The 1,051,905-nt window shown below is 49.7% G+C and overlaps 52 protein-coding genes, 2 long non-coding RNA genes and 9 other non-coding genes across 168 annotated transcripts; 31 read left to right on the top strand and 32 right to left on the bottom strand.

Moving 5' to 3' along the window:
* Window positions 1-674: 674 nt before the first annotated feature.
* On the top strand, window positions 675-14,426 carry LOC115346418 (purine nucleoside phosphorylase). Its single transcript, XM_030026448.1, has 6 exons — window positions 675-862; window positions 4,215-4,384; window positions 4,699-4,802; window positions 6,771-6,946; window positions 10,453-10,643; window positions 11,578-14,426. Exons 1-6 carry the CDS (start codon window positions 840-842, stop codon window positions 11,793-11,795), a joined length of 882 nt encoding a protein of 293 aa, XP_029882308.1. The 5' UTR covers window positions 675-839; the 3' UTR covers window positions 11,796-14,426.
* A 4,217-nt stretch (window positions 14,427-18,643) lies between these two features.
* On the top strand, window positions 18,644-25,226 carry CALB2 (calbindin 2). Its single transcript, XM_030026566.2, has 11 exons — window positions 18,644-18,787; window positions 22,015-22,091; window positions 22,285-22,377; window positions 22,466-22,546; window positions 23,413-23,469; window positions 23,576-23,653; window positions 23,812-23,867; window positions 24,075-24,114; window positions 24,216-24,269; window positions 24,499-24,570; window positions 24,867-25,226. The coding sequence occupies exons 1-11, from the start codon at window positions 18,697-18,699 to the stop codon at window positions 24,981-24,983; spliced, it is 816 nt and encodes a 271-aa protein (XP_029882426.1). The 5' UTR covers window positions 18,644-18,696; the 3' UTR covers window positions 24,984-25,226.
* Window positions 25,227-26,567: 1,341 nt separating this feature from the next.
* Window positions 26,568-39,055, top strand: GOT2 (glutamic-oxaloacetic transaminase 2). Its single transcript, XM_030025025.2, has 10 exons — window positions 26,568-26,713; window positions 31,916-32,072; window positions 33,586-33,714; window positions 34,080-34,139; window positions 34,261-34,422; window positions 34,637-34,741; window positions 35,670-35,820; window positions 36,087-36,252; window positions 37,223-37,373; window positions 37,868-39,055. Exons 1-10 carry the CDS (start codon window positions 26,571-26,573, stop codon window positions 37,988-37,990), a joined length of 1,347 nt encoding a protein of 448 aa, XP_029880885.1. The 5' UTR covers window positions 26,568-26,570; the 3' UTR covers window positions 37,991-39,055.
* Window positions 39,056-40,090: 1,035 nt separating this feature from the next.
* Window positions 40,091-47,973, top strand: SLC38A7 (solute carrier family 38 member 7). Of its 3 annotated transcripts, XM_030025018.2 has the most exons (12): window positions 40,198-40,214; window positions 41,169-41,274; window positions 41,444-41,885; window positions 42,117-42,315; window positions 42,404-42,548; window positions 43,295-43,393; window positions 44,144-44,201; window positions 44,568-44,682; window positions 44,909-45,056; window positions 45,139-45,338; window positions 45,604-45,658; window positions 45,753-47,973. In XM_030025018.2, the coding sequence occupies exons 3-12, from the start codon at window positions 41,589-41,591 to the stop codon at window positions 45,853-45,855; spliced, it is 1,419 nt and encodes a 472-aa protein (XP_029880878.1). In that variant the 5' UTR covers window positions 40,198-40,214; window positions 41,169-41,274; window positions 41,444-41,588; the 3' UTR covers window positions 45,856-47,973. The 3 variants fall into 3 exon arrangements, with proteins under 3 accessions (XP_029880879.1, XP_029880878.1, XP_029880877.1); XM_030025019.1 differs by lacking the exon at window positions 41,169-41,274 and having other exon boundaries at window positions 40,091-40,214; XM_030025017.2 differs by lacking the exon at window positions 40,198-40,214 and having other exon boundaries at window positions 40,263-41,274.
* Window positions 47,974-49,134: 1,161 nt separating this feature from the next.
* On the top strand, window positions 49,135-108,899 carry CNOT1 (CCR4-NOT transcription complex subunit 1). Of its 14 annotated transcripts, none has more exons than XM_030024949.2 (49): window positions 49,135-49,306; window positions 55,580-55,857; window positions 60,092-60,199; window positions 60,897-60,995; window positions 61,555-61,623; window positions 61,723-61,777; window positions 62,211-62,414; window positions 63,844-64,012; window positions 65,931-66,057; window positions 66,348-66,458; window positions 67,655-67,825; window positions 68,366-68,493; window positions 69,532-69,772; window positions 71,318-71,437; window positions 72,535-72,657; window positions 72,890-73,041; window positions 77,648-77,798; window positions 79,163-79,364; window positions 79,757-79,903; window positions 81,030-81,154; window positions 81,991-82,277; window positions 83,626-83,704; window positions 84,978-85,208; window positions 86,556-86,696; window positions 87,612-87,791; window positions 88,866-88,982; window positions 89,320-89,430; window positions 89,995-90,072; window positions 90,391-90,568; window positions 91,079-91,209; window positions 91,777-92,073; window positions 93,632-93,772; window positions 93,873-93,977; window positions 94,587-94,706; window positions 95,255-95,449; window positions 97,211-97,353; window positions 97,936-98,044; window positions 98,136-98,305; window positions 99,417-99,669; window positions 101,773-102,021; window positions 102,658-102,821; window positions 103,099-103,216; window positions 103,688-103,789; window positions 104,056-104,229; window positions 105,504-105,653; window positions 106,723-106,903; window positions 107,306-107,438; window positions 107,542-107,676; window positions 107,806-108,899. In XM_030024949.2, exons 2-49 carry the CDS (start codon window positions 55,756-55,758, stop codon window positions 107,882-107,884), a joined length of 7,155 nt encoding a protein of 2,384 aa, XP_029880809.1. In that variant the 5' UTR covers window positions 49,135-49,306; window positions 55,580-55,755; the 3' UTR covers window positions 107,885-108,899. The 14 variants fall into 14 exon arrangements, with proteins under 14 accessions (XP_029880809.1, XP_029880815.1, XP_029880811.1 ...); XM_030024955.2 differs by having other exon boundaries at window positions 99,417-99,648; XM_030024951.2 differs by having other exon boundaries at window positions 95,258-95,449.
* Window positions 78,125-78,260, top strand: LOC115346668. Its single transcript, XR_003925195.1, has one exon. It is a non-coding gene; the product is annotated as a small nucleolar RNA SNORA50 (small nucleolar RNA).
* On the top strand, window positions 88,311-88,449 carry LOC115346667. The gene has a single exon (XR_003925194.1). It is a non-coding gene; the product is annotated as a small nucleolar RNA SNORA46 (small nucleolar RNA).
* A 1,601-nt stretch (window positions 108,900-110,500) lies between the features above and the next one.
* On the bottom strand, window positions 110,501-116,066 carry SETD6 (SET domain containing 6, protein lysine methyltransferase). Of its 2 annotated transcripts, none has more exons than XM_030025023.1 (9): window positions 115,803-116,066; window positions 114,801-114,899; window positions 114,564-114,708; window positions 113,839-113,980; window positions 113,323-113,517; window positions 113,022-113,145; window positions 112,535-112,715; window positions 112,164-112,306; window positions 110,501-111,625 (listed from the first exon to the last, which is right to left on the bottom strand). In XM_030025023.1, the coding sequence occupies exons 3-9, from the start codon at window positions 114,667-114,669 to the stop codon at window positions 111,314-111,316; spliced, it is 1,203 nt and encodes a 400-aa protein (XP_029880883.1). In that variant the 5' UTR covers window positions 114,670-114,708; window positions 114,801-114,899; window positions 115,803-116,066; the 3' UTR covers window positions 110,501-111,313. The 2 variants fall into 2 exon arrangements, with proteins under 2 accessions (XP_029880883.1, XP_029880882.1); XM_030025022.1 differs by lacking the exon at window positions 115,803-116,066 and adding an exon at window positions 115,122-115,184.
* Window positions 116,067-116,135: 69 nt separating this feature from the next.
* On the bottom strand, window positions 116,136-116,207 carry TRNAH-GUG. The gene has a single exon. It is a non-coding gene; the product is annotated as a tRNA-His (tRNA).
* Window positions 116,208-116,581: 374 nt separating this feature from the next.
* On the top strand, window positions 116,582-116,654 carry TRNAK-UUU. The gene has a single exon. It is a non-coding gene; the product is annotated as a tRNA-Lys (tRNA).
* A 924-nt stretch (window positions 116,655-117,578) lies between these two features.
* On the bottom strand, window positions 117,579-125,708 carry LOC115345713 (SNF-related serine/threonine-protein kinase-like). Of its 5 annotated transcripts, none has more exons than XM_041126032.1 (6): window positions 125,674-125,708; window positions 121,581-122,203; window positions 119,960-120,101; window positions 119,573-119,785; window positions 119,328-119,465; window positions 117,579-119,175 (listed from the first exon to the last, which is right to left on the bottom strand). In XM_041126032.1, the coding sequence occupies exons 1-6, from the start codon at window positions 125,691-125,693 to the stop codon at window positions 118,305-118,307; spliced, it is 2,007 nt and encodes a 668-aa protein (XP_040981966.1). In that variant the 5' UTR covers window positions 125,694-125,708; the 3' UTR covers window positions 117,579-118,304. The 5 variants fall into 5 exon arrangements, with proteins under 5 accessions (XP_040981966.1, XP_029880863.1, XP_029880865.1 ...); XM_030025003.2 differs by lacking the exon at window positions 125,674-125,708 and adding an exon at window positions 122,970-123,437 and having other exon boundaries at window positions 121,581-122,211; XM_030025005.1 differs by lacking the exon at window positions 125,674-125,708 and adding an exon at window positions 122,988-123,097.
* Window positions 124,011-129,064, top strand: LOC115345734 (agouti related neuropeptide). 5 transcript variants are annotated; one of them, XM_041126037.1, is made up of 6 exons: window positions 124,011-124,170; window positions 124,404-124,594; window positions 127,141-127,435; window positions 127,625-127,815; window positions 128,099-128,193; window positions 128,818-129,064. In XM_041126037.1, the coding sequence occupies exons 3-6, from the start codon at window positions 127,191-127,193 to the stop codon at window positions 129,010-129,012; spliced, it is 726 nt and encodes a 241-aa protein (XP_040981971.1). In that variant the 5' UTR covers window positions 124,011-124,170; window positions 124,404-124,594; window positions 127,141-127,190; the 3' UTR covers window positions 129,013-129,064. The 5 variants fall into 5 exon arrangements, with proteins under 5 accessions (XP_040981971.1, XP_040981969.1, XP_029880902.2 ...); XM_041126035.1 differs by having other exon boundaries at window positions 124,011-124,594; XM_030025042.2 differs by having other exon boundaries at window positions 124,011-124,594; window positions 128,821-129,064.
* Window positions 129,065-129,867: 803 nt separating this feature from the next.
* On the top strand, window positions 129,868-165,789 carry ATP6V0D1 (ATPase H+ transporting V0 subunit d1). 2 transcript variants are annotated; one of them, XM_030025027.1, is made up of 8 exons: window positions 129,868-130,102; window positions 140,535-140,706; window positions 154,708-154,886; window positions 158,047-158,126; window positions 161,947-162,024; window positions 162,653-162,829; window positions 163,755-163,832; window positions 164,365-165,789. In XM_030025027.1, exons 1-8 carry the CDS (start codon window positions 129,973-129,975, stop codon window positions 164,524-164,526), a joined length of 1,056 nt encoding a protein of 351 aa, XP_029880887.1. In that variant the 5' UTR covers window positions 129,868-129,972; the 3' UTR covers window positions 164,527-165,789. The 2 variants fall into 2 exon arrangements, with proteins under 2 accessions (XP_029880887.1, XP_040981967.1); XM_041126033.1 differs by lacking the exon at window positions 162,653-162,829.
* A 651-nt stretch (window positions 165,790-166,440) lies between these two features.
* Window positions 166,441-183,384, bottom strand: HSD11B2 (hydroxysteroid 11-beta dehydrogenase 2). Its single transcript, XM_030025375.2, has 5 exons — window positions 183,109-183,384; window positions 169,008-169,220; window positions 168,543-168,728; window positions 167,851-167,988; window positions 166,441-167,365 (listed from the first exon to the last, which is right to left on the bottom strand). Exons 1-5 carry the CDS (start codon window positions 183,377-183,379, stop codon window positions 167,004-167,006), a joined length of 1,170 nt encoding a protein of 389 aa, XP_029881235.1. The 5' UTR covers window positions 183,380-183,384; the 3' UTR covers window positions 166,441-167,003.
* Window positions 183,385-191,452: 8,068 nt separating this feature from the next.
* FHOD1 (formin homology 2 domain containing 1) lies at window positions 191,453-208,239 on the bottom strand. The gene is made up of 25 exons (XM_030024968.2): window positions 208,194-208,239; window positions 207,609-208,042; window positions 201,387-201,493; window positions 201,200-201,264; window positions 199,750-199,817; window positions 199,539-199,644; window positions 199,231-199,325; window positions 198,707-198,818; window positions 198,518-198,612; window positions 198,265-198,408; window positions 197,931-198,145; window positions 197,678-197,788; window positions 197,395-197,418; window positions 196,817-196,870; window positions 196,201-196,367; window positions 195,045-195,940; window positions 194,624-194,776; window positions 194,280-194,462; window positions 193,889-194,008; window positions 193,518-193,679; window positions 193,227-193,417; window positions 192,934-193,126; window positions 192,700-192,853; window positions 192,438-192,614; window positions 191,453-191,885 (listed from the first exon to the last, which is right to left on the bottom strand). The coding sequence occupies exons 1-25, from the start codon at window positions 208,237-208,239 to the stop codon at window positions 191,803-191,805; spliced, it is 4,155 nt and encodes a 1,384-aa protein (XP_029880828.2). The 3' UTR covers window positions 191,453-191,802.
* A 1,673-nt stretch (window positions 208,240-209,912) lies between these two features.
* On the top strand, window positions 209,913-223,712 carry SLC9A5 (solute carrier family 9 member A5). 5 transcript variants are annotated; one of them, XM_030024983.1, is made up of 16 exons: window positions 209,913-210,089; window positions 215,033-215,335; window positions 215,996-216,162; window positions 216,464-216,542; window positions 216,818-216,995; window positions 217,095-217,342; window positions 217,512-217,714; window positions 218,287-218,376; window positions 218,508-218,578; window positions 219,294-219,423; window positions 219,602-219,690; window positions 219,857-219,983; window positions 220,113-220,283; window positions 220,872-220,941; window positions 221,151-221,282; window positions 221,574-223,712. In XM_030024983.1, the coding sequence occupies exons 1-16, from the start codon at window positions 209,957-209,959 to the stop codon at window positions 222,038-222,040; spliced, it is 2,658 nt and encodes an 885-aa protein (XP_029880843.1). In that variant the 5' UTR covers window positions 209,913-209,956; the 3' UTR covers window positions 222,041-223,712. The 5 variants fall into 5 exon arrangements, with proteins under 5 accessions (XP_029880843.1, XP_040981962.1, XP_029880842.1 ...); XM_041126028.1 differs by having other exon boundaries at window positions 217,512-217,648; XM_030024982.1 differs by having other exon boundaries at window positions 217,122-217,342; window positions 218,233-218,376.
* A 6,844-nt stretch (window positions 223,713-230,556) lies between these two features.
* PLEKHG4 (pleckstrin homology and RhoGEF domain containing G4) lies at window positions 230,557-330,599 on the top strand. Of its 5 annotated transcripts, XM_041126015.1 has the most exons (24): window positions 230,557-230,655; window positions 253,395-253,592; window positions 260,697-262,860; window positions 268,011-268,226; window positions 272,198-272,321; window positions 273,500-273,593; window positions 278,642-278,728; window positions 280,541-280,657; window positions 283,470-283,568; window positions 284,631-284,779; window positions 298,514-298,652; window positions 301,160-301,282; window positions 301,812-302,003; window positions 318,975-319,924; window positions 321,617-321,866; window positions 322,599-322,688; window positions 323,027-323,251; window positions 324,158-324,328; window positions 324,783-324,996; window positions 325,522-325,638; window positions 325,725-325,988; window positions 326,574-326,770; window positions 327,295-327,378; window positions 328,634-330,599. In XM_041126015.1, the coding sequence occupies exons 1-23, from the start codon at window positions 230,593-230,595 to the stop codon at window positions 327,334-327,336; spliced, it is 6,285 nt and encodes a 2,094-aa protein (XP_040981949.1). In that variant the 5' UTR covers window positions 230,557-230,592; the 3' UTR covers window positions 327,337-327,378; window positions 328,634-330,599. The 5 variants fall into 5 exon arrangements, with proteins under 5 accessions (XP_040981949.1, XP_040981950.1, XP_040981947.1 ...); XM_041126016.1 differs by lacking the exon at window positions 327,295-327,378; XM_041126013.1 differs by having other exon boundaries at window positions 326,574-330,599.
* Window positions 330,600-330,931: 332 nt separating this feature from the next.
* KCTD19 (potassium channel tetramerization domain containing 19) lies at window positions 330,932-349,494 on the bottom strand. The gene is given in 20 exon segments (XM_041126029.1): window positions 330,932-331,030; window positions 331,360-331,461; window positions 332,328-332,467; window positions 332,907-332,967; window positions 332,970-333,100; window positions 334,009-334,071; window positions 334,212-334,324; window positions 334,326-334,516; window positions 334,518-334,682; window positions 334,684-334,860; window positions 336,189-336,297; window positions 338,364-338,447; window positions 340,328-340,470; window positions 340,857-340,960; window positions 343,710-343,870; window positions 345,142-345,336; window positions 345,551-345,683; window positions 347,060-347,251; window positions 347,587-347,743; window positions 349,402-349,494. Coding segments are annotated over 20 exon segments (2,613 nt in total).
* An 11,525-nt stretch (window positions 349,495-361,019) lies between these two features.
* TPPP3 (tubulin polymerization promoting protein family member 3) lies at window positions 361,020-365,012 on the bottom strand. Of its 2 annotated transcripts, none has more exons than XM_030025039.2 (4): window positions 364,871-365,012; window positions 363,498-363,689; window positions 362,227-362,380; window positions 361,020-361,970 (listed from the first exon to the last, which is right to left on the bottom strand). In XM_030025039.2, the coding sequence occupies exons 2-4, from the start codon at window positions 363,683-363,685 to the stop codon at window positions 361,782-361,784; spliced, it is 531 nt and encodes a 176-aa protein (XP_029880899.1). In that variant the 5' UTR covers window positions 363,686-363,689; window positions 364,871-365,012; the 3' UTR covers window positions 361,020-361,781. The 2 variants fall into 2 exon arrangements, with proteins under 2 accessions (XP_029880899.1, XP_029880898.1); XM_030025038.2 differs by lacking the exon at window positions 364,871-365,012 and adding an exon at window positions 363,782-364,056 and having other exon boundaries at window positions 363,498-363,748.
* A 4,366-nt stretch (window positions 365,013-369,378) lies between these two features.
* On the bottom strand, window positions 369,379-392,715 carry ZDHHC1 (zinc finger DHHC-type containing 1). 7 transcript variants are annotated; one of them, XR_003924927.2, is made up of 13 exons: window positions 392,586-392,715; window positions 389,838-390,056; window positions 387,687-387,741; window positions 387,221-387,347; window positions 386,486-386,587; window positions 385,513-385,637; window positions 385,016-385,174; window positions 381,423-381,535; window positions 375,676-375,761; window positions 374,974-375,067; window positions 373,873-373,981; window positions 369,929-373,520; window positions 369,379-369,480 (listed from the first exon to the last, which is right to left on the bottom strand). XR_003924927.2 is itself a non-coding variant. In XM_030025015.2 (12 exons), exons 2-12 carry the CDS (start codon window positions 390,054-390,056, stop codon window positions 372,985-372,987), a joined length of 1,467 nt encoding a protein of 488 aa, XP_029880875.1. In that variant the 5' UTR covers window positions 392,586-392,715; the 3' UTR covers window positions 369,379-372,984. The 7 variants fall into 7 exon arrangements, 6 of the variants coding, with proteins under 6 accessions (XP_029880875.1, XP_029880870.1, XP_029880876.1 ...); XM_030025015.2 differs by having other exon boundaries at window positions 369,379-373,262; XM_030025010.2 differs by having other exon boundaries at window positions 369,379-373,520.
* A 1,910-nt stretch (window positions 392,716-394,625) lies between these two features.
* On the bottom strand, window positions 394,626-398,311 carry LOC115345724 (fibulin-7-like). The gene is made up of 8 exons (XM_030025026.1): window positions 398,098-398,311; window positions 397,488-397,644; window positions 397,162-397,332; window positions 396,839-396,964; window positions 396,552-396,674; window positions 396,322-396,459; window positions 396,084-396,222; window positions 394,626-395,330 (listed from the first exon to the last, which is right to left on the bottom strand). Exons 1-8 carry the CDS (start codon window positions 398,164-398,166, stop codon window positions 394,970-394,972), a joined length of 1,284 nt encoding a protein of 427 aa, XP_029880886.1. The 5' UTR covers window positions 398,167-398,311; the 3' UTR covers window positions 394,626-394,969.
* A 1,545-nt stretch (window positions 398,312-399,856) lies between these two features.
* Window positions 399,857-404,633, top strand: LOC115345719 (C-type lectin domain family 18 member A-like). Its single transcript, XM_030025020.2, has 12 exons — window positions 399,857-400,169; window positions 400,717-400,808; window positions 401,297-401,521; window positions 401,621-401,718; window positions 402,182-402,303; window positions 402,392-402,499; window positions 402,903-402,995; window positions 403,136-403,242; window positions 403,382-403,511; window positions 403,589-403,685; window positions 403,782-403,873; window positions 404,036-404,633. The coding sequence occupies exons 1-12, from the start codon at window positions 399,980-399,982 to the stop codon at window positions 404,071-404,073; spliced, it is 1,392 nt and encodes a 463-aa protein (XP_029880880.1). The 5' UTR covers window positions 399,857-399,979; the 3' UTR covers window positions 404,074-404,633.
* Window positions 404,634-405,740: 1,107 nt separating this feature from the next.
* Window positions 405,741-412,894, top strand: LOC115345733 (RNA-binding Raly-like protein). Its single transcript, XM_030025040.1, has 7 exons — window positions 405,741-405,826; window positions 407,990-408,068; window positions 410,105-410,155; window positions 410,481-410,629; window positions 410,932-411,045; window positions 411,326-411,492; window positions 411,898-412,894. The coding sequence occupies exons 1-7, from the start codon at window positions 405,790-405,792 to the stop codon at window positions 411,934-411,936; spliced, it is 636 nt and encodes a 211-aa protein (XP_029880900.1). The 5' UTR covers window positions 405,741-405,789; the 3' UTR covers window positions 411,937-412,894.
* A 432-nt stretch (window positions 412,895-413,326) lies between these two features.
* EXOSC6 (exosome component 6) lies at window positions 413,327-415,131 on the bottom strand. Its single transcript, XM_030025028.2, has one exon. The coding sequence runs from the start codon at window positions 415,129-415,131 to the stop codon at window positions 414,175-414,177; it is 957 nt and encodes a 318-aa protein (XP_029880888.1). The 3' UTR covers window positions 413,327-414,174.
* On the bottom strand, window positions 415,107-432,687 carry AARS1 (alanyl-tRNA synthetase 1). 2 transcript variants are annotated; one of them, XM_030024980.1, is made up of 21 exons: window positions 432,590-432,687; window positions 431,324-431,533; window positions 430,558-430,746; window positions 429,765-429,910; window positions 427,328-427,519; window positions 426,725-426,869; window positions 425,306-425,451; window positions 424,564-424,672; window positions 424,316-424,466; window positions 423,822-423,946; window positions 423,033-423,177; window positions 422,193-422,371; window positions 421,546-421,659; window positions 420,570-420,776; window positions 419,732-419,916; window positions 419,201-419,309; window positions 418,367-418,480; window positions 417,950-418,069; window positions 417,359-417,445; window positions 415,780-415,893; window positions 415,107-415,405 (listed from the first exon to the last, which is right to left on the bottom strand). In XM_030024980.1, the coding sequence occupies exons 2-21, from the start codon at window positions 431,465-431,467 to the stop codon at window positions 415,220-415,222; spliced, it is 2,907 nt and encodes a 968-aa protein (XP_029880840.1). In that variant the 5' UTR covers window positions 431,468-431,533; window positions 432,590-432,687; the 3' UTR covers window positions 415,107-415,219. The 2 variants fall into 2 exon arrangements, with proteins under 2 accessions (XP_029880840.1, XP_029880841.1); XM_030024981.2 differs by having other exon boundaries at window positions 431,324-431,487; window positions 432,590-432,658.
* A 2,288-nt stretch (window positions 432,688-434,975) lies between these two features.
* Window positions 434,976-441,032, top strand: LOC115345736 (C-factor-like). Its single transcript, XM_030025044.1, has 6 exons — window positions 434,976-435,244; window positions 435,763-435,814; window positions 439,415-439,602; window positions 440,027-440,185; window positions 440,488-440,598; window positions 440,919-441,032. Exons 1-6 carry the CDS (start codon window positions 435,101-435,103, stop codon window positions 441,030-441,032), a joined length of 768 nt encoding a protein of 255 aa, XP_029880904.1. The 5' UTR covers window positions 434,976-435,100.
* Window positions 441,033-441,690: 658 nt separating this feature from the next.
* Window positions 441,691-443,950, bottom strand: LOC115345728 (C-factor-like). The gene is made up of 6 exons (XM_030025033.2): window positions 443,723-443,950; window positions 443,309-443,360; window positions 442,875-443,062; window positions 442,436-442,594; window positions 442,191-442,310; window positions 441,691-441,886 (listed from the first exon to the last, which is right to left on the bottom strand). Exons 1-6 carry the CDS (start codon window positions 443,867-443,869, stop codon window positions 441,773-441,775), a joined length of 780 nt encoding a protein of 259 aa, XP_029880893.1. The 5' UTR covers window positions 443,870-443,950; the 3' UTR covers window positions 441,691-441,772.
* Window positions 443,951-446,300: 2,350 nt separating this feature from the next.
* Window positions 446,301-456,159, top strand: LOC115345714 (adrenocortical dysplasia protein-like). 3 transcript variants are annotated; one of them, XM_030025007.2, is made up of 14 exons: window positions 446,301-446,437; window positions 447,148-447,274; window positions 449,825-449,949; window positions 450,513-450,603; window positions 451,158-451,237; window positions 451,443-451,487; window positions 452,076-452,110; window positions 452,492-452,655; window positions 452,864-452,948; window positions 453,103-453,183; window positions 453,862-453,960; window positions 454,221-454,930; window positions 455,337-455,413; window positions 455,615-456,159. In XM_030025007.2, the coding sequence occupies exons 1-14, from the start codon at window positions 446,316-446,318 to the stop codon at window positions 455,676-455,678; spliced, it is 1,905 nt and encodes a 634-aa protein (XP_029880867.1). In that variant the 5' UTR covers window positions 446,301-446,315; the 3' UTR covers window positions 455,679-456,159. The 3 variants fall into 3 exon arrangements, with proteins under 3 accessions (XP_029880867.1, XP_029880866.1, XP_029880868.1); XM_030025006.2 differs by having other exon boundaries at window positions 452,861-452,948; window positions 455,615-456,158; XM_030025008.2 differs by lacking the exons at window positions 446,301-446,437; window positions 447,148-447,274 and having other exon boundaries at window positions 449,839-450,032; window positions 452,861-452,948; window positions 455,615-456,154.
* Window positions 456,074-480,697, bottom strand: CARMIL2 (capping protein regulator and myosin 1 linker 2). Its single transcript, XM_030024965.2, has 40 exons — window positions 480,605-480,697; window positions 479,165-479,256; window positions 478,984-479,034; window positions 478,619-478,678; window positions 477,197-477,318; window positions 476,835-476,932; window positions 476,148-476,218; window positions 475,443-475,516; window positions 474,399-474,474; window positions 474,234-474,322; window positions 473,777-473,871; window positions 473,527-473,613; window positions 473,193-473,302; window positions 472,722-472,799; window positions 472,304-472,380; window positions 472,103-472,207; window positions 471,785-471,854; window positions 471,508-471,589; window positions 469,835-469,931; window positions 469,452-469,509; window positions 468,734-468,906; window positions 468,332-468,400; window positions 467,587-467,680; window positions 467,411-467,506; window positions 466,817-466,945; window positions 465,755-465,868; window positions 465,417-465,592; window positions 464,862-464,949; window positions 464,300-464,416; window positions 463,735-463,801; window positions 462,285-462,562; window positions 460,386-460,489; window positions 459,508-459,913; window positions 459,120-459,239; window positions 458,756-458,792; window positions 458,508-458,576; window positions 457,879-458,184; window positions 457,589-457,696; window positions 457,170-457,280; window positions 456,074-457,066 (listed from the first exon to the last, which is right to left on the bottom strand). Exons 1-40 carry the CDS (start codon window positions 480,642-480,644, stop codon window positions 456,891-456,893), a joined length of 4,470 nt encoding a protein of 1,489 aa, XP_029880825.2. The 5' UTR covers window positions 480,645-480,697; the 3' UTR covers window positions 456,074-456,890.
* A 6,161-nt stretch (window positions 480,698-486,858) lies between these two features.
* CTCF (CCCTC-binding factor) lies at window positions 486,859-524,639 on the bottom strand. 13 transcript variants are annotated; one of them, XM_030024987.2, is made up of 14 exons: window positions 524,578-524,615; window positions 520,138-520,283; window positions 515,890-516,002; window positions 512,527-512,621; window positions 501,262-502,054; window positions 500,427-500,597; window positions 499,424-499,557; window positions 497,803-497,923; window positions 496,809-496,958; window positions 495,282-495,442; window positions 494,677-494,859; window positions 494,122-494,257; window positions 489,466-489,633; window positions 486,859-488,420 (listed from the first exon to the last, which is right to left on the bottom strand). In XM_030024987.2, the coding sequence occupies exons 4-14, from the start codon at window positions 512,578-512,580 to the stop codon at window positions 488,239-488,241; spliced, it is 2,253 nt and encodes a 750-aa protein (XP_029880847.1). In that variant the 5' UTR covers window positions 512,581-512,621; window positions 515,890-516,002; window positions 520,138-520,283; window positions 524,578-524,615; the 3' UTR covers window positions 486,859-488,238. The 13 variants fall into 13 exon arrangements, with proteins under 13 accessions (XP_029880847.1, XP_029880850.1, XP_029880853.1 ...); XM_030024990.2 differs by having other exon boundaries at window positions 512,527-512,654; XM_030024993.2 differs by lacking the exon at window positions 520,138-520,283 and having other exon boundaries at window positions 501,262-502,051; window positions 524,578-524,627.
* LOC121233537 lies at window positions 523,726-529,482 on the top strand. Its single transcript, XR_005933180.1, has 2 exons — window positions 523,726-524,065; window positions 529,236-529,482. It is a non-coding gene; the product is annotated as an uncharacterized LOC121233537 (long non-coding RNA).
* Window positions 529,483-531,479: 1,997 nt separating this feature from the next.
* On the bottom strand, window positions 531,480-566,020 carry RIPOR1 (RHO family interacting cell polarization regulator 1). Of its 12 annotated transcripts, none has more exons than XM_041126021.1 (23): window positions 564,705-566,020; window positions 563,682-563,914; window positions 544,079-544,205; window positions 541,582-541,731; window positions 541,166-541,244; window positions 540,824-540,847; window positions 540,245-540,298; window positions 539,973-540,125; window positions 539,700-539,885; window positions 539,362-539,487; window positions 538,996-539,144; window positions 538,636-538,765; window positions 538,294-538,434; window positions 536,569-537,384; window positions 536,136-536,275; window positions 535,581-535,755; window positions 535,282-535,417; window positions 534,951-535,112; window positions 534,652-534,810; window positions 534,088-534,284; window positions 533,896-533,979; window positions 533,497-533,587; window positions 531,480-532,456 (listed from the first exon to the last, which is right to left on the bottom strand). In XM_041126021.1, the coding sequence occupies exons 3-23, from the start codon at window positions 544,177-544,179 to the stop codon at window positions 532,359-532,361; spliced, it is 3,351 nt and encodes a 1,116-aa protein (XP_040981955.1). In that variant the 5' UTR covers window positions 544,180-544,205; window positions 563,682-563,914; window positions 564,705-566,020; the 3' UTR covers window positions 531,480-532,358. The 12 variants fall into 12 exon arrangements, with proteins under 12 accessions (XP_040981955.1, XP_029880829.1, XP_040981951.1 ...); XM_030024969.2 differs by lacking the exons at window positions 563,682-563,914; window positions 564,705-566,020 and adding an exon at window positions 555,835-556,066 and having other exon boundaries at window positions 539,700-539,743; window positions 539,822-539,885; XM_041126018.1 differs by lacking the exons at window positions 563,682-563,914; window positions 564,705-566,020 and adding exons at window positions 533,192-533,255; window positions 555,835-556,069 and having other exon boundaries at window positions 532,345-532,456.
* A 3,056-nt stretch (window positions 566,021-569,076) lies between these two features.
* LOC115345730 (C-factor-like) lies at window positions 569,077-574,445 on the bottom strand. Its single transcript, XM_030025034.2, has 6 exons — window positions 574,266-574,445; window positions 572,026-572,077; window positions 571,003-571,193; window positions 570,497-570,655; window positions 570,085-570,195; window positions 569,077-569,366 (listed from the first exon to the last, which is right to left on the bottom strand). The coding sequence occupies exons 1-6, from the start codon at window positions 574,410-574,412 to the stop codon at window positions 569,253-569,255; spliced, it is 774 nt and encodes a 257-aa protein (XP_029880894.1). The 5' UTR covers window positions 574,413-574,445; the 3' UTR covers window positions 569,077-569,252.
* Window positions 574,446-574,552: 107 nt separating this feature from the next.
* LOC115345727 (C-factor-like) lies at window positions 574,553-587,967 on the top strand. Of its 2 annotated transcripts, XM_041126034.1 has the most exons (9): window positions 574,553-574,929; window positions 582,765-583,577; window positions 584,029-584,080; window positions 584,312-584,499; window positions 584,828-584,986; window positions 585,344-585,463; window positions 586,673-586,774; window positions 587,001-587,170; window positions 587,751-587,967. In XM_041126034.1, coding segments are annotated over exons 2-9 (939 nt in total). In that variant the 5' UTR covers window positions 574,553-574,929; window positions 582,765-583,430; the 3' UTR covers window positions 587,752-587,967. The 2 variants fall into 2 exon arrangements, with proteins under 2 accessions (XP_040981968.1, XP_029880889.1); XM_030025029.2 differs by lacking the exons at window positions 586,673-586,774; window positions 587,001-587,170; window positions 587,751-587,967 and adding an exon at window positions 585,744-585,945 and having other exon boundaries at window positions 574,557-574,929.
* A 2,584-nt stretch (window positions 587,968-590,551) lies between these two features.
* LOC115345731 lies at window positions 590,552-594,733 on the top strand. The gene is made up of 6 exons (XM_030025036.2): window positions 590,552-590,597; window positions 591,345-591,487; window positions 591,977-592,139; window positions 592,921-593,056; window positions 593,552-593,784; window positions 593,925-594,733. Exons 1-6 carry the CDS (start codon window positions 590,566-590,568, stop codon window positions 594,052-594,054), a joined length of 837 nt encoding a protein of 278 aa, XP_029880896.2. The 5' UTR covers window positions 590,552-590,565; the 3' UTR covers window positions 594,055-594,733.
* Window positions 594,734-596,532: 1,799 nt separating this feature from the next.
* TRNAH-GUG lies at window positions 596,533-596,604 on the top strand. The gene has a single exon. It is a non-coding gene; the product is annotated as a tRNA-His (tRNA).
* A 2,192-nt stretch (window positions 596,605-598,796) lies between these two features.
* Window positions 598,797-598,869, bottom strand: TRNAK-UUU. The gene has a single exon. It is a non-coding gene; the product is annotated as a tRNA-Lys (tRNA).
* Window positions 598,870-599,244: 375 nt separating this feature from the next.
* TRNAH-GUG lies at window positions 599,245-599,316 on the top strand. Its single transcript has one exon. It is a non-coding gene; the product is annotated as a tRNA-His (tRNA).
* Window positions 599,317-600,807: 1,491 nt separating this feature from the next.
* Window positions 600,808-608,303, top strand: LCAT (lecithin-cholesterol acyltransferase). Its single transcript, XM_030025024.2, has 6 exons — window positions 600,808-601,050; window positions 604,037-604,193; window positions 604,668-604,783; window positions 605,126-605,221; window positions 605,490-605,714; window positions 607,131-608,303. The coding sequence occupies exons 1-6, from the start codon at window positions 600,903-600,905 to the stop codon at window positions 607,751-607,753; spliced, it is 1,365 nt and encodes a 454-aa protein (XP_029880884.1). The 5' UTR covers window positions 600,808-600,902; the 3' UTR covers window positions 607,754-608,303.
* Window positions 608,304-609,507: 1,204 nt separating this feature from the next.
* On the top strand, window positions 609,508-623,812 carry KIAA0895L (KIAA0895 like). Its single transcript, XM_030026742.2, has 6 exons — window positions 609,508-610,028; window positions 613,740-613,883; window positions 620,790-620,922; window positions 621,349-621,654; window positions 622,355-622,452; window positions 622,924-623,812. Exons 1-6 carry the CDS (start codon window positions 609,582-609,584, stop codon window positions 623,086-623,088), a joined length of 1,293 nt encoding a protein of 430 aa, XP_029882602.1. The 5' UTR covers window positions 609,508-609,581; the 3' UTR covers window positions 623,089-623,812.
* A 693-nt stretch (window positions 623,813-624,505) lies between these two features.
* Window positions 624,506-630,138, bottom strand: TMEM208 (transmembrane protein 208). Of its 2 annotated transcripts, none has more exons than XM_030026747.2 (6): window positions 630,053-630,138; window positions 629,850-629,945; window positions 629,698-629,757; window positions 629,379-629,515; window positions 625,994-626,078; window positions 624,506-624,948 (listed from the first exon to the last, which is right to left on the bottom strand). In XM_030026747.2, the coding sequence occupies exons 1-6, from the start codon at window positions 630,056-630,058 to the stop codon at window positions 624,811-624,813; spliced, it is 522 nt and encodes a 173-aa protein (XP_029882607.1). In that variant the 5' UTR covers window positions 630,059-630,138; the 3' UTR covers window positions 624,506-624,810. The 2 variants fall into 2 exon arrangements, with proteins under 2 accessions (XP_029882607.1, XP_029882606.1); XM_030026746.2 differs by having other exon boundaries at window positions 629,659-629,757.
* ELMO3 (engulfment and cell motility 3) lies at window positions 630,066-640,435 on the bottom strand. Of its 12 annotated transcripts, none has more exons than XM_030026735.2 (21): window positions 640,052-640,435; window positions 639,940-639,980; window positions 639,747-639,819; window positions 639,620-639,670; window positions 638,966-639,135; window positions 637,995-638,094; window positions 637,734-637,885; window positions 636,855-636,933; window positions 636,158-636,208; window positions 635,669-635,791; window positions 635,357-635,488; window positions 634,987-635,091; window positions 634,332-634,440; window positions 633,966-634,102; window positions 633,710-633,873; window positions 633,463-633,575; window positions 633,097-633,201; window positions 632,688-632,770; window positions 632,349-632,429; window positions 631,927-632,135; window positions 630,066-630,153 (listed from the first exon to the last, which is right to left on the bottom strand). In XM_030026735.2, exons 1-21 carry the CDS (start codon window positions 640,127-640,129, stop codon window positions 630,102-630,104), a joined length of 2,208 nt encoding a protein of 735 aa, XP_029882595.1. In that variant the 5' UTR covers window positions 640,130-640,435; the 3' UTR covers window positions 630,066-630,101. The 12 variants fall into 12 exon arrangements, 11 of the variants coding, with proteins under 11 accessions (XP_029882595.1, XP_040982201.1, XP_040982200.1 ...); XM_041126267.1 differs by having other exon boundaries at window positions 640,056-640,130; XM_041126265.1 differs by having other exon boundaries at window positions 630,139-630,157; window positions 640,052-640,236.
* Window positions 640,436-640,461: 26 nt separating this feature from the next.
* E2F4 (E2F transcription factor 4) lies at window positions 640,462-655,135 on the bottom strand. Of its 2 annotated transcripts, XM_030026743.1 has the most exons (10): window positions 654,940-655,135; window positions 653,097-653,206; window positions 652,381-652,542; window positions 651,811-651,854; window positions 648,938-648,999; window positions 648,301-648,586; window positions 647,031-647,222; window positions 645,786-645,833; window positions 643,156-643,200; window positions 640,462-642,811 (listed from the first exon to the last, which is right to left on the bottom strand). In XM_030026743.1, the coding sequence occupies exons 1-10, from the start codon at window positions 655,084-655,086 to the stop codon at window positions 642,696-642,698; spliced, it is 1,212 nt and encodes a 403-aa protein (XP_029882603.1). In that variant the 5' UTR covers window positions 655,087-655,135; the 3' UTR covers window positions 640,462-642,695. The 2 variants fall into 2 exon arrangements, with proteins under 2 accessions (XP_029882603.1, XP_029882604.1); XM_030026744.1 differs by lacking the exon at window positions 645,786-645,833.
* Window positions 655,136-655,177: 42 nt separating this feature from the next.
* EXOC3L1 (exocyst complex component 3 like 1) lies at window positions 655,178-665,446 on the top strand. 2 transcript variants are annotated; one of them, XM_030026734.2, is made up of 13 exons: window positions 655,178-656,124; window positions 657,132-657,292; window positions 658,550-658,769; window positions 659,085-659,745; window positions 659,931-660,048; window positions 660,248-660,373; window positions 660,482-660,582; window positions 661,017-661,127; window positions 661,271-661,400; window positions 662,465-662,587; window positions 662,933-663,088; window positions 663,516-663,640; window positions 665,270-665,446. In XM_030026734.2, exons 1-13 carry the CDS (start codon window positions 656,082-656,084, stop codon window positions 665,424-665,426), a joined length of 2,232 nt encoding a protein of 743 aa, XP_029882594.1. In that variant the 5' UTR covers window positions 655,178-656,081; the 3' UTR covers window positions 665,427-665,446. The 2 variants fall into 2 exon arrangements, with proteins under 2 accessions (XP_029882594.1, XP_029882593.1); XM_030026733.2 differs by having other exon boundaries at window positions 655,180-656,124; window positions 664,147-665,446.
* Window positions 665,447-665,553: 107 nt separating this feature from the next.
* On the top strand, window positions 665,554-668,962 carry CTRL (chymotrypsin like). 2 transcript variants are annotated; one of them, XM_030026745.2, is made up of 7 exons: window positions 665,554-666,418; window positions 666,573-666,676; window positions 666,875-666,954; window positions 667,221-667,302; window positions 667,406-667,586; window positions 668,048-668,181; window positions 668,374-668,962. In XM_030026745.2, the coding sequence occupies exons 1-7, from the start codon at window positions 666,307-666,309 to the stop codon at window positions 668,533-668,535; spliced, it is 855 nt and encodes a 284-aa protein (XP_029882605.1). In that variant the 5' UTR covers window positions 665,554-666,306; the 3' UTR covers window positions 668,536-668,962. The 2 variants fall into 2 exon arrangements, with proteins under 2 accessions (XP_029882605.1, XP_040982203.1); XM_041126269.1 differs by lacking the exons at window positions 668,048-668,181; window positions 668,374-668,962 and having other exon boundaries at window positions 667,221-667,878.
* A 1,860-nt stretch (window positions 668,963-670,822) lies between these two features.
* PSKH1 (protein serine kinase H1) lies at window positions 670,823-717,918 on the bottom strand. Of its 3 annotated transcripts, none has more exons than XM_030025496.2 (4): window positions 717,898-717,918; window positions 714,987-715,149; window positions 712,812-713,843; window positions 670,823-677,735 (listed from the first exon to the last, which is right to left on the bottom strand). In XM_030025496.2, the coding sequence occupies exons 3-4, from the start codon at window positions 713,754-713,756 to the stop codon at window positions 677,418-677,420; spliced, it is 1,263 nt and encodes a 420-aa protein (XP_029881356.1). In that variant the 5' UTR covers window positions 713,757-713,843; window positions 714,987-715,149; window positions 717,898-717,918; the 3' UTR covers window positions 670,823-677,417. The 3 variants fall into 3 exon arrangements, with proteins under 3 accessions (XP_029881356.1, XP_029881354.1, XP_029881355.1); XM_030025494.2 differs by lacking the exon at window positions 717,898-717,918 and adding an exon at window positions 716,938-716,990; XM_030025495.2 differs by lacking the exon at window positions 717,898-717,918 and adding an exon at window positions 716,317-716,914.
* Window positions 717,919-723,883: 5,965 nt separating this feature from the next.
* NRN1L (neuritin 1 like) lies at window positions 723,884-727,241 on the bottom strand. The gene is made up of 3 exons (XM_030026634.2): window positions 727,112-727,241; window positions 724,430-724,589; window positions 723,884-724,342 (listed from the first exon to the last, which is right to left on the bottom strand). Exons 1-3 carry the CDS (start codon window positions 727,167-727,169, stop codon window positions 724,069-724,071), a joined length of 492 nt encoding a protein of 163 aa, XP_029882494.1. The 5' UTR covers window positions 727,170-727,241; the 3' UTR covers window positions 723,884-724,068.
* Window positions 727,242-728,263: 1,022 nt separating this feature from the next.
* On the bottom strand, window positions 728,264-765,388 carry EDC4 (enhancer of mRNA decapping 4). Of its 4 annotated transcripts, XM_030025397.1 has the most exons (30): window positions 765,238-765,388; window positions 760,696-760,852; window positions 759,496-759,607; window positions 758,254-758,353; window positions 756,526-756,715; window positions 755,314-755,461; window positions 754,668-754,772; window positions 754,118-754,227; window positions 753,527-753,610; window positions 752,832-752,927; window positions 751,647-751,749; window positions 750,997-751,177; window positions 749,080-749,152; window positions 748,541-748,632; window positions 747,687-747,883; window positions 745,281-745,369; window positions 744,982-745,050; window positions 744,341-744,494; window positions 743,132-743,595; window positions 741,366-741,467; window positions 740,214-740,366; window positions 738,783-738,819; window positions 737,624-737,804; window positions 735,523-735,678; window positions 734,674-734,789; window positions 733,811-733,976; window positions 732,434-732,620; window positions 730,941-731,160; window positions 730,040-730,203; window positions 728,264-728,693 (listed from the first exon to the last, which is right to left on the bottom strand). In XM_030025397.1, exons 1-30 carry the CDS (start codon window positions 765,314-765,316, stop codon window positions 728,501-728,503), a joined length of 4,278 nt encoding a protein of 1,425 aa, XP_029881257.1. In that variant the 5' UTR covers window positions 765,317-765,388; the 3' UTR covers window positions 728,264-728,500. The 4 variants fall into 4 exon arrangements, with proteins under 4 accessions (XP_029881257.1, XP_029881258.1, XP_029881259.1 ...); XM_030025398.1 differs by lacking the exon at window positions 744,982-745,050; XM_030025399.1 differs by lacking the exon at window positions 740,214-740,366.
* Window positions 765,389-767,420: 2,032 nt separating this feature from the next.
* Window positions 767,421-794,554, bottom strand: NUTF2 (nuclear transport factor 2). Of its 2 annotated transcripts, XM_030025517.1 has the most exons (6): window positions 794,463-794,554; window positions 783,721-783,838; window positions 780,229-780,300; window positions 775,998-776,096; window positions 772,253-772,410; window positions 767,850-767,959 (listed from the first exon to the last, which is right to left on the bottom strand). In XM_030025517.1, the coding sequence occupies exons 2-5, from the start codon at window positions 783,817-783,819 to the stop codon at window positions 772,300-772,302; spliced, it is 381 nt and encodes a 126-aa protein (XP_029881377.1). In that variant the 5' UTR covers window positions 783,820-783,838; window positions 794,463-794,554; the 3' UTR covers window positions 767,850-767,959; window positions 772,253-772,299. The 2 variants fall into 2 exon arrangements, with proteins under 2 accessions (XP_029881376.1, XP_029881377.1); XM_030025516.2 differs by lacking the exon at window positions 772,253-772,410 and having other exon boundaries at window positions 767,421-767,959.
* Window positions 794,555-799,865: 5,311 nt separating this feature from the next.
* Window positions 799,866-802,821, bottom strand: THAP11 (THAP domain containing 11). The gene has a single exon (XM_030025508.2). The coding sequence runs from the start codon at window positions 802,819-802,821 to the stop codon at window positions 802,072-802,074; it is 750 nt and encodes a 249-aa protein (XP_029881368.1). The 3' UTR covers window positions 799,866-802,071.
* Window positions 802,820-823,669, top strand: CENPT (centromere protein T). Its single transcript, XM_030025507.2, has 13 exons — window positions 802,820-803,260; window positions 803,889-804,009; window positions 804,588-804,681; window positions 806,723-806,856; window positions 808,324-808,357; window positions 809,535-809,677; window positions 810,141-810,569; window positions 815,270-815,446; window positions 816,183-816,386; window positions 818,493-818,583; window positions 820,658-820,822; window positions 821,307-821,411; window positions 823,254-823,669. The coding sequence occupies exons 1-13, from the start codon at window positions 802,820-802,822 to the stop codon at window positions 823,375-823,377; spliced, it is 2,262 nt and encodes a 753-aa protein (XP_029881367.1). The 3' UTR covers window positions 823,378-823,669.
* A 1,242-nt stretch (window positions 823,670-824,911) lies between these two features.
* Window positions 824,912-849,634, top strand: LOC115346277. 2 transcript variants are annotated; one of them, XR_005933227.1, is made up of 6 exons: window positions 824,912-825,239; window positions 825,863-825,954; window positions 838,524-838,695; window positions 838,876-839,100; window positions 847,942-848,099; window positions 849,338-849,634. It is a non-coding gene; the product is annotated as an uncharacterized LOC115346277 (long non-coding RNA). The 2 variants fall into 2 exon arrangements; XR_003925087.2 differs by having other exon boundaries at window positions 824,914-825,954.
* On the bottom strand, window positions 826,345-851,651 carry TSNAXIP1 (translin associated factor X interacting protein 1). Of its 7 annotated transcripts, none has more exons than XR_003925084.2 (17): window positions 851,430-851,651; window positions 847,918-848,008; window positions 846,146-846,249; window positions 844,745-844,868; window positions 843,179-843,272; window positions 838,768-838,964; window positions 837,959-838,094; window positions 836,993-837,162; window positions 835,401-835,560; window positions 834,986-835,116; window positions 833,558-833,686; window positions 831,906-832,067; window positions 830,934-831,043; window positions 829,965-830,088; window positions 829,542-829,648; window positions 828,351-828,696; window positions 826,345-828,311 (listed from the first exon to the last, which is right to left on the bottom strand). XR_003925084.2 is itself a non-coding variant. In XM_030026147.1 (16 exons), exons 1-16 carry the CDS (start codon window positions 849,980-849,982, stop codon window positions 828,468-828,470), a joined length of 2,133 nt encoding a protein of 710 aa, XP_029882007.1. In that variant the 5' UTR covers window positions 849,983-850,021; the 3' UTR covers window positions 826,345-828,467. The 7 variants fall into 7 exon arrangements, 3 of the variants coding, with proteins under 3 accessions (XP_029882007.1, XP_040982153.1, XP_029882009.1); XR_003925083.1 differs by lacking the exon at window positions 851,430-851,651 and adding an exon at window positions 849,918-850,021; XM_030026147.1 differs by lacking the exon at window positions 851,430-851,651 and adding an exon at window positions 849,918-850,021 and having other exon boundaries at window positions 826,345-828,696.
* A 372-nt stretch (window positions 851,652-852,023) lies between these two features.
* On the top strand, window positions 852,024-940,032 carry RANBP10 (RAN binding protein 10). 6 transcript variants are annotated; one of them, XM_030024640.1, is made up of 14 exons: window positions 852,024-852,266; window positions 853,209-853,320; window positions 874,245-874,297; window positions 897,814-897,981; window positions 906,522-906,544; window positions 912,895-913,079; window positions 920,598-920,710; window positions 923,410-923,518; window positions 924,484-924,632; window positions 926,789-926,984; window positions 928,395-928,519; window positions 929,406-929,551; window positions 930,030-930,141; window positions 932,330-940,032. In XM_030024640.1, the coding sequence occupies exons 1-14, from the start codon at window positions 852,062-852,064 to the stop codon at window positions 932,458-932,460; spliced, it is 1,827 nt and encodes a 608-aa protein (XP_029880500.1). In that variant the 5' UTR covers window positions 852,024-852,061; the 3' UTR covers window positions 932,461-940,032. The 6 variants fall into 6 exon arrangements, with proteins under 6 accessions (XP_029880500.1, XP_029880501.1, XP_040981695.1 ...); XM_030024641.1 differs by having other exon boundaries at window positions 929,409-929,551; XM_041125762.1 differs by lacking the exon at window positions 852,024-852,266 and adding an exon at window positions 852,853-852,874.
* Window positions 940,033-942,403: 2,371 nt separating this feature from the next.
* LOC115346083 (C-C motif chemokine 3-like) lies at window positions 942,404-944,354 on the bottom strand. The gene is made up of 3 exons (XM_030025741.2): window positions 943,863-944,354; window positions 943,095-943,200; window positions 942,404-942,756 (listed from the first exon to the last, which is right to left on the bottom strand). The coding sequence occupies exons 1-3, from the start codon at window positions 943,927-943,929 to the stop codon at window positions 942,666-942,668; spliced, it is 264 nt and encodes an 87-aa protein (XP_029881601.1). The 5' UTR covers window positions 943,930-944,354; the 3' UTR covers window positions 942,404-942,665.
* Window positions 944,355-950,472: 6,118 nt separating this feature from the next.
* LOC115346289 (C-C motif chemokine 5-like) lies at window positions 950,473-952,062 on the bottom strand. The gene is made up of 3 exons (XM_030026164.2): window positions 951,642-952,062; window positions 951,148-951,259; window positions 950,473-950,771 (listed from the first exon to the last, which is right to left on the bottom strand). The coding sequence occupies exons 1-3, from the start codon at window positions 951,706-951,708 to the stop codon at window positions 950,666-950,668; spliced, it is 285 nt and encodes a 94-aa protein (XP_029882024.1). The 5' UTR covers window positions 951,709-952,062; the 3' UTR covers window positions 950,473-950,665.
* Window positions 952,063-958,342: 6,280 nt separating this feature from the next.
* Window positions 958,343-966,389, bottom strand: CX3CL1 (C-X3-C motif chemokine ligand 1). The gene is made up of 3 exons (XM_030026732.1): window positions 966,040-966,389; window positions 963,083-963,203; window positions 958,343-962,206 (listed from the first exon to the last, which is right to left on the bottom strand). Exons 1-3 carry the CDS (start codon window positions 966,104-966,106, stop codon window positions 961,012-961,014), a joined length of 1,383 nt encoding a protein of 460 aa, XP_029882592.1. The 5' UTR covers window positions 966,107-966,389; the 3' UTR covers window positions 958,343-961,011.
* Window positions 966,390-976,029: 9,640 nt separating this feature from the next.
* TRNAL-CAG lies at window positions 976,030-976,112 on the top strand. The gene has a single exon. It is a non-coding gene; the product is annotated as a tRNA-Leu (tRNA).
* A 152-nt stretch (window positions 976,113-976,264) lies between these two features.
* Window positions 976,265-976,347, bottom strand: TRNAL-CAG. The gene has a single exon. It is a non-coding gene; the product is annotated as a tRNA-Leu (tRNA).
* Window positions 976,348-977,532: 1,185 nt separating this feature from the next.
* On the top strand, window positions 977,533-982,133 carry LOC115346237 (plasmolipin). The gene is made up of 4 exons (XM_030026069.2): window positions 977,533-977,769; window positions 980,672-980,845; window positions 981,278-981,397; window positions 981,475-982,133. The coding sequence occupies exons 1-4, from the start codon at window positions 977,647-977,649 to the stop codon at window positions 981,586-981,588; spliced, it is 531 nt and encodes a 176-aa protein (XP_029881929.1). The 5' UTR covers window positions 977,533-977,646; the 3' UTR covers window positions 981,589-982,133.
* Window positions 982,134-983,091: 958 nt separating this feature from the next.
* Window positions 983,092-993,999, bottom strand: LOC115346238 (ADP ribosylation factor like GTPase 2 binding protein). Its single transcript, XM_030026070.1, has 7 exons — window positions 993,893-993,999; window positions 992,895-993,014; window positions 990,652-990,713; window positions 989,360-989,466; window positions 988,588-988,673; window positions 987,266-987,362; window positions 983,092-986,103 (listed from the first exon to the last, which is right to left on the bottom strand). Exons 2-7 carry the CDS (start codon window positions 992,930-992,932, stop codon window positions 986,023-986,025), a joined length of 471 nt encoding a protein of 156 aa, XP_029881930.1. The 5' UTR covers window positions 992,933-993,014; window positions 993,893-993,999; the 3' UTR covers window positions 983,092-986,022.
* Window positions 994,000-994,545: 546 nt separating this feature from the next.
* RSPRY1 (ring finger and SPRY domain containing 1) lies at window positions 994,546-1,035,243 on the bottom strand. Of its 4 annotated transcripts, XM_030025605.2 has the most exons (17): window positions 1,035,204-1,035,228; window positions 1,024,770-1,024,820; window positions 1,023,226-1,023,414; window positions 1,020,511-1,021,007; window positions 1,016,404-1,016,456; window positions 1,014,760-1,014,872; window positions 1,011,907-1,012,033; window positions 1,010,389-1,010,447; window positions 1,009,967-1,010,033; window positions 1,009,108-1,009,239; window positions 1,007,712-1,007,827; window positions 1,006,203-1,006,346; window positions 1,003,272-1,003,383; window positions 1,002,182-1,002,284; window positions 1,000,504-1,000,656; window positions 998,231-998,335; window positions 994,546-997,298 (listed from the first exon to the last, which is right to left on the bottom strand). In XM_030025605.2, the coding sequence occupies exons 4-17, from the start codon at window positions 1,020,855-1,020,857 to the stop codon at window positions 997,202-997,204; spliced, it is 1,728 nt and encodes a 575-aa protein (XP_029881465.1). In that variant the 5' UTR covers window positions 1,020,858-1,021,007; window positions 1,023,226-1,023,414; window positions 1,024,770-1,024,820; window positions 1,035,204-1,035,228; the 3' UTR covers window positions 994,546-997,201. The 4 variants fall into 4 exon arrangements, with proteins under 4 accessions (XP_029881465.1, XP_029881466.1, XP_029881469.1 ...); XM_030025606.2 differs by lacking the exon at window positions 1,024,770-1,024,820 and having other exon boundaries at window positions 1,035,204-1,035,243; XM_030025609.2 differs by lacking the exon at window positions 1,006,203-1,006,346 and having other exon boundaries at window positions 1,035,204-1,035,231.
* Window positions 1,035,244-1,035,624: 381 nt separating this feature from the next.
* PSME3IP1 (proteasome activator subunit 3 interacting protein 1) lies at window positions 1,035,625-1,051,145 on the top strand. 3 transcript variants are annotated; one of them, XM_030025155.1, is made up of 7 exons: window positions 1,035,625-1,035,737; window positions 1,038,524-1,038,669; window positions 1,038,861-1,038,959; window positions 1,042,878-1,042,999; window positions 1,047,064-1,047,197; window positions 1,049,203-1,049,267; window positions 1,050,390-1,051,145. In XM_030025155.1, exons 2-7 carry the CDS (start codon window positions 1,038,540-1,038,542, stop codon window positions 1,050,605-1,050,607), a joined length of 768 nt encoding a protein of 255 aa, XP_029881015.1. In that variant the 5' UTR covers window positions 1,035,625-1,035,737; window positions 1,038,524-1,038,539; the 3' UTR covers window positions 1,050,608-1,051,145. The 3 variants fall into 3 exon arrangements, with proteins under 3 accessions (XP_029881015.1, XP_029881017.1, XP_029881016.1); XM_030025157.1 differs by having other exon boundaries at window positions 1,035,629-1,035,737; window positions 1,038,529-1,038,669; XM_030025156.1 differs by lacking the exon at window positions 1,035,625-1,035,737 and adding an exon at window positions 1,036,908-1,036,928.
* The last annotated feature ends 760 nt before the right edge of the window (window positions 1,051,146-1,051,905 follow it).

A 1,051,905-nucleotide genomic window follows, 5' to 3' on the forward strand; every position in this document is an offset into this window, starting at 1 on the left:
AGTTGTCGGGATCAGACACTGTTACATGGACAGACTCATATGACAAGGTTGCTTTAAGCTTTATTTCTATATAAAACAAAGCTAAAATTGGAGGGGTAGATGGTGGGGCCCCTGAATTTTTTCCTGTGTCTTCCATAATATAATTATCTGAACAGAGGTTTGGCATATCTCAAGGTACTATTTCCTTTTCAGATGGGTGAGGCAATTAAATGTGAACAAAAAAAACGGGGGGGAGCTAATGGGATGTTGCCTCTGGTTGCCATGAAAGAACAGGAAGAGAATGATGTGAGATACAGAAAAGTCTCGTTGGTTGTTGCAATAGTAGGTGGTGCAGATCATCTCACAGAGTCTGCACACTCCCAGTGAGCTCATGCCATGCTCCCAGGGGTTTGAATTGTAAAGGAGCAGGTGACTCCAGCTGCTAGCTGGTTCCCAGTTGACGCGAGAGTGTGCAAATCTATGCAGATCAACTGTCAGCTGCTCCTCTCTGGGCGGCTGCTGAAAAGTTGTGTGCGCACATGAACTTTCTAGGCTTAATCTGCATTATGAAGTGTGTGTGTGCGCGTGTAAGCTTTCTGCAGAGCTCTAGAGCATATGTGTCATGACCATATGTGTCATGTGAGACCAGAAAAGCAGATGTCCTGAACATGCCCCTCCTACTCGGGGATTAGAGATGCTCAGGGGAAAGCAGAGGGAAGCTGGGACACACTGCCCTGACTCATTGCCAGAGACAGCAGCAGCTTCTGCAGGTTCAATGGGCCTCTGCTCTTTGGTCAAATAAAACCCTGCAGCTCCATTTCCAGCAACCATCCCCTTTCGGTTAACCAGAGAGGAGGAGGATGGCCTATGCTGAGGAAGACAGGTAAGGTGCAATGAAACAGGGGATGCACAGGCATCTAAGCTGGAAGGGGCTAGCAAAATGGCATCACTTTTCCTTGCCTCGTTTTCTTCTTCCTACTGGGCACTCAATAAATGTCAGACAAGCGCTGCTCAGAAGTAAACATCTTATTATTGAAGAGGAATCTGGCCATCTGCCTGTGTCAGGTGCTGATGTTATGAAATATAGCAATGAGCAGTTGACCTTGGCAGAGGTTATGGGCCAGAAGAGGCAAATATCACGGTGTAGAAAGGCATACACTGCAAATATGTATGGTGGTATGCCCCTCTGAAACGTAATGCTTTATCTGTTTTGGGGGATATGTCTGCTTTTTGCATGGATTTGCTTTCAACCAACCTAGAAGCACAATGAGGGTGGGGTTTTTTCATGCCATAAAAGATCTGTCATCGGCAACAGTCCTGTGTTTTGCAACAGATGCGTTTCTCCAGTGGATGACAGCAATCGTAATAAAGGGGATTGTGTTTTCAGCTGATCCTGTGATTTAATCCAAAGCGATGCTACCGAGCACTATTATTAGGTGTGCATTGTTGGAGATGGAGTAGCTATAAGGGGCTTTGTGCTACATGTACTAATTCAGGCTGTCAAAAAGCTTGCACAGATCTCGGGCTCATGCAGTCCCAGCCTAAACGTTGCATGTGGTGACCCATAGGTCAAAGTCCCCCTCCACTCCTGCCGAGCAGGTACTGTCTCCTTCGTATTCAGAAATTATCTGTGTCTGCTGGTCCCTTTTGATGCTGTGCATCCGGAATATTTCTGATAACTAAATACTGCAAGCAGGGCACTGCAGGTTAATTTTGGCATCACTGTGCTCTCAGCACTGGGGACAGCTCTGACAGGTCCAAAGCCTTTGGGATGGAGAGGGCTCTGCAAGGCCCATGCACGCCTGCTGAAGCTCCTTTCAGGCAAGGAGAGTTACACAGCACTGGAGTTTTACTTCTTTGGATAAGAAATATTTTAACATCTTCTGTTTAGAAGAAAAAAAATTCTTTCAAACTCGGCACAGCTCAGTCAATCTCAATGTCTTCAGCAGACATTGCATGGGGTTCATCCCACACTCCTAAAATTTCTGGGGATATAGGAATAATATCCATTCTTTAGTGTTATTTTGCAAGGCTGGATGCACCTTTTTTTAAAAAATACTGAAAAAAAGGAGATTAATTGTCAAGAGGAAGAGCAGATCCTGGTGACCTCGTTCTTTTCTCATGCCTGCCACAGGTACGTCAAAAGCTTGGGTATTACATTTAAATTCCCTTGGTTCCCTCTGATTTCTAAACGAGGATTACAGTTATTCAACAGAGAAATTGGGGGGGAATCATTCATTAATGCATGTAAAGCACTTTTAAAGCTTTTCTCTGGGAGCAAGGGATAATACAGTCAGTCAAGTGTAGGCTTCATTAGTGTCACTTTAATAGCTTTTGCTTATTTCAAGAGCTCATGGTACACTTGGAAAATGCAACAATATGTTATGGTAAATATACTCTTTCTCGTTTCCAGAGTTTTCCTTTGAAAAGTATTTCAGCTAAATGACTCTTCATTTTAGTGCGTGAATATGGAAGTTATTTCTTCTCATTGGATCGCAGGCTTATGTCATACTTGGGTATTTTTGACATCACAGTTTGTAACTAGGACCATAAGTTTGATGTATCAGACATTGGACAGGACTTATAGCAGGAGCTGGGCAGCTAGGGGATGAAGAAGCTCACAGAAGATACCTGTGCAATAACTACTTACCTTGTCAGTATAGAGAAAGAAAAAACATAGAACTGAGATCCTTTATTTGAATACCTGTTAGAGGAACCTGTTGTACGCTGACAGTCAAATCCTCTTCGTCAATGGTCCAAGACTTCCTGGAGCATACAGCAGCACTTTGAAAGCTTTTCTGTATGTCTTCTAAGGCTGCAGACAGCAGAATCACAACATGACTGAGGTTTGCACCTCTGGAAACAAGAGACTTGATTTCAAAAAGAAAAGAAAAAAAGAAAAAGAAACATTTATGAAGCAGACAGTGACTGCTTATCAGCATCTCCAGTCAATTTTACATCACCTTCAACCTCGCAGTACCTGATTCTCTCACCCCTTAATAAGCAGATCAGCTTGTCACATAGAGAAGCTGCTGCCCCTACCTGTGTTGGTTCATGCCATGACCCAGTCCTCTACCACATACAGTCATTAGTTCTACTCGTCAATGGTAACGATTGAGTCACCATCAAGAAATGCTGTCAGTACCCTCGCTTTTGAAGAGAGTTTCCGATCAACCTTGATATTGACTTTCAGAAGATATCTGCATTGTCCTATAGGAAATAGGATTATGGGATTATTTTGCTATTGATTGTGTTCCAAAACTGTGATTAATGCATCTGATGAATACTGGACTGACAGGCCTAAAAATTGAAGTCCTCTCTCTTCCCATGAGACACATACACAACAGGCAGTGTAATGCCAGCTTCTATCCCACCTTCTAGCAATGTGCCTTAGCGCTGGATAAGACATTTTTTTTGCCAAGGTATTTGAGCAGTCCCCCTCTTAAATCAGACAGCATAAGCCCAGGAGCCCAAATTCCTGGTTTTCATTTGTTTTGATGTAGACTGATGTCATTGGGCCTCTTGCCTAGGACTAGACTGCGGTTGTGACCCACTGCCCACCCGTGGGAGAGGATGAATGAGATCTCCATGTTTGCCTCCTGTACCGAAACCACAACGTATGGAGAAGGTGGATGTTTGAGGTGCGTTACCAGCCCCAGAAGGAAGCACTGGGAGCTGATGACGCTCAACACTTAGGAAGATTGGGTTTTCCATCTCTGGAGATGATGCTTGTTCCATGTCCCAGTAGTCTACCTATTGCAGAGGACAGTGTCTACTCCTTCATCAGCCCAGCATCCCAGCAGTGCTGTACAGGTGCCCTTGGACTTCCATCCTCTTGTATTTCTCCACCACAGGTTGGACATCCCCGTACACACACATATAGGCTGCAATTTCTCAGTCTAACTGTGCTTTTGCATTCCTTCAGTAACTCAGGAGAGACCAGAGCCCATCAGAAGCAGGACTGGTTATGCCTTGTGACATTTCCATGATCTAGGTATCATTAGCTATTCTGCCACTATAGAATGAAACCAGCAAAGAGGATTCAAATGATTTCTGTCTGGCCAGGGGTAAAATATGAGATTAAAAGTGAAACATCTTCAATAAGAGCAGTGAAGCTCCTATTATTTTAGTTTAAATGAAATTTCTTCTTCTTTGCATGTTTTCAGGGCTTTTATCCTTTGAAGCTTGTTCTTTGGATGGGTTGATAGCCTCACTGACCTGTTCTCCTTCTGCAGAAATAGCTATGAGGCATACAAGGAAACAGCGGATTGGTTACGTGCCCGTACCATCCAGCGCCCGAAGACTGCCATCATCTGCGGATCTGGACTGGGAGGTCTGGCCGATGTGTTGGATAACAAGACAATCTTTCCGTGTGAGGACATCCCTCACTTCCCACGGAGCACAGGTTAGCACAACGGAGGGCATCAGCTTCCCATCCATCAGCAGCCTGCCACAGCCTTACAGTGAGATAACTCAAGTCAACACGCACCACTTGGCATTGGTCTGCAAACCAGTCTCTCAGTGGTGAAAGTGTGTTCACAGTAAAAAAAAAAAACCCAAAACCAAAACCCCACGTATTTCTGTGCTATGATATTTATTTAACTTTCAGCTCCCAGTTTCACAGCACTTGGCCCCACTGTAATGCATAGTCATCAACTGACAAATCCCTCTAAAGTCAAAGACCTCAAGACCTGTAACTAAAACGACACTATTATCCAGTTGCAGGGCACATTGGCAGATTGGTGTTTGGGGACCTGAGCGGACAGCCCTGCGTGTGTATGCAGGGACGTTTCCACTATTATGAAGGATACTCTGTCAGCACGGTGAGTTCTCCTTAAGAAAATCATTCACATAGGGAGAGATATGCTGTAAAAATGCAAAAGTGACTGCTTGCTTTGATATCTAGCTGCAGGAGGTTAGCTCTTGCAGTGAACTTAGATTGCTCTTGCAATGAATCTTGCTTAGATTTTAGATTTCTCCCCCAAAAATAAAATTGAGAGCTCAAATCGAGAGGTAGTCAGCTTCTGCTAGGTGAAGCTGATGCTGTGCAGCCATACAAAGTGGCTAGCCCTGCTATGCTCACAGGGCAAAATCGTGTAATCGTGTACAAGGCAGATTGATTTACACAGTTTAACCCTCATTTTAATCATGATTTAAAACAGCAATCAGGAAACTTTGAGTGATAAGTATAATCTATTTTAATCTTCTTTTGCATTTGTATAGTTTACAGCTTTTTTTTTTTCCTAGAAAAAAACCCTCTGGCTAGTGTAACTTGGTATACTCTCCCAGTTAACATACAGAACTATATGAATATTCAAGTATTATCTAACATGCATGTATGTACGTTTCTGTTGGAAACACCAATAATATTTCTTATTTACTGGCTGATAGTTTTGTATGTCCTTTTTTATTTGGATAGCTTTGAGGTTTTAATTGTGGCTGAGGTCAGTTTGTATTTGGATATGAACTGTAATACTTGGCACCACTCAACTTTTTATAGAAAAAAACCCTATTTTAAATGCACTTGATACAAAACTAGGTTTATCAAAACATGTTTGTCTATTACAATTAACTCATTTCTTAAAGAAGTGTTATGTAGTTAGGAAATTTTCTGTTCACAGCTTCTTTAGCATTTTAGAGGTAGCAGATATCCTGATTCCTTCTTGACTCCTGTCGTGGTTTAACCCCAGCCAGCAACTAAGCACCATGCAGCCGTTCACTCACTCCCCCCTCACCCAGTGGGATGGGGGAGAAAATCGGGGAAAAAAGAAGCAAAACCCATGGGTTGAGATAAGAACGGTTTAATAGAACAGAAAAGAAGAAACTAATAATGATAATGATAACACTAATAAAATGACAACAGCAATAATGAAAGGATTGGAATGTACAAATGATGCGCAGTACAATTGCTCACCACCCGCCGACCGGCACCCAGCTAGTCCCTGAGCGGCGATCCCCCGCCCCCACTTCCCAGTTCCTATACTAGATGGGACATCCCATGGTATGGAATACCCTGTTGGCCAGTTTGGGTCAGCTGCCCTGGCTGTGTCCTGTGCCAACTTCTTGTGCCCCTCCAGCTTTCTCGCTGGCTGGGCTTGAGAAGCTGAAAAATCCTTGACTTTAGTCTAAACACTACTTAGCAACGACTGAAAACATCAGTGTTATCAACATTCTTGGCATACTGAACTCAAAACATAGCGCCGTACCAGCTACTAGGAAGACAGTTAACTCTATCCCAGCTGAAACTAGGACAACTCCTCAAAATCAAACTTCTTGAATTTTTTTTCCAGTTCCCAATTGTTCCTTAACTTTGGATAAGCAGGTCACTGAAGTGAACTAACATGAATAAAATAATCTCTAAGCTTCTGTGAAATGCATCACTGCTGTAAAAAGCTGGTTTATCAGTTACACTCCATGTGCATAAGTAGTTACTTCAATCAGCACAGTGGTTTGATCTCTGCAAGACCTTGGCAGCAAGGAAAAACTATCTGTATATTCTTTTTGTACCACATTTATTTGACCTTAGTACAACTGTAGGAAATGCGGGCTTGAATTGTAATGGTATTCATTTCAAAATTAGTTTTTAATATGTTTAAAAAAACATTAAATTATTTCAATTTAAATTAGAGGAGAATTTAAAATTGGAGAAGATGTTTTGTCTCCTTGTAGCCTCATACAGACCCTTCTCTGTGTCATGTAAGCTGTCCAGAAATTGCAATACTACAAATGTAGTAGTAGTAGCTGTCTATGAATTACGATACTCATTGCATATATGCCTTTGGTTCTTGCAGGTCACCTTTCCCATCAGGGTCTTCTTTCTCCTGGGGGTGGAGATCTTGATTGTCACAAATGCTGCTGGGGGACTGAATCCCCACTTCCAAGTTGGGGACATCATGTTCATTAGAGATCACATCAGCATGCTCGGCTTGGGAGGGCAGAATCCACTGCGTGGACCAAACGATGAGAGGTAAGAAGGCATCAGCTATGTTACCAATGAATCCTTTCTTCCTCCAGCTGCAGGCTAGGACTGCCAGTTGTGCCTGCTGGCAAATACTTACTGGTTTGGCTCCAGGTACCCACGAGGCAAAAGTTAAAGCAATAGCTGTGCGTGCTGTGCCACCTGCCCTGCCTTCCCCAAGCACCCTTCCTTGGCTGTTGCTTACTCTTACAAGCCTACGAGGAGTTTATACACAAACATCCAGAAGGTTTTGTTTTCTAAAAGTAGGATTCTCATCCTTCTCCTCAGATGGCCAGCTGTACTGTCTGCTAAAAAGACTTACTGCTGTCTCTTCTTGCCAGTCCCTTTCTCTGCTAGTTCCTCTTCATTGAGCAATCTGGTGGACTGTGGTGTCTCCAGCCTGCATTTATCAACAGCTGTTTCTGGTGTGATGGAACTGATACAACAGAGGCCAGGCAGTAAGTTGATAGCAGAGCAAAGGTAAAACCTCTAAATGTCCTGATAACCACCCTTGTATCCAGGTCATTAAACTGGGATGCCTTTGTTAACACCATGTATTCACTGAAGGCATCAGTCTGATGAGAGGTGGTTGTCTTGGCAGCCTCTTGGGAGACCTCTAGATCTGTGAGAGTGACCTGCTTCTGGCTGAGCTGGGAAATCAGATTTCCTGTACTAGCTGTGTAGCAGGATCTTTATCTTATGGACGGTAAAGTGGGGCTTGTAACACGTCCTCACCCCTGGACTGCAGTTGCCACCAGACATAGAGTTGGTTTGAGCAGGAGGTTGGACTAGATGACCTCGAGGTCCCTTCAAACCCAAATTAATCTATGATCCTAAAACCCTCCCAAGGCACCATTGGACTGGTAGGGTGGAAGGCAACCAGCACCAGCAAGGTCATAGCACTGAGAGGGGCATGCCAGGTGGGCCAGTGTTTACAAAAAGAAGCCCCTTGGCTCTCAAATGGGGCTAAAAAGAGCAGGAAGACACATCCACTGAAGATTCAGGCTAAGCGAAGGAGAGCACATCAGGTGTCAGGAAAGTCAACATGGAAGCAATAAAGATCCAGGGCTGTCAGAGCCTTATGGCAAGAAAGAAAGAGGCTAGGTTGTGATAAGGAGATAACAGTAGCAAGAATTATTTCCTAACCAAGCTGGCAGGAGAGAAGCCAGATGAAAGCCAGATGCGTGAAGCCAGAGGACAGGCAATGGAGGTGGTGAAGGAGGTGGTAGTTTATAAGCAAAGAGTGAGTTTAGGTAACAAGATGGTTAAATTCGTTGTTGGGTTGGTACCTTCACCTTGAAAAAAGGACGTGTTTGCAGGACAGGCATCTGGACTGTCCTGGGATCTTTCCAAAAAGAAAACTCTGGCTGAGAGTAAGGTGGTCTGCCTGGCTTCCAGTTACAGTTAGTTCCTTCCTGATGTAACACCAGACCTGGCTCCTGCTACTGAAGAAATCTGAAAGGTGCTAGCAACTGCCTCACGAGAAATAAACACTGTTCTGTCATTCAAATGGCAAGAGGACAGTACCCATCTGAAGCGGAACATCTTTACATCTTCATAGGTGTTGGTGTGGGTTGCAGGAAAGAACGATCAAAAGCACAGAAGCCACATGGAAGAGTGTTTAAAGCTCTCTGGACTTGCATAATTGCTCTGGAACAGGAGGAGAAACGCCAACCAAACAATAACTGCATCTGGAAAACATTCAAAGGCAGCATAACTGTCTCATTGCCTCCCAAAAGCAGCTTCCTGGTGAAGACTGCAGTGCTCTGGGAGGTGACTTTTGTACTGCTGACCAAGGCATCAAAATGGGCAAAAGGTCTTTATGAATCAGCTTTAAAGTACTGCAGAGCTTTAGCTGAGCAAACTCCTCCTAAAATCTAGTGCAGCTCAGCCACCAGGAAGGATTTATCTAAGCACAGCAGAGTAAAACTAAAGGCAATGAAGTGATGTGGAAAGGGGATATAGTGCAAGAATCTGAGGACTGAATTTAATAACTTAGAGATTGGCTTCCATGTTGCTGGCCATCCTTCAGGAAAGAGAAGCGATTTTCATGGTGATGAATACTTATTACCTTACACCAGATGGGAAAGTTTGTTTTTCATTTATATAACACTTCAGTGTTTGGAAATGTAAAATAAGCCAGCTACTGCCCTAAACATTCAGCTGGAAGAACATGAAAACAAGCAGGAGCTTTAATAGCCTAGATGAGGGACCTGGTCCACTCCTACCAAACTGAGTTGGTAAACATGGCTGGGAGTTTATTTTCCAGATTTCCTCAGCAGCAGCACACCAGTCTTGGCCATGTACTTCTGCTCTCCCTGAGTCAATAGTAGGATTTGCTCAGTCAGGAACAGGACTGAGCTGTTATCTTAAGATCCAAAGCAAGCAAGAGACCCAGCCTTGAAGCACAGGATGAAGGCTACCTAAAATATGGCCCTGGAGCTCCCACATGTGCCACTCTCCCCATTTCCCTGCAAAAGAGGACACTTGGAATGGGATGTTATTGCCTAAACGTAGACATCTAATACCATCTGACACTCTGTGGAGTATCCAGTAATGGTTCTCTGGGGCTGGCAGGTGCAATATAAGACCTACAGGACGTGGGCATGCTCTGGATGGGCAGCTGAGGGGAAGGCAGAACTTACCGGGGCATCTCAAATGGGCAATTGGATTGCCCTTCTGTCCTAGAAGAGTCTCCAAGCTTGTGCTTAGTGTGATCTTGCTGTGCCAGGAACCAAATACAGAACTGGATGCTTTTCCTGTGATGTATTTTCTGACCAGCAAGCTTTGTTCTTTTGCCTCCTCAAGAAAGTCATTCCTTGAGGCCCTTTGAACTGGTCTAATGTAGACAGTTAGGGAGAAAGGCTCAAGTCTCGTGATTTGTCCGGTGGATCCAACTCTGTGTTTCTTGCTTCGAGTACGTGGGTGTCAATGCGGGGATAGAACAGCCCTTGCTGTTGTGGCACAGGGCATCCCTGGCCATGAGCCTGGTTTAGCAGCTGCCTGCTGTGACAAGTCTTAAATGTAGCGACCGATGCTCCATCAGGCCCCGCTCAAACCCCGCACTGGGGACAGTCTTTTGGACTCGGTGCCACAGCAAGCCCGCCTGCAAGCTGTTGTGCAGGAGAAGCGAAGGGCAGCAGCTGTCTGATGGACAATGTTTAAAAGTCACGGTGGGCAGTTATTGGGGAGAGAGAGAACGGGCCATCAGTGCTCCCTGGAGACAGGAGTCCTTGGAAAGACCACTCCAGGGGGTTTGTGCAGCAGGAAAGCGGTGCCAGACCTTCCAACAGCCATAACCTCTGCATGCTGAGGATCTCGGGCGATTAGATCTAGCAGGAATGTCATGATGGCAGAAGTATCTGATGATGAGGCCAGCATGAGAGAGATTGCATCTGTGGCTGGTCTGCCTTTAACATTTCCCTTTTCTCCAAAGGATGAGCATCTCTGAACTCTGATGGAGGGAAGGTAGCGGTAGCAATATCAGCATGGCTGTGCCCTTTACTGCCTTGCAGGTTTGGAGTGAGGTTTCCCTGCATGTCAGATGCTTATGAACAAGATCTGCTCAGCCTAGCAATGGAGAGTGCACAGGAGCTGGGCTTTCTGAGCTTCGTCCGAGAAGGAGTGTACTGTCTGCAGGCCGGTCCCTCCTATGAAACTATTGCCGAGTGCCGTGCGCTGCATGCGCTGGGAGGGGATGCTGTAGGTAAGCTGCCTGGGCTGGGCTGGTAGGGTTGGTTGGGCACATGGATTAAACAGTTCATTCTGCTCAAGGCTGACTTTCTTCCGTCTTTGACTCTTCGTCTAATTCTCCTGGGCCTAGAGAAATGAGCTCTGTGTATTTCTACTTAGTTCTGCAGTGGCTTAGTGCGGCTCCTAGGGTGGATCTGCAGAAAGTCTCTGTGCTTATGGCTGCCCAGGGCAGGGATCCCAGCACAATGTTGTGTTTATTTCCCAAACACAAATCTCCCACGCTCAGATGGCTCATCTTCAGCAGGACTGAGGGGGGCCCAATCAGGAATAAAGTCCTTTTCTATTATTTTAAAAATTCTGACACTGTAAGGATTTTTCACTGTGCCTCTTTCCTACAAAACAGCCCTCCATAAGAGTCTTGATTGTTTAGGGATGGTAATTATGGATACCTTCCCAACTCCATATGAGGAAGGTAAGCGACATGATCCATAAGATTCCTCCAGCTTGACTCCTGGCTTGTGGAAGTCTGTTCATTAATATCTGCAGATTTATTGTGTGTGAGGAAAGGAGCTCAGCTTCCCACAAAGCCGTTTTTCTTTGTGATAGCTTTTTTAGCTGAGGAAGAGAAGAGCCAAATGACACAGCACGTCAGTACTTCTCTTAGCAAGGCTGCAAGCAGTCTGACACGTCTTGGGGAGAGAGACATAGCATGCAGGAATCAAAAGTGGAAGGTTTATTGTGCTGAGCAGGGTTGTAACTGTAGTGCTACAGCTATTACAGCCTTACAAGTATCGCAGCCTTTAACTATTACATAGCTCAGAAAGAGAGAGCTGTGGGGGGATGAGACAAGGGCATGTGCTGAAGGTAGGATGTGGTTTGCAGCCTTGGAGAGATCTTGTTTTTGTGTAAATCCTAACTCATCCTGGTCCTTTCCTCTCCTACCGTAGGCATGAGCACTGTCCCAGAAGTAATTGTAGCCAGGCATTGTGGCCTCCGAGTACTTGGGATCTCCCTCATCACCAACAAAGCGGTGATGAACTACAACAGTCAAGAGAAAGCCAACCACGAGGAAGTGCTGCGCATCTCGGTGGTCCGGGCTGAAGCCCTGCAGAAACTGGTCACGCACCTCATTGGCAAGCTGGGGGAAAACACAAACTCTCCGTGACCTCCAGCCATTTATCATTCATATCGTAACGTGTGAACACTAGTGAGTGCTGGGGGAGAGCTGTTGGTGAGACTCTCCCCTTCTGCTCTCCTGATTTTGAATAGACATTTTGATCTTCGTCCCTGTGCTTTAGCTGGTCAGGCACAGAGGTTTGCTTCGAGTTTTGCCAGAATGATCCCCTTGTTAGTAGCCAGTGACCAAGACAGCTTTCTGGCACTTAAACAGGGTCTGACCTCTGACAGATTCCCAAACCCATATGTCAGCAATGAGCCCCTCGGTACCATGAGCTCCAGCTCCCCCTCATTCCACTGAGAGTATTTGATGTTTCTTGCCCGCGGTGCAGCCTCTCTCAGCTCAGCACCCTCCTGCCCCTGAGTGTCTGCTCCCTTCTTGTGCTGAGCCCCTACACCGGGAGCCAGGTCAAGAGTTGGTTGCAGGGCTTGGTGCCCGCTGGGCATGTTTTGGTAGGGCCTGATCTGAAGCCAGTGGAAGTCCACAAAAAGACTCTGAGTTTTGGGTAAGGACCTGGATACATAAAATGGGGTAGGCTAAAGATGAGATCTGTCTGGAACAAGCAATGCTGCAGAGCAGGTGAATTGCAATTGATTTTAGAGCTTGGAAAGCCACTGCATCCCAATGCATGGGTTTGTATTCCCTTACCATCCTAGGTGGTCTCCCCAGAAAGCCCTCTCTTTGCTCACTTCTTGGCTTTTCATGACCAGCCACAGAGCTCAGTAGCTGTTTGCTACAATGCAGCTTGCCCCCAACACCCCCTCACACCTCTCTGCTCTGTTTCCAGCCTTGAATCACTATTGCCCTATTTAACAGTGTGAAAGTGCAGCTCAGGTACGAGGCATGACTTGTCGATGCACGGTGTGAGAGTGGCCAAGCTGGAAACAGGATCCAGGTCCAGCTCTGCCTGGTTTTGTTCCTTCTGTTTCTGGATGTCTTGGAGATCAGCAGCTTGAGCCACTTACACTGGAGACCACTTACCTTTTGGTGTCCCAGGACAGAGAGATCAGTTTGACCCAGTGTTTCACCCCAGCTTTGCTCTGCTGCAGGGACTGCAGCAGATGTTGGAGCACCAATGGTTTGTGGAGTTTAATGAAATGAAATTACAGTGGAAATTATTTTGGAACAGATATGATATTTTTCTGACTTTCCTGGTCCTCTTACATGAAGAAATTGAGCCTAGCAGTGAGTAAAGGACAAAGAGGAGAGGCCACCATGCTCTCTTTTACCAGTGTGCTGATGGTCTGTCAAGGAAGGGCGACTATTCACCAGAACGGTGCATTATTTATTGTTCCCTAAAGGTCAAGCTGAGCCATGGATGTAGCTGGATGTGAAACAGTGACTGTAATTATTAGGTAACCTTTTTCCCTTCATTTATCTTGGACCTCTCTATAAAGCCCATCACTGTCATAGCTAAATGTTTTCAGTTGACACAGTGGTCTGAACTGAAGACACCCAACTGGTCATGGAGAGCTCCCAATCTGCCTTCCTAAATTTAGCTGATCAATTGTTTTCCACTGACAGTCGCCCTCCGTCACAGCCTTCAGCTTTCCATGACATTTCTTCAGCTCCAGGCGCAAAAGGATGTTGTGGCCTGGTGAGTTTTTTCCAGACGGGCATTTGCTTGAAGCCCTTCATGCTGCAATCATTGGTGTCAACTGCTGTATTAATGGTGCAGATGTTGCCACCAGGAGGAACAGAGTTGTGCCGTGCAAGTTTTCCGTGAAACGGTAGCATTTCAGGTGTAGAAGAGATCTTGGGGTGGCTGCTGTCCTCTTCCCTTCTCCTGAGCAGAGTTACCTGTGGGCAGTCCAGACAAATATCTGCCCAGCCTGGTCTTGAGGACTTCTGGAGGGGGAGGATTCGTTGTCTGTGCTTTACTGGCCGAGTCACTTGTTCAGCAGCTCCTGACACTTGGAGGAGCCCTCTGAGACAGCAGCTCTTTCCATTTGATGGGTCTGACTGTCAAGACAGTCTCAGGGACCAGCTCTGGTGGTAATATGCAAAGGGAAGGAGACTCCAGCTCCTTTTGCCACAAGGCTGTTGCCTTTTCAGGTCTAGCAGGAGTGAAGTGCTCGTCAACGGTGGCAGCAAAAGCAGTGAAATATGAAAAGTGGCAGATGTGCAGAGCAAGAAGGAACCACTTCTACCTGCTGCCTTTTCAGACTTGTCCCAGTATGGGCTTGTTACAGGGCAGAGAGAGAGCAGATAATTTCCCCTGCCTAGAAAATGGTGCTTCACATTCATCTAATTAATACTTGGTAAATACAAAGTCTCTCAAGTGTGAGTGGAAGACAGCTGTGCTGCTAGCTGTAGCTAGAGAGCAGCCAGAGTAGCTAAGGCTGGGATTTCAGCAGGCTCCATTAATTAATCAGAGTCAGGCTGGACCGCACTGTGAAGAGAAGCATCCAAAAAACCTGCTGTTGTGCTGGTGCTTCTTAAGCCAGGCTTGAGATGATGAGGAGCTTGGCAGCAGCACCTGCTTTCAGTAGGCTGGGTCTGCTCCTCTCTCCAGCCGTACCAGAGGCAGAGTGTGAAACCCATACCATGCACTTGTATCTTGATACAACTTAAAATTTAATCTGAAAATCACCCTGCCATTAAATCTTTGGCAAACTATGTCTGTTTTTAAAGAAATATTTTTCTAAATACCATTTGAGCCCTTAAACAGTGGGGGGCTCTTCTTTCTGCTGTCCAAGGTTGACTTGGATGGCTCAAACTCTGCATGAATGTCCTGATTTTTGCCCCTGTAAATGATGAAAGGGAAGATGCCCTGAGCACTTTGGAAGTGATCTTGCTCATGCTTTGGGGGAGAGAAGGGGAGTACAATTAACAGGTGGGTTCATCTGATTTTGGAGATACTTTTAATCCAATTGGGGGGGGGGTTTACTGCTGCTGAGTTTCAAAAGGCTGAAAGGCAATGATGCAAGGCGGGGGAAGATGTGTAGGGAAGAAACAGGGAGGAAATAAAACCTGCTGTGATCCTGAAAACAGTGGTTTTGTTTGCTGTGCCAATACCATGGGCTAGAAAGGAGTCATTTAGCTGTACCCCCTGTATCCACCTCCCAGGCTGGAGGACAGCCCTGGGGGACCAGAGCACCAGTGCCCAAAGCTCGGCATAATTGGGACCAACATTTGACCAGCACTTCGCACAGGTATTTCTTACTGATCCCACTGGGCTGAGGAACTCTCGGAAAAAAGACCAAGAACCAAAGGACCTCAACTAACTTTTGAGCAGCTGAAAGGTATGATGGGCTGTGGTGCTGTCAGTGCAGCAAGTCGTCTATGCTGGAGGCAGGACATGGTTTCCTTGATGCTGTGCATTTCATTTAGTGCTCTTAGTGGTCTCTGACAACATCCATGGCTGAAATGAGTAGATCATAACACAACCTTGGCTTCTTTTCACTCCTGTACTCTGTGCCACTTATCTACTTCTGAAATTCAGGCTGTTATGGTCATAGGAAAAGCTGGAAGATGCATGAAAAGCTTAAAAAAACAAAACAAACCACCCTAGCAAGTAGAAAAAGAGAACCCCAAATTGCATGACTGATCCTGGCTTTTTCAGGGCTATGGTTAGCAATGAGCTCGGGTGCTGCCTGGTTAGCAAATGCCACCAGCACAAGGGGTCCCATGCTGCCATACCCGTGGCAGGGGGACCCATGGCAGACCTGTGTTAGTGCGGGGAAGAGCTGGCACAACTCCTCCTTTACTCTCTCACAGCCATGGTTTCATGAGCCAGTCCTTTGTACCAGCCCTTTCCTTTTCCTTACTCATCAGTCCAGAGAAAAGTTTTCAAGTTATGGGGTCCTGCTGCTTCCAGTCCCCTGGAGAAGATGGAGATGTTATATTGATGCCCTCATGTGTGACTCACGTAAAGGTGTGATGTCAAGAGGAGAAATCTCTGATACAACCCTTGGCTGGACCATATAATGAGTTTATATAAGCAGAGATCTCTGCTGTTATCTGAGAAACAACCGTGCAACCTCCCGCCAAAAATCTGAATGTGGGATCCATCCCGTTTCCTTTGCAAGGCTCGGTTTCCCAGACTCTTTCTTTTATGTGAGATTCGCTGTTTACACTCTTTTCTATATAAAAGTAAACCAAAAAGCTTTTAAAAAAACGTGCTATCTGTCTCAGCTCAGCAGCTGAACATATGCTTTGCCTTCAAGTTATCAAAATTCCTTTAGACATTTCTCTTAATTCTCTGCAGCTGAATTAAGGGGTTTCTGCTATGGTAGTGGGGGTTTTTTTGTGGTGTTTTGTGGGGTTTTTTTTTCCAAAAGCTTTAGGTCTTCACTGAAAAGATTTCATGTGCTGGGAAGAATTAAACTCTTCCCTGCCACGCTGAATACGCAGAGCAAGAGGGAGCGATGCAGTGCAGGTCATGGCAGTGAGCCGATCTCAATTCCTTGCCGAATTAAAGCCTGACTCTGTAAGCAGCATGAGGGTCTGTTATTTCCAAAATCTGATGGCACTTTGAGATAGGACTTGGTTTAAGAGCCAGGACGCTGGCAAAGCCTGAAGGGGACCACCCAGCCTTTTCTCCTGCAGAGAGGACATCCTCTCCTGCCATGCCTGGAGCCTGGACACCTATGCTGGGAGATGGCTTTTAACAGAACAACCACCACTTGCTTTCCTCACCCAAAGCTTCACAGCCCTCTTTAAAACTCTCCCAATCTTAGCAAACCCCTTCCTGGAGTAATGAGCCCTTCTTGCCCCACCAGGTGCTTTGTAGAGGTAGCTTGAGGAAGTATTTCCCCAGGGATTGCAGGGAGTGGGTTCAGGGCACTGCCGGAGCCCAAATTTTGCTCCCAGGTACCAACTTGGAGCAACCTTGGGTCTTCATCAGCAGAGAGGTGGGTGTCCTGGAGCAATGTGACAGTGCTTGACCCAGAGCCATCTCCCCTGTGGGCTGAGGCTCTGCTCAGCACGGAGCAGATGATGGACCAGTGCTGGGGACCCGACGCTCCCCCGTGCCCCTTCTCCCCGCAGCTTGGGGACGCATCCCTGAGCCCAGCCCCACAGAGGCAGTGGGTGTCCACTTTCAGCCCCCAGGAAAACTTTGCTCTGGAGGGAGGGGGATGGAAAAGCAGTGGAGTCTGCTGGGGAAAATTGTGCTCCAGTAATGGGAAAAGGAGGCTTTTTTGGGACTCGTCTCCATGCCAGACCCCAGGAAATGTGAACTGAATACCTAGGATGCCCTTCGGTGTCTCTGTGCGTGCTTGAAGGCTGCGTTGTGTGGCAGGGAGGAGGAGAAGGGCATCCTGCTGCTCCGTGTCCCAGCCTGGCTCTCCCTGTGGGATGCTGGCACAGCATCTCCCTCCCCATGCCCGGAGTCTGGCATCCTGCCCTGCCCCAGCTCCTCATGGCCTTAAAACCAGGCTTGGGGCTGTCTCCATTGCACTGAGCTCCTCCAGTCCCCAAGCCTGCTCCCCCTGCAAATTGGGGGGAGCACCTCGCACCCCCTTTTCTCCCAGCGGAGAGACAAGAACAAGAGGCACCAGCAGCCGGCAGGGTGTGCAGTCCCCCAGTAACTCCCTGCAGCTGCCTGCTGCTGCTCCATCCCTGCTCTGCACACGTCTGAACTTTCCTGCCTTCTTCTCATCTTTAATTAAGCACTTCTATTGGCCAAGCCTTCTTGCTGGATCTGAATTATGGGTTTTTTTTCCCCTCGTAGCCGTGGCAACGCTTCCCCTGGGCAGGCTGTGCTGGAGCCAGTGACAAACCCCACGTGTGGCTGTTTGTTTGGGCCTGGAAATTTCCCTGCTGTTTGGGAAAACTTGGGAAAAGAAAATCCCCCGATGAAATGGTGGGTGGCAAGGGGAGCCCGGGTGAGAAACTTTGCTTTTTGGGCTGAACATCACTCCCATCCCTCCAAGGACACCCCCTCCAGCAGGGATGGCAAAACCTTGATCCAAGGGTTCCTTGGGTTTTCCTCCAAAAGACAGGCACAGTGTCCAGGTTTCACATCCTTCCCCCAGCCATGTGTCACGGGTGAGAGCCCTGCTGTGGCCATTGCATGGTTCCTCGGTGGCGGTGGCACTGGGACTGCCTCCGCCCTGCTCCTCCTGTTAGGACCAGCAAATCATGAGCCACAAAGCTGCCATCAGGAGCCCAGTGAGGCAGGGGGGCAGTGACAAGGCACACAGATGCGGTGACACAGGGCAGGGACACGGTGACAGGGGTAGGGCTGTGTGACGCGGATGAGGGCTGGGTGGCACAGGAAGGGATGCAGGGACTTGGGGAAGGGATGCAGTGATAGGCGGGAGGAGGTGGCAGGCCAGGGCAGGGTGACAAGGCAGGGCTAGGTGTCAGGACAGGGGTAGGTGACATTAGGCAGGGCAGGTGACACAGGGCAGGGGTAGGTGACATAGTACAGGAATAGCTGGTATGGGGCAGGGGTAGGTGATGGGGTAGGTGAAGTCAGGCAGGGCAGGTGACAGGGCAGGGGTAGGTGACATGGGGCAGGGATAGGTGATGGGGTAGGTGACGTCAAGCAGGGCAGGTGACATAGAGCCGGGGTAGGCGACATGGGGCAGGGGTAGGTGACGTCAAGCAGGGCAGGTGACATAGCGCAGGGTAGGTGACAAGGCAGGGACAAGTGGCGGGGCGCAGGCTGTCCCCCACGGTGCCCAGTGCTGCCCCTGCCAGTCCCGGTCTCCCGGTGCCCGCTCCCGTGGCGGTGCCGGTGTCCGGGTGGCCGGGTGTCCCCGCGTCCCGTCGTCCCCCCCCGCGGTGCCGGTGTCCCGCTGCCCGCCCCCCCCGGTGCCCGGCCGGTGTCCCGGGGCAGCGGCGCCCCCTGGCGGCGGCGGGCGGCGGCGGCGGCGGCGGGTATAAAAGGCGGCGGGCGGGAGGGCGGCGGCGGCAGCAGCGGCGGCGGGAGCGGGAGATGGCCGGCCCGCAGCAGGCCCCGCACCTCCACCTGGCCGAGCTCACCGCCTCCCAGTTCCTCGACGTCTGGCGACATTTCGACGCGGACGGTCAGTCCCGGGACGCGGGGGGACCCGCCGCCACCCCCCCAAAACCGGCGGGGAGGGCAGCGGGCTGAACATCCCCGGGAGTGCGGGGCTGGGGGGGGGGGGGGGGGACATGATGGAGAGTCCCCGGACATCTCGTCGGGGGCAAGCCCAGAGGAAGTAGAGCCTCCGCCGCCGCTGCCCGGGGAAAACGGAGAGTTCCCGGGGCAATGGAGAGCCCCCAGGATGATGGAGAACCCCCGGGGTGCAGCCCCGTCGCGGGGGAGCTCCGGGATCGGGAAGGCCATCGCCCCCCCGCCCCGGACCTCCCCATCGGGAAAGGCTGGGGAGCCCCAGCACCGGCCCCCGCCGGGAGCTCCCAGCCCGTGGGACGTTGAGCCCCGGGTCTCCTTCGTGCGTCCCCCGACTGCCAGGTCCCCCGAGAGCTGGGGTTTGCTCAGGGCTGCTGTCATCCCTGGGTGCTGGCCGGGGGGGGTCCTGCCCTTCCCGCCGTGTCCCCTCCCAGGAAACCCCTGCCTGGTGCCCACCATCAGTCCCCTCCATCCCTTCTGCCACCGTGGTGCCCCAACCTTGGCACCTGGGTTGCCTGGCTCTTTGGGGGACAACACGGCCACCAGCCTGGCCCCAGGGCCAACCCCTTGCCCTGGAGGTGGGGGGGTGACAGAGGGGGTGCCCCTTGCCTGGAGCAGGGTGAGGAATGGCCCCTCCATGGCTGGAGCGCTCGGTCCCTCCCCACCTGCTCCCCAGCCCAGCAAAACCTCTCCCTGGGGATGCTGTGGCAGTAGCCATGCCCCCAACAGGGATGTCACCTCCCCACGGAGTCACAGCTGAGCATGCCACCCCTAGTCCCCATCACTGTCAGCCCCAGAAAGGGGGGAGAGGGACAGGGAATGCAAAAAGCAGCATCATTTTGGTGGGAAAATAGTTTATTTCAGGGCTGTGGTGCAGTGAAGGAGGCTCAGCCTGCTGGGAAAAGGAGCCCCGGGGGAAAGCACTTGCCCTTCCCTGGGTCTCCCATCCCTGGGGGGAGGTTTGGGGACCGACCCTCCCAGTAACTGCGTCATGCAGTGTTCCGGGCGTGCTGAAGCTCAGCCCGCTCTGGGTGCCCTCCTGGCCGCGCCGTCGGGGTCCCTCCTGCGGCCCCACAGCGCCGGGGGACACGAGCACGGCTGTCTCTGTCACTGCTGGAGCTGGCACTGGAACAACCGAGGGGTTGGGGAGGGTGGGAAGGTCACAGCCCAGTGGGAGTGGGCAGCTCCTGGTGTGGGGTGCCCAGCTGCCTTCCTGCAGCACATCCCGCTGCGCCCTTGGATGTGCTCCGTCATCTCCAAAACACAGAGGCAGGAACGGATCCAGCTTGGCCCGCGGCCCCTGGCCAGGGCAACGCTGTCGGGCTGCGCCACGGCAGGTGCCCAGGAGAGGAGGGACTCGGGTGGCAGGGGAGATGGTGGCCTTGACGAGGACGATGCTCGGCCGCACCAGGTGGGAGATCCAACAGCCATGGCTGCTCCCCTCTGCCGACGGGCACAGGGTGATGTAGGGACCTGGGGTTCATCCCCCTGCGGATGGGGCTGTCTCACCCAAGCTCTTCCCTGTGCTTACACCCCTCCAGTGGGGTTTTCACCTGCTTCCCCTTGGCTCCTCATGCCCCAGAGAAGTCCCTTTGGGTGTCTTTGATGTCCTCACTTTGCCAGCCACGGCCATCCCATGGCTCTGTGGTGTGGGGAGGCTCCGACGTGCAGCCGCGTGGACTGGCCATGGCTCTCTGGAGGGGAGAGCTGCTCCGCACCCTGCTGCTCTGCAGACGCAGATCAGACCTGTCCAAGCTGCTGCTTGGGAGAAACCAAACTACTGGCCATGACTTTTCTTGGCATTATTCTTTTTCCCTGCTCAAAACTCTTGCTGATTTTTTTTTTTCCAACTGAATTCAAAGGAGCTTGGGGCTCTCCCACACCCACAAAAGCAAAACCCCTGGGAAGTGCAGTGGAAAGCTAAGCCCCTTGGTGGCTCACATTGGCACCCTGACATCACCAGAGCCCCTTGTCCCCTCCTGGGAGGGATGCTGCTCATCTGTCGGGATGAGGCCATCCAAGAGGAAGGTGCCCTGGGACTTCCCCAGGTGCTTCCAGCAGGGATGTGGATGGGTTATTCCCAGGGGAGAAGATGCTGCTGGGGAGCCCGCGGTTGATGATGCCGAAGGCGGCGCAGAGCAGGGCACCGTGGCCCGAGCCTCTGGGGGCTGAAATGGGGATGGGTTTGGGGGGGGGGGATGCCCATGAGGAAGACCCCTGGCTATCCCTCAGTCAGGCACTTCGGAGGAAAGGGCAGTGTCCCCCAGCTGTGCCCAGTTGTTGGTGGGAGGGACGATTTCTGGCAGGGAGGTGACATCTTGCCTGGCAGCACTGTGGAGCCTGTGTCCTCACTGAGGTCCCCCAGCTGTGGCACGATCCTGCTGCTTTGAAGCATGCCAGTCACCCCCTCAAAGCCACCGAGGGCCAGTGCTGTGGGAGTGATCCATGGTTGGGTCCTGGCTGAGCCGTCCTGCCACCGAGCATCCTGCGGGCAGGGAAGGGCGGTGGATACCCCCGGTTCCGTAGGAACCACATCTTGGCATGGAGATCGGCAGCCAGGGGTGGGGGGTTACATGGGACAGGGACCTTTCTGAGTCCCCGGCCACCTCGGAGACCAGTGCTGGGCTGACCCCATCCTGGGACTGATCCTGCACCAGGGGGATGATGCTGTGCCAGCTGCCTTGTCTCTGCTCCCCGTTTGCCCTTACTGGCCACCACAGTGGGTTGAGAGGAGACAGTCCTGCTTGGGGGATGCTCGGGCAGGACAGAGAGGTTTAATTAAACCACCCACTTACAGCATCAGATGCAGAAAATGCAGCAAACACTGCGATGGGGACAAAGTCCCCTGTGATGGGGACACGGACAAAGCCCCCTGCGCCCTACAAGCGGGTGCAGGGGACAAGCCTGGGGTTATGCCCCTGCTCCGAGCTACACCACTGGGGGGGGGCTCCAGCTCTCTGCAAATTCGGGCATTGCTGGGTTTGTATAACGTCCAGCATCAGCTGGTGTTTCTTTGCTGCCACAGTCGCCTCGGAGCTGTGTCCCCATGCAGAGGGGGACAGGCGCTGCATCCCCCAGGACCATCCCTCCCTCACCTCCTGCCCTCTGACACGGGGGGGGGGGCGGGATATGACTTACTGCATTTTTTTCCTTCCCTAGGAAATGGCTACATCGAAGGCAAAGAGCTGGAAAACTTCTTCCAGGAGCTGGAAAGTGCAAGGAAGGGGGCGGGTGTGGTAAGGGCCTCTCCTGGTTTTGCTCCTTCCTTCCTTCCCCTGTTCCCTCCTGCCCAAAGGTTCAGGCTCATGTCAACCCCATCTCCTTTGGGAATGGCAGTGACAGGCAGGACCAGGGCACCCCTGGGAGGGAAGGGGTGGACACCGGCCCGGGGGTGGGGAGTTAAACGCTCCCATCCCCTCTCCTTGCCAGCCGGACTCCAAGAACGACGACTTGGGTGACAAGATGAAGGAGTTCATGCACAAGTACGACAAAAACGCGGATGGCAAAATTGAGATGGCGGAGGTGAGTGGTGCTGGCCCTGCACATCCCCGGGATGCTCACGTTCGCCCCTGATGCTCGCATTCCCCCCTGACGCTCGTGTTCCCCACAGCTGGCCCAGATCCTGCCCACGGAGGAGAATTTCCTGCTGTGTTTCCGCCAGCATGTGGGCTCCAGCTCGGAGTTCATGGAGGTGAGCAGGACGGGCTGTGTCGGGGCTTCCCATGGGATTTGGTCCCTGGTGCCTGGCTCCACTGTGGAGAAACAACCAAGTGCTGGCATTGCCCAAACCTCCCTGGGTCTCCCCCAGACTCTTGGCTTTAACTCAGCATTGGGAGGCGGTGCTGTTTTGGGGGGAGAGTGGGAGTGTGGTGAGTTTTCCCAGTCCTCAGTGCCCCTCGGGCACCTCTCAGGGCAGCCAGGCACCTTGTCCCTGTCTCCAGGTGAGGTGAACTGCAGAGATTTGGAGCTGTTTCTGTAAATTCCCCCTTTGGGGTGGTCAGTCTTTAGTGCCCAAGGGATGTGCTGAAGCAGATAACACTGCTCTGGGCCACCCCAAAACCTCGCTGTGCCCTTGCACGGGGTGAACCCATCTGCAGGGTGGGAAATAAATTGCTGATGGGGACTGAAACACGGCTGGGGATAGAGAGGGGCATGCAGCATCCCGGGCAGGGATAGCTTGTGCTTGGAAAATGAACCCAGGGTGGAGGCGACGGCAGAAAGAGGAGCGCTCCATGGCATGGCGGGGGGGTTAAGTGGGTGCTATTGTTTAATTGGGGGATGCAATCAAACCTTAAAGCCCACCCTTGCACGTGGGGGTGAGGATAATAGCACTTGAACTCTTGGTATGGGGCTGACCAAAAGCATCCAGCCCCAAGGGAGAGCATGTGGGGCTGCTCAGGCCACCACGAGCCAAGATTGGAGCCGTGAGATGACCCCATCTCTGCTAGGGTGGTGGGGGATGCTCCAAGCGGGGGGGTTATGGGGGTACCCACTTGTTGGTGGGGGGGAAACGTGGGACACAAGCCCACACTAACATTCGCGGCGGCTGCTTCGCAGGCTTGGCGCAGGTACGACACGGACCGCAGCGGCTACATCGAAGCCAACGAGCTCAAGGTGGGCTGTGGGCATCGGGTGGGCTGAGCTGGGTCCCTGCTGGTGGGGCATTCCTGCTGGGACAGCCAGGGATGGGGACAGCCAGCAAAGCCCTCTCTCCTTCCAGGGCTTCTTGTCGGACCTGCTGAAGAAGGCGAACCGGCCCTATGATGAGCCCAAGCTGCAGGAGTACACGCAGACCATTGTAAGTGGGACCTCCGGGCTGGTCCTGGGGGATCACGGCTCTCCCGAGGCAGGGCAGGTCCCACCCCCAGCCTCAGGGGGGTCTCACCACCCCACAGCGGGTGGGAGAGAGGGGAGGAGGTGGCTATGGGTGACCGGGTGCCGCTTGTGTCCCGGCAGCTGCGGATGTTCGACATGAACGGTGATGGGAAGCTGGGCCTCTCGGAGATGTCCCGGTAAGGTCACAGGCAGCGAGAAGGAAGCGCTGGGGAGGGAAAGACACCCTGAAACACTTGTGTCTAGGAAGACTCTGCTCCAGCTTCTGAGGACAACAGTTTTCCTCTTTAATTTGCTCATGTTTCTGAACAAAAAGTCATTTTGGTTTAAAAAAAGTGTCTTTTTCTGGTGGCTTCCGGCTCATCCCGGCCCTTCTTGTTTTACAGACTTTTGCCCGTGCAAGAAAACTTCCTTCTGAAGTTCCAGGTAAAATAAAAGTAATAATAAAAAAACCCCAAAACATTCCTGTTCCCTGCTTGCATCTCTGTCCCCTTCCTCATGCTCCGGTGTTCCTTGCCACTGCTCAGGGGATGAAGCTGTCCTCGGAGGAGTTCAACGCCATCTTCGCCTTCTATGACAAGGTAGGGAGCCGGCTCCTAGGAAACTGCTCCAAATAAATATAACTCAGCAAAAAAACCCCAAACCAACCCATGTGTTTTTGGTTAGGTCAATTCCCTGCTCTGATCTGGGGTGCAAGCTCTTGGCTGTGCTGGCTAAGGGTCTGGGGGTGCCCCCCACAGCCATGCCTTGGGGGGGGGCTTATGGGGCTTGTGTCCTACGCCCTGCTGACGTCCTTCCCTCATTATCCAGGATGGAAGTGGCTTCATTGACGAGAATGAGCTGGACGCGCTTTTGAAAGACCTGTACGAGAAGAATAAGAAAGTAAGTGGGGAGGAGTAAGTGGGGGACAGAGCCGTGGTGTCCCTCCCCCCCAGACCACCACACTCCCCTGTGCCTCCTCCCCTCTCCCAGCAGCATCTTCCACCCCCTCCATCCATGTTCCCCAGGCACCAGGAGAGACGCTGGTCTAGATGCCAACCCTGTGTCCCCATGGGAGGCTGCGCCAGAGCTGGCGGTGGCAGGGGGGACACAGGTGTCCCAGCCTGGGGGTGCCCCCCCAGGGAGAACCAGGGTGCTCAGCCCCACCATTACCACCCATTCCTCCCCGTTCCTTCCAGGAGATGAACATCCAACAGCTCACCAACTACAGGAAGAGCATCATGAACCTCTCTGATGGGGGCAAACTCTACCGCAAGGAACTGGAGATCGTGCTCTGCAATGAGCCCCCCATGTAGGACCCCCCCCCACCCCAAGCTCTTCCTCACCGAAAAACAAGCACAGTGGGGGAGCACCCACCACTGCAGCGCTGGCGGGGGGGTTGCGGGGGGTGGGGGTGGGCGCTGAGCCCCCACTGGGGGCTCAGCGCCCATGCCCCCCACCCCACCCCCTGCTGGCGCTCACCCAGCAGCTCTTGGGTTTGCTGTAGATTGTTAAAATCCCACCTTGGGGGAAAACCCTTATTTTATTTTATTTTTTTTACCCCATTCTGCCTGGTTGGTTTTATTATTATTTTTTTGTTGTTGTTGGGGGGGGGGGGGGGGGGGGTGTCGTTTTTGTTTGGTCTCTTCTTGTGTTTTTATCGTTTACCAAAGAAGAGTTTACAAATAAATTCAAGTACTGCTAGACCGGAGCCTTGCTGGCTACAAGGCTGAACCCCCCCCCACCATGGGTGTCAGCAGTGGCAGTGGGCGCAGGGTGCAAGCGTGGGTGGCTGGGTGGGGGCCGTGGTGGTGGCGTCAGTGTGATGCTGCGGGGGGGGCAGCCCCTGTATGGCCCAGTTCAGCCCTATATAGCCCAGTATAGTACAATATTGTTCTGTAGGGCCAAGTACAGCTCTGTACAGCCCAGTATGGCTCAGTACAGCCCACTATGGTGCAGTGCAGTCCTATATGGCCATGTACAGCCCAGTACAACCCCATATGGCCCAGTACAACCCTATACAACCCAGTATGGTTCGGTACAACCCAGTATGGTTTGGTACAGCCCAGTATGGTGCAATTCAGTCCTGTATGACCCCCTATGGTTCATTATGGCCTAGTATAACCCTGTACAGCCCAGTATGGCTCAGTACAGCCCTGTATGGTACAGTACAGTCCTGTATGGCTCAGTACAGCTCTGTACAGCCCAGTATGGTACTGTGCAGTCCTATACGGCCAAGTACAGCCGCACACTGTGTGGCCCAGTGTGGCCCAATACAGCCCTGTACAGTCCTGTGCAGCCCAGTATGGTGCAATACAGTCCTGTATGGCTCAGTACAGCCCAGTGCAGCCCAATACTACCCTGTAAAGCCCTGTATGGCCCCATATGCTGCTGTACAGCCCTGTACAGCTAAGCACAGCCCAGTACAGTGCTGTACAGCTTAGCATGGTGCAGTACAGTCCTCTATGTCCCAGTACAGCCCTGTATGGCATGGTGCAGTCCTATACGGCCAAGTACAGCCCCATACAGCCCAGTATGGCCCAATACAGTCCTGCACAGCCCTGTACAGCTCCATATGGCCAAGTACAGCCCAGTATGGCCCTGTACAGCCCAGTATGGTGCATTACATTCCTGTATAGCCCAGTACAGCCCAGTGTGGCCCCGTACCGCCCTGTACAGACCTGTATGGCCCCGTATGGTGCTGCACAGCCCAATACAGCTAAGCACAGCGCTGTACAGCCTACCATGGTGCAGTACAGTCCTCTGTGTCCCAGTACAGCCCAGTGCGGCCCACCGCGTCCCAGTCGAGCCCCCCATTGCAGCCAGTACGGCGCAGAACCGGGCGGGCGGCGCGGCTGCAGGTAGCCCTCCCGGCCGCTAGGGGGCGGGATGGGGGGGCGCGCATGCGCGGGGCGGGGCGCGAGACGCTCGGCCGCGGTGTGAAGTGTGTGCTCGCCAGCCCGCTTGCCGCCGCCGCCGCCATGGCTCTCCTGCACAGCCACCGGCTCCTCACAGCCCCGCGCTTCGCCACCGCCGCCCGCGCTAGGTGAGGGCTGAGGGGCGGTTTAGCTGGTGCCGGCGGAGGGGCTTTCCCGCCGCTGAGGGCCGCGCCGCCGCCGGGCCCGGTGCTGGGCGATCCCTGTAGGGCGAGGCGGGTCGGGGGGTGGGCTGCGGGGTGTGGGCGCTTCGCGGTGGGGGGGGATGGGAAAGCGTGTCCCTCCGTGGAGCCTGTAGGCGCCACCGGTGACGTCGCGGCGGGGAAGGGGGTTGCCGGGGGGACGGCGCGCGGATTGGCTGGGGAATGCAGGAGTCGGGGGGCGCGCGGCACCTCTTCGCGTTCTGATTGGCTGCCGCCGGGCCCGGCGGCCCCAACCTGCCCTTGAGGAACGGCCGTGGAGGGCGCGTGGGCACGCGGCGGGGTGGCGCGCGCACGTGCACCGCGCCGGGGTACCGGCTTGCACCGTGCAACGGGGCCGGGGTGCTGCTGGCGGTGCGCACCCTGCAACGGGACCGGGCCGACCCCCTGCACCGAGAGATGGGGCCGGGGGCATCCTGTGCAGCGGGGCCGGGGTGCTGCTGGTGATGTGCACTGTGCAGCGGGGCCCGGGGGACCCTGTGCACCGAGAAGTGGGGCTGGGGTGATTCTTCTGGTGTGCACTGTGCAATGGGGCCGGAGGGACACCATGCACTGTGAAATGGGGCTGGGGCGCTGCTCCCCACCATGCAGCTTATAGTGAGACCAAGGGGATCCCATGCACCATGAAATGGGCCTGGGAATTGCTCACTGTGTAGTGGGTCTACAGGGACCCGCCATGCACCATGAAATGGGGCTGGGGCCGTGCTGCCAGTGTGCAGTTCTGCCTGTGCTAGAGCTATGCCTTCAGGTGTGCAAAACCTGGTGTGAGTGGGATGGGAGCAAGGGAGGACCAGTGAGGACCACTTCTGCACTGGCAGCTCTGGATTCCACTGTCTCTGAAGCCGGCAGAGGGATGGGTGGAAAGATCCAGGGTGCAGCTGGAGCCCTGTGAAGAGCCCAGAACAGCTCCACAAAGTACAGCTGACCTGAGAGCCGCAGGGCACTGGCTGGCCACACAACCATGACCAAGTGGCCGAGAAGCAGAGCATGCAGAGGGATGTGGGCAAGGCCTTCCTGCTCTCCAGAGCCCTTTGACTCCTGGCCCACACTGGCTCGAGAAGCTTTAAGGAAGAGTTCCCAGCCCTTGTCAGTGCAGGAAAGCAGTGGGGTTTTTTTTTCCCATTCCAGCAGATAAAGAAGGCTATTAGATATTGATTAACCCTGTTCTGTCTAGCGTGGCCCTTTGCTGTCTTGTGAGACAAATGCTCCCAGCCCCTGCTTCTTCTGAGGCAGCCGTCTGGCTTTTCTCAGCAGGTATGGAAGAGCAGCTATCTAGAACTTGTGTTTTCTGCCCTTGACTGTAGCAGGCCTGTGAAAAGTATGCAAGCCCACTGGCAATAGCTTTGCTTTTCTCAAGCTTGTTATACAGCAAACTACAAATTACCAAATTGAATTAAGGTCACTTAAAAGAGACACAGACCATCCCTTTTGTAAGTAAAGAGCCTTTGTGCACAGTCCCCAGTTGTTCCCATGCAGTGTGCGGGGAGAGTGGCTCCTTATCCCGTGACAGGGGATGCTAAGCAGCGATTAGCAGTTTCTGATTCCTTATTTTCAGCATCTTCACGTGGTGCTCTGGTGCTCGGAGCTGTTAGCATTGCTCCGTGCTGGAAATGGTCTTTCTGAAATCAGGACAAAGATTAAGAGATACCAAATGGTTAAAATGGCTCCCTTGACGCACAAATGCTAATTAAGGTGATAACTCAGTCTGCTGGTCTGATGTATCATGAGACAGCTATTTTAAATGCTTTTCTTGGTGGGAAGCTTACTACAGCTGGCTGGGGCAATGAATTTTTAGGCTTGAAAGGACCATAGTAGCCAGCAGCCTGTTGGCATTGTTCTTGTGTAAATATTTGCTTTAGCTGTGGTATCCGGACAGCATTGCCTTTGGTTCCTCTGCTCTGCTCTGCTCTGCTCCGCTCCGCTCCGCTCCGGCTTGCAGAACTGCTGTAGGGGCTTTGGCAGAGGTTTTGAAATCCAGCATCCTATGTGGCTGTACCTCAGGGAACGTGGATTGGCCTTTTCACAATGGAAACGTTCACTGGACTTGTGAACGCTTGCTTAACTACAGGAAAACTTGCTTTTGGGGCTTGGCTTGAGTCCATGAGCACACTCTTAGGTCTCTGCAACTCAGGCCATGAGCTCCACATACATTTTTAAAGGGTGTTGCTGGTTTATGCAGTTCCTGGTGCGTTTTCCTACCCTCTCTGTCCCATCTGTCACGCTGCGCTTGCATGAAACTGGCTTGGAAGACCAGCCTGGCTGAAGCATACGGAGACTGCCTGAATACCAGGTCTGCTCAGCGTCTAAACTCTAACTCGGGCTGCCACTGTTCAAGTCCCGTAGCTGGAAAATGTGCTTTCTTTGGCTTACATTGGATATCCCTCAGGTAGTTCAACCCCAGCTTAGACTTACCTTCATTTAGTTTTCCGCACTGAAATGCCTCCAGCCTGGCAGAGATGTGCAGTTTATAACTTTGACCTTTATTCAAGACCAATGCTCTTTTAATTGCTCAAAATAAAAATATAACGCAGTGCAGAGGCAGCAACATTACAGTAGTGTAGGAGCAGCGGTGTGTTAGGGCTTGTGGCCTCGGATCCGTAGTAGATCTCTTTTCTCAAACCCCTGTTGAGAAAGCTTTGTCTCTGTAATCTCTTGGGTATCCTGATGTGTTCGGGCAACTCAGCCTGGACTTTTTTCTCCTGTCTCCCTGCAAGCTCACCTCCCTGGAAACAGCAGAGGAGTCTTTCTTTGGCCTTCACCTGAAAACCTGTAGGCTGAGAATGGGAAAATCAGTCCTAAACCTACCCTTCGCTGCCTTAAGCCGATAGAAAGACCGGCTCAGAATGAAAGTACTTAACTCTCTGGAGTGCTGCAGCTTAGCCTGCAGGATCAGCATTAATTGCAGCAGTAGTATATATTAGACCCCAGTGACCTGCTTAAGTGTTTGCAGGATCGGGACCTAAATACCCAAAACACTGTAAGCCGCTTGGTGAAAAGGCCAGCAGAAGGAAGGTGCCGCCACTGTCTCAGAAACAGCAGCTCTTTAAAATAGATGGCTGGGCTCCTGCAGCCCTTGATACCAAAATTATCCTAGAGCGGGTAAACTGCAGAGGGCCACGCTCCTGTGCAGAGTGCGTTTCTCTCTTCCCCTGCTCCTCCATTGCCAGGAAGGCGTCACGAGAGGTTTTCCGAAGCAGCGTTGCATGCTGCCTGAACCTGCAGGAGTTTTTTGCCCCAACAGCCCCGTCAGTGTGTCCTGCTCAGGTTGGCTCCCCAGGCTGCTCCCTCCCTGCTGGTGCAGCCCATGTCCCTCTCTGGAGCGTGCTTGCTGCTGGCATGACTCACTCATCCTCCTTTCTAAGTTGATCCTGTACTTAACCAGAGAGGTAATTAAGACTTATTAGTGGTCTAGAAAATGCTAAGCACACATTCCATTTTTAAACTACCTGAGGTGGCTCTGCCTCATGTGTTTGCTGCCCTTTTTTCCACAGAGCCTGTCAAGAGGGGAAATGGAGGCTTTTTATTTGGAAATCCTGTACTGATGGGAAGAGCAGATAAGTCTGAAGAGGACCAATGATGTTTGGGGCTCTGATGAGATGCAATCTACACACACATGCTAGTGCAAAGTGTGTTTATGTAGTGACTAAACTGGGTCTAAATTGACCCAAAACAGGGACAGAGTGGAGGGAGGTGACTTTGTGAGTTCTGCTGATTACATTAGTGTTAGAGCTTCCTTAACCTGCCAGGCCCTGCTGTCTTCAGATGTGCTGTATCTGTCACCACACTGAGCACTCAGCAGGAGGTCTGGCTGGCCCCGAGGTGGCTCCAGGCTGCCGGCATTGCCTGGGGCAGGATCCAGCCCCGGGACAGCATTCCTGTGTTGGGAAAGCTTGTTATCTTGATGTGAGGCAGCCTTCCCCGGGCTGCAAAGCTTTGTAAAGCTGATATGTGGCAGCATTAGCTGTGGGAGCTTCTCTTTTAGCAATCAAGACTGAATCCTGCCCCAGAGGAGATAGACCCAATCTACCTTATTCTTCATGCTCTGTCCCCTGCCAAGCTCAGGGGTCTGGGTAAGTGCCAGTGTGATGCTGTGAGTAAGGATGCTCAGAGCTGAGTGGAGTCGCCTTCTTTAGTAATCCTGTCTTCAAGAGGGGACTGTTACAGCCATAGCCCTCTGCCAGGCAGGTTAAAAACCATCACACCACTTCACTTGCACTACCTACAAGCCTGCAAAGTCTGGACGTAGGGCTGGGCAGAGAGGCTCAGGCCAAAGAGAGAATAGCACGTTTCTTTTTATAGCGTGGTATGGTCTGCCCTTGACATTAAGAGAGCCTTTCCGTCTTCAGGATGTCCTGCCAATAGGGCAGAGGCAGGTGGTTTGTAGAGCGGCTGCTGGAGCGTGTGGCACAAAGCTCCTCCTGATGCAGGGAGGTTTCATGCTTGAAGGGAAGGGGCCTTCACATTGGAGCTTGTCACTTGTCACACTGGGAAGAAAGTGTCCTCTGTGATTTCCAGGAAAACAGCATTTGGCTACGACATCCCTCTTCAAGCGAGGCAGAGCTTGTAGGGCAGGGAAAGGAAATATCATCATTAGGTCAGCCACTCAGCCAATGTTGAAGGAAAAGCAGATTAGTTTTCATGCACAAGAGCCCTTCCAGGAGTTCAGAAGAGGCTCCGTATTCGTGCTTCGTGCAATTGCCTGGGTATGGCCCAGGTTCCCTGGAGGGGACTAATCTATGCGATCCCACCTGTAGGCTGTGAAGAGATGGCACTTGGCCAGAATGTAAGAGTTTAAGTCTTGTTTCCTCGGGCCTTTCTGGTGTCAGCACATAAGGAAAGCATTTCTATGCATTAATAACTTGGAGGTGGTCAGGTATCTTCAGCCACAGTGAACTGAAGCTCTTTGCCCATTCTGCAACGTAAAATGCAGTGCCAGATCATGGGGCATAAAGGAGTTGGGTTTTTTCCCCCTGGATAATTCTCTTACCACTGCTTGTACCTTTTCCAATGGTTTAAAGACAAGATTTGCCTTGAGGTTTTCTCTAGCCATGTTGGTGCACGTCCCTGCCCAGTTCTCAAGCCTGATTCTTAGCTTCTTTTTTTTCCCTTCAGCTCATGGTGGTCCCATGTGGAGATGGGTCCCCCCGACCCCATCCTGGGGGTGACAGAAGCTTTCAAGCGTGACACCAATTCCAAGAAGATGAACCTGGGTGTTGGGGCGTACCGGGATGACAACGGGAAGCCATACGTCCTGAACTGTGTTCGCAAGGTAAGCCTGGTGCTGTCTGCTGGGCAGGGGCAGATCCAGGTGTCGGGCACCGTGGGAGGGTCAGGGAGGGGGAAGGCCTCTAAGCAAGGTTTGCCTGTTGGTCCTTAGAATAAGCTTTGTCTCTAACAGAGCAGGACAGTGTTCTTGGATGTCTCCCTTAGCAGTACTAATGCTTCTAAGACACAACAGAGCCATTAAGTAGTAGGGGATAAAGCAGGGAATATGAGTCCTGTTCCCATCCAGGTGAATCTAATTCGTTGCTGACTTCCATGAGCCCTCCAACCTGGCTGTCCTCTGAACTTCAAGGTGTTTCTTGAATAGGCTGGTGTTCCCTGGGCCAGCCCACATGGGAGGAAAGAGCTGACATTGTCACCTTAATGGATTAGTCTTAGAAATTCTGCTGAGCTGTTGTTACCAGTTTCCCCATAAGCCAGTCTAAAACTCCAGCCCGGGGAACTGGATGTGGACACTGCCCTTGAGGGGATTATGGAGCCTTTCAGGGCTGTAAGTGTAGAAATAGGCTGTTAAATAGCTGGCAGCTGACACACATATTGACTGGCTGGTCTCCTTGGCTCAGGGAGGATGTGTTGTCCATGTTTCTCATCAGCGTGGGGTTTAAAGCCATCCCTTGCCCTCGCTTTCCCTGTGTCAGCATGTGTGACAGCTGGGTCACAACCGGGAGCCTGGGTGGTGTCACAGGAACAGTTTCCTGGCGGTACACGAATGCTGCCAGGGTCTGCCCTGCTGCTCTGGGAGCACAGATAGGGTTCCCAGAGCATCCCAGATATCTCCATCACTGCATTTTTCCCAAGCATGGCTCTTTGTCTGCTGTCCTTGCTGCCACTCTCTGATCCTGTGTTAAGTAAGGACTCGGACTGGTTTCTGATGCAGAATCTGCTTGAAAGAAGTAGAGATTAGCAAAGCTGCGGGGAGCCATGTTTAAAGATTGGGTGAGCTAGCTTTCAGCCTTCAGATCTGGCTGGGATTTCTGGATTTTTTTTAATTTTTTTTTAACCTGCTCCATCTAGTTCAATAACATTCCCAGCATGATGAGGCCCTACAAAGTGCTTGCTGCCCTATCTGGTTTGGGGATGTCTCCCTGTGTAGAGACAATCTCTGCATTTCAGCAACAGTCAAGTCTTGCCTTCCTGCAGGACAATTCCTGCTTGGGCAAAGAAACGTGTGTCCTTGTGCAGCAGTGTTGACTTGTAATGGGCTGGAAGAGGTGGTCTTCTCTGGTGCCAGGTTTCCTGGCTCTGCTGTACCGATGGTAGCACCCACTGAAGGGTCTGGTGGTCACTGGACACTGTGCCCCGTGGTAAAAGCAGGGTTTTGTCTGAAATGTTTACTGCTGCCCCTTGCTTGGAATGAGCCCTGATCTCTGAAGGGAAACTCCTGTAAACCAACCTTTCCCCCTTTTGAGTGAGCAAATGTGAAGAGAAGCGACCTTGAGCTGTCTGCCGTCGTCTCCATGATGATGCCTTCCTTGCTGAATGTGTGTCCTCCTTCCCAGGCAGAGGCCATGATAGCATCCAAGAAGATGGACAAGGAGTATTTGCCCATTGGGGGGCTAGCGGATTTCACCCGGGCATCTGCAGAACTGGCTCTGGGTGAAAACAGTGAGGCTTTCAAGAGTGGCCGGGTAAGGAGCAGGCTGGGAAGCAGGGGGTGGACAGTGCTGTCTGACGCACCATTGGTACGTGGGTGCCCAGCAAAAATGGAAGGACTGGCAGGGCTGCTCATGCCTCTGAGCTGCAAGCTGGCCAGTCCCAAGGCTAACTGCTTCCTCTGAAGGCTGGGGTGAAACAGCCCTTCATGAGGAGGGGAAATAACCTTGCCAGGGGTCCCAACTCCCTGCCCTGCAACTGGAGTTGCTGACCCATGTGGTCCCCTCCAGCCCCATGTCCCTGTTTGGGTGTGCTTCTGCTAATGCTGATGTAGTGACAGGGCTTTCCCTGTATCTTACCATGGCTGCTCAGACTCATGTATTTGTTTCTTCCCTTGCAGTATGTCACTGTGCAGGGTATTTCTGGGACTGGATCTCTGCGAATTGGAGCCAACTTTTTGGTAAGTCCATGGCTGGTGGGGGAAGGAAAGGACATATTTTGACTGGAGCTGAATCTTTGGAGTTTTCTAACTGCTTGAATCTGTTCAACCTGTTTGAATGCTCTGTCTTTCTCTTGATCAGCAACGGTTCTTCAAGTCTAGCCGTGATGTGTATCTACCCAAACCATCCTGGGGCAATCACACACCCATTTTCCGTGATGCTGGCCTGCAACTTCAGGCCTACCGCTACTACGACCCCAAGACGTGTAGCCTTGACTTCTCTGGAGCCATGGATGACATTTCTGTGAGTTGCCTTTCATGCCTGGAAGCAGGGAGCTGATGTGGGGAGATAGGTCACCTTCTTGCTTTAGCCTAAATATGATGCCTGAAGGCACCAAATCAAGGCTAGAAGCCTTGCAGAGCTCATCTAAGCTGTCTATGGCAAGAGTCCCATCTCAGCTGCTGAGGCAAGTGCTCAGATGTCATTAATAATTCATTCTCTGTAACATTTTCCTTAGAAAATTCCAGAGAAGAGCATCATCCTCTTGCATGCTTGTGCTCACAACCCCACTGGGGTGGATCCCCGGCAGGAGCAATGGAAGGAGTTGGCAGCTATGGTGAAGGTGAGCAGTAGAGTGTCCCAGGGGTGCTGTGCTGTTCCTGGGAAAACCACTTCTCTGGGCTTTCGTGGGTGGCATCCGGTCTTCACTGCGCTAAAGGTTACTCGCTTCCCTGAAGCCAGGATGGGCGTCATGTTCCTGTACTGAAGACAGGAGCCAGACAAATGCACTCATAAAGCTTCTAGCTGACCCTCGGACTTTCTGCTGGCACCTTCCCAGGAAGCTGGGGTTGGGAGACATGAAGGGAGAGCAGCAGGGTTGAAAGAGTGAGCTGTTATAGCTGGAGGGGGGCTCCCAGTGCGGTGTTATTAAAAAAGCTGGAAGATCTTTCACGTGCTTGGTGTCTCCTCGCAAGTTTCAGGTGGAAACAGATAGGGGCAGTTTCTTCCTTCATCCTTCTTCTCTTCCTCCCTGCTGCTCCCCCAAGCTGTAGCCAGTGAAATTTGGTTTGGGGATGCCTGGCCATAGTAGTGTCCTGAGAACTGGTAGATACCAAAGTGGCCTCTGGGGCCTACAGATGGCTGTGGGTCTCCTAACCAAGGGGCAGTGTGGCTGGGTTATCTGCCTGGAAGCATTGGAAGGGCTGGCACCTGCCCAGAGGGTTCCCAGGTGGTTTTCCTGGAAACTGATAATACAGGAGACACTGAAATGGAATAATTTATTACTGCTGAACCCAATTCTGCCTCCTGGGCCAGACTGCACATCCCCTAAATGCCCTGGGAGGGTCTTGACCTGCTGTTTTGATGTGTGGTGGGTAGCTGTGGTTTTGGGGCTGCCTTCCTTGTGGCAAAAGAGGGGAACAGCTCTACTTCTGGAGGAGCACAGTTGCAGTTGAGCAGGCCACTGGCTGCATGGCTCTTTTCAGCCTGCTGCCCTGCTCCCTGGAGGGGTGTTCAGCTCCTGTGACACTCTCTCCCCTCTTTGCTGGCAGAAACGAAACCTCCTCGTGTACTTTGACATGGCCTACCAGGGCTTTGCCAGCGGAGACATCAACCGGGATGCCTGGGCTGTGCGGTATTTCATTGAGCAGGGCATTAACGTCATCTTGTCACAGTCCTATGCCAAGAACATGGGGCTCTACGGTGAGTAGGGCAGATGGTGTGGAAATGGTTTCATCCAGGCTGCTGGAGAGACCCTGCTGCCTCTGGGGTTTAGCAGCCAGTGTCTTTCTGCTGCCTGCATTCATCCTGCAGTACTGGTTGGGGCGCAGGAGAGAACCTGCTGGGGGCTGATGGGAGACCCTTCTGGAGAACAGGGCTCTGCTAAAGCTATGTGGCATTTGGATAAGTCCTGTCCCAGCCCTGGGTATCCAAGGGCAGAGGCTGGGACCTGATTGCCCATCTTTCAGGAGAGCGTGCGGGCGCCTTCACAGTGATCTGCAGTGATGCAGAGGAAGCCAAGAGGGTTGAGTCACAGCTGAAGATCCTCATCCGCCCCATGTACTCCAACCCACCCCTGAACGGAGCCCGCATTGCCTCTCTCATCCTGAACACCCCTGACCTACGGAAAGAGTGGTAAGAGGGAACCCCTAATGCTCACGACAGTGAGATGTGAGGTCTCTATGTGGCGGCCCTGTACTGCACTTACCGTCTGCCGCTGTCATGGGCGGCTCATAGCTTCGGGGATACAGTCAGAACTATGTGCCACCCCTTTCTTCTGGAGAAATCCCTGCTTGTGTCCTGGCATCAGCTGGTATTGGTCCAGCCTGACACAAACAGGTTTCCTTGTGTTACGAAGGCAGAAAACACTGTAAAGGAGGGGATAAAGCTCCTCTAGGATTGAAGGCTGCAGGAGGTGCCTATCCGAGGAGTGGAGAAGACTGACTGAGGCATTGTAGCCACGTAGTATGTCTCACATGGGGGAAGCGGAAGCGTAAGCCCCCCTGGGAATAAGACCCAGGAATGTAACCTTCAAGCCCTAAGCCTCCATCCTGGTGTCACCCTGTGCTGCTCTCCCAGCCCCTCGGTGTCAAGTCCCTGCCAGCAGCTGGCCTGGCAGAACAAAGGCTGGCTGTGTGTTGTGGCTTTGCCGGGAGCTGTGTTCCTTTGGCAGGCTGATGCTTGTGCCTGATCCAGGGCCCAGCAGAGATGTCTCAGCTGTGCTGCCTTGGAGCAGGGGATATCTGCCTGCCCTGGGAGGTGCCCTGCGCTCTTTGTTTATCTGCAGATAATTTACCTGGGTTTGGGCACCGCTACCATGAGGCCTCCTACTCACCTGTGGGTTTCAGAAGTAAGAGATGCCTGTACTCTGGTAGTAGTGTCCAACAGCTATGGAATAAATAAAGAGCGGTCACCCTCAGGTACCAGGAGAGAGAAGCAGTTCCCCAGCTGGAGCCACAGGTTCACACTCCCTGGTCTTTGCTTGTCTGCATCCCTGTACAAGGCCCCTCCAGGTGGAGGGAGTTGATTCCCAGTAGTTGGGGGGGGGCAGCAGCATTGTTGTGTCCCAGCCCTGCTTTGAGTGGTTCCTGGGTTGGCTTCTCAGGCTTGTGGAGGTGAAGGGCATGGCTGACCGGATCATCAGCATGCGGACTCAGCTGGTGTCCAACCTCAAGAAAGAGGGATCTTCCCACAACTGGCAGCACATCACTGACCAGATCGGCATGTTCTGCTTCACGGGGCTGAAGCCTGAGCAGGTAAACCACAGTTCCTGTGGTCTCAAGGTGTCATTTGCGGTCCTTGTCAGTAAGATCTTGACTGCAGGTGCCAAAATGAGCCCTCGTAAGCAGTTCTTCCTCCAGGAGGAACATCCTCCAAGCCTGCAGCACTGGAGCATTGTGGGGGCCCATGTCTTGCTCTGTTCCCTGCTGTGCTTGTGGAGGTTGAAAGCAAACATAGCTTGCTTATCTGTCAAAGGAAACAGTCACTTGGTGCTGCTCGGAGGTGACCTTAAAGGTCAGTAGCTCAAGTGAAGTGACTCCCGGCTGAACATCTGCGGTGTTTGTGTGTTGCCCGAGAGCTGAGCAGCATCTCTCTTGGTTTACAGGGTGCACTGCTGGCTCTGCAGGTAGTGGGATGCCATGTCTGCTGGCTCCCAGTTTGCTTTCAGGTCTGGCAAGCTGGGTAAATTTGCACTCTGCTAACAGAGTAGAGGTTGGCCTGTGGTTTGAACTCTGCTCTTTCACCCCAGGTGGAGCGGCTGATCAAGGAGTTCTCCATCTATATGACAAAGGACGGACGAATCTCTGTGGCGGGAGTTACATCGGGCAATGTAGGTTACCTGGCTCATGCCATCCATCAAGTCACAAAGTAAAGACAAAGGTGTGCCCTGGAGCTGGTGGCTCTCCCTGCCCCACCGGTCGAAGATGGGGAGGGAAAGGAAACAAGCAGAATACTTCCAACCACAGCACTTGACGCCGCTGCTGAATGTATCTTGTAGATGAGTTGTAGAAGCCTAGTCAAAACTGCCCTGTGTTGTGGAGCAGGGACATCATTGTTGGCTCCCGTGCGTCACAGCCGTTCTCCCCTGCTGTCCATCCTTTGTCCATCAGCCCCAGCACCTATATGCCCCGGAGGAAGCAAATGCTTAGCACTGCCATCTTACCAGCATAGGCACCAAAGGCTTCCCCCATGTTCATTTCTTCATGAGAAGGCTTTGTGCGGCTGTGGGCTGCTGGCCCAAGTGGCAGCGGGCAGGGAACTGGGTGGGCTGAGTGGGAGGGCTGCTCAGCTGTGCCCCTGCCACCTCCTCAGCTGGCCCCTGCTGCCAGCAGGCTCCATCCTCCTCCATCCTTCTGGCCTGGGACTGGGCAGTGCCAAAGCTGCCCTCCGACAACCAGCTCAGGGGACTTCTCACTGCTAAAATCTGCTCCATTGCTGGCTTCACTCTTTCCATCTGGGAATCTCCTTTCAGGTGTAATTCACCGTGGCATCGGTGTGTGGGGCAGACCATTATGCCTCCTCTAAACCTGCCTGGTTCTCCTGATTTCACTCCCATACCCTGAGGTGAAACAATTTCTCACTCCCCCAATAAGAACCTCCTCTGAAAACTGCTCTCTGTTGGTCTCTGCCTCTCCCTGTTCCTGTACCAACCCCAGCAGCCCTCCCCGCAAAGCAGAGTCTGTGTGTGTGACCCAAAGCTGAGAGGTGGGCCCTGCTGTGCCCACCCTCAGGTGGGAGTGCGGGGTATCCCTCTCATCTACTCTGTTCAGCCAAATTTCTGGTGACACCAGAAAATAGGAGGGAAAGATCCTGAGGGAAGTCTGAGAGCTGACAACTCAAAAACCATTCTGTCTTTCTAAACTGAGTGTCCCTGAGGCTCTGTGACTCACTGGACTCTTATTTTTAATCCAAATAAACTGGGGCATGGCTGTGTTGAGCTGGGGACTGCCTTTTGTCATCGCACAGCTGGATCCTGTCCCTTCTGTGTGCCAAACGTTCCCTCTCGGGGACATGCCAGCACAGGGGATCTGGTATGGCCCATGAAATCGTAATCTCCTGAGAATCCCACATAGAGAGAGGGCAGATCCTACCCGTGTGCCCCAAGAGCACCAGAGGGGTGTAGGCTGAGGCTGCCCCAGGTGGGAATTGATATCATGGAGCTGAAATTGAAGCCTACAGGGTTGAATGTAGGTGTCGGTGAGAGTATTGAGTTCCCGAAGGTCATCTACGCTGTGCCCAGCCACTGGAGCACAACGGAGTTTCTCCCTGCAGCAGGCACGGCTGCCTCTGTAAGTGGAGGTGGAGGGGTTACCTCTGAGTCTGCATGAGCTTTCTCCATCCACTGCTACCTTTCCCCTTTGCAGCTCTACCAGGGCATCGAGCTGAGCAGTCCTTCTTTCTCATGCCTTATCAGAGCAGCCGTGTTCTCCTGCCGGGCTGGGACAGGCCCATCTAGTGCACACTGTCACTGTGTGCTTTACAGGCAGAGAGGGAGCTGCTTGCTGAGGCCGAAGAGGGCTGGAGCCTCCTGCTGCTCCCTGACAAGACGGTTTGCAGTTTTAACGGGGATGATTGTTTATGTGGCCTGCTGCCCGCAGCCGCCGCTTGCCGTGATTTGTGCAATAAACCGCTTTCCGTGCTGCTGCTGCCACCGTGGGTACTGCCCCATGGGGCTGTGCGTTCTCCTGCTGTGGTTTCCCGGTTCTGCCTGGCTCTGGAGCTGCCTTCTCCTGGTTGCGGAGAGCCCTTTTCCCCCGCGTTAGGCCTTTCTGCTACCCATTCTCTGTGACAATAAATATAGAGCTGCAGCACAGCCCTGCATTCTGTCCCTGTCCTTGCCTGCGGGTCCGTCCGGGTTCAGCTGCAGAGCGATGGGGATGGGCTTCCCGAAGGCAGGACCCCGTCGCCGCTGGTTCCCGGGGTTAAGCGTCGCTTCCTGACCGAGATGCCGGCGCCCGGGGGCGGCGGGGCGGGCCGGGGGGCGGACTACAACCCCCGGCGTGCAGCGGGCAGGGCGGTGCCGGCGCTGCGCCGCCGCCGAGCCCGACCGGGGACCGGGGGCCGGCGCCGGGGCCGGAGCGGGCTCCCACCGCCCGGTGAGTGGGGCTGGGGTACGGGGGTACCCGGGGTGGGGGGGAGCCCAACGACCCGCTGGGGCCGCGTCGCGTCCCCGAGGGCATCCCCTGCAAAGGCGGGGTGACCCTCAGCAGCACCGGGCCTTGCTTCTCTTGGAGTGGGGCGCCGGCGGGGCCCCACGCGGGTCCGTGGGTCTGTCGAGTCACCCTCGGAGAAGCGTCTGCTCTCAGGGTCTGTGGTTGTCACCGTCACGGTGGTTTTGCCTGGGGTGAAAGGACAGCCGGACACCCCTCCAGCATCCTCCTTCGGGCCATGGGAGAAGCATCGACTCGTCCGGGTGGGGACTTCAGCCAAAGGGGACCCGCGGCCGCCAGCAGACCCACCGGCCTGGGGACCTGGGACCTGTCCCCTCCGCACTCCTACCCCCGGGGGAGAGGGCTGCCTTTCTTCTTAGCCTGCGCGGACCTGCGGGGTTTTTTCCCCTTCCTCAGAAATCCCTGAAGAGGATTCGTAGCACGAGCATGGGGTTTAACTAGCCTAGAAGCAAAGGGTGGGCTGGTCAGGAAGAGTCTCCGGAGACATCGTCTAGGAAAAAAAACGAGATTTCCCTTGGCTGTGTAGGTCTCTGCAAAGCCCTGCCAGGTTGTGAGGGTTGGTCTCCTTCAGCTCTGAGGCACTGGGATGAGATCTGGGCTGTCCAGCCCCCAAGGGCTGCAGTGCTGGAAACACCAGATCTTCAGATCCAAAAGCTTCTGAGACACCTCATGCTGGTGGTTACCCTGGGGGTGCAGTGGAAGGGGCCAGTCCTGCTTTTCCTGATGACATGGTGTTTCTGCTGCATGCATGGATCGTTCCTCTTGAGCCCAGCCTTGACCTTTACTCGGGAGCGCATGCACAGCGGCTCTTGCAGAGCTTACAGGAATTGGGGTTGGAAATCAGGAAGCAAGCTGTGACTCTGGGTCTCGTGCCCGCAGAAAGGCGAGTCCTGCCGTGAGGCTGCAGCTCCCCAGCCCTGCGGCTGGGGCTCAGTCCCCCATCCGACAGCAGCGGTGTCCTCATCCTGGGTTTGGGGGATGAGAGGTGAGTTTTCCTGCCGTATCTCTGCTGGCGTGAGGATGCCTGCGTGCTGTGACCCCCACGCTGAGACCCAGGGAACTCATTTCCGCTGTGCCCCTGTCTGATGCCTAGGCTGTCCCTTGTTAACGTACCTTAATTAACACTTACCATGTCCTTCTTAATCTCCTTCTAGGAGCAGTGAAGTGCCTGACCCCCGTGCTGCTGCGGTCCCAGCCTGCCTGTTCGCTGCCCTCCCTGCCTGATGGAGCGAGCGCTGGCAGAGGACCCTTCTCGAGGTGGCCGGCTGAGCCCGGTGCAGGAGTGCTAGTGGGACGTGGATGGTGGCGTGTGCCACCCTAGGAGGGACGATGGCTCAGGGCACCGGGAGCATCAACAGTGACTACAAGGATTGGGAGTGGAGCGCTGATGCTGGGGAACGAGCCAGGCTCCTGCAGAGCCCCAGCGTGGAGACGGTGCCAAAGAGCGGAGAGAGCCAAGGAAATGGTCTGGGGGCCACGTCAGCTTTGGGAGCCGTCTTCATTGTGGTCAACGCTGCCCTCGGGGCTGGGCTGCTCAACTTCCCCGCCGCTTTCAGCATGGCTGGCGGTGTGGCCGCGGGCATCGCACTGCAGATGGTGAGAGGGTGGGGAAGGGACAGTCCCCTCTCACACCCTGGGAGGGGGCGTAGGGGGAACATGTGGAGCCCCAGAAGGGGCTCAGGTAGGACCTGGCTCCTGGGAAGAAGCCCTGTTGGGTGAGGTGCACCAGAGATGCTCAGTGTGTTTGGGGTGGCTGCCCGGGGTGGCTTTGGGGACCTCGTCATGCTGCTGCCTCAGTGTGTCCTCCCTGTGTCTTCCCCACCCCAGTGCATGTTGATCTTCATCATCGGAGGCTTGGTCATCCTGGCGTACTGCTCACAGGCCAGCAACGAGCGGACCTACCAGGAGGTTGTGTGGGCAGTCTGCGGGAAGGTACCTGGCGTGCTGTGCGAGGTGGCCATCGCTGTCTACACCTTTGGCACCTGCATTGCTTTCCTCATCATCATCGGAGACCAGGAGGACAAGAGTAAGTGTGTCCCATGGGGGAAAAAATAACCAGTTGCTGTCCCTTCAGCTGGAAAGGGACAACCTGACCGCCCTGGTTGTCCCCGCAGTCATTGCTGCTCTGGTGACGGAGCCTGAGGAAGCTGGGAGCAGCCACTGGTACACGGACCGCAAGTTCACCATCAGCATCACTGCCTTCCTTCTCATCCTGCCCCTCTCCATCCCCAAAGAGATTGGCTTCCAAAAATATGCCAGGTGGGTGGGGAGAGCCCTCTGGGGCTGGGAGCCGGGGTGGGCCAGCCAGCACCCACCTAAGCACGGTCACAGGGGACAGGGAGTGGAAATGCCGTGGTTCTAGTGCCGTATCTGCCCGCTCGCCCCTGAGGGGTTGGATATCTCCTCTTCTACCTTCCTGTGCCTTGGTTTCCCCATCTGGGAAGCAGAGGAGCTGCTGAGCACCACGCAGCCATAGTGTCCTACTCCGGGGCTTGTGTCCCTCCCTTCTGCTTGCTGGAGGAAGCGGGGAGAACTGCTTTCAACTGCATTGTCCCCTGTCTTTGGAGTTGGCCATCCAGCAGCAAGGAGAGCCAGTAAGGGTCCCCGGGCCAGGTGGTGTGCAGGCCAGCCCTGCTCCACCAAACATCTTGGTGTAACCTGGCTGCTGGAGCTGGACCAGGGCTACCGAAGAGTGTCACTTCTTTAACACTTGCCTCTTTCTCCTGCCCAAAACCCAGTCCATCCCCTTGCTGGCAGGTCTGCCACTCACAGTGGCACGAAACAGCCCCCAAGCGCAGCAGGATTGCGTTGGCATCTGCTCTGGGGACAGTGGGTGACAGTGCCTGGCCTATTCCCGTGGGAAGGGAGAGCAGGGGTGGTCCTGGTGGGGAGGAGTGGGCTGGCCTGGGCTGTGCAGGGAGGAAGATGGGTCTGAAGAGCCTGGGAGGAGACCCTCCATAGAGCAGGCAGGCAGCACGCTGACAGTCTCCTGTCCCCTCTTGCAGCTCCCTAAGCGTGATTGGCACCTGGTACGTCACGGCTGTCATTATCATCAAGTACATCTGGCCTGACAAGGAGCTGGTGCCTGTGGAGATCCCCACCAGGTGAGTGCAAGAGACGTGATGCTGACGGTGGCCATCACAGCACTGCAGAGCCAGGCAGGGGTGCAGGAGCCAGGGCTGCAAAGGCTGGGGACAAATCCTTCCCGAGTCCCATCCCTGGGCCTGGAGATGCTGCATGTTGCTGCCAGAAGCTCCCAAGTGGCTGCATCTCTGCATGTTTCAGAGAAGCAGGTGGTGAAGGAGAGGAAAAAGACCTCTTGGACGTCCCCACGGCTCCATCGCAGGTTTTGAGGAGGGCTGATTGACTTTTAGCTCTGATACTGCCAGGCCCAGAGCTCCCCGTGCAGTGCTTGTGCTCACCCAGCAACCAGGGCTGTGTCCATTTTAGGATGATTTTGGTTATTTTCTTGGCCAGCACAGCCCCTGTGGCTTGTCCTCACGGTTTGGGGACATTTATGAACCCAGCATGGGCAGTGGGAATTTTAAGGCAGACCAAAGTTTAGACCAGTTTTTGGCACTGCCCAAGTAGATTCTTATTTTTTACTGATGTTTTTATTTCTGTAAGTCTTCAGTTTTGGCTGGGTCTGTCTCAGTGAAAGGCCATGGTCTTCAGGGAGTGCCGGGTCCCAGGAAAACCTCGCTCTGTGTGAAGGCATTGTCCTGGGTGGGAGGACGTGGTAACAGCAGAGGAGCGAGCCCATCCTGAGCACCCCCAGTTCATCCTCCCCTAGGGTGCTGGGTGGGGGGCACAGGGGGCACTGGACTGACCAGTGGGTATTTCTCTCCCACCAGCCCCTCCACCTGGACAGCCGTCTTCAATGCCATGCCCACCATCTGCTTTGGGTTCCAGGTAAGGCCACGAGCCTGGTGCTCCCCTTCCCACCCTGCGGCCACCTGGGTGGGGGACCGGTGTGGTCCAGGAATACTCCCCTGAACGATCAGCCAAAACCCTTCCTGTGTGCTCACCACATGGCTTTGCGAGGGGGCTGAAGCCAATTTAATATCTTGCCACCCCTGGATAGAGATGGATCAGTTTTACCCCAGCTGAGAAGTCCAGGGCAGCCTGTCCCCTGGGTTTTCTTCTCCAGCAACAAACCTGGGGGGATCATGATATCACGACAAACCCGGGGATTTCATGAGTGGCATCCGGCTTGGCTCCCCATGACTTCAGCTCAGCCCATCGCATGTCCCTGCTCTCTCTCTGTGTCCCTGGCAGTGCCACGTGAGCAGTGTGCCCGTCTTTAACAGCATGAAGCAGCCAGAGGTGAAGACCTGGGGGGCGGTGGTGACAGCGGCCATGGTGATCGCTCTCTTCGTCTACACGGGCACTGGTGAGCGAGGGGAGGCCGTGTGAGTGTGGCATGGTCCTCGGAGGGGTGGTGAGCTTCTGGAGGGCAGGGACCCTCTGGTCAGCAGAGGAACTGAGCGGAAGGAGAGGGGAGTCCATTTAACCCCCCCTGTGATGTGCCCTGTGCCATATCCATCCAAGTCTGGTCCCTCAAACACAAGTGCAGGAGGCTTGTTCCCGTCCCCCGCTGACTGCTCCCTTCCCGGCAGGCGTCTGCGGCTTCCTGACTTTTGGGGCTGGTGTGGAGCAGGACGTCTTGCTCTCCTACCCCTCCAATGACATCCCTGTTGCCCTCGCTCGGGCCTTCATCATCCTCTGCGTGCTGACATCCTACCCTATCCTGCACTTCTGCGGCCGGTGAGCATTGGGAGAAGGCGGGCTGGTATGGGCAGGAGGGGCAGTGTGGGGAAATCCCTCTGCCCTGCATCTGTGCCCGCAGGGCTGTCTTGGAGGGTCTCTGGCTCCGCTACACTGGGGTGACGGTGGAGGAGGATGTGGTTCGGGAGCGGAGGAGGCGCCTGCTTCAGACTATCAGCTGGTTCCTCCTGACCCTCCTCCTGGCACTCTTCATTCCCGACATCGGCAAAGTCATCTCTGTCATTGGGGGCTTGGCCGCCTGCTTCATCTTCGTCTTCCCAGGTAGGGCATCCTGGGATGCTCAGGGGCCAGCGGCGGTCTCTTGGCCTTGTGTCTTGAAGAGGGAGGGAGCAGGATGGAGACGCAGGAACCGGGAGGTCTTTAGAGAAGGACGAAAATGTGGTGTGAGGTCGGTCAGCAGCCCAACTATTTTGACTGGACTCCATGCTCTGTAACGGGGAATGCAGCTCCCTGGCTTGTGGGGTGTCTGCTCAGTCCCCGGGCGACAGTCCTCATCTGGGTCTAATTTGCCTCCCCTGCCTTTCAGGGCTCTGCCTGATTCAAGCCAAGCTCTCTGAGATCCAGGAAACCAGGGCAATCAGGTAACTGAAACATGCTTCCTCTCTCCCCTGCTTCCCCTGTGGATATTGGGGTGGAGGTCCCCTCTAAATGTGCCTTGTCCTCCTGCATCTGCAGCTGGTGGGCCCAGGTCAGCTATGGGGTGTTCATGGTCACCCTCGGAGCCTTCATCTTTGGACAGACCACTGCCAATGCCATCTTCGTGGATCTCACAGCCTGACTCCTCCTCCAGGCTGGACTGCACTGCTGCTGCTGAGGGGATGCAGTTTTCCTCTAGGACCAAAGGGAAGTGGGGAGAAAACATGTTGACGCGTTGGGAAGATCCAAAAGGAGCGTTGTAATCTGGGGCTTGGCTGAAAGAGCCCTGTGGTGGTTTGTATCTCGTTGTCTTAACGCACCAGGCAGTCAGGCTTCTCCTCTCAGCCCTGACTCCCTGGTGAAGCCAGAGCATCACTGCAAGGGGACCTGTAGTCCAGGTCAAGCCCTTTCTGCCCCGCCAGGGTAGACATCACTACCTTAGACATCACTAAGGGGTTGCAGTTGGGGTTTGCGAAGGCATGCTGCTCTCATCCGTCTACCCCTGTGCTGGTGGAGCTCCTCTCCACAGCTTAAACTCCTTCTTCTCCCAATGTTGGAGGGAGACAGTGCATCTTGCATAACGGGAACTAGTAATCATGTTTATCAGACAGGGTGACAACCCCCTAGTCCTCTTCTGTGTCAGTGTTTGGTTCGGTTTGAACTCTGCTTTCCCGTGGCCCATCTCACCGGTCTCCTACCCTTACTCTTACATCTCCCTCCGCCTGGGCTGCACTTTCTGTTACAAAGTGGGACCGTCATCTTCAGCCTGACTGGTCAGGAGGAGCCTGGGGTAGGGACAGACCAGTGCAATGTTTCCCCTGCCAGGGGTTGCTCGCTCACTAGAGAAGGTGCTGTGGCTGCATCGACCTACTGGAGACACTACGCTAGAGCAAAGCTCTTCTGCCAGTTTCCAATCCTGTTCTTCCAGGAGGTGTCCAGGGAATGGGATTGGGCCAGGTGTAGGTTTTAAGGGATGCTTTGGGGATAAAGCAGTCAGTATTAATCTGGTTTATATTGTACCCTTGGTTGTTTACACTCTCTGTGACTGGTGTTGCTCTGGCCAGTCCCTCTGTTGCCTGTCTGGATGATAGTTTCACTTTTTCTTTCTCTGAGTTGAGCAGTTGCCCCAGCTGCAGATTCGGTTGAGGGTGTTAAACTTCAACAGCAAACTGCTCTTGTTCAGTCCTTGAGTTCTCTTGTTCCTTGTTTGGGTTCTAAAACCCTGGGGGAGGGAGGGAGGAATTCGTGTGTGTCTATCGCTGCATCTGTGCTGAGGGTCCAGCCCAGCTTTGAGCACCACTGGGCTTTGCCCCTCCTGCACCTTCTGGAAAAAGCCCAGGCTGTTGTGGTGGGAAGGTGAAGCATGGTGTGCTTCTGTACTTCTCACCATGGCTCTCTCCCTGTGACCAGCAGCAGTGGGTGGGAGGACAGCATGTGCGTGCTTCTCCATGTGGAAACGTTTGGTCTTTCCCTACCAATGCTTGAGGTGTGTAAATGGGGACCTCACTGCCACTCCTCGGGATGCGATGAGGAGACCCAGATGGAGAAGGAGGAAGAAAAGCCCCAAGCACAGCATGAATGTTTGAGGGAACCTGTGAAGGCACGAGTCCCTTCTGCCTCCCCCAAGGTACCTCCAACCTCCATCCCCTCAACTTTTGACAAAACCAGGCTCCAGCAAACCCCCCCCATTCATACGGCACTGGCTGCCTCTCAAGGCCCTTTGCCCGGCTCCTGCCTGAGAGCAGGTGCTGGGCCTTGGGGGAACCCTTGGCATAAAGAAGAGGGTGCCCACCCCACTGCCACCCCACCCTGCAGATCGCTCCTCCTGGACGTGGGGAGCACCGAGCCACCTCCCATGGAGCCCAGCAGAGATGCTGGAGGCTCAGCAGATGCCAATGCCGAGATGCCTTTCAGTGGCCATCCCCCATCAAGATGGAGAAGGGTTTGGTGCCTGGTGGGTTTTGTGGCTTTGGCTTTCCCAAAGGTGTGCTGGGCATGAGGCAGTCCCACGGCCGAAGTGGAGGCAGACACAGTGTCCCACGTCTTTGGTTGTCACCCAAGGAGCCGCTACACTCCCTCAATGCCCCCCAGGGGGTCCTCATGGCTGAGGGCAGGGGGGTACGGAGGTGCTGCAACCATTTCTCTGTTTGCCTTACCGCTCCCCTGACTGTTTACAAACACCGGCCTTTTAAAATGTATTTTCTACGTGCAGAAAGCGGAGGGACCTCGACTCAATAAAAGTGACGTTGTGGTGCGTGCACCAGGTGGGCATGAGGTGTTTTCTGTGGGGCTGGGGGAAGGACATCTCCTGGGTGGGATGGGGGGGATGAAGCCCTTGTCCTGAAACGCCACGCCAGCTCTCTGAGCTTTGGGGTGGACGGCATGGGGCCAGGGGTGGCTTTCAGTGCCGACCCCATGGCGGCGGGTCCCCTGCCAGAGGTGAGGCCCCATCGCCTTCCTCAGGCCCTCGCACCCTGGGGTGGGTACCCTCGTACCCGGGGCCGGGAGCTGTCGGGGGAAGTCCTGGGGATCCTCATCCCGGTGTTGTCCCCCAGGGCTGGAAGGCCGGTGGGAAGGGGCCGTCCTGGGGTTTCGGGACACGGGTGGTGACCCCGGCTCTGGGCGGCTGAGGGGGTCGGTGAGCTTCCTCTCCAGGACCGAGGCCAGCGAGCCCGGAGCGTGCAAATGGAGGGGAGATTTCGGGGCAAAATGGTCCCTGCAGCGGCCTGGGGGGAGGCTGCAGCCCTGCAGTGCAGGGAGCGCGGCACCAGCCCCGCGCCGCCATGTTGTGGGGATGCAGCGCCTGGGGCCGTACTACCGCACTGCAGGGCGGGGGGGATGAAGCGGCCGGGCCATAGCCCGCGCTCTGGGCCGTACCAAGGCAGCGCGGGGGGAGGCGCTCCAGTACCTCGGCCCCTACCACGACGCTGCGCGGGGGGGAGTTGGGGGGGACTACAGTGCTTGGGGCCGTACCACCGCCCGGGGGGAGGAGGGCGGGGCGGGGGGACGGGGCGGAGCGCACCACTGGGGTAGGGGCACCCCCCCCCCCCCCCATGACTCCGCGCGCCCTTTGGCTCTCCCCGCCACTTCCCCTTCCCGCTCCGCCCCAGCGCAGCCCCCCGCGTTCATTGGTCGGCCTTCCCAGCTCGGGTTAGCCGCTGATGCGCATGCGTAATCAGAGAGGCCTGCCAGCGCTGATTGGCCAGAACGGTAGGAAAGACTCCGGCCGATCTCGGCCAATGGACGCGCGGCACTGGCTCCGCGCGGAGGGCCGGGCGAGGGCGGGGGGGAGGACGGCACAACGTCCGCCCCAGAGGTCGCGCCGCGCTGATTGGGCAGGTCGCGCGCGGCCCTACGCTCTGATTGGGGGAGCCCCAGACCGGGGGGCGGGAGGCTCGACGGGCGCCCCGCCCACCCGCGCCCCCGCTGCCCCCCCCCCGCTGGCGTGCCGCGAGGGGACGGGGGAGGGGAAAGGCCGCGACGTGAGCGCGCGACCCCGTCCGCCATTTTGTAGCGAAACGGCGGAGGCGAGAGGATAAAAGCGCGAGCGGCCCTAGCCCGCTGCCTCGCTCCGGCTCCCTACGCCCCCTGAGGTGAGCGTCTGTCCTGTCCCGTCCCCCGTCGTCGTCCCCGTTCCCCCCCCCCCCCCCCCCCCCCCCACCGCCGGCAGAGCCCCGGCCCCGAGGGGTGGGCTGCTGTGTCTGTATGTGGGGGAGCACCGGAGACTCCGGGGCGCCGGGGGTCGCGGCGGCGGTCTGCCCGCGGGGGTAGTGGACGGCGTTGTAGGCCGCGGCGGGTTCGGGCGCCGGCGGAGGGGGGGGGGGAGGTGGCGGAGCCGGTAGACGGAACCCGGCCGGCCGGCCCGCCGTTTCCGGGGTGCGTGTGGGGTAGCCTGTGGGGGCCCCCGCGGCCTGGCCTGGCCTGGCCTGCGCCGCTCCCCGGCCAGGCCCTCGCCTCTTCGCCGCCGCCCGTTTCTTCAGCCGGCGTCCGATCGACAGGAGGAGCAGCGGAGCAAACTTTGAAAGGCTTTGGCTCGGCTCGGCCCGGCCAGGGCGGTGCGGGCCGGTCGTGGCTCCGGGCGAGAGCCGCGGGTGTTTTCAGGTCCGTGGGCTGCTGCTTGCGGCTCTCGCTGCGGGGCGGGGGGGGAGGGAGGCTGCGGCGGCGGCAGGCTGGACGGTGATCGTTTCGAGGGGGCACGGAAGTCTTCGGCTTTTGAGCTGTTTTCGTTTCTCTTCCCCGTCTGCTTTTGTAGCCCTGATGGTGACAGGTGGAGCTCTGAGAGGCTGGGGAAGGGGCCGGTGCCGGGCCCACCCCTGAGCTCGGCTCAGTGGCCTCTTTAGAAGATCGGCATTGTTGTGACTTAGTGGAAGAAAACAAGTAACCTGTAAAAAAGTGAGCTCTAGGAAGTTATCTGGTGACATAACCTTCCAGCAGACCGCCTTGAAGAAATGGCTCTCAGTGCTGTTCTCCAGTTAAGAACATGCTGCCCAATAAAGTGGACTTGCTTATTTTGAAACTAGAAATAGCAACAGTTGGCTGTTTTGACAGATATGGTATTGTTAGAAATAGCTCCTTTGCAATAGTTCTCTAACTCGGAGTGGTACTGTGTTCTTTTTATATGGTAAGGCTTGTGAGCAGTCATAGTTTAATTTCAACAAGCCACAAACAGTTTGGACTGTATTTACAACAGAAGTGATATAATACTAAAAAATATAAAACCAGACACTTAGTCTGTTGATACATCATGAGCTTAGACTGTTTCTGAATCCTGCTTGTTATAAGGAAGCATGACATCTGCTCTTAGTGGAACATTTTTTTTAAGTGGGTAGCAAAACAGGTATGACACCTGACAAGACATTCTTAGTGCACACAACTTAAGTGTTTCCTGTTTCTAAGGTAACTATGTTGGCATTGACTGAAATTACAGGCAGGATGAGTCCAAGTGAGGTGACTGTCTTATAAACAGGAAACAAATGTAGTTGGTAATAGATTTGTTTGCCCTTTCTACACTTGTTATTGTCTTGGTTTTTTCTGCCCTTATACTTTGAAGTTTGCTGTTCATTGTTGATCCTATTGGTCTGGTGTCTCCAGACCAAACTCATGGCAAGCTTGCTGTCTACCTCTCTCCTCTTTAGAGAAACACCTAATCCTGTTCATCTTTCTGGCATAGTGCTCCTAGATATTTAATTCATTATAACTGATGCCAAAATGGCTACTGTTGGTGTTCAGTTGAGTAAGTGGAAGAGAAACTGTGCAAACATAACTTAGGAAAAGTGGTCAGTGATGTTTTGTGTCCCTGTGATGGGTCATTGCTAAATCACGTTGGGAATTCTTATCACTAAGAATCATGGTTGAGGACATGACTATTATAGCCAGATTTTTCTTTTGTTCTAAAACCATCCCCATTATATGAATACTGCAGTTCTCCTTTGCCTTTTGAAACAGCATTTGACTGTTCTAAAACACTTTCTGGACGGGAAAATGGCACAAAGCCTTTGAGAACAGGTCCTTAAATTGCTTTCACATCCCTCCAACAGAAACTTTATCCTACAGTGTTTGACTGAAGGGAAAGTGGGAAGTGAGAGTTTCTTGGCTTTTTTTTTTTTGTAAACAATCCTAGCTGAGATGTGAAAATGCCTGAAGTGGCCATGTCATGATTGATGCATGCCTGATATATTTGAGGTAGATTCCAAACCTGAAGCTTAACTGGCCGTAGTGTATGGGAACAAACGTATGTGCTTAGTTCAGCTGCTGTCTGTAAACTAAAGTTACAGTGTCTGATCAGCATCAAGGCTTCCAACTGACTGGAGTTGTGTGCAGTTTTCCAGTACATGGAATGTTTAGCTGGCTTTTCTATGTGTAAACACCTACATTTGAACTGGTTAAATTAATCAGGAGCTTATTTTACTGTTCATGTGACTTAGACTGCAAGGTTTTTCTCTCTGTAGATTTCAGAATGATAGACATCCTGAAATGTAGCTTAACTATGGTATGATTCAAAACCTCCTTTCCCCCTTGGAGTGCTCTTCATGGGGGGCTTCTGAGAAGTGTGCTGCTCTTCCATATGTTCTGTTCGTGCATGGGTTTGAGAAGTGGGTAAGAGACTGTTCACTGGTTTAGCAGTGGTGCTTTTAGCATGTTTTATATGATGCTTTTTGATAGGAGTTTAGAACCTGATCAGCGAACATGTTGCAGTTTCTGTCACTTGAGCTGTTTTATTCTCCTCATGCAGTACATGTGGCCTAAAATCTTTACAGTTCTTGAAACCCAGTGGGAGTAGTTACCTCTGCAAAATACTAAAAAAAAAAAATCCAAAGTTCAGCTTAAAGTAATTTTGAAATTACTTTCTTTGTAAGGCTGTTTCGGATTTTGTGGAAGATCTCAGGTTTGTCGTCTTCAGCAGGAAGGCTTAGTTACTCCTAGTGATCTGCCTCAGGTTAGTAGAGAGTGTGTTTGTCAAACCTGACTACTGGTTACATATTGGCCTTCTCTATTTTGTGATTTTTTGTTTCTTGCCTAAAATTGTATTATATTCATGTTTTACTAACCCAATAGAACTCTGCTGTTGAACAGAATCTACGGAAATAGATGCTGTATGTTTTGCTGATGGCCTGTTGATTCCCTTAGAAAGTGTTCAGGCTAAGTAATAGTGTAGTTTTTGGTAAACGTTTTCTACCTCGTAAATATCAGCTGTGTTGCACAACATAAAATGGTAATATTGCAAGAGCTCCCGAGTCCTGTGTCTCATAGCTACTTTCAATTACAGATCCTATGATACAGTAATGGATTAAGCTAATTTTGTCAGCCAATCTAAATTTTTTTGGTAAACTCTCTCTGGCTGAGGCCTGACTTTTCTGAACCTGTTAAGACAGCAGGTTTGCCCCATGGATGGAAAGATTCTTGAATTGTTGAGGCCAGTGTAGGGAGATTCATTCCCACTAAGAATATATGCATCTAAAAATAAAGCCTGCTTTGCATAGCATTCATAGCTTGCTTAATCAGTGCTGTAGTAACTGAATTTTAGCCTTGCATTGAAAGATCAGAGAGGTACCTGTGCACTTCTGCTTTCCGGGCAAGGCTCCCTTAATTACTCTGATTTTTATACACTATTGTGAGTTAGGTTGCACCATTTAAACCTCTGAAATGCTGCTAGTCTGGTGCTTGTGAGAGCTGTCAGGTTTTTTCTGTGTATTAGGATACATACCGTGCAAACCATGTATTTAGAACATAAATAGGAAGCTGCTTCCTTCAGCTATTGTGTTCTGTCCTTGAGTTAGGGTGTCTGCTCAGGCACTTGTTCTGCTTCCTTGAAAGGGAAAAATCTCATTTTGACCCCAACTTGGGTTCTCCGGTGGCACTGCTGGATTTTGCAGTTAGAAAGTGGCAAAGCTGCTTGTACTTCTGCGCAATTAAAGTGTGTTGAGATGGTAGTCCCTACTTTTCTTGGGAGAAAACAGTGATGCTGATAGTGAAGTGTTATGGTCAGTGTCAGTGCTCTGCAGGGTATTGTGTGGCAGTGGGGAGGATCAGATTTATGTCTGAGCCCAACTCGAGTTCCAGTACCTAAAAGCTTAATTTTTTGGGTGGAGTAGGTGTGATTGCTGTGCTGTTTGTATTGGTATGAGGAACAATACCCAGAGAAATATTGTTTTTCTTCCTAGGGGCCTGAAAGGCAAACTCTGAAACTTCTGTTATTGCCTTAAAAATGACTGAGTTGGAGTTGTGGTTTGTGTCCTGTTCTTGAGTCCTGAGTTCAACCAGCCCTTGAGTTCTTCAGGCTGGTTGCTGAAATCTGGTGCTTTGATAGGGACTGAACTCCCCTCGCTAGCTGCTTGTGGTGGCTTTTGTAGGTGTAAGTACTGTGGCATGGTGGTCTGTCTGCTTGATTCTTAACAAATGTTTTTCAGAAGCTTTATATTGGTCCAGTATGTTAAACCTTGCCAGTAAAAACATCTTGGAAAGCATGTACTTGCCTTGCCCAGTGACACTTTCTGGATTATTCCAAAAGCAGAATTGAGTTATTTTAAAAAAAATTAAAAAATAGAAAATCAGGTACTCTGCTACTAAGAAATCTTATTAACTTTTGTGCCTATCCTCCTTCCTGCAAAGCTGCTTCACAGTCAGTGGGCTTTTAAACCTGTATGTAAAGGTAATGCCTTTATATATGACTGCCTTGTCATTGAAGAATGCTTTCAATATTACCGCTTGAAAATTTCTTTTTCATGAGATGTAGGTTTTCTTGCGTAAGTAGGATCTTATATAGCTTCTAGGAGTTAGCGGGGTTTTCTGTGGCATAATGAAAGCCTGGAAGTTGGTTGGTGATTTGACTTTCCTTGCAAATAGTTTACCCATGGTTTTATTTAATCTAATAAACTTTTTCCAAAGAGCAGAATGGTCTTCATTGTGTGTGATAGGATTTGTTGTTCCTGATGTTTTAAAGTGTAGGCAGATGTTAAATAAGCTGTAGTTCTGAGTGAGTGAAAACCTTTGTGTAAAGGGAGAGAGGGGGAAGAGTTCTAGTTCTACCCAGCACAGCCTTTTCAGCTTGCCTCGGTGCTGTTTCTGTTCAGTTCTTGCAGAAGGATGGCCGACATGTCGAGCCGTGTTGCTGCAGGGGTTGCTTTCTGAACTGATTTGCCCTAAGCGTTGTGCGTGCCAAGTTAACATATCACCTGCATGATCCATGTCAATGGTGAGGCAGAAATCGTGTACTGGTGGTTTTGGCCATATAGCCAAGACAGTAAAGTAATAGTTTTTTTCCTGAAAAAGGGATCTTCGGCCTCTTGGCACGAAGCCTAGTGACATTTGTGTTTTGATCAAGTAGAGCTTCAAAACAGTGACACTCCAGCTTGATTCCACCTTTGATCAATTACAGTGCTGCTTCTCGGAGCAGCTTATGGCTTCCTTTGAGACTCCTCAGACGGTTATGCAGGACTTGCTTTGGGATGCAATTTTATCACATTGGCAATCTGTGATTTAACAGATGAGATGTCAAGTGCCAAGTTTTGTGTTGTCATAGAAATTTATTAAGCTGGCAAGCTCTGCTGTTGTAGCTCACTGGAAAGCTGTTTCAGTATAAGCCAAATGTTAGGGTTAGTTTATTGCAGTTCTTTGTGTGTGTTGCTCATTCACAATTGCTTGTTTTGGTGTGTACGGTTGAGTGCAATACTGCTTTGATGGTAGTGAGGCAAAATATTGCAGAGATGGTTAAAAAGCACTTTTTTTTTTGTATAAACTTGTGATTGATGCTTTGAATGATTCTGACCTCTGATTGTTGCTGTGTGGTATCTAATTCATTATGCATCTCGTTTTCTTCTTTCTCACAGTGCTGAAAGGGTAGTCATTCTTCTGACTGAGCTGTTTGCTAGCTCTTTCAGACTGGCAAAATGCAGAAATGAATAAATGTGGTCGGGTAGCGTGGAAACAACTAACCTTGTATTGTGAAAACTTAATAGTACTTCTTTTTCCTTGTGGACATAGTCACCTCAAATGGTTTATGTAAGTTAAGCTATCAAACATGTCTGTATTATCAATTTATTTGTTAAACTTTATTTTTCTTGTTTTGCCAAGTTAGCTTGGAAGCAAAAAAAATAAGAGAAAGCTCTGAGGCGTAATGCTGAATTCTTCTAGGATTTAACTTTCCACCCTACACCATACTAGTGGGAGTAGAAAACATGGAGAAATCACTAACTGTTTTTAAGACTATTTAAACTTAAAGATTTTTCTTAAAATCAAAAGAAAAAAACAAACCCCAAAAGCTTATTTTAAATTAATTGCTAGTGTTCCATAGCAAGTTAACAGCAGTGCCTAGAATGTAGCTGTGAAGTTGCTATAGAACTTAAATCTCATGTAATACTCTCTTTCAGGTGCCATGTTTCAGAACAGAGGAATACAACTGAGAAAGAAGAGCTGAGGAAAGTAACACAGAACCAGATACAGGCTAATTGGGGGAAAAAAAAATTAACCTGTCTCTGAGGTGACTAAAGGGGAATAATGGTGATTTTGCGCCGGGCTCGGCCGCCTGCTTCCGCCCCAACCAGCAATGAATCTTGACTCGCTCTCGCTGGCCTTGTCTCAAATCAGCTACCTGGTGGACAATTTAACCAAGAAAAACTACCGAGCCAGCCAGCAGGAAATACAGCATGTAAGTAGACTAATGATGCTACAAAAGAAATTTTAGAAAGAAAAAATGGGAGTGTCAAATGGAGTTTCTCTTCTCATTTGAATTGTACTCAGTGGTGCTCTTGTGTGTGTTACTGTGTACTCTTTTCTGTGGTGTTGAGAATTGCAGCTCATGTCTCTGATGTTCCCGTTGGTTTCATCTGTCAGGTCATGAATACAGCAGCTCAGAGCTGGGACCAGTATTAACTTTGTAGTTGAATATTAGGATTAACTACTGCTCTTGAACCGTGGTATGCAAAGCTTTCCTAACTCTTTCAGGTTAAATCTTTCAACTTTTGGACATTCCATAGAACACTGATTGAGAGAGGGGGGAAAACATACAAATTTACTGTTCAGAGTTGTTGTACTGAAAGCATGAGTATGTGGTTACTTACATCTGAATGCTTTCACTTACCTCTGATGGAAGTTTTTTGCTCCTCATCTCATTCAATGAAGTATGGCTTGACAGTGGAGCCAAGCTGACTTTCTTGGCCCTGGGTTTCAGGCAGGCAGAGTAACTGCAGATTGAACCCCAGATATCTAAGACCTGAGCAAGAATTCTGGTTTAACTAACCCTTTTAAAAATAGCTCTGACTAGCAGGATGGACTGAAAAGCATTATCTGCAGGGGAGTGCTTAGGAGGAAGTGATTGGTACTGAGCCAGTTTTAGAAACTGGTTTAGTTCAGTTCCCAGCAGACAGCTGGGCCAGTTAATTTTTTTTTCTTACACTAGTGCAGTCCTGCAGTGATTTGAATCGGATTAGGAGGCCTGAGGGCTTAAGCAGAGTGAATTTTTGTTAACAGCTGACTTCTTTAAAAGTGCATTCATTACTTATATTGAGGTGAGACGGGGTGATTTCAGCAACATTCACTGCTTAAAATGATCTCATAAGCCATGGAGATGGAATACATCTCTTGTAACTTTTGTAAAGTTTCCATGTTTTTGCAAGTTCAGTACTTGCAAGGTGCTCATCTGAGATCATGCTGTCCTTTTGATCACTGTTGGTTTCAACAGATGGTTTTTGCAGCAAGGAGTGACTGAGGCATGACTTGCAGATCTGTCATGAACAGTTCTGTAAAGGATAATAAATGTTTCTTCGATTTGGGAGAAGATATGGTTGATCTGCCATTCACTTGGAATGTAGATCTCTAAAATAGGGACAGATTGTTCCTTATCCTTCATGGCAGGCCTCTTAGACTCACTGTGGTGAGAGACTGGAAACTGGTTTGCGGAAGTGGCTGTTTCTTGTATGTTTGGTTATAAGACAGATTTAGGATTTCAACACTAAATTCCTAAAATCTCCATGATCCCTTGCCTTTTTTTCTTTTCTATTTTTTTTTTTTAATTCCTGGTATTACTTTACTTCTGTAGTTGCTAGTACAATTTTTGCTTAGATTATATGTGCATACTTTAACGCTCTTTGCCTCACAGTATGCTGCTTGGTGTAAACTTTTGGCACAATTCACTCAATTTTACAAAGCTTATATCTAAGCATACAGAGTATGTGGAAAACCATACTTGGGAGTTGTTCTTGTCACAACTGACCAAAATGACACTTGCATTTAAATATATCACTTACAAGCATAGCTGTGGTAAAGATTGAGCAACTAATTTCTGCTTAAACATGCTTTCTGTAGTCATTTAACAAGGTGATGTTTAAGACTGCTTTAAAAAATAGAATGTGTGTTTTAAAAAAAAGAAAAAGCAAAACTTTTATGCATTTGTCAGAGAGACAAATTCTAATGAATGGCTTCCTCTGAAATGATTTTTTGTGGTCTCCTTTCCCTGAAGTAGTGGTAAGGAAAGCCTGGTTGGAGAGGGGGGGAAGGGCTTTGTGGACAGATTCATCTAGGAAAGCAAAACTTTCTGGATCTAGAAAAGTAAGAGTTATTTTTGATCTAACCCTGTGTTTCCTTAAACAAAATCCAACTTGTCTCTGTATGATAAATCCAAATATGGGTGGCTCAAACTTTATCCTGAATCACAGACTGGTTGAGGTTGGGAGGGACCTCTGGAGGTCATCTGCTCCAACCTCCTGCTCAAACAGGGTCACCTAGAGCCAGCTGCCTGGGAATACCTCCAGACAGCTTTTGAGTACCTCCATGGATGGAGACTCCGCAACCTCTCTGGGCAGCCTGTAGCAATGCTTGGTCACCCTCATGGTAAAAAAAAAAAAAAGTCTTCACAGATTATTTTGTTATTGGGTACACTGTCTTGTAAATGTGCAAGGCGGCTGCCAATATGAAGGTTTCTTTCACCTCTTTCTACAGGAAAACTAGCAATTCTCATTCCCTGTTTCCTGGAAAAGCTAGAGTTACAGTTGAAAGATGCTACAATGCACTTCTAGTGGTCACTCTTCCCTCCCTCCCCATATGTTAGACTTTCAAATTATTAACCTTCTGAAGTTGCTTCTAAGCAAGGAAGCAATCTAGTTCTGATGCAGCAAAATTGTGCTGATGGCTTTAGTATGTATAGTTTTCTTGTGCATCTGTTTTGTTGAGTTCATCTTGGTCAGAGCACCAAATAGTTCACTAGAAGATTGATCCAGCTTCATGCCAGTCTTGTTACCACATCTAAATCTACGTATTTAATTGGGATTGACCAAATTGCCTGTTTTCTGAAGCCTGAGCTCACTAGTAGAACTTGCTGTCAATTCAGTTTTGCTGCCTTTTGCACTGATCTGAGCGTCTTCCTACCTAATCGTGGGGGATGGCTGCCTTCAAAGACAGTGCTGTCAACATAACTGGAGTGGGCAATTTACTCTGGACTGACACACCATGAGCACATATATTCTAGCCTCTGGCCAAGAGGCAGAGCTATATCTGACTCAGATGTTTCTTTCCAGCAGAACAAAACTTGGCAGCCACTGGAATAAGCAGGCTGTGAGGGAAAGGGAAGCATAGTGTCAGATAACGGTAGAAGAATTGAGATGAGAACAATCAAACAGCAGAGCTGGAGCGGACACAGCCTAAAGCAATGCCGTTTGTCTTTTTGCACAAAGAAACTGCTGGCAAACAAGGATATTTATGATGGGGGTGAAGCAGTGGGCTTGGTGGAGGCAGAGTGTAGGCAGAGCTGCTGGTTTGTACTGACATGTGTTGTGTCTGTCCTGCAGCTAGGAAGGGGGAAACAATGGCAAAAATGTTGCTAATAGGTGAAGGTTGGATTTGATGTTAGCTGCTACTATTTGGACAAAGAGGCAAGCTACTGGTGATTAAGCGACTTCAAATTTCTGGCAGTATGGATTTTATTAAAAACAAGTAATGCTGTCCAGTTAGATGAGGTTTAAAGAAATGAATAAGCACTGAAACAACCTGAAGGTACTTCAAAGAACAAGCTGATGAGCTGGTCTGTAGCCAAGAGTTAAACTTAAGGCAAATGATAGGGGATGCTAACAAAAATGTAATATTGTTAAGATTTAGTAATGTGTGATAGGTGTTGCAAATTAACAACTGCAGATCACCGATTCCTGACTGAGGTATAGAATTCAATTGAATGAGCGCTAATGACAGGGGGAAGACTTGGTAAAAGGTCTCAGCTGCAGGTGTTCTTCAGCATATGATATTTGATTTTTAAAGCTTGCTAATGAGCAAGTTTGGGATGAACTTTTTTCTTTAAATGGCAGGAAACACTTCCTTTATAGTATTCCCTTATGTCCCTTAAAAGACCAAAGCAGTTAAGTCAGTCACGACCAGGAGATGATGTAGAACCTGCCTGCAAGATCAGTGAAGATACTGTATGATGGCTTGTCTCTGGGATAAATTCCTGCTACACAGGCATAGCGCAGAGGCACATGCTGTCCCAAGGCTGTACTCTTGCAGAGTTAGGCACTGTAGGTGTGGGGAAGAGTGAGGCCATCGCACTGTGTGGATTGTGGGCTGCTTTGGTGGTAGAGAAGCTTGAAATCATCCTCCAGGTGACTTGCAAACCCCTTTTTACTTAGCTTTTTAGGGATACTACCCACAATGCATGGCTTTTGTGTCAATGACTTGTCTAGATGCTTTCTTTATCTCTTCATTTATACTTTTCATTTGCAAATAGGGTTAATGACTTGGTTTCTAGGTTACTGATGAAAAAAGAACATTCTTAGCAGTTTTGTTAAAACTGTAGATGACTTAACCACTAGAAGTACAGCTGTATCCACCGTACTAGACCCAGATCTTGCTCTGTAATGACTGTTTGCTGCCAAGTTGTTTTTTTGGTTTTTTTTTTCCAGATTGTGAATAGGCACGGTCCCGAGGCAGACAGGCATTTATTACGCTGTCTATTCTCGCACGTGGATTTCAGTGGCGATGGTAAAAGCAGTGGCAAAGATTTTCATCAGGTACAGTTTGCACTGAGGCATCTGCTTATTAGTTTTGGTTGTTAAAAATCTGCAATAGAATTTGATCCATTCTAAGCACAAAGGCAGGCTAGAGTCAGTAGCTTCAAGCGAACTTTTGGCATGTGGCCTTTCAATTGCAAGCACCTTTTGCCAGTCTTCAACTCGGAAAACAACAAATTGTTGATATCTGACTCTTAAAATCGCTTGATCTGGAAAAATGGACAGCTTCAGTACAATTGCTTTTGTACCACATGCAGTGCTCTATTTTGAAAGCCTTTCTTTGTCATTTAAAACTTTGTCCAAATCCACTAACTGGCACCTCTGGTGCTGGCTATATCTGTTCTCAGGAGTGTTTTCATCCTTAAGCAATTTTGCCACAGACTTTCTAGCTCATAAACAGGAATCAAATATTCTTAGATTGTCTATTGCAATGTGTGAGGATGCTTACAGAAAATGAAATGTTGCATATATGGTGGAGAATGTTTCATCACTTTCTCAGCCTTAAAAAAAAAAAAAAGCTAAACTTGAAGAAAACTTGAATGAAAATAAACTAGCTAATGTTAATGAGAATTTGGGCACTTACAAGACTTATGCACCTTATCTTTGTTTAGTTTTGCTGCACACAGTGGACAGAAGTTTTGTGTTATTGTCCTGTTAGAAAACAATATGACTGTTCAAGTTACCTTGTTCTTTTCAGACTCAATTTCTGATCCAGGAGTGTGCGTCGCTGATTACAAAACCAAACTTTATCTCGACGCTGTCCTACGCCATTGACAATCCGTTGCACTATCAGAAGGTTTGTGTGCTTTTTGAAGGGGATCCCAGTATCAGAAACTGCAGTGAATTGGTCTGTAGGAAACCAGCTGGTTTTCCCTTGTGTTTTTCCTGTTTTTTTTTTTATGGCGAAGATTGGTTGTACTGAAGTCTTCAAAAATGGAGCTTGCCCAGAAGTTGGGGTTGTTGGTTGTTTTTTTTTGTTGTTGTTAAACTGAGCAAGTTATTCAATCACTCCGACTGCAAACTAATTTTAAAGCTTAATCTAATGTTAGTACTTTATGGCTTGTTTGTGGCAGCCAGAACCAAAATAAATCATCAGTTCTCCTGTTTCTTTCGACATGAAAACCATGATAGTAGTTTAATAGTGAAAGAGTGGGATATGTGGAAGAAACTTTTAGTTCAGATGTATCAAAAAATAGTTCCAAAGTTGTTTGTTTAGCCATATAAGCTTTGTGTTAACCTACAACAGAATAGTTACTAATAATCCAGACCTGCAAATGGACTCTAGGTAGCCTGCCACATTATGAATGAGACTAATCACGTAACAGCTTCCTTTTAACTCTTCTTACCTGTTTCAGAGTCTAAAGCCTTCACCCCATTTATTTGCCCAATTGAGTAAAGTCATCAAATTAAGTAAAGTTCAAGAGGTAGGTGAACACTTATTTAAAAAATATTTTAATGTTTTTTGACTAAGCTTGTTAGAAAGGATGATGTCACCTTACAATGATGTTTGTTCTTGTTTGTAGGTGATTTTTGGTCTCGCTTTACTGAACTCTTTCAGCTCAGATCTACGAGGTTTTGGTAAGTGAAGCTTTCAAAGTACTGCAGCAGAGACACCGTTTTTTGCTTGTTAAGCAGTGGGCTTTCTAGATGGATAGATGTGTGCCTGTGTGACCCGAGTAATGCAAGACCTTGTGATTAGTGGTGCCATTGAAGTCGTAACATCATTTTGAGAGGGGCAATAGATAGCACAGTCATCTTGTCTTATATGAAGTTGGATGTCCCTTCCATGAATGACTTGCTAGATAATGAATCAAATTGAGGTACTGTCATATCATACCTTTTAGTTGTTCATTAATATTTGAGTTCTGAGGCGTGGATTATGAGACTTCTATTTAAATCTGAACTGTTGCATCTTGTGGTAAACTCAGAGTAAGAGAATGGTACCTAGCTAAAAAGAGTCTTCATAGTAAAAATTTCAGGTTTTGACTCTAGCCTCTTTTGTTTTCAAAAGCTGCCCAGTTTATAAAACAGAAACTCCCGGATCTTTTGCGTTCTTACATTGACGCGGACGTTAGTGGAAATCAAGAAGGTGGCTTCCAAGATATTGCAATAGAGGTCCTGCACCTTCTCCTCTCCCATCTCCTTTTTGGGCAGAAGGGAGCCTTTGGGGTAGGACAGGAACAGATTGACGCTTTCCTCAAAACATTACGTAGAGGTAAGTGTTGTGGTGTTCAGGAAGCCTGACTAAAATGCAAACTTTCAAACAGGATTTTTCTAACTTACTGTCAGTGCAGACTGCTGCTGAAATGGTGGGGAGCTTGGTGAGGTATAACTCAGTAAATTTTCATAACTCTAAACTGACAGAAAAATACCACTGTTCTGGCGTTGGGCCATAATGTACTGTTTTTCTTTGAATGAGCAGTAATGTGGTTTCATGTTTGGCTTTTTTGAAAAGTTGTGATAAATAAGCATTAAGTAGGGGATATTGAAGTCTGTTCGCTTGCTTGTGTGGGATGGTATTTGTGAATTTAACTGAAGCAACTTGGTGCACTGTAGTTGAAAAACTTGAATTCCTTACAGTGTAAGGAACGTACATTACCATTTCAAACAGGTAGATTTTAAGCACTGGGTTGTTTATGTTGGGTGCAGATCTATGAGGAAACACTAGCACAGCAAGAGAGGTGCTTTTGAATAAAACTGTGGTTCATTTCCTGGAAGCTACCACAGTCGTTGTGTGATGGCAGGGGATGTTATCAATATGGTAGTCTCTTCCTTTCAAAAAAAATAGTGTTTGCTGTAAACCCATCAGAATAAGGAGGATTTGGACTTGAGATACTAACTGAATTTAACTCCACCCACTTTTTGGTGCTGCACAGACCTAGAGGAAGGCACCCTTTATACAAGAGTAAAACATTTGTTCTATTTAAGTATATTGTCTTTCTTACAGAAGCTAATACACTAATTTTCATTAAAGTAATTCCCTTACTTTGCTTGGGAAATTGGGAACTCTTCTCTGAATGGCCCTGAAGGGTATGGAGACATTATGCATCATGTTAAAGATAATGCTGTCTCAGGAAGGCCCACCCATAAGGTGTCTGCTGCTTTCCACTGTGAGGAGAGCTCCCATCCATACATCTGATCCTCTCATTGCTGTGTCTCTCTTAAACTTTGCTTCCCTGGAAGGAAGAAAGGAGTATTCTCTCTTTCTAGGCCCAAGTGCCGGGTTTAGATTTGCTAGACTACTTAGACTCAATACCAGATCCTTTGTTTCCTAATACTTCCTGAGTTGGAGGAGAGGCTTTTGCTGTACTGCTGTATTGTTTCCTGCTCTGTGCTTTTTTTGGATGACTGCTGTTAGTGACAGTCTAGTTCTAAACTTAACACCAGCGCAGCCACTAGCTGTTCTGGGCAGCTGCAGTGAACCTGTATGAACCTAGTCTGTTCTACATTCTTGTTCTCTAGGAATATCCAAGTGCCAGTAGAGAACCGGCAGGTGTGATGGAGGGATGCTGCATGAGTGCCCTCTTGATTTCTGCAGCGGCAGGGAAGCTCTAGCACAGCAGTCAAGTTATTTTGAATAGTCACTTGCATGTAGCTGGTGTTCTGGGTTTTTTTGACACTTTTGTTGTTACTCTTGCCTTTAGATTTTCCTCAGGAGCGTTGCCCTGTGGTGCTTGCACCACTTCTATACCCTGAAAAACGGGACATTCTAATGGACAGGATCCTGCCTGATTCTGGAGGGATAGCCAAAACCATGATGGAGAGTTCTCTGGCAGATTTCATGCAAGAAGTTGGCTATGGCTTTTGTACAAGGTTTGTAGGAAAATGTAATTTTCAAGTGTCTTGGGTGGTGGTGGTTTTCTTTCTTGTTTCTTGAGGCAAAAGGTAAAGAACACTTAAAGTACTAGAATAGCTAGAACCTCATTAAGTATTATGAGGTCATTTGTTTTGATTCCCATTTTATATTTTGCTTTCTTCTAATGTGTATAGCATGTCTGAGACTCTGTAGGATTCAAGTAATTCCTACTAATCTTTGGAAGAACTTTCCCTTTGTGATGGACTCCTGTTAGCTCACTGTCCACATGAAATAGATTGACAGAAGAACAGAAGAAGTGAAGGTAGTAGTCTCACTTCAAGAGAGTTGACCAGCCGCAGCTTTTTGTTTGTACTGGGTTTTGATCAGTGTGGTACACAGTATGATTGAGATTATTTGTAGCTGTAGAATGTAATTATGATGGTGAATTGCTAGAGTATCTTGACAGCTGCATCAGTCTTTGCCTGCTTAGGCTTATTTTGGTAAAAATACAGCTGTCTTGAACTTGCCCTGGGTTTGTGTGTATATTTGTAGACATACATTACCCACATCTTCAATAGTGTTCCATATTCTTGTTTTCTGCCCCTAGTCTGAAATATAGATGGGAGCTCTGTTAACATGACTTGCTGGAGCTGTGTGAAATGGGCTGTCATCCATAGAGCTGTGTGGGCTTGCAGGAGTGGTGTCAGCAGGTTATAGCACCTAGCACAAGTATTGCATTACATGGGCTGTTTGTTTATATAGACGTGTGAATTGGAATAGTTCTAGAAGAGTGGAAGGAGAAGCTAGACTTTAGTGCGAAGCTGTCTGTTGAAGAGTTAACTTGTATATATTAAAGGTTTATTTCCTGCTGTATATCTGCTATCTGCACAAATCCAGCTCAGTTTTTGCATGCAGTTCTCAAGGATTTAGGGTAATACTCTAATACTGGTAGTGATACCAGGAGCCTGCAAGTGTGTGGCTGGTTTTGAAAGGGGCCTTAGTCTTAACCCTCAGTATGAACCTAAAGGAAGATTCATTAAGAAGCATAAGGTAAGAGAAGTAAATTATTCTGTATTTTAAAAGAAAGGCTATTGACTACTTGGGGGAGGTGATTGAATCTCAAAGATACTAATGTAAGTTTCTGTTTAAACAGTGATGTAAGGAAACACACAATATAAGAGTGGGAAGATATTGAAAATTATTTCTTTTGTTAACATGTGCCTGTTAATAAAAGATTGTTTATATCTATACTGATGCTGTATAAATCTTTTTGTCCTAATTATGAAGTGTTCACGAAGTGAAACAAAAATTGCACAAGAGGCCTTCGGTTCTAAAATTGAAACTTAAACATCTGCTTATTTTTTGCTCTTTTAGCTCCTTGAAGGTTTTTGCTAGTGACCTCTGGTCAGAGACGCCATGGCTTGCATGAGGCTAAAAGCATACTTTCACAGCTTACCTTTTGAACATTGCACGTCATCATTTTGAAATGTGCATTCTCAAAGCCTTTGTTTCACTTTTAACGAGCAGAAAACTTCAGTGTTTGAAGCTCTGTATCACAGGTCAATACATGGAAGTGCTTTTAACAGAAAACAGTGCTAAACCTACCCAGTGTTTTTACTTTGACAGAGCATAGCCTGTGAAACATTTCTCACTGTCACTTAAGTAGACGTAGCTTTGAACTGAATACATGGCACAGTATGTTTCATGGAAACTTTCTACTGAATTTTTCTTGCTTGTCCTAGAATTTTGTTGTGGGATTATTTGGCTAACATAACTGAAGTTGAGTGGTCATATTTTACAGTCTGCAGTTTGTTTCTCCCAACAATCTGTGTGCTGTCCCAGCTGTACTCACAGGTCTTGTTTTGGTCTGTCTTATGTTGTGCCACAGTGAAACCTGCTTTTGTGTTAAGATCTCTCTGTTTTGTTGCATCTTAGTGTTGAAGAATGTCGCAACATAATCATGCAGTTTGGTGTTCGGGAAGTCACGGCTGCCCAGGTTGCCAGGGTTTTGGGGATGATGGCTCGAACTCATTCGGGGTTGACGGATGGTATTCCATTACAAGTGAGTGGCCTGCTGGGGTGGAGATTATATATATTTTAATCAGCAGAAAATGAGGAGTTCAAATGCTAGCCTCTAGTAATTTAAGAATTGCTTTTATTATTCAAGACTTACACTTCTAACTGTTCTGCTGTAAATGCCTATAATATGTTCTTGAAAGATGCTCAGAAGTGTGCAACTGGTGGTGTTGGTCTGAACTTCTTACCTTCATAGTGCAGGCAGTTCTGTAGCTAGTGGCTTTTGAGACTGCTTTATTTTTAACTAGTATTTGATTGAGTGTATTTAACTTGCAGTCTATTTCGGCTCCTGGCAGTGGGATTTGGAGTGATGGGAAGGATAAAAGTGATGGAGCACAAGCCCATACCTGGAATGTGGAGGTCTTAATTGATGTTCTTAAAGAGCTGGTAAGTTTTGTGAGCATCTTGGTCTTTTATGCAGAATATCTGAAAGAGGGGCATGTCTCAGTGTGAATATGAAGTTTTTTAAGCTCCTAGCAGCATGAATGGCTTTGAATCTCATTAAGGTAATTATGCTGCTGTACTTACATGATTGGTATTTTTTTCCTCAGGAACAAGAATATTTTGAGGAATTGTGCAAAATAAAAGCTGCCTGAATGGCTTACTTGGGTGCAACTTGAGACTTATTCCACACTGCTCCTATGTACTCTAGCATGTGTTCTGTGAGGGTTTTTGTGTTTGAACTTATTTCTGACAGTGGAAAGTTTTGTGCGTCAGGCACCTTGTTTTGAAAAGCTTCTCGCTGTAGGCATTAATGATGAAAATGAAACAAAATATTTTTGTAGCTACTTATTCCAAAACTCTAAATGCTTCTTGTGTATGGTGATGCTTCAGAAATAGGAAAGTTTTTCCACCACTTTATAAGCAGCAATTTTTGTAATTAGCTCAGTGAAACATGAGTACCATTTCCTTTGCTTACCTTATATTGGGTGATTTTTTTTTTTCCCCTGTATGTTCCCTCTACTGTATGCAGGAGTCACTGTTTTGTTTTTCTAAACCTTAGAACATACAATTAGCTTTGTCTTTGGTGCTCACCCATCTCTGAAAGGAGTGGTCCATGTTCCATAATGGCCATAGTTCCCTCCAAGTTCCCTCATCCTTATGGTTTCACACTATTGCTGAAAATCTAATAGGTGCTTTGCAAGTACTTGCAGTGTGCATTCTTCAAAAGGAAAAGCATGTTCTGCTTGCCAGCGGATCTAGACCCTTCTGCCTTTTATTGGAGGGCATATGGAAGCCTACAAAAGGAATGAGTTAGCATGTTAAGAAGGGAGCTATGTGCTTGGGGTTTTTTTGTTGGTTTTTTTTTGAAGACTTGTTAATGAAATGTTTGGAAGGATAGACAGCTACTGTTGGTAGTACTGGGAGAAGTGCAGTCTCACAGGCTAGGTTCAAACATTAACTTTCATCAAGTTCTCACAACTGTCTAAATCCTATTCTTTTTAAAACAAAAACCTTGCTTTCAACTAAAAGTTGGGTGGATTTTAAGATGGATAAAATACTGATGGAGAGGGGTTCTTACAAGACAGTACTGAAGATTTTGATGTTTAAGGCTGACTACTCTCTTGTTTTTCTGATTGCAGAATCCTAGCCTGGACTTCAAAGTAGTAACCTATGAATTGGACCATCCGGGATTTCAGATTCGTGACAGCAAGGGCCTGCATATTGTAGTGTTTGGCATCCAGAGAGGGCTGGGCATGGAAGTTTTTCCAGTTAATGCCATATACAGACCTTGGAAGCACGCGGAAGGCCAGGTAGGTTTACCAATGTTTCTGCTGTATCTGTACAACACTTGTGAAGTTCCTGAATTTCTTGAATGGGAAATGTGGATTGGTAATGTGAATTTTTAGACAAGCCACATTTGAGAACTTGGCTTGTAAGGCATAGGCCTCAGGTATGTTACTGAAGTACAGTCTATTAATTGAACAGTGTCTGCGTTGTTTGGGAGGAGATGGTCACTTGCTATACATTTGTGACAACACCTTTGCTTTTAGCAGAGTTCTGATGGGTAATACAGCTGAGCATAGAACTGTTGCTGCATGGCTGTGCTCTGAGGTCCTTACCTGGTTACACAAAAGGGCTTTGTGCAAACAAGTACAGTCAGCACACCTCTGTCTGTCACTTTCAGAAATCCTGGGAGAAGTGAGAGTTTCAGTCTTATGTAAAACAAATAGATAGTAAATCTTGGCTTATCTCTACTGCTTTGTTGATTTGCATTGTTCTCAGAAATGTGGCAGTTGATAAAGTGGAAGGCACCTGAAACTTTAAACTATTTTTCCTGTCTCTTATTCCAGCTCTCCTTTATTCAACATTCCCTCATAAACCCTGAAATCTTCTGTTTTGCTGACTACCCTTGTCATACTGTTGCCACAGACATCCTGAAAGCACCACCAGAGGATGACAATCGAGAAATTGCTACATGGTAAACCTGCTCTCAACTGCTTTCATACCTAGAGTTAGAGTAAGATTACTTGTCTGCTCAAATGTGGCTTTATCTTAATGCAACCAGATTTATTTGTAGTTGTGTGTACATCCCAATAGATCAGCCATTACTATTTGTCCCATGTTTGATCTGTGAAAGTTCTGATAGGATCAGAACTTCCTATACTTCCATAACATCTGAAAATGTACTACCAGTTCTTGCTTTTATTGGAGTCTTCTGGTTGTCTGGAGAATTTCTGCTGACGTGTTTTGGCAGATACTGTGAGCTGAGAGGAGGGGATAGGGGAGGTATGAATGTAAATCTGTCTTTCCCAGGATGACATTAGAGAAACTTGCTGTACTTGTATGAAAGAGGTCCTGGGATTTAAATAGTAAATTTACATAGCTATTGCTGAGTTATTGCATAAAGCTGACTAGTGTGACTTTTCTGAGCTGACCTTTACACACCTTCTTTTGATATAGTTGTGTAGCTGATTTCAGTGAAGATATTTGCTTCTCTTTCCATTGTATGGCCCAAAATAGGGATTTGCAGGATGGGGAATGTGGGTAAATTGGGGAAGGTGGCAGTTATTACTTGTTGGTAAAGCAGACAAAAAAAGTAGAATATCTTCACTAAGTTTCACAGGTGGGGACTTGGAGGTGTTTAAAAAAAGTGTATTCCTTTTCTGGAAGTACATTTCAAATTAAATTATCCAAGTGACCTACCTCAAGCTGAATTTTTTCAACATCAGCTTTCAATTCTCCCTCTTCCCTAACAGAATCAGAAGTTCTTAAGGTCTTAAATTGGTTTGTTTAAAAAAAAAAAAAAAGAGGGAGGGTGTATTTTTCATTGTTAAGAATGGTTTTGTAGGTTAATTGCATGTGATAAGAGCTGCAATATCAGGTTGTTTGCAGTGGGCATTGCTTTATATTGTCTTACAGTTGTTGCTACAAAATGCTTGAATCCAGGATCCTATAAGCTAACTACTTTGTAACTTTGGGGGGGGGGTGTCTATTTGGTTTTTTTTTCTTTTGTTAGGAAGAGCCTGGATTTGATTGAATCTCTGTTACGATTGGCAGAAGTGGGACAGTATGAGCAGGTTAAGCAGCTCTTCAGTTTTCCTATCAAGCATTGCCCAGATATGTTGGTATTGGCCTTATTGCAGATCAACACGTCCTGGCATACCTTGCGCCATGAACTCATCTCCACACTCATGCCAATTTTCCTTGGTAACCATCCCAACTCTGCCATCATTTTGCACTATGCATGGCATGGACAGGTGAGTATTTTCACTGGAGTGTGCCTGTAGTTTGTTAATGTAACTGAAAGCTTGTTAAATGGGTTGAACAGTTAGAATAACAATGCTTGTATTGGTTTATGAACTGGGTAATTTAAAACCCAAGAGGTAAATTATCAGTGATTTATGCAAAGTAATGTGAGTTGTCCCCCCCTGCCATCTTGAAGCAAACTGTTGTGATTTGATTTTCTTTGGGGAAATATATTCAGAACAAAGAAATAATGTTCACTGAGAAAATATTCCTGGAAAAGTAGAGAGACCAAAGTTAAGTTTGACTTTTTTTAACCTTTCAGTTTTAACCAGTTGACCAAAGTTTGGGGTTTTTTTAGAAAACAAGAACACCAAAAACCTCACAACAGCAACAACTCCTCCCTCCCCCCCCACCAGCTCTCAACCTCACACATTTAAAGTGTAGAAACTTGCAGCAGTAAGAGGTGAGGAGATTTAAACCAAAATATTCTCCATTGTACTTGCTAAAAGATGGAGGCTATTCTAGGTATAAAGAAACTACTTATACTGTAAGTTTTAAGAATCTAGGGTGTTTTCTGAAAACTTAGGACTGGCTGCTGACCTTTTTCAAGGAGAGCTTCTATGTCAAGACAGGGTAGCTATGTATGCAAATCCCATGCTTTTAATGGGCAAACAAGTAGGCTTTTATGGATTTGCCTTTTGGTATGGCCTTCATCATTGTATCCACTGGTAGTTAAGCAAATAGGAGTCATAAGAAGAAAGGCAGAGGAAGCCTCTGAGGTGGGAGGAAATCTACATTAGGAAACATCTTGCCCTGTTCAAGTAAAGTAGAGTTAATAAGAAGCTTGACCTCTAAGGTCTTCGTCCATATTCACTGCAAAATTATGGCTCTTTGCTAGCTGAAGTGCTATGAATGTTTTATATTTTTCCTGATAAGTCTTTAAATTGAATAATGGGTGGTTAGGATAAAAGTGATGTGCTTTTTGCATAAGGTCTTGAAATGGTAGAATATGCAATTTTTCCACAGGGTAGGCTTCAGAATAAAGTACAAAATGATGGCTGCCATGTGACATGGTGCCATTCCACAATTTGAGGACACTTTACTTTCCCAGATGAGGGAACCTTTAAGCAAAACCTTTGTTCCCATCAAAATTGTGTTGTAGTTTAAAATTGCCCCTGTGTGAGCAAAGAGTTAGATACTGTTTTCCATGTTAAGGTGTGATGTTGCAGTTCTCACTTCAGGACATCATGTCAGGCATAACATTTTGTAAATGATTTGCATATTCCAAAAGCAATTTCTTTACAATTGAGAGGAATTAGACCTGTACAATGGTGGGAAAGAGATTGGGATGTACATACTTAACCATTTGAAGTCATTCTACATTCTTTAGTTGTAGCTCCTGGATAGCTTACTGCACAAAAAGAACCTAACTCTGAAGCTAAAGAGTAAATATGTTTGTGTATTACGCTTTAGAGGTAAAATAACCTAGTTAATGTTCACATAGTTGATTCTTCTCTTAGAGGCATGAAGCACAATCCTAATTTAATTCTCCTTAGGGTCAGTCTCCTTCGATTCGTCAGCTTATCATGCATGCAATGGCAGAATGGTACATGAGAGGGGAGCAGTATGACCAGGCAAAATTGTCACGTATTCTTGATGTGGCACAAGACTTGAAGGTGAGTTTTGCAAAACACAGCCATTATTTTCTGGTGTCTTACACAGACTTGCTCATCTTTTAACAAAGGCTAAGTTTAAACTTAGATGTGACTAATTTAGTAAGGGTGACTTTGTTTTAAGCATGTCTGAATTCAGTTGTTGCTGCTGTATCTCATCTCAAAAACAAAAAAAAAACCCCAACCAACCAAAAAACCAACACAAAACGCCAGCCTAGGTTCATGTGACTTTAAGTGCTCTTCAGCTGAGTTGTGGTATTTGACTGCGGATGCTTTCTAGCCTGTCCACTTGTGAACCCAAGACATTTTACTTGGTGTTTGCAGTAGAGTCTGTTATCATGGCTTAGCTGACAAGTAACTTGGGAAGCAGTGTAATAGAACGGCTTGCTCTGTAAATGTACTGTAAATCCAGGAAGAGCTTTGACTGTTTTAATCTTGAATACCATTGAAATGGGAATGCAGAAAATATCCTTCAGATATTTGTGTGAAGGTGGCACTGCTAAGCTTAAAGGAACAGGGATTTATTAAGAATACTACTACTTTTCAGTTGTTTACGCATTCACAAAAGACTGGAAATTGTGACTGACTTCTTTGTCTTTATTGCTTCCTAAATTTAGATGTAAAATAATTGGGTGTCTCAAAGTGCAAGGGCACCAACTGCTGCTTGGAGTCAGTTTTGTTGTAGCAGTTACTGTGTTCAAAGATGAATACTTTGAGCAGATATATTCAAAGTGGCTCTGAAGGGGTTGAGGTCTGTTTGCAGGGAGATGCTACTCTTCTGATTAATTTTGTTGTGATATCAACTTGGTAGCTCTTGACCACTCTGGTGGATTTTCATATAGAGGAATTTAAAACCTGTCAGCACAAGGTAGCTTCAAAGAAGGTAGGGTGATGATTTCAAATGAGAGCTATTGCTTATTTGTCTCATGAGTGAGCTATAAGTGAAGCTGATAGTACCAATCTTTTTGTTGACAAAGCATAGCAGCATGTGATAGCAAGACTTCGTCACTAAAAAAGTATATGGGGATTAGAACAAAAAAAAAGGAGAAAGGGTATCCTTGTGTCTTCACTAGTAGTCTTCTGATTTTTTTTTTCTTTAGGCCTTGTCAATGCTGCTAAATGGTACTCCATTTGCCTTTGTTATTGACCTTGCTGCACTTGCCTCTCGACGGGAATACCTCAAACTTGACAAATGGCTCACAGATAAAATTCGGGAGCATGGGGTAAAGCAGGATTTTTCTTTTTACTTCTGCACTGTATCAGTGACTGACTTAAGTCACTTTAACAATTTTATAAGTAGCTTTAAAGTTGTGGAAAGTGTCCATGGTCTGATGGTTCAATGCTTTCACTGAACTATAATAGCTTAGTGCAATTCTTTCCATGGTGCAATTGCCAAGTTTGAAATAGTGGCTTGGATGCAGTTTGGGAGGTTAAGATAACATTTTTTTTCCTCAGGAGCCTTTCATCCAGGCCTGTATGACTTTCTTAAAGAGAAGATGTCCATCTATCCTGGGTGGCCTTGCTCCAGAAAAAGATCAGCCCAAAAGTGCTCAGCTTCCTCCAGAAACCTTGGCGACTATGTTGGCATGTCTGCAAGCTTGTGCTGGGTAAGGATTATTTTGCTTACACTAAATGTGTGATACATTTGCAACTTGTTTGCTGGCACATGGTCACAGCTGGTTTGGAATTTCACATGGTGAATAGGGTTAATGAGAGTATATAAACTTGCAGGGATAGATTCACTAGTATGTTTAATTTTGCACTGAAACTTTTGTTGTAGGCTAGGTCACAAGTGCTTGAAAGTGTTTTTGTCTTTATAATCAAACAGATGAGGTGATCTTGGTAACTGGGGGATGGCTGGTTAGTCAGATCCTGGGTTGTTAATGACTAGATACAGGGCTGTAACTTGGACAAAAAGGAATACAGGCTATAACTACAGAATGGGACAGCATCTTGGAAAACAGTGACTGTGTAAAGGATTTTGTGATTGTGTTAAGCAAATGCCTCTCTGTGTGGTTACTACCCTAGCAGAAAGGGTTAATGCAGTCCTTATGTGTAGGAGAAAAGTGGTAAGTAGTGATTGTAATGTAATTGAGACTGAAACTAGATATGTGTAACTTTTGTTGTCTTCATTTGAGACAGTATCAAAGTAGTCAAAGGATGGAAAATATCTTAAGATCTTTTGCAGATCAGACTGTTTAGCTATAAAGTCCAGAAGAAAAAAGTGTGGGTCCTAGAGAGCTGTTTTCTCTGCTAGAGGGAGGGGTAGACTACAGAAAGGCTAATGGAAACTGAAATTGGACAAATCAGTTTTTAAATACTGTGTTCGAATTTATTAAAAATGACTGAATGTTGTAAAATATTTGTGGTGTCATTTCTTAATGCTGTCAGATCACGATGGTATTTAACTGCAGCAATATTTCAAAGATAACTAGGCATAGCATAGTGTGACATATGAGCCAGTGAGACTGAAAGCTGGAGATGGTGCTGGTTTTGGTGTTAAATTTTGATACCAAGAGAGGCTGGCATGTCCATGTGTGTGTTGCCTGATCTAAGGCTTCTATTGTGTCCCTTGGCTTAGCCAGTATTGTCTGGAAAGTTACAAGAAACATCTTTAAAGGTGTTCGGGATGATTCATGGCTCTCATGTAGATGAGGAAATGAGTATCAACATAGAGTTGCCATGATGGGTATTTGAACTGGAAGGAATTTGAGGTACCTATAAGATTTTTAGGAGAAAGGATTCACCTGATTTCTACTGCAACCTGTGCAATTAAACTTTAAAATGCTGTTGAAATGCTGTTTCTGAAATGTGATGGTCTAGCATACCTCTTGGACTGATAAGATGGCTGTTATTTTTCAACTCAGAGTGTATCTTCTGAGACTATTGTTCACAAATTAACTTTTATTCATTATTTTGCATGCTACTGTGTCAAGATTTTAGAGGTTTAACAGTTAACTGTAGACTTGACTTGCATCTAATGTCACTGCGTTCTGAATCTTAATGTGTTACCAAGTTTTATTTATTCAATTAATTCCAAAAGCCACTAGTTCTCTACTGGCACAATTCTCTCAGCTTTTGGTTTCTTTTTATAGCTACTTGTATTCCCTTTTATGCAAGAATGTGACCTACTTGCAGTCATTTTCCATTAGTTATTCTCTTTGAGCTTTAAAAAGAAAATGCTTGGACTTCTTTCATGAAGCAAGTGCTTTGATTAGCTTAGGTTTCAGTCACGAATGGAAGCAGGCGTTGTAAAGACTAGAAGATTAAAATTGCAGTAAATGTTAAATACATCTGGGAGGGTAGTTCCACTTCACTAGCTGAAGTCTGCCATCTGTTAAATCTGATGATTTAGGAGCCTGCTCTTTAATTAGGCTGTAGTTATTTCCTGTCTTGTTTTGTGTCCAGGGAGACACTTTTCTTGGCCACCAGGACCCTGTGTGTTCTGAGACTCTTTTTTTGGTGCAACTTGTTTATCACTGGTGAGCACTGCAGTTGTGGCATCATGTAGCAGCAAGGCTTCAAAAAGAAATAAGTGTTCCTTTTATTACTGAGTGTTTTTTAAAATGGAGTCAAGGTGGTTGCAGGCACCACAGCCTGACCAAGCATGTGATTTGGTAACAAACTGCTTACAAGAAGTCCTCCCCTCAAAGAGCTGCAGTGAGTTGAGAGGGGCAGCAGTGCCTTTTTCCATGCAGTTGTGTCCAGCACAGTCCAAGTATGTCAGTGTGTGGAATGGTTGTTCCTTCTCAGTCCCTGCCTCAATAAGGGAAGAAGCTTCTGGCTACCTGTGCTTAGGGGAATGAAAAGGCCTTTCCTTGCTCTCTAAAAATGGGTTTAAAAAAAAAAAAAAAAAATGCAAGAGATGTGAACTTGTTATTCCAGCAAGCTGGAGCTTCCCTTAAGCTGATGGTTTTGTTCCTCTAGAGCTGGCTGACTGTGATCCCTTGCTCTCCTCCTCACTTGTGTTTCAAAGTTCTCCTTCCTGCAGTTTTCCCTAGTTCTGATCCAGGAACGGCACTGATTTAGGTTAGATGCCTGAATATATTTTTATGTAAAACTTGAAAATACATTTTCTTTTAAGATCTAGTTATCAAATCATGCCTGCCTCCTTACTACTTTGTATCATTTGCCTCGAATGCAGGTGCTTTTTTGTGAAAACCTGCAGTTTTGTACTATCTAAAAATATTGTGATGTTTGCATCTTGATACAGCAGTGTGTCTTTTAACATGATAAAAAAATTTAACCTTCAGTCTGTCTAGAGGGCAGCACATAACATTAGTGGTTCACTCCAAAGCATGAATGGCCTAACTGGTCATGATAAGTATCAAACTGTAGGATTGTAAGCCTGTCTTAGATAAAATGGCAGCCCACAATGAAGACTATCTACAGCAGATTGGTATGTGTTTTACTGAAGTGTGCTATAGTATTTAAGCATAAAGAGTGCAAATTTAACTGCTACGAAAAAAGGGGAGGGCAGAAGATTGAGGATGGTAACCATGGGTGAACTCAGCTCTTCAGTCCCCAGTCCCGTTCCCTGATTAGCTGCAGTGCTGTATGATCTTGGAATGCCTACTGCATCAGAAAAAAAAAATGTGCTGCCTGTTAATTGGTCATACAATTAAATGTTCAGATTTCTGAGACTGTAGCATTAGGGTGAGCCTACCATGTGCCATGCTCAGAGCTCTGTCTTCAGGTCTGGTGGTATGTTCCCAAAACAGAAATCCCTTTAGTGGTTTGTTTTGGTTTTTTTAGGGTAGGTTTCTGATCACTTCTGATACATACCCCCCAAGCCCCTTGGTTTTAAAGTCTTTGACAGTAGGCCCTGGTGAGAGGATGTTAAAGCATGTTAAGGAATCAGCTTGTGAAACAGTTGATAAAGTGTTTGTTCCCCTGTATGGAAACCTGCTCATCCATGTTATCTCCCCAGATTCCTCTGTCTGTCTTAAGTGAGGTTTTACCCATACTATGTAGTGGATCACTGGCTTTGGAGAACAACTAGAAGCCCTTAACTCTGTGTAGCCTGTAATGGGATACTTGCCAAAGCTGAAGGCTGATCGATCTGCACTTTGTTTTCCTGCCTTAATCATGAGGATGGTTCCTCTTTCTTTCTTTTTCCCCTTGTCCCAACAGCTGTGCCGTAAAAGCTTGTGAAAATTGAGTTAAAATGAGGAATCTCCAGACAGGGGTAACAAAGCTGTGTGGTATAGTTGCACCATTACAGGAAGGAATCTGCTGCTTTAGCTGTCCTCACCAAAAAGGTAGAACTAAAGTTCAGGAGAGCCATAAATAATCGGCTGTATTTTCGGAAAGGAGAATGTTAATGTTGTGTTAGTATGTTTGTGGTTAGGTATGTCAGCAGCAGAGCTGGCTCTCTTTCCAGTTTGGGAACCTGGCAGTCAGATCTGGCATACTTTGGAAAAGAGGTACTGACTGCTCTCGATTGTGCAATGTGTTCATGCTTGACTTTGGGTTTTCTGTTGGCTTTTGTTTATAATTTTCTTGAATAATTTGGCTTCCTGTCTCTGTTTTGGTTTAATGTTAGTGTGTGAAGCATGTCTTTCAGTTTATAGACAGATGAATTTTAGTGAAGCAGGTGATGGTATTTACCTTTCATTGTTTTTTGTCTTTGTGTAACCCAAGCTTTAGTCATGTTGTATCTCCTCTTTTGGAGAAACATTGTATGGAATGAGATTCAGAATGGGAATCGTCATGAATGGTGAAGTCTGGGGATAGGAAGGAGTCTTAAGGAGTGGATTTGAACAAGGGATCATAGCATCATTTGTGTGTTATTCAGGAGGCTGAGCTGTATATAGCCCATAATGTGGACATCAGCAGATAAAGACTGTTGTAGATAGTCTGCTCTTCCAAGGACTGTTGGAGCCATGTAGGTACATACCCCTGCTTTCTGTAAGTCATCACTTGCTGGGGTAACTGTAAAGTAGTATTTGAATTATTGAAAACAAAGGAATATTCTATTTGAGGTTAATTTTTAGAACCACAGTTTAAAATTTTCTGTTTAATTATAGCTGTTTCTCTTGGGACATGCTCTAATGCAAGTTTTGCAAATAACAAAATGTGGCTTCTGCTGGGGTTGTTTTGTGACTTCTATTTGTGAAGTGTGGCCCCAGTTTCTGTAGGAAAAACCAAATAAGTTAGGGGCCTTAGTTTCATGAATGATATATGGCTCACTATCCTACTTCTCTGTTCTAGGAGTGTTTCTCAGGAGCTGTCAGAGACGATCCTCACCATGGTAGCTAACTGCAGTAATGTCATGAACAAGGCTAGACAGCCACCACCTGGAGTCATGCCGAAAGGACGCCCGCCCAGTGCTAGCAGCTTGGATGCCATCTCTCCTGTACAGGTAGACAAATAACATGCTGCATTTTGAGAAGTTGGTGTTGATTTAGCATTAGTTCTGCTACACTATTTGAGCTCTTTCAGCAGGACTAAGTAAAACATCATCTGGCTCCCTTAGTTTTATGCTTGCATGTCTAGATAACTTGCTTGTAACTACAGAATAATGCTTGAGGGTTGTAGTTCAGAACTGTTGTTCACTTCACAAATGTCTCTAAGAAGTAACTGAAGTATAGCAGGATGGGAGCACTGAAGAGGGATAGAGATTTGGTTTATTTAAAATAATTGAGGGTTTTTTTAAAGTGCTAAAATTTACTAAGACTTTTGAGAATTAAGCACTGCCTTTGAACCTGATGTGTCTTGTTTGTAGCTTCACGGGCCAAGCAACAGTGCTAGAGCGTAAGGACTTGTTATAACTGGGGCTCTTCAGCTCTCAACTGAACTGCTCTTTTAAAAACAAGGTACATTTAAGTTACTCCCTGCCACTCATCATCCCTTCCTCCTCTGGGAGCAACACATTACAGACAAGTTTTGCTTCTAGCAGTTAACATTCAATGGCAGATTTTAAAGTGGTGACAAGTTTTTTTTCACATGATATAGTGGCAATTCAGCATTTAAGAATGTCTGAAGCATCAGTAGATTACATAAACTACAGAGAGCAGTTTCCTTGTAAATTGTTGCTTTATTGAAGTTGCTCATCAGATGTACTAAATATCTTGGCAACCTGCTGCAAATAACTGATGTGAATAAGTAGAGCAGCAGATGTTAGTCTGTAGTCGTGCTGTCTTGGGTAGATAACACAGTTTTCTGCTGTTCCTAGTCAGGAGCTTTTAACTTATTGCTTTGTTAGCTGGTATTGTGCCTTCCCTCCTACTCATCACCCAGGTCTTAATGCTTTTTATTGAAGACTGCATTCAGGTATTTAGCTGTGAAAAGTGGACATAATGGGATCTTTCAGACAGTCAAAAATATTCTGTAAGCTTGATGTGAAATAGCCTTTGCAAGTTGTGGGGTAAGGTCTGAGGTTGCAAACTGCAGAGCATAAACTAGTATAAATACCTATGTGCTGCTGCTTATAAGCATTTACTGTTGTGTTACACTTAACTAGAGACAATGGAACAATCAGCCTTTTTGTAAAGTGTCTGGTGGAATAGGATTTTATGGGAATGTAGAAGAAAAAGTAAAATTGCATTTTGTAGACAAGCTAATCTTTTGGGGTGATCTGGATGACTTCAGAATTTAAATTAACCATGCAGAAAAGCTCTTCTCAGGAATGTTTTGATATGTAGCTGTTTCTATACAAAACCTGCCAAAAATCAGCTTGATTGTGGTTTATGGATGTCTGTGTATAATCTTCCTTTCTTCATTCAGATTGACTCGCTTGCAGGAATGGCATCTCTTAGTTTAGGTGGCTCAGCTGCTCCTCATACCCAGAGCATGCAAGGCTTCCCTCCAAACTTGGGCTCTGCATTCAGTACTCCTCAGTCACCAGCAAAAGCATTCCCCCCTCTTTCCACTCAAAACCAGACAACAGGTTTCAGTGGCATCGGAGGACTCTCTTCACAGCTTCCAGGTACTGCTATCTGGGTGGAGTGGTTTGTATTTTTGACATGTCAGAGCTAAGGCACTGTCGTTGCTGTGGTTGGAAATACTGGGCAAACAGCTGTGTGTCGTGTGGGAGGGAATTACACAGCCCTTGCTCCTAGGTCACTGCTGAAACAGCACTTCAGAATGTTGCAGCTGCAATAGGTAAAAAGTTTGAGACTCAAGAGGGTGAGTGTTTTGACAGATTTTAGTGGCATTATTTTAGGTTGGGACAGAGATGAAGAATTGCTTGAGATAAAACTGCTTGATACTGGACAGTTAGGCTATATAGCTCTGAGTTCTTGGAAGTGACAAGTGCTGGGACTGATAAGTGCATACTGTGAAGGGTGCAACTGAGATGACCAGTTGCTTGCTTTTCGGTAGGTGGTCTTACTACGGGTAGCCTGACTGGCATAGGAACTGGAGCCCTGGGCCTTCCTGCGGTGAACAATGACCCATTCGTGCAAAGGAAGCTGAGCACATCTGGACTGAACCAGCCTACATTCCAGCAGAGTAAGATGAAACCTTGTAAGTGGTAGTGTTGTCTGTGGCTGTGAAGTGTGACTGTGGTCTGCAGTTAATCTGCATTTCCTTCAGGGGAGGCTTGGATCTGTAGGTGGTAAATGTTAGAAATGTGGCTCTTGTATTAATGCCATTAGTCTGAAAAAGGTGCTTCTAAAGTTCTATACTAAAAGCTTACCAAGTGGCCTGGGGGGAATTTAAAAAAAAAAGCAAGCTGTTAGCATAAAAATACAACATGTTATGGATTTGCATGAACAGTGTGTTTGTGTCCTTTTTTTTGTTGTGCTGTGTTTTGAACAAAAGTGTTGTCCTGCTCTTTACAGAGAATTGTATGCAGCTGGTAAGAGGGTGTTTTTTGTTTTGTAACAAGGTTAAACAAAGCTACCTGGGTAAGGTCCTGTTGCAGCAGAGAACTTGACAGGTGAAGCAGTGAATTAGACTGCAACATTGGATACAAATAAGACTAACAAAAGTTTGTGGGAAGGTGGTTTTTGGAAGGAATAATTTGGTTCCTAATGCTGAGCCATTATCGTAAACTCATTTATGCCTCTGAAGTATGCTTACAATGAAATGTTTAAGCCCTCAAATGTTGCATTTAGGAAGCATAGCCATATGCTAAACCTTCCGCATTGCTGTTATTACATCTGGCTCCTTTGATAGCTCCTCCATAAAAACAAAGTTACTGATCTCTACAGATGTGCAGTGGACGTGGCTGTAGTGACCATTTTTGGGCTTCAACATTCAGTATAAACTTGCTTGAAGCTCACTGGCTGGCCTGAAAGTTTGTGTGAAAGTTTGTCTGCATGTTAGTGTTGTATAGCATGCTTTATTCTAGTCTGTTTTGCATTCATTTAGTTTAGGTGTCAGTTGAGGTTAGTTTGGGTTGCAGTGGGTTCTAGGAATACAACAGTATGAGGTTAATTCTATCTTAGGATTCAGTTCTTTTGCATAAATACAACATACTGAAAACGGATTTTTAAATCACAATTCCTGTCTACTGGAAAGGTTAAATATCCTGCTTTTCAGGAGAACTAGCAGGTTTTGTGTAGATCAGAAGAGTTGAAAAGGGCTAGGTGAAATCCTGACTGCCTGAAGTTGTTCTGAGCATGATACCTCTTCTGTCTTTTAACAGCTGACTTATCTCAGGTGTGGCCAGAGGCTAATCAGCACTTTAGCAAAGAAATAGATGATGAGGCAAACAGCTACTTCCAGCGTATTTACAACCATCCACCACATCCGACCATGTCTGTAGATGAGGTGAGTTCCCTTCTGTAGCAGTTGCATTACTTGTCCAGAGGTTTTCTATAAAGTTGGTAGTAATTATTCCTTCGTGTATTAGTTCTAGTGGAAAACAATAAAGGGCTAGTTTTAGATGCTTGCAGGATTGCTTTTTTGCTTGGTTGAAATTGTATATTTGTAAGGCAGCATGCTTTCAGAGTAAATTTGCAGCTGATCATTACTCAGCTTTGACTTCTATGGACTGAAGACCTTAGATGTCTAACTAATGCTCCTAAAATGATGCTAAGTGGGAAGAGTTCAATGTGGAGTGGAAGCTTGTATGTTCAAATAAGTGCTAAAGTGTGCCTTTAAACAGTCTGTATAAATTATACTTATCTTGAATATATTTGTTTTTAAAGTATCTAAAAATGGCTACAATTTCTAAATATATAAAGGTGTCCAAAGTTCTACCTTCTGAGCTTTGATAATTATTTTGGTTAGTCTCTATGAGAGTAATTATCAGTCTGATGTGCTTGCTCTTTGAAGTACTTCAAATTTACTTTAATATATTTGTGTGGTTATAAATAATGGAAGATTCTCATTTTTCTAATTTTGAAGCAATGGACTGGGCAGTCACAAAAGTTTTGTGAAGACAGTTACTTGAAAGGGGAGAAAACAAAAGTCTGAAGAGGAAGCTCGTTGTAGTGATGTAGAGTCTGCTGGCTAATATGATATTTTCTTGAGGCAGTTGTTATGCAGTCTAGCTCGTGGTAGTGCAATTTACCTTAGTGGTTGCAAGCACTCTTGAAACCTGAAGATGTGGAAGGGCTGAAATAAAGCAAATCTGTTGGTAATAATTTCCAATTTCTTTGCAGGTCTTAGAAATGCTGCAGAGGTTTAAGGACTCCAACATTAAACGGGAACGAGAAGTGTTTAACTGTATGCTGAGGAACTTGTTTGAGGAATACCGTTTCTTTCCCCAGTACCCAGATAAAGAGCTGCACATAACAGCCTGCCTCTTTGGTGGGATAATAGAGAAAGGACTGGTTACTTATATGGCATTGGGCCTGGCCCTGCGCTATGTTCTTGAAGCCTTACGAAAGCCTTTTGCATCCAAAATGTACTATTTTGGTATTGCTGCACTAGATAGATTTAAAAATAGGTGAGTGTGGTTTTTGGTAATACCTGTAACAGTACACATAATGTCTTGTTAACCTTGAACCTGCTCTAATTATGCAGTACAAGATTGCTTATATGTGTTATAAATTTACACATCTCACCTTCAGGATTACTTTAGTGATAATGCTGAGCTGAAACAAAATGTGCTAATATGCTAGTTAAAGGTTGACTTTTAAAATCAAAATGTTCGGTGTGGTACCTGTATAAATGTGGGACAAACTGAGATACTGAAACTATGTAGTGGACTTTGTTTATAAAAAAAATTCAGTGAAATGTTGAGTTAGATGAAGTTGTCAGCTTGTTAGAAATGTTAGAATGTGAATGTAATTACTCTTTACAGGTGCATTCTAATGGAGTGCTATTTGCACTATTCATTACTGAAAGACTGGCTAGGAACTAAGCTCTAGGACTTTGGTTTTACACAGAAATCTCAAGTATGGCGAAATAGCTCAAAAAAAAGTGCTTTCTCAAAGCTTTGAATGGATTGCAGATAGAGGAAACTCTCGTGGCAGGCTGCCATAGTAGGCAGGATTGTACACCCATGGGAAAAATTTCCATTCTGCAAGGAGATACTTGAACTTGAAAAGTATTAGAAAGCTTCCTGGAATTTAATAACTAGAAATGTGTGGACCTGAAGTGTGGACTCATAAGGAGCATGTTATCTTCTGTCCTTATTCTTCTTTTATAGTTCATTTGCCCTGCAGTATTTCATCTGTAGTAAAAGCTGTTGCTTGCAGCATTCATGCTTGGATATTGTGTTGTAGAGTTAGCTGAACAGAATGACTGAAGACACTTAAGGCAGACATACTTGAGACTTTGCCACCATCTTACTCCTCTTAAGAACCATTTTTAAGTGGGACCTAAAGATTTGAGTCTCAATGACTAGTAGCAGTGTCTAGCATTCGTAAGTGGAACTATAATACTTGCTGTGCATAGGTGAAGCTTCTGTCTTGGGTGTTAGGGGCAGTCTGGTTTGCTGTTTAAAATGCGCTGAGCCAGACTACAAATTACTTACCCAATAATCTTACTGCAAACACTGAATATAAAAGCAATTGTGTGCTCAGTCAGAAGTATTAAGATGTAGGATAAGATGAGTTGCTGTGAAGAAACCTTGCGTTTTGCTGTTAAATGAATCCATTTCAAATGGGTTTTGCAACAAAAAGTACTTTGTAGAAAATGCTTTGTTTATAGCACAGCTGCTGTAAGCAGTCCAGAAGTAATTCTGTGATGTGGTATGGGAATGACATACCAGTGTTATATTTGTATTTCTCTGTAATACTGTTTTTGATCTGGGCTTATGTTTCTGACTAATGCATATTTTTGTCTGACAGATTGAAGGACTATCCCCAGTATTGTCAGCACTTGGCTTCTATTAGTCACTTTATACAGTTCCCACATCATTTACAGGAGGTGAGTGTGTTCTTATTAGCACACTAGCTTTCTATGATTTCAGATTCTTTTGAGCAATTTCCTGTTTTCCTTTGGAAGAATAGTTTGTGCTGTCACAATTTTAGATAGGGTACATCCACATAATCAAATGCCTTTTCTTAGGTTTTGCCATGGGATGGGGGGGACAGGTGATGGTGGTTATCTGGTACCTCTTCTATTTCCATAAATCTGTTAGGGTTGCTTATGTTGAAATAACTGCCTGAATATACCTGCATGATCAACCAGTGCACATGGGCATGGCCAAAGGTTTTAAAGGCCTTCAGTGCATTCATGTTCCAGTCCTGTAAGGATTTGGAGTTCTCTTCTAAAATAGAGGGCATTCAACTGGGTTTATACAGTTTCATACTCAAACCTGCTAAAGTAATCCAGATGAAGGTGAGAAAAACTTCATTCCTGAAGCTCTGATCAGAGTAATGGAAATACTGTGTAGTCCAAGGAGTAAAAGCAGTGGTGATCATACAGTGTCTGCCTTGAAGGTACTTTCATTGGTGGAAATACAGAAAAGCTAATGCCAGTGGCAGGGCTTGAGAACATAATCTAAATAAGGAAAAATGTTTAGCTGTAACATTAAGGTAGAGAGGCCATCTACCCAAAGCTGCGAAGTCCAGTAGCAGTGTGTTTCACTAACAGGTTTCAGACCATATCCCTTAAATGATAGTATGTTGTCTGATGTTACAGATTTCTGGGTAAATGTATTATGGTGGGGAGGAAACTTCCTTTCTACTATGGAGCTACTTTAGAGGATGTAAAAACTTAGTTGGACACTTCAGAACTGTGCTTTTGCTTATTCACTGTGAACTTCAGGCTTGACTGTTTGTATGTAGCTGCAGGAGTCCTTGCGGAAGACTTCTTAACCTGCTTTGTAACAAGGTTCTTCATAATCACATGTTTCTCTTGTGCTCTTGCCCCTCTTTTGCTCTGCTGTCCCAGGCCTGCAGAGATGGGGATTTCTGGGTAGTGCTCTGTAAAATTTTAAGTATGTAGAGCCCCTTGACACTTGGTCAGCCTGTTGAGGTCAGAGGTAGAGCTTGAGGCTCTTCTCCAATAAGAAAGTAAATAGTGACAAGACAGGCTTTATAAGGGTGTTCAGTTGTCTTGCAGATTCCCTTAAGGGCATTAGTGTCAAGTGTTTGAAAGATTGTTGGCAAACCTTTACTCTGCTCACGCTAAAACTCAGACTGTAGTTCTGTTGCTGTGTGTGAACTTTTGTATGTGCTTGTTTACCCTATTTTAGTACATAGAATATGGACAGCAATCCAGAGATCCTCCTGTGAAGATGCAGGGTTCAATCACCACCCCTGGAAGTATTGCACTTGCCCAGGCTCAGGCCCAGGCCCAGGTTCCAGCAAAAGCTCCTCTTGCTGGCCAAGTCAGCACTATAGTAACCACCTCAACCACCACCACTGTTGCAAAAACCATTACAATCACCCGACCAACGGGAGTCAGCTTCAAGAAAGACGTGCCGGTAAGCATTCTGTCACTCCAGTGTCCTTACTGGAGTAGCAAAGGAGTTAAGTTGCTGATCTGTGTTGAGTACATGGAGACAAAATCCAATTTAACTTCTATACTACAAGTTTTCAAACTGTGATCCATATTTTATGTCTAAAGCATATAACCTTTTCAAATGACCAGCATTTTTGTAGGGAAGGCATTTTTGATCATGAAACTATAGAATTACTAGGGTGTCATGTAGAAATGTGTTTATTAAGGCTTTAATTATCAGGACACTTACAGAACCGTTGTTTCTGTTAATGACTTGCAGTAGGAGTCTTGAAATAATTGGCAGCTGCTATTCTGCTTGGGGCTTGAGAACACTTACTGCACACTAAATCACATTTGACCTACCAGTTCTAACTGCGTTAGGTTTTTCAAATCTTTAGTCACTTAGGTAAACATATCTCTGAACTGCTAGTCAAAGTTATTACAGGGTTGACAGATTGATAACGTTGGCTATTCCACAGAAAGTGCTGGGGCATGCTTGGTCCCAAATGTATGCTGAGGATGCACAGAGCTGTTACTGTGTGATAAGTAATGCACTGTAAAGTCAAGCCTGTCTTGCTTCCCAGTACTGTCTTTGTATAGCCCTCCTAGAAGAAGCTTTTCAAATTCAAGGAGGCGGAAGCCAAAGGTGGCTGAAAATGTTGTGAACAAACTGTGGGGGACAGTTCATACTGTAGCTGTTAATTTCTCTCACACCTGATTATATCATGTAGATAGCTGTTAATTTGAGGTGTTTATATTTTCCAATTTTAAACTCAAGTCATGACTGATATTTAAAACTATCTGCTTTCCCCTTAATTGCAGTGTACCAGGTGCTAAAGACTTTGGGTTCAGACTTGCAGCTGCAGGGACATGGGTCACATTCTGTTGACTTACATTTGGCGTGCTTTTTCAGACACAAACCTGTGGGATTTCTCCTTCCCAAATCAGCACTGAAGTGCTTCTGGAGATTCGCTACTGCACTATGTACCACTCACTATTGTACTATGATTTTTCTCCAGGCTAATAGGGTATGCAGGCTGTTAGCCTAATGGGTGCCGTTGCAGTGGCACCTGTTATATATGAATGTAAATGCTAGAGGTTTTTTTGTACAGCAGCATTCTTCTGCTGAGTATTGATCATCATTTGTAGAGTAAAAAAAAAAAAGAAAATCACGCGGCTCTGTTAGAGTGCTGCCGAAAATGGATCTGAGACTGTAGATGTCACCTGATAAAGCTCAATTCCTTTTTTTGCTTGACAGAACAGAGCAAAAGTTTCTTTTGGTGTTGCCTCTGTGTAGTGTCTTATTCGTAACTTCTTGTTCTCTCTCCAGCCTTCTATTAATACTACCAATATTGATACACTGTTAGTAGCAACAGATCAAACTGAGAGAATTGTGGAACCTCCAGAGAATGTCCAGGAAAAAATTGCTTTCATCTTCAATAATCTGTCTCAGTCAAATATGACACAGAAGGCAAGTATGGAAGAACACTAGTAAAATTATTTTTTTATGTATTTCTGAAAGTCCGTTCTAAAGTGGTGGGTGATGATGTTTCTACAGAAATTCCAACTTGCAGAAAATTAGGAGGGAGCACACTGTAAAGAAATAGTAGTTTCCAACACTTTTTGCTTGAATGTCTTCAGAGATACAATTTTTCAGGGAAAGGTGAGATGGGTAAAAGATAGCTGTTTTTAATCTTGCTTTCTCCTACAAGTCTCCTTGTTCCTGTGTAGCCAGATCGTTTATACTAACGTATTACATGTCAGCAATGCTTTGTTTTCAGGAAAGCATGTCCAGCAGATGCCCAGAATAACCACTGGATAGTCCTTTCTGATGGTTTTTGTCATTTGAAAGAACTGAAAAATACTAATGCAAGTTTCTGAAAAACATTAACACAAGTTTGAACAAAAATTCACATTGTAAATGGGCTGGGTACCACTTAATATTGCAAGGTTAAGCTGATGGACTCTTGTATTTCAAGCTGAAATTCAGGGAATTTTTTCTGAACTAGTAGAAATCTGCAGTACTGCTGCAGCCAGTGCTATCTGTCTTGTGGACAGATGGCTTTAATGTAAAATGCTGACATGTATTTTGCAGTTATCTGGTAAAAAGTTGAAAAGTGGGGGAGAGGTAAACTATTATGCCTTGCTGATTTTGATTGAGTCCTTACTGGTTGACCATATCTTTGGATGATGAGACACTGATTTCAAAGCATTATTTAAAAAAAAAAAAAAAAAACAAAAAACAAAAAAAAAAAAAAAACAAACCCAACCTTTGTGTTAAAAGCAATTGACTGACTGTGACTGTGATGGTCAGAGCTGACCCAAAAAGTTTTTGGTCGTCTTCTTATATCTTCTATGGCGTGCTTCTTCTTTGGTATGGAGACAGGTTGAAGAATTGAAGGAAACGGTGAAAGAAGAGTTCATGCCTTGGGTATCACAGTATCTTGTGATGAAGAGAGTCAGTATTGAGCCTAATTTTCACAGCTTATATTCAAACTTCCTTGACACACTTAAGAATCCAGAGTTTAATAAAATGGTTCTGAATGAAACCTACAGAAATATCAAGGTGAGTAGCACAAGTTTTCTAATACTTAGTAGATTTAAAGGTTTAGGAGCATGCTGTTCTCCTCATGCTGCTTGCTTACTATGGTGCTGATTTTCAAATATGGAATATCATTCAAAAATCTACTTGCTAGCTTACAGTTAAACTAACAAGTTACTTTTAGGGTTCTTCTGGTTTCAGTCAGGAATGTACCAAAGACTTAATTCAAATTGTATAATGAGAGGGTAAATCTGCATTTGAATTCATTTATGTAGGTTGACTCTAAATTTGTGTGAGGCTTGCAAATTATAACCTAGGGGAAAATTGCTTATGGTTTAAGTTCTTTTGTGCAGGGAAAGTATAAAGATAAGAAAACCACACTCTGCTCTTCTGGTCAAAGAACAACAAAGGGGAAGGGGAGGGTTTAGGAAGTGGGAGTGTAACAACCAAAATTCACTAGAAGGCAAAGATGATGTGATGGGGAGGAGGAGGGAGAAGCGGCAGCCCAGAAGAGATGAGTGGATGAAACAAGTTTGTCAAGCAAGCACTACTTTTAAACCTGTTGGTGGAATTTCCTGACCACCATGGGTTACGCTGTAGTGCAAAAGAATCTCCTGGCTCTTCAGAGCATAGCTGACCTTGCTCTGTTCAGCTGATGCTTCTCTGAAGCTAAGGAACAGAACTAACAGCAGAATACTTGTGACATGATTTAAGTCTGGAAGTGAGAATTAAATGGTTTCCCAAGAAGTGCAAACTGTAGCCTTCAGGTCTGATGAAGCATTAAAAGGAAGCATTGCCTTCACAAGTTACACTTTACTCAGTGAGTAGTCGTAACAATCTTGACACAGTAAATGGTGAGGTCTGGAAAAGTGTAATGCTTTTTGATCCTCTTGAAAGAAAGGAATTTTGAAATCATTACAGGGCAGATTTATGGGGTGCTGCCTTGAAGCAAAGACTGCTCTTGAGTATCTCTGTAATGTGACAGTAGCTCAGAACTTAATGTTCTAAAACTTTACATCTTAAGTCAGATCAGCTGTTGGATTTTGTTTTGAATCTGATTATCTTCCAGTTGTTGCTCAAGTTGCTTTTTTTCATTAGGTGCTACTGACATCAGATAAAGCTGCAGCCAACTTCTCAGACCGTTCCTTGTTGAAGAACCTTGGTCACTGGCTGGGAATGATTACGCTGGCTAAAAATAAGCCCATCTTGCACACGGTGAGCTTCTGTCTTTACAGATTTGTTTGGCATGAAACCAGGACAAAAGTATAATTCCAGAGTGGGTCATTTAAGACTTATAAATATTTTTTTATATCAGAAAAGTTAGTAGTTAAGTTCTTGTCAAATAAAGTAATTAATCCCATGTAAAAATGTATATCTATAAATCTTTGTTCAAAAAGTAACTGCTGCTCAGCAGTCTAAAATTCAAGGACCATCTTGACTTAACTTTGCCAGTATGTCCTATAAGGAAATAGTGTTTAAGTGGAATTTTTGCAGTGTGCTTGCTGTTCTCTCCACCCTCTTCGCCTTTTCAATTGTTGATGGTATTTTTCAGGATTTGGATGTGAAATCGCTACTACTGGAAGCATACGTTAAGGGACAGCAGGAATTGCTTTATGTAGTGCCATTTGTTGCCAAAGTCTTAGAATCCAGTGTCAGGAGTGTGGTAAGTGACTTTGTGCTGACAGAGTTATTGCTCAAGTGGCAAAATAAGTATTGCAGAAAGTAATTAGCTTTCTTCACAAAGTGATAACTGATTGAATTTCATGGAGAGGAAGAAAAGGGATATAAGGGCTTAAAGTGAAGGAGTTCTGTTTTGAGGGAAAGTACATGGCCTGTGCCTTTTTTTTTTGCAGCCTAAATTGAGCTGAACTGTACTGTGGTATCCCTGAATAGAACTCTGTTGAGAAACGGAAGGATGCCATTGAAGTGGTTCTAGGATCTATTTTTTTAATTCTCCCTGCCCCTCTTTGACCCTAGTCAACTCTTGTCAGTTCTGCTTGACATAGAACTGATCTGTCAGAAGGACCAAGTCATTGCGTTTCTAGTTTAATGTTCAGCTAGCTTCCTAATCTAGTTCCAGTCAGAATACTAAATTCAGCCTTAAGTGCACCTGTACAAACTTTTCCATAGCTGTATGCACACATGTTCACATATCAAAAATTTCCAGTCATAAGTTATTCAAATAATTTAAGAAGTTTGTGTAATTCTGCTCTTCTCTTTGTTTTAGGTCTTCAGGCCTCCAAACCCATGGACAATGGCCATTATGAATGTTTTAGCTGAGCTACATCAAGAACATGATCTAAAAGTAAACTGTTTTTCTTTTCTATACCTACTGAGTGTGAGGTTTTCTTGACAATACCGGTCAAGAAGGATGTTGTGAAGGACCAAATTTCGCTTCTTGCTGCTTTAGCGTGGGGAGAATTTGGCATTGCTTAATTTGGTAGAACTTGGATGAAACTCTTCTCCTGTGAGGTCGGCATGCAAGATAGTTGTCTAATCCTCAGTCACTATTAAAGCCTCTAAAAGGCATGGGGTTAGAATGGGAAGCTTGGGAGTCGAGTGGCCCAGTAAACGTTTCGGGTATTTTCCTTGTGACATAACCTAAACTAGAATTGTTGTGCAGTTGAATCTGAAGTTTGAGATTGAGGTGCTCTGCAAGAATCTTGCACTAGACATCAATGAGCTGAAACCTGGAAGTCTCCTGAAAGATAAGGATCGTCTGAAAAATCTGGATGAGCAGCTGTCTGCTCCAAAGAAGGATGTGAAGCAGCCAGAAGAGCTACCACCCATCACAACTACTAGTAAGTACTTTTCATATAGAACCCAGAACCACACTATAGAAGTTCAATTAAGACAGGTTATGCTATTGCAAAGAAAAATGTGAAGCTGCGTAACGCTGGTATAACATTGCTGAATGCTTGGGAGCACTTGGATAGTTTTGTAACAGAAGTAGGTGTACGGAGTTTGGAGGTGGAAAGGGAGTGGAAGCTATTCTGAGGACTAATTTTACACATGCTGTGTTTAGCTAGCTACTCCTTAGAAGGGAGTGAAGCAGGATGATCTATTAACAAGATATCAGGGGCTAAACTGTGTTGTAACAAACAGCTCTGTTAATATGTGCTGAAGCTAGTTTGATACTAATTGGGAAAATGGAGAATAAAAATTGCTTGATAAGTTTAGGAGGCTTCATGATTGAACTGCAAAATTTTTGTTTCTTGGTCACTTGCTGGTTTAAATGAGAATTGTATACTTCTGTTATAAGCATTTGCTCTTCAGTAATGGTTCACTACAAACATTCTTGTATTCTATAGCTGCTTCTACAACTCCAGCTACCAGCACCACTTGTACAGCCACGGTTCCTCCACAGCCTCAGTACAGTTATCATGACATCAATGTCTATTCTTTAGGAGGGTTGGCTCCACATATTACCTTAAATCCGACGGTAAGTTTTAGAGCTGATTTGGTTTGCTAAAAGAATTCTTGCCACCAGTATTGCCACATCTCAGCTAGTGGGAGCAGCATTTGGTAAGTTGAAGCTATTGGAGAGCCACTTCTCAAAAGTAATGAGGAGGGTGAATGCTAACAAGTAATGAAATGGAGAACTTCAGGGGTGGCTAGTAGCTATATTAGCTAACAAAATTTCACATGGTCAAGTGATTCTTTGCTGTGACACTTACATTAGTATCCAGTTTATTTCTGGCAATAAGTGTCGGTTGAGATAGTTGCTATCAGGACTCAAGCTTAAAAGGAGCTTCTCTGCTCCTTAAGAGCAACTTAGCTCTTAAGTTAGTCTTTGCATTGTGCTTGGCTGCAACTTTGGAAGAAAAATGGTCGTATGTCCCAGTTTTATAATTATCAAACTGATATTGTAATAGCTGCATGTGGAACATAGGAGTGCTGCACTGTAGACAAGCTGTGACAGTGAACTTGAAAGTTTTTCAGAACATGTGAATGTCTAGGATAGATGGGATTTTTTTATTCTCACTTAACTTTCCTAATCTTCCTCCAGATTCCACTGTTTCAAGCCCACCCGCAGTTGAAGCAGTGTGTGCGGCAGGCAATAGAACGAGCAGTGCAAGAGCTTGTCCATCCGGTGGTCGATCGGTCCATTAAGATTGCCATGACTACCTGTGAGCAGATAGTGAGGAAGGACTTTGCACTGGATTCAGAGGAGTCACGAATGCGTGTGGCCGCACACCATATGATGCGGAACCTGACTGCTGGGATGGCCATGATTACCTGCAGGGAGCCTTTGCTGATGAGCATAGCTACCAACTTGAAAAATAGTTTTGCTACTGCACTGAGGGTAAGAGTTGCATCATCTGAAGCTTATTTCCAGCTTATAGGACTGTAGACATCCAGCATTAGCAAATCAGTTCTCCACACTGTAGACTTGTTGATTAATTACATGGCTTAACTAGTGTGTACATGAATTTAGTGGACAGGTTTCTCATGACTTGTGGAATTACAGTGAAAAAACTGTGCTGAAATAACAGCTCATGTCAAACACTCTTAAGCTGGTAAAGTGGATCTTGCTATGTTACACACAAACTTCCTGACTGCCTTTTTATTTTGCACCAGTGTTCTCTCCAGTTTGATCACGTTGCAGAAGCCTTGAAGTACTTATCTTTTTGTGGGTTTTGAGGTAGAAAAGCTAGAGTGGGGAGGACTGAATTGATTCTGGGACTTTCTGGTGGTGTCTTAGATTGTCTCAGCAAGCATGTATGTTTCAGGCAGATTTTATTTACTTGTGCTGTTAGCAGATATGTAGCTAAGATTTTTCTGCATGGTTTGTTAATTTGTTGGGTTTTCTGGAGGATATTTTCAGGTCTCTTCATGAATAAAATTTGAGCTGCAGTGCTAGCTTCCCCTTCTTGGCTAAACGAACACAGTTCATGAACTGTTGGGCAGAACAGTAGCTGCTACCCAGAAAACTGTCACTGAAGAACGTGTGTAGGCAAAAGTCATTCAAATTTTGTGGAAGGCTTGGTGCTAATGTATCATGGTGCGTGTAAAAATGTCATGAATGGTATGAAAATGGAGCAACATTTTAGTCAAGTTTGGGGTTTTGGGGGGTTTTTTAATCCCTGAAGATGTGTGAAATTGATATGGGGCCAGTTGTTATCAAGGAGGTTTTCTTAAGGAGTAATTATACAAAACATTGCGTTGCAGAAGAAAGTGCTGTACAAGACATCAAAAGATTCACATCTGGCTTAAGCAGTGTAGTTTTCAGGAATTAATGAAGTAGGGGTAGATCCTAATGGACTAGGAAATCCTAGTAGATTAGACTGTGTTTATATGTGTATACCATTTCCAGTGGGAGTTGCTGCTTGGCACCCTGGAAAATAAGTCTGTCTGTTCCTGTTCAGGGTTCTCTCAAAGCAGACTCCTGAGAAGAGAAGAAGAAAATCTGTATCAGAAAGGGAACCCACTGAAAAAGGCTTACAACTACTGTTTTGCATTGTTAGCGATGCACCTCTATATCTTCTGATTACAACCTAGGAAGCAGAAAAACTTTTACGCTGTGATGTGAGGCTTGCTTTTCCTGCATTAGCATCTGTTGTATGTGTGTCAGTCTAAAGCAGAGCTTTATTTCTATGCCCTGGAGATAGGTTGGTGGAGAAGATGGAGAACCTCCTGCTGTTTTGTTCCTTGTTGAAAGCCTTTACTGTCATCTTGCCTACATGTTTTATTCAAAGCTATGCAAAATTAAGTTTATTATTGTATATTCCATGCAAAGAGTGCATTCCTAAGAGCATTTCTTCTTATTGCTGGTTTTCGGTATAGGCAGTGGTGTGGATTTTAAGGCTAGCAACATACTGGGAAAATTTACAGCTGTCACTGATTATTGTGATTTTCAATAGGCAGCCTCCCCACAACAGAGGGACATGATGGAGCAGGCAGCAGCCCAGTTAGCGCAGGATAACTGTGAGCTAGCATGCTGCTTTATCCAGAAGACGGCTGTGGAAAAGGCAGGCCCTGAGATGGACAAGAGGCTCGCAACTGTAAGTATGGAGCTGCTGTCTTTTATAAAGTATTATATGTGCTCAAATACATTCAGACTCAGTGTCTAAAATTCAATGTGGTGTTTGGATTTTTCCCCAGGAGTTTGAGCTCAGAAAACATGCTAGACAAGAGGGTCGTCGGTACTGTGATCCTGTTGTGTTAACTTACCAGGCTGAGCGGATGCCGGAACAGATCAGGTTAAAGGTGAGGGTATTAACTGCGCTATGTTCTGATGCTGCTCTTCTCCCCATCCTGATGATAAAAAGTAGATGGCACAGCTTCACCTAAGCAATCCTGTATATTTTCAGTCTTGTCTAACAGTGCAACTGCTATTAGATTGATTAGTAATGGAAACACATGAATATGTTGTTCCAAAATGGGTGTTCATTCCATTTTCCTCAATTTCTTGAGGACATTAAAAGTCCTGTCTCTTCTTCTGTGCTGTTCCTTTCACTGAAAGATGGCTAGTCTGTTTTGTTGTCTTGTTGTTTTTATATTTTATTCCCTTAAAGGACATGTCATGTGCTATCAGCAGAGCGTGACTTTTGTGCATCAGACACACATGAAGCCAGTATTCAGTTATTCCTGTTTCTGGGAATGTGAGTTGCAGTTGTAGAGCAAAAATGCTCCTGTTTGGAGGTGTGGCAGGAGAGATAGGACCTCAGCGCAGAGCAGCCAAATCCTACTTCTTGATGTCTATGCCACTCTGTTTAAGAATGTGACTGAGCAGCTACCTGTTACACAAACTGCCTTCATTTCTTACTGCCACAGTGATTAACAATGAGGTTAATGCCTGTTCTTTTCATTGCAAAGGTTGGAGGTGTGGACCCAAAACAGCTGGCTGTTTATGAAGAGTTTGCACGCAATGTCCCTGGCTTCTTGCCTACCAATGACTTAACTCAGCCTACAGGATTCTTGGCTCAGCCCATGAAGGTAGAGATTTCTGAATTAATCGGCTTGAGAGTACTATAGCCCTTTTGGTGAATGTTGTGGAACTTGTGTCCTTTGCTAGAAGACTAGTAAGAATCAGGCATTTGTATTGCTTGGGAATAGTGGTTGAAAGATGAATTAGTTTTATGTTGCCATTAGTTTGACATCAAAACTTATATCCAGTCTTAGGGGTTTGTAACCCAAATTGGGACAAGATCTGCAAGTTATGATTTACTACATGTAGTTTCAGTAGCAGTGAAACATTTTATTCAAATCTCAGGTTACTTTTTCAGGAAGGTCAAGCATGGATTTTGAGATAATGAATGGATTTTTGTATGCATACTTGGTTTTAAGGACTGCTAGAATTGCTAGTTATTTCCACAGCTTAATTTGCTCATATTTGTGTATTTAAAATGCCAGCATAACTAACCACAATACTGTAGAGGTTTAAATTCTGGATGCTATAATTTTGGAAGCAGAAGAGCCAATCAGTATTTGAGTTTCACAAATACAATCCTTGCAAAAATCACTCATTCCCACCTTCTCTTAAGCAGCAAGCTTGGGCTACAGATGATGTAGCGCAAATCTATGATAAATGTATGACAGAACTGGAGCAGCACCTGCAGTCCATTCCACACACCCTGGCCATGAATCCTCAAGCTCAAGCATTGCGCAGCCTCTTGGAGGCAGTGGTGGTGGCTCGTAACTCCCGTGATGCTATTGCTGCACTTGGACTGCTGCAGAAGGTGAGTGTTAACAACTCTTCTCCTATAACAACTCGCCTGGAGTTTATTACTCATCTGGTTTGTGGATTATCTTGCTGGTGACTGTGTATCTTCATGCGTCCTGTGGAACTTGCTTGGTGAAAAAGACTGAACAATTGCTGTCTTTGGAAATTCAGTAAATAAAACTGGACGAGGGCCATGGTGTTCACTTGGTGTATTGTACGTGCAGTGGCCAGGCTGCTGTGGGAAGAAGCAGGTACAGAATCCTGGGACTTAGGGGAGTTTTGTTCAGATGTGGCAAGTAGAGAGCTATTGCACTCCAGAATAGTCTTTGATTTCAGGATGATTTGGAGGCTAAGAAGACGTTTGAATTGCCCTTGTAGGTGGATAGTGTTGAGCATAGTACTGGATTTATAGTGGCACACTGGGGAATTGTTTTGCAGTAACTGTTAAATGAGTATGCATGGTGGGTTGACCCTGGACAATGGCCAAGCATCCATCTAGCTGCTTGCTCATTCTGCTCTCCTGCAGGACAGGGAGAAAATAGAGGCAAGGCAAGATGACTTGTTCATCCAGATTATGACAGTTTAGTAGGGAAAGAAAAAGCTGTGTGCACAAACAAAAAGATTAAAATCGCTACTTCGCATCAGCAGGCAGATGTCTAGCCACTCCTCAGAAAGCAGGGCTTCAGTGCATGTAATGTTTGTTTGGGAAGGCAAATATCATAACCATGAATGCTCCTTTTCGACCTCCTTTCCCTGAGCTTTTATTGCTGAGCATGATGTCATACACTACGGAATATCCTTTTATTCAGTTTGGGTCAGCTGTCCTGGCTGTGTTGCTTCCTAACCTCTTGCCCATCCCCAGCCTACGCACTGGTGGGGGAGGCAGAGTGGGAAAGAGCAAGCCTTGATGCTGTGCAAGTGCTGTTCAGCAATTGGCAAAACACTGGTGTGTTGTCAACACTGTTTCAGCACAAATCCAAAGCACAGCACCATATGGGCTGCTATGAAGAAAATTAACTCCAATGCAGCCAGAACTAGTAGACTATATCAGGTGGAGTGTTGCAGTGAGCTCTGCAAGCTGAGCTGGCATCAGTGCCTGTGTAGTAGTGCAGAGCAGAGTGACAGATGTGGAGAAAGATCCACCTGAGTACAGTGGAAGGATACTGAGCTGTCTGCATAAGGATCCAAGAACAGCGGCAAAACAAAAGTAACTGAAAGCTGGAGGGAGGCTCTTTGTTCTTGACTGATCGTGCTTGTACCTACTAAAGGATCTAGTCCTGACTAGGACTCAACCAGGTAAATTGTGCTGCCCTTGTAAGACTCATCTTCCATTTGCTTTAGACTAGCACAGATGCATCTGAGTGGTGCAGCTCTTTGTCTAAAGAACATGAGAGCTGACCTCTGGCAGGTTCTGTAAATTTTCTTTCATGTAGTTTTTCATGAGCCATATGCAGAATTGCTCAGGAGGAGGCGTTGACTTGCAGAAGCTGCAGAACGAACTAATGCGGTCTTTCATACTATTTGGTGCCTATGTAAAGCCAGTGGGGCATAAAGGGACTGTAGGCTTGTTTGTGGTAGGACAGCTGTGCAAAGTGAACATATAGATGCCATAACAGCTGGTAAAATCTCACATAGTCTTACCAAGGGGTCAGCACAATGACTAAATTGGTTTATGCATGTCTGCCAAGTCTTCTGGTGATAACTTGCTGATGTAATTTGCAGAAGATTTGGAAGAGGACTTGTTTTTTCCTCTGCTAACAGGTTGCATCTATTCTAGGCTGTAGAGGGCTTACTGGATGCCACTAGTGGGGCAGATGCTGACCTCCTGCTTCGCTATCGTGAGTGTCATCTGCTTGTGCTGAAGGCTCTGCAGGACGGCCGTGCATATGGATCTCCATGGTGTAATAAACAAATTACTAGGTCAGTTATGAGACAACAGGAATATTGATGTAGCTTTCGTCATCTTTTGGAGTTACTGTGTTACTCTGAATCACTTGCCTGTTAATATTTTGCATTACTGCAATTTGGACAGACAAAAAATAACTAGCTCTTTTGTCAAAAAGACGTGATAATGCTGCTTCATCCTAGAACATGATGGGAATCTTTAATGGAATTAAGTATTAGAGATGCTCTGGGGTTTTTTTCCTCATTTTATATGTGTCTATGCTGTCACAAACAATGTGATATGGCATATGCCTGCAGCAGAAGCACTGGTACTTCAGCTAGGCAGATGTGCCGCTTTGTCCTCAGAAGGGAGGTGTCTTATGCTGAATGAACTGAAGCTCTTGAAGAGCTGTTGTGACCAGTTGTGCAGGGCAATGAATGCTTGAGGCTGATGACTGTTCAACTCAAACATTACCTTAGAGAATGCTTAGAAGAGTCTTCTTTTGGAGCTGAGTAATGAATCACAGTGAATGGCACAGTTTCTGAAGTATTAGATTTGAGTTGCTTCGCTTAAACTGTGTTGTTTAAGTACACTTTTTAAGTTGTCCAATTCTTTAGGTGCCTGATTGAATGCAGAGATGAGTACAAGTACAATGTGGAAGCTGTGGAGCTGCTAATCCGCAATCACCTTGTTAACATGCAGCAGTATGACCTTCACTTGGCTCAGGTAAAGGGAACCTGTTCTTTTGGAGAAGGGTTACGGTCAGTCCACTGTAAGATTTGTGGTTGAACTTTAATTGCCTTTGTTATGTTGACAGTCAATGGAGAATGGCTTGAACTACATGGCTGTGGCATTTGCCATGCAGTTGGTAAAGATCCTGTTGGTGGATGAAAGAAGTGTTGCCCATGTAACAGAGGCAGATCTGTTTCACACAATTGAGACGCTCATGAGGATTAATGCTCATTCCAGAGGAAATGCCCCAGAAGGGTGAGATTGAAATACTGTGCAATGTATTACTTCTCTTGTGCTCACTTGTGATTTGAATGTTATATAGGCAGTGTCTCATATCATTCAGTCATATGGCTTTAAACTTTCTCTAGGGCTGCAGTCCTATGTTAGTTTAAACTGTCACTTATGTAATAGTGCTGATTTTATGTCAAAATAGAGGCAGCTGCAGCATCACATCAAACTGAATGCTTGAGCAGGAAAATCTTTCTATGTACTGTGCTCCAAAATACCATGGTACTGTGAGAAACTTGCTTGAATTCCTGCTTTATCACAAATTTAGGCAATATTCTTACCTGTCTAAATCTTAAATGTCTAGGTGTTAATTTGTTTAATCACAAGCAATTCATCAAATGAGACCACTCTTTCTGCTCCTTTAGACAATTTTGTTTAGAGTCTACAAAGCAATTGTGCACTAATCTCACATGGCTTGTGTATCCACCAGCAGCTGATTGGGCAGCAAATGTTGCCACAGCATCTGGAAATACCTGTGGGACTTGCAGGCCTCCTGTTACTAAGGTGGAAGCATTGCTGCTGGGTTTGAGGAAGACATAGGTTGGAGCTTGGAGAACTCTGGACTGCTGTGAGAGCAACCAGCAGCTGGCTGGAGGTGGTGGCAGTGGCTGTCACTACTAACACAACTGCTAGTGGGAGGTCCCAAAACAAAAGTCCTTTTGTCTGCAGTTGGTGTTGGTAGACTGTCTTTGCTCTAAGACTTGATTTTCACTGCAGCCAAATTTAGTGCCCCAGTCAGGCTGTTTAGCACTGGCATCTCCCTATCTTGGAGCATTTTAGGGCTTCCGAAGTCTGCAAAAGTGAAGTTATTTCTAGTGGTGCTTTGTTGCAGCACACTGCTGTATGAGTTGGAGTTGAACTTCAAAGCTTGTATGACTTCAGTGTTCCTTCTTTCATCATAAAAGTAGCTGCTTTCATGACTTATTTCTGCTATTTCATTGAGGACTGGGAGATATGAAGATTTAGTATAAGAAATAATTTGCTTGCTTTCAACTACATTTGACTGAGCTTCCAGTTCCTGCACCTTCTGAGGGAGGAGAAATTCTAACTTGGCTCTTGCTCTGGTCTGTTGCATTAGATTACCTCAGCTGATGGAAGTGGTCCGATCGAACTATGAAGCAATGATTGACCGTGCTCACGGAGGTCCCAATTTCATGATGCATTCAGGAATTTCCCAGGCCTCTGAGTATGATGATCCACCAGGTCTGCGGGAGAAGGCAGAATACCTGCTGAGGGAGTGGGTGAACCTGTACCATTCAGCTGCAGCAGGCCGTGACAGTACCAAAGCATTCTCTGCATTTGTTGGACAGGTAGAGCTTTTGGAAAGAAAGGTGCTTTTTATTCAACATAAGTAGGGTGTGATGCCCTCCATTTTAAAGCAGTATTATAACCATGTTAGGCATCCTTTTGAAACTTTCAGGTGTGTGGCAGTTGACTTATCAAAATTTTGTCTGGTTTTGATGGTAAATTTCTGTAGAAACCCCTACTCTTCAACAAATCATGTTCTTCAGATACTGTAGCAATAAGTTGTCAGTTCAGACCATGAGGTTTGGGATAAGTCTGGTGGGAAAAGAACTACAGCTGAGAGAGCTCTTGGGAGTAGTTCTGACATGCTCTGTGTAATGAAGCTTGACTGGTATTGCTTCTTATGGGTAACAGTAAAAGCTCTGATATCCTATGGAAGGAAATTGCTAATAGATATGAGATGCAGGTGAATTGTTTCAGACTGTGAACAAGGGAATCCTTTTTCTAACTGGAATCATTAGAGTAAGGAAAAACTTGAAACTTCATTAGCTGAAGTGGTGCCTAAGTTTAAACAGCCTCCCAACATTTCACTCCAGGGCACCTTAACAGGTGTGATGAGCAGCACATGTCTGCCTTTCAGGTGTGACTGAGAAGGGAGATTCCCTCAGTAGCCCAACATGTGTGGTAACAAACTCCCTATATATATATATATATATATGCAGTCATCTCCCTAAAACTGTGTTCCTGGCAGCTCCTTGACTGCAGCTGCAAGGAAGCCCCTGACTTAGTCTGTTTGTATTGTGTAATTTTCCATGTTAATGACAGAAATGCTACAGATTTTGTAGCTACTAATGAAAAGAACTTCAAGCTACAAAGTATGCATGAAGATCTTGACTGATGCAGTGTTTTTTTTTTTTTCATGTGATTTTAGTGTCCTTGTGTGATGGCTTTTAGCCAGCTTTCTGTTGGTCTGACTTCTACTGCATAGCATTTTTTTTGTTTTTAATGGGTCCTGTATTAAACCCTACTTAAAAAAAATTACCTCTTCATGTGACCTTACTCCTTTTTATACCTTAAAGTATGCTTATAAAGCTTACTTCAGTATAGTATACTCATAATAGTCAATGCACTTTTGTCCTGCTTCACTCTTACCACACTTGTTTAGCTTTTGTACCTATTTGATCAGATTGAAATAGCAATTGAAATATATTGAAGTGCAGTGTTTTTATATAATTTTTTCCTTACAGGCTTTAGCTATGGGTTTCAAAGGAGTCATCTTGTAATAACTGCATTAAACAAGGTTTTATTACTGAACTTAAATGACCATAATTTTGGCTGCTTTAAATTAAGTGTTGCTTCCTTTCCACTAGTCTTTAGGACAAGAAGGAGCATAGAACTTTGAAGGCAGATACCTGAATTCCTTTTAAAAAAAGTTTCTCCAGAAATACTAGAAGATCTCCAAGAGTTAGCTGTATATATAGCTTCATGTCTGTGCAGTAGGAGTTTAGAAGTAATATGCTTTATTCAAAATCCAGAGGTTTTCTGCAGTGTAATTTGTTTCATTTTGATGGCTTTAATACTGTGGGTAACAAACAAAAGGAGATCTTTTTTTTTAATATGTATGTTATTAAAAACAACCCCCACTGCAAAACAAACAAAAAAGCCCACCCAGTCTTTCTCTGCATGTAATGTTCCTGTAAGGAAAATTCACTCTGCAAATGCAGTTTGCTTCTACAGAATGTTGCTGCAAAGTAGTGATGGTTCCTGAACTAGTAGCTGAAGTTTGCCCTTCCCGGAGCTTGTACACCCCTATGTGGGCTCCTGAATGGCTGACAAACTGAACTGCTGCCACCTCTTGCTGTCCTTCATGCAAGGTTGAGTGCTGGTGGCAGAACTGATAGTGAAACAGGCTCCTCAGCTATGCTGATGGTTGAGAAGAATTGGGATCATAAAGTCTATTTGGGAGTAAATGTCTGCTAAAATTGTGTTGCCACCCTCAAGTTGCCTTGAAAATACTCACCTTGGGGAAGAGTAGCAGAGAGAGCTTGCAACCCATCTCTCGAGAGTGTGGTAAAAATTAATTGAGCCAGGCAAGGTGGGTGCTTTGTAAAGTGTGTGTTGGTTGAAATAAGTTGTAAAATGAACTTTCTGTGGTTACAGTTCTGAGGTTTTTTTCCTTTCCCGGATAGATGCACCAGCAAGGAATCCTGAAAACAGATGACCTGATCACCCGCTTTTTCCGTCTTTGCACCGAAATGTGTGTTGAAATCAGCTATCGTGCTCAGGCTGAGCAACAGCATAACCCTGCTGCCAACCCCACTATGATTCGAGCCAAGTGCTACCACAATCTGGATGCCTTTGTGCGACTTATTGCACTGCTGGTGAAGCACTCTGGGGAGGCAACCAACACAGTTACAAAGATCAACCTCCTGAATAAGGTTGGGAATGCTGTTTGTACTCATTGCATTTAAAGTGCATAATCAGGTGTACCTTTGCTGATAAATGTGAATTGTAGACCTTAATGCAGACTACTGCTGAAGTATCAGATGAGGACTTTGATGGGTTGGTCACTGAAATGATAAACTGTGAAGTGGAGCATCAAGATGCCAAGTGGCTTTCTTGTTCACAAAGATTTCATATCAAAGCTGAAACTCACCTTTGTGCCTTGAAATGAAAAAATCAACTGCTGTTGTTTTGAGGCATTAGAAAGTGTGGTTTAAGGTTGGTGATTCTGGGGTGTCTCCCTTGATTTTTATGAGGGCCTTGCCTATACTCTTACACTACTTGGTTTATGGCTAGATGGTCTTAGGTAGTTAAGACCTTCCAATGCTGTGCAGTGAGTCATTGTGACGATGATCCATGGGACAGGGAGAGCAAAGTATGGTGGTTGGGAGTTGCTAATAGAGATTATAATATTAATTTACGTAATGCTTCCAATAACTAGGATTTTTGGTTCTTGTTAGAATCTACCAATTTTTTTCTTTTTTTTTGCTAGTGGTTAAAGTATTTATATTTATAGGCTGACTTGCAAAGTAATTCTTGCTGTCACCACTGAAATGTCTTGATCTCTTTAGGTTCTCGGTATTGTGGTGGGAGTTCTTCTGCAAGACCATGATGTTCGGCAGAGTGAGTTTCAGCAACTTCCTTACCATCGCATTTTCATCATGTTGCTGTTGGAATTAAATGCTCCTGAGCATGTGCTGGAGACCATCAACTTCCAGACACTCACAGCTTTCTGGTATGTATTTGAAATTGGCCACAATCCTCATCCTTTCCTGGTAGGATTAAGATTTTTTGTCTGAAGGCTATCTGACTGTTCCTTTGTGGTGGCTTAATCACATTCAGAATAACTGGTTCTCTTATAGACTGTCCACTTGCTTGTTTTAAGGAAGATGACTGGTAAAACCAAAGATGCTAAAAAGCCTTGCTTTTAGGGCTGTGTATGTTTTCCCTCAATGTTATGAAAAGCAATCTTATTGCTGTGCACTTTTAACCTGCTCTAACTTCTCTTTCAGTAACACATTTCACATCCTGAGGCCTACAAAAGCTCCAGGTTTTGTTTATGCCTGGCTGGAACTGATCTCCCATCGGATATTTATTGCAAGAATGCTGGCACATACACCACAGCAGAAGGTGTGGCTGCAGTTTATCTGTTCTGAATTAAAAAGCTCACACGGATGCTTATCTGGTGTGGTGCTGTTTCACATCTCTTGAAGTGCACTAGTAGCATGGCTGTCCTGTTTCTGTTGTCTTCCATATTCATGGTAACCTAACTGCATGGAGGAGAGTCTTTGTGTCAATAAACTATAGAATACAGGATGAATTGAATTTAATAAACATGCCTTTGTCAAAATCTGGAAGAGCTGTAGTCTAGACTGAATACTGTCAACTCAGTATGGCATGTTGAGTGTTCCAGAAACACCCATAGCAGGTGATGTGTGGCTAAAGCCCTTGAAATGAGCTGTGCTGCACTCACTGCTAGAGCTAGCAGGAGGACATAACTTTGATCCAGGTTTATGTGAAGACCAATCTAATTACAGTTTTGAAATTAAGATAACTGCTCTTCATTGCATGTTTTCCACCTGTTGTTTTTTTTCTTGACAGGGTTGGCCTATGTATGCCCAGTTATTGATCGATCTTTTCAAGTATTTGGCTCCTTTCCTTAGAAATGTGGAACTCACCAAACCTATGCAAATTCTTTACAAGGTAAAAAAAATGTCAGCTAATGGATGCTACTCCCAACCAAAGTTGTCTGAAAATAGAGGTGTTCTGGTAGCAAAATAAGATTTACTGTTCTTTTCTTTTATATCTTAGAGTTAAATGCAAATCTGGTGTGGGACAGAAACAGGCTACCTTCCTAGATTAATTTCTTCCTGTTAATGTTAACAACATGACACAGAAGGATGGCTCTGCAAGCTCTTGGGCAGTTTCAACAGTTACACACCTCTTTTATATTATATTTTATGTCACAGGGCACTCTGCGTGTGTTGCTGGTCTTGTTGCATGATTTCCCAGAATTTCTTTGTGACTACCACTATGGGTTCTGTGATGTGATCCCACCTAACTGTATTCAGCTAAGGAATCTGATCCTGAGTGCCTTCCCACGGAACATGAGGCTTCCAGACCCTTTCACCCCCAATCTAAAGGTAGGACTTACTTTCAGGAGTTTGATAATTGGAAGCTTTAATGCTCCAAATACTCTTTAACCAGTTTTCTTGGTGGAGACTGTGGAATTTTGGGAACAGTTTAACTGATACTTGAATTAATGCAACCATTCAAAAATTAACAGGTAATTTGAAACTTAAGTGACATAGTCAGCAGCTAGCAGAACAACATTTTTGGCACCCATAGCTACTTGGCTTGCTTGCAAGGCTTCATTGGTACCTGTAGATACTTGGCTTCCTTGCAAGGTCTGTGCAGGTTCAGCCTGAAAGGACAGGCTCTTGAGACTTGTGTTACGTGAGAACTGCATTGAGAACCTAGCTTTTGCATGGAAAACCAGAGGGCTTTCCTTTTTCCAAGGGGAGCCTGACTTGATGGTGTCCCTAGATCTGACCAGCACATGGTGTTGGAGCAAGGGTGTCTTTATCATTGTACTGTCTCATTTGTCACTGAGAAACAGACTGCTTAAGTAGTCTTTGTGGCTTTGCTGTTTGAAAGTTCAGCCAACAGTTTGTGTCTCGGTTTTTTTCAGCTCATGCTGTATTGTATAGCTTGTGCTCCACAGGATGCGTGGTGACTGGAGTTCATTTAACTAATTGTTGAAGAGCAGGTGTCTGAACACTATGTGATTGTAAATACTTTTTGATGAGAAACACAGATGCTATCTTCTCTTGAAAATTGAGATAAACCACTGAAGTAAGCCTCTTGCATAATGGAGAGAGACTTTGACAAGTGTTGATATTCTCTAAGTCTTTGGGCACATGCCAGTCTCCTAATTGTGGAATGATTAGAAGCAAACTTTCTCACACCACTAAAGCATTGTCCTATTGTTCTTCCTTGCCTGAGCTGTGCAGGGTGATGGGAGTGAAGCTGCACTACTCATTCAGTTAGTACTTCTTGAGACTGAAGAAGGCTGTTCTTGACTTGTGTGGATGTTTGTACTTTTTTAAACTACCAAACTGGCTTGAGTGTAGATAGGGAGACTTCAAAGGCAGTGACTGAATTCCCCTATGGACTTTGCCCTTGAATTCTTTTATCTTCTACTCTCAATTCTTTGAGACAGTCATCTAATGAATTTGCACGTTAGAGACCAAGTTTCTTCTGAAATCTGCAAAAGTCTAGTGTTCTTTTTCCTTGCTGGTAGGAGAAAGTGATCAACAGCAGTAGTTGATGTAATATCATTTACAGATCTACTTTTGCAATTTGTTCCTTTAGAGAGATTGCTTATGGTTTAGCTGACTGGGTTTTCTCTCAACAGGTGGACATGTTAAGTGAGATTAATATTGCCCCACGAATACTCACAAATTTCACTGGAGTGATGCCACCTCAGTTCAAGAAAGACTTGGATTCCTATCTCAAAACCCGTTCTCCAGTCACTTTTTTGTCTGACTTGCGCAGCAACCTACAGGTGAGTCGCTGGTTTCTGAGGATCCTGAATTTAAATAGTGTGGGACAAATAATCTTGCTGGCTGAGTCAGCCTCCTTTCTTGCAGGAATTTTGTTGGTGTGTAGCAAGCATGTGTTCCAGGCAGTAGAAAAGCCTGTGAAAATGCACACTTCCCTGAATAATTCTTCTCCCACTCCCTAGCAGGATGTTTAAGTGTGTGTTAAGTAGTTTCAGCCAGGTGGAACTTAAGGAATGTTGACTTTAATGACCCTAAAATGATAGCAGTTGGTTTTATCTACATGAGCTGCCAAATGCTTATAGTGAAAATGTAAGATTGTCCTTGTCTAAAACTTTGACTCTTCTGCTTCCATGTGCTCAACCTTGCAAATCTTTAATGAAGAACGTAGTCAAGAGCTGATTGCATCAAGCCTGCTTTTTTTTGTCCTGGACCATTGGGTGATAAAGAGTCTTGTGGCTTCCATCACACAACTCCAGCACTGTTTACCCAGGCATTGTCTGAGAGTCAGTGGGGTTTATTGAACTTCTTTTTAGAATCTGATTAAATTTTGACTCCAAATGGATTCATTGTTATAGAAATCTATGGATCTGCATGTTAAAAAAAGAAAGGCAAATTAGCTAAAGCCCAGTTCAGACTTGTTAGCCAACCACACTTCATACATCACAAGGCTTGGCTTGCAACAGACTTCAAGACTGAAGTTGGACTTTCTCAGGAAATTGCTCAGACTGAAGCATTCACAGATGTGGTGTGCATTTCAGCCAGCCTCTGGCACTGCTGGTGAATTCAGATTGTTCTTACCTGATTTTTTTTCTTTTAGGCAGGGAGTACAAAAATTGTCTGTTGGGTCTGTCAATATTTTGCTGATGCTCTTGAATATGTGCTTGTGTGTGTGTGTATATATATATTTAACTGCTATATTATAAAAGGGTAAATGCCAAATTGAATTTGCGGATGTCTGAGTGTGTCGTCTTCTGTATAATCAAGATACTTGGATGCTGTTGTTGTACATGCTGTACCTTCGATTACTGAAGGAACATAAAATGTTAATGCTTTTCATATCTTTGCTTTTAGGTATCAAATGAACCTGGCAACCGCTACAACATCCAGCTGATTAATGCACTGGTGCTCTATGTAGGTACTCAAGCTATTGCGCACATTCACAACAAAGGCAGCACACCCTCTATGAGCACCATTACCCACTCAGCTCACATGGACATCTTCCAGAATTTGGCAGTAGACCTGGACACTGAAGGTGAGCTGGAAACACTTCTAGTTCATGCGATGTCAAATTTAACAGCTGATTATGTTTGAGCTATGAGAAGTACAGAAGATCATTTCATGTAGCTGCTATTGAATTCACAGTAAGTAACGCTATGTTAGAATATTAAAAATTCTGAATACAGGAGCGATATTAAAACCAAACGTTTAGGGTATTCAAGGGAATAAGAAATAAGTTTGAAGAATTAAATTCTTACTGCCCCATCAGCTTGGATTGATAAGGCTTTTTTTTCCCCTATCTTCAGTTTTTGTTTCTTGTACCTTCATAAGGCAGGCTCACAAACCTTAACCTTAAGCAATACTAGTTGCTGCTTTATTCCTTTTTGTGTGTATGTCAAGGAAACCTTATGTACTCACTGTTCCTCTTCTTCTGTAGGCCGCTACCTTTTCTTGAACGCAATTGCCAACCAGCTGCGATATCCCAACAGTCACACCCACTACTTCAGTTGCACCATGCTGTACCTGTTTGCAGAGGCCAACACTGAGGCTATCCAGGAGCAGATCACTAGGTGAGAGGGAGGGCATTTAACTTGCCAGCATTCAGCTTTTTGCTTTCCTTCCTTGTGTATTTTGGATCTTTGAGGTTTAACTGTTTTTACCTTTGGATTTCAGGGTTCTCTTGGAACGGCTGATTGTAAATAGGCCTCATCCTTGGGGTCTCCTTATTACTTTCATTGAGCTCATAAAAAATCCAGCGTTTAAGTTCTGGAACCATGAGTTTGTTCACTGTGCTCCAGAAATTGAAAAGTGAGTAACTTAACCACAAAACCAATAAAACAAAGTATCTGAAGCAGGGGCTGAGTTCTTGGTGCTTCATAGTGGAAGCACTGTTTGCTGCCATAAATGCACCTAATGCTGCTTTGCTTCTGTGTTCAGGTTGTTCCAGTCAGTTGCACAGTGCTGCATGGGGCAGAAGCAGGCCCAGCAAGTAATGGAAGGGACTGGTGCCAGTTAGATGAGCTGCATCTTGTGTTGTAAGCGTGCCAGCCTGGAGGTCCCCGTCCCATCAACTGACAGAAGACTCTGTAAGGCTCCTCCTGACCTTCCCAGCCCCCTTGATTGGGTAGACGCAACAGACCCTGGGTGAAAGTCTATGTGGGCACGTTCCAAAGTTTGAAACAGATTTTTGACTTTTGGCCAAAATTCAGAAGATGCTGTGAATATCATTTTGAACTAGTGTAAATACAAGGAACAGAAACATTTGTCTGGACTTTTGGGTTTGTGCAAATTGTGTAAGAGGCAGGTGGGTAACTGGTGCCTGTCCAGCTTGTAATAAAGGGGCAGCTGCTGATGCCAAGCACTTGTCTGGGGCAGACCTCCTTGTCCTGACATTCCCAGACTCCCAAAGAATATTGAAAAGCCAGTTATAATATTATGTAACTTATTTTTCTTTATGTGGATGGGGGACCTTTAAATCACTAAGTTCTTTTACAAAAAAAAAGGGGTGGATGTGTTTGGAATATGGGAATACTATGGAGTATGGGAGGGGTGAGGGAGGGGTTAAGGTTCAGTGTTGCTTTTCCCCCACCCTCATCAAATGCTGACAGACAGCAAGTGGAGTGGCAGTCAGAATGCCTCCTTTCTGTTGGAGAAAGACACACCTCAGGCCCTTTGGGAGAGGGTCAGCTGTTTTTAGTAAAGAAACCAGAGACCAGGCCTATAGCTTTTTTTTTTTTTGACACTTGTAAATTTTGGAAGGTGGGGGGTTAAATCTAGACCTTTTCCCACCCCCCCATCCTGTGACCACACAGTATAAGTTTGTAAAAAAAACAAAAAAAAAACCAAAAGAAAAAAAAAACAAAACAAAAAACCCAAAGGACCAATACAGCCCATTTTGTAAGGATTTTGAATGTTTTGTAAAGTATTGGTCCATGTGTTGTATTTTGTAGCCTTTCTAGTTCTTGGGCTTTAGTTCTCCCACTTCTTGTATGTATGCATACTGTAGTTACACATTAAAGTCATGACATGCAGCACGTGCCACTGTGCTTATTCTCTCCAGTTCTAACCTGCCTGGCCCATTGATGTCTTCCAAAGTCTGTTTCCACCCACCCAAAAAGTGCAATTTTCCAGTGTGTTTTGGGCACTGCTTATTGAAAGCAACTGGGTTTGTTTCCTAGTGTGAGGTCAGAGGGGAGAATTGTTATGACTAGATAGGGCATTGCTTTGAAGTGTAGAAGGAAAGGACAGTTGTGCGCAGATAGAAATACCTTAGTTGCAAGTTCATGAGCGGAGTTCGTCTCTGACAAAGTTGTGCTAGAAAGGACACTGCTTGCAGTGGAGGGATATGGAGTACAGACAGCAGATCAGCTTTGTTTCTAATGACTTGTGCCCTGCTATGGTACTCCCTTCAGCAAGGATCTGTGCAAGGTTGCTAGTTAGCTGTAAATGAGGCTAAGTGGCTTCAGCCTTGCTCATGCCACAAAATCCTTTACCCTATGCCTTGCAACCTAGCAGACAGTAGGAAATAGAGCTTCACTGCTTTCTTTTTAGATAGTATCACTAGGTGGTTAAAGCTAGTTGACTGCTGTTTGGGTGGAGAGGTCAGGATTTGCTGCTTAGGCTTAAGGGACTGCGTACCTGGCTGTGCTTTTGGCAAAAACTAGGTCCAGGGGACCAACTGTGCCAGTGGACTCCAGCTCAAAGGGAATTCTCTATCTGTGACCTGTTTCTAGGCAGTGTTTTTCAGTCACCTGTGTGTCAAGGTGTAGTCTCTTGCCAGTTCCTACAGTTCCCTGGCACTTCTTCAGCAGGTCAGTAGTTGTGCTGAAACCGAGCCTTCTGAAGCTGGAATTTTTTTTGTTCTGGTATTGCAACTCTAGCTTACTCTTTCTCCTGTATTGGGTTAGGATACAGAGAAATCCCAACAACCAGTTTTTCTTTATCTAGTCCAGATACCATGGGACTTTTTTCTGCTGTTTAACTAGCAAACCATAGGCTGAGCTTACCGACTTGTCCTAATGACTCAAAGGTCTCTCTGGTTCTGTACTAATGCTGCTGTACATGGCTGGTTCCCTTTAGGCTTTAAGAACTGTTAGGCTGGTGTAAAGAACAGGTAGAAGGCAGACTTGACTCAGCCAATATCCCAGCAAAACAAGTTGGGCTGGTAGGATGAAGGCCACTGCACTTCATATGCTCTCTTGGCAGGTAAGGAACCTGCAGCTGTCAAAGTAAATGGTACTGGTGTCAGCTCCCCAAAGATTACCAGTGTCCTTGCCAGCAGAGGCCCTGGGTGTAACACACTTCATGTTTAAGAAATTAAGACAAACCTCTTGAACCACTGTGTGCCTGGTTTGAAATCAAGTCTGCTGTAGGGAGAGAAGCACCAAGATGGCAGACTGGACTCTAAACAGCAACTGCATTATACCACTGTAAAAGGGGAATTAAAAAAAGCTACCCTAGGTACTGTTAAACCACGCTGGCCTCCAGCAGTGCAGGTAGGGCTGTAGCTGACCTTTATCTCCATGAGTACAGTCTGCATTTTGCTTGTTTGCCATACTTACAACTGCAGCAGCAGCAAAGATCCCCCTTCTTAGATGGGGCTTTGCACCCTATTGAAGTAGACAGCATTGGCTGAGTAAGAAACATTGTCTTTATTATATGTAGCTTGGCCTGCAAACCTCCAATGTTTTGTCATGCAAAAACTGCTGAGGGAAAAATACTAATAATATAGCTAAACATGATGCAGAGCAATGCCTGAGTTCAGGGAAGAACTGTATCATCAACTGGAGGGTGTGTATCAAATGCTTAGCCTACAGCAGCTGCAGAACTGTGACAGTGCTCCTTTAGTCTCAAGCCCATACAGGAGTGGCTTTTATAAGGTAAAAGGAAATGCATCTTGCTATACTGAGCCTACATGAAAACCAGATGGATGGGCTTGTACTCTTTAAAATGCTCAGTAATAACTAAGTACAGGTGAAGAGTTTAGTGTTGTCAGCATGTCCACCTGCTGGATGTTTACTCTGAACCTCTGTAAGGCAAGAGCTACTAGCTGGATTTCTGCCCTCTTCATCCTGACAAGGAGCAGTTCTTGCCTTAAATTTCTGTTGCTGAATGAGGGAACCCACTTGCTGTTCTGACAGTGTCTGTCTGCCTTCCTAAAACAGCCATTAGGAGGTCTGGGCTTTCTTAAATCCTGTAGAAGAAAGGTGGTGGTAATCATGCTCCAGAGCTCCCATTGTAAGATAAGGCCACCCAAAACCACTTCTGTGGTGTGGAGGATACTTTGTTTATGGAGAGGTAGCTAAAAAGCCACATGTCATATGAGGGACAAGTGGGCCTTCAATCTTGCCATCTGTTCTTGCTGCTGCAGAAGAGATGGCCAAAGGCTGACTTTCCCTTCCTGCGCACAGTTCCAGGCAGTTCACTTCCAAGGGCAGTGAGGTTTCTAGTGTACCAGCTCTAGCAGCTGATGCAAGATCTTTTTCTGTCCGTAGCGCACATGCAAAGCTTGCTGCTCCCTTCGACTCAGTTTCTCATAAGCCTCCTTGTTATTTAGCAAGTCCTGCTCTGCTTTCAAGTCTGACCCATAGGACTCCAGGGTCAGCAGCACACTGTCGTAAAGGAGCTTCTTGCAAGGGGTTTTGAGTTTGGAGAGAGCCTCGTTTGAAAGGGTGGAGTTTTCTTCTTCCTCACTGTCATCTTCCCAGCCATCTTGTTCCTTATACTCCTTGAATTCTTCTTCGGACATGCACAGCACCTGTAGTGACCCAGGCAAAGAAACAAGTCACCCAGCAGCATGAGTACATCAGGCTTTCTTCTCCACAGAAGTGTGGTTTTAGAGCCACATGGAGCAGGTGAATTGTTCCTCAGCTGTGCTAAAGGTCAGGGAGTAAAACTGGCTTAGATACCTAATCACAAGTAACTTGTGGGTTACAAGAACACTCAAACAGCAAACCTGGGTGTTGGGAACAGTCTTAAAGGATGTATCATCAGCTGCTACCTACAAAGGTGCAACAGCTCTCTAGAACAGCAGTATCCATGGAGCCATTCAAGACTGGTATGTAAGCACATGTGGGTGGCTGGTTCAGGAAAGGAAGATGACTAACAGTACCTGTAGCCTGGGAGATGGGCAACCACACCCCCTACCACTTTTCATGCAGGAGGGTTAGTACCAAAATGCCTTTACGTACTTGTCCCCCTTCATTGAACCATTTTGCATGCTGCTTTGCCCAGCTGTGGTACACTTAGTCTGTGCTCTTCCTTGTGTAGGTCTTCCACTGCTTGGCAGTGCTTACCTTCAGGGTCATGGACAGCTCTTCTTCTGTCAGCACCTCATCCCAGCCAAGCACAAAGGCACCTTCCTCCCCCACCATCTCCAGCTGGCACAAGAAGTCCCACTGCTCTGAGACCAGCTGCTGCTGTGCTTCACTTTTGGCACCTGTTTTCAAGACAGCAGAGCTGCAAACCCAACTCAGGTTGCAGCAGGGGTGGGTGGTGGTGAATGGAGAAGGGGAAACAGGAGGCAGAAAACCAAGGCATAGCCCCAGCACCTGAAATGCTGTGGAACAGGCTTATTTTTCATGTCATCCTTGATCCCTGTTTCATTACATCACTAACAGAGATCCCTGCCCCATCCTTTCCCAAAGTGGCTATGGGTGCCACTCACGCTGCAGTGCTGCTTTGCGTACTGTCACCATCTGGATGTCGGCTGTGTCGTTGGTGTTGCCAGGGTATGGCTCCGCAAAGCCATACATGTGTAGGAGCTGCCAGTTGGCCATCTGCCCATATGTGTTGAAGATCTCTTGTCCTTTGCCAATGGGCTGTGTGGTAACCATTCGTAAACATTGCTGCAAGCAGGGAGAGAAGAGGCTCTCAGAGCTGTGGTGATCCTACAGCTCTCAGAAACAAGGTGTTTCAAAGAGGCTCAGATGCCCCCAAACTCTTCCTAGTTAAAGCCAAGCATGCAGCAGGGAAGTATGTTGAGCAAAATAGCTTTGTAGTGAAATCCAGGCCAGACTCGCTTGCTGCCCTGGCAGGTGAGCAGTGCTGCTCTGGGTTCGGAGAGATGGCCTTGCTATGCCACCCCTCCCAAAGGCCTTGCAAGCAAAGAGGAGGCAGACTGATGATGCCTGGCGCAGTGGCTTTGCACTCACGGGAGCATATTCTAGGTTGGCGTTGTGGTTGGCCACGTGGTTCAAAATATCTGCTACAGGCACCATCATGGGAGGATTGGGCCCCTTCTCATCTTCATCTTCCTCGTCCAAAGGTTCCTGAAAGCTAAGACAAGGGAGATGAAGACAAGCCAGTTGTGCACCTTGCAGCACAGAGCAAGCTTCACCTTGTACTTACATACTTGTGCGACTGCAACCTTTTAAGTAACACAGCCTATGATCTTTCCTGTGATCCTACTGCTTGTCCTTGCTCCTGGTTGGAGCAGAGCCCTCAACTTCTCACCTGTAGGCCATGACAAATGCCACCAGCTGCTTGTACAACTCCAGTGTGTGCAGTTTGGGGTCAAAGATGTTGGGGTGGGACTCCATGAAAGGCAGGATGATGGAGCTGTACTCCAGGTGGATGTTAGCCAGGTCCTTGTCCACAGCTTCTGGGATGCCTGTGCCTTGCAGGAGCCTTGTTCGTTCTTCTTCAGGCCTGTTGAAAGGAAAAACAAAACAAAAAACAAACACGTTTATTTCCATCTGCCCCAGGCAGAAGGGTCTGTCAACTCCTACCTCCTCCACAATCTCAGAATCCTGTTTTCTGGTTATGCCTGTAACTAGCTCCAACCCCAGGTAGTTCCTGAGAGGGTCCCTCAGGCTACAGCCATTGACAGCAGAGGGCTAGAACAGAGGGATGGAGGCATCTGGTAGGACCACATCCATCCCCAAAACTCCTGGTCAGCAGCCCCTGGGCTGCACCTGCCTTCAGCTGTCACATTGGGCCACCCCACAGCCCTGCTTGGTTTTACCTTACCAGAACATGGGGTGATCCAGGCTCCTGAAGTCCTGCCAGAGGGAGAAGTAAGGCTGCCAGTGGGAGTTGCTGGCTGTGTACTCGTGTAGCAGGGCCAGCAGCAGCGGCACCCAACCGGACTGGCTCTGCAGGGACTCCTGGGCTAAGGAACCGGGGATGATGGAGAAGAAGTAAGTTGAGCTGAGGTTTTGGTCCTTTTCCTCTGAGCACAAGTCTTCTAAGAAGCAAAGCTTGGTCCTAAAACCCTCCTTGCCTGTCTTCAGCCTGTGGTAGTGAGTTTTCCTTTTACTCTGTCAGATCTCTCCAGGCTTGGGTTTGTCTTGAGCTGAAGCAGAACCAGAAGCTGCTGCTCTGGAGCCATGGCTAAGCCAGACAACCCCCTACCCACACACCACCTTCCCCTCAGCCTGAGGCTCTGGGTGTCTTCAGTGAGAATGGAACTGTGCTTTTTCCTAGAGGTGTCTGTCCTAGGTGTTGAGGAAAGCATCACCGGGTGCATAGTTGTCACTCGGCAACCCCCGGTACTGCTGTTAATGGGCTTTTCTCACTGCCCCCCATGGCTCCAGGTTCCCGCAGGCACCACTGGGGTGCCCAGACCCCCCCTTTCCTAGCCGCTGCCTAACAGCCCTGCACCCCCCTGCTCCAGCACCCTGCCCCAACCTTCATCCCCCCCCCTTTATTCTTTCCATCCGCGAAGGAAGGTTGTCTGTCTGAGCACAGCTCACCGTCCTGCAGGAGGGCGCGGATGGGGCTGGTGTGTTGGGAGAGCAGGGCCGAGCGAGGGACGCTGACGAGGACCTCCCCCGCCTCCAGCTCCTCGGACGCCAACATGCCGTATCCTGCCACCGCCCCCTCCCTGCTCAGACGGACCTTGGGCGAAAGGGGAGCGGTGAGGAAGAGGGGAGGGAGGAAGGAAGGAAAAGGAGATGGGGGGTGGGGGGCCACGGCTGGCGCTGCCTCACCTTCGGGTTGAGCTCCACCCCGGTCCGCCCGCACCACGCCAGGAAGGCGGAGAGGGGGTCGGCGCTGCCCTGTCCCCGGCCGCTGCTCCCGGCCGCTGCCTGCGGGCGAGAACGCGGGGGGAGACTCGCTCCAGCAAGGAGCGGACGAGGAGAGCGCCGGGGCCGCGCCCGGACGCCCCCCCCCCCCCCGAGGGCCGGGGTCAGCTCTCCCCAGCCCCCCCGGCCGCACTAGGCACATGGGAGAGGGGGGGGGGCGGGCCGGGCTCTGCCGGCAGAGCCCCCCGGAGCCGGCCCATACCCCTCCCCTTCCCCCCCCAGTACCTTGGGCCTCTTGGGCGCCGACGCCATGGCGCTGCGAACACGTGGTCCTCCACCACGTGGGTTCTCCGCCGGGCTCTTCCGGGTAGGCGGGGAGCTCCACCCCTCTCCCCCGCCGGCCGGGCTGACGGCGGCCGCCGAGGGCCAGAAGAGCGGGGGGCGGGGAGAGGGTGCGCGACGGGGGCCCTGCAGCCCCCTCTGTGAGGGACCCGGGGGTCTCTGTGTGCCGGTCTGGGGGGGCCTTGTAGGGCCTCTCTGAGGGTTTGGGGGGCTCACAGCACCTCTTTGTGGGGTCCGGGGGCCTCATCGGGCCTCTCCCTGCCCCCCGCCCCGGCCCCTGCTCCGCCCTGGGCCCGCGGGGGCCTTTTCCCCGAGGACCAGGTGTCCCCACGCCCCCCCCAGGTCCTGGTGCACCTCAGGGGGCTGCGGTGCCTCGGTGGCTGCGGCAGGGCCCTGTCTTGGTGCACCGGCAGGGTCACGCCACCAGACGTGGGTTAAAAGGAGCAGGCTCTAATTAATCAGGATAATTAAACTCATGGCCTTATTCAGTCAACACCCCACTAACCAACCGTATGTGCCACGCTCCGATCTCCCTTCTCAGGCTTTCCGGAGGCACGCAATCGCCCCTCCGTTTCCCCCGGCTAATTAATCGGTCCCATCAGCAGGGAGGGTAGATGCCCTCACCGGTTGCTCTTAATGAAGCCAATTAGCTCACACGAAGTGTTTGAAGAGGCCCCACGAGGCTCTTTGCGGGAGCGGGCCGTCTGTGTGGCTCTCCCCCAACCCCGTGAGCAGTTGGGGGTGGCTTTAATCTTCTCCAGCCCCTTCCGAGCTGGGCTGGGCTGGCAGGGTGGGTTCCCCATGGAGCGGAACCGGGAGGGATGGCAAGAGAAAAGGGAGGGTGTCCTTCAGGAGCCCCTCCGAGGGCACGGCGTCTTCGCAAAGCACCCCCCTGCCGCCGCCTCCCCGGCGCCTTCAGCCCGGCCTTCGCGAGCACCGGGCCGCCGGCAAAAGCCTTGCTGTGACTCGGATTCGAACCGAGGTTGCTGCGGCCACAACGCAGAGTACTGACCACTATACGATCACAGCCGTCGAGCGGGGGGCGCCGCGCCGCTGCTCCTCTCCTGCGGCCGCATCCCCCCGGCCTCCCTCGGGGAGCGGTGGGGAGGCGGCGGAGGTCTTGCGGCCGCCCCCGCGGCACCCTGCTCGCCCTCCCCGCGGGCGCACCCCTACGGCCCCGGCGCCGGCCCCGGCCCCTTCGCCGGGATCGGCGCCCCGGTGCGAGGCCGGCCCGGGCCGCGGCCAGAAGCCGGGGGCTGAGCCCGGCGTGCGCAGGCGGCCCCCCCCGGGGCGCTGCGGGGGTGGACGAGGTCGAAGCGAGTCCCCGCGTCGTCCCGCCGGCGCCGCAGGGGAGTGGGGTCCCGGGTGCCCGTCCCGGACATCCCCCGAAGGCGCGGGCAGGAGCCTGGATAGCTCAGCTGGGAGAGCATCAGACTTTTAATCTGAGGGTCCAGGGTTCAAGCCCCTGTTCAGGCGAAGGCGTTATCCTTTAGGAGCCCGCGAGCGGCACCTCTTGCTGCAGCCGGGGTCCCGCGGGGCTGCAGGCTCCCCAGGGCACTCCTCACCACCCCCCGCTGCTTCTTTTCCCACCATCACCTCCCTAGGGATCTTTCTAATGCCGGTTCCATCCCATCTGACACTCACACAGCACCGGTCTCTTCTTCCAGCCACCCAGTACTGCAGAGAGGGGGATCCCATGTTGAATGATGGGGACCAGTAAGGGTGTTATTTGGGGGTATGCATGGAGGGAGATATAGAACGAGGGAGAAAATAGGATGTATGGAAGAGGGAGGAACGCAGCAGAGCTGGAGGGAAGGAAGCCAGGGCTGGACAAGAGAACTGGGGGGGGAACTGGGGGGCTCAGGGGTGGCCTGTGGCCCCACCCCAGGATTAGGGGGTGGGGAGCTATTGGGGGCACCCCTGGGGCTGAGTGCAGTTGACCCTCGAGCCTCACTGGAGACGTGCAGTACCCTCTGCCTGCCTTTTGGCGTGCCCCAGGCGCTTCTTGGACCTCCATTTTGGGCCCCAGCCAGGTGCAGGCTGAAACCCCCCCCACTCTGCCTCGAGGGACACCTGCAGATGCCCCACATTCCCCCAAACCTCACTCTTCCCCAGAAGGGGCTGCGGCAGCAGCTGCTTTCCCCCCTCCACAGGGATGGCGACGTAGCGGTGGTGGCTGGGCACGCCGGCCAGGCAGTGCCAAAACAGCCCTGGGCAGGGAAAGCCTGTGCCCGCTGCACCCCGTGCCCATCGCAACAGCCCCCCCAAACCAGCCACCACCACCCCCCCCCGCCCACCTTGGCTCAGGCAGATGCTCCCAGGCAGCCACCCCTGGTGCCCCAGCCTTTGCAGGGTGGGAGGACGGTGGTGTTTTTTTGCAACGAGACGTAGCACCCTGCATCAACCCACGAGCTTCTTTTATTAGCCCGATAAACTTTGCTTCCCAGCGGCTCCGATCCCTCCTGCGCGCCTGCCGCACAGCTCGGGCCGAGCTCTGGCCCGCGCCTCAGTCGTCATTCATTTCTTGCCAGCAAGAAAACAAAGAGATAATAAATAGGAAGCTTATTTGTAGGGGAGGCCCAGGGGACAGCCTCGAGTCACGCGCAGCCACGGGCAGGGCTGCGCCTGGCCCCGGCCGGGGCAGGGGGGGGGGGGGGGGGGGGGGGGGGGGGGGGGGGGGATGTGACACGCTTCAGGCAGACAAACGATTGCCGGGTAAGACAGCCTGGCCCTGGGGCCATGCACGCTGCGGGGCTGGGGAGGGGATATAGCAATCTCTATTTAATTACATTAAAATAGACTATTTAAAAAAATTATTTCTAGTAGTTAAAAAATGTGTTGTGGTCCATCCAACCCCAGGGGGGCCATGGAGCTGCCCCCGGCAGCCCCAGGGGTTTGGGGACAGGCTGGCCGGGGTGGGGATGGACCCCAAACCCACCTCATCCCCCAGACAGTCCCATCCCACGGGGTCTGTCGCAGCGGGTGCCCGGGGTGGGTGCTAGCTGGGTGGGCACTGCAGGTGACAAAGCAGGGGCACTGTGCCCCCCGCCAGCCCCATGTTCTGCGGGTCACAAGCAGACCAGAGGCAGGGGAGCTGTCGCCCTCCTGGACCCTCACCCCAGGGACTTAAATGACGTGGCAGCAGTTGAACTGCCCCAGTGAGAGGAGGCTCTCCTTGGAGCCTGGCCGGATTTTGAAGGCCAAGGCTTTCTCGCAGAGTGGGAACTGCAGGAGCCTGTCCCGCAGGCTGCCCCCCTTGCTCTTGCCCGGGTCCAGCTTGATCACGCTCTCCACGCCCCCCTCGGTGCCCCCCGGGCCTGAGCTCTCCACCGGCTGCTGGGCTGGGCTGGTGGGTGCCCCCTGCCCCGGGGACTTGTCTGTGGGGCTCAGGAGGGTGGCAGGGGTCGTCTCTGCCCCCAGCACCTGGGGGACCCCAGCAGAGCTGCTCCGGGGTGATGGGATGGCTCCCCTTTCCCTGGGGAGCTCTGCCGAGGAGCCCCCAGGCTCTCTGTCCTCCTCCCTCCTAGGTGGCTCAGCTCTGTCCCCCTGCATCGCTGGGGGACCCCGGCCCCCATTCACTCCCTTCCCGGCCCAGGCCACCCCCGGGCGCCCACCCCGGCCCCCCAGCTCGGCCCCCGGTCCCCACACCTCCCTGCGGACAGGTGGGCGGCGGGCGTGCAGGAAGGCTCGCATCTGCTCCTGGTTCAGCGAGCTGCTCTTCCTCTCCATGGCGCTGGGCCTCCCCTCCTCATCCTCCTCCTCCTCCTCCTCCTCTTCCTCCTCGCAGATCTGCTGCAGGGCTGGGGTGCTCTTGGTGATGGTGGTGTCAACAGCGGGGACCTTCAGCAGGGTCCGGGGGGGCTGCCGGCCACCGATGTCCCCTCCGGTGGGCAGAGGAGGCAGCCGGGACCCCGCGGCGAGGCCGCCTGGCACCTCTGTAAAGGGCAAGAGGCTGCTGGTGCTGCCCATGGGGCCGAACGTGTCCGATAAGTTGGTCCTGAAAAAGGGGAGGGATGGAGGTGTTGGTACCCAGCCGGGCATCGTGAAGGCTGCGGTGAGAAAGGGGACGGGGAATTGGCCGGGACCCTGCGCTGGGGACCTGGGGTGGCATGAGGGAGATGTGGGACAGGGGGTAGCAGGAGGGCTCACCTGCTCTGCACCTCCTTGGCCAGGTTGTAGACGAGGCTGAGGCGGTGGCCCTGCTTCTCCTGCTTCTCCCGCAGCATCCTCTCCGCCAGCAGGAAATATGTGGCTGTGATGTGGTTGTAGCGGTCAGCCTCCAGTGCCCTGCGTGGGACCAAGGGACCCACATCACCGTGCGAGGAACGTGCTCAGAGGGACCCCTAGAGCCCTTCGCAGGGGCTCCCGCCTCGGCATCCCACCCCATCACTCACTCCTGGATGGTGTCCCGATCCGCAATGTTCCCGCACGTCATGGCCTGGAGGATGATTTCGTGCTCCTCCTCGGACACGCGCTTGTGGGAGGTGAGGGGCAGCAGGCAGCGGCTGGCGGGGGATGGGTCCACCCCCTGCAGCCACGCGTGGCCCTCGATCTGCTCCAGGGAGGCTCGCTGCTTCGGGTCCCGCTGCAGCATCCTGGAGATGAGACTGTGGGGGAAAGGGGCGACGCTGCAACCCTGCGGCAGCACGTGAGCCCCAGACATGGCAGCTTTACCGCCCTTTCCCACCCCAGCTCCCAGGCTTCCCCCGGGGATGGGGCATCCACCCCCGGGGGCAGGGAATCGGGGTCCAGGGGGATCTGGGGCAGAGAGAGGTGCTTACTCAGCGCACTGTGCAGAGACGTGCGGGGGGACGGTGTAGCGGCAATCCATAATCATGGTGAGGGTCTCGCTGTCGTTGGCCTCCTGGAAGGGGGGGTGGCCACACACCAGCATGTAGAGGATGACCCCCAGGCTCCAGATGTCTGCAAGAAGCAGCAGCAGTTCAGGCTGCACCCACCATGGCCCAGGAGAGAGCCCCGACCCCAGGGACCCTGGGGGGGACACCCCACCAGGCCCCAGTGCCTATCCAGCAGAGACCAGTGCTCACTGGGATGCTCCCAGGTCCTGCCCCATGGATGTTCCACGTCCCACAGATGGGGAGGCCACAGCCCCACCGAGGCGGGGAAGGACCTTCCCCATCCCCACATCCAAGCAGGTCTCAAAGGGCTTCACCAAAGCAGTTGGGATCTTAACCCCTTTTTGAGGTGGGGACAGGGAAGCCAGCCCCAAGCTCTGTCCCCCACAGTCACCCACCCACGGCACCGTTTCATGTCATTACTCAGCTTCCCAGTTCCCCAACAGACCCCACCGCGACCATCCTGGCACTGGGCTGTGCCAGAGGGGACATCACAGCCATGCGACAGGGACACAGCACTGATCCAGGCCTTCCAGCTGCGTGGGCACCAGCCAGAGCAGGATTGCTGCCCTGCCCTGGGGACAGGGACAGAGCCAGCGGCATCTTCACCCGCTCCTCCTGACGAGTACAGAAACTCTACTCTCTGCAAAAGCGCTTTTTTAGGATGCTGAGCACGCCCTGGGGCTCTCTGTTAATACCTTCAGCTTCTTAAGTCAAGTGCTGTGTCTGAAAATTTTTCATCTGTGCTGGTTTTCTCCCTTCATTTCTCTTTGCAGAGCCACCAACTTATTTTTCTACCGTTTCTACAAGCTATCCCCGTTCTCAACTCCAGAGCTGCCTTTTCCTGAGCCAACATTAGGCTTTTTCCTTTAAGCGCTAGTGTTTTGTTTTGCTAAATCCTCCTGCCCCAAATTCCAGCGGCACTGGCTCAGGTCCTGCTTCCCTCTTGCATCTCCTCTGTCCCAGCAGAACCACTCGGTGTCCCCAGCCCAGCTCTCTGCACAGCAGGACAGTCTCCCCAGCCCTCCTGCACCCTGGCCAGGGGAGGAAGGGCGCTGGGAGCCACGGAGAGGAAGTGGTTTTCAGGGTGGGGATGGAGCAAAGGAAACTTTTGGAGCTCCTCCACCCAAACAGCAGCATCCCCAGCAGGTTTCCTTCCGGCATCGCCCCCCCCCCAAATAACCGCTAGTGCTGGCTTGCCAGTGGCTGCACCCTCGCGCTGCTCCTCCTGAGCCCCGGCGGATGCCACATCAGGCTTGCAGCCTGCTTGGGCTTTTTCCCGTCCCTGGCATGAACCATCGCTCTGTGGGATCTCGGTGGGTGCGGGGATGGTCTCTGCAGTAAGAACCACCCTGTGCCAGGGCAGGCCTGGGCAGCCGAGCACCCAAGGGGACAGGATTGCTCCCTGTGGGAACAGCAGTGCCACTGGGGCATGGGTGCTCGCAGCCTAAGGGCCAAAAGCAAGGTGGTACCCGGCAGGCAGGACCACGCTCCGGGCAAGGGGCACAAGGGAGGCAGGTCTGTGGCTGCGCCCCACTGCCCTTACCAACAGCCGGGGCGTCGTACTCATCCCCAAGCAGGATCTCGGGTGCCGAGTAGGCCAGCGAACCGCAGCTGGTGGTGAGCATCTTGCCAGGTTGGAAGCGGTTGCTGAAGCCGAAGTCGGTGAGCTTGACCACCCCCTGCTCCTGGAAGAAGACCACGTTCTCGGGCTTGAGGTCACGGTGCACCACATGGAGCTTGTGGCAGTAGGAGATGGCGTGGACGATCTGGGCGAAGTAGTGCTTGGCCCGCGTCTCGGCCAGCCCGCCCTCGTGCCGCATGATGTGGTCGAACATGTCCCCGCCATCGCCCAGCTCCAGGATGAGGTAGAGCTTGGCATGGGTGTCAATGACCTCGTAGAGGCGCACCACGTTGGGGTGCTGGACCAGCTTCATGCAGCGCACCTCTTGCAGGAGCTGCCCCGCTGCCTCCCCCGCCAGCTTGCTCTTGTCGATCACCTTGACGGCCACCCGCTGCCCGGTGAAGACGTGCCGCGCCAGCTTCACCACCGCAAAGTGGCCCTTGCCCAGCGTGCGCTCCAGGTCGTACAGCCCCGCGATCTTCCCCTCGCCGCAGCCCTGCGACCCGGCCATGGTGGCGGCGTCAGGCGGGGACGGGCATCGGGCGCTGTGGGATGGGGGAGCTGCTGAGAATTGTGGTGTGGGGGATGGGGCACCCCCAAATACCAGGTCCCCCAGCACCGTGGACACCAGGATCCCCAGCACATCAGAGTCCCCAGCACCCTGGGCACCCCCGACACCCCAGCTCCCAGTCCCCAGCATCCCAGGACCTGGGCACCCATCTATGACCCCACCTCCAGTCCCCAGCACCCTGGACATCCCAATACTCCCACCACCACTCCTCAGCACCCTAGGGCAACCCGACACCCCCATGTCCAGGTCCCCAGTACCCTGTGTACCCCAATACCCCTAATTCCAGGTCTCCAGCACCCTGGGTAGCCTAATACCCTCAGCCCCAGGTCCCCAGCACCCTGGGCACCCCAATACCTCACCTCCAGTCCCCCATCACTCTGGGTTCCCCCATACCCCACCTCTGGATCCCCATGACCCCAGCACCATGGGGACCCCAATACCCTCACCTCCACTCCCCAGCAACCTGGTCACCCCCATACTCCCGCCTCCAGACCCCAGCACCCTGGTCACCCCCATATCGCCAACCTCCAGGTCCCCAGCACCCTGGGCACCCCAATACCCTCACCTCCACTCCCCAGCACTCTGGACACCCCCGTGCCCCACCTCCAGGCCCCCATCACCGCAGCCCCCCCCAGCCCGGGCACCCCAATACCCCACCCCCAGCACCCTGCACACCCCATACCCCCCACCCCGCGCTCCCCGGGACCCCGCAGCACCCCGAGGCCCCCCGGGCTGCGTCCCGGCGGAGCCCCACGCACCGGGACGGCGGAGCTGGGGCCGCCGGGGCTGCGGCTGCCCGGGCGCGCCCGCCCCGCTGACGTCAGGGCGGCTCCGGGCTCGCGCCTTAAAGGGCCCCGTCCGCCGCCCGCCGGGGCTGAGGCCGGGGCGAGGCTCATCGCACCTTCCGAGGCGGAGGCCCCTGGTAGCGCTGTCCGCCCCCCCGCCGGCTGACGGCAGCCCCCGAGAGGGGCCCTCAGCCTGGCTCATTAGTGCCCGTTTGCGGTGGCGGGTACTGGGTTGACATTAGTGGTGACGAGGGCCGGTAACGAGCTAAATGAGCCGCCCGCCTGCCAGACCGCTTCCAGGAAGAGAGGAAGAGCCCCCTGCCCCGGCTTGTCTCCCGAGGGTCCCGCCATGGGACGGGCTCCCGCCCTGCTGCCCTCCTGCCCGGAGCGCCTGCTGACAGGCATCTCTGCCGTGCCGCCGACCCGCTCCATCGCCCGCTCCCACCCTCGCTGAAAGCAAGGAGCACCGAGCCGGGGCTGGGGGTGCAGGCTCGGCCCCCCGTTCCCCTCCACTGTGAGCCTTCTTTTTCCTGGAAGTGGCCCGGCGAGCGGCCGGCTGCCTCATTTAGCTCGTTACTGGCCATAGGGATGCGCACAAAGCAGACGTTGCTCCTGCAGATTAAAAAGCTCTCAGTGCGGCCACCCTCATTACCGCTAATGCCTTCCCAGAAGTCCTCCGCCTGCGGCCTCGCAGGCTGCAAACAGGCCTTAATGAGCTGGGCTGAGGGCCCCGCTCGGGGGCTGCTGTCAGGCGGGGTCTGGGGGCAGAGCGGACTGGGGACCCGATCCCCCCGGGGCTGGGGATGGAGCTGCCGGGAGGATCAAGCTGCCCAGCAGCTCCTGCCATGGGAATGGATCTGGATGGGGCACTCCTGGGCTTCGGGAATGGGACTGGGAATGGAAAGACGGAGGCTACCAAACCCTCCTCTAACCCAAGATAAGTCTTTATCCAGGCATGTGGGGTGCAGGAGGCTGCTGGGTGCTGTGCAGGGGGGTCCTGACTGGGTGCTGTGCATTGGGGGACCCAGCTGGGCGCTGAGTGTTTCCAGCAGCCGCCTGCAGCCGGAGGAGAAGGGGCACGGCAGATGAGCCCTTCACCAGTCCCATGCCCCGTCCCCTCCAAGCCAGCCAGACCCTCAGGTCGTGCCGAGACAGAGTGCGCGCAGGGGGCAGAGGGGGGCCTGCAAAGAGCCCCAGGGTTGGCACTGCCACCAGAAGTGGTGGCTCACGCTCTGCTGGAGACGTGCTGGGAGACCTGGGGGTCCTCCCTGGTCGTGCAGAGTCTGGGAGCAGCCTGGCAAAGGCAGAGCCTGGGTCATCAGCCCTCCTTGCTGGGTACATCACAGCCCACTGAACCCCTCTCATGTCTTATCCCCCTATTTCTTGCAGGCCTGAAGCCACCCAAGGACTCAGGCATTTCCAAAAGGAGCCCAGCTGAGCTGCTGACCTGGGAGTGGGCAGGCTGTAGGCTGGTGGAGGGAGATGCTGACAAGGAAGCAGAGGAGTTGGAAGCCCCTGGGATGCTGGGTCCCTGGGCAGTTAGCCACCCTGTGTGTGCATCTGGGGATTTGAATGGAAAGGTGACTCCTGTCTGGCTTCTGGCACTGAGGTTTCTAGCAAACGGCTCTCAGATCTGCTGCTGTCAGTACAGGAGGGGACTGTGGAGGCTCCATGAGCAGCATCTCCCACCACCTCTTTTGGCTGACCCTCTGTTCCTGGTTCTTCTCCACTAGTGAAAGGCCCATGCATGTCAGGGTGGGGTCCTTCTCCTGATGGGGTGCTGGGTGCTGCACCCGAGCTGCTGGTCCATTTGCACAATTGCCTGTTGTACACATGCCAACCCTGCTTTGAAGCCCTCAGTTGAAAAAGCAAGAACAGGCACGTGGTGTGCTGGGATGCTGCATCCATAATGCACGTCCGCTGCAGCCCTGGCCAGTGAGAGACTGCAGAGATGCCATCTCCACCAGTGCCTGGCCCCATGACTGAGGCTGCATCGGGCTGGCTGCAGCTCCCTTTGGGTTTTGGAGTGGCCCTTGAAGGTCTCTGCACCGAGAAGCCCAAGGAACCACATACAATGGCTGTGAAAGCCAGCATCGGGGCTGGGGAGAACCGAGCAGCTGGTTCCTTCCTTCTCACAGTGGAGTTGAGCCTGGGATGCGCAAGGGAGCTCCTCTGAGAGCACCTGGCTCTGAGCAACTGTGGGTTTTCCAAAGGATACATGAATGAGAGGTGCAGTTAGCACATGGGAGCCTGAGGAATCTGCAGATGGCAAGTGGTCAGGAGTTGGAGGACTTCTGGAGGCTCTGGACTATGGCTGGGTGCCTGCCAGGAGCTATGGGTGGGCAATATTTCCTTTGAAAACCAGTAGAGATCTCGGCGTGTCTTTGGTGAGGAGCCTGTAGCCCTGGTATTTCTCTAGTGGGGAACTAGATGTCCTCAGGCTGCAGCCTCAGCACTGCTCAGGCATGGCTGGAAAGGGAAGGGACCTGGAAGGGCAGTGGGGATCCCTCCCAAGAAACTTGGGAGTTTGGGGCCAGTGGGGATCTGTTCCTCCCCGCAGCCGTGCAGGGCGCAGAGAAGGAGTCCTCCCTCCCGCGCATCACCCCGCTGGCTGCCTCTCCTTCCAGACAAAGCCCGGTTTCCAGAGAAGCCCACCTACCTGGTAGTTAGCAGAGTCATGTGGCTGCAGCACTTAATTAATAAAAAGCCGATATAAATTCCAGTAAGCATGTGGGGAGGAGGACATCAAGGCAGAGAGCAGTAGCAGCACTCCCAGCGAGCTCGGTGGAGCGGCGAGTGGCAAGTCCCCTCTCTGCTTGGAGAGGTCAGTGCTTACAATGGGAAGGGTCTGGGGGCATTGGGGGTGTGATACCCATGGCTGTGGGACTCCCCACAACATGGAGGGGTCTCTCCCAGCAAAAAGCTTAGGTGGTTTTGCAGGGATGGGGAGGTGAGGAGAAGCCAGCACAGCTCTGGGCTGCCGCAGCCAGGGCTGGAGTCCCAAGGCTGCCAAAGCAGCAGGCGCTGGGTTTATGGGACTCAGCTGCCGGCAGCAACTGGGGGTCCCCCTCCCAGCCCTTTTCTTTCACTCCCTAAGAGCCCCCCTGCTTTTTACAGCTTTCAGGCCCCCAAAGCCTACAGCCTGACCCTGCAGTATCTACTTTCACCCAGGTCAGCTCACCCAGTCCTTCCCCAGCTGTGCCTGGTGTGGTCCTCCTCCCTGCTGAGCCGCCTCCAGCCCAGCCTCGCCCTCTTCTCAGCATTACAGCTTCACCTTCACCTTCCTCCCTTCTGTTGGATCCCCCCATGAGTGTGGAGGGGGAAGCAAACCCTGCGCTGGGGGCAGGTGAAAACCCCGGGCTGGTCCAACTGCGGGGACATCTCCAGATGATAGTGTCCATGTCCCAGGCAGAGGGGGCTTTGCATCCAAACGCTTCCCACACAGAAGCTGTGCAGCCGAGTGTCAGTGGGTTTTTCAGGTAACTGGGTGGCACGGAGGGACTGGAGCCCCCTGTGAGGGTCTTGGCCGTGATGTCCAGCCCATCACTGCAGTCCTTAAGCAAAACTGCATCTGTGCCTTACTTTATCTTACACTTTATCTTCTTAAAGCCCCACGTCTGTGTATTGTGCCCAAACCATGTGGTTTAGTTGCAAAAGGAGTTGTAGCAAAGCAGTTTGTCATTTCCCAGGGACTTTCAGGGAGATTTCTGTTGCAGCTGCTCCAGCTGCAATGTGCAGGAGGTATCTCGTGTTTCAGCCAGGTAATGTCACTCCTGCCCATTCCCCGGGGTTCCTGCCTGCCGTGTTGCAAACCCGCTGGTAAGGCTGGGCGCAGAAACATGGCTTAAGGGCTGCCTGCTGGAGGGCGGGGAGAGAAAGCGGGACTGGGAGAGGGAGGCCTTACAAAGGAGGTGGGCAAGAAACAGGGAAGTGCTGGGCCATGAGTGGTGGTGTCCTCAGCACTGCCGTCGAAAAGGGCACAGGGTGGAGCTGCTGGTGGTTACACAGCTGCCTCTGTGTTGGTACTTGGGGACCTCATGAGATCCCAGTGCTGGCTGTTGTCTGCAAGGTCCAAGCCCAGATGCAGGCCAGGTGGTAAATACTAACTTCTGGTCTTTAAAACTAGTGGCATTTCCACATCCTGTGAGTGCAAGTGCCTGGCAGGAGCCGTGTCGGATGTTTTGGCTACATCCCATGAACATGCAGGCAGTGAATGCACAGCACCGCAATGGTCTGGTGGCTGCTGAAGGCTGTGCGTGGGGCAGGGAGACCCTGAAGCTCTGCAAAAAAGATCAAGTCTCAGTCCATCCTCTGCTGCTCACCCCCCTCCGCAGTGAGATCATGAATATGCCTGCACGTGGGGTGCCCCACAGCACCACGGCACATGCATTAGCTCTGGAGGGTCCAGGCGAAGCTCCCAGGTGTGTGGTGCCCCCAGAAATGCTCTCAAGTCCAAGAGAACAAACAGCCTGGCGTGGTGGCTGTGCTGGCAGAGGCTGCCCCTCACCAATGCGGCACTGCTCGGGGGGGTGACAGTGGCAGCGTGGAGAGGGGGGCCAGGTCAGGCTGCCAGTGGGTGGGCTGACGCTGGCTGGGACCCCTTTGTGCAGGTTGTCCCCCAGGACCATGCTGAATGTGCTGCTGCTGTGCTGTGGGCTACTGCAGGGGATCCAGGCCATCCTCACCACCGACCTCAGCTGTGGCCACCTGCAGAAGGTGAGCGGTGGGCTGGAGGGGGCGGACAGAGCCCGCTACTCTGGCCTGCTACGGAAAGTCAAGGAGGTGTCTGCGGAGCCAGTGGGTAAGTCCTGCGGCCCCCCTGGTCTCCTGCTGTCCCCCAGCAGCCACTCGCTGGCATGCCCAGAGCCCCAAAATGGAAGTGGGGACCCCCCACCCAGGGTCAGATGCAGGGGATCCCCCTAAAGCAGCACAGCTTCTCCTGTCACTGGCTAGTGAGAGCAGCCTGGCAGCCCACAGGGAGTGGGGAGGCTTTTTTTGTGGGGGCACATGACCATGGGGACCAGAATCAGAGCTGACCCACCCCCCCCAGCAGCCTCCTTGTCCAGCCTCTCTGTATCTCGCAGGAGCTCTCCCCAGGCTGGGGCTTGAGCAGATGGCCCTGGAGGTCCCAGAAGCTGACGGTGACCTTGTGCAGAGAGGCAGCACGCTGGAACCGCAGGTAACGCTCCCTGAGCTTTCTTACAGACACCCCAATGAGCAGGGTGGCCTCAGGCCACAGCAGCCTTCTCTGTGCCTGTGGGGCCAGGGAAGGTTTGGAGCCCAAAATGGTGCTACCTGGGAAGGGACTATCTGTTCGTCACCTACTGGGCAACAGCCGGGGCTGGGACGAGCAGAGGCTGCCCAAGGCTGCAAGAGGCTCCAGCACTCAAAGGAGGGTGGTCCAAGCCTGCACTCCTGCAACCCATTTAATTAACCTCAAGCGCAGCCCAGGAAGCCTCTGCAGAGCAGGAGCTCACCGGACAGTGCTGCATCTTGCCTCGCTCAGACCCCGGTGCCTCTGTTCAGGCAGAAGGCACAGCACCTTTCACTAAAGGCGAGGCTGAGCTTCAAAATAATTGTGTGCAAAAAGCCTTGAGATATGGTGGATGAGTCAGTGACGCCCGCAGAGGGCTCAGCGGTGATTTCCAACAGATCAAGCCTGGAGCTGAGCATGACAGAGCTCTCCGCTGCTAGCAGTGGAAGGTTTTAGCAACGACCCTTGGCTTTCTCCCACGCAGTTCTTCATTGCTGGCACAGTGGTCCAGCACCAACTCTCTCCCTCGTCTTCCTCCTCTCTCTCCAGCAGTCATCGTCCACAGAACTGCAAGCTGCAGGCCGCGAAGAGCGTTCCCCCCGCCGCTGCGTCCGCCTCCTGGAATCCTGCCTTGGGCATCAGGTCCCCTGCTGCGACCCCTGTGCCACTTGCTACTGCCGCTTCTTCAACGCTTTTTGCTACTGCAGGAAAATCAGCAGCAGTTTCCCCTGCGGCAAGAACTAGCACCCATGTCGTGGGGCTTCTTGCTCCTTGCCCATATGTGCTGCCTCCTCCTCTGCAGCTCTAATAAACCAGCCGTTAGCAAAAGCTATTGCCGAGTGGGAATGGTTCAATGTGTCCGCTTGGGATCTCAGGGGAGAGGGGTAGCAGCAAAGTGCCAGTACCTGCACCCAGGTGAGCACCATGTTCACACAGCCAAGAGCCCAGGGCACCTTCATGTCAAACAAAATGACATATTTTTTTTTCCAGAGCAGCTCCTGCAGGGCCCTTCCTGGCTAGATGAGTGGTCTCTCAGCAGGATGGGTGCCCCTGGAGATGACATTTTGGCTGCGCTGGGAGCTTTACTTGTGTTCTTCTCCTGCCAGTATTGCTCATGGTGGCTCTGGGTGCTTTACACCTAGGGAACCTGCAAGCCGTCAGCCCCAAGGAATCAGTGACCAAGGGGATACCCGCGATACGGATGCAGCCAGAGCGGACCATCACCTCCTCCACCACTAAACCCATATGCCACTGGGCACACTCAGGGGGGAAAACACGTCCGTGGAGGCTGTGAAAAACCCTAAAAACCCACAGACGGCCTCTCAGGCGTGCTGGAGGTGAACCTCAGGCCTAGTGCTTGGTGAGGACATGGTTGTGGAGGGGATGGAGTAGGGCTCACAGGGCAATGTGGCGCTAGGGGAGCCGGGAACCGCGGGGACGGCGGTCCCGGGGCCACGCAGGGGGAGTAGCGGCCGCGATTGCCGCAGATTGCGGCCGCTACTCCCCCTGCGTGGCCCCGGGACCGCCGTCCCCGCGGTTCCCGGCTGCTGCCATCCCGCTCCTAACCTCCATCTCCTCAGCCGCTTCCCGCCCTAGCACTGCCTACCGGGAAGGGGGCGGGGCCCCGTGCGCGCGGCATCACGTGGGCGCCGGGCGGGTCACGTGAGACGTCGGGGTAGTTCGCCCGTCTTGTCGCTAGCCGCCATGTCGTCTTTCCCCGAGCTGTATTTTAACGTGGATAACGGCTATCTGGAAGGGTTGGTACGCGGTTTTAAGGCGGGGGTACTCCGGCAAGGTGACTACGTGAACCTGGTGCAGTGTGAGAGCCTGGAAGGTGAGTGGCGGCGGGGCTCTGAGGCGGGCGGGGACACCACCCCCACCCCCCCCCATACTGAGGGGAAGGCCTGGCTGGCGGGCTGAGGGGAAAGCTCGGCTGGTGTGAGGGTGGAGGGCCGGCGGGGTGTCGAGGGGCTGCGTGGCAGTGGGGAAAAGAGTCGACAGCGGCGTTTTTGAGGCGCGGTCCCCTCTTCACCCCTTGGTTGAGCAGGTACTTGGTCCTCCCCCCCCTCCCCGGCTGCTCCCTCCGAGCTCAGCTGACTCAGTTTCCCGGTCAGCTTGGCCGTGTGATTGCAACAGCTGATACGGCAGTTTAAGGAAGCTTGAGCTCCCAGTGCTTTCTTGAGGTGGTCGTATAGCTGTGATGTGTGTCCTGTGGTTGTTGGGAGCCTGGCAGGTTTGTCAGGCTTTGCTGATGAGTCTTGCTTTGTGCTTTCGCTTCCTAAATGGCAGGCGGCGCAGGAAACCTTTTTAAGGACCGAAGTAAGATTATTGGGGTAATCTAACTTAATCCCTGATACCCGTGATCAGTTTTTGAGGAAATTGGGTCATTTAGGAAAGTACATGCTGTTCTTGAAGGATTGCTAGTGGAAAAAAATCTGGTGCAGATCTTAGTAACTCACCAGTGAATTACCCTTCGCCTGTAATCTGGAGTTCTCTTTCGAGGCTAATTCTGACTTCCAGCTATTGTCTTTTTCTAGATCAGTGTGTACAAACCTGGAGAGCTGTGAAGGTTTTGCTTTGTGATGCTCAAAACCTGTGGTCAGCTCATCCTCTTAATTAGTCAGTGCTCAACTGTTCCTCTCTATCAGTGACTTGTTTAACAGTTTTCAATCATTGGTGTCCAGAACATGGATCACAAATCATGAAGATCAAAACCAGGTTTCTATTGAAATAGGCTGGAAACATATGTATCTAGAGATGTTGGTTGTTTTGGTCAATGGGACTATAATTATTGGATCATTCTTTCTTCTGAAAATGCTAGTTAAGCATCAGCTTTATCTTGATGATAGTTGCTGAGTGATTGACATTAATGTTGACTACGTAGAGGGATCCTTGGCCAGCTGAACCCTGGATGCGAGTTACCTGGAGCTGTTCACTCAAACGTTAACAGAATGGGAACAGTGCTGTGATGTGCCTCAGTCTCTACCTTAAAAATACCCAGGCTATTTTTACTTAGGACAGAAGCCCCTTTTCAGCTAGACTTTTTTGCAGCTCTCTGCTTGCAGCAGTCTCTGTTATTCTTGCTATGGAGCCCAGGGCCTGAAAGAGGGCGGTGGGAAGGTATTCCTGCTCTCTTGCTAGTCAGAAGTCTCGGCATGCCCTAAACTATCGCTTTATCACCTTTCCTGCAGATAACTTCCTCTTTTGAATCTTTCTGTACTTATAGCTTCTCTTTTTTGACTCCTTTCCTTGCCTTCTGAACCAAGTTGCGTAAACTTAGCTCTCCCTTGGAGCGGTGGTTTCTGCATTTGGAATGAGTCAGTTTGGAGTTCCCATATTTTTGTCTTGGTATTGTTACTGTCCTGTCCTTGACAGCTCTCTGGTGGTGGCTGCTGCTGTGCTCCTTGTCAAACTTCATTCAGAGCCTGAAGGCTGTTCGAAGTTCACTGCCAATCTCATTCCTCCTCCACTTGGCTTTCTGTACCACTGTCTAGTGTGCTCTTGTAGAGGGATTTTCCTTCAAAGGAACATTGCTCTTGATCACTTATATAGGTCTGTGATCAGACCATCTCTTTCTTCTGTCCCTTTAGTTCCAATTTTTCCATTTCAGTACCTGTTTTCTGTGCTCCACAGACTTTTAACGTGTGTTCTTTCTCTCCCAGATGCTTGTCTGCACTAAATCCAGGCAGTGGCTAGCTTATTAGCAGCCAAAATAAGTACTCGGGCATAAAATACTCGTACATTCTTCTCTGCTGTTTCTGTTTTGTCTTTGCTGCTGCCTCTTGCATGTGAGTCTGGCTCTGCAGTTAGTCCCAGTCCTGGAGCGAATGATCGCCTTGGCCATGGAGAAATCCTGAAGGACCAAGGCTGTTCTGGGGCTGGTCCTGGGAATCGGGTATCTGACTGGTCACTGGTATTGACATTGCTTGGAGGATGTTGTGCTTCCAGGTCTGAAATGCTGCTGCCTCTTGTGTGCTTGGATTGGTCTGGAAGCACAAAGGAATCGACTTTTCTGCTTCAGGACTTGGGCTGACAGCTTAGTGCTGCAGGAAGGAGGAGATCATGCATTTCTGTGTGATCCTCTGTTGTCTCTGCTTGTCTGATCACAAAGTAAGCCGATTCGAGTTCTTGCTTCTTGATGAGTCAGAAATAGAGCGCCAAATAGGCTCTCCGTGGTCAGGCAGGCTCCTGAGCTGGCTTTAAGAAGAGGCAGGAAAACATGACCAGGATTGAGGGGAGGATGCGAGAGCTGTTTTGGCTTAAGCTTTCTCTTGAAACCCTTGGCAATAATATGTTTAATTCCTTCTTTCAGCTCCAAAAGTCCTGGCGCTTTGGTTGTTTCTCAACCAGAGGTCCTTGTGTGCTGTACACCTGTGCTGAATATTGCTTGGAACCTGCGTGGCCCTCTCTGTTGTAGCCAGTTCCTGCTTCTGACACAAGGTGTCAGTGAAGGACTTGGAGCTGCTTTCCTCTGCTTCAGTGGTGTGAGCATGGATCTGTTCTTGAGTGGAATCTGTCTTGGATAACCAAACTTATCACTCACCCAGATTTCTATTGTCAAAAGGATGGTGAGCCATCTCCAGCTCCTAAAAGCCATGGTAGCCTGTTAGAGGTCTGGTATCATCTCTGGAGAATAAAAAGCTGTTGATGCAGCTGGACAGCGGTGCCAGTCTTAAGAAGCAGAGTTCAGTCTGGGGCTGGAATGTAGGTTGTCGGCAGGCTTTACTGTTGGTCTGCAATGCTCCGTGCTGCAAAAAGTGTATGGAGCCTGGGAAGTGCACAAAAGCATCTTCTTTAGAAACAGGAATTTCTTTACCTTCAAGTCAGTGTTCACAAACCTCCTATTGCTAATATTCCTCATGCTTCTACAGCAACAGTATAGGAAACCAATTTCTTTCTGACCTGCCAATGTTATAAAGGTGATTGGTATGGTGAAATCCAGCAGCAGGACGTGTCACCTTCTAGCTGTGTAATGAGGCTGTGAAATGGCCAGCTGAGAAGTGGCAGGTAGTTGGCTCAAGCTTGTTAGTGTGGGCCTCTGTTGGGAGAGACTTTCCGGAGGCTGTGTGTTTCCACCACCACCCTTCTGTGGGTGCTAGTGCTTCCGTCTGTGCAGTCAGCTCAGCTGGGGACTTGCACACCTTATGGAAACAGTGGCGTGCACATGGAGGGATGGGATCTGTCCTGTCTTTGGCTTAAGCTGTGTGTGGAACTAGTCTCATGCCCCTGCAGGGTTCTGTCATGTTTTATTTGTGCATCTCAGCCTGCAGTTTATCAGTCTACTGCAGACTTGTCCTGTGAAAACTCTTGGGTTTTCAGTCCTTGTAACCCCAAAGTAGTGGTGTCATGTCACATCAGCTTGGGGAAGAGCAGAGTAACCATCTGAACCCCAAAGATGTATTTGGGGGGTGAAGGGTGGCTAGGAGAAGAAGATAAATGTGATTCTTTTAGAAAGAACGGATTTCCAAGACTGTGGTTCTCTCTCATCTCTTCAGTTTGGTCCATAGGCCTCCATTTCTAGGACACATGCAAATCAACAGTGAAATTGGAGAGCTTGAAGCAAGTAGGTCACACTTGTCCTAGACTGCCTGGCTCCACGCCAGCTGGAGGGCACAGCGGTCTGCCTGAACGGTATCCTCACACGCGCTGGAGCCCTGTTTTCTGTCGAACGTATCTGTAGCAATACCTAGTGAGGACTAAACTCTTGATCCAGGGCTGGATGGTGTGGAATAAACTAAGACTGGAAAAGCTGGCTGGTTGTTTTTGAGTTTTGAAGAGTATTTCCAGGGTTGCTCTTTGTAGCCCTCACTGCCCAGAAGGGGAATGTTGCTTTTAGTCAGCTCAGGAGTGGATTGCTAAAGGCTTGCTGTCCTAAATGCCTTTTCAGTGTAAAGACATCCACCTCTCCCAGACTCTCTCTTCTTCCCTCTTTCTTCATGCAGATGACAGGTGATGAAATATATGGAAGTGTACTGAGCATGCAGTTGAGCCACTGTGGGGTGAAGCGTGTCTGTCTTCCCGTTGTCTAACCACAGGATGGCTAGATGCACCAAAGCAAAGGCCTGCCTGAGCAGAGCTGTAGGCTCTTGCCTCCAACAAATGGATGTTGGGGAGCATGTCCTCTGTGCACCAGGCTTATGCTGAGTGCAGTGTGTGCTTTTGTTTTCATAGTCCCAAGAATCTTTTTTCTCCCCCAGAGGCCGCCTTTGCTTTATGGTGTTAGGTACTGAGTGCTCCTTTTGCTGAGAGAAGAGCAGGAGAGGCTGTGCTACCCTTCTCTCTTCCATTTTATTGCTGTGGTCCTGGAATTTGGGCCCCAAAAGGCTGGAGCTAGGCTTCTCTTTCAGCTTAACCAATGTGTCCTCTCTTGTGTAGAGAAGTTGCATTGCTACCAGAGCTAGACTACCTCTAAGAGTGCTTTTGGCACCTCGGTCTGTGGTGGAGCTCATGTTGTTCTCCTGGGTGTAGGGGGAATGGGACAGATCCTTTCCTCTGCAGCTCCTTTGCTGTACAACCAAGCAAGGAGAGGCCGCTTGTTGGTCCTGAAGTGTGGCTGTGCTTAGATCCATCTTGAACTCTAGGAATGGTTCAGTCCGAACACCGAACTCGGTGGCTGTGGAAGCCAAGCCATAATGTGGTAGGGACCTTTCGAAAGCACAATGACGATGCTTTCTGTCTCCTGGTGTCTAGGAGCCCTTTGTGAAAAGCTGACCCTTGCTTGCAGGGACTGTGTGGAAGGACTGGCCCTGTCCCCAAGAGCTTTCATCTGCCAGATGAGGCAGAGTGTATGGGAATGGTGAGACCTGAGGAGGGTATAGACCATTCCTGTCCTGTGAATGCTGGCTGCTCGTGCAGCAACAGAGCAGTAGCCAAAAGGCTGTCCTGCTAATCTCAGGGCTTTGTCCTGTGTCCTGCAGTGTAACCACTGGCTGTGGCTGGTTAATCAGCTGTCCTGTTAAAACAAGCTCAAGGAAAACATTATTTATTGGAAGAAAGATGGCACTTCCACGGCCTGCTAAATCACGGTGGCAAGCAAACACTGTGGTCTCTGGCTTCCTGCAGGGTTCAGCAGAGGCTCTTTGCTGTTTGTTCTGGCTTCCTTTATCGGGTAGAGACCTGCTCCATAGCTTTTCCGAGCTAAACTTCAAGCAGCAGCTGAGGTCAGCTTCTCAGCACTGGTGGAGCTTCAGCCCTTGTTTGGGTCCTGCCCCTCGTTAGAAGATGATGGTGTCTGGGTTTCCTGGCAAGTATTGCTGCTCGGCAGCCTGTCAGTGCTTTTGTCTTGTTGTTTTTCCTCTGCTGTCGGCTCCTGCAGTGTGAGACTGCTTTCTGCCCTGTTTCTCTTAGCTTCTGAATGATTTGTTGCCTCTCCTTTAAACTGCTGTGCTAGGTGCTGGGCCGATGTCCTATTAGTGTACTGGACCTCTGAGGTTACAGCCATGACTTAGTGTGGTCTGCTTTTAGAGAGGGGGGAAAAAGGGTACATAGGGGTGAACTTACTGGAGATGCAGGCAGATTAGAAGGGGTTACCTCACATTTTGGAAGGATCAGGAGAGGGCTACCTGGTTGAGGGGCTCCAAAGGACCCAAGGCCTGGCTGTGCTGGGTTTGAAGCTCTGAGAAGGGTGAGTTCAACCCCAGGAACAGCTGGGCTAGGAACACAGGCTGCTGTTTGGTGCTGAGGACATCTCAAACAGAGAGGTGAAGAGCTAGAGGTGAGACACTGATGGGAGAAAGGGCCAAAGGTGACACTTCTCTGTGTCCAGCTGTGGCCCAGAGGAATTTGCTGCCTGACAGCAAAGGTGGCACATCACTGCTGGTGGTGTGCAACCACAGAAAAGGTCTTAAATTCTGTGGGGAATGCAGGGTCTCGGCGTGCTTTTTAGGTGAAATTTCAGAGAATCCGCTTTAGGAGTGTCTGAGGTGGCTATAAACAGACCAAACAGACAGCAACAAGCCAAATGGTAATGGCTGCAGTCTTCTGAAGGGAGATGTGGGCGATGTAGCTGATCTGCAGACTGCTGTGTAATCCCTCAGCTACTTTACTGCCTCAGGCCTGGGAGCTGGCAAACGATATTTTAATTTTTATATATGCAGTGATGGCCCCATGTGCTTTGGAGTGAGATGTCGGGGTTACAGCAGATAATTGTGTGAAAACACCAGTTCAGCTCAGAAGTTGTGAAAGCTAATTCCATGCCTGTGTGTGAGAAGACAAATCGGTCCTTGCCTGGAAGTGCTTGAGCCCTTAACTTGATTCAGAGCTCTGCAATGCAGTTACAGGAGGATGCTGAAGAAGGAAGGGGTAGAATTATGAGCTGGTGGGGTCATGTGTCACTTTGAGTAGAGCTTACAGGACAGACTCTGATGACTGACAGATGTCTGAAAGACTGAGTAATGGATTGATTCCTTGTTATGACTAAGAAAACTTGCAGGAGAGGATAATAGTATTACTGTGGATCTGAAGTATCTCAAGAAAATGTCATCTGAAATGTCGAGGTGTGGTGTTGGCACAGCGGTGTGTTGAATTAAGCTTCAGTTGTGTTTATGCGTCATGTACAGCCAGCTGCATCAAAGCCAGAGGGCCTGATCCGAGAGTTGAAAGGAGGTGGCTGTAAGTACATGTCATGGTGATCTCAAGTGCTACCCTACTTGAGTACTCAGCAGAAAAAGGCTGTCGTTCTGACAAGCTGTTGTGTTCTTGCACGAGGCAGCTTTCTGGGAACTGTGACCTGGCCATAATTTACTAGCTTTTGCAGGGTAGGAGAGAGAACCAAAGTGTTGTGGTAATTCAAGTGCTCCTTTGCCAAATGCTGGCTCAGTCTGTTTCTTAAAGTGTGTGAACTGCTTGGAAAAATGCCCAAACAGGCAAACTTACCTCTCAAAAGCAATGGCTGAGTTGAGGCTGTGTGCTGCTGTTAGTCAGCATCTGGAGGAGCTCATTGGGTGTGGCTGGGCTCTAGGTGCAGGTCTCTCCTTTTCAGCAGGCAGCTGGGGAAGAGGCACGGCAGAAGACTCACAGCCAGCATCTCATCGATATGCAGTGTGTGGGATCTCTGGCAGCCGCCCCTGCTGAGGTGCTGCTGTTGCTGCCAGAGGCAGACTCCAGCTCATTCTGAACTTGTGTTAGGAAATAGGAACTTGAACTTTGGGAGAGCTTGGGGCTTGCTCAGCAGTGGGTCCACTTACTAGTCACCGTGCTACTGGGACAGCTCTTCTGGCAGGGGATTTGTAAAACCACGGGATTAGTCCGTTCTTAATTGAGAAGCCTGACATGTGAATAGTCCTACTAAAAAGTCCCAAACCCCCTTGGCTGAGGCTTGGTGACTGGCCCAGCGGCTGGAGGAGGACAGGCTCACGTAAGGCTCTGGTACGCCATGGGATGCATTGAGTCAGGGTTTATAAATCTGGTCCAATTTTTGGAAAATATGTTCCGTTCTCTCTGCTTGGATGTGAAGAGATTCACAAGAGTTTAGTTCCTGCAGTCTGTGGCTGGCCTTCCCCATAAAAATTAATTCCAAGTGTTATATAAACATGGCCCTTATTCCAGTTGCAACATAATGTTGTGCTGGCTCTTGTGCTGTGGAGTTGGGGGGGCAACCCCCTCATCGAGCAGGACAAAATGCTCTGGCCAAGCAGCTCATGGGAGCTGTTGAGGGAGAGGCTGCAAGGCACAGCGTGCAGCTTGTGTGGCTCTGGTCTAAATGTGATGCAGCTCTGACCTCCTGGAAGTGCATGGTACAGCAAAGTCTACTTTTTGTGTCACTGGGTCTCTAGCATCAAGTGACCTGATAGCAAGGTGGCTTCTTGCAGCCTTAAAACTAAGAGTGGAGTTGCAGGTCATGTTGACACCAAAAGGAACTGATGATTTTGGAGTAGCAGAATTGGAGTTGAGGAAACAAGCTGAAAGCTTTGGAAGCTTCCCTACTGAAGTAACATGTGGTAGGATATGCAATAGCTGCTTCCTCTCCAAGGGCCTGTATAGCTGCAAAATAACATCACATGCCTTTTTGAGTAGGCTTAGTTTTCATTAGAGCTCTGCACAATTACAAAGAACTGAAAGTAGGGGATACATGAATGTACCTACTGCAGTCCCCTATGCCTTCCCTTGCAGTCTGATTTTATGGGTGCAATACTCTTACCAGGACCCTTTCTCTCGTATTCATTGAGCAACTGCTAAATTTTGCTCTGTGCCATTTCTAGTCTCTGCTAAAAGTAAACTAGTAAAGCCCTGATTGGACAGTGGAACTTAATTTCTACTCGGACTCCAAAGCTCATCATCCAAGAGCTTTCAAAAGAGGGACTGAAACCCATTAAGATGTAATTCTGGTAGATTTCCCCTCTGTAACTGTATCTTAGCTTTCAAAAATCAAGCAATTGCAAAACAGATGGGTGAGAACTCTGCATGCAGGGTGCTGCTTGTGAGCTGGGCTTTTTGTAGGGTTTAGGAAGTGATTACCGTCAATAACAATCCTATGCAGGCTGCGTGGAGGTGAGGGGCACTCTGACTTTTGGCATGATCTGATGTTTGACTTTGTGGCAAGGTTCATGTTGAAAACTCCATTGTCTGAGTTATCCAAACCAAGTCTTCCCACCTCGAAAGTGTGAGCATAAGCTCATAATGTTTTGGTAGAATAAAACACAACTGTTTAGCCGCAGCATAGTCTGGGGACCAGAGATCTAGGTTAAATTTCTGCTTTGCTTCAGCCATGATGCATGTTGTTTGGCAAGTAGCTCTCTTTGCTGCATCCAGGATTCCTTACTAAAAGCAAGAGTACCACCAATCGCTGCTGTAAATCACTGAGAAGCATGACAAACTGAGCACTATTTAAGTTTCTGGCCTTTTTTTCCCCTCCCTATAACCACCATCTGTTTCCTGTGAGACTTAGTGGTAACGTCTTTGTAACTAAAAGGGCTCGGTCAAAAACATCTTTGCTAGACACCCTTGGAAATACCCAGAAGAGTTAAAGTCAGCTTGAAAGCTGTTTGACCCTTCCACCCCTCAGGCTGAGGACAGTATCACACTGTACAGTACAAGCTCAGTTTGGAGCCTGATGTGGAGGATGCTCTCCAGCTCGTGCCTGTAGCTGGCTATAATGTCAAAAGATCCATCTCAAGCTAGGCTGAGTCCTTGCTCTGACCTCGGTGCTGTGGATGCTTGTGCCATAATGCTGAGGACTCGTATGGTTCAGTGGAAGGGAAAGACAGCCTCAGTGCTCCTGCTTCAAAGAAACCAGGGAGAAATTTCTTTTTGTTTTGTTTTCTCTGGATGGTGTGTTCACATCTGGTTTGACTAAATTCTTCCAGCTACTCTCCTTTCCCTATAAAGGGTCTTGAATCCTGGGAGGGTGCTTGCCTAACTGGCCCTCTGAGGTAAAGCTGAAGGGAGATGAACATTGTGTACCAGTGCAACTAGTAGAGTTTTGAGGAGTAGGATTATATGACGTTCCTCAGTTCTGGATTCAGTTTTTCCATAGAGACACTTAAATGCTTTTGGCTCAAATAGGGCTTTTATCTTGACAGAGCTCAGCATGTTGTGGTTGCTTGTTGGCCAGGACTACAGCTTGGTTGGGCACCTGACCTGCAGCAAGGGTAACAGAGGAAACAAAGGTTTCCTCTGCTTGAAACTGGAGGAGGGGAAGGCTTCTGAGCATGTTCCTCTGTCCTGGGCAGGGGTTGCCTACCATATGAGATGGATTTAAATGGCCTTCCTCTTCACCAGCCCCTCTCTACCTCTTAATGCCTGACTTCTCATTACCAGTGCAATTGGCTGGACTGACTTAATGATGTAATACCTAGCTGCTTTATAATTTCAAGGTTGTGTCTTTTTGGCTTTGAAAGCTTTTCAGATGCTTCCACATCACCAGTATTTGAGGAAACTTGCTTGTGGGTGCAGATAGGTTCTTGGTCGTGGTTGCTTCAGAGAAGCCTGCAACCAGAGTCCTTTTGGCTAGAAGAAGTGTTTAGGTTGTGGTTTTTTTTTTTTTTTTTTTTTTTTTTTCCCCCCTAGATTTCTAGGAAATACTTCCTAGAAAATCGGTAACCTTCCACCTTGGTCAAGCACAGTGGACAGTTGGCACAGGTGTGTGTTCAGTCACACAGATAGCATCACAGTTTCCTCTTTAAGATGAGGCAAGGCTGGTATGGTGAAACACTGATCTTTTCCTGCATTTGGATTGTCCATGATAAAAATGAGCACAAATATAAGTGTATCACTTAACACATGGGTTTTGTCTGGGTGATCTTTCAGGATCTTTCCTTTCTTTTCAGACTTGAAACTGCACCTCCAGAGCACAGACTATGGGAACTTCCTGGCCAATGAAGCCTCCCCACTCACAGTCTCCGTCATAGACGACAAGCTGAAGGAGAAGATGGTGGTGGAGTTTCGTCACATGAGAAACCATGCGTATGAGCCGCTAGCAAGTTTTCTGGACTTCATCACGTGAGTACCAGCTGTTCGTGAACAGCATTTGAAACTTTGGTGTTCTTCCAGACTTGAGGGCTCTCAGACCAGCTTTCTGCACTCAGCCCTGTAGCTGCTATGTTTTCTGCAGTTTCTTGAATGGAACTGCTTTGGTTGTATCTGGAGGTCTCAAACCAACAGCACTGTATCACTATGTTGTTAAAGGCTCCTGCTCCCAGGGTGTGCATGCTTCATTGGCACAAATACTTAGCTGCCTTCCATTGCAGAATTGGTTCAGTCTCTACTAGAGCTGTCATTTACCCTTGTCCCTGGTGTAAAATGTTCCTGGATTTTTTAAAATGTGAGCCTGCTGCAAAACATATGCCTGCCAGGTTTGTGCATGACAGCAGTTGCCTGCTAGTTCTGACCCACTGAGGTCGATCATCCTTTGTCAGGGCTGCTGTGATCCTGCCATCCCACCCTAGAGGCTGTACTGGTTCAGGGAGTTGAGGTGGCCAAAAGTTGAACAACTTTTCACTTTTGGGGTTAATCTTTGACTGATTTGTTTTTCTCAGCCAGCTCAGTGGGATCCAACAAACACCAGCACTAGGGGAAGGGAGGGCCTAGAATGTGCAGCAGGGAAGGACAGGGCTGCAGCAGCCTTAGCATGTCTTCGTCAGTGCATGAGAAGAGGCAGGGTGTGTGCAATTCCACAGCAGGTTCAGCTGATGTGAAAAGCTTGAAATAGCACAGTGTTCTTGCAAGTATCTGCTAGTGATTTTGCACAACCCTTTGCTTCCCTGTGTGCTGCTCTTGTTTTAGTCAGTAATAAAATGAAATTGCTAACCTTGGTGAATTACCAGTTGTGCTCGTTTGCATCTGAAACATGGAAGTAAAATTGCCTTTTTTCCTTTCCTTAGTCTGCATTCCTATGAGCTCTAGTTTGGCTTGCAAACTGCATAGCCAGTGGCCTTCTCTAACCAGTAAGGAGAGATCTCATGGACAAAAGTGAATTTCTGGTTCAGTAGAACCTGACGTTAACTTGCATCTCTGAGAAGATGATTGTACTCTGTTCTCGAGTCGGATAGCTGATACATCAGCATTCCTTTATCTGATACAGTGAGCTTGGGCTCATTGCAGGCACTGTGGCAAGCAGAGTTTAATCTTGCATTTTTGGCAGTTGTGTGTGCGTTATCTTGCTTACCACCTAGAGATTTTTGAATGATTCAGGCTGACATTTGTGGTCAATTCAAAGATTTTTAAATTTTGGCCTGTGGCATCTCCTGCATGTGCAAATACTGATTAAAGACCTGTCTTTCTGCTACATTTCTTCCTGTTCTGTTCTTTCCATGTCTGGACAGTACCACACTCTCGTTATTCTAACCCAGTGGCTCATATCTATTATTTTCTGGGTCACTGTGCTAAAGCTGCCTGTCTTTTAAGCCTTTCCTATTTTCTAAGAAGTAGTTTTTTCTTATGTGCCTGTAAACTCATGGAGTTTTCGTATTTGGCTCCAAATATGGAGCAAGACATGGCAAGTCATCAGTAAGACATTATGAAGCCCCCATTTTGCAGCAGTGTTTGCAATGGATGAAGCAGTTTTCTAGCTCATCATCTTAGTTGTATGGAGCAATCTCTTCTATTCCCTCAAACTTAAGTTAACCTTCAAAACACCTCTTTGCCCATCTTGAATTTGCTGTAAAGACATCAGTACTGTTTGAGCCTGGCAATATTAGGTAGTTTGTCCTCCACTGATGCTTTTCCTTTGCTGCCCTACAGGTTTATGGAGATGTCTAGTCTCTATGGCAGTATTGTAGTAATCACTAATGGTCTCTTCTTTTAGCTTCTGTCATATCTGTTTAAAGGCAATAGTTTGGACAAGACACATGAGTATCTTGCAGACTTTAAAACTTTGCTGTTCCCTAACAGTCTCACTTTGAAAACCGATGTGTGGAAAAGATGAACTGAAAGGTCTCAGACCACGGCTGCCCTGATGACACACTGCATGACTTGGTAGGAAGGCTGTGAATGGCTGTGGAAATCCAGTTTCCTGTTACACCAGTCCTGTTGACCTTTATCCAGTGTCTACATCCAGCTTGAGTTGTGCAGAAGACCTTAAACATCTCATGTAATCTGATAGGCTGGTTCTTGCCAGCTGTTGGAATGACTTAATTTTAAAACTGGTGTTTTGCCCCCAACTTGATTTAACTTTGATCTTGTTCTGCTTCTGTCTCTGATTTTGACGAGTTCTCTATAGCAAAACATGATTCTGTGCAGATTATCTGTATCTCTTGCCTACTGTGTAATCTCTTCTTGAATATATTGGTCCCATTTGGCACAGGATGTTTCTTCCTTGAGTTGTCTTCACTCTCATCTCTTTTCCTTTTTACCCACAAGATTTCCTTTAATGCCACTGGGTCTGCACTCATCACACCAATGGAGTATTGATGGAATAGAGAAGGTGTTATCAGCTTCAGCTGGTCCAAGGTGGGAGTCACCATCAGTGTATTAGAAGTCTGTAGTGTCATTAGAAGTTATTAGATCAAGTTAAAACAGGAGAATGAGGACAGTGAAATACAAGGAGTTTGGAGAGGGTGCTGGTTTTGCCCAGTGGGTCTTAATATCATCTGTTGATAATCCTAATATACTTAGTGATTGGGCTAGTAGAAAAGAAGGTAGACTAGATGCGACTTCTTGGCTTGCCTTTCAGGCTGTGTTTTGTTCCCTGAAACTGTCCCATGGGTTGTAGTAGGCCTTGGTTTGGGACGGGACAGAAGTTTCAAGGATTATTGTCCTGCTGACAGTGTGAATCTTCCCATGCACTTCCCAAACAGCTGGAGTGGAGAATAGCTCTGTTCAAAGGCTGGCAGTTCATACTTGTGCCAGTAGCCTTCATCTAACCCAGGCTTGTATATAGGCAGCATCATAGAAATGTTCAGCCAAATGACGTTGGTGGTGCTGGGGATGTTGTGCCTGTGCACACAGAGGTACTGTGTCATCCTGCCTACCTGGGTGACACTGGGACAAGCCTGTGCCACTTGATCTTCCACTCTGGCTGGGCACACAGATAGGCATAATGGCGTGATTTATCTTTGCCTTTTGAACATGGCTATTTCCCTTTCCTTTCTTTTAGGGTAGTTAATGAAACTTGAGCAGGAAATGGTAAAGACCATTCCTGGTAGACAGCTCTGGGCCAACAAGGCACCAGGTGGTCAGAAGAAGAAATTGTACTCAACTGAATGTGTCCATGTGCTAAAATTGTACAAGCTGAATTGAAATAGAAAATGGTAGAAAGATATGGAAAGTTTGAGCAGGGCTGGCTTCTGCAGGAGGGAAGCTTGAGTTCACTGTGATGCTCTTGAGAGAGGGGCATTGAGTTGTAAACAGATTTTTAAAATCGAGTGGCATTGTAGGAGGTGTGTCTGGCTTAAAATGGAAGGAAATGTTTTGTAGCGTGTCTGGTTCAGCTCTGAAACTCACTGCTGCCAGATGCCTTTGTATGTACTTACATTTTTGGCCTCCTTAGAAATACTGGATAATCTCACACAAGACAGACCTATCAAGCCCCATTAAACACTTGGGTACCATCTCACTGAGAGTGGCCAGGGTGTAGATGACTGGTGCAAGGAAGTGGATCAAGCATTTAAAAAACAAGTCAGGCTTTCTCCTTCATGAATGTCCTGCTGGACCTCTGGGGTGGTTTTGAGTTGATCAGCAGGTGACTGTTGTGCTTGTTTTTGGAGGGTGCTCAGATCTTAACCCAGGGCACGCTGCTGAGAAGATCTGGGGAACTGTCTGATCGTAGGAGCAGCTGTAGTCCTTGTCCCCTCTGCTCCAGAGCCAACCTGTCAAAAGCCATGCATTTGTCCCTACGTGGGATTATGCTCTGTCATTTCTCTTGCCTCTTCCAAGTGGGCCATGAATTAGGTGAGGTGACAGGAAGGAGAAGCAGCAACGGAGACAGCATGGGGGCTCTGGAGCACCAGGAGGATGTGCGTTCCTGGTGTGCTCTCCTTGCCCATCTCCAGGGAGATGAGGCAGTGCTGGCTGTGACTTGCCGGAAGGTGGCACTCCAGCCCTGCGGCTGCCTGTCCCCAGGTGCACACCGTGCCATAGGTAAGGATGGTCACCTATGGACGTGGGCAGGAGTTAGCTTGTCTCCTGAGCTTAGGGGAAAGGACAGTGTTTAAAAGCACACAAGCAAAACTGACCCAAGAATGCAGCTAGGCAGCAACCCCAAAGCAAGGTCGTTGTTCCCCAAGTCACTTGCTGCCACTGATTTTTTTGTTTGGGTTTTTTTTTTTTTTTTTGTTCTGTTGCACTCCTTTCCTGGCACCATGCTGACGCTTTCCTGGCTCCGATCCTCTACAGGAACTCTTCTGTGGCAAGTGTTGCATTGTTAGTACCAAAATATTGAGGAAGTTGGCAGATTTCCATTTTGTTTCTTCAAGTGGTGGCTGTAGCTGGCGGCCTCTGCCACTGCGTATTGTGGCAAGGAAAAGCTCAACTTGTTGAGCCTGCCATGGTCTCTATAAAACACCTGCTAGCTCTGCATTTTGCTAGGCAGCTCCTTGTTGGAAGACTGCTGGTGCTTCCCTGTGTCTTTCGGCCAACCCCAGTAGGTTCTGACTGATAGGCACAAGTTGGCTGCGAACATCTCTGCTCCAAAACAAACAATTGACTGTTTGGCTGAGGGAATGCAGTGATGTTCTGTAGGGCAGCAACAAACAGGTATTAAGTGTACTTGAAACAGCAAAACCCACTTCCTGAATTCAACAAGCACATATTGACTTGTGGGATGGAAGTGGGTTTTAGGTTCTTCTTGGTGATGTGCTGCCCTGCCTTTCTGTAAAGCCTTTGTTCTTTGTGTTAGCCTGACATGGTGCCATGTCCTGTCTCTCCTTCCTTCCACTGTTCCTGTATATGGTTTAGATAGGATTCTTTATCGTGGTGTTGCTCCTGCCTCTGGCCTGCTGTAGCCTGGTCAGATTGTCACCTTCAGTATTTTTCCAGGGAGCGGAAATAGGGTTTGGTTTTGGGTTGGTATTTTTTTTTTTTTTTTTTTGGTGTCCTTGCTTCAGCACAGTCTCTTCCCTGCTCTGGAAAGTCTGGTTTCACAGCAGCCTGACGTGAGGACTCTGGCAGCTGTTGGGCCCCTTGAGCCCTTGCAGCAAGCTGATGGGCAGAGAAGGGTTCGATCTTGTGTTCAGGTGGAGGAGCTGCTGGTAATGGTGCAGAAACTGAGTCTGCTGTAGGAGTGAGGTCTGGGGGCGAGCTGGGTCTAAACACATTTTCCAAATCCATGATCAAGGCTGTCATCAGGGGACAGACTTAGGTTGCCTTTTGTCTTTACCTTACCAGTCTGCTAGGGCTGGAAACCAGGTTCTTTGTTGCCCTGAGGATGCAGCTAGGAACTTGGCTTTCAGTATGTTTTTGTGGTCACAAGATGTGTTTTTGATGAGGTTGCGTATACCTCTTCCCCTTGCGCATGCCTTTTCTTAGCTGACACTTCCTTCTATTACCTTCTCCCTGACCCAGTCCTGCTCTGCCTCTCCCCTGCACTGGATAGATCTAGTTTCTGCTGCACGACACTGAGTTCAAACTTAATCTTGCAGCAGTGGTTTTTCTGGAGCCAAATTGTTTCAATTGCTACTTGAGCTGAAGAGCAATAATCCTCTTCTCTGGAGTAGGAAGTTGCCCGTTTTATTCTAAATGTACTGGAGTGTGCATCCTGGCATAACTGCAGAGGTTACAGAATATGACTATGTCCTTTTGAAGTCCTTTCTCGCAGAAGAAAAAGCTCCAAATTCTTTACATTAGACACTTGCAGTTTATTTGGGCAAATGCAACAATCTGAAGGATCTTTCCTAATGCTGCTGTGGTTAAAACTGCTCTATACTATTTTTCAATTAGTTGTTGACTCCTTGGTGGCAAATTACTGTAGTGGCTGGGGATCCTGCAATAAAAGGTTTATGAGCCTTTTCTGGCAGAGACGGTTTTGGCAGAGAAGCACAGGTTTCTGACAAACAGCTTCCCTGTTTGCAGGGAGTGCAAAGTTGAACTGATAAGCCAAGTTCTTGGAGGGATTATGCAATGTTCAAAATAAGAGGGCACATAACTAATGGTATGGAAATGATCACAGACTTGCATCCCCTGGATGGTAGCATCAGAACTGCATCTGTTCTCCTGCATACCGGAAGGACACAGATCTCATACCAGTTTCCCAGAACCAATGTCTATGAAAACAGACTGGGTTGCGTGCCCAAGTGGTGGCCATGGAAGTCATCTTTCAAAACAGTGTGACTGCGGGTGCCCTCATTAGAAAGGGAGACTTTGAAAGGTGGGTTTCACTGTGTGTTACACTGAGGGGATGCTTTTTTTCCCCAAACCTCTAGTGCCTGGAAAACACTTCATTTGGCCAGTGGATTTGAACTGGAGCAGCATAATCCTCCTCCTACTGACCAGCACTGTTCTTCGCTTGGAAGGTGTTAGCATGGTGCCTAGCAAACACAGTGAGCCACGGTAATGATCAGAAGAGCTAGCAAAATGTTATTGGTGGCAGTAAAGATGTAGCAAAAAGTGAGTGATGAGCTCCAGATATAAGCCCATGTTTCACTAAGAGAAATCTTTAATGAAACTCTGCAGCCCTGAGAAGGAGCTTGAGCATGCAAGCTGTGGGAGATCAGGTGAGAACGTGTCGCCCCTGGATAACATCCCTGTCCACGCTGATGCTGTTTCATCCAGAGGCAGTGTGTGGACTGAGCTATGTCCTTGGGTTTTGTTTAAAGCTGAATCCCTCTGGTGATTCTGCAGCTCGCAGAAACAGTCCTTGCACTTCCCTCGTGTTCCTTCTTGCAATCTTTCCCTCTACAGGCTGAACAGCATGTCTGTTAAAGACATAAAACAGGGAGGGAGGGAGCGTGTTAGGAGGTTATCAATGCTCCTCTGATCAATTTATGCGTGGTTGCAACTTCTCCAGAGGACTGCCTGCGTGCAGTGCCTTTCAGTTGGAAGAACGTTCACTGAGCACTTCTGTTCCCATGTAACATGCTTCACTCCTTGATTGAAACCTTTCTCAAAGTTTCTGGCTCTGGACTTTAGCTGCCTTCGTTTTCCTTTTACCTTTCCATAGATTTGCCTCACCTGATACTCTAGAGTGGCAAAGTTTAGCCCAGAGAAGGCCTGGAGGCAAAGGGCACTGCCTCTGAAGGCTTCTTGGGGGCATCTTGGCTCCTAGTCCCCTCTCCCAGATCTGTTCTGTATGGTAGTTTGAAGTCTAGCAAATACTTACGTAGAGCTTTGCGTAAGTACCACAATATTTAGAGGCTGAGCTAAATCTTGTGTCTACCCCATATGGCTTACTGCATGTCAAGTGGGATGATGATTTTTCTTGTCTTCTGCTGGCAGTTGGTTTGTATGCACAGTAATGTTCTTCATGTTAGCTGGGTCCAGACCATGCATTCACTGAGAAGTGGGTAAAGGCTTTTAGGCCATTAAACTCATTCAGCTTTCTTAGCTACTAGAGGCAGTTTTGGGGATAATGTGAGATTATGCAGTGCAGCCTTTCCTCTTATTTTATATCCTTGAAATATTTTTTTTTGTTTTGGTTTTTTTTTTTTTTTTTAGTGCTTTACGTGTAAGGAAGGTAAGAAAACAGTTTATGCAAGTTTGCCTTTTTCCAGCTGGTCTGTGTGAAAGCAGCACAATTAGATGTTTCTGGTCAATATTTAAAATGTAATTAGTGCTGAAGTCTGCTCAGCACAGCGTAGAGTGCCAGGGCTCAGCCTCGTGTATGAGCACAGCGTTTCTCAAGCTTTGAGGCATCAAGTTTAGGCAGCCAGAGATTCTTGCATGAGGCTGCGAGGTGTTCAAAACATTCCCTTGTGTTTCAAGGGGTTTGTACTCATCTAGAACACAATGTTATATTCATAAAGCCTCAAAATTAAAAGTACTTTATCTAGCTTTTTTCTTGTTAGTCTTTAATGCAGCTACCACTGTATGACTGCTTATAAGTTACCAGATGATACCACTGGAAAACTGAGGTCAGTATCCCAAGAGACCTAGACTCACTAGAAGATGGTAAAAACCATGCAGAGATGCAGCTAAATATAGATTAATGCTGAGAACATTCCTGGATACTTGGATTTGAAAGGCTGCCACAGCCTCTGTAGTATTGTGAAGTTATAACTCTTTGCTGTGAAATGGTCTCATTGATCTAAGTTTAGCAGGGCACCCACTAATTGGCTGACTGCCCTTGGTTTGTGGTAGCAACCATGAAATTCTCAGCTTTCTCTTTGGCAGGTTCATGAACCTACCACTTAGGTGTAGTTTTTTATTGGTGTGACTCCAGGAAAGACAGCGTGCAAAGATAGGAAGAGATCTGCACGCTTTGAGCCGAGACCGTCACATGCTGCATCTACTCTTGCTGTTCCCTGGACTGCCTGAGCTTCAGCTGCAGACAAGGGGTAAAACGGCTCCCGGCCAGAAGCTGCTGGTCTGACTTGTTCTAGTCTGAGCTGAAAAACTGATTTAAGGATTTGACTCAGTTGATCCACTGTCAGTTACTCAAACAAGCCTCAGTGAGGCACTGAGGTCTTCCTGGTGTGCAACATCCCTCTCCTTTCCAGTTCAGGACAGCTGTACAGTTATTTATTAATGATCTTAAAATGACACTCCAGATACAAGTATCTCAGCTGTTGGCCCTATTCTTAGTGTCAGCTACTGCTCTTTTGTGCTTTGAAGTCTGTGCGTTGCTTTCCCCCATGACTGCTTTCCATTTGGAGCTTGAGAGAGGTGTGACAAGTGGCTCTGTGTACCAGCACCTTTGCTCAGGTCTTGAACACAGTGGGATATAGAGATGCGTCTGTGTACTTATGCACAAACCCAAGGGAAGCAGCAGTACAACTAGCCCAAAACTTTTTCCTTAGGTTACTTCCCGCACCAGCCCCTGAGTATATGAACTGGAGGAGCTGCAAGAGGGAAGTACTAGATGCTAGAGTGACTGTAGTCAAAACAACTTCATCATCATTTAAAGCTGTCTCTAGAATATATGCCAAGTTCAGAGCATTGCTCTGATCCCACTGGAGATTTCCTTTTTTCGTCCCAAAATAAACACATGCTTCTACAGTAATCTGAGTAACTGCCCAATGCAGTCACATAGGGACTTTTGCCTTGCTAGCATTAGTCTGCATTAAAGCCTAATGCTGGTTTTGGAAATCATTAAAGTTGCTTGAGCAATGCAATACATTAACCCATCCCAGCAAAACCCCCAAGCCACAGCCCAGTTCTTCCCTGCTATGCACTTCTGCATCAGCCCGATGCTCTCTGCATTTGTCGTTGACACGGAGGGCTGTCCTCATGACCCCTTGCAGAGCAGCTGTTAAGCTACAGTTTGGCCAGGCTTTCAGAGGATTCCTGAGAAACGCAGGTCATGCACTGTTCCGTCATTAGTCATGCTTTGTGACCACTTGCAGTATTGTTTACGGTTTCTTTAGTATCCTGGAGCAGAAAGCAGTATAAAACCAACCTATCTGCTGTAGGACTATGACTCTTTATGATTAGGTTAGTAAGCAGGGAAGGAAGAAGCCCTAACTGTCTTGAGGGCTATGCCCGAGTGCCTTCAGGCCAAGTTGTAAATGCCCTATGTGATGAGCTTTCATGCATTTTATGTGCTCCCCTGCTAAAAAGCCTTTCCCAGCATTCAGCAGACTGTTGCAATCTTTCTTGCATGTCTCATTTATCTGTGGCTGTACTTAAGTAACTCCAAAAGGAGGAAGACATACATTGTACATGGCTTTTGCATGTGTGCTCTCCTCTTTGATTCTGCTTGATAGCTATCCACGGATGACTATCCCACAATTAGCTTCTGGGGCCTGGCTCTCCTCTGTTTTCTCAGAGAGGTCTCTGCTGTGCCTGTCTGAGACCATACCTCCCAAAATCAGCAGTGAGAATGATCTCTCTGACCTGCTGCTGCTGGAAGGAACATTTCCCCGCCCCGCGCCCCACACACATCTTTTTGGCTTCTCTAGGTATATCCTGTCCTGGCTTTGTTCTCTTTATGTGAGTGTCGTCCAGTGCATATTGTGCTGAACTGGGTGTCACTGGAGGAGCGAAGATACTGGCCCCAGTTGTCTCAGACTTCAGGAACCCATAAGCCAACATCTTTCTCCTGCTGTGAATGATATTTCTGTGCTTGCTGACTCTTTCCTGTCCTTTAATAAGAAATTCTACTCTTCTGTGAGACATTACTGATGCTTCTCAGTATCAACCAGAATTGTATTTCTGTGAATGTGAATTTCTAGAATATACCACGCCTCAGTTCAGTGGGCGACAGGAAGAGCGAGGCAGGGTGTAACTGTGCATGTGAAATTCTGACTGAACATCTACTCTTTTTGTGTCCATCTCCCTGTGTGGGTGGCTAGCAGCTCAAAGCAGGAGTGTAAAACGCGTTGTTGCCCCAGGGAGTCTTGCTATGGTCTTTGTGGAGGCAAGGTTGGGGGCTTGAGATAAGGTGCCATTTTACTACTTAATTAAAGCCCTGCCACCCCGTGTCACTGGCTGTAGCTTATGTAGAGCCTCCATGTAGTGCTTTCTCTTCTGAACTCCTACTGAGCACTCCCAGTAAGCTAGTGCAGAGGCTTGTCCTCACCAAGGAGCTTGTCAGTCGTTCTACCTGTCTCCAGTCTCCCACCAGACCATCCTATGTCTTAATCTCTTTTCCATGCCAAGCAGGCTGCAGTAGGACTATGGTGTTGCAAGTGACCAACTACTCCTGTTTCCTGATGTGTCCCGTAGTCTGGTTCTCTTATTAACTGCGCTGAGAGCTAGTGAAGGTTAAAATGTTCTTGGAGGGGTCTGAGCATGCATTAACCATGAAAACTGAAACATTTGAAGCTGGTCAGAGCCTAATAGGAGATGAGGATGATGACAAAAGCTGCTCTATTAAACAAGTAGTTGGAGGTTCCTAGGAAAACTGCTGCCACTGTAATAAATCTAATCCTTTGGGCCTGGGAGGAAATGCCAGCGTTGCCAGGACCTCTGCTACGGTCTTAGTACGGCTGTGCTAATGGAGGCAGATGCGTTCTTGTTGGGACCTGGCACAGGAAAGCAAGTGTTACCCCTTCCACAGATGAGAAAAGGCTTTTCCAGCTGCCCTGACACTAGAAGACTTGCCTCATAGTCATGACTAACTAAGCTGTGACTCTTTTTACTGGGATGAAGCAAGGATTGAATGTGAATAAGCATGGTCTGGGCTTGCTTGAAGGAAATGGGAACTATCAGGAAAGATTAGGTAGTGGTGCTGGTGTCTGTCTGGCCTCAGCAGGCATAAGACGACCTTTGTCCTGCTGCAGCTCTCTTGTTATTGTAAAGGTTTGAAATGCTGTTGCAGTGGAAAATGGAATAAGAAATTTCCCCTGTATCTTGTGCATGGTAACTCTTTCTCCTGCAGGGATGAATCTTTCTCTGACAGCAAGATTTAAGTAGTCTTGACAGGTAAGGTACTCTTTCAAACAGTTGGTGCTGGGCCTCCTTAGAGGCCTTGGCATTTGGTCTATAGACTGTGCATTTCCCCAGACTTCCCTGAAGGATGAGGAAACAAGCAAGTTGAGGGGTATAAATGACATGAGGAGAGCCATGCTTTGCACTCTGGTAGTGGAAGCCAGCTGGGTTGTCTTTCCTGGGACCATCAGTCTGAAAGCAGGAGCTTCTCATGTGTGAAGAGGGTCAGACTTGGGCTGCTCTCCCCAAACCTGGCTGTAGCTTTCATGCTTAGCTGGACTGGGAGGGCATGGATTTACCAGGAACCACCTGCTTACTGCAAGGGACTTACCCTCAGTTCTCATAAACAGGCCTTTCTTGCTGTCCTGGAGATTGCAATCATCTCCATGGTGAGAGCTGCACAAACGGAAGGGAGGATAATGACCTTGCGGATTAAAGGGCAAAAGGAGGTTTCCTGCTACATGAAGCTTGTGCTGATTGCCCCAATTCGAGATTGAATGTCCCTGGAAAGGCAGGCTGCAAACACAGAAAGGCTGTCTGCAAAAATAGTAGGGCCAGCAGGTGTGTTACCCAGCCCTGCAGTGTGGAGAGAAAAAGGCAGCACCTGTTTGAGGAACTAAGGTGTGGATTTGTTCGTGGACATGCCCTTTGAGCATATTTGGGAGGCAGTAAGCCCATCTAATAAAAACTGCCAAAATCTGCCTTTAACTGGCTCTGCTTACCTGCCTTTGATGTGGTTCAAAGGGAAACGGGGCTGCACTATGTCCTCCTTGTTAGCTTAGAAATACAAAGATCAGCAGCATCCCTATGCCTGTCTGAAACGTGTGCAGAGCCTTGCTGTCCCTGCCCTTACCCCAGTCCCGGTGTGCTGGCCTTAAGTTCCCTTTCTTCAGTACTCAAAGTACACGTAGGAAGTCTGAACCTCAACAGAGCTCCAACTCCAGACATGCACAGCTCCTTCTGCCATTCTAGTTCAGGCCTGCTCTCATTTGTTTTAGAGCAGCTCCTGCCAAGGAACTTCTTCATGTCTTTTCCATCATCTAACTTTTTAGAGTTAGAGCTCTAGCAGTGAGAGCAAGGGAGTGTAAAATCCCAAATATCCTGCTCTTCCAGCATCTGTGCCCCTTCCCTGTGGTGTTGAGGGATGTTAGCAAAGGCATCTTCTGCTGACTGAAAAAAAAATAACTCGTCTTGCTTGATGTTTTTCAGGTGCTCAGCTTGGTTGGCTTATGGCTCAGCTGGTGGTGAAGGTGCCTAGAGCAGCACTCCTGTTCTTGCTGGGGAGACTTCTCCTCTCAGCCCCTTGTATTTACATGATGCCTTGATCCCTTACTTGGAAAAGGCCACCAGCCTGCCTTGTATTCCTAGTCTTCAGGCCAGCTGTGTCTCCCTTCTCTGGCTAGACTGGTAGAACTGGGAGGTGATCTTGCCCCTCTCCTCAGCACTGGTGGAGGCCTCATCTGGAGTGCTGTGCCCAGTTCTGTGCTTCTCAGTACAAGAGAAACACAGGTGTTCTGGAGAGAAGGGCACAAAGGGCTTATGTTGGTGGAACTTGTGCTGAGTGCCGTGGTTCCAGATGGAATGTCCCATTACTGCAGTGCCAAAGACTGAATCTGCTAATCCTGTATAACATAAGTGGAAAACTTGGTTAGGGATGTCATAACATGGGCTAATGCAAAGAAGTTTGTAGCTTTTGATGGTAGAGGTGTGAAAACCCTTGTGTGTAGTTTTGTGAGGGTGTGAGTGAAGGTCGTGCTAAAGCTGCCAGCCCTGTTGTTTTTGGAAGGGAGCGGGGCTGCAGAAACGTGACCCTTTCTTCATAGTCTTGGCAAGATGGGGCAGTGCTGATGGCACTGAAGCTGAGCTTGAGTCAGGCTATCTGCAGATTCTCCTTTGCTGGTGTCCTACCACATACACTTCTGCACATGCTCTCTACAGAGCATGGCAGTGCGAGGAGAGCAGTGGGAATGCTGGAAGGACAAATGTTCCCAGCTACCTTGTGGGAGGGTGTGGGGAAGCTGGAGCCAGGCTCCTCTTGGAGGTGTGTGGGGTTAGGATGAGAGACAGTAGACAAATAGCTGTGAGGGAAATTCTGATTAGCTGTTAGGAAAAGACTTTTCATTGTGAGTGTGGTTGGACACTGAAGCAGAGCCCCAGGGAGGTTGTGAGATATATATCCTTGCAAGTAATTCAAAGTTCAGCTCGACAAAGCCCTGAGCAGCTGGAGCTGGCCATGCTTGGAGCAAGACATTGGGCCAGAGACCTCCAGCAGTCCCTTCCAATCTAATACTCTTCAATGGTAGATAGGAGATGCCCAGATGATGTGGTTCAGCTGTGGCATATATCACAGCCTGGGACTATGCTTGACTCCCTTTGCATAGGCTGGCATGATAAGGAGTCATTAAGGAGGCACCTTACTAGTTCTTCATGGGAAGGGTGCATCTTTCTGGAGATGTTCACAGGGACTGAAGATGTGTGCCTGTCTGGTGCTGGTTTTTGTATTATTTGTATTGTGACAGGCTTCCTCTTGCATTTCCTCAGGTACAGCTACATGATTGACAACGTTATTCTGCTGATCACTGGGACTCTGCACCAGCGTTCAATCTCCGAACTGGTGCCCAAGTGCCATCCTCTGGGAAGTTTTGAGCAGATGGAAGCTGTGAATATTGCTCAGACACCTGCGGAGCTCTACAATGCAATCCTGGTGGACACTCCCCTGGGTGAGTGGAGCCTTTCAAAATACCTCTCAGCTGTGTGTGGAGCAGATGTCCCTTCCTCCCCCAGTCTAACTAGGTCCAACTAAGCCTAAGTTGTGCTCCAGGAAGACAAAGCGGTGGGTAACACGCAGATGTGGGTGTACTGCCTGTGGTGACTGGGCTTGAGTTCATGTTTATGCCTGTCCTATGCCAGTTTTTCCTCTGGAGGATCAGCTAGCTCTCTGTACCGTTCAACAAATGTCTAAACTGGCACACTGGTAGTGCAGACTGCTGGGGAGTTTGGTTTGTGTGAGCCAGGCCTTGAGCTGTTATGGCAATGCAGGTGTAGTTAGATCTGATCTGCTAGATATGTCCATTTACCAGCTCTTCTGGGAATCGTCACCTGAAATTAGGGAGGAAGAAGAAAGTTTGAGAGGTCTTAGACAATATGATCTTTTCAATAATTGTCATGGAACACATGGCACATGTGCTTCCTTACTGAAGGGCTATTGGGTCCTCTGCTGGAATGAGTCACTTAATTTCCAGCACTTTTAGTTGGACCATTGGGCAGTTTCTTGTAGGCAATTTTTGTAGATAATTATAGAGATCTGCAAATGCCCAGTCTTGTTCTGAGACTGATAAAATCAGCTCTAGATCAAGGAAAGCTCTTTATATTAAAACAACAAAACGCAAAAACACCCCCCCCTCCAAAAAAAAAAACCAGCAAACCCGAACCAACCAACACCAGCAAAAAAAAGTAACCTCCAAAAGCCTTTTTAAACTCATTGTGTAGCAGGATCCTGCACTGTCTCAGGGTTACAGGCCTTGACCAGGAGGCACATAACGCTAAAACCAAGTGTCTTACGAACAGCTAGTCAGACAGATGCGTTCTTCAAAGATAAAAGGTGTAGGAAGTGGTTCTGGAGAAAATATGGAAGTCTTTTTGCAGTAGTAGGAAAGGTAGTCACAGGAGACTTGCTAGTTTAGCCTCTGTGGGCAAAACCATAATGAGGTATGCCTGAGTCAGTGATTAATCATTCTTTTGGGGTTGCTAGAAAGAACAAAACACTCTAAATCATCATATTGTCTTTGATAGAAATAGTTGGTTTTGGAACTGAAAGTGCTTTTGCAAATGCTCTGTGTAATAATGGGGCAAGTGAAGTAGTTGTCATGGAAAAATGACTTGCCAGATAGAGCCCAGCAAGGGAGGGAAAACATGTCTCAGGAGATCTGGGTTGCAAGGTAGGGCAACAACTCATCAAGAGAACCAAGGCTCTGCATGCAGCTGAGTTGAGCCTGCTGTAGGGATGATGTGTGGGAAGAAAATTCTCCGCATGAGTAAGCAGGAACCTTCCCATTTTGGGAATAAGATAGAACAGAGTATTTCAAAGATACTAGCTCTTAAAGCTTCCAGCTATGTATGGGGTGAAAATGCCCCGTTACACTGGTGAGGTGGTTCTGGAGAACGTGGCTGGCAGTTGAGGGTCTTTGCCTCTTGCGTTCATGTACTTGTATGTGCGTCAGTTTTGCCTGCTTCTGCCCTGGCTAGGCTGACTTCTTCAGACCTTTGCCCTGGCCATGCCCTTGAGGCTGTGTACCATCTAGTGTGGCATTTCTTCAGCAGGAGAACATGGGGAGTAGCTGTGTTGCCTAAACAAGCAGGCATGCAGGCTCCAGTTGTTTAACTTGCACTCTTTCCAGTGACCACACGCAAAGAAACAGCAGCTCTATCTCCTAAAAGTACTTGAGTAGCTACGTGGCTTGGTAGGAATGCCTAACCCCAAATGGCTTTCATAGGTTAGCAGGGCAAAATAAGACTTGCTGTTAGCCTAATTTGGGATATTGGAGGGCCAAGAACTGAAATAGCTGTGTTCTCATTCCTCTGCTACTCTGAAGTAGCCACTGCTTAGCTATCTAGGCTAGCCAGCGGGTCCTGCAGTGAAAACCAGTCCTGGCACACTCTGTTTTCATTTTTGCCAACCATAGGGAGCAGTGCTCCTCCAGCTACGTGGCATTGGTCTCTGATGCTGTTGCAAAAAAACCTCGGGGGGGGTTAATGCCTGTTTGGGACTCTCTAGACCCACAGTGCGGCTGCTGTCCATGCCAGGGAGCTCATGCTATAAAAGTAGTGCACAGCAAAAATGTGATCCTGAATTGTGCCTGGTTTGTTGCACAAAGCAGAGCACTGGTCAGTTCTGAGCATGAGTGCAGTGTCCTTTACGCACAGCTAGACTGTGTAAGCTGAGAAAGATCATATTTCTCTATGTAGCAAATTCAGCAAAGTTGGTTGCTGAGTGAGAGTTGAAGAAGTCATAGAAGTCCTGTCAATGGGTTTTATTGTGCTCTTGCTAACAAGTGAGTGGTACAACAGCCTTATGTTACACTAGATAGACAAGACTCATCTGCAGCTTGCAGTGCCCTGTGTTAGCTCTGAAATCTGTGTTCTTTAGGTGGCAACTTCTCAAACTCCCTCCCAGAGATACTCTGGCAAAGTAGGTAGGGCTGAACATCCTACCAAAAAACACTAGTTCATCCTGTCTCCTGTTGCTTACCTCCAGCTAGAGAAATAAAAGTCCTCGGAAGAAGTAGAAAATGGGACTGATAGACCTGACCAGAGGAAACAGCTCCTGACTCCAAATGTGGAGTGTCATGGGCTGTAGGAGCTGTGGCATCCCCATGCCTCCTTAATCCAACTGAGATACTGGAGGAAGGAGAAGCACCAGCTTCCTCAAGACTCGCTAGCTGCTCTCTCACAGATGTTTAAGCACTGCTGCGGTGCTGTAGCAGGCAATTCGGAAACTGTCTTGTCACCTCTGAGTGCCTGCATCTGCGAACAGTTTGGGTTTTGCTTATTTTTAAATACAGGCTGCTCTGGCACTGATGCTGGGGGCTAGAGCTGAGAATTTTTGCTGAGAATTTTTGCTGAGAATAGGCTGTTAACCAAACCATAGGACTAAGGAGTGAAGAAAGATTTTTTTCATGCGAGAGCCCCCAAAATGATTGTGGCCTGGGGAACCATGGTGGAGCCTGAGGTTTTGAGTCATGGCAATTTGGTGGCTGCTGAAGATAAGGGCCAGGCCTAGGAGGGCACAGTGCTTCTGCCTGGTATTGTTGAGGACTCTGGAAAGTGCTGGGCATGGGACTGGTTAGGGCAATGCTAACTCTGTCTGTGGCTCTGTTTCAGCTGCTTTCTTCCAAGACTGCATATCTGAACAGGACCTGGATGAAATGAACATTGAAATAATTCGAAACACGCTGTATAAGGTAAATGAGTCTCTGGGAAGGGAAAGAGATGTTAACTTCCCTGTTTATTCCTAGTGTGACTACAGCTCTGTCTTGGTTCAGGAGCTCCAACCTAGGCTGGCTTTCTTCAGCCAAAGACAAGAGGATATTTTCCTCTTGGAGTAGACTTAAAAAGAATTTTGCTTTCTCTTTCTTCCCTGGAGTGGTGATAGAGTAAACATGACCAAGAACTAGTTGCATCCATTGGAAAGTAAAGATAGTGCTCTTGGAGGGGCCTGACATCTGATCACCCAGCTCTGCAGAGTCAGGGCACCAGAGCTAGGCAGAGTGGGATTTCTTTGGAGCTGTCAGGCTGTCAAGAGTCTGTGCAAGAGATTTTGCAGCCGTTATGCCTTTCAATAAATTTCCTCAGGCCCCAGGCAGGCAGAAGGCTGCTGCTCAACCACATGAGTTTAGACGTGTAGTTAACTGCATTCAAAGGGCTAAAGTGGCTAGATCTTAAACTTGGTTGAAGGACTTCCATGGGTTTGGCACTCTGTCTTGAGCTCTTTCAGAAGAGCCTCCAACAGTCTGCTCAAGCCTTCAGTGGCTGTGGTTAGGGTTAGATGCTCTTGGTAGAGCAGTGTAAAAGGTGCAGCTGGGATGAAGGAGTCCTGCAGGCTGGGGCAAGTATTGGCACAGGGATGTGGAGGGGCTAAGGATCTCCTTGTCCTGAGTCTGCATGGGGAGCTGTCGTCTCCTCTGCAGGTTCCATCTGGTTTTAGCTGGCAGTATCAAAGTGTGTGTTTATGTGCAGGCTGTGGCTATCGCTCCATCTCGACTCTCTGGATTAAGGGTGGGATGCAGATTGTATCTGCTAACCTTCTTTTAGCTGGTCACAGCCAGCCTGCAGTCAGTGTGACCTCTGCTTCCCAAGGAAGCTGTGGCCTCTTTGGAGAGGCAGAGAACAGGTCAGGCGTGAAAGGAAGAAGGCAAAGGGAGGGGAGAAAGAGCTGCGTGTGGCCTCTGGCATGTACTGGTCTTTTGCTGTAATGGGGGGAGGTATGCCTGTACGCATAACTACCTGCAGCCTTGCAGGGTGCTTGAGATGTGTTGAGACAAGGCAGGTGGGAGAAGGCAAGGAGCAGAGTGAGCACAGGGCAAACATGTTGGGGAAGGAGTAGGAGGCATCTCCTTGGGTCCCAGCTGCCACTTGCTTTTTGAGGCCTGATACTGCTTTGCATTCTGCTCTTCCTACTCCCAAATTGAAGCATAGATGCCTGGTATCCCTTGGTGTGTGTTGGGACTGGTTCTTGCTAAAGAGCAGCCCCCAGGGAAACATAGGGGCTCTGTCAGTAGCAAATCACGGGAATGCAAGGGTGGAAAAGGTAACTGCCACTTACAGACTCTTACCTGAATGCATCTCTCTCTCCCCAGGCACTGGAAAATGTATAATACAATGCAAATGGCCTTCACAGGCAAATGAGGGAAATAAAATCAGATCTGAAATCTGCAGACCTGCTCTGAGGAACGCAGCAGGCAGGCGCCTGGGATGGATGCCTGTGTCCAGGAGGCATTGGCTTGGGAAGGGGAAGTGCTACCTCCCAGGCCTACTGGAGGTTTTTTAAAGGAATCTGCGAGCATGTAGACAGAAGGTTTGACCAGGATTCATAGGAGGAAAGCAATTACAAAGGTTTCTTGTTAGCAATGACAAGCAAGAAGGTTCTCAAATGGAAATATGGTTAAGATGGGGATTAGAGGTTAAAAGTAAGCAGTCACTATTAGTGTAGAGGGCGGTCAGTAGTGGAGTCCTGCAATGGAGGTGTGCTGGCATTGTTATCTTCAATGCTTGCTCCCTTTTTTTCCACATCTTTAATGGATATGTTGAAGTGAAGCTGGCTGACTGTTGGCCTTTGCCGGCGACCTTCTTGTAGGAACCAGCTGAAGGAGCTTTGTGACTGGACAATAAAACATAGCAGGCAAATCAATGTGGATAAATGTGGAGTGATGTATGGGAGAGGCAAAGAGGTAATCCTAACTCTGCCTGTACAGTGAGGGTCTCCTTGTTCCTTTCTACTACCAAATGAAATCTTGGGTTATGATTGACCTAAGCAAGCGTCTCTACAACGTAATCTGTTCCTAACAGCAGAAGAGAACTGCACAAATACCACTGTGCTGCTGTGTACATCTGTAGAGCGTTTGTCCTGAACACTGTCTCATTCCTCTCCTCTCTCTTCTCCGAACATAAACAGCAGAACAGGAGAAGCTGCTAAGGAGGACACATTTAAAGGTTTGGGTACAATGACTTCTGTATGGGAAACTACAAAAAAGGTTAGGATTCCTCACCTGGAAGATGAGTGAATCTGAGCTGTGGTGGTAACCACAGATAGTGTTGGAAAAGTCAACATGGATGGACAGACCACAGGTCTCCCTTTAGGCTGGATGTGACAGACAGATGAGGCTAGCAGGAGGCAAAGGGTGAATGTGTGGGTTCATGGAAGTAGAAGTCCATTAAGGATTATTAAATGCAAAGACACCACCGTTTTGGGGACAAGGGTTTCAGGACACTGGAGAGTTTCTGTAAATTGCTGTCATCTGCAGAGGGGTCCATAGGGGAGCGTATCCAGTGCAGCTGTTCCACAGTCTGTGTTTCCATGGTATCTGTGTTACTGGATCCTCATTCAGTGCTGGATACTTGAGTTCATCTATTTTTGCTTCTAAAGCCTTAGGTTTGTGCATGAACTCCTGAGAAGGGCAGAGGTAGTAACTGAACCTCTTATCCAGGTTCCCTCTTCTGTCAGCCTCAAACAAAGTCTGTTATCCGTGTTATCCGTGTCCTTGTTCCTGTAGTGACTCTGCAGACTGATGCTCTGTGCTCTCCTGCGCTTGAGCAGTGCCAAGTGCTGAAGATGATGTCCTTTGATGTGTGATGCTCACCCAGCAGTGTCCTCTTGTGCTGTGTGGTAACAAATATTTACAGAACATAGCAATCCAGGTGCTTTCCTAGTGCAGAGGCTGAGGGTGTCCAACATGTGCATTCTTGGTCCATCTTCAGTCCTGGAGGTGTTGTGACAAAGCAGAGATTTGTGATGTCTCAGCATCTTTTTATTCCATCCCTTTTAAGTGATTCTGGTTGCAGCTCTCTGTCCAGGGAGGTATTTTATCACATGATTACTTCCTCTGAGAAAGTTTTTGCTGAACAGCACTTTTAGCCATGCGCAGCCTTCATAGGCTCCCCCGGGAGATACAGTCATCTTCCAGCTGGATTATGGTACATCTCCACAAAGGATTACGTTTCCTGGAGGCAGCGTAGCTGTGCCTATCCTTATATGTTTTCTGCAGTGCTTCATTTGGGATGGAGACCAAGTGGCTGCCGTGTGAAAAGAGAATTATAGAGAATGGCTAGTTTCCTTCACAGATGTCCTGTCTCATCTCTTGACTCTGCTTACACAGCGGTACTTTCTGAGCGTAGGTCTTGCAGCTATAGTTGTGTGGCTTGGCATGTTTGTGGAGGCCAGAGCAGGGTCAGGAAACCATGTGAGACTTCAGTAAATGCTTTGGAGTTAGACGACTCAAAGGAGCAAAACAGGCTTTAACCTTGCTGCCTGGGGATCTTGCCTTCAGTAAGCTCATGCAGTCACTTGAACAAACTCAACCACAACCCTTCATGTCTCCAGCTCCTGGGCAATAACTGTTCCTTGTGTGGGCTTGGCATCCAAGCTCACGTGGGGTGAGGGTGTCCATGCTGTGTTACAAAGCATCTGGGAGCATCCCTGCTTGCTGTCTGTCCTCTGCTGAATGGCCCTATGGGGCAGTAGCTGAAGCTGTGTAGAAGAGCGCTTATCTGCCCTCTCTCTTCTAGGCCTACCTGGAGTCCTTCTACAAGTTCTGCAAGGTGCTGGGAGGTACCACGGCAGATGCCATGTGCCCGATCCTGGAGGTAGGTCTGGAAACCCCTGTAGCTGGACAGTATTGCAGTGATATTCATTGCTCTGTGCTCAGGCCCAGCTTGCCTGTCAGCATTAAGGACGCTCAAGATATTCTTCAGCATCCCCATGCACGCTCTGACTGCTCACTGGGAGACCTAGGAAAACACTGCCTGCACATGACTTTGGACAGGTTTCGCTCCCCAGTCCTGATCTTGCCAGGTGCTGACACATCTGTTGCCTTCATGGCAACATCTTCATCCTCTCACATGGATAACAACCAGGAGAACAACCAGAGCTGTTCAGTGCATGGCCTGTCTCCGTGCCAAGGCTAGTTGTGGGATGTGCAGGGCTCAGGGGCAGTAGGTGAGAGAGACTCCTTGACCTGGGCAGGGTTCTGCTCAGTGATTTGGCCTGTGCCTGGGATGGGGATTTCCTCACGTGACTGCTCCCCAGGCATCAGCTACTGGGCACACTGGGAGCCTGCACGTGTAGCCTGCCCTGGCTGAGCACCAGATAGCTGAGCACCCAGGCAGCTTGCTCATGCTGCCCTCTGATGTGGCTCTGTTCAGAACAGTGTCAGTACCTGCTAGCCTCTGGCCAAGATGCTGCATCCCAAGGTGAACCACTCTTCTCCTGCAGTTTGAAGCTGACCGGAGGGCCTTCATTATCACCATTAACTCATTTGGTACTGAGCTGTCCAAGGAGGACCGAGCAAAGCTGTTCCCGCACTGTGGCAAGCTCTACCCTGAGGGCCTGGCTCAGCTGGCCAGAGCAGATGACTACGAACAAGTCAAAAATGTTGCTGACTACTACCCTGTGAGTGCTTTGGGGTGAGGGCCGTGGGGACTGGTGCAAGAACCTACTCTGGATCAGAGCTTCTCGGGGATCTGGGAGAACTTGGGGATTGACAGCCTGGGGAGAGGGATGCCTATCTTCTGCTGCTACTGCCGGTTCTGTGCTCTGCTCGGCCAAGATGGAGTTGGCTTGCCTGGGATGCTGTTGGCTTGTCAGTCATGGCTGTCATTGCAGTGGTGCTAGAGAGACCAGGTGTGCCCTAAGTGCCCTGTCCCAGGGTGTGGGGGCTGCCCTCGCCACCAAACCCTTGGGGTATCAGTATGGCAGCAATGACAGTCTCTCTTTGGCTGGTTGGGGGTGGAAACATGTCTTCAGTGAGAAGCAGTGTGCCCCATCTTCAGCCCTTGTGGGTCACTGAGCTCTGGTTCAGTCACAGGGGAGATGCTGACCTGGGAGGACATGTTTGGATGTGTCTGGGTTCCTTAAGCTGCTCTTGTGCATGAGAGCTCAGTGTCTCCTTACTGAAGCAGCCAGGGCATGTGCCAGTGTTTGTGGGCACAGGGGCCTGGCCCAAACACTCCAGTCTGTATGTGGAGGGGTCTGTACCTGATGCATCCTCCCTGCAGGCTCAAAGTGACAGTATGGCTTTGAGAACTGCACATTTCAGAGAAGGGGTAGGATCTCTGGCTGGACAAGCTCACAGGTGAAATAAAGGCTTTCTCTGCCTTTCTGGGGATTGTCTTCAGCCAGTGTGTGTGCTGTGCATCCTCAGCAGCATCCTGTTGCCAATGTTCCTGTGTGCACAGGGCAGACTCTTGGTTTCTCTGTCCTCTGCTGACCTGACATGGTGGCTGGGGCATCTGTTTGATGCACAGGGCCCCCAAACGCTGCTGAGCTTGGAGGGCTTTGGGGTTTGGGTATATCCTCTTCTAATGTCTTCCTGCAGGAGTACAAGCTGCTATTTGAAGGGGCTGGCAGCAACCCCGGAGACAAGACCCTTGAAGACAGGTTCTTTGAGCATGAGGTGAGTGAGCCCTAAGACACTTCTCAGTATGTGCCTACCTGTGCCATTTGCAAATCTCAGGGTAGCAGCAAGCTTGTCTTGCTGCCCTGTCAGCAGTGCTGTGGATGAACAGGGTTTGGCGGGAGGAAAAGGATGCTAGCCCTCTGCTCCAGCGAAGGAACGGCAATGGTGCTTGGTCCATGTTCTCACCCAGACAGATGAGAGCAGTGTGGGAGGCAAGTTTGGGGCTGCTGGTGGATGTTTGGTCCATCGATAGCAAAACCAGAGTGTAATTACTTGGGAAAGGAGGATTTTCACAGTACCTGAGGGTATAAATATTTCCCCCTTCAAATGCCGGAGTCTGTCCTGAGCCACATGCTGTAGGTTAGAGCTGCCTCGAGGACCTAGAGAGATACAGAGTAGGATACCTGTGCTGAGCCTTCCAGCCTGCTGGGGAACTCATGAGACCTCCCAAGCTGCTCTACTCTTGCCTTGACCAGCTCCTCCCATCTGAGGTGGACAAGTGACATGTCCTCCTCTGGGCTTTCCCCAGGTGAAGCTGAACAAGCTGGCCTTCCTCAACCAGTTCCACTTCGGAGTCTTCTACGCCTTCGTGAAGCTGAAGGAGCAGGAGTGCCGCAACATTGTGTGGATCGCAGAGTGCATTGCCCAGCGGCACAGGACCAAGATTGACAACTACATTCCCATCTTCTAACCCTGCTCTGCTCCTGTCTGACCCTCCTGCCCCTGGAGTCTGGAGGGGCTTCTGTCTAACTCCCTGACTTATCCCTTGCCCAGACTCCAGGGATGTCCCATCTGTGGAACTGGCTCAGATGAGGAAACTGTACAGTTGCTAGTTAAATTATTCACAAGCTGAAGTTTGAGTTGTGTGCTGTGAGGGGTCCGGAGGGACCAGTGGCACAGGCTTGGCCCTGTGTAGCAGGAGGGACACCTCCTGTTGTGTATCTAATAGTCCCTGTGTTACTGTACTAATCTGCTGTATGCGCTTATGCTCGTAGAGCAAGCACCAGCTGGGGGGTTGCTGCCTCCAAGGGGTTCCCACTGCTGCAGAGGAACACGTCAGGTCTGCCATGGCTGGGGCATGTCAGTGCTCTGCACGCCTCCTAGTCAGTGTTGTTCCTGTGAGATTTAGTTTGAGTGTCATTTGTAGCGTAGCCCATGCTGCTGTGCAATCCCTGCGTCCCCCTGTAGCTAACCCTGACCTGGGAGAGACTGCGTAGCCCTGGCCAGGACTGAGATGGAGCCTGTGGGAATGTGAGGGCAGAGCCAGAGCGCTTGCAGAGCGTGTTCCTCCCTAGTCTGGCAGCATTTGCATTAGTGCAGCCTCGCTGTGTCCTCAGAAGCAGCTCTCCTCAGTCTCCCTCCTGCCCTGCAGCTTGCAAGGGCTCCATAAGCTGGCTGAGCTCCTTCCTCCCCTGAAGACCCACAGGTTGGAGTTTACTGTCACAACCACGCAAGAGTCAGGGCTCCTTTTGGCTCTGTGGATGGCGCCGGACCCCTGCACCGCCCTAGGGCAGACATCCAGGCTGGGGCAGCCTCCTCCCCCGTGCAGTGTGTCTGGGCTGACACTGCTGTGGAGTTGTATGGGCACAGCTGGCCGTTGGGCAGAGCAGCCCTTGGGTCTGGCTCCACTTGGTCACCCTGATGAGTGCAGAGGGCAGCTGTTGGCAGAGATGTCCCATGCCTGTGGTTAGGAGGTGGGAGCCAAGCCCTGGGCATGGTGTGGCAGTCCTGCTCCTTGCTGCTGTGTCCTGGCTTGCTCCCACTTGTGCTTGAGGTCTGGGAGATGCCCATGGCAGCAGAGAAGCCTTGCTGGTGGGAAACACATGCTCGGTGCTGCTGCTGGGAGGGATCAATGGAGAGCGGCTCCGTCTCAGCTTGTGCTGTGGTCACCTCTGCAGTGTTTGTTATCCCGTGATCCCTTCCTCTCTACACCAATAAATATCTGCCTACTGCACTGTGCTCTCCCTGCTTACTTGGGCACCTGCTCCCACATCCCCAAGAGAAGCCTCCATCAGCCACAGGGCCTCTTAACCAGAGAATTTGGTATTTGTGGTAGTGGAGCCTGGTGTGGCTCCTGCATGACATGGGACACTTGTTTCTACCACAGGCAGGGTGGTAGTACCACCTCCTGGGGCCCTGGGCACTCACTCCAGCCCAAGCTGCAGGGGGTGCCTGGTCTGTGGGTGCAGCTGGGTGCTGAGCTGATGGGTGCCGGGGAGGTGTAGCCCTCACTGCTTATGCAGCCTTATGGGAGTGAGCTGTGCTGTTATGGAGCTGCATGGCTTGTCCCCCTGCGCCTGGGCTTCCTGCGTGGGCCTGTCTGTGTGCGGCACTGTCACCCCTTCCATCCTTGCCCCAGCAGGGCTACAGAGTCAGAGCAAAGCAAAAGGAAGCCTTTGAGGTAGGGGCGGGGAGTAGTGGGGAGCGGGTGCAAGCACTTTCTGGCAGGCAGACCCCCTTTCTGGGGCTGCCGGTGGCACCTGCTGCCCCACGCAAGGCTCCTGGCTCGGTGGGGTGCCAGCTGTGACCCAGCTCAGCTCTGCCCGCAGGCAGGGCATCCCTGGCCAAGCATTGCACTGCGGAAGGAGACTGCCAGAGCCCGGTGGCATATCAAGAACAGATTTATTTAAAAAGTGACAATCATGTAGTTCATCTCGTGAAGAGCTCTGCGGCACTGGCAGCCTGGCCTCAGCCCCTGTGCTCACCAGGAGCATGTGGAGTGTGTAATGAATGGCAGGGAGGCAGGGGCTGGCACAGCAGCTGGCACAGCAGCAGCCACAGGGTCCCAGGCCTGACCCAGCCAAGAGGTGACGGAGACAAATGCAGCTCCGACAACAGTGAGGAAGATGTCGGGTAGCTGAGAAATGCCTGAGGTATATCCCAGCCTGTGGTGCAGAGCTGCTGAGTCAGGCAGGGGTGGCCCCCTTGGAGGATGCACAGTTAGAAAAAATACAAAAACAAGGTCTCTAGAAAACGTTGATTCTTGCACAATAGAAAATAGATCTGCCTGATTTTGGAAAGCAATTTGGTTTTTAACATCTAGTGCTGATTGTTCCCCCGCGGTGCAGGAGGGCGATGCCGGTGGCTGTGCACGCGCTCGGGGGCTGGCGTGCCTGGAAATCCCGGGAGAAGGCTCGCTCCTGCCCCGCGACCGCATGCGGGCCAAGGTCAGGCCTTCTTCACGTCGTTGTGGTGCTCTTGCCGCAGCGCTCGGGGCAGCTTGGGGTTGATGAAGAATCCTTTCAAGAACAAGTCTCGGACGAAATACGGCAGGTAGCGGTGTATGAAATACATGAGCCCAAGGCCCTGCCCTGGGTAGTAGCGCACAGCTGGGTTGGCAGCCAGGAGCCCGTCCGTGATGCTGTTCACCACTGCGCTGAGGTCCTCCACCGCCACCTTCATGAACTGGATGAACTGGCGGTTGATCTCCTCCACGTAGTCCTCGCCATAGGCCTGCAGCAGCTCCCGGGGCAGGCTGGCCACCAGCCGCTGCTTCTGCAGGTTCCAGAAGGCAGGGTCGCACGTCGTCCCTGCAAGGACGTGGCCCCCCGTGAGCTGTGTGGTCCCCCCTCCTCCAGCCCCCCTGGCACGGGTGCCAGCAGTCCCCAGTCTGCTCCCAGCCTCCTGGGAAAGTCCTGCTGAAATCCTGGCAAAGATATGCCATGAGGGAAGCACGGTGGGAGCACCGTGGTGGCTCTTGGTGTTGTGGGACTGGACCAGCAGTCTTGAACCCTGCCTGCAAGGGGGACAGTGCTACCATAAACATGGCTGAGCTGGTTCAGCCAGCCCTGGTAGCAGAAGAACTGCTGGCAGGGCTTGATCCTGACCCTACCTCACACCAACTAGAGCCCAAAGGCCACAGGAGGGCCACCGTCCCCAGGGAGGTGGCTGGGGATGCTCAGAAGTTGCATCCTGCACCACCAGCTGCTCCTGCTATTGCTCCATCTTTTGCCTCCCCGAGTTACCTGCCCTTTGCCTGTGGGCGCAGGTGGCAAGTGGTCACTGACCCTCTTACCTGTTTTGTAGTAGCCAGGCAGGACGAGGCTGACTTTGACCCCCCAGGGCTGGAGCTCGCTGCGGAAGGTGTCCATGAGCAGGCTGAGGGCTGCCTTCGAGGCCCCGTAGGCTGCCAGGCAGGGGAAAGGTAGGTCACCTTGCAGGAGCAAAAGGATGAGTGAGCGAGCTCTCAGGCAGCTGTCTATGTGGTTGGGGGCAGGCAGGGACCAGGAGGGCTTGCGTAGGGCCACGCTCCTGGCCCCTGCACAAGGGCTTAGGTTTTGTTTTGCTGAGAAAGCAACTGGAATTTGCTTCAAATTAGTGTGTTTTAATGGGCGGGGAAAGAAAAAGGGGGTGGGGTGGGCGGTGGGGAAGAGGAAGCTGGTTTTCCCTCCCTGGCCAGCCAAAGCTTGGGGTTGTCATCTCCAGTGTAGGTGTGTGGCAGCTGGGCTGGAGTTGTCCACACTGCCTGCCACCAGGCTGCCTGTCTCCAGGATGCACAAAGAGCCCTATGGCTCCCCATTTCTGGGTGCCCGCTTTGGGGCTCAGCGATGCCACCGGGTCGCTGGTGCCAGCTTGATGCAGGCTGGCTGGGGAGGTGGAGGTGCCCGGCGTGGGTGGGAGCCGTGCTGCACCATGGGGATGCCCGACCCGCACCCAGGCTGGGGGTGCCAGGGGTCTGGCGGGCCATGCCGAAGGCAGGCTGCTCACCTGCGGGGCTGCTTACGGTGACAATGCGGCCGCCGGTGGAGCGGAGCAGGGGCAGCAGCCCCTTGGTGAGCTCCAGCGAACCAAAGAAGTTCACCTCCATGCAGGTGCGAAACTTGCCCAGCGGCGAGAGCTCAGCGTCAGCAATGGTGTCGTTGAAGCCAGCGTTGTTCACCAGTCCCCAGAGCCCTGCAGGGATGGGATGCTCAAAGAGGCGACCCGAATGGGTGACACACCCCCCACCCTGGGGATCCCAGCCACTCCCCAGCTCATGGGGGGTCCTGCAGGGGAATTGTTGGGTGCCCCAGGACAAGCCCCATTAGCAGAGGCTGTCGGCACAGGTGCCTGCAGGGATGCAGCCCATAGTGGGGAGCACATAGAGGCCTGGCACTGCCACACTGGCTGGAGGCTGAGGTCCTGGGAAGCTGCATGGGGTCCCCGGGGAGGGGGTGTACCAAGGGCTCCTACCTGTGCTGTTGGTGTGGGCCTGGATGTGCTGCAGGACATGCTGGATGTCCTCCGGCTTGGTCAGGTCCATCTGCAGCAGCGTCAGACTCGGCGAGCAGCTCCTACGCAGCTCCTGGGCGCCGGGACCCTGTGGGTCCAGCACGCTGGCAAACACCCGAAAGCCCATGGCATCCAAGTGCTGTGCCGTCGCCTGCCCGAAGCCTGAGTCGCAGCCTGCAAGAGCCAAGAGGAGCCCTGCAGTGGGTGGTGACAGCCACCGGCCAGCTGTCCCCAGCCCCCCCCCTAGCTCTGCCTCTGCATCCCCAGGGACCAACTTCAGGGACCAAACCCTCCCCTCCCCCCAGCATCAGTCCACCTCCTCGGGACCACCCTGGCTCGTCACCCTGCTCCCAGGGACATGACCTTGATCTGGGGCATTCACAGGTCACGGAGCTGCTGTTTTCTATCATCACACACACAGGAGGAAGAAAACACTCCCTTATCTGCAACCCCATCGCGCCCTGAGCGCCTCTCCGATGCGAGATGCAGGTAAAACTGCGGGCATGCTGAAGCACCAGGACAGCCCAGAGCGATGCGGGGTGGGAGCCATCAACCCCCAAAATAAATAGCCTCCAAAAGCTCCATCGGGCACCATGCAGAGCTGGCACAAGGCTCCATGGGAGACGCTGCCTCTCTCTGACTGCTTTTAGCCTCCCAGAAATGGTGGCCAAGAGGCACAGCAACTCCTCGCCTGGCTGGGGTGCCGAGGGGATTAAAAAGGGGGAGGGAAAAAAGAGGGATCCTGGTCTGTTCCTGCCACCCCTCATCCTTCAAGGGAGCAGCTTGACTGGGATGTCCCATGCTGGAGAGCACTGGGTGCTGCCATGCCTGGGTCCAGCCTCATCTCCTCCATTTCAGCTTGAGCAGTGGCACTGCAGGTGACACCGTCACCCACAAAGCCACTGTCGGGGTGGCTGGGGAACAGCCTGGGCGGGAGCTGGGTGTCACGGGGCAGCTGCAGGACCAGTGGCCGGGGCACAGCGGCCAGGATGCAAACAAACAGCGGCAGCAAGGTACAGCCTGTTCCTGGGGTGATGGCAGTGCTGATAGCTCGGAGGAGCCTGCGCCACTGCTGCTGCCCAGTCACATTAACCATTAACAAGGGAGCGCTGCAGGGGCAGCCCCATGGGCCCTGCACCCTCCTGCCTGGCACCCTTGGGTGCTCCTTAGGACATGCCTGAGAAAGGGCCCTATCTGGCACCTGGAGCGACCCCAGGATCGATGCAACAGCAGCCCCGGGCACTGCCGCCCACTCCATGGGCCCCCACGAGACAGCAGCCCCTCTCCTGCCAGCCCCAGGGTGGGTATGGGGACCGGCTGCCCCCCCTTCAGCTCCCTGCTCCCACACCCCCAGGCTGGGGTCGGGGCACTGCTGGCTCCAGCTCCTGGGGTGCTAGCTAAGCCATCCTCGGCTCGGCATCCACGGGCTGGTCCCCAGCTCGGCTTTATTGCTGCGGCAGAAACCCATAATAAAGCCCCTGGCCAGAGGCCAGGGCAATAACACACCCCGGAGGTGCTCAGCTGGCAGGAAGGGGCTGCAGGGGGACCCCCCACCCTGCTTTCCCATGCAACACCCAGCACCCATCATGGGTGCATGCCGGGCCAGCTCAGCATTGCCCCCCAAGCATCTCCCCCAGTGCCGCAGGGGATGCCGAAGCTGCTGCGGGCTGCCGGCTGCACATCCGCCTCTCCCCTCCCTGGGAACAGGTCGTGCTGCCAGCAGCCGGCCAGATAAGGTGCATTTCGCTTTTCCCAACAAGGCAGGAGAAAACTGCAATAAAGATAAGGTTCAAAAATAAAAGTGCTCGCAGCCATGGCCTCACCGTGCTGCAGCCAGCACCCTGCCTACCACCGCCGCCCGGGACACGGTTACCTGCACTGCTCCAGCCCCAGCTGGCAAGAAAAACTTCCAGTCCAAACACCAAGCTCCCCGTCACCTCCTGAGCCTCAAAACACTGGGAAACATCCCAAAAACCCGAGAGACAGGTTTGCCGGCTTGTTACAGGCAAGCCTGGCAAGGAGGGAGCAAACACAGCCGCGTGCCGTCCGAGCCAGGCAGGGTTTGTTTTGCCTTAAGAGGAGTGGGGCGGTCAGAGGGTTTGTTTCGGAAGTTTTAATTTATTCACACACACACACACACACACACACACACACACACACACACACACAAAAAAAAAAAAACAAAAAAAAACCCCACCCCTCCTGGGAGGCTGGCGGGAGGCCCGGGGCCAGGAGGGTGAGGATGCTCTGGTGTCATTTAAGGTCTCCAGCACTGCTCGGCTTCCCAGCCGCCGCGCTCAGGCATGGCCAAGAGTGCAGGGAGGGACAATTAAATCCTCTGGGACTATAACACGTGGCCCCAAAGCACAGCAGCTCGCTGAGGACCATGCTCGCTCCCTGTGGCTACCAGCACTCAAGTCGCCGGCCTCTCCGGGGCTGGCATGAGAGCTGCTGCCGCTGGCTCAGCTCCGCCGGGAGCACTGGAGCCAGCCAGTCTGCAAGGCCCCGGCGAGGCTGGCGCTGGGCACGCCGCCCTCCAAGGATGCTGCATCACGAGGAGATGTCGGCGCCAGCTCCCCTGCTCCCAGCTTGCGAACCGGTTTTGCATCCGCGCCGGTGGGAGGGACCGTGGTCAGACCGAGCGCAGAAGCCCAGCAGAGGAGAGCAGGCGGGTTGAAGCCCCCCATCGCATCCCCCCCGTGGGCCCCGGGCCAGCAGCCAGAGGCTTTTGCTGCGGCAGGAGAGAAGCCCGAACCCGGGTTGCAAAATCCAGCAGCACTCCGCAGGCTCAGCAAGCGGGGGCAAACGCCGGCTCCAGGGGCTGGCTGCCCTTCTGCTGGAGCACTGGGTCAGCAGCAATTCCCCCGGGACTTTGCAGAAGCTCCAGCCACTGCAGTGACTCCCCCAGGAGCAGGGCACACCAGCCTCTGCTGGGATTTTGGCAAACAAGCCCCAGCTTTACCTATCTTGAGCAAGCAAAAAGGTTTGGCCTCCAGCATCACCGTTGGGGTGCCCTCTCACCCACTCAGGGAGGGTGAAGAGGACTGACCACGCAGCATCGTGTGCCCACCACCCAGAGATGCCCCTCGCCAGTGAAAGCAGAGACACTGGAGGGCTGAGCTGTGCCAGCCCAGCAGCTCCCAGCCAGCCTGCCTGAGCCTCCGCTGCCCAGCCGTGGTGAGGGTAGGCACCGCTCATGCTTCCTCGCTGCTGGGAGCCAGGTTGGGCTCACGTGCCACTGGCTGAAGCTGCCGTCCCAGTTTGGTGTGGGCCTATTGCTTTCGGGTGAGTCAGGCATGGCACGGCACTGGCTTTTTGCTGTCTCATATTCGCGCTGCTCCTGCAGCCAGCACCAAGGCTGCCACGCATGGACACATGCTCAAAATCAACACCATGGTTTGCTGAGCAGAGCTGAGATGGGCGATAACATGGCTACCGCCCGGGAGCTGCCAAACCACAACAACCCCCCTCACCCTTGCGCCCACTGCCAGCACGGTACGTGATGGAGGGCTGGTGGCACAGGTCCGCAGCGCTCACCCCGATGCAGTGCAGGAGCGGCTTCCCCACCGGAGCTGTGAACCGTGAATCCTCATCCCTGAGCTGCAAGCTGTGCATCCTCATCCCCGAGCTGCAAGCTGTGCATCCTCATCCTCAAGCCACGAGCCATGCATCCTCATCCCTGAGCCACTCACGACGGGAAAGGACAAGCACAGACCTGCAAAACCGCAGCAGCTAGAAGCACAGCTTGGCTGAAGAAGCTCCATGCAGCTGCAAAACTGCCAAAAGCCCGGTGGGTGCCTGGGCACAGCAGCAGCTCCCCAGGAGCTGCTCTCTCCAGGGCCACCCCAGCCTAGGACCCCAGCATGGAAGCTGGAGAGGGGTTACCCCAGGACTGAGCATCCCTCTGATGGATCAGCTCCCCTGGGGTTAGCCCCAGCAGCATGGGCAGCCAGCAGCCCCAGGGGCACCCGCGGCAAGGGCAGGCAGCAGAGCGGCTGCTGGGCATCCCTTGAGGATGCCCCATCTTTCACCAAGCCAGGAGGCAGCTGCGTGCTTGCCAGCTGGGTTGGGCACCTAGAGCAGCATCACCCCCTCCCCAGCTCTGCGGCCCATCACCTCGGTGCCCCGCTTCCCCCCTACGGCCCTGCCACCACTCCCTAAACCCCAGAACATCAATCCCACCTCCCACACAGAGCTTTTGGGCTGTGTGTCCCACCACCCTGCCCAAGATGCTTCGCCAAGACAGGGCTGTCACCAGCCTCCCAGCCCTGGGATGGTGTGGGGCTCAAGGACACCTTCAGCCGGAGGGGAGCCGGGGCGCCAAGGCCGAGCAGATTAACACGCTGAGCTGCTTGTTTCCATAGGCTCAAACTCAAATCCTGCCTGGGATGCCAAGCTAAACACGGCTGATGTTTTGCTTGGAGGTGTTGCCTTCTGGCCCCGGCAGGATTCATCGCTGCCACCTCAGACCCAGCTCCTCTGGGTGCGGGATGGGATCAAGCCCGGCCGCATGGCAGGGAGGCTCTGCCGGGCACCCGAACGGGAGCAGCAGGGACTGATCCTGGCTCCATCCTGGGAGCGCCATGGGAACCCTGTGGATGAGGAATCCCGGGCCAAGGTGGCATCAGAGGGGATGGGGCACCCCAAAAGGGACTCAGGGACGGGGGGTCCCTGTATGGAACAGCTCCAGGCAGGACGAAGCTCCCAGCAAAATCACACGTGGGCAAGGCCCTGTGGCCAACACCTCCCGGATGCCGCCCACGTTTGGAGCAAGGAGCGATAAAGGGGTGATGTAAGCCCCAGGCGAGAGGGAACAAATTCTTGGCAGGGCACTGGGGAGGGAGGGGACAGTAGGAGCACCTGTGCCCATGGCAGCTGAGCCACCACAGCCACCTGCCAGCTCCAGCCTCCCCAGCCAGCCATCACCACCGCCTGCCTGCACCCAAGGTCCTGCTGGGGGAGCAGGGCAGGGGCACTGGCAGCCCCCCCCCAACCCCACCGCAGCTGGTGGCATCGCCGTCAACAGGAAACCGCACCCCAGCCGGCGGCTCGCACGACAGCGCGCTGTGCTGGCAGCAGGGTGTCCCCGCTCCCCATGGAGCCCCCCACAAGCAGCCTCTGTGCCTGGGTGCTGGCGGATGGGGCCAGGGTGGTAGCAGCCCCAGTGATGCTGCTGCTGGTCCTCAGTGCCTGGTTTTGGGAAGCCATGAGCCTAATTAAATTAAATTAAACCCAGGGAGATGCATGCCTCCAGGGATGACCTGAATCCCATCCCCAAATCCCCGGTGAGGGGACAATGCACAAGCCCCCCTCCCAAGCATAGCCTCAGCCTCCTTCCCCGGGCAGGACCTGAGCCAAAGGGGGGGCACACACCGCTTCCCGGGGACCCCCTGCACAGCACAGCCATGCCGGAGGGAGATTACTGGCCAGGATGCTGACAGCTCCTGCAGCCTGGGACAAAGTACCACATCTGCATCCCTCCAGCAAGTTCTATGGGTCCAGGTGGGGGGTCAGGCAGCCCCTGAGCCCTCCTGGAAGGCCCATGGACCACAGCAGAAGGCAGAGCTGGGGATGCCCATCACCCAGGGGGTACACAGGTGACCCAACCCCCTCTCCACACTGGGGACAACGGCCAGATGGTGTGAATTACAAAGGATTAGCCAAGTGTTTCTGAAGCCTCACACGCCATCACCTCCACCCGGGAAGATATCTTTCACTTAAACAAAACAGAAGGGGGAAAAAAATCTGATTTTCTGCCTAGACAACCCAAAGCAGCCAGACAGAGATGACAAGGAGCCCCGAGGCTGGCGCAGATGGGCCCACAGCTCCTGAATTAAAGCCCATTTCTCAGGAGCAGGTGCCAGCTCCAGTGCATCAGTATTGGGGACCCAACAGCACAAGAACAGCCACAAGATAAATTAGTGTCAGGAGCCACAGCCCTCCCCATCACTAAAAGCCACCCAGATGCCTTATCCCCTGCCCCCCCCTCAAAAGCTGTAGGCAGCAGATGCTGCTTGCAGCCAGCAGGGCTAACAAAGCCAGGAGCTTGTTATATTGCAAATGGCCCTGGTGCTGCCAAGACAGAAATGAGCCCAGCCACCTTCCACTGCACAAAGCCAGTGCCTGGCGAGATGCTCGAGGAGGTCAGGATCCATCCACAAGCTTGCGGTCAGCCTCAGCCCAGGCTTTAAGCTCTCAGGAGGGCAGCTTCGCACCTGCTAAGCTCAGTCTAAGGGCTTGCACCAGCAGAGTCAGCAGGTGCAAAAGCACCAGAGTCTTCTTCAGACACAGGAGCAGCAGGCACAGCACAGCCCGGGCGATAACCCAGCCCCAGCACAGCAGTGATGCTGCTGCTGGTGAGGACAAACCCAGGGCTCACAAACAGGCAGGGCGGAGGAAGTACCTCTCTTCCCAGTAACGCTGCGGCACTTTGGGGTTTCACAGAAAAAGGGCACAGGAATTTCCTAGAAGCAGCCACTCGCCGCTTCCCGGGGCTGGACGGCATCTTCCAGCAGCTGCCGCCTCCACCGAGGGCAGATCCTCTCCCCAGAAGAAGCGGCCAGACTCCTGCAGTCAAGGATTCAAGCCTTCTGCAGGCAGGGATGAGCAGGAGAAGCAGCCGCACGGACATTACCTGGGAAAGGGCACTGCCTGGGATGTCCTAGATGGATATCCCCCCAAGAAGAGGAAGTTGAAGAGCTGTGGTGATAAACGGGTTAATAATCACCTTCAGAGGGAACACAGCGAACCGGGAACATGGAGCCGTCGAGCCGCGAAAGTCATCCATCAGCAAGAGCTGTCGCTGGGAAGGACACCCATGGCCCAGGGACAGCTTGACCGGATCAGTGCTGATGCCAAGCCAGTGCCAGTAACACATCTGCCTGGGATCTTGGAGAGGGAGAGGCCAGGTGGGAGTCAAGCTGGGAAGCCGGAAAGCTCCACCAGCCACAGCCAGGGAAAAAAAAAATGAAAAAAAATAAAGCTACAGCAGTTTCAGTGGAGTTATATCAGTTCAGGTGTATTTTGGTGATGAAATTCTACTTTGCTTGTAAGGTGCCATCTCATCACTCCCCTTGTCACAAGAATAAACTCCCACCACATGCCACAAGCCCAGGCAAGCAGAAAAATGGGTGCAAGCCCTGCCCATCCCCACATCATGATGGGCTCTGCATTTGCTCCCTTGCAGCTTCCAGATCCATGTGGAGCTCAGGTTTTGGGGTTGGTTTTGTTGTTGTTGGTTTTTTTGTTTTTTTTTTTTTTTTTTTTTAAGAGACTGAGCAAAACACTTGAGTGATCACCAGCTGAGCTTCAGCCAAGACAGCTTTTGCAATACATTGAGCTGTTTAGACCTCCAGGCTAAGAGCCATACCCCTATGGCCACCTCAAGCCCCACCAACCCCTTCTGTACATGATTTAAGTTGTCCCCTCCTCACCCTCCACCTGCAGCTCCCACCAGCTCTTCAGAGTCAGAGTTTGAGTATCACAAGACTATTTTGGTGCATTTTCCCAAAATACATGAAGGTGGCCCTCCAGGCTGATGTGCTTGGACACAATTGTGCTGACCAAGGCTGAAGGGCAATGCACAGGGCAGCACCCACATGTGCCCTTCAGCTTGGGACAGCACAGGCAGAGCCCAGCACACCAGCTGAAGGGGGGACAGAAGTCACCAAGGGATGGCTGCACACCCCAGGTTATAGAGCTTGTCCCCACCTGGTAACTGGGACCCTGGAGAGGAGCAAGCATCGGTCACAGTGTCATTGGACAGGGTCATGAGAAGCAGATGCGCACAGCATGATGTTTATGCCAAACTGGAGCATGGCCACCAGAGCAGAGAAACAGGGTAGGGAGGGATCACAAATCTGCTCACAGGTATGTCTGGTGGAAGCTGAGAGACCCAGCACAAGAAGATCACCACCACCAGAAGAAACAGAGAAAGGCTTGAAAGAAGAGGCCAGACATTCAAAGCATCCACAGAAGACATCACAGCAGGTACCTCCTCCAGGACCTTGGCTCACCAGCCCATCCCTCCTCTCCAACCCCAGCCTGCCTGGGGAGCACCCACCATCTGGCTCGCCAGGGTCAACCACCCAGCAAAAGGATGCACCGCCACAAAGCCTGTAAAGCTGAAAACTGCTTTTCAAGATTACAGCCTTAGAGCCAGCAAATCCCAGGACAGCACCATGTGCGACAGGGAAGCCAGCTTCCAACAGGGAAGCTGATAAAGCTCAGGGGCTGGCAGCTCTCCAGGGCAGAAGGAAGCAGAAGGGATACATTGCATGTGGAAGCACACACAGGCTGGGATAGAGGAACAGGGACTGGAGATGGTGGATGTACCATAGCACCCTGAGAAGGAGGTAACAGGCATAATGCTGGGCAAGGTTTAAAAAAAAAAAAGTCCCAAACTATACCTATAGCAACACACTGACAGCATGAGGGCAATGGTCTTGGGTGTTTTCCACCTTGCAGGCTCTGCAGGGGTATCTCAGATCTGAGATTACAGGAGGAACATCAGGAAGTGAAAAGGCATGAAAGCCCTGCAGCCTTTCCTCCTGCATGGGTCAGCTGGGCAAGCAGAGGTTCCCCAGCTGGGGTTTTGGCCCAGCACTGAAAGAAGACCACGGGGAGAAGCCAAATGCTTGCCCAGGCTTGGTGGAGGCACCTTGAAGACACCCCCCCATCCCTGCTCAAGCCAAACCCTGGCTGGGCAAGCCCACCACCCCCGTGCTCCCAGTAGTAAAAGCAGCATGGCTCTTCTGTAATCAGATCCTGGCTTGAGGGGAGCTAGACTCAACAGTGGGTAACACAATCCCAGACCTCATTAAAGATGTGCTGCTCATTGGGCTAGAGGGCAGCAACTGCCTACACTTCTTCCGACATATCCATTCCCATCTGACAATCTCATTTCTGCAGGGAAGTCTCTGCTTTGTTGCTCTCATGTCCCCGCATAACCCTGAGCACTAATCAAGCCAGCTTGGGTTTCTCTACCAACTCTGTTCTCCCACAGTGTGCAACTTCTATGTGCTTTTCCTCCTAATTAGCTGTGCTCATAATTTTTGGTTAACGGTGCTAAAAAAACCACCCCAACAGGTCTGTGTTGTTAGTGGGCTTCAAAAATGCTTATTTAATAGATAACTGAGAGAAAGCTGAGTGTATAATCTACATGTCTGCAGTGAGCAGGGGTAGGTATCTGTTTCTGAAGAAACCTAGCAAGGGCAAGAAGAATCCTAAAACCATGGAGGGCTGCTGACAAAGTGGGGGGAGAGCTTCAGCCCTGCAAAGAGAGACAGAGAAAGCAGGTTTTCTGCTCTACTCCCAGAAACCAGCAGCAAAACCCATAACTAGAGTTAAATGTTGCATTTTTTTTCTTTAAATATGCAAGGGATTGCTTGTACACCAGGGTTGGAGTTTGGGTGTTTGGTTTTTGTCCTGTCCCCCTGCCTCAGCTTGGAGGAACAGTTGTCTCTGCTGTTAATTTTTAATAGATCCTGGAAAAACCAAAGCAGTTCCAGGGAACGAGCTGATTTTCAGCCTGCATTTAGCCTGGGTAAGACCCCAGGTATCTCTAAGCTGGCTTACCAGCTCCAGAAGCAGAGTGGAAGTTGCCTCTGGAGAGCTATAGTGTCTCTGCATGAAGCTTTACTCATCACAGGGCTGCTGGCAGGCTCAGCACCAAATACAGGCTGTGAGCGTGCCATGCTGGTGCTCTACCTGGAGCAGAGGTGCTCCTCCTGAAGGCAGCATGCATTACTTGACAGCCCCAAAGTCTGGACCCCCGACATTTCTCAATCACCCAGTTTAGCTGGAAAACAGGTCTAAGAGACAACATCAAAGTCCAGATGGGAGCGATGCTGCTCTTTTACAAAGGAAAGTGATTTACCTTCATGGCAGAACTGAGAGAATCCCATCTGGATTGAATCACTCTGTCCTGCCGCAGTCATCAGATGCTTCAACATCTGTTGAGTCCATGGGAAACGTCAAAGCTCCACTTGACTACGATCAAGTTGCAAAACCTCTGTTAACCTTGAGCATGATCTGAAGCTCTGACCCATTTCAGATTGTTAATGGGGCATGCAATTGTAACAAGAGCCTCACCAGGAAAACCGAGTTTCCCCTGCAGCGAGGAAGGAGGAGAGGAGAGGAGAGCATGGCAGGTTTGGGTCTGGAGCAGCCTGACCTGCCAACTGGTTTTGTTCACAAAGATGATTTGTTGGGGGACAGACTGGTCTGCAGGTGCTTCCTGGCTTTGTAGGCTACACCAAGAAGGAGCAAGGATGCAAGAGACCCAAATCACCGCCCCCAGGCAGCACTCCTATGGCTTTAGGTTATTTCAGAGCTGTGTAATTCAGGTGCAACCTTTACACACAGAGCAACAATTCACTGTTTTCAACTTCTCATCCAAGCTGAAGTGTAAGAATCAATACCTTGCTACACAACTCGTGTCTTCCCTCTGCTGCGGCAAAACCCTGCAGGTATGCAAGGTCTATGGGCTAGTTTGCATTCAGTCCTTTCTGAGGATCTGGCAATTAGCTACGGTCTGAAAAACCACCCCAAGCAGTCACACACAGCAGAGCTACACAACAACAAGGGGCTCACAACTGCTCCAGCTGCACAGCAGAGCCCAAGGGTGCTCACGGCCATCCCTCTACCGCCTCCAGACACTAAACCCAGTTGTGTTGGGTGGTTTCTGTGGACTCACCGAATTTCAGAGGCATCCAACTAAGACCACAGGGACCAAAGGATGATCTAGGCTCACATCTAAACTGACCCAGGTCAAAGCCAAGCCTTGCATGAAGTGCTGTCAGCCTGGATCTGGTGAGGCAAAGCAGTGACAGTTCATCACCTCCCTCCAAGGCTGCTCTCACAGACCATCCCCCGTGCACAGGCTACATAGGCTGGACCGCTTTTTATATTGATTCTCAATAGGAAAGAGATGGGGGATACAAGCAACACCCTTCCTCTTTGCTCACACAGCTCAGAGGACTCCAAAGCACCCAAGGACACCCAATAGTGCTGTTTTCAGACTCTGGAAGGGGCACGCACACACAGAAGCCTACTGTTTGATGCTCAGAGCAAGGCTGCTCCTGGTGAGCCTCCAGCATACACTTGCACCACCGGCCAGCAGTGCCAGCCACCAGCATCAGCACCCTGGGGTGCCCTGACCACACACTGGTGGTGAAGGATACCAGGTATCAGCTGCCTTGCAGCTTTCTGGTGCTTGATCAGCAGCTGCTTATACCCAGCCTGCCCATACTGCAGGCACACTGGGGTCCCTGCAGCCTCCCATGCTTGGCCAAAGCCTGGGCCGGACCTTGGGCTCATCTTGGAGGCAGGTTTGGGCTCACAGGCAGGCTCAGGACAGCACATCAAGGGCAGCATGGAAACTGCTGCCGTCTCCCTCCCAGCCCTGGGCCAGAGCAGCTGATCTCCACTCCCCTCCTCATCCTGTCCGAACTCCCAGGGCTGACCTCTCCCAGCCCAGCTGCACAGGAGGGCATTCTCCTCCTCACTGCAAACAGCTGTGACCTCCCCTAGGAAGGCAGGATTAACACTTTCCTCACCCCCTGCCCCAAAGCCAGGCTGCATACATGAGAGCCGCACTCCTGTAGAAGCCGGACCATCGGGATGCAGAGCAAGAGCCCCAAAGTCACAGCCACAGATAAACAGCACTGCAGGCACTAAGTGGTCACCTACTTTGCTAGCCCAGGGGATGCACCATGGAAGACTGCAGCATTTCTCACTCCCCTCCAGCAGCAGGCAGCTGCCCATCCCTGCTCCAGCCAAATCCCAGCCCCTGAAATGCAAACCTGCAAGAGATGGGAAACACCACAGCTTCATAGCCCCTGCACAGGGTCAGCAGCTTTGCTCTGCAGCTCCGCATCTGCTCTGCTACTTTCCCACTGAGCTGCACAGTGAGTTTTCCTTCAACCCCTCCCATAAACTAAGTTTTGATCAGCCAGCCATGTCCAGACCAGCACATGGGGCTGGAGCATCACAGGCAGAGCTGGACTTGGGGGTGTTCCCAGAGGGTCTGGGAGAGTGGGTAGCCAGAAGAGCTGGGACCCCTCAACCGGGAGGTACAACAGCACTGCAGCCACATTCCCTTGCTCCAGTTAAGCATCACCGGTGCAACTCCCTGCCACAGGATTAAGCCAGCAGCAAGAAATGCATATAAGAGGAAACAATGCCCAAAGCTTTTTGGGCTGGGAGCTGCGCTGCTCCATGGCGGGCATCAGGAAGGGACTTCGTTGCATTTCTCAGTTGACCTGCAAGGTCTAGCATGACAGCCAGTATGGCTCACACACCTTCACTGATGCCCAGTATCCCCGTGCACCCAACTCCACATTTCTCCCTCTGCTGTGTTTTGCTTCCCATGGGCAAGAGAAGGAAGGTCAGGCTGCCTTTCTCCAAGAGCTTGCTCCTGCACTGATCCTCCCTGGCTGCTCCCACAGGAGACACCAGCAGTGACTCAATACCCAGTTGCCAGGAGGTGTCCAGAATTAATCCACAAAAGAATCAGGCCAATTACTATGCAAATACTCAAGCGAGGGATGCCATCCCAGGCAGAGCAGCCCTCGCATCTGCCCCTTGGCAGGCACCTGCTGTAGCAGCAGTAAGGAAACGCCGATCCCGCACCACAGGCTGTGCCTTGAACCTGTAAAACCACAAAGTATTTACAGCCGAGAGCAAACACACCAGAGCTGCAGAGGTGTCACCTCAATGCAACACGGTAAGAACACCTTGTTCCAGCCACTGACTCACTAATTATACAGGCAATGCCACAGAGCCAGGGCTGGCTTGACCTGGCGTGCCACAGGGCACCTGCGAGCGCATGGCTGTCAGACATGTCCTCCCCAGGCAGCCCTGCCCTGCCACGGCTTTGACCTTCACTCTGTTGAATCATTCATTCATCCGCTGCCTCGCTCCTCCAAGCTTCTTCCTTCCGAGAGGCCTCCCTCCGCTTCCCACCAGCACCGCAGAGCCCTTCAAGCCGGACGGGGGACCCGGCTCTCACCTCTCCTTCTTAAAGACCCCCCCATCGCAAGACCCACTTTTCTAGGAAATGCGCAAATCCCCTTCTCCAGCTTGGGGGTCTCCAAGCCCAGCCCAGCCATTCCCACCAGGATATGGGCTCCTGTCCTTGGCAGCACCACCGAGGTCGTGCCCATGGGTTTCCCTCCCCTCCACATCCATGCGGAGCCAGCAGCACCCTCCCAGTACACCTGCAGCAACAACCACACTGGCTCCAGCACCTCCTCCTCACCCTGTGTCTGCTGCTGTCATCTCACAGCAAAGCACCTGCTGACCCCAGCTACCTTCATCATCCTTCTGTCCCACTGCCAGGAGGAAGGAGAGAGGAAAGCACTTGTATACCACGATACCCCAAAGAGATTCAGCCACCGAAAGCCAGAGCTGTGCGAAGCCTGGGCTGGGAGCACAGCACGTTCCCTGCGGAGCCACCTTCCCCACGGAGGAGCTCTGTGCCAGGCAGCCCCAAGAGGAGGCGGGCAGCAGCTGAGCAGGGGACTCCCCTGCAAGGAGGGGGAACAGCCTCGTTTGCCCCTAGGACAGAGCTCTGGATGAAGCAGCGGTGCTCAGCCGCCAGTAGCCGGCTCCGTCGTAGCCTCTAGAGGTGCCACAAGAAGCTTTCTAAGAACAAGCATGGCTTCAGAGGGGAGGAGAAGACAACCCTTGGGCCAGCTGAGGTGCTCCCAAACCGGCGCTCCGGCCCTGCGCCAGCCCCACCACACGTCCCATCCAATCTTCCAGCTTTCAGAGGAAGCAGCTCCCGGCATCGCGCCGCGACCGGTGCTCGATGCGCAAGGAGCTGCTTTTGCAGGGGCCAACGCAACTCCCTCACGGCTCCTCGCTTCAGGGCGAGGGCGACAGCAGGTACGGCCCGGCCGGTTCTGCTTGGACACGGAGGAGGGACGAGCAGGCCACCTCTCTGCCCGCGGGACGGCACCCAGACGGGTCCCCTCTCGCAGGACCTGACCGGCACCCGCTCCCCGCTGCCCCCACGCCGGGGCCGTCGGGGCTTCGAGGCCGCTGTCCCCGCACTCACCTGTGACGAGAACGGCTCTGCCCGCCACCGGCAGCAACCTGCGGGGCGATGCCCGCCACAGCAGCAGGCAGGCGGCGGCGGCGGCCAGGGCGAGCCCCAGGGGCAGCGGCAGGCAGGCGCGGCACAGGCTCTGCAGCCCGGCCAGCAGCGCCAAGGGCAGCACCAGCCCCCGGCCCGGCCCCAGGGCCCGCCGGGCGGCCCGTAACGCCAGGCTACCGGCCAGCGCCGCCCACAGCGCGCCGTACGCCCACCGCTCCAGTCCCGGTTCCATCCCGGGCCCCGGCCCCGCCGCTGCCGCCGCGCCCGGCCCCGCCGCGCCCGTTTATAACCGCCCAGGCGGTGGGAAAGGGGCGGGGCCGCTCCCGGTCCCGCCAATGGGAGACGATCGGGCCCGCGGCGGGGGTACCGGGCAGCGCCGGTACCGGCCCGCAGCCCCGCCGGTACCCCGCCGCGGGGAGCGGGGCGGGGGGCGGCGGCGCGGAGCCCGGCGGGACCCCGTGAGCCTTGGCTCGGCTCGGCTCGGGACATCGTGCCGCCTGGCTAGGCGCGGTTCAGCTCCGCTCGGCGCGGTTCAGCGCGGCTCGGGAGGGCGCGGGAGATAATGCCACCTAGGTAGGCACGGCTCGGCTCGGCTCGGCTCGGCTCCGTGCAGCACGGCTCGGGACAGCATGCCGCCTACGGCACGGCTCGGCTCAGCTCAGGACGGTTCAGGGCATGATGCCGCCTAGGCAGGCACAGCTCAGCTTGGCACGGCTCGCTTCAGCTCGGCTGGCTTCAGCGTGGGTCAGGACATCATGCCACCTAGGAAGGCATGGCTCAACTTGGCTCAGCTCGGCTCAACACGGCTCGGGACATCATGCCACCTAGGAAGGCATGGCTAAACTCGGCACGGCATGCCTTAGTTCAGCAGCGTGGCTCAGCTCGACCCAGCGCAGCACGGCTTAGGACACCATGCCACCTAGTTGGGCACAGCTCGGCTCAGCACAGCTCAGCTCGGCACAGCTCGGTTCAGCTCGGCTCGGTTCAGCACAGCTCAGAACATCATGCCACCTAGGTAAGCATGGCTCAGCTTGGCACAGCTCAGCTTGACACAGTACGGCTCGGCTCAGCTCAGCATGACTCAGGACATCATGACACCTAAGTAGGCACAGCTCAGCTCGACTCGGCTCAGTTCAGCAAGGCTCAACACGGCACAGCTTGGCTCAGCTCAGTTCAGCATAGCTTGACTTGGTTCAGCATAGCTTGGGATGTCATGCCACCTATGGCACAGCTCAACTCGGCTTGGTTCAGCACAGCTCAGGACATTGTGCTACCCAGGTAGGCACAGCTCAGCTCGGCTTGGTTCAACTCGGCTCAGCTCAGTTCAGCTCAGCTCGACACGGTATGTCTTGGCACAGCTCAGCTTGGCTTCGTTCGGCCTGGCACAGCTTGGCTCAGTGCCTACGCCGGGCAGAGCTTCCCAGCAGGAAGCGGCAGTGCATTCAGCCCCGCTCGGCAGGAGGGCAGGTCCCCTGCCCACTGCCAGAGCCAGAACCGGTGCCACCAGCACCCACGTCCCATGGGACAAGGGGAGCACAGGGCAGAGCCTCCCCCCAGGGCCACCCCTCCATTGGGGTCTCCCCTCAAAGGGTGGTGCCCCCAGGACCTGCTTGTCTGCTGGGGGAGCACCACACGGGTGCTGGGCCACGTGCCACCCGGGTCCCGGTGCCTTGGCCAGCCACGCTTGGGTTTCTCCTGGTGCCTGGAGCAGGCAGGTAAGGTGTGAATCCCTTCCTAGCTGCTCCCCACGATGTGGGGCTAACAACCCCTGGGTGATCCCAAACCATTTCTCAGCACCCCGCTCTTTGTTCGCCACCCGGAGCAGGCAGCACCCTGCCACCCAGCTACCCAGCGTTATTGTGGGACTGCAGCACATGAGCCATGCTGGAATGTCAGCTCCTGGCTTGCCCCGGCGGGTGCCGCGAGGCTCGAGGGAAGCCCTGCCGTGCACTGCCAGGCGCCAGGTCCATGCCACCTCCGGTGAGTGCTGGCAGGAGCTCCCTGCACCGCCCCGGCCAGGGGGGCAAAGTCCTCTCCTTTCCAGGTTTATTACACAGGGTAATTGCTGCCGCTGGGCTCGATTTATTAAGCACCTGCTTTAATATTTCACCGAGTCTCCGTACTTGGTGATCCTTCGTGCGTCCCTGCCATGGGCCTGACCCTCGGTGCCCTCTGTGTGGAGGGCGAGAGGCTTTCACGTGCCAGCATTGACACCGGTCTCCGATCCTGGAGAGGCTGGACTCTGCCAGCCGGGCTGCTGTCAGTGCCGGCCACCCCTGCCAAACCCCACGAATCCTGGCATGGTGGTGGAAATGGGAGCAGATGCTTGTGTTATCCTTCTTGGAAACAACCCCTGTGGTACCGGCGGAAAAACACATTTCATCAGCGGCGACGGCAGCGCTGCAGAAGTGCAGTGTCGAACAGGCTGGGGTGGTTTTGCTGGGGTGTGGTGGTGGGACCCAGCTGGGTTTGCAGCCCTGCTTTTCCAGGCAGGGGAATGCCAGGAATGCCGATGAGGTGGAGGAGGAGGAGGGATGTTCCCAACAGCATGGCCGCAGGCTCTCCTGCAGGAATCCAGTTGCTTGCAGCACTGGTCTACTGAACTTGGTGAAAACGATGGAGGTGGCCACAAGGCAGAGCCTCGGGGGACTTGTGCTCTGAAGAGGAGCCTGTTAAACATCTGCACTCATCACTTCACCAGGGCTTGAAAAATCCCGTTGGAGAAAGGTTGTTTTCCAAAGATGTGGTCTCCTGAGAGAGCATCCCCCACTGCACCGGCCGAGCCAGAGCTGCTGGGGCATGCAAGGAAGCGGGGTCAGGGATATGGTGCTTTACAGAGACAGCCAGAACGTAGATTCCATACCAACGATGGTGTTTCACAAAGGGTAGATGTGGCCATTCCCAAATTGCAACGTGGATTCATGCGTCTCCTTGAGAGCCAGGTTGGGTGTCCATTCATCCATCTCTTCCAGAGCTCCTCACGCATGGTCTCAGGATGCCCTTCTTGTGGGACACCTCAAGCCGTGGTGTTCTCTGTCAGCTGCAGTCAGGGCTTTCCATGGATGTTGTCACCAAGAGGTCTGGTGGCATGGGGTTGGACCACCAGCACCCTTTGCCAGCCCTGGCCATTCCCCAGCTCTCCTCCAAATGGTCAGTGTGCGGTTAGGCTGGCCTTGGTGGCTATTCCCTTGAAGACAGTGCCTGGCCTTCTTCATCTTCCCATTGCTCAACACCCAAGGGTGCCTCCCAGACGTGCTGTGCTGTTAGGAAATGCTGGTGATAGCCCCATTACCTTTTGACCTACTTGAGCTCTTCCATAACTGTTCTGCTAATTACAGTTCACATTTTTCAGGGGAAGCGGGGCTGGTTCAGCTGCAGGCATCTCCCACACCCTTCCTGGGGCTGCTCATGCAGGTCCCCGGGGACACACACCATATTTTCCTAGTGCTCCCCTTGCCCTAGGCTGTTCCTCCAGCTTGGTGGAGCCTCCCATGACTAACAGGTTTTGAGATAATTGTTCCACTCCCTAATCTCATCTGCAAAAGATTCATGACATTGTTTTTGAAGTGCCATGAACCATTTCCAGGGGCTCTAAGCCCATGAGGGATGTGATTCATCCACGCTGCTCCCACAGGTACTTAATCTTCTCCAAAACAGCAAGTCCTTCTTCCACAGCTATTATCTCCTTAGGGAACACCACCCAGGCAAGCGCCTAACAGGACACTTTTGTCTGTTCAGCGCTGATGAAGACTTGTGCCAGCGCTTGCTGCCTTGCACAGGCCATGGGGTATAGTCCTTTCCCGGGAGCAGTTGTCTCAGGAGAGGGGACTGGGGCTGGGACCCCCTTGGATGTCACTTGTGGGCTGGGTACCTACCATGGACCATCATGCCCATGGGAAAGGGGGTACTGGAAGTGTCCCTTGCTAACTAAAGCAGATGGGGCTCCTCTTCCACACCATGTCCTCAAAGAGCCCTTAGGATGGATGTGGGTCCATCCTTCTTTGCTGTGAAGATGTGGGACACTGGAGCCTATTGGCATCTGGGGCCAGAAACAGTTCAGGAGTGACAAAGGCCATTGCACTGCCTGGAATTAACTCTTATTTTGACCCAAAGTGTCTTGCAGAGGACAGTGATTAATTACTCCCAGCATCAAATATTTGTGTCCTACCACTGAACTTGCCCTGTTCTACGGGTTCTGGTTGCACTTCGCTGCTGGAGTGGGAGCTCTCTGTTATCGTGGCTTTCTTCTCTGGGGAGGGCAGATCCTCGGGTGGCTGTGATTCAGCTAAGCCAGGTTCAGCTCCAGGAAGCCTTACCTGCACCCAACACTTTAATGTCCCCATGATCCTTCTCCAAGCCCAGGGCATAGAAACCAGGTCTAGCAAAGAAAGCCCAGCCTGGAGGCACCTCCCATGGCATGGCCAACCTGAGCCACAGCTGCCCAAGGAGCCACCTTAACTCTTCATGCTGGGATCTTCTCCCCCTTCTTCCCCCAGGACTTTCCATCCCTTGTTTCCAACTTACTTCGGGCCATGACTGAGGACTTTTTGGGGGGCTTTCCTTATGTTTTGCTGCTGTAAAACACAGGCAACTGTTTGTGCCCGTCATCCCATGCATCTGATGCCACATTGCTGGGGTCAGCCTGAGTCCCAGGCTTTGATCCTCCATCTGCAGGGGGTTCCATGCACCTTGGCTGGATGGTGGGCACAGCCCAAACCTCTCCCTAGCTCCTGGCAGGACCTCTCTGGTCCTGGGGTGCTGTGGCTGGAGCAGCTCCTTCAGGGAGTACTGGGGCTGCTCCCCAGAACAGCATAGCTGGCAGCATGGAGCATCCAGCCAAGCACTGACCCTGGATCTGACTCTTTGCAAATCCCCTCATCTTTGGAAAATTCCTGCCTCTGACTTGTTTTTTTCAGGTTGCGCGTGATCCCCAGGTATTTACAAAACAGGGCTCCGCTTCCAGCCGCATTTATGGCTTTGGGAGATGTTTCACCTCTGGGAAACCACTCCCCAGCCTGACCTCGAGCTTTTCCGCCCCAGTGAGGACCCCATGTCGCCATGCCTGCTCACCCACGCAGCCTTGGCAGCCCCTTTGCCAGCCAGGCTTTCTGCACTGTGGTTCTCCAAACAAGAGCTGCTTTTGGGCTGCAGGGACCTTGCTTCTTCGGTGTGGCTGGGAAGCATTGGTGACACTCTGAAGAGCTCCCAGCTCCGCTAATGCCTAGTACTCTGCATCCCCCATCTCCTCGGGCACGTGTGGTACCCTTGCCAGGCTTGCTTTGCTAGCCCAGCATCACCCTCCCATGTCCCATCTCTCCTGTCCTCATCACAAGGCATCTGCCTCAATATTAGGGTGATGGGGACAGGGCGAATGTGGCTCCCCCTTGGCCACAAGGCAGATCCCAGGGGAATCTGGTTGGGCCACACTCCAGGTGATATCCTGCCGCCTCTGCCCTCAGGCGAGAGGGCAGTAGGTCATGGCAACCCCGTGACCTGGTTCCCATCCCACGCCTCCATCCCACCGGGGAAGGCAGTTGCAGAACAGAGTGTGTCACCAGCCCCAGGTTGCTCAAGTGAGTTGGGGCCAGGAGGTAGAGGAGGAGTCCTCCAGCTGAGACATTTGGAATGAGCAGGAGGAATTTGGAGGAGGCAGGTGATCATGATGCTCCTGGAAGGTGGCCAGGACGCAGTGGCACTTGCAAGAAGTGCTCTGGATGGCTGTGAGCAAAAGTGAGGTTATACTGTCCCTGATGGGAATTGTGCTTCTCACGCAAAGTGGTGGGGCTTCATGGCAACCACAAGCCTAGGACCATGGGTGGTCCCCCCGCTCTGTAGGGGTGTGCCCATGTGGCACGATGCTGGAGCCAACCTCAGAGCGTGGCAGCAAAGAGGACCCCACACTGGGACAGTCCCATGGAAAGGGCTGGCAGGATGGGATGGAGGAGGCAGGGGACATCTTCCAGCATAGGTTCTGTAAGGGGTGGGAGCGAGTCTCCATCGTGAAACTTCTACAAAAGAGGGTAAATGTGACAGCAAGTGGAGCCGGGCTCGTCCCCGCTGTCCCCTGCTCAGCCTCCCCCCCTGCCCCCACCTGGAAGGGGGCCAGGGTGTGATGGGGGCCAGGGACGAGTGCTGGAGAGACAGCCGAGCGCAGGGGGACGGGAGCTTGTCCCTGCCAGCAAGACAAATGGCTGGGACGAAGGACGTGGCTGTCATCTCACCGGGGACATGGAAGGGGCAGGACGTCTCGCCGGGGTGGGGGAGTGGGGTGCAGCCCCTCTGGGTGTCAGGGAGGGGAGAACAGCAAACTGAAGGCCAGCGGGTGAGCGTCCGAAGAGCGACGGGACATGAGGCGTTGTTTTGGGTGGCCTTGCCATGTGCGTGGCCGCCGTGCCCCCTCGTGGCAGCAGGACACAGCTGGTGGCCCCAGGCTGGCGTGGGCAGGAGCCACGCCGGGCAGGGATGGAGGCAGGGATGAAGGTGCTGGGTGCCGCGAGGTGCCCCGGCAGGGTCACCTCATCCCACCCGGAGCATCCTCCTGAGGGGGGTGCCGCACCTCTACCCCATCTCTGCTGATGCTGCCTGAGGCCACATGTGCCTGGGGTCCCCACCAAGCCTCAAGTGGCAGCCCATGACCTTGCCTCTGCTCAGAAAGGAGTCTCCGGCATCCTGCCACCCTCCTCTCCTTCCCGAGGAGGGGGCTGTGCCTGCCTGGTGCATTTTTGGCATAAACCACTTGCGCCGCGGCCAAGCCAAGCACTTCAGGCGCCGCTCAAGGGCAGGCAGCGTGTGCCCGGGGCTGGGCCGGGAATCCTGGAAATATCACCAAGGCTGCAAAAAAACCCAGCTGGAAAAAAATAAACAGGGGTTGGCAGAGGCCTTTGCTGAGGACACAGCCGCCCCGAGTGCTGCCAGACCACTTGGTGTGGGGGGCATTCCCCAGCACCCTGCCTCAGGTTCCTCCCGCAAGCCCTAGGGAGCAACAGTCCTGGGGTTGTCACATGTATAATGTCACTTTGGGTACCTGGGGCGGGTGCACGGGGTTGGGAAGATGCTTTCCTACCTCTTTCTCCTTCCTGCTGTGCATCTGAGTGGCTCAATGTCACCTGTCGTGACCTCCTCATCCTCTCTTTGGGGACCCAAGTCAAGCACCCAGAGGGGAGGAGAGCCAGACCATGTCTTGGGACACCTGCAGCTCTTAGCGTGGTATCTTGCTGTCCCCAGAGCCACCCAGGAACATCTCAGGCACGTCACAAGCTGGGGGGGGGGGCTGGTGCTGCCCGGCTCCTCTGAGGACACTGGGGTGTCCAACCTCACGGGAGAGGGACAACCCTGGGCAGAGGTTAGCCAGGAGGAAGAAGCTGCCCTGCCCAGTGGAGTTTTTCTTCATTCCTTGAAAGCTGCAGCGACCTGCTGTGCGGGATTCAGGGCTAGAGGCAGCACTGAGGCGGAGCTGCCATGATGAATGATGTGACACCATTCCCAAATGCCTCTACCACGGGTGATGGTGCCCAAAGCAGTGCAGCTGGCAGAGGGGGATGCTCAGAAATGGTACCCACCCACCATCTAGCACCCAAGGGGAGCATCACAGCCAGCATCCAGTGTGGGTTTTAATCTGTGCCTGGGATGGCATAAGCCAGGAGGTGGCATGTTCCTGTCTGGACATCTCCCAGGCCCCACAGCTGCCCTTGCTGCATTTACATCATGAGGCAGCCTGTCTTTGCCAAGCACAGGGAGATGTTTCCGAGGCTTGCAGCTTGGACAGGGCCAGGTTTGCAGGGGGCAACCTGGGTCCTGTGCCTTGGACCCACTCTGGGAAGGGAACAATCCTGCCTCGGCCCCAGGTCCAGGTCTGGCTAAAATCCCCCAGGAGAGGTTTGAGATGGGACATGTATTCTTAGTTTGACTGCATCATGGGCTTGCGCTCAAGCCACCGCTCCTGCCCTTGAGTGTGCAGCCTTGAGCCTGGCAGCAGTCCTCACTCATTCTGGCAGCGTCCCTCCAGATGTCCTGGTACAGAGGGGATCACGCTGTCCCTGGGAGGGATGACAGTGCCTGCAAGCCACAGGGCCAGCTGCTGCAGACTGAGTGCTTGCCCCAGGCAGCAGGGCTGGGATGCCAGCAACACCCAGGTCCTGCTCAGGACCAGGGCGACGGCTTCCCCAAGGATCCTGGGGGGAGCATCACCCCTTCCCTCCTACCCCCACCCTCAGTACTGCCGGCTCCAGCCCATGGCATCAAGAGCCTCCAGCATCCCAGCCCAGAAGCAAGGTGACCTGGGCGCAGGGACTAGGGACGCCAGCAGTGTGTCGGATCACTTTATTGCCACAGGTGCCACGGGCCAGACCCAGTTCCCAGAGGGGGTCTGGGTCCAGCCCCTTGACCCCTCTATAATACTGTTGAGAAGATGCATGCCGAGCCTCCATGCCCACACATGGGCGCTGAGCATCCTCCATCCCGGCCACCATGGAGCAGCTCCGGGGCATCGCTCCCATCCTGCTGCCTGCACCTCAGGGAGCTGGAGACCAGCAGGGAAAAGCAAGACGAGACCAAGGGTGCAGAGCGTGCCAGTCCTGGAGCAGCAGGGGCTACCACCACGTCCTGCCCTGGGGGCTGATGGAGATGAGGAGCAGCACAAGCCCCCCCTTGACCCCCTCAAACCTCCATGCCGGGTGCCCGGCCCAGGCCCAGCGCCTGCACCAGGTCATCACTGAGCCCACTCTTCAGCGTCCGTCTCACTGTGGGAAGAGGAGAGCATGGCAGTGACAGCACGAGCAGCGCTGGCTGCCAGGGTCCCCACATGATAGGTGCCTGCCCAGACATGGTCCTGGCACGCTGGGGAGGGGAGGGGTGGCAATGGGGTGCAGTGGCATGGTCTGGTCTCAGGGTACCTTCTGCTGTGGCCTGGTGGGCTCAACATGGGAGGTCAGGGGCGGCCAGTGGGGAAGTCGCCAGGCAGGGCATGGGGACATGGACACAGAGATGGGACAAGGCATGGAGACAGAGCATGGGAACAGAAACGGGACAGGACACAGGGGTAGAGACAGAGATGGGACAGGGACATAAAGACAGGACAGAGCATCTGGACAGGGACACAGGAAAGAGTACAGAGACAGGGCCACAGAGGTGGGACAGGGTACAGGGACAGGGACACTGAGATGGGACAGAGTACAGGGACAGGGCATGGGAACAGGGCCACAGAGGTGGGACAGAGACACAGAGATGGGGAAAAAGCATCTGGGCAGGGCCACAGAGATGGGACAGAGTACAGGGACAGGAGCAGGACTTACAGGACTTCCTATTGCCACGGGACCTCCTGCGCTCCTTGTTGGTGCAGGGCCGGGGGTTGGCATTGTGAGTCACCGATTTCACCAGCCGGTCCATGATTTCATCCGAAGCATCGTCTGGGGAGCTGGGAACGTCCTCCTGGGCTGGAGAGCCCTGGGCCGGGGTGGTGTGCCCTGTCCCTGCATGGGGACAACGGGGATGCTAGCATCAGCTGTGCTCAGCCAGCTGGGCATGCCTTGAGTGCCTCTGCCACCCCGCTCCTACCCCGGCTGGCCCGGCTGCGGCGGGCAGGGGCATCTGCGGGGGAGGTCAGCAGGCTTTTCATGCTCTCATGACCCGCTTCCATCTGTTCCTCAGGGCCGCTGGACACCACGGCGGGTGGTGAAGCAGTCTCAGCGATGCCAGAGAACTTCTCGGTCTGCAGCAGAAGGAGAGACAGGCGTCGGGGACCTGGGGGGGCATCACTTGGTGGTGGCAGCTGGCTGAGTGTCCCCATACCTCGGTGATGAGCCGTCCCCGGGTCTTGTTGCGCTCACGGTGGGCAGCCCGTTTCTTCTGCTGCTGCAGGATGCGCTCCCGGCAGGTGCGGTACTCCAGGGCAAACTCCCGCAGCAGCTTGCAGATGGGCGTCACCTTCACATCCCGCGCGGTGCTTGCTGGGTACCCCAGGTACAGCAGGAAGGAGTGAAACCTGCAGGGATGTCGGTCACAGCGGGTTCCTGCCGTGTCCCCGTGTCCCGTGTCAGGATCACAGGGTTCCTGCCATGTCCCCACGACCTCGAGCCACCGACCTATTGAGGATGCGCCTGTGTACCACCTTCAAGACGACAATGCGCTGGGTGCTGTCCTTGAGGAAGTCCGTCAGCTTGCTCTTCAGCACCGGCTTGGTCTCGTGCTTGGCAATCACCTTCAGGTTGTCCCAGGAGGCCCTGCACCTCCGCTCCAGCTGCACCAGGCTGTTGGCCAGCTCGTCAAAGTCAACCTGGAAGAACAAGACATCAGCCCTTGGCCGTGCTGGTGGAGCTGGGCAGCCATGGGACCTACACCTTTGTGTTGCCCAGGTGTCATCTGCCTTGCCTCACCTTGGCGGAGCGGGTGATGGAGGCAATCTCTGAGTAGAGGTCAGTGGTTTCTGGGAACTTCTCTACCACCATCTGGCAGAGATGGTGGAGCAGGGACTGCCGGTGCACCGTGTCCTTCACTTCTGAGACCTTCTCCAGGTAGCCCAGCTCAAAGCCTCTGCTCTGAAACCCCAATGGACTCAGCAGGGCCTCTCCATCCCTCCTCCAGCAGGCCTCCAGTCTGCAGACCCACTGGGCCCTCACCAGCACCACCCAGCCTCAGGCACTGTCCCAGGTTTCCCATGGTCCCTCTTGGGTACCCATGCACCATGGCTGGTCCTGTCATTGCAGCACTCAAGACAGGCCGCATCCCTCCACACCCTGCTCCTCACCTGGGAGCCGTTCAAGAAGTTGCCCATGGCCAGCAGTGTGGCCAGGATGCACTTGAAGGTGTGATTTCTGGCCAGCTGCTCCATGCCCACCTTCAGATCAAAGAGCGGTTCTGCAATCTCCTGGGTGAGGAGAGAGGTAGGTGAGACCCCTTGGCCACCCTCTCGCTTGGGAGCTTCAACATTCACCCCTGCCCATGAGGACAATCAACTCATGGTCAACCCAAGCCCATGCTTGCCTTGGGGACCTGCAGCCTGTCCCCAGCCAGGACGGCACCTCCCGTAGTTGGACACGGCTGGTCCCCACCAGGAACACGCTTGGCTCAGTGCTCAGCACTGCTGGGGCTGGCAGCGGTGAGAGGGCTGAGGGCAGCTGGGGTACATGGCTCTGTACCTGCTCCAGGCTCTCGTAGTCCAGCTTGAAGGCCCAGAGCTGGAGCCTGGCCGTGAGGTCACTGATGGAAGAGAGGGCGAGCAGGAACTGCTCTGCAGAGCCCAAAGGCACATCGGGGTTGGCCAGCTGGGCCTCCTGGATCTTCTGCTTCTCCTCGTCAGTCGGGACCATGGTCAGGATTTTCTAGAGCAGACAAAGAGGGATGTGTCAGACTTCCAGACACGTCACCATGGGACATGTCACCCCAGGGCTGGCAGCACAGGCATCATGGCATGGAGGCCTCCTGGCCAGAGGAAATGACCCGCATGAGGACTTCAGAGGGGCTGAGCTTCTCCTGTGCTCACCTCAATCCCTTCCTTATTGACCGCAAACTCATCAAAGTTGAGCACGGCTGTCTTGATGATGTGTACGGGTGGCAGCACCGTGAGGCCAATGTTGATGGCATTGCTCCTCTTGGGGTCCAGCACCACCACCACCTTCTTCCCATCAATGGCCTTCTGCAAAGAGGACAGGATGGATGTGGACAGCCAGGCGAAGGGCTCGCCTTCATGAAAACACCATGGACATGGGGAGCTGATCAGGGACCTGATGGTGAGCCAAACCTGCGCACTGCCCATCACCGTCCCACTGAGCCTTCGGGCTGCAGGTACCCATCCTCAGCATAGGGTAGGGGTGACAGTGCACGCCTAGGGTCCCCACAGGAACTAACAGCCTTCCTCCCACCCCTCAAGTCCCCTTGGCTGATGGGTGCCAACCCGTTGGTACCTTTGAAGTTGGCACTTCCTTTGACCGTGACTCAAAGAGATGCTCCAGTTTGGAAGCATTGACCTCAACGTTCTGCAGGGACGCCCACAGTGTCGCCTGGCCAAACCTGCCCGGCCCCACAGTGCCATCCAGCTGCTTCAGCTCCTTCCAGAAGAGTTTCACTGTCCTCTTCTTCTTGGCCTGGGAGGGGCCATCTGTTGCTGAAGGGCCTGGCAGTCCTGGGGGGGGTGGGCAGCCGGGGACCGCAGGAGGTGGAGGTGGAGGTGGTGGGCAGCCAGGGATCGCAGGAGGTGGAGGTGGAGGTGGTGGGCAGCCAGGGATCGCAGGAGGCGGAGGTGGAGGTGGTGGGCAGCCAGGGACCGCAGGAAGTAGAGGAGGAACCATGAGGGCTCCAGCACTCGTAGCTTCAATACCAGGTGGGAGGAAGGAGCCATTGGCCATGGGCCCTTTGTCCAAGATGTCAAAGTCTTCTTCTTCCCCCAAATCAGTGAAGTCCAGGTCCTTGATCTTCAGCTGCATGGGGCTGGCCTCCAGGTGCTCCCACGTCAGCTCCACATCCTTCTTGATGGGCATCATCCCAGTGTTCTCCAGTTTCTGCATGTGGGTCTCGGCATCTATGCTGGACACGGCACGTGCCAGCTTGGCGTGGGCGCTGGCCACTGGCCCGTCTGGAGCCCTGCCATGGTGCCAGGTACCCTCCTGCTCCCGACTGCCACCTCCCTCAGCGTCCATCTCCACCTCGCCCTGGACCAGGAGGGACGACGGGACCTCGGGGAAGACCTTCTCCCTCCCCGGCTCCAAGGAGCCCTTGGCATAGAGCATGTCCAGCATAAACTTGGTGTCAGAGGAGATGGTGCTGCAGGAGTCAGTGGTGTCTGGCCGAGCTAGGCGAGACCCTGCAGGGAGAGGGGGAGAGGTTGGGACAGCCCGCTTGGAGGGGACAGATGCTGCTGGGCTGCACATAGAGTTGGGGTCCTGCTCCCCAATAGGGTGTGCTTAGATGCCAGTATTCAAGAGTGGGGTGGGGAGGTACCACCCAGCCCCTCCATGGCTCTGGGCATCACAGGCATGGGCTGGGGGCAGAAGGGCCACTTAGACCCACCCCAGGGACCCTGATGAGCCCAGAGCTGGGAACACACGCCCTGGCAGCACCTACTTATACTGGGTGGCTCCATCCCAGGCTCAGGGGTGCCGCTGTCCCTGTCCCACGCAAGAGTGGTGGGATGCTCCAGCGCAGCATCGCTGAGGACATCAAGCCGTCCCTTGGCCATGGAAGAGATCTTCTCCTTCTGGGCTGCAGCCAAGTTCTCCAAGAAGCGAGCTCTGTGAGACAGGGGTGGACATTGGCTGGGAGCAAGGCAGGGACGGGGACGATGGGCAAACCATGCCATGCCACACTGCACAGCCAGCCCCACAGCACAGAAACCCCTTGCACTGGCCACACCGCATTGGGGACCCAGAGGATTCAACCTCCTCCGAGCCCTGCAGAGAGACAGGTGATGCCACCATGGCTCGGGGACAGGGATGCCACAGCCCCATGGGAGCCAATGGCTCGTGCCATCAGGGTGCCACCATCACCTCTTGGTCCCAATGGACCTGGTGCTCAGCACAACCCTCATCCAAAAGCTGCAAAACCCAGGAGGGTGCCCGGGCAGAGACTCATGGGGACCCTCCTGCTCCTCATGCCCTGCGTGGCCAGCGCCCAGACGCCTCCGGCCGGGTGCCGGCCTGAGGAAGCACATGCCTGGAGACACACGCATGCCTCTACTTACTCAAACTTCCTCAAAATAGGCTTGTCCCCATGCAAAGAGGGGGCATCCTCCCGCCTGAGGGAAAACAGGGGTTAGCCCCCACTGTCAGCAGCCCTCTGGGGCTCGTGCCTCCTGCACGCACCCACCTGGCAGCTCTCCAGCGTAGGACCCTCGCCCCACCATCACCCCATGGCCCTGGAGTTCATGGGGAGCCAGGAGAGCCCCAGCAAGTCCCCTCCTGCCCAGGCACCACAAGGCATTGGGTGCTGCCGAGACAGGGCACCGTTCCCCACCACCAGAACCACCCAGTTTGCCACCAGGATGGCGATGTCAGCCCCCTGCCAGCCCCGGGATGGGCTGTGCCACCTCCAGCAGGGACACCTCACCCCAGAAGAGGAGGATCAGAGGGTGCCATCACTTCGTGGGGTATGCTGGCGATGGGGGGAGCGGGTTGGGGTCCCACAGGCAGGGCTCAGAGGGGACAGGCAAGGGATGGAAGAGGTGAGGGATGGGAGCAGCGAGCAGGTCAGGGCAGTGCCCCCTCCTGCCGGAGCATCATGCCGGGAGGGAGCACACGCATGCAGAGCCCAGGCACTTACCAGACAGGGGCAGTTTGGCGCAGCCTGCAAAAGGAAAGATAGAAAGAGTGGGCAGAGGAGAGGGCAAGCGTGGGCAGAAAGAAGGAGTGAGGAGCTGGAGCAGAGCTGTACGTGCCCGAAGGATGCCCTGGAGCCCCTGGCCAGACCCTCTCAGATGCCCACTCCCCCGTCACACTTCTCTCCAGCCCTGGTGACCACCTTGACCCTGTTTCCCCCTGGGACAGGTGCACCCCACGCTCCTGGGAGCCCCCCCCCACGCACCCAGCCCCTCCTGGCTCCGTACTTGTAGATGCTGCGCTCGCCTGGGCCCGGGGGCTGCTCCTTCTCGGCCGGCGGGGAGGCCAGGGCCAGCCGCATGCTGGATGCGCTGTTGTAGATGCTGCTGGGACAGGGTCTGGAAGAAGAGATGACAGGGACTGAGAGCAGGTCCCACTGCGCTGCCCTCCACCCCGGCACCAGGGATGGACCCGAGCGCTGCTCACGCCACATCCCAGCATCTTCACCATCCCAGGAGCATCCCCTCCAGCCGCACTTACTCTGCTGGGCTGCTTGGCGTAGGGACAGCCGGCATGTCCTCGATGAGGGGCTCCTTCGGAGTGTCAGGGGACCCCAAAAGTGGCTGGGCATCGGGGCCAGGCTCTGGGCAGCCACCCTGGGATCGCCACCCACGGCGGCCCTCTTCCGTCCTCCTCCTCTCCTTGCGTCCCCCCGGGGGTGGCTCCTCTACCCCATCCTCCAGCTTCAGAGCGCTCTGCAGAGGGGCCGGGGGGGCATGGCACCAGGCACGGCACCCCTGCCACCCCACGCACCCGCCCTCCCCGCTGCCACGGGACGTGGCACGCAGCCGGATCCCGCAGGTGCCCCGCTCACTTCGTAGAGCGTGAACTGCTGCTTCAAGTCAAGGTCGGTGCCCTTGCTGCCCAGGTGCTGCTGCACCACCCGCTCCATGCCCTGCTGCTCCAGGCAGTCCGTCACATCGTAGAAGGTGTCCTGGTCCGGGAGGGCTGCCAGTGTCTGAGCAGGACCAGAGGGACGCTGCTGGGACCGGTGTGACCCACACCGAGCCCCGCCAGCATGGTACCATGGGGACACCCTGCCACCCCCCCCCCCCCCCCCCCGAGACCTTGTTGATCAGTGTCATGGCGAACACCAGCAGCTCCGTGTCAGCCCCGTTGCGTTGCTCCAGGATGGCCATCAGGTTGGACCACGGACACATGCCTGAGAAAAGCGACATGCGAAGGTGACACGTGGGCCATGGGGGGGACACCGTTCCCCCAGCGGGGACCTCATGGGTGGCTGGGTCTGCACCCACCTCTCGCCCTGTCCACGGCATTGATAGCACGGATGAGGAGCAGGGCGTTGGGTTCCGTGTACTCCACGAACACCAGCAGCAGCTTCAGTGCCATCTTCACCACCAGGCGAAACTGGGACAAGGAATGGCGGCTGGGACGGTGGCAGGGGGCTGCCAGTGCAATGCTGGGGCACTGCAGCGTGGCTGTGCCCATGCCCCAGGGCTGGGGACTTTGCCTTGGGGCCAAGGACCAGCCTGCAGCTGTGATGCTGATGGCCAAGGGGCACCGGGAATGGACCCGGAGTGGGACCTTCTCTTACTCAAGCTCTGTGCCCAGGAGCACAGTCACGTCAGGATGGGGAGCTCTGGGGACCCTGGGTGAATTCCAGATGGGTGGGAGCAGGACCGAACACCCCCAAAGGTACCAGGGCACCGAGTCCAAAGGCAAAGGGTGGGGTAAATCTCCCAAGGGATGGTGCAAGGGGACAGCCACAAGCAGGGAAGGTGGGGGTGCAGTGGGGGGCACAAGGGCAGCGGGGGCTTACTGGGCTTCCCGACAGCGTGTACAGCCACTGGACAGTCTCATTGTGGTTGATAACACCCTGCATCCCATCCACAAAGAGCATGATCTGGCTCAAGGCTGCAAGGCAGAGAGTGGGCAGGGTCACGGCATGGCAGGCAGGGCTGCAGCAGGCAGGGGTAGGGCTTTCCCCTCCCTGCACAGCGTTGCCACGCCAAGGGCAAGGTCTGGCAGCTGCTGGCAAGGTAGCCCAGGCAAACTTGCTGGCTCACCCCCACTGAGTGCCAGCCTTCCTCCCTGGGGATGAGAGGTGCCCTGTACCCAAATACCAACCCCGGAGGATGTAATTCTGGTAGTTCTGGTCGGCCTCTGCCCCCACTTTGATCAGGCACGTCAGCCCATCCAGGTTCACAAACTCCGGGACCAGGTCCTTGTCCTCCTGCGGGGTGAAGGTCAGGAGTTACCACAGCGTGGGAAGGCAGCCAGCCCTGGGGGAGCCCCCCCCCCCCCGCCCAAACCCCGCAGCGCACTGCCATCACTGTACCTGAAAGAGCTGCTTGAGGGAGAAGAGGGATCGCCGCAGCTCTGGCCCCTGCGAGTTGTACAGCTTCTCTGGAAGGAACGGAGAGATGCAGCATGATGGCCTGGCCCGCAGGGGCTTGCTGCTGAACCAGGGCTCCGAAATTCTCCCGGCTGCCTGGGAAAGCCCCACATCCTGACTCAACTCTTGCACCGTCCCCCCAGGATGCCGGCACTGCCTGGCTGTCAGACACGCAGGGTGGAAGCAGCTGCAGTTCCACAACTACTTATTTCAGCCCTGCCACCTTCCTATTTCCTTTTTTTTCTTTTTTGCTTTTTTTTTTTCTGCCCAGCAATGACATAAATATCCCCTCTGGTTTCCTGTGCAGAACCGAAACAGGAACACGGGCAGGAGGCAGAGCTACTTTTAGCCGTCCCTCCCCGAGCACAGCCCTGGCACAGTCCTGGAACCCCCAGCAGCCCCGTGGCTTAGGAAGAGCAGCGGGATGCGGATGGGAAGGACGGACCGGCTGCTCGGGGACAATAGGACAGTCACTGGGCTGGAGGCTGGATGGAGAGTACGTGCTCATGGGGATGGTGCGTGCGGGTAGGAGCCAACATGGAGCAGCCGGGGCAATGGGAAGCCAGAAAGCCCTGTTACAACGAGCGGAGACCAAAAGCATCGGGAGCCAGCACTTCCCACATCCAAGAATTGAGTTATCTGAGCATCCCGAGTTATTTGGGTCAGCTTTAGAGCTGTCCCAAGCCAAAAGCGAGCTGTCCAAGGAGCCCTCTAGACATGCCGACGAGGGCTCTGTAAAACACAAGGTCCTGGCAGCCTCCTCCGCACACTTATTGGCTTGTCAGAGCAGCCGAGAGGGAAAGCAGAGCAGCCTGGGGCTCAGCCGGAGCCTGGGAACCACTGGCAGAGCATGACCCCGAGCCCGGCCTTCCTGCCCCTTCCCGTATCGCTTGGCTGCAGCCCTGCACGGCAAGCTGATGCCCAGCCAGCATTGCTCTGCTCAGCACTTGTTTTCACCCCTGCTAAGGAGGAAAAAAGGCTCGAGACTCCCAAATATTTTGCAGGACCTCCGAGCAGGTTGCCCAAAACCGCGACAGTGCTTTCTGCTGCGCTCAAGCTATTTGTTTGTATTCCGCAAAGCTGTATTTAGACCTTGCCTGAATGACCCAGAATATCTGCAGTGGTCGGTGGGTTGCCAGCTGAAGAGACAAAAGTCCCGATCTCTGAGGATGGAGGGGATTAATGCAGCAGGTCCCCACCAGCCTCGCGGAGACCATGTCCCCTGCATCTCTGGGAGGGCTTATGGTGTGGGAGCAGCCCTGGGCTGTATTGGTCCCTCTCTCCATCACAAAAAGCCCGGCCAAAACTCACCGCAGACACCAAACCCCCACCATCTGGGGGGGCAAGCTGCCAGACCCGCACCAGCCTGGAGGAAGGAGCAGCCCCAACTCACCAATAATGGCGTGGACTCGGACGGAGAGCTGTGTGCGCAGGATCAGGGTTGGCCGTCTCCCCTTCCTAAAGTGGGGGAAACACCGTGTGAGTGCCTGCAGCGGGACCACCGCAGCCCCCGGCACTCACACACACGTGGGGTCCCCGTGTCCTGTCCCCGGAGGGCTCAGGCACCCCACATGCCTCACCTGACCTCCTCGTAGAAACCCTCCAGATCATCCTTCTGCTCCAGCAGGGACAAGTCGAGGTCTAGGTAGTGTCCGGAGGGAGAGACCTGCAGCGTGCAGTCCTCCAGCTGGGGATGCAGACAGCCTGGCTGAGCCCCTGTGCCCACTACCTCCCTCCTGGCTCCCGGAGGATGCAGCATCCCTGGGTCACCCTCCCACCTGCACCAAACCCACCAGACAGACACATCCCGGAGCAGGGCGGCAGGTCCCACCCTGTCCCCAAGTGCTGGCCCTGCAGGGAGATGCCCCAGCACCCTCTGCCCCAGCTTAGTGGCGGATTGAGAGAAACATGGAGCCCCAGGCTGGGAAAAGGCAGAGTGAGGGCGGGCCTGCTGCCGCCAGGCTCCTCGGCAATCCCTTGGGTAGGAGCCATGTGAAGAGGCTGATCCACACCCTGGGGCTCCCCTTAGTCAGCTGAGGTGCAACCGAGGTAGGATCTGTCTCCTTGCCTGGGCACGTGAATCACCTCCGTCTGTGGGGACTGGGTCTGCGGGAACTGCCAAGGCACCCTGCCCAGTCAGGGACACCCCAAACCAGAGCAAATCCCACCGGGATGTCCCCTGGCTGACGCAGCCTCTGGCTCAGCCCACAGCCATGTGGCATCTTCCAGCGGGACAGGGAAAAGCACAGCCCAAGGCAATGCTGGGGTGAGGGCATCTTCCCCGAAAGTCCACATACAGAACCCATGTTGCACCCCGACCAGCAGGCATGGCACCCAGAGGTGCTCCAGGCATGGCACCCACAAAGCCCCTGAGCCACCTGGGACCCAGCAGCACCCCACAGCACCCAGGCAGGTCTCCTGGGTGAAATCCCGATGCGACAAGGCAATTTGCCTTCAAGCAACCCTGCCACCCCAGTGCATCTGGACCTGTCCCTAAAGCATTTGCAGCCCCCTCCTCCTAGCTCACTCCACCTCCAAGGAACTGCTGCTCCTTTCCAAATCTGCACAGCAGTGCTGTGTAACCACCTGGGGAGCTGAGGACCGGGGACAAAACCCTATTATTGGGTTTTATATAAAACCGTGCCCTGGCCACCCTAGGGCAGGCTGGTGACCCACAGCAATGCTGGGTATGGCTCCTGCATCTCACTGCGGTTGCTTTCCATGAAAGCCCCATCTCCTCAAGTCACAAGATCGTGCGAGAGCTCGCACGTACGACTTCACTGCGAGCCTGACATTAAAACCAGAGGGCAAAGAAAAAATGCCACGTGCATTAAAATAATTAATGGCCCTGACTAAGCCTTGGGATAACAGGCAATTTGGCAGGGCACTGCTGTTGGGTTAGACGCAGTTGTTATGTTGTTAGTGTCCTGCTCCACCTCCCGCGGTTGCTGGCCACGCCAGCCAGCCATGGCAACGTGCACCAAACACAGGCTGCTGGCACCGGGGCAAGTGCTCCTGGCTGCCAGCTCTGCCTCTGTGATGGGCATCACTAATGCTGACCCCACACAGGGTTTGCTTACTGGGGAAAGCTTCAATTCTTCCACAGGGACAGGCTCTCCTGGGCACCCCTGCATCTGCCTGGGCATCCCTTCAGGCATCCCTGCATCTGCCCAGGCATTCTTGCATCTTCCCAGGCACTCAAACACAGCAAAGAGCAACTCACAGCTCCAACACAAAAACTTTGCCTTCTCTGGGCTGCCAGAGCCCCGGCAAGTCGGAGTTAACATCCCCAGCTCTTACCGGGGCTGGTGACATGTCCCAGCTGGCGGAGGAAGCCAAGCGCCTGGGACTCGACCCGGCGCGTTTCCCGTGTGAGCTTGGCGGCACTCCCCATGAGGGGTGCTCCGAGCACTGGGCCTGGGTTTGGCTGCGACCCCCCTGGCGAGCACCAGCCCCCTGGGATGGATACAGGCCGTCCCAGGCTCGTGCTGCCCTGCCAAAAATCCGGGGCGGCACTTCCGCGCCAGGGAACACTGACTGCCCCAGGGCCGGGGTTACACTGGTTATTCGGATGAGGGGTTTACACCATGCAGGATTTGAGCTGGGACCTTGGGGCTGTGCTGCTGGGGACGGCACGTCGGGGTCACGGGGTACTGACAGCTCCCGGCGCAGGGCAGCTGTGATCCGTCTGCCTCCTGCCTGTAAAAGCATTTTAAAATGAGCTGGGCTTTGAGGGTCATGGGGACTTGCAGGCAAAGTGGAGCTGGGGGAGGAAAGCATCCCACGCTCACACCTCCAGCCTGTGGCTCCTGGGAACCCCAGCCATCCCGCAGCAGCACTCATGTTCTTCATCCACGGCATGGGGAGGTTTTGGGGTCTTGCTGAGGACAAGATGCCGGTGGCAGCCCCAGAGGGGGACAAGGACCCTACGGCCCAGAGAGGGTTTCCCTGCCGGTGTTAAAAAAAAAAACCATTACCTACCCTGTTGCCTCAAATCTGAGACATGGGGAAGGTAAAAACACACGGATCTCCCTGATCCTACCAACACCCAGCAGCTGTGGCCAGCTTCGAAGCTCAGCGAGGACACACAAGCCAGGCAAGCGAGCCCCCAGGGAAAGCCACCTCCCCCTGGAGTGGGACTTCCCTCCCAAACCATGGGGGTAAGATAGAGACATCTCCACCTCTGAGACGGAGGCAACCTCCACCCACAGCTGAACACACGCCACCCACCACGGCATCACATCTTCCTGCTCGCCCCTATCACGGCATCCCCACCCGGGAGGATGCTCCAAGGCCAGGCAGTGAATATCCTCTTTATCTGCCAGCAGAGGAAACACTTTTCCCCCCCCCTAACACTTTCTTTTTGCAGTAACCACAATTTCCTAATGTCTCTGCAGCTCTTCTAGGAAGGCTATGGGGAAATTACAGAAAAAAATATATTATTTGCTCCTGAGGCAGCAGTTAAACACAAGGCATTGGCGGGTCAGAAACGCCTGGCATCACAACCCTCTGCCCACCCTCCCAAAACATATGGGGACTGATGGTTTATAGAGCTATGCCACAGGAGTAATGCTAGCCGGCAACCAAGCCCATTCACCGCGATTCAGTTTCAGGGCTAAGAGGGGTGTTTATTGCCTGGGCACTTGGTCGCTGCCTCCTGCCCGCTCCTGCCTGATGGATTGCAGCAAGTGGATGGGAGTGCTGCCATTGCCTTATCATGGCAGGGGAAAAAAAAAAAAAATAATACCCAGAGATCCCTCCGGGCCTGGAGGTCACCCAGTTAGCCCAGAACTGCACACTCACTCGCGCACATCCCTCTTGAACCTCGTCTGAGGCTTGTTGCTCATTAACGGATCCCTCATTTCTCAGCAGCAGCAAGAGGACCCCACTCCTGGCAAGCAGCCGGTGATCCTGGCAAAGCCATGACACAAATGCCTGGCCGTGGCTCCTGTCCCAGGACCCACGTGAGGACCATGCCGAGAGCCGGGGAGCGCCGGAGGCTGCTGAGCACTGACACTCGGCTCTAAGCATTCAGCAAGAAGCAGAGGGCAGAGTTTCAAAGCGGTTAAGTCAGGGGGATGGCAGCACTGCCAACAATCCTGTCTCACTGCTTTCATGCCTGCCAGAGGTCAAGTGGGGCAAAGACCCTCGGCAAACACCCCCCTCAAGCTGGTTAGGAAACAGAGAACAAGCAGGGCTGGTGGTATGGGGCTTGTGCGCTTCATGCGTTCACCAAGGTCGCCCCAGCAGCTCTCCTCTATCAAGTCCGAGAGCTCGCAGCAAGCTCACGGCACCGAGGCCAGCGAGCTGTTTGCTCTTCCCCAGGTTTCCAGGGGAGGAAGGGGAAAGCAAAGCTCCAGCCCATTGGATTTTGCAATTGTTTGGAAAAATCCTTAGATTCAGAGGTGAGATAGTGCCAGGGGCAAGTGAGCGCAGTGGCCTTTGGGGACCAAAGGGACAGCCAAAAAAACCTGCCCTGTCAAAACCTGCCTGCGGAGGTTCAGAAAACCCCCACACCCAAGGCGAGCATCACCCAAGGGTACTAGTAAAATGCTGGAAAGCAAGAGAAGATAGTATCGGCCTGGAGCCGAACAATGCAGCAGCCACAAACAAAGCGGGAAGGTATTTTCAAGCACAAACACGCTTTCCGGAGAGCATGAAAAAGTCATCAGCAGCAGGTCATGCTTGGGGAGAGGAAGTGCCGAGGGTGTCACAGGGCAGGACGGGCTGTTCGAGGCAGCGATGCCGGCATGAGAAACCTCCTGTTCCTCATCTCTAGGCTGTTCCCAGCTCAGGGAGCAGCTTTGCCGTGCCCGGGGAGGGCAGCACCCGGCTGGTCCCCCATGGCAGCTCATCCCCTGGGTGCCTGCAGTTCGGTCCTCCTCCATCGATGTGGGGACCCCCAGCCCACCTCCCTCTCGGCCGTGGCATCCTCCTGCTGGTGCTTTGCAGCTCCAGGCACGCTGTCCTGCAGGACAAGCCTGGCACCGGGCATCCCTAGCTGAATTTTTTTTTACAGCCAGTTCCTTGGGAAAAAATCGGACTGTTCATTTACTAATTTTAGGGCGGCGAGTAATGGAGATGAGCGCTACCTGGCGCAAAGGGCACCAAGGGAGGTTTCGGCTGGTTGTGCCAGGGTAATGACATCTGCATGGCTCCGGGGTGCCAGTTCTGAATTTGGACTGAACTGGGTGGCTCAGGAGACTGACCTTGCTCTGCAGTGTGTAAATCCCACTGCAGGAGGCTCCCTATGAAGACATCAGCTCATATAAACCCCAGCCAGCATCCCAGCTTGCCAGGCTGGGATGTACCACAGCCCTCGCTGGCTCAGAAAGCTCTGTGTAATAAAAGCAGCATGGTTTATAACCTATATGGTCTATATAAACCAGGAATCTGGCTTATAAGCCCAGAGCAGGGTCCTAGCCGCTCGCCTGCGATTTTACCAAGGGTCATGGGGCAATGCAGGGAAACTACAGAAAAAAACACCCAGAGCTTGGCTTAGGCAGAGAAAAGAGCCTGAAATCCCACAATCAACACACCTCTGCTGGGCACAGGACCTCCTTGCGATGCTCCTGCCCTCGGGAACGCCATGTCCAGCCCGCTGCGTGCCACCACAGCAGCACCCTGGGCTGGCGATCCCCTTACAGCCAGCTCCTGCCCAGGGAGGAGAGCACATGCCTGAAATCTGAGTTTGCCTCATTCGTCATGTCTCGGGGCTGTTTGTTCCCAAACAAACTCCATTTAGTCACCGCCTAAAAATCCCATGACGGCGACGACATGGGACGCTGCTGCTTTGCTCCAAGAAAAATGAAAAGGGGGATGAAAGGGAGTTTTTTTGCTACAGGCAAAGGTCTCGCAGCGATCCCCTCTCCCCCGGCAGGCCACCAAGCTCAGTGCCAGGCACACCAAGCCGATTTCCCCTTCCTGCTGCCCCCATCTCTCCTGCCTGGCTCCAGGCAGGGCACACTCCCCCTGCCTGCCTGGGTTCCTGCCTCCCTTGCCTGCACTTCTGCGGTGCTGCAAGACAGAGATGCTCAGCCATTGCCAAAGGTCCCGTGCTCCTAAGGAGGAAAACAAACCTGCCCCATCCTGTAAAGGGTGGTCTGAAAGCATCACGGCAACAGAAGATACCCAGGAGGGGGGGGGGTCACCTGTCCCCTCTGCTCCCTAGCCTGGATGAGGCCTGAGGACACACAAGCTGGACACGGCGCCTCACTTCAGCTTCAGCCTCCTGCCTTCCTCCTGGCTGGAGGAAATTGCTCAGCACGAATTTCCACGCTGCTCTCCGGTGGCAAAGCTGCCACCGAAGCAGAGGGCGAGGGGCTGGTGGCCGTCTGGCTCCACCACCTCCTCCCCAAGGCCCACGTGCTGCAGCGAGCAGGGACACGGGCCGGGTCCCCTGTGTCGGGGAGCCGGCGTCCTCCCGTCGAGGCTCAGCTCCGCTCCCGGTAACCGGAATAGAAAGGGTACGTTGGGGCGGGAGCATGCTGCTTGGCTCGGCCCCGACGACACGGGGATGGACGCCTGCCCTCGTCTTGCTTCCCCCTGCCCGAGTTCCTGCCCGCTCTGAGCAAGCACATCCTCTTCCTCCCCGCCGACTCATCCGGGGCCGGCCAAGAACTGGCATCTCCCACAGGGGCTCAGGGATTCCGCCGTGACTCACACCGGGAGCGCTGCCCGGGCCCGGCGGGAACACACCGCCCCGTCCCTCGCCTCCCCGGCTCCTTCCAGCCGACAATCCCCCCCCCCAACTCCGGTGCAAGCCCGGTGCCTTCCCCGCCCGCTCCCCGGCTCCCCCTCACCGGCAGCGGGGCCCCGAGCAGGCGGTGCAGCGCGGGCAGCTGCGCCCCGAGGGCCAGCGCCTCCGCCACGGCGTAAACCGGGGCTCGCCGCGGCTCCGGGAAGCTGCCGCAACCGAAAGGATCCGCGTCCTCCAGGTACTGCAACCGGCACGGCACCGCCGCCTCCGCCATGGCAGCGCCGCCGCCGCTGCTGCCGCCGCCGCCGCTCCGCTCCCGGGGGTGGGGGCGGTGAAGCCACGCCCCGCCCGGCCCGGCCCCGCCCGGCCCCCCCCCTCCCCGGGAGAGCCCGCTCGGTGCGCCCTCCCGCGGGCGTCCCAGCGGCGTAGCGGGGGCTGCTCGCCCGCAGTTGCATCCCGCGCCGGAGGGATGCTCCGGTGTCCGGGATGCTCCGGGCTGCCGCGGGGTGCCGGGTGGGGCTGCTCGTCCCGGGTGAACTGGAGCACGGGTGGGCGGCAGGGCTGAAACTCCCAATGCTGGGCCACGGGGGAAAGTGGCGGAGGGAGGAGCCGCCCTCTGCCCCGGGCAGCCCGGAGCCAGAGGTGCAGCGGTACCGCCCCGGCAGCGGTACCGCCCCGGCAGCAGTACCGCCGGCTCCGAGGCCGGTGTTGATGCTAACAAGGGCGTTATGCATCCAAGGTGTCGATGCTAATGAGAACGTCCAAGATGGATCATGTAGGGTTCATCATCATGGCTAAGGTGGGCTTGGAAAGGAGCACGCAAAGGAGAGCCGGGACCACCGGGAGGACCCGGGGGGACCGCGGCTGCCCCGGGGATGGGACTGGGGACACGGGAAGGTCTCATCGCTCTTGGACTCAGCATGAAGCGTCTCGGGGCATGCTGAGCGCAACCCAGCAAGGCAAAGCTTTTGCAAAGGTGATCCTACTTTCTTTTTGACTGATTACCTGGGCACCATCGTCACGATGGCCCGACACGACGGAGCGGTGGGCAGGGAGCCTTCTCGCTCCTGGCTCCAGCCCGGGCTCCCAGTAGGAGCGAGGCAGGAGCAGACTGGAGGGGAGCTCAGCAGAGACACCCAAGCAGCGACACGGGCCGGGTCCATGATTTAATTATGCAAAGGGGAGCGAGAAGCAGCTTCTTCTCAGCAGCAGCCCTTGCGAGGCCTTTCCTGTACTGCCTTTCCCGGCAGGAGCCGGCTGGCAGGGGGTGGCAGCAGCAGGCTGCTTTCCCCAGCCATTTTCTTCTGCTGGCAGATGTCTGCTGCACATTTGTGCCGGGTCAGAGAGACGAGAAGAGGCGACGCCGCCGAGGCTGCCAGGGTAGATGTCCTGCAGCCCATTCCTCCCTGGCCTGCAGGCTCTGCCTGGCACTCAGTGTCCGACGGTGCGCGTGCCATAGGTAGCACCAGCCAGAGGGCTCGGCGCAGCCAAGGTGTCCTGTTCTGGCTCCGGGCACACATGGGCACAGCTCAGAGCTTGGCTCTCCATGAAGCACTCCGCCAGCATACCTTCCTGCCCCCTGCCAGGCAGAATCCCCGCTCCCTGGGCTGCCTGGGCATCCCCCCCTGCCTGCCCAGGACACAGGGCCCTGGATCTGGGAACCACAGGGATGGGATGTGGGAGACATGGCACCTCCCGGAGCAGGGGGGATGGCCCAGGGTTGGTGGGCAAGTGGGAGCTTTTAAGGGTGTCTGAGAGGGCTGGGGAGGTGAGGGGGACCCAGGAACCATGGGGGGCACACTGGGGTGCTCCCAGGCTGGTGCTCAGGCAGCGGCTGGGGTAGGGATGGGTGCTCTCGGCTGGTAGCAGAAGGGGCTGGGCTGGGAGGGGGATTAGGTCGGGAGACTGGGAATGTGGTGGGTGCAGGAGGATGGAGCCAGGGTGAGGGGACTCGGGCAGAGAAGGGGCACCAGGCGAGGGCACGGAGCACCAGGGTGACACAGGGGGCACCGCCGGGCAGGAGCCAGGGGGACCGGAATGGCGCAAGGGGGGCACCAGGGTAGAGGCAGGGGGGCTGCTGTGGGGCAGGGGGTACCGGGGCAGGTGCAGGGGGACTGGCATGGGGCAGGGGGCACCAGGGTGATGCCGGGGGGACCGAGGTGGGGCAGGGAGCACCGGGAGGGTGCAGGTGGGCTGGGGTGGAGGGGGATGTATGGGGTGAGCAGGGCGGTGCCGGCCCCCGGGCCAGCTGCAGGGGGGCCGGGGGCAGTACCGGGGACCCCGGGGCAGCACCGGAGGCGGGGGGCGGGGGGGAAGGCGGAGCGGGGCGGGGAGCGGCGGGCGGAGCCCGTGGGGTGGGGCCGGACCGGCGCGGCCCCACGTGCGCGTGACGCGGGCGGGGGCCGGGAGCGCGGCGGAGCGGCGGGGAGCGGCGGGGAGTGGCGCGGGGCCATGCAGCCCCCGGCGGCCTCCCCCGGCCCCGCCGCCCCGGCGGGAGCCGAGCTGCTGCGGTGGCAGTGGCGGGAGGTGCAGGCGCCCTGCCTGGTGGCCGCCTGGATCCTGGTGGCCAGCCTGGCCAAGATCGGTGAGTGTCCCCCGTGCCGTGTCGTGTGTCGTCCCCCCTCCTCCCCGGTCGCCCGGGGCTCCGGGAGCAGCTGCGCCCACCCCCGGGGCACGCAGGGTGGGATGTGACATCCTCGGTGGGCGCAGGGGGTAGCTGGAGCGAGGGGTGCCACCACACAGCAGGACACAGGTCATGGGGACAAATGGCCAGAGCCCGGCTGGTCACCGTCCTCAGCTGGGCTGCGGTGGCCTGGCACGACCACGCGCCACATCCTCCATCCCCTTCCGTGGGATGGTGAGTGGTGACGAGGTGAAGGTACAGCCCGAGGGACAACGCGGAGGCTCAGGGCCCGTTTTCCTTGCGAGGGATGGATGGGTGGGCGCAGAGGAGGGAGGGTTCAGGAGGAGAAGAGATGCCCGAAAGGATGTCCCACGCACCGAAGGCTGGCGCAGCACGTGCCGTTGGCAGGGCCCGAAGCTGTTCAATCCCCCCCAGCTCTGGGAGGGGCTCGGTGGTACTGGCGTTGGGCAAGATGTGGCCCCGACAGCCTGGGGACGGGTCCGTGCCTGTGGACCCCTCCGGTGGGTCGCTCTGGATCCGCATGGCCTCGGGCTCTCGTGCTCCCCAGCACAGGACCACACAGCCAGGGGGAGGCTCCGCTGCGGGAGGCTGTGTGGGAAGGTGCGAGGAGGATGTGTGATCTGCCGCAGGGCTCTGCCCCCCACCAGCACCCTGGGTGCTGGGGACGGGACGCCCGCATGTGGGTGCCGAGTAGGGTCCCTAGAAGGCTGGTCCCCCATAGTCTCCCTGCCTGCTGTGCTGGGCCCAGGGGACGAGACCGTGACCTTGAGGCAGGGTTCCTCCTTGGGGGCCCCCACTGTGGGCACAGCCCTCATGGCAGGGGTGCAGGCACCCTCTCAGTTTGGAACTGGCTCAAGAAACACGGGTTCGGAGTCTCTGAGCAGCCGGGGACTGGCAGCAGCTCTCAGTACTCAGGGGAGAGCTACAGCTGTGACCACCAGCTGGCCTCTGCCTGTCCCAAGCATCATTGAAACCACTGCCATGGACCTTGCGCTCCTCTCCTTCCTTGCCTTCTCGCAAGGGAGACCTAAAGTATCGCGAGGAATGAATTAAAGGGCGTCGTGAGCTTAAAAATACAACCCTCTGTCTGCAGCTGTGCCACCTCCAGCTGCCTAGCACGTCCCTCCTACCTGCAGAAGATCAGAGAGATGATTCGTTTCCCTGGCTCTTATTTTATTCTCTTAAACGTCTCTGTGGAGCTGCTCCCTGTGTGGGTTTCCCTTGACGTGCTCCCTCGCCACCCTTGCCTTTGCCCCAGCAGTGCCGGCGGGTGCAGGGGGCCCTGAGCTGGGGTCATTCCCAAGCCCACAGCCCTGCCACGTTCTTCTAGGCCTGAGGTGAGCTGATGGCCACTCTCCCTCTCCATCTGGGAGATGCAACCCTGATGGTCGGTAGCTCCTGGCTGCCTGGCTCAGCGCATCCGATGTGTCCGTTGGATTTTCAGAGCCTGGAGCCAGGAGCGACACCCAGACCTGGAGGCAGGGCTGCGGGCAGCACCCTGGCAGGGGTGTCCCCCGAGGTGGCACACGACTTCATGCATGCACAGGAGCCCACAGAGGAGATGGAGCTGGGGGCGGAGGATGTTGGGGAGTGGAGGGGACAGCGTCGGATGTTGGGGAGTGGAGGGGACAGCGTCGGCTGCAGTGGCCGTGGACGCTGGGCGTAGGCTGGCCCAGAGGAGCCGTTGCGGTTGCGGCGCTGGGCTGCCAGCTCACAGCCCTGTGACTGCAGGGGAGGAAGCGGCCCCATGCCTGGGTGATGGGGAAATGACACTGCAGGCTCTGTTCTCGGAGGCAGTCACGATGCCGGGGTGCCCCGAGCCAGCAAACACCCGGGGCGGGGAAAAAACTGGCTTGGGTGTTGCCTTCCTGCACAGCAAGGCATCATCCGGGCTTTGCTGCCTTTTCCGTACTTGGGCAGAGCACAGATCTGCTTGAACGGGATGTGGGGAAGAGGGAAGTGATGAGCATTGGTCCATGGGCAGGGGTTTGCCAGCAGATGGATGTTTTTCCACCCAGCAGCATCCCCATGGGTCACAACCTTCTGTCCTTGCACTGTCACCTCTGTCCCCAGCTGCCTGTGTTTAGGTGTTTCACCGTTTCCCAAGCACTGGAGGAGCGGAGCAGGTTTTGGCCGTGAGTCCTCCCAATGGCAAATCCTGTATTATGGATGCCTGAGTGTGGATTATGGCTCTGAAGTTAATTCACATGTGGCTAAGTTACTGTTGCTGTGGGAACCTTTAATGCTGAAATCCTTGACTAGCGTGTGTAAAATTAGAGCTTGTTCCACCCGTCCCCACTGGCTACTCCCTGCGGCACAGAGGAGCTTGTGTGCTGCCATTTGCTCGGGATGGTGGCAGCATCCCCGCTCAGCCAGGAGATTTTTGGACAAGCAGGGTCTTTCCCATCGATGCTGCTCCCTTCTTTGCCCAAGTTTTTGGCTCAGGGGAATGAATGACGGATGACAGCCAGGAGCCATGTCCCCATGGCATCTCTGCGGGCTCTCCTGGGTCTCTCCAGCCAGCCAGGGCATCTCTCTGCAGTATGGGGAGTGCAGATGGGTTGACGGAGCGGGGATCTTGGCAGTGCTCCCGAGCATGCAGAAAGGGGCTGGATGCCTCGTTCCCTTCTTGAAAACTTCAGAGCTTTGTTCCCGTGGGCGGGAAGTGGTTTCACAGCCTGCCGCAGGCGCTGAGTGAGCGCTGTTCGCCCACCAGCACTGCCTTCGCCGAGCTCGTGTGGGGTGAACAGGGCTCTGCTGCAGCTTGTGCGGTCATTTAGCAGGAATTCGGCTGGGCCGGAGCTCAGTCAGCCCTTTTCTGGGCTGTAGGTTTGCTTGGAGGGCTGTAGTGGCCATATCGCCACTGCTTCTGTGGCTGAATTGCAGCCGCTGGCAGCAAGCGGAGGTGGCCGGAGGTGAGGGTGGATGCCCTGGGCTCTGTGGCTGGGGCACTTGGCTGCAGAGCTATGGCAGAGGCTTGGCCCTGGGTGCTCTGCAGCTCTTTTCCCTTGAGGTGGCTGGTGATGGAGCTGCAGATCACACTGGCCTGGTGCTTGCCAGTTTGCCCTTGCTGGCTGTGGCAGTGCTCCCGGCATGTTATGGCAGGGGAGCAGTGCCGGGGCTTGCCAGGATGGCACGGACAGGGCTTACTGTGCCATGGAGCAGCGCAGGTCACTGTGAGGGTCTCAACGAGAGGAAAAGTGACCCCCTTAGCCTGCATGTTCAGTGGTGGGCTCAAAGATGTTGTCTCTGGTTAGGGATCAGATCTTTGACATTGAATTATTTCCTCTAATTCAGTGCTCAGCTGCAGTGAAGAAAAGCAAATTAACTAAGAGGTGTTAGGAAAGGAGAAAGGGAGAACATCAGGAGGCTATGACCTCAGTTCTCAGGGTGTCCGCATCTCAGGGACACTGGTACACATCCCAGAAAGGATAGAGCAGGACTGGGACAGGTTCAGAGAAGAATGACAAGGGCAGAGAGACATGGAAACCTACTGATGAAGCACTGCCTGTTCCTGGGCTTCTCTCCAGGTCACGCCACTGAAGACAGGACCGTGGGCTAGGCAGACCTTATGGTCTGTCCACGGGGGTTCCTCAGGAGGGAAGAAGCCAAGTGACCTAGGGTTGATGTGTGACCACAGCACAGCTGGTGGGATGACTTGGCACAAGCAATGGGCATCTTTAATCCAGCTAAAGGGCTTTAGGGACTGGGTTTTGGGTTGGCCGCAGGGGTGGGCTTGCAGCCAAGTGATGGCTCAGAGGCTGCCCTGATGTCCCTTGTACCTGCTGGGTGCTCAAGGACAGAGGCGGCTCTGGAAGCGCCTGGAGGAACCCACTCCCCAGGAGAAGGTTTCTTCATCTGATGGCCATGTCATGCTACAGAGCTGGGCTGGATGTCACAAGCGATGGCAGAACTCAATGATGTGAGGGCAAAACCGCTGTGACCCTCGACAGCCTTTCCCCAAGCACTGCCCTTTGGGGGTAGCAAAAATACAGCACCCTGCGCTAGGGAGGAGAAATCCGCAGGGATGGGGCGTTGCCCACCTGGAAGCTGGAATGATTTGGGATTACACAGGACACTCTGGCCTTGGGGACAAGGCTGCCTGGAGGAGCGATTCCCCTGTGCTGGCTGGCGTGACGTCCCGCTGGCTTGTGCCTAAGCTGCAGGCTCACTGCCACATTGCTGATGGATGAATACCAGGGCACACTCTGCTTGCTTTAAAAAATAAATCCTGTTCCACGGCAGTTTAAGATTTGGTCCAAACCTCTCACGGAATACACTGATTATTCAAAGCATCTCTAAATCTGCAGCTCCCGTGTGCCTGTTTTTTGCATGCAGGTAGGTTAGCTGGTGCTAAGAAAGGTTGTGCTCTGGCACAGAGACCATCTGACTGGCTTGTGCTGCAGTGGTTTGCATGCTGCTCTGTCTGCTTGCTCAGATGGCTGCAAACAAGGTCACCCCATCACCAGGGCTGAGCGTCCTCATCTCTGAGTGGGGTAACGTGTCCCAGTGAACCAGGATGCCTTGTCTCAAACAGCAGCCAGCATTGCTTGTGATGCTGTGAATGTGCTTGCTGGCTGCTTTTATCCTTTAAGTGCAGATACCAGAGGCCAAGAAAAACAAAATAGCTAGCTGTTCGGCTTATTAGACAGTGGCTGAGGAGGAGAGGGAGATCCCAAAGAGTCAGGGAACTTGAAATCCTGACCTGGGAGCTAGCTGGAAGGTCTTCTGTGCACACATGGCCATGAAGCAGCCTTAGATGCTCCCTTGTCCTCCCCAGGGTCCATTGTGCATCAGCCAACCCTTCTGTGGAGTTTGTGGATCTGGGATGCTCTATCCATGTGCCCGTTTGGCTGATGCTCTCATTCTTCCTTTCCTTCTAGTTTTCCACCTGTCAAGGAAGGTGACGTCCATCGTCCCGGAGAGCTGCCTCCTCATCCTGCTGGGGCTGGGCCTGGGAGGCATCGTGTTGGCTGTGGCGAAGAAAGCCGAGTACCAGCTGGAGCCCAACATGTTCTTCCTCTTCCTTCTGCCCCCCATCGTCCTAGACTCGGGCTACTTCATGCCCAGCCGGCTGTTCTTTGACAACATTGGCGCCATCCTCACCTACGCAGTGGTGGGCACGCTCTGGAACTCCTTCACCACCGGCGCTGCGCTCTGGGGGCTGCACCGAGCCGGGCTCATGGGTGGGTGCACAGGACTGCCCAGCTTGGGCCACATCCCCAGAAGATGGGTTGGAGGTGCAAAGCATCCCCAAGTTCAGAGCCCACTGCCCGGCCCTGCCGTGGATTCCCAGGAATTATAGCAGTAGTGGGCTCCTGGCATCCTGGGAACAGTGCTCTGGCAGGACCGTCAAGCATTCAGGACAAACGGGCCCTGCTCGGCACTGGGCTGACTCACGTCTTTGCTATTTTTGTCACTGACCTTGGCTAGGTTTGCTGGCTTGCTGCCATGTTCCCTGTCCTTGGCTGGAGCCACTGGCCCTGGCTGGTCTGGGCTGTGTTTTTAGCTCTCCTGAGCCCCGAGGAACCACTTGATGCCTGGACCTGAGGTGGGGCTGCTAAGCCTCCTTCAGTGCATACCTGCCAGAGGGGCCGTGATGCACCTGGGTGCCAAGGGGGACATCCAAGCCCTGCTCCCCTCATATTGCAGCAAGGGTGTGCTGAGCCCTGCTTTGCCTGGGGGACCCCGGAGGTCTGGGAACACTCCCGGGCTCAGCCCATTGCACTCCAAGCTGGGATGCTGTAGCCAAGTCACCGGGAGTAGATGAGGGACAGGCTTGTTTCAGCCCGGTGAGAGAGGCTCTGTGGCAGACGGTCTGCCTGAGCTTGGTCCTTCTGTCCTAGCAGATCCAGGTGTTGAAGCTGGGCTGATGGATTTCCTGCTCTTCGGCAGCCTCATCTCAGCTGTGGACCCTGTGGCAGTGCTGGCCGTCTTTGAAGAGGTCCATGTAAATGAGACCCTCTTCATCATCGTGTTTGGCGAGTCTCTCCTGAATGATGCTGTCACCGTGGTGAGTTGGAGCTTGGGGGACCCTAATGTGGAGCCTGACGTGGGCCAGGACACTGGAGTCCCCCAGGATGGGCAGAGGATGCAGGTGACATCCCCAGGTCGGGAGCAAACCCATGCCATGCTCTCTTGGTCTTTCCTCTCTCCTGGCCCTGGGGGACTTTGCCTGCTGAGATGAGCTGTGTCACCTGGCAGATTTGGGGCAGGCGATGCCTCTTCTGCAGGGTCCATCGTGCCTGCAGGTGCTCCCCCTCTCAAGGCAGGGCAATTCCCTGCCTTCCCCAAGGGATTTGCCTTGCCTGCAGGTGCTGTACAAGGTCTTCAACTCTTTTGTGGAGCTGGGCCCAGCACACATCCATGCCACGGACTACGTGAAGGGGGTAGGTGAGTATGTGCCCCACCAGCCCCTCCACCTCTTCCTCCCGTGTGGAAGTGGGGGGGGGGCAGGCACGGGTGCTGTCGTGCAGTGGGGTGGGCACTGAGCACCACAGCTCTGTCACCTCCATCCCGGTGGTCACATGCCAGCCATCATCATGGGATGCTTCGGTGGGGACCCCCATGGGAGCATGGGGCTTGGCCAGCTCAGCATGGTATGGCCGTGGAGCACAAGAGCTGGGCTCGCTTGCTTATGGTGCAAATGAGTCTTCTCCCCCCACCAGCTTCCTTCTTCCTGGTGAGCCTCGGGGGCACGGCCGTGGGGCTGCTCTTCGCCTTTCTCCTGGCCCTGATCACGCGGTTCACGAAGCGCGTGCGCATCATTGAGCCACTCTTCGTCTTCCTCTTGGCCTATGTTGCATACCTTGCTGCTGAGATGGTCTCGCTCTCCTCCATCCTGGCGTGAGTACTGGGGTGTCCCCCGGTGGAGTCTGGAAAATCAGGGGTGCAGTGCTGAGCAGCAAGAGGAGGCGAGCAGACTCACTCCTCATCCCGCTATAGGGTCATGCCAGCTCTGCCCCTCCACAGAGTCACCTTCTGTGGGATCTGCTGCAAGAAGTACGTGGAAGCCAACATCTCCCAGAAATCCCGCACCACGGTCAAGTACACCATGAAGACCCTGGCCAGCAGCTCAGAGACCATCATCTTCATGTTTCTGGGCATCTCGGCTGTGGACACCTCCAAGTGGGCATGGGACACAGCACTGGTGCTGGGCACCCTGCTCTTTATCCTGCTCTTCAGAGCTGTGGGTCAGTCTGCCCCACTGTGCTTCTGGCCAGTAGCACCCAGCCCTTTTCATGCCAAAAAGTGGTATCCCCAAGAAAGGCTGAGGCAGCTCCTGGCTGGGGTTTTGCCTTGTCTCCAGGAGCAGGCCAGGCGCTGCGAGCGTCCCACGCTATCCTTCTACTTCTTCCCTAGGCGTTGTCCTCCAGACCTGTGTGCTCAACCGCTTCCGCCTCATCCCCCTGGACAGGATTGACCAGGTGGTCATGTCATATGGTGGCCTCCGTGGGGCCGTGGCCTTTGCCCTGGTCATCCTGCTGGACAGGACAAAGGTGAAAGCCAAGGACTACTTTGTGGCAACGACCATCGTGGTGGTGTTCTTCACTGTCATTGTGCAGGTGAGGATGGGCACCATGCCCTCCTCCAGTGCTGCCTTCTTGCCCCAGAGCTGGCCAGGGCCAGCGGGTGCTTGGGGACATGTGCTTGGGGCAAGTACCTCTTTTCAAGTGACCTTTCGTCCTCGGTGCCTCCTGGCACCCCATCCATCACCAGAACCGCTGCAGCATCTGTCACGATTGTGGGGCCATGGCCCACATTGTTTCCCCGTTGGCCTCTTGTTCTAGGACTGGCTCCAAGGGCAGCAACGGCGTGTGCCTGGCCAGGCTGTTCTCTTTACAAAGCTGCTGATGGCCCCTGGCTCTGGGGTACCTGTGCCCCAGGAAGGGTAGCTGCACAGCAGATGGATGCAAGCCTAGGGGAGGGGGAACTTGGGGGGTATGACATGGTCGCTGCCTGTTGGGACACAGGACCATCGCCCAGGTCCTGGAGGCAGGGGGTTGCGTTGGTAGGGGCACACACGGCTGGCACAGCTGCTGTCCCCAGTCACTTCGTGCTGCTTCTGCTCCCCGTGCCCCGGCCATGCACCCTCTCGCCCTCCCAGTCTTTCCCTTGCCTTCTCCTGCTGTTCCAGGGCCTCACTATCAAACCCCTGGTGACATGGCTGAAGGTGAAGCGCAGCGACCACCACAAGCCCACACTGAATGAGGAGCTGCATGAGCACGTAGGTGCTGGTGCTGGAGACTGCCTGGCTCCCTGCACCGCTGCGGCTGGGTGAGGGGAATGCACGGTCTCAGCACCCCCAGGGGCACCCACAGCCTTGCCACCACTCTCACCCTCTTCTCCTCACTCAAGGCCTTTGACCACATCCTGGCAGCGGTGGAGGACATCGTGGGGCACCATGGCTACCATTACTGGCGGGACAAGTGAGTGTCTTAGCCAGGATCCCCTGCCGACCATCAGGTGGATGCAGGTGCATGCCAGCCATGGGGACATTGCAGGGTCACCGCTGGAGGACACCCCTGCTGTAGGCATGGCAGCAGGACCAGGAAGGCTGTATGTCCATCAGTCCATCTGGAAAGGGACCATCTGGCTGCTGTTGTGCAGCAGACTGAGGTCCCAAAGCATCCCGGAGAGAGATCGGGTGGGTGTAGCTGGGAATGCTGTGAGAGCTGGCATTGCTTGCCCATGCCGGAGCGGCTGGAGGGCCATGGGGTGTCCATGGTGGTGGCGATGGCCCTATGCCTCCCCACAGACAGAGCTGCGCTGGGCGCTGAGGAGGGAACAGCCCTGTTAAAGCCTAGGCAGTGTTTATCTGCAGCACTGTGACAGGAAAAGGATGCGAAAAGCCTGTTTCCTGGAGGGGAAGCGCTGCAGCAGGGCAGCCACACCAGCCCCAGTCCCGTTCGCATCACCTCCCACAGACGCACCGGTCTCTGGCTTCCCCTTGGGCAGGGACGAAGGGTCAGCATGTCCCCTCCCCTCCTGCTCTCGCTGGCAGCACGTCCCTGGGCACAGCCAGGTCCTGCATGCCCAGCCTGCTTTCACCACGCTTTGGACACTCTCAACCTTGCGTGGGCAGGAGGTCCCTGGCCGTGGTACCCTGGGAGCTAAACCGCCCGTGTCTTCATCTTGTGGCAGGTGGGAACAGTTCGACAAGAAGTACCTGAGCCAGCTCCTGATGCGGAAATCTGCCTACAGGCTGCGGGACGAGATCTGGGACGTTTACTACAAGCTGAACATCCGTGATGCTATCAGCTTTGTCGACCAGGTAGGGGCATGTGGTGAGAGCTGGGCAGCAGGATGGCCCTGATGGGAGCCAGCTGGCCTGCGGTGGTGGTCCCCACCATATATGGCCACACGTGTACCCTCTGGCCAGGCAGTGGGGACCCCCGAGCCCAGCTGGGTCCTTGCTGCCCTGATGCCAGCCTTGCCCTCCCACCTCCCAGGGTGGCCACGTGCTCTCAGCTGCCAAGCTGGCACTGCCCTCCATGCCCAGCCGCACATCCATGTCGGAGTCGTCGGTCACAAACCTCCTGTGAGTATGAGCATCCCCTGGGCAGACCTCGCTGGACCCACCGCACCTGCCCTCTTCCCTGGGGCTGGGTTGTGCCAGGGCTGGCAGGGGGCTGGCAGGATACAGGCATGGAGTCCAGCTCTGCCATCTCCATCTCCACCTCCCTCCATCTCAATCTCCCCCCCAGGAGGGAGAGCGGGAGTGGTGCATGCCTGGACCTGCAGGTGATTGACACAGTGCGGAGCCGCCGGGACAAGGAGGATGCTGCCATGCACCATGTGCTGCGAGGGAGCCTCTACAAGCCCCGCCGGCGGGTGAGCACTCCCTGGCCGTGGTGTGCGGCTGACCCCGAGGGTAGCAGCACCCGCAAGAGGAGCAGGGATGGAGGATGCTCTGTGGGGCCAGCTGCTCACCCTGTGTCTCTTTGCCTCTCCCTCGGCCAGTACAAGGCCAGCTACAGCCGTCACTTCATCTCTCCAGATAAACAAGAGCGCCAAGATAAAGAAATCTTCCGGCAGAACATGAAAAGGCGGCTGGAGACCTTCAAGTCCACAAAGCACAATGTCTGTTCCTCCAAGAACAAGGCCAGGCTGAAGGAAAAGGGCAGGAAAAAGGCAAGCACTCCCCAACCTCCTGATCCTTTCCTAGCTCTGAGATTTGGCCTCCCCCAGCATGCAGAGAGTGAAGTCCTTTGGGGTGTAGGTGAGGTGCTGCAGGGCATCGACAGCTCCAGAGCCAGCAGGGAAAGCAGCTCATCTCAGTCCTGCGTGTGCTGCGTGTGAGCTCGCGGATGTCGCATGTCCACGTGTCCCCACCACTCCAGCACTGCCGTGGAGTGGCTTTTCCCTAGGCAAAGCAGTCCCAAGCCCTGGAGGAGCCCCACGTTTGTTTTCCAAGAGCACTCAGCATAAAGTAGCCTGAACATCGGTGCAGATCCAGGCTCAGAAGTGTGGCAGTGCACCTTAAATTGAGCCTTAGGTGTCTCCTCTCGTCTGGAGGCTTTTGAAGCCATTGCAGCTGAGCTGTTTGTTGTAGGGCCACGAAGACACAATGCCTAAGGACTAGGAACCGCTGACTGCCAGCTGCCATCTAGCTGGGGTGGGAATCTGCGTCCCCGGGGTTACCCTGGCTTGCAGGGCCACCTGGGTTGGGATTAGGGGTTTGCACGGGGCAGGTCCCAGCCAGTCCCTCTTCCTTTGCAGAAGAACATCTCTCTGACCAGAGAGGCACCCAATGGGAAGACACACAGAAATGTCCCCTGGCAGGAGGCAGGTAAGGCCAGTGGCAGGTGAGGTTTGCAGGTCCTGGCAAGGAGACATGGTGGGGTGGGATGAGAACAGCCCGCTGTGCCTGCCCGCTGCCAGCTCAGTGGCACAACAGCACCCAGGGTTGTGCTAGCACCAAGTCCTTTTCCCGTGGGTGCAGTCCTTCCCCCACAGGGTGCCCCAACCTCCAAACCAACTCCCTCCATCTGTCTGCAGCTCCTGTCCTCATAATGGTCAGCTCAGAGGAGGAGGAGAGTGATAGCTCAGAGACGGAGAGAGAGGACGACGAAGGGATTGTGTTCATCGCTCGAGCCACTGATGAGGTCCTACAGGGAAAGACAACTCCTGGTAGGCACTGATGCTCCCACGCCAGTGCATCTGCCATTGGGTAGCTTGTCATTCCTCCACCTGGGGAGCAAAGTCGCCTTGGCCTGGGCAAAACCAAAGTCGGCAGAGCATGAATGGGAGAATCGCTGTTCTCTGTGGCTCTGGAGGCATGGCAAAGCCTCCTTGTAGCTCCTGCATCCCTGGGCCAGCTGGCCATTTGGTAGTGGTTGGTTCTGCAATGTTTGCAGGGCCCAGAGAGAGAGCAAGAGCTGTGCAAGATCCCTCTCACTGTCCCTCCTTCTGCATCCCCAGGCAGCCTGGATGTCTGCCCCAGCCCCTGCATCATCCCGCCATCGCCCACCTTGGCAGAGAAGGAGCTGCCGTGGAAAGGAGACCAGGCTGATCTGGCTGTTTATGTCTCCTCGGAGACCACCAAAATTGTGCCAGTGGATATGCAGAAGGCGTGGAACCAAAGCATCTCCTCCCTGGAGAGCATCGCTTCCCCCCCAGGCATCGAGACCGGACCTCAGCACAGGAGATTCGCCTGCCCTGTGCTGGAGGAACAACCCCAGTCTGCGAGCCAGGTGATGCTGGAGCAGGGCTCCTGCTTCCAGTTCCCCAGCCATGTCTCTAAGAGCGGCCGGTCGCAGAGTGACAGCAGCCCGGATGGCGCTGAGCAGCAGGAGCTGCAGCCTTTGATGGCCACAGAGGAGCAGGGCAGGATGCTGCCCGCCACGGAGCCCAGATGGCTGATGTTCAACAGAGCAAGCCACCTCTGAGGCAGACTGTGGATGGGAAAGGGGCTGGGGGCTGCGGGCTGCGGACGGGCTGCGACCCGCTGACCGCTCTGCTGTCTTGCATTATAAAGCTTGTGTGTGTCTCCATAAACTCCCGGAGTGGCAGGAGAGCCCAGTACTCCTCCCAGAGCTGGACTCCAGGGTGGGCTTTGCCCATACACCTAATGATGCAAAACTGGTCAATAACTGGGCTTCATGCTGCAACAGCAGGTACCAACAATCCCTGTCCACCCAGGGAGGCACAGACCCCAAACCTCATTCTTCCTCTCTGGTCCCTACACATTTCTGGAGCTGGGAGGCCAGAGATGTTCCTCCCAGGGCTGGGATCCCAGCCAGACTCCATCCCGTCATGGCTGTGCTGCCCTGAGGTGTGGAGGTGCTGGTTAACGGGCCATGGCTGCTTGCGGGTGTAGGAGCATGAGCTGATCTCCAGCCTGGCTGTGAGTAGACCTCTGCAGAGAGGGCTGGGAGTGACGGCTGGTGCACGAGAGCCCATCCACACACAGCGACTGAGCTGTTGACTTCAAGGTGGTTACAGTGCTGGTTCCTCACAGCATGCATGGAGCTCAGCCAGGAGGCCAGAGATGGACTCCTTGCCACGGCAGCTCTGCATTCCCTGGGTTATGGAGGTACCACAGAGGCAAGGCCGTGACCTTCTCAGGACTGGGAGCAGCGCTCCTGGGGTTTGGCTCCACCAGGAGCCGGACTAGTGAACCTGTACGCACAGGGACTCCTCTAGCAACCAACCTGCTGTGCCAGCCTCACGCCTGTTGTCTGGATGTATCCCCAATAGCTGTGGTTTTCAGCTGTCTGGCTTTCTAGGAGGCAGCTGCCCTACACAGCATCCTTGGCATTCAGCCTGCCCACGTCCCAGTCCCTCCAGTCGCCTGGGGCCCATCAGCTGGGAGGGCTGGTCATGGTGCAAGGAGCGGAGTGAGCAGCAGGTGTGAATGTATATGAGGAACAGGGGTCATGGGCGAGAGCCGAGTGCATCTTCAAAGGTCTGTCCCCACCACCTGCCACCCAGCTATCCCTGGTCCCTCCTGAGAGGGTGGTGGGACCCAGTGGCAATGGCCCACACAGTGAATTATTCCTGGTGTGACCCCAAGGGCCAAGAATTGCTGCCCAAGGACTGCTCTGCATGCAAAAAGCTTGGCATGGCAGCTGGGCACTGGCAATGTGGGAGGGTTGGGGATGCTTCTCTTGGGGAAGAATGGGGCCTTGGGCTCTTAATGCCCCAAAGCAGGTAATTAATTGTCTATTCCAGTATGTGAGCATGCTGAGACAGTGGGTGTCAAGGGGACACTTAGATGCACTGGGTGAGTGAGCCCAATATGGGGCAAGCGAGCTGACGGTACCCCCCAGTACTGTTAGCAAGGCTCAGCAAAGGCTGTTCTGCTCTGTACCTGTTCCACCAGATGAGCATGAGGTTTTTAAAAGGTTTTTATATAGTTTTGCATTTCTGGTATGCCTTATTCTGGTTTTGATTTCTGATATTGGGCCATACTAAATCTCTAGCTGGGTCAGTGTTTTCTGTAGCCATGGGCACCACAAATGACTCAAGACTTAATATGTTATTTGCAAGAATATTGTTTTAATGTGAAAATATATGCAGAGTATTTTGTAATGTTCAATAAATCAGAGTTGGAGCAGACGTTGTGGTGTGGTCTCTGCTCTCTGGGAACTTCTGCACATCCTGGTTCCTGCAACTCCTGGTTCAGTTCTCCCTCACAGGCACCATGTCCCTGTGTGTCTCTGCTCTTCTCCACCCGAGGCCATAGCCCCCTTCTCAGACTCGATGTGCCTAACTGGATTTCCTATTTTCAATAGTGTTTGTGGAAAATATGAAATTCTTTCCGAAGAGAAGCTTGCCTGCAGCTGTCATTAGGCCATGCTGCGGGGAGCAGCCAGCAAGAGGCCACTAGGCAGCCGGGCCCTTGCTGCCCGGTGTCATGGCTGCCTGCACAGCAGCTGAATGCTGCGAGCCTAGATCTTCCCATGTCCATGCTTCCTCTCTCTTTGCCAGAAATATGGTTCAAAGGCGTCTGTTTCAGGGTATTCTGGGTCACAGGAACCTCCCTGCATTGGTGTGTGCTGGCTTTGCTCTTCCCTTGATCTGCTGGCTCTGCTTCTCCTAAAGGAGAGTAAATGGGGTTTACTTGATTCACAAGATAGATGTTTGGCTTGTATTCAACCTAGCATCTACTGTCACCTCTAGGTCCTTTTTGGCAGCGTCCCTATATAGCTCCTAGTCCCGAGAGCTTTGCACTGGTCCCTGCAGAAGCTCTTGCTCCTCCTGATGTTTCCCATCTGCCTCACATCCCACTGGCCAGTGATGCTGGCCGAGCCGTGCTCTGCGTGCCGGACCGCAGTGCCAGCGTTTCCTGCAGACACGATCACCTTGGCGGTGCGTGGGCCAGGTTGTCTTCCTGGAATTGGTGGGTCTGCAGCATTCAGGTCGTCAGAGGAGGAAAAGCAGATGTCTCGGCTTTGGGAAATGCTGAGGCTGGTTGCTGCTGTCTCACTTGGCTATTTGAGCCTAGCAGCTAACGTGTGTGCAGGCTCTCCATGCCACCAGCCAGCAGCTGGTGAGCTTGGAGCCCCCTCCTCCCACCCTCAACCCTAGCCATGTTGTTACCAGGGATGGTGGCTCCTACTACACCCTTCCCTACAGGGTTTTATTGGTATTTATTCTCATATTCTAATCTCTGTATTTCACTTTACAGGGAGAGATAGCCAGCAGCATCCTGCCTGCACAGGACTGCTCTGACCCTTCCAGCATAGCACAAAGCTGTCTCTTTCAGCCTAAAAATAATAAAGTGCTTCAGTGGAAAAACACAAGAACCAGGCCAAACCATGAACACATGTGGCCAAACCTCTGCTTCTCCAGGACAGACTAAGGCATAACCAAAGGAACTGCTTGTCAGACTGTAACCCAGAACGTACAACCCTCTGACTGTTACTATAAGCAACCCCATCCCAAAGATGCCTGGCTATCACAGGCCTGTCATTTTGCACGCAGGCTTCTCCTTAGAGCCTGCCATTAAACCTGCACATTTTTTCCACAGCGATTTACTTTCTCCAATGCTCAGCTCCTCCAGTTTCTCCATGGTACCAGAACTTCTGAAGTCAGCAGGGGTTGTAAGGCAGCTCTGGTAACAGGAACATCAGCTGGATGGAAAAGCCAAGCTGTGGGCGATGGATTGGTGTTGGCAATCTCCCAAGTCAGCTAAGCAGCAGCATTGTGCAGTTGTCTTAAAATCACCACCCCGCCATTGCACTATGCATGTTGGATCATCAGGTAAATTTTAGGCTGGAAGGGGCTCAGGAAGTCAGTGGTCCAACATTGGCTCCATGCAGGGCTGGTGGCAAAGCTAGAGCAGGTAGCTCAGAGCCCTGTCCCGTTGGGTTTGGAAAGTCCCCAAGGATGGAGGTGTCACCACCTCCCTGTCCCAGAGCCACACCACAGGTATACCACTCTTGCGCAGAATGATTTTCTCCTTATGCCCAGCAAGCATTTTCCCTCATGCAGCTTGTCCTTCTTGCCTCTTGTTCTTCCAAGTGTGTCTCTGAGAAGAGTTGGGCTCTGGTTTCTCTGCTTCCCCTTGTAGATAGCTCCCCTCTTTGCCTTGTTTTCCTAAAGCTGGTTCTCCCTCATCTATCTATCTATCTATCTATCTATCTATCTATCTATCTATCTACCTATCTATCTATGTCTATATCTTGTTCTGGGAAGCTCCAGATTGGAGCTGGTAGCCGGTTGTGTCTCACAGGTACCAAGTCAAGAGGAATAATAATTTCCTTGAATCTGCCAGCTTCACATTCTCCACTGCAGCAAGGGTACTGTTGACTCACGGGCAACCTTGTGTGATTTTTCATTCTGCTCTATTTCTGGAGCACTTCTGACACCCTCACGTGATGTTTTCACAATGGCCTATACAGGCACAAGCGGTAGGTAGCTAGTGAGGGGGCCCAGCTTCTTACCTCCCACTTGGCCCCAGCAAGCACAAAGCGTGGCAGAGGCTTTTGCCATGCTCACGTTTTCATGGAGAACAGCGGGAAGGCAAATGCGGGAGAATTCAGGAGTTCAGTCTGATCGTACCTGGGTACACATATTTTGGAGACACATCAATCCGTTCTTTGTTCCTTCCTGCTCCTGTCTGTCCAGGCATCCATCTCACCTGGATACAGTCAGACTGAACACCTCTCCTGAATTCTCCAGTGTTTGCCTTCCCGCTCTTCACATGTGATGCAGCCATCCCTGCTCCCTGCTTTCACTGGAAGCCTCCTCTGCCTGTTGGTGGAGGGAACGACTCATTTTCACTCCAGAATTACCTCTGGAGGGGTGGATGGCAGCCCTGGTCCCGGTCTGCCCCACTGTGCTGGCTGGTGAAGTTGTGCAGAAGTTGCTTGGCTGATGGGATGCGAGCTGGCCAGGGCTGTGCAGTGAGTGGCTGGTGACGGAGCTGGGATCAGTCAGCAGCCGGGATGGATAATGAGGAACAGATTTGCACTGGGCAGCGGTTCCCATGCTGCGTTCCAGGGCAGAGCAGCCAGGATGGGAGAGCCTTTGTGCTTCGCGCTGCACCCCTCCGGCGCGTGTCAAGCCAGCCCCTTGGCTTGCCCGTGTCTCCTCGTCGTCTGCCGGCGGTGAGCGTCCCCGGGCACCCCGCAGAGCTGGGGACCCTCTCCAGCAACTGTGCCAGCCGGCAGGCTGCAGGGCTGGCCGAGAGGCTTTCCCCGCACCCTGGCTACGTAGGGGAACAAGCTGCAGCGTGGACTGGCTGAGGACAGACAAGATCAGTGGGATCTTTAGGTCAGCAGGAGCTGGGTGGGGTGATCCACACCCCCCTTCGTGGTTCAGATTTCCCTGATTTTGCCTGGAGGAGCAAACGTGGCTGTGGGACTCCCTGCCTTGGAGGACTGCGTGGCCAGGCTGCTGCTCCCGGCGACTCTTGCAGAACAGCCAGGATGGATGCCAACATGGTGGGGACTGTGATTTTAAGAGTATCTCAGATCCTAGAGTTGTGATCTTCCCTGCAGCCAGACAGAGCTGTTCCTCACAGCCTCAGGGAAGGCAAAGATCCCCGAAGAAGCCACCTGGGCTCCTCTCACCTTGCCTTCTCCTGGCATCCAGTGCCACGCAGCCAGGCTGTCCTGAAGGTAAATGAAACCTGTGGTGGGTTAGATGGAGAGGGAGGGTGCTGAGGACACTCTGGGGAGGTGGCCACCAGCCCAGTTGGTCTGGTGTACATCAGGCCACAGGTTGTCCCAAGCCTGCGGGCAGTTCATGAAGGGCTCGGAAAGGCCACAGGGTACTGGTAGAGACCAGACTCTGTGGAAGGTCTACTGTATTTGTGCCTTCCTCTCTTGCAGTGGTGCAAGGCAATCCCTGCCCGTGCACAAGCTTTGCCTCCTGGAGCCCAGCTAAGCCCACGCTGTTGAAGTCAGAGAGCCAGTTAAAGCTTTGGTTTGGCTCCTCAGATGGCTTGGGGGGGCAGCTGGTTTCTGGGCTGTGCGCATACCCAGGGCCTTGCTGTGTGTGGGTCCCCAGTGGTTTTTGGGCTCTGAGGCTCTCGCAGGGAGCCGGATGAATTGTGGCTTCAGAGCTGCCCTAAGAACCCTCCTCTAGGCATGGCTGGTGCTGGGACCACGCGAGCATCAGTCGTGCAGGGGTCACCCCCTCCAGATTTCTCCTGGATGCTTAGCGTCCTGCCTGCTTTCTCAGAAAGCCCCATCTCCCAGGGCCAGGATATTCTCTTGTCTACCACATATGTGTGTGTGGATACACATATTTTCAGTAGACATCCCTACCCTCTCCTATTTATGGAGAAAGCTGGCAAAGGCTTCGGAAAGGTACACCAGAAAGATGGAAAAAAAAAAAAAAAGAAAACCACTATGAAGGCCAAGAACTATTATGTTTTCATATGCTGTGGTGCGGGGCTGGCTGATGGGAGCTGGCCGGTGAAGAAGCACAAGCTTGCGTTTGCTAGGACTGAAGGACTGTTGAGCGAGCAGGTTAGCCAGGCTGCCGCTGGATGGTTAATCGGTGACCCCTGCTAGGCTCACTCCGATCTTTGTTTTCTCCTGCTAGGGGATAGACAGAATTGTTATAAACGTTTGGGTTTTTTTTTTCCCCCCTTAGCAAAAATAGGGTGTGAAGCAAACAGGGAATTACAGAGACTAAAGAGTGCAATTAAAGACTGAAAAAACCCTAGCAGCTACCTCGCCGTGCTTGGATTTGTCTATAAATCCAGCTCCACGTGGGGTGTCGCTTGACCAACGGCAACCAAACTGCCCCCAAACTGCTAGAAATCGGGGGACCCCCCCCCCCCGTCCCGTCCCGGCCCTGGGGAGCCAAAGGCCTGTTGCCTCAGGAGGCAGGGTGTGAGGGGGACATCCTCCCTCCGATGAGGGTAACGCACCGAGGGTATCCGGGGCGGAAAAGGGGCCGGCGCTGGCTGTGCCCCCGTGGGGCTGGAGCCCGGCTGTGCCAGACGCGCCCCCCCCCCGCCGCAGCGAGCTCGTTACGCGCGGCCGGGCCGGGCCCCGCGGGGCGCCTGAGGGAGCCGGGCGGGGAGGGGGGGGGGGCGCCGGGAGGCGGCAGCAGCGCTGCCCAGCGCGGCCGGCAGGTGTCGCCCCGCGCCGAGGCCTCGGTCCGCCCCTCCCGCCACCAAGATGGCGGCAGCGGTCCCCCAGAGGGGCCTCCCGCGCCGCTGCCGGCCCCCGCGGGGGAGCCTGTGCGGCTGAGCTGAGCGACGAGTGCCAAAGGCCCCGCGTTTCCACAGGGGGTAGTCTTTAGGGGGAAAAAAAAATTATATGTGGTAGTTTCAGGACTCTTTCGGTAACCGTGTGCGGGGCGAGCTGCTCCCCTCAGCTTCCCACCGCCCTCCTGATGGTCCGCTGTGAGGTGCAGGCAGCTGCCTGTCGGAAGACCCCGCTGCGCAAATTGCAGGTGGCCAGTGCTCTCGGTGAGGCTCCAGTTCACGCTCTTCCTCGGATGCCTGCGTCTCACCCGGTGGCAAATGCAGGCAGGGGCTGCCTTGTCAGGGGCAAAGTATGACCCAAAACCAAAGCCTTTTTTCAAAGGGGGAAAAAACCAAAGAAAAAAGCAGCAACGAACGCACACTTGGACCTGTATGGACTCAGTAGTGGTGAGGAAGTTGCTGCCTGGACTCAGAGGGCCGACGACTGCTGGCTCCGGCTGGGCTGCTGAACTCCCCATGCTTCCAGGAATAGCTGGAGTAGGGTACCTGGAGAGGATATTCCAGGGATAGCCGGGATATCAACCCCACAGCTCTTGACCCACTTGTCCCACTTACTGCTGAGTTCCTGTGGAGGCACGTGGCCCCAGGCGAACAACTTGGCCAATATGGGTCCTATATGAATGCTAGAGGGGTCTACGTCTCCTGGTTCCTTCCCCTGGTTGCTCTATAGCTGGCCTTACCCTGCCTTGATCTGGGAGCAGAGATCCCTCTGCAAGGAGGAAGAAAATGGCAGCAGTGATGGAAGAAGGGCAAGTGAGAGGAAAGTAGGAGAGACTGATGACAGGAGGCACCAGCCCTCTGCCCTTGCCTGTCTGAAGAGGAAGCTGCTCATCTCCTTTAGGAGACACATTGTTATTGCTGCTGACAGGATTAAATCATGCAATTTCCTGCTGGTGCTCTCCAGCCACTGGTGCCATGGAGAGGAGGTGCCCACCCCAGCTGGCACCACGCTCACAGCATGCCTGTAGTGTATTCCTGCCTGGTGCAGGGTCTTCTCCCTCCAACCTGCACTGGGAATGAAGGGTCCCTGGGGTAGGACCCGTGATCCACATCCTACCTTCTCCTCCAGGAACCTGCTGTGCCCCACGTCCCACCCGCTCTGTGTTTCTGCCTGGCATCCTTGCTGTAGGCATTCCCTGAGGTTCACTCCTCTAATTGCCAGCTACAGATGTCCCATGGCAGACTGCTGCTATTCCCGTCAAACCAGCCCTTCCCAGTGGCATCTGAGGAGCCTTCCCATCACCTCCTGTGCTCTGGATCTGCAGCCAGCAGAGTTGGCTGCAGTCTCCCCTGGGGAGAAGACCCTGACCCCAAACTGCTCTTTGCCTGCTGCAGAGTGAGTCGAACCTTAGCCTGGAGCCTTGCAGAGCTGCTCTGTTCGAGACTGAGATGGAGGGACCAGATCTTTCCCCTTCACTACCACCTGGGCAAGGCTGGAGGTGAGCAAAGCCCATGCCTGCATCAGGGGAGACTTGCTCAGCTCTGAGCAGGTTGCCATTCAGCACCTGGAGGACCCACAGTGGGACTGCCTAAGTTCAGTAGACAGCACAGCCCAGCTGCTACAGGCAACATGAGAGCTGGTCCCAGGGAACGCCCATGCACCTGTATAAAGCACTGATTGCATGCCCACAGCTGGAGCTGTACCTTGGGGCTATTGCTCTGCCCCAGTGGGTGCTGAGCTAACCCAGCTGCTTCTCTGCCTGCCTGATCTGGAGGAGAAAAGTGCAGGCAGGTGAGAGCTTTCCTTCTCTCTGGAGAGACTCTGCCATGGGAGAAGGGTTTGCAGGATCTGCTGGGATCTGCTGGGCGCAGGCTCTGCAAGTGCTGGCTGTAAGTGTCGGGTTTGTGAGGGGCTGGGGGAGATGGATGGGGGCTTGGCAGAGCATGTGCCCAGTGGGAATAGCAGTCCTGGGGGTGAGAGCTCCTGAAGCAAAATGAAGGAGGTGTTGTGGTCCCTGGCTGCCACCCCAGGTAGGACCTGGGTGCTGGCCCTGGCTTTGCAAACTGTGGGGCAGAGACTGCAGCCAGTGGTTGGGGGGAGTCCCCACTCCCCTGGAGCTGGGTGGTTAGAGCTGTCAGCCCTCCCTCCTGGTGGGGCATAGTTGGATTTATGTTGCTTTTGGGAAAAGAAGGGATGGGTCTCCAGCTCTGAAGTGTGTCCTAGCCCTTGTCTGGTAATGGTTGGTGCTTACTACCTGCTTGGGGTGTCTACTAGAGGGCTGTATCTGCTTCTCTTGGTGTAGGCTGGGCAGGTATTTTGTGGGTTCTGGTTGCTCAGGTGTGAGTTGGGTGCAGAGCAGGGACACAAGTGGGGGGCTCCTGGTGGTGCAGAGGTGTGGAGGTGGGGGTGTCCGTCTGTCCTTGCAACCCTTGCTTTGTCAAGCAGACCTAGAAAGAGGAGCTGGTCCTGGCAGCTGCGACTGAGGACGGCATTTGCGGTAGCTGTGACGCCCTGTGCTCCACGTCTCCTGTGTCTGTGGGAGAGGGGCTTGGGAGGTGGCTGCTGGGCTGGGGCAGGAAGGGTGTAGGTGCCTGCTGGCATGTCTAGCTAGGAGGTGAGCGTGCTGTCTTGGAGAGCACAGTAAAACATGTGATGCGGGGACTAAATAGCAGGCAACATCACTACCAGCAGGGAGGGTAAACAGATGACTGTCTTATGCCATTAAATACGTGGGATCTGGAGAGAGATGGGTCAGTTTTAGGCTGCTCTTCAGAGAAAGCCAATCTGTTCTTCTATTCAGAGATGGTGGTGAGTTTTGAAACAGCAGTCCTGAAACCACAGCTGGATTTTAAGCCAAGAGCACTTTGTCCTCAGGAAAGGCAGGCGTCCCAAAACTCCAGGGAGACAAACAAGCAGCTCCTCTTAAAGGATTTAAGCTCTCAACGTGGTCCTCATCCACAGAGGTGTGCCCCTGCCTGGCTCTGTGTCTTACAGGTCTCTGTTCCAGGCTCTCAGGGGGTTTGGGGTCTTCTCTCCAGGGTCCTGCCAACCAGTGCCCCTTCCTAGGGCTCAGAGCACCAGGATGCTTACACCCAGCGCCCAAACAGGGGACCCCACCCCAGTGGGGAAACATCTCAGTGTGTGTGCACTGTAAAGAAAACATGCCTGTTGGGAAGATGCCCAATCAGGGCAGGAGGCCTGGTTTCCATCCAAGCCCTGCTCCTACCCATGCTGGCTGTGTTCATGACTTTCACATAAGGAGAAGTCTCTGGAGGATGCTGTTGTAGAGGCATTAACCCAAGAGCGGTGTGCAGCATGGCCACTTTGCAAGGCCTGGGGGCCACCTGTGTCCTCCCACAAGAACTGCCCAAAGTTAAAGAAGCCCAATGCTGCTCAGCCTGAGACAAGCGTCTTGGGCATAATCAGAAGCAGCACTTTGTCCTCTGGGCTCTGGCAGCTATCGATGCTAGTGCTGGGCTGTTGCTGAGCCGAGACCCTGGGCACTTGGGGATGCCTGGCGCAGGCATTAGACTAGCAAGTGCTCTGCATGTATTGAGTCCCAACTGGCTTGTCTGGGAAAGACACTGCGTGTCATCAAGGTGTGCCTTCCTATCTGTGCAGAGAAGCTATAAGGCTGGCATTTGCCTGCTTGGATTGCTTCCCTGTGGGACTGCGTACTATGAGCTTCCACATGTGCTGCAGCAGGCCTGATGTGCGATTCTTTTATTTCCCCCCTACCCTGTGGTGCACATGGGTATTTGAGATTTCTAAGTGGGATCTTCCTGACTTCTGTACCTATAAAAACATCTCCTGTAAAGCCTCCTGATGGTTAATGGCATGCCAGGTTTGCACATGGCAATGAACAACATCTTGAAGTGTAGCTGGAGACCTAGTAACTGAGTTGCTCCTGTTCCTTCAAATGGTGAGCGTGACCAGCTGTTGTTATGTAGTCTCTCCTCCAGTCCTTCTGGGAAATCACACCACGATTGTATTTCTGGCTTAAGAAATTTTTTCCCTAATCAGACTGGGCCTCACAAAGAGGTTGCCACTTAGTGGTAATTACTTGCTTTAGAAGCTGAATGTCTCCTGAGGATTGCAAATAGGGGATTATCAAATTAATTAGGTAAACCAAGATGTGCTTTTGTGAAGCCAAGGCTTGCTTTACTTGTGATCTGAAATAAAGGTTTAAATATTATTAAACTGCATACAACCTGCTCTTGTCTCCCTAATGGGAGAGAACTAGCTCTTTCCTGAAACATTGATATTGGTACAAAGGGCTGCTTGCAGCTCTACTTGCTGCAGTGCCTGTTGCTTTTCTTTGACAAAACCTGTTTCAAGCAAACACCTATCACTGGTCGTAAGGCACCTGTTTGTGCTGAGTGGGGTCTAACGTGGCTTCTTGGTGGATTCCCATGCTTTTATAGGCTGCCAAGGGGTTCACAGTGGGTAGCTTGGTGGGATTGTAATGTACCTCTCTTCAACTTGTACTTTCAGGGCACAGCTTAATCCATGGGACATCTGCATAGCCATATGTGGACATGGGAGCTGGCAGAGGGCCCCAGTCCAGTCATGAGGAGATGCCTGGAAGTAGATTCAGAGGCATCCACTGATCCGTGGGTTAGCAGGTCCTGGAGTACTACTCTGCCACAGCCTGCTCCTGGGCTCTTCTTTCCCTTGGAAGTCCCTATGGACATAGTAGGTTCCCTATGCTGTGCTGAGGACTACACCAGTGATCACGCTAAGCTAACATGGAGTGCATGGGGGTGTTTTCCTAAGAGGTGTTGGCTGCTGCAGTGCAATCGTCTAGCTAACTTGCATATTGCACAACTTCCCCTAGGTCAGAAGATGTCCTTATCTGCCATCTAAAACATCTGTCCTGTGTTTCTTCCAGCACAGCTGAGTCCTATTCATAAAAGCATTGAGCTTTCCCCAGTTTGCACAACTGAAAATAAGCAGAAGTCTGCTAGCTTTGACTCAAAGGCAGAAGTCCTTTGCCTGCCTCCTACCTCTGCCTGTGCTCTCTCCCAGCTCTTATGGGGCTATAGATTGTGGTGCTGCTTCAGCAGGCACTTGAGAAATACTGCAGCTCCAGAAACCAGATCAAACAAAGGGGAAGGGGGCAGGGAGGAAGGCGGGAAGAGATGTAGGTCTGAAGTTATGACCCCTGAACTTTCAGAAGAGTTGGTGTACTGACCCCCCTCCTATCCCCTCCTCTTTCAACTCTGAGGAGGTCCCACAGCCTTCAAAGTTTGGCTCTCCATCCTTCCCAATGTCAGCATTTGCTGCCTTTTGCCATATTTCACCTCTGGGACAGATTGTCCTTAGCAGTACTCAGCTGCTGCTGCTGCAGCTGGGTACCAAAGCGGTTCCCTTGGGGCAAAATTGCCCGTTGGTCCGTGCAAAGGACCTGGGTCTGCTGGATGGGAAGCTGGAGCACACGGATATCTGCTGGCAGAGCTGGGTGACAGCAACCTTTGGCAGTGACTTCAGCAATTAAACCAACCCAGAGGAGAGCGCAGGCCTCATGCAAGAGCGAGGAGCTGCTCCTGTGAGGAGACAGTGAGAGACTGTGTTGGGGAACAAGCTTGGCATTGTTGTCAGCCTCAGTCAAGAGGGGCTTTTTAACACCCACTGAAGTGCTGGCTACAGCTGTCTCCCATGTGCTTGTGTGGGAAATGGATCTACAATGCAGGAGAGGAGGGAAAGACCACTTTGCAATTTAGAAAAAAAAAAAAAAGGCAAGCTATATTAGGATCCAGCCGTGGGTAAACAGCAGTGTGATGTTCCCCTTAGCGCAGTGCCACGGCACAGGAAATCACATCACTGCCTCTGACTGGGATGGGGTTGAGCTGAACTTGGGCTCTTCAGCCTGGAATTCCTCGGTGGAGGAAGGCGCTCCTGAGCTTTGAGTGCAGTGTAGAAAAGGAAGGAGGTACGAGGTTGGGCTCTAAGCTGCTCTTGTGTTAGACAACCCGTTCCCCCTCTGCTTCAGTAAATAAATACCTACAGCCATCGACTTTTCTGTATTGTGTTGGTTTGGGAACTTGTGGAGAGCTTTTGGTTGTCATGTCCAGAACCGAGCTGGCTGCTGCACTGCAAAAAGTACATGCTAGTCATTATATAGTTTGAGTATATGAGTGTTGGCTGTATGGTCTGGGGAGCACCTGGCTCTGTCCCTGGTCACGCAGCTGGAAAATGGGATAGGAACCAGATCTGAGCTGTGTGTGCTTACGTGGTGCCCTCCTCATCTGTGTTTATGGGGATGCTGCAAACTCCTACACCAGCCCCTGAAAGTGTCGCTTTTCTCTTTCTGGCCCTCAGAGAGCTGGAATTAGGTGGCTTGACAGTGTCTTATCCTGCTGTGAAGTCAGAGCTAAAGGAGAAGGCAACCTTGTGCTCCCAGGCCTGTGCAAGCCACCTGAAGGGGTGAGGAAAGATGAAAGCTGCTCTCACCCTGGAGCTTCTGCCAGAGGTCTGGCTGAAGGAGACCTGACTGGTTCAGTAACAGTGTGGGAGCAGGTTCTCTGCTCCATCCCCATGGGCTCTCGGGTTGCCCCAGCCCTGCTTGGGTCTGCACTGCCCTTCATGCCTGGGGAGCACACGTTTCTGTTTCAAAATGTGAGGTAGCTCCTGGCTTGTGCAGGAGCCCTTCTGCAGGAGCCTGTGGGGTCCCTTTCAGCCCTGCAGCAGGCTTTCCAACAGGCTTTATACAACTGTTGGGGGCTTTGGCCCACTGCTGGAGTAGCCCTGAAGAGCCCAGTCTTGGTACCTAGGCTGCTGGCAGCCAGACTGCTTGGAGGCTTCCGATCTCTGCTCAGAGGCTGGTCCCCCTGCAGATCCCAAGGTATTTGCAGAGACTTTTTTGCTGGATAAGCATAGTCATGTGCAAGGAGTTGGGTTAGCCCTGGGCAGCCATGGCCTCCTGAAAGGAAACCTCCATGTATTGCTGCAGTTGGAGACACAGCAAGGAGATTTCCATAAAACATCTGGGCATGAGAGGCATGGTGGATCTTTTCTACCTCCTTTCACTCTGTGCTGGGGGCCCTGCCTCCAACAGAAATAGCTCAGCACCTCTGATAGCATGAGGTTTGTCACGGCCAGCTCCGTGCCATGTGTGCACTGGAGGGACATTGCTCTGTGCTCCCTTTCTCGGAGGGGGGCAGTCCGTAGGGAGGCTCCCGGCATCCATGGGAGGATGTTGCAAAGGTGTGGCCACGTTTGTGGGCTGGGAGATGTATTTGGGGAACAGGTAAAGAGCAAAGATACTTTGAAAACTTAGCCTTGTGTAGATGGTGAAGTCTGGTTGGAGGCTCTGCTGGGGAAGCATGCCAGGTTCCTCATCCTTCTGCTGTGAATACGAGGGGGAAAGGAAGGCTCTTCTGCATCCACAGACAAGATCACAAATTCCTTTAGTTACTGTGGATGACAACAACTAGGTAGTGCCTGTGCTGGGTTAATACCCTTTGCATTGGCAGGGATGCTCTCCTTCACCCAGCTTGGGATTATCAGCTGATCTCACCTGACATGGGCTGGAGGTCCTCACTGCTATGGTGCACTGCAGACAGCATTGTGCTGCTTTAGGGAGAAGATGACTAGCTGTTAGAGGCTGTGGGGGAGCCTCTGCAAGCAAAGTATGTTTGAAAGACAAGCACTGAACAGTGAGGCAGCTGCTCAGCTCTGGTCCACTGTCAATGTTGCATCCCCTTTTAGGAGGACATCTCTTTCTGCTTAAGGAAAGCAAACTGCAACCCTGCAGGGACTGTCATCCATCCTTGCTGCCCATATGAAATGCAACAGCACATCAAGCAGCTGGTGTATTGAATGGTTGGCTTTAGGACTGCTTGAACCCATGTTTGCTGGTTATGTCTGAAAACATGCCATGAGGCCATCATGTGCGATGGGGTTTAGGGCCAACTGTTGGCAGTCCTCCCTGGGAGGGGAGTATCTGAAGGTGTTCTTGAGCTGAACCAGCCTGTGTGGGCTCTGCTGCCGGCCCTGTGGAGCAGGGCTTGGGAAAGCTGTGGGGACCTGCCCCTTGAGCCAAGGTGGTGGAAATGTTTGGTAGCCGTTGCTCCAGCTTCAGCAGGCAAGTACCCTGTGCTTCTCTACTGAGCTTGTCTATGCAGGGGATGTCTTCCCTCCTGCTGTAGGTCCACATGTCCTGCCTGAGTCACCCTTCCTCTTGGGATGGATTGGTTTGTGTGACCTCTCCCAGAAGCAGGGACAGCCAGGTACCAGCACTGTGGCCTTCTTGGTGGAGGGTTAGTCCCCACCGAGGCTGCCAAGACCACATGCTGCTCGGCCAAGGCTAGGGAGGCAGCTCCTGGTCCCAAGCCCTGCTGCCAGGCCCTGCACCTCACGTCCAGGGCTCTGAGGCTTTGCCTGTGTGTCACTTCCCGCACTGCTTCCCGTTACACAAAGCCTTTGTGTGTCAGCAGATCCTGGGATGCCCTGCGGCACCTGCCTCTCCCCTCCCTCTCTGCCTCTGTGGCTCTGCCCTTTCCCGTTGTCACTTCTGTAGGCTGCTGCCTGCCTGTTCGGTGACCTTCCCCACTGCTCCCACTGCTCGGGCAGTATTTTGGCCCCTGGCCATCTTAAACAATTAATGGAGGGGTGGAGAAACTTGCCATGTTAAATTACTTCCTCCTTTGGGAGGGGGTGAGGTCTCCACATCTCTTGCCTGATACCAATGCAGTTTGTTGCTGTTGCCTGAAGCGGTCACTGCCTCTCTGCTTTCCTTCTAGAAGTTAGAAAAACAGTATTTTGGAGCACTCTTTTTGTATTTCTCAGCATTTTGCTTAACCTGCAGTGCTGCCTCAGGATCGTGTGGAGTGGAGGAACTTCTCTGGACTTACAGAGAAGCAAGCCGAGAGGAGGTGGGGGGAGGATTTTGCTGGAAACCTCTTTGGGAAGCTGGAGACCTTCTCGGGATGCCTGCTGTGAGCTTGTTCTCCTCTAGCAGCTATTCAGATCTTCCCGGGCGAAGGCAGCTCCCTGCCACGAAGCATCTGCATTAAGCAGGTCTGTGCGGGGGCCAGGCGCGCTCTGAGGGACGCAGATAGTAGCGGTGCCGTAACAAGCAGCCTGCAAGCGTTGCTGGCTCTGCCTGTGTCTGTAAGGTCCTTGCAGGGCTGGGGAATGCAGCACCCTGCACTCGCTATGCCCCTCCGCCGTCTAGCGCTGGAGTTGGCTGTCAGAGAAACCTTCAAGGTCCCCTGCTTAGCCCTGGTAGTGTCATGAGTTAGATTAGTTGGAGCTGTGCTGGGGGCGGTGAGGGCTTGGATTACAGTCCAGAACTCAAAGTGCTTTGGTGGTTCACGTCGGAGGGGAAAGGAGACGCCCCGTCGCACACATGGAGGAAAAAGAGAAAAAACACTCCCTTTGGAAGTGAGGGGGAATAAAGGAGGCCGGCAACATGGTAAGGAAATCTCTGCGAAGGGTTCTCGCCCTGGGCACGAGTAGGGCTGCGCGGGATGGAGCTGCTATTGGGGCAGCCTGCCTGGAGCCAGTGCACGGTGCTAATGCCAGGAGTGGGAAACGGCTCTTCTGGCACTTCCCGCTACTCGGATGGCACGTTGTACTCTGGGGTGCCAGCCCTGGACGGTGGCTGCAGGGACACAGGTCTCCTGTTGGCACTGACCCCCCGCGAGGTGCCTATTGGGGTACAGTCCTGGAGTGAGGAGCTGGGATGGGGCAGGTCAGGCAGCGCCCTGTCTTCTGGGCTGCCTGGATGCTGGGGTTTCCTCCTGCCCTTGCTCTTTGCCAGCCCTGCTCTGGGGCTGTGGGCACTGCCCCCTTGCAGAGCCTGGGGAAGGGGAGAGCATTGGCTTCTTTTCTTCTGCCCAGGGTGGGCATCCAGGGGTTCAGAGAAACTCCTGAAGCTGGACAGGGATCCTTCCCTTTCAGTGTCAAGTTCTGCATGTGGGGATCCTTCTTTGGGGAGGGGATAGATGGGAGGAGAGCACCCCATCCCCCTGGGAGTGGTGCTGCCCTGCAAACAGAGGTGCCCAGCCCTGGGGTGGCAGAGGTTGGAGGGATTGTTAGCCCTGTGGCACCCAGTGAGCACCAGTCTGGCTTCTGATGGTTTGTTCCTGGGCTCAGGCTGGGATCCATGTGCCCAGCAGCCCTAAATCTCTTGGACATGTCCTGCTGCGTCATGGGCTGCTTCTCCACAGCAGAGGGAACAAAGTCCGAGGGGGGGACAAGCAGCTTGCATTGCTGCTGTGCCTGGCAGTGACTTGTGTTTTCTTAAAAATTCAGCTTCTGGGCTTGGAGAAGCTTGGGTTTCATTGAAGGATGACTTGCCCAACTTTTGGCTTCTGCAACCTGAGCTAAGCTCATGGACCCGTCTCTCTTCCCTTTGCCACCCTCCAGCTCCTCTGCCAAGGACCCCATGGCTCCCTGTACCCTCACGTGGCTATGTCAGAGCCGTGGTGTGCTCTCCTCTTCTATCCTGCTGTGGAGGCCTGCAGGCATCTCACTTCTTCCACTTCTCTACCCCAGTCAGGAGACCTCTTTGCCCTCACCCTATGCCTAGTATGTTCCTGGCAATTTCTGGTCTATGCTGGTTATTGTATGAAGCTGAAATCAAAGGAGAGCACTGTTTGGGGCTGTGCAGGGTGGGTGCCATCCCTTGCAGCCCTGTGGGCTGCATTTTGCCATAGGGGCTGGAGCAGCACTTGTGATCTCTGCTCTGGGAGGCCTGAGACAGAGACCGGCTGCTGCTACTCTGCTCCTGCAAACCGGAGATGACTTTCTGATTCCCAAGTGCTTCATCCCCAGTTCAGGTCCTTTACCTTGTTCTAATGTGTGATGCAAAAGCTGTCTGAAGCAGGGGCCTTTGCGCAGAGCAGTGCCGTGGCCAGTCGAGGTGCCACAGTGGGTTGTGGGTGGGCAGGGACCATGCATTACTGCTGAGGAGGGATCATGTGCCTCTCAGGCGCTGAGTTCAGGTTGGTGGCTGCAAGGAGCAGGAACCAGAGGCCAAGTAGCCACAGACCCAGCACTGGGCGCTGGCCACACCGTGGACACCTGCGATCCGTTGCAGGTGTGTGTTCCTAATGCCATGGTAGAGAGTTCAGGAGGTGTGATCTGTGAGCGGCCAAGTTGTGACTGTAGCTCCAAGCTGTTCTGTCTGACTTGAGTTTTGGTGTTCTGGTGAATCAACCAAACCCTGCAGGCAACAGATTTGGTTCTAAGTCAATGTGGGTCAGTCTGTTGGCCTGCATGAGGCTTCCCCATGGCTGCTGGCAGTCCACAGGACTCTAAGGCTTGGCTCCTGATGGACGTCTGGCACTGTGCAGCTGCTGGCGGCCCTGTTCTGCATGAGGCAGGTGATTCCTCTTCAAGGGGTGTCTGTCATGTTTCAGTGTTAGGGATGATGTGGTGTGTGTATGGGTGCATAGGGTTGTTGCAGCTGGAGGATGCCTAAAACACCAAATGTGTAAGATACCTTAGGCCGAAGTAGCCCACTTCCACTAGAACTGACTTGCAGCTGTGAAAGCCCCATGGTGTGAGCAAGGCAGGAGCCTGACAGGGCTCTGTCTACTCTGCTTGTCCCATTGTGGCTTTCACAGCTGGGGATCTGCCCTCACTCCCTGGTAGGGATTTCTCCTTCATGGGAGAGGGAGTGGGCTTCACCGTGCCTGGTGCCTGCTGCTGGATGGGGTACAGGGGATGGTCAGGGCGTATGGCTGGACCACAGTGCGCCTGTATTGGGTACCCCACCACACAAACCCAATACAGCACCCTGCTTGAGGAATAGTTTCCACCCAAGCAGGTGCACAGCCCTGTGCTCTTGGGTGGGTTGGTTGGAGGAAAAGCAAGCAGTAGCCCTGCTTCTCCATGGTGCGGAGGTCTGGTTCCCAGCCTCTGTTCCCACATTGTGAGGGACAGCTTCCTCTCCAGGAAATTGCTCAAGCTGCAGCAGCTGGTCAGGGAGCCCAGGGCTGCTTTTCCACCCTTCCTAGGGTGATTGCTGCTGCTCTTCAATGGTAGCTGGGGCACTGTGGATCCAGCATGTGAATTCAGCAAGGCTCCTGCAACTGTGCGCCTTGGACTTGCCTGGGCTACTCCTCCCATGTGGTGGCATGCTCCAAGTCTCCAGTCATCACACAGACATGTAAAGCAGAAACTCTGTGTATCACAAGATGTGCAAATGCTGGTGTCTTCCTGCAGAGAAGTTCAAGTGGCACCTCTGTGCTGGCAGGAGAGAGGATGGGTTTCAGCAGAAAATACAGTCTTTCCTTCATCCTTTGGTTATGTCTTCTCCAGGGGTGGGAAGGAAATGAGTCTGGGAGTCACAAAGAGCTTTAAGCATTGGGAATCTTCTTTCTTTATTTCTGTGCCAAAGCCATGAGCAAGATGCTGGAACACAGACAAAGCTCAGAGACGTAATCCTGAGCACATGGAAGTGGTCTGAAAGCATCTTCTCTGGGGTAACAAGGATGACAACTTGTGCATTTTTCCCAGGTTCTTTCCAAAAACACTGGGCAGGTGAACATGCTCTTCATTTTCACAATAAAAATAATGGCTATATGCAGGTGACAGGCCAGCTGCATCCATGTATCTCTGCTGAGCAATCACCAAATGCATTCTAGTACCAAGTAGGAACGCAAAACAGCAAGTGTTCATGGTGGGAGGCTGCAGGTGTCCAAGGAGGACTGTATGCTGAGTGATGGTGCTTATTTTCTGAAAATCGGCATCCTGTAGCATAACCACTGCTGGTCATGCTGCTGGCCATCTACCCGCATGTGCAGTCAGCCCTGAGGGCATACCTGGCTAGCAAAAGAGATCATAACGTGAGAGCCTTGTGAGCATCTTGCTGCTGGCCGCTTCAGAAAAGATAGCCTGCCAGCATGTCTGCTTCTAAATACTATAGCACAGTCACAGCTGCTCAGCTCCCGGAGCCCAATCTTGTAGCTTCACCTCAAACATAACCCTGTCTAAAACAGATCTGTGCAAAACTAAACCATCCTACAGGCTGTGGGCACGGCCTAAACCTGAGTATCAGTGCTGAGTGTGGGTGGAAGTCACAGACACAGGGGCTACAGACCCCTTTAATACCGAAGGGCTGAAAAATCCGTGTTAAAACAGTCAAAGTGTCTTCTGCAGAAGCTATAAACTCAACTTACCTATGGGCACTCAATATCAGAGCACCTTTTGTTCCTATTCCTGGCTCTCTACCCATGAGGGAACCCCCTGTTCCTGTCCTGCGGAGCTCAACGTAGCCAAGGTCTGAAGAAGTGAGTAGAGGCAGCAGGATGGGATGTGTTGCTGACTGAAGAGCAATAAAAAGCAAGGATAGCCTGCTAGGGTAAGCTGCCCACTTCCGGTGGTGGGATGCTCTGTGCTTTCTACACCACTCATGATACCCGGGTTGCAAATCAGAGAAGTGAATAGACGTGCCCTTCTTGACTCTGAAGGCTTGACTGTGCTAATACCTCTCTGCCGCACAGAGTGCCTCATCTCTGTTGGCTGGCCTAGCCTTTCATTAAAAAAAGAACAAAAAAATGGGGCCTTTCTTGTGGTAAGTGCTCCTGGCTGGTTTCATACGTATCCCATTTTTTTGCATCACTGGACACCAAGCTGAAACTTCCAAGATCAAAGCAGCACAGAATGAATCTGAAAGTCTTTCTTTCTGCTCAAATTTACCATCCTGCCATCAGGCTGGGATGCCCAGGATGAACCCTTGCTCCAGCTGGTGCAACCAGCTGTTGATTTGAATGGAATCAAATGGCACAGCTGAAGAGAAATGGGTACCAGATGAAGACTTGCATGTGTTCCTCCTCAACATTGGTGGATGCGGTAGAGGGGAGCCTCCATGGGGCCTTATGGTGACCCCCAATGGGACACGATGCTGTGGCTGGCTGGTGGTTTGCATGGTGCAAAGAAAAGCTGCAGGAGTTCTGCTGATCTGAGCTAGGTGTCCACCTTGAGCTTTGCAGCCTGTGTTAGGTGTGGCAGTGTTCGCAGGAGACAGAACTGTGAGGTTTCCTGAGCAGGTTCCTTCAGGACGATACCTTCCCTCAGGCTGCCTGTCAAATTTCAGTGGCTCCCAACAAAAACCTAGTGCTGCTGAGCCTCCAACATGGTTAAAGGATGTGGATTATTTGCTGTCTGTTGTCATCTTTCTGAATACATTTACCTTTTGAACAAGGTCCTTCTCATATGCTCAGGAGGCTGGTATGCAGACCCGTTAATGGATCAAGGGGAAAAATGCCTGTGGATGTATTCTCCTTTGTGTTTGGGCTTATAACCACCCACGTTTTGGCATACATCCCTTCTACGCACAAAGATGTCTTTTAGAAATCGCTAGTTAAATCTCCACCCTCCTTTGATATGTATGGAAATAATGGGACACGTGAGACTGTTTTCTGTTTTTAAAAAAAGCTATAAAGAGAGTAACTTTAAAAGCCTGTGTTTACTCCTTTCTAACTCAGGAGTTTAGTAAAAGCAATGCATTGAATTTATGACTGAGTTACTTAGCTTTCCTGGAGGCATGCATTTAGCGCTGTATCTGAATATAGGGGAAATGTTTTCATTCAACTCTAAGTCCCAAGCTTGGCTGCTCAGGGGCAGGAGAGCTTGAGCACATGTGTTTCTGTTCCCCAGTGAGGTCAGAGAGTCTTGGAGCAAATCTGGGTCCCTCTGGCCAGGAGTACTTTTCCCTGCGTGGCATAGACCGATGCTTCTTGCAGCGACCCAGGGCTGAGCTGGCATAACCTTGGCCATCTCTGGGCTGCCTGCTCTGTCCTTCTGGCTGATCCTTCCTCACAGCCTCTCACTCAGAGGTGGCATCTGATTGCTGTTGGCAGCTGCTTTCTCATATCAAAGGTGTGTGGGGATGTGCTCCTTCAAGGAAGGTCCTTGCACACTTATTGTTTTCTCATGCAATCAGCCAGCCCCTCCTGGAATTGCAGCTTGGCTTCAGAGCGGTTTCTGTCCCCTGTTGACATAGCAGGACTTGTATTTCATGAGCACATGGTAATACAGCATGTTTAAGGCCAACAGGAACTATGGCTCATCTGTTACAGGATACTGGGACCATGGAGTGTTAGCTAGCTCCCACACTGAGGCTGGGAGGTCTTTAACAAAAACATGACCTTTTCTTAGTGGCATCCACCCTCAGTTATGGAGGCTGCAAGACATGGAGAACCCACCAGTCCCCATGGGAGTCTGTCCAGCAGCTCACGCACCTTGCAGAGGAAGGGGTGAGATCTGAACATGAGCTGAACATGCAGAACGCGTGCAATGCTGGCACATAAGTAATAATCTAAATGCTGATCCTATGAAGATCGTTTCTGGCACTCATCAGCTGTCCTGCTGAAGGATTATCATTTTCTCTTTGAGCACAGGAGGCTGCCCATCTGTTGTAAGATGCCCCCAGATGGGTGTCTGAACACAAGGTGTTGGCTATGGCCTAATGCCTCTGACTAAAAGGTGTTAAAATGAGCTGACCTGTTTCGCTAAGAACTTACCCGGGGTATTTTATAGCAGGCTGGTACAAACAAGTCTTTCCTTTCCCTAGAGCGTCCTGTTATTTGGTAGGTGTTAGGCACAAATGGTAAAGGGTACAAGATGCTACTGCTCAGGTTGGTTTGCCAGATGGATGCCAATGCCTGAAGTTGAGAGTGGAGCAAATACTGTAACTAATAAGAAGATGAATGAGATCAAGCAATTCTCTTGGGTAGCAGAAAGATTTTTAGTGCACTTCCTAGAAGACCCCTGTAAAGAAAGGGAGTCTGCTGTAATGTCCCAGGACTTGTCTTGTGTAGAAGTGGCTTGGGACATTCTTGACTCTGTCTGTGATATCTAAGAGCATTTAGCAAGCCTTGTCTGGGCCTGTTGTAGGAGTGTGACACTTTGAACCTGGAGATCCCTGGCTGGACCATGGCATATGCAGTCTGGTGGTGGGAGAGGAGAGGGGCACAGCTCTGCCATGGGGGTTCTCAGGGAGGCATATGCAGCTAACACTGGGCAATGAAACCACAGCTGCCACATGCTTACACTCTTCCAGCATGGGTCTGTTGCTGGGAAGGGTGTTTTAAAAGTACCCAGAGCTTTGCATCACACTGAGTACAGCTTTGTTAATTAATTGCATGGTTAGATCTATGCCAAGATATTTTAAAAAAATCTGTGCTTAGACAGTTATTTCAGATTAAGGACTTAATCCTTTGATTAAACTAAACCAAAATAAGCTGGTCTCCAGCTGTAGGATGGTGTTTTATACACAGCTCTTCTTATCCACTTGCAGGCCCTCGTTTCAGCTGGAAGATGTCTGTTTAAGGACAGGGCTTTGGTCTCTTCTCTCACATGCCCTCTAAACACTGATATCATCTGCCTGATCTATTGCTAATAGAAAGTAACAGGACTTTGGGAGCAGGGTCTCATTCCCTGCTCTGGATAAGACCTACTTTTTGCTCAGTTTATCAAGAGCTCAGTTACGAGTGGGACACGTCCCTGCGAGGAAAGGCTTAGCTCCATTTCCCAGTTCTGCTCCTCTCTGGCTATAAAATGACTTTCCTGGATTGTGGGTGAGTGTTTCATCCCTAGTTTGGCCTCTCTAACCTGTTCAGCAGTTGTCAGCAGCTTTTCTGATGTGTTGGGTGTTGCACAGACAAAGGAGAAAGGCATAGGCCCTGCTCCAGAGAAGCTGGAGTATGAAAACATAAAGGAAAGGGTAGAGAGGAGTAACGTGAATAGAGAGCTCTGGTGGGAAGAGGTGCTGGACTGCTATGCCTGAATGCACGTGATGCCATTTCCTTCGGGGAGCAGTGTTTGGTCAGGCTGGCTCCTCAGCCAGGTCAGGCGATGGTCAAACAGCAGAAAGCTTGCTGTGCAAGCTGCTGCATGCATCTAGCTTCCCTTGGGGGCATGTATAAGTGAAGGGCTGGGGAAGGCCCTGCTTCTCCAGGTGCATGGGCTTTGCTCTCTGAAGGGCTGCACCAGGATACGTCTTTGGTAAGGATGAATATTGGGGTTAGGGTACACTAAGAGCAGGTTTGCTTCTTGTGTTGCTGTATCAGACCTGTTGACCATCCTGCTGGGCTGCAGGGGTCTCGGGCAGGGGAGCAGGCTCAGGTGACTGTTGCTGGTCCTGTTGCCATGTGCCAGCGTCCGTGTTTGGCCACCTGGAGCATGGTACAGAGCCACGGACGTGGCTGCTTGTACCAGGTTGCCTCTGCCCTCTACTACTGCCTGCATTTTGCCCTGGCATGGGGACAGCATTGATATAGCTGTGCACTAGCTCCAAAGCTCGAGGCTCGCAGGAGGTCACGCTTTGCTTTCAAAGCAATCTGGGATGTCCCCCTTGAGTGAAAACAAACCAGCCCTGGGCTGGCGGGGTGATCGCTTAGCTTTGGGCCTGCCTTTCACCAGCTGAACACGCCCAGACCTACAGCATGCGCAGAAGCGGGACCTCAGAGCTGAAAAGCAAATACATCATTTTTCCTTTTGTTTAATTAAATGAGAGATCATGAGTTAATCACTTCCAAGCGCTTGTTTTCCTGCAGTGCCTGGAATGATAATCCCGCGCGCTGCCCAGTAGGAGCTGCTTTGGCTGCCGCAGCCGCGTCAACCCGGAGAAGGGCCGGGGGAACAGAGGGAGGCATCTGGAAATGATTCTCTGAGCTCTGTCTGCGGAGCACCACTCCCTGCAAGGCTGCAGGAGCTAGTTTATCCAGAGGCTGTGGAACTATCCTGCCTGCCCCAGCGGCAGGGGAGCCGAGCTGCACTACAGCCATACCCCGCACAAGGGATCGCATGGTGGCATGCAGAAGGCAGCTCGCTTTCGGAAGTACAGCCCATGAGCGAAGCTGGTCTGGGTGAGACTGCAAACATTTTCCTCCCAAGTGGAACTGGGTGCTGTGCTTTTCTCCCTGAAAAGCCTAAAACAATAGCCCAAAAAGCAGGTAGAGCCGTTCCTGGTTATCTCACAGGAAGGTTGTGTAATTACAGCAGTGGAAATGGCTACCTCTATAGCTGCACCACTTAATAATACATTATTTTAGTGAAAATATCCAAAGACAGGCAGGGTGCTGAAGGCAAGCGCCCTCCTCCCAGCCTCCCCCTGAGCCTTGGAGTGCACAGCAGAGGGGGGAGCTGGCACTTGCTCTGGGAAGATTTTTCTCTCTTGAACTCATTGCTGCTGTGATTAGAGCGGCTCAGGAAATGGGGCTGGGAGGGTTCTCCTCCCTGCAGAAATGGAGTGGGAAATCTCAAATTTTGTCAGAAAAACAAGCCTTGTTTTTAGCCAAAGACCTTTTTGAACAGAGAAACATCTTGTTTTTAAAGGCAAAGCAGCCTGGCTTTCAGCTTTGTGTCAGAAAGTGGAAAGGCTTTGTGGAAAGCCCAGAGGTCTGTTTTTACTGGAAATGAGGTTTCTCACGTCAGCTGAGAGCTGAGCAGCCCCAGCCAAACGGCGCAGCCCAGCAGCCTTTGCTGGTGGAGGGACCAGCTAACCCAGCCCTGCTCAGCGCCTGCTGTGTGCTCCTTTTCCCCCAGTCCCAAAGCTGGCTGGGGGCCACGGGCAGGCGCTGCGCTGCGATGCTTGGAGCTCTGCCTCTTCCCAGTTTCACTGTTACTTCTACTTTCCAGTTCTGGGGTGTGGGAGGCTTGGGTCATCTCTTCCCCTCATCTTTGCAGGCTCTGGTCTCCTCTGTCCTGCCTTCACACTGTCCGTTGGTACGTGGGCAAGAGGGGAGAAAGTAGGTGCGTGCAGGATGTGGCCAGGCTCCGGGCAGCCGGCAGAAGGAGGGCAAAGTTGTGGGAGCTCCTGGCAAGGCCTCCCTGCTGAGCGGGAGCCGAGACGCTCGGTGAGTCAGAGCTGGGCGTACCATGGGCACTGCTCGCTGTGCTCGCAGCCTCTCTGGGCTCTGCTCCACCACCCAGCTATGCTCCTCGCTCTGCCAAGCCACAGCAAGCACTGGATTTAACTGGGGCACATTGGGATATGTAGTTTCATTCTTTGGCTGCTCAGATGGAGGTCTAGGTTTCTCAGAGCAGAGCTGCAGATCCTTTAGTTAAATTCCTGCCACAAGATGAATCCTCAGCACGTTACATCGGCCAGTCCAGTCCGCTACAAAGGAGCGTTGTCTGCCATAAGTCATGGATTAGTCAAACAGTCTGGTCTCACCATACTGATGTTTTGCAGGAGTCTTCAGACAGTATCTGGGCTGTCAGCAATTAAGATCTGTGCCTCTTCATGTCCTCCTGGACCAAGACTTGGTGTTCTGTAGACAAAATTCTTAAGCAAGACACTGACTTCTTAGCAAGGTGCTTGGGTGAGTTGTAGGGAAAATGCTGTCAAGACTTTGTGGGCCCAGGTGGGTCCAGCAGCATTGCAGCCCTTCCCTGCACCAACTTGTGTTGTCCTGAGCCACTTGGATTGCTGTCCCAGGCACTTGCTGGGAGAGTGCAGGTATTCTGATGCTGCGCAAGGTGTGTAGCCCTGGGGATCTTCTTTCTGCTCCCTGCGCAGGCTGACTTCTTTTTCTCCAAATGCGTAGGAGGCTCTGCAGGGTTCAGACTTATTTGGTGAGCAGCAGGTCCCAAAGAGGAAGAAGCTGACTCCTGAGTCAGAAAGAAATGTAGCATGGCAGGAGTTCCCAGTGGCTGGAGCTGCTATGTAGCTTTCTCTGTGCCCACAAATGTAGGCCGAAAATTCAATTGGTGTATCTAGAAAAGCCCAAGAAGCTCCTGGTTACTCCAGATGCCTCTTGACAGGCTTCTCTCCCATCCTGCAGCAGCCGCTTGCACCAGGAGAGGTAGGCATGTCCCCTGAGCAGGGTTGTCACTGATCCTGGGCTCCTCTTCTTGCTGCCTGCTTGTTAGTCCTGGCCTGGGGCTTCTGCTCAGGCACTTGCAACCTCATCTCTCGCCGAGTCCTGGTTCTTGCTGCAGTTTGTGATGGGGAGAGACGCTCTTAGGGCTGAGCAGCAGAGTTTTGCCGCAGCAGTCTTTATCCCTTTATTCATTTCACAGCATCTGTGGCTCCCGTTATATCAGCAGGGGGGCACCCCACTCATTTCTGCCCTCATTCTGACCCAAGCTCTCTGCCAGGTGTGAAACCCTCCTGGGCTCTCCCTTCTCCCCAGCCCTCCCTGGTGGGACCATGCTGGGTTGTTCCTATCACACAGCTCTGCCCGCAGAGTCCAGCCTGTCCCCACATGCCTCTTTCCTCTTCCCTCGCTGTGTGCTCCAGCCGCTGCACCGGCAGCCGGCTCCCAGCTGAGGAGCAGTGAAAGCTGGTATGGCCGGACGTGACCTTAACCTGGGCTTTATTTAGCGCCTTGATTTATAGAGGAGTTATTTTAAAAGCATGTTTTTCTTTCGGGAGGTGTGGTGAGCATGTTGCAGAGTGATGGCAGGGAGCTGGAGTTCATAGGTCCTCCCGTGCTATTGACAAAGAAGCATTTGAGTCCTAAGACACATTTTGCTTGGGGAGATGCTCTCTGGCTTGGTTGGAAAGCACTCCTGTTTGCCTTTGTGCTGGGTGGCTGAAAAGGAGCAAGTGTCCAGGACCTTTCCCATGAGGGGTATGTGGCAATACTGTTGGAGACAGGGAAGCCTGAAATTTGCAGTCCCTGGAGGAGGCTGCTTTCTCCAAGGAGGCTCCTGTGCTGGGCTCTGCCAGCTCTTGGGGGCTGCTGTAGGCTGGCTGAAGTGGAAGCCTGCCAGGGCAGGAGTGCCCTCTCCTTGGATTCTTGCTGGGTTTCGCTTGTTCTCCTCCTCTCCAGAAGCTATCCCCCCATCCTGGGTCGCAGAGGTTTTTCCTCATGCCTGCTGGAGGTTGCATTGCCTGCTTGAGATAAGGGGTGTGGTTTGTAGGTAGGGCAGGCTCTAGGCTTCAGGTTTATCAGCCTCTGGAGCACAGGATGCTATGCCCTTCTCTTGCTGTCTTGAGCTGGTTCATACGAGTTCCCTGTGCCTCTAAACCATGGCTCCTCCACACATGTGGCAGCAGACGCTGCCCGCAGGCTAGATGTGTGAGGCTGGCCGTCTGTGCTCCGGCGTTAAACAGGACCATGCAGCCAGCTTCTTGCAGCCCTTGCTGAGGCCCTTTCCTCAGGCTACTCTGCAATCTGAGAAGTTAATGAGTACAAATAAGCAGCCCCATCCCTAGGATTGTGAGTTGGTTTAATGAGTCTGTGATCAGAGGCGAATCTGCTGCTTTTGCAGGCTCCAAGCTGTGCCATGTTTCACCCTCTGTGTTTCAAGGTAACTTCTGAGGCTCTGCCATGTTTCACCCTCCACCTGTGCAGGACCTATCCCTGGAAGACCACCCTGGGTGGTGGGAGCACTGAAAAGTAGTGTTGCCTCTGTGTTCATCTGTGGCACACTTGAGGCTGCATCCATCCTTGCTCTGTAGCAGCCCAAGGATGCTGGTGCTACAGTCACGTGCAGCATGATGGGATGTATGAATTTGCTCCCATGTTGGGGGCTTTTTATATGGAATTAGCAGAGATATTGGTGAAAACATCTCCTCTTTATACCAAATGGTAGGGGTTGAAACCTTCTTTCTGTCCCTTCAAAGCTTGCACAGCTATCATGGCTTTGTGGTGTAGTCTAGCCAGAGAGAGAGAAAGCCTCTGTGCTAAGGAGTGTGCTGTTAGCACTGAACTACAGTTAGCAATGGCTACAGGCTGTGGTTATTCTGTATTTTACTAAAGGAAGGATAATATACAACTTGGTTTATTTTAACCATATAAAGGATTTTTGATTCGGTGCCAATAATTGTCTTGTGAAGGTTTTGCTAAGACAGCAGGAATGGTGTGAGAACCTTAGAGTGATGCACTGACTCGTGCAAATATTTTTACTTCTTTGTTTTATTTGCAATAGTAAACATAACAAATTTCATGTGGGGGGGCTTGATATCTGAAAGAATTTTGCTCAAGCGGGGTATGGGAGCAGAAGTGGCACAGAACCAACCCCAGCTGGTTTTGACTGATATTTTGAAATTGTGGACTGTGGAGGATCATAGGGAAATTGTTGTCAAATGTTACCAGCAGTAATGTTACTGTGATAGCACCCAAGCACTTGGCTGGGCTCTCTGTGGTGGCTGGTGCTGGGTCAGAGAGCACCTGTGTGAAGGCCAGTTTTATCTGACAAGGGCACAGATACTTTCTGGGACAGGTTGGTGTCAACAGAGGTTACTGGAGCTGCGCGTGCCTTCAGATGGCTGCACTTGGCCTCTCTCTGTCATTTAACAAGAGTGTGGGAGACGAACGATGTGTAATGTTCAGTGTGTTATATCAACATTTAGCAATATTATTAATATGTCCAATTATGAGAGGCTTCATGGTGGGCTTGGTACCTGTTTCCCTACCCTACAGTCCCCTCCATGCCTTTTTAGCAGGTCCAGGTTACAATGTAAAGGGAACATTTCTTTAGGCTGTTCTCTTGGGTCTGTACAACTCATCCTGCAGTTCGTATTGGTCTGCTTTCTCTTATATTTCCTGAATGCTGATGAGTTCTTCCCTCATACCCTGCATGGGGATGGTCTTGACCAGAAATGTGCAGAGAGCTCCAGGCTGCTGCACAAAGCAGGCTGACTGTCAGCTCTTTGCAGTTTTCTCTTGATCTGCACAGGATCTAGTGGAAGATTTTTCTCTGAAGACCTGTTCTTGCAGAGAAGGAAGTACCTAGGAACTTCCAGGCTTTTCATTTCAATTAATGGAATAAAAGTTGAGATTTTATATTCTTCTTTTATAAGTGGAAAGAAGCTTGTTTAGAACAGCCTTCTCCTCCCGTTTAGGATTGGGGTTAAATGCTTTGTCCTAGCATTCAACGCTTGGAAGTGTGCACATAGGGCTCCTGCTTTTTGAGTCCTTGGGTTAAGAATTTGAAAAATAGCTCCTTAACCTCTGTTTATCTGGTTGCATTGACCTTGAGGGGTATTGCAGGAGGCAGCTGGTCTCTCAGAAGAGTTGCAAACGCCTCAGGAGCCTGCTGCCATTTAGCCTTGCTTGTTGCTGACATCAGGAGAAACAGTAATGAAGCAGTGCCGTGTCACGGGCAGTGTGTGGTTTGCCTGTCACCTGCGTTCTGCCAGCTTGATGCAGGCAGGGATTGTGGAGGCATTGCCTGGGCGTTCTAATCTCTCCTGTGCAGTCCTGCAGGCTGACCTACAGGAAGGCTTTACAACAGAGCAGTGAGTTTATATTGTGCTTAAAACACCCAACCCTCTAAAGGAGGAATTTAAAGATCATTTTGCTGCGCAAGATGGGAAGGCTTGTGTGAGGAGCATCACCTCTGCTCTGCCTGCAGGTCAGTTCAGGCTTGCTCTGAGACTGTTGGGTTTTCTCAAGCCAGTGGAGGTATCTGGAGTGATGAACATGTGCTCCCTTGGAGTGGAAGAAGCAAAATGGTTTGCTTCCTTCTGACCCCTTCATCCTACTGTTTCCCGGTAGCAGTGTAAGCTGGTGTGGCACTGCTTTGTTTAACTTTCTCTCCCAATCTTGCTGTGGGACTGAGGTATGTTTTCAGGCATGTCCATGCAGCTGTTCCTGTTCTGCAGAAGGCTGTAGGGCTTCTGGGCCAGTGGCTGAAATGCTTTTCTTGTTTCTAGTGAAGGGAGGTGGATTTGGATCAGATGAGGATCTGGCCAGACACCTGAGTAAACTTTCATTTGGTTTTGTGGCAAAACTCACTCCCCCTGGCTGTTAGCTAGCCAGAGGGTCCCCTCTAAAATAGAAAGGAAAGGAGGGTTCCTGATCCTGTCTCCAGATGTGTACAGATTTTTTTTTTTTTATTATTAGTTTTTGGCAAGCTCTCTTGACTTACACCCATGCAATAGATCAGAATTTGGCCTTTAGCACTGGAACTGGTCCTGACACTGTAGGCAGGCTCTGGCTGGCAGGCTCTCCAGAAAGCAGCTAGAAAAGTAGGGAAGGCATTGCCTCTGAACCCTGGACAGGAAATGGGCATCCTACGTATGGATGCGTGTGCTCAGGCACCAAAGGCCACCCTGTTCAGACGCAGTCTGTGGATCCTGTTGTGAGGCATCTCTCACCGCAGAAAATTCCTGGCTCCCAGAGTGAGCTTTTCATGAGAGGCAAACAGCCTTGAATAATGAGGAATCGCACTGGTGAGCAGCTTTCCCCAGTACCAAACAGCTCCAGTAGCTTATCCTGTGCAGGCTGAGGTGCTTCAGCCCAACTGTTGTCCGTGCAACTCCCCTTAGCCCACTGAAGAATATTAACACTGGGCTTTAATGTACCCAAGTGCTGGCCAGCATCTCCAGCCCTTGGTATCCGAAACATGGAACCCGCTGATCTGCCCACCCCATGAAACTCTCGCTCGCTCGCACGCACTCACGTGCTGTGGTAATGGTTTAATAGCAGCCCCACCCAGCACAGTCAGGAGAAGGACTTGCTGCGTAAGCAAAAGCTGGGAAATCTCGCCGCTGTGCACAGCACACTGCGAGCACTCTGCTCGCGTTTTGGGAGCGCTTTTTTGTGTTTACCTGGAGTCGGTGGTGCCAAAAGAAGCTAGAAAGGACAGCAGTTTGCTCCTTTGATCTTCTCTCTTCCTACGTTTGGAGATGGCTGTGCTCCTGGGCGTAGGGCTCATGAGGGCACTGGGGCGTATTGTGCCATGGTACTGCTAATGCTTTCTCTCTTGGCAGGACTCGGAGTCCCTGGATGGTTGCATTCAGAGTACGTTATCAGCACTCTACCCTCCGTTTGAGGCTACCGCAGCCACTGTTCTGTGCCAAGTTTTTGATGTGGTGGAGAAGACGTACCGTGGGGATGGACTGCGCTACCTCATAGACTTCCTGATTCCAGCCAAGCACATCCTGCAGTGCATTCAGCAGGATGCCTGTGTGAGTACATCATGCTTTCTAAGGCCTGCAAGGGCTTTCTTGGAGAGCTTTTTCTCCTCTCGTATGTAAAACGGCTGGCAAAAAGTGCTTGCGTGTGTATGGCAGCTTAGGTGGGAGGGCAGGCAGACAATTAGGAAACAGTGGAGAAATTGTTATTGAAGCTTAACTGTGCAGAGATCAGATGTGGAGTGGTGCCCTCAGCTTCCATAACCAGGAACACCGAACAGAAGGCTTAAGGGATTCAGCGGAAGAGGTTTAGCGGAGCGTTTGCTGGGTATGGCTGACTCGGGTGGCTTCTAACCCCAGCCATTCCCCGGCCCCGTGGATGAAGCTGTCGGGCTCTGCTGCTGGCAGAAGGACATGCAGGGCGAAATGCTGCCAGTCGGTGTTTTTCCCAGAACTCCGGCTCCCCTTTGATGGTTGCTGGAACGGTCACAAAGCTCAGTAGCCCCGAGGAGTCACGTTACATTTACTGCCAGAACGAGTCCAAGATTAATGTGCTTTAGTGTTGGGAGTCTAAAATGTTAGAAACGATGAGTCAAATACCTCCATCGCAAACTTGGCTCAAAGTCTGCAAGATAGAAGAAAACCCAACCAACCCCAACAACCTAAAGCTAGGGTTTGTTCTAGCCTTTTTGTCTCAGAACCTAGAGGGTGTGTGTGGCCAGGCTTTTGATAGAAATCCTCATGATGGAGGGCAAGGGACTTCTGGGAGGAGGAAAAATATTAAATAGAAGCTGAAATAGTCAGTTACTCATTTGTCTCAGGGAGGTGAAATGCTGGGGGGAAAGACCTATCACATACAATGGATCCACATAACCCCTGGGAGCTGGTCACCTTGCAAGTGTTTTGGTGCAGTGTTTGTCCTGCCGCATTGTCACCAGCCTCCTGCTTGGTGCCAGCTGCATATTTGTGAGCCCAAAAAGATACAAGGGTGCGCATAAGGATTTTGGGGAGCTGCTCTCTCTCACCCGGAGCACTCGAATAGGAGTTATTCCATTAGTATATCTAGCTGCAGTTTATAATTCGATGGCGCGTAGTGTGTTTTTCCCCTTTAAAGAAACAAAAGGCATTTAGTTTGGATGAACTGGTAATTACTGCAAGACATTTCACGGCCTTCCCCAAACCGCCTCCCTCACCAAAGGAGGCAAGGTAGTGATTTCCCCACTCCCTGAGATCTCGGCAGCTTCCAAGCGCTTGGCAGTACCCTGGGCAGGTGAGGTGGTGGAGGGGAGGGGAGGAAAGCAGCCCTCAGCTTGGTGGGTGCAGCCCTCAGCCCACCATGGCGGGCAGGGAGCTGGGCCCACATTGCTGCCCTCCCAAAGGGGAGGTGTTCGGGGCAGTGAACAGGCGACCCGGGTGCCAGTAAGGGGGTCTGCTGGGCACCGAGGGGGAGCTGTCCCTCCGGGGGCAGCTGGGCAGGGACCCACCACAGGCCATAGCTGCCCTGAGGGCGGAGGCCCCTGTGGCACAGGGGTGTGGTGGCAGGGAGGGTCTTGTGCTGCTCAGCAGCCAATGGGAGGACAGCTGATGCTGTGGCAGCCAATAGGAGCATGGGGCTGCCTTGATGGGCATGGTGGCCTTGGCTGAGCTGGGGGTTGTCGGAGCAGGAGGTGCTGAGGTGGTGGGCCCTGAGGAGGGAGAGGTGAGGGCAGTGGGCCCCGGGGGTCCCTGAGGAGGGAGAGGTGAGGGCAGTGGGCCCCGGGGGTCCCTGAGGAGGGAGAGGTGAGGGCGGTGGGCCCAGGGGTCCCTGAGGTGGGAGAAGTGAGGGTGGTGGGCCCTGAAGGAGCTCAGGGTGCTGGCAGCCCCCCAGGCTGGCCTGGAGCATGGGCCTAGGTGACATGGAGGCAAGGGGGCTGGTGGTGGCTGAGGCATTCTGTTTTAGGGGGAATCCAGTATGATGGGGCTGTCCTACACATGCAGCACTGTTTAGGGAGGTGGTGTGGGGCAGGAGCCATGCTTGGAGCCACCCTCCTGTCCCAGGCCCAGGAATGGGGGAGGGCTTGGGGCCTGCCCGGCACTCCCTGGCCTGCCCAGTAGCCACAAGGTGCAGGGCTGGTGGGACAGCCACTCCAGTGAGGGCTGTCCAGGGCTCAGCATTAGGTAGTGGGGGCTTTTGCTGAAGCGTGACATGTCTGGGAGAGTGGGCAGCAAGAGGCAGAGTGCAGGCACAGGCTTCTCAAAGAGCACAGCTGGATGCTTTGAACCTTTCTTCCTTGTGACCCTTTCTGGCCTTGACTCATGATTTTGTACTTTCAGAGTGGCAATACAGGGAGATCAAGGGAAGCTCTAGGTACCTTGTACTGTCTTTAGAGGTGGGCCCAGGCTATTCCATATTTTATTTAGAAGTTTGCTTGTTTGAATTTTTATTGCTGAAAGTTATTTCTTTCATTTGTTGTGGACTCTCTTTCTTCCCCAAACCTCCTTCTTTTGTCTTCAGTGTCTGAAATCACAGGACTATTTTTTGTTACTTGCTCTTTAACAGTTTTGTCTGTCTTTTAGAGAGTCTAAACAAAAGCAGTGTTTCCTCCTTAGTTTGTAGTTCAGCTGGTCCATGTGAGCTTTTCCTCCGGTGGGGAAAAAAAGTAACTCCTGTCTGAATAGCTACTGTAGGAAATCTTGAGGGTGCTAAATCTCTTTCTCAGCCTCTGCAGTGACAAAAGTGTAAGTGGCTTCATGAAGTATTAGACAGGGTCATAGGCTTCAGCCTGGCGTGTTAAAATCAGTAGCCTGTATGTGATCCCCAGGGTCTGGAGAGGGGTGTGTGGAGGGATGTGCCAAGGGGTCTGTCTCTGCTTAGCACAGAGTAAGAAACCAGGTTTTGCCCCTTGCCTTCAGATGACATCCTGAGCTAAATGGACTGTTGGTCTGTTCCAGCCCAGCCATCCCCATAGCTCTAGGAGCTACCACCTTTGTGGCATCTTTGTCATTGGTGCCCATCTCTTTCCTCAGAGGCAGCTTTATTCCTGGCTGCAACCACTGGGTGTAGAGTCTGTTCCTGGCATTCCTCTGACATGCCTGGTTTGGCTTGGTAGTGGTTGGACATGGGAAGAGCAAATGCTTGAGCCTCAAAGTGAAATGTTAAAACAACTGAAATAAGCCTCTTCACGTAATCTTCACTTTGAAGGTGCCTTTTGGAGCAGGAGCAACATGAGGATGCTCCACTTCTAAAGTTCTAAAACTCTGAAATGTTTAGGCTATTGAAAGACTTACATTCCTGCTTGGATGGTTACTCTAGCTCTTGCTACAGTTTAGACTGTGGCTTTGTAGGGTTTTTCAGGAACTTCAATGCATTCTGCATTTTGGTTTTGGTAATTTTATTGCTGAGTTTTCTTCCACCTGTCAGTCAGTAGGCAGACGGGTCATGTAAGTGGTGAGGTTGGGTTTTGGATTTCTTAAGGTGTGAATGGCACCCAAATAGGTTACTCTGCATGCAGGTTTTACCAGAAACTCTGTGTCAGGTAGGTACAGATGGAATTCAGCTTTATGTTTGTGCTACTGCTGATTGTGTCTCTCACTTTTCAGTCATATAAACTATTTATAATGGTTTGGAAACTGATCTTTTTTTTTGTCTGCCTTGTCTTCTCCTGGAAGGCCCTTGGTACAGATGGCCTTGATATACCTACTAGGATATACTCTAATGGCAGAAGAGGGGTTGATATGGTGTGGTGGAGGGTGCAATTGTATAGTGTCTTCTGGAAAACTGCAGATTGTTTTTGTTTAAAACCTTACATACAAAATACTTGGCTTGGGCACTTCTTTAGGAGATAAAAGCTCTATCGACTGAGGTGCTGTGTGAGTCTTGGGCTTGATGGAAAAGTCAGTGAAGTATGTATGGCCTGAGACTTGCTGAAGCCAGTAGCAACTTGTGCAAACTGTGTGCTGCAAGAGGAGGTCTTGGTTTGTTGAACCGTGCTGTGCTGTGTAAGAAAGGACCTAGCTGGCAGAGGCATCTGTGTCTTGCAGATCAGAAAGCATGAGAACATAAGACTGCAAAGCTTAGCTCCTCGTGCCTTTGAGGGAAGTACAACCAACTGTGTGTTAGGCTATAGAGCTTTTTAATTCTAACTTAATAGAAAGACAAAAAAAAGGGAGGTGGGTCTACTCTGAGCTCAAGGTTAGAATATAAAGGTAATACTAATATGACCCTTCAAACAAATGAAAACTAAAGTAAGATTCAGTTTAGTGACAGAGCATGTAGGTACAACAAGGCAGTTGCACTGAGTGAACAGAAATAAAACTGCCATGACTATGGAATTGACTATGTCGAAGAAAAGGGACTGGCTGGTCTCCATCCTGGAATATGGAAGAAGTTACCATGTAATGCCAAATGTCTGATAACAGGGATTTTTATTGAATCTGTTAAGTCAGGGCTAGTAACAAAACACAGAGAACAAGCTGAGCGTACAACAATATGCACTGAGCAAGGACTGAATTAACTGACCCATTAAAAACTGGATAACATTTTTTCATGTGGTTTGCTCCATGGCAAGTAGTATAAGACTAGCCTTTTTCATAAACCAGCTTGTTCCAGAGAGAAAAGTTTTGTTGTCTGATCTCTTCCATAAAGGATTTATTATGGAGTCATATGGAAAATTAGTTACTGTGTCAAAGGGAAGGAGGTTTATGCAAGTATTGCAAGATGGGTAAAAAACTAGTGAAAGAGAGGGTGTTTGTACTGTAGTGAAAACTGAGATGGAGGCAGGAGTCATGAGGCACACATTACTTCTCATCCATGACCTTGGCATAAAGAGTATGCATATGACAGATATTTGTGATGAAACCAGTCTGGGAGACATGAGCAATAACCTAAAGGAGGAAGAGGAGGGTGATAAAAGTGTTCCACAAAATGAGCTCTAAAACTTTGTACTTAAGTTTTTATAATGGTAGACTCAGAGGGCAAGCATGTGCCTCCACAAAGTAACAGGCAGAATTTCTGTTGTGAATTGGGGTTCATCAATTTGGAAAGAAAAACCAGCAGGTGACTGGATTACCGTAGGGGCATGGCTGGAAGACAAGTGTCATCTTAGCTTTAAGAGATACTTCTAGCACAGTTAGGAATTGTTGGTGCCATTGTATGCAGTGTTTTGCAATGCTTTGCACAATGAAAAAGTGGAACAAAGAAATGTGGTTTTTAAAAAAAAAAAAAAACAAAAAAACCAAAAACATCACCAAGGAGGCACTTCAGGCAGGCCTAAGAGATGATCAAGGGAGATGTGCTAAGGTGATGTGACATGGCTTAATAATTTCAAGCCATGGGAACACATCCAGAGAATAAGCTCCAGGGTTGAGGAGAAGGAATTATTGAATCTGAAGGATGCTTTGGGCTTTCAAGCCTCTTGAACAACCTTGCATCAGGTGCAGTGAGGATAAGAAACCTGGCTGGGCTAAAGGTAAAGCTTGATGAACATAGGAAAGAAATTACTTCATGCCATTACCTGTTGTTTCAAGGTGTGTGGTGATCCAGGAGGTTCCTTGCAGTTCTGTGGTTTCTCTGCTATATGGCAAAATATTTGAATTAAAGTATTTTTTTCTTTCATCTGTCTGGCCTGCAGAATACAGCATTTTTATAAGTTGCTTTCTCTGTCAAGACTTCCATGTGACCATGTAAAAGAAACAAGATAAAATGTCTAAAGTCTTATTGCTGCCAATACGAAAGTCTTTGGGCTTTCAGATGACAGCTTTCTAATTTAAGTATTGCATCCGATACAGGTGAATCCTATCTAAACCCTTGTGACAGAGAAAGATTAAATTAATCATGAAACTGATGGCTTATGTCATGGCTCAATTTAAATCTTACTTAACCCAAACAGAATCAAGTTCAAAGCAGTGATTTTATTTTTTGAAGTTGTAATAAAGCTGTAAATAATTGAGCCAAGTCAGTTCAGCCATGAAACTTCAGTTCTTTTAACTTGATTGGGATTTGTCTGAGACTTGTCCTGAGTGCTGCTATGTTTTGGGAATGAGGAAATCCCTGGTAAGTGTAGTTCCTTGCAGCTTGATGATGGGACTTACTGCCTTCTTCCTCTGTGGTTCTGCTATGCTTTCCTCATTTGCTGCCTCCTTTCTCCTGCTTTTTCTTTGCAGTATCTCCTTCTGTTCACTGGTAGGTTGCAGTCATCCCTTGCTGCTGCATTCCATGTAACTTGTCTCCACCTGTCTTGCATAGGCTCTTGATAGCACCAGGTGAGTGATGCTTTTTACCTGGTTCCATGCTCTTCAATTTTGCTTAACCAACATTAGGTGGAACATGCTGCATACTCCAGCAGAGCACATTAGGGAATAAAAACAAGTCCTCAGACAGACCTTGGCATTTTCATTCTACCTTCCCTCATCAGCAAAGCTTTTCATTACCTCCCTTGCAGCAGACCTCAGTCTAAAGACCTAACACTACTTCACCTGAGAAATAGATTTTGCGGTGCCAGGCTGACTAGCGGCATCCTGTGCAGTGAGATTTCTGCATCTACAGCCTCCTTTTGGCAGGTTGGTATTGAGTGTACCTGGTGCAACCTAGAGCTCACTGGATGCTTTGGAAATTATGTGTATTATTTGCCACCTTCTCTGTTAAGGCTGTGGATCGTCTTTAGTTGAGGACGGTGGGTTTTATCCATGCATTGTAAGCAGACTGCTGTCTGCCCATGTTTCTCTAATGGCACTTGGTTAGGGATGCTGTATGGTCTGAATTTTCGCTTTCTTAGTCAGTCCAGTTGGTCCTAATGAGTCAGAAATGAGGAAGAGACAGGGTCTCCTGGCTTGAGCACTGGGAGGTGAGAACTCCTGATTTCTCTACGCTGGGGTTCTGGGGCTTAGACCTCTGTCTGTCTGTGCTGACCCAGCTTTAAAACAGGGCTGAGACTTCTGGCAGCTGGTTGGCTCATATTCAGATTTTGAAATGCTGGTGATTTGTGTTGGTACCTTTTCTTGTTTCTGCTTTTTAAAGAGAAGACCTCAGTATGGAAAACTCCCCGACACTAATAACCAAAGACCCTAAATTCAAGTGTTCTATTGCTACAGCTGTGAAAGAGAAGCATTGATCTCTCTTGTCCAAAACCTTGAGCTGAGATCTGTTCCTGATGCTGAAAACACTTTCTCTTTTCTCCATAGGTTCAGTACTGTGGCTTGCTGTTTCGCCATGAGGGCTGGCCCCTATGTATTCATGAGAAGATTGTAGTCCAGCTGGCTTCCATTGACTGGCGAATCTTGAAGCCTGGTGACTTCTACCTGCAGGTGGTCCCCTATCTGAAGAAGTCTCCACGAATTGTATTGAAATGTTTGGCAAAAGACAAGCATAATGTAGAGGAAGTTGTGATTCCAGAAGTTTCTTATACCTCTATTTTTACTCTGGAATGGTTGAGTACTTTCAATGGAGAGCGAATGGGTATAGCACTGGAAAATTGTTTACTAACCACTGATGATGAAATATTTCGCATCCCCTGGGATAAAGTGGTTAATCCTGAATTTATAAATAAACCAAAAATAATTGAAAACAATATAATCTCACCAGAAATAGCAGAGGAACGTTCAATTTTGTGCCTCCCCATGGACCATGCTGAGTCCAGTTCACCAGACCTAGGATCTCAGTATCTACAGGAACAAAGTCCAAATCGAAACAACCTGGTCACTAGCAGCACAGCTCCTCAGTTAAGTGAAGCTCTTGTCAATGGTGTCTGTACAAGTCCTGTGCCTCAAGAAAACTTGAAAAGTGAACTTGAAGGGGAGTATGTTGAGCTGACCGAAGTTTCATTGCCCAGGTTTGGGCCACAGACAGGCTCTTTAACCCAATCACTAGCTTTAAATTATCTAACTCAGCCCAGAACACGAGCGAATGTGTCTAAAAGCAAGCACAGGTTTATTGTCATTCAAGACAGTACCTACTCCAAGAACTTAATTCAGTCAGCACTTATGCAGAAGGAGCACTGTCAAATGGACACTCTGAGGACTTCTTCTACGGAAGTTCTCAAAAATGTAATTCCATTGGAAAGCAACAAAATGATGGCACATGGAGAAGTGTATCCAGAAGGTCAGCTGATATCAGGTGGTCCTGGAAACATGGGGAATAGCTTTCCTATGGCTGAGTCTCCTGCCTGCAGTGCAGAAGATTCATCTGCAGAGCAGGAGACCCGCAGCGAACACTCAATCGACTGGCGATACGCACTGTGCAGCTACAGCGACGTGTGTGCTGGAGATGGTGTCAACTGTAAAGCACAAATGCCTGGTGCTCCTGGAAACATGGAACAAGAAAGTGATGGTCCTAGCAGAAGTCCTGGTGTTGAAACATCAGAGCAGAGCCCAGAAACAATTCTAGATGCTACTGCTGCTAAAGAGGATGCGATACTGAGAGTACATGGAGAACCACTGACCGAGGGTCAAAATGAGGTGACAGAGATGGATGCTTCTCCTGTGTCTGTCCTAGGGCCTTTGGGACCACACTGCATACTGAAGGAAGGTTCTGATATTTCTTGCCAGAGTGTCAGTGAAAGTGGCACACCAGTCCAGGCCACTACATTGCTTATCATGCCTGAGAGTTCAGATGTAGGTGTGGAGAGAGGCTCTCCTTCAGGGAATGCAGCAGATGTAGGAGCAGTCGGTGCTTGCTGCAGTGATCAGGAGGCAAATCTTAGTTCTCCATTAAGTCCTCCAGAACAGAACCAAGGAGAAGTAGATGAATTTGAGCTGGGAAGAAGGGACAGCCCAGAGGAAGTCAAAGAGATTGAACAAATATTGACTGTAAGTGAGAATCAGACTAGTCATAGTCACTGTTCTGTCAAAGCTCCTACAAAGGGTCTCTTGTCAGATGGTGAAGAGCAAGAGGTCTCTGCCTGTCAGCATAAGAAACCTGAAGAAGCCATACTACTCCAAACTGCTTTGTCAGCAGCGGGTGATCAGATGGCAGAACAATTAAATAACAGTGACTCTTTGATGGGCCCTGATGCGCAAGCAGAAGGCTCAAGTCAATTCAGAACCCAGAGGTCTGGAGAGAGGTGTGAGGAGCCACAAAGGAGGGTAGAAAACCAGGGCTGTAAAAATGAAGGGAACTCTGTGTTGAACCCAGAGCATGTTGCAGTAGAGGACTTGCAGGGAGGGGAGGAGAACCAGGAGAGTTTTTCTTACGGAGAAAAGTCAAAGACTATAGCCCTAAAAACACTGGAATCCATTGAAGAGGAACTGGAGGTTGGACCACTGTCCTCAGGACCTGCTGAGGGGCATACAGAGCCCACCACTCTGCACTCCCACAAAGAGGCAGCTTCTAGGGCATCATCTTCTAAAGGTACAGCAATTGGATGTTTGTGTGTTTATCTGTGTGATAACATGGATTGAAAGCAAAGTCCTCAAGAGGTACTGCTGACAAGTACGTCTGCTAGGGAAGCTTTGGGGTAATAGTACAAACTACAGGAAAGTGATTAAGTTGTCATTTTTGTGGCTTGAAGTTAGCTTCCTCTTCACAGGTGAGTTTATTATAGGTATTTTGTTTAACAGTTCTTTGCAAATTTACATCAGTACAGATCAAAGTTCCAGTGTAAGAGACTTAATTTCTGTTAATCTGATTGCTGGTGATCTCCACCCGTTACATTCATCATGTGCACATTACGGATGCATGCAATAGGAATGCATGAGGAGAGAATGTCTAACTGTACAAGTCTTTCATAGTTGAAAATTGGCTTTAGGAAGATAATTGTGGCAAGAGGAAGCAGCAGTGGATGCCACAGTAAAATACTAGCTGTGTAACATGACCTAAAGATTAACGAATGTGTGTGCTGGTAACTGATGTAAGAAGCAAACTGCAGAGTTGAGGGATTCCCCCCCCCCCCTCTTCCCTCCCTTCCCCTCTGGCATGCTTTCTTTGGCTTGGTTATATTTCAAGTAGGAGCTGTTTAACTTGAGTGGGAGAGCATAGAGAAATTAAGCATCTAACTCTAACTCAAATGATATGTGTGAGCAGGTATTGCCCAGACTTCTTGATGCCCAGGTTTCCTGTGCTGGAGCTGTGCTCCTTCAGAAGGAATTGAACAGGCAATCCAGGTCTCTCTGCCTTTTGCACCAGACTGTAGGCAGGTAGCGTGCGACTGCATGGACATGATGTTGGCTTTGCCGAGCTCTGCTGAGTCTGGAAAGCTGTAGCTAGATATGCAGATCACATTGAGGAGCGTGTGTGTGGCGGGGGCGGGTGAAACGTGCCATTCCAGTTCAGCAGCTCTTGTTCCCTGAGACCCCTGGCTAGGAAAATTACCTGGCTTGAAATATTAGAGTGTGGACTCTTGAAAGAGTTGGAGGTACAGACCCACATTGCTGGAGCATGCCTGACCCTGTGGAGGAACAGATTCAGAGCCTACATCACTGCTGCAGCACTACTCCACTTGGCTGCAAACACAACTACTTTCTCAATTGTCCAAAAGTCACATTTTACCTGATGCCTTAGTGTGACCTCCTAATGGAGCTAAAGTGTCCATTGATTAAAATGAAATTTCTTTAACACCTGCACCAAAATATTTTACTTCCATAATTAGGCAAGCCCATGGTTGCCAGGCATTTTGATGCTTTTGGAGTGACAAGCATTTCTTTTCTGTGAAATGGAGGGGTCCGCTCAAAAGTTTCTGTTTCTGAAGTGCGCATCTCTCTGATCAGCTACCACCATGAGCAGAAATAAAGAGGTCACCTTCTGCCTATCTGTAGCTCTTCGGGGATGTATGCCAGTAAATCAACATGCCATGGGTATCCATTCCCCTGGCCAAGCTGAACCTGGCTTGACTTCATGTTTGCACAGGACCGAACCTCAGAAAACCTAGGCTGTGTTGAGTGCTGGGTATATGCTTTCCTCATGACTCTAGTGGCTTCTTGTTCAGTGTTCCCATATCTTCTGTCTAAAATTAGCCAGGTCCAGCTCGTGTATGAGATGGTAAGTGTGATGTTCTCACTGCTCCACAGGACGAGTCTTGGCTGCTGCTGTGGATTTCAGCAATGACGAACCCCTCTGGGGTATGTGTGGAGTTTGTTTTTAATGAAAGATAATTTAATTGTTTCTGGGGATTTGGCTGAAATAAGTGACATTCATGGCCCAATTCTGATGATGTTAAACTTTGGCATTGCAGTTAAAAAAAGCCCTGTTATCTCAGAGTTTGTAAAGCAACAGAAACAACCTAAATCACCAGGAACCGCCCCCCCCCCCCCCACCCAATGAACCAAAGTCTTTAAGGCACAGGGTAGCTCAAATATCCGTTAATGCCGGGAGTGTTTCTTAAACACTATAGCTGGAGCTATAATAAGCTTAATCCATTCAATTACATTTGATTGCTTTGAGATCCAAACAAGCCATCCCTTTATCTAGCCCCATTAAACCCTCAGAGATATAATAATAAGATAATTCAGAGATAAAATTACAAAGTGAAGCAAATGTCCTACACTCAGTCCTACAAATGGACTTTTCTCTTCCAGCCAGTCAGTCTGTAGGCAAGTTAAATTCTCTGTAACTGTGTCTTGTTGGGGTATTTTGCTACTATGATTGGAAACTGTGGGTATCTTGCCTAAACTATAAATAACAACAAAGCTTAAGCTTTACTGGGTCAGTTCAGATTTGCAGTTCACACCTTAGTAGTAGTGGGCAGATGCATGATTTGCTCTGTGTGAGGTGGAGGAGCTTGCTTGTTACGGCAGATGTCGTAGATGATGTCAAAATACATGTTCAGAACTGGGGCATCTGAGTTTGCTGTGTCTGCAGATTTTTCCTTGTCCCTTAACTCTCTCCCTTTCCTCCCACTCCCAGTGAGCTTGTTTTCTGCACAAATATGATCTAACTTAGATTTCAAGTCAAATGTGAATGATCTGTTTTGAATTTGTGGCTTAAAATTTCCATTTTGGTTCCATTCACAGATAATGTGACTGCTGTTTTTCACTAATGACTAACTTTAAGTGAAAGTGAATTTTGAAACTTTGAAGCTCTGGAAAGAATTTCTATATTTTGGGGTGGAAAATATCTTGATATTCAAGAAGTTGGCTGAAAAGCAACACTGGGGCATATTCAGCAGCACCTGTTAGGGCGTTCCTTTCCCGCTCCCTGTTACTATGTGATGTTAGCATAGATGATACTGGTGCTGGGGCAGTTTGCAGGAAAAATGCTAATGTTTCTTTGAAATGCACACAAGCAAATCCTCCTCTACCACTTCCTTAACCTCAGGGAAAGGTGGCACCTGCAAACATGGCAAATTCAGATGTTCCAGTTCTCAATTTGCTTTTTGATGTAATCCTCCGCGTTCTACAATTTCCGCTTTAGTAAGTGCCTCCACCCCAGATCGCAAGTAACAAACAGTGTGCTTGGGCCTGTTTGGAGAGAGGTGGGGTCTGCAGATCTGAATTGAGCCCGAGAAGCTTAGGGAAGAGGTTGGTTTGGGCAAGATGTGCATAGTCTGGAGGCTGCACAGCTCCAGTGAGGTTTCCCTGGGTCTGAAAAGTGGTCTGAGCAAAATGCTTCTGTCTGCTAGCTTTTGGGAGCTGCTACCTCATTCCTAAGAGATATCCAAGGCAGGGCTGCCATGTACGTTTATGTCTCTCTCTTGCCCTGGTATGGTACTTTCAATATAGCTATGTTCCCTTTCTTGTCGTCTTTAAATGCCACGTCTTGGTCCTCTTTGCAGGCTTTCTTCATTTAATGCAGATTCCTTTACTACAATCTGTGTAGTTCTGCTAATTGCCATGCCTTACAGCTCCTTGAGAAGATGATTGTATGATTCTATGTTCTCCTAGAAAGTCTATCAGCCTTTAATGTGAAACCTTTAGAGCACGACTTACATGACTCTGTGATCTTCAAGATACCCCATCTACGGGAGATCAGTGCCCCTCTAAAATGCTGCTTCAGGAAGATCTAGCAGCATTGTCCAAAGTGAATGACCTCTTGCATCACTGGAAAGTGGAGGCTGAGGTAGTACGAGGAACAGAACTGAGCTCTGACATGTCCCAGAACTGTGCAGAGCCCTGAAGCCATTGCAGCAGCTTACGTGGCCAAATGCAGCAGATGCCAAGCTGGGTCCCAGGGATGCTCCCTCAAGATGGGTGTTACCAAAGAGTAATGAGCAGCTACTCCATCACGGCCTCGATGGTGCAGAGCTCTGGAGCCCCTCCTAGTTTCTCCCCCCACTGTCGGTTAATTTTGCTCAGTGAGCCATGCTGCTCAGGGCACTTCTCGCACCCACTTTAGCAATTTTGAAAGTAGTTTGGGCTGAGCCTCAACCTGTAAATCTCCTTCGCTGCTAAAACTTGTATTGAAAGCCACTTCAAGGACTGCTTTGTTCCTGGTCCTGCTCTTTAATGAAGTATTGGAATCTGTTAGTAAATAAACTGAGTCAAGTGTCAGCGTTGTTGATGCAGCAGGAAGGTAGGATGGTTGAAGTCAATTTTAAATAGCAATTAAAACGTCTGACTTCATAGCAAGCAAATAAATACTCCACTCTTTTATTTTCCTAAAGAAAGGTTGATTTTTTTGTTGGTAGATATTGAAGTATCAGGATTTGCAGCGAAGTATAGCCTGTTCTTCAGTACATCTTTTTGCCAAACAGTGTAGCCTAGCTGTGCGCTTAGGATGCTAAAGATGTATTGTTGAAGACGTATTGTTGGCTTCTAATTCTTATAATGTTGGAAAATGGGGAATAATACTTCTTACACAATAGGTATTTTTTTTTTCTTCTCTCCAGCTACTTTTACATGAAAATTGAAGCTTGATAAAGCTAACGTTATTTTTCATGTAGTAAGCTAAGATATTTAATTTTAAAATTCACTGATTCTGATAACTTGTACTTTAGAGCTGAGGTGTCAGGCAAAGGAAGCATTTTCTGCAGTTCTCAAACAGAGCTGATTGGTGTAATCATCCTGTTCTTCAGGGTTTTAAAATGGGTTTCTGACTTTCACATTAACTGTTAATTAAAAAAGTCTGGATGAGCAGAACAAGGTCTCTTTGGCTAATTTCCAGCTGATTTGTTAGCCTCGAGTTGACTTTATATTTTCAGGAACTAATCTGAAAGTGGTGTTGGGGGAGTAATTCTGCTCTGATGGAGCAGCTCTCCCTGTCAGAAGTTGGTTTATCACTTCAGCATGCTGGAGCTGAGCCAGGAACTTGCACCACACCAGACTTTCAGGCTGTGAGCATACATGTACTGCTTGATATGTTACCTTTAAAAATGACTTTGACCACAGTAATCCTGATCTGATTGAGTTTTTGTAACTTGCAAACTTCACAATAAATTAGTTTATTTTTTTAGAATTATAGTAGTATTAATGTTATAACCAGTCTTGGAACATGCACGCTACCGGCACGAGGACTGGAGGAGCTGCAGAGTGCTGGGGCTGGGGGCATGTCCCTGCCCAATCTGGTACTTACCTGGGACCTTTTGGGTGGAGCTCTGCTCAGGCTTCTGACTGCTGCTTGTCTTACAGGGATGGTGTCAGAAGGGGCAGAGACGAGAAAAGAAGCAACTGGCACAGATGTGTTGAAACCAGTGAGTAAAGTCAGTGCTCTGGAGGAAACCTCAACAGCTATTACTCCCCCGACATCCCCAGCTTCTGGGGCTGCCTGGGGTGGTAGGTCTGCACCTACCATAGTCAAGGATGTAAATCCAGAAGTGCTCAGGAGTGGAGTTGCCTGCCTGCCTGGTGAGTAGCTGAGCCAGAATGTGTCTGGGAAGCGTGGTTTGTAGGAGGGCAAGGGAGATGAGCCTCTGTTTGCAGCGCTGCAGACCGGTGCCAATTCCATTTCTTTTGCCCCAAACCTCTCCAGAAGCAACACTTCTTGAAGCCTCTAAAGTTTCTGGATGGGAAAGACAGGAAGTAGAACTTCTCTCTCATGAAAGTAATGTTAACTTGCTCCCAGGAGTCTCAAAATGTTAGCCAAGCACGTATGAGTCAGAAATGCCAAATCTGTGGGCTCATACCAGTAGTTCAAAAAGAGAGGAGTGAGGGTGCAGCTAATGATGAGCTGGTGGGCCTGACATCAGACCTGGTTGAAACAATAGGAACTTGATTCACTTGGTAGGTAATTAAAGGATAGGAGTGTAGAAGATGCTATTTGACAGTGCTCTTGTAAAACCAGTTTTATTCTTGGTAATTAGAAGTTTGGTTGATTAAATGTAGCTGCCTAGATATAATAGATTTTTAGAAAACATTTGATTTCATGACACATAGTGTTGAAAGGAATATCCCAATGAAGTGTGGATGAGCAACGTGTGGGATAGTGTAGCTAAATAGCAGATGACAAAACTAGCTGTGAAGCGAGGACTTCCCAGAATTGTTCTGCCAAGATCAGTTGCAGGTCAAACGTTATTCTGTGTTTGCATCTGATACAGCAGCAAGTATCAAATTGCTGCAGATAAAACTTCTGCATGGGACAAATATTGGCAGAATGGTAAACAAAGCTGAGGCTGTTAGAGCAGCCAGGATTGCTTGGTGCACAGGGCCCACACAAGAGGCCTTTTGTGTTTAACCAAATATGAAGTAAAGCAGAGGAAGCAAGATCTACCTCTCCAGTGTGAAGCAGCCGTTTGGTAGCATCTGTGTAAGCAGCCCCTGGGGGCTTGCCTCCTTCCACAGCCAGTGGGAGGGTTGTCTAGTGTGGGGCAGGAAGATAGCTACATTCAATCAGCTCAGGAGCCGTGTATGATTTGAAAATTGGCCAGAGAGCAGAGGAGAGGTCAGGCAGACCTGTGCAGTGTGGAGAAATTGGGAAGGAGAGTAGAAAGGCAGCACAGCAATTTTGCACTTGGTGCTGGGGCTGCAAGACCAATTTTGACCTTAGATGTCAAAGGGGATGACTAGCCAGACTAAGAAAGTGATTTTACCTCTCTGTACTTGTTGGTGATGCCTCTCAAATAGTTTGGGCTGTTCTGATGCCTTTGTTCTAAAAGGAAATGGTGAATATTGGAGGTGGTGCAGAAAAGGGTGACAGCCCTTTCTTGTAAATGAATTGGATGCCTTATGGCAAGAGACTGGAAGGTTGTTTATCTCATAAGATGATTGAGAGTGAGGTGAAAACACCTTTGTGCAGGGAAAGAGGAAAGGGAAGTAAGACTTTTCCGGTCTTCTAGAAAAAGGTGAAATGAGAAACCCAGTGCAAGGCAGAGTTATGGTATATTCAAACATGTAACTTTGCTTTGGTAGGTAAACTGTTAAGAACAAGTTCCAAAGGAGGATTTCTGATCTTCTGATCTGCTGATCAAGTTGGACGTTTCAGGGTGTATACAACAGCCAAAAAATTACAGGGTTCGAGAGAGGGGTCTTTAAGAGAAGCTCATAGTCCGTGCTATTGTAGAAGCCTGACTATGTGATCTAGTGCTCTAGTTGTTTCCTCTGTCACAGATTCCTGTCATAATGTACAACTGTTAAACAAGGCAAATACATTTGAATATGGGATGAAGGGATATGCCCTTGAAATGCATTGAAGAAATAAGGTTTGGGTTTGATACCACTTCCAAAGGAGTTTTCACCAAAGGGAGGAATCAGGTTTTCTGTAGAAGCAGTATTGGATTTGACTGACACCTCTTCTCTTGCATGTCTCCTTTTGGATTTCAGTGGGCAATCCTTACACCTGAAGGAATGCACTCACCACTCAGTTAAATGCTTTATGTTAGACGTTGATAGTGATATAATAATTGCATTAGAAAGGTTAACTTTTATAATGAATAGTGAATGAGAGCTAATTAATAAACTAGTAGCTGATGGAATTAGGAAGAAATTTTCCTTTCAGAAGAGTTTCAATTCTGCATTCTGCTCTTGAATCATGTGGTTATGCCACTGTTGAAGACCTAGCCCTGGTGGCTGTGGTTGCTTTTTTGACCTGGTTAGGCAATTCCCAGGCTCTTATATGGAAGTTCAAGGTTTAATCAAGTTCTGGTGATGCCCAGCCTCCCTGATGGAGAAAAGATGTTGCTTCAGAGTAAGAAATTTTTTACTGAGCCTGGTTATTGAGCCATTTTTCTAGTAATTGGGTGCTTTGCTTTTTTTTTATTTGCTGATGATCCTGTTAGCTTATGAAACGAGGTATATTAATAAGGTTTTTTTAAATTTCTCTCCAGCTCTTTGATTATACAGTGCCCAGAATACCATATTTCAGGAGTAATAAAACTCCTCCTGAATCACACAGACGATGAAAGATTTTGTCCCTGCTGTTAGCAGGAGAAAGCCTGTGTCACAGTTCTGGTCCCTGGAGGGGAGAAAGCCCTGCTTCTAAATGATGCCCATCTGTGTCTGTGGCCCTTACTCAAGTCATGTCCTAGTGACAGATTGAGATCACACCAGGGCAGTTTTCTGTGCCTGTGGCTGTCCATCTGTATCTGTTTTACCTGTCAACTCACATGCTTGTCCCTGGGATGGGGAGAGAGGTGGTCCAGGACGGTATCTTCTGTGGTAGCAATAAAGTTCAGAAGAGACAGAAAGACATAGCTTTCTCTAAGCCTCTCTTTTTGTTTTGTGCTTGGGACTTTTTCCCTCCTCTCTCTCATGCAATTTGTATGACAGGAAATGGCTCCCGTTCTTGTGAATTACTTTTCACACAATAGAGGTGTAGTCCCCACTGTTCTCCAAATCACTTACCTTCCTGGTGACGTGCATGAGCGCAGAGCGCTAGTCACTTGAGCAGGCTCACTCCACAGGCACTGCTTGCTTTTGAGTGGCAGAGGCAGCTCTGGATCTCTGAAGTGGTGTGTCCACCTGCTCTTTACCTCTCCTTTGCATCTGGAGAGGAGGCTGGATGTAATCCTAGAAATGGCACTGTTAATGTCCTCCTCTTCAGAGTTCTTGGTGCACATTGTAGCTAAAGCCAAAGCCAGACTATCATTTAGTTTTGGGAGCCCATAGAGTGCACTTGGTTCCTGTGAAAAGCTGTGTCTCTTGGCTTTTGGAAGGCAGGGGCAGAGAACTGTTGTCCTGGCTAACTGAAGCAGAGGGGTTTCTCCCTTTTCAACGTATCACAACTCAGCCGTGTTGCCCATACTGTGCCTTATCTATTTCCTAGGCACCGAACAACCTCTGAAACTAATGAAAGCCTGGCACTGACTCTGCCCTTGTCAGAGCTGTAGGCAGGCAAGAGGAGCCTCTGAGGAGGAGCTCTGGGCTCCTGCTCCAGGGCTTTGGTCCCAGGAGGAGATGTCTGGTTATGTGCTAGGCTCAGCCTGCAGCGTCTGTGCCTAGTCTCATTAGGTAGCGCATGTTGTTCTGCAAACCTGTCTGCGTTCTCTGGTCTGACAGCAATGTGAATATTGTAACATAAGTGGAGGTGAGATTATTTATCTTGAGTTTATGGGATTCTTGCTTTTCTCACAAGGTTGAGTTATCATTAGCCAACTTCAGCCATATTTTATGAAGAATGTGTGTTTGGGTAGAAGGGAGCAGTCCAAATTTAATACTACTATGAGAGAAAGACAAGCAAAGCTCAGCTACTTTGCTCTGGGGCAGCATTTGGGTACTTTGGAAGTGTGTTTATAGCCTACCACAGTCTGCAACATACACTATATTGAGTTCTATGGAGCATTTCCAGGAAGGCAGTGGGGTGGTAGTAGGGGAATATGAGGCATACACACGTGGAACCAGGCTCTGTTGACTTCCTTGTGTGACTTCCCCCTCTCTTTTTACAGGTACCAGAGATAAATCAGGACGTGCAGTAGCCATAATAACAACAAGGAACACAGCCTGGTTAAACCCACACTGCAATACCACTGAGCTTGTACGCCTTCTTCTGTACTTGCATAGCATCCCAAGGTTTGTTGACGCTCTTGGACTGACAGGGTGGACTCTGCTGCCATGTCTGCTTTGCCTTTCGGGGGGGGTGGAAGCTGAGGCAGCGAATGGAATGGGTTGACTTTATTGGCCTGGGAACCTGGTCCAGACAGTCCTGAAACTGTACAGATGGGGATCTCCTGCTAGGGTGGACTGGCTCGTATTCAGTAAGCACTTTGGCTATTCTGTATGTGCCTTGTGTACATGGCGTGATAGAATTAGGTACGTACTGAATGTTTTCTTGCATTGCCATGAATCCAAGCCATTCTCGCTATCCTTCATTAACTCAGAAAATGGGATTTGGGAGCTATGACGGGGCAGTCATGCAGCAGCTCCGTGATACAGCGTTGTGACATGATATTTTAGGGCCAGGCCTCCAAGCTGAGAGGGAGGGAGGATCTTCAAGGGTTGAGAAAATCTGCCTTGATGTCTGGCTGACAATTGGTTTTGGAGTCTGCGGGCTGGAGTTTGCGGCTGCTACTCTTCCTTTCACTATGACAGACTCTTCAACCCCCCCCAGCTCATCTCAGGCTCTATTGAGACTTTGTTTCACTTTTAGGTGATTAAACTAATAAGAGGTAAAGCTAACTTTCTGTTAATGTGGTTTTCATTTGGGGTTTTTTTTGTTGGGTTTTTTTTTTGTTGTTGTTTTTGTTTTTTTGTTTTTTAAGCCTTTAAACCATTGATAAAAGGAGCAGACCTAGCCTATGAGAAAGCTTCTGCTGCTCATGCTTTGTTTCTTGTGCTTCTCCCTTCATATCTGATTCTGGGCAAGATAGGCTTTGGGTCTGATCCAGAATGGCTGTTCTTGTGAAGCAGTGTGGCTAAGGCCAAGCTTGTCCCTGAACGCAATTAGGAAGGACTGGTTTTCCTGCGTGGATTACCCAGAGTGGGTATCAGCACCTTTGCTATCAGTGAGATGTATCCTAGGAATTGGAGAAATGGGGTTCTCAGGTGGAAATAGCAAAGGTAAAAACTGAGCAGTCCAGGTGGTTTCCATGTATATATTTTGGATAGGACAAGGTGGCCAGTTAGTTCCCTGTCCTTACAGAGTCATACCGTACTGGTTTTTTTCACCGTCATGACTACAGGTTCAGTTTCCATAGTCTTGTTGATTTTCACTGGTGACAAATGTGACCTCTTTTTCTCTGTCCTTGCAGACCAGAATGTCAGGCTTTGGGTCTAACTGTTCTTGTGGATGCTCGTCGCTGTTCACCAGTTCCTGCTCTCTTCAAGGCGTTCAGCATATTGCAGGTGAGCCTTGAGCTTGGGTAAAGGAACACTAGTTGGCTTGCTGTCTTGGTTGCATGTTACATCTCCATCTGCTGCTTATGTCTCCATCTGCCACCTGGCTTTCAGTTGACTTTGGGAGGTGGAGTTATACACCCAGCCCTGTTTTAGGAGGATGACCTGGACTTGCCAGACTGCAGACAAAGCAAAAAGCCTAAGCAAGTCTGAGTTAGGGGAGAACACCTCTCCCCACCCCTCCAAATTTGCTTCTGTCTCTGGTGAGCAGACTGTACCCAAGTCTAAACGCTGTCCTGAATTATTGTGCTTGGAGATGTTGTCCCCTGCCTGGAGAGGCTGTGTGAAATACGCCCACCACGGAGAAGGGAGGAAGACAGGCCTCTTCCTGCTGTGGAGGGAAGGGAAGGACACTGCTTGTCATGCCAGGTGGAAAAGCACGTGCAGCTGTTGATGTGGCTGTCGGTGAATGATTGGAATTGGACATGCTGTAACTCTATATTGCTTCAGGTCAAAGGCTTTCATATCAGTCACTTGGAAAGTAAGTGAGTTATGTTGCCCCTGCTCCCAGATAGAAGCTATCTGCTGCTGTTAGAAAGCCAAGGAGATGCTGGGTTGTAGCTATGACTAATCTTGTTGAAGCAGGTGTTCCTTTTAAATCAGAGCTTAGGTCTCTTCAGGCTCAAACTCTGCAAACTGGAACAGGGCAATGTTTTAATGAACCTGGTGTCTCTGCGGTTTATGTGCTTCAGTGCCACATCTGAGAGTTGAGGCTGAGTCAGAGGTCTGCCCTCCTGCTTCCTGGGCTGGGTGGAGCTGTGAGCTCTATCAGTGTGCTCATTCTCTCTGGTGAAGTAATCCGGTGCTCTGCTCAGTTCTGCAGAGGTAACGAGGAAGTTATCTTTTTATGCTGTGCCCACCTGGCAGTGGGCTTGCTAATGCTTTTGAGCGTTTCATTGCCCATGGTTGCATCGTTGTGTCTTAGTGGAATGATTTGGAAATCGGCAACACGTTGAGACACAATGTGCTTTTTGGGACCCCAGTCTCATCCAAGCATGGCAGGAATAAAGCCATTCTAACCATAAGTTTCCTACCCTCTGAAAAGAGGGGCTGGGGGAAAGTTTTTTTGCAGTGCCTCTCTAATATCCTGCTGTGGTGGCTGTTTGGCTCTGAGCACCTTGTTTGTCAGGGTGGTGCAACAGTTAGTTAACAGGGATTAATGTGCTGCAAGACAGATTGCTGGAGCTGAGTGTGTGCTCCAGGTACCAGTGACTGACAGAGGCTGATTACTCTGCGTGTGGTTTTTCAGTCCTTACCCTGACTCTTCTGCAGACTTCGTAAACGAGACCTGTTAGCTAGCTCATCATCTGGTTATGGCACAGGAATAATCCCCTGGTTCCTCTGAGCCTTTTGGAAATCCTTAGCATTTATCTCTGGGATCCCATGCCAGTACTCTCATCTGCTCTGAAACAAGGATAAATGCAGAAAACTGACTGCAACTACAGTGAGGCAAGCTAGGCTTTCTAGAGCACAGCAAAGTTTGCTGGCTGGTGGATACAGAAGCACAGACTGTATGTTGTGCCTCTAAGGTCACAAAGCAGATCATCTCCTTGGGGTCCTTTCTGAAATCCCTGACGCATCTCCCAGTGTCTCCTATCTGTGGCAGACTCTCTGTAGCTCATTTCTCTGCTGTTCTATTCTCCACTTTAACAGGATGTTATTTACATGGCTTTTGTGAAGCCTACTATAATAGTGTGGGTGGAATCTGTTAAATGTTGAGATCCAGTGTTGCTTGTTTGATTTTGAAGGGACGTTTTCCTCCTGAGCAGTGAGGAGCACTGCTTCACAGTGGGTAAGCACAGATGGGATGACCTAATGCAGAGTCCCTTCCTGCTGCAGTGCTTGGATCTATTAACCCTAGAGAACCTTCCTGGGGAGGGAAGACTTTGATACCACAAGTTTCTGGGTCAAGATCTGTCAGTCTGAGGAAATACTTACTGCACTCTTCCATCTTTCTGGAATAAATGCATGAACGGACTTTTTAAGTGCTATTAAACAACTTTTGGTGCTTGCAGGTAGCTTTCCCTACAGCACTGGGAGACGGTCAGTTGGTCTGTCTAGTCATCTAGTAAACTGGTAAAAGCTGCTCGTCCTCTCTGCTTTCAGGGTGGGGGGAATTGTGTTCTGCAAGGCTTTCTTCCCCCTTCCTTTTTAGAGTATGGGTGGCTGGGAAATCCTTCTGTCCCAGACAGCACTGGGAGCAGAGGGAGCAGGGACAGAATAAAGCACTGCAGCAGAGCTAACTCAGGAAGGAGCAAGGAGGAACTCTGGCAGCTTTGTATGGAGGTGAGGGGAAATGTACAGTGCGTATGTGCTGCAAGAATAGATCATGCTTGTTCCTGTGGGAAGCTGCATAATGATGCTTTGGAGCAAGGATTTTTGCGGAGGTAAATGCTGCTGTGATGTTTGGTTACAGGTTGTCACCAGTAAGCTCTGTGCTGTGGGGTCTGTTCAGAGGATCTTTGCTGCTCAGTAGTGCTGGGCTGATCCCTTGGCCAGTGAGCAGGCAGGGAATGGACAGTGGAATGCATGTGCTGGCCTTCAGTGAACAGGTATCTGGGATTTCCCTCTGCCTGAGTCTTTACGGAGCAAGAGTCTTTTGAATTTTGCGTATCAGTGCGCACGCTTGATCCTGTAATCTGCTGCATCTGTGTGTTGGATTGGGAAGGGAAGAGTCTGTTTATGAAGACAGAGATACAGTAGCAGTTCAAAGCAGAAAACTTCTGTGCAAACCTTTCTGTTCAAGGGGTATATTTACATGCCCTGTTAGTGCAGAAGTACAGAGGACCTTGGTCTGACATTAAAGACCAGGGACCTCCTACTACTCCATTAGAAGTGGTCACTTTGAGATTGAGCATGGTATCTGGGGACTGTCCCATCTGCACAGGCATTCCTGGCGGCCTGTGCTTCAAACTGTGCCAGTGATGTTAAGTCTGGTCATGGGCTTCCATTTGGGTCAGGAAGCCAGAAGACTGTTTGAAACTTCAGTCTGAGAAAGGTGGAAGAAAGTATCTAATTCTCTTTTTAAAGAATAATAGTAAAGGGATGGGTATTTACCCTGGTGCTTTCTGAGCTCCTGTTGATGCCCCTCTATTCTACGCTGTCCATGCTGTGCCTGTTTTGGGAGGTGAGAAGTCCACTTACATGTGTGGGACTCTGTTTCTTTGCTTCCAGATAGCTGGTTTTGTTAGCAAAGGCGGTAAGAGATTGCGCAGAAGGCTGCGGGAAAGCTTCCTCAAGTAGCCTCCTGCTGCTTCCAGCTCTGCCTGTCTCCCAAGGCACTCCTGTGAACTGTTATAGTCAATTTGGATTGCCCCATCAATGCTGGATGAGACTGACTTCAGCTGTTTAAATCTAAAAATATGGTGAAAAATACTTTATTTCTTTGGAAACATTACCTCTTCTTGGATTGGAAAACCCTGAACCTCTCCCCTGACAGCTTTATTTGTGAAAGGTTTTTCAGTTTCTATTTTCAGGAGTAACAAACAAGTGAGTGAGTGTTTTGGCTGTTGTTGTAACCTCGTGTTACACCATCACTAGCTTTTAACCCTCACTCAGATTGTACGTCTCATGACTGTTGGAGTAGAAGAGTCATTGTGAAAGAATAAATTTATTTAGTGCCATGATCTTTCTTGAAACTGTGGCTAGTCTTCACCTTTCAGTACTTTCTAGCAGACAAATTCAGAGCTGCTGATACAGCTGTAATACCTCCCCATCCTCTCTTCAGATGAGCTTCAGTATTTGGCTAATATAGCCTAATTAGGCAATAAATTCTTCTTGGCCTTTTGATCAGTGTTCAAGTAACAGTGAAATTGTGAATAATTTGCTTTGGAGAAAGGGATTTGAGAAGACTTAGAAACCTCTCATGGTTTTGGAAGGTGTTTCAGCTGGGATTTTTTCCTGCCTGTTCAAAAGGATCCTGTTTTTGGACTAGATGAGTGAAAGGTCTTTTCCTCTGCTCTGGAATCTCTGCTGCTGCTTTCACTTGCAGAATTGGGTCTTCTTGTGTTGGCATTGTTTCTTAATTGCTGTACTGGGCCCAGTGTCAGGTTAGGTGGCTCAGTCTCTGCTGGTCCACTTGGCTCTGACTCTGTTGCTTATGTCAGATATTTAACCCTAAACACTGCTGGAGCCATTTATTTAAACAGGTTTCTCTTGTTGTCATGGCCTGCTGTGTGGCAAGTTCCTTGCAGGTCGAGCAATACCAGAAAGGGTTTGTTGCTTGACAGTTTCTGAGATCTTTGCAAAGGCAAAGACCATCTAGGAGATAGCTAGATAGGATGGCTCTTACTTAACCATGTGGAACAACAGCTTAAATGACTGTTCTCCTTGCTATCCTGGTACAGGCGTCACTTACGTAGTGGGCCCTGACTCCATGGTCTGGATCTCTGCTACATTTCCCTCTTCCTGCTGTTGCCCTCTGTGCCTGTTTCTCACTTCCCTGTAGAGTGGTTCTATAATTGGAGAGCTGCTCCTGGATCACGGAGTTTGAACTACAGTTGCCAGACATCCCTTATATTTGGAATTTCGGTCGGTTTAACAGGAGCAACAGGATGCAAGCCCTTGATTGTGGGTTGGCAGTAAGTAAAGACAAGACAACTTTTTTGGCACTGTGGGGGGAAAAAAAACTTCTGTTCAGTTAGGAGAAGTGACCAGGACAGTTATGAAGAAAAAACTTGGACATTGAACATGGTTCTTTCTTTTTCCCCTGACACATTTCCTTGTGTAGAAGTCAGAGCATTTTTGGTATGGCCAAGACCTGACCTTTTTCATTGCTTCCTTAAATACTGCACGACTAGTTGATCTGAAGCAAACTACCTTAAGACATAGCCTTCATGCTCTGTAGAATGGCCTTCCCTACACCTGGTGCCTGCCTTCCAGGCTTCATAAATACCTTTGAAGGATAAGTTGCAATCTCATGTACAAACCCGGTATGGCGCATTCTCCTTAGCATCCCAGGCAGATTGGTAATGGATTTGTGCTGTGTTCTGTTGTAGGACATAGATCCTCATTGTATTCATGGAGTACTGCTTCTGGTTGAAAGAGATCCGACGTTTCGGATGGAGAAGCCACCAGCAGGGCAGGTAATGGAACCGTTCATCCAGAGGTTGCTGGGGAGCTCTTGATATCCTTTATTTAACTCTCTGAACAGCAAGTTCTCTGTCCGCTGATGTATGTTTATTCTCACATGAAATCTCTACTTGTTCTCTGTGTTTTATGGTTGTGGTCTCCTACGGGTGTGGTATTTATAGGGTTGTAAACTTTATGTGAGCTGAACAGATCTCTGTCATGCTCTGTTTATTGCCAAGGCCATCGGTGACATTTGCGCCATAATTATGTCAGTCTGCTGGGGCCCTCAAGACACCCAGGGTTTGTTGGGAACATGGATAGCTGTATGCAAGAGCCCTGCACAATTAACAGTAATAGAGATGCTTTTCACGTTCTGTTAAAAAGGGGGGAAATCCTTGGTCAGGAAGAGATCACATTAGGCTAAATCCTGAACTCCATCCTTTGAAGGTACTTGTTGCTTTCCTGGATTTTCCATATCTCATGTTTCCTCTCCTCATAGCTGCTGCTGTCAGTGGCTGAGAGAGCTTTGCGAGAGGGGGAAGAGGAGATGGTTATGTGTGTGAGGTTCCCTTTGTAGCTGAAATGTCTGGGAAGACTAACAGGACGTGCTAACGGACAAGGGAAAATCATCACAACATCACTGAACACCCCCACTAGAAGTAAATATGCCCTGGTATTCCATAGCTGTATAAGAAATGTAGACTCTCAGCCACTCTGTGGTGAGTGAATAGAGCATCAGACCGCATCTTAGTTATCTCCCTCTGCTCTAAGACTGTTACAAGCTACAAGAATGGACTGCACTTCTGTGCCTGCTGAAACCCTGTAGACTTCAGAGTAGGCCAGGACCTCCCTTTTGGCTCCTGTGGATGAAGACATTGTGAATAGCATCAGGTTTGCTGTGTGTGTGGTGTGCTGCCTCAAAAGGCTAAAGAATAACAAATGCTATTAGCCCATTTCCTCATTGCCCCCATGTGGAAGAATTTGAAGTCAGAAAGGGGGCTGCAGGCGTGTGCATGCAGGGAGAGCTACAGAAGACATTAAACACATTGAACAAATACAAAGTGTGTAGGAGGGAACAGAGCAAAGGCTAATAGAGACACAGGCATGCAGGAGGAATTGGAAGCATCATCACTATTTTGTAAGGAGGTGGAGACTTAACAATGTGTGTGTGGAGGGGTTAAATGTCTGCACCTGAGTTTCTGTGTCCGGGCTGGCTTCCATGTACCTGCAGGAGCACTTGTCTGTTTCTCTGGTGAGTATAAAAATGCTCTGAGGTCCTACAGACTCCCAGAAGGCAAGTTATCTGTGTCAAGATCCAGGAAACACTTGGAGCAAAGAGCTGCTGTGATGCGTGGAGAGTTGAAGGGAGGGCAGAGGCTGCTCTGTTAGACTTTTTCCAGGAAATGAGATGGGGAAGCTGGGAGCTGGATTTAACCTCTCAGACTCTCCAGACAAATGCAAATTGCAGCACTACATGGGAACATATGAGGGAGTTGCTCTGCTTATACTAGGAGGTACTGGCTCTGGAGAAGGCTGGCTGCTGCCAGACTTCCATCACAGATGTTCTGCTTGGTGAAACAGCGTGTTGTGGCCTGCATTCCCTCAGGGTTCGCCCACTAAGCTGTACAGCAAGCAGCTCTAAGATTGAATTGACTTTTTTTTCCCCCGTCATATTGTAGTGATATTGCAGATATATGCTGTGAGCCTTGTTTCTATGCAAGATAGATAAAGAAATAAAGGATGCTGTCTTTTGTTAACCTTCCCCTCCTCCTCCAATACTCGCACTCTAATGCAAATGTGCTTTTATTTCTTCTATTCCTGTGCAGTTTGAACTTCTCACCTCCATGAAATCCCTCCATAAGCACATAGACAGCTCACAGCTGCCTCTAGAACTGGATGGGACCTTCCCTTACTGTCACCGGGACTGGTTAAGCTTCCGCATGGTGAGTAGGATGTCTTGTATTCTTTGGTATCTGAGAGAAGAAATGGTATGGTAACAGAGTTGAAGCAAGAGGAGCCTGTCAACAGCTGAACCTACAAGCATTAAAAGACAGTGGTTCCTGTAATAGCTACGTATGCGAATGAATCTCTGTTATCAAAAGAATACTAATACTGTCTTCATAAAATGGATGCATATTATGGCCTATTGGCATGACTGCAGGAACTAAAATTTTAGTTTTTAACTCATCTGCATGAACTGCATTAATTCTTCTTTCCCTTCAAAATATGGTCGAATCTGAAACAGAATCCTGTTTTGTTGTGATACACAGTGGGGCAATTCTCTTTGGTTATACTCGGAGACTTAAGGGCGGACTAACCTCAGGAGAAGGTGTTAGTATCATGTTGCCATTGAACTAACAATGAAGAACTTGAGCAAAATAAAAATAGTTAGATCTTCTTGGTTTTGGAGCAGGTTCCCCAGACCAAGCTGTGAGTTCCTTAGTAAAAACTGCAGTCCTTGCAGGAGTGAGACTTGGAAGTTCCTGATAATCAGTTCAGATACTTCTAGGGACATCTTTTTCCTCCTTTAGATGTAATCGACTTATTTACCAAACTTGTCATCGAGAACTCTTAAGAAAGCATCTAAACTAAAAATACAGAGAAGGTTCAGCCCAGGGGAGCATCATATTCCTCTTTGAGAGCTGGCTACGTGAGGCAAGGAAACTAAAGCCTCCCCATGCAGATTCCATTCAGTGAGTCTTAGGACCAAGGTAACAGTGGGAGGCAGTACCAGCAATACGTTCCTTCTTTCTGTTGTTTGGCTGTTTTGAGTATGCCTCGGTACCATGATCCTGTCTGACCTTTACGCTTTGCTCCAGAAGAGTCATGGATCAAGAGCTCTACGGTGAACCCTACCCAGGTGCGGATTAGAGCCACCCCAAGGTGCAGGGAGGCTGACCACTCTGTGGAAATGTTTGAGCTGACCCAGGTTAAGCCTCAGAGATAGAAGGCCTGAAAGTGCAGTACCCAGACACAGTTCTTAAAGAAGGTAGCCCTGGCAAAGGGTGCTGCAGGCACCAGTGCAGCACATGCTGATGATCTGTGGCAGGACTGCAGGTGTTGCTGGCCATGCAGCAGGGTATGTGCAGACTGCCACAAGTCTGCAAAGGCAGCATCTGTGGCACCAATGCCCAGCTCTTTGTACACTCATGTTGTGGAGGGGGCGTAAGTCCTGTGGATCATGTGCTTGTTGAATCTTTAAAAGCTGTATTGAGAGATATTTGGCACACCGAGACTAGACAGGATTAAATCTCCGTAAATTTGCACACAAATCAGCTGTCTTCACTTTGAGTTTGACTTGCTCACCCTAGTGGATGACAGAACCATCACTTCTGCTTCCAAAAGATTCAGTGGTCTTTTGGCTCTGACCTCACTGCCCAGAGTGCTGTGTGGCCCACTGCAGCATTTGAAGCAGGTTAAGATATCATTGATAACACCACTGTGTTGGTGGTGGCAAACTTCAGCGGTTAGGCTTAGCATGTGCCAAATGTTAATTTATCTTTTCCAAATTATTTTAGAAGCTATTTTTTAAATTTGCATCCAAAAGTACTAGTATGAACCCGTGCTGATGCAGTAGAGCTACAGAAACCTAATCTTGGTGCCTAGGATTGAATTTGAGACTTTGAGGTTTATTTGGCAATGAGGAAGCAGAGAAGCTTTGCAAGAGGCTATGCATTAGTTTTCTGGACAGAGTTGAGAAAAGCTTGAGAGCTGAGGTGCTCGCTCTGTGCAGAAGGATCATTCTTGAAGGAAGGAGCACGGTATCAGACTACTTCTTGTTTGTGTCTTGCATCTTAACATGCAAAATGTTACCAAAAGGAGTTAGTGTAGGAATCAATCTGTATGGGTTGCCTATTTATATGATGTACTGTATGTGATAATGACCCATATGCTCTACCCCTTTAGATCTGCAGCTATGTGGCAAACAGAGTTTATTTCCTGTCTCGGTGATCTCACCTGCATCCTGCCTGCTAATCTGTTACTGCTGGGGCTGTTCCAGCATTCCAGGGAGGAGGGAATTCAATTCAGTAAAGATTCAAACAGCTGCTTTTTTGTTTTGTTTTGAGTGTGGTTGTTTTGGAATAGCTGTTTCTCCCTTCTCTGATTTCAGTGGCTAGAGGGTGGCATCTGACAGTATTTAGGCTTTATATCACTGACTTTTCTAAAATGTACTGTCTTGTGAACCCCTGTGAAATGTTTGGGGGTTTTTGGGGGTTTGGGTTCCCCCCGCCCAATCCCCTCTGGCCGAACAGAAGAGGGTTTTCAGATTTGTCAGTAGTTTAAGGTGCTTAATTGTGGAAGTTTTCCTGTTTCCTAATCTTTAATTTACACTACTTTTAATATGAAGAAAAATGATTTAAAGTAGAGAAATTCCAAGTACTCGTTCTATGTTTTGTTCCTCCAAAATTCATGCATAATGATTCATCTTAGTGGGAAGTTACAAGAAATGCTAATAGTAGAAGATTGTGGGACATAAGTGGACTGGTTTTCTTTTCTGTAAAGCATGACCCATACAAGCCATGAGTATGCAAGTTTATAAGGTCTGCATAGAGGCCTTGGTATAGCATGATGCATCTGAAGCCTCTGATGGGCCTCTCTTTGCTGATAGAGCCTCACCAAATGGTTTAATTGAACCCTTGGGTTAATGTGTTTGATCCTCTCTTGATTTCTGTACTTTTAACCTGCAAGCTGAAAAGGCAGCTTTCCTGTCAGCTGTGAGACCATAATCTCTGCCTTGGTCCTTTCTTCTTGTAGAAGCTGGAACATTTGTTACAAGGATGCCAAGGTGCTTGTGCCTTCCTCCAGGGAGCTATTCATAAAGTGGAACATGGAAAATTACCAGAAAGAGCTGAGGTAAGCATGTACCTCACCTGGTATCAGAGGTGGTCCTGAGACAGAAGAGAGCAGGAGGCTGGATGGCTGCAGAAAAGCCCTAGCTTTGAATTTATAAACTGTAGTAGCAGGGTATTCTGAGTGCTGTGTGTCACTGAGGAGCTGTCAGGACAGTGGGAGTAGTAGAAGCTAATCCAAATTAAGTGATAAAGGCTCTACTGGGTGTAGAAGCTGGTTCTCTGATCCCTCAGTGTCACCCAGGAGATCTCTTCAGCTGTGCTTGTTGCTGATGGGTGCTTGCTCCAGCATTGGAGTGCATTCTTAGCAGCTCCACAGCTCTGTAGCTGGTACTAGCTTTGACATCTCTAGTACTGAGTAGCTGCCTCAGGCTGTGCCACACCAAGTTGGCTTGAATGGCCTGGAATAAAGTTAGGTGACAACGTAACAGTGTTCACCACGCCAAATCTGTGCTGTGGTTCCAGCTTTGCTGCCTCCAGAACAGAAGCAGACAAGAAGAGGAGGGTACAGAGACTGAGCCTGTGTTGTTGCAATCATTATGTTCCCCCACTCTTGAGAAGCTGCTATACCCCTGATGTGGTAGGAAATTGCTGTCAGCTCTGCACTAAGGGTCCTGACAGTAAAGCAAAGGAAGATATTGTAGTGGCCTCTCTGGGCCTTCCTGCATACATGTGTATATCTGCAAACCCTTCATGTGCATCTTGTCCCACAGCTTGGAGCTATGCAGGTCCAGGCTCTAAGAACAGCAGGAGCTAGCTGTGAGTGGAAAATGAGGCTGGAAAGCTTATTTCTATGCCCAGCAAATGGAGTATGGACAATGATAGGAATTGGTTTTCAATTTTAGCCTGGTGGGGAAGGTACAGAGAGCATAAGGAGCACTGTTTATCACTTTGGACTTGACAGGCTTGAGAGAAACAGCTGTGGCAACCATCCTCCCTCTTTCCTAGGGTGGGCCAAGGTGAGATGTGGTTTGTGTGTGTTTTGGGCTGGGCGCTGGTTTTTGCCTGTTCCCTTGTTGCCTGTAGGTTGCACTAACTGCTCATCTCACTTTTGCAATCCTTCCAGGAGGCAGCTGTGCTGCTGAGGAATTATAGGCAGTTGATGAAGAATGTTCTTGAAGACGCACGGCTAGTCAGGCTGCAGCTGGAGGGTGGAGCACTCCTGGCCAGACTGAGGAAGGAGGAGTCTTGTGTCACCCTCACCCATGACTACAGGTGAGCCCCAAGAGTGGGAGAAGAGGGGATGAAGATGAGCAAAAAGCAGGCACTGGGAGTCTCTGTGAGGCGACCCATCATTGGTGCAGGCTAGAGAGCAGCTTCGTGTAGTGAGGACTTCTGTTGAAAACAGCAAAGGTGAGAAGGGTAATGAATTTTACTCTTATCCTGACTGCTTCTTCCCAGTTCAAGAACTTGTCTGGGAGGATTCACTTAGAAGGGTAAAATTCCTTTTCCAAGCCAAATCAGACTCATCTTCTGTAGTGGGGAGAGGGCTGGATATTTTGTGCACCTCTAAAACACAAGCATTAATTGATCATGCCAGTGATGAATGGCATTACGGCTGTGTGATTTACCAAGGCACTCCTTATGCAAGGGGATTTCCAAGGGCCTTAACTGCAAGGAATGCTTTCTGGCTGAAGCAAGCTCTGATCTCCTCGCACATTGGTACAGTTTGCACAAATAAATATTCACTGCCCATTTGCAGAATTGGTATGAGAAGCAGGGACAGAGAGGCAAGCTGTTTGAAACCCCCAGGGCATTGCACAACTCCTGTTTGTACTGTTAAAGCACCTGAAGCCTATCAGCGTGTGAAGGTCTCTGTGCTATGTGTTGTGCAAACAGCAAAGTAGAAAGACAGCCCTTGCACCCTGGAGCTTCCAGCCCCAGTGTGAGATAAATGCTGGCATGTGGGTGCAGACAGGGGCGTAGCGGATGGCAGTGGCGTGTAATGGCTCCGTGCATCTGCAGCCTTGCTCTGGTTAAACTCTCTGTTGCCATCGCGAGCTGGGAGGTTTTAAGGGAGGGAATGGAGAGAAGATAACAAAATAACTTGAAGGGTATGTCACCCCAACACTGGGAAAAGACCAACGTTTCTCTTTGAAAATTCAGCAAGTGGATGACAGCGCAAGTTGCTACCCATCATGGGGAGACGGGGGTTGGCATTTTGGTGCTGAGTGAGAGGGGAGTGTGAGGACAGGCTGTGTAACTGTTTTTTTTTTTTCCCTGCTCGCTGTGATTCCTGTCAGCAGCTCTGGCAGGCCATGCAGACACAATTTTCTTGCTGGACTGGTGAAGTACCCTTGATGCAATTTTGGGTAGAATTAGTACACTAAAGCCTTTTCATTCTGACACGATGTGAGAAACACAGATAATGTGGGTTGTTGTGGTATGTTTTTTTAATTTTATTTTAAGCAACACACAGCAACTTTAGAGTCTTAGGAGAATGGGGAGAATGTGCATGCTTTTTATGTTTTGTTTTGGTTTTAAGCTAAGCCTGTGTTCTTGTGCAGGGAAATGATCAACTTTGAAACCTGATCTGACAGAGCCCCTAAGGATAATTTACTGCTTTGATTACTTTAGCAAGGGCAGGGGCAGGGGATACACACATAATTCTTTGATTGCACAGCATTTGGGCACATGCTGAGGCTGTGTAGCATGTTCTCTGTTTAATTCAGGTTATATTCATTGCCTGCCAGTATGAATGGAAAGTGTATGCTACAGGTCAAATATGTGGCCCTCTCCAGCCTGAGGAGTGTAAATGAATAAATATAATGGAAGAAAGTTAGTCCTCTTCTAGCCTGTGGAGTAGTTGCAGAAACTAAAATCCATGCAGTATTTTAATTGAGGAAATGCTTGCCTTGAGGCAGAGGACTAAAGAAGTCCACTCTTTCTTGTTCCAGGATCCTTTTAAACAGGGGGAAAAGCTCTATCACTTGACCAGAGAGCTCTGTATAAGGCACTGTTGGTTTTAGATCCTCCATGGCTCTGCACTTGCTCCCTCTCTCCAAACTGGTGTGCAGATATTAAAGGTTCTGAGCTCTGCTAACCCTGTAAAAGGCTCCTATGGTTATGATTTCCAAAGGCTTCTTTAACAGATAGGATCAAAGCAGGGTAGGGACAAAATATTGTAGTTGGCCTACTAAGCTAGTGTGGAGTGGCTATTGATGTGTGTGGGTCTAATATTAGATTTTTGACTGGTGACACGTGAAAATGGCACAGGACTGGTTGTGTCTGTGCACTCAGCAGGTTCTGTTGTACTGCTTTTCTGAACTTTGAATTGTAAAATCTTGATCAATGCTTAACAGTCTTTAATTCCACACCCACTCCCCCAATACTTGAAATCGATTTGTTTACAAAAGCGAGTCAAGTGGCTTTACCCTTCTGAGTCACCTTTTGGCTCTTGTGTTAGTCACGTCCCGTTGTTTTAGTTTTTTCTTCTCTTTTGTGGTGCAAAAGCCTGATCAAGCAGACAGTCCCAACTGCAAAGACTTCTTTGTCAGAAGTTGAGCTAGCTGTGAACAGGTAACTGTCAAAATGTGCAAGAATTGCACATAGAGGCAAAAATTATAAGAGCATGAGTTTTCTGGACTCTTAGCTCCAGTTAGTTAAAATATGCCAACCTGAAGTGCAGAGCTAAAGGTAAAAAATGTGATTTTTCTTAAGACACACAAAGAGGACAAGCCCAACTGCACCATCACGTTAGGATTAAACAAGCAAGAGATTGACTTGCTTCTTTGCAGAGGACATGTTTTGCCAACTCTCATGGCTTACTTTCTTGCTAGTTTGTGGCTTCACGTGGCAAAAAGAATACCAGGGGGTGGTAAGAATAGAGATGGACAAACCTGTCTGAAAACGCTTGACTGCAGGTTAGAGATAGTATGCTAAAACAGGCAAGGAAGCAGGCTTGTGCTCTGTGCAATCAGATGTTATCTGCCAAATACCTTTCTGGAGCACGTAGCAAACAAGATTTGCTTTAGTCTTTCTTTAGTAATGAAGCTCTTCCCTTGCGGTTGGTTTTGGCATGTTTCCCTGCTCTGCCCTCCTGGGGAGCCGAGATGCCCTTTGAGTGTTTCATGACACAGAGCAGTGGGCTTTGCGAGGGTTTGCTAAGCCAGTGATACAGCTCCTTTCCTGCAGGAATTGAACTCATCCATCAGAGATGTGGTCATGCAGGAGAGATGCATAGTGGTACATCCGTTTGTTTCTGACAGATGCTTTAAGAGCCTCCAGGAATCCTTCCTGGATGGTGCCATCCTGAGAGATGCTGTAGCACCACAGCAGTGGCTTTGACCGGTAACTCTACTTGCTCTCTGTTCCCAATGTGAGCTGACCAAAAGTCTCCATACTCCTTTCTCCACCAAGTACTGCTGTAAAAGATAGCCTTGCCCACCCAGCCACTTACCCACAAAGGGAAGGACTTCTCCAAGCAGTCTTTCTGAATCTCAGCCTTTTCCTGGCTTAGAAAGGAGGAGCTCTGTTACCAGAATACGCATCCTGCAGGCAGACCATCACAAGGGGTTGGCCAAGGGGATGAGGTGTGCTTAGCTGGTCCCACACCGCTCTCCCACCTCCAGGAAGACCAGGCTGAATTTGGCCTAGAGTTGGCGTGGGTGTGGTACTGATGAGCCAGTATCTTTGTGGCACCTCTTTAAGTGCTGTAATGATAGCTTCAGCACAGGCTGGCCACCCAGAGGTGCAGGTGGACTGCAGAAGGCGACATTGTCACTTATTCATTGTTGGTGGAGCTGGCTGGCTTTAAAACCAGCACATCTGCTCAGTGCTTCTCCAGGTCTGTTAGCTGAAAGCGTCCAGGTTATGCTGTCCCAGTCTTTCTGGGGATTGAAATGCAGAGCTGTTAGCCGAGCTAAAGTTCCTGTTGGTAAGTGTGGACATCCATCACTTTAATGCTATTAATACTTGCTTCTGCACTTTTGGACAGGAAATTTTTAATAAACACATTCTTTTTAATAAGGTACATAGAGTTGGCTAGCAGGCTTCTAGATATCTAGTGGCTTCTGGATATCTAGCGTATTGATCAACCAACCTGTGGCTTGCAGGCAACTCACTAAGCCAGCTGTGGAAGCTGGACTAATGCATTGCTTATTTTGTGGTGGATTTTGAAGACTTCTCTAGGCTTATGATGGAAGTGTCAGAGAAGCTGCCAGAAGCCAGGCAGCAGCACTGGGAGCTCTTACTGAAGTGAGGCAGTTGCCATAGGTCTGGGCAGCAAGACAGGGAGACTTTTAACCTGGTCTTTAGCCAGACATTTTCCACTGTTCTCATTATTGCTGCTCTTCCAGCATAGCCAGCATAGCTGGGAACACTTGCCTAGACAAGGTGTCCAGTGATGCCTTTCGTCCTCTAGATATGCTATGAGTCAGAAGTGGAGTAAGGAAGATATAAACATTTTATGTTAATATAAAAATGCCTTTATACTAGTCAGACCAGAATACACCTGGCACACGCCTGGCTTTACCAGCAAACTGGCGTTCTCAGTGTGGCACGGGAGTGGGATTGCATCACGCTCTGCATGTTGGTGGGCAAGATAGCCACAAGACTAGATGTGAGAGCTGAAAGAAAGAGAAAAACCTCAGATGGTGAAGGAATGACCAGGTTGGGTGCTGGGCTCTGTGTAACATGGAACCAGAAGAAGCATAATCTCTTCCCCCAAGCTCCTCATATGAAAAGAATTTGTGCTTGCAAGCTGTGAATAAGCAGCTTATAAATAGATGGAGGACTGAATTATCCTTTTGTTTGCAGAAGGCAGTATAGTTAGTGTCTGTACTTTGAGGGTGGAGTGGCTAGAGCCAAGAGCTGGTTTTGTGAGCTGGGTATTTTTAGCGTGGCTTGGTGATCTGGTTGGAAGCCCTGGGTGGGGACCCGAGCTGAGTGGAGGTAATGGGCAGTGTGGAGCAGACTTCCTGAGCAGCAGCTGCCAGGTTCCTGATGCTGGACCTGGCTCAATTACAGCAACAAAGAGGGTGATCTTACGGCTAACAGCCTCTACAGTTCTTGTGCCTGGCTTCCACACACAGTATTGAGGCACTAGGTCTGCTTGAAGCTGTGGCCAGTTAATGATGCAGTGGGTTATAGCTGTGTGGTGTTGTAGGAGCTCATGTTTGTGGGTCTTTAGCAAGACTCCTGTTAGTAGCAACTCCTGGGATGCTCCAAGGCAGGCACATGCCACTCTGCAAAGTGGCGTACGAGCTCCTTTCGGCGGAAGTAAACCTGGATAATGTACAGGCTCTCAGGGGTTCCAGGAGGGCCTGCCAAGGGACTGCACAAGAACTGTCTGGAGCTCTGTCTGTCTGGGTTAGAGGCAGAGAGACTAAGCTGATCATCCAAAATGTGGGACAAGTTGGGGGCAAGGGTAGAGGGGAGACAGGTGTGTGGTGTGTAAGTCCCAGTCTGGGGAGACTGGGATGGCTGGTATTCTTGGTTTGGAAGGTAGAAAGTGTGCACCTGCAAGCTGACAGCTGCTGCCATATGCTGGTGATCATGGCCAGGCAACCTACACTGGGAAATCCTTCCTGGAGGTATTATTGTCTTCTACCATCCCCTTTCTGCTTTAGAGATGAGTTTGTTTCTGTCTGTGCTGTGGCCAGTTTGATGGTCGCTACTCTGTGTTTGTACCTGCTTCAAAAGAAGGCAGTGCTTGCATCCCTCTCATTAATGCCATTTTCCTGGTTTGCTTAACTAGTGCTTGCTCATCTTCCTGCCTCTGTGGGAGCTTTGGGAACCTCTCATGCTACCGCTTGCCATAGCGCCCATTCCTGACATGGTCTGCGAGAGGCACCTTTCATTGGTAGGTGTCTTTTGCATGTTTCTCCTGTGGACCTAATCCTAAAACCTTCAACTCTTGGTTAGGACAAGCTCTCAGTATACCTTAAAGTGAGATGAAAATACATGCTTAAATCCTGGCCTCAAAGATTGGCAGCTTTCTGCCATGAGATGCCTCTGTGCTGTTGCTGGCGACACGGAAGATGCTGACAAACGCTAAAACTTTGGCCTGTAGCGGTGCATGGGTGGCAGTGCTCTTCCATGGTCTTACTTGTTTGTGTCAGGTGGAGGGAGGAGCGCATGGCGACATTTCTATCCAAACATGTATGGTGCTGCTTGGTATTCATTTCATTTTCGTTACAGTCTAACCTGTTCCTTCTGTTTGCGTGGTGGTTTTAGGCTGGTAAAAAGCACTTACGCTCGCATTAAACAAACCTCATTGCTCTGCACATAAAGGAGAGTGGAGCCATTGTTGTTCTGAGTGTATGAAGTGCTGTGTGGAGCCAGTTGTGGCATTTGCAGAGAGGTAAAAGATTTCAGAGTTCTGTCTAGGTAAGTTTTTGTTGTTCTTTTAGGCTTTTCATGAGATGATCCCCCTCAGCTCCCTTTCTGCTGTTTATTTTCTGCTTATGTCCTAAATCTTCCTGGATTCAGTGGGAATTTACCCAGAGGACTCTGGGTTTGCTTGTTCTTGTTTGCAATGTTTGTCGTGCCAACAGGGCATTAGGTAATTAATGACACACTGTGTGTTTTATCTGTTTAAAAATATTACGGAAAAAGTTGCAAAAAGTTTCCAGTATTGGATGTTAGCTGAACTGCCTGAAGTTCCTGGCTTACCCCAGACCATCCCACAAGCACTGTTTTTTATATGGCTGAGTTGGGGTAGGTGTTTCTGCGGTAGTTAATAGCACAGTCACTGCTATTGTATGTATCATAACACTGTGACTGTGCAAAAGGAGTATGTATCAGGGAAATAGGTGTGTGACTTTAAACAACAGCAGGTATATATTTGAGCAGGGCATCTTGAAACTCTGGTGGTCCTAACTCCAGGAACACAGCTGTTAGACTAGTGCAGTTGACCTAGATAACAAATACAGACGTAAATAGGTTAATGTGCATGGGACAAGATTTGGAGGCAGGAGCTTTTTATGACTGGGAGAAAACCACAGCTTGATGCTTGGTGTTCCCAGAATGGTGTTTCCACATCCTATCTCAGGCTCCACTGTGGGGTGAGCTTTCCCCATAAGTAGGCTACTTCTTGGTCTGGGATTTCATATAATGTTTTTTTTCCAGTCTGTTTTATGGATCTTACTGGGATTTAAAATCAACCAGAGACTGAACACAAGTTTTATTGTAACTGAATGCAAGCCAGGCTGGGGAAAGAATCAAAGGTTGCAGCTTGGGACTGCTCTTGGGCACTTGTTTAACTGTATGCATCAATCCCTTGGCTTTTAAAAGGACTTCAGAGTACATTTCTGTTTAAAAATATGTTTAAATGAACTGTGCTTAGAATAGAATTCTCTCAGCAATTATGGTCTGTGGTGTGTTGTATTAATTGGATGGGTTGTTCCCAGTGCATGTGCTTGTCAGGTAACCCAGTGAGGAGGGATTCAGTCAGGTTTGTGGTCTCGGCTAGATCCACTGTTCCCATCGTGAATGCCAGGAATTCCACAGGCAACCCCAAACTTGGTGTTTTACCTCTGTGCCTTTCTAAGGACACTTCAGGGTTCTAAAAACTGTACCCAGTTCCTCAAATACTTTTATTAGGTAATTAAAACCACCATGACTGTTTGTGTGCTGCAGAGAATAATTACAGTTTACTTAGCAATATCTGTGTTAGCTTCACCATGGCCAGTGTGAATTTTAACCTCAGCTGCATGTGCAGTTTTCAGCTTGAAGAGCAGGAGTGTGCATTTGAGGGTGACCTCCTTTTATGGAATCATTAGAAATATGGCAGTCATGTAGGTTGCTACCAAAATGCATTAATGATCGAGAATGGCTCTAATGCATTTCTCTTCCTGCAAAACAGCCCTCAGGCACACAGGACTTTCCCTGCAAAGCTGGAAGGATTTCTTCCTGAAGCATTGCTCAGGATGTGTAAATGATTTGTAGCCAAGGCATCAGCACAAATGATCTGGGTGATGTCCTTGGACCAAGTCATCCTTTAAATCTCCTAGTTGCCAGATCCTATTCCTTTTCTGCCAAAACCTGTAGAGACATCCACAAGGGAAGTTCAGCACCAGGAGTGGAAGACTAGATGAGATTTAATGTTGCAACGTCTGACTGTGTTTCTTCTAAATTACAGAATGATCAGGGATATCTGATTTTTCCAGGGCAAGTTAGCCGCAATATACTTGCCTAAAAAACATCAAATACGCTAATGAAAGGCAGTGTGTGTCATGTTCCTTCCATCCACAAATTTTTGCCATTTTTAAAATTGACCCAGGTTAGTCAGAGGATGAGCTCTGGTTTTAGCCTTCACTTTAGCTGTTCCTCTTGCTGTTAGCTAGAGCAGTTTTTCAAGGGGCAGACAGTAAGTTGCAGAATAGTAATGGTTCTGCTGCTTCCCTCCCTGCGCTCTTCTGTTTGCATCTCGCTGGCATCAGCAGGCATGGCTTATGCAGCACCTGCTTTTGCAAGCCTGCTGGATGCCTCTTCTGTGGCCATTTATTTTCGAAAACAAATCAGGTATTTTGCTTTGAAATCTAAAGTGTAACTCTCCAAGGCTAGCTTTTTTTGAAGGATGGATTCAGACAGAAATGGTCTTTCTAAATTATAGGTTTAAAATTACCCCACCATTATACAACTGCTTGGCGCTTCTCTGGAAAACTGAAGACGTTTGGAACCTTTTCCACTGAAAGGATAATTGCCCAATGAAAATAGGATTTGGGGAAACATAAACTGACATCAAGCTACTCCTTTTTGCTATAAATTATATTGACTCTGCACTATTGCAAAATTACTTTGGATGATTTGACCATGGAAGAATGTAGTGAAAGACTCTTATTACCACACTCACGTGTGCAGGGAAATTGCAATGCATCCAAACAAATCTAAGCTTAGATGAGACTTTCCACTGACTTCAAACAACTCTCTGCTTTTCTTCCTCAGAGTTGCACAGGCCTCTATTAAAATATCTTTAAGGACCTTAACAACCAGGTGTTTCCCTTTGTGTGGCAGGATGGAAGTCACTTTTTCTTCTTCAACCAAATTTACAATATTTGCTTTGTTTACTCCAGGCTGTCTTGAAAGCAATGAAGGACAGGAATGAAAACCTTCTGAGTCTGACTCTGAAAAATAAGTAGGTGTTTATGCAAGGTATAATTTTCCCATGAAACTACCTGTTGCAGGATATCATTGAGTTTACTAGTATACTAGAAATTATTTAGGAAGAAGTTTTTAAGATACGAATCGGCAAGTGGGTGGGCGTGTGTAGATAGGTAAACATGTACGGAGACTTGGGATAACACACATAATGCCCAATGTATACTTTCTGTGAGCATTGGAAGTGCCCAAGTGAATCGAAAAAACAAACTTTCCCATGGACTGAGAGTGATTTCTTTGTTTGGCTCAGTTTGCCTACCTACTTTATACTTAAGGATGGAAAGGGTTATATTTTCCTCTGTGTAAATAAGTAAAAGATAGATGTTAGTCAGAGAGCCTGTCGGGCTGGTAAAAGTGAACTGTCAGGAGCTGACAACATATGAATGGAGTTACCTTGGAGATGCAACGAAGACCAACAACTAGATGTTGAGGTTTTAATGAATGCCTGCCAAGCAAGGCAGAACGTGTGAAAACAGCATGGCTGGACCTTGAAACAAAGGACTGAGGTACTGAGGTGCTGGGATGCTGGAGGAACTTGGTGGAGGAGGAGGAGGAGGAGGAGGAGGGGTGGTGTAAGGCCACACCTGAAGTCCCTCTGGGACTCTGAGCCCAGAGGAGCCATTGGGAAACTTTTTTTTTTTTTTTTTTTTTTCCCTGGGTGGCTTGTGTGCAGTCACTCAGCAAACCATTGGCAGGACCAGGAGAAGGGGCAGCCTTAGGGTGTCAGGTTGTGCCCTGATAAGTGTATCAATAGCTTGCTACAAGCATTCACAGAAAACAAAATTACTTAAATGACAAGAGTAAGGGATTTTAGATAATGATATATACCCTAAACAACCCAACTTACAGATAAAAACAAGAGCTAATTTCCAGCCCTCTTACCTGAAATGAATTCTCTGTCCAGTCCCTGCTTATAGTATAAACTCCCAAATGCATCCTAGACTGACTCTAGCTAAGTGTCCTGGTTTCAGCTGGGATAGAGTTAATTGTCTTCTTAGTAGCTGGTAGGGTGCTATGTTTTGAGTTCAGTATGCGAAGAATGTTGATAACACTGATGTTTTCAGTTGCTGCTAAGTAGAGTTCAGTCTAAAGTCAAGGATTTTTCAGCTTCTCATGCCCAGCCAGCGAGAAAGCTGGAGGGGCACAAGAAGTTGGCACAGGACACAGCCAGGGCAGCTGACCCAAACTGACCAACGGGGTATTCCATACCATGGGACGCCACATCTAATGTACAAACTGGGGGGAATGGGGGTGGGGGATCGTGGCTCGGGGACTAGCTGGGTGTCGATCGGCAGGTGGTGAGCAATTGCACTGCACATCATTTGTACATTCCAATCCTTTTATTGTTGCTGTTGTCATTTTATTAGCGTTATTGTTATCATTATCAGTTTCTTCTTTTCTGTTCTATTAAACCGTTCTTATCTCAACCCACGAGTTTTACTTCTTTTCCCAATTTTCTCCCCCATCCCACTGGCGGGGGCGGGGGAGTGAGTGAGCGGCTGCGTGGTGCTTAATTGCTGGCTGGGGTTAAACCACGACAAGAAGTTTGAGATGCCTGTGGATCAGTAAAGCAAAGGTTTTTCCATGTGTGTTTTCAGTAACAGGTGTCACTTTTAGTACCATTGAATCAGCTGAGATAGAGGGAAGATGACTGATTACGTGTAGATGCGTGTAGCTGTCACATTATTTGCCAGGACATGGATTGCATTGGATGGCTCAGAGGGCTGAGTGCTCACTTCTAAACTGGAGTCTCTAGCTTGGTTCTTCCCTACCACTTTCTGCAAATGTAAGGAAGGCTTGGTCTTACTGAGATCTTCAGAGTCTGGCGCTCTATTTTTCTAGTATTGCCAATAATCTGGGATAATTCCTTCTGTGGAAGGAATATGTGTGGGGCCAGAAGAGCACTGTTTGGGGTGGATTTTTTTTCAGTCTTTCAGCTCAGCAGCAAGCAGTTCGCCCAAGCCCTTTTCCTCCTGAATTGGGCTCCTCGGGGCTTGGTGTGTGGGCCAGTAGTAGTATTTTATTGCTGGATTTTTGACCCTCACTTTCCCTGGCGTGGTTTGTTAGTCATAAGGCCAATACTGATCTCAAGTGTGCTTCAAGAGACTGGTCTTGTCCATGATGTCATGGTGAATTTATCTCTTCACACAGTGAGCTTGCAATTTCTGTTTATAAAAAAATACTTAACACATGTTTGTTTTGTAATGACTACCTATCCCTCTACCTTGAGGGTGATTTTTCCCATAGTTGCATTGTTGTCTTCAGGAAGGCCTATGTTTTGTGACTTTGGGAAATGCGCTGTCTGCTGTGTGGGAATCTGTAGTATTTAGAGCCTTGCAGCCCAGGTTGTGACTGACTCCTGTCAAGGAAAACTGCTCAAATTTGAGATAACTGGAGTCCTGTTTCCTCCATCGGGTATGGAAAGCAGTGGGACTCTCTGGTTCCCTTCCCCTATGTCAGACCCCACTCTGTGCTAGGTCAGCCAGTGCAAGAGCTGGAACTCTTGTTTCCAGTTGCTACACCATAAGGTTACCATCTTGCAATATCTTGTTAAGTGTCAAAACCATGCATGCTTTCTTTCTCATGGGCTTGGGTGGACATAAGGACTCCCATTATGGAAAGGTAGAGCAGGTCAATCTAGCTTGTTGATGAGTGCCATCAAAGAAGTAGCATCAACACCAAAGTGATTTCCATGGAAGCTCAGAGAAAGGTTGGAAAAATATTTTGCCTCACAAGAGGATAATTGCAAATGTTTACTTAGCCTGTAATGTCTGAAGTTACAGGTGCTTGCTTGTCTGTACCTGTGGGAGGAAGAGCATTTGGTGTATTGGTGTGCTTTCCTGAGTGGATGAGAGCATTCATGCCAGCAGGGACTTCAGGCCTGTGGGAGTAAGACCGAAGGGTATCTGCCTGTCTGGCCATCAGTATTGTATTGTGCTGGAGCCTTATACAGAAACTAGGACCTCACAGATACGCTCTGCTCCACAAAACCTAACGACATTAATATTGTTGCTGAATATAACTTCCAGTGATCTTCCAAACTGTTTCTCATTAGCTGTCCTAGCTGTGTCACTGCTGCTGATGGGAACTGGCCTTCACAACCTGCTTTGTGAACATACTTTCCAGAGCTCAGCTTGGACAGTGGTTATGGCTCTGCTGCTGTGAGTCTCCTGGGTTGGATCTGGGTCCGTCCCCAGGAAAGGATTACAAAACAGAAGGCTCATATCATCACTGTTTGTTTATGGTGGTTTCGGGAAATGTGGGAGCAGCATTACAGCTTGGATCTTTCCATTGAAGCTTGAGATTCTCTGTAGAGAATCTGTCTGCTCTGCACTGCAGTAGCACTGATCTTAGTCCAGAAACAATTCGGGGTTTTTTTGGCTGCACTTTGAAGAAATTCATTCAGTCTAATGGCATTTTGAAGAGGAAAAACAAAAGTATCTGAGAGCCTGAGGTTTGAGAAGTTGGCTGTTGCACACGGGGTGGAATTCTGAATGGAAAAATCCTGTGGATTTCTGCTATGCAGAGCTAGTTGTCCAGACCTGTTGCACTACCTCATGTCAGTTAAATACTATCTAAAAACTACAGGATGGTTGCCACTAAATGCTCCTATTCAGTTGCATTTCATAGGTTCAAGATTGCCTGTAACCCAAGAAAGAAAGAAACGTGTATGCTGAATTGTTTGTATTAATTTCCATGAGCAAAGCTTTCAGAGTTTTATTAGCTACCTGTTTCACAAGTGCTTTGGATAATTTTAATAATATGATAAAAAAGCCACGCTCTCATAAGCTAGAAGGTTGTAAGACAATTGCAAAATGAAAGCTGGTTTAGGGTGAGTACAGGAGGTGGTCAGGCAGCTGAACGTGCTGGTGTAGAGCACAGCTGAAGGAGGCTGTAGTATTTTGTTGTAGGTGTCCATTGAATCCATACTTGTAAAAGGAGGGGAAATCTAAAAGCAGAAGAAATATGAGAAGTTTAGGGACACAAAGAAAGAATATTCTTGAATGCTATCATGGATCCTGGCTATAATTCACACGAACCTTTGCTGGAGCTGTGCTGCACGCATCTGAAAGGAGCTGGCTAACATTAGTCATTGTGCCAGCATTAAAGGGTGTGCTCAGTCCCTGGCTCCAGCATCCAAGGGCACTGGGCTCCACTTTGAATCTCTCCATCCCTGCCTGTGCACTGAGGAGGTTAACTTCAATTGTGGCCAGGCTGGCCAGGAGAGTGCTGCATAGTGTTGCCGGTTGGGTTTTGGTCAGCACAGCTGCCTGTGGAAGACGAGGAGCTCTGTCTTTGTAAAATTAAATTCCTCTTGGCTCTGGGGTGCTGCATGCTTTGCATTTTTGTTTGGCTGGCAGAAATTCCTGAGAGTGAGTGGGGGATCAGGTCCTTTACATTGGTGTTGTCATTTAGGAGAGATTTTCTTTCCAGTGATTGCTTATTTACTTATTTAAATTAAATTCAAATGGTGGTTTTAGATGCTGAGACTGCCTGAGCCCGTGTTTTCTGAAAGCCCATTAACGCAATAATCTGCATTTATGAAAAGCTGAGTATCCTGTCTGAAAGTGTGACAAGTGCAGTAAATTTTGCAAGGAGCCTGGCTGGGAGGAGATGCTCTTATCCCTCCTGCCAGGTTGTCTGCATTGGCATCAGAGTGGTGAATCGTGGGAATGTGCAGGGAGCAGCATTATTCTCTTTCTGTTCTCCATATGGAGATGGCCATTATGGGTCCCACAGGGAGGGTGACTGAAGCGCTGCTGTTAGCCAGGTCAGGTCATGTTTGCATGAAGTGCTGGGGGAAGGACCTAATGCAAAACCCTTGACCAGACTTGTGTCCCCTTCCAGAGACGCACTTGATGCTGCCAGCGTGCTTTATAATCGAGTTGATGAGGGTGTTCACCGACTGGTGATGCTGTCAAACAAACGCATCCAGGAACTGGAGCTGGTGATGGAGTTCGAGAAAGTGGAAGAGTGTTTTAAGGAGGTAAGGCCTGTCTGTTGGTTCCTGTGACTGCCTGCTGCCACCCTGTGACTGTGTGTCCCGCAGCAGGTACTGGGCCTGTTGATCTCTTGTGTGAAGGTGTAGAATGATGCCTGTAGACTCTTAAAAAGAACAACTGAATATAAGAATTTAAGATAGATTTCCCCCTCCCCACTCCCACATGTGCTGAGGGCCAAGCCACTGTTTTTCCTGCTATCTCCTGATGCCAGGTAAACGTATTCTGGCTGCTCTCTGGGTGTGGATCAGTCAAACCCCATAAACATCTGTAATGTTTTTACATACTTAAAGGCCATAGTGTAATGGCTTATTGGTAAGCAGCACACTTGGAAGTGGGGTGTCTTTTCACATTGGTCAGCAAGAGTGTTGAGGAGCCATCCTTCATGGTCCACCTTGAGAAGCAGCAAAGCAATGGCAATAAGCTGATGAAGAGTCCGTGTGTCCCCTCTAGGCTGTACATCCTGTAGGGTTTGCCTACATCCTGCTGCTGAATGACCCGTGCATTGCATACCCCACACTAGCAGCCCGTCCCTGCTGTGCACTCTGTTTAGATTCCTGTGCAGTGCTCAGGTCCCTGCTATCTGATAAGCCCCAGGCACACTCCTTCCCCTCTGGGTGCAGACCCAGGCACGCTCCTTTTGCCTCTGATGCAGCCCTATATACAGTCTCCAGGCAGGGGAACAGCCTCTTGTCCTTAGCCCAAGAGCTGTGCTCAACCCCCCCCACACCCCTGCACTTCTGTGGGAGCTTAAACTTCCCTTCATGTGGTGCTCATTGAAACTCTTTACAGCTGTGGGATAACTGAAGCAAACAGGCACTGGCTTTCAGAAGGACCTTTGAAACCTGTAGCTGTGTAGGTAGAGAACCTTAAAAAGTCATAAAGTAGCTCAGGCTGTCTGAGCGTCCTATGAGATCTCATCAGTTCTTTCAGTGTTGCAGATCCCAGATGTTCAGTGTTGCAGATCCTTAATCCTGAGTTCAACTTTGAGATTATGGAGTTGCATAGTCTTCCTTGCTGTAACTTTTCAACAATGAGAAGTTTTATGTATCACTTATTACCCTGTGTGTGTGAAGGCTTGTGTGCTGTTTGGACCTCACCTTAGCAACCTGCATTCTTAAAGATCAGTACTAGGACCAGTTTCACCATTGCCCTTCTAGGATTCTGGGCTTGTCTCCTCTGGAGAGAACTGGATTTGCAAAGGAGGCTGTAGCCTACCTGTTGCTTTCACAGGCCAAGGTGGATCCAGGAGTTTTAATGACTTCCCATTTGGAGGTAGACACTCGGGCGCCATGCACTATGTGTTCAGGACAAGAAGTGTGATGCAAGAACCTAGTAAAGACTCCCTTAAACACACAGGTTCCTAATACCAAACAGAAATGAAAAAAGACACAAAGGCAGGCTCTGCAACCTGTCCCTGCTTTAAGCTGAACTTTTTTCGATTGAATTGAGCAAAACTGACTGCTCCCAGCTTGCTTTGCTTGCAGATCATCAATGGTGGCAGCAGCTGCTCCTGCATTTAAGCCTGGCTAGGAGCTCTAGACAGCAGCAGTGTGCCCCTCTGCAGTATGGGTCACAACCTGGGAACCCACCCCCATCTCCTCCTCTTGCCGATGGGCTTGTTCCATGAGCACAGGCCACCTCTCATTCCACAAGACTAGGAGTTTGCCCTTGACTGCGGGATTGAGTTGGGATATGGATTTAGATGATACAGGAAAACAGGATGCGTGGGCATTACAAAACGTTTAGTCTGTCCCTTCCCCAGGTGTAGCTATGCCTGAAGCATTGCAGACAAGTTTGCTAGCCTGTTTTTAAAACCCACTGTTGATGGAGATGCTGTGTTACCCTGCCTGGCCTCCTGTGTTTTCTTTGCTTTTAGGACACTCTTGTTAGTCTTCTACCTGTGTTTGAGGATATAGGCTTATAACTGTGGCAGTGGCTAGGCTCTGTCGAGGAACCTGCAGTTACTGCACAGCTTTGTGGCAAGCTGCCTTCAGAAAGCTGGTAGCTGAGAGTCCCAGAGAACCGTGAAACATTGCAGATGGGGAGAATCCGTCAGTACATTCACACTGATGTAGTTCACATCCTGCTAGTCAGAAGAGGGAAGTGATGTAGGAAGTCTGGCAGCAGGGAGATTTTATCACACTTTGGGGTAACACTAATAGGAATATCAGGCCAGCCTGCAGGTTGTAGAGCTCGCATTAGACCATGGCTCACCTGAAACAGAGCCCAAGCAGCTACTCGCCCTGTTTATGCCTAAGGCGAGTGAGCAATAGCAGAGCTTTGCAATTACTCAGTAACCTGAAGTGGAAAAACTTCTAGCAGGAGGCTCAGACTGAAATGCCAAGATGGCGGGAGAAGTGTACATGCACATTCTTTCCAGTAATGAAATGACCAGCATTGTGAGAGCAGTTCCTTGCTCTTTCCACATAAAGGCCTACCTTGGTGAGTAGCACAGGGTGACTAATAGTGGGGCTTTTCCCTTTTCTACTAGGTCAGCAGTTGGATCGAGAATGTTGGCAGAAAACGGCTAAAGGAAACGATCAACCTGGATGATTCTTTGGAGATGCTGCTTCAAGCACAAAAACAGTTCAGGGAGTTTGATCTTGTTGCCAGTGTAAGTGTTGTCTGATCGGGAAAAATATATTCTCCAGAGTCTGAGTTGGTAGCATGTGTGCCTTGTATGTGCTCACCTAAACCCATGATGCTAAGATGGCATTGGTAGAGGGTTCATCACCAAGGTGCGTGTCATTCCTTCACGCTACTTAGCTTCCCTGCTCTCCTCATGTAGACAAAGACACCAGCTCAGCACCTTAGTAGATGGTATTTGCCAGTCTTGAGGAAAATAACTACTGTGATGGAAGATGGATTTCTTTGTTACTCCCTTGATGTGCTTGTAACACTGCCTCTTTTTTTTGATCCTAATTGACCTGTGGCCTTGCTGTGTAGGCCTTTACAAGCTGCTGTGTGGCTAACGTAAATCATAAAAGAGGTCAGGGCTCCAGAATTCTACTGTAAACAAGTACACCCCTGCTCATGTGATTTGAATCTTAAAATACAGTCTAATTAGCCCTAGCTGTTAATGACCTTGAAGACTATCTACTGTCAGGTCTCCATCCTCATACACAATCCTGTTTTGCTTTCAGGAATATTGCAAAAGAGGGCAGGAAGCACTAAAGAAGATGGATCGATGGGAAGACTTTTCCTCTGTGGATGTACATTCTTACAGGGTAAAGCTGCAGACCTACAAAGATCAACTGGAGGAGTTCTGCACTGAACTGGATGAAAACAGGCACCGAATCTGTGAGACGGTCAGGCTGTATGAATTCTTTGACAAGGTAAGACAAGGCATCTGTTGCACAGAGGAATGTGTAAAAAGCCTGCTCAGGCTCAGTCCAGAGCTTGGTTGTTTATTAAAGGTGTGAAACGTAGTGTGTGCACCAACAGGGAGCTGGATCTACGACCTGCAAAAGCCCCCGCACGCTTACATGTCTGCAGTTATTTTTTTCAAGTTAGTATGTGGCAGAAGGGATGGCTGTATATTCAAGAAAATGTCTACGTCTGTTAAGAATAGAGGTCTTCTGCCGTCTGAGCTGTAGCTTTTAGGCCCTTCTCATGGCTGCAGTGGACAGAAGGATCATGGCAGCACTGGCTCCAATGACAAAGGCCAAGAGATTGGCTGCTTGTGTCCAGTCTTGGCCACCATGCCAGGGTAGGCTGCTTGCATTTTGTTCATACTGTATCCTTATATGTTGGTAAAGTCAGCCTGTTGACCCATGAGGAGTAGCACCCTGCTATTCAGCCTTAAATATAGCCAGCTCTTCTTTTGTGGAGGCCTGTGTGAGGAAATGGAGCACCAGAATGGGGTGCTGTGAAGTGTGGCTGAGGGAACAAGGGGACTGGGTTGGCCCAGGCACCTGGGAAGCAGGAGGAGAGGTTGCATGTGGTGACTGCTGAGTGCCTGGCCTTCTCACTTGTTTGGTTTAATGCAAATGCACCCATTCAGCAGACCTGCAGTTGGATTTGGTGTCCTTTGGTTTCCAAAGCTGCAGATGAATAAACAGCAGGATTTTCTAAGTGCATTTTAAAATACAGCTTTGGCAAGCACAGAAGGCCAGGGAGCCTGTGCTCCATTTATTCCACACTTGTACAAACATTGGGTATTGAAGTTCTCAAATTCCAGAAAGAATAGACACTAAAAGTTAAGCTGCACCAGATGTAGGTGCCACTTAGTTGCTGTCTCTGAGCTGCCTTAGCAGCCAAAAGTGCTCAGAGGAGGGGGGAGGAGATTCAGCTAAACATGAAAACATTGAGAAGCATCCTGTGCGAGGGAGAAAAGTGGAGAAGGCAGCCCAGAACATTGCTGTCAGGACATGTGAGGACTGAGTTTGTTTGGTGGTGCTCTACAGGTCTGCTCTAGCTCATCCGTGCAGTTTGCTGTGCAGGTGGGGGATGCTCTTGCTATGGGGATGTGTCATTTTTATTTTTTTTCACCCAAGGGAGAGAAAATTACCTCCTGTGCCATAGGAAAATGGCAAGAACCTGTGCTCTGCTCGCTCACTGAGCACAGACATTCAGGGGCTGCTCTAGTCCCTGAACACCACTTGCCATCATGGGGGATCCTGGGAAGGATCCTGGTAAAGATGGCTTTTGTCATGTTTCTTCTGATAAACTGAGGCACACCTTGCTTGGCAATTCTGTGGCCAAGCCAAACATTGGTCCTGTATGAACCCACCCAGCCAAAGTTGGAAATCTCTGGAACACAGATGTGGGCTGTAGCACCTGATGGCTTCTCCGTTCTCTGTTCAGGTAGAGTAGTAGCTCTTGGGCTGCCAGGGTAGTCAGATATGACTCAACAGCAGTGGATGTTCTTCCACAGCTTCAAAGCCTTTCAAAACCTGGGCCATTCCCAGGGGCATAAATGTTACACAGACCCCAAAGATGGACCATTTCTTTTCTTAGGGTGTCATAGCGCTGCTCATATTGCTTCTTTTTGGTGGGTGACAACTGGGGGATGCAGTCCTTGGCAGCAGGATCGCTCTTGGTCATGCCTTCCATGCTGCACAGCCCCAGTGAAAACTGAATTATAGTGGCACAGTGTGTTTGCACGCTACTTTGGTGTGGAGGAGAGGTATCTTGCTTAGTGAGGGAGGAGGATTTTGATCTCACTGGTTTCAGTAGAACTATAAACAATGCTGGTGGTGTAAATATTAACACGTGTGCATTGTGAACCGCTGGCCAACCAAAACCAGGGGTGTGGAGGGGGATACATCCTGAAGCTGTAGGATGTGTGCAGAAATCGCTGTGCAGCATAAAAGTTCTTTCAGTGCCGATTATTTTGATTTCGATCTCCAGAATGCTTTCTGCCTTCCCAAAGCAAAGTCAGTGGCGTGGTCTGGGAGGCGGGGGGAAAGCACAAGATTTTATCTAAACTGATGTCACTTTCTTCTGATGCTGAGCTGCTTTGGCCTTCCTGCAGTGATCTTGTCAGTGCCTGCCTAATCCATTTCTCTCTTCCCTAATATCTGAGGGGATATCAACAGCAGGAGTCTACACTAAGTAATGTCCTTGATTTTCCTTCTTGTAAAGAGCCTGCAGCGTGCCAGATCCCAGGATCTGGGGAAGAAGCCTGAGGACACGTACGCAATGTATACTGTGGTAATGAGCTGGCAAGCTCAGATCTCTCCAAACATCTCAGCATGTGCCAAGGGAGTGGAGCGTCCATCATGGGGATCATGGTATTCATCCCTTGCGTATCTTGCTGCCTGCTAGGAACGGGAGGCTCCATTCTGCTGGCCCTTATGCATGTGGTGGGCAAGTGTTTCACAGGGTGCTGCCTGTAGCTGGTGGACAGGCCATGGGACAGGACTGCACAACCCCATATAGTCCGTCAAGACGCTGTACTGTGTTTTTCACTGCTTGGCAGTTCCTGATGGCCTGTCAGAGCTCCCTGCGATGAGGCAGGCTGAGCTGGGCCAGACCACATGGAGCTTGCACATGGGCTGGCGGGGTTCCCTCCCCAAAGCCATGGCCAGTGCCAAGCTGGATGTTTCCATTTGTCCCCACTTCCTTTGTGGCATGAGCTCTTGGTGCCTGACAAGGGCTGGATGATGGTTGGGCTGAGGCAGGAGGAGCAGTGAGGGAAGCTGCCTTCCCCATCTCTGACTGCAGGCAGAGGATTGTTTTTCAATACCACAAACTCGGCACGGGCATATTCGGGGACCTGACATCTTCCTGTGGCTTCAAGCCTGGTCTGGCCACTGTCCCTTGTTTACTCAGTTCCAAGACTCTGTTGGGATCTGACACCACACAGTGCTTTGGGGAAGAACTGGGAAGCTGAGCAAGCAAGGGTGTGTATGTTGTACTGAAAGCACTGATGTCTGCTTTGTTCTGGGGTGCCTGCAAGGGCAGACCCCAGTACCCTTCTCTTCCACTGCCTATCCTGGCTTCACAGTAACACTGCCATAGGCACACCATCATTACCAGGAGGAGCTAGAGCAAGTCTCCCTCTCCTTGCTTACCTTGTGAGCCTTCACATTTTTTCCTTTCTCAAGCTTGCTTTGGGTGAAATTATTTCCCAGGTCACTCCTATATCCCAGCTCTCTGCATACGCTTGACTTTACTGTAAGCAAAGTGCCCAGCTGCCTGGACTGCAGGCTTGAAATGGTCCATGTGAGAGCTGTGTGCCCTGTCAGGACCACAGCTACCTAACTCACAGTGGCATGTCTGATGAGTCAGAGCACACAGCACGGTCTCTGCCAGCCCTGGGATGACAACCAGCCCTGGGATGACAACCAGTTGTGATGGGTTGACCCTGGCTGGACGCCAGGTACCCACCAAAGCCGTTCTATCACTCCCCCTCCTCAACTGGACGGGGGAGAGGAAATATAACAAAGAGCTTGTGGGTTGAGATAAGGACAGGAGAGATCACTCACCACTTACCGTCACGGGCAAAACAGACTCAGCTTGGGGAAAATTAACTCAATTTATTACAAATCAACCAGAGTAGTGTAATGAGAAATAAAACCAAATTTCAGAACACCTTCCCTCCACCCCTCCCTTCTTCCCGGGCACAACTTCACTCCTGGATTCTCTACCAAGCCCCCCCCCAGCGGCACAGGGGGACGGGGATGGGGTTTATGGTCAGTTCATCACCCGTTATTTTCTGTCGCTTCATCCTCCTCAGGGGGAGGACTCATCACACTCTTCCCCTGCTCCAGCGTGGGGTCCCTCCCACGGGAGACAGTCCTCCATGAACTTCTCCAATGTGGGTCCTTCCCACAGGCTGCAGTTCTTCACGAACTGCTCCAACATGGGTCCTTTCCACGGCGTGCAGTCCTTCAGGAGCACACTGCTCCAGTGTGGGTCCCCCACGGGGTCACAAGTCCTGCCAGAAAACCTGCTCCGTGGGCTCCTCTCTCCACAGATCCGCAGGTCCTGCCAGGATTCTGCTCCAGTGTGGGGTTCCCACGGGGTCACAGCCTCCTTCGGGAAGCCACCTGCTCCGGCGTGGGGTCCTCCACGGGCTGCAGGTGGATATCTGCTCCACCATGGACCTCCATGGGCTGCAGGGGGACAGCTTGCCTCACCATGGTCTTCACCACAGGCTGCAGGGGAATGTCTGCTCCAGCACCTGGAGCATCTCCTCCCCCTCCTTCTTCACTGACCTTGGTGTCTGCAGGGTTGTTTCTCTTACATGTTCTCACTCCTCTCTCCAGCTGCTGTTTCCGTCTGTCCCAGCTTTTTTTCCTTCTTAAAAATGTTATCACAGAGGCGTTACCATTATCGCTGATTGGCTCGGCCTGGCTGGCGGCGGGTCCATCTCAGAGCCGGCTGGTATTGGCTCTGTCAGACACAGAGAAAGCTTCCAGCAGCTTCTTACAGAAGCCACCCCTGTAACCCCCCCCCCCCGCTACCAAAACCTTGCCACACAAAGCCAATACACCAGTCCTGCAGAAGGTTGGTAGTGAAGGTGCAGTTGCTGGCAAAAGTCACTCGGTTGGAAGAAAGCACTGACCCAACCGGAAAGGGCAGAGTCCCATCACACCGGCTCAGCACCTGCATACCCTGCAGCTGTGCGGTGGTGTGGTGCCCAGAGCCTCACACCTGAACTGCCTGTATCATTACAGGAGGGCCTGAGGCAGCTCCAGGGGCTTTTTCCTGCTTGTCAGGATGTTGTGTAAGATGCTGCCTCTTTTGGTGCTCAGGGAAAGTATGGGCATTGCTCTGCCATGGCCTGGGAGCCTCTTGCAGCTTGGGGCCTTGCCTTGCATTTGCTTTCCGAGGGAAGCCATTTGGAGGCCCAGTGCTCAGGATTTTTGGGGTGAGGATGGTGAAGAAATAGTAGCGTTTCCCTTGTTGGGATTTCTTGGGGCTCTGCTCCATGAGCTGTTCCTTCAGTGGTATTCTCTGGCTTGCCACCCTTGGATCCCTTCTCTCAAAGGACCCCTGGCTGTCATTCTGTGCTGATTCTGGTTCCTCGGTAGTGATCTCCAGTCATCCCTGGCTTCTTTCTGCTGTGTGCAAGGAGGTGTTGCTTCTGAGCTCCGTTTGGAGCAGGCAGAGTGTTGCCCAACCCCTCTCCATCTCTGACATCTCTCCCCGAGTGGGTTACCTGCGCTCACGTGTGGATCTGCCCTCACTGCGGGTTCTCCTCCACTCCCCTCCTCCTCTCCCTCTCCTCCTCAGCCACTTTGTTCTTCGTGGCTTAGAAAACAAAGCCTTTGGCAAGTGAAGGAGGTGCCTGCCCTTCCTGGGGGAGGGCCAGCTGGCCTGCATTTGATTATGGCAGCGCCTCCTCATCCCTCCCCATTGTCCTTGCTGCTGTAGGAATGCCAGCCTTTTTGCGCTCCATCCCGTGAACAAGTGTTGCTGCCTCTGGGGCCCAAAGAGGGGCTGGGGCCCTTCTTCCCATCCATCCAGGCCCGGCTGGCAGGAGAGCCTATCTGCGCATCTCCATGCACCTTCCTTCTGAGTCGCACACACCCCTTCCTGACTCGGGCAGCAGACAGACACAGCAAACCCTCTTGTAAGTACCAAGTGTCCGGCGCCCCAGCTGACGTGTGAGTTGTATTGAGATTGTTTGGAAACAATGTAAGAGAAGGCTTTTCACTCGCTTGCTTGTGTGTGTCTGTATGCATCCAGCATGAATCAGAGTGCTTTGTGTGCATCTTTTGTGTGCTCAGTCAGAGCCCTGTGAGCTGTGTGCATCTTTGCATGGTCCCTCCGAATGCCAGGGTTGTGCTGTCTGTAATACAGCCGTGCCTGTCCCTCTTTCTTTTTATTAGAGGTTATTGCATGATTATTTCAGTGGGCATAATTTAACTGCACCTAGGAGTTGTTGCTGGGATTGCGCTCCTCCAGGCTAGCTGGGTGTATGCACAGGGCAGGACTGTGCCCGGACTTCTGTTAAAGGTTGTGGGCAGCTTGAAAGGGGACTTCTCTCCTTGACTGCTTCAGGGTTTGCTGGGCTTCTGTCTTCTGGGTGACTGAGACCTGCTGGCACAGTGTTCCCAGCTTTGAGAGATGGATCTGATCTTAGATGTGACAGCAGAAATCCAGAGCATGATAAATTAGCTGACTTCTGTAGATATCATTACCTATCACTTCTCCCCAAAAGACTCAGAACAGCGACCTGTTGATACCTCGTTTTCTGCTGTGCTTCGTTTCTGATGATGTACTGGCTATAATGTTGCAGATGATGGTTTTGAGGAGGAAAAAAAAAAAATCAAGTCCCCTTCAGGCAATAAACTATTGATATTTCTTTTTGCTTAGCCTTTGATGAGGAAAGAAGAGTTGTGAATGCTGGTCTGTGGGAAGTTGGAAAGGATCCTGGTGGCTGCAACCTAAAAGTGTGATTTTTCTATCACTGGCTGTTTGGCACAGTTTGAGAGTTAATTTATGATTGGCATTATGAAAGGGCATTATGATTCCCTGCTCTGGGAATATGCTTGGAGAAGTGGAGAATAGAACTTAGCACCAAGGTCAAAAAAGAGGCATTTGATGTGTCCTTACTGTAGCACTCTTACTATGAACAGAGACGCAGGTCACCGTGCCACAATGCTTGTCACTTGCTAGCAGTCCTGTGTAAGCCAGAACATGGCTTTGCCCCCCAGCACCTCCGAGCAACTGAAGTGTTTGCTGTGGCTTATAATAAAGTCTTTGGGAGAGGTTTCACATGCACTATTCTCTCTCTACCTCTGTACAGAGATTGGCTTTACTTTTCTGGGGGTGGGCTGTACAATATTCTCAAATAACAGCTTTCATCTGATTACTGGTGCAGGTTCTCAAGATGATGAAAGAAGATCTGAGTAGCACAGTAGAGAGGAATATATACTGTGCCTTCCTGATGCTGAAAAACTGTTTTAGGGGAAGCCACTGTTGTCTGGCTTCAGCATTGTCTGACAGCAGCTGTCTCCTCTCTGCCTCTTCTCTCTCCTTCCTCAGTTACGCTTGTAAAGTCATGCCCCTAGACAGACATCTAGTCTGATTTGCTCTCCCATTTCATGGGTGTCCTTTTTCATGCACAGCCTGAAGCAGTTGGGGGAATGAGCCTTGAGGTTGGAAAATTGATCCTCTGGCAGAGTTCATGCAAGGTTAATGTGTGAAATCTCTCCCTTCTCCTTCCCGCCAGGTTTTTCCTGGAGAAGTCTTCTTACAAGGTTAATAAGCCTCTAATGTTTACTTTCCCATCAAAGGGTGTTCATGTGTCAAAGCTTCTGCTTTGCATTGGAGTTTGAGATAGCCCTCTTGCACAAACAAGAAGTCCCGGACATTTAAATCTGATCTGCTACAGCTCCCCTGTATTTTTCTGTCTTGCAAAATTAGTGATTTGGAAACTGTTCTGTTTTATGAATTATCCAGTAATTCACTGCTGGATCTACTGGTGCCCAGGCTATTTTCTCCTGTGTTTCATCAATTACTTTATTGTCAAATTGGCATCACAGCAGTGCCCCTAGCTCCTGCAAGCTCTGTGACAGTAGGTGAATGCTAAATGGTAGTTAGCACCAGCAGCACTCTGTGCTCCTTTCTGGTTGCACAACATGGGTGTGAGACTGGTGCTTAAGTTTGTCCCTCCGTGTTACAGGGCAGCAGTGAATTAAGTAGGGTTTTTCATGTGCTAAATCCAAGCACAATATGCAGTTGAAGGTGAGGGGTTCTTTGGTTGAGATGCTTTTGAGCACCTGTCCCCAGCACCGCAGGCTCTGCTTTAGTGCAGTATGAGGTCTGTGTGATGTGTTTGTGGCATGTGCAGGGGGGTAAAGCCTTGATCTGACTGTCTGGGGTCCTTCTCCTTCCTACTGTGCTGGCCAAATCCTCCCCGTTGCTGGAGGGCACAGCAGGAAGAAGAGGCTGGGGGAGCCAGCCAGTGTGTAGCATCTTTTTGGATGTAGGCTGCTCACACCTCAACTGCCTTCCCTGATCCCAGGAGTGCCAATGTGTTCTGCTACTGCTGTGTATGCAGGGGGGCAATGCTTGGTATGCTGAAAGCACCTTCTGCCTTCATCCTTGATCACCAGAGCACCTCTCTGTAAATTTTCCTTGGTATCCTTGGTGGCCCATGAGCATAAACTGACAGTTGTCTGAAAGTCTGGGGCTTCCCTTCTCCGAGTTGGCTGAGATCAAATCTCCTGGAGGATCACGACACTGGTAGCCAGTCAGGCATGGCAGGGAAGAAGCATTTCCTCCCAGGAGGTTTAGGGATTTCCCAGCTCGCATCACAGCTGCTCTGCAAGGGGAGCACATTGCACTTGAGGTGTAAGATCTGATGCTAGCAGAGATCTTTCCTCAGCTGACTGCAGCCTTGTGCACATGTGCAAAATTTTGGGTTCAGGTGCTTTTTTTCATTCTAATCTTGGGATAGGAGCTGCACAGGGTGACAGGTTTTCCGAATGTTTGTGTGCTGGCATCCATCTGGATGCTCAGATCCTCGTGGAGGCTGGAATTCCCTTTAGTCATGGGAGTTAAATAGATCTGTTCAAGCAATCTGGACATGAAGCTCCCCTCAGTGTACAGATGGGGCTGAGGCTCACAATAGCTCCCATCTGCATATCAAAGCCCTGGACATATGGACAGGGTTCTCCCAAGCACCCACTGTTTCTGACCAGGCTCCTTTCGCTGCTCCATGGGGGCTTGCATCCTCCGAGTACATCTTGGCGTGCTCTTAAACCGGGGAGCTATTTCTACCTTTGTCAGCTACCCTGAAGAAGGGAGACCCAACAGATGTGCTGGGTGTCTGGGTTCAGTTTCAGCTTCACATCTCCCAAGGCACAAGCACCTACAGTGCAGTGCAGAGATCCCAGCATATCATTGAATAATTAAGTGGAGTTTGGCTCAGCTTGTCACAGCGGAAAGGATGTGAACTGAAGACTACAGAGAAGGCATCCACACTCCCCCATCCAGGCCTAAAGGCGTACTGGAGGTTTTGCAATCCCCAGCTGGGCATGGAGGACCTCATTAGAAGGGAGGCAGTGCAGAGCAGACAGGAGACACCTGCCACAGTCCAGTCTGTCCTCACTGGCCTGCGGTGTACTATTACAGTGGGGTGTTCGTACAGCATAAGGATGTGGCTGTCGGGACAGATGTAAAAGTGAAGCATGCAAAAAAGTGATTTGTTGCTGTTGTGCAAGTTGCCAGCTTTGGTGACTCACACATCTTGCTGTGGCTTGATCTTGAATCTGGCTGGCAACTTGAGGCTCTTGGCCCTCTCGAAAGAGGGGAGTTCTCCCCTTCACTAAAAGAAGCCTGAAAACATGTTGCCCTTTTCCTCCTCCTCTATGCAGTGGTCATACATCCGCTAATACACACGCTCACTCCTTCACGCCTTCTGCTTTCTCAGCCATCAGTGAGTTACACTCAACATGTGTAACTTCTTTCAAGTCAATCTTCAGATGGTTTCGTGACTCTGTAGTGACTGGTGTAGGCTGTATCCAAAGGAAGGATGAGCCACCAGATTCCAGTTGTTAGGGGCAGCCAGAGAGAAGGACGGTGGCCAAAACAGACTGCAGCATGCAGTTTGGGTTTTTAACTGGTGAAGCACCAGAAAGGAGGGAGGATAATACTCACTGAGGCACTGAAACAGCATCTGCTCTTATTCTGGTAGGAAGGGGTTGTGAGCAGAATTTCATTGACAGAAAAGCTTTGCTGTAAGTGCAGAAAGCTGCTGAAAAAATGGGCAGTGCCTCAGACGTGAAGAGGCTGGTTTGCAGCAAAGGCAAACATTAAAGTTTCTGATTTTACTGGGAGCAAACTCAGCCCCCGGTCCTCTGGACTTGGGAGCTTTTAAGTGTTGAGAAAGTCCCCTTGGCGGGGGCAGGGGGTAGAAACATCAGTGCAGAATCTACACAAGGATGCAAAGTCCTGAGGGACTGTGGAGCAAAAAGGAAAAACCGAGGGAAAACTGCATGTTGTCAGCTGTTGGGAGGTTTTCTGCAGCTGCAGAGCAGTGGAAGCTGTGGGGAGGGCAAATCTCAGACACTTGCTGCCCACCTTCCTAGGGAGTCATTTTATACATACACACACATATAAATATATACATATGTGTGTTATATATACATAGGTGTGTGTCTGTATATAGGTATATAATGAAACTGGCACAGGCTGCTCTGTGGGAGCTCTGAATTGTACTGAAGCAGGGGTTATTGTAGCTTGTTGTGATTCATCAGTTGAGTCAGCCTGTTCCTAATGGAGCTACCCTAGGTGTTGCCTGGCAGTTGCAGCGGTAGTTAAAGAAGGGCAAGCACGCGTCCTGCACGCCAGCACCAGCACAACAAGCCATGTTTGCCCTTTGGGTCCTCGTGCTGTCGTCAAGAGAGCTGAAATCATGTGCAATCCTATTTTATCCAATTATGTTCTCTTGTAATTACACTCTTCTGGACTTGTCAGGCTTGGCTGCCCAGAGGTGAAACGAAGGGATTTTTGAGCTCTGTTCGTGTTCACCCAGAGTGCTGCTGCAAAAGGATTTCCAAGCAAGTTGCTCTAACGAGCACCCTTTGATGGTGCTTGGGCTGTGGCATGCCAAGAACCAACCCTGACGAGTGTTGCTTCCTTGACCCCTTGTTCTTCTTTCCTGCCCAGCTGTGGGTATCTACTTGTTCTCCTTTCTTACGCTTAAATCCAAGGAGTTTGTAGTCTGCACTTGCCTCTCATCCTTGCCCTCCCACAGTGTTTGTACAGCATCTGGCGCTTGGTAACAGGCAGAAATGCAAATAAAGGATTTAAAGTTTGTTTTCCTTAGCAGCTAGTTTTAGGCAAACTGGTGATTTCAGTGGTCTCTCCTCCCTTGGAGAGAGGAGGGGAGGTACTATGAGCTGCACAGCAACTCAGAAATGGTTTAGCTTTTTATTTGAAGAGGGTGAGTCCTTTCCTCCATGTTTAAAGCTGAGCTTTTACCAGTTACATCCCCTGTAGGACACAGTTTTGATTAGTTTGGTTTCTGCTGCTAATGAATCCCAGCAGGGTTTCAAATGCAGTTTGGAAAAGTCGAATGCTACAGGGTGGGGAAGAGAGTAACAGCAAACCTCTGCATAGAGAGGAGATTACTTCTAACTTGGTGGCTTTGCTGAAATGCTTGTGTTCTGAAATGACATGGTTTCTTGTATGGCCAAGTGTGGCTGCCTGCTCGTAGAGTCGCAAATCTTGCTAGAAGTGAGCAGGGGCTTTGGCTTTCAGAGATGTGGAAAAAGCATTGCAATGTCTAGGAGGGATCACTGTTTTCTCCAAAGCTCTCGTGTGTCTGGTGGCAGCTTGGTTTGAATTTTGCTTGAATTGGGGTCAGCTGGGATGTTTTCTCTCCCTGTTTTTTGCACTGTGAAAGAAAGGGGATCTGGCCTCCATCCAGTCAGGGTGTTCTCCGCACACTTCAGTAGTTCTTGTGTGAAGTGCGGCCCCTTCCCCCTTTGCCTTGTCTCTGGTTACCAGGGCTCCTCAATCTGGTATTTAGGCTAGCAGCATTTGCTTGTGAATAGCTAGAGTGCCTCAGTCCGGCCATAGGGGAGGGTAATGTACAGCACAGAGCTGGGCGCAGCCAGGATATGGACCCCCTCTGTATGGATGGGAAGGTAGGATGAGGTCTCTTTTTAACAGATTAATCGACTTGCCAGGGGTACATCTGCAGGTCCTGAAGTCTTGCCCTTTCCATGCTCCTTCCTTCATGGGTGTTATTAGTATTGGTGGGTGGGAGCCTGAGGAAAGCCCAAAGCAGATCTAAGTGAGTGGTGAGCTGACCGCTTTCTGCTATAGCTACTTGGTCTCTTGAGTTAGCAGAGAAACAGGCTTGTCACTATTTGCCCTCTGACAGCTCTTGTGACAGTAAGGTTTTAGCCTGGATAATTTTGCTTTCAATATATTTTGGTGTAAAATGGCTTTTTAATTGTGGTCTTTCTGAACTGTCAGCATACAAAGCAGTCTCCAGCCACAGGTCCCTGGTAATGCTGTGCGTGCAGCAGCCTGTGACAAGTGACGCATCAGTGTTGTGAGCAGGAGTCAGTTCTCAAAGCAGCCTAAAGTCATGTTGGACTTTAGAGGGAATAAGTCCAAATGAGAATCTGTAATGAGAGGAGCACACCTGGGAGCAGGCATTTTTGTGCAAGAGAGCAGCATTTACTTTGGACTTGTGTTCTGGTAAGCGCCCTGTCACTCTTTACTCTTGTGCTGCAAGTGCTGCGACCAGTGTCTCAGCTCTGCAGGGTTCAGTGCCAAGACCTTGCGCTGCTAGCAGAGCAGGGCAGCTGCAGGAGTCAGTGCCTACGTGGCATCATGTATAGCTGTTGGGAATAGCTTGGCTCAGTTCACAACAGTACCTGTGAAGCTTTGACCTTTTCTGGCTGCACCAGTTCTGTCTCATTTGCTGCAAGCCAACCTCATCTTGCTCTTCTAACTCACAGCTGAAGTTAAGGGCACTTAGAGTGAGCATAGTGGTGGTGAGAGGAGGTGTTGTTAAAAGGGGAGTTGTGCAGTTGTTTCTTGCCCCAAAGACGTGTGATTCGTTGTGTCTCACTAACGAACAGCAGAGTGAAGCACAGCTTGCATACAGGAGCTGCATGCAAGCTGGATTAGGGCTTGTTTGATGATGTTGGTTTCTTTTTTGCTGTCCTTGGCAATGTTCCCAGCTGTTGTGCTGCTTCCCTCTCTCTGCGTTTTAGAAAGCAAGGGGGTGGGGGGCTTGCAGTCCTGGGACATTGCCGCAGAAGGATGGGAGACTTGGTCTGTCTTGTTGCTGTGCTTCAGTTATCAGCTTCAATCATCATACCCACAGCTGTATTGCATCCCTGCCTGTGTTGTTGCTCCCATCAGGATCAGTCTTGGCTTTTCATCACCCCTATTGCAGCTCCCCTGTACAGTCTCTTCAGATTCAGAAGGAAACATTCTTGCAGCAGAGTTAGTCACCCACCTGGGTGCATTTTTCTTCTGCAGAAAATTGGAGGGTTTGTGATCTGCCTACTCCACCTGCCTCTGCCTATTCAGATACCCAGTTTCCTATGTGACAAGGAAAATACAGTTACAATCATCGTCTCCCCACAGGAAGGGATGAAAGAGAAGGTTTGGACAAAGGCAGGCCCCTTTGAAATTGCCCCTTCTGGCATCTGTCTGCAGATGCAGTGTCTGTCTCCTGTCTTGGCTACCCAGAAGGTGTCTTAGAGGTCAGTGGACCTTGAGTATGAGAGTAATCTGGTGGATTTGTGATAGGTTTGGGTTGGGGAGGTGTAATATCTGAGTGGTGGCTCAGGTGAGGATCCAGGACCACTCGAAGGCTTTCTATGCAGTGCTGGCAAAGTGCCCTGACCCAGGGCCGAGCAGCTTCTCTTGGCCTGTATTTGCAGATGGCACTTCAGTGGTGCCAAAGACAACAGACTCCAGGAGCTTCTGTCCTCGATGCGCTGCAAGCCTTGCCCATGGTGAAATGAGCAGGGACAAACACAGGGTGGTGGGCTTGAGGGTTGCACTGTGCTCCAGTGAAGTCCCTCGGTCTCCCTAATGGCACAGCAGGTCCCCAAGAGCCCCTGCCTCCCCTGGGCAGCCTGGCAGGACCAACCTGTCACTGACTCCTCACGCCGATGCTGGATAGGTGAGCCCTGTGTATGCAGGAAGCACGTTTGTCTTTAATCCCGTAATTGAGAGTTTCAGTAACGACTTGTCTGTAAAGATCAAAAGCTGAGGTACAGGCTTCTTCCTGCCTGGTTCCAGACATGGTTGGGAAGATTCAGCTTCCCTGCACACAGGTGCCTCCTCTTATATAGGAGCAGCTCTTGCAGCTTTGCAGAGAAGCTGTAGGTCTACCTGCTCCCCAAAAGCCCCACAGCTGGAGTGCAGTATCCTGGCTTGGCTGAGTGTGGTTTGTAACCTTACCAGGACACAGATGATGGCAATACCCCTGTCTGCATGAGGGTGTTCCCTCCTGGATGCCAGGGCACACTTGGTCCCTGGAGAGGGCTGCCATTTCATGTGCTAAAAGGGGCAGTTGAAGCGGGTGATGTGACTGGAGAAAGCCTTGGTGGCCACTTAGCATGTTACTGAGCAAGCTGCAGGGTGTGGAGTGCTGCTCCCATTGTGCAGGGAACAAAGCTGAGCTATTCACTGGCCTGCGGCAGGCACTGGGGATGGAAGAAATGCCATCGAGATTTAAAGTAATTTCTGCACAGCCCTTGGAGTCTTCACCAAGAAGAGACAGATACCAGATGAAGATGAGGGGTGGTGGGGCTGCCTACCTGTGTGGTTTGCAGCCCTGATTCCTCCTTGCTGTAGCCCCATGCAGATCCGTGGAATTTTCTAGAAATAAAAGAAGCCTCTTTTCTCTCTCTCTCTCTCTCCCATCTGTGCATGGAAATGAGGTCCCCAGCCTCGAAGGCCTTCACAGGGCAGCTACCTTCCCGACTGGCAGCTGTAAAGGCTAGGCTGGCCTGCTGGCTGTGCCTCTCCTGCATATTGCTCTTGGCATCCTCTTTCAGAGCCCCATGTCCCTTTTGAGCTCAGCTTTTCCCGTCAGTGAGCGAAAGGGAGCCAGCATGCAGTCTTTGGTCAGGATCACCCATTGACCTTCACAGCCAGAAGTGAGATGTACCCTTAGCCCACACTGATGGCCAGCCCTTGCTCCAGGCAGAGCTCAAAGGGGTTGGTGTTGGTTCACGTACAGCTGGAGGGAGCAGCTCAAAAAACCACAGCAAAATAGGCCACCTGTCACTGCCCTGCGGATCTGGTGGGCTCAGCTGCACTCAGCGTTTCACCTCGCCTTGATATGCGTCTGCCTCCAGGGAATAAAAGACCCTCCACATCACAGATAAATGCAGATTCTCACCAGGGTCTGGCACATCCTCTGCCTCTGCATGCCCCTCCTGGCCCCCAGCAGTGGGCAAGTCTAGAGCATAAAGCCTGGATCAAGAGAGAGGCAGGTCAGGAGGCTGTTGCTGTGCTAAGCAGGGTAATGGGAGGAGAGGGCACTGCTGCTCTTTTGATTGTCCTGTGCTATGGTTGCATGGGGCTGTTTGAGAAGCACTTTCACCGAGCAGCTGCTGGTGTTTCTGAAGCAGCTTCTTGCTCTGCATGAGTAATGGGGCTGGCTGCATGCACGCTGTGCAGCTGCAGCTCAAAAGAGCAATGTGGACGGCTGTGGGAGCTCCTGTGGAATCTGTCCGTGGAGTGACTCTGCTCAGTCTGCAGGCTACCCATCATGTGCTGGCATTCAGCTCTCGTACAAACAGCAGCGCTTGGCACTCATAGCTGTCCCCATCCAGGAGCTGGGCACCATGTGAATGAAGCACCTCCTGCCCTGCCTACCTCTGTCACCAACAGAGAGTGAGCCTGGCACCTGATCTGTTTGACCACTGGGTCCCTGATGGGGATGCAGTGTCTGCTCCACGTCTGCAAAAAGCTTGGGTGGATTTTCTTGGTGTTGAAGGCTCTATTCTGCATAAAAATAAGTGCTTTAAGCTCTCTGAGTGCAGTCTGTCACAGTAAGGCTGTTCAGCAGGTGGAAGATGGTCTAAGGGTGGTCACATTGTTCCTGGCGCTATGTATGAATGTTGCTTCTCTGCAGAAGCATAGCAGGTACGCAGGGCCTGACAGGTCAAGTGGTAGAGATGGTCTGGCTCACTTCAAGGGCAGCCTGTGGTTTTTTTCTGCAGATCCACTGGCCTTGGACAGTTGATGGAAGGTGCCAGGCAGGCTTGCCCTGGGTGTTTTCTCTGCCTTGTGCATCCGATTTTAACAAATAGCTCTGTGTTTTCACTGGTGAGCAGTAAAGTTCCCTGGCCAGGCCTGTGGCAGCTGGTCACATCTTATCCACTCTATAGTTAAACCTTGTCATCATCCCTGCTTTATAGAGAAAGTAGTGGCTTATGAGCCTGACTAATTCAGATGTTTGCCTTTCCTCTCATTTTTATTGGTGACAGACAGATCTTAGTGCATGGTGCTTCATTAGCCCCTTTCCTGCCATGGTGGTAAGGCACTGTTACCTTGCGTCTGTCACATCGGACCACATTTTGTCCCACTCCTCGTGTTCGACTGATACAGCAGAGCTGTTTTAGCAAAGCCAGCGTATGCACCACTGCTAGAGTTAAGCCCCGTGAAACTGCTTCCAGCATTTCTGGAGTATTAGAAATAAACTGCTGAGCTTGGTATTTGACTAACCAGCACAAGCATGTAGTGCAGTAGCAGGCAGGGCCAGACAGGTAGGCAGGGCACAGTACGCCACACGGGTGCCAGCAGGCACAGAAAATGCAGAAGCTGCAACTGGGCTTGCATGTCCTCAGATTCCTACTTGCTGCAAGGATGGGTCAGAGCACTCAGCGTGATCCACAGAGTCCAGCTCTGATCGAGTTCCAGGCCTCTGTGTGCCATCAGCTCTGGAGAAATGGCATGGGGAGCAGCAATCCTATTCCCTGCAGCTTACTGATGCCCCCTTGACCTCGTACTGCGTGGGAATGGCTGGGTGGAGGGTGAGTTCCATGTTTTATACAGAGCAGGGCCACACTAAGGTGTGAATTCCTGCAATCTTGGCAGCAGCTTCCCCTGGGCCCTCCTGCCCAGAGGACGAACGTGCCCAGCAGCGAGTGTGCCCAGCGTCACAGGGACCTGGCGGGGAGGTGGAGCTGTGGCAGAGCAGCCAGCACAGCTGAAGCCTTCTGCATAAGGAGCTGTTTGTTTAGCTCAATTGTTAAGCCCTATTGACAATAGCAGTGCCCCCCTCCTCTCACACTCGAGGAACTGTGGTGGCCACACACTGATCCTTTCTCTTGTCTTCAGGCACCGAATTCGGGTTATTCTTCCCTGAGTCCCTCTGAGTGGCTGTTGCCTTTTGTTCTTGCTCTCTGCAGGCATACGAGTGGGCCTTGGAAGGGATGCGACACCTTGCCTGCATCAGCATGGAGGACTGCAGCTCTGCCGAACACTGTGCAGGTGTGATCAAGTGCCTGGAGAGTTACAAGGGGCAGCACCCAGACATCAGCGATGCCCGGTTCCAGGAGATGAAGGAGCTGGCCTGCGAGCTGAAGAGTGACAAGGGACTCAAGCAGTGGAAATTTGCATGGTCCAAATGCCAGGAGACCAAGCTGGTTTTTGAAAAGAAACTCGAAGCAGCCTTGAGAACAAGGAAGTCTCTGCTGTCAGACCACAAACCAGCTGCAGGGGAGCAGCCCCGGGCTGGCAGTGAGGCTGGCAGTCTGTCCCACCGGAGGCACTCTGAGGGGGCCACCTCCGGGTCCCACTGGGACAGGACTTGCAGCGTGTCCCACTGCTACAACAGGCCCAACTGCTCTCTGGGTTGGACTAAGGAGAAAGCTCCCTCGCCCTCCCTGAGCTGCCCTGGCGATGTCAGTGCTGGGGAAGAATTTGCCTGCCAAACCGCTCTCAGCCCTGGTCCTCACTTGAGCAGAGTTTCTTTTGCCAGCGGGGCCTCCAAGTCTCCAAAGCTGCCTGAAGAAAAGTCAAACCTGGAGAGCATATTGGAAACCCTGGAGGTGAAGCCATCCTGCACATCCACTCCAGCCTCTGGGAAGCTGCCCCCCAGGAGGATGCTCAGGAAGGCCCAAAGCTTTGACCTTCCGTGTGGTGAGAGCCTGTGGTCAGGCTGCCAGAGGACGCTGAGCGAGCCGGCCAGATACGGCAATACTGGCGTCTTTATTAAGGGGCTGGAGGTGAGCAGCACTGAGCTGGTGGACAGGACTTTCGCGCTGCGGCAGCAAGCTGCTCACAGCTGGGCTGCAGACTGCCTGCTGGAGGGACAGAGGGGCTGCCTCTCCGTGTTGGAAGCCAAGAGCTGGGGCAGGTAAGTGGCAGTGACACTCGGCGCTCTGGTCCTCAGGTTGGTGAAAAGGCAGCGAGCAAAGATGTGAAGAGCTCTGCAGTGACAGTTAACTTTGGCAGTGGGTACAGGGCAGATGGAGATGTAGCTCCAGCTTCCCTGCACACACATGTGGCACTGAGTGGGCCCACAGGGATGTCTCCACATAGCCTGGCACCTCCGTCTGGGGGGAGGCAGGGAAATGGGATCTGTTGCTCTTCCCCCACAGCATGGTTCTTCCGTAAGAGGGCAAAGAGCAGTTCCCAGGCAGGAGAGGATGGAGTCTGAACATTGCTGGCATTGGAGGATGAGGGTTTGCAGAAACATAGTATTCAGGGACCTGGTAAACCAGTGGTTACAGTGGGGGGGTCTGCAGTGGGAAAGCAGAAGCATAGTGCATCATGCTGCACACTTTTGGGGAGCGCTGTACCCAGACAGGTAGGGAGGCATTTCCAGTACTCTGTGACAGCTGCTTCATAGGTAAGAGGGTGTTTGTGTTTGCCCTTTGGGGCTGAGATCTCTGTTTGTGTGGCCAACAGCTGGCTTTTGTTCTCTTCTTTTCCTTCTCTGTCCTTAAGAATCTCAACTTTGTTGTAGTACTGCAACGTGGCTAGGACATGGAGAGCCCGGGGATGTGAGCTGTTCTTCAAAGGGGATCACCAGGCAGGTCTTTAAGCTGCTCTCATTGGAAAAGATTTAAAAAAAGAAAAATTTTTTAAATGGTGGTAGAGGTGAGAAACGAGTGCTGGATGCAGGGGGACCACAAAGCTCCTCCACTGCTTCTGCTCTGAATGGGATGGCTGGTAACAGTGAAATCCTCTGGAAGGGGTCTCTGATAGCCCAGCGCAGCATATGTCAGGAAAGTTTATGGCAGGGGATGAACACCAGCAGACAGGAGCCTAACTGCTTTGCTTCTCAATGGAGCAATGCAGCAGCCCTCCCGTCCATGGGTGCTAAGGCAATCGTACAATCGTACTGTTCAGTCCACTGAACAGCCAGGAGTTGGCTTGGGGGAAAGCTGAGAGGCAGGGAATGCAGGCACACATTTAGAGTAGTTATGTTTGGTGCTGCACTGCCTCGCAGTGGAAATGTCGAGTATCTAAGAGCAATCCTTTGAGACGTGCAGAGCAACCCATGCTAGGAGCTGCTGTTTGCTGATGAAGTGATATGAGGTTTGTTTCCCACTCTTATTTTTACTGGGACAAGCCCAACAGCACCTGCTTATGTTCTCCCAGGGTCACCATTGCCTCCCACAGCATCCAGTCATCAGGCTGACTCCTCACAGAAGTTATCGTGACTTCTGCTGTCCCTGTTGTGTCAGGAATGCAGCTGTTTGCGGAGCAGCCTGTTGTGTCCGGAGCAGGGGCTGGGTGGGCCCAGGTGTGTGTGTCCTGCTGGGGTTGGGTCAGGACCACAGCCAACCTGGGTCTCGCCCTTCCTGAACAGAAAAGCCAGCAGAGTTCCTTGGATCAGCCACGAGCTTTTCAGTGTTCAGGGCCAGAGCTATCACAGGCAGTTGTGAATCTGAGCTTGGATGGTGCTAAAGGATCATCTCATTCCCGTGTTGGGTCTCGGGGAGAGGTTCTCTAGGGATAGTCCAGTGCTTTGCAGGCACTCTGACTGCTGTAGCCCTTCTGCATCGTGGTTCCCTTCAAGGCTGAGTGTTTCCTATTGCAGCAAGCTGCGGCACATCATTGATGAGATGGTAACCACGGAACGGGAATACGTGAGGTCGCTTTGCTACATCATCGATAGCTACTTCCCTGAGATGGAGCGCCTCGACCTCCCCCAGGACCTGCGTGGGAAACGCAGTGTCATTTTTGGGAACCTGGAGAAACTCTATGACTTCCACAGCCAGTACTTCCTGCGAGAGCTTGAGAGCTGCTGCAACCACCCGCTGCGGGTCAGCCACTGCTTCCTCCGACATGTAAGGCATCAGCACCTTCCCCCTGGGGTTGGGCTCCTCCGGACACATGCTTGGCTCCTATGCCCAGCAGTGCCTATACGTTTAGCTGCTCACCTGCGTGTTAGTGGGCTGTGGCCCTTTTTGGGAGGGGAAGGACTACCCTGTGCTGGGTTGATTTGTCCCCTGCCAGCTCAAATGCTAGGCTGGAGTGGGATGGCTCTGCGAGGCTGGGCCCAGGCAGCAGCGGATGCTTTTTGCCTTTCCTGTTGCTCTTTGCTACTAAGAGACACTGCCAGGGAAGCAAAATGTCTGTTCCTTAAAGACCACCTGCTTCTGCAGGGGTATCCCTTACCCTGTCTTCTGTCTGTAGTGTCAGTGTGGAATGACTTCAGGGAATGGAGAGGTACAGACCTGCTTGTTGAAGAGGGCTGCTAGGGAGAAGCACAGGGCACCAGTCTTAAGCTCAGCTGCCCTATGCGTGTTTGCTGCTACCAGGTGAATGGTATCTGTTGGGGTACAAAAGGCGCAAGGGCTAACAGGACAGTGGATTGAAAAGTCTTTGCTACTGTAGGAGTAGGAAGACAAGAACATTCCCTGGCTCTTAATGAACTTGAAGCAAAGTCATTCCTGGTTCATAGGAGGCTCTGGTGCAGCCTGAGAGAGGCAGAAGTACTTGAGTAACCAACCCGGGGGCATGGCTGTCACTGTGTCCTGGATGTGCATTGGTCTCATGCGGGGACCTCTTTTTTGCAGAAAGACCAGTTTGGGATGTACGCATTGTATAGCAAGAACAAGCCAAAGTCTGACTCGCTGCTGGCCAGCCATGGGAATACCTTCTTCAAGGTAAATTCCACTGTCTGCATCATGATTACTCCTGGTGTTTGGGTCACTGATCTGTTTAAACAAGCCCACCTTTCCTGCTTGAGGGGAATGTTCAGCACTACCTCTGCTTTCCTGGCACAGCTCTCTGCACAAGTGTATGTTGGGGGACAGGGGCAGAGATGTGGTGAGTACTTTGGAAAGGAGCCCAGCACACAGCAGCATTGGTCCTATGGCCTTGCGTTTCCCTGCAGGGCGAACAGAGTACCCTAGTCAGGAAAGCTATGGGTGTCAGTGCCTGCCTGGGGGCACAGGGCTCTCCATGGGAAGCTGCTGCCTTCACTCTCTGCTGCATTTCTCAGTTCAAACAGGTGCAGCTTGGAGATAAGATGGACCTGGCCTCCTACCTGCTGAAACCTATCCAGCGGATGAGCAAATACGCCCTGCTCCTGAAGGACCTGATCAAGGAGTGCAGTGAGGCACAAGAGCAGGAGCTGGGCTACCTCCGTGCAGCTGAGGAGATGGTGAAGTTTCAGCTCCGGCACGGAAATGACCTGCTGGCCATGGATGCCATCCGTGACTGTGATGTACGTTCCAGTGTCCTCCCCAGCCCGGGGGGGCTGAGCCACACTTCTTCCCCTTCTCTAGACTTGGGGTCTTTGGATCGTATGGTGAGCCTCCCCTCAAATTCCCAGAGTGATCAGGGTGCCGTCTGCCAGTACAGCATAGCGGGACTACTGAGGCACAGAGCAGGGTCTCCTTGATTCTCTAGGACAGACAGCCTGGATGCTGTTACTTGAGCTGGGTGAGCTGCATGTCATAAACACGCACCCAGGTGCTTACTGAGGTGACGTGAGGGAGCCTGGCAGCACTTGCAGATGGTGTCCTGCAGGCTGCCTCAGGCCCTTCAGTCTCTTTTGAGCTGGTGATAAGAGGGTCAGGCAGTTTGCAAGAAGGAATTCAAACTGATGCTGATGCCAGGGGTAGGCCATAATCAGCTAGGTGGGACTGGAAGGAGAGGCATGCAAAGTGCAGCACTGGAGGAGGAGAAACCACAGGGCTCAGGGTGGAGGAAGATGGATCTGGAGCAGGAAGAACTGAGGGACTGGTCTTCTGACCCAGATGAGCTCCCGGCAGTCTGATAGGACTCCTTTCCTCTTCAGCTCTCTTCTTTCCCCCAAGAGAAAGCTCTGGCTGCTGCCTCCAGTTGCCACCACAGAGGTTTGTCACAGATCTGCACAGGGTGACAGGAGAGGGTCATCTGTGGATTATGCCTAGGAGAAAGGTGCAGCTCTTCCCTGAGTTCTGGGCCAGTTGTTTCAGCCTGATGTGGCCTCTAGAAGAGCCACGCAGCCCCACCTCTTCAAGAGCCCTCCTAAGATGACAGGTAGCTGCCACTTCTTCACGACCTGGGCTACAGCCATATGGGACCCTGCTCTCTAAGTCTAGACCTGATTCTGCTGGGGTCTTACCAGGATGTTCCCTGTGTCCAGGTGAACCTGAAGGAGCAGGGGCAGCTGGTGCGGCAGGATGAGTTCACCATCTGGCTGGGCCGTAGGAAGTGCCAGCGACACGTCTTCCTCTTTGAGGACCTGATCCTGTTCAGCAAGCCCAAGAGGATCGAGGGTGGCTTTGATGTGTATATCTACAAGCGCTCCTTCAAGGTACGGGCAGCCCTGCAGCTCCCTCCTGTGCAGGAGGTGTCCGTGGCTGGTTTCCCCATGGACACATGGCTCTGAAATGGGGAGCAGGAGCACCTTCAGCAGAAGGGCTCCTCCCACCACTGCTAAGCCTTCTCCAAGCTATGCAGTGAAGCCAGAAGGAAATACTTCACACATTAATGCCTGGGCCCCCTCCATGCTGTGAGACATGGGGACGGAGTGTGAGGGAATGGCAGCGTGTGTGCGGCAGGGAGGTGGTGCTGACTGTGGATGAAGCACTGGGAATTGCTTGGACTGTGTCTGTCCAGATAGTACCTGCTCCTGTCCAGGCCCTCAGGCTCCTTCCTGTTGGGTCTGCTGAGCTGGAGGCAGTCCTGGCACAGGGTGCAGGCAGGGTTTAACCTTTCTGCTCCTGGTGGAGCCCTAGTTGATGCTTTGCTCTTCCTTTTTCTGGCAGACTGCAGACATTGGTCTGACGGAGAACTCTGGAGACAGTGGCCTGCGCTTTGAGATCTGGTTCCGAAGGCGGAAGTCCAGTGACACCTACATCCTCCAGGCCAGCTCAGCTGAGACTAAGCAGGCCTGGACCAGTGACATTGCCAAGATCCTGTGGCAGCAGGCAGCCCGCAATAAAGGTGTGATTCCTTCCCGGGGCGTCTGTGCCGCAAAAGGTGCGGGAGGCCTGTTCAGCTCATGCTGTCCTGAGTAGGTTTGGAGCCTGTTACCAGGCAGCTCTGTGTGGCGAGCAGCTGTGTGCCAGCATGCAGCCTCAGGAGCATGTGCTGGGCTTGGCTGGGCATGTCCCTTTCCTGTCCCTCATCCCCAAGGAAGATACTAGCACAGGGTTCCCTGCCCTGTGAGTGTGGGCTGTGCTCCTGAATGGCTCCCTGTTCTCCCCACTGTCTAGGCCACTGCTGGAGTGGCAGCTGTCTGGCTGAGTCCCTCCTCTCCGCCCCAGGCTTCCCGCTTGGCAGGACTCTCGTAGGTGGCATGGCACTGAGCTACTTGGCCAGAGCAGGGCATGATTGCTTGTCTGTGGAGACTCCTCAGGACTGGGGAGCGAGGGGAGAACAGATCTAATCTCAGTAGTTCAGGAGCAGCCTGGCCCAGAAGTGCTCTGGCCTGGGGCTGCACAGTGCCTGTGGGGAGGGTTGGGTCAACCTCACAAACGTGGCTGTGGGTCTCTTCCTCTCCAGAAATCCGTATGCAGGAGATGGTCTCCATGGGTGTGGGCAACAAGCCATTCCTCGATATCAAACCTAGCGAGGCAGCTATCAATGACCGTGCTATCGATTACATCATGAAAGGAAGAGGTAAGTGCCAGCCATGCCTGCCCCCTTGCTCCACGTGAGCTAGGCAGGACTGGTGCTCAGGGCTTCTTTGGTACGTTTTCTGGCAGGCGCCAGGACCAGAGCATCAATCGCGGTGTCTCTGTTTGACCATTCCAACCCGTACAAGAGGACACAAGCGCAGCTCTCCACTGGCAGCACCCCTGCTGCATACAGCCCTTCCTCCTCTTCCCTGCTGGGGCCCCTCAACCTCCACATGTACCTGGACCAGGCTCTGCTGCCAGGCGTCCTGGCCCCCAGCCGCCCCTTTGACATTGGCACCTGCATCGAGGAAGACGAGCTGGAGCACGAGACAAGCAGCCAGCCATCACTGAGTACGTACGAGCCCCACTGTTCTGTAATGCACCCTGGGATGTGCGGGCTCATCCCCACACCTTGCTCTGCGCTGTGTGGTCAGGCCAGGCTCACTGGGGTCGTGGCAGTCCCTGTCTCATACCCAGACCGGGGCAAAAAGGGCCCTGCCCTTCCATGCCAGCTCTGTCCCAGCTTTCGTGGAGGGAGTTAGCTCAGATACAGGGATTAGTAAAGCACCCACTGATCTGCAGCTGTGCCTGTGGCAGGCTTGGTGCTGTATGCTGGGGCTGCTGCGGCCTTGGAGGCCAGTGCTCATGTCTCTGTCCCTCTGGTACGAGGCGCTCTGTCCCTTGCTCTTGCCAGCCTGGTCCGGTGACCCCTTGGCTTCCCCTGTGTGAACTTCCCTGGCCACTCTATACTGATCTCCAGCATCATTTGCTACACTTCCTCAGGTTATTTTGTTGCCTATGGCTTTAAAGAGGCCCAGACAGGAGTGTGGCTTATCTGTGGGCTTGTGTGGCCAGTGCCCCTGCAGACAGATACATTGTCAAGTGTATGTAGGCCAAATTCATCATCATCAGAGTGACCTTCCTCTCTTCCCCCAGCAACAGAGAGCTCGGAGTCATCGCACTGCATGTCAGGCAGTGGCTCCAGTGGCTCCGACAGTGGCTGTGTCTCCAGCATCCCACAAGAAAGCTTCTGTGAAGACGTGGGCTCACCCCCCTACACGCCCCTAGGCTCACAACACAGCTCTGCGATGGAGGAGAAACCCAGGTTCACAAACAGCCAGTACATTTCTGCTGTAAGTGCAAGTGGCCAAAATACTCTCTTCGCTTTGCCTGTTCCTGCAGCTGCCTCCCCGGTTCAAGCCGCTGCCTCTCATGGGGGGACTGAAGATGCTGCTTTTGGGCTAGGGGTCACTGTGGGGAAGTGACCTTTCCTCTTGCAGAGATTCGCCTCCTCTGGAGCAGGCGAAAGCCCCTCTGCTGTGAGAGCCTCCCCTGTGGTGGCCAAGACCCCCGAGGAGATGCTCTGGAAAGGACCTGCAGTGCTGGAGGATGCACCAGGAGGGGATGCTGCACACACAGGAGCTATAATGCTGTCATGGGCCAGGGTACATAAGTAACCTCCTGGGACAGATGGAGCTCTGCTGCAGATGCTGCTAAGCTCCTTTTCTGGGAGGTTTGGGCGCCTGTCGCTCTGAGATGCCAGTGTGTCTCCTCTTAACGTTCCTGAGAGTTCTCGGCTGCTTCCCTTCCCACTAGATTGTGTCCTGATGCTGTTGTCCTCTAACCCTGTACTAATGCTGGCTTCTCTCCTCCGCAGAAAGCAGGCCAGGTCACCATAAGTCCCTCGACAATAGTGTGAGCCCCTCTGCACACGTATACCGCCTAAGGAAGTGGAGTTGCTGTAAGTAGCCCCTGAAGGGGATTTTCCAGCAGCTCTGAGTGCTCGTCAGGTTTGTCAGTAGCTCTGAGTCAGAAGGGCCTCAGCCTCTGCTTCTCGATGAGAAGTTTTCCACGTGATTTTCTGACCGGTCTCTGGGGCTCTGATTCATCTACTTAGAGGAGACCAGCTCCCACAGAGCCAGCTCCCATAGAGCCATTGCCTTCCACAGCCAGTCTGACGCCTCCCTGGTTTGAAGAAGCAGAAGCAAAACAAGCCAAGTCACTTTCAGGTAGCAGAGGCTCGAGCACCACCTAGTCATCGGTGTTCAGATGAGCTTCTTTCCTCTGAATGCTGCCCAGCTGTCTAACCACTAATCTGTTTCTTGTGGCTGTTTGCCGAAATCCTGCTCTTTGTTAGTCCCTTTGAACTGCCTTGGGGAATCCACAGTATTCTCCCCCCTGCTGAATTTATCCCACAGTTTCCTTTGAACCTCCAAAGGAAACTGCACATCACCAGGCAGAGGAACCTGCTAGGTGATGGTCAGGATGTCCCAAGGGAGCTGGAGGATGCCTTGTCTGCAAGGAAACTGGTGTTGAACTGAGGAGGGGTGAGCCCTGGCAAGACTTGCAGCCAACTGGGGCTTCCTGTGTGGGTGGCAGCCCTTGGGAAGTCATGTCACGGCCCACCCAAACTGGCCTGCTTCTGGCTCAGCTTTTTCCTCTCTGGCCTTAGGCCTGAGCCTCCCTTTCCCCAGGGAGCAAAGGGGTAGGAATGTGAGAGAGGCAGGACTAGGGCTTGAAGAGTCAAGGCCCAGGGTGGTAGATGGCTCATGGGTTTGGCACTGTGGGGGTGTTAACAAGCACGTGAGCCCACGGCTTGTGATCTGCAGGTACAGGAGTTCATAACCAGCTGAACAGCACCAGCCAAGGTTAAAATTTAAGATCCAGAGCCCCTTCTGGCAGGGGGGGACAGTCAGAGACAAGACTTATTGAAGTGGGCTCAGAAGCAGTGGGGTTTGCTGGCCCGCTGCTGCTGGGACAGCAGCACGTAGCCTTTGGGTGAGTCCTGAGGTGCAGAGGCAGCCCTCCGCATGGGGGAAGAGCTGCGCTTCTCCTGCGAGGCTCTTCCAGTAAAGCGTTCTTTCCCCACCAAAATGCAGCTCTGACAAACAGTGGTTTTCAAGCCTTTTGCAAAATCGCTGCTGGCCAGGACAGAACGACCTGCCATGTCACAGGAGTGCAGCCAGTCTAACCCATTGCACGGTGCTGTGTTCCAGGTTTGATTGCCATTTCAAACTCCCTGAAGACCCCAGGCCTCTGACCAGCAGAAGGAGACAGTCTTCACTCGCGAAGATAGAGAGAGAGAGAGAGAGATTTTTTTTTTTTTTACACATAATCAGCCTCTTTCAAACAGCCCAAAACCTGACCTCTGGCTGGGGTGAAGTCCCAAGAAGGTTTCTGTCAACTACACGTAATAGATTTGGTGTTGGATCGGACCTTGGGCATTCAAAATTTGTTAGCCCTATATTTATGAGTAATAAGTAACATAACAGTTTGGGAAAAAAAGTATTATTTTTAAAGCTATGAGCTGTACAGATTTTTGTTACGAGTGACTCTGTTACTATTTGTTCTGTAAGCTGCACATTTTATAAAGTTTTTGGAAGGGCATGAAGAGAAACTGAGGTATTTAAGAGAAGTAGTGTAACTTTCTGTTTCAGGGTTATATTGACCTGGAGCTTAAGATTTAACGTCCTTCCTTATGTTCTAAATATGTCTATCATAGCAATAATTTATTTTCTTGGCTTAACACTTCTGTTTTAATAAAAGCAATTTCATTGTTACAGTGAATCGTTTCTTCAGATGATTCTACCAGTGCCTCACTGCTGAGCTTATCTCTGTCTTAACCACCTGTCAGCTCTTCCCCTCTCCCCATGCAATTTCTGCACTAACCAACTGCCAGCTAAACCCTGTAAATCCCGAGTGCGTTCCCCAGGAGAAGGGGAAGATCCCCAGGTGGAGACTTCCCAGACACCAGTGGGAAGGCTGAGGCAGAGCAGGGAGTCGTCCACAGAGCAGCCAGCAGAGACCTGGCAGGGCATGAAGAAGAGTGAGCTGTCTGCCAGAGGTCAGGAGGTACAAGTCTCCAAAGTTCCTGCCTTTAATTTAAGCCAGTTACCCGGCATAGCTGCTGTCCCAGCAGCAAGTCTCCCTCTGTCTCCCTGCTGGGTCAGGTTCCAGTGGCAGTGTTCAAACTCCAGCATGCCTTGTCCCAGTGGCCAGGCTGTGACCCAGGCTTTGGGGTGACAGGGGCTGGCTGCTTGCTTTGCCTCAGGGGTACTTCAGTCCCACTGTCGTGGCTTGTTTGAGGAGCTTTGGGTGGCGGCGGCATGCGAGACCAACACGTTTGGAGTGTTAATGGGTTGACTATAACGCTGACCCTTAAATGCGTGGTGTCTGAAGGAGCACAACGTCACTGGAGGACAAATGTGCCCTGTGTTCTAAGGTGGCCTATTCCTGAGTAACATCAAAGCTCAGGGCATGGCTGTGACAACCTCTCCCTGTTCTTGGAGGAAAGGAGAAGTAGCATTTTTTGGAAACCATAGTTAGTTGCTGCCAAGCCTTCTGTTTACTCCTGGTTTATGAAGTGTTGTAAATTGGGCTCCCCCAGGTGTGTGAGCAGTGGTGTCACATCCAGCCTGAGAAGAAGATGGAGCAGTAACTTATTTTAACTGCAGTTTTTTCCTCGTAGCTGCTGGGGCAGGGGAGCTGCTGGGCCCTTGACAGGGCTTGTGCTGTAGTCTCATACCTACCCGAGTTACCCTCAACGTACCGACCATGTTCCTTCAAGTTTGGGAATTCCTGTACTGTACATAAAACACTTGTTTATTTTTAATAAGCTGGATGTTCTTTAAACCTTGTTCTTTTTTTAGACAGCAAAGAGAACACAGGTTGACACCTTTATACAAAATGGCGTGGGAAACAGTTGCACAGGGAAGATTTTAGAAGTTACTGTTTTGAAATAATTGCTGAGTTAATGCAAGATTTTGGGGCTGTCAGGACAGCAATAGCTCGTGTCACGAGGGAGAGTATTTACTAATGCAACAAGAGGAACATGAAACTTGCTGAATTTCTCCGTTTCGAAGGTTTCTGCATTGCTGGAAAAACCTTTAGTAATGTTTACCTGACACTGTTTTTTCAGGGTTTGATTGATTTGTCTAATAAAAGTTATTTTCTTTATATGAATCGTGTTTGCATTGTATCTTGATTTCTGGGCTGCAGAAGAGGAAGTGGGCATGTGCCAAGAAGAGCAGTTGTTGGCTTCTCCCATGATGAGAAGCATCAGCTCTCTGGAGGTTTTAAACCAGGACTAGCAAAGTGCCCTGTCTGCACAACGTGCTTAAACTGAAATGTGAAGTTACTGCTCTAGACCTCTAATTATTATTCTGATTGTATTGGGCAATTAATATTAACAAATATGTTATCAGAAAGAGGGGATTCTTTAAATAAACCCCACAGGTCACTAATAAAGCTACCAAAAAGGAGCTGGCTCAAATTTTTATTAATGTTCTGTGAACTTACATTTGCAAGGCAAAATATGAGACCAGTCTAGCAAACCCTCTCCAGATCAGTAAGTCAAGGCAGCGGCTGTACTTCCACGTGAAGGGTGGGGTAAACTGAAAAAGCACAAAACTGAGGCCTCCCTTAAATCACCTGCTGATGGCAGAACGGCAGCATCCCTGACTCTCTCCCTTTCTTAGCAACCCTAGAAGCCTCCTGCCCCCTTTTTTGGGGACAATCTCCTAAATGAGCAGCAGAATTTTAAACTTCTATTAAAACTATTCATGACATTAGTCAATTTGTGCTGTAAAATGCCCCCTCTGCCACTTAACTCACTCTGCAAACAAAACTGGGAACAGTGAACTAGTTTAAACCCCAAGCTGGCAGTGTTTGGAAGAAAAAAGGCCCAGCTGTACAGCATCACCTGATGGCACATGCTGCTTACTTCCACCCACTGAAGTAGCTCTTCGTGAACGTTTCTGTCCCCTTGAAAATACTCCGTGTCCAGTAAATCGGCAACAAACTTCCTGGGCATGATCTGCTGGGTCTAAAATACAGACCATGACGTGGCTGTTATCAACAGGCGGGTGTGCTCGCACGTGCCCAGCAAGCAATGCTCTCCCTGTCAGTGAAATTACCAGTCAGATGGAGAAGTTCCCAGTCCAGCCTTGGCCAGGATTAATTATTAAAGGATCGGTGTGAGGTAGCAGCCATCCCTCAAGGGCTGGAAGTGGTCACAGAGGCACCACTAGCAGAGGAAAACTCGAGGGCAAGCTCTCCCCAGTCCCTCTCTGTACATATTTCTCCCTCCTCTCCCCTGGGAAGAGGAAAAACGCTTCTGGTTGGAGCTACTTAAAGCAGGACTGCTGGGGAGGGGCTGTGGGGTGGGATCCAGTACTTCTGACACACACAAAAAAACCCCAAACACACAACAGAAATTCCTGGCCCCTTGAGAATGGGTCTCGATTTCTGCCACAAGCCCACAGCAAAGCACACTGCGGTGCACAGACGGCGGGGTGATGCTGGGGGCAGGACACACTGCTATTTATTTCTTCATCACTGCAGGAGCAACTGGAGGCCAAACCTCTTCCCCGCTCCAAGGGTGCCGTAGTTGCTCAAGTGCCCAAGGCTGGCTCTCCCGTCCTCTGCTTTGGGGCTTACCCTTGGTTTTTAAAAATGGACCTGGAAAGTCTCCCAGCCCCCTGTTACTGCAACCAGCACCTCCTGGCCTGCGGGATTGCCGAACCAAAGCCGTCCCCGCGGCTCAGCACAGTGACAACTGCGGCTCCCGGAGCAGCCCGGCAGTTGGTGCCGAGTGTGAAGAGCCAAGTTTCTAACTCCTGCCGCCGCACCAATGGCCTGGGGAAGCTGAGAAACCACAGCTCATCCAGGCCATGAGCAGCTTGTACCTACCCAAAGCCTGTTCATGAGGGTCCCGACTTTGGCTGTGATTTCTTTGGGATCCTTCAGCCTTACATCAGTCAGGAAAAAGTGGCACTTCCTGGCATAGAATATCTCCTCACGAAAGTGAGCAAAGGTAAGAAAAACTATATCTAAAAGGAACAGTTGAAAGAACACAAAGGCATTAGGGGAAAAAAAAAATAAATAAATGCTGTGGTTTCAGCATTCACCGTTTCAGTTATCCAGTTCTCCAACCTGTCCAAGGTTTTACTGCAACTGACTCCTAATCTGAGCCAGCGTTCAAATGTCGGCTCAATGTAAGAGTTTGCCTGAATAAAAACTGAATGTAGATTTCAGACCATTGCATCTTTCCTGATGCATTAAAGAGCTTCACCAGTAAATATTCAAGGCACCTGCTAGGTTAGGCAGCTGCTGTCTGGCTGTTTTGAAGGATTACATGTAAGCAGTGGTTTGGCTGCGATAACCTTAGCTACTCAGCTACTCAGCACTAACAACAAACCATGACAGAGAGCATGGTTTTCATACTAAAAACCCTGCAGCAAGATCCTAGAGCTATTTACAGCTCCTTACCTTTGGATAGTGCCTGAGCTTTTCGAGTGTCCAGCTGGCTGCCATCCCAGAGTGCTGTAAACAAACAACACTCTCTTCATTGCTTATGCAAAAACCATCATTGTCTAAAACCGGAGGCTGTTCGACTTTGAGAATCAATCCTACATTTCTGTGGTCTGCCAGAATGATATCGGTTTGTTAGCTGTCCCTTGTTTCTGTGAAGGAATTCAGGTTGAGTTTTACAGCAAAGCCTCTATCAGTAGTAAATGGGATAAATGCATTTGTCCGTTTTTAAGTACAAACACAATATTGTCATCTTCTCTTCAGAGTTATGCCTCCTTTTGTCTTTATTCTGTTGTGATGTTTTACCAGGAAAGGTGAAACACCACCAGACAGTAAATGACAATCTTTACACCAAATAATTTGCAATCTTAGGCATAACGTTTCAGCCCTTCTCTACTTCCCTCTTTCACATGGAAAATTCAGACAGAGTAACCATTACGTTTATGTTTACATTACCATTTACTGCTTAACAGAACCCAAGCATAATTCAGTCCAGGATTCTTTCACAGGATGTGAAGGAGGTTTTTTTTCCGAGGAAAACAATAACTTGGCTTGCACTGCTATAGTAACAAAAACATCCCCAACCACTATTAATACATTTTGCTTTGCCGACGATTCTGTGAAAACCTGCCATGTTACCCACAGTGGGAGCGGTACAGGGTAAATCACATCCTTCTCAGGGTGTCAGAAGTCTTGGACTGAGACTTTCCACTGAGCTTTCTTGAGTTTGCATTTAGTATCATGGCTAATCAGGTAAATCTTTTTAACTTCTACACATTTCTGTAGAAATGTCTGTGTTTAGCATAGAAATCTTTCAGTCTTTATGCGAAATTACAGATTTCTGTCACTAACTGGATAACTTAAGTACATCAAACCAGCTTCACTGTTCCTTGCACAGCTTTAGAGGCAGAGTCACAAGGACACAGTGAAAGAACAACTCATTGATGCCAGTGAAGGTAAAAGCTCCTCCACCTTTCTGGCAAGCACACTTCTAGTATTAAACTCTGCATAGACAAGCAGTAAGATCCAGCCCTTGCTTAGCAGCTGGCAATCAACTCACTGTCTTTTAGAGGGATGAGCTTCATTTGCAAGGTCTTGTCTCTTCCTTCACTGGAAACACTTTCTATGAGCAGGAGAACAAGAAAAGGTTGGGACTGTCACTCTGAAATTCATCAGCACAATCAAAGTATCTTATATAAATAAGTCATTCAGTTAATGACTCCCATTACTTTTGAAAACAACAATCACAAAGCAGTCATTTACCTTCTGGTTGCTCCTTGTTTGTATTCTCTGCATCATTTCCTACTGTGGGAGTAGTTTTCATGGTGCTGAACTGATTCGTTCCAGCGCTTGGAGTAACTGGCAAACTGTGTGAACACATATTGCTCTGGCTGCTTTCCTTCAGCCCTGAATTCGTATTGGGTAATGAGATTGTTTCCTTGAATTGTATAGCTTGTTTTCACAGGAGCAGAGGCAACAAGAGCTTTGACACCCCTGTCCTTTTCAGGAGTGTTGCACTGAGAGACATTCTCTGTGATACAACTGTCAGAGGTTCTCACGTGCTGAAAAATCACACCTCTTGCAGTTCACCACATCCCATTCCTTTACCAAGGAAATTAATTTCTGGATGTGACTTGCCGAGTCTTTACTTTCCACTTTCTTTGTCAAAGTGCTTCTCATTCCTCTCTTCCTTGGAGGGCTTACCAAATGTTTGTAATAGCTGGAGTTTACCAAGGCTGTCTGAGGAGTCGTTGCATCCTCCAAGTGTATTCCTCTGCTTTGTCCCTTTAGCCCACAAAATAATTTTGGAATACTTTGCCCCACTGGTCTCTTGCTTTCCCTTCAGATCTTTTATATTACTCCATATGTTAATATAGCATTTACTGGAATCCACAGCTGTAGATGAGTACACCTAAAAATACAGTGAAATATGGTTATTTCTAATTGATACGGAAGGAAGTGTAAGTTTCGCCTTTCCTAATAATTGAGGTATTTTACTCATTATAATACAAGCATTTAAGGACTGAGTTCTTAATCCTGGAAAATACATTCTCACTTCTGTGCTGGATGCAGTGTCTTAAGGCTCTCCAAACCCTGCCCTGATAACTCAGCACTGATGTTATGCTGTCCTGAATCACCTCAGTTCCCATCACTGAATTTTGCTGAACCTGAAGACAGACACTGGAGTGGCCAAGGCACACAAGCAGCACTTCAACATCCCTGCTACCACTACAGCTAAGATAATTGTGGTTGTCTGAACTGACAGCAGCACATTCTGTACAAGAAAGATGGTTTGGCAAGTTAAAGCAAGCTGTGCAGCCACTCTGCCACAAGAACACCACTGTTAAGCTACAGGGTGGAGCAGTTTGATATCAGTGTGTAAATGCTACAGAGGCAGCACCTTCATTTCGCCTTTCTCTAGTAGACTGAAGGCAACTTTCAGCTGCTGGTGTCCAGCCAAGGACTAAAAGTATTCAAAGACTTGAGCAGGAAGAACTTTTCCCTCTTCCACTGAACTCAAAGACTAGATAATTTCTGCAGGACACTATCTTGCCTGAGTGCACTGCCTAAGCTTGCCGCTCCCATCTTTACCACCTAGGAACCAGGAGATCTGGCTTCTAGGTCCCCCTTGCCCAGAGGTGTCAGAACCCCTACATCCCGTGACCCAGCAAAGTGCCCCAGTTTCCGAGCCACACTGAAGTCTGCATGAAAACACTTCCCACCCTTTGGTGACAGGATCTCCCTAAGTAACCAGGAGTGTGAATCACAAGACCAAAAGGAGACTCTAAAAAAGTATAGGCTTGTAGGGTTTAGACCAAGTTAAGACAGACCAGAGGATCTTGATGTTATGCTTTGGACTGCATGACTTTACAGCATACAGTCATTGGATAAAACCAGAAATAAAAGCCCAGCACTCAGGCAGTGCTAAAGCACCCTGCCTTGAAATCTACTGCAGAATTCAGTGTGGATCTCCATCTAAATTATGTCTTTAGAGAAGGAGCGCTCTCATGTTTTTGTGATATGCAAACAGAATGTCTATTCCTGCTCTCCATTCTCTCTTGATGCTCAAAGCCTGCCTTTGTAAAATGAAGGTGTTCTTTTTTTATAGAGAGAGATTTTCCAAGACTCATTTTGTAGCTGGTTTTGGAGAGAAAAAAAGCAAAATGGCACTGGAGAATTTAAATCTGGCACTTTTCTAGAAGTGCTTTACGGCAACATATTCTGAAAACCAAATCTTACTTCTTTTGGGTCTTTGCTGAACTCATTCTCTTCGTTCCAAGACACAGTACTTGATCTTCTACAAGGAAAAGAAACTTTATTGCACAATTCATTGGTTTGGATCCATAATCTAGAAAATGAATATTTACAATTATTATAGAACTTTTTCCAGGGGCAACAACCAGTCAATCTGTAAAAGAAACTGCCAGGACTTCTAGTCACCAATGGATCTGTGTACATCACAGTCATTGTTATGAATTACTTTTAAACTATGGGGTAACAGAAGGAGTTCACAATTATCACTAGTACACAATAGAGGGGTAGCAAAGGACCAGGAGTTTTCATCGCCCACTTGTGATGAGAATTTCTGAACTGTGATGCTGCAGATACATAGGGGACAAAAATTATTTCTTGTCTCTCTTCCAGCATTCACAAAACCTTGACCAATGGATTTAGGTAAGCCTTGCTGATCAATCCAAGCTATGTCCATCTGACATCATATCTGGAGGGGTTTTTTTCCTCTCTTTTTTTATGAAGAGGTTCTAGACACTTTGGGGAGCAAGCTAGTCCGATTCAGGTCAACCATCTACATTCATGGTTTCAAAATCAAATTTTTAGTCTGCTTAAGAAACTCAGCTCCTTACAGCGACAGCCTGAGCTGCACAGAAGTTTCTGAAAAGGTGAAACAACTCTGGAAGCACAGAGTAGCTGCTGCTCTCTGTCTCCTATAGACAGAAATTTGCTAAGATTGCCTATGGAGCTGGCTGATGATCTAGGAAAGAATTCTAGGGACCAATCCCCAATTATTTTACTTCATTAGAGGCCTGTGGTGTATATGATAGAGATGCTGAGACCTTCCTTGATGGGAAAACACCAAAGAGCAGTGGAGGAGTCTATGTTAGAGTAGTACTAGGCCTGAGCTAAAACCTCTAGGGAATGTAAGATTTTGTCATTCACATGTAGAGTGCTTCAGAGTTCCTCTGCCATCCTCCTCTTGCTCTACAGGTATAGGAATGTGAGGTTAGGCTCCTACACTGGGATGGGAAAGTCGAGGAATGACATTTCGGATTTCTTCTTCGTAGAGATCTACGATAACATCTAGGAACTGCCGTCACCACTGGTGGGGTACTGGCAGCTACAACTAGTGTGTCCTACTGTTGCTCGTGGCAGTAAAATCAAGTTGGAAATCCTGATGCAAACAGCCCATAGCACTGGTATTTCAAAACCTGCTGCAGTGATTCTTTATCTTCTGGGAAGGTTTTAATGGATATATCTTTACTTTAAAAGGCCTAAGTAAGAATCCACTAACTTCTAGAGCACTCTCAGAAAAATACTGAAGAGAAGGGCCATGCTAGGTCATCTTCTAAAGTACTCTACAGTCAGGAGTCAAAATATCAGTTCTGTGGACTTTCCAAAAGGCCTACATTTTAACATTCTGTCCATACCTCTAATGAGCACAGTAGAGAAGAAAACACTAGGGTTTGCAGATTCACAGATTTTATAGGGCCAGAGAAGACCACTGCAATTATGAACCCTGGTCTCCAGTAACACTGAATACTTATTGCTATTTTAATAGCAAAACATCTTTTAGAAGAACATCCAATCTTATTTTTAAAGTTGTCAGCAATGGAAAAATAAGTCTCTGAGAAAATGTTCAATGATGAATTCATATACAAAAAGTTATGGCTTATTTTCAACATTAATTTATCAAGATTTAAATTCCAGCAGGTCTCAATCCTTTTCTGTGATGCTGCATCAAAGGTGTACCATTCTACACCCTGCAGTGCTGGTGAATCCTCCAGTGGGTCTGCAGAAACCAGCTGGGGCTTGGCAAAGCCAGGGCTGAGCCAAAGCTAATAAATCAGAATGTCTTTGCTTGGTCTGCTGTCTCTGTACAATGGTTTCCAGTATGCATTGCAATATCTTCAGTATCTGGACTTAGGGGTGTATCTCTGTTGCCTTTTTCCTTGGTTACTGGAGAACTGACCAAGGACTACTCTGTTACTGTTCCAGTATCCAAATAACTGATGGGAAAAAATGTGGCCCAAAAGATAGTGGAATTGCTCATCTTCCAGTGGTTGTGTTTCAGAAGGAAAGCAGAAAGTTGTGCCCCTTTCAAAGGACAAACACTGCTAGGTCAGATGAAAGGACATTATATGACAGAAAAGAAAAAGAAAGAAGAGAATTTTTATCTACCTGTATGCATCAGAGTGATAAAGTGCCTCTAAAAGAGAAGGGATCTGGTACTCCTCTGCTTCTTGACAAAAGAGAGGCCATTCTCTGTAAGTTGCAAATAAATTGAACTGTAAAATCGCTAAAAAACAATCTTACCAGATTATCTTTTCTAAATATATATAATAATTTTGGAAGCTTAGACAATCATTACACAAAATGAAAGATGTATTCACACAAGTGATTTTTTTTTTTTTTTTTTTAAGAGACAGACAAATAGCCTATCAGTTTAAATACTGAAAAGTACCCAAAGTATGGTTTTACTGACATAAATAGAAATCTTCCCATTTGCTACTATTGACTTCCACGGAGTCTGAATTTTATGTCAGGAATCCCCAAATAGATGGCACACTTTTGAAAAGGTGCAACCAAAATAAATGAGCTCCTAAACTAGAGGTGTTCAGCAGCACCCCTCTGAATCTTTGTGAAACTTGCTATTTTCAACACTTTTCCCAGCTATTTCCTTTCTGCTAGTGAAATGAAAACCTCTGTCCCTTCTTTTTCTTTCTTTCTTTAATTAACCATGGGTATTGATGATAAAATTCTGAGAAGCAGGAATCCTATTCTGCTCTGTGACACTCATGACACTTTTCTCATGTGGAAAATTCACCATGGCATTTTCCACAGGGAATCCCATAAAGAGGGTTCATGGGTTCGACGGACTACTAGGAAATCCACCATTCCCAGAAATACTCTTAGCCCTAGAACATGATTATCTCTGCTAGTAAGCTCTTAGCATTGTGCTTGGTCCTACCCAATTTACACTCTCTCCAATAATTCCCAGGCATGGTTTGGCCATTCCGATGTTCCTGGGACTGTTTGCAGTGGACAGGAGGAGTGAAGCCACTGTCTCCAGGAGGCTAAAGCAGAAAGGCAGCTGGCCTCAGTGACCAGAAACATTCCCAGACATACTTTGTTTGTATATAGAACCATAGTGTCTGACATCTGGCTTCCTATGCCTTTGATGACAGACATGAAAGCTACCAGTGGTTATTATATCAAAGCAGTCACTGGTGTAACATTTCTATTGACTTCGGAGAAAAGAATGAAAATCCTTACTCCTCTTGGAAATGGCTAAGTGCACTAAAAATGACCACATCAACTGGTGATCTGTAGTGGATATTCTGCCTACTAGAAACGATCCAACAAACAAGGGTTTCAAGGACTGAAGAGGCCAAAAGATCTTCTGATGCCAGGTAGACCTTCATTGCTGAATGCCAAAAATGTAACGTGTAGTGGTGGCAGAAGCAGGGAAACTACTACAAGAAGCCATAGCACCGAAGGGTCAGGTCTGGGCAATCTCAGGGGGGAAGTGAGACACCTTGAAGGAATATCCTTAGGAGACTGGTGTTTTAAGCCATCTCAATTTCTGATGACTGATAAGATTTAGAGATCTAATAGATAGATATGCATATGGATGGAGAGTGCCCTCTCCTCTTTAAGCATCCCCTGTTCCTCCATTCCTATACCATTGCAGTTTTGGAAGATACATTTTTCAGCATTAGAACAGAGATACCAGTAGAGGGGGCAGATGGAGTATTTTTCAGCTGGACTAGCCAGATTCGCTGTCCCTGCCGTATAAAAAGACAAAAATCTGAAGAGGGATGCAATGACCTCATCAATAAAAATTTTTTTTACTTTTTTGCTAAAGGCACGCACACAATGCACCAATCTGTGATATACCCTGCAGTACAGTGTCTGGCATATCAATCATTAAAATAAAGGCACACACACCGAAACAAAAACATATCTCACAATCTCTAAATCCCAATAATTTATGTTTAGATAGAATAGTTTACTTTAGGACTGAAAAGTCTTAATTCTTTTGGATAATATTTCTACAAAAATCAGAAGACAAATCCCTATGCTTACTTACCCTACAACCATCTAATAATAGATGCACACACACATGCATTCACTCTGCTTACTTAAATTCAGCTGGCAAAAACAATTTCCCAAGTCTTAGAAAGTTGAGAACGTGTCGAAACATTTGCCCATCTCCATGGATTAGAAGATTTTGACCATATGTGATCCAACAGACTTTCTTGTCATTTGACAACAGCTCTGGGTACTACAGAAATAAAAATACATTAAGACCATATTTCTGGTGTTAGGTATAGAAAGAAAGAAATTCAAACAGAATTTTTCGTTTCTCAGTGAAAGAATGAAACCAGTTCCATCAAGTCGACTTATATTATTATCCAAACTACTTACATTGTTAGCCCAGAAAGTACTTTCTTGGGAAGTCAAGATTTATTTCCCCTCAGGTTCCTGAACATACTTCCCCAAGTATAAAATGCCCAGTCTACATGTGAAGTTCTGATAATTCAAAGTTTTCAGGTCAAAACCATTCTAATAATCCTTATTACTAGAAATATAGATTCTAGTCCATAGAATTATACATTCTGACTAGGAAGGTTCATGTGAAGGCAATCCAAAGACAATTAATTACCATACCTTCACTAAAGTCTGTAAGCAAGTCTCATACCAGTTACTTCCTACATAAAATTTCACAATCTGATGGAGTGAGCATACAGATACTTCTGCTGTCCAGTCTGCATCTAGAGACAGAGTAACAAATGGCAAGGTGACAACTAAGATAACTGCAAGTAGTAATTATTTTGTTACATATACCAAGTTAATATGATATGGGATTTTACATCAAAATATTGCAAATAATAATTCTTTGAAATAGTGAAGTAATAGAGTGTACTCTATGCACATGGAGCTGGAACTCTCATGGGTTTTTTTAGGGGTCATACGCAACTGCAAGCAAAAGGCAAGTCAGGATGTAATGTCAGAGTAGTGGGCAACTTGGTCCATCCATGCTGCAGCAAACCACCCCTCCTCAGTAGATTTAAAATAACAGCAAGAAGGCTATATGCAGTAGCACAGTCATGTTTGCTCATTTATGTCACCTAAGGTAGGGGAATTTAAGTATGCTGTTACATTGCCACAGAAAGAAATGATGTATTTCTAAAGTACTGGAAAAAAGGGGAAAATCTGAAAGGTCTTTTAAAGTGAAGACTCAGCTTGTCAGCAAACGTAAAGCCAGTGGAATTCCAGGGCAACCTGGAATAGAGCTACCGCATCATTTCCCATCTTTGCAAGGAGCCCCACTTCTTTATTTTGTTTGAAGATGACAGTATCCAGGCAGGTGCAAGCCTCAAAGAGTTCTTAGGCACAAAGAGCAGATATAACATAACAGCTTTGGATATATTTCAGTCTGGGTTCAGCCCGCATCTTACCTCTGTGTGGCAACAAAGATCTAGGAAAGTTTCTGTCAGAATCTTTAATAGTATAGTTCACAGTATTATTTATAGTCAGTAAGTTCTGGGACACTGTTTTAGGAAAATCAAAATACATTTGCATTAAAAAGAAATGGTTTAAAAAAACCCAAACCACTAACTTTGAAAAGGACTCCAGATTGGAGAATTGTGTTGCTTACAATAACCTAGGCCTTTACAGAAGATATAGGCAAGTCACACTCTTAAAGAAATTATTTATAGGGCTACGGATAATGATATAAATAGATTCTATTAGCTCTAAACAATGAACAAACTAGCATATGCTTGTCTGATGTAGCTACTGTAATGGGACTATCTATCTCCCATAACATATGTGCAATTGAAGTGTCATATACTGCTAAGACATCTGAGACTTACTTTTTCTAGCATGTGTTATCCACCACGCTACACAATAATGACACAGAATTCATTAACTGCTGTTTCAATTTAAGATCAAACCCTCTTTCTCAAGGATTATAATTCCATCTGAAAATTGATAAGATTCACTCCTTTTTGCATACACCCCTATTGTGTGGGGCAGGGAAGAATACTTTGAACATCAGCCCCTTCACCTTACTCTGGTGAAATATGCTGATGGCTCAAAATGGGATAGATAGTCATCCCCTACAGAAAGACTCAGAGGACCTTGAGGGTGGAGTAAACTGGAAGTAAGGTCAGTACTACAAAATAAGAAGTCAGACTTGCAAATAAACAACAGGAAGTACATTTAGGATCCTACAAGCTGAAGTTTGAGCCAGGAGGTTTGCGCCTGTGTGGGGCAAAGGGCTGCCTGCACTCATTCATCACAAAGTGATTGCCACCAATGGAACAAGGAACTGCAAATGAGACTGTAGGATGTAACTGAGGGGGCTAAGTCCAGCAGAATTAGTTGTAGTGTAGTCTAAAGTATTGGGAAGGTTTCAACTGGATTACCTTGTACAGAGTGTGATTAAACTTCTTTCCTTGAGCACATGTCATAACAGAAAAGGTGGAAAGAACTGGCTACATTCAGCCTTTGGAAGAACAGGTTAGAAGAGGATCTTATTGTCTACAGCTAATGGAGGATATAGAGAAGACAGAGCCAGATCCTTCTTAGCGGTACAAAGTGCTAGGCCAAGAGGCAATGGAAAATGTTGGAACATAGGAAATTACATGTATGACTATTTATTTAATTAGCACAAGGATAGTCAACTATTAGAACAGGAGTCCAGAAAGGCTGCAGGATCTCCATCCTTGGAAATACTCAAATCTTTTCCTGGCAAGGTCATGAGCAACCCAACCTAATTGATCCTGCTCTGAGCAGAGAGTTGGACTAAATGACCTCCAGAGATCTCTTCTGGCCTAATTCTATGAATATGGGGAAATAGGGATAGGTGAAAAGAAAAATCCCTAGGTCAGAGGAACATATTAACTCTTGTTAAAAAGCCACAACAAAGGTTGATAGAAAGTGTCATGATTTTTCTATAGATTCATTAGAGAAGAAGAGCGTATAAAACAAAGTGGAAACAGCATTTAAGTTAGAGGTCAGTTTTAACAAGAGCAAAATGTGGCTGTGAATACTCTTAGGCTGGAAGTTAGAAATAGATTCCTTAGTTTAACAGCAAGAGTTGTAAGAAATGTCCCACATCAGAAAAGTGGGAGCAAAAGAAACCTTGCTATCTTTAAAGTAGAACATGTTTGGATGAAAGTAACTTGGACAGTCTAAGCTTGAAAGACCTGGATTCAGCGAATTAGTTCAGTGATGAGTGCTACCTAAATCCAGTGTAGACTTGCTCTATATTTCACCTAGAACCTAATGTTACTACTCTACTGTTCACTGATCAGCAACAGCCAGTTAATAAAGCAACGGAGTAACAGTAGATCTTTGGAAAACACACACTGTCAGTCAGTGAGACTTTTAGGTTATTTTTGTACTTAACAATTCCTCAAAAGTAGATGTAGATTATTGACTAATTAATTGTATTCAAGCAACACTGCTCATTCTACTTTAAAATGAAAGAGTTCTTGAGAAATCCTGACTTACTATAATCTCTGCTCCCTGATGGTATCTGTTGTTTCAGAGAGCATTTTAAAGCATCTTTCATTGGCTCGTATGTGGCGTCCCTTTTGTCCAAATAAGCACAGAGGTCTTTGATTTCAGAAATATTTTCAGAGAGAGGAAGTCGGCAAGTTCCCAGCCAATTCCTATGCAAAAGAAGAGGAAATCACTAAATTTTTTTATCCTTGCTTTATATTTTTACTGCTAATTTTTTAATGAGTACAAGTCAGGAAACATGAGTTCTCCTTAAAATGTTTTTTATACCTACTGAGCTTTACTCATAAATTTCCACATCTTTCTTTGTATGGAGAACAATCCAACATTGACAAATGCAATTATGCAATTAAAGATGGCAATTACAGTGGAGCCATCAAATAATGATCTGCAATAGTTTTCAATAAAGTTTTTAATATGGTATTTCTCCTACACTGGATCATTCACTAGTGCCAACAGCAAGTACGGACAAGATGCCAGGGGCAGAGATGAGCTGACCGTATGTTTGATCTTCCTGTTGTCTTTTTATCGCCCTTTACAGACTGGGTATTATGTGTTTGTCCTAGATTTAAAGTTGGCTAAAAGGTGGAGGAAGTTTTTCAGTCCGTGGTTGATGGAAATATGCACAACTGAGCATATCATTGCATGGCAGGCTTGAATCACAACCAACTGGATTCGCTGTGATTTCTTTTGGTTTTCTTAATTCAAATCACAACAAGCAGGTGAAAGAAAATGGTACACACTTTTTAATAAGGAGTATTAAAATGTGTATTTTAATGGCCAGCTTTATGACTCACCTAGTGAGTGTCTGCATTTAAGAAATGTCTTTCTGTCACAGCAAAGATGTCTGACTTCTACATTTACATTTTCACCTATTTCAGGAAAAAGGTGCTAATGATTCACTAAGGAGCCATTTTCCTATATGATAGGGACTTTATTAAACCAGTACGCTGGTATGGTAAGTCTGAGCAATAATGCTAACAATATGGGGAAGTGCGTCTCAAAGGACCAAGTTGAAACACAGTATTCAGAAGTCTACATTCTTTCATGGACTAGACATAGAAGTATGACCTTTGGGTAACTTCAGAAAAGCCTGTACCCATAGGCATTTTAGATGCTTTTGAAAATCCAATACAAAGTTTTCTGAATGAATGGTAAATCATTAAGTTTTAAGAACATGTGGTTATTAAAAAGTTTACATATACTACTTCGGAATTTCAGGCTTACAAGCCTACAATATGATAGAAGAATGCCAACTCGCATAATTACAGTCACCTGCAAGTTTAGCTGAAAACGAATACAAATTCTAAAAGACAAGCTGCTGAAAACCAGACTCTTTTTCAACTGCAAAACCCATTAGATAACTTAAGGTTCTTTCAAAAGGTTATGTTGATATTGCCTGGTATGAAGGCAGGGTGGGTACCTGGCATGCTGGAAGAGAATGCTGTCACCAGAGAGGTGCAGGCGGCTCCGGCCCAGGTCGCTGCCCATGCAGAGCTGTCCCAGTGCCGAATCCAAGTAGTTGGCCAGCAGCCCCAGCACCATGGTGTAGAGCGGGCACCGTGGTGGGGACTCCCCTGCCACTGCACCCCCGTCACCCCCAGCCCCCACGGAGCAGCTGCCTGCAAAGCAAGGAGGTCAAGACTGCACCCCGGAAGGTCAGAGGTTAATAATCACCACCATATTTTCCACTATTTTCAACATTTATGGAAACAAGTTGCTAACTCACCTCAGTGTTGATCATATTAATATAATTTCTGTTTCAAACACCCAATTTCACAAGTTAACATTAAAACCAATGCATATAAGGAAGAAAATATATAGCTATGTACTTTCTACTACCTCTATAGATCTTCACAGCATCTATAAGCTCAGGAATTCCCAGAATTAAAGCTTCTTCCTCCAAGGCATCTATGTTGGAGAAGTCATAAGGCAACAACATCTTCTCTGAGCAAAGAAAATTAACTTGAAAATAAAAATAAAACATAGGAAGTGTGTGTTGATGTCTTCTGTCCACTGCTCAGATCTAGCAAAAACAGGTTCTTGTAATTTCCTTCAGTATTACTACTCACATACGTACATATACACAGCAGATAAATGGACAGCAGGGAACACTTTGCCTTTGAAAACACAGTCCTAAAACCAAGGTTTATGCTAGAGGAGACCAGACACAGCATAAACGATAGGGGAAGCACAGAACTAGGTTAGTTTTGTTTATCACATCATCCTGACAGGTTCGTGTAAGAGGTTTCCTGTTTGTTTGGCTGCTTTTTTCCCCCTAGGCACAGTCCCATCCTGCGGAGGCACAGGACAACACACAGAGACCAATGTGATCAGGTGAAGCCCACTTTACTAGAGCATCAGACATCATTTTATACATTGGTTACATCCGTACATGCGTTTAGCTATTTTACTATTGGTTACACACATTATTCACGCACTGTCCACGCGTCCACTTACACTTAATGATTGGTTATATCAACACTGTACACGCGCATAAACATAAAACATAATTGGTTATACCAACTAAAACATGCGAGACTTGTCTCACTCTAATTGGTCAAGATAAACTGCCGAATTGAGGTTGTTTGTGCCAAGTTCTCTTTATCGTGGAATGCGCACCTGTGTATTTCTAATTGGTATCTTTCTTATTTTTGTCTTCTTGTTTATTCTGTTCAAGGCCTTCTAAAGGCGTCTGGAATGCTCTTGTGACCGTTAGCTAAATATGTTCCCACAACACCATCCCACTGCATTTAAACATGTGCTTTCCCATATGCTAACATCAGAGGACTGGCAGAGCAAAACTGCAGCAATTCAGTATCTATCTCATCTTAACCGAGTTCACAGAGGATGAAATGCTATGTTGATGGGGGATGTATGTGACCCTGCCAGACTTTTGAAAAGTACTTGTCTTTTCTTGAAGCTGGAAGATTATTTAATGAATGAAACATGATTTTTTTTTACTAGTGAAAAGGTGCAAGATTGAGTAGATATTTAGAGTCACCGTGTAAGTGTTGTCTGCTTTAATTACTGGTTGTTAACAGCAGTTGTGGTACCTGATGCCATTAATGCATTTCAGTTCAGAAAACCACTGGATTAATAAAACCCAAATAAGCAGGGCCATAAGTGGGTAAATTTAGGTACATGTACTCTGGAAGCCATCCGGTAGAGCGTTTGTTTCTTGACTGATAAACAGGGCAGTAAAAGTGGCAGACAGCAAAACCAAACCAAAAGATTAAAAGATTCTGATCTTTAAAGAAGTATTATTGAAGACAGACCAAAACAGTTTAATATAAAAAATTGATTTAGACATGTCAGAATAATTAATAAAGAGCAGTTACCTATGAAGCGGAACTCACTGCACTTGCACTCAATCAGGGCTGCGTTCTCAAGCAGCCACAGCAAATTGTTGTCATTAACTAGTACAGGATATTTTGCCACCAAATCTAGTGGCAAAAAACAGTAATTCACTTCATCTTCTGTATCTAGTAAAGGTGTATCCACTAGCCCTAGGGGAGCTCTTTCATGTAACCCTAGGCAAAGAAAATCAGAGAAAAATCAAGACATAATGAAAAATGGAACTCAGATATACGCTTTGGAGATCTGACCAGTACAACAAAACCAATAAAAGTGTATTGATCTTGTGCAATTTTTAATGTTCACCAAAGGATGAAGTCTTACAGCCCAGCACAAATGAACAAACATTTGCATGGGGTTTCCTATTTTTAAAATAAAGATGACTAATGAAAAAAAAAAAAACAAACCACACAAAATAAACTTTGCAAGACTAAAATATTCCTGGCTTGCAACAACTGACAACAGTCTATGGGCACTCCTAAGGATGCAGAAGGATTTGGCAATTTGGGACATTTATCTGTGAATGCTGGACTGTTAGGAGGAATCTCTGGTGGCTTGCTAGTACACTTTTGTGTTCTCCAGTAATTCAGAGATGTTCCTTCAGCTACTGGTATATCTGCAGGCTGCACACGTAAGTTATATTTCTCCTCCTTCAAATTATCTAAAATCTGTTAAGATATGTAAACTTTTTCTATTTATTACTTCAATTCAAATAGCTAATCCAAAAATTAGAAGCAGCCATGGGGAAGAGTCTAATGCATTCTGTGCTGTACTTGACATCTATTAAAATATGCAAGGGAATATTGTGTACAGGCAAGAACAAACATGTATTAGATTCCTAAGTTTTAGGTACCTCAAGGTAACTGGAGTGAACATGTGGAGAATATTTATAAGAACTAGTAATATAATTAGAGTCATTCATATATTCAAAAAAAGCCAATTATTTTTTAACATTTGAGTTTTAATGGCACATCCTTGTATTCTAGCTCTGGAATTGAAGACAGCACACTGGCATGTGTAAAAGTATACAACAATAGATATAGCCAAGAACCCAACACAAAGCTTGAAAGACCTCTTGGGCTCTTTTTAATAACAAACATCTTTACAATAAGCTGTAGAAATTCAATTATTAGAAAGGGGAATAGATGTTTGGCTCAGTGATAGGAATGATTAACAGTCTGTATTTCCTAATCTTTTACTGAATTATAAAAAAATTACTTTAAAATTGGAACAAATGGTTACGTACTGTTGTAGGATATTATGTATAAAGTAACTTTAGGGCCACGGTTATGACTTCTAAAGCACATGCGTAAAAAAAACCCCACATGAATTAATAAGGTTACACTGACAAGCACTTACAAACCAGAAAATGCAAGAATTCTAGTTTGGTGGAACGTGTTCCTGGCCATACCACAACAGGTCCATGTTAAATATGTGATCATGTAAGGATTGTTAATACAATAGACTACTGAGGTTTGGTGGTCTTCCTCTCCCAACCTATTTGGAGATGTTACATCTTTAAACACAGTCCTAAAAGAAAATCCAAAAATGTTCATGTTAAACCCAAAATGTTAATATTTTGCGTTAAAAAGATCAAGCATCATAGCATTTTTGAGACAATTCCACAAAAAAAAAAAAAGGTATTAGAAACCAAAAGAAACTCAGAGTTTAATCTAAACTTAGAGGAAATGCAAATATTAATGTATGAAAAGGCACATTTCATCCAGCCAGGAAGTATGGACTCAACCTTCAGTGGCACAACACTGTAATTACAATAAAAAAATACTTGTAGCTAAATAGCAAATTAAATATTCGTTACAGATATCCGTTTAACATTTCTGTTTATACTGCTACAGTATAGGAGAGGAAGAATTGTCATTCCCCCATTTCACAGGCTAGTGAATTCAGTAGTGTCACAGTAGGATGAATTTGTTTTCAGGCAGGCTGAACTTTCCCAGGGAACAACAGAAGGGGCAGTCCCATCTTCTTCAGATTAGAAGGTTCATATTCAACAAGATTGATCAGTACAATTGTCATCAAGGACAACAGTTGACAGATAAAAGCCTGTGTTTGCTTAACTTTAGTTTAAAAAAGCAGTAATGACTGTCAAATGAGGTCTTACAGAAAGGTCAAGCATCAAATTTGTAACATTTTCTGTACTCACTAACCGAGGCAGATGAGTTGAATGTGGCAATTATTTGTTTGGACACCTATTGCAAGCATTGATAAAGTTATATACACAAACTCTTTGACATCCTTCTACAGAACATATTATCTAAGAATGAAAAGAAATTCTAGAAAAGCCACATAGAATATCCTACTTTACCCGTAATAAAGGTGTCAGCTGCAAAATTAATGCTTGCTCACACAATAAGTTCAATTCAGCATAGCTGAAAAAAGATAACTTTGAAGTCTGCATGTAATAACGAAGGTGCCTAAATACAAAACCTTCTTGGTCAATAAATAATCTTAGATTTTCAGACTGATCTTGTACAGAAGCTTCTTTCCACAACAGAGATTCGGGAAACTGAGCAACTTTACTTTTGGGAATTGAGAAATACCAGCCACTGTCATTAAAATTAACTAACTCTTCTTCTGCAGATTCCATAATGCTGTCTGATTCCTTCAAACAGAAGAGAAAAATATATCAAGAGGCAAGAATGAACCTGTAAACTCTGAAACAATGTGATGTTTTATTTTAAAACTCCATTGGGCTTTGCATTTTATTTTCCATGGTAGCTTGACAAAAAATAAAGCATGGGGCAAATGACCTAGACCATTACCTTCCCATTCACTTGTGCATGCACATTCCTTAGTTAATATGTGTTTATAGTCATGGGTCACATCAAGTCAGCAAATTGCAAGGTTTTACATAATGTAATACTTATGGTTAAACCTTGGAACAACCTGGTATACGCATATACTGAGTTTGTTCCACAGAAGAGAAAATGAAATATGACAAATGCCTTCCTTAAGTATTCAAATAAAAGTAATGAAATGCAAATAAATGCCACATAACCTCCTACAGAACCCATTGCCTATGGACACACCATTCTATACAGTTAGGTACTACTTTAATGTGCAGATATTTATTACTATGTCAGTCACAATCCTCTTGACAAGACAGGAAAGAAAACAATTGTCGACAGTGAAAGGATGCTTGGTAAGCACATAGGTGGCTGTCAGCTAAGCAGAGAGAAAATTCACCTAAAGCAGGACAAGAACACACAGTTAAGGCCTGTAGCCAACTTTTTCATGTTATTGTATCACACTGAGGTATGGATTAGTCTGTGACCTACTAAAATGGACAGAAAAGTCAATTCAAGCCTGAAAACAGAGAATGCCTACCTGCCTTTGCCACAGCAGCTAGCTTCCAAAGCCAAGGAGACAGAGTTTGTACTGACAATGGACAACACAATTCTTAGAGCAGAAAAAAACGTGGTGGAAAATGATACCTGATGTCTACAATGTTTTTAGGCTATTTCTCATACAAGTGACTACAGAAAAGGGAGTCAAAAGGAAATTTGGAAAAGCATGGGGGGGAAAAAAACCCACTCTTAATGAATGCAAGAATTGAATTTAGTAGCTTCTAAAGAGAGCTTGTACCTTCTAGAGAGCTCATAATGAAAACTAATGATGGAGAACCACAGTTATGTTGCCCTCAAAGTATGCTTAGCCAAGACTTTTTCATACTCTCATCAACTTCTTAACACCGATACTACTCAGCAATTTCAAAACAAATTAAATATTTGAAAACAACAATTGAAAAAAAAAAAGTTCAAGCAAGAAAGATGAAAATTTTAAAAAGAAAAATGACAGGATACTAAAATCTTGGTATTTCTAAAGCTCATTTCCAGTTTTGGGGGACAGGAGAAGAGAGCCAGCACCACCAAAACCCTCTCATCTATACCACTGCTCCAGGAATACTACTTCCAGACATGCTTGAGGCAATTCACATTGCTCAGGCTGCCATTTTATGGGCATCAGCCCCAAGCTAGCAGCCCACTGCTGTGCAAAATGGGTCTTACCCCCTTCTCCCATGCCCTCCTCCCAGCCATGTCTTGTGCCCCTCCATCACATCAGGCCTTGGGCTAATCTAACTCACTTAAAATAGCAAGAAATGGCAGACCTGCCACCCCCCCGGGCTTGGGGTGGGTCTGTGAGGGGAGGCCCCTTCCCTTCCGCCTCACCTCAGCAGGCCGCAGGCGGGTCCTAACATGGCGGTATCGCTAGGCCACGGGCGAGAGGCCCGGGGGTGGCACCCAGGTGTGGTGAGGGTGACAAGGCCGAGGGACAAAGCAGGGTGGTGGGTGACAGGAGCCCGGTGGTTGGGGTAGGGGAGTCGTGGGCAGCTGAAGGGCTTGAGGTGATGGGGGGCACAGGAGCAGGGCAAGGTTACCTGTCCCCACAGAGCCGGGTTTAAAGCCAGAGCGTGCAGGCTGCTCGCACACCCCGAGGATGCTGCGATAGCAAATTATAGTTATAACCTGCTCCCAGCAGCGCCCATCTGCTGTGGGAAGACCTCTCTCTTCCTACAGAGGGGGTGGTTAGCTGCATTCATTTGCAGGGTGGAGGTGCCCACCTTGGTGGTTGAGGCTAGAGAAGGTGAATTTCTTCCAGTTCCAGTACTCACAGGTTAAGCTTCGTAAATTTCCCGTCTTCAGGACATAGATTAATTGGGCTTTTGTGAACCAGCAAGTTAATAAAAAGCCAGTGGTAATCCTGTTGTTACGGCTACCCAACAACTCACCATAAAATACAGGTGTGTGCCATCACTAAGAGTATTTACTCAAAGATCTTGAAAGCACCACTTGTATTATAAACCACAATAAAACCCACAAAACACATAACACCAAAGGGATTCTTTTTTTACTGTCTCAGTGGTTTCTGATCAAACATAAGTTACAGCTATGAAGATTAGTTAAAATAGGTGCCAGGATCAGCTGCCACCGTGCTGCTCTGAGCTGCCTCAGCTCTGCAGAAGCAGCAGTGGTGAAAGGGATAATGTGTTATTTGACCCAGTAAATGAGACAACCAAACACAAAACTCAACAGGACAAGTCCGTTAAATATAAAGAAGGGATCTATAGGGAGCTACACCTCAGTTTGGCTTTTCATTTCTTCTGTTATTGCTGAAAATAGTGACGCAAACATACAGTGTTTTTTTTTTCTGGTGGCTTTATGATTAAGCCTTCCTCCTGAGCTTATTGCATTGCAGTCTGTAGGCACAACAGAAGGTAAAAAAGGGGCTACAACTTTTTGTCGTGCTTGACTTCCCAAGCTGATGCCATGAAGTGGACTGTATGGTCAAGCATGGCTGGTTTTGGCTCTCATTCCCATCCTGGGTGCTGGGATGAGCAAGTACCTACAGGTAGGAGGAGGACAAGTACATACCTTGACCTGCAGTGAATGAGGGGAGTGTGTAGTGTTCAGGGCTCACTTTCAAAAAAAAAAAAAAAAAAAGCAGGAAATTTCTATTTTAGAAGTGATTTGGGAACAAAGATCCTCAATTTTATACCAGTCAGTGAAAGCATAGCACCCAAATTTACTTGTACACCTGGTGATCAGACCTCGTTTAAATTCAGTCTTTTAGTCGTGAACAGCATACTGCTGCTTTTTTAATATAAAGCTGGCAGTGCTGTGGAGAGGCTCAGTTTTAAAATCCCTTCACCATGAGTTACTTCATTATCTATTTTACCTGCATACATGGGTTTTGTGACCTCTGTGACAACCCCAGGACCAGGGAGTTCCCAGACGAGGATCCCTAGAAAGGAAGGGACCATCCTACTACAAGAACTGAGCTTCTCAAAACCCCAGAGGAAGTGGCAGGGCCACAATTTATTTAAAAGCCAATTAACACAATGACAGAGTTTGTTAATTAGATGCTGTTTGTGTCATTTCTCTTAGATAAAATAGGAAACAGGTGAGAAGCAAGACCCAAGGAATAAAAAAAAAGCCAAGGAAAACTGGAATATGACAGCTTATTACTTGACTAATCATTGTTAGCATGCAGGATTTTTAGGTTTTAAAACCAAAGAATTTAAGGAAGGCTTTAGATAAAGATATAGGAGTGCTCACCAATATTTTTATGATTTCTCTGGGGACAAGGCCAGCATTAAAAAAAAAAAAAGAGCATCGATATGAATGCAGGCTAACTCCACATATTAATATAAGTTTTATATATATTAATAATTTCTATATTAAATGTTAATATATAAATAAACATGTGAAATAGTAACTGCATCCTGGGACTGTGTCACACCTCACCAATAGGATTATATGTCTTTAGCATGTACTTAGGTTCACCCATTATCAGCTCTGCTTACTGGAAGTCTCAGTTGGCATGAAGGCTACTTTATTTAATTGCTTTATTAATAATCTCCCCAGGCAGCAATTTGGAGACTGCTACTGAGGCAGGTTTTTGTGTCAGGTTTTTGATTTCGGAGTTGCTGGTTTCTCTGCCATCCTCTCCTGGTAGGCTTGCCTGCAAAAGAAATCACAGCAATATTGCAGCAATGCTGGATGTTTTTAATGACAGATCTATTAGGGAGGGTGAAGGAAGGGCTGCCAGACTATATTTTGGCATAAGGGGGAAAAGGGGAGAGTCTGTTTTCTGAAAAATAAAGCATAAAATAAGGATAATTGTATTATGCCATTGATAAATACATACTGTATAAACAAATGGATGGTCACCACTGTCCTCTCTCGCCTATACAGCGTGAACCCATTAACAGTTCAAAAGCTTTGCTATCAGATGGGTCCCGGCTTTAGATGGTGTCTAGGGAGTTTTATCCATATTCAGCTAAGCGTTTGACTTTGACATCCCCCACGGCACATCCATGCTGGCCAGACAGCTGCAGCGCAGAGGAGCTGTTCAGCTGTCAACTGGCCTCTCCTCGTTCCCAGGAAAACAAACAAACAGCAAACACTCATCTGCCAGCCTTCACCACCCTGTTCATACCCATTTTGTCTCACGTCCAACCCTGGAAAGATCTGGGTCTGTCCACTCCATAGCAAGACTTCTAGCAACACTTGTCATCCTCTGGATGATCTTCAGGGTGATCTTCAGGGCCAAGTACCATAGTTGTTCAAATTTTTGCATTTCCCAGATGTTGCACATGCATTTGGACTGTGGTTTTATGTTTTACTCAACACGATCACACTGCAGCCTGTCACAGGTCCTGGTCCACTGCACTGCCTCCAGCTGTGCTCCTGATCCCTTCCTCAGGTTGGATTTAACAAACACATGGCTGTGGGGTGCTTCACATCAAATCGGACTCTTGATCCAGTGGAAAACCGGTCATCTTTTTCTTGGTGGATCTTACTCACCCTAACACATTGAGTCAGGAAATGAGATGTCTGGGCTCAGTGAGATACCGTCCCTGACATTGTCCACCTAGAGAAGAACCCAAGCTCATCTAATTGTGATGTTAACCCCACCAAGCTCCTCACTCTTCTCAAAGCTCTGTCTTGGTGGAGCAAGAAATGCTTGCTGGCTTTATGAGGGCAGAAAGATGGAGCTTAATGGATAGGAGCCTCTTTTGATTTTGTAATTTACCTTGAAGTCTACTGGGTAAAAACCCCAGGAGAATGAGGTTGCATGACTTTCCCAAGACCACTGGCTAAACCTGTAGCAATAATGTGAGCAGGAAGATGCTGAGTTTTTCCCTCCTCTGCTCCGTAGCCTCGTACTCATGCTTCTTGAAACTAAAATGCATAATGCAGGGATAGCATTGCAGATGCTGCAGGGAAATGTTTAAATCCAAAGCTAAAAGCTGTTTCCAATTAGGTCTCAAAAAAAAAAAAATCCATAGAAACATTTCTGTTTAGATTTGTTTTCTGACATCACCTAAGCTCCCTGCCAAAATGCCTGAATAGCTTTTTGTGTTTCAGATTTTACTGTTTGTTTAGGTTATTTTTTGCACACCTATGCAGGAATGCTTCAAAAATGTCTTTTTTCTTTAGAAGCGTGTTTCAAACAAATAATTCAAAGCAGTGACATATGGGTTCACTTAAACTCACACCGTGTTACACTCATTGTCATTTATCACTCTTCAGAGGGCTCACCAGCATCATTGGAAAGACTCCTAGGGACTTACCAGGCACTGGCAGAACTGTAGAAAAGTGATTCATTTCTCTTGACATTTGTGACCCTTTGTGATTTTGGGGGTTTTTATTTTGTTTTCTTTTGCCTTGCCTCATCACAGATGGATTATCTGATGCAGCAGCTGGGTGAAGGGCTGGAGGAGAGCCATGTATCAGCTTGCACATTACAAGAGATGGATCAGGCTGCTGCTTCTAGTTATTGCATCTCAAGAAGTCAAACATCCACATACAGTAGGGCAAAATGGAAGGATTCCTTTATAGCCTTCTGGGCATCAAGTAAATGGTGGCTGATGTGGCTTTCTAAGGCTCCCAAGAACTGGTGCAATACAAGCACACATGTGTTATGCCAGTGCCAGCTATGCCACATATGCCTTTTCTGGGAGCTTTGAGTCACTGTACAGCAAAAACAAGATTACTGTAAGGTAATAAGGAACCAGTAACATCATAGGATGGATACCTCGACTGCTGAAGGACCAAAACAAGCTTTCCTACAAACTGAATGTGACTATCAGGTGTTTTCAGTCTGTCCTTCCCCTCAGACAGGCAAACTGACAGCAGTCCAAACCTTCATCCCCATTTGTCCAGCACACTTCAATGGCTGGTATAAAAGGTAAGAGGAGCGATGTAATCTGAGATAGCCTCACAGGTTGGATGGCCAAGGAGGTTTGAGCATCTCCTCTGACCTGCCCCGGAGCAGAGGCCACATGGTTCTGTGTCCTGGATGCTGCAGGGTCAGGAAGGTAGCACTGAACTGTGGGATGGGCTTTAGCCACTCCTACAGCCCTGAGTTTTAAAGCCTTTGGGTTACAAAGAATGTTCCACAATCCCTCACAGGCTGCTCTGGAGATATTTTGCTGAATGTAACCTCCAGCCGCTGGATCCCACAGTCCCCTTTTGTCTCTCAGAACAGCCCTGCTTGTTAGAAAGATGCTCAGTACAGCAGTACTTGTAAGCTCAACCTTCTCCCTGTGTTTCCTTCAGATGAGTTATTTTGGAAAAATGGCCATCTGAGTTCCCAGGTGGAATTTCTAAGACTGGAAGTGAAACAACTTACCAGACCTCAGGAGACCAGGGCTATTCTGCAGGACAGCCAGAGGTATGGGCCAGTCACAGGGCGGGTACACAGCTTGCCTATCATGGCAGGAGGTGGCACCTGTGTCCCAGCAGAACTCCTCCGGTCCTGTCATGTATGCTTCTTGTAATACCCCTGCACTGGTGGCAAATGGATGAATTCAGGACTTTGACATGAGCGAGCTATTTCGGTGATCATTAGTGCATATTGTATGCTTCAGGAGGCTGGAACTGGTTACAGACTTTTAAGCCAAGCTACGAAAATGCCAGTTCAGTGAGTGGAAAGTCAGGAATATTCTGGGTCTGATGAAGCTGCTTTTTTTAGGGAAAGTATCTCAGGTCAAAATGAGAGAGAGGACACTTGCCTTTTGCAATCATAGCACTCCACTGATGTGCTTCCAGCTGTCTTAGCACATGCTATCAATCTCTTTGAATGGTTTCTATCAGTTATTAACCATTGTAAGCCAGCTATGTGTGAAATCTTAAAATGAATCATAGCTGTAGTTGTAGTCATCTTGAAATACAGAGTTCTAAGCTACAAACTTAGAGCTCTAAGTACAAAAGTTTTAAAATGTGATTTTGAATAAATGGAAATCTTTATAGCAGGTTCACTCTCCTGAATGCATGCTCATTGGGGTTTTTTTCTGCAACAACTTTCCTCAGGTCTTTAGTGCCCACAAACTGTCCTGCTGCAGCAGTTGACTAAAGAGAGCAGCCACACTGTTCACAAAACACCTCTTCCAGCTGAGAAATGCACTAGGCATGAGACATCATCCACAGTAGGAAGAACTACATTGGTACCATCAGCACACGGCTCTGGTCAGCACTGCAGTTCACAGCAATTATGCAATTGTCCTCTGTACAGGGAAAAAAATAGACATTAAATATGGGTTGTGTTCAGTTTTATTTGTATGAAATCTCATGCTGTATTTAGAGCTGGTGAATCTAATCCTTGAGGGTTTTTTTATTTCTCTGCATCTTCCTGCTTCTATCTTCCCCTGTGTTCCTACATTTCTGCTGCAGTTATTACATTAACAAAAAGTGGGGATGACTCCTGTATAATAACATTTTGTCTGAAACCATGCTGTGCTGGGAAGATGGTAATTTAGTTAATTGAATTCCCTCTAAAATGGTACTGAATCAATATTCCAGCACAGTGCTGGCAACACGTAGCTGGCAATGAAGTATTGCATCCAACATTTGTGGTCAAACCAATATCTCAGGGCACTGCATGCAAGGATTTGAAGTTTTAGTCCCAGGTTTAGATGTATACCTCCAAGAAAGTGCCTGACCCACCAGGATACAAGCTGCTCTCTGAGTCTTGTCTGAACATGATTTACAGCTTGGTCTGTGGATTTTGGAAACCGTTGTCCATCAGACTAGCAGTGAAATGGAAAAGTACTGAGGAAGGCAGCTCAGGTACAACTCAGTAGGGAAGCTGTTTTGCCTGGACTGAGACCAAGGATCTGCACTGTACGAGCGCAATACACTCCATGGAGGAATGCTTGCTGTGGGAGCAGTTTTTTGGAACGGTAACATCTATGAGCTCTTCCTGGTGCTCCTACACAGGGACAGAAAGGGTGAGACCTTGCCAGGCTTATTGGCATCCACTGTCTCACTCTTCTAGGAATGAACATATGTCCTTGAGGAACACAGCGATCAGTCCTCATCAGTATGTCTGGTCAAAGCACTTAGCCCAGAGAAAAATGACCTCTCAGAGGGGCCAGAGCCCTCGTCCCAGGCACACAACTTGCTGTCAATGTGTGAAGCACATCAGACATGACCCCAGATGATTTTAGAAACTCTCTAGGGAAGTGACCTTGGGGGCAGAGAACACATTTTACAGCTAAATTTATCATAACCACTCAGCTGGGCCTTCTGGGCTGCACGTCTCACTGGCAAGCTGGGACATCAGCCTGTAAGAGGGTCTGGGTTTGTCCAAAATGGTGGAGCAGGTGAGTGTTTGTGGTGGCAAGGTTGGGGGCGAGGTCTGGCGTGCCCCTCCACTGCGGAAGTGCAGCCAGAGACTGACCAAGGGGAAGAAACAATTGGGAAGGAGAAAAAAGCTTCATGTCTGGGACTTGGATCAATGCAAACAGCATAAATAATGGCTGAGACACCTTCCTTCTGCTGGCTCTTCCACTGTGAGGGAATTACACACTGCCTGCAAAATGTCTTTCTTGAGCTGGTATGGAGCCAACCTCAGAGCACATGCTTGGCCAGAGCAAATTCATTAGCACAGGGGAAATGGCTGCAAGCCCTTTTGTTTGGGCTGTGTCACTTTTCATCACAGAAAGTAGTTCTGCAACTAGTATTTTAAGGTTTCTGCTGTCTCAGCAGCCTGTGGCACCACTTCAAGCTTCACTGGGAAAACAGCCGGAGCCACTGGTCCCATGGAAGTTCCTTCAGGTTATGGTCTTCTTGAGGGCTGAGCACCCCAACTTGGCCTTTCCTTGTCTGTCCTGGGCTCCAGTGCCAACCATCCTGGGGACCTCTGCTTTCCTGTCCACGTTAGTCATGAAGACTGATGTTTAAAGGCCATATTCCTTGCACTTACCTCCCTGTGAGGCCATGTCTCCATCTGGTTTCCACCATGCATAGAGGCTGTGTGATGTGTCTGTAATGCAGATCACAGCCGCAGTACTTCAGGTGCTTTTTCTAAAGGGCCTTCACACCCTCCTGCAAGGATGAACTGGGCGAGCCTTGTACACACAGCCAACAGCTCCCCAGGAGATCACTACACTGGTATTTAGAAAGTTTTCCATTTTCGGTGAAGACCCAAATCAACATCTCATTGTTCCCAGGAAGCTGTTCCCATCGCTTCAGGGGAAGTGACTTCTTTTCAGGTTGATCTTAGGCACTTTGCAGCCATTAGACCCTATTGGGTCTTTACCGGTGCTAATTCTCCCCGGGGCTGGTTTGGCAGGACTGAGATGCCAGCCTAGGTGATGCCAACCAGCCTGGCCAGAGTGGTCTGGCCATTGCTACCCTCACCACCCAGCCCTGGGAACAGCATGTGCTGGAGCTGCCTCCTTGGGAACAAGGAGAAGGTTGGAGGGGGAAAGTCCCGTGTAAGCTGTGGAATGAGTGGTGGAGAACTTGAAGAGGAGCTGAAGCAGGTAAGGAGCAGCTTTAGGCTGGGCGATTTGGCAGTGCATGGGAACTGCTAGCCACTGTGTGACCTCTGCCATGACTTCACAGGCTGCAAAGAAGCTGCTTCTGTTCAGGATTCAGAGCAGGATGCAACCGACTGATGGCAAGGCTCAGCTGAGCTGACTGCCCGGGGGGAGGTCCGGCTGTCCCTGCCCTGGCTGCTCCATCACCTGAGCAGCAGCAGCTCGGCTCCCCTTGCTTCTAGATGAACTTATGGAGGTAAGTCCAAGTGAGGACCCATCAACCCATCCTTGCAGGCTTACAAACCATGGGAGTTCAGCAGCTGCTAGGTGGACAGCTGACCTGCTGAGGTACCCAGGCTCAAAGGCGGAGGTGGGGTGAGCAGCTGGGGGAGGAATGACTGCTGCTCCCAAATGCCATGCTGTGCTCTGCCGCTGGACACAGGGATGCCAGAGCTGCTGCTCTTGCCACATGCAAGATTAAAACCAGGCAGAAATCCCATTCCCAGTCTTGATTTCCCAGTATCAAAAGCATGTCAGCACCCACAACTCCCCTTCAGAGCTGCCCCGACATGGGTACCCCCACTTTGCTCCACCACCAGATCCTGACAATGTACAATCCTGACATGTACAGGCAGGGGATGAGTCCCATGGGGCCTGGCCTGCTCGCCTCTTCACAGAATGTTCTTCCTTCGCAAAGCCTCCAAGTCTGCATACAAGGATGGGGCTGTGGATGGCACCTCCTGCAAGGCAATGCAGACAGCCTTGCTCTGGGAATTTTGCACCTCATTTTTGCAGCCAGGCAACGAAGTCAGTGAAGGGTTAAAGCCCCCCCTGCCCCGAGCAACAACTTTTCAAAGGAGGAACATTGGATCTCTGATAGAGCATTTAGGGGCACAGCCAGCCACGAACTCCCTCTTATCTGCTCAAAGGAGGGCTAATATCCCCCTCTGCCCTCACCCCCAGCCTGCCACTGGTAGACCCTCACTGGGGTGAGGCTGAAACCAGCCCAGAAGATGACAACCTCTTCCCTCTCCTGTGTTTTAAAAAGCAGGCGGCTAGGATGCAGATGGTGCAATGTTGTGCGTTGGCAGGGAGCGAGCCTGCCCAAGCCACATGCATGCCCCCAGCACATCCCTCACAGTGTGGGTAGCGCCAGCACCACAGCTGAGGCACCTGTGAAATAACCCCTGTGGGTTATTTAGGGAGCCTGGCCCCTAACAGATGACCACGGAGGTGGGTATCTATCTGGAAAGCCTGGCACTGCCACCCAGGCAGCGCTGCAGCCAGCTCTGCCTGTGCCTGGGATCTGGGTGGTAGCGCCTGCACCCAGCCTCATGCACCCAATCCCATCCCAGAGCTGCCATCCCATCCTGGAGCCCAGCCTGTTCCCAGGGATCGTTACCAAGAGCTCGTGTGTTTGGTTGCAAACAGAGCAGGAGCAGGAGCCAGGCGCTCGTGTTTGTGTGCCTCCGGTTGCTCAGGCAACTTGGGGCCAGCCAGAGGCTGCCAAAACCACCAACGGCCAGGGCTGAGCCCATGGCACGGCTGCCCTGGGACGGCATGGCCAGCCGAGCCTCCCACCATCCGGCTGGGTGAACGAGCAAAGGGGCTCTCACTGCTCGGTCCCGCTGAACACAACCAGACTGGGGGCATCAGTGCGGATGGGGTTTTATTGCAGTGCGGGTCTGCAGCATCCTTTGGTTTGGGCTTCACAAAGGCAGCGGGAGGCCACGGGGGTTCAGGTCAGAGACCTTTGCCGATGGCCAGGCAGCACGAAGCTCTCCCAGGGTGCATCCCAGGGCTGGGCCGGGAGCATCCTGGCAGCACCGGCACTAACAGCACCGCAGGGTCTGAGCCTCCTGCGGTGCTGGGCAAGCAGCAAAGCCGGGCAGCCCCGTGGCGAGGGCACTGGTGAGGAAGGAAGGAGGCGGCTGTGGTGTAACTGGTGCAGGGTTAAGGCAAGTCCCTGGGAGGTGTGCAGGGAAGACAGGCTGCAGTCCCCAGTGGGACTGGCAGAGAGGGTGCCCTGAAATCTGGGGCTGAGGTAGGGAAGGTCTGGGTGCCAGCTGGCCAGGGGAGCCCTGAGGAGCAGTGCTGTTAGTACGGCGAGCGCTGCCGGTGGCAGGGGGCTGGGGGAGACAGCACGGTGCGGGGCGGGGGGAGTGAACAGGAAGGGCTGGGGGGGGTCACAGCACAGAGAGGGGGACAGACGTAGCGCTGGGGCAGAGCACGCGGCCCGGCGACTTTCCCGATCACATCAGCGCTGGGCGGCCAACATCCTGCCAGCCTGGGGCTGGCCCCAGCGCAGCCTCCCTGGCCCCACATCATGCGGGCATGTCCCAAGGCTGACGTGAGTGCTGGCCCCATGGCCGACGCACAGGGACCGGGGTGGTGCGTGCCATGGGCACCCATCCCTACTTTTTCACTTTGGCATCGTAGGTGCCCGCGTTCTTGTAGGCACTGACGTAGCCGCTGGTGTCCACGATGTTCTCCCGCCCGCTCTTGCCCTTGCCCTTGCCGCTCTCGTCAAAGCGCTCCTTGTGGGAGCCCGTGTACTTGGAGGTGTCCGTCAGCCTCTCCACAGCCCCCACTGTCTTGGCTTTCTGCAGTGGGGAGATGGGACACGGGAGTCAAGAATATGGCCCATCCCCTTCATCCCTTGCCCCACGCAAGCCCCTGACACCCCCTGAAGAACCTGCTGTGCTCCCCGTGCCCACCAGATCTATGTAACTCCCAGATCCCCCCAGCCCCCCCAGGGCCATGGGGTCCCCAGGAAAGCATTTGTACTGTGGGCAGAGCTCCATCTTCCCCTCCTGAGCATCCCTCCTGCTCCCAGTGCCCAAGGGGGTCTTCACTCACCGTGACACCCACGTTAATGGGCTCCTTCCCTGCCACCAGCTGGCAGATGGCTTCATATGCCTCCTCTTTGCTCTTGTCCTTAAATCTCTTGGGGGCCAGCTCCTCCAGCGCCTTCTTGAACTCCTCATAGTTGATGACGCGGGCCGTCTTCCCTCTGCAAGCACAAAACCCAGGCTGCCATCAGCACGTCTTCAGGTTGCGCCTCCAAATGGGGCTGCAGCAGGATGAGGTGCATCAGGGAGACCCTGGCTTTGTCCTCCACCAGCCTCGGGCCCCTTGCCCATCTCCAAAACGCAGCTACGGCGAGGGAAATCCCAGCCGAATGGGTTGGGCTGGACACAGCCGGTGCTGAGCTCCAGAAGCTTTTCAGCCACATGCTGTTAAAGTCCCTGGTGCCAAAAACCTCACCCCTGCATGGAAGTGCCCTGGGACTTGGGTGCTGGTGGCAGGAGGGGACACGCATCCATTCCCACTGCTCCCAGCCTGCCTGGGATGCCCGGCGCCCTCTCTTCCCCGGCAGGCATCTGTCCTTCTCTGGTCAAATTTGGAAGGACATGCACTGAACATCTCTCCCACGAGCGCCTGGTCCTCGTCTCCAGGGCAGCACACCAACCCACCCTTCCACATGCCAAAAACCTCCCAGTGCTCAGACCCTCCTGGCCCCACCAGGGAACAAGGGCATGCCTGGACAGAGGGCATGGAGGGAGCAGGTTCTCCACCCATCCTTGCTCCTGCACCCTGGTCTGGAACATTGGGTGTCACCATGTCCTCAGGGACCCCAAAAGCAGCCCCAGGTGCCTTTAGCTCTTCAGCTGCCCCCGTGACCTCCAAGGACCAGAGTCCTCCCCAAGCTCAGGTGTGGGCTCGCCAGGCCCAGGGATGGGCCATGCCACATCACGCAGGACACCCCTGAGCACCCTCCTCTGCTCCCTGTGGCACCTTCTTGCTAGGTGGGAACCTGGCAGAATCGGCCAGGCCCACCCCAATGCCTCGGAGCAGGAGCAGAGGCACAGCCTCTGCACCAAAATCTGAGCCTTCCAACCCCCCAGATTTGGATTAATTTATTATTAGGTCTTGCAAAAGCAGCCACACAAACTCCCTGAAGGCAGCACCCGCTGCTCCATGCCAAGTGCAACACGGGAACGGAACAGAGCCAGGGTACGACACCCCCCCCGGGGACCACTGCACCCAGGCACCGACACCCTGCTCGCACTGCAAGGGCATCCCCACCCTTTGGGCGACTGGAGGCCCTGAAAAACCAAGTCACTTACTTCACCTTGGAGAAGACAATGTCCACATCGGTGCTGGTGACGCTTTTGCCGTCGGTGACTTTGCAGTCTTTGCACAGCTTGGCCCAGTTCTTCCCATTCATTTCTTGTCCCGTAGCCTTGGTGTCGCCGTAGATGGCGAATTTGCGGAAGCTCTCTTCCAGGGACGCCATCTCAGTGCTCCCGGCCATGGGGCTGCAGGACAGGGGGGCAGAGAGGCCTGTTACTGCCCAGGCTCTGGCTGGCTGTGCCGGCAAGGCTCAGTTGGCTCAGCTCGCAGGTCCGCGAGGGCAGGAGGAGGAGGGCTGGCGAGGGTGGAGGGATTGCAGCATGGGCTGAAGGGCTGGGCTGGCGGCAGCCTCGGACAAGCCCCGAGGCCAACAGCTGGGATGCGTCTTGGGGGATGGAGGGTCCCGACTGAGAGCTGTCAGCGGCGCGGCTGTCGGCTCCAGGGGATGGCGAGGAGTGAGCGCATCAGCCCGTCCCCTCGGGAGCACTCTCCGGGAATGACGCAATGCGGCTGCCTTCCTCCTGCTCACCGATCATGAGAAACGGCACCGCTGCCTGCCTCCGGCCCCACCTCTCCCCTGCCAACGGCCACATCCCCCTGCGTGGAGCTGGCAGCACCCCAGCTCTGCAACCTGCCCCCCGCCCCCGGGGCTGGACCAAACACGGTGACCCGCAGGCAGCTGTGCTGGAGTGCCGAGTCGCACGGCGCCGTGGCCGCCGCTCCATCCCGGCTCCCCGCCTGTCGTCGCCTCGCCAGCCTCGCCCTGCCGGCTCAGCATCCCCCGCCACGCGCTGACCGTGCGCCCACAGCATCTCCGCCAGGACCGGGCGCAGCGGTACCCGGGCGTGACTCCGGCACCCCGAGGTGCAGAGCGGGTACATCGCCCCGTGCCCGGGCGGGGGGCGGCACGGGCCCCCCCGGGGCCTTGGCGAGAGCCGGAGAGCGGGCACGAAGGAGCAGCGGGCTCGGTTCCTCCGCCGCCGGCCCTCGCGCTGCCTGGCGACCGTCGCTAGGGAGGAGCGGCGTTGCCTGGCGACCGTCGCTACGGAGGAGCGGCGGGGCGGGGCGGGGCGGGGAAGCCGCTGGTCCCCGCCCGCCCCCGGGCTCCCGCGGCTCACCCGCCGCCCCGGGGCCCCGCACCGCACGGCCCCGCAGCAGGGAGCCGGGACCCTCCCGCCCGGGGCGGGGGGGGTGGGGGCTGTCACCGCGGGCGGCTGGGGGATGCCGGGGAAGCGGCGGCCCCCGCCCGCGCACCGGCCCCCGGGATGGGCAGCCGTGGGAGGCCGGGGGTCCGGGGGGTCCCGCTGCCGCCGCGCCCCGGGGCGGGGGGGGGGGTCCCGGCACCGCCGCGGCCGCCCTCACTCACCTCCCGGCGCCGAGCTCTGAGGCGGGGGGGGGCGGCCGCCGCCGCCTGTTTAAGGCGCCGCCATGGCGACGGGAGGAGCTGCGGGCCGCGCCCGCACGGGGCTCCGGGCCGCCCCCTCCCGCCTCCCCCGGGCCGCGGCACGGCAGGGGAGCGCCCTCGGGGCGGGGAGACGGAGCCCGGGCAGCCGTCCCGGACCGCCTCTGGGACGCCCTCCGCCACCCCACGAAGCCCCTCCATCAGCCCACGAGGTCCCACCAGCACCCAGCAAGGACCGATCATCACCCCACAAGGTCTTTCCTCCACCCCACAAGGCCCCTCCATCACCCCACGAGGTTCCTCCACCACCCTGCCACCGCAGTCTCCCCCCTGGCAGTCCCCCTGTGCTCTGCCCTGTTCCCTGCCCCACGCACCCACCCTGCCCCTCCATAGAGGAGCCGGCCCCTCTTGGTGGGTGACGTCATGGACCAAACGCACGGCTCGGGCTGCGGGGGCAAATGCCAACCATCCTGGTGTGCCAGGCACAGCGGCGAGTGCCTGTCCCCTCTGCACGGCCCAGTGGGACACCCCTAGAGCACCCTGGGGACAGCCAGCTGCGTGCCAGTGCTGCCCATTGCTGCCCTCACCCAGAGCCCGACCACACGTGGGGCTCCTGGCGGGTGCTGCGGGCTGAAGCAGCACCCAAATATTGTGGTTGCCATGGAGTCCCGACACAATCCACACCACTTACTCACCGCCCCACCTCAGCTGTTTGCCCACAGCCTGTTCCGACCTCTGCACTCCCCTGGCACTCCCCGCCCTCGCTCCGCCAGGCGCAGGCTGTTGTGCATGGCCAGCCGCAGCATCACCAGGAGTTGTTCACACCGAGGGGCCGCAGCGTGCGGTTTGCTGCTGCCATGCAGGGTCCTACGGGTAAATCAGCAGCTTGGGGAACTGGGCAGCCTTTGGCACCCTGCAGCCTCCGTCTGCCCTGGTCCCTGTGCAGAGGAGCTGCAGGGCAAGGACGGAAGTGGGCGTCCCCATGGCTGAGCTGCCCCAGGGGTATCCCAGTTCTGCTCTTGCACCCAGAGCCCTTTGCTTTGGGGTACAGCCCCAGTGACAACCTCCCCGCTCTTGGCTGAGGGGCATGTGTTCTCTGCTGGGACCTTGTTGACTGGACAAAGCCCTGAGCAACTTGCTCATACTGGTCCTGGCTTGGAGCGGGGTCTGGAGACCTCCAGAGGTGACCGCCAGCCAACTCTGCAAGTCTGTGATTTGTGATCACTAACTTTACCTACTGCCTCAGAGGTGAGTGCCAGGGCTGGTGTCAGAGGACGCAGGCTTGCCACAGCACCTGCCTCCTTTGGGTAGCTCCAGATGCTCAAGGCCACATGAAGGACCCCACTTTCTCATGGCCCCCAACCAGCCTTGTGACCCCTCCGTCAGCAGGAGCTGCTGTTTCACAGCCCAGCCAGAGACAGGGTGAGAACCCATGGCTGCCAGGCGGCAAGGACATCCCGGAGGGGACAGGCAAGGGTGGGCAGGACAGGTGTGGAGGCTCATCTAGTAGGGCTGGACCAGCCTGATGCCAGAGTCCAGGCAGACCTCACCCACGAGTATCTCTCCTCTGTCCAGCTTGTACTGGTAGAGCTCAGACATGGCCAGAGAGCCTGGGCGCTGCGCAGAGGTGGCACCAGGAGGAATCTGTCCTGAACATGCACGCATCCCACTGTTCAGAAACTAGAAAAGCAGGTCCCAAAGTGCAGAGGCTCAGAGATTACACCAGCTAGCTATGAAGTGGGAATTTAAACCAGCCTCCACCCAGGCCAGCAAGGACCTAGGGCTGTCGTCCCACCCCTCAGAAAGTCGGAAAGAGCTGCTCGCCTGCTCTCTGCTTTAAGGAGAGAGCAATAATTGGGGCTGCCATATCGAGGACGGTGGTTAAGTCTTGCTGAAGGTACAGCCTTGTCCTTAGCTTGCTCTGCAACTCCCCACTAGAAGCAGGTGTCTTTGGCTTTGTTTCCAGCCAACAGCTCCGGAGAGGAGCCCAGGTAATGGCAGCTGGAACATCCAGCCCGCAGCAGCTCTGGCAGGGTTTGGCAGCAGCAGGCAGTGCAAAAGCCCAGATGCACCGAGCTGGCAGCAGGCAGGAGCTGAACGAGAGCTGGGTACGTCAGCAGCTTTTCTGCCAGAGCTCCAGCCGGCCCCAGGGGCTGCAGAGCCCAAAAAGCCAAGAGGCGGCACATGGGGAGAGCGGGGCGAGCCGGGGGCACCAAGCCAGGGCTGGCGAGTTGCCCCACAGGGTCGGGCTGAGCAGGTCAGGTTTCAGTTCCTAAGAGCTGGGGTTTGTTGTGCATTTGTTGTCACCATGACAGCCCTGTTGGGATGGAGCACGGTCCTTGGCTGGCTCCTGTTGTTCCTCATGCAGCCCAGAAAAGGAAGCCCGGGAGGAGGCTGTGACTTGGTCTGGAGCCTGGAGCGCGGGCAGGAGCTGAGGAAGAGGTTGCACAGGTCCTGTGATGTGGTGGAGGAGCATGGACACAGCTCAGTGCTCACCTCCCCAGGGACCTTTCCCTTCTTGCATTTCCAATAAAGGTCAGGATATTGCCAGGCTGTCTCCTACTCTGGGGAACTTAATGAGCCGCATAACTCCAGAGCTTACCCGAGGCACACCGAGGCTCACAGCTCAGTGTCACCAAGACACGGGTTCTGATGCTGGGCTTGTCCCTGCTAGGACCATGTCTATCTCCCCATCTTCACGCAGAGTCCTGGAGTGCTGCGATAGCTCCAGGGTGCAGCTCAGAGCTTGCACGAGAGCACAAGCACAACCTTGGAGCACGCTCTCTGCTCACCCTCCGTCCTCTTTGCCTCTTGCCTCCCTGGAGGCTGGGCACCGCAGGCTCCCCCGAGTCATCTTGTTTCAGGAATGAGTCGCTGGCTCGGCCGCATCTGGGGTGGGATGAGGTTATGCAGGAACACTGCTTCTCTAGCACAAGTTGCTACAAAACAGAGGGAAGTGTTTCCGAGGTTGTGCAATATGTATATGGTAACCCCGGCAACAGCGTGTCCACAAGGCATTAACGGAGGCTTAGCTGTGGCTGATGGGCAGCGCAATCGTGGGGTGCGTGTGTGTGTGCCGGGTGTGCCAGCAGCACACAGAGCCGAGGGGGGATCTGCCGCTCGAGCTGGGGTCCCGGCTGCTATGCACAGCACCAGGCAGAGAGGAGGGGGGAAAAAAGCTCCGTCCTCTGGCGGGAGCTTCCTTTCCCCCCACCATGCTCTCAGGACGTGTCAAAAGCAGCGCCCAGGAACAGACTCACCAAAAGTCATTTCCCCAAGGAAGGTCCCCTTGACTTCAAAGAGAAAACTAAGAAATTTGAGTCAGGCCCAAAGATGAAAGCAAGCAGGGCGTACATCCCATGCCAAGGCGGAGAGGCTTACAGTAGGCACTGCAAGGCCTGGCACAGCTGCTGGTGAGTGGCCAGGGACTGTGATTTACGATTTTAGAGGACTCTGGAAAGCTGTCACCATCCTGCAAATGCTTTGCTTGTTCCCAGTAAAAAGCCACAGCGTCTCGTGGTGGAAACAGCCAGCCCAGGGCACTGCCTCCTGCTGATGGGACAGTTCGTGCCCTGGCAAAAACCTTTTATGTAGTGCTGGAGAAGGTGCCCGGGGATGCCAGACCTCAATGTTTCTGCAGCGATGGGGAGCTGAAGGCATCAGGACTTCTGCTGTCGCCTTAACCGAGCTCCCTGATGGTCTTCGGCTGTAGCAAGGGCTTAGCTCATGGTCATTGCAGTCCTCTGGTATCACGGCCAGGACTGCTCTGCCCACACGCTGGCCTCTGCAGCAGTACCCTAATGGGACTCCTTCCTTCCGCTTGCTGCCACAGGTCTGCTATGGACCTTCCTCATCCAGGGCAGCAGCCTCGCCAGGGCAGCAGAAATGCCCTCAGCACCTGAACCCACAGGGTATCAGCATTAGGGTCCCAAAAGGACAGAAATGAGGTGGGGAAGGAGAGAGCCCAGGCTGTGCCTGCCCCTGCTGTGACCATCCTGGAAGGTACCAGCTGCCTGCTGTGGAAAACTTCCACGACTTTGTGGGATACCACACACAGCATCCAAAGCCAGGGTCCCAAGGGCATGTGCATATTGCAAAGCGGCATCTGCAAAAGGCCCTCCCGGCGTGAAGCAGCTCAGCTAAGATGCTGGACTGCACTTGCAAAGGTTCATTCTTGCTGGGAACTGATCTGAGGCAGAGAGCAGTTCTCCCAGGGGTTAAAACCATCTCAGGCTCACCATTTTCATTACTGGGTGCCCAATATGCATCTTCAACAGTCCTCCTTTAATGTGGTTGTGGTCAAAATACAAAACCCAGCCAAAATCAAACACTACACAGCACACACAATCCTACCTGCCACCTGTGAGGTTCAGGAGACCAGAGCCCAACGCTGGCAGTGCTGGAAGCCCATCCTGCTGGGGCCTGCCTCTTCGCTCAGCGCCCAGCTGCCCCAACACACAGACAAGGCATTGTGCATTTTGCAGCCTTGATTTATTCTGCCTCTTCCAGCACTTGATGTAGTAGTGGAGACAATGGTCCATGGCTCAGCTGAAGGCAGCAGAAGGATATCTTCCCTACCCAGAGAAATTCCCAAATCAGGGTCCCCAGGGCATCCTGTTGGCCTCCAACAAGAAGTGTGGTCTCCCGCTCCTTGTGGAAAAGCCTGCAGGGCAGGACAGAACCAGTACAGCCCAGCAGCTTATGGGGCTCTGCACTGGTTGTCCGGGACTCTGGGGGCAAAGACCTTTCTCAGGTGGGTGTCTGTGTGCGTGGCAGGGGAATTTGAGGCTTACGGGCCATTCTCAGCAGGACAACTGGCTGGTAAGCACAGCCTGGGATGGGGAGGACAACTAAATGCTGGACCTGAGGGTGAGACCTGTGCTCCTGGAGAGCGTCATGTCCCAGCAAACTGTAGGACATCCCCTTCCTTCCCAGCTTGTGCTCAGAACCTGCCACCTCAGGACATGCTGGACCTTTCTTTCCCTGGACATCTGATAGACCAGGAAACCTGGCTCCACTCACCCCAAAGGGGACAGCAGTCTTCCTGTAGCATGGTGCACAGCCGGACTGGCCTCCTCCCTGTGGTGCTCACCCTGCTGCAGCACAGAAACCAGGCTGGAGTTATGTATCTCCTGGAGAAGGTGGTCTACCCGCTATGCCTCAGGGAAGGCAGTCCCACCTAACATCCATAGGGTCCTATGGAGAGGGTACCACTGTCACCCCCACACAGGTTAAGGTGCTAAGCCCAGCTGGGACATCAGAGGTGCAGGGAAAAGTGGGGGGACCATCAACTGGGCAGATAAATTAATAACTGCAAAAAAGGAGGAAACTATTTAGCAAAGGGCATAGAAATTCATTATGGACAGAGCTACTAAAGAGCTCCATACAATGACTTTGGGACTGGTTCTGCATGGATGAAGGGTAAGAAAACACATGAGGTCTGCTCAGGGGCACCTGCTGGAAAGAAATTACCAATGCCTTCTGGGTGGAGGGACAGCTGGCCTTTGAAAATCCTGAGCCCAGCATTACCGCAGGGTGTAGTTTCCTTGGATGACAGCAGACATGAGGAGAAACAACTGGAAGGACTTTGTCTAACCAGGATCCATCAGTGAGCAGATGCCCTGGTCTCTGCAGACAAGCAGTGACATGTCTGCTCATCCACAAGGTTTGGTCCCGCACATGCCTGCTTTTCCAAGGGGTCACACTGCCAGCGGGTACCACTGGCCACAGCAGCAAGGGAAGCTGCAAGGAGTGTGACTACAGGCCAACCCTTCCTGCAAATTGAGACAATGACTTCAACAGCTACATGAGACTTCACTTTTGCTGATCAATGGTCCACGTAATTCGATGAAGAGTCAAGACTCCTCATTCCAGCTCTTTCAGGAGTCAAAAATCAGACAACAGAGAAGGATGGTAAGACAGGCTTTTAAAGAAGCCCAGGGTCAGTGATCGTAGCTACACTGCCTTGCCAGAATTTGCCAAGGACTGTCCCAGGGAGTGCTTGGCCTGGATGGTCCTGTCTATGAGCCACACTTACCCCATACACCCTTCCACAAAGGGAAGACTCCCCTACTCCAGCTTCAGCTCTGCAAGGATCATGGGTTTCCAGGAGCAGCCACAGCACTTTGCCTTCTCCTTGAAGGCAAGCACTATTTGAAATGTCCACTGCATGAGCACCACACAGCATGGTGTTGGCCAGGTGACAGTGCTGGGGTGCTTCCCAAGGGAGCTGGGCCAGCTGCCAGCATTCACAGGTGCCCCTGGAATGAGCTGAGGCTTTCAACATACAGTAGCCACCTTCCCGCCTCTCTCTGCTGAAGTGAGCTCCCCAGAAGGAAATCTGTCTGGACCTAAAGCTCCAGGGGAAGCAGACTTTGTGTGGACCTCAGAGCAGCACAGAAGCCAGCGTGAGCACTGGGATGACAGGCAACAGCCGGGCTGGGAAGTGTGTAAATCAAACCTGGGAGTCCAGCCTGCCTGTCCCGTGTTGGCTTTGCCCAGAGGGCATTTGTCCCCAGATATCCTGTCCTGCTCTCAACCATTTCTGATGAATGCTCACAGACTGAGCTACATGAGGGGAGGAACAGCTTAGTTCGACCTGCATGGCACCCCACTTTGTCTTGTCTTCCCTAACCTGCACCCACCATAGGCTGGAGAAAGGGTTGGTTGTGGTTTCCATGCATCAAAACATTTGGTAGAGTAATAAAGACTTCCCGGGCTTCCTCTTCTCTGCTGGTGCACCTATTTGTTCACACACACCAGCAGTGTGCAGCATCAAGGGCTTGTCCAGAAACAGTGCAACCGGCCAAGCCAGCCGCTGCCGCTCAGGGCACTGGCCATGCTGGGTAGGCAGGAGCTGTGCAGGTGCCATGGCTGTCAAGTGACAAATCGTGTCAGGCACACCCATGCCAGTAGCAAGGCCCATTGGATGTGTGCGTAGCTGCTATCCTGGGCTCTGAGGTTAGCTGGCTGCTAGGCAGATCTGGGCTTGCTGGCAGCCCTGACCTCAGTGCTCAGCCAGGAATTTGGAATGGGGTACGCTGCCCGGGGAAGCCAAGGGTGCAGGGAAAGCCGAGGTGCTGTAGCTCGGCAGCCCAGGCAGCTCTCTGCTTCTCACCACCAGAACAGGGTGCTGTGACTTGAGGCACTGGCTATGTGCCCCAGTGTCTGCTGCAGGATTTTTCTGCAGTACAGAGACTCCAGGCTTGGCTGTGGACTAATGGGGATCTGGCAGCCCAGGAAATGGAAAGGTGAGAAAGCTCTCTGATGAGAAAGCTGCACTGTGCAGCACCTCAGGCTGCTGGGAAGGTGGAGCAGGTCAAACTATGCTGCCTTACAAAGTACATGCTGGTGGTGGTCTTGGCTAGAGGGTACACAGTGGAAAGCAGTATAGGGACAGGACAATCCTGAGGTTACTCCCTGACCACCTGCTGAAGCCCCTGGGCATGATCCAAAGACTGACACGATGTAGGCAGATGGGAAATTTAGTTTCCAGGGTGCCAAGGAACAGCAGAAATGCAGCCTTGTTCTTCCCCATGCACTCTCCCAGAAAGTTACTGCCGTACTAGTGTGCGGAGGGCCAGGAGGGTGAAGCCCTTTCCTACGGAAAGCACTCGAATTCTCTCTAGCAACATGCCTACCTCAGGTTTGCCACCTTATTGCTTCTTGCTTTTGGTCGAGCATGAGAAATGTCTCACTGCAGTCTGATGGCTAGCACACAGTGCAGGGATGAGTCCCTTAGCCCTCTACTGAATACTAATGCTGCAGTCCTTAACCAGTGGCAGCCCTGGGCACATCCCTACCAGGGGAGACTGTTTCCCCTTGACAAGGAGAGTGGAACTGGGCTCGGGGGCACTCCTGGCTTAGGAAGAGGCAGCAGCCAGAAACAATGATGCAGCGGGTTTTTTACTGCCTCTCAGCTAGTTTGCTGGAAGATGGGCAGCATCAGGTAAAGGGACGCTGCTACCTCCAGGGAAAAAGACAAGTCACTGGAGTCAAGATCTTTGAACAGCAACATACAAATAGAAAGAGAACCTCTTGCCTTGTCCCCAGAAGCTATGGCTTTGGAAAGCTGATCACTAGGCCGCTGTGGTGTTTGTCCTTATGTCCTTAAAGCATGAATCACGTCTGCCCATGTGCTGCTTGCTGGTGCATTTTCTGTGGTGTGGCTCGGATGTGCTCTCACTGGGCTGGGGCTGAGAGACATGAGGTTCTCCACTGCTCTTACTTACAAACACAGCAGGAATCTTAGAAAAAAGTTCCAGGTCTCGTTCCACACGTCTGTCTTGCTGGCAGCTTTTCCTTTTTACCTTGTGTCCAGAATACAGATTCTTCTTCCTGTCACCTCTGGGACTGTCTGTGGACAAAGGATAGTGTTGAGAGTTGCTTGAGTTATTCTTAGGAGGCCTATGAAGGGCTGTGCTCCCAAGGCGAGTCTGAGCCACAGGAATCTCATCCATGGACTCGGCGGACTCTGAGTGATAGTCAGCTGGGGGTCCCGCCCCCTGGATGAGGCCGATGCTGCTGGGGGGCACAGCAGCTCTCAGAGGAAAAGCTGGCACTAGGAGGTGAAGGCTGTGGGAAGTTGAGGTGGCAGCAGCCATGGCTGGGAACTCTACAGATGGAAAGAAAGGGAGAAGAAAGCTTGAGGAGAGAGAGAGAGAGAGAGAGATATCCCTCAGCCCCATAAAGACAACAAGCCCAGAAACTCTGATATGGCTGATCTACTAGTGTTAAAGAAAATCATACATATATTTATGCAATATTAGACATGAAAATGTACGGAATTCTACACTCAGCAGTGTACACAAGTCTGATCATTTTAGAGTATCTCGAAGCACTTACTATCCCTTCTTAGGCAAGGTAACTTTCTGCCAGTGCTGGGTTTTCATGACACAGTTTATTTCTGTGTGCCAGCAACCAGAAATCCAGTCCAGAAGCAGAGAAGCTGACTGGTGCACTCTCACCTGACTGGGGATCTTGTAAAGAGGACCAAGGACTAGCATGTGGTTTAGATCTGCTGTCCATTGCTGAGGAAGAAGCTTTATGTGTCTTCTTTCTTCTTTTTTTCTGTTGCTGTGAAAGCAAATTGCCCAAGAGAAGGGAAGTCACTTCATCAGTCTGAAGTAATGAGACAGGCAGGTTTTTTAACTGCGACCTCTTTTTAATTCCTCCTATTTTTAATAATGAACATTAGGTATGACCAAAGAGCAAGAATATTGTATAGCTTAAGACTGAGTTACTATAAAGCAATGACAGAAAATGGGTATTTAATGAATGCATACATTATCTGCATACAGTGATTCTCTGTGTGTAGGTACCTTTAAGCTGTTGTCTCATACAGCTGGAGGATGTATGAGACACTGGTGGATAAATGCATTTGTAGAGCCAAACTAGAAGAGGGGACCAAAAGTCACATAGCACAGGACATCCCAAGAGAGAGATCACTCTTGTCCAAAATACAAGTGTAGTTGAAAAGGATTTTTTCTTATCATCTAGATGACAAGACTTTGATTAATAAGCTTGGAGGAAAGGGGGAGAGCACCACCACCTGCCATCTGAGCAAGGAGGGAGAGCATCTGGACGTAGATACATGAATATCAAGAGGGCAGAAAACTTGACTTTGGACAGCTGTTTCATACACTCAAGCTTCATATCCACACACACCATCTTTCCCTGGGGCAGATGCTTTAAACATCCATATATGAACATATAAACTGTTGGATTTTGCTCTACAGAAACACGCACAGCTTGTTACATCAACAAAGTAGCATAGATACAGTCACCGAACTGCATTGGAGCAGCAAGACATCGTATTACAGCTGAGCTGCAAGCTTATGAGGGAACTGTGGAATACATCTGATCACATGTGGGAGATGAGACAGGAGAGTATCACTTAGATGCGGTGACTGCAGGGCACAGCCATACCTGCAGAGACACGCTGAGGACAGGAACAGCATGTGTACGAAGGAGGCAACCACAGTCTGCACTAGAGTGAGTGTGCACCCATGCACCATGGTGAATTGTCAGCAGCAGAGGTTATGGTATGCAGCAAGTCTCCTGCTTACCTGAGAGGGGACCGCAAAGTGAAGAGCTGGGAGGTCAGGGGAGGAGCTCTGCTCATGGTCAGCTTCATCACTGCGGACATAGAGCTCTGAAAAGCTAAAACACACGGCAGATATACAAGATACTTCCCTTAGACATGACTTAACTCTGATGCCTACTTTGCTTGCACATACGCATCAGCCTGACTGAAGCATCCCCTGCTTTGCACAGCATTGCCAGCAAAACTGCAGGGTAACTTTTCCTGTGCAACTGTGCAAAATATGAAGGGTTTCCTCTCCCTTCCTGAGGGACATGAGTTAATAGGCAACGATTAATTAAGAGACAAGGATGGTGTTTTCCCATGAGTGCTTGCCTGTGTTATACACTTTGCTGTTGTGATTCATCTCTTGACAACCTGAATCATGTAACTATAATGAGCTCAGTATAGGAATTACAGGACAAATCAGGCAGCTTTGAAGTAATTTTAATACAAACCAGCCTAAATAGAGTATTCTAGGAAGATATTTTCCCAGGGGAGGGGAGGCAAGTAGTCCTGCAGGTATTTGCCCTCCTGAAACTCAAAGATTTCACCATGCCTTGGTCAAAACATGGGTGCTCCCTATCTGCCTAAGTACTTTTGTCTTAGGGTCCATCAGTGATTTTGGTGACAATTTCCCATTCACCATACATGCTGCTGGCAGACTCCTATATATGACTTTACTCACCCTTTTCCTGAAGTTACTGTTGAGAATTCCTCTACTTGAATACCAGGATCTGTATAGCCAGGGTTACCTGAAAAAAAGTCTGCTTCCTGAAGAAAAGAAAAAAAAAGAATTCACATTTTCAGACCAATATGGACACAGAGAGGAGAAGAGGGATTTTCACTAGAGAGATGTCTTCTTCCTCCTTCCTCAGCCACATGCCAGACATTTTCTGTCCTTACAGCTAGCACAGCTGAAACTCAGCAGGAGTCTGCTGCTTAAGAAGACGGAAAACCAAGATTGAGACAATTAGAAGTCCCTGATTCATTCATTTAGTCCAGCCACCATTTCATGTGACTCCAAATCAAATCAGAGCACACTTGCGGAGACCAGCTTAATCATTTCTTGGGACCACATTCAAAATATCACTTAAAGCCCTCAATACAGTTTAATCATAGGAGTTAAGCAGTGAATGCAAAAAACTTCTTTTAAATTCAAAATGGAGGTGAGGAAAGTGAAAGCATGCAACATACAGGAAAAACATAAAGTATTTTCTGTTTCTTGTATGAATCCTGTATGGCTAATAACTGCTGTTTTTAGATGTGATATATTGCTCATTTGCCTCAGGTGTAGATGAATTCAAAGTAATGCCATCCTGAATTTTAAAATTGCATACTTTCATACACATATAAGAAGACCCAAAGAATAAGCCGCCTAAATCCAAGTGTCTGCATTACAGAAAAGGGCTCCCAGTTCTCCCTCAAAAGGACACAGTTAAGATAGTCAGAGTACCAAGTGATGCAGGGTATGTAGCTCCGTTGTCAAAAAGGATAAATTGTGCTCAGGAGAACCTTGACACTACTTTCCAGTTGCTCTTAAACTTGAATAATTAGCAAGACAACTTCCTCTTAAACATTTCAGTGCGCAGTGGCCACAAAGACACATATACATTTTAAGGCAACTTTCAGGTGGTAAAGACAGAGGGATTTTAAATATGATAGGCATTAGCTTCCGAAATATCTTAAACAAGCTCATGAAGACCTATTTGTCTGAACAGCCTGATCAGCAAACTTGAGAAAATGAATTCAAAGGTGGACATCCCACAGATGGGTTCCTGAGAGACCCAGGGCCTCTGCACTTCAACAAATTCATAAACAATCAACAAAAAAGCAGAGCAGTGAGATGAAGTCTGGTGATGATACTTCCTTATGTAAGGCAATAAAAATGAAAAGCAACTGCAAGGAGTTGCAGAAGATTCTTGCAATATTGAATTATGGGGTGATAAAATGGCACACAAAAATCAATATTGCTAGATGTAAAGATGTAATGTGATGTACGTGGGAAAAGTAGTGTAACCTTTACATACAAAGCAATGGTCTCTGAACTAGAAAAAAATTCATGGAGCTGCACATTCAGTGGTAGCCAAGAAATCATTTCAGATTACAAGAATGAAAAGGAAAGGAAAAAAAAAGAAAAATGGAAAATAGTTTCATGTTACTTCCCCCCAAGAAGACCTGGAAGAAGGTACAGAGAAGAGTGACAGGACCAATGAAAGGTATGGAGCAGTTTCTGTACAAGAAACAGCTAATGGGCCAGGGCTATTCAGTCAGGAGAGGAAATACTCAGGGCAGATATGAGTGGAGAAAGCAAATGGGGAATAATTCTTTACCATCTCTCTAACAGAATATTTAGGGAGCATCAAATGAAAAAAATCAGGTAGTAGTTTCAAAAGAAACAGAAGGCAGGCTGCATTTTTGACACAGCATAGAAATAAGCTGTAGCACTCACTGCCATAGGATGCTGCAGGTGTTAAATGTTACATGGATTCAAGAAGAAATGAGAAAAGTTTGTGTGAGAAACCAGCAAATACAAAGCCACTCGAAGTTCTGTGCTCCAAAAGCCCCTAACACATATTGCCAAGTGCTGGGAGAGGGTACTGGGAACTACAACTCCTGCACTCTTTCTCAACATCCACAACTGGCCAGTGTCAGAGCCAGCACACTGGTCTGATCAACTCTGGCCAGCCTTCTTTACATGCCAGAAGAGATACTTCCAAAATTACTAGTTGCTTTTGAACATCTTGGCATCAATGTCTGGAGCCTCAGTACTCGTGTGATTGTTAGATAAGAGAGTTGCCAAACTGGAAAGACTTGAGGCCTGTTGCCTTTTGTAAAATGCTCTGAGTTTAATGGGTCTTGTAAAGAAAAAAGAGGTGGAAAGGAATTTCCAGCTGTTTTATAGGTGGTAACATCGAATTTGAAGGGAATTGGTTTAGCAATCCCAAACATTAGAACTTTCTGATTTGAGAATTACGCTATTTAGTTCTATTATAGGCAGAGTTTATCCAAGTGCAGGATTGATAATCTGCAGAAATTTACATGTATTTCAAATAGAACTGGTAACTCAATTCAGACTGTTGCTCATCATCGACTGAACAACAAATGTACATAAATGCCTCCTCAAATCTCCTTGGGGACCAAATTCTTAACATTTACATTCAAGCCTCATGCACCTGAGTTGCAAATGAAGGAGACCAGGCACAATCTCATGTCACTGTAAGCATATGGGCGGTAAGTCTTTTCACAGGAAAGCACACTGTGGCTGAAATGAGCTGAAGCAGGAGACATCCTTGTAGGACTGTGCAGAGTAACTGAAAACAATCAAGATTCAATGTCCACAGCATACAAACAGGACTGGTATTTCAAAGGAGATTAATAAATGATATATCTTGAGAATATCACGAACAACTTCTTTCCAAGCAGGGAATGAAAGAGCTTTTTAAATCCATTTTGTCCATTTCAGCCTTCTATAAATTATGTATAACCAAAGCAGTCACATAAAAGAAAGCAAACCATTAGAGCTGACTAGCAGAAGCAAATGGAAGAAGACTCGATCAGTAGAAAATACAGTGTACTCTCAGTGTGACAAAAACTGCAACCGCAGCAGAGTCCCAGCCTCTCTCCACTCCCACAGTCCTTAGCAGGACAGCCAGCATCCTTCAACTGTGACAGCAAGACAAATCTACCCTTTCCAATCGGGTTGTTAGGATTCAGGTTCTTCTCTTGCTGAAAACAGACTGCTAAATCGACAGACCGCCCAAGTTCATTGCAAAGCCTGGTCATGCTGACCCCTCCTCTAGAGGCTGAATACCAGCTGTGTCCACCCCAAGTTTCATGGTTACAACTTCAGGATGAATTCAGCTCCTTTGCCCGCTAGAGCTGCTCTTATCAACCACTTCAGTGGCAGCCAGTGCCCTGAAATGTTGTCCGGCTGGAGGGGAGGCAGAATTGAACAGGAAAAAATGGTTCTTGTCCCAGGGAAAGCGAGTCTGTTGCAAGTGTTGAGGCTGAGAGTGAAGACAAGGTTCATCTTAACCAGACGTTGGAAAACAGAAGCAATATTGAAAACGTGAGGGAAGCTGAGTAAAATCCATGTTTATTATTTAAAATCAAACCTCACCAACCTGAATCAGTGTCCAAAGCAAGTTCAAAGCTTTAGGAACGTGAAAAAAATCACATCCCAGCTGGCCTCACTATGAAAGCCAGCTCCCTGGTATGAATGCAATTATGCATTAAAGTATCATTTTTGGTTTAGTTTATATTTCTTTGGACTGCTATGCAACCACCTACAGAAAAAACTGTTACTTGCACATGCTGCTTTGGGTATAGTAATACAGGCAAAGGCTGTGTATGTCCAACTGTTTTGCATTTTTTGTGACATCTGAACCACTCCAGTGTGCAAAATTAGGGCTTTCACTTTGTGCGTGTTCTGAGAAGGATTCTACAAGCACATAAGAATTCTTTAACCTAAAGAAGAATCTTTAACCTGAACATAGCAAAAGACTTAACCACAGACAAACATGGAAAACTGAAGCCAAAACCAACACCCAAGCTTAAATAAGGCTCAAAACCAAGGATTAAAGGAGAAATGCATGTTTCTTCTTACTCCCTAAAATGAATGAACAGTTAGGACAAAAGTGGGAAGAGGATGATTTCCATTTTATGCTTGCAACATCTTGGATCAATTACAAAGGATTTTTGTGTTCAAGCTAAAGAAGGCTGTAGTCAACACAGCTTACAAAACGCAAGTCACTTGGTGTACTCCTACTCCAATCTATTTGTTTGTATTTATCTCTGGTTGCTATGTAAGAAACAAGGAAAATCTGGAGGGTTAACATTTTTCTTAACAATGTTACTGGACATCATCCAGTCTTTCTTGTTCCCCAAGGTATTAACTGCAGTCCTGAAACACAGAACTACTTTTTACCCTGCTTCTTCCAGGCTTGCTGCTTCAAATTAACCATATTCACACACATCTAGATAAGCACCAGTGCAGACAGAAGAACATCATTGAATGGCTACATCCCAAATATGCACACACAGAGAGTGTACCCCTGTTCAGACAGATTTTCAGTATCAATCAAAATTTAGTAACTAGGAAATGATTAGAGCTAACGCTTTACTATTGTTTTAATTTTCACGGCAAGCAAAGCTCTATGAGACAAGGTGCCAAATATTTTTATTGTTATGGAAACCTCTGTTTAAACTGAAAGTTCAACTTTTCCAAGGCAGTAAAAAAATGTATATGAAAAGCTAGGGTCTCCATATTATACAGAAGGAGAATTAGCTCACTCACCCCTTTGCTTTGATAGGAAAAAACTATGAATGAGTCCAGGGAGATCCCAGTATCTCTACATAGAATACCTGGATGAAGCTTGGATTTAATTAATTTCTTATGAAGTACAAAACTGGTTGTATAGAAGGTAACTTATTGCATAAAACTAGATAGAGTTACACAGGATCACAGAATCGCTGAATAATTTAAACTAGGAAGAATTTCTGGAAGTTTTTAGTCCAGCCCCCAGTTAAAGCCAGTACAGAATTTGTCCTGTCAAACTTTGAGTGACTCCAGGGATAGAGCTGCCTTGCAGCAAAATAAATTACACTGAACCTCTCAATTCATAGCAGAATATATATGCCAGTGCAGAGTGTAACAGCATTGTAGAACCCTTTTTACAGTGATATAGCTCAACATCACAGTAATCACAAGGACCCTTATCACTGTGTAGACTCAATTCGAAGAAAACCAGATATCTGGGTCATTTCTGAACACAGTTGGTATCCTTTTCCTTTTCAAGATGGTTAAACTACTTCGTATTATTAGCTGCTTAATGATTAGCCCTAGTTTCTCCAGCCTTAGAGCCTGTCTCGCTTTCAGTCATGACCTGCGACACTGCTCACATAAGCCAGCCAGACATGCACTGCCACCGAAACAGATGGTCCTGTCCTTTCCAGGGACAGGACCCTTCCCACTCTTCAATCATCCTTGTTCGTGCTGACACAGGCATTTATGTGACTGCTTGGTGAACCAAATGGGAGGGAACTGGGCCAGCTAAACACGAGCTCGACTATTTTTTTTAATAAAGTTTATTCTTACCCAGATGAGTTCCCCCACCCTGTTCACTGCGTGACTGTAACAAACAGCTGCGCTGGCAGAAGAGAATAGATAGCGCAGGGCCCAAAACAACTGGTGGAGGAAGAGAGTGGGTGGGATTGGTTGCTTTGAAAGCAGTACTTGCTTATGCCTAAAGTGTTCATTCAAATTACAGGCCTTACACTCTCTCGCATCCCACTCAACTCCACCAAAGTACCTCTAAAGTCTTATCTGTAGCAACTGCCTCTAAAATTTGGAGCTCGCAAAAGTGAAGCAAACTTTACACTGCAGGCAAGGGAGGCTGTTTTTGAGAAATGTACTGAAAGCTCAACGAGTACCTGACTGGGTCTCACTTGGGAGGGACAAGACTCCAGTTGCTTGTCTACCCCTTTTGCCTCTTGCTGGGGACGCTGCTGCAGGATGTACTCGTATGTAGTCAATTTGTTCCACACTGGGAGGAAAGAAAGAGAGCTGTCAGCACAGGAAAGGCCACTCCCGGATTACACGTATACAAACAGTCTGAATAACTATACAATCAAATAGTAACTATAAACATGAAAAGACTCATACTCTAAGCCAAAAGTACCTTTGCACTGTACATCTTACTATATCCTTTATTGTCATGATCACAATACTTTCTCATAGTCCCACTATTCTTCTAAAGTCTCATATACATGGTACAGCCTTCTATACTGTAGTAATTTGTCAGCTCATTTCAGAGCAAATCCATTATTCATACCCAATAAGGGTAAGATCTGTATTGTGCAGAAAGCTCAGTGAGTAGTCAGAAGGTATGTGATGCTAAATGGAGAAAAAAGATTCAGCAGGTTAGTGTGTCCTGTAGAGGAGATTGAGACACTTCATGTCCAAAACAGTGAGCATCAAATGCACGGCTTGCCTTGTGACATAGAAGTGCCCAGAGTTTACATGTGCCTGAGTTTATGTGCTCTTAAGGTCCCACACACAAACACACCTGCTTCCATGAATGATCAAAAGCATGTGACATTTCTGACCAGCTTGGTTTCTTCATGAGACCCAAAATGTTACAAGGATCCAAAACTCAGACATTCCTCCCATAATGATCCTGTTATGGTAAGTATTTTTAGAGCACAAAACCCAGAAATGGATGCTGAAGATTTTTAGTGCACAGCCTGGTAGTCATTCTTCCTTTTTACAGAAGCATAGTAGTTAAAGCAGATGCCTAGGATGTGGGACATCCAGACTAAAATCCTTCCTCTGCCTGAAGATGTTTGTATCAGTAATATCTTACCTCTCAAAACCATACCCTAAACACAGGACTACTTCACAGGGAAGTGGGGGAGAGCAGAGGAGAAGGTGCCCTTCCTGTTAAAGCAATGACCTGTTGAAGAAATAAGCATTCAAGATCCATTTGGCCAGGAAGACAAGAGCATAAAAATGAATGCGAGTCTGCAGCCAAGTGATCAGTGAATGCACTTAACGGGGACAATGCTGGGCACTGGCAAATGCTCCTAGAATGGTACTGTATGCTTTATTTGAGAAACAGAATATTCCTTCATAAGCAAAGGGCTATAAACCATTTTTAATTTAGAGTTTGTTGGTTTCTGAATACTTAACAGAGTAACTTTAAAAATATTTTAATAGAGCTATTTAGTTAAAAATTACTGCATTTGTCTGGCCAGATAACACTGCAGCACATACTGTGCAATATATAATCATAGCCTGTGAAGAGCCCTATATGCTCTCCTATATTCCCTTCCTATATTCCCTACTATTATTTTCTTTTTTATTCTGCTTACTATTGGCTTCTCAGTATTGAAGAAAAAAAAATACCCTCCCTCCAAACTTCTGAAGTGCCATGCTTCACTGAATGCCTCTAGCACTGAGTCTCAATCATTCTGAGAACGATTATTTTGAGAATAACCTACTTCTTTCCTTTTGAGTGATACCAGCAAGTAATTAAAATCAGGACAGTAATTCTGAAAATTTCACTATGCTTGCAACAAAACCAGTTTCTAAAATTTTCATAGTCATACCTGACTTAAGCCAGGTTTTTTTTATGTGCAGCTTAAAGGCAATACCACTCACAGGAGTGCTCTTTTCTTTCTGTAATTTAATTATATATAAAAAAAAAGGTTTATGAAGAAATACTTACGAACAGTAACTACGTTTTAATTGGTAAACTGTATTTCTAGTCCCAAAAGAGGTTAGACAGTTCATTCCAACACTGTCTACCTTAAAGCATTCAGATGAGGCTACTGACAGTTACAGGTATGAAATAAGAGGAATTTAAACCAGACATACGTTGTCTATCTCCCTGAATCCTAGTTGTAAGTGCAATGCATACTCCTATGTAACACACAATATAGGCTTCAATATGGTGACATCACTCCTTTTCAGCAAGGACTTACACACCACACTTCTGCACAGCTGGAACCAGTTTCAATAGGGTAGCAGATTTTAATATAATAAAATGTTAAAAAAAATTTACAATAATTAAATTGTTTCCATGTAAGTCATAAAGATTTAAAATTGGGGCAGAAATAAAAGTTAATTTGGCTGAAAATTTACTCTGAAAGAGGAAAATAAAATCACCCCAAGACAACAGTAACAAAAAATGCCCCAAACCCAGAGTAGAACTAGTTAACACACACACTTTCCTGTTTGACAAGAGAAAGCATGTCTTTATCGCAAGGAGGGAGCACCCTCTTGTGGAAGTTGTACACAAAAACGGGATAAATACCACTCAGTACTAAACCGAATAATCCTTTCTTTTTCATCCAAAAGAAATCTTCCTGGAGCGGCCCCAGCTTTGTTATGCTTTTAGTCTTTCTACAGTGCTAGATCGGCCTTTGAAATCTCCAGGCATCACCATTAACCCAGCAAAGTCAACTTTCAATTCCACCAAGAAAGCAAAATTGCAGCGTGACCAAATTTAAGTTAAGCTCAAAGAGGCTGTAGAAGGAAAAAGATGGTCAATGACCTCACTGACTGTAACATTAATGCCAGCTCAGGAACACTACATCAAATGCTACATTTCAGCAGTGCAACCATTTTGCTTCTGGAGCTGCACTGGTTTGTGCTGACCTAGTTTGTGGTGGCAACTGCATCGCTGTTAACTGACAACCTAAAAATCCATCCGGGGATCCTCTGTAACCGCCACCCTCGTTTCTCTTCCACCACATCCCTTCTTCCCTAGTTTTGGCACCACCGACTACTGCAAGTGTAAGATCTTTTCTCATCATGACTTACATCACGCAGCCAAATAGCTTTGGCTTCATTTTAGATGATGGCTGAAAAAAGGTTTTTCATGCCTATCTGTACATAAACAAACATAAATATCTCTTCTTGACAGAGCAACAAGTAAGAGATCTAACGAGGACTCTTTCTGAAAACCTCTTCCTCTGAATTCCACAAGTCTTTTTGTGTTGCTACAGTATAACTTCCATAAAGGGACCTTGACCTGAACATCAGGCCTCCTATTAGAAATTTAGATCAATACCATCCACATTTCTCCGGGGTAACAGAGAAACAGGTGCTCTCACACAACAGAAGTACTGGGGAGCACAGTGAAGAGACTCAAAAAAGCCTGTATGCAGAGCCAATCTGAATCTGGCATCACTGATACTGAGCTGGAATTAACCAATTCATCCCACCTAGTCTTCTCAACTACTCTCGCACGTGCTTTCCGTTCCAGGATAACATAGCTTAGACACAGGAATGCACAGGCCCAACGCAAGCCCTATATTGCACATGCACTGATAAGGCTACCTGGTCCTGGGGGAAAATCAGAAGTATAATGTTAAACCTAAATTTTCTACCTTTTCAATGGTAATCTTGCACAAGGTGTGTCTATTTGTAACACGGGTGAACACACAGTGAATGCAGAATGAGTAGAAGCAGTTAAGTGAAAATGAAATGGAGATGCAGGTGACGGGAACATAATACCTACTGAGATAGATGTGAAAGGTCAATAGGTGGCCCAGCAGGATCACGGTCATTAGGCTCAGAAGAATAAAAATCCCAGCCGTCACCAAAATGGCAGATGCCTGAGTCTCAACAGGAGCTGCAGGAAGAAACACAAACCAGCGGTCCGTGTGGTTCTTTAGAGCTGTAAAACAAAAAGAGTTGGAGGTAAGTAGATTGTCCAGGTATTAAATATCTCTAACTAAACTTTGCAGCTGGAAATATTGTTAACTTAAAAGTAGCTGCAGACCCATTATGCACTGGAGGCCTAAGAAATCTTGTGTCTGCAAGGTCCATAGGAAGAGCAGTTAGCTCTGTAAGGAAAGACATTCCATCCAGCTGAGCAGAGATATTCTTGCAGAAATATAAATTGAAGGAGTAAGGAATGGAGTTCCTTGTCAGTGAGAGAGCCCACAGAATCCAATCCCATACTGGGATACACTGGCTGATTCACAGGATGCTCAACTGAAGCACTGCTCATACCATCAAAGTGCCGGTCGGAGCGAAGCATCGTGGGGTCAATGAAGAACTCTACAAAGACGTAGCAAGCAACGAGCAGCAGAAGCCCAAGGCCCAGAATGGCAGACAGCACGCTATTCAAAAAGAGCCTGCCAAGAAAGTGAGAAGTGTGAGTGGCTTCAATAACATTACACACACAATTCAAAATCCCAGCCTCTAATAAAGACGGAGATATAGACAGCTATCCCAAATTACTGTGATGCTTTCTTACACTTGCGATCGATACTGGTGAACAGTCTTACTTCTGATTTGTTACCCTCAGGGACTAAACTGTGACTCTTTAGAGCAACCATGGTTACAAAACAGTCAAGTATATCTAGGACAGACAAAGAGGTCCCTGCACAAAATCTGAAGGCAGTGTAACGTGGCACCCAGCAGTAACAACGCTTTGCTTTCCACATGGTTTTAGTGCAGGAAAGTAAACTGAGAAGCAATAATCAGTGATAGCCTCCTTGTTCTTTATCTTAAACCTGGCACAGATTAGAGGTGCCTATACGCTGCTGTAACTCCTGCCAATCGGCAAGTCTCGTAGGGAAAGCATGCAATCTGAATGCAGGGTGTTTCAGAGACGGGAACAGCACAATCACGGTTCTATTCCCACTCCAGCTCTCAGAAGCATTAAGGACACCCAATTAACATCCCGTAAGCTTTTCCTAATACCAAATAATAAGATTATGTTTTCTGTTTTCACTCGTAGACGTTCAGCTACAAAATCCTAAGTGTAGGAGTTTTATCCCTGGTTATTTGAATCTCATAATCATGCTTGCATTTTCCATCTAGTTTTCTCATGACTGATTTTATTCAGCCGGGGTCTGAAAAAAAAGTGGTTCTGTGTGGCTGAGTACAGACTGGGCTGAGATGCAGGAGAATCTTGGGAAGAGAAGGGCCGACATTATTGATGCAGTGTTGCACTCCTGTCACAATGCCAGGCTCTTACCAGTAATTCCTCTCTCCCACACAGTTGTTGAGCCATTTGCAGTGGTGATCAAAGCCACACACACACTTGTTGCAAGTTCCACAGTGCTTTGACTTGGCACTCCTGCCAAAGAAAGGGTGGCGTTAGCATGGCAGCACCAGCTTATTACCGTAACTTTCCAGTGACACAAATACAGGGGGTTACAGCAGTAGAAATCCTGGTAATAGTGAGAAAACCTTCTACATCAGGAATACTTCAACACCCAAACGTATCGGCCATATCGGCCATTGTTGGACCACAGTCCCAAATACTGCAAAATTTGCCTTTCAATGCACTGCGTGATTTCTAATTTGGAGATCATTCATTTCTTATTTGAAACTCTTCAGCAGTTCTCCAAAGCTTGATCTCAATGTCTGCCCTCCAAGCATTTCCTGCTACCATATTAGCATCTAGCCAAATACAAGCACACATGCCCAAGTTACATGTTGTTAGGTCAAACACCAACACCCAGATCATGTGGAACAGAACAGTCCTCTCCACACAACAGGTGAGCAATCAAATAAAGTACGGAACCATGCGCACATTTGACAGCAGGCACCTACTCAGCTAACTGAATCTTGCCACAGGGTGAAGTTTAACTCACGCTATAGAGCTTCAGGGGCTCAATTTCAATCTTATAGTCTAACATTTAAGACTAATGGTGAAATGTAATGATGAAGAAGACAGTGTAGTAGAAGGAAAAAAGAAGATACTTACACATCGACATCACAGACATGGCAATGATGGTTTTCAATGACATGTGCATGTTGATTACGATTGAAGGTAGCCAGAGGCCCTAGATAGTTTTTTTCTCGCACATTTGCATCCGCAGGATCAATGGAGACTGCAGTAAGATGAACAACTAAATGGTAGATAAAACACACTCCTGGACACTGAAGTACACAGTTAAGGATTTTATGAGTGATTTAATGCATATATTTTTATCCTTAATACACAAAGCCCACACAGATGAGAAATACATGGCTTAGAATTAGAAATCACTATATAACTGATTGCAGCACATTCATCTGAGCTTTATTAACAGAGACATTTGCACTGTAATAAATATCCTCTGGAAAATGGTAACTAAATCTACAGGAACAACCCTCCTTATTATGTACTACTCTGTCTCACAGAAATGTCCTTGCTAGCACAGGAGTTTTTAAAAATTACCTTTACTTACCAGAATCTGACCCCACTCTTGACATAGGTCCACGTTTCTTAGTCCATACAGACTCCTTGGGAAGGAACAATCAGTTAAGGCCGTGCACATGCCCCTTCACAAGACCAGACTTCCAAGAAAGAAAAAAAAAGTCACATCAAGGAACTAGTACTGATCACCTTGCTTTCCTTTTCCTTAGTCAGAATCCCAAGGAAGAGGATCACCCCTTTAAAGTAGACTCCTACACAATTTACAGACAGACAGTATCCAGGATTTGTCATTGGTTCTTGAAAGATTACCGGTTTGGATTCTTACTTTCAAATGCAGTAGCAAGTCAGAGCAAATACGCTTTAGCAGTACTTTTGATCAGACACCTGAACTAACTGCCAATATTTGGAAAGAATATACAAATATGTAAGAACATACAAATAAAAGCAGCAACCCTGCATGCCTGGAGTACCACTGTGCTCAAGAGTTTGCTTCTCAATATACTGCAACTAAATGAGTATGTGTGCAAAAATTAACCTTCCAGTCTATTTGTTACACAGCCAGATGTGCACATCATTGATGATACTAAGGCATATGGAAAATAGAGCAGTGTAGTAAGGAAAAAAAGGAGGTCTGTGAGAGGTCTAGCTGACTAGAGCTCTGATGACTGGTGTAGCAGAATGGGAGGGGATTTGCCTTTGACGCAAAAGAGATGTTAGTGCTTTATTAACTGGTAGTAAAACTTTAGGATACATAAATCTGTTGAATTAGAGTGACTTTAGATTGAGTTATGAAGATATTTGGTAGACAAATTCATGAGGTTTGAACCGTGATAATACCAAGGATTTGGATAAGATAAGTAGACGTAAGACCACTGTGAGCTAATGATATTAATGCCTAAATCACACAGGTGTAACTAAAACAACGATAAGCAAAAGCATCCCAAACATATCAAAGACTCCATGGACATACATCAATCAGATGTATAAATGATGTAAGTGCATATCGGATCTCTTCTGAACTTTTCCCAAGATTGTCTCTATCATATTTCTTGGTTAGCTCGTTCTGCTAAGAAAGCACTAAGTGGCACCGAGCCACTTAGTCAATTTTATTTGCACCCCAAAGATGTTACCAGAGAGATGACAAAAGCAAACACTTGCTCACAAATTATAAACCCTCACCAGCTTGTTAAGCACTAAATTCAAATCTCAGGATACCCTCTTCCCATCCGCCACTCCTCAGACAATCTAGTCCACCAGAAGCCAGGGCCTGACTTTGAGGAAGTTCCTTCCCTGGCTTTGAGGAAGTTCCTTCCCTGGGCAGAGATGACAGTACAAGGTGGCACTGGGAGCACTGGGATTGCTCACCAGTGCACCCCATCTCTAGTCCCTCTCCTCCCCAGCTGCAGGAGCAGCAAGTGCACACAGCTTTAGGGAGGGGGCTTGAGGACAGGAGGTGGAAAACGCATTGGGCTGGGCTGAGTTAGGCTTTACTGGGCAGCACATAAGACAAGATGCCTTCACAGTGTAAGCACCTCATCTTCTGATACTGCCCACATTTAGAGGACAGTTAGATGTGTATTAAAGAGCTGCTCAAGACTGTCCCACGACAGACCTCTCCTCTGAGGTTCACACTACACCACCTTGTCTTTCACTCACAGACTTTCTACAGAGGACAGGGGAGGGCCCTGGGAGAAGATCAACTGCCAGCTATCACAAGCAACCACACCGTAAAATTGTAAATGTATAAAGCTGCCTTTCAAGACTCAGTCAGCACAGGGAGGTGTGGCTGCCCACCGCGGCAAGGATGTTTCAGGAGGGTCTTTTTTAGTACGAATTCCTTCAAACTCTGCAGCACCCTTGTAGAAGAATAATATAAAGCAAAGGAGACACATAGGCAGAAGTAGACAGCAGAAGAGCCTTGGAGGCAAAGACAGTGACCTTAACAGAGTGATGAAGGAGACAAGCAGAACGTTAGTGACCTACCTAAAGCTGAAGGGCAGAGAGGATCTCAAAATAACTGTTTTTTATAGACAGGAGAAGATCAAGATTATGGTTATCGTTCAGAAAAAGATTCCGACTCAGCTGCTTTCTCCTAGGCTTTCTATGCTACCCAACAACTATTTTAAAAAAATCCCACTGAGAGTTTATTACAGTCCATGTTCTCCTCTTGACCAAAGGATACAATATAGCCAGCAGGCAGCCAGTGGCGTGGCAGGAGAGGAACCAGGATTCCAAAGCCAACCAGCGCAAAGAAGAGGTACAGCAACCAGGCAATAATCTGGAAAAGGTGCAGAGGCCAGCTCCAGCCATTTCTTCGAGCGCGTTGGACCTGCACCTCAGGAACAGCTTCGCCCAAATTCTCTGGAGTTGTCTTATTAGGAGGTTTATTGCAGATATTCATCTACAGAAATCAGAAATCAAAAATGGAAAACAAAAAATATGTAATACAAAAATATTGCGACTGAGCCCCGGTCCTGGAGTTATGCTCCAGGCTGGACAGAAACTTGGAGAGACTAAGATGACAACACATCTGAGGAGAGACTTCTCTCTGCACAGGGGATTTGTGATCGATAGTACCAAAGGGAAAAAACAATTACACACTCTAAAAGCAAGTGCTAATGTCTGTGTGAAACAACAATACCCCAAACTTTGAGCTAAGGGAAACTTGCAGGTTTTGCCAGTCTTCGGATGGATCTAGACCTAAATTGAGTAAAAAGAGCAAAGAGGGTACTTCAGTGGCAGTCCGGAGATGGAGTATGATGTGCTGTGGTCTGGGGATGTGTTCATGTCAGAACGCTGTTATGGATGATGGCAGAACAAATGCTTTCACCTGTCTCAGATATGCCATGTTTTCCTTCTAGCTAGTGCAGAGAAGTGTAGTGAGAGTGGGTGGCCCCACTGGAGCACATGGTCTGGAACCACAATTTAGCACTACACAGCATCCAAAAAAACAGAGACTCTTTTGTCAGCAACAAAGGAAGTGGACAGACTAGAAACCAAAAAAGTGAACTTTAATGACAAAAAGGGGGAAAGAAGCAGGAGTTACTCCACAACACAAGTATAAAGCAGACTGTTGCTAGAACAGAACAGAAGGTTATGTATGCAGGACATCCATGCAGGAAGCAGCTTGATTATTCAGCTGTCCTACAATGTCTGGACTCCTGGCAGGAGAAAGCCAGATTTAACTCCAAAGGCGAGTAACGAACCATAACCTGGGAAGTTCCTGACATTTATGATTCCTGTTTGCACAACAGCTACGAGCTCAGAAGTGATTTCTCTTTCTTTCAACTTGTGTTGGATTATTAGTTGTTGCTTTTCGCTTGCCACAGAGCCAGGATGAGCTTTTGACAACAGAGAGTGGGGCTGCTCTGCTTCACAGAAAACTCAGGTGCAACAGATACTAAGGAGTACAATACAGGCAGCAGGTCAGGGGTCGCATTGCAAAACAGGCATGAAGCAGCTCTGCTGGACCTCAGCTGACTCGAGGTACCTCTGCACCATGCTCACTGTTCCTTAGTAACTAAGAGGATGTTAAATTAACATCTAACAGGGATAAGCAACTTCAATTAGTCTGATTAACTTGCACATGAGCATGCTGAAAGAAAAGGAGGAGGTCTCTAGCTCACTTGCGGTATTTTTGATAATGGTTCCAGTACCAGAAAAATGCTGAAGGGCTGGAAGACAGCAAGCATGCCAACGTGCTGAAAGAGTGAGCAGAACGATTCAGATCTTGGTACACCAACGGTCCTGCATCAGTCCCAGGAAAAGGGCTGGAAATGTCCTTTGGGGTCAACTGGTAGAGAATTAGTGGGTAAGAATACAAAAGAATGTAATTTAAGCTTATCAGCACAGTCCTATCAACAAACAGGCTGGAAAAAAAAAATTCCTAACTTCGGTCTTTGAAGAAATTAGCAGTATGTGCCTGCATTCATAGTTTGCTACATGGCAAATGCCTCATCAATGATGAGAAAGAGTTACTAATCATGCGATACTTTTCTCATTAGGTTGTTGAAAACTTGCCTGCACATCACTTTGAGCTACCTGTTACAAAACCCACTCAGATTATTTGAAGAAATTCCCCGATTTCTCCTCTCTCCTAATCAGACCCTAGCCGGGGGAGCCAGGTCCACCCAGACCATGGAAGCCCTGTTTTGCTGCCAGATTTTGCTGTTTTATTACACCAGATGGTTTTCACATTATGTTATTTAATGTCAAAAACTTTGGTAACAATTCGACAGAATGTTTTATGTAGTGAACTGCTACTAAAGCTAGCGTAAGCTACCTCCTGGCTGAACTATCCCTCAGGCTGCAGTCATCCCACAGCAGCGTCTGTCTGGTGACAGACTCTCACGAAGGAAGCAAGCCGCTTTGTCCATCCCGTTTCAGAAGCGAAGTTCCTCTTGCCTTTCCCTTACAACTGGATGGCTTCTCTTGTAGCTGATGCGCTGAATTATCCACCAATATCGATGAAAAACAAAGCTGTATGTGAAGAGACTCAAGGATACTGCATCTCCCCTTCCCGGTGGGGTGCCCAACTCTGTGGGTATGCCCGGCACTCCTTTCAACCCAGCTACAGAAAACACTGAATATAAAAAACAGGGCACGAAGTCATCATCAGGGCTTACTCAGTCACCGAAGACAGAGGAGAGGTAACTGAGTTGACGCTGCTTGTTAACTAATACTAGTTAACTAGTTAACTATAAGTCAGCCGGGAGTTAACAGGTTCACCCCTTCGGTTGTTCAGCCACCCGACAGCCAAGCGCTGGGCAGCGGGAAGGAACACGCAACCAGCCGCCCTGAGGCACCGGCACCTCCCGGGGATATCGGGGCAGGCACCGGGGGCCGGGTCGGGCGAACGGTATCCCGGTCAGCCATTACGGGGAGGGTCGGATAGACCCCTCCCGCGGCTTCGCCACCTCTCTATCCTCACCTTCTTCCCTCAGAGGGGGTTGAGAACGGCCCCGTCCCCGCTTCATGCCCAGAGCGGGTAACGGGGCCTGCGGTTAAAACCGGCGCGGCAGCTCCCGGCGCCTTCAGCGGGTTCAGGCCGCTGGGCCCGTCGTCATGGCAACGGACTGGGCTACGGAGGGGCGCATGCGACAAAAAACGCCGGGCGCGATCCGTTCGGCGGAGATGGCGGGGGTGACGGGTGGGAAGAGCGAGGCTTCGCTCCATAGGACCCCGGGTGTGGAGGTCCCCGTTGGGGCCTGCGGGCCCAGCGAGGACCCCCACACCCGGGGAAAGCCTGGCTACTGGCATGCTTCCCCCCAACCCTTCAGCACCCATCCTTGAGGTGTAGACAGGGGTTTTATGCCTGGTGGCACAGAGTAATTTGTATTGGAAAGACCTACACCATCCCTCCATCCCGGCCTTTCATCGCTAAAGGAGGTGGCGAATCCTTCCCCCGAGGCCGGAAAAGTCACGACCCTTCAAAAGGCCTCCTTTGGGAGGGTGCTTGTTTTTCCCTTCGTCACCCCCAAAGCCAGCTGTGAAGCGCTGCTGGGAATGCTGGCTGTGTTTTTAGGAAAACACCCAAGATTTTGTAGGTTGGCTGGGGTCAGGGAGGCTCTGGGAGCCAGTGGTGGAAGGACGGGAGGCTGGTTGTGAGCTGGAGCCAGCCATCCCGCTCCCTGGAAGCTGTTAGGAAAATTCCCTTCCCTAACTATTGTATCAACCAGTCTTTATAGTACGAAAACACCCCTCTGACAGGGCTTTGAAACCCTCCCAGCATCGTCTGGCATCATAGATCAGTAACTCCAGCAAGACTCCAGGGACGTCTGGATCTATGGACGAGCAGCAAGAATGCTGGAAAAATATTGTTGCCTTGCAAAGTTTTACGATGATTCGTAATCAGTAATGGGGGTGTCAGTGATTAGTCAAGTCATGTTGTACCTGAAGGTTTGAAGGGTATAAGAAACCTGTGCAAAACCACATTTGGGGTGCCCAGTTTGGCTGGGACACCACATGTGCAGGAATAAATATTTACCCTTCTAATTCTCTACTTTGCATCCCAGCCTCTCTCCTCGGTCAGCACGGGCCAGCTGCGGATTTTTGTGACACAGAACGGCCAGCCCCGCCAGCCCAGCCCGAAGCTCTGCTGCCCTCAGGGAAGGCTTTTCCCCCTCCTCCAGCAAAGCAGCCATGCCGATCCCCAGGAGCTGGCGAGCAGAACTGGTGGCAGTGCCGGCTGCGGGTGCATAAGGAGGTCTTTATGAGCCGCCTGCGGTCTGTGCACAGCGGCTGCTTTGTGCGAGGGGTGCTGGCACCCGCCAGCCGGCCACTCACCTAAGAAAGCTTCTGTGTGCAGAGAGAAGGGTGTCCCGGGAGCAGCGTGTCCTTCGCTTGCTGTCCCCAAAGGCCCTCATCACCTTTCAACCACCAGCCTCCCTGCACAGGGATCTGGCCATGTTGGTGGTGGCAGGGGGTGCCCAAAGAGCGTGGGGGGGGGGGTCTGCACCTCTTTTGTCCTCCTTGCCCTCCCCTTCGAACAGGGGAACAGCTTGAGTGCTCAGTGAGCTACGGAGCTGCCGCTTTGACCACCTGTGCGGTCAGCTCCTGTCAGAGCTGTTGCAGAGGGAAGTCTCCCAGCCGCAAGGAAGCATGGCCCCCGGTCGCCGTCCCCTGCTCACCTGGTGCCAGGGAGCCCCGCTGTGCTTTGCTGGCACCTGCCAAAGGGGCTGGGGACAAGCCTTGGCTGTGCAGGACATGCAGGGCAGCATGTTCAGCCCATCTCCCAGTCCTGCACTGGAGGGCTCTTCAGTGTGGCCCCCAGGAATAGTGGTTCTGGGAGAGACATGGACACTGCATGATCCTGGGTGGGTTTGACAGCTCTGCTGGCACCTCAAGCTCTGCAAGGGGACCCTGCCATAACCACAGCCCCCAGCTCTCCCCAGGAGCCTTGCCCCAGGAGCACGGGGCTGCTCCCACGCAGCAGGCATACAGCAAGGAGGACACCCTTCCTACAGCTACTTTTCTTTTATTAGAGGTTACAAGATACAAGGAGCCGGACCTGCACGCCACGTGCCATCGGCTTGCTCTGCTGTGCCCCTCTGTGTGCCATGCGGGCAGAGAGGAAGGGGGCTGGCAGAGGCAGGCACCCCCAGACTGGTGCCCCCATTGCTCGCAGGGTTTTCCTTGCAGTCTTTGCGACAGGCACCATTTCTGCTGCGATGGCTTTGCCCTGCCAGCCATGAGCAAGCATTACGGGAGAGGGAAGTCCCCAATGGGACAAGAACTGGGACCACTGAGCTGAACCCTCTCCATCACTCCCCAGGAGAGACCCTGGCTTGGCCCCACACCTGCCTCCAAAGGGGATCAAAACTCATATGGGGACACAAAGGCTGTGACCTTGAAAATGTGCTTGCCCAGGAGGACCTTGTGGGAGAACTCGCTCATCTCCAGCTCCACCTCCAGTGTGGCTGGCCCGGCCACAGGGCTGGTGAGCACCAGCTCTCCCGTCTGCCTGTCGGAGCGCCGCACGGCAAAGACGCCCTGTCCCCGGCCGCCCGTGATGGCGAAGCGCAGGCTGTCACCCACGAAGCGGGTGGTGGACATCTTGAAGAGGACGCGGGGCACGGTGCGGTTGGCCTGGAGAGGCAGGTAGTGGAAAGAGATGGAGGTGGCAGCCAGGCGGCAGGCTCGGCTCTCCATGGGGCAGGGGTTCCTCTCACACTGGCTGCCAGGAGAGAAGGAGTACAACCACTCAGTGCAGTGGTTTGGTTCTCGGGGAGCTGCCTGCATCCTTGCAAACAAGCCTAGCCCGCACTGCAGGTAGCATCTCCAGCCCCACTGGTGGTCCTGCGGCAGAGCAACCCAAGCCAGCCACATCTGAGTGTGCCCAGCATCGGTTCTCTGTCCCATCCCTGCCTCTGCCAGGCAAATGCCATGCCTTGCAGGGATACGGCTCTGGGTCACGCTCCGAGGCTGGGACCTGGGTTACCACAGTCCCAGCTGGAGGCCAGGGATGGAGCCAGGCTCAGATGTGCCTCCCGCAGTGGAACATCCCTTGTCCAGAGCAGGGATGCTCCTCCGCTTGGGTCACTTGTGCTCGGCTGCAAAACAGTTCAGTCTCACAGTCAGAACCAGGGGGGTTTTGCCTGCTGGATGGCAGCCGACGGCACTGCGTGGATGTGCAACAGAGGGGAAATGGCATTGTTCCACCCAGGCTGGGGCTCTGAGGGGCTGGGGTCCTGGATTAAAGTCACCATGTATCAGGGTGCTCCCACCTGCACCCCCAGCCACCGGCATCCCAAAACCATCGGGGAGCATGCCAAGCACACCCAGGCACCCCACCTGGCAATTTGCTGCCAGCGCTGACTGGCACTCTCCCTGCTGCCTCTGGTTGACATGATATGGTCCTCAGGGCACCATAGGACCCATCACCTGGGGGAGAGAGCATGACGCAGCCCGAGCCACATGCGGTACTCACAAGGCGGAGGTCTTGACGTAGCTGGTGTTGTGGCGCGGTGGGGGGCACTTGGGGCGCACGCAGCGATGGCCCCCGAAGGTGTTGATGCAGAGTTCGCCCTGGGTGCAGTTGTGCTGCTTCCCGGCGCACTCGTTCACGTCTGTGGCGGTGACACGGGGTGAATGGGGCTGTCCCTGCTGCTCCCCACTGCACCCCAGGTCCCGTAGGATGCTCTCTGCCCTGCACCCACTGCTCTTACCCTCGCAGGCATTGCGGTCAGTGTGGAGCAGGTAGCCGGGGGGGCAGACGCAGCGGTAGGAGCCGGGGAGGTTGAGGCAGTCGTGGAGGCAAAGCCGGGTCTGGGGACTGGACTGGAAGAGCTGGCACTCGTCGACATCTGGGGGGACACAGTGGAGCATGGCTGGGGCTCCCATTAATGCTGAGCTTCAGTTTCCAACCCCGCCCCCACCATCCTCATGTCCCTTTTACCGTGGCACATGCCGCTGGCTCGCATCTGGAAGCCGGCGTCACAGCTGCAGCGCCGGGAGCCCGGGCGGCCCTCGGCACAGCGGGGCTGGCGGCTGAAGGAGGCGTTGCTCAGCGTCACCCAGTCTGTGGGGGTGAGTGGGTGTCACTGCTGGGGTGGGGGGCATGGGGACATGGGTGGGGGATGAGATCCCGGGGGGCTGCCAGGGAAGGGGGAGACGGGTGCAGCATGGCTGGGTGCTGTCTCCATGAACATCCCCATCCTCTGCAGCCCAAACCCGGGCACCTACAGGCGTAGACGGGGCTCTGGCAGCTGGGGCCTGACCAGCCCCGGGGGCAGAGGCACGTGTAGCTCTGGTTGCCATCCACGCAGGTCCCACTGTTGGCACACGGGTTGCTGGAGCAGTCGTCAATGCCTGGGGAGAAGGAACTCATGAACACCAGCGCGTTCTCGTTGCCACCCTGCTGCCCAGCCTCAGTGCCCATTGCTGCAGCCTCTGGCTGCTCTCCCTGCAGCCGGGGGAGCAGAGCGATGGGACCCTGCAGCTTGGGGCGACAGAGGAGCCCCCAGGGAGGGCTGAGCCCGTGGCACCCCAACCCTGTTCCACTTCACTTCTGCAGAAGGGCTGGGTGCCGCTCCACGTGCGGTCGTGTCGGCAGGCGCGCGTCTCTGAGCCCACCAGCCGGAAGCCGGCGTCACAGACGAAGTGAACGTCGTGGCCCACCCGCACGCTCCGGCCCAGCATCCGTCCATTCAGGGGCACCACCGGCTGCGGACAGGTCTCTGCCGACAGACAGACATGGGTGAGGACAGACATTGCCAGGCTGGAGCCGACCTCAGCCCTGGTGAGGAGCTGAGGGTCCCTCACCCAGGCTGCTCGCCAGGTGTCCGGGGGTCAGAGCCAGCCCCGTGGGGATGTCACCCCTGGCCGGGGTTACCGTTGCGTTTGGTGGCCTGTCTCTGGAGGCGGTTCTGGAGGATGGAGAGCTGCTGCCGGAGTCCACGTGTGCCCCGCAGGTGGGCGGCCTCCTGTGCCGCCAGCAGCTTCTGCATCTGGCGCACCGCACTGAGCGCCTGCTGCTGGCTCAGGCACTCCTGGGGGGACACAAGGACATCCCCATCACCCGCCGGACTCCACCGCCACCCTGCCGCAGCCCAGGGGGACCCTGCCAAGCAGGCAGCATCTCTGGGGTTGGTTTGGATGCCCTGCCCCAGGCAGAGCCCCTTCCTCCCCATCCCAGTGTGGGGGCTGCCCCTGCCTCTGTATCTGCTCCAGCTTCAGCCCCTCTGCTTGGTTCTGCCCCAGCACTTGGATGCTGAGGAGCAGCTCGGATGCCCCAGGTGGGTTTAGCATCATCTTGCTGCTGCAGGAGAAAAGCCCCACAGCCATCTCCCCTGGCCCTGGGCAGCCCCGTGGGCACCATGGCTGTGCCATACCCCCCAACCCGGGGCGGTGACGGAGTGCTGGGGTGTGAGAGGTGGGTGCTGAGAAGCCCCCAGTGGGGGGGGTCTGCAAGGGGGCTGGATGGGGGGCATGAGTGTCCTTACCTGGGCGCTGCCGAGGGGCAGCTGCAGGATGCCCAGGGCCAGCCAGGCTGGCAGCGGGATTAGGAGCATCGTGTCGGGGCTGGCTCCGGCCGCACAGGCTGCAGGGACGAGATGCTGGCAGTCCGGTTCTGCCCCGCTCGCTCGCAGCCGCGCTCCTGCGCTCACCGGGATTTATTCACAGCGCGTGCCCGTGTGTTTGTTGGTTTTTCCCCTGGCTGAGGCAGAGCCATAGGAAAGTTTCCCCTTGGCACTGGCACCAGCCTCTCCCTTCCCTTCCCTCTCCGCACATCAGAGGCTTTGGGGCCTTTCATGTCACAGGGCCAGCAGATGCCGGGGCCAGGCGGTGGCTGTCACGGCACTTGCTGCGGTACCAGTGGTTCCGGGCTCCCCCCACAGCCAGCCACGGCTCTGGGGCTCCCCAGCACGCAGGGGTGAAGGATGAGGCTAATCCCGTGTGCTTGCTAAGCATGGGAAATTCTCCCGGGAGAAAGGATGGCTTTGGAGTTGGTGCTGGTATCCAGCTCTCTGGTGGGGCTGGGGCTGCTGAGGAAGGCAGCCTGGCAGCACCGTGGACTTGCCGGCCTCGGCACGGCTTTGCTGGGGTGAGCTCAGCCACGGTTGGAGCCTACAGGGGGACCTCAGGGCTCTGCTGCAGCCTAGAGTTGGGGTGCAGGTTGGCATTACAGTCAGCATTAGGGTCAGTGTTAATGTCAGGGTCAGCATAAGGTTTAGGGTTAGGGTTAGGGTTAGCGTTAGGGTTAGGGTTGAGGTTAGAATTAGGGTTAGGGTTGGGCTTAGCATTAGGGTTAGGATTGGAGTTAGAGTTGGGATTAGCGTTAGACTTATGGTTAGAGCTAAGGTCAGGTTTTGGGTTAAGGTTAGGGTTAGGGTTAGTGTTGGGATCGGTGCCAAGGGTTTAGGTCCAGATGAACAGGAGGTTAGCATGAGGGTTAGGGTTGGCATTAGCAACCCCAGGGTTCAGGCCAGGGTTAGGGTTAGGCTCAGGTCAAGGGAACTGAAGGCATTCAGAGCTGGATTTCTGCTGACATCCAGCTCAGCCCCAATAGCTGGCAGGTGGGATGCTCCCTGTCCCTCCCACCCATGACAGCCCCGAGGAAGGGTCATGGCAGCATGTGCCTGACCCCCAGCCACCCCCAAGCAGGTATGTTTGAAGCCCACATATCTGCCCTGTGCCAGGGGAGCACATCCAGCTCCCCAGCATGGGTGCTGGGAGCCCGGCGCTGGAGCAGAGCCATCGGGGTGCTACTGAGCCCCCCAAGCAGCATGGGTTCCAGGACCCCTGCCCGACCCTGAGCGCCTGCTGACATGTGCCCCCCTGAGCCCGGCATCTCTCCCACCGCCGGCCCCCCAGCCCTCGCATCCTCCCACCCCGTAACCATGCTGCCCAGCTCGCCGGAGTGGGTATTTGGCTTCGTGCCTGTGGCGGTGTGTGTTACCTCCCCAGCATGTTTAATTCATGGGGCAGGAGGAAGGCTGGCAGCGGGGGCCCCCTTAGCTGCCCCTCCAGCCCCATGCCATCCAATCTCCCAGTGCTCCAAAATGGGTGCCACTTGGGACCCCCTGCTCCTGCCTGCCTTCCCATCCCAACCCCGGCTCAGCAGTGGGGCTGGGGCAGAGCACGGGGGGCCGACCCCACTACGGGACATCCCAGCGGGGCTGCAGCCCGGGGCCCCGGGAGTTGTCTGCCGTGTTCGCGCCAGCGAGCAACTGTTTTGACAGAGCTATTACTCACCCGTCAAGCTTTTGTTCGAGCTGACCAGCGGTGCCTGTCTGGAGTCCTGAATAGGATCAAATCCTGCAACCAGACACACACACACAAGCACACACAAGCGCGCAGGAGCGCGCGGCCGAGCTTGCCCCGATGCCAGGGCTGCTGCAGGGTGGCTCGTCTCTCCCGAATCCTCACTCCAGAGCCGTGGGGGTCTGGTCCCCCCCGACCCCAGGCACCTGCATGAAGCTCTTGGTGCTCCTGGTTTCTAACCTCCTGGCGTTTAGAGTGGGTGAGACTGGGTCGGATGCTCTGGAGAAGTTGTCCGCGCTGGCTCCGGGAGGTAATTGGGAGAGGGCCTGGGGGGGGGGTCTGCTGCTGGCAGCAGGACTGGGGGGCAACTGGTTGGGGGGGATGGGTGCACCCTAAGCACCATCCTCTGGGGCCAGGCCAGGCAGGCAGGGGGTTGGGTGGGTGATGGGCACCCAGGGATGGCAACGGGGGTCTTGGTGGATGATGGGGGGTGGGGATGACATGGGATGGAGTTGGGGGTGTGTGTGCATGGGGCTGGTGATGGGATGAGCGGGGGGGGGTGAGTACATTCCTGGCAGTCTCAGCCCACCCGTGTGAGACAGGGGCTCAGCAGGCTGGACCCCCCCCCGCGGCCCCTGCCCCTTTTGTGCTCCCAGCCCAAAAGCGCTTTCTTCTCTCCCCTCGAGTCTCCATGGAGACCCGGGTGCCTTCCCCGTATCCCCGGCTGCAGACGGACTCTTCGGGGGGTGGAAGGGCCCCCCGAAGGGTCCGTCCGCAGCCGGGGATACGGGGAAGGCACTTGCACCCCACAGCCCCCTTGGCCCCATCCCCAGCCCCTGCTGTCCTGCCCCCTCCAGCTCTCAGCACGAAGGAGACCTTCCTGGTGCTCTCCCTGCACAACAAACTGAGGAGCAAAGTACAGCCCCCTGCCGCCAACATGCAGAAGCTGGTGAGCCCCCCCTGGAGGTGTTCATCTGTTCCCCCCCAACCCCCTTGGATGTCCCATCCATCTCCCACTCCATGCCCAGGGATGGGAGGGCAGTCCATGGGTGCTACTTGGTAGTTCGTTAACAAGCTAATGAAGCAGAAGAGCTGGCCAGCGTGGGGCCCCCGGGGAAGGACGTGCCACCGGCACTGCCAGACCCAGCACACATCAAGGGCAGGGCTGGTCCCTTGGGGACCCCCATGGGGTCCCCCATGTCCCATGATGGCCCTCGATGTCCCCCGATCACACCACACCTGCACACCAAGAGCAAGACTGGTCCCTTGGGTCCCTTGCAGCATCCCCCATGGCGACCCTCTGATGTCCCCCAGTCATCCCCTGGACTGACCCCCTTGGTGGTCCCCAATCCCTGGGTGGTTCCCCGCTGTCCCCCAGCATCCCCGCCATGGGGGCTGTCCCCCGGGACTCTCTGTGCTCACGGCACACCTGCGCAGGAGTGGAGCGAGGAACTGGGGCGGCTGGCGGGGGCGCGGGCGGCCAGCTGCCTGGAGGGCCCCACTCCCCCGCCAGCCCCGCAGCTGGGCTGGAGCGAGGCCCTGCTGCCAGCGGGCGCCGGGGGCTTCGGGGCCGTTCTGGAGCGCTGGTTCGCTGAGGGCCAGCATTACGACTACGGGACGGGACGCTGCGCCAGCAATGCCACCTGCCGCCATTACACCCAGGTGGGCACGGGGGGCATGTGGGGTGGGGTGGGGGTGGCAGGGGGGGCCCAGGGCGGGTCTGAAGGCCCGGGGACAGGGGTGACACACACTCTCTCGCAGCTGGTGTGGGCCACGGCGGGGCGGCTGGGCTGCGGCCGGCACCTCTGCGCCGGCGGCCATGGCCCCCGTGAAGCCTTCGCCTGCGCATACTCCCCGGGGTAAGGGGCTGGTGGGGGCGGTGCCTGAGAGGGAAGGGGCGGGGCTGAGCGCGGGGGGGTGGGGCCTTGGCATGAGCGGGCGGGGCTGGGAGGCGTGGGTGGGGTGGCAAAGGGGACTGGGATGCGATAGCCGTGGGGTGGGCGGAGCTGGGAGAAGCCCTTCCCCCTGTGTGGGCGGGGCCTCCACAGGGGTGTGTCCGGGTAGGGGGGTGGGCTGGCCTATGGGGATGTGTGGTGAGGGGGTGGGGGCGGAGCCTTGCCCTGGCGGTGGGTGGGGGCTGGCGCTGTGGGCGGGGCTGCATTCCAGAAGTAGACGGGGCCTATGAGATGTGGGCGGGGCTGTGCGTTGGAAATGGGGGGTGGGCGGGGCCTTGTCCCAGAAAGGGGCGTGGCTTGGCTGTGTGGGCGGGGCAGGGAGCTGGTGCCAGGTGGGGCAGCCGCCTCCAGCTGCCTGCGGCGACAGGGGCAACTGGGAGGTGGCGGGGACGCCTGTCCTGCCCTACAAGCAGGGGCCCTGGTGCTCCCTCTGCACCGCTGGCCTCTCCGGCTGCTTCAAGTCCTGGGACCACGGCGGTGGGCTCTGCGGTGAGTCCCTGCAGTCCCCGTGTCCCCTGTGTGGCCCCCGGCCGTGGCATAGCCCTAGATGCCCAAACTGCCTCTCTGCTGTGCCCAGAGGTGCCCAGGAACCCCTGTCGCATAAGCTGCAGGAACGGCGGGCACCTCGACATGAGCAGCTGCCAGTGCGTCTGTCCCCCCGGCTACACGGGCAGGTACTGCCAAGGTGAGAGGGACACCCACACGACCCTGGCCTCCCCTCACCTCTAGAGATGCATGTGCATGGCCAGTGCAGTGCATGTGTGTGCATGGACAGTGCAATGTAAGCATGCACAGGGTAAGTCCAGTGCACGCGTGTGCATGGCTGGTGCAGTGCATGTGTGCACAGGTCCAGTGCAGTGCATGCATGGGAACAGCCGGTGCAGCATTCATGGTCTGCTCAGTGCCCGTGTGCACACAGCCGTGCAGCACATGCATGCAGAGGGTCAGCTCAGTGCACTCGTGTGCGCAGGCCGTGCTGCATGGGCAGCTCAGTGCAGTGCCCTGGTATGCAGCGCAACCTAAGCTGGGGTGGGCAGAGGCTGCCGACCCCCACCCCACCAGCTAACCCAACACCTTCTTGCCCGCAGTGAGGTGCAGCGGGCAGTGCCTGCACGGGAAGTTCAGGAAGGAGGAGTGCTCCTGCCTCTGCGACGTGGGCTACGGCGGAGCTGAGTGCGGCAGTGAGTCTGCACCCACCTGCTCTGCTTCAGGGTGGCAGCAGGGATCTGCAGGCAGGGACGCCCAGAGTGGGCCTAAGGGTCCTCTGGTGGGCCTGGCTCCGCCGGCACAGGGACCCACCTCTGCCTGCCTGTGCCCCCAGCGAAGATTCGGTTCCCTTTCCACGCCTGCGACGTGAGGATAGACGACGACTGCTTCATGGTGTCCCCCGAGGCCAATACCTACTATGGAGCCAAAATAAAGTGCCAGGTGAGCCCCTGGGATGCTCTGGGCATCCATTTGCAGCTGAAAAATGCCACCTGTGCACATAGCCCCCCTGTGAATCTCTCTGCTGCCTGGCGTGGATCTGGGCCACGTGTTTAGGGCTGACTCGCTCCCTTCCCCGCAGGAGAAAGGGGCGATGCTGGCCCAGATCAGAAACCAGAAGGTCCAGGACATCCTGTCTTTCTACCTCAGCCGCTTGGAGACTGGTAACAGGGTAACAGACACTGATTTCGAGACCGGGAACTTCTGGATCGGTGAGTGACAGCGGCAGGCAGGGCGTGGGCTGCCCAGGGTGTGGGCGGCTGTGGCACCCCACGTCGCACCCCCCCAGGTCTCACCTACAAGACATCCAAGGCTTCCTTCCGCTGGGATGTGGGCGAGCCATCCTCCTTCACCAGCTTCGCTTTCGGGCAGCCGGACAACCAGGGGTAAGTGCCTGCTGGATACGGACATCCAACCTCTGTGTGGTGTCACTGCCATGCCACCGCACTGGCCAGCTTTACCACCCTCCCACCGGGACACAGGTTCGGGAACTGTGTGGAGATGCAAGCGTCGGCCGCCTTCAACTGGAACGACCAGCGCTGCAAGACCCGAAACCGGTACATCTGCCAGTTTGGTAAGTGAGCGGCTGGGAGCCCTCCCACGCCTTTCTGGGGGTGTCAAGCCCCGGTGGAGCTGGCCCCCAGTTCTGCTGGCTCTGTGCCCTGCTGCCAGCCCTGCCCAGACCTCTAGGTCCTTCCTGGCGCAGGAGGCACTCACTGTCTGCATCCCATTGCAGCCCAGGAGCACATCTCCCTGTGGCAGCGGGACCCCTGAGCCAGCAGCTCTGGCCACCGGCCAGTGCTGGCTGCTGTGCCAAGCCCGTGGCGCAGGAGGACTCCATTGCCGTGCCAAGCCCAGACCATGGCTCAGGAGGACCCCCCCCACGACTCCCCCACTCAGGGGACAGGGGGCTGAGGCGACCCACAGCGCCAGGACCTGGCGAGAAGGGCACATGCTCTACATCAGCATCCCCAAAACAGCGTCTTCTTCTGCCCCTCACCTTCCTCTGTCACCGTCACGCTGTAACAGCCCCCCAGAGCAGGGAGATGCCCCTGCAGCAGCCAGGTCCAACAGCATCCTTCTTCTAAACTGGCAGCCGGGCTGTGTCTGGACCGTGGTCCCGATACAATGAGGGGCTGAGGGGGGCGTCTGGGGAGCACAGACCTTGGCATGGCTCAGGGTAAGGACTCTGCTCAGCTCTGAGCCATTGTCCCAACCTGGGTGGGAACCCCTGAGCCTGGCACTGCAGGTTCCTCACCATCACCTGGGTCTTCGTCATCACCCAGTTCCTTACCATCACTCAGTCCCTCACCGTCTGCCGGGTGGTTAATAAAGACCCTCTCTCCCTTCAGGAGAGCCGTTTGTCTCCTTTTCCTCCCCCAGACCCACCAGACTCTCCCTCTGCCATGGCCCGCATCGTGCCCGCACCGGGTGGTACCTCCAGCTCCATCCCTGGAGCGGTTGCTGGGGTTGCAGGAGCTGGGACTAGCCTGGCTCCTGGCTGAGCTTGTGTCTCCAGCACCCTGGGGGTGTTTTGGGGGGGTGGTGTTAGCCAAGAGCTGCTTCTTCCAGCCCCAGGACATCCCCAAGCCATGGCAACCTACGTGCTGGGTGCAAGCCTGTGCCCCCAGCACTGGTGGGTGTCTGGAGGGGACATGCCACTGCCATCTGCAAGCTGGCACCCTGCAGGGACCCTCCCACCGCAGAGCCAGGGAGTCACTTCCCTCGGCTGCCTTCCTCCCTTCCAAACAGCCCACTCCAGCGCAGGGCCAGGGTGGAAATTAAAATGTCCCCAGCCAGGGCGTTGCATGCCAGTCGTTTGTGCTGCGGCTCTACGGAGGGAAGGCAGGAGCTGCATTGCCACCGGCAAGGCTGGTTTCATGGCTCTGGGGCAAGCTGGGCAAACCCGGGGTGCAACCAAGCTGTTGGCCAGGAGGGCAGGGTCCAACAGGTCAGAGGTGGCTGGAGGCAGGAGATGGGGGAAGGAGCCTGGGGAGGATGGGGATGAAGGATGGAGGATGGGGATGGAGGATGGGGGATGGGGCATAGGGGACGGGGGATGGGGATTGAGGATGGGGGATAGGGGATGGAGGATGGGGATGGGAGATGGAGGATGGAAGGTGGAGATGGATGAAGGATGGATGGAGGATGGAGATGGGGGATGGAGGACGGAGGATGGTCCGGCACAGCCGCCACATCCATACAGCTGCAGCCTCGGGGAAGAGCGAGCCCCAGGCCCAGCGCTGCCGGCAGCGGTGCGTGCAGGCAGGGACAGGCAGCGATGCTGCAATAACGCACCGCTGCGCTCGGGGCGGGGCGCGGGCGGGCCGGGGCGGGGTCCCCCACCGCTCCCCCCCCACCTCGCCGTGCCGCGATGGTGCGGCCCGCCGTCCCCCCTCCTCGCCCTGCGGTGGTAGAGCCCGGTGGCGGCGCGCTCGGGCCGGAGCGGCGGGGCTGCGGGGGCTGCGGGGCCGCCGGCGCTGCGGGGGGATGACGCTCTTCGGCAGCGGGGACGCGGGCTGGAGATGTGAGTACCGACCCGGATCCGGCCCTCCATCCCCCCCTCACCCGGGTGTCGTCGTCCGTCCCCCCCCCCCCCCCCCCCGCCCTCCCGGGATCGGCCCTTTTCCCACACGCCCCCACCCCCGCCCCCAGCCCCCAGGTAGATGCTCCGGCACCGGGATGCTTACCCGGCACCGGCAGCCCTGCCCGGGGCAGGGGTACCCCCCTGCAGCCAGGTTTCTGGTGCCCCCACCCCGGGCAGGGCCGCCTCCCGGTACCGGGATGCCTCCCGCCCCTTTGGACCAGTACCTCCCCCCCGGACACGCATGTCCTCCCGGTACCGAGCCGCCCCACAGCCCGGTACCAGTCCCTCCCAAGAGCTGGGATGTCCTCCTGGTACTGGGATGCCTGGTCCTCCCCACACCATTACCCCCCCGCCCAGGACAGGGATGTCCTCCCAGTACTGGGATGCCCCCATGCCATTACCTCCAGGACAGGGATGTCCCCCTGGTACTGGCATGCCCCCATGCCACTACCCCCAGGTCAGGGATATCGTCCCAGTACTGGGATGCCCCCATACCATTACCCCCCCAGGACAGGGATGTCCTCCCAGTACTGGGGTGCCCCCCATACCATTGTTCCCCCACACCATTACCCCCCACCCAGAACAGGGATGTTCTCCCAGTACTGGGATGCCCCCTCGCCATTACAGGGAAGAGAGCCCAGACGCAGGGCCGATGACCCTGGGATGAAGGAGTCCTGCTGGCCTGGGTCCCCTGCCCCAGCAGGACAGTCCCCATGGTGCAGGTGGCCTGTGACAGGGAGCCTGGCCATGGCTGGGGTCCCTGGCTGGGGTGCTGAGGTCTCCATCCTGCTGGCAGGGAGACGAGTGGGTGGCTTTGCCGGGCGGGTGTGGTGGGATGGAGAGAGGGATGTTGACGGCGGGCTCCGGTCCTGAGCAGTGAGCTCGGCCATCCCTGGGGATGCTGGCTGCACCCACAGAAAATGGGTGCCAGCATTACCTAGCGCGTGTGCAAGGGCAAGCGGAGCACCTTCCCCAGCTCGCCCCAAGATCAGAGCCAGCCCGCAGACTTTGTCACACAAGGTGACAGCCTGGAAAGCAAACACGTGCCAGTTTCCTTCTGCTCGGATCTCCTCCACAGGCTGCGGGGCTGGAGGGGATCCATGGCCCGTGTCCACGCTCCTGGGGAGGTCTAGACCTCTCTGATGAGTTGGTGTGTTCCCAGAGGACTCGGGAAGCTTCAGCTCGGGATTCCCTGGTGCAGTGGCATCCACAATGTCACCCGCGGGACAGCTGGCCACGCTTACCATGGCCAAGGGGGAGCGTGCAAGAGGGAGCCCTCAACATCTCACCTACCGGCTCCTACCCCAGGGGCCAGAGAGGTTTTGGAGCCCCCCAAAATTACAAAATTAAATACATGGAGACGTTAGTAAAGCATTGCATCAGTGGCTCTCAAATGTATACTCAGAAAATAGATTCAAGCTGGCTTTTATATGGACGTTGCTTGTGAAATCCTAAAGAAGGGGTGAAGAGCATTGCTGGGGAGGTGAGACATGGCATCACGAAGCTGCATGTCCAGAGACATCTCCACCCCACATCTCAGCATCACACGTGTCTTGGCAGCCTTTGGGACCGTGAAGTGGCTGGGTGTAGGGCTTCCCCCATCCCTGGCACCCATTCATGGTGGGCAGCGCTTACCAGCATCCCACTGGCCTGGGGCTCCCCGAAAAATGGCTCAACCACCCAGCAGAAGGGATAGCGAAGGTGGATTCACCGTGGTGGTGGGAAATGTCTCCAGGGGTTAATTACCCTCATCATCAGAGGTGCTTTCTGCCACCCTAATTGGAGCCCGCCTGGTCTCAGCTGGGCACGGGCCCCTGGGGATGGGACACCCACGGGAAGGGGCTGCTGCAGGGACAGCCGGAGCCACTCCATGTCCTGGCACAACCCTGGGCCACTCCTGTCCTTCCCCAAAAACTTAAGTCGAGAGAGTTGCCAGCCTCAGGCTTGTCTTGCAGATGCTCTGGAGTGGGACATCTCCAGCCAGGAGAGGAGGGTGGCCGGTAGCCCCCGAGAAGCCGGTGCCAGAGACGCATCCGTGCGGAGCAGGGTGTTGGCATCCCCTTTTCTTCCCGCTGCTCATTCCCCTCCTCTCTCTCCCCGCAGATTTGGACATGGCCAGGGAACCCAAGCCAAGCCGGGCCAGGCTGGGCCAGAAGCGGCAGCACGGCAGCAGCCTGTACCAGTGAGTGCCGGCACGTGGGGTCGGGGCTGTGACAGGGGGAACTTGGCTCCAGCTGGGGACTGTCCCACACTTGGCTCCTCTTCCTCCCCCTGCTCTCCATCACTCACCCTCCGACTATTCCAGCTGCCTGCCCACGGTGGTGGGCATGGGTCCGTGGGATGTACCTGCCCCATGGGGCTCTCGGAGCATCACCTTACCTCAGCGGTGGTGGCTGGAGTCCTTGCCGGGTCCCGCCTGGTGTGTGTTGCTGATGGGGTGTGGAGATCCCCCTTCCCCATCCGAAGGTGCTGGGAGAAGAGCAGAGCCCTGTGGTCTCCACACCTGTTACAGATGTCAATGTTGGTTGCAGTTCTGGCCTTTAAATGCTGTTCCTTGGGGGACAGACATCCCTGCAGAGGCACATAGGGCTGGCGATGGTCCTGACGATGGCAGTAGATGATGGTGATGGTGGCACTGATGGCAGCAGAAGAGCAGGTTCCCATCCCTGCATGTTTTCGGCTCCTCAGCTCTGCAGACATGTGGCAAGGAGAGGACAGGAGCCAGGCTCCGTCTGTCTTGTTAGAGAGCTTTTTGCGAACGCCCTGATTGAACTAATTGCTCTGCCCGTTGCCATGGCGCCGGAGGGATGCAGTGCTGGCAGGGCAGGGACTGCCAGCCCCCAGGGCCACTGGAGCATTGCAACTGCTGCTTTTGCTCTTCCTGGGGGATGCTCTGAGCAAAAAGCTGAGCTGGGAAAACCTTTGCCATGTCCCTAGCTGGGTGCCAGACCCCAAGACCAGGTCTCTTGCGGAGCCACCAGTGCTCCCATGGCAGGAGGTGACCTGTGGCATCCCCGTCCCTCTTGGCAGTGGCTCCGGGCAGCAGCAGCCATCAGAGCTGGCACCTTCCCTGTGCCCTGTGCGTGGGTTGGGACTCCTCTCCGGCTGCCCATTCCCCTCTTCCCCAAGGCAGGTTGTGACCTTCCTCCCCGGCTGATGGGCAGGAGGTGGGGATGCGAAGGACTCACCGTCCCCTTCACAGCGATGGAAAGTTGGATGGCAGCAAGGCTGGCCCGAAAGCTCCCAAAATATCCCCAGGTGCAAACAACAGGAGCAGGCGGGTCCTGGCACCCTGGGGCTGCCACCTTGCCCTTACTAGGAAGGCTGGTGCTTGCGGGCTGCGTCCCATGTAGATTATTCTTGAATAAGGCAGGGCGGCAGCAGGGCTGGGAGTGCCTTTGCCCTGTGATGGGCTCTGAGCTGCCTTCTGGGTTTGGCAAGCCTGGCTTACTTGGTAGCCCCAGGCAGAGCAGCCCAGGTTGTCTATTAGCCCCCTCAGCAGACCTCCAGCTCTCCTCGAGCTCCAGCATTGGTCCCGTGGTGACAAGCTCATCTGCAGCAAAATCTGGAGCCCTGGGGGACCTTGTACTGGTCCCCCCCCATTCCTGGCAGTGTGGCTGGGGAAGGGTCCCTGCTCCCAGTGATGCTCTAAGCACGGCTTTGTCTCCCCTCGGGTTAGGCTTAATCCTACGCTTCCTGACTCCACAAGAGCTGAAGCAGCAAAAAGAGCTTCAGCATCTTTCCTCCTCCTCCTCCTCCCCCTCCCCGCTCCTGGTCCACGGCGCATGATTTATTACCGGCACGTCGGCTTCCCGCATTGGAGGCGATCTGTTGACAGATCGCTTCTTAATTTGGAGCCGAGCGAGCCGGCAGCGTGCGTGCAGAGCCAGGGACCATGAAATTTAACATCAGGGTGCTCTAAATGCAGCTTCCTGAGAGCAGAGCCTGCTGATGCTGCCCCAGGGACTCTCTCCATCCCCCCTAACACCCTTGTTTGGTGCCAGGGCAAACCCCTGCCAGAGCACAGCCACCTCCCCAGGCTGTGAGGCAGCCCAGGCAGCTTGCGCGGCACCCTCTGGCGCGCCTCCCACTCCCTGGGGTTGGGGATGGAGGCTGGGTGGGTGCCTCTGCCCTGCTGTGCCCAGCCCTAGCTGCCCCACAGCATCCATGGCCTCGCAGAGCGGGTGACTTTTGTTCTCCTCTCTCCCCCTCCTGCAGCAGTAACTGTGACCTGGACTATGATCTCTACAGGGACGACTTTCCGTACCGGTGAGCACGGCATCCCAGGAGCGGGGTGGGCTGAGCATGCCTCTACCAAAGGCGGAAAGTGGGGTGTCCCTGGGCATCTGTCTCCCTGCCTCCAAGAGAGGCTCAGCGGTGTTGCCCCCTTCGAGGATGGTATGCCACAGATTCCCTGGGCTGGGGGCCTTGGGGAGGGGGTACGTGGAGCAGGGCCAGCATGTGGGCTGGGCAATGCCTAGGCTGGGGGGCCTTCACTGCAGAGGGACCCCAAGAGATGCTCTCTTAGCTGGCTGGGGCTGCTGCTGCACCTCTGGGGCTGCACTCACGCCACCGTGCTCTTGTGCCCTTGCAGGGTGTACGAGTACCAGAAGATCCCCCCCCTCATTAACCGCATCCCGGTCAAGGCCAGACGAACTCATGTGGGAGCAGGAGGCAAAAGCAGCCTGAGCCCCCAGCCTGGGGCGAGGAGCAGCACCAGCTCCACAGCAGGACGGACAAAATGTAAGTGCGATGGGGCTGAGAGGAAAGAGGAGGCTCGGCCCGCGCGTCTTGGCACATTAGAGCAATGCCAGTCACCCGAAGGTCCCGCTCGGTGCTGACACTGTGGCTATGAGTCCCCAGCTCCAGCAGACACTGCCTGGACTGCGCTGGGCTGGTGGCTGTCCCCTGGACCCGTCCCTGTTCCCCAAGGATGCTCTGGAGAGGAGGATGCTCCAGAGGTGGCTGCCCAGGACGGTGTGTTCCCCCGGCTCTGGGCAGGCTGTAGGGCAGGGTGGGATCTTAACAGTTCCTCTTCCCCACAGTGCGGGCCGAAGAGCTGCACTCCATCAAAGGAGAGCTGAGCCAGATCAAGGCGCAGGTGGACAGTCTGCTGGAGAGCCTGGACCGCATGGACCAGCGGAGAGAGCGTCTCACGGGTGAGGGGACAGGTCGTAGACCCGCCGACACCCATGTGTCCGTGCCGGGCAGCCTGTGGGTGCATGCCAGCCTGGACCCAGAGTTGGGTGTAAGGGATTCCCTCCGTGCGTGCCCAGGAGGGAGTTGGGCATCTGGAGCTGGCTGGGCAAATTCCCCACGTCCTCCCCCTTACCTGGCCTGGCAGCGCACAGTCCAGCCCTTTGGCACAATGGGACCCTGCGAGGACAGGCCTGATGTTTGCATGGGTACCCCAACTTTCTGCTGTCTCTGTCCTTGCAGGGTCCAAGGAGAGCGAGAAGAAGAGGGTAGAGACGGGGGCAGAGTCACCGTCCCCAGCAGGAGAGGGGTCACGGGAGCCCCGGGGGAAGGAGGGGATGGGAGCTGATGGGCACAGCGACCTGCGCAACATTGACAGCGCCGAGGACAGCACAGACACGGAGGAGACGGTAAGAGGAGGGCCAGATCCTCCACCAGGCTTTCTGCTTTCCTAAAATTCATCCCCACTTGCTACCTGCATGGGTCCTGGTGGGGGATGCCTGGAGCAGAGATGCTCCATCAGGGTCCCCCAAGCTGTCCCAGCTGCTTACCAGGGCTACAACCGCCCGCTCCTCCAGGACAGCCCCAAGCACCCTGCAGCAAACCCCTGGGCGTGCATTACTCCAGCAGCACAGGCTGCAACCCCCCACACACTTTGGAGTAGAAATACCTTTTATCAACACTGCTGCTCCCATACCCACATCCCCCAGCTGGGTGCAGGACCCTAGGGATCCCCGTGCCAGGCAGGGCGCTGGGTTTGATCCTGCTGCCCAGGCACATCAGAGGACGGCCACCCTGTGCATTTTTTCTTGCAGGTGAAAAACCACATGTCGGACCCCGAGGGGAGCCAGTAGACGGACTGGGATGCTGTGGCCTCCCCATGTGGCCAGCCCTTCCAGTCTTGTGTTTGTATTTCTTTTGAGGCTTCCAGCTAGTGCCACACACGGTGCGAGGTGCCCGCTCTCGGCACAGCCATCCCCTGCTGCCGGTGCCCGCAGCTCTGCGTCCCACTCCTTGTGAGACGCCAGCCAGCCGTGGCGAGAGAAGTCTTTTGTGTTCGAGTGCGCTTGTTTTCTTTTTCCTCCTGTTTTCAGACCTAGGGATAAGCAGACGTGGCCAGGGGAGGGAGGGGAGGAGTAAAAAAAAGGACCACATCCCAAAGGAGCATCCCAAATCCCAGCTGCCTTGCATGCCAGCATCCCCCCACCCACAGGGTGCTGTGGGGTGCAGACCAGGGCTCTCAGCCCCTACAGCACAGGTCACATCCCAACCTCCCCTGCCCTGCAAGTCCACCATCTCTGTGCTTCAGCCCCCCCGGGAACTGGTTCAGCAGGCATGGGTACAGCCCAGGAAGGCTTTCGGAGCTGCTCGGCATCCCACAGGAAGGATGGACCACCCCGAGACAACTCTGAGGGGCTTTCGTGGGATTTTGGGATAGAGGTCTGGTGCTGAGCCCAGCTCCGATGCCAGCTGCAGGGCCAGCAGCGGGGTGATGCAAACCTCATTGCTCCCAGTCACCTCTGCTCACAAATGGGTTTCCCTTACTGGTTTACCACGGGCTGTTCTCGGCCACAGATCGTGTTTGCGGTCAGCAGGACTCCCGTGAGCAACTGTGCCAGGGTTCCTCGCCAATGCCCGAGGAAGTTGTGGTCCCCATCCCATGCTCCCCAGCGTTGCATCTCGGTTCAGTGTCCCTCATTTCTAGGTCATCCTTCTCTCGCTGGTAGGAACTTGTTCTGTATTTCTAATTTGCTCTGGTAAAAGAGTGTATTGTGTTGGGAAGAAAAATAATTTTTATTTCTTTTCTCTGTTTATTTGACTCCGATGCAGTTTTTAACCATCTGAAGCACCTGTGTAATTTTTGTACCCAATTTTGTGTGCTGCCTGACACAGCCCTAGGCTCTGGGGTCTTTCTAGGATGCTGCTTTCCCCACAACTCAACCCAGAGGCAGGAGGAGCGCAGCTCTGCCATGTTTCTCAATGGAAGCATTAATCAGGGCCTTTACCCAGAATATTTCCTACCAGTCCGGCATGGTGCTGCTGGGCAGACAGGACCAGCTCCTCTCCATCCCCAGGAATAACTGGACCCCAAGGCAGCACCCAGCTCTCTCTGCACCCCTTGAGGAAGGACAGCGGGAGCAGAGGGGGGTGACCCCGATGCCTGGCAGCCAGTCACCACAAGTGCATCCTTCCACCTCTGCCCACAGCTGGCAGAGGCCCCAGCAGAGCCATGCAGGCAGAAAACACCAGAAAAACCTGATTTATTATTAAAAAAAACCCAACAAAACATATCTCTGCCACCCCAAAGCACTGCCTGGGCAGGAGTCCCAAGGGCTGCACAGTCTGTGCCATGATGTGGTTCCTGCCTGGTGCTGCCTAGACCCTGCCTGCATGGATGGTCATGGTGGGCAGCCCGGTGTGGAGGTCTCAGCCCTGGTGCTGGGGACACCCCGGGGTGGGGTGTGGGGTCCCCCAACTGCAGGCAGCTGCTTGAAGGGAGGTCTCAGGCAGGATCCAGCTGTGTGGTGCTGGTGCAGGCAGGCTCTGGCAGCTGAGGCAGGGTGGAGGCTGTTCTTGGGGGGCTCTGGCAGTGCGTGGGGCTGCTTGGGTCCTGCGGGGCCACATGGGAGGGGTCTCCTGTGACACGGGGGCTCCTCAGGCAGGCTCCGGGGTGCTTGGGCAGTGTGGGGGGGGTCTCTGGTAGTGGTGGGGAGGCAGGCTCCAGTGCCCTCGGGCAGGTTTCTTGGGCCTCCAACTGTGTGGGCATCTCTGGGGGGGTCTCAGGCAGCTCAAGGGCTGGCTCAGGCTGGCTCTGGGGGGTCTCTGGGAGCTTGAAGGCTGGCTCAGGCTGGCTTCAGGGCCTCTCTGGGAGTGTGAAGTGTGGATCAGGCAGGCTCTGGGGGTCTCTGGCAGCTCAAGGGCTGGCTCAGGCTGGCTCCGGGGAGGTCTCTGGCAGCTCAAGGGCTGGCTCAGGGGCTCTCTGGGAGCGTGAAGCGTGCATCAGGCAGGCTCCAGGGTCTCTGGCAGCACCGAGAGCAGCTCTGGGAGACAACCCCATCCCCAGAGAGGGGCCACCCGGGCATCGTCGGCACTCACGCAGTGGTGGTGGTGGCGGCGGCAGCAGCGGCATCGCGGCGGCGGGAGGCCCGCAGCAGGCTCTGCCGCAGCACAGGGTAGAGACGATGGCAGCCGTCGAGGCCGAGGCGCAACGCCTGCGCCCAGTCGTCGGGAGGGCTGCCCTGCCCGCCGCCCAGCACCGCCGACACCTGGTTGAGAGCAGGCAGCAGAGCCACGGTGAGCCGGGCGACGGCACGACGCTCTTCGGGTTCCCCGGGTTGCAGCATCCACGCAGCTGCGGGACCGGGGGACCGGCACAAGGCGCAACCCACCACCAAGTCGTACATCTCCACGCCAGCATCAGCCAGGGCCAAGGCAGCGGCGCTGATGGCGGCGGCCAAGGCGGAACCACCGTCCTGCAGCAGCAAGGCGCTGACGGCCAGGCGAGCCCGCGGGTAACGAGCCAACCGCACGGCCGGTTCCAGCGCTTCCCGCAGAGCCGCCGCCGCTTCTCGTTCCGCATCCCGTTCCGCCGCCGAGCCCGGCCTCCGCCGCGCCCCGCGCCCGGCGAAAGGGGCCCGGTAGAACTCGCAGAGCAGCCGCCCCCCTCCCACCGCCGCCGCCGCGCCGGGCTCGGCCGCTTCCCGCGGGCCCCATGCGGCGCAGAGGACCTTGGTTCCGCCGCCCAGCTCCACGTAGGCCGAGCCCTCCGCCTGGCTCAGCAGCCCGGCCCGGGCGAAGAGGGGCCGCAGGGCGCAGGGGTCCTGCGGCGCCGCATCCTCCTCCTCTTCCTTCTCCGGCACTCCCCCGGTTCCCGCTGCCCACAGCTCCGGCGGCTGCGACTCCTCCGGGCCCCGCAAGCGGCGGTGATCCAGCGGCATGGTCGGTGGAGAAAACAGGCAGGGAGGCAGGCAGGAGGAGGAGCCCGGCCCGGCCCGCCCCCGTAAGCAGAGCCGAGGCGGCAGCAGGCGGGACAGGGAGCTTTTATTCATAGGAAACGCGGGTGGCGGCTCAGCAGCAGGCAGGGGACGGGCAGGAGGGCAGAGGGGTGCCGGTGACACCCCCCACCACCACCCATCGTCAGTTTTTCAGCTCCCCCAGCCGGAGCCTGGCAAAGTCCGTGGCCAGTTTCAGGGCCTCCTGCAGGCAGCCCACGTTCTTGCCCGTCGCCTGCGCGGAGACGTCCTTGCCCCCACCTTTGCCATCCATCAAGCCAGACACCTCTTGCACCCACTGGCTGGCCTTCAGGCCCTTATTTGCGGTCTCCTGAGCGGGAAAAGAAACAAAGAAAGAGGCGGCTCGACCTCAATCCAGTCGGCAGCAAGGGAAGAGGGTCCACAAGCACAGTACAACAGGACAAAGCTCTTCCAAGGGCATCTCCTGGAGAAGAGCCAGGCCAGCAATCCAGGAGCAGCCTGCCTGCCCCATGCCTACAACTGCATTAAGTCCTGGCTCTACCCCCTTCCCCGTCTGCAGAGCACAACGCCTCTTCCCCTCCGCCCTGCAGCCTGATAACCCGAAGCACAAGAGTCACAGCTCTTGCCAACCCAAAAGAGTTTTGGCTGCGTAGGTTACTGCCTGGAGGCTGCAGATCCTCCACCAAGGCTCAGAGAAAGGCAGATGCAGAGTCTCAGCCTTACCTGGGGTACCTGACACAGGCAGGTGATTCTGCCAGCTTCGTTATCTACAGTGAAAAGCATGGTGGCGGTCTGGGGGGAGTAAGTCTTGAAGAGCTTTAGAGATTCGTTGAGGGCCTGTAGAAGGACAAAGTCACTGCGGCACACCCTCCCCGCACTCACAACCAGCCCCGCTCCAGCCCCTGCGGCACCCACGGAGACCTCGGGGATCTGGACTTGCATTAAACCAGCTGGCAGCACGCTGCAGCACTCTTCCTCCCAAACACGAGCAATGTTCACATTCCCGGCTGTGCAGAAGCCTTGGCAGGGGACACAAGCCCTGGCTGTGTCCCCTCACAGCTGCAAGGAGGCAGGAGTGAGGAGCTGCTTTTATTTCCCTACCTTCAGTTATCCAGGAACTGGCAGAATTAGCCCCAAAGCAAGTGAACCTTTACCCCAGTGTACTGGCTGGAGGGGAAAATGCTCTGTCCCGCACTGCGAGCTCCCAGCCGGAGGGAGCAGCTGTTCTGCAGCAAGTCAGGAGGACTTAAATGCAGCGAGAAGAAGCTGCAAGGGTTATCAGACACAGCAGGCATGCTGGAGAAACCAGGGAGACTGCCATGCATCCCATTATTCCCAAGGAGACAGTCATCCTTTGCTCACATAGCACAATACAGCACAGAGCTCTGGGAGCTGGCCCTCCAGTGAGCAAAGCCATGCTGCTCTAGCTGCATAGGGAATACGCAGCTCCCCAGGCTGCCGGCACTGCCATCCCCCGGGATGCAGCCTTCTGCCAGGGAGAATGCTGCGTTGGCACCCACTGCAAGCAGGAGTGCTGGCATCGTGGCGATGGGGATGGCCACAGAGAGCGAGCAGGCATCTGTAAGCAGGATCGGCTCCGAGACTCCCAGAGCGGAAATTTAAATAGGGCATTGAAACCACAGTGGTCCAACCTCAAGGCACAATCAGCCCGCACTGCCTGGTGCTTGCTGGGCTCAGCACTGCGGCACAGTGCACACAAGGGAGCTTTTATTCACAACAGAAATTGCTCAGAAAGAAACTTAACTCATGACTGGAGGAGGGAAGGAGCAATTTCAGCCCTGGCCAGAGAAGAACTTGAACCATGCTGCAGCAGACAGCGCCCAGGAGCTGGGGAGCTGCTCTCTGGCCTAGCCCTGGCCACACACTCAGCCCAGGACACTGTTGCCAGAGCTGATCTGCCATGGCCACAAGCATCATGACTACCATAGCTTGGCAGAGCTACTGTTCAGAGTTCCTTAAGCCTGCATTTTAGTGTCGTGACTGCTGCTGGATGAGTCTTACCTGGGACACAAAGTGATTCCTATTGGGGTCCCTATCCACTGCCAGGTCTGGAAGCTCAGCAAATGGTCAAGACCCCACCCACCCCTGCAAACCCATCTGTTAGTCCAGGCGGTGGGATGCAGAGTGTCCCAGTGGTCCTCCCCCTCTTCACTAGCTGCTACTCAGGGCTGGCAGGTGGCAAGAGAGACAGCCCTGTAACACAGCACCACCTCCCCAAGTGAACAGAGACCACCCAACTGCTCCTCAGGCACAAGGAAGGTTCTTGAGGACCTTCCCATACCTTTGCTGAGGCTCCATTTTCCATTTCCATGATGACCAATGGCTGGTTAGGGTGACTCTCAATGACTTGCTTGGTCTTCTCCAGCACCTGAGGACAACAGTGGTCAGATGCCAGAGCACACACATTGCATATGGATACAAGAACCACCTCGGTAGAGCTTCCCTGCAGCTACAGAGGCCCCCAAGGTGCCCCAACACACCCACAGCCCAGCCAGGAGCAGCCTCATGCTGCGGAGCCAGGAACAAAACATGTTGGCAGGCAGTTGTGTGGCCTGCAAGGCAGCAGGAGTGCTGTGTGTGATTCCTCCTCCAGGAAAAACCAACAGGATCCAGGAAGAAGAAGCCTGCACCCAGGGGCACCGTTAAGGCAGAAGCACCCCAACTTCCAAGACACGCTGCCAGCATTTCAACCCAGGGAACAGGCGTGGAGGTAGCCATGCCCTGGGAGGGAGCAGGAGAGGTTGGAAAGCTGAACAGCATGAGGGGCACGCCCTCAGCTCAGCTCCCTTCCACACTGGACACAAGTGGAGCCTCCCAAGGGAGCCCCCCTGCAGCCCTCCCACACTGTCCTTTATTCCCACCCAGGGCTCACTCGTTTCTGGATGTCGGCTTTGCTTGCTCGGTCCAGGTCATCCATAACTTTCTTTAGTGCTTTAACAGCCTCTCTCAGTTCATCTTTCTGCCACTGCGGGATAACAGCAGTAGCCAGTGTCTGCAAAAGAGGAGTAGGTGGAGAGGGTTAAAGGTACCGGTGACCACAGCAGGAGGCAGGAGATGCTGCACCACACTCGTGAACCTTAAGTGCCTCAACTGGCAGTGCCCAGTAAGCTCCCCTCCGCTCCCAGTGCCCAAGAGCCCCAGGCATGAGGTGCTCGCTGCAGGACCCACAGGACACAGGGCTGTTCGGACAGGAGCAGGAAGCTGAACTGGGGCCTCCTTAATACCACCCGGTGCTGGCAATCAAGGTCCCATTCACTTTGGGAAGGCAGAGCACTGCTACCATCCTCACCTCACTGAGATCCGTGATCTCCTTCTGCACATCCTTGTTGGGAGCTGTCTGGACCTTCACCTTGGCCTCCAGGGCTGACAACAGTTTCTTGAGGCTGTCAACTTTCCTGAGGGCCTAGCAGAATACAATCTGCATTAAGTCAGGCAGGGAGATTTAGCATGCTGGGCTCTTGGCCACCACCATGAGAAGGGGTGAGGAATGCTGCAGCCCCAGGATGGAGTTCAGTAACTCTTTGGGAAGCAGCAGAGCCAAAGCAGGCAGCACTTGACCAGAACCAGGGTGTGATGCTGGCAGCCAGGCCTCCAGAGTCTTCTTTGCCAGAAGGAATGCCAAGATCCTCCAAAAAGAGAAAACCATCTCCTCATGGAGCCTCTCCTCCCACTCTAGGGAACACCAGTCCAGGCTAGCCCAGGACCAGTCACCTGCCTCATGCAGCAGGGGACTGGATTCTCAGACTTCACAACTCTCCTGCCAATCTTGCCAGCTGCTGAGAGCCTAGATCTGTAGCTCATTCTGCAAAGCAACCTGAGCTAACCCTGCAGCCACCTCACAGACCCACCCCAGGCCCTTCTGCCACACAAACACAACAGCTACAGCCAAGACTTCCCCCCTTCCCTTCCCTGTTCTCTCCTCTGACTGTAGCACATCCAGGGGCCTCCAGCACAGCCTTTGCTAACAGCAGCATCCTTCTCCACAAGTCCCTCAGACACTCACGCCAGTTCTCCCTGGTGCTGAGTATCCCAACAGGGATACTGGGCAAATTTGAACAAAAGGAACCTTGGCACAGGGTTAATATGTGGGATTTCACAGAGGATCCCTCCTGCCTCCCCTTACCTTCCGAGCTTCAGCCCCGGTGACTGCAACTATCCTCCGGATGCCTTTAGCAATTGCTTCTTCTGAAACAATCACAAAGGGGCCAGCATGGCTGGAGTTCTGCAAGTGCCTTTGAAAAGAACCCAGAAAGACCCACAAGAGAGAGTCAGAAGTCCACGTCTCATCTCAGCAGGAAATCAGCATGGAAACAAGAAAACCACCCTGCCAGGGAGATGCAGCAAGTGTGGGGACAGGCAGAAAACCCAACCTAGCCGCTGAAAGCAAATGAGCAAGGAAAGGGTGGCAAGGGCTGTTTCCAGCACTGTCAGAGACTATGTGTGTGGGCAGGGAGAGCATACAGGCAGTTTCCCTGCCTGCAAAGGCTGATTTTAAATGCAGCTTGACTCAGGACTGGGAATGCAAAGGCACATCATCACCACCACCTCCAGCTCTGCCCTGGCTGTGCCCACGGCACTCACAGCAGAGCTCGGGCTCCACAGGGACTCCTTTTCAGCCACCCTGCCGCCTTCCCCAGCCTCTCCAGATACTCACGTCCCTCCACAGAACTCAATAGAAGTGATGGAGCCTGCGGGGCCAGAGGGGTCAGCCAGCAGCTCCTCCACGGGGATGCCAATTGAGACCACACGGACAGGATCGGGGTAGGTCTCGTCAAAAACTGCCCGCAGTCCTTGGATAGCTTTGGCTGCTGCGAGAGGGCAGTCCTTGGCGTACACAGTCTGCAGAGCACAGGAAAGGGATGCAGGTAAGAGCTGGTCCTGTCAGCTGTGACTAAGGGCCAGCATTCATAGGGAATCCTGACTTCCTCTGAAAGATCCTAAAAGGGAAGTTCCATGCCTCACCTAAGCTGGAGTTTGTTGAGCTGCAGAGATCCCAAAGTCATTGACAGACACCCCATCTTCAAAATTCCTGATACCACTGCCTGCTCAGACTCCCCATGTGTTCCCATACATTCAAATGGTTTCTAATCACAAGGTCCTCCAGGGTTTGTTCTGACACAGGGCTGGGACCAGACAGAGCAACTCTCTCGCCATTGAGGATGCATCACTGGGGCATCTGAGTGTACACTGTAAATCCAGCCAGGCCTGCAAAACTACTCTGCCAAACTTCTTGGCTCTTGTAGCTAATGTGACACTAGAGCAGGCATGGAAACACTCCAGCCCTAGAGAGGGCTTGGTACCAATGAACGGAGCAATCTACATGGAGTTTTCCCACTCAAAATCCCCTGAGGTGATGCGAATCTGTGCATAGTACTGCATAAGCAGCTCAGAAGACTCCCACTGGGCCAAGCTCCCAGCATCCCAGATCACCCAAAAGCTCAATTCAAGGTATTTTTTTCCCCAAGCATATCCAACCTGGCAGCCATACCCACCTTTGCCTCCTCAATCATCTGGTTGGCGATCCCTTCAACTTTCTTGATTTCCTGTGTAGACAAGGCTCCCTTGGCTGTGAAGTCAAACCGCAGCCTGTCTGGTGCAACCAGCGAGCCTCTCTGGTCAGCTTCCCCCAACACTGAGCGCAGGGCGAAGTTGAGGATGTGGGTGGCTGTGTGGTTGCTCATGACTGGCCTCCGCCTAGTCTGATGGAGGAAGCCACTGTTAGACTGGGTCCCGCACTGCGGAGCCAAGGTCACCTCTAGCAGCAGAAGTGGAAGTTAACGGACTGCTCCAACAGAAACCTGAACTAGCTCAGGAGACCAGAAACAACTTATTACACTTGCTGCCTTGGAGCCTCAGCTAAGGGAGCAGGATGCTCCCCACCAAATTTGTGCATGGCTTTTCCCTGGCAGTCCCCTTGTTAGGCCTGTCTGGAGACAGGCCAGGGACAGACCAGGTCACAGACACTGATCTCTGCTCCTCAGCAGGGAAAGCACTGCAAGATGGAAGCCTTCCCTCTTGCTCCAAAGGTGCTGCCTCTATAGGGAAGGGAAATGCATTGTGCCAACTAGGCTCAACCCAGCACTCACTCAGCAGGCTGAGCCCATGGGAGCAACATCTGGAGTGGGGCAGGCAGCCCAGGCTCTCCACTGTCATCCAAAACGCAGTGGGGCACCATACATGTTCTACCTCCCAGTCATGACCCAAAATGTGTTTCTGCTGCTGATCAACAAAACACAGTGAGCATGGCTCTGAGCCAGCTGGGCATTATCCACCTCGTGGTAGGAGAAAGCCAGGCACCAAGCAGAAGAGGCCTTGAGTCAGCCAGACTGGAAGGGCCACATTGCTTGCCTGCATCGTGTGCTGCAGGGAGAGCAGGCCCCAAACACCAGGCCCCCAGAGTAGCATCAATAAAAAGAAAGACAAAATCCAGAGAAAAGAGATGAGGCCACATGTTACACCATGTCTTACCTCATCAATAGACAGGTGGACCTGATCTCCTACTTTCAAGCTTCCATATAGAGTTCCTATGTGAAGCACGTAACCTCCTCGGACCTGCACGTTCTTCACCGTGAATTCTGTTTTCTGTACAAAGAGGGAAATGCACCTAGTGAGTAGGGCGAGAGGCCATGGGGAGACAGACTGTCCAGCCAGAGGTCTGAGCCGCAACTGGAAGTGTCTCAGCTGAGAGACAGACTGGTGTGTGTGATAGCAGAAAGATGAGTGTCCCCAGGTACAGCACACAGAGCTGCAAAGCAGAGAAGCGAATGAAGGTGGGGCATGGTTATGGGGCACTGCAGAGCTGAAAGAGCTCCCCACCTCAGCTCCCCATCACAGCTTGAAAGCACTGTCCTTCTGCACAGCAATCCCAGCACCACCACTGCAAGCACCCATGTTCTGGCGACAGCTTGATGCTGCAGCAGATTTCAGTTCCCCAAGAAGCAAGGGGAACAAGACTCCAGCACATCCATGCCATGCTGCACCCCAAAAAGGAAACCTGTGCAATGCCTGACACCTGCCATGGACAGGAAATGGCTGGAGCTTGCTTGGGCCCTCTCCTCCTCTGCCCAGGCCCCAGGTCAGACTGAGTCTAGCAAAAGGTTCTCAAGCCCACTTACATCCTCCCTGCCGTCGTCGTCCTTGACCATGTAGCCCTCGTCATAGATCTGCCCACCCTGCTCAGCGTAGAAGCAGGTCCGGTCCAGCACTATCCCACACTCCTGACCAGTGGATACCTCCTCCACAAACTTCTTCTCCCTACGGATGGCTTTCACTGTGGCCACGAGGCTCCCAAAATCTGTCACCAGGACAACAGGCAGTGTCAGTAAAATAGGAAAACCTTGTAGACACCACATGGGAGCAGAACTTCATAGCAACACCTCCTGGCTATTGCAGGAGCTCATGGCAGCTACCACATTTGCAGGGGGTGAGGAGAAAGAACTAGAACAACTGTTAGTTGGATAAGAGGGAATTTCATTCAGTGCTCTCCAAGGCAGGGACTGTCACTTCTTTCCACACCTATGCAGTAAAAGTCAGCAGCACACATGGCTATGAGCCTGCGGCCTCCTGAATCTCCACCAAATCAAAGAATTAGCAAGAGGAGCCAGAGCAAGTGAGCTAAGGACCCTGTAACAGACCAAGGAGAAACTGCAGTCTCCTGCGGCACTGGCAAAGGAGCAGCTGAGAAACACAAATGTAGGAGCGTGGAGACGCAAAGTTGCAGGGAACAGGAATCCCCTTAAGTTGGCAACAACAGACCTGAACAGTACAGCAGCCCTTCAACAGTCTGCCCTTCTCTTTCCCAGCTCAATTTGTAACAAGCAGGCTACTCACCTGCACACATTTCCACTCCCACCCCCACATCCCAGAGGAAAGGTGAGCCCAGAGGGGATGTTGCTGAGGTACATGGCAGGAAAGGTTTGGCAGCAAAAGATGATTCCAAGAAGGTTTTTTCATACCATAGGTACCGCTCGGATCTGAAGCATAGCTGTATTTTGGTGAGTCGTCGGTCACCTCCAGCCCTCGGGCCCTTAGCTCTTCGATGGCATAGATATCCAGCATGAGGAGGTCCTCTCCTCCAGCACCCTTGCCCTGGGATTTGAGCTGCCAATGACAAGCACCAAAGTTTGAGAAAACCTTCCTCAGCACTGTCCCACGCACACCAGCCTAGTTGCACACCTCACACACCTGAGAGCTCCTTGGTTTAGAGCTTTGCCCTGGGAAGCTGCGTGCCAGCAGCTGGAATGCTCCTGTCTTTTCTGGCTTCAGAGCAGGCTGTTCCAGTGCTACTGGCATGCAGACAAAGCAAACCTGAGCCCAGAAAGGGCAAGGCAAGTACCCAGCCACCTGGTCAATGCCACACCGTGCTGCTGCAGCAAACATGTTGGGAGAGACACCCAAGCAGCAGGCCTGCCTGGACGCTGCTCATCAGACAGGGAAGTCCCGAACTTCCCTATCCAGAACAGGACAGTGGGGAGGTGCTCCCAGCGCTCTGCTAAATCTTGTCTGAAGGCTGAGCTCAAGGCCCCAGGCCTCGCAGTGCTAGTGAGCAAAACCAGCCCCAGCTACACAGAAAAGACGTGTCCCACAACTGCGGTGCTGTGCCCTGGTCCTTCCCACAGGGCACTGGGGCATGCAGGGCGTGAGCAGACCTGGTAAGAAAGGAGCGGACTCATGACTGCAAACTACAAGGAAGGGAATCCTCCCTGCCCACTCGTAGACCAGGCCCCCCTGGAGCTGTTATCTACCTGCGCATTTTTCCGCTCTTCTTCAAAGCCCTCCATGTCCACAACAAGGCCCTTCTCCTCTGCAATCAGCCCAGTGAGATCCGCAGGAAAACCGTAGGTGTCATACAGCAGCCAGGCAGTATCACCTTCAGAGAAAAAGCAGAGCAGTCAGCGCTCCTGTTCTGTGAGACACTGCTCCTTTCCCTGCTCTTCAACTGGCTCTACACTATAGCACAACAGCAAACAGGTCTGATGAATGTAAACATCTAAAACGCTCCTCTCTGACAGCACAGAGATCACACTATCACATTGTGTCTGGGCAGCTTAGAAACCCAAGCAAGTGAACACAGGCCAGAGGAGAAATATGGGGCCCAGCTCTGACCAATGGTCTTTTGACTCCAACTCTGTTCCCCCACACCTTTCACCATCCCTCAGTTCCCAGCCCAGGTGAGCCCTAACTTGGTCCCAGATAATAAATGTCTTTTGGTGCACGCAGACAGAAGTCACAGCCTTACCAGGGATGGTTTTACTGTCACCCAGGCTCTGGATCTTCCTGTCCAGGATGCGACGTCCTCTACTGAGCGTTTTCAGGAACTGATCCTCTTCTTCATTGATAATGTCCTTCACCATATCTGGGTCCTTCTTCAGCTCAGGAAAGGCATCTCCCTGCAGACCCAAGAGGATTAGTCCTACAGCATGGAGATCTGCACACCTCAACAGAGGAAGTCTTCAGCAGATACAGTGGAGCGGGGGAAGCACTTACCAGTGACTGCACCACCACATCAACCAGAGTAGCAAAGAAACCCTTGGGGGCATTGAGCTTCTCATGGGAGTAGCGCACAGCCCGTCGGAGAATCCGCCTCAGCACATACCTACAGAATAGCAGAGACCCTCATGCAAATGTTACACCTCTGAGTTGTTCTCAGGGGATCCACCAGCATCCACCCACAAGCACCCCCTCCCAGGACCAAGAGCACAGGGTTCTCTCCCCACATTTTCTCTCAAGTAGCTGCTCACAGCAGCAGCAAGCCAGAGGTGAGGTGCCAGGCCCTAGTTCCGTGAACAAGACTCACTGTGTGCTTAAGAGTCAGTTCTGCAAGTCCAGCAGCACCCACAGCACAGCACCCACAGCACAGCACAGCACCCACAGCACAGCACAGCACCCACAGCACAGCACAGCACCCACAGCCAAAGCTTCATTGTTTTTTTGACAGCAGCACTGCATCAAGCAGGGTTTTGTGCCTGTCTGCCCACAGTGATCCTTTGTGGGGGCTGACACAGCAGGACTGGTACTCACAAGAACCCTCAGACCTGTGTGTCTTGGCCTTTCGGGCAGACCTTGCTACAGGGATTCAAGTGTCAAATATACTGAGCAAACACTCTGCTATCCACTGCTTTAATGACAAATTCAAAGACATCCCAGAGACACACGAGATCCCAGTCCCCTCAGGGAAGCTGTGCCGAACAGAATGGGAGCAGCAGCCTTGCAGCAGCTCCCTTCTTACCCTCTGCCAGTGTTGTCAGGTCTGCCCCCATCAGAAAGGGCCAGCGTGATGGTCCGTGCATGGTCAGCCAGCACGCGGTAGGCCATGTCTATACCATCGGCGTCCTCAGCACCAACCTGTCCCATGTACGGCCTGGCACCCGTGCCCTGTGCAGAGAAGGCGGCGGTGGGCAAAGGGGATGATTACAGACAGTAGGGTCCGGCAACACGGCAGAACAACAGGGAAGTGCCTCAGAAGCCAATCCCATCCCACTGCCCGTGGCCACAGAGGAGGCACGCTCCTCTTGGAAAGAGGTGAGTCGGTGAAGCCAGGGAAGATGGAGAGCTGTGAGGCTCTGCATGGTGCCACGGCCCGCATTTCCAGAGCCAAAGGACCTCCAAGACCAGAGAGAAGAAGAGCCAATTTATCCCAACATTAAGAACCCAGGACAGAAGAGGGCGTGAGAGGGACAGAGTGCAGGGAAATCATCTGTTTTGCACACTGGCTCAAGGACTCTGGCCTGGCAGAAGCTGCCCAGCCAAGAAACTTCTCAAATTCTGGCACATGGGAGATGGTCCCACCTTCCTTCTTTTAGGGTCTTTTTATCCATACCCAAGGGAAAGGTACTGCTCTAACAAAGCAGTGCTTGCACGTGCAAACCTCACACCATGGGACAGTCCCTACAGCCAGGCTCCCAGCACACTGCAGGAAGGCAGACACAGACACATGGGCTTTAACGTCGAAGAAAGGCAGCCCTGTAATTCCAACTCTGGAGCTCTGCACCTCATTCCTCAGAGGCAGCAGCAGCCTGGGCTCTTCTCCCTGCAATTTTTCCAGCTCAATCTGCAGCCAGGGAGCTCTGCCTCTTCCATGGAGCAAAAAAACCCGCTTGGACTCACACATGGAGTTCCCAGCACTGGTAATGTGGTCCCCACCCAGGAAGATGCAGCAACAGTACACTGGTTCTGCAAGTGACTGTCATGGTTTATGGCAAAAACCTCCTCTCTCAGGGGATTTTCTACAGATCAGCATGTTCCAGGTGGGAGACTGAAGGACAAACTCTGATTCTCTGTTAGCAGCACCACGTGCTCTCTACTACACAGCAGAAAGATGGCACTTGGCCATATGGGACTGCAGAGCATCTACCACTCAGAGAGGGCCAAGGAGTGCACCATCAGGACAGTTCACAGAAACACCTGTGAAAGCTGCACTGCTCACTGTCCCTTGTTTTTCCTTGGAAACGTGCCCCAAGGCAGCAAATACTGTGCCAGCCTGCGTTCCCTGCCCCCAGCAAAGTACAAACCCCTGGGGCTCACAGCAGCTGGGAAAGCAGTGACCTGCAGACATAATCGCCCTCCCACCAGCCCCATACAACTTCCCAGGGATTCAGGGAATGGATGCAGCTGGGTCAGGCCCAGACCCAGACTCCCCAATTTGTACCTTTTGGATAGCTTCAAAGTAAGGAAGGAAAAGGTCAGTGTCATAGTTGGACATCTTGTTCTGCAGCACAGAGACCAGCCTCTCCAGGCCCATCCCAGTATCAATACTTTTCTTAGGAAGAGGTTTCAGTGTCCCATCAGCTTCTCTGCCCAGCCACAAAAAGAAAGATAAGCTGTTATGGATAGAGGCTCTGCAGGGGCAACCCCATCTCTGCAGGGGCAACCCCATCTCTCTCCTCATCTCCATGAGATTTTGTTCCATCACATTTATGACACAGGCCCATATGCAAGCCCCAAAAAGGACAACTTTGATAAAGTATAGTTAACAAGACCCTCAATGACAACTCAGACCCAGAGTGATGTGGCACTTATTCCCTACTGAACTCCTGGCAGATGAACTGAGAAAATATTTCCAGTCTGTCCCAAAAGCCAGTGTGACCAACCTCTTCTGTACAGATGGGTCAGAGGACAGAGCATCACAAAGTGCACAGCTCCTGGACAAGAGGGAATGGCAAGCAAGCCAGGGGCAGTTAAAAGTGCACAGTCTGAGCAATCCCTCACGTTGAGCTGCAGCAGCCTAGGGAGGGAAGCAGGTCTTGCTCACCTGTTGAACTGTATGAACACCAGGTTCCAGATCTCTAGGACGTTGGGGTCATCCTGATTGACCAGGTGGGAAGCATCTCTGTCCCCAATCCGGTCATAGTGGATCTCGCTGCAAGGGCCACAGGGACCCGTGTCTCCCATTTCCCAGAAGTTATCCTTCATATTGCCAGGCAGAATCCTGCCCTCAGCCAGCCTGTAACAAGAAACTCTTACTGAACAACAGAGACTAACAGCAAGGCAAGAATTCCCCAAACTAAGGGCTATACCAGAGAAACCTCAGCTCACTAATTCCCTGGACGAGCAGATGAATTGTCAGAGTCTTGAGACAGACCAATGCAAGAGCCCAATTCTCAGGACCCCTGCTGAGAATCGAGTGAACACTGGCGCCTGGCACTTGTCCCAGGTGGAGGCAAAGGCCTACACAGCACCTCAGCAAAGCCACCAGCAAGACGACAGGTGGATCTCCAACTTTAATACACACGAGGCAGCTTTGGCCCCTGTGATGGGTTGACCCTGGCTGGTTGCCAGGTGCCCACCAAAGCCGTTCTATCACTCCCCCTCCTCAGCTGGACAGGGGAGAGAAAATATAACAAAGAGCTTGTGGGTAGAGATAAGGACAGGAGAGAGATCACTCACCACTTACCGTCACGGGCAAAACAGACTCAGCTTGGGGAAAATTAACTCACTTTATTACAAATCAACCAGAGTAGGGTAATGAGAAAGAAAACAAAATCTCAGAACACCTTCCCTCCACCCCTCCCTTCTTCCCGGGCACAACTTCACTCCTGGATTCTCTACCAAGCCCCTCAGCGGCACAGGGGGACGGGGATGGGGTTTACGGTCAGTTCATCACATGTTGTTTTCTGCTGCTTCATCCTCCTCAGGGGGAGGACTCATCACACTCTTCCCCTGCTCCAGCATGGGGTCCCACCCATGGGAGACAGTCCTCCATGAACTTCTCCAACGTGGGTCTTTCCCACAGGCTTCAGTTCTTCACGAACTGCTCCAACATGGGTCCTTTCCATGGTGTGCAGTCCTTCAGGAGCACACTGCTCCAGTGTGGGTCCCCCACGGGGTCACAAGTCCTGCCAGAAAACCTGCTCCGTGGGCTCCTCTCTCCACAGATCCACAGGTCCTGCCAGGATTCTGCTCCAGTGTGGGGTTCCCACGGGGTCACAGCCTCCTTCGGGAAGCCACCTGCTCCGGCGTGGGGTCCTCCACGGGCTGCAGGTGGATATCTGCTCCACTGTGGACCTCCCTGGGCTGCAGGGGGACAGCCTGCCTCACCATGGTCTTCACCACGGGCTGCAGGGGAATGTCTGCTCTGGCGCCTGGAGCATCTCCTCCCCCTCCTTCTTCACTGACCTTGGTGTCTGCAGGGTTGTTTCTCTTACATGTTCTCACTCCTCTCTCCGGCTGCTGTTTTTTTCCTATCCCAACTTTTTCCTTCTTAAAAATGTTATCACAGAGGCGTTACCACTATCGCTGATTGGCTCGGCCTTGGCCGGCGGCGGGTCTGTCTTAGAGCCGGCTGGTATTGGCTCTCTCTCGAATACAGGGGAAGCTTCCAGCAGCTTCTTACAGAAGCCACCCCTGTAACCCCCCCCACCCGCTACCAAAACCTTGCCACACAAAACCAATACAGCCCCACAGTGTAGAGGTGTGTCACGGGGTCAGTGGCACATTTCAGAGGGGACTACAGCCACAAAACCAAAGGCACTGTTTCACTGTTACAACAAGCTTTGGCCCACCCACAGCTGGAGTGCTCAGTGCGGTTCTTGCTTCCTCATCTCAAAGAAGGTGAGGTAGAAGTAGCAAATGTATAGAGAAGGGTAACTAAAACTACCTAGGGGTGGAACAGCTGCCTTAGGAAGAGAGTATAGAAAAGAGTAGGACTGTTCAATTTGGAGAGGACAAGGCTGGGTGGGAGACTATGACTGAGATTTAGAAAAAAACAACAGATTCAAAACAGAATCAGATGTACTCTGAAGGAGCAGGGCCCCAAACAGAGGCTAAGGGGAATAGATGGATGACCCTCTAACATACTTAATCCAGTGACTGTGGATGCTGGGAGGGGAAGATGTAAACAGAGTGCAGGCCACAGTCAGGCGTGCCTGCTTTGCTTGAACAGCATCTTCTCAACTGCTGTCAGAGGCAGCACACTGGGCTGGACAGACCATTGATCTGACCCAGCAGGGCACTTCTTAGGTTCTTAAGCTTACACAAGAGATTTTGAAACAAAAGCTCTCAGTATCTTCTATCTAATACCAGTACTTCCCTTTGGTTTTGCAGCCCCACCACCTTGCAAATGTTCTTTGTGACACTTCAATTTTGTTAAAACCTCCTGTTATGTATGCTCTGCCACATAATACATGCCATCTTTCTCTGAGTGACTACTGCTCATCAAAACATGCCCCTTCCTCAGTTAAAGGCCTTACCCCAAATTCAACCATATCTGCTTGCACTCCAGGTCCGGTTGCAGTCCTGCAGCCTCATTTCCACCAAAGTAAGTGACGTAGAGTCTTTCAGCAGGGATGCCGAACTCCTTGGTGAGAAGGTCCAGTGCCAGTTTACAAGCAAGTTCCTGCAGAAAGAAAGATGAGGTCAGCAAGTGAATGCAAAGAGAGTTTCTCTTCAACATACAAAGTACTGGCTACTGTAGGTATCAGCAGCTAAACAGCCAAAAACTTTCAGACTTTTGATGTTAGAAAGAGGCAAATTAATATAGGCAGTTAACAGGGCACAGGAAACATCTCAGATGGCTTTCCAGATCCAGCCAAGGTAACTCTTAGCATGTTCACTGTCCCCAAAAAGCCTTTTAATTCTGCTGTTATTGTGTATTCTTAACATACTCTTTCTGACTTTGAACACCACCCTATCAAGAAGCTTGTGAAAAGACATCATTATTTTATGATCACTCCTGTTTGAAGGCACAACATAGTTGCACAGCATATGCAACTCCCCACAGCTCCAGGACAGCGACTAAAACCTCTGCCTGAAGACTCCAAACTGGCAGAGTTAATATAATCAGCTTTAACCTTAGATAATTAATCTCAAAACATTCTACAGGGTCAGGGCAGCTTCCAAGCTCATTTATTCCAAAGGAGCCACATGCACCTTAGGAACCACTCTGTGCCAAGATATTCTCTTTCCTCTTGGCAATTGCTCTGCTGAGTTCACAGAGACAGGTAACTGTGCAAGAGATTCAGAGCTACACCTAGCCTGTTTTACCTTGAAATAATCGCCAAAGGACCAGGACCCCAACATCTCAAAGAAGGTGTGGTGGTAGACATCTTTTCCGACATCATCTAGGTCATTGTGCTTGCCCCCTGCTCGGATGCACTTCTGAGTGTTGGTAGCTCTGTTCAGTTTAGCGAGTGGGTGCGAGGGGTCAATAGTATTGAGGAAGATGGGTTTGAACTGAGAGGAAAGAAAAAAGAGCAATCAAGAAAAGCACTAAGAGCCTGTTTTCAAACGTTGCAAGCAACAGCAAGGCAGTAAGTGTCGTCTACATCACAATATTGCTAGCCTGGATGTACCTGAGGCAGTTTTCAGAAACAACAAGCCTGCTGTCTCCTGCCTGTGAGGAGGCTGCAGCACTGCCTATAACTTAGCACTCTCACACACACATGTGTTCCTGGAGCCCACCAAACCCCAGGACTTCCAAAGGGACTGAAAGTAGCCAGATTCCCAGCTGACAAAAAACCCAAACAAACAACCTAGCTGTGGTAGAAAGGGTCAAGGAAGGGAGACTGGCAGTGCTCCTGTCGCTGCACAGTCAGCCCAGCAGACACGGGAACCTCTTCCAGTGCTCTTGCCAATTTTGCAAGAGCAGAGAAGTCTCCAGCAGACACACCAACCACCTCTTTGTGACCAGAAGGAAGACGGAGAAAACAACAATAATTTTCCACACAAACAGCTCTGCAAAGAGCTTCACAGGTTTCAACTGCTACAGGATATGTTCATAAGGACCGCAGTACCAGAGTGGGAATCCTACCTGATTCATACCAGCATTGGCAAAGAGCAGCGTGGGGTCATCCAGGGGGATTGTAGAAGATGAGTGCACATAGGTATGCTTGTTTTCCTTGAAGAAGTCAATAAACCGTTGCCGGATCTGGCTAGCTGTTAGCATAGCTTCCATCTTGAAACTGCAAGTCACAGCTGTCCAAAGCAAGCGGAAGGGAAAGCGGCAAGGCCTTGGTGCGGTCTGAAGAAACGACAAACAAGGCTCTTGCATGTTGTCAGCTCAAGCAATAACATCAGGATCATTGCCTCCATCTCCTGAAAGGGTCTCCCCACATTGATAAGTACTCTCACTGACTCTTCAGTTCAACTATCAGTCTGCCCCAAACAGTCCTGGCCCAACCCCAAACTTCCTCTCCCCCAACCTCCCTGATTTCTTGAGCTCCACCACAAGTTACATGTTCTTTGAAAACACATGGTTTTAAAATACCAAGTTCACCTGGATACTGAACTTAGTAAGGGGCTGTGTTTGCCTTGCTGGAGACATGGGGCAGGGGGGATTGCCAAGTCCTAAAATCATTCAAGGTGATTACATCATAGAATCATAGAACAGCTGAGTTTGGAAATGGCCTCTGAATACCACCTCCTCCACCCCCCCTCCCCGCTCAAAGCAGGGGTAACTCCAGGGATGCCTGGAAACCTTCCCAGAGAGGAAAGGCATCACAATACGCACACCAGAGGCAGCTGACAGTTTGGCGGTGAGCACCTCCTGTACATCCTAACGGGTACCTAAAGCTGTCCCCTGCCAATAGAGCGCAATGCGGTTCTCTGGAGGGCCAAGCTCCCAGCAACCTTCTGCGGCACAGAGGGACAGTAATTCCTCATACGACCAAGGCCAGCGAGTCATTGGAGGGAAGGAAGGACTCGAGGAGGGAAGGTCTCGGCGCAGCGGCGGCTCCAGGGCAGAGCAGGGCCTCTGCCCTGACACCACCCGGTCTCAAGAGCCCAAGGAGAGGCGAGGGCACAGCGGGTACCCGGCAGCCCTGCGGACAGCCGCCGTAGGGCCGGCAGACAGGCATCCCCCCCCGCGGCCCCGCCTGAGGCGAGGAGACCAGCGGCCCCGCCACCCTCCCGCCCCTCACCGCTACCCGCCCCGGCCGCCTGCCCTGCCACGCCGTCTCCCCTCGGTCCGCGGGACCCAGCCGGGCCAGAGGAGGCGGCCGGGCCGTGGAGGCAAACCCCCAAGGCCGCTGACCCCCAGCAACGCCTCAGGCCCCAGCAGAGGCCCAGCACGCCCTACCTCCCCGGCCGCCGCCGCCCCTCACTCCGCACCGCCGGCCCCACCGCAGCGCCCGTTCCGCTCCGCCCCGCCCCTCCCGGCGCCGGCGCCACGCCGTGCGCCAGCTTCCGATTGGCTGTCGGGGCCGTCGCTCTGGATCAGCCCCGCCCCCTCCCCTCGGCCGGCCTTGGGGGTGGGCCGCCCGCCGGCTGATGCAATGACGGGACACGGCGGCCACGTGACGCGGCCCGGCTGAAGCCGGGATCGGAGCCGCCATTTTAGGAGAGTCAGCCCTGCTGCGGGACTGGGATGGGAGGCTGCTCCGGGGCGGGGCGGGGCAGGGCAGGGCAGGCGAGATCGAGGGGGGACCGAGGGGGCTGGGACCGTAAGGGCCCTCCAGTCCGTCCTCACTGCTCTGCCTCACTATAGGCACAGGGACACTGCAGTACCGTGAGGCCTTGGCCCACCTGGCACAGCCCCGCTCCCTGCAGACGGGCCTGAGGCCTCGGCCGCTGATGTGGAGGGAGCAGGGGGCTGTAAAAGGCTCAGGCCAAGAAGGGGATGGGGGGGGGGGGGGGGAGCTGGCTGGGGATGGTGGGTGAGGGAGCTGCTGGAGTGGTGACCAGAGCCCTGTGGGCTTCCCTGCTGGGGCCTTTGCATGGGTCTGAGGGGACAAGGTCATGGCTAAGAGATGGGGGGGGGTGTTCACTACATGGCAAACATACTCTGGTCATGCAGTCAGAGACTTGATGGGGTAGAGGCATGCAGTCCAAGGCCAAGAGGCACAGCACGCACACAGGGGAGGTGCCACATTGACAAAAAGTTCAGTGTAAGGACAGTCAAGCATTGAAACAGGCATCCAGGGAGACTGCAGGGTCCCTAGAGGTTTTTGAGGTCTGGTTCAAGCCCTGGGCAGCTTGATCTGAAGTCATTGCTGACCTTGCTCCTCCTGAGGGGGCTTGGAGTAGAGTCCTCCCAGGTCCTCTCCAACCTGAATGGTCCCCAGGTGCCTCCACAGCATTGGGATCTTATAGCTTGGTCTCATCTCTTCCCCAGAGCACCCCTTCTGTCCCCAGGCTGTGGTTCCTGAGCCATGAGCATGTCTGTGCTGCTGCCCTTCTTGGCCTTGGTTGCCATCAGTTAGCCCTTTCCAAAGGTCGCTTGCTGCTCACCTCCCCCCGCTCAGTGCTGGCCTGCAGCCATTCCCACCATTCCTTGTGCTGCAGCCTTCTCTGCTTGTGTCTGTTGTCTCCTTCCCAAGGAGCCTGGAAGGAAAAGAGGAAACTCCAGTCTTGTTGGTTTCTAATGGGAACTCTGTTCTGGATGCTGCTTGCAGATAGCAGCAGGAGTGGGCAAGTCTGTACAGTGCAATTGCTTGCGCAGGTGAGTACACCCTCAATAACGCCTGCTACAGCGGGTCTGAGTCTAACACCATCCAAATCCACGCCCAGCACGCTTACCTCTCATGAGGGCCGTAGTCTACTCACCAAGATGGAAGGAAACATCACTGCTTCCTCCTCTCCATGCTCGTGTCACTGAAAGCACATCTTCCAAACTTGGAGCGCCTTCACCATCTCTCAGCTGCTGGCCTAAGTATTTATTTGGTGATTGCCAGACGTGGAACCACTCAAATACTCAGGGAATAGTCAGCTCTGTCTCTTCTGCCAGGCTAAGCGAGGCTGGGCAACACATGTGTCCCTTTCGGCACATCCAGATGTGATGGACCCATCCCTGCTACTTTCCTCTTACTTCCTCCCCCACCTTAAATTCAGGTTGCCCCAATTCTTCTGTTTGTGCTGAGGCTTTTTACACGGCAGCTCTTGGTTTCTTTCAGCTCGCTTCTGCCTCTTAAAAATCCATGCCCCCGGGCTGGTCTGGGCTGCAGGAGCCTTGGCTTTGCAGGCATCTCTTGGGCTGATAAGCACCCAGCATTGTCCTCCAGCAAGGAGAAGGGTGGTGGCCATGAGCATGGAGCCCCAGCAGCCCGCAGGTAGAGGTGCAGGGAGCTGGGGGTCTTCTCTGCTGGCTCCTGGGTGCTCTGGGTGAAAGCATTGGTGCGAGTTGAGCCTGCAGTGTTAGAAACACCCTCCCTGCACTTTCCAGGCTGGGCTTTGGATTAGCATCCCTGGGTTCAGCCATCCCAAACTGGGACATCAGCAGCCACAGCCAGATTTGGACCTGTTTTCCTTTTCTCGGTGGTGTTTCCAAGGGCTCTTCCAAGCCTGTGGTAGAGGTGACCCTTCTCCTGTGGGACTCTGGGAGCTGGGGCTTTAGAAGAGTGAAGCAGTGGGGAACTGGATGATGCAGGAGACATGCAGCCTCATGTGCTGAAATGGCGGGGAGCCCTTGGTCCACCCTGGGACCCTGGCTCTGCCTGGAGCAAGCGAGGGGCCAGGGGCCAGGGCTGATGCTGGCACCGTCACCGTCCCCGTGGGCGCCCAGAGCCACACCCTGGGCTGTGCCCAGCTCCTCTTCACGCCGAGCAGGCGGCAGTCCTGCCGTGTGTCACAGCCTGGCGCGGAGGCCGCAGAGATGGCTGCACTGGCTCGGAGCGTCCTAGTGACGGGGTCCAACCGGGGCATTGGGCTGGAGCTCGTGAGGCAGCTCGCCGCCAGCCCCCGGCCCCCCCAGCACATCTTTGCCACCTGCCGTGACCCCGAGAGTCCGAGAGGGAAGGTCAGTGCGGGTGCAGGGCACAGGGATGATCCCGAGCCAGGCGGGTGAAAGAAATTGGTGGTCCCCGCAGCCCTGCCGGCTCGCTGCCGGATCTCGCCCTGGCTGGGTGGTCCGGCAGCGGGGCAGGAGTGCTCTGGTGGGGTCTCATAACCTCCCCAGCCCCGCAGCTATGGCGGTGCCCAACCCAGCCAGGTGGGATGAGGCTGGAGGGGCAGACATGGTGCCCATGTCCTCAGCCCTCACTCCTGGCTGTGCCAATGGCTGGTCAACCCCTTCTCCATGCTGGGATCACCCAGGACGGGGGGCAGCGCCTGAGCCCAGCAGCACCCTTCTCTTGCCGGCTGCGGGGATGCTGCCCTGCCCCGTCTGTGGGGAATGGCCCCACACACTTTCCCCAACAAAAGCAAAGGCACCCTGGCCTGGCTGCTGCTGGGGTGACCTGGGAGCAGGGGTGGGAGACCTGGTTGTGCCACTGGTGACTTCTAACCTCCTCCCTTGTTCCATCACTTTATTTCCAGGCCCTGCAAGAATTAGCTGCCCAGCACCCCAGCATCAAACTGGTCCAGCTAGGTATGGAGCAATCATCTCCCTCGTTGCACCCAGCATTGCTTCTAGCCCTCCGCTCGCTTCAGGGACGGGACTGGGGGCAGCTTTGTTGGGCAGCCTGCCTTAACACTGGCAGTCAGGCAGCTCCAGCCCTGCCAGGTGGGGAGGGAGCAGTGCACATATGGGCAGGCTTCCCCCTCCAAGCAGAGATGCCCGCTGGCTGGAAGCAGTCAAACTGGCTTCAGAGGCAGGCAGAGGTGGGTCTGGACACCTCACCCAAGCAAGTTTCATGAGAAAGGCATGACCTCTGTTCCCAAAGATGCTAAATACACTGCCTGAGTCTTGGGCTGGGACATGCAGGTTCGCAAAGCGAAGCAAGGCAGGGCAGAGCAAGCAAACTTACTGAATGGTTCCTAAGTAGGAGGGTTGGTTTGGAGTCTGCTTGGAGGTGGCCATGATTGGCATTTCCTTCACTGCAGGTAAAAAAAGGAGAAAAGAAATTGGCTGAAAGGATGCATATGGGAAATCTGGCCTCGTGGTGGTGTTGGTATCCCAGGTTGATGCTCAGACCCAGAGGCATGCTGCAGTTCGGGATGTCCGCAGCCTGGACTGGGGAGATGTCCTTTCGTCCTTTCCCTGCTCCCATGGAGGTGGTCCAGATTTGGTGACCTTTGTCAGCAGCGGTGGGGAGCAGCAGGAGAAGGTGGCAAATGGACCTGGACAGCACAGGGACTTGGGGGAGAAAAGGGAGAGCAGCCAGGGCAGCGTTTGGTTTTGCCAAAGTTGAGGTATTCGCAGGCAGGAAGCTTCCAGGGTGCTGAGCAGGGATGGGGGTTCGCTGGGTGGACAGCATTGGGGTGAAACATGGGGAGATAAGGAGCACCAGGCTGAGGAAGGTGGTGTCCTGCAGATGTGTCTTGAGGAGGCAGACTGCGCTCTCTGAGAGAGCAGGGGCTTCTCACAGCCACTTTTTTTTTAAGAAGAGTTGGTCCAAAAAGCCATCCAAACCCAAAAGAAGCGTTTTGGGGAAGCATTTGTACCAGAATTGCGATTGCTGTAATGAGTGAAGTGGGAAGCAGCTGGAGTTTCTAAATACTTCTGAGTATTTCCTTAGAGCCAATAATAAGAAAACGGAATCAAGGCAATGCAAAGACCATATCAGTCTCTACCTACCTATTTGTTTTTTGAAAAGTTCAAGTAAATTTTTAGCATTTCTTAGCAAAGAAGGCATTCCTGAGGTCAGGCTTTACCAAAAAGAGGCAGCAAATCGCTCTCTTACTATTAAATAGATTATTAAAGTAGACCACCTTCTCTGTGATACACAATAGCATCTTTAAAATCACCTGTGAGCCCCAGCTCCTAGTATGTGATGGGAAGAGCATGCTTACTTTCTCACCAAAGCATGGCCAACATAAAAGGGACATCTCAAGGGGCTGACCACTAAATAAACAGCCTTTACTAAAATACATACACCCCAAAACCCAGATTATCAATAAAGTCCCCAAATAAGCTAAAAAGGTGGGAAAAATCCAACAACAATGAAGTATTTTTTTAAAAAAAGAGGAGCTGCTTCAGGCTGGCTTTCTCCATCTTCAGGAAAGGTTGGCTTCAAACCAGTAACAGGAATGCACTTTTCAGAAAGGAAAGTTATAAATTAACTCCAAAATGCTTCAGACCTGTTGCTTCCTTTCCTTCTCTCCCTCTTTCTTTCTTTCTCATCCTTATCCTCTTATTTCTTCCAAGGAGACAAGAGTTTGTTCTTTCAGCAAATTTGGCTGGCCTAGCACTGGAAACGTGCTGGTTCCACATGCCTGGCCCCTTGGAGCAATGACTCAGCTAGTCCAAACAGAGCAGTTAATCATTCACCAAAGCAACTGAAAGATCCCTCACATGTGGTGGAGTGATGGAGCCTTGAACTCCGATCATTATGCATTATAAAAAGCACCCTGTGATATGTCCTGCAGCTGGCCATGCATGTCCTCTTAAATCCCAAGGCTCCATCCCCTCATGTACGGCAGCTCCACAGCAGATTATCTCATCAAATTCCCCCAGAATGTTTTCATGATACCTCTGCGAAGGTCCATGCTGCACAAGGCAAGGTGGTAACAAGTGCCAGGCCGCTCAAATACTTGCTTACCACCATAAAGACACCAGGAGAGTTAAAAACATCAGGAAAAAGGATTGTTCTTCTGCTCATCAGTGTACAAAATACTCCAAGAAGGGAGTCTTCAGCCTTGCAAACCTTTGCTAAGTCAGTCTTGTCTAAGCATGAGAACAGAAACACAGCTCAGGGGCCAAAGTATTGCAAAAAAGAAATCTAGCTCTGCGATCCCCCCCACCCATCAGGCTCATCAGATTAGCACCTGCAAAAAATGTGCGCAGAACTGTGCACAGGGAGGAAAGGCACATTCCAACATGCTCATACGCGTGAATATTCATGGTTCTTAAGAGCTCGGTGGTGTACTTGGGATATTGAAAGGCAATATATAAAGTTTAATGTTGGCCTAACCAGCCCATTTCAGATCCTGAAGGTGTTTAGATGACCCCTTTTAAATCAACAATGGCCACTTCAGTGGGGTGAGCACCCGGTAGGGGATGCACATCCTAACAAGCAAACCCAAAAGCAGAACACAAACTTAAAAAATACCATTCCTATTGCTTTAGCCAAAAAAAATCCTGCAATTAAAGCGTGGCAGATTTTCCAAAAGATACCAATATTTATGTGAAGAAAAAGGCACTGGAAATACTTCCCTGTTAGCACAATTTCAATTGTTTCTGGTTGCTTCAGAGGGCTTGTCCCCCCCAGTTTGGCCAGAGCAGCCATGCTGTAGAGATGGGGAAGTTCAGACTCAGAGCATGCAAACAAATATTGCAGGTTATATCCCAAATATTTTATTACTTGTACTCACCTCAGCTCATCTGTCAGCTCCAAATCCTCATTGGTAACAATGGGAAGCAAAAAAAATCTGAAAGAAAAAGAAAAGAAAAAAGGAAGGACTTTTGCATACAAATGGCTGCAAAGCTATGGGAAGTTGTGCTGTGGAAGGTGAATTTAAGCACAAATTGTTAAAAAAAGGCAAAGATAGCTCTAAATGATCAGTCAGATCAACCAGAAAAGATCTTCATGTAATTCAACAATAAAATGAATGGGTCCCCCCCTATGGTAACAGCCCCCATAGCTGCTGTGCAATACAGAAGGATTTGAGGAGTGTAGTCAGGTTGTTTCCCCAAAGATGGTGTCTATCCTTAAAATGTGCCCATCTAGCTGCATTGTCTCCTGGTGGAAATAAAAGCGGGAGCCTCAGTGTGCAAGCACCGAGCATCCCTTGTGCAATCATAAATTCCCTGAATACAAAAAGCAAATACAGCTAAGTTCTTGTTACCAGTAGCCTCCATATGACCAAAAAGGAGCTGAATCAAGGTTTAATTCAGCTAAGGCTGTGAAGCCAAGAGGTGAGGACAAACTGCTGCTCATTTCAATGTGCTTAACACCCTGACCTGCTAAACCTGGTCCTTTCTGGATAATGCTGGTTTAAAGAGAGCCATTCGAGCCACAGCACACTTTCCAGTGGATGCTGTGTGACTCGCTGGAGCTCTCCTCCACTTTGCTTTTTGCCCCGGCAGACGCAGTGAACTTGCCCAGCATCCGAGGCGCCGTGCGGGCTGTGGGGTCTCATCTGAAGGACTGGGGCTTGAACCTGCTCATCAACAACGCGGGTGTCAGCTCGCACGCCACACTGCGCTCTCTGGATTCGCGGGAGATGCTCTCTGCGTTCGCCACCAATGTGGTCGGGCCAGTTCAGGTTACCAAGGTACATGTGGACCTTTTGGGTTTCTCCTGCCTGGGGAGATGTTCCCCATGGCAAAGGTGACCTCAGCTGGGTGGATTCTCACTCTCTCAAACGAGGCAGACTGATGGGGGCAAGACCAGGACCACGGGGCTCCTCTGCCCACCTAGAGGAGCAGGGAGGCAGCTCAGCTCAGCCCCAGCATCTCCCATGTTTCTCTCCTCCCCAGCTGAAGCTCCTGCCCACCCCGGGCTGGCTGTGCCAGCTTGCTCCTTTCCTGGGGAAAGGCAGGAGCCTGGCCCCTCCCTGGGGAGTCCTCCCCATCCTCTGCCCTTCTGCTGGGGATGTCTGTCCAGCTGCTCATCCGCGGTCTGACAGAGACCTCCAGGGCTGTCCTCAAGCTCGGGGCTTGTCATGTATTAACAGAGCGTTGGTGTCTTTGCGTCAGGAATTTCTGCCACTCCTGGAGAAGGCAGCAAAGGGCGCGGGGAAGGAGGGGCTGAGCTGCAGCAGGGCCGCGGTCATCAACATCTCCACCAAACTGGGCTCCATCGGGCTGTGCCTCGGGGTGCCAGAGGCCCCCATGTACCCGTACCGTGCCAGCAAGGTGAGGTGCCAGGTGAGGCGCTGGGGATGCTCTGCTGTGCACCATGCCTGTGGAGAGGGGAGCCCATGGGGGCACCCACCTGCCCCAGGCCACCCACCCCCTGCCTGGTTCTCCCAAGCGTAAGCATGGAGAGCGAGACCAGTTACACCTGGGACTGAGCCTTTCAGGCAGGTTGTGCCGATGCTTTACCCCAGGGTCAAGTCCCATTTCCCACCTCCACAGCCATTTTCTGGCTGGGAAATGTCCCCCGCTCCTGCCCACCCATGCCCCGAATTGTGCTGGCACGGTGGTGCCTCTTCCAGGCTGCCCAGAACATGGTGACGAGGTGCATGGCTGCAGAGCTCCAAGACAAGGGGATCTTGTGCGTGGCCATCCATCCTGGCTGGGTGAAGACTGACATGGGGACGGAGAAGGTACTGGGCTGTGCAGGGGAGGGTCAGCAGGACCCCCACTGTTCCCCCAACTCTCGGGCACGACAGGGGCACTTGGGGCAGGGGATGTTGTGTGATGCTGTGGGCTGCCAGTACCATCCTCTGGGGCAGAGCAGGCAGGGAGCAGGCAGCAAGCTGGAAGATGCCAAGTGCACGGGATAGCCAGCCCTGTCCCCCCACCCAGAACGGAGAACGGGGGGGTGGCAGTAAGGAAAAATACTCCCATGAGCACCGTGGGTGCTGATCCCCAGGCCATGCAGCCTCCGGTCTGCAGTGACGCTGTGCCTTGTCCTCTTCTGCAGGCACCCCTGACGGTGGAGCACAGTGTGCAGGGCATCCTGACAGTGCTGGCCAGCCTCTCACAGGACACCTCTGGAGCCTTCCTTGACTGGGAAGGGAACACCCTGCCTTGGTGACAGACGGATGGATGGCGCCTCTTGCCCATGCCGCAGCCTCCTGCTCCCCGGCTCACCCCTCTGCATGGTCACCCCGCTCACTCGTCCTCAGCTCACCCTGCGCTGCCAGGAAGAGGGGAAGGGCTTTGGAAGCAGCTTCTCTCCCCTTCCCCAGCCCCCACGCAGCCCTGCAGTCCCCCTGTACCCCCAGCCTCTGTAAATGCCGCTGATGCCTTTCTGCTCTGTCTCTGCACCCCCAGCCTCAAACCCCCTGGCCGAGCCTGGCACACGCTCCCTGCGCACTGCCCAAGCACCATGCGTCCGTCTGTCCTGCCTGCGACCGAGCATCTCCTGAATGAGGGGAGAGGGTGGCTGATCCCTGCGATCCCCAGCCCCTTGAGCCTCTCCAGGACAGAGCAGCACCTACATGGCCCCAGGGCTGCCCTGACCCCGCAGGGGCAACCTCCCTCCTGGGAGAGGGGCTCTGCTCCGGCTCTGGTGCCTCCCGAAGGGGACTTCTCCAGAGGGTGGTCACGGTGCCACGGGACCCACGGGCTGGCACTTGTGGGGATGCCAGCGACAGCCGTGGGTTGGGTGGGGGGCCGCAGGCACCGCACACCCTGGGATAAGGAGCGGGGCCGCCCCAGCAAGCTGGCAGCACACAGCAGAGCCGGTGGCTCTCAGGCAGGGGTTTATTGAGGACGTGGGGCAGGTGGGAGCAGCAGCACAGGGCCCCACTGCCAGGAGGCCAGGCCGGCATCTCACCAGGGCACGACCTTCCCTTGCCAGTCCAAGAAGGTGCCGGTGTCCTTCTCAGCAAGGGAGGAGAGCACGTTCAGCATCCCTCGCACGCTGGCGTCCACTGTCACGGCGGGCTGTGGGGCAGAGGAGGGGAGGCAGCCTGTGCCCAAAGCCTGGCTAAGGGCTGCCCTGGAGCAGCTGGGGCCAGGGGAAGGAGACGCTCGAGGGCATGGGGAAAGCCGCCAGCCCGAGGCAGAGGGGCCGAGCGGGGAGGCGAGGGGGTGGGAGCACCAGGCACCCGGGGCCAGGGCAGGAGGAGGTGCCCAGGCAGGGATGGGGCAGGCGGGGAGGTCGTGGTCAGGGGCTCAGGGCAGCAGCTCCCTCCTCTGGAAAATCAGCAGAGGGGCTCTGCTGGACCCGCCATGGTGAAACTCCTACCGTCTGTCCGATGGAGCCCCCCATGTCGGTTTGCACCCAGCCAGGGTGGAGAGCAGCGCAGAGGATGCCATGCTCCCGGTACCCCAGGGACTGGCACTTGGTCAGCATGTTCAGAGCAGCCTGCGGGGAGACAGGGCAGGGATGGCCGTGGGAGGGGATGGGTGGCTGCAAGGGGACACATGCAGACCCCGCAGCAGGGACAGGGCAGGGGAAGCAAATCTGTCCCCAGCATGGCGTGGCGGTACCTTGCTGCAGCGGTACGAGACAATTTGCATCAGATCCCAACCAGAGGGAGAAGCGATGGAGCCCCCATAGCTGGACATGTTGATGATGGCTGCCTTGCTGCAGCTCAGCGCTGAGCCCGGGCTCCCCTGGGCAGCCTTCTTCAGCAAGGGCAGGAACGCCTGCGAGGAGAAAGAGAAGACAGGGGCACACACACAGGAGGTGGCACAGGGGAGAGGACCAGCTCCTTCCACAACGGCTACGTTGGCACCAGCACTAGAGCATCCTCCCTCCTCTTCCCACTGCCCCAGCCCACCAGGTTCCAGCTCTTGAGCTCCAGCCTGCAGCTCCACAAGCTTCTTGTTGAGCGAGAGCCCATCGGGCCTCAGAGCGGAGGCAGGACCCTCTCACACTAGCTCTTTGTGCCCCCCTGGGACAGTCCAGCTCAGTTGAGGGTCTCACCTGGCCCAGCAGCAGGGGCCCAACTGTGTTGGTGGTGTAAATCCGTGTCATGTTCTCCAGCGTCTCATTATCAAGTGAGTTCAGCTTGGTGATTCCAGCATTGTTGATGAGGAGGTTCAGCCCTGAGCCCCCCAGGTGCTCCCCAACTCTGGCTGCAGCTGCCTTGATGCTGGCAGGGTCAGTGACTTCTGCAGAGCCAACAAAGGGCAGGTCAGTGCCCACACCCCTGTGGTGACTTGGAGGCCCTTGTGTCCCCCCAGGGACATGGCCTCGGGGCTGGCCATGGGCAGGAGGGATGGCAGTGCCCAGTGTCCCTGCAGGCACCAGCCCCTTGGCACAGCTCCCTCATGGTGCGGGGCTCCCCAGGTGTGCGCAGCGCCTGGGCACTCTCCAGGGGAACCGGGGTGAGGGACTCCCCACCTCGGGGCACCTACCGAGTGGGATGATGACCAGGTTGGGGTGCTTGGATGCCAAATTCTGTAACTCCTGCAAGAGAGGGGACCATGTGGGCACAGCGAGGGAGGAGAGGCTGTGCAGAGGCTCAGCCTTTCCCAGGCAAAGCCTGTGTCGCTCTGTCTCTGTCCCTGCACCACCTCATGCCCAGCACCCTGCTCTGGCTGCCCTGCTCCCAATGGATGGGGCTCCATGCCTCCCACATGCTCCACGTGCCACTGTCACCTCTGCACATCCCATGCACAGCTGGTCCCATAGCCGTCCCAGCCTGGCTGCCCTGTGCTGTGGGTGCCTGTCTGTAGCTTGAGCCCTTTGCAAACCCCCTCCCTGCTCCGACCTGCTGCCCTGTCCCTTTGTCCCCCAGCGCAACCCACTGCATCCCAGCCCAGCCTCACCTGCACTCGCTGTCCCTTGGGGTCCCGACAAGCTGCAAAGACCCATGCGGGTGGGCTTGGCATCCCCAGGAACTGCCGCACAAGCCCCAGGCCAATTCCCCGGTTGGCCCCAGTCACCAGAACAGAACAGACCCGAAGCCCTGCCATGCTGCTCCGTCCACTGCTGCACTACTCTTGCCCTGACTCTGCAGGTGCCTTTTGCTACTTGGTTATTTCACATTTTCCCACGAGAGCTTGCATCAGCCTGTGGCTCTAGGAAATTCTCTGCCTGTGCCCCAGGCTCTTGGCTGTGGTCCATACCCATGACCCACCCTTCCCAGCAGCTGAGGAATGACGCAAAGGGAGCCGAGTGTCCTGCCCAGGCAGGGAATGCCCTGGGCTGGATGTCTGGAGAGCTGCTCTTTGTACCTTCCCTGCTCCACCAAACCTGAGCTGCTCAATTATCAGGGCCAGTGCTACCCCTGTTCCTCCACCGAGATGCCCCCTCCCACCGCCACCCTCTCTCTTGGGACACCAGGCTCTGTCCCTCCTCTCGCCTGAGGTTAGGCAGGCAAGGGTGGACTTGCTGACCCAGTGCAGCGCAGTTTTTTGGCCTTAATTTGTGCAAAGACAAAGCCAGGGTCAGGGATGGAGCAGCCAGGACAGGCAAGTGTCCCTTGGCCACCACAACAGGCTGAAAAACCTAGAAACCCTTCAGGACTGCTTGGAAACCCTCCAGAGCTGCCTGAAGCAACCCATTCCTCAGGGTCTGCTCTAACAACAGCTATAGTATTTAAGTTGTAAGTGTGATAGAAGGATAAAATTCAGTTTCGCCCCCCAGGTATAACTGTGATGTGGCCGGGAATCGGGGCTGTGCCCCGGCACACACAGAGCACACAACGGACATCCACTCCCAGAGTGGTCCAGGTACTCCCCAGCTCGTTCCTGCAGTGGCAAGGCACTGGACCTACCCACGGACTGAACTCCCAGCTGCCTTCCAAGGAAAACATCTGATGGGTGGATACAGCTTTGGGACAAGCCTGAAGATCCCCCAGGAGCTCCTGCTGTGCCTAAAGTCAATGGAGAAGCATCACCTGCATGTCTCCATGTGCTGATGAACACCCTGTGGGGAGGATCTGGGCATGCCACAGCCTCCCCAGGTGGTTCCTGCTGCAGCGTCACCCGAACTGTGCAGTTTGTAAAAGCGGAAGATATATTTAAGATAGTTAGGAGATGTTCTGTAGGTAAGATAATTAATAAAAACAGATCAGGCAGGTGATGATGCAGGACCAGGTGGGTGGAAGCTTGGGGAGTCTCGCCTGCTCCAGCTAGAGATGCTGCTACAAGGACCTTACTGGACAGTAACCAGCCGTCCTGTTCAAGAGATTTGATCCTCCATGCATGTGCTACCTTATGCAAAGATCCCAATAAATTAGCTTTTTTCTTTAAAAAAAACCCCTGCTGTCTCTACTCTTCTGTGTAACACTAATCCGTCTTGTTGTGGCATTTCACCACACTTGCTCCAGCTCACTGACGTAGCCACAGCCTCTGGCCTGGGGATGAAGAGATACTGACTGGATCGACCCATGACTTATGTGGCCTGATTTCAGCCCTGACCTGCGCAAGAGGAGGTGTTTGCCATCCCTTCAGCATGTGCCTGAACATTTCCCAGTTTGCTTGCCGGATTTGAGTAGGTAAGCGGCTTTAATGCCTCAAGAGGAGGCAAAGTGTGTGCAAGCCCGTTGTGGAAGGGTGCTTCTTCCCATGGGCAACCACCCGGGGAGACCCTGGGGCTGCTTAGAGCTATTGGAGCCAAACCCAAAGGAAACAATGTGAAAACAAGGTAGTGTTTTGGTGATGGTTTGGCATCATGCGTGAACCACTGAATAGGAAGCGATAACAGAAAGTTGGCCAAAAAAAAAAGCATGTGTGTGCCCAGAAAAAGCCTGGAGGAGAGCAGAGAGCCTGCTGTGGGCTGGGCCTGGGGTTGGGGATGCGGATGGGGATGGCGATGGGGATGCAGATGGGAATGGGGCTGGAGATGGGGCTGGGGACGCAGATGGGGTTGGGGCTGGGGATGTGGCTGGGGATGCAGACGGGGATGAGGTTGGGGATGGGGATGCAGATGGATGGGGTTGCAGACGGGGATGAGGTTGGGGATGGGGATGCAGATGGATGGGGATGGGGTTGCGGACGGGGATGGGGTTGGGACTGGGGATCAGGTTGGGGATGTGGATGGGGATGAGGCTGGGGACAGGGATGCAGATGGATGGGGCTGGGGCTGCGGACAGGGCTGGGGACGGGAATACGGAGGGGGCTGGGGTTGGGGCTGGGGATGCAGGTGAGGATGTGGATGGGGATGGCTATGTGTGGATGGGGACGCAGATGTGGATGGGGATGAGGCTGGGGACAGGGATGCAGATGGTGGGGCTGGGGCTGCGGACGGGCACGGGGACGGGAATGCGGATGGGGCTGAGGATGCAGATGGGGCCGGGGATGCAGATGGGGCCGGGGCCAGGCAGGCTCCGAGAGCCGCTCCGCCCCGGATCCCGGCAGCCCGGCCGCGTTTCCTCTTCCTGGGTCGCGGCCCCGTCTCGCCGCGCTGCGCGGGACCATGGCGGCGGCGGCGGCGGCGGCGGCGGCCGCCTGTCCCGGCGGGGCGGGCGCGGGGGAGCAGCGGGGCCGGCGGGAGCAGCCGGGGGCGGCGGCGGGGCCGCGGCAGGTGCTGGGGCCCGGGTGAGGCGGGGGCCGGGGGGCGGTTCGGTAACGGCAGCCCTGCCTGTCCCCGACCCTTGCCTGTCCCCGACCCTTGCCTGTCCCAACCCTTGCCTGTCCCAACCCTGCCTGTCCCCAACCCTTGCCTGTCCCCAACCCTTGCCTGTCCCAACCCTGCCTGTCCCCAACCCTTGCCTGTCCCCAACGCTTCCTGTCCCCAGCCCCTGCCTGTCCCCACCCCTGCCTCTCCCAAACCCCTGCCTCTCCCAAACCCCTGCCTGGCCCAGCCCCTCTGTACAGCCCTTATCCAGCAAAGAGAGACCCCTTCCCCCTTTTACACTTAAGAGAGCGATGGCTGAGTCCTGGCCACAGGAAAATCTTTATTGGGGGGTAATAAACAATAAAGGAAGAGGGGGGAAAAAATATCCTGAACTGGATAGGAGACTTACAAAAGGCTTGCCCCAGCCTGCACGCAGCTCCGGAGCTTGTTGATGTCCCCCCGCCCCCCAACATGAGTGGGATGCTGCAGGACCTGCGTGTCCCAGCAGCACATCTTCCTCGGCACGACTGCCTTAGGATGGGTGTCCTTGCGGAGAAGTGGGTGGATTTGGGCTGGATTTGAGCCATCTCCTGGGGTTGTGGTTGTATTTGGGGTGCAAAACCATTCCCAGGATGATGAGCTTTGCTGCATCCCGCTCTTAGAATTTGGTGCTTTGTCTCTTCTCCCATAGGTTTGTGTTTGAGAATAGGAATATGTCTTCTAAAGTCTACATCCTGCAGCCTTGGATTATCAACCTCTTGGTGAATTACGAGCAGCTGGATGCCAGTGAGAATCTCCTGGCCGGGCAGGTCCTGCGGGTAGGTACCAAGAGGGACTTTCCTCAAGTCCTCCAACAGTGTTTGAAATCCAAATTCCTGGAAGTGTTTAGGAGTCCCCAGTTTGGTGGCTGTGGATGGGCAACCCTTCCTCCTCAAAGTCCCTTTTTTCCTTTGAGGTGGAGGAGCTTTGCTTTGCCCATTTCTGGCAGCTTTGGCTGACTTTTGCACCTCTGGTAGGTGTGCCCTGCTCTCATCCAAAGAGTTTGCAGTCTCCAAGATCATATTCTCTCCTAGCCTCGCACTTGCAGACTGCCTTGCCTTCCTCCTCCTCCTCTTTGCATCCTGTCCTTCCTTGTACCGCACCAGTTGATGGGTGGTCCTCACAGTGGGTAGCATGAGGCAGAAGCGGGACCTGCTGAGGTGTCTGAAGGGTCATCCTGTCTGATGGTGAGCCTTGGTGGGACCACAGGCTCATTCTCCCCTGGATGCTGGCTCTTTTGGGAGAGCTTCTTGTGTGATGATTCAGGGCATGGGGCTCTGAGGCACAAAACTTGCTCCTGCGTTGTGCCTGGAGAGCTTTTTCTGCAGCATTGGTGGTGTCTTTGACATTGGATCTAGCCTACGTGGCAGGAGAGAGCTGTAGTCGGGATTCTTGCCTGTTTGAGGCCTGATGGGCAGCAGGAAGGAAGCAGGAGGAAAACAACTGAGCGGAGTCGGTGCTGCTGATCATTAGCTGGAGACTTGGAGGTTTTGGATGAAGATGCAGTGAGACAACTGAGTGCACAAGCAGACATGGAACCCTCACAGGCAGGGCATGCGGTTCCTGCCTTGTGATGGGTTGTGGTCATGATCTGGATGCTGGAGAAACCCAGCTGCAGTGCTGTGGTTTGCTGTTCTCTTGCAGCCTTTGGGTGCTAGTAGCAGCTTCCCACCATGGACAGCATTGTTAGCCATCTCCTAATGTCTTTTGGGGAAGGAGTTGTTTGAGCCAGCTCAGATGCCTCCTCAGTAACAGAAGCAGGAAGGAGAAAAATGGGTATTGTGATTTAAACAGAAGGAGAGATGAGATGGGGAGAAAAAAATGACAGCGAGAGAGAGAAGGTCCTGTGGTCCTGTTCCCCATCCCGTCTGAAGATGTGGAGGTGGTGAAATCACTGGTTCCCTACTTGTTGGCCCAGTCCTCCCTCCCAAGCAGGAGGTCTCTTGTGCCTGGGCTAATAAAGACCCAGCAGTGAATTAGTGGATCCCTGCTCGGGTTCGAGGGATTAATGGGGAGACTTGCCTCAGTGTGACCACTCTCCAACCTACACCCACTGGAGTCCTCCACAATGAATGAAGGTTGGGAGTGTATCTTGAGCAGCAGAGCCTTTCTCCAGCTTGCTCTGGGCTCCACCTACACCTGTCTTCCTCTCTATCTGTTTCAGAACTATAACTTCAAAACCTACCCTATTCTTTATCTTGTTTCTTTACCCAGTTCCATGAGCAGCCCTGCCTGCTGCTGGTACCCGTGCTCTCATGCAGCATGGTTTAAGCCACCCTGCCTCCGCTGGGAATCCAGAGTTGCCCATAGTGAGTGAGCACGTGGTGGGACTGGCCACTTGCATGCTGGGCTTCTCCCCCCAGGGCAAGGGGACACAGCCAGTGGGGACTGCTAGGTGGCTGAGCTGTGATACCTACAGGAGCAGGATCCTGGTGGCATGGGCATCCTTAAATCCAGCAGCAAGCCTTGTTGGCTTGTACAGGGACTTTATGCAGTGGGATTGGCAGGCTCTTCTTGTCAGAAGGTCCCAGCTGATGATGACTGGTCTTTTTAGCGTGGTGGGCCCCTATTAAAGGATGTATGCATACCTCTTGTCAAATGGAGGTGGCGTTCATGCATGATAGGACATGCCTTTTCATGTCCCATCTTCATGCATTGTGTCCCAACGTCACCAGTCAGGTGAATGATGTACATGACATATGTGACCAAATCGTGTGTACCAGGAATGAATCCCAGGGCTGTAGGGATTGGGGCAGGCCAGGACTGATCCGTAGCTCCCAGCCCACGGAGCAGGCAGGCATGAGACTTGGAGGAGCAGTTTACTGCTTCCCTGAGGGGTTGTTTTGACCCAGCATGGACATGGCTTAACACAGGCTCAGGGTTGCTAGACCAGGAACTTCATGCAGAAGAAGGGAATGGCTGTAGTGATCCTGCTGGTTACTGCTGCTCTCTGTCTCCCTCTGCTTTGCAGAGGAGCACATGTCTCAAGCCTGCCCAGACCCCTTTTGCCTGGATTCCTGCTGCTAGTTTGGGTAAAAAAAATGCTTGGTTGTGGCTTCTCTCCCACCTTGCCTTTGACTGCTCTCTTGCACAATGTTGCATGTCCCTTATTCTGTCTTGGTGTGGAGCCTGCTCAGTTCAGCCGGGAGGCACAGGCACGTACCGAACCCCTTGGTCTTGGGGTAAGCCTTACCACCTGGCTTCACGGTGAATGGTGACCTTCACTCCTAAGAGTCCAGGCTCTCAGCCAGGCATGGTGTCCTGTCCATGTTCATGGGGAAGTCTGTAAGTGAGATGTCTTTTTTTCCCCCTCCCTGATCTCTTGATAGGTTTTGAGTGACTCAACTGCTCCAGGCCAACCTGGGGTCCTCCAAGATGCTGTCCTACAGGTCTCAGATGGGTCCTACTACATCCGTGTGGTCATTACATCCGAAGCTCTGCAGGCAGAGGAAAAGTGGGTTCCACCGTGACTTGGCTGTGGCTGGGACAGCGGTTCTCCACAGCTGCTAGTGGGGCTCCTGCCTGGTCTTGTTTCAGGTTGTGTTAAGCTAAAGCAATCACAGGGTGGGAAGTCTGCGTGAAAGAGCTGCTAAGAGAAGAAAGCCAGAGTGCTGGGGCTTGGTGCTCCAGTTTCAGCTAGCTGGGATGGGCAGGGGTCGATGGCAGAAGCTGTGATACCATGTAGATGTGATTAGAAAGGACTAAAGAACCCATGGGCTTTGTGAAAGGAGCCAGAGCATTAACCGTGGTAGCCTGGGCTGCACCTTCAGTGCTTTCCTCAGTTTCCCCATTCAGACATCCGTAGACTGGCGGGGTGCTGGTAGCAGAGCCAATGATAAGCAGCAGGAATAAGTTGCAGGAACCAGGAGCCCTTGGTCCCTGATGCTCATGCTGAGATGTGTTCCATCATGCCCTGGTGTGGTTGGTGTGGCTGTTGGGGGAGCCCCGGTATGTGTCTGGGTGGTCCAGCTCCATTCTTCATCTCTCCAAGATGTTCCTGCTCTGCTCTTTTTCTAGCACCCACATGCAGCTCAGGCTTTCCAGCCTTATTTGCAGAATTATCGTCTTGCAGAAGTACACGGTGTGTTTCCGGGAGGAGGCCAGGCTGGTGAGTGCTCTGATGAGTGGAAGCAGCTTGTTCCTTGTCCTTGCTGTGCTTCCTGCATGCTTACCTACTTTGAGTGGCTCCCAGGAGCTGGAGGCAGATGATGGATGGTCTTTCTTCTTTCCTCTTCATCTGCAGCTCCTGGGAGGGTCTGCAGCAGTTGGCCTGGGCACTGGGGCAGGGGATGGCATGAGCCCACCCTGGGGATGTGGTGCATTTCCCCCAGGCTGTTACCTCCTGCGGTTGTGCAGCTACAGGAGATCTGCCTGGACCGCTGGTGGCAGAACTGCCTGCTGTCCCCTTGCAGGGGTTCAGGAGTGTCCCCATGGCCTCGGGCTGGCCCAGCCTGCTGTGTGGCTCTTGAAGAGCCATCGGCTGATGGAGGAGGGTACAAACCCCCCGTTGAAGGGGGTTGTCCTTCGTGAGGGGGCCCTTACTTTTGGTTGGAGAGTTGGTGGCAGAGCTGGGGTGTGTGGGGGGGTGTTCGCTGGCCCCGGGGCAGGTGGGAGCAGAGGTGGGACTGCAGAGGTGCCTTACGGGCTCCGTTTTCCCTGCAGGAGGATTGCGAGTTTTACCTCACGGCCCAGCGTTTCATCGTGCTACCCATGGAGAGGCAGAGGTTGGAGTCATCTGATGGGTATGGCCCATGGGGCAGGAAGGGGACTCTGCTCTGGGGGGGGCTTCCTCATCTTCCTGGAGCAACGCTGACCCTGGGAGTCCTGGTGTGACCTGGTTGTGGTGGGGCTTTTTTGCTCTTTGAAGGAGGAATTGTCTCCATTGCAAGCTGTGAAGGAAGATGGGGATTCGGAGGGAATCAGTAACCGGCTTCTCTCTTGCTGCAGGAACCAGGAGCCCTCTGTGCTGCAGAAGATAAAGGAGCTCTGGCTGTAAGTATGGGGCTGGCCATCACTGGGGAACATATCCAGACACCATGATGAGAGCATGCAGGCTCTGACTGAGGTTAGAGCAGGCTGGCAAGGGCAGGCAGAGGTTATGGCAGCTCCTGGTTAACCTGTGGGACTCCCTGCCCCAGGATGTGACAGAGCCGAGTAGACCATGCCAAACGAGGTCCTGGTGATGCAGAGAGCTCTCCATCCCCAGCCTCTTCCTCTGGGCTGGTGGAGCTGGAAGGAAACACCCATGGAGAAATTGTTCCCGCCAGCCGCAGGCAGCGTGGCTGGGTGGGTGAATGCTTGTACAGCTCATTCGTCACTCCATACTGGGAGCCCCAACTCTGGAGATCCTCAGGCGTCTCCATCAGTCCATCTCCAGGAACGAGGCTTCCTGATGGGTATTCCTGGGATACGGAGCTGAGGTCAGTGGCCAGATCCAGCACCCAGTGTGGAATCCACTACTTCCACAAGCCGCTTCTTCCAAGTCAGGGTGCTCGATCTGCAAGTGAGAGCTGCAAAGGGCTGCTGACCTGCGTGTGCCCCAGTCCTAACCTAGCTTTGTCTTCTCCTTGGTCATTGCAGGAGGAGTCTCGCTCTGAAGAACGCTCCTAGCTCAGGTAAAGGATTGTGCAGGGCACACAATGCTCTGGCTGCCTAGTGGGGCTCCTGGCTCTCCTCAGCTTGGTCCGTGTTAGGCAGAGGTAGCACAAACCTGACCAGATAGCACAAGGCGACATTGCTAAGCCCAAAGCAGGACAAGATGGTGCTGACAGCTAAAGCAGCGTGGGCCATTGCACGCCTGGGCTCATGCTGCTGCTCCAGGACCTGTGTGGAGAAAGGAAAGATAGTTTCTAGAAGCAAAGAAAATGCAGAATTTTGTGTGTTTCCACAGGTTTCAGAGCACATTACAGTCATGCAGCAGAGTAAAAGTATTTGCAAGTGAGGCTTGCCTGATTTAAGGTGTCTTCTCCACTGACTTTTGTGTATTCTTGCTCCAGAGCCATCCATCTCTCAGCTGATCGATGCCATAGGACAGAACCAGCTGGAGGTTTTGAAGGAAAATGCTGAGGAATGCTTGGATTTACAGATGCCCAAAGACATGCCAGCGATGGTGAAGGATGAGGTTCCTGTCACCCAGTGGGAGGCAGAACGTAAGAAAGAGGTCAGTCTGGCTGCTGTGGCCATCTGAGACAGGGCTGTGACAGTTCGTGGTGCTCTGAAGGGGTGGGAGAAGGAAGGGGAAGGGTGGTGGGCTGAGCTGGAGGTTTCCTGGGGAGAGAGATGGCGTTCAGCTGACAGTTATGGGTGGGCTCCTGCATCTTGAGTGGGACTGCCCAGCAAAAACCACGTAACATGTCTCATTTCAGCAGGGTGAGGACGTCTTCGTGGTCCTGGCCAACACCCTGGTGATCCCTCCTGAGGAGGAGGCAGTTGCTTGTGATGCTTCCAAGGCAGGTCAGTGCGGTGGCCTTGTCTGCAGGGTAGACAGGTGGGCAGTTCAGTGCCCAAGCATGCAAAATAAGGGTCTCTCTGGGGTGGGGAGAAGAATTCCTTTGCTGCGGCTGTGCCGCGTGCTGGGGTGCAACCAGCAATGCCCCTTTCGTTGCAGACACAAGCGAAGCAACTCCTGGGAAGAGCGGTGATGGCAGGACGGTGCCAAGTGACCTGAGTGTCATATCCCAAGCAAGCTGTGAGTAGTGGGTTCTCCGTATCCCACCCAGTCTCTTAGTAGTTTCCTTTGCAGTTGGCTCAGCCCATCTTCTCCTTGGATTGAGCGGAGGAGGTACCAGCATAGCCAGGTCTTTGGGAGACCAGGACTCCCAGCCCTGCCTTGAGCAGACAGGGAATTGTCCCATTCCTGCAGCCTCCTGAAGCTGAGCAGCTTCGGTTCATTGTGCTGGGAGCACAAGTGATTTTGTCCTTTGATGCCATCACAGAGCCAAGTCTTGTACCTGAGTGTGGGCTCGCAGGTGGCTGTGGTTCGGCGCCAGGATGGGCTTGTGTCACCTCACTGGGCTTTATGTCTCCAAGCTTTGCTGCAGAGGTACCTGCAGAAGCTCCACAAAGAGGAGGAGCTGAAGGGAGCTGCTGTCCTAGACAGTGCAGGGTGTAGGGAAGGTCTTCCTCCCTCCTGCCTGCTCTCAGGGCAGCATCTGCCTCTCCGCTGCCTGCTACAGGGGCTGGCTGAGGTCGTGAAAGGAGTCTGGCTGGAGTACACCCTAGTTTTGGTTAGAGAGGGCTCTCAGAGCTCCCCTCAAGTGCTGTCTCTGTCCGAGACCCCATGCACAGTTCTTTGTAGCTGCTGCAGGGTTGGGAGCGGGCAGCCGCTTTCTTTGCCAAAATCAACACCCCGACTTGATCATTGCAGCTGGTGAGTCAACAGCCTTGTCGGGGATCTCGGAGGGATCCCTGGACAACCCCTGGAACGGACTCCCCCCGATATCTTTGACCCTGAACTCTTCAGATGGTAAGTCCCCATGCCCCAGTGCGTCCAGCCTGCCTTGCAGGCAGGAGACAGCCCCTCTCCTCTCACTGGGTGACCACGTAGCTCCTCCTGGATGCTGGCTTGCTCTTTCCCCTGGCCAGAAAGTAGTGCTGTAGCATTCTCATTGCCCTGTGCCTGCATCATCCCAGCTCTGATGCTCTCCTGCCCTGAAGTGCTGGGGCAGGTCTGACCGCTAGCTGCCTGCCCCCTGCCCAAGCTGACCATGTATTTTCTCATACCAGAGAAGAGCTTTCAACATGACGTTTCACTGAAGACCCAGCAAGACGTGGCTGCTGACAGCAACACCCCTGACTTGCTGGAACCGTGTAGCCAGGACTCTCCCAAGGGGTTGCCGCACGGAGAGCCAGTGCAAACCTCCTCTCCCTCCTTGCTCCACTCCTATGGCAATACCAGTCCAGTGGAGGCCGGCACCACCTGGGCAGTGTCAGCTGCGGAGGCAGCCTGCAATGCCCCCTGCGCCTCTCAAGGCCCACAGGTATCAGGGGGCTCTCAGGCCCCCCTGCCATCTCTTTCTCCGGCTTTTCCTGTCTTGCCCAGCAGCCGCTCACAATCCCTGCCCGAAGGGATACCTCACAGGGAGCAGGCAGACTCCAGTGGCACAGCTTCCCCTCCAGATACAATGAAGCATGGTCCGGCTCATGCCAGGACCCAGGAAGGAGATGCTGTGGGTGCCAAGAGGAAGCTGCTGGCAGGAGATGGCCAGGCACTGCCAGCCGTCTGTGGGCAGCAGCATTCCCGAGGTGCCCCATGGGGCAGGGGGAAAGACCCAGGCAGGAGGCTGGAGCTCGCGAGCACACTGGGTGCGAAGAAGAGCAGAAAGGAAGAGACGGGGCTGCGGCGTGGAAAGGAGTTCTCAGAGGAGGAGGAAGAGCAAGTATCCCCAACGAGCGGCCCCAGCTCCAGGCCGGAGCAGCGCAGAGCTCTGCAGCCGGTAAAGATGAAGCAGCTGGTGGGGTCCCCTAGGGGGTGGTCCCCAGGGAGGCTCTCTGTGTCCCACCCCACTGCTGGTGTCCATCCCCAAGGTCTTTCCTCACCTGACTGGTAGGGACGGGGAGTTGAAAGCAGGTATTGACGTAGATGGTGGCTCCAACCCTCCCGAAGGAGGATCTGGGGCACTGGGTGAAAATGTGGTTGAGCCCGAGTTGGGTGGGAACCAACACTTGCTGGAGCATCTTCCAGCTGTCTAGATAAAATAAGATTGGCAGAGCAGGAAACAATTGAGGGAGAGACTCCGGAGTTTTCCTAGGTGTATTGGGGTCTCGGGCTGCATGGTGGGGCTGTGCTCTGGGCTTTACAGCTGGGGCAGACCAGCCTCACCTTCCCCTTTGCTTCTGCAGTATGTGAAGGAGAAGCTGGCCCAGTACAGATATGAGGCACCAAGCCCCGAGCTTTGCGAGCGGATAAGATCTGTCAGGTGAGTGCAGCGATGGCCTTGTACGGCCGGCCCTTGTTCCCCCCACAGCTGGCTCCATGGGATGCAGGCATCACTGCTTTCCTCCCTGCAGCGGGTCCCCAAGCTCTGCCTTACCCCTTGTCACCGGGCTGGCCTGGCACAGGGCAGTGTGTCCCCAGCCGGGTCCCTTCTCACCCTGGCTCCTCTGGTCTGGTTTCACAGGATCTCGAAGGCGATGCTGAAGTGGGCGTGCTGGATACTCACCGATAGGGAGGTGGACTCCTGAGCCCAGCCCGTCCTTCATTTCTTCACCAGTTCGGCCAAAACAATTTAGGGCTGCCTGGGATGAGCAGTTGGGGGAGGGATGGGGGGGACACCAGGACCCCTGTCCCCAAGGGGACCGCTGAGTGGGTTGGCCTGACCGCAGAGACCCTGGCTCCAGAGATGCTGGGGACATGACCTGTTGAAGGCTAGCACCTTCAGCGCTGAGGGGAAAAAAGCATCCATTCAGGGATGCCTGTGCATGAGCCGGCATCCCTCTCCCACCTCTCCCTCTCTATCCTTTCCAAATGCCCTGGCCCAGCGAGTGGGGACAAGAGGTGACCCAGTGCCACGGCCCTAGCAGGGGCGGCAGTGGTGGCAGAGGCCCCACAACCTGATCCCCACTCGGAAGGCAGCACAGGAGTTTGGACATTTTATTGATTGTTTTAGGTAGGGTCCTGCACTGTTTGTTACAAAAAATATCCCGCAGGGTTATGCTGTAGAAATTAAAAATAAAAATTGTATATTTTTTAAATACACAGCTCTTGTATTAAAAAAAAAAAAGGAAAAAAAAAAAGAAAAAATAAGCATCTTGCTGCTTTGTCGTAAACATCCATGTAAGGAACGCGTTTGGTCCGGAGCGGTGATCAGCACAGGAGAAAGCCGCTTGGGTGTTGGGGTAATGCTGGTGCCATCGGGAGAGCTGCGGGGATGGCGAGGCAGGCACGGCTGGAGCTCGGCTGCAGAGCTGTGTGCTGAAATGCGATGGGTCGTGGTCCTGCTGATGGAAACCTGCATCTTGGGGGGCAGGGGGAATGGAGAGAGCGGTACCCTGCGGGGTGAGGAGCTGGAGAGGTGAAAGGGCCCTGGTAACGCTTGCTAAAAATGGCTGGCTGCCAGCACCGCCGCTGCCTGCCCAGCTGCTGCCTAAAATCACCAGCTCCCCTCTCTGCAGCCCGCGACGGCAGAGGCCATCCGGGGAAGGCAATGCCACTCGGTGGATCCCGAGGGCTCCGGCATGGTCCCTGGGCATCCCTGCCCTCCTGCGTGATGTTGGTGGCCCCAGCCGCCCCCGCAGCGAAAGGGGCAATGCCGTCGTTAGCCAGCCCCGTGGCCACATCCATGCTAGCCCGGTACGGAGCATCTCTGCTCTCCGCACCCCAGCTGCCAATCACCCCAGCACTGCGCTCTTGCTTGCAGGGTTTTATTGGGAACAGTGCAGCGGCATGCAGGGGCTTCACTGTCCCAGGGCTGGCTCCCCCCGGCCCGGCACTGGGCGTCTTTGGTCTACGGCTGCTGAGTCTTGTGCATTTGCAACAGTTTGTGCCAGGGCTTGTGGCTGCTCGCCTTCGGTCCCCGCTCCAGCCTGTGGCTTCTCCAGCCCGGCACGAGGCCAGTCCTGTGGCGTGGCACCTAGAGAGGTCATGGGTGCTGGTGTGAGTTGGGGGGGGATGACCCTCCATACCCCAACACTCGCTTTAGCAGGGACACAAGGCAGGGGAGCATCAAGTCTCACCTGCAGCATCCGAGGACGGTCCGGGCTCGCCCTCCGGCTCCGGGAGGGAGTCGTGCTTCGTCCTCCGTTTGAGGACAGGCGACCGCCGCAGGCGCAAGGGGACGGTGCCCGCTGGGAGAAACACAACCCAGCCCCACGTTACAGTGGGGCGCAGCTGCCTGGCTCTTGCTGCCTTTCTGCCTGCGAGCCTGGGCAGCCTGGCTGCTGCCGGAGCCAATCCCAATGCCAAGTCCCCCCCCATCCCCGGATCTTCCTGTTGTGGCGATGCCATCGTCCAGCACCCCGGCACTGCGGGCGGCCACCCACTAGCTGAGACAGGCGGCACCACCATGTACATGAGATGCCACCATACCAACGCCTGCCTCCTCCAGCATGGGGTGCAAGGGGAGGTTCGGGGTCCCACTCCAGCCCCCACTTACTTCCCAGCTCTGCTGGGCACTCAGGCTCCCTGAGCTGCTCCTCGTGGACGGACACAGCTCGGCGGCTGGTCCCCCATGGTGCCACCAGCCGTGGCGTCAGCCGGTTGTCTGGAAAAGCAGTGGGGAGTTGCTGTCAGGGGGGAGCCTGCAGCACCCTGACCTCCTAGCAGCCCCCCCATCAGCACCCAGCACTGGGTGCTTGGGTCCCTGCTGCCCTCCATTTCCAAAGGGCTCCAGGAACAGGCCAGCAAGTGGGATGGGGACAACATTGACAGCTCGCGCATCCCTACCTTCGGTGTCAGGTGGTGTGGGCAGGGGTGTACCAGCACCCACCTCCCCGCCGTGGCTGACCCTCCGCGGCAGTGCCGCCGGCGCACTCCTCCCTGGCCGTGGCAGGCTGCTGCTCCAGCCTTCCCGGGCCCCGGGCTCTGGTAGCACGCTGGGCTCAGGCAGGATGAAGGAGTGCCAGGGCTGGTCTGAGCTGGTGCCCTGCAGCTCGGTGGGCAGCTGTCTTCCCAGGGCTTTCCAGGCTGGCCGGGGCTCGGCCAGACCAGCACTGGGCTCCATTGTGGCGGCCGGGCTGCGGAAGGGTGCATCTGTGGGGAAGGCAGGGCAGAGCTGTGGGTGCCCAGCAGTGACGGCCCCAGGGGATGGCTCTTGGTGCTGGGAACAAGCCTGCAGCCACCCCAGGGACTGGGCAAGGTGCTGGGTTTCTGTCCACCATCACGAGGGTTGGGCACCCATGGGTGCAGAGCACCCTCCCTAGGGTGGGACCCTGCCCGGGCGCCCGGGCACCCGTGCCTACCAGTCCTCATTGGCTCTGTTCCCCTTGTAGTGCTACTTGGTGCTTGCAGAGGGGACCGAGCCCTCTGGCCTGGGGGCTGGTGTGAAACCCCGCCGGCACCCACCGGTGACCCACCTGTGGACACGGAGTGCGTGCGGGCCTTCAGGGAGGGTGGGGAGTCCGCAGAGTTGTCCACAATGTCCCCTGCAAGCACAAGCCACCGTCCAGCATCAGTGAGCTGGGGTCTGCCCCATGCCATTAGCACCCAGCGAGGGGCAGACATGGTGGGACCCGCAGCTGGGAGCCTGAAGGGGCCTGACCATGCCCACCCTGTGGGTGCCCAGTTGGGTGGGGGTCAGGGTAGGGAGGATGCAGCCCCTCACCATCTGAGCCAGCTTTCTTGATCTCGCTGTCTTTGCTCTGCAAGGGGAAAGAAACCTGGTGAGGGTTGGGATCAGAGTGCCAGCGCCCTCAGGGACAATGGGTGGCAGAAGGCAGGGTGCTGCCCGGCTCTGGGGTGGCTGCAGGGGGTGGGTGCATGCCAGGGAAGGAGGGACAGACAGACACCATGCAGAGCATTGGAGCCCACATATCGGTCCTCTTGCAGAGAGTTAGGTGACAGGACAGAGGCCAGGGGCAGTGGTGGCACAGAGCTGGGTGCTGCCAGGGGACCCCCATCCCACAGACCACCACATCCACCCGCCCTTTGGGTGCAGGATCCATCCTGAAATTGGAGTCGCTCCCCACCTGCTGCTTCTTGCCCTCGGTGGCCGGGCCCTTGGTGACACCGATACGGTGGAGCATGACCTGCATGCGCTGCTCGAAGGAGGCGGGCAGCTCCCCCTCGCTCTTCTCCAGCTGCCTCTTCTGCAGGACAGACATAGCCCTTCCAGGGACACAGCACCCATCACAGCACCCACAGCACCCATCAACAACCCCAGCCGTGCCCCCCGGGAGATGAAGGCATGGCCACAACCCGGCAGGTACGTCCCCAGCCATGGCTCCGCTATCCTCACATCCCCCTGCGGTGCCTGGCTGACCCCACCACCAGCACCCTTGGGTGGGAGCAGCACCCACCGGGTAAGCCAAACAGCAGCGTCAGTGACAGTGGCTCGGTGACGGTGACAGTGCTTACCTTGTCATGCCTGACCCCCAGCGCATCCTCATCCTCCCCTGACAGCAATATGAGTGACTGGGATTTGCCCTCCCGTGAGTACTTGGGCCGGATCCTGCGGGCAGAGTCGGGGGTCTGGCAGTGCTCGGGCTCTGCCCGGGGCTCAGCAGCGAGCCCCCCCTCCTCTGATTTACTCAATGGCTTGCCCGCCTCTCCCGCCTTGCTGGGGGCTCGTAAAATGTCACTGAGCATCGAGCGCCTGCTCCTGGGGGCTGCGGAGCTGCCCTCGGGCTCCTTCTCACACCTCGAGCCCCGGCTGGATTTAGGTTTCTTGAAGGCAAAAAAATTCCCAATTTTCTTCTTGAGGGTGCGGGAGCCGGAGGGGGCCAGAGGGGCTGATCCCAGGCAGGTCTCCGGAGCTGTGGGGCTGGGGAGAGATGAAGCATTGGGAAAGGTGAGCTCCAGGCTGCTGAGGGGCTAGGGGTCATTTCCTCCCCCCCCCCCCCCGCCCACTCTGAAGGGATGGATCCAGACCCCAGGCATCCCACCTGAGATGACGCTGTCCTGGCAAGGGCAGCCGTTCCCAGCGTGGGACCCCATGGGTGCTGCCCCAGTGCCTCCCTGCTATGGGACAGACCCCACAGCCCCTCCTCCCCAGGCTTGCAGGAGTGGGGTGCTGTCTGCATCCTGCTCCCCATGGCTGCCATCCCAGCCCTCTCCCACCAGCCTTGCCCTTGGCGATGCCCCTGGGTGTGATGTTTTCCCCAGCATCCCTTTGGCACTGGGACCAGCAGCATTTGCAGGGTAGGTGAAGGCAGGGGGGTTGCCGAAACCCCGGGGATGAGTGTGTGCCAGAGTGCTGGGTGGGTGCAGGGCCTTAGGCACCCCCCTGGGCTTACGGCAGCTCCTCTGTGATGAGCCTCTTGGCGAAGAAGTCCTCCAGCCCCTCATCCACGCGGGTGATGCTCCTGTCCTCACTGTTCTCACAAGCCACTGGCTGCACCTGTGAGCAAGCACGGCCGTCAGTCCGGCACAGGGCAAAGATACCCCCCCATGAACACGTGCCACCCATGCCTGTGCACGGACAAGTGGGTGCCCATGCAGGATGGGTGCTGGCACCCTCTGTCTCGCTGCATATCCAGCATGAAAGCCAGACCATGGTGTTGTCAACTGCATCCCAGCTCTAATCCCGCTGCATCCCTGGGGCTGTGGGAGCTCCAGCCTGCCCTGGGCTCCTGCCAGCCCCTCACCCTGCCTGCGCAGGCAGGGCAGCTTGGCTGCCAGCCCCCTGCACCCCGCTGGGTGCCACGTGTGGGGTGCTGGTGGTTTGCCAGCACAGTGGCTGGAGTACGGCATCCGTACATGGTCAAGCACCCATGTGTTACCCACAGGTAAGGTGCCTCTGACCCTCCTTGGTGACACACAATGACGAATCCTGCTAAAGCCCTCCTAGAGCTGGGCCAGGTCTCTGACCCTGCTGTCCTTGTGGGAGAAGCCTTTAGCAGGGATGCTTCCTCCATCTGAGCCCCAAGGAAGGGACACCCACACTCTTGGTGGGTGATGGAGTGGGTGCCCTGCGTGGACCCACATCTGCATCCTTCAGGCTGGTGCCCATCCTCAGGTCCAACTTTGGAGTGCCACCACAGCCTGGATGAAGGCCACCTATGGCAAAGCAGTCCATGCCATGGCCAAGCTTTCCTCCACAGCACCTTCCTTGCCCTGGAACGTGGCACCGCAGCAGTGGCTTCCTATTGATGAGAGGGAGGCGCTTCCCCATCGGTGGCATTTCAATCCATAATGATTTTTCATTACGGCTGGATTGATGCCGCTCAGGAGCCGTTCCAGTCATTCGAGATCTGCTTTCCCTGTCACATCGCATCCATCAAAGCCCATCCTCGCTCGAGTCTTGGCCAACCCTGGGTGCCAAGCTTGCCCAGCCCGCTGCGGAGAGATGTGCCAAGGTGATGGCCCCCAGCCCTGCCTGGCCCCTGCCAGCCTCCAGCATCTACCCTGCCTGTGGAAAACGGCTCCTGCCTTTCCTCTGTCCCCACAGCCGCGCTGGTCCCACCATGGTCCAAGGGCAAGCACCACCACGGCCGTGCAAGCCAGGGCTTTCCGGTGGGTGGAAGGATCCAACTGCATCATGGTGGCACGGGGACGAGGTGATGCCAGCAGGATCTGGCCCTGGGGATGGCGACAGAGCCAGACTCTCCGCTGACTGCACCCAAAAGTTACTTTTCCTTTGGGAAGGGGGCTGCGAAGGCAGGATCCCCAGCCGCTTGCCCTTTGGGTGGGGGAGAAGCGCAACCCACCCCACTGCAGCTGGCAGAGCCCCACCACCATCACTGGGAGCTGTGGCAGCTGCCGGCGCTTCGGGGCCGATGGGTTTTGGATGGGGGGGAGCAAATTGGGTGCAGGAGGAGAGAGGCAGCCGGAGCCATGGCCGAACGCACCGGCCCTCTGCGCCCAAACTCTGCAGGTTTTTCATTCCCCCCTGCCTCCCTGCCAGCTCCCACCACTCGGCATCTCCCAGCGGGCAGCAGGAAAGGGGATGGATGATTTCTATGGCCCCCCCCAGCCCCCCTGCCCATCCTTTCAGGCTGCCCCCCTCCTCCAAGGAGGCTCCAGCAGCGGCTGAAATGCAAGATAATAAACCAGCCGCGGCTCCGCGCATCTCATTTTCCTGCCTTGCAACAAATACCGACTGTGATAATTCACCCAACTGGGAAAAAAAAAAGAGAAAAAAAACCCCAAATCCACCCCCACACACACCTTGCCAACCGCCCCCCACCCCTTACATTTGGCTTGCTGGGCGGTTGCTTGTGCCGGCGGTTGGGCCGGGGCCTGGCTTTGGTGCAATGCTCCAGCTTCTCGCCGGCGGTCGGCAGGTCCATAAGGGATCCGGCGGTGGCGGCGGTGGCAGGCTGCGTGGAGGGGAGCGAGCCGCTCGCAGGCTCAGCATCCTTTGTGGAGGCAGGGCGTGCCGGCGGCGCGGCGGGGCTGAGTGACGGTGGCGCCCGGTGAGCTCGGAGCCCGCTGGCGTCCCTACCCGCCGCCGGCTCCAGCTCCGAGACACCTACGAAGGGCGAGAGGGCCCCGGTTGGCATCCAGCCTCGCCAGGCCTCCCCATCAGCATCATCATCATCGCTGCCGCCGCCGCCACTACCACCGTCACCTTCGCCCACGCGCGGAGGGTCAGCGGGGTGCTCTGTCAGGGGAGGGGAGCGTGGCCGAGAGCTTGCGTGGCGGCCCCCCCCCGGGGGACAGCTTTGCAGCGTAGCCGGGGATGGATCCTGCCGCGGTCCCTGGAGGTTTGCATGCATGGGATGTTGGGGGGGGGGTGGGAGGGGGATGCTCAGGCAGGGACCGAGCCAACCCCCGCAGCAAGCCCCGAGACCTGCGGCAAGTAGCAACTATATGGCATGAGCTCTGCCAGCGCTGGCCTGGTGAGCAGCACTCACAAACACACCCCGTTTTTGCTCTGCAGGCAGATCCTCACTCCCCTGGTTACACGCTGCATGGGGGTCAGGATGCTGCTGGGCTCGGGGACATGAGGGGTCCCCTGGGGACACCTGGGTGCCAGGCGCTGAGGTCCAGCACAAGCTCTGTTTCAGCCAAAGCTAAATATGCATCACAGCCAAAGCCCCAAAAGCAGAAGTCACCCACCAGCTGCTCATTTCCTCCCCCCCCCCCCCGCCAGATCATGCCCCCCCAGGTACGCAGGGCTCCATGGGGCTACACCAGCAGCAGAGAAGCCTGGGGCAGCTCAGCACCAGCAGCAGGAGCACCCGTGGGCAACGACTCCTTCCCTGTGCCAGGTCCCCAGGTGTGCTGGGGGCGTCGGTGATGCCCATGCCGCTGGTGGTCCCTGGGATGGCAGGGGGAGATGCCACGGCATCCACAGTCACAGACAAACCTCCCACCCCTGCCTGGCTACGTGGGGAGGGAGCTCAGGGCATTTACTCCACCACCCATGGGCACTGAGCCAGCTGAACCCCCAAAAACAGCACAAGGGCAAGCTCAAGGTGAGCTTTGCCTGTGGACCTGCACCACGGCACCGGGAGAGGCTCTCCGAAGGGGCAGGATCTCTGCCAGCCTCTGCCCACAACCTGTAGCATCACTGCCGAGGGCTCTGCCCAGCAGCCCTCTGGATTGCTGCTGAGAGCCCCCTGCCCCTGCCATGCCCTGGCAGAGGTGGCACGGCACACACTGAGCCGTGACAAAGGGAGAGCCGCGCGGTGACCTTACTTCTCACGGTTGGCGTGGGCCGAATGCTCCTGAAATGCTTGTTTTTCCTCCGCAGGGCCATCTTGTACTGCAGGGAGAGAGGGACAGCGGTGGCTTCGGCGTTGACAAGCTGGCCATGGTGAGCGGCATCCCGCAGCAGCCAGAGCCAGCCAGGCTTCGCCCAGTGATGGGTGCAATGCCTCCATCACCCCCAGGTCCCCAGGGCTGCACCCCCTCATCTCGGTCCAGCACCAAAACTGCCCACAATCTGCCACAAAACTGCCAGATCAGATGCTTTCCTGGTCAGGACCCTGTGCTGTGCTGGATCCCAAGTCCTGAAGCAATGGCCAGCCCAGCCGGGGCCGCCACAAGGACACGTTCCCAGTACCGGCAGGGCAGGCAGCATGGCCGGGCAGGCTAACGGTCCCATTTCCCAGCACTAATTGCCTTAGTGCTGCCCTGGGGGGGTGCCGGGGGTGCATGCACCCAGAGAGGCTGTGGCGTTAAGCCTGGCATCATCCGGTAAGGCGGATAAAAGGCAGTTATAGCACGGGCATCACGCGGCTGTGGTGGGGTCGGACCCTACCTCCTCCACGGTGAGGTCCAGAGGATTCCTGCCCCTCGCCGGCACAGTGGCATTGTCCTCAGCTGGCTCTGGCAGCAGGACCGGGAGGTCGAGCCCGTGCTTGGGGAGGCTCTCCACCTAAAACCATTAGGAAACGCTTAAATTATCCCAGGGGCTGAAGTGCACCCGGCCGCCCTGTGTGCTCTCTGCTGCTCTGCTCCCTACCCGTGGCTGGGATTTGCGAGCGGATTTAGGCCTGATTAGCCGGCTGCCGGCCCCAGCGCAGCTGCCCTGCGCCTGCCCCAGTGCATGAGTGGCCGGTGCCCGGCGTCACCCCGGCACCCCCCACCACACAGCGGCTCCCAGACTTCACTCAAGATGTTAATGCTGCTGTGACCACACTGGGAGAGGATTACCTGGGAGGAAAACCAGCCTGGGTGGGAATTGTCCTGCTTCCCAGACAGCAAATCCATGGTCATAGTGTTGGCTGGTGCCTGGGCAATGCTGGGGTACCCAGACCCCCCATCCCGCATCCCAGCCCCACTTCCCCATCCCGCAGGTGCTGGCAGCCCCCGGCACTCACCAGTTTGCACTGGGCAGTGGTCAGGTCTCCCAGCACGGCATCCACGATGCAGTCAGCCACGGCGGCTGTGACGGACAGCTTGATTTCACTGGGAGCGGAGAGAGGGGTGTCAGGGCCAGCACCTGCAGCCCCTGCAAGACATAGGGCCAGCCCCTCCCCAGGGAGAGCCTTGCTAGGGAGATGGATGCTCGGCCGTGGCACCCGGAGGGGCACCTAGGACATGCCCTCACTGGGTGCGTGCTGCTGGAGCAGGAACACGAGCAGCTGCTGGCTGGGATGGAGGATGCTGAGTGCATCCCCCATTGATGGTTGGGGCTCCCCTCTGCCAGCCATGGGGATGTGCCTGCAGGAATATCACCCCATGGGACTTCCCAGCTTCCTAGGGACACATCTGAACCGGATGCAAGTGGGAAGCAAAGCCACAGTTGGGAAAACGCAGCTGCAGGACCCAGCACACCACCACCACCACGAGGGGAGGGGAGCAGTTGGTAGGGAGCCCCCAAAATCCTCATCTGGCCAGCCACCATGGGAGAAGGAAGACAGTATGTCACCCACTTCAGCTTGCTGAAGACATCGGTGACCATCTGGTCCAGGACAACACTGAGGTTGAGATGGTCCTGGAGGTAGATCCGCTCTGACATGGCGTTGACCAGCTGGTCCCTGACTCCGCTCTTCTGCACCACGGCTGGGCACAGGCTGTGCGCTGTGTCCAGCACTGCCTGCATGATCGCCTGAAATTTGGGGACGAAAGGAGAGTTTTCAGTGTCTTTTCTATCAGGATTCACGTGGTTTCCAGGAGACACCATGTCCCTTATCCTCGGGCCGAGGCTGATGAGCATCCAGTGCTGCCATCAGCTCTCTGCTCCCCCTGGCAGTTCCCCATGGGTGCCCACCTGGATTTCCCGGCCGCAGGTCTGTGATGCTTCCTCCGTGAGACACTCCAGCTTGTGCTGCAGCTTGCCGTTCTGGTACGGGCTATTTCCCGCTTCATACAAGAGTGGCAGGATCTGCCATGGGAAGAGAGATGCTGCAGATCATCCCACGGCACCTCATCCTTGCTTTCCACCCATGTGCAGCCTGCATAGGTGACTGCCCCGTGGATGAGCATCACCTGCATTAGCTGGGGAGACCCAGCGACCTTCTGGCTTTGCTGGCCCCTCGTGGTCCCTGTGTCCCCCCAGCTGGGCCCCCAACTGCTCCCCACTACCCACTGACCCTCCTTCTCCCCCTGGACCCAGCCACGCTGCTATCCACATCCGGGGACATCCTTTCCCGTCCCTTTCCCCACCTTTCCACCATCAGCACCATCCTCTTAAATCCTATCTCAGCCAGATTAAGTACCCAGGGGGGTGCCAATAAATTTGGGAAAAAGAAGAAAGAGGTGGTTTGAAGAGAAGTATAGAAGAGGGAGGAGAAGGTGCCATAGGGAGAGAGAAGCAGGACCAGAAGGATCAAACCAGAGCTGACAGTGCCAGGAGCTGCCCAGCGGATGCAGTGGCCTTTGTCACCCAGCTGGGGTGGGATGAGGGTGTCCCAAGGAGGGACCCCTCGGCGATGCAGGGAGTGTTTCTCACCGGTGTGGGCATCCATGGGTTGCAGGGTGTGCCCAAAGCTGGAGCACCCACATCTCCCAAGGAGGGGTGCACGAGCAGGGGGTGCCCTTGCTGAAGAGGGGGTGCGCTTGTAACCCCCACTTCCCGGGGGGTGCGCACATGACTGTGTGCCTCTGGGGGGAGGGGATTAAGAACGTTTTGGGCCTTGTTCTAGAATGGGATTCAGAAATTTGAAGCTGTTCTTTAACATTTTGCAAGTGCTCGGTGATGCACATCTGTTGCATTGACGATTCTGGTGTTCTCTGACTGCCGGTTAATTATGTCATTAACTAATCTATAACCTGCTTTGGTCCCAAATCGAAGCTGGGTGAGTTGAGGGGTTTCCCAGCGCAGCGGACTCACACTGACGGAGAGGTTGGCATTCCTGATGGCCTCCTCCGCGCAGATGATGTCTGCCTCCACCTCCCTGCCCGGGCAGGCGCTGAGGATGTCGACATGCTTCTGCACGCTCAGGCAGATCTCATTCACCATCTGGAGCGCAGAGAGGCTGCGTCACACGCCGATACCGGAGCAGCACTGCCAGTTCCCCTCTTTGCTGTGACTTTCCCGGAGAAAGATATGCCAATGCTGCCCAACGGGGTGGCGGGGACACAGGCAGGATACAGCCCCCCAGAACATCCCTGACTAATAACTGGGGATGACACATGGCAGGGATTTGCTTGTGAGTGTGCACAGGGAGCCAGCAACATGCTGTGTGGGTAACATAGCGGTGAGATATTCCAGCGTTGCATATGCATGAAATGCACGGATGCAACCAGGAGGGTTCCTTGGAGATATGCTTTCTGCCTGGCCTCACTCTCATCCCTCCAGACTGCTCTGCCCTCCACTCAGAAAAGGTGAAAAGGAGTTTGTGCTGCTTGCAAGAGCTCACACGAGCTAGCCAGGGTTGTCTGGGGCAGGGGAGGGCAGCCCCATGCAGCAATTTGGCCGGCAAACCTGTTCGGAAGAGGTGGTGAGGATGCCCTGCTGCAGCCGGAAGGTCTGCGCGGGCAGTGTGCGCCGCAGCTGGTTCCTCATCAGACAGGACTGGAGCTGCAGCAGGCAAGAGGCCATGAGCAGCCGGTGTCGGTGGCACCCGGCCCCGTGACCCCCCCCAGCCCACGTCCCCCCACCTTGTGCACCGCCTCCTCCGTTTTCTCGGGGTTGCTGCGGTACGCCTGTGCCACGTCGCTCATCGGCAAGGGCATCGACTTGAGGGTGTAATTCCTGCGAGGCAGCGCAGGGGTGAGCGGGTGCTGTCAGACCCCTTGTCAGCCTCGCAGGGCTCATCCCTGCCATGCATTTCCCCACAGACATCCAAAGCCCACCCGACAGCAGCCTGGACATTGCCCCAGGGTCCAGCCCTGGAGATGGGGATGGCTAAACTCTGGCCGTCAGCAAACCCCAATGGGGCAGCAGCGCCCAAGCTCTCCATCCACCCCTCTTTCTTCAGACCTCCAGAGAACCTGCATGGCCGAAGATGAGACCTGACGGTGTGCTTGGCAGGTGGACAACTTCTACCTAGCATCTTTCATGGGCGGGGAGGAGAGGAGCATCACATCTCCACCAACAGCTGATCCCCACCCCCTGCTCGTCAGGGGCTGCCTTGGGTGACACAGGGCTGTGCTGGGTTGGGATGCAGAGGCCAGGGGAGACCCTGAGGTCAGTAATGAAGGTGCCATCACCAAATGGGTGGCAGGTTGCTTTGCTGGCTGCAAGGCCCAAGCTGTGGCCCAGCTCCCTTGGGACCTGTATACAACTGTGATGAACTTGCTGCTTCTAGGGGACAAAAGGCCCCGGGGACAGTGACATCCTGGTGCCAGAGGCTCTTTTGCGTGGTGGTAGCAAGCCAGGAGGACCAAGCATCTCCTTCCTTACCTCTCCAAAGCTTGAGCCACCTCCAGGAGCCCATGGGCAGTTGTGTTGTTCCTGTCCCAAACCACGGTCCTGCAAAGAAAAGGACATGAGTGAGCCCTGCCTGAAATCATGCAGCCCCGAGGTAGGTGCCCACCCACTGGGTGCCAGGAAGAGTGAGCCCAAGGTTGACCTCAGGCACCAGAAAGCCTAGAAATGGGGTTAAAAATCTGAATCTCAATATTCAAAACCTAAACTTGGACTTTGCAAGGAGCTGTAAAGTACATGGCTGCCTGGAGGGAGTGAAAAGGGCATAGAGGACACGGTCAGGCACCATCCTGCTGGCAGGGGCAGATGTCCCCCAGAGGAACAGCCCTGGCTGGGAGACCCCTTCCCTTCCACAGCGCAATGTGGACCTGCTGCTACCTGAGCTTTGTGTTGATCTGCAGGGCCTTGGCTAGCATCTTGGCTCCTGTGTCCCCCATGGCATTGCCACTGATGTCCAGAGCAATGAGGCTGGTGTTACTGCCCAGGGCGCTCAGCAGGACGTTGGTTCCCAGCTTGAGGCGTGATTCAGCCACGGACAGGGACTGCAGAGGCTAGAAAGGGGAGAAGAAGGGGAAAGGTGGCCAGGACACATGTCAGGACGTGTGTCACCCCTGCGGACACAGCCTCCATCCCTGCCCAGCAGCTGCTGGGCTGGTGGGTGCCTGGTGCTGGCTTTGGGGACCCCAAGTCATGCTGAACCCCAAGAAACAGGAGGGCAATGGGTGCTTAGGCAACACCCTGGATTTAGCTCAGATGCCTGGCAGGCAGCGAGGAGGAAAGAGGTTTTTTTGGAAAGCTGGGCTACAGCCATGTTACACCAAGCATCTCCTCTGCGCCTTTAGCCAGACACAGGCTCCCGCTTTCCCAGATGAACGGGAACAGCTCTCACTTCTCTATCTGAGCATCTGCTTCAGACAGAGGAAAATAAGAGCCGAAGGATTTGAATGGCGGGGGGGGGGGGGGGTGGGGGTTGCTCCCAGCCTGTGCTGGGAGGGATCCAGACAGCACCCCAGCAGGGAGGCTGCACGGTGGTGGTGGAGGGCAACCAAGAGCATGGGTGGGATGGCTGGGGTGGTTGAGGGCAAGCCGGACTTACACAGTCATCCTCCTGGGTGAGCTGGACGATGCGGTGCAGGACATCCAACAGCCCCTCCCTGCAGGAGAGGTGGTGGGCGCAATTACACACGCATCCCCTGGCGCCACAGGGGCAGCTGGCAAAACTCCATCCTCCCTCCCGCTCTTGCCTGAAGCTGTGACCTGTCCCTGCAGCACCTGTGGTCCCATAGGGACTGCGCCAGGAGCAGGTGATTGTCCCCCCATTGCCCCAGGCTCCCTGTTGGGTTGGAGCAGGCAGGATGGGCAAAGCAATCCCTGGCATTCCCAACCAGCCCATGGGCTTTCGATGGGGAGAAAGAGTCGAGGTGGGTGCATGGTGCCAGGATGGCTCCTGGCCCCGGGGTGCTGCAGTTTTGCACTTACTTGGATTTGATGTTGAAGTTTTTCCCCAGAGAAACGTGCCTAATGGACTTGCTTCTGCCAATGGAGAGCACCAGCGTCACCATGTCGGGGTCAAAGCCTGCAAGAGATAGGGGACACCCACCGGGATGCTCCGAGCAGTGCACCGAGGTGACACCAAAGTGGTCCCTCACAGGAGACCTGCAGAGCCACCAAGCTGCCACTGTGGGCTAGTGGAGAGATGCCCAGGGCAACTCCTGAGCATCTTCATCCTCTTCATGGCTCCTCCAAGGAGACCTAAGACCTGTACAGAGCTGGGGTCCCAGAGGAGTGACCCCAGGGAAGGAGCACCCGCTCTGGGGCCTCCTGTTTTTTGGGGCGCCAAGGCTGTGCTGAGCCACAGGGAGCACTTATGGAGCTAGAGATGGCTCTTGCTTTCTGCCATCCCACAGGGATGTGCCGTCCATCACCCACCCAATACCCTGGACAATATGGGAGGAGTTCTCACAGCTGGCAGGCAGCTGCCTGCACTTCCGCCCTCATGGCTGCGGCATCCCCAGGGAAATTCGGCAAGCAAAGGTGACATCCCTGCCATGGGGCAAGGATGCGGGCAGGGATCTGCTTGCCCAGCTGCTCTGCCAGCCAAGGGCAAGAGGCATCAAGACCCACCTATGGGACTGTCCCTCCTGCATGGAGCTGCTCTACTAGGAAAGCCAAAAATAGAAGCATAATTTGGCAAAGGTTGGCCAGAGATTTTGGGTGACAGTGAGTTTTTGGAGCATTGGTGGCCTGAACAGGTTTTTGAAAGACTCCAAACCACATCAGTTTTCCCACAGCCATCTGGCTGTCAAGTTGCTGCATGATGTGGTGTGAGTTCTTAGCAAGGCTGCTTTAAGGTTTGGGGCCTTTTAGGTGAAATCAAGAGCTGGCAGAGGTGATGGTTGTAATGATTAGGATTGCTCACCCATGGCTTTGGAGGCCACGGCAGGACAAGGTTAGCAGTAGGGACTGCAAACTCCTGCAGAGCGGTGGGAAGAGTTTCAGCCCAGGGAGACCTTTTCAATGCTTCAAACTCTGAGCTAGCAACACGAGACCACGTTGGATGCAGTGAGCTGAAGAGACTTGTACCAAGAAAGATGTGAAATGAGAATTTTTGGCAAGTTCCGAGGCAGGAGGGAAAGAAGTCACCCCACACCCCATGCTGGAGATGCTCTCTGAATGCGAGGAGATGCAAGGGCCACCACTGCTGCCCACCATGGGATGCAACGCTGAAAGGTGATGGAAAAGGCCTGGCACACTGGGAAGGACATCAGCAGAGGGAGAAGAGCACACGTAAGGACTGCCTGCCTTGGGGAAGGCAGAGGGGTGGTTGGTTTTGAGGTAAAAAGCCATAAAAGCCTGATGAGGTGGTAATTTCTCAGGCAGGAATCCACTGCTGGCTGTTGGGTGCCTTCACCCCCGTGAGCCTGTAGTGCTGCAGCTCCTGCTGCTGAAGGACTTTTACAGGTGACAAGTGCAGTTTAGTGTTGCATTAGCCAGCGCAGTCAAGAGGCGGGCAAGTGCAGCAGCCCATCTCCCTGGGGACTCCTACAAGCTCACGAGGTGCTGGGGCTGAGCTGGCCTCTGCCAAACAGCCCGTGGTGGCTGGACCCTCAGATGGAGGACATCTTCTCCCAGGCAGGGAAAAAGCAACTTACCATTGTCAGACAAGTCCAGGTCGCTGATGGAGCTGGCGTCAGGGATGAGATCCTGGATGACTTGGGCCCCCGCTGATCTCAGCTTGGAAGAAACAGCAAGACATCAGTACAAGGGGAGGCGCCGAGCCCTGCAAACGAGATCCTGCCGTCGGGAAGGTCACCCCAGCCCCACAGCGGACAGGGCACTGACTTTCCCGCACAAAGAGCAAGCCCCCTCAACCACTGCAATGGGACCCCCTGGCTGCACTGATGGCACCCATGGGTGCTGGCGCCTTACCTCACAGTTGCTAAGATCCAGGCGCAGGTCACTGATGTGACTGTTGTCTGCCAGCCCTTGCAGCAACGCTCTGGAAAAGTCACCAAAGCCACCCATTAGTGTGAGCAACAGGGGCACCAGCACCTGCCGTGGGGTCCAACCCCGCAACAGTCCAGGCAGTGGGAGCAGGGTGCTGGAGAAGACATCCTTCCCAGAGCTCTGCCTCTCACAGCCCCATCCATCCTCACCACCCCTCTCAACATACAAAGCCCTGAGCGAGGTCCCCCCCTGGACCACCCCAAATCCATTCCCCTCGGTGGACTCACAGCCCCACCTCACCTTACAGAATCCGCTGGCAGCTTGGTACCTGCCAGGGAGACGTGCCTGAGGGCACAGGCCTGGCTGAAAAACTCCTTGATGTCAGGGGAGATGGTTTTCACCCTCCTGAAAAGGACAGGTACAACATGGCATCATCTGCCACCCAGCACCGGCCACCCCCCTGGGTACCGCACTCCCCTCCCCGTCATCCCGGGGGCTTACTTGTGGGAGTACACATTTTTTGAGAGATCCAGATGGACGAGGCTGGCATGGCATCCATGGACCAGGGCTCCAAAGAGCTGCCAGGGTGGGGAGATGAGCCGTGTCAAGGAGGTGCTGTGGCCCCTCGCACAGCCCAGGGATGGATGGGTGATGGTATGGGGGGTGCTAAGGGGGTCTGCCCCGTGCTGGGGCTTCCTTCTTCCTCCTGCTGAACCCCGAGTCCCCCAGCCCACCCGCAGCAGTGGGCACAGAGTGGGACATCGCTGGGCTGGCTGCCCACCGCCCCACGCACACCCTGTCTCCGCAGCCCCATGCCAGCCGCGAGGGGGTGGCAGCACTCCCCAGCAGTGTGCCGCGGTTTTGGGAGGGGGGCTGAGAGCAGGGGCTCCCTCTCAGGACCCCCTGCGCGAGTACTCACAGCATCCAAAGGGCAGTCCGTGCTGGCCAGGCTGAGGTGGGAGAGCGAGTGGCACTGGCGGAGGAGACTCTGCAGGTTCTGCAGGCAGAGAGGGCTCAGAGGCTTTGCCCAGGACCCTGGCCCCCCCACCCAGCACCCTCCAGCCCAGAAATCCCAGCTCCTGCCTGCCTCCTCCCTTCCGCTGAGCACAGGGATGGATTCTGCCCAGAGGGACTCAGCCCCATGCCATTCGCTCCTGGGATACGTCCTTGCTCCAGGTGGTGTCTCCCACCCTCCTGCAAGGAGATGCAGTGGGATGTCCCCAGTGCATCCCCCAGCTGCTCCCAGGTAGGCAGGGAGGTGTCAGAGCTGTGAATTCCCCATCCCTAGGGTGCTGCAAGGCAGGGCGCAGATCCCAGGAGACTGAAGCCATCCAAACCACGCTGGGGACAGAGTCAGATGGGTGTCACCCATCGCAGCCCAGGCACTCACGCTGATGTCGTCCCCAGCCAGGGTGCCGGGGTTTCCAGAGAGGTCCAAGTGCCGCAGGGAGGATCCGATGGCTTTGTTATCTGCCAGGGCCTTGCATAATATGCTCATCCCTGCTTGAGGAGAGGGGGAGAGATGGATGCCCGTGGGTCCCCTGCACCAGGGAGAGCCATGGAGCAGAGGAAGGGGCATTTTCCTACAGCTGGGGCAGCAGGATATTGCATCCTTCAGGATGCCCTTTCCAGGGTGTCCCTGCAGCCCCTCCAGCCCCGCCTTTGGTGCCAGCTTGGCCCCGAGCGCTGCCGTGCGCAGCCTCCCGACGGCACCCAGGCAGTACCTTTGGCAGTGAGCATCGTCCTGGCCAAGCTGAGGCTCTGCAGCCCCTTGGGGCTCTTCTCCACATGCCGGCTGAAGGCGACAATCCCTGATCAAAGACCAGAGGGCCCTGAGCAGCTGTGCCAGCGCAGGCGGGTGTCCGTCCCACCCCGAGCTACAGTCCCCAGGGCAGGAGGCAGCTGCCAGTGGGATTTGGAGTTGAATATTGGTTTTCATGGGTGTAAACTCATCCCAGCCCAAAAGTTGGGTACCTCTGTCTTCCAGCTGGTTGCCAGCAAGGTTGATGGTGTGCAGAACAGAGTCGGGATGGTTGCTGAGTGCCTGGGCCATCCTCTGCGCAAAGTCACTGTGGGGAGAAGGGTCACACATCTGAGCAAGGTACGGCCACCTCCGGGAGAGACACCCACCAACCCCGTAGCCTTACAGGGATGTGCCACCAGCTCCTGCCCGCATGGCAGAGCTCACTCCATCTGAGGAGCCAGCAGGAGAAAGCAGAGCATCTCCAAGGGTAGGTGATGTTCACTGGCCTCCAAGCTCAGGGGGTGTCTGCTCTCAGTGAGCTTCTTGCTGTTGAGGGGATGGGGCACCAACACCCCTCTGGCACATGGGTCCATGGACCACCCTGCTCCACGCACGTGAGGGGAGAACCACCGGGCTGCTAAGACCCTGCTCATCGCCGTGCCAGGGCCGTGCAACGCCTTTGCTTACGCTTTCAACCCGCTGTTTTCCAGCACCAGCTCCTCCAACATCACCGATTTGCTGAGCATGTAGAGCAGCTGCTCTGAAATCTCCTGGTTCTGGCAGGGGAGAAGAAAGCCTTTCTGGAAAGCCGGCCACCTCTGGCATGCCCAGCGCCGCAGTGCCAGCACTCACCAGCCTGAAGTCCTTGCAGGAGAGCTTGGTGAACCACAGGTTGAAGGACAAGGCAGCGATGCTCAGTGCCACGTCTCTGCAGGGTGACAAGGACGAGGGAGTCAGGGGCCAGGCTGAGCCAAACCTGGTCCCAAATGGGTGACCCAACACACCCAATCCTGGGATGCCCCAAGCCACTGAGCCCCAGGGTGCCCCAACACAGTGTTCAAGGGAGCAGGACAGTGGTCCATGAATTTAAAGCAACCCACAAATGCAGCTCAGCTTCCCCACATTATTCCCTCAAGGAAAATAAAATTAATCAAAATATTTGCATGCTTCTGTCAAAACCTCTGTGTTTTTCCTTTTTAACTCTGAGCTCTCATGTAAAGAACAGCACAGGTTTTGCTCAAGTGGAAACAAGTTTCTTTTTGATTTCTCGGTCCAAAGAGATCGCTAAAACTGTCTCCTTTTTGGCCAACTGAACACAGATCCTCTGTTCCCCAAAATGCTCAGCCCAGAACTTTGACTCGCTACGCCCCAGCCCAGCAGCCGCTTTCCCCCAGACCTCAGCCCTTGCTCCGTCTTTCTTGGGATGGAGACATGGCTGAGCCCCACGGGGACAACTTGGGGCACAGACTGAGCTCATGGCCCCACTATAAGGTTATTACAGATATTTGGGGTGCTGGTAGGGAGCAGTGCCAAGTTTCAGGGAGGCGAGCAGCACCGGCTGCTTTGCATAGGGAAACACCTGACAGCCACGAGCTGCAAGAAGCCACTGTGACATTCGGTTTCCACCTCTGTAAGCAGCTCACAGGCTTATTTAAATGTTAAAAATGAACATGGGAGGCTGCCCAGCCTCTAAGGGCCATTGCCCCATGGGATGGGGCTCATTGTGTTTGGTGCGGGGGAGCATCAGCCTGCAGATGTGGCGTCCTTGGAGCGTGGAAAGTGAAAAAAGCTTCTAACACAAGTGAAGGAGTGTGTTAGGCCACTCCTGATGGGGAGGATGAGGGTGAATGCTGGTGTGGCACAGGGCACCGTAGGCAGCACGGCTGGGGGACTCACCGGCTCTCCAGATGGCTGAAGTCCAGCAGGTTGAACTCCCGGCAGTCCTGGCTGTGGTAGATGTTGTCCACGTCCTGCCCAGATGGATGAAGACATGGATCATGCTCAGCACCTGGTCTTGGGGAGGGCTCAGGTGCCCAGTACTGCTGGAGGGAGCTGAGCCCTCAGGGACCCTCCTTGCCTAAACCCTGAGCCTAAAACCTCCCCCTGGCGCTGTGGCTGGCAGGGCACGTGTCCCAGATTGGTGGAATGGCTTGGTGGGTCTTGGACCACTTCTGCGGGGAATGGCCAGAAGAAGGCAACGCACCCCCAGGCTGGTGGGAATGAGGGTGTGGGGAGAGGTGGGCTGGAGTCAGTGTCCCAGAGGAAGAGGGGGACAGCCAGTCCTGCTGTGGCTGGGTCCCAGCGGGGTTCCCCTCTACTAGGGACACCCAGCAAGGTCCCAGTTTTCCAGGGGCTCTTCTTATGTGACGGTCTGGGAAACAACCTGGTCCAAGGCATCTCAACCCCACCTGCACTTTGATTCCACCCCACCAAGGAGCAGGGGGCACTCAAGCCAGGCAAAACTGCAGTTCCCAGCCCTGGGAAGTCCCTGGGATATCCCTGGGATACTCCCAGCCCCAGCAGCCCTGTGAGCATCCTGCTTCCCTGCCTGTCAAGCGACACACTGTGACTGCCTCTTCTCCATGGGACAGACCAGCTTACCCACTGGATTTCCTCACGGAAGGCAAAGCCATTGTAATCACATAAAGCAGCGTAGGTCTCTGAAAACCCCCCTGCAAAGAGAAGGCAGTCTTAGTGGCAGACCTTCCCAGAAGAACACAGAGGAGACCTTTGGAGAGAGGACGAAGGATGGCGGGGGCTCAAAAGGGATGGTGAGGGCTCTCCCTTCCTTCCTCAAAGGGGCCAAGGCGTCCTGTGTGGTCTAGTGCCAGCCCAAAAGTGATTGCGCAACTCAGAGGGCTGTGGCTTGCTTTGCTTGATCTATGTAGACACCAGGCAAGGTGCATTGCTATGATGATAACAGAGGTATCCTACTCCAAACCAGGCTACAGGAAAAAGCTCCTGGCTCTGCAGCGATGCTGTATGAGGTGGGTAGAAGCATCCACAGCCACATGTCCTCATGTGTGGACACTGAGCATCCTTGTCCCACAGCTGTCCTGCTCCTTTCTGGGGAACTACATCCCATGCTCCTACCCCATGGGCTGGTGGAGAGCAGACCCCAAGAGCAGGGCTCCTTCTGACCTAAGCCACCATGGGTGCCCTGCCAGCAGAGGGGGGAGCTGTCAGCAGAGCTAGTGTTGATGGATGCTGGGCTGTGATAGTCCCCAGGGTGCTCCAACCCTCCTGGTCCTGCCTGGGGGACGTGTGTGTAGGGGGAAAAAGGCTTACCGCAGGGCCCGGGGCTGCTCTGCAGCATTTCCTCCAGCGAGTCTGTGATCCGCCGGATCCTCTCATACAGGTTGGGGGGCGAGTTCTTGAGCAGTGTCCTGGGGAAAGACCAGAGGGGTGTGCGGCTGTGGGCCGGGAGAAGAGCATCCCCACCACTTTATGCTTAGCTATAACCCTTGTATGTAGGGTGGCCAGAAATATTCTTCCGGATACAACTGGGGAGAAGGGTCTGGCCTCCATCAGTGTTGTTTTCCCCTGTTAAAAGGTGCTGTTGTGAACCCATCCCATATTTGGGGCTTTTCTGAGCAAAGAGGTTGCTCTGATACCTATACAACTACCCCTGAGGAGCAGAAGACCCTTACCCAGGGGTTGAATCTGGAAAGACCTTCTTAAGTGACATGGTGACATGGATGACAACTTGCTCCAAATCATCGAAGGACATGAACCGGAAGGCGTAAGATGCTGCATCCGTTTCTATGACAACCTGCGGGGTCCAAAGGATGGGAGATGCCTGAGTGAGCTGGCAGCACACAGCGTCCCCAAGCCCCCAGACACAACGGTGACAGCCATCAGCTCCTTGCTGCAAACACCCAGCTGCTGCTTATAAACCCAGCCAGAGCACTGTGAGCACAGGGAAGGCTGCAAGCACCAGGAATTGAGGATAAAATTAAAGAGATCGTAATGTGCCAGAATAAGGCGTAAACCTCCCCAAAATTCAAGCTAAGCTAATGCAAAAGCAGCCCAAAAGCAGTGGGGGTGAGAATAGCCTTGACTCTGCCTGCAGCAGCCGCAGCTGGAGGACGGAGGTTTCCTCCCTGAATTTATCTAATCAGGTTTTGAGGCTTTTTTAGCTTTCGGTTCCTACCAGAAAAAAAATCCCATGGCAACACGCTCCCTGATTTAATTACACACTGATTGAGGCGTGGGAGTGAGATGACAATTATCTGCTTGGCAGCACGCGAGGACGGCGCTTCTGCCGGTGCCCCGGGGCTGTGGGAGACAGCGGGGCCGGCCCTGCCTGCACTCTGCCTGCAGATTAATAACCCCTGGGCTTTCCATATCCCAGTCAGATGTCTCACCACCCCCCACCCTGGGGTTTCAACCCCCAGCACCCCTCGCTCTCTGCCCAGCTCCTCTTTATTTCTGTCCCGGAGCTCAGCCATGCAGCCTGCTGAGCAGCAGAAACCCTGTTTAGATGCTGGGGCTGTCGTCACTGATGATGCTTTAACGAGCGAAAGACAAGACAAGAGGTTAATGAGGACTGCAGCCCTGTTTCGGCCGACACATCCAAGCCAGCGTTCCTGTCCTCCACAGTTCCCACCCGCCGCATCTGCCCTACGTGCACGCCTCTAAGAGGATTAACAGGGTTTAAAACACCCTCCTGCTAAATTTGGCTTTGCCTCGGTAAGCCAGCAGCCATTTGTCACCTTGTCCCTGCAGAGCGGGAGGTGCCACGGCCAGGTGCTGTCTGTGGCTGCCGGCAGGGAAGAGGCGCAGGCACCCACCCTCGCCCCCAGCACCCCTGGGTGCCTCCCTGCACCTCCAGCCCTGAGGGCAATACCCCGGATGAGGCCATAAGAGAATTTCTTTAGAGGTGGCAAAGGGATAAATACCCTGCAGAGCTCTCACAGATCATCACTGGTGACCCTCAATGTGCAACGGGGGGCCAGGACGCCCCCAGACCCCACGGTGGGCTCTGGGCCAGGGTTTGCCATGGGGGGAGGTGGGCACAAGGTGGGGTGGGTGCCCGGGTTGGGTTTGTCTCGGGTGTTGGTGCCACTCACCAAGCTGGGCTCTCGCACTGTCATGTCCCTCACCTCCAGGAAGCTGAAGCTGCTGTGAACCTGTGGGTGAGAGGAGCAGGATCAGCCCCAGCACTGATGGAGAAGGGGGACCCAAGGGTAACCCCCAGCTCCCACACTTCTCCATGCCCTGGGCAGTGACTGGCCATGCCCCCCAGCCTTCACCAGCCCCCTGACCCAAACACCCTCCCCTTCACCCCATCCTCCTCCTCCTGCTCCTGGGGGCTTTCCAGAGCCAGTGGCCCAGGTGACCCACAGGTCACCCACCCCGGTGCCTCAGGCAGCCGAGCGATGCCCTCCCAGGAGCCATGGAACTCTACCATGGCACAGGGTCCCCCAACACTTACCCTCACTGGCAGCATCACCGGCAGCACATAGGCTCGCCAGGCTGTCAGCACCTAGGTAGGGGACATTGGTGTGACGAGGGACTGCAGTGACAGGGGAGCCACCCCCGTCTCCCACTGCGGCCATGAAACTGCTGCCTGGGGAAACTGGGAAAGCAGGAACCAGGCCAGACTCTGCACATACCAAGATATAGTCATCATACTTGGATTTCACCTGCTGCTGGACGCTCATCACCAGGAGGACCTTCTTTGTCCCCAGGAAGGCGGTGATGCCCTCTGAAAAAAACAACGTCCCCATGAAGCGAGGTGGCTGAAGCCACCCCTGGTCCTCTCCCGCACGCCCTGCTGCCCTTGGGGACACCGTCCCCTCCATCCCCATCTGAATCAACTCCTCTCCATCCACACCTGATGGTCAGACCCTGGTTGCTCTCTCAGCTAAGCCACGCGCTTCTTCACCAGCTTTGGATCTTGTTTGCTGCTCAGGTGAAAAACCCACCTCCCCATCAGCTTCTGCAGCCCAGGCTGCAGCCTTGACCAAGCACAGGGCTTTGGGGTCACTGGTTTACGCTGCACATGCTGCCTTGCTCACTGGGAGCTGGCGTTGAGCAACAATAGGGTCTTGGTTTCCCTTTCTTCCTTCCCACGTTTACTACTGGGGAGCAACTCAGCACCCAAGTTCTGCTTCCCCACGGTGCAGCCAAGGATGTATTCTGGTTTTGCATTTTTGGGGGAACTCTCCTGGCTACGACCTGCATGGGTGGTCATGTGTGCCAGTCTCCCTGCATTGGCAAACCAGTCGCTCCCACAGTAGCTGCAGACCAGAACGAGCATTGCTCCTGCCTGCTGCCTCCTGCCTTGAGCATCGCCTCCCCGCACTGCCTCCCCATCTCTCCTGATTTACACCTCTCGCTCAGAGGAGTGGGGCAAGAACCACAACTGCCCATCGCCATGCAAAACAAACCAGGTTTTTGCAACACCACCGCTCACTCTGGCCCTTGCTGAGGCTGCCAAGAGCCCCGCAGGTCCAGTGCCTTGAGCCACACGTCCCCAGGGACCCATCCTGGTAGAGCCGGGACCTGGGGCTGTGGAGACGCAGTCACCCAGCTCCTTCCCACTCCACTGCAAGCCTTGGTGGGGCTGGTGAGGCTGCAGGACCCCGAGACCTCTGTGGCCTTTTGCTTCTTCAATCAAATGAGGGAAGGCTGGGAGCAGCCGTACTTCACGCAGCCCCCGCGCTGCTGAGGAGCCAGGGCAGGGCTGCAGGCTGTGCTTCCCTGGGGAGCTGCCAGGGACTCCCAGCTGGCTGGGGGACCCCAAGCCCATGGGAGCGAGCAGCACCAGGCTGCACCTACAAACTGGGTAGCAGGAGCCATGCCCTTGAGGATCCAGCCTGTTCTCTCGGGATGCTTTTGGCCTGAGCAGCATCCACAAGCATGTGAGCTTTGGGGGTGAGAGCAGCCCTCGCGCCCCACGCCCTGCTTGGATCCCCCCCGAATCGCAGCTGGTGCCGACGAGGAACCGAAAAGCGGCTCTGCCAACCCCGGCACGGCAAACCGGGGCCGAGCAGGCCCCGTACTGGCGCTTTCCATGTGGCATTGGCGCCCTGGCAGTGGGCGATGCTTACCTCGCAGGTCAGTAGGGATCCCTCCAGGGGACGCAGCCATGGCTGGGACCAGGGGGTCACCCACCCGGGGATGCGGGTGTCAGGACAGCATCCCTGGGCACCGCGGGAAAGGCACCCTGCTAGGAGGAAGCGCTGAGGTTACCAACCAAGCAGCACCGCCGCCTCGGCACCTCCTCCCCCTCCCGGCACTCGGTGCCTCTTCCTGCCCCGTCAGGCGAGATTTACCGCCTGAGCAAGAGAAGCGAAATGAAAGCGACGGCGCCCGCGGCCCACCGGCCCCGCTGGGAGGAGAGGGCATCCCTGCCCAGCTCTTCCCCTCCTGCCTGGCTTCACCTGGGTGAGCAGGACACCCACTGGTGCCTCCCAGCCAAGAGCGGCAGCATCTCCCCATGACTCCAGCGTTCAAGGGTTGAGGGTCCGTGACCTCTCCCTGTCCTGCAGCCCCCTGAGGTGGTTCAGGGGGACATATTTCTGCCTGAAGATGGCCGGTGAGCATGAAAAGGGCAGCTCTATCCTTCCCAGCGCTGCGAGGTCAGCCCAGCCCCATCACCTTGCACTGGGCATCTGCAAAGGGAGTTAATGGGGATGGGTGCTGGTGCCCACTGCAAGGTGTTTCTCCAGAGGGTGGGTGCCGGTGTCCACTGTAGGGTGCTTCTCCAGAGGTGGGGTGCTCGTGCCCACTGCATCAGGGCTGCTCCAGAGCAGACGTGCCGCCCCAGGCATCATGCCAAAATGACAAAACTGCTGCCCCAAAGCAAGGACAAGAGGCAGAGGCCAGGTAGCCTCCTTGGAGCCACAGGAGTGAGCACTCAACCACTCTGCTCCCCAGGGAAGGCTCTGGACCAGACAGACAAAAAGCCAGAAGTGCTCCAGGATGGAGCAGAAAGCTGTTCTGTGCCCCGTGCAGTGCTGCAGGACTTCTCTGGACCCAATACTTCTCAGTGTTGGCTCGGCTGGCCCTACTAGAGACTGAGAAGGTGCTGAGTAAGCCAGCAGAGCTGCTCTCAGCCAGCAGCCTGGGTCCCAATAACCAGCATCAGCTGGGATGGAGGGTGGCAGATGCTTTGTCCCCCTAAATTGCCCCTTTTTGACAAACCACCAAGCTCCCGGCTGCCTGAGCTGCAATCTGCCAGCCAAGGGCTCCCAGAGTAGTCTTTTTTTCCCCAGAGGTGGAATAACTCAGGAGAAGGTGATCCCTGGAAGGGCTGGGTGATACTGCTCTCCTGCCGCATGCACCTGGGGCCACAGCGCTTCTGAAACCACCTGCAGCATGAAAGCAAAGGCAGGAAGCCATCTCCCTGCAGGGACAGCGTCTCCATAGAGCCCAACCACAACACACAGCAGCTCTTTCTCAAGGAGGTGGCTGGCGAGAACATGGCTCAGGGCAAGGACCAACCTCTGCCAAGGCACCTCCTCAAGCCTCCTGAGCTACGTCAGCAAGCAGATGAGCACCAGGAAGAGGAAGGGCAGAGGGTGTTCACCACCCAGCAGAGACGATGACAGTCCTGGCTGGATCTATGGCTTTTTCAGGATGACAGGAGACCAGGCTACTGGTGGCTGAACTTCTCAGAAAGGGCACTAGGTCCCAGCTTTGTCATGCAAGGATATTCAGGACATAGAAAGAGAGCAGCTGTCACATTGCACCCATCAGAAGATGGCTTCTACTGAAGCTTAGAAACACAAAGGAGCTGCAGGCAAGCTGCATCCCAAGCTCATTCCCCAAAATACTGGGTCCCACATGCTGGAACATGCTGAGCATGAGTGCAGCAGAACATCTACACCAGGAGCAGGGCAAAGGAAGACATCCACATGCACAAATGTTCCCTGCCCGATGTGCAAGCCCAGGCACGTCAGGGTGTCCAGAGCAAACCACCTCTTCTGTCTTCCCCCGCAGAGGACACAAGCTGGGCATTTTCAGCTCTATCTTAGAGTACCAGGACCTTCCCAGAAAGAGGTCCTGGTGCTTCTCTCCATCCCTAGATCACCCTTGGGGAGCTGAAGCACTTAACCATGCTCTGTGGGTAATAGTAGGAGCTCTTTACCCCTGGCTCCAGAACACTTCATCCTTTCCTCTGCCCACAACTCCCCTCCCAGCCCAGATGCTCCTGTGCTGTGCTGACATGGGCACTCAGGTGCCCTCCCAGCAACCATGTCCTGTGTGCTCTCTCAGTGACAGCTTCTGCCATGGCTCTTGACCACTACAGACTCCTTGAGTGGTGTTGGCTGCTGGTCACCTCTGGATCCAACCCTCTGCTCTAGACTGGGCCAGTTCAGCTGCTCAGGGCCACGCTCAGCTGAGATCAGAACATCTCCAAGGATGGAGACCCCACAGCCTCTCTGGGCAGCTTTTCCAATGTTTGACTACACTTACAGTGGGAAAGGTTTTCCTTGATTCAAGCTGGAGTTTCCTCTGCTCCCGTTTGTCTCGGTTGCCTCTTGCCCTCTCACTGTGACACCTCCCAAAGGGGTTTGGCTCAATCTTCTCCACAATCTCCCATCAGCTATTTGCAGACAGCAGTAAGGTCCCCCCTTGCTTTCTCTCCTTCAGGCTGGTCACACCAGTCTCCCATCGCCTCTCCTTGCCCACCCTGTGCGGCAGTGGGAACTGTCCTGGGGGTCTGCCAGGCTCACACCAGCCTCTCACTTGTTTCTTGCACTGGGGAGCCAAGATGGCACCAGTTAGCCCTACAAGTGATCCCTGAGGAACATGAACAACCAGCATCAGTTAGACATTGTACTGCTGACCACGCTGAAGACAGTGGCCCAGCCAATTTTCCATGCACCCAATAATCCTCTTCTCCAGTCCCCATGTCTTCAATTCTGCTATAAGGAGGCTACAGAAGACCATGTCAAAAGCCTTGCTAAAGTCCAGATGAACATTCACTGCTCTCCCCTTGTCCACACAGCCAGCCACCTCCTTGGAGAACACAATGGGGTAGTTCCCCAGATCTTCCTTTTCACCCTTCTTGAAGACAGGTGGGACATTTGCCTTTTTCCAGGTGTCATGAACCTCCCCAGATCATTGGGATTTTTCAAAGATGAGAGAGTGCAATGACATTGCCTGGTTTCCTCAGCACCTTCAGATGTTTCCCTCAGACTCTGCCATTAGACTTGGGCCCTGGGAGGTCTGAAGACAGACTTCAACAGCCAAAATCAAGGCAAGAGCAGCACTGAGTACCTTGGTCTTTTCCATGTCCTTTGCCACTAAGTCTTCTGCTCCATTAAGGAGCAGGCCTGCATTTTTCCAAAGCCTTCCTGCTGCTGCTGAAGCCCTTCTTAATACAGAAGCTGTTCTTTTTGTCCTTCATGTGCTTCTCCAAGTCCAACTCCAGCTGAGCTTTGGCTCTCCCAACTCCAGCCCTGCACACTCAGGCAGGGTCTGCTCCTTCAGGGCAGCCTGTCCCCCCTTCTACCTTGTGCACTTCCTTTTTCCCTTCCTGCTTGTCCACGTTGGCTGTCTACCACGCATGCCTGACTTTCTGCCGAAGACATCCTTGGATTTCGCATAGCTCTGGCCCACATTTCAGTCTGCTCTTAAATGCACGCTCAGACCAGCAAATCCACCACAGCTCTTGCCCTGCTCCCACCAACACAGTTTAGGATAGCATAGGACGGTTTAGTCCACAAGCCTGGTCATGTCAGCACCAGTTTGGATTCTGCCCACCTTCCATGAGTCAGGCAGCTTGGAAAACACTAACTGCTCTGCAAGGGTGTCCCCGTGTCCTCCACCTCTTAGAGGCTCTGCCAACAGCTGCCTCCCTGGCCTAGTCTCCCTGAGCTGTCCCCTGATCTACATTTGTCATCATTTCACCTGGAGAATCATCTGCTACAATGATGTGAAGACAAAAGAGTAGAAGAGGTCATTAGTTTTTCCTCCAACGAGGCAGAAGAAAGCATGCCATGGTTTACACCCACAAAACCTCAATCTGACACCCTTGGCTAAAGAAGTGGGCTTGGACCTCCGCTTAGTAATGTCAGAGGAGTTAAGCCCTCTAACCTAGGGGAGCTCTAAAGCTCTGGAAGACAAATGAGCCTTTGGCAGGCTGCAGCAGTCACATAGAGCCAGTCTCAGCCCCTCTTAATCCTGATGCCATTCTCCAGCATGCCCTCAGGACAGCAGCCCAAGCACCAGAGACAGCAGCCAGGCCAAGCAATTGGCTGAGACAGTGATGCTCCTGGGATCCATACTAGCCCTAGCTTTTAACTCACAGTCCAGGACACAGGGCACAGCTTTTCCAGCACTGGCAACAGCGCTGGGGCTGAGCAGAGATGTTCTGTCCACATTCAGGCTTGAGATGCTGCCCTGGATGCATGTCCTCAGGAGCAGGCTGGGATGTTGCTCTGCATCTCTCCAGAGCAGCTCCACCAAGGGCAAACCAGAAGCCTGCAAGAGAGGCACACATGCAGACATACCTGCCCAAGGCAGGAGCCCCAGCTCAAATAAAAAAAACAGGCTGCGTAACAGGACTATTGACTGAGCAAGCACAAAGAAACCAGGTCAACTGAGCAGACTGCAAAGTAACACACCAGGCTGAGGAAAAAAGGAGGATGGCCACAGGGTGACTGCTCCAATACCCACTAAACCCTTGCTTGGGTCTCTGGAGAAAGTTCAAAAAGCAGTTCACAATAAAATGCTGCTTAGAAATCTTTTCCTCAGCTAAGCACAGCAGAAGCCACCAGCAGTCCCCTTTGGAGACCAGCCTTATCTTCCCAGGCCTGCTGCGGCAGTGGGCTGTGCCTAGCAGGGCAGGAGCTGCCAAGGAATACAACACACCACCAGTAGATCAAAGACTACTCAGGAGCAACCACACTTGTAGTCTTTGGACAAATCTACCTCTCAGGCTCTCTTCCTTCAAGCCCACCATCAAGCTGTTCACACGCAGCCATTTCCTCCAGCTCCTCTGAACTCCAGCAGAGCTGGCAACACGTCTTGGCGTCACTCAGACCTGGGTACAACAGCACAAGCTGCTGCGCAGGGAGGTTGTGCAGCAGTGCTCCCACAGACCAAGGGAGGCCTCTGCTAGAGCACGCACAACACCTCCTTGGGGCACCATCACGGGTCACCAGTTAAAACCAAGCCACTGCAACATCTTTCATGCCCCACTTGTAAACAGTGGGTTGAGCCAGAGGGTTTAAGAGATGATGGTGGTACTCCTTACAGATCCCAAGGACACCTTCAGTTTTCCAGCTCACCATAAAGCCTCCCTAGCTCTAGGCTTATGGAAAAATCACATCTCCTTCAGAGCACTGCCTCCATCTGAAACATCTTTGGGCTTTTGAGTACCCAACGTTCTTGTCCAACTGAGAAAGCGCTTGAGGATTTATCCTCTTCTGCAGCCAGACCTGGCTCCTTCTTGCAGAAGCAGCCCTTGCATTTACCTCTCCCACCTGCTGAAACAAGCCTCCAATCCTGCTCAGGCATCAACCTCCAGACAGCTTTTCTTGGCAAGTTTAAGAAGGACCATCTCTCAGGACCAGAGATAACTAGTCACCAAACATCTAGTGTTAAATTAAAATTAAGTCTAGCAACTCTTGTGATTTTTAAGATTTCATTTTCAGTAAATAGTATTGTGCCATTTGCAGCAACTCCTGTTCTGAAGCCAGCAGTACAAGAGGCACTATCCTGAACTTACACAGCGTGCAGCTACCTGACTGCTTACTCTCAGCTGGCTTCTCTAAGCTGCTTTCACAGGTAACTAAGAAGATACACCACGGAAACTCCACCCAAGTATCAGTCCCATTTTCCAGAATGAAATGGAAATAATACTCCCGCTATCTAAACCATCAGCTACAATCATTTAAACCCACAGGCAAAACAAACAAAAGCAACAACCACCACTCCCGCATTACTTCTAGCTCAAGCTGTAAATGCTGACATTTGCAAGTGGCCAGCCCAGCACATCTTGCATGACTTCTCTGCTGCATGCTCCTCCACTCAGCCCCAGCTGAGCAAGCAGCTTAGACCCCTGCTACATGACGGAGCTGCTGTAAGGAAACAGGGACCGTGCGCTGGCTTCACCGCAGTAACACCACTTGCTTACGTGTACATTCACCTAAAGCTGTGATTTAATGTCACAGATAGCTACCTCGCATTCGGCACAGGGCAGAGGGAACACCCACAGCGAGAGAAGAGCTGGTTCCTGTTTACAGGCCTGCAGCATCTTTCTAGGAGGAGTGATGGCTTTACAGTCTGGAGATCACTGCCAGGTCATACCATTAATATATACAAAGAAAGCAGCCAGTGAGCACACATGTTAATCCATTATTATTTATTAGCTGTACAGCAGTATATTCTCCTTCCCAGCTTTCAAACCCCATTACATATTTTATAACAGTATTTTTTTCCCATGTTGGCTTCCTAAAATAATGAAAAATATCACACAGTACAGCTAAGTACAAAAATGCATCAACCTAGAGTCTGATAGCTAAACTGATAGCTCTCTTAAAAGCGATACATAGAAGAAAAATTTGTTTGAAATCAGCAAGACTGAGGCTCTATAAAAAGCTTACATATTTTAACATGTGACAGTTCATATACAGGCATCATTTGTATTTCACATTATTCCTTTTTTGTCTTTATCAGAGATCCAAAATTGTATAATTACTGACCTATTAAAATTTCCTGGCCCAGGTTTTGAGGGCTGCAGTGACCCACTTATAAATCACCACTTCTTCCTTAACACAGGATTCATAAACACAAAATACAACTACAAGATAGAGCAAAGAAAATGTAGTCGTGAAATTATAACTCGAAAAGAAGGTTAATTATACATGTTTCAAATGCCAGTTTTGTGTGCTTCAAAACCAGATTTCACATGTGGGTTTCTCTTGTTCTGCAAGCAATAGTCTGGGTACATCTCTTTTCTACGTGATTGGTTATCAACAGCTTTTCCAACATTTACACTCTATCAATTCTCTTATCACTTAGTTTGAAAGGAATTAAAATACTGGGGTTTATTTAAACTGCATTTTTGCATACCTCTTAATTAATGGAAAAAGATTAAAATGTAAAAAAAAGTTATTTACAAGCTTGACCATTACAGAAATGCTTTGCAGAAAGCAAAGCATATTAAGGACAGAAACCAGTTGGAGCATGCCAAAACTACCGTGTGCAGCCGACTTGGAGAACCGGAGCTAGTCAGTGGGGAAAAGCAAAAAACATTTTAAAAGTCTAGAACCCTCCCAAGTCTGCATTTACAGTTAAAAACACTACTGAGAGAAGGAGGCTCAAGGACTCTGGGAACTGGAAGGGCAAGTCCGGAGTGGTTTACCACATACTCTAGTCAAGGCTTCCACTTTTGTATATTAAAACTTGGTGCATGTAAACACGGCCCTTGGACCAGCTTTACAATGCAGTTCAGAGCAAAACTAAATCAAGCATCTCACAGGAAACCCTCAAGGACTCAAAAATATTTCCTAATGTTCCATGATCCTGTAATGCTAACATAAAACAGCAAGTTCTAGTTAAATCACATTCTAACATCATTTTGAAGTTTTATTTCCCAGTATGTTTGGTAAAATGGTCTAAAATGATGCATTTCCCAAAGCCAAGAAAAAAGGTAAAAGGAAAAATAGATTTGAGCCGCTTAAACACAGCCCAGGCCAGTTCAGTCAGCCAGCGTGGTCTTCCTCCATCACCGGTCCATCATGCTGAGAATCATCTCAGGAGTGAGGTCTCCATTGGGAGCTTCCACTACAGCAGGCTGAGCTTCCTCCTCTTCCTCTACTGTTTCCGCATCAGGTTCTTTCTTTACTTCAACTATAATATTTTCAATTTCACCAGTGTTCTGGTCTTCAACCTGAATGATTGCTGCAGCTACAAGGGCAGAAAAAAAAAGGGGGAGGGGGAAACAACATATTTTTTTTTTACTGGTTCCAGAGCTGGCCTGCACACCTCACCAGGTAACTTTTCAGTAGATACTTAAGACTATTCCATGGAAAGGGAAGGTGGGGCCCACAACTCACATTGCCACATTAGCAGGGAGTGATTCAACCTGCCTCATTCATCCAAGTATCAAGCATCTATTTCCTTGCCCCTTTGTAAAGATGTGCTACCACTGCAACAGTTCCAGTATGCCTTCTGATATTAAGACATTACTCAAACAACAGATATTGTAGAGTAATCAACAAACAAGACCATATCAGTGTATGGGCATAAGGCAAAACTTCAAATTCAGGGGAATCCAGTGATACTAGCGATGAATTCAGCATAAAATGTTTCCACAGGCTGTAATTCTAGGAAGGACACAAGCCACACTTGTAGCACTGAGCAGACAGGCAAGCCACGAGGGAAGCCACTACCCCTTGAAGGAACAAATTTGCCCTTCCTGCTTTGTTCCTAGAATTTATTTAGTCAAGACTTTGCACAGTCACCGATGTCTATTCTTATGGAGAAAACTCTGTAGAGTTGAAATGACAGCTGCATTGATGCTATGCTCAGAACTACAGGCCTGAAGCATGTTTGCTTGCAGCAATACCTACAAAAGTCTACATAGGTAAGAATACCACAGTGGTTGTACTAACAGGTGTTTTACCAGGAACTGTACATTAGTAGAGACGCTGTAACTGGTGCAAGAAGCAGCGAGCTGTCTGCACATCTATGAAATGGAATAATACTAAAGAAAAAATAATGTCCTCTCCTTTTAACGTGGTCTGAAGCAGCTATGTTCTCTTGTGACCAGGAAACCCTTGCAACAAATTTCACGCAAAAGGTGAGTTCTTGTTAAAATAGAGACAAGTACAGTTATCTAGTTTTTAAATAAGCTCACTTGAGGGGAGCAGTTATCCAACAAGAACTGCCAAATCCAAGGAAAAAGCAGCTCAAGCAAGCACTGTAACATAAGTTTCAATTAGTGACTTACGCTGGGATTGTTTTGGTTGGGTGGCAGCTTTGCCTGGTGGTCTTCCTCTTCGTTTCTTACTGGGAGGTGGTGCAGGAGCCTCTTGCTCAACTTCTGGTTCAGCCTCAATTTCTACTGCTGTCTCCTCCTCATCTTCATTATCATCCAAATCTGGTTCAGCATTTTCCTCTGTAAGAAACATTGTATTAGGTAAGTCTTCAGTTTAAACAAGGAAAAAACACATCCATCTACAGAGAACCACCACCAAATCCTCATCCAAAAGCAGTCAACTCGGATGAGAAAGAAGGCAAACAAGTCCTTTGTCAAGAAGCTGGTGCCACAGACTGTTAGTCTGTTACCCTCACATTAGATGGAACAAGCTGTCCTTCAGAAAGCAAAAGGAAACATAATTATGTGATAAAAGCTCCTCTGCACATCCACAAAGGAGCTCAGAAAGACAATGGCAGGAGGGAGACCAAATAATACACTGCTGGGCTACTCCCAGGCCCATCACAGGAGCCATCAGCCCATCAAAGTCCCACCTGCACAACTCGGAGGAGGTGCACAGGGATGCACAATGGAAGGTGGGAACCCAAAGCAACTTCTGAGGAACAAACATCTTGTCCAGGCCACTCCCAGGAGAGCCACCAGCCCCAGCATCCAGGTGCAAACCCCACCATGATGAGTCATCAGGAGCAGCTCTCCTGATCACCTTTTACACTAAGGGGTATGGGGGAATTGAGACACATGGATTTGATGGACAGACCACTCAGTGGATAAGGAATTGGCTGGATGGTCACACTCAAGAGTTGTGGTCAACAGTGTGATGTTCAAGTGGAGACCAGTGACGAGTGGTGTTCCTCAGGGGTTGCTCTTGGGAATGGCACTGTTTAACATCTTTGTCAGCGACATAGACAGCGGGATTGAGAGCACCCTCAGCAAGTTTGCCGACGCCACCAAGCTGTGTGGTGCGGTCAACACACTGGAGGGAAGGGATGCCATCCAGAGGGACCCTGACAGCCTGGAGGAGTGCACCCGTGCAAATCTCATGAAGCTCAACAAGGCCAAGTGCAAGGTCCTGCACATGGGTTGGGGCAATCCCAAGCACAAACACAGGCTGGGCAATGAGTGGATTGAGAGCAGCCCTGCAGAGACAGACTTGGGAGTGCTGGTTGGCAAGAAGCTCAACATGACCTGGCAATGGGTGTTTGCAGCCCAGAAAGCCCAGAAATCCTGGGCTGCATCAAAAGAAGCATGGCCAGCAGGTCAAGGGAGGTGATTCTGCCCCTCCACTCTGTTCTCATGAGACCCCACCTGGAATACTGTGTTCAGCTCTGGGGCCCCCAACATAAGAAGGACAGGAACCTGTTGGAGCAAGTCCAGAGGAGGGCCACAAAGACAATCAGAGGGCTGGAGCACCTCTCCTATGAAGACAGGCTGAGAGAGTTGGGGATGTTCAGCCTGGAGAAGAGAAGGCTTTGGGGAGACCTTATAGCAGCCTACCAGTACCTAAAGCGGGGCTACAAGAAAGCTGGAGAGCTACTTTTTACAAGGACATGTAGTGATAGGACAAGGGGTAATGGCTTTAAACTGAAAGAGGTTAGATTTAGATCAGATATAAGGAAGAAGTTCTTTACTGCAAGGGTGGTGAGGCACTGGAACAGGTTACCCGGAGAGGTTGTGGATGCCCCATCCCTGGAAGTGTTCAAGGCCAGGTTGGATGGGGCTTTGAGCAACCTCGTCTAGTGGAAGGTGTCCCTGCCCATGGCAGGGGTGTTGGAACTAAATTATCTTTAAGGTCCCTTCCAACCCAAACCATTCTATGATTCTGTGATTCTATGAATTGCTGGCTGGGGGTGGGACACATAATGGGATGCAGGGGAAAGGCAGTTTTGGATCACAGGACTACTTATGGGATGCTTAGGGGAGGGGCTGAGGTGATGTGGAGAGGACTAAGTGTGGGAAATAGAGGGGCAAGAGGATAAAAGGGGCCGGTCACACATAAATAGTGGTAGCAGCCACTACAGTATCTCTACGAAACACTAGAACTCAAGAGGGATCCAAGAGCAAGTCTCCTAGCCCTGAAGAAACGGCAACACCATACTTCAGGCCTTCTCTGTTAAGTAGATAGGAAACCAGGGTAGCAGCTCCCAGATACTGGGACTTACGTCTAAGACCTCAAAATCTCAAGCTGAATATGGCAGAACCACACAAAACTGGGGAGTTCTTAAGCATTAAGGGTGAGCACATGTCTGCAGATTGCTCACCATACTTTCCAGGGCCACTGACATACAGTTTACCAACCAATCACTAAAAGGATCTTCCCCAAGACCTCTATTCAGAGGCAGGACAGGTCTAATGCAGCATATTTTATGAGGCCCTGTCTACTCAAAGAATTTAAGATGGCACCTCCCATTCACATCAACTCTTTGCACCTCATTGCATTTTGGAGCTGATTCCAATCCAACAGTCCTCATGGCAAACTGTGGGGTTTTTTGCAACTTTTATGTTGTTAACTCAGCTTATTGCTCTACACTTTATTCTTCAGAACACTCCTTAAAGCTACTAGGTTAGCACCATCCGCATGATCAGAATGCCCTGGTCAAAACCAAAGCAGAAAAAAGCAGTAAGAGATGTCAAATAGGATAGTATTGTTTGGACAGCAAAATGATTGCCCTTAAATTTGTAAGGGTGTCAACTGCATAGAAAAGTGGCTCCACTCATGAACAAAAGGGCCATTGCATAAGGCATACTTCTGTTTATCCACCTAAAGGGGAAAAAACAACCCAAACAAACTGTCCCTTACGTACACTGAGGCACATATATGCTGCATTACTTTACACAGTCACTCAAGGAATATTCCCCAAGCCAAATTTCTTTCATTTATTGGATTTCTCAGGTGCCAGCTTTTTAGAGCTTCTTTATATCCCCCCTCAACTCAGTGTCTATCAACTAGAAGTCTGTCTAACATTGGGCAGACAGGCCAGATGGGAGACAAAACTATCATTTGCTATCTGGTATTTTTCCCATTAGCACAAGACAGGTCTGTTTCGTCACAGCTTTGCTCACCATTTTTAGATATTTAGCAGTTGCCAAAACTCATGAAACTGCAGATCTAGAGATAAAAACAACACTGAATAATGCAATTCTCCTGAGAATGTGGTTAGGGCCTCTTTCTTACCGCTACTCAGCTCACACTAGTCAATTCTTCACATCTATCAAATGATTCCTGAGAAGTCAACCCAGACTTGTCAACTCGTCTGAGGCTGAAGGGATTCTCTCAGTTACAGAGTCTGAGCCATAGCCATACAGAGCTCATCATCAGTCTGCCTAGCAAGCATGACTTCTGACCAGCTTCCCCAAAAAATTGTTTTGCACCCGGACCACATCAACTAAATAAAATTTGGGGTTTTAGAATAGGCTAGACTACCAGGAAGCCTACAAATCAGATAAAAATTAGATACTCCAGAATCCCATATTTTTAATTACCTTCCATCAAGGCAGTTATTTTACTCTCTCTACCTCCATGATCTTTTCATATTTTAAATGAACAATTAGTTACATGTGCTTTTATTCAACTGATTGTAACACTTTTTTTCAAATATCTATACAAACATGAGATTAAGCAATTATTTCTACAGTTTTTGCAGTCAAGGTTTGCACAAGCCATTTGACCATACTCATCCTATAAAACCTGTTTGCCACATAAGCATTTCAGATACACATTCTCTAGCCAGAAAGATCCCTACACCCCTTGATTAATTACATAAAGCACTCCAGATAAAAGACTAATCAGCAACACTGCTTTTGCAGAATCATCTTTGAACTGGTTGGTCTTGAGACTCTACTTCGACTTTCCTGCTGAAGACATGACTAAGTTTTCCCTCTACCAGGAGGGAAGACTATGACTGAGTTTTTCCTTCACAAATAGGACCGCAGTGAAGGTGATCACTATCTGCTGCAACAGCTTCTGCCATCTCCCTGTTCTGGAGAAGCTTACAGACAGCAGCCACCCTATTACAAATTGCACCTAACCCATCTTCTGGAACATTATCCAGGAAGTCAGAGCCCTTCAAAAGCCATCTTCTCAATACCAGCACACATGCAAACATACGCGTGAAGCGGAAGACACCACCAGCTCCTTGACCCTTCAATTGTCTCAGCAGGCCCTCCACAACAGTCCATAGATTGCCAGCACTGTCTCCACCATTCTCTTGGATGCTGCCAGCCTTCCTCCACGGAAGCAGCCAAGCTATTCAGCAGTGGGGTCGTCTGGACATGCCACATGCCACCCAATAGCATTGAAGCAGGAGCACGTACCATTTCATAGCAGCGCACTACAGAAACACACAGGTTCTTTTGGGACACTGAAAGCATTACCAGAGAATTTCACACACAGAAGAGCAATCAGGACAGGAACTGCGCAGCCTAGGCAAAGGGTGTCAGACTGTTTTTTCAACTACTCTGTCTTGGAAGAGGCCTGGGACAGCAGAACCTATACTATCCCTCACAGGCAGTCACCTCTGTACTTGGCCACATACCATCATTTTTTGCTTGCCAACTAGATAAAAGCTTTTCAAGTGCCAGAACAAACCTGCAGAATGGGCAAACTAACAGCTAACACACACAGCAAATCACAGGCCTGTAGTTCTCAGAATGTACTGAGCCATTTCTTACCACTGTCAGAGGAATCTTCTTTCTTAGACCGCATCTTTCTCTTTCGGCCACGTTTGCCCTTCTTTGTCTCTCCTCCATTCTCTCCTTCCCCACCATCTAGGCCAGAGCAGTTATCAGCATGTCTGGCCATTGTGTTCTACTCAGTCAAAGAGAAAAAACACAACAAAAAAAATACAACATGCATTGAATCCAAGATCAGATATTCTGGCTCTGTATTTTCAAACACATTTCTGGTAACTTGCATTTTTTCTTTTTTTTTCTCCAAGAAAGACTATTTAGGGGAAACTGGTAAATTTCCATCAACTTTTATTCATAAAGTTGCATTTTCACATTGCTCATGATATCAACCCTAATACATGCTAGTAGCAATTCTGAATTATACCAGGTCTCCCCCCCTCTCTTTTCCTCTCAGAAAGAAGTGCTCTATTTCAGAGATCAGTATTGTGCCGTGTACCTCATGCACCTTTCCTTTTGGGTAAACATGTTCCCCTCCCCTTGGCTAAAAGCCTCATTCCACCACAAAACACCACAATTCAAAGCAGTATATTCCCTTACCCTGCGAGTGAATGTTTTGCCACACTTGGAACAGACAAAGGCAGCAGGGACAAAGTTAGGATCGTGGTATCGTTTGAAGTGCATATCGAGGAGCTGTTTCTGACGGAAGGTTTTATCACAATGGCTACAGGCATAAGGCTTTTCTCCAGTATGTGTCCGTTTATGCATGACCATGTGCCGCTCCTGACAGGGACAAGACAGGAAAAGTAACTTGAGAACTCAGATATATGGATACAGAAGAGTGAATTTTCAGCTAAAGGGAGGCCAAAACTTTATCCTTAATATCAAGGAAAGGATGATTCTGCAGGAATGTGAGAACATCTTGACTGATGGCATAATCAGTCCTAGCTACTTCCATCCTAGATGGACTCTTATCCCTTTGTCAACAGATACATCAAGGTTGTGACTTAGAAAGTACTTCTCTACAGGGGAACGCTACACCATCAAGAAGCAAAGGCCACTGAACCTTCCTTCACACCCTTCAAAAGATTTAGAGAGCTAATTTGATCTTAACAGCTGGTCAAACTTAACAGCTAAGATTTCCACCTTATATTTTTAGCTCCTGTTCTAATGCTCATAAGGGGTGCCAGTCCCCCAAAGCTTACCTGTCTGCATGCATAATCGCACTGATCACACTTGAAGCGCTTCTCATTCTTGTGAGACTTTTGATGCTGTATGAGGGCATACCGCTCATGAAACACAGCATCACAGTAGCGACACTTCTTGCCCTGTTCGATGTAGGAATGCTGCTTTCGCAAATGGACACCTAGGAGCAAAAGAATCAGAGGCTTTAATCACCGTGCCTTTCCAAGCATGAAAGGCTAGCTTACAGTTCCCTTAGCAATCTCCCTGCATGCAGTCTCAAGCTCAAGCCAAAAAAGTGAAATAGTTATTTTAGGATTCTACCAAAAACCTAAAAGACTCTCAATTAAAAGCACCCAGAACAATTTCTAGACAGAAAGGTCTTGCAGAAAAACTCCAACGAGTTTTTCCACAGGATTCTAGATTTGGTTATTAGTCAGTCTGGGCTGATACAGTACACTTGCATTTGATTAACATATGTTTGTCACACTAAAGTGCCTCGTGGACTGTTATGCCAGGTAATACACTGGGGGAAACAGGATTTTCTGCAGGATTAGAAGTCAGAGTGACAGGGCTAAGAAGGCAACAGGGATACCAGCAGATAATCCCCAACAGAGGTTTTAGTCACTTCTTTAAAATCCTCCAACTAGGAGCATACCACAGCTGCACAAGGTAGCTTACGGTAGACTAAAGCATTATGAGAAGAAAAATTCTTCATAGCTAACATCAGTTTTCCTCTGTTGTAAATCAGCTTGTTTGCTCCTGACATCAACTGACTGCCATACTCTCAAACTGCCTCTTGCTGTAGCACTTTACACTTGTCTTTATTGGAAGGGAGCCCGCCTCCCCATTACTTGGGTGATATTCTGTTTATAGACAGAAAGTTCTGCCAAATCGTGGCTTCTTCCTTCTCCTCAGCTGCTCTGGGCGTGATACTATTTTTCACCTTCTTGTAGAACATAAAAGAGAGCTTGCCTGCTGGAATCACACTGGGTACTGCTTGCTAGAGTAAGACTCTCCTACTGCAAGGACTCAGGGCTTTTGTGACAACTCAAGTCTTTCCTACCCTGTCTGTGGCACACAGCTCCACACCCTGGAAAATTAAACTATTTGGTCTAATTCAAACCTTTTAGCTTGATGCCAATACCTCTTCATGGAACTTAATAGCCTCCAATGTGCAGGAGGTCAAGCCAAGTGACCTCTGGGTTTTTCAAACCTCAATCCACATGCAGTTGTAATCTCAGTCCAAGTTCAATAAATGCCTTGCATCTATAGGCCTGAAAACAGTAACTTGCCTCGTATGCTTGGAAAACACACTACATTTTCAAATAATGAAAAAAACCTTAAAATTCTTAGTTTGCAGCAGCTATTGTAAGGTAAAAGTGTGTATTACCAGCCACACATCTAATCCTGTGCTTCATGTTGTACAGTTACCAGAAGTATTAGGTAAAAACAAAAAAAAAAAGTCAGCAGTTGGGTTATGGAAACTCTATTTCTGGGAAGTGTTTTGTAGAATCTTCACCAAATGGCCACTTTTGTGAGATACATACCCAAGTCACTCTTTCTCGCTATAACAGTATCACAGTGAGGACAGTGAAATTTGGCCACATTCTCCGTGTGCTTCTGCAAAATGTGCATCTTCATGGTACCACTCTGAGTGAAGCGAGCATGGCAGATGTAACATTCATATGGCTTCTCTCCTTCAGTAGCAGAAGGAAAAAAAATAGCACAAGTACTTTTATTAAAAAGAAATCTCACCAAGAAGCCCCAAACAAAACAACCTCCCAAAAACTTGCAACAGGCAGCTAGTTGATAGAAAATAGTAACCCTAGAAAGAGCTCAATAACGTCTCTTTCTCTAGAAGTTTTATCTTCAGCATGCATCTTTCTACAAAGAGACTCGAGTCCAACCTTTAAGCAAATGAGTTAAATTGTTATCCTTACTCTGAGAAATATATGGAAGACCTACACACAGGCTGCCAGAAGACAGCAAATGGCATCAGATTTTTTGGGGGCTTGTGGGTTCTGAATGCTCATGTATACATGCAAGGGCATTTTTTCCCCTTCAATTTTAGCGATACAATTAATTTGGCATGCCAGTAACGTTCTGTGCTAAAACCATCCCTATTTCTGTTGAAGAAAAAATTTAGTATCTTTACAAACTAACATGCATGAGACGCTTTTGCAACTACACTCAAGCATGAAACTGTAAATGGCTATAATCTTCAACCAGAAGTGGAAAACTGATAATAGGAGTTTCTTCTGTTCACACTGAAAGTGCCTGTACTTTATCACCTCACAGTCAGACTGGAAATCAGAATCCTCCAAGCTCACTTCTCAATGCAGCAGTTACTACCAGGTTATGAATTTACGAGTGCTTAGAATCATGGTGCACTCTCTTCATTTACAGATTTATAAAGGTTTATTATTAAACTACAAAATAATATTTCTTTTGCTGTTTAAGTGTTAGCACCCATCGTACACAGCCTCAGCACTCTGGACGCTAAACAATAAACAACACACTAAAAAAACATGGCATCAATACCAGAGTGGGTCCTCATGTGCCTCTTCAGTTTGTAGGTATCCCTGCTGGCATAGCTGCACAAGCTGCACTGGAACGGACGCTCTCCAGTGTGAGAACGAATGTGGCGTTTCAATTTGCTAACCTGGAAGTCAAAAGCAAGACTGAAATTAGCATAGATGAGCAGGTCAGTTTGCCAAAAGTACAAGAAATCAGTCAAGATTAAGTTTAAGGCAGTCTATTTTTATCTTACCACTAACCCAAACAAGCATGTTCCAATGCCATTTTTACACTGCACATAGCCACTCACTCCTGCCCACTCTACTTCACCTCCCAACCTCATTCCCAGTCTTGCTTGATGCTTGTTCCCACGTTCAGCGCAGCCTGGTTTAGAGTCTTGTGCTCACCTTACTGTTATCAACCATCTCAGCATCTGAAGACACGCTAAAATTTGAAAGTGTCCTGGAGAGGCACAAGAAAGTGTTCTGGGAAAGCATGCACCCAAGGAACATTGCGGGAGTTGAGTGTCCCCTGTACAGTATATTCTTCTCCACAGGGTGCTTTCTTGGGTCCTCTCCAGTTACTTTGAGAAGGATAAGATAAATCAATTTCTTGCTAAGAACAACAAAAAAAATCTAGTCCTACAATGAACAAGGTGACTTAATTCCCTTCCTCTCCTGCTTTTATCTAGAAGGCACAAACCCAGATTAAAGGTCAGCACGAACACAAACGTTAAGGCATTTTTTGCTCAATCGTGACCACGCTGCTTAATCACCAACCTATGTCTACAAAACACAGCATGAGCTCACATACAGATCAACTTGGTTATTTGTTCCTAATTCATACTATGAAAACTACTGCAACACAATTTATTCAGCACTCAAACCACAGGGCATGGAATTACAGCACTGCAGCCACAGTGTGGATAGGAAAAAAAAGCCCAAACCCCCTACTCAACCTCTCCCCACTGCAGCCTTCTTCCACTGCAGACATCCCCCCCCCCCCTTTTTTTTTTTAAATTATGGTGCTCATCATCTTGCTCAAATTTCCCATCACAATATAAAGGCTGTCCTGTAGCATAAGTAACAATACTGCATAGGGGAGAGCATTCAAGGAAGCTTAATTTACTTGAGCAAATTAGACAATCACCCAGTATTAGCAAAGTTGCTTCTCACCAACATTGAGGCAAAGGCTCATTAGTTTTTGCTACAGTCATCTTAGTGGCATAAACCAATCATATGCAGAATACACATTTCTAAAATGGGAGGGTACCTCTAGTCTGAAAGTACATCCTTACTGCAGCAGGAGATGGCTGCCTTCTTCAAGACGGAGCATGCTATGATTCCTGCAATCATCTTAAAGGCCAAATAATTTAAGAAACAATGACAACAACTATTGTCTCCAAAGAGGAAGTGGACATCACCTAGGATTTCTGTGCATAAATGCTCTCTAACTGTTCTCTCATTAACTGAGGAAACCCCACCATTTGCTTCCAAGAGCAGACCTGATTTATAACTTTTTCTTCTCAGAGCCTTTTAAGCAAATGGCCAAAGAGGAAATGCCTAAGAACAGTTTGTAACAGATGGTGAACAAGCTTTGAAGCGTACAAGGAAGTATTCAGTGCTGTAACAATTAACCAACATACCTCCACACTAGCATAATCACACATTGAACATTTGAATGGTTTCTCATGGGTATGTTTGTAGCGGCGATGCCGAACCAACTCTCCACTGGTCACAAAGGCCATGTCGCAGTCTGGGCACTTGTGAGGGCGAGTACCTAATAGTTTGCAGCAAAACAGGAGGATGATGACATTCAGATATAGTGACAAAAGAGAATATGGAACAGTTTTAGGGTTATTTTTTTGTTTTTAAAGTGAATTAGCAACATTGCTTTCACATTCTGAAAGATTAAATTACAGAAGCAAATAATACACAAGAGTCAACTTTTGTATAAATAACTAATGGACTGAAGATCTTAGAGAATTAATATCCTTTCAGTGAGGAAACAGACTCCCTTATTTTTGTATCATTTGGTTATTTACAAATTTCAAACCACCCAGTTAGACATAAGTATGCAGAGAAAACAAGGGATATGAATTACATTTTTTTCACAGAAAGGTCACAACAAGCTGAAGTTTAATTACAGTTCAATTACCTGTAGTTTTATACCAGAAACTTTAGTAAGGAGCAACAGAAATGTGCTACAGTTCCTAGCCATAAGTTTTATTGGTCCAGTTTATAACCTACTCCTTGGGGTTAGGTTTTTTTTGTTGTTATTTTTAGTTCCCTTATGTTTAAGCTCCAGCCTCATTCTCATCTTACTTTTCTGCAAACAACAGCGGCAACACAAAGCTTAGACACAAGTACTAACGCCGAAGACAAATGGAACATTTCTGTAACCTCAGGTAATTTCAGATCAAGCCCAGGATCAGTTTTATCCCTGTGTACAGGACAAGCTCTGTACCTGACCTGGCCAGGCAGAAAACTGCATTCATATGAGAAACAAATGACAGCACTGCATGGTTTCTTCCTTTTTAGCTTGTTCCGTAAGAGAAATTAGATTCAAGATAGATCCATCCTGGTTTTACATCTGTTCTAATGACAGAGCAGATCCTACAAAAACAACGTACACAAAAGCAAGAGTACCTGTGTGAGTGTTGAGGTGGTTCCTCAGCAATGTGACTGTCCGGAAAGCTCTGCCACAGAGATGGCACTTATGTGGTCTTTCATCAGTGTGGCTTTTCATGTGGCGGTCCAAGTTGGAACGACGCGGACAAGTGTAACTGCACAGTTCGCACTGGAATGTCTTCTTTACACCTAGCCATGAAGGAAATAATCTTTACTCTTGACTGTGGTCTACTGCATAACATAAGAGATCAGCAGGGAAAAGAAAAGCTTCTTGGAGATGTAACTACTACAAGGAAACATCATGTACCATTAAATCCAACTGCATACCCTTACGAACAGTCACTGCCGACTATGGCTGACTTGGTTTCAATTTTCATTAGTATGCCAGCACTCAATCGTCCTTCTCCACTCTAAAAAGGGTTGCTTAACTTACAGTTTTAAGAAAAGTCAAACGTATATATTGCTGTATTTTGCACCACCTACCTCACCCAGCAATTGGTTAGGAAAAAACCCACAGAACTAATTATACTGTTGGTTCCTGATGTAAACCACACGTACACAAACTCTTACATATGTATTACAGCAAAGAGAAGAATCTTTTCAACTGTAGTTATATGGGAATATTAATGCCACAGCATCACACTCAAGGAAAATGAGCTCCTTTATAGCCTAGATGGACAAGATGGGAGGTTTGCCCAAGAAACAATAGAGCTGAGTGCTATTATATAAAGAGTACATGACATTGGGCATGTCTGCTTTCCTCCCACTTGCATCTACTCACACTTCAATCATATTGCAAGGTCCCACCACAACAAATACATTTTTAAAATCCACTTGCAGATGGGGAGCTTACCTTTCTTTTTAATTTTTGTTGGTTTAGGAGGCTTCATATTGCCCACCACCTTTTCTGCATTGACCTCAGACAACAAACCCTCCTGCTGCTCTTCTTCAAAGTCATACACAGAGACATCCACATCTTTGCCTTCCTCAGTGTAGCGAAGCTTACTCTTTTTGTTTTTCTTTGTTTTTTTGGCTGGTGGCTGATAGTCTGGATCTTTTTGCCAATTGGGATCTTCCTGTGGCTGAAGTTCACCTTGTTCCAGTGTCTCCACCTCACCATTTGCACCCACTTTCACTACTTGGAAGCCTTCCGGTAAAGGGAGGGTGTGACAGATCATGGGCTCTCCCTCTTGTAGGCCTCCTTTGGAAACCTCATTTTCATAAGCTCCCTGAAGTTCTTCCACGGACGTGGTGGCAACAGGTACAGTCACTGGTACAGGTACTTGGACCAGCTGAAGCTCACCAAGGTTTATAGGCTGCTCTTCCATATTAACAACCTGAAGTGTTATGATCTGCGTGTCATCCACCGTAGCCTCCGTTTCTTGAGGCACTGCACCTTCCATTACTTCAGTCTTCATCTGAAGAAGAGTTGGATCCAGCTGTTCCATCATCACCATCTGCACACCACTGTTGACATCCTGCACTACTTCACCTCCATCTGCTTGGTTTGGTGGTATATGACAAGCATCGTCCTCCTGCCCACCTTCACGGCGCCTTTGATAGGTTTTTCTCTCTTTCCCTTTAATAAAAGTTTCCGATTCCTCCACAATAGCTTCAACTGCCTCACCTTCCATTTCACCTTCCTGCTGTAAAAACAAGAGAATGAATGCTGCACGCCATTCAATGTATTTTAGCAACTGCACAAACCCCACAGAGGGACAAGTGGCCTAACTGAAAACAACCAGCTCAAGAGCAGCAACATATTGCAATCATATTCAGAAAACGGGATTTGGTAACTGTAGGTCTCTCCTAGCGTACTGCCACCATAAACCAAGACAATCACAGAATGCTGCCTGAAGTGAGACAACTGTACCAGTTTCTTGTAAAGGACAGAAAGCAAGGAGGGGAAATTAAGTGATATGCATGTTCCCATTTCTCAAAGACCACAAATCCCACAGGCAAGATGTACAGCAGTATTATTCTTTACTGAGCTTGTTTAGTCACTCCACACAGTTTAGCAATATCAGAGGCAGTCTTTGGCTATAAATTTTAAAGATACAAAAATAACATACTGTTAAAAGTAAAAAGCCAACCTTAAAGAAAGTCTTGCATTTGAGAACCACAGAACTTTTCCAGGAAGAAAAAGCACTAAGAATTGAGCACAAGAACTTACGTCTCACTTGTTTCATGTCAAACAACTACTATTTGTGTATGTTTAAACTTCTCTTAACAACAAAAGTAAAAAGGACATAATCGAGTTAGTCAGGTGTATTTCTTGTAAGCAGCATGGAGTTCAACTCCTGCTCCCACTTCTGGGCACCGCCTGGCCCCTGAGCAGAGCAGAGGAAAGGATGATGCATGGTGCCCTCTTCGGGCCGAACGAGCTGCAGCAGGCAGACAAGGCTTAGGTACAATTTTACTTCAATGTAAATGATAGGGACTCAGAGCTGGTGGACTCTAATGATTTCTCACGATACCTGGGTTAAATCTATCCACATAGTCATAAACAAACAACAATATTGAAGCTCAGCATTTTCGTGGGCCTTAACTGTAATTCTGAAAATAGCTGCATTCAAGCATAACATTGAGATTTTCTTCCTTCTCAGACCATCCAGGATTCTTCTCTGCAGTCAGGGTAAAATATGAAATTCCTGTATTCTCATCCTGCAGGAAGGTTGCTTCCAGAGTAACAATACCTGAAAGAAATTATCATTTTGCAGCTGTCTTTTTCCCCAAATGAAAATAACAAAAATCATAGTAAAGCAGTATTTTGTAAGTCTACCTCTGTTTCAGGTGGTTTGCTTTGGGAAAAATGAAAGCAGATTCCACAACCATGTCAAATACGTTCCCTGCATCAGGATATAATTTATTATACCCCTCACTTAAGTGTTAAAAAGGTACCAAGGTCAATTTTACTGCTGAAACAAGTAACAGAAATGCCAGTTTCCTTACAAAACTTGTAACAAAGTTCTGATTCCAATTCCAGATTTGGTAAGAGACGTCCACATTTTCCTATTGGATTGACTGGCCTCTCAGACCAACTAACAGAACCTATTTAATCTGTCTTGTGAACTCAACACTTAAATCTCACACCATACTACTTTCAAATATCTACACTTAATCTGGCATATGCATTTTTGAAATACACAGGCTTACACACATGAACATGAAACAGCTGTTAGTCTTCACCAGCTTTAAGAATTACAGGACATGTCATTGTTATTATTTTTAGAGAGTCCTTGCTTTTACTCTACTGCCTTTTCTAGTATCATCCACTTCTGTTGTGAGAACAATATAGTTCATATTGTTCTTCAGCCTGCTCAGACTAGGGACATCTATTAATGTCCTGTCATGATATTCATTATGTCATGGGCAGCAGCAGTCTCCAGGGGGCACCAAATACCCAGAAATACTGACATATGGCTTCATGTGCACTCCCTGCAGGGATCCAGCCTCTCCTTTCCTTTACCACCCATCAGCTTTTCCAGTCAAAGCAAATCCATATGGATAAACAGCTGAAGTACACAAGATGATGTAAGTACTTAACACTGGCCAGCAGGCGATCAGAACTGGTCTTTGGTCTACAGCAACTGCAAAACAATTGGAGCAAATTGTTTTTCAATTATCTCAAGTAGCTGCAGAGAGACAGAAGGAGAAGCCTCTTCAGGTGACCAGAAGTCTCTGAACAAGAAAAGGATGGACAGAGCTAAACAAAAGATAAGAATGTGGTAAATGGCTGGGAGGGTGGGGGAGGCAATAATAACAAAAGATTTAAGACAGAAGGAAAAAATGGCAACAGCCCATCTGCAGAGCTAATGCAATTCCACTTTGGTGCCTTGTAGAGGAACAGAGCAGAGGTCAGCAAGCTTGACACAAAACACATGCAGCTCTGAGCAGTTCAGGTCAGGCTCTCATAAGGACCTCCACATTAATTGCCAATATCAAAGTTGGTAACAAGCCTGCTAAGTCACCTGAAAGCAAGCCAACAGGCCAAGATTTGCCAGTGTCCTCTAGGATCCTGCAGAAGCAGGTCCTCCAGTGGAGTGGTTGGAAGGCATCATCTCAGACTTGCACACCAGAAAATCCTGTGTCCACCAAGGAACAGGTCACTCACATAGATGAAGACTTTTGCATATGGCTCACGTTGTCAGGAAAGTTTGCCAGCCTAGGAATGCAGGCTTACACTGAGACCAAATAAATGCCTGCAGGCAAGACTTAGCTTAAAGAATGCTCACAATGAAGGGTGTACATGCGTGTGAAATAAGTGGAAGGCCTCTCACAACCATTCAGCAAAGAAACCAAGACACCCCTATTTTTTCCAGCTCCCTCTCTTATTTTAGAGATGATTATCTCTTACCCTAGAGTTACCTGTCGCTACTCGCCACATCCTCCTGCGAAAGCCAGACCCCAAAGCAGCAGGCCCGGCGAAGCACGGCTGTCCTCCAGCGGCGAGTGACACACACTGCAGCAGCGCAGCCGGGATGGTCTCCTGCCACCTCCTCTTTCACTGCTCTCTAGTTAATCCTGACTCCTGTACTCCAAAACTCAGCACACGGGTAAGCATTTACTCCTGCCTGTTCCATGCTATGCACTACAGTCTGTTCCTTTCAGTAAATTAATCTGAAAATGACTGTTTTTAAAGCCGGCTCTTGCCAGCAGAGGAAACCTTACAGTATTTTAAAGAAAACTACAAACACTCCAGGTTAAACTAACAACGTACCATGAAAATACAGAAATATACAGAAGGAATCTCGATTGACGTCTTGGCCAGCTCAAAAATCTTGCCAAGCTACCAAGATTTCTTCCCAAGAAAGTGTGGATTTTCAAATTAAAACACTTCTACAACTGGGGATACACATGATGGCCTCTAAACTTGAGAGGAAAGGTGGCTAGACAAGATGTATGGGCTCTTTCTTTCCTATTAAATCGGTTCTCTGGACAGACTCTCCATCTCTGCTGTGGTGAGCTTTGCACTGCCTGTCCATGTCACTTCTCAATCACTCTGTCTCAAAGTATTAGCCAGTTTTTGTCCTTCCTCTATTTCTTTTTTTTTTTTTAAACTTAAATGTCCTTTTTCACAAAGTGGGTTTCAGAGGAAGGTTTTATATTTATTGGAGAAGTCACCAGAAGATACCATCAACTCACTGAATGTGATCCTGCAGCTTGCTGAGGATTTTCCATTTCCACTAATTTTAACAGAATTGGATCTTCCTCAACTTTTTACAGATTTACGCTCCTAGAAATTACCCAGCCAAGTTCTGAGACAAAGTTTCCAATATTTCAGAGAACGTGTCACTTGCTACAACCAAGACCATTATAGCAGAACACTAGGAATAAAAACCACTCAATATATTTTGCCTTACCATTCTCCCAACTTTTTATTTCTGGCTTTTATCTTCAGCTCTCTTCCTACCAGTTACTGTACCTTATACCAATAGCTTAGTTCCACAATGACTGACTCTAAAAAGGAAAACAAAGCAGCAGGTTAACAGAAGATGATTTGGTAAATCAAGACTGAAAAAAAAATTAAAGAGAAGAGCTTCCAGAATAAGGAGAGTGACCAAGGAAAGACCAAAGAACATTTGAAATCAACACCACAATTCCCATGCAATAGCTCAAGCTAGTCTTTACACACATGCTCACTCAACAGGCTCTACCAACTCAAATGAGAGACACTGGATCACTAAACAGCTCAATGCACTGTCACAATCCAATTAGCCAGGTAAAAAGTTGTGACATTCAAACAACAGACCTAAGCTTTCTCAAATAACTGACGGGCAGTTCATCTAAAATACTGAAACAAGCAGAAATAAGATGGGGTATGCATTTGATACAACTGACACCTTGCTCCAATGAAAGGAATCAAAAGATTGCTTGAGAGAAAGTAATTTAATGCCAACAGACCTACTAACTGCAGCACAGGAAAAAGTCTCAGCCCAACTACAATACAACGTTTTGCCATTCTGGGTCCCGTCCAAAAGCCTCACACTTAACCAGCATAGCATTCAGCTTGAAGGTATAAACTCTTAACATTCAGGAAGATGATTTAAGAAAACTTCCAGTACAGCAAGGCAGATAAAACTCAACACATAACACAAAAAGACAGCATTCAATTAATGCAGTCCTACAACAGCATTAATCTTAATTGTAGAAACATTAAAAACAACTTGCTGTAGATGTCAATGCAGACAGTACAAACCCAGAGACAGATGTTTATATATTAGGATAGCTAGTGCCAATGCATGTTCTTCTAGCTGGGTTATTTATAATAAAGCTACTGTCACAAAGAGGCATTTGCCTGCCTCTCAGCCAATATTAAAAAAAACAAACCCTGAACTGCATCAAGCTTCATGGACCAAATAACAGCAAAATATTTTTTTTTTTGCCAAACAAAGCACAGTCTCATTAAAAACTGTAGGACATTCAAAGCAATTGAAAAGTAGATTTAGTGCTGTAATATACCATTCACTTGAGCAAAATAATAATAATAATAATAATATCAATAGAAACAATGAAACCAAATGCTAGCTGTCAATAAGTTTTTGGCATTCATAAAATAATGACAATATCAGCAGCTACATTAGTGCAAGCAAAAAAAAAGAAAAAAGCCAAACCCCTGCAACACATTCAGACTTTGAACTCCAGTCAATCCACATACATCCCCCTCCAAAATTGTCATGGCTTTGACACTTATGGATTAGCCACTTATTAAAATTGATAAGTGAGTGGAAATAAAGCACTATGTTAAAACATGGAAGACTTAGGTTTCTCCTGCATACCCTGGGAACCTCTGAAAGCTGAAGAGAGGAATAAGTGAAAACTTCACCCAAGAGTCTACAGTTATGCAGTATTTCTGCTACTTAAAGCAAGAGGAAGATTTAGAACAAAAAAGTCCAACAGGGTTTATGACAAACAGGCATTTTTTTTTCTTTTTTTTTTCCTGCTTGCAGTCAATATTTATGTCTATGTAAGTATTTAAGGAGATTAGCAGATGCAAAGTAACTGCAGTGCTTGGTCATTCTCCTTCCCCATTGTGAAATAGCCGTATCTTTCTTCTGAAAAGCCTCCCAACTAAGCATAGTCAAAGATAAGGGAGTTTAACAGGTAGGCAGCCTTGGCATTTCCTCCAGCAGGGCTTCCCTGATAAGAGATGAACATGGCATGAATGTAACTTTTTCTAAAGCAAACAGACATATATAAACCACAAAGCATTAAGCATAGCCTTTCCTAGTGCTGCTCTTATGCACTACTCACTGCTCCCGATCTCCTGGGCATATCAGTAGTACCCCTAGATAGGCAACAAATCCCGAATATGAACTAGGTGTACATGCAATCTCTTCTCAAAGCTGCCCTCTCTCAGTTTAAAAGCACACAAATTCTTGTTCTCCACACAGTGTGGTACTAGAATCAAAAAAATCCTGACACAATTTGGAAAGTGGTAGGAAGATACTTGAAGAGCTCTGTGTAGGGCCACGCATCCCCAAGCAGAGTTTGCTAGCTTGGTCTCGGCACTTCACAAACACCACTGTAAAGCTTTTGAACTCAAGGTGGTTCTAGGAGTCGTTCAGCCACAGTACTACACTTAAGAGGCTCAGCTGGATCCAAACAGGCTAGCTGTGCATAAAGCCAAAGACCCACAGGTTATCCAGAACTCAGATTATATACATAGAGACTGAAATTTCATACTAGACTTTCGTCCATTTCTGTTGCTAATTGCCCACAGAAATACAGAAGATTACCAGGGCTAGAGTTACTTAAGCATCCAATTATAAATAAAAGTTGTACAAAAGCTTAAGAATCTTGTGTTCAATTCTTTAGGAACAGGTGAAAGAGGGAACAACCTTTTTCCTCTTTTTTCTTTTAAAGATAAGCCTAGGAATGTGAAACTACTCGACAAAGCTCACAAAGCTTTAAGGAACAACTTGTGATAGGATATTTTTACAGTGCTATCAGATGCAAAACATGAAAGATTTACTACCAAAAGCAGAAACTAGAAAGCTGGGATAAGTTTCTTTAAGTAATTTTCTCATGCTGGAAACTTAAAGCTTTCATTTGCCTACTGCATTAAATTCCACATCCACTGGTTATGACTGCTACACCCATCTCCAGCTGTTTTCTCATTTCCTCCTTGCCACTTACAATACTGGTACTGAAAACAAAAAAAAATTATCAAATATACTACTTCAAAAATCTATTACAGCTTTAAATAAAAAAAGGCAGTTCATTAATCCACTATTAAGCAACTACTTTGAGAAATATTTTAGCATCTTGGAGAGAGTAAGGAAAAGGAAGAGCAAGAAACCTAGAACAGAAGAACAAACTTCATAATGGGTTAATAAATACTTGTGCTTTTTCTGTGTACGAAAAGGGGCCTGTCAATGTGAAGAAGCCCCAAGAAATATGTAAAAAAGCTACAGAAATAACAGCTGCAATTGCAAACATAGTTGTAGAAGAATGGTTTCCTTAAGTACTGACCCTGCAAAGGGATCAGATGCAGACAGCCAGCTTTGGTAGTGTCTGGAGTCCTGTTGGTCATTTCCTAACCGAGGTGTCTGTGCTGGAAGGCTGGCCTCCCTAAATAGGGCAGGGAGAAGAGTACTTTCTTCCAGAGAGTGATTCAAAGTTTTTAAGTGGATCTCTATACTAGATTACCATCTAGAGGAACCCACCTTTCTCCCCATTAACCAGACAGGAGACCACATTCTTAACTTGCATAATGGTTTCATAATCCCTGTAAGACAGGAAAACACAGCGCTGCTGCTGAGAGAGCTGCTCTCACCTTTTCCCTTCCTTCGCATTGATAGAATAATGCACTCACCATAACGAACTTGATCCAGAACTAATTCCAGCTGAAAACTAGTGCAGGGAAAAACAGTTAATTATGTCAGAACATGTTCAGTTCCTGATCCAATTCCCTACACAAATGCTTGGGCAGACAGAGGTAAGGGAGCAGGTTAAGAGTGCCAGGGCCACCTCAAGCAGCAGTGCCAGCTTAAAGCTTTAAGCAAACCACAGCACCAAGAACCTCGTATCCCAGAAGCTACGTGTCTACACTGAGCTGTGTCCCTCCACTTTGTGCCATCCTGCCATCCACCAAGTATACACTACAGTGAAATTGCTTTCTCTCAAGCAGCCTGCAACCCTCTGCGTCACAGCCAGTTTGTGGGTGTTTCCTGTTTAAATTCAATAACATTTAACTGTGATCAAACCCCCACACTACTATTTTATTCAAATAGTTAACTGCAAACCAAAGTTACCTTTTACTTACACTTATGTGAAGGTAGCACACTTTGGGCCAGATGTTGTCAAAAGTAATCTTTACCTTTTACCCTTATGGACTCCCCAGAGCACAGCCAAGCCATCTCCCTGGCTACAGGACATTCATTACTCACAGCTACCTTGGTGTAGAATTAGTACCAAAATGCACCCCGTGACATTTCTACAACTACCTCCAGCCTCTTCCCACCCCCCCCCCCCCCTTTTCTTTTTTTCCTCTCCTTCTGTAACCTGCAAAAGTAATCTTCCTAGTTGCTGCTCCTGCCCAGGGATCTTAGCAGAGCTCTTTCAAACATTCATCATGTCTCATGAAATAATTCAAAGTGATGAGAAACTTCAGTCAGCACTGACCCCTACTTTTCAGTCAGCAAGTAGCACACACCTGTGATTTTCTGCAATTACTCAGGATAAAGTTAACCTGTTACTTTGGATCAAGAACTCAGGGGAAGACATGAGCAAGACATGAAAACAGAGTATAAATACAGGATCCCCCAGCAAGACAGAAGGAAACTCAATTCTGTATCTTTCCTCAGCTGTTTGCAGAACAAGCTCCCTCTTAATCCTTGCACCTGACAGTGGCAAAAGGCCCCAGAATCAAGGCTCTACCAGAACTAATATTGCTAATTCTGCCGTAATAAGCTGTAGCCTACAATGGAGAAGAAAGCGTAATACAATGATGTCAACTGCTTGACACTTGCATTGTCAAGACAAATAATAATAATTAAAAAAAAAAATAATCACTGCAGTTACTGATAACAAACCCCACACACATTCAAGTCGCTTGGGCTATAACTAACTTTTAACTTGACATGGTAAGCCTTAATGAAGCAAGCGGTCTGGTGGAAGCATTTCAGCTTTATTTCTGGAAGAACAATTTTTTCCTTGTTTTTCCTTTAGATTTGGAAAATTAAAGTTCTATTGAGAACATAGTAGGGACAATTTTAGTAAATATTCTTGTTCTTAAACCTTGTTCTATTCTTCCTTAATTTCTCCTTCTATTCCTATCTAACATTCTTTTAAATTTTAGTTTTAAGTTTTCCCTATTTATTCCAATAACTGCTAGTGCAGTCTCATTAGATGACGCTAGTTCTTTAGTCACACACAGAATTCTCTACTGAAAGTAGGGAAACGTGAATTAAACATTTCCATATCAACCTTTTTTTTTGGAAGTGTTTCCCTTTTCTTAATATATTAAAAGGTATTCTGTTTTGATAGCCTGATGGTTCATTTCAGAAGGACAAACATGCAATTTTATCAGGTGTAAAATACAGAAAGATTTACACCTTAAAAGTAGCAGTCACAGAGGAATTCATTTTCAGCTGATGCTAGATCATAAAACTAATCAGTCCCTCCTTTTCCAGTTCTTCATAATATAAGTGATGAAGAAGCTCACAAAAGACCACTGGAATACTCGAAGTTAATAAACTGAGAACAACGGAAAACTATTTCAGGTTAAAACAGCCTGTAAAATCCACTGCCACAAAAAGTAGTCTAATACTGTAGGTAGATACTGGAAAAGATTAATAGTTTTATCAACAAGTATTTGTGGTCATTTCCCCCCCCCTCACATATTAATTTAGGCTTTCATTTAGTCTATTAGCCAACTGCTAACAGCAAAAAAGGTGTTTCTTCAAAATCAGCCTGACCAGAGAAGGATTCTTCGGCCATCTGACGCAGTGTTGCATGGTATCAAAATGGCAATACCAGACACTACCACACCTGAAAAGAGACCAGTGCAACAAGCTTCCTGGCATTCTGGAGACTTCATAATAAGCTACAAGTATTTGGATTTTGTTTTCCTCTAAGGCTTCATATCTAGATGAACAAGTATCCAAGAAGAAACTTTTGGGGAACAGCTATTCCTTTTATCTTTGCATGAGTACTCATTAAGTTGTGATACTCTGCCTGGACAAGGGAATTCAGGCTTCAAATCAGAGAAGGAAGTGCTCATCCCTGGGACGGTAACATGGGTCCTACCCCATGAACAACAGCTGTCCATGCAGTAACTATTAGTCACCTCACAAATTACACCCTGATGCATATAAGGAAAACTAAAGTTGGTGCTAGTTAACTTAATGTCAGGCTGTCAAATGTAGAGGTGGAGTTTACTGTTGTTGCAGCAGGGACAGGAAATTCCAGGAGAGTTTTGGAAACACCTATGGCAGAAAGGTGGTGGACAAGACAAACTCCTGGACCCTAAATTAAGTTATCCTTGCTTTTCAATCACAGAAAAGTTCATCTGAATTAGTAAGTGTTGGAACAGATGTAAACAGAATTAAACCCAGGTGAACCCTAGACAGTGGCCCTCATGCTAAAGCTTTAAGTAGTTTAATCCATTTTATACACACATCTAATTAATTTGGACTCGTGTTCCAAATATTCTCATACACTGAGCCCTGAAAGTGCCATTACAATCAACCTTCAAAGCAGGTGAAGCAAAAAAACCCAAACCCACAAAGGCACTCAACCTTGGAGGAAAAAACCTTTCCACCGGGAGCAAGGCCTCATTTTCAAACACACTAACTCTGTCAGAGAAGCGATCCCTGCCTTTAAACTGCCCACTCATTCCCACCCACATCACCCCGACTATTCCTCATGTTAGCACAAGCATTTCTAAGACTGCAGCTAACTGGTCAGGAAACTAATCCAGGCCAGAACTCACCCAGCCAAAAAGATACTTATTTCCATCCAGACCAGGTCTCTGATGTGCCCAAACACTCAGGCCAGCCAAAAGAGAAGCACGGCAAGAGGGTTTCTTCCAGCACAGTGTAAGCTTTAAGTGTTCAGGAAACTACTGCCTCGGCATGGAACGCATACCACACTTTAAAACCCCTTAATTTACATTTATGTTCTTGACGCTTCTGCACTTCTGCCTGGACTGATTTGTTCTCTTCATGCTGGCTATTCTTCATGCAGCTCTTGATGTCAGAACACACTCTGGAACAGAACAGATGAGTTGTACTAGTGAAACTACATAAAAGAGAAAGGGAAGAGAAGGGGGGGGGGATAAAAAAAAAGAGCACCGTTTGAATGTTTAATGCTTGTTTAACAGAAAATGTGTAGTCCCACACCTCTAAGAAGAATAGCACTGAGAATTACTTGAGGACCCCTTCACTTGTCAAAAAAGCCTTAAACAAAACCAAGAGTATTTTAATCGGCTTTAATACTTTTCACCAGGAAGAATAAACTCATTTTACAAACTCCTCTCTCGACCTCTTCTCAAACTCTTTAGCATTTACAGTTCTTACAGCCTAAAACTCTGTATGCCTCATGTCAAATTAAGAGTGCAATGTGACATTTTAGAGCTGGTTATGCCTACTTCAGATGGCCGCCTTCTCCTGTGCTGTGGAATACCAAGTCACAAGAGCAAAGCAGCTTTTATTGTTAAAGGAGTGTAAATTAGAGCAAGTATAACCCGTTACATACTGTCAATGCAGCAAGTAACACTATCAATAAAGTAACAAAATCAGCTCTAACACAATTCTAACCTTGTTACCCTGAGGAAGAACAGCCTCAGCTCGTTGAAGAGTTGCAAAGCTAGCTTCGTTACTCTTATCAATTAAGAGCTTAAAATATTCACATTTAGAGAACTAAAATATTTACAAGACAGCACATTATTTCTCATCTGTAATCCTTTTCAGTCCTCTGTGTGCATACATGCTAAAAACCCTGGGAACAGCAAGCAACTCCACAGGAGTAATTCTCAAGCGAGGCACATATTCCTGCTGCACTCAGTGATGCAGGCCAAGCAGTGTTGAATTTCACACTAGTTGTACGCCCTTTGAATTCAAGTACTTTTCACCCAAGTTGTTCTGTCATTTATTTAGTACAAGGCACTCAAATCTGGATTCTGGCTGCATTTTTTCCTTGGCAAGTATGTTTTTAATTTTTTTATCAGCTTCAAAGAGCACTACTGATAAGAAGTTTGTAGGAGCTGTGGATGCTCAGTGACAGTGAGCTTTTAAAAAAGCATTTAGAATTGATCTCTTTATTTAACACTTACTCTGTAAAAATCACATATGCTATATACATTCACTGACCAGAAAAGGGGAGGCTCAGAGGATACGTGGGGTGTGCACCACTGCTAAGGGCACATTAAGACTGCTGATGCTAGCTGCATCCTTGCCAGGTTCTGTGCTGGTGAAAGCTTGCGCACAGTGGTGGTAAGCATATAAACCAGTTACTGTTGGTAGCTAAGTTTTTATTCCTGACTTGTAACCTGGAGAAGACTACCATTTTCTAAAACTTAAAAAATTGTAAATTAACACAGAAGAGCCTTAAGACTGAAGGACTTCTCCATTCAGAAGACACTTGATACAAAGCGAACACCTCCCATGTGAAAATGTATCATCTCAGAAGTTTCATCACTGGACAAAACACACCAGGACTCTTCAATAGAGCACACTTAATTGAATGTCCCAGAGGGAAGGAAAGCCACTCCTAACCTCCTCTACTAGAAAGACAGCCTACATCTCTTATAGTATCCAGCGTATTTTCTGGCATAAAATACCTTGCATGATTTACATTCCAATCAGATCTTTGACATATGAGCAAGATTTCATAAGCTTGAAGGAAAACATGGATAAGCTGGAAATTTAAGTGCTCCACAAGTCCATTTTTGAGCTTAGTACACTGACATACATGGGAAAGAGCCCATTAGAGGGCTGCCAAAACAGCGAGGTGGCTAGAGCACAAGACCTACAAGAGCAGGCTGACAGAGTCAGCTGTGAGGCGGCTACGGGGAGATCTTGCTGCTACCTTCAACTACCTAAGGGGAGAGCAAAGAGAAGATGAAACCACACTCTTGGAGGTACACAGTAAAAAGACAAGATGCAACAGGCAAGCTGCAGCAAGAATAGTGGTCAAACATTAGAGCAGGTTGCTCAGAGATGTTGAGGAAACTCTGATCTTTCAGCTATTGAAAGTATTTGCTAAATATAGCCCTAAACAACCTCATCTAACTTCAAAGCTGGCCCTGCATTGAGCCAAGGGTTGAACCAGGGTACCATAAGAAGTCCCTTCCAACCCAAATTATTTTACCATTCTTTGCACTATATAAAATGAAGGATATAATTAAACTTCAAACACAAAACAGTGAAGGTTTTTTCATCTATACAGTTATAACTACAATGCTCTTAGGACAGAGAGATTTAGGGGTCTCAGCATTAGCTTCCACACAAGTTCTAGATGACCTGGAACGCTTTTGCAAGATCTCAAACACTGACCAGTTCTTTTGTTAATGTGCAGAAGTACAGTCATTCTTGGCAATCTACTAGTGACCTGCACTTTCAGAGCAGTGAATATACAAAGCCGCCTAGTATTTAAAAGAAGAGCATTAGAAGAGCACAGGCTTAGCGTATCATTGTTTAGGAAACACGAAACCACATGTGATATGAAGTCAAAGAAGGGCTGTACAAAGACCAACATCAGAAAACGCTCCTATATGAACTTCAGATAGAAAAGGTGGAAGCAGTACTACCAAGGGACCTCACTACTTTTTTTCATTTGCAGGAGAAAACCCAGGCCCACAGGGAGTAAATCTAAACTAATAAAAAAGAAAAATGTGTCTTTGAAGAAATAAGGACTACTGTGTGCTCTTTTCTCCAGAATCTTAACAAGAGGTTATATCTTGAGTGCAGAAGGTGGTTGAAAAGGCTCCCTGGCTCCCAGCACGCGACAGCCTGTTTGAAGAGGCAGCTCTGGGACAAGAGCAAATGGTGACACATCATACCGACCAACAACTGCACTGGATCAAGTACTTCTAACCAGGGAGAACTGGACTGATAACAGAGCAGGACAAACACTCAATGCTCTTTGAATTTGGTGGAGGTGGAAAAAACATCCCTAAGGATTTGTTTGCACAAGCCCCTTGAAGCAGATGTCTCCAAAAACATTACAGATGTCATGTCAGGCAAGTCAGACATCTGAATATTTGATAGTCTGCTCCATCATACTGTCATGGAAGCTGCCAAATTCTTCTTCATGTAGGTCAAAACGCTGGTAGAACAGGGAGAGGATGCAGCTGCTTCAACAGGACAAAACTATTTCCACACACACTACAGGAGCCAAGTATAAACTACGCTGGGCTCATATAATGCTCTAGTAGCTCAGAGTAGGTAGGAGTCAACAGTAGTCATTCCTGAGCAGGAAGGAGAGGAGTGCATTAATATGGAAGGTAGGCAAGGATCAAGTAATCAATGAGTACCTTTTCAGTATTCAGTATTGCCACAGGAAGCGATAAATCTCTCTTCAAAGATCAGAAGTGGCAGTAAGTTATATAGTCAGCAGGAATGCTGGATAACACTAACTTCTTCAATCCTCCAAAAAGAAAAGAAAAGAAAAAAGGTTTTAATAATCTGATAAGCTTTGACTGAAACTACTAGCCTTCAAAAATTTGATTTTTTTCAACCTGTAACCTGAAAACTCCTGAAGTGCCTCTACAGGGCTCTTTTGCAGCACATACTGAGAAAGCAAAACTAAAGTTTATATTGCATCTCCACTGCAAACAGTTTAGCACATAGGAGAAAGCTACTGTTTTAAAACGTAGTATTGTTACACTTACATCAAGTACATACAACCCAAAACAGGGGCATTTTTAATTCAGTAGCATTTCCTGCTTTCATTTTAAATCTCTGGATGTTAGAGGCAGTTTCAAGGCAACAGCTTTGCAAATCTAATACACAAAGACAGAGAAACTACACAAGAAGCTGAAGTAATTGGCCAAAAATCACTATGGGTTCTACAGCAGTGAAAAGCTCTTCCAGGAGCTAGTCCAGAGCAACGATGTCTCTTTCATCACTGAACAATGGGAGAATTCAACTCCCCTGACAGTGATTTTAAACATACAGCAAAGTTTACTGCTCTATTTCAAAAGAGTAAAAAATGTTTACAAATATCCAAATGCTGCCATTGCTACTTGTGGTCTCAGCTACATCTTCAAAAAGCCTCTACTTACCCCAAAATATTTTGGGACATGGTACCACAAAGGCTTAAAACAAAATCAGAGCTGCAGTTCTTCCACATCCACTTACATCTAGTTGCCCCCCACCTCTTTTTTTTTTTTTTTTTGGCAGGGGGTGGAACGGATGGACACACACAGGAAGCAAATTCAGCTGACCAACTCATCGCCTGGTGATGCAATATCCAGCACACGAGTGAAAGGAGATGGGGTCACAACAGCCCAACGCAAGCCAACTTAATTTTCCAAAGAAGCCATGACTTTTACTTCCCTAAATCCTTTGGCGTTATTCCCAACATAGCAAGAGCTGTAAATTCACTTGTACAGCTTTTACCAATAGGTTGGGGAAAAAAGGAAAAAAAAAAATCCCCTTCTCCAACATGAACGTTAAAAAAAAAAAAATGCCCTGCAAGGACAGATCAGTGTCCATTTAGTCCAGCAGTCTGTCTCCAAAAGATCAAGCAGGAAACACTGTGTGGGGAGAGCAATCAGTCATATCTGTGGTTTATCACCCTCATCCCAACACCCCAGCATGGGATTAGGAATCTTAGCCTTTGGACCTGCTGATACCTTTCCACACCTACAGTGTCTCCACAGTCTCTTACCAAAACAGGTTTTCCATCAATTGTGGTGTATTTTCCCCACTTCTTCCTCCTACAAGGTACAGGCTCACCACAAAACTCACTGCATCTACCTAAAGAGTTGGCCTTGTGCAAGCGCTAGGAACCACACCACAGAATAGCAATCAGACTGGACACAGACTGAATTTCTGCAAAGAACACAAGTGGTAGCAGCAGAGCTACCCTATTTGCCGCCTTACAAACAGCCAGGAGAAACCAGAACTGCCAAACTCGAGCACCAGATGCTTCTGTTGAAATTACCATCCAGAGGAGCATGTAGATTGTATGCAAGTTAGCTCTGTAGCCGAGATAGTTCTCAAGCTTACATTTCCCCCTTCCCACCTTTAACATATGTAATACATGAAAAGTACTTTTAGCTTTCAGCTATCTCCACCTCGAGATGCTTAGTCCACCATGAGGCTACTCACTGTAACAATCTGGAGAGCTCGGAAAGTGTCAAACACTTGCGTCAAATCTCCACACGTGATGCATTATCATAGATCAAAATTATTGTCTTGTTTATTCGTTCTTCCACAGGTTTACTCTTCCTAGTTTCATTCCTGATTAATTCAGTATTTTATTCAGCACCCACTTTAAAACAAGCATCAGTGCATACAAAATAATTTCACACAATACATATAAATGCAATATATAAAATATGATGCAATAAATAATTTTATATAACACATAAAATAAATAATTTTACAAAGCTGTATTTTCTGAAGTGGATTCAATAAAAATCACCCTGCTTCACCCTCACTGAGCATCTTCCATGCTATGAACTGGGAAGGAAGAACTCCTTTAGTGATACAGACTTGGGACTGGCTGGACAGCAGCATTGCTGACAAGGTCCTAGGGCTACTTGGTAGACAGCAAGCTGAAAACGAGCCAGCAGTGTGCCCTGGCAGCAAAGTAGTAACATGTATCCTACCAAGAGCTCACTAGTACTATAACCACAGATAAGGATTTTTCAGTCATGAGTTTGGATTAAATATATGGGACACTATTTTGACGCACCTCCAATATATATCAATATCTGCTTACTTTCTCCTGTTCAGAACATTCTACTGGCTTGATCATGTTCTAGATTTATAAGGAAAAGTCCTAAACCTATCTCTGTTCAAAAAGAGGGAAGCTGGTGAAAGAGAAGAGGAGCTGCTCCCCATCTTTTTTCTTTAGCATGATGACCTACCACTTGATCACCAAGTCTGACCTCTTATGAATTACAGTTCTCTAAATGTATATGAAACAAAAGTCCAGTACCTTGCAGCTGGCTGAAGCAATTTTCAGAATTTTTTCCACAATCTTGATTCAAAGGTGTTAAGAAATTAAGAAATACATGACTGCTATTCTTATCATAATCCAATGGTTAATCACCTTCACTGTGAAAAACTTAGTCTTTTAATTGGAACATACCTGGCTACAAATTCTTGTTGTGTTTATCAGCAAGATTAAAAAAAGCTCACTACTAGCCAGTATTATCTTGCCAAGGAGATACTGAGGACTCTAATCAAGTCACCTCTCAGTTTTGCCAAGAAGCTGCACAGTAAACTCTTAATGCTTTACTGCGCTTCTTAGCTCTCCACCAAATTGGAGATTAATCCCCCTTGCAGACAGTAATTTTTTTGTTTGCTTTTTAGTGCTGATATCAGAACCATACATAGTATTTTGATAACTACTTCAACCCACCCCACACAGGCAAGAATGTATCTCTATGCATTCCATTAATGCATTTGAGAACTACATTACCTTGTCACAGCATCACCTTGGAAACTCATGTTTAAGCTGTTTATCCACTATGATTCCAAAATGCAGTTCAGGCACTCCTTTCTAGGTTACCATGTGCCTTGGTTTAAATTCAGCTGAATTGCCTTGTTCCCAGGTGTATAGCTTTACATACAGCAGCCTTAGCACACACATCTGAATGAATCTACTTCACCTGACAATCATGATGGTTGCATAAGTGCTATTTGCCTTTCCATGACCCACAGTTTTATCATGCAGAAGTTTTAAATCAACAGACATTTTGCACCAACAAAATCAGTAATGCAAACAAATTATGACAAGCAATTACCAGTTTTTGCTGAACATCCATGGAAACTATTCAGTCTCATACACCCCCGGACTATTCTTGAACTATCCTGAACTAAATGGCATTTACTGATATTCAATACTAATTTTTATATTCCTTAACATCAAGAGAGATACCTTTAACAAAGTCAAACAACAAATTTAACATGCTCTTTTTTCCTTAAAGCCTTATTTACTAGGATTAATTACATACTTTTCTCTCCTAACTAAATTCTGCACTAAGAGTAAGCGGGAGAGCTGGTAATAATGTAAACTATGTATGTATTAACATCATGCAGTGCTAGTCAAATACACAAGGTAGCTCAGGTGTCTCTGCACAGCACATTACTAGCTGCCATGTTCATCCACTCCATCTCCTTTTAATACTGATACATCAGCACTTCTCTGACCTCCTGGAATTTCCCCAGTGTTCCACTACATAATATTCCTTCCAATACTATAGCTAGGGATATTCCAGTGTTAAAAGTGGAAAAAAATACACTGGCCAAGGCAAACACCCCTCTCACCTCCCAATGTACTTTGGTGGTGGGGTGTCTGGGCAGGTTTTTTTTGTTTTATGTTTTGTCTTGTGTTTGGGATTTTTTTGGTTTTTTGTTGTTTGTTTTTTTTTTAAAAAAAGAAAACACAACAGAGGAATTTCAGCAGCTTTCAGAACAGCAACCTAATTCTAAATACCTGAAAGAGGGAGTAAGGATTACTTTGACATCCCAATTAAGGCAAGTAATATTCTTTATATAATTGGACCAAGCTACTTTCTCCTCTACTTTACAGATAGCTACTTTACCTGCTGATGTTTGAGACACATACAAGCTTCTAATCATGATGCGTATTAATACAAAGGTATATTTCACATTCCAAACAATCTGTGATTTGGCTTCTGTTTTGTTAGAATTTGACAATTTCAATGATGTCAACAGAAATTTTTAGATTCTAGGGAAAAAAAGAAGAGAGGTAAAACAAGATTTTCATATAAGCTGAACTTAGTTCACAGTCTCTTTACATTTGAGTGAAGCTTTACAGTGAAAGCCATGAAGCTTTAGAAACGTCATGAGTTTGTTGCTATGGCAGAAAAATAAGACGATGCTGATAGCTGACTGACAAAACAGTATGTATTTGGGCATACTACCTGAACTACGGGGCGTAAAGAAAATACTCTGTAGTACAGCTTGCTGCACTGCTACCAGTACAGTAGCCCTCCCCTGTGTTAGCTGGTCAGCATATCCTAACTGATCACTGCCCTTCTTGTGCTTTTAAATATACCTGGCCTCACCTCTTAACATCAACTCCATGCAGCACACTGAAATCCTCAGGTAGCTGACAGCAAAAAGTGGGAGGGCTGGAAGTGAAATGTCTCTAAAAACAAACCTTTACATAAGAAATGCAACTGTAAACATCTTATGACTCACAACTTCATCTGTAGGGATAGTTAAAGAATAATTCTTCAGGACTCCATTCTATAACAGATCTCCCCTAGGTAATGCATGTTAACTGCATTGTTCTGAGAGCTGCCTCTCTACTACTTCTGTACTTTCATCTGTTAAGAACCACACTGGAAAGATATTAAGACTTGATAGTTTCCAAGTTTTTATAATACTAAATAAGGGAAACTACTTTAGCTTTGATTTATATTAGACACCAAAACCAAGCTGTTCAGTGTAGTTACCTGAATGTTAACATGACCTGAATCATAAAACTCCCTACCCACCCCATGTTTATTCTACTCTTCAAGGTTATTTTTGTCAATCAGAAAATACTGAGATCACTCAGCTGAGCAGCTACTATTTACTTTTCATATTAATTATGTCAAGAATAACCATAACTTCAATTCCTGAAGAATGATGGATTATTGGAGAGAAGTGGGAGGAGCAGCAGAACAGGGTGTTTTAAGTGAAATTCAAATATCCTTCAGTACAAAAAAAAGCAGCATCTTCCGTTACAGTCAGGACAGGACAAAGATTCTTTCTAAGTTTCAGAAAAAAAATCTGAAAAAACAAAAGCCATGTTCTAAACCATTTTTATCAGCGGTAAATAAATATAACCTTTGAACAAAACCCCAAAATTTCCTGGATCTCTGTGCATCAGTAAGACCATGTAGCATTGCAGAGCAGTAGAGCTTGATACTGTATTGAAATTTCAAGGTTTAGTCCAACAAAGACTGAACTGGGCATCTGAACTAGAGCCAAATGGATGAACAGAGGTTTAAAGTTAAGCAAACAAATCAGTACAGTTCAGTAAGTTAACACAAACAAAACAACCACTGAGTCAAAGCTTTGGTTTCTCTCAGCTTCAGTGTGGAAGCTGAAGTCTAGCAGTTCAGTCAGTGTGTGCCTTCAGGTGTGCAGGTAGCAGCGGTGACTGTTCCTTATTACATGTATTTCTAGAGCACGTACAAGCAAAGGAGGAAGCAGCATTTGTGATCCTAATGCTCTATTACTCCCTCAAGTATTCCCTCTCTGGTAAAGAAGGGATAAGAGAAGCAAGAGCTGCCAGGATGGGTGAATCAAGGAGGTTTTATGCAAATATAGTCTATATATATATATATATATCTGAAACAGCTAAGGTACAAAAATCTGTTCAGACAAAGCAGGAAGACCTATCCAGAGGTCAGAGCTCAACACAGCTTGCTGTTAAAAGTGGTGAAGAATCTGCCAAAGTGTGAGGGATAAGGGCAAGGAATAAGCTGGCTGGCTCTTCTCAGAGAGCAGATAAGCCTAATAATAAACACACACCTGACTTCCAAAAATCTTCATTAGAAAAGCAGGAGTTCTTGGACATGAAGTACTAGGGGGAAGAGAAGAAATTAAGTTCCGGAGTAGGCTCTATATAGAAATTCCTAAGCAAGTTAGTAATCACATATCATTGGATTTTTCAGGTAAATGCTGAATAAACACAAGAATAACACAGGTCAGCTTCTGGCATTTTCAAGACAACAGCAATGGTACCGCATCAGGCAGGTATCAACCTGCAGCCACAAGAGCTAGTAACGATACACACAAATTAGCTACAGTTCACATTCAAGATACAGCCTGCTAATATGAAAAGCAGTTCTTGAAATAGCTCTTTCCCTCAATAGTGCTGCAGCCACGAGTTGCCAGCAAACTTAACACTGTAGTGACGGTTTCCCAAGCTCTGTCCGAACTGAACGAGACTCGCTGTATTATTTCAGTTGCAGGGCCACTTGAGGCTCTAGGAACTCAAGTTTCACACCTTTTTCTTGGGCATTACTGCTCAAAAATATCCCACAAAGTTTCAAGAGTGTTAATGAAGCCATTCTGTGCATCCTAATAACCTTGCTCATGTATAGTATAAGTAGAGAGGACATTAAAATTGAGCTAGCCCTATACATCCAGAAGAAAAGCAAAATGGAAGTAAAAAAATCTACCAACCTAAAAAAAGAAAGCATTACTTTGCCTTTATGCTAAAACTGCTCCTTCCTTCAATTCTAATGATGCCATCCGCACTAAAGTAAAATGTTAGGTACATTTTAAGCTTAAGTAAGAACAACAGCTTGAATACAGTATGGAGCTATTTCTTATACCCAACGGACTCCTGCAAATTCAACAGGCTCTGCAGAAGCAGAATAAACTGGAGAACTTGAGAAAATATTTGCACGCTTCTTGCACCGAAACAAAAAACACATATACTGGAAGTGGTAAACAGTATTTCAGATGCTTCTAATAACACCTCTGGAGTTTATTACCAGAATTCAATAACTGGCAGGAGGTGAGGAACAGCCATGCATTTATTGGGGGGGGGGGGGGGGGGGGGGGGGGAGAAGACTGGGTAAAAAATAGGAAGTCACAAACAGGAAAGCAAGCTCATTCTCACCAGCAGGCAAGTCCTAAGGATTACACTGAACAGAAAAGGATGCCTACAACATGACAAAACGACTGTATCAAAGTCATTTCACAAAGCTAAGGCAAGGCCAAATCTGACACCATATAAATACATTTATGGAAGAGATTTAAAGTTGATGTAGAGAACAAAAAGCAAACTGTTTGGACACAGAGCATGTGCGATTTCCTCTTCTACATCACAAAAAGAATCGGGTTTTGTGCTCCCCCCCCCACCTTCGCAGAACAAACCCATGCAAGAGGGGGAATAAAACTGCGTTTTGTGATGGGCTGTCGGGCTCCATCCCTAAGCAAGAGCCCGGCTGCGAAGGGTGGCCGCCCCGAAGCGTGCCTCGGGAGGCCCGCAGCCCGGGCCAAGTCAAAGCAAGTGACACAACTTGTCGCAGGGACGGTGGCAACCCAGCTGCGCCCTTACTCCCGCCTGCTCCCGACCACGCCGCGGCGGCCTTGAAGCCCCACGGGGGTCCTGGGCCCGGGCGCGACGCGGAGGTTGGGGGGGGGGGGGGGGGGGGGGGGGCGGCAGCCGCTGTCCGGGAACGGAGAGGGGAGCGGAGGCCGGGGGGGGGGGGGGGGGGTGGCGGCCGGGCAGCGCGGCGAGAGCGGGCGCCCCCCAGCCGTGCCCGCGTCCCGGTGCTGCATGGCGCTGCTCAGCCTGCCTTGCAGAGGGAGCTCGAGTCCCGCTCTGCGCCTCGCAGCGCCTCTCACTCCGCAGCACACGCCAGCGCAGCGAGGCGGCGGCCGGCAGGAGCGGGACACGCAGCCGCCGCCGCCGCCACCGCCCTGCGGTCAGGAGCCGGCCGGACACCCGAGGGAGGCCACGGGCAGCGGGCGGAGGGAACCGGGGCGAGCCCCGCAGAGGTTCGCGCGAAGACGGCGGGGGGAAGGGGAGGGGGGGGCGGGGGGGTGGGGGAAGTGGCGGCGGCGCCGGGGCGGGTGGGGAGCGGGCCCGGCCCGGCTCGGCGGGGCGGGGAAGACGGGGGAGGGGAGGAGGAAGGGACGGGAGGGGAAGGGAAGCGGGGGGGGGGGCGGCCCGGCGAGCTCGCGTGGCGGGGAGGGGGCGGTAATCAGCCCCGGTGGCGCGGCGGAGGAGACAAAGGAAAGAAAATGGAGTCGGGGCCGGCGGCTCGGCGGCGGCCCGGCCGGGTGGGGACGGCGGGAAGGAAAGGCCCGGGCGGGCCCGCAGCCCAGCGCCGCGCTGTGGGGAATGGCGGCGGTGGCAGGCAGGCGCCGGCCGCGCTGGGGACGATAGAGGGAGACAAAGCCCCCTGCTTCCCCGGCGGCGGCCGCTGCGGGGCCCCAGCCGAACCGGAGCCCCATCGTGACACCTAGAGGCCGGAGAAAGCGACTGCAAACCCCCCGCCACCGCTTACCTGCGCCCGCAACCCCGCCGAGCTCGCTCCGACCGCCGGGCCCCGCCGCCGCCCCGCGCCGCCCACGGGCCCCGCGGAGCCGCCGCGCCCCGCACGCCCCGCCGCGGCCGCCGCTAGCGCCCAGCACCAGCTCGCGGTTTAATCGCTCCACAGTCGCTTCGGACACAAAATGGCGGCGGGCGGGCGGAGTGCGCCTGCGCCAGCGCGGCTGCCGCGGCCGCCGGCCGGAGCGGGGAGGGGTGAGGGAGGAGGGAGGGACGGCGCGCGGGGAAGCGGCCGCGCGGGGCAGGCTGGGAGCGGCGGGCGGGGTGGGAGGGACGGGGGCGCGAATCGCGCGCCAACTTCAAACGCGGGGCCGCGGCGTCAGCTGGCGCGTGCCTGTGCGTGCGTCGATGCGTCACGCGTTGTGGAGGGAGGGCGGGCGGGCGGCGGCGGCGGCGGTAGCAGCGCCGCGTCTCTCAGGGGAGCCTGCCCGGGCCCTGCCGCTGGCTCTCCCGGCGTGGGAGGCAGCCCGGTGGCGGCACCGCCTGGGAGAGATCCAGGCTGGGCCGGCGGGCGCGTCGGGAACCCCGCGGGGCTGCCGCCGCTCTGCCTCCCCAGCGCCTGGTGCCCCAGCCGCCTGGGCTCTGAGGGAATGTTGCCCTGTCACTGGCACCCCGAGCCCCAGGCACCCTCAAACACCCCCACCCGTGGCTCTGCACGCCTCTCCTAAGCTTCACAAATCTAAAACTTCCCCCTTTCACCTAAGCAAAACTTTCACACCCACCAGAGCAGGAGGCTGTGCCTCAGCTCCAGGGGAAGGAGCTTGTGAGGAGGAGAAGGCCATGCTGAGGAGGTGTTCACTGGTTGAAAGACCGAAGCTTTTCTTAAGCTGGAAGTGGAGTCAATACTGTCGTGAATTAATCACTAGGAAAGTTGTAGGGCAATTTGACAAATACCAACAAGTTACTGGAATGAGGTGGTATTTGCCTGGTGGTTTTAAAGGACCTTGGGCTTGGCAAGCTCATAACTGGGACATGCTGCTCAAGTTTGCTTCAGCACTGCAAGAATGGTGAATGTGGTGCCAGGTGTTTAGTAGGGAGCTTCTAGGGAAGTTAACAAGGTTGGGTCCTGCCCATCAGGAGTTAGATGCCACACCGTTTCCTGTCCACAACTTTCTCCCTCCATCCCCAAAAGGTGGAAACAGCGATGGCATCCATAGTGAGATGCGTGAATTTATATGAGAAAGCACGGGGGCTCGCCTGTCTTTCATTTTCTGCAGTTTCCTGTGTTGCTGAATCTTCTGGGCTTAACATATTTGCTCATCTCTAGTAGTGTTGTTGCAGACCTGTAGCTGATTAACAGGCAAGCTGAGAGGAGGGGAGAATTCTATGAGCTCACGCTGCATCCTCTTTGTATTTTCTTACCATAAAAACAGGTGAAATGGAGCTAGAGTAATGGGTTAAAATATTAATAGTTCAAAACCAAGATGCATTGGAAGGAAGCTGCGTTTTTGGCTCCTTTTACTCACCTACCAATCCCTGGAGGACAATAAGGCCAGGAATTCAGAGGGAAGACTAAAAGTCAAGGAACCTCAACCCAAACCTCTGTGAGTAGGACTAAAGAGTTATAAAGCTGTCACAGTTGAAACTGATACTAAAATCTTGCCCCAAATTTTTGCCTCTTGAGATGTCACTGCAGGGCAGAGTAAAAGCTGTTCGACAGCCTAGGCTTTATCCCAACCTGCTTAGCAAGCGACAGCACCATCAGACAAACATAGCATACATTAACATGTGTAAACTGTGCCTTAAATCCTAGTCTGAATAATGCTTATGTCTTGTTAAGCTGTGTCGTGGAGAAGGGTCTGCCAGGCTGCTGCTCTGTGAGGAGGGAGTTGCGCTGAGAGGTGGTGGTGAGTGAGAAGATCAGCTCCTGACCCTGCTTCACCGGTTTCTCCTGCCTAAGCTCTCCCAGTCCTTGCAAAGAAGCAGGGCACTGGTGGCAGTGCTGTGGGCTGCGTTGTGAGCACCAATACTCTTTCTGGGGCTGTCGACAACCGAGACCAAGTTCCCTTCTGAGGATTATGACACCAGGCTGAGTCCATTAATTCGTTACAGCGGGGGAACTGTAGCTTACCAAGCGGCCAGAGGGGACGAGCTGTGTTGAGTCATGAGGATGTAGCTCTGTTTCTTCAGCCTTGGCTGAAGGAGAAAAAAATTAGTTACAAAGCAATGGCAAAAAGTGACCATTAATTATGAGAGGTGACAGGGTGTAGCCCACAACCATGACCTCTGGGGTCTTCACTGCATGAGAAATTTGAATCATAGAAATAGGATATCCTGAGCTGGAAGGAACCCATGAGGATCTTCGAGTCCAACTCCTCTTGGACTATCAGAATCTTTGTTAAAATCCAAAAAAACCCACATCCATTGCCTTCCCTTCATCCACTAGACAGGTTGGTGTAAAAGGAAATTAAGTCAATACGGCACGAAGAGTCTGCTAAGAACATTTCTGGGGAAGTGAGATTCTGTAGTGTGAATTTTTAAAAAATCATTTACATTTATTCTAAGCTGTCAAGCCATCAGTTCCCATGCTGTAATTTTTGGGAGAGTGGCGTATCTTTCATGTGTAGCCACGAATCCTGCTTTAAGCTCAAAAATTCGTTCAGGCATGAATCAAAATGGAGAGGAGCACTGGCTATACATAAAATTGCTTCTTATGCTCCTTTAAATACTCACCCAGGGCTGGGAGTAATTGAGTGCTAATGATCCCTCTGCCTTTTGTTTGTAGCCATCCTATGACAAATGGTTGCTTGTCTTTTGTAGTAGGAATGTTGCTGCTTAGGAAACAGAAGTTGTTCTGGCAAACACCTATTCCTGGACTTCTGCCAGAAGTGTCCCAGACCATCTACCAGCATGTGCTCGGGGTCTGACCTATTGATCTTGTGTTTCTCACTTGGAGGCGCTTTTGAGCTGATTTGCAGAGGATTCAAGCCCCCAGCTTCAGTCCTGATTGTGGGTGCTCCTGAAAAGCAGCCTCCAAGCCTGTCCAAATTAGACACCCAGAGGCAGATGCTCCTTCTAGAAAAGTTGCCTGAGCGAGGCCTTTCCCAGAGACACCTTGCCCATGAGTAGAACGGCAAGAACTGAAGCTGTGGAGCTCCTGACCGCCTTGCCGAGGCCCCGGGTGAGCTCACCCCTCTTGTTCCCTGCTCTTCCTAGCTCCGTGCTTCCACCACCCTCACGCTGTACAAGCCCTCAGGAGTCACCACCCCTCTCCTCACTCAGCTCTAAGGAAGACAGTAGTTGAGTTTGAGAGCCAGCATTAAATTAAGTTCTGGAGACTGCCTGGAGCACACTTTGGTCTCTGTATGAAATGAGGCCCCAGCTGTTACCCTAGGAGTGGTCCTTGGAGATCAAGCCTGTATGTATGTGCCTGACAGCCCTGCGAGGAACACGTCAATGATCATGAGGAGGTTGTTGCCTTGCTGTGGTTCAACACAGACCACTTAGCTGTTCGAATAATTTCTAAGTGCCCTAGTGAATGCCTTGGAAACATGGTTTCATGCAAGCCTGGGATAAGGTGAGAGGTCCAACTCTGAGGCTGCTCAGAGTTTGGAGACTGCCAAACTACAACCCCCTAAAAATGACTTGGCATCAAGATTTAAGTAATATCTTACACAAGGGCTGATCAGAGCTTGTGGCACTCCAAAGTGGCAGTGTCTGCTTGGGGTCATTCTGGCTGGTGGGTGCTTTTGGTGAGGACCACAACCCATACCGTGCGCAGCTCGACCAGCTCCGATGCCGTCCAAGAGGAGGGTACGTTGGCTGATCAGTTATTTTGTGCTGATGATCTGCAGGGGCTCCTCAGGACACTACCCTGAGACCAGCAGGTAAAAAACGATACTGCAAAGTGCTCCAGAATCTATATGCACCTCTTTAATTAAAAGGAAAACAGCAGTAAATGGGGGAAAAGGAACATCATTCCAAAGCCAGAGCACATGGGTAATGTAACCGTGACACAGACACCCTCCCACGGGCTGCAGCTCCTACAAGAAAAGCAAGTAGCTGCAACAGTCGTCGGTGCTGCTGAGCACAAGCACGTCCATATGAGAGGGAGATGTTTTAAGCGCTGACACAGATTTGGCTGACAAATGTGGTGCTGGCACACTGTCTCCTTTGAATTAGCAAACACGCTGCCGCAAAACGTGCTCTGTGGTGCTGTGTCCGTCCCTGTGTGCTGTGAGAGCGGCTCCCAGGGAGTTCACTCCATGAAGCGGTGCGGTTCCTGCGCAAGGGCTGGAGGAGATGTTAAGTCCCAGAGGGAAAAGTTGAGTCCCCTGCCTCCTTTCAAACAGCTGGGTCTTGTGATGGTTGTCCTACTCCACCCCAGCCCTCAAATAAAAAAACCCAAGCAGGATGCAAACTGCAGTGAATGTTTTAAGTGAGTGCTGTCCAAAAAACAAGACTTTTTTTTTTTTCTAAGTTTATTCCAGTTAACATGGCAATCCCGATATTCCGGGTGACCTGGCAGTGTCTGTGGGGCAGAGGTCCTTGGCGATGCTGGCATAGACCCATTCAGAGCAAGGGGCTGGGCAGTAGATTCCTAAATTAATCTGTTTGGGGTTTTTTCCTCAAATGTTCTTAAAGCCACATAAGTAATGAGATTATTCCTTGCAGTTCCAAGAGCAGAGTCATTTTGTCCTGACCTGCAGCTCCCTGCCTGCCCTGACAGAAGGCTGCTTTCCTGCTCTGATCTCTCTACAGCCAAGGTGTAGCTTATCTTGGAAGGTGGTATTGTGCTGCAGGGATGGGGCTAGGTTTCGGCAGGGTAAGGAGAACACCCACATAGTTGAGTGAATTGAATTCGTGGCTTTGGCCACTGGGGCACTGGGCTGGTTTTACTTCCAGGATTTATTCAGGGGGGGGAAAGAAACCAAAACAAACATCTAAGATGTCTGGGCCACTTCCCACCTCTCAGGTGCTCTTGTCCACAGTTGTATGTGCTAGCTGGGACCCACATCCCACATCTCTTGCTGCCGACAGCTGACGGTGTGATGCAGTGCTTCGGGAGAAACACTGTGTCCCTCCTGGGGCTTGTCCAACCCTCAAAGCAGGTGGAGGAAGGCTAAGCGAGCAGGGATGCAGCAAAGTGTCCCTTGGTTAGCCCCTTCCCGCAATCCCATCTGCAAATAAAACTGAATCCAAAAGTGGTTACGCTAAGGCAGTGTCCCATCTGGGACTCCCCATGCACCGTGACATGCTATGCCATGCATGGCATTCTGCCTGAGCCAGACCAAAAAGCTCTGCTCCAGTGAGGAAAAAGGACATGGAGGCTGTAACCTGCTGGGACTTGCTTAGAAACCCCGGGAAGCACTGATGGACAGATACTGCTTGGCCAGGAGGCCATAAAGCCCCAGCTCTGCCAGCGCTGGTGGTGCCTATGCAATTGCTGCCTGCTCCGGCACGGGTGGCTGGCAGCACCACAGGACAGTGCTGTGGCAGTCCCTGCCTCTGCTGCCTTTTGGGGCATCTTTGCTGCTCTAACCTACTCCCCTCCCAGGACCATAAGGGCCACTAAGATGATTAAGGGATTGGAGCAGCTGTCATATAAGAAGAGGCTGAGAGAGCTGGGACTGTTTAGCTTGGAAAAATGAAGGCTGGGGGGGATTCTTATCCGTGTCTATTAATACCTGGCGGGGGGTAAAGAAGATGGAGGCAGATGGTCCTGAGCGGTGCCCAGTGAAAGACCAAGCACCAAACTGAAACTGAAGTACAGGGATTCAAGTTAAACTTCAGAAAAGTTTTTTCTGTGAGGATGGTCAAGCACTGGCACAGATTGGCCGGAGAGGTTTTGGCATCTCCATCCTTGGAGGTACTCAAAACCCAACCAGATGTGGTCCTGAGCTCTAGATGACCCTGCTCTGAGCATCGGGGAATGGATAAGCATTTCCAAAGGTCCCTTCCCACCTCACCTATTCTGTGAGTCTTTGATCTGTTGTGGCTCAGTGATGAGACCCGCACCAAGAGGTGCCAAATCTTTATGGGAATGGGTTTGAAAAACCTGTTCAGCTGGGTGAGCTCTGTCCCCGGCTCCCTGGACCCCTGCTTGCGGTTGGGTGCCATGGTGTGTTCCCACCACAGGTACAGAAGACGGTAGAAACCAGGGCTGCCCCGGGAACAGCGACAGCGTGCAACGCTGTCGCTGTTCCCGGGGCAGCCCTGGTTTCAGTGGCTTCCTGAGCTGGGCGCTCCCACCGTGTAGCCACCTTGTGCCACCTTGGGTGATGCTTCCCATACCCAGCAGCCAAAGTCTGGTAACATCTCAGCAACTCTTGCAAAGCTCAGGGAAGTTGGAAACTCCTTCCACTGCTGAAAAGGAGAGACCTGCTCGCCTTTTGGTGAAACCAAAGGCCACCATGGGAGTAGTATTGATCCTCAGCTTTCCAAGCACCTGAGAAACACCCAGCTGAGCCCAGCTTTGTCCTTCAGTCCAGAAGCATTCCTCCACACATTTATAAAGACAACATTAGAAATGGCATTTAACTCCCTCCAGCAACAGCATCCCTGGAAGGTGGGACAGTGAGGCATGCTGTGGGACCGGGCAGTGCCACACACGGCCAGGGCAATCGTCTCTGCCCCGGTTGTGCCAAGCCAGGAGGCCCAAGACTTCTGTGCCCTGTGCTAGGTGACAGGTACCTGCTCTCCTGCACACCTGGCCGCAAAAGGCACCCAGCAGCCCCACATGCTGGCTCAGGCTCGAGCTTGCTGGTGGCTGAGACATGGGGCAGGGCTGCACCCAGACAATGCCAGAAATCACAATGATGCCCTGTGAACCCCCACCCCCCACCCTCCAGCCTGCTATGTTGACCGCCTGCCCCTGGGCAGCAGGGCCAAAGAAACACCCGCACAGTGACACTGGCATTCATTAAAGGTTTGGTTTTATTGCTGGTTTAAAATCAAAATTAGTCATTCTCTGTAATTACATTATATATAGATTTATAGAGACATTATAGAAAAGAATTTTTTGCTTTTGTTTTTCTGCAAAAATCTGTAAATAAAAAATAAAATAAAACAAACAAAAAAAGGTGGCAGCTTCTGTCCGTCCGTCTGTCCGTCCCTCTGTTGCTCCTCCTGCCCCTGCCCTCCACGGCGCTTCCCAACAGACCAGGAAAGGCTCTGGGCTGGGGCCACATCTCACTACACTCCCTACAGCCACAGCTGGGGAGGGACAGGAGCACGTGGAGCTGGAAAGAAGAAACGCCAGCAGAATATATTAATATCTTATATTTCATTTTATTTAAGTCCTGGGGACTCCAGGTGGCAAAGGGCAGCAGTCCCCACGGCCCAGGCAACTCCTGGAACGAAACGGCGTGGTTTCCAAAGTGCAGGTCCTTCCAGGACAGGGCACGTGCCCTCAAGCAAGAGGAAGGCAAGAGGAGGCAGAGAAATCCAGTACATCTCCCTGCCGCTCTGGTCCCAGCAGCTGTAGCCGACGAGGGGGGCAGGAAGGGTGGGCTCCCCGTGTATTTTAAATAGCCATCAGAGGGTGGGATGTGCAGCGAGCCCCCCCTGCCGAGGGGTGTGTACATGGCACCCCGTGGGGCCAGTGGTCAGTAGCAGGGGAAGCGGTGCTCCATAAGGCAGTGTGCAGCCGTGGTGAGCTGCCAGCGGGGATAATACTGCGGTGTGCTGCCGAGAGCGGGAGCTGCTGGGTCCCGGCTGGCCCCAGTCTGTGCAAGCCCCGGGCAGCCCAGCGGTGCCTTTGCCCTCAAGGGATGGCAGGTGGGTTTGCGTGGCATCTCAGAAAGCTGTACTGGCCATGCTGGCTGGTGCAAAGATCCTCGGGAGGCTGTCCAGGGTCTCCTCCAGCCGCCGGTGAGCTGATTTACCATCTTCCCCTGCAAGTACATGCCGTGGTCAGTGAACTGAACTGCAGAAGCTCTGTCCCCTACCCATCCCCAGCCACCTTCCCCAGCCTTTCTGGGGAAACGTGGCTAATGCCTGGCAGATCTCAGCTGGTGTGCTATGGCCACAGAGTGGAGACCTCTCTTGTCCTCCTTAGCACACCCTTGGGCAGGTCCCAGCCAGGATCCAGCTAAAAAAGCCCCCAGAGCTCCTGATTCAGATGTTGCAAATCCTGTTCTTCAGCTGCCTGCCGTACCCATGCCCACGCGGGGCAGGGATCACTCGCATTTGGGCTGCAGGAGTGCTGTCTTGTGGAGAGCCTAGCTTGGGGCCAAGGGGCCAGGGCTTGGGGCTGTGCCAGCTCCAGCGTCACACATCTGCATGCACTGGCACAGGGATCCCGAGGGCTTCCCCAGGACCCCCGGGCACACACAGAGATGCACACATCTATGCTACAAGCTGGCTCTGGGATCTTGACCCGGCACCCCCACACGCGAATCTGCCCGCAGTGGCCATCCCCAGCAAGAGATGGTGACACGGACAATCTGCTGGGACATGGGACACAAGGCATCTACATGTGCTGGGATGCCACGGGGATGGGGTCTATGAACAACCAAGACACACAGACTCCGAAACGTGACATGGCTGACAGGCTCTAAGACGGAGACATTCGTGAGCAAAGCGGCAGGAGTGGGGACAGGGGACGAGGACGGCTCACGTGTCCCAACCTGTGCAGCAGCTGCCACGATCTGGAGGCCTAGAAACCCACTCAGATGGTTCTCTCAGTGCCATCTAGCAAATAATAAATAACAACCAGGCTTAGTGCTCTGTGGCCACAGGACACCTGGCCCTCACTGCCCACTGCCAGCTTGCTCTTGCCTGGCAGAGCTTGGGGCACCATGAGCCAGAGTGCGTGGGGTAGGCAGGGGCCAGGCCGGGACCCTCTTCTCCCGCGGGCGCTGCTGGCACCAGGAGATGCCACTCGGGATGCCGTGGGTGGGGAGGGAGCAGAGAGGAGCAGCGGGACACTCACCGCACAGCATCAGGCTCTGCTTGGCTGCCTCCCGCACAGGCTCCTTGTCGGTTTGGCACAGGTAAACCAGCTGCTCAATGCTCTCCTTGGCCTGCAGGAGAAGGGACAAGGGGCTGAGTGTGGCTGGTAGGGCTGGCAGCAGGAACACAGCCCGGAGGGGAAGACAACACAGAGCACTGCAGCCCCATGGTGCAAGAAAGTCCCTCGTCCTGTCCCTTCCCTCCCCATTTCCCTTCCTGCCCTGCCCCTGCCTGCTTTGCTGGCACATTTGGGGCAACCCCAGTCCCTCTCTCCTGGGAGTGGGAGACTGTGCAGGTGTGTCCGGAGTCACCAGCCACATGTGATTCCTTTTCCTCCGGAAGATGCAGCTCTGCTGCCTCCTCCCCGCGTCCCTCTCACCTTCAGGCAGCCCAGCGCCGCACACCCTGCCACACGCGTCTGCACCTCCTCATCCTCCAGCTGCTCCAGGTAGCACACGAGGGCCTGGGGGAGATGGGGGGGTCAGTGCCACCACCCGTGGCAGAGCCAGGGGGCAGCACCCTGGGGGCTGTGGCACCAGCCCACCTCATCCCTGGCTTGCCTGGCACGTACCCGTTGGCGGAAGCGGGGGTTTTCTGCCAGGCTGCGGAGCTGGGCCGACACGGCGCTCACCACCTTGCTGTTGCCCTCAACGAGGAGCAGGCTCAGGGCCTTCAGTCCCTCCTTCTTCAGGCGGCCCTCGGGCACACGCTTCAGGGCACGCAGCACCACGTCCTGGTCATCTGAGTTGAGGTTCTGTGCCAGCAGTGCTGCAGGGAACCACCGGCTGAGCTGAGGTGTGGGGAGCCCAGCGGCACTGCCTGCACGCCCCTGCCACCACAGGGAACCCATCCCTGGGCACCCTGCACCCATGCCAGGCAGAGGTAGCCCCACGCAGGGTGCCAACACATGGTACCCAAGCCAAGGTGCTGGGAACCTACAGCAAGGACTCAGGGTGCTCAGGAAGGCAGTGTGGGAGTGGGCTGTGCACCAGATCAGACCTACTTGCCCACCCCAGGGATGGCTGAGCCTCTGGGCGTTGCCCCAGGGCAGTCATGGTGGTGCTGCAGGGTGATCCCCTACAGTGATGCTCCAGCACCCCATGCCAGGGTCTAGGGAGAATGGGAGGGCACTCACCTTCCTCTGCCAGCTCCATCATGTAGATGTCGAGTACCAGGATGCCGAGCGACTCAAAATGGCTCCAGTACTGGAAGATGGTGATCTGCTCACCCTGGGCACTGCCAGGCCGCCGGGGCAGCCGCCGATTCATCACATCCTCCACCAGCTTCACACACACTGAGGGAAAGGGACAGGTCAGGGTGTGCAGCAGCCGTGGTCACCCCTCTGCAGGGCTCCTGGCACCCATAGGCACCCACTCATGGTCACTGAGTGGGGCTGGCAACTCTCTCCCTGAACACCCCTGGGCACCCGCTCACCGGCATCAGCCAGGCCAGGGTGCCGCTCGCTGATGGGTGCTGCATACTGGGCGCTGAACACCTGCAGGAACCGCTCCACGGGGCAGGTGTAGACATTGGGCACCTCCACGCAGCGGTCCCAAAGGGGCAGCACGCCCTCCTTCCGTGTCGAGAACTGCACCACTGCGGGGACAGGTGTTGTCAAGCTTCCCTGGGCCACAGCAGTGGGCAGGTGACTCCTGCCCTCCAGCTGGCACGGCCCCTCACTGCCCAGCCATGGCCACGAGGGGAGACTGGGCCCCGTGCAGCCCCCGAGGCGGCACAGACGGTCCCCTCAGCCGTGTGTCTTTACCTTCGGCAGCAGAGCTGGCTGCTCCCGCTCGCTCCTCCGTCAGCTGGCACACGATCTCCAGCACCTGCGCCTCCCGCATCAGCCTGTCCAGGGCATACATCTCCCGGCATCGCAGGGGACCGAAGGTGCCCAGCTTCTGCAAGGCACGGCCAAACCAGGGAACCTCAGGGACAGAGCTCATCGCCCATACCACAGCCTCCATGCTGCAGCAACATACCCCTCGAGGGGGGACCCACAGCCCACCCCAGGGCTTCACTCCCCAGGATGTCTCCTGCCATGGTGCCCTGGCCCGTCCTCACCAGCAGCAGGCGGTTGCAGTTGTTGAGGTGAAGCACCAGGGCCTTATCCAGGAACTCGTTGCCGGTGGTCATGGGGTCGGTGCTGGCCTCAGAGCCGCTGCACATGCCGGTGTCATCTGGCCCCGTCTCGCCAGCGCTGGTGGCCCTGCTGCTGCGCCGGGGTCTGCCAGCCCTCCTGCAAGCCAGGGAAAGACCGAGGCAGTGGGTCAGCATGGGAAACCTGGACCCAGCCCTTCCCCCCCCATAGGTGCAATGCTGGGCAGAGTTTCTGTAGGACCTACAGTATCACAGCATCAGGGCTGGGTGAAGGAGCATGTCCCAGGTGCACAGGGCACGGGGGCAGCCTCCCAGCCCTGCCCCCATGGAGAGATGTGGGGTAGGATTGTGCCACCAGAAGGGCCAGATCCTGCTGCTTCTTGACCTAGACCTGCCCTGAGCTGTGATGGGCCAGTCTAAATGTGCTTGGGCACCCTGGCAGAGCTGGGCATCCCCCATCCCAACTGCCCCAGGGCCGCATCCTGCCCCACGCCCCATCCCATGAGCCCTGTTGTGCACCTTTCGTCTTGGAGAGGCTCCTCCTCAGAGCCCTCCGAGTCCTCCATGTCGGAGGTGTTGAGGAAGCTGAAGCTCTCCAGCGCATGCTCCACTGTCAGGCTGATGCTGGAGGCCCGGCTGAGGAAGATGCCCTGCTTCTGCTGCAGAGGAAGGCATGGCGGGGTTGGATCCTGGCTTGCCAGCCAAGACAGCCCTGCCACCTGCATCCCCAGGCACTGCCATCAGGGATGGCCCCATCCCCCTTGTCCCCAGGCACTGCCATCAGGGATGGCCCCATCCCCCTTGTCCCCAGGCACTGCCATCAGGGATGGCCCCATCCCCCTTGTCCCCAGGCACTGCCATCAGGGATGGCCCCATCCCCATTGTCCCTGGGCACTGCCAGCAGGGACGCTGCCGTCCCCCTCACCCCCAGGCTCTGCTGGCAGCCCCTCACCAGCAGCATCTCCTCCAGGCGCTTGAGCTCCCGTTCAAGGGGCTGCAGCTCTGGGAACTGCCCCCGGTAGTCATCCAGGGCTGAGCCCAGGAGGCCAATGGCCTCCTCCAGACCCGAATCCACCGCCTTGTCCCGCGGCACCTCGGGGATGTCGGCAGGCAGCGGCGGGGCGGGGATGGGCCTCTCCTCCGCGGAGGCTTGTGCCAGCACTGCGGGGTCCCCGGTGCCGCAGCCGCCCTGTGCTGGCGCCCGGCTCCGCGTTGGCTCGGCCCCACCAGCCTCCACCTCACAGGTGACGGCCCACGCCACAGAGGCGCGGGGCTTGGCCTCAGCACCCCTGTCCTGCCCGGCCATGGCAGCTGCCACCGAGGCGCCAGGGAGGGGGTCCACGTCCTGCTCCCCCGTCCCTGTGTCCTCCTCCGGGCTGGGCGCAGGCTCCCAGGGGCTCTCCACAGCCTTGGCCTCCATCGTGGCATCCACGCTGGCCTCGCTGATGTGGCTCAGAGTCCGGGAGTAGGGCACGTGCCCGTTGGCCACCGTCTCCTTCTTACAGCTGCCCGGCTCCTCCGGCTGGCTGCCGGCGGGGGGGACGCCAACGCCGCCAGCCCTGTGCCCAGCCCTGGCCTCCTCCGGCTGCTGGGAGAAGGAGATCTCGATGGCGGGGGCGGAGGCCTGCACCTCGGGCTGCACGATAGGCTTGTGCGCAGCATGGCGGGCGCTGCCAGACAGCTGGGGACTGGAGGAGTCATCCGAGGACTCGGAGGAGATGGACCAGGCCGTGCCGTTCTCCAGCTCCTCCTGGCGCCGCAGCATGTTCTGGGGAGGGGGAAAATGGTGTCAGACAAGACCCTCCTGCCGCCCCTGCTCATCTGGCTGCCTTCCCTTCAACCGGGGGCAGGATCCGGCCGAGCAGGAGGGCACCGAGGCCGTGGTGATCACCGGCACAGGCTGCCGTACCGCCCTGACTCTGCCAGCACAGCAGGTTGGGCAGCGAGGACCTGGCAGACCATGGCTGCCTCTTCCAGCCCTGCATCTCACCCCACTCCCCACGTGGGGAGTCCAGCTGCCCAGGCCTGGCCACACACACCCCGGAGCCCTGGGGTGCCAGTGGCTCCCCAGCACGGCGGGCAGCTCCAGTGAGCCATGGCAGGGTGTGACATGTGGAGCTGAGGTCACCACCCACCGTGCTGCAAGGACGGCAACAGCTCCAGCACCAGCTCATGGAGGGGCAGCACCGGCCATCACACCAACATCGTGCCAGTGGTTCACCAACACTGAACCAGTGCCACACCAACGCCATGTTGGTGTCACACCAGCACCATGACAGCATCATGCCAGTGCCACGCCAGCACCGCCACACCAGCGCCATCACACCAGCACCACGCCAGCACCATCACACCAGCACCACCACACCAGGACCATGCCAATGCCATGGCACAGCACACCAACACCACCAGCGCAGGGACATGGATGAACCTTCTACTCACTAGTGCCCAGCTCTCGCACAAGGGCATGCCGACAGAGGAGCGGGGCCAGCTCGTGCAGCCCAGGCTCCCCTAGCTTGGGGACTGTATTCCCAGGGCCAGCCAGACCCCAGCCTGGCAGGATCAGGCCTCTGGGCATCAGCAAGGGCTAGTGAGTAGGAGACAAGGAGCGGCTACGGCTACTGCAGGACGGCCACACCGCTGGGCTAAGCTACTGGCCGGCTCCAGCCCTCACACTTACGCGGCCCTGCTGCGGCCATCTCCTGAGCTCGGCCGAGGAGACGTCGCCGCAGGAGCAGCTCTGAGACAGCTTCTCGAAGAGTGTCTCCCGAAAGATGTCCAGCAAGGACCAACCATGCTTGTTGGCCGCCCGCCCCGGGCTCTTGGGCAGAAAGAAGAGGAGCTGTGAGTGCGGGAGGAGCAGGCGGCAGTACCGGGGAGCCGTGGTTGGATGGCTGGAGAGAAGCTGCCCACCCCTGTGCCTGAGCCGTGCCATCCTCTGGGACGTAGCCTGGGCACATCCTTGTGCAGACCCCTCCACAGGCCACCTCTCCTGAGCAGCCCTGATTGGCGTCATACTTACATAGAAAGCCTGTTCCCGCAGGGACGGCGTGTCAGGCGGGCTCTGGTTGTAGGTGGAGAACCTCTTGTTCACTGTGGAGGCCTTGTTGACAGTACTGGCTGCTGAGGGCTGGTCATCCTTGTCAAAGGGGCTGGGGAGGAGAGCAGGGAGGTGAGAGGTGTGTGCCAGCCTGGGGGGGTCTCGACCCTGCTCTGCAGCAAGCAGGACACCAGGACCCCATCCAGTCCAGTTCTGGTTTTCCATAACTGCAGCCCAGTTTTGGGATGGGAGAGAGCCCAGGGCAGGCCACCTCTTGCCACGCCACGCTGGGCATCCCCAGCCCTGCCATGTGCTACCAGCAATGCCTGCTGAGATACTCACTTCCAGGTCACCTCCAGGCTGAGTTTGAGGGTGCCCAAGTCATTGATATCCACAGCCACTACCTGGGGTAGAGCCGCAAAGAGGTCCTTGGTCTCACAGGACACGTTGCCCACCACAACATGGTTGGCCAGGCTCTTTAGCTCCGTCACCTGGAGAAGGAGAGGGAGGAGAGGAGGAGATGAAGCCATGGGCTTCATCTTATCCATGCTGTTTGCATCCATGCTGTGTGCCAGGATGCCACCACCACCAGACAGCCTCCTCCCACCCCAACGAGGGCGAAATTTAGGTGAGGTCCTGGAGGGAAGCCCTGCCAGGATGCAGAGTGGTAGCTGGTCCACACCATCCCTGCCTCCTTCTGCACTGTACCTTGATGGAGAGGAACTCAGTGACGAGGGGCAAGAAAACCATCTCCTCGCTGTCCCACACCTGCTTGCTGTTCACCTCAATGCGCCCCCGCAGCTTCCACCGCTGCCGTCCATACTTCATGAAGATCTGGCGATGCAGAGGCATGGGTATGAGGGAGATGATACAACACCGGGGTGGTGGGTGCTCTCTGTATGTCCATGGGCATGGTCAGGGACCCATTCCACCCACCACTGCCCTGCAACATGCCCTCCACACCAGCGCCCACCTATGCCCCCCAGGCACCCCAAGGACCACAGGGCAGGAGAAGAGCAGATCCCAACCCATATGGTCCCACCAACCTCATACTGGTCACCAGCACAAAGCCGGGCAAAGCCTGCCAGTCCTGCAAGAGAAGGCAGAGGGGCATCAGCAGGCAGCAGGCAGGCAGGCAGCAAGCCAGGGATGGAGCAGGATGTGTTACCTTTCATCCGGACGTGGAACTCGCCCAGCTGGCTCTCCAGCTCGTTCTCCAACAAACACATGTTCTGGGGACAGACGGACAGACAGCAACCCATGAGCAGCCACCCATGGGACCCAGCACCCTGCCAGCCCACCCCAGCCAGCTGCCTCACCTCCGTGTACTCCTTGTAGCCCTTGCTGGCCTCAGCCAGGCTCTCGCGTGCCTCCCGGCTGCCCGGCGAGCCCGTGCTATAAGCCTTGACCATGTTGTGGGCTCCATCACGGAGCCGCCGCTGGATGCAATAAGCCTCGTAGAGCTCATCTATCTGCAAGGACAGACCCAAGCTGCGGTGAGGGGCAGGGCAGGGGACAGCACGGCTGTCCCAGTGCTGCATCGAGGTTGCCTCGAGGTTGCCCCGAGGTGACCCCGGTCCCCAGATCTCACCTTGCTAGCATGAAACTCCAGGCGACGCAGGAAGCGCTCAATTGACTTCACTTGCTGGAAAAGCAGAGGACATGGTGTAAGCGGCAGCCCAACCCCTCCACAGAGGAGCCACAGGTCAGGATGTGCCCTGCTGCATGCCCGCACTGCAGCTGGGATGTGTCCTGGTCACCAGCCCTGCCTGGGAGGTACAGGGTGGCAGCTGGCGGTGAGTGGAGCAGAGGCTGCGCTTGGACCCATGTGCTGCAGTATCCTCCAGCCTCCCCTGCCCCGGAGGGCCCTGCAGGAGACAGGCCAGGCTCCAGGGTGCTCTTCTGTCAGCCTCAGAGCTAACCCAAGCTCAGCACTCACCAACAACAGCTTTTGATTGCAAGAAGCAGGTTACAAGCTGCCCGTCACTGCTACCTCCCCTGCCCAGACCCACCCTGCCTGCAGAGCCCCGATCCCAGCCCGCAGGCACTCTGCCGTGCAGGGGATGGGGGGCAGGCAGCAGGGCAGAGCAAGCAGAGAGGGGCTGGCAGTAGCACATCCCAGGCGCTAGGAAGAAGGGCACAGGGAGGACGGGGCACTGATCCCGCTTACCTTATCCAGATCGTAGAGAAAGCCCTGGAGGAGAGAGGAGACGGATAAGATGCAGCGCAAAGCCAGCTCTGCCCACCCAGGGAGACCCAGCACATCGCACCCACCACCCATAGCACGTCAGCAGGGACATGCAGCACCCAGCCAGGGCTGGAGAGTGCAGGACAGTAGGACAGGAGCCCCATGCAGCCCAACACCAGAGCCTGGGCTGGCCCCTGACATCCTCACAGAAGCAGGCTTTGCCCTGGTACACAGATGGACCATGGGCTGCCCCAGCCGTGCCCACCACCCTGGGCATCTACCCAAAGCACTACTCCCTGTAAGGCTCTTCCCAGTAACACTCACCAGGCGTGAATTCCTCTTGGACTCGCGGATCTGGGTGCTGAGCTTCTCCAGTTCCATCTGGTGCACCTCCAGGTAGGCTCTGGGGGCAACCACACCATGGGGGTCAGGCTGGAACACCATGTCCAGGGCTCCTGCCACCCACAGACCACACCAACCCAGCACATCTGGCCCTTCATCCCCACTCCCCGCTCCAGCACCCAGGTGAGGAAGCCCACTTCTGCCTCAACATGGGACGTGGTGGGATGCAGGACCCCATGCAGCTCCAGGACCCCCAGGCACTGCGCCCAGGAGTCCTGGCATTTCCCTACCTGGTGGGAGTGGAGAGCTGCCAACCCCAACCCATGGCAAGCTGTCGCTGTGCCCCTCAGGGGCTCCTTGCCTCCAACCACCCAACCATGGGGAGCCCCAGCACTTACGTCAGGCCCTTCTTGAGAGCTTCGTACACCTCGTCCAGGCGGTTGGGCTGAGGCACCTTGGGTGGTGGGGATTTGTGGGACATTGAGAACATCCTACTGACCCTGGAGCCAGTCTTGCGGGAGACGGTGGGGGTGAAGGGCGAGAGGTTCCTGGGGAGAGAGGCAGGCAAACCCGGGGCAGCCGGCATCAGCACACAGCACTGGGGTCTGCCTGAGTGCCCCAGCCTGCCAGGCACCCTGTCTTGAGACAAGAAGGAGCTCTGGGATGGAGGCCAGGTCTGCCCAGACCTGCCTGCCTCTCCCAGGACTCCCCAGCAGCCAGTCTAACCAGCCAGCAGGGCTGGGTGAGACGGGGCCATAAAGCTGGGCAGCGTTGCCTGCACCACATGCCCCCAGTCCCCCCAATGCATTTGGCTGCCCCGAAGCCATGGGAAGGACAAGGAGAAACCCATGAAGCTGGCAGTGGAGAAGAGCAGAGAATTAACCCTGTCCCAGCAGGGTCAGACAGGCTGGCTGTGGGGTAGCCTCTGCAGAGGTGTGGGTGTCCCAGGCACCAGTTGGAGGGAGCAAAGGTAAAAGGGGCTGGCACCAGCCGGAGCTAAGCTGCGCTCCTGGAGTGCCTGTGGGGGCATCTCTGGCCCTGGCCACACTCCGAAGGGGCCATGCTCTGCTCCATTGCCAGCACCTCAGGTTGCCAGGGGCATGGAGATGCTCCCTGTGGTCTGGGCACTGTGGCAGGGTGACACATGCCACCATCGGCTTGCTGCCCTGCCACCGTGCACTCCCAGGGAGAGGCAGAGATCCCAGTGGGTGGCAGCATGGTAGCATCCTAGGGACAAGCAGTCCTGTCACCCCATCATACAGTGCAGCGACATGGGGCAGGGACATCCTCACTGATGCTATGCCTCTCCAGATGACACCAAACCAGCTGTATGGAGCTGCTGGCTGCCTATTGCCTCCACCTGCCCCACTGCTGCCACGAGGACCTTCCCCAGCCAACCTGAAGGGATACTGACCCAGCGGCCGGGACCCAAACACCACCCTTCCTGCCTTGTGCAATGGAGTCGCTCCCCAGCCTAGCGAGCAACGCCCCACTCAGACCGGCTCTTCCCTTCCTCCTTCCAGCTCACCGTCGTGCCACCGGTGCCTAGGAGACACCCTGGGCTCCTTCGTTCCCAGCCCCGGGCCGGACCTCCCATCCTGTGCTGCTCTTTGCAGGAGTGGCCAAAAGACTTCCCCGAATCATTGGCGGCGGGGGGGGGGGGGGGGGGAAATGAATGTCTTGGCCTTCTCCCAAGCCAGAGTGATGGGTAAATGCTTGATTTCCACCATCCCTCCTCATTCCCGCCCTCCAGGGCGCCTGGAGGCATCTCCCACAAGCATCTCCCCACCAGCCACTTGGCTGCAGGCATGCAAAAGTCATCCTGCTTCTCTGTCCCCAAGCAAGCCCCTCTGGCACCCCCAGGTCCAGCAACATGCCCATGGCCTGGGAAGTGTCACTTGGCCCAGAGGCTGGACAGGATCCAGGGACAAGAGCCAAGCAGGGCTGGAGGTCTGCTCCCAGACATGGGGAGGCTCTACCTGCGCTTGTGCCCACCCAGTGAAGGTGCCCATAGCCTGGCAAGGCAGCTTGGCACTGCTTTCCCCAGCCCTTTGGCTAAGACATGTCTCTCCCCAGGCACCGGTGGGAGCACTGGGAGGTAAGGAGGCTGACTGGGTGCTAGGAAAAGGGATTAAAAGTATTAAAATGCCATAGTCCCACAGCCCAAACCCATGGCATGCCCATGTCCCGAGAACCACCTGTGAGAGGGTAGCCAGGAGCTAGGGGTGGTGCGGAGGAGGCTGGCAGGGATGAGCAGCACGTGGGGTAGTTCTCACCGATGTGAGGTTCAGCAGAGAGGAGGAGGAAGGGTATGATGGGACCATAACATCGCCAGCGGCTGGAGAGGATGAGTAGGGAACGGCTGCTCCTCGCAACGCAGCTGACGGGCAGCCAATAAAACCTTTCAGCAACACGTTTGAAATGACCCGGAGGAAACCCTGATTCACGCCAGCACTCAAATCCCAAAACCGGCCGCCGCAGGATGTCAAGGCCGTCGAGACACAATGCTTCAAAGCCACCCCAGCTCCTTCACCACACCCATTAAACATGAGATGGTCACAGGGAAGCTCTTAAGAGCTGGTTGAGGAACGAGGGTAACTACACCTGCCTCATCCATGCTCTGGTGGTAGCAGCCACAGGGCTGCAGGGTCCTCACCCAGGCTGGGACCCGGCACAGTGGAGGGTTGGGGTGGTGGGCTCTGTCTCCCATCTGGCCTTGATGCTCCATGCAGCCCCCCGTACAACATCCCCTGGGTACCACAAAGATCCCTGAGGGAGATGCCAGGCAGCGGGTCAGGAAGGTGCCTCAGGATGCGCAGCAGGTCCCACCACCGTGCCCAAGCCTGTCCCCATCCCCATCCCTCACGGCATGCAGCATGAGCACCCATCTCCTACCTGAAGGGCCGGTCGGCCGTCGAGTTCACTCCTGCAAAGGACTGGCTCCTATTGATCTTGGTGACGAGGACTCGGCGCTGCGGGCGCACAGACAGTGACATCGTTGAGTGTGACCTGGAGGGCCTCCCTGCGGGGCACGAGAGAGCGGGGTCACCAGCAGCAGGGTGGGGAAACACATGCAGGCAGGGCTGCCACTGAGACCAGGACAGGAACGGCACCCATGGACCAGGGTGGCTACGGCACCCATGGGCTGGGGCAGACGTAGCACTCATGGGCTGGGAGCCTTCCCTCCCTCTCAGCCCAGGGATGCTCCCGGTGGCACTGGGGACACAGGTCCCATGCTGTCCCCAGTAATGCTGTTGGTGCCCTGCCCTGGGTGAAGCAGGGCTCTGGATACCATGAGCACTTGGTGGGGACAGATGGACAGATACATCCCAGCTTGGCCCCATGGGAGCCACAAGAAAGGGCTGATGCCCAATGCCTACCATGGCCCTTCCTGGACACAACCATGGCAAACCCTCCGCTGTGCCCCAGCCCGGCCACCTCCTCCTGAACCCCACCTTGTCCCATGTCCCGCTGTCATCCGTGCCACCCCACTGCAGGGGCAGGAAGGGCGCGGGGCCAGACCTGGCCGCCCAACCCTTCGCTGTCTCCACACTTGCTTCCGCTTGCTCCAGCGACCAGGAGGGAAACCCACAGGCAACAAAGTGCTTTGGAAAGTCCCCAGCTTTGCCAGGAGCTCTGCGTCGGGGAAGGAAAGGCCGAGCCATTCCCTGTCAGACCCTGGAAAGTCCGTGCAGGCAGCACGTGTCCAGCCCCACAGCTGTCGCAGCCCTGCCCTCTGCTTCTGGCAGTGCCAGAGGGTGCCAGGAGCCCTGAAACTACTGCCTGTACCTGCCTGTCCCCACAGCGGCCAGTGCAGTCGATGCCAGCCAGGACGGAGCAGATTTCTGAGTCTCGGGGCCCAGACCCAGCTGCCACCCCATATTGCAGGGAGCATCACTGCAGCCCTGGCTGGGGTTGGGGAGGGGAGCCCAAAGCACAAGTCAAGAGCAGGGGACTTCAGGGCTCCTCCTGGCCCTGCCACCCCCATCAGTGCCAGCTGGGCACAGGGAAAAGCCCAGCCCACAGGGCAGCCACCGGAGCAGGGCAGAGGCTTCTGGATGCTCCACTTCATCCCGGCCACTGCTGACACCAACTCGGTCCCTCTGTCGCTGCCAGCCCCCAGAGCTGAGCTGTGGAATGGGGAGACAGGAGCTGCCAGGGACGAGCCCACACGGTGCCCAGCAGTCACACACCCTGCCAGGGAAGGCCAGGCAGGGCCCTAGGAATGCATAGCTTCCCCAGCTGGCAGTTGGGGCCAGAGCCACCGCCCCACGCTTTAAGGGGCTTACTCTGCCTTTCCTCCTGCCCCCAGCATGGCGGGCAGCGAGCCCCCAGCCCCAGCAGCACCAGGGACGGCACAGGGACGCAGGTGCTGCCGGGGCTCCCGCCGCCATCCCTACTCCTTCCCCCAGCACAACGGAGCCTGGGAGCCCAGCTCGAACCAGCCCCGTGCGGCACAAGTCTGCTCGGCCACTGGCGAGCATTCCCCCAGCGCTGTGCTCCCCGCCGCCCCGCAGCCATGCTGTCACCTCCCACATGCCAGGCTGGGGCCAGGCATTCACAGCTCCTGGGATAAGCCAGGGCCGTTTGGAGTCAAAGGCAGCCACCACCAATAACCTCCATCCCATCGGAGCCAGGATGCAGCAGGTCCATCTGGTCCCTTCTTGGCACTCAGGTTCCAGCCCAGGACCACGAGCCGCTCTGTGGGTCCCACCGCCTCAGCGTTATCTCGGTGCCAGTCCCTCCAGTTTCCAGGACAACGCTGTCCCAATTAAGCTCATTAGGAGAAGCTGTAATCCCTGGCTGGGCCTGGGCAGATTACCCTCTGCAGGGCTCTTTAATCTGCTCCCCACTGAGCGAGCAAGGCCCGTGGCACTGGTGCTTGCTGCCCCAGCTGGGTGTTACAGCAGCTCATCTATAGGAAGAGCACCCACCACCCCTAAGACAGGGCTCTCCACATGCGGGCCAGGTCACAGCTCCTACAGGGTGAGCACAACCCTGCCAGCCCATCCTTTTCCAGCCCACATTGCCATCTGGGGGCACAGGGGGGCTCTAAAGAGGGTCACCCAGGCAGGAGCCCACACTAGGGAAAAGGATGCCAAGTGTGTTGGAGGGGAGAAGGATGCTGGGTGTGTCGGAGGGGAGAAGGATGCTGGGGGTGCTGTGGGGGACCAATGCCCCAGTACAACTCTCCAGAAGAGTCAGAGCGATCCCCAGCCACTCACCCAGACCCCTGAGAGGCTCCAGCAGCCACGTGCATGGTGCTGTGTCGTGCTCCAAGGCATTTGAAGCTCCTGTACTGGCACAGGGAGCAGTGCCATGAGCAGTGGCTGCTGACAGGACCACATCCCTGCCCTCCAGCCCAGGGATCCGACTGTCCCCCAAACACCCTCCACGATGCACTGCACCATGAGGCCAGATAGCCGGCAGGATGGGTGCAGACCTGTGTCAACAGCAAGGGACGGTGCAGCCCCAACACTTGCTGCTAGCCAGCCCAGCACCCGGCCCCGGGCACTGCCAGGTCCTGCCGGCACCAGCCTTTCTGCCATGACACCCTGTGTCCCCAGGCCTGGCACCCTGCAGCCCAGCTCCCGTGCCAGGACCCCAAACTCCCTTTGAGGAGGGGAACACCATGCCCCACTCTGCAGGAGTGGAGCCCCAGGGATGCTCAAGCTTGGCACATGCAGGCAGCCAGCTGGGTGCCAAAGGGCAGCGCTGCCTGCATGAGGCAGGGCAGGCAGCGTGTGGGGTCTCCGCTCCTGGCACGCTTGGCTCACGGCAGAGGAAAAAACACCAGCGTGGTGCATTCCTGACATTACCGAGATAAGAGGTACCTGGTACCATGGCGGCACGGCCAGCCCCGGCAGGGAGCAGAGCCCAGGGCACACTTGGAAGGGGCCACTGGCTGCCACATCTTGCCCAGGCTAGTGAGCCCCGTGCCAGGCTTACTGGGAGGCTGGCACCGGGCAAAGCACTGGCACACTCATGTCCCTGCCACGCGCTGAGCCCCAAGCACATCCCTCCCTCTCCTGAGAAGGAGCTGCAGAGGTCCTGCCCCAAAGGTCCTGCCCCAAAGGTCCAGTCCCTGCCAGCCCCACCGCCCCCTGCTCTCAGTTAGGGCTTCAGTGCTAACGAAGTTGCCTCCCGACCAAGCTTTTCACCTTGCTGTGCCTGCGCAGCAGACCGCCTGCAGCTCTCCCGGCGTAGGAAACACAATCCTGGGAGTCGGTCCTTCTGTCCGTCCTCGGCCAGTGCTGCCCTCGGGCAACGGCTGAGGGTGCAGAGCAGCCAGGTGTGAGCAGCTGGGTGGGTGGCGTGGCAGGGGGGGGGTGCTGGAGCCCACCCCGGGGCTCTCCAGCCCGGCCGCCAGCTCCTTTCTCAATGCCTGGTGCTCTGGAGATGATTGGGATCCCAAGAATGCTGGTCTGAGCGGCGGAGGGGGCAGTCCGACCGGCTGGGTTGGTCCCAGCTGGTTTCTGTTTCCGACACTCAGACGCACCAGCCTCAGGTCGCTCCGGCGGGTTTATCAACACTGCCCTGGTCGGAGACGCCCCAAACTGGCTCCCCCCGAATCCCCAGCCCCACAGCCCTGGGAGCTGGGGGTGCTCTGACCAGCATCTCCAGTAATGTCACTCACTGGAGGCCAGGAACACCTGAGGTGGCCGACACAGCACCCTCCCGCACCCCTGACCCTGGGGAGCAGCACCCACGACCAGCCAGCAGCACCCGCGGCCACCCAAGGGGCTCCCCCAGGAGGGGCTGGCAGGGCTGGGCTGTGGTCCCCACACTGATGGCACTGCAGCCACCTCCCTGGGCACGGCAGTGTCCCCCAATGAGGGCACGGCACGGCAGCCATGGGATGGTCCATCCTGCCCGCAGCTTGGTCACCCAAGGCGTCTGTGGCAAGTGGGTGGTCCTGCCACCCCACGCCAGTGGCACGACCCCCCCCACCCCAGCACCCTTGGGTAAGCGTCCCTTGGGCGCACGGCGGGGACGACCTTGGGAGCCTGTGAACTCAGGCCCTTGGCACGGCTCCCTCCAGCCCAGCCGCTGCATCCTTGTTTGCACAGCTGCGTCCCCGCTGCCCTAACCCAGGCACGTACCCCGGCCCCCCGCCAGCCCCTTCCGGCCCCAGGACAGCCCTTGGCCAGCTCCCGGCGTGGGCTGGAGCAGCTCTTCCCTCCCATCACCCCTCGTCCCTCCCCGGCATAGAGGACAGGAGCATCCGGGGACCGACGCCATGCCGCCTTGGTCACAGGGAGCCTGGGAGCCGCCTCTTCCCTGACGTCCTCTACGCTCTGCCTCTCCTCCAGGCAGGCAGGACCCCCGCTGCCTGCCCCCCGTGCGGGGCGAGGAGGGGGATTGGGGTTTTTTGGGAGTCGGATGAGTCAGTGAATGGCATCCCGGCTCCCTATGACTCACCCGGGAGAGAAACTCCCAGCCATAAGGTGGCAGCCCCCACCAGAACAGGGGATGGCGGTTTGGGTGCTGCGGGCAGGGGGCTGGATGGGTGCTGGGTGCTCCCATGCTGGGGGCACAGCAGCGGTATCCGCCCTCGCGGCCGCAGGAGGCCAGCTGGCTCCTTGGGCCAAGTGGGAGGGCGGCAGGAAAGGGAAGGAGCTGCAAATGGGAAGAATTGGAGGAAGCGCTTATTTACCCCGTGGAGTATCCCCGAGGAAGGGCAGGGCACGGCGCAGGCAGACACTCACGGCCAGCTCCCCAGGGGCTGGGGGCTCACAGCCTCCCACCCCACCACCTATACCACAGGTTCCCAGTTCGCAGCCAGAGGGGGATGCAAGCCTCAAACTGGGACCCAGGGGGTTCCCCAGTGCCTGGCTGAGCTCAAGCCCATCCTGTTTTCTAGGACGGCTCCTGAGAACCAGCCCAGGACCGCTACGGTCCTAGTGAAGTGGGTCGCCCACCACCAAAGGCACAGACCGAGCACCCAGCCAGGATCCCCATGGCTTTGGAGGCCTAAGGGATCACCTTCATGCCCTGCTAGATGGGACTGCAGCCTGGCCAGGGGCACCAGATCTTGCTCCTGAGTGGGCTGTGACCCCTCTTAGAGGTGCTGAGCAGAAGACAGGGCTCTGGCATGATCTTGCTGGGGTTGACATAACCTTGCGAAGGTCCCACATGCCACCTTCACCCCCACCTGCTCATCTCCAGGATGCTCTGTTGGGTACCAGAAGCTTCCCCCCCCAAAATCCTGCCCAGACAATATGGTCCCTGTGCATGAGAGTAGCCCCAGGACCCCCTGTTCTGCCCAGATCCTCTGGGGCTGTGGTGCCAGGCATTCTCGACACGAAGCCAGGCTCTGTTTGTCCTCATTAGCATGACCGCAGACAAGATGTGGGGGGCACAAGGGGGAGATAAACAATTTGCCGAGGAAAGCCCTGCTGCTGTGGCACTGGGGGTTCATCGCCCGGCAGCGGGGGGCAGCCGTGGCCCCTCTCCTGCCTTGAGATGCAGAGCCTGGGTCTCAGTGTGGGCAATGGCAAGGCTGGGCAGCTGGCGGGTCCTATCCTGCTATGGGCACCCCATCCCGACACCCCATCGCTGCATGCCACGGTGACTACCATGTCCCTTGCAGGTGGTGGATACTGATCCCTGGGGAAGAAGAGTCCTCCTCCCTGGGGAAGTCGCTCACCTAAAAACCCCCCCATAAGCCTGGCCACATCGCCCTGGGAGCCTCAGACAGCTGGGGGTCCCCAGATTAATGGCGTTTGCCAGGGGGCCCCGGTGCCGCCAGTGCTCAGTACCTTTCGGTTTGCCGTTCATGGCGGCCTGCGGCAGCACGTCCCCCTCGGGCTGGGATCAGTGTCCCGGGCAGCTGTTGCTCTCTCATGCCGTCTGTCCTTCCCGCCGTCTGTCCGCCCATGTGTGGGGGCCGGGGCCGGGAGGGCTCCCCCCGGGCAGCAGTCTCCTCCCACGCTTCCCCTGCCCGAGGGCTGACATCACTGCCCAGCACTGCGGCCCCGGCCATGACTCAAGGGCTGGGGACAAGAGGACAGAGGAGGGGAGGACAGAAGGACCCCCATCCCCCTTAGAAGGAGGGAACCCCACCAGCACCAGCTGCTCTGGGAACAGGGACAGCACGGTTCGGTCCCCATCGTTCCCTCCCCACCGCCCCCCTGGGGAAACTGAGGCACAGGCGCAGGGGAGGGGACAACACCGCAGGCCAATGCGGTTCAAACTCCCCGCCAGCCCCTCTCTGGGTTGCTTTAAAGCAGGGGGAAGAGCAGGGCTGCAGCCTGCGCCAGGCACCGCAGTGTCCCCCGCCACCCACCCGTGCCACCCCGGCCTCATGCCAGCCAGCCCCCCATGACGCTTCTCCTCTCAGAGACCCCCTTCCCTCCGTCACCCAGGGCAGACCATGAGCCAGGGTGCAAACACCGCCCTGCTGAATGCACCGCTGGCCCTGGGCTGCTGCCGGTCCCTGCTCCGGAGGGGATGCTCCGGGCACAGCCCCTCACCCCCATCCCTGCCGGCTCTGCTGCAAGCAGGCACAAAGCTGTGGGCAGAGCGGGCAGCCGATGCTCACACCGCTATGGGGAGCAGTCCCGGCAGCCCTGCTGCTCGCTTCTGCATTGCTTTTTTTTAAAATATATGTATATGCATATATATAAAACAGCCGTGGCTTTGCTGTGGGCTTCCCACGGCATGCATCCCCACAGCATGCCCGTGGGCACCCTGCAACACCCAGGAGCTGCTGGGAAAAGGCCTCAAATGTCCCCAGTTTGTGTCATCCGGGTCTCCAAAGCCTCAGAGGGGCTGGTTTCAGCCAGGGCTTCCTCGCAGGGCTCTTCAAAGATGCTGGGTGCCATTCCCATGCAGGAACCAAGGTTGTCCCGCTTCCCACGGGGGTCCAGCTCCCACAGGGCAGCGTGGCAGACCCACCTGCCCTCCGTGCCAAGGCCAGCGGCACCTCCCGGCCCCCCAACTCCCTGGCAGAAAGCACAGGGATGCTCTAAACAACCAGGGGACTCTGTGGCACAGACACCACCCCCCTCCAGCACCGTAAGTCCCTGCAGGGGTCCTGGTCCTGGGGCACCCAGGCCTGGCACCCCCCTCCAGCTCCAATCGAGGAGGCTGAAGCAGCCAGCTCCATCCAAGGCTGGGACCAGCTGACGTCACCGGGGCAGGAAGAGACACCTCCCTCCCAGGCTCCTTTCCTGTTTGCTGCTGCTTTTAGAGCGAGGTCAGGCCAGGTTTGGGAGGAAAAGCATTGGGGCAGAGTCTTGGGGGTGTGCTCGCAGAGATGGGGTGCTCTTGGACACAGTTAACCCCCTCCCTAGAGGGTGAGCTGCTTCCCCAGCTGGTCCCCTCCCTGCTGGTCCCTGTGCAGAATGGGACCAGCACATGGCAGGGGAGGAGAAGTGTCTGAGGCTCCCTTGTAGGGTGGCACGGTTCCCCGACTGTCGGCACCTATGCATGTGGCTCCGGAGCCAGCCATAGCCAGGCTTGGTGAGCTGGGGCTTGCAGCGGTGCCACCAAAGAGCACTGCATCCCAGGGCACGCTCTCGTCCTGGTGCCTGGGTGGGTTCCTGGGTGGGTGCCTGGGTGGGTGCCCAGGTGGGTGCCCAGTGCCAGCCCCATTGGGAGAGCAGCTGGAGGAAGAGCTGGTGAGTCTGGGCTGGCTGCGAGCAGCATCCGAGGAGAAACCATCCCAGGCCTGGCAAACGGAGGCATCTTGTTGCCCACCTGCCTGCAACCCCCATGGGCATGGAGGGCAACCAGCAGCCCAGCACACCCAAAGCATGGTGTCGGGGGACCCACCTCCACCCTGCATGAAGACCAGCTCTCCTACCTCGCCTGGTCGGGATGCATCCCCCCGGCTCTCCCCACCGACGGGCAGAGTTCTGACTCGGTGGCTGCCATGGGCAGGGGGCCACTGCCTGGCTTTTCACCCCTTGCCGCTTCTCCCCGGGGGAAAGCATCGCTCCCAGCACCACCCCAGGACCGACCAGCCTTCTGCAAAGCTTCCGCCGCACTGGCAGCCATGCGGAGCCAGTGCCCGGCACACGGCCAGGCAATGCGCCCGCAGCGATGGCCCATGCCAGCTCGTTTGTTCTCATTAAAGGTTAACAAGAAAGCCACGCTAAAGCTGCCGGGAGCTGCGGGAGAGGCGTTCCTCAGTGCCACACAGAGTGAAAGGACATCCAGGCTTTCCTACCAGAGGGGTGGCAGCCAGGCTGTGCCACTTGCAGGGACTCTGCCTCTCCGTAGCCCTGCCTGCAGCCTTGTAAAGGGCTGTGGGGCCACTGATATGTGGGCAGTGCAGGCGAGCTCCATGGCACAGCACCATCCTGGGCATCACGCACGGGGAGACACCAGGAGCAGGCAGGAGCTGGGGTCATGCACTCAAAAGGTGGCAGAGGATGCCGGAGGAGGACATGGGCACATGGCATCAGACATCTCCTCTGAGCGCCTCGTGGCACCCTGCACGGCACTCCAGCAGGGCTTGCCAGCTCAGGGACACCTTGCCAAGGGAGGACAGAGGAAGGGCACGAGCCATGCCAACACCGCCAGGGCCTGGGCGGTAATTGAGTTAAATTAATCTCTGTCCCTGGCCTGGCCGGGGACAGGGAGTGGGCGCAGGGAAGGGGACAGCCCCATGGCCCTGCAGGGTGCTGATCACCTCCCCCAGCTCAGGGGACTTCCCTGGACGCTCTTCACCAGTCACCAGCCAGGGCAGCTGCCTCCATCCCTCGTACGTGGCAGGGATGTGGGTGTAATGCCCCAAGCACACCCTTTTTGGGGGTGTCCCTGTCATGGCCTCCTCTCACCAGGCCTGGGAAGCTGCCCCGAGCATGCCCAAGCCAACCACAACAGCTAAACGTGCAAACAAAACCCTTCGTGGGCAGCCACGCTTGGACGTGCATGTACAGCCATGGCCAGGCTGTGGACAGGCAGAAGAAAAATCCAGACACCCCAGGACGACATTCCTACTTCCCTGCCCTGGGTGGGATACAGGACTGGCTTCCCAGAGACCCCCACATCCTGCTAGCACTGAGTCCTGGTGAGGTTTCCCGGCTGCTCCCTGTTGGCCTTGGGACCACCAGCACTGAAGCTGTGCCCACCCAGCATCACCCAGCCCCCGGAGAAGCCACCAGCCCCAGGAGCATGCTGCCCTGGTGGCACCAGCACCAAAGACCAAGGTGATGAAGAACCTGTTTCAGGCTGTTCCTGGACAAGCGCTCCCTGGACATGGACACCCTTCCATGGCTGGGAACGTCAGCGCAGCTGGAAATGTGGCACGAAAAGGCACAGGCCAACCTCAGTGGGTGCACAGCGGGCAGAAGTCACTGCTGGCCAAAAGAGGCTGGGAAGATGAGTGCCAGCACGTAGGCACCAGCCTGTTGAGGGGCCAAAGAGCTCCTGGCCATGGGGGAGAGTTAGGAGCGGGCAGGAGGTGGCAATTCTGGCAAGAAGACCCACCGTCATGGCTTGAAGGAGAACCACAGTGAGTGACCAAGTGACTTGTGGCCAGGCAAGAGCCAGTCCTGGTCTGGGAAAGCCCGGTCCTAGAGCTGCAGATGGTGACCCCCACCACGGTGCTAAAGCCGACCTCTCTGACTTTATTTTTTTGCAGAAACCAGCAAAGCGAGCTCCAAAAAATCCTGGCAGCCCAACGCCACAGATCGTATGTGGAGTTTTTTCTGCAGGGTTGATGCCCCGAGGGCTACCGCAGCCAGACTGGCACCTACGCTGCCGCTGCCGGCAGCATCCCTTGCCAGAGGGGCCGGGCACCCCGCATCCGGGCACCAGGGCCGCGGCAGACTCAAGCCCTCCCCCCTTGCTTCCTTGCATCGTCCCCACACGGCAGCAGAAATAGAAGCGATAAAAATGGCAGCCCTATAAATAACCCCAAAGCACGAGGCGGGGAGCTCGTCCCAGCCCAGCAATGGCCTCAACCCATGCAAAGCCAGGGCTTGGTCTGCCTTCGCCGTCCCCTGGGGACCCCAAATGCCAGCTCCCCGCCTACGATGGGTCTCCCAGGTCCCGTCCTTTAAGTCAGAGCCACGGCAGGAGCTCCGACGTGCCCGCCAAGCCTCAGCCACTGGTGCAGGCTGGAGCCCAGCACAATGGCATCTCTGGGGGATGTCCCCACGCCCCTGCCCAGCTCCTCTCGAAGTAGCAGCAGGCAATGGACGATGCCCATCCCAGGCACCCCGCAGCAACCCAGGCCACAGATTCCTGGGCAAAGCGGAGCGCTGGCCAGGAGCCTCAGGTAGGGTTTGGGAAGAGATGCCCCAGTACACACCACTGTCCCCGCTGCAGATCAACAGTTAACCCCTGGTTGCACCCTGACACCCACCTCATCAGCTGCCCATCCCAGCATCTCCCATCCCTGCCCTGCCCATCGCCGCCCACATTCCCAGGCTCAACCCCATCATGTCATGTCCTCCACAGAGGCTCGTCCACCACCATGCCAGCTCCCACCACGGCTCCTCTCCACCCGGGAGACCGCAGCGATGCATTGGGGACCTCCACCAGCCGAAAGCAGGCAACGCCGGTAGCGGCGAGCCCCGCGTTGCCTGATTTTGCGCGATGTCATAGCCTCACACCCCAGCCCTGCCCAGGGGGACGCAGCAAGGCTGCTCCTTAGCCACCAGCCTGGAGACAGGTCCTCAGCCAACACGGGGTTTATAGGAAGGCCAGGACTTCCCGGTGGCCTCGGTAGTCTCCTCTGGGAATCTGGCAAGGGTAAAACCCGCTGAGGCTGTTTGCAAGCCCTGGGACAGCCAGAGGTGCGGCAGGGAAAGAGTTAATGGTGTGAGGCCTTCCCGAGCACTTCTTGGCAGGCTGGGGAGGGCTGGGAGATAGGAGGATCGGGCCAGCAACAAAGCGAGATCTGTCTCATTAATTCCTCCGAGCATTCCTCCCTCCTTCACCCAGGAGGAGGAGGCAGCACCCAGCTGACCGGTGCACCCAGGTCCCTCAGGAGCCCCCCCCCAGGGTCCTGCAAGGGGTGTGATGGGGCGGGGGGGGGAAGATGGGTGCAGCCTCTCCTCCGGGACCGATGGGCTCTGGCGTCCCACAGCCGCTCGGGCAGGGCCCTATATGGACACCGGCAGCTTGTCCTTTGCCCGCCGTCCCGCTGCCCGGCCGGCCCCGGGAGAGACGGGGCAGAGCACGGGGCAGAGCACGGGGCAGAGCACGGCTCCTCCGCAGAGTACAACGAGCGGCACCGTCCCAAAGCCGGGAGCGAAGCGGGGGCCGGAGGAGGCCAACGCATCCCGGCCAGGGTGACATTGCGGGGTTGCCGGCCCCAATATCCCACGGTCAGGCGGTTGGTTCCTTCTCCGGCGCCTCCGGCCGCGGTCCCGGCCCTGTCGCGGGGTGCGGAGCAGCCCTCGAACCGCAGGGCCGTGGGGCGGAGGAGCCGAGTCCCCCGTCACCCTCCCCGCCGTGACGGAGCAGCCCCCCGCACGCCTCGGTTGCCCACCCCGGGGCTGGGCGGCGGGTGGCGGACGCGGTGGCTGCAGGCGGTGGCACTGGAGCGACATGGGCCGCCGCCCCCCCAGGGTGTAGCCCTGCTAAAGCCGCCGACCCCGCTCCCCACTTATCCCCCCCGCTCCGTGACCGGCGTCTCCCCCCGGGGCAGGCGGCGCTGCCCGGGGTGGGGAGGTGCCGGTGACACTCACATGTCCCAGGAGAGGCGAGGGACGACGCGCGGGGCGAGAGCGGGCCTGGCTCGGTGCATCCCCTTTGTTCCACTCCCATGGACGGGGAGCAAGCGGGGAGTTCGTGCAGGCTCTTGGCAGCGCCCACCCCGGCTCTCTCCATGGAAACGCGGGAGCCATGTGATTTCGGCAGGAAACCACGGCAGAGCCAGCTCCAATGGCGGCTGCACGGCCGGGAGCACCTCCCTCCCTCCCCGAGGAGACGGCCGCCGCCGCCGCCGCCGCCATCGCCACCGCCGCCACCGCCACGGCCTCGCAGGGGTCATCGGCCCAGCCTGCCGGGGCATGGCCGTTCCCTGGGGGTCTGCCAACCCCACCGAGAGCTGGAGCGGGATGCCTGAGCCCCGTTCCCAGCCCTGCCCTGAGGCTTGCTCAGACCCTGGCTGCTGCGCCCACAGCCAGTCCCTGCCAGGAAAGCGGTGGCCGGAGTCCCCCCCGGTCCCCCCAACAAGGGCCACCACAGCCTCCCAGGCTACAGCTCGCCCCGAAAGACCCCGAGCATGTTGCACAGCCTGCTGACAGCGGGGATGGTATCTCCGGGCGGTGAAGTGACATGACCAAGGCTGTGCAGTCAGTCGGTGGCAGAGGCAGAACCAGCGCCCAAGCACCCTTGCTCCCAGCTGTACCCAGCGCCCCACGCTGCCTTTCCTCCCACCGCCGGACCCCGACTGCAGAAAGCAGGAGCTGTGCTCAGAACTCTGCTGAACAGCAAGTCTACCCTGGGAGAGCAAAGCATAGGCACTGCCCCACATTCCCATCCCCAGCAGCCTCCAACCTCCACAGGGAAGGAGGAGAGCAGTGCTCCCAGTGTCCCCAGCTGCAGGACAGGCAGCCCTGGTGTGAATGCAGGCTGCCACCCCGACAGATGCCACAGTTACATGGTGCTGGCTTCCTCATGGAGCATCATGGCTGCCCTGGATTGGACCCTGCCCTGCCAGTGCAGGTCCTAAACCCTGACACCTCTGAGCATCTCTGGAGCTCTGAGTGGAGGGAAGGGAGGAAGCCATGCTTCCCCAGCACCATGCCTACTGGAGGGATGCACCCTGCTCCTCTCCTTTCTCCCAAGCCCATTGTTCTCCTATCTGTCCTAGATCATATTGAATCGACCCAGTTTTAAATGGGACTGATGCCTTTGCAGCCCCGGTGAGACATCCTCCATGCAAGGATGAGACAACACAGCGCTCCAGCCAGCCTGGAATGCAAAAGCACTAATTAGACCATCACCAGGTCTCGGAGCTCAGTGGAGTAGGGCAATATCAGTGACAAGGAAATCATTGCACCACTGTCGCTCTCCTGGGACCACAGTGAGGAGAGGAGCACTGCTGCCAAGGACGCTCAGCAAGAACCAGGGCATCCCAGCTCCCAGCCCATCCCTCCAGACTGGCCTGGTTACAGGGAAGGAGAAGCGATGCAAAGATGGGAGAGAGGACAGCAGGTCCTGCGGCCACCAGCGAAAAGCCAAACCAAAGGGCCAACATGGACAGGCAGACAGGGTGTGTGGATCCATCAAGCCAGCTGGCTGATCAATCAACCCAGGTCGCAGCGCCACGCAGTCCCTCTCCCACCAGGATGGCCTGCCACGTGCCTGGCGTGGTCAGCAGCACCGTGCCATGCTGTCATCGCTTGATCCAGCATCCCCTGTGGATCAAGTAGGGGGCTGGGTCTCCCCCACACCCTGTGGATGGTGTCACCACCTTGCTTACCCCCAAAAGCTCTCCAAGGGCAGCCAGATATTGCTGCATGGTCAGGGCGGTGAGGTTAGCTGGGGGAAGGCAGGTCTGCAACCGCAACTGGCACAGCATGGCAAAACAGGCACTTGGAAGCACCCACCCACCCCTGCTCTGCATGGGTGCATACGATCCTCCTCGTGTCCCCAGCCTGCAGGTGAGTGGCTGGCTTGGTGGGCTGCCTAGTGCCCACCACAGCTTGCCTGGGCTCACCCACCCCAATTGAAGACCACTGAGCTGGTCCTACGTGATCCCTCGCAGCAAGGTGGGTCTTCAGATAATAAGCATTATAGAATAGAATAGAATAGAATAGAATAGAATAGAATAGAATAGAATAGAATATTTCAGCTGGAAGGGACCTACAGTGATCATCTGGTCCAACTGCCTGACCACTTCAGGGCTGACCAAAAGCTAAAGCATGTTATTAAGGGCATTGGCCAAATGCCTCTTAAACACTGACAGGCTTGGGGCATCGACCACCTCTCCAGGAAGCCTGTTCCAGGGTTTGACCACCCTCCTGGTAAAGATTTGGGGTGCCTGGAGGCAGAATTACCCACACCACCACGTTTTGCTTACCCATGCACCACCATTGCAAGGTAAAACACTACTCCCGGCCACTGCCGGGATGGGGAGCAGCTGTCTCACACTGCAGATATCAGGAGAGGGGACTGCACCGAGGCTGGGGCCAACAGAGCTGCCTGCAGCACTCCTCCCCTCGGCCACACGCCTGCCTGCCCTGCCAGACTGGGGATGTTGAGCTAAACACTCCTTCTGCCAAGGCTTGGGCTGGCGCACCGCACGGGCTATTCTAGGTCACCGGGAGTTTGCTCGGCACAGACCAGCTTTGCAAACAAAAGCGAGGGCAGGCTCGCTGCCTGAGTCCCTGCAGGACCCCCCTGCCTGCCTGCTCCCCAAAAAAACCCCTCCTGGTTTTAAGGAGGGATGATGCCCACCGGCAGGCAAGGGTTAACCTTCCCGGCATGGGTATGGATATTCCTGGATCCTGGCCATTGGAGGAAGCTTCCCAGCAGTCCCTGCCCACGCTGGGAAGCTGGGTGCTGGTGCAGGCAAGAGTCCCTGAGCGCAAAGAGACCCTGTCTGAGCACTGGCTGGCATCACCCAGCACCTCCCAGCACAGAATTGCACCTTGCCAGAGCCTGATTAGCTGGGACCACCATAAGCACATTCCCCTCTCCCTGGCAGCTTCAGCAACCGGCTGTGCCAGCTGCCTGCATCTGCCTGCCACGATGCAGAGTAAGGTCTGAGCCATCGGCGGACCCCCACACCGTGGGTCTCTGCCCAAATTGCTCTTCTCGCTGCAGGCTGGGCCTGGAGCCACATCTTCCACTCCCCACTCTCCAGAGGGCAGGAGGCCAGCCCTTGGCTCCAGGCCTGCCTCCCTCCACAGCCGCATGCTCAGCATTCCTGCTCAGCGTTGGAGCAAGGCAGTAAGCACAGGCCAGAGCTTCAAGCCTTGCGCCGGGACAGCCACGCGTACTGAGCACAGTCAGAGCCCAGCTGTCATCCCCGAGAGCAGCCGGGGTGCCTCGGCTCGGCAGAGCCTGCCACAAGCTTGGAGCTGAGCATCCGGCATCCCGGCACTGGGCTCCTCATCCCTCCGGCTGTGCGTTTTTGGGGAACGCAACCTGGGAAAAAGCTAAGGGAGCCAGGGCGGTGCTGGTGCAGCATGAGCAATGCGAGCCGCAGCTCCAGCTGACTCACCGGGGCCCCGAACTGGCCGGCAGTGGGGAAAGGCTGTGCCAGCAGGTCCTCTGAGCTCTGCTGGAAACCCTTCCCCAGCGTGCTCCGGGCCAGCTCGCAGGAGCAGCAGTCTGGGCTGCAGCCCTGACCCAGCCCATCCCTTTCTGTGGGGCAGAGCTGCCTGTCCCAGCACTTTGCCTGCCCGCGGGGCTGGGAGAAGGGAGGCAAGGACATCCCTTGAGCAGCCACAAACCTGCTCGGTGTTGGCCAGCACTGGGTGACAGTCAGCTTGCCCAGCCTCTCTGGCCAGCAAGCAGCCACCCAAGCCAAGGCTTTGCAGCAAAGCCAGAACATCCAGATCGTGACTGCATCAGATTCAACCCTAGCATGGGCCAAGGAGGGCAAGGAGCTGCCGAAGGGCACCATGGGCTAGTCCAGACTCTCCAGCCACCAGCCAGCTGTCCTTTCTCCTAACTCCCTTCTCGATCCCGGGAATGTGACAGGCAGCATCTCCAGCCCCTACCCCAGCTCAGCTTGGGGGGTCTGAATATCCCCTGGGGCCACATCACCTTCTGCAACCAGGCAGCCATCCCCACCTCGGCACAGTAGAAACCAGCTCACACACACCCTGGAGGAATCACTCCAAAACTATTCATGATTCACAAGATTCCTGCAGCCCCTCAGGGACTGTCCAACACCGAGCAGGAAAGCTGAGGTCATGGACGAGCCCAGCAACCAGCCCAGCTCAGCACACACAGCCGGCAGCAGGGAGGCTGGCACAGCCGGACCGCGGTGCGGCATCAGCAGCCTCGGGATTCGGCATCGCACCGGGTAAAGCTCAGTCCGGCAGGAATGCCTTGCCCCAAAGCTGGCCCAGGCCAGGCACGCCGGTGCCATAGGGGATGCAAAAGGAAAAGGCAACTGGGATCACGAGCTCCTTTGGCAGGGGTGAATTTGCAAGTTTGGCAGGGCTGTTTGCAAATGCATGCAAATATGGTCCTCCCCGAGCGGCACAGGGGACCCATGCATACCCTGATCCGCTCCACGGTGGTCCTGGGCACCGCTGAGAGGTGGGGTCCCTGTCCCCTCGTGAGCAGCACCCACTGCACCCAAAAGCAGAGAGCAGCTTCATGTAGGGGCAGCCAGCAGGCACCCGCATTGGTCTCCCAGAGTGTGAAAGCGCTCCTTGCAGCAAGCACCAGCCTTCAGCAAATGATCTGTCCCCTCCAAAGAAAACAACAAAGAAAATGCTGGGATGGGGATTAAGGAAATGAAACCGTCTGTGCAGGGTAAGCAAGGATAGGAAGTGGCTGTAATCATCTCCTCTCCCCACTGGCCTGCAGCTCTCCCAGCCCAGATCCCGCAGCAAGGCACACAGAAACCCAAGGGGAAATCACGTGCTGGAGAGCACGTCGGACAACAGGGAGGTTTCCAAGTGATCCCTGGTCCCAGAAAGGGAACAAGCACCCGGTGACCCTCTGTGCACCCAAGCATGGCACTTCCATGCTCACTCCATTCTTGTGGAAGAGAAGATGCAGGGAGACCTGACACCACAAGCTGCACTCTGTTCCTGAAGCTGGCACCGTGAAATGGCATCTCAGGAGCTTTGCCCTCATCCTGTCCCTCTTCTGCCTGTCCTGAGCTACTGGTCCAAATTGGTCCCTGCTGGGAAGGATGTCCCTGCAGGAAAGCAGTGGCAGCCAAACAGCTGGACCAGGGGTAAAACTGGTTGCTAAAAAGCTACCTGTGGGGCAGGGGTAGCAGAGGGGGGACATGCCGATAGCACAGATCCTGCCGCACCCTCCGCACCCAAATGATGCTCCCCTGAGCCTTAGGATGAGGCGGGAGTGGACAGATTCCAGCTCTCCGCAGGCCAAGCTGCCTCTCACATGCCTCTAGCACATGTGTCAATGCCACCAGCCCCAGGCTGTGGCTCCAGCCGGTCTCTCCCGTATCTGTCACATGCCCTGGTGCACGAGGACCAGCTCTGTTTACATGGACAAGTCTCAAATTCTCCTGCCAGGGATGAGTCAGGCTTCCCTCCGACACCTCGCCGGGGCAGCAGTGTCAGGGCCCCGGTGCTGCGTCACCGGCTGGCGTTTGCCTCCTGACCGGCACAAAGCGGGTGGATGCCAGGCTGGGGAATGGCTGGAAAGGGCTCGCACAGCCCTCTGCTTTCCATCCCGCTCGGAGCCATCTGCAGCAGCACGGAAGGCGCTGGAGGCTGGAGCTCGCTGCCAGGAAGCTCTCCCTGGCTCGGCTCCACCGGGCTGGCTTCCTTCCTCTCCACCCCACAGGCACGTCACGGCTCAGCGGCGGGGGGGGGGTGGGGGGGGGGTGGGGGGGGGGTGGGGGTGGGTGTGGGGGGGTCAAGCCCTAAGCAAGCCCCCAGCCCCCTCCAGAGGGGGGGAGGGGGTGGGATCCATGGGTGGGATGGCCAGGGTGCTGCCGAGGACCCCCCATGTCTGCAAAGTCTTGGGGTGCTGGGGTGTCTCCTGGGGTGTCAGCTCACAGGAGATGGGGGGGTGCCCTGGATTTGGGACCACCAGGGACAGAGGCTGGAGCTCAAAGGAGAAGCCAGCCCTCTTTCTGGCTGCGCATTGGCTGGAGATGCTGAGCTGGAGCTGGACTCGTGGCGTGGCGAGATGGGTGCCAGCCGCACGCCACCACCCTGCCTGTGCACAGCAGCTTCCCCAGTGGGAACCAGCGGTCAGTCCCATTGAAAGGGTCTCCAACTGAGCTGCAGTGAGGGCAGCATCCCTGGCCTTTCTCTGGGGGGACAACAGACATCCCCAGCGTACCGTGGCCACATCCAGCTCCCCCTGCACTTCCACTGCTCCCAGCCCTTGCTTGCTTTCTGCTCCTTCTTCCCCACATATCCCAGAGCCAGAAGAGCTCTCCCTCTCCGGAGAGAGGCCTTTTCCCTTTGCTTCCAACTTTCCCGGGGTGGGAAAAGAGCCTGGAGGCTCTTTTTTGATCCCCCCCAATCTGTGTCCCCCTCGCTGTGCGCAGGGCTGGGAGTGGGCTGGCTCTGTGCAAGCACAATAACAAGAAGTGTGTTGGAGCCGTTGGGAAGGAGGGATGTTCCTGGATGGTATGCAGCCCTGACAGCACTGGCTCTGCTTTAAAGGGTAACTTTATCCTGTAATAACAAAGAAGAGGAGCCAAGTTCCTCCCCAGCGTCACTTCCCTGGCTCCGAGGAGAGGGACACAGGGGAGAGAGCTCATTGAAATGAGCTTGGATCTTTGTTCTTGCCATCACTGGGTCTCAGTCCACTCCCTAGAGCCAACAAGGGGGGGAAGATGCTCCAGAGGAGCAGGGCTGGGACCCAAGTGGGCATCCTGGCCATGTCACTCTGCATGCCTGGCAAAGGCTGGGACACAAGCCATGTGGCCGGAGAGGATGGGATGGGTACCTGCTGATCTCCAGGGACATCCCTGAAGTCCCTGTGCCACTCGCTGCATTTGCACAGATGCATTTGGGTGCTGATGTGCTGGGGACCAAGGGGATGACCCCCCTAGCGAGCCCTGTCCTGCAGGCGAGCAGCAGGAAGGCTGCCCCAGCCCATGGCATACTCTGGGCAGCTTAACCCCATCCGACATCCCTGCAGCCGCCCCCCATGCATGCTCATGGCACTGGACAGGCACGCTGGCAGCTCAGCACTGTGCCAGCCCCGGGTGCAGCCTCCCGGGAACTTGTTCTGCAAGAGCTGGAAATTCAGGCCCAGCCAGTGCCGGGGAGGGGGACGGGCAGGGAGAGGCTGACCTGCCCCAAACCCCCAGCAGGACCCTTCAAAGCAGGAGCCGGGTCCTACGGCCAAGGGCTCGCTCTGACAGTGTCACCCCTTTTGCGGGCACTGCTGGGGGAAAAGGCATGGGCAGAAGCCCAGCTGTGGGAGGAAGGGCAAGCACCTCAATGCAACCCCCCCCCCATGCACACTCCTGTGCCGAGTTCAGGTGACAGCACGGCTTGCACAGCTCCCAAACAGGTTTTTTTTTTGGAAGATCCATGTGTGTGGCTGTGCCAGGGCCCCAGGGCATGGAGCAGGCTGGCCCAGGTGAACTGCTGGTTTATGCTGGGAGTGCACATGGGGCACCAGGGCATACGATGGGCATGTCAACATATGTTGTGCATTTGCAGGAGATGTGGAGCACCTCTGCATCACTCCAGCAGGCTCAGCGGCTGGGTGACCTACCTCTGCTCCTGCATGGACAGCAATGCTCAGGAAAGGTGTCCCGTGGTGGTCATCACCAGGGAGGACACAGCCCCAGCCTGTGCTGACAGGACACTAAGGTCCCCTCCCTGCCAGATGAGAAGGGGGGGGGCAATTTGGCAGATCTGGATAAGGTTGCTGAGATGTCTGTCTGATTTCCACTTACCCAAGGAGCGGCAGGTAGCACCTCTGGAGACCCTGGGGTTCAGTTAAACCCCGGCTCGTCAAACAAAGCTGGTGAAGCGCTGCAATTCTCTTCCCCAGGATGGATTTCCTCCAAATCATTCATTAGGTATTTGGGTTAAATCTGTGCAAAGCTGGCAAAGCCGCCGCCTCCATGGTGCCTACCCGGGAAACCAGGGGGGCTTCCAGAGGAAGCACCAGGCAGGATCCGACCAGCTAAAAGGGGGAAGAAAGAGCAAGGAGGGAATCAGCGGCACCTAAAGCCCTTAGGACCTTCTCTCCACACTGAGAGATGACAATGCCAGCATCCACCCTTTGGAAGAGTGGCTGTGGGAGATAACATGGCTCGGGTGAGATGTGCCGGGGGGTGCTGCTGGTCCCCAGGGTGGTGAAGCCTGCAGCAAGCTCCTGGTACCAAACCATCTTCCCAGGGCAGCCATGGAGCCTTCCCAGCTCTGGCCAACGGGAGCAGAGAGCAGCAGGCCAGGCAGCAGCGGGTTAAAAGCTCGAGGTGGGCTTACCAGTTAAAAGCTGGTGAGCTGCTTTCTCCCTGCTAACAATAATAAAGCAGAGGGAGAAGGGACGCATGGGGCTCTGCAGGGCCAGATAGCGATGGAGCAACCCCAGCCCCGCAGCTGTGGCGATGCCAGAGGAAGCCTCGCCACATTATCTGCTGGCCCCACTTGGCTTCCTTGGCAGCCCTTGGGCTGCAGGGACCAAGATGTGCTTCCTCCTAAGCGACATTTCTCATGCACCCAGGCTGGCTCCCAGTACTTTGATGACAGCCCTGCGCCCCAGCACCCTCCCAGTACCGCACCCCCTCTGAGACCTGCGGGTCCCCAGATGATCCAGCCTTCCCAGCACCAGTCTACCCCACTGTTCATGTCTCTGGGAACAGTCACCTGGGGCTCTAAGCCACAGGACTGCAGTGCCACCCAGCATGGAGATGTCCCCACCGTGACCATCCTGCTGCCCCGTCCCCCCATGCCATGGACACTGCCCGCACCTTGGCAGAACAAAGAGCTGTTTTGGCTGGAAGAAGACTCCTGCCGAGGGGATCTCCAGGTCCTGGCTGAGGTCCCTGCAGTTCTGGTTGCCTCTGCTCCCGGTCCTTCCCTGACCAGCAAAGGTCTGCTGCACCTGGAGCTGCTGCGGCTGGCTGCCCTGGCCACACTGGCTTGTGTCCCAGCGCTTCCTCGTGTGCTGGCTGTTTGTGACCTGCCTCCTGCCTGCTGCTCCACCTCCGCAGCCACATCTGTGTCATAGGAGCAGCCCTTTTCCGTTCCCAGTCTCCTCTTTTGGCCCTCTCCTCCTGGAGCGGTCTTTGCCTTTCAAGGGGCTCTGCCTGCTGCTATTTGCCCCACTTGGGCATGGGAGGTTGCCTCTCAAAATGGGTCTTGCCCTGATCCTGGCAAGTCCTGCCAGGACTCCCCATGTCCTCTCCACTCCTGTCCTGACCCACGGACCTGCCTGACCCCAGCTCCTGGTACAACAAGTCTTTGCCAGTGACTATTGGGCTGAAAGAAGGCAGCTGGTGGAAGACCCTCGAAAATACGGGCCTCTCCCTTTCCTTGACTGAAGTCAATCCCCGGAGCATGGCGAGCTGCTGGGCTCCCCAGAACAGAGCTATGTTTGCCCCCAGATGCTACTATGGCTTCACAGGGGCTGGCGGAGGCAGTCTGAGCTGCTCTGGGTGACAACATCCCCACCCATGGTTCCTGGAAGTCCCCAGACATGTTCCCGTGCCCTTGTGCAGCACCTGCATGAAGGGTCCCCAAGGGGTTGTTGAGATTTCTCTACTGCTGGATCCAGCAGCCCCCTGTGGCAATGCACTTGTCCAGTTGGCACCTGTTCCCCAGCTTCAAAATAGAGATGGATCAGCTGCAAAAAGCAGATAGATCCCAAATCATCCTTGCTCTGTCCCAAGGAGCTGCTGGATGGCCAGGTGGAGCTGGCATTTCAAGTGTCTCCCGGGGCACTGTGCGGCGTGCAGCCCGGTGAAAGGACACAGGGCACAGTGCTCAGAGCTGCGTGTTGCCAACATGGTGGGCTGGGGGGACCCTGAGGTCTGACACTGCCCAGAGCCAGGAGATAAGCCTAACACAAAGGGCAGAGTCGCCAAAAGGGAGTGAGCAAGGCAGGAAACATCAGGCAGGAGAGGAAACGGGGAGATAATCAACTGCATGAGCACAAACGCCCGGAACTTGTGCAAAGCAAAAGCTGACACCTCTTGGCAAGCATTTGAGCAGGGAGATCTGCCCGTCTGGCCCCTCTACTGAGGCTTCTTGAGGAACACACATCCTGGAGCACCTTAAGGTGCTCGGGCATCCCCGGCCTCCGAGATACCATGGCCAGCATGGTCCCTGGCAGCTCAGCTCCAGCATGTGTTCTCTGGGATAAGCCTTGTCTTGGAGGGTGGAAGGATGGGCTCCTGGGGAGCTGCTGGCCTCGCTTGTGATGGCAAAGCACTCACCAAGGGTGATTCCCAGTTGCAGAGGCCCAAGCTGGGTCATATTGCCCAGTCTCCCGTTGGCTTGAAAAATGGGATCAACTGACTTGCTGCCACTTGGCTCTGTGTGGCAATTAGCCTGCTGTCCCGGCACCCGAAGGAAAGACCAGTGCACTGGGCTTCCTACTGGCTGATGCTCATGGTGCTTCAACATCCAGCAGCCCCTCGACATTTGTTCTCATCCCCAGCGGGTGGGCTTCTAGTAATGCCAGAGCAGACCACACACCTGCAGAGCTCCCCATTCCTCCTCCCACCATCTTTGGGGCACAGGGCTACCCGCGTCCCAGGTGACCTGCCCACGCTGTGATGTCCCAGTTCCCAGGGGACCGGAGAGAGATGCTCACAGATTTATCAGCCTCCCAGGCTCAGCCAAAACCCTGCTGCCACAGCAGGTGGGCAACCATCCTGTGTCACCAGCACTGCAGGCCATCAGCCAAGCTGATGGAGCTTGTCCCAGTTTTCAGCAGTCCCATTTCTCCCCATGTTCCCAGCGGAGCAGCTGCATCCATCTCATGGGGCTGGCAATGATCATGGCGGGGGGCTATAAGCTGTCTGCAAGCAGTGGTGGGATCCCTGGCATAGCTTATCTCCCAGGATCCAGCACATGGCATGGGGCAGAAGGGAGAAACATGGAGAGAGATGAGCATGGAGCCAGCACGCAGTGACTGGCCGGGCTCCATCTGGCTTGTGCGGAGCAACTGGGTCAGGAGAACCTCTGCGGAGGGGCAGGAAGGGTGCTTAGTGGAGGCTTGGCCATGTCTCTGAGCCAGCGCTGGGCTGAGCACAGCCATACAGCTGCAGGATCAGGCCCTTCACCCATGCTCCTGTCCCTCAGCCATTCCTCACCAGGGATTTCTCTCCTCCTTCTGCCATTGCAGTGCTCACAAATACCTGGGGAGGTGCCCAGGTGGGCACTGACTCCTCTGGCCACAGACAGGAGCTGGGAAAGAAAAGAGCAAAAAGGAGTGAGCATTTGCATGGGAAATAAGGTGGCTGGGAAGAGCCCAGATGGTTTGGAGCTTCCCCACGGATGAAGCAGCCCTCAGCTGGGGCAGCAGTATTGCTCCCCATCCCCAGCGTGGCTCAGTTTGTTTGGGCAGATGCTGAGCACAGGAGGAGAAAGCCAAGGCCAGCGCCTCCACGCCGGGGAGCACCCACGCAGCAGTGGGTGCCTCGCATTAGTACAGCTCCCTGCAGCAGTGCTGGCAGCACCGTCACCCGAGGGCCTTGGAAAGCACAGCATGGGCTTGGAAAAGTGCACGTCAGCCTGGGCATGGGGAAGACAGAGAGCTCCAAACAGCCCGGGGGGCTTGGCTTCCTTTGGCACAGCCAGGTGGGGGTTGGCATTAGCCCCATGCCAGGGATGGGGCAGCGGAGCCCCAGCTCCAGGAGAGAAGGGGGACCCAGCTTCGACCCAGGTGTTCCAGCAATTGCTCCAGAACGGATCTGCCCATCCATTATGGAAAGGGTCTGCGGAGTGAGGGATCCCCTCTCCATCTGGGGATGCTCCCAGCACCTCTGAACTTCACAGGGGCATCTTGCCTCTCCTATCCCTGGCTGGGCACCTGGGCTGCTCGGGACCCCAAGAAGGGGGGTACGAGGAGCCAGGAGTCCAAGCTCACAAGCTTTGGCAGCAATGCTACCTCCAGCCACAGGCACCCTGTCCCCAAGCCCAGGCTGGCACCGAGGTTGCAGACGCTCCCTGCTGTCCCCTTTCCCAGCCTCTCAAAAGTCTCGGCTACCAAAATGCCACTGGCTTGGGAGGAACTGGAGCCAGTGAGGAAGAAAAACTCACTGGAGCCTGTGACTCACTGGGCTGTGGGTGCCAAGGCTTGTTAGAGCTTGTTGGGGCACAGCTTGCCTCAGTGGGGCAGAGACATGGTCCCAGCCCAGTAGACTGCCGCCATGTTCTGTCGGCCTCAGGGGGTGAAGCCTGGGTATGGGGACTGCAGCATTTATGCTCCTGGGTGGGAAATGGGAGGACTCCTGTGCAGAGCAGTGCATGGCCTCAAGATTCCCAGCAAAGCTGGTGCTGCCAGGCAAGCCCCCACTCCAGGGGAGAGGTACGACCCCAGAAAAGCCCAGAACCAGAGGGACAGAGGTGCTTGAGCTGATCCTCCAGATGAGAAAGAGGAGGTGGTGGCCTCTGAGGGAAGGAACAGTGGGTTTGCCTCTCCTGCAAGCCAGGCTGCTCTGCCCACCTGAGACTAGGCAGGGTTTTGAAGGAGCCTTGGCTCCTTTTCCCCATATCCCCCCAAGGAGAAGCTCTTTCCAGAGATGGCAGAACCCTCCTTGGAAAACCCAGTACCACCCCAAAGTCGTTTTCTTTGGGAGTGTTACCACCTCCTGGGCAAATTTATGCAGCCCAGGGCTGCCTGACCGATGCAGAAGCCCAGAGGTTCTCAGCCTCTCCATCCTGCAGAAGTGCCATTCCCATGCGGTGCTCCCCCATGGGACTGGGGTTCCCCCACCCAGGGGTACCATGCCCAGTTGGAGCTCCACTGGGAAGGGCTGCCCTGGAATTGCAGAACTGGACTGTGGTGCTACCGATCCTCTCATTCCAGCCCCAAGGCTGCTCCCAAAGGCACTGTGTCCAGCACAAAGTCCTCCCAAAAATCTGTAGTGAAGACACCATGCTTTGGGTGGAAGCATGGCAGAGAGCAGGCAGACTTGGGCACATTCAGCGGCCAGGGAGAACAGCAGGGCTTTGGGCTGGTTACGTGTCCCCTGGGACCTTCCTTCAGCTCAGAGCAGCCAAAGGCAAGGCAAGCAGACTGCTATAATGCTGGGTTATTTTTTGCAGGGGCCAGCTCCAGGCCAGGGCAGAGACAGTCTCAGTGGGGGCATTGCATCTGGGAGAAGGCACAGGTACTAATTGACTTTATTTATTAACAACATGAAGGTAGGGATCACAGGCTGCCCTGCATGCCCGGTGGAGTCCTAAGTAGGTCCCTTGCAGACCACAGAATGCTGAGCATCCCGGTGCTCCAGGGCACCTGGAGAGTCCCCTGGCACTGTAGGGTCCCTCGCAGGGACAGAGAGTGGTCACCAAGGAATAGCTTTACCTTCCCAGTTGAGCAGAGTCCCGCTGTGTTTCTCGGAGAGGATCAGCAGTACAGACAGCAGCCCCCGCACACTCGTGTCCACCGTCAGGTCAGCCTGCAACGGGTGTAAATGAGGAGCAGGACTGAGACACCACTGTCCTTCTCAGCCATCCACCAGCACCCACGCAGCTCATGCACATTGGCAGCAAGGCTCCTTCCACCCAGCCTGAGTAGAGAGCCACAGGAGGTGGGATAAGCCTGTTACGTGGGAGGATGGTTGGGTATCTGCATGCTCACTGATGGCTTGGATGGAGGTGGCTTGGGCTGGGAAGCCAGCTACAGGTTTAACTCAATAGGACACAAAAGAGATCGCCGCTGCAAGCGGGATGCTATGTGCAGCCTTCTCAGAACTCCAGGGTTGCAGCGACCACCCCCACCCCAAAACAAGGATCCTGCAGGATGAGTAGAGACCTCATGGACCCGCAGCTCTTCAAGGAACGGGGCACAGGATGGGGTGGTGCTGCTGCTCCTCCCCTCCCTGCTCTGTCAAATTCAGGTTCCCTGCACATCTCCAGGCTGCCCAAAGCCCTTTCCCCCTGGACAGGCCTCCTGCTCACCCCGGATATGTGCTGATACTATTTCCCAGGCAGCACCCACGTTCTGGAGTGGCCCAGCACAGACGCAGGCAACTTGTAGCCCAAAAGGCAGCTCATTCTCGCATGGATCCCTCCTCCTGGGAGCCATCTCAGCCACCTGAGGCACCCCCTGTGCAAATTTGTAGGCTTGGGTCCCACCCATGGGTTCCCCCCTCAACCTGCTCAGCCAGAACTCACCTCCTGGCTGCCCATATCGGTTTTCACCCAGCCGGGGTGAAGTGCCACGCAGAGGATCCCGGCTTCCCCGTAGGTCAGAGCCTGACACTTGGTGAGCATGTTGAGGGCAGCCTGGGGGAAGAAGGAAGCATCAGCCATGGGCAGTAGAAGGCTCCATATATCAGGCTCCCCACCCATCACTGCCTCATGGCAAGGGAGAAAAAGCAATGCCAAGTCTTCAAGAGATAGTGCGTACCTCCTCTAGGTGGGCAACAGCTGGGCATGGAGATGCCCAGGGAACTTGGACAGTGATCAGCATGGATCAGTCCCTCCATTTCGTGATCTCAGGTGCTTCCCTGAGATCAGGCCTGGTAAGGGGCAGCTCTGACTCCCACCAAGCTCATGAGCACAGGCAGGTCCCCAGTCTCCATACCTTGCTACAGCGGTAGGAGATCACAGGCTTGAAGAAGGACTCGGGAGTTTTCTCAATGGACCCCATGATGGTGGAGATGTTGATGATGGCTGCCTTGCTGCAACTCAGTCCCTTTTCTGTGCTCTCCCGGGCAGCCTTCTTCAACAGGGGCAGGAATGCCTGGGGAGAAGGAACCTTGTGGAATGCCTGTGCCTCGAGCCTGCCCCACTTATGGCAACTGCAACCCAGGCTGCCTATGGCAGGGAGGATGAGGAAGAACAGCAGGAAGCCAAGAGAGCCCAGCTGTTTTGCTGCAGCGGCCCTGCCTGCTCCCAGTTAGCCCAGCACAACACAGGGAGGCTACAGAGGGCTTGGGCTGGGACCGCAGCCCTAGCACTGCCCCCTCCCTCCCACAGCCCCAAGAAACTCTGAGATCTCCATCGTGACCACGGACAGCCTGGGATAGCCTCCAGCTGGGCCAAATTCCCCCTCCACGGTGAGCTCCATCCCCAGAGCTTCATCCATACCTGGGCCATCAGCATTGGCCCCACCGCATTGGTCTTGTATGTCCTTATCATCTCTTCAGCATCTACCGTCTCCAGTGATGCTGTCGGGGTGTAGATGCCAGCATTGTTTATTAGCAGGTTCAAGCCCGTGCCATTCAGCTTCCCCTCCACGATCTTCACTGCATCAGTAATAGCGGAGGGATTTGCAACATCTGCAATGGAAGAGAACAGGGTTTGAGAGCCATGGGGTCCAGCTGGGGGACCAGGGGAGGAGGAGGTTAAGATGCTGAGGAACAGCTATGCAACGCGACCTGTGTGGCCTTCCTTCCATCTGTGGGCACCAGATGGTGCTGTGCAACCAGCTCAGAGCACCCCAGCACCCACCAGTCCCAGCTGATCCCAAAACTGCCTCCTCTGCCATGCACAGGGTGCCCCACTACCAGCAGCTGAAGGATCCTGCCCTGGGGCAGCCCACCGGGCAAAGCCACCCTGGGGACAGCCCCATGCTGTGTCAGGCACCAGCAGCCACAGCCTCCTGTCTGTTGACAAAGTCCCTGCCTGAGCAAGCTCTGGAGAACCCCAGGGGAGGCTTGAGGGGGGGGGGACACGACAGTCCCCACAGGGGATGTGCTGGGACCTGCTGTGGGATGGCTCTGCAAGGTCCTACAGCTCCTGCTCAAGCTCTGGGCCGATCACACAGCTTTTCCACAGGCTGTCTTCCTCCTGGAGCCCTCCTGGTCTCGCCTGGGACTTGGGATCAGCTGCATGGCAGAGCAAGGATGCAGCCACTTGGCTGGGGGAGCTGAGGACCACACAGGATGGATCTCAGGGACCTCCTGGTTCTGTGGCCACGGGGCAAGGAGGTGCGGGGAATGGGCTACTGGGGCTGATACAGGTCTGGAGAAGCTGGGCTTTTGGCAGCAGGACTTGAAGCAGCTCTGAGGAACTGGATCCCCATGTAGACCCTGAAGGGAGGGAAGGAGAAACGGGGTAAGCGCGGCCAGCAGCCACAGATTTACCAGCTCAGAGGCAGAGCACACCTACCCAGCTTCACAAGAACCAGGTTTGGGTGTTTGGATGCCAGATCTCTCAGCTCCTACAAAAAGAGATAGGGAAACAATCAGCACTAGGCAGAGGCGATGCCAAGCATCATCCTGGGGCACTGGCAATGGTCCACCCTGAGGGAAACATTTGCAGATGTTACTCAGTGCTTGTGAATGGCTGCACTGGAGACCTGCCTCGGTTCTCAGGCTTCTTCTGGGCTCCACAAAGCAATGTGCACGTGCTCAGAGCATGACAAGGCCACGACTGCAAGATACTATGGCCACTCTCCCAAAGGGTCTATGTGTACAACCCAGCCAGAGCCACAGCAAAGGATGAGAGCAAAATATTAAGGACCAGCTCCCCCAACAAATGATGCAAACTGGCCGAGGATACAGCCAGAAGTGTCTCCCAGAGGCTGCTGGAAGCGAGGTAGAGGAGGAATGGCTGTGAGTGCCAACATCAGACTTGACGTTTGGGGAAGTCACATCTGGATCCAAATAGACCAATCCCAGGATCCACTCTGCTCTGGACACTAACGTCTCACCTACTCAAGTGAAATGAACCACTTTCCACATTTTTATTGATTATTTTCACCAAACACGGAGGATTCAGAAGCCCTTTCCAAAAAGAAAACTTTCAACTTCAAGGTTCCTAGCAGCTCTTTGCTCTGAGCCTTCTTCAATATAGCAGGTTTTAGACAACAGAAACCAAAACACCACATTCAATGTGTCCAAAATGATTGCTTTTAGAACTAAAAGCCTCTTACAAACAAGCCCACAGAGAATGCTACAGGAGAAATGCAAATTGGTGGCTTCTTGTGAGAGGACCCGTCCTACCAACATGGAGCAGGAGAGCTGCTGGCGCTGGTTGTGGTCCACCTTCAGTTATCTCTGGGCTTCCCCCTGTTCCCACATTCCCCCTGGGCACAGGAAAGGATGGAAAAAATGCATCTAAATGGTTTGCAATAACTAACAGACATTTCTCCTCCCGTTTCGCCCAGCTGCTGGCCTCAACAGCCTCGCACCATCCTGGTGCGAGTCCAGCCTCACCCAGCCCAGCATCTGATCTGGGCACAAAGGGGCAGGAGGAGCAATGTGGCTCCTGGGGTGGCACCAGCCCGGCAGAGGATCACTCTGCCCTCAGTCTCCCGTGGTCATGGACTTCAGCAGCAATACCCTGAAGACACTGCCCTCACACTACCACAGCTGGACAAGGTTTAGAGAAGCATCCCACAGCTGAGAGCGATGTGTGTGGACCATCTTGGGTGGAAACTGGCTCCAGTCCAGCCCCTCAAAAAGTCCTCTGATCTCATCATTGCCCGAGCCCAGCAAAGTTGTGGGGGGGAAGAACGGGGCAAAAATAAGAGACCTGAGCTAGCTTTGACTCAGCCAGCTTGGGCACCAGGAGCAGCAGGAGCTGGGCACCCCTGGGCTGGCGGCAGGGTGGATTCTCACTGCACCAGCATCACTCCTGAGCCAGAATAACGCTGGCAGCGAGCACACGGAATGCGTCTCAAGGACTTCCTAACATGTCATCCCTGCACACGCCGCGCTGACCCCTGCGCACAATCAAGCTGCGAGAAGATGCAGCAAGCAAATCTGCCAGAGCCAGGATCTACCAGAGAGCGACTGTCACCTCGCTGGTATTTCCGTGGGTCACAGTAAGCAGAGGAAAACCAAAACTGGACCTAAGGAAAACTGGGAGTACGGCAATGCTCTGCTCCTATGATCTCCCGCTGAAGCAACACGTGCCAGTCTCTCCCATTTTAGTGAAGTGGAAAGCGGGGGCAGGAGGATCCCACCAGCTAACGAACCCCCAGCTTTTGCAGAGACCGGTAACACGTCGCAGAACTGGCCAGAGCAGCATGGCTGCAATTCATACCAGCATCAGCCGGCGGCAACCACCGAGTCTAACCCCGCTCAGACCCAACTCCTTGGGAGCCGACGCCATGCCCGCAGCACATGGGTAAAGGTTTGGCAGGGGAAGGCTGGCTGGGGCACAGCCAATGCGGCCTCAAATAGCCCGGCAGCACGGTTTTAAGGGCGGCACGGCTTTATTCATCGCCCGAAGCGCCGCGGGACCTTCAGAAGACTTTCATGCCGGGCAGGGCATGGTGCGAACACGAGATCTGCGACCGCAATGCTATTTTCACATCGGTGAAGCGAACCGAGCGCATAACTCGTGGCATCTGCCTGCACCCATGGGTGCTCCCGAGCCCCCCCCCCCCCCCCCGGACTGACCTGGGCCCGCGGCCCCTCGGGGTCCCGGCAGGTCGCAAAGATCCAGGCGGGAGGTCGCGATGCCCCAAGCAGCTGCTTGACCAGCTCCAGCCCGATGCCGCGGTTGGAGCCGGTCAGCAGCACCGTACGCGCCCGCACCGCCGCCATCGCCGCCCTCCCCGGTGACCGGCGGAGCGGGGCGGGCCCGGGCCGGTCCCGCCTCCCCGGCCCCGGGCTGGCCGGGAGGGGGTTGCGCCAACCACCGGAGAGGGCGGGGGGTGTACTTTTATTTTTTTTTTTCTTTCCCATCTAATATTCAGTACAAAGACACCAAGGGCATCCCCATGCCGGGGTCCCCGCCTGCCCCGCGGGGAGGAGGGTCGGCTCCCGGAGCGATGCTTTGGGAGGGAGGGGGAGGGCTAAAGGGGACCCCCATCTCTTCCCAAGGCTGGGATGCAGGGGAGAAGGCTTACAGCATTTCTGGGGTGGTGTCTTCAGCACAGCAATGCTATTTTTTCCCCTAGATAGGGGCTGGGATGGGGACAGAAGGGGGGACACAACCCTAAATCCCAGCATTGACCCAATTTATCTGGGAGGTACCAAATCCTTCACAGCTGTTTTTATTGCCTGCCCAGAAATGCACCTGATTTGGCTCTTTCTGTGACGATCAGATGCAATAAATTGGGTAAGTAGGCTGTGGTGTGGGGGGATGGATGGATGGATGGATGGATGGATGGATGGATGGATGGATGGATGGATGGATGGATGGATGGATGGATGGATGGATGGATGGATGGATGGATGGATGGATGGATGGATGGGTGGGTGGATGGATGGGTGGGTGGGTGTTTCTTGTTGTTGATGGGTGTCAGGTACCTGGTTCAAAGCTGGACCAAAGGTGTGGACAGGAGTAAAGCAAGAAAAAGGTTTGGTGGCATCTAGGGATGGGAAAATGGGGCATGAGGGGAAAGGGAAAACAGAAAATAGACCATCAGTGTCAGCTGGAGGACTGTGTCTGGAGGGGACCTGCAAGTACCAGCTCTGCTGCCAGCCTGGAGGTGGGTGTCAATGTTTTATTTTCAGCTGTTACATGGAAAACCAGATGTGCAAATGACATTAAAATCCCATTATGGTGAGCACATAACCAGGAGCTCAACAGTGAAGTAATGACTGAGCAACTCTGATTTATATAAGCATCATTATTTTTGTTGCTTATTTTCATCCTTGTTTGACAAACACTAGACAAAACACCTCTGATACCAATAAATACATCAGAAAATAAATAATGATATCAATCTGGTGATAGCATCGGGTGATTTGTGCTACCTTTATCTTGCTGTGCCGTAGCTCAACTACACAGCTGAGCCTCTGCTCCCTAGTTTGCCTTGGGATATAAAAATGCTTTGAGAACCTTTTGGTGTTGAACAGTGATACAGGAAATGGAATTTACTAGGAATAAATCTTTGATTATGCCAATAAATGCTAAGAAGCAGAAACCCTCCTTATAGCATATATTTGAATTAAAGGACCCATTCTCCTTTTCCTGCCATGTTCTGTGTTCAGGCCATCAGTTAGGTGACTTGTCACCAGAAGTACTGCTCCATCTGTTGCAAAGATTGGTGGATACGTACCTGTCCTGGTTTTGGTTGGGATAGAGTTAATTTTCTTCCTAGTAACTGGTACAATGTTGTGTTTTGGATTTAGCTTCTCATGCCCAGCCAGCAAGAAGGCTGGAGGGGCACAAGAAGTTGGGAGGGGACACAGCCAGGACAGCTGACCCAAACTGGCCAAAGGGGTATTCCATACCATGTGATGTAATGTCCAGTATATAAACCGGGGGGAGTTGGCCTGGGGGGGGTGGATCGCTGCTTGGGAACTAACTGGGCATCGGTCGGCAAGTGGTGAGCAATTGCATTGTGCATTACTTGTTTTGTATATTCTAATTATTATTATTATTGTAGTAGTATCATTATTATTATTTCATTCCTTTCTGTTCTCTTAAACTGTTCTTATCTCAACCCACGAGTTTTACTTTTTTTCCCCAAGTCTCTCCCCCATCCCACTGTGGGGGGGAATGAGTGAGTGGTAACAAATGAGGACAGAGGGGTACAAACAAACAGTCGTGGTGAACCACGCTGAGGAATGGGGGGTTTGGCCACCTATTCCACACAGATCCTGCACACTGCAGGCAAACTACATTAACCAACTCTTCCTAGGTGCTCACTTCAAAAAGCCCTGGAAACGGCAATCCCTTGTGATCTGCTGTGTAGAAACAATTAATGTGCAGCCACAGCTGAGGTCAGTGGGAGCCTATTCTGAATACAAATGTGAACCGTCTAAAAAGACAAGCTCTAAGCATCTGTAGTTGGATACTTCCCAATACGGACATTGCTTGACCCACTTTTAGACTTCACTTCCCCATGTCCAAAATAGGGGATTATCGATTTTTTGGAAAACCTTGTTAGTTAAATATTGTGAGGCTTCCAGAAGGTAATAAAGAGAAATGCAACAACAAAAAAAAGCTTACCAAAGTGCTTTAGGTTCTCTAAAACAGGCCTTGGTAACTTCCTGCTGCCTGGTAAAGTCTGATCCTGATCTTACTGAATTTTGGAGCACTTGAGTGTATAAATATGAGCATGTTCCACCTGCCCTCAGCCCCCACCTAACCTTGGTGGGCACTCTCTAAAACCTGTCCATGCAGCAGCATGGTCCACCTGACCCTCCCAACTAACATCCTGTCCTGCTGCATCCCTCAGAAACAGGACATGAAGCTGAGATGTTCCCTATGGAGGAACAAGTCCCACTGCAGGCTTAAGAATTTTTCGTGTGTCTTATACTGGTGTGTTTCTTAGGGTGTTAGTCAAATGTCCAGGTTTTACCAGTTGAGAGGCTGGGCCTTCATCACAGAGCAGCTGCTGGGGGCTTGTAGGTAACACAGTTTTAGGAGGAAGGTTGTATATTTTGGCTTTAACAAAGAAGAGGGGCTGGAAAGAACTTGTTGGGTTTTTTTTTTCCCCAGCACTGTTTCCACCCATCAGGTGATATAGTGCTCTTTTTAGCCCTGCCTCCTTCTCTCACTCCAACACATGGATGTCAAACCAAGCCACTCACAAGCTGGTCATTTAGCCTGTGCCTTAGTGTTTCTGAGATGGGGCATATCTCCACGTCATGTATGACAGCCCATTCTCAGACATTGCTGTTAGCAAATATAATAGTGGGAGTGCAAATCTGTGCTGCTTGGTGGTTCTGAGGTCCCTCTTCAGGGCATCATGCCGAAGAAGGAAGGATAACCCAGCCCACCGCCCCCAGAGGGTTTCAGAAGTGAGGCCAGTGGGGATCTGTGGTGTCCCCATGTGTCCCAACAATGTGGCTCTGTCCCTGAGGTCAACTGCTAGTGCTGCCAGCACTGCTGCACACAGGTAGCTGAGCTATCTTGACTGCTCTCAGGAGAGGAATATCCCCAGAAAAGTGCTTCTGAACCCAGTCCGAGGCCCCTAGCTGACACTGGGTCCAAATACTGTGGCCCAAGTGAGGTTGTGTGGAAAGTCTGAGCATTTTAAATCCTCTTCTGGGAGATTTACTTGGAAAAAAATCCCCTTTGCTGAGGTCTCTGCACAGGTTCAAGGCTCTGCAGTTGCAGTGGACTCTCCTGTTATCCTCGATACCACTCGTCTCTGGACCTGATGGCAGCTGTGTCCAGGAGACTTCTCAGGCTGCATGGGGGAACTCCTGCAAGGAACATGGTGGTGTGGCCTCTGCAAGCCTAGGGCAGAGTTGAAAGGACCCAAACCACCTTTGGTTTTGTTTCTCCTTCCTTGCAATGAGAAGTCAGTTCCTGTGAAACCAGTGTGCAGTGACGTAGCCAGAGCTTGTTGCACACCTCTTAGCATTAGAGAGATGCTAATAGACAGAGACTTTGCAGGGAAGCCCCTCTCTCTGTGCTTTCTCCATGTACCTTTCCTGACAGTCCTAAAATGGGACCAGTACAGTCCAGTACTTTACAAGAATTCCATGGTCATTGAGTCAGTGCCTGTCTTTGGGCAACTGAATCAAGCTCACGGGCTCTGAAACTCAATCCAAATCGATTGTGCTCCATCTACACTCGGACTATGAAAAGTACATTGGTCAACATTTTTTAAACTGTCAGGTCAGAAGGGGAAGCAAAGGGCTTGTTTGTTTCTCCTTCTCTCATCCCACTGCCTGATCAGCAGTGCGGTGGGGCTTGAGCAGGCTTCCACCACCAGCTCAGCTGTGATGGGGATGGCTTTTCTGGGCAGGAGGTGGCTGTGCCCCTCCACCCTGCTCGAGTGTGCTCTCTGCCACAAGTAGAGGGTCCCCCCATCCTGCTCTACCCACTTGTGCCTGGGTCTGGTGCAGGAATGCGGGGAGTGAAGGTGTTTTCTGTACTTTGTGCCTCCTCAGCATTGTGTTTGACTCCCGTCAGCACTTATCATCCAGCCCCCACCTTCCATCTAAGCCTCTGTGCCTGCTATTTCCAATGAGCTGGTTTGAGCTCTTCAGAAATGCTTTGCTTAGAGGAAACCCCTGACTCAGAGGCTTTGGTGGGATTCTCTGGAGCTACTGAACCAGAGAACCCACCATGAGCTTGGAAAAGGAACAAAGTCTTTATTCCCTGCCTGAAGTAGCCACAAGTGGCATATGGTTCCCCACAAATTGATCTGGATCTTAAGAAACCCAGCAGTTCCTGTAGCTGTCCTCTGCACTGGGCAGGGGCTGCTTGGAAACCTGCCTCAGCTTTGGTTTCTTCTCATGTTAAGACACAGTTTGCTATGCCAGAGTCCCGAGTGCTTTGCATCTTTCCCTGCTGCCAGACGTTTGGGTTCCTGGGCTCAAATCCAGCTCTGATATAATGCAGGTGTAACGTGGATCGGTCTGCTGGGAAAACAGCAAAGCTATGAAAAAGGGCCATAAGAAGCCTTACTTGGGACTTCCTCACCTCGCTTGGGAGCTGCATTTAAGCTCAGGCTCTCACCCTCAGTGTCTGCATGATCCCCTTCACAAGGGGGTGTCACTAGTCCTCTTCAGCAAAAAAGAAAATGAGTCACAGAGGGTGAACATGACCCGCCCAGCTTCAAACAGTTACAGGGCTTGGTAGGTCTCACCCCACCCCTTGATTAGCAGTTCATTCATTCACTATCTATTGATTCTTCAGCAAGTGACTAATATGCGATGACATGGCCCAAAACAGCCCTGAATACATCATGGAGCAAGTAGGCTTGATAAATAGTAACACGTTTATTCTTACTTACATGGTAGATCAAATGTACTGAAGATAATTGTGCCATGCACCCACTCCCTTGGCTAGCAAAGAAAAGCATGTCTCTCCATACTTCTGTAAGCAGCACTGTCATTGCTCTTTGTGCAAACATCTAGGTGAGCATGAGCACACCTGAGCTTTTGGCAACTGATAGCAGAGGAGGTATGACCGCCTCTTAGAAAACTGGCTCTGAGTCTTCCTAGTGTGGCGAGATAGAAAGCATCCATACATGAAATACAGCTATCTGAGGGGTTATGGGAGAGGAGTGCTCAGCTTAAGGTGTAGACCATGCAAGAACGTTTCAGAGCAAAGGAATCCCTTCTTAGGAGCTGGTTTGAGGTCCCTTCCAGAGGCTTGGGGACAGCAGCAGCACTTGTGAAGAAGCTGGGTTGCGAGCCAGGCAAGGCTGGTTGCTTTTTCGTCTGCCTCTTCACACCAGGTTGGACTCTGACTCCTGGAGAAGCAGCACTTGGTTAAACTGTAATGATCACCAGTGCAGCATGGGGCCCCAGAGCAAAGTCAACATTATAAAGTTATGACTCCAAAACAGAGGAAGGCTACAAAAATGTGGTGACACAGCAAAAATAGGAGATTTAAAAGGTTAATTTTTTTGTTTCTGATGCTCTCTGGTTCTGAGGCACTGTGGAGGTTTCTAACAGACTGTGGGTGACGGCCTCATCCTCCGCCTAGAAGAAGAAAACCGTGGGAGTCTGGAGGGGCAGAGCTCGCGTGCAAATGGCATATATCGGCAAGTATAGTTGTGGTCTGTGGTCATTAAAAAGTAAGAAAATAGAAAAGGCTATTGAAATGACCCATTGGAGCCAGAAAGCCAGTCCTGTGATCTGGGAGGTGTGTTGACGTGGGGACAATTGTCAGGGTCCTCAGTCTGAGACAGACAGCTGGAAGACCCAAAGCTTTGTACAGTTGATAAGTGGTAGGAATTTGCAAGGCAAAAGAAGTCTCTCAACCCAATGTGGAGAATCAGAGAAGCAGAAGGAGGTCTGACTGGCCTCAGGAAAGAAAATGGAAAGTAAAAAGAAATGGGTAGAGCTTAAGGAGAGGCTGAGACTTGGCAGGGTCCAGGAAGGGGGAAGATCTGTGATCAGGTCCCAAATACAAGCTGCAAATGCACGGGAGAAAAGGAGCAGATTGCTGCTATTGTGTTCCTGCAGAGGAATATTTCACCTAGAAGCTGGACAGCACAGTACTAAATGGCCATCGAAGCAACAGCAGTTCATGGGATGCTGGTGCAGAAAGTACCATGGGACCACAAAAAGGGCCATTGCCACAAAAGAAAAGCTACAGGCAGTAGAAGGGAGAAGGGTAAAACCCCAGCCTTGGTTGCCATGAGGTTGTCCAAGTGAATGAAATGTGTGAGTGCTTAATGTGCTGATATTGTACCTGTATGCAAAGTCTTATGAGGAACAGCAGAGGAACTAAACAAATATGTTAGCAGGGAACATTTTCCACAGGGTCCAGAAGGGGAAACATTGACTATGGCCTGCCAACTAAGATGATTTTTCATTTGTCATGCCAGAAAGCGCAGTGTGTTTGTGTGCATTTCTGTCACGTGCTCTGGGCTTTATCTCAGGATTTACACCGAGCAAACAAAATGGTACATTTTACTCCAAGGATGTGAAAGCAAATGCATATCTGCTTGCTATGGGAGCAGAGGAAGGCTGGGGCTGTCGCCAGCCTGCATGTTCCAGGGTACAGGGGGAATCACAAAGTCCCTTAGAGCTGGAGAGAGACGTGTGTGCCAGATCCTGCTGGCAGAGCATGAGTATCGAAGGGATTTAGTATCTCACGCTGAGATGCTGTGATGGGATGTGCAAAATTCAGTTCTCTCTCTGACAGGTACATGGTGATGGTATTTCAACACCACCACAGCAGAAACTGCAAATTTCTGTGTTAAGAGCCTAGCAAAAACAAATCAGAGAAGTTTTCCCCTGTGATTTGTGGCCTGTCTCTACTTGCAGAAAATGTCCTTAAAAAACTGCTATTTGGTAAATATGCCTTTTGGAAAAGGAACATGCTTTATATACATTCAATGCATTTTTAACATATCTGGGAAAGAACTGATTGCTATCAATGAGAATATTTCTCAAAGACATGATGTCCAGATCTAGGTGTGGTCTGTGCTGATTTGACAAAAACCACTCACCTGTCCTGTGCGGGATTCATATGTACTGTGGTTGCTGGAGCCATGGCCTGGGGGAGAGCCTGGTGAAGGCAGGTAGGGATGGAAGGCTCGATCCCTCGTGCAGCTGGACCATGCCACGTGGAGACGCAGAAGAGACAGTGGATGCTGCCACTGTAATAGGGCTTTGTCCCTTCTTTGAGTGGGGCTGGTGGCAGCATCCTCCCCTCCGTTGCAACTAGAGGCAGCCAGAGCATGGGTCAGGTCCGTGATTGAGCCCTCGAGTCAGCTGCCCAAATATGAGATGGGGAGGTGAGTGAGGCAGGGCAGGACTGCCTGTTTTGGTGGCACTGTGGTGACCATGCGACTGGCCTGAGGTGCAGATGGATCCCTGGGACCAAACGTTGGCACGTCCATACTTTAAAGTAGGTTTTTTGGAGGGAGAAGGTGAATGCAGCGGCGATATGAGGGTGAGGGTGCTGCAGTCTCGGAGCAGGACCAAGTCAGAAGCAAGTGTAGGAATGAGGGGATGGCAGAGCTGGACCATCAAATGGGCATTCTTACTGCAGCCCCAAGCTGCATCCCCTCGACGGGGATGGGGAGGGTGCCGTGGGCAGGCTCATCCCAGGTCTGTGGGGAGGACCTTGCTGCCTCGCGGCATATGCCAGCTGAGCCTCAGAAAACAGACAGGAGCGAAGAGGAGGAAACTAGCTGCTGCTGGAGCACGAGGGCTCATTTGGCACTGCAGCTGGGAGGAAGCAGCTCTGGTTAACGCTACTGCCAAGGCATCCCGGGGGAGAAGGTGACACGTCAGCAGCGTCAGTGTCTCCATTACTGCCAAGGAGCCTGTGCAATGGCTCTGGGACTCAGCGCTTGAAAGCGAGGGGTTGGCAAGAGGTTTCTGGGGATGTGTTTTCACTTGCAGTGGAGTGGGAACACATGATGTGCACGCACACCAGTCCCAGCCCTGCAAACCTGGAATGCCTCACTTGAGGTACTGAGTAGCACCAGGCTTCAGTGGTGATAGCACAGAACTGTCAGTGCCCCATGCCTATGGGCAGTGTGGAGAATGGGGCTTTGACCAAAGCATTTCTCTTTGCAGAAGAACATCCTGGGCACCCAAGTCATCCATGGCTCTGGGCAGAGAGACCACTTAACTTCAGACTGCACCCCAAGGGATGGAGTTCATGACCAACAGAGATGTGATGTGCAAGCTGTGTAGGGTCCAATTCATTCTGCCAGTAGACCATGCTGGGCTTGCTCCAGTCCACAGGTCTCTCACAGGACAATCAGTGAATGGGCAGTGGCTTGGAAGAGGCAAGAGCAAGGCGGAGAACATCTGCTCATGGACATCTGAGGCACAATCTGGTACGATGTGGAAAGCCCATCTAGCCCACAGGACGCTTGTGAAGCTGTAAAGCCCACCTAAGCCATGGGGCATCCTGCATCCCTCCCACATGCTGTTCCCTCCTCACCCACAACAGCCTCTCCTGGCCAGGCTGGCTGGTACCTCCTGGATTATGGGGCCAGATTTCCTAAGGTTAGCGGAGTTTGCCTGAAAAAGCCAACTGACTTTTGCCCTTTGGTAACAAGGGCTGGCTCCCAGCCAGGACCTATGTCGTAGACTTTGAAGAGATGGAGAGGTTGTACCTGGAGCCAAGCCTTTGTGCGAGCCCTGAGTGGGTGGGGTGGCTGTGGAACATGCTATAAAGAAGCATTAAGGAGCTGAGCAAACAATGCAAGCTGAAGCAGAGGAAGGAGAAGCAATATGGGAGAGCTTCATGTCCGCTCCCTTCTGGTGACTGGGGCCAACCGGGGAATTGGCCTGGAGCTTGTGCGGCAGTTCCTGGGGATGCCAAGCCCACCCGCATGGGTCTTTGCAGCTTGTCGGGACCCCAAGGGACAGCGAGTGCAGGTGAGGCTGGGCTGGGACGCAGTGGGTTGTGCTGGGGGACAAAGGGACAGGGCAGCAGGTCGGAGCACAGGGGGCTGCAGCCGGGCACCCCAAGTCCTGCAGGACAGGGCAGCCATGTTGGGACACCCCTGAGATGAGCTGTTCATGGGATGTGTAGAGGGCACAGGGCTCCTCTGGGACAAAAGTGGCAACTTGCTGCTTCCCATCTACTCAAGGGCTTGAGGCAAAGGGCTTGTGTCTGCCACGGCAGGGTGGGATGTGAAGCAGTGGCACGTGGTGCATGCAAGAGGCACGGAGCCCCATCCATCGGGAGCAGGGCAGCCGGAGCAGGGTGCTGGGCATGAGGTGGTGCAGGACAGAGACAAAGTGACACGGGCTTTGCCTGGGAAAGGCTGAGCCTCTGTGCAGCCAGTCCAGCCTCGCCGTGCCCACACAGTCCCCTCTCTTGCAGGAGTTACAGAATTTGGCCTCCAAGCACCCCAACCTGGTCATCATCCCACTCGGTAGGTGCCCTGAGGTGGGGAGTCCCTTGCCCTGGTTCGCCTGGAGAGTGCCCGGGCGCTGCGCACACCCAGGGAGCCCTGTGCCATGAGGGAGCTGTGCCGACGGGACACTGGGCACTGCCATCCCTCCTGCCCATGGCCAGCCCCGAGGCCACGTCCCTGGGGGGACACAAGGGCCTCCAAGTCACCACAGGGGTGTGGGCACTGACCTGCCCTTTGTTGGCTCTGCAGAAGTCACTGACCCCGCCAGCATCAAGGCAGCTGCAGCCAGAGTTGGGGAGCACCTGGGGGGCTCAGGGCTGAACCTCCTCATCAACAACGCTGGAATTGCAAAGGCGAGCTCACTTGATAACGAGACGCTGGAGAACATGACCCAGATTTACACCACCAACACAGTTGGGCCCCTGTTGCTGGGCCAGGTGAGACCATCAACCCTGGAACTGCAGCGCAGCTCTGGGGAGCATCTCTTCCCGTGGCCCTGGCTTCCTGAGCTGGGTCGTCCCGGGGGGCACGAAGGGCTGCTGGGAGAGGGTCCTGGCTCCGCTCCAGTGCTGATGGACTCTCACTCAACAAGAAGCTCATGGAGCTGTGAGCTGGAGCTCAGGACCTGGAGCCTGGGGGGCTGGGGCAGCGCGAAGAGGAGGGAAGATGCTCCGGTGCTGGCGCCAATGTTGCCTGCTGGGGAAGGAGCTGGCCCTTGTCCCTGTGCCACCTCTGTGCATGGCCCTATCTCCTCTCTTCTCACAGGCGTTCCTGCCCTTGCTGAAGAAGGCTGCCCAGGGGAGCCCGGGCTCAGCACTGAACTGCAGCAAGGCAGCCATCATCAACATGTCCAGCTCTGCAGGCTCCATTGAGGAAGTCTTTTTATGGAATTATGGACAAGTTGTCTCATACCGCTGCAGCAAGGTATTGCCACACTGCACCAGGTGTAAGCCCAGACACTTTCCTCTCCAAATGATCTCGCATGCCTTCCAACCTCCCCCTCAGTCCCTGCACCTCTCTGCACTGTGACTGTGCTCCCGTCAGTCACTGGGTCCCTCCCAGGAACATTCCTGTGCCTGGCCCTGGGTCCCACCTCAGAGGGATGTGCTGGGATGGGCCCTCGGCTGGGCTGGGCGTCTGCATGGGGATAGTGCAGCAGCACTATGTGCCCTGGGGAACTGGCTCCACCCGCCCTTCCCTGCCCCAGCCGCGGGGTCCGGACATGTCCCCTTGCAGCCACCCTTTCCCTCCCACCACCATCCCTGCCGCATTTCCCCACAGGCTGCTCTGAACATGCTGACCAAGTGCCAGTCCCTGGGGTACCGGGAGCATGGCATCCTCTGCGCTGCTCTCCACCCTGGCTGGGTGCAAACCAACATGGGGGGCTCAGGATCACAAAAGGTAAGAGAGCTTTTTGGTCTGGAAGAACTTTTTATTTGCGAATGCAGAGCTTGCTGTGGATTGAACAGTCCCAGACATGCTGGGCTCTGGGGGAATTCTTTGGCAGATACCCTGAGCTGGAGGTGTATGAGGGAAGGAGAGACGGGGAACTCTTCTTGCCCTATGCTGGCCTCTCCTCACTCACTCCAGAGAACCCCAAGCCCTGAGCAATGATCTACTCCAGGGCAGACCTTAGCCAGGTCTTTGACACGTGGCTGTGTTTCTCCTTGTGCCCCTGCAGCCCCCTGTGAGAGTGGATGAGAGCGTGCGAGGGATGCTGAAGGTGCTCTCCTCCCTCTCCGAGAAGGAGACTGGGACCTTCCTGGACTGGGAGGGGAAGGTTGTGCCCTGGTGAGATGTCAGCCCAGGATCCTGACAGCAGGTCCCTTTGCTGCTGCACCAAGTTGTGCCTGTGTCTTAATAAATTTGTGTGTAAACAATAAGTAGCACTGTTTGAGCCTTTCTCTTGGTCTCCCTTTAACTATCACTGTGAGAGTCTTTACTAGTGCTTTGAGTCAACTTCTTAGAATTATTTCTCAATATAATTGAGCTAAGCTGGTCTGAATGTCTGATGTCCTTTGACTGGGGGTCTGGCCATCATCCTGGTAGGGCTTTGTCCCTGGGCACAGAGGGACTCATCCCACAGCTCTCCCTTTGAATGGCAGCACAACCTTCTGATGCATCAGTCGCTGCTCCCAGTGAACCCTTCCTTGTTTGTAAGAACAAGGGCCAGCAGAGCACAGCTCCTCCTTGGCTCCTCTATCACATGTGTCAGGAAGTTATCACCAATGCCCTCTGGGAACCTCCTGGGTTGCTTATGTCCTGCTGCGTTGTCCCTCCAGCAGATATCAGGGTGGTTAAAATACCCCATGAAGACCAGGACCTGCAAACATGAGGCTACTTCTAGCTGTCTGTAGAAGGCCTCATGCACTTGTTCCTCCTGATCAGGCAGCCTACAGCAGACACCCACTACAATGATACCCATCCCAGTCTTTTCCTTAATCCTGACCCATAAGCTCCCAGTTGGCTCATCACTCATCCCCAGGCAGAGCTACATGCATTCCTGCTGCTCTCTCACATAAAGGGAAAACCCATAAAGACCCCCACCAGTGTCCCAGGACTGAGGATGCTGCTGTGTGCATCTATCTCTGAGCCTTGTCCTTATCCCAGGAGCCGGAACACCGCTGTGTGCACAGCCCCCACGCCAGCAACGGTGGCACAGCCTCTCCAGCTGGGACCAATGAGCTGAACAGTTCATCTGGAGTGCACAAGGTGAGCCCCTGTCTGGGACCACCCCCCCATGGCTCTCAATGCCCCCCCATTCTCCCTGGGGACTGGGCTGTGAGGTGGGGATAGCACTCCACACCACCCACCACACCACCCTTCCCTCTCGTAGGGCAAAATCTGGCAGAATCTGCGGGGGTTAACGGGGAGTCAGAGAGGTCTTGCAGCCCCTCTGTGACATGATCTGGGGTCACAGTGTGACATTGCATGCCAGGATGGTGCTGGAGACCCTTTGGTGAAGCCAAAGAAGGAGGTGGAGATCGTGGAGGAGACGTTTCCTTCTCACCCTCCTGCTACAGGAGTTAACCCAGACGGACGAGGGGACAAAGATGGAAAACCTGTGGCCGGATGCATTTCCAACACTCAAGAATCTCACCTCCAGTGGTGAGGCTTGCAGAAGTTATTTTCTGAATGTTATAGACAGTATTAACTATGAAAGTAGCTGTAGAAACACAGGGGCTTTTGGGGGAAGACTGGACATGGCTGATGGGTACAACAAGAGCCCTGTCTGATCATCCCTCCCTGGCTTAGGGATCATTTTGGCAGCCAGGATTCCCAGGTCCTCTTCCTGAGGACCTTCCTCTGCCCTTGCCTTGCTGCCCACTCCCCAGGTCAAAGCCCCTGGCACCAAGGGTTGCTTCCTGCCTTGCAAAGGGGATTGCCCACACGGAGCTCCCAGCCACAGTGGCCATGCAGAGTCGATGAGCACAGAGGGCTGACAGTGGTCCCTGCAGGGGAGATACATGGGGTCCCCTGAGCCTCCGAGCCCTCTGTGGACACTACACCATCCTCTCGCTGGTGTGTACATCTATTCTACATCTCCTGTCTTGTGGAGCACCTTACATGTTTTCAATTGGGGTGGCAATACATTTAATCTCACTCATCATCTCCTTGGGTAAGAGTGTGCTGAAGGGTTGTGAGCTTGCTAACTTGGAGCATGACACATCTTTCGCTTGCTTTCCAGAGATCCTTATGATTTGGGACAGCGTGTCGGAATGCATTAGACAGCACTTGGCACAGGATAGGGTGGGTCTTGCATCCTCTTCCTCCCCTTGTGAAACCCTGAGGGCTTGCCTTGTCCGGACAATGCTGTGCCACCAAGTGCCATCACTTCCCCACTCTGAAAGCAGAAGCAGTCGCCTGGTAGGACACTGCTGTCAACAAACATGGCACAGACCAGCTTCTCTGGCACCTGTGATAAAAATGAAAGTCCAGATGAAGTAGAAGAAAGTGTTAAGCACTTTCTGGGTCTTCTCTCATCTCCAGTGCCAGAATGGGAAGACCATACCCTGGTGCCTCTTTAAGGGTTTGTTGGAAACCCTTCCCATTTTATCTAGGGGAGGGATGTCAGCTCTGTTGTCACTTTTCCCAAAAGCTTTCTTCTGCAGAGCAGAGGAGAAAGAGCAAAAAAGACCTGGAGTACATGCTTTCTCTCCAAAGCTTCCTCAGTGTCCCATCCTGGCCTTTGTAGGCTCAGGGTGGGCAATGCACAAGGCAGCATCCCCATGCTCTGGCAGTCATTGGATACTTATGATTGTTCCTTCTTTTTACCTCCACTGTTCTCAGGGTGTCCGACCGTTAGGAATCGGGACATTCTATGTTCTTAAAGACTACATGCACACTGTGAACAGCGAGGTTTCGATTGTTCGGAGACCCATGTTTCATATGTCCAAGGTGGTTGCAGATGAATGTAACCTCAGCTACGCTGAAGAAGATGTTCCTGGTAAGAAGATGGATTAGAACATTTGCCTGCCCTTGCACCACCCTTGAGGCGTATGCTAACCACTGTTAAGGCGTGACTGAATGCCTAAAGGTGTCCTGAGAACAGCCTCAGCTTGTTCAAGCTGAACAGGCCACCAAAGAGCAATTTCTTGGAAAGACCCATTGGGTGTCCTTTTTTCATGATATGCCTTCAGCTGGAGGATGTCTTCTTTAATTGCTTTCACGCTTGGCTCCATATCATTCATGGTTAGGAATGTTAGGACTACTGCTTTCAGACTAATTTATTGGATCTGATATTTCTGATGAAACTGAGATAAAGCTCATGGTCTGCCTTTATGGTGCTGCCTATCTACTTGTAAGGGAAACGGCCGGAGTTCCTACTGGCTCATGGTCTGCCTTTATGGTGCTGCCTATCTACTTGTAAGGGAAACGGCCGGAGTTCCTACTGGCTCTTACAGGCTCCTTCTAGAGCAAAGTGGGTACAAGTCACTTGTAGACACACCAGAACCAAAGATGAGGACAAGAGTTTGTGGAAGGACTCATGGATGGCCAGATCTGCCATGGCTTCTGCTCAATGCGGCTGCAGTGTGACATGGATGATGCTGTGGGGTAGGAAGAGCTTGGGTCTGTGTTTGGAGGGGCTCTTCTTTTTCACGTGACCCCATCTTCCATGTGATTGAAACATCAGGTGGGTGTCTGGGTATGAGGGGCAGGGGGACAGAAGTATGCTGCTGTGCAGTCCTTGCATTTTGCTCCTCCATGGCTTCTCCATGAGTCTGGCACAGACTTAGTGGGAGTGCACTGGGTGTGGGCACACTTGTGGCCGAGCGCCATGGACTTTGTCGTGGGATCTGCACCTGTCTCCCCTGCCCTCCCACACAGTGTTCATCCCCCAGGCACTCTTAGGAGCTGCTGGCATGAGATTCAACAGACTGCTCTGTAGCAGTGTCCTGCCTGAAGCTGCTGACACCTTCTTGGAGCCTATGCTGTCCTGCTGCAGAGATGATTTTGTTCCTCTTTTTCTGTTCTCTAGCTGATGTAACAGTCGTCCCTCTGAGGTGTGAGGAGCTCTCCGTGTGTGCCCAACTACCTTTTACAACAGTGCAATGTTGTGTATATGAGACTGTGACATCATTCTTTCGGGCCACCTCTAAAAGACAGGACACAGACTTTGTCTTCAAGTCCATCGGCATTCTTTCCATAAGAAACAGGGAAGTCACTATGAGATTTTTTGATGACTTTCTCCTCACTGTGGATGGCACTGGAAAGCTGCTGGAAGCCCTTCTCAGTGTGAGTTGATCCCTTCCCTGTGCTATACCTCATCCTTCCGGACACCTGTCAAAGGATGACTGACCTGATTTCTGGTGGCCTGTCAGGACCCTCCCAGCCACTGGGGCGGTCATGGTCTACAGCAGTGCCAACTCTGTAGTGTCCTGCTCTCCTACGCAGTGGTATAGTTGACATAGAGAATCCAGGAAGAGTCACCTAGAGTTAGATCAAGGCTCTACCTAGCCCAGCATCCCACTTTCTGTCGTAGAAACGATAATGGTGGGGCTTTGATGGGTACAAAAGTAGAAACTGTCTATGGAAAGAGTGCCAAGACATGGGGACATGCCCATTACATGTCCCATCCTACTTCAGCCCTCACAGAAAGATAAGGTTTAGTTCCCCTGCATGTTAACAGTCCTGGGGTGACCTTACTGCTTTTGAATCAACTTCTTGGACCACGTTTGGGATGCTGGCGCAGCAGCTTCAGTTCCCCATATTCCTGTTGTGAACCTGAGAGATGGCAGCTTGCATGGGGCAACATGTGGCAGTGTTATTGCTCCTTGCCAACTCTGAGCTGTGCAGCTTCTTCCTGAAAAGCTGAGGGGCTCATATTAGCCAAAGAAAACTTCGTTATAGTATGTCTGAGTGGCCATGTCTTCTCTGAGAAGAAGACAACTTTATAAGCAAGGTAAAAATGTCCCTTGAATGCTCTCACATATCTGTCTCTGTTTCAGACCTCAGGGAGGAGACATCTGGTGGTATCAGGCAGAGAAAGTCTTGATTTTCACATGGGTCCTGGCAGTGTCTTCTTGTTGCCACAGTAAGTTTGCTTCTCATTGGTTGAGGAACTGAGGCAACATTTTCCATAAGGTTTCGCCTGATCCATCTCTTTCTTCTGGGTGCAATTTCAAAATGGAAAGATCCCAGAATTTCCTAAACATGGATTGTACAGGAAAAGTGTCCTTGAGTGGGTACCAGATTCATACAAGTCCTGTGTTTGCCACAGAGCCATGCCTTTGGTGAGACTTGAGGGCCCCAAGTGCCCCTAAATGCCTGGTTCCTGAGTCCCTGGGGGACAGGAGGAGTGATTTCCCCTCCTGTACTTGAGTGGGGTTCTTCAGAGTTCTGACCTGAGTCTGGGGCTGCTCGTTAGTGTGCTTAATGGCCATGGGGATGGTGGTTATGCCCTGACATGAGCCTGAGAAGGTCTGCAAGAGAGCTGCAGGGAAGGGTTAGAATTCAAGCTAACATTGGCCAGTTGGTTAAAGAGAGAGTAGTCTGTTCTCCATGTGCATGAACAGGAAGAGGAGATGAGAGATGGCCTTCAGTGAGGGAGTCAAGTTTTTCAGTTAGGATTGGGAAGCCCTGAAGCAGACTGATGGGACCTCTCATGTGCTCCCAAGCCACGGACATCTTGATTGTGTGACTGTTTCCTAACACAGCTCTCTGCTTTGGAAAGCAGCAGCTTGAGAGACCTTCTCAAGTGTCTCCATGACTGCATTGTTGATGGAAGATGCAAAGGGAATGTGGTAGCCCTTTCTTCAATCCGGCATCTTCTCATTTCGAGGTTTGATTTTACACTTCCCTCTGAGAAAGAAGCCCTGGAATGTCCCTCTGTAGGACCTCTGAAGGCCACAGAAGACAGGGAGGAGGAGGAAGAGAAGAAGGAGAAGGAGGAAGAAGAGGGTGATAAGCAAATTAAGACTGGTGGTAATGTCACATTTGACTTGTGAGAGAGCCGTGTGTGTGTGTGTGTGGGCACGAGTGCTTGTATGTGGGTGTTCCTTTAGTCATCAGCAGTAGGTGGTTGAAGCCAAGGCCAAAACGTGGTGCTCTGGGAGGGAAGACTGCATCTCTTGTGTCTCACTGTACACAAGCTCAAGTTACTCACTATGGAAGAAGACCTCATGGCAACACACTTTCCCCCAGGGCTCTGTGCCCTGGTATATATTGCGAGTAGCTCCTTCATTTTAGGAAGTTCTGCCTTGAGCTGCCAAGGGTAGAGGGGTCTACCTCTCCCACAGATCCTGTGCACTTGAATGTGGGGAGAAAAATTGCCTGGAGATGAGTTTTAAGAGGCTGATATGCTGTGCCAAAGTCCTCCTAGAGAGCAAGACCTCTTTGAGATGATGATGTCAAGGGAATTGGATTGTTTTATCAGATGCTGGAGCTGATCTGCATGTCATTCTTGTTAAATAGCCCCAAAGATGTGCTCTGAAGAGTCTTCCTCTTGGATAGTTCCAGAGAGTCCTCCTACTGAACGTCTCCTTTCTCGAGGAAGGCAGTCTTGGTCTCCGTCCACGCTATCTGGCCTGAAGAAGGGAAAGGGGCAGGAAGGCAAAGGAAGAAGGTCACCTGGCAGGTGAGCCTCATGGACAAATGGAGGAGGGTGACCCTGTGTTCTTTGATTTCTTGAATGAGTTGTTCCCTTTGTATGCAGTGTTGGTATTGTCTCTGAAGGATTGTTCAGGTTTGTCATGGTGACTGATATTTGTGTGAAGAATTACTCCAGGAACTGAGGAAATGTTTCTCCTTCCTTTTTGATGTCTATGAACCTCCTCTTATTTCAGCATAAATGATGCCGCTTTTCAAAGAAAAATGAAATTCAGAACATCTTCCCCCAGCAAGACAGAGCAGTGTCTGTGTTCACTGTTTTCTACCTTGCATTCAGTCAGCTGGAGGACTCTGATTTAATTCCAAATCTGGTGGTCAGGGCAGGTTGTCTGGCACAGGAGGAGTGCCAGAGAGAGCTAATCAACAGCTTTGCTTTTCTCCCTCAAACACTTCCTCCTTCTCCTGCACTGGCTGCCCCCAAAATACAGCCTTTAGTGTGTGACCACCACAGTGCAGTTCACAGGAGGAGGGTCACGGTCCCTCCAGGCTGTGGTTATTGCAAAAGTCACTGTTGTTCTCATTGTTCCCTCAAGATGGGGACCACGTGTGTGTGTTACAGCTCATGTGAGTGCTACAACTCAAGGTTTTCTTCCTCCACTGTTGACACGAAACCAAGTAGCCAAATACACCCAACCCTCCCTCAGAACTGACATCTGCTGCAGAGGCTGGCACTGAGCTACTCGTGAGCACAAGATGAAGAACAGCCTCATCCCGTACCCATATCAGCTCACCCTCTTGGCTATTTTCAGCTTTCTGCCAAGAATTCAGGTGGTGGAAAAGGACAGCAAGCACAAGCAAACTCTCAGTGTCAGACCTCAAACCACACTTCCCGTTTTCAGAAATGAAAAGAGGATGTCTCCATCACACCAGGAAACCAGTCCTCAGGTCAGGGTTTGGATCAGCTCCAGGAGGGGCTAAAATGGGATATGGGTGGAGGTCCCATGGGATACTGGACAGGGTCATTGAGGGCTCTTGGTGCCCTCAGGGCCTCCAACTCCTCCAACCAAGCCATCTTCGTGGTTTGTGTGCTCTGACCTGCTGAAGGATTTAATCTCACGGTTCCTGCTCTGAAAAACTGCCATTCCCTCCCCTCATTTACCTCATCATGAGTGAGGTCAGCATAAGAGTGTGGGGCCAGTGGGGAACAGATGTCCCCCCCCAACCCTGAGGGCTGTGCTGGGGTGATTCTCCTGGTTCCTCTGCTACTGCTGCAGGTCCCTGCCCAGGGCGGTTTGTCCCATAGGGGTTTCTGAGGGTGGAGCAGAACATGCTGGAGGGCTGCACAGACCCTGTAGCCACTGGCATCTCCACTGCTGAATGTTCAGAGCACCTGAGGGAGGTGAGAAGCCTCCTAAAAATCATCCTCTGGCACCAATGCAGGCTAGGTGGTCTCAGGAAACATTGACAGAGATTTGGCCATGGTCCCCACTGCCATCGATTGGGAAAGAGGAGAGGACTGCTCCCTTCCTACACAGAGCCACGGTGAAGAAGAAGCTGGAGAGTCTGCAGGGGCTACACAAACTGAACATGTTCACCAACCTCAGCCCAGGAAACTTGAGCAGAAGCACCTGTCCGAGGCGTGAAGGACTCCAACTCCGGAGCTCTGGGGCTGGGTACGGCATCGTCCCCTTTCCCATGACCTGGCTTAGACCCTCATGCCAGGCAGCCCCAAGTTGCCTCCAAGTTGAAGGCAGTGGGAAGGCAGGAGGGTCTCAGCCAGAAGGTGAGAGACACTTTTCTCTTGCTGTTGCAGCCAGCTTTCTGTGCGAGCAAACTACACCCTGCAACTCTTGGAGACTTACCACACGCGTCGGGAAGAGTGGAGCAGGAGAGTAGAGCTGAATCAGCAGAGGAATTACGAAGAGACTCAGTTATTCTGGTAAAACTCTCCAGCTATGGATGGTGTCTCCCCATCCCCTGCAGTGCCCTTCCCTCCACAACCAGGAGCACACAGAGGAAGGGTGCTGGCACCCTCGTGGAAGGACAACAGGCTTGGGAGGTTGGCACCTGGGCTGAGGCACCCTGCCATCCATGGGCCAGCTCTTGGACCCTGTAGGATTTCTGGATGAGCAGAAAGTTGTGGGTGGCCAAAGAGTGAAGGATTCCTCTGGTGCTTTCTAACTAGACACCGAGACACCTTGCCCTGTGGGTCAATGCTTACTTGGTCCAAAGTCTTTTCTTTTGCCCGACCCATCCCCAGGCTGACTGCCTGCACATGGGACCTTGTCATTGCCTCAGGTGCGGGGTCCTGTGTCCCATCATAGAAAGTATGGAAACGCCAGAGGAAGCAGATCCCATAATATCCAGCCTGAACTAAGCCCATAGCATTTCTGTGCCTTCCTTCCAGTGCAATAAAACCAAACTGTTCCTCCTTAATGCCACAGCATTGGGCAGCAGATGACTCTCCGGGATCCAAGGGAAAGGTATCTGGACTTCTGGCAGAACAGAGGACACGTGAATATGATGGGGAAGTCTGTAAACATGGTCCTGAGCCCTCCCAGGGATGGCAGGCCCCCCCATCTCTGTCTCTTCTATATTCCTATTAAATCCAGTCTCCACCTCTCTTCTGGGTGGCTCTGCTCCCTCTTCCGAGCTGGTGTGCAGAGCCAGGGTGGGGTCTCAGTGCCATGTACGTTTCCATGGGGCACATGTGGCTCTGGGGGCTCCAGGCTGAGCAGAGATGTCCACAGGGGCTCTGGGACTCAGCAAGGGGCTGATGGAGCAGGGTGAGGGACCCGATGGGCACATGGGGGCCCTGGGGTCCATGCAGGGCTTGGGGGCACCAAGCCTCACCCACTGCATATCCTGTGGTGTGTGGAGGGATGGGGAGGAGGAAGGTGGTGGGGTGGGCCCCAGGGGTCCATAGGCTGCCCAGGACATGGAGCAGGGAGCTCTTGCCCTCACCAAGTCCTTCCCTCTCCACTAGCACTGAGCCCAGCCTGTGCTGGGGCCAAAACCAGCAAAAGCAGCTCTGGAGTCACCAAAGCCCTTTCTCAAAGGTGTAAAATTGGGAGTGATGTAGAGGTGTTTCTTTCATGATTAATGAATACAAAGGCTGTGTTTTAACATAGGGATGAAGAACATGGGACCCTCAACCATGCCTCCCACCTTGGCCGAGTGGGATGTACACAGGATAGCTCCAACACAGGGCACATAGGACCATTTTGATGTCCCTGTTTGGGCATCTGGGGTGTTTCGGGCAAGCATCAGCAGGGAGAGAAAATCAGGGATAGGATGGCTCTGGGAGAACAAAGTCCTGGCCCTCCCATCCTCACCAGAGGTAAGGCCATTTCTTCTCCAAGGGAGGAGAAAGCCCCAGTGAGGAGCAAAGGAAGAGGGGATCAGACTGGCATTGGATCCATCTCTCTTGGCCAATTTCAACCCTGGGCCATCTCGTACCACCCAGTCACACCTCTGTGGTGCAGACCCGGTCATAAACAGGCTAAAAGGACAGAAAATTAGGTTTCCTTTCCAAACCAGGCAGGAGCAAAAAGCCTAGAGGTGGAAAGGGTAGGCAGCACTGACCAACACAACCCATCAGCTGGGCTATCGGAGGGCAAAAATAGAATGGGGGGAGGATTAAAAGTGTCACAGAAGCAGTTGGAGGGGCAGTTTGGGGTGAAAACTAAGGGTTCAGAGGCAGACCTCAGTGTCAGCACAAACGCTGGAGACACGAGCTTGGAGGATGATACCCCAAACCAAGGAGCCCCGCAAGGCTGAGCCCAGCCAGGAGGCTCAGCCCAACCATGCTGCCTGCCCTGGGCTTCCCTGAGCGATGCTGCCAGGGAACGATTTCTCTGCAGGGACCACAGCCAGGCAGGGAGATGGCAGTGGGACCCCAGGGATGTTGGATGAGGTGCCCTGGGGACATCCTGGGTTACCTGGACCTCCTGGCCCAGGTCCTTCCCACAGCATCACTCAGCTTCCCATGGAGCTCCTCGTGCCATTTGCCATATTTTAAACTGAATTGCCACAAACTTCTTGTATCACGCATTTAAAGTGGCATAAAATTACTTAATTACGCACCTCTTGTATAATTCAGACTTAGCTGAAACTACTATAGCTCTAAATTTGCTGTATTATAGCATGATGCCCCCATGGCATGATATCCCCTTGACAGTGCTGTCCTTTACAGCAGCCTCAGTCCCTGCATGCCATCCCAGCATTGCCAGGGTTTTGCACAGTTTAGGGCCCTGTTCCAGACTGCTGAGGCTTCAAGCAGCAGCATCCAGGTCCGCTCGTAGCTGCCTGAATAAAATAGTGTGGATTTGTTCGCCAGGCTGTGCTAGGTGCCCCGTGCCAGGGTAGGGGACGGTGCAGGCGCTCTCCTCCCCATGGACCTGGCATGTGGCAGGACTTCTGCTGTGATCGTATAGTGGTCAGTACTCTGCGTTGTGGCCGCAGCAACCTCGGTTCGAATCCGAGTCACAGCAACACTTTTGCCAATCGCCTGGTGCACAAAAATGCTGGGTTGAAGATGCAAGGGAGGCATTTGCAAGGAGGTTGGTTTGCAAAGATGTCATGCCCTCAGAGAGAGCCACAAGCTCTGATGGGGTCTCTGCTCCGAAGGGTGACCAGACTCACGCCTACAATGATTTCCTGACCTGTAGTCACTGCGCGGGGTCTCACCAGTGGGGCTTCAGTGATGCTTCTGGGAAAGCACTCCAGCTTCTCCATTTTCCACGCAAAGCTTGAGAATTCAGAAGAAATCACCCAGCTTTCCACCTCTCCCTCACCCTTCCAGTTTTGGAAAAAGAGGACCAGAAGATGCTGTAGCCATCCTGCAGAGTGAGAGGAGGTGGGAGGGAGCAACTTGCTGCCCCAGGGCACAGCTCCCCCCTCCCGCCCTCCAGGGTAGGAAGGATCTGCCCCAACGACCACCTGAAGAAGAAGGAAGATCAACCTGATGAAAGCCCTGCTGCCAGCACTCCCAGCTCCTGGGGAACAGGATTTTGGCTGCAGCACCTCCGGGAATGCTTTCACAGGAGAGGCAAAACCCATCCAGTGCTGGGGGATGGCCCTGACACACTATGGGTCTGGGAACCAGAGGTCTCAAGGGCACTGAGAGGCAGGTAGAGATCTCTGGGGTGCACCAGGAGGTGCTTCAGGTTGAGAAAGCCTTTTAAACTCTTGCCTTTCCTCCTCAGGAGCCTACAGACCATGGAGACAATCTATTTGCTTGGTCTTGGTGCCCTCTCCTGACAGCTGTGCAGAACTCACTCCGGACAGCGGTTTTCAAAAAAGAAATTACGAGCTGCATAAGGTATTGCACAGGTCGCACTCGGGGCTCAGCTGGTGAAAACGACACTACCCAAGCGGCGGGTCTCAATTTATTCACCATTGCAGGGGTAACTGAAAGTAGCAGAGGGCTGCCAGCACTCAGGCAGATTGGTTCAGGTGTCCGCAGGGCTTGTGCATGGGAAGGGGAGAGGGAGGCTTTTTTATTGCACAAAATAAATTATTTTTCTTTCATACCTTATCCATAGGAAGAAATGGAGAGCAAAATTCATTACGCATTTACCTTTAGGAGTTGCAGTTTATAGGCCACTAGCACAACTTCACACTCCTCCAAACTTCATTTATTCTTTCACTGAAAACACGTATTTCTTTACTCAGAGAAAGCTCAAAAAGCATTTTCCCTTCTAAAGATAATACAGAAGGAAGAGAAGACAACCATCTAGAGAAGTTGTCCTTTAGCAGCAGCAGTACCGGTCCCACTCCTACACAGCTGAGGAGCAGAAACAGAAGGAAATACATTTCTCCACCCCCTCCCCCTTTTTTTCCCTCCAGAAAGTCAGTTTTGGGTACAAGGCCATTGAGCTTATCTGAAGAACAATGTACTGTGCTTGAATAACTGATGTATGTTCAGGTTGAAAAATGTCAAAATCCCAAAGGGGATGTTTTTCATCCAAAATTACTCAATTTTCTGTTAAAAGAGTTTCTATTTTGCAAAAATAACCTGAAGAGTATATACACATATTCAGTGCAATTCAGGGCTTGGCTGAAGCAGTGCAGTGGCCCCACAGATCGCTGCAGCCTTTGCTCTCACATGAACCATCTTCCCTTAAAACGGCACAGGGCTCTGCTTTGGTTGGAGTGGGTTTGGGATGACGGGCAACAGAATCACAGGATGGTTGAGGTTGGAAGGGACCTCTGAAGGTCATCTGGTCCAACCCCCTGCTCAAGCAGGGCCACCCAGAGCTGGTCCAGTCAGCTTTGAATACCTCCAAGGATAGAAACTCCACAACTTCCCTGGGCAACCTGTGCAAAGGCTCGGTCACCCACGCAGTGAAAAAGCGTTTCCTGATGTTCAGATGGAGCCTCCTGTGCTCCAGTTTCTGCCTCTGGTCCTGGCGCTGGGCACCACTGAGAAGAGCCTGGCTTCCCTCCTAAGAGAGATGCTCCAGCCCCTTCATCATCTTCATGTAGAAAAAGCAGGTGCCAGCAGGAACCCAACCTTTGAGGAAGCTGCTTGGTTTGGGCACCTGAACAGCCTTGAGTGAGGAAGGGAGCAGGGGACACAGGTCTCTTGCTTCATTCATCCCCATCTCAGCTGTCCCAGGAGGGACTGTCCCATCCCCGCAGCAAGAGGTGCCGCTCGCGGGCTCCTAAAGGATAACGCCTTCGCCTGAACAGGGGCTTGAACCCTGGACCCTCAGATTAAAAGTCTGATGCTCTCCCAGCTGAGCTATCCAGGCTCCTGCCCGCGCCTTCGGGGGATGTCCGGGACGGGCACCCGGGACCCCACTCCCCTGCGGCGCCGGCGGGACGACGCGGGGACTCGCTTCGACCTCGTCCACCCCCGCAGCGCCCCGGGGGGGGGCCGCCTGCGCACGCCGGGCTCAGCCCCCGGCTTCTGGCCGCGGCCCGGGCCGGCCTCGCACCGGGGCGCCGATCCCGGCGAAGGGGCCGGCGCCGGCGCCGGGGCCGTAGGGGTGCGCCCGCGGGGAGGGCGAGCAGGGTGCCGCGGGGGCGGCCGCAAGACCTCCGCCGCCTCCCCACCGCTCCCCGAGGGAGGCCGGCGGGATGCGGCCGCAGGAGAGGAGCAGCGGCGCGGCGCCCCCCGCTCGACGGCTGTGATCGTATAGTGGTCAGTACTCTGCGTTGTGGCCGCAGCAACCTCGGTTCGAATCCGAGTCACAGCAAGGCTTTTGCCGGCGGCCCGGTGCTCGCGAAGGCCGGGCTGAAGGCGCCGGGGAGGCGGCGGCAGGGGGGTGCTTTGCGAAGACGCCGTGCCCTCGGAGGGGCTCCTGAAGGACACCCTCCCTTTTCTCTTGCCATCCCTCCCGGTTCCGCTCCATGGGGAACCCACCCTGCCAGCCCAGCCCACCCACCAGTGCCCTCCACTCCCACGCAGAGGCAACCCACCTCGCTCTTCCTCGGGAGGAAGACATCTTCCCTTCAGCGGGAGAGTATGACTTTTCTGAAGCCAACTCACTTTGCTGGAGTTCTTTCTTCCTGTCCTGGCCAAGCTGGAAGGAAAGCGTCCCTGGACAGGCTGCGTGCCTTTCTCCCTTCCCCACAGAGTGAGAGGAGGTGGGTGGCAGCAGCTTTATGCCCCAGAGCTCAGCTCCAGAGAAGATGCTGGGTAGGAAGGATTTGCACCCGGAAGATCACAAGGCCACGCTCCAGGTGAGCTCGAACTCCCCCCCACAGCATCCTCTGCTCAGCACTGCTGTGCACTGGCCCTTTGCCCCATCGGAGCAAACTGGGAAGGCTGGAGCACACTGGGAAGGCTGGAGCAAGCCCATGAGTGGTTGGGTTCTGCTCCACCGCCGTGGCTCAGCACCATTCACCTCTTCTTCACCCCCCTGCACCCTAGCCCCTTCCATCCCGTGCCCCTCCATGCGCTGCCAGCCTGGGTCACCCTGCCTTCCCCTGGGTGCCTCCCAGTCCCCAAGGGTTCCCAGTCCCTGGTGCAGGCAGGGCTACCTGGAGCCCTGCCCATGCAGGATGGGGCCTGAAGGGGCTCCCCCCAAGCTGTGGCTGGTGCCAAGGGGGCACCCACAGGGACCCAGGGTCCCATGGTCAAGCACCTGCCCGGGGGATGCTGGGGGGATGCTGCATCCCCTGGGGCCGAGCACCGCAGAGGGGATACTGCGTGGGGCAGCCTGGGCAGGGGGTCACGGGGCAGCAGCAGTTCCCGGGGTGGCACTGGGGGATGTGCTGCTGCTGTGTGGCACGAGGTGCTGCCCAGATGTGTCCTTGACTGTCCCAGCCTCGATGTATTCTCCCAGAGGTTTGGGGTCTGCCTGGCCAAGTCAGCAGCACCAGCCCCCCACCAAGGACAGGAGGAATGAGAGGTGCTGTATTCAGCCAGGCAGGGAGTGGGCAGGGAGCAGGCAGTCCTGGGCAGCCCCGGGCAGCCCCGTGGGGTTACCCCGGGAGCACCATGCAGGGGGAAGTGTGTGGCAGCCACAACCCCAGCACGCAGCGGAGGGACGCTGAGGCACTGGGAAGCTGCTAAATTTACATGCCCGCTCTGCTGGCACCCCTGGCCAGGGCTCTCGGGGCATGGAGAGCCCCTGGGCACCGCTGGCCTGCCTTGGCAGGGCATGGCATGTCCGTAAGGCCAGTCCTTTGGCCCTCCCCGTCCCTCCTCCCCATCACGGCCAGCCCCTTGCAGCTCTCCCCTCCCCTGCAGCCCGGGTGCCTCTTGGCTGGACCTGCGTAAAAAATATAAAAGGCTGTTTTGCTTGGAGACATCCGGAGGATCCCAGCCGAGCTTGCCATGGGGACCAGCGGCGCCAGGGTTGCATTGCTGACGCTGTCGCTGTTCCTACAGCCCACGTCTCAGTTCTGGCTCTTCAACGTCCTCTTTCCACCCACCACCACCCCAGAAGCTCCCCCGACCAACAGCACGCCGCCCGTGGTACTCGGTAAGGTCATGCCAGCACAGGCACCACGCAGGGTACGGGTGGGCACCCTGGGTGCCGCACAGCCCCCCAGAGCTGGCGGTGAGGTTGGGGTGCCAGCTCGGTGGCTCTTGGCTGCACTGGCCCTTTGCAATCTGGAGCTGGAGCCACCAAGGGGGGGGTGACACATGGCTTCCAGGTCCCCTCCCATCCGCTGGGCTAGGGATGCAGGGCTGGCTGTGCCCAGCCGCAGCTGCCCGGAGCTGGGGGTGCAGGTTGGGTACCCCAGAAAGCAAATGGGGCTCTAAAATCTCACAGCTGGCCCAGAGGCTGTTTTAGGGCTTGCTTGGTTCAGGGGGGGCTCTGCTGGCAGAGGCATGGGGGCTGCAGCACATCTTCATCTGCTGCTTCCCACGTCTGCTGCCGCCGGTGCCTTGGGCCAGCATGCACCACCCCTTGCTCCCCCAACATCCACCCCATCCCATGTCTTCTGCAGCTCCCTGGCAATGGTTAAGTCATCTTCTGCTGCTGCAGAAGGGCATCCATCTCGCATCCCACCCAACGTCCAGCCTGCCTGGGGGATGTCGCAGAGGAGAGTGAGCCTTTGGCAGAGGTGCTCAGGGAGGTGCAAGGAGAGTTTGGGGCATCACCTCGGGGAGGTGGGAGCAGCAGCCACCAGCTGGTACCTCCATCCTGCACAGCTCTGCCTTCCTTTGACCTCTGTGCCATCACTGGGGACTCAAGCTAGGGTTTTGCCATGAAACCTCTGCTGAGCAGAGTTGGGGTTTTTCTCCTTTTTCTTGAATCAAGCCAAGTTTCCCCTTTAAAAAGAGAAGAGAAAAAGCAGAACATCCCTGCTGCAATGCTGAGGGCTGACCCCACAAACTCCCTTCACAGAAGCATCAGAGAGCAGGGGACGGTGTCTGGAGCCTCGGTGTCCTGCAGCTGGTCCTGCTTGGCCATGCTGGTGGCCAGGAAACCTGGGTGGCCATCACCAGGTGCCTCTTCTCAGGATGACCTGTGATGGTTGGAGCATCTCCCCGTGCCCCCGGTACCAGCCTCGGCCCCTGTCCCGTGCCTGGCCGGGTCCAGCTGCCCCACGTGCCGCTCGGCATCCACGCATAGCCCATCCCCCTGGATCAGGCGTCCTAGAAACCCCCAGTGCCCTTGGGACCGCCGATAACCCCTCTGCCCCCACAGGAACTCCCTTAATAATTACCTAATGTCCTCTGGAAGGCGAGGCAGAGCTCAGGGCTGCATGCCGGGGGCGGGGGTGCTGGCTGGGCACCCTCGGGACCCATCAGAGCGGCTTGTGGTGTTGCTTTTCTCATTGGCCTAGGAGGTCCTCTCTGCCTGCTCCTGCCTGGGCTCTCCTATGCCAGCATCCACTGGATAGCCTGATCCCCAACCAGGTGCTTTGAATGCAGGATTAGACCCTCCCTATATGACTGGGGAGATGCTACAGAGGTGAGGGAGCTATGAAGCAGATTGAGGGAGGCAACTGCTACATCTCCTTCCCCTCTTGCATGGGACAGGGCTTTTGGAGGCTGCAGCCATGCCCCTGCACCCCTTGGCCCTGCCCCTGCTGCACTGCGGGTGCTAGGGCCGTGGTGGGTGGGATGGGTGTAGAGCATCTCCAGGCCAGGCTGCCCTCACACCCCGTGACAGGGACAGCACTGCGGCTCCCCAAAATACTTGTGCCAATGGACCCTGGGATGCAGGGACACCTGAGGCTGGTGGGGACCAGGAGAAATGGGGCACATCTTTCTCAGGTCAAAGATGCTCCTCACCTGCATCTTTCAGCCCCCACACCAGGCAGCGTGGCTCCCACCCTGCTGTGCTTGTGGGGTCCCGCAGCCACAGGAGAGCTCAGGTCTGGGCCCCAGAGAAGCACAGGGCAGGCGTCTATAGGGACTTTAGGCTACAAAGCAGCTCATGGTGTCCTTGGGGGAAGGGCTGTACGTGGGACATGTAGCGAGCCACATAGCAGACAGTGCCTGCAGCGGCATTGAAGGTCCGCACCACCTCCAGCCGTGCGTCTCGGGCCTGTCCTCAGACCTGCTGGGGCCGTGGGGTTTGTCACCCAGCACTCGCGTCCCACAGCAGCTCACAGCCACTGTCCCCTGCAGACCCTTCACCTCTTGTCCCTGCCCTCGGGGTCAGCGCTGGCACCAGGAGCCTTCTCTTGCCTTCTGCACACCAGCTCTCCATGGTGTCTGCCCCCAGCACAGGCACATATACTGGGGTGGCACCAGAATGGGTGTCCTGTCCCTGCTGGGAACAACACTGAAGCTCGCAGAGGCAGACCAAATGCCCCAGTGATGGTCACCCTCCATCGAGGGAGCCCAGGTCAGACTGTGAACTTGCTTAAAACCACGCTGTGTTTATTTGCACTGAACATCCGCAAGGTACAGTTCTGCTCAGCGCAGAACCATTTCAGAGACCTTGCTCAGCTTGTGTGTAGGGTTTAAAGTTCAGGAAAACCGTGTGCGGGCCTCGGGAGCCAGCACCGGTATGACTTTCACCTCCTTGGGGACTCTGTTCATCCTCGAGCTGTCCTGCTGCCCCAGGACAAGGTGCCGGGAGTGCGGTAGGGCTGGGCAGGCCCAAGCAGCACCAACTCCTTCCCCCAGGCTGGGCAGCAAGGAGAAGAGGATGGAAACCCAGCCAGGCAGGGGGGAATAATCTGGGATGCTATGTGCTGGTGGGGATTGGCAGGTTTGGGCTGAGGGTGGCAGCTCCGGGGATCACCCCATGGGAAAGGCAGCTTGAAGGGGTCGCTGAGGATGTGTTTTTAACGCTGCTTCCATGCTCACCCCACATCTCGGCTCCGAAACACTCTCATTCCCGCGCAGAGCAGGCTGTTCTCCAGGGATGCTGCTCCAGCGGGTCCCCAGGTGTCCCCAGCTGGGCAGCCCCAGGGGAGCCCTGCTTGGGGGGCTGGGGAAAGCTGTGGGTCAGTGGGATGGGGTCTGTAGATGGCTCTGCTCTCCCTCTGTGGTGCCTGCAGTGCCTGGGTGTCTTGGGAATCAGCTGGAAGCGAAGCTAGACAAGCCAGATGTGGTAAACTGGATGTGCTACCGCAAAACGGAGGACTATTTCACCATCTGGCTCAACCTCAACACCTTCCTGCCAGTGGGAGTTGACTGCTGGATCGATAACACCAGGTACCACTCACCCCCACCTCGGGAGCTCCCCGGGTAAATGACCTACCAGGGATCTCCCTCCCCTCTCCTCCCCCACTGGCCACGACCTAGGACACATGGAAAACCACGGGAGCACCACAGGACTGTTTGGGAACACAGCTGACCGGTTCCCGCTCCAAGCGCCCATCCCTTTCCCACATCCCTGCCATGTGCTCGTGCCCAGCCAGACCATCCTCAGCACCCACTGGAGATGCTGCCACCCTGCCCGGGGCCACAGGGTGAGTGGGCTGCCACAGCCCACTCTATCAGAGCCTCCTGCCCCAAGCTGCCGGCTGATTGGTGTGGACGCTGGCTTGGCACCAGTCCACCTCCCCATCCACACCAGACTTGGAAACAGCCGCCCAGGTCCAAGCTGCCAGCCAGTGATCTCCACCCTAGCCCCGTGTCTCCCATGGGGACACGGCTCTTCTGCTACTTTCTGTCCTGTCCCCGCAGGGTGGTGTACAACCGAACCTCTCGGAAAATGTCCAATGCTCCAGGAGTGCACATCCGCGTGCCTGGCTTCGGCAAGACCTACTCCGTGGAATACCTGGATCAGAGCAAGCTGGCAGGTGAGAGGAGAAGAGGCACGGGATGTCTGGGGATCCCACGTGCTCCCTGCAAGTGGAAAGGTGTCCCCGTGTCTCAAGCAGGGACCGGTTCTGCAGAGAGCCCAGGTGACCTGGGATTGGGGGACATTGGACTCGGGGACACACTCCCTTTGAGCACTGGCAGGGACCACCCCGCCCTGGACCCCAGTGCGCATGGGATGCATGGAGCCACTACCTCTGGCTGGAGCTATCAAGCTAGAGGGCTTACCAGAGAACATTGTGACCAGGACCAGGTCCAGGGCAGAAAAAGTTTGACAGGAGAAGACCACAGACCTAATTCCCACCTGTTCTCTCTGCCCATAGGTTACCTGCACACCCTGGTGCAGAACCTGGTGAATAACGGCTACGTGAGGGACCAGACAGTTCGGGCAGCCCCCTACGACTGGAGGGTCGGGCCCCGTAAGTCTGGGGTTTGTGGGCAGGCCACCCATGCAGGGGGGGAAGCAGGATGGGTCGCACGGGCTGGGTGAGCTGGCTGGTGTGGAGGAACCCCTGGACAGGGACGACTGCCCATGATGGTGGGTGCTCGGCCATTCACAGTGCGCTCGTGTGAATGCATGGTGGCACTTGTGGCCCCTGCACCCGCACCTCTCTCTGGTCGGGTCAGCCCTGCAGCCCTGTGGCCATGAGTGAGGTGGCCAAGAGCTGGCGCCCCTTTTGTCCACAGAGGAACAGCCCGAATACTTCCAGAACCTGAAGGCCCTGATTGAGGAGATGCACGATGAGTACCAGCGACGCGTCTTCCTCATCGCGCACAGCATGGGCAACCTGAACGTCCTCTACTTCCTGCTACAGCAGACGCAAGCCTGGAAAGATCAGTACATTGGGGGTTTCATCTCCCTGGGTGCCCCCTGGGGAGGGTCCGTCAAGCCCCTGCGTGTCCTGGCATCCGGTGGGTGACTCCTTGTGTGCAGCCACCTCTTTGCTTTCTTTCCCTCCTGCAGAAATGGAAGGGGGGTGGTGGGCAGGGAAAGGACGTGGTGGTGGAAGAGGTGGGGGACAGACGGCCGAGGTGTCTGTGGAGGCAGCACTCATACTCTGGTGCTGATGCCTCTGCATCCCGCTGCATCCTGTGGCGCAGAAAGCACCGTGGAGGTTCCTGCCACAGCCCCGGCAGCAGGAGAGTGGCCCAGGGCATGCTCTGGAGCTTGCTCCGGTTTCCATGATTGGGGTTGCTGGGTTTGTGTGTATGGAAAACTGCTGTCAGAAGGGTCCACCTGCAGGCTGGCCATCCCCCTTCCTCCGCACCAGCTCTCGGCAGACAGCCTGCAGCACAGCCTGCACCATGCACAGCGTCAACTCCTGGGCTAGGGCTGCTCCTGGAAAGCCGAAACACCCATCCACAAATCTTGGGGCCAGAGAAGCCACCCAGGGCATGCTCACCCCCTTCTCATCGCCTCCCCTGACATCCGCACCGCCTCCATCCATGCAGGACAGTGAGCTTGCCGGACCTTTGCTGCAAACCATACACCTCTTCTGCAGCAGAGGACATGGAGGCCACCCAAGGGACACTCACGTTCTCCTGCACCACTTGCTTCGATCTCCCCACATCTCAAAGCCCATCCCCCATAAGCTTTGCTGTCTTCAGGCTTTAATCTCCCTTCACCAAGTTCCTCTTTAGTCTCTTTGCAGCCCAGAAAGCCACAATCACTTGCCTAATGCTGACAGCCCAGAATAACTACAAGTCACAAGCTGAGCCTCCAAAAATGCATGGAATTAAAAATCATGTGCTTGAAGATTTTAACATCTGGCCCCTTGCATCACCCTTAAGTCACCTCCTCATATTTTTCTCTGTTGCCACAAGGGCCAGAGACATTTTTAAGGTAATCTGAGATCATTGCATGGTCTTAGGACTCCAGACATACCAAAAATGCCAAGGCTTGCAGGAGACATATAGATTGGCCACCCACTATCAGCACCTTCATCGGACTCAGCTCACTCCTGTCCCTGCAGGCAGGTGTGGGGGTGCCGGGGTTGCAGGGAAAGTCCGGGGCTGGGTTGGTCAGGGCCATCACACGTCCAGGTTTGTCTACACTCAGCCCCGCCTAGCAGCTAGAGATGTGATGCCAGAGAGGGGAGTTTGGAAGGTTGCTCTGGATATCTGCAGCCAGAGGGGTGAGGAGAGGACGTACGGTCATGGGCAGCACAGGGGTAAGCAGGGGAAGATCTGAGGTGGAACCATACCCCAGCCAGGAGACAGCTGTGAGTGACAGCTGGACGGGCTGATCCCAGCACAGCTGCCCAAGGGGCACCATTTGCGAGGGTACATCTTGGTGCTGTTTCTGATAAGCCCCTGTGTGTCCCACAGGTGACAATCAGGGCATCCCACTCATGTCCAACATCAAGCTGCGTGAAGAGCAGCGCATGACCACCACCAGCCCCTGGATGTTCCCAACGAGCCTGGCCTGGCCTGAGACCCACGTTTTCATCTCCACGCCCTCCTACAATTACACCTACCGGGACTACCAACGCTTCTTCACCGATGTCAACTTGGAGGATGGCTGGTACATGTGGGAGGACATGAAGGACTTGCTGAAGGGCTTACCCCCTCCCGGGGTGGACACGTATTGCCTCTATGGCACAGGCTATCCCACTGTGGAGACTTACATATATGACGAGCATTTCCCTTACGAGGACCCTGTGGACATGATTTATGGTGACGGGGATGACACCGTCAACACACGCAGTTTGGAGTTGTGCAAGCGATGGCATGACCAGCAAAAGCAGAAGGTGCACGTCCAGGAGCTGCGAGGCGTCGACCACCTTAACATGGTCTTCAGTAACCTGACGCTCAGTTCCATCAATGAAATCCTGCTGGGGAGCCCACAGGAGCAGGGGGAGCCAGGGCAGGAGAGATCCAGCGCAGAGGCAGGGAAGGGGGAGAAGATCCTACCTGGGCACACAGTCCTTAAGGAGCCCAAAAAGAACTGAAAGAAATGAGGGCCAGCTTCCCTCCATGCTGGTAGCCACCGCAAGCTGCCATGCAGGGGAGCAAAGGACTCGGAGCTGAGTTTGGAAGGAAAAGGAGCAAGACCAACAGCTCAGGTAGATGGGCTGGCACCCACTTCCACACTGATTGGTTTTTCTTTTGGGAATGGCGATTAATTATACTTCAGAGGCTTGTCACTTCCCACTAGCGGGTGGATAATTAACCACGCTGTCAGCTCATTAACATCACACTTGCGAATTACAGTGTACACACAAGCCCTTGTCGCTAGCAAGCCACGTTTAGGCACTTTAGAGGCTGTGGAGCCCACGGTGCCGTAGCCTTTGCTCACTTGGGACAGAGCAAGTCACGTAACGAGTGCAGGCTCTGATTTACTGGGGCGGTCACGGGGGTGGCACGAGGGTGGCACGGCAGGTATGACTTGCAAGAGCACCTCTGCCAGCCGCCAGCATGCAGGCAGCACACTAGGCTCCTCGGGCAAGACCGGCTCGAAATCAGCAGATGTACAAAATAATAAACACACTTTGCTTCTCAGTGCTGAGCCTGCCTTGTCCTTGCACAGTGGGTTAGTAAAGCCAGCCGTAACCGAAAATGGAGGCGCTCACTGCCCCGCAGCACCCCAGCAGCCGGGGCTTTGGGAAAAGCCACGTGCCCAGTGATGCAACTGGGGTTCGTGATGCAGCTGGGGCTGGTGCTGCAACCGGGGCTGGCAACACGATTGGGGTGACAGTGTGATTGGGGTTGATGATACGACAAGGGTGACGATGTTGATTGGGGCTGGTGACACAACCAGGGCTGGTGAGACAACCAGGCCCGGTGATGCCACTGGGGCTGTTGACGCAGCTGGGACTACTGATGCAGCCGGGACCAGTGATGCAGCTGGCTTGGCAATGCAACCACCTTGGCGATGCAACTGGGGCTGGCAAAGCAACCGGGATGGCAATGGAACTGGGCTTGGCAATGCAACTGAGACTGGTGATGCGACTAGGGCTGGCAACACGATCGGGGTGACAGTGTGATTGGGGCTGGTGACATGACCAGGGTGACGATGCAACTTGGGCTGGGGAATGCAACTGGGGCTGGGGATGCAGCTGGGACTACTGATGCAGCTGGGACCAGTGATGCAGCTGGCTTGGTGATGCAACCACATTGGCGATGCAACTGGGGCTGGCAAAGCAGCCAGGATGACAACGCAATTGGGACTGGCGATGCAACCAGGGTTGGTGACACAGCTGGGGATGGCGATGCAACTGGGGTTGGCGACGCAACCGGGGCAGCAATGCAACTGGGGCTGGCGACGCAGCTGAGGCTGGCGATGCAAACAGGCTGGCGATGGAGCCGGGGCTGGCAATGCAAATACGCTTAGTGACACGGCTGGGGTTGGGGATGCAAGCGGGGTTGGGGATGCAATCAAGGTTGGGGACGCAACCAAGGTTGGGGACGCAACCCGGGCAGTGATGGATGCAACCGGGGCTGGGGATGCAACCGGGGACGCCCCGAGCCCCCCGTTCGGGAGCGCGACGCTCCGCCCGCCCCGGTTCCGCCGCCGCTCCGCTCCGCGGCCGCGGACAGGGCAGGGCAGGGCAGGGCAGGGCAGGGCAGGGCAGGCTCCGCGCGGGGCGGGGCGGGGCGGGGAACGGAACGGCGGGGAGGGGCGGGGCTCTCCCGCAACGCTCCGCTCCCATTGGCTCCGGCGCGCCGGGCGCGGCGCCGATTGGCGGGGCGCGGCGCGTGCTCGGGGTGGGAGCGCGGGGGTCGGCCCGCCGCAGCCCACGTGCCGCCGCCGCCGCCGCCGCCGCCGCGCTGGAGGCCATGGTGCTGGACCCGGGGTCGGCGGCGGGCGGAGGGCTGGGGGCCGGCGCCGCCCCGCGCCTTCCCGACCGCCATGACCCACCGCTCTGCTCCTGGCCGTCCCCCCCGCCACCGGCCCCGGGCCCCGCGCCCCGTTGCCCTCGGGGAACCCGGCGTCTGTCGGAAACCGGCGCCGGGATGCGGCGGAGCGAAAGCGCGGGGAGGCGCGGGGGGGGGATGCGCGCCGCCGCTTCCCTGCCCCACATCGCGCGGGGGCGGGGGGAGGAAGGCGGCGGGCGGCGGAGCCCCTGCCTGCTCGTGGCGCTGCGGCCCCGCAACGTGGAGGCGGAACGGGAGCGGTTCTTCCGCGCCAGCTTCGCCTACGACCCGCAGTTCGAGTACGCCGAGCCGGTCCCCGCCGCCGTGCTGGATAAATACGGAGCCGCCTCCGATCGCTTCGTCGCTCAGGTGAGGCGGGGCCGGCGGGTCACGCGCTGCCTGCGCGGGGCGCGGGCGGGCATGGCTGCGGGCAGCTGCCAGAGCCCCCGGTGCCTTCGTTCCCCTGCCGGTACTGCTGCCTGCTGAGCTGCTGCGAGCGGGGGGCGGGGAGAGCGTCACGGCGGGGCTGGGGAGGGATGCTCGGCCTGGGAGGAGGAGGAGGAGGAGGAGGAGGGACCCCGGATCGCGCCCTCGCCGCCTTCCTCCCGCCCCGTCAGGGCGGTAACGCGGCGGGCGCGAAGGCGTGGGTGTCCTCGCCTAGGGCGGTGTCACCCCGGCGATGCCAACGGGACGTACCAGGGCGGGAGCGCTCCGCGGTGGGGCCGGCCAGGAGCCGGTCCGTGGTCTGCGTGGAACCTTGCGGCCCGCTTTCCTTCCCGGCTTCTGCTGCCCGATCAGGCCCCCTGCTTTTTGTATCCTGCCTTCAGCACGCCCGCCCCGTTCTTAAAAAGTTCTTTAGTTACCCAGCCTACCTGCAGGAATAGCATGCGCTCCGCGGTTGATGTGGGCAATGGTCATACCGGTGGCTGGGTGATGCTACCGGCATCAAACTGGTTCTTGGTGGTGGTTAGGAGCTTGATGCTCCCTCAGGGACACCTCGCTGTTATTTTTTTTTTACGCTTGTTATTGTAGAAATAACGGACAAGGAGCCGGAGCGCGTGGGTGACTGCATGGGAAGTGTTCCTTAGCCGGAATGACCTGGTGGGTTAAGTCCGGCTTGTTTTCTGGAAGGCCTAAAGGCCGTCTGGCGTGGCGGCACCCTTAACACATCAGCAAACGCGGTTAGGAATGATAATTGTTGGTGCAGGCTCCGCTTAAGGAGTCTGCATTATTTTGCTTAACTGTTTCCCTTTGCTCGTAGGCTACTGAAAGATTCCCGGCTTGCTCTCTGCCGCGGGTAATAACGGTGGGTGGGTGGCAGGGAGCAAACAGGCAGGAGTGTGCTTGCTTGATGCTCTGCCTGCAAACGAGCCTCTCCTGGATGCAGGCAGAGCGAGGCAGGCAATGGAGCGGCTCCGTCCCTTTGCTCTGGGTTTGGAGCCGGGAGCCTGGCGATGCCCCAAAACCAGCTTGCTCTTAGGGCTGGGCATCCCGCCTCTGGCAAGAGCATCCTTTCTGCCCCACGGGCCCCTTTCAGCTGCTTCTGAGGGAGCAGATAAAAAACAACTCTTCTCTTGACTCCAGACTTGCACGCCAGAGGCGTCTCTTTCCACCTCCTAGCTGGGAGCTTACATCTGGTGTTTCAATAACAACTTCTTCACCGATTTATTTATTGCTTTTTGCATGTTTACTTATTCTTGCATTACTTCCCATATCTCTGCCTGAAGTATTATCTGACGATTCAGGCTCTTTCTGTAAACAGCTTTCTAAGCAGTTAGTCATTTCCAGTGCCTGCCGTACCTCTGCCCCAGATAAACTGGTGCCAGCGATGCTGTTGCAGGGGAGACAGTCTGACTCCTATAAAGACCTCGCTGGCTTTTCAGTGTTTTCCTCCTGCATTTAAGTGCATTTCGTTCTCCACGTAATGCAGTAAATTGAATTCTTCGGCGCTATTTCCCCCCTTGCTTTCTCTTTTGGTACAGTTGACTTACAATATAGTAAAAGATAAATAATGGAGATTATTTTTCTCTGCGCATTACTTTGAATGAATGGAACTAAGTGTTTGTAACCAGTGTGAATGGCATCATCCTGGATCGTAAAACCCTTTGCAAGAGATATTAAGTGTTGAGTGTTTCTGCCGGTGTTTCTCCAAGTTTTCCAGTGACGGTGTGATGGGACGGTATTCATGGTTCCTTTGTTCGTACTCTGCAGTAACCTCCTTCCAGCCTCTTTTCTTTTGGGAAACCTTTTCCCTTGCCAGCCAACTATTAGCTACAAACTGCTTTTATTTTAAAAACCTGCATTAATCATGGAGCTTAAATAAATGAAACATTTTGCTAAGCCAAGATCCTTGGACAAGAGCAGACAAACCAGCATCAGCTCCCTGCTTCCAGCTTGCTGCTCCACCAGCTGCTCTGCACGTGCTGGGGGGGGATTATTTTATTTTTTTAATTGAAAATTTAAATAAACTAGAAGGATTCTTCTAGCCCCATGGAGGCTCATCACTCCAGGGATCACATCCCTGGTTTGTTACAGGAATGGGAACGTGAGCAGCACCAGCATGGAGCTGGAGGATTTGTTATCCCACTGCATATGATGGGTGCACGACTTCGGGCTGCCCGGGGATTCTCAGCAGCCTCTCAGAACACTAAATTTGGTATCTTAGGAATTTTGCTTGCCGGAACGTGCGCTGGAGGTCGGCGAGGAGCGTGCTCTTTGGTTGTCTTGCTCCTGGTCACCAGCTGTGCTGGGTTTCTCTTGGCTTGGCATGTTAGGTCCCCTGGGAGGAGAGAACAAGTGGCTGAGCAGAGGTGGGAGGAAGAAATGGTCCTTTTTCTGCCACTGTCAGCAGGAGGTACCTTGCGGCGCTGCAAAAATAATCCTGATCGTTCAGCAAAAGAACCAAAAAACCCAAACAAAGAAAACGCCACCAACAACAACAACAAAAAAAAAAAACCAAACCGACAACACAGAAAAAACCTCTTGCAACTTCTTCTGCAAAGACACAATAAGTGACTCGAGAATGAAAACCAGCAGTGCAGAGTGCTGGGATAGGGGAGGCTGCTCACCAGACGCAGACCACGAAGCCCCTGTACAGGGTATTGGATGGCTTGAGTGCTGGTGAGCACCCATCTCCTGATCCTGGGTGACCTTAGGGATGAGGGTGGGGATGGGACCTCCTCTGCAGGGCTCCAGCTGCTGCCTGGAGCCCGTACGAGAGCAAAGGGGGTTTGCTCAGCAGGAGAAGGTAAAACACACACCAGTCAGGAGCAGCGCTTGGCCCAGGGCTGGGAAGCTCAGCAGCAGCTCAGCCAGATTTACAGATGCAATGAAACTGCTGGAAAAACTCCAGAACTTGTGCAAAGTTGTCGTCATCTGGTTTGGGGTATATATTAATAGATTGGAGAAAGTCATTGCTTGAAAATACAAACTCACTTTTTGGGAAGGAAACGTGCTAATAAATGCTTGTATTTTGTAGATGCTCCATAAATGTTAATGCCAATAAAATAGCACATGCTGCTTTTATTAGAAGGCTGTTGGTGTGCAGTAGGCTGGTTGTGCTGAGACCTCGGCCAAAGAAGAGGAAGCAGCAGTGCTGCAAAGGGTGATGCTGGTGATGCCCAGCTTTCCTGCTGGGCTTGCAATCCAGCGCTGCAATAAGAAACTCTCAGCGTAAAAAGCAAGCTGATAAGCTAGACCCAAGCACTAGAGTTTGAAAGGAGAACTGAAAGCAGAGAAGATGAAAATAATCATGGCTTTAACCTCCAGGGGCAGCATGCTGTGATGATGCTCTTTCGCTTCTGCTTTGCCCAGTTCCTACAACAGATGCTTGCAAGGGTGATAAAAACCAGAAAGAATATACTGTGGGTCATGCTGATTGCATTAAGTGTCCGTCTGTCCTGGTGGCCACTTCCAGCTGGCTCAGTCTCCCTGGCTTTTTAGAGATTGCAAAACCACGTCTCACTTTATGGGTGTTTATGAGGGATTATCTCTGCTGGGTTTTACTGCATGTGGGATTTTAAGATGTGTTTATAAGCGGGGAAGGTGTTTGCACTCATGTTTCGTTTCTGCATGCAACAGGCGATCAGGATCATTCGTGCCGTCCTGGAGAAGTATGGGACCTATGAGAGCTTCGAAGTTGCCACGGGTGGGAGGCTGCTGAGCAAGTGCCAGATCTGGTCCATTATCCGAAAGTACATGCAGAAGGAAGGGTGCGTGGGAGAGGTAATCCACATCCCTCTATTATCACTTGTAAACTACAGCTGCAAAATACTTATTTTCTGATAAAAAGGACTTAGATTAGGAAGTGTTTTGGGTACAGAGAAGAAACTTTTCTCCTCTGAGCTGTGGTGTCCTTTCAGCTCCGGCTTGGCTGCGTTCGCTGTACCCTGGCATTAGTACATGGGTGCTGGTTCCCCACGATTTCCCATGTTTTTTTTCAGTGTATATCTCCGGAGAGAGAGAGAGAGGGAGAGAGAGGAGCTGCTGCTTGTCTGCGTGGCCTTTTGCTGTGTGCATGAGGCATCAATTACCATCGGGAAGTCATCCCTCTGTGGTATGGCAGACATCTCCGACAGCTGCCTTCACTCACAAGTCCAAAAGCAAAGCTGGGGGAAGAGATTTCCTGCTGTCCCATGGGATGTGCCGGGTTACGGCACTTTGAAATCCCAAGCTTGGGTTTTAAAGCTGGGAAATACATGGTTAAGATACGATGGTAGCCGTGCGGGATGAAGGCGGGGGGAAGTTCAGCATCTCTTAATCTGGTTTCTCTGAGCAGCATCCAGCGTGGGATGTCCCACAGCTTCAGTTAAGGGGCTTTTTTTTTTTCCCCTTCTGCTAGCAAGGTGTGGGCAAAATGCTTCCACCATCCTGGGTTCAAATGCTGAGAAGGATTTCTGGAGCTGACTCTGCTTTTTTTGGCTTGCAGGGCTGCCTCCGGCTGTTGGCTGCAGGGCAGAAGTCCGTGCAGTGCTGGCTGGCGCGGAGGGCTTCCTCGCTGCTGCCTCTTGCCCAGACTATTTTTCCTAGCTCTGATTTTTCACCTCCATCTCCAAACAGGGTTATTCATGAGCATTTCCCTGAAGCATCAACTTGCTCAGGGGTACCCAGGCCATTTCACGCCTGCAAAAGCAGGAGTGAGCAGTTCCTCAAGGTCCCACCTGGCCGGGGGACTTTCCTCCTCCAGCCTCCTTGGGTTGTCCCTGGGATGTGGATTTGGCACCTTGATCCTCCTAAGCCTTTGCTTAGGACAGAAGGGATTTCTGAAAATCTCTTCCTATAATTCAGCTGCCTTTTAGTACCCAGAACCAGTCCTGATACCCAACCTAGCAGCTGGCCAGTCTTACTTACAGACCTACACTTATGACCTGCTAGTTGTGGGTCATCTCTTGATTTTTATCAATTGATTAAATTCAGCTATTTTGCTTTTCTCCGTTAATCTAACCCAAATTGAGCTCTGGCTGGGCAGAAAGCCATCTTTTTTTCTTACATATTGGTGTACAACTGGCTTCCTTCCAGCCCTGTGTAATTTTCCCTTTGCTCCAGGGAACGCAGGGTTCAGTAATTATGTTTGCACATCGGCGTGTGAGATAAGTGGCCCTTTTATCCAAAACTTTTGATAAGTGCTTTTAAAACCATTAAAGCATTGGTTTGCTCATTCCTACCCATTACAAATTTTGCTGAATTTCTCTGGGGCAGGGAAGAGGGAAGGGTTTCATCTGCTCTCGATACAGCGATGTTGGCAAAGCTTGCTCCCCATACAGAACCAAAACTTGCTGAAACTTCTGTGTCACTGATAATTTAACACCCTGTCGGGGAACTAGGTGGTTTCAGACATGTATCTCCCTCCCCACGCCTGTATCTATAATTCCTGACTTTCACCTGCTGTGCCATGTCTGTTCTGCCATGCTGTTTGCTTCCCTGATATGTACTAATTGTGATGGCTTTCTTAAAAAACCCCCAAAACCCAAGAAGAAACTAGTGTGGGGGGGTTGCGTTAGCCCAGAGACTGACCCGCTGATGCATCAGCTGCCTGTGCTGCCTGCAGGCAGTCCTGGCAGGCAGCGCGGGCCAGGCTGGTGGCAGTCGCTGCAGGCAGCTGCCCTTTGTCCCCGGCGCTGATCAGCGAAGGCAGGATCCCGCTTTCCGGCACCACAGGCAGCATGCTTGTGGGTGAGTATTTACGCTATAATTAACTTTGTGTCTTCAAAAGCTTCTTTGTCGGGGTCAGAGCTGCAGATCCTGAAGCTCTTCTGCTTTTCTTCTGGCTCAGGACCGAGGTGACGCTGCCGGAGCTCAGAGGTCTCTGTACGGATTTCAGCGAGTTCCCAGCTTGCAGCAAAGGACCCCCTGACCCCGTTGGTAAGTTCTGCATGCCAACCCCTGGGGTTGTGAAACGTTGTTAGCCTGAATAGCGCTAGCTAGTATCTCCTGGGATCCCATCGGTAGTGCCCCTCCACCTCTGAGCTGCTCGATACCGGCGCTTTCTTGGCATGCGAGGTCCTGAGCAGCACTAGGGAGCCGGGGAGAGGCAGGAGCCCGTGCCGCGGGGGCTGTCAGCAGTCTTCCCTCGGTTCCTGGGGACAAGCTCTTTCTCCATCATTGCATCCACAAAAGCTGAGTAGAAGTTTTGAGGACCGTGAGGATACTGTGGGGATCCTGCTCAGAATAACAGAGGTCACAAAGCTGGAGAGCTGGCATTGCTGCTCCAGGAATAAGTGTGGCTGAAGTCGCAGCCCCTGTTTTAACGGCACCTGCAAAGCTGGAGGGTTTCCCGAAATAAGGCAAGTGGTGCTGCTCAGCGGGTGGATGGGCTGCTGCAGCCAGAGAAGGGCTGCGGGCAGCGTAACGGGAGTGTGCGTAGCTGCAGTCTGTGATGATGCTGAGGGTCCCTTCCCATCGCTCCTGGATGGCTGGCTCTGCATGGGGTGGTTCCTGGCACCTCTGTTTAATATGACAAAGCAATGCCATATCCTCATGTTATCAAATAAGGGGGGAAAAAAAAATAACCCAAGTCAATTCTTCTAAAACATCATCAGACTGACATCCAAAGAATGACATCGTGGGGTTTTGCCCGTCAGCTTCTCATCGTGGTGGCCCCCGGGTGCATCCTTATCATCGGCTCTCGCAGGGGGACTGCGACCTGCGGCTGTACCCGTGGCTGCAGCTGCTCTCATTCTCTCCGAGCGGTGTCTAATCCTGTTTCCCAACTCCTGGATCAGTCCTTTTCCGTCCCTCATTCCCCTGCCCAGCTCTGTCCTGGGGTCTCTCCGTCCTTAGGACAGGGATGGGGAATTTCTCCCCAGGCCATGGCAGCCCGGTGTCTTCCCGAGTCGGGGGCTGTTTCTGCCTGCAAAACCCCTGCTGAGAATTCGCCTACCTGATGCAGTGGGTTGCACCATTTGCTGATGCTTCTTCGTCCTGAATCTGCTTCCTAACCACTTCGCTTGATGCCATCGAGCTATTGTACAGGGAAAGGTAGTTTTCGCTCCATATAATTGAGTTGAGCATTGCTGTTTCTGTGTTGCCTTTACTTTTTCTTCACCATTAGAGAGGAAAAAACAAAATCAACAGTGCTCCCTCTGACTTGAATTCTTCCTCTAAAGGCTCTGGGATGTTTTTGCATGGAGTTTTCCTTGATTCCCAAAAACACCGAACGGTTGCTTCAACTACACCCTTCCCTCTGTGCTCAGCCACCAGCAGTGTCCCAGCAAACCGAATTTTTCTGTGCTCTTGGATCTTTCTCCAGATGCTGTATCCCAGGGAATGCTTCGGTCTTCATTTCAGCTCTTGCTGCCTTGCCTAAAAAGGGCTTGTGCAAGACCTGGTTTCAGCACTGAGCATTGCACCCTCAAGGATGCCGAGTATCGCGTTCTCAAGGATGCCGAGTATCGCGTCCTCAGCATCCTCGGCCACCTCTTATTTTCCAGCTGTTTGCTGTATTTCTCTTTGCTCACCCTGTGCATAGTGATACCAGATAGGAAAAGAAAAAGAAAAAAATTGGGGTTTGGACTGTTCAGCCTACCTTGTCTTCAGGCATGGTAGTGAAGACTGAAGGACAGCAGTTGCCTTTCCACAATTTGGCTGGGCTCATTTGGTGCCCACATTGAATTGTGTGAGCAGCTATTGATGCTCTGGCTTTAACACTGAAGTTCTGCGCCATCACAAGATGGAAATGCCTGGCCTGGTGATGATTGACTTGTCCTGTAGCATAAAGGGCCCCCCAAAATAATATAAAAATTAGCTTTTTTAAAGCCAGAGCACTCTCTTGCAAATGTTGCTTAATGCTTATTAAAGCGGGGTGTATCTCTGCTGTAGGCAAGCTCAGCCCTGGTAGGATGCTCAAATGGGTAACAGCAGGGAAGATGCAGCATAGGACTCGGGACACGGCATTCCTGGTACAGCAGAGGAAGAAGCCATGCGCAGGTGATGGACAGATATTTGGGTTATAATAAAAGAGTTTTCTTCAGGGGTGGGATTTAAGGTGCCAGTGCAGATGGGAAGGGAGAGCTGGAGATCACCAGAATGGCAGGGATGAGCTGCGTGGAGCATTTATCCTTGCAACACTCAATATAATTAAAATCCTGGCTTTATGCAATATTTCACTTGCACGGGTGCTCTTGAGTGTTTTCAAAGATAGCTTTTGAAATTGCACAAGGGAAACTTGAACTGTTGGTGGGATGCCAAGCAAGCACCAGCCTCCCCAAACACGCCAGCTGGGCTGAGCCCTCTGCAGCAGGTCCTGCTGGTACGGGGGACCTGGAGCTGCTGAATCCCTCTTGCCTGGGGATGGCTTCTGGAGGAATCCAGTGTAACGTGGCCAAGGATGAGCAACTGGAAAATGGAGAAAAGCAGAGAAGAGGAGCTCTGGGGGGTGGTATTTTTTTAATAGGCTGGGGGAAAGCAGGTGTAAGAATAAGAGTGTTTATCCTAGGGAAGAAGTTAGTTTTTCTGCATCTAGTTTCCTAAATTCCAGCCTCCTTGGGGCTTATTTTTTCCCTGTATAGGGGCAATGAAGTGTGACAAGACAGCAAGATGTGGACCTGGCCTTGCGGACCACTCCCAGTCAGCCAAGCATCCTGTATCCTGGTAGCAGAGCTCCAGCTAACACAGTGCATCGTCTCCAGCGCTCCCTCTAAGAGCTGCAGTTTGGGCAGCAAAGACCTGACGACCAGGGGCTGTCACAGGGTCTGGACAGCAGTTCTGTGCTGCAGTGTCTTCAAGGGAGCAGGAAAAGTGCTGCGATGATGAAATGTATTCCTCCCCTTCTTTCTTTTGGTTTAAACTCTGTCCCCTGGCTCTCCCCTTCCCCTCCCGTGTCCCAGGGTTTCAGCCTCCACTAGTTGCATTTGGGATTGCAATGTTGCATGTCTAGGCTGTATTCTCATCAGACGGAGCTGACCTAAGAGATGGGAATTGGTTACAATCATACCAAAACCTGGCTCATGCGTGCCTCCTTATTTCTGCTTGCGGTGAAGCTGTAACCTTCCCTGCCTCGGACAGGGCTGTTAGCAGAAGCTGGTGCTGCTGCCAGAAGTCTTGTGCCTGCCAAGAGCCCCCCATGAGAGCTTGTGTGGCCGGGGATGGTGATCTTGCTGGAAACTAACCTAGAGCATAAAACCAGTTTTAGTCCGGATCAGTTCCCTGCCTCAGTTTGTCCCAGGTCACCAAGGTCCATGGCTGGATGTGGGAGAAGGCAGCAAAACTGCAACCCGTATTTATTTTGACTTGCTTACTGGAGCAGAAATAAAGCTCAAGGAGATATACACAAGTCAGAAATGAACTGGCAAGTCTTTTCTTGGAGTTAGAGGGATTCTCTTTCATGCTGGTATATTTTAATCCAGGTAAGCAATTGCACTGTAAGTATTTTTATGCTGTTTGTTGGCCCAGTGGTAGACTCTGCTCTGTTACATTGCACTTTTGGCTTTTGTGAGCAGCTTTGCACAATAATAAATGTGGGTTAAAGCAAACCTGTTCAGTCTCCTCTGCTTTTTTTTAAATAAGAGAAGAATTGTCATGTAGTAATGTGTGTGCACATTTTCATCCTGGAAAGTGTCAGCTGTGAAATAATAGATGTTTTTTAGAGTTAACATGGACGTGGCAGAAGGGTTTTGAGATGAAATTGGTATGTGCCCGAAGGTTCCAAGCATTGCTGCGGCCAAACCTCAGATACGAGAGCTTCCAGGGCTGTCTCTTCCGGCAGCGCTGCAGCCTTGAGTCACTGCAGGTCTGAAGTCGGATGGTCAGAAAATGCTGCTTGGCTGGCATGTTAAATCCTGTTAACGTAGAGCAGCTGTCTTGGCTCCAGCACTTGCGGTGGCCAGGTTTCCCAAAATAGCTGGTTTTTTTTCTCTATAAAGATGTTCCCTAGTCCTGCGCATGCATTGCCCGTCCCTGCTGTGAATCGTGGCTGGCACACATGGTTCCTGCTGCAAGGGTAGGCTGGCATGGATCCGTCCTCACTGCTCTTGTCTTGGAGCCTCGAAAGGGAGAATCGGCAGGAGAGTCCGTGAAAATGGAGCGAGAGCCTTGGTTCCTGCACGGGATGTTTATCTGGGGTGATCTAGAGGTTGGGCCCATACCAAAGCGGGTGCTGCTGGTTGTTTAGAGCAGGCTTGTTTTGGTGACCAAATTTACTGCGCCGTCCCATTGCTAGTGGGGATGCAGGAGTGGAACGAGGCAGGCCTCCAGAGGATGCCCATTGTGTGTGGCCATAAAATTGTGAGGAGCCCATGGGAATGAGCCAGGGAGGAAGGGGGGATGCTGGAGCCAGAGGGATGCTGGAGGAGGCTGCCCAGGAGCTGCTTGCTCCCCTCACAGTGCCTGCTCAGGTTTGCTGGCTGTAAAGAGATTAAAGGAGTTATTTCCACCCTCCCGTGGGATCATCCATTTCCTCTCAGCATCCTCTCAGCGCTGGCAGTGCCCTCCCTGCCTGCTCCTGCTCTCTGTGGTTTCTTTGGGGAGCTGCAGCACGAGCTGGTGATGGTGCAGCAGTGCCGGATGGTGCCACCTGCGGCGTTGGTGGCTTTTTCTGACCATCTGCCACCATCTCAGTCTCTGCTTAGAGCCAAGACCGCGCTGAGCATCTCCTCCCATGGGCGTGCTGACACTATTTGCCTCCTTCCTCCGCAGGTGGTGGTGCAGCTCACTGATGACCTCCTGTCCCAGGCGGTGATGATGGTGGAGGACAGCCGGCCGACGCTGGCCATCAACCTGGCCGGAGCCCGGCAGCACTGGCTGGAGGGGATGCTGCGCCACGAGATAGGTCAGCGGGGGGGCGGCTGTGGGTGACGGGCACAGCTGCGGGGGGGGGGGGGGGGATGCTGTGAGCATCCTCTGGCATAATGGCCTGGGGGCTGTGGGGACCACGGGGCAAGGGTGATACCTGCTGGGTCCTGCAAGAAGGCGTCCTGGAGGGGTGCTCCTGGGTGGGTTTTGGAAGGGGCTAGGGCCAACTGGGTCCCTCTCTGCGTGTGGGGCTGGCGGTGTTGGGCACCCACCCATGTGCTTGCCCCCCACCCTGGGCAGCGAAGCAAGCAGATGTCCCACGGCAGCATCTCCAGCCAAGACCGGAGCTGGCACCCATGGGTGCTGGGTCTCAGCCCCAACCCCAGCGATTCAGGGGCGGGCCGGGGGCCAAGCTTTTTGGAGGCTGCGGCTGACGGCGCTCGCTCCCATCCCCCCTCCCCAGGCACCCACTACATCCGGGGGGTGAACAACACCCGCCAGCCCTGGCACAGCTCTGAGGGTCGCAAGCAGTACAGCCTGAAGCCTGCCAACCCCACGGAGGAAGGCTTGGCCAGCCTGCACAGCGTCCTCTTCCGCAAGCAGCCCTTCCTGTGGCGGGCAGCCCTGCTCTACTACACCATCGAGCGGGCCAGCCGCCTCTCCTTCTCCGCCCTCTTCCAGGACCTGGAGCAGTATGTCCAGGATGCTGGTGTCCGGTGGGAATACTGCGTGCGGGCAAAGCGGGGCCAGACCGACACCTCACAGCCAGGTACTGCTCAGGGGGTGAAAAGTCTTCAGGTTTTGGAAGGGATTTTTATTTTTTTTTAAAAAAAACAGAGGTAGACGGACATGTTTTGCTGCTGGGTGGGTTGAGCATCACTGCTCCTGTGGCCATGGCAGCCTTTGAAATGGTGGCTCTGCCTGTCCCCATATCCCTCCCCATCCCCAGCACCGCTCTCTTATGGGTTTACACTTTATGGCAGTGATTTTTTTTACATGCAGTCCCGGCACATCAGCTCTTCAGCTGCTTGGGGTGAGGTGGGGATGGATGGGGCACCCTGGGGAGCCCCGTAAGGTGGTTGTGGTCTGATGGGAGTGACTTGCACAAGCTCGTGGGGAGGCAGCAGCCAAAGGAGATGAAAAAATGAGCATTCTGGGGATGCACTTAGATTCTTGCAGTGGTTTACCATTAAAAAAAAAAAAATCCACTGTGAGGAAAGGTGAACGCATTCCAGTGAGAGGTTTGGGGCTCCCACTGCATCCGGCTGCCTCCACGGTCCCTGGCACTGCTCCCTGATTCTTATCCTTTGGGACCTGGCTATGGCACTAGCAATGCCCGAGCCCTGGCACGCTCGTGTCACCCTGGTCCAGTGCCATCGCTCCGATTATTGTGGTTGGCAGAAGTTCAGGCAAGCGGAGGGCGGTGGGGAAGCCAGGCTTTCGCTCCCCGGCCTCTCCCGCTCTTCCAGGCTGTTTCAGTAAGGACCAGGTCTACCTGGATGGGATTCTCCGCATCCTGCGCCATAGGCAGACCATCGACTTCCCGCTGCTGGCTGCACTTGGAAAGGTAACAGCCGGGGGCGGGCAGGGGGCACGGGGAAGCTAATCACAGAGTACCCATCCCATCCCAAAGCTCATATGGGCTTCCCAAAAACAAGCCCTTGGCTGGAAGCCCTTCAGCTCTTTGCCTGTCCCTGCATGTATGAGTTTCGGTGGAGCAGGGAAAGGCTGTGCTGGGTAGGATGCAAGGAAGGACAGGACAATCCATACTCCTCCATGGGAGACCTTTGGGGGAAGCTTAACCCAGGGGGTTAAGTTCTGCCAGCCCCTCTGCCTTGGCCACAGGCTGGCCCCGCCGCCACCTGTCCCCACAGTGACAGAAAATTATCAAAACCACAAATCCCTGCAAATCCCCCTCCAGGTGGCTTTACCAATGCTTCCCCGCAGGCAGGAAAGATGTTGGGGCAGTGACGAGGGTGGGCTGCAGGTGGGGGCCAGACCTCCTTGGATGGCAGGGACTGACCCTTCTTCCCATCAGGTATCCTACGAAGATGTGAATCGGCTGAAGAAATTTGGGGTCCTGGAGAAGGCCCGCATCCCCCATTTCATGCAGGACCTGGAGCGATACATGAAGCAGCTGGACCACATTGTCACCACCAATGGCCTGAACGAGGAGGAGCTGGAGCAGCTGCTGCCCGACTGAGGGGCATTCCCCCCCCCCCCCCCCCCCCCCCCGCAAACCAGTGCCCCAAGGGTGTAACTGGTGCCATTTACTGGATATTTATTTGGGCTGGAGCCTGGAGGAGAGGGCAGAGCCTGGGCCTCCTCCCCTGCGCCTGGGCGGCTGCTGTGCATGTACTGGCTGTGTAGGGTAGCGCGGCCAAGAGGGCCGGTGTGGTTAGTGTTGATGTGTGTGTCCCCCACTGTCCCCCGTGCATTTTGGGGACAGCTGCGTGGCTTTGGGGAGCTGGAGAAGAGGGTTCAGAGGGAGTGAGGGCAGAGCTGGGGCGATGCACTGGTTCCCCAGAGGTGCAGGAGGCTGTGCTGGGGTGGTTGCAATGGGGGGATGCCCTTAGGGTACCAGGGGGTGTTCCCAGCAGAGCGGGGGCACCTACTCGGGGCCAGCAGATGGGGCTGGGGGCTCTGGGCTGTGCCTGGCAGCCCTGGCAGTGAATAATCCCCCTGTGTATGCATTTCCCACCCCCTACCCCTTCCCTCATGTCCCCCACCAGCAGCAGAAAGGACTTTAATCCGCCAACTACCCCTCTCTGCTCTCCCCCCTCCTCATAGATATTTGCCCACAATTAACCATTGCTCTGCCCCCCAACTACAGCCACTCTGCCTGGCTCTGAGGCACAGGAGAACTCAAGGTGGGGATTGGCCTTGATGTAAGGAGAAAGCGTGTAATAAAAATGATGTAATGGAAACAATGTGTGGGCAAAAGGTTGTGGATAGCATCAACAGCCAGGCTGGTACCGCTGTGAATGCTGTGTGTCTCGCTTGCGCAGGCAAAGCTGCATGGCTCCGAGCTGGCGCGTCAGGAGCAGGATGGGGTCACCGGAGCATGTAAAACAACATACTGGGCAGGGACAACGTTAATAAATCAAAGTAGGTAAAAGCAGAAGCTGCCCTGAGCTCTTCCTGGTCTCTAACACAGTTGCAGCATTCCTCCCAGCTGTGCCATGCCTAGGAGAGCCCTTTTAAAAAAAAAAAAATAATAATCAAAAACAACCCCCAAAAAAACAAAACACAAACCCCACAGACTTGGTTTTATATTCTTGTCGCCTTTCATGCCACTGAGCTCTCCCCCAAAGGTAGCACAGGCCAATTGGTGGCTCCAGAGAGCCCAGGCTCAATCCCAAAAGCTCCAAGGCTGGCTGCGAGCCCAGTTCACAGCACCCTCAGCTGCCCATGCTCCGGGTCTCACAGGGCAGCTGCAGCCCCTTTGCAGCGTGCAAATGCTCCGGCAGGCAGGGCAGCACAGAACAAGCTTGGGAAGGGATAAGACCACTTGTCTTCGGGGATTTTGCTTCCCTCTGGGCCAGGTCTCCAAGAACACACTGGTATTTTTAAGAGCTCCACTCTGCGAGCACCCCTGTGTGAAGACACTGCCAGCATGGTCAATTAGACTCTGCTCTTTAATATACTACTTCCTCCAACGTTGCAATCCCCAACCTCGAACATGATACAGCACTGCTTTAAAAAGTTATTTACACACATCCCAGCATCACCCCCCTTGTCATCCCAACGAGCAAGGCCTCGACTGGCGCCAAGAACCAACCAAGGGAAGTCTCTTGCGGCCTTTCTAGCGGAATGGCAGCAATGACAGAGGGTAACATAGCTACTGCGGTGGTTTCGGTCACATCTCTGATGAAATAACAGCATGGAGATGAGAGACGGCATTAATCTATCTCCCCAGCCAGGGCTAGAAGCGCTTCATCTGGCGGCGTTCTTGTCGGCGTTGCTTCTTCTCGTTTGGTTCCTGACTGGCAGGCGAAGAGTCAGCTGTAAACCAGGGCCCCAGGATGTTCACCCACAGGAGGTAGAGAGCGCGCCCCGGAGCCTGCAAAACACGTGTGGCACAAACTCGGTCACTTTGGGGACAGCTCTGGCAGGGGTGATGCAATGGCCTGGAGGGCTGGTCCTACCGAGGAAGCCTAAGGAGCTGGAATATGTTTACAGGCTGGATCAGGGGCATCACAGAATGCACGGAAATCAAAGGCAGTGGCAGGTGTCCAAAATAAATGGCCTGATTTTGTATGGTTTAGGAACTTGCATCTGTATACAGCACTTCGGCTTCATATATGGAAATCTCAGCATCAGGTCTGAATTACCCAGAAAGATCCAACCGCCCAGACGTTCTGCCTCTCCCTCCTTCAGAAAACACACCCACATTTCTCTAAATGAAAACAAATGTGATCTGAATGATTTCCGGGGGATAGTCAAGAGTTCAGGCTGCCCTCTGCCAGGCCAGCTAGAAAGGAGCTTGTGAGTTAGGACTGAAACAAGGTAACTTTCTATGCTCCCAAGATTGCCTTATATACCTTTGTGGGATATACTCAAAGCAACTGTGGGATTTTTTTAAATGGAGATTTTTTGTCCTTCTGCAAAAGCAGTTTTAGCTGGAGACACATGACAAATGTCCCTGGAGTAGAAAAGAGTCTGGTGTGTTAAGGGGAAATCAAAGCCTACAGCATTTGATCTACCAAGCGCCACAGTATCCAGCAGTTCCCAGCCTCAGTTTGTGCCGGTGAATGACTGAGAAAACCAAACAAGAAGCAGCACAGTCTGTTTGCCGCTCACAAAAAGGCTCTATGTACAAAGATGGCTTTGATCTGCCTCATGTTTCTTGTTGCCCTTTCACAGGACCAGAGAAAAAGGCCAAAGCCAGCCTGGTTTTTGCGTGGTTGACTCACAGGGATCAGGACTTCTTTCCCTTGTACAGCCTCATTATTAACAAGATTTGACAGGGAGATTAAAAAATTTATCAGCAAACAGTTCTGGGCTGAAACAGGACGCCATGAAATGAAATAGATAAAGTTCTCAGCTCTGAAGACAGGGAAAGACAAGGACAACGTAGAGCAATGAAGAAAACCGCAGGAGCTTACCAAGAGCCAGAAGTACCACACATAGAGCGAGAAGCAGCTCAGCACTTGGACTATAGCTGTCAGCAGGATCACATCCTTGAGGTGCCTGAGGGAAGAAAAGCAAAACATTAACCTTCCATTCTAGCCCCCGAACACACCAGCTCCTCTGCCACCACAGCCCATCTGCACTGCCTCCGGGGAGTGACCCTGCCCGGCCCGACTGAAGGACTGTCCCTGCAGCTATGTTTTGCCACACGCAGTACTCTAGAAGCATCGGAGCAGTAAACAGAAAAAATAAATAAATCTGATGAGTTAAAGAGCTAGGCTCCCTCTGAAAAGGGACATTGAGAAAGCTGAGGAATGCAGGGGGGTGGAAATCAGCAGCAAAACCACCACCCCCGCAGCCCGCAACAGCAGCCAGCACCCCCTGATTTCATACATACTGTGGCATAAAGTATAGCTGCTCATGGCTGGCTGCACTAAAGGGAAGCATGAATCTTCTCTGTGGCATTTCACAGGCTGACAGACACACTCGAGGTCACCAAAGGGCTGGGGTGCTACAAGGACAAGCACACCATCACCTGCAAGCCGAGCTACAGCAACAGACAGCTTCGGCTCCCCCTCCCCTCCCGCTTATCCGACTCCTTCTTCCACGCCAGCCTGAGGCAGAGCTGAGAGCAGCTACAGAGGGGAACAAGCTGCCCACACCTCCACCACCACCCTGGGGGGGGGACCTGACACCCAAGAGAGGTAAACAGGTTTTTCAACACAAGCCACAGGGAGTGCCATGACGGTTAGAAAAATGCCAGCTCCTTCGCTCCCATTAAATCATCATCTGCTGGAGTAAGAAACCCTCAAGTCACATCCAAGAATGAAGTCAAGAAAACAAAGGCAAAGGTAATGAAATAGCTCGTCTAGTTCTCGGCAGCACAGCACAAAGCAAGGTGATGTTAGGTGTTCATCACCAGAAACAACTAGTTCGGGCTGGGACACTGTCATCAACTCAAGATGCTGCAGAATCCAGCAAAGGCTCTATGATGTGATGCTGAGGTTCAGAAATCTCATGCATCACCAGCAGCCCCAGAGGGGTCACAGCAGCGCTCCCACCAAACCCAGCTCTCCCAGGGACCAGCAAGCTCAGCTTTCCTCAACCCCAAAGTAACACACAGCATCTGTTTCAGTTACAGACAGCACAAGGGAAACACCATCAAATCTGCAGCGTTCCAGAAGCAGCTCCAGAACAGCACGTGTTAATCAGCTGTGGCACGCTCAGCTGAGTGGCAGGAAAACATCCACTGCTTTCTGAAAGTAGACCGTTAGCCTAGAGTGGTTCCCTGATCCCCAGAGAGGTAATTTAGAGCACTTCACCTGAGAAACGGAGGGGCACCAAGTGTTTGTTAACACTTTGTGTTCACATATCAATGGGGTTAAACTAATGAAACTTGCACTCTCACGGCTGAGGGCTCTGCACAGGCTCAGGTACAAAGGTACAGGGTAAGGATGGGAACTTCAGCTGTGCAGGTTTTGCTTTTACAGCTCTGCCTTCAAGCTGCGCTGTGTTTTGCACAGCCTGTGCCTCAGACAAGCATCAATTAATTTTGATGTGTCATAAAACTCACCCCAAGGGCGTATTGCTGAGGCAAAAAAACCTCGGAGGCCTGGTACCAAGGGAAGTACTATGTCTGCAAGTGGGCTGCAGCGGCACTACAACTGCGCCTGACACCTTTTCACAGCAGGTAACAGGATCCTTCTGCTAACTCCTGTCAGTCATTTCCCCCGAGAGCACCAACACACACATGCATGGGGCAGTTATTGGGGCACCCGCTCTGCCTCGGTGCCTTACACATCTCCCAGAGGCATCTCCCACAACTAGGACGATACCTCAGATGACATCAAACTTCTGTGTTTTCCTTACTCAACTGTCCCATGTTGTGTTTCACAAAAAAGGTTTCCAAAATATTTTATGCTTCTACTCAGGAGAGCCAAAACAGTGTAAAACGGGAGAAAAACCCTCGGCTGACCAGCAGGAAAAAGAAGTCACTATAGGATGAACAGGGTGTAAAGCACCTGGCTCACAAATCACGCTAGAAATAATTTCGTCTCTTCCCAGCTACCTCATCCCTCGGCTGAGTCTCTTACACTGCACACCTGAGTCACTCTGGCTGCAGGTAGCAAATTTACTACTTCACTAACAAACACACAAGATGAGAGAGCTCATCCTGTGCAGACAGCAGGTTCTGTGCTGCACAAGTTGGTCTACTGGCTGATAACATCCCCGGGCATCTGCTGGCTACAGAAATAAAATTTGTAAAAAAAAAAAAAAAAATATATAAATCAATACGTGGCCCTTCCCACACAAGAATGCTTGGCACAATGCAGAGGGCTCTGCCAGAAACAAAGCCCCACTGTGTTTCTTCAAAAGCCTGGCAGCAAGTGAAAGATGGTGATAAACCTTAAACTGTTGGCCAAGGGCATCGGAAGGAAAGGGCCAACTACCCCAGGTACCTCATTGAGCGCATGCTGAAGAACCCCAGCAAAAGCTGGACCAACTAAGGGAGGCTGAGGGCAGGGAGGACAGAGAGCAAAGCGTGACCTGTCCACGACTGCCCAGCAGTTTTCTGTAACTAGTTTGAGGCTCGCTGTTGGAAAAGACATAAACCTAGAAGATATTTCTGTTGTTTTGGTACTGTTGTCGCCTTATTTTATTTAACAGTGCTTTGCAGGAATTATTGTTGTGTGCTCCTTGACCGAGGAAAAGAGAGTTACAGCAGCACCAACAACACTGGACAGGCAAACACTTGGCGCTGTCTGCAGACAGACAGACAGACATGAGGAATGCACAAGCACAAGGAGCAGAAAAGGCTGAGGAGGTGAGAGGAGCTGCCTAAGACAGAGGGGATGTTTTTAGTGCATTGAACAGTTCAAGACGTGGCCAGTCTGCAGCCAGGATGGGGTAACTGGCAGTGCACGCCCTTCTGCTCTGTCAAGCACTGCCTGCAGTGCTGGTTTAAAAAGAAAATACATCTCTCTGCATGTGGCAGAAGCACACACAGGGTCAGTGCTGTCTCTTCGCTGAAAGACAGCTGTAAGCTGCTCCAGACAAACTGTTTGGGATCTCCTACCTGTGTACCTCAGCCCTAAGGAGTGACCGTCCCAGGCTGACATACCCACACAGCAGCTCGCGACTGGTGCACGCCAGGCCAAGCATTCAGGTAACGAGGACAGTTTAGGTACATTCTCGGAAAAAACAGCTACAGGCTTCCAGCTCCTCTTGTGCCTGTGCCAGTGGGCAAGCGGAGGTGGGAGCTGAGGCCTGGCCTTCTCCCTCGGGGCCTCTCCTGGCTCTGCGTGCACGCTCAGGCAGCAGGTCCTGCTCACCTGGACTCGTGCGGGTGTGGACACTCACTCTGCCATCCCCTGCTCCATATTCAGGTCAATTCCCCCGTCAGCAAGGCTGCCATCTTCCGCAAAAGACGGCTTTGCCATGGAGTTCATGGAGCGGTAGCTGGTGCCGTAGACCACCGAGCTGAAGACGAATGCTAGCTGCAACAAGAAAACGGCTGTCAGCCACAAAAGCCACGACCCCCGGGACAGGGAGACAGGGGCCTGGTGGCCTCGCCCGTCGCGGCAACCAGGAAAGGAGCCGGCTTTCCGCCGGGCCAGGCCCATCCCCAGGCCCCCCTCACCGGGGCCCTGCCCGCAGCGGCAGCCGGCCGGGCGCTCACCCACGTCCAGGCGGAGGCGGCGGGGTAGAAGATCACCAGGTTCACCATGGCATAGAGAGCCTGCGGAGAGAGCACGGCACGGCTGTCGGCCCGGTGCTCGGCCCTCCCCACCGGCCCCATGCCCCACCGGGGCCCTCCCCGGCCGCACTCACGGAGGCCCCCAGGATGATGCGGAGGTAGAAACGCAGCGTCTCCCGGTTCTCCTCGAAGATCTGCTTCTTGCCCTTGGTACCCGCCTTCCCCTTGGGCTGCGGAGCCAAGAGAGGCGGTCAGCGGCCTCGCTCGCTCGCCCGCCCGCCCGCCCAGCCCCGGGCCCCCGGCCCCCGGCCCCCAGCCCCCCAGCCCCTCCACTCACCGCCATGGCCGCGCCGGCTCCACGCTCCGCTTCCGGCCCACACCGGAAGTCACCCTCCCCCGGAAGTGGCGGGGCCGCGCCTGATACCTGGCCGCCAGGGCCTACCTCGGGGAGGGAAGGAAGGTCTCAGTCCCCGCAGGTCTCCCCTCCCCTGCCCTCTGCTGCGGGAGGGGTTCCCGCGGTTCCCGGCCCCAGGGGACCCTGAGGCCTTTTCCTTGGCCCCACAGTGCAGCCCGTGGGTTTGGGGTGCCCATCCCTGCCCTCCAGCCCCTTGTCCCACCTGTGCCCATCACCTCCCCTTGGCTCTTAGGAGAAGGTTACCTGCAGCACCCCACCCGTGGCAGGGTCCTGCACAGCCATCAAAAGCCTGACCTGAAGCCGAGTGAGCCGCGTTGCTCTCGCCTCAGTAGCTCCACCGGCTCCTGGGAGGTGGTTCGGGGCGTGGGGCAAGAGCTGGGGCTGCAGACAGAGCCTGCCTTCCCCAGCCTCATCTTTCCTTGTGACAGCCTCTTTACAGCCAAGACACTGCTCTCCGAGCTTCAAGCCTAAGGTACAGGCCCGCCTGCAGGAGCTGAGCCCATCCAACCTGTTACCAGGACCACCTGCAGTGCTCCTAAGCCTTCCTAGGCTGGAAACAGCCTTAGCTGTAGCCCCATGGCCACCCTCCTCAGAGGTGACTAGACTCCGTGCCTGCTCTTCAAGAACAGGAACAAAATCTTCCTGCTGGCCATCCTCCAGGCTTCTTCACGCTCTGTGCCGCAGCTCCCACAGTGCCACAGCACCGTCCCAGTTTTTGCCTGCTTTGGCCCTTTTTTGCCCTGCAGTCAGCCTGACGCCTTCCCCAAGCTTTTGGAAAGGACACAGCCCCGAGTTCTCCACAAGTGGTTTATTGTCCCAGTACATGGGAGGCAGAGGCACAGTCGGAGCCCCGGCGACCTGCGGCTGCAGTTGTTACCGCAACACCCCTGGGAGAAGCTGTAGGCACGAGGAGGTGGGGGCACTGGGGTGGGAGCCGTGGGGGCCGGGGAGGAGGTAGCTTGTCGTCGTGCAGTAGTGCAGCAACATGGCTGAAGTGTGCAAGTACCCGCCTGGGGCGGGGGAAGGCACCAGGATTGGCACAAGCGTTGGGCAGCAAGGGCAGACCAGGGGTCTCCTCCTCACACCAGGCACGGCAGCAGCAAGCCCCTGCCCAGCTGAAATGGTGCTGAGAGAGCGGGGGCTTGGACCCTGAACACCCCCCCCCCCCGCCTTCCGGGAGTGGGAGCACAGAGGACTCTGCAGAAAAATGTTTCAGTGCGGCACGGGCTGGGCAGGCACACCGTGCTCTGGAGATGCCATCTGCTCGCCAAACCGAGTGGAAAGGGGTGTTTTATCCTTTTTTTAACCACTTTCTTGTCAAGAAAGGATCCCCTATGCTGACAGGGAGAGCCAGGCAGTGCGGATTGGTACCTTTGTAGTGCTGCCCCTCCCCTCCAGCTGTCCCAGGGCTGCCTGTACCTTTATTCCTGCCCGTATCCTTGCCCTCTCTGCCCAAAGCCTGGCTGCGGTGCGGGGGGCTCAGCCCCACCACAGAGGGGTTTGGCTGTCTGGAAAGTATTTTGTCTTGCCTGCCCATGGCAGGGGAGCAAAGCAACTGGCTCACCCCCCCTTGAACAGGAGCCTGACGCTCGGTGGCTCAGCCCCGTGCTCTCGCAGGAGGGCAGGACACAGGCAAGGAAGGGTGGGCTGTTTGCCCCGGGATGGGCAAGGTGCAGGCAGCACAAGCCCGAGCCCCCAGCCAGCACCTGGGGGCAGGAGATGGAGGACAGAGCCTGGAGGAAGGGGTTTGATTTTGGGGGGTGTTGGGGGAGGATGGGGCACAGGGAGGAACTCACTGCTCTGCGTGGCTGAAGTCGTAGCAGAAGTTTAAGTTGCTGGGGGGCTTTGGGACAGGAGGGGGTGTGTCGGGAATGCTGATGTTCTCCAGGTCCAGGAGCCGCAGCTTGAGCTCCATGGACAGCAGGACGTCGAGGTCCGTCTGCATTCGCTCGCTTGTCATCTCCTTGCCCAGGAGCACGTTCAGCCCATCCGTCCAGAGGCAGAACTGGGGAAACAGAGCACGAGTGACTCTGGCACCAGCCGGGGGCAGCCGGAGAGCCCACCTCTCCCCCCACTGCGGCTCCCACCGCAGGGAAGCCCAGGAGGCTGGGCTGGGGGGGGGGCTGGGAGGGCACACACAACTCCCTTCCCCGCCCGCTGTCCCCTGGCAAGGACATCTGGCCACAGCGTGCCTCCCCAGCGGGCCCTCGGAGCTCACCTCGTACCGGGTGGGGGCAATGAAGTTGAGGCAGTATTCCTCCACGTCATACACGATGGAGAAGGCCAGCTCCAGGACGTCCTGCAGGGACGGCGCAGGGATTAGCCAGCTTCTCGGCTGGACTCTTCCCAGCCCCGGTGGGGTTCAGAGCAGGAGCTGCCTCCCAGCCGCCTCCTCTGCGCCCCGGGAGACCTAAAAGGTCTCAAGCCACTTGAAAAACCTGCCGCCATCCATGAAACCACCCAACCTGCCACCATCTACCCACCACCGAAAACCATCGGCAGTTAGGGAGGGGAGCGTGCTGGGGCCCCTGCATAAGACAGGGTGGGAGATGCTGACCTTGTTCTGCTTCCCGGAGCTCTTCTCCTTTGTGTGCGGACACTCCTTCCCCATGAGCAGCATCTTCATGTCTGCCACAGGAACTGGGGCAAGCAGAGGAGCTGTGAGTGCCCGCTCTCCTCTCCTCTCCCCCAGGTCCCCGGCACTCAGAGGCCAACAGAGCCCGAGCATGGGGGCTCACAACCATCTGCAACTCAGGGGCTGGGGGGCTCAAGCCGCTCTGCAGCACCCTTTGGAGAGCCAGCCCGCCCCAGCCTGAACTCCCACAGCTCCCAGTCCCACACTACCAGCGGGCACTGGGCCAGGCACACGGGCAATTCCAACCTTAAGACATCCCCAGCACGTCACAGTGGGGGTGGGCAGACGGCTCCCCTCCCTCCTTCCCACCTTCTTTTTCTCCATCACCTACTTTTGTCTGGCAGGCTTTCGATGGGGGGAGAGTCCACCCCCTCCTCCACGTCCCCATAGTGCAGCACCTTGTGGTTGGGTGACAGGCGGCAGTACCAGAGCTTGTCTGCGGCAGAAGGGCTGTTGGGAAATGCTCAGCCTCCCCCCCACTGAGGTCCCCATCCCCGGGTAGACGGAGCTGTTCCCTCATCAGCACACCCCACTTTTGGTCCCACCCCGTGGGTTAGCCCACACCAGCTGTCCAGAGAGCCAGGCACGCTACTCCCCACAGATTAACTGCGACTTCTTCCCAGTGGCAGGGGACATGGGGACAAGCCTGTGCCCCCCTCCTGAGTCCCCCGCCCAGGAGCAGAGGGCTGGCACTCACCCTGCCTGCGGCGACTGCTGATCTTGCGGAAGAGGGTGCCCTCGCAGAGGTGCAGCAGGCGCTGCTGTCGGATCAGTTCCAGGAGCTCCGGCTTCAGCCTCTCACGCAACTCCCTGGGGCGAAAGCCAGCAGAAGAGGAGCACGGCCACTTCAACTGGTGCTCGCTGACCTCCCCAGCCCCACGGTGTTTCCCCCACCACCACGGCCCCCCATCACAGCTCCGGCTCCCTGCCCGCAGCCCACTCACAGCACGGGCACAGCCAGCGTCTCCTCCTGGTGCAGCCGCTCCGTCTGCCGCAGCTTCAGGATCTCGCTGTAGTTCAACGCGTTCACTCTAGTCTTGAATAGCTCCAGGGAGGTGGGCTTGAGGGACAGGGTCCTGGTGATCTGCTCCCGCACCACCTGCAGCACCTGCGGGGCCCAGGACATCACCCCTAGTCTGGTGACGCTCCCCAGAGCCTCTGAATTTGTGCACAGCCTGTGGCCCCAGCGTCCCTTCGCACCTTGTCAAAGTCCTCCTGGGTAGCGCGCATCTCCTTCCAGGTCTTGTTCACCAGCTGGATGCAGATGCAGAAGAGCTCTTCAAAGAAATGATCCTGCCCGAAGAACATAGGGTAAAAGGCCTGAGCCGTCTCCGAGCCTGCAGTGAGAAGGACAAATGATGCCAGACTCCCCAGTTTTTCCAGGGGATTTCAGTGTCCAGGAGAACCAGGACATTTCCCAGCCCTCCCTCCCCTTCCCCTGCTGTCGGCCACGCCAGAGCCTGGAGGCCCCACGTACGCAGAGCCCTGCCCTGGCAGCTTGTCCCCACTCCTGCCAGCTGGCAGGCAGCAGGGCAGGGAGATGGACAAGCTGGAGCACACACATACACGGCTCTCCAACGTGCAGGATCTCGCAGAGGATCAGGGTGAGCTGGATGCTGCTTCGAGCGAAAGGGCATTCATGTTTGTCTTCCCGGCTGCTGTTCTCGAGGACAAACTGGAGGAGAGGGCCATTGCCTCGTGTTACGCAGACCATGGAGTTGGAGGGCTCCCCAAACGGTGGGGCTCAGACATCCCACACTCCTCCTGAACTTCCTAGTCAAGCTGTCCCCCCAGGTTAAGCCATCCCCAACAGAAGTAGTTAGCTCTCCCCAAAAACCAGCCCCAGCCTCTTCCTTCCCCTGCTGCAGTGTGGGAGCTGATCACAGGCAAAGCAGGTGGGAACGTGGCTAATGCCCTGCAGCCACTGGCTGGTTTTGCCCAAGTTGCTCTGGTCTGCTCAGATGTGAACGAGGCCTGGAAATCAAGCTGTGAGCAAAACACTAAAAATTATGGGGACCCTTCAGTGCCACCGGCCTCAAATGGCTGCTTCTACCAACAGGGAGGACTTGGCTCCATCTGAAGAGGCGCACCAGTAGGACACCTGCCCCAAAAGGACATCCTCGCCTGGGTTTGGCTGAGGACAGGTCACAGGGAAAGGAAAAGAAGATGGAGATCCATCAGCACCTCTCTGCCAGGGAGTTCTCCGGGAGAGTGCACGCACCCTGCTATAGGCGTTGGGGGTGTGCCTGGAGAAATACACCATGTTGTCGAGGGCGAGCAGTCCTGGCGGGGCACGGCGGAGGTCCTCCGCTGGGTTGCTGTTGTTCTAGGAGGACAAAAAAGGATGCACTTTTTCAGCTGCTGCTTTCTTGTCCAAGCAGCAGAGTCCTCCCAAAGCAGCACGGGGTTTGCCTTTTGAGTCCCAGCAGCTCTGCAGCACTTGCTGTTTGGGAGTATCAAGGGAGCAGAAGGGAGGTACTGCGTGGTGGCCCAGCAGCATCAACAGGGACACCAGGCTTAGGGGAGCCATCAGAAGGTGCTGCCGAGGCCGGCTGGTGGAGCAAGCATGGGGCTTGCAGCAGGAGACGCACCATGAAGCCCAGCTTGCGGAACTCCTTGGCGCACAGGGATCGCCGGCGCTCGGTGCTGAAGTTGCTGCCAGGTGCCTCGCTCTCTGACTCAAAGGCAGTTTGGCGCAGCGACTGGAGGAGCTCCCGCTGTTCCTGGAGGGAGAGTGGAGAGGAGGGGATGCTGGTGAGCCCCACACAAGCAGGTTCTCCCAGGACAAACTGAAATTTTGAAATCAAATGTGCTGGGTTCACCCAAAGGTGAACCTTCACCCGTCTCTACTTCTACAGGTGGAAGAGACCAGGACCAGACTCGCAAGGAGAGCACTCCCAGACCTGTGAGTAGGGATCCATGGAGGTCCTCATGCGACGCTCACACAGGTTGAGGCTGACAGACTGCAGCACGTACAGATAATGGGCCATCTCATCCCCCAGTGGCTCGGAGCTGTGGATGATGTTCTACAGGAGACTGCGAGTGAGAAGGTTCCCCCAGGCTGCTGCTCCCAGTTCCTCCAAACCCAGGGCCCAACAGCAGCCAACGCCCAACAGGTCCTGCTGCTCAAAGAGGCATGAGGAAGCAGGCAGTTCCCCTCAGGGTTGGGTGAGAGCTGGGTGCACTGAACTGCAGGCAGCCGGGGGTGCAACCCTGGGCATGTGGGTGCCAGTGAGGCAGCACCCACAGGAGGCATCAAGGAAGGGATGCGGGGCACGCAGGCAACCCAGCCAGGCACCGTCACCAAAGGCTGGGGCTGAGGGGACAGGGGCTGGGGAGGAACGACAGAGGACGAAGCACAGAGCAGACCCTTGACGAACCCAGCTCCTCACCTTGTGGATAAACTGCCTGATGTTCTTCTCCCTCAGGTAGTCCATCATGTCCTAGGAAGGGAAGTGGTTGTGAGACATTCTCCAGCTCCACACACCACTCACCCAAAAAAGCCTGTGTTCCCTTTGCAGCCCGCCATCCCCACTGAGCTTGGCTTGGGGCCACAGGCAGGGTGGGGACAGAAAGGAACAGGCAGTCTCAGGAGTGACACCAGTGAGCAGGAGACCTGCCCCCAGCTTCCACTGCCCTAGCCCACACCGGGGGGGCTCAAACAGATCCTGCCCCACCAGGCTGCCAGGACAGGTTGTGTCAGTCAAGAAGAAGCAGAGTGAGGAGGCTGACTTTAAACATCTCCAGGCACCTCTCACAGCCCCAGCATCCCAGAGAACACAAACACTGCAGTGGAGGACCCAGCTGCCCAAGATCCTGTCATGGGGAGCCCAGCCATGATGGCCCAGACGTGCCAGGTGCTGGGTCTGGGCCATCACGGTCACTGCGCCGCCACCAGCCGTGCTACTTCTCCTGTCATTTGAGATCTTGCATCCCCCCAAAAAACTACTCCAAGGGGTGTGAGACAGCAGAGGCCTCTTGTCAGAGTACCCCGTGACAGGAGCACTGTGGTGCTTGGATCTGCAATGCCCATCACCCTGCCATCAGCCGGTCCTGCCTACTGCCTGCAGGGAGAGAACAGCCCCTTACCCGCCGCTCAGCATCAGTCGCAGCCAGCAGCAGCGCAATGAGCAGGGCCATCGCCTTCAGCTGCAGCTGGGCATTTGTCCTGCAGAAGGAGGAGAAGGAAGATGGGGAGAGTCACCAGCTTTGAGGATGGTCTTGCCTTCCCCAAGGCAGAGTCCTCTCCCCACTTCACTGCTGGACCCCACTGCATGGAGCTGGAGGACCCAGAGAGGCCAGAGCCATGAGTGAGCAGCTGCTGACAGCAGGGCCAGGGGTGAGATAGTACCCGCAGCTGTGCCTGCAGGGCACCCATGGATGGATCAGATATTGCTCTGCACACACCCACGGGTGCAGCATTTTGGAGCTGCAGGAGAACCTAGGGTGAAGAGCAGACTCCTGTCTGGCAGGAGCCCTGGGCATGAGCCTCTCCATTTTCAAGAAAGAAAAACCTCCAAACTGAAGAGATGCAGTGGTATGAGGAAGATGAGGGAACGAAGAACCCGCCTTAGCTGAGGGATTTAACAAACTCCATTTGTTCATTACAGTACCACCACCCCAAGTTGTAAGGAACATACTATTGCTCCTAAATACACCGGGGAAAGGGAAGGAAGAGCCAACACCAGAAAAAATGCCGGTCAGCTAAAGAACCAAGATATTGGAATGAAACAGGCCATGAATGAACACATGAAGGAATCTGACCTGGAAACAGGATGGTTTCCAGGATAGTCCACCCCTCCCCCAGCATCAGGGACAGGACAGGCTGATCTCCCACAAGTTGTTTAGGAAGGCATAATACAATCTTGTGCCAGGGATAGTCAGCAAGACCCAGAGAAATCCCCCCCATCGCCTCATCCCCACCAGCCTTGGGATGTGGGCGAACGGTGCTCCGGCCTCTCCACTTACACCTGCAAGTGGGTGAGAAGACGATCCAGTGTCACTTCTTTTTTAACTAGCTCAAAGAGGAGGCGACTGGTAGGCACCATGTTCTCCAAGATAGACAAGGAGAGCTGCTGCACAGATGCATCCACCGCGTTCATATTGACATAACTCACTATCTACGAGACACAATGGATGGTTATCCGTCAACAGTAGGCTGAGCCTGGGTGACAAGGGCAACAAGGAATTCCAAGGGCACGGGCTGCGGAGACTGCAGAAGGTGCTTACCTTCTTGATGAAGGCTGCACTAAGAGTCTCCCAGGAAACAAAATCATGCTCCATCAGCTCCATGAAGGCCTTCAGGGTGTGAGCTAGCATCTCCCCTGTACTGGAGGGACAGATAAGCAAACGCAGTGAGAATGGCTGCAGATACCCCACAGTCACCACCGTAAGACAGGAGTACAGTTGCACATTGGTGGGTACGTTAGAAATAGCTAAAGAAGCAGAGAGCAGTGAGCAGAAGAAGAAAGGAAAAAGAGACTGTTGGGTAAGAAATCAGACCCTCACTTAGTCATCCCAGGAAGTTGAAGCAGGGAAGTTCAACAGTTTGTGGAAAGCTGCATTACCACAGTACAAAGATCACTGCAGACAAGCCCTCAGGAAAGCCAAGCCACCCCAAATCCCTCTCTTTACTTCCAAGAAACACATGCTGTGTGGTTTTAGGCTCCACATCCTCTGTGAGATAGGAGCTCAGAGGAGATGCACCATCACATCCTGAAAAAGTTGAGTAGGCAGTAGTATTTGGCAACCGAGGTTTTCTCGAGCTGCCTGCAGATCTCTTGCAACTAAAACCTCAGGGCAGAGGGATTATTTGGGGTGGCAGGAATGAGCAGCAGCAGAAGCTAGGCTTATCACAGGAGGTTTCCTGGTAGCAAAACCCATGAGGCTGCAGGTGACCCAGCCAGCGAAGGCATGGGAGGTTCAAGTCTGGGCACATTCATGAGGAGTCAAGACCACAGACCCATGGGGACCTTCCCCTGGCTGCTAGTGTGGGGAGACACAGCCACATACCTGCAGGTAAGGCGCCTGCAGAGCCAAGTGCCCCGCCACCAGCGCTGCCCTTCATGCCGCAGCACAGGGATCAACAAGCCAGGAACACGAACAGAGTCCATGCCAACGCCCAGCTGAGAGCTCACGCAGCATTAGCAAGGGAGAAGAAAAGTCAAGAACTGCAAAGGAAGTCCTCTCCTGATACTCACTCATTCCCTTCTTCCACAATATAGAAGATTTGTTTCAAGCCATTCCTGTTGATGAACTCCTGAGCGAAGGTAACGTCTTGGGAGAGGCTTGCAAGCTTCTTCAGTGAGTCAGTCTTCACATCCGCGTTGTTGCTCTGGATCCCGCTGTACAACCGCTCTGCTTCTTGGTCCTACCAGGAAGGAAAGAATCAAGCCAAAGGGGCTCATCGAAAGACAGCGGGAAGCTTGCAGAAGGCTGGAAGAGCTTAAGCACAAGTTTTGGAAGGAGGCTCAGGCTAGAGCAGCCCCAGTGAGGAGCTGGACCGAGAGACAAAGCCACCAGAGCAGAGACCAGGAGGAGCTGAGGAAGGAGGTCAAGCTGGTGCGACACTAAGAACGCTTGATGAGTTGGCCCACGCGTCCAAAAGCATCTCGAGATGACTTAGTTTCTCTTCAAACTCCCCCGAGCTCTGCCGAGGGAGAATGAAGGTTGAGACAGGTCTCCTCCCCGCGTTATTTCTGCTGCGTCTGAGGCACCAAGAGGAGCCGTCACGAGCCAGAAGTCACGGAGCGAGGCGGCGGCAAACGCCTTGGAGCACCGCATCGCCCCATTGCCGGGGGACATCCCACCAGAGCAAGCGGCGGAGAAGGAGACAGGGGGACGGAGGGATGTACCGGGGAGGTGGTCAGCCGTAAAATGCTCCCGTTCTTAATCTCCCCGCGGTTCTGCAAGGAGAAAGGAACCAGTGAGCCGGCGAGCGCCACACCGGCAGCTCCGGGGGGAGGTCGGGGGGCACCTCACCGACTCGGTGATGTAGGTCTGCCGCCCGTCCACGTACTGCAGGGCGTAGCGCTCGGCGTTGGGCAGGCTCCACCTGCGGCAACGGGTGGCCGGTCACAGCGCCGTACGGCTAGCGCCGGTGGCCGCCGGGCCAGGCAGCAGCCCGGTGGCGGGCTGTCACGACCCGGTGGCGGGTGGCGGGTGCGGTACTCACGCGTCGCAGACGTCCTTGAGCACCGAGGCGAGGGGCTTGGTCTGCAAGCGAGAGGGCGGCCATGAGCTGGACTGCGGGGTCCGGGGAAGGTTTGGGGGGTGCCGGGCGGTACCTGCTGGAGCTCGATGAGCTGCGGGATGGCTCCCACCATCTGGATGGCGATCTTCACCACGTCCTTGGGCGGCGGCATGGCTCCCGCGGCGGCACCGTCACCGCTCGACGCGGCTCCCCGCCCCGCCGCGCCGCAGTTCCGGGTCGCCGCCGCCGCCGCCTCCCCGCCTCCCGGAGGGCCCCCGCCGCCGGCCCCGAGGCCCTGCCGCCGCCGGCCTCGATGGCGGTGCCGGACGCAGCCCCGAGCAGGCCCGGCCCCCTCACCTGAGCTGACGCGGGTTCGGCGGGACCCACCTCCCGCCGGGAAAGGGCCCGGCCCCGAGGGGGACGGCCGGCACCCCGCTTTTCGGGGGCACCCCCTCCGTCCGGGCTCAGCCGAGGGGAGGCACCAGCTGCGGCGAGGTGGGAAACTCTGGAAAGTTTTTTGTTTATTCACGTCAGAGAACACTGTACAAATATTACAGGCAATTTTTTTCTTTCCTTGCAAAAAAAGTATAAAAATAATCTTTATATATGAATCAAAAGTTCATTTGCGACTGTAAATTTTTCTCTAGGTATCCTTTTCCAAAGGTCGTCTAACTGGTGGTGGCAAACATGAACACTCGGGAGGAGGGCGAGGGCCAGGCAGTACACGGAGAGCTCGAGCTACACCAAAGCCACGGAGCCTAGCTAACGCGCGCGCAGGACCGAGGGATGTCGGTCAGCTTCCATGCCGAGGAGGGAAGGTTCGGGGACTGGCTGCATGCGGGCTGGAAGTTCACCCCCCTGCAGGGTCCCACGCCACGGCTGTCTCGCCAGCAGCAGCTGCCCGCTGCCACACTAGAGACCATCCCGTTGTTCCTCCTGAATTCTTCAGGCTTTTCCCAAAGAGGACACTGGTGCTTCAGGGCTGCAGAGAGGGATGGCTCTTCTGGAGGAGTCCCACACAGAACAGGATGGCCCGAGGAGCCACCTCAGGGATGCACATCCCAAGCATATACTCTTCTCACTTCTGCGGGCTCCAACAATTGAAGACTTTACATCCCATATTCCTGGTGCTCCAGCTGGCTGTGTGGTTCACAGGCGGTGAGCAGCTAAGCGGAGAAGTTAAACATCAACTGGTTACACGGCTGGCTGCAAGCTACCCGTCTGCAATGGCCAGCCACACTCCTGGCCTGGCGCTCTCTTCGGTAGTTTGCAGAGCGGGAAAGGCAAGACAGCTGCTACCACCACATCAGCAGGATGATGTGCAAAACTGAAGACACTCAAATACAGGATCTGACCGAAAACCAAAGTCGGGGCTTGCAAAATACAACACAGATCCATCAGGGCATTTTACTCCAACTAAACTGCACAAGGTCCGAGACTGGTACCACCTGATCATCGTAACGAACCCAACAGCGGACCTTCCATTACAATGGAAGAAGGTATGAAGAAAGCAATGAAGAAAATCTTGCAGAAAAATGATGCCGAGAAAGCATCACACTAGGTAGCGACCTGCCACAGGATCAGGAATTGGGAGTGTGGGTATGGATACTAGAGGAGCAAATTCAAATATACAGAAAGCCTGATCCTGAGCAGATGCCGAGAGAAAAAAAGGAGGGGGGGGGGGAGGGGGAAGCACTATTTTGACAACACCTACATAACTTGTCACAGCACAGTACTACTGAATTGTTACTGCTTGGTCACCTTTTAGACAGTTGAAGGCTCAAGTGCAATGGTTGGAGAAGACAGCTATTTGCAAATATGAGCAGGCTCTGATGTACCTGGAGTACCTTACAGGCACCAGCTGGAGCAGTCTTACCCTTTCAAACATCTCTTCACTCAGGCAAAAACAAATAAAAAAATAAAATAAAAAACCCCAACATACTGGCACCTCTTCTTTAGCCCTGTAGAAACAGCACAGCTGCTGCACAAAGAGCCAGAGCCCCTGGGCTCATGCATCAGCAGACTGGTGAACACACAACCAGCATTCCTGCTGATGCACAAGCAGGGAAAGACTCAGCTCCTGGGTCCTACTAGGAATGCTCAACTCCTGAGTCCCACTAGGAGGCACAGCTGGCTAAAAAAAGTGCTTTTTCTTGCAAAACATACTAGCTTGGTCTTGAGTCACTGGAAGAAATGGACACTTTGGTACCTTTCCACCCTCCTCCCCCGTCGTTGTCATTCAGAAATATAACCACCCCAACCTGAACTGCTCACATTGAGAAATCTAGCTAACTACCTCTGGGCTTGTGAACTGACCACGATATTAGGGCTCCTTGTAGCAGCTGGTACCTAGGAGGTGCAAAGTGCCTCTAGGAGTGCAGGAAAAACCAAGGCATGCAGATTTGAGGAAGCTCGGAGAGGCACATGGGCAAACTCTACAGGTGAACTGGGAACACTCAAAACACAGACCCTTTGAAGTGAGGCCCAGGATCCAGTGGAGAGAGAGATATGGCGGAGCGAGTTGCACATGCACCTTGCACGTGCAACAGAGGAAGAGGAAGCAGCTACGGGGAGGCTCCCGGCCTGCAAGTCCACATCTCTTGGTTCTGAGTCCATAGGAGAGCATCTCTGAATCGCTCACTCATCGAGCTCTAGCACAAAAGGAATCCAAAAATAGACACTTTCCAAAGAGTTACAAAACGGTCTGTGTTTGCGAGGCTCACAGCCGCACTGAGAAGTCAGAGGTTGAGGACAGGCACGTCAAAGAGGTCACAGACGCCTTCACTCTCATCCAGGTTATAGATGTAGTCGTGATCTCCAGGTGGAGGGGAGAGGCGGAGCAAGGGAGCAAACACTGGGGAAAGAGAAGCCCACGGTTGGTTACTACACTCAGCACTCCCGCACTAAGCCAAGAGCTGCCAACGGGCGCTGAGCTGCGGAGCCACGAGGAGGCCACCTCACAGTAACAGTCTTTGAGCTTGCTTCAAGTCAGCCTTGCGATATGGAAGAGACAGGCTCTTCTGGTCCTCACACCTCTCTCAGGGACTGGCAGGACAGTGAGAACAGAGTCTGTGTCCAGAGCCCAGAAGAGATGAGGGTGAGTCTGCAGTCGCAAGACTGTCAGCTGGGTAAAGTCACACAATGTGGCCTTCCTTCCCTGGAGAGGCCACACCATGAGGGGGAGACTCAAAGACTCACCTTCAGATGACATCAGCTCTTCCAGCAGCTCAGAGTTCATACATTCTGGGAAAGAGACAAGCATGGTTAAGCAACACACTCTGCTTTCCTGGTCTGCTCCTGTGTAGTTCCCCACCCTTCCCAGGTGGTCCTCGCCCTTGTTATCCCTCCTCTGGCTAAGGCACAGTGTGTGCAGCAGGCAGTGGCGAAAGGAGGCTTGGCCCTCCTGCCACAGGCAAAGGGAAATCTGTGTCAGACAATTAAAGCTACATCAAAAAAATTCTGCAGGAGGTTTCTGCTTGCTTTAGCTCAACCACACGCCAGTCTCCTTCATATGACAGGCTGTGCCTTACCCCTGCACTGGCATGCTAGCTGGTGCCCCAAACTCCTCCAGAGGAAACTCCTCAACATGCATCTGAAATTGAGCTGGTAAAGCCTGACATATTCACAGTCCTCAACTACCCACCAACTTTGCTAACAGTGGGGGAAAAAAATAAAAAACAAATGAGCTGTTCCAGAAGCAGTAGAACTAACGAGCCTCCAGCTTCCTGTCCTTTGCCCCCTTAATTTGCTCCCCTTGCCCCACGGCTGCGCTGTGGCCAATCCAGCCATAGGCCCTGGCAGATTCACTGGCTGCCTGCTGCCAAACGGAATGAGCATCTGAGCTCTGCACATCCTTCCTTAATGAGCCATTAAGTCTGCTCTCCCCTCTACTGCCCACACAAAACCGTAAAAAAATTATCTCTGAAATGTCATTCCTTCCTCCAGTGTTGTTACTCTTGGCTAGTAGGTTCACGAGGCACTTGAACGGTAGACAAGCAGCCAAACGAAGCATGTGCAAGTCAATCTCTTTTCTTGAAGAAACTAAGCATTTGACAACAACTTTCTGAATACCTCTCTCACTTTACCAAGTTAAGATAGTGAATATCTAACTCAACCTAACTGGGCTGATGAGATACTACCCACACTTGAAACAAGCTTTCCCAAAGAAACTCAGATGAGCCCATTTTCAAGACACTTATCCACAGCAGGCTATTTCCCAGAGGACAGGAACCTGCCTGTCTAATTCAGTGCCATGAGATGAGAGAATTCCAACACTGAGCAACTAGACAGGACTAATACCAGTTTCAATAAATAGCAATTAAATGCAGAACCTGCATTCTTAGATCAGGGCTGGTAATATAGCAGGGTGTGTATATGTGTGTGTTGAAATCCAGGTTTCTTCCAGGATACGAGTTTAAAACAAGCAGTTATTAAGTACCCATTTAAAAGAGAGAGAAAACCACGCAGAAAAAGTAATTCCAATACAAAACACTAAGGAAGAACTGCAGGCTCTTGCAGCTTAAACTGCATAGCCTGAAAGCAGCCACCAGTGCCACGGCAACATTACTGGGATCACACAGGGATGAAAGAGGCTGCATGGAGCATGCTGCAAGTCCCATTTCTCTGAGCTCTGTAGTGTTCCTTTTTTCCAGTCCTGAGTTTTGCCTATGTAGCTGTCGACTCTGTTTTGTCCTTCACTCCTGGATCACCATCTTCCCCCTCCAAATTGGGAAGAATACTCCATAAAACAACATACATTACCATAGACGGCAAACACGTCCTTTTTAACAGTGTCCACATAGTCACACAGTACCGTTAGTTAGAGTTAAGCTAGATCTGCACGGGCTGGGGCCTTGCAGCAGTTTATGTCTCACATTGCGAAGTCACATTTATTCTGCAGATGTACTCAGTCATTACCAAGACCACCATCTCCAGCAGTGGGCACTGGGCAAGGAGGAAAGGTGCACTCCAGGCCAACTGTGGAGGCCAGGGCTCCTAGCACACAGATCGGAGGCTCGCGCATGCGCATTTGGGACTGTGGGGTTTTTACACAAAGGCAGCACTTTCACAAAGCACCTGCTAGAACACAGAACTAGGGACTGTTGTTGTACATATCCTGTCACCACAGAAGTGCTTGTGTGTACTCAGCTCTGCCTAGCTGTGGGGCTAGAAAGTATTCTGACAGCACTGAAGGGAAATAAATGTGCAGATAAGAAGAGTTTCCCAGTTTAGGCTTATGTTAGATCAAATTCCTTCACCTCTCCTGCCCTTAGCCCAGAGTCCGTCCCACCATTAGGCAGTGACACCCAGATATTCCTTGGGCAGAGGCAGAACTCCTAACACAAGTTAACAGCATCCCCTCCCCTACTGCTCCAAAATTACTAGCACCACCAAAACCACAGAGGGATATTTTGAAGAGAGAAGACTCTCCCTAGATTATTTGCTTGGATTAGCCTCAGGCAGGCTACAGCTGAAACAAGACTAACAGGGATTTTTCTTTCACATGGTGCAGACAAGTTGGAGAAGGAGCATGGGAAGCCAGAGCACAGATTAGCGTTGGCATGGGGACAGGAAAGCCCTCATCCGCACACTGTAGGGCAAACTCTAACAGAGGTTGCTGGCAACATGAAGACAGAAAAATACATACAGAAACCAGTAATTTTAAGAGTGCCTAACTACAAGTAGAGAGCCAGCGGCCACTAACAACCACAAGCACCATACAAAACCACAACCCCAAAATAACCCAAAAAGGAGTGAATAAAACGAGCTGCCCCACTTCTGTGGGTAGATGGGCACAGAACAAAGCCATGGTCAGGGAGTGAACATACCTCTCGTTGGATCAAACATCTCTGACAGCTCTTTGGGAAGTTCCAGTACTGCAAATACAACAAACCAAATGGTTTGCATTGTTACACGAAGAGTCTGAAATGCTTTACAGCACAATCACCTACTGTCCTACTGTACTCCCTATGCACCCAAATCATCCTACGCCATCCAGAAATTCTGCTCCCACACCCCATGTCACATACTTCTGCTGAAATGATAAGCAATAAAATACTTAAGCTCGACTACTTTAAAATAAATCTGTAGGAGCCCTGGGACATGAACATGTTATTACAGTCAGCAGCTCTAGAATAATTCCCTGTATGTAAGCCTCATACGGTGTCAGCTTCCATATAGCACCTTGATTTATCTTGTATAGGATGAGGGCATGCCTTTAGAGAGTCAGCACAGGCCCACTGGGAAATGGTAAGCTATACACACATCACAGGCCTAATTCCACAATCAAGACTACTCCAAGATGAAGACAGACAGTTCACACTTCTCTCAGACATGCTAGCAGCAGAAGTATGACAAAAGCACTGTGTGAGCTACATTTGAGGAAGATTTCCTCTTCTAACCATAACCCTCTAACCTAGAGTGTTTCTGCAGTGAAGGTACGCTTCAAAACATTAAAGCAGTGTGTCTTACCTAGAGGACACTCTTCTCTCCTTGGGCCAGCCTGCCATTTCCTGGCATAAAGCTCAAATGTCCCTTTTTTAAAGCCCATTTCACCTCACCAAGCACATCAAGGAGCTCCCCAAATATACACTGCGAGATCATTAAGACCACAAGATGACTAAAAACAGATGAAGTATTCCTAAGTAAAGGAGGAAAACAGAGACAAGAGCTCTCCTAACAAAGGAAAACTCCCCATGAGTTACAAAGGTGCTCTCAGTGATGGCTGGAGATTCTATAGCTTCATGCAGTCTCAAAATTGGACCTTGCACTACAGAAGGAACTGAAAGGGAATAATCCTACATGTAACAGCAAAGACACGTGTCATGCGAGTGTCCCTCACAGATTTTCTAGTATTGACATCACAGAAAGTGGCAGGACCCTAGACATGACAGTCACCTTCTCACCAGGTTCCCCAGCACCCTCACAGGGAAATGCCTATTCATCCCTTGCAGAGTCTGGCTGACAGCAAAGGCAGAACGGAGTTCAGCTCCTTCCTCCAGGCCTAGCAGCCTCTCCCTCGCTCCAAGCAGCATGCTTTTGGAGCAATGCATGAAATGAGGGTGCATACTTACTTCCTGTGGGGTCGGGCTTGATCGGCTCAAAGGAGGTAGAGGGGCTGGGTAGGACGGAGCTGCTGTCCAGCGAGGCAGAGGACTGCAGTGGCTGTGTATCTAACCCGGCTGGCTGGCTGGCCGATGCGGACGCATTGCCGAGGGGGTCAAAGTTGCCACTGCTCTTGGACTCTGCTGCTGCGACACCGCATTCTGGAAAGAGCCACAGACACACACAAGAATGTCATCTCCCACCAGCCCCAAAGCAAGCAGCTGCAGCACAGACCAAACCCTCACTGGCAATGCTGGCCAAGCACAAACAGCTGCATAGGAAGGCAGCTTCTTGCTTTCACCCAGCAAAAACTCCCAGGTCCAGCTGCAGTTCTGCTGGAGAGCAGTGTTGGTGGTGCCAGGCTGCACATAAGCCAAGAGCACACTCTCACAGCAATTAACACAAGCCGGGTAGTAAGTTACACCAGGAGAAGCGTGGCCAGCACACTGAGGGAAGTTACTATCTGCCTGCTTGGAGCTGAGGCTGCACTTGGGGTACAGTGTCCAGCTTGGCCATCCTCCAGTTCAAGAAAGATGTGGAGAAGATCCAGCTGAGGGCTACCAAGATGGCCAGGGGGCTAGGGCACATGGCCTACAAGGAGGGGTGGAGGGAGCTGGGCTTGTTCAGTAAGGCAAGAGAAGTCTAAGGGAAATCTAACAGCAGCTTGCAGCTACCTGAAAGGCAGTTACAAAAATTAAGAACTTCTTGGTGGTGCCAAAGGATGTAACATGCAGAACAGGCACGAGATGCAGCTCAAAGGATCCAGACATCAGGAAAAAGAAATTCACTGAGAGGGTGCTGCAGCCCTGGAAGAGCTCACCAAGGAAGCTGGGGATCTCCACCGCTGGAGGCTTTCAAAATTTAGCTGAACAAAGCCACAAGCAACCTAATCTAGAATTTTTGACAGTTTTTTCAAACTGAAAGTTGAACTCGAGACTTGATAAGACCCTTTTACAAACTTGTGCTAATCAATGAATCTGTGTGATTAGTCTCTCCCTCACCACTGCTCCTACAGGCTGCCACTACCCCCTCAAGCCAAGTGTCTCATTTCTGTTAACACAGCCAGTCCCACTAATCAAGACAAAAGAAAAGGCTTGCCGCAGCAAAGGCAGGGGTGCCTCCCTTGCCAGGAGCTGACAATGCTGCACGACCAGCAGGGCCAGCCCCAGCCAGGCCAGGGAACATACTCTCCTTTGTCAGCCACCATCCTTTTTCTGCCTCCCATAGCCTCCCTCTCACCTGTGCTTGTGGCTTTCTGCGCGGGAGGGCTATGGTCCTGAGTGCTGGTAGGTGTTGGTGTAGAGGGCTGGGTACTGCTGGGAACGGATGCCTCCTGGAAGTGTGTGAGCGGTGGTATCTGCGGTTTTGAGGGTGCAACTGCCTGGCACTGAATGAGGTCTTCAGGGGGAGGGACAGGTAGTACGACGGGAGGAGAGCTCCAAGCATCTTTGTTTACTAAGAGAACATCAATGGGACCACTTGTGCTCTTCAGATGGATCTGATACTTCTTCTGTCCATTTAGGCCCTGAGAAAAGTCAAAAGCAAAACACAACCATACATTAAATGCCCTTTTCAAACAGAACAGGAATTTCCCAGAGGCAAGACATGCTGTCCAGACAGTTCAGCATGGTTCCACACACAATTCCACTGACTCCCAGGACTATCCTCTCCCCTGGTGCTCCTCCAATTACTTCCAAACAACAGAGCTTCCTGGCAATTATTTAGTATCTGGAGCCTTCCTTGGGTTGGCAGCTCCTCCGACTCCCATCAAACCCCTGACTGCCAATTCCCAGCTTGGTCAATCCAGCCACAACTGCCACTCTGACACACACACACACACACACACACTCCTGCACTCTGCCCATTTATCACTCACCTCAGGGATGGGAACCTCCAAACGGGTGCCTGATGGGGCTCGAATAGCAAGGAGGGTGTCTCCTGTGAAAACAGACTGGTCAGCATTCAGCAGGCACAAACTGTTCTGACAACAATTAAGCACTGACAAAGGGCCCCTCCTCAAAGCCCCATATCTCCTGCCCTCTCTTCCATGGAGGACTGCCATTTACACCCACATGAGCTGCTAAGCGTATCATACAGCTCCCAATGTGCCAGCTGCCCAGGGCACAAAGAACCTGTGAAGTTTCTCCCAAAGCAACCCTAAAGTTTTTTAGCAGCATCCTTAACAGGACTAACTTTTCTTTCTCTCAGAAGGGCTGGCTTAAATTCACTCTTAAGAGCATCTGAATCCTAAGGGAAGGATCCTTCATCCTGTTGTCACAAGCTTTTAGATGTGAATTATAAACAAAAGAGCGCACAACTCAAAGAGCTGCACTGCCAGCGAAGAGACGGTGTCGAACTAGGCTCAGGAGTGAGGCTGCCAACAGCATGGCAACCTCATGCTGGAGTACCAATACCCAAAACCAACACTGCCCAGTCTCTACTGGTGAGAGAGCTGCCTGGTGTTAGCTGTATTGGACCCTGCACAGAGCCCAGCACATGCAGGGCTGGGAGCCAGGCTGACAGCATCCTTCCTTTTCAAGTTCTGCAGCTCCTTAAGACCTGTGCCCCTAATAACACAACAGTCACAGGCGAGCAGCTTCCAGTCCGTATCCGGGTTTAGAGAAACGTGAACAGAGAAATACCAGCGCTGTGAACATTAAGACATATTCAGACGGAGCAGCTAGCAGCTTTCACTTTGAATGTTTAAGCTTTAGTGTGGTTAGTACTCACACTTCACCGGTATTTTGCATTAAGCTTCACTTGATAATTAACACAGAAGATCCCCAGAGCAATGAGAGGGAGTGGACAGCAGAAGAGCACATCCTTTAATTTCAGGCAAGCAATCAAAGGTCAGATCAGCAAAAGGTACAGGGATTAAAAATACCACAGGATTTGTCAATAAGATGAGATTCCTTTAACAAATCTGCATTTAAGAAAAATATTGTTAAGAGACAAAAAAAGCACAATAAAGCTTAAAGACACAAGCTCGAGCTTTAAGACCTGTTAGTTTCAAATACAGGTGCTGCATTTCTATCTCCCTTGATAGCTATATCCCAAATACTTCTACAAAACAGCATACAGTGTGTTTCCACTTCCTTTTTCATTCTGCAAGTGGAAAATGCATCACAGCAACAGATGGGAAAATTATGTTTCCCAGTCACTAAAAACTAACATATTCTTACTTTTTTTCTTTTTTTTAATTAATCCAAATAATGAATCCATATTTGACAAGAGTCCAAGCATGGAAATCTTCAAGCCCTAACTCACTTTGAGAAAGCAAGTTCAATAGCAGTCAATCAGAAAATCCAGGAGCTGAAATTCAGCCTGCACCACAGTTCAAGAACACAAGAGGTCCAAAAAAGAACCTCTGCAAGGCTCAGATGCTCAGGAGAGGAAAAAAAAAAGTGATGTAAGGCATATTCATACAGGCAAACTGAACAGACAATGGAAAAACATGGATCAAGCCTCTGTTCTAGAAGGAATTCAGATCTGCCCCAAGTAAGATCTAATCTCTGCGCATTTTGGTGAGGTCTGACTTCAAACGCAAACTGGTTTACAAAAACCAGGTGCAATAAAATGCAAAACACTCAATCAACCAAGCAATAAGCTGTCTGCTGGTCTCCAGTAAACTCTTCCAGACTACTACAAGTTGTCTGGCCCCAGGCACTGTCAAACTGAAAACACAACCCCTGCCCCCAAAAAGGGCTAGCTTAAATAAGAAGAAACAGTAAAGCGAAGGGGGTGATGATGCATAAGTTACCAGCAGGAACTTGAGCAGTATAAAGTCTGGTGAACAAGGACAGCACACAAAGGCAAAAATGAAAAATAGAAGAGCTGATGAAGTGTAGGGTGAGAAGGGTGCTTGGAAAAGACAAGGAGAGAGTCAGACAAGGGTGAGATTATGCATGGCTGGGGGAGGTTAGGGTAAATAGCTTCAATCTCTGCTGCAAGCAAGCAGATGCAGGTTGCCCAGGGTCAGGAGAGGTCAGGTGTCCACCGAAGCAGAAAGAAGCTGCGACTCCACACCACTACAGCTGAGAACAGTTTATGTACTGCAGGCTGCCGTATTGCACGCTGGCCACCAGGGATTTTTTTGGGGGGGGTTCTACAGCTACCATCAAAATTGGCAATAGAGAAGAAACAGAGACTCCTGTGGGTTTTCTTCACTTTTGCCCCACAGAGACAGGACATATGGCTTTTCATAGAGGCACCTCACAGCTTTAGGAAGGCAGTACACAAGGGAGTGAGGTCACAGCAAGCAGTGTATTCCCTTCTGTCCTGCTCTTCACTACCTCCCTCTTGCATTCTTGTTGGTAGAGGGCATGATGCAACTGAGGGACCACTTTTTATACTATTTCCTTGCTTACACCCAGATTCCTACCATGCAGTAAAATTTGCTTCCTATTATTAGAACATTGTCCACCCAAGCCCTTAACATCAAGGGCTTCTAACATAACACACATACACCCACATAGTGACACCCAGCAAAAAGACTTCCTTAGGAACAGCAGAAATGTTCCTTTAAACACAAGTAAAAGAAACCGCCTGCCCCCTCTGAGGGTGACAAGGAAGATACAACTCAGTGGTACACAAACCCAGGATGGTGTCAGAGCTCGCACTACATTTAACTTAATGCTGTTGGGCAGCCTGTGGTCTGCTGCTTCCTCTTTCCTGAAGAAAGGAGAGCAGCTGGGACAGACTGATAGGACTGCAATGTTACATCTTTACGATGCAGCACCATTTCCTCACCTGTGAAGCACTTGCAGATATCTTCATGTGTCACGTACGCTAATGTTTCCAAGGTTAAGGAGAAAGGCTGCAGCTTCCTGCGCAGACAGAGAACTCAAAGGGCACCTGGCATTTCCTTCCTGAGCACAAGAAATGCCATTCCCAGAAGGCTCTCCATGCCACACTCTGAAGTGGTCTGCAGGCAAGGTCTGCAAGCTACATACTCATCAGAGCTGACACCCTAAGACAGGCAAGCCACAAGAGCAGCTCTGCACTCAAGAAAGTGGCACCTGTGACTCGGAGAGAAGCACTTTTCTCATCATGGTAAACGTTACAGTGTTTTTTACTTCAAAAAGCCAGACAAGAAACCACACACCACAAAGAAAGCTGGTTCCCAGGCTGGACAGAGTTACCCTAATTTCAAAGCCAGGCGCTGCCTCTGGAGCCTTTCAGTGCAGATCCTCCAGCAGCAACAGGTCACCACCACCCCTCTGCCCTCAGCAGGGCAGCACCAACCCAGCCCCCAGGTCCCTGCCTTCCAGCCCAGCAAGCGAACACGGAGACAGAGTAATCAGTTCACACAAAGGATATCGACTGTTCTGCACATCTTCTGTAACATTTTTGATGCTCTGCTGAACCCACATCTTCTGCTGCTCCAGCTCCTGTTCCCGCTGCTCCAGGTCCTCTATGTCTGCCTTCAGCTCGATAAGTTTGTGAGCTATTTCACGTGTGTTGCAGCCAGGACCCACCCCTCTGGGCAAAGTAAAAAGGAGTGACATGCATCAGCCTCTGGAGGCACTCAGACCAGCCCCAACCTCTCAGAGTGGTTGCCACCTTCCTTACTGCCAACCCTGTCATACGTCAAGGCTGGATTGCTCAGAAACCCTCATCTATACCCACTCTAGACCTCCACCTTCCTTCCAGCACAGCAAGGTCTGGTACATCTTCCTACATCCTGCAGACTGGCAGGGCTTTCCCCCATCTCCAGTGCCATGACAGGCATCTTTTCTAGCCCAAGGTGCTGCAAATACTTAGTTTGTACCAAAATAAGAGCTCTGCTGTAAGAGACACACAGTATGTACTTCAGCTTTCCTCATTACTACCATCAGCATAGCCCAGCTGGGGGAATTACAAGCGTGCACAGACCACTGAGGAACCTTGCTCCAAGCAAGGCATTTTAACCCCAGTGTCACTTAGATAACAGCCTCATGAAGCCCTGCTTGCCTGAAGAGGAGCAAGGCACCCGTACAACAGGACCCAGGACTAGAAGGGACCTGTGAACAATTTAGACCTTCTCTGTCACTCACTTCCACTGGATGCTGTTCTTGGATTTCTTCTCGATCAACCCGATGCCTTCCAGGACATTTGTGATATCGTAGATCCGTCGCTTCTGTCGCACAGCCAAGGTATCTGCAGCCTGCAAAAAGGTTAGACACTGAATTCTAACCTCTCAGTCATGTTTCAATCCTTCCTGCCTATCAGATTAATTCCTGGCCAAGCAGTCTGCTCACCACCTCATACCTCTCATGTCCCAGCGCCTCAAATTACAAAGCCACATTCTCAATGTCATTACAACCATGAGAAGCCACTGCCCCTTCATTCCGTTTCTTACCCAGCCACCTCCCCACTAAGCACAAATCAAATTCCAGCCACCTTGCTTGCGGTGGATCCCAAAATCACCATTCCTCAGCAGTGCTAGAAGACACTAGTCTGGCAGCTTAAAAATTCAGTGCTCCTTGAGGGTAAAAGAGATGGGCATGGGAAGAGGAACACAGAGAATTGTCTGCGTGACTGACAACAGTTCAGTGAAGTCAACATTCAAAAGGTCTTTTCTGAATCTGATCTGATACCACTTGATAGAGAATCAACACCTTCTCAAGAGGCAGATTCCTCTGTTTGAAAGATGCAGTGCTGGGAGGAGAGTAAGCACGGCTGTAAGGCAGGAGCTCCTGAGCAGCCCTGAGACTTCCCTGCCTTGCTCACACAACTCTCCTCCCCTCGGTTTTTGGGACACACTGGACTGTGCTGATACGCCTGTTTCTGCTACCGCATGGCAACCAAGCGCCGGCAAGAGTTAACATGTGCTGTACTGGCACAGCCAGGACCAACAATGTCAGTTCCCTCTCACCTACCAGTAACAGACCGGGACTTCAGAGACCCTACACAGCACAACTGATCAAACCACGCTAACAAATACAAATGCACTTAACAGCCATTTTAAGCAAGAAAATATTGCCCAAATCCAAAGAGACAACAATTTGGCACAGGAGAGGAAAGAAGCCTACAGCCAGGAGACTCCTCCAGACCATGCATCTTCAGAGCTTTCTGACACTCGTCTACTGCTTGTGAAGGGTCAGAGCGCGCTCGCACGCATATCCACCTAAGAGGTATTTGTATAAACCACAGCAAAGGAACTTCACCTATAGAAAAGGCCAAGGTTTAAGTACCCTACATGCCACAAAGACAGAGTTACTTCCTCTAGGTGAAGATCTTCAAAATGCAAAAGCAAGGCACGTTCACAGGCCACTTCTCCACAGCCTAAAGGCATCAGGGACAACCTTTGGCAGAGATTAATCTGACCACGCTCCCCTTCCTGCTCTATGCCAGGGCGGGGCAAACCGCAGTGGGGAGGAACAGTTTCTATAGGTCTCTGTTTCTATATGTCTCAGAGGCTCTACAGGGCTGGATCATTTTGGTGCTGGTGATCAAGTAGCACCTTGCTGCGGGGCAAGAATGCAAAAGGGAAGACGACAGCCGAGCGGGGCTCCAACTGAATCACACAACTGCCTGCAACGTCAGGCAGGGTCCACTGCCGCCTCCTTCCTGGGGAAAGCGGAGGGGCTGGGTGGGGAGAACTGCTCGGAAGGAAGCGGCGGGAGGGAATATTAGGGCGGCAGGTGCAGAGCCCTCTCTGCATGCCCTCAGCGCGGCTGGCAGCTCTGCCGTTCCCCTGGGGACCCCCCCCCCCCCTTTCCCTGCACCTGCTGCACCGGGCGCTGCCGTGTCCCGACTCCCTCCCCCACTCAAAACCTGCCTCGGCCCCCGGAGAACCTGGCCCGCAGGAGCTCGGCTCCCCCAGCAGCAGGACCCCGGCCCGAGGCGGGAGCTCCCGCAGAGCCCCCCCCCCCCGGGGGGCGGCGGGGCCCTCACCAGCTTAAGGTCGAGCACTCCGTCCTTGGCCTCCTGCAGCAGCGACACGAACTTGGTGGTCAGCAGCCCCAGGCTCTTCTCATGCCGGCTCGGCGCCCCCGCAGCCCCGCTCCCACCCCCGGGGGGCTGGGGCCCGCACTCCGCCATCTGCCCGCCGCCGGCTCCGGCCCCTCCGCGCTTCCGCTTCCGGGGCCGCGGGGCACGATGGGAACTTCCGGGGCCGGGGGCTGGGTGGGGGCGGCTCGACGGCCGCTCCCTGAGGGGACCCGCCGGGATCGGGATCGGGATAGGGGCCGGGACTCCCCCACACACACGCCCCCACGGCGGGACCCACCGCCTCCGTGAGGGGACGGCGACCCGGCGCCTCCCGGGGGGGCCTCCCGCTGCGGGCACCCCCTCAGGCCCCGTCCCACCGGGGGGGGGGGGGAGCCCCAGGGTAAAACCGGGGTGCGCGTCCATCCCCTCACCGTCACTGTGGTACCGAAGCCAAACTGACATACGAGATCTGAGCATTGCATCCCTGAGCTCTTGCACCACCTGGGCGGAACGGAGCGGTTCGCTGCTGCCCGTCACGCTTGTCTGCTTTAAAACATCCAGTGTGGGGGCAAATCCCCCGACCTGTGCCCCGGGGAAGGTGGGCTGGGGACACACACACACGTCTCCAGGTCTGTCCCCAGCTGGGAAGAAGTCAGTTCCCGCTTCCCCTTCGTGTTGGCCTGTCGCGGGCAGACCCTCGCCCAGCTGCTCCCTCTCTGGGTGGGGACGGTGCGGTGAAAGCGCCGGCCCAGGCCGGTGTCGGGTCAGGGGCACCCCGGGCACCGTGCTGTCTTCCCTGGGCCAGGCTGGCTTCTGGCAGGGAAGTGCTGGGGTGGGTCACAAAAAGAGGCTGTGTGCCCAGGGCTGGTCTGGGAGTGCCGGCGAGGGCACGCAGGGCATGATTTCTACTCCCGAGGCCTGTGACAGCCATGGTGCCTTCCCCTGTGTCCCCCCTCCCCTCCGCCCCCCGTTCCTGACGTCCTGAGCGTGGCTGTGGGAACACAATGAGGCCCTGAGGAACGCGGCTGCTCCGGCTGAGGAAACGGCTGCCGGCTTCCTCCGCGCAGCCCTGCCCTGGCCCCCGCAGCTCCAGCAGCCTGGAGACCATGGGCATGTCTGCGGAGGACGAGCGCACCGTGAGCCCCAGAGGTAACGAGGACGATGCGGCCATCCCCCTGGGGAGCTGGCAGTGCTGGGCAGGGGAGGGATGCTACTGCATGCAGCACATTCTGGGGGTTCCCCTGCCCTCTGCCTAACCACCCCCTGGACCTTTTCTCCGTGCCGCGGCCAGTGCCTTGTGCTCTCGGGTGGGGTTGGAAGCCTGACTCTGCTTATTGACGGTGATAGCGGTGCTGCTCACTGCACAGCTCGTCCTCACAGCTGCTGACTGCCTCCAAAGCCCCCTGGTCTCCGAGAGTGCCCATACGGGCAGGCTCCCCAGCAGAGCAGGAGTCCGGCTTGGCACTGGGTGACATCCCAGTGGGGCTGTGGAGAGCCACAAGCTGTGAAGTTGCTGGGGATGGAGCAGGGGGAAACGATGAAAGCAGGCACTGGGGACGGGGACTGGCATGTGATGACTGAGCTGGTTCTCAGCCCTCCGCTCTGGCCAGAAGGCCTTCGGCATGGCTTTGGACCCTGTGCGGAGGGGGATGCCGTGGCCCCCCACAGCTGCGTGGGTGCCTTTGGGAGACCAGGAGCCCCTCATTCTCACCTATGGCTGACTCTCCTCCATGCTAGAGCTGACATCTCTCTATCCCTCCTGCTGACTCACTGCCGAAGCCTCAGCTCTGCTGAGGGCTTGCCGGGTGGCATCAGACCCCCCTCAGACAACCCAGCATTCTGTTTGGGGGGAGCGATGGGGACATGTGCTCAGCCTGGGGTACAGCCCAAGCTGGCAGGCTGGGTGACGGCTCCTCAGGGCAGCCTTCTCGCTGCCACAGCCACTGTGACAGCCCCAGTCTGCAGCGGTGGCATCTCGGTGAGGGGGGGGACCCTAGCAGAAGGACCCGCTTGCTACCGTGCTGTCCGGCTTTCCCAGATCTGGGTGTGCTTGGAAGTCCGCTGGCAGCCAGCTTCCTGCCTCTGGCCTCGGGGGCCCTTCCTGCCCTGCCAGGAGAGGCTTCATTGCGCTCATTAACCCCTGGCTTCATCCCCAGATGAGGAGTGGCCAGAAGTGGAGAAGGCTGAGAAGTTGGCGAGAGGAGCCGCTCTGAAATGGGCTTCAGGGGTGTTTTACCGCCCTGAGAAACTGGAGGGGCTCGGGCAGTACCGGAGCCGAGAGACGCAGAGGAACAGCTCCATCCAGTCCCGGCTGAAGGTGGGTGTTTCCCACAGCCCACCCCATGGACGCCCGCAGCCTCACCGCCTCCCCCAGCAGGGATCCCAGCTAGTGTCCCCTCTTCTGCCTTGAATCATCTTTGTGTCCACTTCTGGCAAAATCTTGTCCTTTGGCTGGTGCTTGGTGGGAGAAATGCAATTGTTTGGGGGAAAAGATCTGGTAAACTCCACCACCATGCCCTGCCCTCCCCCTGGGTATTTTCTGAAGTATTAAAATGAGTCTCCCATGTCTCCAACCATCCTTCAAAACAAAACACCAAGGGTGTTTGGCACATCCCATGTGCAGGAGCCAGCGCTCCCCATCACTGTCCCATCCCAGCACCAAATTCTCCCCTCCTGGGAGGAGGCCAAGAGTTCCAACCTGCCCCCGCATGCAGATCCCCACAGAAGAAACTCCATCTCTACATCCATCAGTAAGGGCTGTCCCCAGTCCCTGTGCACACCTCCCTGCTCAGGGCGACCCTTTTTGCATAACCTGAGGAACAATTAACCTCAGGACCCAGTCAGTCTGAGTACACCAACCTTCTGCTGATTATTTTGGAGATAGTTTCTCCTAGCCTGAATGTGGGTGAATTGTCCAGGAGGCAACTTGTTTTAAGTGATGCGGCCTCAGAGAAAACAACTTGCTTCTGGTGACGCTGGGTAAAAGTGCTTCTTGGCACCAGGAGCTGGGATTTAAGTGGATGAACAGGGCGTGGAGATGCACCAGAGCCGCTGCAGGGCTGGAAAAGATGGAAGTCCATTTGGGAGGAGGGTTCATAGGGCCACTGAGGTGCTTCATGCCATTAATACGCCTTGGGGGGCACACAGGGACCCTGTGGCATGTTACTATTTTGCAGAAGCAAAGTAATCTTTTAAAACTGAAAGGAGACATCTGGTTACTGCTCACCCTGCTGTCCTGGTCACCCCAAAGCAATGCCCTTCTTCCACCTCATGCACAGCAGCCATTGCCCCCCATCCCATAAACAGTCACTGTGACTGAGTTTACCCAGAGAGAGGTAAAATGAGCCATTCTTGCTGCTGGAGCAGGTTTCCTGAAGCTGGGTGTGCTTGGGTCTGATGGGATGGGATCATCATGGAAGGGCTGGGAGATATGATGGCATCATGGCAGTTGTGACCTTGTGGGGCTGGGAGAGTGCATGCAAGAGAGACCTGGCAAGGCTGGGACAAATGGTGCATGAGTCTTCCAGCCTTTGAGAGCTTCTCCACTGCCTCTCCATCCTCTTCTGCTCCCCAGTCAACCATCCAATCCTACCTGGAGGGGGTAAGTGCGGGGCTGGAGCAGCTGCGGTCGGCGGCCCAGGAGGTGCAGAGCGTGTCCCAGGACCTGGGGGCTGCGCGGTGGGCCCTGCTCGACAGTGCAGACCGCTTCCGGGGCCTCCAGCAGATGCGGGCACTGATGGCAGAGCACGTGCAGCTGGCCTCGGTGGTCCAGGTGCTGCCCCAGCTCTTCTCGGGTAAGGCATTGGCCCAGTCCTTGTGGATTTTGGCTGGAAGGCACTGGGGAGAACTTCAGTCCAACCCTAGGCTCCACGCAGGCTGGCAGCAAAGCTAGAGCAGATTGCTCTAGCTTTGCCGGTTGGGTTTGGAAAGTCTCCGTGGATGGAGATGCCATTGCCTCCCCGGGGCCTGATCCAGCACAGTGTTCCCAGAGCCCCAGATCTCAGACCCTTTCCCTCACCGTCTCCCTGCTAACCTGCACCCATGACCCTGGTGCCAACCCCCTTTGCCCCCTGCACTCAATCCTGGCATCTCTCCTCCCTCCCCCACAGTCCATGAGGTTTCTTCCCATACCCTGCAGCTGCTCAGTGGGCAGCAACTCTTGGAGGCCCATGCGGAGCTCATGATGATGGAGCATCTCCGGGACGACATCCTCTCCCAGCTGCACCTCCGCGGGCTCTCCAGTGCCCAGGCAACTGTGCTGTCCTACTTCAGTGGCCTACAGGAGCTCAACGAGAGCCTGGCCAAGCAGCTGTGGGACATTGTGGGCAGCAGCCTGCAGCTGGTGCGTGAGGACCCAGTTCTCTTCGTCACCGCTGTAAGGATCATCGAGCGGGAGGAGAAAATAGATGATACTCTGCTCCTGGAGGCCACCTTCCTGCCCCCTGGCCGCCCAAAGGGCTGGAGGCAGAAGTTTTACCACGTTCTCCAGGAGACCATCACAGGAGCCCACTTTCATGCAGCCTGCATGGACACTGAGGGGCCAGGGCTGGCCAGGCACCTGGCAGCACTGCAGAAGGACATCGTGTCTGAGCTGCGTGTGGTGAAGGACCTGATGGTCCAGTGCGTCCCGGCTCACTACAACATCCTCAGTGTCTGCACTGTCACCTACCACCAGGCCCTCACCAGCCACCTCCAGGACATCCTCCGAGAGGACCTGGACAAACAGGCACTCTTCCTCCTCCTTGAGTGGGCGCTTCGTGTGTACCACAGGTCAGCACCAACCCCAGCACCAGCCAAGCAGGGGAGGTTGTGGAGAGCTGGATTGTCCACCAGCACATGGGTGGGTTGGGAGAGTGGCTCCGGGTGCCTGGGGATGACCCATCAGGAGGGCAGAGGGAGAGGTAGGAACTGGAAAACACAGGTCTTCCCAGCCCTGTCCCACCTCTGCCTTCCAGCCCAGAGATGATGGGTCACCCTGACCTTCTCCCAGAAGTGGATGTTTCTGCTCTGGGTCCCTTGATGTCCCCTGAGCTCGTGGATCAGACAGAGAGGAAATACGTGGTGAAAGTCAAGGTGAGTGAGCAGGACAGCACACGTGCAATGGGCACGGGGACCCAACCACCACCACTGTGCTGGCACCTGCTCTGACAGCAGCAGGAGGCCATCAGCCTGTGAGACAAGGCCCAGGACTCACTGCTGTGCTACGTGTTGGGCCTCAGGGGAGTCGGTTCCTGACTTCTTGGGCTGACCGTGGTGGGCGTCCATCCCACAGGCTAGCGTGCTCGAGTGGATGCAGAGGACCCTGGAGGTGGAGTTCAAGGAGTGGTTCAGGGAAGAGGAACCTGAGACAGACCATCAGGGCTTCTTCCAGTCAGCCCTGCCTGTCATTGTCATGCAGGTGGGTCCCCAGCACCATGGGGCACGGCCATGCTGAGAGCCCCCAAAAAGGGGGGCCGTGGCCTGCAGCCTCCCACTGACTCACCTCCACTTTCCTCTCCCTGTGCAGATGCTGAATGAGAATATCCGGGTAGCCTCCTTGATCACGGACTCTCTGCAGCAGAAGGTCTACAACATGGCCTTGGAGGAGCTTGAGGCATTTCTGGGCCGGTCAGTGGAGCCCCTCGCCCCCCTGCCCATCCTCACAGTCCCTGGGTCCCATGGCCAAGCACTGTAGGCTGATGGTGGAGATCTGCCATGGGGAACCCTGTGCTCATCCAGGTCCCAGAAGGCTCAGCACCCTGTCTATCTATGCGGCTACTGTCTCAGCCCTTGGGGCCATCAGCTCCCAGGGTTTGCTGCCCCAAGTGCCTCTCCAGTCACGCCGAGCCCTGCTCTCCCGAGGGGTCTGCAATGGGTCCCACTATCCCCCCCTGCCCAACAACCTGTCACTCTCCAACCTGGTGGCAGGACCTGGAAAGAGCCAAGTGAGCTGGGAGGGTTGTGGGACGTCCACGTGCCCCCACGAGCATCCCAGCTCCAGGTCCTGTGGCGAGATGTCTAGGGCTCTGCCCACCCATCATGATTGACTCACTGTGTTGCAGTCTGCGGGAAGCCCTAGTGCAATGCGGGAAGGAGCACCAGAAGGACCGTACCATACCCAAGTACTATGTCTCCTACCTACTGGCCATGCTCAACAACAACCTGGCTCTTAGGTAACGTGCACCAGCACCTTGTAGCTCTTGTAGCAACCCCACCACCCACAAGGATGACACATCCTCCCTATCCTCCTGCGGGACCAGTGTCCCCACCATGCTTCCCAGGCTACCTGTCCCCTCCCTTCTTCTCTCTCTCCTAGCTCCTCTGTCTCCTTCCTGCACCCTGATACTGCCCGCAGAGAAGTCCCCATGTCCCTCCGGGCTGCTCTAGATAGGATGCAGAAGAAAGCCTGCCAGCTGCTGCTGGAGGAGCTGCTCCTGGACCTGCAGGTACGTTTGTCCACAGCCCCTGAGGCTGGCAGGGCTGCAACAAACCTGGCCCCAGCAAGAACGACCCTACTGCTACACCCCCAGGCAGGGGTTTATTCCTGCTCAGGATCCCCGCCACATACCCCGTGGCCTGCTATCATCCTGCAGACATCTCTGCCAGCCTGGCTCCCAGACCTTGATAAACTGCCCTCAGCTCAGCCAATGTCTGCCACCAGCCAGCACCACCCTGTATCGCCGGGGCAGATGGCTTGTGGCCCCCAAACCACTAACTGACAGAGACCAGGAGCCACAGCCCCCACAGGCTGCCTCACACTCCTTTTTATGGCTGTTTCATGGCAGAAAACCAACAGGAGAGAGGCAATGTCCGTGCGGAGGATACAAGCCCATGTGCAGCTGCCCAAGTCATTTCCTGCCAGCATAGTCAAATTTAGCTTTCCTGGAGTCTGGACCAAAAATCTGGAAGAATTAATGGCATTGCTATTTACGGCTTGAATGCCATGAAAACAAAGGAGCAGCTAAAGGGTGAAATGCTCGCAGGCAGCATGGAGATTGCTGTGGCCCCAGCAGAGACATAGAGGGAATGTCTGCCTGCAGGCAGGAAGACAGGCAAGGACAGCAGGGCAGGAGTAGGAGATCAAAGCCCTCGGCAAAAAAACGTGTTATGTCTGCACAAGGGAAGTGGGAAGGAGTGGAAATTAAAAATAAAATCACAGCAGGACAGGCCAAAAGCAAGTGTGTGAGGAGCAGCTTGCTGCCCAGACCTCAGGTGCTGCCCACGATGGGGCATCATGACCCAGATAAAGCCCAAAAACGCGGATCTCTGGGTGTCAGGGTGGGGCAGCCCGAGTGTATTTCCATAATTTCCTAATTTAGGCCACTCTTCTATTTTTATGTTGACTTTTGGCTGGCAGCGGGGGCTTGGGGGTTTTGCAAGGCAAATTGGACATGCTTGCCAGGCAGCAGGCGAGCAGCAGCTGTGGGATGTTGTGCCGCCCTGCAGCTGGCAGCTGCTGCAAGAGCAGTGCGATGCAGGGTGCCGTATGCTGCTCCTCTGCTCCTTTCAGCCCCTCTGCCTGCAGCTGCCTTCCCGCAAGTGGCTGTCAGGGTCCCAGCTCGTCAGCAGCATGTGCGAAGTGATTGACAAATATGCAAAGGACTTCTCCCGCGTCAGGAAACCCGTCTTCATGGTACGGTTGCTGCAGGGCGTCCTTCAAATGGCTGCTTGTCTGTAGGGCAAGGAGGTTGGGCAGTTGGGTGCCATGCTGCGGTGCAGGATGTAGGGGTTGCAGTCGCTGCTGGGTTTGCCAGAGAACCCATATCCTCCAGAACAGCCCAGAGGGCACCACCACAGAGATGTTCAGGGTTTCCCCCAAATTCAGCTCCCTTCTCTGTCCCTCCAGCCAGGGAGCTTCCCAGCAGGTTGTCCCCACAGCTTGGTGTTGCATCCAGCCCCTTTCCCCTCTGCCTTTCTCTGGGCAATTGGGGTCCGACACCCAGGTGATGCCCAGCGCTAACAGCTCTCCCCTGCCCAGCTTCTGCTGACAGAGAGCGAGCTCCTGGTGACGAGCCAGTACCTGCGGGCACTCATGCAGAAGAAGATGGTGTGCAAGAGCGAGGAGGAGCGGGGCCAGCTCTGTGACCGTCTGCTGCAGGATGCCACGCAGCTCCGGGAGCTCTTCTGTGGTCTGGTGAGAGATGCCCGGGTGTGGATGGGCCACGGGAGGGGAACATCACACAGCGAGGTCAGTGCAAGGAGCTTATAGCTCACCTCGGTCACCCTCCTGCTCCCCTCCAGCCCACAGCAGATGGGGTGGGTACATCAGCCCATGAACAAGATGGGGCTGTTACAATTGCGCGGTTGTGAGGCCAAGATGGGAGGAACTGGCTGGATTAGGGACTCGGGGGATCGCCTGCCCTGCCCAGCGGAGGTCAGTGAGGCAGCACAGCCTCATCTTGCCTTGGGGTAAGCCGGCCCCATCAGTAGGACACGCTGAGTGGGGACATACCAGCTGCAAGCGGCCAGGTCCCCACATGGGCACTGAGGACCAGGCTGCAGCTCACTAGCCACCGCAGTGGCCTCCTCCTGGTCTCTCATGTGGCCACTCTCCCTGCCAGGGTCTGGACCAGAGCCAGCAGAGCCTGGAGGCCGTGTTTGCCCTGCGGGAGCTGATCTGTCTCAAAGACCCAGCACTACTCAGCCTGGAGGTGCTGGGCTTCATCACCAAGTACCCCGACGTCAGGTAAGAAGCCCAGCTCGGCTCTCCCATGAGATGGGGTAGGCATGAGTCTGCCCAGGGAAGCCAGGCTTGGGCCGGACTCCATGAGGTTATGCTGCAGAGCAGGCAGAAACCTGGGCTTTTTCCCCCTCCTACCTGAGGTTTCCTTTCCCATGCCCCAGATTTGAGGGGTTCTTGAAAATTCCCAAGGGCAAAGATGTAAAGGAAAAAGCAGTCCTGCTGTGGCATTCACCCATCTGTATTTGGTGGCCAAACCAACCGTGAGAAATCACAAAACACCAAATTGGAAATGTCAGAATCGGCCAAAACCCATGAAATGTCAAAATCAAATTCACAAGGATTGTGGGGTCCTTTTCGAGCAAATTTTAAAGTTTAGCTGGTGCAAAGTACCAGCTCTCCCCTGGCCTCAGCTCAGCTTCTCCGGATCATGGGAGGTTTGTGGGACACGAGCACTGTGGATGGTGCCATGGGCCAGCAGCGCCCGGACTCACCTCTTGCTCTCTGCCCAGCGATGAGCACATCTCCACCTTGCTGGATCTCCGGGGTGACGTCTCCAAGGAGGTGCGGCACATGGTGCTGGAAATGATGGCGCAGCACCCCCAGGTCCTGCCCGAGCGCTACCGGCCCATCTTCAGCACCATCCTGGTCCCCGCGCCAGAGCTGCCCTTCTGCCTTCGCAAGGGCAAGTGTGCCTGACACTGCGCCCCACAGCCTGCTCCCCACTGCCCCCACGGACATACGGACCAGGCAGGACATCTCTGAGGCTGCGCGTGGGGAGAATGAAGATGACGCATGGCATCCCCTATGCACAGCACCTTGCCCTGTGTTGGGGACAGTCTGGATACGTGCCATCCTCCTCTGGTCTTGCCTCGCTGAGCCAACTGTCCCCTGCAAGCATCAGTCCTGGGAGACCTGGGTCAGGAGAAAATCAACCCATAGCTATTTTGCTGGCCTGCTGAGGCAGTAATTGAGGGCTGCTCAGGTCTGGCCTATTGCCTGCAGGAGAAAGAGGAGCCACAGAGCAAAGGACAGGAGTCTGCAGCTGGGCTGACTCCACGTCTCCGCGGGACTGCCAAGATAATTGGGTTTCCCCGAGTCTCCAGACAGCCCTCTGAGCCAGCATGTCCTGGTCATGGAGTCTGTTACCAACCCAGTTCCAAGGCAGACTGGAGCCTCGCTAGACCCACGCTTGCAGGAGGGTTTTAGCCATGGGAGGTCTTCCTCTGTTTTGACTCAGCCCAGAGGTCTGGTGCTGCTCCACCAGCCTGGGCCCCGCATGGATGGTTGAGAGCAGCTCAGCCAGCTCATCATGACTCATGACCGCAGAGGAGAAGGGCACAAGGGGGTCTTACCACCCTGGGTACTGCCGTCAACCCTATCCCTGCCGGTGTGAAGGGACAGCTCCGAGTTCTTGCTGACCTGCCCAACTCCTAGCCCCGGCTCTTTTGCCAGCATCCAAGACAGGATTAGAGTCCAAGACTCTCCAGCATCTTGGAGAGCATGGTTGCATCTGGTGTATCAAGCATCCTCCTGTCCCAAGGTTCCTCCATGATGGGCAGCACCACCCTGGGCACTAGCTTTTCCTCCATCCATCCTTTCCTGCTGTCCAGCCCTTGGTTGTCTCCTCCCCAGGTGCCATGCAAAGATCAGGAGCAAAGCCTGTCACTCTGCCTGCATCCTTGTGCCCAGCCCCTGCAGCACCCTGGGAGACCTCCACGCTCTGCCACGCTTCCTGCCTTGTGGCCGGCCGGATCCTGCTGTCCTTGCCTGGCACTACTGCCAGAAATAAAGGCCTGAGCTCTGCAATCACTCACCAGCGTCCAGGCTCTGTTCCCCAGTGGGTCAGGGCAGGGATCAGGGCATGTGGGTGGCACAGAGAGGGGGGGGAATCCATCCCCGTGCTCAGCACCACCCCAGGAATGGCTCCCGGCATCACCCAGGGACATGGGGGATGATGGAGACACTACGTACCCTGTGTGTCCAGGATGGAGAGAACCATACTATTCCCCAGCATGTACCCCTAGGGTGAGGGGTCAGGCGGCTGCAGTGGAGTGGGGGGATGCTCAGGTGGAGGGCTCAGCCTCAGCTCATGGAGGTGCCCACTGTCCTCCCTGGGGCTTGTGGTGTGCTCGCCACACTGGCCACAGCTCCTGACTGCCTGGGAAGGTGTCTGCCCTCCCCATCTGCTCCAGCTGGCTCTGGGACACGCTCACCTGCACCAGGGCCATGGTTCAACGGGTGGCCCTGAGCCCTGGGAATGTCCAGCTGGGACCAGTGTTGTCCCAGGCCAGGGCTTCACGGCCACACGGGAAAACAGCTCTGGTGCCAACAGCTCTGAAACAGGCCTGGGGGCAGGGTGACCTCCCACACTCCAGGCACTGGCACCCATCCCAGCACGTCCAGCCCCACTGCTACCCCAGCTGTGTGCCCACAAGCAGCCCCCTGTGCCCCCCATCACAGCCCTGTGGTGCCCTCCAGCTCCACAAGCTGCAGCGAGAGCTGACACAACTCATTACAGCGATAGCCCAAGCACCCCAGGGTGCCTTTTGGCAGCACATTCCCACATACCTGCTTGCGTGGGGCAAGGTAGGTGCCAGCCTTGGCCCGTCACCGCTGCCTGCAGCTGGCAGAAGGCAGCAGGGGGACCTTGCCCTGCCTAGCTACAAGCCATGCAGCTCCTGGCTGCTATAAAGCTCGTAGCCCTGGGGGCAGAGCCATGTCCTCCCAGGATGGCGTTTCTGTGGGCAGTTGCCTGCCTGGCCCTTGCCAGCACCGTCTCAGGTAAGCGCTGCCCGTGAGTGCAGGGAGGTCCTCGGGATGCAGCAGGACTGGGGCACCCCAGGGACGGTGACACAGAGCCACCTGCACCGGCAGCCCCTGGGTGCGAGCCTCGAGCTTTTGGGGTCACCCTTGTGACCCTCTGCCTCTCCCGCAGGCTGCGGGGTGCCTGCCATCAGCCCCTCAGTACACTACAGCGAGAGGATCATCAACGGTCAGAACGCGGTGCCCGGCTCATGGCCCTGGCAGGTGTCCCTGCAGGTATGGCACAATCCCGCTCCCTGGCCAGCGGCAGCGACGGTGCCCTAAGCGCCGCAGTGGCATGGCATGGCAAGCTGGGCACTGGGGTTGGGAACCAGGCAGGCACCAAGGGGACCCACGACACCCTCTGCCTATCCCCAGCTTCGGTGTGGGCTCAGCCTGCCCAGCCTCAACTCTTCCTCCCTCTTTCCTCCTCAGACCCGCTCCGGATCCCACTTCTGCGGCGGCTCCTTGATCAATGAGAACTGGGTCGTCACGGCTGCCCACTGCGAATTCAAGTGAGGAGCGATGCCCTGCCAGCCCACGCTGGTGCCACCCAGCAAGAGCAGGGGGTCGGGGCACGCTGGGCATTGCCAAGCGGCACTTGAGACAGCCCCAAAGGCCAGTACCCGAGGAGCTGAGCAGTTCAGGGCTCCCTCCCTGGCTGTCCCCATGGTGACTTCCCTTGGGGACACACTGCATCATGCCCACAACAGCCCCCAGTGCTGCTCCCGCCCCGGGTGCTGGCTGCCGCATGTCCCCCTGACTCCCTTACCTCTCGCAGCCCATACTCCCACGTTGTCATCCTCGGGCAGTATGACCGCAACTCCAACACAGAGTCCACTCAAGTGAAGACCGTGGTCAGGGTAAGCCGGGCTGACGTGGCCACGGTCCTGCGACAGGACTGCAGCTCTGCACCGCAGCTGCTCAAGGAGGGCAGGGATGAAACGCTACACTATTTCTCGGCAGGCCATCACGAACCCCAACTGGGACCCCTACACGCTCAACAACGACATCACCCTGCTGAAGCTCTCCTCGCCCGCCCAGCTGGGACGCCGTGTGTCCCCCGTCTGCCTCCCCCCTGCCAACCTGGCTCTGCCCACCAACCTCCAGTGCGTCACCACCGGCTGGGGACGCACCAACACCAACTGTACGTACGCTGCCGCCTCAGGGAGGGCTGCAGGCAGCGGCCGTCCTTCCTGGGGGCTCTGCAGGGTCCCGGGGTGCACTGGGGGGTGTGTGGGGGGGTGACACCTCATGTGCACATGGGGAGGGTTGGGCAGTTGAGTCACCCTGTCTGGGCACGTACAAGTGCGCACACACATGTGTTGGTGCAAGCATGGGTGCAAGCACGTGCTTAGGAGGTGGATGGGTGCAAACCCCGGGGATAACTGTGCGCAGGCACAAGCTTGCACTTGCTCAGGGCTGCTTGCACAAGACAATCTCACCCCAGGGAAGGGGTACTTTGGCACGGAGGGGGAAGGTGCTTTGCATGGCAGCACCCATATTTGGGAGCACCAGCACGAGCTTGCCCAGGGTGCCTGTGCACTCCCAAAGGTCCCACGAGACCGGCCGACACCAGGGCGATGTAATGATGCTTCTTTCCTCTAGCCCAAGCCTTGGCAGTGCACCTGCAGCAGGTAACCGTGCCCTTGATCTCCCGGAACCAGTGCATGCAGTACTGGGGCAACCGGATTAGCAGCTCCATGCTCTGTGCCGGCGGGGTCGGTGCCTCCTCCTGCCAGGTAAGGAGCCGAGCTCCACTGCACCACAGGGAGGGTGGAGAAGGAGGAGGACACATAGGGGTCTTGCATCTATGGAGCCAGAGATTTAAGCTATAGGCCCTGGCCGAGTCCAGGGGATCAGCTGGCTGGCGTGGCAGGGACCAGTTTGGAGCACATGCCAGGACCACTAAGGAGGAGGCATCTTCTCCGCAGGGTGACTCTGGTGGACCTCTGGTATACCAGAACGGGAACGTCTGGACCTTGATCGGCATTGTCTCCTGGGGAAACAGCAACTGCAACGTCCGCGTGCCAGCCATCTACACCCGCGTAAGCCAGTTCCGAAACTGGATCGACTATGTTGTTGCTCAGGCATAAAGCCAGTGCCGGATGGATCCCTTCGCTGGGTGCTGCTGCTGGCATGGGGAGCTTGGTAGAGCTGGCAAGGGGCTGAGCTGGAAGGGAGGCACCCCACCTCGTAATAAAGTGTCAGCATTTGCTTGTGCCAAGTGCTGCCTCTGGCTCCTTTCCTCTCGCCATGCAGACCAGGGTGGAAGGCGCATGGGGGAAGCCCGGGGCACCCTGTGGTTGGGTGCTCCTCTCCTGAATCCCAGCACCTCCCAGAGCTGGAGCTCGGTGCCAAGCTGGGATCCGCTGGGGAGGTACAGAAGGCAGCACACAATGCTCAGGCAGAGCGGAGAGCTGGGCTGCAGCTCAAGGACTGCTTCAGGGGGTCTTCAAGCACATAGATCTACACCCTGGCACCAGCCCAGGGACCACCGCAGTGTTGAGGGTGGGTGATGTTACCTCTAATGGCCTTGCCACCAACCCAGGGGCGAGGTCTCCAGCACCAGCTGGTCCCACCAGCATCGGCTCCTCCAGGAAAGGGGTTGTGGGGCTCACCAGGCTCGGCACAAGCGAGCACTTCTTGGCTGGTGATGGAAAGGTGGGTGCTGGTGGGTGCACAGGATCTTAAAAGATGACTGCCTGCAATTTAAAGCTTTAACTTGTGTAACAGCCTGGGAACACAGAGCTGAAAGGGAGAAATGCCAACGGCAGCTCCAGCTCTTGGGGAAGGGGGCAGCTGGAGAACAGCACACTGCTTCACACATGCAGATTTGCCAGGTAACAGAGTGGGAAACTCAAGGCCATACCAAAGGAAAATCTGAAGCTGAAAAAATTCAAGGCCAGGCAACAGGTTTTCAGAAGAAAGCAGTGTTTTCACCCAAACAGGTTCTTGAGACAATGGCAGGTGGAGGAAAAAAAAAAAAAAAAGTCTTGTGTTCACACATGGTCAATGAATTAAAACCTGCCTCCCGGCAGCTCCAAATAGAGCTGCTCATAAGGACGCTGTGGAGAGAAGCAGGATCAGACTGTCCCAACATGAGGTGTGGGGTTTTTTTTCATTACCCATGATGTGAATGTAATGTAAAACCTTTGCTGTGTGAATCACAGCCCCCAAAATGTTGTAATCACTCTCTATCAAGTAGTCACAGAGAAAGCGCGATGCTACACAGAGACGTACCCATGGGAAGGGTTATAGATAACGAGTGGAGGGTAAAGACAAATAGTCTGGCCCATATGCTTGAGTTTAAAAAAAAAAAAAAAAAAAAAAGCGCTGCTCGAATACAGCCCAGGGCTGATAAGTTTTAGTTTGGTTGGATAAAATTTAGCTTCATTTAGTGGTCTGCTCTGCAGAGAACAAGAGCAACTGGAGCAAACTTATAGCAGGGAACTGGGGCTTGCAGAGAAACCTGTGAAGCTGCTGGCTCAGACTCTTTTGCCTTGCAAAGCCTCACCTGGGACATAGGGAAGAAGGGAACCAGGGCTGAGCTCCTTGCAAACCTCCCCTAAGGCCAGCGGTAGCAGCTGCACTCGGGACACACCGGTCTGCCATGACATTTAGAGTGTGCTTTCACTCCATGGTACCTGAAATAAGACCCATCCCATGAAAGCAGAACACTCTGGTTTTGGCTTTAGTTAGCTCCTAAATGACCTTAAAGATAGCTGAACATCAGAGATGTGGAGATGGGCTATATGGGCAGAAGAAACTGGTGGCCACACAGAGCTTCAAACAGGAATTGGTCAACCGCAGCACTATGGGTCACTTGCTCTGTGTGTTCAGGTCACTGTCATCCCTGCCACTCCTGGGACAGGGTCCCTTGCCCCTGAAAAATCACCTCCCTTCCAGGAGAAGGTGGTTCAAAAGGGGTGTGCATTTTTCACTTGATATTACACGTTTTCCTGTGCACCCATAAAAGCTGCTCAGAGTGAAACCGAGAGGTGACGAGTTGCTGTGGGCAAACCAGGGTATTTCTCTGGCCCTGTTTGCTGCCTCGCAGCCAAAGAAAAGTGAACAAAGTGTCCCAAAGTGCCTGTTCAGCCTCCAAACCCTGCCTTCCAGCAAGAGGCTGAGTGCCCGACTCATCCCTGTGGACATCCCAGCCCTGCACGAGGTCTCCCTCAGGCAGCTCCTGGCCTGGCAGCTGTGTTAAAGAAACCAGCAAACTCTTTTACGGGCACTTTGGTACCTTCTTGCTGTGCTCCAAGAACATGTTACAGGGGTGAGCAGTTCCTGGCTTTCGATGCATCATTCACAGCCTGGAAAGCTGGTCATCCCGTGGGTGATCCAAGAGCCAGAAGTAACGACAGCAGAGCAATGGGGTACACAGAATACATTTACATGTTGGCAGACTGAATACACAAAATAAATAATTCTGTACACTCTAATCGTAACATTACAGACTAATTACAACGGTTCAGACCTCATCCTACAGGACAGTCCTTAGTGTAAAGACAGGACTCAAAACGCAAGTCACAGAACTGGATGCTTCTCAAAACAGCCCCGTTAGGAGACTAATGGGACGCGACTGGAGTTACTTCCAAACCGCTCCAACCAAGCACCGGAAATTTGGCGACCAAAAATAACAGCAACTGCCAGAAGACCTCCGGTCCTGAGAGCTTCCCGGGAGGCGTCTTTCCGTAGCGAAAGGCAACAGGAAAATTCACGGCATCTGGGCGTCCACGCAGGAGCCGCTCATTTCTAACACACCTCATTGGGGCCACAGATCTCTTCCACATTCAGCAGACAAACACAGTGCAATGATATTTGCAGCAGCAGCAAGTAGCTTGCCCGTCACACACAAGGGATCTACAGTATTACCATGCAGGGGAGGACAGCAGGAGAAGGAAAAACTGTCATCAGGCAGGCAGAGCTCTCTCCACCACAGGGACACCGAGGGTGGCAGGCACCAAGCTCCATGATGCCGTTGCTACTGCGCATCCCTGCTGCTTCACATTTTTTTTTTTTTTTTTTTTTTTTGGCAAACTTCCTGCACAGTAAGGCACAGCTAACATGCAGGCACCTGCCTCCAGAGCACCCAAGAGCTGCATTCTTAATCCAGGCTGAAAGAGGAGACTGAGTGGTCAAAAAAAGCACCAAAAACCTCCCAAGAGTGGTGTAAGTAACTTGGGACTGGGTATCCAGCACCAAGTGGTACAGGCACTTTGTGATATTTTCTGGGATGAAGCTGAGCTGGTGAGAGGCCGGGACACAACCACCCTCCCTGCAAATCCAAGGGCTCATCTGGAATACACTGCCACCAAAGAACAGTTTGCAACTCCTCCAGAGGGTGCGATCCCCCCCCCCCAAACCTATCTCTGTGTTGCTTTGCGTCATTTAGAAAACTAAATTAAGTCAAACAATTGAGATTTTAATCTAGCCCGCCTCAAACCCTCCGAATCTTTAGTATCATCACTTGAAATAGGAATATGGACCCATGCAGTCTAGTAAGAGGCCTGTAACAGCCATGCCCTAGCTGTCCCCTATGTTGTACAAGATCATCTTGAGCTGAGCCTGCACTGCAGGGTCCTCAAAGGGAGCCTTCTCCCACCTGCAAGACACCGTACAGATGCTTTTACCTTGCTCCAGGACTCACTGTGGCTCCAGCAGAGCCAAATCCAGAGTTGCTGCCCGGTAGCGGAGTTAACCACAATTCCTATTCCAGTTTGTGCATTACATAAAAGTTGACTATATTAGTACTTCAGCCAAACACCCGGGTAGAAAACAGGATTGAGAAATGGAGCAGGGTATAAGAAAGACTGTAAATTACCAGAGCAAAAAACATCTGACCTAAAAGAAGAAAATATCCAAATTCCAAAGAAGTTAAGAGTTTGAGGGCTTATCATTTCCAAAACAAATATGTAACACAGGCCCTACACTGCAGCTGGTTTCCACATCACTACCAAAGCCAGCAGGTCAGAGCCCTTTTGTCTGGACTTACTCTCGTCACAAGGCTATAAAGCTGTCCCTCACATATGGTTGCATGTTTCCAAGAACAACATGGTCCAGGAACTGGCAGGAGCATCTGGATGCTATTACAGTCTCAGTGTTAAACAGCACAGGCTTGTTCTGGAGTGAAGGAAGGGGGGGTTCTACCACCACTGGGTTGACATGTTGGTCTTCAGAAGCTTGAGAAGTGCGAGAAGTAAATCAAAGAGGGACACATAATTGCTGTTTTAGCAAAATGCATAGAAGAATACATTACATACTCAAAAATCTGGATGCAAGCCTGTAGACCACCTAAAGTTGTTTCTGGAAGACCTTTTCACATTCATTTCCCATAAACCTCAAAAAAAAAAAAAAAAAAAAAATCAAGCAATCAACAGGCCATATTCTTTAAAGCCGTAATTCTCTCCCCCAGGAGAGCAGCCAAACTCCCAGGACAAAATGATGGGATTGTTTTACACAGTATTGCTAAGTTCCAAAAGACAAACAACCATAATTCCCTTTACTCCATAAAACTGCATTTCCCTGAAACAGAATACTCTGGGAAGCAACACCCTGAGCTGCTCCATCATGTCTCATGATGGGAGAAAGTCCCAAACCTACCAAGACCAACCTCAGCATCGTTAGGCTTTGTTTTCTCCTAGTGTCCCCTAAGATGTCTCCCCAAGGCAGGGTGCTGGTGAGCATCTCCTTGAGACACTGCAGGGTTTACCGCACACGTCTTTTCCCCAGCATTCAGCACCCTTTCCAGCGGCTGCATGTGGACTCATGCTCATCCCTGTGTGGGCTAAGATGGTGTTCTTCGGCATCAGTATAGGAGAAAACGGTGCCACACTGAGAAGGTTGCTGAACATCTAGGACTGCAGGTTGTGGTCCAAGACCATCATTCAGCACACCAAACCCAGATTCCTCTTTGTAAGAGCATCTCACACTGAAACAGTGGGAAGGCAACTAGAAGAGGGCTGTACTTGGACAAGGACACACTACAGTTTGCCACTAGGTGTCATTCCAACTTCATTTTCATTGCATGAACAAAAGTACGGAAAACAAAAGCACTCTGCGATTTGCACCCCAGCTAATATAGAGACTGCAACTCAGCAATGGTCTGGAACATGTATTTGTTACCTGCGTTCTCCCAGCTAATTCAGTACCAGAGGAAGTCTTCCAAAAAACCCTGTGAGCCAAATTAAGAATCACCATTAAAAGCCAAAGCAGAAGATTTAAAAATTGAAACGGAAGAGCAGAAAAAACATTTCAGAGATTTTAGCTTCTAAAATCCCCAAACAAGACACTCCTGAAAAGTGTAAACTCCTGAGACTTAAGATAAACTGAGATGCACCAGAAGACAGACGATCAAGATAATTCACAGTGAAGAGCTTCTTAGAGGACTGATTGAAGGCACCTGAACTACAGCTCAAAATCACAGCACTTTGCCTGTCCACGCCCCACCCCCACACCAGACCCAGCTGAAAATGTGCCACAATTGCAAGGATAAAAGCACCCAAGGAATTGTTCTTAAGATGGACCTTGCAACATAGCATTTGGACCATCACAGTTTTCCAGACAGAGTGAAAACAGAAAGATCACCAAGGACTTCAAGGGACACCTGGACACAGCTCCACTCCTCTCCCCTCTGCCCACACATGTTATTGTCTGGGTATAAGAGTTCCTGCAAATACTGAATTTAGAAAAAGAAGAGGGATTAAGCCAAGAGTGTTCTAATCAAATGATGGAAGGAAAGCCCGTAAAGATTTTCTCCATGTTTACATTGATTTTTCCATGCAAACAAGAAAACATTGCATTTGTGAAGAGAATTAGAGTTCTTTTTCTGGAAAAGCCAAAGCCCCTTATGGGATGGACTTGGTCCTCTTTGGTGCAATTCCCTAGTAACGGGATGCCTGAGGACCACAAGCATCTCCATACAAGGAGGCAGGTTGCAGCTATCCAGTATTGCTCACGTATGTGAAGGATCTTCCCTTCTGCCCATTCACCTCCCGGTCGTAGTGTATCATCACAGAAAACTGATACTGTCAGGAACCTATATAGCAACATCTTGCTTCCCAAAACATATTCCACCCTAAACTCACCATGACCGACATCACTCTGAACTTTTCCTGGTGAAAACCCAATTGCTGAAAAGAGCAACAAAGCAAAAATTGTCACACATGAGAAGATTCTTGTTCTGCTTTGTGAAGGTGAAGAAACAAGCCTGGTCAGACCAGAGCTCAACATCTTGACCTCCTCTCCACTTCCATTTCTCTCCCATGAGGGAAAGCATGAAGGAACAGCACGGGTAGACATCTGCACAACGCCTGTGCATTTTGATGGTCAAGTGGTTAAAGGGAAGGGTCTCAGGTTCTAGAGGTCTTGGCTTAGTTAATCAGTTTGACCTCCTTGTATAGGCAAAATACCTATTTTAAGGATAAACATGCAAGGTAATCTGGGGAGGGCCACGAAAGCACCCAGGAGGTAAAAGAAATCGCAGTGCCTGGGTGTGATGCTCCGAACATGCAGAATACTCTTATGAATAACGGCTCAAAATCAGAAGCCCTCTGAGAGAGCATCCTGCCATCTCTTAACGTACAGGGTAAGAACAATTTTCCAGTTGATACTTGTCTTAGAGTGGTTGCTGCTTTTGGAGAGCTGTTTGCAGTAATATGAGGGGCACTGAATTCTTTATGAAGCAAAATGTGGCAAGCTGCCTGTCGTGTCAGAAATCAGAAATTACATCTAGTTTATAGTTCATGGTAACGAACCAGGGAAAACTACATGAGAAGGTAAAGGAAGCTGAAGAAACTTTTTTTTTTTTTGCAGTCCACAGAGTTGAAAAAAACCCCAATTTTTGGTAATCCTGTGGTATCCGTTAATGCTGATGGAAGAAAGACTGTGTATGATATGGTAGGATGTCCACTCAGAGAAAGGGCAGCCTGCAAAGGATCCAGAGTTTTCAAAACTATATGCAAAACCATGCAAAGGATTTAGAATTCACCCCTGCTACACATACTGGCTGTCCTCAGGTTTCCTCCAGCCTATTCCCCATCGCAGGCTTGGGCACACAGAGCTGTGTGCCCATCCCATCTTTGGGGTGGGAAGCACATCCCTAGAAATTCCCTTTTTTTTCTCCTTAGCACAGAAAACTCAGTCTTCTCCCACCAAAGCTGTGCTGCTTTGCTGTTTGCTGACCAAGGGGAGCTGCAGCCAGTGGAGTTAGAGCTCCCTGGAGATGTGAACGACCACTTAAAACCTTGCTGACGCTAAAACACAGCAGCACAGACATCAATCTTGCACAGAAAGGCCATGCTCGCCAGACCCTTGAACTTGCATAGCCTGCACCTCCAGCCCAGAGCTAAGCAAGCACTTCCCAAGCGTACAGTATGAAGCAAACCGTATGGCTTTGTATGAAAAGCTTCAAAAACCAGCATTCACCTTCACTGCAGATCTTGTCTCTGCTATCACAAGAAGATGAATTCACCCCGAGACTGTGCCAACAGCCCCGCTCTGCTGCTCTGACTAGTTTGGAAGATATCTCACCAGGCTTGCACAAAGCTCAGTTCTACAGCACCCATCTTCCCCAAGACGTCCCTTCACAAGAGGCCCCCACATCACCCACATCATATCCAGTACAAGGAAACCTGACAGGCAGCTTTTTCCTGTTGGATTTAAGTCACACCTAACAGCTCTAAGGTGTTTGTGCAACATCTCCAGTGATAATCACTGCTGACACTCCAGGATCAGACCTCCACTACTCAAGCCCCTACCCTTATGCTATGGAGCCATTCGTGGCCATCCCAACAGCTCCCACCACCACTTCACTGTCCCAGAGAAGGGATGGCAGTACTGGGGCAGAACAGGCATGCAAAGCAGGGAAGCCCCGAAAAATCTGCAGACAGGGAGCAATACCTGGAACCACCAAAGTTTTGGTAAAGTGACATGGTCAGTAACACTACTCTGAAGGGTGCAAGACATCTAACAGGTCACAGACATGACAGGGCCATATCACAGCAAGAACAACAAACCCTGCATGGTAGGCACTGGTCTTGCAGCAAACAGGGGAAGGATAATTCAAGCGGGACAGCAAGGAACCCCCAAAAAAACCTGCCTTACTAAAGATATCTCTTGCGTACTGTGAAGTTCCTGCAGGACAATGATCCTCTTCCCACCCCTCCATCAGGAGCGCCCACCCAGTCTGGATCAAAGGAACTCGGACTCCAGCTCTGGGCTCGCAACACTTCAGCCTGGTTGCCAATTTGCATGGCAGATCTCATACAGCTTGAGTAAACCCTTGTCGTCATCAGGCGGACGGCAGCCCTTGGGGGAAACCTCGCAGCTTCCCAGCCGTCACGGAAAACTGCTGTCTGGCATCTCTTTGGCGAGGAGCTGGTGGGCAGCACGCCAGTGAGTCAGAGCTATCCTACTTCCATCTGCATGTGACTCATACCAGCTTCACTGCAAAGGCACCACAGAGTGACTAAACCAGCTCAAAATTTGTGTATACATAATTTTTAAATACATATACACACCCACCCATGTATGTGCATACACATACATGCATGTACATACACATAAAGTGATTTTTTGTTCATATGCAAGTGACAGAAATTTAACACTTTGGTATTAATAAATAACTATGAACAACCAAGCTCCTGGGCTACAGAAAGAGCTCTTCTCCCCACGTGGCTCCTTAATTTGTGTATTACTTGAGGGTCTGAGCTGTGCTCTGAGCCCACAAGGGCTCCCCCATTTCCTGAATGAGTCCCCGTGGCACAGCTTGCGGGGTGGGATGGCCACCACGAGGTTTCCTTTCCTCCGCACAGGGCGGGGGACACCTCCTCATGGATGAGGGGGACACCTGGAGGGAGGGAGGGAGGAACCTGAATGTTTCTCGCTGAGTGAGTGCACAGCAAAGGGTACTGCACAGCTACACTGCAGAGAAGACATCTGGAAAGACGCCTGGCAGGTCCCAGCCCAGTGCTCAGCCAGTGTACTGCTGCTGGTAGCGCAGGTTGAGCTCTCGCAGCTCCCGTTCCCGAACCCGCCGTGATTTGTTAGATTTGGTGGAGCGGCTGGAACGGGTGGACTGTGCAGACTTGGTGCTCTGGCAGCGGGAAGACGCCCTCTTGAGAAGGTTTTGCGAGATGGAACGGTGCAGGTTCTTCATGGAGGAAGAGGCTGCCATGCTGACCACCCATGGGTGCTTCAGGGCCTGAAGGGCTGTCATCCTGTCACTGGGGTCCACTGTGAGTAGACGATCGATGAAATCCTTGGCCAGGTTGGACACACTGGGCCAGGGCTGAAATACAAAAGAGATGATTAGAACGAAACATCCTGGCATAGCTTTGCTGATTAATTCCTCCCATCCCCAAAAGGTGCTTCGGGGCATTCTGCTGCTTCCATTCTCTCTTTCATCCTCAAATCTTCCAAGTTGTAACCAACAGTATCTGCCTGAGGAGAATGAGGCACAATTACTTCAAGAGACTGTTAGGGGGAGAGGCTGAATTAGTGGGAAATGTCTATACATACGTAAGTGTGGCACAGATCCCTCCAGCAGCTGGGCTCAGACACTCAGCCTGCCCAGTAGCTGACCCTGGATCCCAGTCTTCCCAGCTGCTAGCACCTAGGCACAGCAAGCCCCAAGGCTGCAGACCCTACTCCAGTTGTGGCACAGACCCCCATGGACCCCTTGCACATGCAGTCTGTTTGGCAACTGGCCTCGGATCTTCACTCCTTCCAGGTGCCTCACCCCTGCAGACACCTACACACGTGTGTGCACACACACAAGCGGTCTTGGTCAACCCCCAGCCTCAACTGTCTCTCCAGCAGCTGGCTGGGACTTCCCTGGTCCCTCTGGTACTGCACTTACTCCAGTTGCTGCACCAGACAGACACGGGCTCCCAGACCTACGTCCCGCTCCAGCTGCTGGCCCTGAGGCCTCCCACCTCATCTCCTCATGTCATCTTCCAAAATCATACAACTATTACAAAAAGAACAGTAACTGTATCCCACTGAACACCCTCCTCAATCCAAGTCCTTTGTATCCAATGAAGACATTACTGCTTGAATGCAAGCCATATTGCTCAGAGAGCACAAATCCTGACACCAGACCCCTGGTTCTCTTCTAAGCCTTCATCTTAAGGTGCACATCTAGCGAGCAAGCACTGACCTCTGCATCAATCCTGAAACCAAGACTAAGGAGATTTTTCTGCCATGGTACTCAGTCTCACTCCCACGTGGAAACCTAGGAGATGTTGCTACTGGTCAACCCTGGAACAGCCAACTCAGCCTGGCTGGAAACAAGCCCATAAAACATTCTAACAATATATAAATGTCAGATATAAGGAATTTTCAGGAATGCTTACCAAGGAAAGAGGAAGGAAATTTTTTACAAAATACTAGTTTTACCAAGTCCAAAATAATTAATTAGTCCTATAATAAATGCCTCCTATATCCCCCAGTACACCAAAGTATAGCCATAACAACTTATGAGACAAATACCTACAGCCATGCATGCTGGAATTGTTTCATTTCTGACAAAATACCATATTTGCACTAATGTGAGAAGTGAGAACACTTCCTTTAGCATGACGTGAAGGTTGGGCTGTGGACAAAGCTAGGAAGAAAACTGTGGCAAAATCTACTGTAAGAGTGGAGAAGGCCATAGGGCTAGCATAAAAAAACCAAGTGTCAAATGGACCCAGGCAAGAGCAGGTTTCTGCAATCACTGGGTGTTGTGTGGGTCTCACCCCTCCTGAAACCACCAATACCGAATTTTTCAAGTATGTGGAGAACACATCCCAAGCGGCATTAAAAAAAGCCTGAGCAGATTCATGCAATGAAGTGAAGATTTCAACAGAATAATTAAGGTCAGGTACAAACACATACGTGTAACTGAGTGGAAACAGCATGTGTGGTTAAAAAAGAAAAAGGCTGCTATTTTGTGTCTTTCATTCCTGTCTTCGTTTGATGAGGAAGAAAAGAACCCAGCTATTTCAAAATCCGGGGTCCACCAACTGTACAGTCAGATATAATGCCCTTTTCTTGAGTAAAAGGGCTAAAAAAGGTATGTCCTGATTTTTTTGAAGTCTGCAATTTTATTGCTACTGAAAGCAATTTTCTCTTTCAAAAGACTCAAAGGCACCGGCAAGAGAGCTAATCCACAGGAGGATTTTATAATGAAAGCCAGGATGCTCTCAGAGTTACTGCACTGCTCCTGGCCCCGGAGCAGGGACAGTCAGTGGCATGGCCGGGAAAGATGAACTCACGCTCTAGCAAAGGAACCGGCTGCTAGGATGATCAGGGTACAGAAAGTCTTATTTCACAAGCGATGACTAAAATGGTCTGGCTTACTCAGCTTAGCTACAGTTAGATATGTGATCACTGTCACTAACTATGCAAGAGAAGAGATTGAAAATTATATGAACTACCTGATGTAAAGAAAATACCGGTACATGAATAAAAAACTAAAAACGTTCCTGAACATATTCAGGATAGAAATGGAAATACTTAGAGCTAGAGTGCTCAGGAAGGAAGCACAGCCTTCGCCTGTGGATCAGACACCACTTCTGTGCTTTTAAACTATGTCCAAAATCCACTCCCCTCCACGTTTCAAGAACAAAATAAGTTACAAAAATTTCTTAAAATTCAAGCTTTTCTGTCTACCGCTTTCAAACATAATTAGTTTGTCATGACCTGCCTTATATCACTTTTTCTTAGCTGATGAAATGCATCTTGACAATTAATGGTAAGAAAATAACAGGCGCTTGTTAGAACAGAATAAGGACAATCTTTGATCAAAGACTTAAGGTGTTTGTTTATAAAGAGGATAAATAAAATAGCAAAAAAACATTTCAAATGTAGCAAAAACCACCATAAAGGTTACAACTGCAATTGAACACACTGGTCTGTTTCACAGAACTATGGACCCTTCGAAGAGCTCAGTCTTTATGCTGTTTATAACAACAGAACCAAAAAGCCAAATCTGCCTCTGCCACAGGGAGATATAAATCACATTTCAAGCCCATAGATTTGCTACCAGACTTTTGGATAAGGTGCTTCCTTTGTTAAAAAACAGCAAAGGGAATCAACTTGCAGGGATCTTTATTGGCATAATCTTCGGTAATACAAGGGTCATACCATACGTGAATTGGCAGGTCAACACATCACCTTCCTTTTAAACTCCAGACCTCCAGTTACAGATGACCTTTGGGTTCTCTCTTCCACAGACGGACAGATCCAAATGAAACCCAGCAACAAGAGGTTTTGCCTCCACTTTTATCAAAACTATTTTCTGTGGCTTTTTTCAGATGCTTTTAAGTTATCAGCTATTCATACAGTTAAAATCACAAATTCATCATTACCTGTCTATAACCCATTAGCCTCCAATCACTTCTTTCCTTGTCCTCCTCCTCCTCCTAGCAGACAGAGAGCTCACCCCATTCCTTCATAGAGGAGTCATCTTCCACTCTCCAAATAATGCTAACGAGAGGTCTAAGCTAACAATACGTCTATCCAATTTACCAACTTTAACTCAATATTAAATGCTGGTGACAATTCTACTCTCCTTGCAACAATAACTTTTTAAGAACTTTTTACTACCATCTTCATTACTGTTACAAGCAATTGAGATGACTTAGATACCTTGAAACAGCTTTTGTCCCACTCAAATGGAGAAAACACATTCACACAACTCCAACCTTATTGTTCTTCCTGGGGTATTTCTTCCCGTCTACCTAAAATCTTTTACCTTTCTCAATATTGTCCCTCACAGAGATACAATCATGCCAGGATCTCCATCCTCTCTTTTTCACCTAAATCCAAACAGATGCAAGAGATGCACTCAAATGAAAAATACTTGAGGACTGACACAACAATACTTTTCTTGGAAATAGATCTTCAGGCCATGCAGGAAAGCATTATTTCCTCTTGCAGATGTTAGTGACTGCACAGATCTGGAACTTGAGGCAACCTGAGAGCTATTTTGCCATTCAGATGCATTCAAACTTCAGTGAAACAATGGCTGCCCAACACAGAGCAGGAGATTCTAGCAGGTGAAACAAGCCTCTAAACACCAGGAACAATATTACTTCAATCATTTCAAGTCATACTAAAAGATGGCAAATGTGATAATTTAGAATTTGAAGAAATCCATGAAGAACATACCAGTCTGAAGACCTAGAAACTGTGAATACATAACCAGCCTAAGCCTTGAGAGGCCTGTGCATTACACCAGTCCAGTTTAGTGAAACCTGAAAAAGAATTAACTCCAAACAAAAGCAAATTGGATTTCTTATTATTCCAATTACTCTAGTTTCACCACAAACGGTGAATATGGAGTACTTGCAATTAAATTTTTCTTCTGGTCAGCAAACACAAATCAGTTTATTGATCTGTTTATGCAGCCAGAGGTTTCATTTGCTGTACCATACACCTCTGGTTTTATTTCACTGAAGCCTTTTCTTTAAAAATAGGTAAGGCTACATTCTACTGAAGCACTGAGTGGAATGAATTTAGCAGTTTTCAACCCCAGTCCCTGGAGAAGTGTATCCACTCTCCAGAATCCTTGCATCAGTTGGCAAAACAGCAGTTTTAACTTAGCAAAGCCCAAGGAACCCTCCCGATTAACACTGCAAGGCAGCAGCAGGAGTTTGTGTAAGAGCTGAGGAAGGTCAACAATGGTGTGTTTGGGGAACACCAAGAAGGACATGAGTGCAGGACACGAGGTGCACTCACAAAACAAGACTGAAGCAATCTAGAGGAGATTCTGCCCTTCTGCTTCTCTGAGGAGAAACAGAGAATGGCTTGGAAGAAAAATGCTCCCATCCAGTGGCCATGAAACATTGCATCAGCTAAATCCCATCAGATAGCCTTGCCTTTAATCTCACTACTGCAGTGACAAATTTCTCTTTTGTGGCACAAAAATGCCACAAAAATGAAGAGAAGCCACTGATACTTGTTCACCTTGCACCACTGTTCCTCTATGAACTGATTTCAAATGTACTGCAGTTTGAGTATAATTTCTGTGCCACTCCCTCCGTTAGACTGCATTCCTCCAGAAGGGAAAGGTACTACAGTAGTTCTGGTGTCTTTCTACATATTGTAAAAAAAAAGGTAGAATAGCCATATTCTGAGCAGAATCTCAGCCCTCAGCAGTACTTACTGAATGCCAGCAGAGACCTCCTACAGCTGACCAGCTTTTCAAACAGCTGCAATCAAGTCCTCTGTCTGGGATAGCTGATGCAGCATCCGTTTCACAAATCTCGTTTCTCACAAGACAAACATTGGATACAGACTATTTTAACACTGGAGACTATTGGCCCTTATGTTGGAGGACTGAATATCCTCTGGAAAGTAATGTCTGTAACTCCAGAATTTAGCAGAGTGGCTAAAAACATGACCCAGCAGAATTAAAAAAAAAAGTGGGAGGGAGCAGAAGAGCTGCAGTAAGTAAATCTGAATAGCTCAACCTAATGCAGAAATAACGAGAGTCCCTGCAACAACCAAAGGAAACAACAGCACATCTTTACAGGCTCAGCAGAACATGAAGGAGGATGTCTTGCCATCAATTTGCTCTCCTTTATCGAATCATCAAGAAGCACTGGTGAAGGCTTACCAGGTCGTGCTTACAGGACAACAGCTCTAAGGTGCTCTCCCCCCTGTTCACCAGGCAGGAGCAGGACTGCCAGGCTTCTGAGATGAGAAGAGGTGAGATGCAGTAACGCTTAGTACTACTGTAAGCTGTAAAGGATCCTTAAATTAAAACAAAACAAAAAAACCCCACCAAAACTACATCCTACCTACTAACTAGCACAAACCTTCGGGTATGCGGAGATCCTTAGGAGGCAGAAAAGACTGCTGAACTTTCTCTAGTGACTGTGAGGATCTTTGAAACAGAAAAACTGCAATTAGTAACTCACAACCTTTGAGATGAGCTGTGCAGTCACCCATTCCTCACTTCTATCTTTCATGCAGACTTATCCTATTCAACAACCGAACCCAAGAGGTTAAGAGGCCTCTCAGGAAGAGAAGGATGGTGGGCTGTAAAGATGTATATGGGCATCATATATTTAAGAACTGCAGTTATTGGCAAAATTCCCTCCTTGCCAGAGTGCCTGTCCCCTTGCACTGCTCCAGGCTCAGATGACACCTTTCAGCACCCTGCACCTTCACAGATAACCTAGAGGACCACCACAGGGTCACTTAGGTGGCACAGGGTCACTCTGATGCTCAAACTCCAAAGTCTCACTGTGCTTTCATTGCCTGGTGAAACCATGAATGAAGTCTGAAATGGCAACCAGGCGAACTTCAGACAGACCCATTTCTTTCAGGTGACATGCTTGAGCCCAACTACAGCGTTCTCCAAGGTAACAGCAACTCCTCCCTGGCCATCCAAGAGGTCTCCTTGACTCCACAGGCACAGCACTCGCTGCACAGGCCTACACACACACACTGAAGCTCCCTGACATTTTTCCTAGAGACATAAAGCTGCAGAGGGATCTTCTGGTTAGTCCTGTGCAAATAAAAGAAGAACCAGTCATCTGACTTCCAAGCTTTGCTTTTAGTCTTGACAGTACCCACTGAAGGAGAAATATATATCGATTTTCTGATTCCCACCCAAGTTACGTGTTGTTTTCAGAACGGACATGAGCTATAAAGATGATGTTATGGAGAAGGTGACGGACATCCAGAACTGCAAAGGCCTATATCTCCCTTGCCAGTCGATCTTTACAAAAACACGAAGCACAAAGCATGTTATCACAGCTGCAAAAGATCACTCTTAGGTCAAAAATACTGTATCCTGGTCCCACTGATTCCTAGAATGAGTCTGATCAAGCACTGGAGAAGCCTCAAAGCACCAGGGAGGCTGAGAAACCCTACAGCAGCACACAGGTTCCTGCCAGATTCACCTACAGAAAACCATCAGACAGCTACTTTGAAGTTTTACAAGACAAAAAGGATTTATTGGGAATGAGCCTGCCCCAACAGACAGACTGGGTTGAACATGTCCACTTCGTCTGTGGGACTGCCTTCATATGGTGCCCTTATCGCTGTTAACAGCAACACTCCATGTCACAGAAGATGAGCACACCATTTGTGTTGTTCATTCCCATTTTGATGCTGCACTCTCCATCACACCAGCACAGATGGTTTGGTTTGTGCAACCAAATAGAGCCAAATCAGGGAGCTTCTGTTAATTTTTCTGCTGGGGTTTTCAGCCACTGTTCCTTGGCATGATTCACTGGATGGCTACATCAGCCCAAGTGAGCGACTGGCACAGAGTCCAGAATTAGCAGCACTTCAACCAAGTACGAAATCCATGCCACAGTCTGTCTTAGAGCCTTAATGACAAAGGGAGAAACTCCTGCAGTGGAGATTTGTAGCTCTGGCCCCTCAGGAACAACAGCTGCTGCTTCCAAGGTGTGCCAGCACTTCCTACAAAAGCATCTCCTGAACTTCTAAGCTGCATAAAACACGGGGCACATTGCCAATCTGCAACTTCAGCCCTGCTAGATAATAAACTCGGGGGAAAGCAGCCTCGTTTACAATGCCTTAAAGAGCTCTCAAGTATGCTATGTTTTATTCAGACTCAGGCTCCAAGTCTAGAGGAGGAGGAGGAAAAGCAAGAGATCCTCCTCTGAGTGTCACTTAGGCTAGGTGATCGCACGTAGTGCTAGGCCCTCTGTGATTAAATCCCATCACCACCCCTGCTTGTTATTCACATCAGCATAAAAGCTATTGAGAAGCCATCCACGCCGGCATGAGGGGAACAAACAACACGCTGTTCTCTGGTTTGAACAACCAACCCACCTCTTTCACTTACTGCTGAAGCGAGCACGAACCTGGCATACACCACCAAGAGCTCCCAACACGTGTGTCTGAAATAAAACGCTGACCTCTGTTACCAACGTGAGCCTTCTCATCTAACTAAACTAAATCTAAGTGGGGGTGGGAGCCAGCACTCCATAGGCAGAGCAGCTTTCAGGGCTGATTTTAGATACCAGAACAGAGTCCCTGAATTTTACTCTGCCTGTGATGGGAGCACACGCTGCTGTCAAGTGGTCACCAAAACCTGCACTGCAAACAAGCTAACAAGACGACTGCTTAATGCTGGCTTCTGACTTGTTTTTACCTTAAAATACATGGGGAAGATGTTTCTAATCCATTTTCCTGTCAGACACTAGTTCTTTGAAATATTTCTATTATATTCAGGTTTCAAAGTTACTTTTTTTCCCCCTAAGTATTTTTTTTAAATCAGATTTTGGAAGTCTCTAGATTTTAGCAGTGCATCTTCCCCAAGATACACACTCATACCCCTATGAGAACAGGCCATGCAGATACCATTCTTGAAGAAGTTGCAAAGACCACCCCTGACCTGGGCAGGCAGAATTTTTTAATATAAAGGAGTTTGTTCAGGATATTAATTACATGCATCAGGACAAGCCCTTCTTGCCCTGCAGAACCTATGCAGGAAGCAAGGCTCACAACAGCTGCTTTCCATCCTATAAATGCACTTGGCCATACCACTGCTCAGAATTGTGTACATGTCTCTATATATGTCTCCACTCTGTGTTCACCGACTGCTGCTGTTTGCAATCCCATTGAAGACATCTGGACCTTTAAAAACCATGAACAAGAAAGTCAATCTGGACACAGATGGCACCCAGGTATCACAAATATGAACAACAAAGCCTTCCCCCCCACACCCCTCAAAAATGACTCAGTCGAACACATATGTATGGTGCTGGAAACAGGGCACATCCCTCCATCTTCTATCATTTTTTGGAGTAGCTGTATTTTAAAATTCAGATGTCTGTTGTGGTAGACAAGTGACATGCTGTTAGCTTTTAAAAATAAATTAATCGAAGGTCCTCCTTTGCACTACATCTTTCATACAAGAGCAGTGTCCATTTCATGAGGCACCGGACATTGCTGTAGAAGTCTTGGCAAAATAGGTATTAATGTGGTATTGGGCAAGGACCTGATTCGGACAACACCACAGGCTGATGGTTTTAGGAGCCTTCACATTAACATAGCTGTTTTGTCTACTTTAGGAGGTTCCCGCTTGATTTCAGAAAACAGAAAGTGTCAACTCCAAAGGAGCAGGTTGGGGACAGCAACTATGAGACATAACGTGCTGAACCAGCCTAGGACTGCGCCAAGGCTCCAGTCCCAAGGCTTGCACAGCCCCAGGCATCATTCAGCCCACAAGCAGTTGCAAAGAGGAGGTGATGAAAACCAAGCAGTTCAAAAGGGCCGGAACAAAAAGTTTCCAATGAAAAGATGTAATGTGCTAAAGTCTGTGCAGGACAGATTCCCAAGCATTCAGCATTAATTTGTTGATGTGAGGACGAGGAATAAAGGAAGGATGAAAGAGGAAAATACAACAGCCCTTTAATAATCCACAGCATTATAAGTATGCACAGCCATCTGGTGCTGTGAACTTCTATAACCCAGCTTTTCGAATGGAAATAGCCAGCCGATTTTCCCTGTACAAGCACTGTGTATTCAGCTAGAATCACAAAGTTAGAGCAGCTACAAAAAAAAATAAACACAAAGCTTTTCTCTACAGCCAGGGATAGTGCTTCTAACTGTAATGCCCAGGGAAATAACTGGTATGTTAAAATGGGGTAATACCACATTTTAGCTTGGATCGCTTCACATCCATCTCTTAAAAATGTGTCAGCAAGTTACAGTTAGACATAGGGGACTTTAACCACTACCTTGAGTGAGGAATTGTATATTGAAAAATCTCAAGGTCAAGAGACCTGGACTCAGAAGAATACAGGTGAAAAGATGAGATCATCAAGTACAGACTGCTGGAGACTGCCATCAAAAAGGCAAGCAGGGGAAAGAGTCAGAAATTTCCAAAGGTATTGCTATAGCACCAGTTCACAACAGTATTTGCAGTAACTAAACTGGGAAATACCTTTTCCAATCTGTTCGTAACATCTGGGTATCCTGACATCTTCAGTGCTTTTATTCTCAAAAAGAAAACTCAAATTTGATCTGAATGATGTTCTCCCATTCTGAATTACTATCTTAAGAGATGTATCAAGTGAGAACTGGAACTGAAGCTAATACACGTTTCTACGTACCAATTCAGAATAACAGTTTAACTAAGAAATGCTGGTCCGTGATAGGGAAGAAAAATCTTCCCCAGGGAAAAAGAAGATCTTTTATCGTGCCGATTAGTGCAGCAGGGAGGGGGGGTGAACAGATAAGCCAAAGATAACCTTAGACACACACACACACACACCCCCTCCTGCAGGCTTCAAGCTGTTGATGCACAAGCCCTGGGTGCTTACAAGAGAACGAACAAGGGGGAGTAAATCCTAATACAGTCTTAGCTGCTAGTCCAACCATGCCCTGCTCCCTGGCTATCGGGAGAGCAGCACGGACGCTCCTTTAACCTCCTCAAGTCCAAGCACCAAATGCAGCATGCAGATGAGAAGCTGTGCTGAAAACATCAGCAGTGCCCAGGCTCCAGCAGAAGAGCAGCACCTGCCCCGCTGCCTAGCTTGGCTTTCCTTTCTTCCTTAGAGTCACTCTTTCCATTTTAATCAGAATCCAACCCAGGCATGGGTCAGAGGAGGTGAAATGCCCCTTCTTCTGTTCAAGCATTTCCTGAAAGTCCAGGTTTAGGTATCTAAGCGCTTCCCAAGTTAGGCCAGTATGGCCCAATCTAATGACACTCCTGTTTCTCTCCCAGAAAGCAGTTTTGGGTAGGCAAGGTGGATATAAATTATTGCCACTTTGAAAATTTTAAAGTGCACAGAACATCAGGAGACACTAAAGTAGGTTTGCTTGGTTTATCACAGTTCAGTCCTGGATAACTGGATTACAGTTGTCTTTCCTGGAACTACTTGGGACGTTTTTGTTAGAATCCAGAGCAGGACAATTGTTCTGGATCCCACTCCGCCACGTTCCTCCTTATTATGTTCTCAGTCTCTTTCAACATCCAAACTATTCTATTCAACATCCAAACTGCTGAACAACAAAGTATGTCATTGAAACCACACCAAACTGCATATCCACAAGAAGGAAAAATTAAAGTAGCAAGGACAACTCAAACATCCCTAGCTTACACATACCTAATTCTGCAGCTATAATCTTACACCAATGTGTTTGGGTTTTTTTCCTGTTATATCCTACCCTGTTCTTTCCCACACTGTTTTGTTGCTTTTGTTTTTGTTTTCAAAAATAAGATCTGAAGTTTTCAGTTTGCTATGTGGAATCATACTAACTACTGTCAAGCCTGGCCATCCCCCAGTTCAAGAAGGATGTGGAGAAGATCCAGGTGAGGGCTGCCAAGATGGCCAGGGGTCTGTGGTACATGGCCTCCAAGAAGTGGTGGAAGGAGCTGGGCTTGTTCAGTCTGGCAAAGAGAAGTCTAAGAGCAATCTAATAGCAGATTACACTTATTTGAAAATAGTTACAAGGATTACAGAGCCACACAGCAGGTCCAAACAATACAAGGGACAACAGGGAGAAGCTGCACCTTGGAAGGTTCCTATCAGGAAATACCAGGGGAAGGGTGGTGCAGCCCTGGAAAAGGTCACCAGGGAGGTGGGGGTTCTCCATCCTTGAAGCCTTTCAAGACTCAGGAAGACAAAGTCACAGCCAACATGATCTAGTATTGGCAACAGTCCCATCTCAAACTGAATGGGATTAGAGACCTCCAAAGCTCTCTTGTAACCAAGGTTTCTATGATTCTAGTTCTTCTCCTCCCTGTCCCCAGCCAGTACTGTCATCTCCCCTCCATGGCAGCAGCACATCCCTCCTTCCTACACACACCACTGCCCAGGCTCCATCCCACATGCTTAAGAGGGTCAAGTGTGCCACAAATGGTTCAGAAATAAACATGTGCTGATCAGTTCTCTGGATAAATTTGGACTGATATTTAATTACCTTTCCTGCAGCAAGGATGTGAATTTAGTTCTCTCTCCTACAGAGCCACTGACTTTTATAAAATTCACAGAAACTTCAGGCCTTTGAATTCTCCACATTGCTCAAATTGGGCTGAAACTGACCTTAGAAGTTAAAAGTTAATTGTGGGAGACTGAAAGACAGATAGCATAGTTCCACAAACTTTGCTTCCTTGGGAAATCAGGGTAAAACCAGGGCTGCAATGGACATTCAGGGACCATCCAATGCATCCCATGGTCCCCAAAGGATCCACTGCAGATGCATCATTCCTGACAGATGACTGCCTAACTTGTTCTTCAAGACAGCTTCAGCAATCCTCCGGGTAAATTTTTTTAAGGAGCAGGAGACACTAGTGTTGTAAAAGGTCTAACATGAATCTTTCTAAATGCAATTTAAGGCTCCTGTTTGACATAATCTGGAAAAGAGATTATTCTTTTTCCTCTTTGAAGCAGCATATTTGCAAACTGCCAGGACAACACCTTCTTTAGGCCAAACAGCCAAAATGTTTCAATCTTCCAGAGACTGTGTTTTTTTGACTCATGATTGTTTTTGTTGATCTTCTGTCAAGTCTCTCCGCTGGCCCTGCGGTGTTTTTGAAGTCTGCTGCCCAGAAGTGTCAGAGCTTCAGCTTGGCATGCTGCATCAGCCACTAAATGCAGCAGCATTATACCACACACAGCCTCTCTTTCTGTTCATATGCCTCAGTACATTCGTCTTTTTCCACAAGCGTGATATTACTGTCTCACATAATAGTTTGTGATTCATAGACAGATCCTTTTCTGAGAAGCCACCACCTCCTAATCTTCTGTTCTTCACCTATTTTTGTGCACTAACTTCCTCTTATTTTTAAAAAATTTGCACCTGCTATTGAATTGCTCAAATTTGTTAGGGCCATATGGAATTCAATGCACTTTGCAGCCCTTCCAATTCAATGTCATCTGCAAATATAATGAACATACCCTTCCTTCCCTCAGCTGGGTTGGCCAATAAACCCCCAAATACCACTGGACCTTTGGTAATTTCTAGAGAACCACAGTCACTACATATTCTACTTTGTTGATGAGCCACTGGTAAGTAAATGCCAAGTTAACAAAATAGGTTTGGGGAAATAAAAGATTTGGTCCCCACGCTCTCCCTGCTTCACCTGTGACAGATTTTGAAAGCGCCATACAGCAGAATCTGCCTGCTGGCTTCTGTCCCCAGAAAGACTGGAGAACATTATTTTCCTAGCCTGTAGGCAAAGGAGTTTTGCTCAGCTTGAAGGGCAGACGAGGACAAAATGATTTGTAGCAGTAAGTGGAGAAGCACAGTTTTTCCTAGTGCCAAACCCCCTCTCCCACGTACTCCTCACCCATTGACACAGAAGATACCAGCTGATGCAGAGGACATGTGAGGCAACACTGCTTGCCCAAAGCCAGGGAGAGGAGAAGGCTCCCCACTTTCAGAAGGGGAACACTTCAAATCCTGCCTCTCCTTTGCCTGCAGACATAGGTAATTCACCATCTCTGTTTGTTAAGAACGGTTATTGTACTTACTCATTGGATTTACCCATATTGACTATTCAGGAGCTCCATGTGCCTGGCACACATTCAGCACACACAGAAGGTTTCCAAAGCAAGGCTATCAAGTGCTACAGTGCATTTCCAAACAGGGATTTTTCAGAGACCACGGAACACTTTCACGAAATAGCAAAAGATCCCTCCAATGTCAGATCCATCCTTGCCAAGCCCCTGTGCCAAACACTGGAGGTACGGGAACTCCTACAAATTTTGGAAAATGAGTATTCCATGAAATGATTTTACATTCTCATCCAAGAGCCGAGCTAGTTTTCCTTAATTTTGCACTATCAGCCTCTTGAGCAAAACGGTAGCTTAAGAATGCCACCAAGAATTCCTGAAGCTTGTGAAGCTAAAAGCAAATGAAAAAAATATGAAGGACTAAGTGGAAAGAGATAAGAAACTGTAACTCACGTATTCCTATCAGCATCTGATATAACAGTATATAAAGTCTTTTGAGTCATCCCAGCTATAACAAGAAACCTTTCTTATGTCTGAGCTACATAACCGTTCTCAAAATGATCAGACTGTGAAAGAATCCCTTAGAAATTATTCTTCAGACATGGACAAAGATAGGAAACATGCAAATATTTTCCTTTTCAGACAGCTCAATTCTACCTTTTGTTAGATACGAAATCAAACTCTTCAGTTAATCACTCAAAGTGTCTGAAAGGCTGGGTGCATTTGAAGTGTAGGGTGTATCGTGCTGATGGAAGTTCATGAGCTATAGACAGACAGCTAAGCATACGTCCACACCAGCAGTTAGGCGTACGCTGCATTAACAGTGGGCATCTCTTAATAGCCACCACCAGAACGTTCTGCCTCTCCTCAACTTGTCTGCGTGGCTCCCATTTCACCAATCAACACTAATCTGGTGTATTAGTAAAAGCTCAGTTTTCAGGAAAATCCATAAAAGCATCCACTTAAAATAACAAACGTATTGGAAAACATGCCTGGGATTTATATCTTAGCACTCACTCGGGGCAGCAGGAGGGTGAAGCAGCAGGGTGGTGAGAACCAAGAGAGCAGAAGAGTCAGCCCTGAAACTCACACTCCAAAACAGGGAACTCAGATGCACCGCTGTTGGCTTGAGCCACCCCTTCCAGCTCAAAACAACTAACCCAGATCCCTTGTGTCCAGCAGCCTGAAAGCTTCAACTGCATTCTTGTCAGATTTAGGGATTTCAGGGATTAGGTAAAGAGACTACCAAGAAAAACTCCAGGCTTAGAAAGCACCTTTTTAGCCCTCCAGCTCAACACCAACAGAAGCTCCTCAAAACAGTTTTTGCAGCTTAAAAGAGATATTAACTACCTGAAATCAAAATCTTGACTTCTTATCTGTGCCATGTATGCTGGTTAACTCCTCCTTTGTCTCATCCCAGGGCAGGAGCACACTGCAACTGCTAAGGAAGTCCCAAATTTTGGTCAGAGGAAATCCGAGACATCTTTCAACAGCAGATTGTTCCAATATATCAGGTCCAACTGCCTCTCTGTAAAGCAGGGTGAATTACAGGCCACAAAATTATTTGCAACAAGGTGCATGCTTACAGCCCTTCTTTGCAGAACTCAGTTTTGATTAATTAAAACTAGCTTTTAACCTGCAGCAGAGACAGCAGCTGGAACTACGGCCAGGTGCCAGCTCTTCAAAACCTCAAGTCTGGCACTCTGTCCAGCAAGGACAGAACAAGATGAGTGCTTGCACCTTAAGCTTTACTCCAGGAGCAGCTGAACTTCAAACACAGCTTTGCTCAGAAGCACAGACTCCCACCCCGTGTTGATCACCTCCAGCAAAGGGGAGGAGAGGACAGCTGTTGTATTTAGAACAGGCCAGGTTTGCAGAGATCACCTCGCAAAGCCCATACAGCTGCAGTAAGCGATTACTCTTTCTCCCTCCCACGGTCTTGTAGGAAACTCAACTCTTCTACCACATTCAGGGATGGAAATCCAAGGCAGCAGCAAAGTGTTATCAGTCCTCCTGCATCCTCAACGCAACGTAGCCCATTTATAAGCCAGTGTTTCAACACTGCATGCAGATGAGCTAGCATGGTCAAGCATAAACCATCCTCTCAATGACCAAGAGTAGGTTCTTGCAGATCACAGCTCTTTCCACTGAAGAATTAACAGATATTCTCGCTCGCTGCACCTTGGTCCTAAGCAAATGGGCATGTAGCAGCATGTCTTGCCACTCAAAATGTACCTCCACTAAGGTATCGGAAAAACAACATATCTGAGCCACAGGTAGAAAGCAAAGGATTACATCAGCCAAAGGTAAAAAAAGAAACCATCTAGTCTATTTTTAGGGAACTGTGAAGGAGTCAAAGACACCAATGGCAGCTGATAGTTCAAATCCTTTTGGTTAATAATGTATATTCTGCACAGAGGCAGCTTAATATTCTTTTTCTACCCTACAAATGCCTCTTTATCCCTACAACCCTAATTCTGCAGAAATACTGTTCCACCATTAACAGGATTTTATAGGGCCCAGAGATGCAGGAATGAAAATATAATATGTCAAATCACAGCATTATTGCAAGTCCTTTTCCCTCAGATGTGGCTCCTGCCTTCCTCCATCCTTACAATAATTATGTGCCATACACTGTGCACCACTTTCCCAAACCCAGTCATTCACCCAAAAATCTTAACCAAAATGCTCAGCTGCTGCCTTTCACCCTGCCTTGAACCCACAGGTGCTACTGGTATGGAGAGCAGCCCTAGAGACAAGGGGCTGTCAATGAAATTACTGGGAAAACCCACATTCCTCTCCTCCACAGAGATTTACTCCCTGCTTGCTTTGTTTCTAGGCTCTTTGAGGCTTAGACAGAGTTTCCACCCTGGGCTCCTCTGCTTGACACACCAGAATAAATCCAAGCATTACAGTGCAAACAAGCCACCACAGTAAAGCACATGGTGACTCCACCTCATTGTTTCAATAAATGCTTCCAGGTGCAGAAACTGCAAACCCAAACTAAGGGAAAGCCCAGCCAACTCACCTGCCACAAGGCACCGACTCAGAAAATTCACTGACTGATGACATGCACGATTCTGTGAAATATAAACTCTTAACAGGGTGTTGCAGACTGTAGCTGTATGGAAATGAAAGATGTATGCACAGAAGGATCACCCCTCTCCTCGCTTACCCTGCCCTAGAATTTGGAGTTATCTGCACAGCTGAGTTGCAACATGAGCTGAAGTACATAGCAAAAAGGCAAAAGGAATGATTTTGAGAAAGGTCCATGTGACACAATAATTCCACCGGAGGAAACAACCTTCAATAAAACCTCAAGAAGCAGCCAAAGTGAAGGGGAATTGATTTTTAAATGCATACATTGGTTTCAAAGACCTTTTGCCACAAAAGGTGTTTCTTCACCTGTAAATAAAGTGTTTTCCAATACAGCACACCTAAAATTTTGCAGAAGTGTGGTCACTGACACATGCAGGAGGTTGGAGGATTTTCCAGGTTTTAATTGAGCTTATCATGTTTCAGAGAGCCTAAGATGTCCACTCCTGCAGCAGGAGAGATCTGGACAAACACTTCAGCTCTCAGATGCCTACAGAGCAACCCAAGTCCACATATACTTGTACCCACTAAGCCAGTGCATTAAAAGAAAAGAAAGAGCAGAAGCTAAGAGAAGTACATTTATACATCTGGCCTCCGTGTTTTGTGGCAGGCTAGGAGAGGCACACTTTCATCCTGTTCAAGTGTGTCAGCTCTTCAAAGCAGAGCATAGTGCCCTTTTCAACAGAGCGCCATCTGCATCTCGCCAACACTCTTGTTGCTCTACTTAAAAATCACCATGTTCTCACAGCCATATGAAATGCAAAAGCACATTCCTCTTTAAATTGATTTTTTTTTCTTTTTCCAGGCAAAGGGCTCAGCAATTTATATAAAAAACAATTCTTCCTTACATGGAAAAAAAATTCTCTAATTTTTTAGAAAAAAATGCATGCATTTCTCTAACTATAGGACTATTGTAAAACACTTCTACCATCTAATGTGGCTCACAGGAAAAAACCAGAGCAGCTACTGTAAGTAAAAAACTCTTCCTTCCCCCAAGAAGGCTAAAATATGGTCCCAGAGACTTGTATGATCATGCAAATAAGTATAGCAATTGTGGTTTAAAACGTTGCCTTCAGCTGCCCTGTCCCTGTTTTCCTTGTTATGCTATATTTCAACAGCTTGGGACACTCAAACTCCAGGGAGAAGACTGAAAAATCAGCCACCCTGCTGGTTTGAAACCCCTCCTCTCTTCTGGCATAAAGATCAGAGGCCAAGGTGACAAGTGTCTTGCAAAAGCCTCTAATGGGTCTAAACACTGGCAGGCGGCTGGAGTCCCTACAAGCGAGGGGTCCCCCTGCATCCAGACCCTCCCAGGCACTGAGCCAACGGAGAACTTCCAGAAGAATTAAGGTGGCTTTGCAAAGACCTCCTCTTAGAGCAAAGGGCAGCACAAGACACCCTGCAAAGGTAATTCTTCAATAAATGGGAGACACATACTACCTTTCCTGGCCTCTTGTAGATACATGACTTCATCTCCTGTATTAAAAAAAAAAAAATTTAGGACCAATGGGAACGTTAGAGGGCAGTGGTGCTTCTCTGCTCCTGGCAATTTTTTAAATCTGCTTTGAATGTTTTCCAGAAGACATACTCTAGTCCAAACTCGGGGCAGCCAGGCTGCCTATTGCCCATCTTAAACAGGAGATGTACTAGGAGGAAATAACCAGGAGAGTTTTCCCCCTTTCAAGGCAGTTGCTACTCTATAACCAATTTAATTAGCATGTAACTTATTACACAAAGCTTTATGATACATAACAAAGCTATGGTTACGAACTGCAGGAAAAAACCTGGACAAATTTCTGGGGCAAAAAAAGCATAAAATAGAAAATAAAGCTAATACATTATAAAACACTTGATGTTTTTCTAAATTTTTTTTTTCCCTGAAGTGGTTTACTTTTTGTCATCAAAACAACAAAAGGTGGATTTATTTATTTTTTTAAATTACATAGGCATATGTAATTAATTCCAAGTACCAGAAGTGCAAACAGACAGGAGCCATTCCAGGACTGGCAGACAGTCAAGGATCACACCTGCTGCAGCATCAATGCAAAACTTACTGTTCTTTAAAAAGCCACACCCAAAATTTGAGAATGTTTGTCCTATGCTGACTGAACTCTTCTGCAAAGTGATAGGGATTGTGGAGAGACGTTTTCTGTGATATGCAAGTATAATTTTTTCCTCTCCTACCGGAAATTAGTTTCTACACTAAAATACAAGTATGCAAGATAGAAAGTTGGGTTGTTTTTCTTTCCTGTGGATCTCTCCCACTACACATTTCCACCTGCAACTTTTAGGGGAAGGAGTTCACCAAGAATAATTGCTGTTTCTTTTTATTGCTTGTGCCTTTTTTAGAACAAGTTTGTCATTTGATAGAAAATCCGACCACAGTCCTCATAATACAATCACTGATGTGTCCCTTTGGAGAAGGATAGACGATTCAGTAACCGGTTCCCAACCAAGTCAGAAGAAGCCTGGGTTCAAGCTCTAACCCATTCTCTCTCAGAAAGCCGAATAAATGCATGAAATTTAATATTAAAAGTTGACAAGACTGTCATCTGTCTACTCCATTACGTGTCATGAGGGATTTGAGGGGTCACAAGTCCTCTGCAGTCTTTTAACCAGCCTCCACAATGAGAATAATTACAAGAATACTTCGGAAATGCTCTGCAGACATACCAACCAACGTACTTGGGCTCAGAACTCATCCTGTAAGCATTCATCAGCTGGTTTGAAATTGCTTTTCATACTTTTATCTTGCTCTCTGCCAGGTAGCACCTAACAGCGCAGGCACACAGTTTGTTTGCTAATGCACTGCCACCACTCTTCATTCTTCCTGCTTCTGGTATCACCTGCAGGCAGGGAAAACTGTTTGGGGAGAAAGTGTTTTGTTTCTTTACTTATGTGGACCGAGTTAGTTATTATGGGATCACCATTCACGCTACTCCACTCATCTCCTACTAGGGTAACTTGTTTTTCATGTAATTAAGTGCGTTCTTCCAGCCTGAATCTATCTATAGCAGTACCTGCAGAGTTTACTCAATACCTGTATTTAACTCCCAGCTTCCAAGTCCAAGCTAGAATAGATGATTGTTAAGGTACTGAATGCTCAAGAAGAGAAATAGGAAACGCTATGCACATACAAATACCGCACATTAAGCCTCTCCTTTGGTTTGCTCTGAGGCCATCTGTGCTGCAAATTTCTCTTTAGCATTAAAACTTTTAGTACTTGCTTCTTGGTTGCCTTTGACCAAGATTTGGAGGAGTTGTTGATATGCAGGAAGGCAGAACTGCCATCCAGAAGAATCTCAACTAGCTGGGATCTAACCGCATCTGCCAGTACTGCCAGGGCAGTTAGAGAGGATGACACCACACCAGATGTCTCAGAGATGCTCAGTGGAAAAGCAAGCAGTGACTGTCAACCTGCAACCAGCTAAATTCTCACTGGATGGTAAGGAAAAGCACATATCCCACGAGGTCAGGGCAGCCCCAAGACAGAGCCCGGAGAGGTAGTCCATCTATATCCTTGTAAACTTTCAAGGCTTGAGTGAACAAGGTGCTAAGCAACCTCATCTAGCTTTAAATTTAGCCCTGCTCTGAACAGGGGTTTGGACCAGAGTCTTGCTGAGGTCACTTTGTGCCTAAATCTTCACATAATTTTAAGTTCAGTGGTATGCATTGCAACACTGTACTGCAGCAAGCCCGAGCAACTGTTTGTTGATGCAGTCTGGACCGGCGCTTGCCAGTCTGCTGCAAAATAAAAAGCAGAACCAATTCATGAATGCCATCAATTTCTTCATAAAAGTTATCACAAATAATGGCATATAGATTTAGAAATAGGTGCTTTATTTGACATAACCTCAATAGGTGCCATTGCTACAAAAAGTATTATAAAATTGCTACTTAAATTATTTTTATGTGCATCTTGGTTATTTTTCCATATTACGACCCATGTAACCCATGTATATGAAGAAGTCTCCAGTCTTGCTGGTTATCCTAGGAAGCTGCTATCTATGCCAGGGACGGTCTAACAGACCACAGCACTCCCTTTCAGCATTACGATCTTTGCTAACAAACAGCCACAGACCAGGTGAACCTAGGTTGCAAAGGAGCCTAGGTAGAAAGCACAGGTAACCCAAATAAAGAGATGGAGAAGAAATCTGAGTGGATGTGGCCAAGGAAACGTGCTATGCAAGAAATGTGCAGCAGAGATCTGTGTGTGTGAGAACAGAGCAAGAGTGTACTTGTCAAGTCAGAAGAAAGGGATGCTGCAAAGGTTCAGACTTAAAATGAGAGCCTGGCTGAAGGGTTTGCTGTTTAGATAGAGAGAAAAGGCCAGTTTTTAAATGAAGAATGAGCAAGCCTTAAAAATTAGACTTTGGTGAAGACCCGCAAGAATCCTCAGTTTGAAGGGGACATGTTTCTAAACATGCCTTCACGTGAAAGGCACTCATGTTCCTGAAACTACAGAAGGGTTTATATTCCATGTGAAGTCAGTGGGGAAAGGCACCACACACTCACGGGACCAAAAAGAACCGCTTAAACACTTAGACACAGGGCTGTAGCAGCCATCCCCAAAATTGCCGTCACCCTTGCACATCTAACAGTAGAAGCAACAGGGAAGACAGCATCTTAGGATGTCGTTGGGAGTGCAAAGAAATTAAGTAAGCAGAACTCTAAACAGCAACACTAGCAAGGGGAGCTATCAAAGAATGAAGCGATCGTATTAAGGGCACCAGGGAGCAAGCCAGCCAGGCAGGACAACTAGATAGGTTCTGTGTTCATGCTTCAAATCTGAATGAGTCACAAGCAGAACACAATTCACACCACATTTTCCTTTATAGATGTATAATGTCAAGACAGACTCATTTCTCCCAAGGGAAAAAAACCCCAACATTTCTGCAGGAGAAGGGGGAGTTAAACTCATTTTCTCATCTGCAAAATGCACTTGTTATTACCACTTCGTCTGTATATGTTGCCTGCTTTTTCACCTACCTACAGAGGAACTCCAGCACCGGGACGTAATTAAAGAGTTCAAGAACATTTCCATTTAAAAGGAAATGTTTACCCTCCTCACTTTTTACATGTCTAACCTTTCCAAAGGAGTATTATACAGCAAGCAAAATTAGCCCGTGGGAGTTGATAAGCCTTGGGATTGATTTTCGATTCTCGAACCCAGCTGAAATAATGCTGCCTCCAAACCACAAGTCAAAACCACATGAGACATGCAGTACCTGCTCCATCAATGTCCGATGGGACCACTGAACACCCCCAGCACATAGGCAGGTGTCCCAAATGCTGCACACACAACCTCAGAGCACTATCTGCTCTGCAGGCTACCTATTACTTGGCTCAGTAACTCCTGGGAGTGGATGAAGCCCCCAACTGAGGAATGAAATGAGAGAAGGAAAGACTAGCACCTCTAACAGGACTGAAGGTTATGGGATCAAAGATCTAGCCAGTCCAGTATGGTGCCTCCAACGTCCGCCGACAGCAGATACAGAGGGAGAGCCCAAGAAAACAGTCCCTCCGTTGCAATTAACACGCCCCGCCATGCTCTCAACCCTCAAAAATTTGTGTCTTAGGGACCTCTTTGTCCATACTTGAGACTTTTTAGTGTCACTCTCTCCATTGATTTGTCTTCCATGAATTTGTCCAGTTGCTCTTTGAACTCAGGCAAACTTCTAATGTCCACAGCCCTCGTTTTCACCATCTGAAGAACTTGGTATCATCAGTGACTGTGCAGCTTCGTTAGCAAACTTTGTCCTGATCACTTCTGGGCAGAAGGAAACAGATCCTTCAAACTTCACTGTTTTTTTCCTTCCCTGTGGAACTGACCACATATTTTAACTTTATGCTCATCTTCAGCAGATTGCTGATCCATGCAAAGGCGGCTATCGCATTACAGCTGCAAAGTTCCCTCAAGAGCCTTTGGCGAGGAACTTTTATTAAACACCACTGGCAAATCTAAGCAAGCCACACAAAACCAGATCATCTCTCCGTATGGCTGCTAAGTCCCTTGCAGAGCTCCTACAGACTTGCATGCGCAACTTCCTTCATATATCAAACATATCTCTCCTTACATCACATTTATCAATGTATCCACTAGCACCATTATTTAGAACAAGCTTTTTGATTTTAAGCTGATTAAGAAATGTTCCCACACCAGCACACACCAACCTCACCCATGGTGAACATACCACAAAAAGCTGATTCTGGTTTATGAATAGGAAAACAGACCACATGGGGAAATGATTTGCCCAGATCAGATATCAAAACCAGAACAATCCATACACCCTAGCTCAGTTTCCCAATTTAATCATAACATATATTATCTTCCACTTCTTCCAGCAAGTTTTCCAGGTGTGTAAAGCAACATAAAAGTATCAGCATTCAAGAGAGGGACAAGCTTTGAAATAGAACCAGGGCAAGCCTGCCCTAGCAAGATAACGATGGTCCAGTGTTCATTTCTGCACTTTCAAATTCAAAGGAAACCGTGAATGGAATTCCAGCTTTATTCCTCAGACAAATTTTTAAGCTACAAAGAGATCCCCAGAAATCAGTTTTATCCCCAAGATTTCAATTAAAATATTGCCAAATCTTTTTAGTGAGTTCTAACAAAACAAGTGAAAGAGAATGACTTTGAGCAGGCTACATCAAATGCAGTCTCAATAGTCCATGTAGCCCACCTAACCCTTACTCAGAGATCCTCAGAAAAAAAGCATGCCAAGTTACAAAGCCAGCTTTTCTTCATTCCTCACCCTACCCATTACTCCAAGCAGCTCGGAAAGTACAGAAGGAGATACAAGAGATAATCAGAGCAGTAATGTCAGCAGTACTTGAATAAGCTATTATGGGAGACCTCTCCTATTGATCTGCTAATAGCCTCTTCAAACAGACCTCACACTCCAGGAACAGGAGAGCTGTGGTAAGAGGGTCCCAGTCAGAAAGCAATTACATTAGCTGGACATGAGCTCACTTGTTTTTCAAGAAGATGGAGCTACTTCTCAGGTCAGCATGCACCTTGGCTTTTGTTCCTCTCTCAATACAGCTTTGTTCTCTCTGACCAGGTTTTGAGGGCAGACCTTTCAAAAAGTGGGACTTGGCACTGATTTTCAGCAAACTCACGGGTACTGCTGCTGTGTGACATGGTATGCAATACAGTTCGGAAGATGGCTCCCTCCTCCTCTACTGACGCTTGTCTGAGCTGCACAGCTCTGGGCACTTTACTTCACAGGCTTCTTTTAACATTTCCTCTTCCATTTCACATCATCAAAGTTCACATTACAGAGAACAAAAGCAGTCATTCCCATGAAAACTCCGCTTCTGCATCTATCCATGACAGACACTTTCTGCAACAGTCAAGTATTCTGCCCATTCTCGTTCCAAATAAATCAGAATTTATGGCTCCTGCCATTTCCATTAGTCTGACAAACTTATCAATCTGACATCTTCCCACTTCTTCCAGTGTAACGCAAAAAAAGGAGAGCAATTTTTTGTGAACATCAGAAATTTGGAAGCATTTAAAAGTCCAGAAGATGGCCTTAAGAAAGCTGGCAAGGTTGTGGGAAACATGCCAGGCACCTCTAAATCTCTGGTTCACTTTGTTTTCACCTAGAATTTATTCACAACATGGACAGACTGTTACTGCATCTCCTGCCAATACCTGGCTACAGTCAAACATGCCTGCAATTTAGGGGCATAGGCTTAATTACACTGGTAAATTAAAGCATCCATTTTCCCTGGCTCTAGAAGAACAGAAAGCATCTGGGCAAAAGATACAGGCTACTGGCTGACACATATTTGCTTTCCAAGCAGTAAAACATCTACAGCTTTCCAAAATAACCACTCATGTCACAAATAGTATCCATAACAGCCTCTTAAAGTATGTAATTTGCACTGGGATGACAAGTAAAATGCTTCAGGTTTGTGCACTGACACTTTCAAAATATATAGCCTAATGCTTTCTCTGTGGCACATGCTACCTTTGTGTATACAAACTACAAGCATCCAGCGGCCCTAGTTGCAATGAATTCATAAAATTTCTCAAAATAATTCATTTCTGGCACAAGGACCAAAGGACATCAAATTAAGTTACCCCAGGGAATGCCCCAAACAGTTACTCTCTATTCACTCTCCCTCTTCTGCCTATGGCTGTACCAAGTTTGGTCAGAAGTCCCTCTCAAACATTTATTTTTCTGGAGGAAGGGCCCTAGTCTGTTTACTCATTCTTCAAATGGAAGCCAGCCCATACCTTTGATTATTCACAGTGCCCTTCTTCATATGCTTTTCAATTCTGTACTTTTTTCCAGCAGAAGCAGAACTGCACTCAATATTCAAGTGCAGGTGCATGACAGACATGGCATAGCAAGGACACCTGCAATAGTAACACTAATTCCTAAGATCAATTGGCTTTTGATCATGAGTATCAAGATGATATTTAGAAGTGTTTAACCTCAAATTGTTTCTTCTGAAGAGCAAGAAGCACCTTCAGGGCCTACCATCATTTACAGAAAAGTCAAACTGCCCATCTTCCCATAGGATCAGTTCGTCTACACCGAACATCAGCCAATTTCATGCAGTTTCCCACTACTTCCTCAGCTTTGTTTTTAACCTCAACAGCACCGCTTATTGGATGTCAAACCTGTATCCCACCACTTGCTTCTAAGACTCCAGAATTACCACATTTCACAATAACGGGCAGAACCTGTCGTGGATAGCACGCTAAACTTAATTAAAAAATCTGTAAAAAGGTAAAAACAGCAAGTGACAAAGTTGAATGACAGTCACAAAATTCAACGTCACTAAACACAAGCTCTCACACTGAGGGGTGGAGACATTAGAGGGAATGCACCAAATTATGTAGACACCATGACCTCCCTGAATCAGCCATTAACACTCAGGAAACCTCTTGGGAGTCACAGCAGACCACTCTTTACATCATCAGCCAAATACGCAGAGGTGTCAAAGATACAGTATCAGAAACCCTATGGGAAGAAGTAGCAAACAACCAGAGAGACCTTTCTATGCCACAACACAAAGCCACGGTGCTCATGTATCGCCCCATCCTAAAGATTACAAGTAGCCTAGAGGAGGGTAACAGCAAAGAAAGATATATATGGAATATATTCCATACGAGGCACTAAACACAGATGGGTCTTCAGCCTCAAAAAAAGCAGGAATCTAAAGCAGTATAAATATAACTGACAAGTGGACATGGAAAAGTTACTCACTAGTTTCTCAAGTAATGGGGATTAAGGAGATGTATGTAGAAAAATACCAGTTTGTATTGGGTCTGGCTGAGATGGAGTTAATAGTCCCCATAGCAGCCCTCATAGAACTGTGCTCTGCATTAGTAGCTAGAGAGGTGGTGATAACACACCAGTGTTTTGGCTACTGCTGAGCAGCACTGGCACAGCATCAAGGCTGTCTCCCCAACATTTTTGCCCCCTCCCTCAATGGCAGGCTGGGGCAGGGCAAGATCTTGGGAGGGGACATAACCAGGACAGCTGACCTAAACTAACCAAACAGATATTCCATACCATATGACGTCAGCCCAGATATAAAAGCTAAGTAAAGGGAGGCGGAAGGGAAGGCATTTTTTGTCTTCCCGAGCAACCACCACGCGTACTGAAGCCCTGCTTCCCAGGAAGTGGCCAGACATCGCCTGCTGATGGGAAGTAGAGAATAATATCATTTGTTTTTCTTTGCTTTCGCGCGCGACCTTTGCTTTCATTTTATTAAACTGTCCTTATCTTGACCCACGAGCCTTTTGTTATATTTTCTCCCCCCTGTCCAGCTAAGAAGGGGGAGTGATAGAGCGGCTTTGGTGGGCACCTGGCACCCAGCCAGGGTCAACCCACCACAGTCCTTTTTGGCGCCCAACGTGGGGCAAGACAACGGCAGTTTTGCATTAAGCGTGCCTTAGCTAGTTATTAAGTGGCAAGCTCCTGTGCAGGTCACGGAGCTTGTTGGCTGCTTGCTTATCTCTATCTTGCTGAGTTTGGGAACATGGTAATGCAAATAATGGCTGTGTGCTTTGCCTTGGCACTGATGGTTTTTTTGTGCTGCGGGAGCTATCTTGTGGGGAGAATGAAGGAACTCGGGAACATGCTAATACAAATAATATCTATGTGCTTTGTCCTGGCACTGATGGCTTTGCTGTATTGTGGAAGCTATCTTGTGGAGGAGATGAGGGAACACATCTCCCTCTCCCTACCAGGCATTGATGTGAATGGTTTTATTATGCAGGCTCCTGAGGTCCTTGTTCACCCTTATGTGAGTTGTTCAATACTAATAATTAATACTGGTGGTGTATTATGGGTATTGTGGAATCTGGTCTCATCCTGGTATAAGAGAAGACAAGTTTCGGGTGAGGCAATACTGAAATGTGCCCTCAAGCGACCGGTCCCTGGGTGGCAGGGTATATGGAAGGATTTGGGCAGATTCCTAGGACGGTTATCACCTCCCATAATCTGGGACTTTACACCTGAACAGGCAAGTAACCCTGGCAAACTGGCGCGCCACCTGATAGAAGGGTGCCTTGCCTATCCCAATGAAAACCAGCAGCTTCTCGCACTGTACTGGGGCTTGGCCTATGCCTACCAAGCCATAGTTCAACACTCTCAGAGGACCATGGTTGAGGCAGGGACCCAGACTGCATCTGAGGACACCATGCTTGAGACAGGGACCCAAACAACAACAACCACCACAGTAATTGCCCCAGTAGTGAAAAGGAAACAATGGATAAGGAGATCAACAGGTCCATACCATCGATTAGTAAGGGAAGAAGAAGAAGAGGAAAGCCTTAATTTAGAACCTGGTCCTTCAATAAAGAAATTGGAGGAAGGAGTGAAGGAACTTAAACAGGAAGCGGAAACTACCCGGTCCCTGACGTCCTCAGAACTTCGGGACTTGCGGAAAGACTACAGCCGCCAGCCAGGTGAGCGGATCCCTGCTTGGCTGCTCCGATGCTGGGATAATGGGGCCGACAGTCAGCAACTGGAAGGCAAGGAAGCCCAACAGCTGGGATCCCTCGCTAGAAACCGGGGAATTGAAAGAGGAATTGGAAAAGAAGGAGCAATTTGCAGTCTCTGGAGCCGGCTCCTCTCAAGTGTGAGGGCAAGATATCCATTCAAGGAAGATCTTGCGAATTCCTCAGAAAAGTGGACTACCGCAGATGAAGGCATCCAGTACCTGAGAGAGTTAGCAGTGGTGGAAGTCATCTACAGTGATCTAGATGATGAGGAAGTCTCAAAAGATCCAGAGGATGTCCTGTGCACACGGGCCATGTGGAGAAAGGTGATTCAAGGTGCCCCAGCGTCGTATTCTAACAGCTTGGCAGCAATGTATTGCCCAGATATGGAAACACCAACTGTGGAGAAAGTGTCATCTTGGCTCCAAAACTTTGAAGAAAATCTCTGTGTCTCCTCATCCCTACAGGACAGTGCCTTGGCTGTTAGGGATGCTCCAAGAAATCAGTCCTCTCCTGCTCCGGTCAGAGGGAAAGGGAGCCCAGGGCGTATGCCACGTGGTATGCTCTGGTTCTTCCTGCGTGACCAAGGGGAGGACATGAGGAAGTGGGATGGTGAACCCACCTTTAAGTTGGAAGCCCGCGTACGTGAACTGAGAGGGAAGACAGCTGTTAAGAAGGGGTCACCCAAGAAGAAGGCTGTCAGTGTTGTTGCTGTAGAGGCCCAAGAAAGCAATCAGCGATCCTCCAGGCATAAAAGAACTGAAACCACCTCCCTTGATTCTGGTGAGGGGACTTCTGGTCTGGCACCGCAAGGGTCAGACAGTGAATACTCTGATGAGGAACAGCAATAGTGGGTCCCTGCCTTCGGCCAGGAGGAGGAAAGGGATGACCGGATATACTGGACTGTGTGGATTCGATGGCCTGGCACATCAGACCCACAGAAGTATAAGGCTTTGGTAGACACTGGTGCACAGTGTACGCTGGTGCCATCAGGGTACAGGGGCACAGAACCCATCTGGATCTCTGGAGTGACAGGGGGATGCCAAGAATTGACTGTATTGGAGGCTGAAGTGAGCTTGACAGGGGACAAGTGGGAAAAGCACCCCATTGTGACCGGCCCAGAGGCCCCTTGTATCCTTGGCATAGACTACCTCAAGAGAGGGTACTTCAAGGACCCAAAGGGGTACCGATGGGCTTTTGGTGTAGCCACTGTAAACACAGAGAAGATCAAACAGCTATCTACCCTGCCTGGCCTCTCGGAAGATCCCTTCATTGTGGGATTGCTGCGAGTTGAAGAACAGCAGGTGCCAATCGCTACCAGGACGGTGCACCGCTGGCAATATCGGACAAACCGAGACTCCCTGGCTCCCATCCATGAGCTGATTCATCAACTAGAGAGCCAAGGAGTCATCAGCAAGACTCATTCACCTTTTAATAGTCCTATATGGCCAGTGCAAAAGTCTGATGGAGGGTGGAGGTTAACAGTAGATTATCGCGGCCTGAATGAAGTGACACCGCCACTGAGTGCTGCTGTACCAGACATGTTAGAGCTCCAATATGAACTGGCATCAAAGGCAGCCACGTGGTATGCTACAATTGATATTGCCAATGCATTTTTCTCCATTCCTTTGGCAGCAGAGTGCAGGCCACAGTTTGCTTTCACGTGGAGAGGTGTCCAATACACCTGGAATCGACTGCCCCAGGGGTGGAAGCACAGCCCTACCATTTGTCACGGACTAATCCAAACGGCACTGGAACAAGGCGATGCCCCTGAACATTTACAATACATAGATGACATCATCGTGTGGGGCAACGAGGCAGAGGAAGTGTTTGAGAAGGGAAAAAGAATAATTCAGATTCTTCTGAAAGCTGGTTTCGCCATAAAGAAAAGCAAGGTCAAGGGACCTGCACAGGAGATTCAGTTCTTGGGAATAAAATGGCAGGATGGACGCTGTCATGTCCCTATGGATGTGGTCAACAAGATAGCAACTATGTCTCCACCAGCTAACAAGAAGGAAACACAAGCTTTCCTAGGCCTTGTGGGGTTCTGGAGAATGCATATTCCAGGTTATAGTCAGCTTGTGAGCCCTCTCTATCGAGTAACGCGGAAAAAGAACTATTTTGAATGGGGCCCTGAACAACAACAAGCCTTTGAGCATATCAGACAGGAAATAGCTCGTGCAGTAGCTCTTGGGCCTGTCCGGACAGGACCAGATGTACAAAATGTACTCTACACTGCAGCTGGGGAGCATGGTCTCAACTGGAGCCTCTGGCAGAAAACTCCAGGAGAAACCCGAGGTCGACCATTAGGGTTTTGGAGCCGGGGGTACCGAGGATCAGAAGCCCGCTACACCCCGACTGAAAAAGAAATACTAGCAGCATACGAGGGGGTTCGAGCCGCTTCCGAAGTTGTTGGTACAGAAGCATATCTCCTCTTGGCACCACGATTGCCTGTGCTACACTGGATGTTCAAAGGAAACATCCCCTCTGCACATCATGCAACCAGCGCTACATGGAGTAAGTGGATAGCATTGATTACGCAACGGGCTCGACTGGGAAAATCTAACCGCCCAGGAATTCTGGAAGAGATCATGGACTGGCCAGAAGGCAGAGATTTTGGAGCAACGCCTGAGGAGGTACCTCGTGCCCAAGAGGCACCACCATATAATGAGTTATCAGAAAACGAAAGGCGTTATGCTTTGTTTACTGATGGATCCTGTCGTGTGGTAGGGAACCATCGAAAGTGGAAAGCTGCTGTGTGGAGTCCCACACGACAAGTCGTTGAGGCCACTGAAGGAGAAGGCGAGTCAAGTCAGTTTGCAGAAGTGAAAGCCATCCAACTAGCCCTAGACATTGCTGAACGAGAAAAGTGGCCAGTACTCTACCTCTATACCGACTCTTGGATGGTGGCTAATGCCCTATGGGGGTGGCTACAGCAATGGAAGAAGACCAATTGGCAACGCAGGGGTAAACCCATCTGGGCAGCAGCATTGTGGCAGGACATTGCTGCCCGTGTAGAACACATGACTTTAAAGGTACGTCATGTAGATGCTCACATGCCCAAAAGCCGTACCACTGAAGAACATCGAAATAATGAACAGGTAGACAAGGCTGCCAAAATAGAAGTAGCTCAGGTGGACCTGGACTGGGAGCGTAAGGGTGAGCTATTTGTAGCTCGATGGGCCCATGAGACATCGGGACATCTAGGGAGAGATGCAACATATAGGTGGGCTCGTGATCGAGGGGTGGACCTGACCATGGAAGCCATCACACAGGTCACTCATGAATGTGAAACATGTGCTGCAATCAAACGAGCCACCAGAGTAAAGTCTCCCTGGAACAGAGGGCGCTGGCTGGGTTTTCGATATGGCGAGGCCTGGCAAATTGACTACATTGGACCACTGCCACGAACACGCCAAGGCAAGCGCTACATACTCACGATGGTGGAAGCAACTACTGGTTGGCTAGAAACGTACCCTGTAAACCATGCCACTGCCCGAAACACCATCTTAGGCCTCGAAAAGCAAATTTTATGGCGACATGGTACCCCAGAAAGAATTGAATCAGACAATGGGACTCATTTCCGAAATAACCTCATAAGCTCCTGGGCAAAGAAACATGGCATTGAGTGGGTGTACCACATACCCTATCACCTGCAAGCATCTGGAAAAATTGAGAGATATAATGGACTGTTGAAGACTATGTTGAGAGCGCTAGGCAATGGGACATGGAAGCATTGGGATACAAATTTAGCAGAAGCCACTTGGCTAGTTAACACCAGAGGATCTGCTAACCGTCCTGGTCCTGCCCAAACAAAACCCCTACATACTGTGGGAGGAGATAAGGTCCCTGTAGTGCACATGGGGAAGTGGCTGGGGAAGGCAGTGTGGATTTCTCCTCCCATGGGAAAAGGCAAACCCATTCGTGGGATTGTCTTTGCTCAGGGACCTGGGTGTACTTGGTGGGTAATGCGGAAGGATGGGGAGACCCAATGTGTGCCTCAAGGACATTTAACCTTGAGGGAAAAATAATCTGTGATGTGAGTTGTATGTTGTAGGAAGTAATGTAGCAGGAATGACCTGAACTGCAAAGGAGTGAACTTCGCAAGGAACCAGACAAGTGCATCGGTGACCCAAACCAAGCCGGTGTTGGTGCCCAACGATCGAACATACTGCTTCTCCTGCCCTGACCACTCATCTTGATGGATGGGGCCCAAGTCATAACCTGTGTGTGAACATCTGGAGGAGTGGAAGATCTATCTCTTAAAGGACAGGGGATAGTAATTAATAAGAATGTATAAATCTGTATGTTGGGTATAAAAGTGGTTTAAGTATGTAGTTACAGTTGTAAGTGTTGGTAAGAAGGGATTTCAGTAATGAGAATTAAATACAATGGCATGGTTAGAAGACATCTGTATTAAATTATGTGGGACCTGAGCATGACGCAAATGGTATGGAATAAGGGGTGGAGATTGTATTGGGTCTGGCTGAGATGGAGTTAATAGTCCCCATAGCAGCCCTCATAGAACTGTGCTCTGCATTAGTAGCTAGAGAGGTGGTGATAACACACCAGTGTTTTGGCTACTGCTGAGCAGCACTGGCACAGCATCAAGGCTGTCTCCCCAACATTTTTGCCCCCTCCCTCAATGGCAGGCTGGGGCAGGGCAAGATCTTGGGAGGGGACATAACCAGGACAGCTGACCTAAACTAACCAAACAGATATTCCATACCATATGACGTCAGCCCAGATATAAAAGCTAAGTAAAGGGAGGCGGAAGGGAAGGCATTTTTTGTCTTCCCGAGCAACCACCACGCGTACTGAAGCCCTGCTTCCCAGGAAGTGGCCAGACATCGCCTGCTGATGGGAAGTAGAGAATAATATCATTTGTTTTTCTTTGCTTTCGCGCGCGACCTTTGCTTTCATTTTATTAAACTGTCCTTATCTTGACCCACGAGCCTTTTGTTATATTTTCTCCCCCCTGTCCAGCTAAGAAGGGGGAGTGATAGAGCGGCTTTGGTGGGCACCTGGCACCCAGCCAGGGTCAACCCACCACACAGTTAAACAAGCAGAGGCAAATAAAAACTAAGAGAAGGGAACACCTTTTCCATGTGTTTTTTAAACAAACTATGGAACTCATTATCACAGAATGTTACAGAGGTTAAAAAAAAAAAAAAAAGCAGATCCCCAAAGGGAAAAAGCAAATTCAGAGTCAATGGCCTCACTGACCTTCTGACACCTTGAGGCACAGGGCCGACACAGAACTAGGGAAGCAAAATAAAAGGGAGAACTTACACACAGACAAAAAAACCCCAAACCCACCATGCTGTTTCTTCAAAATAAAAGAACTGGAAGGAGAGAAGAAAAAATAATGGCCAAGATGAACACAATGGAGTGAGCTAAAAAGTACCAAACCTGAGTTTAGTCAAGTAATCTAGAAAGCTTTGAACTCTGCTGTCTAAAGGCCAACATCCAGGCTGAACCAAACCAGCACCTACTGACTGCTTGAATGGGAGGTGCATGCACTTGAAATGCCTTTGTAAGAGACTGAAAGAGTTAATGTCTCAAACATTGCAGTGGGGCAAGTTCTGCTTAACGACTAACAAACTGAAGCCCCACATGCGCAAGCCCACCAGAACCAGACCCCTCAGCTGACTGGACCCCTCAGCTGACTGAACCAATGCTGGACTCAGGACCAGGGAAATCTTTCTCTTCTTTCTCTCTCTCTCTCTTTCCCTTTTCCTTTTCCATAATCCCTACACCTCATCCCTTTAGACATAAACTGTTGACCAAGTCTGGGACTAAGAGCCATTCCAGCTGCCCCTAGGCTCCTCTCTGAGAAGGAGTCTAGAAAGGAAGGGGGTCTGTTCTGAACCTTGTGACTCAATGGCAGGGCTCTCCTTTTTGTCTTCCCTGAAGTGATTCCCAGGTAAGCAAGGCCTGTAGTACATGCTTGGTGATGCATGGTTAGCACATGTTACAGAGTTTACTGTCATAGTTTCATGCCAATTTTTGTTGTGAGCATACCAATTTTTGTGGTGAGCTTGCTAATTCTTGTTGTGAGCGAATAAAAGTGGAGTATTGTGAGTTAAAGGATCCCTGGTGTCGTTTCACCTTAATTGTGACCTGGGAATCAGCAAACCTGAGTTGTCGTCCTGAGAAATTGGGACATGAGAGCCTTCTGCTATGCAACAAACATCAGTGAACTGGCCTTTTGACATGAGAAAAACCATTTCTAACATATCTACTACCACTGGTTATAAGCTAATGAGGACTTTCCCTTTCAGTGTGACTCTGCAGACGTTAACATGCAGCTGGTAATTAATCTATTTCTGCATTAGGATAACCAGACTACATTCTTAAAACTCTACAGCTGGTTAACAAATCATATTAACATGGCAAATTAACAAAAGAAACAAAGGCTGCCAAAGTCAGCTGAAGCTTGGAGTTCAAGGAAGCAGTTGATAGAATACTTTTGACAAGAAACTAATCAGTTTCTGAAGGAAGTAACACACTTGGTCCAGAAGGTGTCAAATTTGGGGGTTTATGATTCCTCACTTTTGTGCCTCCTCTGCGTATCAGGGACTTTGAGGAGCGCTCACAGGAAGAATTCACAAGATTCACAAAGGTGTCAAATCTGGGCTCTCCTCAGTGGCTTCCTACGCAAATGCCAATATTCCTCAGTTTCATTTAACTTGGATATTCCAACTTTTAACACAAGCTGGCCTGACAGCTTTAAAGTATAAAAGACTTACTGACACCTCTGAAAATCCTTCAGAGAGTGATTTATTATTTTTAAACACAATCCTAAAGCAGCTTAATGTGTTTAAAAACTTAACATGTTAGAGTCCTTCCATCCATCATTAAAATGCCAACACACCTGTCACACCTAAAAATTCAAGAACAATCATTAATTTATTCAGGTTTTTTGACAGTTACTTTACCATCAGTTCAGAATCATAAACTTAGCTGCTCATTAACACTTTCCCAGTGGGCTTTATCTCACAAAGTCATGGCATTCAGTGAGGGATATAGGCAGAAATGCAACTTGCAAATTAGGATACCCCCACTTTCTGTAAGTGCATTTCTTAGTGAGGGTATGCCTACACTTGGCAATTGTGCTGGTAAGGGAGCTGGCTGGTAACTGAGATCTCCCACCATGACCAGAAGCAAGTCAGCAGGAGCTGTGTCAGCCTGGCACCCGGCCATTCTGCAGAGTGATGGGACTCTGGGAGGGTCGGGGCACCCATCTTCTGCCTAAAATCTAACCCCCAAGCTTCCTCTTTTCATAGTTATCTAAGAAAACTACCCTTTAATCCTCTACTTTGTCACATACTAAGCTCAGGAGACAATGCAGACCAATTTCAGAAACGCTCACATCTCCAGATTTAAGAAGCAAGTGCCCCTTTGTCTGCCATAACCTTGCCTTTCAGCAAAGGTATTTTTCAGACTACACTTGGATTTGTATCAGAGATCAGACTAGGTACGTACATTTCAAACACTCACCCTGGCACAAGTTTCAACAGTGAAGCATCAAACAGCAGCTTACCACAGCTAAGGTCTCCCCAGCTAGAAACCCACAAGCATCCCAGTTCCGTCAGTCCCTCCAGTTCTGCTCTACGGGAAGAGATCTCCTCTTTCTCTAGATACACAGTTTTTTAAAGGAGCTCACTATGCTGCACTGGGAGCAGTTTTGGAAAGCAGACAGAAAACAGGAAAGGATTTTAAAAGCTAGAATCACAGATATTTTTTAACCCTGGTCATGTTACCACCCTGCACATGACAGCCAGCTTCTGGTCATCACAAAGAGCCACCTACGGAGAGCTTCTTGTTTGACTTCCCCTCACCATAACCTCAGCACACTCACCTCGCCCGAGTAACTGTATTTTCCTTTCAGGATCTGCCGATATAAGCGCGTGCGGTTGTCATCTTCAAAGGGCATAGTGCCGCTCAGGAGAATGTACGAGATAACACCCAGTGCCCACATGTCCACAGAGTTCGTGTACGGCTTCCTGACCAGGATCTCGGGAGCAATGTACTCTGGGGTCCCACACGTGGTTTTCATCAGGCAGTCATCTCCCTTCTTCCGAGCACTTGCCAGTCCAAAGTCTGTTATCATGATTTTGGAATCTGTTCCTGGATGGTAGTACAGCAGATTCTCTGGTTTTAAGTCCCGGTGCGTGATACCCAGCGTATGCAAGTACTTCACACCATCTAACACCATCTGCAGCACACGCGTAGCATCTCTCTCGGTGAAGGAACCTTTAGCAATGATTCGATCAAACAGTTCTCCTCCGGTTGCCAATTCCATCACCATGTACACACGGTCCTGGGTCTCAAACACCTCAATAAGCTGGATGATATTGGTGTGCCGAACCCGCCGTAGCACGCTAAGCTCCGACTCACACACTTCCCTCCCCTCCCGGTATTTGGTCTCTATCATCTTGATTGCATAGGGCTGCTTGGTAGCCTTGTGTTCCACCCGTACAACACGGCTAAAACTTCCTCTCCCGATCAGAGCTTTAATGTCATACTTGGCTGTCACTCTGGGGTCAAATTTGGCACGGTATTTAGCCACTTTGTTCTTGCGGGGTTCGGGCTGGTCCACGTGGGCAGGCAGGTGGTTCCCAGGATATGGACTAGTGTGACGTGGAGGTGAGGGAGAGCCAGCTTTGATGACAGTCCCACAGTCATCTTTGATGAAATGCTTGTATATGTCACTGTGGCCTGTGTAAGGTTCAACTTTTTTAACCAGGTCTAGCTGCACATCTTTGGGGGGCTCGGGAAGCACTTTGCTTGTCCCACAGCCCATCACTGAATGGTGTTAATTCCCTATCAAGGCATTTTCCCGGGGCAGCATCAGCAGCAACCACATCCAGGGCAATGCCCACATTTGAACCTTAGGAAATAATGAGAAGAAACAGAGAGACAGGAATCAGCATAGCAAAGTTTCAAACAGGAAAAAAATGCAAGTAGTTCACGTCTCAATGGAGCCATGCTACTACAAACTAAGAGTGTGGGATCTTCACTGTACTATACTACAGAGCATGCACAGTGTTTCGTTGCTTTCATCACAAGCTAGTGAAGATAGTGCCTATAAAAACACAGTCATGGTCAGAACAGATGTCTGTGGAAATCACACAGTATCTCTTTATTGAACATAGTTTGTTTAATGCTCCCAGCTGAGCACTGAATCACAGAGTTGTAGAATGGCTCAGGTTGGAAGGAACCTCTGGAGGTCATCTCGTCCAGCCCCAATTGCTTAATAAAAATCAAATTAAGGAAAGAGACGAGCACTTTCCTTAATTTTGTTTAATCTGCTCAACTTTGTAAGGCAGCCGCCACTCCAAATCTTATAGTTTTGAAATTTCTCACTAGAAACTCCACAAAGTATCTCAGCAACTTGTTCACTTAACAAATCTTCCTAAGATTTTCTTTATATTGAAGTTGTACCGGTGTCTTAAACCTCTCACTACTTTGCTCCTGGGGATCAATTAAACTGCGCAGGAGGCAGGGAATACAGAGGCACACTGGTTTAAAGACGCATTTTACCGATTAACTCACTGCATCCCCTGCAAAAAGGCAGGCCTTAACCAGAGCAGCTTCTAGCTGGCAATTCCCTCACCCTCCAAACCCTAAGAAATCAAGGTGGGCTTTGGCGTATTTTAACATCCTCACTCAGCTTTGCTTTCTCTTGCATCTTCAGGTACCAAGTGGCACTTCTGGTTTTCCATATGGAGCTGGGTGTAGGCAGTGGAAGTGGTATTTCTACCAGCTTTTCCAGACTAGAGCAAAAGGAGGTCTTGTTCATCACACTGTACACCAGCAGAACCAAATCAGCGGCACTTCAGCAAGCCTTTAGGGGCTGATTAAAACAGCATGACTGGCTAGGAGATGGAGAAACTGCCTGTATGCGCTCTGGCAGTTAGCCAACAGTTTTAAATTTCTACTCTTTGGCTCGGAGCCCATCAATACAGTGCCTGAGCCTTCACAGGCAGCTACAGAAAAGCCGTTAGCCTTTAAATGTAATCATACGCCTTACCATCACCAAGCGTATCTTCACTCATTCACCACCTCTCCAAGCAACCATTCAGCATGAACAGCAGAAAGGGAACCCCAGCTGGTCTTCCATCAGGAGAATTACGTGGAGAAACAAGACAGATTTTAGAGGGACACCCAGAAGTAGTTTAGAGACTACATCCAATCTGGAAAGAAAACAAGGCTTTAGTTAAGACTCAATTTTAAATCAGACATCATCAAAGTAACTTCTCATGGAATACCTCCTGGCAGTAGCGCAAAGTTAAGCACACCAACCATGCACAAACATGACTATACTAAGGTGCAAGCAGTAGAAATAAAAAAACAACTTCATAGAAACCTTAACTGACTTTCACCAAGGGCTATCTTGTAACTGGATGTTCATTCAGATTAAAGTACCGTGACAAAAAGCAAGTAAAATACTATAGCTAGTCCTGAATAATGCCTCTCATGGAGAGTTTTTCCCAGCATTATTCTAGCTTAACACATATTAAGTTCACAGAGAAATGGCATGAGAGCACCTGCAAACAGAGTAATTCCACACATAGAGAAGCACTTGTGCAAAATGTCCCACCCGTAAACAAAACCAATGAGAAGGATCAAACAGTTGAAAACATCGTATATAAATCCACTATTAACTGAGATCAGGCACAAACCACGAGTATGTCAGCGGCTCTTCCCCATACGTGTAAGGGTCTCAGTGAAGCCTATAGAACCCCAGAGCTGCATGCCACAGCCAGTAACAAAATGCTTAGCCCCACGTCAGAGCAGGTGGTAACGCTCCTGCGTAATACTCCCCGAGAGTCTGGGAGAAGGAACTAACATGTTAGAGAAATGAGGCATTACAAGGCCCCTCTGAGCAGGAAATCACACACTCTGCGGGTGCCAAACTATTTGAGAGAGGACAGCACACCTGAGCTGGGATTATAAGTAACGAGGAGGAACATGGGGTTTATGCTTCAGTATCTACCCGCTTCTCTCCTTGGACAACCCACATGTTACATCCCACAGCTCAGCAGGGCAACACCTCAGCTCTTGCTGATTCACAAGCTCCTCCATCTCTCCAAAAATAATCAGGGCCTGAATGGTTTAATACCTGAGGGTTTCCCTGTGGATAAGGGGTGTCAGCCACCCAAATAACCCACCTGAGGTCTAGGAGGCCTTCCACCACCAATTAAATATCTCATGACTTGAACCTATTTAATTTCATTTTTCTATGAGATGCCAGTAAGGAAATTTGAAGATACCAGCTGTTAACTGCATTAAGAAATGCTCACACACAGCAACCTTCAAATCATACCTATGCCAACACAGCATGTCTGAAAGCACCTTACCTTTAGTTTTACTAATAACTCTCAAACGTGCCTCTTACTGCCTGACACAAATCTGGTATTACCAGTCACCCGGCTGGCAGTGTAAGCCTTTAGTGGGTTTCTGAGGGGAAACCCCGGGGCTGGGCTGCTGCAGCACTGCAGGCAGCTGTGCCGGAGCTGGTGGCAGGCCAGAATCGGTCGAACCAACCGGCATTTCCAAAACTCGGGTCGTTTTTCATCACTCAGCCCCAACTAGGCCGTTTTTCCCCCATCCTTTCCGGGGAAGGGACCCAGAGCCGGGCCGGGCCGGTGCCGGTAGCTGGTCCCACGGCAGGCTCGGCTCCAGGCCTGGGAAGCACCGCGCCCGTCCCGGTGAGGGGACGCTCCGGGAGGCGGTCAGGGCTCCCTCCCCGGCCCGCCCGTACCCGCGGCCCAGCGCCCCGGGCAGGGGCAGGGCTGAGGGGCCGGGGCCCGCCGCGCCCGCGCCTCCCGGGCCGCACCGCTGCCGCGCCGCGGCGCCGAGCCGCCAGCGCCCCGGCAGGGAGGAGAAGGGAGGGGCGGCCGGAGCCAGAGCGGCCGGGCCGGGCGAAGCTTGGCGAAGCGGAGCGGGCGGCCCCGGGCAGCGGCCGCTCCCACACTCACCTCGGCCCGCTCCGGCCCGCAGTTCGGCGCCGCCTCCTGACGTCATCCCCCAGCGCCGGGGACGCCCGAGGGGGCGGGGACACGGCGCCCGGCGATTGGCGGAGGAGGCGGCGGCGGGCGGGGCCCCGGCGGGGAGGGAGCGCTGCTCCGGCGTCCCGCGCTCTACCGCCCCCTGCCGGGGCCGCCGGGAACACACCCCCCCCCCCCCCCCGCCTCCGGACCCCCCTCAGTCCCACGGGGCCCGGGACCCCCCTCAGCTCTATGGGCCCCAGCAGCCCCACAGGCGCCGGGACCCTCTGCGGCCCCACAGGGCCCTGGGACCCCCTCAGCCCCACGGACTCCAGGACCCCCCCTCATCCCACAGGGCCCCGGGACCCCTCTCAGCCCCACGGGTCCCAAGGACCAGCCCCCTCAGCCCCATGAGCTGCAGCACCCCGCTTGGCCCCACAAGGCCTGGGACCCCCCTCTTAGCCCCGTGGGTCCCAGGCCCCCCTCAGCCCCACGGGCGAAGCAGGAGGCCCCCTGGACAGGCATGGTGTTCCTGCTCCCCACACTCCTGCCTCTGAGGGGCGGCCATGGTGACCCGCTGCCCGAGGAAGGATGGCTCCTCACCTCCTTCTGGGAGCCAAACCCAGCCCAAAGGGATCCCCAGCAGCGCCTGGGAGAGCTGCTCCCACCGAGGGCTCCCCGCTGGGCTGCGGAGCTCTGGAAAAACACTCCCTTTGCAAGAAAACCGCCCGGAAGCGTCGGTCCCTTTTCCTTGGCAGGGAAAACCAGGTCCCCGTGGGCTATCCCTTGTGCACAACAGAATAACGAGGCACATTCCTTCCTCGTTCTCTTGCCCAGCTACTAAGTGCCACAAAACCCGCAAAGCTTGCTTGGTAACTGCTGGTGGACTTTCTTCCTCATACCCTTTCCCCTTCCTTAAACCAAACACTCCATGTTTCAGCCCAGGATGACCTGAAAGTAGCGGGGCGAGGGATGACACCTTCTTGCAGAGATGCTGACGGCACTTCTTGCTCCAGGGAAGGTACCGTCGGGCTTGTTTTCCAGGCTGGCTGTTGCGTCATTCCCGACACAGTTTGGGTGGAGAAGGGCTATTTTCACACTCCTGCCATGCTTTTAAAAATAGCTGGTTTTATTTTAACGCTCCTGGGCTCTAGGTGTTTAAAATGCTTAGTAAGTCATACCGTAATAAAAGTTACACCTGCTGATGCACGCTATTGACATCAGCTTCTTTCCCATGTCATTCCAGAGAAGGTACGGAAATGCGTCACAGGTCTGAGAAGGGGCTGCTTGGGCTGTGCTCGGCGGATCTGGTGAGTTGTACAGTTTCCTGCAAGGGAAATTAGCTAACAAGGGAAACACAGTAATGGTGCTGCTGGTACTTTTTCAGCTCTATAACCTCCCAATTTTCTTTCTGGAGATGTTTCCACAGCCACATGTCCCCCACACTGTCCCTGGGAGGTGGCTTAGCCTGTGCCCGATGTAAAACCTTGCACCTGTCCCTATTAAAGCTGATACCCTTATTTTAGGCTGTTTCTCAAGGTCATCCCAGCTTGGTGCCACCAGCAAATTAAAAAGCGTGTGCCTCTCCTTGTCAGCCTGGCTGCTACAGATGGGCATACAGCACCAGGCTGCCTCACCTTGGCCACAGCTGCTCGGACAGGGATAACTGCTCTGCAAGGATGGCTTTCCCTCAGGGTTTTGCATCTTCTGTTAGTCACTTCCTCACAGCTTTGTTTCCCAGACTGTTCATGAGAACATCAAATGAGGCAGTTACAGGTCCATCACCACCGCTAATTGTCAGGACAAAACTGTCAAAGAGCCAACACGAATCAAACTCTTGGGCCAGAACCATGGACTTCTGAGAACTTCAATCAGAGCGGCTTTTGCTTGTATTATTTATGCCATGGTAGTTCTCCAAGACCCACTGGAGCCAAGAGAACGTCACATCAGACATCCGTGTGAAGCCAACATACCCACCCTGCAGACTACCCAGGGACGACGCCAGAAGGACCCACAGCTCACTGCAGAAGGTCTGGGGGAAGTGTGAAACCTGTGATGGAGCTTGAGAGCAGGCAGGGATCTTGGGGAACTGTCCTCTCATCTACATGATCCACTGCCTGCCGGTTTGGGCACCCATTTTGAGTTTGGGGCCAGTGTCAGTTGCGCTCTGAACCTTGTTACTCAATCTAGAGGCATTTCTGCAGCTACAGCAAGAAGTTTTATGACCAGGGTAAGCATCTTGCCACAGAGGGCACTGGCTGCGGGCTGCAAAGCCCCAACCACTGCGGAGGCTCTGCAGCCTCTTGCCCCGCTGTCCATGGGCTGTCATCTTCTTGTTTCTTGATTGACTTTCACCTGGTTCTGCCTCCTCCCTTCCAAGATGTTGCTCTCCCAAGAAAGGAGCCTCACCCTGCTCCTCCTTGCTTGCCCCTTCAGAAATCCCCTGCCACCTCTTACCCCCCCAAGACCCACAGCCTGCCTCCGGCACTGTGGGAGGGATTCAGCCCATCGAGGCAGGGATCTCTATGAAGAAGCAGCAGCAGAGGTGATCCCGCAGCCTGGCTGCTCCCTCCTGGGAACCACCATCCCTCTGCAAGGATGCATTCCCCTTAGGGTTTTGCATCTTTTGTCAGCAGCTTTCTCACAACTTCTCCTGTGGAAGCTGCTAAAGGCAAGCTGGGACCACGGGGGTGATGCCAGGTACCCAGAGAGGTGGAGAATCCTCCCTCCTTGGAGACTCACAGCTCCCCCGGAGACAGCCTTGAGCAGCCTGCTCCAGCGCCAGGGTAAACCCTGCTTGGAGCAGGAGCTCAGACAATAGACCTCTGGAGCTCCCTTTGCATCCAACCCCCACCTGCAGTGCTGCTGTCTGAATCCAGAGTCTCACGGGGGTGCAGAGTGATGGAAATGGCCAGTGCCACCTCCAGCATCCCCCGGCACCCCCAAGCTGCCTGGGACATCGCTGCACGTCCAGGGCACAGGGCAATTCTGGGAGCCCGGGGCTCCCTGCTGTGCCAGGCCATAGGAAGCCAGAAGAGGAGAATGGGGTCCCTCATCTGCCATTGAATGGACATGCAGTGAAGCGGGAAACCTGGATTTCCTCCGAGCCGCATCCCAGCCCCACGCGGCAGTGAGCCCGTGCCTCAGCGGCCACGCCAGGCCAGAGCTCAAGGTTGTCCCAGCAAGGCTGAGCAGAGGTCGGAGAGGGAGGATGTTCAATTAAATCTGCTTAAAAAAGAAATCCAACTTTCCATATGCCTCTATGGAGAAAAAAAAAGCCCCAAAGCTGAGCGCAGGCTGGGGGCTGAGCACGGCCCCAGCGGCAGAGGTGACTCCGGCTCAGCCGTTCCCGCTGCATCCGATCTGCAGGGATTGAGGTTGCCTTTTGGCATTTCTTTATGGAAAGTTGGACATTTGGCTCGGCAGAAATCCCCGCGCGAGCTCGGATGGCGGCCAGCCCTGCGACATAGTGTCCTCCAGGGTACGCACGGCTCTCAACGCTCCCTCTCGCCCTGGCGCGCTGGGGTGCTGGTGATGCTGGAGACAGCTCTGCCCGGCAAGGCTGGCGCCTGGGTGTGCTCCTGCATGGGGACAACAGACCGGGATGGTGGCACTGGGGAACGTTGGAGGGCAAGGAGCCATCCCACCTTCGCTGGTGGCCCCGGAACAGCTTCAGCCCATCCTGTTGGAGAAACCTAAGTGTGTCCTTGCAGAAGAGGAGTTGTTCCCTGACCAGCACCTTTGCCAGGAGGAATTTCCCTGGGCAAAGGAACGAAGGATTCAACCATTGCATGGCAGAGGTGGCGGGCGGCATGGCCGGGAAGTTGGCCCTCGTGTTGCCATGCCACGTGTGCCGTCCCACTCACACAGCTGCCCAGAATAGTGTCACCATCTGGTTTCAGCTGCCCGGGGACACGGGGGCCTCCCCGGCCCCTTCTGTGATTACAAAATGTGAATTCAAACATCAACTCAACCTAACTCGGCCTTCCTTTATCCTCCCCTTTTTTTTTAATAATTCAGGTTTGTCTCTTAGAAAAGAGAGAGGGAGATAATGTCTGCAGAGCATTTAATCTTCTGCCCAAAGAATAGCAGAGAGCAAATTAGGATCTACTCCAATTAATTTGCCTTGATGGGCAAAATCTGGAGAGCAGCCATATCTGGGAATTAAGAACAAAAGCGGGGAGTGTAAAGTAGGTCGCTGGAGTTTCATAACCACAGTGATGGGTTTTCACAGCACGCTGGGTGCTCAGAGGCGCCCGTGCCGGGGGCCACAAGTCCCAGTCCCCCCCGTCCAGCAACTGCGGGTTTCAGCCTGGGCAGTTGCTTTAAGATGCTGGCCAGAGTGCAGGGAACCAACTGTTTAGTTTTGGGGGCAGAAACGAGGACGTTGTCCCTTCCCACGGCAGGACACAGCCACAGGGCTGTCCCAAACCCTTGAACCCAATGGGAGGACGGACAGTGGCTGCTTGTCCCAGTTTCGGAGCACCCGGCAAGCTTTCCAGGGGGTCAGCATGCCCATCCTTGCTGTCACACTGCCACTCTCGGCCTTGAGGATGCTTCCTTGAAGGAGGACTAGGGGTGACATGGTGACAGCAGGTTTAGGGCAGTGCTCTGCTATGGACCATCACACTGTGGTGTGTCACCAGCCCCCGATGACCCAGAGGCCCATCCTAGCCCAGCATCCCCAAATCCCAGCCCCAGCTCCCTGGAGCCATCAGTGCCTGCAGGCTGTGCGGTGACATACTCTGGTGTCACGTATGGGGACGCCTTCCAGCTGTAGGACACGCGTGGTAGCATAGCCAAGGGTGTGGGCCATGCGTGGTGATGTGCTGGTGTGCAGGACGTGGTGACATAACCAAGGGTGTGGGACACATCTGGTGACATCTTCCAGGGCATGAGATGTGTGCGGCGCATCTTTCTGCGTGCAGGATCAAACACCCAACACATTTGGTGGCTGTTTGTAGATCTTCCTAAACACCCACAAGCTCCCGGCTGGATCGAAGTGGTGCGGTTTGGTGTATGCCAGTGTCACCACCGCAGTGACGGTCTGGCAGAGCACCGCTTCAGTGGCCCTCCAGCTTCCCAGCCACCTCCCACCACCCCACTGCAGGACGATGGGGAGAAGCCGGCGGCAGTGAGCCCACCACTCCTGGTCCCGCGGAGGTGCCGGCTGGGTGACAGGCGCTGCGCGGTGCATTGCCGGCGCCCGTCCGGCGTTTATCCTCTTAGCCACCCTGCAGGGATCCGGCACTAATTCACCCTTAAACACAGGATTGTCAGGAACTGGAAAGGAAAGAATTGACAGATTATCCCTCCGGCGCCAGCGTTAAACACGGGGAGTGGCAGCTGCCGGCCGAGGAGAGCCAGGACGGCATTTTGCCCCGTGTCCCGTGGGGCCCCGGGCCCTGGGGTCGGTGCTGTATCCCGGCAAAGGCTGCTGGCAGCCCGTCCCCGCTCCTCCCCATGTGACATTTTGTGTCCCCCCACAAGCCAGCTCCAGGTTGGTTAATAAAATAAATAGCATGAAATAAATATGGGGTTCCTCCATAAAGCTAAGGGATCGGCAGTGACTTCTTAGCCCCCTGGGATGCACCACGGCACAACAATCCAGGTGGCATTTCCTGGCCCTGGATCCTGGCAGGGTACTGGGGCAGCTGGGGTGATATCCCAGAATTCAGGGATCACACATTTAAGTGACTGGACCTCGCAGGAAGAGGTATTGCAATGAAACAAGCAATAATTTTCCCTGGCTCAATGAGGACGGTGATAATTGAGCTTCTCGCTCACACACTAAAGGCTTTCAGACACAGGCCAGCATGCACAGGCTTCCCCGGACCAAAACCATGACCGTGCCCCATGACTGGCCACAGGAATGTTTTTGGGACAGCCTTGAAGTCACCCTGGGAATCAAAGAAACTGCAGCAACTCGCTACTCACAGCATGTAGCTGCTTTTCTCATTGCTCCTGCTTGCCACTGAGCCTCACATAGTCCATGGCGTGGTGGCACTCGTGTCGGCCGGAGGATTTTGACGGTCAGAGTGCTGTTGCCTTTACCGAGCGGGATGGTTTCCCATGTGCTGGCCAGATCTACCTGCTGGGCCAGCCAGGAGCCATTGATCTGTGCAATTGATGGGGTGGCCCATTTGCAATTTTAATGTCCCTTTTGGTGATGGGTGGGGGGAGATGGCTGTTCCCTGGAGAGCAGGGATGTCGCTTTGCCAACCCAGATCTAGGGGAACTAGTTTGCCATGATGGGGTTTAGTATGCTAGGAAAAAAAAATCTGAAGTTTGCAGCATAACAGCAACAGCGATGGGAATAACAGCGTCTTCCACTGATAGACACAAGTTTAACCAAGTTAAACTCCAGCACATCATCTTGGCTTAACTTCAACAAGTCCCACTTGGACCTGGATGAGAGCTTCAGTTCCCTGGTTTTCTTCACGTACATCATCTCGGCTAAAAAAACCCTCCTCTCCTCCCTGCAAACCCCAATTTCCTTGATGACCGTTAATAGGACCAAATATAGCAGGACCAAAATAAAAGGGATGGAAAATGGGATTTCTTTCATCAAATTGTCTGATGCCACTGGAGTTGCCTATCAGAGGACAAGCTATGGGTGTTTTCCTAAGATGCCCCTTAAAATAAAGAAACCATTTGACCCATCACTAAAGGGAATATCCTTTATGCCTAGCCCTGAAAAGCAGCTGTCGGGGAACAGCAGGGCGGTGGGAATCCCCAGTACAGCCCTCCCCGGGCCATCGTGGTCCCGTGGGCTGCCCGCTGTGGCTGCGGGTGATGCACCGGGGGGACAGAACCACAGATCCCCCCGGGGACCCTCCCTGGGGGCTGGTGCAGGGACCGTCTCCTCTCCAATCCCCAGAGCAAACCCAGAGTTTAGGAAGGGCATGAGGGGCATCCCATGGCAGAGAGATGAGAGAAATGTAAAAGTGTCTTTTAATATAAATATAAATCCATCTGCACGGCTGCAGGAGAGGACCGTGCCCCCCGAGGGATGCCCGGGGATGGGGAGGTGGGCTCGGCGGAGACTGCAGGCGCCTGTGCCCCGCCAGTGCTGGGGGATCGACCCAGGGCATTGGCCGGACGCCCCATGGGCAGGCAGGGCTAGAGCCGGGGCATCAGCAGCGGCAGGGCCAGCAGGGCCAGGAGATGGGGGTGCGGGGGGGTGGCCGAGTCCCGCAGCGTGGCCTGGTTGGTCTCGGCAGCCGGCGAGGCACGGGCACTGGCCAGGCGTCCCCGGGTGCTGCACAGCTCCTGCAGGTTCCCCTGGAACTGGATCTTGCGGGACTCCTGGCGCAGCGATTCCCAGATGGCAGCCGCTTCCTCGGGGCAGCTTGACAGCACCTCGGTGGCACAGGCGTGGAAGTCGTCCCAGGACCTGGGGAGATGGGCAGGAGTCAGGGGCAGCGCAGGTGGCAGGTCACCCGGCTGTCCCAGCAGCTCCCACGGGGATGGGGACACTCACTTGCAAATGGTGTCAAGCTCCTGCGCCTCCTCGCTGCCCTCTTCCCTCTGCTGCCGGACACTCTGGGCCATGCTGTCCCCCAGGCTGAGGAGGCAGCCAGCGAAGCCCTTGTAGATGGTGTCACACTTCCCTGCCATGCTGACGGGCTCCTGGCTCGTGGCTGCGGGGGAGAGGAAGATGGAGCTGAGCCCCCTCAGAACCCCCTGATGGCCGTCACCCGCCTGGCTCAGGGGCGCATGGCATGAGGGTGTCACCAGGTGGGGGTGACACCAGGCTCCGAAACGTGGCGAGGGGCTGGCACCCCGCTTCTGCATCCTGCCAGATCCCCGGCATCCTCTCCCCAGGTGCTCGGAGTGAACCTGCGCTCCTGGTCCGGGAGCCCGACGTGGCACAATGTGATGACCCCGCAAGTGATGCTGCCATTAGCTGCAGGGGAAGAGCGGCATGCCGGCCACTTCGCCTCGGGCCTCCCGGGCTCTTCCTTGAGCCATCTGTCCCAGCTTTTATCCCCTAACAGCAAAGATTAATTTGTGACTACAACAGAAAAAAAAAAAAAAACCAAACAAACAAAAGCAAAGGCTCAGCAAGCTGGAGTGCCTGCTCTTACTGCAGTGGGAGGGAAAGGGAATAGGGGAAGAGGAAAAGGGAAAGAAGATAGGGGGAAGGGGAAAGAGGAAGGGGGAAGGGAAGGAAGAGGAAGAGGAAGGAGGGGAAGCATTCCCTTTTCATCTGCCTTTTCCTATGGTTTTCCCTGTCCTTTTTCCCTTTCCTGTTCCTTTTCCCTTTCCCCTGTTCCGTTCCCCTTTCTCTTCTTCCTTTTTCCTTTTCCCTCTTCCTTCCCCTTTTCCTCTGCCCTTGTCCTCTTCCTTCCCCTTTCCCTTCCCCCTTTCCTCTTCCCCTTTCCCTCTTCCTTTTTCCTTTTCCCTCTTCAAAGGGAAGTGAAAACACAAAGGAAGGCACAAGTACAACTCTGGCTGCTTCACCCTGGGAAGCCCCAATTCTCTGTTCTGCTCTGCAAGGGATGAACCACCAGGACTGGCCAAGCCCCAGTGCCAGCCACAGGATGACGGGTGACAAGAGTGTGTCAGGGATGACCGTGAGTGCCACCCACAGCCTGGGGGAAGCCCCAAAAGAGCCAGTGTGTGGCTGGATCACAGGAAAACACTGCACGGTCGGCTTGGCTCTGCCCTGGGGGGCCGGCAGGCCAGATAGATGTGGGTTCCCCAGGCCAAGTCATGGGAGGTGCGGTACTTTTGAAGTGCCATGTGTGTCCACCTGGGAGGTTTCTAAGCTGAGGATGCTAAAAAGGTACAAGGACAGTCCTGGAGGGCTCCCCTGCGGTAAAGTGACCCCAGAAGCCGCTGAAAATTGCCCGGTGGCTGCCAAAACAGCCATGATGTCTATGTCTCCAGGGAGCCGTGTGCCATGCTGCTGGCACCCCATGCCTGTGCCCCTGGAACAATGCCCCGAGCAAAGCGTCTGTGGCCAAGACTAACAGCAGGCGAGCCTGAAACCTCAGCCCGTCATGGAGCACGGCGGGTGTTCGTGACGAGAAACGCCCCGAGCACATCACTGAGGAAAGTCTCGGATTGACGCCAGCGATAAGGGTCACAAATATCGCAGGTATCGATAGAGAAAGTGGGATCCGTTGCTCCTTTTTCGACCCAGCCGGGCAACAAGCGTGTCTCCCACCAGCCCAGGGACACAAGGGCTGGTAGGGCCAGCAGATGCCTTCCCTCGGCCGGCTGGTCCCTGTTGCAGGCTGGGTTTTGTCCTCCTGGGCTCCTCTAATGCCTGGCACAAGCCCTCTCCTCCACCCAGCTCCCTCAGCAGGGCAGGCGAGGAAGGAGAAACCAGGAGGGCAAATCTCTGCTATTCCGCTGCAAAACCATGGGGGAAAAACCTGCCCCCCCCCCAGCTCCAGCAGGGAGAGAGCCCCAGGGGAAACGCACGGAGGGAGTTTCCCAGGCTGTTGCGGAGCATCACTGGCTCCCAAGCAATGTGCGGACGCAGCTGTAATGCTTCTAGGGAAGGGCCTGAATCATCCACCCCCTGAGCCCGAAAACCACCCCGGGCTTGGTAGTCCCCATCCTCCCCGCTCTGCGCAGCACTAGACCAGGGCAGGGATGCTGCTGGGTACTGCTGTGCCTGGAGCCAGACGGTGTCTTCCCTCGGTTCTGGGAGGAGTGGGAGAGTGTGGAGGTAGGATGAGGTGCAGGATCTGCCGGATGACCGTTCCCCAGCGGGCAGGATGACCTCCAAGCCCCGGGTGTAGGAGGGCAGGCAGGGAAAGCCAGCAGGAGCATGGGGTCGGCCGACAGGGCTGGCTTAGGGCACTGCTCCGGGCTGGAGAGCCGGAGCCTGGGGACTGTCCCTGCCTGAGCAGAGGGACCCCCGGGCAGTGCCGCGAAGCCGCTTTCCTCCTTGCCCGGCAGGAGATGGAGCCACGGCGGCTCGCTGAGCCTCGGGGCAACCGGGCATCTCGCTCCCCGCAGCTAGAGACGGTACGGGCGGCGCAGGGGCAACGAAGCCGGAGACGGCCGGGGGTCCCCACTCCCACCCGCCAGCCTCCCCCAGGGGAGACCCTGGGGATGTCCCATCCGCAGCCACCGGCGAGCTCCGCAGCCCGGGGCACGGAGCAGCTCCCGGTTCTCGGCCCCTCCCCATCCCGGCGGCACTCACCGAGCTGGAGGAGCAGCGGGCACACGACTCCCAGCAGCCGCCAGCAGCCGCAGCCCATGGTGCGGACCCCGCCGCCGCCGCCACCGTGTGCTCCGCGCTCCGCCGCCACCAGCAGCCCCGGCCCCGCCGCCCCGCCCCCCCCCCCCCCCCCCCCGCTCCTCCTCGCCCGGCCCCGGGCTGAGCCCTCCCCGCCGGCCCCCGCAGCTGAGCAGAGGAGCCCGCCGGAGCTGGAGCCCAGAGAATGTAATCCCGGGAGGGAAGAGGAGCAGGAGACGTTTTTGCTCTGAAGAGGGGAATTAGCGTCTCCTTCCCGCGGCCAGCTGAGCACCACCGGCCATAACACAACCTCCCGGCTCTCTCCCGGGAAGGAAAGACAGATGGCACCAGCTGGACTTGCCCGGGAAAACTCAAGCAGAGGCTGGACGGGAGATCTGGGAAAAGAAAGGGGAGCCCAGCCCCTCACCTGGGCTCCCACCTGGAGATCATTTCACATGGCTCAGGACTGGTTCCAAAGGCCATGCAGCCTTCCCTCCACAGCATAAGAGAAGCAGGTCCCCACTTTTTTTTTTCTCAAAAAGTTGTTTATTGAATTGTTCTTAATGTTATTTCAAAAAAAAAAATCAAAATTTAGATAAAAAGAAAAACCCTGGTGTAAAATCAAAACTAATGTCTGAACCATGAACATGCTCTGATACACAACAGAAGTGATGGCCCCCAAGGGCTCACGCAGCTTGCAGCTGCCTGGCCATCCCAACCCAGAGCACCTCCTCAGGTCACTCCAGAAGCATGCACGCACAGCCCCCCTGCCCAAATCTGCCTGCACCACCTAGGGTGGGCTGGACACCCCACTGCAGGGGCAGTGGGCATCTGGAGTTAAATAAACCCCCTTCCTGCTCAGCTGATATCCCCCCAGCTACTCACCCCAGCAGGAAGGAGGAGTTTGAGTCCTTGACTAAGATACCAGTACTAGTTTCTGGTCAACGAGGAGCACATGTGCCCTGCAGCCCCCTTGCTTGGGGCTCAGGGCAAACCTCCCTTCTCCTCTGCTCACGGCAGCAGTCTCCAAACTAAAGGGGTAAGAAATCCACTGGCTTCTGCTGAATGCAACTTGGTCTGCCAGTCAGGCCTCAGGGACGGATGGGCAGGTGAAGAAGAGACTTAACTCTCTCAAAAAGAGGCTAGGAAAAATTCCTATTTAGGAAAAATAAGCCAAGTGAGCGTTCAGTGACTATTTGGGACTATACACAGAAGGCGTTTGCCTTAGAGACATCACACACATGTTGATAGATTTCCTGGCAAGAGCTCTTAACACAAGCCATATGTGGTTAGTAACTACTGGATCTGCTGGGTGGGCTTCCATGGAGCAGCCCACAAGGTAGCCAGGTCCTCCTAGGTCATGCCAGGGGTGACCAGGCCCTGGAGCATGATCATGAGGCGACGAGCAGGCTTGCTCAGCGTGTTGTGGGGTTCCACCTGGAGGAACTGGAAGAGCTTCTGCCGCACCTGGTTCATGACTGACCCCATGTGGTCTCGGGTGATGGGGTCACTGTGGTCCAGGTGCATCACCGCTTCCTCCAAGTAACTGAAGGGGAGAGACCAGGGTTAGAACCAAACTCGACATGCGATTCCAATCCGATTCAGTTCATTTTAGCACTGAAGATGAGCAATGCTGCTCCCCCCACCCACCCAAACTCAGTGCGGTATGTTCAGCCGTCAGAACATAAATGTTACTGACTCACAGCAGAGTCCACCTATCCCTTCTTCAACATGTAAGGGCAGCCTACAGCTTCCAGCCTGCAGTACATGCAACACAACCTGGCTGCCTGAACCAAAGCAGGCACAACAGCAAGCTAGAACTCCCTGCAGTGCTGCAGGTGGCACTTGGCCACAGGCCATGCCTGGTCACAGCTCTGTAGATATTTTCTTTGATGCCTTTTCAGCATAAGCAGAATTAGTCACTTACTAGACAGTAAAAATCCTCAGCAGTGAGGCTGACTTCATGTAGGGATATATTTAAGGTCTTCTTTCAATATGTCTATCCAGAAAGGGTTGGGGGAAGAGCAAGAATTTTACCAACTAGCCATTCTGAAATTCAGATGAGCCATAAACTTTCAAACCACAGCCTGAGAGTAAGGCAATGTGGTCACTGGAAAAGGTTTTCATTAACAGACCAGCCTGAACTTAACAGCAGCAACTTTAACTCTGATTACCAGCTCATCTGTAACTTTAAGCTCTTTTTCAGTTTTCCTAGCTTGCTTTATCTCTATTGTTAACTTGAGTTAAAAACTCCATTTAAGCCATTTTCCATACAAGCCATGGCCAAAACCTGCAGGTACCTTATCGAGTTAGTTTTTTAGGGCAGGTAACAGGGTTTTGACTCACTCAAAATGTTCATGGCAAGTATCAGCACAGTCACTATTTTGTCACACGAGCTTTGCTTAGAACATCTAACAGACATTACTTCCAGTAGCTCCTGCTGCCACCTCCCACTGAACCTGTCTGGCAGTCACGATGAGAAACTGCCAACAAAAAGTCAAGCGATGGGTTAAGAATTGAGGACAGAGCAAAGCTGCTCTGGATATTGAGCTATCCAGGAAACATAGCACTATCCCTCCTTTTCCCTCCACACGGGAATTGTTCCTTGGTTAAAGGAGATCACTGCACAGACAGCAAATATTTACAGACTACAATCCAGGAGGTAACAGCACCTACAGATTGGTATCCCTCCTGCTACTACCTCTGGGCAGCAAAGCTTTCCATGGCAATGCCTACATCTTTTTCCAAGTCACTACCAGTTGTTCACATGCCAGGAACAGGCTACAGAAGCTCCAACCTTCGTCAAAGCACCACCTTCCAGGCAGTGAATTTAAAGCTAGAGCCAGGAACAGGTCTGCATAGGTTCAGATCTGGTGCTCTGATCTTACTCACTTCAACTTCAGTTCTGTACGAGTACCCAAATCCGAGGAGAGCTGCTGAATGAGAGAGAGCAGCACCGGCTGGGACAGCGGGCACGGATGCTGTCCAAATACTTGCTGAGTATCCACAGTCTCACAGACATAGAGAACCAGGTTGAGATCAGCTGCTGTAAGAGCCTGCAAAGAAGACACAGCTAGAAATCCAGAGGAAACAACAGGCAGGTGAGGGACACAGGACAGAGCACGAGGCAGCCCTCTGCCTTGGAGCAGCTCAATGGCTTGCCAGCCTCCTCTGGGAGTAGAATTCTCTGCAAACCCTGCTGTACCTGTAAGCAGGACCATGTTCAGGCTTTCAGTCTGTACTCAGAGGACATCTGTGTCTGTTCTAAGCAAAACAGACCACAACCAGAGGGGAGCAAGTTACAGTTAGCAGCATGGAGCAGGACCATGTTTGCATCCCCTGCCAGCCCACCAGCACGGCATTGCTATTATTCCCACAGTAGTTAGCCTGCAGCAGCTCAAACAGATCTGCCTACATATTCAAAGGCAAAGGCAAGGTCAGGCCCGACCTGGTAGATCTGCCTGGAGAGGCTTGTGAAGCTGTTGCTCTTCAGGGGTGCACCACGTGCCACCGCTGATGGCAAAACACTGGCTTACTGGAGCGCTGACACTGTCCTGACAGGGCATGGGCACAGAAGAAGGAACTTAACTGCCATCAAATCATGGAACTTGCACTGCTCTGGCTAAACCTGCTTGAGAGCACAACTGCACCCCTCAAGCAGTCTGCTGCCACAGGTCTTTTCAGTCAACTCCTGTATAAGTTGTGGGATTATGTCCTGACCTCAGGGACCCCTTTTTCCCCCCACTGCATCCCTCAGCAAGCAGCGATGCCCACTGCCAGGAAACCTAGGTACCTGCTGGAAAGCTTGGTTGAGGTGTCCCTGCTGGAGTAGCTGAAGGATGTGAGTTTGCTGAGACTGGAAATCCAAGTGAGCAGAGGGGATTGGAGTCCCAGCCGCCGAGCGCATTGCCTGGACAATACTCGAGGTGACAGCTGCTTGCTGCTCCTTCATAGCCAGGCTCACTTCGCCTTTAATGACTCTCTGCACCTGGGCCAAAATAGACTCCTGCATGCTAAAATAAAAAACCCAAAACAAAAACCAAAGAGGCATCTCTGAAAATGAAGAGCTGAGGGACTCCATTGCACAAAGCTTGTGCTAGAGAGAAAGCAGAGCCTTGCTTGCTTATTGTAGCATGACTCCCAGAGGGTTAATACAAATTGCTCTGAGGCACAGGCATCGGAAACATGCTGCGCAAGGTAGCTCTGTGGCCAACAACACAATGTCCCAGGGTGCATGCAGAAGATGCTGGGATTCTGTGCAGGAAAGTGATGTTTCAGGGAACTAAGTCTCTCATTATATAGCGTTTTAAATCTTTAATGTCTCTGGCTTACAAGCAAGGCTGCTAAGCTGTAGGTTCATCCCCAAATGGGCCCAGCTTTCTACATCCAATCTGTTAGATGCAGCTTCCCAGCCTGCAGATGACACCTTTAGAATGGGAACACACCTTCACTGGGCCTGGGACTTGTCCACAGAAGACCAGTTCACAGCGCAGGCTCTGCTGCTGTGTGTTACACCTTTACCCCCAAGGGCTCAATTCTCCCCTCTTACAAAGGCATCAAACCTGCTCTACCACAGGTAGAATAGCAGGACTTCCCTGGGAGCAAGGACAGCCCATGTAACAAAATAGAATTTAGTCTGGTAGCCTTCCTGGCAAGTCTGGTCTGCAAAGACCCGAATGCACTCTGACATATGTTCTAGTGGCTTAAAATAGACAGGGGCATTCTGCCCTGCAGGTGACCACTGGCCAGTCTTAATGCCTGGCAACCTGCCACCAGCTTCAAGGCATGAATGTGCTAAAGGCACCACCAGGATCACATATTGCAACTAGGATGGCCAAGCACAAATTGCTGCAGAGCAGCTGCGAGGACAGAGTAGCGTGCAGAAACTGTTGGTATGCCTGTGGACACAGAGTTAAGATGAAAATCCTTCAAAAGACCAGAAGAACATTTCAGAACAGGAAGGCGAGTCAGAATTGAGTGTACTTTTGGGCCGCCTTAGGTCCCTCCTGTCCTCCAGCATGCACATGGGACCCTGTGAAAAGCAGGCCCTGGGCTCCCAGATGCAGCAGTGATACAGTTAGTCGTTAGAAACCTGTGGTCTTTGTTTTGTGCCCTATAGGGCAACAGTTACACCAGCCCACATGCTTTTTCATACTGTGCACAGAGTCAACCAGCAGCCCTACAGTAGCAAATGGCTTGTTCCACAGCTAGCAGGGAGAGGTTTTTGTTACGCACGTGTGTACCTCTCACTGACATCTCTCTCCACAAGCCCAGCTGCCAACTTACTTGCCCACGATAATATGCAGCTGATGCTGCACCTCAGCATGGACGCTGGCTGCGACAGTGGAAGCCAGCTGCTCGGTGGTGCTCTGGAAGGTGCTGATGAGCTGTCGAAGCTGATTCAGGAGCGGATCCCGGGCCTCCTGTTCTCGTACCTTCTTGTTCTTCAAGTGAGTCTCAAGCTGCTGGATATCTGCAACAAGCAGAGAGGAAGAATGTTTGTGCCATTGGTACCTGTGGTGATGGTCAGGGCAGAAATCCAGCTGACAGACTCTACACGTTCCCCAGCAGAAACAATTACTGAGCGAGTGCACGAGCACAGGAGAGAGGGGAGAACGCACAAGCCTTGTTTTGGGCTGCGTTACACTAACCTAGAAACCCTGCTTCCAGCCTCCCCACCATGCAGGATTACATGATACAGCAACAAAGCCATGAGTTCTCTTGCAATAGACCTTTACAGGCACTGTTTGTTCAGGGAAAGATAAAGGTGGGAGCGAGGGTATTTTATTTCATACAGAGCATGAGTTGTGATCTGCATTAGTGGTAGAGTTCAATGCCAATGAAGAAAGAGAAGGAACATTTCTGACAAAAAAAAAAAATCACGTCTGCAGAGATCAAAAAACTGTATTTTAAAATATTTTATGAACTGGTCTGATCAAAAGGGAAAAGAATGTAAGCTCTATGTACTTGTGGGAGACTTGTGAGGAAGAGGATGCGTGCAGAATAAACAGTAGCCGGAGATACTCTGCAGGTCTATGGACAACAGAAGTTGCTGTGCTAGCACTAGCCAACTTCAGGCCCCCTCAGGAACCAGCTCTACAGCATAATAGCTGCCTGGCCTCCCAGAAGGCCAAGGAACTGGATCCCAAGCCTGCAAACAGGAAAGATCTCCAGTGCGTCAGTGTACAATTTTCCTTACTTAAGGGCATACTTTTCTTTTTTCCAGCCTGACCATGCCTGCACTCTGTTCAGCCACTATTTATCTTCTGATCAATTCCCCATACCCTTCTCTAAATCTTCCCCAATCTATTACGCCTCTGAGATGAGGACCTAGCTGCAGACCTGCTACCCTCTCCATCTGTCATCTTCCTGATGTCAGGATAGGGTAATCCTACAGCTGGGCTTTAGTACTCAATAGATGAAGTCACAGATTCACAGAATGAGGCCAAGTGTTTCGCTGCATGGGCTACAAAGACCAGAGGTGAATCTCTCTTCTTATAGCACCACCCACAAAAACCTCCTCACTTCTCCTTCCATTTCCCAAGTGTGAAGTGGAGCACGCAGATGGGCTAAGAGGTTAAACAGTTACTTAACAGTTAAACTTGTCAGCCACTAACGTAAATACGTTGTGCAGAGAAAACTCAGAGAAGAAAACCTACTCACATTCCTGTGTGCCCTGCTTGAAGGTGTCATTGATTTGCTGGAACATGGACTGGCAGCTTTTCTCGAAGGCTGGCAACACAACGCTCTGAAATGCTTCCCTGTAAGCTGACTGGATTGGCCCCTGCAAGGTATCGGCTGTTGCCCTCACGACAGTATCTGTAAGGTTCTTACAAGCACACATGGAAGAGATTCCAGAAAATTAAAAACAGCCTGCTGCAGAACAAAGACATGAACAAACCCTGTAGGTCCCTGCAACACACCCACACGAGATAAGGACAGCCCAGTGTCAGAAGCGTGTATTCCCTCAGCTCTTTCCACTGACCAGGCTGCACCATGACTACAGCAGGCAAAGCATCCACTTGCTGAGGGGCTGCCCAAGAACATAACGATTTCCCTGTTGTGCAGCTGTAGAGCAAGGGAAGGTGGCACAGTCAGGCATGGCTCCTTTCTCCTTCCCCTGCTTCCCTCCCACAATCTACCACTCCCTGCCAAGGTAAGTAGCAAGCTTCTGCTCCCTAAATAATGTAGAAATGGAGAACAGAGAGCAGAAGAGCCAGTTTTGACTGGCTTTCACCACTTGGCTGATTGAGATGGGCCTAAAAACACTGCTGTAGTGAGAATTCTCTGCTTTAATAGAAAATGAACAACTTGGTAAATGAAAGAAAGGGCTAATGAGGCAAAGCGGGCAGGGGAGTACACAACAAGCTCGCTCTCTGGATGAGACCAGGAAAGAGCGTTGACCACTGGCAGCTGAACTGACCTTACCTGGAGATACAGGTGAGGGGAAGAGGTATGAGGAGTCACTACCCAGGCAGGTGACAACTCAATGTCCCCAAAAGAAGCTACAGTCTGGTTTTCCTTACCTTTGATTTCACTAGCTTGGTGATACTCTCTTTCAGTGTCCCCTCAACAGCAGTGAGCTTGGTGGCAATAGTGTTACTTAGCTGGCCAGTGATAGGGTCCATGCTCTTGGAAACGCCTAGGCGTAACACAAACACGTCAAAGTTGCAGCTTTAAGCCTAGAGTCACACTTCAAAACTCGAAAAAGAAAACGGAGTCAAACTCTTCTTGGATACAACACAGTGAGGGGCAATGATAACAAGCCCTGGCAATGATGGGGTTGGACATTAGGAGAAACTTTTTGCTAGGAAGGTGGCACAGCTCTGGAAGTCACCAGAGAGGCTGTTGAATCTCCAGCCTTGAAGGTTTTCAAGACCTCCCCCGACAAAGTCACAGCAGATCTAGAATAGTGGGTAGCCCTGCTTCAAGCAGAGTAGTGGACACTAATGGCTGCAGAAGGGTTTCCCGCCAGCATTTCTTTGAATATTTCCTTACATGGATGGTGTAAGTGCATCAAGGAAGGGCAAAGACAAGTTTAAGTTTGCTCTAGTCAAGTCTCAGCATTTCCAAACTCACTAGCCTCTTTTGCCTTTCTCCACCAAACAGACTCCTGAAACTTTATGGACTATAATGGAAGGTCTGACCACGCTCTCTGGAAAGGCATCCCCTCTGGGAGCCTCATACTCCTTCCAAACCACAACTCCTCTTCTCAGATTACAGTGGGGCCTGTACCAGTTTAAAGTGCAATGACTAGTCTTCACATAACGTAACTCCTACTTCATATAGGGCCGGCACTTTTACGCAGCATACTTTCAATCCCTATGGGGCTAACTGCAGGGATCCACCTTCAAAACCTAGGCAGCAACACTCACACTGGGGTACGGTCTTCTTCATCTCCTCACGAATGGTCCTCTCCAGACGGTTACACACAGCAGTAGAAAGGGACTGAGAGAGCTGCTGAGTCAGATGCTCCTGGAGCTGCCCATTGCGCTGCTGTCCTTCCGTCAGCGCTCGGTCTAGTCTTCTCTCTAATGAGAATGCATGTTAAGGAGCACGAACAATAGATTTCCTCATTACCCTCAACACTCCTGTCCACAAAGATGGACACTACCCTCGCTTTCAGAGACTCAGTGAGAGCAAATTTGCAGCTCTGGTGAAAGAGGGTTCTAATAACATGGCTGATGTGTTCCTGTAAACAACAGGGTGCTCTTAAACAAAGGATCAGCATGAGAGAAGAGCTCTGGAAGGTGTGGTAGGAAAGCCAAACAGCTAAAAGAAGCTCAACACCAGCATTCCCTATATATTGTGGGTTAACTTGGCTGCCCCCGTAGGCAGCTCAGCCCCACACAGCTGCTCGCTCACTCCTCTGCATCGGGATGGGGGAAAGAACAGGAAAGGTAGAAGTGAGAAAGCTCACAGGTTGAGATGAAGACAGTTTGATAGGTAAAGCAAAAGCTGCACATGCGAGCCAAGCAAAACAAGGAATTAATTTACTGCTTCCCATTGGCAGGCAGGTGTTCAGCAATCCTCAGGAAAGCAGGGCTCCGTCACGCGTAACAAAGACTTGGGAAGATGAACATCATCATTCTGAACATCCCCTCTTCCTCCTCCTTTCCCCCAGCTTTTTCTCTGAGCACAACGTCATATGGTATGGGACATCCCTTTGGTCAGTTGGGGTCAGCTGTCCCAGCTGTGTCCCCTCCCTACTTCTTGTCCACCCCCAGCCTGCTCGCTGGTGGAGCAGCGTGAGAAACAAGAGGCAGCCTTGACAGGGTTTAGCAGTAGCAAAAACATCAGTGTGTTATCAACATTGTTTTGGTCACAAATCCAAAACATACCACCATACCAGCTGCTATGAAGAAAATTAACTCCATCCCAGCCAAAACCACTACAGAAACCAAGAAGCCCAATATCCATAAAAAGCAGATTGGTAGTTTCTACAGGATGGAATTGGTGGACATAAGTGATATAGTGCATGGGAGCAAACCCAGGCTTAATAAAAGCTAGTCATACCTCATGAAGCAACCAAGTTCTCTGAAGAAACCAACACACTGAGATGCATGTGCATCTTAAAAAACAAAACCAGAAACAAACAAAAAACACCCAACAAAACAAACAGTGAAAGGACAATTCAGCTGCTGACAAAATTCAGTGCAGATATGAAGTTGTGCAGATAGGTAAAAAATATTCTAATATTACAGTATAGCTCTAGACTGTGAACTTCAGTAGAAAGTTATCTGAATTATCTTTGAAAATATCAGTCTGATAGTCAAAAAGGAAAATCCAAGACTAATTAATAGAGAAAACAGAAATCCTTGTCATATCATAGAAGTTAAGAGTGGTTTCAGACATGAAAACAGGCTAGAGCTGCTCAGTTTGGGGAACACGACCAAATTCAGCGCAGCAAAAGATGTGCAGGAACTGACTACTCACACTACAATAAAAATAATTGGATACCAGGTTTGCAAATACCAAAGGAAAGTACTTTTCAGACAATGCATAAGGGACCTGTGGACCACCAGATGCATATATGGGTAGAGACAAGATAATTCTATATTCAGCTATGCAGTATGGCAGTCAGATATGATTTCTGGTGCAAGTACTGACTTGCCTTAAGGAGGAAAGGATCATCCTATAATTACTCCTGTGCAACTGGCCACTGCCTGACGTAGGATAATGCATTAGGTGCACCTCTAGTCTATTCCAGCATTGCAGCACTTATGGTCTTAATGGGTAACTAGAAGATTCAGTGGCACAGAGAAAGTATCAGTTCTTCTCCATCCTATTTCTGAGTTTCTTGCCCTTAGAAAGGGACTGAGAGGAACTGAACTAGTTATACTGCAGCCAGGCAGTTCTACTGCACCTATAGCCCACACTACCAAGATCCTTGAACTTTCTTAGCCTTCCTCACGTCTCTAGTCTGCCTTGCAGCCTTCCCCTCAACTGCCACACAGCATCTGCAAACAAGGATACGCTCCTGCTCCTGCTGGGAGTCAATCACCCTCTCCATGTGACCCATAAGGGAACTCTGAATGGCATCAAGGTGATCTGTGAGTCTCTGTAGCAGCTCCATCTGGTTCTGACGCAGCTCAGAGAGCTCCCGCTGTTGGCTCCTCAATATGCACATCAGCTCATCCTGGAACTCTGGTGTCACCTATGCGTGGAGAGGACAAACATTCATTTCTAACAGGACCAGAAGTCAGTCAAGCTTGCTGCTAGGTATTTCGTCAACCCCTATGCCTAGGACTGAAGTGTATCATGCAAAGCAGAAAAACAGGGCCAGCTGAATGCCTATTTCTAAGACTTTTGTCCCAAGAAATAAACTGATAAAAGTATATGAAGTTCCCACATGGAATTCATAAATGGTTGCTTAGAATATCCTCAACTGTTTAGATTCAAGACTCTCTTCAAAGCTCTGGCATCTAGAAGAAAACAGATCCTATTCACTTTTGACCAGTTACTCAGAGTGTTTACGCCTCTGAATGTAAATAATGACCTCAAACACTTATGAAAAGAGCTGTGCAATCAGTAGAGTAAGAAGGTTTCCCAGAGCACTTTTTCAGCTCTTTCACTTACTTACTAATAACCAAACAACTGGAGAAATATACATCTATAGTTCATTGTCTCTTGACCTGCTCAAAATATCTAAAGGAGGAATACACATTATGGGCAGTTTAAAAAGTGTACACAACTCAGCTGAGAGCATTTTCTGCCAGATATGAAGGTACTATCAACAGGGATAAGAAATTCCAACAGGCCAGTCCCACTGTGACTCTTTGCTGGGAACAGCTTATCCTGCTGCTGACGCATGTGAGTCGGCTCAGCAGGGAAGAGGAAATGAGTGGTAGCATCTTAGATGATATAGAGTTTGTGAGAACACAGAAATGCACATTGATATGCAAAGGTGAGAAGGAAGCCATCAGTCTGGAGTAGCTCCTTCTCTGCTGTGCAAGTCAGAGAATAGCGCAATGCCAAGTCCAAGCGCAGCCCCATCTCAGCCTGCTCGGGCACAGCAGGGGCCTACAGTACTTCAAGGAACTGGGATGAACCTTCTCTCAGGTCTTTAGTAAGACAGTAAATAGAGCTGAAGCATCATGCCCTTGGGATGGACTGCAGAGCAACTCTGACTCACCTGGTTATTAGATGATCTTGGTGACTGGTTCACATCCCTGGAAATGAAGAGAAAAAGTAGCAACCCAATTATGTCCATTAACTACTCTTATTATCCAAGCCTTCTGCCAAAACAGATGACACATTTTACAGTTGCTTTAGATTTTACACTCCAGCTCATACTTCTGTTTTGCCTAGTATAACACAAAGAGCAATGGGAAGATGTTGAAATCCCAGTCCTTACAGCACTGACTCCATCGTTTGCACCATCCACAGGCCCTGAAGTTCCTTACAGACTGATCCCTTTGCAGGGAGGAAATTTGAACCAAGTCTTAATGAGGACTGTTACAAAGAACAATGCACACTGATTGTTCAGTTTTGTCCAAATTCAAAGTCAGGGAAGGCTTTGCCAAACAGCTTTTGAAGGTCTCCTGATATTTTACAAAGAAAAACCAAGTAGCCATTTGTTAAATATAGAATTAATGAGCTTCAAATAATCTGGAACGATTCCAGCTCTCAAGGTGAAGAAACTAGTGATGCACTCCAGCACATACAGCAGAATAGAAAATAACACCAAACTGATGCACTAATATTGCATGTCTCCATCAAAGTCACAAATCTATGAATATTCAAACACTACCAGAAGGAAAGTAAGCATTTGTTATTCCGAGACAGCACCCATTCAGCAACTTTAAAAGGACTAAGGCAGGAAAAATGAAAGGCATTTCTGAGGCTAAGAGCTTCTGGGTGTCACAGTACAGGACCACTGCCAGAAACGTAATGCCATAGCCCATCTTTGTTGTAATCTGCACAGCCAGAGATCCAAATCACAGAGCTATGGGAACACAAGAAAAGGAGAGCGCCCCGTGCAGAAGCTGTGCTGCTCTCCTCACGTTAATGCAGATAGGCTGATCTAATTTGCCATGGGTAGACCTTTCCAGTCATCAATTTTCACTTACAAGACATTCATATGGGCACGTTTAGAAACACACAAAAGCAGCAAGCAGGTAACAAATGAAAGATGTTGTTGAACAAGGGCACTGTGCCAGCATTCAAAAGCCACCCAGAAGTGGAGGCCACGTTAAGCTACACTCACAGTGTCACAGTTCCAATGAAGCCTTCACTGAATCCAGCAAATGGATCCAGTGTCCCCCCACAACGTGCAATTTACCTCCCACACATTCTTCTGAAGCCCAGGCTATATTCTGGATTTTGAGTCCCAGCTGGAAAGGTAGTGCAGAACCTACTCTCACACCGCTGAGTGGCAGTAAGTGTCTGAGTAACCAGCAACACTTTCTGCGGGGTTACTGCCATTTGCAAAATGGGGTGAGGGCTGGGAGCACTTGGCCACTGCCCAGCCTCAGACCCTAGTCTCACTGTGAATGGCTATACCAGACTGTGGCCCTGTACAGCTGGTCCCACAGCCACCTGTATTCTGGCAAGCCCAGCATACCCGTCATCTTTCTTGCCCTTCCGCTTTAGCTTTGGGGAAGCCCGGGGGGATGCCTTGGCTTTCCAGTCCTTCACAGGCAGCCTCTGCGTAGACGCTTTGGCACCAAATCCACCTGATGTAGAAGCCAAGCTTGCAACTTCATCATCATGGTCACTATGAAGGAACAGCAGGGGAGAGGACATCACTTGCAATACTGGACAGCATTAGCCTTCACTAAGGGGAGGGGATTCACACTCTGCTCTTCATCCACACATGGCCAGAGTCATGCAGCTAAGGACACCTGCCACGTTGATCTTTAACAGAGAGACCTCTACAGAGCTCAGCACATGCTGCTCCATTTTGATCCAGGTATGTTCAGGTTGAGCTCGAGCGCTGCGTAACAAGACTTGAAGGGTCTCTGCATTAGGGACAACTGTGGTTCATGCAGTGTGGCAGAATGATGCCTGTTCTTGCTGCATATACACACTAGCATATAAGCCCTCAGATGTGACACTGACCCAGCAGGGAACTCAAGCACAGCATGTCCTTAACAGCTTTACAGACAGAAAGCACTTAACACAGCAAGTATTGTGGGAACAGAGGAGAATCAGGTTGAGCTTAGGAAGTATGTGATCCTCAGTACTTTGTAGTGTTTCCGTTACTTACCAGCCATCCAATACAGGCTGCACGTTTCAGTCTGAATTTAAGTGTGGATTATGAATGAACCCTCAGCTGTCAAACAGGGCTGAGCTTGCCAGGCGCACAGAATGTGCCCATGGAGCTTTAGGGTAGCTCTTGAGGGAGCAAATATGTCAAAAGCAAGAAACTAACTCCTGAGATACCCTTGCTACCTTATCTAAGGCACAGTATCTGGAAACTGATCCCTTAATAGGTTTTCACTGGTAATTAAATCAAGCTTGGACCATGCTCTTAGGAGCAGTCCAGTCAAACCTTTCCCTACAGAGAATAAATTGGACAATGCCCAGAGGCCAATCTCGTGATCAGCTGAAGTCATCAGAACATTGTGGAAGCTGGACTGCATAACACACATTAAGTCAGGAGACAAAGCAAAGACATTCACCCCACACGTGAAGGCTTGCTGGGGACAGAAGCACGAATGCAGCCTGAACTGAGTCCATGCGGGGCGAGAGAGGGGGCTGAGCACTCTGGTACCTTTGTTCTGCACTAGCATCCTGGCTGTCATGCTGCAGCAGATGGTAGCTGTGTCGATGATAGGAAGAGCTCTTGTGCTTTTCTTCAACCTCATCCCTTGGGCTGGGGAAGGAAAAAAAAGAAAATACCATTATGGAAGTCTCTTTCAGCTTGGATATTTGGTCACTCTACTTCTCATGAGAGATCCTGATAGAACGTCTAAAACAAAAACCCCACACCTATCTGCACAGATCTAGAAAGTGGCAGGTGTTGTTTAGAGGCACTAAACACTCAAACTTCTCTATGCGTTTTTCTGGGAGCCTTAAGAAGGGAGAAGCAACTCAGCTATGCTTCAGGCACTAACCACGAACAATCTCCCAACAAACACTCATGCAAGACAGGTAAGCCACTACTCAAAATGGGCAGTATAGAGTACTTCAGTGAATAGCATCATCTTGGGTTTGTTTTTCCCCAAGTAATACTGATCACTGGGGCAAAACCCATCAGTGCTTCTCAGTTCTTTCAGGTGTCTGAGGAAGTATGTGAATTTGATGGGGTAGCTCTACCAGCCAGAACAGAATTGTAACAGTGAATCCAGTCTGAGTTTCATAAAGATTTTGAAAGCAAATTGCACGTGCTTCTAAGCTGTAAACTACATCTATCTGAATTCAGCTTGCAAGATATTTAGACAGAAGTGAGCACTTGTTACTTTCACATGGGCTGATGGCTTGGCTGCAATGTGAAAAAAAAAAAATCTCTTGGATCCAGAGATATCTGATCTGATATTCTCATATGAGAAGTCCTGAAGAATTCAAAGACAGAGTGGGATTGAGGGGAGTTGCAAATTCCTATAGCAAATTATGAGCAAAAGCAAAAACACTACATAGAGACACAGCCTCAGTGCCCTTCCCAGAGCCATCAGAGTTGAGACCATTTCCTGAAGCAGCATCCTCAGGTGTGGAGGCACAAGGTGCAGCCTTTCTCTTGCAATTCTGATGGGAGGGAACAGCCCTCGATAGTTTGGGGGACAACACTGACACTCTCAGCCTCCTAGTTCTGTTGAAAAGGAAGGTGTTTGCAGGCTCTCATGGTGCATGCAGCCCTGGCCTAGACAGACTCTGGAGGTGCCAGATGCATCTCACTGTTCCTGTCCCACTACAAGACAGAGATACTAATTCTGTGATGAATCCTAGCACTGCTCCAGTATAATAGTTTGCTCCTGGTAAGCCCGCATATGTGATGTTGCCCCATTCTGCATGCTTGCTCCACAGAGACATTGCCTATTTTCTGACTTTTAAAGTACTTTATTTATAATGCTAGCTGCAGAGCCACTCCTGGAAGAGAGATATACAATTAACCTATAATAAAATCTGTCAATTATGTGCTAATTGACTCCTTGCAACAAAAGCATGCAGGAACGCATCACCTGGGGCAGAATTTAGCTTGTACTGGTTTTATTTCTAGAGCACACAAAAAAAATATCCCATCTCAAGTCTCCACTCCCAGGTGAACATGAAGGCCAATAAAGTAGACTTTTCACCTTCTTAACAGAGATCCTTTATGCTGCAAGGGGTATTAGAGAGCACAAATTGTTAGAGCTGGCCTAGGAAGTTCAGGACACAGATACACAGACCAAGCACACGAGAAGGTTGAATCATAAGATCCTTTAAGGAAAGGAGGGATGGTGAACTGCTCTGGTTTAATCACAACATAAGAGCTTTTCACCAAGCTAGCAATTTGGCAAGTGCAAAAAAACTGCCCTAAGCAAGACAAACCCAAGTGATTACCTGTCTGCCATGCTGTTCCTGGTTTCTCTGGTTATGTCAGGAGCTGCTGGCCATGGCTGACTCACAACACTGTCAGAAGATGCATTTTCCTGAGTTAAAGCAGTCTCCAGTAACGATGGAGCATTCAGTCTGTCCACCTCCACTGGAGGCATGTCCAAAGAGTGGTGGCTGTGCTCTGAATTGTGCCGGTTCCTCGGAGACAGCAAATGCAAGGCTGAGGCAGCGGATGCCATACTGTCTGCGTGATGACTGGGCTCCAGCACCTCCGCAGGGAGCCCAGACGGAGCTCCCACAAAGCTGCGTTGCAAGGTCTCAGAAGCAATCTCTGGGATATCTTGGGACATGGCTGTGGAAGCAGAGGAAATGACGTCTGGCGAGCGCTCGCGGGTGGGAGAAGCCTGGGGCACCACCAAGGGCTCCACCTCCTGCAGTTCCAGTGCTAGAGAGGGGTTTCCTGGTGTGACCTGAATTAAAGAAAAAATCAAATAAGAGCCTTCAGGGAAAAGTGGAGACACCCCAAGAACCTCTGGTACTTTACACCAACCACCACTGGAAACAGCCAGCTGTATCTTTTCCTCATGTGATCCCTGTGCTCCCACTCTTCAAGCAGATGGAGAAGGGCCCCAAAACTTCTAATGGACTCTCAAGTGGGCTAACAACACACTTAAGCCAATGCTAATTTGAACACACTTTCAAAAGAAAATCTAACACCAGTTCTACCTCCCTGCTCTGCTCCAGGATCCCTTCTCTTTGAGGGAAAAAGTTAGTTCTAACATTGAATATCTCCTGGACTGAAAGCTTATTTCAATTGCAAGCTTTGGTCATAATCTATTTTACATCACACCTGGAAAGACAAATTTAGGAATAGGATATGATTGTTTCAGACCTGTCAGACCAACAAGGAGGAAGAAACCTTTCCAGGTAGCACTGTCTCCTAACACAAAGGCTGACCATGTCTAACCATCGCGATCGTGACAGCACAAGCTAGAACTGTCTCTAGTTTTCAGAGACATGCTGTTTCACATGAGGCCAAGTACCATTAACATGGGTAAACCTGGCTGCAGATCTGTGCCAGCAGCTGTGTTTTCCAAAGGGCAGAGGCTGGCCCTGTTAATATTCAAGTAAGTCTAATTTCAGCTTGTATAGGCCCGTAGAGATAGGTCCCTTGGCCCATGAGGAGAAGGAAGGGAGCAGCATTTGGAGCCTTACTGGAACAGGTGCCTTTGGTGTTAGCTTGTCAGGCAGGCCGGGGATAAGAACTGAATGGCTCCTAGGACTAGTCTGGAGACTGCTGCTACTGCTACTCAGTGTGAGGCTGGTGTCCAGCTGCATCTTGGGGCTCACAGTCAAGTCTTCTGATGGCCTGCAGAGAACAGAGACACAAACAAATCAAGCAGGCCAACCTAATGATACAGATCTGCATCAAACACTCAGGGTGAGGAGACAGCCTCCACAGGTCAATGGAGAAGCCCAACCCAAACTTCACTAGTATTCTCCAAGTCCTTGGTCTTTCCACCGTGGTCAGCTACTCCCTGTCAACTAGCACCTGCATCTCCTAGTCCACATACAGCCCAAAGAGATACCAGGTGGAAACAAAACAAAACAAAAAAACCCAAACAAACAAAAAAGAGGGGCATTGCAATCTCTTATAATTTGAGGGGTCAACTCTGTTCACACTATACAGAGTTTAGGGAGAAACAGGACACTACAGGGTAGGTCTTTGTCCTTTTCCCAGCCCACAGAAATGAAGTTTTTGCCTGTTATGCAGCCCAACCCACTGCAACACTAGTAAAGTTTTCCTAACAGTCCCAATTATCTCCCTGTCCTTGGTGGCTGCAGTGTTCTCTTACCTGTAAACAACGACAGCCCTTTGGGAGAAGCATGTAAAGCAACAAAACTGAGATGCAGTAAGAGAATCCCTAGGAGGCACAAATGAAACACTACTGTTGGCCCCTTGGATGACAACAGGCATGCTCCAAGCTGCATTAGAGATGCAAACAGTTGCCCATATAGGGACACTGGGACTCAGGCCAGTTTCTAACTCTGGTTACAATCTCCTCTCCTACAAGATACACTACAGCTCTGCACCACCCTCAAGGACCGTATCAGTTCAGCTGCAGATATATTATTTAATACATGCGCTATTTACCTGGGCATAGAGGCATCCGTGACAGAAGTGCTACTCATGGCTGTGACTGCAGTCAGGGAACTGACACTGCTGCCTGGAGATACAGCGATCTGTAAGAAAAATATACAGCAGTCAGGATGTGACAGAAGAGTCCAACAGCAGAGCTTGACCTGAGAACTCTGGCTTCAGAACTCCTAGAGTTTTTGGCAGAGAGGGAATAGAAAAAAAAAAAAAAAAAATAGGTTGAGTTGTACTGCTAGGGTGCTCAGGTGCTGGTCAAAGGCAAGCCCCAATATGTCCTCATGACATGAACCATGACTGCTTTTATCAAGCAATTGCTCTCCCAAAATAAAGTGGCATTCTGCAGGGGTCCGCACCAGATCCCCGTTTTCTTCTTTGAGCTAGACTGCTCTTGTAAAGGTCTGTTGCCGCTAGTGAGGCCAGAGTCTGTATGGATTTTAGGTCCTGCACTGCTGATACGCAGAAGTAGAATGCTCCGATGCACAAGAAGAGGTATTGCTCATCTAGCTAGCTGGCTAGCAGTGAAGAGCACAGGGGGATATGCTGGCCCCCACTGCTGCTTCTGGCTACCAAGAAACACCTACACAGAACACCAACATAAGCACACAAGTACTCAGCTGGGAAAGCCGGTGTGGCCAAGCTTCTTACGCTTGACAGTGCTTATGGCAGAGAGCAGAGGTTGAGCTAAACTCAAGGCTCTGTCCACCCTACAGTACTCCTAGGTGCTGGTGCCAGCAGGAAAAAGCCTGCCATAAAATAGGTTGCAGTGAAAAGCCAGGTTTAAACTGAACAGTTACACTGTTTAAACTGAAGAGTGAGCTGCTCCTTGCAGCAAACAGTATGTGCAACCACCACCTCATCAACAACTTCTCTCTGCTCCCTTAGGACATCTTTGCATTGGGAAGGCTACCCACCCTCAGGCACAAAATTAATTTCTGCACTCAGCAACTTTGCCAGCAACATCAAAACCTTTAGGAGGAGTTTAATTTATTCTTTGCTCCCCAGGTTGTCACCAGCGTGGCGCTCTCTTATTAGTCAACTCAGCACAATCTCCATTTCTGATCATCTCCATGTGCTGTCCATCCTCATCCAGGCTCCTCCAGTACACGTTCAAGCTGTGGTGACAACCATGCGTTCCTCCCTTGGAGGGAGAAGCCCTGCCTTAGGATGTGTATGTGGAGCGCTGCTCACAAGCACTCTCCTTCTTGCTTGTTAAGAACTGTATCATCACAGCAAATAACTGCTGACTGTTAATTTCTCATGGGAAGGCAGACACAAACAGCACAGCTTCTCACCAGTGGAGTCCACACCTTGTAATTAAGTTGCAGATCACCTTCCTTAAAGGATGCACTTTAAAAAATACTTTTTAATTTACGCATACTCCCATTCTAAAAGCACATAGAGAAAACTACACAGCCACAAATTCAGTACAGAGATTCAGTACAAATTCAGTACAGAGGCAGGCTATAAAGCAAGAATATCTGAGTGGGTTTAAGACAAACTAACATGACACTTGGATGCAGAGTGGCCAAGCAACAGTGAGCTCCTACACTTCTGCTTGTTGGCATGAACAACAAGGGGCAGCAGAAACCTGCACTGAGTCAGACAGATGCACGCTGTCAGTGCCAGACAGCCTCTAGAAATGCCCAGCAGGACCCAACAGTGGGTGCCGCAGCACTGCTGGCCAAGCACGTGTGACAGAACATCAAGAGGAATTCTGTATTTTCTGACTGCTCCATTAGAGCTCCACTGAGGAGTAAATGCTTGCTTATGGCTCTTCACCAAGACACTTTGCTATCCTTTGCAGACATCACCAAATCCCAAGGAATGCTTCGCATGCTTCCTGATACCGAAAATCCCTGGTGCAAGCACAGACAACTTGCCTTCTGTACAAGTTAGGGCCTGTTGTATTAGATTCAAAAAACCCCACTGAGCTACTGGATCAATGATTTGCAGATCTCATGCAGAAGATGTTATGGTCCCATCTACCTACCTGATCATTTCAGACATGCATCCCACAGGATCCCACAGGACAGGATGTGCAGAGATGGCATATTTTCTTCCATTATAGTTATATCACAATCCCAAACAACATGTGTAAACCAGTAAGAGCAGTCTTCCAGCTTAGGTACAGTTATTTAGCAAACCCATATTCCTACACAACACAGCCAAATCAGCAGTTTTGCAGCTAAACACAGCACTCGCAACACAAGCTTAGGCCAGCTTAGCATTTTAGATGTGCCAACATGTCTTTACTCAGCTTGGTTACCTGCACAGAGTTTCCTGTGTGCTCTGCAGTCAGCTACTTTAGCCTATCAGAGTCATTACTGCCTAGAAGAAGTTTCCAAAAGTATCGAAATCCAAACCCACCCCTTGTACCCCAAAACAGTGCTGCTCTCTGGTTACCTGTTGAAGAGATGTACTTGGTGTCATGAATGCATCTGGAGTCATCAGCTTAGGTTTGGCGTCATTTGAGAGAGAAAGGAAGTCTGCTGGTACAGGCAGATCAGCAATACGCCGTAGGTCTGGTTGAGAGCCATGCACCGATCCTTTTCTAGATCCCAGCCCTTCTGTACTTAGATCAGCCATGTGGTCCGGAAAGGCTTCCAAGGGAGAAATACAAATCAATTTGCAGGAACTTGCCCCAAAAGCTAAAGCTTTAATTCCACAAAGTATGAACTTATGCCATTGCTAGCCATTCTTGATTCCAAAAAGAACAAGCAAAAACCCTGCAACACCGTAGTCAAAGCTTAGGGCAAGGCAAATCCTGTTATGCTTACTCTTCATATGTTAAAGAGTGGATGTTATCAGGCTTTGATAATAAGAGATCCAAGCTTCCTTTCTTCCCTAAATTTAAGGCCAGTTTAACAGCCACATCCCAGAATGGCGAATGAACTGAAAGAAGACACTACTCACAGCCCAGTCCCCTCTACTCCCAAAGCTCTGGTATCACTCTAATCTCTTCTGCCTCACAAGAGAAAAATGTCAAGTTTCTGGCACAAGTGCTAAATCACCTAGCAAGGTGAACTCAAGCATGCACAAAGCATTAGCGCTCCTAGCCTAACATGTCCCCCTGCTCCATACTCACACCGGTGTCTAATCAAGTGGCCTGCTTCACAGCTAGTCCATATTCAGAATCCTTTATGCAACAACACCATTCTATTACAAAGACACACCCAAAGCTGCCCTCCTGGTGCCCCACCATCAACAACCTTTAAAGGCTCAGCAATGCTGAAGATTGTCTGAATACAAATGCTCACCAAATTCTTCATGAGAGCCATGGGAAGGAATGGATGCACTCATGTCAGGACTATGAAGAGGCTGGAATCTAATCTGCACATCCTGTAGGGCCCTGAAAAAAGAAAAAGGGCATCTCTGATTAGTTTATGAATCACCAGGAAAAATCTAATGCTTAGAAGATTCCTCTTCATAGAACCGATTCCCTTGGAATATGCTTTAGTGTCTTCTGTGACAGAAGCAGCAGAAGCTGATCCTCACTCAGCTGTGTCACCCAGTTCTGGCACCCAGAGCATTTGAGAGATGCTTCCCAGCACTTACACATGAGCACAACTCTTAAGTCACTACGTACTCATGGTGACAAAAATACTAGCTTGCCACAGCACCACGCAGGGCTACTTCCTGGTAAGGCCATACTGAACACAGCACAGCTAGAAGTTTCTATGGGTTCAAGCAGTTTTTGTTATGAGCAAAAGGAATTGGTAAATCAAATTTCTACAGGTCAGTGCAGGATTAGGACAACCACAGACAGCTGCCCATGGCAGCTGCTACACATACTCACTTGGTGTGCACACAGAAGAGTTTTATCAGCACGCCTGCTGCTGATTCAACAGTCCCAGCTCCCTGAGCACCTTCTGGAAGTAAGACAAAAGTAAAACATGAAGTTGGATGGAAACTGCAAACAAAGTACTAAAAAATCACCATAGCAGATGAACCAGCAGCAGAGAACCAGCACGATACAGCTTCATCACCTCTCCACTTCGGAGGCGGATTCACCCTGTTAAGGGAAAGTATATCCTACACTCTACTTTTCAAAGTGAGAGCAATCAAATTTGCTCTAATCCAGCCAAATATACCTCAAGGAAGAGAAAAAAAAAGATAAAAAGAAAAAAAGGTAAAGAGGAGGAAGCTGAGGTCTGGAACTGCCAGCGATTTGTTCTTGCTGTTGAAATGACTGGTTGGATGTATTTTAAGAGACACACACTAGCTTATGTTGTACAGACGTTCAGACCAGGGCTCAACCATCCTTCCTGGCTGTAAATAACTACAGTTACGAAGAGCTCTGCAATAACTTCCCATCAGCCAGCGCTGACAACATTCACCCAACACCTGTATCAGTCTCACTGCTAACAAAGCTAAGGAGGCTGAGTAGAAAAAAATAAGCCTAACTCCCCATTGAAAAAAAAAGTATTAGGCATTCCTACGCAAATTGTCCTAATTATTTGAGCACCAATCAGGGACCTGAAGTTTCAGTCCCGGTCTGCTCCTGACTTGCTACATGTATCAGTCATTTCTACTTCTGCATTTCAGAGCAATATGCCACAAATACTGACAACAACATGAATTAACTATTATTACGTACAATAATAGGCATAGGGAAGCACACCACGCAGCTGTACTGATAAGCTCAGGGATCTTTCTAACAGTAAACACGCTGATATTATTCAAAGCATCTTTCCAAATTTTACTAACAGAAAGGTGGGAGATCAGGAGCAAGGAATGCTTGCATGGAACAGTTCTCCACAGGATTCACTATCATACTCATTGTAGTAACAGCCAGAGAAGACATCTCAGGTGTCTCTCCTCTGTAAGAGAGTTACTTGTTAATTTCTTTTACAAGAAGCTTTGTGGCTTGGCACTATGCCTTCCAGCCACAATGGAGATCCACCACACCTTTTCCTTCAACTCAGGCTGTGTACTGTCCTCACATCTGTCAGGCTCAGGCAGCACAATTCAGAAGCAACCAATTGGTTTCTCAGACCATATGCTCACATCTCTGATGTTAAACTACACAGAGTTTACTCAGACAAGCAGTCACAGAAATATATCTTGCCAGTTCTTCCAGGAGCTCTTTTGCTCCTGTGAACTTGCATCAAACTGTGCTGGAAAGGGACTCAGGCCTACACTGCCAGAGGAAGTTGTCCCCTGTGTTCTGCTGGGGGCAATGATGCTATGCGATCGCAAAAGCATCATGGCTCAGATACCAAGCAGCTAATCTTGTACCTTCACCAAATCGTCACTTGCAGTCACTTCAGCCTGCACGGCCCTGGAATGCTTTTTAATAACAGAAACACCTCAGCGGAGTTTCTGTGTGGTAAGGGGCAATGGCTACAATCTGGGTTGGGAGGTCCAGATTGGATATTAGGAATACATTTTCTTTAGGAAAGGATGCAGCCCTGGGATAGGGCACCAGAGCAGAGCCAAAAATGTCATGTTTAGGGGCCTTCAACTCACAACTAGATGAAGCCATAGGTAACCCAATATACCACCAGCAATAGTCCTGCTTCAAGCAGCAGGTTGGACCAGAGACTTCCAGGGGTCCCTTGTATCCAACTCCACTGTGCCTCTCTGAAGCACTCTAGCTGCACAGCATGTATTTCATACAGACTAAGAGAAGAAGAGAGCCAGCCTTTCATGAGAAAGCCAGTCAAGAAAGGCATCCTGATCTCACAGCAGGCAAATTCTCTTTATCACCTACCTACACTCAAGTTGTCATTTTCCTCTTCTGCTGGGAGCACTTCGGTGTGCCTTAACCGACAGCGGCTCACTGCCTGGATACCAAAGCTTAGGACTGGGTGGGTAAGGAGGAACTCTGAGATGGAGCTGAAGTAAGCTTTACCCTCCTCTTGGTTCTGCATCAGCTCCATCACATACAAGACCTGGAAGAATCAGAAACAGTAAGTCACTGGGCTTTCAGAGCAGACCACGCATATGTGTGTGTGGACTACAAAGCCTAGCTCCTGAAAGAGATTTGGAACAATGGGAATAACATGAAGAATAAAGCCTGGGGCTTTTAAATTTGAAACCAAACACCCAAGGGAACCACAATAAGCACACTCCTATCTGAGTCAACGTTGATCAGGAACTCAATCCTACTGTGTCAGACACAGGTTCCTCCAAATGAGAGCTTTACTTTAGGGTGAGAAGTAATACTTGAGGCTCCTCAAGATTAATCAGCTGAATTGTTACCATTCGTCATCTTATGGTGAAGTAGCTGAGGCCCACCTCTGCATTTTTAGCTATTAACATGCAAATCCTAGACCTAGGCAGCAGAATCAGTCACACAGATGGCCACTTCTCCTTCTGTCACCATTACCCACACAGCCAGCAATAAAATGAACCACCTACTTTTCTCTGCACATCGCTCAGTATCAGATATTCAGCAGAGAGGTCCAGGCAGACTTTCAGGCTGGGAAGAATACTCATGGAGCTGAAGATGTCAGGAGAAAAGCTGGATCCACAAATAAGAGGTGGGGGAGGGGGGGATGCAGAAAGCAAGGTAAATTAGCACAACCAGAACAACTGCTATGAAACTGCATAAGTTTAAAGAAAAAAAAACAAACCAAAAAAACCCACCACCTTAAGGAGTTTACAGGCATATTACAGTGCAACCACCCACTAGAACAAAAACATCACTGCAGAAATCAGTGCTGACTTCAGCTAAGGGACTTCATCAGGGACATCACATAATAGGATCTAGATTCTGAACGTTTAAAGGAAAGATGACAGTTTGTCGTTACTTAACATGGTCCACATTCATAGGGGGACAAGAGCCAATGCTACAGATTTAAAAACAAAAATCCACCAAACCAATAACCCTTCTACAGGTTATGGACCTTCTGTAGTATGAGGTAGAAAAAGCAGCACTTGGCTGTATGCCATATTCTTCTCACTTTAAGAGGGCAATTCAGAAGTGGTCTTACATGTGCATGTGATCAGAGAGGCCACAATTCACCAGCAGAAAAGTAAAATCAGGGAACATAAGCTGAGTGAAGGGATGGACTAAAGCAGAATTTCAACTTCTGGACCTATGTGGCTCAGCAAATAAGACTTGTATAATTGCTTATGCTCTGTCAACATAGCAGCTTCTCATTATTTATATCACAAAAAGCAGTAATAGGAAAAGATCTTAGATTGGTTATTGAATATCTAGTATTTTTACAGAAGAAAGCACTCAAGGAGTGCAATTTTGGAATGCCTCTCCTCATGCTACAGGTATGTCTATGCTCTTACAGACCAAAGCAAAGACAACAGGTCTTGGTTAACACCAAGGAGACTGTGTAAAAGGATCAACCTCCCCGCCCTTGCCAAAGCTTGACCTGACAGTCACCTGACAGGCCACAGCCCTGATAGTTTTCAACAGATAGGTCAGACTGGCAAAGGAGGATGCTCTAGCTGGGGCTAGAGTAGACTCCATTGGAGATCAAGGATTACCTTTGCAAAGTAAATATACCTGGAAATTGAGAGCTTTGTTACAATCCACTGCTCAAAGTAAATCCAACCCTTCAGGGGAGTCGGCGTATCAACACCTACCGGACAGTTTGCAGACAGGTCCAAGACACAGTGCACCACATCTTCAGTTCTCTATTCTGATCTGCTCCTGTGATGAGAAATCTCCAGAATGGAACCCTGCAGGCACAACAGAATTAAGTTGTCTTAAAGTAAGATCTGGTTCTTCCCATAAAAACATTTCACAGGAAAGTTCCTCAAAAGTTGCCCATAGCTGATTTTGCCCAACCATGTCTTAAAGTTCCTAGAAAATCTCTGCTTTTGAGGCAGATTAGAAACCACTATAGCTCTGAAGAACCTTAAGGCCACAACTGACTGAAGAAAGAATAAAAATTAAAAAAAAAAAAACAACCAAAACAAAACCCAAAAGAAAACACAAACCAAAACAAAACAGTTACTTTTTAATCAGCTGCAGTAAAAATTTGAAAGCTAACAGGCCAGTCAAAACTGACCATACCACAAACCAGAAAGGACTCATCAATTTAGAATTTTCATTGCTTTCATGGAATTGACACTAGGATTGAGGTCACTTTAGGCTGTGCTCCAGAGCCTTATTTATTTCTCCATCACTAGAAAACTGACTACAAAGAGGACAGGACTTGCTCCTGCCACAACACTAAATTTTTACAAGTACAATGCAGTTACAAGGAACCCTCCAAAGGTAGAGTTAGAAGACACTACTAAACTTTGATACTCTAAGCACAGGATTAGGGACTTACTCTGGGTCTTGTTTTTTATGGTTGTCACAGAAGAGCAGGCAGGAAAGAGGCCTACCATCATGGGGTTTCCACTCATGAAGACACCTAGGAAAGAATCAGAAAAGACTGAGTGTGCAGTGAGCAGTAAATAAGGAATATATAAGGTGGGTGCTGAACATATTACCCCTTGTCCAAAGACACTATTAAGCCAGCAGCCACCAAGTGTTATCAGCTTGTAGCTGTTTACAGGCTTATTAAAATAAGGAGATCACAGCCCATGCAGCCACAGATTGTGACACCCAGGAACAGCTCAGAGAAGCTTTCTGCATTTACAGGGACAGTGCAAAAGTTTGACTACAGCCTGTGCAAAGCACAGAACTTCTGCTTCCAGACACAGCTCTCTGCTTTTTTTCCTAAGGTTACCAAACCTTGAGCATATGTGATATTCAGTGATATAACTCTTCAGCAACAAATTACTTTACAAACATACACTCTATTTCTTTGTAACATCCTGAGAATGACCATCACAGATAATTCTGTAACAAGGAAATTCTCACAGAGAAAATGCTGGTCTCTGTTCCAAGATCCTTCATTTTCTAATTCTCCAGTTACCTTGGCTCATCTTGCCCCTCAATATAGATCTGCCAGAATTTGACAAAACCATCATGGCTTGCTGTGGCCAACACAGTTCCATCTGGAGAAAGTGCTCCCTCACTCAGGTACTACATAGAGGGGGGGAAAAAGAGACACAGAAGTCATTTTATAGCTTTTTTATTTCACAGGAAGAAAGAGTACTCTCTTCAAACAGGAATTTGACTAACAGTCTGATAGTACAAGAGGTCAGAGTAATTTCTGACAGAAGTATAGCCCAGGTTGTCGAACAGGCCCTTGGAAATACAGGTGAGTTTTTTCAAGAGCCATTTTCAAAGCAAATGACTACACATTCACCTTGGCTCTTTAAGCAAAGGTTTTTTACCCACAGTGTGTGTACATAGCCAGCAGCTTGTGGGTGATAATATGGACGAGTAAAAAACTGGGTTTTTTTTACAGCCCACCGTCCTAAGAACTGCAGCTCCTGAGACACTATAACCCAAAGAAAACCTACGCGATCTGTAGCAATCACCTATGCGACAGCAGTAAAGAAAACAAAATAGGTTTATACCGTGCTGTGGCCTTTCACTACTATGAAGCCTTCTTTGATGCTAGGCACTTCCACTGGCCAGGAGCTGTGGTTCGTTCGGATAATGTCCAAATCCCACACCTCTGCCTGGAAAACAAACATGTAGGCACACAGGTTTATATCTACAACTACTGGTCTGATGCAGTAGAGAATTACTTATATCCTTATTGTACAGCCTGACATACCAGCCCAATGGCCAGCATGTGACATAAACCTTCCCATCTCCACCCAATGTGGCCATTAGATGCTTTTCTGGCACCCAGCCGTACAAAAGTATGCAGAACTGCTCTTGGCAGTTGTAGTTGCTGCTCACCAAGCCCCCTCCCCTAGGTACTGGCTCAGCCTGAACAGACAAGTGATGCCTCTGGCCCTCCACACTATTTCTAGTGATCCTCGCTATTTGATGGCGAGCAGAAGTTACCACTTTCCATCCTCCTGAGGCCCAGAGAAGGATCAGTATGGCCTCTCCTCAGAAGAGAGGAATCCCACATCTCATATTACAGGAGGATCCCCAACATAGACTTGACAGGAGCCTTTACAACTCTAACCGTATCAGCTCTTTCCTTCATTAGATTCTCCTCCTCTAATGATAACAAGAGACAATGTTTCAAAAGTAGGGTTTCCTTACCCTGTCCTCATGTAACAACGCCAACGTTTGACTTCCCTCTTCACCACTCTCCTCATTATCATCTGGGATGAAAGGGCACCAGATGATTCTTCGAGAGGTGTTCAACGGGGTATTGTCAGGTCTCTTGATGTTAACCAAGATCTCCTCTCTGATCACCATGGTTAAGAAATGTAACATTCTGGCTGTGTTACTAATGCTCGGCAATAACCTATTCAGGCTTGGTCCTCTGTTAAATACTATTAAACCTCAAGATTTTTTGAATCACTGTGATTCAAAAAGAAATCAGGTAAAAGGATTCTGCTAAGAAAGCACACAAGCTAGCGTTTCTTCACTAGCAGAAGAGATTAAGCTTACAAAAGTTAATAGATTCTCAGAATTTTCTCTTGCAGGCTGCAGACAGGGACAGGATAAGCACAAGAGGGGCACACAGCCACATCTGAATGTCCAATCCATGTGACTACTGAAGGACAGATTAAATGATTTCAGCTAGCATTGCAACGCTACCACGGAAGGACAAAAAAGCTACCACGTTGCCCCAGGCTGAGTGCTCTAGTCCACCCCTACAAATCAGATCTTAAACAACAACCACCTTTGCTCCAGTTGCTTTTGAAATGATGGTATACAATTAATATGAAGATGCCACAACCTAAGAAGACATATCCCACAGACTAACGTGCTTCCCAAAAGCACTAAGCAGTCACTCCGAGCAACTAAAAGGAAAAGATTTAGGGCAATGAGTCAAACACTGGAATTAAATTTCAGGACTACCATAAGAAGGATGACAGGTTTGGAAGGAAGATAGTGAGCGGGAGGGATGTATTACATCCTCCTACCCAGAAAAGTAACGGAGGAAAAGAGCTAGAACTAGACAACCATAAGTAGAAAACTCCGTCACATGGTCGAGGTGACACTGTCCATGTGTAAGGCCAGCTAGTACAGACTGACACTTCTCACTGACTACTTTTGCCTGAACCAGAAGGAGCACTGAGGCACCACTCCTAGAATTTAAAGTTACATGCAATTTCAAGTAATGATTGTGCTGAATACAGGCACGGGTTGACTGATTTGATACTCTGGAAGGGGTAGAACTATCGACCTTCCCCCTGCGAGCTGCTGTTCTGGAAAGGCTACAAAATAAGTTGCAATTTTGAGGTTGGATTCACATCTAACCACTACACAAAGACTGATATGAGGCATATTTTGACAAGATACTGGATTTTTTCTTTATCCATGGCCAGGCGCCAGACAAAAAGGTTGCCAGCCTCATCTAGGCATGCCAGCTGGTTGGAGTTGAGATGAGCAAAAGCCAGGTCTGCCACACCGCCTGTGAATCCCTTCAGCAAGGTCCGCTCAGCAGTACTGACGCTCAACACTCGCACCATAGCGGAGCCATTACTGGCAGCTGCAGGAAAGACAGAGGGAGAAGTCACCATTTATCTGTGCAGTTTTTTCCACAGGACTGCCTTTGTTTCCAGTCATCGGCTTGTCATTTCCAGCACCCATCCTGCCATCAGCTGTCACTGGCAGCACACTGAAAACTGGTATCAATAGATACTATGTTAACAAGTCCTTGCAAGACCCAGGGTACATGCACAAATATTCACTGCACTTTTCAGCTTTGGCACAGAAGATTGGAACGCCAGCATCAAGAAGGACTTTGCCCGGGGCAAGCTTAATTCCCTGTATCTTGTTTTTGAACACCGCAAATTCTAAGTTGTTCTACTTAAAAAGAAGGCAACAGAAGTTGACTTCTTGTAATTCCCAGGATTATTCTCATGAAGATGCCTTCATTAAATGCAAGGCCTAAATCTTTATCCTGAGCTCATGATAAAGCTACCAAACCTCCAACAATGACCTCCAGTGATAGTGAATTAATTTTAATTGCAATTTCACTGAGAGGCAGGTAGCTCAAATGCATGTTCTATAAGAGGAATGTGAAAAGCATAAACATTCACCTGGCAAAAAGCACTGTTTTTTGGCTTGTATGACTGAAAAGGACATGCTTTAGAGCATGCACATACCAAGCAAAGTTTCCAGCTTCCCCACTTCAGACAAATATAATGCAGGCAGTCTTATGGAGACCATCTTGCTTCCACTTCTTAATGCCCAAGCCAGTCCTAGCAGACCACTCAGCTTTCCATAGTGTTACTCACCCAAGCTTTAATATTTTATAAAAGGGTGAGACACCCTAAAGCTGCCCTAAAAGAACCTCAGCTAGGAAAACACACAGAAGCAGAGTAGTAGATTTCATAAAAGGCCAGACAAACTGACTGGTGCTAGAACTAAGAAGAAAGGGAAGAGCTGATGGAGCCCCAGACACTGCATGCTTGTATGAGAGCAGAAAGAGACATTGCAGATGATAAAGTGTTCATTTGTTTCATATATGTTGTGAAACAATCTTTCCCTGCACTGTTCTGCTTTTCTCTTCCTTCCTACTGCAAAATACACTGCATCTGCATTGCTCTTTGGCTCCTCTAAATCAAGCCTTAAACACAACTCTAAATTTATGCAAGCAAATCCATCACAAACATTTATCTGCTCAAATTACCACAGGGCTGTTTCTGTGCTTAACTACACAGAAGCTTGTCTGCTGTAGAAATATTTAATTAGAAAACTAATCTGAACATCAGCTTACTGTCCAGTTAAACCAATGCAGTCCTTCAACTTTTCCTCCATCCTCACTGACTCCTTCTCTTTCTTTTATTTCTAACTTCAGAAAAGCTTTCTTTCTCAGTGGAAACTCTCCTACACAACCAACTCTTCTCTCCCCCATAGCTCCAGCTTCACTTACATTCCCACTACAACACCAGCCTGATGCGGGTATTGCAAGATGTGTTTCAATTATTGCCAGTTACCTTCTTCTGATGCAAACTTTGCCTCTTTTACAGATACATAGAGCAAAAGAATACAAATCACATGCAAGGAAAGAAGGTATCTCACCTCTAATGGCATAAGCCAGGTAAGAGTTTGAAACAGCTATCAGATTGCCGTAATAGTATTTCTGCTCCCAGTCATACCTAGCAACAGGCTGTATTTTCACCTGCTCGGGAGAAAAAACAAAACATGAGAAATGTCTGGAATTAACTTCTTCCTGGAACAAACCTGCCAAATATACAATTTCCTCTAGGGAAGATCTGTAATGCTTGATAGGAAACTGTTAGAAGCAGCAGTTGGTAAGAAGAATTGCACATTGAATGCCAAGTAGCAGAGCCCTGAACTTTCAGAGTTCTGGAGGTTGAGGAATATTTCCTTGCGTTGCAAGAAGGAATGCAACTCACTGAATCTGTCATGCTGCAGAACAACACTTGACCCTGCAACTGCAGCAAAGCAGCCTTTATCTCTTTATTAGCACTGTGTCTGTTTTCCCAGTTCTTGAAAACTTCTTTGAAATATAGAAAACACATTTGCTGCATGGGCACTTGCTTTTTAGTTTTAATACTGCTTTCCAAGAAAGTGAGAGTCCTGGTCTTATTTGATAAGCATTACCTCTGTGAGCAAAGAATACGGAAATTATGGCAGTGATCCTCCCTTTCATTTTTACCTTCAGTATTATCTATGAAAAACAATGATAACATGGCACAGTATTCATTTACTATCTCTGCAGTCCCTTAATTCACTGCACATTAAGAAACAAAATTATATAATATGGAAGAGGGCTGAGAGGATCAAGACCAGAGTTCTCTCTCCTATTACTAGCATTTGCTCTAAGCATGTCTTAGTACTCTGCTACAGCACTAGTTCGAATCTCAGCATCTTGGTTCTTCTGCAGCTCTGATCTGCTGGGTAGAGCCCTCAGCAGGACTGAGGCTAGCAAACTATCAAGAGCAACTCTCCCTCCATAGTGAAGACCTTCCAGTGAAGAAACATTCAGCAGAAAAAGCTTGTTTGTGAAGGAAGGCCACTTTCCCAGGAACCTACGACTTAGATCATGGACTTATTCCCAAAAATTGGAGGATAACTTGGCCAGACTCTGCAATAACAGTAACAGTCAGCTACAAGATATCGCTCCAATTCCCCCCGGGCTTGTTAAGCTTTTTGACAAACTTCTACCTAATTAAAAGCTTCTATAACACAGGAAAGGAGATCATAATTTCTGTTTAAAATAGTCAAGCATGAGCTAATGTGACTAAAAAAAAAAAAAAAAAAAAAAGAGACAGAACTATGCTTTCTCTTGCTCCTTACCTTGTTACTCCCTCTGGCCTTACTGGTGATGCTGGAATCACTACTGGCCACTATCTCCACATCTTTTGCCGATATCACCACGCAAGTGGAGCTGTCATCACCAGAAAGGCAGCTTTTAAGAAAAACAAAGGGGAAAAAAAAATCAGACAGGATTCACAGGAAGAGAACAGAGGTCAGATATTTGCTATTCATAATTTTAACAGCACTGCAGAAGGAGTATCTGAGCATCTATGAGGTCTGAGCTGAACAACTGAAAACAGAAACTACTTTCAGTTAAGTCTCCCTTCCTCACGTGTTACAGGTTTAACAGCACCAAACAGCTGGTTTGTTCAGCTTAAGAACCTCCAGCCTATTTGGAGACCTACATTTGGTTAAAGTAGCCTTGACTACTATCCAACATTGGAAAGTGCAAAGAGACCAAAGCCAACCAGCTGAACCTCATCAACAACAGTGCACGCTGCTCACGGTTCTCACAGCATCCTCTCTCAAAACTATGACCAGAGAACCCGAACAAAAACTATTTACACAAGCTCTAATGTTAAGAGTCAGCACATGAAGCCAAGCATTACACTAAATAGACTGATGTGAATTTGTAGTTGTGGATTTACATTATTACTCCCGTGACAAATCCAAAGTATTCTATATGCATACATTCTCTTGCATATAAGCAGTAAAAGCACATGTACTGTCCAAAACACTCCGATGTACACATACAACTCAGCAAGGAGTCAGGTAGAAATCTAGCTCAGGATCATTTGTCCTGTTTTAAGTTATGTGGAGACAAATACTTTGACAAGTGCAAGGTCTACCATACTGCAAACTGGTATAAGTTACCCCTCATGTAACTTGGGTCCCTGAAGGAGTCCAGATGGAGGTCTACATGAGAACACTAAGTTTCACCCAGAGCCCTGCTAATTTACCTCCATCCTGACTTGCAATGTCCATCACACGCCCAGTCCTGTTCCCCTTCTCTCTAAACAGCTCTAATATTCTTCAGTTCCTGAGAAGCAAGGATGGCAGGCTCCATGCATTAGCCTCACAAAAGCTACAAAACCTCTGACCAACAGCATGGACTCACAACTGTCACCTGAACTCAATGTAAAACTCATTGTCAAATTCCCAGCATGCTTGTTCAGGCTCAGCAGAACTAATTTTTAACAGTTTTCTATTTACTCTCAGCCTTTTTTCGACAAAACTTACATGACTTGCTTCTCCTGCAGGGCTCCCAAAGAAATGCTGCGATGCACTGGCTTAGCCAAAGAAGGTCCATCTCCGGCCACGATGGGATCAGGCACCAGGAGTCCATTCAGGTCTCCGTTATATGAATTTGATGGTCTCTGGTTCTCATTCACTGAGCCTAGGGAAAAGCATGACCAACTGTGCACAATAGCCATTTAAAAGAAATAGCAATATGTAAAATACACTACCTCCAGAAGTTTTCTGTCAGGTTCTACTGGTCTATCAGGTAGAATATGATGAATTGGTTGGGAAAAGTTTTCTTTTCCAAAAAGGATGTGTAAGAGACCTCCCATGTAAGAAACTTATCGCCACACAAATGAGTGAAGCCATAGCTCTTTTCTTAAACAAGCAATCCCAGCAGACCAGAAAAAACACCAAAGAACAGGTACAAGAAACTTACCAGGTTCAAGGAGCAAACAGTCCTGGATCAGAAAGACTAAGCTGGTAACTCAGATTTACTGAATCAAGTGCCAGACCAAAGGGTTCTTGAAGGGTCATTTCCAACCCTCATGCCTGCAGAGAGATCTCTGAAGTCCAGCAATACAGTAGTTAGCTGCAACATTTGGGGTTGGGTGGAAGTAATACATTTGTTACTTTCCAAAACCAGCTTCTAACTGAGACCTGACCTCAAAGTCCAGGTGTTTGAGTAACTGAGCTATGAAACTGTGCAGCTGTGCCTACGGGATTCCCATACTTTTCCCTTGGTCAACTAATCACACAGAAGCTTCCAGCACCCAAGTTTTGCATAAAGCAACCAATTGTTAAGAGCTTCAGCTGTGCTTTGACGAGTGCATTTGCCCTGACTTCATATATTTGGCCTAACACAAGTTGCCTGGTGGCCTCCATGCCTTCTGAAGGCTTTTAGAAGGGGACAGATTTAACAGGGGGTGAAGGAGACTCTTCTATTTCACTAGCAAGGTAAATAGTTGACGATCCCCACTGGAGAGCAAGCCCACTCCATCTGCACTTACACATCAGTACACCGAAGTCAAAGCCTCCTGTCTCAGCAAAATCCTCACTTGAAATTTTCACTGGTTTTGAAAACTGAAATTTCGTATACTGTTGCCAGGTAACAACTGCTGCTGAGCTCTTGCAAAATGGCTGCTCACAGGACCAGAAGCTCCACTGTTACTGGCACACGTAACAAACCTAAACAGAACTGTGGGTGAGAGGCATGTCCTTTGAAAGTAAGGCAAGCTTTCAGTTACCAAATAGGCTAACATATGAGGATGAGTACTTCTGCCTACAGAAATAAACGCAAATATTCTTCATTTGCCAGAATATTTAAAACTTGCCTGTTTATGAACAGAGTAATTAAATCAGCAACTACGCTATAGACACAAAAACCCTGTGCAGCAACAGGGTATCCTGATGCAGAGACCATTTGGGCACTCACCTCAGTTTACCTGCACTGCATGAAGAAAACAGCAGCTGCACTCACACAGCACAAGGAAATTGCAGGCCAGGGAATGCAATCCTGTAACCACCTAACACATTTGTGCTGTGCTTGCTGGTGCAAGATTAAGATGCACCCCTTAGTCCTACAGCATATAGTGGGTGCTCGGCCAGTTGCAGCTACTTGCATCAACTGCAATTTATCCTTTGCGACCAAAAGCAGGAAGATATTCACTACAGATAAAGCACTGAGGCTGCCAGAGAAAGACAATACGTTCTTTGCTCTATTTGCAGCAACAGGAACGCCTCACGTAAGTATCTCTGCTCTTTTACGGACAGCAGGACAGTGACATTTGCTCCATGGGAAAGGGAAGGAGGAAACACTCCCCAGAGGCTGACAGGCACAAAAACAGTACACTGAAGTTCAGAACCAGGCTTAGGCCATCACTCTGTCTTAATGGGAGCCAGACAAGCACAGGTGCTGCCTGCACACAGTCCTGAAGGCATAAAAGAAGGGAAGAGGCTCAGTGTTTAGTAGGTACATGAACAAAACCAAAACGTTAACCTAGACTAGTAGATCTAGGCCTTCAATGGGAAAGAACTGCGGTCGTATTCATTACCTTTGCAAAGAGCAGGAAAGCAGGAGCAATCAGAGCTGTGATACTGAACTCTTCCTGCTCCCACCTCCCCACCCCCACATCAGGGACTCTGTACTAAACAGCGACTTCCCTGATCAACGCCACGCGGGTAGGGTGAGCCCACGTAACACCTGGTTATCAGCAGTGATTTCAGCACGGACTAAAGGATCCTGCCCACCACCCCAGCTGGGACTCTCCTCCATAGCACGCTGGCATCGATGGCCTGTCTACATGCCGCAGCTGGGGGGTCCCATTGTTTGATATGCAGCTCCCCTGTGCTGAGTGCATGGCATCAAAAAATGGCAAGGGCTACTGAAGCAATGGATGAAGTTTGCTAAAACTGGGAGAAAACTGTGTCAAGAGAGACTTCAGTGGTGGATCGCGTTTTCACAATCACCAAACCCAGCAGAGCTAATAAAGTATTGTGACAGTTGTAAACTCTAAAGAGTGGGGAATGTTTGTCACCTGCCTGGACAGCACCCAGAATAACATAATGCTGCTCATAGCTAAGTGCACCTAGTACTGCAAAACTTTCTTCGTGGCAATAACCTTGGAAAGCAGCTACACTAGTCTCTGTTGGGTATTAAAATCTGTAAGTGAAACACAGGGTATAAAAGAAACTAGAACTAGAGAGGGCCTTGACCACAGCAGCTTTATGCCAGACAAGACTAGCCCTACACATGCAATTCATGAGGCTGCTTCTGCTCCCTTTCAAAAGCCTTGAAGGATCCCCCAGTTTCCCTTTCCTCTGACATCCTAAGAGGACTTTCAGAGGCTTTCACTTAACAAACATGTACTCTTGCTCTTCACTTTATTATGTCCTGCTCTTTCAAGTCTATTTGCTATTACCAAGGCAGTGATTTCTGCTGAGAACCACAGGTTCCTTACTGCTTGACTTATTGTCCATTTGCTCTTTTTCCTCTCAACTCCTTCTTGTGCACTAGAGTTGACAGAAAAGGTATAGAGAGAATGAACAGGAAAGAAGAAAAATGAAAAGAAATAAGCCATACTCAGTAAATAACTCCTTTGCTTCAACCAGCAAGAGAAGCTGCTTCAGGGGGAAAGTCAAGTCACCTTGAGAGAACAGAAACAACTCCAACCATTTCCCAACCATGACACATTCTTTCAGTTCAGAAATTGCTTGTGAAACAAGTCTTCCCCATCCCCACACTGAGTTCTCCTTTCAGTCTTTCAAGTAGAGAGTGCTGCACTGTGAAGGAAAAATGTATTTTCTTCTAAGATTTATAATCTGTGAGCACCGAAGTGCTCCAGAAACAAGAGAAACTACTTCAAGTAATGAGAAGTTTCTCTATCGGTAGTAAGACTAACAAAGCTGGCTTCCTGTAGGTTTGCTCCATCACCCCATGTGCCTCTACACCCCTCCCACAACAATCCTGCATTCAACCTCTCATCCTTTTGGCCAAGCAAAAGGCAGCACACGTGGCCGTGCACATTCTGCACTCTCAGGACACTTAAAAGCTACGTTATTCCTGCCTTTCCCTCAAGAGGAGCATAACATGGGCATAAATTCCCAGAAGCCAAGGTTTTTTTGCAAAACATTCATTGCCTCTGCCTCTTTCAGACCTTTACCTCACCAGGTTTGACTGAAACACCATGGTAGGTTCAAAAAGCTATAACGGTGGTTGAGAGAGATGCTAGGCTACAGTGGGAGTGAGAAGATGTTTTTCACAGCTGACTCCTAAGCCTGCTGCTGTTCACCACTGATATTTTTACAGGCAGAAGGGAGTCCACTGAACACTGAGCACAGAAGTATAATGGCTCAAAGCAAAGGCAGAAGACTCACAACTGCTTTAAGAGAGATATTTGTGATCCCATTTCACATTCAAACAAGAAGGAGAGCAAAAAGTTTGTGGAAAGGGCGAAAACGGCACTGATCGCAGAGAGGCCTGATAGCCTCTTCCACTGAACCCAGTGAGACACCTGGGAAAAACTCAAAGGATTCTTAATAAAGGAGGGAGACTTGGGTGGAGGAGGTCAGTGCCGTTCAGTTCTCAGCAGCAATACCTCTCAGACACCAAGAGCCCACAGACCCGCAGCAGCAGCGAGCTTTGGGTCTGAACCGCTCCTGCTCTGCTCAGCCACCAGAATCCTCTCCCATAAGCGAGGGTGGCTCAAGCTGGGTCGCTGGCTCTTCTGCTTACCCGGCTGGTACACGCCTCCCCACTGGCTCCCGGGCTCCTCGGGGAGAGAGGCAGGGGCGAGCGGGAACCCCTCTCGCTCTGGGCGGGACGCAGCCGGCGGAGGGCGATGCCGCCGGCGCCCCGAGAGGAAACGGGGCCGCCTGACGGACGGCGGAGCCCCGGCACGCCGGCTGAGGAGGGTCCCGCAGCCCCGGCCCCGGCCCCGGCCCCGGCCAAGGCAGCGCGGCCGCCGGCCCTGGGCGACGGCCCCACCCCGGCCAGGCCCGCCGGCGGCGGCCTCCCGCGCCCCCTCGGTCCCGGCCCCTCACCTCCCGGCCGGTCCAGCTTGAGGATGTCCCGCAGGTGCTGAGTCGCGTCCTCAATGTCGATGCTGGAGGAGGAGGCCATGGGGCCCGGCCCGCTTCCCGCCGCCGCCCGCACAACCGCCACCGCGCTGCCCCGGCCCGGCCCGCCGCCCACGCTTCCGCCTCCGGTCCGGGCCCTGGTGCGCCGGGCGGAAACCGTCGCCGGGACGGAGGGTTCCGGGCGCGGCGGGGGGCGGAGCCAGCCCGGCCCCGGGGTAGGGGGGCGGGCGGCAGAGCCAGCCGGCGACCCCGGCCCCCTCCCTCGGAGGGAGCTCTCCCCCGCCTCCCCCCTTCCTCCTCCCCGCGGGGCCGGGTCTCCGCTGGCCCCGCCGGGGCAGCCGGGCTGGCCGGTGCCGCCAGCCCGGGCGCTGAGGGGGAGGCGGTTGCCGCAGGCCTCAAGGGCCTACAGCGGCTCAGGCCCCCTCGGAGCACGTCGTCGGTGCCGCGGGTGTTAGGGCCAGTGTGATTTCCCGCTACGTGCAATAGCATGAAGGGATACCTAAAGTCTTGCTGATAAAGGGTTGAGGCAGGTTGTTTAGGGGGTAGAAATAATCCCACAGGCAGCTTTGGCCATCTCTCCACACAGGCCTCCTGACTCAGGAGGAGGCTGTTGTGGTTCAGCCTAATACTTGCGCTAAACACAGGTACAAGAAACGAAAGTTAAGAGACGGCAAACGTATTGGGCCTCAAAAGTGACCTGCAGGTGTCAAAAACACTAAGCAATACTGATTTTGATTTACCAACACCAAAACACTGGTGTTGGTCTCTTCCCAGTAAGGAGCCAGGAGTGAATGACTGTGTGGAGAAAGGCAGGAAAAAGAGCCCCTGAAAAATCTACATGACCAATTTCAGGGGAAAACTGCTTTGAACTTCTAATGGTCTAAAAGAATCTAATTTTATATAGTTCTTAAACTGACACCTACCACATGGATCGTTCCTTGAACCTGACTTTAAACCAAGCTCTCTCCTGGCTCACTGAGCTTGTTATGCAAAGGACTGCCCTGACCTCGCAGACCAGCTCCTTCTGCAGGGCAAGGTTCATAAGCCAGACCTATTCTTAGATCCTCTCTCCCCTGCCAGGCTTCATTTAGATCTGGAGCTACAACATAAGGACCCTTGCTGAGCGGTGACCATACACAATACCTCCTTCTACTGAAAGAGCTAATCTCTTCAAGTGATTAATCTTGAGCATGACTTTCATAGCATAGCAGCAGCAACAGGAGAACCGTCCTGCATTTGAAACAGGGAATATATGAGAATGCTGCAATAGTGAACAGGAAGGCCCTAACACCAGCTTCCAAAAAAGCTCTGTTCCAATTCAGAGGCCAAAGCAGCCAGATTTGAGAAATGACACAGCCTGAGCACACACCCCATCCCAGGCTTTCTTGACAAGCCTCAAAAAGGCAAATGCCAAGTTCATATACTTTTAAAAAGCAAGCTCAGCAAGGCATGCTAATCCCCTGAAAACTAGGGCCTAATAGCTTAGTGACATCTGAAGGTAAAGCAAATGTGATGCTGCTCCTGTGCCATCTCATATGCTGGAAAGATTTACTAAATCCCTTCACTGCTGGAATACCACCACCTCCAGGGTGGAGGACAAATGACAGCCAACCATGTAAAAAACTGCACAGCAAACGCAATACTACTCAAATTATAATGAAGGGATACTAGAAAGACAGCACAGAGCACCAATCTGGCCAGGGCTTTAGAGCTGGACACAAACTCCAGGAGGGCAGTGCCGGACTGACATCCTGTGTGTCTGCCTATGAAGACAATACAGCCGTCCTGTTTAGCTGTGAAGGTGAACTTAATAGACGTCACGAAGATTAACCACAGGCTACCATGACTGTTGTCATCCTTGTGTATTATTTGAGGCATTTGCCTTGGTAAAACACAACAGCTGAGAACTTACTTGTCGATGTTAAAATCTGAACTAGAAGTCTCTGTTACAAAAACTACTGAGAGGGAGGGAAAAAGAAGTTGCATGGCCAAGGGTGTACCTGAACTGCCTTTATTGGTAAAACTATCAAGTGCTCTTCAGTTTGAAGTTTAGGTTTGTAAGCATTTCCCCACCAGGCAGACATGAGATATCCAAAGCAAGCGATATCATATACTCCATATCCAACTCACTAAAACAATTTAAACTGTTAAGAAAATCTCATGGTTTTATTGTGTAATGTAGCATTGAAACATCTGAACAAATCAATATCTGGGCTGTACAGGCTGCTGTTCTTTCATTTCTTTGGGTTATAGAGCATCTTGTCAGTACATAAACAACAACCTTTTGCATTATAAATTCTTTCCGAGGCATGCTGGTACAACACAAATTTCTCTTGTCAAATGCAGCTAAGTCTAACTTCCAAACATCATGCACAAGAAACTCATCTAGTGACAATGTAAACTCAGCAGAAGGGCAGGTCACAGGTCTTGCTTGCTCACGCTCTGCAGTGCTGCAGGTTTGTGTATGATATTTGGAATGTTCCGTGAGTGTGAATAATACCAGTAAGAGGAGAGGAGGAGAAAAAAAAAAAAAAAAAAAAAAAAAAAGCACAAGTGCCTCGGGGTTGCCAGCTCAGCCAAAGTTGTGCAATGCTAGCCTGAACATGTCATTGGTGCAAACCCAGGCATCATTGATGTTCTTTAATAGAAATATCTGGTGGAATCCCATGATAGGATCTTCATCAGCCTGTAGGAAGAGAGGAAAAAAGTTCAAAAAGCTCTTTCTTGAGAAATGTATTCCCAAACCTCATGATAAGACAACTTAAAAGCTAACGTTAACAGTGATGTCACATGCAGTAAGAAGCATAGTACCTCAAGAGACACTAATACAACCAGAAGTCCTGTTTCCAAGGTGCTTTGCAAACACCTAGGGCCCAATGACACAGAAATCCTGCAACAGCATCTGAAGCTGGCATTTTCTGGAAGACTTGCAGACATCTCATTCCAGCAGCTTCACAACACTGATAAGAGCATGCCTGCCTCAGTGTTGAATCACATATTTTCTTTGGGCCTTGCTCAGGAATGAAGCATAAAACAAGGTGTTTCAAAATTAGTTTTTAGTTGCTGTACTTTGGATTGATGACAGAAGGGAGTTTCTTTAGAAGTCGGTATCCCAATATTGCCTGAATGATCTAGGTAATGATCTAGGCTTTTGAAAGCTTTCCCAGAGCAGGTACAGCTGGCCAGCAATGTAGTACTTCCCGCTTCCACTGTCCAGGAACAGCTCGAAGGGAGCAAAATGTTTGCTACAGCTGCAATGAGATGTTCTCAGCACAGGGAATCTTTGCAGTAGTGCCTCAACTCCTGCCTTTGACAATTCATCTAGGTGCACTAGTATAGTGCCTGCGCTGTATTTACTGTATTACTACAAAAGTAGAAAATAGTATTAGAGGGAGACTAGTTCTCCCACCTAATGTTTACCGGTCTCCTCAGAGACATCACACAGGAATTAAAGCCTCAAAGTAACATAAATGATTCCCAAATCAGCTGAAAAAAAATATCACATAACAGGATTTAATCTGAGCAGCACACAGGACCAAGCTACAAAACAGTCTTCTGATTACTGACCATAGTGTATTCAATTCAGAATTTTTGGAGGATTTTAAGCTCTATTCTTTCAGCACATGATTATTCAGCTTCCGAAAAGGGGGGAAATGCATTAAAAAAAAAAACCCACACTGAAAAGCAGCAGCCAGAGTAGCACATGAAACAGACTGTCAAAGTGCTGAATGTTTATTCGCAATGTTCTGCTGCTGTCCACCAAGAACAGCAAATGAAAAGATGAAGAGCAAAGCAGACTACAAAATAATAAAAAAAAATCTTTACTTAAAAAAGTAACATTCACGTAAGCGGTAAGTTGACTGAAACAAGTCAGCTTCAAGGAGCAACTTGCTAAGGACATCAGTTTTATCAGAAAACAGCAAGTCTGCGAGAGCACTGGTAGGATCGAGTGCATGTAAAAGCAGCATTCAAATCTAAAACCACTGCAAGGATTTCACAGTGACAACTGTCTAGTAAATAAAATGGTATAGATGAAGTGCAGTTTCAGTAAGTATATGCTAATCCATAGAGGAAAAGCAAAAAGGGCCCTAGATTAGCTATGGCCTCTCAGGAAAGTGATACTGAAATCATGATGGACAATTTTTTATTTATTTTTTTTAAATCAGCTGAGAGCTCAAAAGATGTCAAGGCAAGCACAGTGTTAGCAGTTATTGGGAAAGGAACACAGAACTAAAACCTGTAAGTAAGCAACTGCATAAATGCACAGAGAGCACCCACATATCAAATCCTGCATGCATTTCTTATTTAAACAAATTAAAATGATACAGTAAGGAAAGGCCAGAGAAGGACAAGAAAAATGATCCAGCTACAGGGCAGTTTCCTACTCAAGAAAGTAAATTGAGTATGACTCTCTAGCTTGCAGAAGTGTGATCAGGGTGGGGAGAACAGGTGAGATAAATGACTATAAAACCATGAAGGACAAAGTGAATGAGGAAACTACTACAGCCAGAAATTAAGGCGGCAACAAGTCCAGAATTATGAGCATGTCCAAGTGTTCAGTGGACAAATGAATGAAAGAAAAATCCTCAAGCAAGGCAAGTGCCGATAAAGTCACTGTTCAACAGGCCGATGAACCAGGCAGCTTTTTTGTCACATTGATATACACCTTCTTTTGCATTAGGCAGAGGCTCCTTAACAATTGGCACAATGTGAACACAAGGAATTATGCCGATTAGACCAGCCACCCATCTAGTTCATTAGCACATATGACAGCAGTCATGCCAATTATTTCAGGGGAAGCATCATCATTATTAGATCTGTCCAGAAAAGATGCTTGCATATCCATCCTGAAGAGGTGGCCTGTGAGCTGAAACCCGTGGGTTTATGCCTCTTCTAGCTTTTCCTAGGTATCAAATATAACACTTACATCCTAGTATAGTCTACTACTGCTTGATAGTTGGCAGGTTCCTGGGCATGAAGGAATCTTTAAGAAAATTGAGTAGCATCAGAGAGCTGTACATTAAAGTTTGACACACGACTTTGTAAAGCATCTTATTAATGTTATTCCTTTTGACTAAGTTGGAATTAATTCATACTTGTGTCAGCTCCTTTCTAATGGCTTAGTTTAAACCAGCCAGGGCAGACTCATTTCAGCTTGAACCACTTCTAATCACAACCAGTAATAAGCATTTAGTATACTCTCAGTTGCCCTATGGTCTCCTCTTCTTAGGTCACTGAGGCATCTATTACAAGTTGCATAAGTAGTTTTCACACCAAATTTGAGCATGTCATTACTGACATGAGTATACTTTAAAAACGTAACTCTGGTAAAAAAAGGTATCACCACCAGACTAGTTTTACTGTAGGTTTCCTCAATTTCTGATAAGCCTAGCTGCACTGCAGCTCTTAATCCTTTGGCTTGAAGAGAATTTCCTCCTTTCTTATGCAATTCAGGACTGGACACATGAAAAAAGATTAAAAGGGAATTCTTCCCTAAACACTTGCTGTTGTACATATGACAAATTCCCACAAGGAAGTCACACATTATTGCTTTCTTTATTCCTTTCATGTTATGTCTTCACAGCATAGAGGAAAAGTATACCTTAAAACCAAGGAAAATCCTAGACTATATTTAAGGCAAATGAAACAATTTATAGACCATTCACAAAATTCTGAATATGTCCTATTAACATACAGCAAAAACCCACAGTTGAGTGACTTGAGATGCTCTAGAAGGCATAGACTAATGCTATTCCATTTTAATTTGGATCTTCATCACAGCTCAGGTAACCTCACTGAAAATCTTTACTCTTTCCACTCCCAATTTAGCTATGTCCAACTCAAAATTTGCATTCCAGATGTGAGCCCAGGCTTGAAACACAGGGGCTTTATTTTTTGTACAAAACTTTCCTTTATGCAGTTCAAATTGTTTCATGACATCCCTGAATTAAAATAAAAATTTAAAAAGTCACAGAATCAGATTGGAAGGATCCTCTGGTTTCCAGTCCAGCCTCATGCTCATAGCAGGACTAGCAGCAGCATTGCATCAGCCACAGCTTTATGGTCTTCCAAGACTCCAAGAATGGAGGTTTCACAATGTGTCAAGGCAACATTTCCCAGGGCTTCAACCTTCTGGGGGGGGGGGGGGGGGGGCAGCAGGGGGGGAACACCACAGACAACCCCCCCAAACCAACCAAACTTTCCCTTGTGTCCAATCTGAACGTCCCAAGTTATGGTTTGCAACCACTGTCTCTTGCTAACACTGTCTAGCACCACCAAGAAGAGTTTGCTTTCAGGTTGTTGGAAGTAGTCAACTACTTTCCACCTCCATTTCGGGCAGATTGCCGTCATCACCTCCTCTCCCAGCTCAATAAGCTCAAACACTGGCAAACTTGGCAGTTTTTTGACCTCTTCCAGTTTTTCTACATCCCTTCTGACTGGGAGGCTCATAACTGTAGAAACTCCTCAGCTCACAGAACCATGGGTCATGTCAGAGTATTACATGCAACATTACTTTGTAATCGAAGTTTAGCTGCAAAACTTAGTAGGAAAACATGACTCTTCTCATCTTGTCTGGTGAGAGACAGTTTTGCTCTTTCACCAGCCCCCCCCAGCAACTGTTAATTGAACTGCAGGCTTGCAGCTATCCTTATCTCAAAGGAAAGGCTAATTACTTAAGATAGCAGGTTCTTTCAGATGTTAAGCCTCATTTAACAGGCTTTAAGCAATGCTTTAAGTGTTCAGCATGCATTACAAAAACATCCAGTGATTTTAATTGCAAATTTCCTTTCCCTTTTAAGGCTAGGCAACACTGCATAACAATTAGTTATTCACAATTAATTCTGCAACAATCACTTAAAAATTCACACTCTCCGGGAGAGCCACAGATCTGCCACATTGCTCTGAGAACTCGCAAGCCACAGCCATGCTTCTCAGCGGAGCTCAACTGACAGAAGAGCGAGAAGAAAGCACTCCTTACTCAACCAGGACAGCGAGGACTGCATGGAAGAGAGGTAAGGTAGAGGGTTAAACGTTGTGGAGGGCTAGCCTGAAGACTTCGTTGGTGCACACCCAGGCACCTTGAAAACTTTTCAACAAAAAGGTTTGGTGGAAGCCTAGAACCTGGTCATCATCTGCCTAAGCATGACAGGAGAAATACGTTACTAGGTGAAGCACACTGAAAACACTGGGTGACATTCTGGATGAACATTGGCAAAGTAGCGTCACACCGAATGAAACTCACTTCTAAAGGCTTAAACTGATGCTTACTCTTCCTAGATGAAGCAAGCAAGCATGTACCCAGACAGTGAATAGCAATAAAAACTGATAACAGAATTAGAATAACTGGAGGTATATTTATTATACCTCTGCAAAAGGATTAAAAAACAAAAACAAAAAACATTACTACCTATCCCAACATCCATTAAAGAGGATCTTTCACACATTTACTTGTAAATATGCTTTTCAGTGAAAGCGATTACTGTACTGCTTCTGCCAGCAAGTTAGATCCTCACTAGTGACATTCACCCTACTTAGATGCTCTATTACTCTCTAACATCTTCTCCAAGAAGCTGTTGTGCCTGGTCCCCTCAGTGCAGGTGATTATTCTGCTGCAAAAATACGTTGCTTTTTTTTTTTTTTTTAATTTACCATATCAGTACTAGCATGCCAGGCTGTAGACGGGAGCAGCACAGAGGCAGATACACATCCTGACCTTGTCACAGGGCAGTAATGATTTCAACTGACCCCAGTTAAATCCCCTTCCACCAGGATAGACCAAAGGCTTAAAACAACCCAAACCTGCAGGTTCACTGAAGGCATAATACTCTGGTAAAGGAAATACAAAGTTTGACAGTAATAGTCCTTGGCCCCATTACTTCTTCAGAACTACTCTTATACAGTTAAGAAGAGAGCTGAGGCTTTGTGACAATTTGGTAACAGTTCACCCCACAGTATATGCAGGGATAGTAGAAGGTTTTTCTGCTTTGGTTTGTTTTTTTTCCCCTAAAATCAAACAATATCAAAATATAATGGTTTAAGTTAGAAATACAAGATGTGCCCAGCTCACTTAAAATGAGTTTCCACTGAACTTTTGAGACCAGCAATTCAAGCAACTAAGGCCTCAGGAAATCCATTTAAATATCATGGCAAGAATGACTTCTTAGAAAGGGCACGTTACAGGTATTTTAGCATTATTTTCTTGGATTACTCTATTGAAAGCATTATGCATGCTCCTTCATTACATAAAACAACACAAGTTTTGAAAAACTGCAGAGGATTCAAAAGCATATGCATTAATTGCACTGGGCTTTGAAGAATTTGGCTCACAGTCCCATAAAAAGGATGGCTTTTCCCTTCAAACCCTGCTACTGATGGTCTCAAAAGTGCCCTTCCTTTTGCAAATTTCTCTACAGTTTTCCTCAAGACCAACAGATATGAGCTGAACAGCCACACCATTAAGGCAACCTTTAAATAAGTATACAGCTCCATGTTTGCATGTTAAAGTGTACCCCATTCAACTGGAGCTATAGATGAGCCACTTGTTAAAATGCACTAACTGAACCCAGTTGTTCTCAGTTACTGTATTGTACCAAGAACAGCATTGAGATGCATTAAAATGGCTGTCAACATGTATGTATTAGCACAAGTAGTATTCTCTACATACATCAACCAGGTTCATGTACTGGCAGAAGTGGTTACTGTATGTGTCATGCTACAGACTGTTACTGATTATTTCATTTGTCCACCTGTGTAAGTATCACACTAGGCAGAAGCAAGAAGTCAAGTTCCAAGCCAACTTTGACTTTCTGGACACTTTCTCAGTGAGGAGCAGCATTCTCAGGCATTAAAATGTGATTTTTAAAGCTAAGATCGGAGATGCATACATGTGAAGAGTGGAAAAATGTTGTCTCTCCTACTAAAAATTCAGAAACAAGTTGGATTTGATCATGCGAACAGGCATACTTTAATCCAATATGCTAGTTCCAAGTATCTAGATACACTAGCACGTGATCCCTGAATTACTCTGAGTAATTCCAGCTTGCTGAATATTCAGAGGATAAAAACAGCACAGTAAGAAATACTACTCCAAGCCACAGTATTTATGGAAAGCTCCCAGAATGCATCTACAACCCTAATGACCATACTAAAGAAGGAGAAAACCCAAAAGGTTTACAGAATCTTTAAGAACTTTGTATCTTGCCACAGGATTCAACACAATCACTGTTGCAAGCTGTGATCTGCTTAACGATTGTGCAATAACCTTAAAAACATGACTGTGCAAAACCAGGTGCCGATGTGACTGGCCCAAGACATTGAGTCAAAAAGTCCCGGTGACATCATTGAGTTCTGTGCACGCCCAAGAGTAAGACAGATGAGATCAGCATGTCTGACTTCATACCTGTCCTGCAATTCAGTGCTTTCCGTGGCCACATGTGGCTGTCTTTCCTCAACAGAGTGTGTGCAGGTGGGATTGAGCAACAAGAAAGCTGGAATCCAACTTGCAGCTAGAAAGCAGGAGCAACTTTGATGAGAGCCAAAGCTATCTATGTTAGACTTAGAAATGGACGCAATACACCGGGAACTGCTCTTAACTGCTCAGCCCAAAACAATTAAGGAGAATAGCTAAGCAAGCAGATTCAAACATTCAGTCCTATGTTTGCTTAGTTAACAGTACAGTCAGTGGAAGTTTGAATGTTTTGATACCAGAGGTGCCATTGAGAGTTAACAGGAAAAGGAAACCTAAACAGCTTTTTTAAAAGAAACTGGGTTCAAGTAACTCTAAAGACTGGATGGCTTTAGAGTCCTGACTTGACTGTATAGTTGGACCAAACCCTGACAAAACTAACTGATAATATTAAGTGTTACTATGTAATTTCACACTTTTTAAATAAACACTGCCCCCTGTGAGCAAGTTCTGCCTACAGCTGACTTTAAATACAGGACATTTTCTGCAGATTCCAGGACAACTTCTTTCATTAATAAGTAGTCTCATTAATTTACAAGTCTGTGGCCCTGGTATATTTAGATGCAACATTTCCTCAAAGGAACAGGAGACTAGGTAAGTTTACACAGTTCAGTAGTATAACTTAAACAGCAATGTAATCATAGTACAGCTGAAAAATAATCTGACTTCTTCATAAGAATGAGCTGTTTCAACAGTGTTTGAGCTCAGAGGCGATACTCCCATTGCTGAACCAGTTTTGACTACAGAGGTGCTGGACTGCATTAACACCAGGACTGTATTCTTGTGTCCTATGACAGCAAAGAAAAAACATGGTCTTACTGAAGGGGTGTCGCTAACAAAAAAGTCTGCTAAATCATAGCTCAATGCATACATGACATCAAAAAGCACATTAAACTAGATGTGCTTATGTTGCCCAAGAACACTGTAATGATGCTTTTAAGTGCAACGTAGGAAAGGAAGTATTGACGCTTCTAGAGCCCATATGATATTTGTACGCACAGTAAAAACCATGGTACTTTGCTTGGCAGGAACATACGATTGTCAAATTAAAGGTATTTTACCTAGTGCTAAATATCTGAAGGGATGAGCAGTTTCTTGACAGTCTTGAACAGCAGAAGGATGACATCCCAATGCAAGCTTACCAGCGTTCCTTCCCCACCCAAGAGAGCATTTTAATGTTTTCAGATATTGGATGATTTAGAAACCTGCAAAAATCTAAGACATAAGCATTTGTTAACCTGTAATGGAAAGAGTTTACCTTAAGCTGTCCCACTACCATACTGAGTATACAGCTGTCAGGTGTAGGTTGGTGGTCTTGTGCTGTGATGCTGTGTTGTATTTTTTGGAAAGGAAGGCTCTGCAATGGAAAAAAAGCAAAATAAGGAAATGTGCAGTCATTGCATTATTTAACTTGGAAAACGAAGATTGAGCAAATCCAACATTATGAGGCATCAGACTATTCTGGTAGTACTGCACGGAGAGTTTTTGCAATGACACTACTCAAGCTGGGTTGATCATAGCAGTTGTTTCTCAAGCACCGAGACATTAAATATGTCACCATATACGTTAAGCAGTACCTTTTCCTAGTCTAACGACACTGCCTGAAGAGCTTCAGTTCATCTACAAGCTGCAAGTTCATATGATGAAGACACAAAGCTTCTCTGCTCCTAACAGTGTTAAAAGATTGTTTACCACACAACTCCAAATTCGCTTCTTTGTTATAGGGGCTATGACTACAAAGGAAAGGTGGTTGACCAAGAACCAGTGTTCAGGACTTGAAATCCACATATCCACATTTCCTCTTTTTTCTTTCCTTGGTAACAGCACCTGAGGGGAACCAACACAGCAACAGGCACCATCTTTGCCATGTACCAGGCCGGAGCAGGGGAAAAGGAGGAGGAAGGAGGTAGAGATCAAAAGCACACATACTGAAAAGAAAAAAGCTTTCCATGCTCATGTAGCAGATGCAAGTATGTCTGGAGTTAAGTGCGCAAGGAACACATTTTAAGAAACACCAGACATTGGGGAGTAATTTCTTTTTCAACTTAGACCACATTCGCATTCCAACCATGGATGACTCCAAGCGGTGAACATCAAATATCTAGGGGATCTCAGAGTCCTGTCACAGAAATACAATTTTGGCACTGTTCTATCAAAAGCTGCATTAATGCTAGATGCTTTAGAAGTGGCGGTTCAGCACAGATGGAGCTCTGAGTGACCACATGGCTGATAGCTAGAGTCCATGCACTGTACGGACAACAGCATGTGGTCATTTAAACCTCAGGTTGTACTTTGATGCCTTTGCTTCATTTCCCTGGTTTGTTAACAGGTTGAGGCAGACCCAGACATGTAATTTGACAAGTTCTGCATTTCACTCTAGTGGAAGGAGCCTGAACAACTTCCTGGAAGGCCTAAGTACAAGAACAGGAGACCAGAGTCCTACTGTCAAGGATGTGAAGTACAGTCTTGGCTCCACAAGCATAAGGCTCTAGGAAGAATACCAGGAAGCTAAATCCTTAGATAATAGAGAACACAGAAGCTGTGGAAGGATCAGGACTTGGGAAAGCAAAGGAAGTGTATGGAACAGCCCTCTAATCAGAGGGATGCTATTCAAGAACACTCTCTAATAAAGCTTGCAGTGTTTCCTCTTGGCTGGGAGAACAATCCCAACCTACTATGAACTGCGAAGTGAGCCAACTGGTTTGTAATATGGAATAAACATTTAGTAATAAAAAAAAAAAAATCCAGAGCAGTCTTTTCTGAACTACCAGCAGAGTATTCTCCCAGGTCACCATCCCAAACTTGAATGTGCAAAGTGCCCGCACAGCCTGCACAAGCATAGGCTGGGACATTACACACCCTTCCTTTGACAGAAGAGTACTATGAAGCCTGGTCCCACCTCAGCACAACAACTTCTTGTTGAACAAGTCCTGCAAGAAGAGTCTTGAAGAGTCTTGAAAAGGCAGAGGGACAAAGGGAAATGAGTGTGGTTGTATCCAGAACTCAGCTTTCAGAGTGACAAGATACCAATGAGAGGTGAGACTGGGGAGAGAAGACAGAGAGGAAGGAAAGGCTTCAGAGTCAAGAGCTCTGCAAAATGGTGAGAAGGAACCAAAGACAAGGCTGGGTAAGACAGTGCCTGTTTCAAGCACCTGCTTGTCCCCTTCAGAGAAAAGGACCACAATGGTTGGCCAGCCAAATGAGCTACTCGTGTGATGCAGTGGGGGAAATCCCTCTGGAAAGATTAGGGTCAGCCGATAGGAAAGATCACTGATTTTTAAGATGGACAGAAGCTACCTCAAAAGGATGGTTGCTTATGGACATCCATCTGACTGGAGAGAAGCATTTCTTGATATGAAGAGCACAATAAAAGTGACTAACAAGTGAGAAGTCACACAACAACCAAAGCTTTTAGTGTCCTCTGACACTAAAACTTCTCTGGACTTTCACTACCAAAACCGTGGAATCCTTCCTGAAATCAGGTGAGCGAAATTCTGCAATAATATAGTTGAGTAGCTTAAACTCACTCCTGGCAACAACACTACCTGTCCCCGCCTCCTCCTTGATCCAGGAGATTTGTAGAACTACAGGATTATCTCAAATGCTCAATGTAAATCACACTGCCCCCTTGATTAGGGCAGGCACTCTATTTGAAACAACTCCTAAGTCCAGCACCAATCAAGACAGAAGGAACAAATGTCAAGTCCCACTCTGTAACAAGGTACAGGTGCACCAGTGCTGGCAAAGCAATGTCTTTACAACCTTACTCTACTGTATTAGCATCATCTGACAGAGTAGGTTGAAAAGGTGCCATAGTGTTGCTGCAACACACCAGAGAACTCGCTGTAAAAGAAAATCCTCCCTCTTGGTGCTTACATTGATTAATTAGCCAGGCATTGAAGAACACAAGACTATAGAAGTGCAACAGAATTTCAGTGTCAAACTTTCAGTGATCTGCTCAACTGACTAAGCAGCTCCAGAAGCACAGAGTAGGTGAGCACATTAAGTTGAAACAGCAAACAGAGCCCAAGTAGCTCAGTGCTGACAGAGGTATGCTGAAAGACAGTAGAGTCACAGTAAGTTGATACAACCCTGTAATAAGCCATGGCAGTGGAAGGGCATGGAACAATTTTACTGCATTTCTTCGTTACTTTAAGCAGACGGATGGATACAAGTCAGAAGGAGTTACCCCTGAGGCAATATAGCATGCCTTCACTCACCAAGCAAGACTGTGCAGCAGACACATGAATCCAGAAAGTCCAACTTGCACCACAGACAGGGAAGGTAAAGATGAGTAACACTCTGGTGGGAAAGGGGCCGATCTGCACTGGGCCAGATCCAAGGCAGCAGTCTGAGACACTGTGGCTAAGCAAATGCTTAGCTGGTTGGGTATCTAAATGGCTGCTAGCCCAGAAATCTAAAGAACACCAAGTACACAAACAAGCAACTCTGGAGCTTGAGTATCTCCTCATCTAGAAGCGAGCAGTTGCAAGCTGTGCTACTTCTGAGGTGTTTGGCCTTCTCAAAGGCAATGCAGGCACCTAAAACACAGATCCAAGGGCAAACCTCAGCCTTCACAAATAAAGATGTCCTGGATGAAAGCAGTGATTCCAAAACACAGGAACAGTAGCTGTGCAACAAGACAAGCATCCAAGTTAAAGATTTTTCTCCTCGATGTGTAATAAAAATGGTCTATCTGCCTGATATCCCATGCTCTGAGCAGAATGCCCGAGGACCTAAAGCACACCCTCCACGTATCTTGCAAGTGAAACAAACTTTCTAGTCTGATGACAGCTTGTAAGTACACCCAGTTTTATAACAGAAGCATGGATTTACTAAAAAAAAAAGATAAAACTTCTCCAAGTTTAACTAAATGAACACGGAGTTTCAGTCTCTATGTGGTGAGAAATGCTTTCCTCTCACTGCTGAAGAGGAAACACTGGTTTCAGAGTCCTGAACCATAACCGCTGATATCTGAACAGCTAACAAATGCTGCATTGAGGATAAGCCAGGTTCTCCACTGTAGAACTTATTTGCAGTTTATGTATCAGAAAACAAATTGTTCCTTGCAATAACATGTTTAGCCTCTGTGACAGGCAGATCCAAGTAACTGGTTTGCTATTGCTACTTCCTTGGCTTGCTTTAAAAGAACAAAAATACACCTTTCATTCCTCTAGATCATGGGATCAGCTTATGAACTATACTTTAAAAAAAAAATAATCAATAATGTCAAACCCAATTGCAGTTAAAAAATAACCTTGCAAACTAACAGAGTCAATTAACCTTCCACCATTAGAGCCACTAATGGAACACTCCACTACATAGAATTAAATCACAAGTAACATTTTTCTGATGACGAAAAGTTGGAAGCACATGTCCCATGTTCAAGAGTTTTAAACTACTGAAGTCTAACTCAAATTTTCAGAAGGAACTAATTTATAGTCTTCAGAACTGTTTCCCAAAACATTCAGTAAGGATTACAGACTTACAGATAGTTTTTCAACAATAGCTGCTTTGCCCTGGAACTGCTGTCCTTCCCACGTAAGGCATGAGGCATCAATCTGAGGGGAAAAGAAAAAAAAAAAAATCATCAACCTGCTTAGGTAACCCTTAAGCAATCCTGGTAAGAGACTTTACTTGGCATATATCCTCAGAATCCAGCTATTTACAAACTACCTTAAAGGGAGATGGAAAAAAAACCACAAAACAAAGAGCAACTGAAAAAGTTTGGAATAATCAACTAGAAATTAGACTAAATTTCATTATCATGATTCTACCAGCAAAAAAAGTTCCTGCCTTTGGATCAAAGTTGGCTTTCACAAGCAAATCTAAAGGATACAAAAAAACATCCTATGGATGCAAAGTCAAGCATGGAGAGAGACAAAAGTATATGAAGAAATCTGACAAAATGAGTTGCACCAGCAGGTTTTTTTCCTCTCAGGTACTGATTTGCATATCCTACTCACACCCAGAAAAACAGAATGTGCCTCTAAAGGTTTTCTAACAGACTGCCCTGTGTGGCATGAAACGATTGAGGCCCTTCAGCCTACAAGCACTTCCAGTATACAAGGGAGGACATTCTTACCATGCTGTGTCAGGTGCAACAGCAACAAGCAAGAAACTGTCTATTCAACTTAGGATACTCTGTTTAAACCAGAGTCACAATATCCTATTGTTGACTATAGCTCTGCTTTTTCAAATCCAGTTTTAAACCTTGGCAAATTTATTTAAGTTGGTTCCCACTGAGCTCAAATTCTGCCTGCTGCCACCTCCAAATAGTACCCTTGCCCTATACCTAATAGCTCAAGTTCTTGTGCATCCTATCACAGATGGCTATTCCTTCCACCTTTTTGAGTTTAAATACTTCCAGGAACATGATTCCCAGCTCTTTCCCATCCAGTCTTCAACTCTCACTGAAGCTCTGAATGTCTCAGCAGAAAATGGCAGATTCCAAAGAACTCCATTTGTATGCGCTCTGGTAGATTTTCCAGGCCGTTTTTGACCCACACTACATCAAAAAGCCACTTCTTTCAGCCACGCACGCTGTGCTGAACCTGTGACTGTACAACGGTCACAGCCACTCTAAAAAAGCTTCTGGTCCTCCATATATCATCAGAAGGAACTATAGTGCAGCAAGAGCCAAAAGAACAAAGAAGGGGACCAGGGCCAACAGCACAAAGCATTGCAGGGTCATAGATGCAACTGAAAGCAGTATGAAAAGCCTCTGAATACAGTCTCCTGAGTTCAGACATGTTCCTTTTAGGATGAAATAGACTTAGATTGTGTAATCTAAAGTCACATAGCAAGTCATCTGGCCAACACCACTTGCATCATACGTGACAGCAGCCCCTAACACTGATAATTTGAGAAGCCAGGTGATGGTACCAGGGAATGAGGCTATCCTGTCAGGCAATCAAATTACAGCCTTCAAATACGGAAAGCCACAAAAGCAGAGGGGACCCAGAACCTTCCTTACCAAATCCACTTCAGCAATCAGCAGGTGAGCACAGTGGTGCAGGACCATCCTGATGTTTCAAAGAGCAGCACAGGACATAGATTAAGTTGGTGAGGAAATATGCTCTTCCTGAAACACACCACAACTTCCCATTGTACCCGATTAGTGTCCGCCTGACTCTCTGCTATAGGTTACCTCCATAGCCATTTGCTATAACAACAATCTGGGAGCAACTGCTTCAAGAACAAAAAGCAACCCCTCCTCTATCTCAAAAGTCCTACAGATGAGAAAACAGCATAAAAATAAGAAAATATTTCATTATAAGTAGTCACACACCCAAAGCAGAGGAAAGAAGTAGCTACATCATTTTCCTGCAAAACAACCGCAGGAGGACAACCGTAAAACAAGTCTTTGACTTAGTGCTCCAACTCATGTAACTCAAGCAATTCACAGCAAAAGTGACTGGCCCAGATCTCTACCTGGAATAGGTGACAAAAGCTCAATTGACTTGGATTACAGCACTAAAGGAGGAAACTGAACCTTGTGGTGGAAGTAGCCATACAGGAATGCAAAACAAATCCAAGAGCTCCCTGCTGCATTCCTGCATGCTGTAAAATTTGTTTGCTCCCATGGGGTCTCGGAAGGCAAAAAACTCATCAGTAAAAGCGCATTTCTGCAGAACCTCCTCTAATTTAGACAAGTTGTGACCTTGGTGCATTTTAGCCACAAAAACCAGGGTCCCTTCCTCCATAGTTTAGGAACTCCACAAAACAATACACATTGGTGACCTGCATAACAGTTCTCCTGACTGCATTTGCATAGGTATCTCCATTGAATGATGAAAGGCAGAAAGACCCTAAGGGTGGAAAAAATCCCAGGAGTTGATTGTGTGGAAGGCCATGGTTCCAGGAATTTAAATTAGCCTGTACTTATCAGTCTTCTGAGGACTGAATGTGTTTTGGTAATTACATGACAGAAACTGCTAAGAGCCCTCCTATTTAGAGCTGTGGATTGAACACAGGCCACTTGTTTTTCTTGCTTTATAGGCTCTCTGTACACAGCTTCTTTGCCAAAATAAGGCAAAAATCTAGCAGATAGCAAATACACAACAATCCAAAGAGTAAATGCTATCAGTGCTGGAGGATACTGCTGAGGTATAAGGAGGGGTGTGGGGTGTCAGATGGTGTTCATGCAACAGTTTCAATCCTCAAGAGCTTGATGAAGCTTCATACAACTCACCCAGCAGATGAAAAACAGGATATGCTGCTAGACAGCTTGTAAGACTTGAGTGTCGTGCTGAAACGCCTCAGCCACCCAGCAGGATTCCTCACCACCAGTAATCAACTCCACAGGCAGAGCACTTTGCATGTTCTGGAGGAGTCTTCCCCCAAAACTCAAAGCTGAGTTCCTTGAGTTTGTTAGTTACAGTCTTTAATTTTGGAAACCAAATCCATTTTGCCCCAAATAAGGAGCAAAAATAAAAACCTAATTTTTGAAGAAATTTAAACTGAATTTACATTTCTTTAACAAAGTCTAAATATTTAAACTGGATTCAAAATTTTAAATCTATTTTAGTGTTCTAAGGATTAATACAGCGTGAGATCCAAGAAACACCTGCAAGAACTGCTAAACACAGAGTAGGACTTAATGACATCCCACTTCAGGAGAGATCCAAGCAAGTCCACGCCTGTACATCAATGGCAAACTAAGGCTAGCATATTTGTTTTAACAGAGAATTTCATCACAGGATTATCATCAGCCTTCTCCACTACAAGCTACTGTCTACAGTCAACCAGGGCTTTTATGAGTCTGACTGCCTATAGATAAGGCAAACAAAGCTCAAAATAGAAGTGAAATGTAAAAGAAATGCAATAAATAAAAGTTGAGTAAGTGTGATTGCACTGACTGACATTCTGGAGTCAGGATAAAACCCACTGTCCCACTCTGTGTATTGCCACACATCAAAACAGAGAAACCTAGACAGATAATGGGAGAGAGCCCCGGCCCCTTTTTTGTAGATACTTACATATATTGCTCCTAACTGAGTCCTGTCTGCATCAAAAAGCTGGTAGTAATGCTGTACGAAGCTGGACCCAATCTGCTCCCAGATAGGCTTGTCTCCCATTCTGAATCCTCACCTAAAGCTGTAAAACAAACAAACAAAAAAAAACCCCCAAAATCAAAGAACAATCACATAAATAAGCATAGCACTTGGCTTGTGTATTAAGCACCAGTAAACACAGATCCTCTCAGCTGGCCAAAATTTTTCTTTGGAAGAAGTAGGACAAATCTCACCTCTGTATCCTAGACTTTTGTGAAATAAAAATCTTGGCTATCAAATGGTTTAATTTCTTATTATAGCATTTGGTGATTTCTAGAGCTATTTCAGTGTGAGGTCACAACTCGTGTACAAAAGTGGAGAACGAGAGCAAAAATGAGTAAGTGTTACCACCTTATATTTACATATTTCAAAAATTATACCATCTGAAAAAGTTGGCAAGCGCTTGCTATTTTGACTTGATCTCATTTACTGTAAGCAAATGACATGTTAATATGGATTGTCTGCAAGTGGCTTACCCCAACTGATTTATCTATTCAGCTCCTCAGGTATGTCACCTCCCACAGGCCATTCTAAGGAAGAGCGTCCTTTCAATGCTACACAACAGGAGTTAATTCACTAGTTCTCTGCTTAACGCAAGCTTACTTTCCTCTTCTACCCTGTCACTAAGGCTGACGTATACTTGACATTTATCTTGGAACCTGTAGTAATTTCTAAATACAAACCATGATTTTTCAGAGTGGTGAGAATCTGCAGTTCCCAGTGAAGGTACTGGAAGCTCAGAAGCATCACACACTTCTGAACATGAGTCCCTCTATTGCAGAGGGATTAAACATACAGCATGTGCAGCAGCTCAGACAGGCCCAGTCTAGAAACTATCATGCACTATCACTACAGATGATCACTTTACCATGCCATTAAGCTTTTCAAGAAAGCAAATTCATTTTTTCTTTATCTTGATCTCTCTCTGAAAGACTGAAGAATTACGCTAAAAGTCAAAACACAACAATGCTGCGCTCAAAACCCACTATGCTGCATTTTAAGATCTGAGTTTACTTCAAGCAAACTAAATTATACTTACTAAACGTCAAGATCTGACAGCCACTAGTCCCTCTTTGCAATCTCTGACCAAGAACCCTTGAGCTACAGGTCTGTATTGCACTGCGAGTCTGGAAAGGCGTGAAATTCTGTTTTAGGACACAGGATGTGACAGTTATTTTGGCTTCCTTTAGAGGTCAATTGCTCACACACCTGTTTAAGGTTTGACAAATTTCTAAGAGAAGCAAGAAACATACTCCTAAGATCTCCACAGCAAGTATTACTAGGCCCAGCTTTCTGTGCGCAGTACGACAAGAAAGCTCTTTTCATATTTTAGGCTTTTGGCTGTTTGAGCTTTACGCATACAAATAGGAACTGAAATAGGTTCAAACCCTAGGCCTGAAGTTTTAAGGTTACACAAATATGGCCAGACTTACAGAAGAGCAAATATCTTTTATTAGATCAATGGCATAACAGGAGGTAGCATACAAGTTTTCAGGGCAGTAAATTAAACTACCAAAGTAAAATACAAACCAAGAACAACTGCTAAGCTTAGACACCCAAACTACTTGAGGGAAAAAATTTTTGGCATCTGTGGAGCAGAGAATGTGGCAGCATGAAGAGCTGGCAAGGTGGTTCTCCCTGCTGAGAAAAGGACAGTTTGTAGCTTGTGAAAAGAGGAGAGGTTCAGTAGGAGGAGCTTTGGTTGTGAGAACGTGCCACAAAAGCATGCCACAGACTCCACGGTTTTTGACACCCAACTGATGCTGGCTGCATGCTAGTTCTTAAGTGCACATTAGAAATTTATTTTAGTCAAGGATGAGGTAAAAAATGAACTTAAGATAGAAACATACCTATCCCATTTTTAAACATCCTTATTTCAATATAACCACCTAGGCAATACGGTCAACATCAAACTCAGTAACCCTGCACACTAACATAGACTAACAATTCAAAGACTTGTTGCCACACAACTAATATTTGAACTGCTCCAAAAAGATCTAAAATCTGGCATCAGTCACCATCATGTGTGCTCCACTAATACTTGCAATACAGGACCAAGTCTGAAGGAGTTTTACCCAGTGTGGTCACTCCTCTGGGAAAACAGATCACAAAACAAAAACCCATCCAAGTACAACAGGTTTAAAAAAAACAAAACACATGCACACCCCGAACAACTTAAACCTAATTCTTCACAAAAGTTGTATTGATTGCACATCCACAATTGCCACATACCAGCCTAACCTGGAGCAGATGTAGAAATCAAACAACTTCAGACTGTATTAAATGATTTTATGTTGAAAGAAAACCACCCTAAAACCATCACACCAACTCCCTGGAAACTTTACTGAGTGCTGCCCACCCTGCTGTTTGGGAGGATTCTCATGTCTTGTTTGGAAAACCAGAAGTACTAGTATTTAGTTTTGAAGTCTGCTGTTTCCATTCCAGACCTGCAGGTACCTAGAGGTGTGTGGTTTGGGATAGCTGTGGTGGAGCTAACAATCAGTCCAGGTGAAAATCACTTCCATTCACTTTTTATGGATCGTCATAGCTTCAACCCCAAACCATGAACTCACATCACTATCAGATATCCTTCCTAAACATTCAAGTGCAAATCTAGTTGACAGTATCGATGTTAAACAGCCACACATCTAACATTGAGATGAAGCAGTGAACAGCAAAAACCCACCAGCTTATTCTCCTGAAGCTAAAGTATGTTAGCTACCGCTAAATGAAATCTTCCCCCCCACAAACACACTCACTATGTATTTACCCTTAGCAGCTCACTGTACCATCATACCTATCCAAGATCAAGCTGTATGCTAGCACTGCACCTTGTTCAGACCCAGAGGCTTTCAGCTCCTCAAGGCACAACAGCCTCACTCAAGCACCAGATGCCTTCTGTTCAATCCTGACACTGTGAGAAAGCCTTTGAGACTGCAAGAAATTAAGGAATTCTTATTTTGAACACAGAAAGCAGTATTATGGTTTCTAAAACTAAAAATTAGTATGCTAGCTTACTATTTCCTTCTAAAAAAAAAAGAATTTGTATTTTGGCAGATAAAATACCATTAAATAATAATAAAAAAATCAGTATAAATGTGACCAGTTACAATGCTGATTTTGCTCAAAGTGAGAACCAAACTAAAAAAAAAAAAAAAAAAAAAAACAACCTGCTGAAATTAATGGTCCTTGATTATTTTTTTTTTTTTTAAGAGCACAACCCTGCTCTTTTTCCTGTGCCATTCATATATGGTTTTGCTGAACACTCTCACTCTCCCTGGAAAGGTTTTTTATTTTCCTTTTCTGATTTGGCACCTTTTCCTCCATGCTGTCTTATGTTTTCTGCCTGTCATCACAGATGTAAGAAGCTTAGAGATGTACCTAAAGAAAGAACAAGATAGGAATGATCTTCTGTGTCATGAAGCCCAGTCCCGTTCAATGAGGTATAATCCATATAAGATTGTATTGATACATTTATCAGGCTGTTTTAATGAGGTAAATGTAATATAAAAGGCTTTTAAGATCTATTCCAAAGCTAAGAACAATGCACGTGTTCTGATGTCGTCAAACACTAGGACAACACAGATGTACCTCAGAGCCATCCAGCCAAATCTATCCATGGTTCACTCAAAGTTGGGGTTACAGAGGCAAGAACATTCAGTTAATATTAAGCCAGATAAAAGAAGTTTCAATAAGCTAGAAAGCACGTAAGATGAGGCACACCTGTCCTTTTAAAGGAACCTGCTGAAAATTATCACTGTATAAGTGTAATACTGGATATTCCACCTTAATTCCCCGTGGAAAAGGAAACAGTTTCCTTTAGCTAATTAATTTTCTTTCCTTTGTCACTTCAAACCAAACCTACCTCATCACATGCACTTAAAAACATCACAGTCCATTTGATTAACAGCTTCTTTGCAGATGCACAGCAACAAAGCTGAGCTACCAACACAGAGTATAATACTTTTACTCACATTACTCACTCAATTTCTTGGAATCTGCTCATATTAGAGAATTTATCCCCACCTCAAATACCACCCAGCAGCCAGTGCTCAAGCTGAAACCCAATACAGTGCACAAAAGCTGCAGCTGCCAGCAACTCTCTCTTCAACAGGTATATGCTGACACTGCAGAACTGGGATCATGGCTTCACATGGGACTTTTCCAGTGACATCTAAATCAAATTTTCCAATGCCTTTGCCAGGCCACACACCGACACATCCTCAAGTGTAAACTCTGGCTCTCTACACATGTCTCACCACACTTCCTACAAACCTCATCCTACAAGGTACCATGGTATCCCCAGTATCTTCATCCCATGTTCATCCCTTGGCCTGGCACTGCCACTGCTGCACAACGCCCTGGGGTACACAGTGTCTCTGAATGCACAGCAAAGCTCCCGTGTTCAACATCCCACAGCACAGGAGAGGAAGTTCATACCCCAAACCATGCAGAACTTCCCAGTTCCCCACACCACTAGGCTTTCCTACATGCAGTCACAGACTCCCAACATCAGCAGGACTTCCACAGAGCCCCACAGTCCCAGCAGCCTAGCCCGCACAGTCTATACTGCCCAGTGCTTCTGTTGCTCCTCAACCTTGCAAAATCATCCAAGGGTACACTACACCCCAAAGCCTCTCTCCCCCGTTCCCCACAGGTTCCTCCAGCTTGTTATGTCCTGTGCCACCAGCCATGCTGGCCCAGGAGGGAGACAGCTGCCTGAATTAAGCTCCCCCCTCATCTGCTTTGGCACGTGACGCATGGCACCAGTATCATGTGAAGCTGCATGACCCAGGGAGCAATAGCACCAAAAAGGAAGATGCGTCAAGCTACGAGACAGAGGAGAACTGGAAGAGAACAGAGCCTTCACATTGGCCATGAGCGACCTTGCATTAGACTAGGCTTACACTGGCCTCAGGCAACAGGTTTTCTGTCCACAAAATCCAGAAACACACAATCTTTCCCATTGCCTGTCACTGCTTAGGTGTTCCTATCTACACTCATCCCTCTTCCTTCTCTGCCTTAACTCCGGGCATGAGAGATCAGCACAAATACACCAAGACTACCTATAACTCCCAAGGGGAACACAGACCTTAAGTGACCCATTTCTGCAGAAGGTCTGGGTGAAACCTCTTCCCATTGCTTCCTTCGACAAAGAAGAAACCATGAAACAACCTGGAGACAATTCTCTGTCAGCATGTTGCAGCACAAAGTCCATCCTTATGCTCAAGTGGCATCACCAGAGCTACTCAGAGTTGTAACTTGAGGAAAAGCCACCTTTTTACTTGGCAGAAGCAGAGTCACCTGCTGACAGACAAATAAACAGATTGCTTTCCCTGAAACATATAAGCACCAGTGACATTTGGAGCAGGTGAGGTGTTGTCACATCTCTGCAGTAATGGAGAAAGACCAAGTAATTGTTTCAACCAGCAGTTATGTTTACTGCATTATCAGACCTAGACATATGTAAGTTCACTGCTATCAATTTAAAAAATTAAATCTTTTTGAATTCAAGCATGGCAGACCTGCACTTCTACAAGAATCCTATGTTTTCTGAAAATGTCAATAAAAACTAGTATGAGCAATAGTAAAGTATAACATAAATTGCTAAAGAAAACAAAGGTGGTCTCCCAGGGATTGCCACATTTAAAAAGCAAGCTGTATTCAAAGAATCAATGAACAACCATCACAGGCAAATAACTCAGTAAAGACTTTCTGCAGAACATCAAGAAAGAAAACACAGAATTTAAGAGGAAAAACCTCCAACCAATACATTCTAACATGCTAGTGGAGAAAAAACATGCCATCTATTATCAAGTTACGACTACGCTTATTCCGAAAGTAATCAGACCATAAATAAACCATGCTCTCTGGATATTAGAGCTGGCCCCACACACCACAGCACCAAAGTTAAACTCTGTTAAGATTGCATTCAAGCTTGTTTTCTGGAAGGCTTGAAAAATCAGTGTAACAAGAGAGCACCAATGCTCCTTCTAAATTGGTGCTATTGGTCCAGGGGTACATGTGAATCCATGGCAAACATGATTTAGACCAACAGTTGCTGCACCCTTCACTACTGATTAACAAGAGTAAATAAGAACAACGAAAGAGCTCTCAGTTGTTTCAGTTCCTGTTATTCATGCAATTTCTACCATGCATGTATTTTTGATAGCTCAGATTAAAAAGAGTGAGCACTTTAGACTGCAGTAAAAAAAGACAAAGTAAAGCAGCAAACCATTTTTAGACTGTTTTTCCTTTAATCTCTTTTCTATTGCCACTAAAACTTAAAAAGATAGGAGCGTCTCCTGTGCACACTTTCTAGGAATACAATGGAACCAGCATCACCAGACCAGTTAATCTTCTCTCAAACAGATCATCTATTCAACTACAAGAATCACTTGATAACAGGTCATCATCTTCCTTTAGCAAAGGCATACACTCTCAACAGAAGAAAACATGCAAATTATCACAGAATAATTCAGGTTGTAAGGGACCTCCCTCCAGCTCAAAGCAGGGTCATCTAGGAGATCAGACCAGGTTGCCCACACCTTTATCCACTTTGACCCCAAAAAGCTCTGATAATGGAGGCTACATAACCACTGTGGGCAAACTGTTCCAATGCTTGACCATCCTCATGCAGAGGGCAGGTCTCTCACATCCAACCAGAATCCCTTCTGTTCCAATTTATGCTCCTTGTCTCCTGTCCTCCCACCAAGTACCCCTGTGAAAAAGCCTGGCTCCATTTTCCTGACAATAGCCTGACAGATATCAGAGGCTATGATTAAGCCTGGCTCAAGCCTTCTCTTCTCTAGGCTAAACAAGCCCAGGCCAGGCAGAACGCACATGAACACAGGGATGATGAAATACTAGAACTTACTTGGGGATCATACATCATCAGTCATTTATCTTAAACACACTGTACCTCTTTCTGATAAATTCCAATTTAGTGGTCCATCTTTCTCCATTTGAAAACCTATTAAATTTCCAGTTGAGGAGCAAATTTGTGCATTCAAAGACCGAAAGAAAGAAGTGCTTCTCTTAGGTATCTCCACAGTAGCTGACTGATCCATGGAGGTTAACAATCTGAAAATTACTGCTCCAGGCCAATCAGAAATTATTGATTTCAACAGAGACCTTCACCTAGTAATTGCTATGGGCTGCACTGTGCCAGAAATTACATTATTCTAAATACGCTTTCAGATCTAAAAATAATTAAGTCTAGGTATGTGAACAGTGGAAGGATGGAAAGGGAGAAAGGGGAAGAGTGACAAGGTGCAGACTGTTTCTTTCTGAAAAATATGGAAAATAAATTGACTTTCCCCTTCTCAGTCTTTTAATTCATTAATTAAATTAATTTCAAATTAATGTAGGGATTATGCCAACCTGAAGTATATTTTTTTGGTTACAGATGTCAGCAAGTATAAGGCCACTGATAAACAAAACATATGGGGAGGACTCTGGAAAAGCTTTCACTGTGCCTACAGCTTGATGCTTATCCTATCTGCAACCTGCCAACCCAACAGAGTCACAAAGAGTCAGTCAAGATGACTTTCAAATATACAGACATATATTATAGTACATATAATTGGAGAGGAAGACATAATGTTTTGTTGTTAAGCAATAGCCACAATGCTACACATCTGCCATTTTTTCCACAGTATTCTTTATGCAAGCCAAAAACTGAATTCAAGTTTACAAGGCTGAAGTCACATTTCTTTTCCCCAGGATGAACCCAAGACAGCTCAGTTTTAAAGTAACAGAGGAGACACTGGGGAACTGGAGGGCAAAACTACTGCAACGCATTTTTCTTTACCTTAGAGTAACATTTAATCTCCAAGAAACAGCAGAATATAAGATATTTCTACCCATCTGTCTCTGACTATCATGACAACTGTTTCAGGTTAAGAGAAAATTAGGAGCCGATTTTTAAGTTACAGAAGCAAAGACACCATACTTTAGTTACAATCTGGTCTTCTCTATCAAATCATTACTTAAAACTTAACCAGGTTCATTCACAAACTCAGTAGCAAAATAATATTCAGTATTAATTTTTATTATAAATAGAACTTCTACCAACAACTGCTATTTGACCATTGCAAGTTTTCTTGTGGTTCACAACTGAAGTTTGGCACATTCAAAAACAAGCACTGTAGTATGTTTGTCACAGTGGCCAGTTGTGTAAATAATAGCCCTGAATTAGCACAAAGGTAGTCACCCCTAAAAACGTAACTCTAGGTACCTTGGTGCAGTGCTAAATGCAAGAGGGCCAAGATAACATTGCTATTTTGCAATATATTACCCCATAATTTTAGGTTTAGTCACAGCATTCCTCTATTATTGATTGGCAGCATTCAAAATATGGAAAATTTTCTCTGACATGCTCCACAATCTGCAAGCTTTTCATGTGTGTAAGCAAGGCTTGTTATACCTCACCTCCACACAATTGGTATCAAGTCTTTGGTTAAGCTCCAAATTTCCAAGATACACCTGGAAAAAACAAAACCACCGAAACTTTTCCTACAGTATCTACCTATCTTACACTTTCAAAACCGCACATTTTCCCTCCTGTTACTTCCTTTTTTCCCCACTTGCAACACACAATAGTCCTGCTTCCAGAAACATGTATGTTAGCACACAAATTGGTCATCCGCAAATATGAATATCAAAACCGTCTGTGAAGCCACAATATCTCCTAGTTTTAAAACAACTGAAAGAAATCATACTTGCAATGTTACCAGCTATTTGTATATATTGCAATCCTTACACAAAACATACTCCATGCCATCACTAACTAGACAACCCTATTATTAGCAACAGAGACAAAAGAAATCCCAGCAGAGAACTGCAGAAAGTTGTTACCATTTGCATTTTTCTAAAGAACTGAACAAATACAGATGTTAAAGCAAATATATTTCAAATCATCTACCAAATAACTTGCAATCTTTTGGAGAAGAACATGAAATAATAATTAGGACCCCAATGGGAAAATAGTTAAATAGTCCAAAAGTGAGCCAAAATATCACTGCACTTTAAATCGGATGATGTGTTTCACTGATAATGATGCTATATACAGTAATTTCTCTACTTCTATGTGGAGATCTGTGAAATGCCTTTTTTTTTTTGTTGCTGCTAAAAGAAAACTTAAAGTCACTACACACAAACACAGAAAGCATTGCTTGAACACAATTCCCCCCAGAAAAAGAGAAATCAAAAGAGTATCAACTTCAGAAGGCGGCTGATTAAGGAATCAGATTTAACTTTCAAGCAACAGTTCTGCAACCGATTCCTATTCAAGCATTTACCTGGGCTTTGTTCCAGTTCGACTGCAATACAATGCGTATGCCACAAATCCAGCTCTAAAAGACACATTTACACAGGAAATGATGGACCTCAAATGAGAATGAACAGTTAAAGTATTATTACAGCCTGCCTGAAACGGGTAGTTAAATTTGAATTGCAAGAACAGCATCTTTGGGACTTAGTATCTTCGGAGAGCCATCTCATATTAACAAAATGCAACATACGCTCCTTGCTACTGTAAATTTGTGCAGGTTTTGATTGGTTTTAAAGCTAAAAGTGACAACAGCTATGGAGGCGGATGGAAAAAAATCATCCCTTGTAGAATTACACTGGAAAGCAGCAACGCAAAGGAAAAAACTAGACGGCTACAGCAGATCGCCGAGCACGTGCACTTTTGCCAGTTTTACTCCAAGGAAGCGTGAATCTTTCGTTTTCTACGTGACAAAGTGATTTACCCAGGTCAGATTAACTTCAGCCCTCGCACAACCTTCTGGCAAGGCAGTAATACAGTAAGAACATCAAAAACACTCGAAGCAGAAAGCATACTCAGGGGCACCTTTCACGCTGCACAAACCATCTCCTTGCGGCTCCAAGAGTTCACCCCCTCTACCTCTCCTCCCTGCGATACCAAACCATTGCAAAGCAAGGCAGAGGCACGGCGGGGCGCCGGGCTCGGTGCCGAGAAGTCCCGGTGCCTCAGACCGTGACGGCGGCAAAGCCTTGAGCACCCGGGAGCAGTCGGCAGGGTCAGCATTCCCGGGAAGAGCCGGCTGCTGCCGCAGGCTGGCTACGCCGGTGCTCCGGCGAGGCTGAGGAGCAGCAGCCTTCACCTCCCGACTACCTACCGGCCAAGGGATCTGCTCCCTAAGCCTGTGGCCCGGGCTCACCCCGGCCGAGGCCCCTCGCTCCCCCCAGTCGCCCGGAGGAGCTGGGCCGGGGGCCTTCCATTCCCCCTCCGCCCACACGCAGGGCCCCGCCGAGCCGCGCCCGGCCTCCACCCCCGCCCAGCCCCGGGCAGAGCCGCCGGCGGCAGGGGCGGCTCGGCTCCCTCAGCCGGTAACCGCGGGCGCCGGGCCCCGGCCGCCGCCCCTCGGGGACCGCGCTGCCGGCGACTCAAAGACGGGGAAGGTCAGGGAGGCTCCGGCCGCCGGCTCCCACCCGGCCCGGCCCGGCACGGCCCGCGGCTGCCGGCAGCGCCCGGCGGCGGGGCCGGGGCCGGACCACGGGGCCGCGGCCGGCGAACGCGGGAGCAGGGGGTGGGGGGTGGGGGCGGCGCCATAGGCCGGCCCGCAGGCTACCCGGGCCCGGGCCCGCTCCCGCCGCCCCACCAGAGACCCGCCGCCACCGCCCCGCCCCCCCGCACTCACCCCGCAGCTCCCACTATGGCGGCGGCGGCACCGTACGCGGCGCGAACCCCCTCAACCTCTGTCGCCCGCGCTCCCCGCCCCGCCCCACCCCGCCTCGCCCCGCCGGCCCCGCCCCGCGGCACGCCGGGACAGCGAGTCCCGCTCGCCGCTGGAGCGCGCACTGGGAGGGGCGTGGAGGACTGCAACTCCCGACGTGCACCGCGCCGCCGCCCGCGGTGGCTCATTTGAATGAAGGGAAGGGGACCGCGCATCGTCGGCCCGCAGGCGGTGCCCCGGAGCACTGTGGGATAGTGGTGGAGCGTGGGGGGACGGGGGAGGGGAAGGCGAGCACGGTCTCCCGCCTCAGCGCGGCTCTCCCGTCCCGAGGCCGCCGCCCGGTGTTCCCAGTCAGGGCCCCGCGGCCCCTCCCTGACAACCCCAGCGTCCCCGGCTGTCCTGGGGCCACCCGAGCCGTCCCCGGGCGGGAGACCTCGTCCGATGGGGAGGCTCCGCCGGGCCCTGTCACCCCCGCGGGCCGGCGGCAGGAGAGCAGTCGCAGTCCTGTGAAATGGAACTGGTGGGTGAGGGGACCCTCAGGCCGCCCCGGGCCTGGGCTCTCGCTACAGTTGTCCCTGGGTTGTAACGGTGACAGGATTTCACCCTAAAGAGGGGGGCGAGAAGGGTTTCCACCCTTAGAGGGTAATGGACCCCGAGCAAGGAAGTGGGCAATGAGCCGCAGCCAGAACTGCAGATCCTGGAATTCATTTTTAACTCCCTTAACAAGAGCTATACAATGAAAAATCCTCTTAAAAAAAAAAAAGAATTGCTCGGCTTGCTTGCAGTGAAAGAAGTTAGCACTGAAGGTGTGGGGTGGTAGAAAACCCCCTTCAAATAAATACTTGCAAACAGATAAGTGGTCTAAAAAGCATGGATTCGGTCTTGCTGGAGGGCCGCACCATGTTCACTCAAGCAGCAGCAGGGAGGGCTTAAAAAGTTCAGAAGCCTTTGTTACTGGCTAGTTTAGATCATAGAACTGAGCCTGAAAGACAGCTCAGCGATTGTCCCGTAGCAAGTATGGCATTTTGGCCCAGCTCTGAAGGTTCCAGGTCTCTGCTGGCAAACCTGAGCATTACCTGTCTGCTTTTTAGAGAGAGATGGCATTGCACAACCCTGGAAAGAGATGAGTCCACAAAGTGTTCGTCTGGGCTTGCTGCTGAAGGCAGTACTAGGGAAGGAGATAGAGGTGGGTGACATTGAACCTCTTTCCTAGACCCTAATGTTGCACTAACAATATCTTCCAACAGGTTTCTTCTATTTGAAAAGGGCAAACCTGAGTGCCAACACTGTGTCGGTCACTGTCTCGTGGCTTCTTACCCTGCGTGGCCTGGAAATGGAGACTGCAGGTAGCCGATACTCCACTGAGTCCAGGTGAAGAGTAACTGAACAATAAATAGGTGATTTTTTTTTTCCCCCTCTCTCCCCCTTGTTTTCTGACTGGGTGCTGGTTCATGCCTGGGAGAAAATGACGAGTTTTTTCGTTGCCTTTATCATGACGTTCTGAGATGTCCAGCTGGCAGCCTGAGATATGTTTATGGGCTCTGCGCCTTGTGGTCCCTACTGATGTCTCTCCCCCCAGGGGAAAGATGTCAGTGGAATGACTGGCACCATCCTGACCACAGTTCTTTGTGGAATCAAGTTAAGGATTTGTGTCATGAACAAAACCTATCTTTTAAATCGAGGAGCCTGTGACACTCTTACATGGTTAAACAGTTTGTGCACAGCAACCCTGACCCATCAGATTTATCTAGGAAGATCTAGGAACTGGGTTGTTTACACACCAATGCAAAGCTGTGAATATACAGAAAAAGCTACTTCTTCTTTGCTCTTTGTATGGAAAGACAAAGGAGAAGGATTTGCATGATATGGCCCACCTGGGGTCCCTTGTTCTAGCTGATGTGTTGTGGAGTCGGTTCCAAACATAGGATCCAAGCCTGGAACTTGCAGGCTTTAGGATAAAATGCTGTTGGTTTTCCTTCTGCTGTTGCTGTAGTAGCCACTATAGTGGGATAAGTATCTTTTAGGATGTGACTACCCAGCTATAGTAGCCCCTTTCTGCTCTGTGCAGTGTAGTTTTTAGATTTTGTGAGGGAGAATTGCTACGTGAATTGGAGGGAAAAGTAGAAATGAGATGGTGAGGGCTGAATGGAGCATCCTGAGAAGGAGGTAGCTGGTTTTTAGGGATGTTTTGCTTGTGTGAGAGCCATTCCTAAATCATATTCCATCAGAAAGGACATACCCAGAGAGAAGTGAAGGTCTGTCAGCAGATGGTAACATCACCACCCACAAGAGCACACGGTTTTTGCTCTTTGCCTGCGTAAGTGATTCCCAGATGAGTTGTGGGACCAGCACAGGTGCGGCCAGTGCCTTGCAGTTGCCGGTCTAGTCTCTGGGGCTGTCCCAGCACACCTGTCTGAACTGTAATATTTCTGCAGGGAAGCAATCAACCCTTTGAAGTGACAACTGACTGGGCAGGAGCTGAATGACGCTGATTTTTTATTTCTTAGCAGAGGTTAAGAAGGGTATCAGCCTCGGCAGCATCAAAGCCCTGCTTTGCTGGGCATTATGTGCAAGTGGACAGGAGAGGCCATTTTTACGCTAGAAAAAGTGCAATCTAAAGACCGTAGAATAATCAAGGCATTGAAGACAGGACTGTGCTATGAAGTGCATGACAAAAGTGCACACTTGGCTTGGTAGCATCTATCCTGACCAGAGGTGAGCAAATTTTCCTTGGCTGCTTCTCACCCAGCCAGTTTGTGATGCTGGCACCCTGGGAGTGCTCCTGTGTTCTGCTCAGGAGGAAGGTGAAAGCTTTGGATGCTTCCTCCTTGCCATTGGTCCTGGGAGGCTGCTGCGGCTTTCTGGATCTGGGAATGATACGAGGAGCCTGTCAGACTACCTGGGCTCTGACAGAGAATAGCAAGGGGAGCCAGGCCCAAGAATGGGCCTCAACACCCCTTATCGTGAGAGTAAAAAGAGGGCATGTGATGAGATGCAGAGAAGGAAGAGAAGGGCAAGGAGCAGAAGGTTGGGGTTGTTGGCACTGTCTCTCTCAATTTTTCCCTGATCTAGCCCAGAATTTCAGCATTTCTGCTGTCTGTATAGAGAGCAGGGAAGTCTGAGACTGTATCAGAGATATCCACCATCCAGCCTATATCGGTCTGTGCTTTCTGGCACACCAGTTCCCAGAGGAGTCTCTAGCCTCTGCATAATGACACTCACTGGCACAGTAACTTCTGCCCTGTCAGGAGGCAGTTTCTGAAGCTGGAGGCAGGACACGAGACAAGGAAACAGAAGTGGAAGTTGGCATGGGAACACACTGACTTCCAACATAACGGCTTCCAACGATGGAAGAGAACTTCACATAAAGAGTTTGGGCAGAACACTGGAGAATATTCCTTGTGGAGGAACCCACCCTGTGAAAGCTGCTGTGTTAGAGGTCATGAAAACAGTCATCTGCCCAATAATTTAATGGGAGCAATACTGATCTCTAAAATAACAGTGAACTGAGCAAGCCTTGTGCATGTGCAGAAAAATTGGTTAGGGTTTCATCTACAGGAGAGAGGGCTTTGCATTAGAGAGAAGCTTCTCTGTCTCTCTCCTGTTTGGTTCTGCTTGTTAACTTTCCTTGTCACATCAGAGCCCCTGTGTCCCTTCCCATCTTTATCTGATCATGAAGAACTCAACATAGAGCTCAGGCTACAGGTCACCACCTTGCACTCACAGGGGCTCTGGCCAAAGCTCTTTTTATACTCCCTTCTCACAAAGGCTGATTTTACTTCATTAACACTGAAAAACCTTAGTGCTTGGAAATGCAAACACTTCGGGTAGAGCCAAGTGATTAGGCATGCCACCTTCAGAAGAACACCTTTTTCATTTAATCCAGAGGTGTGAATCGTGTGGCTTGTACAGATGCATAGAACCATTAGGTAAAGGCTATGTATGTTAGAATGCTGTTTTCACTCAGTCTAGCCTGAGCTTCAACCAGTCACGATGTGATTTTCCAGCTAGTTTGGGAAACCGGGGAAGGACCAACCAGAAACTCTACAGATACCGAAAACCCCATCAGCCAGCTGATAGCCTGACTAGCAGCTCTCCCTGTTACAGGCAGGCTGTGTTACCCTCATCCATGTTGCCAGGATTTTAGGATTACATGGCCAAATGTGCCATAGATGGAGTTACATTTCTAGATTTCTTGTGTAACTGGAAGGCTGAACTGGTAGGTGAACTTGTACCACAACGCTGGATATAGGCTACTCAGGGAATACATGACTAGTTTAGTGCTCGAGCTCTGCAGCTTGAGGATGCTGAGCAAGAATGCTATCATCAAATCATTAACCCTCTGGGTTAAAGACTATCATATTACTACAGAAAAACTTAAAAATAGGTACAGAACCCAGAAGGGGAGTTACCCTTAATCTCTAGGGGTGATTGTTATGAAGACAAAATTAAGATTTTCCTTTAGAACAATAAAAGCCATTTTAAATAAACATTGTTCAAGTCCCCTTCCAAGGATAATGTTTGATAATATACACACAGAGGAACGTGGCAACCACAGAGAGTCAATGCTGGTATAAGAAAAATACAGCGAGGGTACAGGCTAGGTTAGAATACAGCATGCAGAAAGGTGAGGAGTTGAAATGGAAGAAAAAAGCATTTGCATTGAGCAATAACACAATTTATTTGTTAACATATTAAGGTACCTCCCTATGGAATTAGCCTCTTAATTCACTGCCAGTACCATTGCTCACTTACCTTAATTTAGCAGCAAATGGGGAAAAGCGTGCATGAGGAAAAGCATTCGCTTTTGTCATGCAGCTTCATTTAACATTCCCAGTTCAACCCAAAAATGTGATGTTTGAGGCACAGGTGGAGTTTTTTGACGCTTACAGTTGTTTGAGACTAATAGCTCTAAAACAATCCGAAATTAGGAACTTTGGGAAGTGGGATTACAAATTCAAAGATACTATAGGCTAGCTCTTCCCTGCACTAGGCTGGTTCACGGGAGGCCATGCTTTCTCCTTCCTCCACCATGCATAACACAGGAGACCCGTGCTGTCCCTCCAGCAGAAGCCCTGTGTGGGAAGTCTGGCTCTCACTGCTCAAATCACCCCTGGCTATTTAAAGAGCACCCCTGTCCTAACAGCCGTTTGCTCATCAAAACAGCTCTAACCTCTGCGTAGGCAGGCATGTAATACACTGAACAGACCTCAAACTCCTCTTCCTCACCCTACACGAGTGTCAAGATATTCATGCTTTTGCAGCCATGGAGATCCTAAGAATAAAAAAATGTTGCAAAAGAGAAGACGCACTACAGCCACCAACCTTTCAGAAATATATATATACACGGCATGGAAACAGGAAACATAACAAAACAAAATATACTTTATTAAAATTAAGCATGTTAGCACCTCAGTGTAACCTGGAGAAGTCGAAGAGTCCAGCAGTTAACCAGTCCAGCAGGCCAAATGGCTGAACATCCTGAAGTGCATTCCAATGGTAGAAAAAATACCACGACTGTTACGACACGCACGTTCTCAAGAAGCTAGGACACACAACCAGTCTCGTTTGTAAGGAGAGACGTTGTGCTGCCTATTATCTTGATGGGAGCATATAGATCTGCTGGACCAATTACATATGTTAAATCAGATGGTGTAGCAGGTGTCTGCTTTCCCTACAAAAAAAAAAAAAAAAACAAAACCAAAACCAAACCAACCAAACAAAAAAATCGCTGCTTACTTGACTCGCAGGAAAATCAGCATACCACGGAGCTGAAGTTAAGAGCTACATATCAGATTGGAGAAAATAAATTAAAATGAAATAATGGGAAATACTTAGTACATGAATAGACCTGTAGTATCCTTATGGTCGACCATCCAACTCAGTACACACGTTAATAGAAAAATGACCCATGCATCACATAGCAGGCTGTGACAACCAATGCCTTTAGCTGAACGGGCTACATGATCAATAGATAAACCTCCAGCTACCAAATCCCACTGTGCCCCTTTGTTTGGTCATACAGAGTATTGAAACAGACAGTTGTAAAGCTAAGTTAGCCAGTGTTACAAAGATTACAATGTTTTCAAACTAAAGATACTTTTTACATTTAGAAAATACTTCTATAAAACTTGGTAAAACTGACATCCCGATCTACCGAGTGTAACGCACTCTGATTACAGGAGGAAGATCTCACAGACCCAGAAAACACGTGGGTATTCCTCCCTCGGATGTAATTATGGGCACACTGTGGTGAACTGCCTTTTGTTTCCAACATCCATCGCTATCGAAGCCGTACCCCCTAAGTACGCATCGCCATAGAGCTATGCAGGTGCACCAGATACCCTCCTTGTCCTCCTCAGCGCTGAGGTATCTATTCCACCGGCTAACCTAGAAGTACACATTCAAGCCTTGCTACCCTCACTCCACCCTCCTTCTAGCCAACGTTGATTTGGTTTCCTGTTGCTGAAAGCGAGGGGACTAATGCTGGCTAGAAACAGAAACTACACAATCATTCCACATAGTTTTGTTACAATACTCTTAAATCTCGGTTTAGAACACGCAAGCACGTTTCAGTAAGGTCTTGCCTAATGTACAGATTATTAGTCATGCCAACTAGTTTAGGATTAGACAGCAAGGGTTTGCAACCACTGCAGATAGATAAACTCACTTCGCTTCTGTCTCTTCCCAGTTCTCTGAACGAAAGCCAAGGATTTAAATGCCGATGTGTTACAAAGGCTCCGTTTCATTAGAGGGAGTTCTTAAGCCAATGAGATAAACTACAGCCGTCAAATGCCACCGGGTTCTTTGTACCAGATCGTAATCCTTACTAGTGTTGAGAGCATCGAGACATCTGTAACAAATACGTATGTACTGCGGAGAAAGCAGAAACTACATAGTACAAGAGCACTCTTTAATCTGGGGATTCTTTCACGCTAGAAACAGCAGTCTTTTATGGCATCAGTAATTTACTGAAGAAACACATCACCCTGAGAGGGTTTCTAAAGCTTTCCTCGTGCCTCTGCTAAGCAAGGCCACACACGACATCGTTGTTCGTTCCTATGAAGGGTACAGTGCCACCCACGCTTTCAGGCACGCCTTCTCCAGGGGGTAGTGTTGCTGCTACCTCACTTAACACACGGCGAGTTTATTTGCTGAAAACTGATACCCTACGTCCACTTCGTGGTGACACGGGTCCCATCTACACTGCAAGAAGTGCTTTCCGCCGCTGCCGGCATAGGGAGGGTGCGGATGGGCCCGGCGTAGATGGGACGCCGGCAGGCGCCCGCAGTGCTAGCTCTGGGGTAACGCTGGATCGATAACGGGGCTCGGCAGTGGGTTGAGAGCGGCCGCCCGTCTAGGCGGGGGAATCCAATGGCGCGGGCTTGCCCGGGGCCGGGGGCTGCTTCGGCGGGGGCGGGAGGGACCGGGCAGCGAAAGCCGAGGAGGGGCTGTGGGGCCGCAGCCCGTCCTGTCTCCGCTCTGTCCGGGAACCTCACTGAGGGTGGCGGAGGCGCCGGGGTGGAGAGCCCCGGGCCGGGCCCCCCCCCCCGCCCCGGGCCGGGCCCCGGCCTCAGAGGCCGTGACGCTTGCGGGTCCCGGCGCTGGCAGCGTGGAGCAGCCGGTCCTTCTCGCGGATCTCCTCACGGAGCTGGGCCTCGGCCAGGCGCAGGCGGCGGATGCTGCCCTTCATCTCCTTCATCTTCACCTCCAGCAGCGCGATGATGTCGCGCTGCTCGTTCAGCTTCCTCAGCAGCTCCTCCGACGTGGTGCCCGACGACAGCGAGTACGAGTGGTCCGGGGGGCCGCCCTCCACCGGGCCCTCCTCCCCCGCCGCCGGTAGCCTGCCGGGGCCGGGCCCAGCGGGCGCCCCAGCCCCGAGCTCCACCTGCACCGTCAGGTCGATGGGCTTCACGTCCTCGGCCGCGCCCCCTGCCGGGGCCTCGGCGGCGGCGGCGGCACCGGGGCCCTGCGCGGCGGCGGAGGCGGCGGCGGAGGCGGCGGCGGCGGAGGCGGCGGCGGCGGCGGGGCGGGGGCGGCGGGCGGCCCGCTGCGCCTTGCGCTCGTTGACGCCGCGGAGCGGGAAGATGGTAGGGACCCGCACCAGGTAGGACTTGCGACCGCCCTGGAAGTGCTCGCTGCAGACGCGGTGGCCCGTGGTGGGCTGGAAGGTGCTGAAGCAGCCGCTGACGCCCGCCCGGGAGACGTTCTTCAGCCAGAGGCGCCGCAGCTCCTCGTCCTTGGGGAAGGTGTAGAAGTGCAGCGCCTTGTCGCGGTGCGAGTTGTTGTAGCAGCCCGGCACGCAGCAGGTGAAGCCCGGCATGGCGGGGCGACCTCCCGGGGAGGGGGGGGGGGTACCCCTGGGCGGCCCCGGCGGCGGGGAGAGCGGGCGCGGGGGAGTCCCGCCGAACTACAGATCCCACAAGGCCAACGGCGGCCTCTCGCCGCCCGCCAACGCCGCCCGTCGCGGCCGCACCGGAACTACGCGGACCACAATGCACCGCGGCGGCGGCGCCGCGCCGGAACTACCCGCCCCACACTGCGCTGCGCCCCCGCCCCCGCCGACTGCGGCCACCACCCCCCGCGCCCCGCCCTCGGCATGCTCCGCCCCCCGCTCCCGTGGGGCGCCGCGCGGCGGTCTCGCGAGAGGCGGCTGGGCGGGAAGGCGGCGGGGCCGTTACTCCGTCATGGCCGACAGCTGGCCGCGGGTCCGCCGCGGGGCCAGGCGTAGCGGCCGCTACCCAACGCGGGCCGCTGTGAAGGTGGCGGAATGGGGTCCGGCCGGCCCCGCCGCGGGGTGTGCGGGGGGGGGGGAAGGGGAAGGTCGCGTTGCTGACGGGACCAGCCGTCCCGCGGGGATCGCCGGGCGCTGCCCGCCCGTACCTGCTCGGTGTGAGGGAGAAGCGAGGCCCTTGGAGTAGGAACCGGGGGGCAAAGCACGCTCCCTTGCCCTTGTTCGCCTTTAAAGGGGAAAAATGGGCCGAAACTCATGAATTTTGTGCTCACCGAATAGCCGGGGCTGGCACAGCCTTCTACCTCTATGTTTTTCTTCTGTTTCCCCTTTTTGGGTTGTTTTAGGTGAGGGCTCTGAGGGACAAAGGGCCGCGGGCCGTGCTTTCAAGTCCCTCAGGCTGTTGCCCACGATGAGAGCTGTGCATTGAAACCCACCTCGATGTGGCGTTGTGAATTGTCTTCCGCCCAAAAATGAAGCGCCAGCGTTGTTGAAAAGCAAATGCGCATGATTTCTTTTTGGGAATTTGGAAAATGTTTCACGTTGGCTAGCTTAGCTTTTTATTAGAAGACAGATGATGAATGCTTTTGATGCTAAGATTCATCTTTAATGATGAAAATACAGTTTTATAATTGCATGTCTCTGATTTCTCTCTTTAGACTGTATCCGATTCAGGGACAAATTCTGGCAGAAGCACCTTGGTGAAGCAGAGACCGACTGTGTTCCCTGATCTTGACAATGACACGCCACGGATTATGCTCAAGAGAATCATCCAGACCCGTAAGTATCTTTTTTCAGGAAAACAGAGAACAGAAGGACAGTGCTTTGGTGGAGTTGAGAACAGGAGGTGTTCTTCTGTAGTCTATTATTCTTATCCTGTTATGCGGAACAGAAATGCAGACCATTGTATTGAGTGATTTATGTAAAAGAGGAATCACTGCTGTGACAGCTGAACAAGGTCATGTGATACAACTCTGTCTCAAAGATCAGGTTTTGGATTGATGAAATCATATTCTCTTCACTCGGTGTTCTTATGCTGGTGAGCAAGCGTGTAATCTTTGTGCTGCCTTTAGCTGTAACATCGTGTGTTAATTATAGAGGCATGCGCTGTTGCAGACTTCAGCTCAGCTCTGCTGCAGTACATGGAACCCCCATGCTGCCATTTGTCACTGTTGGCTTTGTCGCTGTATGTGGCAGCCTTCCCAGGAGTAGAACCCAAATATTTTTCACTAGGTCTTTATTTTAAACCATTGATATATGTCATTTACAGAATGTAGTATAGATTTGATGCTCTGCTGCATTTTGGCATTCTTGCTGGATTGAATGTTGGAAAGGAAATGTTTTGGGTTTTTTGGCAGAACCACAAGTTTCACCTCTAGCACCTCAGATATCTAAACATGAAGAAACAGAAGAAGCTCCACCAGAACTCCCATCTAAGAGGGTGTCCAGCATGTAAGTGATATTTTAATTTTTACTTTTATTTTTTACACTACCAGGTATAGCTGCAGTTCCTGTGATGGCATTGGGGAGTAGGATTTCTCTTACTTCTGTTTCAGTGATCAGAATTGCATTCTGTCAGGTTGGATTTTCAGAAATACCTCTCCAGCTTCAAAAGTTGCATAGGAGTCACTGGGACTGAGGGACTGAATAGTAAATGCTGCATGTTTGTGCTTAGTCCTGCTTCTTAAATGCAGATTTTTAGTATCTCTTTGCAGTGGAAGTGCTGGTTACAATAAGGCTTGTGATGGAAGCCTACTTTTCGTAGTTGTCTGACAGACACTAAAATAGAAGTTCTTGGATCTCCCCAAGGCTACAGGCCGTGTGCTGATGATGCTGGGGGCGTAATGAGTTACTGCTGTGTCTTGTATTCAGAATGCAGGCTGCTGTAGCTTTTTACGGTATTACTGCTCCTTGGCTGCCCTCGTTTTGGGCTGCTACAGGTAACTTCCTTCCTGTAGAGTGGTTTGGAGGTGAGGTTTGCCTGAGGCTCAGCCACTTTTATTCATGTTTAGCTTCCGTTAATATTTTAAGTTAATAGGCCTGACTGAATTGGAGAGGCTGAAGTGTGGTTCATTTACTTCCACTTTGTTATGAAATAGAAGAAAGCCAGTAGTGGTGGTAGGTCTTAATTTGCTTTAGCCAGTTTTGTCACAACACTTGTGCGTGTTCTTGCTTACTGCAAAATAGATTGTTCTAAATAATGTGATTACTTTTGTCTTTATAGCTAAACTTTTTGCATTGACCATAAGCAACCTTAAACAGGTCATGTAAAATATTAAGCAAACTTCTATCTTTCTGATTTTTTAATAGAGGAGGAAACATCTGAGTTTTCTGTAAGTGTAACCACTTTTTTTTTTAAATTCAAGAAAGATGAGCAGTATTATTTTAGTTCCTTCTTGATTTTGCTTGTTGTAGCTCTTGAATATCTTTGAATGTGCTTCTCATCAGCCTTTCTTAAGCAAAAAGACAAGGTGGTTGGACATTTGCAGGGTTTTATGTTCCATGTTAGTTAGTTCTTGAACTGAAACAGGTATAGACTTTTTGTTTTAAATCCTTCCTCACAACCTTCCTTTAGTTGACGTGAACTTTCCTGAATTTGGGAAGGCACTGCTTTCCCTAGTTGTAATAGCACGTTCCAGGATAGATGCAAAAAAATGAGAAATCTTTTTTTCCCTACTGCTTTACATTTCTTCCCTGTTACAAGCCAGTTAATTCTAATGCTTAGGCTTACATTAGGCTCATAATAAGAAATTAAATTTAGCTACATTTCTGGGTGGTAGAGAATGTATTTTGTAGGGGGAAAAGACCTGTAAACATGATCACCTTACCTTTCTTGCTATATTGAAGCCACATTTGTTGCAGCAAAGGATACGGAAGGATACATCTGCTGAATGTGGGCCCTTGGCTGCCGGAGGGATGCTCTGCTCTAGTACTGCAGGACATGGTGTGGAGTGCTGGCAGCAACTCGCTGCCTGAATTGACCTTCATGAGAGGGGATTCTTGGAACTTCCCAGTACAGGGGGAAAACAACTCAGAAACATACTTTCTGATCCTGATCCAGTGCTTGACTGTGACGTTACGTGTCAATTCCACGCACCAGTGAGCTTTGTGATACCTAATGTTGTTTCATGATGATGGTTTTTTCATTTATGCTGTAATGGTTGACAAACCTAATTGCTCCTGTGTGCTGTCAGGAGGAGAGAGCTATGGAGCTTGTTGGAAGTCCAAGCTTTTACTCTAGTCTGACCTTTCTCAGCCCTGTTGTTTTGAATATATACTCAAGTTTTGATTCTCTTTGTGAAGTTTACTTTGATTTAGTAGGAGGGAATGACATGTTCCCTCATTTGCTGACCTAATCGCCCATTAGTTCCTTACTTCTGCTGCAGAAAGGACAAATAATTTTAATTTGCTTTTCAGTGATGTTAGAGGGACCTTTCTAGGGTAGCCAAGTGATAATGTTATCCTTTGTTAAAGGCTTGGTTTGTATTGGTAGGGTGGAAATGCAACTGCCAGACCTTGTTCCTGAGGAGACATCTATTGCCACGTTCCATATGACTAAGAAGAGAAAGAAACTCAGCATTTCTGAATTTGAGAGAGCAGCAGACAAACGACTTCCCCAGAACCAAGGTAAGGCCGCAGTTGAAAATTACGGTGTTCAGCACTGTGTTTGCTGTCAGCTGATCATCATCTGCTGCAGTTTCGTTCTTAGTGACTTCTCAGCTGGGCAGTGGTACATTTGGAAGCAAGATTGCAGTATCTTGCACAAAGGGGATAGGGGAGAAGGTAAAAGCCCCTCCTATCAAATTTACAATAAGCCTTTTTGAGCCAAGTTATGGGCTCTGCCCTGACTGTATATAACTTGACTATTTTCCAACTTGGTGCTCTTTGAGTTTTGAAGTGCCTCTGAAGGAAGCAATCCCTGTCTTCCCCTCAATTCCAGAAACTTGAAAATGCAACAAGCTGCATGCTTTTCATTGCAATTACATCAAGTAGATTATAAAGTTCTTGTTTGAGAAAAAAGGGTCTTATAGTTTTATAAAAGAAATAATGTTTTATATTGGAGTAAGTCTTCCCTTTAAACATAAATTTGCAAATTTGGTAAACATAACTTCGATTTTATTTGGAGTTTAACAGAGGCAGATAAAACACCTCACCTTTGTTTACATATCCTATTGGCAGTAGCAACTGGAGTAGAATTCAAGGGTGAGATTCAGCTCTGAATTACAGACAACAGTACCTCAGCTCTGAATTACAGATGCTCTGTGTCTGCATGCACACTAGGAAACTGAAATCCTCCTAAAGTTTAGGGGAGATCTAGTCAGTGGAGTATGGAGGGTTTTGAGCTTACCCTAAAGTAGACACCTGCATTTGATTAATTGTGCTTGACTATAATGGGAACAGACACCTGTGTTTGGATATTTTAATCTGGAGCTGAATCCCACCCTGACTCAAAACGTGTTTTGACCACCCCGTGGTCAAAAAAATTGACTTGTCTTTCTTTAGCCTGATACCTGGTCTGAACATGTTCTGATAAGATGTGGGCAGCTCTATAAAAGCAGAGCGGGCATGCTCTAGTATTTTCTAGTATGAGCATGATTATGTCACTGCTCTCCAGACCTGCTTTTGGATTTTGGGGGCTTTGTGAGTAGAACAGGTTTGAGTTATACTTTCACCAACAACGTGTGGAGTAGTTATCTGTACTTCTAAAGCTTCCAGATGCTTTAATGTTTAGTTTAGGTTGCTGAAGGGCTGTGACTGAGGCACTAGCCTAGTATCTTGCTATTAATGTGGTAAGATTAATATTGAGTATGAGGACATGTGCCACGTTAAATTTTCTTTGAAATAATTGTTTTATTACCCTTTCAGAAATTGCTTATTAGAATTCTAATATGCAGTTCTGAAACGCAGACAAGAAATTGTAAAATGAACCTGTCATCTAATTCTGTTCTCACCAAAATGTAACTTTTGAGGATTGTAGCATAACTGGCTCTAGAAAGAGGAAGATCCATTGGGGTGTTCCTGTAGCCTGTTGTGTAGGCGGTAATTTCTCAGCTAGTGCAATTTCTTAACTAATGTGTCACCAACTTTTTCTAGCTCAGTCAATGTTGGACAGCACTGCTTTGGCTCGGTGAGTTTAAATTAAAATGTCTTAACTTCTGGCTCTCCTAACTATAGCTGCCTTGATTCATCACCTCTGTAGTTGTGATGAACAGTACAGATACCTGGGTTCATGATAAAGACCTATGTTAGTACTAACACAATCATCTCCCTACTCTGGTGACAGAATTTGAAGGTGTTCTAGTACATACCTTGTGATTTTCAGAAATTGTGGCTCTGCACTGTATGCCCAGGTTGGTCTAGCTTGTATTGCTACTATTGTTTCTCTTTTTACTTATTAGGATCATTCCTTTTTTCCTTTCATTCTCATGTTTCCAACAATAAATCAGTACACAATATACCTTAGAATATTATGATTGCCTGTTAATTGATTCATCGCATCAGTTGCATCTATGCAGTCTATAGTCCAACTCTCCTGGACTTTAAAAGCTTTTTAGCAAGTCAAAGAACTCATTTTCCTGTGTTGCCCCTGTACTTTGCTAATGATCCTAGCCATGGTTAGCAATTTATTTCACCCTTCTCACTGCAGCCCTTGCCTGTGGTCCCATGCAAGGTGATTCATAGGGCTGCATTCTGTACTTCCTATCTTTGAATCCTCTGAACCTTTTTGATTGTGCTGCCTAGAGAGAGGGACAGGAGGTAGCTGAGCATGGCCAGTCTCTTTAGGATGCAAAATATGTGCAGTGAGATACATCTTTTCCCATGCTTTGCATGTTGCTATCTTAGTTCCCATCTCAAAAAAGTTACAGTGTGTTGGTAGCTGTACTTTGCTGTGAATACTGATACTGAGCAGCTTCTTAGACTTGAAGTCCTCCTACCATCCTGCTGTCATCTAGAGGACATCTTTACTCTCAAACATTTGTTTTCCCTTTTTTTTTATTTAAAATTTTTAAAATGCCAGAACCTTCTGTCAGATACATTGTTCCAGCCCTTGTGAGGTAGGAGGCTGTAAAACAGTCTGTTTCCTGATCTCTCTGATACATATCCTGATGTTAGGTGATACCATAAAATTAAACTATTTGTTTAAAGTAGACTGGCATGTAATCTTCAAGGTTTTTTGGGGGAAATTCCTCCTAGCTAAGGGATTTGTGAAATGTCTCACGGCTAGTGGCACCATGTCTGTAATCTGAGGGTAAAAGGGGAGTGTGTAACTTTGGAAAATTGTTTCTTCCCTTCTCTTTTTACAGATCTCTTCGCCTGTCTCTTGGTTCCTTGATCCCACCAGACACTGTTGAAAAGAGAGGCTTGCTCCGGAGGCCAAAAAATCGCAAAGCTATTGACATGGAAGCTTTTGAAGGTGGAGTGGAACAGAACATGCTGAAAAGAAAAGGTTTCTTTTGTGTTGTTACTTCTGTTTTGGGAGGGAGGGCCTTATATAAGGTGGCTTTTAGAAGCAGTTACTGAAGTGTGGTCTGTATTTTACGATTTAAAGGCTACCAGCACGTTCACAGAAATCCAGTGTAATTTGGGAGGCAAGATTAGAATGAGACTCTGCATCTGTAGTTGCTTTGATTCTATGCACTTAAGTATGTGCTCCACCCAGTTTGGTGATTTATACCACAGGAATCGTTTGGGATCGTGTTCATAACTGTGGGTACTGGAGGTGGTTTGGTAGAGAAAGTTAGGGACACTGAAGTGTGGTGATGCAGTTTCAGTGTTTGATCTGTGGAGGATAAATAAAATTTGGTTGAATGACTTAAATTTTGAATTATGCAAGTCCTGGTAATAAATGGGTGTCCCTATGACCTTGAACAGTTTTTCACATAAAACTTGTTTTAAAACTTTCTAAACAGCACAGAACTATCTTGTGGACTCAGAAACAGCATCTGGGATTCCAACAGCCATGCTGGCAAGTGATGCGGAAATCATGCTGAGTAACACAGAGCTCTTTGTTCAGCCTCAGTTTGATGAACAGAGCCACAATAAGCTTTCTGCTCTTGAACCACAGCTATCAGATTCAAAAACTTCAGCACAGACAAGCAAGATTTCTGATGCAGCTCAAGAGGAAGCAAGGCTGGTGGGCCTGGTATCCAGTGTGGGCACAAATGAGGGAGGGACCCGAAGATACTCTGCGGACTTAATCCTTGATCATGAGCATGTTGACAGAATGACTCATGTATCTCCAAAAACACCTGCAAACCAGCAAGAAGATAAGCAAGATCATTCCCAGCAGAGTAACCCAATGGAACAGCTTTCTGTTTTGGAAGAGGTGGTGGCTGGCAGTGAGTACTCTTGGGTTAGGACTTGGGGCTTAGCAGGTATTACCTGAAATCACAGAATGGCTGAGGTAGGAAGGGACCTCTGGAGGCCATCTTCTCCAGCCCCCCTGCTCAAGCAGGGCCACCTAGAGCAGGTTGCCCAGGACCATGTCCGGGCAGCTTTTACATTTCTCCAAGGATAGAGAGCAACCTGTTCCAGTGCTGAGTCACCCTTACAGTGAAAAAGTGTTTCCTGGTGTTCAGGCAGAGCCTCCTGTGTTCCTGTCTGTGCCCATTGCCTCCTGTCCTGGCAGGGGGCACCACTGGAAAGAGGCTGGCTCCATCTGCTTTACACACTCCCTTCAGATACTTGCATATATTGATGAGATCCCCCCGAGCCTTCTCTTCTCCAGGCTGAACAGTCCCAGCTCTTTCAGCCTTTCGTCCTAGGAGGGATGCTGCAATCCCTTAACTGTCCTGGTGGCCATTTGCTGGACTGTCTCCAGTATGTCCATCTCTCTTTTGTACTGGGGAGCCCAGAAGTGGACACTGTAAATTGGTCACAAATATGGGGAGCTAAGGAGATAATGTGTAGGAGCAGCAGACAGAGTTAGAAGGAGTGTCAGGAGGTTACTAGTCTAGACCTTTACCCTGGTAAGCTCATTTATATGTCACAGCCAAACGCTTTGCTGTCTCTAGGGCCTTAAATATCACTTGGACAGAGGTAGTCACCTCCCTGGTCGCTCTGTACCAATGCTTTGCCAGTCCTATCAACTTGCCAGTTTTTCCCTGGTGTCCAGTATCTCTCTTCTGCAATTTCCCTGTAAATACCTTGTCCTGGCTGTGTAAATGGGAGCACATTTTCCTCATACTGTGTTGACGAGGCCCCAAGGCTCAGTTGTAACCCTAAAATTTTCTGCTTAGTGACCCTGAGGCAGCTAGCCAGGACAGGATCTGCTGCAGTAAATGGCTTTGTGCAGTTCTTCAATCAAAACACCCTATGCTTTCCATGAAGTACGGACAGCTATTGTTTTTTTTTCATTTAGTTTTTTTTAAGATCCGTTGTCAAAAAGGCCACAGAGACAGTATTTAAAGAATGATTGTAGTAGTCAGTACTGCTCAGGCCAGGAAGAGTTCTTGCCCTGGAAAGTTTAGAAATTAATTAATGTGGGGTGGGCTCTTGCACCATACTCTGCTTCTGAAGGGTTGTCTGTGGCAAGCTTGCTGGGAAAAGTTGTTTTCAAAGGACAAGGAAAGAGATCAACAGAAAAAGGTTAGTTGCTCTGAAGAGTCCAATGGTAGGCACTGTTAGGACAAATGGATAGATAATGTGGAGAATAGTGTGGAGGACATGGAATAGAGGACTGGATCAAATGAGAGGAAGAGGGGGGGAGTGAGAGCATATCTTAAAGATGCTGGAGTTTGTAAGGCATTGATGTCAAAAGTTAATGGTTATGTAGTTCTGCTCTTTTGCCAAAGGTAGCTGATGTCAATGTTGCTCCTCAGTGTGAACTGAAAAATAGTTGAAAGGACTTTTCCAACTGGTTCCTAAGATACAATATGAACTCCCTAAACTGTTTCAAGTAAAGGAAGAGCATTTTCTTGTGTGTATTCCTCTCTCTGCTTGGTTGGTATTTTACTTACCAGGAAAGCTAAAAGGAAATTTATAAAGATAATGGGAGCACGTTAATGCTCTCAATTTCTAGCTGTTAATAGATGGAGCTCGTCTTTGCCATCCAGAAGTCCAAGTAAATGTTTGGGATCCCCAGTCAATCTAAAGCCTAAGAGATATTTCAGCATGTCTTTGAGAGAAGTTGTCCCCCATGTAGTTGAAGACCTAGATGTATGTGATACAGAAAAAGCAGATGACTGATACTGTGAACAAAGTGGAACAGGAAGAGATTTTCAGAGAGGGTAAGAAGTGCTTGCAGTGTTGCATGGGAATGGAGTACTTTGATTAAAACCAAGAGTTTTTCAGGTGACTTGCAGAGTAAAATAAGACTTTATTTTGCAGTAGATGCTAGAGATAATTCAAGTCATATAGGAGATACTGTGAGCATTTCCAGACAAGCTTTCTAAAAGTAAGCTGTGACTTGCTCATGTGCTTTCTTGTCAGTATTTGCTTTGTTCACAGTGACTGCAAATGGAATAAAGGTTCATATTTTTTGGTACGTCCATAGTACTGCTCATCTTCCCATAGGAAAGATGAATAGCTCCCTCTTGGCAAGGAATATATCTGGCTAATCACTCTTTTAATGCTTTACTATATTTATTTAAGCCATGTTGGCTGTTATCTTTCTCCAGTACCAACCAGCATCTTTTTCTCTATAAGACAAGGGCTTGAAGGTTGCCCTCCCTTAAGTAATAAGATGTCACTAAGAGGTTGGGCTTTCATACCTCCTTGTTCCTGGAAGACAGCAAGTCATGCAAGTTGCCTGCTTTCACAAGCACATTCTCAGTTATATCTGAAATCCTTTTGCCTTAGAATAAGACAGTAAAACTCTGCGCAGATGCTGAGGGTGGCAGGTGTTATCCAGTCATTACATAAAGCTTTGGGTATATGTGGACACAAATTCCTGTGTTTTCTTGTATTTCATTTTCCAGACTCCAGTTTAGGATCCTTTTAAAGTCTTTCCCATTGTTCCTTTGACAGTGTCTGGAAATGAGAGAATACCATTGTCATGCAGGTTTAGCTTTCCCTAGGCTTAATTACGTCTGAAGTTTCATATGAATTACCTTTTGGTGGTATGGAAACTGCACAGTCTATAGCACCAACAGTTTTGTTATTAGAATTTTAAACTGAATACTTGCAGTGCCCATAAGTAATTGCTTGCACATACCAGACGTATCACCAAAATTAGTTATGTTGCCTTTTTATCATGATGATATAGCCTTCTGTTTTAAACAGTTCTTTTAGAGTAGTTCATTAAGGTAGCAGATATTCTGCACCTCTAAATTTACAGTTGTGTAAGGTTGGCATCCTGTAATCTTCCATGATTCTTTTGTCCTGTTACAGTTTTACTTGGGTGTGCCTGTGGAGTGTGAAATTTAAATGGGATGTTTCTCTTGAGACTGATGAAAGTCACCTCAGAATTGTTACAGTTCTGTGAATAACAGCTCAAAGTTTGGGGGATGGTCAGAAAAGCAAATAACATGTAAAAGTTATTATGAAAGGAAGAAATGACAAAATGTCACTGTGTCACTATGGAAATGATTGTCATGCTCACTTTTTGAATACTGCGTGCAGTTCTAACCTCTCCATCTCTAAATAGATTTAACAGAACTAGAGAAGGTGCAGAGAAAACCAGGTTTACTGTTAACGATAATCAAATATATGGAACTGTTTCTGTGCGTTGAATGACTGAAGATAAGGACTGCTCAGCCTGGAAAAAAGACAATGGGAGTGAAATGTAAGGAGTTTAAAAAGGAAGGCCTTGAGCAGCATGGAGGAGATGATTCAGCAAACAAATTGAAACAAACAGCTCCCTGATCTGTCAGTGCAGCAACTAGAGAGGAGCAACTTGCACTAACAGCTAGCAGGTTATACCAAACTACAGGAGGTATTGCTACTAGCAACAGGTGAAAAATTCAGTAAAAATTAAGACTTGAATGTGTCAATAGCATCTGGTACTCCAATGTTAAAGTACTGTATCCCAGCAGGGATCCAGTAGTGGGGGAGACTCACTGGTGCCTGTCTGCCTTATGCAGTCTTAGTGTAGAGCTGAGCTTTTGTCTTCTCCCCACAAAGCTAGTTAATATTTCACTTAACTTTAGGCAAGATTTTGCCCTGCATTGGTGTAGGGAGTCCAGTGTTCTGGTTAGTGGGATTGGTATTACTGATTTTTGTACCACCTTTGGCCAAATTTCCTTGTTCCCTTCACTGGGGCTTAGGGGTCCCAAGGCCTTGACACTTGTACTTTTGAGTGTGAAAACTCCCAGTCACTGGAGAGGATGGTGAAAATCCACTTTTACAGCTTCTGCTTCTGCGCTCAGCCAAGATTTCGAAACCCTTCAGCAAGTGATAATACTATGAGAGTTCCCAGTAAGATTTCTCCAAATAATTACCTGTGTGGGTTTCTGCTGGAATTGAGCCACGGGGTAACAGGCATGGGGACTATAGATGTAGTATATAGGGAAAAGGAGTACTTAAGTACTCTTTGGTACTTCAGTAGCTACTTAAGTAGCTGAAGTTTTTAAAGGCATGCAAATCATGTGTCCATTTATTTCTCCTCATCCTGCCTGCTAGAGGCTTGTCCGGGATGGTTAAAACCACTGCTAGGCGCTCTCCTCTTTATAATGCAATGTATCTCTTGCAAAATTGTTTCTTCAGAAAAACTGAGAAAATGGGGAGGAGAAGCTGAGTACAAACTCCATGTGTTGTTAGACTTAAAGGAAAAGAAATTTTTCTTTCACACAATCACCAAAAGTGAGAACAGACGTAGAGATGGCAGATCTTGAGGAGCTCTGCTTACTGATAGGTAAAATTCCTTCATTGGGATCTGATGTGCACCCTAATTAGGTGGCTGTAGAGCAAACACAGGAAAAGTTGTGCATTTCTTAGATGTAAACTTTTGGATGGGAGCTGCATCTGCTTCCCTTATTTATAGCTTATGGCTATTGCTGAGTTTACTTATGAGTAAATTTTAGTGGTTGTTAAACTGTATGCTGGTTGTTGATTGGGGGTTTTTTGTAGGTAAAATTGTTGATAGAATTTCCTATTTTAGCTGCAGAGCATCGTGCAAGTGCTGGATATTCTGAACATTTGGAGAAGAAACTGACCAAAAAAGCAGAATTGCAGATAACTACAGTAGAGGATGCCAGAGTTGAAACAGAAATGGCCCCTTCGGAAGAAGAGGGAATAGCAGAAGGCAGTGTTGAACACCAAGGCTCTCCCAAAGCTGGTGAGGACAACCTCTAATACTGACAACTATCTCTAATGCCAGAGACCTCTCAAGCTGCATTATTGGCATCAGTGCTGGGCGAGAGACTTGTTAACTCTCTTTGCATTCTGGAATCTGGGCTAAATGCTGGGAAAATATCAAACTAATTTTGGCATTTTAAGCTGAAAGACTGCATTCTGTTCAAATGGAAAACAAAATTATATTGGCAATACTGCTTAGAAATATATAATTGTGGAAAGCTTAGTTAAAATTTACTAGTGGGAGTTCTAGAATCAGGCAAAGATTGATAAAACTTGGAGACCTTCTGAGTGTGTTGGCAAATCAGGATCTTCTAAGTTACTTTTCCTGAATTGCTGGGTCTTCTGTGTTCAACATGCTGCACTAAGGCTTTGGTTAGACTTCTTTTGAGATAAAAGTTGTTATTAAAGGAAGTTAATTTAAAAGGAGCTCAGATAAAAATTTCACTCAAATCTCATGGGCTTCTCCACATTACCAGGTGCTATTTTTTCTGTTTGACCTCTGCAGACCTAGAGGAAGCAGAGGGAAAAGTTGAAGATTCATCAGTGCTTTAGCTTATCTAACTTAGTGTATTGACACCCTAATCCTTGAAGATAGGAATATAATAGGTGGCAACGTCATTAGGAATGGAAAGCTGGGTTTCATTTTTATGAGTGCTTTGAAATTTTGGCTATGATACTTGTTTCAGTGATGTATTTTTCCTGCTTTGGAAATCTAGAACGTGAGATTGCCAAAGGTGTTGGAGCTGGAAGTCTGGGCAGGCATTCTCATGCTTTTTCCTCCTCTGAAAAATCTGGGATGGGGCCATTAAAGGAAGCTGTTGAACAAGCAGATGAACTAGAAGACCAGGTTATCACAGTAGAATTGGATGGTCCAGAAGAAGAGCCTACTGTGAATGAAACTGAAGACCCTGAGAGTGATGGTAAGAAAAGGTGAAGGTACTGTTGCAGCAGTAGCAGGAGGCAGTTGGAGAAATTTTTTTCTGTTACCTCTCGATAGATTGAGGAACAACGTAGGTTAATAATGTGATTTAACTGTTTAGTCAATTGGATAGTCCAGGGGAAGCTGTTGGCTGCTATTCCTAGGGCCAGATTGTTACTGGCTTATCAGGTGCTTCAGGGACCTAGATCATCTTGTACTTTTTGAGGTGAAGGTAATGGAAGTGCACAAATAGACAAAACTGAGTGCAGAGTGGTTTTATATAGTGACATAGGGATATCCTCCATTTCATTCTTCCTTCCTTCCTGACTCCTACCTTCCTGCTGACTTTTTAATGTCTTAGCACTGAACTGCTGTTTCCACAGCCATTTATGTGACTCCAGGCTTGAAACCTGATTTAGAACCCCATATTTTGTACATGTAGTTACAGATTTCCTTTCCAGTTAACCAAAAGAGTAGGCTGGCTTTCCAGAAAGCTGAGAGGAAGTGTCTGTTTCTAAACAGTTCTTCAGACACTACATCAGTCTGCTCTGTTGCCTCAAGAGTGCTTGTGCCCTTTGGAAGAACATACACATCAGACTGAGTTCTCTTTGATCAAGGCCACATTTGAGAATGCCCAGAGTGTGTTTTAGTGGTGTCTTTTGGGACTGATCTTAAAGTCTTTGAAAGTACAATACACCCTGAAATAAAAAACTGAACTAAAAGAATCTCATTGCCAGGATTTGAGGCATTGTGGGGAAATACAGCTGTAATGAGAGTGTCAATGCCTGTATGTATTTGTGCAGCGTGGAAGGCACATAGACAGTTGAACTGGTCCACTTTTGCCACAAGAAAAGCTGTAGGTGTTCTTAGGACATCTACAATTGTGTGTCAACATGGTTATCTTTAACACAGCTGTATGAAGAGATGGAGAGATCTTGATGAAGAGATCTCTGCTGATAGGGTGGAACAGTAAAAGTGGCATCTTACAGGTCTCGTTGGACAAGGAGGGGAAGAAAAGATGAGAAATTATGCGCACTTGTCATAAAACTGACCTCGGAAACCTCAGCATAACTAGTGTCTTCTCCTGCATCCTGCTCCCTGTCCCTCCAGCCCACAGAAATATTTCTTCAGAAGAAGCTAATGCGAGGAACCATGGTAGTTCACCTGGTCCTGCTTTCTCTGAGATACTCCTGACCCTCTGAGTTGTACTACTCTCAGTAGTACCTGAGCCCTCAGCCCTCTAGTAGCTGGGCTTGTCTTCTATAACAGGGCAGGTGTCCTAGCTTTTAGGGAGGGTTGTGAAGTTGACAACATTGCCAGATATGCTGGATTCTTGGGCTGCACTCAGCTTTCAAGGGAAACTGTCAGGCAAGAAAACCTCCAAGACCACTCGCTCCTCTTCTAGACCGGAAGCTACTCAGTATTTCATTTCTGTTAACATTGTTTTCTTTCCTGCTCTCACTTTTTAAGAAGTAAAGAAGTTTAAGAGTGAAGTGAGAGGATGCAGATTAGACTTGGAGGAAACTAATATGGGTGGTTCACAGCAAAGAAGAGGTGAGGTACTGACTATAACCTGAGCCTTAGTTGGAGGGAATTTATGAAAACCTGTAAATATGGGAGATGCCTACAAACTGACCCTTGTAATGTGATTTTGTTGCTCTGCTCGTCCCTGTGTTCAGGAAAATTTGCCACTGATTTAGCAGGGTGGCAGCGAGGTAGCTTGCAGACTCTGAAGTTCTCTCTGGGAAAAGAGGCTGCAGCTTCTTGGCAGCCTAAGTTGACCCAGCCATCAGCCCCTGCAGCCTGGCCCCGATATGTGTTCCTACACCCTCCCTGGTGTGCTGGTCCAGCACGGGGGCTGATGGGCTGGGCCTGGGTGGGAGGGAAGCCGCCAGCTTGTGTGGCAGGAGGTGGGGTGGGTGGAACTGCAGCAGACAGCAGTCGTGCTGGTTCAGGGTGCCATGGAGCCACAGCCTGAGTGCAGGCAGTGTGGCACTGGACCAGATGTGTAGAAAGCTGGCTGGGCTTCTGTCTGCTGCTGCAGCACTGCTTGCTGCGGGAGCTCTGAAAATAGAGTTCAGTTCCTCAAATACTTTTTTTTCCCTAGAGGTTTCCATGAAGACACCCACGTTTGTCCGTGCTGCAGCCTACAAGCCACTGCTGTCAACTCCGCGTCCTGTAAAACCTGCTTCTCCCAAGTAAGTATAAGCCACCTTCAGCAGTGGCCTGGTAGAAGTGTGTCTGGGGGGTGTTAGTGCTAGGGGGAGAGCGCCAAGCCCAGCTTTGTCAATTGTTTTGTGTTTTATCAGCTGTAGCAGGGAGGGAGGAGTCCTGAAGTCTCTAGTTCATTCACTGCTTTAGTAATTGAATAGAGTTCTATCAAGTGAATGTCAGCACTCTCCCAGAACAGGTCCAATGTCTCAAGTCTTTCCAATGAATGTTCTTGTAATATTTTCTTGTGCTGAAGGCCAAAACCTTTTCCTAGGAGTTTTTCAACTGGTAAGCTACCCTGGAGCCATAGACTTCAGTATGGGATGCAGAGGCCCTTGCAGAAGAGATTGCAGATTACGTTACATTAATCGCATAAAATGATGTATTTGTATTGACTTTAGAAGCCTAAAGCTGTATGCAGTTGCCACATGCTGAGTATAAAATAAAGCTTGCCTAGAGGCAGAAAGTGAACCTGTCCTCTGCATTACTCCAAATAAATTAACATTTTTCACCCTCTTAACTAGAAATTTGGTGAAGCCATATGCTTCATCAGAACCAGTAACAGTGGGTCCTAGGGAACAGGAGGAATTTTCTAGCCCATGACTCTAGATTTTTGTTTATTGAAGCAATAAACAATCAAACCAAGTTCTTGTGCCCTTTCCTGCTGTGAACAAAGGTGAGTGATGCTTACAGAAGGTGCTGGATGATCGCTGTAATCATGAATAGTAAAATATATTTATAAAATAGAAAAAGGAGTCTTTGATACTCTGCTGAAGTAGAACTGAATGAATGCAGATTTGCTTTCAAGCTGTGCTGAGATAACAGCTGACCATAATTACAGGTTCAGAGCCTCGATTACGGGAAGTTGTTGCACAGAAAATGCATGGTTTGTTTGCACTTTACGTAATGCAGTCTGACCCTGAGTGGGCCTGCTTGTTTCCTGAGATAGCGATGCTCAGGTTAAAAGCCTGAGGAATACTCTAGGTTACGTAGTGGAGCAATAACCATGTGAGAGCCATGGTTAAGACATTCTGCTATAAAATAATCTCTTTATACTGGTACAATTCTACTGTGATCAACTATACCAGATTAGAACCATAGTACTTTTCATTTAGAAACACCAATGTCTAATGCAGTCACTGAACTTGAATTTTGCCCTGATCCTGTGAACCAAACGTTCATATATAATCATTCACAAATGGGTAAGCTGAGGCACAGAAACAGTAACCATGATGACTTAAATAATGACTGGTTTTTGTCTCACTGCTACCCATACTTCATCTCTGGGGCTGATCTCTTCCACCTGCCTCTGAGGTTCTGACAGAAAAACATGCACGGGGGTTGGTGAGCGAATCAAATGATACATGCACTCCCTCTGTGGATTTTGCATGTGTTAGTCTGAGATTCCAGGGGTTTTTTTTGTTGTTTTCCACTTGTCTACTGAGTGAATCTAGAGATTTCCCTTCCCTTTTTCATGTTACAATTTTTCCTTTTTAGAATGGAAAACAGTCGTAATTTCCTTTGGGACTTATAGTCATGTTTAAGAAAAAAACAAAACAAAAACCAACCCACCAAAAAGAATCAACCAAACAAAAAAACCCCAAACCCCACAAAAAAAACCACTAAACAAAATATTTGTAATAGTGTAAAAGTATACCCTGCAGACCGGACTCCTGTCTGCAGATACAGAGGTGACCTGTGGATGCATCAAACTTTGTGCGCTCCTGGAGGGTGAATACTACAGGGATGCAGTGAAAACTGCATTTATGTATTGGAGGGAACTATAGTTTGCTGACTATCTGTTATGCTAGCATGTTTATCTTGGGAAACTTGCGTCTGGATTGCTTCTCCCAAGGTCACAATGTTATGTGAACTGTTTGCAAACTGTACTTCATGCGCATGAGGGTTTTGAAGAATTGGGAGGGAGAAAGAATTAAGAGCTCGAGGTAGTTTGTACCACTTTAAATTCAGCATAAGGTTTGCCCAAACTCAGCCTGATGTGTTCTCTGCCTCTCCCCATGTTTGTTCATTTGATGTGCAAATTTTCAATTTCCCCCAAAGGTCTCCCCTGCAACCGCTGCGGGCCAAGCCAATTCCAAAGAGCTCGGGAGCGACACGGAGGAAAACGAGTAAGCCTGAAGTAGCAAGTAGTTTGATAAAGAAGATATTTAGCCATTATGTGAAAATGCCAGTGGCCAGAGATGCATACAAAATTGTTGAAAAATGGTAAGTGACAGCAAACTGTTCCTCCTCCTCCCACTCTTTCTAGTTTGTTTTTTGGGGTTTTTTTTTTTTTCCCTTTCTTTTCTCTCCTGAAATAACAAACCTGTCAGGAGTGCTGCTGGGAAGCTGACAGCCCTCCCTATTCAGCTGTGGGGAGAGTCACAGGAGGTCTGGTTAAAACAAGGACAGAAATGTGCTAGGTGCTTTTGGCTGCTGTGAGGGTATCCGTGACCAACGCTGCCTTGCAGGAGCTTCTGGGTTTTGTCCCAGCCAGTGCAAATTGCACCATTCACAATCTTCTCTAGCTAACAGCACACTAATATCATTAGCACTCTCTGTGAGCTGGGTGGCTGCGGAGTGTTTCTTCTCCTGCAGTTTTCTCTGGCAGGCTGTGACCTGCACGGCAAGCAGTTCTAGTGCAGCTTGCCCTACAGAAGTTCACACACTCCACAGCCTGATTTTATTTCGCTCCTCAATCCTCCTTTAGCTGTGAGAGATACTTCAAGCAGCTAAGCAGCGATCTGGAAGCTTACACCAACCATGCAGGGAGGAAGACAGTGGAGATGGCTGACCTGGAGGTCCTCATGAGAAGGTAAAGGGAGAGTTATTACTAACCTGTAGTAGTGTTCGGTAGTGCTTTGATAGCCCAGTAAGACTGTCGTTGCCAGGGTGTGCACTAGCAGTAAGTATTTCCACAGGAAGTGTGGTATCTTGTGATTTACTCTGCATGATGCCACTTGGTCTTCTGTCCCAGGAGGGCATTCGTGGATGTGGGTTTTTATACTCCATGATGATGGTGGTGGAGGGCCAAAAGGAAGCAGTGAGGGGTTGGGGGTGCAAGGAGTCATCTGAGGAACAAGTAGCAAGAGGAGGGGGATGAGTGCAAGGGTGAAGCGGTTATGGTTGGGAAATGGTGTCAGCAGAAAAAGCAGAGTAACAGTAAGTGCGAGGCTGGGCTGCACTGTTTGTGTCCCTGAGCGATCTCTTTACTAAAAGTGCTTGCAACTGAAATAGCGTGAGCATTTTCACCTGCCCTGCTCTCTGTTTTGATGACTTACTCTTCCAAACAAAATCATAGAATCATAGAACCATTTAGGTTGGAAAAGACCTGTAAGATCATCGAGTCCAACCATTAACCTAACACTGCCAAGTCCACCCCACATCTACAGGTCTTTTAAATACCTCCAGGGATGGTGACTCAACCACTTCCCTGGGCAGCCTGTTCCAAAGGTTGATAACCCTTTTGGTGAAGAAATTTTTTCTAATATCCAATCTAAACCTCCCCGGCACAACTTGAGGCCATATTCTCTTGCCCTATCACTTCTTACTTGGGAGGAGAGACTGACCCCCACCTTGCCAAAACCTTCTTTCAGGTAGTTCCTGCTCCTGCAAAAGCTGATACTTTGGATTCAAACTGACAGTTCCGCTCAAGAGCAGGAAAATGAGTCTCCAGCCTGGCAGGCCGGGGCTGGCCTCTCCTAACAACTGTGTTCCCCTTCATGCTGCCACTTGGATACCCTGTAGAGGGTCAGGCTGGGCAGCAGCCTGGATGAACTGTTCTTGGAGCCTCTCCACTGCTGCTCTTTCCTGTGGGGTCCTTCAGCTCCCCCATCTCATGCCTGAATTTATTTTGTCCTGTGACCAAAACACAAGGGGTTTGTTCTTGGCTTGGGAGCCCTCTGTAAAACTCTGTGGGGCCTGAAACAAATCCATTGCTCCTCATTTAAAGTCATTATCATTATGCCAAGTTGTTATTCCTCGTCTCCACTGGAAGAGTTTCAGATGCGATGCTGAAGTCATCTGAGGGATTTTGCAGGGCATGTCTGATTAAAGGCTTTGCATGGGCCTCTGTAGATGGAGCTGGTGCTGCTGCTTAAAAAAAATAATCTGTTGTTGTCCTGGTCCAGAGATTTTAATTTTCCCACCTGAGAGGTTTGTGCTAAAATCAGTATGAAGAGGCTGAGAGGTGTGACAGTTTAGTTGGCCAGATTTGAGGATTCCGTGCTCTTGTTGTTTTACCTTTTTGTAGATGTCTTTACGCCTTTCCACTGCCTCATAAAGGGATCAGGAGTTGTTGCTGGTTCATGAATAAGAACAGTATTTCTGTTCCTTTCACAAGGAAAGCATAAATAAATGCTGCTTTTTTTCCTTTCTACAAGACAAGGAGATGCTGATTTTTCAGGCTAATCAGCTAAATGGTGTACTAGAAAACTACATGCCCTACACAGTTGGAAAATGCCAACCACCTCTGAATTGGGAATGTAAAAAACTCCTGGGTAACGAGCTATTTGCTTCTGTTACATCATTCTGTGTATGTCTTTAAATGGTAAAATTTATCCTGTGGCAGGTGGATTGTGAGTTTAAAAAGCAATGAGCTTATACTTGGGTAAAGTACAACTCTGTTTCTTTTCTACTCTCTTCTTTTTGAACAAAGACAAGGGCTGGTGACAGACAAGATGCCGTTGCATGTGCTGATAGAACGTTACCTCCCTCTGGAGTACAGGAAGCTCCTGATTCCGGTTGCTGTGAGTGGAAATAAAGTGTTCCCCTGCAAATGAATGTGCCCCTCTGGCAGCAATGGCCCCTGTGGGTGGGAAGACGGTCTGCTCGCAGAGGCTGGCTGGACGCTGTTCTGTGGAACTGCTCCATGTGCGGGTTTCCCACAAGGAACTGATAGGGCAATAAACAGTTGACATTCTCTTGAACTGACGCAGGCTGTGCTGTGGCTATCAGGCCAGCCTGCTGGATCTCACCAACTATTGTTACAAGACATTTGACGAACCTGAATTTTTTTACGTTACCTTTGAATACTTGTACAGCTCTGATAAATAAAATATGTATTCTGCGTGATGCAAATGCTACTTTATTCCAGTGAGCTGAAAGGCTACTGCATTGTGGTGTTCAAAATGTTCTTAACAGACATTGAGCTGGGTCGATGCTCGTCATACTAACTAGTTGTTTGCTCAAAGGAGAAAAGTTGTGTACTGCCTTCCAAAAAGCAGCAGATCCTTGTTACAGCTGTGTATTATTCTAAAGCAGGGGCTTTCAAACTTGGGGTTTGTTCCCCTTTGCAAACCTAGTCTACTGTGTCAAGAGTAGATCATTGTCCATCTATGACCACAGCTGGTTACTGATGTAAATTGAAATGCGAAAATAGACTATATATAACCAAATCTCACGGGGAATTAGCAAGCAATAATTTTAAGTCCATTTCAGACATGAAATTTTCTGGTGCACACATGGTAGGTAGACTGGGAGAGATTGATTCAGGTGGAGTTAATTGTGTGTACTGGGTTTACCTGGCAAGGTTTTGGTAGTGGGACGGGGGGAAGGCTGCAGGAGTGGCCTTTGGCCCCTGTGTTGGACAGAGCCAGTTCCAGCCAGCTCCAAAATGGACCCACCGCTGGCCAAAGCTCAGCCCATCAGCAATGCTGGTGGCATCTCAGTGATAATGTGTTTGAGAAAGGGTAAGAATGCTGCGCAGCAGCTGTGGGTGGGAGGAGTAAGGAGAAAAGTGTGAGAGAAATAACCCTGCAGACACTGAGGTCAGTGAAGAAGGAGGTGCTGGAGCCAAGACTCCCCTGCAGCCTGTGGAGAAGACCATGGTGAGCCAGGCTGTCCCCCTGCAGCCCATGGAGGTCCACGGTGGAGCAGATATCCACCTGCAGCCTGAGGAGGACCCCACACCATGGTAGGTGGACATGCCCTGCAGGAAGCTGCAGCCCATGGAGAGGAGCCCATGCAGGAGCAGGTTTGCTGGCAGGGACCTGTGGGGGACCTATGCTGGAGCAGTTCTTGAAGGAGTGTATCCCATTGGAGGGACCAGAGACACAGTGTTATGGACTGACTGAAACCCCCAGTTCTGCATCCCCTCTGCACTGCTTGGCAGTAAGGAGCTAGTTGAGCCTAGGAAGAAGGCAGCGTGGGGGGAAGATCTTTTTTAGTTTTATCTTTGTTTCTCACTATCCTCCCCAAGTCAAGTCTGTTTTGACTGTGACAGTAATTGGTGAATGACCTCCCTGTCTTTATCTCAATCCATGAGCTTTTGCTGTCTAATTTCTTCCTGCTATCCTGTTGAGGAGGGCAAGTGAGAGCAGCTGGGTGGGTGACTGGCAGCCAGCTATGGTTAACCTGCCCCCCCCATTGCAGGTGGTGTAACCCCACAGCTGAAGGCTGTGCTTCCCCAGCTGTTTTCTGCCAGCCCCAGTGCTGTCCCCTGTCTACATGCAGAAATGTATCTGGAAAGTCACCACTCCTGCCTGGCAGTGTCACCAAGGAGGCAGGCCATGCCAGAAGCTGCTCTGTGAAGCAGGGTGCAGCTCCATGAACTGCAGTTTGCTCTGCAGAGGTCAGCCTGCTACTGTTGTGTGCTGGCATCCCATGTCACGATCCAAAGCTGCAAGATCCAAGTGGTGACTCTGTAAGTAATCCTCTGCATGTTCAACACACCCGTGCAGTTTCTGCTGCTCTGCTCCTGGTGCGAGCCATGGTGCACGGTGCCACTTGGCTTTCCACCTGCGGTTTCGTACAGGCGGTTGCTGCACAGAGCTGGTCTGCACTGCGCTCCCTTGTGTTCCTCAAGTAGGGAGATGATAAAAGCAAAATTCTTGTAGATGATTTTACTGCTTACAGTGAACCTAAAGCACCCCAGGAATGAGGTCAGCCACAGCAAAGGACTTCAGGTGCAAAGGACCGTGACTTTGTAAAACAACTCAGAAGCTGGGAAAGAATGACACCTGTCACACCAGTTTCGGAAGGATGGATATGGATATCGAACTTTGCGTGTTTTTCATCAGTGTGCTCTTCAGTGTTTTTCCAGGGGGTCAGTCTGACACACTAGTCTAGTGCAGTTTCCTTTTATATAGCTAGTCTGTAATTCCCAAGGTAAGATATGATGCTTATTTAATTTCTAAGAAAAATTAATAATTTTATTTTTTCCCCCTAATTCTTAGCATCTCTGTCTTGAACTTGAAAACCTTGAGCCTTTAAATTGATTAATTTGACTTAGACTTGAGACTTCAAATTGATTAATTACATTTCCAGATGTCTGTGAAGACGGGATGGCTCAAGGCTGCTGCTTTGCAGTCTCAAACAGGATAGAGAGAGGCTGAGCATGGTCAGCACGTCCAGTTGGGGTAAGTCAAAGCTCAGCGCAAACATCATCTCACTGCTGGCTCTTCCGATGCTCCCGGGGCGGGACAGTCTGTGCAGGCTCTAATTGCACTGGTGCAGCCAGCTTGGTGGTCACACAGGATGCCTGCCACCCTCTAGTTTCTCCCCATCCTAAGCCTGTCCTAAATCCCACTGCCAAGTATGAATCCTTGTCTCTGGATTAAGCTGTGTGCACAGCAGAGTTTCCTAAAACTACAGCCAAATGGTGCAGTTAATAAGGACTCCTGGAAATCCAACCCAGCTCTTGGCAGCAACGCTTGCAAGTTAAACAGGTTTTGCACAAAACTGAAGGAAATTATGACCAATTTAGTTAAAATCTCTTTGGCAGGCAATACCAATACAAAGGTCAGTCATTTTTCAAGGTGTTTTTGTTTTTTTCTTTTTTAAAAAGTAATTCCATTAATACAACAAAGGGGATTTTTTTGCAATATTCAAAAGGAAACAGCTTTGTTGTTTGAACAAACATAATGCAAAACTTGTACTTTAAAAAATATATTTTCTGTCATTATGGGACTGTTCAAGTGTGTCCTTGAGGCTTTGCACGCCAGAGTTTGAAAATTTTGATCTGAAGTAGTAATGAAGTTTCCAACTCCTTTTCCCTCTGTTGCTAAACCATGGTGAGAACCCTCTTTTCCTAAGGAGAGAACGGAGAGAATTTCCCAGGAAGAAGCCACTGGTTCTTCTTTCCTTCCATTGTATTGCTTCCTCCTGCAGCCATGCTAGGAGGACACACATCTGCAACCAGCTTCCTCAGCTGCCAGGTTCCTGACCTGAACAGCTTCCAGCTGAAGGCAGGAGATGATGGGGCTTTGATGGTTGGGAATTTTGTGAGAGGGAGAGGTAAGACTCCCCATCTGGTCTTTCTCTTCTGTTGAGACGTGTTCAGCATCTAGTTGCAGTGAAGTCAGGGTTAACTAAATTCAAGACTTTTAGGGACACCTTGTTAGAGTCCTAACAATGTAACTGGAAGGGCGAAAGAAAGAGACACCTGGCCCTGTAAACAGCCATTAACTCATAGGGATCTAAAGTCCTCGGGGTGAAGCAAAATGAATGATTCCTGCTCTCTGTAGCCCACTGCTTTCTCTTACATCCCCATTAGGGGCTTTTTTGAAAAGCTTTGCAAATTTGATGTTCATCTACCAAACACTTTCTTGGTGTTTAAGTTCCCTGTCCTCTTTAGATATACTGAATTTTGCCATAGTTCCTTTCAGAATACTCCTGCAGTTAGGACATTTGGTTTATAGCTAGATGATGTGTCTCCCTGTTCACTAAAATACAGTTCCTTTCCTGGTATTTTGTGATTTGTGTTGGAAGTGCCCGGCACCAAATTCAGTATTCAAAGCAGAAATCTCAGGGGCATCCTACCTCTGGGTGGTACTTCCTCTGTCGCGCAGGCTGTGATGCCTTTCCAGTTTACAAATGCAGTCAGTTTTTGCAAATGCTCGCAAAAATTGTGGGGTTTTTTAGGAAGACAATTTCTGATTTCAGCTTTCTCCTTTCTACTTTTCAAACTATGTTGTGAGAAGAACGGGTTTTGCTTCTTGGGTTTGCTCCGCTTACTTGGCAATTGAGGCACAACCATAACAGAGCTGTTTTCTTACGGGGTTTTTGTTTCAAGAACCCTTATTCCCCTCCCTGGAGAGGGCTATATGCTGGATAGAGAGCACACCAATGAATAGGAAAGATTAATTGATGCCAGTGGTTGGCAAGGCAGTTACCAAAATGCATGCGGTGTCTTCTTTGAAGCAAGGAACGGATTTCAGTGTTTCTGTGCTTGGATTACTTCTCCAGCTCAGAGTTTGGTTAAACCTACTCATGGAGCAGCACTCGAATTTCTTTTGAAGTGACTTCATAGTGGACAACAGCAGGTACACCAAGATAAAAGTCTTGGGGACAGACACGATAGCAAACCCAGCGTGGGCCGAACTCGCCTCTCATGTGCACACTCACTGTGCTGATGGCACTTTCTTTACTTTGCAAATGTGTCTTTGAAACCTTGCCTTTGAGCCAAAGAACCGTAAGGCCCAAGGGCTAAAGCAGCCATGTCACAGCCTGGAGTTTGATGACGGCTTCTCAGGTTCTAGCAATGGCTGCTGGAGTGTAGTTGTTTCGTTACCAAGCAGAGAGCCCAACACCGTGCGGTGCCCCAGTGCTGTGGGGGTGTCAAGCCTCTGTCTGGGGATCAGGCAACCTCCTGCTGCAAGTCTCGCTGAGCTGAAATGATTCTGTGGAGGCTGCAAAATTGTATTGGAGTGCTTTGCTGCTTAAGTTGAAAGTGCTTCTGATAGTTCTAGCTAGCCTATCCTCTCAACTGTTAGTTGTATACAGGTTGTATGTTGTATACAGGTTGTATGTTGATACAGGTGTATCTCTGTATGCATGGGAGGAAGTATTTAGTGTAGTAACTCTGACTGACAGCTTGGTATCAAAACCTGCAGATAAAACAGTTCATTTATTCTTAATACTGGAAGTCTGCTTACTCTCCTTCAAAGCCTGCCGTGCTTCCCTCCCTGGGTGAGGGCCCGACTCGTCTCACATCTCCAGCAAGCAGTCTCTCAAGTGCGGTTTCCACAGGCACAACTTCCTGGCCTGGCTGTTCTCTTTGGACCTGGTAAGCCAGGCCAATGTAGGTATCTAGCGTCTGATCATCAATATCAGGATCGATTGTGCAGAAGGCGCCCTTCAGGTCATCTGCCTTCACCTCTCTGTTCAAAAACAACTCGGTCACTGCTATGCTGTAGTATGTGAAAAGAATATTTACTTATTTGTGCCACAATGAGAATCCATGTTGCTTGAAATACAGAGCAGAGATGTCTTTTGATATTGTTATCTCTGCCTCTACTAGTATCCCTTTGTTTTTTAAATACACATGTAATAAAGGCTGGTAAGTACTAAATTTCAAACTGAACAGAAGTGAGGAAATGTTAGACTTGTGATAACCTGGGAAGACCTTAAATTCACTCTGTTGTGCACTGTGATATCCTTTGTTACAGAACTACATTTTCCTTTGCTAATTCAGTGCCCATGTTGGACAGTACTTAACTTCATGGGCATATACCCACCTTCGGTGTTCTCAGTGCTCAGTGCATAGCACCAGGCTTTTTCTCTATGCAGTGACCGCCTCTTGTTTTGAGGTGGAATTATTTCTCAGGTTTGCACCTTTAAATCTGCAGTTGTCAGTCCTGTTTGCTCTTCCCACTCCTCAGAACCAATCTCTGAGGATGAACAGAATTTTACTGCTATATTTGGAGAGCTGAGGAACATTGAGACATGAGACTTCAGGTACTGAAGGGGATTATTGGTACAACCAATCTTCTCTATTCACTGTCTGCCATATCCAGGTCCTTTGTGTCAGGAACTGACACTGTTCAGTGTTTCGCAGAGCAGGGCTCAGCCAGGTTTTGCTATTTACTGCAATATTCACAGCAGGGGCCCTCTGTAGTGCAGGGGGACACTGCGCTGGCCACACACTCCTGTGTCCACAGCGGGTTCCCTTTGCACACGCTGTCCTGATCTACTGTCCCCATCAGCCCCTTCCCTCCAGACTTACATTACATCTCCCAGCTTGCTCTTCAGCTGTTTCAGATATTCCTGCTTCTCCCTGACATACTGGCTCCTCAGCTTTGCGACAAAAGGTTCAGTGTTCCCTTCCTCATCCTGAAAGAAATTACAGGTGTGTTAGCACTGAATATGTGTTCCAGTCTGGATAGGAGCTGCCCTCTGGTATGTATTAAAATAACTCAGCTCTCCTAGAAATGGAATTTCCATGTGAAAAGTGGAAATAAAGAGCAAGAATGTGGAAAAACTCCTATCCAGAAAAGGCACAAGCTTGCATTGCCATTGTTTGCAGATGGCCTTCAGGTGTTAGAGCTTGTGGCAGGCACTGCAACTTTGTTAGTCTGATAAAACTAACTTAATCCCTAAATTAGGCTTAATCTGAATCAAAAGGAAAACTTAAGTAACATCAGCTTACTTCTTTGAATAAGGATATGTAGTCAATGAGGTCTTCAGTGCTGTCCAGCTTGTACCTGCTTGCATCAACTAGTTCTTGGATTGACTCTTTCCTTTTCAGGGGAAAAGCTTCCCTCAGAGCCAGGCTGTATGGAGAGAGGCAATACGGGCAGAAGTGTGCATGCTGTTACAGTATGAGCACTTAACGACTGCCAGCATGGCTGGCTGTCTTTTTAGGCTACCAGTGTGTGCACGTATTCCATGGGCCAGATCTTCAAAAATTCATTGCTTTCATTTTTTGAGAAGCACGTGCACCTTCAGACACCAAAAGAAGGGCAAAGCTTTCAGCAGAGCTTAGGACTCAGGTGAATGTTGGATGCTGAGCCATGTGGGAAACTCTGAATGCAACAGTGAGCATGGGTTAGCTGGTAGCCCAGACCAAATTGGTTAGCATGTCTGTACCAGAACCATGTTCCCAGCTAAGTGCTGGAAATGGCTGCTGCTTCTCTTCTCTGCTATGGCCCAAAGCAATGCTGTATTTAGGGTTTCAGTTAAGAAGGCACAGCTGATTGATGAACTGGGAGAAGATTAACAAACCTTGCACCTGTAGCAAAATTCACAGAAGTGCTTTGTGACCTATCATAGGAGCTTGTGGGAGCACTGTGTAGGGTCCCGTGTCCCCTCAGGGAGCATGGCAGGGTGCAGGGGCTGCCAGCCTGTCCCACTGCGTGTGTGAAGCACCCCATGTCTGCTCTCAGGCCTCTTCAGTTGCACTACTCAAAACTTGCAGTATTCACATTATTCTAAACCTAATGCAGACATTAACGAGTATATACTTGCTAGAGCTGTCCGCATAGGAAATTAAAAGAGAGAAAAACGTCCTCCCCTGGCTGCACTGGCAGATAAGCAAAGCAGACAGACTCAGCATATCACAACATCTCATGTGAGCCAGACATGGGCAGAGCTCGGTGGGCAACAGTCAGCCTCTTGCCTGAACTGCTTGCTGCTCAGGGATCCGCTGTTTGAGCTGTCACAGGCAGCCAGCTCCTTTTGCAGGTTGGAAATCAGCTGATTCTGGCCGTGGTACTGCTGTTCGCCCACCTGTGAAACAGGGAAGGTTCACAGGTCAGTAACAGTCCCATCTGTCCCTTGGACTACCTTCAAGAGGGAAGCAAAACTGCAAAAGGATTGTGCTTGCTCTAAAGCAACTTTTACCTGAGCAGCTTTTAGCAATTTATAAATAATTAAGCAAGCAACACAGTGGCTTCTTGTTGAACAACTTCCTTAAACTGTTAAACCCTCAGTTGCAGACGCACACCCTGGATCCCCCAAAATGGCGACCACCTCCCTGCCCAGATGGTGGCACTTAGTCCCAGCCACTTTTCCACTTCCAAGCAAGACATAAGTAGGGCAAGTATAAGAGGACTTGGGGGGGGGGGGTGTGGGGGGGGTGTGGGGGGGGGTTGTTGTAGGAGATGGAAAGATGTGGCTATGTAGCTAGAGCTCTCCAGCTCCGACACAGTGCTGGGGAGCGGGGAGCAAAGCTGCCAGGGCCTGCACCGTCCTGCAGTTCAGAGATTGTGTCCTGATCTTCACAAACACTGCACAGGGGCAGACCATGAGCTGTTTCAGGAAAGACCTACTGAGGCAAAAAGGCCTGTAAGTCTTGCAAACAGAAGCCTCTCATCAGAGAGAACAGATACAATGTGACTAATGTGTTTGAAAGAAATGGGGTCTTCTAGAAGCTCTGCTGGGAGCAGTAAGAGCCTGCCATGTCTTGCATGGACAGGATTCCCTTCTTTAGTGCGTGTCAGTGTTTACTTTTATTCTCCTGAGAAGGTGCAGCTTCCCAGGGCGAGGAATGGGAGATGAAGCTGCTTTGCAGAGGAATACTTCCCTTGCCTGTGGCCTGTCACACAGGGATGTCTGGGCAGAGGGTGGCATTGGGTTGCAGGTTGCCTACCTTCCCGGTGAGTATGTTGTAGAATGAGCTCAGGACAGGGTTTGATCGACAGAGTCGCATGTTCTCGTAGAGGGTGTAAGACCATTCCATGGCAGCGGCATCTCCATACTTCTTCTGGAGGTAGCTGAGAAAGAACTCGGGAAGACTGGATCGCTTCCCTGTCTGAGGGATAACAAGTGAGTATCTCCCATAAGCAGCAGAACTAAATCAGATCTGCCCATTTGATTCTAGGTGTTTGTGTACAGATGTCTGTCTTTTGGGCATCTCACACGGTGCTAACACAGTGCTAGGGCTGGCTGGAGTCTTCCCCGTTATTAGGTCATTCAAAATGTTTCTCCCAGGTTTGTTCTCTAAATGTGGGTAAGTTCACAGACTTGCTACCTGTGAGGCAATCTGTCAGATTTAGATGAGCTTGGCTCACGGATTGAGAAATGGAAGCAGTTATTGGAGAAAAGTAGAGCCAGGCAGTGATTGCAGCGACCCTATTTCCCTGGGAAACCAAGCTGAAAGTAAAAGACAGCTGGCATAGAAAACAGTAAGCTGTTTAGGGCCAGTCTCAAAGATGTTTCTAGGCTTCTAGCTCAAAAGAAGAAACCTGTAAAGTGACTCTGTCTCTCCCAAGGCAGCTCTCATATGACTGAGGCACAGTAACAGGGCTTGTCCAGTATCTGGGGAGATGGTGTCATACTTGTCCCTATCATGGGAAGAACTAAACAGCCACTTTTATTCTCTTTTTGAGTCTTGTATTGCCCCAGACAGGCAACTCATACCTGCCTCGGCAAAGGACACATACCTCACCCCTTGGCCTCCAGTTGTCACTCCGAAACCACCCTTCTTTGCCCACAAAGAAGGGGAAATTCTTTGGGTTTTGTGTAACAAAACCAAACTACTTTTATATTGATAAATGAATTAACGTATATTATATTTTTTGCCTCTGCTCCTCATTTTTCCTGCAGTGCCACTTGTTCCTGTCTTGCATGGGCACAAACACTATGGAGCTTAATAATGGATTGGCATGGGTTAAAATCAACCCCAGCAAAAAACCCTGGCCATGTTTTGGCCGCACAGATGTCGCCAAAGTTTCCACCACCTAAGAACAGACGTTGCGTACTCATGATGGCATGGCGGTCTACAGAGACCATCACACCCCAGAATAGCAGCAGTCAATGTAGCTGAGGTCTCGGACTCATGAGTGTGGCTGATTTAGCTCAGGGTGACTGCAGTGGTTCCTCCCTTGGGCACCCTGCCTTGTGGAGGAGTTTTCACTGACAGCTCAGCTGCTCTTGCAACAGCTGCTGGACCACTGCAGTTTATGGCCCTGGACATCAAAGCAACCAGTGCTGACTTCTGGTTTCCTGAATGTCTCTGAATTCGCAGCATCCTGGGAGCAGGAGCTGCAGAAGAAGCCTCTTAGGCCTGGGATGGAGCTATTCCAGTTATCCACATGACACTGTCCTAATTCATGAGTCAGATCCCTGGGGAGCCCTGCCAGGCACAGGGTTACTGCCAGCTGAGGCGGTTTGTTCTTACAATGTTTTATGCAGCTCGATACAGATGAAGCACTAGGCAGGACATGGGTGAGACCCTGGCTTCCCAAACTGGACTGACTGTCATAGCAAAAGCTGTTTGTGGAGAAGGAAAATGGGACAAACCTGCTGTTCTAGTGCAATTTTCTCCTTCCAGACATCCTTTAGAATGCTCACCACATCCTTCTTAGTCAGCTTTTTGTTCTTGACTTCACCTTCATGCCTCAGGTACACAGGAACTTTGTCACCTTTGCCCTAAGTAATGGAAAAGAAACAGATCTAGGTAAGGCCTTCGCCTCACTGGCAGTGATGCAGCACCAAAGCCATGTTGTCAGCATCTAAAGCCATTTTAATGAGTCATTTGTGCGAGTCTCATTCCCAGTACTGTAAAACACATCTGTCAGCACCTCTGCAGTGTGCCTCAACTGCTCCAGCGTGGACCTGCTTAAGTTGGGGCCCATGTTAGCCACATTGCCTGTTCCCTACAGTTACACTACTTAAAACTTAGTTCACGAGTGATGTTGGTTGATGCCCTCCCTGCTGTGTCCAGGCAGCTGTGAGCATACCTGATGACTAGTGTAATATATTTGCAGTCAATAAGTTGTTTGTTACAGCAGAGCGATGTTAAAGCCCTTTGTGTTGTACTAGAAACTCTGTGGTCACCTTGGGGCTTTCAGCTGGAACTATAGCTGCAGTGGAGGGTGTGGGACCTTCTCTCAGCAGCAGTGAGCTGACAAACCTGTCCTTAGACAAAACGGGACTGTGTTGAGAGGTTCTGCCCAGCAAGAATAGAAGAGGAAAGATCTTCCTTGGAAATGGCTTCCAGGAATAGCAGGGCAAACAGTTCAAGCTTTTGGAAAGGCTGAGGAAAAGATGTTGAAGGACCAAAGAAATGTTACTTTGTCCCTGAGAAAACCTTTGGATGCAGTTATGCTTGTTATGATGTGAAGAATCCTTGTAACATTTCCTTGTCCCTGTATCATTTCCTGATTCTCCCACGTGCTGGGGTGCAGTGCAATGGGGCAGTGTGAGTTGAATTAACTTCCTGATGCCACAAAAAGGAGTCATTCCCTACTATGTAGTCTTGCTACTTACTCTTAGTCATTCTAGTGCTTTGTCTGAGTTCATCTCATCAGCAGAGAACTAATCTGGGGAAAAAAGTACTACTCTGCTGGATACTTCCCTGTTGCAGCCAGTAGCAGGGGGTAGGGACAGGGGAGAAGGACAATGCTTTTCAGCAGCAGGAAGCTGTTAATTTGTCTCAGCCCTATAGTGCAGCATTAGTAAGGGGCTCTAGCCCGCGAGTAATACCTGCATGTCTGATGATTCATGTGGCATCTTTGTAAAGTGTAGCTACTTCAGCATGCTTACTCTCAGTTTCAGCTTTTCTATTGCACCTGAATTTTCTTAGCTTTAAACTTTTTGGTGGTTACACTGATGGGAAGGTGAATATTGAAGACACCAGCCACAAAACCAATTCTCCCACCTTCCTAATGGATATTTATTACCAATTAATCTCAGTAGAAACAAGCAGAGACGAAAGCTTGCACATACCCATCCAGGGAAGACATTTATCTCTTTTAGCACTCCTGTTCCTATTTCTTCCAGAAGCACATCCACTAGCTGACCGCTGCTCTTCCCCTCAGCCAGACAGCCCCACCGGTCAGCTCCACCAGGAATCACCTCTGCAAAAGCAAAAAGATGCTGAGCTCCTAGAAGAGGAGAATGTGCCCACACATACTGGTTTTGTGTGAATCCCACTAGGAGCCTTACAATTGATACAGATCTCTAGACGTCTAGTTTGTCTCCTAAGATGTCTAAGGCAAAATGGAATATATCCTGCAAGCTCCTCTCAGGCCACTCCTAAAAGCCTAGGAGAAAACAGGGCATTGCAGGTAAGAAATGCACCGTAGCAAAGTGTTTAAAGATGAGCTGCCTTAAGCAAACCACTACTGAATACATTTGGCACCTGAACACTTTGGCCAGTTTGGCCGGGGTGTGTAGTTGCGCTGAACTCGCTGGAGTTCAGTGCAGAAGTTGTCTCGCTCTTCTGCAGTCTCTCTGTGGATTTCCAGCAGTGTTTCATATTCCTTATGGAGCTGATCAAAATCCTTCTGCAGAGTCTTCATCTAAAGGATATAGAAAGGAGGATTGTAACAAAATAACCAGAGTAACAGAAATTTTCTGTTGTTGTCAGACAGCTCAGGTGGGCAGTGTAGTCCACAGGCTTACTGGAGAGGTGTCCCTGGTTAATTGCTTCTAGATCAGAAGAAAAAGAAATAATTTATTAAATTTTATTGTTACCATTTACAAAAACTTCTGACAAAACATGTCAATGACCCTTTTATACCTGTTTTTGTGTTTAAAAATAGATCTTAATCTGCTAGGAGAGAGCAGGAGAAACATAGGCTTCTGTTCTAGAAATTTTTACATGCATTCCCTTCAGATCCTTTACTTTATTTAGAAAGTGTTTCTTTTTTATATGATTTATCTTTGTTCTACTAGTACAAAGGTACATTGTGATTCAGAGCTCTAGTCTGGGTTTTGAGGGCTATGTCTGTATTTATTATGCCATGATATAGGGACATGAACAGTGGATCAAGCTGTGCTGATGGTCAGGGCTGGAATGGAGCTGCCAATGGAGCTGCTAACGGAGCTGCCAATGGCCCAAATGTAGCTTGAACAGCCCAGGATTGCTCTTCTGAAGCACAAAAGCAGGTAGTGCTTTTTTGCCTTGATGGAGGTTTTCATCCATCCCTCTTGACAGCTGTGCACTAACTATGTGGTGGGATTCAACGCGTTTTCTTTTTCATCCTCCTCCTAGAGATCAAGTTACTGCCCCTGTGCCACTGCGGGGTTGGAAGCAGACCCCATCGTAGCCACTGGTCTGTGTTGTCCCTTTGCTGTCCTGCATGTGACATGGCATTGCTCCTGTGCATCTCCAGTGCAAGCTAAGCAGTCAAACATTTATTCTGAAAAGGCAGCAAACGGATGCAACATGAGGAACCTAGTCCAGTTCTTTCACAGCTGGAAAATGCCTTGGTCAGCCTCATAGCTGGGTTGATGACCTTGCAGTTCCAGTAGGCTAAAGAAGCCATTTAATACTACTGGAAAAGGCAAAAACCCAGCTAGATGGATAAGCATTTGTAGGCCAGCAGTAGTCTCAGTCAGCTGTGGTTTGGACAAAACTGTGCAATGTATGTGAGGTGAACCTAGTTCATTTATTTATATATATGATGACTTCAGACAGTAGTTCCCAAGCTGTAATCTGTGGGCTCTTGGTGGTCTGTGGGCCATTATTGCTTTTATGGTGTTAACTCATTTAAACCTAATGTTAAGGGTTTGTGATGGTATACTGTTCAGGCAGTCTGTGATTCCAATAGATAGGGAGCTTTGGGGATTAGAAGACTGGCTTTTCATGTATTTCATGTACAAAGAACAAAGAAATGCCCTTATGTGAGCTCTAGGTTTACTGAGTCCCTATCCCAACCCGAATACTGAAGCATCATGTTATGTTTGTATTTATGTGGTATAGCTTGAAAATTAGGAGCTTATGCTCACCTCCTGAAGTAAATCAGAGTATTTTTTCTCCAGTGATTCAAAATCTCTCCTGGGCACAACATCTTCATAGTCTGCTATCATGGTGTTCAGCTTCACCTGGGCTTTTGTGAGGTCCTGCCGAGCTACCTTTAATGCCAAAGTTAACTTCACCACATCTTCACCCTTGATGTCTTTAAACAACAGCCATTGATGAAAGCTCATGACAGCAAAATTGTAGTTGTAGTTTTCCAAATTGTCTATTGAGTGCTTAGACCGCATAACCCTACAAAGTGTCAGCAAAAGCTGAATGGGCATAGACTGTAAAGAACTGCACGTCTAGGAGTATATTGCAGTGTTCACGTTCCCACCCCTGTCTTGCCTCCTCTCCCGTGCACGCATACATATTCAAAGGCTCAGGCTTGGTTTCAATTAATAGAAAGGATCACAGATGGGGGGAGGCTTATGCAGATGCAATGGCTACAGCCAGCAAGTGAGAAGCAGTAGCACTGTGGGTGCCTGTAACCCAGCTGTGGATCAACAGAGATCATGTACTGAAAAAGTCCCTACCACCATGAGTAACCTCTGTGCCAGGTATTTGCGACACCTGAATTTCAGCAGTTTTGTCCATCCTTGTGGACAGGCACAACGCTGCCAGCTGCCAGTTGGCACTGGAGTCAGAAACATAAGGAACCTTTGCATTGGGCAGCTCCTGCCTTCAATTTACCTGTTGTGCTAAGCAAAAGCGTATGGGAATACAAGCAATGACTTACGGAATCAGATCAGACTAGTAGGTACATCCCTGCCTATTCCCTTTCCTACCTGTTTATGGACTTTTTGGCCATGAATTTGTCTAACTTCTTTTAAGAATCAAAGCATATCTGAAGATATTTCAGAGATACTCTGAATTTTTACTGCAATGCTGCACCCATGGGTGTGCATTTGGGTGTCTGTGCAGGACAGGTTCTTACAGAGATCTGCTCTCTCTACCTTGGACTTGGTGACGCGTCATGTCCAGCTGTTCATTATGCATATCATTCAGTTTTGCTAGAAGCAGTTTGCGGGCACTGTACTCATTGAGATAGCGAGCATACTCCTCAGCCACGCTCGTCTGCAGATGCTCCACCTGCAGGAAACAGAGGCTTGAATTGATCATGAGCACGGCATCAGTGGGAACTCTTGGACTGGTTTGGTGGGTCTAGAGCAGAAACTAAGGAGCAGAGAGTGGGATAAGGGAAGCAAAGTGCGGAAAAACTGGAGCAGGAGAGTGGGCAAGTGATAATGCTGTAGAAAGGGATGGGCCAGATAGAAATATGATGGGTTCAAACCTGGAAGTAGTGTCCAAAAGGGTACTCCTTCTGAGTTTTAGCCTTCTAGAGAGTGAATTATATAGATTTCATGATCTAAGTTACACCATTTAAGATGAATGATACATATTTAAAGATACTAAGGGTACAATGTTGTAAAAGAGTGCATGTACTTTTACATAAGAACTTAAAACATTAGTACGAGGAAGATATTTATTTCCTCCCCCTTTCAAATGCAACACTGGAAGAGCCAGATGGGACAAGAGATACAAGTGAAGACTTCTGACGGTGGCAGCACAGCCTGTCCCAAGGGAACAGGATATTCTCTGGAGTTGGCCAAGATCCAGCATCACTACTGTACCAGACGTTCAGTGCCTGCTCCAGAACTTCTACTTGCACCAAAGGATGAGAGGCTGGGAGGTAAGAGATCAGATGTATAAAATGCATCCAACTGCAGTTGGGAGATGTCGGACTCATCATTGTATAATCTACCTGAGTCTGAAGAGAATTCTTTTCTTCCTTCATGTTGTCAATGAACTTTAACAAACGTTGTTTCTCTTCCTTTAACATATTTATTTTATCTTTCTCCTTTTCCTGCAGTGCCAGTATCTGCCGGGTGCACTCCTCGGAGACAGTTGTGACCATAGCCTTCAGGGGCTCTAGGGCACAAATTGTCTTCTTTTGATGAGCTAAAGAAAGCAGAGGTGGGGTCTCACAATGAGCAACAAAGCCTGAATTTTACTCACCTGGGCTGTTGCATATTCAACACCAAAACAGTGCTGGTGGGAAAGGGGACTGAACATGGAGCTTTTACTGCTTGGCCTGGTGAGTGCCTAAGGACTGGGAGTAGTACCTTTTGGGATTATATCCCATTGTTTATGCAGCTGTGCGTATGAACTTCATAAGGATTTCTGATTTCAGCTCATGCTATTTATCCTGGTTTGGAAAACAAAGGATGAACAGGATTTTATTTTGTTTTCTTGAGTACTTAAGGTTTTGATAAGATAGAATGAGCACTGATGGTTTTGTCATATTTCACTAGGTGGGAAGGTGTCACCATTTAAGCACAGGCAGCATGTGGGGCTAAAGACAGCTGGAAATTAGCAATATACCCTCTTTTGTGAAGGCACATTCTTCATGAACTTCCATCTGCTTTCTCGTCTCCAAATGCATGGTCTCATGCAACCTTTTGCATACAAATTTGTTGTCTACCCACTCTCCCCTCTTTTTAGGTATGCCTTGACCTCTCTTCTTTTGCTTTTCTCTTCACTACATCTAGTAAAGAACTTGTGCTTTTCTTGGCTTTCTCTGCTGTAACGTGTGCTTTTCACTTTCAGCTATTTCCCCTTTGACTTGAAAATTTTTCTTCAAGAGATTTACCTGAGGAACCTAGTGACAGTACTTCACTTGGCTCCCACATCCTACTTACAGTTACAGGGTAGAATTTCATCTGATGCCACCTCCTTGGTGTGGAGGCTTGTTTTTATGACTAGATGGAATTCCACCAGGAGAATAAAATGATCAAAGACAGGATATGGTGTGATTCAAATGAGGCTGTGAGCAAGCTTCATTTTGTTTGTGAATAACTGCATTATTCGGCCATCAAAACTGTTCACTCCCTCTCCTGAACAGAAGGATAGAAATGCTGATGGATGATGAATAATCTGACTTGGAGGTTTTTTTCCTCCTCAATAAAACCTGGTATTAGTATTTATGTACAAACACTCCGCAAGAGATTTTGCATTTTAAAAGTTAAAACGCATACATAATTCTAAGAACAGGAACTACTTTTCTCATTATACTTGGGTGTGAATTTCCTTCCCACGCTATAACTGTACCAAAGGGTTTGCAAAACTCTTTCACTATGGTCTTTGTATCAGGACAAGAGATGGCAAAAATTAGAGCATTAGCACAGGGATTCTGCCACTGTGCTGTTTGGTTGTTCAGTGTGAGCTAAGAAGACCACGTTAAAACTTCAGCAAACCTGCTTCGAGGCGTAGTTTGAGTGTTTTGCAACTGACTCCTGACCACAAGCAAACCCCTTTAAATTAAGCGCAACAGTATTTTTAATCGTAGCTGCCTAGTATGTCACAAGTTAGAGCACAACTCGTTGGCTGCCAAAGTGATTATTTTGTAGTGTGGACACTGGCCAGCGCCATCTGAGAACATCAGCTCTCTGATGACCTCTCATAACTCTCCCCATGCCAAGAAAGGACAGACATTTTCCCACTTGGAAAGAATTCAGGCTGTGGTGCAGATCATTGCACATACAGAATTGCTGGATGGACCCAGAAGTCTTAGCGTCACAAAGGAGTGAATGTGAAGGCCCTGTGGACATAGCAACCTGAGTATTATTTTAATCAAGAAATGGATTTAGCCGTGGATAACATCACCATGAAGACCTACCCTGTCATTCAGCTTTGTCTTAGAGGAGCTCCCAGCAATACAACCTTTATCCTGGACCAAGCTAACAACTGTAGGGATTTGATGGCTCTCTCTTCCACGATGATATTTTCCAAATTCTGCTTAGTACCTTCACATTCATGTGGATTTACTCCAGAAACAATGCCATAACACCTCAGTGCTGGCTCAGCACAACCTTAACACCCAAAGGAGCTACAGCTACAGTTGTACGTCCAGTTCTGGCAGAAGACAAATAGTTGCAAGCAGCCAGTACGGGCTGCATGCCCCTGTACCCATCAGAGGCAGCTGCCTTCTCTGGTCCGCGTGCTCATCTATGCACGTGCTAGCTACTTCAAACATCGTGCTGCCAAAACGATGCAGCCAAATATATAGTGTAAGCAGAACAGTTTTAGGAAAACATTTAATAATATATTTTTTGTTGTTGGTGGTGGTTTTTTAAACCAGATTATTCTGACTGAACTGGGAATATGTTGTAATGCTAGCAGATTTAAGGGGAGAACCTGCCCCAGCAGTGGGTGCAGTAGTGAGCACCTTAAATGTTCATATAGGCTAAGCTAGTACAGGATGTATGACTAAGGCAGAAAAAAAGAGTAAGAAAAGCTGCTAAATACAAAGGTAAGAGCCAGTTGGCTGAGAAATACAATGCTCTGGTGTAAAGGAGGTTTAGTTTCAGTTTCAAAGGGAGCTGAAATGCTACAGACAGAGCATGCGTGTTAGGTGGAGTGATGAGACATCTCTCTAAGCAAACTGTCCCATTTATCAGCTCCAAAGCCGCACCTTAAGACTCCAAGCACTGTAGTGAGGGACTATAAACAGAATATAAAATTCTGATGTTAGGAGCCCTCAGAATGGCCACCTCTCACAAATTTTAAAGAAGTTGGTTTTGTTAAGGACAGACATAATTTAAGAATAAAGATAAATATTTAGGAGTGCAGTTCTACAAATCAGTAAATTTCCTTCCTTTTCGCTTTCTTTTGTACTCTTTCTGCTCTCAGACACTTGCTTTTGTCTCTTGCTTAGCACAGACACTTTCTTGAGCAATTCAACTCACTAAACCCATAGGAAACTTTGCAGCTCTTGGTCTTTGTTTTTCCTGCTGGGTGAGCTGACGGAGGTCATGGATATGTCCAGCGAGTGGCAGAGCTGGTGCTTTCTAAGCAGTGGGAGTGCACCATCAGGACTTGGGATGTGGGACCATCTTGTTTCCGTGGCCATGAGTTGTTGGGTTAGATTAGATCACTGCTTCCTTGGCCAGGCAGGTAAGCTGTTGTCTGTGCTAGGCAGGGAGAAAGAGGCCTGGAAATCACTTTCTGATAACTCTATCCAATACCCTTAGCTAAAAGGGGATGGATGTCATGCAGGTCTCATTAGCAAGGTAAAATCTGTAATTAGGACAATGAGTCCTCAATATACAGAAAGGTAGGTGGGAGGATCCCAATCCCAATTTAAAAAAAAAAAAAAAAATTTGCTTTATTCTTAGAGCTTCAAGTATGCTTGCTACCATGTCATATTGGTTCACTGGCATTCAGCTGATTTTCAAAAATAAGGCTATCATAAAAGATACGTTTTGCTCTGAAGTCTCCAGAGACTTCAAAGAAAAAATCCAAGCAATATGGAGGAGTCAGTAAATAAATGCTTAAAAAAAAAAAAGCTTCAGAAAGCAATACAATATCAGCTACAGCATGGACACCAGTAATCTCTCTGGGAGCTGAAGCAAAGAAATGTCTACTAAAGAGTTCTGGAAAGAATGTGATTAAAAAAAAAATGTTTTTATATGTGATGAAAATTTACTTATTCACCTGGTTGAAAGATACTGTGCAAAGAAAGATTTTTGTCTATAATGAGGGATTATGATTAGATGTAACAGGTACTGGGATAGACAACATACATCCTTTAAGACACTGTCCCAGTAAAAAACTTTTGACTTTTGATAGCTGCTCAGTGCCCAGCGTGAAATGAGCTCCTGGTTACAGTCTATTTCTAGCCCACTGTGATTGTTTACAAACTACTGGTATCACTGTGGCATCTGAATGCCAAGCAAGGTTTAAAGCACACTAAGAATGGCCAGGGAACAGTCAGTTCAGTTCTCTGCCCTGCCTTGCTTCAGGAGTAATTCAAGCTTCAAGTTACCAGAGCAAGTGCATCCAGATATATTAGTATGATACACTCCACTATAAATGTGATTGTCCCAGAAAAACCTTGAGACTCTGCTGTTGCCTGAACTGTGTATGTGATAAGATTTAAAAAATCTAACAATCTTAAATCTAAATCTAAAAATCTAAAATATTATACGAAAAAACCCTCCAGCAACTTCTTCTTATGTATGAAGGAAATAGACCTAACTGACCAGAAAGATGGTTTTACCAGTTGACATCTATTGAGGCTGTTCATCCTGTGTATGTATCTAACACAACTAAGCTCTGTAAGAACATGTCTCCATTAGTGTTTTCTCCCCACAGGTCAAAGTCCAAAAGCTTACCCAAAGTAACTTCATATTCATTCTTTATAGCTGACAGCAAGGGCTTGTAGGTCTTGAAGTTGTCTATGAAGAATTCAAAAATCTCTCTGTAGGGCTGAAAGAAGAAAAAGAGCTTGAGAAAACATTCAGTGACACATTTTTCAGAATTCAGAGATAGCTGTTTTGTCCAACACGAATGGCATCTAATGACAGTGAGAATAAGTATAAAAATACTGCTACCATATTTTATTTTGTCTTTCCATCTTTGGTTCACCATCCCAAATACATCATATGAAGGTGGAGTTCTCTCCCCTGTTGATAGGCACCACAGCAAGTTGGAGAGCAAACGAAGATTTTAGCAGCCAAAGAGAAGTTTTGATCAAGTCTGTCAGGGCACAGCTCCAAAATATGATACTGTTCAGATGGAGCTGCCTAGAACTCAAGGATGTAACAATACAGATGTTGAAGATATGTAACAAGATCATATTGCTGCTTTTGTTGCCTATTTTGCTAAGTTAAATGGCACTCTTGGCAGGGCAGAGAGAGTCTCTCTGCAGATGTCCTTCTCAACAGAATAAAACTTGTTCAGAGAGGACAGTCAAACTCCCATGGTGTATCTGGGCCATGGGAAGACTTCAGTAGCAATAAGGAAAGTTTTCTCTGAGTACCTTGCTATTAAATACAATTAAACATGTTATGTAAGATAGTAAAAATATTTTCAAAGCAGAAACACATTTATGAAACCTCTGTTTTCTCTTGCCATTAGACACTCTTCGTTTCCCTCGAGTCTCTTCCATCTACCACTTTCCCCATCACTACATGATTCCCTTGGGAATGAGAATTTGCATTAATTTGTGCAGAGAAAATTGAATCCAAACTTCCCACAGTCTGCATAAATGCTCTAATTGCAGGATATTACAAAAACAGGAGTACCCACTCTTACTCTATCTGTGTTTTGAATTAAAGTGGTGGTTCTCAATGTCTCCATGAGGTGTGTCCTCAAACACTCACAACAAACCCCCCAGGATCAGACCCATTAGAAGCTGCAAACTTGGGGGATCCTGACTGGGCTCAGACAAGAGCTAGATGAGGAAGCCCCTCCTTGTCACATGCAGAAACCTAACTTGAGAAATGAGAGGTTTTGCAGTGAAAATTTGGGAACCTACACACTTGCTGCTTTATGGGTTTACACAGGAATGTTCAGGAGTTTAGTGACTAAATTCTGTTTCACATCCATTTTAGATTACCATGTCTTTTTGAAGACTTGGGCTTTGATTTGAAAATGGGAACAGTTATAGGAGACGCAGAGTACACAAGAAGATGTGAACAACCCAACAGCATATAAACCCAACAACATATAAACCCAACAACATATAAACCCAACAACATATAAACCCAACATGCAAACAACAACCCAACATATAAATGAACTGCTTTCTGCGCAAGTTCTCTAACATGAGCTGCAAACCCACTTATCCGATACCGCTGTAGGTGCCTACTCTTCTCATCTACTTTTTCCTTTGGATGGCAAATTTAAGTAATCTATCTCAGCACTTAGTTGCAAGTCAAGAGACCCTTGTATCAGACCTGTAACTTCAGTTCCTGGGAGTTCTTTTTAGTCAGATCGAGAGACTGCAGCTCTTTCCTTAAGTAGGACTCTAGTTGTTCCAAGTACCGTGGCTTTGGAACGGTGAGAAGGGCCTGTTTATTGCTGCAGAGACACAGGAAAAGAATGGACGCATGGACTTAGGTGTGTCATATACATAAGAATGAACTCATAATAAATCAGCTCAAGGATCTTGGTTTTCTTCCTACTGCCCATTGCTTCACAGCAGGACTTTTTTTTTTTTTTTTTTATGTAGTACATATATATTCTCTCAGGTAAGGGAAAATTCTATAGCATACAATGGACAATTTAAAATTCCCTGATGGAGCAGGAGGCTATTCAAGACACCATGCTATTACTACTCCTCAGTTTAAGAACTTCATAATGGTTTTTAGTATAAAAAGCCAGGTGAGTGGGTTTTCTGTATCAGAAGAGGATAAATACTAATTACATTATTCGAAATGGATCAAGGAAAACAGCTGTTTGAAAAGAGAACTGATAATATACTATGTTTCAGGAGGTTCTAGGCTAAGTGTCCCTTTGCTGGATGTTATCATGCACATTTCATATTAAAACCAGCTAGAACTAAAAGCCCAACTACCCTTATTATATCATCCACAACTGTGTCCTGCAGTCTGCCGGAGCCCTGAGTGCACCAACAGGCTCTGCAACCTCTTCCCCCACGCCTGGGGGTTTGGGTGCCTATGCTTAAGCGGAGCTGGGACCCCACAGGGTGACAGCAAGGAAACCACAGAACTTGAAAAAGAATAGCAGAGCGAGTCCCTTGATGGTAGCCAGGGTCATCCATAGTTTAGTGATGTCAGGCAAGTCTGCAGTGATGAGGAAGGTCCGATGTTAAGTCAGCAGGCTAGGGTCAGCGAGGTACAAGACACATGGCTACACCATAGCTCCAGCAAGAACCAAAGGTGAATGAGCCTGAGTGAAGGCTTCTCACATCTCTTTCTCACACAGCTCTTTTCACAGCACCTGGTCCCAGGTTGTCCAGCTGTGCCGTATCAAAACCGGTCTTGAGCCCAGGCACCCAAGTGCCTAGGACTGGAGAAGAGCTTGCAGAGCCTGTTGGTGCACTCGGAGCCCTGGCAGGATCCTATATAATGGCGGTCAATGAATCATTAAATGATAGCATTTTAGGATGATGTTTATACTAAGCATGACTCACTATTATGTAAATACTTAACATCTCCTATAGAGCTACTAGTCAGAACCAACAACGTCTTCTCTGTTATGCTGAACTGCTGTGGGGTAACCCAACATCTTTGTTCTCACTAACACTGGAAGAGGTTCTGCTCTGTAAAGCCTTGTTTTCAAAAACTGCTTCCAGCAATCCTGGTGACTTAGCCAGTAGTACAGGCTGAGCTTACCTAGACTGTCTCTCCTCTGGGGCGCAGCAGGGTTTGTGATTCTTTAAGACTGTCTGTCCGGATGCAAATGCAGGCCATGTGGACCAATGGCCTCTAGCAGAAAGCTGAAAAGATTGAAAGGAGAGAATCCCTTTGCTGTATCTGAGCACTGCAAACTCACAACAAAGAGCCAAAATCCAGAATTGATACAACTGCCTATGAAAGACAAGGGCCGTATTCTTCTCAGCCAGGACTGACCACACTTAAAAACCAGGTAAACTTTTTTTTGTTCTTTGAAGAAATTGTCTTCCCAGACTAGTACCATTTGTTAAACACCTTTGAACAATCTCCTGGTAGCTACTGTTCATGCTGCCTAGATTACGTGATTGTGGGAAGGTGTTCACATCTTTGGGTGAAAAATGGTTTCTTGGTCTATACTAGGACCACTGGAAAATAAAGCATCATACAAACAATCAGAATTTTGCATTAATCCAGATGAAACCCAAAATAACAGGTTTCACTTAGGTCTTGTTTCCACTAGGGAGTTTTGTACCGGGGTGTGTCCCTCACAGTAAAGGCACACTGAACTAGGGTAACTCATATAGATTATGAGTTTGAAATGCAGGCTGGTGACCCTACACAAAACAGCTGACTTTGCATCAGCGTAGAATGTAGTGAAGGTAAGGTCTGAGGAACAGTAAAAAGAATGCAATGAATTAATTTTCCTTCAGAAGCAGCAAGCTCTTCTGAAAGCAAAATCTTGTTAAGAGCCTGTTCATCTCTATCTTGGAACTTTCGTGGTGTTTTTTGGGGGGAAAAAAAGCCAGCTATGCTGGATTGCTCTACTTTATCTTCATTATTACAACCAAATAATTAGTATGTGATTGTCCAATACAAATCCCTCCCTACTCTGTAAAATTTACAAAAAGTTAATCATGGGCAAACAGCAGGGTTTGACTTTCAACACCCAAACTTCAGACTCACCAAGCCTTGAAACAGTTAAATGTAAAGCCTCAGAAGTTTAAATGTCCTAATTTCAGTGGAAGAAGCAGGAAGATTACATTGGAGAAACGGTAAGATTCAATTTACTGAGAGTTGAAAATCTTTTGTACAATGAGGAAAGTGCTTACAGAATGTCCCAGCTCTAGTGACAAAATAATACTTTAATTTCTTGTGCTAATGTAGTGCATACAGCTTGTCAGAAGTGGCACATTCCTGAAATAGAACCAAAATGCTAATGAAAAAAACCTCCAAAAAGAAATAATATATGAGTTTATAGACCTTAACCTCCCATTAGTCTGTTGGTATACATGTTCCTGAAATTTATTTTCTCATAATTTAGATATAGATTTTTCCCATGCTAGTTTATTTTTATTAAGACTGATACATACTAGGGAGCAGATGTTCCTGCAGGATGCTCTTAGCCTATGATTAAAAAGCATGTGGTTTCTTTTTTTTTTTTTTTAAACTTCATGGGTCAAATTCTGGCTTCAGTATTTGGCATGTATGTCCACTCATAAAGTTGCAGCCAAGAACAACATTTATATTCCTCTCCTCTTTCTTCCACCCTTAAAAATGCAGTAATTAATTCACAAAGATGACACCTGAATCTGAAATTCAAGAGTTAGCAGCAACATGTAGATTTTCTCTATCTATATATTAAAGAAAGATTAAAATGATTAGAACTTGCTTGACTTCCTAATAGTTTGGGATGGTCCATGGGCTTCCAGCAAGATTCAAAGTTGACCAAGTTAGCTAAAGTTTGGATGTTGCACTGGAATTCTTCAACTCACCGGAGTCTTCTGTTTCTTGGACAGGATGTATTTCAGACTGTTGATACGTGTTTGGCAACCTGGAATCTCAGAGGAAGATTCAGGAGCAGTCCTGTGCAATGGCAAGAAAGCAACTTATCAAAATATACAGAATTAATTAAATATGCAGTGGAGATTGAGAGTCTGACCCATGTGTACCTAAGGTAAGCACCTAATTTTGTGCCTGATGCATGAAACATCCAATAGGATAACGTACAGGGAGGGACTGATGGAGAGATTTGATAACTGGCACAACATTTGGTACTTTCCTCACTGTCCCAAGGAGAGCAACCGGGCTGAACCCTGCAGCTGGGTGAGCCTGAATGAATTGTCTTCTGAAGAGGAGAGATTTGAAACAGCATTAGAAAACCTGTTACCCATGGGTCAAGAACTGGGATTTGGGGAGCCAAAAGTGCCTGCAAAGCCAGTAGTGCCACGGCACAGATGGCCTGATAGCCAGTAGAACCAGAAAACCACGGAACAAATAGAACCAGGAACTCTCTTTCCTAGACGAGAAGCTGGCATGTATAGGTGAAAGGCCTTTCAAGAAGTAAACATAGAGTTGCATGTGTTTTTTAAGGGAAAATTAGGGTGGCCGTGATATGATAAAGCAATCCAGAGATCACAGTGAATTTGCAGGCGCTGCAGTGGCACAACATAACCATGGACTCTGCTTGATATCTGAGAATTGCCTTCAACTGCCAGCATAGTTTCACACTCGGGTGGCAGGTAGCTGTTATACCTTAAGCAGATCGAAGTCTCTAACCATCCGCTTTCCAGGAGAGGTGTGCATAGGGTGAGCTGGACTAGCTCTCGGAGGAGTCCACCAAGGGCCAGCACAGCGCTGGGGTCGGAGATCGTATCTAGTGGGCTGTTGGATCTCCCACCCTGGCGTATAAAATGGCTGCAGCTCTATGAAATGTGGCAACAGCTCAGCACTGCTGAAAGGGGAGGTCCTGTTTCTCCCCCACCACAACAGGCTCCTGATGCCTAGGTAGCATTAGCTCTACTGTATGCTGGACAACTCTCTGAGCTGTTTTAGTTTGCCAATCCAGGGAAAACCTGCAGTTACCCAGTTTAGGCTGACTAAAAACATAACATGCAAGTTCACCCCTCAGTGGGGGAGTGATTCTGCAGCTGGCAGCGAGGATGGAGCCGGAAACTGCAAGCAGTTGGGTCAGCTTGCCCATGAAACCATACCTTTGGGTGAGATTCCTTGAGATACCGTGAGTTGATCTAGCAGCTTACTGCTCTTGAAAAGCCATACCATCTCCTCCTCCTAGCCTTATCTTCCTGCTGTTTACCTTGTGCTGCTGCCAGCTCATCAGACCTCTTTATAAGCTGCTTTAAGGAATCACCTCAGCGGAAAACTAACCCAGTGTCATCTTTTAATTTTGCTTAGTGATCATAGACACATGGAAGACACTTCATTCTTGTGAGAAGATCGTACCTGGCACAACGTGCCTTCATGGCACAGTTCCACCGGCATGAGGAAGCTGTGGAAGTTTGTGCTGTGTGCCTGGCTACAGGGAGGTATGGAAAAGCAGCAGCAACTGGGAGCCATGCCCGAGAAGATCAACCTCTGCTGACCAGGCACACTCCAGGACCAAAGAGCGGGATGAAGTGGCCTATGGTCAGAATTGCAGAGTGTTTTGAAAGTCTCCAATATATAACAGACCATTAAACATATAGTAACTCATGGTTTAGCACTTTTCATGCATTTAAACAAAATAAGGTTCCTAGCTATGCAGAAATGCATCTTCTTATCCGCAGCTAAACTTGCAACCAGTACTTTGATACTCAAAGTACTGAGAACTCTCTGTTTCCTTTTGCTTTCATAAAAGCTGAGTGCACTTACCACTCAGGAGTATATGTCTCTTTTTTTCTTGCAGGGTAGGATCTTAAGATAATGGCAATCTTTACAGCCACATCAGTCAGCTAGGCAGTCAGTACGCTACCAGCCATGACAGCTTTTCACTTACCTGACAAAAGCAGGGTCTCCGACTACAAGATCCCACATTTGGAAACTGAAAGGTGTCTGTTCCATGGTGACCACATTAAGTGAAAAAAAGAAGCACCTGTGACTTTTCCCATGAGCAAAAATGAATGTTACTTGGACTGTGGTACGGACGGCCTGGATTTGTAACTGATGGCTTTTTCAGCATTGCGGAAGCTAGCAAAATTGAAGCAAGGAAAACTTGCTTGTTTGATGAAAGGTACTTCCTATGAGTGTAAAACATGCAATTTCAATATAATCAAAGTTGCTTTTCCTATATGTAAATTTTCTTGAATGGATGTAGACATTGCTGTGCATATTGGAGCTCTCAAACAAAAAAGGCAGTGATAGCATGCTTTGAGACTACCTGCATCATACAACTCTGAGATCTGAAGACAAAAACCTATCTGTGGGTATAAATTAGGCCTTCATTGTGCCGGAGGGAGGCTGAAGACATACAGAGAAAAGCAGGCTTGGCCACGAACAGTCCAGAATTTTCCTTTTGAGGCAGCCCAGGCACACGTCAGTGCCTCCACCAGGCCTTAATTACCCGGACCAGCCTCAGCCAAGACCCTCACCCATGCACCCTCTTGCCAGTTGGTTCAGGAGCTCCATTTAAGCTCAGGCCTGGGCCTTCACCCCCTGCCTGAGCTACTCTGTAGTTGTAACTGTCTTCAACCCTCTCTCCTGGATGTGCCTTGGACCTATGCTGTAGCCTTGTCTCCAGTCCTGTCTCTGAGCTGCTCACTTGGGACCCAATTCATCACTTGTCCTCGTCTAGGACTAGAGGTAAGGGCTGTTGGGGAGGGCCTTGCCTGGGCTGCAGTCACCTTTGGCAGCCATCTCACCCTCCCTCGGGGAGCAGCCCTGTGCTCTCAGAAGGCGAGGAAAGGACGGCCAGCAGAACAAAGACCCATGTGCTAGAAGACACCGTCTCCTTCCAGGAAAGGAAAAGAACGGAGACATCTCTGCTTTTATAACTATTCTGAACTATTCAGACTAACTCTGACTAACTAGAACAAGGTATCGATGGTAGAGGCGGATGCTTTGATAAAGGAATGGTATGGAAAACAACTAGTAAGGAGAGGCACTGCTTTCCAAACGATAAACTATAGCTAACTATAAACAGTAACAATGGCAAAGTAAATGCTACAGGAGTCACTCAATGAGTTCCTCGCTCTGCCGTGAGTGAGCGTGGCCCTTGCAACCGAAACGCTGCGTCCTGAAGCCCCACGAGCAGTTCTTGAAAGCCTTCCCCGCTGTTTATTTACACTTCCAGACAGGCTGGTGTGCTGAGCCGTGTCCCGCCGCCCCCGCTCTGCTGACGCCGGCTCTCGGCGGGCGGGGCGGGGTGACAGCGCCCGCGGCCTCCCAGCCGGTACGTGTGGCAGGGCCGGGGAGGCACCGCAGCCCCGCGGGAAGGGCTGGGCTCTGCTCGGCTCTCCCTGCCGGGCCCGCACCCCGGTACCTCCCTCCCTCCCTCCGGGCCGGCCCTTACCCGCCCGGCGGAGCGCGGCGCGCCGCCATGGCCCGCACCGCCCGCGATGTTTACACCCGTCGCCATGGAGACGCCCCTCCCCCCAGGACCTCATCGCGTGCCGCCATAGCTGACCCGGCAGTGCCTGACGCGCTGGTGCCGCTCCCCAGCCGCGGCAGCCCCGCCCCGGCCCAGCCCCGCCCCGACGGGAGGCGGGCTCTGCGGAGCGGCCGGGCCCGGGGCGAGGCCGCCGGAACGGTGCTGACCGCGGCCCTCGGCGGGGCGGCCGAAACCGGCCCCTGAGCGGAGGCGGCCGGCGGACGCCGGCAGGCGCGAGGCGGGACCTGGGTGTCACGCTGCCGCGGAGCACGCTGGGAACGGCAGTCCCACGGCTGGCGGCGCTCACCGGAGCCGGGCGGAGGGGGGGACACGTTTCCCGGCGTGCAGCGCGCCGAGGGGAGGGGCGGGGCTTCGAGCGTGGAGCCTTTCGGGATCTGCAGTCCCAGCGAGGGCGAGAGGCGGGCGGGCGGGAGCGGCGCAGACTCCGCTTCCCGTCGGGCCGCGCGGCCCCATTGTGGCCACGCTCGCACCCCATTGGCTGGCGGCCGGAGCCGGGCCTCGCTCCCCGCCCGCTGACACAAAGCGAATCCAAGATGGCGGATGCGGGCGCGGGGAGCCTGCACGGGGGGGACGCGGCGCTGCCGTGCCCGCCCGAGGAGCAGGAGCTGAGCCAGCGCCTCCGCCGCCTCTACCCCGCCGTCAACCAGGAGGAGACGCCGCTGCCGCGGTCCTGGAGCCCCAAGGACAAGTACAACTACATCGGCCTCTCGCAGGGCAACCTGCGCGTCCACTACAAAGGTGCCGGGCTGGGGCGGCGGCGCCGGGTTCGGCTTCGGCCTCGGCCTCGGCCTGGAGCGGGACGGCCCTTGGCCCGGCCGCTCCGCGGGGCCAGCCGGGCGGCGGACTGGGCCGGCAGCCCGGGCCTCCGCTGTGGCAGCCCCGGGGGAGGGGTGGCGTCGGCCGGGGAGCAGCGCGGGGAGCGGCGGGGGGCTGCCGAGCTCCGGCCGCGGGGCGGGCTGCTCGTCCCGGGTGCCGTGGCCGGCCTCCAGCCCGGCGCGGGGTTTTCCTGGGCTCGGGAAGCGGCGGTGGTCTGGAACCGGGGGCTCTTTCCCCGGCGGCGTGGCTGCCTTTTATATAACGCTTTGCGGTGTCACCGGACCGGGCCCCAGCGCGTCTGTGTAGCCGGATCGTCTATTTACTCTGTCATCCCGCTTAAAACCCGGCCGAGGGGTCGGATCGCGTCGGCACGCTGCATAACTGGGGCTTTGGCTCCTTGAGTTTACACAAAATAGACGCTTGCAGACTTGTAGGACTTGGGGAATCGCACTGATGTTTTTCTTGCTCGCTATTGGAGGCTGTTCTCCCTACCCACCCAGCGGAGAGCTGATTATTCCTTTTCTTGCCTGGTTAGTAAACACTGATGTCATTCCCCTCTTGTGTAATCATATTTGTCTTCTGTTTGTGTACATTGGTCTTCAAATTATGTATGTGGGGAGGGGGATAGTGAGTCCTTCTCAGCAACTTCACAGTGAAAACAAAGGAGAAGCTACAGCGCTCTTAGTGTAGGGATTGTTCATGGTGGCAGTGCAGGATTGTGTATTCTAGTTCTCTGAAAAGTGTGCTTTAAATTGTTGGATATATGTAGAAACGGATCCCCGCTGTGTTCAGACAGCAGCGTTTTAGATCAAGGCGTGGGACAGTTCAAATCCCATCAGTACTTACATTTCTGTTTTTTCCTAGGTCACGGTAAAAATCACAAAGATGCTGCCTCGGTCAGGGCTACGCACCCTATACCTGCAGCCTGTGGCATTTATTACTTTGAAGTGAAGATCGTCAGTAAAGGTAGAGATGGGTAAGTGTCTTATTCCAGTTCAGTGGTTGGTGATGCGTATTTAGCAGTTCTGCTGTACTCTGACCTCATTCTGGAAGGTTTAGAGGTCCCATGGCTGCTGGGTGTAACAGGCAGGTACATCATAGGGAGGTTATATTCTCTTGGTTAAGAGATGTAAACGTGGTAGAATGCACTGGAAGCAGAGGCACTTACATAGCTGCTTTCTGTGCTGTTTGGTGTGGGCAGCTTTAAAAATTTAGGAAACTCTGGGTCTCCGGTGCAGTTTTCATTAAAATAGTTTTTCCTCTTGCTAGCTGGGTCTGGTCACTCAGATTTCTGAAATTATGATGCCTCAGAAGTGGAGTGAAGTAGAAGGGAGGGACCTTGAACTTAATTTTGGACTGTTAGAGAGCTGTTTGCATGGTGAAGAGTAGTCATAGCAGTACTTGAGCACTGGAAGGAGAACTTAGGATACTGTTTCTTAGAAACCCTGTATGCATGATCAAGGAAAAGATGTTCAAAGAGAGGGAAATGAGATTGTGAACATAAGCTGGAATCTGTGCTACTTCTGTCATCTCTAGTCTAGGACCTGAATTTGGACTCAAGTCATTATCTCAGGATAGATTGCACCACAGAGTATCATGTCAGATAACAGCTGTGAAAGCTTGGGAGACTGTGCTGGAACGAGAATGCTAAATATGAGAATGTTTTTCCCCACCAAATCATGTTTGTGGTAATATTTAATATCGTAGGCTGTTGTTGAGACTGCGTTCGCCCTATCAGTCTGTACTACTTTGAACAGTAGCAAGTGGAAGAACTGCAAAAGCAGCAAATCCTTTTGGTAGTATTAGAAGCAGCCATCCCTTACTAGGCGGCACCTCAGTGAACTGAACTGGCAGTGGATTTTGGCTCTCATCCAGTCTTACGGTCACTGTATTGGGCAGTATTTTGATCCAAGATGTAACTGAACCAGGATGTATGTGGAATTCCTTTTAAGCAGTATTCAGGATGTTGGGAAACATGGGGAAGCAATAAAGGGGCATTTCTAACAAGGTCTGGGTTTTTACTGCTAGTGTAGGTTTAATTTTTAATCATTATAAAGGTATCGGCCTGCTGTGTGTGTATGTATTTGGCGTTTTTCATTGCTAAAGGATGAATGTTGCAGATATAACTATCCAGAAGTGAAAGCCACACAGGAGAAGACATTTGAACTCTGACTGGTTTAGGGGACTTAGGGAAGGGCAGCAAACATTCCTACTGAAAACCAATTTAAAGTCATAACTTCTTACTGTTGAAATTTTTTGCTGTCGTTGAATTGAGACGTGGCCTATTTGTAAAGAGGCTTGCAAAGGATCTTGAATTGTGCTGCATTGAGGCCTTTAATAATTATTAGGTTATCTGTGCAGAGGTGGATGCTGGGCTGAACGCTTTACAAATGCAGGGAAAAGACCATCTTTATTCTTTCACTTCACTGACTTGGCGATTAACTGCTTGTCTGTTTTGAAACCACGCTTTGATTAGTTTATGTAACTGCTAAAATTGAAATAATTTACAGTGAACTTCAAGACAATTTTCCAAAGAAATCACATTACGAAAGGTCACTGAACAGCACTTAATCCTTACTGCATTCTGGATCAATCTTACAGGGAGATAATGGAATTTGCTGCTTGTTTCCTAAGATCAGAGTTTTCTATATTAATAGTCCATTGTTGTTTTTACTGTATTCTGTAATTACAATTAATGTCCAGGAGTACTTTGAAAGATACAGAACCATGTGTATTAACGCTATAGCAATATGCACATGAAATGTTGATAGCTATGATCTGAAGTCAGGGCAGTGGTGAGCTTTTGAGAGCTGGTCTGATGTCTCAGCCATTGCTGTGCCTTGTTTTTCTTTTGCTGGTAGAGAGCACTCTAATTTTTATCTTGCACACTGTAGTGCTGAGGATTTGTAATTGTGAATTTATATTGTAGCTGCTGGCTGTCTGTCACTTAAGAAGGTAGGCTTGTGCATCTCATCTTTAATAGTTTGAAGTCTGCCCATTGGAGGCTTGGTATGTTATAATGGTGAACTGTGACAGAGACATCTCTTCTTAGGAAGCTCTCCAGGGTTTACTACACCATGGTGGCTTCAGTTTAAAGGAATACAAGTTCAGAAATCTAAAGAAGGGATTGGAGGGAATGGAAGGAAGTTTTCAAGTAGGATAAGTGGTAAAGCATGTCCCTAGGAACTCAGCTGGAAGCCCTTTAGCAGGGGGAGAGGAAGAGGAATCTTTCTAAGCTCATTTCCAGAATGGGTACTTCAGGTGTAAAGTCTCTGCTCTGTAGCTTGTTATTTTATTTATGCTGTACGGAGTAGTGAGGTAAGGACTGCGTGATGTTATTCACTGTGTCTCTCTTGCTGGAGTTTGTAATGGCTTTTCACATTTAGGTTTAAAATGTGAGCGGTTGGATTTCGAAACAAGGTTTACTCAAAAAATACTTTGGTGGAATGAATTTCAGGAAGTGTGCTTTGAGGAGTTCTGATTGATTTTGTTCCATAGCTCAAAGCTATCATCCTTCTGTGCTAATAATTGTTAGTCTAGTGCTCTACGCTCTGGTTAGATGCTGACAGTTGCTGATAAACAACAGAAACTAAGGTTGCAGGTAAGAAATGGGATAGAAGTTCCCAGTGGCTTTTACTGGAGCTGTCAGAATCCTGAAGCTCACATGATGACTTTTTGCAGCCTGACAAGAGATGTTGCCTGTCTATGATATGCTGCAATAAGAGAGTTCTTGAATTGGCATCAGACAGTGCCAGTTCTGGATTTGGTGGTGTCACTGTGGTAGAGAAACCTGAGCTATAGAGTCAACTGAGGTATCAGTACCACCTTTTTAACTTCTCCCTTCTGTTACTTTCATGGGGCTAAGGTGATTTAAATCCGGTATGCTGTGGTTCTCTCCTTTGTTTTTACCCACCACATTGTATCCTAGCAGTAAAAACAATGCACCCTCACCTCCCCCCATTTTTCAGGCAGATTATCTCTCTGCTCGGTTTTGCAAACCCCGGTGCCAGTGCAAGGGAAGAGGGAGGGACTGCAGCAGTACAGACAAAAGTTGCTTTAGACTGTCACGGCACTGCACCAGTAGCTGGCAGAAAAGCTTCCTCTTTTGCATTGTCTTTCTCCCCTGCCCTTTAATGCACCTGCTCCATAAAGGTGCTTTTGTTAAAGAAGCAGATGAAGTGATTTATGAAAACTCTCCTTTTACCATTGCTAGACTTTTCTGCCTCGGCATCAGTAAAATCTAGCTTAGTTTACTGGCGGATATTTCAAAGCAAGTACAGCATGCAAAAAGTCCATTTGGTGGACTTAAACTTTTATCAGCTTTTCTTAGCTTTGGCTCTCCCACTGCTCATGCACTGAGATATAACCACAGTCCTTTGAGTTAAAGAAAGGTGATTGAGACTTACTTTTAGCTGAATGGTGGTCATTTCTCATTCTGGTGGTTTTCGTCTGTATTGATAAGAGGTCATGTTTATTTACTGGGTTTGTTTTTTGTGTGGTTGGGTTTTTTTGTGTTTATTTTGTTTTGATTGTTTGTTTTTCTGGGAGGGCGGAGGCTGCCAGGCTACCGTTGAAAAATTGTCTTGACAAGGAGGCTAGGTAACACATAACAAATCAGATCTGTTAGTAGATTGATCTATTGTTTGTGCTACTCTTTGTTTGGGGAGATGGCTCTTATCCTCAGAGAGTAGAGGAGGATTTAGTTTACAGTCTCTAGTTCCAGCCCTCTTCTTACCTCCTTGTCTGCGCTGAACACACAGGGAGTGGTTCCACAACACTTTAAGATGATACAAGTCAGGACTGTGGGATTCTGCCCTTCCATTTGCCGTATGTTTCTGTGCCTTCCCTCATGTTGACAATCTGTTACCTGGTCCTATGGTGAACTGGTTCAAGGAGATAACTGGTTGAAAGCTGGCCACATCAAAATAATTATGATGATTTAATCTATTCACATCACTGTCAGAAATTGCTGCTCTCTTTCTTTTCTTTTCTTTTTTTTTTTTTTTTTTAAATTGAGGACCACTTTTCAGGGTTCTGCTCCCTGATGTGGATTGAAGGCGAGTCAATAAAGGGATGGACTGAGCTGGGAGAGGGAAGGGTAGGAGTGCAGCAACCCTCATTTAGTTCTATTCCAAGTGTTATTGAATGGTTTTGTCTTAAGGCTTGCTGGGTACTTAATTCCTGAGCCATAGTGTGCATGTCTCCTGAGTGTTGTTAACTGGAAAAAAAGGACAAGAGGCAATGGGTCACAAGTTGTGGCAAGGGAAATGCCAGCTGGAAAGAATTTTGCTCGTGAGAATGGTTAAGCACCGGAACAGGATGCTTGTAGAGGCTGTGACATCTCCATCTTCAAATTTGCCCAGGCAAGGCCCCAGACTGCCTGATAAAACTTTCAGAGTTACTCATGCTTTGGGCAGGAGGATGAAGAAGGAAGGTCCCAAAGTCCCTTCCAGTCCAGACCTCTTCATGGTTCTGTGGGTGGCTTGCTTCCAGCATTCCTCAGATGAACAGACTGGCAGAAATGTATGTGACTCTTCTGTTCCTGAGCTGCCACAAATAACTCATGCTTTTATCACAGTGGTGTTTGTAACAGTTCAACCTTAACTATATTTGAAGCACTGGACTCTTATCCTCTCTCTTTCTCTCTCTCAAATACATGTTTCTGTTCACTGTTGATATGTCAGCACATCTCACAGCTTCTGTTTCCCCATTAGATGATCTCTGCTTGGTAAACAGGAACAGTGTAAGACTCATCAGGGTAGGGCAGTCAACCCACAACTTACAGGCTCTTGTGACTCAGGAGGACAATTCATCTTTGTTGTCCACTTTATGCTGGGGGAAGGTGAATTGTCTTATGGGTGGTAGTGCTTGTTCCTGACCACTGTTTCGGTTTCTCAACCTGTTTTACCTCCCCCAGCCACGCGTTGGGTTGTGATGGAGTGTTACTGGGGAGGATGTCCCAGAGGCTGACCCTGATTGTGCATGGGTTCCTGATTCCAGCAAAAGTCACCTGTCCTGCAGCATCTCCTCCATTTCTGAGCTGCTCCTGGGAAAGACAGTCCAGCAGCCTATGGACTGCCTTTGCAATGGCAGTTTGCTGTTGACAGCTGTCTTTTCTGGTAATTATTTGGTTTTGGATAGCAGCTTACTGATGGATACTTTGGTATGCTGGCATTCTGCAGCAAGTCTGACCTCTCCGGTGGTGGCAGAGCCTGCAGCCTGTCCGCGGTGGCTCTGTGTGCTCTGTGCAAACAGAGCAAGTGTGGTCTGTGGGCAGAGGAGGTGCCAAGTGGCACAGCCCTCTGTGCCAGGGGCACTGGGCAGTTTCACAAGGACTTTGAGTCGTCTCAGGAAGGCTGCTGAAAGAGCCAGTCTAGCTTTTCTTCTTGCCATGATTTTTATTTTTTTTTAAACCCTTTCGTTTGTGCCAGCACTACTGACCGTGTAATGAGTTGGATCATGTTAACTGTCTTTTTGCTGGATCAGTCCTTGATACAGTGCTTTCTGTGCATTAAGTGGGGAAGAAGAGACCCAGAAGGGCAGAAGAGGGACAGTGGGAAGACATGTGTGTGTTGGTATCCTTCTTCCAGCACTGTTTCACAGTTGCTTTGAGATGTGAAGCCTGTTGTCCAGAGATGTTGGTCAGCACTCGCTTAGGTTGCAGGCATTTTTCTGAGAGAGAGAGGAAAGAGTACTTTGAGCAGAGTGGCCGAAGAGCTAATCTAGCTTAGTTCATACCATAGTTTATTTAAAATCTTTAGCTTTTATATGCAAGTGCATCGTATCCCAGACTTGAAAATAGCTTAGTTTCTCTCTGACTGAAAAAGAAAAATAAAGGTCATATGTATTGGTTGTTTAGCAGTCTTTACATTAGTAACAAGTAATGTGCCCCTCTCTTCCTTGCTTATGTCTCTCCTTGCCAACTTTCCATTTCTCTTCAGCATATGGTGAGTGTGATTGCTCTTTGAAAAGCCTTTCACTCGTGTGCTCTAATGGTTTCCAGATGCTGATAGAAGGCCTGTCCATGAAGCACTCTGACGTCGGTGGCTTTAATGGCATGGTTGTCTGTGTGCATCCATTGGCTGGTTATACTGCGGACACTTTATAATGTCATGCGTGTCTGGATGTGGCTGTAGGGATATTCTGTGGGAACTGATGATTTCTAGTGTCTGCGCATGCTGTGTGATCCCTGATTTGTATCTGATAAGCTTGTAAATAATTGATTTCCTCCCCCTTTTTATTTTTTCCGTCCTGGTTTCCAAGAATTCAAAACCAGCACAGAGAGGGGGTGGTTCTTCTGTTTGCAGGTATGTCTGCTTGCTTGAATTTATGCTGCTCCGCAGACATTCATTTAAACAAACCAACACATAAATAAATCCCCCCAAGTAGATTCAGTAAACAGTTCTCACCTTGTTTCTGTTTGCAGACAGTCTTGCCCGAGCAAGTCTTGCTTGCTCAGCTACTGACTGACTGAGCTTTGGTGCTCTGAAGTGTAGAGACACTCTCATTTTCTGTGGAGGTTTCATGTCTATTGATGACATCTCATATGAGTTGTTATTTTTTTGTTGTCATTCTGCTAAACTCTTGCAAAAGGGAGTAGTATTGAGAGTAGCTTTTTCAGTGTAAAGCACGTTATGAGATTGGAATATCTGATTTGCAGCTGATAACTTTTAAAAATTTCTTTCTTTTGTTTGTTTTTAATCAATGAAATGGAAAGTGACAGTGCTTTGTAGCAATATCATGGGCCCATCCATTGTACTGGTAGAATATAAAGTTCTTATTAAAATAATTTGTGAAAATTAGGAAACAAAATGGAAGTAGTGATGGTGATGTGTGATTTCCCCCCCCCCCCCCCCCCCCCACTTGTGTGCATTTAGGTATGTCTGAAATCTGAGATCTGGTAGATTTCAGGCTGTGATAACTTCTTTCTTTCTTTCTGTTAATTTTTCTTTTCTTTTGTCCAGTTAGAGTTGTGAGATTTTTGCACAGTAAAGAAGAATAATTTCAGGAAAAGTTTTTGTTGGTTTTTTTTTTTCTTTCTTCTCTCTCCTCCCCCTGCTATTTCTGAATATCTCTTATAGAAAAAGCAGGAAATGGCAAAAGTAAACTCTAGCAAAATCAACTGAACATCTTTAGAATATGTGTAAAACATTATTATGCTTCAGTTCTTCAGAATATGTTTACAGTTAATAAATCAAATCATAGAATAATGGGAACTTATTTAAATGTTCTAGGCTTATAGATCTAAGCAATTCTCTGTTTAATAATTAAATTTTACAAGTTGCATAACTTTTATAGAGGCGAAACTTTTTTTCCTTTGCTTACGAAGCTCTGAGATGATGAACTGCTAAGAATTTATCATCTGCTGTGAAGCCTGACTCTTTCTTCAGCTCTGCCGCTGGCCCTGTAAAGCTGAATTGTGTTAACTGTGTTACATTGACTGCACTGCCAGATTCGTTTTCTTAACTGCTTTTCTAGGAATGGATTTTACATTGTACCTGTGGTGTAAGACTGGATCTCCTGTTTCCACACTACAGTTTCAATCCTAGAGATACAATCTTCCTTCTTGTTTACAAGTTCTTTGTATTGATGCTCTCCACATCTAGCCTTTGTTCCTTGTTGTGGAGATGTCAGCATGTAAAGATCTGTGAATTCAGTGTGTGTTGCTCTCCCGGTGCTCACCCTAACTCTGACTATCTGTCACTGTTTTAAAGAGGAAGTATTCTTATTTCATAAATACATCTACCAAAACTTCCCATGTGTTACTTTTTCTGTAATATGTTTTCCACATAATTAAAAAAAAATCTTATGTAAATGTTACATACTTACTGTAATTTCATGATAACTTCTATTAGCAGGTAAATCCTCCTTTCATAAGAATTGGTACCATCCATTTCCTGATTGAAGCCTAAAAGAGAGCAAATTAGCCTATAAGGATGGGAGAATACCTCTTAAGAGAACCAGCTACCTGGCAGCAGAGTGTTTTCTTCTGATTTGGGTATTACATTTATACTGCTCACCCTGTTTTTTAGTGGAGAAAAGAGAAACTCAAGCTGCTGTTTGACGCTGACTGTCTGTTATGACGGACTGAAATCCAAGATTAGTCTTCAGCGTGAAACTTGTAATCTTTATATGACTTGCCATCTTTTGGACGCCTTTCTGTTAGATATTTGCGGTACCTCTGGTGTCTGTCTTTACTGTTTTCTAAGCTTTGTTCATGCCAGGAGAAAAGGCCCGTTGCTTAGACTGGCAGTCAAACAATCTCAAGTCCATTCAGTTGTGGAAACCTGTTTAACTTCCCTAATATATTGGATAAAAATTTTCAGCAGCTCTGAATGGTGCATTTGGAAGTGAGGTTTGTTAATCAGCAGGACAAAGGCAACAAAAATTCTACTTCCTCAATTGGGTGTAACCAGAATAAATAATCAGAGAATTAGTATCAGTAATGCTTCATGCTGTTCCCAGACTGAATGCACTATTTGCCACTGACATGGTTTATGTGAACTTTGTTGAATACCAGCTGCCTTAGAGAACAAGTCAGCTGTCAAGAGTGAAAAATCTAAAGTTGGAAAACTAAGTTGGTGGGACACCTTAGCTTCAGCCACAGTTGGTTTCAACCACAGTATATTGCAGGGTTTGGGGTCCTGTTGGATGTGATGGTGCTTGAGGTGGCAGATGGAGAAGTTGGTTATTCTGGCCAGATCCTAGCAGTGATTTTAGCCTGGTGAGGCTTGTGTTATGCCTTTTCTTTCTTAAATGGTGCTCAAGTCAAGTCTTATCTCTGTTCTGTACTTTCTGCCTTTCAGTATTCCTACATATATTGCTAATCTACATCATCAGTCTTTTCCCTTCCTGAAGGTAACAGAGGAAAGGGACAGATTTGACCCATCTTACAGCTGACAGTTACCAGTTGAACGTGATCCTAAAATTGGAAGGGAGCTGGGAATCTGATACCGTGGTCTAGCAAAAGTAGTTTTTTATTCTTCCTGTAGTTTTGTCAGTATTTACTCATAAACAGACTGAGAAGATGTGTTATGTTACCAGATTGCTGCCTCTTAATTTTGTTCTGCTCACTCACCTTCTCTTCCACGCTCTTTGGCTTCTAGAGCTTCTCTGCCTTTCTAAGGGCTGATGTGCAGTGGAATCCTCCATGCCTCGGGATACTTGTAGTTGTTTTTAATGAGCTCTTAAGAATTTTATTTTCTTGCCTTTATCTACTTCTTTTCAGCCTTGCATTATTTGTCTTTACTGACCTCTGCTTGGAGAATTGGGATTCTTTCTGGAGCCTGTCAGTGCTATTTCTGAAGCACTGTTACAGAACAGCTCAACATCCATGAATAAAACTAGAACCACTTCCACTTCAGAGATTCATTCTATTCCATTATGAAGTAGTCCCAAAATATTTATTGTTCGACTGAGGAGTCGGAGACAGTTGGAATCCAGTATTTTATGTACCATAGGTAATTTTTTTAAACTGATGTCACTTGTTTTTTCACTGCCTTAAAATAACATGCCCCATCCCCCACCATAACTGCAACAATGTGGTTTTAGGTGGTAAATTGATATGGGTTATCATTTCTCACCACTCTTTAAACCTGGCATGAAGTCAGGGCCCACCTCTGACAACAAGAATGATAGTTCAGAGCTTTGTACAAGAGACTATGAAAGTCCCTGAAATGCCACCAGTGTGATGGGGAATGTTATTAATCTCTAAGTTAATAATTTAGTTTGATTATTTTAGACTTAACTGTGTGTGTTGAAAGAGTGGGGTGCATTATAGCTGTGAGGACAGGTTTCCTACCAGATAGGTGCGGTTATTAGAAAAAATTGCAGGATGCAGTAAGCCTTTGAGTCACGAACTCGCCTCTGGAAGAGAGGAACATCCCTTGTTTAACTTGCGGCTCAGCTGGGTTGCTTGGTCTTGGCTGAGCCACGTAATAAAATGCCAATCCCAGGAATTTCTACCACGTGTTAGTGATATTGTTAGTTCACTAACTGAGCGGGGAATGACTGCTTTACTGGAAGTCATGGCCTACAAAACAAATTATTTAACATCTCTGTTTTTAACTCTTTAAGTTTGAGCCTCAGTGTACCTTGGCATATATAGTAAAGCATGCTCAAAGGAGAGACTACTGTGTCAGGGTGTTACCAGCACAGTAAAGAAGAGTTCTAGGCTTGTCGTCATTAGATAGCCAACCAGTGCTAAACTGATGTATTTTTCCTCCTTCGTTTCCCCGGCTTTCAGATGGCATGAATTTTGTTAGCCTTCTAGGTAAACTTTACAGGCACTTGGAAGAGGAGTGGCATGGATCGTTTCACCATCCTGACTTGGTATCTTTCAACAGGTTAAGAAATAAATAAAGGGAAGGCATAATATCTTTCTTTTCATGGCAGAGCCTTAATAAATCTGCTCTGCTAATTGTCAGAACTAGCATTTGAGAAGAGTACTCTTTCTGAGTTTCTTGGAGAAAGTCTTGTAGCTTTTTGGGTAAAGAAATGCCTCCTTTGTTTAAAGTATACTGCCCTGGTCCAGTTATGACCATGGACTGATTGCTTTCTCCCTCCTTCTGCCCCACCCTTATTTATTTCGCATATAGCAATGCCTTCCAAGTGCTGGGTGCTTTCCAGGCATTCAAAGGGAGGTGTTCTTTGCTCCTGGGATTCTTAAAAGTGACGAATATAAAGTATGGGTATACATGAGTTCTGTTGCTGTGTCCTCCTCTGTTCTACCCAATGAATTCTTCATTCTTGCACTCAAAAAGCCAAACAGATGCAAGTGCTGCAATTTCAGCATTAGCTACTTGCTGTCAAAGGGCAGGTCTGTTCTTTTCTGCTGGGTTCATGAGGATTTTTGTGGGTTGCTCACACAAAGTAGCTTCAGACTGGCCAAAACACTTTTCTTATGTTGGCTTTTTGGCAGGCTCTCTGGGTATAATGTTTGTTCTGAAGAAATGTCTTTTGACTTGAAGAATTGCTTGTCACATGGGTGGATTCCCCTTCTGGGGACAAACCAAATGCAGGCATCAGTGTACTCCTCTACTGGTATGACTGTGTAACACTTAGAACAGACACTTGAAGAGATCCCTTTGTTTGAATTTAGGTTAGTCAAATATTGTCACTCCTGTGAAATAACTTTTCTTGTAGCTTTTTGGGTAACTTCTGCCCAGTGACAATATATAATGCCTCCTGGCTAGAGTCAGTGCCTCTGAGATCTTTTGTATCTTTAAAAGTTAGGTTTTAATTTAGAAGTACAGTTAGCATTTTGGCTCTTTCCATCTCTGTTCCAGGGAAAGTCTTTTATTGGCAGAAGCAAAAAAGTAAAATATATATATTTTAAATATACAAATATCTGCACTGCAGAATCCACCACACAAGTTCTCTTAGGAGCCAGAAGTGAATGCTGTCCTATTTCAACATCACTGTGCTGGAGTAGCATACATGCTGATGTTTACTGCTGAAGTACTTGGGAAGTGGGGGAGGGAACCAAAAAGCTTTGTCTCTTTGAACTTAATCTTACCACGGTCATGGTGCTGTGAGATCTAGAGGGGAAAAATATTGGCAATCCTGCTGGCTGTGTGCTGTGCAGAGGCATGTGTGGAGCCAGCATCTTTTGGCATGAAGACTTGCTACCAAGGTCCTTCATTCATCTGCTATGGCCAAGGACAGCCAGTGCACGGATAAAAGAGGCAGAGCTGATGTTGTGGCTGGCGGTAAGTGTGGCTGATTCAGTCTATTCAAATTTTAAAAAGCAACCAGTATTGACAGGGCAGGGCTGAGGTGCAGTAGAAGTCTGGAAGAATTTGGTGCTATGGTAACTGCCGAGGCTGCTGGTACGTGGAAACAAGACTGTTCTTCTGATTGAATCACTAGCATGTGTCTGCGTTTATTTTTGTATGTCTGCTCTATTTGGAATTGATCTACTGATGCAGCATTTTTGAAGCTTCTGATTGGGTGTGGGGGGCAGTTCCAAGTATTCAATGTTCACTGCTGAGAAGATGGTTTTAGGAGGTCACTTTTGCTTGGCTTTAGTTAAGGTAAATATCTTATGTATGGTGGATAATGGATTTAAATGTATCGTTACCCAAAACCCTAAAAAAAGATATTTTTTTTTTTTTCCCGGTTTGAAAGTGGGTGCTAACATTTCTGTGCATTCTCTTGTAAGAGCCTCTTTGAATCCCTCAAAAAGGGACCCCAGTTAATGGATACCCCATATGGAGTCTGTCCACACCTAAAAACTCCAAAACCAGGGATGATACAGGCAGGCAGACACTATAGAGATTTATGTTGAATGATACTGAATGTTATAATTTGTTCATTTAAAAAAAACAAGCAGTAGGCTGTGCTTGATGATGCCCATAAGTACTGTTTAACTAGTTTTGAGTTTGTTGTATATACAAAACTGGTTTGGAGCATTTAGAATCGAGGAAGTGAGAAGCTGTTCTGCACCAAGAAGTTCAGAAAGCAGCTGATGGTTTTGGTGGTGGTGGAGTTGAAGGTGAATTTTTTTTTTCCCTCAATTTTCAAGAGAATAGAGTGATTTTTAGTCTAAGGCTTTGTAGGTCTCAAAGCTCATTTCATCCATCGCTTCTGATATGTTAATCGGCAGTAGATGGGGGAAAAGCAAAGTAGCTAGCATCTTCTAAAACAATAACCAGCAATCAAGTATGTGACAATTTGAAGTTCTGGATATAAGCTGTAGGCTGTGGAATTGAAACCCAGCATGGTGAGAGAGCCTTATTTTATTTTAGGTTGTCTGCAGATTCTGTGTACAGTTCTACAGTCATTATGGTCTTATTTTTAAAGTTTGTCTTAAGCTTTAAATGGGAGCATAAGTTGAAGAGCAAAATTTTGTGAACTGGGCAGGCTTGTGGTCATGTTTTCTCCTCTCCGCCCCCCCCCCCCCCCCCCCACCCTCCCCCAGTGACACATTTCCATGGTGGTGTGTATCTAGTTTAAAGTGTAATCTTAAATTTAGAATTTCTGGATTTGTAGTACTTGCTTTTTATAAAAATACAAGGTTCTAGCCCTAATTTAAAGCTGTGTTGTCTGAAAATGGAAAGGTACTATTGTATGATTTTTTTTTTTTTTTCCCCTTGATTATGTGCATGGGATTTGCTGCAGTACACAAAAGAGGGAGGATGAATCTGCATAGAAAACAATAAAATTAAGCAGGATAAGCTGAAGTGGGAGATGACTTATTTTATCTGAGTTCAACAATTATGTTATTTCTTGTAATTTCCAACAGTTTGCTCAGTATTGCCACCCTTATGGTGGCAATACAGTGCAATGACCCAACAAGGGATGGGGACAGATGGAAGCCATCAAAATGCTGCAGCTATGATTCTGATGAAGGTGTGCGCCAAGGTGGTGTGCAGAAGTGGTGTCCGCTCTCTCTGTTAAATTCCAGGTGTGCTAATGTCAACAGCAGCAGCAGAGGCACAGAAACAGGCAAGCACCCTCAGGCAGTAACGAGGGACAGAGTTGGCCAGTGGCCCTGTGCCAGTGGAGCTGTGCTGTGTGATACTGAAACTAAGGAGGCTTGACACCACCACATGACGAAGCTGCGCTAGAGGACACAAAGTGGCCACAGTTGTATGCTGTTTCACCTTCAGCTCAGCCAAATAGATCAGGGCATAAGAAACATTCTCTATGTCAAGAGGCATGTCCTGCTCATTGAACAACTGCTGCCAGCAAATCCAGCAGGTCTTGGGCTTGCTAATGTGAGCAGGTGAAGGTGGTGGGGATTGTTTCTGCCAGAGTAATTGAGTGGTCTGCTCCTCTACAGATTTTTGCTAAGTGTTTTCGGGTCTGTCAGGACCAAGCACTCTGGTATTATTGCACAAGGCTTAGATGGTGCCTTTATTGTGTGTTCAAGCAATCTGGAACCTTGAATCACAGCTCCCCTGAGGCTTGAACAATTGGCAGAGGTGGCACTTTTCACTGCTCTCTGCAGCAATATAGACCTGGAATGTAGTTCTAGCTGTGTCCACAACTGTTCACAGATGTAGTTGGAAAAAAAAAAATCAAAGCAGCAAACCCCACCATGTAGCAAGGAAACCTCTGTAGCAGCAGGAGGTTCCAGACTCAGTAGGAATAAGAAAATTGAAATGCTAATGAGCATGCTATCTTATCAGCCAATGCGCTAGGAAGGCAGCAAGGAAGAGCTAAAGCGGTCCCTGCAGCTATAGGGAGAAATCTTCTATATTGTGCCTGGAAGGCTGTAAACATATCCTTAAAATTCAGATTATTCTTTATAGATGCGTGTATGTCACATGACTGTGTGAGAGTAAATTTTTAGATGCTGTAAATGACTGCTTCGGAGAGGCTAGTCAGGGAACTCATGAGAAAGGATATAACTTCTGACTCATGCTCTGAGCAGTGCAGAAAATGTTTACAAAAAATGCGCGTTTATAAGTTGCTCTGCAGCACTTACCATAAGTACTCCTGTTTAGTGTCCTTTGAGAAGCACTATAAAAAGGCCCCCAAACCCTACCACTTCAGTGTTGATCAAAAAAACCCCACCATCCAACAACAAAAAAGCCAGAAAACAAACCTATATAAATTGAAGAAGCTTGTTTGAGAAGAGTTAATAAAAAGATGCAATCAGAAGAGTAACTTGCTTTCAGATGGCATGGAGACTGTTTAAGAGACATCATATTGGAGGATCAGAGTACAAGTGTGTGAACTATTGGAGAGACTCAAAATGACCTGACAGTTGGCATAATTACACATGAGGGTGAGAGAGGATAGAGATACACCCTCCAAAAGTTGAAATTTTGTTAGATGAGAAAAATTGAAAGAACAAACTTCTAAGTTTAAAAAAAACAATAAGGTTGACCAAAATGACTTGAGGGACATCTGTCTCAAGGTCTGAAATGTTAAAGGATTATTTTTCCCTCCCAAAACATCAGGGATGGGAAGCAAGTTGGAGAGCCTGTAAAACCGGGAGATGATTCAGGAGAACTTTTTATGAAGTGCTCTGAAAAAGTAGGAATGTTTAGAGGCTCCCAAATGCCATTCTTGGCTTTTAAAGGATTATCTGGCTCGAGTCAAAGAGTTAATACAACAATGTCATTTGTCAATAAAACAGATGCCAGTCTTTGTTTTTAAATGATTATCTGGCTCCCACTGAAGAGTTAATACAACAACAGTGTTATTTATCCATAAAACACAGGAAAGAATGAAATAGCTGAGCCATTAACTGTGGAGTGTGATGTTTAAAAGTCTTGATTACAGAGGAAGAGAGATGTGTGTGTGTGGCTTTTTTTTTTTTTTTTTTTTTGAGGGATCCAAAGGAATGAGATCACATAGTGCTTTCTCTTAAAGTCTCTTCTGTCCTTGAGATCTCTACATCGGAGCAGAACCTTCCTTGTTGCTTTTCTTCAAGTGGACACTAGGTTCAGGAGCCCTTCAGCCAAAGAGCTAAAGGGCTCATGGCGGTGTGCCAGGTAGCAGTCATCAGGGCATGTTTTGTTTGTGAGTTCAGGGTTGGTCTGTAGATCAGGAACCAGTCTTTCCTGGATGATCTATTCTCCTTGAGGTCTAGGAAGAAAGGTGGGTTCAGCTGGTGTGATCAGATCGGGACTTAGCTTGTGGTGTATGTGTGTGCCTCAGGAAGTTCTGTCTTTTCTCAACTTGGTCGATATCCTGCTGTATGCACTGCTAGCCAAGAGTTTGCTACCTGTCAGCAAAACTGTCCTGAAGTCAAGATATTGTTGAATAATTCAGGTTGGAAAGGGTCTCTGGAGGTCACCCAGTTCAGCTCAAAGCAGGGCCAACTTCAAAGTTAGATCAGGTTCCTCAGGACGATGTGCAGTCAAGTGTTCGACTATCTCGAAGAGTGGAGATGGAGTAGCATCTCTGGGCCCCTCTTCCAGTGTTTGATCACCCTCATGGTTAAAATATTTTCAGTAATATCTAATTGGAATCTTCTTTGTTACAAACTTGTCTGTTGTTTCTTATGATTTTGGGGGGTGTGTGTGTCTGAAGTCTGACTCCACCTTCCCTGTACTCTCCCATTAGGTAGCTGTAGACAGCAGTGAAATCCCTGCTTAGACTTTTGTTCTTAAGACTGAACAAACATATTTCCCTCAGTGTCTCCTCATACACCATGTGATTTGAGCCCCCTAACTGTCTTTTGCTGCACTCACTCCAGTTTGTTACTCTTCATTCTACTGGAGATCCCAAACCTGAACATGATACTCACAGGTGCCAAACAGAGGAGCAAATCCCTTCCCTTAACCTGCTGGCTGCACTCATAGGATGTGGGTGGTAGGAATAGTTCTCCTTTATTGTATTGTTTAATCATGGTGGTCTTCCCCCCACTCTTTCTTTCCCCCCTTCTGTTTCTTGGCTTTCCCAAATCTCCTCTTCAAGTCACAGGTATTTGTCCTGAGCCTGTAATATGATGTCTTTACGTCATGTTTGTGTTCCTGCAAGCATTTCTCTTACCCTTGGTCTTTCATCATTTAAACCGGTTACTGCTATGTGAGGTAACTTTCTTCTTTTTATACCAAGATAACTTTAAGATCTTCTGGTGAAGGACCTTATCAAAACCTCTCTGTGTTCCAGCAGTGGTAATTTGCTTATGGTGCTCCAAAGTCTTTCCTTGTCCTTTTCAGGGCAGTTGTTGATGCTGGAGGGTCCTTGGGTAGGGGTGTTTTGCAGGCTGTGTTTTCTATCATAATAGGGAAGTGGAGACCAGCAATTATCTCTGTTCATAAAATGCTGAACACTTTCATTGATATCTAAGATCAGAATAGTGACTGGCTGCTGTTGTCTTAGCTGATAATGGCCACAATGCTGTCCTTAGCATCTCTGCTCAGGTGCATTTCAGAGGAGTTCCGAGGCCAAAGATGAAACAAAATCTTCCCCTCTGGACTCTGTGCAATGAACATACTAGCAGTTATGGTATCCCTCCTCAGATGAAACAGGGTTTTTTTTCTGTTTATACTGAGTTACTGAGGAGTAGATAGTCTAGAGAATAGGTTCTGTCATCCTTACAGTCCTTTGCAAGTTTACGTTTTGGAATGAATGCCCTAAAGTCTTGCCTTGTCTCTGCCCAGTTCATGCATCTTTTGAAGCAATGCTGGTCTTTAGCATTGAGCTTTATGCTTCAGGACATACTGCAGATTATGCAGGTCTTAATTTTGTATGAATCCTCCCCATACCACTCTTCCGTTATATCTTGCCTGGCTATTCTGTGGCATGTGGCAGCAGAAACCTTTGGGATATCTTTTGTCAGGCTGTATCTTGGCAGCCTCTAATCCCTCCTTGGAGGGAGTACATGCCCAGGCAGATGCTAGCTGACCTTTGGCTGACAGTTCCCTGAGTGCAGGTGAAACAATCCCTGTTTGTGCTGGAGAAGCTCCTTCCATCATGACCAAGCAAGGTGAGGAGGATTATCTCCAGGGTAGGGCTAGTCAGATCTCAAAGCTTAGGTCTACTATCTGCAGGATGTAGTCATTTCATCTGTGTCCTGGGACTTGGAGCAGTGCAAAATAGGTGTTTCTTTGCATTTCTGCATGCGTTGTGTCCAAGCTGTATTGTACTGGACTGTCCACTGCCCTGTCTCAACAAAGAGAGAGCCTTGAGCTCTTCTTTTTGTAGACAGGCTGCAAGCTTTTAGCATTTCTGCAGAGAATATCAGATTTGCTATGTAATAATGTACATCCTAGCTATTTTGGAAACCCTCACAAATCTGTCTTTGTCCTTCTAGATGAGAAATAGGAAATCCAGCCAAATGCCCTGGAATCTGTCCTCTGTGACTGGAGAGCTTCTGAGATAAACTTGTTTGCCCTAAATGCCGTCAGGAGGTTCAAATCTCCTGCTCCTGAACTGGCCACTGCCAAAGCCTCTTTTGGGTATTTTTCTAAGTTCAGTGATTTTTTTACTATTTCTGTTATCAAATGCTAACACTTTCCTGGTGCTTTTGTAGTTACATAATTTATACCTGGTGAGAGCTGAGGGACCTGGGCTGACCTTTGTTGGTTGTAGCTTGTCATTCCATTGGCATAGCCCTATTTATCAGCATTCACCCCAAGAAACTTTGAACTTGAAGGGCCCTAGTCTTGTGGCAGGAAAACACTGAGCTGGATGAAGGGAAATAACAAGTCCAGCAGTAGGTTCTCCGTATCATGATCACGTATCATTTTCCTTTGAAGATAACCCTAAGAGGCCAGGGGCCAGCTAAAAGGAGAAGGTGGACCATGTATGTAATGGTTAGCAATTCAGTGATCAGGTATATAGATAACTGGGTTTGTGACGCCAGGGAGAATGGCATTATGACTTGGCTGTTAGGCACAAAGTACACAGCTCTTCCAAGGCATCTGAATATTGTACCAGTTGCTGAGCGTGAATTGATAGAGTTGTGGTCCCTGTAATGCTGAAGGCATAGGGAAGAACAGAAAAGGTTCTGTATGTAGAACTTTTAAACTATTACATAGGAAGTTGAAAACCCAGGACCTCTGCTGTAGCAGCCTCTAAAATGCTTTTCCCCACTTTTGCACAGTACTGTGCTTTGCCCAGTACCAGAAAGAGAAGTGAGTAGGAACAGTTCTGGTATGTTGCTGAGGAAGGGCTCTGGATCCTCTGGAAGCTGGGGCACTTCTGAAATAGAGCTTGTTTTTTAAAGAAGGGATTGGCTTAATGTAAAGCATTGTAAAACTGGGTTTCAAGTGTTTAAAATCTGGAGGGTCATGCTACCCAGATGTGAAGCGTACAAGAAAGACAAAGTTGGCCATGTTTGTGAAGATGCAGTGCTGTTCATTAACGAGGTCATAGACTAAGATCTGATAAACTTACAGATCTCTAAGGATTAAAATTTCTGTTTAAACAAGAAAAAAAATCAGTTATTACCATTTCCATCCTATTGGATGGGTGTGGTGACAATGATTGAGATGGAGAAGTCAGGGCAGGGAACAGTTGTTGCAGGAGACTTAACCCACATAGCTTGAAGAAATGTAACTTTTGGGTCAAATTCTGAAATAATATTTTTAGACATGATTAATGTTCTACGGAGCAGGTGGTCGAGGAAGCCATAGGAAGAAACTGAGAATGTGAAAGAATAGGAGGACACTGGCTGTAGCCTGTTTGAATTTATACATTTTTACATGAACAAAAGCCCAACAGTAACTGTTAATTTCAAAGCACAGTAACCTGAAAATATGGAAGCTTGTTAGAAACAGCTGCCCTGCTCAGTTGGTTTTTGTGGTTCCAGGGGCTATGAAGAGAATTACAGACCATGCAAATAAACAGAAATAGAACAAACAAAATAGGTACGTGCATAAATATTGCAGTGAGGAAGAAGAGCCTTTGGGAAGGCTGGCTATGCGTTACAGTCCTGTTGAACGCAGAAGTAGATGAAGATCAGTCTGCCTGGATTTGCAAAAGCCATTTGGCAAGGTCCAGTCTCAAAAATTCTTGAGAAATATAAAGGAAACGTGGGACAAAGTGAACGAGCTTGTGTGGTTGAATGATCAGTTAGATGACTAGCTAACAGGTAGGAAGCAGGGCAGAGGAATGAATGGCCCATGTGTGCGTGTCATGCCCCCTCTCCTCCCTGCAACTGAGGATGTTCACCGGTGGATTTCTGTGGGGATGTGTACGACACCTCTGATGTTCACTATCTTAATAAATGACCTGGAAATGAAATTAATAGTAAGACGATATTTTTTGCTGATGATATGAAGCTAACTAGAGTTGTAAAATCAACTGGCTGTAAAAATCAAGGACTGACTATGGATGATAAAATGAAAGATGCAGTTCAGGCTGGATAGATGTAAAATGGTTCTCATAAGGGGAGAATAAACAATCCAAACCTGACACAAAAAATGGTCTCTGAGCTGCCTCTTACAGTGCAGGGACAAGTTCTTTGTGTCCCGGTTCCATGGAAAAATCAGCTTAGTTCTCATCTGCGCTCAAAAAATAAATGGAATAATAGAGACCAGGTGGGGGAGGAATAGAAACCAAAATGGAGAACATCATTACACTGTTGTCTGTAATAATCACCATGTGTTTGTGTTGTGAATGATGCTTGTGGTTCTGGTTTTCCCCTGCTTCTCAAAAGATACAGAACTGGAAGTGTAGTGACAGTATTAAGAGGTATAGATGAGCTTCCGTAAGAGGAACAACTGAGTAGACTGTGAGTAGCCAACCTTGAGAACAGACCATTGGGGAGTGGGGTATGAATGAGGACTTTAAAATCCTTGAGAAAGTTAACAGAGAAACGCTATTCCTCTCTCTTCCAATTCTAAAAATGCAAGTACCAAGCAAAACTAGCTTGGCTAGTAATTGAATAGTGGAGCTGCAGGATGTTGCCTTTTCAAAGAGCTTACAAAGGTTCAGAAAGCGATCAGATTAACGCGGGGAATCTACTGGGGTGTGAAATACAGAAAGACCACCTTTTGCTTAGGAAACTGTGTAAAATACATGTTGGACAATGAAAGAGTGTTCTTAGAAGGTACAGCTGTTTGCTCTGTCTACATTAGGCTAGATAGACATTTGTTGTCACATACTATATCTGCCCTTATGTATTTTTTACTCTTTTGTTAATCACCTATATAGATGTGTGTTTTTCTGATATATGAAAAAAAACCCACCAACAAACCCCCAGAAATTTAATTGTTGCTTGTTTTCCAGTCCTTTTTCCTACCAATTAAAGAGCTAAAGAGTAGCTGTAGTTGTGTATTGGAAAGCTGTCAGTCACAAAAGCAGACTGATGTTTTATCTTGGGTTCAAGAAAAGACTAAAAAAGTAATGGAAAATCTTTAGCAATTTCAATATTCTTACCTTAAATGATTTGTGGATTGGGGTTTTTTTGCTACTGTATTTGTGCTGCAGGAAATCTTGTGGCTTGGCCATTCTGTGCTTGACTGATATTTTGCTTCTTTTTTTTTGAAGGTACATGGGAATAGGACTTTCTGCTCAAGGGGTCAACATGAACAGGCTTCCTGGTAAGTCACTGTTAAGGTTTGTTTTGGCTTACAGTCCATGTTAAATGTCTTATGTCTGGAAGTTTCAAACTATAGAGTGTTATCCTAAACTGAGTTACTAGTACTGTTAATGTAGCCATGATGATTTTAGCAGATAATAGAAATTAATATTAAACTAATGAGTAACGGGTAAGATGATGAGCTTGCATGTCTGAAAGCTTTTTGCATCTGAAAAATAAGTAGCAAAATAATTTGACATTTAATCTGTATATCCCACTTGACAAATTTACATGAAAGAAGCTGAAAATGACAGGAAAATTGGCCTGTCATATTGTCTCTCCTCTCTTCTTTCCCTCTTCCTACTGAAAAACGTGATAGAGTGGTATTTCCAGTTAATATTATTGCTTCCTTTGAAATGTTTGTTTTTAGGATAACCTCTAAGTTGGTTAAGTAGCTTCTTTTTTAAAATAATCGGTAATATTTCTTTAACAATATCCAATTTATTCGGTAAAATTATAATTTCTAGATTTGGATCAATGTAGTGACTTCTGTAGCAGGAATTCTTTCAGCTGGGTATGAAACTAGAAGTTGTCTGCGTTTGGTAGAAAGTAAATGTTCTTCAAGTGCCAGAATGAATGACAGCTGGTTCCCAGTGGTGGGGGCTTTTTTTGGTCTTGGGTGTGATTTTCTTCTGATGGAGTTGTTTTAAAGCTGAAATGTGTGTTCAACCCTTATTAGGCATCTTGATATCTCCAAAGGAGAATGTTTTATGAATGTCCTAACAAAATGAAGAGCTTCCATAGGGTTTGCACTAAGACCCTTGTGAATTCACTTCTCAGTGGGGATTTCGCTTTCATCTTCACTTGCAGCTTGCATATTCAGAGTGGAACATGCTGGGTTTTTTTCCTTATAACCTCCAATTGAAAATGTTGCAGCACTGGAGCAAAATCCCTGACTACTCTGTTGGCAAAATATGTGATTCTCTAGCTCTGTTATAAATTTCTGAAATGTGTATTTCTATAGCTATGTTTCTGAAATTCTGCTAAGACTGCAGATGGAGTCTTAGCAAGAAGACAAAAAGGAGACTAAGACAGCCAGGGTCCTTGGATGATTTCAGAAAATAGCCAACTTTCTGGTGGCCATTCTTTTAATTGCTGAGTTTTGCAATGGCTGCCTTGTCTTGTTACTGAAGAGAAGCATGGAGATCTTGGCATACATGACTGAGCGTTTGGGACCTTTTACATTGATAAAGAAGAAATTTTGAATTGTAGGCTAATTGCAGTAGTTAATCAGTTCAATTAAAATTTCACCAGTGAAACAAGCATTGTTGTTTAGCGACAAATGTCAGTGCAGCGTGTGGGCCGTTCATAAATCACAACCATGGTTAACAGTTGCAGGCAGACTTTCCTTTTCCAGGTACAGCTTTGATAACATTTGATTGACCTTGAGAGTCTTCTTTTGGCCACTGTCAGAGGCAAGTCCTAAGACCTGGTGGTTTGACTGGGGCACAACCTTTTTTGCATGTTTTTCTCTGGTGATTTCAGACCTGCCCAGAGATCTTGTGGAACTTTGGAGATATTTAGGACTCAGGTGGACACGGCATTGACCAACCTGATCTAATTAGACCTCCCTTGAGCTGGGATTGGACTACGTGACTTTTGCAGGTCCCTTCCCTCCTTAGTTATTCTACACTTCTATGATAACTCTGTTTTGGGGTGAATGGTTTCAGTGACACCCATGTTTTAAAGAATTCGCATCTTACTGCAAACTAGATTTGTTAATAATTGTTATGACAACTAGAGCATATACACATTGGCGGGAGAATTAAGGTCACAGGTCTTTATCCACTCAGAACTAGGCCAGGGAAGGAGGAAGGCAGGACATTGCCAGTTTTCTCAAGTGATACTTGGTTGCAAAACAGTAGGGAATGTCCAGATCAAGATGATCTGGTGTCAACAGGTATGGAAGTCTCAGTTTTCAGATGACTCCTCTCTCTGCAGTCCCTCTCCCCTCAATCCTCCTGACCCAAGTGGGTTGTGTGCATGTTGCAAGATGAAGCATGAGTCTAGTCCCATCATCTCTTCCCAGGGTTGAAGTGCTTGGCTGCTTGGAAGAGGAGTTGTTTGGCTATTAAGGGAGCATGTTCTGTTGAAGAAATGGTTCTCTGGCTTGTGCAATGGAAAGATGGGTGGGATTGTCTTGTAGACTTGGCCTGTAGACTGCTGGTTGGATTATGCTTAACCTAGGATTCTCCTGGCATTATAACACAGTGTCATGGTTTAACCCAGCCAGCAACTAAGCACCACGCAGCCGCTTGCTCACTTCCCCCTCACCCAGTGGGATGGGGGAGAGAATTGAGGAAAAAAAAAGTAAAACTTGTGGGTTGAGATAAGAACAGTTTAACAGAACAGAAAGGAAGAAAATAATAATGATAATGATAATAATAAAATGACAATAATAAAAGGATTGGAATACACAAAACGAGTGATGCACAATGCAATTGCTCATCACCCACCGACAGGTGCCCAGTTAGTTCCCAACTCCCCCCAGCCCCACTCCCCCCAGTTTATATACTGGGCATGATACCATATGGTATGGAATATCCCTTTGGCCAGTTTGGGTCAGCTGCCCTGGCTGTGTCCCCTGCCAACCTCTTGTGCCTCTCCAGCCTTCTTGCTGGCTGGGCATGAGAAGCTGAAAAATCCTTGACTTAGTATAAACACTACTTAGCAACAACTGAAAACATCAGTGTGTTATCAACATTCTTCTCATACTAAATCCAAAACATAACAGTGTACCAGCTACTAGGAAGAAAATTAACTCTATCCCAGCTGAAACCAGGACACACACACACACACATATATATATATAAATAAAAACCACACACACACATATATATAGATATATAAAAACCATGGTTGAATACTAACCTGAGATGGTATGTACTGAATAGGTACATATTAGGTGTGCTGTCCTGAAATTGAACAGCCAACCTAATTTCTTTTTTTTTTTTTTTTTTTTCCCCCTTTTAGAGACTAAAAATTAGCCAAATCACTTCTGATGGATGTCTTTAGAGCCCAAGAGCTACATAGGCAGTGTTTTGTGGCCAGTTTGAATCGAAGTGCCTGTATACTGCTATTATTTCTAAAGTGTATGTGGCAAATGTGGAATTCTTTTCTCTGAGTGAGTGAAATAAAACATGAAGTGAACTTGAGACTACAGATAGTGTTTATTTAGCAATGAATTGTACAAATTTGATCCTATGAGCCTGTTGTTTGTTTGATCACATGTAGATTATGCTGCCAAGAGTGGTTTTGTGGGCATAGTTAGGTCAATCTCCCATCATCTGTATAAAATGAACTGCATGGCTCTGTATTACAGCTCGATAATTATCTTCCTGGCTTTTGGAGAATGAGTCTGATTTATTTTTTTATAGTATATTGCTCAAGTAACTGAAGTGAGAAACATGTGTCAGGCTTAACCGTTATCAGGTCCTTCACAGCACAGAGTGATAGACTTTGGAGTCTTGACTTGGCTTCACATCAAAGTGTAATTTTAACTTTTTGTGACCTGAAACCCTGCCAGGTTTGTCTCCTTAGACCCCCTTCTAAGTCACCTCTGCTTTAACAGATCAATTTTTGCTCGGTGTGCTGGCAGGGCAGTACGTGACCCACTACAGATAGTGGTTTGGGAGCCCAAAGCCTGGTATGGGAGCCAGTTGGTCCGTTTCTTGTTACTACTTTCAGTGGGAATCCTTGGCACCCTGTCAGTCCTAATTCGAAGAACAATCTTGCTGCTGGGTTCTGTCTCAAACTCCTTTCCCCCCCCCGAGAACAAACACTGGCCATATCCAGTTCCAAGTCAGGGCATTTGTGCTTTATGCCAAATTTATTTTGGCTTCAGCCCAGCTCGGTGTTGGTGGGGGTAGTGCTGAGCTTTCTCTGAAGGTTGGAAGTGTGGTTGGAGCAACCTGAGCATTTCCTTAAACTACCCCTCTCTGTGTTGCGAACAGAGACTGCTTTTAAAAGGAGAGTGCCCTGTCCCTGTTCGACTCAAGGTTTCTGTGGGCTGTGCTTTGAAATTCAATAAGCAGGTCTGAAATTATTGTGGGATTTTTATTGAAGTGCCAACTTTTGTGGCCCTGACATATCTTGATGATTTTATTATTATTTTTTAAATTTTTAAAAGACATTTAGAACACTTACTAATAAACGTTCTGCTTTAAACTAGTGGCTTTTATTGAAATGTCTGCTTGCTATTTTCCCCGCATACAACTTTTTTCACGTGTGCTCAGCTTTTTGGTATCTGAGGATGAAATTACATGTTACAGCTGAACTGATCTAACTCACTGTCATCAAAGAAGAGAAACCCGACCCTTCCCCCACACCCCCCACCTACAGCTGCACAGTCCCTCTTCTTCCCTTGTGCAAGCCCCTGGCTCTGGCACTTGTCACCTCCTTTGCCAGGCCAGGGCAGCTTTCAGGCCTGGCAGGAACCTGCCTGCTTTTCTGCTGTGTTGGGACTGTGGCAGGCTGGTTCCTTCAGAATTCATGGATCAATGCTCTTACCTTTGCATCCTGAATGTAACATCTGAAACGTCCTTTTTTTTTTTTTTATTGTTATCATTTAGCCCTCAATCCAGTAAGTTTTTCTGAGCCCAGCTGAAAACGCCTTTGTGGTTTGCTACAGGTTTCACCTAACCTCCATAAAATGGAGAAGATATGTGTTCCAGTCTTTCATATGGATGAGATGTGCACACTGGAGATGATTCTTCCCTGCACGTGGTGTTCTGCACTGGTTCAAGTCCTTCATGCTGTTGAGAGATAACGTTTCATTTGTTCTAGCTCTTTGAGCGTAACCCAGCAGGAACATAAAGCCAGGCAGAGAGGGAAGGAGGGATGATTCTCTATGGTAGCAGCAAGGTCTTAATTCAGCCTAAAATGTTGTGAAACCATAACCTTAGGCATACCCTGCTTCAGTTTCTGAAACAGCATAGATAGGATCTGACCAATTGCTTTTAGAGACTCTAAACACCCTCTGGTTAATAACTGACTTGCCCTGCTATGTGGCATTGCACATGTTAAAGGGAGTGCCAGCTTTCAGTCACCATTGTTTTGTTTTATGAAACTTCAATTATTTTTTCACCTTACTTTTCAAATGAAAAGATACTGCTTGACTTATTCACTATCTACCTGCTTCAAACTCCTTATTAAAAGAACAAGCTTTCAAATTCAAGAATGTTTTATAGACTTGAATTAGAGTGCAGCCAGATAAACCAGCAGAATTTGGTGTACAGAAACCTGCTCCATATTGGGATTTGGCCTCTGGGACTGTAATGCCTTAAGCCAGGTCAGCAAAACCAGAAACAGTTTGTCCAATTGTCCTGTGTCTTTGTTCAGCAAAGGGTCCTTGTGAGTGATCTGTTTCTGTAGACATGTAGATAAAATAAAAATGAGCACTGGGAATTATGACTTCCCCATGCTCCCCTCCTCTGAAAGCCATCCGTCCTTCTCCATAAGCCACCAACATGATGAACGGGCTTTCCATTTTGTTAGGAAATCCCTTCCTTTTCCTTTGCATTCTCCTGTTGCTGATAGGTTTCTGTTGACATTTATAGATAGGACTTTTTCTTCTTAGCTTATCTTGCATGTTATCAGAGGAGGTGCAAGCAGAGGAGCAAGGCTACTGAGGAATCTGTCTTCCTGTTCCTTCCTTTGAGAGGAAGAAGATACTGGTTTCTCCCCTACGGATGCTCACAAGGGTTTTTCAGGCAAGTGTGCTCCCTTCCAAGAGGGACCGGAGAAGGGAGGCTGGATATATGTTGTATTGTAGGAACCAGTGAGAAACTAAAGGAACTGGGCTTGTTCAGCCTGGAGAAGAGGCAGAGAAGGGATCTAGTTAGCAGCCTTTCGCTATCTAAAGGAGCTTGCAGAGAACATGGACCCAGACTCTTCTCAGAGGTGCACAGTACAAGGAAGAGAGGCAATGGGCACTAGTCGCAACAAATAAAATTCTCATGGGAAATTAAGTGTTACTCCTCATCAGAGCTGGGGATGGGTTACTGCAGAGGCTCTATCCTCGGAGATTTTCAAACCTCAATTGGATGATGCTGTAGGCAGCCTGATCTAACTCTTAAGTTAACCCTGCTATGAGTGGGAAGTTTGCCTAGAGACCTCCAGATGTTTCTTCTAGCCAGTTTTGGTTTGTTTTTGTTTTTTGTTTCTGTGATTGCCAGGGGATCTTTCTACTTCAAATGTGTTTAAAGAACTTCATTTCCATGTATCAGAGTGTGCTTTGGGTTGTTACTTTCTGTGACTCCAATGACACATGAAGGACCTGTGCTAAAGGACTTAGTCCAAGTGGTAAATACAATAATTATAGAAGATGAGACCTCACCAAATCATCTGATCTGAAGCTAATTCAATTATGCATCAGTCCTGCCTGACAGGTGTGTGTCTAAACCAGTCTTTCATTATCTTTCTGGCAACTTCTTCCAACAGCATCCTTATGTTGGAAACATTTCCTGATGACTAAGCTGAATATCCTGTGTAGTCCAAGTCCATTACTCTTGGATCATGTGGAGGTGGAAAATAGTTAATTTCTTTCCTCTTTGTAGCTGTATACATGAAGACCTCTATCACTGCTTTGTGGTCTTCTCTCTAAACCAAACATCCCTGGCTCTTCACCCTGTTCTTATGTTTTCTTGATTTGTGGATGCACTGGATGCATCACAAGCACCAGTGTCTTGCTCCCTATAGTAAAAGAAAACATTAAAATTCAGAGCAAGTCCAGGAAGTGGCTCTTATCCAATGCTGCAAACAAGGGCAAAGGAAAATCCTTGCCAAGCTTTCACAATTTCTAAGGCTTAAGCAGAAAGACAAGGGGAGGGGAAAGGAAGAAGCTAGATGGTTAACTGGGAAAAGAAGGGCCTTTCCCCTTGGCTTCTAGAGCAACCAGCAAAAGCCCTGAAGTATGGGATTAAATATACGAAAAGTATGTAGCAAACAAATAGTGATTCAGTCTGCTTTCAAATCCTCCTGGCTAAATCAGCATTTTGGACACCCAGCTTGATTTTCTATCTTTAGAAGTAATTTCTGTTAAGTTTGTTTAACTATTTATGCAGCTGATCAAGCTCTGTCTTAAAATACCTTATGGTATATGTCCTGCTGCAAAGCTCTTCCAGAACTGTCCTTAAAAATAGTTGACCAAAATGGCACATGGGATTTCCATACATTGTCTTAGTAAAGTCTTATATAATAGTACTCACACTTGCTTGTCTCTTTAGTAAATATACCTCAGAAGTAACTTTTCTTCTACTCTATTTGCTGTGTTGAGGAAATAGAGCAAATCAAAGTTTTGCTTTTAGTTTAGATGTAATTTTAATTATGTAGTCTATCCTTATTGCAACTTGTGGACATTTTAGAAAGGTAGATGGGTAGAAAAAAGGACGAGAAAGCAGTGGCAGTCCAGGCTGCTGACAGTGTAGACTCCATGTGTCAAGGCTGAGTGAGCAGACATCAGGCTATGGGCAGGCTACCTGTTGTGCTCAGTGCACGTCAGGTTGAAGTAAAGCTACTCATGGTCAATGTGTGTGGAGTGTGTAGGGAACCTTGGAGCACCATGGAGAAACCTGAATTCTGTTCCTTCCCTCTGTTATTATCCATAAGGAAGGCTTAATGCTGTAAAGAAGCATGGAGACATTCAATTTGCCTCCCCCTTGACCCCTGTTTTGTTCTTAGTACTGCTATGGCTCTTCATGGAGAACTTGAGACCATTGAGGTTTCTAGTTAGACCACTCAAATTATTCAAGAATGGCTGAAGGAAGCCTTGTGATTTCTTAGAAGGGGTCTGAGTACTTGCTTTTACATGATCATTGCTTATAGTCCTCTTTTTCTTGCCTGTTTTCCTTGTATTTTGTACTTGTACTTTGCTGGGTCCTCTTCGGGACTGAACACTATGGAAACCTTTGAGTACTGTTTGATAAGAGTTTTGGGATAAAAGTGGTTACTTAAGTAATTTAATCAAAGTGGTACCAAAATGTGTGCTTGGTTCAACATTTAATACTTTCTGTGGAAATTTGGATCTGTTAATGCTAATTCTGCTAGATTGGTAGTGGCAATACCATCTATACCGTGTCCTGCTGGAGTTACTCAATGAAGAATTAGTATATAACCCAACTCTGCTTGCCACTCCACATTTAAACCTTTCCCCTTGCTAGCCAGGAGGAGATTTAACTTGTCAGGAATTTTATTTTATTTTATTTGTGCAGTGAGTATAACCCAGATTGAATAGGACCTAAATCTTCATTTTGGTGTGTGATCTGCGTATAGATAACTGTAGTACCCGTAAGGACGTAAAGACATCACTTATTTAGTACCTGGATAAATTATAGAGTAAGGTGATTAATTTTTGTATGTCAGGTTAAGGAAAATACAGGGTTGATACTGATTTTTTTTTTTAATAAATAAATGTGCATTCCCCAAAACCATTTATGGAAACACCTCCAGGACTTAGTTACACATGCAGTCCTTCAGCTGGCTGTGCCAGTTCCTATCCACGAACTTGCTTACAATTCTGGTACCCTCTCATTTATCCTAGCAAACCAGTTTGTGGGGCTGCATGTGAACTGTGTCATGTAATTGGGTTAATAATAATGGGCGGGGGGCACTGGTTGATTTTGGGGTTGTTATTAACTTGGATCTGTTTTGTTGCCCAGTTGATCAGACAGGTAGTGCAGGTTGAAAAAACTCCTCTGTGAAACTTTATTCTACAGAAACATGTGGGTAACAGTGGGCTGAGATTATTTTTGATACAAACAAATATTACTCTCACCTAAGATATGTGCTGAAAACCTTAATTAAAGACTGAGCATTCCTTCCAATTAACAGTTATCCAGCTGATCATGGAGAATTTTTTATGAAGGAGCATCTTGCTAGGGCATACTGGGCTGAAGCTAGCTTGGCTGGCTGTATCTCTCTAATTTTTTATCTGTCTCTGCCTTTTTTCAAGTTGTTTGAAGGTGATGGCTGGAATACCTTTTATTTTGGTGATTAGTCAGATGATATTTGAACTCCATTGGATTTTTTTTTTTGCACTGAGCTTTGTTTCATTCAGTCACATAGTGAAGCATTGAAAACAAATGTCAATGAAAGCATATGCTTGTTTTGCTGTTACCCATCTGATACCTTATAGTCCAAATGATCAAGGGACTGAAGGTTTGTGAAGCTACTGAGCTCAGAAGGGCTATTAGCTATTATTAGAAGTGTTGTGTGCTAGTAGTAGCAATGCCCAGGCTAAGCAATGGTGTCATAAGGGAAAACTCAAACGTGGGTGATGGAGGAGAATCTTATCTTGGGAAAATTCTGGGCCAAATGCCTTCTAGCTGTGTCTGGTTTGTTGCTGGTGATACCTTAAAGAGGCTGTGATGTGTGTGCCATGGTTATTAACGCCCTAGAGTACGATGGGATAAGAGCATCTACAGAAACCCTCTTGGTGGTAGTGGTGGAAGTTACCTGAAATCAAAGGACAGTGACTTCTTGCAAAGAAAATGTATTATAGAGGAGTCCAGTGGTAGTCTGAAGTAGAGGCCACCAGAAGGTCATTCACAATAAATTGAGGGGGATGCTGTTAATCACTCCAAAATACAAAGGGATGTGAAAGATTGAAGCAGAGAGAGCCTCTGACCTGCAGTGGCTGTAGGAGGAGGGCTGCGATCCTACCACTACTGTGTCTTCCTCCCCAGGCTGAGCAAACCCTAGATGTATTTTGAGTAAGACACGCTGGAGCATCTAGGAAAGTGTCCTGTTGCTTAAATGCAGGTTACTTGGGAGCAGTTAGCAATGCCAAAACTCTGAGGTTCAGTAGGAGCTGAGGGGATAAAGCAGCCTGAGAACTGCTCCAAAACCTTCACGTGGGTAGCCTTGTTGTTGCCAACTTAACTAGGTTTTGTCCTGAAAGTGTAATTTGTATCTGTCTTCAACACCCTAAGAGGTTGTCGGTATGTTTAGAAATTGCAGGTTTTAGTGCTGCATAATGGAAGAAATGAGAGCAGAGTGGGTCAGTGTGTTGGTTCAGCTCTGGAGTTAGTGATCCATTTGTGCAGAATGGATTTTTAGAGGAATTCCTCACCACTTGAGAGCTCCTCTGGATGGGTGAAGATTATTGTGGAGCTTAGAACAGTGGTGGGTAATAAACATACACTGCTAAGACAAAGATACAATAGATTTAAGATTTCTGGCCTTTGTAAGTCACAGCCTTTTGGATTTGTGTACGAGTGTCTTATTTTTGGAAGTGGGGTGTATCTTTTTTAAGTGAATCTCCTGGTTGTCACCACTTGGTGTACTTTTATTTACATCTTCAGTTGTGCTACCCTTGTTTCTTCTAAACTAAACTGAAAGATGCGCTCCAGGATCACAGTTAGTGCACTCTGGCCACTAATAACTATTCAGTCCACAGGACAAGGCTAAGTAATACAAGGTACCCATCCCCATTTAAAAAAAAAAAAAAAAAAAACTCATATTGGAGAAATTGCCCTGAGACTGGTTGAAACTGGTTGTTTCATTCTTGAATCTGCTCTTGCTGTGCTGCACCATGTGCTATTTTCAAAGTAGCTTTTGATTTTTTTTTTTTTTTTTAATTAAAGTCCAAATGAAGGTCATACTAAAGAAATGGATAAGAAATTTGGGCTTCTTATAATAAAACAAAAGGATTTCCTTTGAACTGAAGCTTTCACATATTTTTAGTGTAAGAATTTATCCCATATGCAACCAATTTCCTGTGTTCAGTGTATGTAAAATTTCATCATAGGAAACTAATCTGAGAAATGCTCATTTTCTGTATATTCTGGGCATACCTGGTTTATTTATATTGCTTCTTTTTTCATCTTCACTCTCAATTCTATGTGTGTATGGTACCTGACCAAATTTTAAATGCACCATGGGTGCCTTGCTGCATCTCTGTTGAAGGATCATGATCTCCGAGTTCCTCTGGCATTATTTAACTCACCTTCATCTTGTTTTCTCTTCCTGCTTCCACTCTCTGCAGATCAGTAACACCCTTTAACAAGGTTGTTCTTTCTCAAAATTGTATGATCTTTATTAAAAAAAAAGAAAAAAAAAGTTCTACATATCTTTGTGAATCTTGTGTTTTGTGATTGACCTATCCGCTACCAATCAAGGTCTGCCAAGCTCCAGTTAATTGCTCAGTCATCTTCTCATCCAGCGTAAGCTTTCTCACTTTCCAGTCAGTTTTCTAAGATCCTAGTTTGCATGCTAAGGTCACCTGAACTTGTATGAAAATTCCAGCTTGAATATTGAAACGGATTTGATGCGTTTGCTATGAATTCATTCATATCCCATCTTCAGCTCCTAGAAGAACTGGAAGTTCATTCTTCCACATTCTTCAATTTTTCACATATCAATAGTGGGCTTTCTGACAAAGTTTGGATTTGCAAGATCTAATTTTGGAGACATCCAAAGTTAAAACTTGCTGGTATACGATTAAAAGAATTAACTGGGTGTACTGTGTGTGGGTGCATTGTGGTACGGGAGGGGAAGATTGTGGACTGGATTTGTGTACAAGGATGACTGTGATGGTTTTGTTATACATGTTGAGCTATGTGAATGGATATTTTAGATCAGATTGTGTTGTTAGGGCATTTGAATAACCTGAATTCAGATCAGCCATTCTTTTAAAATGTGTATATTCTCTTGAAATCAGTAGTTTGCAAGATTTTTGGTTTTGAGGAGCATAGTAGCGTTTATCTTCCATGCCACTCCTTTGTCTGGGCGTGGTGTCTTGCATGCGGCTGGCCTTGTCTAGGGAAAAAGCTTTTATGGACCCTGGCAAAAGTGGTCAGCTCATGTCTTGTTTACCCATAATCAGCACTAGAAAAAGAGCATGATGTCCACAACACCTGCAGAAGGGAAGTTGTAGGGGGATGGAGGAGTCCAGCTTAGGAAGCTTGAGCTGTCCTGTTGGGTAGATCCTTAACCAACTTTCACTACAAACACACTCAGCAGGAATTGCAAGAAATGCACAAATTTGTATGTTAGTTTATGTACCATTCCCTCCTTCTTCCCAACAGGTCTTGTTTTTTGGAGTCGTCGTGCTGAAGTGTGGTGTGTAGGATCTGTAGTTTATAGTGGATGGACTTGCACAGCTTTTATAAGCTGTCAATAATCAGCAAAATGAGAAATGCTGAACTGGCAGTTGTATTTGTACCTAGAAGCACGTGCAATTTCTTTCTTTACTGTCACAGCAGCCAAAGCCTCCGTCCCTGTGCACTTCTGTGCTCTGCTCATTAGGTGTGCCTCCCCTAATTAGGTTATCTTGCACATAGCTGGATACAACTTGTTTAGGTGCGGCATGTTTTAAAACATGAGCCTTCTGCTAAGAGCTGATACTGGGCAAGTTGGCATGGCATGGAGGAGTTAGATATCTTAAGTACACTGCATGACACACGCTGAAGAGTGACAACAGAGTGGTGATGATGAAGTCCTCAAATGAGGTCAGACCTGACACTCCTCAAATATGGCCAGACCTGACACTCTCTATCAGGTGTGTTCAGAGCTGAAGAGTAACAAAACCAGCTCCCAAACCACAGAATTGGGGTGAATAACCTTCTGAATTTAGGTTAAATTTAATCTCATGTTTTATTTATGGCTATTTATGTGAACATTAGGATTGTATAAAGTAAAAGTTACTGCCTTTTTCACCTTCAGACCCACTTCAGTTCACGTGTTTGCTTGTATTGATTGCATTGATTGCCCTGTCTGCAGCCAGAAAAACTGCTGTCAGCCATTTGGTCAGGTTTTTAGGGAGGCATTGTTTTTATTTTCTTTCATTCTTTCTTTTTCTTTTTCTTTTGGTCTTTTCAATTAGACTAGCTTTTGGGCACACAGACTTGAGGTTTGAATGGAGGAGGCAGATTGAAAGCTGAGCTTTCAGTAACTATGCTTCACCCTGGAATATTTGGGAAAGTGCTTAGCCACATCATTCAAGCTGAACAAAACCATGAATCAGTATTTCAAGGCAGTAACCCTGACCTTGGAAGATTAATCAAAGAAAGTGTTTCCATTTGGCTATTAAGTGCTCAGGCATCAGTGTGGGTGAGTAAGTGATTCTTACTCAGAGGGTATGGCTGTCCTGTGCTTTTCCATGCCCTGATTTCTGTGCCATAACTCTTCTGGAGATGGATTGGCTCCTTGTAGAGGTCCTGCACTCTTTTCTCATGCAACATGTTCCCAGAAATGTATGATACAGGTATGCTGGAGCCTGCCTTTGCGTGGAGCTTTCTGGCATCCAACAGGTTGTGTTGGTTTTGTGCCATATGAAAACAGAGCTTCCAAAGCAGAGTGGAGATGGCATTGCATAGTGGGGTTTGTGATTTGGCCTTCACCAATACCACAGGTTGCATCTCCAGCTGTACACAGATTATGGACAATCCAGGTAATCTTAGTGACACTTAAGAGTTGACTAGCAATTTAGAGACAGCACTCTAGCTGTCAACAAGAGTTGTAATCAGGACTCCTTGTTTTTCAGGTTAAAAAAAAATTTCTTTAGAGTGGCTGTACCTATTATTTGAGCCTTTCAGATAACAGGTAACATCAACACAAAGCTAAATTTCCCTACAACTCAAACTGATAGATAGCAGCTATTTTTACTGATGGATAAATATGATCCTCTTCAGAAAACCCTGTTGCTTTACCTTAATTGATGTGGAAAGTCTTTAAGGAGCCTCAGCTTAGAATCTAGAAGGCCTTTTTGCAACCCCTTAACTTCATGAGATGCGCTTCTTCTGGAAGACTTCTCTCTCCATAAGGTCTTGTGTTTGTATAAATATTTTTTGTTCATAATTTTCTTACCTCATTAAATACCATTTTAGGGATTGTTTTTAATAGTTGCTAGATGCTAGCCCCTTGCATTCTGTAGTGAGCTCTAACATTGCTTTCGGCTGAGTCATTTAACTGCCCTGCCTCAGTGTGTCTGTAAAATGATTCTTGCCTGCTACCTTGAAAGATTTTTCTCAAGGTGTCTTAATATTTTATAAAGATGTTCTTGTCCATCAGCCAAAAGTTGAAAAGTTGGCCTGTAAATGAACATGTGAATTATTTAGTATGTTGAGATTGGAAGCCTGTCTATGTGATAAGCTTTTGTATCCAACTTGTTCTTTGCCCCTGCCACTTAATAGATAAATGGCAAAACTCCTCATCGGACTTTTTTTTCACCCCAGTCCTACATTGTTTTGCACCTCTGCTCTTCTCCCAACCCCCTCCAGTGTAGTGGGTCAGGGAATATAATACGTATAATAGTACAGTGGTGACCTGATCATGCCAGAGAGCTTTTTGAGCCGTGCCTTTGTAGATAGAACCAACCTGTTTTGCAGTTGTGCTTTAACCATGTTGTGCTCTTTACAGGGCTATAAATGGCTTGTAGCACATCTTGACCTCTCTGGTATAGGGAAGACCAGATCATGTTCTGACTCTGGCAGAAGATGACCCATCAAGCTTGTAAGTTAGGAGGGCTTGCCATCTTTATTCATTCAAGGAAGTAGAATTTTTATCTTGACTGCTGTATTCTGTGGTGAGGTGCATGCTAAGTAATAGTGAAATGGATTCATTAAAAATCTCTGGGGCAGGTGGAACAGACCATTCCTGTTGACAAGGTATTGCCTGTGTTGCAGCCATCCAGAGCCTTCTGGTTTTTTTTCTCTTTATGAGTCAATGGGTAGTGTCACTTTTATATAATTAAGTGCAGGCTGTGGTTTGATGTTGTTTTGAAGGCTGGTTAACGTGCAGTAGCTGTCAAGTGGTAGGAGTTGCTGATCTGGTCTAAAAATTGCTGTGCCAGATCAATATTGTTAAAAGGAAATTTTACAGTGTTACTTTCTGCTTATAGTCTCTGTGGTGGATCAGGCAATGCTTGTTAGCACCCACGTTCTGCTGGATCTCCCAAACTCTCGCAGGCCTTTTTAGCTGTCTTCCTTGGAGTCTTTGATCTTTGGGTCACTGTGTCCTTTTGTTCCTGCTCTCTGTTAATATGAGAGATGCCTGTGATTCCTTTTTTTTCTTTTTTTCCCTCTCCTTTGGATGCTTGCCACATTTAAGTCCTTCTGCCATGAGATTTGATCTGAGCTTTGTCTCTTTTACAGTTGCAAGTACTTTATTCAAAAACATGGAATAGCCTCTGAGCCAAACGTACAGCCAGGCCTGCCAAGAGTCCTGCACTCTTTGATTAGCATCATCTGGTGTTGCTCTGTAGGGGGCCAAACCGGCCTTGGATGAATCCGCTTGATCTGCTGGGAACTGGGGTGAGAGGGAGGCCACTGTAAGCAGTCCCTCATTGGGATGCATGCAGTGATGTGGTGCACTGCACCATTACCTTGTACGTGACTCAGTGTGATACTACTAAGACTATGGGACCTGAGTACATCCAAGCCTTACTTTAGGAAGTTTGTCCTCCATGGGGTGAAATGGTTTTATTTTCTGTATACACATTGGTCCTGTAGTGCAGTGTTTGGGCTTCTATTGCATTCAAAGTCATTTTGCCACCTTGCAGAAGAAGTAGAAGCTCTTATGAGAAAGAAAAAGTTGGGGTATTACTAGGTAGGCTTCTTCATTTCCTGGTGTCCCTAGGTAAGTGGGTTTTAGGGACCTTTTTTTTTTTTTTTTTTTTTTGTCCCCTTGACATGTTCTAGGCAGATGTCCAGGCCCTTGAAGTTCTGCCAAGAAGATGCTGTAATATGCTAAGCACACTGCTCCCCGGTCCTATTCCTGTCCTGCAGCTGGTGTTGTGAGTGTACCTAGATAGTTGTTCCATGCGTGGACTGTACCTCCCCTATTTCCACCACCCAAAATCTATAGCATAAGTTGCTGTGGCCACTGAGCAGCAGCTATTTTTGTAGGCTGGTTATAGAAATAGAAGGATGTGTTGCAACAGTAATAGTTGATTTGATTCTGGAGCATGGTTGAATGAAGAACAAGGTTACCTCCTTGCTCTCGCCCAAGCGTCTGATGTTTGTGCAACTTCATATGGTTTGGCATAAATGCTATAAAACTGAACTACAGCTGAGATGCTGCAGCTTGGGGCAGATGCTTCTTGGGGCAACAGTCTTTTCTTGACCAGGCATTTAGCTTCTAAGGCTGTAGGAGCACAGGTGCTTGCTCAGCCTTCCCTTTGCTAGGGGCAAAGGCATGCTTTCACTGCTCTGGGCTAACGTACACCAAAGGCACATCCACTGGGAGAGCTAAGTCCACTGGAAGATGGTAGAGCAGTTGAAAGAAGGTGGTTCTGCTTCTGCTGTGATAGCAGCTTCTTTCCCATATTTATTTTTGTCCTGTCCCCTCAGACACCAGTTCCTGCCTGGGACTGCTCTGCCCAGGACATTGTAGAAGCAACTCTGAACAACAACATCCTACTTCTCCCTGCACCATATTCATCTGTTCAGCCTCTGTCTAATGTACCTTCCCCTCCACTGACATCATGCTCTGCTGCTGCCAAAGACCCATAGCTGGCTGGGCAACAGCAGCCTGCACGGTGCAGTACTTGGGAAATGGTCCTGCCTCCAGCCAGAATGTGGTCTGGTCCAGCATCGACTCTGGGCTCTGTAGCTGGCTCCACCCTCAACATCCCAGCCCCCAAGCACTATACAAGCAAAGTTTGTACATCTGTTTCTGCTGGACTTTGGATTCAATAAATCTTATTAAAATTATTTTGTTTGGTTTATTTCAATGTGTTGACACAAGTTCTTGTCCGTCTGCAGCTAGAGTTGGCACACTACTTGCCCTGGCATGGGTGGCTGTGGGAAGCTAGGATTGCTGGCCAGAGGAGTGGGAAGAGGAAAGCCACAGGCAAAATACTGGACAAGAACAGGGAGGGGAGAAAAATGAGAAGTGTTTCAAAGTACAAAAGAGAGAAAGTAGGTACAGATAAAATTTGGAAAGATGCAGACACTGCAGAGACTGTTGAGCAGTCACTGGGATCTGTCCTGAAGTATAAGCCTCCAAGCTCTTACATTACACAGGATACAACAGCCACAAACCCTATTTACAAATCTTCAGATTCTTTCTGAGGAAATTCCATCTCTTCTTCATTTGGCCAAATGCATACTTCACCAATACCTGGTTGCAGGTCAGGTTATCACTGAATTTGTTGTGAGCAAGGCCCTGCCCTTTGCAGCAGCTTTTTCACCAGGTACTGATTACCTTGAATATATGGACTGAGCTGCAGTGGAACATATTTCTCCCCTCGAATGTGCATGGGCAGGGAATGGTCCATGTGTCAGTCATAAAGCCCATCTGTCTGCCATCATTTTAAGCCCAGCAAGTGGCAGAGTAGGAAGAGTCCGAGGTGACAGGCTGTAACTTACTGAATCAACCATCTTTTCCATGATCACTGGGCCTTGCATGTCTGTCCTCTGGCATGCTATCAAAGGAGAACTCAGTACAGATCCCTGTGAATGTTGCCTTCCCCATAATCCTGTGTCTACTGGCAGGTCTGGCATGTTTGAACCTTGATGCGTAGGGGGATGTCATCAGTTTGCTTTCTTCTGCGTACTCTGTGGAAGGAGCAGCAGGCCAGCAAAGACCTCTTGCTCTTGGTAATTTCCATCAGGGCATCCTGCGCTGCATTGCCTCTGTTGTATATGGCCTGATGTTACATGCTTTCAAAGTTGAGCAGCATATCCAGGTCCTAGTGTTCCCACATGTGTGATGCCAGTTTTACCCAGTGCCTACCAGAAGAGGTTCTGTGCACATTGCTGACACTCTTAAAATGGAAAGCTAAAATGATGTGTTATTTCCACAGTGGTAAGAGGTAAATGATGTCCCAGCCCCATAGTACCACTTCCCAGTTGCTGCTTTGTGAGGCAGAGCCTGATCTCAGAAACAGAATGTAGGCCCATCACAGGATCTGCCTAAAAAGTCAAGAGTAAAGCAGGGCTGACATTGAATGGGCAAGGTGGGATTGAACAGGCATGGATGTAGGATAATTAGGGGTACTAGTAGCACACTTCATCTATCTCCAATGCTCTCTTCAGAGCAAACATTTATGATTTGATCCTGTAACTGTGTCCTGAAGTAACTCAAGTATTTTCTGCCACGTGGTCTGGCATTGCATAATTAGGCCTGTTTATCAAGCATTGGCAATGGAACTTGCTGTTCATTTTTTTTCACTGTGTGTTGGGATCAGGACAGTCTGCCGAGAAGATCAACGTATCTGCTTTTTCTTGTTAGCAGGCCAAACAGAACTTCAGTTTGGTGCTGAACGTATAAAAAATGTCCTCCCAAGCCCTAGTCATGGTTTCTGGTTTTCTTTCTTCCCATTCTCTTATTGATTGCACAGTCTGAGCTATTCTGCATCTGTCTGGCTGTTAATAAATACTATACATATATTTTGGGTTTGGTGGTTGAAGTGTTCAATTTAAAGGTACGTCATTTTAACCTCTTTTTGTTGACTAGCTGCTGAGGTCTTACCTGCAGAGTGGTTCTGCCTGTATATTTGCATGTTCAAAGTGCACTTGTCTTCAAAATGAGCTGTAGTGAAAACAGGAGCCTTAGGCAGGGTTTTTAGGTTCTGCTTTGACCACTGCCATGGGACAGGTGGCCAAATCCTTTCTGTTCTCTGCCTGTCTCCCCTCTTTAAAATGACTTTGTGCTTTTGAAGAGAGGATGGGGAAGGAAAAAGAAGGAATGAGAGAACTGTGCTAACTGGACCCCCCAGCCACTCTAGCTGACTGGATTTCAGTCAGTAAGAGTATGGTCCTTCAGAGGTCCATGATCTACTTTTTCTGAGGAAAAGAAAAGCACATTCTCCAATCTTGTTGTCCAGATTTCTGAAGTTTTGTAAGGAATCTGCACTTGTATTTGAGAATTTTTGGACTTGGTCAACTGCACTTAGGTGTGAAGTGTCCACTGCTCTAGACATCAGCTGTCACCAGAAATGGGATGTTATTTAAACCCCACAGCCTTGTTGGAATGAGTTACTGGTCAGAAACTGTTCATGCATGGGTGCTCCCAGGGTTTTCTTAGAAGCAGCTGCCTCCGCCTCACCAGCCCAGGATGGACTGCTCTAGCTGTTGAGGATTGTGAGCCACTGAGGGTGGTAAGGTGAAAGGTGCTGGAGAGGAGCTGTGTGAGCGAGCTGAGGCTGAAGGCACTGGTGGTGAGATGGCAGATGAGGATCCACGCAGAGGGCATTGTCACAAGAGTGATGATGTGTTTTGGAGTGATTACAATAGCTTCATGGAAACATCAGTTCAGTGGTAAAAAGGATAATAAAGGGGAAAATGCTAGGATTAACTGGCAGAGGGCTAGGGAACAGTACAGAGAACAGCTACAGCCTGCTTCCCTTCTCCATGCTGCACCTTCATCTCCATTCTCAAAAGCAACACTATAAATCCAGAAAAGGTTCAGATTATGATGGTCAGAAATGCAGGGAATAGCTAAATAAGCCAGGAGTCATCAGTCTGGAAAAGGGATGAAAAGCTGCATATTTTCATGCAGCTTGCAGTTATACTGTGAAAGTCCTTGTTGCAGGATAGAGTGGATGGTATGAATGTTTACATGTGCTTAAAGGAGGATTGGACAGTTTAATGGAAAGAAAATCCTTTGAGGAGTACTAAGTGAACAGAATCTCCATCTGGCTCAGTATGTCTCTATGCTGTGGGTGGTTGGAAAGTGCTAATGCTGTTCAGTAAGAGCATGATACATGCATGTCCTATGCTTATGCTGTCTCACTTCTAAAAGAGGATCCTTATGTGGGTTGACCCCAGTATCCTGTATGGCCAGCCTTTTTAAGAACATGCAGATAAAATCTCATCTCTGCCTTCTGGGTCACAATGATGGCTTCTGGAAGTACTTGAGTACAAGTGGTCCAAAAGTTAAAATGTCCAGTGAATTTGCAGGTGTAAGTGTGGGGAAGGCATATAGGAAGTCTGATTCAGCCCTTATTAAAGCAGTGCTAGATTTTGTAAAGGAAGAAGCTATTGAGTAACTGGAGGTGTGAATAGTGCCGTGGGAGTCAAAGAAAAGGTTGTAATATCATAGACCTATTACTAGGTGGCGATAGTAAATTGTTAATGATGCAGAAAAGTCCCAAGTTTTCAGCAAGTGTTTTTGTATTTGGTGGGAAGTTGGAGAATGTATTTGCAAAATACATGTGATGAGTTACTCCCCACTCTGCTGGAAATCCAAGATAATGCCAAACACTTTCAATAGGGATACACTATTTATATCAATAGGCCCAGATAACTTTGACCTAGAAGTATTAGAAATGCTGGCTGTTATTTTTAATTCAGATTATTAGGAAATTTCAGAAGACTGGCTGAATTTGGCCAGTGCTAGAATGACATGTATGCCATTGCCCTCATGTTTATTCTGGGCAGAATTTTAGAAATACTGATACATTATTTGATTAATAAATAACTAAAGGTTAGGCATATAATTAATGCCACTCAGCTTATGTTTATGGTGAGTACAGTAAGTTCTCTCAATACAAATCTGGCTTGTTTTTTTAAGATGACCCTGGTGATTTGATAAGGCTGACAGTCTAGATTTAAAACAGTTAGTGTTGTCTCAGGACCAGATTCAGCACTACACAACATTTGAGTTGAAAATGTTAACTCTGTATATCATTAGCAAAGTGCTGGGTGAGCGAGATTTCCTTAACTGGTGATAATAGGGGTTGTCTGTGGAGAATAAGATTCAGATCAAGCTTTTTTGCAGGCACTGTTGCAATACATATGAAATTTGACACTGCCCTCAAAGCCTTTATTCAGTCACTTCTTACTGGAGTTCATCTCATCAATGCGTTCATAACCACCTTTGGTGGTACAGCAAGTACTGATACTGTGAAGCAAAATGTCTTAAAGGAGCAGGAGGAAGTTTTTTCCAGTATGATCAGTCGTGTTCTGTAGGTAACGAAACATTTTTTTTTCTTATACTACAGAACCTGTAGTGTCTGCATCAGCACAAGTATTTTGTGAAGTTGTCCTCATGGTTGGGCATGCTGTTGCATTTCTCATGGTAGCCTTACCTGGTGCATGATGTGTAAGCATCTGAATACTTAAACATAACTGATAACAAATTCTTACTAAATGCTTTGTAATGCCAGGGATTTTTGTATGCAGAAGAGCTAGAAGTTTGTATTTGGATTGTATTATTAAGTAGCTTAAGGGATAAATTGATGAGAGTTAGCATCTGAAGTTACCAACAGCTTCATTAGAGAAGTTCTGAACCAACACACATGCAACAGGTCTGGTTTGGGGGAGACTAAAATAATAGGTCAGCAACAGCAGCCTTTCACAGGCCAGCAGCAGAGAAAATAAAAGGGATAGTGGAAAGGAGCCACAGTGTTAAAAACTCAGTATTTCAATGATATTTTTACTCGATGGAGTCTTAGCAGTGGAAGTTTGACAACAGACTCTAGAGCCCCTATCACTCCCTCCTTTGTTTTTGGCAACCCGATTTGGCATCATTTTTGAGCTTGCTGAGGGTGTTGTCTGTACTGTTGTCTCTGTCTTTCATGGAGATATTAAACAGGACTGGTGCTACTGTCAACAGCTTGTTTGGAGCTGGTCCGAGGGAAGATGGAGCTGACTCTTGGGACATCTCAGTCTGTTCCTGTGGATGTGTGGGACTTAACAGAGGACATTACTCACCATTTCTAGACTAGGATTTGCTAGAAGTCCTTCACACCTTTCACTCCCAAACTTTGCCCTGAGGTCCAAAATCTTGGACCGTGGCGTGTTTCAGTCTTGCTCCATTCCCTGACTTTCCCCTTGGCATTCCTGTGGTGTGGTGCAATAAACGGAGGGCCTTGGGCATGCACCGAATGTTTCATGCTTTTCTGAGAAACCCTGAGCATGTGGGTCCATTGATGATAAGATACCTGAGTACATGTAGCTGGGCACCATTTTACAGGATTAAATTTCTAGTGCCCTCATGTTGTTGTTGTTTTTGTAGAATCGTGGCTTGCAGAAGTGCTCCAGCCCACCTTCATGGGGCTCCTCTCTGTGGTTTGCAGTCATTTTTTGCCTTATTGCAGGATGTGTGCTTTCTACTTTTTAACCCTTCTCCTCTCAAGGTCTTTGCATTTCTTCTGCAGTCCTTTTGCCAAAATCATTGCTCCACATTTAACAGATTCTGCACTACCCTTAGGTTGTATAAGGTCAGTAGATGGTCAAAGCACCTTCTTTTGCTTTGCTTCAGTGGGCACAGTCTGTCTAAGGATCCAACCATATCTGCTTAAAACACGGGGGCTGTTATTAATGTTGTGTCTATCTCAGGCTTTTTGATAGAAGTACATCTCTCTGTGAGGTGTGGTTTTGATTGTGTAATTAATAGGAATGCTCTAAAGAGCTGGAGAAAATCCTGGTTCTTCTGGAAGTCTTATAATAAGACAGAGTGTGTCATGCTTTCTTTAAACTCTTCAGTAAGAGGACTGTTCCTCATGACTCCCTACCTGCTGTAGCTGGTCTCCTAAGAGAAGAAAGGATAAGCCATCTTGAGCAGTAGTGGCAAATGAAGTTGGCCAGCATGGGTTAGCAGATTCAGGTGGCATTCACTGAATCACTGTGTGGCCACAACCATGGGAGCACTGTCCTATCCTCTGCAAGAGGGAGATGAGAGTCCTGAAAAGAGAAGACCAGTGTGTTGCCTGAAGAACATTTTAGCTGTTAAAGGATGCATTAATCTCTCTTCTTTGCGGTAGTTTGCAGTTATATCTGGCATTCCTACATGTAAGAAATTTACAAAAGAACTTACAACAGAATTGGGATAGAACAGGAAAAAAATCAGGAACTCAGAATGATGGAATTACTGTGAGATGTAGAAAAGAGCAAGTGGGCAGGGTGCAGTCCCTGAGCCCAGCTTTAACCCTAGGCACAGTGTTACTGACAGAAGAAATAAAAGATACTAATGTTAGAATTGACCACTTTGAAAATTGCCCATTGACGTTTAAGGGTTGTGTTTTAAACTGTCCACAGAATGGGAAATGTTGTTGCCCAAGGGGAGCACAGAAATCCTTATAAACTGTTAGAAGGGAAATGTAAATGTGAGAGTGCAGAAATTGCCTCAAGCCATTCAGTTATGCCTGTGAGCAGCACTTATGGACAAAGCTGCAATTGGACAAGAATTATTTTATTAAATGGTTTTGCTGGAAGATTGTGTTAGTGCGAAACACAAATGTTTTACAAAGAGGAGCTTGTTTCACCGCAGGCAAGATAAAACAGAAACAGGGTTTTAATGTTTTTTTAAAAAACAAAAAAAATATTTGTCAGAATGACTTTTGGCAATCTGTTCTTTTCATTTCTCATAAGGGACAAATGAGGTTGAAACCCAAATGATGTGTTATGATTGATAACCATTAATTTCTTTTCAGTTACTGGTGTGTGAGAATTAATATTGGAATGAATCAGGAGTGGGAATCAAAATTTTGAATTTCCTACCAGAAAATTGTGTCCTGAGAGCTGTAGTTGCCATGTTGTTCTGCAAAACTGGCTTCATTGCTGACCTGTTCTTCTGTTTTGTCTTTTGTAGGATGGGATAAACATTCTTATGGGTACCACGGTGATGACGGGCACTCCTTCTGTTCTTCAGGGACAGGACAGCCCTACGGCCCTACATTCACCACTGGAGATGTGATTGGCTGCTGTGTTAACCTTATCAACAATACGTGCTTTTACACAAAAAATGGCCACAGTTTAGGTAAGTGAAGCAAGGTGTTCTCAGGAGAGGGATGGTCCTGCCCTGCTCTCACTGCTGCAGTTTAATACTTTGCATGTGTTGTAACTAGTGTCCCACATTTGTGGGTAAGATTTAAGAAATGGGAGAGAAAAAGGGCACTAAGCAGCAGTCAGGAGATGTAAACTGGCTCCAAGACATAAATACTTCCGGCACATAAAATGGTTTCTATGCTGCTCCATTTGTTTTAAGTAGGTTAGGATTGCACCCCCAGCTTTTGCTCCTTTCTTCTGCTACTGCACAGCCTATGGGAGGATAAGATGGCTAATGGCTGGGCAGCAGGGAAATAAAGAAGTGGGAAGTTTAGCTAGTGTATTATTCAACTGACTACAAAGCCACTATATCAGTGCCTTTTCACTTCTTAAAGGGTCTTGTCTATCTGTAAGCCTTAACACATTGGTACAAGTATTCTCAAAGCTAGACATTAATTCAGCATGAGAAGTCTTACTTAAGCACTGACCTGTAATTTGGTTCATTCCACAGTTGTTTCAGTAGTTCCTCTAAAGTTAAAGGCTTCAAAGTTTTGCCTAAATGAATCTCTCACAGATGTTTTCCTGGCATTCATCCTATCTGATTTGTCTAAAATAGAAAGTTGTGGCCATTGTCACCTAAAATGTCTTTCCCTTGGATGACATATTCTCCTCCCCAGATAAATTCTTATTGGTTTTTTTTTTTGTCACAAAAGACTTGCAGTAAATTTTGATAAGTTCATCTCACTTTTTGCTCTGGAATTCATTTGGTTTTGTAGGGACAGGCACTCCTTTCCTTTGCTTCTCCTGACATTGCTGTGTCAATTCGTCTTTGTTGAATTCAAGATTAAGAAGCTGGTAGAAAAAGACCCCACTCAAAACATTTATCTGAACAAAAGTTGTTTTGCGTTACTGGCTGTGCTGAAGGAAGGAGTGGGATTGGAGTGCAGTGTATGTCTGGAGAGTGCATAATTTCTGATGAGCTCTTGGGAAAAGTACTGGGCTCCCCCGTACAAGAGATGGACATACTGGTGAGAGTCCAGAGAAGGGTCATTAGGATGGTTAAGGCACTGGAGCATCTCTCCTAGGAGGGAAGGCTGAGAGAGCTGGTACTATTCAGCCTTGAGAAGAGAAGGCTCAGGGGGGATCTCATCCACGTATATAAATACCTGAAGGGAGGCTACAAAGAGGATGGAGCTAGACTCTTCTCAGTGGTGCCCAGTGCCAGGACGAGAGGCAATGGGAACAAACTGGAACACAAGAAGTTCCCTCTGAACATCAGGAAATGCTTTTTCACTGTGAGGGTGCCTGAGCACTGGCACAGGCTGCCCAGAGAGGTTGTGGAGTCTCCATACATGGAGGTATTCAGAAGTCACCTGGACACAGTTCTGGGCAACCAGCTCTGGGTGGCCGTGCTTGAGTAGAGGGGTTGGACTAGATGACCTCCAGAGGTGCCTCCAACCTCAGCCAGTTTGATTCTGTGAAAGTAGCAAGCTGTGCTACAGCTATAGCAGAGATACGGATCTGAGATGCGGGCTTTTCCCCTCAAATCTCAAGAAAGCTCCTTCCTCTCAGGCAGATGCAGAAAGGCCTGGTGCTCATGCAGACAACTTCTTTTGGAAATTTCAGTTTTCTTCTAATTTCATACCCACTGTTTGTTGATTTGTGAAGGGATGGTTGCTTAGAAATGAGGCACGTGCCTTCTGAGAAACTTTCTAGATTGAGTCTGTGACTGTGCATTCAGCAACTAGTCCTGATGCTTTGCAACATGTCAAGAGGTCTTCAGCTCTGAATGGAAAAAAAAAAATTCTTTGAGCATCCTTTGAGACTTGTTTTTTACATTCTAGTTTTATAAATGGAGCCTCGATCAGAAGCCCAGTGGAGAGGTGCTCAGAGTTGAGTGTCTTATATGGCTTCTTTTTTGAAATTATAACTATTTATCAGCCAGACCATGTGTGATACTGGGGGACTCCTAGTGAAGTCTTGCAGCTTACCACCTAGTGAGATCAGTCACTAGTGGAGACACTAGCAGTCATTTGTAGTCCATAAGTATTAGTTAATTGCCCAGATTTCTAATAGCTGGGTTATTTGAAATTTAACTCAGATTTGCAGACATTGCCCTTGTTAGTCCGGTACTGGGAAGACAAGCAGAGGTGCGAAACCAACAGCTGATGGTGTAGAGCAAGAGCTGTTGCTTAGGAATGAGACAAGTTCACCATACAGTAGCAACTAAGGTGCTGAAATAGTTAAAAAGATTTCACAAAATCTCTCTTTTTAGTTGCTGTCCTTGATTTTGATGGCGTATTTACACAGAACTAGTATAGTGGTTTGTGCTGTGCTTCTCTGGCTGTTTTCCTTTGTTTGAGTGGGTGGTTTTCAAGCTTCACTGTTTTTTAGCCTGACGGTGCTGTTGCTTTTTGTCACAACAAAAGTGTAACGGTCAGGAAGAGGCCAGGTCTTCTATTTAATGAATACAAATTTGTTCATTTGAAATTTAATTTCTTTTTAGTGACCAGGAGTCTGCAGAGTAGAAGGGGTGTCAGTTGAAAAGTTGTCCCTTGCTCTGTCCTCAGTTCTGTTCCCAGGGCTGTGTTGTGCCTGAGTGTCTGGACAGATGAAGCCAAACAAAGAGCACAGTTCAGTAACTTCTGTATTGCATTCATCATTACCATCCTCTGATTCTTTGCCTCGTGTCCTGCTCAGAGATTTGTTTTGTTTGGGACATTTGGAGGTCTTTACAGCAATAAGTCGCCTGATCTTCCCTTCTTGATTTTTAGTGCTCCTTTTCCTTCAAAGATGTTTTTTTTGGGTGGAAAGCTTGTGTTTTCTAATCTGACACTGAATGATCCCTTGGGGAGCAGCCTACCCCAGCAGTGAACAATGCCAGTGGGAAGAAACAGGAAAGGAAGGGAATTAAATTATACTGTGCTTACAGAACAAAGTAGATTATAAGCATTGCTTTCTCCTGGATATCCTCCTCTTGGGCTCTTCAGATGTATGATACAAGACATGAGATGTATGAGAAAATTATAGGTAGGAGACTCTCCTGAGCATTCACAATTGGCTCATTCGTGTACCAGCTCCTCTTTTAGCTGTAGTGGCATAATGGTTGTACTCAGAGAGGAGAGATGATGTGGTTAGAAGAGACAGTGATGGAAGTACTATGGAGTCACAGACCATCAGTCATTGCTGGGCTGACTCCCCCCAAATCTGCTGGAACATTTTACTGTCTTTTTACAAAAGCAGAATTAAAACCTCAGCCGGGAAGACTCTTGTTAAGGGCCAGTAGTGTCTATTTGTGCTGTTGATAAAGAAACATAGCATTCAAGAGAAGTGCTTCCCGTTGAATGTTGAGGAGAGCGTGTCTGAGCCCCATAAGACCGCAAATCCCAGTCATCTGGCTGTAATGCAGCTTCTCATGAGCACTGAACAGGTAGATGTGAGAGAGGGAGTGAGGCAGGTCTCAGCAGAGGAACCAAGAACAGGTGGAGGCAGGAGCAATGATTTATTTGAAAGTCAGAACACTTTCTGCCTTAGTGGAAGCATCTTCGTGAAGATCTTGAACATTTCAAGATTCTTAATGCTAACCTGAGAATCTCATTTCTGTGTTGTGTAAACCCGAGATTTACCAGGAAGAGGATGAATGTGCTTTTTCTTGATGTTCCCTGACACAAAGCTGCTGAAGCTGTATATCTCTCCTCTTAGGAAATCAGGTCATTATGTAATCCTGCTGCACATATAAAAAAAATAATTATGAGACTAATCAGCCGCTTTGTGACGCCAGCTAGCTTAACAGCAGGGTTTCAGGGCCCTGTGTCTGGGCATTTGAATTTGTCTTGCTTTTAATGGTATTACTGTAGCTTTGTCTTTCCCTAAAGATGATATTCTCTCTTCACCATTTCATCCTCTCCTTTTCATCCATTAATTAGACAACCCCCTTTGTTTTCCCTGCAGTTTCTCCTGTTGCTTAACTCTGATCTTCCATTGTCTCCATACTTTTCCATTTCATCAGATCCATCAGGAGCACTGTGTAAGAACTGTTTTCTTGGCCATCACAAATTCTGGATGTTCTGGTTGGAGCTAAGTCTTGAGACGTCACATGAAAACTGTTTGACATCGTATGTAGCCTTAATTCTCTGTTCTGGAAAATGTCTTGAATGTCTTCTGGCTGCTGATGAAATGCTTTTGACAAGTTCTGAGCAGAGTCCTGGTGATAAAAAACATGATGAGATGCGGCTAGAAGTGTGGTGAGAGGGAATTAGGAGAGAAAGAGGGAGAAATGTGAGAGATGTTGGGGCTCCAGTCATTATGCAGAGAGTCTTGGACACAGGACATGATGAGGGAATGTGACTGCTACAGGTCTCTGGGATTAAGTTGATGAGTTTGCTCAGGGACTAATGTAGGAGTGTTTCAGATCTCAGACTTTGACAGCAGACCAAGGTAAATGGAGCAGGAAGGCTATAAAAAGAGCATGCAACCCTCTGAAGTCTTGGCATAGAAAACTTCCATAGTCTGAGTTCTAGCGCAGGCACTTGGAAAGACCAAGTTAACCTGTATATTAAAATACCCATTCTCAACCAGTTTAGAGATTAACAGGAACTTTAGAGATCATGAAGAAATCTGCTTGTCATAGAGATCCACACATGTCCATCCCAGCTTTGCCCAGGTTTAACAGGTTTGTCCTCAAACCAAGTTTGCAGAGAGCAAGAGCACTGAGAGGTTTAAAACAAGGCTTTAAAGATGAACCAGATTTAAAATGAATGGAAAATAGCAAACTTGGCTCAGCCTGGTTTCTCTGTAAGAACAGTTTTACCCAAGTGGCTTGATCGGATGATAACTGTTTACAGGAGCATGTAGAGCTATGTGGGTTTAATAGTGCTTCTCCTCAGCAGCAAATTGTAAAAGTATTCAAGTATTTCATGGGCTGACATTTCCTAGTCTAGTTTTTAAGATGCCCATCTTGCTGAGTGTGTTGTTGCTTATTGCAGTCCATCAGCACTGCTTATGCATTCTCTGAATTATGATTACCTAAACAGATGCTGGAGGAGTATCCTGCCATATAGGAAATGGAGTGTTGTGGCTGATCACCCAAATGTATGTTGTCTTGTGCAAATTGAATTCTGAAATGTATTGTGAAGAAAATGGCCAGCTGTGTGGCAGACGATGATTGTTGCTGGGTGGAGGGTAGAGTTGGGCTAGAACGTCCACAAGCATGTTGTATGCATGGGGATGCATATAAGTGTGTGTTAGCCATGGAAAGGTGAAAGTCCTTTGATTAGATGGCAGGTGAAGGTGTCGATTACACTGTCCCCCAGCGCTGAGCCTTCATTTAATCTCCTTCCATCACTGCCTTGATGATCAGGTTAACATCGTGGACTTACAGGAGAGGCTCTTCACACACTCGCTCTTGCTTCCTGACCTCTTGAGCTGTCCAGTTCTTATGTCTTTAAATTTATGAAGTTTGTTATTTTAAATTGGATCCAGGCTTTGGAGGTGCTGCAGAGAAAGAGTGCAGTTTCAAATTCAGCTGCCTAGTTAGAGCTGTGATTCTTTTGCTTTCTTTTGTTGACTTTGTTGAATGCAGGTGTGTAGCAGTACCAATTCAGAATGAAGTCTCTAAGCAGACATATTTTGTGCAACAGACTTAGTTCTGTATGCATAAAGCATTTCACTGGTCTTAGTAACGTAACAGAGGGTGCAAAACATACAAATGCCTTAATTTAAGGGCAATGTAATAAGTTTATTTATAGAATCGTAGAGTAATTTTCATTGGAAGGGATCTCTGGAGGTCATGCATCCAATGCCCTGCTGAAAGCAGGACCAACTAGATCACATTACTCAGAAACTCATCAAGTTTTTACTGTCTCCAAGAATGAAGATCCCCCAGGGAGCTTTTCTGGTCCCCTGATTCAGTGTTTGACCACATTCATACTGAATTTTCTCCCCCTATTATCTAATCAGAATTTCCCATGTTGCAACTTGTCTCTTGCCTCCTGTCTCCAGTCACCATGCATCTCTAGGAAAAGTGTGGCTCTGTCTTTTCAGTACCCTCCCATTAGGTAGCTGTAGGCAGCAATAAGTGTCTGAACAACCCCTGAGTAAGACTGAGCAACCCAATTTCTTGTAGCCTCTCTTCATCTTGTTGGCCTCTGCTGGACTCACTTCAGTTTTGCTGTCTGTCTTGTATTGGAGAGCCCAAAAGTGAACATCATACTCCAAGTTTAGACTTAAAAGTGTTGAAGAGAAGGGAGCAATCCCTTCCTTTAACCTACAGTCTTAGCAATACAGCCCAGCTTGCTAATACAGCTCGAGCTACACTCTTACTAATACAGGCCAGGATGTGGTTGACCTGCTTCACGGCTGACTCCTGCTCTACTTGTTGCCCAGCAGGACCCCCTGCATCCTTTTCTGTAGATCTGCTTTCTCTCCATTCAGCCCCAGCCTGTCCTGTTTTCTGGGAATATTACAACCTGGTGGAAGGGCTCTTCAGTTGCTTTTGTTCAGCTTTGTGAGGTTTGTGCTGGATCATTTCTCCAGCCTGTTGAGGTCTTTCTGAATAGCAGTATGCCCTTCAGTGTATTGTCCACTCTCCTGTTTGGTGACATCTGTGAGCCTGCTGAGAGTGCATGCCGTCCCATTGTCCAGGTCATTAGTAAAGACATTAAACTGTATTGGCCCTACTATCGATCCCTGAGCAACAACACTTGGACTTTGAGCTGCTGATCACAACCCTTCAGTCCTGACAGGCCAGCCAATTTTCCACCCACCTTGTAGTCCACTCAAAAATTGTATGCTTGTCCATGTGCTGGATGTAGCTCCCAGACGTACAGCTACATGAGTTGTCATGGGAAAGCCGGGCCACCTTTGGCTCTGAGTGATCCTGGGTGGCAGAGGAGGACTCCACCGGGCTGCAGACTGAAGGAGGTTGGCCTCATTGCGGTGTAAGGGTAGAAACAAGCTTTTATCCAGCTGAGCAAAACAAGTGCAAAGTGAAAACAGGTTTGAGTGAGGAACAATATTTGGGCAAAGTGCTGGGGTGAGAGAAATGCTTACTGAACATTTTTCTCAGCCAGGTATTCAGTGCTGCTTGTGTACACAATTTTTGGTTGGGTTGTAGAAAGGGTACTCAACGGACAAGGAGCAAACTGCCATGATGCTAATTAAACCTACTGACTATCTGCCAGGCTGTTCATTAAACCTTACTGGCTATTTATTTAGTAAAATATTCAGGATTTTTTCCAAGCATTTGATTTTGTGTCTGTGCTGTTTCAAATAGTAATTATTTGTTTCCTATGTTGACTCCTAAAATTGGTTCAAATTACCATTTCAGGCTGATCTGGTAACATTACATTGCAGCTTTTGATTAAAATAGTCCTAACATTAAAAACGGAGAATGATGTGCTCTTGCTTCTGTGCAGCTGTTTCACTGCCACGCAGAAGGGACTGCTGTGCGGCTGAGAGGTGGGATGTGTGGAAGAACTGGACATACTGGTGTGGGTACCAGCCTTCCTCTGGCTGGGGACAGAAAGCATTGCTGGGAGCACGCATGGGGCAAGACCGCAGCTTCCAGATTGACTCCTGAAATGTTAGCTTAAAGCATGAATTAAGATCAGCCTGATAAGGTGAATAGGGTATGGCAGCAGTTTCCCCTCTGGTGTTGGTGAGGGTGACCCAACACCCATGGGTTAGAGCTGCTGTAGCTGGCCAATCCATCTCACCGTGCTCCTGCCTCGCTGCTGGATCTCACCCATGGCAGATGGAGGCACACACACCACGGGCAAGGGAGGAGAGGCACCCTCCTTCTGAGTGGTAGCTTGCATCTAAATCAGATGCAGAGCATTGCAGAGCTGTGCCTGGGGGTAGCCTGACTCTGTAGCTAAGCGTTGTGTCTGGCCACAACTCTGTTAGTCATCCTAGGCAGTGGCTGCCTCTGCTTAAATATCTCTTTTCTGGCATGCCAAATGTAGATAAAAAGGGAAACCATACACTTCTTTTCCATCTCTTGTATTTGGAACTGTAGCAGCATAGTTGAGGATGAAGCTGTTCTTTGCACAGTATTTCTCAGGTGCTCCTGGCTGCAGCTTGGTCTGGTTGCAAGGCTGTTCCCCATCTGTAATGCAAAGTGTTGAATGTTCATTCCTGTCTCTCTGGCTGGTAAGAAGAACTCGTTATAGCCTAAACTGAAGCAACATTATAGTAAAACTCTGTTTCTAAAGCCAAAGTGAGTCTTGAAAACTAACTCCATAGTAACAGAGGGAGAAGCAAAGAAAAGAGGAGCTGCTTTTTAGAAAATCAATTTTTTGGGAGAGATGTCTGAAACATTTAGGCTTTTCGCTGAACCTTTCTCCAGATGCAAAACCTTGCAGAGGAGGGGACTGGGGAGGGAGGATACTTCTGAATACGACAGGTGGTGAAATGCAGGGTCAGAGCTGGGATTTATTGAAATGCAGTAACGTTTTGTAGCATGTTAAGGATGTAGTCACGCAGGGAAAAAAATCCTTTGTCTTTTTAATTCTAATATTTTTCCCCCCACAGGTATAGCCTTTACAGACCTCCCTGTAAGTACACCTATTTTCAGTATTTTAACTAAGGGTGCAAACAGAAGGGAGGGGGAAGAGTGTGGGGTGTGATTTTTTTTTTTCCTGTTTGATGCCCTGTTAAAAAAAAATGGTAATGCACATTACTGAATGGTGTGAATGCTCCTTTTTCTGAAACTTCATAATCCTGTGGCTGGGTTCATGGGCTACTCACATGCCTCCTCTCATCCCTCATCACCTCTAAGAATTTGTTGCTCCTTCTCCTGGAATTAAAGCAAGGATTCAAACTTCATTACAGGTCACTGTCTTCCAAATGCAGCTTTGACTGTGGGGAGTATATGTGCAAAGTCATTGAGTAGCCTCTCATGTCCCATCATCAGAGAGCCCAAAAATGCCTAATGTTAGTATTATTCTCAGCTTCTTCCTCTCACGTTCAAGTTTTGCAGCCATGGTGAAGTTGTTCCTTTACCACAGTGTGTTTAGGGAAGGGTATTTCTGAGAATGAAGGTCAGGCTTAGCTGGCTGTAGTGTGTGTCCTCATTGCACGGGTTTTTGACAAGCCTCCGCCCATGATAAGTAACCAGCTCATGGAATTACTGGAGGAACGTATTTGGCATCCATTTGGGGTTGATAGTTACTCTTCTGATTCACCAGCCCTGATACTGAGTTACTCTTGAGTGCAGTGGCACCAGCTGAGTTACACCAGGCAATAACATCTAGCTGGGTCTTACAAAAGCATGACTTTCACCATGGGTCATGAACAAAAAAATGGTTGCTCTTTTTCAGACCCAAGTGTTCCTGGACAAGGAGCAGGTGTTTAGGAAAAGAAGATGAAACCAGGTCAGGCGTACACCAATACATCCACTGCATCCATTTCTCTCATACATAGAGCTTCTTGTCCCTGAGGTTGCACTCCTGTCTTTGTACTTAATAACCCCAAATTAATTTCCTCTGAGGAATTTCTTATTTTCTGTAGCTTGTTTGGGCCTCCAAAGTGATCCGTTTTCTTGACCGACTTCCACATTGTGTGGAAGAAGGCTTCCTTTTCTTTGTTTTGCACCTCCTGCCAAAAAAAATTATTTTTTTCCTCTAATTTTTGTGTTGTGAGAAATAATGACTAGCACTCCCTGTTCACCTTCCCAATTTGAGATTGGTCTGCTTCCCAATGGGATTTATGGCTTTACAGATCTCTCCCATATCCCAGCCAGTGTCTGTCTGAAGGATATTCCAGTTATTTAATTTGCCTTTTCACATCAGCTGTCAACAGCTTTTTTTTGGGTTCCTAGGCTCTTTGAACTTGGTAACGTTGCAGTGTATTCTAAACCAGAAACCCTCTTTATGTGGGTTGTTTCAGTACTTTATTCACTTGGTCCAAGTACAGTTTATGAAAGTAAAAGAATATTTTACCTGTCCATGAATATTAACCTTCTGGAGTGAGGTTTTGTGACAACCTTGCATCCATAGCGGCAAGACGCTTCTATGATATACCCCTTAGTTTTAGGTGCTCTTTATTTTCCCTCTGGATATAGATTACATTAGGAGTCACAGTTTTACCATATTCCTTCTAATTTTTTCACCGCTTTGTCTTCTCATTTGGCTAGACTGCTTCTCTTTCTGACATTAGAGTAGTCTTCATGTTGGGGTAGATAGATGATTACTATTTAGGCTCTTATCAATCAGGAATAGCTATCCAACACACATACCGTTGTTGTTTTGTCATTTACAGCTAAAGTGTTGTCATCAGCACAGATTTGGCAGGCTGAAGTCACCTGTCCTGCTTAGCTTAACTTGCATCCTTTTGATCCAGGAGTGCACAATATGCTGGTGTATATACATTTAATGTGAACTTGTAGGCTGTTCACCCTGGTGTTCAGTCTCTGTTACAAATAGAGGATGAACGGTTGGGGAAGCAGACGAGACAGAAGGGCTTGTGCAGCAGTGAGGTCCTGCAGTGCAGTTGAGATTGAATTCAAAGCCCTCCTGAGCCTAGGGCATCCCATCCTGCTGTTCCTTGATCTCACCAGATCATCCTTGCAGGATCTCATGCTTGTTTTGTGTGTCCTGTGCAGAGGAGATGTCATTTTAGTGTTAAACTGGAAGAAGACCTGGTCAGGTGGGTTTTTGCGATCAGGTATTCAAATGCTTTGTGACAGAGTCTCCAATAGTTAAATGGTATCTCTGTGCCTTTTACCAGCCAGTTTGCTGAGCTGTTTTCCTTGGAAATCTCCTGGCTTTTACAGCAGCAACTAATCCGTAACACTATTTTTCTGGACCAGGAAGGAGAACAGTGGATGCCCTATAGGCCTCCTACTATGAGAATTATCCTCCATGAGATAATTTCTCTTTAAAAAAGAGGGCGAGAGAAGCTTGCCTGGGTCATTTCACCCCCTAACTGTGGATCTGAGCGACGACAGGAGACTTCTGCCTCCATGTGGATTTTGGACCTTTCTCTCCATGTGCTAAATGGCTCAGCTGCTCTGTTGCAGCTTCATCCTGAAGATGCCTGCACCCAACTTCCATCACTCCCATCCTCCTTTTCCAATATCCTTCCCTTAATTACTGCCTTCTTCCCTCACCCTTGCAGACACTTATGTATTCCATGTCCTCTTCTGGCCCTCTTTGCTCCCTTGGTCCATGGCTTCTTGGTTGTTCTTTCAAACATTTGAGGTTACTGCCCTTTCCTGAAGAAGGGGATGCCAAACCCAAGATAGACTTTTGGTTTAAATATAATGACTATCATCAGAGATTGTAGAAGTCTTGAGGTAGTAGGGAATTTTAAGTTGATATAACTTGCAAGTGGTATTTTTAATTTATTACAGCATTGTGATCCAGGCTTGAACACTATATCCATTCATCATAAGGTAAAGAAGAGAAAACATCCATCATATGAAAGACATAGAATGTAATCTGTGTTCTTCACCTGCTAAAGCTGCAGTCTAAAAATTTAACTGTGCAAACGGAAATGGAAACAGCAGTCTTACCTGAGTGACCCTTGAGGTTCTCTGGTTTGGGCAGCTTGACATGCATTTTTTGGCTCTGGCTTTGTTCCATACCTCATTACTGAAATCCCCCAGGGAGAGGCTGTAGGTTGAAAGCTTTTCTTGCATTACAGCCCATGTGATGTTGAAGCTGACTGGTAGCACACATCAGTGAGAAGCTTGGCCAGTAAGCCCCATTACTTTTACACCTTTCAAGCTTAAATAACTTTTAGGGTTGGCAGGTCAGTGAGATTAGACAATGAATTAATTTGACCCTTCAAAACGTTACCAGTCTAGAAATTGTTCCTTGAAGTGCTTATTGCAAATTCCCCTTTCAGGAGCAAATGATGAACACAATAATTTGCACAATATTAGGAAGTTCAAATGGATATTTTCAGTTGAAAACCACATTTTGTTGTGGTAAGTCTCACACACGGTGAAGCACATTTGCTTTAGTTTGTTTCAGTTCCTTCTAAAGTGTGTTTGCATTTGTACGAAAATACAGTGAGGGAAAAAATTGCATTTTGGCTTAGCACAGACTGAAGTTAATATAAAAATAACTGCTTGCAAATAGAAGTGACTGTCCCACAGAGGGAGGTTCCCCCTTTTTTACCAATTTAAGTCAATACTTAGACCTAACTCTCTTATTTACACAAGCCCATATCAGGTTTATCCTGCCTGGCGGTTTGCTGAAACAATAGGAAATGTAAAAAAGCAGAATGTGGAAGAGCCCAGGGTGGGATTGCAGGGGTGCAAAGGCACAAGGGGGTTAAAAAACAAGTCAAGATGAGCTAGGGGGTTGTGAGCAACTGGCCACCAACATCAGAGGCAAGAGGTGGTTCAATTGTCACGGGAAAGGTGTGCCTGAAGAACTTGGCAGGAGAAGCATCTGCCTGGTCAGTGGGCTCTGGGATGATGTCTCCCTGCATCTGGCAGGGTGGTGGAGATACATGTAGTTCCTAACAGTTGCTAAACAGAGAGGGCACATCCCACGTGTGAAAAATGGAATTTTAACTCAGAGATGATTTGAGAGAAGTTGGGGGTAGGCAGCTTCCCCTCAGAGATGAACGTACCCAGAAGTGGCTGAAAAATATGTGATATGTTGTAACTTGGGGTTTTTTACTTCTAACTTTCAAGTATTTGGGGTGTCTGATTCCTGGCTTTGGAAGTCCTTGGGTTCATAAAACTAAAAAAAAAAAGCTAAGTTAATAAAAAAGTCTAAAGTATGAACTGTGGGAAAGATCTGATCCCTCCTTAGAGGTATCTCCTTGTCAGCTAGGTTTGAAAGAAAGGAGAGACTGACTTTAAATATGGTGTTTTCTTCTGGTAGCTCTTCCTGTATCATGCTGTATTTTCTTTGCACACCTCTCTAACCCAGTGACTTCCTTGGTGTGAGAATAGGAAAGGAGGAGGTGTGCTGAGTCAGCAATGATGCAGTCATCCTGATTTCTGATTTCAGTTTCCAGCCTGTATTTTATAGATTCATTTTTTTCCTTTGTTTTTTCGAGATTTGATAATTTCAAAGGTAGAGCAGGTTGGTCAGAACCTTATCCAGTTGAGTTTTGAAAATCTCTGAGGACAGAGATACTGCAGTCTCTCTGTGAACCTGTTCCAGTCCTTAATCATCTTCACAAGGAAGAATTTCTTCCTTATGTCCCATCAAAATTTCCCTGGCTGCAGCTTGTGCCTATTGTCCTTTCACTGAACACCCTTGAGAAGAATCTGTCTCCATCTTTTTTTATCACCTCCCTTTTAAGAGTGGAAGACTCACAGTTAGATTTTCCCTTTTGCCTTCTCTTCTCCAAGCTAATTCTCTCAGCCTCTGCTTGTATGCCATGCACTCCAGCCCTCTGACCATCTTAGCAGAACTCTGATGGACCCCGTTTATGAATGTCTTTCTTGTCCTGGGGATGTGGAGGCGGACAACCAAGTACAGTACTGCAGATGTAGCCATGCCAGTGAAAGCAGAGAGAAGTAATCACTTCCCACGACATGCTGGCTCCATTTTTGCCAACGTGATTAGGATTCTGCTGAGTTCTGCCTCGTAACAGTCTTAATACTTTTAGTAAAAAGTAAAATCCACAAGTACATTAGGTCTCAAGGGGAGATCAATGACATTGCCAATGTCTCAGGTCTCTGCAAGAGTGAAGAATTAGTTGAATAGATTTTCCAGATAATTGTAGGAAAGCCCATGCCCCTTGCTATAGAGGAGGAGAGAATCATCCTAGCTTTCTAACATCTGACAAGGGTTCAGCCATGAGCAAGGCACCGCAACCAGGCACCTTCAAGACTTCAATTTCACTATATGCATCCGTATGCCTTGCCCAGTGTCTGATTTCTGTCTCTGTCAGTCTCCAGTGTGTTAGAACAAAGTGAAAAAGCTAACACCAAACAGTTCGTGAGTGGCATGAGAGAGATTTCTTCCTAAACCCTGCAGGCTATCAGCAGATGCTCTGAAGCAAAGGATTAGTAAAGTTTGTGTTGCAAACAGAATAGTAATTTGTGCTGCAGAAAAGTAACATGACAGTGAATGGAACGTGCTCTTAAAAAATATGATCCAGAGTGATGAGGACCCGGCACCCCTGTACCTTTTCTGATGCCATTTCTTTTTTCCCCACATTTGAGTGGGCTCAAGGATTCAATTCATATCCATAAGCTTATTCTTAAAATAGCCTGAATTCAGAGAACTTCTAGATAGACTTTGACCACCTATTTTCAATTAGATCATCTTTCGACGCTGAATTTATTGGCTGAATTTTAGAGGTATTTTCATGGTGGTAACCTTTTTCTTTTCCCCATGTTCTGGTGGAGGGTCAAAGCTTCCATTTGGATCTATATGCTTGTTCTTAAAATGAAATTAGTCTATCAGTAGTGGAATTTCTTGTGTGGATGGCTTGCTGTCTTGGGATAATCAACGACCTAACTTCAGAGCTCCACTACCATCCGTTCCCTTTTCATCAGAGATGTAAAATATTCATACAGCAGCTTCCAAGGAATAAGAGAGTTCAGTTGAAACAGTGGAGAATACATAGATCTGTTGATTGAGATGATGCCCCTTTCATTTTTTCATTACTGTTATTTGTTGGCTCTTGAACTTTGGTAGAAATTGCAGAAAACTAAGGCAGAAAGTGGACACACCATAGACAGCAGTCATGGCATCGATCACAGACTGCTGGGGGATTGAACCCATTGTTACAGTTTTATGCAAAAACTTTTAATAACTGCACAATAAGTCATGGGGTTCCTTGAGATGTACCTAAAGGACTGTTGCCCCTTCCTATTCCATTACATTTTTCAATTTAAAGAGCAGCTCTTTTGTCTTACCAAACCATGTAACTGGAATCAGAAAGAGAAAGCTGGGTTTAATACAGGTTTCTTTTTCTTCCTTCCCAGTCCAATCTCTACCCTACAGTGGGTCTCCAGACTCCAGGAGAGATAGTCGATGCCAACTTTGGGCAGCAGCCATTTGTGTTCGACATTGAGGACTACATGAGGGAGTGGCGAGCGAAGATTCAGAGCACCATTAAGCGGTTTCCCATAGGAGACAGACTAGGCGAGTGGCAAGCCATGCTGCAGAAGTAAGTCACTGTTCTGGTGTTCAGCTTCTTCCGTTCTGTTAGGCTTTAAATACCTTTTTAATGCTAATTTATGCTTTCTTATGGCAAAAATTGCCGGTCAGTGCATTTTGCTCAAATTGTTTTACCCTCTGTTTTGTTGTTTAATAGTCTTTCCTGTGTAGATTGCTGCTGTTTCAAATGTAAAAGATATGGGAGAAGTTTTCAGCCAAAGACTGCATGAAAGCTTGTAGGAATGGAAGAACATACACTTTGAGGTGATGCACTGGGGGAAGGGGAGTGGAGAGAACACCATAAAAACTCTAACATAGGAGAAAAGCCAGTATGTAAGTCAGCTGAATTCAGAAGTGAAAGAGCAAAAATTAGCATAAACCAAAGGCTTCCAAACCCAACCTAGCTGAAAACACGATTATGGCACTTCATAAATTTATGAATATTGAATGCATTTCCCATTGCAAAAAGGATTGAGTGGAACTTGATGAGAACAATTGACAAGAGTTGTCAGAGGTCAGGAGTATCTTCTGCCTGAAGAAAGACAGACTTGACTAAGGCTCGACAGCTTGGAAACAGGTAATTGAGGGAGGTGGACTGTAGTTGTCTGTCAGTCATTTACACAATGAAGAGCATGACTAGAAAGTGATTATTCACTGTTTCTCAAAACACAAGAATTAGAGAAAAAGCACCTTCTGGGTTAAAAACAAAACAATTTTTTTTTCACTAAGTGTATGAAACTGTGGGACTTGCTGCTGCAAGAAGTTGTGGTGGTTTAAGTACAAGTGGATTTTAAAAGCTACACATTTAAATATTCACAGTAGTTCATGGAGGCCAATTCCATAGTTATATTTTAAACCCTCGAGTCTGTGGCTGTTGTTTCTATCTCTGATTGCTTATATCTCTGGTGACAGATAGCTCTGTGTTTTGCCTTTTTATTACATTCTTTCCCTAAATACCTGACACTGGTCACTATCATCTAGATGACTTTGATGCAGTGATGATCACATCCATGTGATGGTTCTTGTTTTCTGCTAGTCTCGTATTTACTTATTCGCAGATAATTCAGGGCAACCAGCAAAGCCTTTGAAAAGCAACTAGCGGAAGCTATTGAAAATAATAGTAATATCTTTTTTCAAGAAAATAAGGACAAGGGGGCCTGCCAGGGAGTTTGTAGGGCCTGTAGAGGATAGCAGTATAAAAAGAGACCTTGGGGAAGACAAGACCGTATCCAATTGAATTCTTTGCCTGTGTGTCCAGAAATCAGGTAAACTGCCATGCTGGGATGCATCTTTGCGAGGGACTTGGCAGAGGCTGTGTCTGGGATTGAAGTGTCTGTCAAAGGAGCAGTGGAAGAAATAGGTGAGGGGAAGTGGAGAAAGTCTCTGGGATCAGATATTTATACAGAGTCCGAATGGGACTCAAGGAGAAAACAGGTGAGCTTGTGGCTGTGGAACAAAGTTTCTGTCTGAACTGCCTTGGGTCAAGAGAAAGGGAGGATGGTATGTATGGTGCCATGTTTCATGAAGGGTTTCAGAAGAGAGTCAGGCAGCGGTGGGTGGAGAGAACCTTAATGTCTGGCTTGGACAAATCCATAGAAGAACTACTGAAGGGTAGATACATTGGGCACATGGAGAAATAGGACATGGGTTTTGCAAAGAGGAGCCAGCAGACACGTGGATATGGTTCTTGGGCTGCTGTCTTTGTCTTGGAAGTCCAGAAGGCTTTTGAGAAGTTCCCTTGCTGCAAACTAAGGGGGGACTATGCAGCCAGAGACTGAGGACACATCCAATGTGCATTATGAGTTGTTTAAAAGGGAGACGAGAGGGAATGAGTGGGTAAGGGATTGTCACTTTGGGAGGAGGAGACTGTAGAGAGACTTGGATGCGTGCTGGTAGTGCCTGTAGTGTTGAGGGTGTTCAGAAATGGCTGGGAAGAAGGGATCCTCCAGGAAGGAATGAGATCTTTGGGTTATGGTGAATCATTGCACAGAAATGTCAGCTCATTTTTTTGGTAGCAAGCAGGAAAAAAAAAAAAGCTAGGATTTGTTAGATGAAAAACAGAGGACAGAAATAATTCTGTCACTGCGTGAATATGTGATGTACCCTTAATGTGAATACCATGTGAAGTTTCAGTTCTTTCTTTCCAAAAGTATGTAGTAGAAGTGAGAAAAGCATTGGAAAAAAACAAGGCAGGATGTGCAAAGGTATGGGGTGGGTATAAAGCAGGGAACAAATACACAGACCCACAGCACTGAAGAATATGGTTGTGAGGGGTAAGGCAGAAGTGTGAAAAAAAAATCTTGAATAGTCTTGAGAAGGTAATGAAGGAACAATTGTACTGCAAGAATTAAAGGGCATCAAGGACCTTCTATGACAAGGTGACCTGCTTTGTGGATGAGGGAGAGGCTGTGGATATTGTCTACCTAGACTTCAGTAAAGCCTTTCACACCGTTTCCCACAGCATTCTCCTGGAACAACTGGCTGCTCATGGCTTGGATGGGTGTACTCTTTGTTGGGTAAAAAACTGTCTGGATGGCCAAGCCCAAAGAGTGGTTGTCGTGGTTTAACCCCAGCCAGCAACTAAGCACCACGCAGCCGCTCACTCACTCCTCCCCCACCCAGTGGGATGGGGGAGAAAATCGGGGAAAAAGAAGCAAAACCCACAGGTTGAGATAAGAACAGTTTAATAGAACAGAAAAGAAGAAACTAATAATGATAATGATAACACTAATAAAATGACAACAGCAATAATGAAAGGATTGGAATGTACAAATGATGCGCAGTGCAATTGCTCACCACCCGCCGACCGGCACCCCGCTAGTTCCCCAGTGGCGATTCCCCGCCCCCTCTTCCCAGTTCCTATACTAGATGGGACGTGCCATGATATGGAATACCCCGTTGGCCAGTTTGGGTCAGGTGTCCTGGCTGTGTCCTGTACCAACTTCTTGTGCCCCTCCAGCTTTCTCGCTGGCTGGACATGAGAAGCTGAAAAATCCTTGACATTAGTCTAAACACTACTTAGCAACAACTGAAAACATCAGTGTTATCAACATTCTTCACATACTGAACTCAAAACATAGCACTGTACCAGCTACTAGGAAGACAGTTAATTCTATCCCAGCTGAAACTAGGACAGTGGTGGTGAATTGAGTTAAATCCAGTTGGCAGTCAGTCACAAGTGGTGTTCCCCGGGGCTCAGTATTGGGGCCAGTTCTGTGTGATATCTTTATCAATAGTCTGGACGAGGGGATCGAGTGCACCCTCAGTAAGTTTGTGGATGACACCAAGTTGGGAGGGAGGGTTGATCTGCTCAAGGGTAGGAAGGCTCTCCAGAGGGATCTGGACAGGCTGGATCGATGGGCTGAGGCCAATTGTATGATGTTCAACAAGGCCAAGTGCTGGGTCCTGCACTTGGATCACAACAACCCCATGAAACGCTGCGGGCTTGGGGAAGAGCGGCTGGAAAGCTGCCCAGAGAAAAAGGACCTGGGGGTGTTGGCTGACAGCTGGCTGAATATGAGCTGGCAGTGTGTCCATGTAGCCAAGAAGGCCAATGGCATCCTGGCTTGTATCAGAAATAGTGTGGCCAGCAGGACTAGGACAGGGATCATCCCCCTGTACTTGGCACTGGTGAGGCTGCCCCTCCAATACTGTGTTCAGTTTTGGGCCCCTCACTACAGGAAAGACATTGAGGTGCTGGAGCGTGTCCAGAGAAGGGCAACCAAGTTGGTGAGGGGCCTGGAGCACAAGTCTTACGAGGAGCGGCTGAGGGAACTGGGATTGTTTAGCCTGGAGAAAAGGAGGCTCTGGGGAGACCTTATCGCTCTCTACAACTACCTGAAAGGAGGTTGTAGTGAGGTGGGGGTTGGTCTCTTCTCCCAAGTAACAAGCAATAGGACAAGAGGAAATAGCCTCAGGTTGTGCCAAGGAGGTTTAGATTGGATATTAGGAAAAAATTCTTCACCAAAAGGGTTGTCAAGCACTGGAACAGGCTGCACAGGGAAGTGGTGGAGTCGCCATCCCCGGAGGTATTTAGAAGATGTGTAGATGTGGCGCTTAGGGACATGGTTTAGTGGTGGCCTTGGCAGTGCTAGGTTAATGGTTGGGCTCGATGATCTTACAGGTCTTTTCCAACCTAAACAATTCTATGATTCTACAATTCGAAGTGAAGTTAACCAGAAGATGGCACATTTAGAAAAAATAAAGGAGGGTTTTTTTTCACACACTCTGCCATAAGATACCATGAAAACAGCATGGATTCAAAAACTGGCTGGAGACATTATTAGAAAGAAAAATCTATTGGAGCTATGATGTAGACAGATACCACCTCTAGGACAGGAAGTATCTGACTGATCATTGGAAGCTGGAAGGGTTATGGGGAGAAGTATCATTTCATGTGTGCCTTGTTCCTTTATTTTTTTCTAGGCATTTGCTTTTGCCAGTTGGCAGGTAGAAGTACTGGGCTGACTGGGTATTTGGTCTGACCCAGCATGAAGGAGATGTAACAACTGGCATTGACTTTAACGTTAGTTTTCATTCTGATGTACTGGATTGTTGAATTTATGGGGTTATTTCACTCTCTGCAATGCATCTTGTCAGGCTATGGAAAGACAGGATCTGCTTTTGGAAAGCTTTCTTAGCAGCCAAAGAGAACGAAGAGGTTCATTGATATTTAAATGGAAATACTTAGCTCCTAGTGCTCAAAAGCCAACTTGTTCAGAAAAAAGTGTGCGCCCTGCATCTTTGAACATAAAAGCACCTGCATTGGGTGAGAGCACTGGTCTGTCAAGCTTGGTTTTATCAATATGTTAATAGCACAGGTTCCTGCAGCACTAGAGTGTTTTTTCCTGGTAAAACTGACCATTTTTTGCCATCCCATTATTTAATTGAATATTTAACCATGTTGGACCTTTCCTTTTATCACATGGTAACACAGTTTCTTTGAGAGGCTTTGCTGAAAGCCTCTGAAATATCTTTGGACAACCAAGTAGACTGCAACAGTTATCTCTTTTCTGCCTGCTTCCAGACTCTCTCCAAAAATGTCACCAAATGAGAGTGCCATGACTTCCCTTTACAAAAGCTGTTGATTCTTCTCCAGTTGGACCAGTTTATCCCTATGTTTGTTCCTTATGTTCTCCAGAATTGTTTCTTCTGATGTGCACAGTGGTGGTGTCAGTGTCACCTTTCTGGAGTTCCTCATATCTCCTTTGGACTTCTTTTTAAGAATCAGCATCATGTTTCCCATCTACCTCCTCTGTGTAGGCAGGTTTAAGTCAGGGCTTGTACCTCATGTTAGTAGTCCAGCTGTTTCAGGCTGGAGCTCCAAGCTCTTGGGCCAATGTTTTCTTGTCCTGTGGCTTTGTTAGGATTTGTAGTATCTTCTTTAATCTCTAACCATGCAGCTAAGCATTTCCTTCCCTTCAAAGACTCTCCTCCCTGACAGATCCTGAGAGGTGCAGTCCTAGAGAGGCTGTCACTGGAGAAGGTTTGCTGTAGGAAATGCCTCCCTGGATTGCAGAGGAAGAATTGCCCTGGCAGAATTTTTCATCTGCATTGCACTCCTGGATATGCTGTCACCAGAAAGGCTGATCTGACAAGGTTTTCAAGTGCTTGAAACTATTCTTCTTTGTGTGTTGTTACAGTCTTATAGGATCTCTAATCTTTTTAGCTCTTGCCATGAAGGATCTGAGTAGGAGTCATCTGAGACTTGAGATCAGCTGGTGTGGTTGATTATGGGAGGAGGAACGGCGTAGGTCCTTATTTCTGATAAAGCAGGAGGACTTGGCATGTTTGTTTGAGAAGTGGTACCATGCAGAAGGAGGAGAATTTTATGTAATTTGTACAGAGAAGCATGCAGTCGAGTTCTGTTTTGAAGAAGAAAAGCCACAGACAGTACAAGCCTCTACCACCACCATGACCACTCTAGGTGAGAGAAGCACCCCTAGATGAAGCACAGAGATAGCTGCTCCTGTGATTTGAGCACCTCTGCTCTCAACAAGTTTCAACCGTGGCTCCCAAGCAATAAAAGCTATTCCTTTGGAGAACCTGGGATTCTGAAAAGTTTTTGTTGTCTGCATGAACATGTCACACAGATCACAGTGGAGTGCAATAATGTTCCCCCAGAACTTCAGGAGAGGTACCCCTGGATGCAAACATGCTGCTGAATGTTTGAGAGTGTGCAGCACTGCTGTAGTAAGTAGCTGAGACACAGAACTAATAAGTCATTGCTGAAAATTAGCCTGGCATAGTGACCAGCATGTAATAGTGCTGTGTACCCATGCAGGGACGCTTCCTGTGGTGCCACAGGCAGAAGTGGCATAGGGAGGAGCTCAGTTTTTCTGCAGCTTTGTAGAGCATTTAAATCGTTGCAGCCTCTGACTCTGGCTACTGAATTATACTGAAGCAAGAGTTGGGTTTTCCCCTCCCTTCCTGCCAGCCTGGATTGCTCTGTTGAGTGTTTCAGCCTGGCTGAGCAAGGGTGACCTGGCTGCTATGCTTGACAGTGAGAGGGATACACTTCATTATGCCTGTCTGTACCATGTCGAGGGCAAAGGGCATGTCTTGTACCAACAGTGGTCAGAAGCACTTGGTTTTAAAACAGGTTTTAAAAATTACACACCTGCTTACAATGAAAATTATTGCTGACTCATAAAATACTTCTTTCTTGTACTGAAAGTAGCCAAGTTGAATGTGTGTTTTGAGCTGTGACTTGATCGGACCAGTGCCAGCTACATCATGAGAAGCCTATTTTGAAATTCATCAGTAGAAGCTTTGAAATCCTGTGCTGGCTTTTTAGTTTTTGTTAAAATCCGGTGAGCATTAACGTTTACCCACCATATCCTGGGAAGGCACAAGTGCTTTAGAAATGGTCTGTTCAGAAAGATGGTTTTGATGTGTTTGTTTTCTGACAGTGGTACTATCTCCCTCCCCAACTTTTTTTGAAAATACAACTTTAAAATGTGTTAATGTTTGTAAAATCAATGCTGACAGTCTACTCTTTGTAAATCAGGAGATAAAAGTATCTGTGAATGTGTAGAATTCATAAGGACATTCAACTACCAAAGATACAATTGCTGGCAAAATAAGCGATGGAAGAAATTCAGGACCGGAACCTTTTTTGTGAGATCTGCTTTAAAGCCATGAGCCTCTCTGAGGTTCAGATTTTATGTCTATATAGGATGTCACTGGTAGTAACACAGTACTGAGCTCTTACAAGTGACCCTTGGACAGCAGCCATTAAATAAATAAATACCGTGTATGCATTAGGAGTTTTAATTATTACCCCCTCACCCCCCCCCCCACCCTGTAAGGTAAATTTAGAGCCGCTGTCCTGTTTCCTGAGGACCAGGTGCCCATCTTGTAAATTTACACTGTCTGCACCCAGAAGTAGAACCCTGGTTATGTCCTAAGCAAGCTGAGTTTGGTCACTGAAATTGCAACTTCTGTTGTGTTGGATTTTTTTCCTCCAGTGTGATTACCCTGTTTTTACCAATGTCTCTTCATCTGTTTGTATTTTCTTGTTTTCTAGTATGGTTTCGTCGTATTTGGTTCATCATGGGTACTGTTCAACAGCAACTGCCTTTGCCAGAGTCACAGACACCACAATCCAGGAAGAACAGACCTCAATAAAGAATAGACAAAGTAAGTCTCTTGAGTAGTCATTCCCAAAGTGTAGCATGCTGGCCATGTGTTACCTTCAGGACTCTGCAGAGGATTGAAGTGCTGTGGAAGTAGAAAAGTTATTCCACAACAGTACAAAGCTGTCCACAGCACACTGCTGACTTAGTGTTGCTGCCTGTGGGTCAGTAGAACTTGGGGACCACCGCTGGGAGCACTTCTCCCATCACCACTGTGTGTCCTCTACCCTCTGCCGTCTTTGGCTGAAGAACTGCCTTATTCTTTCCTTTGCCTGTCTGCTCTGAGAAATGACCTGCATGCCTGGCAGTGTTGAATATGCTAAGTTTTCTGATCAGCTTGGTTAATTTTCCTCAGTCTTGTTGAAAATGAATAGCTGAATCCTGGAAGAGATGAGGTGACCCTCAGCTTTGAGACCAGCAGTTTCACACATCAGGCTAAACGTGGTATCTAGGGCAGAAGGTGCTTTCTTGGAGGTAGTGCCAAATTGGTGGAGAACAAAATGGTTACCTTGGACTTCAGGTCAACTGAGGTCACTGTGTATCAGGATCCCTTTGGATTTGGGTTCGTCGATGCAGTCTGTTGCAGCAGGGGCAGTTTCATTAGCCTGGTCATAAGGACCCAGACACATCAATCTGTTTTGACTACAGCTCCGAGTTAATGAGTCTTCCAGTTCGTTTGCAGATTTTGTCTTTTGGTAAATTTTTTGCATACTAAGGGTTTTGCAAATTCATAGCCAACATGTTTAGCTCACAGTAGGTGAAGAATTTGTATTCTGTGTCTGTTTTGGTTACTGCTGTTTCCTCCGAAGTGGCTCATCTCTCAGTTGGTAAGGCTGTAAGTGCTTTTGGTTCCTGCAGAATAAGGCTTGCAGCTTTCTCCTGCTGTACTTTTTTTTTTTAAGCTTTTCTATTCACAGGCTCAGACTGCAGAGTCACAGAACATTGGTGTGTTTTCTGCATTCTCCTGGCTGTTGAATACAGGCTACAACCCGCTCCGTACATTTCCCTTCCCTTTGTGAACCGTTTCTCATGTGACTGTTACATATCAGGAGCATCGTGCCCCTTTGTAGCTCACTCTCCATACATTACATACGCTTAGCCAGCATTCAGGTTCATTTGGGGACTCTGCTTAGTACCCAAAATAACTTGTAGTTGCTGCCTGTTAGTGCTGATGGGCTTTGTGCTTTCCAGGTCATGCATTATGCAACCCTGACCCCAGCCAGTGTTCTTGCTGGTGTGGGTTTAATTGGTAAAGCCTTACGGGAGACTCGCGAGACAGTGCAGTCTCATTTGTTTGAGGACAGGTGACAAGGCAGATGGAGGGAAGGAATATAAAGCTCTGAAGTTGCGGCTTAAATAAAAGGTGTGAGGAAAACACAGATGGGAAAACAAAAAGAGGGGAAAATATAAAAGGCAACGACGTCTGTGAGAGTTGTCAAACAAGGCAAAGGAGAGAGCTGTCAAAAGCAGCGAGACATGAAAACGGACACACAAGTAAGTAGAAGAAACAGTGAAATGAAGGAGACAGTGCAACACACGTTGGTGTGAGAGCCACGTCTTTGTTTTTAGCTTTCAGCTACGATAACAAGCAAACAGACACTGAGAAGTGGGAGCCAAGACAAGTCATTGCAGGTTGTTACTGGGGATTGCTAATGAGGATCACCAGGCTGGGCTTTCAACTGCTCATGACTTGCGAAAGTCACAGCCTGTTGTTACTAGAGCCTCTGCTTGCAATGCACCTCACAGGCAATCTAAAACCTTCTCTCTGTTGTTTGTAAGGAGTCCTGGAAAAACAGAGAGGGAAGTGCAATGCATTTTTAGTTTTAAGTACATTTAGTTCTTAGTTTTAAGTACACTTAGAAAATAAAATGTGAACCTCTGTAGATCAGCAGCTTCTCTTGAGAGTTCAGGGATGGAATCTCAAGTTAAGTCTTGCACTTGTGTCTTCTGACTCACTGAAGGAACATAGGTGGGACATGAACACCCAGGATGGTAGATGACTTCTGCCTTGTATCTTTGCACCTCCTACAAGTGTACAGCTTGTTGAGCTGTTTCTGGCTTAGTCAATAGTTGATTCTTGGAGCTAGCTTACAGGTGCCACATCCTCATTGCAGGCCAAGCTCAGGTTACTTCTCTGGGAATACATTGAGGTGGGATTTGCATGAACCCAGTTTTGTTGGTATAATTACTTCTACTTAGAGGTAGGGATGTTGGGGAAACAGTACTGTGCTGTGGTTTAAGCCCACAGACCCCCTAAGAATACTCTGCTTATCTGATGCTCAGCCATACATACGCTTCCAAGTGTGAACCAGCCAGAGGGTGTAACGTGGGGGTGACCTAGGGGCTTCCCCTCTGAAATGGTCATTTCCCCAGCAGCCTCCTTGCTCCCAACCAGTTGTTGTGTCCTGCTTTCTTTTCCATTGCTGCATAGCTCTGTGACTAAAGGACTGAAGTCAAGAGCACCCCACCCAAGTGCACCTGCTTCATCCTTCAGATCCTTTCACTCTTGGTGTTTCTGAGCTACTAGCAGATTCTCCCTCATTTTCATAGGCTTTTCCTCACCCTAATCCATAATAAAGAAACTGTGGTCCCCAGTTCTCCCTAGCCTCCCTAGTGGGGAGCTGTGTGGCATATGTGAGACAACTCTTCTGCCTGTTCTTGTTGGCCAGTCCTGTGTGTCAATAGGTCTCCTTTTGCTTTCAGGAATACAGAAGCTAGTATTAGCAGGCAGAGTGGGAGAGGCTATAGAAGCCACCCAGCAGCTCTATCCTGGCCTCCTAGAACATAACCCCAACCTGCTCTTCATGTTAAAGTAAGTATGAATAGCTTTATACTCCCTAATGCTGAAATGTGTAGGTGAAGGAGAGAAGAAAGAGGCTGTCCAGCTACCCAGTCCAGCTGCACACCTTGGTCTGAATTCAAACTGTTTGAGATCCCTTTGGGAGCAGGTGGGAGAGGACACAGGTTCAGTTCTTCCACAGTGCTTGTAGCAATGTAGACATAGTTCTTTTGTTGCTGCTTAGACCCAGTATGGCTTTGCCTCATGAGGTCAGACACAGGTGGGTGAAATTTTAGCTCTGCTGACTGCCAGAAACTCCTTCACAGATGGCCTTTACATGTCTTGTGGAGATCTTGCAACACTGGAGCATGTGGCAGTCACTGTGAGGGTTCCTAGAAGGGCAGATGTACGGAAAAGGCTGTCTGGGTCCCAGTTCTCCCAGCTATACAGAGTGGCTCTCCCCAGCCTCCTGAGACATATAAGGACAATTCCCAGTAAAGCTAAATGAGGAGCTGTCCTCACTGTCACTGTGGGTATTGCGTTTTTTATCATTCCTTCTCTATTTCCCATTGGTCACCAATATTTCTAGGTTGATGGAGTAGTGGGGGAACTATGATGTTTGGCAGATTTAGTATCTTCTCCCTGAAGAAAAAAACCCCACAATTGAATTTTAGAGTACCTGCATATGTGGTGGAGATGAAAGCATGCTGTAAAGGAACAGTTTCTTCTTAGCACAATGGAAATAAACTTGCTTTTTGGGACTGTCTCAACATTCATTAGCATCAAAGTTGCAGTTTCTGAACTCTTTCTTCCCATAGCATTATCAGAGCTTTCACAATCCAAAATTACCTGGAGTCTGAAATGTCTTTTTGAAAGCCAAGAAATATAACTGCTATGCAGTTGCTAGGACTTCTCCTCTCAGTAACTAAGGAAATCTCAATGCAGAGCATCCTGGCTGTCACGCGCCCTTTTCTCCTTCTTCCCTCCTATGAAATCAGGTGTCGGCAGTTTGTGGAGATGGTGAATGGGACAGACAGTGAAGTACGTTGTTTCAGCGCCCGCAGCCCCAGATCCCAGGACAGTTACCCCGGGTCCCCCAGCTTAAGTCCTAGACATGGATCAAGCAACTCACATGTTCATAGTACCGGTAAGTGGGTTTTCTGTGTCTCCTAGTGAGAAGAGCAAATGTCAAAAGTGGACATGGTCGTGTATTACACTACCTGCTACTTTCTGTGCATTATTCTATGAAATGCTTCTTTCCTTTCTGATACCCAGCTAAAAGGACATGCTGTTATCATGGGTGTCTCTATACTGTTACAGAATTGGCTTTGCGTTAGTTATTTTCCACAGACAATTGTCTGCAGAGCAGGTTTTTTTCAGAATAAAGAAGCTTTTGAAGGTGGCCTTCTAGTGCAGCCACTAGCGACTCAGTGTTTCACTGATCGAGCTGTAAGAGGAGGTCTGGAAAACAAAGCCTGTTTCCTGTACCTTGGAGTCTGCATAAGAATTGCTTTCTGGTAAGAACCAAGCAGAGGATGCACTGTTCTGGCCAACAGAGCGAAAGGTTACGGGAATGCCTTGCATGACAGCTTCTCCCTCCCCCATGGACTTTACCTTGCAAGCTCTAAACATGTAAAAAGTGAGCAGTTCTGTACCTGCAAAACCCATCTCTGGAGCATCAACTCTTTGCAGTTTGGGAAATTAAACTTTAGGATTTGAAGTGGAAAGAACAAGATAAAGCAGGACACCCAAGATATCTTCCCTAGGTAATTATTGACTACAGCTTTGAAGATGGAGTGGGCCTGGGAGTATGACCTGTAGAGCCCCTGAAAACAGTCTGAGCTGCTTCACTGAGCCTTGAGCTGCTCACAGCCATCCGAGTGTATTTTGTTTTGGTATTAGTGCTGCTGCATGTGACAAACTGTGGACAGGCAAACATTTAAGGGAAAGGAAGACAATTACTTGAATGCCTCCAAGCTGTCACTCTCCTTCCCAAGCCAATATCTTTGTTTTCCTATATTGTGTTGCTGGAAACCCTGGATATGTTTCTTTGACTAGATAGTCAGAATGATCCCATTAATCCATAAAAGCTCTTGGTAATACCTGTTTTCAACCGGGAGGTGCCTACATAAAAAAAGCCCCTGCAACGCAATGCAGCATTCATATGTATTTATCTTCATACATGGGACATCACCTTCCACAGTTCTCTCTGTCAGACCTTGTGCTTTCAAAATAGTGATAATTTCATCAGTGCATGTTTCAAAGATTAAGCAGAACTGTTGTGCACAGTCTACTGCGTCTTTGTCATTAAAATGCACAAAATGGCCTGTTGTTTGAATCTTTGTATTGTTGTGATAAAAAGATAAGTGAATTCCCTAGCTATAAATATAATTGTGGGATCAGCTGATGAATTTGGATATATCACCATCACATCTGGAGGAACAGCCATGCCAGGTCACATCATCTAGCTGAGATCCTGTGGTCAATATTGGTTGGCTAGGGAAGAATATATGAAGAAGGCAAGCCCACAGTGAGGTTTTTCCAAAATATTATTTGAGCCCCTAATGGTTTGCAGTTGTCTTGGTTTTAAATAGCCTCTGTAAGTTTAGCCAGTCATTTTTGAATCCATATAAAACTTGTGGTACTGACCAAAGGTTTGTGCCCTGTGTCAGTGAGTTCCACAGCTTGATGGGCACCTTTTGTGGGGGAGCGGATGAGATTTCAAGCCTGACTCTCCTTTCAGTGATGTCTGTTCTCCTGAATGAGGAAGGTTAGCTTGTGATTTTTAAGAGGATTGTTGTTATTTGCTGAATGTTGTGTGAATCAAGTATATCCCTAATGTAAGATAGGTTGTGGAACGCCTGGGAAGTTCTGCTTGCAAAGAGTTCTCCTTGTTGCCCAGTTTTCACCTGTGCTTTCATAGTTTTCCTGGATAGAGGGTTTATGAGAAATATTTGGGTTTGTGAGGAGACAGTTTGTAAACTTCTTTACAAACCACCCATGCTTCGTATTTCAACAATAATTTCTGTACTTGTGTGAGCTGTTTCTGCCAATCTCAGAAACAGCCCATTTTTAGAACTTCCTTAAGCTCAGAGGTTGCTGATGAATAGTGGGGTTCCTTCCATATACAGTTGTGTTTTCTCTAAACCCCATTGAATTTAAGAACGATGAATCATAATTTAAGATCTGCAGTCTTATTTTGCTTTCTTACTTTGGGGCCTGCTCTATTGCTAAATTGTTGACTTCACAGTAGAGTGATATTGTTAGTCTGGTCTCATTTTTCCCTTTCTTCTTGACTTTCAGGAGCAGATAGTCCAACCTGTAGCAATGGAGTCATGTCCACAAAAAGCAAACAGAGTCACAGTAAATATCCAACACTGAGTTCATCATCTTCATCTTCCTCCTCCTCCTCCCCCTCATCTGTGAACTACTCTGAGTCCAATTCTACAGATTCTACCAAATCTCAGCAGCACAGTAGTACGAGTAACCAAGAAACCAGGTATTTTTTCCTTTTTTTTTTGCCTGAGGAGGTTGAGATGTTGGGAGAGGGCTCAGTCTGCTTTCTGAGGAGCCAGAAGGGCATCTGTCCTGCTCTTTTGAACAACAATGTAACTCTTCGTATCTACAAGGTCCTTACTATTCCTCGCAGTCACAAGCCTGTTCCAGTTCCCCTGCTCTGGCTCAGGCTTGGAGGCTCATCTCATAAAGAATTATGATGATGCTCTTGTTTCAAATACCAAGCTGTCCCATTAAACTGATGTCGTCAGAGCCCAACATGATAGTTTGCATAGAAGCTCTCCCATTGAGCCTGTTTTTGTTACTGCTGCCTCAGCCAGTCGATTACTCCTGCTAAGCAGCTTGCCTGCCCTTTAGGGGGTGAGACAGCAGCTCAAGTGATTACGGGGTTGGTGCATTGCCCTCTTGAGTGATTTTCTTGGGCTACCTCCACCTGTTGCCCAGTTCCTTCCAGATGAGCCTCTGAATCAGCAGTATTTGTTCATGCTTGTTTCAGAATTTGTTTCATGCTTGTGACAGCAGGTCAGACTTTTAGAAAACCTCCCTTCTCCAAGAAGCCGTAGGTGGTCCAGGAGAGTGGTATAGTTACTTCTGCATTTACTGGAGTGTGGAGCATATTGAGCTGTGGTGAGAACTGAGCTTTCTTTGGGCTTGCTTTCCAGGTTGATGTTGCAGGGCTGTCTGAGGCCCTGCTGGAGCAGAGGATATCCTTGTGATTTGTAGAATCTCTTGCTAATTGCTACTGGCACTCATCCTCTTGAGTACTGTGCTGAGCACAGTTTGCAGGACAGTTTGTAGTCTCTGTCATGACCTTTTGAGAGCCATACAGCATGTAACTGAGTGAAAAACACTTGTTCAGACTCAATTTACCAGAATCATTTGATAGTGCTGGATTTATGATTCTTTTTTTAAATGTAAAGCGCAAGTCCCAGCAAGATTTTCTCATCATTTCAGTTAATCAGCACTTACTCAGCCGTCTCATTCAGACTGCTGTCTTGAACATTTAAGCTTAGAGCCCTTGTGTTCTGTATTGCACTTTTTGCAAGGGTTGATGGCTTACCACAGCCAAGATTTCCCTCCTGTTTAGTATGCTACTATGTTATCTGTTTTCTGGCTGCTGTTCGCTGCCTTCGCTTCCTGAAGGGAAAATGATAAGCATTCTGCACCTGTAATTATGACAGGCACTTTCAGAACAGAAACCTGCTTCATAAGTTGCCTTCAGAAGCCTGCAACGTTTTTTACTACACTGAATTAGACCATCTGGCTCCCTGTAGTGCAGCTGGCACCTTTCCTGGTTTACTGGCCATTGCTGGGCATCATTTGGCATGTGACATCTTAATTTCTTCCCTTTCTAATTTAGACATCTGGCCTTTCTTTCCTCCTTTCGCCTCAGTGACAGCGAGATGGAAATGGAAGCTGAGCATTACCCCAACGGAGTCCTGGAAAATTCATCCACCAGGATAATGAATGGCACCTACAAACATGAAGAGATCCTGCAGACAGATGAATCCAGCATGGGTAGGGCCTCAGAGGCAGGAGGGGTAAAGGGAAATAGAAAGAGCTGGTAGGAGAGTTAAAATTGTGATTGGATTGTGGGGAAAAAACATGTACTTTGGGTTTCTTTCCCCACCCCAGTGAATGAAGTTCTCAAGATGCCCATTTCACGGGGAAAATTAATCTGTCCTGGAACTAAAACCAGCTCTGGCTTTTCATAGTCTTGCAGCAGTGCTCCTGATGTTGTGGAGCAGAGAAAGCAATAGGAATCAAAGGTTTGTTCAGCACTGGTCATGAATTCCAGCTCAGAGCAGTCCTGGCACTTCTTCCAGCTGAGGAACTGAACCGAGCGGTGAAAGGCTGGCTGATGCCCAGCCACAAAGTGTCCTCAGCACAGTGTGGTCAGCTACAACTGTCTTGTTTGTGGGTGATTTAGCCAGGAGGGTGAGGATGAATTAGCTACGCTACCTCTGAAACTGAGTTATAATGAGTGTTGTGGCCACCTAATACTGGGAAGTTGGTGGTGTTGGCATCTCTGAAAGTTTCCTGAGTCCAGGGTGTGTTAGACCAGGGGTTTCCGCGTTATGTATGCTGTAACATACACATGAAAGGGTAACAGCTGGAGTTGCAAGCTCCCATGATTTTATCAGAATACTTGATTTGTAGGTAGTCCTAGGTAGGCATTAAACAAACTGAGCTCAAGTTTTCCCTGTACCTAACAGGTGTTATGAAAAAACCACTACTGGCTGTTGTAGTGCAGGGATCAGAAAAAGCTTCCACTGGGATAAACTTAGAGCAGGGAGCAGCTACCTGCTCCAGAAGGGGAAGGAGTTTATGGGTAGCATGACACAGAGTGGGCAGTGGTGGGGAATGAGAGACGATTGTTACTTCTTCACTGCCTTTCCTCTAGAAGACAGCTGCCCCCAGAGGCAGCTCTGTGGAGGGAACCATGCTGCCACAGAGCGAATGATCCAGTTTGGACGGGAGCTGCAGATGCTGAGCGAGCAGCTTTGCAGAGAATATGGGAAGAACACAGTGCACAAAAAGATGCTTCAGGTAAGCCTGGGCCTTGTGCTGCATCGCAGCAGTTCTTTGGGCCAGCACTGGGGTTGTGGGTTCTCTTGCAGAGCTCTGGGTGGCCCCCACTTCTGCACCTGGTGAGGAAGAGGGGGACTGCATGGGGATCAGAGGTCGAAACTCAGTGAATGTAGAGCATCTAGACCCAGTTCTTGGCACAGGAGAGAAGACATACAGCTCCTGCCTGCCTTCGCTCTTCTTCTCTCCAGGTGACACTCTACCTGCCTTCCTGTGCTGGCTTCCCTGTCAGGTGGAGGGGGCACCCTCTTTAATCCACTGTCTTGATGGCCCAGTGTGGTCCCTTGCTGCCAAGAAGAAAAGGGCCATTTCTTTTCAGGAGGTAGGCACCTGTCACCTTGGCGATGGCAGGAGGTGCCCCGGCTGATGGACTTGGCGGTTTTCCTGTGTGTTTGTAGCCATGCATGACCTTACTGTGCCTTTCTGTTCTCTCACACAGGATGCATTTAGCTTGTTAGCTTACTCAGACCCTTGGAACTGCCCCGTTGGTCAACAGCTGGACCCGATCCAGAGGGAACCTGTGTGTGCTGCTCTTAATAGTGCTATATTGGGTAAGGCCTGGTTCCTACGTGAGCGCTACCCACTGGACGTCCCTGCGCTCAAGGGCTGTCCTGTGGCAGGCAAGCCTGTGAGTGTTAGGAAAAGTTCAGAAATAACTTGTGTTTAGCTTTTTCCTCTCTTTCTGTTGCTGGGGATTGACAGGGCAGTGATGCAGGAAGGGAGGTGGGAGGGAAGCCTGCAGAGAACGGATCCTCCTGATCTAATCTTCTTTTGGCTCCCTTCCTTGGGTCTTCCTCAACGCTGCTTCCAAGGATGCTCCTTAGGATTTTCCTCCCTTGCTTACTGAAGAAGCCAAGATCTCTTTGATATATTTCCTGCCTCTCTTCCTTCTTGCTCTGAACCCACCTGACTCATTTTGGTGGCATTACCAGGGCTCTTTTCCATGCTGTTTGGGTTGGCAGAGTTTTGTCCTGACATCATCCTACTTTCTGGTACGGAATGTGGTTCCTCTGATGCAGCAGCTCGTAAGTGAAGCAGGTTTCCACAATGTTGGCTTTAAAACAGAGGGGAGCCGTAATTCCAGTTACCTTTGAGCTCATGCTGAACATGCAGAGTTAAATGCAGGCAGGGTTTTTCTTCCCTTCGAGCACTGCCTCTGCATGTTCCCATCGTGTGCTATGCCTGCTAGAGCCCAGAGAGCCTGGCTGCCTGCGGTCCACTGTTAGAATCAGGGCTGTGCGAATGGTCCAGCCCTGTTGCTCTTTCCCTTCTGGTCTTAACCGTGCTGAGAGGACCCTGCTCTGTGCAGAGATCTGGTTATAGGTTGTTTTTCTTCAGCTAGCAAGACATCTCCCCTTTTTCTGATGAGCTTTGCTATTTGTGTCAGCAGGATGGATCATGGTTGGATCCAGGTATGAGCAGTCTCTTGCCCTCCTCTGTTTCCTCAGAGCTGAATGTTTATGCCTGCTCTTCCATTTTCCTTAGACAAGCACGTTCCTTGGCCCAACAGCTTGTTGTCATTTACCCTTCTGTCTTGAACCTGGTGTAGTATATGCAGTAGCTTTCCCTGATGGAAGTCTTGTGCTTGCAGTCAATGAGTTGCCATGTCATTGCTGACCCTCCTGGCATCTTCAGCTACAGAAAATCCCATGGTGGAGAAATGGGTATAGTGATAATGAGGTTATGGCCTGCCAGCAGTCTGCAAGAAAGGGATTGATTCATTCTAGGCAGGGTCCTTGATCCTGTCACCAGACCATGCTCAGGTAACTTCACAGGACACTCCTGGCTTAGCTCAGTCCATCCACAGCCGGCCAAACACTGTCCGCTGGACAGCTGCTTTGTCTGGGAAACTCATGCTTGACTTGTGTGCACAGTCTAGCTCACTGTGCCCAGATGTATTTCCTAGTGGCTCTGTGCACCTCACGTTGAGTGTGCCAGAAGGAGATTTAGAGATTATCTTCTGGGGGAAGGAACAGCTTGATGGACAAACCCGTGAAGGCTCCTGTTCTGTCTGAGTAAAGGAACAGAAATTACATGGTTTGGGAAGGAGAGTCCCTTCCCTTGGCAGTCAGCATGGGCAGGTGTCCAGCCAGGTGACTCAGTTCTAGCTATTTTTTGTCCAGTGTGTGAGGAGCATGGACAAGTTGCTGAGGGATGTTACCAGGGAGATGCAAAAGCCGGTGTCTGGACATGCTTCGTCACACAGGTCGCAAGGCACCTCGTCTAGCTCAGCTGAGGATTCCCTCTTGCATACATAGCAAACATGAAGTTGAAAAGGAGCAGTGACCAGTGAGCGAGTTTGTCTAGGGCTTGGACTGCTGTGTAGACTTGCACAAGTGGGAGAGATGGAGAGGTTACCTTTCACTTGGTGCCGATTTCTCCTGCCTTTTCTTATTCTTCCGTGCTTTGATTTCTCATTCTTTGAGGGTTTTCTGGCAGACACTGAGGCAGCAGGAGCTCCACTGCCTTTTTCTTGCTCTGGCCACCACAGCAGCACTTTCTCAAAGGCCCTGTTGAGCTGTGGCCCCACATGGGATGTGTCGTGGGTGGTGAGGTGTGCGGAGGAGCAGCGGTGCAGAGCCAGCAGTACTCAGGAGTAGCTTCCTTCCAGAGCCAGCGCCTTCTGCCAGGGATGCTGGGCTTGGCGCCCAGGTGGGACTGAGAGGGACCCAAGTGCAGGTGAGCTGGCACGCAGCCAGGATGCCTCTTCTAAACAGATTTCTTTTTTTGCCCCCACAGAATCTCAGAACCTGCCAAAGCAGCCCCCGCTGATGCTTGCCCTGGGCCAGGCCTCGGAGTGTTTGCGGCTCATGGCTCGCGTGGGCTTGGGCTCCTGCTCCTTTGCCAGAGTAGACGACTATTTGCACTAGCCACCAGAGCAAGATGGAGTTGACATCGTTGAGTGCTGCCCTTCACCCTCCGTTGCTGCCACTCTACACCACCACCTCGTTCGATAGCCTGACCTTCTTGCCACCAACACCTCCTCTAGCACACACACACACACAGCGCCTGTGAAAGGATCGAGTGAGTCCCTCACTGTGTGGCTATTCCTGACCCCAGGAACGACTGGCAGATCTTACCTGTCTCCCTGCCATTGCTGCGGCTCCAGCAGCACACAGTATTTCACTGGTTATTCTAATGTAGCGCCTTCCGATGTAGGGATTTCTCTTTATTTTGATTTGAGTTGTTTCTCATGGATCCACCAATATTTTATCTGGAGAGTTTTGCTGAGCTGGTTTATGCTGATTTACTGAGGAAGCTCATCAAGTTGGTGACAGCTTGTTCTTTTCTTCCCTTCTCCCTCCATCATGCACATACAGCATCATCTTCTGTGCTAGTTATCTGAACTCTTCTTGCAGTGGCAGTTCAGAGGGATTTTTTTTTTATTTTATTTGAATCCTGTTTATTAAAAAGGTCTCTTCCACCTCCACAAAGTCATTGATGTATTTATTGCCCACAGACTCGGTCCCAGCCATGCACATCATACAACCCTGCAGGAGACCTGGTGAGGTAGGTCCTGTCACGCACTAATGATGGGAGTTAGAGGAGCTTGGTCCTTCATGGTGCATGCCTCTCTTCAGAGTACAAGGCTCTCAAATGCTTGTCTTTGTGAGTGCGAAGAGTAGAAGACTTGACATTGCCTATGTTAGTGGCTGCACTGTAGAAGCATCTAGCAGCCCTGAGAAATAGGTAAATCCAGCTCTCACAGCAGCTAGAGGGACAGGACTGACAAATATGAAGTCATCTACCACTGTATTGGTAGAAGCAGGTGATGTTAGCCTGCAAGAAATATCTGTGGGTGCTGCCCGGTTGGGCTGTCAGTTTTTGTGTTAAATCACAAATGCCCCTTTTTCTCCATATAAGAGGGCTCTGTCACTAAGACTCAAAAATAGTAACATTTACTGACCCCCTCCAGGTAACACTGATCTAAATGAGCACTTCTAAATTTTGGAAGTGTCTTGAGAACACTAGTGTGAACTGTGCTCACCCTTGCAGGTGGCACATGCCAAGATCAAGTTGCAGGTTAGGGTCAGTACTAGCTTTGTAAGGTCTGAGCCAGTCAGAAGGGAGCAGCAATGTTTCTTTAAGGATTAGTAAGAAAATTATTTTAGTTTCAGGCCCAAAAGTGACCAGCAAGGATCTGTGGGTGAGTAACCTCCAAGTAAGATGGACTAATGTGTCCCTGCTACAATGTGTATCAGGCCCAGGGACTCAAGTGCTGCTCAGCTTTTGGCATTCAAACTATCTGCCTGTAAGTGTTTCTGAGTGTGTACTCCTAACTGGTGAGGCAGTGTAGCAGGACCGCATGCTTTGCATCCTCTGGTGTACCGTTGGGCGACTTCAGGTTCAGTCTGGCTGCATGGGAGGAATTGTAATTCTGCACCACATGAATTTTAGGTCAGTAGCTCTGAGGAGGGCCCAGGGGAGCTCAGACCCAACATGTATTTTACTGCTGTTCATGAATAATTTTTTTTTTTGAAGAGTCAGTGAAAGAAGAACAGATTGTATTGAAGTTTGCCCTTAAAATGGAGGTTAGCCTGTGCCAGGGCTTCAGGCAGCAAGAGAGCTTGTGTGCCACTGAAGAAAGGAAGATGGTGTGTGACCTCTGTGCAGTAGCCCAGAGCCTTAAGGATTTTCTGCATTTGCAGGCTTGATTTGCAGCTGGAACATGAGGTCTGAAATCAGGGCAGAGTAGGTGGGCATGTGTCCCCCGGACTGCAGAAGACGACTGTGGCAGTGAGTGCACAGATGGTGTTGGAGGTGGTTGGGAACACCTATCGCTACCTTTTGGTGAAGGTACACAATGTGTAGAGGCAGTGCTAGAGCCGTGGTGGCCTAAGAAAACAGGCAACACGAGGTTTAGAGATGGAGGAGATATTTTTATTAGATCAACTCGTATAGTTGAAAAAAGCAGAGGGAACTCTGCTTGTTGTCCTAGCAATGGATATTACCTCAGGCTGCAGTCCTTACCTCACTGCAATTCCAGAGACACTTTAACTCGGTGGGCAGGCTTCCTTTCTGAAGCCTCTTGATGCCAGACCTGCCAGGCTGCCCAGCCTAACCCATCGTGCCCCGGTGCTGTTGCTGAACCTGAGGCAGCATGTGAACTTGGCCTGGTGAGAGATTCTTCTGCAGGCTCTCTGTTTCTTAGCCCCAGGCTTATGGCACACTGATGCACTGATTGTGGGTCCTTAGGTTGGAAATACCCTAGTACCTGGCTTTGCCTTTCACATTTGGCAACTTTCTCTGCTGTTGGTCGCCATTTAGCTTGCTGCTGTCTGACTGCAGTCAGACCTCTCTCTCTTCTTTGTAGCAACACCATCTTTATCTGTTTCTGAGGTTTTTTTTGTTCCTTCTCTTTGTGGTTCTTTTAAGCCAAGTCTCTTTGTCATGTGTCATATTAATGCCCAACTTGGAGTCTCAGCAAAGCTGTGCTGACTATCCTAGAGCATTTTTTTTGTTTTGGTTTCCCTTTCACTATAAAAAAGCCCACACGATGCTCCTAGATACCTGGTTATTCTAGTGCCAAGAAATGTGTGATGGTATGGTCTCTCTGGCTTCTCATGGAGAGAGACCTGTGGTAGAAACCACCTTGCTGTTCTGTACATTGTTAGTGCTGAGAGGCCACACTCTTGATGATTAATTGTGAGTCACTCTCTGGCACTGACGATGTGCATCACATAGTGGCAGTAGATACCTGTAGACTAGACAGCAGTGATGCTCTCCACTTCTTGCACTCAAAGCAATAGTACTAGCTTGAGTTGTTTTTCTCTTTCCACTTGTTCTAGTTCCTAACTGGCCTCAGCTGTAACTGACACCCATCGCTGCTTCCAGCTTCTTGCCAGCTCTTGTACCTGGTGTCCTGATTCTGTTTTTTGAGGAGTGCAAAGGCTTTTCTGCTGTGACGTATCTGTCCCATACCTGTTACTTGGTTTTTTTTTTATTTCAAGTGTTCTTGCAGTTTCACTAGGGGTTTCTGCTTGTGGTCCTCAGTGCTGACTAACCTGGCCATGACTCAGTGTGGGGAAGGTGAGTGTGTTTGCGGTGTGTAGTGGGGCATAGGTGTACGCTTCAACCTACCACGGATTGCTAGATGAGATTTCTGACTTGGTTTTCCCAGGTAATTTTTCAAAGCCTCTTGGTGTTTGAGTGTCCTTGGCTGCTCCTTGATGGTTCATGTCAGCTGAGACTTGGTTTGAATTGTTGCAGTCTTTTTAAAAAGTGAACAGAACTAAACTGAATTGAGGTCTTTAACTTTTGAGTGTGGTTGTACACCACCAGTGGCTACGTGCAGTTTAAAAATTACTTTTATAAAAGTGATTTGGGATTTGTTATTCTAAGTGCCTCATGCTTTGCTCAGAAACAGATGAACTAAGAACACCCCAGCTGAGACTCTGCTTCATCTGGGCAGTCCCTCACAGTGTCAATTCTCCCAAGATTCCTTCAGTAAAGCCATGCAAATGATTGTGTAGTCTGTAGTAGAAACTGCTGGCTTCCCATTTCTTGGTGAGGGTGACAAGGTCTCAGCTATGTCCCTGTGTTATAATGCTGATGGCATTGGATATACAGCTTCCATCACATGAGGTTGACACGTAGGTTGCTCTCTGCTGGGCTGACTTCAGATCCTAGAAGAAGGTTTTCCAAACCACACCCAAACACTGCTCACAGGCAACATTTCTCGCCATGCAGCCCCAAGAGAGGCTTTCTAGCTGTGGCATCCTTCCCCAGACACGTGAAATGCTGCAGCTGTAACAACTAAACCTCTTCCAGCTCTGCCATGTCTGCACACTCGGAGGGTCTCAGCTCTCCACTGATCAGTCCAGAGTCACCACCAAAGAGTTGTAATCTACAGAGTGGCAAGCACACTCCAGCTATGTACTCTGGATACCAGCCACTCCACCTGCCTTCCTCAAACTCAGCATTGCAGCAAGGGCCTCTCAGAAGGATAACATTTCCCAGGGACCTGGTGAAAACCTGTTTTCAAGGGTGGTAAACTGCAACCCTGCACATCACGGGCTTTGGTTTTGAGCCTAATGCCCTGCCTGTTAAGTGTTTGAAAACAACATTTTGGGAACTCCAGACCTGGAGCCTTGGTTAAAGCATCCTTCAGGGGTTCTGTGGGGAGAGCTTCATGGAGCTGAATTATATCACCAGGCTTTTCTCCCCACGGACAAGGGTTTATGCTGTCCCCACAAGCAGTGAGTGAGAGCAGTCACATCAACAGTAACATGGGAGAACTTCAGAGTGAGTCAAGACGAAGGATTGATTTGAGAGTCGGAGGCATTGGAGTTGCTGGGGTAAGTGTTTCTGGGAGGTGTATCCATCTCATACACCTTGTACTCCAGCCTCTGACCATCTTAGTGGCCGCTGCTGAGTGCATTCCAGTTTGTGGACATCTCTCCTGTACCCGGGGAGCCAAATCTTGTTCGTTTTGGTTCCTATTGTTCCTCTTGGAACCATCTTGTTGGAGATGATTCCTCTTGATTCCTCTGTGATCCTATCCTAGCAGGTGTTTAACAAAAGCTGATTCAAGATGTACAGGGTTGAGTGAGCTCTCAGTCATCTCTCCTGTGAGCAGGGAGGACAACAGTCTCTTTCCCGTGCATCCTTAGAAGTGCTCTCAGGGCCAGCTTGTTTTGGGAAAACTTCTTACTGCTGCCAGATCTCCCTTTTTGCTCCTTTGCCTCCCACAATCCCAGTATTCTCCCACCTGTGTGACTACCAGAAGTGGTATCTGCAGTGGTTGGTGCTGCAGGAGCTGCTTTGAGACCAGGGTCAGCTCTGTGCGTCAGCCAACAACATGTTTGTCGAGCCTAGACATGGCAACTCCAGCTGCTTTTCCTGGGCTTGCTTCTGCTGCATTGGCCTAAAGGGGTAGATATGCATGCGACGATCCCTTTTTGTCACTGTACAGGATCCCATCAGCCTGCAGCTGGGCTGGCTGTAGCACTTCTGCCCTTCTTTTGGAGTCTGGTTAGAAATTGAGCCTTTGCGTGTGGCTAGCAGAATAGAGAGGGACCTCCAAAGTGAAGCACTGGGTACGCGGCATCCAGCTGTTGCGGGGAGGTTGTCCAGTGGCTGCTCTCCCTCCCCTCCAGCCCCCCATGTGTACCAGAACTAGCTCATTGCTTTGGGACACGTGGAATCTGTGTGGTTATCAGTGCTATAGCCTGGTTTTATTTCCAACATCCTGGTGGTGCTCACTGTGCTGCTGCCAACCTGATGTGGACACCAGGAGATGCAGCTGTTACTGGTGTGGAGAATGGGCCCCTTCAGTATAGTACCTCATGGTTGCATACACCTAGAATTTTCCCATCTGCTTCCTTATTCTGTCTGGTTTTTTACAGTGACATCTCAACCTGTCCTCAAGCTGTGTCCTTATTTTTCTCATAGTCTTATTAAGGCATCTTTACCATTCTTTAAATAGCTTTGTTCTTGAGGCTCCCTTGAACAACTGGAACAACCAGAGCTGGTGTAACTAGCTCTGGGGATTGAATTTAACATTTTCCTCCTTAGGCATCAGGGATGGTGAACCGTCTCCTTCTCCAGCAAAGCAAACCTTGTTGGATTGCTGTGATGCTGCTGTGCTTTGGTACCTGTCTTTCTTAATACTCACGTAGCACGTGTTGCTTAGATGCAAGTTTCAGAGTTCCTTCTGGCGTCGTGGGGTTGATTGAGGTGGTGAACCGTGGTAGCCAGGCTATATAGCAGCGTGTAAATGCCACGAAGCTGCATGGTGCACAACACAGTATGGGGATGTTCTTTCCATGAAGAAGCAGTGTGCAGACTTCACTTGCCCCACAGAGTGGCAGGCAGAGAGGTCCTGGGCGCAGGGAGGCCCCGTGGAGCTGATCGCAGCATGAGAGAAGGAACACGTTCCTTGAAAAGGTGATCCAGGTCCACCTGGGAGTTGTCTTTGCAGAAGGAGTGACTTCCTTCAAACCTTGCCCATGTTAGAGCAGCCTGAGTGGCGTATCCGGAGGTTACTTGTAGAGAGCTGGTGTTGGGACTGGAGCTGTACATCTCTGTCCCAAAGTGTTTCTGCAAAAGTGGGGGGGGGGGGGCAGACAACACGGCACATGTGCTATGTGCTGCTGGCACCCTTCTGCCCCAGAAGAATGACCGATGGAGGGAACTGCAGTCCAGCAGCTCTTACTCAGAGCCAAAAACTGGCTGTGAGCCATGTCCCGTCTGCTGCGTAGGTCAGAGAGCTGGAGGAAGTGTTGGTGGGGTGAGTGTTGGGGGAGCTACAGCAAATTTGGGGAGGAAAGGGGAGCTGTTGAGAGCCTGGAGGCCTAGCTCCTCTCCACCATCCTTCCCTGCAACAAGAGGTGGCAGGTGATGGATGAGTGAACGTGGCACGTCTGTCCCTCTCCCTGCGTCCCACGCCAGAGCTCTGAGCCTGCAGTGCCCAGCAAGCCGAGGGTTCATCTGGGCTGGAGGAGCCCACGTCCTGCCAGCTGTTTTATTTCCAAGAGGGAGGCTTAACTCTCTCCTGCTCGCAGGAAGCCGAGTCCCGTGTGGGATTTTCACTCACATTGCCACAGAAACATTCCTGGAGGCCATGCAGGCCTCTGCTCCTTGTTGAACTTTCTCTGGCCAGGCAGACGCCTTTTCTCTGGTCACTCCACTTGGGTCCAGGCATGTGCTCTGACCCCTTTGCTCGGGAGGGCTTTAGCTGCATCCTTCCTCTGGGAGGGAGCACAGGGGATTTTTTGCAGGCTGGGCTTCTCACAGGCTCAAACTTGGAGAAAGGAGAAGCAGCAGCGACTCTGGGGATAATCAGGATTTTAAAGAAAATTTTAAAAATACAAGTATGGTGACTCTTCCAGACCAAGGACTCTGCACAGGCATTTGATTGGGATTGTCTCTCTCGGTCCTACCTGTGCATGCTCTTCACGGCTCTCCAGCCAGGGAAGGCAGGAGGAGGCTGCTGGCACCTGAAGCTCTTGCACACAACCTCTTTGGCGGTGCAAGCCCCAGGACCTGCCCACCATGCAGTTAACTCTCTTCTGCTGGTTGCTCAAAACTCAGGTATGAAACGCTCAGCTGGAGCATGGGGTGCGAGGTCTTTGCAGGTTTCCAACCAGCCCTGGAGGAATGGCCACCACTGGGCTGCGACAGAGCAGATCTCCCTCTGCCACTCCAGACTTCTCATCACCTTTGGAGGGGGGGTTTCCTCCTCTTTGGTACAACATTGGCTAAATGGACATTACACAAACGATGGACATTTACACAAATTGTGCACATTGGTTCAGTCTAAGCTTAGTATTTGTGAATTAAGTTATCTGACGCTTCGCATGAAAACTTCAAAAAGGGGAGGGGGGGATTTTAACTGAGAAAAAGCCTATGAAAATATACTGGAAATATGGTAAAGAAATCGACGTTCTGCTGTATATTGACAGAATTATTTTTATTAAAATACACATCCATGTGCAAGAGCTAACGTGGAGCCGTGTGCTTTGTCAGTCTCTGCTCGCTGGGGAAGGCGAGCGGCGGAGCTGGCGCCGGCGGCACCTTGTGTCCCCTCTGACACGGGATGGGGTTCGGCCCTGCCGGAGCAGGGCTGCCTGCCTGCGGGCAGCCGTCAGGCAGGACGGCGGGGTGGTTAGCGCAGTGATGCCCCACAGCTCGGGAGGCATCAGCCCTGGGACCGAGCACTCAGTGGAAGGAGCTGGGCTCTGCCCAACAAGAGTGAGCAGGCTCCAGGATGGGTATTTCCCACCCAGGGGCAAGCAGACACCAGCAGGAGCGTGTCCCTGTCATTACATGGGTCAGGGCAGGCTCTTGGCTCGGGCATTGCTGCCTCACGTACAATTATTGGAGAGAAACAAGCAATTACCACTAAGACTTTCAGGTAGGCCCTACCCAGCTTCTATAATGGGTATTTATGGGGCAGTTCATGATGCAGCAGCTGCTAGCACCTATATATATTTCTGCTGTAAGATTTTCTTGGCATAGCAGAAAGCACGTGATGGCTGTTCTTCAAAACTTTCTACAGAATTGCTTCTCCCACAGTTGCTAAGCTCTGCCAGAAATAGTGGACAAGGAGCATGTCCAGCACCTGCTTATGGCCAAACCCCTAGGGCAGACCCTGGAAATTATTAATTGGTGCCCTTTTGTTGTGGACCACCTCCTGCATCTTGGGTCCTGATCCCACGTAATCGGTCACATTCCTACCCGGCAGCATCTCACTCATCAGCTCACGTGAGTGGTCCCCGAGCAGGAGGTCCCTGGGGTCTGGATGAGTCCTGAACATCACCGCAACTCCATTCCCTGTTGCCCAAAACAGGCTGTCAGGGTGGTAAAATCCTCGGGAATAACGTCAGTGTGCCCAGTGGAGTGTCGTTTTACTTTGTTAACGAAGGGATAGAGACTAGTAAAATCATAATAATGATTTTTTTTTCATCAGGGCCTGCTCTGTAATATGGGCAGATGGTGTTTCTCCCACATTTCCATCACCACCTTTGTCACAGAGGGTGCGATATGTCATCCCCATAATATTCCTAGATGATCTGCTGGCCTTCCTCACCTCTTGTTGGCAATGGTATCTTGTAACACCTTTCACATCTTGTTCACCACTCTTTCTGCAGGTCAAAAATTTCCAGATTAGCTGTGTGCTATGGCAAGAATTGCTTTTTCCCCTTGAGCATCGTGTTGTCCACCTGTAATAATCTGGGTTTGGACCTACATAATTGTGATTTTCAGTGGTGTTTAAAAAAAAAATAATGGGGGAAATAATCTTTGTAACCCTCAGGTTTGAGCGATTGGGGAAGGCTGCTCAGTTTCATAAGTAAAGTGTTTAAAGAGTTTATGAAATACAGACTGGGGGTGTCTATACACAAGCTTACCACCTTGCACAGCTACTTGCACACCCATTTTTTCTTTCAGAAGACAACGTGGCCATTGTAGCCCTCAGTGTTATGTGCTGTGAAGGTGTAACCCTGAAGCTTTGTGTCCATAAACAGCCAAGCACAATCCATGAGACGTGTCTCCCAAAATCTGATTCTGCTTCAGCTTTCCTTTCCACCACTGCTTCATCCCATGGTGCTTAATGATTTGTGGGCAAAAATGTCATTTGGGATGTTTTTTCCTGTCCCCTGCCTCCATTCAATATCCTAGAAAATACAGCCCTGCCCTGGTTTCTAATCATGGGCATGAAACACTGATGAAGCTTTATGCTGAGGATCAGTCCATGGCACTTAACTGCAACTCTTGGCTTCACCTTCCTGAGGTTTTCCTGGCTTTGCACCTCTCACACGAAATGATGGACCAGCAGCCTGGTGTTAACAGCAGGGTCCTGTGCTGCTCCCAGCCCTGCCTGGCCCTGCAGAAGGTCAGCAGCCAGGACATCTCTTCTCCTGCCCAGCTGAAGGGGTTGTGTCCTCCCCCTCCTTGCAATGTGGACATTGTTTTTCATCTCCCTTACTTATTTTGCAGTGACCATCAGGATATTTGGAAGCTGACAAGGTATTAAGGGCTTGGCAGATCAGTATCTTCTCCCTGAACCCTCCACTCCCAACCACCATCATTTTGGAGCACCTGCAAAGCCCGTGGGGCTGAGAGCATGCTGTAAGGACATATAGCCTTACCTATGGGCAAGGGTAATGTCCCCTATGGGTCCTTGACCTATGGGTCAGGATCTGGCCCGACTATCACATTCCCAGTGAAGCACGCCATAACCAGGCATAGTTTGCTCCAAGCCTGGAGAAATACATGCCCGTGGCAAAGGAGTTTTTTGGTCACACAATGCCCTGGGCTTGTAGGATCTGCTCCTTGGGCTGAAGAATCAGGAAAAATTCAAAGAGCAACTTGTGGCAATGAGTCTTTATTATAAATATTTGCTCCACTGGGCACATACCGGTAGGGCAGTGACAACGGGAGGGACTTGGTGGCTGGCTGGTCCATGCTGCTGTGACACCTGGTCCTGCCAGGGTACGGGCTGGCTCCACCTGCAGTGACAGTGCCCACCGCCTTGGGACCCTTTGGATATGTGCCGTGAGCGCCGTCTGCTCCCTCCAGAGATGGGAGGACTGGACAGGCGGGTCAGATGGTGGACGGCAGAAGGAGGATTTCATTTTTTCCTTCGAAGCTTTTTCATGGCTCTCTTCACCCAGGGCTTCTTGGGGTCAGCGCAGACCTCGGCACCGCTGGCAGCTACTATCCTGCAGTGAGAAAGTGAGGAAAGAGAGTGAAAACATGAACCACAAGCCATTCCCTTCCCACGCACAACTTCTCCCCTCCCTGTGTGCAGCCTCATCCTGGATGAAGGCTTGGAGCCATCTCCAGCAGCCCGTGCCCTCCTCAGGCTGACGGTGTATGTCTGAGTCTTCCCAGACCACTGGCATTAGCAGAAAGCACCAAAACCTAATTTTTTTTCCCCTCTGCCCACCCCACGGAGCTACTTTCCTACCATAGCTCCCCCCGCCAGGCACGTGCTCCCAGCTGGGACCCAACCGTGACGCCGTGCTGGAGGTGGGAGGCAAACCCCAGGGGTACTCACACAACTGCAGGCAAGGAACAGTCGCTGGGCGTCTCATAGAAATTCTGTATGTGTCGGATGGGTTTCTGTGCATGCTTGAAGCAGCATTCGGTGGGCATGTTGTAGGCTGTGAAGGGAAGGGAGAGACGTGAACGCCCTTGGCCGCATTTTGCAACTAATTGCATCGCCAGACAATGACACCGCAGGATGTCGAACACAGGATGGAGGCGGTGGAGCTTCTCAGCAGCTCCCACAGCATCCCATGGCAGGGATTCATTTTCCTTCATGGCAGCAAGCACAGGACTGGGAAATGTGGTCAGCAGTAGGGAGGGGAACGGCGTGGGACCTGGCACCCCACAGTCCACATTCCTGCAGCTGCCAAAGTGCACAGTGAGGTTGGGGTGTTTGGTCTGGGGACGAGGTTTTGGGGGTTTTCAAGGCAGGAGCACAACTTGCAAGGTGTTTTGGGAGGCTCCAAACAGCTGCACATGCTCCCCCCCCTCCAAGCACTTGCTCATCCAGCTGAGACCTGGGGAACGGCTGCCAGCATCTCCTCCAAGCTCCTGGAGCATGTCCCCAGGGCTGGCTTTGCTGAGGCCACCCAGCACCCTCTCCGTCCTTCCCTGCACCCCGGGATGTGCCGCCCTGCCCCGACCAGGGGGTTGCTCCTCCTGCCAGCAGCACTGTCCCTGCTCCCTGCTGGGGTTTCTTGCCCAACGACCCCAACGGGACATCCCCAGTGGGGACCCCGAGCCCTGACCTGCAGCGGTGACCCATGAGGTGCCTTACCTGCAGCACAGTGCAGGGAGAAGGTGAGGAGCAGCACGAGCAGCAGGACTGTCCTTGCAGCAAGCATGGTGGCTGCGTGAGGGCTCTTCTTCCGTCCTGCTTCGTGCCACCCTGCCCGGTGTCTGTGGCTTTGGCTCTCACTGCACCGTAATTTATCCTCTGCATGTCATCCACTTTAACCGCTTTTCTAAAAAATTCTAATGTGTTCTCAGAAGTCTCTTCCCAGGGAAAACGGGATTTCTGTCGTTTATTTTGGGAGCACATCCAGCAGCGGGTAGAAGAGGTTGAGGAGCGGGGCAGCCACTTCTGCTTTCTGTGGAAAAGCCACAAGGCTGCAAGGGGCTTCCAGGAGGCTTTGGGGGAACTGAACTTTACCCACGAAACCAGATTAGAAGAAACTTTCTGTGAAGGCAAGACATCAAGTCTAATGCTTGCCTGCTTATTTCTAACAGGACAGACAACCCAAACAAAATCTCTGAGCAGGAGCAGGTCATTGACGGGTTTGCTGATTCATCAAAGGCAAGTGACTAATAAGTCCCCTCCAAACCAGCCTCCCCATCCCCCCGGCCATAGCAAAAGCATTGGCTTAGGCAGTGAAGCACTCAGGACGGGATGGCATGGGATGGGATGTCAGGCAGAAAAAGCCACACTGGACCAAACTAGGAGGGACCCCAGAGCAGGGGGTGGCAGAGATGCTTTTAGTGGGTTCAGGAGACTTTATATAAGGGGAAGAAATGGGGCAACAGCAGCAGGGTGGCTGAGGAAAGTCTGGGTCTGATCCCAAGTCTGAGCCCAAGCATTGCCTCTGCCTCCCACACCTCTGATGGCATCGAAATGAGGGTCAGAGGGATGGAGCTTTGTGGTCATCAGTGCACAGGCAGGTCATTTCTGCAGGAAGATGGGACAAACCCTACCACAACCCCGAGAGAGGCATCCCAGACCCCAGAGAGGACCCCGGGGGCAGGAGGGGTGGGTGGCACAGACCCCACTGGCAGCACCGTGGAGCACTGGTGGACATCAGCCCAGCTTCCATGCAGAGATCTGCTCCTCAGGAAGGCGAGATGCAGCTGCAGTCTGCATGCAAGGAGGGGGTGATGACCCAGTGGGAAGCCAAGTGGGATGATGGTGAGTGGGAGCACGGGAGGGGATCTGGTTGTGGCTTGGGGATGAGGCAAGGGGCTTCTCAGAGGAGACAAAAGGTGGAAATGGACTTCCTTGAAGATTATCTCATGTTTGCACCACTTCTCTGGAAGAAGAAAGGAGAAGGAAACAAACCAAATGTGCTGATGAATCTGGTTTGGAAGCTGTGGTCTGCTAGCCATCATGTCTGGTGGCCTGGCACAGCGGCAGGGTGGCTATGTGGAGAGCTGGGCATGGCACTGCTGGTTTCTAATGCTTCTTTCCCCAGGAAAGGGCTCTGCGAGAAGAAAATACCCAATATGCAGCCCCTGAGCCCCCTTCTACAGTATCTGCATCCCCCCGGCTCTCCCACCTTCCCTTTTGCAACTCCTGCCATGTCCTCAATGTACAGACCCTTGAGCCCAACAAGCCACCAGGGTCACACCACCTCCTAGACATCGGTTAAAAGCGAAAGGCTGTAATTAAGGGAGAACTGAGCTAATGGCTTTTTCCAGCTGACATCTCCTGCCGTGCCAAACTCTGAGCTCCCTTTTCAGGCTTGTCTGAGGCACACAGTCACTCCTCCTTTCCCTTAACTAATTAATCCTGTTCCCAGTCCCATCAGAAGTGTTAGTAGATGCCTCCACTATCTGCTCTTCATAAAGCAAATCAGTGCGTGTATTTGAAGTATTTGGGGTATTTGAAGGCCAGGAGAGGACCCAAGAGGGTCTCTGGAGGACCAGGCTTTCCTCTGTGTCCCTGCCCCAGCAGAGGACCTTTGGGCTTGGCTTTAGTCTTCTCCAGCCCCTTCAAAACTGCCATGCCTGGGGTGCTCCCAGCAGCCTCCTGGGCCATCCCCACCGGCAGCACAGCCTCTCCTCCAGGTGTGGAGCTCCAGGGCCTTCCCCAGATTTGCCTGGTTAGGCAAATGCAAAGATAAACAGCGTCTGTGTAGAGAGAAGAGAAGGGACGGGCTGCGCACATGATTTTATTGATGTCCAGACCAACTGCAACTTCACTATAATTTATAATTGAATACAAACTATCTGACTGAGGGAAAACCCTACTTTAGAAACTAAAATGGGTAGGCACAGACAAAAAAAAAAGTAGAGATGGGAAATATTTTCTGACTCATACAATGGGGTTTTTTTGAGTGGGTAATCATAATAGTTTAACAGGATATGTGAATCCTCTGCATATAATAAATGCCAAAGAAAATGGAAGAACACAAGGCACTCGCACACTGGGGATGCTGCTCTCTGGCACTGATGCCACCAAAACCCTGTCTGGAGGAAGTCTTCATCACCATTAGCCACAGCCAGCAAGGCAAAGATGAAACTATAGCAATAACCAAATTTCATAAGTTCACCAGAGCCTTCTGCCATAGCTAGGAATAATAGAATTGGAAAAGGCAATGACAGCAAGTGTGTCAAGGGAAGTAGTATTACAAATGCTATGGTAGATAACAAAAAGACCTTACAAACAGAGGTGAAATCTAGATCTCAAATGGTGGTACAAAACCAATTAGCATTAGATGAGCTGTTAGAGGCCAAAGGAAGGGTTTGTGCTCTCATAAACACCAGTGGCTGTTTCTGTGTAGACGAAGACAAAAGAATAGAAACAGATGTAATGACAATCCAAAGCCACCTAAAGTTTTTTTCATAAAATGAAAAAACAAACAAACAAACCCTTTTGACAGGTGGGGTTGGACACCAGACATTGGCAGATGGTTTGGAAAGGTACTTAAAACGTTGTTCAAATCTATATGTAGAGGGCTAATGGCTTGTGATGGGTTAACCCTGGCTGGACGCCAGGTGCCCACCAAAGCTGTTCTATCACTCCCCCTCCTCAGCTGGACAGGGGAGAGAAAATATAACAAAGAGCTTGTGGGTTGAGATAAGGACAGGAGAGATCACTCACCACTTACCGTCACGGGCAAAACAGACTCAGCTTGGGGAAAATTAACTCAATTTATTACAAATCAACCAGAGTAGGGTAATGAGAAATAAAATCAAATCTCAGAACACCTTCCCTCCACCCCTCCCTTCTTCCCGGGCACAACTTCACTCCCGGATTCTCTACCAAGCCCCCCCCCAGCGGCACAGGGGGACGGGGATGGGGTTTATGGTCAGTTCATCACCCGTTATTTTCTGTCGCTTCATCCTCCTCAGGGGGAGGACTCATCACACTCTTCCCCTGCTCCAGCGTGGGGTCCCACCCATGGGAGACAGTCCTCCACGAACTTCTCCAACGTGGGTCCTTCCCACAGGCTGCAGTTCTTCACGAACTGCTCCAACATGGGTCCTTTCCACGGTGTGCAGTCCTTCAGGAGCACACTGCTCCAGCGTGGGTCCCCCACGGGGTCACAAGTCCTGCCAGAAAACCTGCTCCATGGGCTCCTCTCTCTACAGATCCGCAGGTCCTGCCAGGAGCCTGCTCCAGTGTGGGCTTCCCACGGCGTCACAGCCTCCTTCGGGAAGCCACCTGCTCCGGCGTGGGGTCCTCCACGGGCTGCAGGTGGATATCTGCTCCACCGTGGACCTCCATGGGCTGCAGGGGGACAGCCTGCCTCACCATGGTCTTCACCACGGGCTGCAGGGGAATCTCTGCTCCGGCGCCTGGAGCACATCCTCCCCCTCCTTCTTCACTGACCTTGGTGTCTGCAGGGTTGTTTCTCTTACATGTTCTCACTCCTGTCTCCAGCTGCTGTTTCCGTCTGTCCCAACTTTTTTTCCTTCTTAAAAATGTTATCACAGAGGCGTTACCACTATCGCTGATTGGCTCGGCCTTGGCTGGCGGCGGGTCTGTCTTAGAGCCGGCTGGTATTGGCTCTCTCTCGAACACAGGGGAAGCTTCCAGCAGCTTCTTACAGAAGCCACCCCTGTAACACCCCCCCCCCCCCCCCCCTACCAAAATCTTGCCACACAAAGCCAATAACAGTAACCTATATGCCTGTTCAATTAATAATTGGTTGTGCTAAGGTTAGGTGTCTAAGCAGCAGGCAATTACTCAGCAAGAGATAAAGTTGATGGCAATGCAAATGCATGGAAAGAAAAAGAAATTAAAGCAGAAGAGAACCAGTTCTTCTCTCCACACAGATGCTGCTTGTCTTTTTGCATTTGCCTAACCAGGCAAATCTGGGGAAGGCCCTGGAGCTCCACACCTGGAGGAGAGGCTGTGCTGCTGGTGGGGATGGCCCAGGAGGCTGCTGGGAGCACCCCAGGCATGGCAGTTTTGAAGGGGCTGGAGAAGACTAAAGCCAAGAAAACCAATACAAGTATAAAGGCTGCCCTGAGGTCCCAAGCGTCCATGCCATGGCCATTCTCCAGTCCCACGGACCCTGTTTGGAGGAGAGCAGAGGTGGAGTGTCTGTGGGGCGAGTCTGTTCCCTGTAGGTCTGGGAACCAGAGGTCTCATGGGTACCAAGAGGCAGGTGGAGATCTCTGGGGTGCACCAGGAGGTGCTTCAGCTTGCCCTTTCCTGACAGCTGTGCAGGACCCTCTGCCAGGGGTTTCTGATGCACATGATGGCATCACAGCCCTGGCAGTGGCATCACAGCCGTGGTCCTGTCCCTGTCCCCAGGCAACAGCAGCCACAGAGGACTGTGCTGGTTGGAGATTGCAGCTCCAAAGGATGGCCCAAGTCCTTGGCCCCTGCCCTACCACGCTGGATGCCATGGGGCTGGTGCCCCACAGCTGGCTCCCGCTGCTGAGGGACACCAGCTGCCCCCTATTCCTCGGCCCCAGCTTCCTCCAGCTCCTGGTGGCCCGGTCAGCCCCGCACCGCTTGGCGCAGCACCGCCAGCCCATGCCAATGGGCAGGAGGGATGCTCCGGGCCAGCCCTTCCCGGGGAGCTTGGCAGGCAGGACCCTGCTGGGACCTGCTCCTGTTCAGCAGGATGGCCCCTGGCGAGGGGGCTGGCAGCACCCACGTGCACCATGGGGCAGGGCTTGGTGGGACCCATGTACGCTGTGGGCCAAGGCACGAGGTCTCTCAATGGGCTCAGCTGGGGCCGAGGCCACAGTGATGCTGCTTCTGTGCCAGCTGGTCTCTGCCAGGAGCCGACGCTGGGGAAGGCGAATGAAGGACCAGGATACAGGTGAGGCCCCGCTCGGCCCTGGCGCTGGCTCCTCCAGGTGATGGAATGCTTCGCCTTGCTCGGCTCTGGGCTCTCACGCACGCTGCAGTCACCCCCTGCACGGTGCTGAGCTGGACCTCCCCATCCAGCTGGAGCCCTGGCATCTGGGGTGCATCCACACCACAGCTGTCAGGAGAGGGCACCAAGACCAAGCAAACAGGGTGTCTCCATGGTCTGAAGGCTCCTGAAGAGGAAAGGCAACAGTTTAGAAGGCTTCCTCAGACCGAAGCACCTCCTGATCTCCACCTGCTTCTTCATGCCCATGAGACCTCTGGTTCTGGATGTCAGGGTCATCCCCCAGCACTGGATGGGTTTTGCCTCTGCTGTGAAAGCATCCCTGGAGGTGCTGCAGCCAAAATCCTGTTCCCCAAGAGCTGGGAGCATAGGCAGAGGGGTTGCCAGGGTGGCTGTTGCTCAGGGACTGGCTGGCCATCATCCAGCTAGTGGTGAATGATGGCTTTTGCATCACTTGGTGGGGGTTTTTTTTTTGGTGGTTTTCTTTTTTTTGGTTGGTTGGTTTTCTTCTATTTCCCCTTATTAAACTGTCTCGGTGAAAGGAGGAAGTGGGGACACATTATAGCATTTGTCTTCCCAAATCACTGTAATGCATGATGGAGTCCTGCTCTGCTGGCAATGGATGAACACCTGCCCGCTGGTGGGAAGGAGTGAATGAATCCCTTATTTTGCTTTGCTTGTGCATGTAGCTTTTGCTTTACCTATAAAATGGTCTTTATCTCAACCCACAAGTTTTCTCACTTTTGCTCTTCCAGTTCTCATCCCCATTGCAAAACCCTGGCAGGGATCGCTGGTGAGCTCCCTGTGGCCCCTGGCGCAGGGGGGATTTCCACAGCTGTAGGCGCATGAATCCCTCGTCTGCTTCAACATCCCCTCTCTGTTCTACCTGCCCAGGGAGCTCTGCAGAGAAATCCTTCCTCTGCAGCACAGCTCAGGTACACTAAAGTCCTGGAGAAGATGTGGCAGCTGGGCTGTGCTCACACATAGCATGCATGGGACAAGGCAAGGGACAAGCTGAAAGCTCTAAGCCCAAAACCAATGGCAATTTTGCACCTAAAAGCCCTCAGAGGATTCTTCAGCCCCTTTTGGGCCCCCTTGAAGTGAGTACCCAAATGCCCAGGGCACCCATGCAGCACCCTCCCATCCCCCTCCCTGTCTGCCCCAGCAAGACCCATGAGGTTTTGGGAGGCAGTGGGAAGAGCCCCCATCCCAGCCCAGCCCCTTGGCTGGCTCCATGCCTCAACCAGACAGCAGCAGCACAGTTACTGGGGCTGGGAGAAGAAAGGACACCACTTTCCAATACCACATGATGTAAACCTTTATTTTGTGGCTGTGCTCAGCAGGCAGGTGCTGGCAGGCCTGGCAGCAGCCCAGGATCTGGTGCCCAGCTGGTCGATGCGGTGCAGGGCTCTGGGGAGTCGGTGCCATCCCTCAGCGTCAGGGAGCTCCACAGGCCTTTCCAGGAGGATGACTATAAACCTTCCTTCCCACCAGGATGTTGGGTAGCCTGAACCAGGGTACCCACTCTACATCACGGGGCATGAAGTCTTTTTCTTTTCTGAAGCATCTCAACCGCTTTCTCCACCCAAGGCATCTCTGGGTTTGCGCAGACCTTGGTCTCGTTCCTGGTCACAAACCTGCCGAGATGAAAGGCAAAGCTTGGTGAGAAGCGACAGCTCTCGGGTCCATGCCATCCTCCCTTCCCTGCACTCCTTCTCCCCTCCCTTTGGCACTGCACACTGCCCCTGGGTACTTGCTGTCCTACAAGCAGCTCATCCTGCAGCCCAATGCCTCTAGAGCCTGGGCAGAGCCTTCAGGAGCTGCCGCGGACTTGTGTCCTTAACTCTGCCCTGTAGAAGTGACCGGTCATGTCCTCCCCTCTTCATGCTGGAAGACAGCCACTCATGGAGGCCTTACAGACCTGGCCCAGTCCTGTCCCCAGATGGGATGGATGAACTGAACCCGTGGTGGGCCAGGAGACAGCACAGTGGTGGGGAAATTACCAGGACTTACACAGTTGCTGGGGAAAAACACTCCTTGGGAGTTGTGTAGAAACCCTTCAGGTTAGCCAGCCGGAGACGGGACTTTATGTAACTGAAGCAGCACTCAGATGGTGTGTAAGGGGCTGGAGAAGACAAAGAGAGATGGAAAAGCAGTTTTTAAGACCTTCCCCTGTGACAAGGCTGATGCATACAACATCCCCCAAGTTCTGCAGACGCTGCCACGAGGAGCCCCAGGTGCCCTCCTTCCCTCCCGGGGCAGGAGGATGCTCCAGCTTATCGTCCAGCACCAACAGCCCTACAGCTGGCCTTGCTGAAGCCACCCAGCCCTGGCAACGGTCTCGATCCTTTACCCGCACCCTGGGACATGCAGCCCTGATCTGACCAGGGGGTTGCTCCTTCTGCCACCAGCACCGTCCCTGCTCCACACCAGGGTTTCTTGCCTGACCTCCCCAACAGGACGACCCTGAGCCCCAACCCGCAGCGGTGGCCCGTGAGGTGCCTTACCTGCATCACAGCGTGGGGAGAGGGTGAGTAGCATCACGAGCACCAGGACCATCCTTGCACTGAGCATGGTGGCTGCGTGAGGGCTCTTCCTCGCAGGATGCTGCTCTGCCTCTGGAGGAGCTCAACTGTAAGCTCAGGCAAAGAGGTGCTGCAATTTATCCTCTCCACCCCCTCCCCACATTACCCTTTTCCAAAGAATTTCAACCAAATTCAAGTGAAAGCCCTGTATGTTTTCTTTGGCCAAGGGGATTTCCATGTCATGTGGGATCTTCAGGGTTACTGACCGAGATGATACCTAGAAAGACTGAACAGACCTCAGCAACTTCTGCGTTCACCGAGACGGGTCTGTGGGAAAGCTGTAGGGTCCACGGGGGAAGTGAAATCCTCCACCATGGAGGCGTAAACTGGAAGGCTCCCAAACCCACAGAGAGGGGATTCATGGCCATAGGAAAGGCAAAGTCTGGCTTTCCACGCAAAGACACTTTTCAGAGCCAATTTAAACATGCTGGGGACGGTTGGATGGCTTGTGAACTCCCTGGGGAGCATTAAAGCAGAAACATGGCGACTGCTGCTGCCACCAGCCTTCCGCTGCTCGAAAGCTGCAAGATGTCAAATACTGCCAGAAATTGCATCACGTTTGATGCTGTCCCTATGGAGGGGAACACAAGTTTTCCACCAAAAGTCCCTGTTTATAGCCAGGAATCATGGGGTGAAAGGAGAAGGGGGGTGCAGCCGAGCCCTCCCTTTGCAGATGAGGCTGGCTTAGCCCCTTGGCTTCAGGGCAGGGCAGGAGGCTGAATCAGTCTGAGGGAAGTGGAAGGAAAAAGTTGGTGTTCGAAGTTCTTGGGTGTTTTTCCAACATCTTCCTTGCCTTGAAGCCTTCCAGACCCTGAAGAGACCTGCAGAAATGGGGTCCGCCTCTCTGTGTTAACCTGGGGACAGCTTCTCCCCACTGTGCTTGACTCCCCCTTCCTCACCCGGCCACTCAGACCACCAGACCCTTCTGCAGGTCCTTGCCAGTCATGCACAGCCCCTGCTCGGAAGCTTATTTCCCCATTCCCTCTTTTTTTTCCAGGCTGTAGGTGGATGCATGGAGCAGCAGGGTCCCATGCAGATGCCTGGGGCACCATGGTCCCCCCTCATCCACTGTGAGCTACCCAAGGGGCCACCTCAAGCCCTTCTTCACAGTGCACCCCCCAGCCACTCTCTGCCCCTTTGGAGCAGGACATCATGCCTGGGACTGTGTCATCCCTGGGCGCCTTTTAAAAAGCTTGAGAGAAAACCACCCAGTGTTGAGAACTGCTCTGGTCATGCCCAGGTCTCCTCAACCCCAGCTGCAGGAGGAGACACATCTCCTGCTGCTGAAGGCTCAAGGAGCCCAGGCAGGGTATGCCAGGGCTCTTCGCAACCTAGTAGAAATGATTAAAATACCTACTCAGACCCCTGCAGCTGCTGTGCTTTGGCTCAGCTCCTGTGGAGAGATGGAGTCCCTACATCTCAAAAGCATGACTTGGCCCAGGAGGAGCTGGCATGAGGCTACCCATAATGCATAGCCACCAGAGTACTAAAAATAAAGCATTTCTAAACAGGTCCCAAAGTGCCGTTCCTTCCTGCGAGTGTTTAACCCAGTGACTCAGTGTCTCCCTGGGCTGTCATAAACTCCTTGTGCCCTCCTGCTGATCCCCGAAGGCATCTTAGCACCTTTCCTCTCCCCCACAGCTTTGTGGGTGCTCCCTTCCCTTCTTGTCCACCTCCCCTCCTCTGCTCTGCCCCAGGCTCCCTTCTTGCAGACTTGCGTGCCTCTCCAAGAGCCTCTCCCCAAACCTGGGCCATGGTTGCTGGGACCAGAGTAGCCTCCCGTCCCATGGAGACCATCCCAGCAGGCAGCCTTTTGGAGACCGTGACACTCTGCGAGCTGCAGCCAAACTGGCAACGCCGAGCTGGGGACATGGGCCATATTGCTGCTCCTGATGCATTTTTGTCTTGCCTGTGGTGTGCACAGGAGCAGGGCCACCAAGTGCAGGTGGCATGATGCTGTCATACCCATGGCAGATATCCTCAAGCTGGGGAAAGCAGGTGCCCCTGCAGCCATGGACCAAGGGAGCACACAGCCTGCCCTAACCACACGTGGGGCAAAGCCACCATCCAAGGGCTGGACCGTTATCAATGCAGAAGGATTTTGGGGATGGGTAGGCATGGTCTTGCTGCAAGTCCATGGCACGTCTCCCCGTGGTCTGGGGCTTCATGCAACCACTCCTCAGCTATGGGGCATGCTTTGGGTGGGCAGCCAGGGCAGCACATAGTGCTGGTGGCTGAACAAGTACAAGGGCACCCAGCAACCAGGGTCAGGGAAGAGAGAAGAGACAGCTCTGGATGGAGAAGACCTTGAGAAGTAAAAATACTAGTAGAAACCTGCTTCTGCTGAGCTGTGCTTGCCTATCTGGCAGAAGATCTGGCCTGGGATGTTCTGCTTTCCCTTTCTCAGGTTTTCAAACCATCACTATCACACCCTGGAGACCCTTTGATGTTTATTCTTTTACTTTACTTTTTGGGAAGGAAAAGGCTGATGTGCAGTTGTTAACTGATGAGCACTGGAAAGCCCCACTGCTGGCCCAAGTTCCCTTTTCATTTGAATGGGGTCTGGAGAATTTGCTTGTTTACATAAAAAAAAAATTGATTCTTGAGTCTACAAGAGGAGGAGGAGGAGGAGGGAAACTTGGGGGGCAGCTTTGCCAGCCATGGTGCCAGTGTGGCTGGTGCCCAGAGCTGGGCAGAACAAGCCCCACTCTTGGAAACAGGGTCTCAGCAGATAACTGAGCACATCCAGCTGTGCTGGAAAACACAGCCACATGGTCATCATGCTGCTCAGGAAAGCACAGGCTCTGCACTGCAAAAGCAGCTGGGCTGCCAAGGAAGGAGACACATGGCTGAGCATCACCGAGTGCCTGAAACCTGTTCCCAAGGAGGTGGTGGGAGGGTTAGAAATAAGCTTTTCCCTATTATCTTCTGTTCCAGCCAGTCACTTTGAGTCTTCTCCATTTACAATATGAAACATTCTAGTTTTTCTTCTATTGAAATCTCAGCTTTCTGAGTGTAAAGCCCTCCACATTTCCCTGGGATGCTCACTCAAGGGTCTCCACAGCTCCGTTTGGAAGCTCTGGTTGACTCGTGATACAATCACAAACCAAAGGCGATGCTCTTGTTTCTTCCCGGAGTCAGTACTCACCCTGCAACTCCAGGTATGAACGTGCCAGGTCCTACAGCCTGGAAAGACACTTTAAAAAGAGGAAAACAAGAGTCTTTTCCAAAGCCTGCTTCCTACAGCTGGACACTGGGGACCAGCAAGTACTGGAAGCTGGTGATCCAAGCCGCATCCTGTACGGTAAGTCCTGCCCAGCATCATGAGATGCAGAGGCTCCAGGAAGGATGTGTCCAGGAGCCCATTCCCAGAGGATTATCTGCACTGAGTCACTGGGCAAGCTTGCCCACCAGTGCAGGGGACGGAGCAGAAACTCACCACAGCCGGGGAAGGAACCCTCACCACGATGCCCAAGCAGAGAGGCAGGGGTGGATGCACCTGGACCAGAAACTGGAAGTGGCTGCTTCACTAAGGAAAAGAAAAAAATGTATGTGATGCCCATTTTCTCAAATGCACTGAAAAGGAGACATTTCCCCATTTTTCTCCAGTGAGGTTGATCAGCTGCCTCGAGGTTAAGTGAAGGATGGATCTGGGGTGTCAGGAGGAGCTGCTGCTCCCAAGGGAGATTCTGCGCTGGAGAGGCTCCTGTGTCAGGTAGCAATCAGGGGAAATGATGCTTGGTGAGGACTTCACCCTCCTTTTTTCAACCCTGACCTTTTTTGAGCTCCTGGAGTTAAACACAGCAGTGGAGTGCTGCTTCAGCTCAGCTTTTAAAGCAAAGCTGTGATAACAGAAAAAGAATAGGACATGGAAGCAACTTCAGCCATTTTTAGTGATTTAATTCTGAACAGAATTAGTCCTGATAACTCCAAGGAGGCAGTAGAACAAGTTATGAATTAACTTGTTCCTTAGTTTTTGATTAGGATAAAACCCAGTAATCAGAAAACTAAATTCAGTTCAAAGAACGTGATGAGAAAGATACATTAAGGTCCCTCGATATTGTAATAAAAAAGTATTTATGCCAACTATGGTCTGAGTTGTCAAGCTGACATCATGTCCCTCCTTGGAGGGCTCCTCACTTCTTTCTACTATTTTTTTTAAATTATTTGCTTTGTGGCCTTGTAGCTCACCTGGCAGAATTCAAGCATGCTTCAGAAATGAGGCTTCCTTCATCACCAGAGATGGTCAATGATGAGGTATGACCCTGGAGAGTCCTGACAATCTCTTTGTTTACCCAAGGGGGATGTCAGCTACAAGAGCAGCCCTTGGAGTGATGTGAACAGGGACACAATCCTCATAGAAGTGGAGATTAAGCAAGCGCAAAGCACGGGAGAACCACAGCCACACAGCAGAACTGCAGCTGTGCAACCAGAGAGCCAAAGCAGTGAAGAGGACATCCTGTGTTCCGCTAAGCCAGCATTATTAAAGTGGTGGTACGTTGGCTTGACCAGAGGCTGCCCTAAGCACAAGCGCGCTTACGCAACATTTCATAGAAAAACCACCACGCTGAGCAGGGACAGACATTTCATAAGTCACAATCCAAGTCTCAAACCAGAGAGGATGGAGACTGCAGGGTCTCTGCTTCACAGGAATAACCATGCCCCTCACACATCACCCTGGAGAGAAGTCAGGGCTTAGAGAAGACAATGGCAGAGGCGTCTCACTGCCAGGTCCAGGCCACAGGGAGGAGCGAGAGGGGACAAGCCAGGAGCTGACAATGACCCCAGCACAGGCAGCATCCTCACCAGCAAGGTGGGGTCCCACAGGGTCTGAGCATGGGGGACAGAGCCAGGGGCCAGTAACAGGGTCCATCAAAAGTCCCAGACACACCAAAGTGAAGAACTAGAGCCAGGATCTATTCGGGAGGGTTAGAGGGTGTCTATTCAGCAGGAGATGGGGACAGAGACAGGGCTACAGCACCAAAGGGTCCATCCAGCCAGGCAACAAGATACCTACAGCTTAGGTCTAATGTCTGTCCAAGAGACAGGGCCAGGGCCAGGGCCAGGGCCAGGGCCAGGACACCAGACCAGCACTCTTACAACACTTCCCAAGCAAGGAGCAGAGGTTCAAGCCTGAGCTTAAATGGGGCTCCTGGGCTGTGGGCAGAGGGGGGTGTGGGAGGGGGGCGAGTCAGTCCACAGGTGAGGCTGGTCAGGGTGATTAAGACCAATTAGTGCCCTCAAGGCCTGTCACCCTGCCATCTGATGGATCCTGTGGGGATGGGAAGGCATGGAGTTGAGCCTGTGTGGTATCCCATTGACTCCTTGTTCTCATAAGGTCAATTAAAACAGCTGGCTAATGAAGTGGTGGAGAGGGTTTGCACTGGTGTGGGGTTGGAAACCAAATATGTGGGTCAGCGAGGGCCCAGAAGGGGCACACCATGACCACGGGCCCCCTGTCTCCTGGTGGTTGGGGGGAAATCTCGAGGCAGAAGCACGTGTCTTGCACACAAGGTGCAGAAGGCAAGCCTTGTCCCACCTGAGCGTGACAGGCATTACTTATCTCCTGGGCCAAATTCTGCACCTGAGGCAGCCCACGGACCTCCAGGAGGAGCACGGGAAGGTGCATGGTTGGACATCCTCCGCACAAGGTCCTTCCCTACACTGTCAGACCTAGAGAAGCCAGGGAGCAGCAGCAAAGCCGGTGAGTGTGTGCCACCAGCCGGCCAAGGCACCAGGCATCCAAAAGCTCCCTCAGTGCTCTGGAGCCACAGCTCCCCAGCGGCCTGTGCTGGCGCCGGCGCTCGCTCTGCATGTTGGAAATGATTCATCACTGTCAGGGCTGCCTTGTTTACACAGCCTCCCCCTCCCTCGCCTGCCCTTTCCCCATAACAGAGAGGAGAAAAGAAAAAAAAAAAAAGTGTTTTTCTTTCCACAGAGCTTCTTATCCCCAAAACGACCTTTCTGGCCTGGTGATTCATCTGCAGGAAATTTTCACGGCCCTCACCATCCTCCCACTAAGCCGGCGGTGCCAGAGCATGGGGCAGGGTGGCCACACGGCATGGGGCTGGATTGCAGGGGACATGCTCATCCATGACCCTCTTGCTTCTTCCAGCTCCCCACTCCAGGCAAGTCCCTGGGCCCTGACTCTTGTTTTGCATTGCCTTTCCCGCCTCTCCTTCCTTACACCAGAGAGGAGCATGCAAGAGCAGCCCAAGCCCTTGTTGGGGTAGGAGAGATCCTAGCTCAGCCCTTGCCCTCTCGTCCCCTTACAGAACAGACTTGGAGCACAACGTTTGTTTTCTGTGGGTTGCTGTTTGGCTGTAGCTTTGCTGAAACAAAGCAAAAACCTGGCTGTTTTTTTTCAGTAGTGCCTTAGCAGTATAGGAAATGCGACTCCCTGTCAGAAAATATATTCCCTGCAAATTTTTGGCAAGCCTGAAGCCCTTAAACAGTGAAGAGGTGGAGCAATAGCCCGACTGCATCAACTGTGCTGGCTTTGCCATCTCGCAGCGATGCTGGGATTCCCCCCGCGGTACTTAAGTGTATGCATTCATTTCTGCACCTCTGCAGGGACCAGGCTTGTTCACCCAGTCCTGGGCTGAATCCCCTGAGGACAAGAGTTTTTAACATAAGGACTTTATTACTTTTACTTCTAAAAAAAAGGTACAGAACATATATCTCGTGCACATACTCATATATATTTGATACACAAACGAATCAGAACCTATAAAAGTCACTATGTTCTACAGCAAATGACATGAATAAGCCCCAGGAACCAGTGACACCCACAGGCTCCGTCCTTCTGCATTGGCATTTGCCTCATGCCCTCCCAGACTGCCCATCGCACAGCGTAAAGCAAGGAGGAGCAGCAGTCATCCCCCCCCGGGGTTTAAATGCCCTCCATGAGGGGTGCCAGCATCCTGCCTGGCAGCAGTCTGGAAACAGGAGAGGGGAGCAAGACGAGCAAAAGAACAGATCTGGGCTGGAGGAGCAGCTCCTCCTGATCAGTGCCAGCGTGACCATGGCAGCTGGAAGATGGTGGGAGATGGCTGTGGAGCTGAAACCAGTGTCCTTACAAATACCGTGGCAGGAGTTGAAGTGATCAGATCTGCCTGGTGCACGTTCATCTCCCCAGCATCACTCCAAGCTGAGAACTTCACCCATAGCCAGACAAGTGTCCACTCCATTTGCTGTACTGCCTGGAGAGTGACCCAGCTCCCATGGACATGCACAAGCTATCCAAGACCAGCAAGAAAATAGACAAGGTGTTTTCCAATGTTTCCAGAAATGTCTTGACTCCGTGATGCTTCAGTAGCAAGGACAGGACATTACATACATTCAAATGGCTACAAAACTTTACTACAAAAATAACATTTCTAGTGTTTCGTATAAAAATAATGCCATAGTACACCGCCTCACAAACTGTGAGGCCAGAACCCCAGCCGCACTCAAGCGGGGCAGATGGGGAGGCTGTGCCGACAGCCTCCAATTTACCCTCCACGTAAATCAATGCCAGCCAGCATTACAGAGCTGGGCTGCACAGGAGTGCTGCTGTACAAGGAGGGGTTTCACCCCAAATTCCTAATTACAGTTAATCTGATTGCATTCTGTACTTGCAAAGCCCAAGATGAATCCCTGGCTCCCCTCTCTCAAGTCAACAAAATGCAGAACTAAGGGACTGAATGATGGCAGAAAACAACCACCACTGCAGTCTATCCTCTCCACCTCCAGGGCTGGATGGATGCCCTGAAGGTGCCTTCTGATGGATCTAATAGGCCACCTTCCTCTAGCTCTGCTTTATAGCTGGCCCATCATTTCTTCTTTGATTATCTTGCTTATTATGTGGTTTTGCTTTCTTTTTTCTACATGCATATTTATACTTTGGGCTCTGATCCACTGAGGTTGGTTAGTGGAGGATCTGACCCTTCATGTGTAGCTCTACCTACAAAGCATCATATCTTGAAGACCTGTGCACGCTCCAGCAAAATTCATACTGGAGTCAATGTTTAATAACGGTTTTCAGGAACTGACCACAGATAAAAGATAAGGCTTACATACAGTAACATCTAGACGTCTAAAAGTCAAAACCAATTTGGGTTAAAAAAAAGCCTGGTACTGTTATGGTGCTTTAATAGCCTGGTGATCAGTGCTAGCCAAAAAAGAAAAACTAAAATGCAGCTGAAGTGTACGACCATGAACAGGTACTTTTTGCTTTTTTGTGGATTAGCAGACATGCTGATTTCTAGAGAGTATATGGGACCAGAAGGATGGTATGTCTGCTGTGGTGGACTAAGTCCTATATGACTAAATTCAGACTTGCATTGAGTTACTTCAAGAGAGTATTTCCTGGGTTTTGTGCTTGCAGAGAACAGCAAAAACCCTCCAATGTTATCACAGGAATAGCAAAATTATTGGGTGACTCCTTGTTTTCTCCCATTTGCAAAGGCTCCTCCACGTTATCCTGCCCTGTTGTTGGACGCGGCTGGACACAGGGCGCATCAGCTGGCAGAAGGGTTTTATTGCAGTTGATTTGCCAAGAACCAGCTCTCAGACTAAATCTGCAAGAAGAAATGCCTGTAGCTGTTGGAGAGAAAGGTGGCCTGATTTCAGGAAGATCAATTGTGTGCTGCCAGCTCCTCTGAACGTGGAATCTGTATCACTGACCTTCAGTCCCCTAATCAGATGCAGTTTTTGTCACCTCTGTCTGAAAAGCTAGACTACCCCTCGTGTCTCCACAAGAGTAAATGGGGTATTTGATCAGCCCAAGGAGAGCCAGCATCCAGCTGGCCACCAGCATCAGTCTTGGTCTGACAGAGCAGCGATCTGAAGTGCAAAGAAAGAAGCAACAGAGAGTTTGTTAAGTGCAAATTGTGTGGGTTTGGTGTTAAGATTGCTCAAGGTGGCTGAGCCCGAGTCCAGCAGTGTGGGGGAGTGGGTGGCTTCTCAGCTGGGCCATGATGAAATGCAGAAAAATTCCCAACAGCAATTTGGAAATTCACTTCTGCCCAGCACCTGGCAAAGAGCCACCAAGCAGCTCTAGAACAGCAACAGCCTTTGTACGTAACGGTACCAGAAGAAAAAAGCATCTCATTTATTTCCAATATACCATCACTGGTGAATGACAAATTAGATATATTTTTGGACATTCTGCTCTGCAAAAAAATGCAGTTTTCTCCAGTATTTTTATTCCCTGCTTTGCTTCCTACTGGTCACCAGTTGAGCATAAACTTAGCTTTCCTGCAGCAACGCACATCTGGTTTAGGCCAAAAATGTCCACGCCATAAAGCATTCAGATTACTTCCATTGGATAGACGCTGTTTTCATGTCCTTCATTCTGGTAGAGCAACCCCTGTACCATTTCTCTTGACATTTCTTCCGTTTTGACTCCAAATTTTAGATATAGCCACACAATGGCAACACTGCAAACCATCAGGCCACCTACCACAGAAACTGGGATGATAAAATGCATCTGAGATCTTGACAAGAAGCTGGGGAGAGGCAGATTGTTTGGTCTTTCTGTAGTTATCTGCACTCTGACTTGGCCTGAGAATGCTTGACTAGTAAAAACTGTTGTATCTGAAGGCTCTTGCTTTGCTACAGGCGATGAAGAATCAAATATTCTAGTACCAAAAGCACCTGCAGAAGAACTGGCAACCTTATTGGTATAGACAGAAGTACCTTTGTCTATGGCAGTTGTGGAGTTTAGAGTAGAAACTGAGGTAGCCTCTGGTGGAACTGGTGTGGCTGGGACTGTGGTGATCTCCATGCTGTCCAGGAGGGAGGGGAGATCTGAACTAGAACTGCTAGAAGCAGCATCTGGTGCATTGTCTCTTGCACTTGTAGGGTCCAGGGATTCATTTGTAGAAAGTACAGGATGGTCTGATCCTTTAGTAATGGCCATGGGGTCTGAATTTGAGCTAGGAGAAGTGGTGTCTCCAATATCAGCCGTAGCATTTGCGGTATGTCCTACAGGTTCTTCTGTAGATCCCACAGCATTGTCAAAGCCATGCACAAGAGCCGTGGGGTATGGGGTGGACTGGCTGGAGACCATGCCTGCTGCAAAAGTTGTTGAAGGTGCAGGAGATTTTAAGGAATCTCTGTTTGCTTCTGGAGTGACTTCTGAGCAGGCAGCAACTTCTTGTATCACAGGGGATGATCCTGCAGGGACCTGGGTGGTGTCCTGCATGGCTGGTGGAGGCTTGCTGGATGCCTCCATCCTGGCAGCAGGAACACATATTCTCTCCAGAACTGTTGTGCCAGTTCCTTGGAAGAAACTAGTTGGAGCAGTCGCTCGAGATGGAACTGTTACTGTATGACCAACATGTTTCTGAAAAACACCGGCCTCTTCTGGTGCCACTGCTGAGGTGGCGTCACGTGGAAGTGGGGAGGCTGCGGCATTTTTCTGGTCCAGTTTCTGTATGATCTTCTTCACCCACTCTTCCTCTGGATCTGCACAAATCTCCAGGGACTTCAGAGTAATAAATCTGAAAATAAAAAGGGATCACTTACTGGATAAAGAAAACACTGGTTTAGAAGATCAGCGTGATAGGGAAGGCACACAGACAGCTACACTGACTCTCTCAAGCCCATAGTAAACACCACCATGTTGGATGGATTATTTATTTCAGGAAGGGCAGGTGCCCCTGAGATCTGATTGAACGAGGAGCAGCTGAACGTGACTCATGGGTGAAGGGTTCCCCCCCCCCCCCCCCCCCCCCCAAATTTTTTCTTTTGAAAGCATTGTTCTGATGTTTGGATGCTGTCTGCCTCCAGTGCTCAGAGCAGGAAGCTCTGTAGGCACCAGCTGCCCAGGGGCAAGCATACGTGAAGACAAAACCTTTGGATTTACTCAGTGAGATGAGACTTTCCAAGGTCAGCCCAGCAGGTTCACTTTAGAGCAACCTCCTGGGCTGCAATAAAGTGGTCTCGATGGTGCCTCATCTTCTGGGCAATTTGAAAACAACAATTATCCTGGGGAAAAAAAATGTAGCTTTTCTCATCTCCAGACAAGCTCAAAAGTCTGAATCTGTCTCCAGAGAAAACACCTGCTTTCACAGAAACACGTGAGCTCTTGCCTTGCGTGCTTCTGCTGTCCCGTTCTGCCAACAAGTACGTCTGTCAGTCCCCTTCCCCATCCATTTATCCCTGTCTCACTCTGTGCCTGAGCCCTTGGTCTCACATGGAGGCTGTTGGTCTTTAAATAGGGAAAAAACCCAACCCACCCCTCAAATAAATACCAGAGTCTGCTCTGTTTCCAGATTGCTCCTTGCTCCAAAGCAAGGGCATTTGCTGATAGGCTAATGCTTAATCGGGGTTGGAGGGCGTGCGGCAAGGGAGGCGGGTGGTGGGGCCGTGCTTACATGACAGCTTGTTTGGTGCAGCGGGATTCGGTCATGCGGTAGCTCCTTATCCGCTTCGCCGCTATCCTAGATGTAAAACGGCTGCACTCTGTTGAACACTTCAGAGGTGCTTTGGGTTGCCCTGAAATAAAGTTTTCAACATATTAAAAGTTGGCTTTTATTAGGTACTATAAAAAACAGCACTGTTTCTTTTTCCCTTTCTCTGGGGAGAAGAAATCCAAAGCTTGCCATGAAAGTTTCCAATCCCTGATAAAATGAGATGAAGACAAATCCCATCAGGGCCACGATTGTTTGTATCACCCAAACAGGTGATAAGATACCCAGAAAACTGCAAAAAAAAGCACTGTGAAAATTGCGGGGCTCTTGAGACACCATTGCAGCTTGCCTTACAGGATGTGCAAGCACTGGCTGGAGGTCCTTTGTGCAAGCACCTGGACCTGCAGGTCCTCTCTTGTTTGGGTCACAGGAGGACTGCTCTCAGCATGGTGCCCAGAAGACACATTTCTTCATCCCCCAAAGACGTGCTGCAACTGTCACCAATGGGCTCTTGGTGCAGACAGTGCAGATCAGAGGGCAGGATGCTTGTCCTCCCCTTATCTGGATCAATCCTAACTCTTCCTCCTACAGGAGTTCCCCTCCAGGCAAGCATCCTGCCTCTCTCTTTGCTGGTGTGTGGTCTCCGAATGCCACTCGGACTCAGAGAAAGGGTGCAGGGAAAGAACCTTTTGGTGAATGATACATTGCTCCCGTAGATATCTCAGCAGCCCGGCTCCACAGCACCGTTTCTCACCAAACATCTCTTTTCCCTCTCCACCAGAAAATATGGTTTTCAATTTGCAAAGCGTAAAAACAAAACCCCACTTGAACCCCTCAAGGAGAAATGCCAGTCACACCGCTGGGGACCCTTCATTCCTGCATCTACCCCCAGCCTCCAACAACAGGCATTTGCCACGTGAGAGGAGGTTGCACGATGCAGCCTGGCAATTTGTTTCTGACATCCCAGGGGGCAAGACTTAGAAAAACAAGCCCTGCTTTATCTGAGGCCCCCTGTGAAGAAAGGAGCTGGAGTCTGGTTTAGATCAGTCAGTCTCTACAAAATGTCATCTCAGATTCCCAAATCAATTTGGCGAATTTGATGCAGTTCAGTTGGGAATGATCCATCCACCAGGTGCAAGAATGAGCATCGCTATAGGAGCACCCTCAGCTCTTTTGATCCATTCACTGGGGAAATGCATGGTTGCAAAGAAATCCCAGGCAAACACTCCTGTGGCCTTTCTACAGAAGCACATTTCGATCTCTAGGTCTCTGTAATGTTAAAGCAAAACTCTTTGTTCACACAATAATGTCTTCTGTGGCACTTTAGGGTCAAGAATAGCTCAGGGGCAACCGACTTCCCAATTAACTCTCATTAGCCAGAGGACATACTGCCGGTGTCCTCCACTTTCAGGAGCAGTGTTCAACAAAACAGGCACAGCAAAGAGGGCCAAATCCGTCCCTGTGGACAGGAGGAGGTGCATGGCAGGGAATGGTCAGAGACTGCCCCCAAAGGCCCTTCTCTGTTAACCGTTAGCTGATTTTACAATTATTGGCACCAATGCAAATAGTTTGCAATTAGCTGAACTCCTGGGGTGTTCCTCCCAGAGCGGAGGAGCTTGGAAAGCACGTACCAAGGAGAGAGCAGCGTTGCAGGGAGCATGGAGCCAGCCCTGGTAGACCCCCTCCTCCTGGGGCACACAACTCTGCTTCTCTGAGCTGCATCTGAGTCTGCCAAAGGGACCTTGGGGACACCTGGGAACTGAGAGTTTACCCGTCCAGGACCACCACTCCTCTGAGGCACTGTTCTTGGGAGCCATTGGTACCTGCTTTTCAGCATGGTTCCTCAGGAAACCCTGACCAGGGAGCACCACCAGCCTTTCTTTCTGCAAAGCCAGCCTGATTTCATCACTTTAGAGGAGATGGATGTTTGGCCGCAGGTGAGCAGAGCTAGGCAGTGCCAAAGCAGGCAATGGGTTCCCAGGGCAGGATAAGCTGCCCGGTGTCCCCGTTGCCCACTTTACTCAGGCCAGCCCTGGAGAACCTGCCCAGAGGTGTGAGGAGAGGAAGAAGCTCCATCCCCAGCTGCCCTTCTTGCTGTCCTCACTCCTCCCATCTGTTGGCAACAGGGCACAGATCTTAAGGGCTCTTTGCCCCTCTCCCTTCCCATGGTGGGAATAGACCATTCCTTTCTCCTGGGTGAAGTCCAGCTTTGCCTGCACTGCTGAGAAGCTGGCTGCCAGCCTGGCAACCCGCCCTGCTTAACTGCTGCCTTGAGCAGCAATCACTGCTCTGTGCCATAGACGACTTAAACCGAGAGCAGCCCAAGGAGAGCTGCGCCCACCTCCTCCTGGTCCTCTGGCCCCACTCAGCACTGCCCTGGAGCTCGCAAAGATCTTTATCCAGCAAACAGGAAAGCGTTTCCCACCTGTGCACACACACACACTGCACACACACACTGCACAGGTACTGGGGCTGCAGGTGACAGCAGCCCCCCACCTCGCAGCCATGGAAGCACCAGCACCCTCAGGACAGGGAGCCTGTGCAGACAGCTAGCCACCCTCAGACGGGCTGCGGTCTGCCCCCACAGCATGTCCCTAGGGGACATGAAAAAAGGGGAAAAGAAGTGCATTATGCTTCTTTTCCAATACGGATCACCAGAAAGTCTCTCCAACACTCTCCCCACCTACCCTCAGGAGTGACAAAAGCCATCACAGAGCTGCTCCCACTTCCCTGCTGCCAGGATTGCCTCCCAAACCCAGCCTGATCCTGCTACGAGATCTCCCACAGCCCACAAAGGTCCCTTGGTGCCCACAGCCCGATCCAGCACCGCTTCCCCCCCCGCCCCATTCTTCCCCAGCCCCTCGTGAACCTGGCTGCTCCCCTGGGGAGCCCAGGGGGTGGCAAGCGGCACTGTGGCTCACCTCCAGCCAGGGTCGCCAGGCACAAGACCTTCAGCACAAAGAGGACCCGGAGAGAAACAGCCTTCATGTTCCCGTGGTAGGAAGGGCAGGCAGGGAAGGATTACAGGCAGTTATTTCCCACTCCTGACTGCTTGTTGCATCCTCCGGAACAGCACAGCTGCTGCAGCTCATTCCAGGATTATGAAGCCCTGAGACGGGGTTTTTAGCTGTTATTCTTCTCCCCCCACACGTGTCTCAGGGTGACGACAGGAGGCGGAGGGAAGAGCGGGACAGGGGAGGGAATACTGCCTGCACCAGAGCTAGATGGCTCCTGGAATTCCCCAGCTGCATTTACAACAGCTTTTCTTAGCACACACAGAGCAGCTCCAGCCTCCTTGGCAAATTATTCAGGCAGGGACTTTCAGGAGTCAGCAGCTCCATCCTCCTCTCCCACTGATGTGTCTCTTGGCCAGACAGCCTGCGCTAAGGCACCACTGTCCTTAGGCTTGTAAAGCTCTCCCCACCTTCAACCTGCAGCTCCCCAATGCACATTAAGCTCATTATTTACCCCGAATGCAAAAACAGCTATTCCCTACCTTTTTGGCAGCCATCTTATAACAGCAGCGTTGGTTGTTAGGCCAAAAGAGGTGGAATTTCCTGATCAGGATTACAAATTCATCAACTAGGTTGGTGAGCTCACGCGAGGCTGCCTCTTAGAGCACCACCAAAGCAAGGGGTGAGCAGGGACCCAGTGGCCTTCCCAAGCAGCTCCTTGTTCCTGGGCATGCTGTCTGTGGCGTGTGCCTGTTACTACAGCCCTGACTTTTGATATATGGCAAGGTCTCAGCCATCGAGGTCTTGCTGATGCTGAGAGCAGGAGTATGAGTCCCCCAGATCTGCAAGCAACCAGGCCAGCTGGGGGGCTTCCTGGCATGAGCACGAAGCCAGGTCTGAAGCGGACATACCAACACGGCAGTCACATCCTGCACCTTTATTTTCTCTTTCATCTCAGATCTCAGCAGAATACATAACAATTTTCCCCTGCCAATTCCTTCAGCTGAAGGATGAAGATAAGATCAAGACTGAGACAGTGTGGCTGCCCCCGAAATCTTTTTTCCCCAGAGTTTTCTTAGGACTGGTGGAAACCTGGCTTCTCTGTGCTGTGGGAAATTCCAGCAGTTCCAGTCAGGATTTTATTCCTAAAGAGTGAAAACCCCCAAGTTTCCATATGCTGCATTTTTGAAACATTTGGTGAAACTCCCAGCCTGTAACTTCAGCCTTTGCTTATATTGCAATAGAAAATAAAACCCATTTCAAGGAAAGAAAATAAAATAAAGACCTTGAAATAGTCTGTTTGCACCAGCTGGACCACAACATGCTGCATCTTTTGGGACGCTTTCTGGACCCTTCCCCAAATGGCGTTTTCTCTGGCTGGGCAGAGCCTTACAGGAAACTTTTATTCCAGGAACTGGCATTGCCTGAGACCATCGGGCGCATTGGCCACTGGCAGTGATGGCACAGCCCACACATGCTCACATCTCCCCTGAAGAAACAAGTTCTGCTTCTTCTGCAAAGGGTTTACTGCCAGCAATGGATAAAACTGAGGAAGGGCCCCAGCATGCACATAATGTGGGAGGGTAAGTGCTTTGTTTGCTAAAGGCATGACTTGCCACAGGCGTTGTTGGTTTTAAGGTGCAAACAGTTCTTTGGCAGGGTAACCCAGCTGCTTTTTCTGTGCAGACTGGGCTAGTGGTGTTTTGCTTGGTAGGGGACTTCTCCAGGACACTCTCAGAGACCTCCCTTTGCTCCAGTGAGCTCGGCAGCTGGATTTGGAGGTGGAATCTGCACAAGGAAAAACCTGCAGGAGGAGGGCGGAGGGCAGCTGCAGCCTCAGCGCAGCTCCGTGGGACATGGCAAGCCTTCATGTGCTGGCAGTGCCATGGGTCTAAGCCACCGGCAAGCCCTGCAGTTGCTACCAAAAGCAGGACACAGCAATTGGCTCTGAAGGGAGCGGGCAGCTCCAAAGAGCAGTGACAAACCTGGGCTGCAGCTGGCAGAAAACTGGCATCATTGCTCTCAACTTGCTTCCTATACCACCCTCCCTGTCCCATTGCACATCTGCTCCTCCAGCACGCCAGTGCCAGCCACTTACTGCACTTCTTTTGGGTCTTGCAGCACTGAAAAACCCGAAGTCAGAGGGCCTGCTGTAGCCCAGGAGATATTTCTGCTGTAACTAGTGATAAACCACAGGCATTATAATGCTCTGACAGTGAAGGGTCTCAGGTCTTTTCTGGACTTGTCTTGACTTCAGATGATTTTAGCTTCTTTGGTTATGATAGAAATTGTCTAGGCAATTGCTGTTATCTTAATTTGATTTATTTTTGCTTTAGTTTCTAGGAGTAGCAAGTAGTTATTCAGTGTGGGTCTGGCACTGTAGATTAAACTGTGATGTGGATGAGGGCAGGCAGAAGAGGACACCGGCAATCCCAGTCCATAAACACGAACCACAGTGCCCAAGCAATGGAGTGTGCAGCACTGCAAGTCAGGGACAACCAGCTTTCAAGGAAACAAAGAGCAGAAAAACTGAGTAACTGGGAACCAGGGAATACGGACTGTGCTAAGAAAATATATGAAAATGAAACCAAACAGACCAAGACTGAGGAGGCAGAAAGCCCACCATGAACATCATAGCCTTCCAGTGAAGGCCACAAGCTGGGGCAGCTCATCACAGCCCTTCCCCATTCTTCCTTAGGAGGACTGGAAGGAGGCTTCTTGAGGTTACCCTTAGCACCCAAAGGCTCTCTGAAGGGATGGTATAGCACCAAAGAAAAGCAGTAGATACTAGGAAGAAGGTTGCTTTTTTCCCCCCATATAATGTTAATTGTAGTATGAATGAGGAAGGACCTTAGGCTGATCTGAAACATGGACAAGGAAAAAACATGAGCAAATGTACGTCTGTGCACCTGCTAATGCATGTGGGCAGAGGGACCATGCACAGGGCACTGTGCACCATTGGGGCTGGGACTGTAACCTCTGGGCCCACAGCTCCAGGTTTGATCCCGCGTACCCACAAAAGGATTTGGTGGCTCATGCCAGACAGTCTGGCGTCGAGGCTGGAGTCTGGGCTGTCTGGCTCCAGTTCCTGCTCTGCTTTAAGGACAGTTTCATATCAGGGTGGATGTCCTGCTACTTAAACACTGGCTTTGCTGTGGAGAAAGGGAGAACAATGTCTGGTGTGGACTAGATGTTGGTGACAGCACAAGGCATGCTCAGAAGCCTGATCTGATCCCATACCCCTAACCTTTGGTTGCTCACTGGCAACCATTAGCCAGGAGCTTGGCTTATTGCTCCAAACCACAGATACCACGGGCCAAAGGGCCAGATCCTGTCTCCGCCATGAGACACCTGAAAGCAGCTCCAAGCATTTCCCACCCACTGCAGCTTTGCCAGGCCTGTGCACAGGGTCAAGGTTCTCGCAGGTGGAAGGAACGTATGACTCATGCAGGGAGATTCGCTCTTGAAAGCTAAAAGCAACTTGACCCGGTAAAGGCAATATGCAAAACAATATGCAAAGAGAACAAGGGCTGTGTCCTAAACAAACAGGAAATGGCCCCAGAACATGGCCCGTCTCCTACAGGGTGTTTCCATGTTGGAAATTTATGTTCCATGGCTATTCTTGGTTCCTCGTGCAAGAAGGACTGTGCGCTGTTTGTTACAGTAGGTTTGTCTTCCTGGAAATCAAGTGGTGACTGGAGAAAAAGGAAAAGTCAGTGAGATGTAGGAGGCTGTATGTGACCTGGAAGAAAGAGATGCCAGAGCGGATCAGATGAGAATGCTGATGATTTCCACTGCATGGTCTGTACAGGAGCTCCCAAGACTTCAGGAGCTCGTCTTCCTAGGGCAGGGAAGCCCAGCACCCCTGGTAGCAGGTATTAACAGCATCCTTTGCTGTCCACAATGTTGTCCATGATCTCTGTCCCAGAGGCTTGTTGGAAAGAGGCAGCAGGAACACTTAGCTTTTGGGAAGATCCAGCCAGTCTTGATGCTGCAAAGGAGACAGGCTGACCCAGGACTCCAACTCCGGCCATATGATGAGATTCTCTTTCCCCTGCTAATGCTCCCAGCTCCAAGCTGGCAGCTCGTCCTTGCACTACACCCACCTCTCCTCAGAGGGGTTGGCAGCTCAGCCACCGCTCTGATACAATCCCCCTTTACTGCAGTCCGAGAGCATTAGACTCAAGGCAGCTCAAGCACCAGCACTGTGGCAGAGCTTCCACACTCACCAGAACTGGGCTCCTACAGTTTCTCTTGAGGAGCGCACATGCAGCAAGGTCTGAGCCAGGACGTGGGAGACTGGTGGTGCATGTACTACAGTCAAGGCCAGGGAATGCAGCTGGTCCCTGATGTATGGGACCAGATTTCCAGACTTCAATCTGGAGAAATCTTGATGGCTTTTCCAATGACATGGCACTGGGTGGCATAGCCCAGAGTAGTCCAGAACCGACCCAACATCCTCCTCTCTCCCGGCCAAGGCAACCAGTACCAGATTCAGGAGATGGTTCCTTAGACCCAAAGGTGACCTCTCATTTTGGAGATGCCCTCAGCCTATGCTTAATGTAGAGCTCTTGAGCCATTAGTGTAATAAGGGGGAGAATTAAATGACAGGGGATCCAGCAAATCTGTTTGTTTGGCACTGCAGGACACTGAATTTTCTCACATTAAAGAAAAAGGCAGGAAATGAGGAACAGATGTCTGGGGCTGTCTGCAGCCAGTGTCTCCACATGGGATAGAACAACTATTTGGGAAGTATCAACCAGTGCAGGGCTTGTGTTTTTAAGAAACTGCTTTACATAGAAAATGTTTCAAAAATAGCAGAGAACATCACCCAGGCTTTCACTTCTCTGAACACAATGGCTTCCTCCTTCCTTGTGAATAAGAGCAAATTTGGGCTCCAGCACACATTGCGAAATGCTGATGCTCTGTATTTTTCCACAGTAAGGCAGCCCACGGCTACCGGTCAGCATCCCAAGCCAGCCTGGCTGCGGGATGTGGCTCTTTCCCCTGGCAGCATCACACCTGAGCTGCAAGCTGGTGGCTGATCCCAGTGGGACATTACATGGAAAGGTGCATACCTGCAGTGGGATTGGTGCCTCTCCTTGGCAGCTGGAGCAGCCAGAACTGAGGACAACTCATTCTGCTCCTGTCCCATGGAGACTGCCAAGGACTGCAAGGGCTGCTGCAATAAACGAGATTTAAGCTGGTTGAAAATATTGCATGCAGAGAAAAAACCCACAGAGCTGTTTACTCCACAACACAGTTAAGCTCTTCCCAAACAGAGAAGAGTCACTTGTCCCCCACAGAGAAACGCAGCCACCGGGTGCAAGCTCTTCCCTAGGACAGGGGACGGGGAAGGCTCTTCTGGGGAGATGTGCCTGGACAGCACAGATGAAATCGGGTCAGCTTTGCAGATAAGGGGAAAGGAGCATGCTGGGACTCCGCCAGGATAGGCTTGCCTGAGCACATCAGGCCCCTGGGTCCTACTAAGTCCCTACAAAGCTGGAGAGACATCCTGATGTTGCAATCCTTCTGCATAGCTGCAGGCCCCAAAGGCAACACTTCCATGGAGCTGGCATGATGAAGGAGAGCCAGATGATCCCGAAAGGGTGATCTCTCACCACTGCATGGCAGGGAAAAGAGGGGAGAGTGGCAGCAGGGCTGGTCAGGATGGGTGTGACAGAACCTCTGTGCGGCACAGGAGAGCATAGCTGCCGTGGGAGCTGCTGTCAGGCTTTCCCTTGGCGTAGGAGTGGCTGTGCTGTGCCTCACCCCAGGGTGGTACAGGGGGGTCTCCCCTCCTTTCCATCCTGGAAAAGGGTCCTACCAGGGCCACTGTGGGAACAGGCAGAAGGCAGGGAGCAGGAAGAGTGCCACAGCTCTGCTATTTCACCTCTGCCAGAGCCCAGGGCCAGGCTAGCGCCTGCTGCCCTGGCTGAGGAAGAGGATGAGGCATGTGCCTCTTTGCAGCACCCCCAGTTACTCCCCCCATCCCTCCCTCCCATGGCAGTGGGAACAGAAAGTGCATGTGCCAGCAACCCCTCTGTCCCAGGGGAGATTCCTTCTTCTGGCAGGAATGGCCAGGTCCTGGCCCCAGCCCTTCGCTCAGGGGTGCAGGGAGCTCCCACCTGCTGCAGACCCAGCCCTTTGGCCCCATCCAAAAGCATGCATGGGTCAGCACAATCATTGCCCCTCCACATCCTCACTTCCCACTTCTCCATCCAACATGTTCACACATGAATGCTGCCAGTCTCAAAGAAAGGAGCTTACCAGAAGCAGCTCTGTTTGTTGCCTTCTCGGAAAGGCTTGCCTCTTCCCATTGCCTTAGGGCAGGAGAAGGCTGTGTGCCTTCCCACAGCGTCTACATTTGACGAGTTTGACATAAGCTTATCATTAAGCCGTGATGGTGGGTGAAGGAGAGATCCAGAAAACCTCTCTGCAGCAGTGCTGCTGGGGCTGACCCCCAATGGTGTCTCCATGAGAGCCAGTAGCACCTGTGGGCCAGCCCCAAAGGGCAAGAGGAGCTGCCCCATGCAGCGCTATGACCTGCTAGATGTGGCTGCACTGAGGCCATTGGCACCCCCTGGTCTGAGCCCAGTCCTCCTGTCCCACAAGCTTTCAAATCCCAGCCAGTCTCCTATAGAAATGGGACATCACAGCCCTGCAGACTGGAGCTATCACCCCGCTCATTCAAGCAGCTCTTTCTGCCAAGCCTTGGCCACGGGCACGTGCCGAGCTTCCTGCCGATGCCCAGGGATGCACACCAGCAGCAGCAGCAAACAGCCCCAGCAGCCCACAGGGCTTCCAACACCCAACAAGCCTTTACATGAACTAGCATAATAAACACACAGGGGCTGGGCAGGGAAACAAACCCAGACACATGTTTCTCTGCCCAGGCTCTTAACCCTTTTCAAGACTTGCTGGCTCAACTGTGAGACCAGGGAGTAACCAGACCCCTTCCCTCTCCCACCCCAGCTTTTCTGCACCCTGTGTTGTAAGAACAGGGTGTCTCCTCCTCCTCTGCTTTTGCCCAGAGCCTCCATGCTCCCACTAGGTTTCAGCTATAACCCCACTGGTGACCTGCTCCCTCATCAGCTTGATCCCAGGGAAATATGCTTTTGCCTTACCCAAACTTTCTTTCTGGGAGCATTATGCCTGTCCCACCACCCAATGGAAGAGCTCCTTGGGGTCCCAGTCAGCTGTGGTGGCTGTGGGGTGTGTTTTTAGGATCAATGCTGCTGCCTCACCTCCTGACAGAGCAACAGGCTACAGATGCTGGCCATTAGCATTTCAGCGCTGGCTGGGGATAGTTAAAAAAGGGCTTGCTGGGGGTAAGGATAAGGGAGATTCTTGTCCTGGGCCATGATTCCTCGTATCAACCAGAGGAAGCAGCAGGGGAGAATTGAAGAAAGCAGGGATGAGGCATGTCTGGGATTCAAAATGCTATTTGGGGAACAAATCCCCCCAGGACAGAGCCAATCTCAAACCAGGGCTTGTGATCGAAGGCAGTCCTGCTCACACCTGCGTGCCAAAACAAAATGAACCATCTGCTGCAAGAGCTGACGTGCCTGTGCCTCTTCTCGCTGAGCCGGACTGGAGCCCAGAGACCTCCCCGCAGGCGTCCTCCACATCGAGCCCTGGCCCACAGCTCCAGAGAACCGCAGGTTTGCCTGCTCCAGGCCAGCAGGATGAAATTTGGGGAACAGCCCAACTGCAGGCAGCAAGATCCGCCCCCCAAGGAACCCCCAGAGCTGTGACAAAGGGGATGGGGGAGCACCGGCAAGTGCTAGAGCAAAGGCTCTCTCTGGGAGGGGTGCAGGGCAGTGGTGCAGCTGGCCCCTGCGAGCCTCCCAGCCACCACCGACAGGCATCCACCAAGAGGAAAGACACCCATCAGCAAAGGATGCACTGCTTCCCCTGGGCACTCGCTGGATAGCTGATAAAGAAGAAACCCACCCAAAGTGCCCCCAGCTCCTGGCCTGCAGCTAGGGCCCCTCGCTGGCCCCGCCAGCCCGAAGGTGACAGGGGCCATGAGGAAGGGACATGTCCTTTCCTGCTCTTTGAAAGGGTCCCGCTCTCCCCAAGGAGCTCACACCACGCTCTGGCCCCGGGGAAGGCTCCTGTGGAGTTTCCTGAGCTGGAAGGGCCTCGGCCTCTTGCTGCAGCAGACAATGCCATCGTGCGGCAGTTATTACTTCCTCGGCTGAAGCATCCACACTAAGAATTACTGCTTCTGCCCTGGAGTTTACTACCAAACCCCTCTGTCCTGCTAAAATGTTTCCATGCCATGAGGAGATCCCCTAGCTGGGTGCTGGTAACTCAGAGCCGGTATGGGTGGACTGGGGCTCCCAGCCACTGCCCTGCCTGCAGGTCCTGGACACATCCAGAGCCTGGGCTTCTCCCACGGGGCAGGAGAGGGACTTCCCAGGAGAAGGCCAGCCCGTGGAGGTACCAGGCTCCTGTGGATCCCACGCCAGAGCTGGCCCCACACTTCAAGGGCCCACGTGGAGGAGATGATTTCAGCCCAGCTGTATCATTTCCTGCTTGTTGAGTTGCTGCATGTGGACACAGATAGACATCTCTGCTCTGAGGCTGCTGGGACTTTCACCGCAGGACAATGGGCTGACTGAAAAGTTAAAAAAAATAACTTTCTCTGCTGGCTGTTTATGTCGCTCTGGATGTGGCTTTTTCCCTTTCTGCCCCCCCATTCACTTCTCCCTCATCTGGCTGCTCTCCCAGCTTGCTTTTGTAGTGACAGCTTATGCAAAGACGGCCAAGAACAACTCCTCTGAGCTGTACCCACAGGCTGGCAGGGTAGGAAGCTGCAGGCAGGCTCGGTACAGATCTTCCTCCAAATTGCCAGCTAAAGTCTTTCAAGGAAAAGCGGTTTCTGGGGAAGGGTTAAATCAAGCGCCTGAGGAGTGCATGCCCAGCGTCAGACCCTCTGGAGCTCAGCAGTGGCTGGGGGGGTTTCTCAGCTGAGGCAGCTCCAGGTGGGATGTGCAACCAAGACCACGTGCCACCTCCCATCCCCGCACGGTCTGGTCCCACGTGCCAGATGTCCTGGTACCTCCTTCAATCCCCTAGCAGTCCTCACTTCTCACCACATTTCATATAAAACCAATATTAAATATACTCCAGAGAAGCAGCAGGAGCTGCCAAGAGGTGCTGAGAGGATTTGTGTTTTTCTGTAGAGAAATCCAAGCGCCGACTTCTCTGCAACTGGCCCATGTAGTGAAAAGTCGTCATCCTCCATCACATCCTCAGAGTGACACCGTTGGCTATTTCTGCTCCCTTTTTTAATATATAAATAAGCAGGTGTACAATGTTGCGGTGTTTCCTCTCCTACTCCAGCTGCGGATGACGGCCCGGGGTGGAACGCTGACTCACACTTCCCACCATTGTGTGGCCGGGCCCTGGTCCTCCCCCCGGTTCCCCCCCAACCGGGTCTCCTGTCACCGGCCGGGGCTGCGGCCCTTTCCCCCATGCCGGCGGGACTTCCCCGGGGTATTTCTGTCAGGAGGAGGGGGAAGCCGTGGTGGCGTGGCAGGTGAGCTCGCTCTCCCAATTTAGCTGGCTGTGCCGCTTCCCTGGGCACGGCCATGGCGGTTTCTCTCCTGTGTGGGGAGCACGGGTTGTGAGACTTGACCAGGGCACTGACACCACGTTTATACCTTTGGGAAGCTTTTTGCCTGTGGAGAATTAGTCACGAACCCCCAAGGTACAGCCAACATGAGGTACAAACACCTCTGAGTGCTGCACTGCAGCCTGCGTGCAGGAGGGCCGCCGGTCCCCCACCCCCGGCGGGAGGGAGGTACAGGCTCCGAGAACCGCCAAGAAGGAGCCGCGGGGGGGCCCAACCGGCGGTGCCCGACACTCGCCGCCCCCACCCGGGGACCCGCCACAGCGGCCGGCTGAGGGTCGTGTAGCGCGGGGCGGGCGATGTTGTACGGCGCTGTCAGGATGGCCGAGCGGTCTAAGGCGCTGCGTTCAGGTCGCAGTCTCCCCTGGAGGCGTGGGTTCGAATCCCACTTCTGACAACTCACCACCGTTTTGCAGTACGACTGAATTTTGCCGTGAATTAAAGTTAATTAGTTAATTGGTTTTAATTCTACTCTGGGTGGTTGTTTGTTTGATCAGCCCCCCGCCCCCTCCAAGCAAGAAGCGGTCGACGGGCGGCGCAAAAGAGAGCTGTCAGAAGTGGGATTCGAACCCACGCCTCCAGGGGAGACTGCGACCTGAACGCAGCGCCTTAGACCGCTCGGCCATCCTGACCCGCCACGGCAACCGCCCCCCGCTGCCGCCTTCCTCCAGCGCCCGGCCGGTGCCACCGCCGGGTCGTTTGCAATCGTCCTGGAGCGGTCACGGTGACCGGGGAGAGGTGCCCGAGGGAAAGCGGGTGTCACCCCCGACTTCCAAAGGGCAGCCGGGGAGCTACAGGCCGGTCAGCCTCACCCCCACCCCTGGGAAGGTGGTGGAACCCCCCCGGGGACCATCCCCAAGTAGGTGAAGGTCAGCAGGAGCAGGCAGCATGGCTTCTCCCGGCAGGGGAGACAAGCCGATGAAATTATGGGCCTGGCAGAGGAGGGGAGAACAGCAGATACTGTCTACTTGGACTTCTGTAGGGCCTTGGGCACCACCTCCTGTAAAATCCTTCTAGAGAAGCTGTTGGTGTCCAAGCATGAAGTCTACCTGGAGGCCGGTCACTAGTGGTGTACCCCAGGGGTCAATACTGGGTCCAGTCCTGTTGAACATCTTCATTAATGATCTGGATGATAGGACAGGGCGCAGCCACAGCAGGCCGACAGATAATACCAAAGCAGCAGGAGTGGCTGGTACACCAGAGGGTCGTGCTGCTTTCCAGAGGGACCTGGGCAGGCTGGAGAAATGGGCCAGCAGGAACCTCCTGAAGTTGAGGGTGGTGAAACACTGGCACAGGCTGCCCAGAGACATGGAAGATGCCCCAGCCCTGGAAACATTCCAGGGCAGGTTGGACTGGGCTCTGAGCAACCTGATCAAGTTGAAGATGTCCCTGTGGCAGGGGGTTTGGACCAGGTGACCTTTAACGGGCCCTTCAAACCCAAACCATTCTATGATTCAACGAGGAGACGTGCGAAGTCCTGTCCCTGCAGAGGAACAACCCCAGCCACTGAGACACGCTGGGGGCCACAAAAAGGCCCTGGGGTGCTGGTGGACACCAAGGTGACCGTGCGCTGCAAAGAAGACTCGGGGTGTCCTGGGCTGCCTTAGGCAGAGCATTGCAGGAGCGGGGCGGGGGGGTCCTGCCCCTGGAACGCCGGGTCCGCTGCCGGGCTCCCCAGTCCAAGGGAGACGGGACGTACTGGGCAGCGCGGCGCGGGGCGACGTGGAAGGGACCGCAGCGTCTCCCCGGGGAGGAGGGACTGGGCAGCTGGGGGGGCTCAGCCTGCCCCCCCCCCCAGCCCGGTGCGTGGGCATGGGGAGGACCCACCCGCCACGCCCGGGGGAGGCGGCGGGGCCGGCCCCGCGCTCCGCCCGGGGAAGGGCGGGAGGCGTCCCGGGGCCGGGGCCGTGGCCGGCGCCGGTGCCCGCGGCATGGCAGGGCTGTCCGGCGCCGCGCGGACCCGGAGCGGCTCCCCGGGCTCCTCCGCCGCCCTGCCCGCCCTGGACGGCGCCTTCCTCCGCTCGCCGCTCGGGGGGCTGATGGGGGCCCAGGCCGTGAGTACCGGGGAGGGGGCACCGGGGGGGGCTCGGCCGAGGGAGCAGCCGTCCGAGCGTATCACTCACCTCGAACGCTTTTCTTCATTGCCCTGGCTGGAAATAGGTTTCCCTTTGGCTGCCATCCCTTCCCCGTCCTCGCTCTCTAACCCTCATTCATCTCTAACCTTGGGATACTGCAGCCCCTCTCTCTCCTCCTTCGCTCTCCAAAGCCAGAGGAAAATTTGGCTGCTTCTCCCCGCGCCCTTTGCTGGTTGTAACTCAGCTCGACGCCTGGCAGGTCCGGGCACTGGCCAATCTGCGTGGGCAACCCCGAAGGGCAGGAGCCAGTGGGTCCCATCCTGGCACCCACAGCCCCTGGCAGGGGCCAGGAGGGCTATATGAAGCACACTGGCCCCAACCAAGGTGTGTTGGGGTTGGTCCTGGGGTGCCCGTAGGACTCTCATGTTCCCTGGGCGCTCCCAGCCCTCCAGGTTGTCCTCCTTGGCAGTCAGACTTTGACAGCCACTCACAGACAAGGCCAAGGGTCTTTGCATGGTCAAACCGAGCAGCAGCATCCCCTCACCATGGCTTCAGCATCAGAGGCAACCACAGAATAAACCCCCGCTGCTGCTCTCTCCTGGTACCTGGGACCTTGGGTGCAATGTGTGCACAGGCGTGGGCGTTCAGCTGCATATGGGGCCACGTGTGACCTGCCCCAGTGTTTGCCTACGGTGCTGCCCCGCTGCGGGGGGGAGCCTGTTTGCTTGTCCCCTCTCCCCGGGGCAGCATTGTGGGGGGCAGCAGCAGGACATAACCTGAGCTGCTGCTGTGAAACAGCTGGCATAGACCTGGCTCCCTGATCCAGATTTCAACCCTTGGGCATGGCTGAGCTGGTTGTGACATGGAAACAAGTGCTCAGGAAAGGGTCAGGGACAGATGCTGCCAGGGGGTGTCTTGCAGGAGCATCAGGAAAGAGAGATGGAACCAAGATCAGCAGAAGGGACCCTGTAACCCCGCACCTGGTCCCACCTCTCCAACCCATTGCTGGGGCCATCCCATTAAACACGCTGCTGTCCACCAAGACCCACCGCTCCCCAAAAACCTCTCTCCTAAGGGCTCCTACTTTTCTCTCCCCAGCAGCCAGAACAGGGCAGCTCACACATGCCACCTCCTGCTCCCGGAGCACACTGGGCTTTTTCCTATACATGTTTCTCCCCAGCGCATATTTTGCAATCACGAGTGTTAGAAATGGATGTGACAGACAAGGAGGCATTGTCGGGGCAACCGAGCGCCAGGGCGTTGTACTCAGGCAGGACAAAGGCCGTTGTGTTTCTTCCATGACAATAAGCGATGTGGGCTTACGCAGGGGCCGAGTGGCTTTCCAAAGAGCCCTTCTCCTCCACACCAGTGGGCGATGACTCCGCGGTTCCCCTGCCAAAGCGGAGGCGAGCATAGGAGCTGGGCTCTGCCCAGAGAGATCCCAACCCCAGCTAGGAACCAGAATACGTCATGGCTGCAGCTGGGGCACGTTCTCACCTCAGCCTTGCTGTGGGCATTGCCCCAGGACGTTTGGTCATGCTGGTAAATGCAAAGGGTGCAGGGCTGGAGCCTCCTTGCTCTCCAGGAAGCGGGTCCGAAGGCTCCCTGCTTTGCTCTGGTCCAGCCAGGAGGTGATAAAGGATGGTGAAGCAGAGCCCACCAGCACCCCGCCAGCTGCCAGAGCCCCAGATCTGTGTCCCAGTGCACAGGCTGTGGTTGAGGCTGCAGAACAAGCAGGGCAAATCACAGAAAATGCCATTTGCTTTGCAACAGCCTTTCTTCTCCAGGCCCCATTGCTATGTGCTGGTGTCTCATCCTCTGCTTGCTCCATCGTGGGTTAGGGACTTTCTAAATAAAAAAATACCCACAAACTTGCTGCTCCAGGGAGTTCCTCAGGGAGAGGATGGTGGAGAAGGTAGATGCTCCCTGGACCCATTGCTGCAGGTGAAGCAGGGCAGCATCTCCTCCAGAGTCCAAAGATCAGGGGTGGACACAGCTCAGGGAGGGGAAAGAAAAAAAAAAAGAATAAAAGAAATGCCACCTGGGCTGGGCTCTTCCATCCCTGCCTGTCAGGGAGCCAAGGGCAGAGACCCGCTCCCCGCTGCTGCCTCTGCCCTGTGGGCTGTGCTGGGGGCTGCAGGGAGGGGAGAAAATGGCTCTGCCCTGTCTCTGCTTATTTCTCCTTGAGCAGACCCAGAAACAGACTCACCTACCTGTTTTTTTGTGGATCGCTCTGCAGGCACATGATGCTGCAATTGCTATGCAGTTAAACCTGCTGAACGGTGAGAGGTGAGCCCCGGTAGCTGTATATACAGGAGGTATAAACCAGACCAGACTAGACCTACCCAAACAGTGGAGAGAAGCCAAGAAGCTTGCTTTTTCTTTCTTTTTTCTTTTCTTTTTTTTTTTTTTTTTTTTAAATGATGCTGCACCTTGGGGAGGTGAAGGCTGAGCTGGGGCCCCAGGAGCCTCGATGTCCAGCTCTCACCCAGCCCATGAGATGCCCCTAATGCTGAGCCAGCACCTGAAGAGACTGGCCCTGGGCATGGAGGTTTCCTGGTTGAGAAGTGACCTTTGGTGGTGAGGATGCCCAGGTTTCACACATCCTGCATTGCAGGACATCCCCGTACTGGCTGCTGGGTCAGCAGTACCAGGAGGACAAGCCCATCCCTGAGCAATGAGGGTCCCAGGTGGACTCCCCCTCCTGAGCTGTCCCCAGGGTCCAGCCCTGCTGCATGGCTCTCACATGTCCCTGCTTTGCTAGAGCCAGGGTGGGTGACCCAACTGCCGTAGGTGCTGGCGAGGCCAGGCTCGTGGGCGATGCTCTGCTTTCCACCTGCAGGAACCACCACCTGAACGCTTTCCCCATTTCACCCCGCAGGTGCTCGGCTTACTGGTGTGGGCTCTCATTGCCGACACAACATACCACCTCCACGCGGCATACGGCTGGGTGATGTTTGTGTCCATCTTCTTCTGGATAGTAACAGTCCTTTTCTTCATCACTTACCTCCTGCAGCTTCAGCTGAGGTTCTACGTGATCCCCTGGCCCCTTGTGGTACGTAGCTGAGAGGGAGCAAGAGGGGGTTCCAAGTGGGAAACATCCCAGGGAGGTGCTCTGACAGGACCAGGGCTTCAGGCTTTCCTGGGCTGATGGAACAAAGTCTTCTGCACTTTGCACAACGACATTGTTTCATTCTGCCCCTCAATTGCTTAGAAAATTTTCAAAACAGGGAGCCCTGTATCAATCCAGAAAGTTACAGCCACTGCGTCACTCCTGCAGTTGTGGTGTCAACCAGAAACTCAGCAGAACCTGGAGTGCATTTAATGAGATGTTAACCTGAGATTTCTTCCCAGCGTGAGGGGCTGGACCGTTTTTGTCTGGTTCTGGGGAAGAGGGAGGAATGTGAAACAGGCTTTTGCTCATCCCTCATCCTAGCACGTAGAAGTCTGAGCCCAGACCTCACAACCTCCTCTTTGCCTTCCCCAGCTGATGATCTTCAATGCTGTAGCGACCGTCCTGTACATCACCGCCTTTGTAACGTGCGCAGCCGCCGTCCAGCCTACATCCTGGCGGCAGTGGGATTACAACCGGAGAGCTGCGGCGTCCGTAAGTAGTGGCGGGCAGGCAAGGGCCACGGGGCTGGCGCGGTCACCGCTCACGCACAGGGTGTGCTCCTCTTCCAGTTCTTTGCCGGTCTCACAATGATCGCTTACGGGGCGAGCACCTTCTTCAGCTTCCGCGCCTGGAAAGGGTTCGGCAGCAATGCGGCCACCAGCCAAGTGACTGACCACACGTAAGGAGTGGACAACAAAGCCCAGTCACGGACCACCCTGGGTCAGCTCACGCCAGGCTCAGTGGCCCAGAGCCTCGCCTGCCACCAGGTCTTATTCTTGGACCAGCCTGCGCTGGCAGCGATGGTCAGAACCAGGTTGCGTGGGCGCTGCTCTGTGGTCTCCGATGATGCTTCCAGCTGATGTACCCACAGCAGAAACCTACCGGCGGTGTCACCGACAGCCTTACCATGAGGACACAGACTCACTGGAGGCTGAAGCTCCTGCTTGTCCTTGGGGTTCATCCAGATCCTCACCGGAACAGCTCTGCTGAGGGGGCTCAGCCGATTTGGCACACTGCAATACTAAAACTCACTAAACCAAGCCCAGGCTTGTGTGTCTGGTCATTCATAGCTACAGTGTAAGTAATTGCAATTAACGTGATACATAAACAGCAGCATAGCTGGAGGATGTAGGCTAAGCAAAGGAAGAAGTCTAAACTCTTCCTGTATTGATTTCTAAAAACATGAAGCAAAAATTTTATGCTTTAAATAAAAATCTTCCTAAATCCAGCACTGGAACCTGTCAATAAAAAATTTGTCTTGTGACAAGGTGGTACAATACAGCACAGCAGGAAGCTGACAGCAGAGATGTCACTGGTGGAAGCGACTGCCCCGTCCCACTGCATACAGGCATTATTACCTCCCCCCTTGGGGCCAGGCTGTAAGTCCACAGGGTTCTCCTTGCTTTACCTACGTGCACACACACATATATACGTACACACACACAGAGCGTGCATCTGAGATTGCAAGAACACGAAAGAGGTGCCAAGGCTTTGATGCGCTCCCTCCTCTAGGCTCAGCACCATACACGCCACAGAGGTAATAGGACCACCTATTAACTGGCAAGTCAATTTTGCCCATTAGCTGCAAGTGTCCTTCAAAAATTAAAACTAAGTCTGCAAATGCTCTGGGAACACACACAGGATCAGTGCCTCAGGAGAACGCAGAACCACGCTGCTCCCCCACGCTGCAGATGACAAATTTGCCTTTTATTTCTTGGGGACAGGGGTTGGTGTTTGTCAGAACTAGAAGCTATGCCCAGCCAGACAAAGGAACTTTTCCCTTCACACCCTCCTTGCACAAGCTAATAAAAATAGATGAAATGGGTTCAATTTATTTCCAGATATTTCTACGCAGGAAAGCTGGTGCACAGTGAGCTACACTGCAAAATCTACTGCATGCTCTGCATGGGAAAAGTTTTAATAGCTTGTCTACAGAGGCTCGAGAAATTTAAGGCTCGAGAAATTTAAGTGCATCGATGGAAGGTGTGAATTGAAAAGGACTGGACAAACTGCGTTAGCCCCTGACCAATCTGCCTTGATCTGGTTTTCAGTGAGCTAAATGAAGGGTCAAGTTTTCACAACTATGAATATATACATAAAAATCAGTAAGAAAATTAGCCTCTTCATGCATTGTTATGACAATGTTAAAACTCTTCAAACATCAAGTCAGAATTGCACACAGATAGTCCAATATATAGAGAAATTTAATCTCTTTAAAAAGCCCCTCTGCCTGATGGAAAATGCATCAAACCAGGGACAAGTGACAGGAGTATAGCAGAGGGACAAGTTATTCTGGGAACAGCAGCCCACAGAAAACACACAGACAGAAGACAGTGGCACAGGGCAGAAAGGTATTGCAGGAAACACTGAGATACAATTCCCCATCAGAGTACAAATTCATCCCCAACTGCGCCTTGTTGGCTCTGAAATTACAAGAGACTTTGCTTAAAATACAACAGAACTCCCTTCAGAAAATAATTGCCTGAGGTACTCATTTATACTGCCATTAGATTAAGTGATTAATTAAAGCAATTGCAACAGGAAAAGAATGAAAACTTTTTTCAGAAAAAAAAAAAAGACAGGGATATTTTTAGCTTTAGTTACAAATCACTATTTTAGCTCAACCATTGAAAATGAAAATGTCAGCAAGATTGTTTTAAAATTTGATAAAATCTGTTCCTGACATTAAAAAGTCAACATTATATAAAGAGGTAAGGAGTTAACCGAAGAACTCTAGTCCATACACTGACAGTAGAAAACCAACGAGATTTAAGCCTTATATTTCTCTGATGTTAACCTCAGGGTTCACATGGCAGGACAGCTGTATCTAGTTTGTATTAAAAACACAACCCAATGTTTTCATAATTTTTTTTTTTTCTGGGAATAAGCATCTCAGAGCATCATCTCTGCTTGCTAACTAACTGCCCACGCATGCCTGAGCACCAACTTCTGTGCTCACAGGAAAAGCTGCTTTTTATGGCACGGGTGGTAGGAAGACCTGTAAAAACCTATGAATCCTGGTGGGGTGACCCCAGCTGATGGAGCTTCACCAACTCTGCTGCTGTCAGAAGGATCAGGAACACATGTTTCAAACCAAGGCACTGCAACTTAGCATTTTTAGGGATGTACTCACGTTGCCTTAGCAGGTTACTGTTGCTGAAAAGAGAATCAAAATGAGCTTCGGTGGTGTTCACTGGAACAGAAAGCCTATAAAACTGCTTCTGATCAAAACACACCCAGAAGGATTTCTAACCCCCTTTTTAAAAAAGAAAAAAACCCCAAAGACAGTTCCTGCAATTTTGCTCCAGCTTCCGGCTTTCATCATTCAAATCTGACATGCACAAATTTATTGAAGGAGATTAAAAAAACTTCTGAAGGAATAGCTTGGTGGTTTGGTTTTTTTTTAAAAGGAAGTGTGTGTGTGTGTATCTGTGTGTGTGCACTTTACAAGGGAGATTTCAATGCACTAGAATAATTCCAGACAAAAAAACTGCAGAGCCATGAGTACAACATACTAGAAACTTAATGAGATTAATTACTGCGGCACTCGCAAATTTGGTGTACACAGAGTCAAAATACTAGGATGCTACACTTAGTATTGATAGCCAGCTTTTAAAAAGCCATTATGGTCTGTCCACAAACCTGTTTAACGTTATCGTATTTTGTAGTGGAAATATGGCTCATTTTTGCCTGCATGGCTAGGTGTCTTACTGGTATTCAAATTTCAGCTGAAGAACAAAGTCCTAGTACTGTTGAAATCACTGTCAGACATCAATAGGAACAGGATTTCATCTCATTTGTTTTTGTAAGACATTTCTTGTCCACAAACAAAAATTTGCAATGGCCTGGCCATAGTTTTCCTTTGTCTAGGCCAGGTTCTCATCAGGTGACAGCCACTGATCAACACCTTCACTGCTGTTGAAGGCCATGTCCCCTGCTGCATCAACCTGCTGTGGGACAGAGTGGAGGGTTCTGCTCACCATCCTGTGTTTCTACCTACTTGTAGGCTTTTGAAGACTTATTCACATTGCCCGAGCACGTCATTAAGTGGCAGATTAACCTGTCTGAACAGCATAAGAACAGAGGGTCCCTGTAGCTCCACATGCAGTTTAATTCCAACCACCAACAGAGATGCACCTGGGGTTTTGTGACAGGCTTACGGCTACAACTCCACCAGCGAGCTACTCATCTATTTTTTAACGGATGCTGAAAAATGCATTGCTGCACTAGTTACAGTTTAATAGCAAAAACACGCCCTTTAATCAGTATGCTATTTAGAGCAGTAAATGACATGGTGCTAAACATGTCTGTGCCCAACCTACCATCAAGCTTATATTACTAGAACTAATACAGCTGTGCCACTGCCGAAAAGAAAGAAATTGCATACACAAGCCAGATTTTGGTTTATCATGGTTATTTTTCCCAATGTTGAATAGCTGGGGCCTGAACAAAAGTGAATCGGAGAACTTTGCACATTAAGGATAAGATTATAAATGCTGGAGAGCAGATTTACACACTAATGTATCAATTGTCAGAGCCACAAGACAGTCTTATGCTAGAGAACACCTACATATTAAAACATATTCTTCCATTACAAAGCTGTAGCACTTCAGATCATATTAAAGTATTTAAAAAAAACCCCAAAACAACAAAACATTGACGGGGAGGAACTCAAAGGACAGTATTCACACCTGTCCTTCCAAGAGCCGGAGGGACATACTCTTCTTACACTGTCTTCTTGATTCTGCAAAGTTCTACATTTTGGGGAGATGGAAAAGGTGCCAACCCAAATAACACGCGCACAGGTCTATTTATTGTCCTCTCAGTGTGCTGGGCTTCTCAGCATGCGCAACGGTTAGGCTGGTGTACAAATACTGTGTATTTATTAAAAACAATTACTCTGGTAGAGGTGAAATTGTCATCTTCTGTGGTCACTGAACACCAACCAGAATTCACAAACAGATGCTTTTAGGATCAGGCCTCTGAAGGTATAGGCTGGAGGGTGAATGAGTTTTCATCATATAAGAGCACCTTGATTCCCATGACCTTTAGTGTTTTAATGTCCAAATGAAAGCAGCAGCACTCATCTGGAGAAGGAAAGTAGTGCATAAACTGTTCTAGGAGGAGGATATTGATGATTTGTTTAATGAAGTCACGACTAACCCACTGCTTAAATCCAGACTTCGACCTTCTTTTTCCTAGAAACATGGAAGAAAAAGAAATCAGTGACTCAATGCTGTTTTGGAATAAGCAGTTCAAAAAATGAAACGGGCAATACATATTCTGTTTGTTGCACCAAATCAATATAAAATTACATGTTACCTGAGCATCTATGATTGAATGTGAACCCAAACTTCAAGAAGAGATTGTGCAGGAATTCCTGGAATAAGGTCGCTGTCACTCTGCAAGCCGTACGTCCAGCTCAGAGCAGAGTCTTACTTATATCTGGTCAAGAATGCCCAGCCAGCAGGCTCATCCAGTGCTCAATGAACTAGTGAAATCTAGCTTCTGTGGTTTGCCTCTCAGGAGGCCCCAAAGGCGCAAACCCCAACTGAAACTATTCCTGCTGCTGAGGCATGGACTGTCTCTTTCTCCTCAACCTGCCCCCATTTTCACAAAACTTAAAGGCATGGGGGGAGGCGGCAGAGGGTGTAACTCTGACAACAACTATGACTCTTTTGCTCCTTTATCAAATGTGACTGGACAAGACACTGGAGAGCATTTACGTGTATTTCATTTCCCTAGGAAAAAGCTCACCCACAAACCTTAATACTTTTGTTTGTTTGTTTCTCCACTCTGGACAGAGAGGAGGAGAAATACAAATGGAATAAGCTTAAAAAGCTCATATTAGATTGGCTGGGAAAAAAACCAGAAAAACAGAGAAATGTATCATAGAATCACAGAATGGTCAAGGTGGAAAGGGACCTCTGGAGGTCATCTGGCCCAAACCCTCTGCTCAAGCAGGGCCACTCAGGACCACATCCAGATGGCTTTTGAATACCTCCATGGATGGAGACTCTACAACCTCTCTGGGCAACCTGTGCCAGTACTTGGTCACCCACAAAGTGAAAAAGTGTTGCCTTATGTTCAGTTGGAAATCAATGTTCAAAGGTGCACAAAGCACGTGTTTCTGAAGAACTGCTCCACAGGCCAGCTTCATTCATGTTTTCTAGAAATTATTAAATGTGTATTTTGAGTTTAAATAGCCACTCAGTGAAGTTATTTCCTTTTGAACCTGGTACAGCCTTTGAATAAATGCTGCTACCTACTGTAGTAACACTACCTTTGGTACTCTTAGGTAGAGCTACACAAAACCAACAGCCATTATGCCAATGAAAATAAACAATGTGATATACTTACAGCTCTGTAATCCAAGAACATTTCTTTGAAAGCCAGAAAGTCAGTAAATGTGAGAAGCATATCAAATATATCGCCTGCTATTTCATCTTTGTGCTGTCTATAGAGAGAAGTTGGGGAATTAGAAAATTGTGTGGGAAATAAATTCATTATTTTAAAATGGTATGAGGTCAAAAAGGATACTGGGACAAGCAGAACAATATCAAAATTTAAACAAGAATGTTATTACAGGTCTATCATAAAGCAAAACTTTAGCCAAATATTACCTTGTGTATTTCCAATCCAAGTACATTAATATATTATTTTTATCTAAATCCAAGACATAAGAGTATTACATCAGTCCTTGAAAACCAGACAAAGAAACTGACCTGTAAGTCAACAGAAGTAACACTCAACTAGCATTTATCTATTTATTTATCTTGAGCACTGAAACATCCTAGACAGTCCCTTAGAAAGTGAGAAAGGTCAGGGAGAGGCACAGAATGCTCATACACATCCCTTAAGAACGAGGGACTGTACTGATGATACTTGGTAGAGGACTTTTTATGACAACGTTTTGGAAGAAAGATTCTGTGCTCCCACATCAGCATATTTCAACAAGACTTTCTTAACAGTCAAGTGTTGTTTGGTTTTTGTTTTTTTAATTATTTAATTCGTATCAAAAGGAGCTTTACCTTAAACAGTCTTTTAAGTGTATGTGCGTTCATAGTAACTTCCCAATGTCTTATTTAAAAAAAATTAGAAATTAAATAGATTAAAATATTTTAAGATATTCAGTTCCAAATTAAACTTGATTTTCTTATTCAAGGGGAAAACCCGCGATCTTTTAAAAGTGATCTCTTCATGAAGCTGGTTAAGCTAAAGCGACCAAATGCAAAAGCTTAAAAAAACCCAAACTCTTCTCTGAATGCTTTTTACAAGAATTGCAATAAAGGCATTTCATCTCATGACTCTTGAAAAACTACCAGGCTATTTAAGTGTCCAACACAGAACCTGAAAGAGATAAAGGAGACCTAACCTTTTAAGGGTCTGGCTTCAAAGTGACAGTGATTATGAAAACCTTCCAGTGTTCTCATTCTGATTTGTCTTCCTACCCCTTAAAACCCAATATATTTCAGCATGACAGTTCAGAAATTAAGAGTAGCAGGACATGCTGAAGGCAAGAAAAGTGGTCAGTCATTGCCTGCATGAACACTTTTTTCTTTTTTAAATTAAAGAGGAACCTCTTTCTAAAGGGAGAACGTCAAACCTAAGCTTTAATCTAGATGAAAAGAATTTAGAGGCACATAAGCTGCCCCTCAACCAAAAGCAAAGCAGAGACTTACTGCAATGACATTGTGAATGCAGTCATATTAAAACCCGGAATCCGATCAAGCAACTTTTCTTCAATGTATTTCTCTACTAAAGAGATCTGAAAAAAACCAAACAAACCACCCCTATAACATCATAACAAATTTCAGGAGCAGACCTCAAAACAGCACATCTTCCTTACACTGACACCTTACTGACACTTTGTATTATCCTCACTGGGCAAACAATTGCAGATTCCTTAGCTGGGCATTGCTAGTTCAATTATTCACACCACCACTGAGGCACAGGGCTGAACATTTTTGCTGGAAATACTGGTGAGAACAAACACCGACTATCTGTATCTAGTAACAAATTACTTTTAACTCCTTTAATGGTATTGACTAGTAGGCTGGTATAGCTTCACAATTATGCTTTGCATGAAGAATGTAATTGAAGTGTCCAATACACAAAATAATACAACTGGAAAAGAACAAACTCTGTTATGCACACATTAAACACATTATTTACTACAGCAATAGGCTAAATTTCTATTCAAGAGACTTACACAACTTCCTAAACATCTATAGAAATTTTCAGATGAAACAAAGAGAAAGGAACCTAGAGCTCCAGAAAACATCTTTCTTGCTCACAGATCATGACTGTGCTTCAGAAAGAGACAGCAGGCAGCATGATGGCTCTGCTTCACGTAAACCCAGTATTTTATGAAGGGGGGAATACAGGACCTGACATTGGCTCTAATAAAAATAAAAAAGCAATACATATGAAAAATAATGGAAAGTATCTTACATATTCATTAAAAATAGAAGTATAGATGAGCTTGTTTTCTTCTGAGTCATCAAACTCCTGGTAGTGCTTCTCCATAAAAGTCCTCTGTATTAACTGGAAATCATCATCTGGGCCACAACAAAAATGCATCATACAGTTACGAGTTTAGTCATTCTTTTTGTAACACAAAACCCACATTCACCAGTCCTCTGCTTCCCTATGATAACCACAGAGGCCTGTACACGTGCAGAGTCAGTCACCAGTACCGCAGCTGCTGCTGAGCCACCATTTCTGACCCATCTGTGAGAAGACAGAGGCTGCTGGCAGAGGGCAGTGCTACTTCAGTTAAGGGAGCCAAATCAACAGGACAGCAGCACATCAGTCTGCATTTTGACAGCACTGTGTATCCAGAATGGAATGGGATGAACACATCCACCTAGCAAGGTCTACAATTACTTCTTATAAGTTTCATTTACACTTAGTATTAGCAAAAAAGTCCTCCTGCTTTACATTTTATGAATAAGGTTATTTATTCTTAACCCCTTTTTGTTCAGGCTCTCAGAAAAACATCTGTATTTTTTTAATGAAGTGAATACCTCTTCCCTACAAGAGTTCAAAATAATGGTTTTTTCCTTGAATTAAAAAATATTAGTGAAATTCCCAGATTCACTTGCAATTGCTGAAGAATTTTTTTTCCAGTTGTAGAAGGAAACAAGAATAAAAATGAACATGGTAGGTCACCACCAAATTCAACAGAACAGGTATAAATATAAAGGTTACTTACACACAGTGTTAAAATACACCAGTCTCAGCTTTCTAAACCCTAACACATTCAAAATTAATTTTGTTAGCATTTCTCCAGAATCAGCTACATCACCAGGCAACTGAGGCTGCAGAATCTACATCTCTCTGGGAAGGATGTAGTCAAAAAGATTATACGCTGTTCTTATGAAGCAGCTGATGGCCAATTAGCATGAATTCTGTCTTGGCATCTTGTAAACTATTTCCTTGCACATGCTGCCTTCTCAGTTAAAATTATCGTCCTGAGAATTTAGCACCTTTTATTGCCTAAGCTCACACGATGACATTGGTGCCATTCAAAATTCCTGCTATGAATAGGTCCTGCCACGTTACAACCATATGCATACATGCAGGTTACATACAACAAAATCAGCTCAGAACGAAAGTCTCAGAAGTAGCAAGACATGGTGACAGGCAGGGGCTATTTTAGCTCTGTACGTCTGCTAACAGAAGAGCAACTTGCAATACATTTAGCACCCATCTTGCTGTCTATAACTACATGCAGAGCTTACCCATTATGATATCCTCCAGATACCCAACAACTGCATCAAACTCTGCATCAGAAGGGGAGGAGCTGAAAGCAAAGAAAGACGGTACTGCAAAAATATACATTTCAATGACAGCAGAAATAAAAGTTAAAATTAAAAAGTGTTAACAAAAGTCTAAGCACAAATAAGCCCAGTAATTACAAGATAACTGAATAATTTCCTAGTTCCAACCTACAAAATAATCCATGACACTGATAAGACTGCTCCATGGGGATTCTCATCAGGCCTCTACTCTATTTTCCCCAAATAGGTTCCTATAAATGTTGTTTTACTGGCATTACTGTTAAGGTAATTCCAGTCCTGGTGCAGAAGGATGTAAAGGGTGTAATTAGAACAGCAAATTAAGTATTTTCCAACCCACAAATCCTAGCTGCTACCACAATCTTTCCTTCTGCTCTCTTCCCTGCATAACTCTATATGGTGATCACAGAACTCTAGACACTCTAGAGAATATTTTGAAATACTTGGTCTTGTGGAACCACTTAAACTCAATGTATACACAAGTATTATATAACTGAAGAAACTTACAACATTTTTCTTATGCAAGAAACATCCCTACACATTACAAATAAATAGCATAATCTCCTAAGGTCATTCTACCATGAGCAAATATTAAACACCATTATGGATCTGAAGTCATCCAGAGAAGAAACTTTTGGTACCAGCATTTCAGGGCTCTGGATCCCTCTGCTAAATTTATTATTGTGCAGCTTGTTCAGACACAATAAATAATCCACAGGATGTTCTTGGCCTTGGCATTCACAGCTCGTCTTTAGTAGGGGATGAACTCTTCCTATATTTGCCAGCAGATGAAAGGCAGGCTTTTCTCACACATGAGGGAAACAAGCCTCATAGGACATTTGTCTTTAAGAAAAAAATTAGCTTTGATCAGCAAAAGCACCATTTAAATTAAATTAAAATTAAATGTCTCTCTATTTCTCTTTCAAATTTCTCTTTACTAAACAGAGCAGAACACTCTTTCAGACTAAGTTTTAAAAAAACTCATTATTTTGGTATTGAATAATACTCCACTGAAATTAATCCAACAACAGTTTAACTATAATGAGCCATTGGACTCATTCTGACCAGGAAAAACGAAAAGATATTTGATTTAAAAAGGCATCCAATCATCAAGTGGTGTTCTAGCAACATTTCTGACCTGTTAAGCCTTGGGAGATGAGTAAAGCCAAGGCAAGGGACTGGAAAAGCGTGCTCTTCCACCAGAGGGCACGACACCACCAGGAGAGGAGCTTGCACAGCACAGTCGAAGCGTTACATACCCTGAGCATCACACTTAGGACTTGAGGCAACAGGGCTCATCGCTTCCCAAGGATAATTTCCACTCTCTTTTCCCCTCCAAATAAGAGCTACTACTAGTTTTATAGCTTATTTTAACAGCAAAAGAAACAAATTTAAAGTATTAATTTAAACACTGGTTTAAGCCTGTAAGGCAAATAATGGAATTTTAACTGTTTCAAAATAACGATTCCATCTCTCTATATAAACACATGTGCATCTGCACACCTGAAGAAACACGTGCTCACCAATCTTGTGGTTTAAGCCTCTGTTGCTTCGTCATGCCTAGTCGAGGCCAGCATACCTGTGCTGCTGAAGCAGCCCAGGGACCACGCGGCCTTTCAGTCCACAGAGTATCACAAATGAAGCAAATCTATGAACTAGAGTGACAGAGGCACAAGTGCATGTCCCCTTCTGCCACAAGCTTCAGGAGAAGAGTATGCCAGACAAATGTGGAGCAAAGCAGTGTCTTAGCATCTACTAGTGTAAAATTTGGTTGAGGCCACCTGTAAAAGGTCTCACATGTCTAGAAGTAGCACATTCAAACACAGAGGAATAGCCTCCTCTTAGAATCCATGATATAAGATAACATATGCTATTGAAAAGGAAAGAGAAATTTTTAATTTACAGTGAACACGAAAAAAAAAAATTTCAGCCTTACAGTGCTTATTTTGATCACTCAGCCAGGGCTATCTAGTGCTACACTCATTGCAGTTATATTTAATTTCAGTTCACCTAAACTGTGAACTGATGTTATTCCCTCCTGAAGCTTTGCATGCTGCGCCCTTGCTCTCCTAAGAGGCAGAATCTGCTAATCAGTGTGGTATAAATTGTGTAATTATATTCCTATTACGATATTTTAACCAGTAAGTAGCTTACTGAAAATCTGACACAGAATGTAGCATACTCACGTGGCTACACCAAAGTTTTCTTCATCAGAAGTCTCCATTGTTACTGCATAACCAGACTGGAGGAGAGAGACAATCTGCTGTACTGCTGCTGTTAGTAGTTACTTCTTGTTGGAAAAACTCCTAAGGAATAACATGTGACTTAGCATTAATACAAATTCAATTGTTAAATTACCATACGCTTCTCAAACAATGAATCAGGAGAGAGTCTTTAATTTTTAGACATAGGAATTTCAAAATCATGTTCCTCCAAGGTTACTGCTACTTCTTTTCTGTAATAACCCAAATTCTCTAAGAACTTTCTCTGCCTGCTCAGAGAAGAGCTCAAAACTGCACATACCTGCAGCTAGTGTCTGTAAAGGGGATTCAAGCGACCTTTACATCTTTTCTCCTGAAGCATCTATAACTGACTATTATAAAGACACAAGCAAATGAAGGCAGATGAGATGAAGATGCCACCCTGGCCCAGCGCATCCCAGAGAGCTGGCAGGCCAGGCTTTGGATTGTGATCCCATGTGTCAGGCCCTCAGCCTGTGGCTGTGAGCAGCTGCTGACCCATCACACAGGACAAGGCACACAGCACCCCAGGGCCACTGAAGATGGGCCAGCTGCCTTCCGGGTGCGCGCTGGGGACACCCTACTCCTGCCACCCTTGCTGGGTGATACCCGACGCCAGCCTTCAGAGCAGCCCGCCAAGGGTGCAGGAGGAGGGATGAGCGCGACCCTCGCCTCCCCCTTCTCAGTCCTGGCTCCTGGGGAGAGCGAAGCTCCCCGTCCCTGTCCCTCCCCAGGGGGACCCAGGCACCCGGCCCGCCTCACCACCTCCTCCTCCTCCTCAGACGGTCCCAAGCTACTGGGCCGTCACCTTCCCTCTCCAAAATGCACCCAGGCGACCCGCCCTTGTCAGCTCCCCCCTTCCCGAGGGCCACCGGCGTCGGGCCCGTATCACGTCCCCCCGCCCCGCAGAGGGGCCCGGGGTCCCGGCCCTGCCCCGCACCTACCGCCGGTCACGGCAGCCAGCACCGCAACCCCATCGCACGCCTCCCTTCCCCTCCGGCCCGGCCGTCTCCTGGGAAACGCTTCCTTCCGCCCCGCCCGCAGCCAATCGGAGAACGGAGGCGGCCGTAGAGGGCCCGCCCACAGCCCGAAGGCCCAATGAGAGCGGGACGGGCGGGCCGGCGGTGGCTGCCGCCATGGTGGGCCGTCGAGCCTGGCTGGGCGGGTGGCACCGGCGTCCTGGGCCGAATTTAGCGTCCAGACATCAAAAGGCTGTCCTAGGAAGAAAATAAAAAGACAACATAGATAATGTCCTTTGTTATGATGGACGCAGGCTCCCCTCGCTGTTATTAAAGCACGTTTTCCCCTCACAAAGCAGGGCCCTGAGGGCTAGAGGAGGGCACTCTCAGCCAGGCCTCAGGGCCCACAGCCCACCCAGCACGGGCATAATTTGGGTCATGCTGGCAGAAGGCTGAGCTCGAGTGTTTCACACAAGTGTGGACACCTGCCTGGCACTGGGCTTGCCTTTCTGCCTCATGGCTAACTTCTTGTTCAAGTGACAGCTCCCGCTTCCACAGGCTGCCTGCATCCCTCTCCAGCACCGAACTGTTTGTAACCTCAGCTCTCACCAGAAGTGAAAGAATTAAAGAACAACGAATAGCCTTCAAGATGTTTTTATTGTTGAATGGACAACTTTGCTACAATTCATTTTGCCTTCTGAGGGCCTGCAGAGCCACCGCCTCCCCTCCCCAGCCCTAGAGCCTTTGGGGCGTGAGGGACCAAGGCGGGCACTGCACCAGTCATAGAAGATCAAGCTTTACAACGACGCCCCCATCGTGGATTTCAGCAGAAAGCCAGTTGAATTGTACAGTCTCTTCCTCTGTGAAATGAACAGGACAGTTCTCTGCAACACAGCTCCCTCCTCCGGCACCGTTGGCTTTCTCTGCCCAGCAGCAGCTGCACGGAAGACAGTCTGGGGCAAAATTTTCCAAAGCGTTCATATCTTTTCAACAAAGAATGCAGGCACTTAGTCCCATGTCCACAAAGGCAGCAAGGCTCTTAGGTCACCTCCATTTCAAGGGGACACCAGATACCTAGAAGCCATTGTGGACCTGGGCCTTAAGAGCTTAATCTCATACAGCAGTTGATACGAATCAGGAGTCCTAGGCACTTCTGAAAATTTTACCTCAGTTAATCCTGGCCAGGGAAACCAAAGCCCTGAAGTTACTAGAATCTATTAAGGCAGAGTTCAAAATGGTTCTGTCCCACCTCTTCCCTAAAGTATGGTTTGCATCTTTGTACCTTAGGGATAAAAGCCTATCATTGCATTTGGAAGCATTTAAAACTTCAAGTGATTCTGAAATACTAAGATCCTTGTGGCAGTGATGGTGTTCACGTTTGCTCACTCAGCACTGAGCAGGAAGGGACTCAGCCCTGACTGGCAACATGGCTTACAGCAAAACATCATAAAGGACAGTTAGTGAGGAAATGAGGTCCCCGTGGCACAGATTTGCCAGTCTGACTTTAATCAAAACAGGCATCCAAGGCGGAAGAGAATTCACATTTTAGCAAAAAGACTAACCAGCACTCTGTTTTTGGATTCAGACTATATTTGGAAAAAAGTCAACAAGAAAACAATGGGCAGAACTTTTCTAATTCACACATTGTACTCCAGAGGTTCAATGGAGACACTTTTTTCCCCCCTTTTTTTTTTTTTAAAATCTCTGGATGAAATTCAGCACCCTTGAGTTAGCAAAGGCAGAAGGTGAAAGGAGTTGCTAGACAGCTTGATTCTGGGACCCGTGTGCAGAGCTTTCAGCTCCTATTTAGGTCAGCAGGAAGCAAGATTGCTCAGCAGGAAGAAGCAGCCTCAGCTCTGCTTTGTTAATACTTGATAGTACAATAAAGATAATAAATTATTTTAAAAATAAGAATTATCGCAGCATGAGAATTCACTACAACAGCCTCTGCTGTTGAATCACTGCCAAGAAGTGGGATGGTTTTGGTGGAAGTTGTGTGTGAATTAGTAAAGTTCTACTATATAGCCAGATAATTTAAAAAAGCAACCTGTACAAGTCTTGGAAGAGACCGAGTCATATCCTCAGTTGGTGCAAAATAAGCATAACTCTACCAATTTTTGTGCTACTTCACTGACACCAGCTGTGAACCCCGATTCCTTATAGAAACCTAGTAAAACAATCAAAAGCTGCCTGCTGAAATGCATCCTTAACATACAAACATCACAAATGTGTAATTAAACTGGAGCAGAGATTCCCACTGTATGATCCCTACCAAAAATACAAAGTGTGGCCCCAAACCTGCTCAGAGCAGGACTGACACGTGGCAAGCAAGGTGCATTTTTAAAGAGTTACAGAATAAGACTGAACTTGCTATCCAAATAACATTTCTTTTTTTAAATAAACTGGCCCAAAATTCTCCTCCAATCTAATACAGCTCAATATTTCCAAAGTGAATATAACTTTCAAAAACAACACTGATTAAAAAAGATGTTTGATGATACCTTAAAAAATACCCAGAATATCAAATTAATTCCAGTCCAGCGTTATAATTAGTTAAGAATACCTCCTGAAAATTATATCCTCACAAAAAAATGTGGGTACTGAAGTTAAAAGCATCAGAAACATTATGTACTTGAAAATACCACCGATCTTTTAACATTTAAAAACAAATCAGAACATTCTTTGGAATCACCAAGTTATTAAAACATGTGAGTTTCTCTACAGTCTCCACACTGTCTTTTCAAATCAGTCTGTGTACAGATTAAGTCTTTGAGCAGTTTAATATCCACTGTCGGAAAATACAGAGTCTCTGACCAGCAGGAGGCTACATTGAACAGGAAAACATTGGCATTCTCTTTTTAGTACTGACTTCTGCCAAAAATAAGACTTTCGAGCACAAGACAGAACAGCCCTGTTTTAGGAGATATTTCTTTTAACTTCTTTTCTAAAATGCATTGTATGTGTACTTCCAGTGCAAATTTTTTCAACACTTGCGACAGGTGAGAAGGAAAGGGGGAGGAAGAGAGACACTCTCCTATGGTCTTGCTTGGAGGAACCAATAGCCATAGCACGCTGACTACCAGCTTTCCTTACTGTTGAAACCAGTCCCCGTTGCTGGCAACTTGAAATAGCTTATTAAAGATTTCATTTTTTAAGATAAACAGATTACAGTTTAGCATGAAATCTGGCCATGGCTATGGTTCTATGTGCGTAAAGATTGGTTAGAGATGCTTTCCCCTTTCAGTATTGGTTGGAGTTCATTAAAAACAAGTCTGTAGTATTTCTCCACGTGTGTCATGAAATGTGAGAGATCTGTCTGACTCGGGTTTGTATTTCCTGTCGACACAAAGGGCAGGTCTCCAGTTGCAAGGCACACTCCATGCACAGGTCACTGAAGGAGAAGAAAAATCAGTTGAAGTCTGCATTTACAGTACGAAAAACTAAACAAACAAACAACAAATCCAAGCACTGAGCAGTTTAGTTAGTCTGCTAGAAACATAGTCAAGGTAAGTCTTTCAGTGCCGAGATTAGGAATTGCAAGTCAGGTGTTGTGGATCCACAGGCTTTGAGAGGAACTCCTGCTGTCAGCATCTTACAGACCTGAAACTACTAGTGCAGTTGGTTGGGATTACATCTGCATGCTTTTGTTAGTCTTAACACTTCTCTGGTCTGGAGAACAGCAGCCCCAGTGCCCTGCGTGAAGCTGTCTCCACTTCTTGTTGAGACACACTGGGCATGCCTCTTCTCTTTCTATCTTTGCAGCATCTAGACAGAAGACCCATAGGAAGACTGCTTCCATGAGTGCTCTAAAAACACTAAGGAACTGGACTTCACTGGATTAAATTCCTAGTATGCTGCTTAAATGCAGGAAAGCGCTATTATGGTATTACTCATACTGCTGTCCCATTTTTAGCTTTTAGATGAACTTGTGACTTGAGACAATCCCATTTGTTGAACACTTAATGAGTGTTTGAGTATATAATGAATTTTCTGCTCTCCTCATGAGATCTGAATTTCACAGCACCAGTAGTAAACAAGTACTCATCAGTAAAACCTTTGGTTTCACGGAATTAAGACTTGGTAGCCACAGTACTTCCCCAACCCCAAACACACACACCATTAGGGATTAAATCTGCTCAGGATGAAGGGAAAGGTGGGAATATTATGCTTAACCTCCATCTGTCACATCCTTAAAAGGAGGGGTTATTTCCTTTATGCTGGGGAGTCAATCAAGCAAAGACTGCATCTGGTCTCACCTCAGCTGTATATCAAACACATACATTTTCCTGTTTCTTTGGTTTTGGGTTGTTTGTAAGGTTTTACCTGTGTCCACACGGCCTGAGTTCTGTGTCTGCTACCTCATCACAACAAAGCGTGCAGCAGTTCTCTCTGATACTCACTTGCTTCAGCAAAGCCAGGCGCCTGTGTCTGAAGAGAGAGAGACAAACACACCCCCCCACACACACACACACATATTAGTTTGACTCAAAATGATAGATTCATAACTATTCTGAGTATTGCATCAAGACCAATGCAACACTTGCCTGTGCTACTCAACACTACTGCTGATAAACATCGATCATAACTTCCCACAAAAAAGGCTTAACACACCCAGAGATGTTCAGCACAGTCTTCGACTCCCTATTCTGGTCTGTCAGAAAGGGACAAAGAGAGCGTTAGATTACAATTCTTCTAGCCCCTACAGCTGAACATTTAAAAAAAATTCTTCTTTAGTATCTGTGTACTTTTAAGAGTTAAGAAAAAAAACCAAATAAACCACACAAACCCACGTATCAACAAAATTCAGAAACGCTATAACGCTGTAACACAGTTTAAAAGAATAGAAATTGAAAATAAAATCAACAGCCCACTACAGCAATTGCCACAAGGGAGTGTAAATGGATAAAAATCCCCCATTTGATGAAATAAGACATTTCAAGTTTAGAACACATACGCTACATGTCAGAACTCTTCAATGGCAAGGTGACATGTTTAGCTCAGACTATGCCCCATGCTAGATGCATTAAATTCAGCACAACTCTGCATGAGTTTATGTTAACTCCTGCCATGGATAATTAGGGTCCACTTAGGCCCTTGCCTTTTTTTCCTTATCACTTTTAAGATCAAAGCTATCTTTTAATTTAGGATTGGCTTATCGTTTCCAAACAGTTCAGGCTGTAGGGCAGGGATGATCTTTGTTTACACAAAGAGCAACAGTGTCCAACCTTGAATGGAGTCTTTCAGTGCTATCACATACTAAATAGGCTCTAACACAGGAGGCCAAGTTTCTCCAGTCAGGCATCAACAGGAAACCAGTTCCCCCCAGTTTCTCCCTACACCTTTTGGCACAATCAAATAATAGCTCTCACAGATAATGCTTAAACATTGCAAGAGTAGTGCCAGAATGACATCAGTAACAATCACATCTGATCATCAGCTAAAAACTGCAAAACCCCTCATCTAGCATATGACACTAATAAGACAGAACACTTAATTTGAAAACAGGGCTGACCAAGACTGATAACTAACAGATCATCTTAAGGGATTAAATCAGACTCTCACTTAAAGCACCTGTAGCCACAAGCAGGTGTAAATTACTCTGCAAGTACAAAATGGTCCTGCAAGTTGCATTTGGTTTTCTCTGCATAAATGCAATATCACAAGCCTCAAACTTTGCCAGCCTGTGACTCTGATCCAAGAGTAAGGTATTTTTTTATTTTCTTTTTAAACACTAAGATACTTTGGTACCTCAAGTACACTTGATCAAACACCTAGATAATTCAAAACCAGTCTCTGAATTTTATTATAGCCAGGGGTACACACCTCCAACAACCCCCATCCCCACTTAATTAGATGAAACAAAAGATTATTTCAACCATCATGGCCATCTTTAGACAAAGCTGGAAATCTGGGGTACCCTACATCCCAGACTACACTGTATACTGTTACTATTTGTGTTGCAGGAAGTTATTTCATTACTAATGACCCAAGCCAGAAGAGCTATTAGTTTTCATTCCTGTCAGAAATACAGTAAATTAAGGAAAAATGTACCCAAACCTGTTTCTATCTGGCTTGATTTATATTTAGGTGGAAAAGCACTTCTAAATTTGAATAACCTTTGTTGGTACTACCATTCACAAATGAAGAAATTTTCATCCAGATCAGAAAAGAAGGACAACTTCAAGTCTTACAATCATTCAGTACCTCCATGCTGCCAGCGTCACAAATTAGGTCAATTTTAAATAAGACATCTTTTTTTTAATTAAGACTATACCTCCTCAACCAACCTAATCATTCTTAGACAGCAGGAAGCACTTTTTAGTAAAATAGTTTACTGTGCAGTACTAGTTAATTTTAATGTAGCTTAATATTACAAAAAAATATTTTAGTTTAATGGATTTTGATTGTATATATCCTGCCCTACTCATTAAGTTGCACTGGAGCCCATGGTCTAGTCCTTTTCTGAAAGAGATCTATGGAGGCATGACCCCATAAAAGATTAACTTTGCCAAGTATGACGTAAGACTATGCAACTCGGAAGTGAAGCATTTTATTTCTCCATATGCAAACACTCTCAAACTAGACAAGAGGATTACCTGGGCAAAATGATTTTCTCTTCCGCTGTCAGAAAGGCATAATCATTAAAGGTACTAAACTTCATTGATGGTGGGTACTTGAAAGGCTTTGCCCCAAAGTTGAACTCACATTGTTGATAGGACATGAAACTAGCTGCAGCAAAAAAGCCAGATCTGCAATACGATGAACAGACATTTTAGAATGACTTGAACAATAATAGAGCTTTCCAGACATGTTACTGGTATTACCAGACAAAAATACACCCTAAAACATAGAGACAAGTTCCTTCTATTTAAGTGTTCTACAGTGAATTGGGAGAAAAACCTCTAACATCCAGTTTCAGCTGCACATACTTTCCTTGTTTAGTTCTTAACTTCTGAATTTACTATGAGGATTTATCTGAATTTACTGCTGAGTCAGTCAATAAAGGCTGCCTACTCTACAACAAGGATTAGTCACACTAAGAGCAGATACATGTATCTAAACAGCCTACAACCTGATCCTCTTCACACTGATCAGCTCGGATAGCTCCTTCAGCACTAGAAAAAGGATTTTTCATCCAAACTGCTGTTTAGCAGAGTTGTGAGGAACAGTACCAACTGCAAGGGACACCTCCATGACCACTGCTCCTGCTGCTTTATTTGAGCAGGCACAAATCTGGGGAACTTGCAACTCTTGTACACTTGTTGTGTGGGACCCATGCAGGATGAATCCAGGTCTGAGCTCTCTTAGCCCAATGCCCATCTGTTCCTCCTCACCCTTGCAGGATTAACTCAGGACAGCTGTATTTTCTTCACAGCCACACAGACACCTTGTAAAAACATAACTATCACCTCTTTCAGTTTTATTTACTGAAAGGGCCCATGTTGACTAATACCCTAAGTTCTAACCAAGTAACAGAATCTGTTGAGTATAAGTGACATACTCCACATGAAGAACAGAGTACTGCAAACTGAACAGACAAGATGTTCTGCAACACTTTAAATTGAATTACTATTTTGCTTGCATCTTGAACTTCATTTTGAGGAGAAAATATGAATGAAATTATTATCACAGTAGTATTAATTTACAAAGTACTGTAATGTTAATTAAACTGCATAGCTTCTCTCTCAAGTATCACACCAGACTATCTTTTCAGAATTAAAAGGCTGAACTTCTCCACAAGATTCAGAGGAATTAGCCATGTGTTAATTTGAACAGAGTTGGCAAAATAAGCCTAACACCTTTCTGTAATGCTACCCAAAAGATGTCCTTCCATGCTACACAAGATGTCCTTTCATGAATATTCAATACGCTACTACAGGAGCTGGCCCCAGTGAACAGCAGGAAGTTAATACTTCAGCATTTACAGGACTGAGGCTTTATTTTTCAAAAGATCGACAAATCCTCACATACTACTAGACGTTTGTTCATCTTTGCTACAGCCTCATTCTATTTCAATGCTGTGCTAGTTTGACAGTAGAAAACACTGAGTTGAACCTACCTTTGGAAGGTCCAAAGTATTTATTTTGGACCCTGAAATCCACCTGTAAAGTTTTATCCTTCTCACTGATTATAAGCAACTTTCAATTGGGAAACCTGCTTAATAATTGCTTCAGGTAAGCACATATGAATTTGCATCTCAAATGGGAAACCTTTCATATAATTAAAACAATTATCCATACAGCTCACTGTCCTTCCAAACGAGCACATACTTACACAGCAGACGAAAATACTTGCTTCTCAGCAGGAAGCTGGTTTCCATTTAAATAGAAGATCATTTGCTTTTCTTGCAAGTCTAGTAGAAAACCTATTGTGTCTCCTTACATGCAAAACAAAGATAAAGATTTCACTTCTGTTAAATGCCAACAGCTGAAAGTTATTGTTTTAATTATCACATATCTCATTATGAGGTGTCTCAAAAGGAACTGTTTGCAAAAGCATAAGGGAAGAAATATTGATACAGACAGTAACTAAAGGAAAAAAAACAGGATAAAAGAGTAAAAAAAATAAAATATTTTAGTCTGCCAGAGCATTAATACTACATAGTAGCAGAAGGATTGCAGAGTATTTGCCAAAGCCAGAAAAAAGCTGCACTCTGTCTCTCCTTGGCTATTTTACATCCATTGAAGATATCCTCAGAACACATGCTTGCTGAAGACTAAGTTTCTAATATGCTTGTGCATACGCTTATTTTTCAGAGGCATTTTAATTTAGCCATCCTTGGGAGAAATTTTTAATAGGAGAGAAGGCAGCACAGTTCACACAAACATGGCATGCACAGACTCCTACCAAGATTTCAAAGCTGAGATCAAGAACAGAATTTTCCTGTCCAAGTAGTTATTAAAGAAGTTACTATAAGCAAGACAGTGCAACTCCCCCTTAACCTTGATCTCTAAATTAGTAATTTTTTTCCACTTCTCTAAAATAACTCTTTCAACCCAGAAAGGAACACTTCAACCCTGTTTGCAGGACTACAAACATCTAGGAAAAAGTCTTATGATTAAGTGTCCAGCAATGTTAGTTGGTGCTATGATTTGTACTCTGCCTATGAAAAGAAAAAGCATTTAACCAACAAGATTCTCTTTACACAGACTGTGGAACAAGAGTGTGGTGCCCACTTTGTATGTTTAAACCATTGCAAATACTAGTAAAGGCACAATAATTATTAAACCTTCAGTATCATCAGGATTAGGCAGTAACTGCTCTGTTTGCACCTACTAACAAACTGTTTTCTAGACACCTGCAAGGGGAAAAAATCCTGTGTAGAAATCCAGTTAGGATAAACAGCAGAAGATGGACTGAATACCTTCTTTCCAACAGGGATGGCAATGTGGTTTACTTCTGGCATTATACCAAATCAGCTGCCGGCAGCCATCATATGCACAGGAGTATTCATCGTCCCCAATGCCATAACCTTCCTTTAGAAAAGAGTAAAGCATTTCAGTCTTCAGCCATTCCTCACACAGAAGGGCTAAAGTTTATTTTTATTCAACTAAACCATTCATCCAAGAGCAGGAAGGGTTTTTCCCACTGCCATGAAGATAATTGTTTCAAACTAGCCTTAGTTTCATTTTCACATGAAAAGGAATTTGTTAGGGTGAGGAGGGGGGAAGAAGGAGAATGTCTCCAAGGTGTTTTGCATTCTCTGTGAGCTGAAAACACTCCTGTCTATTAAAATATTTAAAAATCAGAAGGCTAGTACCCAAATAGCTGACTTTTTGCATCTTAAAAAGTCAACACAGAAGTGTAACTACTCTCTTATCCTGAAGTCCCATACCAGACTTGTAATACCTTCCCCTACAAGATAGCCAAGTGCCACCAGAACACACAGTACACAAAAAGGGAACAAACCCATAGTCCCCTCACTGAATTTGTTGCATATTGTGTCCTTTTCAGTGCCAGCCTTTCTCAATTTGTGAAAAGGTTATCAAGTGATAGTCCCAAGGTCCAAGACAAATGTAAAACTAAAAGTTTCAGAGTGGGAGAAGAATCTGTCATGCAGGAAAGCCCAAACTCAAAACCCAAAAGCATTATAGAAGATAACTTCCTCAAGCTCAGCATGGTTTGCCTGGAATGCAAATACTAGACAGCGTCTGATTACACAAGCCTCCGATGTCCCAAATTAAAGCTAAGCCCAGCTAATGGGTTTTTAATGTCATATTTAGGACTAGTCTTTGTTACACATGCTGTAAATAAAGAGCATATGGCTACTCTGATGACCATGTTTGTGACATACCAAGAAGATAATATCCTTGTATTTCAGTAGACACCTGATGAACTTAAGTGGCATTTAGCCACCAGCAAAACAGTTATAGCAACAGAAAAATCATCCTGCTCAGAGATGTGACATTTCCTATTTTCATACTTTGTACAGGAAGCACAGACAGAAAAATACATATACATCAAGCTTCTTAACAGTAAGTGGGAAAAATCTTTTAAGCCTCTTAGCAGTCTAAAGGCAGACACACGGCCTTTTATTTCAAACAGTTTCCATTACACTCAATGTCTACAATGCCTGTGCTCAGGCCAGGTCTATATGGTGTTTTTCTTCGGTTGTGTTTGTTTAGGGTTTTTTTGTTGTTGTGTGGTTTGGGGTTTTTCATTTAAATCACACTTGCAATTCCATGCTAGGAATGTGGGACTGTACAGTGTTACACACGTGTGTAGCATGTTATACACCAGCAAAGGACAATGCTATTTACATGAATAATTAGAAGAAATGGAGCAAGACCATGGAATTCACAGGAAGACTTAAGTTAAACGGTGAGAAAAGCTACCCTCCCACTACTGTTGGGTTTCTTGCCAATGGTGTTTGTTTCATCTCCTTGATGTATTTCTCTCATAGCCCCAACTATCAATACATACTCACATGTATTTGGCCTATCTTCATATTAGCTTCTGCATTTGACTCAGCTGTAGAATGACTTTCTATAATAATCACAAATAAGCAGTTTTAACTGCTTATCTCTACATTATATATATTTATAAAATTCTTCTCCTAAATTAAATTCCAAGTAGGAACAGAAAGCCATGCAGTTACAACAATAAAGAAGGGCTACAGGTACATTTCTTACTCAATCTCAGCCAGTAGAAGTGTCAACTTAAAATCCCAGTGCTGTATTTCCATTCTGGTCAGTGGCAGTAGGCTAGGCCATACCTGCCTTTTGTACTAAAATTCTAGCTTGCACTTTAATGAAGTTTAATGGAAGTTCGGAAGGCTGATAATATGGAAAGTCCTCCCTAAGCTGAAGCAGACAAGTGTTTTGGCTAGTAATCATTATGCTTTTTTAGTATTATGGAAATACTGAAGCAAATTATGCTACAGCATACTGAGTTAATAACAGCCATACAGAGTTACCATGAAGATTTAAGAAGAAAGAAGTCCTAGTTACATCTCTACTAACATTTGAGATTATTCTTTGACTATAGGTTTGGACTTCGTGTGCACATGGCACATTTTGCTTTAATGCTAGTAAGTACATAATTTTAAAAGTAAAATAGTAGGAAGAAGAATACTGAGAATTAAGAAAAAGATGCTAAGTTATCTGGATGAGAGGGAGAGCAAAGCAAAACTATAAAATAAGGCAGTGTACTTATTCTATATTATCAGAATAAAGGCAAGAAGGTGAAAGGTTTAATCTTTTTGTAATCCTTCTTTTTTTAATTAAATAAGCTGTCACATACCCACACCATATTGCTGCTACCAGCAGATCCAATGATACCATGTTATCCCAGAGTCAATTTAAATAATTATTTCCCTTGTGGAAGTTAGTTTCATAGGAAAGTATGTTAAAAAGCGTAATCAAATGGCTGCTTGGTGACCTATGTAAAAGTGAGCGCATGATAATCTGCTAGTACCCGCTAAGTAGTAGTTTACTTCCAAAACCAGACAGTAACCACTGCTGTTATGTAAAGAATTTCCAAGAAGAGACTAAGCCACAAGAAAGAACTAATTTCCTTGTAGCTTGCAGACAACAGCAAGTAGATAACAAGCTGTCACTGCTAGCAGCTATGCATGACTTGTATGACCAGTGTCACTCTGTAGCAATGACAATACAGCCTTTTCTTGTACCACTAAATTCAGCAAAAATAGCTTCATGAAAAGTACAGAAAGATTGAAGGAAACACACAAGTGCTCAGTTACTACCACAAAATAACCAGAGCTATTTTCATAGGTCTTGTAAGCAGAAAAACACTGAAGTTACATCATCTGCTAGATGGCATTACATGTACTCACATGATTGAGAAATTTGCTGTCTTTGGTAGCCCATCCTATCTGCATCACTCCCGAAGTAATGACTGTAACCTCATAGTACCAAACTCCAGAATCGACACAGAACGTACATCTAACGCTTTCAAAGGATGACGCATCACATCGAGCCTACCAAAACCAAACCAAAAATTAAGTTTCTACAAAATTAGTATTCAAACAAGCCCCTTTCTTCCCTGGATCAAGTTTCTTGCATATAAAAATACACCAACTTAATTTTAGAAGCACTTCAGACAGAAAGCAACCTCTCTTTAGAGCAATAATTGTCACGCAAACTAGCAAGTAGGCAAGACTGAAAATTGTTCAGTGGTAAGCCACAGGGCGGGTGGGGAGGAAGAGAACAGAGTTGACAAGTCAATTTAAAGATTTAAAGACTAAGACAACCAACACAGGGAGACCCAAGTCATTGGTTGTTAGCTGACTCCTGGTATGGACAGAGAGGTATTCAGTGTTAATTTATAAAAATTAATCTGTAAGTAGTCAAACAAGTTTTTAGAGAAAGTAACTGTTGTGGTTTAACTGCAGCCAGTAACTAAGCACCACGTGGCTGCTCACTCACTCCCCCCCTCCCCAGTGGGATGGGGGAGAGAATAAAAAAAAAAAAAAACAAACCACAAAAAAACTCGTGGGTTGACATAAAGACAGTTTAAGAGGACAGAAAGGAAGAAAATAATTAGTAATAATAATAGAATTAGAATATACAAAACAAGTGATGCACAATACAATTGCTCACCACTTGCCGACCAATGCCCAGTTAGTTCCCAAGCAGCGATCCACCCCACCCCCCACTAACTCCCCCCAGTTTATATACTGGGCATGATGTCACATGGTATGAAATACCCCTTGGGCCACTTTGGGTCAACTGCCCTGGCTGCGTCCCCTCCCAACTTCTTGTGCCCCTCCAGCCTTCTTGCTGGCTGGGCAGGAAAAGCTGAAAAATCCTTGACTCAGTATAAACACTACTTAACACACTGATGTTTTCAGTTGTTGCTATCAACATTCTTCTCATACTAAATCCAAAACATAACATTACACCAGCTACTAGGAAGAAAATTAACTCTATCCCAGCTGAAACCAGGACAGTAACAGAAGAAGAAAAAAACCACATATGGCTGAGACTAAAATACTACTATTATGGGCTTTTCAAGACTAGACAGCACAAACAATAGGAATTATACATTGTGAACAACTTTAGTCGAAAAGAGTGAAAAACCAACTGGCTCTTAAGCATCCTCCTCACTTTTCTAAAGTTTTGGGGCACAGATACAGGTGTTACTTTAGCGTGAACATTTCTACAATTGCGATCAGTGTAGCGATGTTACAATCCCCTGACAAAGCAAGTTTTCTATACAAAGCTGGCAGAGAACTTTGATTCATTCTAGGAAATCACAGAAGCAAGTAGCAAACAAAAATAGTTAAAACCTGCCTTTTTCTTCAGACTCCTTTTTAGGTTGAAATCATGAAATGATATCCTACCTCTAATCCATGTGGTGAGATCTTCAGGTATTCACTGACATCATTACTGTTCAGCATAGCCCTAATGTTGGTCAAGTCAACCTTCTCATATGTAAACTGCCTGCCTTCTTTTAAAACTGCAAAATAAAACTAGTTTTAATCACTGCTGCAGCAAAACTTTAAACATTTCACACAGTGGCAATCAAACTCTCTAGGATCCAGTTAATGTTTGGCATAACTGAATGAAATATTGACATTTTGCTTGCATGAAAAACAGCATCACTTCCAATACACTGTGTATTAAATATCCTCTAAACATAAGAACACAACCTATACCTCTGACTAGAGCTCCTACAATCTAGTTACTACTTTCAGGAAACCCACAGGCAAACGTAAGGCATCCAAGTTCATACCAAGATGCCACTGTTTCAGGATTTACCATTGTATTTGGATATTCAGTTGGGCAGTTTTTCTGATTCATCACAGCGGAAAAGATTTTGGGGAGGGGGAAGAAGGGGAAGGGGAAAACAAAGATTTAAAGTTTTTCACTCTCTCATTTTCAGGTATGTGATGAACTTGAACTGAGCCAAAGCAGCTCTTTCTCCCTGCATCCCCTTTTTACACAGAAGGATCAGAAGCATTTATCTTGCCAGGTGTCAAATTGCTGACACATGCATGTTAATTTACAAATCAGAGATCTTATCTTAGAACCCATCACATATACTAAACTTGCTACAACACTTACACACGTTTACTAAACACAACTGACATTGGCCTTCCATAAGCTGGCTAAAGCTCCAATAAAGCCCAACACCACCTTTTACCCAAATTTATCTAAAAGGCATTAGAAACAAGATCCTTAGAGTTGCTGCACCCTCAAAAGTCACAGCTAAACAAGCGAATTTCATGATTGTTAGTCATCCAAAAGGATAGATTTAGTAAAGTGCTTTGTCAAACACTTTTCACTTTTGATCACAAGACCATATCTTTAAAAAGTCTTTAAGAATTCTTTGAGACTGCACTGCTGGCATATGATCACAGTAGTGACTGTCACCAGGATAAGTCAGTAATCCAGCTGTTCCACAGAGAGACAGAGCAGCACTATTTAGCTACTCAGCACGTCTGCTGAAGCGTGGGTTCCAGGAAATACAGTGCAAAGAAGAATTTTCATTGCAGCTCTAACTTGCAGAGTACAAACCACTTCCTTTCACAAACATTTTCCTTGCCAAAATTTCCTTTCCATGCAATTATACTGGATTTATTTGCCTTTTTTTTGTTTGTTTTTGAAGGAGAGTGATTATGAATGCAGTCAGGTATATTTACAGTAAGTGCTTATACAAAACACACACAAAGTAGCCCTCCATTTCTTTGGAGAAGTGATTAATATTAAATGAATCCATCCCTTCGTTATACCTACACAGATTGTCTAAACTCCACTGGGCACAGAATCCAACCTGGCGTTTTAAATAGTCTGGATTATCTGTCCATTTCTCTAGCAAGACCAGTTGGTCGCTAATGCACGATTCAGAAACTGTAATTTTATTTTCACCTGCAATTTAAGAGCAAAAAAGAATAATTGCTATAAACTAGGCATAAGTTTAGTTAAAAATAGTAACATTCTACAAACACAGTAGAAGCCTCCCCCCACCTTTAAACCTCAGCATTATAAACAGCATGATATTCTTTCCCCAAGCAGACATGAAATTAACTTAGCAGTCAGATACACCACTTCTTAGCATGGAGCTGCAGCATCAAGAGACTATTAGATCACAGCTGGTCTCCATCTCTCCAATACAGATTTTTTTCTTTTCAAGTAACAAAGGTCTCATGTCATAAGTCTTTATGTAGCAATTTCTAAGCTGAGAAGGACTGAGTTTCAGCAAATTTCTTAAAGGTTTGTGGGTAGGAGTGTCATTAAAGCAATAAATATTTTTTCATGCCTGCAAATACCCAATCATAGCTGTTCTCCATCTCTAATACAGATTTATTTCAGTAACAAAGGCCTCATATCGTAAGTCCTTCTACAGCAATTTCTAACTGGGAAGGACTGCAATGAGTTTCAGCAAGTATCTCAAGGGTTTTGAGGGGTAGAGGGATGTCACTAAAGCAATAAATATTTCTTCTTGCCTGTAAGTGGACAAACATTTCTCTTCTACATTTGTGTTTCCACCAATCCAGTCTCTCATGCTCACAACTGTTATCAGATGAAGCAGGTGACAATCATGCAGTAGAAACCATAGTATGACTGTTAAGGGCAGTATCAGGCTAATACTTACTTGTTTGTGCAAACTTCTCCAGTGCTATTAGTGCAAAAAGCATCACTGTCGGATGGGACTGGAAGTTCTAAACATGGGCAGTAAGAAAAGTTATTTAGTAAATACCCAGCACAGATTGATAGGAAAAGCTGTTAGTCTGTCACAGAATGATACTGGTTGAAAGGGACCTCCAAAGCTCCTCTAGTTCACCCTCCTGTGGAGGGTTGGTTCAAGTAGATCAGGCTGCTCAGTGCCTTGTCATATTGACTTCTAATTATCTCCAAGGATGGAGACCCCACAGACTCTCTGGAATCTCAGCTTTCTATAACATACGTTACCAGTACTTAGCAAACATGACCCTAACTTTTCACAATAATAATAAAAAATAATTTGCATTATAATTGCTATGTACGTATACATCCAAAAAGTTCGAAGACACTTACCAAGCTGTGAAGTAAATATTCCAATATGCCTGGGCTGAGTAAGCCTATACTCGCAGGACCTACAAGAAAATTAAGAATTAAATCCATCCATGGGAACTACCATATATTCATCATCATATTCACAGATCTTTTAAAGACAAGGCAACAAATTAAAGAAGATTCAAGAACTTCGCAGCAAAGCAGAACTATAATACAGAACAATTATCATTGTTCCCAGTCAAATATTTGCTACACATTTAATAATTACACAGTTACTGGCAAATTACAAACATTCAGTTTACCTGCTGTAAATGGGTACAGAGCTCTAGCCACACTTCGGAGATTTTGAAGTAAGACTACACCAGCCCCGGCTTAGCATTTTCATGCTCATTACTTTTCAAAAGAGACTGGCACTCCTTTACTTCCAGAATCAAAGTATAAAGACCAGCTCCATTTATCAGTAGCCCCAAATAAGCAAAACTGAGCATCTAATATAGCCTACTTGATAGTTAATTATACAATCTGCAACAGCACCGTAGCTAGCAGCCAATGTAAAAAAAAAAAAAAAAATGCCCTGAAATACTGTCTGCTTAATCAAGAGAGAGATACAAGTGACTCAAACTCTGGCATCTACAAACTCTAACAAATTGCAATGGGTTCCAACACAGCATTAGCAGATTTGCTGCCTGAGCTGATACAATGAGATCCGTGTCCACTAAGACGAAAGTAGATGCAGGATCTCATTTTGACTTAATATAAGAGTAGAAGTATTACAGTACAAAAGTGCTTCCTGCCCTTGTTCTTTACTTTTTTTTGACAGAAATATTGAAATTATTTTTAATAACCATTAGGTGATACCAGGCAATCACTTTTTCCTCCTTTTCCTGTCTGCTTTCAGAAAAGGAGCAAAAAAAATAGATACAAAACCAACCATCAGCAGGAAGGAAACTTAATCATCAGTTTCCAGCAGGGTACTAAATATGACAGGGAATGAAAAGTTCTATACAAAAAGTCACCTTAAAAGAGAATCCCAGCAATTTTCTTTTAAGTAACACAGAAGAGGGAATCTTGTCAGCTAACTACAATAGATCAATACATGTTTAGCGGAAAGAGCGTCTCTATTTCTATACAGCCTCCATGACTACTAATTTGATACTCCTGCCTACTGGCTAAAGAACTACGTGTTCTCAGTAATTCATACACAGCCAGAGTAGGTCTACAGAAAAAACTGATTACCAGTGTTAGGCAATATACCATAAACAAACATTGAGCCACAATCACTAACCATGCATCAGAAGTACTTAATCTTTTTAAGTATCTGGGATTGTGAACAGCTCATTCAGACCCAAGATAGTGAGTGTTCAACACTTTAATCAAGCAGTAGATTGTGTCACACCTGTCACACAAGGTGTCCCCTCAATGCAGAGCATTATTCAGTTCTAAGAAAACATTTCTGAACTAGTCTGCATCATGGGCACTTAAGCAGAAGGTGCTTCAGCGAGCCAAATGAAAGCTTTCAGAAGAATCTCACAGCTTTACCTGCTAACTTCTCTGCTAAGCAGCCCAGTACTGCAGTAGTATTCCGGTGTTTGGCAGGGTGACAAGCATCCTGGCAAGCAGCAGCTCCATTTAAGTTTAATATTTCAGTTAACTTTTGTAATGCATCCTGAAAAAAAAAAAAAATCATAAATCTCTTCAACATTACCGACAGATACGGCTTTCCCCCTAACTCAATATAGTAAAACAAATTATTTTTACACTATATTACTAAAGTCAGCATCGTATTACAGACAGTATGGGATGGTTATCTTCTAAGATAAGAAGATAATAAAGAACAGATGGGAAGAAAAGTTCAACATACCAGAGAGTTGTAACTTTAAAATTACCACCAGATTGTTGGTCCGTGTTGTGATCAACAACTCAGGACACTTCTAGACATAGACAAGTGAGTTACCTATAGCAATAAAACTAGAATAGTAGACAAAGGCAAACAATACCAATCAGCACATATGGCACTACTGCCATCTAATCTGTTTCCAGTGTCCTAAAACTCACACCCTTTCCAAAACAAAAGGTCTGTTTGAGACTTTAGAATTCAGGACTAAAGAGACATGCCTGCCTGCCTGCCCCCCCGGCCCAAGTCCACATCCCCATCATAAATTTAGGATGCTGTCAGCTTTAGAGGACATCATAAATGGTATTCTTGAGAGCATAAATGGCTTTCTGTAGCCACGCTAATTTAGGAAGTAACCAATGAGAATAATAAATCTAAAATCCCATGTTTTGACTTGCTTCATTCAGGCAGTATGGTATGGATAAAATTCAAGATAGATCTAGAGCATACCCTCCATTTTCAGAGTAGTTACGGGTTAATCTAGAGCCAGAACAAGTTATCCCACAGGGAGAACCCCACCCTGCAAAGTTCCAAAACCCCCTCAACTTTCCAGACTTCATGAAAGTTTCAGCTGATTCAGATTGAAACTGCACAATCTCAGGCTAGGATCTAATTAAAATAGAAGAACTCCTCACACTGAAGTCATCAGGAGGCCATTTGGAGAAAAAATGAGTACTGCTCAAGTTGAATATATATGTGGTTTGTTTTTTTTTTTAAATTGTACTCCGAGCCACACTCAAATCAGTTTGCTGCACTAGAGTCTGAGGTTTGTACAGAGGTCACACTGAAAAATAGTTATGTTCCAAAAGAAAAGTCACAAAACCAGAACTGATCAACAGGACTGACACTAAGTGGAAAGAATAGAGAAAGAAGAAAGGATGACTGAGCCACAGCCTTGGGATGGAAAAGCCTCACTAAAATTAGACTCTTGATATACTCTGATACAGCTTTTAGCCATTATTAGAACTGTCACAGAGATCAACTATTTTGAGTTAAATAAAGACTTTATAGAATAAACAGTTTACTGTGCTGCCATTTTAACTTTATGGACTTCATAGCCTATAGTAACAGAAGATGAAATACAGCCTGCTGCTGTTCTGCAGCTGTCACAGAAGTGGGACACTGACTTAAAACCCTTAAGTCCAAAAACTTAGACTTATTCTGAATAGAAAGAAAATCAACAGCAGCAAACACTTTACTAGGCTGCATGTGACCAGCAGATCCCACAACCGCAGCTCCCTGTGCTGTAAAGAGATTGCTCAGGAAAAAAACCTCTGTACACTCCAGAAACAGGCATTTTATTCCTTTTGTCTTGTTAAGATCAACTATCTCATAGCTAGCTCCTTAAAATTAAAATACCTAAATAAAAGTTATGTGCTTTTGAAAAACAAATCATTTGATTGCCAAGTACACTGTAAGGCCGAACAAAAAATACAAGATCACTCTTCATTTGGCACATTCACAGGGGTCTCCATTTCCTGATTTCTTTTTCAAAGCAGCCAAAATTTCTAATCAAAGCCTTGTTTTCAAAATAATTTTGCAGTTCATGCAACAGCCATCATAGAACATTTTACTTGTTCAAAAGTATCAGATGACTTTAATCAATAGCCTAGAGAAAAAAAAAAAAAAAAAGCACTTCAGGTAGTTAGAGAGCTTGACTAGCTCTCCAGCCACTCATCCATTTACGTAAGACAAAAAGCTACCAGCTTTTTATATCCCTAACAATGCAAACTGAAAACTAAAATTGGCAGCATAAGAAGTAGATTGATAAATGAAAGCTGCAATGATGTCGTCATCAATTTCTGATGAAATGAGATCATGACAAGCATTTGAAGGCAGACAAGTTCTCTGTACAATTATCATGTCTGAAGGGATTCAACAAAGGTTAGCATCTTGAAGTGCTTGAGGCACTCACTAAAACACTTGTACCAACACAGTATAAACACCTCGGGTCAATCTTTCCATCCAAAAAACAGATTAGTGGTTAGTAAAAAAAAAGTATTCAAACTTGCCAAAACCGTATCTAGGTATTTCATAGTTAAAAAACTGTCATTTGTTTAACTTAACACACCCACTTGTGTTGCATTCCTTATGTGCAGGGCAGGAACAAATTCAATAGTGACTTGCAAATGCACAGCTTTCAGAACTTGAGAACAAAACAGCATAACTTTGTACTGCTTTTGCAGCATCTGTATGCCCTCACTGCATAGCATGCATGTACCACATGGCAGGAAAGGACAGCAAGAAAAGCAGCTAAAGACAAAGGCCTCTTGTTCGTCCCCATGGACCAGATTTATCTTCCACTCCCACCCCCATGTTTCTAGCATTACATAGCAATTAGATACCAAGTCACCACAAATTACTCAAAGTTGCAATTTACACCCATTTTCTGAACAGGTAATAGAGTCTTGCATCACTGGTGAAACCCACTCAGAAACTATCATGGGCGTGGCAACCACAAATTCAGCCACAGATAAACACATACAGTTTAGACTCACTTTTGTTGGCAGTGGACATTCATCAAGTAGTAGCGTTATAACAGCTGGTCCCAGGGGATCTTCTAATGGAATAACTCTAATTAAAGATTGGACAACTTCCAACCAGCCTTCATCTGTCAACCACAAAACAGAAGTAACACTCAGAATTAACACTGCAATTCTAAAGTGTTCAAAATACATCCATAACTGTAAATTGAAAAATCCTCAAAATTACCCAGTGAGTTTAAAGACACCATGAAAAAAAAAAAAAAAAACCACAACAGAAAACAAAACTACAAACCCCAAAGAAAACACCAAACCAGTTTGCTTTTTACATCAATGTCTTAGTTTGCAGTAGTTTAAAAGTTTAAATTCAAGGAGGAAAAAAAAAAAGTTTACAGCAGCAGCTTGGGTAATAGTGAACATCTCTATTGTTTGGAGAACAGTCTTGCCCAGGCCAGAGCATCCTTTAGTTCCCACTAGTATTGGGAAGGAACACTCATGACCCATATGGACAAGCACTTTGTTCCAGCATGATACTCAAAAGTTCAGTGTCCAGTGTTAACGCTTAGGTGTTAAATGCTGCATCCACAATAACACTGAAAAAAAAAATTTTTCTAGCCAGAATCAGAGCACTCTTGAGTTCCCTCAAGTAACATGGGCCTCAGAGGAACTGCATTACCTTGTCCCATGCCTCGTGGTCTAAAGAAAATTTGCTTTCATAGGGAACGACTCTTACTGTTTAATGAGTAAACAAGGACTTCTACTTGCAAGTAAACAACCACCCACATATAAGATGTTAAACTACTAATAAACAGATTTAGATTTACAAGAACATAATTCCCTTAGAAGTCAAAATAAAGACAGAGTCTATATCTGCATACAAGTGAGTGAGGTTGAAGAGACTTAGCACTCCCTCCAACAATGACAAGTAAATATAAGTAGCACATTGGGGTTTGAGTTTTGTTAGCACATTCCCCTGAAAAACATTTTACTGAATTGCTGTAATATCTAATCAAGTTCATGAATTTATTTTGATATAGAAATACATTTCCTAAGACCAGCATCAACTCTACTAAGAGAGACAAAAATTCACCTAAACCAGAAGTTTGGTGGAGGTCTTGAGCTAGGAGAATTTCTGCTACTGTAACAAAGATAAAACAGCCCTTGCACAAATATGGCTCACCCTGCAGGAGTACTTAGGGACAGGACTGAAACAAGTACACCAATAAAGCAGAGGTCTAAGGAGACAGCAAAACCCAAACCAAAAAGTATGTACTATTTGCCAACACTGGAGCATGTGGGCTTAAACCACGTCTACATACATACATGGGTTGTTTCTGCTTTACTGCAAACAGACATTCTTTGTGGCTTACAGTTTAATGCCATTACAATGTGTTTGTGGCCATCCGTTGGCTGCTGCTGGAGAGTTCACGTGGTAAGTTTAACGGAGTTAAAAAAAAAAAACTGAGGCAAATGCCATGAGCTCAGTGAAGCTTCTGAAGGGCAGAACTGTGTTTTGGATCCCACATCCCTAGTTACAGCAAGTCGTAACACATACTGCTAGCATGTATTTTTCTTCGCCAACAAAAGAGGATTTGGGTTTTTTTTTTTTCCTTTTGCTTTGGAGTCACAACTGAAATGCCCAACACAGTGCCTTGATACCTGTTTCTGCCATTTCATGCAACGTGATCATTGAATAAGGAGGCTCCTGGTCACTGAAAAAGATATTACACAGGTCAAAATTTATGTACAATCATCAACATAATACACTGAATAAAATGATAATACACAGACAGAAAATGAATCCAGTAAGTATTTAACAAAAGAAAGTTACATAGACCGCAGGCTGCTAATGCCATTTTCAGATCTGAAACACAGATGGGGTTTGAGCCTTTCCCCAGCTCAAAGTCAACAACTGCATATCTACGATAGCTGACAAATGAAACGGTGGTCCATATCTGCACATCTAAAAGCTGAACATAATGCTTAGGCTTAGTGGTATTCATTAGCAGGTTCCTCAAGAGTATGTAACAGGAGACTATACATCAGAGGTCATGAAGTGAACCAAGAGCGCTGCACAAGGGACATAGCTTAAACATGATTTTTTTTTTTTCCCCCAGAAATTCTCTGCTAAATATATAAATATTTAAAAAAACCCACAAAACTGAAAGGCAAGCCACCTAACAGCATCATAGGCTTCAAACTCATTAACAAGAGCTGTAAGAAATAGTTAAGGCAGTTTAAGTGAAGATACTTAACCCAATCCCCTTTCCAACTTGAAAAAACATAAAAAGTTCAGTTAGATCAGTTCCTCAGTCTGGTTTGCTGTAGCAAGGACAAGAAGCTATGGCCAGGTCTGTTCATCTGAACAGGCACTGCCGCTGAAATACCTAAAGCAAGATCTCAAAATCCTATTCAGTAAGCACCTCCAGGTCCAAAAAAAGCTTATGCAGCAGCATGTCCTAAATGCTTTATTCAGTGCTACTTAGGCACTGTGAGCTAACCCCAGGCTTAGAATGAGATGTTCCACACCCAATTTCTATCCCACAGCTCTGAAATGAAATTGGAAATGCAAAATACAGATTAATTTTAGAAATTTCAACACAGATTAATCATGCAGATAATAAAACTACCTACTCTGGAAGGATTAATTATAAAAGAAGAGAAAAATCTCAGTTTTGACTAAAAATATACAATGTAAATACATGCTTTTCTTAAAAAAATTAACGCATTCTTAAATATTTCCATAAGAAAATGCTAAAAAGTGAAGTTTAACCCATTTTTATATTGCTATAACATTTGAAATAAATAGTATTATTTTTTTTCCTCCAAGCATCTCTGCCTTTCTTCTGGAAACTAATCTCCCCAGGAGGAAAAAGAAGCACAATACTGCAAGCAGAATTACGTCAAGAGAAAGGATGTAAAGACTCAAAGAAAGAAGAAAAAAAAATACCGTAAGTACAAGTAAAGGCTACGATAAAAAAGGATGAAATTTTTTATCAGCAAGATTTCTGATTCTGTCATGGGTAGCAGGTGTTAGCAGTACTGGCACTGAGCAAAGGAGAGTCCTGTCCCACTGATTTGCCATTTAAAAAACTTAATTTCCAAACATCCCCTCCAGCGTACACTTTCATCAATTGGAAACAAAACAGGCATTTTGCTAATTTGCAAAGCAGCACTTCATTAAACTCAAAAAATTAGTACTTATCCTTCTGAGGCTAGGAAATGAAACTCCTTTCCTTTTAGGAAGGAGATATGTCTAGATATGACAGGATAAAAGCAGTTGTCATGTTTTAGGTCCAAACTTGGAGATTTGATAAACCAAAAAACAACAAGAAAACCCAAACAAATACCAAACAGGGAAAGCAACTGTTCATTGCAGATCATAGTATAACAACTTAATTTACAATTAATCTCAGAGTGTTCCGATGTATTAACTTTCAGTATAGAGTTTGGAAAAAAATTGTCAGAAAAAGAGGTTTGCCTTCCATCCTTTAGACTGCTATCTTTTGCTCTTCAAGGCTGTACTATATCGCACTGAAGCCCGTCTTTCCAACCTGCTGTTACTTACACAGTTTCATTTTAGTTTGACTTTACTCTTGCACATTTTTTGACACGAAAAGAGATTTGTCAGCTTCCCTACCATTTCCTTCAGTTGTGGTGTTTTCAAAACTGAAAAATCAGGCTCCAGGAGGAACAGGTGGTAATGGAACATGCTTATTCCTACAGTCTCTCATCTACACTGAAAACCAAGATTTGCAGACATGAATTCCCCCCCACCAAGTGAGCATTCCTATTAATCTAAAAAGGGCTATCATTAGCTTCAAGTCTAGCAGAAAGGCTCCTTAAACTTTTTTCAGACACATTTAGATAGTTTGCCTTGTGAACAGACCCCTCCATTATTCATAGCCATAGGTCTGTCTCATCTTCAAAAACTTAGAATGGGTTTTATAACACAGCTAAATATTACGTCTTACCAACTGCCTTAATATGAAACAAGGGAAACCAATATACCAGTACAGCCCACTTTTGGGGTCCCCAGGACAAGACAGACATTGCTATAAGGGAACATGTCTAGCTGAGGGCTTCCAAGATGGTTGAGGGCTGGAGAACATGACATACAAGCAGAAGCTAAGAGAAATAGATTTGTTCATCCTTAAGGGGGGATAATGGAAAGGAGGAGAAATTATACTGCTGCAACTACGTAAAGGGAAAGAGCAGAGAGGACAGAGTCAGGCTCTTCTCAGAGGTGCACAGCAACAGGACAAGAGGCAACAGGGGTGTGTTGGAACATGGGAAATTCCAACTTTTAAAAGTATTTACTAATCTCAACAATGGGGGTGGTCAAACACTGGAACAGGGACCCAAAGAGGTAGAGAATCTCTATATTCTAAAGACATTCAACACGTGACTGGATAAAACCCTGAACCACCTGCTCCTGCTATACCTGGGTTTTAAGCAGGAGGCTGGAGTGGAGGAACTTCAAGAGATCCCTTCCAATCTATGTGACTGTGTGAGTCTACGAAAGTATATTGCTGGAGTCTGTATTAAAAGAAAATAAATACAGTAGTTTCAGGAATTTGTCAGAAACAGAACTCCAGGATCAGTCAAATAACTACGCTTATTGTCCCTCAGTAGCATAGGAAAGTGCTTACAAGATTACAAAACCAATTGCAAGACCCACAGGAACAGGATCAACTATGCACAAAAGTGTTGTGAAACAGCTTAAGGAGCTGAACTTAGGGGAAAGGGGAAGGCATGCAAGATTAGGGAGAGACTTTCAAAAAAGTTTGCCATGATTTTAACTTAATGATTTGAAGACAGACTGCAAAATAAAACCTGTTAAAAAAACCCCTTAGATTCAAATGTTCAGGAAGAAAAATATGCCCTGGTATTTCCATTTAAACCATTTTAAAGCAGGAAGGCAAACTCCTCCTCTGCAGGCACATTACAGAGTAACAATGCAGGTATATGAATGAAGGCTCACGTATCCCGAGCCTCGTCTACCTTGAACTCAAATCCCAGCTGTGATGCTAGAATAGTGTTTTTCCTTCTGTTCTGGCCTTTCCAACTCCTAGCCTGCACCTAACCCAAAAGGTTATGAGCTAACATAACCCATCATTTTTAAGGCCCTTTTAAAGCTTTGTAGAAAGCAACGCAAAACCAAAAAAAAAAAAAAAAAAAAAAGGATGAATCCATAAATATGCCCCACAACCTTAATGGATGGTTTGAGCATGCAAGGAATGCACTACTGGGATCATGAGTTGAACAGTCACAACATGCAGTCTTTAAAAAGTAGTCAGACTTAAAACTAGAAAGAAAACCTCTGTTTACACACGCTAACAAAGATCAAAGCTCTCAGTTTTGCTTAACCATTTCTAAAGAAGTAAATGCAGCCTACAAACAGAAAACTTGCACAACCACCAATTTTTAGGACAGAAGTTCCCAAACTCTAGAGTGTTCACTGCTTCCTAAACTGTATATCTATGCCAGGTAAGAAATACTGAGCACACTTCTCATCCCACCTGGGTGTAGGCCCATACAGGAACTGTGAGAAAGCTCCTCAGCTCCTGGAAGAGTCTGTACCTGGGCACTCAGGAGCTACTTCTATTACCTAGGAAAGGTGCTCCTCTCCTAAGCTTCCAGATGGAAACACGCGGCTGCTTCAGGGAGGGTCAGGTGTAGATCGGTGAGAGGATGGAGCCACAGTTTGAGAGAAGACAAGAACATTTTCATTCATGTTGAATTATTCCTTGGGGAGGTACTTACTTATCTACTAACGTCCGAATTACAGCCAGTGTGTCAAGTACTAGCCCATCCACATTCTGTTTTTTCCTTCTTGGTTCATGAGGCCCTCGACCCCTCCTGGGTGGACGGACAGGGTCCCTTGGGTGGCTTCTTGCTTCAGGTACGTGTACTCTACTGTTCTCCGTTTGCCGACTCCGAGATTCCACATTGTCTTCTGCTCCACTGTCATCGCGGCAAACACATGAGTTCCCCATATTGCTAGCCCCCAAGGCTCCCAGTAAACGGGGAATGTGGTGCTCTAGAGTCAACAGTAAACCTTGAAAAAGGCTTCTGCTAGCATAGAACACAACCAAAGCAACTACAATCATCTAGAAAGTTTTACGAGTAATGTTTGTGTGATCCTGAATTGTGATTTTTTTGCATTATAAGCGTTGCTACCAGCTGGAATGAATGGGAAGTTGGAGACTTAGTTTCCGATATAATAGGTTAACACACACATTGGTCATCCAGAAGGAGGTCTGAAAAAGCAAACCCAAAACAAGAATCAGTGTTACTACTTCTAATGAATAACAGAAGAATTCCTATTTTAGTAAACGGAATCAGTCTTGGTGGTTAAAGCACCTAGGAAACATAAGGTTTGTACCTGAAGTCTATTGCAGGGAGGGAGAAAGGAAGGAAGAGAAGGAGGAGGAGGAAGAAGTTCACTGGTAAGTAGCTCTCACCCACACACCATTCCTTTCTACACTACCTATTATTTCCCATTTCTTCCACGGTTTCTGGATGCAGAGGAACAACTTTGTCCTTAAATCTAGCACACTGCTACCCTTTAAGTACTAACAAACCAGTTTCATTTGTTCTTTACCCTTTATAGAGACATACTGCTTAGGCCAACCAAATAAAGCCTGTACATTTAAGGTTCTCATTTCACATCAAGAATATTCAGTACCACTTCCAGACAGACTCTACAAAATAGCCAAAATTGTAAAGAACCAATCTTAGAGTTATGGCCTATCTCAACAAACAATAGATTTAATAGTGAACTGATTAGTCTATCTGCACATAAATGTGTCTTTTTGGAACGTGACTACATCAACTGGATTCTCACCCAAAAAAGCACCAAGTACTGACCCTGAAATAAACAGGAATTAGACACCATTTTAATGCCTACAAATCTAACTGGGATTTTGAAAGGGGTGCTTTCTGTGCGGGTTGCATGCTTGTTCGTATCTAGCATCAAACCAATCTTCCCTTTTTGGGAACAAAATGTAATTAAATCATTCTTCTGTTCTTGATTCAAATTGTTTGGATCAAATACAGGCCCACTAGCAGCTGAGATTGTAGGGCAGTCCCTCCAAACCATTAAATTGAGAATGCTAGCAAGAGCAAAAGGATTCAAAACCCCACTTCATTGCAAGTTATTTTTCAAGCCATAGGATGTATTTCTACAGAACATTACATAAAGTCTCAGCTAAAATAAAGCCCTACAAAAGACATCATTTCACTACTTGTGCACTTCAAGCATGTCAGAATAAATAACTTAAAAGAATAACATGCATTTAGTCTTAAAAGAATCAAGTTTAACATTTAAGCTAGAAGTTACAGTGAATATCCTGTAACAGGTTATTACTATTCTACAATTATTAAATAATCTATTTAACAGCAGACATGTAGCATCATAAAATTAAAAGTCAAAGACAGTTGACACCTTTTGTATTTGAAAGGCCCCCTACCACTGGAGCCAACTGGCAACCGTGCAATTGCTGGCTGCCATTTGGGACAAGATCACAACCACATTATTTGGGAAGCCAGACATTGGTCATATGAGCAAGTCTCTGGATGTACAGCTGTTACTGGAAAAGCACTGCAAACAAGCTCTTGCAGACTCTTCTGCAGTATGAAGTAGATTATCTTCTTTTAGCAGAGTGAAAAGTTCAGTATTAAGAAATTAACTGAAGGCTAACTAGGAAAGGAAAGAAAAAAAGCCCTCAAGGGATATTAATTGCAAAAAAAAAAAAAAAAATAAATCTTGACTTCTTGTTCAAGAAATTCCTAAACCACACATCATTAAAAGGGTTTCAGCATCACAACACACTTGCCTTACTCTAAACAGTTTGATCACAACAAGAGGTGGGACACCAGGCTCAGGTGTCCTTCCATCTGAGCCAATACAGCTGTTATCTTCTCACTCAGCAAGTAAAAAAGTAGATGCAAAGGTGCCAATACAGACTGCATAGATCTTAGAATTGTGCAAGATCACAACTGGTTCAAATGACTTTAAAAGGTTGCAGGGGGTAGTGGTGGGTGGGTGGTTTTTTGTTTGTTTTTTTGTTTTTTTTGTTTTTGTTTGTTGTTTGGGTTTTTTTGGGTTTTTTTTTTTTTTGAGAGCTAGTTATGTTAAATGTAAAATGTCTTCCTAAGGGAAAAATATGCATGTACTTATGAATCTAGATCATTTAAGGGCATTTTAGTAACATAATACTAAAATGTAAAACTGTTACAGATTTAGAATCTGAATTAAGCTGTTCTGTAACTTACAAAAAGGTTTACACAGTGAATGTACCTTGTCATCAAGACGAGTATGGAAAAGCTGTATTTTAGGGATTAACAATGAGTAAGAACCTACCTAAGGAAACAAAAATAGACATAAGTCAAGATTAAAACTGATTATTGAAACCTAGGTTTTTCTGGTTGACAATTTAAAGCATGATTAAAAACAAGCAATTATGATCAACTCACCCTTAAGTATGTTTGGTTCAGGAACAATTGGGCTTGCTCACAAAGCGCTGTAACAGAAGTGGACTGTACTTCTTCAGGGCACGGACGCAGTTGTATCCAGAAAAGCAGCACTCTATAAGCCTTTATCGTGGGCAGTGAGTCATTATGGCTGACTCTGCTTTCACTTTTAGGAACTATGCTGAAGAGTCCCTAAAGACAGATGGAAAAGAAAGAACAATTCACTTGGAAACTGCCTCTGAGGTAGATGTATTCCACCTCCTCCCTACATCCGCCATGACACCAAGCCATGCTGTTATTTTCAGCCACATTCAGCCTTTAGAGGGGAAATTCTCTCAGGCTTCAAAAACCAGTTTGCCACCTACCAGCTTTAGGACTAGACTCAGCTACAGAAAACCCAATCTGTTTTTACAGTATTGGTATTCCGGACACCATTGCATCAAGTGCAGAGCAGTGACCGACTTCTCCCCTCAAATTACTGCATACAGGAGGAAGGAGGGAAGCAGTAATATCTGCTCCAGATGACCCTCAAGTAGGGACACCACATAAAAGCAAGTACACTAAAAAAGCTGATTAGATAAAGGGAAGAGAGAAATGACAAGATAAACTCCCCTTATTTAGTAAAGGGCTGAGTTTGACAGTGTTCACTTGGCTGTTGCTTACCATCACATACAAGGAGTTCATTGGCAAGCCCCAAACAAACTGAAAGGCTAAATAATTAGGAACATAAGGTAGAAGAAGAGATTGCTACAGATCCACCTCGCAAACCAGCTTGTCTGGACAGAATACAAATGCATGAAGAAAGGTTCTGAAGTGCAAAGGAAATGCTTTTTAAGAAAAGTCTTTTAAAACAGTGACGTACTAGATTGCATTTGAGCTGGCATATTTTTTTAAGGACAGCTTTACAACATTATAATGAACTGCGACTTCAGCATTAGGCTGCCAGTGGCCATCTCGACTCCCTCACTCTCCCTGCTGAAGTAAAGAGGACTGAGACATCAAACTTCAGTTCAGGTCAGCTGCAGGAAGGAACAGGGAAACAGAGTAGAGAAGGGAGATGCACGTGATGAGTGTGATCAATTCTGCTTCTGTCCAAACTCGGAGACACTCGCAGACCTCAGTGACACAACCAACACAAAACCAAAAGTATTTTGCACATCATGAAACATATTATTGTTTCAATAAGAGGTAACAATCTCTGCATACAGAGATGGAAAGAAATTTTAAAATTTAACTTTAAGCCTAATTTTCGCAAATCCCTGCTCTCAACAAAACCTGGACACAAAAATATGTTTTGATTTTTTTTAATTCCAAAAATAGTTAACAGTCTACTTGCAAATATTGTGGGAATAAAAGAGAAAGGGTTTTTTTAAAGTCTTTGTCTAAAAGAAGAAAAAAATTCAAGGAGCAAAACAAGAATATCACAACAGCAATATCAAGATAGGCCAAAATAAGCCTCCTGTCCTACCTGGCAGCAGATACTTAAAGCTGGGCATAACAGCAAGCATACGGTAACAGACAAATCGGCTCTTTCCTAGTGCACTCACCCAAGAGTCAATAGCTCAGTCTCCTGAGACAAAGGCCACATGTTTGTTTTGCTGTTAAAACACAGCAAAGGAAAAGAACTAATCTTTCATAATCCATTTAAATTCTTTTTCAGTAGTTACACAGCTAAGAGTCTCTGCAACGGCTTTTAAAATTTAGCAGTCTTCCATTATAAGGCTGTAACCAATTGTTAAGCAAAGTGTACTAGTTTTCTTAAAAATTATGCTATTGGTGAATTTGGTGTGGTTTGTGACTTTTATATTTTGTGTTTTAATATCACATCAAAACACTCTTTAACTCAAGTATGTTGTGAGCTAACAGCTAAGATTCACCTAAGAAACAGCACAAGAATAAAGATAAGTTTCCCTGGAATGCTGCTGGAACAGAGGCCTATTGCCTCCTGTCAGGGCTACAATGACATCATGCAAACACCATTTTCTTAAACAATTAGTGCAAGTCAAAGTAGAACTGAAAGTCTTCAGATGAAGCAACTGTGCATGAAAATAACAGCAAGAGCTAAGCTACAGGATAGAAAGAAAACAGGTTCTCCATGTTAAAAGCTGTCACCCCTTTCCCCATGATTAGTTAGATTTTGTGTCATTCAGATACACTGCAATGCTAGAAAGCCCCATCCCATCAGTTTTGCACTTGCCTGAAGAATATTCTTTGGCAAATTTAGAAAGTGGTAACAAGATTATGAAAGCTGTTCACAATTGCAGCCAGATTTATAAAAACTTTTATTTTACTTTGAAATGGTATTTTAATAAAAGCTTGACCCCACATTTTCAAGTGCAAAAAATAGTAAAGGCAGCAGCCAGTACCTGCTTTTCAACAGGCAGGGTCATCCACTCACTCTGAATTCTGACCATCAGATGTTACATTGGGATGCAGGACTATAAAGTTGCCAAACATATGACCAAAATGTAAGTTTTTATTCTATAAGGAGTACCTGGTACTGATACATCTCTCTGAACAGATGTTGTGGGAACAGCAGAGAATACCAGTGTTTGACATTTCTTCCTTTACACCAGAGACCACCTCTGGAACACCTGCCATATGGCTGCCACAGCACATTTTCCCCTAAACAAAGCACCAGGCTCAGATGCCGTTTGAGCCAGTCACCTCCTCGGCACAGGAGAAAAGCAGCCACTGTGGCACCACTGGAGCCCTGCCAGCCACAGCCTCCTGTGCCCTCGCGCACCTCCACCGGCCATTGGGACCATCCCCACCACAGCAAAGCAGCTGCTCTCCTGCCAGGCTCAAGCACATGCATGGATGCACGAAGGAGTTGCAAGCTGCACAGACTGACCAACCTGCCACAGCTAGAAGTCCAATGGCAAGTATGAAACCATCATCCATTGAAACAAATGCTATTTGAGTTGATTTGCATCTGCCTGGCAGCGCAGATTCCCCACCTACCCAAGACAGGCCTCCTCTCGATCATCTGACAGAGCACACCAATGGAGAAGTCAGATCCAAGTGGCATTAGGCTCATTTTCTCTGCTATACACAGCCCAAGAGTTGGTGATTCATCCCCTCAAATATTCGGTTACAGCCAACGATAATACTTCATGATGGAAAATGCCTTTCCTTTCCATGAAATGGAGCGCATTGCCAAGCAAACAAAAAAAACCTCACGCACATAAATGAGTAGAGAGGGTTTCAGCTACTAGAACCACTATTCCAGCCTCTGCCATCATTACAAGAGTAAGACCAGTGATTTCTCCTCTCTAGAGTAGAGTAACACAGGAGCTCAGTCAGCAAACCACAAAGGAAAGTTGACAGCTTTTCAAATACAAAACTGTGAGAGTTTTGGGCAGCAGCTTCCTGTTAAGGAGATAAAATAATTAGAAATATTTCCTCAGCATTTCTTCCCCAAAGAAATGATGCTCCTAAAAAGGAAGATATGGAAATACTTGTGATGCCAGTTGGATGAAAAGTTCAAACTGCCATAAGAAGGAAACACAGCTATGAACTGCTGCAAGATAATCAACTTCGATACAGGAATAAGAGGGGGAAGAAGCCTGTTTGCAACTACAAGCTTTTATAACATGGAAAGGATATCAGCTTTGAAATGATTGGGGTAGGTGATGAAAACCAAGGATTCCCAGTAAATTAAATACAATTATAAGGTGAAATTGAGACTTTCTCAGGACATCGCATTGAGATCTGACATCAACCTCTCAACTGTAAGACTTGTACAACTAAAGAGAAAGAGCTACTCAGCGTCCAGCGTGGCTACCACACAGTGCACTCAGTAAGTGGACCGCAGGCTTCAGGAGGAGTGAGTAAATGTCATGCTCATTCTTCTGCATATAGTAACCAAACACCATATTGTGTAATCTGAAGCAAATCCCTAATTCAATTCTATTTGCTTTAAAAATGTCCCAGAGGGTTAAGACTCGTGTCAAAACTCAAGGGAAAACAGCATTTACTGGCATTCAGCGTGTCACCATCCGCAGGACAAAACCGTTGCCACACTCATCTGCTTTCTTGCTGTAGTAAGTGCAGTAAGTAAACCAAAAGCAGACTGACCTTGAGCATGCCTGTTTCACAGAAAGGGAAAGAGACTGATTATGTCTCAAAACCTTCCAGCTTCTGCCCAAGTGCTTGTCAGTGAAGACCACCAGGGTTGTGCAGGGCTTATGCAGAAAATTAGGCTTTAACCCTGCAGTTTTTTCTAGGTAATTCTAGCTTTGTCAGAAACACAGAGTAGCTGAAGGATCTGATCTCCTGTTCAACTTGATGTGGTAATAGTCAAAGGAAAAAGCAGGAGCAGACACTAACTACCACCACAGTAGTTTCTTCTTTTGTAGACTCACTGTGAAAGTCAGATTTTATAGTCCCCTGTACATTGGACTACTTTGTCTTTTTGCTTCCCTTGAATCTGTTTAAGCTGGTACAGGAAAGCTAAAATTGCAACATAGATTTAAAGTGAACTTCACTTTCTCACTTAAACTAGTGTCTCCAAAGTAGGCCTGGTAAAGAGACTCCTGCCCTGCCCAGGTTTTCCCTTACCTCTGGATACAGAGACACTGGTGCTCAGGGCTCCTCAGGCATCAGAGACTGTTCTGCTACAGCTCTTTCTGAAAGAGAAACTGAAGCATTTACCAGCTTCTAAGCTTCCCCATCTCAGAGGTCATAATTTGCCATCTCACAATCATTTAGGTGGAACTGTCCTTTGTAGCATGGCCTCCAGAAAACCTCAGCTTCGCTTTATGTTTAAACCACCCATTCAACGCTGCTATCAATCATGCTTCCCGGTTCTCATCTCCAAACTGTAGACGGGTCATTAAATTTCTTTTCAGAGACAAAGCTGTAAGTTATGCTTTGAGGCAGATGAATACACTTTTGAGATAATGATCTTTTAAAAAAGATACTGGTATCTGACAGCTCTGGTAAAGTTGAACAAGAGCTGCCTCCAGCAGGCTGATGTGGCATGGCAGAGCTGTGCAAGTCCAGCAGTTGCACAAGGAGCAGAGTATAACGCACTGCTCCAGAAGTGGCAGGAAGATAAGGATAATGCCCTGCAGATGGCAGGGAACACTAATCCTACAAACTGAAGGGATACAAGCACATTAAATAAAATTGGTTAGCTATACCATACTAGGTTTTGGCACAGACATGCATTTGGAGGCTTATACATAAATCCTTCAATTAATTCAAGTTAATCTTCCTTGCTGCTCTGAAAGTTACAGACATTATCAACAATAAACAAATTTACTAAATTTTGAAAAAAAAAAAAAAAAAAAAAAAAAACCAAGAAATTCCAGAACAGATAGTGCTGGGAGGAAAGCATAGATTCTTTGGGTACCAAGCAGAGGTCTAGAATTGCAAAGAAACAACACAAAAACCACAATGCTTTTTTTTTTTTTTTTTAAAAGTTTTTTCTAGTAAATTTAGTAACAGTCCATTTCAGAAAGGATAAGGCTTTACCTACACTACTATCCAGATACCAAATTATGGGGAGATAACTGCCTTGTAGTAAACTGCAATAACACATACATAGTTTAAAGCACCTCATACATTAACAAAATATAAACCACAAAAACATTTTGAGGGACAAATCAAGAGACTGAGCAGCTCTAACAGTCACACAATGTAGTCCTGCCAGGGGAACTAGATCTAGGGCTAGCACAGAGGCATCCGACTGATCGCACCGTGGGCTATGGAAAGATGCTACAAGCAGGGACTGCTGGAAGCAGGGGCAGATTTTTGCCAGCAGACCACCAGCTTCACGTAACTGAGCCAAAACAGTGACAACCCAGAGTTGTGCTGTTTCTTGTCTGTAAACTAATCTTAGTGCTTTTGTTTCTTCCAAGTCAGAGCTGGGCTTGTTTTCAAAGGTTAGGTACAGAACTACTCTGTAGAAGGCAGAAGTCTCCTGCTGTAGACCAGAAATGAGCCCAGCTAGGTGGCATAACTAAGCTATTACAAATGCGTAAAATACACTGAAAACAGTTTTGGATGTGTGAAAGATTTTGATAACACTGCTGAAAAATTCAGTGATGCCTCAGTTGCAAGCTTGCATTATCGGCTGTCTGACAACTGCCTCAGAGAGCAGAGCACAGAGCAGACAATGTCTAGACCCTCCTATTCTCAGCCTCACCAAATTTGTCACTTTATGACACTGGTTATCATCTCAAACATGAACAACCTAACAACACAGCAGGAAACAGGCTGAAGAAACTTCCACTTCTTGTTAATTCAAGCAGCATTGGAGGATGGCCTGATCTTTCAGTGGCCATAGCTGAGAGCTAGTTTTATGACCTTCCTGGCCAACCATGGAAAGCCAGCAGCTCTTTGCTAGCCTAAGTTCAGGACTATACTGGCAGAGCAGGAGACATCCTTCTGATTCTCTTTCTTCCTGGAAGTGGATACAGTGACAGCTGCTCAAGAGACTGTCATCTGAGTTAAACATAACATATAGGTCACTAGGTTAGCAAACCTGCCTCAGCAGCACTCACGGGAAGCATGATCCCCAATCTGTCTGGGGCTTCCAGAGCTCAGAACTTGATGCACAGCTCTGGAAAGGTCACTGGAACCCTTCCTCTCACCTATTAAAAAGAAAAACAAAAAACCTCACACAAGAACCCAGCTTCATTTGTCCCCATTTGTCTCTTCAGGTTCTGCCTTGAGGACCTTTTCTCTCTGCCCCACTACAAGTGTACCAGGAAAGCATGCTACAGGAGAGATCCTGATGTTGAGTAGGCAACGATGTGTAACACAAGTGCTTCTGTTGGCAGCAGAGCCATTGACTCCAGGTCTCACAGGTATCACGCTCCTACCACTGAGCTGTGGTTTGTTTGGTTTTTTTTTTTTTATAGTGTTTTAAGGTCTCTGCCTGTATGAAAAAACTCAGAGGAAGCTGGTCAATGGGTTTTGGAGCTCCCGTGGCCAAGAAGGGGACTGACTGCCCAAGAGACGACTCAGACAAGTACATGTGGGTTAGGAAGCGGGCCGAAGACAAGCACATACGTGTTTCACAAGGCAGTCTAAAAATGGTTTAAATGAGAGTGTGTACCCATTTTAGTTTGTTATGGCTGTGCATCAAAAAAGGCAGAAAGCTCAAAAACAATTTAAGAAGCTTTCAAAAAGCTGTAACGATATCAGGAACACAAAGTCACAGTCATCTGAGGCTTTTCCTAAATAACTTTGTGACGAATTTCAGCAGAATTAAGATTAAACTGTTTTGATAATTATATTTAGATATTACTTCACTAAATGTTCCAGAGGGGTAAAGCTCTAAAGAGAGAACAACTCACCCATTGGTGTTTGGGGGTTTTTTGTTGGTGTTTTTTTTTAATCTTTCACTCCAGGACTGATGCATCACCCAGAGAACGAGTGCAAACACACACATCACTCTTCATTCACCATTAGGTGAATGTTTTTAAAAGCAGTGAAGAATTCTAAGCTTCTCCATGCCACCAGACAGCTTTGCTTTTAGAAAACAAAGAGCATCAGCATACCTGCTGCATTTTCTTTTTCCAGTATCACTTGCTAGCACGTCCCACTGTCTACAGGAAGGTATAAAATACACATGAATGGCACAGCCTTCTAACATGTAGTTCACTGGCTGTCCTCTTACCTATGATTCAATTTGTACATATGCACTGAAGCAAGCAATCCGAAAAGCCACACCAATACTTCAAACCAAAATGTCCTCAACTGTTGTCCTCCTCATGTCCAGCAAAGCACCAAGATATTCAGAAACTTACAGCAAGAACGAGGCGTTTCCTATAGCAAAAAAAGCCTTAGAAAGGGAGGAAAAATAACTACAATTGCAAGGGTTTTGCATGCTTAGAAACCACTACTTCTCCAAGGAGAGAGATATATCAGGAAAAGGATGGATTTCTTGTCACTGATCATGGCGACTCACTGAACCCCCCTGAATAAACACACATGAATAAACAAGGAGCAGTATCTCACCCCAGACTTTGAACTGGCAGGTATCCCTACTGAATGGACAAAACCTATCAAATACACAAAGTTCCCATGGTGGAGTTGTGCTTCTAAAGCACAAGTTTGGCCACAGTAGTGATAGATCAAGGCATCAGGTAACTACAAGCACAGCTGAAGAGCAATCATGATGCATTGGTCAGTCACGCAACCTTATGAGTCATGCGTGAACATCTGACTTATGTTAGACCTCAGCGACATAATGAAGAATAGAAAAGGACATAAAGATCATGCTGGCACAGCCACTGCTATGCCAACTTTACAGTCACCGCGTACAAACCAGGAAGGGAAAACAAAATATATTGTTAGGACACAAAGAAACATAAAGCACAAAATGACACGACATAATTCTAATGAAATACTTGAAAGACAATGAATCCCTGCACGGTACCTCTGCCTGCACTACTTTAAAGCAAGGAATAAATTCAAAGTCTACTGAGCAATCAGAAGCTCAGGAGAGGAAAAAAAAACAACAACAAAACCAAACAGTTTAAAATGCTAAACACAACATATTGACAATGGAGCAGAATGGGACGAACTTCATTACGTTAGCTTGCCTTCAATTTACTACACGGTGACAGCATTTTAACTTGCTGCCTCTGTGTTGAGAGGGAAACCTAACAGTACACATGATGAGCTCTGCTCCATTTTGTAAAGATACCGCCACATATCCAAGTGACTTAGAGACCAATAGGAGATGTTTCAAAACACAATACATTGTCAGCTAGGGGAGATACTGATGTGAAAGGAAATTTGAACAAAGAATCTAAAGAGTAACAGGCCAGTAAGCGTTCCATGACAAATTGCCACCTTTATCACTAACTTATTGCTTACGCTTCTAAATATCTCCCTTTCATTCCTTAATTTTAACAAACAAGCAAAAAGCTTGAGGGAAATGGACTTTGATATCACCTGACAGGCAGAGTATGAGAGATGTCGTACAATATTTTGGTTCCCTCCTATAAAGTCAGTAATCTATTTCAGCCCATCCATTAGGCTCACAGCAAATGAAACATGCTGAGAGCCAAAACCTCTGATGTGAAAATACTGAAAACATACCAAGGAAGAACACTGAAAAGTTGTGCAGAAAACCATCACATCCCTTCAAAGAGAAAAAAAAAAAGAGCTTTTCTTAGGTAACAGTGAGATTAAGGGATCCACTGAGTGATCACTGAATTACAAGGCCAGAGAGTAGGATACCTGAGTGGCTAACATGAAGCGTTGCAGTCAAGCTCCACATATAGGAGGCTGAAGGTAAACAAAAAGGAAAACTAAAGACTTCAAGGAAACCAATAACCCCACCTAACCAGAAGCACACACCCATATCACATCTGAAGATAAGGCAGGTGTGTGGACTAGCTGAATTAGATGTATCAGCAATCTAAGAGTAAGTAAATAACCAATACTAAGCTAACAAACAATCAGCAATAGCAAGAGTAATGACAAGAGCTGTGCAGAATGCAAACCACTGCATTAAAATATCCTGGAGGAGCTTCCTACGCAAGTGATGGACAGTAGATGCTGAAAGGTTTCAGAGTTAGCAGGAACCTCGAAAGAGTTTGGATGAAAAGTTGAGAGAGAACCAGAAGTGATCATGTAACTACAGTTGTGCTCCACGCATCTGAAAAAGAACACACCAGGAGAAATACACAACCTATTCAACCAGACTTATAAATGAGAACAAATAGCAGAGATTAGGGCATAGGGCAATAACAGTAATGTCCTAAAGGAAGAGGCACAGGAACCAGTGCCAGCAAGAGAAAGGGCCTCTTTTGCTGAGTGGGCTTTGGCAGAGAACAAAGACTCATGCAAAAGCACTTGCAGAAGAATGGGCCAGATTTAGATCAAAGAACAGATCAATTCTTTGTATTTGGATAAATTCAAAAGAAAAATACATTTAACAGCATCCTAGACTCTTAACACAACAAGTTTTGAGAATGCACAGTCCTCCAGAAATCCAGTCAAATACAGGAGTCCAAGAAGAGACGATTCAAGGGAATATTTCAGATGGCTCACAGGTGACAAGAACATCCACTGTTAAAAGATTTGTATAGTTTAGCAGGGAAATAGTGAGCATTTTAATACTGAGAAGTAAACAGGGGAAGAGTCACAGTACACAAACGTATGCAGGTCTCCACATGACAATAACTTCATAGCACTGATGGATGTACAGAAAATTGTAAGTAAAGCAGAACAACTGAATAGAGGACCATCATGAGGAAAAAAACCCACCAACATCAAAACAAATAAATGCATTCACTGCAAAACAAAGGACAGAAAAATTAAAAACCTGAGGCAAAGCTAGTGCTAAGTGGAAAAAAAATCTCTTATGTTGAAGAAAACAAATGCTGACACAGACATAAAAGGACAAAAACACCAAACACACCAGCATTCAGAAAACAGTGCAGTATCTACAAGGCTGAATAAATGTAGAAAAGAAAAGGCAGCTCTTATGTCCATGCTTCCTCATGGACCAAAGTTCCACTGTGTGAGAAATACTGATAAACACAGGCTGAGCACCAAAATGAACTCTGGGCTCAGGGTGGATACTGAGAGATTCAGAGCAAGATTTTGCAATAACAAAACAGAAAATGAAAAACAAGATGACTACAGTCATTCTCGGGACCTACATTAAGACTCTACCCAGCAGGAACACTGTACCTACTGCTGCACAACAGAAGATAAGAAATAGCAATATTAAAAAAAAAGGGAAAAATGAAGATATGTGAGACAGAAACACTGATCAGCAGAACAGACTCAAAGGGCTTAAAAGAGAAATGCATGCTTGATATCGGCATAATACAAGCAGTGAAAAGACCTGCTTTATAAGCACCGAACTAAGAGAGCAAAGCAGTACTGTGATGTTACCACACGACTAGGAAAGGTGCCGCTGCCTAATCTATTGCCCAAGCATGCAAAACAAAAGATCTAGATAAATAACTGCATTTGGTAGCTCACTCCACACCTCCGTATTTTCTCTGTAAAAGAGGAAAACTTGTTTTGCAGAAATGTTTTTTACATTGAGGCTGGTAAATAGTTTTTGAGGATTCTGACCTTTTATATCGATATAAAAATATTCGAAGGCTCAACAAAATTCTTCTGAGTGTTTCTGAGCTCCCAGGAGGTCCCAGAGCAGCATGTCACTTTGTCCCCTGCATTCCAAAACCCAACCCGCACCAAACCGCTGTGGCAAAGCCCTTGTTTTGCAAGTCATACAACTACCAGGAAGATCTCCCAGCACCAGAGAAGGCTGTCGAAAAGTTCTAACACCTCACTGCCCCAAACGGTGGCGGACTTGGGGTGCCCCACTCCAGCAACTCCCCCTTTCATTCAAGTTTTGTCGCTTTCTTTTGCGAGCTTTTAGCTTTACACCCGAGCCCAGCTCTTGCCAGCTCCGGGGCCTCCATGCGCAGCACCGGGAGCTCCCAGCGTGTCAGCAGCAGCCCGGCCGGGCACAAGGCAAGCGGGGCTGGACCGTGGCCACCCACCTTTTTTCGCTGGTTGCCCTACTCCGGGGAGGGGGGGTACGGGTGACCCCGGCGAGGCAACGCGCTCCCCCAAAAGCCAGGAAAGCGCCCGCATAAACAAGCGGCGTCCGCGAGAGCGCGGGCCGCTGCCTCACGCTGGCGGGGCTGCGCTGGCCCGGCCCCCGACCCCCAGCCCCGCACCGGGGCGGCCTCCCGACCCCCGCCCTAACCGGGACCCTGCCCCGGCGGCAGCGGCTCGCGCGGCTCCCGGGGAAGCGGAAGGCGGGGCGGGGGTGAGCACCGCGCCCTCCCCTTAGCGACCCACAGGCCGGCCCCGGCGGGCCCCCGGCGCACCGCGCCCGCCGCCGCTACCGCTGCCACGAGAGCCCAGCCCGCCACTGCCCCTTCCCCTCAGCGCCAACCCGCTCCACCTCAGCCCCGTGGCACCCACCCGCCGGCCCCACCCGCCGCTGACTGCCGAGGGCGGTGCCCGCCCCGCCTATATCTCACCTCAGCCCCTCCGGGAGCGCCGCGGGACCCGCACCCCTCCACTCCACTCCACTCCACTCCGCCCCGGCCCGGCCCGGCCCGGCCCGGCGGTGCCGCTCCTTTGTGCCGCGGCGGCGCACGGCGGAAAGATGGAGGCCACACACCGACCGGCCCCGCCCCGCCCCGCCTGGCCCCGCCCCCCGCCGTCTCCCGGGCGACCCGCCCCGCCCCCGGCCTCGGCCTCGGCCCCGGCCCGAGCGCTTCGCCCAATCGAGGCGCGGGGCCGCCCTGACGTCGCCTGTCAGCCAACCCTCCGGCGCGCCTGCCGTGCGCGCGGCCGTTCCGCGCGCTCCTCGGCCTCCCGTAAGAGCAGCGGGGATTGGCTACCGAAGGGGAGGGGCCTCCTAAGGAAGAGCTCACTTGGTTGGGTCTTGAGGGCGGAAGGGGCGTGGCGACCGGCGGCGGCGAGCGAGCCGGGGCGGGTCTATGAGGGGGGATCAATGGCGGCACTCTGGGCCGGGCTGTGCCTCTCGCTGTAACGGGCCGGCGGCCGCGGTACGTGCTGGTGGCGGCGGCCCAAGCCCCGGGGGGGATGTGACGGGCTCTGGGGGCAGGGGCCGGGGCCTCTGCGAGCGCGGCGGGGAAAGCGGCTGTGGCCGGACTGCGGGGTCCTTCGGCTGCAGGGGCGGAGGGGGCCGGGGCCGGGCCCTGTGAGCGCTGCGGGCCGGAGGCCGGACCGCGGGGGGAGGCCGCTCCCGGAGCGAGTAGTGGAGGGAGGGTAGAGAGAGGAGGTCGCGGTGAGGGCTCGGCGGCGCCGGCTGGCAGCAGGCCCCGGCCCAGCTGCCCAGGCCTGCGCCCGGGAGGCTCGCAGGCGGCGTTAGCAGCGGGTGCCGGCTCCCGGTGGCAGGTTTCAGGCTGGCTACGCCATGGCGGGGAGCGACTCTTCACCTCTGGCTCTCGGCTGGCCCCAGGCTCGGTGCCCGGCACTTTATTTGATGTGCCGCGGAGGTGCAGGGAGCGCTGCCCGAGTTTGTCGCAGTGATGGGTGGCCCGTTACTTAACGGAGGTCTGAATGCACACGGTACCCAAGACATTGCGTCTGCTCTAGATCTGTTCCAGCCTAGGTGATGGCAAGGGCTGTGAAGTTGTTTTGTTTGGGATTTTTTGATCCTGGGAATGTTACCATCTGGCAGTATCAAAAGGTGCAGTTTACAGCTGTGACAAACTTCTGTCATTTATGATGACGGCACATCACTCGCTAGAATACAGTCACCAGGTGAAAACATAGGTGAACGGGGATGGGTGCCAATCACATGTGTCTTGTCTGGTCTGGAAGATTTTGTGTGTGTTTCAGGTGGGGGAGGGCAAAGAATACAGCCAGATCAGGAAACTTTGTAAGTGCAAGTGAACTTAAATATGATGTTGCTTGATTTTCATTTTTTTCCCCACATCTTTGTGCCCCAGGATGTGGTTGTCAGTAAAGTTGTTATTTGCTGAAATGTGTTTGATCAGACACCAATTTCCAGGATTGTGACTTTCTGTCATCATTGTATTGGAACCTTTCGTTTCCTCTCTGAATGGACAAGTTGAGATAACACAAGTGGAGAACCAGGTTATCATGTTTATATGGCACTTGGGTAGGAAAGTTGGCCTTGTGATTAGGACCTGTAGTCAGGAGGGAGATGAAATTTTTGTCTTCTCTATAGGTCTCCAGCTTGAACTACCTTCAGAAATTACATGCAAAGAGTGGGTGTTCCATGCTTTCTGGAAAGTGGACTTGTCTTAGGGTGGATTTTTGTTAGATATTAAAAAAGAAACAAAAGAAAAGTTAAAAAAAGAGAAAATCACCAGCCCTTGGTCTGTCCTTCCTTTCCCCAGCTCTTAAGAGAATCCTTTTGTCTTGTCTTTTGATAATTCCCACCTTAAGAATGCATCCTGCTTGTAACAAATATCTGTGCAGTGCTCTAACCTGGACTTCTTCTGAGACCTCAATTTGTCATCTGTATTACAAACAATAACTCACAAAAATTATCGGGTTTTGTAAGAATTTCAGGACTCCGCTTCCTGCAGGAGCAGTACGAAGAAAGGGTGATAAACTAGTTCCTTCCATTATTTGGGTTACTACATCCCTCCCTCCCTGGAAGAGTAAGTGTTCTGGCTTCTCCTCCAGTGCTGAAATGCAGGCAGGGTGAGATCCTAAATTAATAATACTTGGCAGTGCAGGGGGCAGTCGTCTGTAGTCCTTGAGGTACTTGCTGAAGTTATACCAAGGAAATAAGAAGAAACTAGAAAAAAGCATGAGGTTAGCATGACTTTAAATGGATAGCTGTCAATGCTGTGTTTACATTGTACTTGTGTATACAGGCTTGATGTAAGAAACAAAAATAGGCATTAATGCCTCGTTCTATAGCATGGAGCTGGCAGAATAAATCTTGAAGACTTGCACAAGCAGTTTGTTTCATCCTGGGCTTACAGTTGTCAAGACCGTGAGTTTCCTCCTTAGGATGACTCCTTGGAGCATCTTCACCCTGCGCCTAATATTGAAATAGGTATCTGGCCAGTACTCAAGTATTAGGATCTCTTAAAGCAGAGGGTGGGTGTACTGGGTGAGAAGGGGCTGTGCTCACTTGGTCAGAACTGCTGCTCCTGTTTTCTAATCTCAGCCCTGCCTTAGCCCAAGGGAATTCCCCCTTTCACTCACCTTTTGAGCTCTGTGTAACCCTGACAGACCCCCGCCCCCGGCATAATCTGTCCAAACCTAGCTCTCCCTAGAGGTGCGTAATGCTTTTGAAGGTTAGAGAGATTAGTTGCTAATTTCTGAAATCTCACTGTTAATCACTTACAAATATATGTATTCAAATCACTGAAAACAGGCAAGCTTTCTCAAGTTTTCACAGGATGGGCAAAAAGAACTTAGGTAAAGTGAGGGCAAAGTGTCAAATCCTTTCTCCAGAACAGTGAGGTGTAAGAACTGAAATAAAAGGGTGTGAGTGTAGGTGTGGGTTTTTAATTTATTTTATTTTATTTTTTGTATATTTATTTAAGCAAGGTGAATCCTAAGTGGGGTAGGGAAAATTCCATTAAAGTATGACTTCTAGAAAAGCAGCCCGAGGCAGACAACTAACAGGGAAGACATAATTACAAAAAAGAGTAAAGAAGGAGTAATAGGTGGTGCTATTAGTCTTAGCAGTTATGCAGTTAGTAGGTATCTCAATCAGTACTTACTGTGTAGTGGTCTTCAGAGAACTGAAGTTATTGTAAGTTTTTCAGGATGTGTAGTAGTGTCTCACGCACTGACAAGTGAAATCAGGCCCCTGGTGTCTTTCATATCGTGTTTTTAGGACAGGCTGTTCCACAATGGATGGGGGAGATGGTACTGCTGACCTTGTGATTAACAAGAGGTTTGTGTCTGAATCGGAGCTAGAGGAGCGGCGAAAGAGAAGGCAAGAGGAATGGGAAAAGGTCCGAAAACCTGAGGATCCAGAAGGTATGGGATAGATTTTAATAATTATAGGAAAGAGATCGGAGAATATTTCACTTTTGTGGAAAACAGGACCAAAAGGTAATAGCTTGTATTTTACAAGTTCAAAAGGTTTTTACGTGAAGGAGCTAAGCGCTGTTGGTGATTCAGTGTTTCTAACATATGGTCTCATTTCCTGATTTGTTCCTTCCTTTCAGAATGCCCAGAGGAGGCGTATGACCCACGTTCGTTGTATGAAAGACTTCAGGAACAGAGAGAAAAGAAGCAGCAGGAGTTTGAGGAGCAATTTAAATTCAGTAAGCACCAGCAGTTACTGTTTTGAACTGAAACCCAGCAAACTGCATGTATTGTGTGCAACAGCTGTATACAACATCCGACTAAGGGACATATCTGTGTGTCTTGTCTGCCTCTCTGAGAGATAAACAGAGGCTTCAGAAAGTATTATTGAATTTTTGCATCTACCATCCTTGCATTTTTCAAGGATGATGGATGTTCTGGTGGATAACATACTGTTCTGGGCATTGAGACAGCACTGCGCATGTGCAAAACTCAAAAGTTGCTTGCAGTTATGGAGTCGCATTCCTGTAAAGTGTGGAATACTAGGCTTATTTTGCACATTAAATCCAACACCACCACCACCACCCCCCCCCCCCCCCGATATCAATCCATGGAAAAGTGGAAATGTAACGTGGTTTTGTGACTCTTGAACTCATGCTTTAACACAATTCATTATTTGAATCAATGAAAAGAAGTCCTGTTCCAGCAGCTGTTACATTTCCAAGCTTTAATTAGTTGATTGTATTGGGTCTGGCTGAGATGGAGTTAATTCTCCCCATAGCAGCCCTCCTAGTGTTGTGCTCTGCATTGGTAGCTAGAAGGGTGTTGATAACACACCAGTGTTTTGGCTACTGCTGAGCAGTGCTGGCACAGCATCAAGGCTGTCTCTCCAACTTTTTTGCCCCCCTCAACAGCAGGCTGGGACTGGGCAAGATCTTGGGAGGGGACATAACCAGCACAGCTGACCTAAACTAACCAAACATATTCCATACCATATGACGTCAGCTCAGATATAAAAGCTAAGTAAAGGGAGACGGAAGGGGGGCATTTTTGTCTTCCAGAGCAACCGCTACACATACTGAAGCCCTGCTTCCCAGGAAGTGGCTAGACATCACCTGCGGATGGGAAGTAGAGAATAACATCATTTGTTTTTCTTTGCTTTCGCATGCAACCTTTGCTTTCACCTTATTAAACTGTCCTTATCTTGACCCACAAGCCTTTTGTTATATTTTCTCCCCCCTGTCCAGCTGAGGAGGGGGAGTGATAGAGCGGCTTTGGTGGGCACCTGGCGCCCAGCCAGGGTCAACCCACCACATTGATGCAAAAGTGATCTGAGGCTCAAGATTACTATTTGGAAGAAGTAAACATACAGGAGTTGGTTCTTCAAAAAGTAGATGTTTAATTCTTCTAATGAAATGGAAACCTAATTTCTACTGATGTTTGAATTTCTGGTTTTATAGAAAAATCCTTTGCATTATATCACCTGTATATGTGCTGCTGAGTGCAAAGATGATAATGAGAACTAGAAAATTATTAGTCAACCATTTGGGGAAAAAGGGAGCTATTGGCTCTATCTAAAGAGAAGTGAGGATGATACTGTGGAACTCCATTTTAAGGTGGGTTCTGATTGATTTTGGTTCTTTAGCTGGAAGCCTTACCCTCAAACTATTGTGTTCCAGTTTGCCTAACTGGATTCTGTCTAGAATTTCTCTTGCATTTGCGATGGAACAAAACTATGTTTTACCTTTAACTATGGCACAATCTTTGAGTTCTATTAGGTAACACTCCCTGCCCCTGCAGATGCTATCGAGGGCATTACTGATTACCATGATTGCTTTTCCTGTTTTGTAGTAGATCCTTTTAGAATCATTCCTGTAGCCAAATTTCTTTGGGAGGAGGTAAGTGGGAGGAACTGACTAACTAGAGATCAGTGTTGGCTGGACTGTGGTCCACTAGTTTGTCTCATCAGAGTTCAGCCCAGTTTGGCCACTTGTGACAAGATTTGTCCTCTAATATGCTTGAATTTGCCTTAAAATGTTCATAAGTGTTTTTTCTATCCATGGGAATTTTGGAGGAGTGGAAAACGAGTATAGCGCACTGTCATTCTGATCAGTCAGAATTTACAATGGGACTTGGGAGGAGAAACACCTTACTGCTGAAGAATTGAGTTTGCATAAACACACAAACCTAGTTACCCGTTGTGTAGATAAAAACTGGTGTACAGACTAGCAGTTCTTCTTTCTGCTAGGTTATTCAGCTTTGCAAGAATGCCTTCCTTTTTACAGTAAAATAATTTTAGTAGAATGTTATAGCATTTTAAGTGAAAATTAATACTAGTATTCTCTAAAATGCAACTTTTAAAGTTTTCTTTCTGGACGATTATGGTAACCAAAATAAGGATAAGTGGAAGTTATTTCTTGTCTCTCTAAGTTTCGCTTGTATTTTTATTGGTGAAAAGTGGAAAGTACAGATAGCAGCATTAATGCATTGAAGTCTCCAAACTGTACCTGCTGGAGAGTTTCCAGTTTACTTCAGTAAACTTTTGATCCAAGTCATCTTTGGATCTTTGGACTAAACAATTTGTGTCAAAGTGGCCACCAGAAAACTGACTGCTATCAACCTGGATGGGAAAGGCTTCTGATAACTCTCTAAATTAATTGTTTCGCTTGCCCAGTTATATTAGATCTGCAGCATCTTCCCTGTGGTTCAAGAAACCTGTAAACCAAAAAAAGTTGCTTTTAAGGCAACCCTTGCAGAATAACAGATACTTGCTAACCTGGAAAGCAAAACCTACTGCACACTATTTAGTAGGGAATCTCAGTAACCTCAGCCATAAGGATCTCTATGGCTGCTTCTCTTAGTTTGCAGATCAGGCAGGCAGAGAATGAAATTAATTCATGTCACTCACTTCAAAGAATGTCCCGAGTTTCACTACTTTTGCTGTCTTTTGAAGGGGGCCTCAGCAGTAGTAGTGAATGCTACAAGTTACTGTTTAAAGATTTACAAATGAGCCCTGCATTCTTAGAGTTGGAAAGATATAATTGATAATAATAATTGATTTCTAGAGCTTTTTTGTCAAAGACAGAAGCTTGCCAATTATCAGTGTAAATGGATTTCTTAGCTTGCTGTTAAAGTGAGTAGGACTTGACTATGTGGGTGAAGATTAAAAAAAAATATGGCGACCTCACGTAAAAACCTAAAAATCCTCTTATGGAATTAAGCTCTAATGAAGACTAAAGGTGATGTTTGGGTTAAGATTTCAAGGATGACTACAAACAGAAAGATTTGGTCTTTCTGAAAAATGTTTTTTGTTACCATTCTAACTAAATCATTTGATTGAGAGACGTTGAACATTTGCAGAACAGAAAATAAAAGGCCTTCCTACTGCACTAGTGTGTACTTTCCTTAAAGTAGGGTAACATGTTTAGAAATAATTTTTTTTTGGAAGTTAGGAATTGGCTTGCTTCTACTTTTTTTTTTAACGGATGTTAATCTCAGTCAAGTTACTAATTGTTTGCTTTAAGAAAATGTACTTCCTATTTTGAGGCAAGATTTATGGGGAGAAGTAGTGTGGGTTTTTTCCAGTTATTGATTGGTTTAAGAACAGATTCTGAGGAGACAGGCTTAAACTCGGTGTCTGAAACCAAAACAACAAATATATCGTTGCTTAATGTGGTTATTCCTTATTTTGTATCACTTGTTCCAAATGGCGTTTCAGAACTGCAGAAAGGCTGCTTGAAAACTGGTTGGTTTTCTTAATTATGTCAGCAAGTCCAATAGCATTTCATGGCTTCCTATGAATTGTGTCTTGCTTTTCTCTGTAGTAATAGCGTTGTTTTCAAACTGTGTTAGTTTGTTGTAGTTTGTGTGCTTTTTTGGCTTGTTAGCATCCAGTATCATTAACCAGGAAGTATTTTTACTCCTTAATTACAGAATCCAGCAGATAGCTTGTGGAGTTTGCTTTGTACCCTTTTCTCGGCACAACAGCGAGACTGCTGGAGTACCCAATTCACTCAGTCACCCAGGACTCGACTCTGCTATGGGGCAGTTTGAAATCATCGGAAAATGCTCTAAGAGAGTGGTGAAGTAACACAAAACAAATGGCTGCTCCTTAACTGGTTGTAGCTTATCAATATGCATTCTTTTCCTTTATTCAGAAAATATGGTAAGAGGCTTAGATGAAGATGAGACGCATTTCCTTGATGAGGTTTCTCGGCAGCAAGAGCTACTAGAAAAGCAACGAAGAGAAGAAGAGCTGAAAGAACTAAACGAATACAGAATATCCTTTGCATTAAAATGGCTGGTGGTTGTATAGAGGAGGACAAGGGATTGGGCTGTAGTTTTGTTCTGTCATTGACATTCTTTCTATAAAACTGCTTTACAGAACATATACAATGATAGACTTTTTTCATTGTAGCTTGGATCTCCCACTGTAATGTTTGATACTCCCCCCCTCAACCCCCACGTGTCTTTGGTACTTTTCTTTCCTTCTCCCCCACCCCATTGTTTGGCGTTTTGGGGGTTTTTTCCCTGTTATTGAGGGTATGAAATACAATAGCTAAAAAGAGAAAGAGAATGTAAAGGAAAAACAGCCTGTTACTTCTAATCTTTTGCTTTTTTCTTCTTGTTGAAAAGTAAATGTTTTTGTTTGGTTTTTTTAACTGCATATTGGCTGGTTTTAACATACCTGTTTGAAATAATGTTTGATTTGCTCTCTCTGTTATTCTTCTTGAAGTATGAGCTACTTTCTCCCTTGCTGTTAACTGCAGGATGAGAAATTAAATACATCTGTGCAGATGCACTAACTTTCTTCTGGGAAGTCAGTGCCCATGGAGGCTCAGCTCCTTTGGGTAATACAGACTCTTAGACCGTACTAAGAGCAGGACTGTTTGGCTTTGCTGTTAAATGCCAAATTTTCATGAAGATGTGCTAGAAAATAATATAGGATGCTTTTTCTCTCTAGTCAGTGGCAGTGAAGGGAGGTTGGAATGATTTGAGGATTTCTGTGCTAAGCTAGATGTTGTTTTTTTGATGTTTATTGAATCTGTGCAGAACCTGATGGTTTCTTTGCCTCCTAATGAAAACCATTGCTTTTAAGTCATCAGTGAAGAAAGCGCAAGTTCTCAAGGATGCTTTAGTATAAATGAAAGGATTTGTGGACACAAGGTGACCAAAACCAGTCAGGAAATAAAGCTGAATAGTGCCAATGCTACAAAGATCTGCATTACCTTCTGTTAGTTAATGATTTATAACTTAAAGCGTGTGTTCTGTGAAGAGCGTCTGTTATCTTAGTAATGTGTTTATGAAAAAGCAATACTGATGCATTTTTTTTATTCAGAAATAGGCTGTAGTTGGTTGATAGATTTGGAATATTTTCTTCATTTGTTGGATCTAATAATGGGATGTTCATGGGATATATTTAGTTTCAGTGATGGTTGCTTGCAGGTCTGGCTGATGCAGGGATGTGCAGTATAAGCTTGTGCTGCAGAAGCAGCTGACAGCTCTAGTTAGGTCACATACGTCTGGGGTGAACCATACCAGCCCAGAGGGAATCTTACGTTGTCTTGAATTAGCCACATAACACACTGATCCCTGAATTTACTGAGCAGGGCCTGTTCAAGATGTACAGGCCATCTAACCTCAGTCTTTGCAATCTTAGTAATATTGTCTGGCTCTGTATCTGAAGACTTGTTCTACAGTTTAATTTACAGCATATTGCTAATGGGGCAGAGGGAAGGAGAATGTTTTATAGTCACCTCAACTGATGAGAAATTGAGAAGTTTTACCCATTCTGTTTCCTTTTTTTTTATTTGTTTATTTAACCATAATATTTCAAGAAACCTCAGAGCAACTTGCAAAATGATTCATCTGTGTTTGAAATTTTTGGTGGTATTCTTTTAAAATGCAAAAGGTGGTTTTGTGTCTGCAGGTTGTTACTAATGGTTTGTCACTACAGTGACAAAAACCAGTGGGTAGTAGGTAAACATGCTGGATCTATAGGTACTGTTCAAGTGCTCTTCCAAACTAATAAGAGGAATGTCAACCCAGTGGGTTTGATTATTTGGTCTTTTTCCTGGTATAATGTCCAATTTTAGCTACCCAGAGGCATTAATTTTGCAGTAAAACCTACATCAATATTCAAGTACAGAGCTTTTTTTCTTCCTTTTTTTCTTCATTTTTTAGGTTGAACAGTCATGAAATCACGTATCTTACATGCTTTGGAATATTTTAATGCACTCTCAAGCATAAGAAATTCATATGCATGGATGCATAGGAATTTTACTTCTTCCTGCATGAACAGCTAGGGTTTTTTGCTCCTTAACCCATCCAGACCCCATGGGTCTGACAGTGTTTAAAGATTTACAGATATTTTTTTAAGCCAGTTCCAAGAAGTGTTTGAGAACAACATCATCTTGTCTTAAATCCTATGTAAATGTAGGAAAAGTCCCCCTCCAAGAAGCGGGCTTTACTGTAGGATAGCTTTTTTGATGCAGTAAATATTTAACATTGAGAGGTTTATTTCTAACATAGTCTTCCTGAGAGGGGACACTTCTTGACTAGGTATAGTGTTACATTTGCTAATGGTAGCAGTACATATAAAATCTCTGTTAAAAATGTGCTGTGTCTCTGGTAGTTGAGGCATGCTAGGAGAATGGCATCCTGGATGGAAGTGAAAAGCCTGTAATCTGGTAGCTTTTAAAAGAAAAGTCTTTGGGTTCCTCAGCCAGGCTTTTTTTAGTGCAGTATTAGAATATAATGGGGTAATGAACCTAAATGTGGAAGTTGAACACTGCAGTGTGTGGAATCATGTGTTGCAACATCAAACCCTGTTCGACACAAGCAGCTTTCAGATTGCTTCTGATAGCCACAGGATGGCAGTCCTGTGCCATCTTAAGAAATAAATAAAATTAACAGTCTGATTTTGACTGAGAAGACTTTCAGTTGAGGTAGGGAGCAGTCTGGGTTACTGTTGTATCCTTAGGAAAATCAAATAAGGAATGGCCTCTGAACTCTCCTAATTGTAAAGTGATTGGAGACTTTGAGTGTGTCCCTTCAAAGGAAGATGTAGGAGTTTTTTATTTGCAGATGTTCAGTAGGGAAAAAAACCTATGACTTCAAATACATGGTCCATCAATGTGAAATTCACTATCCAATATTTGTCTGCAATAACTGGGGCACCTGTGAATCTCCAGCTTGTGGTTATGTCACTTGATCAGTGGAATCGTAGTCAGAGAAGAAACTGGTAGAAAGCTGGATTTAGGGTTATAAACAAATACCCTTTTCAATTAGGTTGATTTGTCTTTGCTATGTGTAGTTTAAAAGTTTTGCAGAAACTTTTGTGACCCCACTGGCACCTCATTAACAAACAGGATCTTTGACAGACCTCGCTTCATCACATACAGCTGGACATTAACTGTTATCAGGGATGGGACTAGGTCCTGCCACAGAAGACCTGTTTAGTCTGTGTGCAGAGTGAGTGTGCCTTAACAACAGACCAAGCTCCTTCTTATCCTGTCTGAGAACCTACTTAAGCTTCTCCACCTCATTATAGATCTCAGCTGCATCCCACCTTGCTAACACTGTTTTAAGCTACTTAGTTTTTCTGTGCAGTTGCAGTCTTTTTGGGTGAATCTTGGACCACACGTAGTCTTAATCAGATCTGTCTCCTTCCTCTTGAGGTTGGTGTTCAAAATGGCAGTAGTAGCCTTGTGGGCCTTACAAAGAGATGAGCTGAAAAGGTAGAGTGATAAATACCAAAACAGAAAATTGGAACTGTTTTGCTTTGGTAAGCTGAAGTCTGCTGGGCTCAGCAAAAGGAGTGTTTGAGGAGTGGAAGTGAGCCCACATATTGCTACTTAGTTTTTTTGGTAAGGATTAGGGGTTGAAGCAGCAAATTTGAATTACAAATGTGTTGATCCTTGTAGAAGGGGGAAGTACTGCATTGCTTTTTTTTTTTTTTTTTTTTTCTTTTGGTCCAGTCTGACCTTTTTGATTTTTTTTAAGACCTTTAGGAAAAGGCAGGATGATGGGTATGTTTATGCATGCTGGATGTGTCGTGTGTTGCGCCTTTCTGACTTCAGAAAAGCAGCTCCTAGTCTGCTGCCTGGATGTTTTTACAGGGAGAGCTGGTATTGATACCCAAGAAAGCTCTGAACCCAGTGGGTGAAGTCTCTTCTGTCTTGGCCAAAGGTGCCAGCTAAATGTCATTACAAATAAGTTTATTTCGATAGAATAGGTGAATGAACTTCGGTTGCTGCTGTCAGCAGAGCTGGCTAAATATATCTGAGAGGAAGTGTCTGTTCTCTCTATTCCTTCCTGGTTGATCCTTAACCCTTAATTCACAGCACTCTCACCAAAGTGGGAGTCAGTATGGACCCAAAGAAGGAAACTGAGAAGAAATTGCCCATGAAGTCAGTGGAAAACAAGAACAAATTCTCTCAGGCAAAGCTGTTGGCAGGAGCTGTGAAACACAGAAGGTTAGTTTCACACCTCTATAAATTCATGAGGAACGGAACCCAGTTAGCAGTGTAAAGGGAGGCAGGCCAAAACTGCCTCCAGAGATTGAGGTGTGAACCTTAGCCCTAAAGAAAAAAGGAGGTAGGTATAAGAAAAGACCAGCCTTGTTTCTATAGGCTCTCACAAACTGTGGGAAAAACATGAAGCAATTCAAGTAGATAAGCGTGTGTAAAGCAAGTGGCTAGACTCTTCATTCTAGACTGCCAGGCTTGGGCAATCCTGCTTGGGGATCTAGAGGGAATCTATTTTACATGTCTATTTGTAGATATCAGTGTCACCTCACTCATGTAATTTCATTCAGGTTTGCATAATTTATCAGCCAATTTTATCTGTGTCTAAAATGGATTGTTTCCGTTGCTGCTGGGGGCAGCATGGGGGAGACATAGGTTACAAGAGAAGAGCTTTGTGTACCGATTTGATCTTGAGGGCATCAGGCAAACTTCCTTGTTCCTTGCTGATTTGTACTGATACGTCAACACCCTTTCCATTCCAGGGAGATGGCAGCTGGGTTTGTGATGTTTGCTGTTTTGATCTCGGCCTGCAAACACAGCTGCTGGTGTGCTACAGGTTATCAAGAAACTACGCATGTGGGGCTAGCCTTATTTCCCACAGATGAGTTGTCTAATACTTAAGATGATTACTGACGTCTCGAATTTCAGTCAGTTTTTTTGAATCTGTCCCAGAGAATGAGAGATTATTTTAGAAGCTTATCTTGTAGGGTGATGTTTAGCTCCCAGTACAGCAGTAATTGCATGTCTGAAAACTGAAGTAAGCACTTCCACCAGCTAATGTGGAGGGGGTTGGGTAGTTGTATGGGTTTTTGGAAGGCAGAGAAGAAAAACCCTGAACAGATAACAAGCAGCCAACAGTGGTTTTTTTTTTCTTGTAACTACTAGTACTTAACCTGGTATGATGTAGAGAAGGAGCTGGCATGTGCTTAATGGCACATCTAAAGCCTGCAGATGGCATCTATTTGAGGAGGGCATCTTAACTGATATGTCAGTGCCATCACAGACTTGCTTTGCAGTCTTCTGTTTTTGCCATCTTATCTTTTATTGCAAACTGGCCAAAACCAAGTGTAGCGTGAGCTCAACATCTGTTCTCTGAGCTTTGTAGTTTACTGTAAAGGATGTATTACTATAAAACCTCCCCACACAGAACCTTTCATCTGTACTGCATATTCTGACAGGGACAGAAAAGAGTTAATGCGTAAAAATGCTCATACTTCATCACTTTAGTCCATCACAGCTGAAGCTGGGAAGCATTTGTTTATGTGGATGGCTTAGGATTGGGAACATGCGAGAGGGGGGGGAAAAGAAACTGAGCTGTGACAAGGAAGAGCTATAGAAGCTCTGAAGAGTCAGAAGTCCAAGTAACGCTCCTCTCCCCCAACACCACTTTGGACCCAAAAGGACCCTTTTCTTTTTTAGGTCAGACACTGCAGCTGTGTGTGAATTGCTGCAAAACCTACTGGGCTTCTTACTGGGTGCAAGATTTCTAGATGTTTTGGAACAGGCTCTTTAGGTACTTGAAGGAGGGGAAGGAAACCCTGGAAGGGAAAAGACACGGATGTTGCACCAGAAAGTATGATAATCATCCACATGTGCAAGCCTGTGGTCATGTGGACTGTGTGAAGCTCAGGTAGTCATTCCTGATCTCCTGTGGGGTACTTCCAGCTGAATAGGCAGCACTGAGTTGCTGTGCAAGAGGTCTGACTTGGACTCCCAGAGGCATGTTTCTGTTTCCCAGGTTAACAGGTGATATTTCCAGTGTAGGTGTTGACTCTTTCTAGGATTGTGTATGTTCCCTGAGAAGCCCCAGTTAAGAGCATTTTAAAGTGGTGATGGTCATCAGGGGATCCTGCTGGCATTTGCTGTAGGTTTTGAGTCAAAGATGTTACTTTAACTTCACAGTAATTAAGTGGTTCCTTGTGAGGAACAAGACATTTTCTTTTTTTTTCCACAGTTCAGATGGTGGTAACAGTGTGAAGAGGTTGAAACTAGATACTGATCATGATGAAAAGAATCAAGGTATGTCCTGATTTCTGCATGTGGGAAGCTGTCTCTCACCTGAACAGCAACTGACTCGGTGTTAAATCTGATAGAGGATTTGCTTTCCTGCTCCTTCATTATGCAAGACAGCACAGACTGCAGTTGGCATGTTCTCTCTTAAAGCAGTAGAAATGGTAACGATAGGTGCTGACAGCCTTCACAGGGCTGGAGGGAACCTCTACAGGTCATCAGTCTATCCCCTGCCTAAACCATTCCTGACAGATGTTTGTCTAAGCTGCTCTTAAATCTCCACAGATACAGATTGTGCACCCTCCTTAGGCAGTTTATTCTAATGCTTAACTGATTTTACCCTTAAAGAGTTTTACCTGATAACTAATAGGAGTCTCCTTAGCTGCGTTTCGAGCCTAGTGCTTGTTCTATTGACGGGAGACATGGAGAACAGATAATCCCTTTTCTCTTCACAGCAGCATTTGATGTATTTGTATACATACCCTATTAGCTTTTCATGCTATGAAGTGATCTTGTCCATCCTGAAACCAATTTGTTTCAGAAACTAGAAGAAAAATTAAGTTGCATTTCAGTCTTAGCTGTCAGGGCTGCAATTGACTTGCTGTCAAGATACTCTTGACACAAATAGGGTGAGCTGCAATTGTGTAACGACAACCCAAGGCGCTTCCTGAATCTCGTTCTGTTGAGTAAACTTTCAGAACACTGGAAATAATTAATTAGCCATGGAAGATGGGAGACATTGACTAGCAGAACGATGGAATAAAACTTTTCCTCAACTATGCTGTTATATCGCAAAAAATACTCAATTACACAAAGCAGAGCTATTTATTCTTATTTAGTGGGTTTGGTACTTGACAAGCATCAAACTGACAACTTTAGAATAAAAATCTGTAATGCCAGCATAGAGCTGGGCTTAAACTAGTGATGAGAAAAAAAATCCCCTGAGGTAGCAAGTCCTTCTTGTCAGAATAGCTTTATTGCAGCATAAAGCTGCCTTATGCTTTAATTAAATCCTGCAGTCATCCACCACTGATGTGGCAATAGCAGGTGAATGGCACGTGGCAGTTCCTGGGCTTGATTAAAAGCCCTTTCCTTCACTCTTCGTTTTTGACTGAGGTACCTCTCTTTCAGAAAAACCATCCTGTGTTCCCTTGGGGAGCAGCTCAGTGGGAGGCTCCACAGTCCACTGTCCCTCAGCAGCTGTGTGCATTGGGATCCTGCCTGGCCTGGGCGCCTACTCAGGAAGCAGTGATTCGGAGTCCAGCTCGGATAGCGAAGGCACTATTAATTCCACTGGAAAGATCGTCTCTTCTGTCTTTCGTAGCAACAGTTTCTTCGATGGTCCATAACAAAATCCCTCCGTGTGTAATGTAGTGCAGAGTATCTTCCAAAGCCCTGATGGATGCTTGATGCATCCTTCTGCCCCAAATATAATCTTTCTAGCTAACCTCTCAACTCTAATACACTCAGATACTTCTGAAATAACTCATTGTATTTTATTTTATATCCCCCCCCCCCCGCAACTTTCCATTTCTGGGGTGCATACTGAGCCTGGAAGAAAGGCTACCATCCTAAATGAGAAGGCATACCTAGTAATGTAATGAAGGTCTGAGGGTAGGGAGGAGAGAGCTTTATCTTTTAAAATTCTTACAGAAAGAAAGAATTCTGGTGATTGAAGAAGTTTATACAAGACTAACAGGCAAAAAATATTCACTTGAAGCAGTGAAGTCTTGTAGAAAAAGCCATGTGTTCTGTTTTAAAATGTCATTTTTATTCTGTATTTGAGAAATGGGGGCAGAACAGAAATCAAGCAGATGGTGAAGTGTAGATTGCCATGACACTGTAAAGAAGTTTTAGTGTTACATGATTAAAGACATTCTGAATGCATTTTTTTTATCTCGGCTTGTGCCATTCATAATTGTTCCTGTTCCATTAAGCAATTTCTGCACTACCCAACCAGCCCCTTCCTCAAACCACCATCCGGGAGAAGTGCAAGCCAGCCTCCTACAAATGCAGAGAGAAGGTGACGGAAAACTCTTGTTCTGAGTGAGTTCGGAGGAGCTGCAGTTGGCTGTTCTGCTCAAAGGCCATTGCTCCCGCACGGGCGCTTGACAAGTCATTCAGCTTTTCTGCAGCAGTGTCCTGAAGAGCATGAATCCAGAGTGCGTGGGATTCCCCAGTTCAGCCCAACCTCTTTGTGCAGAAGCTGGAGAACTCTGCCATCCTTTGCAGTTGGTAGTTTTTGAAGTTGCATTGGATTTAAGAAGCCTTACATGGGCATGTTTATGGGTGGTGTGGACCAGGAAGCCAGGCATGAGTGAGAAGTAAGCTGTGAAAGCTGAGGGCCCATCCTTTTCACCTGTGTGTGCCAACAGCACTAATGGGAGGTTGGTGGGTTGGAACAGCTCAGCTTGACTGCTCAAAGGTGGAAATGTCTTTGTGACAGTCTCCCTCACAGCAGTCTTGGTCTACGTACTACACTCCGAAGTGTATGCACTTCTGAGAAAACAGCTGATACGTGCGTACCAAAGGGCAGTTATCTGAATGTGACGCTAAGCAACTTGTAAGAGAGCAGCTGGGATAAAAGCAGTGAAAACTGAAGGCCTTTAGTAGGATTCATGCCTTAGCTTGAGTGTTGAACTTTCCT

Source organism: Aquila chrysaetos, chromosome 9, assembly GCF_900496995.4.
Source record: "Aquila chrysaetos chrysaetos chromosome 9, bAquChr1.4, whole genome shotgun sequence".
Lineage (NCBI taxonomy): Eukaryota > Metazoa > Chordata > Aves > Accipitriformes > Accipitridae > Aquila > Aquila chrysaetos.

Coding starts and splice junctions, on each gene's coding strand:
- LOC115346418 (XM_030026448.1), top strand. CDS start 840: ATGGCCTATGCTGAGGAAGACAG. Junction 863..4,214: donor GCCTATGCTGAGGAAGACAG/GTAAGGTGCAAT, acceptor CTCCTTCTGCAG/AAATAGCTATGAGGCATACA. Junction 6,947..10,452: donor CGTGGACCAAACGATGAGAG/GTAAGAAGGCAT, acceptor ACTGCCTTGCAG/GTTTGGAGTGAGGTTTCCCT.
- CALB2 (XM_030026566.2), top strand. CDS start 18,697: ATGGCCGGCCCGCAGCAGGCCCCGCACCTCCACCTGGCCGAGCTCACC. Junction 23,868..24,074: donor GGCCTCTCGGAGATGTCCCG/GTAAGGTCACAG, acceptor CTTGTTTTACAG/ACTTTTGCCCGTGCAAGAAA. Junction 24,571..24,866: donor TGTACGAGAAGAATAAGAAA/GTAAGTGGGGAG, acceptor CGTTCCTTCCAG/GAGATGAACATCCAACAGCT.
- GOT2 (XM_030025025.2), top strand. CDS start 26,571: ATGCGCGGGGCGGGGCGCGAGACGCTCGGCCGCGGTGTGAAGTGTGTG. Junction 34,423..34,636: donor GAGCCATGGATGACATTTCT/GTGAGTTGCCTT, acceptor CATTTTCCTTAG/AAAATTCCAGAGAAGAGCAT. Junction 36,253..37,222: donor CCTGACCTACGGAAAGAGTG/GTAAGAGGGAAC, acceptor TTGGCTTCTCAG/GCTTGTGGAGGTGAAGGGCA.
- SLC38A7 (XM_030025019.1), top strand. CDS start 41,589: ATGGTGGCGTGTGCCACCCTAGGAGGGACGATGGCTCAGGGCACCGGG. Junction 44,683..44,908: donor CTTCGTCTACACGGGCACTG/GTGAGCGAGGGG, acceptor CCTTCCCGGCAG/GCGTCTGCGGCTTCCTGACT. Junction 45,659..45,752: donor CAGGAAACCAGGGCAATCAG/GTAACTGAAACA, acceptor CTGCATCTGCAG/CTGGTGGGCCCAGGTCAGCT.
- CNOT1 (XM_030024949.2), top strand. CDS start 55,756: ATGAATCTTGACTCGCTCTCGCTGGCCTTGTCTCAAATCAGCTACCTG. Junction 62,415..63,843: donor CCTCAAAACATTACGTAGAG/GTAAGTGTTGTG, acceptor TCTTGCCTTTAG/ATTTTCCTCAGGAGCGTTGC. Junction 91,210..91,776: donor ATATTACCTTAAATCCGACG/GTAAGTTTTAGA, acceptor ATCTTCCTCCAG/ATTCCACTGTTTCAAGCCCA.
- SETD6 (XM_030025022.1), bottom strand. CDS start 115,148: ATGGCGTCGGCGCCCAAGAGGCCCAAG. Junction 113,518..113,838: donor CTGGATCACCCCATGTTCTG/GTAAGGTAAAAC, acceptor TCCTTTCAACAG/GCCTGAAGAAGAACGAACAA. Junction 112,716..113,021: donor CCAACCTAGAATATGCTCCC/GTGAGTGCAAAG, acceptor CCCTGCTTGCAG/CAATGTTTACGAATGGTTAC.
- LOC115345713 (XM_030025002.2), bottom strand. CDS start 122,469: ATGGGGGTGTCGGGTTGCCCTAGGGTGCTGAGGAGTGGTGGTGGGAGT. Junction 120,102..121,580: donor GTACGACGCCCCGGCTGTTG/GTAAGGGCAGTG, acceptor TGCTTCTTGCAG/ACATCTGGAGCCTGGGGGTC. Junction 119,176..119,327: donor GCCAAGGAGGTGCAGAGCAG/GTGAGCCCTCCT, acceptor CCCCTTTTTCAG/GACCAACTTATCGGACACGT.
- LOC115345734 (XM_041126035.1), top strand. CDS start 127,191: ATGTTTTGGCTACATCCCATGAACATGCAGGCAGTGAATGCACAGCAC. Junction 127,816..128,098: donor GGTGTCTGCGGAGCCAGTGG/GTAAGTCCTGCG, acceptor TGTATCTCGCAG/GAGCTCTCCCCAGGCTGGGG. Junction 128,194..128,817: donor GCAGCACGCTGGAACCGCAG/GTAACGCTCCCT, acceptor CTCTCTCTCCAG/CAGTCATCGTCCACAGAACT.
- ATP6V0D1 (XM_030025027.1), top strand. CDS start 129,973: ATGTCGTCTTTCCCCGAGCTGTATTTTAACGTGGATAACGGCTATCTG. Junction 140,707..154,707: donor AGTTTTCTGGACTTCATCAC/GTGAGTACCAGC, acceptor GCATTTCCTCAG/GTACAGCTACATGATTGACA. Junction 158,127..161,946: donor TTCGAAACACGCTGTATAAG/GTAAATGAGTCT, acceptor TCTCTCTTCTAG/GCCTACCTGGAGTCCTTCTA.
- HSD11B2 (XM_030025375.2), bottom strand. CDS start 183,379: ATGGAACCGGGACTGGAGCGGTGGGCGTACGGCGCGCTGTGGGCGGCG. Junction 169,221..183,108: donor CAGAGCCGTTCTCGTCACAG/GTGAGTGCGGGG, acceptor TGGCTCTTGCAG/GCTGCGACTCAGGCTTCGGG. Junction 167,989..168,542: donor CACCGTAAGCAGCCCCGCAG/GTGAGCAGCCTG, acceptor TGCTCCTGCAAG/GTGACCTACCTTTCCCCTGC.
- FHOD1 (XM_030024968.2), bottom strand. CDS start 208,239: ATGCATAACGCCCTTGTTAGCATCAACACCGGCCTCGGAGCCGGCG. Junction 199,645..199,749: donor CCCTCAAGCAGCTCTTTCAG/GTACAGTGATGG, acceptor TTCACCCCGCAG/GAGGACAAGGACCTGGTCCC. Junction 194,009..194,279: donor ACTACGAGAGCCTGGAGCAG/GTACAGAGCCAT, acceptor CTCCTCACCCAG/GAGATTGCAGAACCGCTCTT.
- SLC9A5 (XM_030024982.1), top strand. CDS start 209,957: ATGCAGCCCCCGGCGGCCTCCCCCGGCCCCGCCGCCCCGGCGGGAGCC. Junction 216,996..217,121: donor TCGCTCTCCTCCATCCTGGC/GTGAGTACTGGG, acceptor GCCCCTCCACAG/AGTCACCTTCTGTGGGATCT. Junction 217,343..217,511: donor CCTGCTCTTCAGAGCTGTGG/GTCAGTCTGCCC, acceptor CTTCTTCCCTAG/GCGTTGTCCTCCAGACCTGT.
- PLEKHG4 (XM_041126013.1), top strand. CDS start 230,593: ATGGGAGAAGGGTTTGCAGGATCTGCTGGGATCTGCTGGGCGCAGGCT. Junction 253,593..260,696: donor GCATTCAGCAGGATGCCTGT/GTGAGTACATCA, acceptor TTTTCTCCATAG/GTTCAGTACTGTGGCTTGCT. Junction 322,689..323,026: donor ATGGGAATACCTTCTTCAAG/GTAAATTCCACT, acceptor TGCATTTCTCAG/TTCAAACAGGTGCAGCTTGG.
- TPPP3 (XM_030025038.2), bottom strand. CDS start 363,826: ATGCTGCAATCCCTCCACCCTCGCCAGCCCTCCTCCTCCTGCCCT. Junction 362,381..363,497: donor ATTGTCTTCTCCAAGGTGAA/GTAAGTGACTTG, acceptor TTGTGCTTGCAG/AGGGAAGACGGCCCGCGTCA. Junction 361,971..362,226: donor CCATTAACGTGGGTGTCACG/GTGAGTGAAGAC, acceptor TCCCCACTGCAG/AAAGCCAAGACAGTGGGGGC.
- ZDHHC1 (XM_030025010.2), bottom strand. CDS start 390,056: ATGAATATCTGCAATAAACCTCCTAATAAGACAACTCCAGAGAATTTG. Junction 381,536..385,015: donor GACCTTTCACATCTATCTCA/GTAGGTATTATG, acceptor CTTTCCTCCCAG/TGTGGAACAAATTGACTACA. Junction 375,762..381,422: donor CCCAAGTGAGACCCAGTCAG/GTACTCGTTGAG, acceptor TCTTTTCTTCAG/GAAGCAGACTTTTTTTCAGG.
- LOC115345724 (XM_030025026.1), bottom strand. CDS start 398,166: ATGCTCCTAATCCCGCTGCCAGCCTGGCTGGCCCTGGGCATCCTGCAG. Junction 397,645..398,097: donor TGCCCCTCGGCAGCGCCCAG/GTAAGGACACTC, acceptor GTGTCCCCCCAG/GAGTGCCTGAGCCAGCAGCA. Junction 396,675..396,838: donor CCAGAGCCCCGTCTACGCCT/GTAGGTGCCCGG, acceptor TCACCCCCACAG/ACTGGGTGACGCTGAGCAAC.
- LOC115345719 (XM_030025020.2), top strand. CDS start 399,980: ATGCCAGGGCTGCTGCAGGGTGGCTCGTCTCTCCCGAATCCTCACTCC. Junction 401,719..402,181: donor GCCTGCGCATACTCCCCGGG/GTAAGGGGCTGG, acceptor CTGCGGCGACAG/GGGCAACTGGGAGGTGGCGG. Junction 403,874..404,035: donor CCGGTACATCTGCCAGTTTG/GTAAGTGAGCGG, acceptor ATCCCATTGCAG/CCCAGGAGCACATCTCCCTG.
- LOC115345733 (XM_030025040.1), top strand. CDS start 405,790: ATGACGCTCTTCGGCAGCGGGGACGCGGGCTGGAGAT. Junction 405,827..407,989: donor CGGGGACGCGGGCTGGAGAT/GTGAGTACCGAC, acceptor CTCTCCCCGCAG/ATTTGGACATGGCCAGGGAA. Junction 411,493..411,897: donor GCACAGACACGGAGGAGACG/GTAAGAGGAGGG, acceptor TTTTTCTTGCAG/GTGAAAAACCACATGTCGGA.
- EXOSC6 (XM_030025028.2), bottom strand. CDS start 415,131: ATGAATAAAAGCTCCCTGTCCCGCCTGCTGCCGCCTCGGCTCTGCTTA.
- AARS1 (XM_030024980.1), bottom strand. CDS start 431,467: ATGGAAGCTATGCTAACAGCTAGCCAGATCCGGCAACGGTTTATTGAC. Junction 425,452..426,724: donor ACTTTGAAGCTATCCAAAAG/GTACAAATTGGG, acceptor TTCTCTGCACAG/GGCACGGGTGCCAGGCCGTA. Junction 420,777..421,545: donor TCCACCTGTCTATTGATGAG/GTAAGACATGGT, acceptor TTCCTCCATCAG/ACTAGGCGGAGGCCAGTCAT.
- LOC115345736 (XM_030025044.1), top strand. CDS start 435,101: ATGGCTGCACTGGCTCGGAGCGTCCTAGTGACGGGGTCCAACCGGGGC. Junction 439,603..440,026: donor GGCCAGTTCAGGTTACCAAG/GTACATGTGGAC, acceptor TCTTTGCGTCAG/GAATTTCTGCCACTCCTGGA. Junction 440,599..440,918: donor CTGACATGGGGACGGAGAAG/GTACTGGGCTGT, acceptor CCTCTTCTGCAG/GCACCCCTGACGGTGGAGCA.
- LOC115345728 (XM_030025033.2), bottom strand. CDS start 443,869: ATGGCAGGGCTTCGGGTCTGTTCTGTTCTGGTGACTGGGGCCAACCGG. Junction 443,361..443,722: donor CCAAGGGACAGCGAGTGCAG/GTGAGGCTGGGC, acceptor CCTCTCTTGCAG/GAGTTACAGAATTTGGCATC. Junction 442,595..442,874: donor GGCCCCTGCTGCTGGGCCAG/GTGAGACCCTCA, acceptor TTCTCCTCGCAG/GCGTTCCTGCCCTTGCTGAA.
- LOC115345714 (XM_030025006.2), top strand. CDS start 446,316: ATGGCGGCGGCGGCGGCGGCGGCGGCGGCCGCCTGTCCCGGCGGGGCG. Junction 450,604..451,157: donor TCCGGGAGGAGGCCAGGCTG/GTGAGTGCTCTG, acceptor TTTTCCCTGCAG/GAGGATTGCGAGTTTTACCT. Junction 455,414..455,614: donor GAGCGGATAAGATCTGTCAG/GTGAGTGCAGCG, acceptor CTGGTTTCACAG/GATCTCGAAGGCGATGCTGA.
- CARMIL2 (XM_030024965.2), bottom strand. CDS start 480,644: ATGGCTGCGTCCCCTGGAGGGATCCCTACTGACCTGCGAG. Junction 468,907..469,451: donor TCACCCAGGAGGATGACTGT/GTAAGTCCGGCT, acceptor TCCCCTTTCTAG/CCTCTGCAGTCCCTGTCCGT. Junction 458,577..458,755: donor CAAGAAAGCTGGCTCAGATG/GTGAGGGGCTGC, acceptor TTGTGCTTGCAG/GGGACATTGTGGACAACTCT.
- CTCF (XM_030024988.2), bottom strand. CDS start 512,580: ATGAAGAGAACAAATCAGTCCAGGCAGAAGTGCAGAAGCGTCAAGAAC. Junction 497,924..499,423: donor GTGATTATGCTAGTGTGGAG/GTATGTTGGTTA, acceptor TTTGACTTCCAG/GTTAGCAAATTGAAACGCCA. Junction 496,959..497,802: donor GCACATGAGGACCCACTCTG/GTATTGATGCCA, acceptor CTGCTACTGAAG/GAGAGAAGCCATATGAATGT.
- RIPOR1 (XM_041126017.1), bottom strand. CDS start 555,976: ATGGAGAGAGCCGGGGTGGGCGCTGCCAAGAGCCTGCACGAACTCCCC. Junction 544,206..555,834: donor CCTCGCCTCTCCTGGGACAT/GTGAGTGTCACC, acceptor CGTGCCCCGCAG/GGAGGCCCTCCAGGTCACAC. Junction 535,113..535,281: donor AGCCAGCTCTGCTGCCGAAG/GTAAAGACACAC, acceptor CTGTCCCCGCAG/TGGTGCAGTTCTCGACACGG.
- LOC115345730 (XM_030025034.2), bottom strand. CDS start 574,412: ATGGCGGCGGTGCGGGCGCGTACGGTGCTGCTGACCGGCTCCAACCGC. Junction 571,194..572,025: donor CCTGGTTCTTGTGAAGCTGG/GTAGGTGTGCTC, acceptor CTTCCATTGCAG/ATGTTGCAAATCCCTCCGCT. Junction 570,656..571,002: donor GGCCAATGCTGATGGCCCAG/GTATGGATGAAG, acceptor CCTTCTCCCCAG/GCATTCCTGCCCCTGTTGAA.
- LOC115345727 (XM_041126034.1), top strand. CDS start 583,431: ATGGGAGAGCTTCATGTCCGCTCCCTTCTGGTGACTGGGGCCAACCGG. Junction 584,500..584,827: donor GGCCCCTGTTGCTGGGCCAG/GTGAGACCATCA, acceptor CTCTTCTCACAG/GCGTTCCTGCCCTTGCTGAA. Junction 585,464..586,672: donor GGGGCTCAGGATCACAAAAG/GTAAGAGAGCTT, acceptor TCCTTATCCCAG/GAGCCGGAACACCGCTGTGT.
- LOC115345731 (XM_030025036.2), top strand. CDS start 590,566: ATGGGTCCTGGCAGTGTCTTCTTGTTGCCACA. Junction 590,598..591,344: donor AGTGTCTTCTTGTTGCCACA/GTAAGTTTGCTT, acceptor TCTCATTTCGAG/GTTTGATTTTACACTTCCCT. Junction 591,488..591,976: donor TAAGCAAATTAAGACTGGTG/GTAATGTCACAT, acceptor CTTGTTAAATAG/CCCCAAAGATGTGCTCTGAA.
- LCAT (XM_030025024.2), top strand. CDS start 600,903: ATGGGGACCAGCGGCGCCAGGGTTGCATTGCTGACGCTGTCGCTGTTC. Junction 604,194..604,667: donor TGCTGGATCGATAACACCAG/GTACCACTCACC, acceptor CTGTCCCCGCAG/GGTGGTGTACAACCGAACCT. Junction 604,784..605,125: donor GGATCAGAGCAAGCTGGCAG/GTGAGAGGAGAA, acceptor CTCTGCCCATAG/GTTACCTGCACACCCTGGTG.
- KIAA0895L (XM_030026742.2), top strand. CDS start 609,582: ATGGTGCTGGACCCGGGGTCGGCGGCGGGCGGAGGGCTGGGGGCCGGC. Junction 613,884..620,789: donor AGGAAGGGTGCGTGGGAGAG/GTAATCCACATC, acceptor CTTCCTCCGCAG/GTGGTGGTGCAGCTCACTGA. Junction 622,453..622,923: donor TGCTGGCTGCACTTGGAAAG/GTAACAGCCGGG, acceptor TCTTCCCATCAG/GTATCCTACGAAGATGTGAA.
- TMEM208 (XM_030026746.2), bottom strand. Junction 629,758..629,849: donor GCATCATCCTGGGGGCCTCC/GTGAGTGCGGCC, acceptor CTCTCTCCGCAG/GCTCTCTATGCCATGGTGAA. Junction 629,516..629,658: donor CCGCTGCGGGCAGGGCCCCG/GTGAGGGGGGCC, acceptor TTCTTGTTGCAG/CTAGCATTCGTCTTCAGCTC.
- ELMO3 (XM_030026735.2), bottom strand. CDS start 640,129: ATGCCGCCGCCCAAGGACGTGGTGAAGATCGCCATCCAGATGGTGGGA. Junction 634,103..634,331: donor CCTGCACGTTGGAGAGCCGT/GTATGTGTGTGC, acceptor TTCTCACTGCAG/GCTCGGAGACGGCTCAGGCC. Junction 632,430..632,687: donor GCTCCGGGAAGCAGAACAAG/GTCAGCATCTCC, acceptor CCGTCCCTGCAG/GACGTCCTGGAGCTGGCCTT.
- E2F4 (XM_030026743.1), bottom strand. CDS start 655,086: ATGGCGGAGTGCGGGCCCCAGCCCCCCGGGGGTGGGAGCGGGGCTGCG. Junction 645,834..647,030: donor CAAGCCCGACCCCACAGGAA/GTAAGTATGCAC, acceptor TTGTATTTGCAG/TACTGGAACTTCCCAAAGAG. Junction 642,812..643,155: donor AGAGCTGATGTCATCTGAAG/GTGAGTCTTTGA, acceptor CTCTTTCCCCAG/TGTTTGCTCCCTTGCTCCGC.
- EXOC3L1 (XM_030026733.2), top strand. CDS start 656,082: ATGGGCATGTCTGCGGAGGACGAGCGCACCGTGAGCCCCAGAG. Junction 656,125..657,131: donor GCGCACCGTGAGCCCCAGAG/GTAACGAGGACG, acceptor CTTCATCCCCAG/ATGAGGAGTGGCCAGAAGTG. Junction 662,588..662,932: donor TCAGGAAACCCGTCTTCATG/GTACGGTTGCTG, acceptor TCCCCTGCCCAG/CTTCTGCTGACAGAGAGCGA.
- CTRL (XM_041126269.1), top strand. CDS start 666,307: ATGCAGCTCCTGGCTGCTATAAAGCTCGTAGCCCTGGGGGCAGAGCCA. Junction 666,677..666,874: donor CCTGGCAGGTGTCCCTGCAG/GTATGGCACAAT, acceptor TTTCCTCCTCAG/ACCCGCTCCGGATCCCACTT. Junction 666,955..667,220: donor GCTGCCCACTGCGAATTCAA/GTGAGGAGCGAT, acceptor TACCTCTCGCAG/CCCATACTCCCACGTTGTCA.
- PSKH1 (XM_030025496.2), bottom strand. CDS start 713,756: ATGGGCTGTGGGACAAGCAAAGTGCTTCCCGAGCCCCCCAAAGATGTG. Junction 677,736..712,811: donor AATACAGTTACTCGGGCGAG/GTGAGTGTGCTG, acceptor TTTGTATTTCAG/CCCTGGCCCAGTGTGTCCAA.
- NRN1L (XM_030026634.2), bottom strand. CDS start 727,169: ATGGGCTGCGGCTGCTGGCGGCTGCTGGGAGTCGTGTGCCCGCTGCTC. Junction 724,590..727,111: donor CCCGCTGCTCCTCCAGCTCG/GTGAGTGCCGCC, acceptor TCTCCCCCGCAG/CCACGAGCCAGGAGCCCGTC. Junction 724,343..724,429: donor GAGCTTGACACCATTTGCAA/GTGAGTGTCCCC, acceptor CCATCTCCCCAG/GTCCTGGGACGACTTCCACG.
- EDC4 (XM_030025397.1), bottom strand. CDS start 765,316: ATGGCCTCCTCCTCCAGCATCGACATTGAGGACGCGACTCAGCACCTG. Junction 740,367..741,365: donor GATGCTAGTGCAGAACAAAG/GTACCAGAGTGC, acceptor GTTCCTTCATAG/TGACCATGATGATGAAGTTG. Junction 731,161..732,433: donor CTGCATATTATCGTGGGCAA/GTAAGTTGGCAG, acceptor TTTTTATTTTAG/CATGCAGGAGTCTATTTTGG.
- NUTF2 (XM_030025516.2), bottom strand. CDS start 783,819: ATGGGAGACAAGCCTATCTGGGAGCAGATTGGGTCCAGCTTCGTACAG. Junction 780,301..783,720: donor CTCAGTTAGGAGCAATATAT/GTAAGTATCTAC, acceptor TTTTCCCCTCAG/ATTGATGCCTCATGCCTTAC. Junction 776,097..780,228: donor CTATTGTTGAAAAACTATCT/GTAAGTCTGTAA, acceptor TTTCCATTGCAG/AGCCTTCCTTTCCAAAAAAT.
- CENPT (XM_030025507.2), top strand. CDS start 802,820: ATGGCGGGGCGACCTCCCGGGGAGGGGGGGGGGGTACCCCTGGGCGGC. Junction 806,857..808,323: donor ACGACTTCCCCAGAACCAAG/GTAAGGCCGCAG, acceptor AACTTTTTCTAG/CTCAGTCAATGTTGGACAGC. Junction 816,387..818,492: donor TGAAGACCCTGAGAGTGATG/GTAAGAAAAGGT, acceptor TTTTTTCCCTAG/AGGTTTCCATGAAGACACCC.
- THAP11 (XM_030025508.2), bottom strand. CDS start 802,821: ATGCCGGGCTTCACCTGCTGCGTGCCGGGCTGCTACAACAACTCGCAC.
- TSNAXIP1 (XM_030026147.1), bottom strand. CDS start 849,982: ATGGAACAGACACCTTTCAGTTTCCAAATGTGGGATCTTGTAGTCGGA. Junction 848,009..849,917: donor GGAGACCCTGCTTTTGTCAG/GTAAGTGAAAAG, acceptor GCCATTGCACAG/GACTGCTCCTGAATCTTCCT. Junction 832,068..833,557: donor AAATTGCACTAGAACAGCAG/GTTTGTCCCATT, acceptor GTTATCCCTCAG/ACAGGGAAGCGATCCAGTCT.
- RANBP10 (XM_030024640.1), top strand. CDS start 852,062: ATGGCGGATGCGGGCGCGGGGAGCCTGCACGGGGGGGACGCGGCGCTG. Junction 906,545..912,894: donor TAGCCTTTACAGACCTCCCT/GTAAGTACACCT, acceptor CTTCCTTCCCAG/TCCAATCTCTACCCTACAGT. Junction 930,142..932,329: donor TCTTAATAGTGCTATATTGG/GTAAGGCCTGGT, acceptor TTGCCCCCACAG/AATCTCAGAACCTGCCAAAG.
- LOC115346083 (XM_030025741.2), bottom strand. CDS start 943,929: ATGCTTGCTGCAAGGACAGTCCTGCTGCTCGTGCTGCTCCTCACCTTC. Junction 943,201..943,862: donor CTCCCTGCACTGTGCTGCAG/GTAAGGCACCTC, acceptor TTCCCTTCACAG/CCTACAACATGCCCACCGAA. Junction 942,757..943,094: donor TGTTCCTTGCCTGCAGTTGT/GTGAGTACCCCT, acceptor TTCTCACTGCAG/GATAGTAGCTGCCAGCGGTG.
- LOC115346289 (XM_030026164.2), bottom strand. CDS start 951,708: ATGCTCAGTGCAAGGATGGTCCTGGTGCTCGTGATGCTACTCACCCTC. Junction 951,260..951,641: donor CTCCCCACGCTGTGATGCAG/GTAAGGCACCTC, acceptor TGTCTTCTCCAG/CCCCTTACACACCATCTGAG. Junction 950,772..951,147: donor TGTTTTTCCCCAGCAACTGT/GTAAGTCCTGGT, acceptor TCATCTCGGCAG/GTTTGTGACCAGGAACGAGA.
- CX3CL1 (XM_030026732.1), bottom strand. CDS start 966,106: ATGAAGGCTGTTTCTCTCCGGGTCCTCTTTGTGCTGAAGGTCTTGTGC. Junction 963,204..966,039: donor CCTGGCGACCCTGGCTGGAG/GTGAGCCACAGT, acceptor ACTTTATTTCAG/GGCAACCCAAAGCACCTCTG. Junction 962,207..963,082: donor TGCACCAAACAAGCTGTCAT/GTAAGCACGGCC, acceptor TTTTATTTTCAG/ATTTATTACTCTGAAGTCCC.
- LOC115346237 (XM_030026069.2), top strand. CDS start 977,647: ATGGCAGGGCTGTCCGGCGCCGCGCGGACCCGGAGCGGCTCCCCGGGC. Junction 977,770..980,671: donor GGCTGATGGGGGCCCAGGCC/GTGAGTACCGGG, acceptor TTCACCCCGCAG/GTGCTCGGCTTACTGGTGTG. Junction 980,846..981,277: donor TGATCCCCTGGCCCCTTGTG/GTACGTAGCTGA, acceptor TGCCTTCCCCAG/CTGATGATCTTCAATGCTGT.
- LOC115346238 (XM_030026070.1), bottom strand. CDS start 992,932: ATGGAGACTTCTGATGAAGAAAACTTTGGTGTAGCCAC. Junction 988,674..989,359: donor CTTCTATTTTTAATGAATAT/GTAAGATACTTT, acceptor GGTTTTTTTCAG/ATCTCTTTAGTAGAGAAATA. Junction 987,363..988,587: donor GCATTCACAATGTCATTGCA/GTAAGTCTCTGC, acceptor TTCTCTCTATAG/ACAGCACAAAGATGAAATAG.
- RSPRY1 (XM_030025606.2), bottom strand. CDS start 1,020,857: ATGATTGTAGTTGCTTTGGTTGTGTTCTATGCTAGCAGAAGCCTTTTT. Junction 1,014,873..1,016,403: donor GCATGAAATGGCAGAAACAG/GTATCAAGGCAC, acceptor TGTGGTTGACAG/ATGAAGGCTGGTTGGAAGTT. Junction 998,336..1,000,503: donor GAGAAAATCATTTTGCCCAG/GTAATCCTCTTG, acceptor CTCTCTCTTCAG/ACACAGGCGCCTGGCTTTGC.
- PSME3IP1 (XM_030025155.1), top strand. CDS start 1,038,540: ATGGATGGGGGAGATGGTACTGCTGACCTTGTGATTAACAAGAGGTTT. Junction 1,038,960..1,042,877: donor TGAGGAGCAATTTAAATTCA/GTAAGCACCAGC, acceptor TCCTTTATTCAG/AAAATATGGTAAGAGGCTTA. Junction 1,049,268..1,050,389: donor TCATGATGAAAAGAATCAAG/GTATGTCCTGAT, acceptor CCTCTCTTTCAG/AAAAACCATCCTGTGTTCCC.